At 45.8% G+C, this 1,009,624-nt stretch overlaps 1 protein-coding gene and 3 long non-coding RNA genes across 4 annotated transcripts; 2 read left to right on the top strand and 2 right to left on the bottom strand.

The window, feature by feature from the left end:
- Positions 1-152,402: 152,402 nt before the first annotated feature.
- OTOG (otogelin) lies at positions 152,403-716,015 on the top strand. The gene is made up of 49 exons (XM_069768186.1): positions 152,403-152,602; positions 152,717-152,850; positions 188,785-188,891; positions 189,186-189,295; positions 189,537-189,662; positions 213,874-213,982; positions 217,665-217,711; positions 218,914-219,059; positions 247,210-247,342; positions 261,234-261,411; positions 279,634-279,758; positions 279,848-280,060; positions 300,470-300,635; positions 300,718-300,792; positions 301,653-301,696; positions 302,038-302,191; positions 306,465-306,572; positions 344,763-344,901; positions 345,054-345,185; positions 345,259-345,405; positions 345,469-345,588; positions 410,956-411,072; positions 435,231-435,387; positions 442,691-442,717; positions 443,256-443,423; positions 466,402-466,680; positions 467,116-467,233; positions 475,416-475,495; positions 476,297-478,896; positions 480,750-480,918; positions 491,144-491,289; positions 511,582-511,671; positions 548,788-548,971; positions 573,666-573,886; positions 573,975-574,113; positions 574,304-574,498; positions 574,586-574,798; positions 574,930-575,034; positions 577,108-577,218; positions 577,298-577,399; positions 577,658-577,756; positions 630,759-630,799; positions 630,899-630,974; positions 665,244-665,422; positions 665,786-665,890; positions 686,699-686,818; positions 714,172-714,217; positions 714,436-714,515; positions 714,728-716,015. The coding sequence occupies exons 1-49, from the start codon at positions 152,518-152,520 to the stop codon at positions 714,926-714,928; spliced, it is 8,766 nt and encodes a 2,921-aa protein (XP_069624287.1). The 5' UTR covers positions 152,403-152,517; the 3' UTR covers positions 714,929-716,015.
- On the bottom strand, positions 620,166-621,110 carry LOC138681005 (uncharacterized). Its single transcript, XR_011321871.1, has 3 exons — positions 620,777-621,110; positions 620,457-620,576; positions 620,166-620,275 (listed from the first exon to the last, which is right to left on the bottom strand). It is a non-coding gene; the product is annotated as an uncharacterized lncRNA (long non-coding RNA).
- On the top strand, positions 622,436-623,390 carry LOC138681006 (uncharacterized). The gene is made up of 3 exons (XR_011321872.1): positions 622,436-622,547; positions 622,971-623,147; positions 623,342-623,390. It is a non-coding gene; the product is annotated as an uncharacterized lncRNA (long non-coding RNA).
- Positions 716,016-764,999: 48,984 nt separating the features above from the next.
- On the bottom strand, positions 765,000-778,154 carry LOC138681003 (uncharacterized). The gene is made up of 2 exons (XR_011321870.1): positions 778,044-778,154; positions 765,000-767,311 (listed from the first exon to the last, which is right to left on the bottom strand). It is a non-coding gene; the product is annotated as an uncharacterized lncRNA (long non-coding RNA).
- Between the last annotated feature and the right edge of the window lie 231,470 nt (positions 778,155-1,009,624).

Here is a 1,009,624-nt window from a genome sequence, read left to right as displayed (position 1 = left end):
CCATATCTGTATCAGTACACTGGGGGTGATGGATCCGACCCCTCGCTCAGTGCCTCCATATCTGTATCAGTACACTGGAGGTGATGGATCCGACCGCCTCGCTCAGTGCTCCCATATCTGTATCAGTACACTGGAGGTGATGGATCCGACCCCTCGCTCAGTGCCCCATATCTGTATCAGTACACTGGAGGTGATGGATCCGACCCCTCGCTCAGTGCCTCCATATCTGTATCAGTACACTGGAGGTGATGGATCCGACCCCTCGCTCAGTGCCTCCATATCTGTATCAGTACACTGGAGGTGATGGATCCGACCCCTCGCTCAGTGCCCCCATATCTGTATCAGTACACTGGAGGTGATGGATCCGACCCCTCGCTCAGTGCCTCCATATCTGTATCAGTACACTGGAGGTGATGGATCCGACCCCTCGCTCAGTGCCTCCATATCTGTATCAGTACACTGGAGGTGATGGATCCGACCCCTCGCTCAGTGCCCCCATATCTGTATCAGTACACTGGAGGTGATGGATCCGACCCCTCGCTCAGTGCCCCCATATCTGTATCAGTACACTGGAGGTGATGGATCCGACCCCTCGCTCAGTGCCTCCATATCTGTATCAGTACACTGGAGGTGATGGATCCGACCCCTCGCTCAGTGCCTCCCATATCTGTATCAGTACACTGGAGGTGATGGATCCGACCCCTCGCTCAGTGCCCTCCATATCTGTATCAGTACACTGGAGGTGATGGATCCGACCCCTCGCTCAGTGCCCCCATATCTGTATCAGTACACTGGAGGTGATGGATCCGACCCCTCGCTCAGTGCCTCCATATCTGTATCAGTACACTGGAGGTGATGGATCCGACCCCTCGCTCAGTGCCTCCATATCTGTATCAGTACACTGGAGGTGATGGATCCGACCCCTCGCTCAGTGCCTCCCATATCTGTATCAGTACACTGGAGGTGATGGATCCGACCCCTCGCTCAGTGCCTCCATATCTGTATCAGTACACTGGAGGTGATGGATCCGACCCCTCGCTCAGTGCCTCCATATCTGTATCAGTACACTGGAGGTGATGGATCCGACCCCTCGCTCAGTGCCTCCATATCTGTATCAGTACACTGGAGGTGATGGATCCGACCCCTCGCTCAGTGCCTCCATATCTGTATCAGTACACTGGAGGTGATGGATCCGACCCCTCGCTCAGTGCCCCCATATCTGTATCAGTACACTGGAGGTGATGGATCCGACCCCTCGCTCAGTGCCCCCATATCTGTATCAGTACACTGGAGGTGATGGATCCGACCCCTCGCTCAGTGCCCCCATATCTGTATCAGTACACTGGAGGTGATGGATCCGACCCCTCGCTCAGTGCCTCCATATCTGTATCAGTACACTGGAGGTGATGGATCCGACCCCTCGCTCAGTGCCTCCATATCTGTATCAGTACACTGGAGGTGATGGATCCGACCCCTCGCTCAGTGCCCCCATATCTGTATCAGTACACTGGAGGTGATGGATCCGACCCCTCGCTCAGTGCCCCCATATCTGTATCAGTACACTGGAGGTGATGGATCCGACCCCTCGCTCAGTGCTCCCATATCTGTATCAGTACACTGGAGGTGATGGATCCGACCCCTCGCTCAGTGCCTCCCATATCTGTATCAGTACACTGGAGGTGATGGATCCGACCCCTCGCTCAGTGCCCCCATATCTGTATCAGTACACTGGAGGTGATGGATCCGACCCCTCGCTCAGTGCCCCCATATCTGTATCAGTACACTGGAGGTGATGGATCCGACCCCTCGCTCAGTGCCTCCATATCTGTATCAGTACACTGGAGGTGATGGATCCGACCCCTCGCTCAGTGCCTCCATATCTGTATCAGTACACTGGGAGGTGATGGATCCGACCCCTCGCTCAGTGCCCCCATATCTGTATCAGTACACTGGAGGTGATGGATCCGACCCCTCGCTCAGTGCCTCCATATCTGTATCAGTACACTGGAGGTGATGGATCCGACCCCTCGCTCAGTGCCCCCATATCTGTATCAGTACACTGGAGGTGATGGATCCGACCCCTCGCTCAGTGCCTCCATATCTGTATCAGTACACTGGAGGGTGATGGATCCGACCCCTCGCTCAGTGCCCCCATATCTGTATCAGTACACTGGAGGTGATGGATCCGACCCCTCGCTCAGTGCCCCCATATCTGTATCAGTACACTGGAGGTGATGGATCCGACCCCTCGCTCAGTGCCCCCATATCTGTATCAGTACACTGGAGGTGATGGATCCGACCCCTCGCTCAGTGCCTCCATATCTGTATCAGTACACTGGAGGTGATGGATCCGACCCCTCGCTCAGTGCCCCCATATCTGTATCAGTACACTGGAGATGATGGATCCGACCCCTCGCTCAGTGCCCCCATATCTGTATCAGTACACTGGAGGTGATGGATCCGACCCCTCGCTCAGTGCCCCCATATCTGTATCAGTACACTGGAGGTGATGGATCCGACCCCTCGCTCAGTGCCCCCATATCTGTATCAGTACACTGGAGATGATGGATCCGACCCCTCGCTCAGTGCCCCATATCTGTATCAGTACACTGGAGATGATGGATCCGACCCCTCGCTCAGTGCCCCATATCTGTATCAGTACACTGGAGATGATGGATCCGACCCCTCGCTCAGTGCCCCATATCTGTATCAGTACACTGGAGATGATGGATCCGACCCCTCGCTCAGTGCCCCCATATCTGTATCAGTACACTGGAGATGATGGATCCGACCCCTCGCTCAGTGCCCCCATATCTGTATCAGTACACTGGAGGTGATGGATCCGACCCCTCGCTCAGTGCCTCCATATCTGTATCAGTACACTGGAGGTGATGGATCCGACCCCTCGCTCAGTGCCCCCATATCTGTATCAGTACACTGGAGGTGATGGATCCGACCCCTCGCTCAGTGCCCCCATATCTGTATCAGTACACTGGGAGGTGATGGATCCGACCCCTCGCTCAGTGCCTCCATATCTGTATCAGTACACTGGAGGTGATGGATCCGACCCCTCGCTCAGTGCCCCCATATCTGTATCAGTACACTGGGGGTGATGGATCCGACCCCTCGCTCAGTGCCTCCATATCTGTATCAGTACACTGGGAGGTGATGGATCCGACCCCTCGCTCAGTGCTCCATATCTGTATCAGTACACTGGAGGTGATGGATCCGACCCCTCGCTCAGTGCCTCCATATCTGTATCAGTACACTGGAGGTGATGGATCCGACCCCTCGCTCAGTGCCCCATATCTGTATCAGTACACTGGAGGTGATGGATCCGACCCCTCGCTCAGTGCCCCATATCTGTATCAGTACACTGGAGGTGATGGATCCGACCCCTCGCTCAGTGCCTCCATATCTGTATCAGTACACTGGAGGTGATGGATCCGACCCCTCGCTCAGTGCCCCATATCTGTATCAGTACACTGGAGGTGATGGATCCGACCCCTCGCTCAGTGCCTCCATATCTGTATCAGTACACTGGAGGTGATGGATCCGACCCCTCGCTCAGTGCCCCCATATCTGTATCAGTACACTGGAGGTGATGGATCCGACCCCTCGCTCAGTGCTCCATATCTGTATCAGTACACTGGAGGTGATGGATCCGACCCCTCGCTCAGTGCCTCCATATCTGTATCAGTACACTGGAGGTGATGGATCCGACCCCTCGCTCAGTGCCCCCATATCTGTATCAGTACACTGGAGGTGATGGATCCGACCCCTCGCTCAGTGCCCCATATCTGTATCAGTACACTGGAGGTGATGGATCCGACCCCTCGCTCAGTGCCTCCATATCTGTATCAGTACACTGGAGGTGAAGGATCCGACCTCTCGCTCAGTGCCTCCATATCTGTATCAGTACACTGGGGGTGATGGATCCGACCCCTCGCTCAGTGCCTCCATATCTGTATCAGTACACTGGGGGTGATGGATCCGACCCCTCGCTCAGTGCCTCCATATCTGTAGTACACTGGAGGTGATGGATCCGACCCCTCGCTCAGTGCTCCATATCTGTATCAGTACACTGGAGGTGATGGATCCGACCCCTCGCTCAGTGCCCCATATCTGTATCAGTACACTGGAGGTGATGGATCCGACCCCTCGCTCAGTGCTCCATATCTGTATCAGTACACTGGAGGTGATGGATCCGACCCCTCGCTCAGTGCCTCCATATCTGTATCAGTACACTGGAGGTGATGGATCCGACCCCTCGCTCAGTGCCTCCATATCTGTATCAGTACACTGGAGGTGATGGATCCGACCCCTCGCTCAGTGCCTCCATATCTGTATCAGTACACTGGAGGTGATGGATCCGACCCCTCGCTCAGTGCCTCCATATCTGTATCAGTACACTGGAGGTGATGGATCCGACCCCTCGCTCAGTGCCTCCATATCTGTATCAGTACACTGGAGGTGATGGATCCGACCCCTCGCTCAGTGCCTCCATATCTGTATCAGTACACTGGAGGTGATGGATCCGACCCCTCGCTCAGTGCCCCCATATCTGTATCAGTACACTGGAGGTGATGGATCCGACCCCTCGCTCAGTGCCTCCATATCTGTATCAGTACACTGGAGGTGATGGATCCGACCCCTCGCTCAGTGCTCCATATCTGTATCAGTACACTGGGGGTGATGGATCCGACCCCTCGCTCAGTGCTCCATATCTGTATCAGTACACTGGAGGTGATGGATCCGACCCCTCGCTCAGTGCTCCATATCTGTATCAGTACACTGGAGGTGATGGATCCGACCCCTCGCTCAGTGCTCCATATCTGTATCAGTACACTGGAGGTGATGGATCCGACCCCTCGCTCAGTGCTCCATATCTGTATCAGTACACTGGAGGTGATGGATCCGACCCCTCGCTCAGTGCTCCATATCTGTATCAGTACACTGGAGGTGATGGATCCGACCCCTCGCTCAGTGCTCCATATCTGTATCAGTACACTGGAGGTGATGGATCCGACCCCTCGCTCAGTGCTCCATATCTGTATCAGTACACTGGAGGTGATGGATCCGACCCCTCGCTCAGTGCTCCATATCTGTATCAGTACACTGGAGGTGATGGATCCGACCCCTCGCTCAGTGCCTCCATATCTGTATCAGTACACTGGAGGTGATGGATCCGACCCCTCGCTCAGTGCCTCCATATCTGTATCAGTACACTGGAGGTGATGGATCCGACCCCTCGCTCAGTGCCTCCATATCTGTATCAGTACACTGGAGGTGATGGATCCGACCCCTCGCTCAGTGCCCCCATATCTGTATCAGTACACTGGAGGTGATGGATCCGACCCCTCGCTCAGTGCTCCATATCTGTATCAGTACACTGGAGGTGATGGATCCGACCCCTCGCTCAGTGCCCCATATCTGTATCAGTACACTGGAGGTGATGGATCCGACCCCTCGCTCAGTGCTCCATATCTGTATCAGTACACTGGAGGTGATGGATCCGACCCCTCGCTCAGTGCCTCCATATCTGTATCAGTACACTGGAGGTGATGGATCCGACCCCTCGCTCAGTGCTCCATATCTGTATCAGTACACTGGAGGTGATGGATCCGACCCCTCGCTCAGTGCCCCATATCTGTATCAGTACACTGGAGGTGATGGATCCGACCCCTCGCTCAGTGCTCCATATCTGTATCAGTACACTGGAGGTGATGGATCCGACCCCTCGCTCAGTGCTCCATATCTGTATCAGTACACTGGAGGTGATGGATCCGACCCCTCGCTCAGTGCTCCCATATCTGTATCAGTACACTGGAGATGATGGATCCGACCCCTCGCTCAGTGCCCCATATCTGTATCAGTACACTGGAGGTGATGGATCCGACCCCTCGCTCAGTGCTCCATATCTGTATCAGTACACTGGAGGTGATGGATCCGACCCCTCGCTCAGTGCCCCATATCTGTATCAGTACACTGGAGATGATGGATCCGACCCCTCGCTCAGTGCTCCATATCTGTATCAGTACACTGGAGGTGATGGATCCGACCCCTCGCTCAGTGCCTCCATATCTGTATCAGTACACTGGAGGTGATGGATCCGACCCCTCGCTCAGTGCTCCATATCTGTATCAGTACACTGGAGGTGATGGATCCGACCCCTCGCTCAGTGCCCCCATATCTGTATCAGTACACTGGAGGTGATGGATCCGACCCCTCGCTCAGTGCTCCATATCTGTATCAGTACACTGGAGGTGATGGATCCGACCCCTCGCTCAGTGCTCCATATCTGTATCAGTACACTGGAGATGATGGATCCGACCCCTCGCTCAGTGCCCCATATCTGTATCAGTACACTGGAGGTGATGGATCCGACCCCTCGCTCAGTGCTCCATATCTGTATCAGTACACTGGAGGTGATGGATCCGACCCCTCGCTCAGTGCCCCATATCTGTATCAGTACACTGGAGGTGATGGATCCGACCCCTCGCTCAGTGCCTCCATATCTGTATCAGTACACTGGAGATGATGGATCCGACCCCTCGCTCAGTGCTCCCATATCTGTATCAGTACACTGGAGGTGATGGATCCGACCCCTCGCTCAGTGCCTCCATATCTGTATCAGTACACTGGAGGTGATGGATCCGACCCCTCGCTCAGTGCCTCCATATCTGTATCAGTACACTGGAGATGATGGATCCGACCCCTCGCTCAGTGCCTCCATATCTGTATCAGTACACTGGAGGTGATGGATCCGACCCCTCGCTCAGTGCCCCATATCTGTATCAGTACACTGGAGGTGATGGATCCGACCCCTCGCTCAGTGCCCCCATATCTGTATCAGTACACTGGAGGTGATGGATCCGACCCCTCGCTCAGTGCTCCCATATCTGTATCAGTACACTGGAGGTGATGGATCCGACCCCTCGCTCAGTGCTCCATATCTGTATCAGTACACTGGAGGTGATGGATCCGACCCCTCGCTCAGTGCCTCCATATCTGTATCAGTACACTGGGAGGTGATGGATCCGACCCCTCGCTCAGTGCCCCATATCTGTATCAGTACACTGGAGGTGATGGATCCGACCCCTCGCTCAGTGCCTCCATATCTGTATCAGTACACTGGAGATGATGGATCCGACCCCTCGCTCAGTGCCTCCATATCTGTATCAGTACACTGGAGGTGATGGATCCGACCCCTCGCTCAGTGCCTCCATATCTGTATCAGTACACTGGAGGTGATGGATCCGACCCCTCGCTCAGTGCCTCCATATCTGTATCAGTACACTGGAGGTGATGGATCCGACCCCTCGCTCAGTGCCTCCATATCTGTATCAGTACACTGGAGGTGATGGATCCGACCCCTCGCTCAGTGCCCCATATCTGTATCAGTACACTGGAGGTGATGGATCCGACCCCTCGCTCAGTGCCTCCATATCTGTATCAGTACACTGGAGGATGATGGATCCGACCCCTCGCTCAGTGCCTCCATATCTGTATCAGTACACTGGAGGTGATGGATCCGACCCCTCGCTCAGTGCCCCCATATCTGTATCAGTACACTGGAGGTGATGGATCCGACCCCTCGCTCAGTGCCTCCATATCTGTATCAGTACACTGGAGATGATGGATCCGACCCCTCGCTCAGTGCCTCCATATCTGTATCAGTACACTGGAGGTGATGGATCCGACCCCTCGCTCAGTGCTCCATATCTGTCAGTACACTGGAGGTGATGGATCCGACCCCTCGCTCAGTGCCCCATATCTGTATCAGTACACTGGAGGTGATGGATCCGACCCCTCGCTCAGTGCTCCCATATCTGTATCAGTACACTGGAGGTGATGGATCCGACCCCTCGCTCAGTGCCTCCATATCTGTATCAGTACACTGGAGGTGATGGATCCGACCCCTCGCTCAGTGCCTCCATATCTGTATCAGTACACTGGGGTGATGGATCCGACCCCTCGCTCAGTGCCCCCATATCTGTATCAGTACACTGGAGGTGATGGATCCGACCCCTCGCTCAGTGCCCCATATCTGTATCAGTACACTGGAGGTGATGGATCCGACCCCTCGCTCAGTGCCTCCATATCTGTATCAGTACACTGGAGGTGATGGATCCGACCCCTCGCTCAGTGCCTCCATATCTGTATCAGTACACTGGAGGTGATGGATCCGACCCCTCGCTCAGTGCCCCCATATCTGTATCAGTACACTGGAGGTGATGGATCCGACCCCTCGCTCAGTGCCTCCATATCTGTATCAGTACACTGGAGGTGATGGATCCGACCCCTCGCTCAGTGCCCCCATATCTGTATCAGTACACTGGAGGTGATGGATCCGACCCCTCGCTCAGTGCCCCCATATCTGTATCAGTACACTGGAGGTGATGGATCCGACCCCTCGCTCAGTGCCTCCATATCTGTATCAGTACACTGGAGGTGATGGATCCGACCCCTCGCTCAGTGCCCCCATATCTGTATCAGTACACTGGAGGTGATGGATCCGACCCCTCGCTCAGTGCTCCATATCTGTATCAGTACACTGGAGGTGATGGATCCGACCCCTCGCTCAGTGCCCCCATATCTGTATCAGTACACTGGAGGTGATGGATCCGACCCCTCGCTCAGTGCCCCATATCTGTATCAGTACACTGGAGGTGATGGATCCGACCCCTCGCTCAGTGCCCCCATATCTGTATCAGTACACTGGAGGTGATGGATCCGACCCCTCGCTCAGTGCCCCCATATCTGTATCAGTACACTGGGGGTGATGGATCCGACCCCTCGCTCAGTGCCCCCATATCTGTATCAGTACACTGGAGGTGATGGATCCGACCCCTCGCTCAGTGCCCCCATATCTGTATCAGTACACTGGGGGTGATGGATCCGACCCCTCGCTCAGTGCCTCCATATCTGTATCAGTACACTGGAGGTGATGGATCCGACCCCTCGCTCAGTGCCCCCATATCTGTATCAGTACACTGGGGGTGATGGATCCGACCCCTCGCTCAGTGCCTCCATATCTGTATCAGTACACTGGAGGTGATGGATCCGACCCCTCGCTCAGTGCTCCCATATCTGTATCAGTACACTGGAGGTGATGGATCCGACCCCTCGCTCAGTGCCCCCATATCTGTATCAGTACACTGGAGGTGATGGATCCGACCCCTCGCTCAGTGCCTCCATATCTGTATCAGTACACTGGGGTGATGGATCCGACCCCTCGCTCAGTGCCCCATATCTGTATCAGTACACTGGAGGTGATGGATCCGACCCCTCGCTCAGTGCCCCATATCTGTATCAGTACACTGGAGGTGATGGATCCGACCCCTCGCTCAGTGCCTCCATATCTGTATCAGTACACTGGAGGTGATGGATCCGACCCCTCGCTCAGTGCCCCCATATCTGTATCAGTACACTGGAGGTGATGGATCCGACCCCTCGCTCAGTGCCCCCATATCTGTATCAGTACACTGGGGGTGATGGATCCGACCCCTCGCTCAGTGCCCCCATATCTGTATCAGTACACTGGAGGTGATGGATCCGACCCCTCGCTCAGTGCCCCATATCTGTATCAGTACACTGGAGGTGATGGATCCGACCCCTCGCTCAGTGCCTCCATATCTGTATCAGTACACTGGAGGTGATGGCTCCGACCCCTCGCTCAGTGCCCCCATATCTGTATCAGTACACTGGAAGTGATGGCTCCGACCCCTCGCTCAGTGCTCCCATATCTGTATCAGTACACTGGAGGTGATGGATCCGACCCCTCGCTCAGTGCTCCCATATCTGTATCAGTACACTGGAGGTGATGGATCCGACCCCTCGCTCAGTGCCCCATATCTGTATCAGTACACTGGAGGTGATGGATCCGACCCCTCGCTCAGTGCTCCCATATCTGTATCAGTACACTGGAGGTGATGGATCCGACCCCTCGCTCAGTGCCCCATATCTGTATCAGTACACTGGAGGTGATGGATCCGACCCCTCGCTCAGTGCCCCATATCTGTATCAGTACACTGGAGGTGATGGATCCGACCCTCGCTCAGTGCTCCCATATCTGTATCAGTACACTGGAGGTGATGGATCCGACCCCTCGCTCAGTGCCCCCATATCTGTATCAGTACACTGGAAGTGATGGCTCCGACCCCTCGCTCAGTGCCCCCATATCTGTATCAGTACACTGGAGGTGATGGATCCGACCCCTCGCTCAGTGCCCCCATATCTGTATCAGTACACTGGAGGTGATGGATCCGACCCCTCGCTCAGTGCCTCCATATCTGTATCAGTACACTGGAGATGATGGATCCGACCCCTCGCTCAGTGCCTCCATATCTGTATCAGTACACTGGAGATGATGGATCCGACCCCGTCGCTCAGTGCCCCCATATCTGTATCAGTACACTGGGGGTGATGGATCCGACCCCTCGCTCAGTGCCCCCATATCTGTATTACACTGGAGGTGATGGATCCGACCCCTCGCTCAGTGCCTCCATATCTGTATCAGTACACTGGAGGTGATGGATCCGACCCCTCGCTCAGTGCCTCCATATCTGTATCAGTACACTGGAGGTGATGGATCCGACCCCTCGCTCAGTGCCTCCATATCTGTATCAGTACACTGGAGATGATGGATCCGACCCCTCGCTCAGTGCCCCCATATCTGTATCAGTACACTGGAGGTGATGGATCCGACCCCTCGCTCAGTGCCCCCATATCTGTATCAGTACACTGGAGGTGATGGATCCGACCCCTCGCTCAGTGCCCCCATATCTGTATCAGTACACTGGAGGTGATGGATCCGACCCCTCGCTCAGTGCCTCCATATCTGTATCAGTACACTGGAGGTGATGGATCCGACCCCTCGCTCAGTGCCTCCATATCTGTATCAGTACACTGGAGATGATGGATCCGACCCGTCGCTCAGTGCCCCCATATCTGTATCAGTACACTGGAGGTGATGGATCCGACCCCTCGCTCAGTGCCCCCATATCTGTATCAGTACACTGGAGGTGATGGATCCGACCCCTCGCTCAGTGCCTCCATATCTGTATCAGTACACTGGAGGTGATGGATCCGACCCCTCGCTCAGTGCCCCCATATCTGTATCAGTACACTGGAGGTGATGGATCCGACCCCTCGCTCAGTGCCCCATATCTGTATCAGTACACTGGAGATGATGGATCCGACCCCTCGCTCAGTGCTCCCATATCTGTATCAGTACACTGGAGGTGATGGATCCGACCCCTCGCTCAGTGCCCCCATATCTGTATCAGTACACTGGAGGTGATGGATCCGACCCCTCGCTCAGTGCCCCCATATCTGTATCAGTACACTGGGGGTGATGGATCCGACCCCTCGCTCAGTGCCCCCATATCTGTATCAGTACACTGGAGGTGATGGATCCGACCCCTCGCTCAGTGCTCCATATCTGTATCAGTACACTGGAGGTGATGGATCCGACCCCTCGCTCAGTGCCTCCATATCTGTATCAGTACACTGGAGGTGATGGATCCGACCCCTCGCTCAGTGCCCCCATATCTGTATCAGTACACTGGAGATGATGGATCCGACCCCTCGCTCAGTGCCCCCATATCTGTATCAGTACACTGGAGGTGATGGATCCGACCCCTCGCTCAGTGCTCCCATATCTGTATCAGTACACTGGGGGTGATGGATCCGACCCCTCGCTCAGTGCCTCCATATCTGTATCAGTACACTGGAGGTGATGGATCCGACCCCTCGCTCAGTGCCTCCATATCTGTATACACTGGGGGTGATGGATCCGACCCCTCGCTCAGTGCTCCCATATCTGTATCAGTACACTGGAGGTGATGGATCCGACCCCTCGCTCAGTGCCTCCATATCTGTATCAGTACACTGGAGGTGATGGATCCGACCCCTCGCTCAGTGCCTCCATATCTGTATCAGTACACTGGGGGTGATGGATCCGACCCCTCGCTCAGTGCCTCCATATCTGTATCAGTACACTGGAGGTGATGGATCCGACCCCTCGCTCAGTGCCCCCATATCTATATCAGTACACTGGAGGTGATGGATCCGACCCCTCGCTCAGTGCCTCCATATCTGTATCAGTACACTGGAGGTGATGGATCCGACCCCTCGCTCAGTGCTCCATATCTGTATCAGTACACTGGAGATGATGGATCCGACCCCTCGCTCAGTGCCTCCATATCTGTATCAGTACACTGGAGGTGATGGATCCGACCCCTCGCTCAGTGCTCCATATCTGTATCAGTACACTGGAGGTGATGGATCCGACCCCTCGCTCAGTGCCTCCATATCTGTATCAGTACACTGGAGATGATGGATCCGACCCCTCGCTCAGTGCCTCCATATCTGTATCAGTACACTGGAGGTGATGGATCCGACCCCTCGCTCAGTGCTCCCATATCTGTATCAGTACACTGGAGGTGATGGATCCGACCCCTCGCTCAGTGCTCCATATCTGTATCAGTACACTGGAGGTGATGGATCCGACCCCTCGCTCAGTGCTCCCATATCTGTATCAGTACACTGGAGGTGATGGATCCGACCCCTCGCTCAGTGCTCCATATCTGTATCAGTACACTGGAGGTGATGGATCCGACCCCTCGCTCAGTGCTCCCATATCTGTATCAGTACACTGGAGGTGATGGATCCGACCCCTCGCTCAGTGCTCCATATCTGTATCAGTACACTGGAGGTGATGGATCCGACCCCTCGCTCAGTGCTCCATATCTGTATCAGTACACTGGAGGTGATGGATCCGACCCCTCGCTCAGTGCTCCATATCTGTATCAGTACACTGGGGGTGATGGATCCGACCCCTCGCTCAGTGCCCCCATATCTGTATCAGTACACTGGAGGTGATGGATCCGACCCCTCGCTCAGTGCTCCCATATCTGTATCAGTACACTGGAGGTGATGGATCCGACCCCTCGCTCAGTGCTCCATATCTGTATCAGTACACTGGAGGTGATGGATCCGACCCCTCGCTCAGTGCTCCATATCTGTATCAGTACACTGGAGGTGATGGATCCGACCCCTCGCTCAGTGCTCCATATCTGTATCAGTACACTGGAGGTGATGGATCCGACCCCTCGCTCAGTGCTCCATATCTGTATCAGTACACTGGAGGTGATGGATCCGACCCCTCGCTCAGTGCCTCCATATCTGTATCAGTACACTGGAGATGATGGATCCGACCCCTCGCTCAGTGCCCCCATATCTGTATCAGTACACTGGAGGTGATGGATCCGACCCCTCGCTCAGTGCTCCATATCTGTATCAGTACACTGGAGGTGATGGATCCGACCCCTCGCTCAGTGCTCCATATCTGTATCAGTATACTGGAGGTGATGGATCCGACCCCTCGCTCAGTGCCTCCATATCTGTATCAGTACACTGGGGGTGATGGATCCGACCCCTCGCTCAGTGCCCCCATATCTGTATCAGTACACTGGAGGTGATGGATCCGACCCCTCGCTCAGTGCCCCCATATCTGTATCAGTACACTGGAGATGATGGATCCGACCCCTCGCTCAGTGCCTCCATATCTGTATACACTGGAGGTGATGGATCCGACCCCTCGCTCAGTGCCTCCATATCTGTATCAGTACACTGGAGGTGATGGATCCGACCCCTCGCTCAGTGCCCCCATATCTGTATCAGTACACTGGAGGTGATGGATCCGACCCCTCGCTCAGTGCTCCATATCTGTATCAGTACACTGGAGGTGATGGATCCGACCCCTCGCTCAGTGCTCCATATCTGTATCAGTACACTGGAGGTGATGGATCCGACCCCTCGCTCAGTGCCCCCATATCTGTATCAGTACACTGGAGGTGATGGATCCGACCCCTCGCTCAGTGCCTCCATATCTGTATCAGTACACTGGAGGTGATGGATCCGACCCCTCGCTCAGTGCCTCCATATCTGTATCAGTACACTGGAGGTGATGGATCCGACCCCTCGCTCAGTGCCCCCATATCTGTATCAGTACACTGGGGGTGATGGATCCGACCCCTCGCTCAGTGCTCCATATCTGTATCAGTACACTGGAGGTGATGGATCCGACCCCTCGCTCAGTGCCCCCATATCTGTATACACTGGGGGTGATGGATCCGACCCCTCGCTCAGTGCCCCATATCTGTATCAGTACACTGGGGGTGATGGATCCGACCCCTCGCTCAGTGCTCTATATCTGTATCAGTACACTGGAGGTGATGGATCCGACCCCTCGCTCAGTGCCTCCATATCTGTATCAGTACACTGGAGATGATGGATCCGACCCCTCGCTCAGTGCCTCCATATCTGTATCAGTACACTGGGGGTGATGGATCCGACCCCTCGCTCAGTGCTCCCATATCTGTATCAGTACACTGGAGGTGATGGATCCGACCCCTCGCTCAGTGCTCCATATCTGTATCAGTACACTGGAGGTGATGGATCCGACCCCTCGCTCAGTGCTCCATATCTGTATCAGTACACTGGGGGTGATGGATCCGACCCCTCGCTCAGTGCTCCCATATCTGTATCAGTACACTGGAGGTGATGGATCCGACCCCTCGCTCAGTGCTCCATATCTGTATCAGTACACTGGAGGTGATGGATCCGACCCCTCGCTCAGTGCCTCCATATCTGTATCAGTACACTGGAGGTGATGGATCCGACCCCTCGCTCAGTGCTCCCATATCTGTATCAGTACACTGGAGGTGATGGATCCGACCCCTCGCTCAGTGCTCCATATCTGTATCAGTACACTGGAGGTGATGGATCCGACCCCTCGCTCAGTGCCCCCATATCTGTATCAGTACACTGGAGATGATGGATCCGACCCCTCGCTCAGTGCCCCCATATCTGTATCAGTACACTGGAGGTGATGGATCCGACCCCTCGCTCAGTGCTCCCATATCTGTATCAGTACACTGGAGGTGATGGATCCGACCCCTCGCTCAGTGCCCCCATATCTGTATCAGTACACTGGAGGTGATGGATCCGACCCCTCGCTCAGTGCCCCCATATCTGTATCAGTACACTGGAGGTGATGGATCCGACCCCTCGCTCAGTGCTCCCATATCTGTATCAGTACACTGGAGGTGATGGATCCGACCCCTCGCTCAGTGCCCCCATATCTGTATCAGTACACTGGAGGTGATGGATCCGACCCCTCGCTCAGTGCCCCCATATCTGTATCAGTACACTGGAGGTGATGGATCCGACCCCTCGCTCAGTGCCCCATATCTGTATCAGTACACTGGAGGTGATGGATCCGACCCCTCGCTCAGTGCTCCCATATCTGTATCAGTACACTGGGGGTGATGGATCCGACCCCTCGCTCAGTGCCCCCATATCTGTATCAGTACACTGGAGGTGATGGATCCGACCCCTCGCTCAGTGCCCCCATATCTGTATCAGTACACTGGAGGTGATGGATCCGACCCCTCGCTCAGTGCCCCCATATCTGTATCAGTACACTGGAGGTGATGGATCCGACCCCTCGCTCAGTGCTCCCATATCTGTATCAGTACACTGGAGGTGATGGATCCGACCCCTCGCTCAGTGCTCCCATATCTGTATCAGTACACTGGAGGTGATGGATCCGACCCCTCGCTCAGTGCTCCCATATCTGTATCAGTACACTGGAGGTGATGGATCCGACCCCTCGCTCAGTGCCCCCATATCTGTATCAGTACACTGGAGGTGATGGATCCGACCCCTCGCTCAGTGCTCCCATATCTGTATCAGTACACTGGAGGTGATGGATCCGACCCCTCGCTCAGTGCCCCCATATCTGTATCAGTACACTGGAGGTGATGGATCCGACCCCTCGCTCAGTGCTCCATATCTGTATCAGTACACTGGAGGTGATGGATCCGACCCCTCGCTCAGTGCTCCCATATCTGTATCAGTACACTGGAGGTGATGGATCCGACCCCTCGCTCAGTGCTCCCATATCTGTATCAGTACACTGGAGGTGATGGATCCGACCCCTCGCTCAGTGCCCCCATATCTGTATCAGTACACTGGAGGTGATGGATCCGACCCCTCGCTCAGTGCTCCCATATCTGTATCAGTACACTGGAGGTGATGGATCCGACCCCTCGCTCAGTGCCCCCATATCTGTATCAGTACACTGGAGGTGATGGATCCGACCCCTCGCTCAGTGCTCCCATATCTGTATCAGTATACTGGAGGTGATGGATCCGACCCCTCGCTCAGTGCCCCCATATCTGTATCAGTACACTGGAGATGATGGATCCGACCCCTCGCTCAGTGCTCCCATATCTGTATCAGTACACTGGAGGTGATGGATCCGACCCCTCGCTCAGTGCCTCCATATCTGTATCAGTACACTGGAGGTGATGGATCCGACCTCTCGCTCAGTGCCCCCATATCTGTATCAGTACACTGGAGGTGATGGATCCGACCCCTCGCTCAGTGACTCCTCCCCTCGGTCGCTGACTCCTCCCCTTTGTCTCTATTCTCCTCCTCCGCTCTACATAGACAGTTTACAGCAGTTACCTGTAGGCGGAGTCTCAGGATGTGGGCGGAGTTACCAGGTTCTACCATTGAACCTTAACCCCTCATAAACCATGATGAGAGCAGGGCACAGTGCGGGGGGAGGGGAGCGGCAGTAAAACCAACAAACCCGTCACCTGCTGACGTCATAAGAAGAGAACACTGCGCGCAGGACAAGGGGGCTCTGACCTCCCGTGTGACGTCACTAGCCCCGCTCGGAGCTCGGGCTGCGGCCGCTCTGTCTCACCTTGTGCCGGAACTCCCGCGCGATCCTCCGCTCCATGGCGACCAGGACCCGACACTGCCCGAGGACTCTGCTCCCGGCCACTGAGGGCGGGGCTACACCGGACAGCGAGAGGATTGGTTCCTTATAACTCCGCCTCCACACCTGCTGATAATGAATACATCTGACCACGCCCACCGCCCCGACAGAAATACAGAAAGAGAGAGTGACCAAAGACAGATGCGGTGTTTACTGACAGATCGGTCCAAACCCCCCCCCCTCTCCTCTCCTCTCTCCCCCCTCTCTCCCCCTCTCTCTCCCCCTCTCTCTCTCCCCCCCTCTCTCTCTCTCCCCCTCTCTCTCTCCCCCTCTCTCTCTCTCCCCCTCTCCTCTCCCCCCCTCTCTCTCTCTCCCCCCTCTCTCTCTCCCCCTCTCTCTCTCCCCCTCTCCTCTCCCCCCTCTCTCCCCCCCTCTCTCCCCCTCTCTCTCTCCCCCCCTCTCTCTCTCTCCCCCTCTCTCTCTCCCCCTCTCTCTCTCTCCCCCTCTCCTCTCCCCCCCTCTCTCTCTCTCCCCCCTCTCTCTCTCCCCCTCTCTCTCTCCCCCTCTCCTCTCCCCCCCTCTCCTCTCCCCCCCTCTCTCTCTCTCCCCCTCTCCTCTCCCCCCCTCTCTCTCTCCCCCCTCTCTCTCTCTCCCCCTCTCTCTCTCCCCCCCTCTCCTCTCCCCCCCTCTCTCTCTCTCCCCCTCTCCTCTCCCCCCCTCTCTCTCTCCCCCCTCTCTCTCTCTCCCCCTCTCTCTCTCCCCCTCTCTCTCTCTCCCCCCTCTCTCTCTCTCTCTCCCCCCTCTCTCTCTCCCCCCTCTCTCTCTCCCTCTCTCTCACTCTCCCCCCTCTCTCTCTCCCCCCCTCTCTCTCCCCCCTCTCTCTCTCTCTCTCTCCCCCCTCTCTCTCTCCCCCCCTCTCTCTCCCCCCTCTCTCTCTCTCTCTCTCCCCCCTCTCTCTCTCCCCCCCTCTCTCTCCCCCCTCTCTCTCTCCCCCCTCTCTCTCTCCCTCTCTCTCACTCTCCCCCCTCTCTCTCCCCCTCCCTCTCTCTCTCCCTCCCTCTCCCCCCTCTCCCCCCCTCCCCCTCCCCCCTCTCCCCCCCTCCCCCTCCCCCCTCTCTCCCCCCTCCCCAACAGCTTACAGGCAGAATACGGATCCGCTAGGAATAAAGGCAACAGATTACTACAGGCAGAATACGGATCCGCTAGGAATAAAGGCAACAGATTACTACAGGCAGAATATGGATCCGCTGGGAATAAACGCAACAGATTACTACAGGCAGAATACGGATCCGCTGGGAATAAAGGCAACAGATTACTACAGGCAAAATACGGATCCGCTGGGAATAAACGCAACAGATTACTACAGGCAGAATACGGATCCGCTGGGAATAAACGCAACAGATTACTACAGGCAGAATACGGATCCGCTGGGAATAAACGCAACAGATTACTACAGGCAGAATACGGATCCGCTGGGAATAAAGGCAACAGATTACTACAGGCAGAATACGGATCCGCTGGGAATAAAGGCAACAGATTACTACAGGCAGAATACGGATCCGCTGGGAATAAAGGCAACAGGTTACTACAGGCAGAATACGGATCCGCCGGGAATAAAGGCAACAGATTACTACAGGCAGAATACGGATCCGCTGGGAATAAACGCAACAGATTACTACAGGCAGAATATGGATCCGCTGGGAATAAACGCAACAGATTACTACAGGCAGAATATGGATCCGCTGGGAATAAACGCAACAGATTACTACAGGCAGAATACGGATCCGCTGGGAATAAACACAACAGATTACTACAGGCAGAATACGGATCCGCTGGGAATAAACGCAACAGATTACTACAGGCAGAATACGGATCCGCTGGGAATAAAGGCAACAGATTACTACAGGCAGAATACGGATCCGCTGGGAATAAAGGCAACAGATTACTACAGGCAGAATACGGATCCGCTGGGAATAAAGGCAACAGGTTACTACAGGCAGAATACGGATCCGCTGGGAATAAAGGCAACATGTTACTACAGGCAGAATACGGATCCGCTGGGAATAAACGCAACAGGTTACTACAGGCAGAATACGGATCCGCTGGGAATAAACGCAACAGATTACTACAGGCAGAATACGGATCCGCTGGGAATAAACACAACAGATTACTACAGGCAGAATATGGATCCGCTGGGAATAAAGGCAACAGATTACTACAGGCAGAATACGGATCCGCTGGGAATAAACGCAACAGGTTACTACAGGCAGAATACGGATCCGCTGGGAATAAACGCAACAGATTACTACAGGCAGAATACGGATCCGCTGGGAATAAACGCAACAGATTACTACAGGCAGAATACGGATCCGCTGGGAATAAACGCAACAGATTACTACAGGCAGAATATGGATCCGCTGGGAATAAACGCAACAGATTACTACAGGCAGAATACGGATCCGCTGGGAATAAAGGCAACAGATTACTACAGGCAGAATACGGATCCGCTGGGAATAAAGGCAACAGGTTACTACAGGCAGAATACGGATCCGCTGGGAATAAACGCAACAGATTACTACAGGCAGAATACGGATCCGCTGGGAATAAACGCAACAGATTACTACAGGCAGAATACGGATCCGCTGGGAATAAAGGCAACAGGTTACTACAGGCAGAATACGGATCCGCTGGGAATAAACGCAACAGATTACTACAGGCAGAATACGGATCCGCTGGGAATAAACACAACAGATTACTACAGGCAGAATATGGATCCGCTGGGAATAAAGGCAACAGATTACTACAGGCAGAATACGGATCCGCTGGGAATAAACGCAACAGGTTACTACAGGCAGAATACGGATCCGCTGGGAATAAACGCAACAGATTACTACAGGCAGAATACGGATCCGCTGGGAATAAACGCAACAGATTACTACAGGCAGAATACGGATCCGCTGGGAATAAACGCAACAGATTACTACAGGCAGAATACGGATCCGCTGGGAATAAAGGCAACAGGTTACTACAGGCAGAATACGGATCCGCTGGGAATAAACGCAACAGATTACTACAGGCAGAATACGGATCCGCTGGGAATAAACGCAACAGATTACTACAGGCAGAATACGGATCCGCTGGGAATAAAGGCAACAGGTTACTACAGGCAGAATACGGATCCGCTGGGAATAAACGCAACAGATTACTACAGGCAGAATACGGATCCGCTGGGAATAAACGCAACAGATTACTACAGGCAGAATATGGATCCGCTGGGAATAAAGGCAACAGATTACTACAGGCAGAATACGGATCCGCTGGGAATAAAGGCAACAGGTTACTACAGGCAGAATACGGATCCGCTGGGAATAAAGGCAACAGGTTACTACAGGCAGAATACGGATCCGCTGGGAATAAACGCAACAGATTACTACAGGCAGAATACGGATCCGCTGGGAATAAACACAACAGATTACTACAGGCAGAATATGGATCCGCTGGGAATAAAGGCAACAGATTACTACAGGCAGAATACGGATCCGCTGGGAATAAACGCAACAGGTTACTACAGGCAGAATACGGATCCGCTGGGAATAAACGCAACAGATTACTACAGGCAGAATACGGATCCGCTGGGAATAAACGCAACAGATTACTACAGGCAGAATACGGATCCGCTGGGAATAAACGCAACAGGTTACTACAGGCAGAATACGGATCCGCTGGGAATAAAGGCAACAGGTTACTACAGGCAGAATACGGATCCGCTGGGAATAAACGCAACAGATTACTACAGGCAGAATACGGATCCGCTGGGAATAAACGCAACAGATTACTACAGGCAGAATACGGATCCGCTGGGAATAAAGGCAACAGGTTACTACAGGCAGAATACGGATCCGCTGGGAATAAACGCAACAGATTACTACAGGCAGAATACGGATCCGCTGGGAATAAACACAACAGATTACTACAGGCAGAATATGGATCCGCTGGGAATAAAGGCAACAGATTACTACAGGCAGAATACGGATCCGCTGGGAATAAACGCAACAGGTTACTACAGGCAGAATACGGATCCGCTGGGAATAAACGCAACAGATTACTACAGGCAGAATACGGATCCGCTGGGAATAAACGCAACAGATTACTACAGGCAGAATACGGATCCGCTGGGAATAAACACAACAGATTACTACAGGCAGAATACGGATCCGCTGGGAATAAACGCAACAGATTACTACAGGCAGAATACGGATCCGCTGGGAATAAACACAACAGATTACTACAGGCAGAATATGGATCCGCTGGGAATAAAGGCAACAGATTACTACAGGCAGAATACGGATCCGCTGGGAATAAAGGCAACAGATTACTACAGGCAGAATATGGATCCGCTGGGAATAAACGCAACAGATTACTACAGGCAGAATACGGATCCGCTAGGAATAAAGGCAACAGATTACTACAGGCAGAATACGGATCCGCTAGGAATAAAGGCAACAGATTACTACAGGCAGAATACGGATCCGCGATCCTGAATGCGCGCTTCCTTACATTCGAAATGCGCGCCGAAGGGCATAAATGCGCGCTCCTGAATGCGCGCCGGCAGAAATGCGGGAATTGCGCGTCGGTAGTGTAGGCACCCCGCTAAAGGGTTAATACCGGTAGCAGTGTTCGCAGTCTGACCCCCCCCATGCCCTGCCCCCCCTCTCTGAGCCCCCCCGCGCCCTCCCCCCCAAAGGGTTAATACCGATAGCAGTGTTGGCACCCCCCTAAAGGGTTAATACCGGTAGCAGTGTTCTCAGTCTGACCCCCCCCCTCTCTGAGCACCCCCACGCCCTCTCCCCCCCCCCAAAGGGTTAATACCGGTAGCAGTGTTGGCACCCCCCTAAAGGGTTAATACCGGTAGCAGTGTTCTCAGTCTGACCCCTTCCCTCTCTAAGCCCCCCCCCCCCGCGCCCTTTCCCCCCCAAAGGGTTAATACCGGTAGCAGTGCTGGCACCCCCCTAAAGGGTTAATGCCGGTAGCAGTGCTGGCACCCCCCTAAAGGGTTAATGCCGGTAGCAGTGCTGGCACCCCCCTAAAGGGTTAATACCGGTAGCAGTGTTCTCAGTCTGACCCCTTCCCTCTCTAAGCCCCCCCCCCCCCGCGCCCTTTCTCCCCCCCCCAAAGGGTTAATACCGGTAGCAGTGTCCGCTGTGTTGGCATGCCGCCAAAACGAGAAGGCGGGAGAAGGGGGTCGGGGCGTGTTTCGTGGGGATAGCACCCGCCCACCTATTACAGCCTCGGGCGGCGCGCAATAGCCGTAGCTATTGCGCATGCGCCAGGTGCGCGCAGCCGTGCAGGCTTGGGCGGCGCGCAGTAGCCCTAGCTACTGCGCATGTGCCAGGTGCGCGCAGCCGTGCGGACGCGAGTGCCGCGCGTGCATGTGGCGCATGCGCAGTCATCGTATATCACTGCCCACAATGCCTAGTTCTCTGAGTGGGGGCGCTAACTGTACCCTTTTTCCCTGCAGGAGGTTGAGGACCTGCAGTGATGTCATGATCATGTGACCAGTGCATGTGACGTTACCTCACCTGTGGGTGTGGTTACAGGCCACCTAAATGAGGTGTGTTTAGCTGCACATGGTAGTGAGTGTTTGGGAGTCGGCCGGTGTGGACAGGCCTCCATGTGTCCCGGCCGGACACTACAGAGTGGTCTGTGGCTTCAGATAGAGCCTGAGTGCTGGACGTTGCCTTCAGGCCTGAGAGAGTGGAGCTCTACTATGGACACGAATGCTGTCGGCCGGATGTACGGACTGTTTATCTTTTTGTTGCTGCCTCGGTGGTTTATGGAGCAAATAAACCCACATGGACATTGAAGAGAGTGTGCCTCCTGTTTCCTCCTACGCATCTGAGTGAGTACAATCCTTACACTACACACTGAGGAGCGGTGATCGCACACGGTGACTGTGACTACACACTGAGGAGCGGTGATCGCACACGGTGACTGTGACTACACTGAGGAGCGGTGATCGCACACGGTGACTGTGACTACACACTGAGGAGCGGTGATCACACACGGTGACTGTGACTACACTGAGGAGCGGTGATCGCACACGGTGACTGTGACTACACACTGAGGAGCGGTGATCACACACGGTGACTGTGACTACACTGAGGAGCGGTGATCACACACGGTGACTGTGACTACACACTGAGGAGCGGTGATCACACACGGTGACTGTGACTACACTGAGGAGCGGTGATCGCACACGGTGACTGTGACTACACACTGAGGAGCGGTGATCACACACGGTGACTGTGACTACACACTGAGGAGCGGTGATCGCACACGGTGACTGTGATTACACACTGAGGAGCGGTGATCGCACACGGTGACTGTGACTACACACTGAGGAGCGGTGATCGCACACGGTGACTGTGACTACACACTGAGGAGCGGTGATCGCACACGGTGACTGTGACTACACACTGAGGAGCGGTGATCGCACACGGTGACTGTGACTACACACTGAGGAGCGGTGATCGCACACGGTGACTGTGACTACACACTGAGGAGCGGTGATCGCACACGGTGACTGTGACTACACACTGAGGAGCGGTGATCGCACACGGTGACTGTGACTACACACTGAGGAGCGGTGATCGCACACGGTGACTGTGACTACACACTGAGGAGCGGTGATCGCACACGGTGACTGTGACTACACACTGAGGAGCGGTGATCGCACACGGTGACTGTGATGTCCTGGGAGAATGGTCTTTTCTGTGCATCCCCAGGTTTGGGGCTGGACCAGTAACCCTAGGAGCACGGTGTAACGTGAGCCTGGCCCGGTGTCCCGCCTGCTCACAGGTGAGGACTGCGCTCCTGTACGATCCGCACACGGTCCCGGGCGCTCGGCAGCGATGGACTCCGCTCTGCTGCTCCTCTGTCTGCTGACCTCTGCTTGGATCAGAACAGGTGAGTGGATCCCGAGACACAGATCAGCAGGAATCCACTCCTCATCCTCCTCAGTATCTCCACCCTGCTAATCCCCGGCTTCTCCATATTATGTCCATGTAGGGTTTACTGCCTGGTGGACCCCAGGACCCCAATCATCAGCCGAAGACCCCCGACACGGGTGAGTACTAGATATATATGTGAGGCATATGGCACCTACATACACCTGTTACATAGGACTGCAGGTGACATCTACATTATCTGTACTCAGAGAGTTATCACTGTTATCTGTGGTGTTACATAGGACTGCAGGTGACGTCTACTACATTATCTGTACTCAGAGATATCACTGTGTTATCTGTGGTGTTACATAGGACTGCAGGTGACATCTACTACATTATCTGTACTCAGAGATATCACTGTTATCTGTGGTGTTACATAGGACTGCAGGGGACATCTACTACATTTTCTGTACTCAGAGAGTGATCACTGTGTTATCTGTGGTGTTACATAGGACTGCAGGTGACATCTACTACATTATCTGTACTCAGAGTTATCACTGTTATCTGTGGTGTTACATAGGACTGCAGGTGACATCTACTACATTATCTGTACTCAGAGTTATCACTGTGTTATCTGTGGTGTTACATAGGACTGCAGGTGACATCTACTACATTATCTGTACTCAGGGAGTTATCACTGTGTTATCTGTGGTGTTACATAGGACTGCAGGTGACATCTACTACATTATCTGTACTCAGAGAGATATCACTGTGTTATCTGTGGTGTTACATAGGACTGCAGGTGACATCTACTACATTATCTGTACTCAGAGATATCACTGTTATCTGTGGTGTTACATAGGACTGCAGGTGACATCTACATTATCTGTACTCAGAGTTATCACTGTGTTATCTGTGGTGTTACATAGGACTGCAGGTGACATCTACTACATTATCTGTACTCGGAGAGTTATCACTGTTATCTGTGGTGTTACATAGGACTGCAGGTGACATCTACATTATCTGTACTCAGAGAGTTATCACTGTGTTATCTGTGGTGTTACATAGGACTGCAGGTGACGTCTACTACATTATCTGTACTCAGAGAGATATCACTGTGTTATCTGTGGTGTTACATAGGACTGCAGGTGACGTCTACTACATTATCTGTACTCAGAGAGATATCACTGTGTTATCTGTGGTGTTACATAGGACTGCAGGTGACACCTACTACATTATCTGTACTCAGAGAGTTATCACTGTGGTGTTACATAGGACTGCAGGTGACGTCTACTACATTATCTGTACTCGGAGAGATATCACTGTTATCTGTGGTGTTACATAGGACTGCAGGTGACATCTACTACATTATCTGTACTAAGAGAGATATCACTGTCATCTGTGGTGTTACATAGGACTGCAGGTGACATCTACATTATCTGTACTCAGAGAGATATCACTGTGTTATCTGTGGTGTTACATAGGACTGCAGGTGACATCTACTACATTATCTGTACTCAGAGATATCACTGTGTTATGTGTGGTGTTACATAGGACTGCAGGTGACGTCTACTACATTATCTGTACTCAGAGATATCAGTGTTATCTGTGGTGTTACATAGGACTGCAGGTGACGTCTACTACATTATCTGTACTCAGAGATATCAGTGTTATCTGTGGTGTTACATAGGACTGCAGGTGACGTCTACTACATTATCTGTACTCAGAGAGATATCACTGTCATCTGTGGTGTTACATAGGACTGCAGGTGACATCTACCACATTATCTGTGGTGTTACATAGGACTGCAGGTGACGTCTACTACATTATCTGTACTCAGAGAGATATCAGTGTTATCTGTGGTGTTACATAGGACTGCAGGTGACATCTACTACATTATCTGTACTCAGAGATATCACTGTGTTATGTGTGGTGTTACATAGGACTGCAGGTGACGTCTACTACATTATCTGTACTCAGAGATATCAGTGTTATCTGTGGTGTTACATAGGACTGCAGGTGACGTCTACTACATTATCTGTACTCAGAGATATCAGTGTTATCTGTGGTGTTACATAGGACTGCAGGTGACGTCTACTACATTATCTGTACTCAGAGATATCAGTGTTATCTGTGGTGTTACATAGGACTGCAGGTGACATCTACCACATTATCTGTGGTGTTACATAGGACTGCAGGTGACGTCTACTACATTATCTGTACTCAGAGAGATATCACTGTGTTATCTGTGGTGTTACATAGGACTGCAGGTGACATCTACTACATTATCTGTGGTGTTACATAGGACTGCAGGTGACGTCTACTACATTATCTGTACTCAGAGAGATATCACTGTGTTATCTGTGGTGTTACATAGGACTGCAGGTGACATCTACTACATTATCTGTACTCAGAGATATCACTGTTATCAGTGGTGTTACATAGGACTGCTGGTGGCATCTACTATATTATCTGTACTCAGAGATATCACTGTCATCTGTGGTGTTACATAGGACTGCATGTAACATCTACATTATCTGTACTTGGAGAGATATCACTGTGTTATCTGTGGTGTTACATAGGACTGCAGGTGACATCTACTACATTATCTGTACTTGGAGAGATATCACTGTGTCATCTGTGGTGTTACATAGGACTGCAGGTGACATCTACTACATTATCTGTACTCAGAGAGTTATCACTGTGTTATCTGTGGTGTTACATAGGACTGCAGGTGACATCTACTACATTATCTGTACTCAGAGAGATATCACTGTGTTATCTGTGGTGTTACATAGGACTGCAGGTGACATCTACTACATTATCTGTACTCAGAGATATCACTGTGGTATCTGTGGTGTTACATAGGACTGCAGGTGACATCTACTCCATTATCTGTACTCAGAGAGATATCACTGTGTTATCTGTGGTGTTACATAGGACTGCAGGAGACATCTACTACATTATCTGTACTCAGAGATATCACTGTGGTATCTGTGGTGTTACATAGGACTGCAGGTGACATCTACTCCATTATCTGTACTCAGAGAGATATCACTGTGTCATCTGTGGTGTTACATAGGACTGCAGGAGACATCTACTACATTATCTGTACTTGGAGAGATATCACTGTGTTATCTGCGGTGTTACATAGGACTGCAGGTGACATCTACTACATTATCTGTACTCAGAGAGATATCACTGTGTTATCTGTGGTGTTACATAGGACTGCAGGTGACATCTACTACATTATCTGTACTCAGAGAGATATCACTGTGTTATCTGTGGTGTTACATAGGACTGCAGGTGACATCTACTCCATTATCTGTACTCAGAGAGATATCACTGTGTCATCTGTGGTGTTACATAGGACTGCAGGAGACATCTACTACATTATCTGTACTTGGAGAGATATCACTGTGTTATCTGCGGTGTTACATAGGACTGCAGGTGACATCTACTACATTATCTGTACTCAGAGAGATATCACTGTGTTATCTGTGGTGTTACATAGGACTGCAGGTGACATCTACTACATTATCTGTACTCAGAGATATCACTGTGGTATCTGTGGTGTTACATAGGACTGCAGGTTACATCTACTACATTATCTGTACTCAGAGATATCACTGTCATCTGTGGTGTTACATAGGACTGCATGTAACATCTACATTATCTGTACTTGGAGAGATATCACTGTGTTATCTGTGGTGTTACATAGGACTGCAGGTGACATCTACTACATTATCTGTACTTGGAGAGATATCACTGTGTCATCTGTGGTGTTACATAGGACTGCAGGTGACATCTACTACATTATCTGTACTCAGAGAGATATCACTGTGTTATCTGTGGTGTTACATAGGACTGCAGGTGACATCTACTACATTATCTGTACTCAGAGAGATATCACTGTGTTATCTGTGGTGTTACATAGGACTGCAGGTGACATCTACTACATTATCTGTACTCAGAGATATCACTGTGGTATCTGTGGTGTTACATAGGACTGCAGGTGACATCTACTCCATTATCTGTACTCAGAGAGATATCACTGTGTTATCTGTGGTGTTACATAGGACTGCAGGAGACATCTACTACATTATCTGTACTCAGAGATATCACTGTGGTATCTGTGGTGTTACATAGGACTGCAGGTGACATCTACTCCATTATCTGTACTCAGAGAGATATCACTGTGTCATCTGTGGTGTTACATAGGACTGCAGGAGACATCTACTACATTATCTGTACTTGGAGAGATATCACTGTGTTATCTGCGGTGTTACATAGGACTGCAGGTGACATCTACTACATTATCTGTACTCAGAGAGATATCACTGTGTTATCTGTGGTGTTACATAGGACTGCAGGTGACATCTACTACATTATCTGTACTCAGAGAGATATCACTGTGTTATCTGTGGTGTTACATAGGACTGCAGGTGACATCTACTACATTATCTGTACTCAGAGTTATCACTGTATTATCTGTGGTGTTACATAGGACTGCAGGTGACATCTACTACATTATCTGTACTCAGAGATATCAGTGTTATCTGTGGTGTTACATAGGACTGCAGGTGACATCTACTCCATTATCTGTACTCAGAGAGATATCACTGTGTCATCTGTGGTGTTACATAGGACTGCAGGAGACATCTACTACATTATCTGTACTTGGAGAGATATCACTGTGTTATCTGCGGTGTTACATAGGACTGCAGGTGACATCTACTACATTATCTGTACTCAGAGAGATATCACTGTGTTATCTGTGGTGTTACATAGGACTGCAGGTGACATCTACTACATTATCTGTACTCAGAGATATCACTGTGGTATCTGTGGTGTTACATAGGACTGCAGGTTACATCTACTACATTATCTGTACTCAGAGTTATCACTGTGTTATCTGTGGTGTTACATAGGACTGCAGGTGACATCTACTACATTATCTGTACTCAGAGAGATATCACTGTGTCATCTGTGGTGTTACATAGGACTGCAGGAGACATCTACTACATTATCTGTACTTGGAGAGATATCACTGTGTTATCTGTGGTGTTACATAGGACTGCAGGTGACATCTACTACATTATCTGTACTTGGAGAGATATCACTGTGTCATCTGTGGTGTTACATAGGACTGCAGGTGACATCTACTACATTATCTGTACTTGGAGAGATATCACTGTGTCATCTATGGTGTTACATAGGACTGCAGGTGACAAATACTCCATTATCTGTACTCAGAGAGATATCACTGTTATCTGTGGTGTTACATAGGACTGCTGGTGGCATCTACTATATTATCTGTACTCAGAGATATCACTGTCATCTGTGGTGTTACATAGGACTGCAGGTGACATCTACTACATTATCTGTACTCAGATATCACTGTGTTATCTGTGGTGTTACATAGGACTGCATGTAACATCTACATTATCTGTACTTGGAGAGATATCACTGTTATCTGTGGTGTTACATAGGACTGCAGGTGACATCTACTACATTATCTGTACTTGGAGAGTTATCACTGTGTTATCTGTGGTGTTACATAGGACTGCAGGTGACAAATACTACATTATCTGTAATCAGAGAGATATCACTGTGTTATCTGTGGTGTTACATAGGACTGCAGGTGACATCTACTACATTATCTGTACTCAGAGATATCACTGTGTCATCTGTGGTGTTACATAGGACTGCAGGTGACCACGTTGTCCTTGCATGTTGTCCTCCGTTGTCGTTACCGCTCACTATGAGGCTTTTGTGAATTTAGCAGACAGAAGGTGACGCCGGGCTGACATGATCGGATTTCAGGTTCCGTGTATGGCCGCGCTGCCAATATGGGGGAGGTCTCCCCTCCAGAGGGTCACATGTGTCTGAGTCTCTCATTTCTGTTCTTTACACCCTGGATCAGTCCAGGTATCGTGGTCTGTACCCGGACCCTGAAATGGGTTTATGTGAACCCGGCCCAAAGATATAAATCATATACGTCCCCCCGTACACGATGTGCGGCCCCCGACGTCCCCTGTACACTATGTACGTCCCCTGTACACTATGTACGTCCCCTGTACACTATGTACGTCCCCTGTACACTATGTACGTCCCCTGTACACTATGTACGTCCCCTGTACACTATGTACGTCCCCTGTACACTATGTACGTCCCCTGTACACTATGTACGTCCCCTGTACACTATGTACGTCCCCTGTACACTATGTACGTCCCCTGTACACTATGTACGTCCCCTGTACACTATGTACGTCCCCTGTACACTATGTACGTCCCCTGTACACTATGTACGTCCCCTGTACACTATGTACGTCCCCTGTACACTATGTACGTCCCCTGTACACTATGTACGTCCCCTGTACACTATGTGCGTCCCCTGTACACTATGTGCGTCCCCCAATGTCCCCTGTACACTATGTGCGTCCCCTGTACACTATGTGCGTCCCCTGTACACTATGTGCGTCCCCTGTACACTATGTACGTCCCCTGTACACTATGTACGTCCCCTGTACACTATGTACGTCCCCTGTACACTATGTACGTCCCCTGTACACTATGTACGTCCCCTGTACACTATGTGCGGCCCCGTACGTCCCCTGTACACTATGTACGTCCCCTGTACACTATGTACGTCCCCTGTACACTATGTACGTCCCCCAATGTCCCCTGTACACTATGTGCGTCCCCTGTACACTATGTGCGTCCCCTGTACACTATGTGCGTCCCCTGTACACTATGTGCGTCCCCTGTACACTATGTGCGTCCCCCGACGTCCCCTGTACACTATGTGCGTCCCCCGACGTCCCCTGTACACTATGTGCGTCCCCCGACGTCCCCTGTACACTATGTACGTCCCCTGTACACTATGTACGTCCCCTGTACACTATGTACGTCCCCTGTACACTATGTACGGCCCCCGACGTCCCCTGTACACTATGTGCGTCCCCTGTACACTATGTACGTCCCCTGTACACTATGTGCGGCCCCCAATGTCCCCTGTACACTATGTACGTCCCCTGTACACTATGTACGTCCCCTGTACACTATGTGCGGCCCCGTACGTCCCCTGTACACTATGTACGTCCCCTGTACACTATGTACGTCCCCTGTACACTATGTACGTCCCCTGTACACTATGTACGTCCCCTGTACACTATGTACGTCCCCTGTACACTATGTACGTCCCCTGTACACTATGTGCGTCCCCTGTACACTATGTGCGGCCCCGTACGTCCCCTGTACACTATGTACGTCCCCTGTACACTATGTACGTCCCCTGTACACTATGTACGTCCCCTGTACACTATGTACGTCCCCTGTACACTATGTACGTCCCCTGTACACTATGTGCGTCCCCTGTACACTATGTGCGGCCCCCAATGTCCCCTGTACACTATGTACGTCCCCTGTACACTATGTGCGGCCCCGGCGTCCCCTGTACGCGATGTGCGGCCCCGACGTCCCCTGTACACTATGTGCGGCCCCTGTACACTATGTGCGTCCCCTGTACGCGATGTGCGGCCCCGACGTCCCCTGTACACTATGTGCGGCCCCTGTACACTATGTGCGGCCCCTGTACACTATGTGCGGCCCCTGTACACTATGTGCGGCCCCTGTACACTATGTGCGGCCCCTGTACACTATGTGCGGCCCCTGTACACTATGTGCGGCCCCTGTACACTATGTGCGGCCCCTGTACACTATGTGCGGCCCCTGTACACTATGTGCGGCCCCTGTACACTATGTGCGGCCCCTGTACACTATGTGCGGCCCCTGTACACTATGTGCGGCCCCTGTACACTATGTGCGGCCCCTGTACACTATGTGCGGCCCCTGTACACTATGTGCGGCCCCTGTACACTATGTGCGGCCCCTGTACACTATGTGCGGCCCCTGTACACTATGTGCGGCCCCTGTACACTATGTGCGGCCCCTGTACACTATGTGCGTCCCCCGTACACTATGTGCGTCCCCCGTACACTATGTACGTCCCCCAATGTCCCCTGTACACTATGTGCGTCCCCTGTACACTATGTGCGTCCCCTGTACACTATGTGCGTCCCCTGTACACTATGTGCGGCCCCTGTACACTATGTGCGTCCCCTGTACGCGATGTGCGGCCCCGGCGTCCCCTGTACACTATGTGCGTCCCCTGTACACTATGTGCGTCCCCTGTACGCGATGTGCAGCCCCGACGTCCCCTGTACACTATGTACGTCCCCTGTACACTATGTGCGGTCCCGGTACACTATGTGCGGCCCCGGCGTCCCCTGTACGCGATGTGCGGCCCCTGTACACTATGTGCGGCCCCTGTACACTATGTGCGGCCCCTGTACACTATGTGCGGCCCCTGTACACTATGTGCGGCCCCTGTACACTATGTGCGGCCCCTGTACACTATGTGCGTCCCCTGTACACTATGTGCGTCCCCGGCGTCCCCTGTACACTATGTGCGTCCCCTGTACACTATGTGCGGCCCCTGTACACTATGTGCGTCCCCTGTACGCGATGTGCGGCCCCGGCGTCCCCTGTACACTATGTGCGTCCCCTGTACACTATGTGCGTCCCCTGTACGCGATGTGCAGCCCCGACGTCCCCTGTACACTATGTACGTCCCCTGTACACTATGTGCGGTCCCGGTACACTATGTGCGGCCCCGGCGTCCCCTGTACGCGATGTGCGGCCCCTGTACACTATGTGCGGCCCCTGTACACTATGTGCGGCCCCTGTACACTATGTGCGGCCCCTGTACACTATGTGCGTCCCCTGTACACTATGTGCGTCCCCTGTACACTATGTGCGTCCCCGGCGTCCCCTGTACACTATGTGCGTCCCCTGTACACTATGTGCGTCCCCTGTACACTATGTGCGGCCCCTGTACACTATGTGCGGCCCCCAATGTCCCCTGTACACTATGTACGTCCCCTGTACGCGATGTGCGGCCCCGACGTGGATCGACATGTCCTGGGTTAGATGTTTGGGAGATGAAGAACTTGGAACTGTCCACATGGAGACCCCATTTCAGACTTTGATGATAGTCTGGACCAATGAGACCATGTCAGGGACCCGTCCGTGTCTAGGAATGAGAGGTGGCGGAACGTATAGGAATAATGAGGTAATGGTGGTGGGCTGGAGGAGCCCCTTACTTGCTGTGTGGTTTGGGGGGATGGGGGTCTGTCTTGTGTGCAGCAAAATGTTCTTCATGAGCAGAGACAGAACAGACTTAGCCTTGTTCTCTCCTCTCCAGGAACAGCAGCCGTGTGATTCTTCAGAATGTGGATCCCACGTCCCAAGGAGACACGGTAAGACGACATATATGTATATATTACACGTCCGCGGTCCACATGACGCCGCGCTGCCACAACATCCCAATACTAGACACTCCTGCCTGATGAGCAACCTCTGCCCAGATGTCCATCACATTCTCTGGTGTATTATCTACAGGTACTATCACCAGCTTATATAGGAGTACAGGTGTATTATATACAGGTAATATCACCAGCTTATATAGGTGTACAGGTGTAATATATACAGGTAATATCACCCAGCTTATATAGGTGTACAGGTGTAATATATACAGGTAATATCACCCAGCTTATATAGGTGTACAGGTGTAATATATACAGGTAATATCACCAGCTTATATAGGTGTACAGGTGTATTATATACAGGTAATATCACCCAGCTTATATAGGAGTACAGGTGTATTATCTACAGGTACTATCACCAGCTTATATAGGAGTACAGGTGTATTATATACAGGTAATATCACCAGCTTATATAGGTGTACAGGTGTATTATATATAGGTAATATCACCCAGCTTATATAGGTGTATTATATATAGGTAATATCACCAGCTTATATAGGTGTACAGGTGTATTATATACAGGTAATATCACCAGCTTATATAGGTGTACAGGTGTATTATCTACAGGTAATATCACCAGCTTATATAGGAGTACAGGTGTATTATATACAGGTAATATCACCAGCTTATATAGGTGTACAGGTGTATTATATATAGGTAATATCACCCAGCTTATATAGGAGTACAGGTGTATTATATACAGGTAATATCACCCAGCTTATATAGGTGTACAGGTGTATTATATATAGGTAATATCACCAGCTTATATAGGAGTACAGGTGTATTATCTACAGGTAATATCACCCAGCTTATATAGGAGTACAGGTGTATTATATACAGGTACTATCACCAGCTTATATAGGAGTACAGGTGTATTATATACAGGTAATATCACCAGCTTATATAGGAGTACAGGTGTATTATCTACAGGTAATATCACCCAGCTTATATAGGAGTACAGGTGTATTATATACAGGTACTATCACCAGCTTATATAGGAGTACAGGTGTATTATATACAGGTAATATCACCCAGCTTATATAGGTGTACAGGTGTATTATATATAGGTAATATCACCAGCTTATATAGGTGTACAGGTGTACTATATACAGGTAATATCACCCAGCTTATATAGGAGTACAGGTGTACTATATACAGGTAATATCACCCAGCTTATATAGGAGTACAGGTGTATTATATACAGGTAATATCACCCAGCTTATATAGGTGTACAGGTGTATTATCTACAGGTACTATCACCCAGCTTATATAGGTGTACAGGTGTATTATATATAGGTAATATCACCCAGCTTATATAGGAGTACAGGTGTATTATATACAGGTAATATCACCAGCTTATATAGGAGTACAGGTGTATTATATACAGGTAATATCACCCAGCTTATATAGGAGTACAGGTGTATTATATACAGGTAATATCACCAGCTTATATAGGAGTACAGGTGTATTATATATAGGTAATATCACCAGCTTATATAGGAGTACAGGTGTATTATCTACAGGTACTATCACCAGCTTATATAGGAGTACAGGTGTAATATATATAGGTAATATCACCAGCTTATATAGGAGTACAGGTGTATTATATACAGGTAATATCACCAGCTTATATAGGAGTACAGGTGTATTATATACAGGTAATATCACCAGCTTATATAGGTGTACAGGTGTATTATATATAGGTAATATCACCCAGCTTATATAGGAGTACAGGTGTATTATATACAGGTAATATCACCAGCTTATATAGGTGTACAGGTGTATTATATATAGGTAATATCACCCAGCTTATATAGGAGTACAGGTGTATTATATACAGGTAATATCACCAGCTTATATAGGAGTACAGGTGTATTATATATAGGTAATATCACCAGCTTATATAGGAGTACAGGTGTATTATATACAGGTAATATCACCAGCTTATATAGGTGTACAGGTGTATTATATACAGGTAATATCACCAGCTTATATAGGTGTACAGGTGTATTATATATAGGTAATATCACCCAGCTTATATAGGAGTACAGGTGTATTATATACAGGTAATATCACCCAGCTTATATAGGTGTACAGGTGTATTATATATAGGTAATATCACCAGCTTATATAGGAGTACAGGTGTATTATCTACAGGTAATATCACCCAGCTTATATAGGAGTACAGGTGTATTATATACAGGTACTATCACCCAGCTTATATAGGAGTACAGGTGTATTATATACAGGTAATATCACCAGCTTATATAGGAGTACAGGTGTATTATATACAGGTAATATCACCAGCTTATATAGGAGTACAGGTGTATTATCTACAGGTACTATCACCAGCTTATATAGGAGTACAGGTGTATTATATATAGGTAATATCACCAGCTTATATAGGAGTACAGGTGTATTATCTACAGGTAATATCACCCAGCTTATATAGGAGTACAGGTGTATTATATACAGGTAATATCACCAGCTTATATAGGAGTACAGGTGTATTATATATAGGTAATATCACCAGCTTATATAGGAGTACAGGTGTATTATATACAGGTAATATCACCCAGCTTATATAGGAGTACAGGTGTATTATATACAGGTAATATCACCAGCTTATATAGGTGTACAGGTGTATTATATATAGGTAATATCACCAGCTTATATAGGAGTACAGGTGTATTATATACAGGTAATATCACCAGCTTATATAGGTGTACAGGTGTATTATATATAGGTAATATCACCAGCTTATATAGGAGTACAGGTGTATTATATACAGGTAATATCACCCAGCTTATATAGGAGTACAGGTGTATTATATACAGGTAATATCACCAGCTTATATAGGAGTACAGGTGTATTATATATAGGTAATATCACCAGCTTATATAGGAGTACAGGTGTATTATCTACAGGTACTATCACCAGCTTATATAGGAGTACAGGTGTAATATATATAGGTAATATCACCAGCTTATATAGGAGTACAGGTGTATTATATACAGGTAATATCACCAGCTTATATAGGAGTACAGGTGTATTATATACAGGTAATATCACCAGCTTATATAGGTGTACAGGTGTATTATATATAGGTAATATCACCCAGCTTATATAGGAGTACAGGTGTATTATATACAGGTAATATCACCAGCTTATATAGGAGTACAGGTGTATTATATACAGGTAATATCACCAGCTTATATAGGTGTACAGGTGTATTATATATAGGTAATATCACCCAGCTTATATAGGAGTACAGGTGTATTATATACAGGTAATATTACCAGCTTATATAGGAGTACAGGTGTATTATATATAGGTAATATCACCAGCTTATATAGGAGTACAGGTGTATTATATACAGGTAATATCACCAGCTTATATAGGAGTACAGGTGTATTATATATAGGTAATATCACCCAGCTTATATAGGAGTACAGGTGTATTATATACAGGTAATATCACCAGCTTATATAGGTGTACAGGTGTATTATATATAGGTAATATCACCCAGCTTATATAGGAGTACAGGTGTATTATATACAGGTAATATCACCAGCTTATATAGGAGTACAGGTGTATTATATACAGGTAATATCACCAGCTTATATAGGTGTACAGGTGTATTATATACAGGTAATATCACCCAGCTTATATAGGAGTACAGGTGTATTATATACAGGTAATATCACCAGCTTATATAGGAGTACAGGTGTATTATATACAGGTAATATCACCCAGCTTATATAGGAGTACAGGTGTATTATATACAGGTAATATCACCAGCTTATATAGGAGTACAGGTGTATTATATATAGGTAATATCACCAGCTTATATAGGTGTACAGGTGTATTATATACAGGTAATATCACCCAGCTTATATAGGAGTACAGGTGTATTATATACAGGTAATATCACCAGCTTATATAGGAGTACAGGTGTAATATATATAGGTAATATCACCAGCTTATATAGGAGTACAGGTGTATTATATACAGGTAATATCACCCAGCTTATATAGCAGTACAGGTGTATTATATACAGGTAATATCACCCAGCTTATATAGGAGTACAGGTGTATTATATATCGGTAATATCACCCAGCTTATATAGGAGTACAGGTGTATTATATACAGGTAATATCACCAGCTTATATAGGAGTACAGGTGTATTATATACAGGTAATATCACCAGCTTATATAGGTGTACAGGTGTAATATACAGGTAATATCACCCAGCTTATATAGGTGTACAGGTGTATTATATATAGGTAATATCACCCAGCTTATATAGGAGTACAGGTGTATTATATATAGGTAATATCACCCAGCTTATATAGGAGTACAGGTGTATTATATACAGGTAATATCACCAGCTTATATAGGAGTACAGGTGTATTATATACAGGTAATATCACCCAGCTTATATAGGTGTACAGGTGTATTATATACAGGTACTATCACCCAGCTTATATAGGAGTACAGGTGTATTATATATAGGTAATATCACCCAGCTTATATAGGAGTACAGGTGTATTATATACAGGTAATATCACCAGCTTATATAGGAGTACAGGTGTATTATATACAGGTAATATCACCCAGCTTATATAGGTGTACAGGTGTATTATATACAGGTACTATCACCCAGCTTATATAGGAGTACAGGTGTATTATATACAGGTAATATCACCCAGCTTATATAGGTGTACAGGTGTATTATATACAGGTAATATCACCCAGCTTATATAGGAGTACAGGTGTATTATCTACAGGTACTATCACCAGCTTATATAGGAGTACAGGTGTATTATATACAGGTAATATCACCAGCTTATATAGGTGTACAGGTGTATTATATACAGGTACTATCACCCAGCTTATATAGGAGTACAGGTGTATTATATACAGGTAATATCACCCAGCTTATATAGGAGTACAGGTGTATTATATACAGGTAATATCACCCAGCTTATATAGGTGTACAGGTGTATTATATACAGGTACTATCACCCAGCTTATATAGGAGTACAGGTGTATTATATACAGGTAATATCACCCAGCTTATATAGGTGTACAGGTGTATTATATACAGGTAATATCACCAGCTTATATAGGAGTACAGGTGTATTATATACAGGTAATATCACCAGCTTATATAGGTGTACAGGTGTATTATATATAGGTAATATCACCCAGCTTATATAGGAGTACAGGTGTATTATCTACAGGTAATATCACCCAGCTTATATAGGAGTACAGGTGTATTATATACAGGTAATATCACCAGCTTATATAGGAGTACAGGTGTATTATATACAGGTACTATCACCAGCTTATATAGGAGTACAGGTGTAATATATACAGGTACTATCACCCAGCTTATATAGGAGTACAAGTGTATTATATACAGGTACTATCACCAGCTTATATAGGTGTACAGGTGTATTATATATAGGTAATATCACCCAGCTTATATAGGAGTACAGGTGTATTATATACAGGTAATATCACCAGCTTATATAGGAGTACAGGTGTATTATATACAGGTAATATCACCAGCTTATATAGGTGTACAGGTGTATTATATATAGGTAATATCACCCAGCTTATATAGGAGTACAGGTGTATTATATACAGGTAATATCACCAGCTTATATAGGAGTACAGGTGTATTATATATAGGTAATATCACCAGCTTATATAGGTGTACAGGTGTATTATATACAGGTAATATCACCCAGCTTATATAGGAGTACAGGTGTATTATATACAGGTAATATCACCAGCTTATATAGGAGTACAGGTGTAATATATATATAGGTAATATCACCAGCTTATATAGGAGTACAGGTGTATTATATACAGGTAATATCACCAGCTTATATAGGAGTACAGGTGTATTATATACAGGTAATATCACCCAGCTTATATAGGAGTACAGGTGTATTATATATCGGTAATATCACCCAGCTTATATAGGTGTACAGGTGTACTATATACAGGTAATATCACCAGCTTATATAGGTGTACAGGTGTATTATATACAGGTAATATCACCAGCTTATATAGGAGTACAGGTGTATTATATACAGGTAATATCACCAGCTTATATAGGAGTACAGGTGTATTATATACAGGTAATATCACCAGCTTATATAGGTGTACAGGTGTAATATACAGGTAATATCACCCAGCTTATATAGGTGTACAGGTGTATTATATATAGGTAATATCACCCAGCTTATATAGGAGTACAGGTGTATTATATACAGGTAATATCACCAGCTTATATAGGTGTACAGGTGTATTATATACAGGTAATATCACCCAGCTTATATAGGTGTACAGGTGTATTATATATAGGTAATATCACCCAGCTTATATAGGAGTACAGGTGTATTATATACAGGTAATATCACCCAGCTTATATAGGTGTACAGGTGTATTATATACAGGTAATATCACCCAGCTTATATAGGTGTACAGGTGTATTATATACAGGTAATATCACCAGCTTATATAGGAGTACAGGTGTATTATATACAGGTAATATCACCAGCTTATATAGGAGTACAGGTGTATTATATACAGGTAATATCACCCAGCTTATATAGGTGTACAGGTGTATTATATATAGGTAATATCACCCAGCTTATATAGGAGTACAGGTGTATTATATACAGGTAATATCACCCAGCTTATATAGGTGTACAGGTGTATTATATATAGGTAATATCACCCAGCTTATATAGGAGTACAGGTGTATTATATACAGGTAATATCACCAGCTTATATAGGAGTACAGGTGTATTATATACAGGTAATATCACCCAGCTTATATAGGTGTACAGGTGTATTATCTACAGGTAATATCACCCAGCTTATATAGGAGTACAGGTGTATTATATATAGGTAATATCACCAGCTTATATAGGAGTACAGGTGTATTATATACAGGTAATATCACCAGCTTATATAGGAGTACAGGTGTATTATATACAGGTAATATCACCCAGCTTATATAGGAGTACAGGTGTATTATATATAGGTAATATCACCAGCTTATATAGGAGTACAGGTGTATTATATACAGGTAATATCACCAGCTTATATAGGAGTACAGGTGTATTATATATAGGTAATATCACCCAGCTTATATAGGAGTACAGGTGTATTATATACAGGCACTATCACCCAGCTTATATAGGTGTACAGGTGTATTATATATAGGTAATATCACCCAGCTTATATAGGAGTACAGGTGTATTATATACAGGTAATATCACCAGCTTATATAGGAGTACAGGTGTATTATATACAGGTAATATCACCCAGCTTATATAGGTGTACAGGTGTATTATATACAGGTAATATCACCAGCTTATATAGGTGTACAGGTGTATTATATACAGGTAATATCACCCAGCTTATATAGGAGTACAGGTGTATTATATACAGGTAATATCACCAGCTTATATAGGAGTACAGGTGTATTATATACAGGTAATATCACCCAGCTTATATAGGTGTACAGGTGTATTATATACAGGTAATATCACCAGCTTATATAGGAGTACAGGTGTATTATATACAGGTAATATCACCAGCTTATATAGGAGTACAGGTGTATTATATACAGGTAATATCACCAGCTTATATAGGTGTACAGGTGTACTATATACAGGTAATATCACCAGCTTATATAGGTGTACAGGTGTATTATCTACAGGTACTATCACCCAGCTTATATAGGAGTACAGGTGTATTATATATAGGTAATATCACCCAGCTTATATAGGAGTACAGGTGTATTATATATAGGTAATATCACCCAGCTTATATAGGTGTACAGGTGTATTATATACAGGTACTATCACCCAGCTTATATAGGAGTACAGGTGTACTATATACAGGTAATATCACCAGCTTATATAGGAGTACAGGTGTATTATATACAGGTAATATCACCAGCTTATATAGGAGTACAGGTGTAATATATATAGGTAATATCACCCAGCTTATATAGGAGTACAGGTGTATTATATATAGGTAATATCACCAGCTTATATAGGAGTACAGGTGTATTATATACAGGTAATATCACCAGCTTATATAGGTGTACAGGTGTACTATATACAGGTAATATCACCAGCTTATATAGGTGTACAGGTGTATTATCTACAGGTACTATCACCCAGCTTATATAGGAGTACAGGTGTATTATATATAGGTAATATCACCCAGCTTATATAGGAGTACAGGTGTATTATATATAGGTAATATCACCCAGCTTATATAGGTGTACAGGTGTATTATATACAGGTACTATCACCCAGCTTATATAGGTGTACAGGTGTACTATATACAGGTAATATCACCAGCTTATATAGGAGTACAGGTGTATTATATACAGGTAATATCACCAGCTTATATAGGAGTACAGGTGTAATATATATAGGTAATATCACCCAGCTTATATAGGAGTACAGGTGTATTATATACAGGTAATATCACCAGCTTATATAGGAGTACAGGTGTATTATATACAGGTACTATCACCAGCTTATATAGGAGTACAGGTGTAATATATACAGGTACTATCACCCAGCTTATATAGGAGTACAGGTGTATTATATACAGGTACTATCACCAGCTTATATAGGTGTACAGGTGTATTATATATAGGTAATATCACCAGCTTATATAGGTGTACAGGTGTACTATATACAGGTAATATCACCAGCTTATATAGGAGTACAGGTGTATTATCTACAGGTAATATCACCAGCTTATATAGGAGTACAGGTGTATTATATACAGGTAATATCACCCAGCTTATATAGGTGTACAGGTGTATTATATACAGGTAATATCACCAGCTTATATAGGTGTACAGGTGTATTATATACAGGTAATATCACCCAGCTTATATAGGTGTACAGGTGTATTATATATAGGTAATATCACCAGCTTATATAGGTGTACAGGTGTATTATATACAGGTAATATCACCAGCTTATATAGGTGTACAGGTGTATTATATACAGGTAATATCACCCAGCTTATATAGGAGTACAGGTGTATTATATATAGGTAATATCACCAGCTTATATAGGTGTACAGGTGTATTATATACAGGTAATATCACCAGCTTATATAGGTGTACAGGTGTACTATATACAGGTAATATCACCAGCTTATATAGGAGTACAGGTGTATTATATACAGGTAATATCACCCAGCTTATATAGGAGTACAGGTGTACTATATACAGGTAATATCACCAGCTTATATAGGAGTACAGGTGTATTATATACAGGTAATATCACCAGCTTATATAGGTGTACAGGTGTATTATATACAGGTAATATCACCAGCTTATATAGGAGTACAGGTGTATTATATACAGGTAATATCACCCAGCTTATATAGGAGTACAGGTGTATTATCTACAGGTAATATCACCCAGCTTATATAGGAGTACAGGTGTATTATATATAGGTAATATCACCAGCTTATATAGGAGTACAGGTGTATTATATACAGGTAATATCACCAGCTTATATAGGAGTACAGGTGTATTATATACAGGTAATATCACCCAGCTTATATAGGAGTACAGGTGTATTATATACAGGTAATATCACCCAGCTTATATAGGAGTACAGGTGTACTATATACAGGTAATATCACCAGCTTATATAGGAGTACAGGTGTATTATATACAGGTAATATCACCAGCTTATATAGGTGTACAGGTGTATTATATACAGGTAATATCACCAGCTTATATAGGAGTACAGGTGTATTATATACAGGTAATATCACCCAGCTTATATAGGAGTACAGGTGTATTATCTACAGGTAATATCACCCAGCTTATATAGGAGTACAGGTGTATTATATATAGGTAATATCACCAGCTTATATAGGAGTACAGGTGTATTATATACAGGTAATATCACCAGCTTATATAGGAGTACAGGTGTATTATATACAGGTAATATCACCCAGCTTATATAGGAGTACAGGTGTATTATCTACAGGTAATATCACCAGCTTATATAGGAGTACAGGTGTATTATATATAGGTAATATCACCAGCTTATATAGGTGTACAGGTGTATTATATATAGGTAATATCACCAGCTTATATAGGAGTACAGGTGTATTATATACAGGTAATATCACCAGCTTATATAGGAGTACAGGTGTATTATCTACAGGTAATATCACCCAGCTTATATAGGTGTACAGGTGTATTATATATAGGTAATATCACCAGCTTATATAGGAGTACAGGTGTATTATATACAGGTAATATCACCCAGCTTATATAGGAGTACAGGTGTATTATATACAGGTAATATCACCAGCTTATATAGGAGTACAGGTGTAATATATATAGGTAATATCACCAGCTTATATAGGAGTACAGGTGTATTATATACAGGTAATATCACCCAGCTTATATAGGAGTACAGGTGTATTATATACAGGTAATATCACCAGCTTATATAGGAGTACAGGTGTATTATATACAGGTAATATCACCCAGCTTATATAGGAGTACAGGTGTATTATATACAGGTAATATCACCAGCTTATATAGGAGTACAGGTGTATTATATACAGGTACTATCACCAGCTTATATAGGAGTACAGGTGTATTATATACAGGTACTATCACCAGCTTATATAGGAGTACAGGTGTATTATATACAGGTAATATCACCCAGCTTATATAGGAGTACAGGTGTATTATATACAGGTAATATCACCAGCTTATATAGGAGTACAGGTGTATTATATACAGGTAATATCACCAGCTTATATAGGAGTACAGGTGTATTATATACAGGTAATATCACCAGCTTATATAGGAGTACAGGTGTATTATGTACAGGTAATATCACCCAGCTTATATAGGAGTACAGGTGTATTATATACAGGTAATATCACCAGCTTATATAGGAGTACAGGTGTATTATATACAGGTAATATCACCAGCTTATATAGGAGTACAGGTGTATTATATACAGGTAATATCACCAGCTTATATAGGAGTACAGGTGTATTATCTACAGGTAATATCACCCAGCTTATATAGGTGTACAGGTGTATTATATACAGGTAATATCACCCAGCTTATATAGGAGTACAGGTGTATTATCTACAGGTAATATCACCAGCTTATATAGGAGTACAGGTGTATTATATACAGGTAATATCACCAGCTTATATAGGAGTACAGGTGTATTATATACAGGTAATATCACCAGCTTATATAGGAGTACAGGTGTATTATATACAGGTAATATCACCAGCTTATATAGGTGTACAGGTGTAATATACAGGTAATATCACCAGCTTATATAGGTGTACAGGTGTATTATATATAGGTAATATCACCCAGCTTATATAGGAGTACAGGTGTATTATATACAGGTACTATCACCCAGCTTATATAGGAGTACAGGTGTATTATATATAGGTAATATCACCAGCTTATATAGGAGTACAGGTGTATTATATACAGGTAATATCACCCAGCTTATATAGGTGTACAGGTGTATTATATATAGGTAATATCACCCAGCTTATATAGGAGTACAGGTGTATTATATACAGGTACTATCACCCAGCTTATATAGGAGTACAGGTGTATTATATATAGGTAATATCACCAGCTTATATAGGAGTACAGGTGTATTATATACAGGTAATATCACCCAGCTTATATAGGAGTACAGGTGTATTATATACAGGTAATATCACCAGCTTATATAGGAGTACAGGTGTATTATATACAGGTAATATCACCAGCTTATATAGGAGTACAGGTGTAATATATACAGGTAATATCACCAGCTTATATAGGAGTACAGGTGTATTATATACAGGTACTATCACCAGCTTATATAGGAGTACAGGTGTATTATATACAGGTAATATCACCAGCTTATATAGGAGTACAGGTGTATTATATACAGGTAATATCACCAGCTTATATAGGTGTACAGGTGTACTATATACAGGTACTATCACCAGCTTATATAGGAGTACAGGTGTATTATATACAGGTAATATCACCAGCTTATATAGGAGTACAGGTGTATTATATACAGGTACTATCACCAGCTTATATAGGAGTACAGGTGTATTATATACAGGTAATATCACCCAGCTTATATAGGTGTACAGGTGTATTATATACAGGTAATATCACCCAGCTTATATAGGAGTACAGGTGTAATATATATATATATATATATATATATAGGTAATATCACCAGCTTATATAGGAGTACAGGTGTATTATATACAGGTACTATCACCAGCTTATATAGGAGTACAGGTGTATTATATACAGGTAATATCACCAGCTTATATAGGAGTACAGGTGTATTATATACAGGTAATATCACCAGCTTATATAGGTGTACAGGTGTATTATATACAGGTACTATCACCAGCTTATATAGGAGTACAGGTGTATTATATACAGGTAATATCACCAGCTTATATAGGAGTACAGGTGTATTATATACAGGTACTATCACCAGCTTATATAGGAGTACAGGTGTATTATATACAGGTAATATCACCCAGCTTATATAGGAGTACAGGTGTATTATATACAGGTAATATCACCCAGCTTATATAGGAGTACAGGTGTATTATATACAGGTAATATCACCAGCTTATATAGGAGTACAGGTGTATTATATACAGGTAATATCACCAGCTTATATAGGAGTACAGGTGTATTATATACAGGTAATATCACCCAGCTTATATAGGAGTACAGGTGTATTATCTACAGGTACTATCACCCAGCTTATATAGGTGTACAGGTGTATTATATACAGGTAATATCACCCAGCTTATATAGGAGTACAGGTGTATTATATACAGGTAATATCACCAGCTTATATAGGAGTACAGGTGTATTATATACAGGTAATATCACCAGCTTATATAGGAGTACAGGTGTATTATATACAGGTAATATCACCAGCTTATATAGGAGTACAGGTGTATTATATACAGGTAGTATCACCCAGCTTATATAGGAGTACAGGTGTATTATATACAGGTAATATCACCAGCTTATATAGGAGTACAGGTGTATTATATACAGGTAATATCACCAGCTTATATAGGAGTACAGGTGTATTATATACAGGTAATATCACCAGCTTATATAGGAGTACAGGTGTATTATATACAGGTAATATCACCCAGCTTATATAGGTGTACAGGTGTATTATATACAGGTAATATCACCAGCTTATATAGGTGTACAGGTGTATTATATATAGGTAATATCACCCAGCTTATATAGGTGTACAGGTGTATTATATACAGGTAATATCACCCAGCTTATATAGGTGTACAGGTGTATTATATACAGGTAATATCACCAGCTTATATAGGTGTACAGGTGTATTATATATAGGTAATATCACCCAGCTTATATAGGAGTACAGGTGTATTATATACAGGTAATATCACCAGCTTATATAGGAGTACAGGTGTATTATATACAGGTAATATCACCAGCTTATATAGGAGTACAGGTGTATTATATACAGGTAATATCACCCAGCTTATATAGGTGTACAGGTGTATTATATACAGGTAATATCACCCAGCTTATATAGGTGTACAGGTGTATTATATACAGGTAATATCACCCAGCTTATATAGGTGTACAGGTGTATTATATACAGGTAATATCACCAGCTTATATAGGAGTACAGGTGTATTATATATAGGTAATATCACCCAGCTTATATAGGTGTACAGGTGTATTATATACAGGTAATATCACCAGCTTATATAGGTGTACAGGTGTATTATATATAGGTAATATCACCCAGCTTATATAGGTGTACAGGTGTATTATATACAGGTAATATCACCCAGCTTATATAGGTGTACAGGTGTATTATATACAGGCACTATCACCCAGCTTATATAGGTGTACAGGTGTATTATATACAGGTAATATCACCCAGCTTATATAGGTGTACAGGTGTATTATATACAGGTAATATCACCCAGCTTATATAGGAGTACAGGTGTATTATATACAGGTAATATCACCCAGCTTATATAGGAGTACAGGTGTACTATATACAGGTAATATCACCAGCTTATATAGGAGTACAGGTGTATTATATACAGGTAATATCACCAGCTTATATAGGAGTACAGGTGTATTATATATAGGTAATATCACCAGCTTATATAGGAGTACAGGTGTATTATCTACAGGTAATATCACCCAGCTTATATAGGAGTACAGGTGTACTATATACAGGTACTATCACCCAGCTTATATAGGAGTACAGGTGTATTATATACAGGTAATATCACCCAGCTTATATAGGTGTACAGGTGTATTATATACAGGTAATATCACCCAGCTTATATAGGAGTACAGGTGTATTATATACAGGTAATATCACCAGCTTATATAGGAGTACAGGTGTATTATATATAGGTAATATCACCCAGCTTATATAGGTGTACAGGTGTAATATATACAGGTAATATCACCAGCTTATATAGGAGTACAGGTGTATTATATACAGGTAATATCACCCAGCTTATATAGGAGTACAGGTGTATTATATACAGGTAATATCACCAGCTTATATAGGAGTACAGGTGTATTATATACAGGTACTATCACCAGCTTATATAGGAGTACAGGTGTATTATCTACAGGTAATATCACCCAGCTTATATAGGAGTACAGGTGTACTATATACAGGTACTATCACCCAGCTTATATAGGAGTACAGGTGTATTATATACAGGTAATATCACCCAGCTTATATAGGTGTACAGGTGTATTATATACAGGTAATATCACCCAGCTTATATAGGAGTACAGGTGTATTATATACAGGTAATATCACCAGCTTATATAGGAGTACAGGTGTATTATATACAGGTAATATCACCAGCTTATATAGGTGTACAGGTGTACTATATACAGGTAATATCACCAGCTTATATAGGAGTACAGGTGTATTATATACAGGTAATATCACCAGCTTATATAGGAGTACAGGTGTATTATATACAGGTAATATCACCAGCTTATATAGGTGTACAGGTGTATTATATATAGGTAATATCACCAGCTTATATAGGAGTACAGGTGTATTATATACAGGTAATATCACCAGCTTATATAGGTGTACAGGTGTATTATATATAGGTAATATCACCCAGCTTATATAGGAGTACAGGTGTATTATATACAGGTAATATCACCAGCTTATATAGGAGTACAGGTGTATTATATATAGGTAATTTCACCAGCTTATATAGGAGTACAGGTGTATTATATACAGGTAATATCACCAGCTTATATAGGTGTACAGGTGTATTATATATAGGTAATATCACCAGCTTATATAGGAGTACAGGTGTATTATATACAGGTAATATCACCAGCTTATATAGGAGTACAGGTGTATTATATACAGGTAATATCACCAGCTTATATAGGAGTACAGGTGTATTATATATAGGTAATTTCACCAGCTTATATAGGAGTACAGGTGTATTATATACAGGTAATATCACCAGCTTATATAGGTGTACAGGTGTATTATATATAGGTAATATCACCAGCTTATATAGGAGTACAGGTGTATTATATACAGGTAATATCGCCAGCTTATATAGGAGTACAGGTGTATTATATATAGGTAATATCACCCAGCTTATATAGGAGTACAGGTGTATTATATACAGGTAATATCACCCAGCTTATATAGGTGTACAGGTGTATTATATACAGGTAATATCACCCAGCTTATATAGGTGTACAGGTGTATTATATACAGGTAATATCACCAGCTTATATAGGAGTACAGGTGTATTATATACAGGTAATATCACCAGCTTATATAGGAGTACAGGTGTATTATATATAGGTAATATCACCCAGCTTATATAGGAGTACAGGTGTATTATATATAGGTAATATCACCCAGCTTATATAGGAGTACAGGTGTATTATATACAGGTAATATCACCAGCTTATATAGGAGTACAGGTGTATTATATACAGGTAATATCACCAGCTTATATAGGAGTACAGGTGTATTATATACAGGTAATATCACCCAGCTTATATAGGAGTACAGGTGTATTATATACAGGTAATATCACCAGCTTATATAGGAGTACAGGTGTATTATATACAGGTAATATCACCAGCTTATATAGGAGTACAGGTGTATTATCTACAGGTAATATCACCCAGCTTATATAGGAGTACAGGTGTACTATATACAGGTACTATCACCCAGCTTATATAGGAGTACAGGTGTATTATATACAGGTAATATCACCCAGCTTATATAGGTGTACAGGTGTATTATATACAGGTAATATCACCCAGCTTATATAGGAGTACAGGTGTATTATATACAGGTAATATCACCAGCTTATATAGGAGTACAGGTGTATTATATACAGGTAATATCACCAGCTTATATAGGTGTACAGGTGTATTATATATAGGTAATATCACCAGCTTATATAGGAGTACAGGTGTATTATATACAGGTAATATCACCAGCTTATATAGGTGTACAGGTGTATTATATATAGGTAATATCACCCAGCTTATATAGGAGTACAGGTGTATTATATACAGGTAATATCACCAGCTTATATAGGAGTACAGGTGTATTATATATAGGTAATATCACCAGCTTATATAGGAGTACAGGTGTATTATATACAGGTAATATCACCAGCTTATATAGGTGTACAGGTGTATTATATATAGGTAATATCACCAGCTTATATAGGAGTACAGGTGTATTATATACAGGTAATATCACCAGCTTATATAGGAGTACAGGTGTATTATATACAGGTAATATCACCAGCTTATATAGGTGTACAGGTGTATTATATATAGGTAATATCACCCAGCTTATATAGGAGTACAGGTGTATTATATACAGGTAATATCACCCAGCTTATATAGGTGTACAGGTGTATTATATACAGGTAATATCACCCAGCTTATATAGGTGTACAGGTGTATTATATATAGGTAATATCACCCAGCTTATATAGGAGTACAGGTGTATTATATACAGGTAATATCACCAGCTTATATAGGAGTACAGGTGTATTATATACAGGTAATATCACCAGCTTATATAGGAGTACAGGTGTATTATATACAGGTAATATCACCCAGCTTATATAGGAGTACAGGTGTATTATATACAGGTAATATCACCAGCTTATATAGGAGTACAGGTGTATTATATACAGGTAATATCACCAGATTATATAGGAGTACAGGTGTACTATATACAGGTAATATCACCCAGCTTATATAGGAGTACAGGTGTATTATATACAGGTAATATCACCCAGCTTATATAGGTGTACAGGTGTACTATATACAGGTAATATCACCCAGCTTATATAGGAGTACAGGTGTATTATATACAGGTAATATCACCAGATTATATAGGAGTACAGGTGTATTTTATACAGGTAATATCACCAGATTATATAGGAGTACAGGTGTATTATATACAGGTAATATCACCAGCTTATATAGGTGTACAGGTGTATTATATACAGGTAATACAGGTTCTTCTCAAAAAATTAGCATATAGTGTTAAATTTCATTATTTACCATAATGTAATGATTACAATTAAACTTTCATATATTATAGATTCATTATCCACCAACTGAAATTTGTCAGGTCTTTTATTGTTTTAATACTGATGATTTTGGCATACAACTCCTGATAACCCAAAAAACCTGTCTCAATAAATTAGCATATTTCACCCATCCAATCAAATAAAAGTGTTTTTTAATAACACTTATATAGGTAATACAGGTGTATTATATACAGGTAATATCACCCAGCTTATATAGGTGTACAGGTGTATTATCTACAGGTAATATCACCAGCTTATATAGGAGTACAGGTGTATTATATATAGGTAATATCACCAGCTTATATAGGTGTACAGGTGTATTATATACAGGTAATATCACCAGCTTATATAGGTGTACAGGTGTATTATATATAGGTAATATCACCCAGCTTATATAGGTGTACAGGTGTATTATATACAGGTAATATCACCCAGCTTATATAGGTGTACAGGTGTATTATATACAGGCACTATCACCAGCTTATATAGGTGTACAGGTGTATTATATACAGGTAATATCACCCAGCTTATATAGGAGTACAGGTGTATTATATACAGGTAATATCACCCAGCTTATATAGGTGTACAGGTGTATTATATACAGGTAATATCACCCAGCTTATATAGGTGTACAGGTGTATTATATACAGGAAATATCACCCAGCTTATATAGGTGTACAGGTGTATTATATACAGGTAATATCACCCAGCTTATATAGGAGTACAGGTGTATTATATATAGGTAATATCACCCAGCTTATATAGGTGTACAGGTGTATTATATACAGGTAATATCACCCAGCTTATATAGGTGTACAGGTGTATTATATATAGGTAATATCACCCAGCTTATATAGGTGTACAGGTGTATTATATACAGGTAATATCACCCAGCTTATATAGGTATACAGGTAATATCACCCAGCTTATATAGGTGTACAGGTGTAATATATACAGGTAATATCACCAGCTTATATAGGAGTACAGGTGTATTATATACAGGTAATATCACCCAGCTTATATAGGTGTACAGGTGTATTATATACAGGTAATATCACCCAGCTTATATAGGTGTACAGGTGTATTATATACAGGTAATATCACCCAGCTTATATAGGTGTACAGGTGTAATATATACAGGTAATATCACCAGCTTATATAGGAGTACAGGTGTATTATATACAGGTAATATCACCCAGCTTATATAGGTGTACAGGTGTATTATATACAGGTAATATCACCCAGCTTATATAGGTGTACAGGTGTATTATATACAGGTAATATCACCCAGCTTATATAGGTGTACAGGTGTATTATATACAGGTAATATCACCCAGCTTATATAGGTGTACAGGTGTAATATATACAGGTAATATCACCCAGCTTATATAGGTGTACAGGTGTATTATCTACAGGTAATATCACCCAGCTTATATAGGTGTACAGGTGTATTATATACAGGTAATATCACCAGCTTATATAGGTGTACAGGTGTATTATATACAGGTAATATCACCAGCTTATATAGGAGTACAGGTGTATTATATACAGGTAATATCACCAGCTTATATAGGAGTACAGGTGTATTATCTACAGGTAATATCACCCAGCTTATATAGGAGTACAGGTGTATTATATACAGGTAATATCACCCAGCTTATATAGGTGTACAGGTGTATTATATACAGGTAATATCACCAGCTTATATAGGAGTACAGGTGTATTATATACAGGTAATATCACCAGCTTATATAGGAGTACAGGTGTATTATATACAGGTAATATCACCAGCTTATATAGGAGTACAGGTGTATTATCTACAGGTAATATCACCCAGCTTATATAGGAGTACAGGTGTATTATCTACAGGTAATATCACCCAGCTTATATAGGAGTACAGGTGTAATATATACAGGTAATATCACCCAGCTTATATAGGAGTACAGGTGTATTATATACAGGTAATATCACCCAGCTTATATAGGTGTACAGGTGTATTATATACAGGTAATATCACCAGCTTATATAGGTGTACAGGTGTATTATATACAGGTAATATCACCAGCTTATATAGGAGTACAGGTGTATTATATACAGGTAATATCACCAGCTTATATAGGAGTACAGGTGTATTATCTACAGGTAATATCACCCAGCTTATATAGGAGTACAGGTGTATTATATACAGGTAATATCACCAGCTTATATAGGAGTACAGGTGTATTATATACAGGTAATATCACCCAGCTTATATAGGTGTACAGGTGTATTATATACAGGTAATATCACCCAGCTTATATAGGTGTACAGGTGTATTATATACAGGTAATATCACCAGCTTATATAGGAGTACAGGTGTATTATATACAGGTAATATCACCCAGCTTATATAGGTGTACAGGTGTACTATATACAGGTAATATCACCAGCTTATATAGGAGTACAGGTGTATTATATATCGGTAATATCACCCAGCTTATATAGGTGTACAGGTGTAATATCACCAGCTTATATAGGAGTACAGGTGTATTATATATAGGTAATATCACCCAGCTTATATAGGTGTACAGGTGTATTATATACAGGTAATATCACCAGCTTATATAGGAGTACAGGTGTACTATATACAGGTAATATCACCAGCTTATATAGGAGTACAGGTGTATTATATACAGGTAATATCACCCAGCTTATATAGGTGTACAGGTGTATTATATATAGGTAATATCACCCAGCTTATATAGGTGTACAGGTGTATTATATACAGGTAATATCACCCAGCTTATATAGGAGTACAGGTGTATTATATACAGGTAATATCACCCAGCTTATATAGGAGTACAGGTGTATTATATACAGGTAATATCACCCAGCTTATATAGGAGTACAGGTGTATTATATACAGGTAATATCACCAGCTTATATAGGAGTACAGGTGTATTATATACAGGTAATATCACCCAGCTTATATAGGTGTACAGGTGTATTATATATAGGTAATATCACCCAGCTTATATAGGTGTACAGGTGTATTATATATAGGTAATATCACCCAGTTTATATAGGAGTACAGGTGTATTATATACAGGTAATATCACCCAGCTTATATAGGAGTACAGGTGTACTATATACAGGTACTATCACCCAGCTTATATAGGTGTACAGGTGTATTATATATAGGTAATATCACCCAGCTTATATAGGAGTACAGGTGTAATATATACAGGTAATATCACCAGCTTATATAGGAGTACAGGTGTAATATATACAGGTAATATCACCCAGCTTATATAGGAGTACAGGTGTACTATATACAGGTAATATCACCAGCTTATATAGGAGTACAGGTGTATTATATACAGGTAATATCACCCAGCTTATATAGGAGTACAGGTGTACTATATACAGGTAATATCACCAGCTTATATAGGAGTACAGGTGTATTATATACAGGTAATATCACCCAGCTTATATAGGAGTACAGGTGTACTATATACAGGTACTATCACCCAGCTTATATAGGAGTACAGGTGTATTATATACAGGTAATATCACCCAGCTTATATAGGTGTACAGGTGTATTATATACAGGTAATATCACCCAGCTTATATAGGAGTACAGGTGTATTATATACAGGTAATATCACCCAGCTTATATAGGTGTACAGGTGTACTATATACAGGTAATATCACCAGCTTATATAGGAGTACAGGTGTATTATATACAGGTAATATCACCAGCTTATATAGGAGTACAGGTGTATTATATACAGGTAATATCACCAGCTTATATAGGTGTACAGGTGTATTATATACAGGTAATATCACCAGCTTATATAGGAGTACAGGTGTATTATATACAGGTAATACAGGTTCTTCTCAAAAAATTAGCATATAGTGTTAAATTTCATTATTTACCATAATGTAATGATTACAATTAAACTTTCATATATTATAGATTCATTATCCACCAACTGAAATTTGTCAGGTCTTTTATTGTTTTAATACTGATGATTTTGGCATACAACTCCTGATAACCCAAAAAACCTGTCTCAATAAATTAGCATATTTCACCCATCCAATCAAATAAAAGTGTTTTTTAATAACAAACAAAAAACCCATCAAATAATAATGTTCAGTTATGCACTCAATACTTGGTGGGGAATCCTTTGGCAGAAATTACTGCTTCAATGCGGCGTGGCATGGAGGCAATCAGCCTGTGACACTGCTGAGATGTTATGGAGGCCCAGGATGCTTCAATAGCGGCCTTAAGCTCATCCAGAGTGTTGGGTCTTGCGTCTCTCAACTTTCTCTTCACAATATCCCACAGATTCTCTATGGGGTTCAGGTCAGGAGAGTTGGCAGGCCAATTGAGCACAGTAATACCATGGTCAGTAAACCATTTACCAGTGGTTTTGGCACTGTGAGCAGGTGCCAGGTCGTGCTGAAAAATGAAATCTTCATCTCCATAAAGCATTTCAGCCGATGGAAGCATGAAGTGCTCCAAAATCTCCTGATAGCTAGCTGCATTGACCCTGCCCTTGATGAAACACAGTGGACCAACACCAGCAGCTGACATGGCACCCCACACCATCACTGACTGTGGGTACTTGACACTGGACTTCAGGCATTTTGGCATTTCCTTCTCCCCAGTCTTCCTCCAGACTCTGGCACCTTGATTTCCGAATGACATGCAAAATTTGCTTTCATCAGAAAAAAAGTACTTGGGACCACTTAGCAACAGTCCAGTGCTGCTTCTCTGTAGCCCAGGTCAGGCGCTTCTGCCGCTGTTTATGGTTCAAAAGTGGCTTTACCTGGGGAATGCGGCACCTGTAGCCCATTTCCTGCACACGCCTGTGCACGGTGGCTCTGGATGTTTCCACACCAGACTCAGTCCACTGCTTCCTCAGGTTCCCCAAGGTCTGGAATCGCTCCTTCTCCACAATCTTCCTCAGGGTACGGTCTCCTCTTCTCGTTGTACAGCGTTTTCGGCCACATTGTTTCCTTCCAACAGACTTACCATTGAGGTGCCTTGATACAGCACTCTGGGAACAGCCTATTTGTTGAGAAATTTCTTTCTGGGTCTTACCCTCTTGCTTGAGGGTGTCAATGATGGCCTTCTTGACATCTGTCAGGTCGCTAGTCTTACCCATGATGGGGGTTTTGAGTAATGAACCAGGCAGGGAGTTTATAAAAGCCTCAGGTATCTTTTGCATGTGTTTAGAGTTAATTAGTTGATTCAGAAGATTAGGGTAATAGGTCGTTTAGAGCAGAGGTCCCCAACTCCAGTCCTCAAGGCCCACCAACAGGTCATGTTTTCAGGATTTCCTTTGCATTGCACAGGTGATGCAATTATTACCTGGGCAAGACTAAAGGCCCCTTCACACTGAGCGACGCTGCAGCGATACCGACAACGATCCGGATCGCTGCAGCGTCGCTGTTTGGTCGCTGGAGAGCTGTCACACAGACCGCTTTCCAGCGACCAACGATGCCGGTAACCAGGGTAAACATCGGGTAACTAAGCGCAGGGCCGCACTTAGTAACCCGATGTTTACCCTGGTTACCATCCTAAAAGTAAAAAAAAACAAACACTAGATACTTACTTACCGCTGTCTGTCCTCCAGCGCTACGCACTGCTTCTCTGCTCTCCTCCTGTACTGTCTGGGAGCCGGAAAGCAGAGCGGTGACGTCACCGCTCTGCTTTCCGGCTCACAGCCAGTGCATGAGGAGTGCAGAGCGCAGCGCTGGAGGACAGACGGCTGTAGGTAAGTATCTAGTGTTTGTTTTTTTTTACTTTTAGGATGGTAACCAGGGTAAACATCGGGTTACTAAGCGCGGCCCTGCGCTTAGTTACCCGATGTTTACCCTGGTTACCAGTGAAGACATCGCTGGATCGGTGTCACACACGCCGATCCAGCGATGTCTCCAGGGAGTCCAGCGACGAAATAAAGTTCTGGACTTTATTCAGCGACCAACGATCTCCCAGCAGGGGCCTGATCGTTGGTCGCTGTCACACATAACAATTTCATTAACGATATCGTTGCTACTTCACAAATAGCAACGATATCGTTAACAATATCGTTATGTGTGAAGGTACCTTAAGGAAATCCTGAAAACATGACATGTTGGTGGGCCTTGAGGACTGGAGTTGGGGACCTCTGGTTTAGAGAACCTTTTCTTGATATGCTAATTTATTGAGACAGGTTTTTTGGGTTATCAGGAGTTGTATGCCAAAATCATCAGTATTAAAACAATAAAAGACCTGACAAATTTCAGTTGGTGGATAATGAATCTATAATATATGAAAGTTTAATTGTAATCATTACATTATGGGAAATAATGAAATTTAACACTATATGCTAATTTTTTGAGAAGGACCTGTATAGTGAAGCTTGGGAATGTTCTGGGGGGGCTCTGCTGCATCTGGCACATGGTGAAGCTTGGGGATGTTCTGGGGGGGGCTCTGCTGCATCTGGCACATGGTGAAGCTTGGGGATGTTCTGGGGGGCTCTGCTGCATCTGGCACATGGTGAATCTTGGGGATGTTCTGGGGGGCTCTGCTGCATCTGGCACATGGTGAATCTTGGGGATGTTCTGGGGGGCTCTGCTGCATCTGGCACATGGTGAATCTTGGGAATGTTCTGGGGGGCTCTGCTGCATCTGGCACATGGTGAATCTTGGGGATGTTCTGGGGGGCTCTGCTGCATCTGGCACATGGTGAATCTTGGGGATGTTCTGGGGGGGCTCTGCTGCATCTGGCACATGGTGAATCTTGGGGATGTTCTGGGGGGGCTCTGCTGCATCTGGCACATGGTGAATGTTGGGGATGTTCTGGGGGGGCTCTGCTGCATCTGGCACATGGTGAATCTTGGGGATGTTCTGGGGGGCTCTGCTGCATCTGGCATATGGTGAATCTTGGGGATGTTCTGGGGTGGCTCTGCTGCATCTGGCACATGGTGAATCTTGGGGATGTTCTGGGGGGCTCTGCTGCATCTGGCACATGGTGAATCTTGGGGATGTTCTGGGGGGCTCTGCTGCATCTGGCACATGGTGAATCTTGGGGATGTTCTGGGGGGCTCTGCTGCATCTGGCATATGGTGAATCTTGGGGATGTTCTGGGGTGGCTCTGCTGCATCTGGCACATGGTGAATCTTGGGGATGTTCTGGGGGGCTCTGCTGCATCTGGCACATGGTGAATCTTGGGGATGTTCTGGGGGGCTCTGCTGCATCTGGCACATGGTGAATCTTGGGGATGTTCTGGGGGGCTCTGCTGCATCTGGCACATGGTGAATCTTGGGAATGTTCTGGGGGGCTCTGCTGCATCTGGCACATGGTGAATCTTGGGGATGTTCTGGGGGGCTCTGCTGCATCTGGCACATGGTGAATCTTGGGGATGTTCTGGGGGGGCTCTGCTGCATCTGGCACATGGTGAATCTTGGGGATGTTCTGGGGGGGCTCTGCTGCATCTGGCACATGGTGAATGTTGGGGATGTTCTGGGGGGGCTCTGCTGCATCTGGCACATGGTGAATCTTGGGGATGTTCTGGGGGGCTCTGCTGCATCTGGCATATGGTGAATCTTGGGGATGTTCTGGGGTGGCTCTGCTGCATCTGGCACATGGTGAATCTTGGGGATGTTCTGGGGGGCTCTGCTGCATCTGGCATATGGTGAATCTTGGGGATGTTCTGGGGGGGCTCTGCTGCATCTGGCACATGGTGAATCTTGGGGATGTTCTGGGGGGCTCTGCTGCATCTGGCACATGGTGAATCTTGGGGATGTTCTGGGGGGCTCTGCTGCATATGGTGAATCTTGGGGATGTTCTGGGGGGGCTCTGCTGCATCTGGCACATGGTGAATCTTGGGGATGTTCTGGGGGGGCTCTGCTGCATCTGGCACATGGTGAATCTTGGGGATGTTCTGGGGGGGCTCTGCTGCATCTGGCACATGGTGAATCTTGGGGATGTTCTGGGGGGGCTCTGCTGCATCTGGCACATGGTGAATCTTGGGGATGTTCTGGGGGGCTCTGCTGCATCTGGCACATGGTGAATCTTGGGGATGTTCTGGGGGGGCTCTGCTGCATCTGGCACATGGTGAATCTTGGGGATGTTCTGGGGGGGCTCTGCTGCATCTGGCACATGGTGAATCTTGGGGATGTTCTGGGGGGGCTCTGCTGCATCTGGCACATGGTGAATCTTGGGGATGTTCTGGGGGGCTCTGCTGCATATGGTGAATCTTGGGGATGTTCTGGGGGGGCTCTGCTGCATATGGCATATGGTGAATCTTGGGGATGTTCTGGGGGGGCTCTGCTGCATCTGGCACATGGTGAATCTTGGGGATGTTCTGGGGGGCTCTGCTGCATCTGGCACATGGTGAATCTTGGGGATGTTCTGGGGGGCTCTGCTGCATCTGGCACATGGTGAATCTTGGGGATGTTCTGGGGTGGCTCTGCTGCATCTGGCACATGGTGAATCTTGGGGATGTTCTGGGGGGCTCTGCTGCATCTGGCACATGGTGAATCTTGGGGATGTTCTGGGGGGGCTCTGCTGCATCTGGCACATGGTGAATCTTGGGGATGTTCTGGGGGGCTCTGCTGCATCTGGCACATGGTGAATCTTGGGGATGTTCTGGGGGGGGCTCTGCTGCATCTGGCACATGGTGAATCTTGGGGATGTTCTCGGGGGGCTCTGCTGCATATGGTGAATCTTGGGGATGTTCTGGGGGGCTCTGCTGCATCTGGCACATGGTGAATCTTGGGGATGTTCTGGGGGGGGCTCTGCTGCATCTGTCAGAGAGGTGGAGAATCTTGGGGATGTTCTGGGGGGCTCTGCTGCATATGGTGAATCTTGGGGATGTTCTGGGGGGGCTCTGCTGCATCTGGCACATGGTGAATCTTGGGGATGTTCTGGGGTGGCTCTGCTGCATCTGGCACATGGTGAAGCTTGGGGATGTTCTGGGGGGGCTCTGCTGCATCTGGCACATGGTGAATGTTGGGGATGTTCTGGGGTGGCTCTGCTGCATCTAGCATATAGTGAAGCTTGGGAATGTTCTGGGGTGGCTCTGCTGCATCTGGCACATGGTGAATCTTGGGGATGTTCTCGGGTGGCTCTGCTGCATCTGGCACATGGTGAAGCTTGGGGATGTTCTGGGGGGGCTCTGCTGCATCTGGCATATGGTGAAGCTTGGGGATGTTCTGGGGGGGGTGTCACGATATGGTATGAAATATCATAAGTAGGTCTCTTGCTAGCCTGCATGGGCTAAGTCCCCCTTCTTGGAGTAACAGTTTGTAGCTGCAAATTCCTGGCTTTCCTTCTCTGAGAGTATGGGGGAAGAGAGGTTTTATTGCCGCATGGAATTTACGACTAGCATTTCCTGTGTAAGCTCTTGTTCAGCTATAAGGGAAGTAGAAACTTCAAGAATCCATGAAAGATTCTTTGTTTAGTTTTTGTTAGATATTAGGCAAACGATTTAAGCTAGGAACATGAAAATATATATTCGTAGTCTCACTCGGTGTATCTACACATCCCATGAAACTCGGGCTTCTAACTCCATCTGGTAAAGAAGTAGGGTTTTCTCTGGAAAAATGTATCCCAGATAGGACATATTTGATCTCATTAGAATGCTAATCCGAGATGAATGATGAGCTTTTTAGGACTCTGACATGTTTTGTAGTGAAGTTATAGAAATCAGAGGAAATAGTTTAAAGTTTACTCAGAATGTAGAGAGAGGAGGGTCTGGATAAGCCAGCCCTTCTGTGATGTCAAAGCCTTAAGGTATTAAGTTTGTGGCAGGCTCCCCAGCTGTCTTTTCTGCTGATGTCTCCTTCTGGACTGCTTGTCTTCTGAAGCCAACAGCACGTCCAAATGAGCTGGGACATATGGAAAAACTCCACTAGCCTGGATGCCTGTCATGCTTTAAACATGTGAGTGTTGCTTTTCTCATTTATTCCCTTTATGTTATAATTACCCATGTACATATTTGCAATTGTCTCATTTGTAACTTCTTTATAAAATATTTTTGATAAAGCACTGCCTAATTTTTAATGGGATATACTATTATATGTTAGTTCTTCTCCATGCTCTAAAAACCGTACCCTAAGTCTTCTGAAGGGAAATACGCTACTGTTACTGTTGAGTTGGGTTGGCTTCGGACCCGTTTAATCGAAGCTGGTGGCAGCGAAAGTGCGCTGACTGTTGGATTATGCTGAAGCGACTGCGGGTTTGATAATTATTGTTCCTGCCTGAGTGGGAGTAGTTATCGCGTCGCTGCAGCGTGCCCAATAGCCAGTACATAGCAGGCAGCCTTTCTGGCGACTAATTACCCAGGGTGCAGTACCTCATCTGACCTGAGAGTAAAGGGGGTGCCAGAGAGCTGCAAGTGTTAAGTGGAACTGTAAGCGGGATATACATAAATCCCTGCAGGTTGTGGTATATAGAAAAGCAGTGGGATACCTAGAATAAGCCCCTGCTGTAAGCTTAGAGGTCAATAGCCTTGTGTGTGGTTTTTCATCACATCGTGGAGTGGAGGGATAACTAAGATAAGCCCCCCCTGCACATGTGATAGCTGTCTGTTGGCCTAAAGTCACCTCAATCCGTGACGTAGGGGTGACGGTCACGGTGTGAATCCTGACCCATTGGTGACAGCGGTCAGGGGAATCGTGACAGGGGGCTCTACTGCATCTGGCACATGGTGAATCTTGGGGATGTTGTGGGGGGGCTCTGCTGCATCTGGCACATGGTGAATCTTGGGGATGTTCTGGGGGGGCTCTGCTGCATCTGGCATATGGTGAATCTTGGGGATGTTCTGGGGGGGCTCTGCTGCATCTGGCACATGGTGAAGCTTGGGGATGTTCTGGGGGGGCTCTGCTGCATCTGGCACATGGTGAAGCTTGGGGATGTTCTGGGGGGCTCTGCTGCATCTAGCACATGGTGAATCTTGGGGATGTTCTGGGGGGGGCTCTGCTGCATATGACATATAGTGAATCTTGGGAATGTTCTCGGGTGACTCTGCTGCATCTGGCACATGGTGAAGCTTGGGGATGTTCTGGGGGGGCTCTGCTGCATCTGGCACATGGTGAAGCTTGGGGATGTTCTGGGGGTGGCTCTGCTGCATCTGGTGAATCTTGGGGATGTTCTGGGGGGGCTCTGCTGCATCTGGCACATGGTGAAGCTTGGGGATGTTCTGGGGGGGCTCTGCTGCATCTGGCACATGGTGAAGCTTGAGGATGTTCTGGGGGGGCTCTGCTGCATCTGGCACATGGTGAAGCTTGAGGATGTTCTGGGGTGACTCTGCTGCATCTGGCACATGGTGAATCTTGGGGATGTTCTGGGGTGACTCTGCTGCATCTGGCATATGGTGAATCTTGGGGATGTTCTGGGGGGGCTCTGCTGCATCTGGTGAATCTTGGGAATGTTCTCGGGTGACTCTGCTGCATCTGGCACATGGTGAAGCTTGGGGATGTTCTGGGGGGGCTCTGCTGCATCTGGCACATGGTGAAGCTTGGGGATGTTCTGGGGGGGGCTCTGCTGCATCTGGTGAATCTTGGGGATGTTCTGGGGGGGCTCTGCTGCATCTGGCACATGGTGAAGCTTGGGGATGTTCTCGGGGGGGCTCTGCTGCATCTAGCACATGGTGAAGCTTGGGGATGTTCTGGGGGGGGCTCTGCTGCATTATGGTGTTTCTTGTTACTTACAGTTTTATGTAGAGACTTGTAATATTGGAGGGTGTGGAGAGTGGGGTCAGGGTAGAGTAGTTTTGGTGACGCTCCTATTCGTCTGCATTCATGTGCAGGTTGTGTGGAATTCCTATGTCTCATGTTACCAGAGCACAAATCACCCAAAGAGCACTGCACATGGCCAAGGAGCAGAGATGTGGGGTGTCAGTAAGGGGAACCCGTCATTACAGTGCACTATTGTAAGAAATCTAGGCCTCAGAATGTGCCGATTCTCAGGTGTGCCACTGACTGTGCACTCCATTCTTCCTGTGCCACTGACTGTGCACTCCATTCTTCCTGGGCCACTGACTGTGCGCTCCATTCTTCCTGGGCCACTGACTGTGCGCTCCATTCTTCCTGGGCCACTGACTGTGCGCTCCATTCTTCCTGGGCCACTGACTGTGCACTCCATTCTTCCTGGGCCACTGACTGTGCGCTCCATTCTTCCTGGGCTACTGACTGTGCTCTCCATTCTTCCTGTGCCACTGACTGTGCACTCCATTCTTCCTGTGCCACTGACTGTGCACTCCATTCTTCCTGGGCCACTGACTGTGCGCTCCATTCTTCCTGGGCCACTGACTGTGCGCTCCATTCTTCCTGGGCCACTGACTGTGCGCTCCATTCTTCCTGGGCCACTGACTGTGCGCTCCATTCTTCCTGGGCTACTGACTGTGCTCTCCATTCTTCCTGTGCCACTGACTGTGCGCTCCATTCTTCCTGTGCTGACGGGCTCCTTAGTGTCACCAGTTATAACGATCATTCCCATGTTCATTTAGAAGAATTCCACCCACTCAATCACGCGATTCGCTCTACTTGCTACCTGTTGCCCTTTAATACTGCCTCCTCTTCTTCCGGAATGCAGAGGTTACGGTGTCCAGGGTAGGGTGCAGAGATTGAGATTTGGAGATCAGGCTGGGGAGATTCAAGTGTGGACACAAGGGTGCAGTGGATCATATGGGGGTGCAGATGATATCATCCATTGCCGTGCCCCCACATGGTTACCCTCCTCCCTGTGTAAGGTGTTATAAGGACTGGTGCACGCCCCTACCCCTTTAAGTCCCCGTTCTTGATGTAGTGGAGTGTAACCGCACTATGTAAATGTGATTTCAATCTGCTACAGTATGTGAATGTTATATCTTGCTGTGTACAGTGTCCCCATAGTTGTCTAGGGCCAGTGTAGTACCTTAGATGGGCCACTAGATGGATACATGACACCTTAGTATAATAAATAGTTAATCATAGGAGGCAGGGATAAGGCAAGGAGAGTTTCCTGGTGCGAGGGCTGGAGAGCCCTGACAGCTCGGGTGGGATTTAGAACCCGGGTAGCTCCGTAACGTTCAAAGCTAGGCGCCCAGCCATCCTGGGCCCAGTGGGCCAGAAGTACAGCCTTAGCAGCAGTGTGACAGCAGTGGTGGAGCAGAGACAACGGTGGAGGTCACAACAGTATGGGGACGCAGGTGGCTCTATAATGTGGCAGCTTACTGCATGGACAGATTCCCTCAGATCCGGAGAGAAACGGATGAGGGAATCCTAAGCGCGGTGAGTCTGAACAGGGAGAAAGAGATGGTTCGACCAGGGCACGTACTGAAGACCGTAGAAAGAGGTGCAGGGAGAGTGGAGAATGAGGACTGCTTGGAACCCTATGCTGATGTTGTAACTAATAAGGATGTGTTGCGAAGAGAAAAAAGTAAAGTTCTGTTTTTAAGTTAGAGCTGGACTGTGTCTCTGTTTGTGTGCAAATGTATGGGGAGGGCCTTCAGCAAGTCAGAGGAGATCCTGAAGGAGCGGAGAGGCAAGTACATTGATAAAAGCACAATGTTTGTATGTGAAGGGAGACCAGGGTGTGCAAGAGCCATAAGTCTCAGCCGTGGATGCGGCCCTGGCACTCCCTCACACCTGTATGCGTAGACGCCGACATACTCGCCGCCCCAGCCGCATCCTCCAGCTCCTTTCCCTCCTACCCCTGTACACGCCGCTCTGACTTCCGGCGGGGCACGCATCTGCCCCCTGCTCTTAGAGGCAGTGAACGCACCTGCAATTGCAATGATGCTCTTAGCCAATAGCTAGGAGGCATCTTGTATAAGGCACCCTCCCCTATTGGGAAGTGCCTGAGCAACTCTACAGTTATTTAGTAGTAGTGTGTGTGTGTGTGTGTGTGTGTGTGTGTGTGCGTGCAGCGGTATGCTGCCAGCTCCTCCGTCTATTAAAGTTATTCCCTTACGCAGTGTCGTTCCTTGAGCCTGGTGTCGTTTATATGTTACACTGACGCTGCTCTGCCGGTTCCTGACCCCTGTAGCCGCATCGTGTGGCTGAACCACAACCTATCCCTGAAGTACATGTTGTCTGGTCTGTCTGTCAGTCTCTAAATCCTGCCTGTCAATTACTCCGGTCCCTTCCAATGAACCCGGCCCTTGCGGCTGGCAGCTGTGGTACCGGAGACTACTTAGGAATGGTACTTTGTGGTTACCTGACTCCATCCTCATGAACTCAAATGAACACCGGGTAGCTGCTTAGCTTCTCCCTTCCAGGCAAGCCATGCCCCGTGGCACAGTGGGTCGACAAAGCACGTGCCCCACCTGTTTGTGTGCCACAGTAAATGAGTGTATTTTTGAGATGAAGGTGCAATGCTGGAGTTGCAGAGATGAGGGTGCTGCACTTAAGTTGAGGGGATGAAGGTACGTAGTTGTTGGTGCGAAGGCCAGGGTGCCGAGGTCAGTCGGTGGAGGTTTTGGTGCTGAAACGAAGGTGCAGATAATGCAGTGCAGAGGTCAAGGCTCAGAGGTTACTCCAACTTTACTGATCATCTCGAGATCATTCTACTCCTCAGTGTTTGGGGTAGCAGGTCTGATGTGTGGAATGATAAATGGACACACATTACAATATAAGTGAATTGTGTAAGTTCTATATACATGACGGGTGGGCCCTAGGAACCTCCATTTTAGGACATGTATCTCCTAATCAGGACTCCGTTGCACCACTGCCCTTTTCGGGTTCACCACAGCTTCATTCACAGATGCTCAATGCTGATACTCAGCTGCCCAGCTCTCATCTGCCCCCTTAGAATTCAGAGGGGTCTTGCCAATCCCTCCGCTGCCCACAGTTCTCTTTTGCCTCCTCCTTGGCCTTTTGACTTTGGCCTGAATTTCTAGCTACCACCACATTGTTAATGCTTTGCCGTGTTCCCTGATCTGTTGCCTTATGGCTGATTCTCAGGTGTGCCGAAGCCCAGCCCTCACAATGGTTCTAGTTCTCTTTTTCCTGTCAATGTGCAAATGCTGGGGAAGCCACTGACAATTGCTTTGCGCCTGCTGTGTTTTCATAGTGATTAATTGTATTTTGCCTGAGGCTGTGATTTTTGGAGACTCTGCTCCGCTGGGACCTTGCTTTGGATTGTCCTAGTCTTCGTTTCTTGTAGATCAGTTTTCAGTGTCACAAAGAAGAAGCTTCGGTTTCAGGTTGAGCCCAACAAGGTGCCAACTAATTGCCCTCTGCTGTTTTTGGATGGTCAGCCTTTCTCTCCTTGACCACTGTCACAGAAAATTTCACACTGACCTTCATCATCTCCAAGATAAATAGGACCTGCCTCAGAATCAATCCTTAACATTATATACTGTATATAATTATGCCATTTATTTTTCAAAAAACTAAGTGATGCTTTATAATATAAACCAGACAGATGCAGGAAAGATTCTTCCAGTTTTTCTAGAAATGCCAGATGACTTAGAAATTCATGATACTGAACACGCAAAACTGAGAAGACCGGCCAAAAATAAACCTAATGATAACATGAAGAATAGATCTCTACTCCTGTAAGAGTTGCCAATCTTATTCCGATCACACGCTGACTCGGGCTTAACCAGCTGTCAGAGAGGAGATCTAACTGAATTCAGACACATCCAGCTCCCGGAGAAGATATCTCACCTAGCTCAGATACAGCCAGATCCCAGAGAAGATATCTCTCCTGATTTATACACGGGTAGCTCCCGGAGAAGATATCTCACCTGATTCAGACACAGCCAGATCCCAGAGAAGATATCTCACCTGATTCAGACACGGCCAGATCCCAGAGAAGATATCTCACCTGATTCAGACACAGCTAGCTCCCAGAGAAGATATCTCACCTGATTCAGACACAGCCAGATCCCAGAGAAGATATCTCACCTGATTTATACACGGCTAGCTCCCAGAGAAGATATCTCACCTGATTCAGATACAGCCAGATCCCAGAGAAGATATCTCTCCTGATTCAGACACAGCCAGATCCCAGAGAAGATATCTCACCTGATTTATACACAGGTAGCTCCCGGAGAAGATATCTCACCTGATTCAGACACAGCTAGCTCCCGGAGAAGATATCTCACCTGATTTATACACAGGTAGCTCCCAGAGAAGATATCTCACCTGATTTATACACGGGTAGCTCCCGGAGAAGATATCTCACCTAGCTCAGATACAGCCAGATCCCAGAGAAGATATCTCACCTGATTTATACACAGGTAGCTCCCAGAGAAGATATCTCACCTGATTTATACACGGGTAGCTCCCGGAGAAGATATCTCACCTAGCTCAGATACAGCCAGATGCCAGAGAAGATATCTCACCTGATTTATACACAGCCAGATCCCAGAGAAGATATCTCACCTGATTTATACACAGGTAGCTCCCGGAGAAGATATCTCACCTGATTTATACACGGCTAGCTCCCAGAGAAGATATCTCACCTGATTCAGACACAGCTAGCTCCCAGAGAAGATATCTCACCTGATTCAGACACATCCAGCTCCCAGAGAAGATATCTCACCTAGCTCAGATACAGCTAGCTCCCAGAGAAGATATCTCTCCTGATTTATACACAGGTAGCTCCCGGAGAAGATATCTCACCTGATTCAGACACAGCCAGATCCCAGAGAAGATATCTCACCTGATTTATACACAGGTAGCTCCCGGAGAAGATATCTCACCTGATTTATACACGGCTAGCTCCCAGAGAAGATATCTCACCTGATTTATACACGGGTAGCTCCCGGAGAAGATATCTCTCCTGATTTATACACAGGTAGCTCCCGGAGAAGATATCTCACCTGATTCAGACACAGCTAGCTCCCGGAGAAGATATCTCACCTGATTCAGACACGGCCAGATCCCAGAGAAGATATCTCACCTGATTCAGATACAGCCAGATCCCAGAGAAGATATCTCTCCTGATTCAGACACAGCCAGATCCCAGAGAAGATATCTCTCCTGATTTATACACAGGTAGCTCCCGGAGAAGATCTCACCTGATTTATACACGGGTAGCTCCCGGAGAAGATATCTCACCTGATTCAGACACGGCTAGCTCCCAGAGAAGATATCTCTCCTGATTTATACACGGGTAGCTCCCGGAGAAGATATCTCTCCTGATTCAGACACAGCCAGATGCCAGAGAAGAGGTCTCTCCCAATTCAGATACAATGAGCTTCTAGGGAGGATATCTTACCTGATTCAGACAGCCAGTTTCCAAACAGGAGATCTTACTGGATACAGAGACAGCCAGCTTCCAGAGAAGAGGTCTCACCTGATTCAGACACAGCCAGCTTCCGGAGAAGATATACAAGAAATATGGAAGATGTCCAAGAAGTGTGAAAGATGTTGCTAAATGAAATGCTCACTGCACAATCCGTAACAATCCCGAAAAGAAGGAAGAATTGGAAGCATTTAAAGACACCAGGATGGATGAGCAAAGAACTTAATGCTTTTGTGGAGAAACGGGGTCAGTGGGTGCTCTCGTCCGCAAGCCCAGCTGTCTTTAGCAAGACTGCATGGACCAGGGCTCATACCACTGAACACCCGCTCTCTCCCAGTGGGCAATACACTACACAGACAACACAGGGTTAAGGTAAAACAGTGTGGCAATACTTTATTGAACCACAACACACAATAGCAAACAGAACAATCTCAGCAATTAACCCAACATAGTGCACATGACAGGGTCTTACTCTTCCGCTGTCTTGCCAGGATAATGGTAGATGTTATATCACAGCTCCCAGGGTCGCTATTCCACCTGTGATACACACACACACACACACACACCGAGAAGAGGTAACGACAAGAGTAGGGAGATGACCAAGAATTGTCCATAGAGTCCATACAAGGTGCAAAGCCAGTTGACACGATATCAGAGCTCCCAGGGTCGCTATTCCACCTGTGATACACACACAGAGAAGAGGTAACGACAAGCGTAGGGAGATGACAGAACTGTCCATAGGGTCCATACAAGGTCCAAAGCCAGTTGACACGAGAGTCACCACCTGGCTTATCGGACCATCTCCATGGAACCAGGCGACCAGCGGGTCCCAAACCCGGCTTTCTCCAAACATATCAATGGTTCAGAGATGGTCACTGGATCAGATCTGTGTCCTTCCAACCGGAGCCGAAAACCCCTAGGTTGTTTCCTATAGAATCATAGATCAGTGTCCCTCGTGATGGTGCCATGATGAATTGGCTGCAGTCCGTTCTCTTGTCTGTTGGGTGGTTTGCATAATGTCCGGCTGGTAGCTCTGTGTTACTTCTGTCCCAGGATGTGATCTCTGAGTATTTTTATACCCAAGGCATGTAAGCTATTTTTAGAATTACCCAGGGTCCTTCAGTCCAACATCAGGATAAGGTAAACAATGGTGATGGGATTAAGTAGCACTATTAGCATATAAGCACACATCAATAAACAAAGCTTAACACACCCTATGTACAGTCACTACTACAGACTTAAGGTACCTTCACACTGAACAATTTAACAACGATATCGCTAGCGATCCGTGCCGTTGCAGCGTCCTGGATAGCGATATCGTTGTTTGACACGCAGCAGCGATCTGGATCCTGCTGTGACATCGTTGGTCAGAGCAGAAAGGCCAGAACTTTTTCGTTGCTGGATCTCCCGCAGACATCGCTGAATCAGCGTGTGTGTCTTCACTGGTAACCAGCGTAAACATCGGGTACTAAGCGCAGGGCCGCGCTTAGTAACCCAATGTTTACCCTGGTTACCAGTGTAAATGTAAAAAAAAAAACAAACACTACATACTTACATTCCGGTGTCTGTCCCCTGGCGCTCTGCTTCCCTGCACTGTCAGCGCCGGCCGGCCGTAAAACACAGCGGTGACGTCACCGCTCTGCTTTACGGCCGGCCGGCGCTCAGTCAGTGCAGGAAGCTGACGCCGGGGGACAGACACCGGAATGTAAGTATGTAGTGTTTGGGTTTTTTTTACATTTACACTGGTAACCAGGGTAAACATCGGGTTACTAAGCGCGGCCCTGCGTTTAGTAACCCGATGTTTACCCTGGTTACCAGGGGACTTCACATAGTTGGTCGCTGGAGAGCTGTCTGTGTGACAGCTCTCCAGCGACCACACAGCGACGCTGCAGCGACCGGGATCGTTGTCTAGATCGCTGCAGCGTCGCTAAATGTGACGGTACCTTTAACCCCTTAGTGACAGAGCCAATTTGGTACTTAATGACCAGGCCAATTTTTGCAATTCTGACCACTGTCACTTTATGAGGTTATAACTCTGGAACGCTTCAACGAATCCCGCTGATTCTGAGATTGTTTTTTCGTGACATATTGTACTTCATGTTAGTGGTAACATTTCTTCGATATTACTTGCGATTATTTATGAAAAAAACGGAAATATGGCGAAAATTTTTAAAATTTTGCAGTTTTCAAACTTTGTATTTTTATGCCCTTAAATCAGAGAGATATGTCATAAAAAATAGTTAATAAATAACATTTCCCACATGTCTACTTTACATCAGCACAATTTTGGAAACAAAATTTTTTTTTGTTAGGGAGTTATAAGGGTTAAAAGTTGACCAGAGATTTTTCATTTTTACAACACCATTTTTTTTTAGGGACCACATCACATTTGAAGTCATTTTGAGGGGTCTATATGATAGAAAATAATGAAGTGTGACACCATTCTAAAAACTGCACCCCTCAAGGTTCTCAAAACCACATTCAAGAAGTTTATTAACCCTTTACGTGCTTCACAGGAACTGAAACAATGTGGAAGGAAAAAATGAACATTTAACTTTTTTTTTTTTTGCAAACATCTTAATTCAGAACCATTTTTTTTATTTTCACAAGTGTAAAAACAGAAATGTAACCATAAATTTTGTTATGCAATTTCTCCTGAATACGCCAATACCCCACATGTGGGGGTAAACCACTGTTAGGGCGCACCGCAGAGCTTAGAAGTGAAGGAGCGCCGTTTGACTTTTTCAATGCAGAATTGGCTGGAATTGAGATCGGACGCCATGTCACGTTTAGAGAGCCCCTGATGTGCCTAAACAGTGGAAACTCCCCACAAGTGACACCATTTTGGAAACTAGACCCCTTAAGGAACTTATCTAGATGTGTGGTGAGCACTTTGAACCCCCAAGTGCTTCACAGAAGTTTATAACGTAGAGCCGTGAAAATAAAAAATCGCTTTTGTTTACACAAAAATGATCTTTTTGCCCACAAATTTTTATTTTCACAAGGGTAACAGGAGAAATTAGACCACAAAAGTTGTTGTGCAATTTCTCCTGAGTACGTCGATACCCAATATGTGGGGGTAAACCACTGTTTGGGCGCACCGCAGAGCTTGGAAGAGAAAGAGTGCCGTTTTACTTTTTCAATGTAGAATTGGCTGGAATTGAGATCGGACGCCATGTCGCGTTTGGAGAGCCCCTGATGTGCCTAAACAGTAGAAATCCCCCACAAGTGACCCCATTTTGGAAACTAGACCCCCCATGGAACTTATCTAGATGTGTGGTGAGAACCTTGAATGCCCAAGTGCTTCACAGAAGTTTATAATGCAGAGCCGTGAAAATAAAAAATATTTTTTTTTTCCACAAAAAAGATTTTTTTAGCCACCAAATTTTTATTTTCACAAGGGTAACAAGAGAAACTGGACCCCAAAAGTTGTTGTCCAATTTGTCCTGAGTATGCTGGTACCCCATATGTGGGGGTAAACCACTGTTTGGGCGCACGGCAGAGCTCGGAAGGAAGGAGCGCCGTTTTGGAATGCAGACTTTGATAGAATGGTCTGCGGGTATTATGTTGCATTTGCAGAGCCCCTGATGTACCTAACCAGTAGAAACCCTCCACAAGTGACCCCATTTTGGAAACTAGACCCCCCAAGGAACTTATCTAGATGTGTGGTGAGAACTTTGCATTCTAAACTTCTGTGAAGCACTTGGGCATTCAGAGTCGTGAAAATAAAAAATATTTTTTTTTCCACAAAAAAGATATTGTAGCCCCCAAGTTTTTATTTTCACAAGGGTAACAGGAGAAATTGGACTGCAATAGTTGTTGTCCAATTTATCCCGAGTACGCTGATGCGCCATATGTGGCGGTAAACCACTGTTTGGGCGCACGGCAGAGCTCGGAAGGGAAGGAGCGCCTTTTTGGAATGCAGACTTTGATAGAATGGTCTGTGGGCATTATGTTGCGATTGCAGAGCCCCTGATGTACCTAAACTGTAGTAACCCCCCACAAGTGACCCCATTTTGGAAACTAGACCCCCCAAGGAACTTATCTAGATGTGTGGTGAGAACTTTGAATGCCCAAGTGCTTCACAGAAGTTTAGAATGCAGAGTCGTGAAAATAAAAAATTTTTGTTTTTCACAAAAAAGATTTTGTAGCCCCCAAGTTTTTATTTTCACAAGGGTAACAAGAGAAATTGGACCCCAGAAGTTGTTGTCCAATTTATCCCGAGTACGCTGATGCCCCATATGTGGGGGTAACCCACTGTTTGGGCGCACGGCAGAGCTCAGAAGGGAGGGAGCACCATTTGACTTTTTGAGCGCAAAATTGGCTGTCGTGTTTGGAGACCCCCTGATGTACCTAAACAGTGGAAACCCCCCAATTCTAGCTCCAACCCTAACCCCAACACACCCCTAACCCTAATCCCAACCTCATCCATAATCCTAATCACTAACCCTAACCATAATCACAACCCTTACCCCAAGTCAACCCTAACCATAACCCTAATCAAAACCCTAAATCCAACACACCCCAATCCTAATCTCAACCCTAACCTCAAACCTAACCCTAATCCCAATACACCCCTAATCACAACCCTAACCTTAACCCTAATCCCAAACCTAACCCTAATCCCAAGCGTAACCCTAATGCCAACCCTAACCCTAATACGAACCCTAATCCAAACCCTAACCCTAATCCCAGCTCTAACCCTAACTTTAGCCCCAACCCTAGCCCTAACTTTAGCCCCAACCCTAACCCTAGCCCTAGGGCTACTTTCACACTTGCGTCGTTTGGCATTCCGTCGCAATCCGTCGTTTTGGACAAGAAACGGATCCTGCAAATGTGCCCGCAGGATGCGTTTTTTGCCCATAGACTTGTATTGCCGACGGATCGTGACGGATGGCCACACGTCGCGTCCGTCGTGCACTGGATCAGTTGTGTTTTGGCGGAGCGTCGGCACAAAAAACGTTCAATGAAACGTTTTTTTGTACGTCGCATCCGCCATTTCTGACCGCGCATGCGTGGCCGTAACTCCGCCCCCTTCTCCCCAGGACATAGATTGGGCAGCGGATGTGTTGAAAAACTACAGCTGCTGCCCACGTTGTGCATAATTTTCACAACGTGCGTCGGTATGTCGGGCCGACGCATTGCGACGGCCCCGTACCGACGTAAGTGTGAAAGAAGCCTAACCCTAAATTTAGCCCCAACCCTAGCCCCAACCCTAGCCCTAACCCTACCCCTAACCTAACCCTACCCCTAACCTAACCCTAACCCTACCCCTAACCTACCCCTAACCTAACCCTAACCCTACCCCTAATTTTAGCCCCAACTGCTGTTCTCCTGCCGGCTGGCAGATGGAGACAGATGGCGGGCGCACTGGGCATGCGTCCGCCATGTTCTGCTGCCGGCGGCCAGGAGGAGCAGCAAGAGGATCCAGGGACCTAGGTGAGTATGCTAGGGTCCCCGAATCCCCCTATTTCTCTGTCCTCTGATGTGCGATCACATCAGAGGACAGAGAATTACACTTTACTTTTTTTTTTTTTTTTTTTTTGCGATCGCCGGTAAACGGTTAATTACCGGCGATCGCAAATGCGGGGTGGGTTAAAAACCCCCCGAATCATGTTCTCTGGGGTCTCAGCTACCCTCGGCAGCCGAGACCCCGGAGAAAATCGGCCTCTGGGGGGCGCTATGGACTTTTTCCACAGCGCCGTTAATTAACGGCGCTGTGGTTTAAGTACCCTTAGCGGCCGCCGTTAAAAGGCGTATCGGCGGTCGCTAAGGGGTTAAGGTACCGTCACACTCAGCAACTTTGCAATGAGAACGACAACGATCCGTGCCGTTGCAGCGTCCTGGATAGCGATCTCGTTGTTTGACACGCAGCAGCGATCTGGATCCCGCTGTGCCATCGCTGGTTGTAGCTAGAAGTCTAGAACTTTATTTCGTCGTCAGGTCGGTGTGTATCGTCATGTTTGACAGCAAAAGCAACAATGCCAGCAATGTTTTACATGGAGCGAACAACCAGCGAGAACGATAAGTGAGTCGCCGTTGCGTCACTGGATCGCTCCTCCATCGTTCTGGAGTTTGACGTCTCCTAGCGACCTAAACAGCACGCTGCAGCGATCGGCTCGTCTATATCGCTGCAGCGTCGCTGAGTGTGACGGTACCTTTACACAGTATGTTAGATAGTATATCAGTTGGCAAGTCTGTCTTCTAAGACCCACCAGACATTAAAGCTATGTGCACACGTCGGGATTTCTGGCAGAAATTTTCCTGACAAAAACCTGACATTTCTGCCAGAAATCCGCATGCGTTTTTTTTCACGCGTTTTTGATGCGTTTTTTCTTGCATTTTTCAAAATGCATAGAATAGTGGGAAAAACGCGAAATGAATGAACATGCTGCTTTTTTACCGCGATGCGTGCACAAAAATTGCAGAATGCATTCTAAATGATAGGATGCATATATGTGCAGTTTCTAATGCGGTTTTATTGCGAAAAAAACGTGAAAAAACCTGAAAGTGTGCACATACCCTTAAATTCACAAGCCAATATAGAGCTAAAAAGGCAGTTCTTATTGGTTTGCAAAAACATAGCTGTCTGGGTAATTAAGATATACTCTGGTTTCTTCACAGCTTTGTTAAAAAAGAAATGTATATTAAATGAAAAGAGGGGGACATATCTAAAGAAGAATGTAATGCCATCTGCAGGGAATGCAGAACAAGTGTTAGAAAGAGCTAAAGCCAGTAATGATATGAGGCTTGCAAGGGAGAATAAAAGCTGTAAAAAAGGATATGTCAAAAGAAAAGTCAAAGGTGCTATAGGATTTTTACAGGATGAAAAGGGTGAAGTGGTCAAAAATGATGTTGAGAAGGCCGAACTTTTAAATTCCTATTTTGCATCTGTTTTCTCTAAGAAGGCAATTGTAACATCCACTGATCTTCGTGGTGTGATTGAAAGAATAAAAAATCCACATTATCCATAAACAGAAATGCTGAGGGAACACTTAGTTAATTTAAATGAATTTAAATCTCCTGGTCCAGATGAATTACATCCCAGGGTACTGAAAGAGTTAGCAGAGGACATTGCAGAACCACTAGCCAGAATCTTTGAAAAATCCTGGAGAACAGGAGAAGTCCCAAAAGATTGGAGAATGGCAAATGTTGTCCCTATCTTCAAAAAAAAAAAAAAAGATGGAGCCAGGAAATCACAGGCCAGTGAGCCTTACTTCTATCAAAGTAAAGAACTTTGAACAAATTATTAAACAGCATGTATGTAAGTACTTGGATAAGAATACAGTAATTAACCAGAGCCAGCATGGGTTTTTATCAAACAAGTCATGCCAGACTAATCTAATTTCCTTCTGTGATGGAATCACTGACTGGGTGGATCAGGCAGATGCAGTATATATAGTATATCTTGACTTCAGCAAAGCATTTGATAAATTATTTCATACTATCCTTATTGAAAAAATTACCAAGTATGGGATTGGCAAGGCTACGATTAGGTGGATTCATAGCTGGCTCAGTGATCGTACTCAAAGAGTGGTAATAAATAATTAAGGAAGGATAGTGTTGTGAATTCTGCTGTTGGGTTCCCTCCAGTGGTTGTAGCTGGGAATGCAGTTGTCTCTGAGTCACAGTCCTGGCCAGGTGTATCTGCTAATTGCTGTTCTGACTGGGATATTTAAGTGTGCAGGATTCATTAGCCCTTGCCAGTTGTCAATGTTTCTCTGGAAGTGTTGGATCTCAGCCTGGCCTCTCCTGCTTATCTGCCAGTTCAGCAAAGATAAGTGTTTGTTTCTTTTCCTGTGGCACACATGCAGTGTGCTTATTTTCAGTACTATTTGTTTGTTTTTTCTTTTGTCCAGATTAGACTGTTTGTTTTTTCTCAGTCTGATTGGTTTCACTGGAGTTGCAGATATACGCTCCTACATCTTTAGTTAGATGTAGGAGGTTTTTTGTATATTCCGCTGTGGTTTTTTGAAGGGTTTTTATACTGACCGCACAGAACTCTGTCCTATCCTGTCCTATCTAGCTAGAGTGGCCTCCTGTGCTAAATCCTGTTTTTCCTGCCTGTGTATGTTTTTTCCTCTCCGACTCACCGCCAATATTTGTGGGGGGCTGTCTATCCTTTTGGGGATTTCCTCTGAGGCAAGACAGTATTCCGATTTCCATCTTTAGGGATATTTAGTCCTCCGGTTGTGACGAGGTGTCTAGGTGTGTTAGGTACACTCCACGGCTACTTCTAGTTGCGGTGTTAAGTTTAGGTTTGCGGTCAGTATAGTGGCCACTTTCTCCAGTGAAAGTTCTCATGCAGCTCCAAGGTCATAACAGGATAGTTAACACTAGAGAAGACAGAGAAAGGATTCAGAAGGATCTAGAGAAGCTTTAACAATGGGCAGTGACTAATAGAATGGCATTTAACAGGGAGAAATGCAAGATTCTACATCTGGGCAAGAAAAACGAACATTCTACAGAATGGGAGGAATAGAACTAAGCAACAGCAAGCGTGAAAAAGACCTGGGTATACTAATAGATCAAAAACTGCACATGAGCAGTATGATGCAGAACCAAAAAAAGGCAAACACCGTTCTATGATGTATTAAGAGAAGCATAGAGTCTAGATCATATGAAGTGATCCTGAGGAGGTGGTGATGGCGAACTCAGTTGAGGGGTTTAAGAGAGGCCTGGATGTCTTCCTGGAGCAGAACAATATTGTATCTTACAGTTATTAGGTTCTTTGGAAGGACGTAGATCTGGGGATTTATTCTGATGGAATATAGGCTGAACTGAATTGTTGGTAAAATATTTGAAGGGTTTCTGAGGGATGTTATTCTGGATTATCTCAATGAGAATAACTGTTTAACTCCATATCAGCATGGGTTTATGAGAAATCGCTCCTGTCAAACCAATCTAATCAGTTTTTACGAAGAGGTAAGCTATAGGCTGGACCACGGTGAGTCATTGGACGTGGTATATCTCGATTTTTCCAAAGCGTTTGATACCGTGCCGCACAAGAGGTTGGTACACAAAATGAGAATGCTTGGTCTGGGGGAAAATGTGTGTAAATGGGTTAGTAACTGGCTTAGTGATAGAAAGCAGAGGGTGGTTATAAATGGTATAGTCTCTAACTGGGTCGCTGTGACCAGTGGGGTACCGCAGGGGTCAGTATTGGGACCTGTTCTCTTCAACATATTCATTAATGATCTGGTAGAAGGTTTACACAGTAAAATATCGATATTTGCAGATGATACAAAACTATGTAAAGCAGTTAATACAAGAGAAGATAGTATTCTGCTACAGATGGATCTGGATAAGTTGGAAACTTGGGCTGAAAGGTGGCAGATGAGGTTTAACAATGATAAATGTAAGGTTATACACATGGGAAGAAGGAATCAATATCACCATTACACACTGAACGGGAAACCACTGGGTAAATCTGACAGGGAGAAGGACTTGGGGATCCTAGTTAATGATAAACTTACCTGGAGCAGCCAGGCAGCAGCTGCCAAGGCAAACAGGATCATGGGGTGCATTAAAAGAGGTCTGGATACACATGATGAGAGCATTATACTGCCTCTGTACAAATCCCTAGTTAGACCGCACATGGAGTACTGTGTCCAGTTTTGGGCACCGGTGCTCAGGAAGGATATAATGGAACTAGAGAGAGTACAAAGGAGGGCAACAAAATTAATAAAGGGGATCGGAGAACTACAATACCCAGATAGATTAGCGAAATTAGGATTATTTAGTCTAGAAAAAAGACGACTGAGGGGTGATCTAATAACCATGTATAAGTATATAAGGGGACAATACAAATATCTCGCTGAGGATCTGTTTATACCAAGGAAGGTGACGGGCACAAGGGGGCATTCTTTGCGTCTGGAGGAGAGAAGGTTTTTCCACCAACATAGAAGAGGATTCTTTAATGTTAGGGCAGTGAGAATCTGGAATTGCTTGCCTGAGAAGGTGGTGATGGCGAACTCAGTCGAGGGGTTCAAGAGAGGCCTGGATGTCTTCCTGGAGCAGAACAATATTGTATCATACAATTATTAGGTTCTGTAGAAGGACGTAGATCTGGGGATTTATTATGATGGAATATAGGCTGAACTGGATGGACAAATGTGTTTTTTTTTGGCCTTGCTAACTATGTTGCTATGTTACTAAGTAATTATCCCCCTCTACTCCTCCTTGATCAGGCCGAATCTGGAATACAGTGTCCAGTTCTGAGCACCGCATTTCGGCAAAGTATGTCCTACAAGGAGCAGTTAAAGGATTTGGAAATGTTTAGCTTTCAAAAAAAGAAGGCTAAGAGGAGACTTAATAACTGTATACAACTATCTTAAGGGATGTCACAGCTTAGAGAGATCATCCTTATTCTCATTTGCACATGGAAACCTGACAAGCAATGGAATGAAACTGAAAAGGGAGAATATACAGATTAGATATTAGAAAAAAACTTTTTGACGGTGAGGGCGATCAATGAAAGGAATTATTTACCATGAGAAGTGGTGCGTTCTCCTTCAAAGGAAGTCTTCAAACAGAGGCTGAGATTGTTTACTGAATCCTGTGTTGCATTGAGTAGGGGGTTGGACACTATGACCCTTGAGGTCCCTTTGAACTCTAACATTCTAGAATTCTATGATCCCTCACCTGATTCAGACAAAGACCATACTGGATTCAGAGACAGCCAGCTCCCGAAGAGGAGATCTTACTAGATTCAGACACTGCCAGCTCCTGGAGAAGATATTTCACCCAATTCAGACACAGCCTGCTCCCAGAGAAGATAACTCCACTGATTCAGATACAGTCAGCTTCCGGAGAAGATATCTCATCTGATTCAGACACAGCAGCAATCGCAGATGATATCTTACCTAATTCAGAAACAGTCAGCTCCTGGATAGGATGTCTCGCCTTATTCAGACATAGTCAGCTCCCGGAGAAGATATCTCACCTGATTCCGACACAGCCAGTGACACATCCACAGGGCAGTGGGGTATGTCACGGTGGCTGCGACCCGGTCCGTGGCCCTGGGTAACAACGTTAAAGGGGTTAATGTTCAATATTTGTCATGACACCACCTGTGGAGTTTGGTCAATAGGGGGACCGACGCTGCATTAGAGGGGTCCCCTGGGGGATGTTGCGGCAGCCCAGATGTTACACTTCCCAAAGGTGAACTGTGGTCCCCAGGGGTCCTCTGGTGTGTGGCGTAGATTGTGTAGCCGGTGAATAAATGGAGGAGACAAGTGATAAGTCTTTATCTGGTTTACTTGTGGGTGACAGGCCACAGTCCAGGGCACCGGCAACAGGTGAATTAGAAGTCCGGGTAGTCCAGAGACTAGTGGAATCCTCTTGGCATGTCGGGTAGGAGCCTTCCACTATGCGCTTACTGTCTCTGAGGTCCCTGCTGCCACTAAGTGTCCTAAGCAAGTCCTTATTCATTCTCCTGTTCTGGGACAGGTACCTGTATGGCAGGCAGCTTGAGCTGTGCCTTCTGGGGTCCTTTCACGGTGACTCCAGGGTGCTGCTGTGCCACAGGTAAATATGGGCAAAGTCCATGTAATTCAATGCCCTCCGGTTCTGCTCTGTGCATTAAAATCCACATATGCCTCGGGTTCCCGGATTCTCTGCGCTCTGACTCCGTGGAGGCCTTTCTAGTTCCCTCCTGGAGTCCTGTATCTCCACTGTGCTCCGTCCCTGTCTGTTCTCGCACACAGACTGTCTGTACTAAATGAACTAGCTCCTCCTCCAAACCAGGTTCTTTATAGCTGCCCTAAAACAGGGTTTTGAGCTCCCCCTCCTAGCCTGGTTTTGGAAGGGTGTGTGTGTGTGTGTGTGTGTGTGATAACCTACCAAAGGGAATCTCACCTGTCTCCAGACATAGCACTACCCTCCCCGAGAGGAAGGCAGCACTACTGTGGTACCAGAACTCCTGGGGTGCCACACCAGCCATCGCAGATGATATCTTACCTAATTCAGAAACAGTCAGCTCCTGGATAAGAGGTCTCACTTGATCCAGACACAGTCACCTCCCAGAGAAGATATCGCACCTGATTCAGACACCACCAGATCCAGGAGAAGATATCTCACCTGATTCAGACACAGTCAGCTCCTGTAGAAGATATCTCACTTGATCCAGACAGTCAGATCCCAGAGAACATCTCACCTGATTCAGACAGTCAGCGCCTGTAGAAGATATCACACCTGATTCAGACACAGTCAGCTCCCGGAGAAGATATCTCACCTGATTCTGATAGTCAGCTCCTGTAGAAGATATCTCACCTGATTCTGATGCCACCAGATCCCGGAGAAGATATCTCATCTGATTCAGACACAGTCAGCTCCTGTAGAAGATATCTCACCTGATTCTGATGCCACCAGATCCCGGAGAAGATATCTCACCTGATTCAGACAGTCAGCTCCTGTAGAAGATATCTCACTTGATCCAGACACAGTCAGATCCCGGAGAAGATATCTCACCTGATTCAGACACAGTCAGCTCCCGGAAAAGATACTGTATCTCACCTGATTCAGACAGAGCTAGCTCCCGGAGAAGATATCCCTCCTGATTCAGACACAGTCAGCTCCTGTAGAAGATATCTCACTTGATCCAGACACAGTCAGATCCCGGAGAAGATATCTCACCTGATTCAGACACAGTCAGCTCCAGGAGAAGATATGTCACCTGATTCTGATGCCACCAGATCCCGGAGAAGATATCTCACCTGATTCAGACAGTCAGCTCCTGTAGAAGATATCTCACTTGATCCAGACACAGTCAGATCCCGGAGAAGATATCTCACCTGATTCAGACAGTCAGCTCCCGGAAAAGATACTGTATCTCACCTGATTCAGACAGAGCTAGCTCCCGGAGAAGATATCCCTCCTGATTCAGACACAGTCAGCTCCTGTAGAAGATATCTCACTTGATCTAGACAGTCAGCTCCCGGAGAAGATAGTCTCCCGCCAGGGCTGTGGGGTGCTCGGTACCGGGTCCGGTGTTCACAGGGGGATGTCACGGTGGCTGCGACCCGGTCCGTGGCCCTGGGCGCCCATGTAAAAGGGAAAGGTCTTTAGACCCGTTCCAGACCTCCGCCGTACTATTAGGGTATGTGCACACGTCAGGATTTCTTGCAGAAATTTTCCTGACAAAAACCGGACATTTCTGCCAGAAATCCGCATGCGTTTTTTTTTTTTTCACGTTCTTTTCATGGGTTTTTTTTGGCGCGTTTTTTGTGCGTTTTTTTTTTTCCCCAAATGCATAGAATAGCGGGAAAAACGCAGAAAATCCGCAAAATTAATGAACATGCTGCTTTTTTTACCGCGATGCGTTTTTTCGCGGAAAAAAACGTATCATGTGCACAAAACATGCAGAATGCATTCTAAATGATAAAATGCATAATGCATGCGTTTTTAATGAGTTTTGATAGCGTTTTTATCGCGAAAAAACCTGAACGTGTCCACACAGCCTTACAGCGGAGGTCGGGTCCCCTGCTTTAATGTGGGCTCCAGGGCTAAGCCCACATCAAAGCCGGGACATGTCAGATGTTTTGAACAGCTGACATGTGCCAGCAATAGCGGCGGGTGAAATCGCGATTCACGCGCCGCTATTAACCAGTTAAATGTCGCTGTCACACGCTGACAGCGGCATTTAACATAGTAACATAGTAACATAGTTAGTAAGGCCGAAAAAAGACATTTGTCCATCCAGTTCAGCCTATATTCCATCATAATAAATACCCAGATCTACGTCCTTCTACAGAACCTAATTGTATGATACAATATTGTTCTGCTCCAGGAAGACATCCAGGCCTCTCTTGAACCCCTCGACTGAGTTCGCCATCACCACCTCCTCAGGCAAGCAATTCCAGATTCTCACTGCCCTAACAGTAAAGAATCCTCTTCTATGTTGGTGGAAAAACCTTCTCTCCTCCAGACGCAAAGAATGCCCCCTTGTGCCCGTCACCTTCCTTGGTATAAACAGATCCTCAGCGAGATATTTGTATTGTCCCCTTATATACTTATACATGGTTATTAGATCGCCCCTCAGTCGTCTTTTTTCTAGACTAAATAATCCTAATTTCGCTAATCTATCTGGGTATTGTAGTTCTCCCATCCCCTTTATTAATTTTGTTGCCCTCCTTTGTACTCTCTCTAGTTCCATTATATCCTTCCTGAGCACCGGTGCCCAAAACTGGACACAGTACTCCATGTGCGGTCTAACTAGGGATTTGTACAGAGGCAGTATAATGCTCTCATCATGTGTATCCAGACCTCTTTTAATGCACCCCATGATCCTGTTTGCCTTGGCAGCTGCTGCCTGGCACTGGCTGCTCCAGGTAAGTTTATCATTAACTAGGATCCCCAAGTCCTTCTCCCTGTCAGATTTACCCAGTGGTTTCCCATTCAGTGTGTAATGGTGACATTGATTCCTTCTTCCCATGTGTATAACCTTACATTTATCATTGTTAAACCTCATCTGCCACCTTTCAGCCCAAGTTTCCAACTTATCCAGATCCATCTGTAGCAGAATACTATCTTCTCTTGTATTAACTGCTTTACATAGTTTTGTATCATCTGCAAATATCGATATTTTACTGTGTAAACCTTCTACCAGATCATTAATGAATATGTTGAAGAGAACAGGTCCCAATACCGACCCCTGCGGTACCCCACTGGTCACAGCGACCCAGTTAGAGACTATACCATTTATAACCACCCTCTGCTTTCTATCACTAAGCCAGTTACTAACCCATTTACACACATTTTCCCCCACACCAAGCATTCTCATTTTGTGTAGCAACCTCTTGTGCGGCACGGTATCAAACGCTTTGGAAAAATCGAGATATACCACGTCCAATGACTCACCGTGGTCCAGCCTATAGCTTACCTCTTCATAAAAACTGATTAGATTGGTTTGACAGGAGCGATTTCTCATAAACCCATGCTGATATGGAGTTAAACAGTTATTCTCATTGAGATAATCCAGAATAACATCCCTCAGAAACCCTTCAAATATTTTACCAACAATAGAGGTTAGACTTACTGGCCTATAATTTCCAGGTTCACTTTTAGAGCCCTTTTTGAATATTGGCACCACATTTGCTATGCGCCAGTCCTGCGGAACAGACCCTGTCGCTATAGAGTCACTAAAAATAAGAAATAATGGTTTATCTATTACATTACTTAGTTCTCTTAGTACTCGTGGGTGTATGCCATCCGGACCCGGAGATTTATCTATTTTAATCTTATTTAGCCGGTTTCGCACCTCTTCTTGGGTTAGATTGGTGACCCTTAATATAGGGTTTTCATTGTTTCTTGGGATTTCACCTAGCATTTCATTTTCCACCGTGAATACCGTGGAGAAGAAGGTGTTTAATATGTTAGCTTTTTCCTCGTCATCTACAACCATTCTTTCCTCACTATTTTTTAAGGGGCCTACATTTTCAGTTTTTATTCTTTTACTATTGATATAGTTGAAGAACAGTTTGGGATTAGTTTTACTCTCCTTAGCAATGTGCTTCTCTGTTTCCTTTTTGGCAGCTTTAATTAGTTTTTTAGATAAAGTATTTTTCTCCCTATAGTTTTTTAGAGCTTCAATGGTGCCATCCTGCTTTAGTAGTGCAAATGCTTTCTTTTTACTGTTAATTGCCTGTCTTACTTCTTTGTTTAGCCACATTGGGTTTTTCCTATTTCTAGTCCTTTTATTCCCACAAGGTATAAACCGCTTACACTGCCTATTTAGGATGTTCTTACACATTTCCCATTTATTATCTGTATTCTTATTTCTGAGGATATTGTCCCAGTCTACCAGATTAAGGGCATCTCTAAGCTGGTCAAACTTTGCCTTCCTAAAGTTCAATGTTTTTGTGACTCCCTGACAAGTCCCCCTAGTGAAAGACAGGTGAAACTGTACAATATTGTGGTCGCTATTTCCTAGATGCCCGACCACCTGCAGATTTGTTATTCTGTCAGGTCTATTAGATAGTATTAGGTCTAAAAGTGCTGCTCCTCTGGTTGGATTCTGCACCAATTGTGAAAGATAATTTTTCTTGGTTATTAGCAGAAACCTGTTGCCTTTATGGGTTTCACAGGTTTCTGTTTTCCAGTTAATATCCGGGTAGTTAAAGTCCCCCATAACCAGGACCTCATTATGGGTTGCAGCTTCATCTATCTGCTTTAGAAGTAGACTTTCCATGCTTTCTGTTATATTTGGGGGTTTGTAACAGACCCCAATGAGAATTTTGTTACCATTTTTTCCCTCCATGAATTTCAACCCATATGGACTCGACATCCTCATTCCCTTCGCTAATATCCTCCCTTAAAGTGGACTTTAGACAAGACTTTACATAGAGACAAACCCCTCCTCCTCTCCGATTTTTACGATCCTTTCTAAACAGACTGTAACCCTGTAAGTTAACTGCCCAGTCATAGCTTTCATCTAACCATGTCTCGGTTATTCCCACTATGTCAAAGTTACCTGTAGATATTTCTGCTTCTAGTTCTTCCATCTTGTTTGTCAGGCTTCTGGTGTTTGCGAGCATGCAGTTTAGAGGATTTTGTTTTGTTCCAATCTCCTCACTGTGGATTGTTTTAGAAATGTTCTTACCTCCCTTCTGAGTATGTTTTCCTGGGTCGTCTTTGTTCGAGTCTAATGTTTTTCTTCCCGTCCCCTCTTCTTCTAGTTTAACGCCCTCCTGATGAGTGTAGCGAGTCTTCTGGCGAATGTGTGTTTCCCAGGTTTGTTGAGGTGTAGTCCGTCTCTGGCGAGGAGTCCATCATACCAGTAATTCACACCGTGGTCCAGGAATCCAAATCCTTGTTGTCTGCACCATCGTCTTAGCCAGTTGTTTGCATCAAGGATCCTGTTCCATCTCCTGGTGCCATGCCCGTCTACTGGAAGGATAGAAGAAAAAACTACCTGTGCATCCAGTTCCTTTACTTTCTTCCCCAACTCTTCAAAGTCCTTGCAGATTGTCGGTAGGTCCTTCCTTGCCGTGTCATTGGTGCCAACATGTATCAGAAGAAATGGGTGGACGTCCTTGGAGCTGAAGAGCTTTGGTATCCTATCGGTCACATCCTTGATCATCGCACCTGGAAGGCAGCATACTTCTCTTGCAGTTATGTCCGGTCTGCAGATGGCTGCTTCTGTGCCTCTCAGTAGTGAGTCTCCCACCACCACCACTCTTCGTTGCTTCTTGGCTGTACTTTTTGCTGTCACTTGTTGCTGTGTGCCCTTTTCTTTTTTGCTTGCTGGTATTGCTTCATTCTTAGGTGTGCCATCTTCATCCTCTACAAAGATTTGATATCGGTTCTTCAGTTGTGTGGTTGGTGATTTCTCCATGGTCTTCTTGCTTCTTTTGGTCACATGCTTCCACTCATCTGCTTTTGGAGGTTCTCTGACACTTTTTGCACCTTCTGTGACCAGTAGAGATGCTTCTGTTCTGTCTAACCGGAGCTTCCGGCCGCGTGGCCGGAAATGATCGCATCGCTGACCCCCGGGGGTCGGCGATGCGTCAGGATGGTAACCATAGAGGTCCATGAGGCCTCTGTGGTTACTGGTGCCGGCCTGCTGTGAGCGCCCCCTGTGGTTGACGCTCATAGCTAGCCTGCAATTCAGCTACATAGTAGCGATCTGATGATCGCTGCTATGTAGCAGAGCCAATCGAGTGGTGCCTGCTTCTAGGCTCCCATGGAGGCTATTGAAGCATGGCAAAAGTTTAAAAAAAAAATGTTTTAAAAAATGAAAATAATATAAGTTAAAATCGCCCCCCCTTTCGCCCCATTCAAAGTAAAACAATAACAAAAAAAAAAAATCAAACCTACACATATTTGGTGTCGTTGCGTTCAGAATCGCCCGATCTATCAAAAAAAAAGCATTAACCTGATCGCTAAATGGGGTAGCGAAGAAAAAAAAAATTGAAACGCTAGAATTACGTTTTTGGTCGCTGCGACATTGCATTAAAATGCAATAATGGGCGATCAAAAGAACGTATCTGCACCAAAATCATTAAAAACGCCAGCACGGCACGTAAAAAATAAGCCCTCACCCGACCCCAGATCATGAAAAATGGAGATGCTACGTGTAACGGAAAATTGCGCAAATTTTTTTTAGCAAAGTTTGGAATTTCTTTTACCACTTGGACACCAAACATGTCTAGGTTACGTTTTATCTATGAACTTGTAATGACCTGGAGAATCATAATGGCAGGTCAGTTTTAGCATTTAATGAACCTAGCAAAAAAGCCAAACAAAAAACAAGTGTGGGATTGCACTTTTTTTGCAATTTCACCGCACTTGGAGTTTTTTTCCCGTTTTTTCTAGTACACGACATGCTAAAACCAATGATGTCGTTGAAAAGTACAACTCGTCCCGCAAAAAACAAGCCCTCACATGGCCAAAAGTGAAGTATATCGTGGCACAGCTGTGTCGGTGCTCAAGAAAGGTTTCCCACACCAGCAGTCATATAGTTAGTAAATAACTTGGCACTCAACTTAGTGGATCGTGATAATAAAGAAAAATAATTTTATTACTTGAATAGCAGCCCAGCATAAACGTTTCGGTCAAACATTTAGACCTTCTTCAGTAAACCGACTGCTGGTATAATGGAGAGTATAGGGCACTGATATATGTAGATAGGGTCTATGGTGGAGTTTTTGCAGGACCTCTAAGATTGAAGCAATTATCCAAGTAAATAGAACGTGTGCGTATTTCCGTTCCAAATAGGCTTGAAAGATAATAAGCTAGTATAAATAACTTAAGAGGTACTGGAATACTGCCAAGAAGCACGGGATATGGAGAAATGTCCAACTGAATGGCCTGGAGTTATATAATCCTGGCCAAAAGGGTGGTACATATAGGCACAGAGTACCGGAGACGCGGTGAAAATCTAATGCACAGGGCTTTGTAAGAAGGCTTCAAAAGGCAAGTCTCATAGGGAAGGTGCGCTGAGGATCTGTTCCGGTATAAGATAGGTAGGAGGTGAACATCAACGTGGCGGATTCAACTAGCGGCGGACACCGCGTTGATGTTCACCTCATGGCCAAATTGACGGAAAAATTAAAGTTATGGCTCTGGGAAGGAGAGGAGATAAAAACGAGAATGCAAAAAATGGAAAAGGGCAAGGTAGTGAAGGGGTTAAAGGGAATAAAGTTTATGTTCGTGACGCCACCTGTGGTATTCGGTCAGGGTGACCAACGCTGCTTAGGGGTTCACTGGGGTGATGTTATGGCAGCTAGATGGTATACATTCCCACAGGTGAAGTGTCTCCCCAGGGCTTCCAAGAGTGTAGATGGTGGATGATGTAAGGTGCAGTAAGGAACGAGGACACAAGGTTGCAGTCTCTTTACCTCGTTTACTGAAGTCTTCAGCAGCCACAGTCCAGGGCACTGGATCACAGGGAAGGTAGAGTCCGGCCAGTTTGGAGGCAAGTCCAAAGTCCCCTTATCCAGTTGTAAATTTAGATTGTGAGCCCCAACGGGGACAGCGATGATAATGTGTGCAAAAAATGTAAAGCGCTGCAGAATTTGTTAGCGCTATATAAAAATAAAGATTATTATTATTAAAGTAAAAGCTTTCCTTTCCGCTGTAGTGGTGTAGTCCCTTACTGCTAGAAGCTTCACATAAGGTCCTCACAGATGTTATCTCTCTCTGTCCCCCAGTTAGGATAGGACATAACCCGTATGACTGGTGACTTGAGCCTGTTTATAGGGTCTCTTAGATGACCCGGCTCTGCAGGGTGTGACCGTACCTCCTGGGTGTTGGTGCGGACAGGTAACCCTCAATTAGCTGTCCTGTCGGTCTCTGATGTAAGGCGTAGGGGTCCTTACAACCTCAGTGTTCCAGCTACCAGTGTTCTACACCTCAGAAGGAGGCAGCTAGCCCAGGGCTGGTCCCCTTCTGATATCCTCTCCTGTGCTTCCTCTCCTGCATGCTCGCTGCAATAAATTCTGCTTTCCAAATGTCTCTTTTCGGGAGCTGCAGCTGTGTGGCATGCATAGCTCCGTAATCCCTCTGTCTTCCTCAGACTGATGTTTGGAACTTTCTAACTTTCCCTACAAACTACCAGATATATATATACACACTAGATTGTGGCCCGATTCTAACGCATCGGGTATTCTAGAATATGCATGGCCCCGTAGTATATGGACAATGATGATTCCAGAATTTGCGGCAGACTGTGCCCGTCGCTGATTGGTCGAGGCAACCTTTATGACATCATCATCATCGCCATGGCAACCATTATGACATCTACGTCGATACTGTGCCCGTCGCTGAATCAGAAACGTGAGATGTCTACGTCCTTTATGACATCATCGTCGCTGTGCCCGTTGCTGATTGGTCGAGGCCTGGCGGCCTCGACCAATCAGACGCAGGATGTCTACGTCCTTTATGACATCATCGTCGCTGTGCCCGTTGCTGATTGGTCGAGGCCTGGCGGCCTCGACCAATCAGAGACGCGGGATTTCTACGTCGATGCTGTGCCGGTCTCTGATTGGTCGAGGCCTGGCGGCCTCGACCAATCAGAGAGCCGGGATTTCCAGGACAGACAGACAGACAGACAGACGGAAAAACCCTTAGGCAATTATATATATAGATATATATATTTCGCCTAATAAATAGGATCAAAAGCTCCCCTGGTGGCCTGGAGTGTGAATGTGTTGAATGTTTGTGGTACACGGTTACAGTTATCCTTTCTTGCCTCCAAACATAGCATCACTCTCCCCGTGAGGAAAGCGTGTGATCCCCCCCCCGTTAAATCCAGTACTCCCGGACTGGGAAAAGAAGAACAATACATGTTAGTGCAAGAAGACATACAATTTTTAAAATGCTTTACATTAAGTAAACAAGTTAATTCAAACTGGTGCTTCCCTTAATGGGAGGTAAGGACACTTGAAAGTTGCAGAACATATTTACATTATGGGCCCATTTTGATAAGAATAGAAAAACAATATAACTACTAAATGCAAGTACCCTCTAAGGGTATACTATCTTTTAAGTGCTACATAAACATTTTCTTTATCTACTTCTAAGTGCAAAACTTTCGACTAACCCCCACGGGTTTACTGCATCTCGTTCATCTTATTCAAATCTAAATTAGAGTCTCAATTTGATTTTTATTTACAATATTCAAAGTTTTATTTTACTCTGGTTCATTATACTAGCTTACTAATATACATTATTTATGGACTGCTATATAAAATGCAACGTTATCGAAGTTTCAAACATTATCACTTTAAGAAAGTGCAACAAATAAACATTCCCTTTAAGGGCGCAAACAGTATTCAAGTCTTTTTTTCTTTTAATACTGAGGTAGTGCAATTAATTTGCAAGTCAATCATTAACTCTAAAACAGCAGCAACGACGCGAGGGACCCGTCATTAACCCCCAACGTTGGCCTTGCAAGGCTACAAGGCGTGTATCCAGGAACAGGAACACATGGGCTACTTGCACAGTGAACAAGTCTGTAAGAACATGTTCACACACCACCAAGAAACCTGAAGACACAAAAGAGAATGGTAAAACCAAAAACACTCAGTTTGAAAAAATGTTTGCAGTAATCCGCAAGTGCTAGTAAAAGATGTAAATAACAGGGTATTTGGTTGATACGTTTTTTGCAAAAAATGTATACTAAGCTGCTCTACCAATCTTCACGGTACAAACGTATCAACCAAATACCCTGTTATTTACATCTTTTACTAGCACTTGCGGATTACTGCAAACATTTTTTCAAACTGAGTGTTTTTGGTTTTACCATTCTCTTTTGTGTCTTCAGGTTTCTTGGTGGTGTGTGAACATGTTCTTACAGACTTGTTCACTGTGCAAGTAGCCCATGTGTTCCTGTTTCCATGATTGTTTTCTTGTGTCTACAAGACTGGGGAGTTCCACCACTCCTCTTGGGCTAGCTGCACAAAAGCTGTTCTGCCCTGTATGCACACATGGATTTTTCCTCTCTGAACCCTGTTCACACAGGTAATATACAGATGATCAGGTTTTTAAATACATCAGATAGGGATTGCATACATTAGTTAGGACTGCTCTGATATGGGTATACCGTGAAGATTGGTAGAGCAGCTTAGTATACATTTTTTGCAAAAAACGTATCAACCAAATACCCTGTTATTTACATCTTTTACTAGCACTTGCGGATTACTGCAAACATTTTTTCAAACTGAGTGTTTTTGGTTTTACCATTCTCTTTTGTGTCTTAAGGCGTGTATCCAGACCTGGAATCCTGCCACGCCAAACGGGTTTTTCTTCAGGTCTCTGGAAAACAAAATAACTTTCACTGAAATGTTAGAAGTGAGGTTGAGCGAAACAGATCGGCACTTTTCAAAAGTCGCCGACTTTTAGCAAAGTCGGGTTTCGTGAAACCCGACCCGATCCCACTCTGGGATCGGGTCGGGGTTGGCGATCTCTAATGAAAATATATATATATATATATTTCAGTGCGATATAGCAGAAAGGTGGTAATTCAATTGCCGGCTTTTGCGATCTCCTTCCTAAACCCGACATGATATGAGACATGGTTACATACAGTAAACCATGTCATATCCCCCTTTTTCTATTCGCCACGACAGCACCCACTAGAGAGAGGGGATCCGCCCCTAGGAACAGGAAACCTACAGAGAGATAAAAGGGGCGGCCCCCCCTCGCTCCTCAGTTGGTTTCCTGTTCCCAAGGAGGGAACCCTCAGAGAGAATCTCTGCAGCTAAGAAGAGGAAAAGCTCGCCTGGAACACAGCCTGTACGTCTCTGTTGAGCGACAGGGGCCCCAGAGCGAGCATCAGAGACGGGGGTTCCTGTTGGTTCCCCCCTCATCTGGATACATCAGCATGCCGGGATCACAACAGTCTCCCTGTTGGGAGACCGTTGGTTTTTGCTCCACCGCCTAAAGAATCCCCGTCAGCACACCAAGTAAGTGTCGCTATGGAAAGCGCTTACCCTCCGGCCACAGTGGGGCATGAACGGCCGCGGTAGCAGGAGCTTCTCTTCCTCTGCAGCATAGAAGGAAGACGCGCGAGCGCACATGCAGGCGCTGTATGGTCGGCGTACCCGGATGTAAAGAGGAACTTCCGGGTATGCGGGGTCAGCTGAGCGTGCTGGCGTGGACGCCTTGGCGCTCAACAGCGGTGGAGAGGACCAATAAAGTTGGTCAGGTAAAAAAAAAAAAAAAAAAAAGGGGGGAGGAAAGATGGGGGCGTGTATCCCTTGTAAGAACGGCTCTATATAAGGCTGAAGACACATGGCACTGTGCGCACCATGTCGTCTCAGGAAGATATTGAGCGCCCACTGGAGGTTGTAATCCTGCCTAGTGGTGATGCTAATAAGAAAATCAGCGGACACTCAAAAATGAGTGATTCCACGGATAAATCAGGGAAAAAATCGTCCCGTTCCAAACCCCAGGCCGACCAGACAACTCTGCAGCCGGCTAAGCGGACGTCAAAATCTAAACATAAGCAGTGTAAGATATGTAATGAGCCCCTACCTGACTCATATATTAAGGAGCTATGTCAACATTGCATTGATAACACTTTACAGCAGGAGAGTTCGGTCAGGATGAATGACATACGTCTCATGATCCGGGAAGAGCTTCAGTCCTTGAGGGGTAGTCCGGCGGTTAATATGGAAAGGAGAAGTAGAAGGACTCTTTCACCTATAGCCGACACATCAGCAGAAAGTGGAGAGGTGGACTCAGACATCTCTCAGAGATTGGATTCCTCGGAGGAGGTAGATTATGTCTGTTTTCCTACAGACAATGTAAATAATTTGGTTAAAGCTGTAAGAGGAACAATGGGGGTGTCAGAGTCTAAAGATCCCCAGACACCACAGGACATCATGTTCGCAGGTTTATCGCAGCGAAAGGGCCAAGTATTCCCTGTGAATCAGGCCATTAAAGACCTTGTTAAAAAAGAATGGGCTAAAGGACAGAAGGGCTTTGTACCGGTATCATGTAAGAGGCGGTACCCCTTTGATGATGAGGACTTGGCAGTTTGGTCTAAAATTCCTAAAGTGGATGCGGCTGTAGCATCAACTTCTCGCCGATCCTCCTTACCCGTAGAGGATGCGGGCTCCTTGCCTGACCCCATGGATAGAAAATCAGACGCTCTGCTTAAGAGGTCATGGGAAGCTTGTGTCACGGCATTTAAACCGGCGATCTCAGCCACGTCCACTAGTAGATCTATGCTGGTCTGGCTGGAGCAGTTGGACCAAAATATTAAGAGTGGTGTATCTAGGGAGAAACTACGTGCCTCTATTCCTTTGATTAAGGGGGCGGCAGCCTTCATTTCTGATGCCTCTATAGACTCTCTCCGCCTAGCAGCCAGAACAGCCAGCCTCACTAATACGGCACGGCGCGCTTTATGGTTAAAGAATTGGAAAGGGGATGCCCAGTCCAGGGCTAAATTGTGTACTATACCCTGCCAGGGTGAGTACCTCTTTGGAACGGTCTTAGACGAAATTCTCACTAAGGCAGGTGAAAGGAAGAAGGGGTTCCCTAATCCCTTTATTCCTTCTTACAGAAGGGCGTTCAAGAAGCCACCATTCGGAAGGAAGGGAGGCTTCAGGGACCGATGGAATAACAAGGATTTCAAACAAAGAGGAAATTTGTTCAATAAGCGCCCCTTCAAGCCAGCAGATAAATTCCGCTGATTATATTTCACCGGTGGGAGGAAGACTAAAACAATTTAGTAAGCAGTGGAAAGACATAACGGTTAATCCATGGGCCATTGATTTAATATCTTCAGGCCTCACATTAGACTTTATTAGAAGGCCTCCGGACTCCTTCCTCCTTACCACCTTAAGATCCAGGCCTCAACAAGAGGCACTTGAAACCGAAGTTAAATCCCTCTTACTCAAACAAGTGCTGGTAGAGGTTCCATCTTCCCAGATAGGGAGGGGATTTTACTCTCCCTTATTTCTGATTAGTAAGCCTGATGGCTCTTTCAGAACTATAATTAACTTGAGAAAACTGAACTCCTTTATAAGACCCAAAACATTTAAAATGGAATCCATACGTTCGGCCATAAAAAATCTATTTCCAAACTGTTACATGGTAGTATTGGATCTTAAAGATGCTTATTACCATATTCCTATACACCATTTACATCAGCAATTTCTTCGAGTAGCAGTTTGTATAGAAGGGCAAATTCGTCATCTACAATACCGGGCAATGCCCTTCGGTTTATCTATGGCCCCAAGGGTTTTTACTAAATTGCTACTGGAAGTAATGTCATTTTTACGGGTAAAAGATACCTTGGTCATTCCGTATTTGGATGACCTATTGATTGTAGGTAAGAACTCCCTACAGTGTGAGCAGAGGTTACAGGAGGTAGTGTCATCCTTACAAAACCTGGGCTGGCTGGTTAATTGGGAAAAATCTAGACTCCAGCCAGTAACGTGTCAGAAATTCCTTGGGCTCCTTCTAGATTCAGTTGACCAGATTTGCAAGCTTCCTGAGGATAAGAAAACTTCCATATTCGATAAAGTGTCCTTAGCGATCAGAAAGCGTAGTATGTCATTAAGGAATGTCATGTCACTACTAGGTTCTCTAACATCGTGCATTCCTGCGGTCCAGTGGGCGCAGTTCCATACTAGGCATCTACAAAAATTTGTATTGGATGAGGACATTAAAAATAGAGGATGTCTGGATAGAACAGTTTTCCTAACGTCAGAAGTAGTACACTCCCTTATGTGGTGGTTGAATCGAAAAAATCTTTCGAGAGGGGTTCTATGGGTAATCACCCCTTCTAGTATAGTGACCACAGACGCTAGTCCTGAAGGCTGGGGGGCACATTTTCAGGATCAATGGGTCCAGGGTCTTTGGTCCAGTTCAGAACTTAATAATTCCTCAAATGTCAAAGAGTTGAGGGCTATATACTACCCCCTACTTCACTTTCTTCCTCAGCTCAGCGGCTCACACACAAGAGTATTCTCCGACAACACCACTGCGGTGGCGTATCTGAACCATCAAGGAGGTACAAGGTCGGACAAACTCAGAGAAGTGGCTTCAGACATCATGGAGTTGGCCGAAGGTCATCTGCTATCCTTGTCAGCAGTGCACATCAGGGGCATAGACAATTTTCATGCCGATTTCCTCAGCCGTCACACTCTTCATCAGGGAGAATGGATGCTGAACAGGAAGATTTTCAGATTAATAACAGCTCGATGGGGTGTTCCTCAAATAGACTTGTTTTCCACAAGAGCCAACCGTCAGGTCAGGAGGTTTGCCTCTCTATGCAGGGAGGACAAGCCGGACATACTCGATGCCCTCCAGGTACCATGGACATTCGACCTGGCCTATGCTTTCCCCCCCATGGAATCTATTACCTATAGTAATAAGAAAAATAAGGGAGGAAGGCGCAAGAGTTCTGTTAATAGCCCCATTCTGGCCCAAAAGGCCATGGTTCTCATGGCTGAGGGCGATGTCAGTGTCAGACCCGTGGATTCTGCCTCAGTCCAAGGACTTGCTCTCTCAGGGACCATTCCTCCATCCTCAGGCAAAGGGCATGAACCTGACTGCCTGGAGTTTGAGAGGCAGTTACTAAGTATAAGGGGGTTTTCTAGTGGGTTAATTAACACTCTTATGAAGAGTAGAAAACCTTCAACTACTAGAATTTATGTTAGAATTTGGAGAAAATTTCTTCAATTCCATACTGCACAACTTTCATCTGAAGTTCCTATATTTCCAGTGTTGGAATTTCTACAAAGAGGTTTGGAATTAGGACTCTCCGTAAGCACTCTGAAGGTCCAGGTTTCAGCTTTAGGAGCTCTTTTTAATTATGATGTTGCGGGTAATAGGTGGATATCCCGATTTATATCTGCCTGTGAGCGTTCAAGACCAATTAGCATACCGCAGGTTCCTCAGTGGGATTTATCCATAGTCCTGGAAGCATTGACACAGCCACCGTTTGAGCCTCTCCATACAGCCTCACTAAAAAATATTTCTTTGAAAACGGTATTGTTAGTGGCATTAGTTTCTGCTAGAAGAGTGAGTGATCTCCAGGCATTATCTATAGATCCTCCCTTTTTATCTGTAACATCAGATAGGATAATTTTGAAAACAGACCCTTGTTATCTTCCTAAAGTAGCCACTACTTTTCATAGAACCCAGGAGATCTTGTTACCTACCTTTTATGAGAACCACTCAACTCCAGAAGAAGTAAAACTTCATACTCTAGATGTAAAAAGAATTGTGCTAGCCTATTTAGAGAGAACCAGGGACTGGAGGAAGAGTAGGGCTCTCTTTGTGTCTTTCCAGGGTAAAACCAAAGGTACCAGAGTGACAAAGAACACATTATCTCGCTGGATCAGAGAGGCCATAATCCTGGCGTATAAAGCTGGAGGTAGAGATCCTCCAATGCATATAGGAGCACACTCTACAAGAGCCTTGTCGACTTCCTGGGCAGAAAGGGCGAATGTGCCAATAGACCTTATATGTAAGGCTGCAACTTGGTCTTCACCTAATACCTTCTATAAACATTATAGATTAGATCTATCCTCTGCTTCTGATCTGACTTTTGGGGTATCGGTCCTTGACTCAGTAAACCCACCCAGTCTATAGTCTCTGAAATTCTCTCTAGTGGGTGCTGTCGTGGCGAATAGAAAATACCGGATTACGTACCGGTAATGCTCTTTTATAGAGCCCACGACAGCACCCTTTCACATCCCTCCCTTTTCTGTATATAGTCGCACGTGGTGCTTCTTTGGTGAGGTGTAAATATTAGAAGAAAGTAGCATAAGGTTGTAAATATGTATATATATATATATATATGAATATACCTGAACCTGTTAACTAAAACCTGGCGGCGGTTCCTCCTATTCTCTGTAAAACAACTGAGGAGCGAGGGGGGGCCGCCCCTTTTATCTCTCTGTAGGTTTCCTGTTCCTAGGGGCGGATCCCCTCTCTCTAGTGGGTGCTGTCGTGGGCTCTATAAAAGAGCATTACCGGTACGTAATCCGGTATTTTGTGCATATTCCACACTACTAATGTTAGTAGTGTGTATGTGCAAAATTTCAGCGCTCTAGCTCTTAAATTTAAGGGTTAAATCACGGAAAAAATTGGCGTGGGCTCCCACGCAATTTTCTCCACCAGAGTAGTAAAGCCAGTGACTGAGGGCAGATATTAATAGCCTGGAGAGGGTCCACGGTTATTGGCCCCCCCTGGCTAAAAACACCTGCCCCCAGCCACCCCAGAACAGGCACATCTGGAAGATGCGCCTATTCTGGCACTTGGCCACTCTCTTCCCATTCCCGTGTAGCGGTGGGATATGGGGTAATGAAGGGTTAATGCCACCTTGCTATTGTAAGGTGACATTAAGCCAGATTAATAATGGAGAGGCGTCAATTATGACATCTATCCATTATTAATCCAATTGTATGAAAGAGTTATAAAAAACACAAACACATTATTAAAAAGTCTTTTAATGAAATAAACACACCGTTTGTTTTAATATTTTATTGTACGCTCAATCCACTGGCTGAAGACCCTCATTCTGTAACAAATAAAAAATAATAATCCAACAATATACATACCTTCCGTAGATCTGTAACGTCCCACGTTGTAAATCCATCTGAAGGGGTTAAAATATTTTACAGCCAGGAGCTCTGCTATAATGCAGCGCTGCTCCTGGCTGTAAACCCCGGGGAATGAAGGTAATGTAGGTCAATGAGCTGTAGTTACCTTCAGTCGCGGTGATGCGCCCTCTGCTGGATGTCCCTGGAGCGTGGGAAAAGGCTCGAGGTCATATGAGGACATCCAGCAGAGGGCTTATCAGAAGCACTGGTACGACCAGAACGCCCGGGAGCGGACCTACCACGTGGGTCAAAAGGTGTGGGTGCTGGTCCCCGTACCAACGGATAAGCTTCAGGCAGCCTGGGAGGGCCCGTACGTCATCCACCAACAGCTCAACCCGGTCACTTACGTGGTCACGCTTGACCACGCTTGGGGTAGGCGTAAGGCCTCTCACGTCAACATGATGAAGGCTCATCACGAACGTGAACCTTTCGTCCTACCGGTCTGCAGCTTGCCCAAAGACGGGGAGGAAGACACCCTCCTGGACATGCTGGCCCAAGCCAAGGCCAATGGGTCCATCGAGGACGTGGAGGTAAGCGCCTCGTTAACTGAACCCCAGCGGTTGCAGTTGCAAACCACACTGGAACCCTTCCGGGTCGTGTTCCCCAACCGACCTGGGAGGACTCCGTTAGCAGTCCACGAGGTGGACACCGGGAATCACGCCCCACTACGACGAACACCCTATCGAATCTCTGACCAGGTGCAGCAGATTATGCGCCAAGAGATCGATGAGATGTTACAGCTGGGGGTGATTCGAAGGTCAAAGAGTGCGTGGGCCTCACCTGTAGTTCTCGTGCCAAAGAAGGACCGGACCACCCGGTTCTGCGTGGACTACAGGGGGCTCAACGCCATCACAGCCTCGGATGCGCACGCAATGCCGTGCATCGAGGAGCTGCTTGAGAAGTTAGCTGGCGCAAATTACCTAACAATAATGGATCTGAGTCGAGGATACTGGCAGATTCCCCTGAGCCCTGAGGCACAGGAGAAGTCCGCCTTTATCACACCCTTTGGACTGTACGAGTCCACGGTCATGCCCTTCGGCATGAAGAATGCCCCTGCCACTTTCCAGCGGATGGTCAACCTCCTGCTTCAGGGACTGGAGAAGTACGCCGTGGCGTACTTGGATGACATTGCCATCTTCAGTCCCTCCTGGAAGGAACACCTGCAGCATCTCAAGGAGGTGCTCAGGCGAATTCACCAAGCAGGACTGACTATCAAGCCGGGAAAGTGTCAGATGGGCATGAGGTAGGTTCACTACCTGGGGCACCGGGTAGGCGGGAACACACTGAAGCCAGAGCCTGACAAAGTGGGAGTGATCGTGAACTGGCCCACTCCCGTGACCAAGAAACAGGTGATGTCCTTCTTGGGCACTGCAGGGTACTATAGGCGCTTCGTACAGCACTATAGTTGCCTGGCAAAACCTTTGACGGACCTCACCAGGAAGAAGCTACCCCACATCGTCAACTGGACAGATGGCTGTGAGGGGGCCTTCCAGGACTTGAAAACCGCACTGTGCAACGCCCCTGTGTTGAAAGCAGTCGACAGCAGTCGACCGTTCTTGGCGCAGACCGACGCCAGCGAGTTTGGCCTTGGTGCTGTGCTCAGCCAGGTTGACTCGGAGGACCAAAAGCACCCCGTGTTATACCTGAGCCGGAAGCTTTTGCCGAGGGAAGTGGCCTACTCCACCATCGAGAAGGACTGCCATAGTCTGGGCCCTGCAGCGCTTGCAGCCCTACTTGTACGGTCGCCCCTTCACTGTGGTGACCGACCACAACCCTCTGCGCTGGCTAAACGCCATGTGTGGAACCAACGGCAGGTTGCTACGCTGGAGCCTTGCCCTTCAGCAGTTTGACTTCACCATTGAACACAAAACGGGCAAAGAGCATGGGAATGCAGATGGACTCTCCCGCCAGGGTGAACCTACTGAGGTGCCTATGGAGGCATACCGTGGGGTACTGCCTCCCTAGCGCACACCAAAATGGGGAGGTGTCACGATATGGTATGAAATATCATAAGTAGTTCTCTTGCTAGCCTGCGTGGGCTAAGCCCCCCTTCTTGGAGTGATGCTGCAACAGTTTGGAGCTTCAAATTCCTGACTTTCAACTCCCCTCCCACTGCTTTCAATATACCACAAACTGCAGGGATTTATGTATATCCCGCTTACAGTCCCACTTAAAACTTGCAGCTCTCTGCCGCCCCCCTTATTCTCAGGTCAGATTAGGTACTGCACCCTGGGTAATTAGTCGCCAGAAAGGCTGCCTGCTATGTACTGGCTATTGGGCACGCTGCAGCAACGCGATAAACTACTCCCACTCAGGCAGGAACAATAATTATCAATGCCGCAGTCGCTACAACATAACCCAAAAGTCTGCACACGGTATCACTGCCACCAGCTTCGATTAAACGGGTCCGAAGCTAACCCAACACAACAGTAGCGTATTTCCCTTCAAGAGACTTGGGGTACGGTTTTTTTTAGAGCATGGAGAATGAACTAACATATAATAGTATATCCCATAAAAAATTAGGCAGTGCTTTATCAAAAATATTTTATAAAGATGTTACAAATGAGACAATTGCAAATATGTACAAGGGTAATTATGAAATAAACAGGGATTAAATGAGAAAATGTAACACTCACATGTTCAAAGCATGGCAGGCACCCAGGCTAGTGCGGTTTTCCATACGTCCCAGTTCATGGGATGTGCTCAGCTCTTCCAGGGAAAAAAAGGACAAGAAGAAGCTGGGGATGTGTGCAGACAGTTATAGCCAAGCCTGTAACATCCCAGAAAGGGGTTGGATCACCTCGTCCCTCCTACCTCTTCAGTTAACTCATTTTATTCTAATCTATATCTAATTTCGATAACTCCGCTACAAAACATGTCATAGTCCTAACAAACCCATCATTCATCTCGGATTAACGTGAGCATTCTAATGAGATCAAATATGTCCTATCTGGGATACATATTTACAGAGAAAACCCTACTTCTTTACCAGACGGAGTTAGAAGCCCGTGTTTCGGGGGATGGGTAGGTCCACCGAGTGAGAATACGAATATATATTTTCGTGTTCTCAACGTAAACATGGTGCATAATATCGTACAAAAACCAAACAAAGAATCTTTCATGGATCCAAGAAACTTCTAGACACTTCTAAACAGTTCTCTGCTAGAGGAAAATTTGAGCCTAGTCGTAAATACCTCTCGGCCATAAAACTCCCCAGTACATTGGCAAAGCAGCTCTTGGCTGAATGAAAGGGAAGGGGGGCTTGGGAGTTGAAAGTCAGGAATTTGAAGCTCCAAACTGTTGCAGCATCACTCCAAGAAGGGGGGCTTAGCCCACGCAGGCTAGCAAGAGAACTAACTTATGATATTTCATACCATATCGTGACACGGTAGGAAGCACTTTTAAGAAGGCACAAACTATTTACAAGTGAGAGGTTTTTTTGAGCCATTCATTGTCCAACTGTTAACCCTATCTCTCCCTACCGTCGGACAACATACAACATTAACACCATTAATGCATAACACGGTTCACACTGCACAATACATTATTACACTTGTTCTTCAAGGGAGGAACTTGGGCAATTTGTTCATTTCCTTACACACAATCTACCAGAGTCTCCTGTTACCAGATCTATCACATCTACTCAGACCATACTGATCAGACAACATGAACTAAACTACATCAGTCAGACCACACCAACCAGTGATCTAACCACATTAACCAGATCACATGTGCCAGATGACAGATCACATGTGCCAGTTACCAGACCACTTCTTCCAGTTACCAGGCCATATCTTACCTTAGCACCCAAAGTCATCATCAATAATTATTATTCTGAAGTATGGAAACCTCAGTAAGCGTCAGCCGCTCAATGGAGTTTATGTAGCAAGCAACCCCATTAACAGTGATAGCCACAGAACCACTAGCAATATCCATTACCCCTAGTAAGATGGTCAACTGCAGCGCCTCTAATAAGAGCAAGAGTCACAGGACCCCCAGCAACATTCTCAGCACGAGGACCTCCACTAATATCCACATGAATCGGACTCCTAGATGAAGGGTCACTGGATTCTCAGAGTTTGGGTTGTGGGCTCCTTAGATGTAGGAACATTAAACATCCAGTGGCCGGTGGTGGAGTTTGGTTGAAAAGTTGTATTTTGGCCAAATCTAATGTATAGGTTTTTTTTTCTAGGAGACTGGAACAAGAACGAGCAGCCGTTGGTCACAAGGTCTGATCTCCCCAGTTGAGAGGAAATTTCCCAAATTAAAGTGCGGTAAGAAATATGAACACAAGACTGATTATAACATAGTAATGTATTACATACTTGAGATGCATCATATACACACATGGTCAAAATTGTTGGTCCCCCTCGTTTAATGACAGAAAAACACACAATGGTCACAGAAATAACTTAAATCTGATAAAATTAAGAATAAATAAAAGATCTATGAAAATGAACAAATGAAAGTCAGACATTGCTTTTCAGCCATGCTTCCACAGAATTAAGAAAAAACAGAAAAAAAAAACCATGAAATCAGCCTGGACAGAAATGATGGCACCCCTGAAAATAATGTTACATAATGTTAGATCGCGGTGTGTCCCCTAACTATCATCACAGGGGTCTACAATCCTGGAGTCAGTGCGTGGCCAGTATATAGGGCTACAGATCCTCACTGTGCTGTGTGGTGACATGTTAGATCGCGGTGTGTCCACTCATCACAGGGGTCTACAATCCTGGAGTCAGTGCGTGGCCGGTATATAGGGCTACAGATATCACTGTGCTGTGTGGTGACATGTTAGATCGCGGTGTGTCCACTCATCACAGGGGTCTACAATCCTGGAGTCAGTGCGTGGCCTGTATATAGGGCTACAGATATCACCGTGCTGTGTGGTGACATGTTAGAACGGGGTGTGTCCCCTCATCACAGGGGTCTACAATCCTGGAGTCAGTGCGTGGCCTGTATATAGGGCTACTGTTGTGAATTCTGCTCTCGGGCTCCCTCCGGTGGTTATAAGTGGTAGCGCTGCTGTTTTTGGATCGCAGCAGCCATCAGGTGGGTCCACTGATTACAATTCTAACTGGGCTATTTAGTCTTGCTTTACCCTTTAGTTAGTGCCAGTTGTCCATTGTTCCTGGAGGATTCACATTCCTGCCTGGTCTCTGCTGCTTTGCTGTTCATTTCATCCAAGCTAAGTTCTGGCCTTTGATTTTTGCAGTCCACATGCTGTGGGCTTTTTGTTCAGTGCTTCCTCATGTTTTGTTTTGTCCAGCTTGGTCTGTATAAGGATTTGTTATCCAAGCTGCTATCTCTGGAGATGCAGATATACCCTCCATGCCTTTAGTTAGTTGTGGAAATTTTTGTATTTTCTGTGGTGGATATTTTCTAGTATTTTAATACTGACCGCATAGCACTCTGTCCTATCCTTCCTATCTAGCTAGAATGGCCTCCTTTGCTAAATTCTGACTTCAGTCTGTGTATGTTATTTCCCTCTTCTCTCACAGTCAATATTTGTGGGGGGCTGTCTATTCTTTGGGGATTTTCTCTGAGGCAAGATAGGTTTTCCTTTTCTGTCTTTAGGGTTAATTAGTCCTCCGGCTGTGTCGAGATGTTTAGGGAGCGTTGGGTACATTCCACGGCTACTTCTAGTTGCAGAGTTAAGTTCAGGGTTTGCGGTCAGTACATGTGCCACCTTCTCCAGAGAACGTCTCATGTTGCTCCTAGGCCACCAGTTCATAACAGTACAACTGGCCGACAATGAGTTAATCGCATCTCAGAAGAAGGGAAGGAAAGCGCTGAGCCATTTTTTTTTTTTTCTGTAGTCTGTTGTGTCTTTTCTTTCCTCTTTACCTCTGGGTGGCTCAGGAGTTTGGCGCTGACATGGATGTTCAGGGATTGGCTTCTCGTGTGGATCAACTTGCTGCTAGAGTACAGGGTATTTCCGACTATATCGTTCAGACTCCGGTTTTAGAGCCTAGAATTCCAACTCCTGATTTGTTTTTTGGTGACAGGTCCAAATTTTTGAGCTTGAAGAATAACTGTAAACTGTTTTTTGCTCTGAAACCCCGTTCCTCTGGTGATCCCACCCAGCAGGTTAGGATTGTCATCTCTCTGCTGCGTGGTGATCCTCAGGATTGGTCATTTTCCCTAGAATCTGGGAATCCTGCTTTACTTAAAGTTGACACATTTTTTTCAAGCGCTAGGGTTATTGTATGATGAACATAATTCAGTGGATCATGCTGAGAAGACCTTGTTGGCCCTGTGTCAGGGTCAAGAAGCAGCAGAAACATATTGCCAGAAATTTAGAAAATGGTCTGTGCTGACTAAATGGAATGAGGATGCCTTGGCGGCAGTTTTCAGAAAGGGTCTTTCTGAATCCGTTAAAGATGTTATGGTGGGGTTCCCCACGCCTGCTAGTCTGAGTGATTCTATGTCTTTGGCAATTCAGATTGATCGGTGCTTGCGCGAGCGCAGAGTTGCGCATACTGTGTCGTTGTCTTCCGAGCAGAGTCCTGAGCCTATGCAGTGTGATTAGGACTGTCTAGAGCTGAACGACAAGGATTCAGACGTCAGAATAGGTTGTGTTTTTACTGCGGCGATTCTGCTCATGTTATTTCTGATTGCCCTAAGCGTACCAAGAGAATCGCTAGTTACGTTACCATCAGTACGGTACAACCTAAATTTCTGTTGTCGGTGACCCTGATCTGCTCATTATCGTCTATTTCTGTCATGGCATTTGTGGATTCAGGAGCCGCTTTAAACTTGATGGACTTAGAATTTGCCAGACGTTGTGGTTTTCCCTTGCAGCCTTTGCAGAGTCCTATTCCTTTGAGGGGCATTGATGCTACACCTTTGGCTAAGAATAAACCTCAGTTTTGGACACAGCTGACCATGCGCATGGCGCCAGCCCATCAGGAAGATTGTCGTTTTCTGGTGTTGCATAATTTGCATGATGCTGTTGTGCTGGGTTTTCCGTGGTTACAAATGCATAATCCGGCATTAGATTGGAAATCTATGTCTGTGACTAGTTGGGGCTGTCAGGGGGTTCATGGTGACGTTCCTTTGATGTCAATTGCCTCCTCCCCCCTCTCCTGAAATTCCTGAGTTTCTGTCTGATTTTCAGGATGTATTTGATGAACCCAAGTCCAGTTCCCTCCCACCGCACAGGGACTGTGATTGTGCGATTGACTTGATTCCAGGCTGTAAGTTCCCTAAGGGCCGACTTTTCAACCTGTCTGTGTCTGAACATGCCGCCATGCGGAGCTATATTAAGGAATCTTTGGAGAAAGGGCATATTCGACCATCTTCTTCACTGTTGGGAGCGGGTTTCTTTTTTGTTGCCAAGAAGGATGGCTCCTTGAGACCCTGTATTGATTATCGCCTCTTGAATAAGATCACGGTTAAATTTCAATACCCTTTGCCTTTGCTTTCGGATTTGTTTGCTAGGATTAAGGGGGCTAGTTGGTTTACTAAGATTGACCTTCGGGGGGCATATAGTCTTATTCGTATTAAGCAGGGTGACGAATGGAAAACTGCGTTTAATATGCCCGAAGGCCATTTTGAATACCTTGTGATGCCATTCGGACTCTCTAATGCTCCATCTGTTTTTCAGTCCTTCATGCATGATATCTTTCGGAATTATCTTGATAAATTCATGATCGTGTATTTGGATGATATTTTGATTTTTTTTCATATGACTGGGAGTCTCATGTGAAACAGGTCAGGATGGTATTTCAGATCCTTCGGGATAATGCTTTGTTTGTGAAGGGGTCTAAGTGCCTCTTTGGAGTGCAGAAGGTTTCTTTTTTGGGCTTCATTTTTTTTTTCTCCCTCATCTATAGAAATGGATCCGGTTAAGGTCCAGGCCATTCATGATTGGATTCAGCCCACATCCGTGAAGAGCCTTCAGAAATTTTTGGGCTTTGCTAATTTTTATCGCCGTTTCATTGCCAACTTCTCCAGTGTGGTTAAACCCCTGACCGATTTGACCAAGAAAGGCGCTGATGTGACGAATTTGTCCTCTGCGGCTGTTTCTGCCTTTCAGGAGCTTAAACGCCGGTTTACTTCTGCTCCTGTGTTGCGTCAGCCGGATGTTTCTCTTCCATTTCAGGTTGAGGTTGACGCTTCTGAGATTGGGGCAGGGGCCGTTTTGTCTCAGAGGGATCCTGTTGGTTCCTTAATGAAACCGTGTGCCTTCTTTTCCCTTAAGTTTTCGCCTGCTGAACACAATTATGATATCGGCAATCGGGAGTTGTTGGCTATAAAGTGGGCATTTGAGGAGTGGCGACATTGGCTTGAGGGGGCCAAGCACCGTATTGTGGTCCTGACCGATCATAAGAATCTGATTTACCTCGAGTCTGCCAAACGGCTGAATCCTAGACAGGCCCAATGGTCCCTGTTTTTCTCCCGTTTTGATTTTGTGGTCTCGTATCTTCCGGGTTCTAAGAATGTTAAGGCGGATGCCCTTTCTAGGAGCTTTTTGCCTGATTCTCCTGGGGTCCTTGAGCTGGATGGCATTCTGAAGGAAGGGGTGATTCTTTCTGCCATCTCCCCTGATTTGCGATGGGTTCTTCAGGAATTTCAGGCTGATAAACCTGACCGGTGTCCTGTGGGGAAACTGTTTGTTCCTGACAGATGGACTAGTAAAGTGATTTCTGAGGTTCATTGTTCTGTGTTGGCTGGTCATCCGGGGATTTTCGGTATCAGAGAATTGGTTGATAGGTCCTTTTGGTGGCCTTCTTTGTCACGGGATGTGCGTTCTTTTGTGCAGTCCTGTGGGACTTGTGCGCGGGCCAAGCCTTGCTGTTCCCGTGCTAGTGGGTTGCTTTTGCCTTTGCCGATCCCTGAGAGTGTTGTGAATTCAGCTTTTGGGCTCCCTCCAGTGGTTGTAGAGGGTAATGCAGTTGTGCCTGGACTGCAGGATTGGACAGGTGTATCTATTAATTGCAAAACTGACTGGGGTATATAGCTTTGCAGGATCCTTTAGTCAGTGCCAGTTGCCCATTGTTCTGGAAGGATTCACATCCCTTCTGGTCTCTCCAGTTTGCTGTGCTTTTCTACAAAGATAAGTCCTGCTTGGTTTCTGCTGTCCACGTGCAGTGGACTTTATAGTTCTGTGCATTTTCATGTTTTTGTTTTGTCCAGCTTAGTCTGTGAAGGATTTTTTGCAGCCTAGATATTTCTCTGGAGATGCAGATATACCCCCATGTCTTTAGTCAGATGTGGTGATCCGTATTTTCTGCGGTGGATATTGTCAGGATTCCCCTGACCGCTGCCACCAATTTGTCACGATTCACACCGTGACCGTCACCCCTACGTCACGGGTTGGAGTGACTTTAGGCCAACAGACGGCTATCACATGTGCAGGGGGGCTTATCTTAGTTATCCCTCCACTCCACGATGTGATGAAAAAAACACACACAAGGCTATTGACCTCTTAGCCTCCTCTAGCTTGAATCCCTATTGACCTCTTAGTTTACAGCAGGGGCTTATTTTAGGTATCCCACTGCTTTTCTATATACCACGAACTGCAGGGATTTATGTATATCCCGCTTACAGTTCCACTTAACACTTGCAGCTCTCTGGCGCCCCCCTTACTTTCAGGTTAGATTAGGTACTGCACCCTGGGTAATTAGTCGCCAGAAAGGCTGCCTGCTATGTACTGGCTATTGGGCACGCTCCAGCGACGCGATAAACTACTCCCACTTAGGCAGGATCAATAATTATCAACGCCGCAGTCGCTATAACTCCACCCAACTACCCAGTACAAAATGTATGCTGCCACCAGCTTCGATTAAACGGGTCCGAAGCTAACCCAACAGTAACAGTAGCGTATTTCCCTTCAGAAGACTTGGGGTACAGTTTAGAACAGGAGAACGAACTAATATTAAATATTATATTCCATAAAAATTAGGCAGTGCTTTATCAAAAATATTTTATAAAGATTTTACAAATGAGACAATTGCAAATATGTACACGGGTAATTATAACATAAAGGGAATAAAGGAGAAAAGATAACGCTCACTTGTTCAAAGCATGGCAGGCCCCCAGGCTAGGGCAGTTTTCCATACGTCCCAGCTCATGGGATGTACTCAGCTCTTCCAGGAAAATAGGACAAGAAAAAAACTGGGGATGTGTGCAGACAGTTATAGCTTCAGCCTGTAACATCCCAGAAAGGGGTTGGATCACCTCGTCCCTCCTACCTCTTCAGTTAACTCATTTTTTCTAATCTATATCTAATTTCGATAACTCCGCTACAAAACATGTTATAGTCCTAACAAATCCATCATTCATCTCGGATTAATGTGAGCATTCTAATGAGATCAAATATGTCCTATCTGGGATACATATTTACAGAGAAATCCCTACTTCTTTACCAGACGGAGTTAGAAGCCTGTGTTTCGCGGGATGGGTAGATACACCGAGTGAGAAAAAGAATATATATTTTCGTATTTCTAGCTTAAATCGTTTGCCTAATATCTAACAAAAACTAAACAAAGAATCTTTCATGGATCCTCGTAGTTTCTACTTCACTTATAGCTGAACAAGAGCTTACACAGGAAATGCCGGTCGTAAATACCTTTGGCTCTCCTAACCCCCACACTCTCGGAGAAGGAAAGCCAGGAATTTGCAGCTACAAACTGTTGCAGTATCACTCCAAGAAGGGGGGCTTAGCCCACGCAGGCTAGCAAGAGCACTACTTATGATATTTCATACCATATCGTGACAGATATTTTCTAGTGTTTTTGTACTGACCGCATAGTACTCTCTTCTTTCCTTTTCTTTTTAGCTAGTATGGCCTCCTATGCTAAAATCTGATTTCATATCTGCGTATATTATTTCCCTCTCCTCTCACAGTCCTCTCAATATTTGTGGGGGGCTATCTATCCTTTGGGGATTTTCTGAGGCAAGATAGGTTTCCTGTTTCTGTCTTTAGGGGTAGTTAGATCTTAGGCTGTGCCGAGGGGTCTAGGGAGTGTTAGGTACCCCCCACGGCTACTTCTAGTTGTGCTGCTAGTTCAGGGTTTGCGGTCAGTACAGGGACCACCTTCTCCAGAGTCCGTCTCATTCTGCTCCTAGGCCACCAGATCATAACAGTACAACTGGCCAACAATGAGTTAATTACATTTCAGAAGAAGGGAAGCTTTTGAGCCATTTTTTTTCCTTAGCCTGTTTGGTATTTTCCTCCCTCTTTACCTCTGGGTGGCTACGGAGTCTAGTATTTACATGAATGTTCAGGAGTTAGTTTCTCGGGTGGATCAGCTTGCTGCTAGGGTACAGGGTATTTCAGATTCCATTGTTCAAACTCCTGCCTTAGAACCTAAGATTCCCACTCCTAATTTATTCTTTGGTGACAGATCCAAATTTTTGGTGATCCTATTCAGCAGGTTAGAATCATCATATCTCTGCTACGTGGTGACCCACAGGATTGGGCATTTTCCCTGGAATCTGGCAATCCTGCTTTGCTTAATGTTGATTCGTTCTTTCAGGCATTGGGGTTGTTGTATGATGAGCCTAATTCTGTGGATCAGGCTGAAAAAATCTTGTTAGCCCTGTGTCAAGGTCAAGAAGCGGCAGAATTGTATTGCCAGAAATTTAGAAAATGGTCTGTACTGACTAAATGGGAATGAGGATGCCTTGGCGGCAATTTTCAGAAAGGGTCTTTCTGAATCCGTTAAAGATGTTATGGTGGGGTTCCCTACGCCTGCTGGTCTGAGTGATTCTATGGCTCTGGCCATTCAGATTGATCGGCGCTTGCGCGAGCGCAGAGTTGTGCACACTGTGGCGTTGCCCTCTGAGCGGAGCCCTGAGCCTATGCAGTGTGATAGGATTTTGTCTAGAGCTGAACGTCAAACATTCAGGCGTCAGAATAGGTTGTGTTTTTACCGCGGCGATTCTGCTCATGTTATTTCTGATTGCCCTAAGCGCACTAAGAGAATCGCTAGTTCTGTTGCCATCAGTACTATACAACCTAAATTTCTGATATCTGTGACCTTGATCTGCTCATTATCATCATTTTCTGTCATGGCATTTGTGGATTCAGGCGCCGCTTTGAACTTAATGGACTTAGAATTTGCCAGATGTTGTGGTTTTCCCTTACAGCCTTTGCAGAACCCTATTCCTTTGAGGGGCATTGATGCTACACCGTTGGCTAAAAATAAACCTCAGTTATGGACACAGCTGACCATGCGCATGGCGCCAGCCCATTGGGAAGATTGTCGTTTTCTGGTGTTGCATAATTTGCATGATGATATTGTGCTGGGTTTTCCATGGTTGCAGCTACATAATCCGGTGTTCGATTGGAAATCCATGTCTGTGCCTAGTTGGGGTTGTCAGGGGGTTCATGGTCACGTTCCTTTGATGTCAATTTCCTCTTCCCCCTCTCCTGAAGTTCCTGAGTTTTTGTCTGACTTCCAGGATGTATTCGATGAGCCCAAATCCAGTTCCCTTCCACCACATAGGGACTGTGATTGTGCTATTGATTTGATTCCAGGTTGTAAGTTCCCCAAGGGCCGACTTTTCAACCTGTCTGTGCCTGAACATACCGCCATGCGGAGCTATATTAAGGAGTCTTTGGAGAAAGGGCATATTCGGCCATCTTCTTCACTGTTGGGAGCGGGGTTCTTTTTTGTTGCCAAGAAGGATGGCTCCTTGAGACCCTGTATTGATTATCGCCTCTTGAATAAGATCACGGTTAAATTTCAATACCCCTTGCCTTTGCTTACTGATTTGTTTGCTAGGATTAAGGGGTCTAGCTGGTTTACTAAGATTGACCTTCGAGGGGCATATAATCTTATTCGTATCAAGCAGGGTGACGAATGGAAAACTGCATTTAATACGCCCGAAGGCCATTTTGAATACCTTGTGATGCCATTCGGACTCTCTAATGCCCCATCTGTGTTCCAATCCTTCATGCATGATATCTTTCGGAGTTATCTTGATAAATTCATGGTTGTATATTTGGATGATATTTTGATTTTTTTTTCAATGATTGGGAGTCTCATGTGAAACGGGTCAGGAGGGTATTTCAGATCCTCCGTAATAATGCTTTATTTGTGAAGGGGTCTAAGTGCCTCTTTGGAGTGCAGAAGGTTTCTTTTTTGGGTTTCATTTTTTTTCTCCCTCATCTATAGAAATGGATCCGGTTAAGGTTCAGGCCATTCATGATTGGATTCAGCCCATATCTGTGAAGAGCCTTCAGAAATTTTTGGGCTTTGCTAATTTTTATCGTAGTTTCATTGCCAACTTCTCCAGTGTGGTTAAACCTCTAACCGATTTGACCAAGAAAGGCGCTGATGTGACGAATTGGTCCTCCGCAGCTGTTTCTGCCTTTCAGGAGCTTAAACGCCGATTTACTTCTGCCCCTGTGTTGCGTCAGCCAGATGTTTCTCTTCCATTTCAGGTTGAGGTTGACGCTTCTGAGATTGGGGCAGGGGCCGTTTTGTCTCAGAGGAGTTCTGATGGTTCCTTGATGAAACCGTGTGCCTTCTTTTCTTGGAAGTTTTCGCCTGCGGAACGCAATTATGATGTCGGCAATCGGGAGTTGTTGGCTATGAAGTGGGCATTTGAGGAGTGGCGACATTGGCTTGAGGGGGCCAAGCACCGTATTGTGGTCCTGACCGATCATAAGAATCTGATTTACCTCGAGTCTGCCAAACGGCTGAATCCTAGACAGGCCCGATGGTCCCTGTTTTTCTCCCGTTTTGATTTTGTGGTCTCGTACATTCCTGGTACTAAGAATGTTAAGGCGGATGCCCTCTCTAGGAGTTTTTTTCCTGATGCCCCTGGGGTTCTTGAGCCAGTCGGCATTTTGAAGGAAGGGGTGATTCTTTCTGCCATCTCTCCTGATTTGCGACGGGTTCTTCAGGAATTTCAGGCTGACAGACCTGACCGCTGTCCTGTGGGGAAACTGTTTGTTCCTGATAGATGGACTAGTAAAGTGATTTCTGAGGTTCATTGTTCTGTGTTGGCTGGCCATCCTGGGATTTTTGGTACCAGAGATTTAATTAGTAGGTCCTTTTGGTGGCCTTCTTTGTCACGGGATGTGCGTTCTTTTGTGAAGTCCTGTGGGATTTGTGCGCGGGCTAAGCCTTGCTGTTCCCGCACTAGTGGGTTGCTTTTGCCATTGCCGGTCCCTGAGAGACCTTGGACGCTTATTTCTATGGATTTTATTTCCGATCTTCCTGTTTCCCAAAGAATGTCGGTTATCTGGGTTGTCTGTGACCGATTTTCTAAGATGGTTCATTTGGTACCTTTGCCTAAATTGCCTTCATCTTCTAATTTGGTTCCGTTGTTTTTTTCAGCATGTGGTGCGTTTGCATGGCATTCCGGAGAATATTGTGTCCGACACAGGTTCCCAGTTTGTTTCCAGGTTTTGGCGGGCCTTTTGTGCTAGGCTGGGCATTGATTTGTCTTTTTCCTCTGCATTTCATCCTCAGACAAATGGCCAGACTGAGTGAACTAATCAGACCTTGGAGACCTATTTGAGATGCTTTGTGTCTGCTGATCAGGATGATTCGGTGGCTTTTTTGCCATTGGCCGAGTTTGCCCTTAATAATCGGGCTAGTTCAGCTACTTTGGTTTCGCCTTTTTTTTGTAATTTTGGTTTTCATCCTCGTTTTTCTTCTGGGCAGGTTGAGCCTTCTGACCTTCCTGGTGTGGATTCTGTGGTCGTCAGGTTGCAGCAGATTTGGGCTTATGTGGTGGACAATTTGGTGCTGTCTCAGGAGGAGGCTCAGCGTTTTGCTAACCATCGTCGGTGTGTTGGTTCCCGGCTTCGGGTTGGGGATCTGGTCTGGTTATCTCCCCGTCATGTTCCTATGAAGGTTTCTTCCCCTAAGTTTAAGCCTCTATTTATTGGTCCTTATAGGATTTCTGAGATTATTAATCCGGTGTCCTTTCGCCTGGCGCTTCCGGCCTCTTTTGCTATTCATAATGTCTTCCATAGATCTCTGTTGCGGAAATATGTGGAGCCCGTTGTTCCCTCTGTTGATCCTCCGGCCCCTGTATTGGTCGATGGGGAGTTGGAATATGTTGAGAAGATTTTGGATTCCCGTTTTTCGAGGCGGAAGCTTCAGTACCTTGTCAAGTGGAAGGGTTATGGCCAGGAGGATAATTCTTGGGTTTCTGCCTCTGATGTCCATGCCGTTGATTTGGTTCGTGCCTTTCATCGGGCTCATCCTGATCGGCCTGGGGGCTCTGGTGAGGGTTCGGTGACCCCTCCTCAAGGGGGGGGAACTGTTGTGAATTCAGCTTTTGGGCTCCCTCCGGTGGTTGTAGAGGGTAATGCAGTTGTGCCTGGACTGCAGGAGTGGACAGGTGTATCTGCTGATTGCAAAACTGACTGGGGTATATAGCTTTGCAGGATCCTTTAGTCAGTGCCAGTTGTCCATTGTTCTGGAAGGATTCACTTCCCTTCTGGTCTCTCCAGTTTGCTGTGCTTTTCTACAAAGATAAGTCCTGCTTGGTTTCTGCTGTCCACCTGCAGTGGACTTAATAGTTCTGTGCATTTTCATGTTTTTGTTTTGTCCAGCTTAGTCTGTGAAGGCTTTTTTGCAGCCTAGATATTTCTCTGGAGATGCAGATATACCCCCCATGTCTTTAGTCAGATGTGGTGATCCGTATTTTCTGCGGTGGATATTTTCTAGTGTTTTTGAACTGACCGCATAGTACTCTGTTCTTTTCTTTCTTTTTAGCTAGTATGGCCTCCTATGCTAAAATCTGATTTCATATCTGCGTATGTTATTTCCCTCTCCTCTCACAGTCAATATTTGTGGGGGGCTATCTATCCTTTGGGGATTTTCTCTGAGGCAAGATAGGTTTCCTGTTTCTGTCTTTAGGGGTAGTTAGATCTTAGGCTGTGCCAAGGGGTCTAGGGAGTGTTAGGTACCCCCCACGGCTACTTCTAGTTGTGCTGCTAGTTCAGGGTTTGCGGTCAGTACTAGGACCACCTTCTGCAGAGTCCGTCTCATGCTGCTCCTAGGCCACTAGATCATAACAGAGAGGCCTGGACGCATATTTCTATGGATTTTATTTCAGATCTTCCGGTTTCCCAGAGGATGTCTGTTATCTGGGTGGTTTGTGAACGGTTTTCTAAGATGGTTCATTTGGTACCTTTGCCTAAATTGCCTTCCTCTTCTGATTTGGTTCCGTTGTTCTTTCAGCATGTGGTTCGTTTGCATGGCATTCCGGAAAATATTGTGTCCGATAGGGGTTCCCAGTGTTTCTAGGTTTTGGCGGGCCTTTTGTGCTAAACTGGGCATCGATTTGTCTTTTTCTTCCGCCTTTCATCCCCAGACAAATGGTCAAACCGAACGAACTAATCAGACTTTGGAAACTTATTGGAGATGCTTTGTGTCTGCTGATCAGGATGATTGGGTGGCCTTCTTGCCATTGGCCGAGTTTGCCCTTAATAACCGGGCTAGTTCTGCTACCTTGGTTTCACCCTTCTTTTGTAATTCTGGTTTTCACCCTCGTTTTTCTTCGGGAAAGGTTGAGCCTTCTGATTGTCCTGGGATGGACTCTGTGGTTGACAGGTTGCAGAAGATTTGGGCTCATGTTGTTGACAATTTGGTGTTGTCTCAGGAGGAGGCTCAGCGTTTTGCTAACCGTCGCCGGCGTGTTGGTTCCCGGCTTCGGGTTGGGGATTTGGTCTTGTTGTCTTCTCGTCATGTTCCTATGAAGGTTTCTTCCCCTAAGTTTAAGCCTCGGTTTATTGGTCCTTATAGGATTTCTGAGATTATCAATCCAGTGTCTTTTTGTTTGGCCCTTCCAGCCTCTTTTTCCATCCATAATGTTTTTCATAGATCTTTGTTGCGGAAATATGTGGTGCCCGTTGTTCCCTCTGCTGATCCTCCTGCTGCGGTGTTGATTGATGGGAAGTTGGAGTATGTGCTTGAGAAGATTTTGGATTCTCGTTTTTCAAGGCGGAAGCTACAGTATCTTGTCAAATGGAAGGGTTATGGCGAGGAGGATAATTCCTGGGTTGTTGCCTCCGATGTTCATGCTGACGATTTGGTTCGTGCCTTTCATTTGGCTCGTCCTGATCGGCCGGGGGGCTCTGGTGAGGGTTCGGTGACCCCTCCTCAATGGGGGGGTACTGTTGTGAATTCTGCTCTCGGGCTCCCTCCGGTGGTTATAAGTGGTAGCGCTGCTGTTTTTGGATCGCAGCAGCCATCAGGTGGGTCCACTGATTACAATTCTAACTGGGCTATTTAGTCTTGCTTTACCCTTTAGTTAGTGCCAGTTGTCCATTGTTCCTGGAGGATTCACATTCCTGCCTGGTCTCTGCTGCTTTGCTGTTCATTTCATCCAAGCTAAGTTCTGGCCTTTGATTTTTGCAGTCCACATGCTGTGGGCTTATTGTTCAGTGCTTCCTCATGTTTTGTTTTGTCCAGCTTGGTCTGTATAAGGATTTGTTATCCAAGCTGCTATCTCTGGAGATGCAGATATACCCTCCATGCCTTTAGTTAGTTGTGGAGATTTTTGTATTTTCTGTGGTGGATATTTTCTAGTATTTTAATACTGACCGCATAGTACTCTGTCCTATCCTTTCTATTTAGCTAGAGTGGCCTCCTTTGCTAAATTCTGACTTCAGTCTGTGTATGTTATTTCCCTCTTCTCTCACAGTCAATATTTGCGGGGGGCTGTCTATTCTTTGGGGATTTTCTCTGAGGCAAGATAGGTTTTCCTTTTCTGTCTTTAAGGTTAATTACCGTAGTCCTCCGGCTGTGTCGAGATTTCTAGGGAGCGTTAGGTACATTCCACGGCTACTGCTAGTTGTGGCGTTAAGTTCAGGTCTGCGGTCAGTACAGGTTCCACCTTCTCCAGAGAACGTCTCATGTTGCTCCTAGGCCACCAGTTCCTAACACACATCCAGTTGGAAGAATGTCTCAAGTGGGGTACCACAGGATTCTGTCCTGGGCCCTGTATTGTTCAGCATCTTTATCAATGATTTAGATGAAGAAATTGAGGGTACACTGATTAAATTTGCTTATGACACAAAGCTAGGAGGGATAGCTAATACTAGACGAGAGAGAGAATTCAAAAAGATATAAATAAACTCGAGCAGTGGGCAGCAACTAACAGAATGGTTTTTAACAAGGAAAAATGCAAAGTACTACATCTGGGCAATAAAGTTGAAAAAAGCATATACAAAATGGGAGGAATAGGGCTAACCAACAGCACATGTGAAAAAGACTTGTGTATACTAATAGATCATAAACTGAACATGAGTCAACAGTGTGATGCAGCAGCAAAAAAGGCAAATGCAATTCTGGGATATATTAACTGAAGCATACAGTCTAGATCACCCGAAGTCCTTATTGCCCTCTACTCCTCTTTGGACAGACCTCATCTGGAATACTGTGTCCACTTTTGGGCACCACATTTTAAAAAAACTGCAGAATGGTGACCGGTCTGCAAACCATTTCCTATGAAGAACGATTACAGGATTTGGGAATGTTTAGCTTGTAAAAAAGTCTGAGAGGAGACTTTCTAGCTGTCTACAAATATCTCAAGGGCTGTCACATTGTAGAAGGATCATCTTTATTCTCATTTGCACAAGGAAAGACTAGAAGCAATGGGATGAAACTGAATGGGAGGAGACACAGATTAGATATTAGAAAAACCTTTTGACAGCTTGATCAATGAGTGGAACAGGCTGCCACGAGAGGTGGTGAGTTCTCCTTCCATGGAAGTTTTCAAACAGAAGCTGAACAGACATTTGTCTGGGATGATTTAGTGAATCCTGCTTTAAGTAGGGGGTTTGACCAAGTGACCCAGGAGGTCCCTTCAACTATGATTCTATGATTCTATGGGTCGGGGTCACTACCGCAAATTTGGTGAAATGATCCACCATTACCAGGCAATGTTCATATCCCTGATAGGCTGGTCCAACCATCAAATGGTCAATCATCGAAACTTCAAGCGGAGCCGAGGTCACAATAGTCTGTGTGTAGGAGCCCTCTGTTCTGGAGGATTGGACAATTCGCAGCTCCTGCATTGTCGGCACACTTCTTCGACCTCTGTTTTCAGCAGGAGTGATAGACTGTCTTCTGGGCCAAAGTGTGCTCCTTTCTCATGGGCTTCCTTGGCCACTTCATGTAAAAGTGCTTCAGGAATCACCACTTGTCAGGTGACGGATAAAGCTCTCTGTGGCTGGATCTTCCAATACAGGAGTCCATCTTTCAGGTGTAGTCTTTACCATTGCCGAAGTATCTGCAAGACCCTGGTGGTCAGGGCCTCCCTCTCTCTTACTGGGCACCTGTTTTTGGGCCACCCAGAGCCGGATCTGTGCAAGCTTCCCATCTTCCTGCTGGAGATTGCCTCAGGATGTTTCCCGGAGTTCCTGTCTGCACTGGATCCTGCGTTGTTGTCATCGTCCTGATAGTGCTCCGGAAGACAGGGATTTCCTCATCTTCAAGTTCTTCATCCCGGTTGCGACCGGGCTTCTCGTGAGTAACTCTGGACAACACATCCGCATGAGTATTTTCGGCTCTTTGGCGGTAGGCGGTTTTATACCAATATTTTGCCATTCTAGCCACCCAGCGTTGTTCCAGGGCCCCTAGTTTTGCATTTTCCAGATGGGCCAAAGGGTTATTGTTGGTACATACCAATACTTCAGACCTCGCCAAATATTCCGCAAACTTCTCCGTCATAGCCAACACTGGTGCCAGTAGGTCCAATTTGAATGAACTGTAGTTGTCCAGATTTCGTTCAGAATCGTGGAGGGAGCGGCTTGCATATGCAATCACCCATTCTCTTCCATCCTGAATTTGTGACAACACTGCTCCTAATCCCTGCAAGCTACCATCCGTATGGAGGATGAAGGGTTGCGAGAAGTCAGCATAGGCCAGCACCGGTGTCTCCGTAAGAGCCATTTTTAGAGCTTGAAATGCGTGGTCCTGTCGTTTTCCCCACTGAATCTCTCTGTTCTTTGCTCCGGACGGGACTCCTCTCAACAGCTCCAGTAGCGGATTCACGATGAGGCTGAAGTTCTTCATGAACCAACAGTAATACCCAGTTAATCCCAGGAAGGTTCTAACATCTTTTACTGTCTTCGGGGTAGGCCAGTTCCATACTGCCGTGATCTTTTCTGGCGACAGCCTCACTCCTTCAGCTGAAACCAAATGTCCTAAGTATTCAATCTGGGTGCGGAACAGGTGACATTTAGAAGGCTTTTCCTTCAAGCCGTGTCCTTGGAGCTGGCTCAGTACTTGCTCTAAGCGTTGCAGGTGTTCATTGAGCGTGCCAGCATAGACAATTATGTCATCCAGATAGATCAGCGTGCCTTCAAAGTTCAGGTCTCCCAGGCACTTCTCCATGAGTCGTTGAAAAGTTTCCAGAGCATTTACCAGCCAGAACGGCATGCAGTAAAATTCAAACAGCCCCATGAGTAGTATAAAAGCCGTCTTAGTTTGGTCATGCTCCGACATTGGTACCGGCCAATAGCCACTCGCCAAGTCTACGGTGGAGAAATACTTTGTGTGTCTCAGATCAGATAGACTCCTCAACACGGCGCAGTGGATACGAATCTCAGACGGTGCAGGCGTTCAACTTGCGGCAATCTGCGCAGAATTGAAGAGCCCCATCTTTTTCTTTTTACCAGGACAGTAGGAGCAGCCCACAGGCTCTGGCTTTCTTGTATGACACCATTCTGTAACATCTGGGAGAACACTCTCTTGGTATAATTGTGGAGAGATTTGACGATAGCGTTCTCTTATGGGTTCCGCCTGCCCTGTTGGAATCTCGTGAGTGATTGCGGTGGTGCAGCCAAAATCGTCCTCATGCCGTGCGAGCACATCCTGATAGCATCCGAGTAGGGCTTCCACCTATTGTATCTGTCGTGGTGTAAGCTATGTAAGTTCAGCCTGCATTTGAGCGAGGACACTCCGCCCTTCTTTTTGCTGCAGTGGTCCTGACGTGGAAAGGGTTTCTACGGCTATAGTCCAAGGATCCTCTTTTTTTTGTGGTCAATTGGACTATCTGCGGCAGCATCAACTCCTATGGCATGCCGATTATTTGTGCTATCTCGCTCCTAGGGGACAAGGTGAGCGGTTCTTCTCTCAAATTTACACAACACACTGGTACGTGGGACCAAGAGTCCTCATGGCAAATTCTCCATGGCGGCTGGTTCCAGTTGTATTTCAACCCCTTCCAGGGGCATGCAGGCCCAGACAGGCAGGGACAGCACCATCTGTCCAGGGGGTACCTCCAGATTACTTGCAGTTGGAGTGATTACTTTTCTCAGTACCTTTCCTTCACCGGAAGCCTCTTGTGCCTGTGTCGACCGAATCAGCTGGCTGCTAGAACAACTTTCTTTGGGGTGTCTGTGGGCTCCATTGTCTCAGGAATACGTCCCGCGACTCATTTATCAGTACACTTCCGAACTTTTAACATGTTTATTCCCAGAGTGACAGTATATTGACGTTCAGTGTCGCCCGAGGTCCGCACTACACCTTTGCGGCCCAAATCTTTTCCGCAGACCTTGATTTGCATCCACGCCATCCCTGCGACGGGGATGGGAAGTTGATTGGCAGCTGTCAATCTTATAAGTGAAAGCAGACACGGAGATGCAGTAACAGTCGGAGGCAGAGCAAGGGTTAATGTAGGGATTTAATATAACGGGTGTACTCTGCGCAGGGAGGAGGTGTGAGATAGACAGTGCGGTAGAACAAGGGATTGGAAACTTAGGGGGGACAAATGTAAAGGGAGGGAGGTTAGAGTTCAAAGGAATCAAACTTATCAGTCCGGTGATGCGGAGGAGCTTTCTTTGAGATGATGGTGGTGATGTCCCGGCCTGGAAGCTTGAAGGTTCTGGTGTCATCCTGCTGAGGAAGGAGTCCAGGGTTCCAGCATCGTCTGTGATCCTCTGATGTCCGGTCACAGACCCCGTGTTCAGAAGGAAACCCTGGAGGGGAGAAGTCCTTCTTGCTCACGACTGGCACTGCCCGTGAGTGTATGAGAGCAGGTAGATCAGACAGCCACTCATGCGTGCCTGCGGCCTGGTTTCCCCATTTGGGAGTGCCCAAATCGGGGCCCGGACGTGGGGAAAAGTCACTCACACTAAGCGATGTCACGGAAGTAGGCAGGGACAGCAGTATCTGGATGCATCCCCGTCGGTAGTCTCTGGTAGTCACCTGCGGATCCCTATGGCTTGGGCCTGCTTTCTCCTTTCACTGCAGCACAGGGAGCCTAACACTTAGGTTCTGCGCTCTGCAACTTCCCGCCGCAACTGCCCGCGTTCCCGCGCACTGCCGCCCTTTTTCCCTATCCATTCACCCTCATTCTGGGTTCAAGGGTCGGTCCGGGGAACTAAACTCTTCACCCTGCAACTCGGGTGACAGCATCGGTGGTTTCGGATCCGTCCCAGATAAAGCATGCCAAGTCTGGCTCTCCTCCTTACATAGTCCTTGGAAGGCTTGAGTTAAATACCCCGATCTCAATGGTGAGGAGTAGAGCTGAGCGAACATCGTCGGCTCCCTCCTTATTTGGCAAGCAAGAGCGCTTACCGAAAAAGCTGCATCAGGAACACTGATACCTGGAGCGCTCCTGATAATCGGGTGTCCGGCGCTGCAGCTGCATGTGTTGCAGCTGTCTGACAGTCACAACACACAGGCTCTTCATGCATCTGTTGTGACGGTCACACAGCTGCAACACAAGTAGCTACGGCGCCGGACACCCGATTATCAGAGCATTCCAGGTATATGGGTTCTTCCTGCTGCAGCTTCTTCGTTAAGCACTATAGCTTGCTGATTAAGGAGGGAGCCGATGATGTTTGCTCATCTCTAGTGAGGAGTCGATGTCGATTATGGGTATGGGTCGGATTAGTGTATGTGGATTGAGGCCTCAGACCTGGATGACCCTAGTGTCGATCCCACTGTCCAGAAATGCAAACATAACCACCTTCATTTCACCCAGATGAATCTCAGCTGGCAGAAAAAATGGTGTCCTACCCCCGGAGGAGATGAGTACTGTACACCTGGGTCGCTAACCTCTCCACAACCCAAACTCTTTAGTCTTCCTAGCGGCTGTTCACCGTGAGGTAAGGAAGGACACGTGCCCACAAAACTTAATTGCAACCATTTAGCTGTCCCCGGACCACAATTAGTCCAGGTTCTGATCTATGGTCATCATCATGATAGAGGAGATAATCGCTTGCACAGCATTTACCTGATAAAAAATGAAGCTGGATAGAGAAGGACTTTGTAGGAAATTCTTTCTCAGTGTTCAACCATTTCCCAGAAACTATTATGTGGTTGTAAAGAATGTTCATCTTCTAAAGTTCAAACCAGAGACAGGAAACAAAGCTTCAGTAACTTTGCGCTTACAGGTGCATTCACCCTGGAGCTCTGCGGAGCACTGCAGCCTCGCACCTGTGTTGCTGCTGTCTGCAGGAGTGCATTAGTGAGGGCAATCATTCTGAAAAGACAGAGCTATCAATTATGGCTCTTATGTAAAGGAGAAGGGCAGAAAATTGTAACAAAGGAGAAAGAACTTTGATCAAGAAGCTGATTACAGAGGGGAAAACATATAAAGTGCAGAAAATAATTGACTGCTCACCTAAATATAAATAGCATTTGGTACTTGGCAAACACCGTTTTTTGTTTAAAAAAATTGTAAATGCCATCCCACCAGTGTCGAAGTATGCCTAAATTCGAGCTGGTCCTAACCTCTAGTATGAAAGCCTTACCCTGTGTCATAGTGACGTCCTGTCTGATTAAATGAGTAGCATGACTGGGTCCAAATATGGACACACATCTATTGGGGAGCTGTGTTTGAGTCCCCAATATTCTTTATATGCACTACTGCTTTTACTCATTTACTTAATGCAAGCTATTTGTTTATTTTGTTTCTGTCTTGGGTTTTGTCCACTTCATGGCCCCTGTGAACATGCTCCTATTTTACATGCATACCAACCTGTACTCCAGTTCATTTTTTTCGGTTTAGCTTTAGGGTTATGCATTTAGTGTAGGTAATGGTGTATCCCCCCTACCTTTGAGATGGATATTACATTTAAAAAGCTCCCCACTAGCTGTCCATGTTTGGAACCTGGCCCTGCTCAGCACTTATTCATACAGGACATCACTATGACACATAGTATGGTTTTAATAGAGTATAGGACCATCCCGAATTTAGGTACACCTTGACAGTGTTGGGATGGTGTGAAGAATGAGGGTGATTTTACTTCATCTTACAGCTACACATGCTGAAAGAAGACTGTAACAGGACACCTGGCTAAGCAGGCCATCCAGACACACCAGCTAGTATCCAAGCTCCTACAATATGACCTCCTGGGGAGGCCACTTTGTGTACCTGTTTGGTCCAGTCTGATGGAAATTTCATGATGAGATTTAAGTAGAATATGGCATTATCATACCTCCTAGTCACACACCGGATACAATTTCAAAAATCTCTGGAAAGGGCCGAATGCCTTGCAGGGTAACAATCCGTTCTAGCATCCCATGGTGGGGAGATGTGCAGAATGGCTAGTAGAAGCTTTACAGCAAAGCCGTGCTTGGTCTCCAAGAGTTGTGTGGGCCCGGCTGGACCTGATAGTGCTAGAACTGCCGCCCAATGACCTTTCTTTGGGAAGTTATGATCCTTCATAAGTTTTAGAAGTTTTAGCTTGAAATACCCAGGGTAGGGGGATAAGGCCCCTTCGGGGGGAGGGGGGGAGGCAAAATGGGTGTGACTAACCAAAGGGATAAATGAACTGGATCAGCTGGCAGCCCATACCCCCATGCAGCCCAGCACAAATGGTTGAACATCAAACTGATAATAGGCATAATTCATCTGCATATAACTTTTGTACTATCTCCTGTATTTGCATATCTGACTATTGTATACGTATAACCATTGTTTCACCAGTCACAGTGTATTGTCTAGTGTGCCCTTAGGGTGAATAAATATATAATTTAACCTTGGGTTGCTCTTTTATCTCGATCCAAGAACCCACATGTCTGTGATCTTGGCTTTAACTTTCCATGCTACTGGGGCTGGTATCTGGAAAAATGTAATGCAGTTGGGGGGGATAGGGCTTATATCTAACGAGGAACTGGTGGCAGTCCTACTGTTCTGTTTCACTGGTGCTAGTGAAAGGGGCCTCTGAGTCTGTCAGGGTTAGAGTGAGTGTGGTGCCATTGCAGTGACTGCATGGACCACATCCTTTCACTCCCTGTGCCTCCCTGGGCCCTTGTGGACAGGGGCATGTCTGTGTAAAACGTGCCAAGCTGACCTTGGGTGTCCCCAGAGGCTGCAGAACATAGCGTTAGTGAAAGGGAAGATACCATACCTTCTGATCCCTCTGATGTAATAGTGACATCGTAATTAGAGAATACACCGCACTCACAGGTGGAATATAATGCAAAAATCTTAACAATTTATTGTGTACACATACATATAAATCAGTGTCAACCATATATGAGTTAAAAATACATGACGTTTCGAACCCACCGGATTCTGAATCATATATCGCTTTCCAAAATATAGACAATATCGATACAATCCCAAACGAGAAAACACACTGTGTTCAGTCGGTACGCTAATGTAGCAGTTTGTAGCATCTGGATAAAGGTCACTGTATGGCAGAACCTTGTTAGGTTGTCAGGAAAAGCGGCGCTCCTGCGCCCCGCTTGTGCTGTGAGCCTCCCGGTGGGTTCGAAACGTCTTGTATTTGTAACGCCTTTCATCATATGTGGTTGACACTGATTTATATGTATGTGTACACAATAAATTAAGATTTTTGCATTATATTCCACCTGTGAGTGCGGTGTATTCTCGAATTACTATATTTAGGACTCATAGTCCATTACACCAGCACCTCAAATAATTCTCTAGCAGTGTGCAGACTAATTTTCTACAAAGTAATAGTGACATCAGCAGGCTGGCGAGGTGTGGGTTAGTCACAGGTCGATTTTACGCTTTTATTTTTTATTTTTTTTCAAAAACACCAGGGTCTCCAGTGTGTCACTTGTTATGAACAGGTGATTCAGAACCACAATGGACCTGGTGGTTAAGAGCACACAAAATGACCTGATAGTTACTAACATAGGACGAGCTCTGAGACGTGGGAACTCTGCTGACCGCAATCCCTAATCCTATCATACCACACTAGAGGTAGCCGTGGATTGCGCCTAACGCTCCCTATGCAACTCGGCACAGCCTGAGAAACTAGCTAGACCTGAAGATAGAAAGATAAGCCTACCTTGCCTCAGAGAAATTCCCCAAAGGAAAAGGCAGCCCCCTACATATGACTGTGAGTTAAGATGAAAATACAAACACAGAGATGAAATAGATTTTAGCAAAGTGAGGCCCGACTTACTGAATAGACCGAGGATAGGAAAGATAGCTTTGCGGTCAGCACAAAAACCTACAAACAACCACGCAGAGGGGGCAAAAAGACCCTCCGCACCGACTAACGGTACGGAGGTGCTCCCTCTGCGTCTCAGAGCTTCCAGCAAGCAAGAAAAACCAATATGGCAAGCTGGACAGAAAATATAGCAAACAAAAGTAACACAAGCAAAACTTAGCTTATGCAGGGCAGACAGGCCACAAGAACGATCCAGGAGAGAGCAAGACCAATACTAGAACATTGACTGGAGGCCAGGAACAAAGAACTAGGTGGAGTTAAATAGAGCAGCACCTAACGACTTAACCTCGTCACCTGAGGAAACTCAGAAGCCGCAGCCCCACTCACATCCACCAGAGGAAGCTCATAGACAGAACCAGCCGAAGTATCACTCATGACCACAGGAGGGAGCTTGACCACAGAATTCACAACAGTCACTTCACTCACCCGTGCTACGGTCAGTTCTTCCCTTCCCCATGCTCTGCATGCTTCCTGCCAGTCCTTTAGCCATGTCCTTAGGGCATGCGCGTGTGCACTCCTGCCCTCTTAAAGGGTCGGCATGTGCACTTGCTATTTCCTCCCCAGCCAATAGCTGCGGGACATTATGTATATATTGCTTTCTCCCCACTGGGGAGATGCCTGAGCAACCTTCCAGTTTTGCAGTCTAAATTGTTTAAGGTTGCATACCTGTCCCTTCTGCACTCTGATGCAGATGCAGCCCTCTGCACTCTGGTGCAAATCCTGCCTGCTTCACTCTGATATAAACACTGCCTGCTGCACTCTCCTGCGTACTCTGTCTGTTGCATTCCAAATCAAACTGTCAACTGCTTCCTCCAGTCTGTCCTCCGGGTCCAGCTGCTGTGCGTCCGTTGGTCTGCCCTGGAGTGGCGCCTGGCGTTCATTGGGAGCCAAGTCTAACCTCACCATCAGATGCTCTCGTGAACAGTCAGGTGTTCGCATAGTCACACCACTCCAGGCTCTCCACGGTCCGTGGCACAGTGGTTCCACAAACCACGTCCGTGACAGAATGAACCTTTTCATTTGTTTTAGACACAACACACTGCAATGATCTTGCACATAACTGTATAGACAGTGGTCCTGCGATCAGTACATGTAATATCCCTCTTTTTACTTCATAGATGTTCTGTCCTGCTTTAATGGAGGTGAGTGTCGGCAGAAGAAGTTCTGTGACTGCAGCCGATTCAATGCATCTGGATCTAGATGTCAAATAAGTGAGTATGATATATAATGACCTCCTAATGGTAAACTTCTATAGCAGTGCCAGGGATGACAAGTAGCAGAGGTGTCCTCCTATAGCAGTGCCAGGGATGACTTGTAGTAGAGGTGCCCTCCTGGAGCAGTGCCAGGGATGACATGTAGTAGAGGGGTCCTCCTATAGCAGTGCCAGGGATGACATGTAGTAGAGGTGCCCTCCTATAGCAGTGCCAGGGATGACATGTAGTAGAGGTGTCTTCCTATAGCAGTGCCAGGGATGACATGTAGTAGAGGTGCCCTCCTATAGCAGTGCCAGGGATGACATGTAGTAGAGGTGCCCTCCTATAGCAGTGCCAGGGATGACTTGTAGTAGAGGTGCCCTCCTGTAGCAGTGCCAGGGATGACATGTAGTAGAGGTGCCCTCCTATAGCAGTGCCAGGGATGACATGTAGTAGAGGTGTCCTCCTATAGCAGTGCCAGGGATGACATGTAGTAGAGGTGCCCTCCTATAGCAGTGCCAGGGATGACATGTAGTAGAGGTGCCCTCCTATAGCAGTGCCAGGGATGACATGTAGTAGAGGTGCCCTCCTATAGCCGTGCCAGGGATGACATGTAGTAGAGGTGCCCTCCTATAGCAGTGCCAGGGATGACATGTAGCAGAGGTGTCCTCCTATAGCAGTGCCAGGGATGACATGTAGTAGAGGTGTCCTCCTATAGCAGTGCCAGGGATGACAAGTAGTAGAGGTGCCCTCCTATAGTAGTGCCAGGGATGACATGTAGTAGAGGTGTCCTCCTATAGCAGTGCCAGGGATGACAAGTAGTAGAGGTGTCCTCCTATAGCAGTGCCAGAGATGACATGTAGCAGAGGTGTCCTCCTATAGCAGTGCCAGGGATGACAAGTAGTAGAGGTGTCCTCTTATAGCAGTGCCAGGGATGACATGTAGTAGAGGTATCCTCCTATAGCAGTGCCAGGGATGACATGTAGTAGAGGTGTCCTCCTATAGCAGTGCCAGGGATGACATGTAGTAGAGGTGTCCTCCTATAGCAGTGCCAGGGATGACAAGTAGTAGAGGTGTCCTCTTATAGCAGTGCCAGGGATGACATGTAGTAGAGGTGCCCTCCTATAGCAGTGCCAGGGATGACATGTAGTAGAGGTGCCCTCCTATAGCAGTGCCAGGGATGACATGTAGTAGAGGTGTCCTCCTATAGCAGTGCCAGGGATGACATGTAGTAGAGGTGTCCTCCTATAGCAGTGCCAGGGATGACAAGTAGTAGAGGTGTCCTCTTATAGCAGTGCCAGGGATGACATGTAGTAGAGGTGCCCTCCTATAGCAGTGCCAGGGATGACATGTAGTAGAGGTGCCCTCCTATAGCAGTGCCAGGGACGACATGTAGTAGAGGTGTCCTCCTATAGCAGTGCCAGGGATGATATGTAGTAGAGGTGCCCTCTGTCACGATTCACACCGTGACCGTCACCCCTACGTCACGGATCGGAGTGACTTTAGGCCAACAGACGGCTATCACATGTGCAGGGGGGCTTATCTTAGTTATCCTTCCTCTGCTACAATGTGATGAAAAACACACACACAAGGCTATTGACCTCTTAGTTTACAGCAGGGGCTTATTTTAGGTATCCCACTGCTCTTCAATATACCATGAACTGGAGGGATTTATGTATTTCCCGCTTACAGTTCCACTTGAAACTTGCAGCTCTCTTGCACCCCCCTTACACTCAGGTCAGACTAGGTACTGCACCTGGGGTAATTAGTCACCAGAAAGGCTGCCTGCTGTGTACTGGCTATTGGGCACGCTGCAGCGAGGCGATATAAATACTCCCACTCAGGCAGGAACAATAATTATCAATGCCGCAGTCACTACAATGACTCCCAACTACCCAGTACGAAGGTTTGCTGCCACCAGCTTCGATTAAACAGGTCCGAAGCTAACCCAAAACACTAGCTTAATTCCCTTCAGAAGACTTGGGGTACGTTTTATAGCAGAAGAACGAATCTAGTATTAAATATTATACTCCATCAAAGGTTTAAAGCAGTGTTTATAAAAAGTTATATAAAGATGTTACAATATGAGACAATTGAAAATATGTACAAAGGTAATTATAAAAAAAAAAACAAGGATTACATGAGAAATCAACACTTACATGTGTTCAGAGCATTGCAGGCAACCAGGCTTGTTCCCATATGTCCCAATGCAACAGGACTGGCAGTCAGGCTCCTCATGTCAAAACTAACTGCTGGGGCCTGGCAGAAACTTATAAACGGCAGCCCGTGACATCACCAAGAGGGCTGTTTTACCCAGACCCTCCTCTCTCTACAGTCTTAGTAAATTTCACACAAGTTTGTCTAATGCCTGTATCTCCGCTCCAGAACATGTCAGAATCATAACACACCCAGCATTCATCTTGTATTAAGATTTGCTCTCTATAGATACTAAATTCAGGCTAGTAAGGACACTCAGTTCCAGAGAAATCCGTACTCTGTCCCTGTTGGACTTGGAGGCTCCTGCTTACAGTGGCGGACAGATCCGCCGATGGACGTTAGCAATATGTATTTATTATTCTCCTAGCCCAAGTCGGTGGCCCAGAATCTTATCTTATATTAGAACAAAGACCCTCATGGATTTTGGAGAACTTCTATACCAGTCTTAGCTAGTACAGATGGGAGGGGGGCGAGTAAGTTACTCCTAGCCTGGAATTTATGGCCAGAGCAATAAAACCTTTTCTACACACACATCTCAGAAACACAGAGGGAAGGGAGGTTTTTTTAGCCCACAGCATGGGTCTGACAGGCAAACTCCAAAATCATATTATATTTCATACAATCTCGTGACACCCTCCTATAGCAGTGCCAGGGATGACATGTAGTAGAGGTGTCCTCCTATAGCAGTGCCAAGGACGACATGTAGTAGAGGTGTCCTCATATAGCAGTGCCAGGGACGACATGTGTTGTGGATTCTGTTTTTGGGCTCCCTCTGGTGGTTACTGATGGTACTGGGTGACTTGTGTTTTCTGCGGTCTCTGGTGCCCACCTGTTCTATCAGGATATGGGAGTTTCCTATTTAACCTGGCTTTCTTGTCATTTCCTCGCCGGCTATCAATGTAATCAGTGTGTCTTGTTACCTCTGCTTCCCGCTTCTGTAAATCTTCAGGACAAGCTAAGTTTTTGATTTTCCTGTTCCACGTTTTGCTTAATTTTTGTCTTAGTCCAGCTTGCAGATATGTGATTCCTTTTTGCTGGTTGCTCTAGTGGGCTGATATTACTCCTCATGTTCCATAAGTTGGCACATGAGTTCAAGTAATTTCAGGATGGTTTTTTTTGTAGGGTTTTTCGCTGACCGCGCAGTTCACTTTTGTATCCTCTGCTATCTAGCTTTAGCGGGCCTCATTTTGCTGAATCTGTTTTCATAACTACGTATGTGCTTTCCTCTCATTTCACCGTCATTACATGTGGGGGCTGCTATTTCTGTGGGGTGTTCTCTGGAGGCAAGAGAGGTCTGTGTTTCTTCTAATAGGGGAAGTTAGTCCTTCGGCTGGAGCGAGACGTCTAGGATCATCGTAGGCACGTTCCCCGGCTACAGCTAGTTGTGTGTTTAGGTTCAGGATCGCGGTCAGCTCAGTTTCCATCACCCTAGAGCTTGTTTTGTTTTTTGTGCTTGTCCTTTTGTGATCCCCTGCCATTGGGATCATGACAGACATGTAGTAGAGGTGTCCTCCTATAGCAGTGCCGGGGATGACATGTAGCAGAGGTGTCCTCCTATAGCAGTGCCAGGGATGACATGTAGCAGAGGTGTCCTCCTATAGCAGTGCCGGGGGTGACATGTAGTAGAGGTGTCCTCCTATAGCAGTGCCGGGGATGACATGTAGTAGAGGTGTCCTCTTATAGCAGTGCCAGGGATGACATGTAGTAGAGGTGCCCTCTTATAGCAGTGCCGGGGATGACATGTAGTAAAGGTGTCCTCCTATAGAAGTGCCAGGGATGACATGTATCAACCAAATACCCTGTTATTTACATCTTTTACTAGCACTTGCGGATTACTGCAAACATTTTTTCAAACTGAGTGTTTTTGGTTTTACCATTCTCTTTTGTGTCTTCAGGTTTCTTGGTGGTGTGTGAACATGTTCTTACAGACTTGTTCACTGTGCAAGTAGCCCATGTGTTCCTGTTTCCATGTAGTAGAGGTGCCTGTCACGATTCACACCGTGACCGTCACCCCTACGTCACGGATCGGGGTGACTTTAGGCCAACAGACGGCTATCACATGTGCATAGGGGCTTATCTTAGTTATCCCTCCACTGCTACAATGTGATGAAAAAACACACACAAGGCTACTGACCTCTTAGTTTACAGCAGGGGCTTATTTTAGGTATCCCACTGCTCTTCAATATACCATGAACTGAAGGGATTTATGTATATCCCACTTTACAGTTCCGCTTGAAAACTTGCAACTCTCTGGCGCCCCCCTCACCCTCAGGTCAGACTAGGTACTGCACCTAGGGTAATTAGTCGCCAGAAAGGCTGCCTGCTATGTACTGGCTATTGGACATGCTGCAGCGAGGCGATTTAACTACTCCCACACAGGCAGGAACAATAATTATCAACGCCGCAGTCGCTACAACAAATCCCAAAGGCACAGCACACGGTATGCTGCCACCAGCTCCGTTTAAACGGGTCCGAAGCTAACCCAAAACAGTAGCGTAATTCCCTTCAGAAGACATAGGGTACGTTTTAGAGCAGGAAGAGCGAAAACTAGTAATTTATATATTTTACTCCGAAATTAAGGCAGTGTTTATAAAAAGGCATATAAAGATGTTACAAAAAGAGACAATTGAAAAACATGTACAAAGGTAATTATAAAAATAACTGGGATTAAATAATAAATCAACACTTACATGTGTTTAGATCATGGCAGGCAGAACCAGGCTAGTGGGAGGAGCTCCCATATGTCCCAGTTCATCAGGGCTAGCAGTCACGGCTCCTCAGGTAAAACTTAACTGCTGGGGGCCTGGCAGAAACTTATAAACCGCTGCCCGTGACGTCACCAACAGGGCTGGTTTACCCATACCCTCCTCTCTCCTCAGCCTTATAGTTTTCTCCAACAATTCTTATAATTTGTGTATTTTTGGTCCAGAACATGTCAGAATCATAACACACCCAGCATTCACCTTACTTTAAAATTGACTTTCTAATGAGACCAAATTTGGGCTTGATGGGATGCATAGTTCCAGAGAAATCCATACTCTGTCCCTGTTGGAACTAGAAGCCCGCTTTTACCGTGGTGGATAGATCCGCCGATGGACGTTAACAATATGTACTTTTTATTTTCCTAGCCTAAATCGTTGGCCCAATATCTTGCAATATTAGGACAAAGAGCCTCATGTTTTAAAAGGGAGATCCGACCAGTTTCAGCTGGTACAACTGTCTATGCATCTATACCGATCGTAAAAATTCCTTTAGGAGGGGCATGAGGGGTTTGGGAGCTGAAAGTTAGGAATGCAAGAAGCAATGAAAGCTCTTCTACACCCATTGAAAATAAAAGTTAAACCCTGATGTGAAGGGGGGTCAACGCCTACCTATAGGTGCTGGCAGAGAAACTAAACTTATTATATACATTTTCCTCACACCTCCCCCTTTTGGTCTGCGCTAGGGAGGCAGAACCCCACGGTATGCCTCCATGCGCACCTCAGTAGGTTCACCCTGGCGGGACAGTCCATCTGCATTCCCATGCTCCCTGCCCGTTTTGTGTTAAATGGTGAAGTTAAATTGCTGAAGGGCAAGGCTCCAGCGTAGCAACCTGCCGTTGGTTCCACACATGGCATTTAGCCAGCACAGAGGGTTGTGGTCAGTCACCACGGTGAAGGTGCGACCGTACAGGTAGGGCTACAAGCGCTGCAGGGCCCAGACAATAGCCAGGCACTCCTTCTCAATGGTGGAGTAGGCCACTTCCCTCGGCAAAAGTTTCCGGCTCAGGTACAACACTGGGTGATCTTGGTCCTCCGAGTCAACCTGACTGAGCACAGCACCGAGGCCAAACTCGCTGGCATCAGTCTGTACCAAGAACGGTCGACTGCTGTCGACTGCTTTCAACACAGGGGCGTTGCACAGTGCTGTTTTTAATGCCTGGAAGGTCCCCTCACAGCTGTCGGTCCAGTTGACGATGTGGGGTAGCTTCTTCCTGGTGAGGTCCGTCAAGGGTTTTGCCAGGCTACTATAGTGCTGTACGAAGCGCCTATAGTGCCCTGCAGTGCCCAAGAAGGACATCACCTGTTTATTGGTCCTTAGAGTGGGCCAGTTCACGATCGCTCCAGATTTCTCAAGCTCTGGCTTTAGGGTACCTCCGCCTACCCGGTGCCCCAGGTATTGGACCTCATCTGCCCATATGGCACTTTCTCGGCTTGATAGTCAGTCCAGCTCGGTGAATTCGCCTGAGCACCTCCTCGAGATGCTGCAGGTGTTCCTCCCAGGAGGAACTGAAGATGGCAGTCTCATCCAAGTACGCCACGGCGTACTTCTCCAGTCCCTGAAGCAGGAGGTTGACCATCCGCTGGAAAGTGGCAGGGGCATTCTTTATGCCGAAGGGCATGACCGGGGACTCGTACAGTCCAAAGGGTGTGATAAAGGCGGACTTCTCCTGCGCCTCGGGGCTCAGGGGAATCTGCCAGTATCCTCGACTCAGATCCATTATTGTCAGGTAATCTGCGCCAGCTAACCTCTCAAGCAGCTCCTCGATGCACGGCATTGGGTGCGCATCAGAGGCTGTGATGGCGTTGAGCCCCCTGTAGTCCACGCAGAACCGGGTGGTCCGGTCCTTCTTTGGCACGAGAACTACAGGTGAGGCCCACGCACTCTTTGACCTTCGAATCACCCCCAGCTGTAACATCTCATCAATCTCCTGGCGCATAACCTGCTGCATCTGGTCGGAGATTCGATAGGGTGTTCGCCGTAGTGGGGCATGATTCCTGGTGTCCACCTCGTGGACTGCTAACTTAGTCCTTCCAGGTCGTTTGAAGAAAACGGCCCGGAAGAGTTCCAGCTTGGTCCACAACTGCGACCCCTGGGGTTTGGTTAGTGAGGCGCTTACCTCCACGTCCTCAATGGACCCACCGGCCTTTGCTTGGGCCAGCATGTCCAGGAGGGTGTCTTCCTCCCCGTCTTCGGGCAAGCTGCAGAGCGGTAGGATGAAAGGTTCACGTTCGTGATGAGCCTTCATCATGTTGACATGAAAGGCCTTTCACCTACCCCGATCGTGGTCAAGTGTGACCACGTAAGTGACCGGGTTGAGCTGTTGGTGGACGACGTACGGGACCTCCCAGGCTGCCTGAAGCTTATCCGTTGGTACGGGGACCAGCACCCACACCTTTTGACCCATGTGGTAGGTCCGCTCCCGGGCGTTCTGGTCGTACCAGTGCTTCTGGTCAGCCTGAGCCTGCGTCATGTTGTCATGCAGCAACTGCATCAAGGTCTGCATCTTGTCACGGAAGCGCGTGACATACTCCACTATGGACACTTCTGAAGGGTTCGGCTCCTCTTCCGAGGATGCCCTTATCAACCCACGGGTTCTCCGGAATCGCCTGCCATACAGGAGCTCGAAGGGAGAGAACCCCGTTGAGGCCTGCGGAACCTCTCGGTAAGCGAATAGCAGGTGTGGGAGGTACCGCTCCCAGTCGCTCCCTTGGGTCTCAACCAGCATGCATAGCATCTGTTTGAGGGTACCACTGAAGCATTCACACAAGCCATTGGTCTGTGGGTGATACGCACTCGATGCCAGGTGCTTCACCTGCATTCCGTTACAGAGAGCCTCCATTAGGTGAGACATGAATTGGGTCCCTTGATCAGTAAGCATCTCCCTGGGAAATCCTACACGTGAAAAGATGGCCAACAGGGCATCCGCCACCTTATGTGCCCTAGTTGACGACAGAGCTACCTCGGCCTCTGGGTACCGGGTAGCGTAGTCTACCACAGTAAGGATGTATTGCTTTCCAGAGCTGCTGGGGACGGCCAGCGGGCCCACAATGTCCACTGCGATCCTCTGGAAAGGCTCATCTCACTGGCAAAGGGATCATTGTAGCCTTAAGAGTAGGCCCCGCCTTCCCCACTCTTTCACAGGTGATACAGGAGCGGCAGTAGTTTTACACATCTGTCCCCATCTTAGGCCAATATAAGTGTTGAGACAGCCGGGCCTTAGTTTTGCTGATCCCCAAGTGTCCAGCTAGCGGGATCTCATGGGCAATCCGTTACAACTCACCCTGGAATTGCTGCGGGACGACCAGCTGTCTTTCCCTCAACCACTCCTTTTGTGATTCTCCGGGTACTGTCTCCCGGTATAACCTTCTTCGTTCCCAGAACACCTTCTCCTTATCAGTCACGGAGGTGGATGTCTCGGCGAGTTGTCTCAAATTCTCTAGGCTCGCATCTGTGTGCAGAGCGGCCTGAAACTCCTGGCTAGGGGAAGCCAGAAGCGATGTCAGGGTCCCTTCCCCACGGGAACCCTCTTGGACCTGCTCTGGGTCCACCTCTGATTCAGTCGCAATGATGACTGAGGAGGGCCCGGAAGGCAGACAGTTATCTGCGTTCCGGGCACTCTGACTGCGGGTGACAGCAGCTACGTAGGCTGTCTCCCCGGGGATTTCTACAGACCCATCAGCCGGCGCTGCTATGGGCTCTACCTCCCCATCCACCCCCAACGCTTTAAGGCCAGTGCTACATATGGGATAGTTACCTTCTGCGGTGGCACTGGTCAATTTCATGGCGTCACCTTTCTCACGGTTCCCATGCATCTCCCCATTTCCTGTAGCACCGACACTTGCCCCTTCAAGGGGTTCCTCAGCCGTCTCACTCCGCAGAGCGACGTGGCTGAGCACGCCTGTACCTATGGACACATTAACCTTTGCAGAAAAATGGTTATCAGGTTCAGTTGGCACATGTACAACATTTTCACCATCAATCCTAGGGAAAAAATGGTTATCGGATGCATCATTACAAGATAAAGCATGGTCAGGTAACACATGCAATTTCCCATCATCATCATCAGGGTTAATGTTACCCTTCTTAGCAGATTGGGGAGGGGTGTCAGGGATGTAGTATGCAACCATCCTCCCCAAATCAGTCCCCAACAAAACATCAGTGGGCAAATTATCAGACAGCCCCACTTCCTTCACCCCGCTCCCGGCACCCCAATCAATATAAACCCGGGCCATTGGCAAGTGACAGCTGATGCCCTCAATCCCAGTAACAGTTAGGGTTTTCCCCGGAATGATTTCTTCAGGGGCCGCCAGTCCGGGTCGGATGAGGGTTCGTTCAGCCCCGGTGTCCTTGAGGCCTGTAGCGACATGGCCTCCCACAGTGACGTGCTGTACGTTGTCACACACCCACCCAGCCACCCCACCCACCAAAAGAACTGCTACGTTAGGCCCTGGGGCCTTGGCTGGGGGGTTCTTCTGCTTGTCTGGGCAGTAGGGACTGATTTGACCAGTCCGCTTGCAGAAGAAACACTGGCGAGGTTCGGTGGTAGGTCTGGTGCTGTTGGCCACGGGGCCAGGACCTCTGGTGTGTTGGCTGGCAGGGGTACTGGCGTTGGTTGCAGGCTTACCCCCTCTCCCGCTGGTGGTGACTGGCTTCCGCACTTCTGTTTTACGGTTGGCCTCATAGGCATCGGCAATCTGCGCTGCTTTCGTCACGTCTTTGGGTTCTCTGTCCATCACGAACTGTCGCACCTCAGCTTGGCAAAAATGTAAGAATTGGTCTTTGATCATCAGGTCTCCCAGCTGCTCAAAGGTGGTCACTGATAGTCCTTGGATCCACTGGTTAAAGTGAGTCCTGAGTCCATGCAGCACATCGCCGTAGCTGTCGTGTGGGCCACGTTGGAGGTTCCAGAACTTTCTACGGTACACCTCGGGTGTAAGCTGGTACTTGGCTATGAGGGCCTGTTTGATGGCCTCATAGTCACCATCTTGTTCTTTGGGAAGGGCAGCAAATGCCTCCAGAGCTTTGCCTCTCAGCCCTGGGGTCAGGCATCATGCCCATTCTTGAGTAGGCAGCTGGTATTGTCTGCAGGCTTTCTCAAAGGTCCGCAGAAAAGTGTCCAAGTCCCGTCCTTTTCCATAACAGGAAAGTGATCGGGCCGGGGCTTCGGTTTCTGAGCACTGTTGGACTCATGGCTCCGGGCGGTGGAGGGCATTACCCCCTGCTGGAGCATCTCCAGTAAATATTCTCGCTGGGCTTGGCGCTCAGCTCGTTGGGCCTGGGCCTCCTGCTCAGCTCTCTCCTGGTATTGCTGGATCAGCTGCCAATGTCCATCACGGTCATCGGCGGGGAGTAGTTCCAAGACTGCCAGCAGGTGGGGGTCCAATTCACCCTGATTGCTAATAGGGCCGGCATTCAGTGGTTGGACCTCTGCTGCAGCACTATGTTCGCTTGTGCTGGCTTCTACGGCCTCTGGGCTCTGTGGCCTGGCTTGGTCTACTTCAAATTGCACCAGTTCAGTGACCATTTGAGCCTTGGACTTGCCATGGGAGTTCAGGCCATGGTACGTGCATATCCCAGCAAGAGTGTCCTTCCGCTGGGCGTACCAGGCTTCTCCTTTCGCAGCCATGGTTGCCAAATAAAAGATAGGATAGAAAAACGAAGAGGAAGGGAAGGGATAATTACCAGTACACACAATTGTCTCAGGACTAATAAACACGGAGTTCATTCTCCAAACTTATTTCCACAGAGTCATCGCAAGACGTTTTTTAGTCAGAGGAATGATTGCTCAAACCAAATCACCAATGCTCTAAGATCCCACCTGTAACTGGGTCTACCAAGCTGGGGTACCTCTTTCAGTACCACCCCGTGTTTCAGGAGGTCCACTCTGCTTTTGCTGGATTCTGAATGAAAGACGCTGGCTGGAATTCCTTGGTTACGTGAGAGCATATAAAAGCTGACTGCTACTCTACGAATTTTCAGTCTAAAAGAACACACTTTATTTACAGCCCACAGAATATATAACACAGATACACAGGGCAGGCCAATAGAAAAAGCAGGCCAGACATACATTACAATAGCCGCAGGGGGCCGGAGCCTGCTGATATTTACTGTGAGAATTACAAAGGTGGGGAGGACAGAAGGGGGATATCTTGTCCTCTCTGCCCAGGGGCGCAGCCTGTGGATTGATGCATTTCACATGGTACCTATTATACATAATATATACTGTATAACATATTCTTGGTGCTGGGGTTCTGTAACACCACCGCCTTGCCACCAATATGTCACGATTCACACCGTGACCGTCACCCCCACGTCACGGATCGGGGTGACTATCACATGTGCAGGGGGGCTTATCTTAGTTATCCCTCTACTGCTACAATGTGATGAAAAAACACACACAAGGCTATTGACCTCTTAGTTTACAGCAGGGGCTTATTTTAGGTATCCCACTGCTCTTCAATATACCACGAACTGCAGGGATTTATGTGTATCCCGCTTACAGTTCCATTTGAAACTTGCAGCTCTCTGGCGCCCCCTTACTCTCAGGTCAGATTAGGTGCTGCACCTAGGGTAATTAGTCGCCAGAAAGACTGCCTGCTATGTACTGGCTATTAGGCACACTGCAACGACGCGCAAAGGGCCCGCACACGGTATGCTGCCACCAGCTCCGTTTTAAATTGGTCCGAAGCTAACCCAAAACAGTAGCGTAATTCCCTTCAGAAGACTTAGGGTACGTTTTAGAGCAGGAAGAACGAATCTAGTATTTTAAATGTGTTACTCCCTGTGTGGCCTATATTAAAAAAAAAAAAAAAAAAAAAAAAAAATTAACTGGTTCATGCAGCTTTACATGAACACCCAAGCCTTACACTATGGCTGGTCCGAATAACTATAGCAATTGTTACCATCCACCTCTCGTGTCTCCCCTTTTCCTCATAGTTTGTAAGCTTACGAGCAGGGCCCTCACTCCTCTTGGTATCTGTTTTGAACTGTATTTCTGTTATGCTGTAATGTCTATTGTATGTACAAGTCCCCTCTATAATTTGTAAAGCGCTGCGGAATATGTTGGCGCTATATAAATAAAAATTATTATTATTATTATTATTATTACTCCATTAAAATTAGGCAGTGTTTAGGAAAAGGCATATAAAGATGTTACAAAAGAGACAATTGAAATATGTACAAAGTAACTATAAAATAAAGGGATTAAATGAGAAAATCAACACTTACATGCTCTCAGTTCATTTCAGGCAAAACCATGCTGGTGGGCGGAGCTCCCCAAATGTCCCAGTGCATCAGGAGGTCTGGATAGAAATAGCTCCTTAAGTAAATCTCTGCTGACTCTCAAAGCTGGGTAAAGTGGAGTCACTTAAATAATCACAGCCTTGTGACATCACTAACAGGGCTGGTTTCCTCAGACCCTCCTATCTCTTCAGTCTTAGTAAATTTCACACAAGTTTGTCTAATGCCTGTATCTCCACTACAGAACATGTCAGAATCTTATTGGAGCGCCCCCAGGCACAGGGCCACGAGTTCTCGGTACTGGGCCTCTCTGGTTCGGTTCTGAGGCTGTCACGGTGGCTAGACCCGGTCCGCGACCCTGCTAAGGGGCGTCCAATGAAGGTGGTGGTAGAGTCTGTCAGGGGTTCATGACGCCACCTGTGGTGTTCGGTCAGGGTGACCGACGCTGCTGTGGGGTCCGCTGGGGTGATGGAATGGCAGCTGGATGGTATACCTTCCCACAGGTGAAGTATGTCCCCAGGGCTTCCCAGTAATGTAGATGGTGATTGTGTGAGGTGCAGTCAATAACGAGGACACAAGGTTGCAGTCTGTTTACCTCTTTACTGTAGACTTCAGGATCCTCAATCCAGAGCACGCTTAACAGGGCTATCTGAGACCGGCCGGTCCGATGGGCACATCCAGAGTTTCCTTTGCAGATGGAAATCATTGCCTACCACTAGCACCTGTGTGTTGTAGTCCTACCCTGCTGAGCATTCGGAATAGTTCTCACAACTGCTGTTCTCGTTCGTTCGTTCTCTACAGCTCGATCTCTCTTTGGTTCCAGATGTTACTAGTTTCTCGTCCCCCAGGAATGTTATGGCTAGGACGCGCCCATATGACGGGAAGGCTCGGAGCTCTTCTGGGACCCTAGTGATGCCCCTCTCCACGCGTTGCCCCCTATGTCTTCGTAGGTGTAGTAAGGTAGACAGCCAACCTAAGGTTAACTGTCCTGCGGAGTTCGAAGTAAGGCCTAAAGTCAGTTACTCCCGCGGTGTTCCGGCCACCGGCTACGCGCCTCAGTAGGATGTTGCCTCGGTCTCACGGCACGACTCCTACTGGTACTCCTTTGTGCTTGATCTCGTTTACACTGTTCCACAATATCCTTCCCTTCGTGTCTCTCTCTTGGATACCGCCGCAGGGTGTGCAGGCCTGGTTCCGTTACGTTCTGCTCTGTTCGCTAGGCACCTGCCAGGTTCCCACGCCTGACAGGGACCCCCCTGTGTCTTCTCCCTGCAACACCCCCTGCCACAGGATGTTGCCTGAATCCAACCCAGTCAGCTTCTGACTAACTTCCTCCCCAACCCCTAGTTTTACCAGTGTGAGGAGTGGCCCAATAAATAGCCTTTTGCTCCCCCTAGTGGCCGGAGTGTGAAGTGTAATGTCTTCTGGTGATACCTGGTCAGGAGAACTCCTTTAGTGCCATCGGACGTACCATCACTCCCCTTAGTGGCAGAGCGTCATACTACAACGACCAGGTTTCTGGGGCGCTGCAATAACACAGCCAGCATTCATCTTGTATTAAGATTTGCTCTCTATAGACACTAAATTCGGGCTAGTGGGGACACTCCATTCCAGAGAAATCTGTATTTTGTTACCTGGTGGAATTAGAGGCTAGTGCTTATAGGGGCTGATAGATCTGCCAAAGGAGGTTAGCAATATATACTAATTATTTTTCTAGCCCAAATCGGTGGCCCAATATCTTACTATAACCGAACAAAGAACCGCATGGCTTTGAGAAAGCTATCAGACGGGCTCTAGCTGGAGAGAGAATCGTGCCGCTACAAGCGCACTAGACCTTTCCGGCTTGGGGGGAGGGCAGAGCATTGAGATGAAAAGCTCCACTCACACATTGAAACAAAGAGAGCCAGAGAGAGAAGGGGGGGGGGGGGGGGTTAGCCCACAGCATGGGCTAGCAAGAGAAACTAATATTTATATTATACATTTTCCTCACATATGTGTGTTGTTGAAGAGTGTTGTTTATGTACATGTATGTGCTCTTGACGAATGCTGTTTATCTACATGTATGTGTTAACCTATTGCTTTTATTTCAGTATATAATACAGGTCCGGAGCGAGAGAACATCTGCCGAACGTGGGGGCAGTATCATTACGAGACATTTGATGGGCTTTATTTTTTTTTCCCTGGAAAATTCACATATGATCTCATACGCCATGTAGAACCAGATGAGCAAAGTTTTGCTATACAGGTGAGATTCCTGCAGTTTCTCTTCATTTCTACTATAACTCACATCGTTTCTGCAGATCTTGTGACCAGTGAATTGTGTATTGTGCTTGGAGACAACTGGTCCCATGACAAATTTACTTCTCCTTTTTGGTTGCAATGACCATGAGCAGGGCCGGCTCCAGGTTTTCGTGGGCCCTGGGCGAAAGTCTCAGTGGGCCCCTTTAACGCATACCACAATTCATAATGCACAGAAATATAGGTATAGTACAATGCCAAAGATTTCACTTCTTACATTACATGAGTGATATCTATTGTAAATTCTTCAATTGATTTATGACCTGACAGTATAGTCCTCCATACAGTATTATGGGCATCATATAATGCTCCATGCAGAATAATGTGCCCCATATATTGCTCCTTACAGTATTATGTGCACCACATAGTGCTCCATACAGAATAAAGTGCTCCATATATTGCTCCATACAGTATTTTGGGCACCACATAATGCTTCATACATAATAATGAGCCCCACGTATTGCTCCATACAGAATGAGCAACATATATTGCTCCATACAGTATTATGAGCACCATATACTGCTCCATTCAGAATAGGCCCCATATAATGCTCCGTACAGAATAATGAGCCCCTTATATTTATCCATGCAGAATAATAGACCTCATATAGTGTTCCATACAGTATAGTGAGCCACATATATTCCTCCATACAGAATAATGTGCCCATATATTGCTCCATACAGTATTATGGGCACCACATAATGCTTCATACATAATTATGAGCTCCACATATTGCTCCATACAGAATAATGAACAACATATATTGCTCCATACAGTATAATGAGCCACATATAATGCTCCATACAATATTATGGGCACCATATATTTCTCCATTCAGAATAATAGGCCCCATATAATGCTCCGTACAGAATAATGAGCCCCTTATATTTATCCATGCAGAATAAGGTGCCCCATATATTGCTCCTTACAGTATTATGTGCACCACATAGTGCTCCATACAGAATAAAGTGCTCCATATATTGCTCCATACAGTATTTTGGGCACCACATAATGCTTCATACATAATAATGAGCCCCACGTATTGCTCCATACAGAATGAGCAACATATATTGCTCCATACAGTATTATGAGCACCATATACTGCTCCATTCAGAATAGGCCCCATATAATGCTCCGTACAGAATAATGAGCCCCTTATATTTATCCATGCAGAATAATAGACCTCATATAGTGTTCCATACAGTATAGTGAGCCACATATATTCCTCCATACAGAATAATGTGCCCATATATTGCTCCATACAGTATTATGGGCACCACATAATGCTTCATACATAATTATGAGCTCCACATATTGCTCCATACAGAATAATGAGCAACATATATTGCTCCATACAGTATAATGAGCCACATATAATGCTCCGTACAATATTATGGGCACCATATATTTCTCCATTCAGAATAATAGGCCCCATATAATGCTCCGTACAGAATAATGAGCCCCTTATATTTATCCATGCAGAATAAGAGACCTCATATTGTGCTCCATACAGTATAGTGAGCCACATATATTCCTCCATACAGAATGTGCCCCATATTGCTCCATACAGTATTATGGGCACCACATAGTGCTCCATACAGAATAATGAGCAGCATATATTGCTCCATACAGAATAATGAGCAGCATATATTGCTCCATACAGAATAATGGACCCCATGCAATGCTCCATACAGTATAATGAGCCACATATATTGCTCCGTACAGTATTATGGGCACCATATATTACTCCATTCAGAATAATAGGCCTATATAATGCTCCATACAGAATGAGCCCCTTATATTTATCCATACAGATTAATAGACCTCATATAGTGCTCCATACAGTATCATGAACCACATATATTGCTCCATACAGTATATAATAGGCCCCATATATTGCTCTATACAGTCTAATGAGCCCCATGTATTACTCTGTACTGTATAATGTACCCCATATATTGCTCCATACAGTATATGATGGGCTCCATATAATGCTCCAGTATATGATAGGCCCCATATATTGGTCCATATATATCAGGCCCCATATAGTGCTCCATACAGTATAGGATGGGCCCCATAGAGTATAATGAGCCCCATATATTGCTCCATACAGTATGAGCACCAAATAATGGTCCATATAGTATAATAAGCCTCACATAATGCTCCATACAGTATATGATGGGCCCCATATAATGCTTCATATAGAATAGTTCCCATATAATGCTCCATATATAATGGGCCCCATATATGATGCTCCAGTGTATGATGGGCCCCATACATGATGGGCTCCATATATGATGCTCCAGTGTATGATGTGCACATACCATGCTCCATATATAATTGGCCCCATATATGATGCTCCAGTGTATGATGGTCCCCATATACAGTGCTCCAAACATTAAAAAAATAAATACTCACCTCTCATCGCTGGCTGCTCCTCTGCTCCGGACTCCTCAGCGTCGTCGTCTTCCAGCTCTCTGAACTGTGACTGCTCAGGCAGAGGGCGCACAGACGTGACATCATCGCGCCCTCTGACCTCAACGTCACAGTCATCAAATGCCGCAGCGGTGGAGCTGGGAGAAGTATCACAAGTGACGAGACCCTGATCAAGCGGAGGGGCCCACTCGCGGGTGTCTGCACTAGCACAGACACCAAGCCCCATAGTGCGCAGGTGTCCCCGATAGCGAGTGGGCTCTGACACTTGCCCGAGTATGCCGGGTGCTGACGCCGGCCCTGACCATGAGATCCTCTGTGTTGCTGTACATTAGATATGGTGCACAATTCACTGATCACCAATCTGGGTAAATAATATGGACGTGATATAATGCACATTGCATCTCATTGGCTTTTGTACATTGCACCATATTCTGGTGGCAAGAGACCTGCTCTCAGACTGAGTACTCCGGATCAGCGGCAGTCAGTATATACAGTGGAAAATATGTGTGAGTGATCTGTGATAATGGACGATTACTGCTCCCCAGATCCCTCCATAGCCAGAGGGGCCACATGAGAAACCACGACTGTTGTAGAGGGCTGAACCAACAGGCTGAAATTAATTATGCTCAATATTAATATTAAAAAATTAATTATAATGATTTTTTATTAATATTAATTGTATCACTTAATATTTGCCAGAATTAAGTGTGCTTACATCCCTTTATATACTGTATGAGCCCGCACACATTCCCTGTATACCGTATTAACGATCACATAGCCTCCTATATACAGTATGAACCCCACATTGCCTCCCTATATACAGTATGAGCCCCCACATAGCCTCCTATATACAGTATGAGCCCCCACATAGCCTCCTATATACAGTATGAACCCCACATTGCCTCCCTATATACAGTATGAGCCCCCACAGCCTCCTATATACAGTATGAGCCCCCACATAGCCTCCTATATACAGTGTGAGCCCCCACATAGCCTCCTATATACAGTGAACCCCCACATAGCCTCCTATATACAGTATGAGCCCCCACATAGCCTCCCTATATGCAGTATGAGCCCCCACATAGCTTCCTATATACAGTATGAGCCCCACATAGCCTCCTATATACAGTATGAGCCCCCACATAGCCTCATATACACAGTATGAGCCCCCACATAGCCTCATATACAGTATGAGCCCCCACATAGCCTCCTATATACAGTATGAGCCCCCACATAGCCTCCCTATATACAGTATGAGCCCCCACATAGCCTCCTATATACAGTATGAGCCCCCACATAGCCTCCCTATATACAGTATGAGCCCCTCCATAGCCTCCTATATACAGTATGAGCCCCCACATTGCCTCCTTATATACAGTATGAGCCCCCACATAGCCTCCTATATACAGTTTGAGCCCTCACATAGCCTCCTATATACAGTATGAAATCCCACATTACCTCACTATATGCAGTATGCACCCCACATTGCCTCACTATATTATTATTATTATTATTATTATTTATTTATATAGCACCATTAATTCCATGGTCTGTACATGAGAAGGGTTTCCCCATAGTTTGTAAGCTTGCGAGCAGCAGGGCCCTCACTCCTCCTGGTATCTGTTTTGAAATGTATTTCTGTTATGCTGTAATGTCTATTGTCTGTGCAAGTCCCCTCTATAATTTGTAAAGCGCTGCGGAATATGTTGGCGCTATATAAATAAAAATTATTATTATTATTATTATTATTATTATTATGGGTTACATCAAATACAAATATCACTTACAGTAAACTAACAATGACAGACTGGTACAGAGGGGCGAGGACCCTGCCCTTGGGGGCTTACATTCTACAGGATTATGGGGAAGAAGACAGGAGGTCGGGGGTTGCAGTAGCTCCAGTGGTGTTGAGGTGGCCGTGTGGTCATTACAGGTTGTAAGCTTTTTTGAAGAGGTGGGGTTTCAGGTTTCTTTTGAAGGATCCAGATGTAGTGGATAACTGGATGTGTTGGGGCACTGAATTCCAGAGGATGGGGGATACTCGGGAGAAGTCTTGGAGGCGATTGAGTGAGGAGCGAATAAGCGTGGAGGAAAGGAGGAGGTCTTGGGAGGACCAGAGATTACGTGAGGGAAGATATTGAGAGATTAGTGTGGAAATATACGGAGGAGAAAGGTTATGGATGGCTTTGTAGATCAGTGTTAGTAATTTAAACTGGATACGCTGGGAAATTGGGAGCCAGTGAAGGGATTTGCAAAGAGGTGAAGCAGGAGTGTAGCGAGGAGAGAGATTAATTAGTCGGGCAGCAGAGTTAAGGATGGACTGGAGGGGTGCGAGAGTGTTAGAAGGTAGGCCACAGAGGAGGATGTTGCAGTAGTCGAGGCAGGAGATGATTAGGGCATGCACGAGCATTTTGTGGGTTGAGTGTGGGTTGAGGAAAGGACGGATTCTGGAAATATTTTTGAGCTGGAGGCGATAGGAGGTGACTGGAGCTTGGATGTGCGGTTTGAAGGACAGGGCAGAGTCCATGGTTACTCCGAGGCAGCGGATTTTGGGGACAGGGGAAAGTGTGATTTCATTTATTTTGATAGATAGATCAGGTAGAGAAGATATGCGAGATGGAGGAAAGATAATTAGTTCAGATTTGTCCACATTGAGATTGAGGAAGCGAGAGGAGAAGGAGGATATGGTTGATAGACACTCTGGGATTCTGGAGAGCAGAGAGGTGACATCTGGGCCAGAGAGGTAGATCTGAGTGTCATCGGCATATAGATGGTACTGGAATCCATAGGACCTTATGAGTTGTCCCTGGCCGAGTGTATAGATTGAGAAGAGTAAGAGCCCAAGGACAGAGCCTTGGGGGACTCCAACAGAGAGGGGGCGAGATGAAGAGGTAGTATGGGAGTAGGAAATGCTAAATGTGCGGTTGGTAAGGTATGAGGAGATCCAAGATAGGTCAAGGTCTTTGACCCCAAAGGAAGAGAGGATCTGTAGTAGGAGGCAGTGGTCAACTGTGTTGAAGGCAGAGGACAGGTCTAGAAGGAGGAGTATAGGGAATTGTCTGTTAGCTTTGGCTGTAAGTAAGTCGTTAGTAATTTTGATCAGGACAGTCTCAGTGGAATGGTGGGGATAGAAGCCAGATTGTAGGTTGTTGACGAGAGAGATGCAAAGTGAGAGGAAAGTTCGGCATGGACGTGCTGCTCAAGGAGTTTGCAAGCAAATGGGAGCAAAGATATGGGGCGATAGCTGGACATACCGCTTAGGTCAAGGGAAGGCTTTTTGAGGATAGGTGTGATTGTGGCATGTTTGAATGCAGAGGGGAAGGTACCAGAAGTTAGTGATAGGGTGAAGAGATGGGTTAGGGATGGGATTAGTGTGGTGGTGAGGTTGGGGAGGAGGTGGGATGGGGTCAAGTACACAAGTAGTGAGGTGTGATTTGGAGAGAAGATGAGCAAGCTCCCCTTCAGAGATTTTGGAGAGTGAAGTTATGGGGTTTGGGCATTGGTCTCTCATACAAAGGGGTTGTGGTGGTTTGACAACAAAGACTTGCCTTATTTGGTCTATCTTATTTTTGAAGTGCGTGGCAAAGTCCTCGGCAACGATTTGGGAACTCGGAGGGGGCAGTGGTGGGCGGAGGAGGGAGTTAAAAGTGTTGAACAAGTGTTTGGGGTTGTGGGATAAGGAAGATATGAGGGTTGTGAAGTAGGCCTGTTTAGCAGAGGTGAGAGCTGATTTGAATGCGAGTGTTGCTTGTTTGAGTGCAGTGAAATCATCTTGTGAATGTGTTTTCATCCAATGCCGTTCTGCAATTCTGGATACTTGCTGAAGCTTTTTAGTGATGTTATTGTGCCAGGGTTGTCTATTGGTTCGTCGCACTCTGCTATGCATAACAGGGGCGACCGTGTCAATAGCTGATGCAAGAGTGGCATTGTAGAAAGCAGTGGCAGTGTCTGTGTCGTGGAGTGAGGATATGGATGCTAGTGGTAGGATTGAGTCAGAGAGTATGTTGGTGTCTAGGTGTGTGAGGTTCCTGCGTGGGTGCGCATGGTGCTGGACATGGGTGACAGGTGAGGAGGACAGGGATGAGAAGGTGAGTAGATGGTGGTCAGATTGAGGGAGAGGGGAGGTTGTGAAGTTAGATAGGGAGCATAAACGGGTGAAGACCAGGTCTAATGTGTGTCCATCTGTGTGGGTGGCTGAGGAGGACCACTGAGTAAGTCCAAAGGATGAAGTAAGGGACAGGAGTTTGGAGGCTGCTGACTGGTGGGTGTCAATGGGGATGTTGAAGTCACCCATGATGGTGGTGGGAATGTCAGCAGAGAGAAAGTGAAGGAGCCAGGTGGAGAATTGGTCAATAAAGGCAGTGGTCAGGCCCGGAGGTCGGTATATGACGGCCATTTGGAGGTTGTAGGGGGAGTAGATGCGGACAGAGTGGACTTCAAAAGAAGGGAGGGTAGAGGTGGGATTGGGTTAAAGGTACAGTTGGTAGAAAGGAGAAGGCCCACTCCTCCACCATGTTTGTTGCCAGGGCGAGGAGTGTGGGTGAAGTGGAGGCCTCCATAACATAGTGCAGCAGGGGAGGCTGTGTCAGAGGGTGTCAGCCATGTTTTGGTGATGCCCAGAAAGAAAAGATTACAAGAGGTAAAGAGGTCGTGAATCACGTGGAGTTTATTGTAGATGGAGCGGGCATTCCATAGTGATCCAGAGAGAGGGTGCAGGGGGGTGGGCGTCATGGGCACGGATTTGAGGTGGGCAAGATTTTGGGTGTTTATATTGGGATGGGAGCGATAGGAGGGGGTAGTAATAGGAGGTATGAGCTGTGGGGGTCCAGGGTTGGGAGATATGTCGCCAGCAGTGAGGAGAAGCAGAGAGACAGAGCAGGTGGGAGAAGGAGAGTGGGCGGCTTGTTTTGTGTTTTATTAGGAGAGATCTGAGGTTGAGGAGCAGGTCAGCAGAGGAGGTCAGGTGGGGAGGCAGGAGGGAAGGAGAGATTATTACTTGGTTAGAGGGTGCTGGGGTTTGAGGATAGCGAAGGAGAGTGAGGAGTAAGCAAGCCAAAACTGTTAGAGCGTATGTCAGCATGATGAGAATAAGTGTGGCGGAAAGGGAATGAAATTTAGTACATTTCTTAACAGTGGTTAGTCTCACCTTCTGTTCACCTCTGGCTCTTTTCTGGCATATTTCTGCTGTCATATTTGCTTTTATCCTTCTAGAGACAGACCAAGGTTCAGACAGACCTGTGTCTCTGAATTTATAACTGGCTAAGAGCTCATGAAATAGGCCAGGTGTGATCAGGAGGAACGGGCAGCAGGGAGGCTGGTCACAGACACAGGAGGGGATGAATTAGAAGTCAGAAGGGAAAATGCAAGAAGAAATAGATCCAAATGGAAAGATAGAGCCAACTGTGTATTGGCATCAAGGAATTAAAATAAGAAAACACGAAGGGGAAGGAGAGAAAAAAAACAGTCATAGCAGCAAGCAGACATACCAGGAAGGAATAGCACGGTGAGGAAGATCAGGAAAGTTGGGTGATGGTGATGGGATTGGTGTAGCAGCCAGCATATATATATACTATATACAGTATGAGCCTAACATTGCCTCCCTATATACAGCATGAACCCCCACATAGCCTCCTATATACAGTATGCACCCCACATAGCCTAATATATGCAGTGTGAGCCCCCACATTGCCTCCCTGTATACAGTATGAGCCCCCACATAGCCTAATGTATGCAGTGTGAGCCCCCACATTGCCTCCATGTATACAGTATGAACCCCCACATAGCCTCATACAGTATGAGCTCCCACATAGCCTCCTATATACAGTATGAGCTCCGACGTAGCCTCCTATATACAGTATGAGCCCCCACATAGCCTCCTATATACAGTATGAGCCCCCACATAGCCTCCTATATACAGTATGAGCACCCACATAGCCTCCTATATACAGTATGAGCTCCCACATTGCCTCCCTATATACAGTATGAGCCACCACACAGCCTCCTATATACAGTATGAGCCCCCACATAGCCTCCTATATACAGTATGAGCCCCCACATAGCCTCCTATATACAGTATGAGCCCCCACATAGCCTCCTATATACAGTATGAGCCCCCACATAGCCTCCTATATAAAGTATGATCCCCCTCATTGCCTCACTATATACAGTATGAGCCCCCACATAGCCTCCTATATACATTATGAGCCCCGACGTAGCCTCCTATATACAGTATGAGCCCCCACATAGCTTCCTATATACAGTATGAGCCCCCACATAACCTATATATAGTATGAGCCCCCACATAGCCTCATATATACAGTATGAATCCCACATAGCCTCCTATATACAGTATGAGCCCCCACATAGCCTCCTATATACAGTATGAGCCCCCACATAGCCTCCTATATACAGTATGAGCCCCCACATAGCCTCCTGTATACAGTATGAGCCCCCACATAGCCTCCTATACACAGTATGAGCCCCCACATAGCCTCCTGTATACAGTATGAGCCCCCACATAGCCTCCTATATGCTGTACATTACGAGCCCCGACGCAGCCTCATATACGCTGTACATTACGAGCCCCGACGCAGCCTCATATACAGTATGAGCCCCCACATGTAAACATCCTATACACATATGAAACAAACCACATACTCACCTCTCTGCCGTTCCACTGGTACTCTGTTCCTGTCTGGCTCTATGCATAGGTGATGCGATAAAGTAATATCATGGCATCTGCTGTCTCACACATTGATTGGTGGAAGGAGCTAGTGGCGCCGTCCTCCACTAATATATTCAAAGCTGTCTGCATCTCGATAACGCGATAGAGCTGACAGAGGGTGGCAGCGGACAGGCAATGTGCCAAGGCATGGTGCGGCACTTGAGCCACTGTTCACCATTTCAGCTGTCTCAGTCCGTGGGTTGAACTAGAACAGCCAGGTGGCTTCATGTGACCCGCGGGCCGCAGTTTGCCCAGGTTTGCTGCATATGGAGCAATTTTTCCAGTTTCCTCTCAGTGATGGCAGCTTCTCTCTAGATCTCTCCAGCTTCAGCCATTCTACCAGTGATGGCAACTCTCATGACATAGAAATCATACTACACTACAAGTCCTAATTGGGCTTCACTGCTCAAAAAAATAAAGGGAACACTAAAATGCCACATCCTAAATATCACTGAATGAAATATTCCAGTTTCAAAAATGTATTCATTACATAGTGGATGCTTTCCTTAAACGGAAAGTACTTGCAAGCAGCATAATACAAAGAATAGCAGGTTTACCCAGAATCCCTTGCAGTAGGCGGAGCTATGCAAATCATCTCTTTCCACCCCAGTCTAATCCACAGCGCTTGGAACCGCCAAGCGTGCAATGCTGCGGATTAGTTTCTAAATTTACACAGCCAACCAATTCCTATCTGTGGACACGTGTTTCGGGCCCTCATCAGCACAGGGCTGGAATTGGTTGGCTGTATGGAGTGGGGCTCGGTGAGCAAGCGATACATATATGCTAGCCACCTTAGGGAGAGACCCAAGTTGGGCTAAATGTAGCGGGACGAACATTTGTCTTCTCCTGGAAGAGCCCTGCACACGTCCAAATGAGCTGGGACCTATGGTTGCCTGTCATGCTTTGAACATGAGTGTTGCTTTTCTCATTTATTCCCTTTATGTTATAATTACCCTTGTACGTATTTGCAATTGTCTCATTTATAACATCTTTATAAAATATTTTTGATAAAGCACTGCCTAATTTTTTTATGGGATATAATATTTAATATTAGTGCGTTCTCCTGTTCTAAACCGTACCCTAAGTCTTCTGAATGGAAATACGCTACTGTTACTGTTGTGTTGGGTTAGCTTCGGACCCGTTTAATCGAAGCTGGTGGCAGTGATACCGATAGTGTGCAGACTTTTGGGTGATGCTGAAGCGGCTGCGGGGTTGATAATTATTGTTCCTGCCTGAGTGGGAGTAGTTTATCGCGTCGCTGCAGCGTGCCCAATAGCCAGTACATAGCAGGCAGCCTTTCTGGCGACTAATTACCCAGGGTGCAGTACCTAATCTGACCTGAGAGTAAGGGGGGCGCCAGAGAGCTGCAAGTTTTAAGTGGAACTGTAAGCGGGATATACATAAATCCCTGCAGTTTGTGGTATATTGAAAGCAGTGGGATACCTAGAATAAGCCCCTGCTGTAAACTAAGAGGTCAATAGCCTTGTGTGTGTTGTTTCATCACATTGTTAGCAGTGGAGGGATAACTAAGATAAGCCCCCCTGCACATGTGATAGCTGTCTGTTGGCCTCAAGTCACCTCAATCTGTGACGTAGGGGTGACGGTCACGGTGGGAATCCTGACAAATTGGTGACAGCGGTCAGGGGAATCACTATTTGTCACCAATTGGTGACAGCGGTCAGGGGAATCACTATGTATTTCCTTTAAGTAGAGGGCTTTTCGGTCTCTTTCGTCCCGCTACATTTAACCCAACTTGGGTCTCCCCTAAGGTGGCTAGCATATATGTATTCATTACATAGTGGAATTCATTGAGAACCAAAAAGCATATTAATGATCAATGTAAATTACAAATAATATGCTATGGATGTATGGTTTTAGTAAGATACTCAAAATCAAAGTGGAAAATCAAACTGCAGCTGATCCAATGTCAGTGCAAATACCTCAAGGATAGGAAATGCTGCTCAGTGGTGTGTGTGGCCTCCACGTGCCTGTATGATCTCCCTGGGCATGCTCCTGATGAGGTGACGAATGTTCTCCTGAGGGATCTCCTCCCAGACCAGGATTAAAGCATCAGTCAACTCCTGGACAGTCTGTGGTGCAACATGGTGTTGGTGCATGAAACGAAACATGAGGTCCAAGATGTGCTCGATTAGATTGAGGATTGGAGAATCTGCAGGCCAGTCCATAGCATCAATGCCTTCATCATGTAGGAACTTGAGACACCCTTCAGCCACACGAGGCCTAGCATTGTCCTGCGTCAGAAGGAACCCAGAGCCCAGTGCATATGGTCTCATAAGGGGTCTGAGGATCTCATCCCAGTACCTAATGGCAGTCAGGGTATTTCTGGTTAGCACATATAGGGATGTGCGGCACTGCAGAAATGTCTCCCCACACCATTACTGACCCACTTCCAAACTGGCCATGCTGGAGGATATTGCAGGCCACAGAACATTCTCCACGGCGTCTCCAGACTGTCACGTCTTTCACATGTGCTTAGTGTGATCCAGCTCTCATCCGTGAAGAGCACAGGGAACCAATGTTGACTCTGCCAATCTCGGTGTTTTGTGGCAAATGCAAATTGCCCTTGTGGACATTGGGCCCTCATATCACCCTCATGGAATATGTTCCTGACAATATGAGCAGACACATTGATGTTAGTGGCCTGCTGGAGGACATTTTGCAGGGCTCTGTGTTGTGAATTATGTTGTTGAACTCCCTCCTGTGGTCGTGAATGGTACTTCGGCGAGTTCTGTCCATGGACTCCCTCTGGTGGCTATGAGTGAAGCTGCTGCTTCTGAGGTTCCTTACACAGGTTACGTGGTTTATCCTTTGGTTGGCTGCTCTATTTAACTCCACTCAGATCGTTACTCCATGCCAGCTGTCAATGTTCCTGTGCTGGTTCAGTTCGCTCTTGGATCTTTCTGGAGACCTGTCTCTTCCTGCAAGAAGCTAAGTCCCCATTTGTTATTTTCTGTTCATGGTTTTCTAGTCCAGCTTACTTTCATGATTTTGTCTTGCTAGCTGGAAGCTCTGGGATGCAGGGTGGGGCCTCCGCACCGTGAGTTGTAGTTTTTGTGCTGACCGCAAAGATACCTTTCCTATCCTCTGTCTATTTAGTTAGTCTGGCCTCCCTTTGCTAAAACCTGTTTCATTTCTGTGTTTGTGACTTTCATCTTAACTCACAGTTAATATTTGTGGGGGGCTGCCTTTTCCTTTGGGGAAATTTCTCTGAGGCAAGGTAGGCTTTATTTTCTATCTCTAGGGCTAGCTAGTTCTTAGGCTGGGCCTGTTAGGTACGCTCCACGGCTATTTCTAGTGTGTGTGATAGGATTAGGGATTGCGGTCAGCAAAGTTCCCACTTCCCAGAGCTTGTCCTGTGAGTTTAACCATCAGGTCATTCCTGGTGCTCCTAACCACCAGGTCACAACAGCTCTGGCACTGCTCCTCCTGTTTCTCCTTTCACAAAGGAGGAGGTAACGGTCCTGCTGCTGAGTTGTTGCCCTCCTATGGGCCATATCTCCTGGTGTACTGGCCTGTCTCCTCGTATCCGCTACATCCTCTGTACACTGTGCTGACAGACACCGCTACACTTCTTGCCACAGCTTGCATTGATGTGCTATCCTGGATAAGCTGCTCTACCTGAGAAACTTCTGTCTCATGCTACTGTACCTCTCGGGGCGAGAGCAATGACAAAATTCAAAAGTGTCCAAAACGACAGCCAAAAAGGATGAGAACAGAGAAATGGTCTGTGGTCACCCCCTGCACAACCAGTCCTTTATAGGGGTGTCTTGCTAATTGCTGATCATTTCTACCTGTTGTCTGTTCCATTTACACAACAGCAGGAGAAATTGATTCACAAATTGATGTTGCTTGACAACTGGACAGGCTGATTTCACAGAAATGTGATGGACTTGAAGTTACATTGTGTTTAAGTGGTCCCTTCATTTTTTTGAGCAGTGAATTTGGTGAAGCAGGCGGTGTTATGGTGCATTGGCACAGTCACAAAAGTGCATACCGTCTAACATTTACAGAGAGGTCGAGGGATACGTATTTTTAGTAATTACACAACAATTTTCCTTCTATTGAAGCTTCTTGGTGTTCTCATCCACTACAACATCTTTCATGGCTCCCATAGAGTATGATGTCAACAAAAATGCCCCTTATACACCGACACACCGTCCCAACAGCATAATGACACCCATAGTCTTCACACATGATAGAATGATGTGGAACCCAGAAATGATCGACCGTTCATACTGTTGTCATGTGCTTAAATCCTGATGTGACTGATTACCTGTGACAGGTGCACAATGACCCATCCTGCGCCTCCCGCCCGTACTCGTGTGCTCGCTCCGTCACTTTGTATTTTGGTGGCTCTGTGGAGGTGACGTTACAGAACCATATTGTTCTCCTCAATAACCTCAGGTGAGTGATTTCCTCATGGGTGGAGGGTGAAATTTGGATCTGGCGCAACCTAAATGTGTCTTCCCCCAGGGTTCAACTACCGTATGTTAGCGGAGCCTTGAGGATACAGAGTCTCTCCGAATATACCATTGTCACTCTACTGTACATCTTCTCCTTGACCTGGGATGGAATCTCTGCCATTTATCTAAAGATGAGCCCGGAGTATGTCGGAAGAACCCGGGGACTATGTGGAAATAATAACTGGATTCCCCATGATGATCTGGTGACAAGCTATGGTGCGCAACTATCTATCTATATATTGTCTGCCTCATATCTCTCTATTTCATATAGATCTATCACAGGAGGCAGATTATTACCTTTTATTTTCTCTTGTTCTTGCCGCTTTGCAGATAAGGTGACGGAGAACATCGAGGAGTTTGTGGACAGTTGGAGGGAGGATTTACCTCAGAAATCGTGGATAAACCCCTCAACCCCTCTGTCGTATGAGCCGCCATGTGCAGCATTACCACAGCTGGAGAGAGAGGTACATCCCCATGGTGCGGCCAGGTCTGTGGCACACAGGGTTCACCTCCGGGACAGGTTGTAGGAGTAGTGAACTGGTCAGGGGGAAAGTATAAGGGGGGAGGGTGGCTGTTCAGGAGGCTGAAATAGGGAACTGGACTGAGGACAAGGGGCAGAAGTAGGGAACCGGTCATGGGATGGATGACAGGAGAGGGAACCGGTCATGTGATGGAGGACATGATTAGGGAACTGGTCATGGGATAGAGGAGAGGAGTAGTGAACCGGTTCATGGGATTGAGTACAGGAGAGGGAACCGGTCATGTGATAGATGACAGGAAAGGGAATCGGTCATGGGATGGGGGACATGATTAGGGAACTGGTCATGGGATAGAGGAGAGGAGTAGTGAACCGGTTCATGGGATTGAGTACAGGAGTAGTGAACCGGTCATGGGATGGATGACAAGAGAGGGAACTGGTCATGGATAGGAAGACATGATTTGGGAACTGGTCATTGGATAGAGTAGAGGAGTAGTGAACCTGTTCATGGGATGGAAAACAGGAGTAAGGAACAGGTCAAGGGTTGACTGACATAAAAAGGTGGCTGGCCGGTGGATGGGTCAGAAGTAGGGGATATTTAACACATAAAACATAATGCAAAGTCTAGATGGGAAGTAACACAGTAATAATGTCCTTAAATCCGTGATGTGTAACGTGACAGATATCACATGTACCACCATGCATCAGCACAGTGTGACTAATGAATACCGAAACTCCAATATTGCTCAAAATGTTAAAAACATAAACCTAAAGAGCCCAAAAGCCTTTTACTACGTCACTGAGACCTTTTAATATGGATGATCCTCAAACACTTAATCTCTTACCTCTCTATGTGCAAACCAGCCTTATGTGTACGGGAGTGAAAAGTAACCCAGGCAGAGCTCGCAATAAAAAGCTTATGTGAGAAAGATGGGTGGTTAAGGAGCTGGGCCCTGGAGGGACTACACCCCTCGATATGTACTGCATAAAAAAAAACAAACAGAAGAAAAAATACAGCACCTTTATCCACCCATCTTTCATATTAAAAGGTCACCTTGACGTGGTTGGAGGCTTTTGCGCTCTTTGATCAAAAAACGTTAAGTCCTGTCAAAGATCACAGCCGGGGGGTGGGGTAGCGCTCATCCACTGGCTGGTATCTTTTTGTTAAGGGAACATAACTCCAGTGCCTCTAATCTCCAGGAAAATTACGCAATTGTATGACGGGTGATGAATGAGACCGCTGCTGCTTCCCATACTAGACAAGTTATTTGGGAAATCTCAGTGAGTGTGTGGTATATACACCCCGAATCCAACGCATGGAATATATTTATATATACCCCCCATAGGGTCACTGCCAGCTCCGCAATAACAAAAGTAACTACTCGCTGCCACCAATTATTTTACAGGCCGATTGGACACCCATTACAGGTAGCATATGGCTTCAGGTGTGTGGTTTATAGAGCAAGAGGAACAGAGCTATAGATTCAATCCAGAAAGCTAGGCAGATATTGAGGTCATATTTTCTATTGTGATTTTACCTGTAGATACAGACCAAATATGACCTGGTTCGCATCATCTATCAGCCTGTTATTCAATTGTAGGGATTCTAGTGGTCCCACTGTGATGGGAGTAAATGCGTCCTGTTCGTACCTTTAATACAGTACTGGAACTCTATATCCCATAAATATCAGATCAATACAAACCCCAATATTCCTTTCTGTACCCTGGAACTGTGCTGACTACAATCTGTGTGAATTAAAGCTCTGTGCGTGGGAAAGCACACTTCTCTAGTAAACACCTCTTTTTCAGTTCTGTATTCCCATGGAAGATCTTTCCAGTTTAATTACCTGTACACTACAGGGAGTCCCAGCTTCAAAGAGGTTATAGCTTTATCTCTCTTGCTAGTTCCCTTGTTTAATTACTTTCTCTTCCCCTGAGATCTACTTAGTCTAAGATGTTCCATATGTAATTCTACTTCAAAAGTATTTGAGTGTCAGCTCTTTTACTTTTGGAGATGTCTTATGGATTTTGATTTCCTTTTGGAGATGTCTTATGGATTTTGATTTCCTCTATGACAAGTACCTTTGCATTTTTTAAAGTTTGCAGCAATATTGTGTTCATGTATTCATTAGTCGCAGAGCTGACGCATCGCGTATGTGTCTGTATATTGGCCACATAGCGCATTTGTTCACCTTTGCCCTAATTTAGTACTAAAGGTGTGTGGACTCTATTTTTTCCTTTTTGCGCGGTACATAATACATAATCTAGATGGGGAATTACACAGTACATGATGAAAACATGGAAAAACATTTTAAAATCATCTTGATTTATTCAGTATCTAGTGTGAGCCCCACGTGCAGAAATCTCCGCCATTACATGCCTTGGCATGTCACTTCTCAAAAATGTCCTAGGAGCCATTTCTCCACATGGCAGCGCGTGGTTGCATGTTCCTCATACTCCTGTGAGCGCCTGAACGTCTCCCCATGGCTGCAACTTCCCCAGACTTATTTCCCATCAAGCCAGAGGCCTATCTAAAGGCTCAGCTCAGTGGGGGGCAAAACATCCGAGTGGGCCCCTAACCAGGGAAGCCTGGTTACAACTGTGGTGGCGCCCCCTAATCGTGATTATAGGGGAACCTCAGCAGATAACTGTGCTGCTACTGAAAATCTCTATGCAAAAATGAGCTCTGATATTACCGCCATATGACGACCATGTAGTGGGAGAGTCCTGTGGAACATGTGAGAGCTCTAGGTACAGTCATACAGCTGACGTTCTTTCTGAGCCATTAACTTTGGCCATCTTCTCCAGACTACCATAATGTTTCCAGCCAGGACTGCAGAGATTACGGCACAGAGTATAGTGGAAAATGGATATTATCCGCGCTGTGAATAAAGCATTAATCCAGATATGATGAAATAAAGATGGTGGTTTACTCTACGAGTTCCAAAGTACAAGTTACTACTTCATCAGGAAATTACCACATGTATATTATTATTATTGTTATTATTATTATTATTATTATTATTATTATTATTATTTATATAGCACCATTGATTCCATGGTGCTGTATATGAGAAGGGGTTACATACAAATTACAGATCTCACTTACAGTAAGATAACAATGACAGACTGATACAGAGGGGCGAGGACCCTGCCCTTGGGGGCTTACATTCTACAGGATGGTGGGGAAGGAGACAGTAGGTTGAGGGTTGCAGGAGCTCCGGTGTTGGTGAGGCGGTAGCTCCGGTGTTGGTGATGCGGTAGCTCCGGTGTTGGTGAGGCGGTAGCTCCGGTGTTGGTGAGGCGGTAGCTCCGGTGTTGGTGAGGCGGTAGCTCCGGTGTTGGTGAGGAGGCAGCGGGGTCAGTGCAGGCTGTAGGCTTTCCTGAAGAGATGGGTTTTCAGATTCCGTCTGAAGGATCCGAATGTGGTTGATAGTTGGACGTGTTGGGGAAAAGAATTCCAGAGAATGGGGGATATTCGGGAGAAGTCGTGGAGGCGGTTGGGTGAGGAGCGAATAAGTAAATCATATAATACCCCATAAAACTATTTTTATCAGAAAGTAATTAAAATACCACCAACCTGTGGTAATCCCAAATACACAAAACACACCGTGAACAAACTGGTATGAAGAACTAGTATTACTACACTGATACCTGGACTGGTACCTGCCTATCTGCGGGGGTCGGCGCCCTAGGGGGAACGTTGTGGCGCCCCCACTCCACGACGGCTGGCCCTAAGGTCCCTACTGAACCCTATTGACAACCCAGGGTCCCTCTACCCAATAGTATAGCTGAAGGAACCCCTGTCCACTAAACATAGATCAATCCTATGTCTAAGGCTGCCGTCACACTCAGCGTAAGACAATACGGTCCGTATGTTACGGCCGTAATACGCTGAAAAGTCCCCAAAATAGTGGTCCGTAGGCAGGGTGTTTCAGCATTTTTTGCGCATGGCATCCTCCGTATGTAATCCGTATGGCATCCGTACTGCATGTTTTTCTCGCAAGTTTGCAAAACCGACATACGGCTATACAAGGGATCCATGTGTTAAAAAAAAAAAAAAATACTAATTATATATATATATATATATATATATATATATATATATATATATATACATATACATATACATATACATATACATATACATATACATATACATATACATATATATATATATATATATATATATATATATATATATATATATATATATATATATATATATATAGATCTATATCCGTGAGACACATATATGTATATATATTGTTTCATACAGCGCTAGATAGCTTTAAAGCCGGTAATTCAATTGCCGGCTTTTGCTTTCTCCTTCCTAAACCCGACATGATTTGAGACATGGTTTACATACAGTAAACCATCTCATATCACCATTTTTTTTTTTGCATATTCCACACTACTAATGTTAGTAGTGTGTACAGGTCCTTCTCAAAAAATTAGCATATAGTGTTAAATTTCATTATTTACCATAATGTAATGATTACAATTAAACTTTCATATATTATAGATTCATTATCCACCAACTGAAATTTGTCAGGTCTTTTATTGTTTTAATACTGATGATTTTGGCATACAACTCCTGATAACCCAAAAAACCTGTCTCAATAAATTAGCATATTTCACCCATCCAATCAAATAAAAGTGTTTTTTAATAACAAACAAAAAAAACAACAAATAATAATGTTCAGTTATGCACTCAATACTTGGTGGGGAATCCTTTGGCAGAAATGACTGCTTCAATGCGGCGTGGCATGGAGGCAATCAGCCTGTGACACTGCTGAGATGTTATGGAGGCCCAGGATGCTTCAATAGCGGCCTTAAGCTCATCCAGAGTGTTGGGTCTTGCGTCTCTCAACTTTCTCTTCACAATATCCCACAGATTCTCTATGGGGTTCAGGTCAGGAGAGTTGGCAGGCCAATTGAGCACAGTAATACCATGGTCAGTAAACCATTTACCAGTGGTTTTGGCACTGTGAGCAGGTGCCAGGTCGTGCTGAAAAATGAAATCTTCATCTCCATAAAGCATTTCAGCCGATGGAAGCATGAAGTGCTCCAAAATCTCCTGATAGCTAGCTGCATTGACCCTGCCCTTGATGAAACACAGTGGACCAACACCAGCAGCTGACATGGCACCCCACACCATCACTGACTGTGGGTACTTGACACTGGACTTCAGGCATTTTGGCATTTCCTTCTCCCCAGTCTTCCTCCAGACTCTGGCACCTTGATTTCCGAATGACATGCAAAATTTGCTTTCATCAGAAAAAAGTACTTGGGACCACTTAGCAACAGTCCAGTGCTGCTTCTCTGTAGCTCAAAAGTGGCTTTACCTGGGGAATGCGGCACCTGTAGCCCATTTCCTGCACACGCCTGTGCACGGTGGCTCTGGATGTTTCCACACCAGACTCAGTCCACTGCTTCCTCAGGTTCCCCAAGGTCTGGAATCGGTCCTTCTCCACAATCTTCCTCAGGGTCCGGTCTCCTCATCTCGTTGTACAGCGTTTTCTGCCACATTGTTTCCTTCCAACAGACTTACTATTGAGGTGCCTTGATACAGCACTCTGGGAACAGCCTATTTGTTGAGAAATTTCTTTCTGGGTCTTACCCTCTTGCTTGAGGGTGTCAATGATGGCCTTCTTGACATCTGTCAGGTCGCTAGTCTTACCCATGATGGGGGTTTTGAGTAATGAACCAGGCAGGGAGTTTATAAAAGCCTCAGGTATCTTTTGCATGTGTTTAGAGTTAATTAGTTGATTCAGAAGATTAGGGTAATAGGTCGTTTAGAGAACCTTTTCTTGATATGCTAATTTATTGAGACAGGTTTTTTGGGTTATCAGGAGTTGTATGCCAAAATCATCAGTATTAAAACAATAAAAGACCTGACAAATTTCATTTGATGATAATGAATCTATAATATATGAAAGTTTAATTGTAATCATTACATTATGGTAAATAATGAAATTTAACACTATATGCTAATTTTTTGAGAAGGACCTGTATATGCAAAATTTGTTCGTTCTAGCTATTAAAATAAAGGGTTAAATGGCGGAAAAAATTGGCGTGGGCTCCCGCGCAATTTTTTTCCGCCAGAGTAGTAAAGCCAGTGACTGAGGGCAGATATTAATAGCCTGGAGAGGGTCCATGGTTATTGCTACCCCCCCCCCCCCCCGGCTAAAAACATCTGCCCCCAGCCACCCCAGAAAAGGCACATCTGGAAGATGCGCCTATTCTGGCACTTGGCCACTCTCTTCCCATTCCCGTGTAGCGGTGGGATATGGGGTAATGAAGGGTTAATGTCACCTTGCCATTGTAAGGTGACATTAAGCCAAATTAATAATGGAGAGGCGTCAATTCTGACACCTATCCATTATTAATCCAATACTAGTAAAGGGTTAAAAAAAAACACACACACATTATTAAAAATTATTTTATTGAAATAAAAACAAAGGTTGTTGTAGTAATTTATTCTACGCTCAATCCTTCTGAAGACCCCCGCTCTGTAACAAAGAAAAAATAATAAACCAACAATATCCATACCTTCCGAAGATCTGTAAGGTCCCACGATGTAAATCCATCTGAAGGGGTTAAAACATTTTGAAGCCATGAGCTCTGCTAATGCAGCGCTGCTCCTGCCTGCAAAACCCCGGAGAATGAATGTAAAGTAGGTCAATGACCTATATTTACCTTCATTTGCGGTGAGGCTCCCTCTGCTGGTTGTTCCTGGAGCGTGGGAACTTTCCTAGAAAGCTCCCAGGCTCGAGTTCATATGAGGATAACCAGCAGAGGGCGCCTCAGCGCAAATGAAGGTAAATATAGGTCATTGACCTACTTTACCTTCATTCTCTGGGGTTTTGCAGGCAGGAGCAGCGCTGCATTAGCAGAGCTCATGGCTGCAAAATGTTTTAACCCCTTCAGATGGATTTACATCATGGGACCTTACAGATCTTCGGAAGGTATGGATATTGTTGGTTTATTATTTTTTCTTCGTTACAGAGTGAGGGTCTTCAGAAGGATTGAGCGTAGAATAAATTATTACAACAACCTTTGTTTTTGTTTTTATTTCATTAAAATAATTTTTAATAATGTGTTTGTATTTTTTTAACCCTTTACTAGTATTGGATTAATAATGGATAGGTGTCATAATTGACGCCTCTCCATTATTAATCTGGCTTAATGTCACCTGACAATAGCAAGGTGGCATTAACCCTTCATTACCCCATATCCCACCGCTACACGGGAATGGGAAGAGAGTGGCCAAGTGCCAGAATAGGAGCATCTTCCAGATGTGCATTTTCTGGGGTGGCTGGGGGCAGATGTTTTTAGCCAGGGAGGGGGGGGGGGGCAATAACCATGGACCCTCTCCAGGCTATTAATATCTGCCCTCAGTCACTGGCTTTACTACTCTGGCGGAGAAAACTGCGCGGGAGCCCACGCCAATTTTTTCTGCCATTTAACCCTTAGTAGTGTGGAATATGCAAAAAAAAAAAAATGGGGATATGAGATGGTTTACTGTATGTAATCATGTCTCATATCATGTCGGGTTTAGGAAGGAGAAAGCAAAAGCCGGCAATTGAATTACCGGCTTTAAAGCTATCTAGCGCTGGATGAAATACTAATATATATACATATGTGTCTCACTGATTATATATATATATATATATATATATATATATATATATATATATATATATATATATATATATATATATATATATATATATATACACCTATTCTATGTGTACACATTTATTCTACCTATTCTATTGTAAGCTGTCAGTGTGATTTTACTGTACACCGCGCTGAATTACCGGCTTTTCTCTCTAACAGCGCTGCGTATTTCTCGCAAGTCACACTGCTGGTCCGGGTGTAATCAGTATTTTTGGGGCTTCCATAGACTTTCATTGGCGTTTTTTTTGCGCAATACGGTGACAAACGCAGCATGCTGCGATTTTCTACGGCCGTAGAAAGGCGTATAATACAGATCAGTAAAATACGGCAGATAGGAGCAGGGGCATAAAGAATAATTGTGCCGTATTTTATGCGAGTTTTACGGACGTATTTTATGCGCTCATACGTCCGTAAAACTCGCAAGTGTGACGCCGGCTTAAGGAATACTGATTTCCACACCGTGCCATAAAAACAATAGAGAACATGTGGGAGAATTGAGGGATGGTAGTTAAATAGATGCAGCATTAAGACCTCAATGTGTACTCCATTATGTAGTTAATTCTACCATAGGATATGCTGCACAAATGCTATCATAGGTATGAGTGGATAAACTGGTGAGTATACATCCAGATAGTATATGACCATATAGTACTCATCCAGCCCCAGCATGCCGTCCACCTCTCCGGTCTCTATGGTTATATACTATCTGGATGTATATAACTATTTTTTATTTTAATTATTTTTTTAACAGGGATATGGTGCCCACACTGCTGTATACTACGTGGGCTGTGTAATATACAGCGTGGCTGCTATATACTACCTGGCCAGTGTTATATACTATGTTGGCTGTGCTATATACTGCGTGGCCAGTGTTATATACTATGTGGGCTGTGTGATATACTCCATGGGCTGTGCTATATACTGCGTGGGCTGTGCTATATATTACATGGCTGCTATATACTGCGTGGGCAGTGTTATATACTACGTGGCCACTGCTATATACTGTGTGGGCTGTGCTATATATTACCTGGCCAGTGTTATATACTGCGTGGCCTGTGTTATATACTACTATATGACGCAGGGCCGGCGTCAGCACCCGGCGCAGCCGGGCAAGTGTCGGGGCCCTGAGCAGGCAGGGGGCACACTTGCCATCAGGGACACTGGCGTGCTATAGTGCCGGCCCCGTGACTGGACCCCCCGCCTGCTTCGGGCCCCGGCACTTGCGATACTTGCCTCTCCCGGTTCCAGCGCTGCAGCGTCTTCCATCCTCTGACTGTGACGTCCAGGTCAGAGGGCGCGATGACGTCACCAGTGCGCACCCTCTGCCTGAGCAGTCACAGCGCAGAGAGCAGGAAGACGCTGATGGTGAGGAGTCCAGAGCAGCGACAAGCAACGAGAGGTGAGTATTTCATTTTTTTTTATATTTGGAGCAATATATGGGGACCATCAGAAAAGGCCATATATGGAGCATTATATGGGGCTAATTCTATATGGAGCATCTTATGAGGCCAATAATATAGGGAGCAGTATATGGGGCCAATAATATAGGGAGCATTATATGGGGCCAATTTAATATGGAGCATCTTATGGGGCCAATTCTATATGGAGCAGTATATGGGGCCAATAATATATGAAGCATCTTATGGGACTAATTATATATATATATGTAGCATTTTATATGGCCAATTATTTTTGGAGCATTATATGGGACCCATTCTGTATGGAGAATTATATGGGACTCAGTATACTGTATGGGGCCAATCATATACTGTATGGAGCATTATATGAGGCCCATTATATATGGAGCAATAGATGGGGCCCATATGGAGCAATATATGGGACTCAGTATACTGTATGGGGCCGATCATATACTGTATGGAGCATTATATGTGGCCCATTATATATGGAGCAATAGATGGGGCTCATCATCTACTGTATGGAGCATTATATGGGGTCAATTCCGTATGGAGCAATATATGGAGCCCATTATTCTGTATGGAGCACTCTGTGGTGCCCATTATACTGTATGGAGCATTATATGAGGCTCATTATTCTATTTGGAGCATAATATTGGGCTCATTATTATGTATAGAGGACTATGTGGTGCCAATTATACTGTATGGAGCACTATATGGGGCCATTATACTATTTGGAGCAATATATGGGCTCATTATTCTGTTTGGAGCAATATATGGGGCTCATTATTCTGTATAGAGGACTATACTGTCCGGGTTCTGAGATAATGTAGATTGTACAATAGATATCACTCATGTAATGTAAGAAGGGAAATCTTTGGCATTGTACTATACATATATTTCTGTGCATTATGAATTGTGGTATGCGTTAAAGGGGCCCACCGGGACTCTTGCCCAGGGCCCATGAAAACCTGGAGCCGGCCCTGCTATGTCGCCTGTGTTATATACTGCGTGGCTGCTATATACTGCATGGGCTGTGTTATATAGTACGTGGCTGTGTTATATACTGCGTGGCCACTGTTATATATTGCGTGGCCTGTATTAACCCATCGGGTAGTCTACAATATATATGTATATAGCAGCCACATAGTATATAGCACAGGCCACGTAGTATTTGTCTGCTATATACTACATGACTCCTATATACTACGTGGCCAGTGTTATATACTGCGTGGCCTGTGTTATATAGTACGTCGCCTGTGTTTTATACTGCGTGGCTGCTATATACTGCGTGGGCTGTGTTATATAGTACGTGGCTGTGTTATATACTGCGTGGCTGCGATATACTGCGTGGGCTGTGTTATATACTGCGTGGCTGCGATATACTGCGTGGGCTGTGTTATATAGTACGTGGCTGTGTTATATACTGCGTGGCTGCGATATACTGCGTGGGCTGTGTTATATAGTACGTCGCCTGTGTTTTATACTGCGTGGCTGTGATATACTGCGTGGGCTGTGTTATATAGTACATGGCCACTGTTATATATTGCGTGGCCTGTATTAACGCATCGGGTATTCTACAATATATGTATATAGCAGCCACATAGTATATAGTACAGGCCACATAGTATTTGTCTGCTATATACTACATGGCTCCTATATACTACGTGGCCTGTGCTATATACTATGTGCCTGCTATATACATACATACATATTCTAGAATACCCGGTGCGTTAGAATCGGGCCACCAGCTAGTGTGTGTGTGTGTGTGTGTGTGTATGTATATATATATATATATATATATATATATATATATATATATATATATATATATATATATATATATATATATATATATATATATATATATACTGTAAATATATACACATACATACTGTAAATATATATATATATATATATATTAAATAAATATATATATATTTACTGTATGTGTGTATATGTATATATATGTATATATGTGTATATGTATATATGTATATATATATATATATATATATATATATATATATATATATATATATATATATATATATTATTAGTGGCCCGATTCTAACGCATCGGGTATTCTAGAATATGCATGTCCCCGTAGTATATGGACAATGATGATTCCAGAATTCGCGGCAGACTGTGCCCGTCTGTTATGAAAGGCAATTCAGTATCACAATGGACATGGAGGTCAGAGCACATACAGTGATCTGACAATAACCGAACTAACGGCACGGAGGTACACCCTTTGCGTCCCAGAGCTTCCAGCAAAACAAATAGACAAGCTGGACAGAAAAAATAGCAACAAATAGCAAAGAAGCACTTAGCTATGCAGAGCAGCAGGCCACAGGAATGATCCAGAGAAACACAAGTCCAACACTGGAACATTGACAGGAAGCATGAATCAAAGCATTAGGTGGGGTTAAGTAGAGAAGCACCAAACGACCTCACCAGATCACCTGAGGAAGGAAACTCAGAAGCTGCAGTACCAGTTTCCTCCACAAACGGAAGCTCCCAGAGAGAATCAGCCGAAGTACCACTTGTGACCACAGGAGGGAGCTCTGCCACAGAATTCACAACAGTACCCCCCCCCTTGAGGAGGGGTCACCGAACCCTCACCAGAGCCCCCAGGCCGACCAGGATGAGGCACGAACAAGATCGGGAGCATGGACATCAGAGGCAAAAACCCAGGAATTATCCTCCTGAGCATAACCCTTCCATTTAACCAGATACTGGAGTTTCCGTCTTGAAACAGGAGAATCCAAAATCTTCTCCACAATATACTGCAATTCCCCCTCCACCAAAACCGGGGCAGGAGGCTCAACAGATGGAACCATAGGTGCCACGTATCTCCGCAACAATGACCTATGGAAGACGTTATGTATGAAAAAAGAATCTGGGAGGGTCAGACGAAAAGACACAGGATTAATAACCTCAGAAATCCTATAAGGACCAATGAAACGAGGTTTAAACTTCGGAGAGGAAACCTTCATAGGAATATGACGAGAAGATAACCAAACCAGATCCCCAACACGAAGTCGGGGACCCACACGGTGTCTGCGATTAGCGAAACGTTGAACCTTCTCCTGGGACAAGGTCAAATTGTCCACTACATGAGTCCAAATCTGCTGCAACCTGTCCACCACAGTATCCACACCAGGACAGTCCGAAGACGCAACCTGTCCTGAAGAGAAACGAGGATGGAACTCAGAATTGCAGAAAAATGGTGAAACCAAGGTAGCCGAGCTGGCCCGATTATTAAGGGCGAACTCAGCCAAAGGCAAAAAGGACACCCAGTCATCCTGATCGGCAGAAACAAAGCATCTCAGATAGGTTTCCAAGGTCTGATTGGTTCGTTCGGTCTGGCCATTAGTCTGAGGATGAAAAGCCGAGGAAAAAGACAAGTCAATGCCCATCCTGCCACAAAAGGCTCGCCAAAACCTCGAAACAAACTGGGAACCTCTGTCAGAAACGATATTCTCTGGAATGCCATGCAAACGAACCACATGCTGGAAGAACAAAGGCACCAAATCAGAGGAGGAAGGCAACTTGGACAAGGGTACCAGATGGACCATCTTAAAAAAGCGATCACAGACCACCCAAATGACTGACATCTTTTGAGAGACGGGAAGATCTGAAATAAAATCCATAGAGATGTGTCCAAGGTCTCTTCGGGACCGGCAAGGGCAAAAGCAACCCACTGGCACGAGAACAGCAGGGCTTAGCCCGAGCACAAATCCCACAGGACTGCACAAAAGAACGCACATCCCGCGACAGAGATGGCCACCAAAAGGATCTAGCCACTAACTCTCTGGTACCAAAGATTCCAGGATGACCAGCCAACACCGAACAATGAACCTCAGAGATCACTTTATTTGTCCACCTATCCGGGACAAACAGTTTCTCCGCTGGACAACGATCAGGTTTATTAGCCTGAAATTTTTGCAGCACCCGCCGCAAATCAGGGGAGATGGCAGACACAATTACTCCTTCCTTGAGGATACCCGCCGGCTCAGATAAACCCGGAGAGTCGGGCACAAAACTCCTAGACAGAGCATCTGCCTTTACATTTTTAGAGCCCGGAAGGTACGAAATCACAAAGTCAAAACGGGCGAAAAACAGCGACCAACGAGCCTGTCTAGGATTCAACCGCTTGGCGGACTCGAGATAAGTCAAGTTCTTATGATCAGTCAATACCACCACGCGATGCTTAGCTCCTTCAAGCCAATGACGCCACTCCTCGAATGCCCACTTCATGGCCAGCAACTCTCGGTTGCCCACATCATAATTCCGCTCAGCAGGCGAAAACTTCCTGGAAAAAAAAGCGCATGGTTTCATCACTGAACAATCAGAACCTCTCTGTGACAAAACAGCCCCTGCTCCAATCTCAGAAGCATCAACCTCGACCTGGAACGGAAGAGAAACATCAGGTTGACACAACACAGGGGCAGAAGAAAAACGACGCTTCAACTCTTGAAAAGCTTCCACAGCAGCAGAAGACCAATTGACCAAATCAGCACCCTTCTTGGTCAAATCGGTCAATGGTTTGGCAATACTAGAAAAATTGCAGATGAAGCGACGATAAAAATTAGCAAAGCCCAGCAACTTTTGCAGACTTTTCAGAGATGTCGGCTGAGTCCAATCATGGATGGCTTGGACCTTAACAGGATCCATCTCGATAGTAGAAGGGGAAAAGATGAACCCCAAAAATGAAACCTTCTGCACACCAAAGAGACACTTTGATCCCTTCACAAACAAAGAATTAGCACGCAGGACCTGAAAAACCGTTCTGACCTGTTTCACATGAGACTCCCAATCATCCGAGAAGATCAAAATGTCATCCAAGTACACAATCAGGAATTTATCCAGGTACTGTCGGAAGATGTCATGCATAAAGGACTGAAACACTGATGGAGCATTGGCAAGTCCGAATGGCATCACTAGATACTCAAAATGACCCTCGGGCGTATTAAATGCAGTTTTCCATTCATCGCCTCGCCTGATTCGCACCAGATTATACGCACCACGAAGATCAATCTTGGTGAACCAACTAGCCCCCTTAATCCGAGCAAACAAATCGGATAACAAAGGCAAGGGGTACTGAAATTTAACAGTGATCTTATTAAGAAGGCGATAATCTATACAAGGTCTCAGCGAACCATCCTTTTTGGCTACAAAAAAGAACCCTGCTCCTAATGGCGACGATGACGGGCGAATATGCCCCTTCTCCAGGGACTCCTTCACATAACTGCGCATAGCGGTGTGCTCAGGCACGGATAAATTAAACAGTCGACCTTTTGGGAATTTACCACCAGGAATCAAATTGATAGCACAATCACAATCCCTATGCGGAGGTAGGGCATCGGACTTGGGCTCATCAAATACATCCCGGTAATCAGACAAGAACTCTGGAACCTCAGAAGGGGTGGATGACGAAATTGACAAAAATGGAACATCACCATGTACCCCCTGACAACCCCAGCTGGACACCGACATGGATTTCCAATCCAATACTGGATTATGGGCTTGTAGCCATGGCAACCCCAACACGACCACATCATGCAGATTATGCAACACCAGAAAGCGAATATCCTCCTGATGTGCAGGAGCCATGCACATGGTCAGCTGGGTCCAGTATTGAGGCTTATTCTTGGCCAAAGGCGTAGCATCAATTCCTCTCAATGGAATAGGACACTGCAAGGGCTCCAAGAAAAACCCACAACGCTTAGCATATTCCAAGTCCATCAAATTCAGAGCAGCGCCTGAATCCACAAACGCCATGACAGAATATGATGACAAAGAGCAGATCAAGGTAACGGACAGAAGAAATTTTGACTGTACCGTACCAATGGTGGCAGACCTAGCGAACCGCTTAGTGTGCTTAGGACAATCAGAGATAACATGAGTGGAATCACCACAGTAGAAACACAGCCCATTCAGACGTCTGTGTTCTTGCTGTTCAACTCTGGTCATAGTCATAGTAACATAGTTAGTTAGGCCGAAAAAAGACATTTGTCCATCCAGTTCAGCCTATATTCCATCATAATAAATACCCAGATCTACGTCCTTCTACAGAACCTAATAATTGTATGATACAATATTGTTCTGCTCCAGGAAGACATCCAGGCCTCTCTTGAACCCCTCGACTGAGTTCGCCATCACCACCTCCTCAGGCAAGCAATTCCAGATTCTCACTGCCCTAACAGTAAAGAATCCTCTTCTATGTTGGTGGAAAAACCTTCTCTCCTCCAGACGCAAAGAATGCCCCCTTGTGCCCGTCACCTTCCTTGGTATAAACAGATCCTCAGCGAGATATTTGTATTGTCCCCTTATATACTTATACATGGTTATTAGATCGCCCCTCAGTCGTCTTTTTTCTAGACTAAATAATCCTAATTTCGCTAATCTATCTGGGTATTGTAGTTCTCCCATCCCCTTTATTAATTTTGTTGCCCTCCTTTGTACTCTCTCTAGTTCCATTATATCCTTCCTGAGCACCGGTGCCCAAAACTGGACACAGTACTCCATGTGCGGTCTAACTAGGGATTTGTACAGAGGCAGTATAATGCTCTCATCATGTGTATCCAGACCTCTTTTAATGCACCCCATGATCCTGTTTGCCTTGGCAGCTGCTGCCTGGCACTGGCTGCTCCAGGTAAGTTTATCATTAACTAGGATCCCCAAGTCCTTCTCCCTGTCAGATTTACCCAGTGGTTTCCCGTTCAGTGTGTAATGGTGATATTGATTCCCTCTTCCCATGTGTATAACCTTACATTTATCATTGTTAAACCTCATCTGCCACCTTTCAGCCCAAGTTTCCAACTTATCCAGATCCATCTGTAGCAGAATACTATCTTCTCTTGTATTAACTGCTTTACATAGTTTTGTATCATCTGCAAATATCGATATTTTACTGTGTAAACCTTCTACCAGATCATTAATGAATATGTTGAAGAGAACAGGTCCCAATACTGACCCCTGCGGTACCCCACTGGTCACAGCGACCCAGTTAGAGACTATACCATTTATAACCACCCTCTGCTTTCTATCACTAAGCCAGTTACTAACCCATTTACACACTATTTCCCCCAGACCAAGCATTCTCATTTTGTGTAGCAACCTCTTGTGCGGCACGGTATCAAACGCTTTGGAAAAATCGAGATATACCACGTCCAATGACTCACCGTGGTCCAGTCTATAGCTTACCTCTTCATAAAAACTGATTAGATTGGTTTGACAGGAGCGATTTCTCATAAACCCATGCTGATATGGAGTTACACAGTTATTCTCATTGAGATAATCCAGAATAACATCCCTCAGAAACCCTTCAAATATTTTACCAACAATAGAGGTTAGACTTACTGGCCTATAATTTCCAGGTTCACTTTTAGAGCCCTTTTTGAATATTGGCACCACATTTGCTATGCGCCAGTCCTGCGGAACAGACCCTGTCGCTATAGAGTCACTAAAAATAAGAAATAATGGTTTATCTATTACATTACTTAGTTCTCTTAGTACTCGTGGGTGTATGCCATCCGGACCCGGAGATTTATCTATTTTAATCTTATTTAGCCGGTTTCGCACCTCTTCTTGGGTTAGATTGGTGACCCTTAATATAGGGTTTTCATTGTTTCTTGGGATTTCACCTAGCATTTCATTTTCCACCGTGAATACCGTGGAGAAGAAGGTGTTTAATATGTTAGCTTTTTCCTCGTCATCTACAACCATTCTTTCCTCACTATTTTTTAAGGGGCCTACATTTTCAGTTTTTATTCTTTTACTATTGATATAGTTGAAGAACAGTTTGGGATTAGTTTTACTCTCCTTAGCAATGTGCTTCTCTGTTTCCTTTTTGGCAGCTTTAATTAGTTTTTTAGATAAAGTATTTTTCTCCCTATAGTTTTTTAGAGCTTCAATGGTGCCATCCTGCTTTAGTAGTGCAAATGCTTTCTTTTTACTGTTAATTGCCTGTCTTACTTCTTTGTTTAGCCACATTGGGTTTTTCCTATTTCTAGTCCTTTTATTCCCACAAGGTATAAACCGCTTACACTGCCTATTTAGGATGTTCTTAAACATTTCCCATTTATTATCTGTATTCTCATTTCTGAGGATATTGTCCCAGTCTACCAGATTAAGGGCATCTCTAAGCTGTTCAAACTTTGCCTTCCTAGGCTCAGGTTTGCACTGCATAGGCTCAGGTTTAAGCTCAGGTAATACCGCCAAATGGTGCACAGATTTACGCTCACGCAAGCGTCGACCGATCTGAATAGCCAAAGACATAGACTCATTCAAACCAGCTGGCATAGGAAATCCCACCATGACATCCTTAAGGGCTTCAGAGAGACCCTTTCTGAACATAGCTGCCAGCGCAGATTCATTCCATTGAGTGAGCACTGACCATTTTCTAAATTTCTGGCAATATACCTCTATCTCATCCTGACCCTGACAAAGAGCCAGCAAATTCTTTTCTGCCTGATCCACTGAATTAGGCTCATCGTACAGCAATCCGAGCGCCAGGAAAAACGCATTGATATTACTTAATGCAGGATCTCCTGGCGCAAGAGAAAATGCCCAGTCCTGAGGGTCGCCACGTAATAAAGAAATAATAATCAAAACCTGTTGAACTGAATCACCAGAGGAACGAGGTTTCAAGGCCAGAAATAACTTACAATTATTTTTGAAACTCAGAAACTTAGTTCTATCTCCAAAAAACAAATCAGGAATAGGAATTCTTGGTTCTAACATAGATTTCTGATCAATAGTGTCTTAAATCTTTTGTACTCTTGCCAAGAGCTGATCCACAAATGAAGACAGACTTCTAATGTCCATCGCTATACCTGTGTACTGAACCACCCAAATGTCTAGGGGAAAAAAGACAAAACACAAAGCCAAGAAAAAAAAATGGTCTCAGAACTTCTATTTTCCCTCTATTGAGAATCATTAGTACTTTTGGCTTCCTGTACTGTTATGAAAGGCAATTCAGTATCACAATGGACATAGAGGTCAGAGCACATACAGTGATCTGACAATAACCCAAAATAATAGAACGAGCTCTGAGACGTGGGAACTCTGCAGACCGCAATCCCTGATCCTCTCCAAACACAACTAGAGGCAGCCGTGGATTGCGCCTAACGCTACCTATGCAACTCGGCACAGCCTGAGAAACTAACTAGCCTGAAGATAGAAAAAATAAGCCTACCTTGCCTCAGAGAAATACCCCAAAGGAAAAGGCAGCCCCCCACATATAATGACTGTGAGTAAGATGAAAAGACAAACGTAGGGATGAAATAGATTCAGCAAAGTGAGGCCCGATATTCTAGACAGAACGAGGATAGGAAAGATAACTTTGCGGTCTACACAAAACCCTAAAGAAAACCACGCAAAGGGGCGAAAAGAACCTCCGTACCGAACTAACGGCACGGAGGTACACCCTTTGCGTCCCAGAGCTTCCAGCAAAACAAATAGACAAGCTGGACAGAAAAAATAGCAACAAATAGCAAAGAAGCACTTAGCTATGCAGAGCAGCAGGCCACAGGAATGATCCAGAGAAACACAAGTCCAACACTGGAACATTGACAGGAAGCATGAATCAAAGCATTAGGTGGGGTTAAGTAGAGAAGCACCTAACGACCTCACCAGATCACCTGAGGAAGGAAACTCAGAAGCAGCAGTACCAGTTTCCTCCACAAACGGAAGCTCCCAGAGAGAATCAGCCGAAGTACCCCTTGTGACCACAGGAGGGAGCTCTGCCACAGAATTCACAACACCCGTCACTGATTGGTCGAGGCAACCTTTGTGACATCATCGTCGCCATGGCAACCATTATGACATCATCGCCATGGCAACAACTTTGACATCATCATCGCCATGGCAACCATTATGACATCTACGTCGATACTGTGGCCGTCGCTGAATCAGAGACGCGGGATGTCTACGTCCTTTATGACATCATCGTCGCTGTGCCCGTTGCTGATTGGTCGAGGCCTGCCGGCCTCGACCAATCAGACGCGGGGTTTCTACGTCGATGCTGTGCCGGTCTCGACCAATCAGAGCCGGGATTTCCAGGACAGACAGACAGACGGACAAACCCTTAGACAATGATAGAGATATATACAGGTCCTTCTCAAAAAATTAGCATATAGTGTTAAATTTCATTATTTACCATAATGTAATGATTACAATTAAACTTTCATATATTATAGATTCATTATCCACCAACTGAAATTTGTCAGGTCTTTTATTGTTTTAATACTGATGATTTTGGCATACAACTCCTGATAACCCAAAAAACCTGTCTCAATAAATTAGCATATCAAGAAAAGGTTCTCTAAACGACCTATTACCCTAATCTTCTGAATCAACTAATTAACTCTAAACACATGCAAAAGATACCTGAGGCTTTTATAAACTCCCTGCCTGGTTCATTACTCAAAACCCCCATCATGGGTAAGACTAGCGACCTGACAGATGTCAAGAAGGCCATCATTGACACCCTCAAGCAAGAGGGTAAGACCCAGAAAGAAATTTCTCAACAAATAGGCTGTTCCCAGAGTGCTGTATCAAGGCACCTCAATGGTAAGTCTGTTGGAAGGAAACAATGTGGCAGAAAACGCTGTACAACGAGAAGAGGAGACCGGACCCTGAGGAAGATTGTGGAGAAGGACCGATTCCAGACCTTGGGGAACCTGAGGAAGCAGTGGACTGAGTCTGGTGTGGAAACATCCAGAGCCATCGTGCACAGGCGTGTGCAGGAAATGGGCTACAGGTGCCGCATTCCCCAGGTAAAGCCACTTTTGAACCATAAACAGCGGCAGAGGCGCCTGACCTGGGCTACAGAGAAGCAGCACTGGACTGTTATTATTATTATTATTATTATTATTATACATTTTTATAGCGCCATTTATTCCATGGCGCTTTACATGTGAATACGGGGCAAATATAGACAAATACATTAAACATGAGCAGATAACAAGGCACACGAGTACATAAGGAGGGAGGACCCTGCCCGCGAGGGCTCACAGTCTGCAGGGGGTGGGTGAGGATACACTAGGAGAGGGTAGGGCAGGTTGCGCGGCTGTTCAGTAGGTTGAGGATCACTGCAGGCTGTAGGCTTGTCGGAAGAGGTGGGTCTTCAGGTTCTTTTTGAAGGTTTCTATGTTAGGCGAGAGTCTGATGTGTTGGGGTAGAGAGTTCCAGAGTATGGGGGAAGCACGGGAGAAGTCTTGGATGCGGTTATGGGAAGAAGAGATGAGAAGGGAGTAGAGAAGGAGGTCTTGGGAGGATCGGAGGTCGCGTGTAGGTAGGTACCGGGAGACCATGTCACAGATGTATGGAGGAGACAGGTTGTGGATGGCTTTGTATGTCAGTGTGAGGGTTTTGAACTGGAGTCTCTGGGCGATAGGAAGCCAGTGAAGGGCTTGACACAGGGGAGAGGCTGGGGAATAGCGGGGGGACAGGTGGATTAGTCGGGCAGCAGAGTGTAGGATGGATTGGAGGGGAGTCCAGAGAGTAGGAGATTGCAGTAGTCGAGGCGGGAGATGATAAGGGCATGCACTAGCGTTTTTGCAGTGTTGCGGTCAAGGAAAGCACGGATCCGGGAAATATTTTTGAGTTTGAGACGACAGGAGGAGGCAAGGGCTTGGATATGTGGCTTGAAAGAGAGGGCAGAGTCGAGGATCACCCCGAGGCATCGGGCGTGTGGGACTGGGGATAGTGAGCAGCCATTGACATTGATGGATAGGTCTGGTGGAGGGGTAGAGTGAGATGGGGGAAAGATGATGAATTCTGTTTTGTCCATGTTCAGTTGTAGAAAGCGAGCAGAAAAGAAGGCTGAAATGGCAGACAGACAGTGCGGGATTTTGGTAAGTAAGGAGGAGAGGTCCGGTCCGGAGAGGTAGATCTGCGTGTCGTCAGCGTAGAGATGGTACTGCATACCGTGGGATTCTATGAGCTGTCCCAGGCCGAAAGTGTAGATGGAGAAGAGTAGGGGTCCTAGAACAGAGCCTTGAGGAACACCGACTGACAAGGGGCGAAGTGAGGAGGTGGTGTGGGGGAGGGAGACACTGAATGTTCGGTCTGTCAGATATGACGAGATCCAGGAAAGGGCCAAGTCTGTGATGCCAAGGGATGAGAGGATTTGTAGCAAAAGGGAGTGGTCTACAGTGTCAAAGGCAGAAGACAAGTCCAGGAGAAGGAGGACAGAGTAGTGTCGCTTGCTCCTGGCAGTTAGTAGGTCATTGGTGACTTTAGTTAGGGCAGTTTCAGTTGAGTGATGGGAACGGAAGCCTGATTGTAACCGATCAAAGAGGGAGCAGGAGGAGAAGTGGGAGGACAGTTCAAGATGGACTGTTGCTAAGTGGTCCCAAGTACTTTTTTCTGATGAAAGCAAATTTTGCATGTCATTCGGAAATCAAGGTGCCAGAGTCTGGAGGAAGACTGGGGAGAAGGAAATGCCAAAATGCCTGAAGTCCAGTGTCAAGTACCCACAGTCAATGATGGTGTGGGGTGCCATGTCAGCTGCTGGTGTTGGTCCACTGTGTTTCATCAAGGGCAGGGTCAATGCAGCTAGCTATCAGGAGATTTTGGAGCACTTCATGCTTCCATCGGCTGAAATGCTTTATGGAGATGAAGATTTCATTTTTCAGCACGACCTGGCACCTGCTCACAGTGCCAAAACCACTGGTAAATGGTTTACTGACCATGGTATTACTGTGCTCAATTGGCCTGCCAACTCTCCTGACCTGAACCCCATAGAGAATCTGTGGGATATTGTGAAGAGAAAGTTGAGAGACGCAAGACCCAACACTCTGGATGAGCTTAAGGCCGCTATTGAAGCATCCTGGGCCTCCATAACATCTCAGCAGTGTCACAGGCTGATTGCCTCCATGCCACGCCGCATTGAAGCAGTCATTTCTGCCAAAGGATTCCCGACCAAGTATTGAGTGCATAACTGAACATTATTATTTGATGGTTTTTTTGTTTGTTATTAAAAAACACTTTTATTTGATTGGATGGGTGAAATATGCTAATTTATTGAGACAGGTTTTTTGGGTTATCAGGAGTTGTATGCCAAAATCATCAGTATTAAAACAATAAAAGACCTGACAAATTTCAGTTGGTGGATAATGAATCTATAATATATGAAAGTTTAATTGTAATCATTACATTATGGTAAATAATGAAATTTAACACTATATGCTAATTTTTTGAGAAGGACCTGTGTGTGTATATATATATATATATATATATATATATATATATATATATATATATATATATATATATATATATATATATATATATATATACACACGTATATATTGCGCTAATTTCTAGTACAGCTTCATCGGTGAGATTACGGCAAAGACCCATCTGAGACCTCATCCTGCTGATACCCCAATACTGAGCCACTGCTGCCATAAGTGACCCCATTACTGCTCCTCCTGGTGGCCCACATAATATTGCCCACCTCTGTGCCTTCTACAAAGTAAAATGCTTTCTCTGTGCCAGTTAGTTGATAAAACAGACCTCTAGAAATTATTAATGTCATGTGAAAATGCCCTACAAAACAGTGCCCTTATTTTGCCCCTTAGAAAGTAATAATGCCCCATGTGTGCAGTAGCCCCCATGAACTGCATAATGGACCCCAGTAGCCCCACATTCAATATGATGGCCCCCCAGTGTCCTCCCACTCTGTATGATGGAACTGGAGTGCCCCCAAGGGCATTGTGGTACTCGGGCTGGGCCGGTTCGAACAGTTCTTAAAGGGGGTGTTGTCACGGCAGCAGTGACCTGGTCCGTGGCCCTGGGCATCCAATTAAAGGGGAAATAAAGGGGAAATAAAGTTTCTAGGAGATTGTTGGTGACACCACCTGTGGTACTCCGCAATAAAGGTGTTAGCCAACGCTGCTTCAGAGTCCGCTGGGGCTGATGGTGATGCAGCAGAGTTGGTACAGCTCTCCACAGGCAGAGCTAAACCCCAGGGCAACTGTTTGTATAAGTGATGAGATGATGGTGGTTGTGGTAGGCCGGGCAGGTGTTGTAGGAATAACGCAAGGACACAGTAAGATGCAGTTTCCACTTTTATTCAGAGTTTTCCAGTCCACAAACGTCAGTCTGATGCTGTGTTCTTCAGGTTAGTGGTCCAGCAAACTCCCAGGTAAATTGGGATGTGTTATGAACTGGTGATTCAGAAACACAATGGACCTGGTGGTTAAGAGCACACAAGTGACCTGATAGTTACAAATAACATAGGACAAGCTCTGAGACGTGGGAACTCTGCTGACCGCAATCCCTAATCCTATCATACCACACTAGAGGTAGCCGTGGAGCGCTCCTGACCAGACCTAGGCGCCTCGGGCACAGCCTGAGAAACTAGCTAGCCCTGAAGATAGAAAAATAAGCCTACCTTGCCTCAGAGAAATTCCCCAAAGGAAAAGGCAGCCCACCACATATAATGACTGTGAGTAAAGATGAAAACACAAACACAGAGATGAAATAGGTTTTAGCAAAGTGAGGCCCGACTTACAGAATGGACCGAGGATAGGAAAGATAGCTTTGGTCAGCACAAAAACCTACAAACAACCACGCAGAGGGGCAAAAAGACCCTCCGCACCAACTAACGGTACGGAGGTGCTCCCTCTGCGTCTCAGAGCTTCCAGCAAGCAAGAAAAACCAATATAGCAAGCTGGACAGAAAATATAGCAAACAAAAGTAACACAAGCAGAACTTGGCTTATGCAGGGCAGACAGGCCACAGGAACGATCCAGGAGAGAGCAAGACCAATACTGAAACATTGACTGGAGGCCAGGAACAAAGAACTAGGTGGAGTTAAATAGGTGCTGCTCTAACGACTTAACCTAGTCACCTGAGGAAGGAAACTCAGAAACCGCAGCCCCACTCACATCCACCAAAGGAAGCTCATAGACAGAACCAGCCGAAGTACCACTCATGACCACAGGAGGGAGCTTGACCACAGAATTCACAACAGTACCCCCCCCTTGAGGAGGGGTCACCGAACCCTCACCAGAGCCCCCAGGCCGACCAGGATGAGCCAAATGAAAGGCACGAACCTGATCGGCAGCATGAACATCAGAGGCAAAGACCCAGGAATTATCTTCCTGACCATAACCCTTCTACTTAACCAGGTACTGAAGTTTCCGTCTCGAAATACGAGAATCCAAAATCTTCTCCACTATATACTCCAACTCCCCCTCAACCAAAACCGGGGCAGGAGGATCAACGGATGGAACCACAGGTGCCACGTATCTCCGCAACAATTATCTATGGAATACGTTATGGATGGAAAAAAAAGCTGGAAGGGTCAAACGAAAAGACACAGGATTAAGAACCTCAGAAATCCTATACGGACCAATGAAACGAGGCTTAAACTTAGGAGAGGAAACTTTCATAGGAATATAACGAGATGACAACCAAACCAAATCCCCAACACGAAGTCGGGGACCCACACAGCGCCTGCGGTTAGCGAAACGTTGAGCCTTCTCCTGAGACAATGTCAAATTGTCCACCACATGAGTCCAAATCTGCTGCAACCTATCCACCACAGTATCCACACCAGTTCAGTCAGAAGACTCAACCTGCCCTGAAGAGAAACGAGGATGGAAACCAGAATTGCAGAAAAACGGCGAAACCAAAGTAGCCGAGCTGGCCCGATTTATTAAGGGCGAACTCAGCCAAAGGCAAAAAGGACACCCAATCATCCTGATCAGCAGAAACAAAACATCTCGGATATGTTTCCAAGGTCTGATTGGTTCGTTCAGTCTGGCCATTTGTCTGAGGATGGAAAGCCGAGGAAAAAGACAAATCAATGCCCATCCTAGCACAAAAGGCTCGCCAAAACCTCGAAACAAACTGGGAACCTCTGTCAGAAACGATGTTCTCCGGAATGCCATGTAAACGAACCACATGCTGGAAGAACAATGGCACCAAATCAGAGGAGGAAGGCAATTTAGACAAGGGTACCAAATGGACCATCTTAGAGAAGCGATCACAAACCACCCAAATGACCGACATTTTTTGAGAGACTGGGAGATCCAAAATAAAATCCATAGAGATGTGTCCAGGGCCTCTTCGGGACTGGCACGGGCAAAATCAACCCACTGGCACGAGAACAGCAGGGCTTAGCCCGAGCACAAATCCCACAGGACTGCACAAACTAACGCACATCCCGCGACAGAGATGGCCACCAAAAGGATCTTGCCACCAAATCTCTGGTACCAAAGATTCCAGGATGACCAGCCAACACCGAACAATGAACCTCAGAGATCACTTTATTTGTCCATTTATCAGGGACAAACAGTCTGGGCAACGGTCAGGCCTATTAGCCTGAAATTTTTGCAGCACCCGCCACAAATCAGATGAGATGGCAGACAAAATTACCCCCTCTTTGAGAATACCCGCCGGCTCAGACAAACCCGGAGAGTCGGGCACAAAACTCCTAGACAGGGCATACGCCTTCACATTTTTAGAGCCCGGAAGGTACGAAACCACGATGTCAAAACGGGAGAAAAACAGCGACCAACGAGCCTGTCTAGGATTCAACAGTTTGGCAGACTCGAGATAAGTCAAGTTCTTGTGATCAGTCAAGACCACCACGCGATGCTTAGCTCCTTCAAGCCAATGACGCCACTCCTCGAATGCCCACTTCATGGCCAGCAACTCTCGATTGCCAACATCATAATTACGCTCAGCAGGCGAAAACTTCCTGGAAAAGAAGGCGCATGGTTTCATCACCGAGCCATCAGAACTTCTTTGCGACAAAACAGCCCCTGCTCCAATCTCAGAAGCATCAGCCTCGACCTGGAACGGGAGCGAAACATCTGGTTGGCACAACACAGGGGCAGAAGAAAAACGACGCTTCAACTCTTGAAAAGCTTCCACAGCAGCAGAAGACCAATTGACCACATCAGCACCCTTCTTGGTCAAATCGGTCAATGGTTTAGCAATACTAGAAAAATTATTGATGAAGCGACGATAAAAATTAGCAAAACCCAGGAGCTTTTGCAGACTCTTCAGAGATGTCGGCTGAGTCCAATCATAAATGGCCTGAACTTTAACAGGGTCCATCTCGGGTACCGCAGGGGTCAGTATTGGGACCTGTTCTCTTCAACATATTCATTAATGATCTGGTAGAAGGTTTACACAGTAAAATATCGATATTTGCAGATGATACAAAACTATGTAAAGCAGTTAATACAAGAGAAGATAGTATTCTGCTACAGATGGATCTGGATAAGTTGGAAACTTGGGCTGAAAGGTGGCAGATGAGGTTTAACAATGATAAATGTAAGGCTATACACATGGGAAGAAGGAATCAATATCACCATTACACACTGAATGGGAAACCACTGGGTAAATCTGACAGGGAGAAGGACTTGGGGATCCTAGTTAATGATAAACTTACCTGGAGCAGCCAGTGCCAGGCAGCAGCTGCCAAGGCAAACAGGATCATGGGGTGCATTAAAAGAGGTCTGGATACACATGATGAGAGCATTATACTGCCTCTGTACAAATCCCTAGTTAGACCGCACATGGAGTACTGTGTCCAGTTTTGGGCACCGGTGCTCAGGAAGGATATAATGGAACTAGAGAGAGTACAAAGGAGGGCAACAAAATTAATAAAGGGGATGGGAGAACTACAATACCCAGATAGATTAGCGAAATTAGGATTATTTAGTCTAGAAAAAAGACGACTGAGGGGCGATCTAATAACCATGTATAAGTATATAAGGGGACAATACAAATATCTCGCTGAGGATCTGTTTATACCAAGGAAGGTGACGGGCACAAGGGGGCATTCTTTGCGTCTGGAGGAGAGAAGGTTTTTCCACCAACATAGAAGAGGATTCTTTACTGTTAGGGCAGTGAGAATCTGGAATTGCTTGCCTGAGGAGGTGGTGATGGCGAACTCAGTCGAGGGGTTCAAGAGAGGCCTGGATGTCTTCCTGGAGCAGAACAATATTGTATCATACAATTAGGTTCTGTAGAAGGACGTAGATCTGGGGATTTATTATGATGGAATATAGGCTGAACTGGATGGACAAATGTCTTTTTTCGGCCTTACTAACTATGTTACTATGTTACTATGATAGTAGAAGGGGAAAAAATGAAACCCAAAAATGAAACCTTCTGAACACCAAAGAGACACTTTGACCCCTTCACAAACAAAGAATTCGCACGCAGGACCTGGAACACCATTCTGACCTGCTTCACGTGAGACTCCCAATCATCCGAGAAGACCAAAATATCATCCAAGTATACAATCAGGAATTTATCCAGGTACTCTCGGAAGATGTCATGCATAAAGGACTGAAACACTGATGGAGCATTAGAAAGCCCGAATGGCATAACCAGGTACTCAAAATGGCCCTCGGGCGTATTAAATGCTGTTTTCCATTCATCGCCCTGTTTAATACGCACAAGATTATACGCACCACGAAGATCTATCTTGGTGAACCAACTAGCCCCCTTAATCCGAGCAAACAAATCAGACCGCAGCGGCAAGGGGTACTGAAATTTGACCGTGATTTTATTTAGAAGGCGGTAATCAATACAAGGTCTCAGCGAACCATCCTTCTTGGCCACAAAAAAGAACCCTGCTCCCAATGGCGACGATGACGGGCGAATATGACCCTTCTCCAAGGATTCCTTTACGTAACTCCGCATAGCGGCGTGCTCAGGCACAGACAAATTAAACAGTCGACCTTTAGGAAACTTACTACCAGGAATCAAATCGATAGCACAATCACAATCCCTATGCGGAGGTAGGGTATCGGACTTGGGCTCATCAAATACATCCCGGTAATCCGACAAGAACTCTGGGACCTCAGAAGGGGTGGATGATGAAATAGACAGAAATGGAACATCACCATGTACCCCCTGACAACCCCAGCGCTTAGGACAATCGGAGATAGCATGAGTGGAATCACCACAGTAAAAACACAGCCCATTCTGACGTCTGTGTTCTTGCCGTTCAGCTCTGGTCAAAGTCCTATCGCACTGCATAGGCTCAGGTCCATGCTCAGATAATACCGCGAAATGGTGCACAGTTTTGCGCTCACGCAAGCGTCGACCGATCTGAATGGCCAAAGACATAGACTCATTCAGACCAGCAGGCATAGGAAATCCCACCATGACATCCTTAAGGGCTTCAGAGAGACCTTTTCTGAAAATTGCTGCCAGCGCACATTCATTCCATTGAGTGAGCACAGACCAGTTCCTAAACTTCTGACAATATATCTCTACCTCATCCCGACCCTGACACAGAGCCAGCAAATTTTTCTCTGCCTGATCCACTGAATTAGGTTCATCATACAGCAATCCGAGCGCCAGAAAAAACGCATCAATATCACATAATGCAGGATCTCCTGGCGCAAGGGAAAATGCCCAGTCTTGAGGGTCGCCATGTAATAAAGAAATAATGATCTTAACTTGTTGTACTGGGTCACCAGAGGAACGGGGTTTCAAAGCCAGAAACAGTTTGCAATTATTTTTGAAATTCAGAAACTTAGCTCTATCTCCAGAAAATAACTCAGGAATAGGAATTCTAGGTTCTAACATAGATTTCTGAACCATAATGTCTCGAATTTTTTGTACTCTTGCAGTGAGATTATCCACACAAGAAGACAGACCTTTAATGTCCATCACTACACCTGTGTCCTGAACCACCCAAATGTCTAGGGGAAAAGAAAGACAAAACACAGTGCAAAGAAAAAAAAATGGTCTCAGAACTTCTATTTTCCCTCTATTGAGAAGCATTAGTACTTTGGGCCTCTAGTACTGTTATGAACTGGTGATTCAGAAACACAATGGACCTGGTGGTTAAGGGCACACAAGTGACCTGATAGTTACAAATAACATAGGATTAGGGATTAGGGACAGCAGGGCTCCCACGTTTCAGAGCTTGTCCTATCACACCACACTAGAGGTAGCCATGGAGCGCTCCTGACCTGACCTAGGCGCCTCGGGCACAGCCTGAGAAACTAGCTAGCCCTGAAGATAGAAAAATAAGCCTACCTTGCCTCAGAGAAATTCCCCAAAGGAAAAGGCAGCCCACCACATATAATGACTGTGAGTAAAGATGAAAACACAAACACAGAGATGAAATAGGTTTTAGCAAAGTGAGGCCCGACTTACTGAATAGACCGAGGATAGGAAAGATAGCTTTGGTCAGCACAAAAACCTACAAACAACCACGCAGAGGGCGCAAAAAGACCCTCCGCACGGACTAACGGTACGGAGGTGCTCCCTCTGCGTCTCAGAGCTTCCAGCAAGCAAGAAAAACCAATATAGCAAGCTGGACAGAAAATATAGCAAACAAAAGTAACACAAGCAGAACTTCGCTTATGCAGGGCAGACAGGCCACAAGAACGATCCAGGAGAGAGCAAGACCAATACTGGAACATTGACTGGAGGCCAGGAACAAAGAACTAGGTGGAGTTAAATAGAGCAGCACCTAACGACTTAACCTCGTTACCTGAGGAAGGAAACTCAGAAGCCGCAGTACCACTCGTGACCACAGGAGGGAGCTCTGCCACAGAATTCACAACAGGGATGCACCTTTCCAGGACTCCTTTCGTATGCCTTTCTCTGGCCGTCTCACTACGCTTGCTTCCACTTCTCCTACCAGCGCCTAACCCACAGTGTCCCAAGCCAGCAGCCACGAACCTGGTCAGGCGACGTTCTCTGAGTCCCTTGGATTCTATATGGCTGCCTTTTTGGCGAAGTATGGGTGGATGTGTGTTCTTCTTGCAAAGCCACAGCCTCCGGTTTCTTAGCTGAACTTGAAGTACAGTATTCCACTAAGTTGGGGCCGGTCCCCTAACTGCGACCTGGTCCCTCCACATCTGGATACGGTCCCAATGGGTGGTTTGTGCACTTCCCGTGCCCCTAGGACCCCTTCTGTCCTTCAGGGAGCTTCCTTCAATCTCTCCTTCTCAATTCTCTCTTCAGGCTGTCAGGAGCTGCAGACCCTCACATCTACTTAGCTCCTCTTCTCCTCTCAATCTAACTTTCCCTCCTAATTAGCTCCTCCCCTACTCTACCTACCCCACCCACTCCCACCACCCATTTCTGTCCAGCCTGGGATGAGGTCTTCCTCCCTAAGGGTACGTCCAGGTGCCCCGACTGAACTGGTGTGTGTTGTATGTGAGTGTTAGTCCTGGGTAGTGCTCCCTCCTTACTCGAGAGTGGGATACCACACCTCTGGGTGAGGTGCAGTACCTCTGTGGCGACTGGACCCCAAGGGTGCCACAGAACCCAGTAGCTCCCACACACTGTATGATGACCTCCAGTAGTCCCCTATAATGGATATTGGATCCCAGTAGCCCCCACCTTGTATGATGGCCTCCCACTCTGTATGATGTCCCCCAGCAGCCCCTCACTCTCTATGATGGCCTCCAGCAGCCCCCACACTGTGTGATGGCCTCAAGCAGCCCCCACACTGTGTGATTGCCTCCAGCAGCACCCCACTTTATATGATGGCCCCCAGTATCCTCTTACTCTGTATGATGGCCCCAGCAGCCCCTGTATTGCCAAGTTTTTAACACTAAGGTTCGGATACGGCTTTGAAGAAGGAATACTACTTGTGATATAACACAATTTTATTTTAAAGTACATTAAAGGAATAGTATGATTGAATAGTATGATTGCATACACTTTTGTATATTTTAACATTCAAAGGTTAAGTACATATAAAGATTAACTACATAAAATGATTAAGTACATATACTCACATCATAGATCATCACCAAGGGGCTTTAAACATCATCCATCTGGAATATCAGAGAAGCAACACCAAGACAGAGAACCTTTGGGAAATTCACAACACTGCATGGGCGTCCCCACTTATGCAGGTATCAAAACACTGTACACGTGTACAGGTGTAAGGGGTTACAGGGAATATGCTACACCCCTACCCCCTTAATCATGTCCTCCTTTGTTACATAATAATGTATGCTGCTGTATGTATATATCTAGGTGTGCTACATGTCTTTTTGCTGCACAATGTATATTATAGGGACAGTGCAGTTAGTGCTAAAGCCACTAGATGGGGGTACAGTCCTTAGTCTAGTCACCCTGTTCATAGTTAATGTAGGAGGGGTCTCTTAGGTTAGAGGAAGGGACCTTCCAGTCAGAAAGGCCTGGGCGCCCGTAAAGCGCAGAAGCGCTTAAATACCCAGAAGCCAGATAAATACCCCACAACATTGGTGCTTAAGCTTAGTGCCCAGCCATCTAGCACCCCCATTACCAGCTTGGCCAGAGACATACAAGCATCAGCAGATTCTGGACGAAGGTTATATTTATCAGGAGACACGGCAGGAAAGACGGGCAGGTCGCTTGCCATGTGGCAGATGATTGCGTGGGCTGATGCCCTCGGAGCTGGGGCGAAACAGCTGCTGAGGAAACCCCCACATGAGGCAAGGAATCTGGACAGGGAGGGCACTGAAATGCCATATGAGACGGTAGGACCCGAGCTGTGACAAGGAAAGGAAGTGAGGGAAAGCTGAAGTGACGTATACTGTAAAACCCGATGTATCTCTTGTAATGGAACTGGATGAGCTGTGAGGAAACGAAAGTAAGCTGTTGTGTTTGAAGTTACACTTGGACTGTGTCTCAGTTATTCTCTGAGGGACCGGAGCAGTCCTTCTGGAGTCGACCAGAAGATCTGCCTGTGCAGAGAATGGAGCAGCAGGGGAGCTGTTAAAGGGATATGATGCTTATGTGGGGGAAGGCCAGGGCCTGCAGAGCTTTGGCATAGTCGGCAGGATGCCAAAGCAGTGCTGTGTGGGAAACCTATGGACAATGTGATTGATCTGTCCCGAAGAGAAAGAGATGAAGTTACCGTGGATGCCAGTGATTTGCCAAATGTGTCTAAGATGCCAGACTTGTCTAGAAATACTAAAGAGAATGACTTTTTATGGGCTAAGATGGTGGCTCTAGAGATGGTGGATAATGGGGGGCAATTAGAGGACAACAACTCTGTTCCCTCCCCTCGTGGGCACCCCGATGGAGAATTGGCCCAAGAAGCTGTCTGGAAAAGTCTAAGGCCTGACCAGGGTGACCACCCCTGGTGGGTGCGGTGAAAAAGAAGAACTCGCCCCTTGCAGCAGGTATCAAGAAAATGGGCAGAGCGGCAGGAAGTGACCCTATCCTGGGAAGTGTAGGGCCCAGAAGAACAACCCGTGTGCAGCTGCCAGGCGTCACTATGAAGTACGGCGCCGGCAGCATTGCACCACTCCTGCCACCATCACTACAGAAGGATAGGCCACATCGAGTGGAAATGGCGGCAGGAAGAGAAGATATGTCCCAGACGACCGGAGGAGGAAGTTGGAGAGGACTACTCGCCACCAGTTGTAGAGCCTTGCCGGCGGCTGCTGGAGCCCGGGTTGCCACAACATCGCAAGCGGGAGCACCAACCCCGAGAGCTGGAGACAGCGACTGCCCCAGAGGAGCCTCCGTCTGGGGAGGATGCTGGAGCGAAGCAGCGGCACGGAAAGCTGGAACTATCGCGGTGTCTGGAGCCAGAATGTCTTTGAGGGACGGAACCTTTTCGCCGGGAACTGGTGATGCAACCGCTGGGATCGGGAACAGACAACCCCGGAGGAGCCAAGACTGGAAGCGGAGGCCAAGGTGGCACTTCATCCTTGGGAGTCATGGAGTGCAGCCGCGGAGGGATACAGCACCTGCGAGACGGATCTGGCCGGATCAGTCTGGATCTCAGACATTATTGCCCAGAAAAAGAGACGTGAGAAGGAGATTTGGGCCTAACTACACCAACGTGGAGAGGACGCTATGGCCAGGCGTTGATCTCGGGGCCAGTTGGTCTATGCCAACATTGAGAGAGGATATGGTTTTATACGGGAGGCAGGCATGGACGATAAGGTCTATATCAACACTGCTTCCGTGAAACATGGGAGACCCTTACTGGAGGGGGATTAGGTCTCCTTCTTTAAAGACTCCCAGGGGATACTGTGCCGTAGCTGTGACTTTATGTAAGGAGGAAAGGATGTTGGAGTCAAGACGAGAGCAGACGGCTGCCCTTACAGATACTCCTCTCTACTCTGACTCTGTTACCCCATGGTGGACAACAGGCTCTGCAGCTGTAGAGTCCCCCTCAGGCTGTACTCAAGCCAGAAGCACTGATGAAAAAGCGTTACGGGATGTGTACCGGTGAGCTATGTGCTTATAACGGTAAAAACTATGGACAGTTGTCCTTGTTGCACTACGCTAGTATGGGATGGTTCTGCGTCCCCATGGGTAAAGGAGCCCAGATGCGCTTCCAAAGTCAGGAGTAATACGGTCGGAAGAGAGGAGTTATGTTCAGTTTTTGTTTTGTTGCGTCCGTTGCGCACTTCTGCTGGATAGCAGGACTTGGCCTTTGTGGAACTACGGTGCTGTGTGTAGGCTGCCACAACAGACTGCGTTTTCTTTTCAGGCTGCGTGCACATCATTAAAGGGCACCTGTCACCCCGAAAATCGTAGGTGAGGTAAGCCCACCGGCATCAGGGGCTTATCTGCAGCATTCTGTAATGGTGTAGATAAGCCCCCGATGTTACCTGAAAAAGGAGAAAAAGACGTTATATTATACTCACCCAGGGGCGGTCCCGCTGCTGGTCAGGTCGGATGGGCGTCTCCGGTCCGCTGCGGCGCCTCCCATCTTCTTTCCATGACGTCCTCTTCTGATCTTCAGCCACGGCTCCGGCGCAGGCGTACTTTGCTCTGCCCTCTTGAGGGCAGAGGATAGTACTGCAGTGCGCAGGCGCCGGAAAGGTCAGAGGCCCGGCGCCTGCGCACTGCAGTACTTTGTCTGCCCTCAACAGGGCAGAGCAAAGTACGCCTGCGCCGGAGCCGTGGCTGAAGATCAGAAGAGGACGTCATGGAAAGAAGATAGGAGGCGCCGCAGCGGACCGGAGACGCCCATCTGACCTGACCAGCAGCGGGACCGCCCCTGGGTGAGTATAATAGAACGTCTTTTTCTCCTTTTTCAGGTAACATCGGGGGCTTATCTACAGCATTACAGAATGCTGCAGATAAGCCCCTGATGCCGGTGGGCTTACCTCACCCGCGATTTTCGGGGTGACAGGTTCCCTTTAAAGAGATGGTGCTCCGCTCAAAAGAAGGAGGACCACCCCTTTAAGACTTTGGACCCTAATGAAAAGGGGTCACTAATTGGAACATTGGTTCTAATTTAGGAAACCATCTGAGGACTGGCTTTAGTTTTTATTAAAGGAGTGGACTGTTGCTCCATATGGACCCGGCTCACGTTGCACGAATATAAATATGCTACTCACTTTAACGTATTTCTGTGTGGAGTATTTATTGTAACATAATAAAGTTGTATTTTAGTGTAAGATTGTCGGGGATGACAATGGTAAAAGAAAGGGGGAATGTAAGGGGTTACAGGGACTATGCTACACCTCTAACCCCTTAAGCATGTCCTCCTTTGTAATTTAATAATGCATGCTGCTGTATGTATGTGTGTGTATGTATGTATGTATGTATGTATGTATATATATATATATATATATATATATATATATATATATATATATATAGGTCCTTCTCAAAAAATTAGCATATAGTGTTAAATTTCATTATTTACCATAATGTAATGATTACAATTAAACTTTCATATATTATAGATTCATTATCCACCAACTGAAATTTGTCAGGTCTTTTATTGTTTTAATTCTGATGATTTTGGCATACAACTCCTGATAACCCAAAAAACCTGTCTCAATAAATTGTTGGTTTATTATTTTTTATTTGTTACAGAGTGAGGGTCTTAAGCCAGTGGATTGAGCGTACAATAAAATATTAAAACAAACAGTGTCTTTATTTCATTAAAATAATTTTTTATAATGTGTGTTTTTTTTTAACTCTTTCATACAATTGGATTAATAATGGATAGGTGTCATAATTGACGCCTCTCCATTATTAATCTGGCTTAATGTCGCCTTACAATAGCAAGGTGGCATTAACCCTTCATTACCTCATATCCCACCGCTACAGGGGAATGGGAAGAGAGTGGCCAAGTGCCAGAATAGGCGCATCTTCCAGATGTGCCTTTTCTGGGGTGGCTGGGGCAGATGTTTTTAGCCAGGGGGGGTCAATAACCATGGACCCTCTCCAGGCTATTAATATCTGCCCTCAGTCACTGGCTTTACTACTCTGGCGGAGAAAATTGCGCGGGAGCCCACGCCAATTTTTTCTGCGATTCAACCCTTAAATTTTAGAGCTAGAGCGCCGAAATTTTGCACATACACTACTAACATTAGTAGTGTGGAATATGCAAAAAAATGGGGATATGACATGGTTTACTGTATGTAACCATGTCACATATCATGTCGGGTTTAGGAAGGAGATAGCAAAAGCCGACAATTGAATTACCGGCTTTAAAGCTATATCGCCCTGAAGGAAATGTAAAAAAAAAAAAAAAACCATAGACTTTCATTGGGTTTTGAGTTTCGGCCGATCCCCGACCCCGACTTTTCAATAGGATCGGCCGATTTCACTCGACCAGACTTTTGAGAAAGTCGGGTTTCGTGAAACCCGACTCGACCCTAAAAAACTAAGTCGCTCAACCCTAGTGGTGACGGGACTTCTGCACGAGGCTCAGACTCCAGAAGAATCCAGAGGTTTTGTAAATATTGATACTGATTTGCAAAGGATGAAACAAAGGAAACGTGTCTCCATTGTGTGATCTCCATCATCCACGTCTCCATCATGGTGCGGCAGTCTGGGTTACATTTCTGGGGACAGTCCATGATGATGGCAGCTTTGTTTCGTCATAGGTGGCCCGCACTCTCTGTGCTTCCTTACTTCAGGCTCCATTTCAGAGTTGCCATGAGTTTGTGAGCCCGCTACCCTACACGGCGAGCTGCGAGGATGACCTGTGCATGTGAGTACGTGGCCTGGCCCCATTTATCATGTCTTCAGATTAAATCTATAGGAAGGATTTAAGGAACGTCTCCTGCTATATGGAGCGAGATGCCTTTATGCATGGAGCGATGCCGGACTGGGAGTTTTTGGGGAGGCGAGATTCTGGGCTCCATCTAAACTGGTCATTACTGAGTGTTCAGTAATGGGGGTCCAAATCAGGCGTCTTCTGCAGGACTCATGGAATTGTGGGGGCTGATCTGGGGATTGCTCATCCGCGTGTCCTAGACTGTTCACTATTTGTGTTTGATTCCAGGTCAAATAGTGAAGTAAGCACATGGTGCCGAGCAATGACCGAGTATGCCCGAGCCTGCGCCCACGCCGGACACCCGCTGCAGGGGTGGAGGGAGATCTACAGAAAATGCGGTACATTATACCCTGTCAGCGTATCTCCTGTATCTAATCCTGTCCTGTGTTATACCAACTGCTGAGCCGTGTATCTAATCCCATCCTGTGTGATTCTGTCTGCTTAGCTGTGTATCTAATTCTATCCTGTGTGATACTGTCTGCTGAGCTGTGTATCTAATCCTATCCTGAGTGATACCGTCTGCTGAGCCATGTATCTAATCCTATCCCTTGTGTCTCCTATGTTTCTAATCCATGGCAGATGTCTCCTGTGGCGCCGGCCTGGCGTACAGTGAATGCATCGAATGTTGCCCCACCTCGTGCCACCAGAGGAAGTTGTGTATGGACAGCGAGATCTCGTGTGTGGATGGCTGCTATTGTCCAGAGGGTGAGTCATCTCCGGCGCTGCCTTCTTTGGGTGAGATGGAGTGACTTCTGCACAGAAACTTCAATAACATGGACTGTCACGATAATGTGAATATGCCATGTTTGAGTATCTACCTAACAGTTTCATGGCTTTCAGACACACTCTGTTGGCCTTTCCGACCCCCTCTTCCCACTCTGCCGGAGTGTGTAATCCAAAACCCCTCATTTCCATCCTCCCTCAAGAATTTATATGGCTCTATGCTGCGGGCAGATGAGTCTCCCTACCCTACTCATTCCTCCCTCCCACCTGGTACTGGTTAAAACTGGTATAGAATGCCTGAGTTTCTATTGTTCTTTCAAGGTTATATACGGTATATTGGCACCGATCAGAGCTAGAGATATAAGAATGATATATTCCGGATGTCCATCGTGGGATCTATAAATAAATGAGAATAATAGGGATAGGGGAAAATATGTGTAAGTGGGTTGAGAGCTGGCTCAGGGATAGGAAACAAAGGGTGGTTATTAATGGAACACACTCGGACTGGGTCGTGGTTAGCAGTGGGGTACCACAGGGGTCAGTATTGGGCCCTCTTCTTTTTAACATTTATTAATGACCTTGTAGGGGGCATTCAGAGCAGAATTTAAATATTTGCAGATGATTAATAAAGGGGATGGGAGAACTACAATACCCAGATAGATTAGCGAAATTAGGATTATTTAGTCTAGAAAAAAGACGACTGAGGGGCGATCTAATAACCATGTATAAGTATATAAGGGGACAATACAAATATCTCGCTGAGGATCTGTTTATACCAAGGAAGGTGACGGGCACAAGGGGGCATTCTTTGCGTCTGGAGGAGAGAAGGTTTTTCCACCAACATAGAAGAGGATTCTTTACTGTTAGGGCAGTGAGAATCTGGAATTGCTTGCCTGAGGAGGTGGTGATGGCGAACTCAGTCGAGGGGTTCAAGAGAGGCCTGGATGTCTTCCTGGAGCAGAACAATATTGTATCATACAATTATTAGGTTCTGTAGAAGGACGTAGATCTGGGGATTTATTATGATGGAATATAGGCTGAACTGGATGGACAAATGTCTTTTTTCGGCCTTACTAACTATGTTACTATGTTACTATGTTACTATGTTACACTAAACTCTGCAGGGTAATCAATACAGAGCAGGACAATTTTATATTACAGGATGATTTATGTAAACTAGAAGCTTGGGCTGATAAATGGCAAATGAGTTTTAATGGGGATAAATGTAAGGTCATGCACTTGGGTAGAAGTAATAAGATGTATAATTATGTGCTTAATTCTAAAACTCTGGGCAAAACAGTCAATGAAAAAGACCTGGGTGTATGGGTGGATGACAAACTCATGTTCAGTGGCCAGTGTCAGGCAGCTGCTACAAAGGCAAATAAAATAATGGGATGCATTAAAAGAGGCATAGATGCTCATGAGGAGAATATAATTTTACCTCTATACAAGTCACTAGTTCGACCACACTTAGAATACTGTGCACAGTTCTGGTCTCCGGTGTATAAGAAAGACATAGCTGAACAGGAGCGGGTGCAGAGAAGAGCGACCAAGGTTATTAGAGGACTGGGGGGTCTGCAATACCAAGATAGGTTATTACACTTGGGGCTATTTAGTTTGGAAAAACGAAGACTACGGGGTGATCTTATGTTAATGTATAAATATATGAGGGGACAGTACAAAGACCTTTCTGATGATCTTTTTAATCATAGACCTGAGACAGGGACAAGGGGGCATACTCTACGTCTGGAGGAAAGAAGGTTTAGGCATAATAACAGACGTGGATTCTTTACTGTAAGAGCAGTGAGACTATGGAACTCTCTGCCGTATGATGTTGTAATGAGTGATTCATTACTTAAATTTAAGAGGGGACTGGATGCCTTTCTGGAAAAGTATAATGTTACAGGGTATATACACTAGATTCCTTGATAGGGCGTTGATCCAGGGAACTATTCGATATATGAATAAGAGGGTGCTCGACTGTACTGTAGAGGTGCCAGGAGAAAAAATCAACTATTATCTTAAAATGGAAACTCCGGCACACAATAAAAATGCGTATATTTAATTGTAAATCAATTTTATTCCAAAGGAAAAAAGGTTGGTGGGTTCCACATGCAAAAGAAACTTTAAACAGCTTATATGTAGTCTCAATGTTTCGGCATATAATTGTAAAGCCTTTTTCAAGAGATCGCTGTTTATAAGTATATAAAGCAAGGGTGGAACTCCCACTTAGCAGAAAGACGCCGCTTATGAGTCCGGTGTGGAGGTCCGGGAGGAGTCTGTGACCGCTCAATGTGCAAATATATAGTTGAAACACAACTTGAAATGGCATGACATCAACAACATAACAATGAAAAGAATTATACATAAAATATGCATAGCTCCGTATAATTATGAGCGCAATCTGTAGCCACCAACATATACAAATTCATTTTAACTAAATAATATATTGTTGTCTATGACATAGATTGGAAATGGTAAAACTAAAGGAAAAGAAAAAATAATAATAATGAAAAAACAATAGGTAGCATGAATTTCTCCCCTAAAACAAGTGAAAAACATCAAAAATTGCAAAGAGAAAAAAAAAATTCAAAGAAAAAAATTGCAAAGGAAAAGTAGCGAAGAAAAAATTGGACCTGATGAAAATATCGAAGAGAAAATAGCCTCTAAAGAGCAGTATAAAAGGAAAAAATCCCTTTATCTCTGTGAAAAAAATAAAAAATGGAAAAAATTCCCACTGTAAAAACAAAAAAAGGGAACTTAGAAAAAGTAACACGATACATCAACTCCCACTGAGACAGTAGGGGAGCCTGTAAAGGGATATTACCTTAGCAGAAAGACGCCGCTTATGAGTCCGGTGTGGAGGTCCGGGAGGAGTCTGTAACCGCTCAATGTGGAGGTGAGAGTGTGAGGTATACTGCTGGTTATTATAGACCCGGTAAATTAAAACAGGTGTGTGAGCTCAGTGCATGACGCTGAGTGCGCCGAGGCTCTGAAAGAGCCGAAAGATACCGAAGAATCACGCATGCGCCGTGTGATAGCGTCCTGATCTTAGTTGCTGCCCGTGTGCTGAAAGAAAAAGAAAAAATGTGTGAAATGCAGGTAATCTCGCTGCATAGATTAATGACACAACATGACATGAAAACACACGAACCATATGCCAAGAGAAAAAGAAAGAATACTATAAAAAAATACTATAAAAAAGGGAAACAAAGAAAGAAAAAATGGAAAGACAATAGATAGTTATCACTGTTATGGTGATGACATATGAAAAATTCTCATATTTAAGGAAAAAATCCTATAAAGACTGGAAATATTCGCTAAAGCTTGAAAAAGGAACCCTTAGTCCATACTACTGACAGGTTCCTGAGTACATAGAAACAGGGAACCACTAGATCAAGTACTGTAACAGTATAATAACATTATTACATTTTTTTGTTACAACATTAAACCATTTATTATTACAATACAACCAGTTTTATCCTATATCATACACGGGTTATATCATATATGAGATATTATAGTCTATCTGAGATATTATATAAGATACATCATAAGGGAAAGAAAAACCTAATATGACACCTCATACTCCCTATTGAGTCCTAAAGGAGTAAGGGTTTGGAGCGTGTGGATCCAAAAGGATTCCCGCTCTTTCAACTTCTTGATCCTATCTCCCCCTCTTCTGGCTAGTGGCACATGTTCTATCACTTGATATCTCAGTTGGGCCACCGTATGGTTATTCTGTATGAAATGAGCCGGAACTGGAAGTAGAGTTTTACAACATCTAATAGTTGATTTATGTTGTGAGATGCGGTCTCAGATATGTTGGGTAGTTTCACCAACATATCCGAGACCGCACGGACATTTAATTAAGTACACAACGAACGTAGTGTTACATGTGAAGTGACCTTTAATTGAAAATCTCTTCCCTGAGTGAGGATGTGTAAAGGAATCCCCTTTAATTATATTGGAACACTGGAGACAACCCAAACAAGGAAAAGTTCCATTCCGGTGTGTGGAGAAAACTCTGTGTTAATTCTCTCTTGGAGGAACCCACATCTGCTCTAACCAATTTATCTCTTATACTTGGACATCTCTTGTTGCTAATAATTGGTATGGAGTTAAACTCCTTAATATGTGGATAAGCCTTTTTGAGAATGTCCCAATGTCGAGTCACACGTGTTGATGAGATTATTAAAGGGATGATAAGTATTCACAAAAGCTAACCGGGAAGCATTCTGATCCCTCTGAGATCGTGTAGTGTTACGTTGTGTATACAGAATATGAGGTGGATAGCCCCTACTGAGAAACTTTAAATCCATTTCTTTATGTCTCATACGACTAACCTCTGGTTTGGATACTATTCTTTCAACACGATCATGTTGAGATTTAGGTAAAGATTTTTTAATATGTTGTGGGTGACAGTTGTCATACCTAAGCAAGCTATTACGGTCAGTGGGCTTGACATATAAATCTGTCTCTAAGAATCCCTCACTATTCACATTCACCATGGTATCTAAGAAATTCATAGAAGATCTACTATGAGAGATAGAGAATGTAAGGCCTGGTAAACTGGAATTGAGATCCTGATGAAATGCGACAAGGGTTTCGATGTTACCCGTCCATATTAAAAAGACGTCATCTATGTATCTGCGTCAATAACTTACTGATGACTGAAAGCTAGGGTGTGAATAAACATACGCCTTTTCAAAGCTATCCATAAAAATGTTGGCATATGGGGGTGCCATATTGGACCCCATGGCAGTCCCCCTCTTTTGAATAAAAAACTGGTCCTCAAAAATGAAAAAGTTTTTAGTTAGAATTAATGTAAGTATATCCTTACAAAAATCTCGTTGATGATGAGAAAAATTTGTATGCTCAGTAAGGAAGGACATAACCGCTCTTATACCATCCTCGTGGTTGATACTCGTGTACAGGCTATTCACATCCATGGTCACCAATAGGCAACCTTCGGATATGGGTCCTAAGTCCCGAAGGGACTTCAGAAAGTCGGAGGTGTCCTTCAAATATGATTTAATGAGGGGGACAAGGGGGGACAATATTTTCTCCAGTGTAATAGCAAGTGGAGACAATAGAGAATTAGTAGAGGCAACTATAGGTCGTCCAGGAGGACGCGAAGGATATTTGTGAATCTTGGGGAGGGTGTTGTGAATTCTGTGGCCAAGCTCCCTCCTGTGGTCGAGAGTGGTACTTCGGCTGGTTCTGTCTATGAGCTTCCTTTGGTGGATGAGAGTGGTACTGCGGCTTCTGAGTTTCCTTCCTCAGGTGATGAGGTTAAGTCGTTAGGTGCTGCTCTATTTAACTCCACCTGGTGCTTTGATCCTGGCCTCCAGTCAATGTTCTAGTATTGGTCTTGCTTCCTCCTGGAGCGTTCCTGTGGCCTGTCTATCCTGCATAAGCTAAGTTTTGCTTGTTATTTTTGTTTGCTATTTTTTCTGTCCAGCTTGCTTTATTGGTTTTTCTTGCTTGCTGGAAGCTCTGAGACGCAGAGGGAGCACCTCCGTACTGTTAGTCGGTGCGGAGGGTCTTTTTGCCCCTCTGCGTGGTTGTTTGTAGGTTTTTGTGTTGACCGCAAAGCTATCTTTCCTATCCTCGGTCTATTCAGTAAGTCGGGCCTCACTTTGCTAAATCTATTTCATCTCTGTGTTTGTATTTTCATCTTAACTCACAGTCATTATATGTGGGGGGCTGCCTTTTCCTTTGGGGAATTTCTCTGAGGCAAGGTAGGCTTATTTTTCTATCTTCAGGGCTAGTTAGTTTCTCAGGCTGTGCCGAGTTGCATAGGGAGCGTTAGGCGCAATCCACGGCTACCTCTAGTGTGGTGTGTTAGGATTAGGGATTGCGGTCAGCAGAGTTCCCACTTCTCAGAGCTCGTCCTTTGACCTGACAATTACCAAAAACACTTTGTGTGCTCTGAACTTCAATGTCCATTGTGGTTCTGAATTACCTGTTCATAACAGTACTGGAGGCCCAAAGTACTAATGCTTCTCAATAGAGGGAAAAGAGAAGTTCTGAGACCATTTTTTTTTCTTTGCACTGTGTTCTGTCTGTCTTTTCCCCTTTACATCAGGGTGGTTCAGAACACAGGTGTGGACATGGACATTCAAGGTCTGTTCTCTTTGATTGATAATCTCGCTATAAATGTACAGAATATTCAAGATTTAGTGGTTCAGAATCCTATGTTAGAACCTAAGATTCCTATTCCTGAGTTATTTTCTGGAGATAGAGCAAAGTTTTTGAATTTTAAAATAATTGTAATCTATTTCTGGCTTTGAAACCCCGCTCCTCTGGTGACCCAGTACAACAAGTTAAGATCATTATTTCTTTATTACGTGGCGACCCTCAAGACTGGGCATTTTCCCTTGCGCCAGGAGATCCTGCATTATGTAATATTGATGCGTTTTTTCTGGCGCTCGGATTGCTGTACGACGAACCTAATTCAGTGGATCAGGCAGAGAAAAATTTGCTGGCTCTGTGTCAGGGTCAGGATGAGATAGAGATTTATTGTCAGAAGTTTAGAAAGTGGTTCGTGCTCACTCAATGGAATGAATGTGCGCTGGCAGCTATTTTCAGAAAGGGTCTCTCTGAAGCCCTTAAGGATGTCATGGTGGGATTTCCTATGCCTGCTGGTCTGAATGAGTCTGTCTTTGGCCATTCAGATCGGTCGACGCTTGCGCGAGCGTAAATCTGTGCACCATTTGGCGGTATTATCTGAGCATGAACCTGAGCCTATGCAGTGCGATAGGACTTTGACCAGAGCTGAAAGGCAAGAACACAGACGTCAGAATGGGCTGTGTTTCTACTGTGGTGATTCCACTCATGCTATCTCCGATTGTCCTAAACGCACTAAGCGGTTCGCTAGGTCTGCCACCATTGGTACGGTACAGTTGAAATTTCTTTTGTCCGTTACTTTGATCTGCTCTTTGTCATCCTATTCTGTCATGGCATTTGTGGATTCAGGTGCTGCCCTGAATTTGATGGACTTGGAGTTTGCTAGGCGCTGTGGGTTTGTCTTGGAGCCCTTGCAGTGTCCTATTCCATTGAGAGGAATTGATGCTACGCCTTTGGCCAAGAATAAGCCTCAGTATTGGACCCAGCTGACCATGTGCATGGCTCCTGCGCACCAGGAGGATATTCGCTTTCTGGTGTTGCATAATCTGCATGATGTGGTCGCCATGGCTACAAGTCCATAACCCAGTATTAGATTGGAAATCTATGTCTGTGTCCAGCTGGGGTTGTCAGGGGGTACATGGTGATGTTCCATTTCTGTCTATTTCATCATCCACCCCTTCTGAGGTCCCAGAGTTCTTGTCTGATTACCGGGATGTATTCGATGAGCCCAAGTCCAATGCCCTACCTCCGCATAGGGATTGTGATTGTGCTATCGATTTGATTCCTGGTAGTAAGTTTCCTAAGGGTCGACTGTTTAATTTATCTGTACCTGAGCACGCCGCTATGCGGAGTTACGTGAAGGAGTCTTTGGAGAAGGGTCATATTCGCCCGTCATCGTCGTCATTGGGAGCAGGGTTCTTTTTTGTGGCCAAGAAGGATGGTTCGCTGAGACCTTGTATTGATTACCGCCTTCTAAATAAAATTACGGTCAAATTTCAGTACCCCTTGCCGCTGCTATCTGATTTGTTTGCTCGGATTAAGAGGGCTAGTTGGTTCACCAAGATAGATCTTCGTGGTGCGTATAATCTTGTGCGTATTAAACGGGGCGATGAATGGAAAACAGCATTTAATACGCCCGAAGGCCATTTTGAGTACCTGGTTATGCCATTCGGACTTTCTAATGCTCCATCAGTGTTTCAGTCCTTTATGCATGACATCTTCCGAGAGTACCTGGATAAATTCCTGATTGTATACTTGGATGATATTTTGGTCTTCTCGGATGATTGAGAGTCTCATGTGAAGCAGGTCAGAATGGTGTTCCAGGTCCTGCGTGCTAATTCTTTGTTTGTCAAGGGGTCAAGGTGTCTCTTTGGTGTTCAGAAGATTTCATTTTTGGGGTTCATTTTTTCTCCTTCTACTATCGAGATAGACCCTGTTAAAGTTCAGGCCATTTATGATTGGACTCAGCCAACATCTCTGAAGAGTCTGCAGAAGTTCCTGGGCTTTGCTAATTTTTATCGTCGCTTCATCGCTAATTTTTCTAGCATTGCTAAACCGTTGACTGATTTAACCAAGAAGGGTGCTGATGTGGGCAATTGGTCTTCTGCTGCTGTGGAAGCTTTCCAGGAGTTGAAGCGTCGTTTTTCTTCTGCCCCTGTGTTGTGCCAACCAGATGTTTCGCTTCCGTTCCAGGTCGAGGTTGATGCTTCCGAAATTGGAGCAGGGGCTGTTTTGTCGCAGAGAAGTTCTGATTGCTCGGTGATGAAACCATGCGCCTTCTTTTCCAGGAAATTTTCGCCTGCTGAGCGAAATTATGATGTTGGCAATCGAGAGTTGCTAGCCATGAAGTGGGCATTCGAGGAGTGGCGTCATTGGCTTGAAGGAGCTAAGCATCGCGTGGTGGTCTTGACTGATCACAAGAACTTGACTTATCTCGAGTCTGCCAAACGGTTGAATCCTAGACAGGCTCGTTGGTCGCTGTTTTTCTCCCGTTTTGACTTTGTGGTTTCGTACCTTCCGGGCTCTAAAAATGTGAAGGCGGATGCCCTGTCTAGGAGTTTTGTGCCCGATTCTCCGGGTTTGTCTGAGCCGGCGGGTATTCTCAAAGAGGGGGTAATTTTGTCTGCCATCTTCCCTGATTTGCTGCGGGTGCTGCAAAAATTTCAGGCTAATAGACCTGACCGTTGCCCAGCGGAGAAACTGTTTGTCCCTGATAGGTGGACGAATAAAGTTACCTCTGAGGTTCATTGTTCGGTGTTGGCTGGTCATCCTGGAATCTTTGGTACTAGAGATTTGGTGGCTAGATCCTTTTGGTGGCCGTCTGTCGCGGGATGTGCGTTCTTTTGTGCAGTCCTGTGGGATTTGTGCTCGGGCTAAGCCCTGCTGTTCTCGTGCCAGTGGGTTGCTTTTGCCCTTGCCGGTCCCGAAGAGGCCTTGGACACATCTCTATGGATTTTATTTCGGATCTCCCCGTCTCTCAAAGAATGTCGGTCATTTGGGTGGTTTGTGATCGCTTCTCTAAGATGGTCCTTTTGGTGCCCTTGTCTAAATTGCCTTCCTCCTCTTATTTGGTGCCGTTGTTTTTCCAGCATGTGGTTCGTTTACATGGCATTCCAGAGAACATCGTTTCTGACAGAGGTTCCCAGTTTGTTTTGAGGTTTTGGCGAGCCTTTTGTGCTAGGATGGGCATTTATTTAGTAACATAGTAACATAGTAACATAGTTAGTAAGGCCGAAAAAAGACATTTGTCCATCCAGTTCAGCCTATATTCCATCATAATAAATACCCAGATCTACGTCCTTCTACAGAACCTAATAATTGTATGATACAATATTGTTCTGCTCCAGGAAGACATCCAGGCCTCTCTTGAACCCCTCGACTGAGTTCGCCATCACCACCTCCTCAGGCAAGCAATTCCAGATTCTCACTGCCCTAACAGTAAAGAATCCTCTTCTATGTTGGTGGAAAAACCTTCTCTCCTCCAAACGCAAAGAATGCCCCCTTGTGCCCGTCACCTTCCTTGGTATAAACAGATCCTCAGCGAGATATTTGTATTGTCCCCTTATATACTTATACATGGTTATTAGATCGCCCCTCAGTCGTCTTTTTTCTAGACTAAATAATCCTAATTTCGCTAATCTATCTGGGTATTGTAGTTCTCCCATCCCCTTTATTAATTTTGTTGCCCTCCTTTGTACTCTCTCTAGTTCCATTATATCCTTCCTGAGCACCGGTGCCCAAAACTGGACACAGTACTCCATGTGCGGTCTAACTAGGGATTTGTACAGAGGCAGTATAATGCTCTCATCATGTGTATCCAGACCTCTTTTAATGCACCCCATGATCCTGTTTGCCTTGGCAGCTGCTGCCTGGCACTGGCTGCTCCAGGTAAGTTTATCATTAACTAGGATCCCCAAGTCCTTCTCCCTGTCAGATTTACCCAGTGGTTTCCCGTTCAGTGTGTAATGGTGATATTGATTCCCTCTTCCCATGTGTATAACCTTACATTTATCATTGTTAAACCTCATCTGCCACCTTTCAGCCCAAGTTTCCAACTTATCCAGATCCATCTGTAGCAGAATACTATCTTCTCTTGTATTAACTGCTTTACATAGTTTTGTATCATCTGCAAATATCGATATTTTACTGTGTAAACCTTCTACCAGATCATTAATGAATATGTTGAAGAGAACAGGTCCCAATACTGACCCCTGCGGTACCCCACTGGTCACAGCGACCCAGTTAGAGACTATACCATTTATAACCACTCTCTGCTTTCTATCACTAAGCCAGTTACTAACCCATTTACACACATTTTCCCCCAGACCAAGCATTCTCATTTTGTGTACCAACCTCTTGTGTGGCACGGTATCAAACGCTTTGGAAAAATCGAGATATACCACGTCCAATGACTCACCGTGGTCCAGCCTATAGCTTACCTCTTCATAAAAACTGATTAGATTGGTTTGACAGGAGCGATTTCTCATAAACCCATGCTGATATGGAGTTAAACAGTTATTCTCATTGAGATAATCCAGAATAACATCCCTCAGAAACCCTTCAAATATTTTACCAACAATAGAGGTTAGACTTACTGGCCTATAATTTCCAGGTTCACTTTTAGAGCCCTTTTTGAATATTGGCACCACATTTGCTATGCGCCAGTCCTGCGGAACAGACCCTGTCGCTATAGAGTCACTAAAAATAAGAAATAATGGTTTATCTATTACATTACTTAGTTCTCTTAGTACTCGTGGGTGTATGCCATCCGGACCCGGAGATTTATCTATTTTAATCTTATTTAGCCGGTTTCGCACCTCTTCTTGGGTTAGATTGGTGACCCTTAATATAGGGTTTTCATTGTTTCTTGGGATTTCACCTAGCATTTCATTTTCCACTGTGAATACCGTGGAGAAGAAGGTGTTTAATATGTTAGCTTTTTCCTCGTCATCTACAACCATTCTTTCCTCACTATTTTTTAAGGGGCCTACATTTTCAGTTTTAATTCTTTTACTATTGATATAGTTGAAGAACAGTTTGGGATTAGTTTTACTCTCCTTAGCAATGTGCTTCTCTGTTTCCTTTTTGGCAGCTTTAATTAGTTTTTTAGATAAAGTATTTTTCTCCCTATAGTTTTTTAGAGCTTCAATGGTGCCATCCTGCTTTAGTAGTGCAAATGCTTTCTTTTTACTGTTAATTGCCTGTCTTACTTCTTTGTTTAGCCACATTGGGTTTTTCCTATTTCTAGTCCTTTTATTCCCACAAGGTATAAACCGCTTACACTGCCTATTTAGGATGTTCTTAAACATTTTCCATTTATTATCTGTATTCTCATTTCTGAGGATATTGTCCCAGTCTACCAGATTAAGGGCATCTCTAAGCTGTTCAAACTTTGCCTTCCTAAAGTTCAATGTTTTTGTGACTCCCTGACAAGTCCCCCTAGTGAAAGACAGGTGAAACTGCACAATATTGTGGTCGCTATTTCCTAAATGCCCAACCACCTGCAGATTTGTTATTCTGTCAGGTCTATTAGATAGTATTAGGTCTAAAAGTGCTGCTCCTCTGGTTGGATTCTGCACCAATTGTGAAAGATAATTTTTCTTGGTTATTAGCAGAAACCTGTTGCCTTTATGGGTTTCACAGGTTTCTGTTTCCCAGTTAATATCCGGGTAGTTAAAGTCCCCCATAACCAGGACCTCATTATGGGTTGCAGCTTCATCTATCTGCTTTAGAAGTAGACTTTCCATGGTTTCTGTTATATTTGGGGGTTTGTAACAGACCCCAATGAGAATTTTGTTACCATTTTTCCCTCCATGAATTTCAACCCATATGGACTCGACATCCTCATTCCCTTCGCTAATATCCTCCCTTAAAGTGGACTTTAGACAAGACTTTACATAGAGACAAACCCCTCCTCCTCTCCGATTTTTACGATCCTTTCTAAACAGACTGTAACCCTGTAAGTTAACTGCCCAGTCATAGCATAGCATATTTGTCTTTTTCCTCGGCTTTCCATCCTCAGACAAATGGCCAGACTGAACGAACCAATCAGACCTTGGAAACATATCTGAGATGTTTTGTTTCTGCCGATCAAGATGATTGGGTGTCCTTTTTGCCTTTGGCTGAGTTCGCCCTTAATAATCGGGCCAGCTCGGGTACTTTGGTTTCGCCGTTTTTCTGCAATTCTGGGTTCCACCCTCGTTTCTCTTCAGGGCAGGTTGAGTCTTCGGACTGTCCTGGTGTGGATACTGTGGTGGATAGGTTGCAGCAGATTTGGACTCATGTAGTGGACAATCTGACTTTGTCCCAGGAGGAGGCTCAACGTTTCGCTAACCGCAGGCGCTGTGTGGGTCCCCGACTTCGTGTTGGGGATTTGGTTTGGTTGTCATCTCGTTATATTCCTATGAAGGTTTCCTCTCCTAAATTTAAGCCTCGTTTCATTGGTCCATATAGGATTTCTGAGGTTCTTAATCCTGTGTCTTTTCGTTTGACTCTTCCGGCTTCGTTTTCCATCCATAACGTATTCCATAGGTCATTGTTGCGGAGATACGTGGCACCTGTGGTTCCATCTATTGATCCTCCTGCTCCGGTTTTGGTTGAGGGGGAGTTGGAGTATATAGTGGAGAAGATTTTGGATTCTCGTGTTTCGAGACGGAAACTCCAGTATCTGGTTAAGTGGAAAGGTTATGGTCAGGAAGATAATTCCTGGGTCTTTGCCTCTGATGTCCATGCTGCCGATCTGGTTCGTGCCTTTCATGTGGCTCATCCTGGTCGGCCTGGGGGCTCTGGTGAGGGTTCGGTGACCTCTCCTCAAGGGGGGGGTACTGTTGTGAATTCTGTGGCCAGGCTCCCTCCTGTGGATGAGAGTGGTACTGCGGCTTCTGAGTTTCCTTCCTCAGGTGATGAGGTTAAGTCGTTAGGTGCTGCTCTATTTAACTCCACCTGGTACTTTGATCCTGGCCTCCTGTCAATGTTCTAGTATTGGTCTTGCTTCCTCCTGGATCGTTCCTGTGGCCTGTCTATCCTGCATAAGCTAAGTTTTGCTTGTGTTATTTTTGCTTGCTATTTTTTCTGTCCAGCTTGCTTTATTGGTTTTTCTTGCTTGCTGGAAGCTGAGACGCAGAGGGAGCGCCTCCGTACCGTTAGTCGGTGCGGAGGGTCTTTTTGCCCCTCTGCGTGGTTTGTAGGTTTTTGTGTTGACCGCAAAGCTTTCTTTCCTATCCTCGGTCTATTCAGTAAGTCGGGCCTCACTTTGCTAAATCTTTTTCATCTGTGTTTGTATTTTCATCTTACTCACAGTCATATGTGGGGGCTGCCTTTTCCTTTGGGGTATTTCTCTGAGGCAAGGTAGGCTTATTTTCTATCTTCAGGCTAGCTAGTTTCTCAGGCTGTGCCGAGTTGCATAGGGAGCGTTAGGCGCAATCCACGGCTACCTCTAGTGTGGTGTGTTAGGATTAGGGATTGCTGTCAGCAGAGTTCCCACGTCTCAGAGCTCGTCCTTTGTTTTTGGTAATTGTCAGGTCACTTTGTGTGCTCTGAACTTCAATGTCCATTGTGGTTCTGAATTACCTGTTCATAACAGGAGGGTATACAAGACAGGTAAAACAGGATGTTGATTGAGTAAATAATTGCCCAATTTCTCATCAATTATTCCCAATGTCAGATAATGAGTTATAAATTTCTTTATCTCCCTCGCTATCTCAAAAGACGGATTACTGTTAACCAATTGGTAAGTATCTACATCACCAAGCTGTGTATATATCTCCTGTATATAATAGTCCCGGTCTAATACCACTATTGAGCCCCCCTTGTCCGCCGGTTTTATTATTAGTCGTTTATTATTTCTTAGGGAGATTAAGGCATTATGTTCATCCCTAGTTAAATTCTGTTTAATGTGAATTTGTCCCTGTTCTATGGATTCAAGAACCCGTTTGACATCTTTTTCCACAAAGTGAATATAAGTCTCTACTGGATGGTGTGTATGAGGAGGTTGGAAAGAACTCCGGACCCGTAGTTTCAAAGAGTCCAAGGAAAACCTAGATTCAGGAGAGGTAACTCTTGTCGAGATATTGTCAGGGATATTGGAGAAATGGACCTTTTAATCTAACATTCCTAAAGAAACGATGCAATTCCTGATCTAGTTGAAAAGTGTTAAATTTCGGAACAGGACAAAAAGTCCTTTTTGTAGGACAGTCAATTCCGTGGGGGAAAGGCATTGCGAAGAGATGTTATACACTATATTGTTAGTGTCCTCAGTACCTGAGATCTGGTAGTCATGCGACGTTGTTCTGGTCCGTATCCGCTTCCCCGTCCGCGTTTTCCTCTGAATTGGCGGTTTTGACGTTGTTCTAAAAAAGATGTGCGTGTTGTTCCGAAATCACTGTCAGAACTTGTAGAGAAAGGACTATAATCCCGTCTTGTTGGTCTGCGATTTCTAGAATAATTTGAGAATTGCCACCGATAAACCTGATTACTCTTATAGTCCTCCGTATCACGTAGAAACTTATTCCTCTTTCTGTTTTGTAGATTATCCCGTAAATCGGTGATGGTCTTATCCATTTTTTCTTTCAATGATTTAAAGTCCTCTGGTGTAGAGGTACTTTTTAATTGCTGCTCAGTCGAGGAAATCTTCACCTTTAAATCGGAAATTTCCTTCTGCAAAAAGTCAATTGTTAACACAATTAAGTCCATTGAACATTTATTGAGTATAGCCTCAAATTTACCACAAAATTCTGTATTATCCTGAAAAAGGGTGGGTCTAAGTGGAACCCTAAGCCCTCTAGGAATATGTTGGACGCGATGATATTCCGCCAGAGGGAACTAGTCTGATTGCCGTATGTGGAGTCGGGAAGGAATTTTTTCCCCAAAGTGGAGCTTACTCTTTGCCACATGGGTTTTTTTTGCCTTCCTCTGGATCAACATGTTAGGGCATGTTAGGTTAGGCTATGGGTTGAACTAGATGGACATATAGTCTTCCTTCAACCTTAATAACTATGTAACTATTACTCCCTGAAATAGCTAGAAGCTAAACCCAACGATTGTAAAGTGTGAGTTTCTCCGTAAGCGGGTCATGTAATTACACCATGTTTACACTTAAGAGAATCGCCCCGACGTGGTGCACATCCTGATCCTTGTGTCTTCTGTATACGAGATTCATACAGCGAGTTAGGCATAAAAGTGGGCACTATAACTCTAAGTAAAGGGGAGGTTTCAGCCTCTAAGTGAGGTCACCATAGGGGGAGTGCCTGTAACTTTAGGCTAGGCAATAAGTGAGTGAAGCAGGAATCTTCATGTGTCTTTGTCCGGGGTCTAGCTGATATATAGATGCGTGCTATGCATCCACATGTGACCCCCTCCTCCACAGCACACGGTCAGCCATCAGATAATATAACATAACGAAATGTAAGTGTTTTTTCCACCCTAATCCCATTTTATTTGTAACTGTATTGTACATATGATATTTGTCTTCTTTATAATATCTTTTTATATCTCTGTAAACACTGCCTACCTATTTTGGTGTAAAATATAAAATTACTAGCTTTGTCTCTCCTAGCTCTATAACGAACTGTCGTGTCCTCTGAAGTAAATTATGCTACTAATCTGGGTTGGCTCCAGACCTGTTAATAATTAAGAAATCTGAGCTGGTGGCAGCAGAATTTGCCCTGTGCAATTGGGAGGCTTTGTAGCGACCGGCGGCATTGATAATTATTGTTCACGCCTGAGTGGGAGTAGGTTTATCGCCCTCGCTGCAGCGTGCCCAATAGCCAGTACATAGAAGGCAGCCTTTCTGGTGACTAATTATCCTAGGTACAGTACCTCATCTGACCTGAGGGTAAGGGGGGTGCCAGATAGCTGCAAGTTCCAAACTGGAAGTGGGAAGTGGGATATAGATAAATCCACTTCAGAAAGAACCAGGGGCAACCAAACAACCCCGGTTCATGACAAATTGGTGTGAGTGGTGGGGATGATAAAGTTGTCCTCCCTGTGAACCGCAGCATATTGGTGGTAGCGCGGTGGGATTCCTAACATGGACATGTCACTTATTGAAGTGGCCAAATTAATGGTAACAACGGGGCAATTGGTGGTTGCTTTTCTGCTGGATTTCAGTTTTCTGGGTGAACATAGTCATAATCCAGAACTTTTCGCAGAGAGGAGCCATTCTCCTCGGTCTGCTGCAGGCCCATCACCATCTCTATTTAGAAAATGCCTCCATACAAATTACAGAAAAACTATTCTCTTGACGTTTTTCCCTAGGGAACGTTTTTTCTGTATTTTGGAGATAAATTGCTGTCGGATGAATCTGGTGGTTAATAGACATAGGAAACTGCAGCAGAAAAGTGAAAGAGAGGTGTTGAAAGGAGGAAGAAAGAGGAGCCTGGAGGAGGACAGAAGAGTCTGGTGGATGAGGACACAGAAGTCTGAGGGAGGAGAATAGAGGAGTCTGAAGTAGGACAAAGGAGTTTGGAGGAGGAGGACAGAAGAGTCTGGTGGAGAAGAAGGACAGAAGTCTTCAGGGGGAGTATAGAGAAGTCTGAAGGATGAGGAGGACAGAGGACTCTGAAGGATGAGGATGACAGGAGTCTGGTGGAGGAGGAGGACAGGAGTTTGGTGGAGGACAGAGAAGTCAGGAGGAGGATGATAGAGGAGTCTGAATTAGGACAGAGGCATTTGGAGCAGAAGGACAGAGGAGTCTGGTGGAGAAGGAAAAGGAAAGATAAGTCTGGAGGAGGATAGAAGAGTCTGAAGGAGGACAGAGGAGTCTGGAGGAGGAGAACAGAGGAGTCTGGAGGAAGAGAACAGAGGAGTCTGGAAGAGGATAGAGGAGGTGGACAGAAGAGTGTAGAGGAGGGATCTAGCATAGAACATTCTGGAGGAAGAGGATACATGATTGTAAAGGAGAAAAAGGACAGGATTATGGAGGAAAAAAGAGGAGAGAAAATTCTGTAGGAGTTTGTAGGAGGACTGAGGAGTTTGTCTGGAGAAGGAGGAGGACTCAGGATTCTGGAGGAGGACAAAAGAGGAGTCTTGGGGAGGAGGAGAACAGATGAGCGAGGAAGGGTCTATAGGGGAGTCTGGAGAAAGTGAACAGAGGAGTCTGAAGGAGTGAGGGAGGATGACAGAGGGAGGAGTCTGGAGGAGGAGGGTAAAGTTTTCTGGAAGACGAGGAAAGAAGACAGGATTTTGTAAAAGGAGGGAAGTATTTGGATGAAAAAAGAGGAGTCTGGAGGAGGACACAGGAGCCTGGAGGGAGGAAATGATGGAGGGGTCTGGAGGATGAGGAGGAGTCTAGTGGCATCTGGAGGAGGACATAGGAGTCTGTAGGAGTAGAAGAACAGAGAAGTCTGGACAAGGAAAACAGAAGAGTCAAGAAGGTGGATTATCTGAAAGTGAAGATGAGTGCAGAGTGGTCTGGTGGGTGGAAGGGGACAGAGTGGTCTGGTGGGTGGAAGGGGACAGAGTGGTCTGGAGGGTGTAGGGAAACAGAGTTGTCTAGAGGGAGCAGGACAGTAGTCTGGAGGGGGAAAGAGGAATCTGAGGAGGATAAAGGAGTCTTGAGGGAGTAAAGCAAAGGAGTGTGGTGGAGGAGTAAGGGCAAGAAGAGTCTGGTGGAAAAGTGGACAGAAAGGAGTCTGGAGCAGGAGGATGGAGAGGAGTCAGGCGGAGGAAGACAGAGAAGAGTGTGGGGGGTGGACTGAGACAGAGTGGGCTACAGGAAAGATGAGTAGTGTGGAGGTTGGAGGGGAGGATAGAGTCTGCCAGGAAGAATACAGAAGAGTCTGTAGAATGAGTAGGAAGATAGAGAATTCCAAAAGCGAAAAACAGATGATTCTGCAGGAGAAAATGGAGGACAGAGGAGTTTGGGGGAGGGTTAGGATGACGGGAATCTGGGGGAGGACTTCCAAGTATTCTGGAGGAGAACAAAGTATTTTGTAGGAGGAGGAAGACAGCAGAGTGCATAGTAGGATTATGACATAGAGGTCTTGAGGGAGGTGGGAGCAGAACAGAGGAATCTACAGGAGGAGGGAGGAGACAGCAGGAAACTGGAGGAAAAGGATCGTGGAGGTTGGATGAGGGCAGAGGATTCTGGAGGAGGAAGAGAAGGAAATAGGAATATGGATGAGAAAGACAAAGGGCTAAGGAGGAGAAGTAGAAGGAGGAAGAAAAGAGGAGTCTTGAGGAGGTCAGAAGGGTCAGGAGGAGGTGAAGGACACCGGGTTCTGAAGGATGAGGAGGCCAGAGGGGTCTGGAGGAGAAAGAGGAGTCTGTAAGAGGAAGACAGAGCAGAGTCTGGAGAACGTAGGAGTCTGGATGAGGTGGTTAGAAAGGATGCCTGAAGCAGGAGGACAGAGAGGAACTTGGAGCAGGAGGACAGAGGGAAAACGGGAGGAGGAGATTACTGAGGAGACTATATAGTAGAATTGGGACAGAATGGTCTGGAGGATAGAGGATAGAATCTGGTCTAAGGAGGATAGATGAGTGTCACGATAATATAAATATGCCATATTCTGAGTTTACTTCCAGAAGGTTCCAAGGCTCTACAGACACATGCTGAGGGCCCCCTCTTCATACTGCATAGGAAACTCTTCTTCTCACTACACACTCTATGCAACTTGATACCAATGTGCAGCAGACCACCCCCGCCCCCCACCCCGTTGAGTAGTTTATGGCCTTAAGCTGGCTAAAGGCAGCAGTTGTAACATGTGCTTTTTTGTTCATGTAAAATAGTAGGGCATAACTTGACCCCAATTAGTGATAAAGATATAACAGTTACATATTCTGAATGTCCACCGAAATATCTATACCCCACTGAAATCTCTAGGAATAAAACCCAATGAAATGAAAGGAACGAATTTCTCTGTAAACATGTGATGTAGCCACTTCTTGTTTATATTTAAACTAGATGGTGTCCTGATTCTAACGCATCGGGCATTCTAGAATATGCATGTCCACGTAGTATATTGCCCAGTCACGTAGTATATTGCCCAGCCACGTAGTATATTGCCCAGTCACGTAGTATATTGCCCAGTCACGTAGTATATTGCCCAGTCACGTAGTATATTGCCCAGCCACGTATTATATTGCCCAGTCACGTAGTATATTGCCCAGTTACGTAGTATATTGTCCAGCCACGTAGTATGTTGCCCAGTGACGTAGTATACAGCACAGAGCCATGTAGTATATTGCCCAGCCACGTAGTATATTGCCCAGTCACGTAGTATATTGCCCAGTTACGTAGTATATTGCCCAGTGACGTAGTATACAGCACAGAGGCATGTAGTATATTGGCCAGTCACGTAGTATATTGCCCAGCTACGTAGTATATTGCCCGGCCAGGTTTATCACAGGTTAAAAAATAAACATATACTCACCTTTCCGAGGGCCCCTTATAGTCCATGGCAGCTTCTGGTCCCAGGGTTGGCATGAGCGTAGGACCTGTGTTGACGTTGCGGTCACATGACCGTGACATCATGGCAGGTCTTTCTAGCGCAGGGCCTGTGATGACGTCGTAGTCACATGACCGTGACGTCATGGCAGATCCTTCTGCGTACCATCTTTGCCACCTGAACCTGCAACGGAAGATGGCGGCCGGCGCGAGCGACTACGGAGGGTGAGTATAGCAGGTTTTATTTTTTTATTATTATTTTTAACATTACATTTTTTAGAATTGATGCCGCATAAGCAACGTCAATAGTAAAAAGTTGGGGACACACAGGGTTAATAGCGGTGGTAACGGAGTGCGTTACCCGCGGCATAATGCGGTCCGTTACCGCCGGCATTAACCCTGTGTTAGCGGTGACCGGAGGGGAGTATGCGGGCGACAGGCACTGACTGCGGGGAGTAAGGAGCGGCCATTTTCTTCAGGACTGTGCCCGTCGCTGATTGGTCACGGCAGCCATGACAGGCAGCTGGCGAGACCAATCAGCAAATGAATAACCGTGACAGAAGGACAGACAGACAGAAGTGACCCTTAGACAGTTATATATAAGATGAACCCCCATGTCACGCTGAGCGCAACACTGGTGTCCTCTTTCTACGAGGTTCATACGCTGAGATATGTGTAGAGATGGTTTTTCATATCTTCAAGAAAGGGGAGTATTCAGCCTCCTAGTGAGGTCACCACAGGGGGAGTGCCTTGGTTTTGGGCACAAGTATAAGATAGTGAGATCTCATTTTGCACTAACTTTTGTCCAGGGAACTAGCTGAGAGATCCTCTGTGATGCATTGGGCCATATTCTCCCCTCCCCCCAGCCGCATGGTCAGCCATGATATGAGAGAACTGTAAGTCTATTTTCTTCCTTTAATCCCTTTTTATTTTTGTAATTGTCTGTATATACATAATTGTCTCATTTTATATTATCTTTTGTGTGTGTTTTTTCATCACATTGTGAAGTGGAGGGATAACTAAGATAAGCCCCCCTGCACATGTGATAGCTGTCTGTTGGCCTAAAGTCACCCTGATCTGTGACTTAGGGGTGACGGACACGGTGTGAATCGTGACAAATTGGTGGCAACGGTCAGGGAATCCTGACAGTACAGTTCCCTGACTGACCGGATGGTAAGGGGGGGCGCCAGAGAGCTGCAAGTTCCAAACCGGAGCAGGGAAGTGGGATATAAATAAATCCCCTTCAGAAAAGAACGGGGGCAGCCAAACAACCTCGGTTCATGAAATATTGGTGACCGCGGTGGGATAATCAAAAATATTCCCCCTGTGATTCATGACAATGAGTCAGGAGGAGGAGGAGGACAGATATCAAGAGGAAGAAGGACAAAGGATTCTGGAGGAGGAGAAAGTATTCTGGAGAATTAAGAGGACATGATATTCTGGAAAAGGAGGACACAGGATTGCGGAAGCAGGATGAGGACAGAGTGGTCTGGGGGGAGGATGAGGACAGAGTCTAGAGAGTCAAAAACAATTTTGAAAGTCAAAGAACAAAGTATCTAGAGTCAAAATAACAGATTTGTTAGAAAATGTAGGAATACACAAGAGTCTGGAGGAGGGGTAGAGGAGAATCTGTAATAGAAGGAGGTGGACAGAGAAGTCTGTAGTGAGGTTAGGGACAGAAGGTTCTGGAAGAAGAGGACAAACGTGTCTGGAGGAGGTGGCAAACTAACGGGTCTGAAGGAGGAGGAGGACAGAGGAGCCTGTATGGGGGGGCTTGAAGGAAGAAGATAGAGGGATCTGAAGGAGAGGGACAAAAGGGTCTTGAGGAAGAGAATAAAGAAGCGAGTAGTGTCAAAGAGGAGGACAGAGGAGTCTGGATGGTGGATTGGAACATAGAGGTCTGGATGGTGGACTGGTACAGAGTTGTCTGGCGGGTGGATTGGAACACAGTAGTCTGAAGTGATGAGGACATAGGAGTCTGCAGGAGGAGGAGGACATAGGAGTCTGCAGGAGGAGTGAGAAGGGCAGAGGAGTCTGGAGGAGGAGGAGGGAGAAAAAGAATTCTGGAGAAGAAAGGACAGAGTGGTCTGGAGGAGGAGTAAGAAAAGGACACAAGTCTGTAGGAGGATGAACGAATTCAGAAGTGTCTGATGGAAGAGGTGAGAAGGATATAGGGTTCTGGAGGAGGAAAGAGGATTAATAATAATAACTATCTTTATTTTTATGTAGCGTTAACCTATTCCGCAGCGCTTTACAGTTTGCCCACATTATCATCACTGTACCCGATGGGGCTCACAATCTAAATTCCCTATCAGTATGTCTTTGGGAGGAAACCGGAGAACCCCGAGGAAACCCACGCAAACACGAGAACATACAAACTCCTTGCAGGTGTTGTCCTTGGTGGGATTTGAACCCAGGACTCCAGCGCTGCAAGGCTAACCGCTGAGCCACCATACAGTGCTAACCACTGAGCAGTAAGAGTACAAATTATTCTGCAGGAGAAAGAAGAGGATAGAGGATTGTGGAGGAGGAGGAAGAAGTATGGGGACAGAGGAATCTGGAGTGAGGATTGGGGCAGAGTGCTCTGGAGGGAGGATGGGGACATATTCTTCAGGAAGGAGGATGGGGACTGAGTGGCCTGGAGGGAGGATGGAAAAGGATAGATGAGTCTTCAGGAGGAAGGACAAGCCGAGAGAAATCTGTAGAAGGAGAAAGGAGTCTGGAGGGAGGATTGGGATAGAGTGGATTGGAGGGTAGATGGGGACAAAGTGTCCTAGAGTGAGGAGGTAAAAGGATAGAGAGGAGTCCGGAGGCAGAGGGAGAAGGACAGAGAATTCTGGAGGAAAAAGACAGGAGTCTGGAGATGGACAGAGGATTCTGAAGGAGGACAAAGAGCTCTTGCACAGGGTGAGGATACAGGCATCTCTTCATGTCAGTCCGCTTTGCGGAGTTACCTCATGCTTCTCTCCCAGCTCTGCTGCATCTTCCTGCTGTCTCCACCTGGCTATTGGGAGGTGCAGACAGATCCTACAGGAATTTTACCCTGCTGTGTCCTGGAGGGTTTGGTTTCCCTAGCCTATTTACTGTCAACAGGAGATACATTAGGCTGCTCTTCCCCCTATTCCCTGCCTGAACTTTGGTTCTCTGTTCCTGATAGTTTCCAGCAATTAGTTTAAAGTGTCCCTGTTAACAGGATTGTGCTCAGTAACTACTGACAATGTCAGGTCGGCACCGTTATACTGTTTACAATACCTGGTGATGAAATCCATCTTGTGTAATCAGTGTTAGAAGTTTGCAGCTAGTGAGATGTCCGTACTCTGGAGTGGGACTGTAGTCAGAGACTTCCTGCTCTAAGCTAGAGAGACCAGCTCAAAGACCTGCCCAAAGACCTGCCCACAGGCCCGCCCACAGACCCGCCCAAAGACCTGACCACAGGCCTGCCCACAGACTTGTCCACAGACCCGCCCAAAGACCTGACCACAGGCCCGCCCACAGACCCGCCCAAAGACCTGCCCACAGACCCGCCCAAAGACCTGACCACAGGCCTGCCCACAGACCCGCTCAAACGACCTGACCACAGGCCCACCCATAGACTTGTCCACAGGCCCGCCCAAAGACCTGCTCACAGGCATGCCCACAGACCCGCCCAAAGACCTGACCACAGGCCGCCTTGAAGCACAAACATGTTCCTCATCATAGAGATAGACTGTTGTGCTTTGGGGCGGGCTTGTGGGCAGCGCTGTGGGTGGGCCTGTGGGCAGGTCTCTCCTTGTTTTCTCTGGCTTAGAGCAGGAAGATCTACAGCCCCTCCCTGGAATACTAAAATCTCATTAGCTGCAAACTTCTAACACTGATTACACAAGAACCACAAGACAGATTTCATAGGCAGGTATCATTGTAATCAGTATAACAGCGCCAACCTGACACTGTCTGTAGACTACACCTACTGTATCCTCACCCATCCCTTGTAGATTGTGAGCCCTCGCGGGCAGGGTCCTCTCTCCTCCTGTACCAGTTGTGACTTGTATTGTTAAAGATTATTGTACTTGTTTTATTATGCATACCCCTCCTCACATGTAAAGCGCCATGGAATAAATGGCGCTATAATAATAAATAATAATAATAATAATAATAATAGTTACTGAGTACAATCCTGCTGACTGATCATTTTAAGTGCTGTTTTATCTGGTATCTCCTGCTACTGACCCAGCCGGCTTGTTTACCCATTCTGGATGACCTCTTTGCTCCTGACCTCGGCTTTGTATTGATAACCCATGCTGCCTGCCCAGACCTCGGAATGTCTGACTACTCTGCTGTCTTGGCCCTCTTGTGCTTCACATACATGATTTGACCTGTGGGTCAGCTGCTGCAGGTCCAGGTACTGCCCTGGGGTGGTACCTGATGATACCTGCGGTCCAAACCTATCCTCCCCACCAGTGGGTCTAGAGAAGACTAAGTAGTCACTTAGTCACACCTCTTCAGGGTAAGCCCAGCCCTTGGCGCATGTATAAACACCCACCATCGTCAGATGGAGGAGGAGGACAGCAGAGGAGAGAGGTATCTGGTGTAGGACAGAACAGTCTTGGCTCAGCTGAGAGGGTGTATGGGAGGACAGGACATGTGCATTGGTCCTCTTGATGGATAGTTTCTAATCTTACACTTTGATTCCATTTATAGGGATGATTCTAGAAAATGGAACCTGTGTTCATCCCAACGAATGTCCCTGTGATTTCCATGGTGTCTCCCATGAAGCTGGCACCACGGTGCAGGATCTGTGCAACAACTGGTAAGTGTCTGCCCTTCTATGTATCCTGCTGGGCAGGAGGACAGGAATGATCAGACTTCAGAATACATGAGACGCGATGATGTTTCATGGAGACTGGAACGACTACTGGGAAAGTACACTGCTCAAAACAATAAAGGGAGCACTAAAATCCCACATCCTAGATATCACTGAATGAAATATTGCAGTTGTAAATCTTTATTCATCACATAGTGGAATGTGTTCAGAACAATAAACCTAAAAATGATCAACATAAATCACAACTAATATCCCACAGAGGTCTGGAATTGGAATGATGATCAAAATCAAAGTGGAAAATGAAGTTACAGGCTGATCCAACATTAATGGAAATGCCTCAAGACAAGGAAATGATGCTCACTAGTGTGTGAGGCCTCCATGTGCCTGTATGATCTCCCTACAATGCCTGGGCATGCTCCTGATGAGGCGGAGGATGGTCTCCTGAGGATCTCCTCTCAGACCTCAACTAAAGCATCCGCCAACTCCTGGACAGTCTGTGGTGCAACGTGACGCTGGTGGATGGTGCTAGACATGATGTCCCAGATGTGTTCAATCAGATTCAGGTCTGGGGAACGGGCAGGCCAGTCCATAGCTTCAATGCCTTCATCTTGCAGGAACTGCTGACACACTCCAGCCACATGAGGTCTGGCATTGTCATGCATTAGGAGGAACCCAGGGCCAACCGCACCAGCATATGGTCTCACAAGGGGTCTGAGGATCTCATCTCGGTACCTAATGGCAGTTAGGCTACCTCTGGTGAGCACATGGAGGGCTGTGCGGCCCTCCAAAGATATGCCACCCCTCACCATTACTGACCCACTGCCAAACCGGTCATGCTGAAGGATGTTGCCGGCATCCGATCGCTCTCCACGGCGTCTCTAGACTCTCACATCTGTCACATGTGCTCAGTGTGAACCTGCTTTCATCTGTGAAGAGCACAGGGCGCCAGTGGCAAATTTGCCAATCCTGGTGTTCTGTGGCAAATGCCAAGTGTCCTGCACGGTGTTGGGCTGTGAGCACAACCCCCATCTGTGGACGTTGGGCACTCAGACCATTCTCTTGGAGTCGGTTTCTAACCGTTTGTGCAGACACATGCACACTTGTGGCTTGCTGGAGGTCATTTTGCAGGGCTCTGGCAGTGCTCCTCCTCTATCTCCTTGCACAAAGGTGGAGGTAGCGGTCCTGCTGCTGGGTTGTTGCCCTCCTACGGCCCCCTCCACGTCTCCTGGTAGCGCCTCCAGCCTCTGTACACTATGCTGACAGACAGCAAACCTTCTTGCCACAGCTCGCATTGATGTGCCATCCTGGATGAGCTGCACTACCTGAGCCACTTGTGTGGGTTGTAGAGTCTGTCTCATGCTACTACGAGTGTGAAAGCACAACCAACATTCAAAAGTGACCAAAACATCAGCCAGAAAGCATTGGTACCGAGATGTGTTCGGTGGTCCCCACCTGCAGAACCACTCCTTTATTGAGGGGGTCCTGATAATTGCCAATAATTTCCATCTGTTGTCTATTCCATTTGCACAGCAGCATGTGAAATTGATTGTCAATCAGTGTTGCTTCCTAAGTGGACAGTTTGATTTACTTGGAGCTAGATTCTGTTTAAGTGTTCCCTTTATTTTTTTGAGCAGTGTATATGATGGAGAGCGTGGTTATGTATGATATTAAGGGCAGATGTATGATGGGACACGGTTATGTATGATGAATTTCATAGAGAAAAGTAGAATGGCACTAGGTTACACCTGCAGTTTTCTGTGGCTGCAGAAGCAGAAGTTCCCTGTACAATATCAGGTGGCATCTTGCACTGGCTTTGTGGTGCTCAACATTGATCAGCAGTCCAAGAGCAACATATACAAAGAAAGAAGAAAATGTGGCGCTCACCAGCTTGTGCTGCGATAAAAAGTCCTTTATTGCGTGGACTGAGGACATCATAATAACAGCTGCAGGACCCGTTGAAGCACAGTCTGCGCGAAACGGCCGTCGTCCTCGGTCACCTTGCACCCTCGCTTCTTCCTGCAGCTGTTATTATGATCTCCTCAGTCCACGCTATGGCGCAATAAAGGACTTTTTATCGCAGCACAAGCTGGTGAGCTCCACATTTTCTTCTTTGTATATGTTGCTCTTGGATCGTTATGTACGATATGATCGTCAGATGTATGATGGAGAGCGTGGTTATGTATGATATGATGGGCAGATGTATGATGGAGAGCGTGGTTATGTATGATGTGGTGGGCAGATGTATGATGGAGAGCGTGGTTATGTATGATATGGTGGGCAGATGTATGATGGAGAGCATGGTTATGTATGATATGATGGGCAGATGTATGATGGAGAGTGGTTATGTATGATGTGGTGGGCAGATGTATGATGGAGAGCGTGGTTATGTATGATATGGTGGGCAGATGTATGATGGAGAGCGTGGTTATGTATGATATGGTTGGCAGATGTATGATGGAGAGCATGGTTATGTATGATATGGTGGGCAGATGTATGATGGAGAGCGTGGTTGTGTATGATATGATGGGCAGATGTATGATGGAGAGCGTGGTTATGTATGATATGGTGGGCAGATGTATGATGGAGAGCGTGGTTATGTATGATATCGTGGGCAGATGTATGATGGGATTATGTATGATATGATGGGCAGATGTATGATGGAGAGTGTGGTTATGTATGATATGGTGGACAGATGTGTGATGGAGAGCGTGGTTATGTATGATATGATGGGCAGATGTATGATGGGGAGTGTGGTTATGTATGATATGGTGGGCAGATGTATGATGGAGAGCGTGGTTATGTATGATATGGTGGGCAGATGTATGATGGGGAGTGTGGTTATGTATGATATGATGGGCAGATGTATGATGGAGAGTGTGGTTATGTATGATATGATGGGCAGATGTATGATGGGGAGTGTGTTTATGTATGATATGATGGGCAGATGTATGATGGAGAGCGTGGTTATGTATGATATGGTAGGCAGATGTATGATGGGGAGTGTGTTTATGTATGATATGATGGGCAGATGTATGATGGAGAGCGTGGTTATGTATGATATGATGGGCAGATGTATGATGGAGAGCGTGGTTATGTATGATATGATGGGCAGATGTATGATGGATAGCGTGGTTATGTATGATATGATGGGCAGATGTATGATGGGGAGCGTGGTTATGTATGATATGGTGGGCAGATGTATGATGGGGAGCGTGGTTATGTATGATATGTTGGTCAAATGTATGATGAGATGTGGCTATGTAAGATATGATGGGCAGATGTATGATGGGACGGGGTTATGTATGATATGATAAGCAGATGTATGATGGGTGGGGTTATGTATGATATGATGGGCAGATTTATGATGAGATGGGGCTATGTATGATATGTTGGGCAGATGTATGATGGGACAGGGTTTTATGTATGATATAATGGGCAGATGTATGATGGGATGGGGTTTTATGTAAGATATGAAGGGCAGATGTATGATGGGACGGGGCTAAGTAAGATATGAAGGGCAGATGTATGATGGGACAGGGTTTTATGTATGATATGATGGGCATATGTGTGATGGGATGGAGTTATGTATGATATGATGGGTGCTGAACACTGGTCGCCTCCTCCTTTGCCTCCTCCTTTGCTCTGATTGCTTTTCTTCTTTCCGTAGCACTTGCTCTGGAGGGCGATGGATTTGCACGGACGTGACCTGCCCCGGTGAGTACAGAAGACCCCACGGACCCCTATAGTACTGAGGACTGAGGCTCCTGCTGTTTACTGTTTTTTTCTGGCTTCACATAAGATCTTCACATTTTTCTCCAGTTACCTCCATTGTTCATGAGAGCTTCCGCTACTCCCATCCTCCACTGTACACGATGAGAGCTTCCGCTACTCCCATCCTCCTCTGTACACGATGAGAGCTTCCACTACTCCCATCCTCCTCTGTACACGATGAGATCTTCCGCTACTCCCATCCTCCTCTGTACACAATGAGATCTTCCGCTACTCCCATCCTCCTCTGTACACGATGAGAGCTTCCACTACTCCCATCTTCCTCTGTACACGATGAGATCTTCCACTGCTCCCATCCTCCTATGTACACAATGAGATCTTCCGCTACTCCCATCCTCCTCTGTACACGATGAGAGCTTCCGCTACTCCCATCCTCCACTGTACACGATGAGAGCTTCTGCTACTCCCATCCTCCTCTGTACATGATTAGATCTTCCGCTACTCCCATCCTCCTCTGTACACGATGAGATCTTCCGCTACTCCCATCCTCCTCTGTACACGATGAGAGCTTCCACTACTCCCATCCTCCTCTGTACACGATGAGATCTTCCACTGCTCCCATCCTCCTATGTACACGATGAGATCTTCCGCTACTCCCATCCTCCTCTGTACACGATGAGAGCTTCCGCTACTCCCATCCTCCTCTGTACATGAGAGCTTCCGCTACTCCCATCCTCCTCTGTACACGATGAGATCTTCCGCTACTCCCATCCTCCTCTGTACACGATGAGATCTTCCGCTACTCCCATCCTCCTCTGTACACGATGAGATCTTCCGCTACTCCCATCCTCCTCTGTACACGATGAGAGCTTCCGCTACTCCCATCCTCCTCTGTACATGAGAGCTTCCGCTACTCCCATCCTCCTCTGTACACGATGAGATCTTCCGCTACTCCCATCCTCCTCTGTACACGATGAGATCTTCCGCTACTCCCATCCTCCTCTGTACACGATGAGAGCTTCCACTACTCCCATCCTCCTCTGTACACGATGAGAGCTTCCACTACTCCCATCCTCCTCTGTACATGATGAGAGCTGCCACCAGTCCCCTCCTCTGTACATGATGATAGTCACTACAACTCCCATCCTCTGCTGCCCCTGATCCTTCCTCCTCGGTTCTCTTTGCAGCGGAGTGCTCAGTCACCGGAGACTTTCATGTTGAGACATTTGATGGCCGTAAATACACGTTCGTGGCCTCGTGTCAGTACATTCTGGCGAAGAGCTTGCCGTCTGGAGTTTTCTCTGTGTCTCTGAACGTCGCCCCCTGTGGAGCGGTGAGTTATTACAGCTGATTATTATATTTCTGCCCTGTGCCTTCCCGATATATCGCAATGGTGCCTGGGGTGCAGTCACTGGAGGTGCAGGGCCTGGGATAAGACCTGGTGTTGGGTCAGCTATCCCTGCTGCAGACATATTGTCCTCCAATCTCCATGGTTACAAGATACATCTGCATCCCAAGTGGGGCGGTGTTGTGGATTCTGTTTTTGGGCTCCCTCTGGTGGTTACAGATGGTACTGGGTGACTTGTGTTTTCTGCGGTCTCTGGTGTCCACCTGTTCCATCAGGTTATGGGAGTTTCCTATTTAACCTGGCTTTCTTGTCATTTCCTCGCCGGCTATCAATGTAATCAGTGTGTCTTGTTACCTCTGCTTCCCGCTTCTGTAAATCTTCAGGACAAGCTAAGTTTTTGATTTTCCTGTTCCACGTTTTGCTTAATTTTTGTCTTAGTCCAGCTTGCAGATATGTGATTCCTTTTTGCTGGTTGCTCTAGTGGGCTGATATTACTCCTCATGTTCCATGAGTTGGCACATGAGTTCAAGTAATTTCAGGATGGTTTTTTGTAGGGTTTTTCGCTGACCGCGCAGTTCACTTTTGTATCCTCTGCTATCTAGCTTTAGCGGGCCTCATTTTGCTGAATCTGTTTTCATAACTACGTATGTGCTTTCCTCTCATTTCACCGTCATTACATGTGGGGGGCTGCTATTTCTGTGGGGTGTTCTCTGGAGGCAAGAGAGGTCTGTGTTTCTTCTAATAGGGGAAGTTAGTCCTTCGGCTGGAGCGAGACATCTAGGATCATCGTAGGCACGTTCCCCGGCTACAGCTAGTTGTGTGTTTAGGTTCAGGATCGCGGTCAGCTCAGTTTCCATCACCCTAGAGCTTGTTTTGTTTTTTGTGCTTGTCCTTTTGTGATCCCCTGCCATTGGGATCATGACAGGGCGGCTTCTCCTCATTGATCTTCAGTCTGGCACTCACATGATGTCACCCACAGATACCGCCAATTACCGGCTGATAGGTCGCCCCTCATGGACAATGTTGCTGTGTGGATGTCGCCCACATTCTGTGTCTGGGCTTCATTCCATTCAGGAGGATTGGAGAGAAGTGGAGGGAGCGAGGAGATTGCTGGACGGATCACAAAGCTCCAGTTATTCTGCTGCTCTGAGCTGCTGACACAAGCCATCAGCGAGATATAAGTGGCCTCCGAATTATTGGAAATTTTACTAAAGCGCTTTCTGGCAGGAGAATAAGCGGCACAGTGTTCGGTGTCAGCAGCCGCGGCTATGTGCTCAGATAAAGAGAATACTTCATCTAAGATGTTCTGTAGAGAGAAGGATATGAAAGGATTAATTCATCGAGATGCCGAATTATCCTCATCTAGAATTTCTTCTGTTCAACTGACGATAAGTGTCCGCCAAAACATACGGCCAATATCGCATCAGTGTCCATCCTGCACCAAAACACACGGTCAATATCGCATCAGTGTCCATCCTGCACCAAAACATATGGTCAATATCGCGTCAGTGTCCATCCTGCACCAAAACATATGGTCAATATCGCATCAGTGTCCATCCTGCGCCAAAAGATATGGTCAATATTGCATCAGTGTCCATCCTGCGCCAAAAGATATGGTCAATATCGCATCAGTGTCCATCCTGCACCAAAAGATATGGCCAATATCGCATCAGTGTCCATCCTGCACCAAAAGATGTGGCGAATATCTCATCAGTGTCCATCCTGCACCAAAAGATATGGCCAATATCGCATCAGTGTCCATCCTGCGCCAAAAGATATGGCCAATATCGCATCAGTCTCCATCCTGCGCCAAAAGATATGGTCAATGTCGCATCAGTGTCCATCCTGCACCAAAAAATAGCAAGCTGGACATAAAAATAGCAAACCAAAGAAATACAAGCTGGAACTTAGCTTCTGCAGGGAAGACAGGTCACAAGAACGATCCAGGAGTGAACTAGACCAATACTGGAACATTGACAGGTGGCCAGGAGCAAAGATCTAAGTGGAGTTAAATAGAGCAGCCCACTAACGAACTAACCTCGTCACCTGTGGAAGGAAACTCAGAAACACCCACCAGAGGAAGTCCATGGACAGAACCAGCCGAAGTACCATTCATGACCACAGGAGGGAGCCCGACAACAGAATTCACAACAGTGTCCATCCTGCGCTAAAAGATATGGTCAATGTCGCATCAGTCTCCATCCTGCGCCAAAAGATATGGTCAATATCGCATCAGTGTCCATCCTGCGCTAAAAGATATGGTCAATATCGCATCAGTGTCCATCCTGCGCCAAAAGATATGGCCAAGCTCGCATCAGTCTCCATCCTGCGCCAAAAGATATGGTCAGTATCGCATCAGTGTCCATCCTGCGCTAAAAGATATGGTCAATGTCGCATCAGTCTCCATCCTGCGCCAAAAGATATGGTCAATATCGCATCAGTGTCCATCCTGCGCTAAAAGATATGGTCAATATCGCATCAGTGTCCATCCTGCACCAAAAGATATGGCCAAGCTCGCATCAGTCTCCATCCTGCGCCAAAAGATATGGTCAGTATCGCATCAGTGTCCATCCTGCGCTAAAAGATATGGTCAATGTCGCATCAGTCTCCATCCTGCGCCAAAAGATATGGTCAATATCGCATCAGTGTCCATCCTGCGCTAAAAGATATGGTCAATATCGCATCAGTGTCCATCCTGCGCCAAAAGATATGGCCAATATCGCATCAGTCTCCATCCTGCGCCAAAAGAAATGGTCAATATCGCATTATGGGGCCTTAGCTGAATGAATGTCTGGCTATCCAATCTAAGACTGGGAGGCCTGGCTGTCTCCAAGTGTTCATTATCACAGGTGATTGCCATGCTACTTAACTGAGCTGTTTCTCGCAGACCACTGCCAGACATTCATTCAGCTAAGGCCCCTTTCACACATCAGTTTTTTGCTGTCAGTCACAATCGGTTGGCTCAACGACAGATTGTGGAAAACTGATGCGACGGATCCGTTTTTTCGATGAATCCGACTAGGGGGGCTAGCTAAATAAATCAGAGCATGCTCCGTTAAAACAAAATGGAATCCTTCGCCGGATTCCATCATTTGACGGATCTGGCGCAATAGGCTTCCATTCTAACAAACGACGGACGGCGACGGAATGACTGAGACAAAAAAACATTGTCTGTTGTCTCCTGCCGCCAAACAATTTTTGACAGATCCAGCGAACGTGAGGCCATCCGTTGCAATCCGTCGCGAACACAAGTCTATGAGAAAAAAACGGATTCGGCAGCATCAGTCGCAGGATCCGTTTTGGATCCGTTTTTTTCAAAATTTGACGGATTGCGACTGATAGCATACAACTGGTGTGTGAAAGGGGCCTAAGTGTGGTTTGTTCCTCTATGCCTAGCATTTTGTATGTTGATCTTTCTTTGCCTGACCTTGGACCTCGTTCTGACAATCAGTCTGTTTAACTCCTTCTACTCTGATCTGCTATCCTCCTGGTATTCTGACTTCGGAGCATTACTGTGAGGACACAGCATTGTATGTTAATTAACCAGATGACTATTTTCAGCAAGCCAGGAGGATTTGACTGTTATCTATATTTTGACTTTTGAATTTGTTTCTTTCTGGTTGGTCAAGAAAACAGACTTTTGTTTGTGTAAGCCTGGAATATTGACTTATAAGTTGACAAATAGATTGGGGAACAGAAACCTGCAGTTCCAGCAAAGGTGATCGGTTTTTGACAACTATGAGAGACAATTACCTCTGACAACTGGTTCAGGACCCAACAAGAAGGGGGGCACTGCTAGACCTAATATTAACCAACAGGCCAGACCGCATAGCAAATATAAGGGTTGGGGGTTACTTGGGAAATAGTGATCACAAAATAATAAGTTTTCATGTATCCTTTAAAAAGATGTGTAATAGAGGGGCGACAAGGACACTAAACTTCAGGAGGGCAAATTTCCAACGGATGAGAGAGGATCTTGGTGCAATTAACTGGGACGATATCCTGAGACACAAAAATGCACAAAGAAAATGGGAGACGTTTATTAGCATCATGGATAGGACCTGTGCACAGTATATACCGTATGGGAATAAACATACTAGAAATAGGAGGAAACCAATATGGCTAAATAGAGCTGTAAGGGGCGCAATAAGTAACAAAAAGAAAGAATATAGAGAATTAAAGGAAGTAGGTAGTGAGGAGGCATTAAATAAATACAAAAAATTAAATAAATTCTGTAAAAAGCAAATCAAGGCAGCAAAGATTGAGACAGAGAGACTCATTGCCAGAGAGAGTAAAAATAATCCCAAAATATTATTTAACTACATAAATAGTAAGAAACTAAAAAATGATAGTGTTGGCCCCCTTAAAAATAGTCTGGGTGAAATGGTGGATGAGGATGAGGAAAAAGCCAATATGCTAAATGACTTTTTTCATCAGTATTTACACAAGAAAATCCCATGGCGACAAAATGACTAGTGATAAAAATTCCCAATTAAATGTCACCTGCTTAACTCAGCAGGGAGTGCTGCGGCGTCTAAAAATCACTAAAATTGACAAATCTCCGGGCCCGGATGGGATACACCCTCGAGTACTGCAGGAATTAAGTACAGTCATTGATAGACCATTATTATTAATCTTTAAAGACTCCATAATAACAGGGTCTGTACCACAGGACTGGCGTATAGCAAATGTGGTGCCAATATTCAAAAAGGGAACAAAAACTGAACTCGGAAATTATCGGCCAGTAAGCTTAACCTCTACTGTGGGTAAAATCCTGGAGGGCATTCTAAGGGATGCTATACTGGAGTATCTGAAGAGGAATAACCTCATGACCCAGTATCAGCACGGGTTTACTAGGGACCGTTCATGTCAGACTAATTTGATCAGTTTCTATGAAGAGGTAAGTTCCGGATTGGACCAAGGGAACCCAGTGGACGTAGTGTATATGGACTTTTCAAAAGCTTTTGATACGGTGCCACACAAAAGGTTGATCCATAAAATGAGAATAATGGGGATAGGGGAAAATATGTACAAGTGGGTTGAGAGCTGGCTCAGGGGTAGGAAACAAAGGGTGGTTATTAATGGAGCACACTCGGACTGGGTCGCGGTTAGCAGTGGGGGTACCACAGGGGTCAGTATTGGGCCCTCTTTTTTTTAACATTTATTAATGACCTTGTAGGGGGCATTCAGAGCAGAATTTCAATATTTGCAGATGACACTAAACTCTGCAGGGTAATCAATACAGGGGAGGACAATTTTATATTACAGGATGATTTATGTAAACCAGAAGCTTGGGCTGATAAATGGCAAATGAGCTTTAATGGGGATAAATGTAAGGTCATGCACTTGGGTAGAAGTAATAAGATGTATAATTATGTGCTTAATTCTAAAACTCTGGGCAAAACCGTCAATGAAAAAGACCTGGGTGTATGGGTGGATGACAAACTCATATTCAGTGGCCAGTGTCAGGCAGCTGCTACAAAGGCAAATAAAATAATGGGATGCATTAAAAGAGGCATAGATGCTCATGAGGAGAATATAATTTTACCTCTATACAAGTCACTAGTTCGACCACACTTAGAATACTGTGCACAGTTCTGGTCTCCGGTGTATAAGAAAGACATAGCTGAACAGGAGCGGGTGCAGAGAAGAGCGACCAAGGTTATTAGAGGACTGGGGGGTCTGCAATACCAAGATAGGTTATTACACTTGGGGCTATTTAGTTTGGAAAAACGAAGACTAAGGGGTGATCTTATTTTAATGTATAAATATGAGGGGACAGTACAAAGACCTTTCTCATGATCTTTTTAATCATAGACCGGAGACAGGGACAAGAGGGCATCCTCTGCGTTTGGAGGAAAAAAGGTTTAAGCATAATAACAGACGCGGATTCTTTACTGTAAGAGCAGTGAGACTATGGAACTCTCTGCCGTATGATGTTGTAATGAGTGATTCATTACTTAAATTTAAGAGGGGACTGGATACCTTTCTGGAAAAGTATAATGTTACAGGGTATATACACTAGATTCCTTGATAGGGCGTTGATCCAGGGAACTAGTCTGATTGCCGTATGTGGAGTCGGGAAGGAATTTTTTTCCCCAATGTGGAGCTTACTCTTTGCCACATGGTTTTTTTTTGCCTTCCTCTGGATCAACATTAGGGCATGTTAGGTTAGGCTATGGGGTGAACTAGATGGACTTAATGTCTTCCTTCATCCTTAATAACTATGTTACTATGACAAATTGTTGTAACATTGTGCTCTTATCCTGGATGACAGGGTCATTGTCACGATAGGACTGGCAAGTAAACTGGGACCAGGGGCACCTTTCCTGGCCGTAGCACTAGGGGGCGCCCTGTTCTCCAGGATACCTCAGATGGCGAGGATGCCGGGGCCTCCGCCCTTGCCCTGTTTCCTAATTGCAACCCTGCGTCTGTCCCCTTCCCCCACCCGGGGAAGAGAGGCGCTACTGTGTACCACAGTACACCAACCCGACAGACGGGGGAGCAAAGACAAGGGTAAAAGAAAATTCCACTCACACAAATATACTCTCACAAATAACAGAGGTATTCGCCAGGGTGTGAAGGACGGGGGAAGAAAATAAAGCAGGTAAGGCTGAGGAATTTCCAAGCGTACAAACCAAGCAACAGTCGCACAACAAACTCCTCCAGCTCTCCAAACACCAGCTCCTCACTCTCCAGGTCTATCTAGCAAGTGCTAACTCAGACAAGGATCTGGCCAGAAGGCCTAGCTTTTATTGGAGAGAGGAGTGACTAACCGAGCACAGCTGAAAGCAGGGAATTCCACATGGCCGATTAACCCCTGTCCTGCTGAAAGAAAACAAACACATTTAATACATCGGAGAAATGCTTCTTCTCAGCGGTGAAGCAGGAGCCATCAGATGCTGCGGTCTTCTGGTACTGCTCTGTCGCGGTAACTCTGTGACAGTGATGATACAATGATATTTGCTGATATGTTGATTACACATTGTCCAGGCTAGCCAGTTTGTTGACTTCCAATGACTTCCAAAATAGAGGAGTTCACACTCTGACTCCAAACTGGCTGCCTCATTCACCTTTTCAATTAAACTTCATCCAGAATGCTAGGATTTTTTAGGTACTATTTCTGCTGCAACTTGTTGTCTTTGCTCATTAACCCCTTTCCTCAACCTCTACATCATGGGATGCAAACAACAGTCTGTCTTTAAACTCAATTACTCTGAACAAGAAACTTTGGGGAGACTCCTTGTGGTCCTGTGAGATGTTAGAGTCGGAGGAACAGTTCTGAAGTGCTTTCTTCTTTATAATGACCCTTTAAAATCATCTTCAGTTGTGGTAATGTCAAGTGACTCTTCATTTCCAGCATACTTTGAGGTTCAGTCCTGGGCTGATAGCTTTCACAACCCCCTTGACGATCTTGTCTGGCTGGTAGCCAATTTTGTGTCAATCTAGTCCATAAACTTTTATAAGACCGTTTCTTCTGTTCACAATCTTCAATCTGTCCGAGGATATTAAAATCTTTCCTTATGGTGACTTGCAGTGCTAGTGAGGTCTGCCTTCCTGGTTTACCTAACCAAGGTAAGCTAGAGGTTCTGTCAGTCTGCCACTAGTTCTGGAGTTCTGGCAGAGTCCTGCATGGCTGCCCTCATAGCAATGAATTTCTTGCAATTCTGTCTTTCTTTCCCTTTCTTGCTGATTGGCACCTTCCCTCCATCCTTCATCCTCCGCGGTGTTAGTTCTTGCAGATATGTCCCATGACGTCCTTATCTTCTCTCTCTCCCAATTCATCCATCAGTTAATGGCTGTTAAGAGATGTCTGCGGGTTCCTGTTTTACAGATCTGTTCTTCTTCCATCTTTACTTGTCCTTCTACCGGACTCAAACCCTCATAGGTTAACTGCAGAAGCAACTCGCTGACATTGCTAATCCATGTTTCCACATCCGTAGCTGCTGGCTCTGCTATTGTGCTTTTACAGTGCTGGTCCCTTTAATTAGTGTAGCAGAGTTGAGATGCGGTTGTATATTTCAATAGCTGTGCATCCGCGCAATCACAGTCTTATTCCCTCTTTGGATTCCCTGTATGGGCCACCAATGTTGCACGCACGCCACTCAGTATATAAAGACGATACAAAGGAAACATGGAGGTAATGGTTTATGACACAGATCTGAGCTGAAGCTGATCATGGGGGTTTCATTCAAGCTTCTTTTCATCACACAGGATCACTTCTCTTCATGTAATGCTTCATCAACATATATCAAAGATAAACTGCTGGAGAAATTGGAGCAAATAGGGTCTTATCTGATGGAAAATTTATGCATGAACTCAGATTATATTATCCCTATACAAGCTTTGGTAAAGCATGTAGAAATGTCAGCGGCAGCAGATCCATGGGTCAGCCAGTGACCGTATTATAGATAAACCATGGAATTGCTGTGGATATGGTCCATGTGGTAGTTTCCTGATGAAGTCATTTAGACAATGAAACGTGTTAAATAAACCGCCATTCCTTATGTGAAATACGTCTGAACCTACATTATTCATCAGCGTGGACCATATCCACAGCAATTCCCTGGTTTATTCATCAACATATATGAAAGTGTCTTTACAGATAACTTCTCTTCACACAGTGTCTTAACCTAAGCAGAACTTACCTTTCTTATACAGTGAGGTGGGGGATGGGGATGAGTCTGGTGCTTTAGCTCTCTGACTTCTATCTTGAGGTAATAAAGATTCTCCTGGCTGTCATGACTGCTTCTATGATTACAGCAACTGCTTCCCAGGAAGAACTAGTCTATACAGCTCGTCTGATGGGAGACTCTCTAAGGCTACTTTCACACTAGCGTCGGCCCGTGGCAGTGCGTCGGGCTGACATACCGACGCATCCTGTGACAACGCAGCATAACGGTGGCAGCGGATGCATTATTACAATGCATCCGCTGTCCCATTGTGAGTCGCGGGGAGGAGGGGGCGGAGTTCCGGCCGCGCATGCGCAGTCGGAAATGGTGGACACAACGCACAAAAAAACATTACATGTAACGTTTTTTGTTCCGATGGTCCGCCACAACACGACGCAACCGTCGCACGACTGTTGCGACGTGTGGCAATGCGTCACTAATGTTAGTCTATGGGGAAAAACGCATCCTGCAGCCAACTTTGCAGGATGCATTTTTTCACCAAAACAACGCATTGCGACGTGCGTCGTACGACGCTAGTGTGAAAGTAGCCTAACATACACCATACTTTTGGATGTCCAGGGCAAAATAACAACTTTCCCAGCATTCCCGGGGGCTGAGCTAACCACTCCCTGTATGCTATAACCATTTTAACCCCTATAGTTGCTGGATGATTCTAAATCAACAGTGCAGTCCCTGCTGCTGTGTATACTCGACCTGCAAGTTATGCTCCTGGAAAAGAATTCATCCTGTCTTCGTCCGCCACAGTACTATGGTGATGTGAAGTAGTGCTGTGGGTTCCCAAAGCAGTGCATGCTGCACTTTGAATTTTTTGGTCATCAATTTGATTGGGTTAAGGTGGCATTCTTGATGTTCTTCCTAGCAGAAGATGCTCTGGCATGGCTCAACCCCTTGTGGGAGAGGGGATTCTGTGATCTCGGACTTGCAGGCCTTCCTGATGGCCTTCCAAAAGATTTTCGATGAGCTGAATTTAGAATCTTCTACAACTTCCAAGCTTACAGGAGCAGACTAAACTAATGTGAGGAAAGTGTAACGGCTGGCTCTGTCCTTCCAGAGATCACTAGTGATGAGCGAGTATACTTGTTGTTCGGGTTCTCCTGAGCACGCTCGGGTAGTCTCCGAGTATTTGTGAGTGCTCGGAGATTTAGTTTTTGTTGACGCAGCTGCATGATTTACAGCTGCTAACCAGCCTGAGTACATGTGGGGATTGCCTGGTTGCTAGGGAAATCATGCAGCAAAATCATGCAGCTGCATTGACGAAAACTAAATTTCCGAGCACTCACAAATACTCAGAGACTACCTGAGCGTGCTCAGGAGAACCCGAACAACAAGTATAGTCGTGTGCATGGACTTATGAAACTGAACAGTGTATGTTCTGCCAGCCATGAGCGGGAGGAACAGAGTTTAGAATTGCATGGTTTGGAGGTCACAAAACACAAAAAATTGTGCACATCAAAAAATCTATTCAATCTTAATGCTCAGCACTGACAGCATGACATCTACTGACATCTAACCCATTATTGTAGGGACGACTGGTCACATTCTGGACAGGGACATGGTTTGACGTTTGGTCACGGTTAGGGTTGAGCGAAGTGGATCGGTCATCGCCGACTTTTGGCACAGTCGGGTTTCATGAAACCCGACCCGATCCCTGTGTGGGGTCGGCCATGCGGTACGCGACTTTCGCGCCAAAGTCGCGTTTCAATGACGCGAAAAGCGCCATTTCTCATCCAATGAAGGTGGACGCAGAGTGTGGGCAGCGTGATGACATAGGTCCTGGTCCCCACCATCTTACAGAAGGGCATTGCAGTGATTGGCTTGCTGTCTGCGGCGTCACAGGGGCTATAAAGGGGCGTTCCCGCCGACCGCCATCTTACTGCTGCTGATCTGAGCATAGGGAGAGGTTGCTGCCGCTTCGTCAGAAGCAGGGATATAGTTAGGCAGGGTCCATTAACCCCCAAACCGCTTGTGCTGTAGCGATTTCCACTGTCCAACACTACCTTTTGTTTGCAGGGACAGTGGAAGCTACATTTTTTTTCATCAGCTCTGTAGCTCATTGGGCTGCCCTAGAAGGCTCCCTGATAGCTGCATTGCTGTGTGTACGCCGCTGTGTAAACCAACTGCTTTTTTCAAAGCACAGATCCTGTTGTTCCTTCCTTTCTGCACAGCTATCTTTTTTGTTTGTCCACACTTTTGATTTAATTTGTGCAGCAGTCCACTCCTTGTTATTGCTGCCTGCCATACCTGGCTGAGATTACTGCAGGGAGATAGTAATTGTAGGACAGTCCCTGTTTTTTTTTTTTTTTTTTTTTAAATTCTCCCTGGAAAAAAAATAAACAGTGGGAGATTAATATTGGCCTTTTGTGCTTGTGTGCCATCTCTCTCAAATAGTGGGCCACAGAAAGCCTAGTGTCTGTTTTTGGTTTTTAAATTCTCCCTGAAAAAAAAAAAAACAGTGGGAGATTAATATTGGCATTTGTGCTTCAGTGACAGTCCTGCGTGTGTGGCATCTCTCTCATTTGGTGCCACAGAAAACCGAGTGTGTAACATTGTGCCTGATTTTCCTTGCAGTCTCACCCACCTATAAAGGGATATCTGAATCCTACAGAAGTTTGAGTTCATCTTGTAAGTTGTTTTACAGTAACAAATACCGTTACTTTGGTTACGTTTTTAAAACAATGAGGAAGTCTGGTGGAAGAGGTCGTGGCCGTGGGCGTTCATTGCCAGCTGGTAATGATGGTAGTGGTGGTGGAGCATCAGGTGGTCGTGGGAAAAACAATATAGCACCTAAGTCTCGAGCTGTGGAGCCAGGTTCGTCGTCTGGCTACACAAGGCCTCGAACGCTCCCTTTTCTGGGAGTAGGAAAACCGCTTTTAAAGCCGGAGCAGCAAGAGCAAGTTTTGGCTTACCTTGCTGACTCAGCCTCTAGCTCTTTTGCCTCCTCTTCTGAAACTGGTAAATGTAAAAGCAGCGCGTCGTTAGTGGATGTTCACGGTCAGGGACAAGTCGCTTCCTTGTCCTCTTCAGCAAAAACAACAGAAAAGGATGCGGCAGGCGACACAACGGGTTACTCCATGCAGCTCTTTACACATACCGTCCCTGGCTTAGAAAGTGAAGCAGTTAACAGGCCATGCCCATTACAAGTTGAATCGGACATGGAGTGCACTGATGCACAGCCAGATTACTATGCTGTTCCTTTGACTCAGACCACAACATTGCCCTCGCAGTGTACTGATCCAGAATCAGACCCTGATGAGACTATGGTGCCCCGTCACGAACGCTATACCACCGACTTACACGGTGACACAGACGAAGTTGCACACGAGATAGAAGAGGAGGTTATAGATGACCCAGTTGTTGACCCCGATTGGCAGCCATTGGGGGAACAGGGTGCAGGCGGCAGTAGTTCTGAAGCAGAGGAGGAGGGGCCGCAGCAGGCATCAACATCGCAACAGGTTCCATCTGCCGGGCCCGTATCTGGCCCAAAACGCGTGGCAAAGCCAAAACCTGTTGGAGGACAGCGTGGCCATCCGTTTAAAGCTCAGTCTGCAATGCCTGAAAAGGTATCCGATGCTAGAAAGAGTGCAGTCTGGCATTTTTTTAAACAACATCCAATTGATCAGCGCAAAGTCATCTGTCAAAAATGTTCAACTACCTTAAGCAGAGGTCAGAATCTGAAAAGTCTAAATACAAGTTGCATGCATAGACATTTAACCACAATGCATTTGCAAGCCTGGACTAACTACCAAACGTCCCTTAAGGTTGTAGCACCCTCGGCCAATGAAGCTAGTCAGCAACGCAACATCCCTTCCGTCACTGTAAGGCCACCATTTTCCGCACCACCTGCAGTATCTGTGCAGGTTTCGTTGCCAGGCCAAAGCAGTCAGGGTCAGGGAATCACCAGTTTCGTAGTAGGAAACACTGCATCTAGGGCACCGGCGGCAACAATACCATCTCCCACCGTCTCTCAGTCTGCCATGTCCACCGGCACCCCCGCTAGTTCCACGATCTCCAGCTCTCCAGTCCAGCTCGCCCTACATGAGACTCTCGTTAGAAAAAGGAAGTACTTAGCCTCGCATCCGCGTACACAGGGTTTGAACGCCCACATAGCTAGACTAATCTCGTTAGAGATGATGCCCTACCGGTTAGTTGAAAGCAAAGCTTTCAAAGCCCTGATGGACTACGCTGTACCACGCTACGAGCTACCCAGTCGACACTTCTTTTCGAGAAAAGCCATCCCAGCCCTCCACCAGCATGTTAAAGAGCGCATCGTCCATTCAATCAGGCAGTCTGTAAGTACAAAGGTGCACCTGACAACAGATGCATGGACCAGTAGGCATGGCCAGGGATGTTACGTGTCCATCACGGCACACTGGGTGAATGTGGTGGATGCAGGGTCCACAGGGGACAGCAATTTTGGGACAGTTCTTCCTAGCCCATGGTCTAGGAAACAGTTGGCTGTAGCCGTTCGCACCCCCTCCTCCTCGTCCTCCTGCAGAAGCGAGAGCTCGTCCACAGACCGCAGTCGCACAACCACTCCATCCGCAGCTGCCACTGTTGCACACCAGGTGTCCCATTATGGGGCAGCTACTGCCAAGCGTCAGCAGGCTGTATTGGCTATGAAGTGTTTGGGCGACAACAGACACCCCGCGGAAGTTCTGTCCGAGTTCTTGCAGAAAGAAACGCAGTCGTGGCTGGGCACTGTAGATCTTGAGGCAGGCAAGGTAGTGAGTGATAACGGAAGGAATTTCATGGCTGCCATCTCCCTTTCCCAACTGAAACACATTCCTTGCCTGGCTCACACCTTAAACCTGGTGGTGCAGTGCTTCCTGAAAAGTTATCCGGGGTTATCCAACCTGCTCCTCAAAGTGCGCGGACTTTGCTCGCATATCCGCCGTTTCCCCGTAAACTCCAGCCGTATGCAGACCTATCAGCGGTCTTTGAACCTTCCCCAGCATCGCCTAATCATCGACGTTGCAACAAGGTGGAACTCAACACTGCACATGCTTCAGAAACTGTGCGAACAGAGGCGTGCTGTTATGTATTTGTGGGAAGATACACATACACGGGCAGGCAATAGGATGGCAGACATGGAGTTGTCAGGTGTGCAGTGGTCAAAGATACAAGACATGTGTCAAGTCCTTCAGTGTTTTGAGGAATGCACACGGCTGGTTAGTGCAGACAACGCCATAATAAGCATGAGCATCCCCCTAATGCGTCTGCTGATGCAAAGTTTGACGCACATAAAGGAGCAGGCGTCTGCAGCAGAGGAAGAGGAAAGCCTTGATGACAGTCAGCCATTGTCTGGTCAGGGCAGTGTACAGGACGACGTAGCGGGCGAACAGGAGGAGGATGATGGGGATGATTATTTTTGTAATGAGGAAGCTTCTCCGGGGCCAATAGCAACTGGTGGCGTTGCAAGGCCGGGGTCAGGTTTTTTTAGGGAGACAAGTGACTTAGATGTGCCTGAAACTGCCCCTCAACCCAGCACAACCGCAGATTTGACAACTGGAACTTTGGCCCACATGGCGGATTATGCCTTACGTATCCTCAAAAAGGACGCACGTATTTGTAAAATGATGGCCGATGACGATTACTGGTTGGCCTGCCTCCTTGATCCTCGCTATAAAGGCAAATTGCAAAATATTATGCCACATGAAAACCTGGAACAAATATTAGCAACCAAACAATCAACTCTTGTTGACCGTTTGATTCAGGCATTCCCAGCACACAGCACCGGTGATCGATATCACACGAGCTGCAGGGGTCAGCAGGCCAGAGGTGTTAGAGGTGCACAAATCAGAAGTGGCGTTGGACAGAGGGGTTTTCTGACCAGGTTGTGGAGTGATTTTGCTATGACCGCAGACAGGACAGGTACTGCAGCATCAATTCAAAGTGACAGGAGACAACAATTGTCCAGTATGGTTACTAACTATTTTTCATCCCTTATCGACGTTCTCCCTCAACAGTCATTCCCATTTGATTACTGGGCATCCAAATTAGACACCTGGCCAGAATTGGCAGAATATGCATTGCAGGAGCTTGCTTGCCAGCAGCTAGTGTCCTATCAGAAAGAGTATTCAGTGCTGCAGGTTCAATATTAACCGAAAAAAGGACTAGTCTGGCTACCCAAAATGTTGATGATCTAACCTTCATTAAAATGAACCACAACTGGATTTCGAATTCTTTTGCCCCACCTTGCCCAGCTGACACCTAGCTTTCCTATGAAAAGGTCTTGCTTGTGGACTGCTCTGACTGACTTTTCCAATCTCGTAATTTGCAGCAGCTGTTTGTCCAGCATATGACATGTTTACACCTCCCTAAATGGCCAAACTCACCCCACGGGGCCGTGGTCTCGCCACTTGGCGGAAGCACCCGTGAGAGTGCCATTTGAAGAGGTGGGTGTGCACGCTTTTGGTCGACGGCACTGCCACTGGGTCCCTCATAGTACAATAAAGTGTCTCTGGCGGTGGTGGTGCGCACCCAACGTCAGACTCACTGTTGTAACATCAGGGGCCCTGGGCCTGTACCGCCGGCCACAAGAGTTCCCCCCCCCCAGCTCAAACAGTGCTCTACCGCTTGCAAAATGATCTTTCACAGTTCCACCAATGTTTAGTCTATGCGCTGACATCCTTCAATGCCTGGCACTGACAATACCAATGTGTTGACATGTATGATGGTACTTAAAACAGTCAGGGTCAGTGTCCTATATTGACACGAGTAAATACTTAGCGCCAAATTACTATGTCTGAAACTCAGCAGAGGAGCCCACCTCTGTACCTAAGTATACCACGCTTTTGTTTTTTGGTTTTGTTGTATTGCGAGACATTAACATCTATTTATTTTTTGTGAGTACTAACTGTCAGACACTCATTACAATCGGCCTCCGCTGACAACACCACTGCTGCCTGTGTACCTGTTATGATGCGGTGGTCTAGGAGCAACATGGAACGAGCTCTGAGGGAAGTGGTAACTGTACTGACCGCAGACCCTAAGCACAACACAACACTAGAAGCAGCCGTGGAATGCTCCTAACTCTCCCTAGGCATCTCGTCACAGCCTAAGAGCTAACTACCCCTGAAGACAGTAGCAGGAAAACTATCTTGCCTCAGAGAAAATCCCCAAAGGATAAATTAACCCCCCACAAATAATGACTGTGAGTGGAGAGGAAAAAGACATACACAGAATGAAACCAGGATGAGCACAGGAGGCCAGTCTAGCTTGATAGATAGGACAGGATGGAATACTGTGCGGTCAGTATAAAACACTACAAAAATCCACGCAGAGTTTACAAGAAATCTCCACACCTGACTAATGGTGTGGAGGGTAACTCTGCTTCCCAGAGCTTCCAGCAAGACAGAAAATACTTTAAACTGATAATGCTGGACAAAGAAAGCACAGAATGGATAAGACCACAAGCTATGGACAGAAAAAGTAAGCAAAAACTTAGCTTTGCAGAACTGGTCAGGATAACAGGGAACTCCAAAGAGATGTGAATCCAACCAGGAACCATTTACAAGTGGCACTAGCTGAAGGAACAGCCAGGCTTAAATAGGTGAGAGAGGAGATAAGTGGAGGCAGCTGACAACAGCTAACTCCAAGGAGCAGCCATACCACTTGAAACCACAAGAGGGAGCCCAAGAGCAGAACTCGCAAAAGTGCCACTTACAACCACCGGAGGGAGCCCAGGAGCAGAATTCACAACAGTACCCCCCCTTGAGGAGGGGTCACCGAACCCTCACCAGAGCCCCCAGGCCGATCAGGACGAGCCAAATGAAAAGCACGAACCAAATCGGCAGCATGGACATCGGAGGCAACAACCCAAGAATTATCCTCCTGGCCATACCCATTCCACTTGACAAGATACTGAAGCCTCCGCCTCGAAAAACGAGAATCCAAAATTTTCTCAACCTCATATTCCAACTCCCCCTCAACCATCACCGGGGCAGGAGGGTCAACCGAGGGAACAACGGGCACCACATATCTCCGTAACAAAGATCTATGTAAAACATTATGAATGGCAAAAGAGGCTGGAAGAGCCAAACGAAAAGACACCGGATTAATAATTTCAGAAATTTTATAAGGACCAATAAACCGAGGCTTAAACTTAGGGGAGGAAACCTTCATAGGAACATGACGAGAAGACAACCAAACCAAATCCCCCACACGAAGCTGGGGACCAACACACCGACGGCGGTTAGCAAAACATTGAGCCCTTTCCTGAGACAACGTCAAATTGTCCACCACATGAGTCCAAATCTGCTGCAGCCTGTCCACCACAGAATCAACACCAGGACAATCAGAAGGCTCAACCTGCCCAGAAGAAAAACGAGGATGAAAACCAAAATTACAAAAGAAAGGTGAAACCAAAGTAGCTGAACTAGCCCGATTATTAAGGGCAAACTCTGCCAACGGCAAGAAAGCCACCCAGTCATCCTGATCAGCAGACACAAAGCATCTCAAATAGGTCTCCAATGTCTGATTAGTTCGCTCAATTTGGCCATTAGTCTGAGGATGAAACGCCGAAGAAAAAGACAAATCAATGCCCATCCTAGCACAAAAGGCCCGCCAAAACCTAGAGACAAACTGAGAACCTCTGTCAGACACAATATTCTCCGAAATGCCATGCAAACGGACCACATGCTGAAAAAACAACGGAACCAAATCAGAAGAGGAAGGCAATTTAGGCAAAGGTACCAGATGGACCATTTTAGAGAACCGGTCACAAACAACCCAGATAACAGACATCTTCTGGGAAACAGGAAGATCTGAAATAAAATCCATGGAAATATGCGTCCAGGGCCTCTCAGGGACCGGCAAAGGCAAAAGCAACCCACTAGCGCGGGAACAGCAAGGCTTGACCCGGGCGCAAGTCCCACAGGACTGCACAAAAGCACGCACATCGCGCGACAAGCAAGGCCACCAAAAGGACCTAGCAACCAAATCTCTGGTACCAAAAATCCCAGGATGACCAGCCAACACTGAACAATAAACCTCAGAAATTACCTTACTTGTCCATCTATCAGGAACAAACAGCTTCCCCACAGGACAGCGGTCAGGCCTATCAGCCTGAAATTCCTGAAGCACCTGGCGCAAATCAGGGGAGATAGCAGAAAGAATCACCCCCTCCTTAAGAATGCCAACCGGCTCAAGGACTCCAGGAGAATCAGGCGAAAAACTCCTAGAGAGGGCATCAGCCTTAACATTCTTAGATCCCAGAAGATACGAGACCACAAAATCAAAACGGGAGAAAAACAGGGACCATCGAGCCTGTCTAGGATTCAGCCGCTTGGCCGACTCGAGGTAAATCAGATTCTTATGATCGGTCAGGACCACAACGCGGTGTTTAGCACCCTCAAGCCAATGTCGCCACTCCTCAAACGCCCACTTCATAGCCAACAACTCCCGATTGCCGACATCATAATTGCGTTCCGCAGGCGAAAACTTTCTGGAAAAAAAAGCACACGGTTTCATCAAAGAACCATCAGATTCCCTCTGAGACAAAACAGCCCCTGCCCCAATCTCAGAAGCGTCAACCTCAACCTGAAAAGGAAGAGACACATCCGGCTGACGCAACACAGGGGCAGAAGTAAATCGACGTTTAAGCTCCTGAAAGGCCTCAACAGCCTCTGAGGACCAATTTGTCACATCAGCGCCTTTCTTTGTCAAATCAGTAAGGGGCTTAACCACACTGGAAAAATTGGCAATGAAACGGCGATAGAAATTAGCAAAGCCCAAAAATTTTTGAAGGCCCTTCACAGATGTTGGTTTGATCCAGTCATGAGTAGCTTGGACCTTAACAGGATCCATTTCTATAGACGAGGGAGAAAAAATAAAACCCAAAAAAGAGACCTTCTGAACTCCGAATAGGCACTTGGACCCCTTCACAAACAAAGCATTATCACGAAGGATCTGGAATACCATCCTGACCTGCTTCACATAAGACTCGCAATCATTGGAAAAAATCAAAATATCATCCAAATATACGACCATGAATTTATCAAGATAATTGCGGAAAATATCATGCATGAAAGACTGGAACACAGATGGAGCATTAGAAAGCCCAAATGGCATCACAAGATATTCAAAATGGCCTTCGGGCGTATTAAATGCAGTTTTCCATTCGTCACCCTGTTTAATACGAACAAGATTAAATGCCCCTCGGAGGTCAATCTTAGTAAACCAACAAGCCCCCTTAATCTGAGCAATCAAATCCGTAAGCAAGGGCAAGGGGTATTGGAATTTGACTGTGATTTTATTAAGAAGACGATAATCAATACAGGGTCTCAAGGAGCCATCCTTCTTAGCAACAAAAAAGAAACCCGCTCCCAAAGGTGACGAAGAGGGCCGAATATGCCCCTTCTCCAAAGATTCCTTAACATAGCTCCGCATGGCGGCATGCTCTGGCACAGACAGATTGAAAAGTCGGCCCTTAGGGAACTTACAACCAGGAATCAAGTTAATAGCACAATCACAGTCCCTATGTGGAGGAAGGGAACTGGACTTGGGCTCATCAAATACATCCTGGAAATCCGACAAAAACTCAGGAACCTCAGGAGAGGGGGAAGAGGAAATTGACATCATAGGAACGTCACTATGTACCCCTTGACAACCCCAACTAGTCACCGACATAGTTTTCCAATCCAGCAACGGATTATGTTCCTGTAACCATGGGAAACCCAGTACAACAACATCATGCAGGTTATGCAACACCAGAAAACTGCAATCTTCCTGATGTGCTGGAGCCATGTACATAGTCATCTGCGTCCAGTACTGAGGTTTATTCTTGGCCAGGGGTGTAGCATCAATACCCCTCAAAGGAATAGGGCTTTGCAAAGGCTGCAAGGGGAAACCACAGCGCCTGGCGAATTCTAAGTCCATTAAGTTCAGGGCAGCGCCTGAATCCACAAATGCCATGACCGAAAAGGACGACAATGAGCAAATCAGGGTTACAGATAAGAGAAATTTAGGCTGTATAGTACTAATGGTAACAGACCTAGCGACTCTCTTAGTACACTTAGGGCAATCAGAGATAACATGAGCCGAATCGCCACAGTAAAAACACAGCCTATTCTGACGTCTGAATTCCTGCCGTTCTGTTCTAGTCAAAATCCTATCACATTGCATAGGTTCTGGACTATGCTCAGAGGATACTGCCATATGGTGCACAGCTTTGCGCTCGCGCAGACGCCGATCGATCTGAATGACTAGAGACATAGATTCGCTCAAACCGGCAGGCGTAGGAAAGCCCACCATAACATCTTTGAGGGCTTCAGAAAGACCCTTTTTGAAAATAGTAGCCAGACCCGCTTCATTCCATTTAGTGAGCACAGACCATTTTCTAAATTTCTGGCAGTATAATTCTGCCGCTTCCTGACCTTGACACAGGGCTAACAGGGTTTTTTCTGCATGATCCACAGAATTAGGTTCGTCGTACAATAATCCGAGCGCTTGAAAAAATGCATCAACATTCAATAATGCCGGATCCCCTGTTTCAAGAGAAAAAGCCCAGTCTTGAGGATCACCCCGCAGCAAGGATATGATGATTTTTACCTGTTGAATGGGATCACCAGAAGAACGGGGTTTCAAAGCAAAAAACAATCTGCAGTTATTTTTAAAGTTCAAAAACTTGGATCTGTCCCCAAAAAAACAAATCCGGAGTAGGAATTCTAGGCTCTAAAGCCGGAGTCTGGACAACATAGTCCTGGATACTCTGTACTCTTGCAGCAAGTTGATCCACACGAGAAAACAAACCTTGAACATCCATGCCAAAGCATATATCCTGAACCACCCAGATATCAAGAGGAAAAAAAAAAGGCAAACTAGAACACAGAAAAAAAAATGGTTCAGAACTTTCTTTTCCTTCTTTTGAGATGCAATTAATTCATTTTTGGCCACTTGTACTGTTATGATGCGGTGGTCTAGGAGCAACATGGAACGAGCTCTGAGGGAAGCGGTAACTGTACTGACCGCAGACCCTAAGCACAACACAACACTAGAAGCAGCCGTGGAATGCTCCTAACTCTCCCTAGGCATCTCGTCACCGCCTAAGAGCTAACTACCCCTGAAGACAGTAGCAGGAAAACTATCTTGCCTCAGAGAAAATCCCCAAAGGATAGATTAGCCCCCCACAAATAATGACTGTGAGTGGAGAGGAAAAAGACATACACAGAATGAAACCAGGATGAGCACAGGAGACCAGTCTAGCTAGATAGATAGGACAGGATGGAACACTGTGCAGTCAGTATAAAACACTACAAAAATCCACGCAGAGTTTACAAAAAATCTCCACACCTGACTAATGGTGTGGAGGGTAACTCTGCTTCCCAGAGCTTCCAGCAAGACAGAAAATACTTCAAACTGATAATGCTGGACAAACAAAGAAAGCACAGAATGGATAAGACCACAAACTATGGACAGAAAAAGTAAGGAAAAACTTAGCTTTGCAGAACTGGTCAGGATAACAGGGAACTCCAAAGAGATGTGAATCCAACCAGGAACCATTTACAATTGGCACTAGCTGAAGGAACAGCCAGGCTTAAATAGGCGAGAGAGGAGATAAGTGGAGGCAGCTGACAACAGCTAACTCCAAGGAGCAGCCATACCACTTGAAACCACAAGAGGGAGCCCAAGAGCAGAACTCACAAAAGTGCCACTTACAACCACCGGAGGGAGCCCAGGAGCAGAATTCACAACAGTACCCCTGCAAGAGAATTCCAAGTGTCTACAGCCCACTTTTGTTATGTTAGGCCTACTAAGCCTGTCTGCGGTCCCTCCTTCCACTAGTCCTCCACTGACCAGACCACTGCTGCCCGTGTACCCCTGGAACCTATTTTAAAGTGCCTACAGCCTAATTTTGTTATGTTAGGCCTACTAAGCCTGTCTGCGGTCCCTCCTTCCAATAGTCCTCCACTGACCAGACCACTGCTGCCCGTGTACCCCTGGAACCTATTTTAAAGTGCCTACAGCCCACTTTTGTTATGTTAGGCCTACTAAGCCTGTCTGTGGTCCCTCCTTCCACTAGTTCTTCAACTGACCAGACCACTGCTGCCCGTGTACCCCTGTAACCTTTTTTAAACTGCATTGAGCCAAATTTTGTGTTTAAGGCCTACTACCTGTGTCTGTCTGCGCCACTCAATACAGCTGTCCTCCTTTTAAAAAAGCTGAGCGTCAATAGTCTGGTTTTCAGCCTAAAGGATTTTGAAAACTGCATTAGGGCTACTACTACTACTTAGGTAGGGCCTACTAACGGTGTCTGCCGCTCCAAGGTGTTCCCCAGGTTTCCTCTCCATAGCTTCGAGCTTCTAGCTCTCGTTTAATAGTTGTTGAAAACAACACTGCATTAGGCCTACAAGTTGGGTCTGGGTTGTAGAGACTGTGTCTTCCGCTCCAAGGTGTTCCCCAAGTTTCCTCTCCATAGCTTCGAGCTTCTAGCTCTCGTTTAGTAGTTGTTGAAAACAACACTACATTAGGCCTACAAGTTGGGTCTGGGTCATAGAGACGGTGTCTGCCGCTCCAAGGTGTTATCCAGGTTGCCACATAATCGAAGCTGCATAGAGCCTATTTTGTAATTTTACGCCTACTAAGTCTTTCTGCGGTCCCTCCTTCCAATTGTCCTCCACTGAGCACACCAATGCAGACCGTGTACCCATGTAACCTTTTTTAAACCTGCGTCGAGCCAACTTTGTGGTGTAAGGCCTACTTGTAGTGTCTGGCTGCGCCACTCAATACAGCTGTCCTCTTTAAAAAAAATTACCTACAATTATCTGGTTTTCAGCCTATCGGAATTTTAAAACTGCAGTGGGCCTACTAGTTAGGTTGGGGCCTTCTATCGGTGTCTGCCGCTCCTTGCTGTTCTCCTCCAGCGAACAAAGCTGTGCCGCTTGTTTACTACTGTTGCCAATTTTGAACTGCATTTAGACTACTTACTGATTTGGGCCTACTCTCTGTGTCAGCCTCTCATTCCAGTTGTCCTCCACTGAACAAATCAATGCCCCCTGGTTAGTCCTGTTACCAATTTTGAACTGCATTTAGACCACTTTATTCTTTGGGCCCATATCTGTTTCCCCCTCATCCTGCCCATTGCCCAGCCAGTGATAGATGAGTCTGCTGGTACATTGACCCAGAACGCTACATTCCCCGTGCACGCTACACTGCAAGATTGTGACCCTGCTGAAAGTCAGGTTCCCCTTCCTGCATACTATACCACCTTACACGGGGACAAAGAGGAAGGTGCAGATGAAGGTGCAGGTTCCTTCATCAGGTGGGGGGAGGAATACTCGTTGGGGAAGTCACTGGCACAGGGCCTCTCATAGTACGCAATAGTGTTGCTGCCGGTGGGAGGCGCCCCCGCCATGCAAACACACCGCCGTACTTTGAGGGGCCCTGTGCCAGTGCCAATGCCAACGAGTGGGCCCCCCTGCTTGCTCCGGATCACAGCACTTGCAAAGTTGAAATACTTACTTCTCCCTGTCCCACTGCCGGGACGTGGTCCAGATTTCCTGGGCCCACTGAATACTTGAACCAGCCCTACCCCCCACAACTTTAGCCAAATGACCCCCAATTTCCAATGCCTTACTATTATTATAAGGTAAATTAAGATTGACAAGCTTCAGTAACAAGAATGGATGTTTTTGCCATTAAAATGGGCACTCTAGGTGTTTTCCTGGCCTCCACTCACTGCCGAATATGCTTCCCCATTGACTTGCATTGGGTTTCGTGATTCGGTCGATCCCGATTTTATGACATAATCGGCCGATTCCACTCGACTCGACTTTTGAGATAGTCGGGTTTCGCGAAACCCGACTCGACTCTAAAAAAGTCAAGGTCGCTCAACCCTAGTCACGGTGGCTATGAATTAATAGTCATGAATTCTCACAAACTATTGTGATTTATTGATTTGTGATTCTGTCATAGCTTATTATTAATTGCCAGTTTTGTAATGTTGATTCAACACAGGGTTATGAATACTGACAGGTTGTCACCATTTAATATTGAGGGGTGCGGGTTGACCGCCATGATGTATATTTGTTTTTAATTGTTTTTATTGTTTGTGGATTTGTGTGTCCTAACATCCAAATAAAGCTTTATATTTTATTATTGTTATCTTGATCTGAGTATTGAATCAGGTATGCGCGCCCATTTGTGTCTGGTCTTTTTGCTTTGATTCACGTTGTATTTTCAGGCACGGTGTGGTACCCTGCTACACAGATTGACATGCAGACTATCTAACGGAGGTGCACCCTATTTTCTCCCTTGACAAATTCGAACTCATCATCTTTCCTCCATCCCACTTATTCATTATTATTATTCCAACCTGATCTATCTAACACAATAAATGACATCACACTTTCCCCTGTACCAGAAATCCGCTGCCTCGGAGTAAATGCAGCGCAACAGAGAAATGGTCGTTGCAGTAATGTCGCTCTGCCACTAAGGGGAGTGATGGTACGTCTGATGGCACTAAAGGAGTTCACCTGACCAGGTATCACAGTCACACACTACATTTCACACTCCGGCCACCAGGGGGAGCAAAAGGTTCTATCTACTAGGCCACTCCTCACACTTTGGTAAAACTGGGGGTTGGATAGGAAGTTAGGGAGAAGCTGACTGGGTTTTGTCCAGGCAACATCACATGGCAGGGGATGTTGCGGGGAAGATTCAGAGGGGTCCCTGTCAGGCGTAGGAACCTGGCAGTGACTTAGCGACAAGGACAGATCGTTACAGAGCCGCTCCTGCACTACCTTGCGGCAGCATCTAAAGAAAGGACACGAAGCGCAGTATATTGTGGAGAAGTGAGAAACGAGATCAAAGCACAAAGGAGAGCCAGTAGGAGTCGTGCCCCGAGATCGGCAACATCCTACTGAGGTGCGTAGCCGGTGGCCAGAACGCCGAGGAAGTAACTGACTCCAAGCATTACTTCAAACAGAGGCAGGGCAGTTGATTATAGTTTGGCTGTCTAACATACATCACCTAAGCAGACATAGGGGGCAAGCGTGGAGAGGGGCGTCTCTAGGGTCCCAGAATAGCTCCGAGCCTTCCCATCAAACGGGTGCGTCCTACCCAGATAAACTTGGGGGACGGAGAGAGAAAGAGAGAATGAGAACAGAAGTTGTGAGGACTATCCCGAATGCTCAGCAGGGAAGCACTACAACACACAGGCACTAGTGATAGGCACTGATTTCTACCTGCAAAGGGAACTCTGGATGTGCCTTCGGACAGGCCGGTCTCAGCCAGCCCTGTTAACAGTGCTCTGGATTGCGGATCCCGAAGTCTTCAGTAAAAGGTAAAGAGACTGCAACCCTGTGACTGCACCTCACACTATCACCACCTACACCACTGGGAAGCCCTGGGGACATACTTCACCTTTGGGAAGTTATACCATCTAGCTGCCATCACATCACCCCAGTGGACCCCAAGCAGCATCGGTCACCCTGACCGAGTACCACAGGTGGCGTCACGAAACCTTAGCCGACTTTTAGCACCTCTTTCATTGGACGCCCCTTAGCAGGGTCACGGACCGGGTCCAGCCACCGTGACAACCCTAGAACTGAGACAGAGAGGACTGGTGCCGAGTAACCCGCGGCCCTGCGTCTGGGGGTGCTCCATAAACATCTACTCTGCCCTGTCCTTCAAACTGCACATCCAAGCTCTCGCCACCTCCTGCTGTCTCCAACTCAAAATTGTTTCCAGAATCTGTCCTTTTCTTCACCGTTAATCTACTAAAATATTAATGCCCTCATCATCTCCCTCCTCGACTCCTACAACATCGTCCTCTGTGGCCTCCTCGCTAACTCGCACCTCTCCATTCCGTTCTTACCTCTGTTGCCCGAATAATCCACATCTCTCTTTGCTGCTCACCCATTTCTCCCATGTGCAAATCATTTCACTGGCTTCCTATTCCCCAGTGTACTCAGTTCAAATTACTAACACTGACCTACAAAGCCGTCCATAATCTGAATCTGCAGCACATCTCCTAACTAATCTCCCAGTAGCTTCCCTCACGTAATCTTCTGTCATCGCAGGACCTTCTCTCCTACACACATACGTTCCTCACCCAGTCGTCTACAAGAATCCAAGCTTCCCTCGTCCTCTGGAATTCTGTGCCCAAACACATCCGATTATCCACCACATTCAGAACTTTCAAACGGAACTTAAAAAGCTATCTCTTCAAGGAAACTACAGCCTTCAATAACCCCGCTGCCACCTGACTACCACCAAAGCTGCTGCAACCCCCAAACCAACAGTCTCCTTCACTATCACCCTGTGGACTCTAAGCCTGCGGTGGCAGGACCCAATCTTTTCTGTACTATTCTGTTATTGTTAGTTTGTTCATGGTAATTTATATTTCTATTTTGCATGCAATCCATTATAATTTACAACACCATGGAACCAATGTGCTCTAAAAATAAATAATAATTATTGTCACATATACACAGCTGCACTGTTGTCACACATGACAGCGGAGCGATCACCCAGATCTTACCACTGCCACCAAATTGATGAGTGATGGACGAGGCTGTGGCTGCTTCCTCTACTTGGCCAGTTATTAGGGGACTCACATTGAGCATATGGTATATACACCTCCGATTTCAAGGTACGGAATATATGTATATACCCCTGGTACAGTCACTTCCAGTTGCACAATAACAAAATGAAACATTACTATCTGCCATCTCCAGTCGTTTATACAGGCCGATCGGACTCTTGTTAGAGGTAGGGAATGACTTCAAGGGTGCGGTTTACAGAGCAAAAGGAACGGCGTTATTACATGTTATATATTTATTCCATAAAGATACGGTAAGCATTGCTTGTAAAAATATACAAGATGATACATAATGGGAACAAAACAAAACGTTATATACAATTACATAAAATAAAAATGAATAATAAAAGGGGCCCAACTGCGATACGAGTGTGTCATTTCTGTCCCTTTTCTCCGATGCCGAAAATCTACATCCCATAAAAATTGGATTGATACAGAACTCAGTATTCATATGTGGACAATGGAGACAAAAAGGCTGTAGCACTTTCTGCCAAATCTTTTTCCTTGGAAGAAAGGCACTTCTCCACCCCTGCATAAACAGATCTCCCAGCTTACTGTCTTTTCCCCAGCAGATGTCCTGTTTTAGTTACCTGGACACTGCAGGAGATGTCTGCTTTAAATGTGGGTTGTAGCTCTTCTTACGTGTCTGGTTTCCTCACTTCTCTGTTATAATTAGTTTCTTTCTCTCTTCCCCAAATGATCAATGTGAGGTCCTACTGAAGAAGGGATTTGAAGTGTCAGCTCTTTATCTCTAATAGAGAGAGAGGTCTTATGGATTTTTATTTTTCTAAATGACAATAATAAGAAATACATTATAGCACACACTCCCCTATGAAAAATATACGGCCTTTGTAGAAGGTCAGATTTATCATTGGATCCTGAGGTGGTGTGATGCACGGACACACATTTACTAAGCCTCCAGTAACTTTATGGCAAAAACTATTGTGACTCAAAGTTGCAGATCACTGATGACAAATTTGGGATACACTTTTGAAAAGCTTAAAATTGCCACAAAGTTGGTGGGTACAGACACCAGGTCGGTTGTTGAGGAGAGCCATTAGATCAAATACTTAATTAACCTCAAGACGTAAGAGATTGAGAGAAGCGACCCATAACATGTATTGTTTAACCTTTACATAAGCTTTCTCAGATCAAAGTGAGACCCTAAAGATGGCTGCCATTTCCTGTCTCAGCATACCATGTGCTGGTATCCAAGATGACGCCCAACGTGATGACCTCATGGATCTTCTTCTTTATTTTTTTATATAGCGCTAACATATTTCGCAGCGCTTTACAGTTTGCACACATTATCATCACTGTCCCCGATGGGGCTCACAATCTAAATTCCCTATCAGTATGTCTTTGGAATGTGGGAGGAGACCGGAGAACCTGGAGGAAACCCACGCAAACACGGAGAGAACATACAAACTCTTTGCAGATGTTGTCCTGGGTGGGATTAGAACCCAGGACTCCAGCGCTGCAAGGCTGCAGTGCTAACCACTGTGCCACCGTGCTGCCCACCGCATCCACCCACAGTGACGCCCACCTTGATGACCTCATGGACCAACCCACTCTGATGACCTCATGGATCCACCCACGGACTTGCTCTATGCCCAATCCACTAACCAATGGAATACATCCGATCACTCCCATTTTAGAGCTAACGAGCCCCCTTACAGGGGTTATATAAATCTGTGTCCCGACTAAATAAAGCCCCTTGGAGCTGAGCCATAGATTGATCAAGGAGAGTTTACATCTGACTGTGTCATATGTTATTTCTTTAGTGCGCACCTGATCAATATCCATTAGGCCAGGAGTAGGCAACTAAGTGAACATTTATAAATTGTTCATCCTAACACGGTCATGTGACACGGACTCAGCGCCTTCTTGTGTTTTGCAGAATCTGGACAGATCCTGTATACAGTCTGTGGACATCATGATTTCTCAGGATCAGAGGAAGCAAGTGATGCTGACGCAATCCGGAGACATCTTCGTGTACAGCCAACACAAGATCAGTCTGCCATACACGGATGGTAAGTGCTGCATGCTGGCGCCATGAGGTTGTAAAGATGACAATAATCCAGCTCTCACATCAAGAGCGATAAAAAATATTTGTTTTTTATTGATACTTCATTAACCCCTTAACGACCGCTGATACGCCTTTTAACAGCGGTAGTTAAGGGTATTTAAACCACAGCGCCGTTAATTATTGGCGCTGTGGAAAAAGTGTATAGCTCCCCCCAGAGTTGGATTTTCTCTGGGGTCTTGTCTGCCGGGGACACCCGAGACCCCAGAGAACATGATTCGGGTCGGTTTTTACCGACCCCAGGGATGCGATCGCCGTTATTAACCGTATAACGGAACCGCAAAAAAAAGTCAGATTTGCCATTTAATTTCTCTCTCCTCTGATGTGATTGCACATCAGAGGAGAGAGAAATGGGGTCCCCGATCCCCCTGATACTTACCAGTGTCTCCCGGTGTCCCTGGTTCCTCCTGGTTCCCCCCACTGCCGCTGGCATCTTCTTCCGGTAAGAAAATGGCAGGCGCATGTACAGTGCGCCTGCCGAGATCTGATGGCCGGCACCTGACAACAATAGGAGATTTTTCCTATTGGTTCATTTTGATCACTGATAAACCCTGTCACAGTGATAAAAATAAAAAAAAAAGTAAATAAAACCCCCCTTTATTACCCCCTTAGTTAGGGAACAATAATGAAATAAATATATATTTCCATTTTTCCATTAGGGTTACAGTTGGGCTAAAGCTAGTCGGGCTAAAGTTAGGGTTAGGGTTAGGGCTATTGTTATGGTTAGGGTTGAGATTAGTGTTAGGGGTGTGTTAGGGTTGGAGCTAAAGTTAGGGTTATGGTTGGGGCTAAAGTTAGGGATAGGGTTGGGGCTAAAGTTAGGATTAGGGTTGGGGTTAGGGTTTGGATTATGTTTACAGTTGGGATTAGGGTTAGGGGTGTGTCAGGGTCAGGGGTGTGTCAGGGTTAGGGGTGTGGTTAGGGTTATGTTTACTGTTGGGGTTAGGGATGGGATTAGGGTTAGGGGTGTCGTTAGGGTTGGGATTAGAGTTAGAGGTGTGTTGGGGTTAGGGATGGGATTAGGGTTAGGGGTGTCGTTGGGGTTGGGATTAGAGTTAGGGGTGTGTTGGGGTTAGGGTTGGGATTAGGGGTGTGTTGGGGTTAGGGGTGTGGTTTGGGTTATGGTTAGGGGTGTGTTGTGGTTTAGGGTTGGAGTTATAATTGGGGGGTTTCCACTGTTTAGGCACATCAGGGGCTCTCCAAATGATCTCAATTCCAGCCAATTCTGCGTTGAAAAAGTAAAACGGTTCTCCTTCCCTCACGAGCTCTGCCATGCGCCCAGTGGTTCACCCCTACATATGGGGTATCAGCGTACTCAGGCCAAATTGGACAACAACTTTTGTGGTCAAATTTCTCCTGCTACCCTTGTGAAAATAAAAAATTGGGGCTAAAAAAATCATTTTTTATTTTCACGGCTCTGTGTTATAAACTTTAGTGAAAAACCTGGTGGTTCAAAGTTCTCACATCTAGATAAGTTCCTTGGGGATCTAATTTCCAAAATAGCATCACTTGTGGGGGGTTTCTACTGTTTAGGTACATCAGGGGCTCTGCAAATGCAACGTGACACCAGCAGACCATTTCATCAAAGTCTGCATTCCAAAACGGGACTTCTTCCCTTCCGAGCTCTGCCATGCGCCCAAACGGTGGTTTGCCCCCACATATGTGGTATTGGCATATTCAGAACAAATTGCACAACAATGATGGGGGTCTACTTTCTCCTGTTACCCTTGGTAAAATAAAAATTTGGGGGCGAAAAGATCATTTTTGTGGAAAAAATATTTTTTATTTTCACGGCTCTGTTATAAACTTCTGTGAAGCACTTGGGGGTTCAAAATGCTCACCACACATCTAGATAAGTTCCTTAGGGGGTCTAATTTCCAAAATGGTGTCACTTGTGGGGGGTTTCCACTGTTTAGGCACATCAGGGTTTCTCCGAACGCAACATGGTGTCCGATCTCAATTCCAGCCAATTCTGCACTGAAAAAGTCAAACGATGCTCCTTCCATTCCGAGCTCTGCCATGCGCCCAAACAGTTGTTTACCCCCACATATGAGGTATCGGCGTACTCAGGACAAATTGCACAACAAGTTTTGTGGTTCGTTTTTTTGTGAAAACAAAAAAAAACTGGTTGTGAAATAAAATGCTTGTGTTTAAAAAAGTTAAATGTTCATTTTTTCCTTCCATATTGCTTCAGTTCCTGTGAAGCACGTAAAGGGTTAATTAACTTCTTGAAGGTGGTTTTGCGCACCTTGAGGGGTGCAGTTTTTAGAATGGTGTCACTTTTGGGTATTTTCTGTCATGTACACCCCTCAAAGTGACTTCAAATGTGAGGTGGTCCCTATAAAGAATGGTTTTGTAAATTTTGTTGTAAAAATTAGAAATCGGTGGTCAACTTTCCATTTTTTTTCAGAAATAAACGCAAGTCAAATCGAAGCAATTTCACCACTATCATGAAGTACAATATGTCTTGAAAAAACAATGTCAGAATCACCGGGATCCGTTAAAGTGTTCCAGAGTTATAACCTCATAAAGTGACAGTGGTCAGAATTGTAAAAATTGGCCTGGGCATTAATCTGTAAATTGGCTCTGTCACTAAAGGGTTAAAAATGTAGTTATAAGGCATTGTTGAGCACAGCCTATAAAAAGAGTGGATGTCAAAGAACCGAACACGTTTCAAACGTGATGTGTGCTCTTAAACTCGGTATGAGTTTATTAAACACATCGTATTCGGTTATTTGACATCCACTCTTTTTATAGGCTGTGCTCCGCAATGCCTTATAGCTACATTTATTAATGAAGTATCAATAAAGACCAAATAGTTTTTATGGCTTTTGTGGGATCTGCATTATTCTCATCTTTACAACCTCGACGTCTCCACGTCAGGCAGAGACCCTGTGCTCCACACATGGACCTCATGAAGTCCACTATGAGGGTGAGCTGAACTTTCTTTTTCTACATGGTTTACTATGCTGGCGCCCCCATGCCTTCTCACCCCTGGTACATGTACCACTGGCATGCAAGAGGCGATGAGGCAGCAGAAAACTGAAAATGGACAGAATGTGTGTAAATGGCTGGTGTCTATGGCTGGTGTGTCTGTAAATGGCTCGTGTGTGTATTATCTATTATTATTTATATTGCACCATTAATTCCATATTGCTGTACAGAAGGGGTTACATCAAAATACATATATCACTTACGGTAAACAGACTAACAATGACAGACTGGTACAGATGGAAGAGGACCCTGCCCTTGTGGGCTTACATTCTACAGGATGGTGGAGAGGGAGACAGTAGGTTGGGGGTCTGATGTTGGTGAGGCGGTAGCGTTAGTTCAGAAATATACGGAGGAAAAGGTTATGGATGGCTTTGTAGGTCAGTGTTAGTAGTTTAAACTGGATACGCTGAGGGAATGGGAGCCAGTGAAGGGATTTGCAAAGAGGGCAAGCAGGAGTGTAGCGAGGAGAGAGATGAATTAGTTGGGCAGCAGAGTTAAGGATGGACTGGAGGGGTGCGAGAGTGTTAGAAGGTAGGCCACAGAGGAGTATGTTGCAGTAGTCGAGGCGGGAGATGATTAGGGCATGCCAAGCATTTTAGTAGATTGAGGGTTGAGGAAAGGATGGATTCTGGAAATATTTTTGAGCTGGAGGCGACAGGAGGTGACGGGAGCTTGGATGTGCGGTTTGAAGGACAGGGTAGAGTCAAGGGTTACTCCGAGGCAGCGGATATCCGAGACAGGGGAAAGTGTGATGTCATTTATTGTGATAGATAGATCAGGTAGGGAAGATATGCGTGATGGAGGAAAGATAATTAGTTCAGATTTGTCCACATTCAGCTTGAGGAAGCAAGATGTGAAAAAGAAGGATTTAGCTGATAGACACTCCGGGATTCTAGACAGCAGAGAGGTGACATCTGGGCCAGAGAGGTAGATCTGAGTGTCATCAGCTTATAGATGGTACTGGAAGCTATAGGAATTTGAGTTGTCCCAGGCAGAGTGTATAGATTGAGAAGAGAAGGGGTCCTAAAGACAGAGCCTTGAGGGACTCCAACAGAGAGCGAGCGAGATGAGAAGGTAATGTGGGAGTAGGAATGCTAGATGTGCTAGATGTGCGGTTGGTAAGGTACGAGGAGATCCAAGATAGGGCAAAGTCTTTGACACCAAAGGAAGAGAGGATCTGTAGTAGGAGGCAGTGGTCAACTGTGTCGAAGGCGGAGGACAGTACTAGAGGGAGGAGTATAGGGAATTGTCTGGACAGAACCAGATGTAGGTTGTGGAAGAGCGAGATAGTTGCAAAGTGAGAGGAAAGTTCAGCGTGGACGTGCTGCTCAAGGAGTTTGAAAGCAAATGGGAGCAGCGATTTGGGGCGATAACTGTACATAGCGCTCGGGTTAAAAGATAGCATTTTGAGGATAGGTGTGATTGTGGCATGTTTGAAAGCAGAGAGGAAGGTACCAGAAGTTAGTGATAGGTTAAAAAGATGGGTTAGGGATTGGATAAGTGTGGTGGTGAGGTTGGGGAAGAGGTAGGATGAGATGGGGTCAAGTGCTCATGATCCATGAGTAAGACTTCATAGTTGAAACGCGTTGATCGTCCTCACTGGTGTGCCAGGTCTTTTGCTATGTAGATTTTTTGAAGAACTTTATACTTTTTTTTAGTTGTCCAATAAAGCTTTACAAATTTTGAGCCACCTACGCCTTCAGCTGGATCACTTCTTCTCTTGTTTTCAATTTGTTGGAGTCTTGCTTCGTTCAGACCCACGCTCTGATCGGTAAGTTGCCGGCGAGACCCATTTCCATTCATGCGATTGACACTGTCCCTCTCAGCCAGAGGAGTTTGACCCAAGTTGTAGACAATATTAACCTGCGTATAGAGACTCTTCATGAGGAGTCCCTGTCGTGCTACGTCTTGGAGGGTATGCCAACTCCCATCATCTTAGGCCTTCCCTGGCTGAAAAGACACAATCCAGACATAGATTGGCGGTCCGGGGAAGTAGTGAGTTGGGACCAGTCTTGTAAGGACTGTTGCGTGGGAGCTATGGTCTTTGCCATCCCTCTTGAATTTACCACTTTTTCTCCAGTGGAGGCAGATAAGGTGCTACCAGGGAAGAATAGGGACAGGATTCAACCCTCACCACAAGTAAACACTGAGTCTCAGGGTCCTCTCTGGAGGAGGTATCAGGGTAGGGTGGTGGTACCTCCTGAACATAGTGAGGGTATGAGTTTGGTGACACGAGGGGGGGCGGATGCCCCCATTTTCTGTTCTTAAAGAAAATTACTGTCTGTTTGCAAATGTACGCGTGGAAATAAACGTTCAGGTCCAGACATCAAGTGGAAGCACGCATCTGGGACCTTGCGTTCTAGGGTAACCGGGCTGTATCAGGTGTCGGCCATTCTCAGCAAAGGACCTTCCAGTTGAAGTTACCCTCCGTAATGCAAGCACAGAACGTATTCCACAGGTCTCTAGAGATTTGTTGCGCTTCCGGAGCCCAAGTCATTTCTGTCACCATCGGGCTGCAGTTGCCGTAAACCTGAGGATCAGGTGACTGCTTAGGTGAATCCTGGTGGGATGAGGCGTCCTTACCGTATGTCATTTCCGGTGAGGTCCACTGTAAAGGGTCCAGAGGCCCCTCGTTGAAGGGGGGGTACTGTCGCGATTAATTTTTGGTTTCGTGGCAGCTCTGGTTTTGCTATAATTTATATGTCTTTTTTTTCTTTTTTGGGCCAAAAAGGGTTATGTTGGTTTCCTCGCTGGCAGTTGTTTTGTTGCTGGTCATCTGATGTAGGTGGTGACCACTCCCTCCATCCTTTAGTCACATGACGGATCAGCTGACTGTTGGTAATAGAGTTATTCTATGAAGGCCAGCCTTAGAGTTTGGAGCTCTCTGGTGCCGGTGGTTTATCTGCTACTTCTGTGCACTTTGGGCTCCTGCTTCCTTATCCTCTGCTGTGTGGAGCTTGACAGCACAAGCTGGAGATAAGTTTCTTGTTCCCTTTCCTTGTCTGTCTCCTCAATTCAAAGAGAAAATAAAGTCCAAGCGAATGTGGCGCTAATCACCTTAGGATTTTTTAATATATCCACTTCCAGTGAAAAACTATTACTAAAAGTTCATTCATTTTCTCAAAAAATAGGCAAAAAATATTTTTAAAATACAGTACATCGCGTTTCGGCTGCTATTTTTAAGCCAGGTTCACATTGCGTTAACAGCAGCCCGTTCAACACATGCCTTAACGGGCTGCTGTTAACACAAGTGCCGACATGTCGTCGCGCTAGCTAGCAGAGGCTCTATTGGTGCTAGCAGTGACGGACCCGGAAATGCTGCAGCCCGCGTCCCAGGGTCCATCACTCAATGACGCCACATCGCCACAATGGGCGTGCGCTAGCGATGCGTCCGACATTGGACTAAATGGCGTTAACGGACTACGTTACAACGCATTATGCCACGGTGTAACGTAGTCTGTCTAACGGACGCCAAAAACGTAATGTGAACCCGGCCTTACAGTGCAGCCTTCATCAGGTGACAAAAAAACAAGCTACATACAAAAGCACTATAAAGTGATGCTTTTAAATATATAGTGTTACATTGTTGTGAACAAACATAAAAATATTTGAAAGTATAAATAGAATTATAATGCACTCTAATATTTTATAAATACTACTATCGTCTCTACATGAATCAGTTCATCCCATTAAAAAGCATTAGGGCGTTAGGGGAGCGCGGGCTTAGGGCTAGGCTCAGGTTGTGGCTCGGAGGTAGCCCATCCCTCGCTGTTGGAGCCTTCTTCCCCCTTTTTCTATCCTGTTGTTGGTGTTTGTTGTGTCATCCGCTGGACTTACCCATGTCGGTCATGACAGCTGGTGTCTCTATATGGCTGGTGTGTGTGAGTGTAGCTGGTGTGTGTATATGGCTGGTGTGTGTGTATATGGCTGGTGTGTGTATATGGCTGGTGGTGTGTATGGCTGGTGGTGTATATGGCTGGTGTGTGTATATGGCTGGTGTGTGTGTATATGGCTGGTGTGTGTGTATATGGCTGGTGGTGTATATGGCTGGTGTGTGTATATGGCTGGTGGTGTATATGGCTGGTGTGTGTATATGGCTGTTGTATGTGTATGGCTGGTGGTGTATATGGCTGGTGTGTGTATATGGCTGGTGTGTGTATATGGCTGGTGTCTCTATATGGCTGGTGTGTGTGTATATGGCTGGTGTGTGTATATGGCTGGTGTGTGTGTGTGTGTATATGGCTGGTGTGTGTGTGTGTGTATATGGCTGGCGTGTGTGAGTGTAGCTGGTGTGTGTATATGGCTGGTGTATATGGCTGGTGTGTGTGAGTGTAGCTGGTGTGTGTATATGGTTGGTGTGTGTGTATATGGCTGGTGGTGTATATGGCTGGTGGTGTATATGGCTGGTGTGTGTATATGGTTGGTGTGTGTATATGGCTGGTGTGTATATGGCTGGTGTGTGTGTATATGGCTGGTGTGTGTGTATATGGCTGGTGTGTGTGTATATGGCTGGTGGTGTATATGGCTGGTGGTGTATATGGCTGGTGTGTGTATATGGTTGGTGTGTGTATATGGCTGGTGTGTGTGTATATGGCTGGTGTGTGTGTATATGGCTGGTGTGTGTGTATATGGCTGGTGGTGTATATGGCTGGTGTGTATATGGCTGGCGTGTGTGAGTGTAGCTGGTGTGTGTATATGGCTGGTGTGTTTATATGGCTGGTGTGTGTATATGGCTGGTGTGTGTATATGGCTGGTGTGTGTATATGGCTGGTGTGTGTATATGGCTGGTGTGTTTATATGGCTGGTGTGTGTATATGGCTGGTGTGTGTATATGGCTGGTGTGTGTATATGGCTGGTGTGTGTATATGGCTGGTGTGTGTATATGGCTGGTGTGTGTATATGGCTGGTGTGTGTGTATATGGCTGGTGTGTGTGTATATGGCTGGTGTGTGTGTATTTGGCTGGTGTGTGTATATGGCTGGTGTGTGTATATGGCTGGTGTGTGTGTATATGGCTGGTGTGTGTGTATATGGCTGGTGTGTGTATATGGCTGGTGTGTGTATATGGCTGGTGGTGTATATGGCTGGTGTGTGTATATGGCTGGTGTGTGTGTATATGGCTGGTGTGTATGTATATGGCTGGTGTGTGTATATGGCTGGTGGTGTATATGGCTGGTGTGTATGTATATGGCTGGTGTGTGTATATGGCTGGTGTATATGGCTGGTGTGTGTATATGGCTGGTGGTGTATATGGCTGGTGTGTGTGTATATGGCTGGTGTGTGTATATGGCTGGTGTATATGGCTGGTGTGTGTATATGGCTGGTATGTTTGTATATGGCTGGTGTGTGTGTGTGTATATGGCTGGTGGTGTATATGGCTGGTGGTGTATATGGCTGGTGTGTGTATATGGCTGGTGTGTGTGTATATGGCTGGTGGTGTATATGGCTGGTGTGTGTATATGGCTGGTGTGTGTATATGGCTGGTGTGTGTATATGGCTGGTGTGTGTATATGGCTGGTGTGTATGTATATGGCTGGTGTGTGTATATGGCTGGTGTGTGTATATGGCTGGTGTATATGGCTGGTGTGTGTGTATATGGCTGGTGTGTGTATATGGCTGGTGTGTGTGTATGGCTGGTGTGTATATGGCTGGTGGTGTATATGGCTGGTGTGTATATGGCTGGTGTGTGTATATGTCTGGTGTGTATATGGCTGGTGTGTATATGGCTGGTGTGTGTATATGGCTGGTGTGTGTGTGTATGTGTGTGTATATGGCTGGTGGTGTATATGGCTGGTGTGTATATGGCTGGTGTGTGTATATGGCTGGTGTGTATATGGCTGGTGTGTGTATATGGCTGGTGTGTGTATATGGCTGGTGTGTATATGGCTGGTGTGTATATGGCTGGTGTGTGTATATGGCTGGTGTGTGTATATGGCTGGTGTGTGTGTGTATGTGTGTGTATATGTCTGGTGTGTGTATATGTCTGGTGTGTATATGTCTGGTGTGTATATGGCTGGTGTGTATATGGCTGGTGTGTGTATATGGCTGGTGTGTGTATATGGCTGGTGTGTATATGGCTGGTGTGTATATGGCTGGTGTGTGTATATGGCTGGTGTGTGTATATGGCTGGTGTGTATATGGCTGGTGTGTGTATATGGCTGGTGTGTGTATATGGCTGGTGTGTGTATATGGCTGGTGTGTGTATGTGTGTGTATATGGCTGGTGTGTGTATATGGCTGGTGTGTATATGGCTGGTGTGTATATGGCTGGTGTGTGTATATGGCTGGTGTGTGTATATGGCTGGTGTGTGTATATGGCTGGTGTGTGTATATGGCTGGTGTGTGTATATGGCTGGTGTGTATATGGCTGGTGTGTATATGGCTGGTGTGTGTATATGGCTGGTGTGTGTATATGGCTGGTGTGTGTATGTGTGTGTATATGGCTGGTGTGTGTATATGGCTGGTGTGTATATGGCTGGTGTGTGTATATGGCTGGTGTGTGTATATGGCTGGTGTGTGTATATGGCTGGTGTGTGTATATGGCTGGTGTGTGTATATGGCTGGTGTGTGTGTGTATGGCTGGTGGGTGTATATGGCTGGTGTGTGTATATGGCTGGTGGTGTATATGGCTGGTGTGTATATGGCTGGTGTGTGTGTATATGGCTGGTGTGTGTGTATATGGCTGGTGTGTGTGTATATGGCTGGTGGTGTATATGGCTGGTGTGTGTATATGGCTGGTGTGTGTATATGGCTGGTGTGTGTATATGGCTGGTGTGTGTATATGGCTGGTGTGTGTGTATATGGCTGGTGGGTGTATATGGCTGGTGTGTGTATATGGCTGGTGGTGTGTATATGGCTGGTGTGTGTGTATATGGCTGGTGTGTGTGTATATGGCTGGTGTGTGTGTATATGGCTGGTGTGTGTGTATATGGCTGGTGTGTGTGTATATGGCTGGTGGGTGTATATGGCTGGTGTGTGTATATGGCTGGTGTGTGTGTGTATGTGTGTGTATATGGCTGGTGGTGTATATGGCTGGTGTGTATATGGCTGGTGTGTGTGTATATGGCTGGTGTGTGTGTATATGGCTGGTGTGTGTGTATATGGCTGGTGTGTGTGTATATGGCTGGTGTGTGTGTATATGGCTGGTGTGTGTGTATATGGCTGGTGTGTGTGTATGGCTGGTGTGTGTATATGGCTGGTGTGTGTGTATATGGCTGGTGTGTGTGTATATGGCTGGTGTGTGTGTATATGGCTGGTGGGTGTATATGGCTGGTGTGTGTATATGGCTGGTGTGTGTGTATATGGCTGGTGTGTGTGTATATGGCTGGTGGTGTATATGGCTGGTGTGTGTGTATATGGCTGGTGGTGTATATGGCTGGTGTGTGTATATGGCTGGTGTGTGTATATGGCTGGTGTGTATATGGCTGGTGTGTGTATATGGCTGGTGTGTGTATATGGCTGGTATGTTTGTATATGGCTGGTGTGTGTGTATATGGCTGGTGTGTGTGTGTGTGTATATGGCTGGTGTGTATATGGCTGGTGTGTGTATATGGCTGGTGTGTGTATATGGCTGGTATGTTTGTATATGGCTGGTGTGTATGTATATGGCTGGTGGTGTATATGGCTGGTGTGTGTGTATATGGCTGGTGTGTGTGTATATGGCTGGTGGTGTATGTGTGTGTGTGTATATGGCTGGTGTGTGTGTGTCTGTGTGTGTATATGGCTGGTGTGTGTATATGGCTGGTGGTGTATATGGCTGGTGTGTGTATATGGCTGGTGTGTGTATATGGCTGGTGTGTGTATGTGTGTGTATATGGCTGGTGTGTGTATATGGCTGGTGTGTATATGGCTGGTGTGTGTATATGGCTGGTGTGTGTATATGGCTGGTGTGTGTATGTGTGTGTATATGGATGGTGTGTGTATATGGCTGGTGTGTATATGGCTGGTGTGTATATGGCTGGTGTGTGTATATGGCTGGTGTGTGTATATGGCTGGTGTGTGTATGTGTGTGTATATGGCTGGTGTGTGTATATGGCTGGTGTGTATATGGCTGGTGTGTATATGGCTGGTGTGTGTATATGGCTGGTGTGTGTGTATATGGCTGGTGTGTGTATATGGCTGGTGTGTGTATGTGTGTGTATATGGCTGGTGTGTATATGGCTGGTGTGTGTATATGGCTGGTGTGTGTATATGGCTGGTGTGTGTATATGGCTGGTGTGTGTATATGGCTGGTGTGTGTATATGGCTGGTGTGTGTGTGTATGGCTGGTGGGTGTATATGGCTGGTGTGTGTATATGGCTGGTGGTGTATATGGCTGGTGTGTATATGGCTGGTGTGTGTGTATATGGCTGGTGTGTGTGTATATGGCTGGTGTGTGTGTATATGGCTGGTGGTGTATATGGCTGGTGTGTGTATATGGCTGGTGTGTGTATATGGCTGGTGTGTGTATATGGCTGGTGTGTGTATATGGCTGGTGTGTGTGTATATGGCTGGTGGGTGTATATGGCTGGTGTGTGTATATGGCTGGTGGTGTGTATATGGCTGGTGTGTGTGTATATGGCTGGTGTGTGTGTATATGGCTGGTGTGTGTGTATATGGCTGGTGTGTGTGTATATGGCTGGTGTGTGTGTATATGGCTGGTGGGTGTATATGGCTGGTGTGTGTATATGGCTGGTGTGTGTGTGTATGTGTGTGTATATGGCTGGTGGTGTATATGGCTGGTGTGTATATGGCTGGTGTGTGTGTATATGGCTGGTGTGTGTGTATATGGCTGGTGTGTGTGTATATGGCTGGTGTGTGTGTATATGGCTGGTGTGTGTGTATATGGCTGGTGTGTGTGTATGGCTGGTGTGTGTATATGGCTGGTGTGTGTGTATATGGCTGGTGTGTGTGTATATGGCTGGTGTGTGTGTATATGGCTGGTGTGTGTGTATATGGCTGGTGGGTGTATATGGCTGGTGTGTGTATATGGCTGGTGTGTGTGTATATGGCTGGTGTGTGTGTATATGGCTGGTGGTGTATATGGCTGGTGTGTGTGTATATGGCTGGTGGTGTATATGGCTGGTGTGTGTATATGGCTGGTGTGTGTATATGGCTGGTGTGTATATGGCTGGTGTGTGTATATGGCTGGTGTGTGTATATGGCTGGTATGTTTGTATATGGCTGGTGTGTGTGTATATGGCTGGTGTGTGTGTATATGGCTGGTGTGTGTGTATATGGCTGGTGTGTGTGTATATGGCTGGTGGGTGTATATGGCTGGTGTGTGTATATGGCTGGTGTGTGTATATGGCTGGTGTGTGTATATGGCTGGTGTGTGTGTATATGGCTGGTGTGTGTGTATATGGCTGGTGGTGTATATGGCTGGTGTGTGTGTATATGGCTGGTGGTGTATATGGCTGGTGTGTGTATATGGCTGGTGTGTGTATATGGCTGGTGTGTGTATATGGCTGGTGTGTGTATATGGCTGGTGTGTATATGGCTGGTGTGTGTATATGGCTGGTATGTTTGTATATGGCTGGTGTGTATGTATATGGCTGGTGTGTGTATATGGCTGGTATGTTTGTATATGGCTGGTGTGTATGTATATGGCTGGTGGTGTATATGGCTGGTGTGTGTGTATATGGCTGGTGTGTGTGTATATGGCTGGTGGTGTGTGTGTGTGTATATGGCTGGTGTGTGTGTGTCTGTGTGTGTATATGGCTGGTGTGTGTATATGGCTGGTGGTGTATATGGCTGGTGTGTGTATATGGCTGGTGTGTGTGTATGGCTGGTGTGTGTATATGGCTGGTGTGTGTGTGTGTATGTGTGTGTATATGGCTGGTGTGTGTGTATGTGTGTGTATATGGCTGGTGTGTGTGTGTCTGTGTGTGTATATGGCTGGTGTGTGTGTGTGTATGTGTGAGTGTAGCTGGTGTGTGTGTGTCTGTGTGTGTATATGGCTGGTGGTGTATGTGTGTGTATATGGCTGGTGTGTGTGTGTGTATATAGCTGGTGTGTGTGTGTGTATGTGTGAGTGTAGCTGGTATGTGTGTATATGGCTGGTGTGTGTATATGGCTGGTGTGTGTATATGGCTGGTGTGTGTGTGTATGTGTGAGTGTAGCTGGTATGTTTGTATATGGCTGGTGTGTGTGTGTCTGTGTGTGTATATGGCTGGTGGTGTATGTGTGTGTGTATGGCTGGTGTGTGTGTGTGTATGTGTGAGTGTAGCTGGTATGTGTGTATATGGCTGGTGTGTGTATATGGCTGGTGGTGTATATGGCTGGTGTGTGTATATGGCTGGTGTGTGTATATGGCTGGTGGTGTATGTGTGTGTATATGGCTGGTGTGTGTGTGTGTATGTGTGAGTGTAGCTGGTATGTGTGTATATGGCTGGTGTGTGTGTATATGGCTGGTGTGTGTATATGGCTGGTGTGTGTGTGTATGTGTGAGTGTAGCTGGTATGTGTGTGTATATGGCTGGTGTGTGTGTGTCTGTGTGTGTATATGGCTGGTGTGTGTATATGGCTGGTGGTGTATGTGTGTGTGTATGGCTGGTGTGTGTGTGTATATGGCTGGTGTGTGTGTGTATGGCTGGTGTGTGTGTATATGGCTGGTGTGTGTATATGGCTGGTGTGTGTGTGTATGTGTGTATATGGCTGGTGTGTGTGTATATGGCTGGTGTGTGTGTATATGGCTGGTGTGTGTATATGGCTGGTGTGTGTGTGTATGTGTGAGTGTAGCTGGTATGTGTGTGTATATGGCTGGTGTGTGTGTGTGGATGGAGTTTGTATATATGTCGATGACGTTTGTGTGTAGGAAGTTGTGAGCCATTGCGCCATTGGTGATTCTTCTCTTTTCTCTTGTTCCAGATGTGTTTGACATCAGACATTTGTCCTCGGTGTTTGTACAAGTGCAGACGGCGTTGGGGCTGCAGCTGTTGTATGACCGGACTGGCCGGCGGCTTTACCTACAAGTGGACGGACGCTGGAAAGACCACATCACGGGTCTCTGCGGGACATTCAATGATAACGCCCAGGACGACTTTCTGTATGTACATAGATGCACGTGTTCCAGTCCAGTGAGCCTTGTTTGTGTGATGTCTGGTCCCGGATCGGCCGATGAGTTCTTACGATTGTTTCCATATTGGCACCTCTGCACGCACTGCTGTATAAGGCTGTGTGCACACCATGCGGATTTTCTGCGCAGAAACGCTGCAGATCCGCACTGTGATTTACAGTACAATGTAAATCAATGTGAAAAAAACCTGTGCAGAAAAATCAGTGCGGAATTGCTGCGGAATTAACCCCTTAATCCTATATGACGTACTATCCCGTCGAGGTGACCTGGGACTTAATTCCCAGAGACGGGATAGTACGTCATACGCGATCGGCCGTGCTCATTGGTGGAGCGCGGCTGAGTGTCAGCTGACATCCGGCACTATATGCCAGGAGTGGTCACGGACCGCCCCTGGCACATTAACCCCCGACACACTGCGATCAAACATGATCGCAGTGTTCCGGCGGTACAAGGAAGAATCGCGCAGGGAGGGGGCTCCCTGCGTGCTTCCCTGAATACGATCAGTACAAGGCGATGTGCTCACCTTGTACCGAGCGTCTCCTCCCTGCAGGCCCGGATCCAAAATGGCTGCGGGGCTACTTCCGGGTCCTGCAGGGAGGTGGCTTACCAAGTGCCTGCTCAGAGCAAGCGCTGGTAAGCCAGGAGCAGGGCACGCCGGATCGCTGATCTGACACAGTGCTCTGCAAAGTATCAGGTCAGCGATCTATCACTATACAGTGATGTCCCCCTGGGACAAAGTAAAAAAAAAAAAATCCTAAATAAAGAGAAAAAAAAAATATTGTTCCCATAAATACATTTCTTTATCTAAAAAAAAAACAAACAAAAAAAACCAATAAAAGTACACATATTTAGTATCGCCGCGTCCGTAACAACCCGACCTATAAACTGTCCCACTAGTTAACCCCTTCAGTGAACACTGTAAAAAAAAAAAAGAGGCAAAAAACACTTTATCATAACCGCCGAACAAAAAGTGGAATAACACGCGATCAAAAAGACGGATATAAATAACCATGGTACCGCTGATAACGTCATCTTGTCCCGCAAAAGACAAGCCGCCATACAGCATCATCAGCAAAAAAATAAAAAAGTTATAGTCCTGAGAATAAAGCGATGCAAAAATAATAATTTTTTCTAATAAAGTTTTCATCGTATAAAAGCGCCAAAACATAAAAAAATGATATAAATGAGGTGTCGCTGTAATCGTACTGACCCGAAGAATAAAACTGCTTCATCAATTTTACCACACACGGAATGGTATAAACGCCCCCCCAAAAGAAATTCATGAATAGCTGGTTTTTGCTAATTCTGCCTCACAAAAATCGGAATAAAAAGTTATCAAAGAATGTTACAAGCCCAAAAATGTTACCAATAAAAACGTCAACTCGTCCCGCAAAAAACAAGACATCACATGACTGACAACTCAAATATGGAAAAATTATAGCTCTCAAAATGTGGTAACGCAAAAAATATTTTTTGCAATAAAAAGCGTCTTCCAGTGTGTGACGGCTGCCAATCATAAAAATCCGCTAAAAAACCCGCTATAAAAGTAAATCAAACCCCCCTTCATCACCCCCTTAGTTAGGGAAAAATAAGAAAAATGTATTTATTTCCATTTTCCCATTAGGGTTAGGGCTACAGTTAGGATTGGGGCTAAAGTTCGAGTTACGGTTGGGGCTACGGTTGGGGCTAAAGTTAGGGTTGGGTTTGGATTACATTTACGGTTGGGATTAGGGCTAGGGGTGTGGTTAGGATTATTGTTGGGATTAGGGTTAGGGGTGTGTTAGGATTAGGGTTTCAGTTATAATTGGGGGGTTTCCACTGTTCAGGCACATCAGGGGCTCTCCAAACGCGACATGGCGTCCGATCTCAATTCGAGCCAATTCTGCGTTGAAAAAGTAAGGCCATGTTCACACGATCCTTTTTTTCATGCGGAATTGCCGCGATTTTCCCGCTGCGGGTCCGCAGCTGTTTTCCATGCAGGGTACATTACATTGTACCCTATGGAAAACAGGAACTGCTGTGCCCACAATGCGGAAAATAAAAAAAAAAAACGCGCTGAATAGCTGCGGGAAAAAAGAAGTACCATGTCACTTCTTTTTTCGGAGCCGCAGCGGTTCTGCACCCATTGACCTCCATTGTGAGGTCAAACCCGCAGTAAAACCCGCAGATGAAAAAAATATCTGCGGGTTTTACTGCGGTTTGTGGTGCCGAACCGCTGCAGCAGGAAGTGCGGGGAAGCGGGCGGAATGCGTGGGCGGAGTGTGGCTGCCCCCCCGTGCTCCGATCCCGCCCCCCCGTGCTCCAATCCCACCGCCCCGTGCTCCGATGCCCCCCCCAGTGCTCCGATGCCCCCCCTTATACTTACCCGGCGTCCCGGTGTCCGTCCGGCCGTCTTCTCCCTGGGCGCCGCCATCTTGCAAAATGGCGGGCGCATGCGCAGTGCGCCCGCCGAATCTGCTGGCCGGCAGATTCGTTCCAAAGTGCATTTTGGTAACTGAGATATAACCTATCTCAGTGATCAAAATAAAAAAAAATAGTAAATGACACCCCCCCCCCCTTTGTCACCCCCATAGGTAGGGACAATAAAAAGAAATTAAGAATTTTTTTTTTTTTCCACTAAGGTTAGAATAGGGTTAGGGGTAGGGTTAGGGTTAGGGGTAGATTTAAGGGTAGGGTTAGGGGTAGGGTTAGGGGTAGGGTTAGGGTTAGGGGTACGGTTAGGGGTAGGGTTAGGGTATTTTCAGCCATTTTAACTGCATAGAAAACTGCATAAAAAAAGGATCAAAAAACGCATCAAAAAAGGACAAAAAAAGGACCAAAAAAAGGACCTGCGTTTTCTGCCAAGAGCTGCAGTTTTTTAAAAAACAATCCTGAAAAAAAAAGGATGGAAATCAGGAACGTGTGAACATACCCTAAAACAGTGCTCCTTCCCTTCTGAGCTCTCCCGTGTGCCCAAACAGGGGTTTACCCCAACATATGGGGTATCGGCATACTCAGGACAAATTGGACAAAAACTATTGGGGTCCATTTTCTCTTGTTACCCTTGGGAAAATAAAAATTTGTGGGGCTAAAAAAAACATTTTTGTGGGAAAAAAATTAATTTTTATTTTCACGACTCTGCATTATAAACTGTAGTGAAACACTTGTTGGTTCAAAGCTCTCACAACACATCTAGATAAGTTCCTATTATTTTTACGGCTCTGCATTATAAACTTCTGTGAAGCACTTGGTGGGTTAAAGTGCTCATCACACCTCTAGATAAGTTCCTTAGGGGGTCTACTTTCCAAAATGGTGTCACTTGTGGGGGGTTTCAATGTTTAGGCACATCAGTGGCTCTCCAACCGCAACATGGCGTCCAATCTCCATTCCAGTCAATTTTGCATTGAAAAGTCAAATGGCGCTCCTTCCATTCAAAGCCCTGCCATGCACCCAAACAGTGGTTTACCCCCACATATGGGGTATCCGTGTACTCAGAACAAATTGTACAACAACTTTTGGGGTCCATTTTCTCCTGTTACCCTTGGTAAAATAAAACAAATTGGAGCTGAATTAAATTTTTTGTGAAAAAAATGTTAAATGTTAATTTTTATTTAAACATTCCAAAAATTCCTGTGAAACACCTGAAGGGTTAATAAACTTCTTGAATGTGGTTTTGAGCACCTTGAGGGGTGCAGTTTTTAGAATGGTGTCACACTTGTGTATTTTCTATCATATAGACCCCTCAAAATCACTTCAAATGAGATGTGGTCCCTAAAAAAAATTGGTGTTGTAAAAATGGGAAATTGCTGGTCAACTTTTAACCCTTATAACTCCTTAACAAAAAAAAATTTTGGTTCCAAAATTGTGCTGATGTAAAGTAGACATGTGGGAAATGTTACTTATTAAGTATTTTGTGTGACATATCTCTGTGATTTAATTGCATAAAAATTCAAAGTTGGAAAATTTCAAAATTTTTGCCAAATTTCCGTTTTTTTCACAAATAAACGCAGGTACTATCAAAGAAATGTTACCACTATCATGAAGTACAATATGTCACGAGAAAACAATGTCAGAATCATCAGGATCCGTTGAAGCGTTACAGAGTTATTACCTCATAAAGGGACAGTGGTCAGAATTGTAAAAATTGGCCCGGTACATAACGTGCAAACCACCCTCGGGGGGTACAGGGGTTAAGGATGGACTGGAGAGGGGAAAGTCGAGTAAGGGGGAGGCCAGTTAATAGAGCGTTACAGTAATCCAGGCGGGAGTGGATCAAGGCGACAGTGAGGGTTTTTGTTGTTTCCATGGTGAGACAATACTTCCTGTAGTGCCGCGGTAGCAAATATATGCAGTGAAGAGGCAGTGACCCAGCAAAGTTCCAACACAAAAGTCTCTTTAATGCGTTTCCTTCACAGCATTAAATGTCTAACTCATAAACACAAGTGCATAGCATTAATGTCCAGTTGATAGCACTACATAATACCCAGTATCCTCCAGATAACAACCGGGCACATATACTCTGGGTTACAGAGTCACTACACATGCTGATCCACCTTCATCACCTTTTGCCGTGGGCGACTGCACTGCAGTGTCAATGTCTCTTTGCTCACAGCTTTTCCATAGTGCCAGATATCTCTGTTTGCAGCCGTAACACATGCTAGTCCTCCTTCAGGCAGAGGACAGTCTACCTCTGGTTCACCTTTGGGCACAAGACCGTCCTTCTCTGAGACCAGTTACCATGGGCGACTGCACCGCTGTTTAAGCTGTGGGTCCCAGGCTATTCAGCTGCCTTGGCCGTTTTTGTCTCTGCTGGCCTGTGTTGCCTCACACAGGAGCTCTGCAATGCCGACTGCTCTGACCACTAGCCAGCACCAACTGACTCTGGCCTTGACACTAACTCCCAAACCCTTTACTCCAGGGCTTTTAACAAAGAAACCTTTGGCATTCAGCCACATGGAAAACCCGGCCTGGAATGAAACGGACTGCATGACTATCATACTGCAGTCTGTTTCAAAACACAACAGCCAGAGCAGGTTTTTCCAGTTCTGCCTTGGACACTGGCATGCCCAAGACTAAAACTTACTTTTATTATTTCTAGTCTGTATTGCAATCACCACTATGCTTGTGACTGCCATGCACTGCTATGGCCTTGATACGCCTGCGTGCACTACTTTGGACAATGGTCACTGCTTCCCCATTGCAATCACTTACACCTGTGACTGCAATGCCCCCTCATGGCCTCACTACGCCTCCGTGTGCATCCTGGGGAGAACAAACAGCGACCCCTACCTGTGATACCGGTCACTGCCTCACACCCCACAGTCAACTCCTCCACACGCACTGTATGATGACCCTACTGTAATCCCCACACAGCCCTCCATACAGTACAATGGCTCCACATAAATCTCAAAGTATAATGGCTCCACATAGTCCTCCATACAGTGTAATATCCCCCACGTAGTCTTGCATAAAGTGCAATGGGACCCTCAGTGCTCCATGCAGTTTAGTGGCCCACACGATGCTACATACTATAAAATGGCCCCACATAGTGTTCCATACTGTGTAATGGCCTCATAGTGCTCCATGCTCTATAATGGCCCCACATGATGCTCCATACTGTATAATGGTCTCACATAATACTTCATACTGTATAATGGCCTCACAATGCTCCATACTGTATAGTATGCCTACATAGTGTTTCATACTGTATAATGGCCCCAAACAACACTCCATACTGTATAATGGTCTCACGTCATGCTCCATACTGTATAATGCGCCTCACAATGCTCCATACTGTATAATGCGCCTCACAATGCTCCATACTGTATAATAGCCCCATGTGATGCTCCATATGGTATAATGTTCCCACATAGTGCTACTTACAGTATAACGGCCTCACATAAAAATTACTCTATATACTCGTTTAGAAGCCGACCCGAGTATAAGCCGAGGAACCTAATTTTGCCATGAAAAACTGGGAAAATTTGTTGACTTTAGTATAAGCCAGGTATGCATTGTCCCCTAATCTCTATTCTGGTATGCATGGTTCCTCATCCCCATCCTTGTCTGCATGGCTCCTCACCCCTATCCTTGTCTGCGTGGCTCCTCACCCCTATCCTTGTCTGCATGGCTCCTATCCCTATCCTTGTCTGCATGGCTCCTCATCCCCATCCTTGTATGCATGGCTCCTCATCCCATCTCCATCCTTATCTGCATGGCTCCTCATCCCTATCCTTGTCTGCATGGCTCCTCATCCCCATCCTTGTATGCATGGCTCCTCATCCCCAACCTTGTCTGCATGGCTCCTCATCCCCATCCTTGTCTGCATGGCTCCTCATCCCATCTCCATCCTTATCTGCATGGCTTCTTATCCCCATCTTTGTATGGATAGCTCCTCATTCCTATTCTTGTCTGCATGACTCCCCATCCCTATCTTTGTATGCATAGCTCCTCATCCCCATCCTTGTAGGCATGGCTCCTCATCCCTATCCTTGTCTGCATGGCTCCTCATCCCCATCCTTGTCTGCATGGCTCCTCATGCCCATCCTTGTATGCATTGCTCCTTATCCCCATCATCGTATGCATTGCGCCTTATCCCCATCCTTGTCTGCATGGCTCTTTATACCCATCCTTGTCTGTATGGCTCCTTATGCCCATCCTTGTATGCATGGCTCCTCATCCCCATCCTCGTATGCATGGCTCCTTATCCCCATCCTTGTAGGCATGGCTCCTCATCCCTATAATTGTATGCATGGCTCTTCATCCCCATCCTTGTCTGCATGGCTCTTCATCCCCATCCTTGTAGGCATGGCTCCTCATCCCTATCCTGATATGCATGGTTCCTCCTGGTACGTATTTCACCCATGAGAAAAGCATAAAAAACCCTAAACATCCTACTTACCTTCCCTGCGCGCACTCGCAGCATCTTTCCTGTGCCAGCAGCATCTGCTGCCGAACTATCATGTGTCCCCGCTCATTAAGATAATGAATATTCACCTCTCTCCACACCCATGGGAGTGGATAGAGGTGAATATTCATTACCTTAATGAGCGGGAACTCGTGATAGTAAAGCACTGCGGAATATGTTAACGCTATATAAAAATATAAAAATAAAGATTCTTATTATTATAGCCCATCAGCTGCAGGAATCTGGCGTCTAGGGCTGTAACTGTGTGCGCTATGAGAGAAATGAATATTCGCTGGCAGTGCAGTGAATATTTATTTCTCTTTAGCAGCAGGCACAGATTTTGGCCACAGCAGCCGGCTCCTACCCCTGTGACATGATGGGATGGCGTGCGTGCAGAGAAGAGTGGCCACAGTGCTAGTGATAAGGGAGATGGCGAGGGGGCTGAGAAGAGTGATCCTGAGGAGAGGGCTCTGCGGACCCCCTCTGGCCATAGGTTCGCCCCCATTTCTATATAATATGAGTTTCACTTTTTGTATTGAAGAACTGAAATAAATTACCTTTTTGATGACATTCTCGTTTAGTGAGAAGCACTTGCATGTCTTCCGAGTAAAAGCCCAATTTCTTCTTTTTGCTAGCTCTAAGTTCTGAGCACACACCTGCCCTGGATAAACTCATGTGGGTCGGATTGTGGGATGTCCTGGGTCTGTTAGAATTTCATGAGATCCCCAACTTACAAGATATAGGGCGGCACGGTGGCTCAGTGGTTAGCACAGCAGCTTTGCAGTGCTGGGATCCTGGTTTCAAATCCCACCAAGGACACATCTGCGAGGACCTTGTATGTTCTCCCCTCGTTTGCGGGGGTTTCCTCCGGGTTCTCCAGTTTCCTTACAAACTCCAAAGACAGACTGATAGGGATTCTGGATTGTGAGCCCCAATGGGGACAGTGCCGATAATGTCTGCAAAGCGCTCTCGAATTAATGGTGCTATATAAGTGAGTAACATAAATAAATCTTTGTCTCTGTAGATTCCTGGAGGTAGATATTAATGATGTTTGTTATCATGATTTTACCTTTACATAGAGACCAAATATGATAGGTAAAATCTTGGGGCCACTCGAATCCTCCATCACTCTGTTATTCAAATGGAGGGATTCTAGTGGCCCGACAGGGATGTGCGTGGATGAATCACGTTCGTGGCTTAACTACGACCCCATGCCCAGAAGAATTGGTACAGACGGCTTTTAGGAAGAATCTCCAGTTAGAACAAGGAGACTGTCCTAATGCTAATGGGATCAAAGGTGGGTCCTCAGATCAACAACAAAAAATGGATCAAAAGATGAAACACGTATCGGCATACAGAAGAGAAATTGCACAACAACTTTTGTGGTCCAATTTCTCCTGTTACCCTCGGTAAAGTAAAAAATTGGGGGCGAAAAGATCATTTTTGTGGAAAAAATATGATTTTTTATTTTCTCTACGTTATAAATTTCTGTGAAGCACTTGGGGGATCAAAGTGCTCACCACTAGGGTTGAGCGAAACGGATCGGACAATTTCATAAGTTGCCGACTTTAGGCAAAGTCGGGTTTCGTGAAACCCGACCTGACCCCAGTGTGGGATTGGCCATGCGGTACACGACCTTCGCGCCAAAGTCGCGTTTCGTATGACACGTTCAGCGCCATTTCTCATCCAATGAAGGAGGACGCAGAGTGTGGGCAGCGTGATGACATAGGTCTCGGTCCCCACCATCACCATCACCATGACAGTGATTGGCTTGCTGTCTGCGGCGTCACAGGGGCTATAAAGGGGCGTGCACGCCGACCGCCATCTTACTTCTGCTGATGTGAGCATAGGGAGAGGTTGCCGCAGCTTCATCAGAAGAAGGGATAGCGTTAGGGAGGGAAGATTAACCCCGAAACTTCTTGTGCTGTAGCGATTTCCACTGTCCAACACCACCTTTTCTTTGCAGGGACAGTGGAGGCCAGATTTCTGTGCATCATCTCTGTAGCTTATTAGGCTGCCCTAGAAGGCTCCCTGATAGCTGCATTGCTGTTTGTGTGCCTCTGTGCAAACCAACTGCTTTTTTAAAAGCAAAAATCCTGTTGCTCCTTTCTGCACAGTTCTCTTGTTTCTTTGTCCACACTTTTGTGTGCAGCAGTCCTTTTTATTGCCGCCATACTTGACCTGAGATCATTGTAGGGAGATTGAAATTGTACTACAGCCCTTGTATTTTTTTTTATATCTTCCAGCCACTTTCTGCCACTCAAACTGTGTAGTGTAATACGCTGGGCCTGAGTTTTTCCTGCATTCTCCCACACATAAAAAGGGAGATTTATATTGCCACTGAGTGCATCTGCGTCAGTCCTGTTAGGCTGGTTTCACATTTGCGTTTTTTGCCGCAGCGTTTGTACCGCATATAGACGCATGTGTCGTGTTTTCCTATATTTAACATTAAAAACACATGCATTTTTTTGTTCGCGTTTTGCCGACGCATGCGTCGTTTCGTCGCTTGCGGCTTGGCGCGGTAATGCAACATGTAGTAATTTCTAGAGGCATCTATTTGCCGCCAGTAAACGCATGCGTTCGATTGCACAAGGTTTGCGTCAAAAAAACGCATTGCTGTCTATGTAAACGCATGCGTTTTTAAGCACATGCATTTGGTTGTGTTTTTGAACGCATGCGTTTCAATAGAGAAAAAAAAGTCTGATAAGCCACCCCCTACCATCAAGGTGATAAAGGGATCCAAACCCTAACCCTAATGGGAAAATGGAAATAAATACATTTTTTTATTTTTCCCTAACTAAGGGGGTGATGAAAGGGGGTTTGATTTCTATTTATAGCTGGTTATTTAGCGGATTTTTATGATTGGCAGCTGTCACACATAAAAGACGCTTTTTATTCCAAAAAATATTTTTTGCGTTACCACATTTTGAGAGCTATAATTTTTCCATATTTTGGTCCACAGAGTCATGTGATGTCTTGTTTTTTGCAGGACGAGTTGACATTTTTGTTGGTAACATTTTCGGGCACTTGACATTTTTGATCGCTTTTTATTCCGATTTTTGTGAAGCAGAATGAACAAAAACCAGCTATTCATGAATTTCTTTTGGGGGGCCATTTATACCGTTCCGCGTTTCATCATAATACACGCCCTCTGTAGTCCCATTGGCGGTGTCTGCTTATCTTGATTTTTCTCTTGTGAAATTTCTCATCATGCGTACCAAAAACGCAAACGCAGGAAAAAACGCATATAAATGCGTACAAACGCGGCGTTTTTAACCGCATGCGACACCACATGCGTCTAAAAAATAAATGCTGCGCTTGTACGCGTTTATATGCATTTTTTCAACCACTTGCGGATGCGTTTTAAACGCCACTCAAACTGTGTAGTGTAATACATTGGGCCTGATTTTTCCCAGCAGTCTCACACACCTATAAAGGGAGATTTAAACTCACAACAAGTTTGCGTCCACCTTCTAACTGGTTTTACAGTACCATATAACATTTGTTAAATTGGTTACATTTTTCCAAGAATGAGGAAGTCTGGTGGAAGAGGTCGTGGCCGTGGGCGGTCATTGCCAGCTGGTAATGATGGTAGTGGTGGTGGAGCATCAGGTGGTCGTGGGAAAAGCAATATAGCACCTAAGTGTCGAGTTGTTGAGCCAGGTTCGTCGTCTGGCTACACAAGGCCTCGAACGCTCCCTTTTCTGGGAGTAGGAAAACCGCTTTTAAAGCTGGAGCAGCAAGAACAAGTTTTGGCTTTCCTTGCTGACTCTGCCTCTAGCTCTTTCGCCTCCTCTTCAGAAAGTGCAAAATATAAAAGCAGCGCGTCGTCAGTGGATGCTCCCGGTCAGGAACAAGTCGCTTCCTTGTGTCCTTCACCCAGAACAACAGAGAAGGATGCGTCAGGCGACACAACGGGTTACTCCATGGAGCTCTTTACACATACCGTGCATGGGTTAGAAAGGGAAATTGTTAACAGGCCATGCCCATTACAAGATGAATCGGACATGAAGTGCACAGATGCACAGCCACAGCCAGATTATTATGCTGTTCCATTGACTCAGATCACAACATTGCCCTCGCAGTGTACTGAGCCAGAATCTGACCCTGATGAGACTATGGTGCCCCGTCCCGAACGCTATAGCACCGGCTTACACGGTGACACAGAGGAAGGTGCACAGGACATAGAAGAGGAGGTCATAAATGACCCAGTTGTTGACCTGGATTGGCAGCCATTGGGGGAAGAGGGTGCAGCCAGCAGTAGTTCTGAAGCGGAGGAGGAGGAGCCGCAGCAGGCATCAACATCGCAACAGGTTCCATCTGGCAGGCCTGTTTCTGGCCAAAAACGTGTGTCAAAACCAAAAACAGTTGTAGGACAGCGTGGCCATCCGGTTAAAGTAGCTCAGTGTGCAATGCTTGAAAAGGTATTCGATAGTAGGAAGTGTGAAGTCTGGCAATTTTTTAACCAAGATCCAAATGATCGGTGCAAAGTGATCTGTAAGAAATGCTCATGGACCTTTAGCAGAGGTCAGAATGTCAAAAATTTAAGTACAGGTTGCATGTGTAGACATTTAACCACCATGCACTCGCAAGCCTGGACTAACAACCAAACGTACCGTTGGTGCACCTACTCAGAATGAAGCTAGTCAGCAACGCTACATTCCTTCCCTCACTGTAAGCCCACCGTTTATGACACCACTTGCAGCAAATGTGGAGGTATCGTTGCAAGGCCAAAGCAGTCAGGGAATCACCAGGTTCTTGGTAGGAAACACTGTATTTAGGCCAACATCAAGAATACCATCACCAACCCTCTCTCAATCTGCCATGTCCACCACCACCCCCGCTAGTTCCACCATATGCAGCTCTCCAGTCCAGCTCTCCCTACAAGAGATTCTCCTTAGGAAAAGGATGTACTCATCCTCTCATCCGCGTACACAGGGTTTGAACACCCACATTGCTAGACTAATCTCGTTAGAGATGATGCCCTACCGGTTGGTTGAAAGCGAAGCTTTCAAAGCCCTGATGGCCTACACAGTACCACGCTATGACGTACTCAGTCGACACTTCTTTGCGAGAAAAACCATCCCAGCCCTCCACCAGCATGTCAAAGACCGCATTGTCCATGCACTCAGGCAATCAGTCAGTAGAAAGGTGCACCTCAATACAGCTGTCCTCCTCTTAAAAAAGCTGAGCTTCAATTGTCAGGTTTTCAGCCTATCGGAGTTTGAAAACTGCATTGGGGCTACAAGTTTGGTTGGGGCCTACAAACGGTGTCTGCCGCTCCTAGGTGTTCTCATGGTTTACTTGCCTTAGCTTCAATCTTCAGGCTTTCATTAAGTAGTTTTAATATTAAACTGCATTTGGCCTACTAGTTTGGTTGTGGCCTACTAACGTTGTCTGCCGCTCCTAGGTGTTCTCCTGGTTTCCTTTCCTGAGCTTCTATCTTCAGGCTTTCATTAAGTAGTTTTAATATTAAACTGCATTTGGCCTACTAGTTTGGTTGGGGCCTACTAACGGTGTCTGCCGCTCCTAGGTGTTCTCCTGGTTTACTTGCCTTAGCTTCAATCTTTAGGCTTTCATTAAATATTTTTAATATAACACTGCATTTGGCCTACTAGTTTGGTTGGGGCCTACTTATGGTGTCTGCCGCTCCTTGCTGTTCTCCTCCACTGAACAAAGCAGTGCCGCCTGTTTACTACTGTTACCAATTTTGAACTGCATTTAGCCTACTTACTGATTTGGGCCTACTCACTGTGTCAGCCTCTCATTACAGTTGTCCTCCACTGAACAAAGCAATGCCGCCTGGTTAGTCCTGTTACCAATTTTGAACTGCATTTAGCCCACTTTATTATTTGGGCCTATATCTGTGTTTCCTCCTCATCCTGCCCATTGCCCAGCCAGTGATAGATGAGTCTGCTGGTACATTGACCCAGACCACTATATTCCCCTTGCACGCTACACAGCCAGAATCTGACCCTGCTGAAAGTCAGGTTCCCCTTCCCGCATACTATACCACCTTACACGGGGACAAAGAGGAAGGTGCAGATGAAAGTGCAGGTTCCTTCATCAGGTGCGGGGGGGCATACTCGTTGGTGACGTCACTGGCACAGGGCCCCTCATAGTACGCAAAAGTGTCGCTGCCGGTGGGAGGTGCCCCCGCCGTGCAAACACACCGCCGTACTTTGAGGGGCCCTGTGCCAGTGCGAACAAGTGTCCCCCCCCTGCTTGCTCAGGATCACAGCACTTGCAAAGTGGAAATACTTACCTCTCCCTGCTCCACTGCCGTGACGTAGTCCAGATTTCCTGGGCCTACTAAAAACTTGAACCAGCCCTACCCCCCACAACTTTAGCCAAATGACCCCCAATTTCCAATGCCTAACTATTATTATAAGGTAAATTAAGATTGACAAGCTTCAGTAACAAGAATAGATGTTTTTGCCATTAAAATGGGCACTGTAGGTGTTTTCCTGGCCTCCACTCACTGCCGACTATGCTTCCCCATTGACTTGCATTGGGTTTCGTGTTTCGGTCGATCCCCGACTTTTCGCGATAATTGGCCGATTTCACTCGACTTTTCAGATAGTCGGGTTTCGCGAAACCCGACTCGATCCAAAAAAAGTAAAAGTCGCTTAACCCTACTCACCACACATCTAGATAAGCTCCATGAGGGGGGTCTAGTTTCCAAAATGGTGTCACTTGTGGGGGGTTTCCACTGTTTAGGCACATCAGGGGTCTCCAAACGCGACATGGCGCCCGATCTCAATTCCAGCCAATTTTGCATTGAAAAGTCAAACGGCGCTCCTTCTCTGCCGATCTACTGTGCGCCCAAACAGTGGTTTACCCACAATATATGGGGTATCAGACTCAGGACAAATTGCACAACAACTTTTGGAGTCCAATTTCTCCTGTTACCCTTTGGAAAATAAAAAAAATTTGGATGTGAATTAAATTTTTTGTGAAAAAGTTAGGCTAGGTTCACATTGCGTTAGTGGGTGTCCGCTGACGGAATCCGTTTCATAGCGGCACTAACGATATGTAACGGATCCGTTAGCGCACCCATTGCCCGCAATTATGTAGCGCATCGCTAACGCATGCCATTATTGGCATGTGTTAGTGATGTGCTGTTATTCTGTGACGGACCCTCGAACGCTGCTTGCAGCGTTTTTGGGTCCATTCCCGCTAGCGCAGATAGAGCATCTGCGCTAGCGCGATCGCATAGCGCGATCCCTTTTCGGCACTTGCGTTAACGCAGTCTGTTAGCGTATGCGCTAAACGGACGGCACTAACGCAATGTGAACCTAGCCTTAAACGTTCCTTTTTTTTTTGTAAACATTCAATTAATTCCTGTGAAGCACCTGAAGGGTTAATAAACTTCTTGAATGTGGTTTTGAGCACCTTGAGTGCTTTCTATCATATAGACCCCTTAAAAAGACTTCAAATGTGAGGTGGTCCCTAAAAATAATGGTTTTGTTAATTTTGTTGTAAAAATTAGAAATCGCTTTTAACCCTTATAGCTCCCTAACAAAAAAATTATGTTTCCAAAATTGTGCTAATGTAAAGTAGACATGTGGGAAATCTTATTTATATCTATTTTGTGTGACATATCTCTGTGATTTTAGGGCTCCAAATACAAAGTTGAAAAATTGCAACATTTTCAAAGTTTTTGCCAAATTTCTGTTTTATTCTCAAATAAACACATATATCAAATAAATGTTACCACTATCATGAAGTATAATATGTCACAAGAGAACAATGTCAGAATCATCAGGATCCATTGAAGCGTTCCAGAGTTATAACCTCATAAAGGGACAGTGGTCAGAATTGTAAAAATTGGCCCGGTCATTAACGTGCAAACCACCCTTGGGGGGTAACGGGGTTAATCCCATAGAAAACTTATGGAGGGAGTTGAATCTCAAACTTGCCAAGCGACATCCTCAAAATCTTAAAGGGAACCTGTCACCCCGTTTTTTCAGATTGAGATAAAAATACTGTTAAACAGGGCCTGCGCTGTGCGTTACAATAGTGTATGTAGTGTACCCTGATTCCCCACCTATGCTGCGAAATACATTACCAAAGTCGCCTGTCAATCAGGCTGGTCAGGTCAGGTGGGCGTGGTGACATCGCTGTTTCTTCCCAAGCTTTCCGCTGGTGGCATAGTGGTGTGCGCATGTCCAAGTTCTGAATCCACTGCGCGCTGGTGAAGAAAAAGCGCGCGATCTGCGCTATTACCCCTGTCATCGGTGGGGGCGGCCATTTTCCTGGGGCCGCGCGTGCGCAGATGGAGTGCTCTGCTGCACGGGGCTTCAGGAAAATGGCCGAGGGATGCTGCGCGTGCGCAGATGGAGATCGCGGCGGCCATTTTCCTGGAGCCGAGATGCAAACGGGGTGACAGGTTCCCTTTAATGATTTAGAGATGATCTGCAAAGAGGAGTGGAGCAAAATTCCTCCTGACATGTGCGCAAACCTCATCATCAACTACAGAAACCGTCTGACTGCTGGGCTTGCCAACAAGGGTTTTACCACCAAGTATTAAGTCTTATTTGCCAGAGGGATCAAATACTTATTTCTCACTGCAAAATGCAAATACAGTTAGGTCCATTTATATTTGGACAGAGACAACATTTTTCTAATTTTGGTTATAGACATTACCACAATGAATTTTAAGCAAAACAATTCAGATGCAGTTGAAGTTCAGACTTTCAGCTTTCATATGAGGGTATCCACATTTAAATTGGATGAAGGGTTTAGGAGTTTCAGCTCCTTAACATGTGCCAACCTGTTTTTAAAGGGACCAAAAGTAATTGGACAGATTCAATAATTTTAAATAAAATGTTCATTTTTAGTACTTGGTTGAAATCCCTTTGTTGGCAATGACTGCCTGAAGTCTTGAAATCATGGCCATCACCAGACGCTGTGTTTCCTCCTTTTTGATGCTCGGCCAGGCCTTCACTGCGGTGATTTTCAGTTGCTGTTTGTTTGTGGCCTTTCTGCCTGAAGTTTAGTCTTTAACAAGTGAAATGCTGCTCAGTGGGTTGAGGTCAGGGGACTGACTTGGCCATTCAAGAATATTCCACTTCTTTGCTTTAGTAAACTCCCGGGTTGCTTTGGTTATATGTTTTAGGTCATTGTCCATCTGTAGTATGAAACGACGACCAATCAGTTTGGCTGCATTTGGCTGGATCTGAGCACACAGTATGGCGGCTCTGAAAACCTCAGAATTCATTCTGCTGCTTCTGTCCTGTGTCCCATCATCAATAAACACTAGTGACCCAGTGCCACCGGCAGCCATGCATGCCCGCGCCATCACACTGCCTCCGCCGGGTTTACAGATGATGTGGTATGCTTTGGATCATGAGCTGGACCGCGCCTTCACCATACTTTTCTCTTTCCATCATTCTGGTAGAGGTTGATCTTGGTTCCATCTCTCCATAGAATGTTCTTCCAGAACTGTGCGGCTTTTTTAGATGTTTTTTAGCCTTTTTATTCTTGATGCTTATGAGTGGCTGCACCGTGCAGTGAACCCTCTGTAGTTACTTTCATGCAGTCTTCTCTTTATGGTAGATTTGGATATTGATACGCCGACCCCCTGGAGAGTGTTGGTCACTTGGTCGGCTGTTGTGAAGGGGTTTCTCTTCACCATGGAGATTATTCTGCGATCATCCACCACTGTTGTCTTCCGTGGGCGCCCAGGTCTTTTTGCATTGATGAGTTCACCAGTGCTTTCTTTCCTTCTCAGGATGGACCAAACTGTAGATTTTGCCTCTCCTAATATTGTAGCAATTTTTCGGATGGGTTTTTTCTGTTTTCGCAGCTTAAGGATGGCTTGTTTCATCTGCATGGAGAGCTCCTTTACCGCATGTTTACTTCACAGCAAAACCTTCCAAATGCAGCACCACACCTCAAATCAACTCCAGGCCTTTTATCTGCTTAAATGAGAATGACATAACGAAGGGATTGCCCACACCTGTCCATGAAATAGCCTTGGAGTCAATTGTCCAATTACTTTTGGTCCCTTTAAAAACAGGGTGGCACATGTTAAGGAGCTGAAACTCCTAAACCCTTCATCCAATTTTAATGTGGATACCCTGAATAAAAGCTGAAAGTCTGAACGTCAACTGTATTTGAATTGTTTTGTTTAAAATTCATTGTGGTAATGTCTAGAACCAAAATTAGAAAAATGTTGTCTCTGTCCAAATATATATGGACCTAACTGTACATTTGTATAATTTATACAATGTTATTTTCTAGATGTTATTTTTGACATTCTATGTCTCAATGTTAAAATTAACATTAAATTCTAGACTGTTCATGTGTTTGTCAGTGGGCAAATGTACAAAATCAGCAAGGGAGCAAATACTTATTATACTATATACGGCTCTGGCAAAAATTAAGAGACTACTGCATAGGTATATTTTTGAGTAAAATGTAAATTGTTGTTTTATTTTACAAACTACTGACCACATGTCTCCAAAGTTCCAAGCAATACATTTTGTATTTATTTTCTGAAAATGAGAAATGGTCAAAATAACAAAAAAATGCAGTGGTTGCAGACCTCAAATAATGCAAAAAAGAGAAGTTCATAATCATTTAGAAACAACAATACTAATGTTTTACCCCAGGAAGAATTCAGAAATCAATATTGTGTGGAATAACCATGATTGTCAATCCCGGCTTTCATGCGTCTTGGCAGCTATCCTCCAGTCTCTCACACCGCTCCTGGGTGACCTTATCCCACTCCTGGTACAATAATGTCAGCAGTTCTTTGTTTGATGGCTTGTTACTATCCATCTTCCTATTGATTACATTCCAGAGGTTTTCAGTGGGGTTCAGGTCTGGAGATTGGGCGGCCATGGCAGGGATGTGATGTGGTGGTCTCTTCATCCACACCTTGATTGACCTAGCTGTGTGGCATGGCGCATTGTCCTGCTGGAAATACCAGTCCTCAGAGTTGAGGAGCATTGCCTGAGCAGAAGGAATCCACTGTTTCTCCAGGAGAACCTTGTACGAGGCTTGAGTCATACGTCCTTCGCAAAGAACAACCTGCCCAATCCCAGCCTTGCTGAAGCCTCCCCAGATCATCACCGATCCTCCACCAAACTTCACAGTGGGTGCAAGACACTATGGCGTATACGCCTCTCCAGGTCTCCGTCTAACCATTAGACGTCCAGGTGTTGATCTGGGGAGGCTTTGTGTGCATTGTGTGTGTATATATGGTGTGTATTGTATATTTATTGTATATGATGTTTATACATTAGGCCAGCTCGGTCAGATGTCACTGGGTTGATCATGTCTTCCCTTCCATTAAGCTCTCCAGCTGGGGTTCCAGAAAGTACTCCACAGTTGTTTGGAAATGCATGGAAAATGTCTTCCGCCTGCGGGAATGGACACACGCCCTCCCCACTGGACCCTTGTGATGTTCACCTTCAGGCAGGTATGTGGATGATATCATTGGCCAAGTAGATGAGATATCCTTTCTGCCACGATAATCCCCATCTGTTGTGTCTGCCTGACTCCCCACAGCCTCGTATGCCGCAGAAAGCTGCAGTGTTGTCAGCCGGGAGCTCTTCGCTCCGTGTCATCCATACCTGAGTCCTGTGTCATACTACGAGCAATGCAGGAGAGACACATGTAAGTGTGGAGGAGCGTGCCTCTGTGCGGCCTTGGCACACTACGCCCACAAGTGCCGCCACTATGGCATCATCATCAACTTCAGAGCTGGCATCCCGGACTGTGGTATGTACAGTGCTAATCATACATCAGTAGTGTGTGTATATAGAGTGATGATCATACATCAGTGTGTGTGTGTGTGTGTATAGTATATAGAGTGATCATGCAACAGTAGTGTGTTTATATAGAGTGATGATTATACATCAGTAGTGTGTGTATATAGAGTGATGATCATACATCAGTAGTGTGTGTGTGTGTATAGTATATAGAGTGATCATGCAACAGTAGTGTGTTTATATAGAGTGATGATTATACATCAGTAGTGTGTGTATATAGAGTGATGATCATACATCAGTGTGTGTGTTTGTATAGTATATAGAGTGATCATGCAACAGTAGTGTGTTTATATAGAGTGATGATTATACATCAGTAGTGTGTGTATATAGAGTGATGATCATACATCAGTAGTGTGTGTGTGTGTATAGTATATAGAGTGATCATGCAACAGTAGTGTGTTTATATAGAGTGATGATTATACATCAGTAGTGTGTGTATATAGAGTGATGATCATACATCGGTAATGTGTGTTTATAGTATATACAGTGATCATACAACAGTAGTGTGTGTATATAGTATATACTGTGATGATCATACATCAGTAGTGTGTATATAGTATATACAGTGATGATCATCCATCAGTAGTGTGTATATAGTATATACAGTGATGATCATCAGTAGTGTGTGTATATAGTATATACAGTGATGATCATACATCAGGAATGTGTGTATATAGTATATACAGTAATGATCATACATCAGTAATGTGTGTATATAGTATATACAGTGATCATGCAACAGTAGTGTGTGTATATAGTATATACAGTGCTGATTATGCATCAGTAGTGTGTATATAGTATATACAGTGATCATGCAACAGTAGTGTGTATATAGTATATAGAGTGATGATCATGCAACAGTAGTGTGTGTATATAGTATATACAGTGATGATCATACATCAGTAATGTGTGTATATAGTATATAGAGTGATCATGCAACAGTAGTGTGTGTATATATTATATACAGTGCTGATTATACATCAGAAGTGTGTATATAGTATATAGAGTGATCATGCAACAGTAGTGTGTGTATATAGTATATACAGTGATGATCATACTGTACATCAGTAATGTGTGTATATAGTATACACAGTGATCATGCAACAGTATTGTGTGTATATAGAGTGATCATGCAACAGTAGTGTGTGTATATAGTATATACAGTGATGATCATACTGTACATCAGTAATGTGTGTATATAGTATACACAGTGATCATGCAACAGTATTGTCTGTATATAGAGTGATCATGCAACAGTAGTGTGTGTATATAGTATATACAGTGATGATCATACATCAGTAGTGTGTGTATATAGAGTGATCATGCAACAGTAGTGTGTATATATAGTATATACAGTGACGATCATACATCAGTAATGTGTGTATATAGTATATACAGTGATCATGCAACAGTAGTGTGTATATAGTATATACAGTGATAATCATACATCAGTAGTGTGTGTATAGTATATACAGTGATGATCATACATCAGTAGTGTGTGTATAGTATATACAGTGGTGATCATACATCAGTAGTGTGTGTATATAATATATATAGTGATAATCATACATCAGTAGTGTGCATATAGTATATACAGTGATGAACATATATCAGTAGTGTATGTATCTATATATATAAGAGGCATCGTGATTACTCACTAATCCCGCCCCCTGCACAGTAGCTCCACCTCCCACCACATCACCACACACAATCCCGCCCCCCACCTCATCACCACACCCAATCCTGCCCCACACCACATCACCACACACAACCCCGCCCCCCACCCAACACCACCCATAATCCCGCCCCCCACCCCATCACCACCCATAATCCCGCCCCCCACCCCATCACCACCCATAATCCCGCCCCGCACCCCATCACCACCCATAAAAATGCCCCTCACCCCATCACCACCCATTATACCGCCCCCCACCCCATCACCACCCATAATCCCGCCCCCCACCCCATCACCACCCATAATCCCGCCCCTCCACCCCATCACCACCCATAATCCCGCCTCCCCACCCCATCACCACCCATAATCCCGCCCCCCACCCCATCACCACCCATAATGCCGCCCCCCCACTCCATCACCACCCATAATCCCGCCCCCCACCCCATCACCACACATAATCCTACCCCCCGACCACATTACCACACATAATCCCGCCCCCCACCACATTATCACACATAATCCCACCCTTCACATAATCCCGCCCCCCACATTACCACACGAGGCTCCATCCCCACACATTACTGTTATGACCTGGTGGTTTGGAGCACCCAGAATGACCTGATAGTTAAACCTCATACAGGACGAGCTCTGGGATGTGGGAGCTCTGCTGACCGCAAGCCCTAATCCTATCACACACACTAAAAATAGCCGTGGAGCGCTCCTGACCAGACCTAGGCGCCTCGTCACAGCCTAAGAACTATCTAGCCCTAGAGATAGAAAATAAAGCCTACCTTGCCTCAGAGAAATTTCCCAAAGGTAAAGGAAGCCCCCACATATATTAACTGTGAGTAAAGATGAAAGTCACAAACGCAGAGATGAAACAGGTTTCAGCAAAGGGAGGCCAGACTTACTAGATAGACAGAGGATAGGAAAGGAAACTTTGCGATCAGCACAAAAACCTACAAAAGACCACACAGAGTGTGCAAAAAGACCTCCGCACCGACTCACGGTCAGAAGGGGCCACCCTGCATCCCAGAGCTTCCAGCTAGCAAGACAAAATCATGATAACCAGCTGGACAAGAAAACAGTGAACAAATAATAACTATCAGGAACTTAGCTTCAGCACGAGAAGGCAGGTCACCAAAGAGATCCAGGAGCGAACTGAACCAATGCAAAAACATTGACAGCTGGCATGGAGTAAAGATCTGAGAGGAGTTAAAGGGAACCTGTCACCCCGTTTTTTGAGATTGAGCTATAAATACTGTTAAATAGGGCCTGCGCTGTGTGTTCCTATAGTGTATGTAGTGTACCCCGATTCCCCATGTATGCTGAGAAATAACTTACCAAAGTCGCCGTTTTCGCCTGTCAATCAGGCTGGTCAGGTCGGGAGGGCGTGGTGACATCGCTGGTTCTTCCTCAGCTTTACGTTGGTGGCGTAGTGGCGTAGTGGTGAAGACACAGCGCGCGATCTGCGCTGTCATCCCTTTCGTCGGTGGGGGCGGCCATCTTCCTGGGGCCGCGCGTGCGCAGATCGAGTGCTCTGCTGCACGGGGCTTCAGGAAAATGGCCGCGGGATGCCGCGCGTGCGCATTAGAGATCGCGGCGGCCATTTTCCCAAAGCCGAGTTTGCATCTCGGCTTTGGGAAAATGGTCGCCGCGATCTCTAATGCGCACGCGCGGCATCCCGCGGCCATTTTGCTGAAGCCCCGTGCAGCAGAGCACTCGATCTGCGCACGCGCGGCCCCAGGAAGATGGCCGCCCCCACCGACGAAAGGGATGACAGCGCAGATCGCGCGCTGTGTCTTCACCACTACGCCACTACGCCACCAACGTAAAGCTGAGGAAGAACCAGCGATGTCACCACGCCCTCCCGACCTGACCAGCCTGATTGACAGGCGAAAACGGCGACTTTGGTAAGTTATTTCTCAGCATACATGGGGAATCGGGGTACACTACATACACTATAGGAACACACAGCGCAGGCCCTATTTAACAGTATTTATAGCTCAATCTCAAAAAACGGGGTGACAGGTTCCCTTTAAATAGAGTAGCCAGCCAAAGGATAAACCACGTCACCTGTGTAAGGAACCTCAGAAGCAGCAGCTTCACTCATAGCCACGAGAGGGAGCCCATAGTGTTATCTATGCAATCCAGTGACACAGTGTGCCAGCAATCAGAGCACATACAGTGATCTGACAATAACCCAAAAACAATAGAACGAGCTCTGAGACGTGGAATCTCTGTAGACCGCAATACCTGAACCTATCCTAAACACAACTAAAGGCAGCTGTGGATTGCGCCTGTCACTACCTATGCAACTCGGCACAGCCTGAGGAGCTGACTAGCCTGAAGATAGAAAAACCAGCCTGACTTGCCTCAGAGAAATACCCCAAAGGAAAAGGCAGCCCCCCACATATAATGACTGTTAGCAAGATGAAAAGACAAACGTAGAGATGAAATAGATTCAGCAAAGTGAGGCCCGATATTCTAGATAGAGCGAGGATAGCAAAGAGAACTTTGCAGTCTACAAAAAACCCTAAAGCAAAAAACCACGCAAAGGGGGCAAAAAGACCCACCGTGCCGAACTAACGGCACGGCGGTACACCCTTTGCGTCTCAGAGCTTCCAGCAAAACGAATTGACAAGCTGGACAGAAAAAGTAGCAACAAAAGCAAAGAAGCACTTATCTAAGCAGAGCAGCAGGCCACAGGAAAGATCCAGAAACTCAGATTCAACACTGGAACATTGACAAGGAGCAAGGAAGACAGAATCAGGCGGAGTTAAATAACAAAGCAGCCAACGAGCTCACCAGAACACCTGAGGGAGGAAGCTCAGAACCTGCAGTACCACTTGTGACCACAGGAGTGAATTCAGCCACAGAATTCACAACACCATAGACAGAACTCGCCGAAGTACCATTCACGACCACAGGAGGGAGTTCGACAACAGAATTCACAACAGTACCCCCCCCCCCCCTTGAGGAGGGGTCACCGGACCCTCACCAGAGCCCCCAGGCCGATCCGGATGAGCCAAATGAAAGGCACAAACAAGATCGGCAGCATGAACATCAGAGGCAAAAACCCAGGAATTATCTTCCTGACCATAACCCTTCCACTTGACCAGGTACTGGAGTTTCCGTCTCGAAACACGAGAATCCAAAATCTTCTCCACCACATACTCCAACTCCCCCTCGACCAACACCGGGGCAGGAGGATCAACGGAGGGAACCATAGGCGCCACGTATCTCCGCAACAACGACCTATGGAACACATTATGGATGGCAAAAGAAGCTGGAAGGTCCAAACGAAATGACACAGGATTAAGAACTTCAGAAATCTTATATGGTCCAATGAAACGAGGCTTAAACTTAGGAGAGGAAACCTTCATAGGAACATGACGAGATGACAACCAAACCAAATCCCCAACACGAAGTTGGGGACCAACACAACGCCGGCGGTTAGCGAAACGTTGAGCCTTTTCCTGGGACAATGTCAAATTGTCCACCACATGAGTCCAAATCTGCTGCAACCTGTCCACCACCGCATCCACACCAGGACAGTCCGAAGGCTCAACCTGCCCTGAAGAGAAACGAGGATGGAAACCAGAATTACAGAAAAAAGGAGAAACTAAAGTAGCCGAGCTGGCCCGATTATTAAGGGCGAACTCAGCCAACGGCAAAAAGGACACCCAATCATCCTGATCAGCAGAAACAAAGCATCTCAGATATGTCTCCAAAGTCTGATTAGTTCGTTCGGTTTGGCCATTAGTCTGAGGATGGAAAGCCGAAGAAAAAGACAAATCAATGCCCATCTTAGCGCAAAAGGACTGCCAAAACCTCGAAACAAACTGGGAACCTCTGTCCGAGACGATGTTCTCTGGAATGCCATGCAAACGAACCACATGCTGGAAAAACAATGGCACCAAATCAGAGGAGGAAGGCAGTTTAGATAAGGGTACCAAATGGACCATCTTAGAGAAGCGATCACAAACCACCCAAATGACCGACATCTTTTGAGAAACAGGGATATCAGAAATAAAATCCATGGAAATATGCATCCAGGGCCTCTTCGGAATCGGCAAGGGCAAAAGCAACCCACTGGCACGAGAACAGCAGGGCTTAGCCCGAGCACAAATCCCACAGGACTGCACAAAAGAACGCACATCCCATGACAAAGAAGGCCACCAAATCTCTGGTACCAAAGATTCCAGGATGACCAGCCAATACTGAACAATGAATCTCCGAGATAACTCTACTAGTCCATCTATCAGGGACAAACAGTTTCTCCGTAGGACAATGGTCAGGTCTATCAGCCTGAAACTTTTGCAGCACACGCCGCAAATCAGGGGAAATGGCAGACAAAATTACCCCTTCTTTAAGAATACCCGCCGGCTCCGGAACACCCGGAGAGTCAGGCACAAAACTCCTTGACAGGGTGTCAGCCTTCACATTCTTAGATCCCGGAAGGTATGAAACCACAAAATCAAAACGGGAGAAAAAGAGCGACCATCGAGCCTGTCTAGGATTCAACCGTTTGGCAGACTCGAGATAAGTCAAATTCTTGTGATCCGTCAAGACCACCACGCGATGTTTAGCTCCTTCAAGCCAATGTCGCCACTCCTCGAATGCCCACTTCATGGCCAACAACTCTCGATTGCCAACATCATAATTGCGCTCAGCAGGCGAGAATTTTCTAGAAAAGAAGGCACATGGTTTCATCACCGAGCCATCAGAACTTCTTTGCGACAAAACAGCCCCTGCTCCAATCTCAGAAGCATCAACCTCGACCTGAAACGGGAGCGAAACATCTGGCTGGCACAACACGGGCAGAAGAAAAACGACGCTTCAACTCCTGAAAAACCTCTACAGCCGCAGAGGACCAATTGACCACATCAGCACCTTTCTTGGTCAAATCAGTCAACGGTTTAGCAACACTGGAAAAGTTAGCGATAAAGCGACGATGAAAATTAGCAAAGCCCAGGAACTTCTGCAGGCTCTTCACAGATGTCGGATGAGTCCAATCGTAAATGGCCTGAACTTTAACAGGGTCCATCTCGATAGTAGAAGGGGAAAAAATGAAACCCAAAAATGAAACCTTCTGAACTCCAAAGAGACACTTTGACCCCTTCACAAACAAGGAATTAGCACGAAGGACCTGGAACACCATTCTGACCTGCCTCACATGAGATTCCCAATCATCCGAAAAGACCAAAATGTCATCCAAATATACAATCATGAATCTATCCAGGTACTCTCGGAAGATGTCATGCATGAAGGACTGAAATACAGATGGAGCATTAGAAAGCCCGAATGGCATAACCAGGTACTCAAAATGGCCCTCGGGCGTATTAAATGCCGTTTTCCATTCATCACCCTGTTTAATTCGCACAAGATTATACGCACCACGAAGATCTATCTTGGTGAACCAACTAGCCCCCTTAATCCGAGCAAATAAATCAGACAGCAGCGTCAAAGGATACTGAAATTTAACTGTGATCTTATTAAGAAGGCGGTAATCAATACAAGGTCTCAAAGAACCATCCTTCTTGGCCACAAAAAAGAACCCTGCTCCCAATGGTGACGACGACGGACGAATATGACCCTTCTCCAAGGATTCCTTTATATAACTCCGCATAGCGGCGTGCTCTGGCACAGATAAATTAAACAGACGGCCCTTAGGAAACTTACTACCAGGAATCAAATTAATAGCACAGTCGCAGTCCCTATGAGGAGGTAGGGCACCAGACTTGGGCTCCTCAAATACATCCCGGTAATCTGATAAAAACTCAGGGACTTCAGAAGGAGTGGAAGACGAAATAGACAAAAATGGAACATCGCCATGTACCCCCTGGTAACCCCAGCTGGACACAGACATAGATTTCCAATTCAACACTGGATTATGGACCTGTAGCCATGGCAACCGCAAAACGACCACATCATGCAGATTATGCAACACCAAAAAGCGAATATCCTCCTGATGTGCAGGAGCCATGCACATGGTCAATTGGGTCCAGTACTGAGGCTTATTCTTGGCCAAAGGCGTAGCATCAATTCCTCTCAATGGAATAGGATACTGCAAGGGCTCCAAGAAAAAACCACAGTGCCTGGCAAACTCCAAGTCCATCAAATACAGGGCAGCGCCTGAATCCACAAATGCCATTACAGAATAGGCCGACAGAGAGCAAATCAGAGTAACGGACAAAAGAAATTTAGACTGTACCGTACCAATGGTGGCAGACCTAGCGAACCGCTTAGTGTGCCTAGGACAATCGGAGATAGCATGAGTGGATTCACCACAGTAAAAACACAGCCCATTCCGACGTCTGTGTTCTTGCCGTTCAGCTCTGGTCAAAGTCCTATCACACTGCATAGGCTCAGGCCTATGCTCAGAGAATACCGCCATATGGTGCACAGCTTTGCGCTCACGCATGCGTTGATCGATCTGAATGGCCAAAGACATAGACTCATTCAGACCAGCAGGCGTGGGAAATCCCACCATGACATCCTTAAGGGCTTCAGAAAGACCCTTTCTGAAAATTGCCGCCAGGGCACATTCATTCCACTGAGTAAGCACAGACCACTTTCTAAACTTCTGACAGTACACCTCCGCTTCATCCTGACCCTGACACAAAGCCAGCAAGATTTTCTCTGCCTGATCCACTGAATTTGGTTCATCATAAAGCAATCCAAGCGCCAGAAAAAACGCATCAACATCACGCAATGCAGGATCTCCTGGCGCAAGGGAAAATGTCCAGTCTTGAGGGTCACCACGTAACAAAGAAATAATGATTTTTACCTGTTGAACGGGGTCACCAGAGGAGCGGGGTTTCAAAGCTAGAAACAGTTTACAATTATTTTTGAAATTCAAGAACCTAGATCTATTCCCAGAAAATAAGTCAGGAATAGGAATTCTAGGCTCTAACATAGGATTCTGAACCACAAAATCTTGAATGTTTTGTACCCTTGCAGTGAGATGATCCACACAAGAGGACAGACCTTGAATGTCCATTTCTACACCTGTGTCCTGAACCACCCAAAGGTCTAGGGGAAAAGAAAGACAAAACACAGTGCAAAGAAAAAAAAATGGTCTCAGAACTTCTCTTATCCCTCTATTGAGATGCATTAATACTTGGGGCCAGCTGTACTGTTATGACCTGGTGGTTAGGAGCACCCGGAATGACCTGATAGTTAAACCTCATACAGGACGAGCTCTGGGATGTGGGAGCTCTGCTGACCGCAAGCCCTATTCCTATCACACACACTAAAAATAGCCGTGGAGCGCTCCTGACCAGACCTAGGCACCTCGTCACAGCCTAAGAACTATCTAGCCCTAGAGATAGAAAATAAAGCCTACCTTGCCTCAGAGAAATTTCCCAAAGGTAAAGGAAGCCCCCCACATATATTGACTGTGAGTAAAGATGAAAGTCACAAACGCAGAGATGAAACAGGTTTCAGCAAAGGGAGGCCAGACTTACTAGATAGACAGAGGATAGGAAAGGAAACTTTGCGATCAGCACAAAAACCTACAAAAGACCACGCAGAGTGTGCAAAAAAACCTCCGCACCGACTCACGGTGCGAAGGGGCCACCCTGCATCCCAGAGCTTCCAGCTAGCAAGACAAAATCATGATAACCAGCTGGACAAGAAAACAGTGAACAAATAATGACTATCAGGAACTTAGCTTCAGCAGGAGAAGGCAGGTCACCAAAGAGATCCAGGAGCGAACTGAACCAATGCAAAAACATTGACAGCTGGCATGGAGTAACGATCTGAAAGGAGTTAAATAGAGCAGCCAACCAAAGGACAAACCACGTCACCTGTGTAAGGAACCTCAGAAGCAGCAGCTTCACTCATAGCCACCAGAGGGAGCCCATAGACAGAACTCACCGAAGTACCATTCACGACCACAGGAGGGAGTTCGACAACAGAATTCACAACACATTACCACATGAGGCTCCGTCCCTCACATTACCACACGAGGCTCCGTCCTCACACATTACCACATGAGGCTACGTCCCAACACTTTACCACATGAGGCTCTGTTCCCACACATTACCACACGAGGCTCCGTCCCCACACATTACCATACGAGGCTGCGTCCCCACACATTACCACACGAGGTTCTGTCCCCCCACATTACCACATGAGGCTTCGTCCTCACACATTACCACACGAGGCTGCGTCCCCACACATTACCACACGAGGCTCTGTCCCCCCACATTACCACATGAGGCTGCGTCCCCCCACATTACCACATGAGGCTGCGTCCCCACACATTACCACACGAGGCTCCGTCCCCACACATTACCACACGAGGCTCCGTCCCCACACATTACCACATGAGGCTGCATCCCCACACATTACCACACGAGGCTCTGTCACCCCACATTACCACATGAGGCTCCGTCCCCGCACATTACCACACGAGGCTCTGTCCCCACACATTACCACACGAGGCTCTGTCCCCCCACATTACCATACGAGGCTGCGTCCCCACACATTACCACATGAGGCTCCGTCCCCGCACATTACCACACAAGGCTCCGTCCCCGCACATTACCACACGAGGCTCTGTCCCCACACATTACCACACGAGGCTGCATCACCACACAAGGCTCCGTCCTCACACATTACCACACTAGGCTCCGTCCCCCCACATTACCACACGAGGCTCTGTCCCCACACATTACCACACGAGTCTCCGTCCCCACACATTACCACACGAGGCTCCGTCCCCACACATTACCACATGAGGCTCCGCCACCCACATTACCACAAGCAGCACTTCCTTTTTATGTAATTCAACCACTTCAGCCAAGGTAAACGTACATTTAATTGCATCCGCATTCTCCCAAACAAAATGAGCCAAGAAAAGTCGCCAGGTCCATCTCACAGGCCGCAGGAAAATCCGGACAACGATGCAGTAGCTGATCGACACAACAATATCGACAAAATCGTATGATTGGTTATCAACGAACACCTGAGCAGATTGATAAGGACAGAGAGAGATATCACAAGGTTTATATTAGATAGCAATGAGCATGCCGAGCGTTAGCTGGCTGGAAACAGCTAGTATAATATATACAGTGATTATCATTAGTCAGTAGTGTGTGTGTATATATACAGTGATGATCATACATCAGTAGTGTGTGTGTATATAATATATACAGTGATGATCATACATCAGTAGTGTGTATATAGTATATACAGTGATGATTATACATCAGTAGTGTGTGCATATAGTATATACAGTGATGATCATCCATCAGTAGTGTGTGTGTGTATATAGTATATCCAGTGATGATTATACATCAGTAGTGTGTGTGTGTATATAGTATATACAGTGATGATCATCCATCAGTAGTGTGTGTATATAGTATAGACAGTGATGATCATCCATCAGTAGTGTGTGTATATAGTATATACAATGAAGATCATTCATCAGTAGTGTGTGTATATAGTATATATAGTGATGGTCATTCATCAGTAGTGTGTGTATATACAGTGATGATCATCCATCAGTAGTGTGTGTATATAGTATATACAGTGATGATCATCCATCAGTAGTGTGTGTATATAGTATATAGAGTGATGCTCATCCATCAGTAGTGTGTGTATATAGTATATACAATGATGATCATCCACCAATAGTGTGTGTATATAGTATATATAGTGATGGTCATTCATCAGTAGTGTGTGTATATATTATATACAGTGATAATCATCCATCAGTAGTGTGTATATAGTATATACAGTGATGATCATCCATCAGTAGTGTGTGTATATAGTATATATAGTGATGGTCATTCATCAGTAGTGTGTGTGTATATTGTTGTGAATTCCGTTCTTGGGCTCCCTCCGGTGGTTGTAAGTGGCACTTTTGTGAGTTCTGCTCTTGGGCTCCCTCCGGTGGTTTTAAGTGGAATGGCTGCTCCTTGGATTTAGCAGTCTGCAGCTGCTTCCACTGATTGTCTATTCTGCTCGGCTATTTAGCCTGGCTCTTTCCTTCAGCCAGTGCCACTTGTCAATGGTTCCTGGTTAGATTCACATCTCTGCTTGGAGTTCCCTGATATCCTGACCAGTTCAGCAAGATAAGTCTTTGCTTTGCTCTTTTCTGTCCACATGTTGTGGACTTAATTGTTCTGTTCATTCTTTGTTTTTTGTCCAGCTTGTCAGTATGGATTTATTCAGTGAAGCTGGAAACTCTGGGAAGCAGATTTACCCTCCACACCTTTAGTCAGGTGTGGAGATTTTTGTAAACTCTGTGTGGATTTTTTGTAGTTTTTTATACTGACCGCACAGTATTCTGTCCTGTTCTATCTATCAAGCTAGACTGGCCTCCTATGCTACATCCTGGTTTCATTCTACGTATGTCATTTCCCTCTCCACTCACAGTCATTATTTGTGGGGGGCTAATCTATCCTTTGGGGATTTTCTCTGAGGCAAGATAGCTTTCCTGTTTCTATCTTTAGGGGTAGTTAGTTCTCCGGCTGTGACGAGATGTCTAGGGAGTGACAGGAACATTCCACGGCTACTGCTAGTGTTGTGTTAAGCTTAGGAACTGCGGTCAGTACAGGTACCACCTCCTTCAGAGCTCATCCCATGTTGCTCCTAAACCACCAGTTCATAACAGTATATACAGTGATGATCATCCATCAGTAGTGTGTGTATATAGTATATACAGTGATGATCATCCATCAGTAGTGTGTGCATATAGTATATACAGTGATGATCATCCATCAGTAGTGTGTGTGTTGTGAATTCTGTTGTCGGGCTCCCTCCTGTGGTCATGAATGGTACTTCGGCTGGTTCTGTCCATGGACTTCCTCTGGTGGGTGTTTCTGAGTTTCCTTCCACAGGTGACGAGGTTAATTCGTTAGCTGCTGCTCTATTTAACTCCACTTAGATCTTTGCTCCATGCCACCTGTCAATGTTCCAGTATTGGTCTAGTTAACTCCTGGATCGTTCTTGTGACCTGTCTTCCCATCAGAAGCTAAGTTCCAGCTTGTATTTCTTTGGTTTGCTATTTTTCTGTCCAGCTTGCTATTTAATTTGTTGTCTTGCTTGCTGGAAGCTCTGGGACGCAGAGGGAGCGCCTCCGCACCGTGAATCGGTGCGGAGGGTCTTTTTGCGCCCTCTGCGTGGTCTTTTTGTAGGTTTTTGTGCTGATCGCAAAGTAACCTTTCCTATCCTCGGTCTGTTCAGTAAGTCGGGCCTCACTTTGCTAAATCTATTTCATCTCTGTGTTTGTATTTTCATCTTTACTCACAGTCATTATATGTGGGGGGCTGCCTTTTCCTTTGGGGAATTTCTCTGAGGCAAGGTAGGCTTTATTTTTCTATCTTCAGGGCTAGCTAGTTTCTTAGGCTGTACCGAGTTGCATAGGGAGCATTAGGCGCAATCCACGGCTATTTCTAGTGTGTTTGATAGGTTTAGGGATTGCGGTCAGCAGAGTTCCCACGTCCCAGAGCTCGTCCTATATTATCAGTAACTATCAGGTCATTCCGTGTGCTCTTAACCACCAGGTCTATTACTGTCCTGACCACCAGGTCATAACATGTGTGTATATAGTATATACAGTGATGATCATCCATCAGTAGTGTGTATATAGTATATACAGTGATGATCATCCATCAGTAGTGTGTATATAGTATATACAGTGATGATCATATATCAGTAGTGTGTGTATATAGTATATGCAGTGATGATCATACATCAGTAGTGTGTATATAGTATATACAGTGATGATCATATATCAGTAGTGTGTATATAGTATATACAGTGATGATCATATATCAGTAGTGTGTATATAGTATATACAGTGATGATCATATATCAGTAGTGTGTATATAGTATATATAGTGATGATCATCCATCAGTAGTGTGTGTGTATATAGTATATACAGTGATGATCATATATCAGTAGTGTGTATATAGTATATACAGTGATTATCATATATCAGTAGTGTGTGTATATAGTATATATAGTGATGATCATCCATCAGTAGTGTGTATATAGTATATACAGTGCTGAATTTAGATTTAATTTCATTGATTCTGGACTGGTTCTTAAATTAGGATTCGGGACAGTTAGATTGAATAGATTGACCGGACGTCGTTACTCCAGAACGTTGTCCAACCGGTAATGGTGGAATTGACATTTAGCAGGAGATGGACTCAGTGAAGAGTTCCCACTGTGAGATCTGTCGGATCATTTACCTGCTGGGTTGGTGTTGGGATTTCCGTGGCTGCAGATCCTTACTCCTGGTATTGGTTGGTGTTGGGATTTTCATGGCTGCAGATCCTTACTCCTGGTATTGGTTGGTGCTGGGATTTCCATGGCTGCAGATCCTTACTCCTGGTATTGGTTGGTGTTTGGATTTCCATGGCTGCAGATCCTTACTCCTGGTATTGGTTGGTGCTGGGATTTCCATGGCTGCAGATCCTTACTCCTGGTATTGGTTGGTGTTGGGATTTCCATGGCTGCAGATCCTTACTCCTGGTATTGGTTGGTGTTGGGATTTCCATGGCTGCAGATCCTTACTCCTGGTATTGGTTGGTGTTGGGATTTCCATGGCTGCAGATCCTTACTCCTGGTATTGGTTGGTGTTGGGATTTCCATGGCTGCAGATCCTTACTCCTGGTATTGGTTGGTGTTGGGATTTCCATGGCTGCAGATCCTTACTCCTGGTATTGGTTGGTGTTGGGATTTCCATGGCTGAAGATCCTTACTCCTGGTATTGGTTGGTGTTGGAAGGATATTGTTAGATGGAGTTCCTACTGTCTCTGTACATGTTTTCTCCGCTCGTCTGAAGGGTCTGCCGGCTTTCCTGAAGGACTTCGGAGAGGTGATCTCTGAGAAAGAGATACTGTCGCCCCATCGTCCTTTACCTAACGCCAAATAGCCTAAAGCTCCTCTGTATAATGTGTCGGGATCCGAACGGACCGCTATGAAAGAATATGTCAATGAAGGTTTACAGAAGGGTCATATCTGTCCTTCCTCCTCACCTGTAGATGCGGGGTTCTTTTTTGTGAAAAAGATGGTAGCCTCCATCCTTGCCTTGATTTCTGTGAACTAAACAAAACTACTGTTAAGAATACTCACTTATCCCCAACCTACAGGGGCTTCTCACAAATTAGAATACTATCAAAAAGTGAATATATTTCAGTTCTTCAATACAAAAAGTGAAACGCCTATATTATATAGTCATTACACACAATGATCTTATTTCACATGTTTATTTCTGTTAATGTTGATGATTATGGCTTACAGCCAAAGAAAACCCAAATGTCATTATCTCAGTAAATTAGAATACTTTATAACACCAGCTTGAAAAAAATTGCAAAATTCAAAATGTTGGCCTCCTGAAGTGTATATTCAGAGAAGATGAACATTAGGTCCTGGCAATGAAAATCACCTTAACGTGGCTACCAGGTACACATGAATTGGCCAATTTATTCGCTAAGCATTCTCAATTTTTCATATTTCTGGTGCAGTAGTGCAATTCAGTTTTCATATTTCATGCTTGCTATAGCGCTACAGTGTTAAACTTTTTGTTTGATTGTATATGGGTTGGTGACTCTAGGTAAGCACCTGTTCAGACCTATGTATGTTTGGACTAGATGGTGGCCCGATTCTAACGCATCAGGTATTCTAGAATATGTATTTATGTATGTATATAGCAGCCACATAGTATATAGCACAGGCCACGTAGTATATAGGAGCATGTAGTATATAGCAGACAAATACGACATGGCCTGTGCTATATACTATGTGGTTGCTATATACATACATATTTTAGAATACCTGATGCGTTAATACAGGCCATGCAATATATAACAGTGGCCTCGCAGTATATAACACAGCCCACGCAGTATATAGCAGCCACACACTATACAACACAGGCGACGTAGTATATAATACAGGCCACGCAGTATATAACACTGGCCATGTAATATATAGCACAGGCCACGCAGTATATAGCAGTGACCATGTAATATATAGCACAGCTCACACAGTATATAGCAGCCACGTAGTATATAACACTGCCCACGCAGTATATAACAGTGGCCACGTAATATATAGCACGCAGTATAGAACATAGCCCACGTAGTATATAACACAGCCCACGCAGTATATAGCAGCCACACACTATACAACACAGGCGACGCATTATATAATACTGGCCATGTAATATATAGCACAGCCCACGCAGTATATAGCAGCCATGTAGTATATAACACTGCTCACACAGTATATAGCAGCCACGTAGTATATAACACTGCTCACACAGTATATAGCAGCCACGTAGTATATAACACTGCCCACACAGTATATAACAGTGGCCACGTAGTATATAGCACGCAGTATAGAACATAGCCCACATAGTATATAGCACAGCCATGTAGTATATAACACTGCCCACGTAGCATATAACACTGCCCACATAGTATATAACACTGCCTATGTAGTATATAGCAGCCACGCGGTATCTAACACAGCCCACGTACTATACAGCAGTCTGGGCACCATATCCCTGTTAAAAAAAATAATTAAAATAAAAAAGTTATATACTCACCCCTGGGATCCAGCGAAGCTCCGGCGATACGCGCACAGCTGCCGCCATCTTCTGTTCTCGCAAGACCGCTAAGTCTTCTGGGTAATTTCACAATGCATCGCCGGGAACGGAAGATGGCGGCAGGCGCGTGCGGCTCGGCGGACTACGGAGGGTGAGAATAGCAGGTTTTTTGTTTTTTTTTTTATTATTTTTAACATTACATTTTTTTACTATTGATGCCGCATAGGCAGCATCAATAGTAAAAAGTTGGGGACACACAGGGTTAATAGCAGCGGTTACGGAGTGCGTTACCCGCGGCATAACGCGGTCCATTACCGCCGGCATTAACCCTGTGTGAGCAGTGACTGGAGGGGAGTATGCGGGCGCCGGGCACTGACAGCGGGGAGTAAGGAGCGGCCATTTTCTTCCAGACTGTGCCCGTCGCTGATTGGTCGTGGCTGTTTTGCCGCGACCAATCAGCGACTTGGATTTCCATGACAGACAGAGGCTGTGACCAATGAATATCCGTGACAGACAGACAGAAGGACAAACGGAAGTGACCCTTAGACAATTATTGTCACGCTGTAAGCGGCGATAAAGGGGCAGGACGGCGTATTGGGACCCGGACCTGTCCCTACCACTTTAATGGGGCCCTGGCTTTCCCTTATCTCGGGGGGTACCTATGATGGTTAGGAGGCCCGAGCCTCCAGCGTATCCCTGTCTCCTGTGCATGCCCTATCAAGGGCCTCCTCTCCCCCCAAAGGAGGTGGACTGCACCAGTGTAATAATACAACCAATAACAGGGTATACAGACAAGGTAACTAAAAGGCTCAAACTCACCAAATGCTCACACAACCACAGAGGAACACAGAGAAGGGAAGTGAAGGAATAAACTTAGGAAGCAAAACAGGTTTAGCAAGCAACCAAAACAGCAGATACCAATCTCTGTAAATAAACCTCCAACACCAACACTACACTCCATCAACCTCCAAGTCAGGCAGTAGAACTGATCACTGACACTAGCTGTAGTCAGGACTGGGTCTATAGAGGATCAGATTACAACATCCACTTCAGCTGAGAGACCCAGCTCTCAGCAATAAGGTTAACTCCTGCACTGCTGGCACAAAGCAACCAGGTCAGAATACAGGTGAAGAGCTTCTGTTCACGGTGTGTGAACGAGGCCCCGAGCGCTGCGGTTCTCTGGAACCTCTCTGTCGCGGTAGTCCCGTGACAATTATATAGTAAATGGGATGGTCAGTCTTTTGCTACGTGGGGACACATATATAATACGATCCGATCCTTCACTGCCATGGTCCCCCAATAACACCAGAACGCTATGCAGCCACCAGTTCCTCGTTAGATACAAGACTGGTCCGTTACCAAGCCTATATCGGGACAGAAACCAACCCCAGATAGAGTGAATTTGTGCAGAGTACATGTCGGTTCAATCATAGAGCCAAAAGAACGAAGCTAACAAATTTATAATTTTACTCCAGAAAAAATTGGCAGTGTTTACAAAAATTACAAAATATATTACAAAAGAGACAAAATACAGATATGTACAAACAGTTCTAAAATAAAAGGGATAAAAGTACGAAACTTACTAAATTTCAGTCACAGGTGTGACGTGTCAATAAAGGGGAGGAGAGTTCCCAAGAGAATGATTCAGCACCCCAGCATGGTGTCTAGCTGTCTCTCTGGCTCTAAATTCCTCCCAAAATGGACGTTCCTGTTTTATGGTTCAGCCATAAACTTAGGGACGCCCACTTTGGCTCACCTCACATGTAAGCTGTTTTCTGGGAGATACAGGTCCTTCTCAAAAAATTAGCATATAGTGTTAAATTTCATTATTTACCATAATGTAATGATTACAATTAAACTTTCATATATTATAGATTCATTATCCACCAACTGAAATTTGTCAGGTCTTTTATTGTTTTAATACTGATGATTTTGGCATACAACTCCTGATAACCCAAAAAACCTGTCTCAATAAATTAGCATATCAAGAAAAGGTTCTCTAAACGACCTATTACCCTAATCTTCTGAATCAACTAATTAACTCTAAACACATGCAAAAGATACCTGAGGCTTTTATAAACTCCCTGCCTGGTTCATTACTCAAAACCCCCATCATGGGTAAGACTAGCGACCTGACAGATGTCAAGAAGGCCATCATTGACACCCTCAAGCAAGAGGGTAAGACCCAGAAAGAAATTTCTCAACAAATAGGCTGTTCCCAGAGTGCTGTATCAAGGCACCTCAATGGTAAGTCTGTTGGAAGGAAACAATGTGGCAGAAAACGCTGTACAACGAGAAGAGGAGACCGGACCCTGAGGAAGATTGTGGAGAAGGACCGATTCCAGACCTTGGGGAACCTGAGGAAGCAGTGGACTGAGTCTGGTGTGGAAACATCCAGAGCCACCGTGCACAGGCGTGTGCAGGAAATGGGCTACAGGTGCCGCATTCCCCAGGTAAAGCCACTTTTGAACCATAAACAGCGGCAGAGGCGCCTGACCTGGGCTACAGAGAAGCAGCACTGGACTGTTGCTAAGTGGTCCCAAGTACTTTTTTTCTGATGAAAGCAAATTTTGCATGTCATTCGGAAATCAAGGTGCCAGAGTCTGGAGGAAGACTGGGGAGAAGGAAATGCCAAAATGCCTGAAGTCCAGTGTCAAGTACCCACAGTCAGTGATGGTGTGGGGTGCCATGTCAGCTGCTGGTGTTGGTCCACTGTGTTTCATCAAGGGCAGGGTCAATGCAGCTAGCTATCAGGAGATTTTGGAGCACTTCATGCTTCCATCGGCTGAAATGCTTTATGGAGATGAAGATTTCATTTTTCAGCACGACCTGGCACCTGCTCACAGTGCCAAAACCACTGGTAAATGGTTTACTGACCATGGTATTACTGTGCTCAATTGGCCTGCCAACTCTCCTGACCTGAACCCCATAGAGAATCTGTGGGATATTGTGAAGAGAAAGTTGAGAGACGCAAGACCCAACACTCTGGATGAGCTTAAGGCCGCTATTGAAGCATCCTGGGCCTCCATAACATCTCAGCAGTGTCACAGGCTGATTGCCTCCATGCCACGCCGCATTGAAGCAGTCATTTCTGCCAAAGGATTCCCCACCAAGTATTGAGTGCATAACTGAACATTATTATTTGATGGTTTTTTTGTTTGTTATTAAAAAACACTTTTATTTGATTGGATGGGTGAAATATGCTAATTTATTGAGACAGGTTTTTTGGGTTATCAGGAGTTGTATGCCAAAATCATCAGTATTAAAACAATAAAAGACCTGACAAATTTCAGTTGGTGGATAATGAATCTATAATATATGAAAGTTTAATTGTAATCATTACATTATGGTAAATAATGAAATTTAACACTATATGCTAATTTTTTGAGAAGGACCTGTATTTTGGAAAGTTATCAAAAATTCCCTTTTGCCATATCTTTGGCCTGGAAGCTCACAGGCAGAAGATATTGGCATCATTTTTACCCCTGTGATTTTACCGTTCTTTAGAGGTATGTCTGTGATTTACTGGTGTGCAGAAATTCATTTCCCAGATTTCTGATGGCCATAAATGCCACAAAACGCTGCCATGTGTAGCCTAATTGTCTATATCTGGAAATCTAATTTTCATGTTTCTAGGATTAATGTGTGTTACTGAACTTTGACTTTAAGTGTTATGCCTAGCAGACAAAGGGATTTTGGTGGAAAAAACACATTCTGCTTTCTGCTAGCTGACAGAGCCATAAACTCATATTCCAGAATGACCATTTGATGGAAGGAGGGGGTGTGGAAATTCACAGAGAGGCGGGAAGGGGCTCCAAGAAGGATTTACAGAATCCATTGGTGTGAGGAGTATCAGGCAGCTATGGCTGTGTAACTCGAAAAATGGAAAATAATTCATATTTTCCTGACAGATGATATAAGGTCTTCTGTGTCTCAGATATCTGTGGTCTCGTTTGTTCCACACTTTTCATGTCTGTAGTGAACACCGTCCACCCATTTTGATGTCACCAGTCTTTTCAACCACCTTGAGGGTTTCGCCTACACCCTTTATATGACGACACATGAGCTGAATTTAACGCATCTGTACCTGTTCCTCTGCTCTCTGTAGACATCTCATGCCAAGGCAACATGGTTTATAGTGCTTGTGTAAGTCCATGTGCCAGGACCTGCCTGTCGCTGTCAGTGCAAGAAGCTTGCGATGGAGCGTGTGTGGAAGGCTGTGCGTGTCCCGAGAACATGTATTACAACACGCAGCTCAGCAGTTGTGTACAGAGGTATAGTCATCCTCCTTTGTAAGTTATACATCATGTCTGTGGCAGTGAAGGAGAAGTTACCTGCTAATTATTATGTCTTCAGGAACCAGTGTCCATGTTACTTCCAAGGAATCGATTATCATCCTGGAGAAAAAGTTGTCACCTCCCTTGGTAAATGGTAAGAAATGTGCCTAGACAGTAATGCAAATACATAAAAATGCAGGGCTGACTACATGTGGATACATGGGAGAGAAGAGGACTGTCCACATGTGAGAGAAGAGGACTGTCCACATGTGAGAGAAGAGGACTGTCCACATGTGGATACATGAGAGAGAAGAGGACTGTCCACATGTGGATACATGAGAGAGAAGAGGACTGTCCACATGTGGATACATGTAAGAGAAGAGGACTGTCCACTTGTGGATACATGAGAGAGAAGAGGACTGTCCACATGTGGATACATGAGAGAGAAGAGGACTGTCCACTTGTGGATACATGAGAGAGAAGAGGACTGTCCACATGTGGATACATGAGAGAGAAGAGGACTGTCCACATGTGGATACATGAGAGAGAAGAGGACTGTCCACATGTGGATACATGAGAGAGAAGAGGACTGTCCACATGTGGATACATGAGAGAGAAGAGGATTGTCCACATGTGAGAGAAGAGGACTGTCCACATGTGGATACCTGAGAAGGAAGAAGAGGACTGTCCACATGTGGATACATGTAAGAGAAGAGGACTGACCACGTGTGGATACATGTAAGAGAAGAGGACTGACCACGTGTGGATACATAAGAAGGAAGAAGAGGACTGTCCACATGTGGATACCTGAGAAGGAAGAAGAGGACCGACCTCATGGGGAGTTGCTGTAGTTGTCTTTTACTCTGGTTGTCTCTTCTTATTGTCTCTGTGTTTGCTTTATTGTTGCTGAAGGCCACGACTCGCCAGGGATGAGGACAGCCAAGTCTCTCCCTTGCTCCTGATATCTATACTCTGCAGGTCGAATCACATTCTTGTCTGTTCTGTCATTTGCAGCCTTTGTCTTGATGGAGTAATGAAGTGTGAAAGCAGCCAGAAAGGTGAGAGATTGTTCCATGGACCCTGATTAGAGCTCACCCCTTGTATTATAGGGCACTTATAGGGCTCCCAGCCATGATAGAAGGGTCCGCTAATGCATACCGTAGATGCAATGTTCTCTCATGTTGTTGATGGTCGTTTTAGAGAGGTGAAAATCCAACCTGAGCGTTGCAGAAGACTTATTGCAGGCAAATGTACCAAATCCATGATCTTATCACGCTGGTCTCTCACTGCGAGACCCCGATGTGGCGTCATATTGGATTTACTAATGCTGTAAGTTGTGGGATCATCATGTCTCAGTATGCGGTGCAGGTAATAACTAGTCCCTCTGTCCTTCTCCTAGTCCATGGCTGTCCATCCGGACAAATCTATCACAACTGCAGCAGTCCAGATATGAACATTGATCTGAGCCAAGAGAAGACATGCGAGAATCAGCTGCTGAATGTCTCCGCAACCTCCAGTCTGCCCTGTGTGTCCGGCTGTGTGTGCCCCAGAGGGTAGGTAACCGAAGTATGACCAATGTGTGCTCATAGGGGTCACAGTTCACCCAAAATATGCAAAACAGAGATTGCAGCCAACAATGGGGGAATAGTCGTGAGCATAAACTAAAGATTCATCAGTCAGAGTCCTCAGATCACACACACCAGTGACACTAGACCTCCCAATGTCCTCGTGAGCAGGCGCTGAGCCATGGTAATGACACACTAGCACTTCCCAAATCCAGCTGGAGGGATTGAGGCTGCTGTATGCACAGTACGGAGGGATTGAGGCTGCTGTATGTACAGTATGGAGGGACTGAGGCTGCTGTATGCACAGTATGGAGGGACTGAGGCTGCTGTATGCACAGTATGGAGGGACTGAGGCTGCTGTATGCACAGTACGGAGGGACTGAGGCTGCTGTATGCACAGTATGGAGGGACTGAGGCTGCTGTATGCACAGTACGGAGGGACTGAGGCTGCTGTATGCACAGTATGGAGGGACTGAGGCTGCTGTATGCACAGTACGGAGGGATTGAGGCTGCTGTATGCACAGTATGGAGGGACTGAGGCTGCTGTATGCACAGTACGGAGGGACTGAGGCTGCTGTATGTACAGTATGGAGGGACTGAGGCTGCTGTATGCACAGTATGGAGGGACTGAGGCTGCTGTATGCACAGTATGGAGGGACTGAGGCTGCTGTATGCACAGTATGGAGGGACTGAGGCTGCTGTATGCACAGTACGGAGGGACTGAGGCTGCTGTATGCACAGTACGGAGGGATTGAGGCTGCTGTATGCACAGTATGGAGGGACTGAGGCTGCTGTATGCACAGTATGGAGGGACTGAGGCTGCTGTATGCACAGTATGGAGGGACTGAGGCTGCTGTATGCACAGTATGGAGGGACTGAGGCTGCTGTATGCACAGTATGGAGGGACTGAGGCTGCTGTATGCACAGTACGGAAGGACTGAGGCTGCTGTATGTACAGTATGGAGGGACTGAGGCTGCTGTATGCACAGTATGGAGGGACTGAGGCTGCTGTATGTACAGTATGGAGGGACTGAGGCTGCTGTATGCACAGTATGGAGGGACTGAGGCTGCTGTATGCACAGTATGGAGGGACTGAGGCTGCTGTATGCACAGTATGGAGGGACTGAGGCTGCTGTATGCACAGTACGGAGGGACTGAGGCTGCTGTATGCACAGTACGGAGGGATTGAGGCTGCTGTATGTACAGTATGGAGGGATTGAGGCTGCTGTATGCACAGTATGGAGGGACTGAGGCTGCTGTATGCACAGTACGGAGGGACTGAGGCTGCTGTATGTACAGTATGGAGGGACTGAGGCTGCTGTATGCACAGTATGGAGGGACTGAGGCTGCTGTATGCACAGTATGGAGGGACTGAGGCTGCTGTATGCACAGTATGGAGGGACTGAGGCTGCTGTATGCACAGTATGGAGGGACTGAGGCTGCTGTATGCACAGTATGGAGGGACTGAGGCTGCTGTATGCACAGTATGGAGGGACTGAGGCTGCTGTATGCACAGTATGGAGGGACTGAGGCTGCTGTATGCACAGTACGGAGGGACTGAGGCTGCTGTATGCACAGTACGGAGGGATTGAGGCTGCTGTATGTACAGTATGGAGGGATTGAGGCTGCTGTATGCACAGTACGGAGGGACTGAGGCTGCTGTATGCACAGTATGGAGGGACTGAGGCTGCTGTATGCACAGTACGGAGGGATTGAGGCTGCTGTATGTACAGTATGGAGGGACTGAGGCTGCTGTATGCACAGTATGGAGGGACTGAGGCTGCTGTATGTACAGTATGGAGGGATTGAGGCTGCTGTATGTGGAGCGCCCCCAGACGCAGGGCCGCGGGGTACTCGGTACCGGTCCTCTCTGTCTCGGTCCTGGGGTCGTCACGGTGGCTGGACCCGGTCCGTGACCCTGCTAAGGGGCATCCAATGAAGGGGTATTGTAAGTTTGTCAAGGTTTTGTGATGCCACCTGTGGTATTCGGTCAGGGTGACCGACGCTGCTGTGGGGTCCGCTGGGGTGATGGAATGGCAGCTAGATGGTATAACTTCCCACAGGTGAAGTGTCTCCCCAGGGCTTCCCAGTAGTGTAGGTGGCGATGATGTGAGGTGCAGTCAATAACGAGGACACAGGGTTGCAGTCTCTTTACCTTTTACTGGTGACTTCGGGGACCACAATCCGGAGCACTGTTAACAGGGCTGGCTGAGACCGGCCGGTCCGAAGGCACATCCAGAGTTCCCTTTGCAGGTGGAAATCGTTGCCTACCACTAGCGCCTGTGTGTTGTAGTCCTTCCCTGCTGAGCATTCGGGATAGTCCTCACAACTGTCGTATCTGTTCTTTCTCTTTCTCTCCATCCCCCAAGTTTATATCTGGATAGGACGCACCCATTTGACGGGAAGGCTCGGAGCTATTCTGGGACCCTAGAGGGTTACCTAACATTTAGTGTTACCTAACATTTATGGTGAGGGTTGCCTAACAATAAGGGTTAGCTTACAATAAGGGTTAGGTTTATCTAGCAATAAGAGTTAGGGTTAGCTAACAATAACGGTTAGGGTTAGCTAACAATAAGGGTTAGGGTTTACTTACAGTAAGGGTTAGGGTTAGCTAACAGTATGGGTTAGGGTTTACTTACAGTAAGGGTTAGGGTTAGCTAACAGTATGGGTTAGGGTTTACTTACAGTAAGGGTTAGGGTTAGCTAACAATAACGGTTAGGGTTAGCTAACAATAAGGGTTAGGGTTTACTTACAGTAAGGGTTAGGGTTAGCTAACAGTATGGGTTAGGGTTAGCGTTGGCTAACAGTATGGGTTAGGATTTCCTTACAATAAGGGTTAGGGTGTCCTTACTATAAGGGTTAGCTAACAAGGGTTAGGGTTTCCTTACAATAAGGGTTAGGGTTAGCTAACAATAAGTTTTAGGGTTAGCGTTCCCTAACAATAAGGGTTAGGGTTTCCTTACAATAAGGGTTAGGGTTTACTTACAATAAGGGTTAGGGTTAGCTAGCAGTATGGGTTAGGGTTTACTTACAATTAGGGTTAGTGTTAGCGTTGGCTAACAATAAGGGTTAGGGTTAGCTAACAGTATGGGTTAGGGTTAGCTAGCAGTATGGGTTAGGATTTCTTTACAATAAGGGTTAGCGTTGGCTAACAGTATGGGTTAGGATTTCCTTACAATAAGGGTTAGCGTTGGCTAACAGTATGGGTTAGGGTTAGCTACCAGTATGGGTTAGGATTTCTTTACAATAAGGGTTAGCGTTGGCTAACAGTATGGGTTAGGATTTCCTTACAATAAGGGTTAGCGTTGGCTAACAGTATGGGTTAGGGTTAGCTAGCAGTATGGGTTAGGATTTCTTTACAATAAGGGTTAGCGTTGGCTAACAGTATGGGTTAGGATTTCCTTACAATAAGGGTTAGCGTTGGCTAACAGTATGGGTTAGGGTTTACTTACAATTAGGGTTAGTGTTAGCGTTGGCTAACAATAAGGGTTAGGGTTAGCTAGCAGTATGGGTTAGGATTTCCTTACAATAAGGGTTAGGGTGTCCTTACTATAAGGGTTAGCTAACAAGGGTTAGGGTTTCCTTACAATAAGGGTTAGGGTTAGCTAACAATAAGTTTTAGGGTTAGCGTTCCCTAACAATAAGGGTTAGGGTTTACTTACAATAAGGGTTAGGGTTAGCGTTGGCTAACAGTTTGGGTTAGGATTTCCTTACAATAAGGGTTAGGGTTGGCTAGCAGTATGGGTTAGGGTTTACTTACAATTAGGGTTAGGGTTAGCGTTGGCTAACAATAAGGGTTAGAGTTACGCTACCACAGAACAATAAGCATTAATTCACATGGCTAAGATGGAACATACCAAAAGGAAGACATTGTCATGGGGTAGATCAGCCCAGAATGGGGCCCAGAGCCACAGTACTACCTGTGTAGCCAGAGGAGTCAGTGGGAGGATCAAGATGCCTTATAGGCTAAAGTGTTCTGTGTTCACCGTGAGAGCACAGCGCAATGGTTGCCAAATACGTGTCACCAGCAATCTTAGCACGCAGAAGATTGTTAGGCGGCACACCATATTGCAAACTCTTCTGTGAGATGAATTTTCTCAGGAAAGCTTGTTGGATTTTCGGATCTAGAAAGTATTGAAGACTTGATGCGGTGTGATAGTTGCCCTGGTTCAGGGTGAGGTGCCGACGCTGGGACGTCCCACTCTTGCAGTTATCTTCTTTCTGTTATGTCATCCCTGACATGCGCTCTTTTCTCTGTAGGTCGGTGAAGCACGGGGCGGAATGCCTGCATCCACATGCCTGCCCCTGCTCATGGAAAGCCAAAGACTATTACCCAGGAGACATTGTCCAATCACCCTGCTACACCTGGTGAGTCACACCCCAAAAGAGCTCTGGGAACATTGTCACCATTTTGTGACCCTTCTAATGTTCCTATGCAATGTTTATCACAGATTGATGGTAATATCATTTGCAGAGACCCTAGCAGCACATAGTATATCAGGAGAGAAGTGTGCAAATCTTGTGAGAGGTCACAGGCTGAGAGTTACATAATGGAAGGAGCAGGTTCAGCAGCACAAAGTATTTAAGGATGTAAGCAGGGGCTGGCCGGCAAATGCTTGCCTGGGGAGCAATCGCAAAGCATGGGATCAGAACAGAGCTTACTACATTGATACAGTAACAGAAAGAAACTACAGAACAGATACGGGAACAAAACCAAGCATATTACATAGATATAGTAACAGAACGTAGCTTATTACATAAATACAGGAACAGAAAGTAGCTTAATGCATAGATAAGAGTGTACCCTCACCCATCTGCAGACTGTGAGCCCTCGCAGGCAGGGTCCTCCCTCCTTATGTACCCGTGTGCCTTGTTTTTTGCTCATGGTTAGTTGTATTTGTCTATATTTGCCCCCTTTTCACATGTAAAGCGCCATGGAATAAATTACGCTATAAAAATGTACAATAATAAGAGTGCAGAACCAAGATTTCTGCATGGATACGGAAACAAAAACAAACTTACTACACATACGAGAATGTAGATAAATGTAGAATAATCACCGAGGACGGCGTAATCCTATAGCTGCATATACATTAGATGGGAGAATATTCTGGAGGACGGGAGAAGGCGGGGGATTTCTGGTTACAAGGAAGCTGAGCAGCAGCCGCAAAAGCAAACAAGATTAAAAGGGTGAATAAAAAGAGCGAGAAAATCCCACGACCCCAACGCATTGTGACCCCCCTATAAATCACTTGTGAGGCCACATCTAGAACATGGGATCCAGTTTTGGGTTCAACTAGATTACTACAAGGGATGGAAGCCCTCTCATATGGAAAGGTTGGAAAAGTTGGGCTGGTTCAGCTTAGAATTACAGATGCCTTGGAGGGGATCTCATTTACATGTATAATTTACGGTGGTACGGAAAAGTATTCAGACCCCTTTAAATTTGTCATTCTTTGTTTAATTGCAGCCATTTGGTAAATTCAAAAAAAGTTAATTTGTTTTCTCATTAATGTGCACTCTGCCCCCATCTTGGCTGAAAACAAACAGAAATGTAGAAATTTTTGCTAATTTATTAAAAAAGAAAAAACTGAAATATCTCATGGTCATAATCTTCAGCCCCTTTGCTCAGTATTGGGTAGAAGCCCCTTTTGAGCTCGTACAGCCACAAGTCGTCTCGGGAATGATGTAACAAGTTTTTCACACTTGGATTTGGGGATCCTCGGCCATTCTTCCTGCAGATCCTCTCCAGTTCCGTCAGGTTGGATGGTGAACGTTGGTGGACGCCATTTTCAGGTCTCTCCAGAGATGCTCCATTGGGTTTAGGTCAGGGCTCTGGCTGGGCCGGTCAAGAATGGTCACAGAGTTGTTCTGAAGCCGCTCCTTTGTTATTTTAGCTGTGTGCTTAGGGTCATTGTCTTCTTGGAAGGTGAACCTTCAGCCAAGTCTGAGGTCCAGAGCACTCTGGAAGAGGTTTTCAGCCAGGATATCTCTGTACTTGGTCGCATTCATGTTTCCTTCAATGGCAACCAGTCGCCCTGTCCCTGCAGCTGAAAAACACCCTATAGCATGATGCTGCCTCCACCATGTTTCACTGTTGGTATTGTATTGGGCAGGTGATGAGCGGTGCCTGGTTTTCTCCACACATACCACTTAGAATTATCACCATAAAGGTCTATCTTCGTCTCATCAGACCAGAGAATCTTATTTCTCATTGTCTGGGAATCCTTCATGTGTTTTTTTTTAGCAAACTATGTCAGCTTTCATATGTCTTGCACTGAGGAGAGGCTTCCGTTGGCCACTCAGCCATAATGGCCCGACTGGTGGAGGCTGCAGTGATAGTTGTCTTTGTGGAACTTTCTCCCGTCTCCCTACTGCATCTCTGGAGCTCAACCACAGTCATCTCGGGGTTCTTCTTTACCTCTCTCACCAAGGCTCTTCTCCCACGATTGCTCAGTTGGGCTGGACGGCCAATGCTAGGAAGACTTCTGCTAGTCCCAAACTTCTTCCATTTATGGATTATGGAGGCCACTGTGCTCTTAGGAACCTTGAGTACTGCAGAAATTCTGTTGTAACCTTGGCCAGATCTGTGTCTTGCCACAATTCTGTCTCTGAGCTCCTTGGCCAGTTCCTTTGACCTCATGATTCTCATCTATGCGTGCTTCCCTGAGACCTTCGGAACAATGCGATGTGATCGTGTTGTTCCAAGCGTCTCCTCCCTGCAGGCCCTGGATCCAAAATGGCCACGGGACTCCTTCCGGGTCCTGCAGGAAGGTGGCTTGCAGCCACCGGCAAGCCTGCAGCACTGCCTGTCAGATCAGCGATCTGACACTATACAACCATGTCCCACCCTGGGACAAAGGAAAAAAAATATTTACATGTGTAAAAAAAAAAAAAATCCTAAATAAATTAAGAAAAAAATTAATAATAATAATAAATATATATGTATATATATATATATATATATATATATATATATATATATATATATATATATATACTGTATACTGTATATACTAGATGGTGGCCCGATTCTAACGCATTGGGTATTCTAGAATATGTATTTATGTATGTATATAGCAGCCACATAGTATATAGCACAGGCCACGTAGTATATAGGAGCCATGGAATATACTATATATAGTATATAGCAGACAAATACTACGTGGCCTGTGCTATATACTATGTGGCTGCTATATACATACATATTGTAGAATACCCGATGCGTTAATACAGGCCACGCAACATATAACAGTGGCCACGCAGTATATAACACAGCCACGTAATAGCGAGACCGCTAAGTCTTCTGGGTAATTTCGCAATGCATCACTGGGAATGGAAGATGGCGGCAGGCGCGTGCGGCTCGGCGGACTACGGAGGGTGAGAATAGCAGGTTTTTTGTTTTTTATTATTTTTAACATTACATTTTTTTACTATTGATGCCGCATAGGCAGCATCAATAGTAAAAAGTTGGGGACACACAGGGTTAATAGCAGCGGTTATGGAGTGCGTTACCCGTGGCATAACGCGGTCCGTTACCGCCGGCATTAACCCTGTGTGAGCGGTGACCGGAGGGGAGTATGCGGGCGCCGGGCACTGACTGTGGGGAGTAAGGAGCGGCCATTTTCTTCCGGATTGTGCCCGTCACTGATTGGTCGTGGCTGTTTTGCCGTGACCAATCAGCAACTTGGATTTCCATGACAGACAGAGGCTGCGACCAATGAATATCCATGACAGACAGAAGTGTTATGATCAGGTGGCCTTGGAGCAGCATGAAAACTCTGGAGTAGGTGGTCACTATACCGACCGCAAACCCTGATCTTAACACCACAACTAGAAGTAGCCGTGGGGTGTGCCTAACAAAACCTAGACACCTCGACACAGCCGGAGAACTAAATACCCCTAAAGATGGAAATAGGAAAACTATCTTGCCTCAGAGTAGACCCCCAAAGGATAGGCAGCCCCCCACAAATAATGACTGTGAGTTGGAGAGGAAAAGACACACGCAGGCAGAAAACAGGCTTAGCAAAGGAGGCCACTTCTAGCTAAATAGAAAAGGACAGGACAGGATACTAAGCAGTCAGCATAAAAATACTACAAAAATATCCACAGCAGAAAATACAAAACTCCACCACCTAACTAAAGATGTGGAGAGTATAACTGCAACTCCAGAGAATCCAACCAGACTGAGAAAAACAACTGACACAGTCTAAGCTGGAAAAATAGAAACAAAAGATCAGCACTGAAAATAAGCACACTGCATGTGTGCCACAGGAAAAGAAACAGACACTTATCTTTGCAGAACTGGCAGATAAGCAGGAGAGGCCAGGCAGAGATCCAATACTTCCAAAGAAACATTGACAACTGGCAATGGCTAATGAATCCTGCACACTTAAATATCCCAGTCAGAACAGCAATTAGCAGATACACCTGGCCAGGACTGTGACTCAGAGACAACTGCATTCCCACCTACCACCACTGGAGGGATCCCAAGAGCAGAATTCACAACACAGAAGGACAGACAGAAAGACGGAAGTGACCCTTAGACAATTATATAGTAGATATATAAGAAAATTAGAGCAGCACAAAGAAAGTGTCCGGGTGCAGAGCCCCCCAGGCAAATACCAGACCTCTATTATAAAAATCCAGAAAAATTGGAGGCAGCGCACCGTTTTGTAGTGAAAAGGAGCTACTTAATCAGCCCAGAAAGCGACGTTTCGGTCCCAACAGGAACCTTTCTCAAGCAGTGAACATGTGAAAGTGCCAGGTATATAACGAGTATACATAATTATAATCATTTGCATTAATCATCATTGTAAGAGCATGTATTTACATTATAATTAACATGCATACAGTGCAGACAGTGATATGGGAATTATTCATCACATAAAGTGCAGAGCACAGATATAGATAGAAATGGCATTGAAAAATATGCATGTAGACAGCACTTGGTAATGATCAAACAGGTGTAGAACCTTGTTAATCACATCCATGACTTGTCCCACTCTCTTAGGCCTGTCCCACATGTCCAGATAATTCCGGTACCGGAAAAATCGGTAACGGAGTTATCCGTGTCCGTGTGCTCACGTGGCACACCAGTGTGGCACACGTGCGGCAGCCGTGTGCCGACTGGGTACCACACGGACCATGCAGGAGACAGCGCTACAGTTAGCGCTGTCCCCTGCATGTGGTGCTGAAGCCGCCATTCATTCCTTCTCCCCAGCAGCGTTCGCTTGAGAGAAGGAATGAAAAATCATTGTTTTTTTTTTTTTGTTAAAATAAAGTTCCCGGTAATCTCCCCGCTCCCACCCCTTATGCGCCCGCCCGCTGGCATTAAAATACTCACCCAGCTCCCTCGAAGCTTCCTCTCAGCGTCGCAGCTTGTCCTGTATGAGCGGTCACGTGGTGCCGCATATTACAGTGATGAATATGCGGCTCCACCTCCCAAAGGGCTAGGCAATATACTATGTGGCTCTGTGCTGTATACTACGTCACTGGGCAATATACTACATGATTGAGCAATATACTACGTGGCTGGGCAATATACTACGTCACTGGGCAATATACTACATGATTGAGCAATATACTACGTGGCTGGGCAATATACTACGTGGCTGGGCAATATACTATGTGGCTCTGTGCTGTATACTACGTCACTGGGCAATATACTACGTGACTGGGCAATATACTACGTGGCTGGGCAATATACTACGTGACTGGGCAATATACTACGTAGCTGGGCAATATACTACGTGACTGGGCAATATACTACGTGGCTGAGCAATATACTACGTGACTGGGCAATATACTACGTGGCTGGGCAATATACTACGTGGCTGAGCAATATACTACGTGGCTGGGCAATATACTACGTGGCTGGGCAATATACTACGTGGCTGGGCAATATACTACGTGGCTGGGCAATATACTACGTGGCTGGGCAATATACTACGTGGCTGGGCAATATACTACGTGGCTGGGCAATATACTACGTGGCTGGGCAATATACTACGTGGCTGGGCAATATACTACGTGGCTGGGCAATATACTACGTGGCTGGGCAATATACTACGTGGCTGGGCAATATACTACGTGGCTGGGCAATATACTACGTCACTGGGCAATATACTACATGACTGGGCAATATACTACGTGGCTCTGTGCTGTATACTACGTCACTGGGCAATATACTACATGACTGGGCAATATACTACGTGGCTCTGTGCTGTATACTACGTCACTGGGCAATATACTACGTGGCTGGGCAATATACTACGTGACTGGGCAATATACTACGTCACTGGGCAATATACTACGTGGCTGGGCAATATACTACGTGGCTCTGTGCTGTATACTACGTCACTGGGCAATATACTACATGACTGGGCAATATACTACGTGGCTCTGTGCTGTATACTACGTCACTGGGCAATATACTACATGACTGGGCAATATACTACGTGGCTCTGTGCTGTATACTACGTCACTGGGCAATATACTACGTGGCTGGGCAATATACTACGTGACTGGGCAATATACTACGTCACTGGGCAATATACTACGTGGCTGGGCAATATACTACGTGGCTCTGTGCTGTATACTACGTCACTGGGCAATATACTACATGACTGGGCAATATACTACGTGGCTCTGTGCTGTATACTACGTCACTGGGCAATATACTACGTCACTGGGCAATATACTACGTGGCTGGGCAATATACTATGTGACTGGGCAATATACTACGTGGCTGGGCAATATACTACGTGGCTGGGCAATATACTATGTGGCTGGGCAATATACTACGTGGCTGGGCAATATACTACGTGGCTGGGCAATATACTACGTGGCTGGGCAATATACTACGTGACTGGGCAATATACTACGTGGCTCTGTGCTGTATACTACGTCACTGGGCAATATACTACATGACTGGGCAATATACTACGTGGCTCTGTGCTGTATACTACGTCACTGGGCAATATACTACGTGGCTGGGCAATATACTACGTGACTGGGCAATATACTACGTCACTGGGCAATATACTACGTGGCTGGGCAATATACTACGTGACTGGGCAATATACTACGTGGATCTGTGCTGTATACTACGTCACTGGGCAATATACTACATGACTGGGCAATATACTACGTGGCTCTGTGCTGTATACTACGTCACTGGGCAATATACTACGTGGCTGGGCAATATACTACGTGACTGGGCAATATACTACGTCACTGGGCAATATACTACGTGGCTGGGCAATATACTACGTGACTGGGCAATATACTACGTGGCTGGGCAATATACTATGTGGCTGGGCAATATACTACGTGGCTGGGCAATATACTACGTGGCTGGGCAATATACTACGTGGCTGGGCAACATACTACGTGGCTGGGCAATATACTACGTGGCTGGGCAATATACTACGTGGCTGGGCAATATACTACGTGGCTGGGCAATATACTACGTGGCTGGGCAATATACTACGTGGCTGGGCAATATACTACGGGGACATGCATATTCTAGAATACCCGATGCGTTAGAATCGGGCCACCATCTAGTATTCATATAATGAGTGATAAATATTGTGCAATAATTAGAATGCTAATAAAATCAAATCGCACCGTACATATAAGACTCATTTTCAAGCATGTTTTAAAAGAGGATTCCCATTACAATGAGATATTAGAAGGGCTGGGAACAATCCATAAGGGTGAGAACCCCCCATTATCTGGGGCTGGGGACCCACCACACGGAGAATGGGGGAGACACAAGCCTCGCTAAAGAAATGGGTCTCAACCCCAAATTCTTCAATGGATAATATTCTCCTCTTAAGCCGCATCTTACATCAATAGAGGGAATTATCCCCAAATCACAGAAGGTCCCTTGTGCCGAGAGTGAATATATCTACATGTTATTGTTTGGTCTTAATTTCCGCCAAAACAATAAAAATAAAAAACCTTGCCAATCTCTCTGAATGGGACAAGCCATGGATCATAATATTTGATTATATTCACATTTTTCAAAAAAGGAAAACATTTTTTAAAAAACAATTGGCACTAACCCAAGAGAAAAGAAAGAGTCCAGCGGAATCATATAAGAGACACCGCAAAGAGCAACTGATAAAAGAGCTGATGATAATTCACATTTAATCAAGAATAATTCCGTAGTTTTAAGCATCTCACAGGGGCGGAAGGGTTAATCGATGACACGACATGTACGATGTTTTCCATCCTGTTCCACAAAATGTTAATCCCGTTTCTTTTTCCTAATGGTGGGGTCTATACGTCCGGTGCGATGTCACCCACATAACACGATACATAGACATCCCAGCAATCAATCACTAGAACATGTGATAACTGTCAGCAATCAATCACTAGAACATGTGATAACTGTCAGCAATCAATCACTAGAACATCAATCACTAGAACATGTGATAACTGTCAGCAATCAATCACTAGAACATGTGATAACTGTCAGCAATCAATCACTAGAACATGTGATAACTGTCAGCAATCAATCACTAGAACATGTGATAACTGTCAGCAATCAATCACTAGAACATCAATCACTAGAACATGTGATAACTGTCAGCAATCAATCACTAGAACATGCGATAACTGTCAGCAATCAATCACTAGAACATGCGATAACTGTCAGCAATCAATCACTAGAACATGTGATAACTGTCAGCAATCAATCACTAGAACATGTGATAACTGTCAGCAATCAATCACTAGAACATGTGATAACTGTCAGCAATCAATCACTAGAACATCAATCACTAGAACATGTGATAACTGTCAGCAATCAATCACTAGAACATGCGATAACTGTCAGCAATCAATCACTAGAACATGCGATAACTGTCAGCAATCAATCACTAGAACATGTGATAACTGTCAGCAATCAATCACTAGAACATGTGATAACTGTCAGCAATCAATCACTAGAACATGTGATAACTGTCAGCAATCAATCACTAGAACATGCGATAACTGTCAGCAATCAATCACTAGAACATGTGATAACTGTCAGCAATCAATCACTAGAACATGCGATAACTGTCAGCAATCAATCACTAGAACATGCGATAACTGTCAGCAATCAATCACTAGAACATGTGATAACTGTCAGCAATCAATCACTAGAACATCAATCACTAGAACATGTGATAACTGTCAGCAATCAATCACTAGAACATGTGATAACTGTCAGCAATCAATCACTAGAACATGTGATAACTGTCAGCAATCAATCACTAGAACATGCGATAACTGTCAGCAATCAATCACTAGAACATGCGATAACTGTCAGCAATCAATCACTAGAACATGCGATAACTGTCAGCAATCAATCACTAGAACATGCGATAACTGTCAGCAATCAATCACTAGAACATGTGATAACTGTCAGCAATCAATCACTAGAACATTTGATAACTGTCAGCAATCAATCACTAGAACATTTGATAACTGTCAGCAATCAATCACTAGAACATGCGATAACTGTCAGCAATCAATCACTAGAACATGTGATAACTGTCAGCAATCAATCACTAGAACATGTGATAACTGTCAGCAATCAATCACTAGAACATGTGATAACTGTCAGCAATCAATCACTAGAACATGCGATAACTGTCAGCAATCAATCACTAGAACATGCGATAACTGTCAGCAATCAATCACTAGAACATGCGATAACTGTCAGCAATCAATCACTAGAACATGCGATAACTGTCAGCAATCAATCACTAGAACATGTGATAACTGTCAGCAATCAATCACTAGAACATGTGATAACTGTCAGCAATCAATCACTAGAACATGTGATAACTGTCAGCAATCAATCACTAGAACATGTGATAACTGTCAGCAATCAATCACTAGAACATGCGATAACTGTCAGCAATCAATCACTAGAACATGCGATAACTGTCAGCAATCAATCACTAGAACATGCGATAACTGTCAGCAATCAATCACTAGAACATGCGATAACTGTCAGCAATCAATCACTAGAACATGCGATAACTGTCAGCAATCAATCACTAGAACATGCGATAACTGTCAGCAATCAATCACTAGAACATGCGATAACTGTCAGCAATCAATCACTAGAACATGCGATAACTGTCAGCAATCAATCACTAGAACATGTGATAACTGTCAGCAATCAATCACTAGAACATGTGATAACTGTCAGCAATCAATCACTAGAACATGTGATAACTGTCAGCAATCAATCACTAGAACATGTGATAACTGTCAGCAATCAATCACTAGAACATCAATCACTAGAACATGTGATAACTGTCAGCAATCAATCACTAGAACATGTGATAACTGTCAGCAATCAATCACTAGAACATGCGATAACTGTCAGCAATCAATCACTAGAACATGCGATAACTGTCAGCAATCAATCACTAGAACATGTGATAACTGTCAGCAATCAATCACTAGAACATGTGATAACTGTCAGCAATCAATCACTAGAACATGTGATAACTGTCAGCAATCAATCACTAGAACATGCGATAACTGTCAGCAATCAATCACTAGAACATGCGATAACTGTCAGCAATCAATCACTAGAACATGCGATAACTGTCAGCAATCAATCACTAGAACATGCGATAACTGTCAGCAATCAATCACTAGAACATGTGATAACTGTCAGCAATCAATCACTAGAACATGTGATAACTGTCAGCAATCAATCACTAGAACATGTGATAACGGTCAGCAATCAATCACTAGAACATGTGATAACTGTCAGTAATCAATCACTAGAACATGTGATAACTGTCAGCAATCAATCACTAGAACATGTGATAACTGTCAGCAATCAATCACTAGAACATGCGATAACTGTCAGCAATCAATCACTAGAACATGCGATAACTGTCAGCAATCAATCACTAGAACATGTGATAACGGTCAGCAATCAATCACTAGAACATGTGATAACTGTCAGCAATCAATCACTAGAACATGCGATAACTGTCAGCAATCAATCACTAGAACATGCGATAACTGTCAGCAATCAATCACTAGAACATGCGATAACTGTCAGCAATCAATCACTAGAACATGCGATAACTGTCAGCAATCAATCACTAGAACATGTGATAACGGTCAGCAATCAATCACTAGAACATGTGATAACTGTCAGTAATCAATCACTAGAACATGTGATAACTGTCAGCAATCAATCACTAGAACATGTGATAACTGTCAGCAATCAATCACTAGAACATGTGATAACTGTCAGTAATCAATCACTAGAACATGTGATAACTGTCAGTAATCAATCACTAGAACATGTGATAACTGTCAGCAATCAATCACTAGAACATGTGATAACTGTCAGTAATCAATCACTAGAACATGTGATAACTGTCAGTAATCAATCACTAGAACATGTGATAACTGTCAGTAATCAATCACTAGAACATGTGATAACTGTCAGTAATCAATCACTAGAACATGTGATAACTGTCAGCAATCAATCACTAGAACATGTGATAACTGTCAGCAATCAATCACTAGAACATGTGATAACTGTCAGTAATCAATCACTAGAACATGTGATAACTGTCAGCAATCAATCACTAGAACATGTGATAACTGTCAGCAATCAATCACTAGAACATGTGATAACTGTCAGCAATCAATCACTAGAACATGTGATAACTGTCAGCAATCAATCACTAGAACATGTGATAACGGTCAGCAATCAATCACTAGAACATGTGATAACTGTCAGTAATCAATCACTAGAACATGTGATAACTGTCAGCAATCAATCACTAGAACATGTGATAACTGTCAGCAATCAATCACTAGAACATGTGATAACTGTCAGTAATCAATCACTAGAACATGTGATAACTGTCAGTAATCAATCACTAGAACATGTGATAACTGTCAGCAATCAATCACTAGAACATGTGATAACTGTCAGTAATCAATCACTAGAACATGTGATAACTGTCAGTAATCAATCACTAGAACATGTGATAACTGTCAGCAATCAATCACTAGAACATGTGATAACTGTCAGCAATCACTAGAACATGTGATAACTGTCAGCAATCACTAGAACATGTGATAACTGTCAGCAATCAATCACTAGAACATGTGATAACTGTCAGCAATCAATCACTAGAACATGTGATAACTGTCAGCAATCAATCACTAGAACATGTGATAACGGTCAGCAATCAATCACTAGAACATGCGATAACTGTCAGCAATCAATCACTAGAACATGCGATAACTGTCAGCAATCAATCACTAGAACATGCGATAACTGTCAGCAATCAATCACTAGAACATGTGATAACTGTCAGCAATCAATCACTAGAACATGTGATAACTGTCAGCAATCAATCACTAGAACATGTGATAACTGTCAGTAATCAATCACTAGAACATGTGATAACTGTCAGTAATCAATCACTAGAACATGTGATAACTGTCAGTAATCAATCACTAGAACATGTGATAACTGTCAGCAATCAATCACTAGAACATGTGATAACTGTCAGCAATCAATCACTAGAACATGTGATAACTGTCAGTAATCAATCACTAGAACATGTGATAACTGTCAGCAATCAATCACTAGAACATGTGATAACTGTCAGCAATCAATCACTAGAACATGTGATAACTGTCAGTAATCAATCACTAGAACATGTGATAACTGTCAGCAATCAATCACTAGAACATGTGATAACTGTCAGTAATCAATCACTAGAACATGTGATAACTGTCAGTAATCAATCACTAGAACATGTGATAACTGTCAGCAATCAATCACTAGAACATGTGATAACTGTCAGCAATCAATCACTAGAACATGTGATAACGGTCAGCAATCAATCACTAGAACATGTGATAACTGTCAGTAATCAATCACTAGAACATGTGATAACTGTCAGCAATCAATCACTAGAACATGTGATAACTGTCAGCAATCAATCACTAGAACATGTGATAACTGTCAGTAATCAATCACTAGAACATGTGATAACTGTCAGCAATCAATCACTAGAACATGTGATAACTGTCAGCAATCAATCACTAGAACATGTGATAACTGTCAGCAATCAATCACTAGAACATGTGATAACTGTCAGCAATCAATCACTAGAACATGTGATAACGGTCAGCAATCAATCACTAGAACATGTGATAACTGTCAGTAATCAATCACTAGAACATGTGATAACTGTCAGCAATCAATCACTAGAACATGTGATAACTGTCAGCAATCAATCACTAGAACATGTGATAACTGTCAGTAATCAATCACTAGAACATGTGATAACTGTCAGTAATCAATCACTAGAACATGTGATAACTGTCAGCAATCAATCACTAGAACATGTGATAACTGTCAGTAATCAATCACTAGAACATGTGATAACTGTCAGTAATCAATCACTAGAACATGTGATAACTGTCAGCAATCAATCACTAGAACATGTGATAACTGTCAGCAATCACTAGAACATGTGATAACTGTCAGCAATCACTAGAACATGTGATAACTGTCAGCAATCAATCACTAGAACATGTGATAACTGTCAGCAATCAATCACTAGAACATGTGATAACTGTCAGCAATCAATCACTAGAACATGTGATAACGGTCAGCAATCAATCACTAGAACATGTGATAACTGTCAGCAATCGGAGGCAGAAATGATCAGTCCGGATAGAACGTCCCACACAAGGGGAACAACCAACCCTCATGTCAGAGACATTTATATACTCCATTCTTTTCTTTGTCAGTAACAATAATCCTCAGCGTCTCTATCCCATTTCTTTCTTTAAATGTCCTCAAGTTCATCCCTAGTTGTTTTTTATACATAAATCAATCATGTCTTTTGTTTCCAAAGATCTTCACTGAGATGATTTTTAAGTTCAACTTCAATCCAAGAAATGTCCTTTACAAGATCCTGAATTTCCATTTGTAAACGTTCCATGTTCAGAGGCAATGCCGTGATAGATGATAGATAAGGAAAAAAAGATTTGGGCCTCATTGGATGTTTATAATGTTCCTTTAGAATCATTCGATGTAACTGCAATGTTCTCCTAGTTCTATTTATGTTTCAAGTACAAAAAGTAACAGAGAACTCAAAGAATTGGCGTCAGCCTCTATACTTCCCAGGGTCCTCCCTTCATCCTCGGGTGGGTAGCAAAACATTCTGGGCTAGTCCATATTGCCACTATATGTGGTCATGATGAAAAAGATACATTTTTGTGCGCGCCTCCCAGGCTTAGTCCGGCCGCGAATTGGCCCCTCCCTAGTCCCCTCCAGTCAGTGCCAGTGTCTCGCCCCATCCCATGTTAAAAATAATAATAAAAAAAAAAATTGTGCTATTCTCACCTTCCGCTGCCGCCAGCTTCCGTTCCCAGTGATGCATTGTGAAATTACCCAGATGACTTAACGGTCTCACGAGGCCTGTGTTATATACTATGTGGGCTGTGCAATATACACTATGTGGCTGTGCTATATACTATGTGGCTGTGCTATATACTACGTGGCTGTCTGTGTTATATACTATGTGGGCTGTGTTATATACTACGTGAGCTGTGCCATATACACTATGTAGCTGCTTTATACTACGTGGCTGTGCTATATACACTATGTGGCTGTGTTATATACTATGTGGGCTGTGCAATATACACTATGTAGCTGCTATATACTATGAGGCTGTGCTATATACACTATGTGGCTGTGCTATATACTATGTGGCTGTGCTATATACTACGTGGCTGTCTGTGTTATATACTATGTGGGCTGTGTTATATACTACGTGAGCTGTGCCATATACACTATGTAGCTGCTTTATACTACGTGGCTGTGCTATATACACTATGTGGCTGTGCTATATACTACGTGGCTGTGCTATATACACTATGTCTATGCTATATACACTATGTCTGTTTTATATACTACGTGGCTGTGCTATATGCTATATACACCATGTGGCTGCTATATACTACGTGGCTATGCTATATACACTATATCTGTGTTATATACTACGTGGGACATGGTTGTATAGTGTCAGATAGCTGATCTGACAGGCAGTGCTGCAGGCTTGCCGGTGCCTGCAAGCCACCTTCCTGCAGGACCCAGAAGGAGTCCCGTTGCCATTTTGGATCCGGGGCCTGCAGGGAGGAGACGCTCGGAGTAACACAATCACATCGCGTTGTTCCGAGGGTCTCAGGGAAGCACGCAGGAAGCCCCCTCCCTGCACGATGCTTCCCTATGCTACCGGAATGCTGCGATCATGTTTGATCACAATGTTCCGGGGGGTTAATGTGCCGGGAGCGGTCGTGACTGCTCCTGGCACATAGTGCCGGATGTCAGCTGTGATAATCAGCTGACACATGGCTGCGCTCCCCCAGACCACCTCGACGGGATAGTACGTCTAATGTCAGAAAGGGGTTAAAATGTAAAGTGCTGTGAAATACATCAGCGCTATAGAAATATTATTATTTTATTATTATTCTGTTCTCATAGTTACATAGTTTGAAAAAAGACCATGGTCCATCAAGTTCAACCTTTCTTCACCAATTGTTAATTTTTTCCCTAAATTAACTGTAACCTGCAATCTTATGTGTATCACGGAAATATATCCAGCCCTTTCTTAAAGGGAACCTGTCACCCCGTTTTTTCAATATGAGCTAAAAATAGCGTTAAATAGGGCCTGAGCTGTGCTTTACAATAGTGTCTTTATTGTCCCCTGATTCCCTACCTTTGCTGCCAAAATACCTTAGTAAAGTCGCCGTTTTCGCCTGTCAATCATGCTGGTCCGGTCAAATGGGCGTTGCCAAATCGCTGTCTCTCCCCCACCTCTTGCTTTTCCCTAATAAATTTCTTCGCGTTGGCGTAGTGTTTCGCGCCTGCGCAGTAAAGTCTAATCTCGCGCCTGCGCATTATGCTTTGCCCAACTGTGGGCATAGCATACAGCACATCACTGCACATGCGCGGCTCTTCACTGTAACCTGTGAGCCCCGGAAGTCCAGAACAACATAATTTGCATATGATGACTTCCGGGGCTCAGAGGTTACTGTGGAAAACCGTGCATGCGTAATGATGTATTGTATGCTTTGCCAACAGTTGGCCAATACATACTGCGCATGCGCAAGAGCCGAATGCACTGCGCAACTGCAAATAGCTCAGATCGAGTTACATCAGACACGCCGAGGAGTGGGGGAAAAGCAGCGATTTCACAACGCCCAGCGTGATTGACAGGCGAAAACAGCGACTTTACTAAGGTATTTTGGCAGCAAAGGTAGGGAATCGGGGGACAATAAAGACACTATTGTAAAGCACAGCTCAGGCCCTATTTAACGCTATTTTTAGCTCACATTGAAAAAACGGGGTGACAGGTTCCCTTTAACCCCTTAAGCCCCAAGGGTGGTTTGCACGTTAATGCCCAGGCCAATTTTTACAATTCTGACCACTGTCCCTTTATGAGGTTATAACTCTGGAACGCTTTAACGGATCCCGGTGATTCTGACATTGTTTTCTCGTGACATATTGTACTTCATGACAGTGGTAAAATTTATTCGATATAACTTGCGTTTATTTGTGAAAAAAACGGAAATTTGGCGAAAATTTTGAAAATTTCGCAATTTTCCAACTTTAAATTTGTATGCCCTTAAATCACAGAGATATGTCACACAAAATACTTAATAAGTAACATTTCCCACATGTCTACTTTACATCAGCACAATTTTGGAACCAAATTTTTTTTTTGTTAGGGAGTTATAAGGGTTAAAACTTGACCAGCGATTTCTCATTTCTACAACACCATTTTTTTTTTAGGGACCACATCTCATTTGAAGTGATTTTGAGGGGTCTATATGATAGAAAATACCCAAGTGTGACACCATTCTAAAAACTGCACCCCTCAAGGTGCTCAAAACCACATTCAAGAAGTTTATTAACCCTTCAGGGGTTTCACAGGAATTTTGGGAATGTTTAAATAAAAATGAATATTTAACTTTTTTTCACACAAAATTTATTTCAGCTCCAATTTGTTTTATTTTACCAAGGGTAACAGGATAAAATGGATGCCAAAAGTTGTTGTACAATCTGTCCTGAGAACGCTGATACCCCATATGTGGGGGTAAACCACTGTTTGGGCGCATGGCAGAGCTCGGAAGGAAAGGAGCGCCATTTGAGTTTAAAATGCAAAATTGACAGGAATTGAGATGGGACGCCATGTTGCGTTTGGAGAGCCCCTGATGTGCTTAAACATTGGAACCCCTCACAAGTGACACCATTTTGGAAAGTAGACCCCTTAAGGAACTTATCTAGAGGTGTGGTGAGCACTTTGACCCAACAAGTGCTTCATAGAAGTTTATAATGCAGAACCGTAAAAATAAAAAATCATATTTTTTCACAAAAATGATCTTTTCGCCCCCAATTTTTTATTTTCCCAAGGGTAAGAGAAGAAATTAGACCACAAAAGTTGTTGTGCAATTTGTCCTGAGTGCTACGATACCCCATATGTGGGGGTAAACCACTTTTTGGGCGCATAGCAGAGCTGGGAAGGGAAGGAGCGCCATTTGACTTTTCAATGCAAAATTGACTGGAATTAAGATGGGACACCATGTTGGTTTGGAGAGCTCCTGATGTGCCTAAACATTAAAAAACCCCACAAGTGACACCATTTTGGAAACTAGACCCTCTAAGGAACTTATCTAGATGTGTTTTGAGAGCATTGAACCCCCAAGTATTTCACTACAGTTTATAACGCAGAGCCGTGAAAATAATTTTTTTTTTTTCACAAAAATTATTTTTTAGCCCCCAGTTTTGTATTTTCACAAGGGTAACAGAATAAATTGGACCCCAAAAGTTGTTGTCCAATTTGTCCTGAGTACGCTGATACCCAATATGTTGGGGGGAACCACCGTTTGGGCGCATGGCAGAGCTCGGAAGGGAAGGAGCGCCATTTGGAATGCAGACTTAAATGGATTGGTCTGCAGGCGTCACATTGCATTTGCAGAGCCCCTGATGTACCTAAACAGTACAAACCCCCCACAAGTGACCTTGGATCCAAAAAGTTGTTGTCCAATTTGTCTCGAGTACGCTGATACCCCATATGTTGGGGTAAACCCCTGTTTGGGCGCACGGGAGAGCTCGGAAGTGAAGGAGCACTGTTTTACTTTTTCAACGCAGAATTGGCTGGAATTGAGATCGGACGCCATGTCGCGTTTGGAGAGCCCCTGATGTGCCGAAACAGTGGAAACCCCCCAATTATAACTGAAACCCTAATCCAAACACACCCCTAACCTTAATCCCAACTGTAACCCTAACCACACCTCTAACCCTGACACACCCCTAACCCTAATCCCAACCGTAAATGTAATCCAAACCCTAGCCCTAACCCTAACCCTAATGGGAAAATGGAAATAAATACATGTTTTTAAATTTTATTATTTTTCCCTAAGGCTAGGTTCACATTGCGTTAGGGCAATCCGTTTAGCGCTAGCGGATTGCGCTAACGCAATGTCTTTTTAGGTGTCGCGTTTAGTGGTCGCGTTAACGTCCCCGCTCTGGAAGATCGGGGATCGGACCTTGGGCGCGCTGCGGACGCTGTAAGCAGGGTCTGAGGCGCGCCACAAAAGAACGGCACCTTGCTAGCGCGAGCCGAAAATGGCACGCTCTAGCGATGTGCTACACCCGAAAATCACATTGCTGTCAATGGGTGTGCTAACGGACCCGTTGCACGGCGTTAATTGCGACATTTTCGCCGTGCAACGCTGTCCGCTAGCGTTAACCCATTAACGCAATGTGAACCTAGCCTAACTAAGGGGGTGATGAAGGGGGGTTTGATTTACTTTTATAGCGTTTTTTTTATATCGGATTTTTATGATTGGCAGCCGTCACACACTGAAAGACGCTTTTTATAGCAAAAAAGTTTTTGCGTCTCCACATTTTGAGAGCTATAATTTTTCCATATTTTGGTCCACAGACTCATGTGAGGTGTTGTCTTTTGCGGGACGAGTTGACGTTTTTATTGGTAACATTTTCGGGCACGTGACATTTTTTGATCGCTTTTTATTCCGATTTTTTTGTGAGGCAGAATGACCAAAAACCAGCTATTCATGAATTTCTTTTGGGGGAGGCGTTTATACCGTTCCGCGTTTGGTAAAATTGATGAAGCAGTTTTATTCTTCGGGTCAGTACGATTACAGCGATACCTCATTTATATCATTTTTTTATGTTTTGGCGCTTTTATACGATAAAAGCTATTTTATAGAAAAAATAATTATTTTGGCATCGCTTTATTCTGAGGATTATAACTTTTTTATTTTTTTGCTGATGATGCTGTATGGCGGCTCGTTTTTTGCGGGACAAGATGATGTTTTCAGCGGTACCATGGTTATTTATATCTGTCTTTTCCAGGTCGTCCACATGACCGCACCACAGGAGGTTGCTCTTCATATCCTTGATAGGGACAGGAACACAGAAGAGGTTAAATAGCCCCTCCCAACCTCCACCCCTCAGTGTTTTTCCTGTCCCTATCAGGGACAGACGCAGGAGAGAGTTCTCCAGAAGATTAGGTTTTTTCTTTACCTGATCCGAGGTCAGGTCTTGGAGCAGGAGCTCCGGAGTGCGGTCCATCCTCCTGGAGGGGGCTCTGGCCGTGAGAGTCTGGCGACTCCCGAAGTCGCACGATACCGCTGGAGGTCCCTCTGCGACTAGGTCGAGCTGTCTGCTCCCATGCGCTGCCTCATCCCCTCATCAAAGGGGGCGCTGAGGCAGCGGCTGCGGCGGCGGTGTCCGGCGCTCCCTCAGGCTCCACGTGCGGCCGGTGCTGGCATCGCTCCCCTAACTTCCGGTCCGGCGCTCTAGCCGGGGGTGACAACTTCCGGGGGGCGTGGCCGGATTCCGGGGGTCGGCGGCGCCGGTTGTTTCCGGGGCGCCTGGGAGCTGCAGGGGGAGATCAGAGCGCAATGGCTGAGATTATGCGCCGGTTTCCAGGTCCCAGGCTGGTCTGCATGTGTTCCAGATGACGCATGTGCAGTACAGCTGGGAACCTGAAATCACCGTGGAGGCCAGCAGCTGAGCTCGGAAGGAGGACGAATCAGATGTCTTGAAGCCAGGTAAGATTGCTACTTAATGACTGACATCTGACAGCACACTTGACCCAGTAACATGGAAGGTGCTACTCGCCCAGTCGTCCAATCCTTAGAGCTGCACACGGACCATGTGAGTAGTATGTGGTACGGGATGCATTCCAAAAAGTTAGTTCTGTACCTACAGGGATCTCCTTTACATTTCAGGATAAGGACATTCCCGAGAGGTCAACTACTAAAAAAAGGACTATTAGATGCCCACTGTGCGCCACCAAACTCCCAGAGGGCTATAACAAGAAATTATGCGAAAAATGCATCGCTAAACTTCTCAAAGACGAGCAGGCTTCGCTGTTAGATAATATTAAATCTATGATTAGAGACGAAGTCCAAGCTACAGTGTCTACTATGGTGCCACCCCAATCTCCGCGGCCTAAAAGGCCTAGATGGGATATGGATGTGAGTTCCGAGGAAGGAGAGGTCTCAGGTTATTCCGATCCGGGCTCGGACGAAGAGAACAATACATTAACTGTGCTTCCGGAAGAACGGAAGAAATACTTGTTCTCATCCGAAAATACGGATATACTGCTAAAAGCAGTAAGAAGCACTATGAAAATAGAAGACTCGTCTGAGCCTTTATCAGTTCAAGACGAGATGTTTGGGGGCCTGAGAACTCGCAGGAATAGAGTTTTCCCGGTCAACAATCACATAACTGCAATGATAATGGAAGAGTGGGAAGATGTGGGGAAAAAATTAGTAGTCCCGAGAGACTTCAAATACCGTCTTCCCTTTGACCCAGAAGAGACTAAAGTCTGGGAGTCGGTTCCAAAGATCGACATTCCTGTGGCCAAAGTCACAAGGAAAACGGCTATTCCCTTTGAGGACTCGTCAGGGTTAAAAGACCCAATGGATAAGAGGTCAGAAGATCTTCTTAAGAAAGCCTGGGAATCGTCAGCTGCCATTATGAAGACGAATATAGCGGCTACCTCTGTAGCAAGGTCCATGAGTCTTTGGGTGGACGAGCTGGAGAGTCATATTAAAAATAGAACTCCAAGGGAAGAAATCCTTAAATCCTTTTCAGTTTTAAAGATGGCGACTGATTTCATGGCAGATGCTTCAGCGGAATCCGTACGCTTTGCTGCCCGGAATAATGCACTGTCAAACGCAGCAAGAAGGGCCTTATGGCTGAGATCGTGGATGGGAGATACCCAATCCAAGAACAAGCTGTGTTCGGTTCCATTCTCAGGTTCTCACGTCTTTGGTCCAGTCCTTGACGAGCTACTTGAAAAAGCATCTGATAAGAAGAAAGGTTTCCCTGAGGAGAAGCCAAAGAAACCGCAATTCTTCCGAAAAACTCGCTCCCACCCAAGACAGGACTACAGAGGCAAGGGGAAGTCCGGTAGGTGGAGCTACCCTAAAGGAGGCAGAGGAAGAGGTTCCTTTCGAGACCAATCAACAGGACCCAGCAAACAATGACGCCAACAATATAGGAGGGAGACTACAATACTTCCAAGAAGGATGGCAGAACATAACTCAGAATCAGTGGATTCTACAGACAGTGGCACAAGGTTACAGGATAGAGTTTACTCATCTACCCCCCAAGAGATTCTGCGTAACACAGACAGAGTCATCGGCAGTACATCAAAGGCTGATAACAGACATACAGGAACTCTTAGAATTAAACGTCATAATACCGGTACCCCATCATCAACATTTTCAGGGGCATTACTCCAGTCTGTTCTCCATAAGAAAACCAAACGGAGATTACCGAACAATAATAAACTTAAAACCATTAAACAAATGGGTGGCGTACAAACGCTTCAAGATGGAATCTCTCAAATCAATTACACCGCTAATAAAAAAGAACTCTGTAATGTGCACGCTAGATCTCAAACATGCTTACTATCATGTTCCCATCCATCCCTCAGATCAAAAATTCCTCAGGTTCGCAATAAGAAACCACAAGAAAATACTTCATTTCCAGTTTCAGTGCCTACCATTTGGTCTCTCCTCTGCCCCAAGGATATTTACGAAGCTCATGACGGAGGTCATGGCCTACTTAAGAGAGAAGGAAGTTCTCATCGCACCATATCTGGACGATCTGTTGCTGATCGCAGATTCATCCCAACAGATGGAAGAATCCTTAGGAATTACCACGTCACTCCTGAAACGTCTGGGGTGGGTAATAAATACAAAAAAATCGAGTCTCGAACCAGAGACGCAGAAGATATTTCTAGGGGTACTACTAAATTCCGAACTAGAATACTACTTCCTGCCAGACCAAAAACAACGGTCAATAAAAAAAGAACTTCAATCAATAAAAAAACGGAAATACATCTCCATCAGGAAAGCAATGAGGATTCTAGGTCTCATGACCTCATGCATTCCCAGTGTACAGTGGAGCCAGTTTCACTCCAGAACGCTTCAAAAGGAAGTTCTTTCGGTATGGAACGGAAGAAAAGATTCGCTAGACAACAGGATGTGGTTACCCAGCAGGGTAAAGCAGTCCCTCTCATGGTGGATCAACATAAAAAACCTCAAAAGAGGAAAACCATGGAAAATATCTCCATGCATAAATATAACCACCGATGCAAGCTCAAGGGGCTGGGGAGCCCACATAGAAGGTCGATACCTTCAGGGGACATGGCCACCATTGATACGCGACAGTTCCTCCAACTACAGGGAACTCAGAGCGGTCTGGGAAGCACTAAAAAGGTGCCAACACGAGCTTCAGGGACACCACATCCGAGTCTTCTCAGACAACTCGACCACGGTAGCTTTTCTCCTACATCAAGGAGGACCAAGGCACCGTCCACTTCAGGCACTAGCAGAAGAAATATTCTCCTGGGCGGAAAATACCGTAAAGTCCATCACGGCAGTACACCTAAAAGGTTCACAGAACCAAATAGCGGACTTTCTCAGCAGAGAGAAGGTACAGCCGTCAGAATGGTCTCTAAACGAAGAAATCTTTACTCAGTTAATCCAACAGTGGGGCACCCCACAAATAGATTTATTCGCCTCAAGGAGCAATACAAAAACGAAAGAATTCTTTTCGCTAAATCCAAGAGACAATCCAACTGGCATAGATGCATTGGCCCAACATTGGGATATGGAACTCGCATACGCGTTCCCGCCACTAGCCCTAATTCCCAGAGTTCTGAGGAAAATCCAGGAAAGTCTAGCGGTAGTGATCCTAATAGTGCCATATTGGCCCAAGAGGAGCTGGTTTCCTCTGCTGAAGTGGATGGCGGTGGAGGACCCAGTGTTACTACCACTGAGACGGGATCTTCTAATACAGGGACCATTGGTCCATCAAAATCTAAAGATGCTACAACTCTCAGCATGGATCTTGAATTGAAAGGGAGATCTTGAGATCAAAAGGACTGTCTGAGTCAGTTATCTCAACTATGAAAAAAAGTAGAAAGCCGGTGACCTCGGCTATATACCAGAAGATTTGGAAGAAATTTTGTGCACAGACCAATACTCCAATATCCATTCTCCAACAACCAGATATTCCTCAAATACTAAATTTTCTCCAAACAGGTTTTGATATGGGCTTGAGACCTAGTACGCTAAAGGTACAAATCTCAGCTTTAACTGCCTTTTATGACTATCCACTAGCAAATCATCCCTGGATAATGAGATTCATCAAAGCTACACAACGTCTTAGACCAACAATACGAAGCTCAGTACCCTCATGGAACCTCACTTTGGTGCTAAATGAGCTACGGAAAGCTCCGTACGAGCCACTTGATCAGGCAGACTTAAAATCTGTGACATTCAAGACTGTTTTCCTCGTCGCAATAACGACAGCAAGGCGAATAGGCGAAATTCAAGCCCTGTCCATAACAGATCCATACTTAAAGATACAGGAAGATTGCATCGTTTTAAAGTTGGATCCTTCATTTCTTCCAAAAGTTGTGACGGACTTTCACAGAAACCAGGAAATAGTTTTGCCTACGTTCTGCCAGAACTACAATAACGAAAAAGAACGTTCTCTTCATTCCCTGGATGTTAAGAGAACAGTATTGCAGTATCTAAAACTTACAGACAGCTGGAGAATTGACTCAAATCTCTTTATCCAGATGTCTGGGAAAAATAGAGGCAAAAAAGCCTCAAAAGCGACTCTGGCTAGATGGATCAAATCTACCATTTGCGCTGCGTATATTTCAGCTGGTGAATCTCCTCCAGATCACCTAAAAGCCCACTCACTGAGAGCAGTATCTGCTTCATGGGCAGAGAGTGCGGGTGCATCCATGGATCAAATTTGCCGGGCGGCAACTTGGTCTAGCTCAAATACCTTTTGCAAGCACTACAAGCTGGACGTTCTCTCAAAGCAGCAGACTAGCTTTGGGAGAAAAGTCCTCCAAGCTGTAATCCCGCCCTAATAGGAGTTATTTGGTATTTCTCCTGTGGTGCTGTCATGTGGACGACCTGGAAACTAGGAGTTAGTCATACCGGTAATGGTATTTCCAGGAGTCCATCATGACAGCACCCATTATTTGCCCCCCCTTGAACTCTTGTCTAATATGTGATACGAACATGTAGAGAGGAAGTTCAATAAAATTGTGTTGTATCCATCCTGATGTGGTACTTTGTAAAATCACTGAGGGGTGGAGGTGGGGAGGGGCTATTTAACCTCTTCTGTGTTCCTGTCCCTATCAAGGATATGAAGAGCAACCTCCTGTGGTGCTGTCATGATGGACTCCTGGAAATACCATTACCGGTATGACTAACTCCTAGTTTTGATCGCGTGTTATTCCACTTTTTGTTCGGCAGTATGATAATAAAGCGTTGTTTTTGGCTCTTTTTTTTTTTTTTCTTACGGTGTTCACTGAAGGGGTTAACTAGTGGGCCAGTTTTATAGGATGGGTCGCTACGGACGCAGCGATACTAAATATGTGTACTTTTATTGTTTTTTCTTTTTTTTTTTACTTTTTCACTGTCCCAGGGGGACATCACAGATCACCGATCTGACAGTGTGCACAGCACTCTTGTCAGATTGGTGATCTGACATACAGCCGGGCAGGATTAGAGCTGCAGCCTGCTCCTGACCCGGAAGTGCTCCCTGCAGGACCTGGAAGTAGCCATTTTGGATCCGGGGCCTGCAGGGAGAAGACGCTCGGTACACGGTGAGTACATCACCGTGTACCGATCGTCTCAGGGAAGCCCGCAGGGAGCCCCCTCCCTGCGCGATGCTTCCCTACACCGCCGGCACACCGCGATCATGTTTGATCGCGGTGTGCCGGGGGTTAATGTGCCGGGAGCGGTCCGTGACCGCTCCTGGCACATAGTGCCAGATGTCAGCTGTGATAGGCAGCTGACACCCGGCCGCAATCGGCCGCGCTCCCCCCGTGAGTGCGGCCGATTGCTATCACGTACTATCCCGTCGGTGGGAATTAAGGCCCACCCCACCTTGACGGGATAGTACGTCATATGGGATTACGGGGTTAAAGGTTATTATTGTGTCGGCCATTACTCCCTCTTATGGTCAGCATTAAACAGTCTGACTGCTCTAACTGTAAAGAACCCTTTCCTAATTCCTGCCAGAATCACCTGTCTTCCACCTGGAATGAGTGCCCCCTAGTCCTCAGTATGGTCTTTTGAAGGAATAAGTCATGTGCCGTCCTCTGTACTGACCCCACATACAGTGGGTACGGAAAGTATTCAGACCCCTTTACATTTTTTCACTTTGTTTCATTGCAGCAATTTGGTAAATTCAAAAAAGTTAATATATATATATATATATATATATATATATATATATATATATATATATATATATAATGTTCCAATAAATACATTTCTTTTTGTAAATAAAAAACACAATAAAAGTACACATATTTAGTATCGCCACGTCTGTAACGACCCGACCTATAAAACTCTCACTAGTTAACCCCTTCAGTGAACTCCGTTAAAAACATAAATAAATAAAAAACAAGGCAAAAAAAAATGCTTTATCATCTTACTGCCAAACAAAAAGTGGAATAACACGCGATCAAAAAGACGAATATAAATAACCATGATACCGCTGAAAACGTCGTCTTGTCCCGCAAAAAACGAGCCGCAATACAGCATCATCAGCAATAAAATAAAAAAAGTTATAGCCCTCAGAATAAAGCGATGCAAAAATAATTATTTTTTCTATAAAATAGTTTTTATTGAATAAAAGCGCCAAAACATAAAAAAAGATCTAAATGAGGAATTGCTGTAATCGTACTGACCCGAAGAATAAAACTGCTTTATCCATTTTACCAAACACGGAACGATATAAACGCCTCCCCCAAAAAAAGAAATTCATGAATAGCTGGTTTTTGGTCATTCTGCCTAACAAAAATAAGAATAACAAGCGATAAAAAAAGTCATGTGCCCGAAAATGGTACCAATAAAAACGTCAACTCGTCTCGCAAAAAACAAGACCTCACATGACTCTGTGGACCAAAATCTGGAAAAATTATAGGTCTCAGAATGTGGTAACGCAAAAAATATTTTTTGCAATAAAAAGCGTCTTTTAGTGTATGACGGCTGCCAAACATAAAACCCACTATAAAAACCCGCTATAAATCAAACCCCTCTTTATCACCCCCTTAGTTAGGGAAAAATAATAAAATTAAAAAAAGTATTTATTTCCATTTTCCCATTAGGGTTGGGGCTAAAGTTAGGGCTGGGGTTTGGATTCCGTTTACGGTTGGGTTAGGGCTGTGTCAAGGTTAAGGGTATGGTTAGGGTTGGGATTAGGGTTAGGGATGTGTTGGGGTTATGGGTGTGGTTAGGGTTGGGATTAGGGATGTGTTGGAGTTAGGGTTGGAGTTAGAATTGGGAGGTTTCCACTGTCTAGGCACATCAGGGGGTCTGCAAATGCAACATGACGTCTAATCTCAATCCCTACAATTCTGCATTGAAAAAGTAAAACGGTGCTCCTTCCCTTCTGAGTTCTGCCGTGCGCCCAAACAGTGGTTTACCCCCACATATGGGGTATCAGCGTACTCGGGACCAATTGGACAACAACTTTTGTGGTCCAATTTCTCCAGTTACCCTTGGGAAAATGCAAAACTTGGGGCTAAAAAAAACATTTTTGTGGAAAAAAAGGATTTTTCATTTTCACGGCTCTGCATTATAAACTTTAGTGAAACACTTGGGGGTTCAAAGTTCTCACAACACATCTGGATAAGTTCCTTTGGGGGTCTAGTTTCCAATATGGGGTCACTTGTGGGGGGTTTCTACTGTTTAGGTACTTAAGGGGCTCTGCAAACGCAACGTGACGCCTGCAGACCAATCCATCTAAGTCTGCATTCCAAAATGCCACTTCTTCCCTTCCGAGCTCTGCCATGCGCCCAAACAGTAGTTTTCTCCCACATATGGGGTATCAGCGTACTCAGGACAAATTGCTTTTGGGGTCCAATTTTGCCAGATACCCTTGGGAAAATACAAAATTGGGGGCTAAAAGATCATTTTTGTGGAAAAAAAAGATTTTTTTATTTTCACGTCTCTACTGTTAGGGGTCAAGTTCCCGCCTCTGCACAGGGGGAATCTCGGGCCGTCTCCGCTGCGGTCTCCCATTCTTCTCCTGCCGCAGTGGAGCCTGCTCAGCGGAGACGTTGGTCCCAGCATCTCGCTTAGTCTGACTCTGTACAAAGAGTTACTGCAACTTTTCCGGCTTCTGCCATTGGAGTCAGTGCTGGGCAGCGGCGAGCAGACGCTTCTGGGACTAAGTCCTGCTTTTCGGTGCTTGACTGTTGATGATTGTAGTCTGCACCTTGACTTGCGTAGCTCTGATCTTCAGTGCTTGATGGGATATGGTGCCAAATCTCCCCTTTTGGTGCACTGGCCTTTTGTATCCCTGGCTGGCTTCGTCACCATCACCGGACTTTAAGCACTGGCTAATTCAGTATTCCCTGTAACTTCTCTCCTTCGGATTGGTTGTGCAGGGTTTTGTTCAGGCCTGGAAGCGACACGGCATTGCATAGTTTTATTCCCTGTGCTCCAACCAAGAGGTTGGTACACAAAATGAGAATGCTTGGTCTGGGGGAAAATGTGTGTAAATGGGTTAGTAACTGGCTCAGTGATAGAAAGCAGAGGGTGGTTATAAATGGTATAGTCTCTAACTGGGTCGCTGTTACCAGTGGGGTACCGCACGGGTCGGTATTGGGACCTGTTCTCTTCAACATATTCATTATTGATCTGGTAGAAGGTTTACACAGTAAAATATCGATATTTGCAGATGATACAAAACTATGTAAAGCAGTTAATACAAGAGAAGATCGTATTCTGCTACAGATGGATCTGGATAAGTTGGAAACTTGGGCTGAAAGGTGGCAGATGAGGTTTAACAATGATAAATGTAAGGTTATACACATGGGAAGAAGGAATCAATATCACCATTACACACTGAACGGGAAACCACTGGGTAAATCTGACAGGGAGAAGGACTTGGGGATCCTAGTTAATGATAAACTTACCTGGAGCAGCCAGTGCCAGGCAGCAGCTGCCAAGGCAAACAGGATCATGGGGTGCATTAAAAGAGGTCTGGATACACATGATGAGAGCATTATACTGCCTCTGTACAAATCCCTAGTTAGACCGCACATGGAGTACTGTGTCCAGTTTTGGGCACCGGTGCTCAGGAAGGATATAATGGAACTAGAGAGAGTACAAAGGAGGGCAACAAAATTAATAAAGGGGATGGGAGAACTACAATACCCAGATAGATTAGCGAAATTAGGATTATTTAGTCTAGAAAAAAGACGACTGAGGGGCGATCTAATAACCATGTGTAAGTATATAAGGGGACAATACAAATATCTTGCTGAGGATCTGTTTATACCAAGGAAGGTGACGGGCACAAGGGGGCATTCTTTGCGTCTATCTCAAAAGTCGAGTCGAGTGAAATCGGCCGATTATAGCAAAAAGTCGGGGATCGACCGAAACACGAAACCCAATGCAAAGTCAATGGGATTTTTTTTTTTTCTCCTCTCTCTCTCTCTCTCCCTCTCCCTCCCCCCTCCGTCCCTGAACAGAAAAGCTGGTGTTACACATTGCAAATCGCTACAGCGCACAAGCGACAAGATGGCGATAGGCGTCCACGCCCCTAAGACCTATGTCATCACTCTGCCCACGCTCTTCATTGGCTGAAAAAATGGCGCCAAGCGCGTCATACGAAACGCGACTTTGGCGCGAAAGTCGCGTACCGCATGGTCGACCCCACACAGGGATCGGGTCGGGTTTCATGAAACCCGACTTTGCCAAAAGTCGGCGACTTTTGAAAATGAACGATCCATTTCGCTCAACCCTATCCACCAGCTCTGTGATTGGTTATGGAGCAGTGGAAGAGGATTCCAGTGGCCACAGGTGATGCTCTAGTGAACTCCAGGTGCATGAAAGGTATCGCTGTGCTTGAAAATAATGGCAGCCACACAAAAAAATATAGTTCTTACCGATAACGGTATTTCTCTGAGCCCATGACGGCACCACGGAGAGAAGGGATCCACCCATCAAGGACAGGAAAGCTACAGATAAAAAGGCGGTACCTCTCTCCCGCATCATTTCTTTACTAGAGCATGATGGGAGCTTATAGAATAGAATCTAAGTCTATCATTACTTGAAGTCTTAATCGAGATACCGTGTGCTATTATTTAGGTATTTACCCAAGACATTTTATTAATGTGCACACCCATATGTGAAGGGAGGGAATATACAGGTGCCGTCATGGGCCCAGAGAAATACCGTTATCGGTAAGAACTATATTTTTCTCTGACGCCCATGATGGCACCACGGAGAGAATTGCGGAGATTGTACATTCAGGGAGGGACCACCGCTTCCAGAACCCTTTTACCGAAGAGGAAATAAGGTCCAATCTATAGTGCTTATAGAATGTAGACGGTGAAGACCAAGTAGCAGCTCTACATTTCTGATCAATGGAAGCTCCGGCCTTCTCTGTCCAGGAGGCTGCTACTGCTCTTGTTGAGTGTGCTTTGACATTTCCCGGGACAGGTACCCCACTTGACAAGTATGACAGGTTGATTGCGCCCGTGATCCATCTTGCCAGAGTGCCCTTGGAGGCCTTCTTCCCCTTCCGGGGACCCTGGAAGCATACAAAAAGAGAGCCATCCTCCCTACTCTCTCTGGTGGCTTCTATGTAATGCATCGGGCATCTCCTAACATCCAATATATGTAAGGACTCTTCCTCCTTGTTTTTGGGGTTAGGGCAAAAGGAAGGGAGAGATATCTCTTGTGTCCTATGGAATCGGGAAGCTACTTTTGGGAGGTAGGCCGGGTCTGTTTTAAGAACAACCCTATCATTCAGGAATTGAGTGAAAGGTGGGGTAGCAGATAGAGCTGCACTCTACGTGCAGAGGTGAGAGCAACCAGCAGAGGTGTTTTGAGGGATAAGATTTTTAATGGTACATCTGCCAAGGGTTCGAATGGAGGTTTAGTCAGGACTAAATTTAAATCCCACTGAGGGGTGTTTCGTACAGGAAGAGGTCTTGATCTCCCGGCTGCTCTGATGAACCTGGAAACCCGCCGATTCCATGCCAAATCGTAGTTTAATAGAGCCCCCAATGCTGCTACATGGGCCTTTAGGGTACTTGTGGAGAGACCTATTTCTAACCCTTTTTGTAGAAATTTTAGTATGGCATTAAGAGGTAGTCCCTCACCTATTTTGGCGCCTGAGGACGAGAGGAATTTTTTCCATATTTTCCCGTATTGTCTGGTCGTAATCAGTTTTCTACTCTGTAGAAGGGTAGTTAACAGCCCTGAAGAAAACCCCCTGTTTTCTAATAGTTCCCTCTGAAATGCGAGGCTGTCAAGTGTAAACTTGCAACCTGCGGCTGTTGAACTGGACCCTGGGAGAGGAGGTCTGGGAGATGCGGGAGTACGCAGGGATCGGTGATAGACATCCTCATCATCCAAGAAAACCATGCCCTCTTCGGCCAGAACGGAGCTATTAATATCACATGAGCCCCATCTTCCCGAATCTTTCTCGAACTGCTGGAAATAGAGCAATTGGGGGAAAGGCGTACCCTAGCTGATGCTGCCAAGGAATCAGAAACACATCCAGTGATACGGGACTCCCCGATGGTGTTATGGAGCAAAAAGTGTCTACTTTTTTGTTTAAGTTGTTGGCGAAGAGGTCTATGCTTGGTACCCCCCACCTTTGTGAGATCTGGATGAACACTGCCTGATTCAATTCCCATTCCCCTTGTTTTAGGCGAGAACGACTCAGAAAGTCTGCTCTGTAATTGTCTACACCCTTTATATGAAGGCCTGATAGAGACTGAAGATTGTTTTAGGCTATGTGGAAGATTGATTTGGTTACTTCCATCAGACTCTGAGAGCAGGTACCCCCCTGGTGATTCAGGTACGCTTCTACTACTCTGTTGTCTGACATAACTCTGACTTGGTTGGAGCGAAAGGAATCTAGGAACTCTAGGAGTGCTAACTTGACCGCAAGTAGTTCCTTCATGTTGGAAGATACATTCTCCAGGATCAGTTTCAAAGTCCCTTGGGCTAACAGGTCGTTCAGATGTGCCGTCCACCCGCTGAGGCTCGCGTCTGTAGTGACTACTTTTGAGACCGGGGTTACCCAGGGGAGTCCTTGAGAGAGATTGTTCTGCCACATCCACAAATCTAGCGAGAGAGCCGTGTTTGGAGATAAACTGAACCGACCTTCTAAATTTCCTTCTAGAGAGACTTCTGACAAAATTTGCCATTGAAGGCCCCTCGAATGAAGCCGAGCCCATTGGACTGCAGGGATGCAAACCGTCATGGATCCCAAGAGGGACATAGCTTGGCAGAGAGTTATGCAGGGGGAATTCCTTATTCTGGATACTAGGCCCACCATCTTTTGCACTCTTTCTGATGGAAGGCGGCACTACTGCCTTACAGAGTCCAAAGTAAGACCCTGATACTCCTGGATTTGGCATGGCAACAGTCTGGATTTTGTTAAGTTTACTAACCAGTCCAGGTTTTTTAATGAGCTCATGATTCTTTATAGCTGACTTTTGCAATGTTGTGAAGATTTGCCGATTACCAGGAAATCGTCGAAGTATGGCACTACCAGGGTGTCTTGTTCCCTCAGGTGGGCCATCACCTCTGCAACTAATTTGGTGAAGATTCTCGGAGCTATGGCTAGCCCGAAGGGAAGGGCTGAGAATTGAAAATGACATGTCACCCCCCTGATGAGGACTGCCATCCTGAGGAATTTTTGGTGGTCTTTGTGAATAGGAACGTGATAGTAGGCATCCTTCAGATCCAGGACTGCCATAAAACAAAGTGGAAACAGCATTTTTATTGATGTTTTTATTGTTTCCATTTTGAACGACTGAACTTCCAGATATTTGTTTAGGCTTTTCAAGTTTATAATTGTTCTGTAGGATCCATCTGGTTTTTTCCTCCGGAACAGAGGGGAGTAATATCCTTTCCCCCTTTCTTGGGGGGGGGGGGGGTGGACTTCCAGGAGAACCCCCTTGCCTACTAGCCCCATAATTTCTTTTTCTGATGCTAGTTGTTCTTCCTCCGAAGACCTCAGTGATGTCATAATGAAGGAGGGACGAGGAAGTTTGTGAAATTTTAATTTTAGTCCTGATTTTATTATGTTCAAAATCCATGGGCTGCTGGTAATTTTCTCCCAGGTCGAGAGAAAGAGGGACAGTCTTCCCCCCACCTGGGGCAAACATTCATTGGGCAGGCTTTTTGTTGTCAGTGGGGCTCTTATTGAACAAAAATCCCTTGTTCTTGTTTCTCTTATCTTTCCACTTATCTTGTTTTTTCCCCCCGGCTTCCTCTGGATGAACCTCTTGCTCCGAAAGGGCCTCTTACAGGATGGAAACCCAAGGGAGGGGAATGATTTCTTTTTATCCCCTGCCTTCTCTAAGATGTCTAAAGTGGGTCCCAATAAGAATTCTCCTTCACAGGGGATGGTACGCAATTTAGATTTTGTTTGGAGATCCCCTGGCCAACATTTCAGCCAAAGGGCTCGCCTGGCTGCATTAGAGAAAGCTGATGACCTAGCAGCTAGTCTGATTGAATCAGCGGAGGCATCAGCTGAGAAAGCGGCAGCTCCTCGCATTACTGGCAAGGTGTTTAAGATTGAGTCCCGAGATGACCTCTCCTTATGCTGGATTTCTAGTTGGTCTAACCAGACCATTAGGGACCGGGATGTACATGCGGCAGCAACCGCCGGTTTTAGCCCTCCCCCAGCTGCTTCCCATGAACTTTTGAGAAAAGCATCTGCCTTTTTGTCCATGGGGCCTTTCAGGACCCCCATGTCCTCGAATGGAAGGGCATATTTTTTTGATGCCTTAGCGATGGCAACATCTAGTTTAGGGGCTTTTTCCCAGAAGGAGCAAGATTCTTCATCAAAAGGGTATTTTCTTTTCAGCGTTAGTAAGGCTTTCCTTATAGGTTTCTTCCACTCCTTTTTAATCAATGATAATATTTTCTCATTAAGAGGAAAGGCTCTCCTCTTTTTTTGCTCGAGACCCCCAAACATAATGTCCTGTACTGATCTTTTTGGGTGAGGGTCCGCTAGCCCCATAGTGCTCCTAACTGCTTTAACGAGGCTGTCTGTCTCTTCTAGAGAAAAAACGGCTACAACCCCCAGAGGAAGAAGATGATGAAGAGGAAGAATTAGATGTATCCGAGTCCACATCTTCGCTATCCGTATCACTGGACTCAGGAGATGGGGATCTGGTCTTTCTCCGCTTCCTCCCCCCCTTTAGGGATTTAAAAGTATCTTCCACCTGATTTTTTTTATCAGGGTTTTGAGGTCTGCTGCGAACCCGGGAAGCCCTTCGGACACTGTCTGTTGTGTACATGTGCTACAAAGCCTCTTCTCCCACGTAGAAGGAAGATCCTCTCTACAAAGGGCGCATACTCTATGCTTAGATTTGCCTAAGCTTTTCTTCCCCTATAGTAAGAAGAGACAAATATATATCCTTACTATCACTGACTTTCACGAAGATCACTTACCACCTTATGGACCCATAAATACCGGTTGGGGATGATCTGCGTCTGTAATCAGCTTATCCCTTGTGCCGGACGCTGTACTGGACTCCTTACTGTGTAGTGAACCTGAGCGTCCTTTACCGGTAACATCCTGGTGTCCTTTCTGCGGCCGTCGCTTTTGCTGCTGCTGCGGTGGTGATGATCTAGATAGGGGCGATTCCTGTTCCAGGTCGCTCATGTTAGGGGAATGCTGGTTAAGCTCCATGAAAAGCGATGACCCGGTTTCTGCTTCCCCCTTTAATAGCAGTGATTCCCGCCCGCTTAATTGAACCCGCGCATGCGCAGTAAACGCTGCCCGCTCTCGCGAGACCGCGCGTTCTAATCCCACGCACGCGCATACAGATAATGCCGCCCACAAGATGGCGCCGCGCATCATCACGCGTGCACGCTGGTTCCCGGAACTTCCGGGCTTTCAGCCGACAGACTGACGCTTGGGGGAAGAAATGCTGAATCCCCGTCCATAGAGGGAGCCCTCTTGGATGCTGCTGCTTCTTCTTACCTGGAGAGGTGGCCACGAACTCCTTGCCACCTCTCCTCGCCCACTAGCCCCAGCAGTGGTGCTTCGGGTCACCACACCAGCCGAGGCAGGGGGACCCCCGCTGCCTGGATCAGACTGATTGGCCCCGGACTCCCACGACATTCGTCCTCTGTAGGTAAGGACTTCTGTAGGTCTCCCATCAAGGACAGGAAACCAACTGATGTGGGAGAGAGGTACCGCCTTTTTATCTGTAGGTTTCCTGTCCTTGGTGGGCAGATCGCCCCTCTCCATGGTGCCGTCACAGGCGTCAGAGAAATATTGACAATATGGGCATAATTTGGCCATTTTCATTTAGGGGTGTACGCACTTTTGCTGCCAGCAGGTTAGACATTAATGACTGTGTTAAATTATTTTCGAGGGCACAACATTTACACTGTTATACAGTCCGCACACTGACTACTGTACATTGTATCAAAGTGTCAGCTCTTCAGTGTTGTCCCATGAAAAGAAATAATAAAATATTGTGTGATGCAGCAGTAGGACCATACAGAGTGAAACGGCAGTGACCCAAGCAAGTTCAAACAAAACGTTCTTTTATTGTGTTCAGGGCCGGCTCCAGGTTTTCGAGGGCCCTGGGCGAAAGAGTCTCAGTGGGCCCCCCCCCCTTTAACACATACCCTGATTTATGATGCACAGATACGGCAGAGAAATGTATAGTACAATGCCAGATTTCACTTCTTACATGAGTGACAGCTATTGTAGATTCTGCAGTGTATATATACAGGAGGAAAGGTGCTGTGCAGTGTATATATACAGGAGAGGTGCTGTGCAGTGTATATATACAGGAGGAAAGGTGCTGTGCAGTGTATATATACAGGAGAGGTGCTGTGCAGTGTATATATACAGGAGGAAAGGTGCTGTGCAGTGTATATATACAGGAGAGGTGCTGTGCAGTGTATATATACAGGAGGAAAGGTGCTGTGCAGTGTATATATACAGGAGAGGTGCTGTGCAGTGTATATATACAGGAGGAAAGGTGCTGTGCAGTGTATATATACAGGAGAGGTGCTGTGCAGTGTATATATACAGGAGGAAAGGTGCTGTGCAGTGTATATATACAGGAGAGGTGCTGTGCAGTGTATATATACAGGAGGAAAGGTGCTGTGCAGTGTATATATACAGGAGAGGTGCTGTGCAATGTATATATACAGGAGGAAAGGTGCTGTGCAGTGTATATATACAGGAGAGGTGCTTTTCTGTTTTGAGTCTTTCTATGAAACAAAGACTTTTCTACATAAACAACGTTGTTTGGTTTTGCGGCCCCAACAGATCTGTGCTACAAAGTAACAGGCGGCTCGGGCATTAATGAGGGACCTGATGCTGAATCCTTTCCACAAACCCTAATGACCCAATTAGTGCCCTGTCATTAGAAGTCATTAAACGCCTCCCTGTCCCGAGCAGTCATGTACAGTATGGGGGGATCCTGCAGCCCACCCCCTGATTGCTCCATACCATACACTGCCCTCTGTCGCGCTCACTATTATCCTGTGCATTTCTCCGTCATCGTTACCCCATGTTGCACTTGTCACCCCCCACTACAGAGTAGCAGGGCAGCCAATGTCACCCCCTCCCGGACCCTAATGGCAGCAGGAAATGTCTGCTCCTCTATTGGGTTGGAACCTGATTTAATCAAGGAATAATGTGGATTTGTTGCCGGTGGCTGCAGGGGAAGGGTTAAGTGATGCCATGTCCGTGGTGGGAGCGGTGGCAGCTGCTGGACCTGGACAGAGACAACCAATGTTGCTGTGACTGCACAGTGTGATGTGGAGGAGAGAAGCTGAGACTCCGGAGCAGAAATCACCCACATGCCAGCACTGGGCAGAGTCCCTCCAGTCACCAGCCTGGGGCCACGGGGCCCCAACGTACAGCCCACAGCTCAGTTTTATCCATGGCAGCAGCTCCCCTTCCTCCTGGCATCTGGTTAACCCCATTTATGCGGGTCGGATTGTTATCTTTAAGGTTCAGCAATAACCTTCATACAGATGGGAAGGGGTTAAGCTTCTTCCTACCCCACTGGTGCAGGTTTGGTGCAGCATGCATGTATTCTGGGTGAGCTGGGTGGCTACAGGCTGCACCCCACCAGCTGCTCCTCCAGACATCACCCACATTTTTAGGCAGCGGAGACAGACAGCAGCAGACTGAGCCACAACTGCAAGATACCTTTGCACTCAGGCACTGGTAGGACGGAGCTCCTCCGGAATCTGCCTGATAAACTTCAGCACTGTCTGCAGCCACCCAGTGGGGAGAGCAGAGACCGTGCTCTCTCCGCCCACAAACAGTCGCACTGGCTGCCTTCTGTTAACCCCCATGTGTGCCTGCCTGGCTGCACTGACTGAGTGAGAAGATGCTTTTGTCAGAGCTGGCACATAGGGGTTAAGAGAACGCAGCCAGCAGTGACTTTGTGGGGGGAGAGAGCATGTTATCTCCTGCTCTGCTCTCCCAGCTGTATCTATGACAGCTAAGTGGGCCCCCCTCTCTCCCCAGGGCCCCGGCATTTGCCCGCTGTGCCGGGTGCTGACGCCGGCCCTGATTGTGTTACTTCACACAGTCATTATAGTATTCAGCTTCTTCATACAGTCCATTAATAATGCATGGCTATATGATGCAGTCAATACACAGGCCGAACTTCCCTCTGTCCAGTTTCCCTGGGTGACCGCACGCCGGTAACAAGTCTCTGTACTCACTCAGCGCACTGCACTCTTTATCCTCTGGAGTGCAGCCGGGTTCACATAAGACAGCCCAAGACGCAGGGTGTCAGTATCTCTGGTTCCTTAAGGATATGTTTCTACGTTCAGGAAACGCTGCGTGTTTGACGCTGCATAGAGATGCAGATTTTATGAAATCCCGTCTCCACTATGCGTGGTAGCACGCATCCGGCGGCCCTGCGATTTCGGACATGCTGTTTGACGCTGCATAGAGATGCAGATTTTATGAAATCCCGTCTCCACTATGCGTGGTAGCACGCATCCGGCGGCCCTGCGATTTCGGACATGCGGCACATCTTTTTAGATCGCAGCATGTCCGTTTACCTTGCGGCGATGCTCCGTCACCGCAAGGTATAACACAGGGCCCTATGTGTGGGGTGCGATGATTCCGGATGTGTGCAATGAACACATCCTCCAGAAGGGGGCGGAGCTTTGGGCGGAGTGAGTTTGCAGCTCCATCAAAACCGCCGGCCATCCTGAACGTGGACACGTACCTTTAGCCTCTGTGTTGCTCCACACAGAGAGAGCTCTGCAGACAACTGCCCTGTCTGCTTCCAAGAACACACTGACACACCTCCCCCACTACTACAGGGCTGTTTAATCAGTCACTGCTTCACTATTCTAATTACAGCCACACCTGTGTCTGCAGTACGCCCTCATGGCCTCACTACGCTTCCATGCACATTCTGGAGAGCCCATACAGCACCCCCTAGCTGTAACAGGGGTCACTGTCTCACAATTGACAGAAATGTGAGGGGTGTACTTACTTCTGTGATATGCTGTATACACAAATACAGGCATATACATATTTTAAGACTTATACATTAAAAAGATTCCTATAAATAAACATATGAATTTACACAAACACAGACATTCGTATTCATTAGTGATGTTTTTACACAGTGCTCACCTTCTCCCAGTTTGTCTCCCATCCCGCAAACATGCTTTGTCGAAGCTCCTCTCTGCGGAAAGTGGTAGAGATTGCTGCAGCCAGCACACGTGCTATTAAAGGCGCAGTGCCGGTCAGGTCAACGGAGAAGCCCGTGGCACTGCGCAGCAGCTAGGAGAGCAACCCGATGGGCATATGCGCCTCTACCCCCAGCCTAGCCTGCCCCATGACAGGAGATTATTATGCTGTCATTTTGTGGTTGTCTGGAACCTCTTTGTGGTGATGTGTTCTAGTGTTTGCCACCATGGCGCCTTCCAGTGCAGCTTCCATCCGTGCCCATCGATGTGCACCTTCTACGGGGATCGCCATTTCCGAACTTTCGATGGTTTCACCTTTGATTTTGTTGGCACATGCAAAGTTCATCTTGTAAAGGTGAGTCCCCCTGTAAGATGTTCTGACAGTCAGGGCTCCTAGTTTGGGCCCGTAGGCTGTGATCTCTCTCTTCTTTCCTGTGGCTCTCAGCTCTTGTGCTTTGAATGAGGTCTACAGGATAGCCCCTCTCATGTTGGCTCTTTCTTTCTCAGGCTCGTATTGGTAACTTCTCTGTGACTGCAGAGAATGTGAAGTGTTACAGTGTGGGGGTCGTCTGCCGGAAAGTCATCTCTATTAGCATGGGCCGCTCACTCATCCTCCTAGATGATCATACAGGATCTCTGGTAAAGTAGCAAATCTACTATGTTTTTCAGAGACTGGTGTAGGTGTTCCCTGACTGTCTTCTGGTCTTCACAGAGTCCATTCAGTGTCATTGATAAGGGCCAGGAGGTCCATGTCTGGCAGGCTGGGTTCTTCACCTTCGTCCACTTTCCCTCAGAGTACATAACACTTCTGTGGGACCAGAGAACAACCCTCCATATTCAGGCTGGGCCCCAGTGGCAGGTAAGACATGAGCGGCCCCATGTCGTAATGCAGCAGCCTTCATCACGACTCTTCTCTTCTCAGGGTGCACTTGAAGGACTCTGTGGAAACTTTGACCTTAAGACTGTTAACGAGATGAGGACTCCGGAGGACCTCGAGGTGTCAAATCCACAGGAATTTGGAACTAGCTGGACCATAGCCGAGGTACAATCAGAGTCAGCAAAATGAGATCAGCGGCAATCACTATTGATTCATTCTCCGTCAGTATTGTCTGTGACCTGGTGACAGAAAGACATTATCCCGTAGGGTCTGGAGAAGATGACGAGGCATTATGTGGGATCTGGTGGTGATGAGAAGCCATTATGTGGGATCTGGTGGTGATGAGAAGCCATTATGTGGAACCTGGTGGTGATGAGAAGCCATTATGTGGGATCTGGTGGTGATGAGGAGACATTATGTGGGATCTGGTGAGGAGGAGGAGACATTCTGTGGGATCTGGTGGAGATGTGGAGCCATTATGTGGGATCTGGTGGAGATGTGGAGCCATTATATGGGATCTGGTGATGATAAGGAGACATGTGGGATCTGGTGGTAATGTGGAGCCATTATGTGGGATCTGGTGGTGATGTGGAGCCATTATGTGGGATCTGGTGATGAGGAGACATTATGTGGGATCTGGTGATGAGGAGACATTATGTGGGATCTGGTGCTGATGTGGAGCCATTATGTTGGATCTGTTGATGAGGAGACATGTGGGATATGGTGGTGATGTGGAGCCATTATGTGGGATCTGGTGATGAGGAGACATTATGTGGGATCTGGTGATGAGGAGACATTATGTGGGATCTGGTGCTGATGTGGAGCCATTATGTTGGATCTGTTGATGAGGAGACATGTGGGATCTGGTGGTGATGTGGAGCCATTATGTGGGATCTGGTGATGAGGAGACATTATGTGGGATCTGGTGGAGAGGAGGAGACACTATTATGTAGTAAGTGTTAGTGATGGGCGAGCACTAAAATGCTCGGATGCTGGAGAACATGAAAATCACTGAAATTGATGGAAACAGTGCAGAATATGAATGGGAACAGCATGGGGAAGACCCCTGGAAGCGTCTCTGGCTCCCAGGTCACTGCTGGGAACAATGTTGTCAGAGTATTATGCCACTTTTATGGAGTGACAAGAAAATGTACAAAACCGAACATAAAATGGATTTTACACAAAAAAAATGTGAAAAAAACATTCTTTCCTGTATAATCTACTATATAATTGTCTAAGGGTCATTTCTGTCTGTCTGTCCTTCTGTCTGTCACAGATATTCATTGGTCGCAGCCTCTGTCTGTCATGGAATCCAAGTCGCTGATTGGTCTCGCCAGCTGCCTGTCATGGCTAACGCGACCAATCAACGATGGGCACAGTCCAATTAGTCCCTCCATACTCCCCGCAGTCAGTGCCCGCTCCATACTCCCCGCAGTCAGTGCCCGGCGCCCGCTCCATACTCCCCGCATTCAGTGCCCGCTCCACACTCCCCGCATTCAGTGCCCGCTCCACACTCCCCGCAGTCAGTGCCCGGCGCCCGCTCCATACTCCCCGCATTCAGTGCCCGCTCCACACTCCCCGCATTCAGTGCCCGCTCCACACTCCCCGCAGTCAGTGCCCGGCGCCCGCTCCACACTCCCCGCATTCAGTGCCCGCTCCACACTCCCCGCATTCAGTGCCCGCTCCATAATCCCCGCATTCAGTGCCCGCTCCACACTCCCCGCAGTCAGTGCCCGGCGCCCGCTCCACACTCCCCGCATTCAGTGCCCGCTCCACACTCCCCGCATTCAGTGCCCGCTCCACACTCCCCGCAGTCAGTGCCCGCTCCACACTCCCCGCAGTCAGTGCCCGCTCCATACTCCCCGCAGTCAGTGCCCGCTCCATACTCCCCGCAGTCAGTGCCCGCTCCATACTCCCCGCAGTCAGTGCCCGCTCCACACTCCCCGCATTCAGTGCCCGCTCCACACTCCCCGCAGTCAGTTCCCGCTCCACACTCCCCGCAGTCAGTTCCCGCTCCATACTCCCCGCAGTCAGTTCCCGCTCCACACTCCCCGCAGTCAGTTCCCGCTCCACACTCCCCGCAGTCAGTTCCCGCTCCATACTCCCCGCAGTCAGTGCCCGCTCCATACTCCCCGCAGTCAGTGCCCGCTCCATACTCCCCGCAGTCAGTGCCCGCTCCATACTCCCCGCAGTCAGTGCCCGCTCCACACTCCCCGCAGTCAGTGCCCGCTCCATACTCCCCGCAGTCAGTGCCCGCTCCACACTCCCCGCAGTCAGTTCCCGCTCCATACTCCCCGCAGTCAGTGCCCGCTCCATACTCCCCGCAGTCAGTGCCCGCTCCATACTCCCCGCAGTCAGTGCCCGCTCCATACTCCCCGCAGTCAGTGCCCGCTCCACACTCCCCGCAGTCAGTGCCCGCTCCATACTCCCCGCAGTCAGTGCCCGCTCCACACTCCCCGCAGTCAGTGCCCGGCGCCCGCTCCATACTCCCCGCAGTCAGTGCCCGGCGCCCGCTCCATACTCCCCGCATTCAGTGCCCGCTCCACACTCCCCGCAGTCAGTGCCCGGCGCCCGCTCCACACTCCCCGCATTCAGTGCCCGCTCCACACTCCCCGCATTCAGTGCCCGCTCCACACTCCCCGCAGTCAGTTCCCGCTCCATACTCCCCGCATTCAGTGCCCGCTCCACACTCCCCGCAGTCAGTGCCCGCTCCATACTCCCCGCAGTCAGTGCCCGCTCCATACTCCCCGCAGTCAGTGCCCGCTCCACACTCCCCGCATTCAGTGCCCGCTCCACACTCCCCGCAGTCAGTTCCCGCTCCATACTCCCCGCATTCAGTGCCCGCTCCACACTCCCCGCATTCAGTGCCCGCTCCACACTCCCCGCAGTCAGTGCCCGCTCCACACTCCCCGCAGTCAGTGCCCGCTCCATACTCCCCGCAGTCAGTGCCCGCTCCACACTCCCCGCAGTCAGTGCCCGGCGCCCGCTCCATACTCCCCGCAGTCAGTGCCCGGCGCCCGCTCCATACTCCCCGCATTCAGTGCCCGCTCCACACTCCCCGCAGTCAGTGCCCGGCGCCCGCTCCACACTCCCCGCATTCAGTGCCCGCTCCACACTCCCCGCATTCAGTGCCCGCTCCATACTCCCCGCAGTCAGTTCCCGCTCCATACTCCCCGCATTCAGTGCCCGCTCCACACTCCCCGCAGTCAGTGCCCGCTCCACACTCCCCGCAGTCAGTGCCCGCTCCATACTCCCCGCAGTCAGTGCCCGCTCCACACTCCCCGCAGTCAGTGCCCGCTCCACACTCCCCGCAGTCAGTGCCCGCTGCATACTCCCCGCATTCAGTGCCCGCTCCACACTCCCCGCATTCAGTGCCCGCTCCACACTCCCCGCAGTCAGTTCCCGCTCCACACTCCCCGCAGTCAGTGCCCGCTCCACACTCCCCGCAGTCAGTTCCCGCTCCACACTCCCCGCAGTCAGTGCCCGCTCCATACTTCCTGCAGTCAGTGCCCGCTCCATACTCCCCGCAGTCAGTGCCCGCTCCATACTCCCCGCAGTCAGTGCCCGCTCCACACTCCCCGCAGTCAGTTCCCGCTCCACACTCCCCGCAGTCAGTGCCCGCTCCACACTCCCCGCAGTCAGTTCCCGCTCCACACTCCCCGCAGTCAGTGCCCGCTCCACACTCCCCGCATTCAGTGCCCGCTCCACACTCCCCGCAGTCAGTTCCCGCTCCACACTCCCCGCAGTCAGTGCCCGCTCCACACTCCCCGCAGTCAGTTCTCGCTCCACACTCCCCGCAGTCAGTGCCCGCTCCATACTCCCCGCAGTCAGTGCCCGCTCCATACTCCCCGCAGTCAGTGCCCGCTCCATACTCCCCGCATTCAGTGCCCGCTCCACACTCCCCGCAGTCAGTGCCCGCTCCACACTCCCCGCAGTCAGTGCCCGCTCCATACTCCCCGCAGTCAGTGCCCGCTCCATACTCCCCGCAGTCAGTGCCCGCTCCATACTCCCCGCAGTCAGTGCCCGCTCCACACTCCCCGCAGTCAGTGCCCGCTGCATACTCCCCGCATTCAGTGCCCGCTCCACACTCCCCGCATTCAGTGCCCGCTCCACACTCCCCGCAGTCAGTGCCCGCTCCATACTCCCCGCAGTCAGTGCCCGCTCCATACTCCCCGCAGTCAGTGCCCGCTCCACACTCCCCGCAGTCAGTGCCCGGCGCCCGCTCCATACTCCCCGCAGTCAGTGCCCGGCGCCCGCTCCATACTCCCCGCATTCAGTGCCCGCTCCATACTCCCTGCAGTCAGTGCCCGCTCCATACTCCCCGCAGTCAGTGCCCGCTCCATACTCCCCGCAGTCAGTGCCCGCTCCATACTCCCCGCAGTCAGTGCCCGCTCCATACTCCCCGCAGTCAGTGCCCGCTCCATACTCCCCGCATTCAGTGCCCGCTCCACACTCCCCGCAGTCAGTGCCCGCTCCACACTCCCCGCAGTCAGTGCCCGCTCCATACTCCCCGCAGTCAGTGCCCGCTCCATACTCCCCGCAGTCAGTGCCCGCTCCATACTCCCCGCAGTCAGTGCCCGCTCCACACTCCCCGCAGTCAGTGCCCGCTGCATACTCCCCGCATTCAGTGCCCGCTCCACACTCCCCGCATTCAGTGCCCGCTCCACACTCCCCGCAGTCAGTGCCCGGCGCCCGCTCCATACTCCCCGCAGTCAGTGCCCGGCGCCCGCTCCATACTCCCCGCATTCAGTGCCCGCTCCACACTCCCCGCAGTCAGTGCCCGCTCCATACTCCCCGCAGTCAGTGCCCGCTCCATACTCCCCGCAGTCAGTGCCCGCTCCACACTCCCCGCAGTCAGTGCCCGGCGCCCGCTCCATACTCCCCGCAGTCAGTGCCCGGCGCCCGCTCCATACTCCCCGCATTCAGTGCCCGCTCCACACTCCCCGCATTCAGTGCCCGCTCCATACTCCCCGCAGTCAGTGCCCGCTCCATACTCCCCGCAGTCAGTGCCCGCTCCATACTCCCCGCAGTCAGTGCCCGCTCCATACTCCCCGCAGTCAGTGCCCGCTCCATACTCCCCGCAGTCAGTGCCCGCTCCATACTCCCCGCATTCAGTGCCCGCTCCACACTCCCCGCAGTCAGTGCCCGCTCCACACTCCCCGCAGTCAGTGCCCGCTCCATACTCCCCGCAGTCAGTGCCCGCTCCATACTCCCCGCAGTCAGTGCCCGCTCCATACTCCCCGCAGTCAGTGCCCGCTCCACACTCCCCGCAGTCAGTGCCCGCTGCATACTCCCCGCATTCAGTGCCCGCTCCACACTCCCCGCATTCAGTGCCCGCTCCACACTCCCCGCAGTCAGTTCCCGCTCCACACTCCCCGCAGTCAGTGCCCGCTCCATACTCCCCGCAGTCAGTGCCCGCTCCATACTCCCCGCAGTCAGTGCCCGCTCCACACTCCCCGCAGTCAGTGCCCGGCGCCCGCTCCATACTCCCCGCAGTCAGTGCCCGGCGCCCGCTCCATACTCCCCGCATTCAGTGCCCGCTCCACACTCCCCGCAGTCAGTGCCCGGCGCCCGCTCCACACTCCCCGCAGTCAGTGCCCGCTCCACACTCCCCGCAGTCAGTGCCCGCTCCATACTCCCCGCAGTCAGTGCCCGCTCCACACTCCCCGCAGTCAGTGCCCGCTCCACACTCCCCGCAGTCAGTGCCCGCTCCATGCTCCCTGCAGTCAGTGCCCGCTCCATACTCCCCGCAGTCAGTGCCCGCTCCATACTCCCCGCAGTCAGTGCCCGCTCCACACTCCCGCAGTCAGTGCCCGCTCCATACTCCCTGCAGTCAGTGCCCGCTCCACACTCCCCGCAGTCAGTGCCCGCTCCACACTCCCTGCAGTCAGTGCCCGCTCCATACTCCCCGCAGTCAGTGCCCGCTCCATACTCCCCGCATTCAGTGCCCGCTCCACACTCCCCGCAGTCAGTGCCCGCTCCATACTCCCCGCATTCAGTGCCCGCTCCACACTCCCCGCAGTCAGTGCCCGCTCCATACTCCCCGCAGTCAGTGCCCGCTCCATACTCCCCGCAGTCAGTGCCCGCTCCATACTCCCCGCAGTCAGTGCCCGCTCCACACTCCCCGCAGTCAGTGCCCGCTGCATACTCCCCGCATTCAGTGCCCGCTCCACACTCCCCGCATTCAGTGCCCGCTCCACACTCCCCGCAGTCAGTTCCCGCTCCACACTCCCCGCAGTCAGTGCCCGCTCCATACTCCCCGCAGTCAGTGCCCGCTCCATACTCCCCGCAGTCAGTGCCCGCTCCACACTCCCCGCAGTCAGTGCCCGGCGCCCGCTCCATACTCCCCGCAGTCAGTGCCCGGCGCCCGCTCCACACTCCCCGCAGTCAGTGCCCGGCGCCCGCTCCATACTCCCCGCATTCAGTGCCCGCTCCACACTCCCCGCAGTCAGTGCCCGGCGCCCGCTCCACACTCCCCGCAGTCAGTGCCCGCTCCACACTCCCCGCAGTCAGTGCCCGGCGCCCGCTCCACACTCCCCGCAGTCAGTGCCCGGCGCCCGCTCCACACTCCCCGCAGTCAGTGCCCGGCGCCCGCTCCATACTCCCCGCATTCAGTGCCCGCTCCACACTCCCCGCAGTCAGTGCCCGGCGCCCGCTCCACACTCCCCGCAGTCAGTGCCCGCTCCACACTCCCCGCAGTCAGTGCCCGCTCCATACTCCCCGCAGTCAGTGCCCGCTCCACACTCCCCGCAGTCAGTGCCCGCTCCACACTCCCCGCAGTCAGTGCCCGCTCCATACTCCCTGCAGTCAGTGCCCGCTCCATACTCCCCGCAGTCAGTGCCCGCTCCATACTCCCCGCAGTCAGTGCCCGCTCCACACTCCCGCAGTCAGTGCCCGCTCCATACTCCCTGCAGTCAGTGCCCGCTCCATACTCCCTGCAGTCAGTGCCCGCTCCATACTCCCCGCAGTCAGTGCCCGCTCCATACTCCCCGCAGTCAGTGCCCGCTCCATACTCCCTGCAGTCAGTGCCCGCTCCATACTCCCTGCAGTCAGTGCCCGCTCCATACTCCCCGCAGTCAGTGCCCGCTCCATACTCCCCGCAGTCAGTGCCCGCTCCACACTCCCCGCATTCAGTGCCCGCTCCATACTTCCTGCAGTCAGTGCCCGCTCCATACTCCCCGCAGTCAGTGCCCGCTCCATACTCCCCGCAGTCAGTGCCCGCTCCATACTCCCCGCAGTCAGTGCCCGCTCCACACTCCCCGCAGTCAGTGCCCGCTCCACACTCCCCGCAGTCAGTGCCCGCTCCATACTCCCCGCAGTCAGTGCCCGCTCCATACTCCCCGCAGTCAGTGCCCGCTCCACACTCCCCGCAGTCAGTGCCCGGCGCCCGCTCCATACTCCCCGCAGTCAGTGCCCGGCGCCCGCTCCATACTCCCCGCATTCAGTGCCCGCTCCACACTCCCCGCAGTCAGTGCCCGGCGCCCGCTCCACACTCCCCGCAGTCAGTGCCCGCTCCATACTCCCCGCAGTCAGTGCCCGCTCCATACTCCCCGCAGTCAGTGCCCGCTCCACACTCCCCACAGTCAGTGCCCGCTCCATACTCCCTGCAGTCAGTGCCCGCTCCATACTCCCCGCAGTCTGTGCCCGCTCCATACTCCCCGCAGTCAGTGCCCGCTCCACACTCCCGCAGTCAGTGCCCGCTCCACACTCCCTGCAGTCAGTGCCCGCTCCATACTCCCTGCAGTCAGTGCCCGCTCCATACTCCCCGCAGTCAGTGCCCGCTCCATACTCCCCGCAGTCAGTGCCCGCTCCACACTCCCCGCAGTCAGTGCCCGCTCCATACTCCCCGCAGTCAGTGCCCGCTCCATACTCCCCACAGTCAGTGCCCACTCCACACTCCCGCAGTCAGTGCCCGCTCCACACTCCCCGCAGTCAGTGCCCGCTGCATACTCCCCGCAGTCAGTGCCCGCTCCACACTCCCGCAGTCAGTGCCCGCTCCATACTCCCCGCAGTCAGTGCCCGCTCCATACTCCCCGCAGTCAGTGCCCGCTCCATACTCCCCGCAGTCAGTGCCCGCTCCATACTCCCCACAGTCAGTGCCCGCTCCACACTCCCGCAGTCAGTGCCCGCTCCACACTCCCCGCAGTCAGTGCCCGCTGCATACTCCCCGCAGTCAGTGCCCGCTCCACACTCCCGCAGTCAGTGCCCGCTCCATACTCCCCGCAGTCAGTGCCCGCTCCATACTCCCCGCAGTCAGTGCCCGCTCCATACTCCCCGCAGTCAGTGCCCGCTCCACACTCCTCGCAGTCAGTGCCCGCTCCATACTCCCTGCAGTCAGTGCCCGCTCCATACTCCCCGCAGTCTGTGCCCGCTCCATACTCCCCGCAGTCAGTGCCCGCTCCACACTCCCGCAGTCAGTGCCCGCTCCACACTCCCCGCAGTCAGTGCCCGCTCCACACTCCCGCAGTCAGTGCCCGCTCCACACTCCCGCAATCAGTGCCCGCTCCATACTCCCCGCAGTCAGTGCCCGCTCCATACTCCCCGCAGTCAGTGCCCGCTCCATACTTCCTGCAGTCAGTGCCCGCTCCATACTCCCCGCAGTCAGTGCCCGCTCCATACTCCCCGCAGTCAGTGCCCGCTCCACACTCCCGCAATCAGTGCCCGCTCCATACTCCCCGCAGTCAGTGCCCGCTCCATACTCCCCGCAGTCAGTGCCCGCTGCATACTCCCCGCAGTCAGTGCCCGCTCCATACTCCCCGCAGTCAGTGCCCGCTCCATACTCCCTGCAGTCAGTGCCCGCTCCATACTCCCTGCAGTCAGTGCCCGCTCCACACTCCCTGCAGTCAGTGCCCGCTCCACACTCCCCGCAGTCAGTGCCCGCTCCATACTCCCCGCAGTCAGTGCCCGCTCCATACTTCCTGCAGTCAGTGCCCGCTCCATACTCCCTGCAGTCAGTGCCCGCTCCACACTCCCCGCAGTCAGTGCCCGCTCCATACTCCCCGCAGTCAGTGCCCGCTCCATACTCCCTGCAGTCAGTGCCCGCTCCATACTCCCTGCAGTCAGTGCCCGCTCCACACTCCCCGCAGTCAGTGCCCGCTCCATACTCCCCGCAGTCAGTGCCCGCTCCATACTCCCCGCAGTCAGTGCCCGCTCCACACTCCCCGCAGTCAGTGCCCGCTCCACACTCCCGCAGTCAGTGCCCGCTCCACACTCCCCGCAGTCAGTGCCCGCTGCATACTCCCCGCAGTCAGTGCCCGCTCCATACTCCCCGCAGTCAGTGCCCGCTCCATACTCCCTGCAGTCAGTGCCCGCTCCATACTCCCTGCAGTCAGTGCCCGCTCCACACTCCCCGCAGTCAGGGCCCGCTCCATACTCCCCGCAGTCAGTGCCCGCTCCATACTCCCCGCAGTCAGTGCCCGCTCCATACTCCCCGCAGTCAGTGCCCGCTCCATACTCCCCGCAGTCAGTGCCCGCTCCATACTCCCCGCAGTCAGTGCCCGCTCCATACTCCCCGCAGTCAGTGCCCGCTCCATACTTCCCTGCAGTCAGTGCCCGCTCCATACTCCCCGCAGTCAGTGCCCGCTCCATACTCCCCGCAGTCAGTGCCCGCTCCATACTCCCCGCAGTCAGTGCCCGCTCCATACTCCCCGCAGTCAGTGCCCGCTCCATACTCCCCGCAGTCAGTGCCCGCTCCATACTCCCCGCAGTCAGTGCCCGCTCCATACTCCCCGCAGTCAGTGCCCGCTCCATACTCCCCGCAGTCAGTGCCCGCTCCACACTCCCGCAGTCAGTGCCCGCTCCATACTCCCCGCAGTCAGTGCCCGCTCCATACTTCCCCGCAGTCAGTGCCCGCTCCACTCTCCCGCAGTCAGTGCCCGCTCCATACTCCCCTGCAATCAGTGCCCGGCGCCCGCTCCATACTTCCCTGCAGTCAGTGCCCGGCGCCCACTCCATACTCCCTGCAGTCATTGCCCGCTCCATACTCCCCTGCAATCAGTGCCCGGCGCCCGCTCCATACTTCCCTGAAGTCAGTGCCCGCTCCATACTCCCTGCAGCCAGTGCCCGCTCCATACTCCCCGCAGTCAGTGCCCAGCGCCCGCTCCATACTCCCTGCAGCCAGTGCCCGCTCCATACTCCCCGCAGTTAGTGCCCGGCGCCCGCTCCATACTCCCGGCAGTCAGTGCCCGCTCCATACTCCCCACAGTCAGTGCCCGCTCCATACTCCCCGCAGTCAGTGCCCACTCCATACTCCCCGCAGTCAGTGCCCGCTCCACACTTCCCTGCAGTCAGCGCCCGACGCCCGCTCCATACTTCCCTGCAGTCAGCGCCCGGCGCCCGCTCCATACTCCCTGCAGTCAGCGCCCGGCGCCCGCTCCATACTCCCTGCAGTCAGCGCCCGGCGCCCGCTCCATACTCCGCGCAGTCAGTGCCCAGCGCCCGCTCCATACTCCCCGAAGTCAGTGCCCGCTCCATACTCCCCGCAGTCAGCGCCCGGCGCCCGCTCCATACTCCCTGCAGTCAGCGCCCGGCGCCCGCTCCATACTCCCTGCAGTCAGCGCCCGGCGCCCGCTCCATACTCCGCGCAGTCAGTGCCCAGCGCCCGCTCCATACTCCCCGAAGTCAGTGCCCGCTCCATACTCCCTGCAGTCAGCGCCCGGCGCCCGCTCCATACTCCCTGCAGTCAGCGCCCGGCGCCCGCTCCATACTCCCTGCAGTCAGCGCCCGGCGCCCGCTCCATACTCCCTGCAGTCAGCGCCCGGCGCCCGCTCCATACTCCGCGCAGTCAGTGCCCAGCGCCCGCTCCATACTCCCCGAAGTCAGTGCCCGCTCCATACTCCCTGCAGTCAGCGCCCGGCGCCCGCTCCATACTCCCTGCAGTCAGCGCCCGGCGCCCGCTCCATACTCCCTGCAGTCAGCGCCCGGCGCCCGCTCCATACTCCCCGCAGTCAGCGCCCGGCGCCCGCTCCATACTCCCTGCAGTCAGCGCCCGGCGCCCGCTCCATACTCCCTGCAGTCAGCGCCCGGCGCCCGCTCCATACTCCCTGCAGTCAGCGCCCGGCGCCCGCTCCATACTCCCTGCAGTCAGCGCCCGGCGCCCGCTCCATACTCCCTGCAGTCAGCGCCCGGCGCCCGCTCCATACTCCCTGCAGTCAGTGCCCAGCGCCCGCTCCATACTCCCCGCAGTCAGTGCCCGCTCCATACTCCCCGCAGTCAGTGCCCGCTCCATACTCCCCGCAGTCAGTGCCTGCACCATACTCCCTGCAATCAGTGCCCAGCGCCCGCTCCATACTCCCCGCAGTCAGTGCCCGCTCCATACTCCCTGCAGTCAGTGCCCGCTCCATACTCCCCGCAGTCAGTGCCCGCTCCATACTCCCCGCAGTCAGTGCCCGCTCCATACTCCCCGCAGTCAGTGCCCGCTCCATACTTCCCTGCAGTCAGTGCCCGCTCCATACTCCCCGCAGTCAGTGCCCGCTCCATACTCCCCGCAGTCAGTGCCCGGTGCCCGCTCCATACTCCCCGCAGTCAGTGCCCGCTCCATACTCCGCGCAGTCAGTGCCTGCACCATACTCCCCGCAGTCAGTGCCCAGCGCCCGCTCCATACTCCCCGCAATCAGTGCCCGCTCCATACTCCCCGCAGTCAGTGCCCGCTCCATACTCCCCGCAGTCAGTGCCCGCTCCATACTCCCCGCAGTCAGTGCCCGCTCCATACTTCCCTGCAGTCAGTGCCCGCTCCATACTCCCCGCAGTCAGTGCCCGCTCCATACTCCCTGCAGTCAGTGCCCGCTCCATACTCCCCGCAGTCAGTGCCCGCTCCATACTCCCCGCAGTCAGTGCCCGCTCCATACTCCCCGCAGTCAGTGCCCGCTCCATACTCCCCGCAGTCAGTGCCCGCTCCACACTCCCGCAGTCAGTGCCCGCTCCATACTCCCCGCAGTCAGTGCCCGCTCCATACTTCCCCGCAGTCAGTGCCCGCTCCACTCTCCCGCAGTCAGTGCCCGCTCCATACTCCCCTGCAATCAGTGCCCGGCGCCCGCTCCATACTTCCCTGCAGTCAGTGCCCGGCGCCCACTCCATACTCCCTGCAGTCATTGCCCGCTCCATACTCCCCTGCAATCAGTGCCCGGCGCCCGCTCCATACTTCCCTGAAGTCAGTGCCCGCTCCATACTCCCTGCAGCCAGTGCCCGCTCCATACTCCCCGCAGTCAGTGCCCAGCGCCCGCTCCATACTCCCTGCAGCCAGTGCCCGCTCCATACTCCCCGCAGTTAGTGCCCGGCGCCCGCTCCATACTCCCGGCAGTCAGTGCCCGCTCCATACTCCCCACAGTCAGTGCCCGCTCCATACTCCCCGCAGTCAGTGCCCACTCCATACTCCCCGCAGTCAGTGCCCGCTCCACACTTCCCTGCAGTCAGCGCCCGACGCCCGCTCCATACTTCCCTGCAGTCAGCGCCCGGCGCCCGCTCCATACTCCCTGCAGTCAGCGCCCGGCGCCCGCTCCATACTCCCTGCAGTCAGCGCCCGGCGCCCGCTCCATACTCCGCGCAGTCAGTGCCCAGCGCCCGCTCCATACTCCCCGAAGTCAGTGCCCGCTCCATACTCCCCGCAGTCAGCGCCCGGCGCCCGCTCCATACTCCCTGCAGTCAGCGCCCGGCGCCCGCTCCATACTCCCTGCAGTCAGCGCCCGGCGCCCGCTCCATACTCCGCGCAGTCAGTGCCCAGCGCCCGCTCCATACTCCCCGAAGTCAGTGCCCGCTCCATACTCCCTGCAGTCAGCGCCCGGCGCCCGCTCCATACTCCCTGCAGTCAGCGCCCGGCGCCCGCTCCATACTCCCTGCAGTCAGCGCCCGGCGCCCGCTCCATACTCCCTGCAGTCAGCGCCCGGCGCCCGCTCCATACTCCGCGCAGTCAGTGCCCAGCGCCCGCTCCATACTCCCCGAAGTCAGTGCCCGCTCCATACTCCCTGCAGTCAGCGCCCGGCGCCCGCTCCATACTCCCTGCAGTCAGCGCCCGGCGCCCGCTCCATACTCCCTGCAGTCAGCGCCCGGCGCCCGCTCCATACTCCCCGCAGTCAGCGCCCGGCGCCCGCTCCATACTCCCTGCAGTCAGCGCCCGGCGCCCGCTCCATACTCCCTGCAGTCAGCGCCCGGCGCCCGCTCCATACTCCCTGCAGTCAGCGCCCGGCGCCCGCTCCATACTCCCTGCAGTCAGCGCCCGGCGCCCGCTCCATACTCCCTGCAGTCAGCGCCCGGCGCCCGCTCCATACTCCCTGCAGTCAGTGCCCAGCGCCCGCTCCATACTCCCCGAAGTCAGTGCCCGCTCCATACTCCCCGCAGTCAGTGCCCGCTCCATACTCCCCGCAGTCAGTGCCTGCACCATACTCCCTGCAATCAGTGCCCAGCGCCCGCTCCATACTCCCCGCAGTCAGTGCCCGCTCCATACTCCCTGCAGTCAGTGCCCGCTCCATACTCCCCGCAGTCAGTGCCCGCTCCATACTCCCCGCAGTCAGTGCCCGCTCCATACTCCCCGCAGTCAGTGCCCGCTCCATACTTCCCTGCAGTCAGTGCCCGCTCCATACTCCCCGCAGTCAGTGCCCGCTCCATACTCCCCGCAGTCAGTGCCCGGTGCCCGCTCCATACTCCCCGCAGTCAGTGCCCGCTCCATACTCCGCGCAGTCAGTGCCTGCACCATACTCCCCGCAGTCAGTGCCCAGCGCCCGCTCCATACTCCCCGCAATCAGTGCCCGCTCCATACTCCCCGCAGTCAGTGCCCGCTCCATACTCCCCGCAGTCAGTGCCCGCTCCATACTCCCCGCAGTCAGTGCCCGCTCCATACTTCCCTGCAGTCAGTGCCCGCTCCATACTCCCCGCAGTCAGTGCCCGCTCCATACTCCCTGCAGTCAGTGCCCGCTCCATACTCCCCGCAGTCAGTGCCCGCTCCATACTCCCCGCAGTCAGTGCCCGCTCCATACTCCCCGCAGTCAGTGCCCGCTCCATACTCCCCGCAGTCAGTGCCCGCTCCACACTCCCGCAGTCAGTGCCCGCTCCATACTCCCTGCAGTCAGTGCCCGCTCCACACTCCCGCAGTCAGTGCCCGCTCCATACTCCCCACAGTCAGTGCCCGGCGCCCGCTCCATACTCCCTGCAGTCAGTGCCCGCTCCATACTCTCCACAGTCAGTGCCCGGCGCCCCCTCCATACTTCCCTGCAGTCAGCGCCCGGCGCCCGCTCCATACTCCCTGCAGTCAGTGCCCGGCGCCCGCTCCATACTCCCTGCAGTCAGTGCCCGGCGCCCGCTCCATACTCCCTGCAGTCAGTGCCCGCTCCATACTCCCCTGCAATCAGTGCCCGGCGCCCGCTCCATACTTCCCTGCAGTCAGTGCCCGGCGCCCGCTCCATACTCCCCTGCAATCAGTGCCCGGCGCCCGCTCCATACTTCCCTGAAGTCAGTGCCCGCTCCATACTCCCTGCAGCCAGTGCCCGCTCCATACTCCCCGCAGTCAGTGCCCGCTCCATACTCCCCGCAGTCAGTGCCCAGCGCCCGCTCCATACTCCTTACAGTCAGTGCCCGCTCCATACTCCCCGCAGTCAGTGCCCGGCGCCCGCTCCATACTCCCGGCAGTCAGTGCCCGCTCCATACTCCCCGCAGTCAGTGCCCGCTCCATACTCCCCGCAGTCAGTGCCCACTCCATACTCCCCGCAGTCAGTGCCCGCTCCATACTTCCCTGCAGTCAGCGCCCGGCGCCCGCTCCATACTCCCTGCAGTCAGCGCCCGGCGCCCGCTCCATACTCCCTGCAGTCAGCGCCCGGCGCCCGCTCCATACTCCCTGCAGTCAGCGCCCGGCGCCCGCTCCATACTCCGCGCAGTCAGTGCCTGCACCATACTCCCTGCAGTCAGTGCCCGGCGCTCGCTCCATACTCCCTGCAATCAGTGCCCAGCGCCCGCTCCATACTCCCCGAAGTCAGTGCCCGCTCCATACTCCCCGCAGTCAGTGCCCGCTCCATACTCCCCGCAGTCAGTGCCCGGTGCCCGCTCCATACTCCCCTGCAATCAGCGCCTGGCGACCGCTCCATACTCCCCGAAGTCAGTGCCCGCTCCATACTCCCCGCAGTCAGTGCCCGCTCCATACTCCCTGCAGTCAGTGCCCGGCGCCCACTCCATACTCCCTGCAGTCAGTGCCCGGCGCCCGCTCCATACTTCCCTGCAGTCAGTGCCCGGCGCCCGCTCCATACTCCCCGCAGTCAGTGCCCGCTCCATACTCCCCGCAGTCAGTGCCCGCTCCATACTCCCCGCAGTCAGTGCCCGCTCCATACTCCCCGCAGTCAGTGCCCGCTCCATACTCCCCGCAGTCAGTGCCCGCTCCATACTCCCCGCAGTCAGTGCCCGCTCCATACTCCCCGCATTCAGTGCCCGCTCCATACTCCCTGCAGTCAGTGCCCGGCGCCCACTCCATACTTCCCTGCAGTCAGTGCCCGGCGCCCGCTCCATACTCCCCGCAGTCAGTGCCCGCTCCATACTCCCCGCAGTCAGTGCCCGCTCCATACTCCCCGCAGTCAGTGCCCGCTCCATACTCCCCGCAGTCAGTGCCCGCTCCATACTCCCCGCAGTCAGTGCCCGCTCCATACTCCCCGCAGTCAGTGCCCGCTCCATACTCCCCGCAGTCAGTGCCCGCTCCATACTCCCCGCATTCAGTGCCCGCTCCATACTCCCCGCAGTCAGTGCTCGGCGCCCGCTCCATACTCCCCGCAGTCAGTGCCCGACGCCCGCTCCATACTCCCCGCAGTCAGTGCCTGGCGCCCGCTCCATACTCCCCGCAGTCAGTGCCTGGCGCCCGCTCCATACTCCCTGCAATCAGTGCCCAGCGCCCGCTCCATACTCCCCGCAGTCAGTGCCCGCTCCATACTCCCCGCAGTCAGTGCCCGCTCCATACTCCCCGCAGTCAGTGCCCGCTCCATACTCCCCGAAGTCAGTGCCCGCTCCATACTCCCCGCAGTCAGTGCCCGGTGCCCGCTCCATACTCCCCGCAGTCAGTGCCCGCTCCATACTCCCTGCAGTCAGCGCCCGGCGCCCGCTCCATACTCCGCGCAGTCAGTGCCTGCACCATACTCCCTGCAATCAGTGCCCAGCGCCCGCTCCATACTCCCCGCAGTCAGTGCCCGCTCCATACTCCCCGCAGTCAGTGCCCGCTCCATACTCCCCGCAGTCAGTGCCCGCTCCATACTCCCCGCAGTCAGTGCCCGCTCCATACTCCCCGCAGTCAGTGCCCGCTCCATACTCCCCGCAGTCAGTGCCCGCTCCATACTCCCCGCAGTCAGTGCCCGCTCCATACTCCCCGCAGTCAGTGCCCGCTCCATACTCCCCGCAGTCAGTGCCCGCTCCATACTCCCCGCAGTCAGTGCCCGCTCCACACTCCCGCAGTCAGTGCCCGCTCCATACTCCCTGCAGTCAGTGCCCGCTCCACACTCCCGCAGTCAGTGCCCGCTCCATACTCCCCACAGTCAGTGCCCGGCGCCCGCTCCATACTCCCTGCAGTCAGTGCCCGCTCCATACTCTCCACAGTCAGTGCCCGGCGCCCCCTCCATACTTCCCTGCAGTCAGCGCCCGGCGCCCCCTCCATACTCCCCTGCAATCAGTGCCCGGCGCCCGCTCCATACTCCCTGCAGTCAGCGCCCGGCGCCCGCTCCATACTCCCTGCAGTCAGTGCCCGGCGCCCGCTCCATACTCCCTGCAGTCAGTGCCCGGCGCCCGCTCCATACTCCCTGCAGTCAGTGCCCGCTCCATACTCCCCTGCAATCAGTGCCCGGCGCCCGCTCCATACTTCCCTGCAGTCAGTGCCCGGCGCCCGCTCCATACTTCCCTGAAGTCAGTGCCCGCTCCATACTCCCTGCAGCCAGTGCCCGCTCCATACTCCCCGCAGTCAGTGCCCGCTCCATACTCCCCGCAGTCAGTGCCCAGCGCCCGCTCCATACTCCTTACAGTCAGTGCCCGCTCCATACTCCCCGCAGTCAGTGCCCGGCGCCCGCTCCATACTCCCGGCAGTCAGTGCCCGCTCCATACTCCCCACAGTCAGTGCCCGCTCCATACTCCCCGCAGTCAGTGCCCACTCCATACTCCCCGCAGTCAGTGCCCGCTCCATACTTCCCTGCAGTCAGCGCCCGGCGCCCGCTCCATACTCCCTGCAGTCAGCGCCCGGCGCCCGCTCCATACTCCCTGCAGTCAGCGCCCGGCGCCCGCTCCATACTCCCTGCAGTCAGCGCCCGGCGCCCGCTCCATACTCCGCGCAGTCAGTGCCTGCACCATACTCCCTGCAGTCAGTGCCCGGCGCTCGCTCCATACTCCCTGCAATCAGTGCCCAGCGCCCGCTCCATACTCCCCGCAGTCAGTGCCCGCTCCATACTCCCCGCAGTCAGTGCCCGGTGCCCGCTCCATACTCCCCTGCAATCAGCGCCTGGCGACCGCTCCATACTCCCCGCAGTCAGTGCCCGCTCCATACTCCCTGCAGTCAGTGCCCGGCGCCCACTCCATACTCCCTGCAGTCAGTGCCCGGCGCCCGCTCCATACTCCCTGCAGTCAGTGCCCGGCGCCCACTCCATACTTCCCTGCAGTCAGTGCCCGGCGCCCGCTCCATACTCCCCGCAGTCAGTGCCCGCTCCATACTCCCCGCAGTCAGTGCCCGCTCCATACTCCCCGCAGTCAGTGCCCGCTCCATACTCCCCGCAGTCAGTGCCCGCTCCATACTCCCCGCAGTCAGTGCCCGCTCCATACTCCCCGCAGTCAGTGCCCGCTCCATACTCCCCGCAGTCAGTGCCCGGTGCCCGCTCCATACTCCGCGCAGTCAGTGCCTGCACCATACTCCCTGCAATCAGTGCCCAGCGCCCGCTCCATACTCCCCGCAGTCAGTGCCCGCTCCATACTCCCCGCAGTCAGTGCCCGCTCCATACTCCCCGCAGTCAGTGCCCGCTCCATACTCCCCGCAGTCAGTGCCCGCTCCATACTCCCCGCAGTCAGTGCCCGCTCCATACTCCCCGCAGTCAGTGCTCGGCGCCCGCTCCATACTCCCCGCAGTCAGTGCCCGACGCCCGCTCCATACTCCCCGCAGTCAGTGCCTGGCGCCCGCTCCATACTCCCCGCAGTCAGTGCCCGGTGCCCGCTCCATACTCCCCGCAGTCAGTGCCCGGCGCCCGCTCCATACTCCCCGCAGTCAGTGCCCGGCGCCCGCTCCATACTCCCCGCAGTCAGTGCCCGGCGCCCGCTCCATATTCCCCTCCAGTCACCGCTCACACAGGGTTAATGCCAGCGGTAACGGACCGCATTACGCCGCGGGTAACTCACTCCGTTACCGTCGCTATTAACCCTGTGTGTCCCCAACTTTTTACTATTGATGCGGCCTATGCGGCATCAATAGTAAAAAGATCTAATGTTAAAAATAATTAAAAAAAATAAAAAACCTGCTATTATCACCTTCTGTAGTCCGACCATGTGCTCCCGCCAGCTTCCGGTCCCAGAAATGCATTGCGAAATTACCCAGAAGACTTAGCGGTCTCGCGAGACCGCTAAGCGGTCTGAGTAATTTCGCAATGCATCCTGGGAACGCAAGATGGCGGCAACCGTGTGCATCACCAGAGGTTCGCTGGATCTATGCTGGATTCCGCCTGGTGAGTGTATAACTGTTTTTTATTTTAATTATTTTTTAAACAAGGATATGGTGCACACACTGCTGTATACTATGTGGGCTGTGTTATATACTACGTGGGCTGTGTGACATACTCCGTGGGCTGTGTTATGTACTACGTGGCTGCTATATACTGTCTAGGCAGTGTTATATACTACGTGGCTGCTATATACTATGTGGGCTGTGTTATATACTACGTGGGCTGTGTTCTATACTGCGTGGGCTGTGTTATATACTACGTGGCTGCTATATACTGCGTGGGCTGTGTTATATACTACGTGGCTGCTATGTACTGCATGGGCAGTGTTATATACTATGTGGCTGCTATATACTGTCTGGGCAGTGTTATATACTACGTGGCTGCTATATACTGCGTGGGCAGTGTTATATACTACGTGGCTGCTATATACTGCGTGGGCTGTGTTATACACTACGTGGCTGCTATGTACTGCATGGGCTGTGTTATATACTACGTGGCTGCTATATACTGTCTGGGCAGTGTTATATACTACGTGGCTGCTATATACTGCGTGGGCAGTGTTATATACTACGTGGCTGCTATATACTGCATGGGCTGTGTTATATACTACGTGGCTGCTATATACTGCATGGGCTGTGTTATATACTACGTGGCTGCTATATACTGTCTGGGCAGTGTTATATACTACGTGGCTGCTATATACTGTGTGGGCTGTGTTATATACTACGTGGGTAGTGTTCTATACTGCGTGGGCTGTGTTATATACTACGTGGGCTGTGTTCTATACTGTGTGGGCTGTGTTATATATTACGTGGCCAGTGTTATATACTGCGTGGGCTGCGTTATATACTACATGGCTGCTATGTACTACGTGGGTAGTGTTATATACTACGTGGCAGTGTTCTATATTGCTTGCTATATACTACGTGGCCACTGTTAGATACTATGTGGGCTGTGCTATATATTACGTGGGCTGTGTTATATATTACGTGGCCAGTGTTACATACTACGTGGGCTGTGTTATATACTACGTGGCTGCTATATACTGCGTGGCTGCTATATACTGTGTGGGCTGTGTTATTTACTGCGTGGCCTATATTAACACATCGGGTATTCTACAATATGTATGTATGTATATAGCAGTCACATGGTATATACCACAGGCCACGTAGTATTCCTATATACTACGTGGCCTGTGCTATATACTATGTGGCTGCTATATACATACATACATATTGTAGAATACCTGATGTGTTAGAATCGGACCACAATCTAGTGACTTGTATATAAGGCAATAAAAAAGTGAAAATAATAATAATGCACCATCTCCTTTACCCCTTAGGCTAAGCATTCACTCCATCTTTAAAGTGAACCTGTCCCCAGAAATAGCGCTATAACCTGTGCCCCGACCCTGACGGACACTGTCCCTGCCTTGCTGCTGGCTGTCAGTCAGGGCCGGGGTGTGGTTAAAGCCGCCACTTTGTATTCTCAGAGCGGTGACTAAACCCACGGTGCCTCCAACCCCATGACTGAAGCCGAATGCTGCCGAGGAGAATTCATTTTCTCCCTGCTGCCTTTGGCTACGTGCAGGCGCCAGACAGCATCATGAGGCTGTGAATCTGCAGATTACCTGCATATCTGCAGGTTAACAGCAAAATTTCTGGTGACAGGTTCCCTTTAATAAAGCATACATACATAATTAATTCTTATCTATCTAATAGAACAGCTGTCAAGATCTGCATCCAACCACAAAAACAGCTCCAGAGTCATCATCCTGAGGGACAAAGTGAGGGGCTGCGCACCCCCTGTGGTCTCAGGGTATTGGCTCTTCTAAGAGTGGTGCTCAAACTAACATAGTAACATAGTTAGTAAGGCCGAAAAAAGACATTTGTCCATCCAGTTCAGCCTATATTCCATCATAATAAATCCCCAGATCTACGTCCTTCTACAGAACCTAATAATTGTATGATACAATATTGTTCTGCTCCAGGAAGACATCCAGGCCTCTCTTGAACCCCTCGACTGTGTTCGCCATCACCACCTCCTCAGGCAAGCAATTCCAGATTCTCACTGCCCTAACCGTAAAGAATCCTCTTCTATGTTGGTGGAAAAACCTTCTCTCCTCCAGACGCAAAGAATGCCCCCTTGTGCCCATCACCTTCTTTGGTATAAACAGATCCTCAGGGAGATATTTGTATTGTCCCCTTATATACTTATACATGGTTATTAGATCGCCCCTCAGTCGTCTTTTTTCTAGACTAAATAATCCTAATTTCGCTAATCTATCTGGGTATTGTAGTTCTCCCATCCCCTTTATTAATTTTGTTGCCCTCCTTTGTACTCTCTCTAGTTCCATTATATCCTTCCTGAGCACCGGTGCCCAAAACTGGACACAGTACTCCATGTGCGGTCTAACTAGGGATTTGTACAGAGGCAGTATAATGCTCTCATCATGTGTATCCAGACCTCTTTTAATGCACCCCATGATCCTGTTTGCCTTGGCAGCTGCTGCCTGGCACTGGCTGCTCCAGGTAAGTTTATCATTAACTAGGATCCCCAAGTCCTTCTCCCTGTAGCAGTATACTATCTTCTCTTGTATTAACTGCTTTACATAGTTTTGTATCATCTGCAAATATCGATATTTTACTGTGTAAACCTTCTACCAGATCATTAATGAATATGTTGAAGAGAACAGGTCCCAATACCGACCCCTGCGGTCCCCACTGGTCACAGCGACCCAGTTAGAGACTATACCATTTATAACCACCCTCTGCTTTCTATCACTAAGCCAGTTACTAACCCATTTACACACATTTTCCCCCAGACCAAGCAGTCTCATTTTGTGTACCAACCTCTTGTGCGGCACGGTATCATACGCTTTGGAAAAATCGAGATATACCACGTCCAATGACTCACCGTGGTCCAGCCTATAGCTTACCTCTTCACAAAAACTGATTAGATTGGTTTGACAGGAGCGATTTCTCATAAACCCATGCTGATATGGAGTTAAACAGTTATTCTCATTGAGATAATCCAGAATAACGTCCTTCAGAAACCCTTCAAATATTTTACCAACAATAGAGGTTAGTGTTATGATGCGGTGGTCTAGGAGCAACATGGAACGAGCTCTGAGGGAAGCGGTAACTGTACTGACCGCAGACCCTAAGCACAACACAACACTAGAAGCAGCCGTGGGATGCTCCTAACTCTCCCTATGCATCTCGTCACAGCCTAAGAGCTAACTACCCCTAAAGACAGAAGCAGGAAAACTATCTTGCCTCAGAGAAAATCCCCAAAGGATAGATTAGCCCCCCACAAATAATGACTGTGAGTGGAGAGGGAAAAAGACATACACAGAATTAAACCAGGATGAGCACAGGAGGCCAGTCTAGCTTGATAGATAGGACAGGATGGAATACTGTGCGGTCAGTATAAAACACTACAAAAATCCACGCAGAGTTTACTAAAAATCTCCACACCTGACTAAAGGTGTGGAGGGTAAATCTGCTTCCCAGAGCTTCCAACAAGGCAGAATTAATTCATAGTGATAAGCTGGATAAACATAGAAAGCACTGAACGGATAAGTCCACAATCTGTGAACAGAACAGAGCAAGTAAGAACTTAGCTTTGCTGAACTGGTCAGGAAAACAGGGAAATCCAAAGAGATGTGAATCCAACCAGAAACCATTTACAAGTGGCACTAGCTGAAGGAACAGCCAGACCTAAATAGCCGAGCAGAAGAGAAGATAAGTGGAGGCAGCTGATGACAGCTAACTCCAAGGAGCAGCCATACCACTAGAAACCACAAGAGGGAGCTCAAGAGCAGAACTCACAAAAGTGCCACTTACAACCACCGGAGGGAGCCCAAGAGCGGAATTCACAACAGGTTAGACTTACTGGCCTATAATTTCCAGGTTTACTTTTAGAGCCCTTTTTAAATATTGGCACCACATTTGCTATGCGCCAGTCCTGCGGAACAGACCCTGTCGCTATAGAGTCACTAAAAATAAGAAATAATGGTTTATCTATTACATTACTTAGTTCTCTTAGTACTCGTGGGTGTATGCCATCCGGACCCGGAGATTTGTCTATTTTAATCTTATTTAGCCGGTTTCGCACCTCTTCTTGGGTTAGATTGGTGACCCTTAATATAGGGTTTTCATTGTTTCTTGGGATTTCACCTAGCATTTCATTTTCCACCGTGAATACCGTGAAGAAGAAGGTGTTTAATATGTTAGCTTTTTCCTCGTCATCTACAACCATTCTTTCCTCACTATTTTTTAAGGGGCCTACATTTTCAGTTTTTATTCTTTTACTATTGATATAGTTGAAGAACAGTTTGGGATTAGTTTTACTCTCCTTAGCAATGTGCTTCTCTGTTTCCTTTTTGGCAGCTTTAATTAGTTTTTTAGATAAAGTATTTTTCTCCCTATAGTTTTTTAGAGCTTCAATGGTGCCATCCTGCTTTAGTAGTGCAAATGCTTTCTTTTTACTGTTAATTGCCTGTCTTACTTCTTTGTTTAGCCACATTGGGTTTTTCCTATTTCTAGTCCTTTTATTCCCACAAGGTATAAACCGCTTACACTGCCTATTTAGGATGTTCTTAAACATTTTCCATTTATTATCTGTTGGGGTGCAGCTATGAGACCCTATTTGTTAGAGTTTATGCCGTCCATCCAACTCTTAAAAAGCGGAATGGCTCTTCCAGTGTGTTTGGTAGTTGCCTATGTAGCTGTGGCGCCATCCTTCATCATTTTTATAGGGCCATCAGAGGCAGTGGGTGGCTAGAGAGAGAAGGCACCTAACAATTCCCCTGAACAACCACAATTTCCTTACTCAAGTTATAAGTGTTCCTTTCTCTGCTGGTGTATTCCTATCCCATGCTCCCCTTCCCACCTAAAAAATGGTGCACGATTCATGTTTTGTTTTTCTTTAGTCCTTCTCCTTCACCATATCCACAGAGTCATCATGCGTCCCTCTCTCAATTTTTAGAGGACAACCAGGGGCAGTGGGGTATCCTGAGGGAGAAAGCGGCCAACTGTTGCGCTCATTTCCACAAGTCGGCTACAGCTGTCGCTTGTCTGGCGGTACTGCAGCAGCGCATGCAAGTGTCGACTGGTGTGAGTCCTGCCCATGCGCTGGAACTCAACATTAGATGTGTACTTGGCAAGACTTTGTGAGCAGCAGAGGGTAGTAGTTGTATTGCACTCAGCATCCGCACACAAGTGATGAATGCCCATGGATATATGACATCTGTGAGGAATCAGCCAAAGTGTTGAGCGCCGATGTCGCCATAATCAGTGTAAGCATTCCACTTCTGTGTCTACTCAAATTCTCGCTGCTCAATATAACAGAGGAACATTTACATGTGGACGAGGCAGAGATGAAGGAAAAAAGTACACAGGGTGCTTGCCAATCCCCTGTCCAGGGCGCAAGGGTTGGATGTGTCCTGCCCTGCAGTTGTCGTTGCACATTCGCAAGCACTAACAGATACCACGTCCATTTCCTTGTCCTACCACGCTCTGGAACTCCACATTATACATGTGCTTTGCAAGGCTTTGTGAGCAGCAGAGAACAGTAGTTGAATACCATCTAGAACATGTCCATCTGTATTCTGGTCAGCCTCTGCACATAACCCACGAGCGGGCATGGATGTCTCACAAAAAGCTTTGAGGAATAAACCAAGATGGTGAGCAGCGATGTCACCTTAGTCAGCGTAACCATCTTACTTCTGTGTCTACTCAAACGCTTTCTGCTCACAATTAAAAATGAAAGTTTGCATGAGGACAAGGTGGAGATGGAGGATGAAAGTACACAGGGTGCTACGTGCTTGCCAATCCCTTCTCCAGGACGCAGCCATGGATTCATCCCACCCGGTACCTCTTATTGCACATTAGCAAGCACCATCAGCTACCGTGTCTGATTTTTTGGTGCCATCCCAGCGTTCAGTTGTCCCTACCCCAGGCCTTGAAGCACAAAGAAAATATCCAGACACCTACCAAACCACAGGCCCAAATGGGCACATTTACAAACAGCTTGTTCTGGAAATCTGGTCGTTTAGGCTTGTGGACACTTTGGGTTTCCGCAAGCTCATGACGGCATATGTACCTTGGAATTCGATCCCCATACGCCACTATTTTTGCCGTGTTCCATCCCTGCTTTACGCCAGCACATCTCATAACACCTATGCCCTGACCAAAGCAGTTACTGTGAATGTTCACATAAGAACCGACATGTGGACAAGTGCTTGTGCACAGGAATGCTACGTTTCTTATGCACACAAGGATGGGCAAACCAGGATGGATATAACCAAAGGACCCTAAACAGGCTAAGAATTCCCTAAACCTGATTTGTCCCTGCCTGACCACAGAGGTTGGCACCCTAAAATTACACAATGGCTCCCCCAATGAACGTCAGCTGGCCCCTAAGATTGTGAGGGTCATCAGGTAGCCCTCAACCAGAATTATAATAATAATAATAATAATAATTTTATTTATATAGTGACAACATATTCCGCAGCACTTTACATTATAGAGGAGACTTGTACAGACAATAGACATTACAGCTTAACAATAAACACAAATCAAAACAGATACCAAGAGGAGTGAGGGTCCTGCTGCTCGCAAGCTACAATCTATAGGAAAAAGGGGAGACACGAGAGGTGGATGGTAACAATTGCTTTAGTTATTCGGACCGGCCATAGTGTAAGGCTCAGGTGTTCATGTAAAGCTGCATGAACCAGTTATCAGCCTAACTATGTAGCAGTACAGACACAGAGGGCTAATAACTGCATAAAGTGTATGAGAACATGATGCGAGGAACCTGATTATGGTTTAAGTTTTTTGGATCGGCCACACAGGGATAGTTGGGTTAATCTGTTGATGTGGTAGGCCAGTCTGAACAAATGTGCTTTTAGGGCACAGTTAAAACTGTGGGGATTGGGGATTAATCGTATTAACCTGGGTAGTGCATTCCAGAGAATTGGCGCAGCACGGGAAAAGTCTTGGAGTCGGGAGTGGGAGGTTCTGATTATTGACGATGCTAACCTCAGGTCATTAGCGGAGCGGAGGGCACAGGTAGGGTGGTAGACTGAGACCAGAGAGGAGATGTAGGGTGGTGCTGAGTCATGGAGTGCTTTGTGGATGAGGGTAATAAGTTTGTACTGGATTCTGTAGTGCATGGGTAACCAGTGTAATGACTGGCACAAGATAGACTCATTGGTATAACGATTGGTGAGGAATATGATCCTGGCTGCAGCATTCAGGACAGATTGGAGAGTTTGGTAAGAGGGAGGCTGATTAGTAGAGAGTTACAATAGTCCAGACGAGAATGAATAAGAGAAACCGTTAAAGTTTTTGCAGAGTCGAAAGTAAGAAAAGGGCGAATTCTAGAAATGTTTTTGAGATGCAGATAAGAAGAGCGAGCCAGTGATCAGATGTGGGGGGTGAATGAAAGCTCGGAATCAAGGATGACCCCAAGGCAGCGTGCAATCACTCATTGTGGAGACACTGGTGAGGGGGATGTTGGCGGTCGCCCATGTCCACTAGCCGGAACCACATGGACCAGGGATCGTGCTGCCTAACGCCCTCTCTCCCATTAACATGGGTATAACACAACTCAGACAACACAGGGTGAGGGTTAAACAGTGTGAAAATGCTTTATTGAACCACAAAACTGGCAGATAATACTTAGAACAGTCAAAGCAAAATTCCCCAAGATGGTGCACATTAGAGTCTCAATCTTCTGCTGACCCGCCAGGATAAGGGCAGATGTTACGTCAGAGCTTCCAGGGTCGGCTACCCCACCTGGTACACACAGAGGTGGTAACGACAAGCGTAGGAAGATGACAGTCCATTGAGTCCATACCAGGTCCAAAGTCAGTTGACATGAGAGTGGTGATGGTGACCTGCCTTATCCAAACATATCCTTGGAGCCAGGCGACCAGTGGGTCCCAATCCTGGTTTTCTCTAAATGTATCCATGGTTCAGCAATGGTCAATGGAACAAATCTGTATCCTTCCAACTTTAGCCAAAAACCCCTAGGTTGTTTCTTGTAGAATGATAGATCCATGTCCCTCGTGATGGTGCCATGATGAATTAGCTACAGTCCTGTCTCTCTTCTGTTGGGTGTTTTGCAGAGTATCCGGCTGTGTCGCTCTCTGTTTATATGCCTCTCTATAAAGAGACTCAGAGACAATGTTTAGATTTACCCAGTGTCCTTCAGTCCACCCTCACAGATAAGGGGAAGAATGGTGATGACCAAGTTGCCTTGTTTGATTATGTAATTTGCATAGATTTTCCTACTGTTTTCAAAATCAACAAACTATCTGGGCTAAACAATTTATAGTTAGCATATCAGTAGACCTCACTATTCATTAAGGATAAGAGCACACTATGTTATATCAAATATCAGCTTTCAAGTCAATATTCCAAGCTTACACAAACAAAAAACATAGTTACTTACCGATAACGGTGTTTCTCAGAGCCCATGACAGCACCACAGAGAGGGGATCCACCCTTCAGGGACAGGGAACCTGCAGATTAAAAGGGCGATACCTCTTCCCGCATCAGTTGGTTTACAGAGCATCGGAGGTCCTCCAGGTTATTAACAACAACAGAAATATATACACATTATAATACTGTTTATCAGAAGAAAACACGGTGCCTATACAAAAACACGCTACGAACAGTAAAACGTGCTCACCACGTGATGGGAGGGATTAAACTGGTGCTGTCATGGACTCTGAGAATCACAGTTATCGGTAAGTAACTATGCTTTTCTCAGTCTCCCATGTCAGCACCACGGAGAGAATTACAGACATTTTGTAGTTTAGGGAGGGTCCACAGCCTGAAGAACCCTTCTTCTGCAGGTTAAGTCAGACGCGGAGGTTAGATCTAGGCGATAGTGTTTAAAAAAGGTTGAAGGTGATGACCAAGTGGCCGCTTTACAGATTTGTTCTATCGATACCTCAGACCTCTTCACCCATGAGGTCGCCATGGCCCTTGTGGAATGAGTCACTGGTTTTTCTACCTTTTAATAGAGTAGAAACTAAGTTCTCCGAAAAACCCCTACCTCTCAGCAGCGCCCCTTCAAAATCCATGCTGTTAAATGAAGGTTCGCCGCCTGCGGATGTAACACCGGGCCTTGAGACAGAAGGTCCAAAACGTCCGGTAGAATCCAGGGGTCGGACATCAATAGCATCCTCAGCCAGAAGAACCAAGTTCTTCTTGGCCAGAAAGGGGCTATATGTATCATACTTGTCTTCCCTGACTTTCCGTATAACTGCTGGATTAAGGATGAACGGAGGAAAGGCATATGTTAAGCTGTGAGTCCATGAAAGCATGAAGGCATCTAGGGCTCAAGGATTCCCCTTGGGGTTCAGGGAGCAAAATGCCTCTACTGTTTTGTTGTTGAAATCGGCAAATAAATCTATCTCTGGGGTTCCCCACATCTTCACAATCTGATCGAAAATGGACTGATTTAAAACCCAATCCCCTTGTCTTAGCTGAGTGCTGCTCAGAAAATCTGCCTTTTGATTTTCTACCCCACCCCCACCCCCCCCCCCCAAAAAAAAAAAAAAAATGTGGTGTAGAAAGGGATAGAGGGTTTTCCTCCGCAAAGCTGAGGATTCTGGCGGAAGTGTCCATTAAAGCTTGGGATTTGGTCCTCCCCTGATGGTTTATGTAAGTCAGTGAGACAGAGTCCTCCAGACAGCCTAGAATTCCAGAGATCCAAAGAACTGGAGACTCTCTACAAGACAGCAACTAAGATATTATGGCTCCATCATGAGGGACAGATTTTACATTCTACAGCAGAGGTCCCCAACTCCAGTCCTCAAGGCCCACCAACATGTCATGTTTTCAGGATTTCCTTAGTCTTGCCCAGGTAATAATTGCATCACCTGTGCAATGCAAAGGAAATCCTGAAAACATGACCTGTTGGTGGGCCTTGAGGACTGGAGTTGGGGACCTCTGTTCTACAGGATGTCAGCTTAGGGAAACACGGCCCCTGCTGAAAGAATACAGATCTGTTCCATTGACCATCGCTGAACCATGGATACATTTGGGGTTGTCGGGATTTGGACCCATCGGTCACTTGACTCCATGGAGATGTTTGGAGAAGCCAGATTGTGAACCTCCGGTCAACTGACCTTGTACCTCAATGGACTGTCTTCTTCCTAAGCTTGTCATTACCTACTCTCTGTGCCTGTCACAGGTGGGGTAGCTGGCCATGGAAACTCTAAAGTAACAGCTGCTCTATCCCGGCAAGTCAGCGGAAGGGAGAGACTCTGTAATTATGCGCCATCTTGGGTATTTTTCTGGGACTGTTCTATGTGTTATTTGCCTGTTTTGTGGTTCAATAAAGTATTGCCACACAGTTTTACCCTCACCCTATGTTGTTAAGCCCACAGGGAAAGGAGAGCGGGCGTTCGGTGGGATGATCCCTGGTCAATGTGGTTTCGGCTAGGGGAACAGAGCACCCTCTGAACCCCTAGTGTCTCTACATCATCTGTTGACATACATTTGGGACGGTCCTCAGGTGGTCCCCACCATACATTTGGGAGGGTCCCTCAGGCTGTCCTCTACCATATATTTGGGGGGCCTTCAGGCGTCTCTCTACCATAAATTTATCATTGCAATCAGGCGGCCCTCACTCAATTTTGGCAAGGCTCTTTTATATTTTAAAAAGCTGCTATTACTGCAGGAATAATTTTGGTGCAGATCATTGGTTGACAATGTTGACATACATTTTGGAGGGCCTTCAAGCTGCCCTCTACAATTAATTTGGCAGGGGCCTCAGGCGGCACTCTACCAAATATTTGGAAGGGCCTTCAGGTAGCCCTCTACCATAAATTTGTAAGGGCAATCAGGTCTGCATTATACTATATGGGATTGCATTTGAGGACTGCACTATACTATATGGTGGATGTATTATACTATATTTGGCTGCATTTTACTATATGGAGGCTGCTCTATACCATAAGGGGGGTCATCAAGGCTGACCTAGAGATTTATAATTAAGCAGCAACAACCAGGAATAAATCAATTTATACTTACCACACTATGTACTTAAGAGGGGTTGTTGGTCCGCTTGTATGCACCGCACTTTAAACCAGACATTGGTTCGGAGGTATTTTTCCACATTATGAGATTGTATTGTTAATATATGGATGTTTTATTCCTTTTTTTTGGTACAAATAAATATATATCTTGAACTGAACATTGTTTGTGGCCTGGTTTTATCATCTGGCAGGCCCTGGTGTGTTTACCATTATACTGTATAGGTTTCAAGAAGTATCGTTTCTCCTTGCGGAGAGTGACATGATAAGCATGTCGAGGTGAGGAGACTTAAAGCCGCAATGCTCCTCTGGGAAATATGCAAATTGTCTCTTCAGAGAGGAAGAGAACTAGAATTAGATCTCCACTTTGCACTGATGAGGGGCAGTACCCTGAAACACAGTGTCTGCAAATTGAGATTCTGGTTTGGCTATTATCCTAAGTCATGTGACAAGGCTCGTTAAAGGGTCGACATTGACTGTTAGGATCGCTACTTCCAATAGGTGGCACTAGAGTTCTAGTTCTCTTCCTCTCTGAAGAGACAATTTGCACTATATAGGTTTGTATTATACTAGATGGGGGCTACATTATACCATATGGGAACTCTATTATACTATATGGGGCTGCATTATACTATATGAGGGCTGCATTACACTATATGGGGCTGCATTACACTATATTGGGGGCTGCATTATTCTGTTTGAAGGTCTATGGGGAATGTATTATACTGTATGGGGGCTTTATTATACTCTAGCTTATATGGGGGTGCATTATACTATATTGGTCTGCATTATACTATATGAAGACTGCATTATGCTATATGGGGACTTCATTATGCTATATGGGGGCTGCACTATGCTATATCACGCTGCATTATACTATATGAGTTTTGCATTAAACTATGTGGAGGCTGCATTATACTACATGGGAGCTGCATTAACTATATGAGGGCTACATTTTATGATATGGGGCTGCATTATACTATATGGCAGATTCATTATACTATATAGTGGATGCAGTATACTATGAGGGGGCTACATTATACTATATGGTATTTTCATTATACTATATGGGGGCTATATTATACTATATGGGGTTGCATTATACTATTTGAGGACTGCACTATACTATAAGGAGGCTGCACTATACTATATGGTGGATGTATTATACTATATTCAGCTGCATTTTACTATATGGAGGCTGCTCTATACCATAAGGGGGTTGCATTATACTATATAGGTTTGTATTATTTTTGATGGGGGCTACATTATACCATATGGGAACTCTATTATACTATATGGGGGCTGCATTATACTATATGGGGGCTGCATTATACTATATGGGGGCTGCATTATACTATATGGTGGCTGCATTATACTATATGGGGATGCATTATACTATATTGGGCTGCATTATACTATATGGGGACTGCATTATACTATATGGGGGCTGCGTTATACTGTATGGTGGCTGCATTATACTATATGGGGCTGCATTATACTATATGGGGGCTGCATTATACTATATGGTGGCTGCGTTATACTATATGGTGGCTGCATTATACTATATGGGGGCTGCATTATACTATATGGGGGCTGCGTTATACTATATGGGGTCTGCATTATACTATATGGGTGATGCATTATACAATATGGATGTTGCATTATAGTATATGGGGGCTGCATTATACTATATGGGGATGCATTATACTATATGGGGCTGCATTATACTATATGGTGGCTGCATTATACTATATGGGGCTGCATTATATTATATTGGGGCTGCATTTTGACATAGTAACACAGTTAGCAAGGCCGAAAAAAAAGACATTTCAGCCTATATTCCGTCAGAATAAATCCCCAGATCTATGTCCTTCTAAAGATCCTAATAACTGTAAGATACAATATTGTTCTGCTCCGGGAAGACATCCAGGCCTCTCTTGAACCCCTCGACTGAGTTCGCCATCACCACCTCCTCAGGCAAGCAATTCCAGATTATAACTGCCCTAACAGTAAAGAATCATGAAAAATATGCCTCTTTCACCCGTCTGGCCCACCGTTGTATCTTATTCCCTCTTTCTCTGCCTCTCAGATCTTGCCAGACGGGTGTTGGGAGTCGTGTTCTTCTGGGCACAGCGTGCTCTTTGGAGGTACCAGTAATAGGTACAAGGGCAGGGCCAGAGGGATGCGCTACCGCTCTTGGAAACAGGGAAAGCTGACCATTCCAAGCAGGGTTTGTATACAACAACCAGCCAATGGCCAGTAAGGTACACTGGTTGGTTGCTGGATACCACATACGGAACAGTACCCGTACATACAGTATAGCACCCGTACATACAGTACAGTATACAAATGTCCAGCAGTCAAAACCCCATCATGGCTCCACCAGCAAGAAGTAAGAAATATGAAGCCAGATTCAAACTTAAAGTTGTAAACTTTGCTATGGAACATAATAACTGCGCTGCTGCAAGACAATATGGAGTATCAGAAAAGATGGTTCGGGACTGGAAAGCAAATGAGAAAGCATTAAAGAGTGTGCCAAGGGGTAAGTGTGCAGTAAGAAGAGGCACCCCACATTGGCCAGAACTTGGAAACCATGCAGCAGACACGGTGAGCTCCGCCAAAGCGGGTATGTAGTGACACCAAATCAAATATGTTTGTTTGCACTTCAGTGGGCAAAATCTAAGCACATCACAGCAACAGATGTAAGGCCACTGTACCCTGTTGGACTGGATTCATGGCCACTGTACCCTGTTGGACTGGATTCATGGCCACTGTACCCTGGTGGACTGGATTCATGGCCACTGTACCCTGGTGGTCTGGATTCATGGCCACTGTACCCTGGTGGACTGGATTCATGGCCACTGTACCCTGGTAGACTGGACTGGATTCATGGCACTGTACCCTGGTGGACTGGATCCATGGCCACTGTACCCTGGTGGACTGGATTCATGGCCACTGTACCCTGGTGGACTGGATTCATGGCACTGTACCCTGGTGGACTGGATCCATGGCCACTGTACCCTGGTGGACTGGATTCATGGCACTGTACCCTGGTGTACTGGATTCATGGCCACTGTACCCTGGTGGACTGGATTCATGGCACTGTACCCTGGTGGACTGGATCCATGGCCACTGTTCCCTGGTGGACTGGATTCATGGCCATTGTACCCTGGTGGACTGGATTCATGGCACTGTACCCTGGTGGACTGGATCCATGGCCACTGTACCCTGGTGGACTGGATTCATGGCCACTGTACCCTGGTGGACTGGATTCATGGCACTGTACCCTGGTGTACTGGATTCATGGCACTGTACCCTGGTGTACTGGATTCATGGCCACTGTACCCTGGTGTACTGGATTCATGGCACTGTACCCTGGTGTACTGGATTCATGGCACTGTACCCTGGTGGACTGGATCCATGGCCACTGTACCCTGGTGGACTGGATCCATGGCCACTGTACCCTGGTGGACTGGATTCATGGCCACTGTACCCTGGTGGACTGGATTCATGGCCACTGTACCCTGGTGGACTGGATTCATGGCACTGTACCCTGGTGGACTGGATTCATGGCACTGTACCCTGGTGGACTGGATTCATGGCACTGTACCCTGGTGTACTGGATTCATGGCACTGTACCCTGGTGTACTGGATTCATGGCACTGTACCCTGGTGTACTGAATTCATGGCACTGTACCCTGGTGGACTGGATTCATGGCACTGTACCCTGGTGGACTGGATTCATGGCACTGTACCCTGGTGTACTGGATCCATGGCCACTGTACCCTGGTGGACTGGATCCATGGCACTGTACCCTGGTGTACTGGATTCATGGCCACTGTACCCTGGTGGACTGGATTCATGGCACTGTACCCTGGTGGACTGGATTCATGGCACTGTACCCTGGTGGACTGGATTCATGGCACTGTACCCTGGTGGACTGGATCCATGGCCACTGTACCCTGGTGGACTGGATTCATGGCACTGTACCCTGGTGGACTGGATTCATGGCACTGTACCCTGGTGTACTGGATTCATGGCACTGTACCCTGGTGTACTGGATTCATGGCCACTGTACCCTGGTGGACTGGATTCATGGCACTGTACCCTGGTGTACTGGATTCATGGCCACTGTACCCTGGTGGACTGGATTCATGGCACTGTACCCTGGTGGACTGGATTCATGGCACTGTACCCTGGTGGACTGGATTCATGGCACTGTACCTTTGTGGACTGGATTCATGGCACTGTACCCTGGTGTACTGGATTCATGGCCACTGTACCCTGGTGGACTGGATTCATGGCCACTGTACCCTGGTGGACTGGATTCATGGCCACTGTACCCTGGTGGACTGGATTCATGGCCACTGTACCCTGGTGGACTGGATTCATGGCCACTGTACCCTGGTGGACTGGATTCATGGCACTGTACCCTGGTGTACTGGATTCATGGCACTGTACCCTGGTGTACTGGATTCATGGCCACTGTACCCTGGTGGACTGGATTCATGGCACTGTACCTTTGTGGACTGGATTCATGGCACTGTACCCTGGTGGACTGGATTCATGGCCACTGTACCCTGGTGGACTGGATTCATGGCACTGTACCCTGGTGGACTGGATTCATGGCCACTGTACCCTGGTGGACTGGATTCATGGCACTGTACCCTGGTGTACTGGATTCATGGCCACTGTACCCTGGTGGACTGGATTCATGGCACTGTACCCTGGTGTACTGGATTCATGGCCACTGTACCCTGGTGGACTGGATTCATGGCACTGTACCTTTGTGGACTGGATTCATGGCCACTGTACCCTGGTGGACTGGATTCATGGCCACTGTACCCTGGTGGACTGGATCCATGGCACTGTACCCTGGTGTACTGGATTCATGGCCACTGTACCCTGGTGGACTGGATTCATGGCACTGTACCTTTGTGGACTGGATTCATGGCCACTGTACCCTGGTGGACTGGATTCATGGCCACTGTACCCTGGTGGACTGGATCCATGGCCACTGTACCCTGGTGGACTGGATTCATGGCACTGTACCCTGGTGTACTGGATTCATGGCCACTGTACCCTGGTGGACTGGATTCATGGCACTGTACCTTTGTGGACTGGATTCATGGCCACTGTACCCTGGTGGACTGGATTCATGGCCACTGTACCCTGGTGGACTGGATCCATGGCACTGTACCCTGGTGTACTGGATTCATGGCCACTGTACCCTGGTGGACTGGATTCATGGCACTGTACCTTTGTGGACTGGATTCATGGCCACTGTACCCTGGTGGACTGGATTCATGGCCACTGTACCCTGGTGTACTGGATTCATGGCACTGTACCCTGGTGGACTGGATTCATGGCCACTGTACCCTGGTGGACTGGATTCATGGCCACTGTACCCTGGTGGACTGGATTCATGGCCACTGTACCCTGGTGGACTGGATTCATGGCCACTGTACCCTGGTGGACTGGATTCATGGCCACTGTACCCTGGTGGACTGGATTCATGGCACTGTACCCTGGTGTACTGGATTCATGGCCACTGTACCCTGGTGGACTGGATTCATGGCACTGTACCCTGGTGGACTGGATTCATGGCACTGTACCCTGGTGTACTGGATTCATGGCCACTGTACCCTGGTGGACTGGATTCATGGCACTGTACCCTGGTGGACTGGATTCATGGCACTGTACCCTGGTGTACTGGATTCATGGCACTGTACCCTGGTGTACTGGATTCATGGCCACTGTACCCTGGTGTACTGGATTCATGGCACTGTACCCTGGTGTACTGGATTCATGGCACTGTACCCTGGTGTACTGGATTCATGGCCACTGTACCCTGGTGGACTGGATCCATGGCAAGGCAGAATATGGGACCGAGGCTAAAGACGAATAATGCCCAAACATTGCTTGCAGATCTTGATAGCAAAGTGAATAGTTTCCATCGATACGTAATACAACAGCGCACTAAACATGGCTATCCGTTAAGTAGTATTGGAAATATGGATGAAACTCCAATGATATGGTTGGAAATAACTGTCCATCAAAAAGGTGAAAAAACAATTTTAATTAAAACAATGGGGCATGAGAAGTCCAGTTTTACAGTGGTATTAGGATGCCCAGCTAATGGCGCCAAACTGAGACCAATGATTATTGTTCAAAGAAAAACAAGGCCGAAACTCAAGGCTGGATGTATGAGGAAGGGGTAAAGCTATGGCTTGATAATGTATGGGGCAGGCGACAAGGTGGATGTAGTCTACTGGTGTGGGATATGTTCATTTAACTCCCAGCACCAAGCAAAGGCTTGCAGACTAAATGTGGCAGTCGTTCCTGCAGGATGGGCATCGTTGGTACAGCCACTGGAAGTGCGCCAAACAAGACATTCAAAGATCGCATTCGAGAACAGTGGAATGAATAGCTGCGAAAAGTCATTCACAAAAGGAGGGAACGTGCGCGCTCCACAGTTGGATGTTTTGTGCAAGTTTCTCCTAAAAGCCTGGAATGATATTGGTGCAGAAACAGTAATCAAGTCTTTCAAGAAGTGCGGCATATCAAATTCATTAGATGGTACGGAGGACGACTACTTGTGGCAAGAGGAAGAGAAAGCGATATGGAATTCGATCCATACGATGTATCACAAGATGGCATTGATCTGCTTATCATATCAGATGATGGAGGATTTTGAAGGCTTTTAAAGGGAAACTCACGCCACAAACCCTGTAAAAATACCTTAGCTTGCAGTTATGATGGGCGTTGCTAACTCCTATCATTGTAATAGATGAATGTGGATAAAATCCGCGCAGACTCTGCTGTGCTGGCTGCAATGCAGCGCGGATTTTATCCACATTCATCTATTATAATGGTTCTGATCGGTCGCAGCGCCGACCTGTGGATCTGCAGCAGCGCGGATTTTATCCACATTCATCTATTATAACGGTTCTGATCGGTCGCAGTGCCGGCCTGTGGATCTGCAGCAGTGCGGATTTTATCCACATTCATCTATTATAACGGTTCTGATCGGTCGCAGCGCCGGCCTGTGGATCTGCAGCAGTGCGGATTTTATCCACATTCATCTATTATAACGGTTCTGATCGGTCGCAGCGCCGGCCTGTGGATCTGCAGCAGCGCGGATTTTATCCACATTCATCTATTATAACGGTTCTGATCGGTCGCAGCGCCGGCCTGTGGATCTGCAGCAGCGCGGATTTTATCCACATTCATCTATTATAACGGTTCTGATCGGTCGCAGCGCCGACCTGTGGATCTGCAGCAGCGCGGATTTTATCCACATTCATCTATTATAACGGTTCTGATCGGTCGCAGCGCCGGCCTGTGGATCTGCAGCAGTGCGGATTTTATCCACATTCATCTATCATAACGGTTCTGATCGGTCGCAGCGCCGGCCTGTGGATCTGCAGCAGTGCGGATTTTATCCACATTCATCTATTATAACGGTTCTGATCGGTCGCAGCGCCGGCCTGTGGATCTGCAGCAGCGCGGATTTTATCCACATTCATCTATTATAATGGTTCTGATCGGTCGCAGCGCCGGTCTGTGGATCTGCAGCAGCGCGGATTTTATCCACATTCATCTATTATAACGGTTCTGATCGGTCGCAGCGCCGGCCTGTGGATCTGCAGCAGCGCGGATTTTATCCACATTCATCTATTATAACGGTTCTGATCGGTCGCAGCGCCGGCCTGTGGATCTGCAGCAGCGCGGATTTTATCCACATTCATCTATTATAACGGTTCTGATCGGTCGCAGCGCCGGCCTGTGGATCTGCAGCAGCGCGGATTTTATCCACATTCATCTATTATAACGGTTCTGATCGGTCGCAGCGCCGGCCTGTGGATCTGCAGCAGTGCGGATTTTATCCACATTCATCTATTATAACGGTTCTGATCGGTCGCAGCGCCGGCCTGTGGATCTGCAGCAGCTGACCACTACACGCCTTTACTGTGCACCACCAGCTGAGCAGTTCTCTCATAACTGACTGGAAACAATCCGGGGGATAAGACCCTATTTGCGCTTTTTTTGTCTCCTACCTTTCTATACTAGTAACTCCTGTCATTATCAGTTCCAGTTTGGTTGACGGCTTAGAAAACAAACAAGATGGCGGCTGCCGTGGGTTTATTGTCTTATCCTTCCTTGGAGAAGTTGAATCCACTTGCACTGCCGTATTCTGCATGTTTGATGATCAGCAGCCTTGTGTTAGAAGGGACCGCTTTCCTGCACGTCATAAGCATTTGAATTAAAATTACCATATTGAAATCAAAGCTCTGATGATTTTTAATTTTTCCGTATGTGCTTTGGGGAGGGGTAGTCTTATACGGCGAGTATATCCCAAACTCTATATTTTAACTGGAAAAGTTGGAGGTCGTCTTATACCCCGGAAAATACGGTATATGGGGTCTGCAGTATACTGCTGCATTATACTATATTGGTCTGCATTATACTATATGAGGTCTTCATTATACTATATAAAGACTGCATTATGCTATTTGGAGGCTGCATTATGCCATATGGGGACTACATTATACTATATGGGGGCTGCACTATGCTATATGGTGCTTCATTGTACTATATGGGTTTTGCATTATACTATGTGGGGGGCTGCATAATACTGTGTGGAAGCTGCATTATACTACATGGGAGCTGCCTTAGACTATATGAGGGCTGCATTTTACCATAGGGGGGCTGCATTAGACTATATGAGGGCTGCATTGTACTATATGGCAGCTTCATAATAATAATAATTTTATTTCTTTTTTTTTGTAAATTCTTTATTTAACATAAAGGTCAGAGACGTTACATGCAAGTAATGTTAAGACAAGTAAATAAGTCGTATCTGCTATATCAATGGCTATAAGTGACTCCGGACCACAAACTTTGGGAAATGGTAGGAGAGGGAAGGGAAAGGGAGGGGGAAGGAGGGGTTAGGAGGGGGGGGGGGGTTGACCTGCGGAGTAGTGGTTCGAGGAGGGGAAATAGGAAAAAGGGAAGGGGAAACAGTGAACATAACAGTTTCAGTACACATGGTTATATCACTCAAAATGCAAACAGTATGGTAGCATGAATTCTCGGTATTAAGAAGACATAAGTTGCAATGTTAAGGAGCAACGGAACGAAAATTTCTCCATGGAAGCCAGTTCAGGACAAAGCGATCATGGGCATGCGTCTCCCAGCTCGATAGTTCCTCCATTCTATAAATGTGGTCAATTTTGTTGAACCATTCACCTAGTGTTGGGGGGGATACACTCTTCCAGTGAGTGGTTATTAAGTGCTTTGCGGCACTGAGTATCAAGGATAGAAGGCCATGCCTAGTGGGTTTAAAGTTGTTTGTCGGGCACGAGAGGACGGCCTCAACCGCCAGTAGGTCAGTTTTAATTAATTTTAACTTTTTAAGTGTCGAATTTACCTCCCCCCAGAAATCCCTGATCCCTCCGCACTCCCAGAATATGTGTGCATGGTTCCCCTGGGCGACCCGACAACGCCAGCACAAGTCAGAGTCCGCCAAGCCTAAATGTTGGAGTTTGACCGGCGTCAGGTGCCATCTGGTTAATATTTTATATGCATTTTCCTGCAGCAGGATGCATCGAGAGAATCCCGTGGCAGACTTCAACATCTTTGAGATCTGGTCATCTGAGAAGTTAAAGTTAAGTTCAGATTCCCAGGAATAAACAAATGATGGTTTAAAGGGTTGAGAGGGGGTAACAAGTTGGTGGTACGAGCGAGATATAGTTTTATATCTAGTTGTACCCGTTTTAAGCATAAGGTCCAACCATGACCAATTTGACTTCTGTGGGAACCTCACTCTAAATTCCGTAAGAATACGCTTAGTGTGAAGTTCCTGCAAGAAATTTTTTGGAGACTTCGTGGCGTTGCTAGGCCAAATATTGTTCTTAAAATTTTTCCCTTCATAGAGGCTAGAGAGGGAATCCCTAGGGAGTTTTGACCATAAATTATAAGAATCTTTGAAATCAGGATCAACTAGATATGGAATGACTGCAATAGGGGTCAAGGATGATGGGAGTGAATCCGGTGGACGATCATTTAAAACTGTCCGCTTAACATGGAGGGTAGCTAGAGTTATGTCATCCAAACCCAATGAAGTCGTTGGTTTCGAGCGTGACCATAAGACTGGTATTCCCCCAATATCCAGCAAAGCCACATCCAGCATGTCCAGCATGCCCCTCTCAATACCAATTACTATTCTCAGCCATCTACTTAGATGTATCGCTTTATAATATGTATAGGGGTCAGGTAATCCTAAACCTCCATAAGAAGTGGGACATGTTAACAATTTAAAGGGTAGCCTAGCTGGCTTATTTCTCCATACAAATTTAATTATTAAGGACCTTATATTTTTAAAGAATGTAAGGGGAAGATGAATGGGCACCATACTCATAGAGTACAATAGGATAGGCATAATGTAAGCTTTAAATACGTTGATACGTCCTATCCATGATAAAGTGGGAAGATTATATGATTTCATTAGTGCTTCTAGTTTTTTTTATTAGAGGGGAAAAATTAGATCTAAATAAGTCCATAGGGTCCCTAGTGATCCAGATACCCAAGTACTTTATAGAGGATGTGGACCAGGAGAAGGGGGTTAGTTTTCGTAGAATGGCAAGTTGGGATAATAATAATTTTATTTCTATAGCGCCGACATATTCCGCTGCACATCTCGTATCTTCACAGCATAGACAATTGCCTTCAGATGACCCCAAAGATAAAAGTCTAATGGGGTCAGATCGGGAGACTGTGGCCATTCTTCTGGCCCACGACCAATCCACTTTCCAGGAAACTGTTCATGTAGGAATGCTCAGACCTGACACCCATAATGGGCACCATCTTGCTGGAAAAACTCCGCGAACGTGCCATCTTCAGTGCATGAACAGTTTCCTGGAAAGTGGATTGATCGTCGTGGGCCAGTTGAACGGCCACCTAGGTCTCCCGATCTGACCCCATTAGACTTATCGTTGGGGTCATCTGAAGGCAATTGTCTATGCTGTGAAGATACGAGATGTGCAGCATCTGAAACAGCGGATACTGGAAGCCTGTGCTAGCATTTCTTCTGCGGTGTTGCTATCAGTGTGTCATGAGTGGGAGAAGAGGGTTGCGTTGACAATCCCACACAATGGGCAGCACTTTGAACACAATAAGTGGTCACAAACTTGTAAATAACTCATGAAAGAATAAAGTTATGTTAAAACCAAGCACACCATTGTGTTTCTTGTGAAATTCTCAATGAGTTTTATGTATCCCATGATCCTCCTCCCATTGAAAAAAATAAAGTTGGATCCAAAATGGCTGACTTCAAAATGTCCGCCACGGTCACCACCCATCCTGAAAAGGTTTTCCCCTCCCCTCCTGCCGCAAACAGGAAGTTAATATCACCCACCATTCCCATTTCATTTATGCGTATCCATATAAATGGTTCATGTAAAGAAGCTGCGGAGACACCATCACGTGTTTCTCGACGCAAGCAGTGAATAGCCAGGCCTTTCCCCGGGAAGGAACAACCACGGGAAGGGCAGCATCCTGTGAAGGAAAGCCACCTATGCCAAGCATGGTATCCATCCACAGACAGCTGTTTTGGGGTTTTTGCCCCTCATCAGTGTGGAGTAGGAATCTGGCTATTAGGAGCAGTGCCTAGTAAAAAGGCTATAAAGGCACAGATGATTGGCCTCGGGGAGACCAAAACATCCAACACCGCGGAGACACCATCACGTGTTTCTCAACGCAGTGATTCCAGAACACATGCTTGGCATAGGTGGCTTTCCTTCACAGGATGCTGCCCTTCCCGTGGTTGTTCCTTCCCGGGGAAAGGCCTGGCTATTCACTGCTTGCGTCGAGAAACACGTGATGGTGTCTCCGCAGCTTCTTTACATGCATCTGCATATTTCCCATAAGGGATGGGGGCAGTGTTCTGGAATCACTGCGTTGAGAAACACGTGATGGTGTCTCCGCGGTGTTGGATGTTTTGGTCTCCCCGAGGCCAATCATCTGTGCCTTTATAGCCTTTTTACTAGGCACTGCTCCTAATAGCCAGATTCCTACTCCACACTGATGAGGGGCAAAAACCCCGAAACAGCTGTCTGTGGATGGATACCATGCTTGGCATAGGTGGCTTTCCTTCACAGGATGCTGCCCTTCCCGTGGTTGTTCCTTCCCGGGGAAAGGCCTGGCTATTCACTGCTTGCGTCGAGAAACACGTGATGGTGTCTCCGCAGCTTCTTTACATGCATCTGCATATTTCCCATAAGGGATGGGGGCAGTGTTCTGGAATCACTGCGTTGAGAAACACGTGATGGTGTCTCCGCGGTGTTGGATGTTTTGGTCTCCCCGAGGCCAATCATCTGTGCCTTTATATCCATATAAATGGCTCACCCTGTACTTTATGGAGGCTGCATTTTATCATATGGAGGCTGCATGATACTATATGTGTGCTGTATTATACTGTATGGGAGCTGTATTATACTATATGGAGGCTGCTTTATACCATATGAAGGTTGTATGATATTATATGGAGGCTGCATTATACTATATGTGGACTGTATTATACTATATGGTGCTGTAATATATTATGTGGAGGCCACTTTATACCGTATGGGGGCAGTATTATACTGTATGGAGGCTGCATTATACTATGTAGAGGCAGTATTATACCATATGGGGGCTGTATTATATGTATTATACTATATTGAGGCTGTATTATACCATATAAGAGCTGTATTATACTATATGGGGGCTGCATTATAGCATATGAGAGCTGTTTTATACTATATAGGGGCTGCATTATAATATGTGGAGGCAGCATTATACTATATGGGGGCTGCATTATACTATATGGAGGCTGTATTATACTATATGGAGGCTGTAATATACCATACAAGTCTGCATTATTCTATATGGGAGATGTATTATACAGTTAAGTCCATATATATTTGGACGGAGACAACATTTTTCTAATTTTGGTTACAGACATTACCACAAAGAATTTTAAACAAAACAATTCAAATGCAGTTGAAGTTCAGACTTTCAGCTTTCATTTGAGGGTATCCACATTAAAATTGGATGAAGGGTTTAGGAGTTTCAGCTCCTTAACATGTGCCACCCTGTTTATAAAGGGACCAAAAGTAATTGGACAGATTCAATAATTGTAAATAAAATGTTCATTTCTAGTACTTGGCTGAAAACCTTTTGTTGGCAATGACTGCCTGAAGTCTTGAACTCATGGACATCACCAGACGCTGTGTTTCCCCCTTTTTGATGCTCGGCCTTCACTGCGGTGGTTTTCAGTTGCTGTTTGTTTCTGGGCCTTTCTGTCTGAAGTTTAGTCTTTTACAAGTAAAATGCTGCTCAATTGGGTTGAGATCAGGTGACTGACTCGGCCATTCCAGAATATTCCACTTCTTTGCTTTAATAAACTCCTGTGTTGCTTTGGCTTTATGTTTTGGGTCATTGTCCATCTGTAGTATGAAACGACGACCAATCAGTTTGGCTGCATTTGGCTGGATCTGAGCACTCAGTATGTCTCTGAAGACCCCAGAATTCATTCTTCTGTCTTGTCCCATCATCCATAAACACTAGTGACCCAGTGCCACTGGCAGCCATGCATGCCCGCGCGATCACACTGCCTCCGCCGGGTTTATGCATGCCCGCGCCATCACACTGCCTCCGCCGGGTTTATGCATGCCCGCGCCATCACACTGCCTCCGCCGGGTTTATGCATGCCCGCGCCATCACACTGCCTCCGCCGGGTTTATGCATGCCCGCGCCATCACACTGCCTCCGCCGGGTTTATGCATGCCCGCGCCATCACACTGCCTCCGCCGGGTTTATGCATGCCCGCGCCATCACACTGCCTCCGCCGGGTGTTACAGATGATGTGGTATGCTTTGGATCATGAGCTGTACCACGCCTTCCCCATACTTTTCTCTTTCCATCATTCTGGTAGAGGTTGATGTTGGTTTCATCTGTCTATAGAATGTTCTTCCAGAACTGTGCGGCTTTTTTAGATGTTTTTTAGCCTTTTTCTTCTTGATGCTTATGAGTGGTTGCACCGTGCAGTGAACCCTCTGTAGTTACTTTCATGCAGTCTTCTCTTTATGGTAGATTTGGATATTGATACGCCGACCTCCTGGAGAGTGTTGGTCACTTGGTCGGCTGTTGTGAAGGGGTTTCTCTTCACCATGGAGATTATTCTGTGATCATCCACCACTGTTGTCTCCCGTGGGCGCCCAGGTCTTTTTGCATTGATGAGTTCACCAGTGCTTTCTTTCTTTCTCAGGATGTACCAAACTGTAGATTTTGCCACTCCTAATATTGTAGCAATTTCTCGGATGGGTTTTTTCTGTTTTCGCAGCTTAAGGATGGCTTGTTTCACCTGCATAGAGAGCTCCTTTACCGCATGTTTACTTCACAGCAAAACCTTCCAAATGCAGCACCGCACCTCAAATCAACTCCAGGCCTTTTATCTGCTTAATTGAGAATGACATAACGAAGGGATTACCCACACCTGTCCATGAAAAAGCCTTGGAGTCAATTGTCCAATTACTTTTGGTCCCTTTAAAAACAGGGTGGCACATGTTAAGGAGCTGAAATTCCTAAACCCTTCATCCAATTTTAATGTGGATACCCTCAAATGAAAGCTGAAAGTCTGAACTTCAACTGCATCTGAATTGTTTTGTTTAAAATTCATTGTGGTAATGTCTAGAACCAAAATTAGAAAAATGTTGTCTCTGTCCAAATATATATGGACTTAACTGTACCTTTTGGGGCTGTATTATACTATATGAGGCTGCATTGTACCATATTTGGGCTGCATTATACTCTATCAAGGACTATGGGGTGTGCATTATACTATATGTACTATATGGGGCTGCAATATAATCTGTCACGGATTGTGGGGTGTGCATTATACTATATGTACTATATGGGGGTTGTATTATACTATTTGGAGGACTTTGGGGGTGCATTATACTTTATGAAGAAAGGTACATTTTACTGTATGGGGCTGCACTATACTATATGGGGGCTGTATTATACTACATGGGTCTACATTATACTATATAGAGGCTGCATTATACATTAAGGAGGCTGCATTATAGTATGGTTGGGCTGCTTTATAGTATATAATAATAATAATAATAATAATAATTTTTATTTATATAGCGCCAACATATTCCGCAGTGCTTTACAAATTATAGAGGGGACTTGTACATACAATAGACATTACAGCATAACAGAAATACAGTTCAAAACAGATATCAAGAGGAGTGAGGGCCCTGCTCGTAAGCTTACAAACTATGAGGAAAAGGGGAGACACGAGAGGTGGATGGTAACAATTGCTATAGTTATTCGGACCAGCCATAGTGTAAGGCTTGGGTGTTCATGTAAAGCTGCATGAACCAGTTAATTAATTTTTTTTTTTTTTTTTTAATATAGGCCACACAGGGATCGTTAGGTTAATGCATTGAGGCGGTAGGCCAGTCTGAACAAATGAGTTTTTAGGGCACGCTTAAAACTGTGGGGATATGGGGGCTGCATATACTATGTGAGGGTTGCATTATCCTAATTGGGGTTGCATTATACTATATGGCGGCTCTATTATACTATATTGGTCTGCATTATACTATGAGGGGGCTACATTATCCCATATGGGAACTGCATTGTACTATATGGAGGCTGCATTATACTATATGGGGGCTGCATTATGCTATATGGAGCTGTATTATACTATAGGGTGGCTGTATTATAATTTAAGGGTTTGCATTATACTATATGGGTGCTGCAGTATACCATATCCACTATGGGAAGTGTATTATACTGTATGGAGGACTATTGGGAATGCATTATACTATATTAATTACTATGGGTTGCATTTTACTATGGGGAGTGCATTGTACTATATGGATGACTATGGGGGTGTATTACACATTTGTTATGAACAGGTGATTCAGAACCACAATGGACCTAGTGGTTAAGAGCACACAAAGTGACCTGATAGTTACTAACATAGGACGAGCTCTGAGACGTGGGAACTCTGCTGACCGCAATCCCTAATCCTATCATACCACACTAGAGGTAGCCGTGGAGCGCTCCTGACCAGACCTAGGCGCCTCGGGCACAGCCTGAGAAACTAGCTAGCCCTGAAGATAGAAAAATAAGCCTACCTTGCCTCAGAGAAATTCCCCAAAGGAAAAGGCAGCCCCCCCACATATAATGACTGTGAGTAAAGATGAAAATACAAACACAGAGATGAAATAGATTTTAGCAAAGTGAGGCCCGACTAGCTGAATAGACCGAGGATAGGAAAGATAGCTTTGCGGTCAGCACAAAAACCTACAAACAACCACGCAGAGGGGGCAAAAAGACCCTCCACACCGACTAACGGTACGGAGGTGCTCCCTCTGCGTCTCAGAGCTTCCAGCAAGCAAGAAAAACCAATATACAGGTCCTTCTCAAAAAATTAGCATATAGTGTTAAATTTCATTATTTACCATAATGTAATGATTACAATTAAACTTTCATATATTATAGATTCATTATCCACCAACTGAAATTTGTCAGGTCTTTTATTGTTTTAATACTGATGATTTTGGCATACAACTCCTGATAACCCAAAAAACCTGTCTCAATAAATTAGCATATCAAGAAAAGGTTCTCTAAACGACCTATTACCCTAATCTTCTGAATCAACTAATTAACTCTAAACACATGCAAAAGATACCTGAGGCTTTTATAAACTCCCTGCCTGGTTCATTACTCAAAACCCCCATCATGGGTAAGACTAGCGACCTGACAGATGTCAAGAAGGCCATCATTGACACCCTCAAGCAAGAGGGTAAGACCCAGAAAGAAATTTCTCAACAAATAGGCTGTTCCCAGAGTGCTGTATCAAGGCACCTCAATGGTAAGTCTGTTGGAAGGAAACAATGTGGCAGAAAACGCTGTACAACGAGAAGAGGAGACCGGACCCTGAGGAAGATTGTGGAGAAGGACCGATTCCAGACCTTGGGGAACCTGAGGAAGCAGTGGACTGAGTCTGGTGTGGAAACATCCAGAGCCACCGTGCACAGGCGTGTGCAGGAAATGGGCTACAGGTGCCGCATTCCCCAGGTAAAGCCACTTTTGAACCATAAACAGCGGCAGAGGCGCCTGACCTGGGCTACAGAGAAGCAGCACTGGACTGTTGCTAAGTGGTCCCAAGTACTTTTTTTCTGATGAAAGCAAATTTTGCATGTCATTCGGAAATCAAGGTGCCAGAGTCTGGAGGAAGACTGGGGAGAAGGAAATGCCAAAATGCCTGAAGTCCAGTGTCAAGTACCCACAGTCAGTGATGGTGTGGGGTGCCATGTCAGCTGCTGGTGTTGGTCCACTGTGTTTCATCAAGGGCAGGGTCAATGCAGCTAGCTATCAGGAGATTTTGGAGCACTTCATGCTTCCATCGGCTGAAATGCTTTATGGAGATGAAGATTTCATTTTTCAGCACGACCTGGCACCTGCTCACAGTGCCAAAACCACTGGTAAATGGTTTACTGACCATGGTATTACTGTGCTCAATTGGCCTGCCAACTCTCCTGACCTGAACCCCATAGAGAATCTGTGGGATATTGTGAAGAGAAAGTTGAGAGACGCAAGACCCAACACTCTGGATGAGCTTAAGGCCGCTATTGAAGCATCCTGGGCCTCCATAACATCTCAGCAGTGTCACAGGCTGATTGCCTCCATGCCACGCCGCATTGAAGCAGTCATTTCTGCCAAAGGATTCCCGACCAAGTATTGAGTGCATAACTGAACATTATTATTTGATGGTTTTTTTGTTTGTTATTAAAAAACACTTTTATTTGATTGGATGGGTGAAATATGCTAATTTATTGAGACAGGTTTTTTGGGTTATCAGGAGTTGTATGCCAAAATCATCAGTATTGAAACAATAAAAGACCTGACAAATTTCAGTTGGTGGATAATGAATCTATAATATATGAAAGTTTAATTGTAATCATTACATTATGGTAAATAATGAAATTTAACACTATATGGTAATTTTTTGAGAAGGACCTGTAGCAAGCTGGACAGAAAATATAGCAAACAAAAGTAACACAAGCAAAACTTAGCTTATGCAGGGCAGACAGGCCACAAGAACGATCCAGGAGAGAGCAAGACCAATACTGGAACATTGACTGGAGGCCAGGAACAAAGAACTAGGTGGAGTTAAATAGAGCAGCACCTAACGACTTAATCTCGTCACCTGAGGAAGGAAACTCAGAAGCCGCATCCCCACTCACATCCACCAGAGGAAGCTCATAGACAGAACCAGCCGAAGTACCACTCATGACCACAGGAGGGAGCTTGACTACAGAATTCACAACAGTACCCCCCCCCCCCCTTGAGGAGGGGTCACCGAACCCTCATCAGAGCCCCCAGGCCGACCAGGATGAGCCAAATGAAAGGCACGAACCAGATCGGCAGCATGAACATCAGAGGCAAAGACCCAGGAATTATCTTCCTGACCATAACCCTTCCACTTAACCAGGTACTGGAGTTTCCGTCTCGAAATACGAGAATCCAAAATCTTCTCCACTATATACTGCAACTCCCCCTCAACCAAAACCGGGGCAGGAGGATCAACGGATGGAACCACAGGTGCCACGTATCTCCGCAACAATGACCTATGGAATACGTTATGGATGGAAAAAGAAGCTGGAAGGGTCAAACGAAAAGACACAGGATTAAGAACCTCAGAAATCCTATACGGACCAATGAAACGAGGCTTAAACTTAGGAGAGGAAACTTTCATAGGAATATAACGAGATGACAACCAAACCAAATCCCCAACACGAAGTCGGGGACCCACACAGCGCCTGCGGTTAGCAAAACGTTGAGCCTTCTCCTGGGACAATGTCAAATTGTCCACTACATGAGTCCAAATCTGCTGCAACCTATCCACCACAGTATCCACACCAGGACAGTCTGAAGACTCAACCTGCCCTGAAGAGAAACGAGGATGGAAACCAGAATTGCAGAAAAACAGCGAAACCAAAGTACCCGAGCTGGCCCGATTATTAAGGGCGAACACAGCCAAAGGCAAAAAGGACACCCAATCATCCTGATCAGCAGAAACAAAACATCTCAGATATGTTTCCAAGGTCTGATTGGTTCGTTCAGTCTGGCCATTTGTCTGAGGATGGAAAGCCGAGGAAAAAGACAAATCAATGCCCATCCTAGCACAAAAGGCTCGCCAAAACCTCGAAACAAACTGGGAACCTCTGTCAGAAACGATGTTCGCCGGAATGCCATGTAAACGAACCACATACTGGAAGAACAATGGCACCAAATCAGAGGAGGAAGGCAATTTAGACAAGGGTACCAAATGGACCATCTTAGAGAAGCGATCACAAACCACCCAAATGACTGACATTTTTTGAGAGACGGGGAGATCCGAAATAAAATCCATAGAGATATGTGTCCAGGGCCTCTTCGGGACTGGCAAGGGCAAAAGCAACCCACTGGCACGAGAACAGCAGGGCTTAGCCCGAGCACAAATCCCACAGGACTGCACAAACGAACGCACATCCCGCGACAGAGACGGCCACCAGAAGGATCTTGCCTCCAAATCTCCGGTACCCAAGATTCCAGGATGACCAGCCAACACTGAACAATGAACCTCAGAGATAACTCTACTCGTCCATTTATCAGGGACAAACAGTTTCTCCGCTGGGCAACGGTCAGGTCTATTAGCCTGAAATTTTTGCAGCACCCGCCGCAAATCAGGGGAGATGGCAGACAAAATTACCCCCTCTTTGAGAATACCCGCCGGCTCAGACAAACCCGGAGAGTCGGGCACAAAACTCCTAGACAGGGCATCCGCCTTCACATTTTTAGAACCCGGAAGGTACGAAACCACAAAGTCAAAACGGGAGAAAAACAGCGACCAACGAGCCTGTCTAGGATTCAACCGTTTGGCAGACTCGAGATAAGTCAAATTCTTGTGATCAGTCAAGACCACCACGGCGATGCTTAGCTCCTTCAAGCCAATGACGCCACTCCTCGAATGCCCACTTCATGGCCAGCAACTCTTGGTTGCCCACATCATAATTACGCTCAGCAGGCGAAAACTTCCTGGAAAAGAAGGCGCATGGTTTCATCACCGAGCCATCAGAACTTCTTTGCGACAAAACAGCCCCTGCTCCAATCTCAGAAGCATCAACCTCGACCTGGAACGGGAGCGAAACATCTGGTTGGCACAACACAGGGGCAGAAGAAAAACGACGCTTCAACTCTTGAAAAGCTTCCGCAGCAGCAGAAGACCAATTGACCACATCAGCACCCTTCTTGGTTAAATCAGTCAACGGTTTAGCAATACTAGAAAAATTATTGATGAAGCGACGATAAAAATTAGCAAAGCCCAGGAACTTTTGCAGACTCTTCAGAGATGTCGGATGAGTCCAATCATAAATGGCCTGAACTTTAACAGGGTCCATCTCGATAGTAGAAGGGGAAAAAATGAAACCCAAAAATGAAACATTCTGAACACCAAAGAGACACTTTGACCCCTTCACAAACAAAGAATTCGCACACAGGACCTGGAACACCATTCTGACCTGCTTCACGTGAGACTCCCAATCATCCGAGAAGACCAAAATATCATCCAAGTATACAATCAGGAATTTATCCAGGTACTCTCGGAAGATGTCATGCATAAAGGACTGAAACACTGATGGAGCATTAGAAAGCCCGAATGGCATAACCAGGTACTCAAAATGGCCCTCGGGCGTATTAAATGCTGTTTTCCATTCATCGCCCTGTTTAATACGCACAAGATTATACGCACCACGAAGATCTATCTTGGTGAACCAACTAGCCCCCTTAATCCGAGCAAACAAATCAGACAGCAGCGGCAAAGGGTACTGAAATTTGACCGTGATTTTATTTAGAAGGCGGTAATCAATACAAGGTCTCAGCGAACCATCCTTCTTGGCCACAAAAAAGAACCCTGCTCCCAATGGCGACGACGACGACGGGCGAATATGACCCTTCTCCAAGGATTCCTTTACGTAACTCCGCATAGCGGCGTGCTCAGGCACAGACAAATTAAACAGTCGACCTTTAGGAAACTTACTACCAGGAATCAAATCGATAGCACAATCACAATCTCTATGCGGAGGTAGGACAAGAACTCTGGGACCTCAGAAGGGGTGGATGATGAAATAGACAGAAATGGAACATCACCATGTACCCCCTGACAACCCCAGCTGGACACAGACATTGATTTCCAATCCAATACTGGGTTATGGACTTGTAGCCATGGCAACCCAAGCGAACCTAGCGAACCGCTTAGTGCGCTTAGGACAATCGGAGATGGCATGAGTGGAATCACCACAGTAAAAACACAGCCCATTCCGACGTCTGTGTTCTTGCCGTTCAGCTCTGGTCAAAGTCCTATCGCACTGCATAGGCTCAGGTCCATGCTCAGATAATACCGCCAAATGGTGCACAGTTTTACGCTCACGCAAGCGTCGACCGATATGAATGGCCAAAGACATAGACTCATTCAGACCAGCAGGCATAGGAAATCCCACCATGACATCCTTAAGGGCTTCAGAGAGACCCTTTCTGAAAATTGCTGCCAGCGCACATTCATTCCATTGAGTGAGCACAGACCACTTCCTAAACTTCTGACAATATATCTCTACCTCATCCTGACCCTGACACAGAGCCAGCAAATTTTTCTCTGCCTGATCCACTGAATTAGGTTCATCATACAGCAATCCGAGCGCCAGAAAAAACGCATCAATATTACATAATGCAGGATCTCCTGGCGCAAGGGAAAATGCCCAGTCTTGAGGGTCGCCACGTAATAAAGAAATAATGATCTTAACTTGTTGAACTGGGTCACCAGAGGAGCGGGGTTTCAAAGCCAGAAACAGTTTGCAATTATTCTTAAAACTCAGAAACTTAGCTCTATCTCCAGAAAACAAATCCGGAATAGGAATTCTTGGTTCTAACATAGAATTCTGAACCACAAAGTCTTGAATATTTTGTACTCTTGCAGTGAGATGATCCACACAAGAAGACAGACCTTTAATGTCCATCACTACACCTGTGTCCTGAACCACCCAAATGTCTAGGGGAAAAGAAAGACAAAACACAGTGCAGAGAAAAAAAAAATGGTCTCAGAACTTCTCTTTTCCCTCTATTGAGAAGCATTAGTACTTTGGGCCTCCAGTACTGTTATGAACAGGTGATTCAGAACCACAATGGACCTAGTGGTTAAGAGCACACAAAGTGACCTGATAGTTACTAACATAGGACGAGCTCTGAGACGTGGGAACTCTGCTGACCGCAATCCCTAATCCTATCATACCACACTAGAGGTAGCCGTGGAGCGCTCCTGACCAGACCTAGGCGCCTCGGGCACAGCCTGAGAAACTAGCTAGCCCTGAAGATAGAAAAATAAGCCTACCTTGCCTCAGAGAAATTCCCCAAAGGAAAAGGCAGCCCCCCCACATATAATGACTGTGAGTAAAGATGAAAATACAAACACAGAGATGAAATAGATTTTAGCAAAGTGAGGCCCGACTAGCTGAATAGACCGAGGATAGGAAAGATAGCTTTGCGGTCAGCACAAAAACCTACAAACAACCACGCAGAGGGGGCAAAAAGACCCTCCACACCGACTAACGGTACGGAGGTGCTCCCTCTGCGTCTCAGAGCTTCCAGCAAGCAAGAAAAACCAATATACAGGTCCTTCTCAAAAAATTAGCATATAGTGTTAAATTTCATTATTTACCATAATGTAATGATTACAATTAAACTTTCATATATTATAGATTCATTATCCACCAACTGAAATTTGTCAGGTCTTTTATTGTTTTAATACTGATGATTTTGGCATACAACTCCTGATAACCCAAAAAACCTGTCTCAATAAATTAGCATATCAAGAAAAGGTTCTCTAAACGACCTATTACCCTAATCTTCTGAATCAACTAATTAACTCTAAACACATGCAAAAGATACCTGAGGCTTTTATAAACTCCCTGCCTGGTTCATTACTCAAAACCCCCATCATGGGTAAGACTAGCGACCTGACAGATGTCAAGAAGGCCATCATTGACACCCTCAAGCAAGAGGGTAAGACCCAGAAAGAAATTTCTCAACAAATAGGCTGTTCCCAGAGTGCTGTATCAAGGCACCTCAATGGTAAGTCTGTTGGAAGGAAACAATGTGGCAGAAAACGCTGTACAACGAGAAGAGGAGACCGGACCCTGAGGAAGATTGTGGAGAAGGACCGATTCCAGACCTTGGGGAACCTGAGGAAGCAGTGGACTGAGTCTGGTGTGGAAACATCCAGAGCCACCGTGCACAGGCGTGTGCAGGAAATGGGCTACAGGTGCCGCATTCCCCAGGTAAAGCCACTTTTGAACCATAAACAGCGGCAGAGGCGCCTGACCTGGGCTACAGAGAAGCAGCACTGGACTGTTGCTAAGTGGTCCCAAGTACTTTTTTTCTGATGAAAGCAAATTTTGCATGTCATTCGGAAATCAAGGTGCCAGAGTCTGGAGGAAGACTGGGGAGAAGGAAATGCCAAAATGCCTGAAGTCCAGTGTCAAGTACCCACAGTCAGTGATGGTGTGGGGTGCCATGTCAGCTGCTGGTGTTGGTCCACTGTGTTTCATCAAGGGCAGGGTCAATGCAGCTAGTTATCAGGAGATTTTGGAGCACTTCATGCTTCCATCGGCTGAAATGCTTTATGGAGATGAAGATTTCATTTTTCAGCACGACCTGGCACCTGCTCACAGTGCCAAAACCACTGGTAAATGGTTTACTGACCATGGTATTACTGTGCTCAATTGGCCTGCCAACTCTCCTGACCTGAACCCCATAGAGAATCTGTGGGATATTGTGAAGAGAAAGTTGAGAGACGCAAGACCCAACACTCTGGATGAGCTTAAGGCCGCTATTGAAGCATCCTGGGCCTCCATAACATCTCAGCAGTGTCACAGGCTGATTGCCTCCATGCCACGCCGCATTGAAGCAGTCATTTCTGCCAAAGGATTCCCGACCAAGTATTGAGTGCATAACTGAACATTATTATTTGATGGTTTTTTTGTTTGTTATTAAAAAACACTTTTATTTGATTGGATGGGTGAAATATGCTAATTTATTGAGACAGGTTTTTTGGGTTATCAGGAGTTGTATGCCAAAATCATCAGTATTGAAACAATAAAAGACCTGACAAATTTCAGTTGGTGGATAATGAATCTATAATATATGAAAGTTTAATTGTAATCATTACATTATGGTAAATAATGAAATTTAACACTATATGGTATTTTTTTGAGAAGGACCTGTAGCAAGCTGGACAGAAAATATAGCAAACAAAAGTAACACAAGCAAAACTTAGCTTATGCAGGGCAGACAGGCCACAAGAACGATCCAGGAGAGAGCAAGACCAATACTGGAACATTGACTGGAGGCCAGGAACAAAGAACTAGGTGGAGTTAAATAGAGCAGCACCTAACGACTTAATCTCGTCACCTGAGGAAGGAAACTCAGAAGCCGCATCCCCACTCACATCCACCAGAGGAAGCTCATAGACAGAACCAGCCGAAGTACCACTCATGACCACAGGAGGGAGCTTGACTACAGAATTCACAACAGTACCCCCCCCCCCCCTTGAGGAGGGGTCACCGAACCCTCATCAGAGCCCCCAGGCCGACCAGGATGAGCCAAATGAAAGGCACGAACCAGATCGGCAGCATGAACATCAGAGGCAAAGACCCAGGAATTATCTTCCTGACCATAACCCTTCCACTTAACCAGGTACTGGAGTTTCCGTCTCGAAATACGAGAATCCAAAATCTTCTCCACTATATACTGCAACTCCCCCTCAACCAAAACCGGGGCAGGAGGATCAACGGATGGAACCACAGGTGCCACGTATCTCCGCAACAATGACCTATGGGATACGTTATGGATGGAAAAAGAAGCTGGAAGGGTCAAACGAAAAGACACAGGATTAAGAACCTCAGAAATCCTATACGGACCAATGAAACGAGGCTTAAACTTAGGAGAGGAAACTTTCATAGGAATATAACGAGATGACAACCAAACCAAATCCCCAACACGAAGTCGGGGACCCACACAGCGCCTGCGGTTAGCAAAACGTTGAGCCTTCTCCTGGGACAATGTCAAATTGTCCACTACATGAGTCCAAATCTGCTGCAACCTATCCACCACAGTATCCACACCAGGACAGTCTGAAGACTCAACCTGCCCTGAAGAGAAACGAGGATGGAAACCAGAATTGCAGAAAAACAGCGAAACCAAAGTACCCGAGCTGGCCCGATTATTAAGGGCGAACTCAGCCAAAGGCAAAAAGGACACCCAATCATCCTGATCAGCAGAAACAAAACATCTCAGATATGTTTCCAAGGTCTGATTGGTTCGTTCAGTCTGGCCATTTGTCTGAGGATGGAAAGCCGAGGAAAAAGACAAATCAATGCCCATCCTAGCACAAAAGGCTCGCCAAAACCTCGAAACAAACTGGGAACCTCTGTCAGAAACGATGTTCGCCGGAATGCCATGTAAACGAACCACATACTGGAAGAACAATGGCACCAAATCAGAGGAGGAAGGCAATTTAGACAAGGGTACCAAATGGACCATCTTAGAGAAGCGATCACAAACCACCCAAATGACTGACATTTTTTGAGAGACGGGGAGATCCGAAATAAAATCCATAGAGATATGTGTCCAGGACCTCTTCGGGACTGGCAAGGGCAAAAGCAACCCACTGGCACGAGAACAGCAGGGCTTAGCCCGAGCACAAATCCCACAGGACTGCACAAACGAACGCACATCCCGCGACAGAGACGGCCACCAGAAGGATCTAGCCACCAAATCTCTGGTACCAAAGATTCCAGGATGACCAGCCAACACTGAACAATGAACCTCAGAGATAACTCTACTCGTCCATTTATCAGGGACAAACCGTTTCTCCGCTGGGCAACGGTCAGGTCTATTAGCCTGAAATTTTTGCAGCACCCGCCGCAAATCAGGGGAGATGGCAGACAAAATTACCCCCTCTTTGAGAATACCCACCGGCTCAGACAAACCCGGAGAGTCGGGCACAAAACTCCTAGACAGGGCATCCGCCTTCACATTTTTAGAACCCGGAAGGTACGAAACCACAAAGTCAAAATGGGAGAAAAACAGCGACCAACGAGCCTGTCTAGGATTCAACCGTTTGGCAGACTCGAGATAAGTCAAATTCTTGTGATCAGTCAAGACCACCACGGCGATGCTTAGCTCCTTCAAGCCAATGACGCCACTCCTCGAATGCCCACTTCATGGCCAGCAACTCTCGATTGCCAACATCATAATTACGCTCAGCAGGCGAAAACTTCCTGGAAAAGAAGGCGCATGGTTTCATCACCGAGCCATCAGAACTTCTTTGCGACAAAACAGCCCCTGCTCCAATCTCAGAAGCATCAACCTCGACCTGGAACGGGAGCGACACATCTGGTTGGCACAACACAGGGGCAGAAGAAAAACGACGCTTCAACTCTTGAAAAGCTTCCGCAGCAGCAGAAGACCAATTGACCACATCAGCACCCTTCTTGGTTAAATCAGTCAACGGTTTAGCAATACTAGAAAAATTATTGATGAAGCGACGATAAAAATTAGCAAAGCCCAGGAACTTTTGCAGACTCTTCAGAGATGTCGGCTGAGTCCAATCATAAATGGCCTGAACTTTAACAGGGTCCATCTCGATAGTAGAAGGGGAAAAAATGAAACCCAAAAATGAAACCTTCTGAACACCAAAGAGACACTTTGACCCCTTCACAAACAAAGAATTCGCACACAGGACCTGGAACACCATTCTGACCTGCTTCACGTGAGACTCCCAATCATCCGAGAAGACCAAAATATCATCCAAGTATACAATCAGGAATTTATCCAGGTACTCTCGGAAGATGTCATGCATAAAGGACTGAAACACTGATGGAGCATTAGAAAGCCCGAATGGCATAACCAGGTACTCAAAATGGCCCTCGGGCGTATTAAATGCTGTTTTCCATTCATCGCCCTGTTTAATACGCACAAGATTATACGCACCACGAAGATCTATCTTGGTGAACCAACTAGCCCCCTTAATCCGAGCAAACAAATCAGACAGCAGCGGCAAAGGGTACTGAAATTTGACCGTGATTTTATTTAGAAGGCGGTAATCAATACAAGGTCTCAGCGAACCATCCTTCTTGGCCACAAAAAAGAACCCTGCTCCCAATGGCGACGACGGGCGAATATGACCTTTCTCCAAGGATTCCTTTACGTAACTCCGCATAGCGGCGTGCTCAGGCACAGACAAATTAAACAGTCGACCTTTAGGAAATTTACTACCAGGAATCAAATCGATAGCACAATCACAATCTCTATGCGGAGGTAGGGCACTGGACTTGGGCTCATCAAATACATCCCGGTAATCCGACAAGAACTCTGGGACCTCAGAAGGGGTGGATGATGAAATAGACAGAAATGGAACATCACCATGTACCCCCTGACAACCCCAGCTGGACACAGACATTGATTTCCAATCCAATACTGGGTTATGGACTTGTAGCCATGGCAACCCAAGCGAACCTAGCGAACCGCTTAGTGCGCTTAGGACAATCGGAGATGGCATGAGTGGAATCACCACAGTAAAAACACAGCCCATTCCGACGTCTGTGTTCTTGCCGTTCAGCTCTGGTCAAAGTCCTATCGCACTGCATAGGCTCAGGTCCATGCTCAGATAATACCGCCAAATGGTGCACAGTTTTACGCTCACGCAAGCGTCGACCGATATGAATGGCCAAAGACATAGACTCATTCAGACCAGCAGGCATAGGAAATCCCACCATGACATCCTTAAGGGCTTCAGAGAGACCCTTTCTGAAAATTGCTGCCAGCGCACATTCATTCCATTGAGTGAGCACAGACCACTTCCTAAACTTCTGACAATATATCTCTACCTCATCCTGACCCTGACACAGAGCCAGCAAATTTTTCTCTGCCTGATCCACTGAATTAGGTTCATCATACCGCAATCCGAGCGCCAGAAAAAACGCATCAATATTACATAATGCAGGATCTCCTGGCGCAAGGGAAAATGCCCAGTCTTGAGGGTCGCCACGTAATAAAGAAATAATGATCTTAACTTGTTGAACTGGGTCACCAGAGGAGCGGGGTTTCAAAGCCAGAAACAGTTTGCAATTATTCTTAAAACTCAGAAACTTAGCTCTATCTCCAGAAAACAAATCAGGAATAGGAATTCTTGGTTCTAACATAGAATTCTGAACCACAAAGTCTTGAATATTTTGTACTCTTGCAGTGAGATGATCCACACAAGAAGACAGACCTTTAATGTCCATCACTACACCTGTGTCCTGAACCACCCAAATGTCTAGGGGAAAAGAAAGACAAAACACAGTGCAGAGAAAAAAAAAATGGTCTCAGAACTTCTCTTTTCCCTCTATTGAGAAGCATTAGTACTTTGGGCCTCCAGTACTGTTATGAACAGGTGATTCAGAACCACAATGGACCTAGTGGTTAAGAGCACACAAAGTGACCTGATAGTTACTAACATAGGACGAGCTCTGAGACGTGGGAACTCTGCTGACCGCAATCCCTAATCCTATCATACCACACTAGAGGTAGCCGTGGAGCGCTCCTGACCAGACCTAGGCGCCTCGGGCACAGCCTGAGAAACTAGCTAGCCCTGAAGATAGAAAAATAAGCCTACCTTGCCTCAGAGAAATTCCCCAAAGGAAAAGGCAGCCCCCCACATATAATGACTGTGAGTAAAGATGAAAATACAAACACAGAGATGAAATAGATTTTAGCAAAGTGAGGCCTGACTTACTGAATAGACCGAGGATAGGGAAGATAGCTTTGCGGTCAGCACAAAAACCTACAAACAACCACGCAGAGGGCGCAAAAAGACCCTCCGCACCGACTAACGGTACGGAGGTGCTCCCTCTGCGTCTCAGAGCTTCCAGCAAGCAAGAAAAACCAATATAGCAAGCTGGACAGAAAATATAGCAAACAAAAGTAACACAAGCAAAACTTAGCTTATGCAGGGCAGACAGGCCACAAGAACGATCCAGGAGAGAGCAAGACCAATACTGGAACATTGACTGGAGGCCAGGAACAAAGAACTAGGTGGAGTTAAATAGAGCAGCACCTAACGACTTAACCTCGTCACCTGAGGAAGGAAACTCAGAAGCCGCAGCCCCACTCACATATACCAGCGGAAGCTCATAGACAGAACCAGCCGAAGTACCACTCATGACCACAGGAGGGAGCTTGACTACAGAATTCACAACACGCATTGAGGACTATGGGGTACATTATACTGTTTGGAGGTCTACATGGTGTGCACTATACTATATAGAGGACTATGGGGAGCGTATTATACTATATAGAGGCATTTGGGGAGTCCATTATGCTATGTGGAGGACTATGGGGTGTATTATACTAAATAAGCAAAATGCTGCTCTTCATGGTGTGATTGAATTGTTTATGCCGGAACAAAAATCATTGTTCTTGGCAGCACATCGCCCAATGTAAACTTCAGATATGCTACTGATAACTTGATTTTGTATGGCGAGTTGGTGACAGATTGGTCTATTAGTTATTTTTTTGTCCCCATCATTCTTCCGGCCTGAACTCAGCGCTTGTAAATGCAACCAAAATGTTTCTGTGTGATGGTGCAATATGGTGGCAGTTGGGGCCCCACTTTATACGTTTGCCCAGGGCCCCCCTTTGTCTAGTATAATGCTGCCTACACTCATAAAGCCAATGCACTATTTGCAAGTTTTGACAAACCGATACGACCTGGAAAACAAGCAGGTGAGGGCCTGAGATGCATAGACACGTAGAGGAGGAACTCTGAATACATTTCTGGACAGTTTTAAAAAGATTGTGACTCTGAGACTGGTTAATATCTGCCGTCCACCATCCAATGCATTATGTTGAAGGCCTGACAACAATTTGAAAGAAGCACCCTAATACACCCAGTAAGACACGCAGGCGAGGGCCTCAGAAAACCTTTTTTTTGTTTTACCCTTTTTAAAGGAGTCGGACTCCTATATGCGTTAGGCCTAACACAAAATAGAAAGAGGAACAGCAATACTCCCTGGAAGACTTGTAGAGGAGCAACTCTGATTCATTTTTGGTACAATTTAAAAAACATTATGACTTTAAAACTGGGAAAGTTTAGGCACCCAGTGTGAGGCCTAGCTAAAATTACAAAGATTCAGGATGCTTTGCAATACAACCAGCTACAGACGTGGAGTTGGGGCTGCATTGTACTACATGGGTGATGCATTATACAGTATGAATGTTGCATTATAGTATATGGGGGCTGCATTATACTATATGTGTGATGCATTGTACTATATGGATGCTGCATTATACAGTATGAATGTTGCATTATACTATATGGGTGATGCATTAAACTATATGGATGCTGCATTATAGTACATGGGGTCTGCATTATACTATATGGGTGATGCATTATACAGTATGAATGTTGCATTATAGTATATGGGGGCTGCATTATACTATATGGGTGATGAATTATACAATATGGATCTTGCATTATAGTATATGGGGTCTGCATTATACTATATGGGTGATGCATTATACAATATGGATGTTGCATTATAGTATATGGGGGCTGCATTATATGGGTGCTGCATTATACTATATGGGTGATGCATTATACAATATGGATGTTGCATTATAGTATATGGGGGCTGCATTATACTATATGGGTGCTGCATTATACTATATGGGTGATGCATTATACAATATGGATGTTGCATTATAGTATATGGGGGCTGCATTATACTAAATGTGTGATGCATTGTACTATATGGATGCTGCATTATACAGTATGAATGTTGCATTATACTATATGGGTGATGCATTATACTATATGGATGCTGCATTATAGTATATGGGGTCTGCATTATACTATATGGGTGATGCATTATACAGTATGAATGTTGCATTATAGTATATGGGGGCTGCATTATACTATATGTGTGATGCATTGTACTATATGGATACTGCATTATAGTATATGGGGTCTGCATTATACTATATGGGTGATGAATTATACAATATGGATATTGCATTACAGTATATGGGGTCTGCATTATACTATATGGGTGATGCATTATACAATATGGATGTTGCATTATAGTATATGGGGGCTGCATTATACTATATGGGTGCTGCATTATACTATATGGGTGATGCATTATACAATATGGATGTTGCATTATAGTATATGGGGGCTGCATTATACTATATGGGTGCTGCATTATACTATATGGGTGATGCATTATACAATATGGATGTTGCATTATAGTATATGGGGGCTGCATTATACTATATGGGTGCTGCATTATACTATATGGGTGCTGCATTGTACAATATGGATGTTGCATTATAATATAAGAGGGCTGCATTATACTATATGGACCGAAGCATTATACAATATGGATGTTGCATTATAGTATATGGGGTCTGCATTATACTATATGGGTGATGCATTATACAGTATGAATGTTGCATTATAGTATATGGGGGCTGCATTATACTATATGTGTGATGCATTGTACTATATGGATACTGCATTATAGTATATGGGGGCTGCATTATACTATATGGATGCTGCATTATACAGTATGAATGTTGCATTATACTATATGGGTGATGCATTAAACTATATGGATGCTGCATTATAGTACATGGGGTCTGCATTATACTATATGGGTGATGCATTATACAGTATGAATGTTGCATTATAGTGTATGGGGGCTGCATTATACTATATGGGTGATGAATTATACAATATGGATCTTGCATTATAGTATATGGGGTCTGCATTATACTATATGGGTGATGCATTATACAATATGGATGTTGCATTATAGTATATGGGGGCTGCATTATATGGGTGCTGCATTATACTATATGGGTGATGCATTATACAATATGGATGTTGCATTATAGTATATGGGGGCTGCATTATACTAAATGTGTGATGCATTGTACTATATGGATGCTGCATTATACAGTATGAATGTTGCATTATACTATATGGGTGATGCATTATACTATATGGATGCTGCATTATAGTATATGGGGTCTGCATTATACTATATGGGTGATGCATTATACAGTATGAATGTTGCATTATAGTATATGGGGGCTGCATTATACTATATGTGTGATGCATTGTACTATATGGATACTGCATTATAGTATATGGGGTCTGCATTATACTATATGGGTGATGAATTATACAATATGGATATTGCATTACAGTATATGGGGTCTGCATTATACTATATGGGTGATGCATTATACAATATGGATGTTGCATTATAGTATATGGGGGCTGCATTATACTATATGGGTGCTGCATTATACTATATGGGTGATGCATTATACAATATGGATGTTGCATTATAGTATATGGGGGCTGCATTATACTATATGGGTGCTGCATTATACTATATGGGTGCTGCATTATACAATATGGATGTTGCATTATAATATAAGAGGGCTGCATTATACTATATGGACCGAAGCATTATACAATATGGATGTTGCATTATAGTATATGGGGTCTGCATTATACTATATGGGTGATGCATTATACAGTATGAATGTTGCATTATAGTATATGGGGGCTGCATTATACTATATGTGTGATGCATTGTACTATATGGATACTGCATTATAGTATATGGGGTCTGCATTATACTATATGGGTGATGCATTATACAATATGGATGTTGCATTATAGTATATGGGGTCTGCATTATACTATATGGGTGATGCATTATACAATATGGATGTTGCATTATAGTATATGGGGGCTGCATTATAGTATATGGGGGCTGCATTATACTATATGGGTGCTGCATTATACTATATGGGTGATGCATTATACAATATGGATGTTGCATTATAGTATATGGGGGCTGCATTATACTATATGGGTGCTGCATTATACTATATTGGTGATGGATTATACAATATGGATGTTGCATTATAGTATATGGGGGCTGCATTATACTATATGGGTGCTGCATTATACTATATGGGTGATATATTATAATGCAACATCCATATTGTATAATGCAAGAGGGCTGCATTATACTAAATGGACCGAAGCATTATACAATATGGATGTTGCATTATAGTATATGGGTGCTGCATTATACTATATGGGTGATGCATTATAATATAAATAATCTTTATTTTTATATAGCGCTAACATTCTGCAGCACTTTACAGGTTGCACACATTATCATCGCTGTCCCCAATGGGGCTCAATCTAAATTCCCTTTCAGTATGTCTTTGAAATGTGGGAGGAAACCGGCATACCTGCAGGAAACCCACGCAAACACGAAGAGAACATACAAACTCCTTGCAGATGTTGTCCTTGATGGGATTTGAATAAAATATTAATGTTGCATTATAGTATATGGGGGCTGCATAATTCAATGTGGAAGCTGCATTATTCTATATAGAGACTGTTTTTTACTATATGGGTGCTGCATTATAGCATATGGGGGCTACATTATACTATATCGGTCTGCACTATACTATATGGAGGCTGCATTATGGTAAATTGAGCACATGGGCCAGGAATGGTACAGGTGCGAGGTTGCCAAGCTTCAGAGCCGCCACCAGGTTACGGCCATTATCATAATCATACACGACCATGCTTGATTGTTGGTTCAGCGGTGTGAGCCACCGACCGTATCTGGTCTGTTACACCATTCAACAACTCTACCACGGTGTGCTGTTTGTCACCTAAACATATGTGTTTAGGCAGAGCATGTTGCCTCTTCTCTGTGGCAATGCAACTGATATGGATGAGGATTTTGAAATGGATGAGGAAGGGGTGAAGGAGCTGGCATATGCGTTAGGGGAAACCCTAACAAAATGCAATTATAGAGGTTGGTAGCACTTACGCGGTCCCAGGGGATGACTCGGTCACGACCTCCAGCAGGTTCTCCCAGTGTGCCTTCAGGGAAATGTAGCGTCCCTGGCCACAAGCACCGTCCACTTGTCAGTTAAGTGGATATTCCCAGTAACTGCATTGGTCAGGGCACAGGTTATGTTATGGGACACGTGCTGGTGTAAGACAGGTACGGCTTTCCGGGAGAAATAGTGTCGGCTGGGGTGCGAGTACTGGGGACAGCCGTCGCCATGAAGTTACAGAAAGCCTTAGTGTCCACAAACCTAAATGGCAACATTTCCAGGGCAAGTTGTCTTGACATTTGGCCATTTAGTGTTAATATAATCCATACAGTCCCATAAAGATCCGGATAATCAGTGATGTGACCGATACCTACACCGGTAAGGTGTGAAACTTCTCACGCAGCGAGCGGTGATGTTAGTGAGGTCACTGGGGTTCATCAGCTATAAACACTGCAGGAACAGGATATGACTGCCCCCACATCATCGGGACCATCATGGGACAGAATGGGTTATTTTCACGTCGAACAAGTGAGAGCTATGGTTGTTTATTATTTTTCTTCACTTCCAGGGACATGGGTTTCAACGGATTAAGCGTAAAGGAGAGTATAGAGAGAGTATATCTGTGCTTTTTATGTTTAATCTCAAATAAATGAGTTTGTGTCATTTCAACTAAAGGATTTTATTCTGGCTGTGTTTCCTTTTATAATCTAACTATGGGGTTAGTAATGGGGGCATCTTAGAGACACCTTTCCATTACTAACCTGTGGGCTTGTAGTCAGCGGCGATAATTGACATCTACAGCACATTTATTACCCCACTTGCCACCGCACCAATTGATCTGCGTTTTCTGGGGCAGCTGAGGGCTGAGGGGAGGTAATATCCATGACCCCTTACTAGTCTGAGAATACCAGCCCCCAGCTGTTTGCTTTAGCTTGGCTTGTTCTCAAAAATTAAGGGGGGCACACCATTTTTTTTATATTTAAATAATTTAAAAAAACAGCATGGGACCTCTCTATTAATAAGAACCCGCCATGATAAAGCTGACAGCCGAGGGTTGCAGCCCGCAGCTGTCTATTTTGTCTGCACTAGTTATCAAAAATAGCAGAGACCCAAAGTCATTTTTTTAAAATGTATTTACCGTATATTGAGCACAGGCGCCGGCTGATGAATACTCCCATCAGCGGCGCCTGGTCAGGCGTAGGCTGATGAGAGTAATATTCTGTCATCATCCGACACCTGTGACCACAGTAACCCTGGCTGCTGGCTCATGTTGTCATCTTACAGCTTGGGAACCGCAGCTCTCTGACTGGCAGCAGTCATCTTACCGCCAATGCAGATGACGGGGTGGCAAACAACGGATGTTCAGGCCCCCACTCATCTGATTTACCGTTCTGGTACCCAAACCGAACATTGTTTTGAATGGTCGAATCCTGAACATCAGGGGTTTGCCCATCACTAATGATGAGACATTATGTGGATCTAGTGGGGATGTGAGACATTACGTGGGATGGGGAGGAGATGAGGAGACATTATGTGATATTTGGAGGTGATGAAGAGATATTATTATGCAGTAACTGTATATGATAATGATCTGGAAATAATGAGAAGACATTATTACATACGATCTGAGCCAGATGAGGAGACATTATTATGTGGGCATAAATCTGCCTTAGCGCCATAATTATAGACATGCTTGTGATGGTGCTTTGTTGTATTCTCATCAGTCTTTGTGTTATTTAGTGTCCTGACAGCCCGGACAGCCGCAGTCCCTGCCACCTGAACCCACTGCGGGAGCCTTTTGCCAAGAAGGAATGTGGAATTTTACTGAGTGAAGTGTTTGAGGCCTGCCACCCGGTGGTGAGTGCGGCTCCTATATATAGGGCTCCTATTAATCCGTGTATTGTTAGTTTCTTGTGTGATTATTATGCCTGACATACACGTGGTGATTCATCAGTTAGTGAGTGACGGTTGGTGCGGGTGTTATAATATCTATGAGTGTGGGCAATATTTCCTATATTTTGGGTATGGTGGTCATAGCTGAGGGTGTGACAGGATTATTTGTGAGTTATCAGTGTGGTTGTATGTGTGGCGTTGTAGTGATGTGGGCATAGCGTCATTATCAGTGTGGTTGTATGTGTGGCGTTGTAGCGATGTGGGCATAGCGTCATTATCAGTGTGGTTGTATGTGTGGCGTTGTAGTGGTGTGGGCATAGCGTCATTATCAGTGTGGTTGTATGTGTGGCGTTGTAACGGTGTGTGCATAGCGTCATTATCTGTGTGGTTGTATGTGTGGCATTGTAGCGGTGTGGGCATAGCGTCATTATCAGTGTGGTTGTATGTGTGGCGTTGTAACGGTGTGGGCATAGCGTCATTATCAGTGTGGTTGTATGTGTGGCGTTGTAACGGTGTGGGCATAGCGTCATTATCAGTGTGGTTGTATGTGTGGCGTTGTAGCAGTGTGGGCATAGCGTCATTATCTGTGTGGTTATCAGTGTGGTTGTATGTGTGGCGTTGTAGCAGTGTGGGCATAGCGTCATTATCAGTGTGGTTGTATGTGTGGCGTTGTAGCGGTGTGGGCATAGCGTCATTATCAGTGTGGTTGTATGTGTGGCGTTGTAGTGGTGTGGGCATAGCGTCATTATCAGTGTGGTTGTATGTGTGGCGTTGTAACGGTGTGGGCATAGCGTCATTATCAGTGTGGTTGTATGTGTGGCGTTGTAGCAGTGTGGGCATAGCGTCATTATCAGTGTGGTTGTATGTGTGGCGTTGTAGCGGTGTGGGCATAGCGTCATTATCAGTGTGGTTGTATGTGTGGCGTTGTAGTGGTGTGGGCATAGCGTCATTATCAGTGTGGTTGTATGTGTGGCGTTGTAGCAGTGTGGGCATAGCGTCATTATCAGTGTGGTTGTATGTGTGGCGTTGTAGTGGTGTGGGCATAGCGTCATTATCAGTGTGGTTGTATGTGTGGCGTTGTAACGGTGTGGGCATAGCGTCATTATCAGTGTGGTTGTATGTGTGGCGTTGTAGCGGTGTGGGCATAGCGTCATTATCAGTGTGGTTGTATGTGTGGCGTTGTAACGGTGTGGGCATAGCGTCATTATCAGTGTGGTTGTATGTGTGGCGTTGTAGTGGTGTGGGCATAGCGTCATTATCAGTGTGGTTGTATGTGTGGCGTTGTAGCGGTGTGGGCATAGCGTTATCAGTGTGGTTGTATGTGTGGCGTTGTAACGGTGTGGGCATAGCGTCATTATCAGTGTGGTTGTATGTGTGGCATTGTAGCAGTGTGGGCATAGTGTGGTTATCAGTGTGTCTATAATGAGACTGCAGTGAGTACTCGGACCCCATTATATATATATATACTGTATATACACACACAGTACAGACCAAAAGTTTGGACACACCTTCTTATTTAAAGATTTTTCTGTATTTCCTGACTATGAAAATTGTCCATTCACACTGAAGGCATCAAAACTATGAATTAACACATGTGGAATTATATACTTAACAAAAAAGTGTGAAACAACTGAAATTATGTCTTATATTCTAGGTTCTTCAAAGTAGCCACCTTTTGCTTTGATGACTGCTTTGCACACTCTTGGCATTCTCTTGATGACCTTCAAGAGGTAGTCACCGGGAATGGTTTTCACTTCACAGGTGTGCCCTGTCAGGTTTACTAAGTGGGATTTCTTGCCTTATAAATGGGGTTGGGACCATCAGTTGTGTTGTGCAGAAGTCTGGTGGATACACAGCTGATGGTCCTGCTGAATAGACTGTTAGAATTTGTATTATGGCAAGAAAAAAGCAGCTAAGTAAAGAAAAACGAGTGGCCATCATTACTTTAAGAAATGAAGGTCAGTCAGTCCGAAAAATTGGGAAAACTTTGAAAGTGTCCCCAAGTGCAGTGGCAAAAACCATCAAGCGCTACAAAGAAACTGGCTCACATGAGGACCGCCCCAGGAAAGGAAGACCAAGAGTCACCTCTGCTTCTGAGGATAAGTTTATCCGAGTCACCAGCCTCAGAAATCGCAGGTTAACAGCAGCTCAGATTAGAGACCAGGTGAATGCTACACAGAGTTCTAGCAGCAGACACATCTCTACAACAACTGTTAAGAGGAGACTTTGTGCAGCAGCCTTCATGGTAAAATAGCTGCTAGGAAACCACTGCTAAGGACAGGCAACAAGCAGAAGAGACTTGTTTGGGCTAAAGAACACAAGGAATGGACATTAGACCAGTGGAAATCTGTGCTTTGGTCTGATGAGTCCAAATTTGAGATCTTTGGTTCCAACCACCGTGTCTTTGTGCGATGCAGAAAAGGTGAATGGATGGACTCTACATGCCTGGTTCCCACCGTGAAGCATGGAGGAGGAGGTGTGATGGTGTGGGGGGGCTTTGCTGGTGACGCTGTTGGGGATTTATTCAAAATTGAAGGCATACTGAACCAGCATGGCTACCCCAGCATCTTGCAGCGGCATGCTATTCCATCCGGTTTGCGTTTAGTTGGACCATCATTTATTTTTCAACAGGACAATGACCCCAAACACCTCCAGGCTGTGTAAGGGCTATTTGACCAAGAAGGAGAGTGATGGGTTCTACGCCAGATCTACGTTCAGACCTGAACCCAATCGAGATGGTTTGGGGTGAGCTGGACCGCAGAGTGAAGGCAAAAGGGCCAACAAGTGCTAAGCATCTCTGGGAACTCCTTCAAGATTGTTGGAAGACCATTCCCGGTGACACGACCCACTTATCAGTTTTTGAATTTCCACAAAAATTTAAAATAACCTATAAATTTTGTTCAACTTCACAATTGTGTTCCACTGGTTGTTGATTCTTCACCAAAAATTTACATTTGGTAACTTTATATTTGAAGCGTGATATGTGGGGAAAGGTTGAAAAGTTCCAGGGGGCCGAATACTTTCGCAAGGCAATATATATATATATATATATATATATATATATATATATATATATATATATATATATATATATATATATATATATCCGCCAGGGAGGACACCAGGAGTAAACTAAAGTATGCCTATGAAATAAGGCATAGGACAAAAAGAAAAAAAAAAGGTCAAGCACGGAAATGCTTACATGGATCATATAGAGAAAATGTGCAAACAAGACCAAATTATTAAGTATATAAAATGCAAAAGATTATTGAATAATAAATAACAAGAAAAAATTAATACATAAAAAATATTTGTATAAAGCAGCTGAAACCAATACAGTGGTGCACAAAGTAAACGTGATGCTTGGAATACGTAGATGTAAGAGTAATGCCTCTATAAATATAAGTGCAGTACAAGGGACAAGAGTATATGGATAAGAAATGGGGCTTCAGTATGTTGGTAATGAAACCAATATAATACAAAGTGTATTGATACTAACAGCAACAGCGTGAGGTGCCCCAGAAGAAGGCAAGAAAGGCGAGGAGGGCACCGCTTGCACATACATGCTTGGGTAATTACTAAGTGTTTGCTCCTTTCTACCTCTGTCTTGCACATGCACTTTATACATTAGGACTAGTATTTGCATTTTTCTTGCAGCTTTGCTGTTGGTGTCAGGACACTTTGTATTCTATTGGTTTCATTACCAACATACTGAAGCTGATCTATACATACATTTTTATGTATTAATTATTTTCCCGTTATTTATTATTCAATAAACTTTTGCATTTTATATACTTCATAATTTGGTTTTGTTTGCACCTTTTCTCTATACGATCCACAGACACACACATATGTACATATACAAACATACACATACTAATGACCTGAGGTGTTCTGATGAGCTGTGGAGGAGGCCAGCCACATAGTGCAGAGATCAGCTAAAGAAGGTGTCACGCTCACGCCCTGACTGGTGGGCGCGAGCTCGGGGGGGGGGGTTTGTGGCCCCGCTGTGCCATGAACCAGACTACCCTGGAAGGGGCGTGACTATGACAGCTGCCTTGGTCTTCGCTGGAGCCTCTGATGGTGAGGACAGGCTTGTGCAATAGGAAGCTACCAGGTGCCACTCCAGGGTGGTGTGTGGCTGTGGCTGCTGATCCCACTAAGGAACGGAGCGGGCACGGCTGGCACTCTGGCTGACAGGCGGGCACGGCTGGGACACAGGCAGGCAGACGGGTACAACAGACACTGGCTCTCTGGTAAGCAGGCAGGTACGACTGGAACATAGGAAGAACCGGTAGGGACCGGTCTGCAGGCAGGTATGAGAAACAGGTTGGAACCTGTTCAGACAGGGGGACTAAGTAACAAGTAGAAGGTGGAACTAAGAGAAGAGAAGAAGGCAGAGCCAAGGGCGGAGCCGCAAGAGGCAGAGCCAAGGGCGGAGCCGCAAGAGGCGGAGCCAAGAGCAGAGATGCTGGAGGCGGAGCCAAGAGCAGAGAAGCTGGAGGCGGAGCCAAGAGCGGAGACGCTGGAGGCGGAGCCAAGAGCGGAGACGCTGGAGGCGGAGCCAAGAGCGGAGACGCTGGAGGCGGAACCAAAAGCGGAGACGCTGGAGGTAACGCCAAGAACGGAGACGCTGGAGGCGGAGCCAAGAGCAGAGACGGAGCCAAGTGCAGAAACACAGGAGGCGGAGCCAGATAGAACCGCAAAGAGCGGAGCCAGATAGAACCGCAAAGAGCGGAGCCAGATAGAACTGCAAAGAGCGGAGCCACAGAGCAAAGCCAGAGAGTGCGAAGCAAGGTCTGAGTGCAGAGCCGCAAGAGTGCGGAGTGTAAGCAGACTGAGAACACAAGGAAAGACAAAGCAGGGAAGGAAGCCAGAGACAAGGAGACCGAGAAAAGACAAAGTACAGACAAGGCAATAGAACAAGACACAGGGACAAAGACACAGGGACCAGGATATTCTGCCTCCTGGAGGGCGGACTACAAGAACAAGGCAAAAGCACAGAGAAAAGCTCAGAGGGAGTAACTCAGAGCAAGGCCAGGCAAACTCAGCAGCTAAACACTAACTGAGCAAACACATTGCACAGGCCCAGACCACAGGGTGGAGCTGCACTATATACAGGAGGCCTCTTGATAATTGGTCAGGAACTGATTAGACAGGTGCACCTGATTCCTATAAGAACCAGAGAGTTCAGGCGCCGGCCCCCTATACACATAGCCATGAGGCATGCAGAGAGCAGAGACACAGAACATGGAGCTGGCATTAAAGAGAAAGCACATCATGGCCTGGAGCAGTGGGTAAGATTGTGTGAGAGATGTGAGGCCATGCTGTGATGCCAGCAGAGTTGTTACAGTACCCCCCCCCCTTTACGGCCCCTCTTCTTCAAGCCCGCCAGAATAACTTGTAGAAGAAGGATAGGAGCACACATAGTCCAGGCCAACATGACATCTTCAGGGTAGAATAAGGCAGGCGGGTCACCAGAAATCTCATAAAACAAAGTCTCTTGGTGCACAACAGGGTTAGCTTCCACAATGAGCTGGACCACCTCCTTCAGGTAGACAGGTAACAGGGAATTGAATGCTGCTGTCTTGACATCTTCACCAGCCGGACACATGGAAACTGGAAGCCTTCTCATAGGATTCAACTTTTGCCCGACAGGTAGCAGAGATGTTCTTAGATACGGAACACAAGAAAAGTCATTAGAGATGAGAGAGGAGAACAACAGCTCCACCAGGTCAGAGAAAAATTGAGGTGAACAAACTTCTGTTTTGAAATCTTCACCAGCCGGCCACAAGGACGCTGAAGGTATCCACATAGGAACCATCTTCTGCCCGTTATCCAGAAGAAATCGTCCAAACGGCGGGGATGTTCCTAGGAACGGATTACAGGAATAGTCGTGGGAGATGTGTGCAGAGATAGTCACCGCCTCCCCATCTTCAGTGACGTTAGCACACCTTGACTCGACGACTAACTGTTTACTGGTATAGTCGCTGGAGATGTGTGGAGACATCGTCACCGTTTCCCCATCTTCAGTGACGTCAGCACACCTTGACTCGACGACTAACTGTTTACTGGTATAGTCGCTGGAGATGTGTGGAGACATCGTCACCGTTTCCCCATCTTCGGTGACGTCAGCACACCTTGACTCGACGACTAGCAGACCAGCTGAAGAAGATGACACTGCTGAGTGTCTTTGACGCATGGGAACCAGACACTTCTCAAGACTGGGTAAGTTCAAACGAAGCACTTTACTGGAACTCTTGACCAGAGCGGGTGGTAGAGTCCTTGGCTCAGAATGACCCATGGGCATAACAGACAGCATACGGAAGACAAACTTCTTCGTGTATAAGGCTCCAACTTGGAGCTGTAGTTGTCCCTGCAGGACCAGACTGCTCTTGATTAGGGCCTGACCAACTTCAGACAACGCCCTTACTGGGTTCTGGAGCTGTATGACAGAGACCACACACCAACTCCGAATGGTTGGCGACTTTACCACACCAAAGTTCCCGGAAAACAGAGACACAGTCTTTGATTTTAATGGAGAGGAAGAACTCTCACCTAGGGCAGCCTCTCCTGCTGGCCCAGGGTTTTGGAGTTTCAGATCTACAGGGCAGAGACCGCCAGGATGTTCCTTGCAACCGCAGCGATACCGCGTTCCCTTCTTGCGGCTGGATTTGGGCTGCTGCTTTGCCAGCCCACTTTTATCAGCCTTCTGGGGTTTTGCTTGGGTAGCTGCTGGGACAGGTAGAGGAACAGGTGGGTTTTGGACGGACTTGGTCAGACGTGACGATTTCTTCACAGGTTTCGCCCATCTGGACCGCCTCTCAGATAATAATAATAATAATAATTTTTATTTATATAGCGCCAACATATTCCGCAGCGCTTTACAAATTATAGAGGGGACTTGTACAGACAATAGACATTACAGCATAACAGAAATACAGTTCAAAACAGATACCAGGAGGAATGAGGGCCTAGATGGGGAAGACTTCACAGGAGCAGCAGGACGAGGCTTGTCAAAGACTTTACGGAAGGCCACCAGGAAGGCCCCAAGATTCATGACGATAGGATCCCCTGCTTCCCAGAGGGGACAAATCCATAATAAAGCATCTCCTGCTAGGTAGGACATGATATAGCCCACCTTAATCTGGTCAGAGGGAAAACAAGCTGCATTCTGCAGGATGTAGCGCAAGCACTGTTCCAGGAAGCTTTCGCATTCCTCTGGATTCCCATAGAACCTAGGTGGGTCTGCTGGGTTGTGCTCTTCCTCATAGGCTAGAAGTTGATTGTAGAGAGCGTTTGAAATTATGATTGGGCCCGAGGTCTCCTCAATTGGAACGACACAGGGCGGAACAAATTCTTCAGCTTGCTCATACGGGTAGAGAGAAAGTTCATCATGCTCTGCAAGCGGTAAGACTTGGGATACAGCGGAGGCCATGGCCTGTGCAAACTGTCACGCTCACGCCCTGACTGGTGGGCGTGAGCTCGGGGGGTTTGTGGCCCCGCTGTGCCACAAACCAGACTACCCTGGAAGGGGCGTGACTATGACAGCTGCCTGGGTTTTCACTGGAGCCTCTGATGGTGAGGTCAGGCTTGTGCAGCAGGCAGCTGCCAGTTGCTACTCCAGGGTGGTGTGTGGCTGTGACTGCTGATCCCACTAAAGAACGGAGCGGGCACGGCTGGCACTCTGGCTGACAGGCGGGCACGGCTGGGACACAGGCAGGCAGGCAGACGGGTACAACAGACACTGGCGGGCAGGCGGACACGACTGGCTCTCTGGTAGGCAGGCAGGTACGGCTGGAACATAGGAAGAACCGGTAGGGACCGGTGTGCAGGCAGGTATGAGAAACAGGTTGGAACCTGTTCAGACAGGAGGACTAAGTAACAAGTAGAGAAAGACCGCAAGAGCGGATGCAGAGCGAAAGCACAAGAGCTAGAACCAAGAACAGAAACGCAGGAGGCTGAGTACGAGTAGAAGGTGGAACTAAGAGAAGAGAAGGAGAAGGCAGAGCCAAGAGCGGAGCCGCTGGAGGCGGAGCCAAGAGCTGAGACGCTGGAGGCGGAGCCAAGAGCTGAGACGCTGGAGGCGGAGCCAAGAGCGGAGATGCTGGAGGCGGAGCCAAGACGCTGGAGGCGGAGCCAAGACGCTGGAGGCGGAGCCAAGACGCTGGAGGCGGAGCCAAGAGCGGAGACGCTGGAGGCGGAGCCAAGAGCGGAGATGCTGGAGGTAACGCCAAGAGCGGAGACGCTGGAGGCGGAGCCAAGAGCAGAGACTGAGCCAAGTGCTGAAACACAGGAGGCGGAGCCAGATAGAACCGCAAAGAGTGGAGCCACAGAGCAAAGCCAGAGAGTGCGAAGCAAGATCTGAGTGCAGAGCCGCAAGAGTGCGGAGTGTAAGCAGACTGAGAACACAAGGAAAGACAAAGCAGGGAAGAAAGCCAGAGACAAGGAGACCGAGAAAAGACAAAATACAGACAAGGCAGTGGAACAAGACACAGGGACAAAGACACAGGGACCAGGATATTCTGCCTCCTGGAGGGCGGACTACAAGATCAAGGCAAAAGCACAGAGAAAAGCTCAGAGGGAGTAACTCAGAGCAAGGCCAGGCAAACTCAGCAGCTAAACACTAACTGAGCTAACACATTGCACAGGCCCAGACCACAGGGTGGAGCTGCACTATATACAGGAGGCCTCTTGGTAATTGGTCAGGAACTGATTAGACAGATGCACCTGATTCCTATAAGAACCAGAGAGTTCAGGCGCCGGCCCCCTATACACATAGCCATGAGGCATGCAGAGAGCAGAGACACAGAACATGGAGCTGGCAAGAAACAGAAACCACATCATGGCCTGGAGCAGTGGGTAAGATTGTGTGAGAGATGTGAGGCCATGCCGTGATGCCAGCAGAGTTGTTACAGAAGGCTGCAAAATAGACTGTGGGGGATGGGGATGCAATGCAGAGAGTACTGCTATCAGCCCCCTGCTGCTGCCATGCTGCCCATGCAGTGAGCCTCCTCCCCCGACCTCTTCTCTGAGATGCCTCAGCCTGCTGGTAATAGAACAGTGCAGGGAGCAGAAGCTCATACTCCCATATACATGCAGCCGCACGCTCCGCTCCGCCGGGTATTGACGTGCGAGACTCATCCGAGTGTCTCGCAGGTGAGTATGAGCCCCAAGTCCTGCTCTTCCTCTACTGTTGTCAGGGGGCCCGAGCTGCACTTCAGGTGAGTACTCACTATTGGGACGCACAATGCAGGACAGAACGGCAGCCAGTGACTCTGGTGAGGAAAGCATTCATTGGCCAACGTCTCTCCCACAATTATGGGAGGGAGTAAGAGGGGCCTGTTGCTGTATGACACCGGGCCCCTCTCACTCCCGCCCGTAATCTTGACTCATTGACCCCATAGTGGAAGCATACTGTGCCGCTATATACGCCCATGCCTGCAGGCCCCCTCACACCTTCAAGCCCCGATGCAGTTGCACCAGCGGTGTGTCTGCCCCTGCTAAAAGACACAGACAGAAGGGGAGGGGATCGAAGTAAAACCTATACTAATTATATGATCTATAGCAACTAATTATCACTGCCTTTAGTAGTGTCTCTCTGAACCCAAAAGAGTGTCAAAGAGTCCACACTGCATAGAAAAGATCAATAGTATTATTCTACGTGGTGTGAGATGTTCCAAACCTCGAACATCTTGTATTCGCGACTGGAGTTCAGTGTTCGATGGCGGCGCCGTGGTCTCAGTGTTGATGCGGCGGTATCTGTAACGTGGTTTATGTGGGTGTTGTAGCGGTGTTGGCGTGGTCTCAGTGTTGATGCAGCGGTATCTGTAACGTGGTTTATGTGGGTGTTGTAGCGGTCTTGGTGTGGTCTCAGTGTTGGTGCGGCGGTATCTGTAACGTGGTTTATGTGGGTGTTGTAGCGGTGTTGGTGTGGTCTCAGTGTTGGTGCGGCAGTATCTGTAACGTGGTATATGTGGGTGTTGTAGCGGTCTTGGTGTGGACTCAGTGTTGGTGCGGCGGTATCTGTAACGTGGTTTATGTGAGTGTTGTAGCGGTCTTGGCGTGGTCTCAGTGTTGGTGAGGTTGTATCTGTAATGTGGTATATGTGGGTGTTGTAGCGGTCTTGGTGTGGTGTCAGTGTTGGTGCTGCGGTATCTGTAATGTGGTATATGTGGGTGTTGTAGCGGTCTTGGTGTGGTGTCAGTGTTGGTGAGGTTGTATCTGTAATGTGGTTTATGTGGGTGTTGTAGCGGTGTTGGTGTGGTGTCAGTGTTGGTGCGGCGGTATCTGTAATGTGGTTTATGTGGGTGTTGTAGCGGTCTTGGCGTGGTGTCAGTGTTGGTGTGGCTGTATCTGTAATGTGGTTTATGTGGGTGTTGTAGCGGTGTTGGCGTGGTGTCAGTGTTGGTGAGGTTGTATCTGTAATGTGGTATATGTGGGTGTTGTAGCGGTCTTGGCGTGGTGTCAGTGTTGGCGCGGCAGTACCTGTAATGTGGTATATGTGGGTGTTGTAGCGGTCTTGGTGTGGTGTCAGTGTTGGCGCGGCAGTATCTGTAATGTGGTATATGTGGGTGTTGTAGCGGTCTTGGTGTGGTGTCAGTGTTGGTGCGGCGGTATCTGTAACGTGGTATATGTGGGTGTTGTAGCGGTCTTGGTGTGGTGTCGGTGTTGGTGCGGCGGTATCTGTAATGTGGTATATGTGGGTGTTGTAGCGGTCTTGGCGTGGTGTCAGTGTTGGTGCTGCGGTATCTGTAATGTGGTATATGTGGGTGTTGTAGCGGTCTTGGTGTGGTGTCAGTGTTGGTGCGGCTGTACCTGTAATGTGGTATATGTGGGTGTTGTAGCGGTCTTGGTGTGGTGTCAGTGTTGGTGCTGCGGTATCTGTAATGTGGTATATGTGGGTGTTGTAGCGGTGTTGGCGTGGTGTCAGTGTTGGTGCGGCGGTATCTGTAATGTGGTTTATGTGGTGTTGTAGCGGTCTTGGTGTGGTGTCAGTGTTGGTGCGGCGGTATCTGTGACGTGGTATATGTGGGTGTTGTAGCGGTCTTGGTGTGGTGTCAGTGTTGGTGCTGCGGTATCTGTGACGTGGTATATGTGGGTGTTGTAGCGGTCTTGGTGTGGTGTCAGTGTTGGTGCTGCGGTATCTGTAATGTGGTATATGTGGGTGTTGTAGCGGTCTTGGTGTGGTGTCAGTGTTGGTGCGGCGGTATCTGTAACGTGGTATATGTGGGTGTTGTAGCGGTCTTGGTGTGGTGTCAGTGTTGGTGCGGCGGTATCTGTAACGTGGTATATGTGGGTGTTGTAGCGGTCTTGGTGTGGTGTCAGTGTTGGTGCGGCGGTATCTGTAATGTGGTATATGTGGGTGTTGTAGCGGTCTTGGTGTGGTGTCAGTGTTGGTGCTGCGGTATCTGTAATGTGGTTTATGTGGGTGTTGTAGCGGTCTTGGTGTGGTGTCAGTGTTGGTGCGGCGGTATCTGTAACGTGGTTTATGTGGGTGTTGTAGCGGTCTTGGTGTGGTGTCAGTGTTGGTGAGGTTGTATCTGTAACGTGGTATATGTGGGTGTTGTAGCGGTCTTGGTGTGGTGTCAGTGTTGGTGCGGCGGTATCTGTAATGTGGTATATGTGGGTGTTGTAGCGGTCTTGGTGTGGTGTCAGTGTTGGTGCTGCGGTATCTGTAATGTGGTTTATGTGGGTGTTGTAGCGGTCTTGGTGTGGTGTCAGTGTTGGTGCTGCGGTATCTGTAATGTGGTATATGTGGGTGTTGTAGCGGTCTTGGTGTGGTGTCAGTGTTGGTGCGGCGGTATCTGTAATGTGGTATATGTGGGTGTTGTAGCGGTCTTGGTGTGGTGTCAGTGTTGGTGCTGCGGTATCTGTAATGTGGTTTATGTGGGTGTTGTAGCGGTCTTGGTGTGGTGTCAGTGTTGGTGCTGCGGTATCTGTGACGTGGTATATGTGGGTGTTGTAGCGGTCTTGGTGTGGTGTCAGTGTTGGTGCTGCGGTATCTGTAATGTGGTTTATGTGGGTGTTGTAGCGGTCTTGGTGTGGTGTCAGTGTTGGTGCGGCGGTATCTGTAATGTGGTATATGTGGGTGTTGTAGCGGTCTTGGTGTGGTGTCAGTGTTGGTGCTGCGGTATCTGTAATGTGGTATATGTGGGTGTTGTAGCGGTCTTGGTGTGGTGTCAGTGTTGGTGAGGTTGTATCTGTAATGTGGTTTATGTGGGTGTTGTAGCGGTGTTGGTGTGGTGTCAGTGTTGGTGCGGCGGTATCTGTAATGTGGTTTATGTGGGTGTTGTAGCGGTCTTGGCGTGGTGTCAGTGTTGGTGTGGCTGTATCTGTAATGTGGTTTATGTGGGTGTTGTAGCGGTCTTGGCGTGGTGTCAGTGTTGGTGTGGCTGTATCTGTAATGTGGTTTATGTGGGTGTTGTAGCGGTGTTGGCGTGGTGTCAGTGTTGGTGAGGTTGTATCTGTAATGTGGTATATGTGGGTGTTGTAGCGGTCTTGGTGTGGTGTCAGTGTTGGTGCGGCGGTATCTGTAATGTGGTTTATGTGGGTGTTGTAGCGGTCTTGGCGTGGTGTCAGTGTTGGTGTGGCTGTATCTGTAATGTGGTTTATGTGGGTGTTGTAGCGGTGTTGGCGTGGTGTCAGTGTTGGTGAGGTTGTATCTGTAATGTGGTATATGTGGGTGTTGTAGCGGTCTTGGCGTGGTGTCAGTGTTGGCGCGGCAGTACCTGTAATGTGGTATATGTGGGTGTTGTAGCGGTCTTGGTGTGGTGTCAGTGTTGGCGCGGCAGTATCTGTAATGTGGTATATGTGGGTGTTGTAGCGGTCTTGGTGTGGTGTCAGTGTTGGTGCGGCGGTATCTGTAACGTGGTATATGTGGGTGTTGTAGCGGTCTTGGTGTGGTGTCGGTGTTGGTGCGGCTGTACCTGTAATGTGGTATATGTGGGTGTTGTAGCGGTCTTGGTGTGGTGTCAGTGTTGGTGCTGCGGTATCTGTAATGTGGTATATGTGGGTGTTGTAGCGGTGTTGGCGTGGTGTCAGTGTTGGCGCGGCGGTATCTGTGACGTGGTATATGTGGGTGTTGTAGCGGTCTTGGTGTGGTGTCAGTGTTGGTGCTGCGGTATCTGTAACGTGGTATATGTGGGTGTTGTAGCGGTCTTGGTGTGGTGTCAGTGTTGGTGCTGCGGTATCTGTAATGTGGTATATGTGGGTGTTGTAGCGGTCTTGGTGTGGTGTCAGTGTTGGTGCGGCGGTATCTGTAACGTGGTATATGTGGGTGTTGTAGCGGTCTTGGTGTGGTGTCAGTGTTGGTGCGGCGGTATCTGTAACGTGGTATATGTGGGTGTTGTAGCGGTCTTGGTGTGGTGTCAGTGTTGGTGCGGCGGTATCTGTAATGTGGTATATGTGGGTGTTGTAGCGGTCTTGGTGTGGTGTCAGTGTTGGTGCTGCGGTATCTGTAATGTGGTTTATGTGGGTGTTGTAGCGGTCTTGGTGTGGTGTCAGTGTTGGTGCGGCGGTATCTGTAACGTGGTTTATGTGGGTGTTGTAGCGGTCTTGGTGTGGTGTCAGTGTTGGTGAGGTTGTATCTGTAACGTGGTATATGTGGGTGTTGTAGCGGTCTTGGTGTGGTGTCAGTGTTGGTGCGGCGGTATCTGTAATGTGGTATATGTGGGTGTTGTAGCGGTCTTGGTGTGGTGTCAGTGTTGGTGCTGCGGTATCTGTAATGTGGTTTATGTGGGTGTTGTAGCGGTCTTGGTGTGGTGTCAGTGTTGGTGCTGCGGTATCTGTAATGTGGTATATGTGGGTGTTGTAGCGGTGTTGGCGTGGTGTCAGTGTTGGTGCGGCGGTATCTGTAATGTGGTATATGTGGGTGTTGTAGCGGTCTTGGTGTGGTGTCAGTGTTGGTGCGGCGGTATCTGTAATGTGGTTTATGTGGGTGTTGTAGCGGTGTTGGCGTGGTGTCAGTGTTGGCGCGGCGGTATCTGTAACGTGGTATATGTGGGTGTTGTAGCGGTCTTGGTGTGGTGTCAGTGTTGGTGCGGCGGTATCTGTGACGTGGTATATGTGGGTGTTGTAGCGGTCTTGGTGTGGTGTCAGTGTTGGTGCGGCGGTATCTGTGACGTGGTATATGTGGGTGTTGTAGCGGTCTTGGTGTGGTGTCAGTGTTGGTGCGGCGGTATCTGTAATGTGGTTTATGTGGGTGTTGTAGCGGTCTTGGTGTGGTGTCAGTGTTGGTGCGGCGGTATCTGTAACGTGGTATATGTGGGTGTTGTAGCGGTCTTGGTGTGGTGTCAGTGTTGGTGCGGCGGTATCTGTAACGTGGTATATGTGGGTGTTGTAGCGGTCTTGGTGTGGTGTCAGTGTTGGTGCGGCGGTATCTGTAATGTGGTATATGTGGGTGTTGTAGCGGTCTTGGTGTGGTGTCAGTGTTGGTGAGGTTGTATCTGTAATGTGGTATATGTGGGTGTTGTAGCGGTCTTGGCGTGGTGTCAGTGTTGGTGCTGCGGTATCTGTAATGTGGTTTATGTGGTGTTGTAGCGGTCTTGGTGTGGTGTCAGTGTTGGTGCTGCGGTATCTGTAATGTGGTTTATGTGGGTGTTGTAGCGGTCTTGGTGTGGTGTCAGTGTTGGTGCGGCGGTATCTGTAACGTGGTATATGTGGGTGTTGTAGCGGTCTTGGTGTGGTGTCAGTGTTGGTGAGGTTGTATCTGTAACGTGGTATATGTGGGTGTTGTAGCGGTCTTGGTGTGGTGTCAGTGTTGGTGCTGCGGTATCTGTAATGTGGTATATGTGGGTGTTGTAGCGGTCTTGGTGTGGTGTCAGTGTTGGTGCGGAGGTATCTGTGACGTGGTATATGTGGGTGTTGTAGCGGTCTTGGTGTGGTGTCAGTGTTGGTGCGGCGGTATCTGTGACGTGGTATATGTGGGTGTTGTAGCGGTCTTGGTGTGGTGTCAGTGTTGGTGCGGCGGTATCTGTGACGTGGTATATGTGGGTGTTGTAGCGGTCTTGGTGTGGTGTCAGTGTTGGTGCGGCGGTATCTGTGACGTGGTATATGTGGGTGTTGTAGCGGTCTTGGTGTGGTGTCAGTGTTGGTGCTGCGGTATCTGTAATGTGGTATATGTGGGTGTTGTAGCGGTCTTGGCGTGGTGTCAGTGTTGGTGCTGCGGTATCTGTAATGTGGTATATGTGGGTGTTGTAGCGGTCTTGGCGTGGTGTCAGTGTTGGTGCGGCGGTATCTGTAATGTGGTATATGTGGGTGTTGTAGCGGTCTTGGTGTTGTGTCAGTGTTGGTGCGGCGGTATCTGTAATGTGGTTTATGTGGGTGTTGTAGCGGTCTTGGTGTGGTGTCAGTGTTGGTGCGGCGGTATCTGTAACGTGGTATATGTGGGTGTTGTAGCGGTCTTGGTGTGGTGTCAGTGTTGGTGCGGCGGTATCTGTAATGTGGTTTATGTGGGTGTTGTAGCGGTCTTGGTGTGGTGTCAGTGTTGGTGCGGCGGTATCTGTAACGTGGTATATGTGGGTGTTGTAGCGGTCTTGGTGTGGACTCAGTGTTGGTGCGGCGGTATCTGTAACGTGGTTTATGTGAGTGTTGTAGCGGTCTTGGCGTGGTCTCAGTGTTGGTGAGGTTGTATCTGTAATGTGGTATATGTGGGTGTTGTAGCGGTCTTGGTGTGGTGTCAGTGTTGGTGAGGTTGTATCTGTAATGTGGTTTATGTGGGTGTTGTAGCGGTGTTGGTGTGGTGTCAGTGTTGGTGCGGCGGTATCTGTAATGTGGTTTATGTGGGTGTTGTAGCGGTCTTGGCGTGGTGTCAGTGTTGGTGTGGCTGTATCTGTAATGTGGTTTATGTGGGTGTTGTAGCGGTGTTGGCGTGGTGTCAGTGTTGGTGCGGCGGTATCTGTAATGTGGTATATGTGGGTGTTGTAGCGGTCTTGGTGTGTTGTCAGTGTTGGTGAGGTTGTATCTGTAATGTGGTATATGTGGGTGTTGTAGCGGTCTTGGTGTGGTGTCAGTGTTGGTGAGGTTGTATCTGTAATGTGGTTTATGTGGGTGTTGTAGCGGTCTTGGTGTGGTGTCAGTGTTGGTGCGGCGGTATCTGTAATGTGGTTTATGTGGGTGTTGTAGCGGTCTTGGCGTGGTGTCAGTGTTGGTGTGGCTGTATCTGTAATGTGGTTTATGTGGGTGTTGTAGCGGTGTTGGCGTGGTGTCAGTGTTGGTGAGGTTGTATCTGTAATGTGGTATATGTGGGTGTTGTAGCGGTCTTGGCGTGGTGTCAGTGTTGGCGCGGCAGTACCTGTAATGTGGTATATGTGGGTGTTGTAGCGGTCTTGGTGTGGCAGTATCTGTAATGTGGTATATGTGGGTGTTGTAGCGGTCTTGGTGTGGTGTCAGTGTTGGTGCGGCGGTATCTGTAACGTGGTATATGTGGGTGTTGTAGCGGTCTTGGTGTGGTGTCGGTGTTGGTGCGGCTGTACCTGTAATGTGGTATATGTGGGTGTTGTAGCGGTCTTGGTGTGGTGTCAGTGTTGGTGCTGCGGTATCTGTAATGTGGTATATGTGGGTGTTGTAGCGGTGTTGGCGTGGTGTCAGTGTTGGCGCGGCGGTATCTGTAACGTGGTATATGTGGGTGTTGTAGCGGTCTTGGTGTGGTGTCAGTGTTGGTGCGGCGGTATCTGTGACGTGGTATATGTGGGTGTTGTAGCGGTCTTGGTGTGGTGTCAGTGTTGGTGCGGCGGTATCTGTGACGTGGTATATGTGGGTGTTGTAGCGGTCTTGGTGTGATGTCAGTGTTGGTGCGGCGGTATCTGTAATGTGGTTTATGTGGGTGTTGTAGCGGTCTTGGTGTGGTGTCAGTGTTGGTGCGGCGGTATCTGTGACGTGGTATATGTGGGTGTTGTAGCGGTCTTGGTGTGGTGTCAGTGTTGGTGCGGCGGTATCTGTAATGTGGTTTATGTGGGTGTTGTAGCGGTGTTGGTGTGGTGTCAGTGTTGGCGCGGCAGTATCTGTAATGTGGTATATGTGGGTGTTGTAGCGGTCTTGGTGTGGTGTCAGTGTTGGTGCGGCGGTATCTGTAACGTGGTATATGTGGGTGTTGTAGCGGTCTTGGTGTGGTGTCAGTGTTGGTGCGGCGGTATCTGTAACGTGGTATATGTGGGTGTTGTAGCGGTCTTGGTGTGGTGTCAGTGTTGGTGCGGCGGTATCTGTAATGTGGTATATGTGGGTGTTGTAGCGGTCTTGGTGTGGTGTCAGTGTTGGTGCGGCGGTATCTGTAATGTGGTTTATGTGGGTGTTGTAGCGGTCTTGGTGTGGTGTCAGTGTTGGTGCGGCGGTATCTGTAACGTGGTATATGTGGGTGTTGTAGCGGTCTTGGTGTGGTGTCAGTGTTGGTGCGGCGGTATCTGTAACGTGGTATATGTGGGTGTTGTAGCGGTCTTGGTGTGGTGTCAGTGTTGGTGCGGCGGTATCTGTAATGTGGTATATGTGGGTGTTGTAGCGGTCTTGGTGTGGTGTCAGTGTTGGTGCTGCGGTATCTGTAATGTGGTTTATGTGGGTGTTGTAGCGGTCTTGGTGTGGTGTCAGTGTTGGTGCGGCGGTATCTGTAACGTGGTTTATGTGGGTGTTGTAGCGGTCTTGGTGTGGTGTCAGTGTTGGTGAGGTTGTATCTGTAACGTGGTATATGTGGGTGTTGTAGCGGTCTTGGTGTGGTGTCAGTGTTGGTGCGGCGGTATCTGTAATGTGGTATATGTGGGTGTTGTAGCGGTCTTGGTGTGGTGTCAGTGTTGGTGCTGCGGTATCTGTAATGTGGTTTATGTGGGTGTTGTAGCGGTCTTGGTGTGGTGTCAGTGTTGGTGCTGCGGTATCTGTAATGTGGTATATGTGGGTGTTGTAGCGGTGTTGGCGTGGTGTCAGTGTTGGTGCGGCGGTATCTGTAATGTGGTATATGTGGGTGTTGTAGCGGTCTTGGTGTGGTGTCAGTGTTGGTGCTGCGGTATCTGTAATGTGGTTTATGTGGGTGTTGTAGCGGTCTTGGTGTGGTGTCAGTGTTGGTGCGGCGGTATCTGTAATGTGGTATATGTGGGTGTTGTAGCGGTCTTGGTGTGGTGTCAGTGTTGGTGCGGCGGTATCTGTAATGTGGTTTATGTGGGTGTTGTAGCGGTGTTGGCGTGGTGTCAGTGTTGGCGCGGCGGTATCTGTAACGTGGTATATGTGGGTGTTGTAGCGGTCTTGGTGTGGTGTCAGTGTTGGTGCGGCGGTATCTGTGACGTGGTATATGTGGGTGTTGTAGCGGTCTTGGTGTGGTGTCAGTGTTGGTGCGGCGGTATCTGTGACGTGGTATATGTGGGTGTTGTAGCGGTCTTGGTGTGGTGTCAGTGTTGGTGCGGCGATATCTGTAATGTGGTTTATGTGGGTGTTGTAGCGGTCTTGGTGTGGTGTCAGTGTTGGTGCGGCGGTATCTGTAACGTGGTATATGTGGGTGTTGTAGCGGTCTTGGTGTGGTGTCAGTGTTGGTGCGGCGGTATCTGTAACGTGGTATATGTGGGTGTTGTAGCGGTCTTGGTGTGGTGTCAGTGTTGGTGCGGCGGTATCTGTAATGTGGTATATGTGGGTGTTGTAGCGGTCTTGGTGTGGTGTCAGTGTTGGTGCTGCGGTATCTGTAATGTGGTTTATGTGGGTGTTGTAGCGGTCTTGGTGTGGTGTCAGTGTTGGTGCGGCGGTATCTGTAACGTGGTATATGTGGGTGTTGTAGCGGTCTTGGTGTGGTGTCAGTGTTGGTGAGGTTGTATCTGTAACGTGGTATATGTGGGTGTTGTAGCGGTCTTGGTGTGGTGTCAGTGTTGGTGCGGCGGTATCTGTGACGTGGTATATGTGGGTGTTGTAGCGGTCTTGGTGTGGTGTCAGTGTTGGTGCGGCGGTATCTGTAATGAGGTATATGTGGGTGTTGTAGCGGTCTTGGTGTGGTGTCAGTGTTGGTGAGGTTGTATCTGTAATGTGGTATATGTGGGTGTTGTAGCGGTCTTGGCGTGGTGTCAGTGTTGGTGCGGCGGTATCTGTAATGAGGTATATGTGGGTGTTGTAGCGGTCTTGGTGTGGTGTCAGTGTTGGTGCGGCGGTATCTGTGACGTGGTATATGTGGGTGTTGTAGCGGTCTTGGTGTGGTGTCAGTGTTGGTGCGGCGGTATCTGTGACGTGGTATATGTGGGTGTTGTAGCGGTCTTGGTGTGGTGTCAGTGTTGGTGCGGCGGTATCTGTGACGTGGTATATGTGGGTGTTGTAGCGGTCTTGGTGTGGTGTCAGTGTTGGTGCTGCGGTATCTGTAATGTGGTATATGTGGGTGTTGTAGCGGTCTTGGTGTGGTGTCAGTGTTGGTGCGGCGGTATCTGTAACGTGGTATATGTGGGTGTTGTAGCGGTCTTGGTGTGGTGTCAGTGTTGGTGCGGCGGTATCTGTAACGTGGTATATGTGGGTGTTGTAGCGGTCTTGGTGTGGTGTCAGTGTTGGTGCGGCGGTATCTGTAATGTGGTATATGTGGGTGTTGTAGCGGTCTTGGTGTGGTGTCAGTGTTGGTGCTGCGGTATCTGTAATGTGGTTTATGTGGGTGTTGTAGCGGTCTTGGTGTGGTGTCAGTGTTGGTGCGGCGGTATCTGTAACGTGGTATATGTGGGTGTTGTAGCGGTCTTGGTGTGGTGTCAGTGTTGGTGAGGTTGTATCTGTAACGTGGTATATGTGGGTGTTGTAGCGGTCTTGGTGTGGTGTCAGTGTTGGTGCTGCGGTATCTGTAATGTGGTATATGTGGGTGTTGTAGCGGTCTTGGTGTGGTGTCAGTGTTGGTGCGGCGGTATCTGTGACGTGGTATATGTGGGTGTTGTAGCGGTCTTGGTGTGGTGTCAGTGTTGGTGCGGCGGTATCTGTGACGTGGTATATGTGGATGTTGTAGCGGTCTTGGTGTGGTGTCAGTGTTGGTGCGGCGGTATCTGTAATGTGGTATATGTGGGTGTTGTAGCGGTCTTGGTGTTGTGTCAGTGTTGGTGCGGCGGTATCTGTAATGTGGTTTATGTGGGTGTTGTAGCGGTCTTGGTGTGGTGTCAGTGTTGGTGCGGCGGTATCTGTAACGTGGTATATGTGGGTGTTGTAGCGGTCTTGGTGTGGTGTCAGTGTTGGTGCGGCGGTATCTGTAATGTGGTTTATGTGGGTGTTGTAGCGGTCTTGGTGTGGTGTCAGTGTTGGTGCGGCGGTATCTGTAACGTGGTATATGTGGGTGTTGTAGCGGTCTTGGTGTGGTGTCAGTGTTGGTGCTGCGGTATCTGTAATGTGGTTTATGTGGGTGTTGTAGCGGTCTTGGTGTGGTGTCAGTGTTGGTGCTGCGGTATCTGTAATGTGGTTTATGTGGGTGTTGTAGCGGTCTTGGTGTGGTGTCAGTGTTGGTGCTGCGGTATCTGTAATGTGGTTTATGTGGGTGTTGTAGCGGTCTTGGTGTGGTGTCAGTGTTGGTGCTGCGGTATCTGTAATGTGGTTTATGTGGGTGTTGTAGCGGTCTTGGTGTGGTGTCAGTGTTGGTGCGGCGGTATCTGTGACGTGGTATATGTGGGTGTTGTAGCGGTCTTGGTGTGGTGTCAGTGTTGGTGCGGCGGTATCTGTAACGTGGTATATGTGGGTGTTGTAGCGGTCTTGGTGTGGTGTCAGTGTTGGTGCTGCGGTATCTGTAATGTGGTTTATGTGGGTGTTGTAGCGGTCTTGGTGTGGTGTCAGTGTTGGTGCTGCGGTATCTGTAATGTGGTTTATGTGGGTGTTGTAGCGGTCTTGGTGTGGTGTCAGTGTTGGTGCGGCGGTATCTGTGACGTGGTATATGTGGGTGTTGTAGCGGTCTTGGTGTGGTGTCAGTGTTGGTGCTGCGGTATCTGTAACGTGGTATATGTGGGTGTTGTAGCGGTGTTGGCGTGGTGTCAGTGTTGGTGCTGCGGTATCTGTAATGTGGTATATATGGGTGTTGTAGCGGTGTTGGCGTGGTGTCAGTGTTGGTGCGGCGGTATCTGTAATGTGGTATATGTGGGTGTTGTAGCGGTCTTGGTGTGGTGTCAGTGTTGGTGCTGCGGTATCTGTAATGTGGTATATGTGAGTGTTGTAGCGGTGTTGGCGTGGTGTCAGTGTTGGCGCGGCGGTATCTGTAACGTGGTATATGTGGGTGTTGTAGCGGTCTTGGTGTGGTGTCAGTGTTGGTGCGGCGGTATCTGTGACGTGGTATATGTGGGTGTTGTAGCGGTCTTGGTGTGGTGTCAGTGTTGGTGCGGCGGTATCTGTGACGTGGTATATGTGGGTGTTGTAGCGGTCTTGGTGTGGTGTCAGTGTTGGTGCTGCGGTATCTGTAATGTGGTTTATGTGGGTGTTGTAGCGGTCTTGGTGTGGTGTCAGTGTTGGTGCGGCGGTATCTGTGACGTGGTATATGTGGGTGTTGTAGCGGTCTTGGTGTGGTGTCAGTGTTGGTGAGGTTGTATCTGTAATGTGGTATATGTGGGTGTTGTAGCGGTCTTGGCGTGGTGTCAGTGTTGGTGCGGCGGTATCTGTAACGTGGTATATGTGGGTGTTGTAGCGGTCTTGGTGTGGTGTCAGTGTTGGTGCGGCGGTATCTGTAATGTGGTATATGTGGGTGTTGTAGCGGTGTTGGCGTGGTGTCAGTGTTGGTGCTGCGGTATCTGTAATGTGGTATATGTGGGTGTTGTAGCGGTCTTGGTGTGGTGTCATTGTTGGTGCGGCGGTATCTGTAATGTGGTATATGTGGGTGTTGTAGCGGTCTTGGTGTGGTGTCAGTGTTGGTGCTGCGGTATCTGTAATGTGGTATATGTGGGTGTTGTAGCGGTCTTGGTGTGGTGTCAGTGTTGGTGCTGCGGTATCTGTAATGTGGTATATGTGGGTGTTGTAGCGGTCTTGGTGTGGTGTCAGTGTTGGTGCGGCGGTATCTGTGACGTGGTATATGTGGGTGTTGTAGCGGTCTTGGTGTGGTGTCAGTGTTGGTGCTGCGGTATCTGTAATGTGGTATATGTGGGTGTTGTAGCGGTCTTGGTGTGGTGTCAGTGTTGGTGCGGCGGTATCTGTAATGTGGTTTATGTGGGTGTTGTAGCGGTCTTGGCGTGGTGTCAGTGTTGGTGCTGCGGTATCTGTAACGTGGTATATGTGGGTGTTGTAGCGGTCTTGGCGTGGTGTCAGTGTTGGTGCTGCGGTATCTGTAATGTGGTATATGTGGGTGTTGTAGCGGTCTTGGTGTGGTGTCAGTGTTGGTGCGGCGGTATCTGTGACGTGGTATATGTGGGTGTTGTAGCGGTCTTGGTGTGGTGTCAGTGTTGGTGCTGCGGTATCTGTAATGTGGTTTATGTGGGTGTTGTAGCGGTCTTGGTGTGGTGTCAGTGTTGGTGCGGCGGTATCTGTAATGTGGTTTATGTGGGTGTTGTAGCGGTCTTGGCGTGGTGTCAGTGTTGGTGCTGCGGTATCTGTAACGTGGTATATGTGGGTGTTGTAGCGGTCTTGGCGTGGTGTCAGTGTTGGTGCTGCGGTATCTGTAATGTGGTTTATGTGGTGTTGTAGCGGTCTTGGTGTGGTGTCAGTGTTGGTGCGGCGGTATCTGTAATGTGGTATATGTGGGTGTTGTAGCGGTCTTGGTGTGTTGTCAGTGTTGGTGCGGCGGTATCTGTAATGTGGTTTATGTGGGTGTTGTAGCGGTCTTGGTGTGGTGTCAGTGTTGGTGCGGCGGTATCTGTGACGTGGTATATGTGGGTGTTGTAGCGGTCTTGGTGTGGTGTCAGTGTTGGTGCGGCGGTATCTGTAATGTGGTTTATGTGGGTGTTGTAGCGGTCTTGGTGTGGTGTCAGTGTTGGTGCGGTGGTATCTGTAATGTGGTATATGTGGGTGTTGTAGCGGTGTTGGCGTGGTGTCAGTGTTGGTGCTGCGGTATCTGTAACGTGGTATATGTGGGTGTTGTAGCGGTCTTGGCGTGGTGTCAGTGTTGGTGCGGCGGTATCTGTAATGTGGTTTATGTGGGTGTTGTAGCGGTCTTGGTGTGGTGTCAGTGTTGGTGCGGCGGTATCTGTAATGTGGTTTATGTGGGTGTTGTAGCGGTCTTGGTGTGGTGTCAGTGTTGGTGCGGCGGTATCTGTAATGTGGTATATGTGGGTGTTGTAGCGGTCTTGGTGTGGTGTCAGTGTTGGTGCGGCGGTATCTGTAATGTGGTTTATGTGGGTGTTGTAGCGGTCTTGGTGTGGTGTCAGTGTTGGTGCGGCGGTATCTGTAATGTGGTATATGTGGGTGTTGTAGCGGTCTTGGTGTGTTGTCAGTGTTGGTGCGGCGGTATCTGTAATGTGGTTTATGTGGGTGTTGTAGCGGTCTTGGTGTGGTGTCAGTGTTGGTGCGGCGGTATCTGTAATGTGGTTTATGTGGGTGTTGTAGCGGTCTTGGTGTGGTGTCAGTGTTGGTGCTGCGGTATCTGTAATGTGGTATATGTGGGTGTTGTAGCGGTCTTGGTGTGGTGTCAGTGTTGGTGCTGCGGTATCTGTAATGTGGTATATGTGGGTGTTGTAGCGGTCTTGGTGTGGTGTCAGTGTTGGTGCGGCGGTATCTGTGACGTGGTATATGTGGGTGTTGTAGCGGTCTTGGTGTGGTGTCAGTGTTGGTGCGGCGGTATCTGTAATGTGGTTTATGTGGGTGTTGTAGCGGTCTTGGTGTGGTGTCAGTGTTGGTGCTGCGGTATCTGTGACGTGGTATATGTGGGTGTTGTAGCGGTCTTGGTGTGGTGTCAGTGTTGGTGCTGCGGTATCTGTAATGTGGTATATGTGGGTGTTGTAGCGGTCTTGGTGTGGTGTCAGTGTTGGTGCTGCGGTATCTGTAATGTGGTTTATGTGGGTGTTGTAGCGGTCTTGGTGTGGTGTCAGTGTTGGCGCGGCGGTATCTGTGACGTGGTATATGTGGGTGTTGTAGCGGTCTTGGTGTGGTGTCAGTGTTGGTGCGGCTGTACCTGTAACACAGTGGGTGTTACAGCAGTGAGGATATATCTGTGATGGGGTTAATGTGGATGTGGAGGTATTCATCTGTATTGCCGTATCTCGGGATATTGATCTGTACATTTTCATGTTCTCTAGCTGGATGTGACTTGGTTTTACGCTAACTGCCTGTCAGACACATGTGGCTGTAACCGCGGTGGAGATTGTGAGTGTTTTTGTGCCAGTGTCTCGGCATATGCCCATCAGTGCTGCCAGCAGGGAATCACTGTGGACTGGAGGTCACCCCGAGTTTGTCGTAAGTGTGGTCCATCCTGGTGCATGCAGCTCACTATTCAGACTGCGGAGTTACTCAGGTGTAGTACATTGCCCTCCACTGTGTTCTGCACGGTGCTCAGATGCTTGGGTTGGTGCGCAATAAATTTGGGGTCACTTTATACTTATCACTGTATCACATGGAGCTAAGTGGGAAATACTCAGGTTACAATGTAAGAGAAACAGATAGTGCAACATTGTGCGATATGCAGTGCTGGTAAGAAAGCATTCTGTTTCCATTCTCTGCTCCCACATCCTGACCCTTCTTAATGCTGTGTCCCCTCTCCTCTCCCACATCCTGCCCCTTCCTTCTGCTGTGCCCCCTCTCTGCTCCCACATCCTGCACTTTCCTTCTGCTGTGTCCCCTCTCGGCTCCCACATCCTGCCCCTTCCTTCTGCTGTGCCCCCTCTCGGCTCCCACATCCTGCCCCTTCCTACTGCTGTGTCCCCTCTCTTCTCCCACATCCTGCCCCTTCCTTCTTCTGTGCCCCCTCTCTTCCCCCACATCCTGCCCCTTCCTTCTGCTGTGTCCCCTCTCCGCTCCCACATCCTGACCCTTCTTAATGCTGTGTCCCCTCTCGGCTCCCACATCCTGCCCCTTCCTTCTGCTGTGCCCCCTCTCGGCTCCCACATCCTGCCCTTTCCTACTGCTGTGTCCCCTCTCTTCTCCCACATCCTGCCCCTTCCTTCTTCTGTGCCCCCTCTCTTCCCCCACATCCTGCCCCTTCCTTCTGCTGTGTCTCCTCTCTGCTCCCACATCCTGCCCTTTCCTTATGCTGTGTCTCCTCTCTGCTCCCACATCCTGACCCTTCTTAATGCTGTGTCCCCTCTCAGCTCCCACATACTGCACTTTCCTTCTGCTGTGTCCCCTCTCTGCTCCCACATCCTGCCCCTTCCTTGTGCTGTGCCCCCTCTCTGCTCCCACATCCTGCCCCTTCTTACTGCTGTGTCCCCTCTCTTCTCCCACATCCTGCCCCTTCCTACTGCTGTGTCCCCTTTCTTCTCCCACATCCTGCCCCTTCCTTCTGCTGTGTCCCCTCTCTTCTCCCACATCCTGACCCTTCCTACTGCTGTGTCCCCTCTCTTATCCCACATCCTGCCCCTTCCTTCTGCTGTGTCCCCTCTCTGCTCCCACATCCTGCCCCTTCCTTCTGTTGTGCCCCATCTCTGCTGCCACATCCTGCCCTTTCCTTCTGCTGTGTCCCCTCTCTTCTCCCACATCCTGACCCTTCCTACTGCTGTGTCCCCTCTCTGCTCCCACATCCTGCCCCTTCCTTCTGTTGTGCCCCATCTCTGCTGCCACATCCTGCCCCTTCCTTCTGCTGTGTCCCCTCTCTGCTTCCACATCCTGCCCCTTCCTACTGCTGTCCCCTCTCTTCTCCCACATCCTGACCTTTCCTACTGCTGTCCCCTCTCTTCTCCCACATCCTGCCCCTTCCTTCTCTTGTGCCCCATCTCTGCTCCCACATCCTGCCCCTTCCTTCTGTTGTGCCCCATCTCTGCTGCCACATCCTGCCCTTTCCTTCTGCTGTGTCCCCTCTCTTCTCCCACATCCTGACCCTTCCTACTGCTGTGTCCCCTCTCTGCTCCCACATCCTGCCCCTTCCTTCTGTTGTGCCCCCTCTCTGCTCCCACATCCTGCCCCTTCCTTCTGCTGTGTCCCCTCTCTGCTTCCACATCCTGCCCCTTCCTACTGCTGTCCCCTCTCTTCTCCCACATCCTGACCTTTCCTACTGCTGTCCCCTCTCTTCTCTCACATCCTGCCCCTTCCTTCTGTTGTGCCCCCTCTCTGCTTCCACATCCTATCCCTTTCTTCTGCTGTGTCCCCTCTCTGCTTCCACATCCTGCCCCTTCCTACTGCTGTGTCCCCTCTCTTCTACCACATCCTGACCTTTCCTACTGCTGTCCCCTCTCTTCTCCCACATCCTGCCCCTTCCTTCTGCTGTGTCCCCTCTCTGCTCCCACATCCTGCCCCTTCCTTCTGTTGTGCCCCCTCTCTGCTCCCACATCCTGCCCCTTCCTTCTGTTGTGCCCCCTCTCTGCTTCCACATCCTGCCCCTTCCTTCTGTTGTGCCCCCTCTCTGCTCCCACATCCTGCCCTTTCCTTATGCTGTGTCCCCTCTCTGCTCCCACATCCTGCACTTTCCTTCTGCTGTGTCCCCTCTCGGCTCCCACATCCTGCCCCTTCCTTCTGCTGTGCCCCCTCTCGGCTCCCACATCCTGCCCCTTCCTTCTGCTGTGTCCCCTCTCTGCTCCCACATCCTGCACTTTCCTTCTGCTGTGTCCCCTCTCGGCTCCCACATCCTGCCCCTTCCTTCTGCTGTGTCCCCTCTCGGCTCCCACATCCTGCCCCTTCCTACTGCTGTGTCCCCTCTCTTCTCCCACATCCTGCCCCTTCCTTCTTCTGTGCCCCCTCTCTTCCCCCACATCCTGCCCCTTCCTTCTGCTGTGTCTCCTCTCTGCTCCCACATCCTGCCCTTTCCTTATGCTGTGTCTCCTCTCTTCTCCCACATCCTGACCCTTCTTAATGCTGTGTCCCCTCTCAGCTCCCACATACTGCACTTTCCTTCTGCTGTGTCCCCTCTCTGCTCCCACATCCTGCCCCTTCCTTGTGCTGTGCCCCCTCTCGGCTCCCACATCCTGCCCCTTCCTACTGCTGTGTCCCCTCTCTTCTCCCACATCCTGCCCCTTCCTACTGCTGTGCCCCCTCTCGGCTCCCACATCCCGCCCCTTCCTTCTGCTGTGTCCCCTCTCTTCTCCCACATCCTGACCCTTCCTACTGCTGTGTCCCCTCTCTTATCCCACATCCTGCCCCTTCCTTCTGCTGTGTCCCCTCTCTGCTCCCACATCCTGCCCCTTCCTACTGCTGTGTCCCCTCTCTTATCCCACATCCTGCCCCTTCCTTCTGCTGTGTCCCCTCTCTGCTCCCACATCCTGCCCCTTCCTTCTCTTGTGCCCCATCTCTGCTGCCACATCCTGCCCCTTCCTTCTGCTGTGTCCCCTCTCGGCTCCCACATCCTGCCCCTTCCTTCTGCTGTGTCCCCTTTCTTCTCCCACATCCTGCCCCTTCCTTCTGCTGTGTCCCCTTTCTTCCACATCCTGCCCCTTCCTTCTGCTGTGTCCCCTCTCTTCTCCCACATCCTGACCCTTCCTTCTGCTGTGTCCCCTCTCTGCTCCCACATCCTGCCCCTTCCTACTGCTGTGTCCCCTCTCTTATCCCACATCCTGCCCCTTCCTTCTGCTGTGTCCCCTCTCTGCTCCCACATCCTGCCCCTTCCTTCTCTTGTGCCCCATCTCTGCTGCCACATCCTGCCCCTTCCTTCTGCTGTGTCCCCTCTCGGCTCCCACATCCTGCCCCTTCCTTCTGCTGTGTCCCCTTTCTTCTCCCACATCCTGCCCCTTCCTTCTGCTGTGTCCCCTTTCTTCCACATCCTGCCCCTTCCTTCTGCTGTGTCCCCTCTCTTCTCCCACATCCTGACCCTTCCTACTGCTGTGTCCCCTCTCTTATCCCACATCCTGCCCCTTCCTTCTGTTGTGCCCCATCTCTGCTCCCACATCCTGCCCCTTCCTTCTGTTGTGCCCCATCTCTGCTGCCACATCCTGCCCCTTCCTACTGCTGTCCCCTCTCTTCTCCCACATCCTGACCTTTCCTACTGCTGTCCCCTCTCTTCTCTCACATCCTGTCCCTTTCTTCTGCTGTGTCCCCTCTCTGCTTCCACATCCTGCCCCTTCCTACTGCTGTGTCCCCTCTCTTCTCCCACATCCTGACCTTTCCTACTGCTGTCCCCTCTCTTCTACCACATCCTGACCTTTCCTACTGCTGTCCCCTCTCTTCTACCACATCCTGACCTTTCCTACTGCTGTCCCCTCTCTTCTCGCACATCCTGCCCCTTCCTTCTGCTGTGTCCCCTCTCTGCTCCCACATCCTGCCCCTTCCTTCTGTTGTGCCCCCTCTCTGCTCCCACATCCTGCCCCTTCCTTCTGTTGTGCCCCCTCTCTGCTTCCACATCCTGCCCCTTCCTTCTGCTGTGCCCTCTCTATGCTCTCACTTTGTGCCCCTGCTATGTCCACTGCCACCCCCACTTTCAGCTCACTCCGTATCTGTTCTCTGCTCCTACCGCCTCCGCTCTCTGCTCGCTCCGTATGCGATCTCTTTATCTATCCTCTGCTCCAACCAGCTCCGTCCTGTGATCGCTCAATATCCACCCTCTACCCCTGCCGCCGATGTGCTCTGCTCGCTCCATATCCACCCTCTGCTTCTTCTACCTCTGCTTTCTGCTCATTCCGTATCCACCCTCTGCTCGCTCCGTATCCACCCTCTACCCCTGCCGCCGATGTGCTCTGCTCGCTCCATATCCACCCTCTGCTTCTTCTACCTCTGCTTTCTGCTCATTCCGTATCCACCCTCTGCTCGCTCCGTATCCACCCTCTACCCCTGCCGCCGATGTGCTCTGCTCGCTCCGTATCCACCCTCTGCTTCTTCTACCTCTGCTTTCTGCTCATTCCGTATCCACCCTCTGCTCGCTCCGTATCCACCCTCTACCCCTGCCGCCGATGTGCTCTGCTCGCTCCGTATCCACCCTCTGCTTCTTCTACCTCTGCTTTCTGCTCATTCCGTATCCATCCTCTGCTCGCTCCGTATCCACCCTCTGCTTCTTCTACCTCTGCTTTCTGCTCATTCCGTATCCACCCTCTGCTCGCTCCGTATCCACCCTCTACCCCTGCCGCCGATGTGCTCTGCTCGCTCCGTATCCACCCTCTGCTTCTTCTACCTCTGCTTTCTGCTCATTCCGTATCCACCCTCTGCTCGCTCCGTATCCACCCTCTGCTTCTTCTACCTCTGCTTTCTGCTCATTCCGTATCCACCCTCTGCTCGCTCCGTATCCACCCTCTGCTTCTTCTACCTCTGCTTTCTGCTCATTCCGTATCCACCCTCTGCTCGCTCCGTATCCACCCTCTGCTTCTTCTACCTCTGCTTTCTGCTCATTCCGTATCCACCCTCTGCTCGCTCCGTATCCACCCTCTGCTCTCTTCTTGCTCCGTATCCGCCCTTTACATAGTAACATAACATAGTAACATAGTTAGTAAGGCCGAAAAAAGACATTTGTCCATCCAGTTCAGCCTATATTCCATTATAATAAATACCCAGATCTACGTCCTTCTACAGAACCTAATAATTGTATGATACAATATTGTTCTGCTCCAGGAAGACATCCAGGCCTCTCTTGAACCCCTCGACTGAGTTCGCCATCACCACCTCCTCAGGCAAGCAATTCCAGATTCTCACTGCCCTAACAGTAAAGAATCCTCTTCTATGTTGGTGGAAAAACCTTCTCTCCTCCAGACGCAAAGAATGCCCCCTTGTGCCCGTCACCTTCCTTGGTATAAACAGATCCTCAGCGAGATATTTGTATTGTCCCCTTATATACTTATACATGGTTATTAGATCGCCCCTCAGTCGTCTTTTTTCTAGACTAAATAATCCTAATTTCGCTAATCTATCTGGGTATTGTAGTTCTCCCATCCCCTTTATTAATTTTGTTGCCCTCCTTTGTACTCTCTCTAGTTCCATTATATCCTTCCTGAGCACCGGTGCCCAAAACTGGACACAGTACTCCATGTGCGGTCTAACTAGGGATTTGTACAGAGGCAGTATAATGCTCTCATCATGTGTATCCAGACCTCTTTTAATGCACCCCATGATCCTGTTTGCCTTGGCAGCTGCTGCCTGGCACTGGCTGCTCCAGGTAAGTTTATCATTAACTAGGATCCCCAAGTCCTTCTCCCTGTCAGATTTACCCAGTGGTTTCCCGTTCAGTGTGTAATGGTGATATTGATTCCCTCTTCCCATGTGTATAACCTTACATTTATCATTGTTAAACCTCATCTGCCACCTTTCAGCCCAAGTTTCCAACTTATCCAGATCCATCTGTAGCAGAATACTATCTTCTCTTGTATTAACTGCTTTACATAGTTTTGTATCATCTGCAAATATCGATATTTTACTGTGTAAACCTTCTACCAGATCATTAATGAATATGTTGAAGAGAACAGGTCCCAATACTGACCCCTGCGGTACCCCACTGGTCACAGCGACCCAGTTAGAGACTATACCATTTATAACCACTCTCTGCTTTCTATCACTAAGCCAGTTACTAACCCATTTACACACATTTTCCCCCAGACCAAGCATTCTCATTTTGTGTACCAACCTCTTGTGCGGCACGGTATCAAACGCTTTGGAAAAATCGAGATATACCACGTCCAATGACTCACCGTGGTCCAGCCTATAGCTTACCTCTTCATAAAAACTGATTAGATTGGTTTGACAGGAGCGATTTCTCATAAACCCATGCTGATATGGAGTTAAACAGTTATTCTCATTGAGATAATCCAGAATAACATCCCTCAGAAACCCTTCAAATATTTTACCAACAATAGAGGTTAGACTTACTGGCCTATAATTTCCAGGTTCACTTTTAGAGCCCTTTTTGAATATTGGCACCACATTTGCTATGCGCCAGTCCTGCGGAACAGACCCTGTCGCTATAGAGTCACTAAAAATAAGAAATAATGGTTTATCTATTACATTACTTAGTTCTCTTAGTACTCGTGGGTGTATGCCATCCGGACCCGGAGATTTATCTATTTTAATCTTATTTAGCCGATTTCGCACCTCTTCTTGGGTTAGATTGGTGACCCTTAATATAGGGTTTTCATTGTTTCTTGGGATTTCACCTAGCATTTCATTTTCCACCGTGAATACCGTGGAGAAGAAGGTGTTTAATATGTTAGCTTTTTCCTCGTCATCTACAACCATTCTTTCCTCACTATTTTTTAAGGGGCCTACATTTTCAGTTTTTATTCTTTTACTATTGATATAGTTGAAGAACAGTTTGGGATTAGTTTTACTCTCCTTAGCAATGTGCTTCTCTGTTTCCTTTTTGGCAGCTTTAATTAGTTTTTTAGATAAAGTATTTTTCTCCCTATAGTTTTTTAGAGCTTCAATGGTGCCATCCTGCTTTAGTAGTGCTGCTTTGTATTGCCTCTGCTCTGCATTTCACCCCGTCTCTCTACTTGAGTGGCCTACCCAGATTGTGTTGCCCTGTGCTTATGCTACCTGCTACTGTGGCCCATATCCAGTGGTCCGAACCCTAAGAAATAAAGTAGGTTATGCTTCCCGGGACAGACACAAGTCATTATCAGGCGATGACATCGGGGCTGGATGACTGTATGGACATTATGGACCCTCTGCTCTCATCTAATCTGTTGTCTCTTTTTTCCAGCTTATGACTGTGAATTCTACAATAAAGGTGAGTGCATCTACCGTCATAGCCATTGGGGACCGGGGCATAAACTGAGACCATTAGGGTAGAGGGCTGATTGTGATGAGGCAGCACAGTCCATGTCGCAGCATCTCCATACAGTTTATCAGATCAAACCGCAACATAATGTTCTATAAAGAGGTTGTGGGGTCCTCTGGGGCCCCTATATACCAGTGAACCCTATCGTACATAAGGCAGCACACTGGCTCAGTGGTTAGTATTACAGCGCTGGGGTTCTGGGTTCAAATCCCACCAAGGACAACATCTGCAAGGAGGTTGGATGTTCTCCCCGTGTTTGCGTGGGTTTCCTCCGGGTTCTCCGGTTTCCTTCCACACACCAAAGACAGACTGATTGGGAATTTTGATTGAGAGCCCCATTGAGGACAGATAATGTCTGCAAAGCGCTGCGGAATAAGATAGCACTATATAAGTAAAGCATAATAAATAATGAATAAATAATGAATAAATAAATCGTACATGTATGCCATTCGATCGTGGCTACTAGATGTCACCATTCTTTCCCCAGTTTTAGGCAAAGGTCCATACAGGTTGCACAGTCACAGGGACCAGGGTCTTGTGCTGGCGGTCCAGATGGCTGATATCATTGTGATGCCAATGAGAGAAGAGCATGAGATGCCGGGCCACACCGCAGACTTCATGATGACCCCTGGATTGTTCAGCCCCAAAGCCCATGGTGAGATTTACTCTGCACTGTGCCAGGTTACTGGGGGTCTAGAATCAATGGGTACCAGCTCCACAACTTATTGGTGGCAAGAAGGGAGTTGATGGGTCAAGGAGTGAGGGTTAGGGTTAGTGATGCCCTCAATGATAAACATTCACTATATGTGAAAAGCGCTGCGGAATATGTTGGCGCTATATAAATAAAATTATTATTATTATAATTATTATTATATGTTCATGCACGAGGCCTTTGCTCTACTCCTTATGGGTTTTTGCAATTAAACTGGGCCACTCCAGGTTATTGGGCATGGGTGGCCAGCCTGGTCTGTGTCTTTAACCCACATGTGCCCCCTACATTCGACAGAAACTGCACTCATCAAGGTGACCAATGACCTTCTGACAGCAAAACGTAATGGTGACCACTCTCTGCTCATTCTTCTTGATCTTTCTGCAGCTTTCGACACTGTTGACCCCCGTCTCTTACTCTCTAGGCTCCAGTCACTTGGCATTAAGGACACTGCTCTCTCCTGGTTCTCCTCCTATCTTTCTGACCGCTCCTTCAGTGTTCTGTTCTCTGGCTCCACTTCATCTCCTCTTCCTCTCACTGTCGGGGTACCTCAGGGCTCAGTCCTTGGCCCCCTTCTCTTCTCCCTTTACACGGCCCCAATTGGACAGACCATCAGCAGATTTGGCTTTCAGTACCATCTTTACGCTGATGACACACAACTATACACGTCATCCCCTGACCTTACCCCCGCTGTACTACAGAACGCCACTGACTGTCTGTCCGCAGTCTCTGACATCATGTCTGCTCTCTATCTGAAACTCAACCTCTCCAAAACTGAACTTCTTCTGCTCCCGCCTTCTACTAACCTCCCTAAATCTGACATTTCCCTCTCCGTGGGTGGCTCAATAATAACACCCCCGCAGCAGGCGCGCTGTCTGGGTGTTATGTTTGACTCTGATCTCTCCTTCACCTCCCACATACAATCTCTTGCCCGCTTGTGCCGCTTACCCCTAAAGAACATCTCTTGAATCCGCCCTTTTCTCACCATGGAGACAGCTAAAACCCTCACTGTCGCCCTGATCCACTCCCGCCTGGACTACTGCAACGCTCTATTTATTGGCCTCCCTCCCCCTCACTGTCGCCCTGATCCACTCCCGCCTGGACTACTGTAACGCTCTATTAATTGGCCTCCCCCTCACGCGATTTTCCCCTCTCCAGTCTATCCTTAATGCAGCAGCCAGGGTTGTCCATCTGGCTAATCGTTACTCGGACGCGTCCGCTCTTCGCCAGTCTTTACACTGGCTGCCCATTCATTATAGGATACAATTCAAAGTACTTGTTCTCACCCACAAAGCTCTCCACAGTGCGGCACCCCCCTTACATCTCCTCCCTCATTTCTGTCTATCGGCCTAGCCGACCACTGCGCTCTGCAAACGACTTTCGACTAACCTCTGCACTAATCCGTACCTCCCACTCCCGATTACAAGACTTCTCCCGTGCTGCGCCAATCCTCTGGAATGCTCTACCCCAAGATATTAGGACCATCCACAACTTGCATAGTTTTAGGCGCTCGCTCAAAACTCATTTGTTCAGAGCGGCCTATCATGTTCACTAATCAAACTCATTTTATGTTTGTGTGTGTGTGTAGCCCATTCAGTATCTCCATCTACCCCCCACCCCCTGAAGATGGCCGTACCATCATTGTAAATACATCATTGTTAATACACACCTGTACTTTGTATCTCCCCCACCTCATTTTAGATTGTAAGCTCGCACGAGCAGGGGCGGCTTATTTTGTCTTATTTTGCATTATTACTGTATTGTTAACATTGTTACCTATGACTGTTGTGTTTGAAACTGTTAAACTGTAAAGCACTGCGGAATATGTTGGCGCTATATAAATAAAGATTATTATTATTATTATTATTATTATTATTATTATCCTGGGGCATAGTATTCATTCTATATATCGGGAACAGAGATTGTCATTTGAACCTGTCTTCTGTATATTCATGCACCTTATTTGGCAGGCAGTACAAAACGGTGTGAGTATATACAAGTTTGCTTATTTTCACACATACTGTATTTTCTTAAGATCTATCACACTTGAATGCTGGGACCTTACCAGCATCTCTTTTGCTGAATTTGGTTACAAGTGGGCACATTGCGGCAATATTAATAATCTTTGGTCAGGACATTCCCCGTCTGCAACAGGATGCATGTATAAAGGTTTTAAGTATGGGGTTATATATACTTGATATGCTGTGTATATAGGCTACAGACCACTGTTTATAACGTACTAGCTGTACTACCCGACTTCGCCCGGGTTAATAACTGCTGTTAGCAAAATAGAATGTGTTAACAAAAATTTATTCTGCACGCAAAAAACACAAAACAAATAGATAGAAATGTAATTGTTAAAAGGCAAAAGCTAAGCTGATAGAAGCATTTCACAACATATATTTCATCTTGTTTTCATGTCTGCAAGCCTCGCTTCCCTCTCCTCAGAAAGTTCATTGGCTCTTGAGGAAGCAGCTCTTGTTCTCTTATCTGCAAGCCTCGCTTCCCTCTCCTCAGAAAGTTCATTGGCCCTTGATGAAGCAGCTCTTGTTCTCTTGTCTGCAAGCCTCACTTCCCTCTCCTCAGAAATGTAATTGGTCCTTGAGGAAGCAGCTCTTGTTCTCTTGTCTGCAAGCCTCACTTCCCTCTCCTCAGAAATGTCATTGGTCCTTGAGGAAGCAGCTCTTGTTCTCTTGTCTGCAAGCCTCGCTTCCCTCTCCTCAGAAAGTTCATTGGCTCTTGAGGAAGCAGCTCTTGTTCTCTTGTCTGCAAGCCTCGCTTCCCTCTCCTCAGAAATGTCATTGGTCCTTGAGGAAGCAGCTCTTGTTCTCTTGTCTGCAAGCCTCGCTTCCCTCTCCTCAGAAATGTCATTGGTCCTTGAGGAAGCAGCTCTTGTTCTCTTGTCTGCAAGCCTCGCTTCCCTCTCCTCAGAAAGTTCATTGGCTCTTGAGGAAGCAGCTGCTGTTCTCATGTGTGTCAGCCTTGTTTCTCGGTCTTCACATTTTTCATTGGCCCGTAATGCAGCTTTTGTTTTTGCATCAGCTGACATTTGTGCCATGGAATTCCTTTTCTTATGAGGCATTATTGTGGTAAAAATAGTCTGTAACTGGCAGTTTCTATATCCTCTCACATAGAGGTAATGTGACTGACATCAGCCTTTCCACCAACACACCCTAACTGACATGCTATTACCTCACACAAGCTTTGTTATACTGAGAATGTCCTTTGTTGCCTATATTAGAGCTCAGATTAATTAACTGTAGCAAAATAGAAGGTGAGCTGTGATTGGTTGCTATTGGCAAATAGGAGCACTGATCCAATATGTAAAAAATATACTCAACAAATTTTATTCAATAAAGCACATATCATCACATAAATACATAGAATATGGATAACTGACATATGAGACATAGTACATAGACCAATGGTTGCACTAAGAGACATCACTGGTACCACGTCAAAACAAGGATAGAAATATATAGTAACTCCCTAAGGGTGGTTTCACACTTGCGTTTTTGTCTGCAGCGTTTTTTGCACAAAAAACGCATGCGTTTTTTTCCCTATATTTAACATTGAAAACGCATGCGTTTTTTCCCCTATATTTAACATTGAAAACGCATGCGTTTTTTGTTGTATACGTTTGGTCGCGTTTTGAAACGCATGCGTTTTTTCAGAAATGCAACTTGTAGTATTTTTGAGAGGCTTTTTTTGACACATAAAAACGCATGCATTTTCATGCGTTTTTTTTGTGTCAAAAAATACATTGGAGTCAATGGAAACGCATGCGTTTTTAAGCACATGCGTTTTGTTTGCTTTAAAAACGCATGCGTTTTTATTAAAAAAAACAGAAAACACACTGATATGCCACCCTCCACCATAAAGGTGATAATGGGATCCTAACCCTAACCCTAAAGGGATCCTAACCCTAAAGGGATCCTAACCCTAACCCTAAAGGGATCCTAACCCTATCCCTAACCCTATCCCTAACCCTACCCCTAACCCTACCCCTAACCCTAAATGGATCCTAACCCTACCCCTAACCGTAACCCTAACCCTAAAGGGATCCTAACCCTGCCCCTAACCCTACCCCTAACCCTAAAGGGATCCTAACCCTACCCCTAACCCTAAAGGGATCCTAACCCTACCCCTAACCCTAATCCCCTGAGGGTTAGGGTTAGGATCCCTTTAGGCTTAGGGTTAGGGTTAGGATCCCGTTAGGGTTAGGGTTATGATCCCTAACCCTAACCCTAAATATTTCTGTTTATAGTGGGTTTTTTACTTTATTTTGATGATTGGCAGCTGTCACACATTTCTCAGCATGCGTTTAAAAAACGCAAACGCATGAAAAAACGCATGTAAACGCGTCAAAACGCAGCATTTTTTTTCACCACATGCAAAAACGCATGCGTCAAAAAGACGCAGCGTTTGCACGCGTTTACATGCGTTTTTTCAACGTGCGTTTTTTTTAAAAAAACGCATGCGTTTTGAAACGCAAGTGTGAAACCAGCATAAGAAACATGGGTGACATGGATTTATAAAGATCTAATCAATAAGTGTCCACCCGATGTTTAAACTTATAATTATGCAACTTCTATCCACCAATATAATGGTTAATTAGGCATAGTGGGCTAAGTGCATAGCTACAACCGTATAATGCTAGTTTTCAAGACCATAAGTAGCTAGCCAATCACAAGCATGAATATACACATTATATGCCCATGAGCTGATCTCAAACTATACCTGTCGACATGGTATCAGAGACGTCCGTGCACCAAACACCTCGACGCGCGTTTCGCTGTCTGCCACAGCTTTGTCAGGAGGTAGAGTAGCAGTGGGTAAGTCAGCTAATATAGCACATTCATAATTAGATAATTGGCATCATGTATAACGGCGCATATCCACCATGATGCAGCGTCATGGAGAGCGCGGCGCTCAATGCGCCCGGTATCCGGTAATGTGACCAGGTCATGTGACCCGCCCATCACCAAGACAACGAGCAGCATCTATAGAGCGCCGTCTGACCACGGCACCACAGCGTGGGCATGCGCTCACATTGCCAGGTAAATAGAACTTTATCCAAGAACATAGAATACCCACCACAATCCTAAAGTAATTATTAAGTGTAAATAATAATGATTGCTGGCCGCTGAGAGTTACAGCAGCAGCCATATCAGCAAAGCAATGTACCATCTGTAAATCATACACATATATTGACAATAATAATAAACATAACAATCAGGTCAGCGACCACATTAATATATACTGCTCAAATCTGTACAATCTATCAAATAACCCTATTTACTATATAATTGTCTAAGGGTCCCTTCTGTCTGTCTGTCCTTCTGTCACGGATATTCATTGGTCGCGGCCTCTGTCTGTCATGGAATCCAAGTCACTGATTGGTCGTGGCAAAACGCCCACGACCAATCAGCAACGGGCGCAGTCCGGCGGCAACATGGACGCTCCTTCCTCCCCACAGTCAGTGCCCGCTCCATACTCCCCTCCAATCAGCGCTCACACAGGGTTAATGGCAGCGCTAACGGACCCCGTTATGCCAAAGTGTAACGCACTCCATTACCGCCGCTATTAACCCTGTGTGACCAACTTATTAATATTGATGCGGCCTATGCAGCCTCAATAGTAAAAAGATCTAATGTTAAAAATAATTAAAAAAATAAAAAATCATCATATACTCACATTCCGGCGCCTTTCCCGCTCCTCGCGACGCTCCGGTAACCGCTCGATGCAAGCGGCAGGTTCCAGTGGCAAGGAACCGCGCCCATACCAACCCTGGGACCGGAAGCTGCCGCGTGCACCGCACACAGGCGCCAGGACTTCAACGGAGGATGAGTATATGTTTATTTTTTATTTTAAGTCTGTATACTACATGGCTCTGTGCTGTATACTCCGTCGCTGTGCAATACACTATGTAATTGGGCAATATACTACGTGACTGGGCAATATACTACGTGACTGGGCAATATACTACGTGGCTGCCCAATATACTACGTGACTGGGCAATATACTACGTGGCTGGGCAATATACTACGTGACTGGGCAATATACTACGTGACTGGGCAATATACTACGTGGCTGGGCAATATACTACGTGGCTGCCCAATATACTACGTGGCTGGGCAATATACTACGTGACTGGGCAATATACTACGTGGCTGGGCAATATACTACGTGGCTGGGCAATATACTACGTGGCTGCCCAATATACTACGTGGCTGGGCAATATACTACGTGACTGGGCAATATACTACGTGGCTGGGCAATATACTACGTGGCTGCCCAATATACTACGTGGCTGGGCAATATACTACGTGGCTGCCCAATATACTACGTGACTGGGCAATATACTACGTGACTGGGCAATATACTACGTGACTGGGCAATATACTACGTGGCTGGGCAATATACTACGTGGCTGCCCAATATACTACATGGCTGGGCAATATACTACGTAGCTGGGCAATATACTACGTGGCTGGGCAATATACTACGTGGCTGCACAATATACTACGTGGCTGGGCAATATACTACGTAGCTGGGCAATATACTACGTGGCTGGGCAATATACTACATCACTGGGCAATATACTATGTGGCTGGGCAATATACTACGTGGCTGGGCAATATACTACGTGACTGGGCAATATACTACGTGGCTGGGCAATATACTACGTGGCTGGGCAATATACTACGTGGCTGGGCAATATACTACGTGACTGGGCAATATACTACGTGGCTGGGCAATATACTACGTGGCTGGGCAATATACTACGTGACTGGGCAATATACTACGTGGCTGGGCAATATACTACGTGGCTGGGCAATATACTACGTGACTGGGCAATATACTACGTGGCTGGGCAATATACTACGTGACTGGGCAATATACTACGTGGCTGGGCAATATACTGCGTGGCTGGGCAATATACTACGTGACTGGGCAATATACTACGTGGCTGGGCAATATACTACGTGGCTGCACAATATACTACGTGGCTGTGCAATATACTACGTAGCTGGGCAATATACTACGTGGCTGGGCAATATACTACGTGACTGGGCAATATACTACGTGGCTGGGCAATATACTACGTGGCTGGGCAATATACTACGTGGCTGGGCAATATACTACGTGACTGGGCAATATACTACGTGACTGGGCAATATACTACGTGGCTGGGCAATATACTACGTGGCTGGGCAATATACTACGTGGCTGCCCAATATACTACGTGGCTGGGCAATATACTACGTGACTGGGCAATATACTACGTGGCTGGGCAATATACTACGTGGCTGCCCAATATACTACGTGGCTGGGCAATATACTACGTGGCTGCCCAATATACTACGTGACTGGGCAATATACTACGTGACTGGGCAATATACTACGTGACTGGGCAATATACTACGTGGCTGGGCAATATACTACGTGGCTGCCCAATATACTACGTGGCTGGGCAATATACTACGTAGCTGGGCAATATACTACGTGGCTGGGCAATATACTACGTGGCTGCACAATATACTACGTGGCTGGGCAATATACTACGTAGCTGGGCAATATACTACGTGGCTGGGCAATATACTACATCACTGGGCAATATACTATGTGGCTGGGCAATATACTACGTGGCTGGGCAATATACTACGTGACTGGGCAATATACTACGTGGCTGGGCAATATACTACGTGGCTGGGCAATATACTACGTGGCTGGGCAATATACTACGTGACTGGGCAATATACTACGTGGCTGGGCAATATACTACGTGGCTGGGCAATATACTACGTGACTGGGCAATATACTACGTGGCTGGGCAATATACTACGTGACTGGGCAATATACTACGTGGCTGGGCAATATACTACGTGACTGGGCAATATACTACGTGGCTGGGCAATATACTACGTGGCTGGGCAATATACTACGTGGCTGGGCAATATACTACGTGGCTGGGCAATATACTACGTGACTGGGCAATATACTACGTGGCTGGGCAATATACTACGTGGCTGGGCAATATACTACGTGACTGGGCAATATACTACGTGGCTGGGCAATATACTACGTGGACATGCATATTCTAGAATACCCGATGCGTTAGAATCGGGCCACCATCTAGTATATGAAATATTAATACAATATAACAAATCATACCAATAATCACATAAACATATTGATACATAAACATAAAGATACATACATAAACCACATTAAGATGAACAGTGATTGGAACATAATAACCAAGTGCATAGTGTTACTGCATCCAATCATAATCAGTAATGTGATAACAACCACAATCCCAATGCCAAACTCTAACTAGAGAGCAAAACATTGAGTGTATAATACATCCACATAATATATAATACATAATACATACTGACATACTTGAACACATATAAAGTGACTATATATCGTGCAAAATAGAATAAAGTGCAATAGTGCCATAGAAACCCCTTATTTCATACATATTGATAATGGTCCCCGACTTAATTGTAGCTGTACAGTGTAAATACTGTCCCTTCATGATCATCATGTATTAGTGGGTAAATGCTGATAATCGTGTTCTCAGATGTCAGGGTTCTCCCATAGGAATTTCATAAGAGTTCAATCAGTACCAAAGGTAACTATATCTATGTGATGAGAGAGCCCAAACACAATTAGAAAAGCTATACAATGAGACAAAGACAATAACAACCAATAAAATCAACAAATACAACGATTACTAATAAAATGTGCGCTACTGTAAGAAGGGTTTGAAGCTTACAGTTATATGAAAAAGTTTGGGCACCCCTATTAATCTTAAGCTTAATGATTTATAAAAATTGTATTTTTTGCAGCAGCTATTTCAGTTTCATATATCTAATAACTGTTGGACACAGTAATGTTTCTGCCTTGAAATGAGGTTTATTGTACTAACAGAAAATGTGCAATCTGCATTCAAACAAAATTTGACAGGTGCATAAGTATGGGCACCTCACCAGAAAAGTGACATTAATATTTAGTAGATCCTCCTTTTGCAAAAATAACAGCCTCTAGTCGCTTCCTGTAGCTTTTAATGAGTTCCTGGATCCTGGATGAAGGTATTTTTGACCATTCCTCTTTGCAAAACAATTCCAGTTCAGTTAAGTTTGATGGTCGCTGAGCATGGATAGCCCTCTTCTAATGATCCCACAGATGTTCAATGATATTCAGGTCTGGGGACTGGGATGGCCATTCCAGAACAGTGTAATTGTTCCTCTGCATGAATGCCTGAGTAGATTTGGAGCAGTGTTTTGGATCATTGTCTTGCTGAAAGATCCATCCCCTGCATAACTTCAACTTTGTCACTGATTCATGAACATTATTGTCAAGAATCTGCTGATACTGAGAGGAATCCATGTGTCTCTCAACCTTAACAAGTTTCCCGGTGCCGGCATTGGCCACACAGCCCCAAAGCATAATGGAACCTCCACCAAATTTTACTGTGGGTAGCAAGTGTTTTTCTTGGAATGCTGTGTTTTTTGGCCGCCATGCATAACGTCTTTTTGTATGACCAAACAACTCAATCTTGGTTTCATCAGTCCACAGGACCTTCTTCCAAAAAGAAATTGGCTTCTCCAAATGTGCATTTGCATACCTCAGCCGACTCTGTTTGTGGCGTGCTTGCAGAAACGGCTTCTTTCCCATCACTCTCCCATACAGCTTCTCCTTGTGCAAAGTGCGTTGTATAGTTGACCGATGCACAGTGACACCATCTGCAGCAAGTTGATGCTGCCGCTCTCTGGAGGTGGTCTGAGGATTGTCCTTGACTGATCTCACCATTCTTCTTCTCTACCTTTCTGATGTTTTTCTTGGCCTGCCACTTCTGGCCTTAACAAGAACTGTACCTGTCTTCTTCCATTTCCTTACTATGTTCCTCACAGTGGAAATTGACATGTTAAATCTCTGAGACAGCTTTTTGTATCCTTCCCCTGAACAACTATGTTGAATAATCTTTGTTTTCAGATCATTAGACAGTTGTTTTGAGGAGCCCATGATGCCACTCTTCAGACGAGATTCAAACAGGAGAACAACTTGTAAGTGGCCACTTTAAGTAGCTTTTCTCATGATTGCATACACCTGGCTATGAAGTTCAAAGCTCAATGAGGTTAGAAAACCAAAAAAAAGTGCTTTAGTAAGTCAGTAAAAAGTAGGTAGGAGTATTTAAAACAAGACAATGATAAGGGTGCCCATACTTATGCACCTGTCAAATTTTGTTTGAATGCAGATTGCACATTTTCTGTTAGTACAATAAACCTCATTTCAAGGCAGAAACATTACTGTGTCCAACAGTTATTAGATATATGAAACTGAAATAGCTGTTGCAAAAAAAACAATTTTATAAAACATTAAGCTTAAGATTAATAGGGGTGCGCAAACTTTTTCATATAACTGTACATATTCGTTTAAACCCTTTGGGGCAATTCTGTCCAGCATAACCATCCATTTGCTTTCCTTTTTGAGTAATTCCCTCTTGTAGTTCCCACCTCTGATTCCAAGCTGGACCCGTTCAATCCCTTTTACTTTAAGCAGATTTGGATTACTATGATGGCATAGTCTAAAGTGTTTAGGAATGGTCTTTAAATGTTCAATCTCATCAGCCAATGCCCCATTCCTAATGTGTCTCGCATGTTCAAGGACTCTTACCCGTAATTGACGGGTAGTCATGCCGATATAAATTAACCCGCACGGACAATACTCATAATATGACGTTTTCTGTTTTACAGTTTATATTGTATGTAATGGTAAAACTGCGACCGTTATCACTGTTGTTAAAAAAAAAAATGCCCTGTCCAAAAATTAACATGATGAACAATCACCACATTGGAATGACCCCCGTCTAGGGCCTACCCGATTAGAAAAATTCATAATTTGAGGTGCCACATAGTGGCTTTTTGTTAAAATATCTTTCAAATTTTTAGATCTTCGCCATGTGACAGAAGGGTATTTTGGAATACAACTTGCTAGATCATCATCGGCCCTCAATATAGCCCAGTGTTTACGTAAAACCTGCATCATTTGTTACCACTGCGAATTGAAACCCGTTATAAGCCTCACTGGTTGTGTGTCACTTGATGTCTGGCGCTTAGAACTAGATAGTAGTTGTTCTCTGGACAAAGATTTTGCTCTTCTATAGCCCGCCCTTATGACTTTATGGTTAAATCCCCTATTTTTTAGGTTCACCGTCAAGATTTTTGCTTGGTTTTTAAATCTATTCTCATCAGAGCATATTCATTTCATGCGTAAAAATTGGCTGCTGGATATAGACTTGAAAACCTGCAAATGATGGGCTGAGGATGCGTGCAAAAGAGTACTAGTTGCAGTTACCTTGCCATAGACATCAGTTGAAAGATGTCCTCCTAAATCTTTCTTCACACAAATATCCAGAAACTCCACCTGTTCTCTGCTGTATTGCCACGTCAAATGAATGTTGTAAAAGGTTGCATTTAGTCTATTGAGAAAAGAATTTAATGAAATTTCCGAACCTTGCCATATAAACAAAATATCGTCGATATATCTCGACCACGGCATCAATACCCTCCAAATTTTGAACCACCTCTCTCTCCCACAGTCCCAGGAACAGGTTTGCGTATGAGGGCGCACAAGTTGCCCCCATTGCGGTTCCCTGGAGCTGTAGGAAATAGCGGTCCTTAAATACGAAAAAATTGCGAGTAAGGGAAAAACATAATAAGGTAAGAATTAATTCAATTAGATCTGAATCAAGATTGGTCATATCAAGGAAGGAATTTGATGCCGCGATCCTGTGGTCGTGATGTATCGACGTGTACAATGCCTCAACATCGCAAACTACTAGGAACATGTCATGTTCCAATTGCACCTGTGAAAGCTGTTTCAGAACATCAGTGGTATCCTTAACGAATGACGGTAAGGTTTCCACACATTGTTGTAGGTAGAAATCTATAAACCTACAAATATTTTCTGTCAGGCTACCCACTCCTGACACTATCGGTCGACCTGGAGGATTACTCATATTCTTGTGGATCTTCGGTGTTAGATATAGTGTGGGGATTACTGGAAAAGCAGTCATTAGTCCCTCCATCATCTGTACAGATATCACACCCCGATCTACGCCCTGTTGTAATAGCGCATCCAATTCAGACTTGAAAGAGTTCAACGGATTACTCACCAATTTTTTGTAACAATGTGTAACATTCAATTGTCGAAACGCTTCCCGTTCATACATATCTGCAGGCCATAACACAACATTTCCCCCCTTGTCAGCCGGCTTGATCACAATATTTTTCATATTTTTAAGTTCTTTTATGGCTTGGTTCTGTGCCTTGGACAAGTTGAATTTAGATACAGTTTCTGGGAGGAAGGACATATCCTTTTTGACAAGTTTCATAGAAATATCAATATTTGTACATAACCCCATAGGGGGGAAATGTTGTGAACGGCCATGCAGATATGTAGGAAACCGAGTATCATCTAGAGCTTCTAGGTCTGCAAAGCCTGTTGTTCTATATTGGTAGAAAAAACACTCCTTGATTGATTCAAAAAGTATTTTTAAGGCTACGTTCACATTAGCGTTGCGCGCCGGTGCGTCGGCGATGCAACGGCGACGCAACGCTCGACGCACAAAAAACGCGCGCAAAAACGCTGCGTTTTGCGACGCGTGCGTCGTTTTTTGACGAAAATCGGACGCACGAAAAATGCAACTTTTTGCATTTTCTTGCGTCCGACGCTAGCGTCGGAAACGACGCACGTGTCGAAAAACGCAACCAAAAAAACGCACGCGTCCCCTATGTTAAACATAGGGGCGCGTCGCCGCTGCGTCGCCGACGCAACAGCGACGCACATTAGCGGAACGCTAATGTGAACGTAGCCTAAACGATAATTTTCGTGCGAAGAGTTCTAAATCCTTCACAACAGTGAAGTAATCCAATCTCGCTGCAGGTGCAAAAGTTAACCCTTTTTCAAGTACATACAATTGTGCAGAGGAAAGTGTGATATTAGATAAATTAATTACCTTCATACTCTCCGTGTTTTTCTTTTCTTTGAAAAGTTCCATGTGCGCATAGGAGGGAACGGTGTGACGGATTTGTGGGGTTGATGTTCTGCATTGTTTTCCTCTCCTCCTCCAGTCCGTATTCCTAAAAAATGCTCGCCACATGATTCTTCTGATTGAATTGATGAAAACGATGATGAGCGAGAAAAGGTTTTTTGGCTTGTTTTTAAATATTGCCACTTATAGATCTTTTTTTGGGAACAGTTGGATCTCGTTGGAATTTTCGAATTTTGAGATCCTGTATCTCCTTTTCCCACTTAGTGATTTCAAGATCTAGATCTTTATCCAAAGTATTGCACTCATCTACTGTCAAAAGACCCTGAATTTTTTATCTAAGTCCATCAATGTCCCCTTCAACTGTTTGCAATGCTCTTTTATCTGATCCAATGAGGAGTTCTAGCAGAGTACGTGAGCACTTAGATAGTTTCTTCCCACTTGCTAATAAACGTGGTATCGTTGTTCTCAATGGTTGGGTATATCTGGACCCTAAGGCCCCTAGGGATGATATCCTTTTGGAGATAATTCTCCAAAGATACCTTGTTCCTCCACAATTTTTGTGCGTTTTTTTTTAAAGATGTTTTATGTTAAGCTTCACATCCTTCACATCATTAGTTTCTGTACCAGTCCCAGGTTTTTCACCAAACAGACTGCCTAGTTGTGTAATTTTTATCACGTTTTCTGAAATCCATATATTCACTGTTAGAGGCATCTGTAAACACAGACAGATATTTTGAAGGGATCCTTGGATATATTGATGAATTCTATTGGTATAATGGTTGCTATTGGCAGTCTGATAAATCCCCAGCCAACAGGAAGCCCTCCCCCTGGCAGTATATATTAGCTCACACATACACATAATAGACAGGTCATGTGACTGACAGCTGCTGTATTTCCTATATGGTACATTTGTTGCTCTTGTAGTTTGTCTGCTTATTAATCAGATTTTTATTTTTGAAGGATAATACCAGACTTGTGTGTGTTTTAGGGCGAGTTTCACGTGTCAAGTTGTGTGTGTTGAGTTGCGTGTGGCGACATGCATGTAGCGACTTTTGTGAGATGAGTTTTGTGTGGCGACATGCGTGTAGCAACTTTTTGTGTGTCGAGTTGCATGTGACAGGTTAGTGTAGCAAGTTGTGTGCAGCAAGTTTTGCGCATGGCGAGTTTTGCGTGTGGCGATTTTTATGTGTGGTGCGCTTTGAGTATGTGCAAGTTTTGTGTGAGGCAACTTTTACATGTGTTGCAACTTTTGTGCATGTGGCAATTTTTCTGCGTGTGCAAGTTATGCGTGTGGCGAGTTTTCCATGAGGTGAGTTTTGCACGTGTGGCGAGTTTTGCGTGAGCCTAGTTTTGCATGTGGCAAGTTTTGCATGTGGCCAATTTTGCGCGTGGCGAGTTTTGAGTGGTGACTTTTGTTTTTCGACTTTTATGAGGCGAGGTTGGTGTATGTGTGCTGAGGGTGGTATATGTGTTCAAGCACGTGGTAGTGAGTGGCGCATTTTGTGTGTGTTCATAAAATTTTGTGGCTGTAGCTGCGACGGTGCAGATGCCAATCCCGGACATACACACATACATACATACACACATACATATATACACACACACACACACACACACACACATTCAGCTTTATATATTAGATAACGTTTATACATTTTTTGGAGTTCAGCTCAGGTTGTGCCCCATTATGGGCTTTTGGTGAATAGGTGGTAGGTCACATGTGTGACCATTTTTAAGTGTTTTTATGTGTATGTTTTGTGTGTGTTTAATTAAATAAAGTTGTATTGATTTTACGCTATATCTGTGCCTCTGGTGATCCCCTCTGTATAGCCTATTCCTTTTTTGTTTGGTTTGATGTTCTCAGTATAGGCTGAGGTTGGATCCCATATTTGATTAGACTGTAGTGCCCCCACATTCTATATTATTCAGAGTTTGATTTAGAATGCAGCAGACAGAGTTTGCATCAGAGTGCAGCAGGCAGGATCTGCATCAGAGTGCAGCAGGCAGGATCTGCATCAGAGTGCAGCGCAGTATTTGCACTAGAGTGCAGCAGGGACAGGTATGCAACCTTACAGAACTTAAACTGCAAAACAGGAAGGTTGCTCAGGCACCTCCCCAGTAGGGAGGAAGCAATATATACTTAGTGTCCCACAGGTATTGGTTGGGGAGGAGATAGCAAGTGCGTGCGCTGACCCTTTAAGGACATGGCTAGAGGACCGGCTGGAAGCATGCACAGCATGGGAAAGGGAAGAACTGACCGCAGCACGGGTGAGTGAAGTGACACGCCAGAGACCCTGCCTGTCAGAGCAGGACTCTGGCGTGGTGCTAAGAGTACCCCCCCTTTATGCCCCCTCCTCTTCAGGCCATCAATGAATTTCCGGAGGAGAATGTTCTTCTTCGGGTCCCAGGATTTCTCTTCGGGACCAAATCCCTTCCAGTCAACGAGGAAGAAGGTCTTGCCTCTCACCTTCTTCATGGCCAAGATGTTCTCCACCACAAAAACAACATCAGAGGCTGTTGGCATAGGCGTGGTTCTCAGATCCTTTAAGAAGGGACTCAGGATGACAGGCTTTAGTAGAGATATGTGGAAGGAATTTGGAATCCGCAGAGATGAAGGCAGCTTTAATTTATAGGAGACTTCGTTGATCCGCTTCAACACCTCGAAAGGCCCGATAAAACGAGGACCCAACTTGTAAGAAGGAACCTTCAGCCGGACGTACCTGGACAAGAACCATACCTTGTCACCAGGATGGAAGCATGGAGGATCCAGTCCAGACGCCTTTTGTCTGCATGTCTCTTCATATGGGCAGAGGACGCTTCTAAAGTGGCTTTTATGTCCTCCGACAACTTCACAAAATCCTTGGAGAGGACATCTGCTGCAAGGACATCAGAAGGAACCGTCACCGGGAGGGGAACTTCGGGTTGCCGACCGAACTCAATGTAGAACGGAGATTCTCCCGAGGCTTCACCAACGTGATTGTTGTACGAGAAATCGGCCCAGGGAAGCAATTTCACCCAATCATTATGGTGGGCATTGATGAAGTGTTGCAGGTAATTGACCAAGACCTGGTTGACATTCTCCACTTGCAATTGGACTGGGGGTGATAGGCCGATGAGAAATCCAAGGCGATATCCAGATGTTTACAGAAAACTCGCACAAATCTGGAAGTGAACTGCGAACCTCGATCGGACACAATATGACGAGGAAATACGTCCAGGAGGAAAATATTTTTGATGAAGCTGTCAACCAGTTCAGGAGCGGATGGAAGAGCAGACAACGGGGTAACGTGCGCCATTTTGGAGAAGCAATCCACGACTACCCTGATGACTGTGCAACCCTTGGATACTTGCAAATCTGTAATGAAGTCCATAGCTATGTGCTCCCATGGACCAGATGGTACGGGTAATGGCATGAGAGAACCGGCAGGAAGTTGTCTGGGGACTTTGCCTCTCCAATTTGTGCCACCAATAGCCATGTAAGCATAGATCTCTCTCCTCATGGACGGCCACCAGTAGAGGCGAGAAATCAACTGTAGAGTCTTCCTTTATCCTGCGTGACCAGCCACCTTGGACGAGTGGCCCCAAGACAAAACTCGCTCCTTCTCGAATTCAGCCACAAGAGTCTTCCCTGGGGGAATTCGTGACAGACTAATAAATTGTGGATCCTCCTCTTGATCCTCAGACAAAAAAAGCGCGAGATAGGGCATCGGCTCTGACATTCTTGTCAGTGGACCTGAAATGTAAAAGAAAGTTAAAGCGGGCAAAAAACAAAGACCACCTATCTTGGCGTGGATTAAGTCTCTGGGTGGACTGGAGATACGATAGAGTAGTTACGCTCAGGAGCGGAGAAGACCTTAGAGAAGAAATCGTAGGACATGCGACAACCCGAGGATGACTTCTGGGTGAGCACAACTCCAGCCCCTAACAAGGATGTATCCACCTCTAGAAAGAACTGTTTGTTTAAATCCGGGTGATGCAGATCAGGAGCGGTGGAGAAGGACCGTTTAGGAGAGCGGAAGGCCTCTTCAGCCTCGGAGCAACAGTTCTTCGGATAGGCTCCATTTCGGATCATAGCAGAGATGGGAGTGGTCAGCGTGAAGAAGTGAGGAATGAATTGCCAATAATAATTAGCAAAGCCAAGGAATCTCTGAATTGATTTGACTCCCACGGGCAGCAGCCATTTAAGGATGGAAGAGACTTTCTCAGGATCCATCCTGAGTCCGGTATCCAAGATAATGTAACCCAAGAAGTGACAAGAGGACTGTTCAAGAAAGCATTTCTCATACTTGGCATAGAGGCGATTCTCCCTCAGACGCTGAAAAACCCACCAAACTGCTTGTCTGTGGAAGGCCAGATCCGGGGAAAATATTAAAATATCGTCCAGATACACAACGCAGGAATAAAGTAGGTCCCGGAAGATGTCATTGGCGAATTCTTGAAAAATTGCCATTGCATTACTGAGACCGAAGGGCATCATTCGGTATTCATAATGTCCATCTCTAGTGTTGAAAGCCATCTTCCATTCGTCTCCCCGACGAATGCGGATTAGATTGTAGGCGCCTCTTAAGTCTAATTTGGTGAAGATCCTGGCTCCTCTTAATCGGTCGATCAACTCAAGAATAAGTGGAATAGGGTATTTATTTTTCACTGTGATCTGATTGAGAGCTCAATAGTCAATACAGGGTCAAAGTGATCCATCCTTCTTCTTAACGAAGAAAAACTCGGCCCCAGCAGTAGAGGAGGATTGAACCCCCTGCCAAATTCTCCGGAATGTAGTCCGACATAGCTTGAGTCTCAGCTGAGGACAGAGGGTAAATTTGGCCTCTAGGGGGTATAGATCCAGGAATCAAGGCGATAGGGCAGATATACGGCCTGTGGGGCGGCAAAGTCTCTGCTTCGTTCTTGTCAAAAACATTGGCAAAGGACCAATAGGTAGACCGCAAACCGGGCAGAGATCAGCGATGCCGGACAAGACGGTGCATTAGCCGGATGTACTGGAGCCAGACACTTCTCATGACATGAATGCACCCAGCAGATCACCTCTCCAGTTCTCCAGTCCAACACAGGTTCGTGCTGCCGTAGCCATGGTAGGCTTAACAGAAAGGCATGAGACATTTGGGAAAGAACATAGAAGGAAATCCTCTCAGTATGAAGCATTCAATATGGACCTCAAGCGGCTCAGTAGCCAGACAAAGAATTCTCCCATCGACAGATGTTATTGCCAGGGGATTCTTGAGTGGATGGACTGGGATTTGGAACTGATCCACTACCGCCTGGAGGATAAAATCCAAATACGCTGACTCAACAAACTGGGATTCACCGGTTGTCACGGCCACAGTAAGAGTCAGGTTTAGGGAGATGTCTTTTCTGTCTAGGAAGGCCTCTCCTACTGACCCGAGATGCCGGAGCTTCTCTGGCTTTACCGGACAGACTCGAATGGAGAGGCCTATGTCTCCACAAGACAGGCATTGGACTTTAGCACATCGATCCCTCAGTCGATGTCTGGCAAGGGAAAGATTGTCGATCATGGGTTCAGATAAGTCATCGGCAAAGGAGGGTGAAGGAACGAGTGGCCTTTGAAAAGATGGAACCCAGCGCCCCGGTCCTCTTTCACGTTCCCCCTCACAGGCACGCTCACGGAAATGAAGGTCTATACGATGGCGAGGGAGACCAGGTCGTCGAAGGTAGTTGGTAAATCCCGACCAGCCAGCTCATCCTTTGTTTCCAGAGAGGCCGTCGCCAGAGTACGGAAGCATACTGCATATTGTCCCACAGATGAGTTGGACTGGCGTAAGTGAATAAGAGCAGAAGCTGCAGAGGTGGTTCACCCGGGTTTGTCGAATATATTGCAAAAGGCTTCCAAGAATACGGACAAATTGGAGATAATAAAGTCCTCTTTCTCCTCCCACAATGGATTTGACAACACCAGGGTCTCACCTCCAAGATGTGACATAAGAAATGCCACCTTTGTTTGATCTGATGGGAAGTGATGAGGAAGGAGTTCAAAGTGTAGCCGGCACTGATTGACGAACCTGTGGCAGAGTTTTGGATTGCCGTCAAAACGTGAAGCTGCAAGTCGGGGAACTGAATCTTGAACCAAGCCTACTGTCTGGGAAGTCTCAGAAGAAGACACGGCTGCTTGAACATGCTGGAACTCTGGAGGGATGTTTAAGGTCTCCAACTTAGTGGATAAAAACTGCAACTGTATGGACAGCTCTTCCTGTGCGTCTTTTTGTCGGCAAAGCTACCTAACTACAATCTTTATTCTCTCACTCTCCTCAGGCATTTTCCCGTCCTCCTTCAAACACTCTATCATTACTCCGTTACTAAAGAAACCCACCCTTGACCTATCCTGCACAAACAACTACAGACCGGTCTCCAATCTCGCCTTCATCTCTAAACTCTTGGAGCGCCTGATCTACTCCCGCCTTACCTGTTACCTCTCCATTCACTCCCTCCTAGACACTTCACAGTCCGGCTTCCGCTCCCTACACTCGACAGAAACTGCACTCATCAAAGTGACCAACGACCTTCTGACACCAAAATGTAACGGTGACCACTCTGCTCATTCTTCTCGATATTTCTGCAGCTTTCGACACTGTTGACCACCCTCTCTTACTCTCTCCAGTCACTTGGCATTAAGGAAACTGCTCTCTCCTCGTTCTCCTATCTTTCTGACCGCTCCTTCAGTGTTCTGTTCTCTGGCTCCACTTCATCTTCTCTTCCTCTCACTGTCGGGGTACCCCAGGGCTCAGTCCTTGGCCCCCTTCTCTTCTCCCTCTACACGGCCCCAATTGGACAGACCATGAGCAGATTTAGCTTTCAGCACCATCTTTATGCCAACGACACACAACTATATACGCCATCCCCTGGCCTTACTCCTGCTGTACTACAGAACACCACTGACTATCTGTCCGCAGTCTCTGACATCATGTCTGCTCTCTATCTGAAATTCAACCTCTCCAAACCTGAACTTCTTCTGCTCCCACCATCTACTAACCTCCCAAAACCTGATGTTTCCCTCTCCGTGGGTGGCACCATAATAACACCCCGGCAGCAGGCACAATGTCTGGTGTTATGTTTGACTCCGATCTCTCCTTCACCTCCCATATACAATCTCTTGCCCGCTCATGCCGCTTACACCTAAAGAACATCTCTAGAATCCGCCCTTTTTTCACTATAGAAACAACAAAAACCCTCACTGTCGCCTTGATCCACTCCCGCCTGGACTACTGCAACGCTCTAGTAATTGGCCTCCCCCTCACTCGACTTTCCCCTCTCCAGTCTATCCTTAATGCAGCAGCCAGGGTCATCTATCTACCTAATCGTTACTCAAACATATCCGCTCTTCGCCAGTCATTACACTGGCTGCCCATTCATTACAGGATACAATTCAAAGTACTTGTTCTCATCCACAAAGCTCTTCACAGTGCAGCACCCCCTTACATCTACTCCCTCATTTCTGTCTATCGGCCTCTGCGCTCTGCAAATGACTTGCGACTAACCTTTGCAATAATCCGTACCTCCCACTCCCGACTACAAGACTTCTCCCGTGCTGTGCCAATCCTCTGGAATGCTCTACCCCAAGATATTAGGACCATCCACAATTTGCATAGTTTTAGGCGCTCCCTCAAAACACATTTGTTCAGAGCGGCCTAACATGTTCCCTAATCAGTTATTTTGTTTGTGTGTAGCCCATTCACTATCTCCATCTATCCCCCACCCCCTGAAGATGGCTGGACCATCATTGTAAATACATCATTGTAAATACACACCTGTACTTTGTATCTCCCCACCTGATTGTAGATTGTAAGCTCTCACGAGCAGGGTCATCTTGTGTTGCTTTAATTATTGTATTGTTAACATTGTTACTTATGACTGTTGTGTTTGAAGCTGTTAAACTGTAAAGTGCTGCGGAATATGTTGGCACTATATAAATAAAGATTATTATTATTATTATGACTTTACAGGGGGTGGCACTTGTAGCAATGACTTACGATGGTGTCTCTCTAGGTGGGGGCAATTGTAGTAATGGCTCTCTGGATGTTGGCTCACTTGGTGGTGGCATTTGTAATAGTGACTCTTTGTGTAATGACAATTGTAGTAATTCTTCGGGCTGTGTTCCTGTGGGTGGTGGCTCTTGTACTAGTAATTCTCAGGGTGGTAGCACTTGTAATAGTGACTCTTGATATGGTGGTAGTTGTAGTAGTGACTGCTTAGGATGATGACTTCCTGGCTAGTGGCACTAATAGTAGGGACTCTCAAGGTGGCGGCTCTCTGTATGGTGACTGTGAGTGGTGGTATTTGTAGTAGTGACTTTCGAGATGGTAGCTCTCGGTATGTAGGATCTATGAATGGTGTCGCTTGTAGTAGTGATTGTAACAACCCTGCTGGCATCACTGCATGGCCTCCCATCCCCCACCTGCTTTTCACACAAACTCACTCACTTCTCCGGTCCATGCTCTGAGTTCTCTGCTGCTGGCTCCATGCTGTGTGCCTCATGTTTCCTGCATGCTCTGTGCATGTCTTCTCTCTGTGTGCATAGGAGGGCGGCGCCGGCAACTTCTGTTTCTTATTGAGACTGTGTACACCTTGCTAAGGTGTCCCCGGCCAATTGCCATGAGGCTCCCTCATGGTGGGGGCCTGTTATTGTGCAACTTACTCCCTCAGTCAGTTCTTAGCTGCTGAGGTGCCAGGTCCTGTCTCTGTGACTCTTGTGTTCGCCACTCAGTGGGGCGTTGTACCCTGGCCTGTGTCCTGTGTCCCCCACCCAGTGGGGTGTCGTACCCTGGCCTGTGTCCGTGTCTCTGTGCCTTGTCCTGTTCCTGACTCTGTCTTAGTCTAGTCCTGTTCCTGTGTCCGTTTATATCCCTGCCTTGGTTTCCTTTCCCTGCTGTGCGTACTCTGTGTCTTGCTTTGCTCTGCTCTCGGCTCTGCACTTGGTGTCTTGCTTTGCTCTGCTCTCGGCTCTGGACTTGGTGTCTTGCTTTGCTCTGCTCTCGGCTCTGCACTTTGTGGCTCTGCATTGCTCTCGGCTCTGCACTCTATGGTCGTGCTCTGCCCTCTGCTCTGTGCTCTGCGGCTCCGCTCAGCTCTCGCACCGCTCCTTGCGGTTCTACCTTGCTCCGCTCCTGCGTCTCTGCTCTTGGCTCCGCCTCCTGTGCTTCTGTTCTTAGCTCCGCCTCCAGCTCTTAGATTCGCCTCCTGCTCTTCGCTCCACCTCCTGTGCTTCTGCTTTGCTCCGCTCCTTGCGGTCTTTCTCAACCTGTTCTCATATACCCTCCTGTATGAACAGGTTCTTACCTGTTTTACATACCTGCCTGCAGACCGGTCCATACCGGTTCTTCCAGTGTACCAGCCTTGTCCGCCTGTCCTACTAGAGGGCCAGTTGTGCCCGCTTGCCAGTGTCTCTGTTGTACCCGTCTGCCTGCCTATGTCCCAGCCATGCCCACCTGTCTGCCAGAGTGCCAGCTGTGCCCGCTTGCCTGTCTATGTTCCGTTCTCCGGTGGGATCAACAGCCACAGCCAGACACCACCCTGGAGTGGTACCTGGTAGCTTCCTGCCGCACAAGTCTGACCTCACCATCTGAGGCTCCAGCGAACACCAAGGAAGCTACTTAGTTACGACCCTTCCAGGGTAGTCTGGTGTGTGGTCCAGTGGGGCCACTCCCCCGCATGCCCACGCCTACCAGTCTGGGCGCGGGTGTGACAGTGATTCTCAGAGTGTTGTATTATGGTGGCTTGTCTTCTCCTGTCATGGTATACAGTCAGCAAATTATATTGATTTGGGGTGTACTTTGTGTTCATGTTGAACATCCACCTCTTGGACTTGACCTCACTGCTGTCCTTCTGCAGACATAAACCTGGTGTCCCTGGAGTTGGCTGTGCGTCCGAACTTCTTCTTACATCTGGGAAGTAACGGGACCTTCCACGTATCTAAGTGGCAGAGAAGTGACGACTTCCAGAGACGCTCCACCTTTATAATCCACAAAAACCGCTGGACGGCTGGGTACAGCGCCTTTGAGAGCCTTGCCCAACCAGGCCACTTTATGAGAATCTCTCCCTCTTCTATCTCCTTGACTAAGTACCATCACTCTACCGCATTCAGGCTCTCCACTCTCTACAGGATTTCAGGTGAGGACGGCCAGCCCAGCCAGGTATGGGCATCATGACAGGGCAGGTGAAGGTTGCAGCTCCCCTATCTACTGCCTATGTCACCAGCATCTCAATATCAGTAATCCATAGATACGGGAATGGCAGGGTATGAATGGTGGTCAGCATCATACATAGGCTGTACAATGGTTCTGCACCACTGACTGAGATTTCTGCCCCTCAATGATTACTATGGGCTCAGCTGTGAGGGGAACTTGTCACTTTCCTGTTGGTAGCAACCATCTATCTATGATATCTGCACTCTGATCCCTCTGTAACTATGCCCCGTGCACTCCACCCTTCACGGTGGGGCAGCACTGGCTCTGGCCAAAACCTGGGACTACATGAGGGGTGCAGCACTAGCTCATGCTTGGTTAAATGTGAAATGAGAAGACAACCAAGTTTTTTAACTTGCAGATTCTAAGTTACATGTGATGACGCGATCCACCTGTGAATGGCGCTATGATGCTTGCAGTAGCGCTTGTTATCGAACATGCAGAGATCCCACCGGTGACCACTGTCATAGTATTCCCAGGTAAGCATACCTTCCAACTATTAAAGAAGGGAAAGTGGGCTGAAGGATGCAGCACCACATCCCTTAACCACACCCCAACTACACCCATTTACCATTTCATTCTCAGCTGGCCACAATAAGAAAATTTTAGAAAGAGACGGACAACCCTTTGAAGGCTGTGTTCACACTACTGCTAAACTTTGTGTTGCCCTGTCCATTATAAAAGCAGAAGAAATGAAAGCAGCTGGGAAGGATGTGTTATCAGTTGCACAGTAGAGCCCGAATGTCTTCACTAGCTATAATGAGCTCTGGTAATTTTCTGTCCAGGTGTCCATCACATTTCAAACCTAAGTTCAAACCGAAATTCTTGTTCCTATCAGTCAGTCAAGCAGTCTCCTGTTATGAAAGGCAATTCAGAATCACAATGGACATGGAGGTCAGAGCACATACAGTGAACTGACAATAACCCAAAATAATAGAACGAGCTCTGAGACGTGGGAACTCTGCAGACCGCAATCCCTAAGCCTATCAAACCACAACTAAAGGTAGCCGTGGAGCGCTCCTGACCAGAACCTAGGCGCCTCGTCACAGCCTGAGAAACTAGCTAATCCTGAAGATAGAAAAATAAGCCTACCTTGCCTCAGAGAAATTCCCCAAAGGAAAAGGCAGCCCCCCATATATAATGACTGTGAGTAAGATGAAAACACAAACATAGAGATGAAACAGATTTAGCAAAGTGAGGCCCGACTAGCTGAACAGAACGAGGATAGGGAAGATAACTTTGCGGTCAGCACAAAAACCTATAAAAAACCACGCAGAGGGGACAAAAAGACCCTCCGCACCGACTAACGGTACGGAGGTGGTCCCTCTGCGTCTCAGAGCTTCCAGCAGGCGAGAAAAACCAATTAAGCAAGCTGGACAGAAAAATAGCAACAAAATAACATAAGCAAAACTTAGCTTTGCAGAGCAGCAGGCCACAGGAATGATCCAGGGAAAAATCAAGTCCCACACTGAAACATTGACAGGAAGCATAGATCAAAGCATCAGGTGGAGTTAAGTAGAGAAGAAGCTAACGAGCTCACCAGATCACCTGAGGGAGGAAACTCAGAAGCTGCAGTACCACTTTCCTCCACAAACGGAAGCTCCCAGAGAGAATCAGCCGAAGTACCACTTGTGACCACAGGAGTGAACTCTGCCACAGAATTCACAACAGTACCCCCCCCTTGAGGAGGGGTCACCGAACCCTCACCAGAGCCCCCAGGCCGACCAGGATGAGCCACATGAAAGGCACGAACAAGATCGGGAGCATGGACATCAGAGGCAAAAACCCAGGAATTATCCTCCTGAGCATAACCCTTCCATTTAACCAGATACTGGAGTTTCCGTCTTGAAACACGAGAATCCAAAATCTTCTCCACAATATACTCCAATTCCCCCTCCACCAAAACCGGGGCAGGAGGCTCAACAGATGGAACCATAGGTGCCACGTATCTCCGCAACAATGACCTATGGAATACGTTATGTATGGAAAAAGAATCTGGAAGGGTCAGACGAAAAGACACAGGATTAAGAACCTCAGAAATCCTATACAGACCAATAAAACGAGGTTTAAACTTAGGAGAGGAAACCTTCATAGGAATATGACGAGAAGATAACCAAACCAGATCCCCAACACGAAGTCGGGGACCCACACGGCGTCTGCGATTAGCGAAAAGTTGAGCCTTCTCCTGGGACAATGTCAAATTGTCCACTACCTGAGTCCAAATCTGCTGCAACCTGTCCACCACAGTATCCACACCAGGACAGTCCGAAGACTCAACCTGTCCAGAAGAGAAACGAGGATGGAACCCAGAATTGCAGAAAAACGGTGAAACCAAGGTAGCCGAGCTGGCCCGATTATTAAGGGCGAACTCAGCCAAAGGCAAAAAGGACACCCAGTCATCCTGATCAGCAGAAACAAAGCACCTCAGATATGTTTCCAAGGTCTGATTGGTTCGCTCGGTCTGGCCATTAGTCTGAGGATGGAAAGCCGAGGAAAAAGACAAGTCAATGCCCATCCTACCACAAAAGGCTCGCCAAAACCTCGAAACAAACTGGGAACCTCTGTCAGAAACAATATTCTCTGGAATGCCATGCAAACGAACCACATGCTGGAAGAACAAAGGCACCAAATCAGAGGAGGAAGGCAATTTAGACAAGGGTACCAGATGGACCATCTTAGAAAAGCGATCACAGACCACCCAAATGACTGACATCTTTTGAGAAACGGGAAGGTCAGAAATAAAATCCATAGAGATATGTGTCCAAGGCCTCTTCGGGACCGGCAAGGGCAAAAGCAACCCACTGGCACGAGAACAGCAGGGCTTAGCCCGAGCACAAATCCCACAGGACTGCACAAAAGCACGCACATCCCGCGACAGAGAGGGCCACCAAAAGGATCTAGCCACTAACTCTCTGGTACCAAAGATTCCAGGATGACCAGCCAACACCGAACAATGAAGTTCAGAGATAACTCTATTCGTCCACCTATCAGGGACAAACAGTTTCTCCGCTGGGCAACGATCAGGTTTATTAGCCTGAAATTTTTGCAGCACCCGCCGCAAATCAGGGGAGATGGCAGACACAATTACTCCTTCCTTGAGGATACCCGCCGGCTCAGATAAACCCGGAGAGTCGGGTACAAAACTCCTAGACAGAGCATCCGCCTTCACATTTTTAGAGCCCGGAAGGTACGAAATCACAAAGTCAAAACGGGCAAAAAACAGCGACCAACGAGCCTGTCTAGGATTCAAGCGCTTAGCGGATTCGAGATAAGTCAAGTTCTTATGATCAGTCAATACCACCACGCGATGCTTAGCTCCTTCAAGCCAATGACGCCACTCCTCGAATGCCCACTTCATGGCCAGCAACTCTCGGTTGCCCACATCATAATTACGCTCAGCAGGCGAAAACTTCCTGGAAAAGAAAGCGCATGATTTCATCACTGAGCAACCAGAACCTCTCTGCGACAAAACAGCCCCTGCTCCAATCTCAGAAGCATCAACCTCGACCTAGAACGGAAGAGAAATATCTGGTTGACACAACACAGGGGCAGAAGAAAAACGACGCTTCAACTCTTGAAAAGCTTCCACAGCAGCAGAAGACCAATTGACCACATCAGCACCCTTCTTGGTCAAATCGGTCAATGGTTTAGCAATACTAGAAAAATTGCAGATGAAGCGACGATAAAAATTAGCAAAGCCCAGGAACTTTTGCAGACTTTTCAGAGATGTCGGCTGAGTCCAATCATGGATGGCTTGGACCTTAATAGGATCCATCTCGATAGTAGAAGGGGAAAAGATGAACCCCAAAAATGAAACCTTCTGCACACCAAAGAGACACTTTGATCCCTTCACAAACAAAGAATTAGCACGCAGGACCTGAAAAACCGTTCTGACCTGCTTCACATGAGACTCCCAATCATCCGAGAAGATCAAAATGTCATCCAAGTACACAATCAGGAATTTATCCAGGTACTCTCGGAAGATGTCATGCATAAAGGACTGAAACACTGATGGAGCATTGGCAAGTCCGAACGGCATCACGAGATACTCAAAATGACCCTCGGGCGTATTAAATGCAGTTTTCCATTCATCACCTTGCTTAATTCGCACCAGATTATACACACCACGAAGATCTATCTTTGTGAACCAACTAGCCCCCTTAATCCGAGCAAACAGATCAGATAACAATGGCAAGGGGTACTGAAATTTAACCGTGATCTTATTAAGAAGGCGGTAATCTATATAAGGTCTCAGCGAACCATCCTTCTTGGCTACAAAAAAGAACCCTGCTCCTAATGGCGACGATGACGGGCGAATATGCCCCTTCTCCAGGGATTCCTTCACATAACTGTGCATAGCGGTGTGCTCAGGCACGGACAAATTAAACAATCGACCTTTTGGGAATTTACTACCAGGAATCAAATTGATAGCACAATCACAATCCCTATGCGGAGGTAGGGTATTGGACTTGGGCTCATCAAATACATCCCGGTAATCAGACAAGAACTCTGGGACCTCAGAAGGAGTGGATGACGAAATTGACAGAAATGGAACATCACCATGTACCCCCTGACAACCCCAGCTGGACACCGACATGGATTTCCAATCTAATACTGGATTATGGGCTTGTAGCCATGGCAACCCCAACACGACCACATCATGCAGATTATGCAACACCAGAAAGCGAATAACCTCCTGATGTGCAGGAGCCATGCACATGGTCAGCTGGGTCCAGTATTGAGGCTTATTCTTGGCCAAAGGCGTAGCATCAATTCCTCTCAATGGAATAGGACACTGCAAGGGCTCCAAGAAAAACCCACAACGCTTAGCATATTCCAAGTCCATCAAATTCAGGGCAGCGCCCGAATCCACAAATGCCATGACAGAATATGATGACAAAGAGCAGATCAAGGTAACGGACAGAAGAAATTTTGACTGTACAGTACCAATGGTGGCAGACCTAGCGAACCGCTTAGTGCGCTTAGGACAATCAGAGATAGCATGAGTGGAATCACCACAGTAGAAACACAGACCATTCAGACGTCTATGTTCTTGCCGTTCAACTCTGGTCAAGGTCCTATCACACTGCATAGGCTCAGGTTTAAGCTCAGGTAATACCGCCAAATGGTGCACAGGTTTACGCTCACGCAAGCGTCGACCGATCTGAATGGCCAAAGACATAGACTCATTCAAACCAGCAGGCATAGGAAATCCCACCATGACATCCTTAAGGGCTTCAGAGAGACCCTTTCTGAATATTGCTGCCAGCGCAGATTCATTCCATTGAGTGAGCACTGACCACTTTCTAAATTTCTGACAATATACCTCTATCTCATCTTGAGCCTGACAAAGAGCCAGCAAATTTTTTTCTGCCTGATCCACTGAATTAGGCTCATCGTACAGCAACCCAAGCGCCAGGAAAAACGCATCGATATTACTCAATGCAGGATCTCCTGACGCAAGAGAAAACGCCCAGTCCTGAGGGTCGCCGCGCAAAAAAGAAATGACGATCCTAACCTGTTGAATTGGGTCACCAGAAGAGCGAGGTTTCAAAGTCAGAAATAGTTTACAATTATTTTTGAAACTCAGAAATTTAGTTCTATCTCCAAAAAACAAATCTGGAATAGGAATTCTCGGTTCAAGCAAAGAATTCTGGACCACAAAATCTTGAATATTTTGAACTCTTGCCGTGAGCTGATCCACACATGAAGACAGACCTTTAATGTCCATTGCTACACCTGTGTCCTGAACCACCCAAATGTCTAGGGGAAAAAAAAGACAAAACACAGTGCAAAGAAAAAAAAAAATGGTCTCAGAACTTCTTTTTTCCCTCTATTGAGAATCATTAGCACTTTTGGCTTCCTGTACTGTTATGAAAGGCAATTCAGAATCACAATGGACATGGAGGTCAGAGCACATACAGTGAACTGACAATAACCCAAAATAATAGAACGAGCTCTGAGACGTGGGAACTCTGCAGACCGCAATCCCTAAGCCTATCAAACCACAACTAAAGGTAGCTGTGGAGCGCTCCTGACCAGAACCTAGGCGCCTCGTCACAGCCTGAGAAACTAGCTAATCCTGAAGATAGAAAAATAAGCCTACCTTGCCTCAGAGAAATTCCCCAAAGGAAAAGGCAGCCCCCCACATATAATGACTGTGAGTAAGATGAAAACACAAACATAGAGATGAAACAGATTTAGCAAAGTGAGGCCCAACTAGCTGAACAGAACGAGGATAGGGAAGATTACTTTGCGGTCAGCACAAAAACCTATAAAAAACCACGCAGAGGGGACAAAAAGACCCTCCGCACCGACTAACGGTACGGAGGTGGTCCCTCTGCGTCTCAGAGCTTCCAGCAGGCGAGAAAAACCAATAAAGCAAGCTGGACAGAAAAATAGCACAAAATAACATAAGCAAAACTTAGCTTTGCAGAGCAGCAGGCCACAGGAATGATCCAGGGAAAAAACAAGTCCCACACTGAAACATTGACAGGAAGCATAGATCAAAGCATCAGGTGGAGTTAAGTAAAGAAGAAGCTAACGAGCTCACCAGATCACCTGAGGGAGGAAACTCAGAAGCTGCAGTACCACTTTCCTCCACAAACGGAAGATCCCAGAGAGAATCAGCCGAAGTACCACTTGTGACCACAGGAGTGAACTCTGCCACAGAATTCACAACAGTCTCCTCAGCTTTCATCTCTGCCCTCAGATCATCTTTTCCGCACTCCTCTCTGTCCTCAGGCCATCTCTTGTCCTTGGCGTTTTTTTCTGCCCTCAGGCCATCTGCATGGCGATCCTCTCTTCCCTCAGACTGTCTCCTCAGCACTCTCTCGACCTCAAACTATCTCCTCTCCTAGACGTTTTTTCTGCTCTCAGTCCATCTCCTTGGTGATCCTCTTTTCCCTCAGGCTGTCTCCTCAGCACTCCTCTCTGAACTCAAGCTATCTCCTCTCCTAGACGGTTTTTCTGCCCTCAGGCCATTATCTTGGCGTTCCTCTCTTCCCTCAGGCTGTCTCCTCAGCACTCCTCTCTGAACTCAAGCTATCTCCTCTCCTAGACGGTTTTTCTGCCCTCAGGCCATTATCTTGGCGTTCCTCTCTTCCCTCAGGCTGTCTCCTCAGCACTCCTCTCATAGATGTTTTTTGTGCCCTCAAGCCATCTCCTTGGCGTTCCTCTCTTCCCCCAGGCTGTCTCATCAGCACTCTCTCGACCTCAAGCTATCTCCTCTCCTAGACGTTTTTCTGCTCTCAGTCCATCTCCTTGGTGATCCTCTCTTCCCTCAGACTGTCTCCTCAGCACTCCTCTCTGAACTCAAGCTATCTCCTCTCCTAGACGGTTTTTCTGCCCTCAGGCCATCTCCTTGGTGATCCTCTCTTCCCTCAGACTGTCTCCTCAGCACTCCTCTCTGAACTCAAGCTATCTCCTAGACGGTTTTTCTGCCCTCAGGCCATCATCTTGGCGTTCCTCTCTTCCCTCAGGCTGTCTCATAAGCACTCTCTCGACCTCAAGCTATCTCCTCTCCTAGACGTTTTTTCTGCTCTCAGTCCATCTCCTTGGTGATCCTCTCTTCCCTCAGACTGTCTCCTCAGCACTCCTCTCTGAACTCAAGCTATCTCCTCTCCTAGACGGTTTTTCTGCCCTCAGGCCATCATCTTGGCGTTCCTCTCTTCCCTCAGGCTGTCTCCTCAGCACTCCTCTCTGAACTCAAGCTATCTCCTCTCCTAGACGGTTTTTCTGCCCTCAGGCCATCATCTTGGCGTTCCTCTCTTCCCTCAGGCTGTCTCCACAGCACTCCTCTCCTAGATGTTTTTTCTGCCCTCAGGCCATCTCCTTGGCCATCTTCTCTTCCCTCAAGCTGTCCTCTCAGAACTCCTTTCTGCCCTCAGTCAGTATCCTTGGTGCTCTTCTCTACCCTCAGGCCATCTCCTCTACACTACCCTCAAGCCATTTCCTTTGCTCCCCTGTCTGCCCTTGGGCATTATTTTTCCCCCAAGAGCTCATAGCAGATCTCTGGGGGACATATACTGTATATTTTTTTTAACTGCATTTATTTTCCAATGTTGTTGGAGTATCTCTAGGACCCTCAGTTACAGGGAAAACATACAGAGAGAATTCACTGGCAGAGCTCATCTAGGTGAGCTAGTACCCAGCAGCTCTGCCATGCAGAGGCCCAGTGAACATGTGACCTCTGGGTCTAGTAGAAGCCTCAGCTGTGCCTATTGAGTTCCATGTGCCTGCAAGAGAGAAGACAATAGTGGTAATAAGCTGCTTTTACCCTCTCTGGGGACACTGGCACCTGGCAGCACTCAAGAGGTCAGTGCAACACTGATGGTGGCCGGGCTGGACAGTCGGCATATCATCTGAGACAGCGGGACAGACAAAGATCCAAATATGGGACTGTCTCACTTGCTCTATGATCCATCTGTTCAGTGTGGTGGTGATCTGGCTCATATGGATAAATGACATTGGTGTTGGTTATGGTGGAAGTGACGTTCCAGGTCTGTGTGCTCTGCAATGTTCTTTCCTGTGGTGCACCCCTCTCCTCCCTCCTGCAAAGATAATCTAGATTAGTAGGAGGAGCAGAGAATGACTTCAGGCCCCAACACTGATTAATGTGGCGCCAGGTTTGACCAGTCTTTTATCACACATCTTTTGTAGGGTTGAAGGATGCTTTCCATTGTGCCCACCACACATGGTCGTGGATGAAGTTACCAAAAAATGTGTCTACTTCTCCGACTGTAAGTACCTGAATAATAGTGTATAGGAGAGTCTGCCGAACCTTCCTGAGCACTGAACAGGAGGGTCTGGAACATGTATAGGGGGCTTCCAGTCACACACCTCTATTGTGGTTTCCATGTAGGAGACCTTGTGGCACATACTTTTATTTGGACCTCTATGTAGGAGACCTTGTGTAACACGCTTTTGTTTGGACCTCTATGTAGGAGACCTTGTGTCACACGCTTTTGTTTGGACCTCTACGTAGGAGACCTTGTGTGACACGCTTTTATTTCGACCTTTATGTAGGAGACCTTGTGGCACATACTTTTATTTGGACCTCTATGTAGGAGCGCTTGTGTCACACACATTTATTTGGACCTCTATGTAGGAGACCTTGTGTCACTTGGTTTTATTGGGACCTTGATGTAGGAATGTCAACCTCACTCAGCCTCAATGATGCTGCGGTGACTATTAGAGGTCAATATCACTACGTCACTCTACAACTCAATCTCAAACTTGCCCCACAGGCTATAGATTGAACACAACTCATACCCCCAACAAGTCCACACACCCAAGATGCTCAGTTCTGCCACCACTTACTGAAAGGGGAATAATTCCCAATGCTGGGCACACAATGTGCTCATTGCCTGCAGGCCATGCACAGGTCACAGGCACAAACTACCACTTTGTTTTTACGGAGATGAAGGTTCTTAGGGCAATATGGCAAACCTATTACAGTTTTAGGCTTTATTAAGCAAAAGTTATGGTGCTGGATATATAAAATGTCTGATAATTTCATATATTTCACCTTTTATTGACAGGTATTGAGCCTGCAGGCAATGTGACAATTCTCCATATCACAACAGAACACCCCAGAGTGACTGCCATAATGAATGTGACCACATCATCTGCACAGCGGGTCTCAGGAGACCAGTCAGTAACTGAACACATACCCAGACCTGTCTCCCCCACAATTATTGCTGCATCATACAGCTCAGATGCATTTCACACCACAATGCAATCTGTTAAAACCACCAAATTGAAGACGGATACTGTGCATGCCTTGACACCTACAGATTCCCTAAGGACTATGGCTGGAATAACAATAGCTAAACTCGCTTCCCCAGGATCGACAACTTGGTCCACGCCAGATTTATCCACCCAATTCTCACCCATATCAGTCACTAGAACTGTCATGTCCACGTCACCAGCTCCTGACACAATCCCCTCTGAAGTCATGTCTATGCCCGCCACCCTGTTTAAAGCAGCTCATCAGAATGTCACCACATCAGCAGGTTCTTTAGCCACCATACTTCAGATTAGTGAGACTGTAACACAACAAGACCAACATATGTTGGAATCTGCAAAATTCAGTACAAGCGCCAGCTTTACATTTGAGCCCATTGAGCCACATACAAGTACGGAGCAACCAGACCTCGGAGTATCACCCCCAATATCACTACCAACAACAACTACAATCCACACCCTGGTCTTTACACCATTGTATAAAGTAACCACAGCTTCGCAAACTGAGAGTACAAGTAAAGCTGTGGAGACAATCAAATTCTCTAAGGACACTCGACAAACCACTGTAATGTCCACCAAAAAGGCGACCGTAAAAGAAGTCTCGCGTGCCAAGTATCTGACTGTGACTATAGGAGGAATAACCCAAATATCAGGGGCATTAAGCAGCTTATCTCAGAAGTTCACAGAGGCCACCACAGAAGTCCCTGAAGTCTTCACATTACTACCCCTTACCACAAGTCTTCTAGAATCTATGGCTGGCTATCCTCCCAGCAGCTCAAGGGGGCTGGGGACTCCCAGCATTGTAACAAATCAGCCAACGTTAGATAGAGTCACCATGTCAACACGACCATCTACAATGGCAAAAGCTGTAACACCTGAGGAAGCATCATCAATGCCTCATACTCTGCCATCAGAAAGAACAAGGTTAGCTCCAATTCTGAGTGCCTCATCTCAGGCTGCACCAGTTAGCGAGCACACAATTCATATACTCACCAAACAGGAAGGAACCCAGTCACAAAGCTTAGAAGATGTCACCTCAGAGGCAGCCAATACAACCATTACCACAAAAATGATTTCATGGATTTCATCGCCACCCAAGGCGGAGCACACAACAGTGGTGACATCCCACGGCACAGCAATCTCCACCACACAAATGTCCTACAGAACAGAACCCAAAACCATGACTGAGACCACTACACTCGTCCTAGACTTAAGAAATGTAACAGGGCCAATAAACGCCACTTTATACACAGGAGGATCACACTCATCTTCAGATGTTCCTTTGCATGAAACCAAAGTGACTTCCACTCAGGAGACTGCACAGCTAACATCTCACCCAGAGATCACAGGACTGGCATCATTGAGGACGTCTAGTACAAGTGTCACAATGATGCAAGAGCTGTCAGTAACACCGATGTCCACCTCTACAATGACTCTACCCATGCCAGTCTCTGGCCACCCTTTGTTGTACACCTCCAGGACGACGCAGTCCACCAGTCCGGCAACATACGGAAGCGGAAAGGTCCCGATCTCATTATCTCCAGAGGTTTCTCATTTTGGACCATTAGTAAGCACACATAAAGAGGAGATGGGCTCGATACTTTATACAGTGCCCACGACATACATCATTACCAGCTCCACACCTGTGCCATCTTCGCAGCACAGTGTTACATCTCCAGTCCACATGAAAACTTCAACTATATCTACAGAACATGTTGGAACCATTTTCACATCAGATGCGAGAACAACTGAACAGAGAGATCTGTCATCATCTGAGGCCTCTAATGCCACGGGTCATGTCACTTCTGCTTCTCAATTGCTAGTTGTATATGAAACAGCTGCTTATCGTCCAACAGCCAAGGCCTGGCCTTCCATCACTGAGGACAAGCAATCCTCAGTGGTGTCAGGTCCAGCAGCTCCATCATCTACAAAGCATCATTTATCAGTTTTCACCACTTCATTGTCAGTGTCCTCCACTTCCCTCACATCCCACACTCCTGTTAGGGAACAGACTGTAGTGACCTCTGGAATAGGCACAAGAAAACCCCCACCAACTTCACAGAAAGAGGCCAAGTATTCCATGTGGACAGAGGCTTCACACTCGGCTCTTCAGCCCAGTCCTCGTACATCCTCTCTAGGAAAAGCCCCTTATGTTGCTGTGACTCCCCTTCTTCTGACACATGATATACATGCAGATGGTTCAGGGATCCAAACGGCTACCCCCTCCCCAAGTACTACTAACCGTCCCCAATACAGGTTGCCACCCATGACAGAAGCAACGTCCCCTCATCTTCTAATGATGACGTCATCAAGAACCTTCAACCAGACAGAGACTCCAGGCATCTCGGCAGAACTCACTGTGTCCTCCATGTTATCCACAAGCCAGACCTGCACAGTAAGTAGTGTGGGGTATACAGTTAGGGCCAGAAATATTTGGACAGTGACACAATTTTCGCGAGTTGGGCTCTGCATGCCACCACATTGGATTTGAAATGAAACCTCTACAACAGAATTCAAGTGCAGATTGTAACGTTTAATTTGAAGGGTTGAACAAAAATATCTGATAGAAAATGTAGGAATTGTACACATTTCTTTACAAACACTCCACATTTTAGGAGGTCAAAAGTAATTGGACAAATAAACATAACCCAAACAAAATATTTTTATTTTCAATATTTTGTTGCAAATCCTTTGGAGGCAATCACTGCCTTAAGTCTTGAACCCATGGACATCACCAAACGCTGGGTTTCCTCCTTCTTAATGCTTTGCCAGGCCTTTACAGCCGCAGCCTTCAGGTCTTGCTTGTTTGTGTGTTTTCCGTCTTAAGTCTGGATTTGAGCAAGTGAAATGCATGCTCAATTGGGTTTAGATCTGGAGATTGACTTGGCCATTGCAGAATGTTCCACTTTTTGGCACTCATGAACTCCTGGGTAGCTTTGGCTGTATGCTTGGGGTCATTGTCCATCTGTACTATGAAGCGCCGTCCAATCAACTTTGCAGGATTTGGCTGAATCTGGGCTGAAAGTATATCCCGGTCCACTTCAGAATTCATCCGGCTACTCTTGTCTGCTCTTATGTCATCAATAAACACAAGTGACCCAGTGCCATTGAAAGCCATGCATGCCCATGCCATCACGTTGCCTCCACCATGTTTTACAGAGGATGTGGTGTGCCTTGGATCATGTGCCGTTCCCTTTCTTCTCCAAACTTTTTTCTTCCCATCATTCTGGTACAGGTTGATCTTTGTCTCATCTGTCCATAGAATACTTTTCCAGAACTGAGCTGGCTTCTTGAGGTGTTTTTCTGCAAATTTAACTCTGGCCTGTCTATTTTTGGTATTGATGAATGGTTTGCATCTAGATGTGAACCCTTTGTATTTACTGTCATGGAGTCTTCTCTTTACTGTTGACTTAGAGACAGATACACCTACTTCACTGAGAGTGTTCTGGACTTCAGTTGATGTTGTGAACGGGTTCTTCTTCACCAAATTAAGTATGCGGCGATCATCCACCACTGTTGTCATCCGTGGACGCCCAGGCCTTTTTGAGCTCCCAAGCTCACCAGTCAATTCCTTTTTTCTCAGAATGTACCCATCTGTTGATTTTGCTACTCCAAGCATGTCTGCTATCTCTCTGATGGATTTTTTCTTTTTTTTTCAGCCTCAGGATGTTCTGCTTCACCTCAATTGAGAGTTCCTTTGACCGCATGTTGTCTGCTCACAGCAACAGCTTCCAAATGCAAAACCACACACCTGGAATCCACCCCTGACCTTTTAACTACTTCATTGATTACAGGTTAACGAGGGAGATGCCTTCAGAGTTAATTGCAGCCCTTAGAGTCCATTGTCCAATTACTTTTGGTCCCTTGAAAAAGAGGACGCTATGCATTACAGAGCTATGATTCCTAAACCCTTTCTCCGATTTGGATGTGGAAACTATCATATTGCAGCTGGGAGTGTGCACTTTCAGCCCATATTATATATATAATTGTATTTCTGAACATGTTTTTGTAAACAGCTAAAATAACAAAACTTGTGTCACTGTCCAAATATTTCTGGCCCTAACTGTATAGAGCGAGAAGGCTGTTATATGGGGGTATCAATATTCACCTCAAGCCATGGTGCTATGTAATGAATGTGAAAGATGTCTGCTCTCTTTTGGGCAGTAGTCTGCGCTTTCACAGACATATTTTGTCAAAAGTGTATAATGTAGGCTTTGGATCCACTTATTCACTCGTCTTGTTTTGCAGCCATACACAGAGAACGAATGCATTCAACATATATGTGTAGATGGGCAATTAATCCAGGTGAATAAATCGCAGCATTGTCCCTACAATGTAACACAGTCCGGCTGTGGGCTCCTAGGATTCGCAGTCCAGATCAACGGAGATAAATGCTGCCCCAAATGGGAATGTCCCTGTGAGTATTCGCATCCTCCAGACTAATGTAGTGGCCATCGGAACCGTCAGAGTGCCCCTTCATAGATACAATCCATTCACTTACATGCGGTGAAGATGGTTTTTAACGAAGCAGCTTCTTCTATGAGCACCCAATGTCGATTATCTTCTTTGAAAATGGCCTGGAAATCCGTCTTGTGCTACATGTAATGAGAAAAATCTGTGTCAAATTAGGAAGAAACTCACAATGCATAGAGCTCTTATTAAACTGCTGTGGTCTGTAACCTGTGGACGTGGCTGAGATGTGTAGACCTGGCTGTGGTCTGTAACCTGTGGTGACGTGGCTGAGATCTGTAGACCAGGCTGTGGTCTGTAACCTGTGGACGTGGCTGAGATCTGTAGACCTGGCTGTGGTCTGTAACTTGTAGACCTCATGATGATGTACATTTTACCCGTAGTTACCTACATTGTTATGTACAGTACTCTGTGGTCTGTAACCCATGGATATGTGTAATGTGTGGGCATGACCTCATGCTGGTGTACAATATAACCTTATCTGCATAGTTATAGGCTATGGTGTGGTCTGTAACTTGTGGACATGGCTGTGGTCTGTAACCTGTGGCTGTGAATGTGGCTGTAACAACTCTGCTGGCATCACGGCATGGCCTCTCATCTCTCACACTATCTTACCCACTGCTCCAGGCCATGATGTGGTTTCTGTTTCTTGCCAGCTCCATGTTCTGTGTCTCTGCTCTCTGCATGCTTCCTGGCTGTGTGTCACGATTCCCCTGACCGCTGTCACCACTGGGTCAGGATTCACACCGTGACCGTCACCCCTACGTCACGGATCAGGGTGACTTTAGGCCAACAGACGGCTATCACATGTGCAGGGGGGCTTATCTTAGTTATCCCTCCACTGCTAACAATGTGATGAAAAACCACACGCAAGGCTATTGACCTCTTAGTTTACAGCAGGGGCTTATTCTAGGTATCCCACTGCTTTTCTATATACCACGAACTGCAGGGATTTATGTATATCCCGCTTACAGTTCCACTTAACACTTGCAGCTCTCTGGCGCCCCCCTTACTCTCAGGTCAGATTAGGTACTGCACCCTGGGTAATTATAACATAAAGGGAATAAATGAGAAGAGATAACACTCACATATTAAAAGCATTGCAGGCATCCAGGCTAGTGCAGTTTCCATACATCCCAGTCCATGGGATGTACCAGCTCTTCCAGGACAATAGGACAAAGCAGTCCAGAAGGAGAAATCAGCAAAAAGTGACTCCTCAGAGCCTGCCAGACACTTAAAACATTAAGGCTGTGACATCACAGAAAGGCTGGCTTATCCAGACCCTCCTCTCTCTACATTCTGCCTAAACTTTAAACTATTCTCTCTAATTTCTATAACTTCACTACAAAACATGACAGAGTCATACCAAACCCATAATTCATCTCGGATTAACGTGAGCATTCTAATGAGATCAAATATGTCCTATCTGGGATACATAGTTACAGAGAAAACCCTACTTCTTTACCAGATGGAGTTAGAAACTCGTGTTTCGCGGGTTGTGTAGATACACCGAGTGAGAATAAAAATATATATTTTCGTATTTCTAGCTTAAATCGTTTGCCTAATATCTAACAAAAACTAAACAAAGAATCTTTCATGAATTTTTGGAGCCATTTTTCCTGTTCTAGCTGGACAAGAGCTTACACAGGAAATGCCAGTCGTAAATTCCGTTCGGCCATAAAACTTCTAACCCCCACACTCTCTGAGAAGGAAAGCCAGGAATTTGCAGCTACAAACTGTTACTCCAAGAAGGGGGGGCTTAGCCCACACAGGCTAGAGAACTACTTATGATATTTCATACCATATCGTGACACCTCCCCCTTTTGGTGTGTGCTAGGGAGGTAGAACCCGACGGTATGCCTCCATGGGCACCTCAGTAGGTTCACCCTGGCGGGAGAGTCCATCTGCATTCCCATGCTCCCTGCCCGTTTTGTGTTCAATGGTGAAGTCAAACTGCTGAAGGGCAAGGCCCAGCGTAGCAACCTGCCGTTGGTTCCACACATGGCGTTTAGCCAGCGCAGAGGGTTGTGGTCGGTCACCACAGTGAAAGTGTGACCATACAAGTAGGGCTGCAAGCGCTGCAGGGCCCAGACTATGGCCAGGCACTCCTTCTCGATTGTGGAGTAGGCCACTTCCCTCGGCAAAAGTTTCCGGCTCAGGTATAACACGGGGTGCTCTTGGTCCTCCGAGTCAACCTGGCTGAGCACAGCACCAAGGCCAAACTCGCTGGCGTCGGTCTGCACCAAGAACGGTCGACTGCTGTCGACTGCTTTCAACACCGGGGTGTTGCACAGTGCGGTTTTCAACGCCTGGAAGGCCCCCTCACAGCCATCTGTCCAGTTGACAATGTGAGGTAGCTTCTTCCTGGTGAGGTCCGTCAAAGGTTTTGCCAGGCTACTATAGTGCTTTACGAAGCGCCTATAGTACCCTGCAGTGCCCAAGAAGGACATCACCTGTTTCTTGGTCACAGGAGTGGGCCAGTTCACGATCACTCCCACTTTGTCAGGCTCTGGCTTCAGGGTGTTCCCGCCTACCCGGTGCCCCAGGTAGTGAACCTCCCTCATGCCCATCTGACACTTTCCCGGCTTGATAGTCAGTCCTGCTTGGTGAATTCGCCTGAGCACCTCCTCGAGATGCTGCAGGTGTTCCTTCCAGGAGGGACTGAAGATGGCAATGTCATCCAAGTACGCCACGGCGTACGTCTCCAGTCCCTGAAGCAGGAGGTTGACCATCCGCTGGAAAGTGGCAGGGGCATTCTTCATGCCGAAGGGCATGACCGTGGACTCGTACAGTCCGAAGGGCGTGATAAAGGCGGACTTCTCCTGCGCCTCGGGGCTCAGGGGAATCTGCCAGTATCCTCGACTCAGATCCATTATTGTTAGGTAATTTGCGCCAGCTAACTTCTCAAGCAGCTCCTCGATGCGCGGCATTGGGTGCGCGTCAGAGGCTGTAATGGCGTTGAGCCCCCTGTAGTCCACGCAGAACCGGGTGGTCCGGTCCTTCTTTGGCACGAGAACTACAGGTGAGGCCCACGCACTCTTTGACCGTCGAATCACCCCCAGCTGTAACATCTCATCAATCTCTTGGCGCATAATCTGCTGTACCTGGTCAGAGATTCGATAGGGTGTTCGCCGTAGTGGGGCGTGATTCCCTGTGTCCACCTCGTGGACTGCTAACTCAGCCCTCCCAGGTCGGTTGGAGAACACGTCCCGGAAAGGTTCCAGTGTGGTTTGCAACTGCACCCGCTGGGGTTCAGTTAACGAGGCGCTTACCTCCACATCCTCGATGGACCCATTGGCCTTGGCTTGGGCCAGCAAGTCCAGGAGGGTGTCTTCCTCCCCGTCTTCGGGTAAGCTGCAGACCGGTAGGACGAAAGGTTCACGTTCGTGATGAGCCTTCATCATGTTGACGTGAAAGGCCTTTCGCCTACCCCGAGCGTGGTCAAGCGTGACCACGTAAGTGACCGGGTTGAGCTGTTGGTGGACGACGTACGGGCCCTCCCAGGCTGCCTGAAGCTTATCCGTTGGTACGGGGACCAGCACCCACACCTTTTGACCCACGTGGTAGGTCCGCTCCCGGGCGTTCTGGTCGTACCAGTGCTTCTGATCAGCCTGAGCCTGCGTCATGTTGTCATGCACCAACTGCGTCAAGGTCTGCATCTTGTCACGGAAGCGCATGACATACTCCACTATGGACACTTCAGAAGGGTTCGGCTCCTCTTCCCAGAATTCTCTTACCAACCCAAGGGGTCCCCGGACTCGCCTGCCGTACAGGAGCTCGAAGGGTGAGAACCCCGTCGAGGCCTGCGGAACCTCTCGGTAAGCGAACAGCAGGTGTGGGAGGTACCGCTCCCAGTCGCGCCCTTGAGTCTCAACCAGCATGCGTAGCATCTGTTTGAGGGTACCATTGAAGCGTTCACACAAGCCATTGGTCTGTGGGTGATACGCACTCGATACCAGGTGCTTCACCTGCATTCTCTTACAGAGAGCCTCCATTAGGCGAGACATAAATTGGGTCCCTTGATCAGTAAGCATTTCCCTGGGAAATCCTACACGTGAAAAGATGGCCAACAGGGCATCCGCCACCTTATCTGCCCTAGTTGACGACAGAGCTACTGCCTCTGGGTACCGGGTAGCATAGTCTACCACAGTAGGGATGTATTGCTTTCCAGAGCTGCTGGGGACGGCCAGCGGGCCCACAATGTCCACCGCGATCCTCTGGAAAGGCTCCTCTATCACTGGCAAAGGGATCAGGGGAGCCTTAAGAGCAAGCCCCGCCTTCCCCACTCTTTGACAAGTGATACAGGAGCGGCAGTAGTTTGACACATCTGTCCCCATCTTAGGCCAATAGAAGTGTTGAGACAGCCGGGCCTTAGTTTTGCTGATCCCCAAGTGTCCAGCTAGCGGGATCTCATGGGCAATCCGCAACAACTCACCCCGGAATTGCTGCGGGACGACCAGCTGTCTTTCCCTCAACCACTCCTTTTGTGATTCTCCGGGTACTGTCTCCCGGTACAACCTTCCTTGTTCCCAGAACACCTTCTCCTTATCAGTCTCGGAGAAGGGCGTCCCGGCAAGTTGTCTCAAACTCTCTAGGCTCGCATCTGTGTGCAGAGCGGCCTGATACTCCTGGCTAGGGGAAGCCAAAAGCGACGTCAGGGTCCCTTCCCCACGGGAACCCTCTTGGACCTGCTCTGGGTCCACCTCTGGTTCAGTCACAGTGGTGACTGAGGAGGGTCCGGAAGGCTGACAGTTATCTGCGTTCCGGGCACTCTGACTGCGGGTGACAGCAGCTACGTAGGCTGTCTCCCCGGGGATTTCTACAGGCCCATCAGCCGGCGCTGCTATGGGCTCTACCTCCCCATCCACCCCCAACACTCCAGGGGCAGTGCTACTTATGGGCCAGTTACCTTCCTCGGTGGCACTGGTCACTTTCATGGCGTCACCTTCCTCACGGTTCCCATGCATCTCCCCATTTCCTGTAGCACCGACACTTGCCCCTGTTAGGGGTTCCTCAGCCGTCTCACTCCGCAGAGCGACGTGGCTGGGCACGCCTGTACCTATGGACATATTAACCTTCACAGAAAAATCATTATCAGGTTCAGCTGGCACAGGTACAACATTTTCACCATCAATCCTAGGGAAAAAATGGTTATTAGATGCATCATTACAAGATAAAGCATGGTCAGGTAACACATGCGATTTCCCATCATCATCATCATCATCAGGGTTAACTTTACCCGCATTAGTAGATTGGGGAGGGGTGTCAGGAACGTAGTATGCAAACATCCTCCCCAAATCAGTCCCCAACAAAACATCAGTGGGCAAATTATCAGACAGCCCCACTTCCTTCACCCCGCTCCCAGCACCCCAATCAATAAAAACCCGGGCCATCGGTAAGGGACAGCTGATGCCCCCAATCCCAGTGACAGTTAGGGTTTTTCCCGGAATGATTTCTTCAGGGGCCGCCAGTTCGGGTCGGATGAGGGTTCGTTCAGCCCCGGTGTCCTTGAGGCCTGTAGCAACATGGCCCCCCACAGTGACGGGCTGTACGTTGTCACACACCCTCCCAACCACACCACCCACCAAAAGAACTGCTGCAGTAGGCCCTGGGGCCTTGGCTGGATGGTTCTTCGGCCTGTCTGGACAGAAGGTACTGATATGCCCAGGCCGCTTGCAGGTGTAACACGCGCGAGGTTCGGTGGTAGGTCTGGTGCTGTTGGCCACAGGGCCAGGACCTCGGGTGTGCTGGCTGGCAGGGGTACTGGCGTTGGTTGCAGGCTTACCCCCTCTCCAGCTGGTGGTGACTGGCTTCCGCACTTCCGATCTACGGTTGGCCTCATAGGCATCGGCAATCTGTGCTGCTTTCGTCACGTCTTTGGGTTCTCTGTCCATCACGAACTGTCGCACCTCAGCTGGGCAAAGATGAAAGAACTGGTCTTTGATCATCAGGTCTCGCAGCTGCGCAAAGGTGGTCACTGACAGTCCTTGGGTCCACTGGTCAAAGTGGGTCCCCAGTCCATGCACCACATCACTGTAACTGTCGTGTGGGCCACGTTGGAGGGTCCGGAACTTTCTACGGTACACCTCGGGAGTAAGCTGGTACTTTGCTATCAGGGCCTGCTTGATGGCCTCATAGTCACCATCTTGTTCTTGAGGGAGGGCAGCAAACGCCTCCAGAGCTTTGCCTCTCAGCCCTGGTGTCAGGTATCGTGCCCATTCATCGGTAGGCAGTCGGTACTGTCTGCAGGCTTTCTCAAAGGCCCGCAGAAAAGTGTCCAAGTCCCCGTCCTTCTCCATAACAGGAAAGTGATCGGGCCGGGGCTTAGGTATCTGAGCGCTGCTGGGCTCACGGCTGGACTGGGACGACCCCTGCATTTGCAGTTGGGCTAACTGCAGCTGGTACTCCCGCTCCGCTTGCCGCTCGGCTCGCTGGGCCTCTCGCTCGGCTCGCTCATGGTATTGCTGAATCAGCTGCCGACGTCCCTCTAGGTCATCTGCGGCGCATTGTTGCAGAGCCAGCTGCAGGAGGAGGTCTGCGCCCCCCTGGTTGCCAGTAGGGCCCGTATTCAGTGGTTGGACCTCTGCTGCAGTCTCATGTTCGCTGGTGCTGGCTTCTGCGGCCTCTGAGCTCTGAGATTGGTCTCGAGCGGCTTCCCATTGCACCAGATCTGCGACCAGTTGGGCTTTGTTTTTGCTTGCAAAGTCAATGTGCTGTGACTTGCATAAGGCGACAAGGGTGTCTCTGGTCTGCTGCTCATAGAAGGTTTCTCCCAGCACAACCATGGTTGCCAAATAAAAGATAGGATAGAAAAACGAAGAGAAAGGGAGGGGATAATTACCAGTACGCAATTGTCTCACAACTAAAAAGCACTGAGTTCGTTCTCCAAACTTATTTGCGCAGAGTCCTCGCAAGAACTTTCTGCAAGTTTTTAGTGAGAGGAATGATTACTCAAACCAAATCACTAATGCTCAAAGATATCCCACCGCCTTGCCACCAATTGTCACGATTCCCCTGACCGCTGTCACCACTGGGTCAGGATTCACACCGTGACCGTCACCCCTACGTCACGGATCAGGGTGACTTTAGGCCAACAGACGGCTATCACATGTGCAGGGGGGCTTATCTTAGTTATCCCTCCACTGCTAACAATGTGATGAAAAACCACACACAAGGCTATTGACCTCTTAGTTTACAGCAGGGGCTTATTCTAGGTATCCCACTGCTTTTCTATATACCACGAACTGCAGGGATTTATGTATATCCCGCTTACAGTTCCACTTAACACTTGCAGCTCTCTGGCGCCCCCCTTACTCTCAGGTCAGATTAGGTACTGCACCCTGGGTAATTATAACATAAAGGGAATAAATGAGAAGAGATAACACTCACATATTAAAAGCATTGCAGGCATCCAGGCTAGTGCAGTTTCCATACATCCCAGTCCATGGGATGTACCAGCTCTTCCAGGACAATAGGACAAAGCAGTCCAGAAGGAGAAATCAGCAAAAAGTGACTCCTCAGAGCCTGCCAGACACTTAAAACATTAAGGCTGTGACATCACAGAAAGGCTGGCTTATCCAGACCCTCCTCTCTCTACATTCTGCCTAAACTTTAAACTATTCTCTCTAATTTCTATAACTTCACTACAAAACATGACAGAGTCATACCAAACCCATAATTCATCTCGGATTAACGTGAGCATTCTAATGAGATCAAATATGTCCTATCTGGGATACATAGTTACAGAGAAAACCCTACTTCTTTACCAGATGGAGTTAGAAACTCGTGTTTCGCGGGTTGTGTAGATACACCGAGTGAGAATAAAAATATATATTTTCATATTTCTAGCTTAAATCGTTTGCCTAATATCTAACAAAAACTAAACAAAGAATCTTTCATGAATTTTTGGAGCCATTTTTCCTGTTCTAGCTGGACAAGAGCTTACACAGGAAATGCCAGTCGTAAATTCCGTTCGGCCATAAAACTTCTAACCCCCACACTCTCTGAGAAGGAAAGCCAGGAATTTGCAGCTACAAACTGTTACTCCAAGAAGGGGGGGCTTAGCCCACACAGGCTAGAGAACTACTTATGATATTTCATACCATATCGTGACACTGTGTGTATAGGGGGCGGTGCCTGAACTCTCTGGTTCTTATAGGAATCAGGTGCACCTGTCTGGTCTGTTCCTGACCAATTACCAAGAGGCCTCCAGTATTTAGTGCAGCTCCACCCAGTGGACTGTGCCTGTACAATGTGTTAGCTCAGTTTGTGTCTTGCTTCTTAGTTTGCCAGGCCTTGCTCTGTTACTCCCGCTCTAGTGGTCTTTCGCTGTGTTCTTGCCTTGATCTTGTTGTCCGCCCTCCAGGAGGCAGAATATCCTGGTCCCTGTGTCTTTGTCCTTGTGTCTTGTTCTATTGCCTTGTCTGTACTTTGTCCTACCTCTGTCTCCTTGTCTGTGGCTTCCTTCCCTGTAGTGTCTTTCCTTGTGTTCTCAGTCTGCTTACACTCCGCACTCTTGCGGCTCTGCCTGCTCTGTACCTTTGTGGCTTTACCTCTGCTCTGCACTCCTGCGGTTCTGCTCTGTTCTACTCTGCTTAGATTCTGCAGTATTCTCTTGCTGCTGCTTCTCTCCGCATTCCTTGCGGTTCTGCTCTCCTGCTCCAGAAACCTCTTCCTGCAGCTCCTCTCCACATTCCTTGCGGTTCTGCTCTGCTTAGCTTTTGTTGCTACACTATCTCTTGCTGCTTTTCCACTCCTATCTGCAGCCTTGCACTTCTCTTCCTGTGTGAACAGGTCCCAACCTGTTCCTTCATTCTCCTTTCCTTCTGGCTTGTTTCTTTACCTGCATCTCCTGTGTGAACAGGTCCCAACCTGTTCCTTCATACTTCATTCCTTTCTGCTTGTTTTCTTACCTGCACCTCCAGTGTGAACAGGTCCCTACCTGTTTCTTCATACACCACACCAACCAGTCCTGTGTTTCTGCTGTCCCTGCCAGTCCTGTGTTCCTGCCAGCTCTGTGTTCTCTGCCGTGCCTGCCAGCTCTGTGTTCTCTGCCGTGCCTGCCAGCCCTGTGTTCTTTGCCGTGTCTCTGCCAGCCCTGTGTCTGAGTGTGCCAGCCTACTCGTCTGAGTTTCAGCTGTACTCTTCTGCCAGTCCTGCCTGATGCCCGCACCTGTCCTAGTGTTCCTGTTCTCCAAGTGGGATCAGCAGCCACAGCCAGACACCACCCTGGAGTAGCACCTGGCAGCTGCCTGCTGCACAAGCCTGACCTCACCGTCAGAGGCTCCAGTGAAAACCCAGGCAGCTGTCATAGTTACGCCCCTTCCAGGTGTAACGGGGTCTACTGTGCTGTAGTACCTCTTTCAGTACCACCCCGTGTTTCAGGAGGTCCATTCTGCTTTTGCTGGATTCTGAAGGAAGGACGCTGGCTAGGATTTCTTGATTACATGGGAGCATATAAAAGCTGACTGCTACTCCAGGTATTTCCAGTCTAAAAGAACACACTTTATTTACAACACACAGAATATATAACACAGATACACAGGGCAGGCCAATAGAAAAACAGGCCAGACATACATTACAATAGCCGCAGGGGGCCGGAGCCTGCTGGTATTTACTGTGGGAATTACAAAGGTGGGGGAGATCAGAAAGAGAATATCTTGTCCAGGTGCGCAGCCTGTGGACTGATGCATTTCACATGGAAACTATTATACATACATATACTGCATAACATTCTTGGTGCTGGGGGGTTCTGTAACACCAGGGAAGTCTGGTTTGTGGCACAGTGGGGCCACAAACCCCCCGAGCTCACACCCACCAGTCAGGGCGTGAGTGTGACAGTGGCTCTGGTCTGTATTTTGTGAACGTCTGTAGTGTGGGGGCATGACCTCATGGTGGTGTACCATATAACCTTATTTACTTGCATAGTTATAGGCCACGGTGTGGTCTTTAACCCGTGGACCTGGCAGTGGTCTGTAACCTGTGGATGCACTTGATATGTGGAGGTGAGCTGATTGTGATGGAGCATATCACCGTCATAGTCATGATCAGTACGCTGAGGTCTGTAACCTGTGGACGTGGCGTTATGGTGATGTTCTTCTTACTTCCTCTGTCTCCTCTAGCACGTCTATGATCCTTCTGGTGGTGAATAGACAATCTTCTTCTTGTTCCAGGCCGCTGCTCCATATTCTCAGATTTGAGTTTTGTTACATTTGATGGCCGTTATCTTGCGCTATATAAAGAGGCATCGTACATCATGACCCTGACTGAGGACGAGTCTATAACAGTGCAGATTTCTCGGTGCAGACACATGGAACAGGTGAGAAATTGTAGAAAAGCAGTAGAGCAGATATTAGTGCTATCCTCCAGAAGAATGTCCATCCTTCTCTTCTTTTAGTCTTGGCTGGCATGTGGTCCGGAGATACATACTGGATGTGAGAAAGTATCAGGGAGTTTGGGGGTCATAACATAGGTGTCATAGGGCAGCATGGTGGTTCAGAGGTTAGCACTGCAGCCTTGCAGCGCTGGGATCCTGGGTTCAAATCCCACAAAGGACAACATCTGCAAGGAGTTTGTATGTTTTTGCGGGGGTTTCCTCCCACACTCCAAAGACATACTGATAGGGAATATAAATTGTGAGCCCCAATGGCGACCGTGCTGATAATGCCTGTAAAGCTCTGTGGAATTAATGGTGCTTGAGAGGCGATGTGTCACCCTTATATTGAGCATTGAAGCATGACTTCATTATAACTTGAAGGGAAAAAAAAGCTAACACTTCAATCCAACCCCTGTGGAGTTATGACCCCCTGCTGTGAACAGCTAATTGAAGTGGGTTATTTGATGGAGAGCAGAAACAAAGCCTTTACCAAAGGCTGGGAGATAACAGTTTTAGCGCCTATGCACATAAAGGTACCGTCACACTTAGCGACGCTGCAGCGATACCGACAACTATCCGGATCGCTGCAGCGTCGCTGTTTGGTCGCTGGAGAGCTGTCACACAGACCGCTCTCCAGCGACCAACGATGCCGGTAACCAGGGTAAACATCGGGTAACTAAGTGCAGGGCCGCGCTTAGTAACCCGATGTTTACCCTGGTTACCATCCTAAAAGTAAAAAAAACAAACACTACATACTTACCTACAGCCGTCTGTCCTCCAGCGCTGTGCTCTGCACTCCTCCTGTACTGGCAGGACTGTACAGGAGGAGTGCAGAGCACAGCGCTGGAGGACAGACGGCTGTAGGTAAGTATGTAGTGTTTGTTTTTTTTACATTTAGGATGGTAACCAGGGTAAACATCGGGTTACTAAGCGCGGCCCTGCGCTTAGTTACCCGATGTTTACCCTGGTTACCAGTGAAGACATCGCTGAATCGGTGTCACACACGCCGACTCAGTGATGTCTGCGGTGAGTCCAGCGACCAAATAAAGTTCTGGACTTTCTTCCCCGACCAGCGACAGCACAGCAGGGGCCTGATCGCTGCTGCCTGTCACACTGAACGATATCGCTAGCGAGGACGCTGCAACGTCACGGATCGCTAGCGATATCGTCTAGTGTGACAGTACCTTTAGGCTTCAAACAATTACAAGCAGACTGTTTTGAGCCGAAGTCCAGTTATGAGTATTGTTTTTTGTGACAGGTCATGGGAGACATATTTTTGGTCACTGTGACAAAGTGGCTGACTCAAGGCAGTTGCTTACATCACAGTGCAGTCTAGACATCAGTCCCAAATTAATATCGGCCAGGTGGATAACATTATATATACCATGCTTCCAATCTATGGAAAGCTAAAATCATGATAGGAAATATGGCATTGATATCTCTTGCCTAGGACCTCCAGGGAAGAAGATAGCCTTAAGATTGGGGTCCCATAGTTTTTTGAGACCTAGCAGCATCCCATTGACCAGCCCCCAGATGAGGTCATCAAGGGGAGGTATGTGGGTGTGATGTTAATCTAATGAAAGCAGCTTCTGAATTATAATAATTTCTCCTCGCTACACTCCTGCTTCCCCTCTTTACAAATCCCTTCACTGGCTCCCAATTTCCCAGCGTATCCAGTTTAAACTACTAACACTGACCTACAAAGCCATCCATAACCTTCTCCTCCGTATATATTTCCGTACTAAACTCTCAATATCTTCCCTCACGTAATCTCCGGTCCTCCCAAGACCTCCTTCTCTCCTCCACACTTCGCTCCTCACCCAATCGCCTCCAAGAAATCTCCGGAGTATCCCCCATCCTCTGGAATTCTGTGCCCAACACATCCGGTTATCCACCACATTTGGATCCTTCAAACGGAACCTGAAAACTCATCTCTTCAAAGAAGCTACAGCCTGTAATGACCACACGGCCACCTCAACACCATTGGAGCTACTGCAACCCTGGACCTAATGTCTCCTTCCCCACCATCCTGTAGAATTTAAGCCCCCAAGGGCAGGGTCCTCGCCCCTCTGTACCAGTCTGTCATTGTTAGTTTGCTTACTGTAAGTGATATCTGTATTTTGATGTAACCACTTCTCATGTACAGCACCATGGAATTAATGGTGCTATATAAATAATAATAATTATTCAGTGCTAGAAGAATCAGTTCGTGTGCTCTTCTTCATAAGGCCCCCTTCACACGTCCGTTTTTCATGTCTGCAAATGTAAGGATTTAAGGACCGCAAATACGGACAGAGGCACACCCAGTGTATTCAGTGGTGGAGTGAATATGTCACAAAATGTCCCGCACATCTGTGTGTCATCAGCGTGACACATACCAGTGCCTGAGAAAAAGCAGTACAGTTCACGCTTTTCCCAGGTGCTGGGTGATGAATTCAGCTCAGATCATTGTCGCCTTGTCTCCCTGAGCTCAGCGTGACCGTGCAACAATGATAGGAGTTGTATTCAACACCTGCTGTGTAAATTGTGTATAAAAATTAAATAAAAAAATTGGAGTGGGCTTCAGTGTAATTTTGATAACTAGAAGAGGCTGAGGCGATTGGTGACTGATGTTACTATTCTGGGAAAGGGGACAATTTCCCAAAAGATTCCCATGTCCCAGGCTAGTAATAATAACTCACAGCTGTTTGTTTACCCTTTACTGGTTAGTTTATGGGGGACCCCAGAAAAGAATGACGTAGGGTCCCCCTATAAATTCTAACCAGTAAAGGCTTAACAGACAAATGTGGGTTGATATTATAGTCTGGGTGTGAGAACTTTTGGAACACCTGGAGTGGACCCGCAGATCCACGACAACGAACCTCCCAAGGGTGAACTGACCAGGTAGACCACCCCTATACAGGGAGCGTTCGGGGCAGACCCAAGGGAGACTATTGCCGCAGAAGCTGGAACCCGGAGAAAGTAGTAGGAGGTACAAAATAGAGAAGCTGGGCGTAGGACGGACAGAGCGGGGTAAGATGAAGTACAGTTTGGTAAGAGCTGAGTACAGGCGAGACCAAAGGAGCACTGCGAAGGGGAAGACACAAAAGAAACAGTACAGGACAGAGACACCAGACTAACAGAGTACGGAGAGGACACTGGGAAGGCTGGACTGGACGAGGAGAAAAGGAAGCCTGGGAAAGGCAGAGAAGCTGAACTGGCAGGACAGAGCGGAGACTCAGAACAGGCGGTGCAAAGACAAAGGTGGACCTGAGTCACAGAAGCACAAATGACAGACAGGCAAGGAGCAGAGGAAGGAATCGCCTTAAATACATGGAGTGCTGAAGGACTTCCGGGTCACTGTCCTCCAGGATCACAGAGAGGAGATACAGAGCGCCTGTAAACCAGAAAGAGGAAGTGCTGGAGTGGGCAGTGCGCACGCGCACCTGACGAGAACCAGAGAGCCGAGAAGAATGAAGGAGAGGACGCGCGCCTCTCAGGAGGAGCATGACACAGCGGGAAAGTATGAGCGGGGGGAGCGGCGGTGGTCCCTTCAGCAGGCACGGCCACAGAAGGAGTGGCCGTGACACTGGGAATGGGCCAGAGATATTGCCTCCCCCTCCTCCTGGACAACATCAGCCCTCAGCCGCCTTAGAAATGACACATCCATACGATGTGCCTAATCTTGTGCTTACGGAACAAAAAGGGGAGTGTGGTGATTATAAAGCACTAGTGATGAGCCAGTGTACTCATTGCTTGGCTTTTCCCGAGCACGCTTGGGTGTTCTCCAAGTATTTTTTAGTGCTCATCGCCTCAGCTGCATGATTTACAGCTGCTAGACAGCTTGAATACATGTGGATTTCCCTAGCAACCAGACAACCCCCACATGTACTCAGGCTGTCTAGCAGCTGTAAATCATGAAGCTGCATCAACAAAAAATAAATCTCTGCGCACTTACAAATACTCGGAGACCACCCGAGCAACGAGTATACTCGCTCCTCACTATAAGACACCAAATAACCAATAGAATACAATAACTACAAAATGTGGGAATAAAGAGAATTTTTTTATTGATGCCAAACTGAAGAGACATGCATAAAACAATGAAAAAGGGGTAAAGGTGGCCCCATTATAACAGCACACTGGCCCTGTCCTAGTGCACAGGGTTAGTGGCAAAAAAACAAAATCCCTCAAAGACTGCAAGAAAAGGTGACATAAAGCAGATCGGGGGGTTGCAAACAGGATATGATAATGCAATATATGTTTAGAGATCAGATATTTATACATAGTTATATATACATAGTTATTAAGGTTGAAGGAAGACTATCAGTCCATCTAGTTCAACCCATAGCCTAACCTAACATGCCCTAACATGTTGATCCAGAGGAAGGCAAAAAAAAAACCCATGTGGCAAAGAGGAAGCTCCACATTGGGGAAAAAAATTCCTTCCCGACTCCACATACGGCAATCAGACTAGTTCCCTGGATCAACGCCCTATCAAGGAATCTAGTGTATATACCCTGTAACATTATACTTTTCCAGAAAGGCATCCCGTCCCCTCTTAAATTTAAGTAATGAATCACTCATTACAACATCATACGGCAGAGAGTTCCATAGTCTCACTCCTCTTACAGTAAAGAATCCACGTCTGTTATTATGCTTAAACCTTTTTTCCTCCAACCGCAGAGGATGCCCCCTTGTCCCTGTCTCAGGTCTATGATTAAAAAGATCATCAGAAAGGTCTTTGTACTGTCCCCTCATATATTTATACATTAACATAAGATCACCCCTTAGTCTTCGTTTTTCCAAACTAAATAGCCCCCAGTGTAATAACCTATCTTGGTATTGCAGACCCCCCAGTCCTCTAATAACCTTGGTCGCTCTTCTCTGCACCCGCTCCAGTTCAGCTATGTCTTTCTTATACACCGGAGACCAGAACTGTGCACAGTATTCTAAGTGTGGTCGAACTAGTGACTTGTATAGAGGTAAAATTATGTTCTCCTCATGAGCATCTATGCCTCTTTTAATGCCTCCCATTATTTTATTTGCCTTTGTAGCAGCTGCCTGACACTGGCCACTGAATATGAGTTTGTCATCCACCCATACACCCAGGTCTTTTTCATTGACAGTTTTGCCCAGAGTTTTAGAATTAACCACATAATTATACATCTTATTACCTCTCCCCAAGTGCATGACCTTACATTTATCCCCATTAAAGCTCATTTGCCATTTATCAACCCAAGCTTCTGGTTTACATAAATCATCCTGTAATATAAAATTGTCCTCCTCTGTATTGATTACCCTGCAGAGTTTAGTGTCATCTGCAAATATTGAAATTCTGCTCTGAATGCCCCCTACAAGGTCATTAATAAATATGTTAAAAAGAAGAGGGCCCAATACTGACCCCTGTGGTACCCCACTGCTAACCGCTACCCAGTCCGAGTGTGCTCCATTAATAACCACCCTTTGTTTCCTATCCCTGAGCCAGCTCTCAACCCACTTGCACATATTTTCCCCTATCCCCATTGTTCTCATTTTATGTATCAACCTTTTGTGTGGCGCCGTATCAAAAGCTTTTGAAAAGTCCATATACACTACATCCACTGGGTTCCCTTGGTCCAATCCGGAACTTACCTCTTCATAGAAACTGATCAAATTAGTCTGACATGAACGGTCCCTAGTAAACCCGTGCTGATCCTGGGTCATGAGGTTATTCCTCTTCAGATACTCCAGTATAGCGTCCCTTAGAATGCCCTCCAGGATTTTACCCACAGTAGAGGTTAAGCTTACTGGCCTATAATTTCCGAGTTCAGTTTTTGTTCCCTTTTTGAATATTGGCACCACATTTGCTATACGCCAGTCCTGTGGTACAGACCCTGTTATTATGGAGTCTTTAAAGATTAAAAATAATGGTCTATCAATGACTGTACTTAATTCCTGCAGTACTCGAGGGTGTATCCCATCCGGGCCCGGAGATTTGTCAATTTTAGTGATTTTTAGACGCCGCCGCACTTCCTGCTGGGTTAAGCAGGTGACATTTAATGGGGAATTTTTATCACTAGTTATTTTGTCTGCCATGGGATTTTCTTGTGTAAATAGTGATCAAAAAAAGTCATTTAGCATATTGGCTTTTTCCTCATCCTCATCCACCATCTCACCCAGACTATTTTTAAGGGGGCCAACACTATCATTTTTTAGTTTCTTGCTATTTATATAGTTAAAGAATATTTTAGGATTATTTTTACTCTCTCTGGCAATGAGTCTCTCTGTCTCAATCTTTGCTGCCTTGATTTACTTTTTACAGAATTTATTTAATTTTCTGTATTTATTTAATGCCTCCTCACTACCTACTTCCTTTAATTCTCTATATTCTTTCTTTCTGTCCCTTATTGCGCCCCTTACAGCTCTATTTAGCCATATTGGTTTCCTCCTATTTCTAGTATGTTTATTTCCATACGGTATATACTGTGCACAGGTCCTCTCCAGGATGCTAATAAACGTCTCCCATTTTCTTTGTGTGTCTCAGGATATCGTCCCATTTAATTGCACCAAGATCCTCTCTCATCTGTTGGAAATTTGCCCTCCTGAAGTTTAGTGTCCTTGTAACCCCTCTACTACAAATCTTATTAAAGGATACATGAAAACTTATTATTTTGTGATCACTATTCCGCCAGTGACCCCCAACCCTTATATTTGATATGCGGTCTGGCCTGTTGGTTAATATTCGGTCTAGCAGTGCCCCCCTTCTTGTTGGGTCCTGAACCAGTTGTCAGAGGTAATTGTCTCTCATAGTTGTCAAACCCCGATCACTTTTGCTGGAACTGCAGGTTTCTGTTCCCCAATCTATTTCAGGGTAGTTGAAGTCCCCCATAATAATGACTTCTCCTTGAGTCGCAGCTTCATCTATTTGCTTTACGAGGATATTCTCCATTGCTTCCATTATTTTTGGAGATTTATAACAAACCCCTATCAGTAATTTATTATTTTTTCCCCCTCCCCTTATCTCCACCCACAGGGATTCTACATTTTCATTAGAATCGCCTATATTATCGCGCAGGATGGGTTTTAAGGATGATTTTACATATAGACACACCCCACCCCCTCGCTTATCTGTACGGTCATTTCTGAACAGACTATAGCCTTGCAAGTTAACAGCCCAGTCATGGCTCTCATCCAGCCACACCTCAGATATCCCCACCATGTCATAATTATGCTCCAACAACATTAGTTCTAATTCGTCCATTTTATTGGCGAGGCTTCTGGCATTAGTATACATACATTTTATGTATCTCGCTGTACCTCTATTCATTCTTAAATTATTAACTGTTCTAACCCCACCCCACATGCCACCGCCACCCCCATCTTCCTTATTTGTGCCCAGGTCTCTATCTGCACTATCTTCCCCTCCTATAAAATGAATACCCTCCCCCCCAATCCCTAGATTAAACACTCCTCCAACCTTCTAGCCATTTTCTCCCCCAACACAGCTGCACCTTCCCCATTGAGGTGCAGCCCGTCCCTAGCATAGAGCCTGTAGCCAGCTGAGAAGTCGGCCCAGTTCTGCAGGAACCCAAACCACTCCTTCCTACACCAATTCTTGAGCCACTTATTAACCTCCCTAATCTCCCGTTGCCTCTCTGGCGTGGCACGTGGTACCGGCAGTATTTCGGAAAATACCACGTTGGAGGTCCTTGCTTCAGCTTGCAGCCTAATTCCCTGAAATCATCTTTAAGGACCTTCCACCTATCTCTAACTTTGTCATTTGTGCCACAGTGCACCATGACCACTGGGTCCTCACCAGCCCCTCCCAGTAATCTGTCCACCCGATCAGCAATGTGTCGGACTCGAGCGCCAGGTAGGCAGCACACCGCTCGACGATCCCTGTCTTTGTGACAGATTGCCCTATCTGTTCCCCTAATAATTGAGTCGCCCACTACCAGCACCTGTCTGGCCTGCCCTGCTCTCCTATGTCCCTCCTTACTGGAGCAGTCACTCCTCCGGCTTTCAGAGGACATGCCTGGCTGCAGCAGTGCTACCCCTGTACTGGCACCCCCCTCATCTGCCAACAGATCAGGACTAGCCTCCCTGGCACTCTTCCCTCTACCCCGCTTCCTAACTGTCACCCAGCTTGCTACTTCATCGTCCTGCAGCTCCATCCCACCATCATAGTAACATAGTAACATAGTAACATAGTTAGTAAGGCCGAAAAAAGACATTTGTCCATCCAGTTCAGCCTATATTCCATCATAATAAATACCCAGATCTACGTCCTTCTACAGAACCTAATAATTGTATGATACAATATTGTTCTGCTCCAGGAAGACATCCAGGCCTCTCTTGAACCCCTCGACTGAGTTCGCCATCACCACCTCCTCAGGCAAGCAATTCCAGATTCTCACTGCCCTAACAGTAAAGAATCCTCTTCTATGTTGGTGGAAAAACCTTCTCTCCTCCAGACGCAAAGAATGCCCCCTTGTGCCAGTCACCTTCCTTGGTATAAACAGATCCTCAGCGAGATATTTGTATTGTCCCCTTATATACTTATACATGGTTATTTGATCGCCCCTCAGTCGTCTTTTTTCTAGACTAAATAATCCTAATTTCGCTAATCTATCTGGGTATTGTAGTTCTCCCATCCCCTTTATTAATTTTGTTGCCCTCCTTTGTACTCTCTCTAGTTCCATTATATCCTTCCTGAGCACCGGTGCCCAAAACTGGACACAGTACTCCATGTGCGGTCTAACTAGGGATTTGTACAGAGGCAGTATAATGCTCTCATCATGTGTATCCAGACCTCTTTTAATGCACCCCATGATCCTGTTTGCCTTGGCAGCTGCTGCCTGGCACTGGCTGCTCCAGGTAAGTTTATCATTAACTAGGATCCCCAAGTCCTTCTCCCTGTCAGATTTACCCAGTGGTTTCCCGTTCAGTGTGTAATGGTGATATTGATTCCCTCTTCCCATGTGTATAACCTTACATTTATCATTGTTAAACCTCATCTGCCACCTTTCAGCCCAAGTTTCCAACTTATCCAGATCCATCTGTAGCAGAATACTATCTTCTCTTGTATTAACTGCTTTACATAGTTTTGTATCATCTGCAAATATCGATATTTTACTGTGTAAACCTTCTACCAGATCATTAATGAATATGTTGAAGAGAACAGGTCCCAATACCGACCCCTGCGGTCCCCACTGGTCACAGCGACCCAGTTAGAGACTATACCATTTATAACCACCCTCTACTTTCTATCACTAAGCCAGTTACTAACCCATTTACACACATTTTCCCCCAGACCAAGCATTCTCATTTTGTGTACCAACCTCTTGTGCGGCACGGTATCAAACGCTTTGGAAAAATCGAGATATACCACGTCCAATGACTCACCGTGGTCCAGTCTATAGCTTACCTCTTCATAAAAACTGATTAGATTGGTTTGACAGGAGCGATTTCTCATAAACCCATGCTGATATGGAGTTAAACAGTTATTCTCATTGAGATAATCCAGAATAACATCCCTCAGAAACCCTTCAAATATTTTACCAACAATAGAGGTTAGACTTACTGGCCTATAATTTCCAGGTTCACTTTTAGAGCCCTTTTTGAATATTGGCACCACATTTGCTATGCGCCAGTCCTGCGGAACAGACCCTGTCGCTATAGAGTCCCTAAAAATAAGAAATAATGGTTTATCTATTACATTACTTAGTTCTCTTAGTACTCGTGGGTGTATGCCATCCGGACCCGGAGATTTATCTATTTTAATCTTATTTAGCCGGTTTCGCACCTCTTCTTGGGTTAGATTGGTGACCCTTAATATAGGGTTTTCATTGTTTCTTGGGATTTCACCTAGCATTTCATTTTCCACCGTGAATACCGTGGAGAAGAAGGTGTTTAATATGTTAGCTTTTTCCTCGTCATCTACAACCATTCTTTCCTCACTATTTTTTAAGGGGCCTACATTTTCAGTTTTTATTCTTTTACTATTGATATAGTTGAAGAACAGTTTGGGATTAGTTTTACTCTCCTTAGCAATGTGCTTCTCTGTTTCCTTTTTGGCAGCTTTAATTAGTTTTTTAGATAAAGTATTTTTCTCCCTATAGTTTTTTAGAGCTTCAATGGTGCCATCCTGCTTTAGTAGTGCAAATGCTTTCTTTTTACTGTTAATTGCCTGTCTTACTTCTTTGTTTAGCCACATTGGGTTTTTCCTATTTCTAGTCCTTTTATTCCCACAAGGTATAAACCGCTTACACTGCCTATTTAGGATGTTCTTAAACATTTCCATTTAATATCTGAATTCTTATTTCTGAGGATATTGTCCCAGTCTACCAGATTAAGGGCATCTCTAAGCTGTTCAAACTTTGCCTTCCTAAAGTTCAGTGTTTTTGTGACTCCCTGACAAGTCCCCCTAGTGAAAGACAGGTGAAACTGCACAATATTGTGGTCGCTATTTCCTAGATGCCCGACCACCTGCAGATTTGTTATTCTGTCAGGTCTATTAGATAGTATTAGGTCTAAAAGTGCTGCTCCTCTGGTTGGATTCTGCACCAATTGTGAAAGATAATTTTTCTTGGTTATTAGCAGAAACCTGTTGCCTTTATGGGTTTCACAGGTTTCTGTTTCCCAGTTAACCCCTCTGTGACCTTAGACGTACTATCCCGTCGAGGTGCCCTGGGCTTATCTGACCCTGGACGGGATAGTACGTCATAGCCGATCGGCCGCGCTCACGGGGGGAGCGCGGCCGATCGCGGCCGGGTGTCAGCTGCTTATCGCAGCTGACATCCGGCACTATGTGCCAGGAGCGGTCACGGACCGCCCCCGGCACATTAACCCCTGGCACACCGCGATCAAAGATGATCGCGATGTGCCGGCGGTGCAGGGAAGCACCGCGCAGGGAGGGGGCTCCCTGCGGGCTTCCCTGAGCCCCCCGCAGCAACGCGATGTGATCGCGTTGCTGCGAGGGTCTCCTCACCTCCCTCCCTGCTCGAGCCCCGGATCCAAGATGGCCGCGGATCCGGGTCCTGCAGGGAGGGAGGTGGCTTCACAGAGCCTGCTCAGAGCAGGCACTGTGAAGCAGCCTGCACTCCTATCAGATCAGTGATCTGACAGAGTGCTGTGCAAACTGTCAGATCACTGATCTGTGATGTCCCCCCCTGGGACAAAGTAAAAAACTAAAAAAAAAATTTTCCAAATGTGTAAAAAAAAAAAAAAAAATAAATTCCAAAATAATGAAAAAAAAAAAAAAATATTATTCCCATAAATACATTTCTTCATCTAAATAAAAAAAAAAAACCAATAAAAGTACACATATTTAGTATCGCCGCGTCCGTAACGACCCGACCTATAAAACTGTCCCACTAGTTAACCCCTTCAGTAAACACCGTAAGAAAAAAAAAAAAAAAAACGAGGCAAAAAACAACGCTTTATTATCATACCGCCGAACAAAAAGTGGAATAACACGCGATCAAAAGGACAGATATAAATAACCATGGTACCGCTGAAAGCGTCATATTGTCCCGCAAAAAAAGAGCCACCATACAGCATCATCAGCAAAAAAGTAAAAAAGTTATAGTCCTGAGAATAAAGCGATGCAAAAATAATTATTTTTTCTGTAAAATAGTTTTTATCGTATAAAAGCACCAAACCATAAAAAAATGATATAAATGAGGTATCGCTGTAATCGTACTGACCCGAAGAATAAAACTGCTTTATCCATTTTACCAAACGCGGAACGGTATAAACGCCTCCCCCAATAGAAATTCATGAATAGCTGGCTTTTGGTCATTCTTCCTCACAAAAATCGGAATAAAAAGCGATAAAAAAATGTCACGTGCCCAAAAATGTTTTCAATAAAAACGTCAACTCGTCCCGCAAAAAACAAGACCTCACATGACTCTGTGGACCAAAATATGGAAAAATTATAGCTCTCAAAATGTGGTATTGCAAAAAATATTTTTTGCAATAAAAAGGGTCTTTCAGTGTGTGACGGCTGCCAATCATAAAAATCCGCTAAAAAACTCGCTATAAAAGTAAATCAAACCCCCCTTCATCACCCCCTTAGTTAGGGAAAAATAAAAAAAAATGTATTTATTTCCATTTTCCCATTAGGGCTAGGGTTAGGGCTAGGGTTAGGGCTAGGGCTAGGGTTAGGGCTAGGGTTAGGGATAGGGTTAGGGCTAGGGTTAGGGCTAATGTTAGGGCTAGGGTTAGGGTTAGGGCTAGGGTTAGGGCTAGGGTTAGGGCTAGGGTTAGGGCTAGGGTTAGGGCTAGGGTTAGGGCTAGGGTTAGGGTTAGGGCTAGGGTTAGGGCTAGGGTTAGGGCTAGGGTTAGGGTTAGGGTTGGGGCTACAGTTAGGGTTGGGGCTAAAGTTAGGGTTAGGGTTTAGATTACATTTACAGTTGGGAATAGGGTTGGGATTAGGGTTAGGGGTGTGTCAGGGTTAGAGGTGTGGTTAGGGTTACCGTTGGAATTAGGGTTAGGGGTGTGTTTAGATTAGGGTTTCAGTTATAATTGGGGGGTTTCCACTGTTTCGGCACATCAGGGGCTCTCCAAACACGACATGGCGTCCGATCTCAATTCCAGCCAATTCTGCGTTGAAAAAGTAAAACAGTGCTCCTTCCCTTCCGAGCTCTCCTGTGTGCCCAAACAGGGGTTTACCCCAACATATGGGGTATCAGCGTACTCAGGACAAATTGGACAACAACTTTTGTGGACCAATTTCTCCTGTTACCCTTGGGAAAATACAAAACTGGGGGCTAAAAAATAATTTTTGTGGGAAAACAAAAAGATTTTTTATTTTCACGGCTCTGCGTTATAAACTGTAGTGAAACACTTGGGGGTTCAAAGTTCTCACAACACATCTAGATAAGTTCATTGAGGGGTCTAGTTTCCAATATGGGGTCACTTGTGGGGGGTTTCTACTGTTTAGGTACATTAGGGGCTCTGCAAACGCAATGTGACGCCTGCAGACCAATCCATCTAAGTCTGCATTCCAAATGATGCTCCTTCCCTTCCGAGCCCTCCCATGCGCCCAAACGGTGGTTCCCCCCCACATATCGGGTATCAGCGTACTCAGGACAAATTGGACAACAACATTTAGGGTCCAATTTCTCCTGCTAACCTTGGAAAAATACAAAACTGGGGGCTAAAATATAATTTTTGTGGAAAAAAAAATATTTTTTATTTGCATGGCTCTGCGTTATAAACTGTAGTGAAATACTTGGGGGTTCAAAGCTCTCACAACACATCAAGATGAGTTCCTTAGGGGGTCTACTTTCCAAAATGGTGTCACTTGTGGGGGGTTTCTACTGTTTAGGTACATTAGGGGCTCTGCAAACGCAATGTGACGCCTGCAGACCATTCCATCTAAGTCTGCATTCCAAATGGCGCTCCTTCCCTTCCGAACCCTCCCATGCGCCCAAACGGTGGTTCCCCCCCACATATGGGGTATCAGCGTATTCAGGACAAATTGGACAACAACTTTTGGGGTCCAATTTCTCCTGTTACCCTAGGGAAAATACAAAACTGGGGGCTAAAAAATAATTTTTGTGGGAAAAAAAATTTGTTTTATTTTTATGGCTCTGCATTATAAACTTCTGTGAAGCCCTTGGTGGGTCAAAGTGCTCACCACACATCCAGATAAGTTCCTTAGGGGGTCTACTTTCCAAAATGGTGTCACTTGTGGGGGGTTTCAATGTTTAGGCACATCAGTGGCTCTCCAAACGCAACATGGCGTCCCATCTCAATTCCTGTCAATTTTGCATTGAAAAGTCAAACGGCGCTCCTTCCCTTCCGAGCTCTCCCATGCGCCCAAACAGTGGTTTACTGCCACATATGGGGTATCAGCGTACTCGGGACAAATTGGACAACAACTTTTGAGGTCCAATTTCTTCTCTTACCCTTGGAAAAATAAAAAATTGGGGGCAAAAATATAATTTTTGTGAAAAAATATGATTTTTTATTTTTACGGTTCTGCATTATAAACTTCTGTGAAGCACTTGGTGGGTCAAAGTGCTCACCACACCTCTAGATAAGTTCCTTAGGGGGTCTACTTTCCAAAATGGTGTCACTTGTGGGGGGTTTCAATGTTTAGGCACATCAGTGGCTCTCCAAACGCAACATGGCGTCCCATCTCAATTTCTGTCAATTTTGCATTGAAAAGTCAAACTGCGCTCCTTCCCTTCCGAGCTCTCCCATGCGCCCAAACAGTGGTTTACTGCCACATATGGGGTATCAGCGTACTCAGGACAAATTGGACAACAACTTTTGAGGTCCAATTTCTTCTCTTACCCTTGGAAAAATAAAAAATTGGGGGCAAAAATATAATTTTTGTGAAAAAATATGATTTTTTATTTTTACGGTTCTGCATTATAAACTTCTGTGAAGCACTTGGTGGGTCAAAGTGCTCACCACACATCCAGATAAGTTCCTTAGGGGGTCTACTTTCCAAAATGGTGTCACTTGTGGGGGGTTTCAATGTTTAGGCACATCAGTGGCTCTCCAAACGCAACATGGCGTCCCATCTCAATTCCTGTCAATTTTGCATTGAAAAGTCAAATAGCGCTCCTTCCCTTCCGAGCTCTCCCATGCGCCCAAACAGTGGTTTACTGCCACATATGGGGTATCAGCGTACTCAGGACAAATTGGAAAACAACTTTTTGGGTCCAATTTCTCCTGTTACCCTTGGTAAAATAAAACAAATTGGAGCTGAAGTAAATTTTTTGTGTAAAAAAGTTAAATGTTCATTTTTATTTAAACATTCCAAAAATTCCTATTAAACACCTGAAGGGTTAATAAACTTCTTGAATGTGGTTTTGAGCACCTTGAGGGGTGCAGTTTTTAGAATGGTGTCACACTTGGGCATTTTCTATCATATAGACCCCTCAAAATGACTTCAAATGAGACGTGGTCCCTAAAAAAAAATGGTGTTGTAAAAATGAGAAATTGCTGGTCAACTTTTAACCCTTATAACTCCCTAACAAAAAAAAGAATTGGTTCCAAAATTATGCTGATGTAAAGGAGACATGTGGGAAATGTTACTTATTAAGTATTTTGTGTGACATATCTCTGTGATTTAATTGCATAAATATTCAAAGTTTGAAAATTGCGAAATTTTCAAAATTTTCGCCAAATTTCCGTTTTTTTCACAAATAAACGCAGGTACTATCAAAGAAATTTTACCACTATCATGAAGTACAATATGTCACGAGAAAACAATGTCAGAATCACCAGGATCCGTTGAAGCGTTTCGGAGTTATAACCTCATAAAGGGACAGTGGTCAGAATTGTAAAAATTGGCCTGGTCATTAACGTGCAAACCACCCTTGGGGGTAAAGGGGTTAATATCCGGGTAGTTAAAGTCCCCCATAACCAGGACCTCATTATGGGTTGCAGCTTCATCTATCTGCTTTAGAAGTAGACTTTCCATGGTTCCTGTTATATTTGGGGGTTTGTAACAGACCCCAATGAGAATTTTGTTACCATTTTTCCCTCCATGAATTTCAACCCATATGGACTCGACATCCTCATTTCCTTCGCTAATATCCTCCCTTAAAGTGGACTTTAGACAAGACTTTACATAGAGACAAACCCCTCTTCCTCTCCGATTTTTACGATCCTTTCTAAACAGACTGTAACCCTGTAAGTTAACTGCCCAGTCATAGCTTTCATCTAACCATGTCTCGGTTATTCCCACTATGTCAAAGTTACCTGTAGATATTTCTGCTTCTAGTTCTTCCATCTTGTTTGTCAGGCTTCTGGCGTTTGCGAGCATGCAGTTTAGAGGATTTTGTTTTGTTCCAATCTCCTCACTGTGGATTGTTTTAGAAATGTTCTTACCTCCCTTCTGAGTATGTTTTCCTGGGTCGTCTTTGTTCGAGTCTAATGTTTTTCTTCCCGTCCCCTCTTCTTCTAGTTTAACGCCCTCCTGATGAGTGTAGCGAGTCTTCTGGCGAATGTGTGTTTCCCAGGTTTGTTGAGGTGTAGTCCGTCTCTGGCGAGGAGTCCATCATACCAGTAATTCACACCGTGGTCCAGGAATCCAAATCCTTGTTGTCTGCACCATCGTCTTAGCCATCCCCCCCATCTGTCCCATTGAGCGTCTGCTCCGTGAGCAGAAGACTCCTCCATATTGTCTATGGATCTCAGTGTTGCCAGCTGCACATTTAAGGCCCCTTCACATTAAGCGACGCTGCAGCGATACCGACAACGATCCGGATCGCTGCAGCGTCGCTGTTTGGTCGCTGGAGAGCTGTCACACAGACAGCTCTCCAGCGACCAACGATGCCGGTAACCAGGGTAAATATCGGGTTACTAAGCGCAGGGCCGCGTATAGTAACCCGATGTTTACCCTGGTTACCAGCGTAAAAGTAAAAAAAAACAAACACTACATACTTACCTACAGCTGTCTGTCCCCGGTGCTCTGCTTCTCTGCACTCCTCCTGTACTGGCTGTGAGCACAGCGGCCGGAAAGCAGAGCGGTGACGTCACCGCTCTGCTTTCCGGCTGACCGACGCTCACAGCCAGTACAGGAGGAGAGCAGAGAAGCAGAGCACCGGGGACAGACAGCTGTAGGTAAGTATGTAGTGTTTGTTTTTTTTTACTTTTACGCTGGTAACCAGGGTAAACATCGGGTTACTAAGCGCGGCCCTGCGCTTAGTTACCCGATGTTTGCCCTGGTTACCAGTGAAGACATCGCTGTATCGGTGTCACACACGCCGATCCAGCGATGTCCAAGGGAGATCCAGCGACGAAATAAAGTTCTGGACTTTGTTCAGCGACCAACGATCTCCCAGCAGGGGCCTGATCGTTGGTCGCTGTCACACATAACGATATCGTTGCTTTTTGTGACGTAGCAACGATATCGTTAAGGAAATCGTTAACGATATCGTTGTGTGAAGGTACCGTTAGATTCAGAATCTAGGCTTCCAAATGCACAACATGTTCACATCTCGCACAGCAGTGTGCACCCTCGATCGGCTGCTCAAGGATTGCATACATGTGGCAAGATGTGCACTGGAGGCATTAACAATAGTGGAGCACATTTCCTAATGGGGATTGCACCAGACAGAAAAGTTAAATAAAAAAAATAAATACAAAGTATTAATAAAATACAGACAATAATTCAGTAATTCCTCCCTTGGAAACTCCCTGACTCCAAAGTCACTGAATCACAAGTCACACTTACGCTCAGCTCACACTCGCTCTGCTGAAGATTTATAGATTTTTTTTTTCTCTAGTTCCCTTAGCAGCAAACCACCTTGCTGTTCAAATGCACTTCCAAAAATATGTATGTTTTTGAATATCAATAAAATAATTCAGTTTATACTATATTTTGTAGTTATTGTATTGAATATTCAGTGCCTTAAATTCACCACCCCCCTCCTGTTTTTGTTCTCATTTCAATGTTTTTTGGTTTATGGCACAATATTCTGGTTCATTATTGTTGCGGTGCCAGTTCCCCTTGGTTTCTCAAATCTGGCGCTTAGCCTCGCTCTTCCCACTTGCACCTGATGCGTTGGCAAGTGGGGTAATAGGGTTGGGGTTGATGTCAGCTTGTATTGTCTGGTGACATCAAGCTTAGGGGTTAGTAATGGTGACCTGTCTACAATATAAGGCAACCCATTACTAATCCCCTAAATCATTTTTTAAAAAAGACACAGCAAGAATAAAGTCCTTTAAGCTAAACCTCACCTTCATTTTCCCATTTATTACTGTAAAAATGAAAATAATGAAACACAATATTCCTCACCTGTCTGACGATCATCCATTTGTCCCACACCGTAATCCATCTCTGCTTCATCTGGATGCCTTGCTGAGCAGTGGCATGATGTGACTGTTAAGCCTGACATCCAGGAGACACTGAACTGAGCGTCAGAGTGCAGCTTCCCTGACCGTCAGAGTGCAGCTTCCCTGACCGTCAGAGTGCAGCTTCCCTGACCGTCAGAGTGCAGCTTCCCTGACCGTCAGAGTGCAGCTTCTCTGACCGTCAGAGTGCAGCTTCACTGACCTGCAGTGCCGTCACTGAGGTTACTGCAGGTCACGGAAGTTGCAGTTCCCTCCGGCAGCTCATTGTGAGCCAGCCAATGAACTGCAGTAACGTTGATTACGTCACCACTAGCAATTTATCACAGTGCTAGCAGTGATCTCATTGAGATCACAACAGTTCATCGGGCCGCTCACAATGAGCTGCACAAGGGAACTGCAACTTCTGTGACCTGCAGTAACCTCAGTGACGGTACTGCAGGTCAGTGAAGCTGCACTCTGACGGTCAGGGAAGCTGCACTCTGACGCTCAGTTCAGTGTCTCCTGGATGTCAGGCTAAATGGACACATCATGCCACTGCTCAGCACCGCATCCAGATGAAGCAGGGATGGATTACAGCGTGCGACAAATGGATTATCGTCGGACTGCTGAGGAATATGGCGTTTGATTATTTTTAATTTTACACTATTAAAAAGGTAAAGAGGTTGGGGAGTTTTATTTCTAATAAAGGACTTTTGGCATTGTCATTTTTTCTGGGGTCCCCATATAAACTAACCAGTAAAGGCCATGTATACAGCTGTGAGGTTATATCAATAGCCTGAGAACATTTAGGGCTATTAATAATCCCAGATAATTTATATCGGCCCCCAGCTGTCGGCTTTCCCTCTGCTGGTTGAGAACATTATGCGGGAGCCGACAACATTTTTTAAAAGTAAATTTAATTTACTTAAACATAAGCAAGTACAGAAAAGACACACAAGCACCGATTATATAGCACACATCTATCTATCTATCTATCTATCTATCTATCTATCTATCTATCTATCTATCTATCTATCTATCTATCTATTTATCTATCTATCTATCTATTATCTATCTATCTATCTATTATCTATCTATCTATCTATCTATCTATCTATCTATTATCTATCTATTATCTATCTATCTACCTATCTATTATCTATCTTCTATCTATCTATTATCTATTATCTATCTATCTATTATCTATCTATCTACCTATTATCTATCTTCTATCTATCTATTATCTATCTATCTATCTATCTATCTATTATCTATCTATATATCTATCTACCTATCTATCTATCTATTATCTATCTATTTATCTATTATCTATCTATCTATCTATCTATTATCTATCTATTATCTATTATCTATCTATCTATCTATCTATCTATATCTATTATCTATCTATATCTATTATCTATCTATCTATTATCTATCTATCTATTATCTATCTATCTATTATCTATCTATCTACCTATCTACAGTATCTATCTATCTATCTATCTATCTATCTATCTACCTTTCTAATCATATTCCTTAGCATTATCTCTGTCTTTAAACATCTTTAATACCTAACATTTTTTATTTTTGTTCCATATGTATCACACTGAGCGCACACTTACAGCGCACTGACAATACATGAACACATGGATCGCACACAGATGTCACATACATACACGCGGATGGCACACAGACACCGACCACGGATCTCACCAATACTGGTTTTTCCAGTTCAAAATCACCAGGACGTGTGAAGGAGGCCTAAAAGAATGACGCCATTCCTGCGACCACAGGTTTAGTGCTTTTCTTTTGTTTTCCCCTTTTTATTTTATGTAATTGTATATTCTCTATTGTAAAATCTTTTCTATATTTTTATAAACACTGTCTGATTTTTGGATTAAATATATAAAATGTAATAGCTCTGTTCCTCTTGCTTGATAAACCACATCATCCCTGAATCCTCGTGAGGCCACGCCACGGGTGTTCAATCGGGCTGTATAAACGATTGGTGGCAGCTAGTTTTTCTTGGGTTGTTTGCGGAGTCTGGTAGTGACTGTACTGGGGGGTATATATTTATATATACATACATACATGCACTCCATGCATTGGAATCGGAGGCGTATATATCATACGCTCACGGTGAGTTTCCCAATAACCGGCCTAGTAGTGTAAGCAGCCGGGGCCTAGTCCATCACTCTTGAGCTAATTGCGTAATTCTCCTGATGATTGGAGGCAGCGAAGTGTTGGTTCCTGACAAATTTGTGGCAACAGCAGGATATCTGCCGACTTCCCCAGCTGTCAAGAAGCAGGACTTGGATGGGCGTCCTAACATGAAGGTAGAGTTGGGCTTGGAGCAGACCACTAAACATGGTCCAGATATGCTGTAGCTAAGGGCAGGTTTGCCATAATGGTCCTCACAAGGACAGGGACATGGATTGTTTAGACTAACTGCCTTCTTTTTACGCACAGGATAATGAAGACAATGTTGCCCTTTGCTTATCTGTACTGGAGTTGACCTATGAAGCCAACCAAATCATCATTGATCGCTTAAGGCGGAAAGTAAGTGATGCCGTCACACATATAAGAATGTCACTCAATGATGAGACTTAGATTAATGATTGTATTTTTGGTGGTTGGTCATGGGGGTCATAGTGTTCTCTATGGTGTTGGGCTACAGCCAGGGTACGTGGAGCCAGGGTCCGTCATCTAAAAATCTCACAACGTTTCATAATAGCTTGGCCTACTTCATTAAAAGCATGGAGGAGATTGAGATGATGAAGGTTGCCCCTTTTCTCACAAGGTTATCTTGTACAATATTTAACTGATGAATGTAAAATAACCTGAGCCGTGAGAAAACAGTCCCAGTCATAAAGAGAAAAGCTCCATAAGATGGCATCTTCCAATCAGTATATCACTACCGGGAAGGTGCTGCCAGTGACATACAGCCGGGAAGGTGCTGCCAGTGTCACACTGCCGGGAAGGTGCTGCCAGTGACATACAGCCAGGAAGGTGCTGCCAGTGTCACACTGCCGGGAAGGTGCTGCCAGTGACATACAGCCAGGAAGGTGCTGCCAGTGTCACACTGCCGGGAAGGTGCTGCCAGTGACATACAGCCAGGAAGGTGCTGCCAGTGTCACACTGCCGGGAAGGTGCTGCCAGTGTCACACTGCCGGGAAGGTGCTGCCAGTCACATACTCTAGGAAGGTGCTGCCAGTGTCACACTGCCGGGAAGGTGCTGCCAGTCACATACTCTAGGAAGGTGCTGCCAGTGTCACACTGCCGGGAAGGTGCTGCCAGTGTCACACAGCCGGGAAGGTGCTGCCAGTGTCACACTGCCGGGAAGGTGCTGCCAGTGTCACACTGCCGGGAAGGTGCTGCCAGCCACATACAGCCGGGAAGGTGCTGCCAGTGTCACACTGCCGGGAAGGTGCTGCCAGCCACATAATAAATAATAATAATAATAATCTTTATTTTTATATAGCGCTAACATATTACGCAGCGCTTTACAGTTTGCACACATTATCATCACTGTCCCCGATGGGGCTCACAATCTAAATTCCCTATCAGTATGTCTTTGGAATGTGGGAGGAAACCGGAGTGCCCGGAGTAAACCCACGCAAACACGGAGAGAACATACAAACTCTTTGCAGATGTTGTCCAAGGTGGGATTAGAACCCAGGACTCCAGCACTGCAAGGCTGCTGTGCTAACCACTGCACCACCGTGCTGCCCCATACAGCCGGGAAGGTGCTGCCAGTGTCACACTGCCGGGAAGGTGCTGCCAGTGTCACACAGCCGGGAAGGTGCTGCCAGTGTCACACTGCCGGGAAGGTGGACCCATAGAAGTGCTATCCGCACGAAACGGCCATCGTCCTCCTGCACTCCTCGCACCCCTGTAACTTCTTAGCAAGAGACTATATTAATCTGTACATGGATTAAATACTGCGCATCAGGAAATTGGTGAGTGCCGCTGTTTTCTTGTTCTTTTTATGGGATTTCGTATTGCATTAGTCGCACACAGCTGAGCACCAAAAACGGATTGCACATTAATGTTGGCACGTGAAGGAGAAATGTGATTGCAGGATTGCAAGTTTTCGTGCTGCTGAGTAGCTGGTCCGAGTGCCATTCCAATGCTGAAGATTTCTACGAAAACAACAATATGCCTTCCCTATCCCTAGTAGCCCCTAAGGTCTGATAGTCTTCCTGTCAGCGAAGGGTGGCACCCTAATTTGCGATGTGACGCCCCCGCTCCACGGCGGCTGTCCCTTCAATCCCTAGGCAATCCCTTAGTCTATTAACACTGGCTGCCCATTCATTACAGGATACAATTCAAAGTACTTGTTCTCACCCACAAAGCTCTCCACAGTGCGGCCCCCCTTACATCTCCTCCCTCATTTCTGTCTATCGGCCTTGCTGACCGCTGCACTCTGCAAATGACTTTCGACTAACCTCTGCACTAATCCGTACCTCCCACTCCCGACTCCAAGACTTCTCCCGCGCTGCACCAATCCTCTAGAATGCTCTACCCCAAGATATTAGGACCATCCACAATTTGCATAGTTTTAGGCGCTCCCTCAATACACATTTGTGCAGAGCGGCCTATCACGTTCCCTAATCAAAGTCATTTTATGTTTGTGTGTGTGGCTCATTCACTATCTCCATCTACCCCCCACCCCCTGAAGATGGCCGGACCCTCATTGTAAATACATCATTGTAAATACACACCTGTACTTTGTATCTCCCCCACCTCATTGTAGATTGTAAGCTCTCACGAGCAGGGGCGGCTTATTGTGCTTTAATTATTGTATTGTTAACGTTGTTATTTATGACTTTTGTGATTGAAACTGTTAAACTGTAAAGCGCTGCGGAATATGTTGGCGCCATATAAATAAAGATTATTATTATTATTTATTATTATCAAGATCACAGACAGAAAAAACAATTGAATACAGATCAAATTGATCTATATCTCTTGTTTAGCACTAATAACTACTGTCTACAGCACAAATAAGTATATATCAATCTCTATCACTAAACCCTCCTGCTCCAATAATGTAAGAATATATCCAATATTAGGATTAATTAGAACTTGAATGAATATGATGTACTATCACTCATGAAAGGAACTAGAATGGAGCAGGGGTACAGAGAACTATACGGCTCTGTGCACACGTTGCGGATTTTGCCGCGGATCCACAGCAGTTTTCCATGAGTTTACAGTACCATGTAAACCTATGGAAAACAGAAACCGCTGTGCCCATGCTGCGGAAACAAACGTGCGAAAAAGCAGCTGTTTACATTCCGCAACATGTCACTTCTTTGTGCGGATTCCGCAGCGGTTTACACCTGCTCCTCAATAGGAATCCGCATGTGTAAAACCGCAGGTGGAATCTGCACAAAATCCGCATAAAAACCGCAGTAAATCTGCAGGTAAAACACAGTGCCTTTTACCTGCGGATTTCTCAAATTCGCTGCGGAAAAATCCGCAGACCTCAAAAATACATGTGCACATAGCCTACTAGTTCTAAGCTGCCCTCATGGAAATACATCCAAAAAACCCAAAAGATTCTCAATACTCGTAGGCAGAAAAAAAGGGGGAATTCCCCAAGTATGTTGAATTCACCATTAGTTACATAGTAACATAGTAACATAGTAACATAGTTAGTAAGGCCGAAAAAAGACATTTGTCCATCCAGTTCAGCCTATATTCCATCATAATAAATCCCCAGATCTACGTCCTTCTACAGAACCTAATAATTGTATGATACAATATTGTTCTGCTCCAGGAAGACATCCAGGCCTCTCTTGAACCCCTCGACTGAGTTCGCCATCACCACCTCCTCAGGCAAGCAATTCCAGATTCTCACTGCCCTAACAGTAAAGAATCCTCTTCTATGTTGGTGGAAAAACCTTCTCTCCTCCAGACGCAAAGAATGCCCCCTTGTGCCCGTCACCTTCCTTGGTATAAACAGATCCTCAGCGAGATATTTGTATTGTCCCCTTATATACTTATACATGGTTATTAGATCGCCCCTCAGTCGTCTTTTTTCTAGACTAAATAATCCTAATTTCGCTAATCTATCTGGGTATGGTAGTTCTCCCATCCCCTTTATTAATTTTGTTGCCCTCCTTTGTACTCTCTCTAGTTCCATTATATCCTTCATGAGCACCGGTGCCCAAAACTGGACACAGTACTCCATGTGCGGTCTAACTAGGGATTTGTACAGAGGCAGTATAATGCTCTCATCATGTGTATCCAGACCTCTTTTAATGCACCCCATGATCCTGTTTGCCTTGGCAGCTGCTGCCTGGCACTGGCTGCTCCAGGTAAGTTTATCATTAACTAGGATCCCCAAGTCCTTCTCCCTGTCAGATTTACCCAGTGGTTTCCCGTTCAGTGTGTAATGGTGATATTGATTCCTTCTTCCCATGTGTATAACCTTACATTTATCATTGTTAAACCTCAGTTAGTCATATAACAGGAATCCAGGTTGCTTTTGGGCAAAACAGGATCACATCCTATCACCCAAGACAGTAGCCCATACACTCCTGATCAGCAGAAAAACAATATTTTCATGCACATGATATGCAGCTCAGAAAACCAATACAATAAAGTGCTGAGTGTGCAAAAAAAGTGTGTTAGTCCCACTGTCCCGACACGTTTCTCCCCCATGCATCTTTCTTAGGGGGTTCATCAGGGGTGTGATATCACGAATAGTGAATTCACATTGGGTGGAACGCAGTTGCGTTCCAAAGGAGCGGATGTGATGTCACAAGCCGGAACTTCCTGCAGCCGAGCGGCGCATTGACAGCGTTCCACAGAGCGGATGCAGCGTATCACTGGCAGCGCTGTGACATTTCCGGTAGAATGTAACACGTGCTTCTTGGAGCCCGAACTTAGAAACACTATGGAATGCTAATCAGGTGGGTGGATGTTTAGTGCCATGCTGTTTAAGAAACGGGCCACCAGTAAATCACAGCGCAGATTCTTGTGGATGGGGAGAATGTTTTTTGTCCTTAGCTCGCTGTTCCATTGAGGTCTTTTGTATCGGTGTTGATGGCCCCTGATGAACTCCCTAAGAAGGATGTATGTGGAGAAACGCGTCGGGATTCAAGCTTGAGGAGGATAATTTGCATATTCCAGGTGCCTTCTGGGAAAAGCGAAGTCTCCCTAAGCAAGAAGATCGTTGGGTACAGCCGGGACCAGCTGCTTGGAAAGCATCACCAAACCAGGGATTCAAGCTTGAGGAGGATAATTTGCATATTCCAGGTGCCTTCTGGGAAAAGCGAAGAGTCTCCCTAAGCAAGAAGATCGTTGGGTACAGCCAGGACCAGCTGCTTGGAAAGCATCACCAAACCAGGGATTCAAGCTTGAGGAGGATAATTTGCATATTCCAGGTGCCTTCTGGGAAAAGCGAAGAGTCTCCCTAAGTAAGAAGATCGTTGGGTACAGCCGGGACCAGCTGCTTGGAAAGCATCACCAAACCAGGGATTCAAGCTTGAGGAGGATAATTTGCATATTCCAGGTGCCTTCTGGGAAAAGCGAAGAGTCTCCCTAAGTAAGAAGATCGTTGGGTACAGCCGGGACCAGCTGCTTGGAAAGCATCACCAAACCAGGGATTCAAGCTTGAGGAGGATAATTTGCATATTCCAGGTGCCTTCTGGGAAAAGCGAAGAGTCTCCCTAAGCAAGAAGATCGTTGGGTACAGCCGGGACCAGCTGCTTGGAAAGCATCACCAAAATTTTTGCCTGTAGGACAATATTGCAAGAAAGCTTGGCTGAGTAGATTACACAAGAAGGAAAACACACAGCAAGTCAGCAGGATCTAGGAGCAACATGGCAGATGTGACAACCTACATGGTGAGCTGCAGCATGTGCTACATGTTCACAGATCGACCAAAAGAAGAATCCAATTTCACCATTCAGAAGTGTAGACTAGTGGCCCTTTTAGAAGAAAAGGTGCGGGGTCTGGAAGAAAGAATAGCAACTTTGAAACTCATCAAAGAGAATGAAGACTTCCTAGACAGAACAGAAGCATCTCTACTGGTCACAGAAGGTGAAAAAAGTGTCAGAGAACCTTCAAAAGCAGATGAGTGGAAGCATGTGACCAAAAGAAGCAAGAAGACCATGGAGAAATCACCAACCACACAACTGAAGAACCGATATCAAATCTTTGTAGAGGATGAAGATGGCACACCTAAGGATGAAGCAATACCAGCAAGCAAAAAAGAAAAGGGCACACAGCAACAAGTGACCGCAAAAAGTACAGCCAAGAAGCAACGAAGAGTGGTGGTGGTGGGAGACTCACTACTGAGAGGCACAGAAGCAGCCATCTGCAGACCGGACATAACCGCAAGAGAAGTATGCTGCCTTCCAGGTGCGATGATCAAGGATGTGACCGATAGGATACCAAAGCTCTTCAGCTCCAAGGACGTCCACCCATTTCTTCTGATACATGTTGGCACCAATGACACGGCAAGGAAGGACCTACCGACAATCTGCAAGGACTTTGAAGAGTTGGGGAAGAAAGTAAAGGAACTGGATGCACAGCTAGTTTTTTCTTCTATCCTTCCAGAAGACGGGCATGGCACCAGGAGATGGAACAGGATCCTTGATGCGAACAACTGGCTAAGACGATGGTGCAGACAATAAGGATTCGGATTCCTGGACCACGGTGTGAATTACTTGTACGATGGACTCCTCGCCAGAGACGGACTACACCTCAACAAACCTGGGAAACACACATTCGCCAGAAGACTTGCTACACTCATCAGGAGGCCGTTAAACTAGAAGAAGAGGGGACGGGAAGAAAAACATTAGACTGGAACAAAGAAGACCCAGGAAAACATACTCAGATGGGAGGTAAGAACATTTCTAAAACAATCCACAGTGAGGAGATTGGAACAAAACAAAATCCTCTAAACTGCATGCTCGCAAACGCCAGAAGCCTGACAAACAAGATGGAAGAACTAGAAGCAGAAATATCTACAGGTAACTTTGACATAATGGGAATAACCGAGACATGGTTAGATGAAAGCTATGACTGGGCAGTTAACTTACAGGGTTACAGTCTGTTTAGAAAGGATCATAAAAATCGGAGAGGAGGAGGGGTTTGTCTCTATGTAAAGTCTTGTCTAAAGTCCACTTTAAGGGAGGATATTAGCAAAGGAAATGAGGATGTCGAGTCCATATGGGTCGAAATTCATGGAGGGAAAAATGGTAACAAAATTCTCATTGGGGTCTGTTACAAACCCCCAAATATAACAGAAACCATGGAAAGTCTACTTCTAAAGCAGATAGATGAAGCTGCAACCCATAATGAGGTCCTGGTTATGGGGGACTTTAACTACCCGGATATTAACTGGGAAACAGAAACCTGTGAAACCCATAAAGGCAACAGGTTTCTGCTAATAACCAAGAAAAATTATCTTTCACAATTGGTGCAGAATCCAACCAGAGGAGCAGCACTTTTAGACCTAATACTATCTAATAGACCTGACAGAATAACAAATCTGCAGGTGGTTGGGCATTTAGGAAATAGCGACCACAATATTGTGCAGTTTCACCTGTCTTTCACTAGGGGGACTTGTCAGGGAGTCACAAAAACACTGAACTTTAGGAAGGCAAAGTTTGACCAGCTTAGAGATGCCCTTAATCTGGTAGACTGGGACAATATCCTCAGAAATAAGAATACAGATAATAAATGGGAAATGTTTAAGACCATCCTAAATAGGCAGTGTAAGCGGTTTATTCCTTGTGGGAATAAAAGGACTAGAAATAGGAAAAACCCAATGTGGCTAAACAAAGAAGTAAGACAGGCAATTAACAGTAAAAAGAAAGCATTTGCACTACTAAAGCAGGATGGCACCATTGAAGCTCTAAAAAACTATAGGGAGAAAAATACTTTATCTAAAAAACTAATTAAAGCTGCCAAAAAGGAAACAGAGAAGCACATTGCTAAGGAGAGTAAAACTAATCCCAAACTGTTCTTCAACTATATCAATAGTAAAAGAATAAAAACTGAAAATGTAGGCCCCTTAAAAAATAGTGAGGAAAGAATGGTTGTAGATGACGAGGAAAAAGCTAACATATTAAACACCTTCTTCTCCACGGTATTCACGGTGGAAAATGAAATGCTAGGTGAAATCCCAAGAAACAATGAAAACCCTATATTAAGGGTCACCAATCTAACCCAAGAAGAGGTGCGAAACCGGCTAAATAAGATTAAAATAGATAAATCTCCGGGTCCGGATGGCATACACCCACGAGTACTAAGAGAACTAAGTAATGTAATAGATAAACCATTATTTCTTATTTTTAGGGACTCTATAGCGACAGGGTCTGTTCCGCAGGATTGGCGCATAGCAAATGTGGTGCTAATATTCAAAAAGGGCTCTAAAAGTGAACCTGGAAATTATAGGCCAGTAAGTCTAACCTCTATTGTTGGTAAAATATTTGAAGGGTTTCTGAGGGATGTTATTCTGGATTATCTCAATGAGAATAACTGTTTAACTCCATATCAGCATGGGTTTATGAGAAATCGCTCCTGTCAAACCAATCTAATCAGTTTTTATGAGGAGGTAAGCTATAGACTGGACCACGGTGAGTCATTGGACGTGGTATATCTCGATGTTTCCAAAGCGTTTGATACCGTGCCGCACAAGAGGTTGGTACACAAAATGAGAATGCTTGGTCTGGGGGAAAATGTGTGTAAATGGGTTAGTAACTGGCTTAGTGATAGAAAGCAGAGCGTGGTTATAAATGGTATAGTCTCTAACTGGGTCGCTGTGACCAGTGGGGTACCGCAGGGGTCAGTATTGGGACCTGTTCTCTTCAACATATTCATTAATGATCTGGTAGAAGGTTTACACAGTAAAATATCGATATTTGCAGATGATACAAAACTATGTAAAGCAGTTAATACAAGAGAAGATAGTATTCTGCTACAGATGGATCTGGATAAGTTGGAAACTTGGGCTGAAAGGTGGCAGATGAGGTTTAACAATGATAAATGTAAGGTTATACACATGGGAAGAAGGAATCAATATCACCATTACACACTGAACGGGAAACCACTGGGTAAATCTGACAGGGAGAAGGACTTGGGGATCCTAGTTAATGATAAACTTACCTGGAGCAGCCAGTGCCAGGCAGCAGCTGCCAAGGCAAACAGGATCATGGGGTGCATTAAAAGAGGTCTGGATACACATGATGAGAGCATTATACTGCCTCTGTACAAATCCCTAGTTAGACCGCACATGGAGTACTGTGTCCAGTTTTGGGCACCGGTGCTCAGGAAGGATATAATGGAACTAGAGAGAGTACAAAGGAGGGCAACAAAATTAATAAAGGGGATGGGAGAACTACAATACCCAGATAGATTAGCGAAATTAGGATTATTTAGTCTAGAAAAAAGACGACTGAGGGGCGATCTAATAACCATGTATAAGTATATAAGGGGACAATACAAATATCTCGCTGAGGATCTGTTTATACCAAGGAAGGTGACGGGCACAAGGGGGCATTCTTTGCATCTGGAGGAGAGAAGGTTTTTCCACCAACATAGAAGAGGATTCTTTACTGTTAGGGCAGTGAGAATCTGGAATTGCTTGCCTGAGGAGGTGGTGATGGCGAACTCAGTCGAGGGGTTCAAGAGAGGCCTGGATGTCTTCCTGGAGCAGAACAATATTGTATCATACAATTATTAGGTTCTGTAGAAGGACGTAGATCTGGGTATTTATTATGATGGAATATAGGCTGAACTGGATGGACAAATGTCTTTTTTCGGCCTTACTAACTATGTTACTATGTTACCAGATCCAGCAGATTACCTTCCCTGGCCTATTTGACATAATCAGATCCAGCAGATTAACTCCCCTGGTCTATTTGACAGGACCAGATCCAGCAGATTACCTCCCCTGGCCTATTTGATGGGATCAGATCCAGCAGATTACCTCCCCTGGTCTATGTGACAGGACCAGATCCAGCAGATTACCTCCCCTGGCACATTTGATAGGATCAGATCCAGCAGATTACCTCCCCTGATCTATGTGACAAGACCAGATCCAGCAGATTACCTTCCCTGGCCTATTTTACAGGACCAGATCCAGCAGATTACCTTCCCTGGCCTATTTGTCAGGATCAATCCAGCAGATTACCTCCCCTGGTCTATGACAGGATCAGATCCAGCAGATTACCTTCCCTGGCCTATTTGTCAGGATCAATCCAGCCGATTACCTCCCCTGGTCTATGACAGGATCAGATCCAGCAGATTACCTCCCCTGGTTTATGTGACAGGACCAGATCCAGCAGATTACCTCCCCTGGTCTATGACAGGATCAGATCCAGCAGATTACCTTCCCTGGCCTATTTGTCAGGATCAATCCAGCCGATTACCTCCCCTGGTCTATGACAGGATCAGATCCAGCAGATTACCTTCCCTGGCCTATTTGTCAGGATCAATCCAGCAGATTACCTCCCCTGGTCTATGACAGGATCAGATCCAGCAGATTACCTTCCCTGGCCTATTTGTCAGGATCAATCCAGCAGATTACCTCCCCTGGTCTATGACAGGATCAGATCCAGCAAATTACCTCCCCTGGTTTATGTGACAGGACCAGATCCAGCAGATTACCTCCCCTGGCCTATTTGTCAGGATCAATCCAGCAGATTACCTCCCCTGGTCTATGACAGGATCAGATCCAGCAGATTACCTCCCCTGGCCTATTTGACAGGATCAGATCCAGCAGATTACCTCCCCTGGTCTATGTGACAAGACCAGATCCAGCAGATAACCTTCCCTGGCCTATTAGACTGGATAAGATCCAGCAGATTACCTCCCCTGGTCTATGTGACAAGACCAGATCCAGCAGATTACCTTCCCTGGCCTATTAGACTGGATCAGATCCAGCAGATTATCTCCCCTGGCCTATTAGACTGGATCAGATCCAGCAGATTACCTCCCCTGGTCTATGTGACAAGACCAGATCCAGCAGATTACCTTCCCTGGCCTATTAGACTGGATCAGATACAGCAGATTATCTCCCCTGGTCTATGTGACAGGATCAGATCCAGCAGGTTACCTCCCCTGGTTTATGTGACAGGACCAGATCCAGCAGATTACCTCCCCTGGCCTATTTGACAGGATCAGATCCAGCAGATTACCTCCCCTGGCCTATTTGACAGGATCAGATCCAGCAGATTACCTCCCCTGGTCTATGTGACAGGATCAGATCCAGCAGGTTACCTCCCCTGGTTTATGTGACAGGACCAGATCCAGCAGATTACCTCCCCTGGCCTATTTGACAGGATCAGATCCAGCAGATTACCTCCCCTGGCCTATTTGACAGGATCAGATCCAGCAGATTACCTCCCCTGGTCTATGTGACAGGATCAGATCCAGCAGATTACCTTCCCTGGTTTATGTGACAGGACCAGATCCAGCAGATTACCTCCCCTGGTCTATGTGACAGGATCAGATCCAGCAGGTTACCTTCCCTGGTTTATGTGACAGGACCAGATCCAGCAGATTACCTCCCCTGGCCTATTTGACAGGATCAGATCCAGCAGATTATCTCCCCTGGCCTATTTGACAGGATCAGATCCAGCAGATTATCTCCCCTGGTCTATGTGACAAGACCAGATCCAGCAGATTACCTCCCCTGGCCTATTTGATGGGATCAGATCCAGCAGATTACCTCCCCTGGCCTATTTGATGGGATCAGATCCAGCAGATTACCTCCCCTGGCCTATTTGACATAATCAGATCCAGCAGATTACCTCCCCTGGTCTATGTGACAGGACCAGATCCAGCAATTACCTTCCCTGGCCTATTTGACAGGACCAGATCCAGCAGATTACCTCCCCTGGCCTATTTGATAGGATCAGATCTAGCAGATTACCTTCCCTGGCCTATTTGACAGGACCAGATCCAGCAGATTACCTTCCCTGGTCTATGTGACAGAATCAGATTCAGCAGGTTACCTCCCCTGGTTTATGTGACAGGACCAGATCCAGGAGATTACCTCCCCTGGCCTATTTGACAGGATCAGATCGAGCAGATTACCTCCCCTGGTCTATGTGACAGGATCAGATCCAGCAGGTTACCTCCCCTGGTTTATGTGACAGGACCAGATCCAGCGGATTACCTCCCCTGGCCTATTTGACAGGATCAAATCCAGCAGGTTACCTCCCCTGGTTTATGTGACAGGAACAGATCCAGCAGATTACCTCCCCTGGCCTATTTGACAGGATCAGATCCAGCAGATTACCTCCCCTGGTCTATATGACAGGATCAGATCCAGCAGGTTACCTCCCCTGGTTTATGTGACAGGACCAGATCCAGCAGATTACCTCCTCTGGCCTATTTGACAGGATCAGATCTAGCAGGTTACCTCCCCTGGTTTATGTGACAGGACCAGATCCAGCAGATTACCTCCTCTGGCCTATTTGACAGGATCAGATCCAGCAGGTTACCTCCCCTGGCCTATTTGACAGGATCAGATCCAGCAGATTACCTTCCCTGGTCTATGTGACAGGATCAGATCCAGCAGGTTACCTCCCCTGGTTTATGTGACAGGACCAGATCCAGCAGATTAGCTCCCCTGGCCTATTTGACAGAATCAGATCCAGCAGGTTACCTCCCCTGGTTTATGTGACAGGACCAGATCCAGCAGATCACCTCCCTTGGCCTATTTGACAGGATCAGATCCAGCAGATTATCTCCCCTGGTCTATGTGACAGGATCAGATCCAGCAGGTTACCTTCCCTGGTTTATGTGACAGGACCAGATCCAGCAGATTACCTCCCCTGGCCTATTTGACAGGATCAGATCCACCAGGTTACCTTCCCTGGTTTATGTGACAGGAATAGATCCAGCAGATTACCTCCCCTGGCCTATTTGACAGGATCAGATCCAGCAGATTATCTCCCCTGGCCTGTTTGTCAGGATCAGATCCAGCAGATTACCTCCCCTGGTCTATGTGACAGGATCAGATCCAGCAGTTTACCTCTCCAGACTGTCATGGTTTACTAAGCTCTCGGGTCAGGTAGTTGCAGGGTTAACTCGGATGGCCTCTTTCTGCGTCCTGGGAGGCTTTTTCTAGCCTCACTGTGAGGCCAATCTTTGTCGTTTATACTCTGATGCTTGGCTGAGTGTGTCTGACCCTGGTGTGCCTCTGCTTTGTGCATGTACTACTGTCTATCTGTTTGGTTTCTGATCTGTTTTCTTCCCCGTTGTGATTCTTGCCTCCCGTTTTCTGTACCGTCTATTGCCCGTTCTGGTGTACTGATCTGTTGCGACGTCCTGACTGTTCTTCTGACTGCAGCTGTGTACTGCGCTGACCTCTCTGTGTTTGACTTTGGCTTGTGTGACTACGTGTTTTCCTGTCACCCCTTTTTTACATCCCTGGGGTCTCCTCTCCCTTTTGCACTTTTCCCCCGCAGCCGCTGCAGCCCCGTGCTGTTGGCTACAGAATGCTGTAGATAAGCCCCTAATGGCGGTGGCCGCAGCTTATATGCGAAAAATAAGGTGAAAGATTCCCATTAACTAAAGTACAGCTGGTTGCTGCTCCCCCAGTCCTTCAGCCTCCGGTACAGCATCCGATGGTTGTTCCCACTACAGGACCCTGTTCTCGTCTCTGCAAGCCTCCTCATTACGATGGTGATCCCAAGTTGTGCAGAGGATTTCTCAACGAATGCATGCTGCATTTTCGCTTATTGCCTCAGCATTATTCGACTGACATGGCCAAGGTGGCTTTCCTTGCTTCTCACCTGGAGGGAGAGGCTTTAGCCAGGTTCAACCCCCTAATGGAGAGGAATGATCCCATGGAGCTTGACCGCGTTAAGGTGAAGAGGATTCAACAGGAGGAGAGGCTCAGAAAACTCTTCCGCCTAGGACAGGTTAGAGAGACCTCCCTAGGTGAGAATGATTCCTCTCCCCCACTAACTATATCCATACAGGTGATCTTCAGAAAGGTGCGGTTCTATGAGAAGGCCTATCTGGACTCTGAGTCTGGGGGAAATTTCATCCTGCAAACTGTGGCAAGGCGGTTTGGGATCCCAGTCGTTCCTCTGCAGCGGTCCTGACACATCGTCTCCGTAGACAGAAGACCCCTGAAAGATCCCATTCTTGGTGTCACCAAAGAGGTGGAGCTTCAAATCGGAGCACTCCACAGGGAGAAAATTACCTTATATGTGTTACCGAACCTATCTCCACCGTTTCTACTAGGACTTCCGTGGCTGCGTCTCCATGAACCTGTCCTGGATTGGCGGTCTGGAGATGTCCTTCAATGGGGTCAGTCCTGTCATGATCATTGCCTCAAACCAGTACGGCCTGGTTCTACCCCTGCGGCCTCCTGCAGCTTTGCCTGGGTTGCCTGCTGCCTACTGGTCCTTCGCAGATGTTTTTGACAAGAAGGAAGCCGAGACTCTTCCTCCTCACAGGCCTTATGATTGTCCCATTGATCTAATCCCTGGATCTACTCCGCCTTGAGGTAGGATTTACACTCTTTCTCCCACTGAGACTCAAGCCATGTCTGATTACATCAAGGAGAACTTGGCTTGAGAGTTTATCCAGAAGTCCTCCTCCCCGGCTGTAGCTGGGTTCTTCGTCAAGAAGAAAGATGGTTCTCTTCGCCCGTGCATCGACTATCATGGTCTCAACCTAATGACGGTAAAGAACAGATACTCTCTTCCCTTAATTGCAGAGCTTTTTGATCGTTTTCTGAGATCCGGGATTTTCATTAAGTTGGATCTCCGTGGCGCTTACAACCTCGTCAGAATACGATCTGGGAATGAGTGGAAAACCGCCTTAAACACGTGAGATGATCACTACGAATATCGGGTGATGCCCTTCGGGTTAAGCAATGCACCCGCCATCTTCCAGGAGTTTGTTAATGACGTTTTCCGTGACCTGCCCTATATCTGTGTGGTGGTTTATCTGGAGGACATTCTGGTGTTTTCTCCTGACTTACCAACTCATAGGAGGAACGTTCGTCTTGTTCTTCAAAGATCGAGAGAGAATTGTTTCTACGTGAAGTTTGAGAAATATCTGTTTGAAGAGAGGTCTTTACCCTTTCTTGGCTATGTCATTTCCGGAACATGTCTCGAGATGGATCCAGAGAAGGTCTCTGCTATGCTAAGGTGGCCCCGACCTGAGGTAATCAAGGCCAATCAGTGGATTTGAGAACTACTATCAGCAATTCATTCCCCATTTCTCCTCTCTGGTAAGACCTCTCACCGCCCTGACTTGTAAAGGTTCCAAATTAAAGGACTGATCCCAGTCCTGGGCCTGCTGTAGTGATCCCAGTTCTCGGCCCACTGTAGTGATCCCAGTCCTGGGCCCGCTGTAGTGATCTCAGTCCTTGGCCCACTGTAGTGATTCTAGTCCTGTACCTGCTGTAGTGATCCTTGTCCTGGGCCTGCTATCATGATCTCAGTCATGGACTTGCATGTCATGATCCCAATGGCAGGGGATCACTAAAGGATAAGCACAGATACAAACAAGCTCTAGGGCGATGGAACCTGAGCTGACCGCGACCCTGAACCTAACACACAAATAAAAGTAGCCGGGGAACGTGCCTACGATGATCCTAGACGTCTCGCTCCAGCCGAAGATCTAACTACCCCTATTAGAAGAAACACAGACCTCTCTTGCCTCCAGAGAAATACCCCACAGAAATAGCAGCCCCCCACATATAATGACGGTGAAATGAGAGGAAAGCACATACGCAGTATGAAAACAGTTTCAGCAAAATGAGGCCCGCTAAAGCTAGATAGCAGAGGATACAAAAGTGAACTGCGCGGTCAGCGAAAAACCCTTCAAAAAACCATCCTGAAATTACTTGAACTCATGTGCCAACTCATGGTACATGAGGAGCAATTTCAGCCCACTAGAGCAACCAGCAGCAGAGAATCACATATCTGCAGGCTGGACTAAAAACCAAATAAAGCAAAACACCAAAACAGGAAAATCCAAACTTAGCTTGACCAGAAGGTTCTAGGAGCAGGGAGCAGAGGTAACAAGACACACTGGATACATTGATAACCGGCGAGGAAATGCCAGCAAAGCCAGGTTAAATAGGAAACTCCCATATCCTGATGGAACAGGTGGAACCCAGAGACCCAGGAAAGACAAGTCACCCAGTACCATCAGTAACCACCAGAGGGAGCCCAAAAACAGAACTCACAACAGTACCCCCCCCTTGAGGAGGGGTCACCGAACCCTTACGAGAACCACCAGGGCGACCAGGATGAGCCCTATGAAAAGCGCGAACCAAATCATCAGCATGAACATCAGAGGCAACCACCCAAGAATTATCCTCCTGACCATAACCCTTCCACTTGACCAAATACTGGAGTTTCCGTCTGGAAACACGAGAATCCAAGATCTTCTCCACAACATACTCCAATTCTCCCTCCACCAGCACTGGAGCAGGAGGCTCAAGCGAAGGAACAACAGGTACCTCATACTTCCGCAACAACCACCGATGGAACACATTATGAATAGCAAACGATGCCGGGAGATCCAAACGAAACTACACAGGGTTAAGAATTTCCAAGATCCTATAGGGACCGATGAACCGAGGCTTGAACTTAGGAGAAGAGACCTTCATAGGAACAAAACGAGAAGACAACCACACCAAGTCCCCAACAAGAAGTCGAGGACCCACGCGGCGACGGCGATTAGCAAACTGCTGAGCCTTCTCCTGGGACAACTTCAAATTGTCCACCACATGACTCCAAATCCGATGCAACCTATCCACCACCATGTCCACTCCAGGACAATCAGAAGGTTCCACCTGACCAGAGGAAAAACGAGGATGAAACCCCGAATTACAAAAGAAAGGAGAAACCAAGGTAGCAGAACTAGCCCGATTATTAAGGGCAAACTCGGCCAGCGGCAAAAAGGTAACCCAGTCATCCTGATCAGCAGAAACAAAACACCTTAAATAAGTTTCCAAGGTCTGATTAGTTCGTTCAGTCTGGCCATTCGTCTGAGGATGGAATGCAGACGAAAAGGACAAATCAATGCCCATCTTAGCACAGAACGTCCGCCAAAATCTAGACACAAACTGGGATCCCCTGTCAGAAACGATGTTCTCAGGAATCCCATGCAAACGAACCACGTTCTGAAAAAACAGAGGGACCAACTCAGAGGAGGAAGGTAACTTAGGCAAGGGGACCAGATGAACCATTTTAGAAAAGCGATCACACACAACCCAGATGACGGACATTTTTTGAGAGACAGGGAGATCCGAAATAAAGTCCATGGAAATGTGCGTCCAAGGCCTCTTCGGGATAGGCAAAGGTGACAACAATCCATTGGCCCGAGAACAGCAAGGCTTAGCCCGAGCACAAACCTCACAAGACTGCACAAAAGAACGCACATCCCTCGACAAGGAAGGCCACCAAAAAGACCTGGCCACCAAGTCTCTAGTACCAAATATTCCAGGATGACCTGCCAACGCAGAAGAATGGACCTCGGAGATGACTCTACTGGTCCAATTATCCGGAACAAACAGTCTCTCAGGCGGACAACGATCAGGTTTACCCGTCTGAAACTCCTGCAAAGCACGTCGCAAGTCTGGGGAGACAGCAGACAAAATCACCCCATCCCTAAGGATACCAGTGGGTTCAGAATTTCCAAGGGAGTCAGGCACAAAACTCCTAGAAAGATCATCCGCCTTCACATTCTTTGAACCTGGCAGGTATGAAACCACAAAATTGAAACGAGAGAAAAACAGTGACCAACGAGCCTGTCTAGGATTCAGACGCCTGGCAGACTCAAGGTAAATCAAATTTTTGTGATCAGTCAAGACCACCACACGATGTCTAGCACCCTCTAGCCAATGACGCCACTCCTCAAATGCCCACTTCATGGCCAAAAGCTCCCGATTACCAACATCATAATTCCGCTCAGCCGGCGAAAACTTTCTAGAAAAAAAACGCGCATGGCTTCATCACTGAGCAATCGGAGCTTCTCTGTGACAAAACCGCCCCCGCTCCAATCTCGGAAGCATCAACCTCAACCTGAAAAGGGAGCGAAACATCTGGCTGACGCAACACAGGAGCAGAAGAAAACCGGCGCTTAAGTTCCTGAAAGGCCTCCACAGCCGCAGGAGACCAATCAGCAACATCAGCACCCTCCTTAGTCAAATCCGTCAAAGGCTTAACAACACTAGAAAAATTAGTTATAAAACGACGATAGAAATTAGCAAAGCCCAAGAACTTCTGTAGACTCTTAAGAGATGTAGGCTGCGTCCAGTCACAAATAGCCTGAACCTTGACGGGATCCATCTCAATAGTAGAAGGGGAAAAAATATACCCCAAGAAAGAAATCTTCTGGACTCCAAAGAGACACTTTGAGCCTTTTACAAACAAGGAATTGGCCCGCAGGACCTGAAACACCTTCCTGACCTGCTGAACATGAGACTCCCAGTCATCAGAAAAAACCAAAATATCATCCAAATACACAATCATAAATTTATCCAGATATTCACGGAAAATATCGTGCATAAAGGACTGGAAGACTGAAGGAGCATTAGAAAGTCCGAAAGGCATTACCAAATACTCAAAATGGCCCTCAGGCGTATTAAATGCGGTTTTCCACTCATCAACTTGCTTTATTCGTATAAGATTATACGCACCCCGAAGATCAATCTTAGTGAACCATTTAGCCCCCTTAATGCGAGCAAACAAATCAGTCAACAATGGCAAAGGATACTGATATTTTACGGTAATCTTATTCAAAAGACGATAATCTATACAAGGCCTCAAGGAACCATCTTTTTTGGCCACGAAAAAAAAACCTGCTCCCAAAGGGGACAAAGATGGACGGATATGTCCCTTTTCCAAGGACTCCTTAACATAATCCCGCATAGCAGTATGCTCTGGCACTGACAGATTGAACAAACGACCTTTAGGAAATTTACTGCCTGGAATTAAATTTATAGCACAATCGCAATCCCTGTGAGGAGGAAGCGAACTGAGCTTAGGCTCCTCAAAAACATCCCGATAATCAGACAAAAACACAGGAATCTCAGAAGGAGTAGATGAAGCGATAGAAATTGGAGGTGCATCATCATGAACCCCCTGACAACCCCAGCTTAACACAGACATTGATTTCCAGTCAAGGACTGGATTATGAGTTTGTAACCATGGCAGACCAAGCACTAGGACATCATGCAAATTATACAGTACCAGGAAACGAATCACCTCCTGATGAACGGGAGTCATACGCATGGTCACTTGTGTCCAGTAGTGAGGTTTATTCATAGCCAAAGGTGTAGAGTCAATTCCCTTCAAAGGAATAGGGACTTCCAGAGGCTCCAGACTAAACCCACAGCGATTGGCAAATGACCAATCCATAAGACTCAGGGCAGCGCCTGAATCCACATAGGCATCGACGGAAATGGATGATAATGAACAAATCGGAGTCACAGACAGAATGAACTTAGACTGTAAAGTACTAATGGCAACAGACTTATCAACCTTTTTTGTGCGTTTAGAGCATGCTGATATAACATGAGCTGAATCACCACAATAAAAGCACAACCCTTTTTTCCGCCTATACTTTTGCCGTTCACTTCTGGACTGAATTCTATCACATTGCATTATCTCAGGTGACGGTTCAGACGACACCGCCAAATGATGCACAGGTTTGCGCTCCCGTAAACGCCGATCAATCTGAATAGCCATAGTCATAGACTCATTCAGACCAGTAGGCGCAGGGAACTCCACCATAACATCTTTAATGGCCTCAGAAAGGCCATCTCTGAACTTTGCAGCCAGAGCGCACTCATTCCACTGAGTAAGCACCGACCACTTCCGAAATTTTTGACAATAAATTTCTGCTTCATCTTGCCCCTGAGAGAGGGCCAACAAAGCTTTTTCAGCCTGAATCTCTTGGTTAGGTTCCTCATAGAGCAAACCCAATGCCAGAAAAAACGCATCCGCATTAAGCAACGCAGGGTCCCCTGGTGCCAATGCAAATGCCCAATCCTGAGGGTCACCCCGCAGGAAAGATATAATTATCTTGACTTGCTGAGCAGGGTCTCCCGAGGAGCGAGATTTCAAAGAAAGAAACAACTTGCAATTGTTCCTAAAATTCAGAAAACGAGATCTATCTCCAGAAAAAAACTCTGGGACAGGAATTCTAGGTTCAGACATAGGAGCATGTACAACAAAATCCTGTATATTTTGAACCTTAGCGGCAAGATTATTCAGACTGGAAGCCAAACTCTGGACGTCCATGATAAACAGCTGAGATCAGAGCCATTCAAAGATTAAGAGGAGGAGGAAGTAGCCAGGCTGCAATAAGGCTAGGCAGCAAACTCTGAGGGAAAGAGGGAAAAAAAAAAAAAAAAAACTTCCTCAGACTACTTATCCTCCTACTTCAGCCAATACAATTAACACTTTGTGGGCCGGTTATACTGTCATGATCCCAATGGCAGGGGATCACTAAAGGACAATCACAGATACAAACAAGCTCTAGGGCGATGGAACCTGAGCTGACCGCGACCCTGAACCTAACACACAAATAAAAGTAGCCGGGGAACGTGCCTACGATGATCCTAGACGTCTCGCTCCAGCCGAAGATCTAACTACCCCTATTAGAAGAAACACAGACCTCTCTTGCCTCCAGAGAAATACCCCACAGAAATAGCAGCCCCCCACATATAATGACGGTGAAATGAGAGGAAAGCACATACGCAGTATGAAAACAGTTTCAGCAAAATGAGGCCCGCTAAAGCTAGATAGCAGAGGATACAAAAGTGAACTGCGCGGTCAGCGAAAAACCCTTCAAAAAACCATCCTGAAATTACTTGAACTCATGTGCCAACTCATGGTACATGAGGAGCAATTTCAGCCCACTAGAGCAACCAGCAGCAGAGAATCACATATCTGCAGGCTGGACTAAAAACCAAATAAAGCAAAACACCAAAACAGGAAAATCCAAACTTAGCTTGACCAGAAGGTTCTAGGAGCAGGGAGCAGAGGTAACAAGACACACTGGATACATTGATAACCGGCGAGGAAATGCCAGCAAAGCCAGGTTAAATAGGAAACTCCCATATCCTGATGGAACAGGTGGAACCCAGAGACCCAGGAAAGACAAGTCACCCAGTACCATCAGTAACCACCAGAGGGAGCCCAAAAACAGAACTCACAACACTTGCATACCTAATATCAGCCAAACAAGCATATTTGCGGCCTCCACTTCACCCACACCCCTCGTCCTGGCAACAGACATGGTGAAGGAGTGGGTCTTCTCCTTTCTTCTAACTGCACCTTTAACCCAATCCCACCACTACCCTCCCTTATCCTCCCCTCTTTTGAAGTCCACTCTGTCCGCATCCACTCTCCCTCCAACCTCCAAGTGGCCGTCATATACCAACCTCCGGGCCCGGCCACTGCCTTTATTGACACATTCTCCACCTGGCTTCTTCACTTTCTCTCTAGTGACATTCCCACCATCATCATGGGTGACTTCAACATCCCCACTGATACCCTTCAGTCAACAGCCTCCAAACTTCTGTCCCTTACTTCATCTTTTGGACTTACTCAGTGGTCCTCCTCAGCCACCCACCCAGACGGACATACACTAGACCTGTTCTTCACCCATCTCTGCTCTCTATCTAACTTCACCACCTCCCCTCTCCCTCTATCCGACCACCATCTGGTCATTTTCTCATCCCTGTCCTCCTCACCGGTCACCCATGTCCAACAACATGCGCACCCCCACCGAAACCTTGCACACCTAGACTCCCAAACACTCTCTTACTCTATCCTACCACTGGCATCCATATCCTCACTCCATGACACAGACAGTGCCACTGCTTTCTACAATGCCTGTCTCACATCAGCTATTGACACGGTCGCCCCTCTCGTTCATGGCAGAGTGCGATGTATCAATAGACAACCCTGGCATAATTACACCACTAAAAGGCTCCGGCAACTGTCCAAGGTTGCGGAGCGGCATTGGAAGAAAACCCATTCGCAAGACAACTTCACTGCATTCAAACAGGCAACACTTGCTTTTAAATCTGCTCTCACCTCTGCTAAACAGGCCTACTTCACAACCCTCATATCCTCCCTATACTCCAACCAAAACAGTTGTCCAAAACCTTTAACTCCCTCCTCCGCCCCCACTGCCCCCTCCAACCTCTCTCATCTCTGCTGAGGACTTTGCCACACACTTTAAAACTAAGATCGACCAAACAAGGCAAGTCTTCATTGTTCAACCGCCACAACCCCTTTGTATACCAGACCAGTGCCCAAACTCCATAACTTTCCTCTCCAAGATCACTGAAGGGGGGCTTAATTGTCTCCTCTCCAAATCGCACCTCACCACCTGTGCTTGACCCCATCCCATCCCACCTCCTTCCCAACCTCACCATCACTCTTATCCCATCCCTAAGCCACCTCTTCAACCTATCACTAACTTCTGGCACCTTCCCTTCTGCTTTCAAACATGCCACAATCACGCCTATCCTTAAAAAGCCAACCCTCGATCCAACTGCTATGTCCAGCTATCGCCCAATATTGCTTCTCCCATTCGCTTCCAACCTCCTGGAGCAGCATGTCCACGCAGAACTTTCCTCCCACCTCTCATCTAACTTGTTCTTTGACAATCTACAATCTGGTTTCCGCCCCCATCACTCAACTGAGACAGCCCTGACCAAAATCACTAACAACCTACTTACAGCCAAAGCTAATGGACAATACTCTGTACTCCTCCTTCTAGACCTGTCCTCTGCTTTTGACACAGTTGACCACTGCCTCCTACTACAGATCCTCTCCTCCTTTGGCATGAAAAACCTTGCCCTATCCTGGATCTCCTCATACCTTTCCAACCGCACATTCAGCGTCTCCCACTCCCACACTACCTCCTCATCCCACCCACTCTCTGTTGGAGTCCCCCAAGGCTCTGTTCTAGGACTCCTATTCTTCTCAATCTATACACTTGGCCTGGGACAACTCATAAAGGCCCATGGATTCCAGTACCACCTATGCCGATGACACTCAGATCTACCTTTCTGGCCCAGACGTCACCTCTCTGCTGTCCAGAATCCCGGAGTGTCTATCAGCCATATCCTCCTTCTTCTCCTCTCGCTTCCTCAAACTCAATGTGGACAAATCTGAACTCATTATCTTTCCTCCATCTCATAGATCTTCCATACCTGACCTATCTATCGCAATTAATGACATAACGCTTTCCCCCGTACCGGAAGTCCGCTGCCTCTGAGTAACCCTTGACTCTGCCCTGTCCTTTAAACCGCACATCCAAGCTCTTTCCACCTCCTGTCACCTCCAGCTCAAAAATATCTCCAGAATCCGGTTGTCAATCTACTAAAATGCTTGTGCATGCCCTCATCATCTCCCGCCTTGACTTCTGTAACATCCTTTTCTATGGCCTCCCTGCTAACACCCTTGCACCTCTCCAGTCCATCCTTAACTCTGCTGCCTGACTCATCTCTCTCCTCGCTACTCCTCAGCTTCCCCCCCTCTGCAAATCTCTTCACTGGCTCCCATTCCCTCAGCGTATCCAGTTCAAACTACTAATACTGACCTACAAGGCCATCCATAACCTGTCTCCTCCATATATCTCTGAACTAATCTCCCGATATCTTCCCTCACGCCATCTCCGGTCCTCCCAAGACCTCCTTCTCTCCTCCACACTTATCCGCTCCTCACCCAACCACCTCCAGGACTTTTCCAGAATATCCCCCATCCTCTGGAATTCCTTGCCCCAACACATCCGACTATCAACCATATTCGGATCCTTCAGACGGAACCTGAAAACCCATCTCTTCAGGAAAGCCTGCTGTTGTGAATTCAGCTTTTGGGCTCCCTCCGGTGGTTGTAGAGGGTAATGCAGTTGTGCCTGGACTTCAGGAGTGGACAGGTGTATCTACTAATTGCAAAACTGACTGGGGTATATAGCTTTGCAGGATCCTTTAGTCAGTGCCAGTTGTCCATTGTTCTGGAAGGATTCACTTCCCTGCTGGTCTCTCCAGTTTGCTGTGCTTTTCTACAAAGATAAGTCCTGGCTTTGTTTTTGCTGTCCACTTGCTGTGGACCTTATAGTTCTGTGCATTTTCATGTTTTTGTCTTGTCCAGCTTAGTCTGTGAAGGATTTTTTGCAGTCTAGCTATTTCTCTGGAGATGCAGATATACCCCCCATGTCTTTAGTCAGATGTGGTGATCCGTATTTTCTGCGGTGGATATTTTCTAGTGTTTTTATACTGACCGCATAGTACTCTGTTCTATTCTTTCTTTTTAGCTAGTATGGCCTCCTATGCTAAAATCTGATTTCATATCTGCGTATGTTATTTCCCTCTCCTCTCACAGTCAATATTTGTGGGGGGCTATCTATCCTTTGGGGATTTTCTCTGAGGCAAGATAGGTTTCCTGTTTCTGTCTTTAGGGGTAGTTAGATCTTAGGCTGTGCCGAGGGGTCTGGGGAGTGTTCGGTACCCCCCACGGCTACTTCTAGTTGCGCTGCTAGGTTCAGGGTTTGCGGTCAGTACAGGGACCACCTTCTCCAGAGTCCATCTCATGCTGCTCCTAGGCCACCAGATCATAACAGTACAACTGGCCATTCAGATTGATCGGCGCTTGCGCGAGCGCAGAGTTGTGCACACTGTGGCGTTGCCCTCTGAGCGGAGCTCTGAGCCTATGCAGTGTGATAGGATTTTGTCTGGAGCTGAACGTCAAACATTCAGGCATCAGAATAGGTTGTGTTTTTACTGCGGCGATTCTGCTCATGTTATTTCTGATTGCCCTAAACGTACTAAGAGAATCGCTAGTTCTGTTGCCATCAGTACTATACAACCTAAATTTCTGTTATCTGTGACCTTGATCTGTTCATTATCATCATTTTCTGTCATGGCATTTGTGGATTCAGGCGCCGCTCTGAACTTAATGGACTTAGAATTTGCCAGACGTTGTGGTTTTCCCTTGCAGCCTTTGCAGAACCCTATTCCTTTGAGGGGCATAGATGCTACACCGTTGGCTAAAAATAAACCTCAGTTTTGGACACAGCTGACCATGCGCATGGCGCCAGCCCATCAAGGAAGATTGTCGTTTTCTGATGTTGCATAATTTGCATGATGATATTGTGCTGGGTTTTCCATGGTTGCAGCTACATAATCCGGTGTTAGATTGGAAATCCATGTCTGTGACTAGTTGGGGTTGTCAGGGGGTTCATGATCAGGTTCCTTTGATGTCAATTTCCTCTTCCCCCTCTCCTGAAGTTCCTGAGTTTTTGTCTGACTTCCAGGATGTATTCGATGAGCCCAAATCCAGTTCCCTTCCACCACATAGGGACTGTGATTGTGCTATTGACTTGATTCCAGGTTGTAAGTTCCCTAAGGGCCGACTTTTCAACCTGTCTGTGCCTGAACATACCGCCATGCGGAGCTATATTAAGGAGTCTTTGGAGAAAGGGCATATTCGGCCATCTTCTTCACCGTTGGGAGCGGGGTTCTTTTTTGTTGCCAAGAAGGATGGCTCCTTGAGACCCTGTATTGATTATCGCCTCTTGAATAAGATCACGGTTAAATTTCAATACCCCTTGCCTTTGCTTACTGATTTGTTTGCTAGGATTAAGGGGTCTAGCTGGTTTACTAAGATTGACCTTCGAGGGGCATATAATCTTATTCGTATCAAGCAAGGTGACGAATGGAAAACTGCATTTAATACGCCCGAAGGCCATTTTGAATACCTTGTGATGCCATTCGGACTCTCTAATGCCCCATCTGTGTTCCAATCCTTCATGCATGATATCTTTCGGAGTTATCTTGATAAATTCATGGTTGTATATTTGGATGATATTTTGATTTTTTCCAATGATTGGGAGTCTCATGTGAAACAGGTCAGGATGGTATTTCAGATCCTCCGTAATAATGCTTTATTTGTGAAGGGGTCTAAGTGCCTCTTTGGAGTGCAGAAGGTTTCTTTTTTGGGTTTCATTTTTTCTCCCTCATCTATAGAAATGGATCCGGTTAAGGTTCAGGCCATTCATGATTGGATTCAGCCCACATCTGTGAAGAGCCTTCAGAAATTCTTGGACTTTGCTAATTTTTATCGTAGTTTCATTGCCAACTTCTCCAGTGTGGTTAAACCTCTAACCGATTTGACCAAGAAAGGCGCTGATGTGACGAATTGGTCCTCCGCGGCTGTTTCTGCCTTTCAGGAGCTTAAACGCCGATTTACTTCTGCCCCTGTGTTGCGTCAGCCAGATGTTTCTCTTCCATTTCAGGTTGAGGTTGACGCGTCTGAGATTGGGGCAGGGGCCGTTTTGTCTCAGGAATTCTGATGGTTCCTTAATGAAACCGTGTGCCTTCTTTTCTCGGAAGTTTTCGCCTGCGGAACGCAATTATGATGTCGGCAATCGGGAGTTGTTGGCTATGAAGTGGGCATTTGAGGAGTGGCGACATTGGCTTGAGGGGGCCAAGCATCGTATTGTGGTCCTGACCGATCATAAGAATCTGATTTACCTCGAGTCTGCCAAACGGCTGAATCCTAGACAGGCTCGATGGTCCCTGTTTTTCTCCCGTTTTGATTTTGTGGTCTCGTACATTCCTGGTACTAAGAATGTTAAGGCGGATGCCCTCTCTAGGAGTTTTTTTCCTGATTCCCCTGGGGTTCTTGAGCCGGTCGGCATTTTGAAGGAAGAGGTGATTCTTTCTGCCATCTCCCTTGCGACGGGTTCTTCAGGAATTTCAAGCTGATAAGCCTGACCGCTGTCCTGTGGGGAAACTGTTTGTTCCTGATAGATGGACTAGTAAAGTGATTTCTGAGGTTCATTGTTCTGTGTTGGCTGGCCATCCTGGGATTTTTGGTACCAGAGATTTGGTTGGTAGGTCCTTTTGGTGGCCCTCTTTGTCACGGGATGTGCGTTCTTTTGTGCAGTCCTGTGGGATTTGTGCGCGGGCTAAGCCTTGCTGTTCCCGCGCTAGTGGGTTGCTTTTGCCATTGCCGGTCCCTGAGAGACCTTGGACGCATATTTCTATGGATTTTATTTCCGATCTTCCTGTTTCCCAAAGAATGTCGGTTATCTGGGTTGTCTGTGACCGATTTTCTAAGATGGTTCATTTGGTGCCTTTGCCTAAATTGCCTTCTTCTTCTGATTTGGTTCCGTTGTTTTTTCAGCATGTGGTGTGTTTGCATGGTATTCCGGAGAATATTGTGTCCGACAGAGGTTCCCAGTTTGTTTCCAGGTTTTGGCGGGCCTTTTGTGCCAAGCTGGGCATTGATTTGTCTTTTTCCTCTGCATTTCATCCTCAGACAAATGGCCAGACTGAGCGAACTAATCAGACCTTGGAGACCTATTTGAGATGCTTTGTGTCTGCTGATCAGGATGATTGGGTGGCTTTTTTGCCATTGGCCGAGTTTGCCCTTAATAATCGGGCTAGTTCAGCTACTTTGGTTTCGCCTTTTTTTTGTAATTTTGGTTTTCATCCTCGTTTTTCTTCTGGGCAGGTTGAGCCTTCTGACCTTCCTGGTGTGGATTCTGCGGTGGACAGGCTGCAGCAGATTTGGGCTCATGTGGTGGACCATTTGGTGTTGTCTCAGGAGGAGGCTCAGCGTTTTGCTAACCGTCGTCGGTGTGTTGGTTCCCGGCTTCGGGTTGGTGATCTGGTTTGGTTATCTTCCCGTCATGTTCCTATGAAGGTTTCTTCCCCTAAGTTTAAGCCTCGATTTATTGATCCTTATAGGATTTCTGAGATTATTAATCCGGTGTCCTTTCGCCTGGCGCTTCCGGCCTCTTTTGCTATTCATAATGTCTTCCATAGATCTTTGTTGCGGAAATATGTGGAGCCCGTTGTTCCCTCTGTTGATCCTCCGGCCCCTGTATTGGTCGATGGGGAGTTGGAATATGTTGTTGAGAAGATTTTGGATTCCCGTTTTTCGAGGCGGAAGCTTCAGTACCTTGTCAAGTGGAAGGGTTATGGCTAGGAGGATAATTCTTGGGTGTCTGCCTCTGGTGTCCATGCCGTTGATTTGGTTTGTGCCTTTCATCGAGCTCATCCTGATCGGCCTGGGGGCTCTATTGAGGGTTCGGTGACCCCTCCTCAAGGGGGGGGGTACTGTTGTGAATTCAGCTTTTGGGCTCCCTCCGGTGGTTGTAGAGGGTAATGCAGTTGTGCCTGGACTGCAGGAGTGGACAGGTGTATCTACTAATTGCAAAACTGACTGGGGTATATAGCTTTGCAGGATCCTTTAGTCAGTGCCAGTTGTCCATTGTTCTGGAAGGATTCACTTCCCTGCTGGTCTCTCCACTTTGCTGTGCTTTTCTACAAAGATAAGTCCTGGCTTTGTTTTTGCTGTCCACCTGCTGTGGACCTTATAGTTCTGTGCATTTTCATGTTTTTGTCTTGTCCAGCTTAGTCTGTGAAGGATTTTTTGCAGTCTAGCTATTTCTCTGGAGATGCAGCTATACCCCCATGTCTTTAGTCAGATGTGGTGATCCGTATTTTCTGCGGTGGATATTTTCTAGTGTTTTTATATTGACTGCATAGTACTCTGTTCTATTCTTTCTTTTTAGCTAGTATGGCCTCCTATGCTAAAATCTGATTTCATATCTGCGTATGTTATTTCCCTCTCCTCCCACAGTCAATATTTGTGGGGGGCTATCTATCCTTTGGGGATTTTCTCTGAGGCAAGATAGGTTTCCTGTTTCTGTCTTTAGGGGTAGTTAGATCTTAGGCTGTGCCGAGGTGTCTAGGGAGTGTTAGGTACCCCCCACGGCTACTTCTAGTTGCGCTGCTAGGTTCAGGGTTTGCGGTCAGTACAGGGACCACCTTCTCCAGAGTCCGTCTCATGCTGCTCCTAGGCCACCAGATCATAACAGCCTGCAGCCTGCACTGACCTTGCTGCCTCCTCACTACTACCGAAGCTACCGCCTCACCAACGCCAGAGGTCCTACAACCCTCAACCTATTGTCTCCATCCCCACCATCCTGTAGAATGTAAGTCTGCAAGGGTAGGGTCCTCGCCCCTCTGTATCAGTCTGTATTTGTTAGTTTGCTTACCGTAAGTGATATCTGTAATTTGTATGTAACCCCTTCTCATGTACAGCACCATGGAATCAATGGTGCTGTATAAATAAATAATAATAATTTGCTAGGTTTTTCCAGCATTTCTGTAGTGATCCCATTCCTGTGCTTTCTGTGGAGCGCCCCCAGACGCAGGGCCGCTGGTTACTCGGTACCGGTCCTCTCTGGCTCAGTTCTGGGGTCGTCACGGTGGCTGGACCCGGTCCGTGACCCTGCTAAGGGGCGTCCAATAAAAGAGATGATGAGTCAGCTAAGGTTTCGTGGCGCCACCTGTGGTATTTGGTCAGGGTGACCGACGCTGCTTGGGGTCCACTGGGGTGATGTGATGGCAGCTAGATGGTATACTTTCCCACAGGTGAAGTATGTCCCCAGAGCTTCCCAGTGGTGTAGGTGGCGATAGTGTGAGGTGCAGTCAATAACGAGGACACAGGGTTGCAGTCTCTTTACCTTTTACTGAAGGCTTCGGGATCCGCAATCCAGAGCACTGTTAACAGGGCTGTCTGAGACCGGCCGGTCCGAAGGCACATCCAGAGTCCCCTTTACAGGTGGAAATCGTTGCCTACCAATAGCGCCTGTGTGTTGTAGTGCTACCCTGCTGAGCATTCAGGATAGTCCTCACAACTTCTGTTCTCGTTCTTTCTAGGTCTTTCTAGTTCTTTCTCTCTCCGTCCCCCAAGTTTGTTATGGCTAGGACGCACCCGTTTGACGGGAAGGCTCGGAGCTATTCTGAGACCCGAGACGCCCCTCTCCACGGTTGCCCCCTATGTCTGCTTAGGTGATGTAAGGTAGACAGCCAACCTATAATTAACTGTCCTGCGGTATTTGAAGTAAGGCATAGAGTCAGTTACTTCCTCGGTGTTCCGGTCACCGGCTACGCGCCTCAGTAGGATGTTGCCGTTCTTGGGGCACGACTTCTACTGGCTCTCCTTTGTGCTTGATCTCGTTTCTCACTGTGCACAATATCCTTCGCTTCGTGTCCTTTCTTTAGATGCTGCAAGGTAGTGCAGGCGTGGCTCTGTAACGATCTGTCGCTAAGTCTCTGCAAGGTTCCCACGCCTGACAGGGACTCCCCTGAAGTCTTCCCCGCAACACCCCCTGCCACGGGATGTTGCCTGGGCAAAACCCAGTCAGCTTCTGATCTAACTTCCTATTTAACCCCTAGTTTTACCAGTGTGAGGAGTGGCCAAATAAATAAAACCTTTTGCTCCCCCTAGTGGCTGGGGTGTGAAGTGTAATGTGTGCTGGTGATACCTGGTCAGATGAACTCCTTTAGTGCCATCAGACGTACCATCACTCCCCTTAGTGGCAGAGCGACGTTACTGCAACGACCAGGTCTCTGGGGCGCTGCATCTGTAGTGATTACATTCCTGGGCCAGTTGTAGTGATCACAGTCCTGGACCTGTTATAGTGATCCCAGTCCTGGGCCTGCTATAGTGATCCCAGTCTTGGGCCTGTATTCCTAAGAGGGAGAGGGATCCCCGACACTAGGATAGGCGGAAGTGGAGACCCCTAGGCAGATCTAACAACACCCTGTCTGCCATACACTTCTCTAAATAGGTTTTGCACCTATCGCCGAGCAGGAACATAATCCCTGCCTGACCCTAGCGATATGCCTTGATAGGGAGTGGACGGGGTATATACAGGTCAGCCCCCACTACAACTAAAGACAGAGGGTGGACAAAGGACGGGATACACTTAGCTAGAGAAGACCACTCGTCATCAATCCTTCCAACAGTACTCCAAGAAGACACAAGCCGACTCCTAGTACTTCCAATCAGACAGGTGAAAATTGAGCTAATATCAGCACCTTGCTAAAGAGACTGAAGATATTTAAATCTTCAGCAAGGGTGTGTTAATTAGTTGAAGAAGGTGGATGTAATGGGGTCTACCAAGCTGGGGTACCTCTTTCAGTACTACCCCGTGTTTCAGGAGGTCCACTCTGCTTTTGCTGGATTCTGAATGAAGGACGCTGGCTGGAATTCCTTGATTACGTGAGAGCATATAAAAGCTGACTGCTACTCCACGTATTTCCAGTCTAAAAGAACACACTTTATTCACCGCACACAGAATATATAACACAGATACACAGGGCAGGCCAATAGAAAAAACAGGCCAGACATACATTACAATAGCCGCAGGGGGCCGGAGCCTGCTGATATTTACTGTGGGAATTACAAAGGTGGGGGAGGACAAAAGGGGAATATCGTGTCCCCTCTGCCCAGGGGCGCAGCCTGTGGACTGATGCATTTGACATGGAACCTATTATACATAATATATACTGCATAACATATTCCTGGTGTTGGGGGTTCTTTAACAGTGGAGGTAACTGTTGGGTCCTAGAGGGAAAAGGATTTCACTCCATAGAAGAGATGCAAACATCAAGAAGGTGCTTGTAGAGCTAAATGCAATGACCTTCTACAGTTGGATTCAGGATGACTGGCTGTCACACATGACACTGACATAGTTACATAGTTACATAGTTATTAAGGTTGAAGGAAGACTATATGTCCATCTAGTTCAACCCATAGCCTAACCTAACATGCCCTAACATGTTGATCCAGAGGAAGGCAAAAAAACCCCATGTGCAAAGAGTAAGCTCCACATTGGGGAAAAAAATTCCTTCCCGACTCCACATACGGCAATCAGACTAGTTCCCTGGATCAACGCCCTATCAAGGAATCTAGTGTATATACCCTGTAACATTATACTTTTCCAGAAAGGTATCCAGTCCCCTCTGACATTATCTTCCCGGCAGTGTGACCCTGGCAGCACCTTCCTGGCAGTATGTCACTGACAGCACCTTCTCGGTGGTGTGACCCTGGCAACACCTTTCTGGCAGTATGTCACTGACAGCACCTTCCCAGCAGTATGTCACCGATGGAACTTTCCCCGCAGTATGTCACTGACGGCACCTTCCCGCAGTATGTCGCTGACAACCTTCCCCGCGGTGTGTCGCTGACAGCACCTTCATGGCAGTATGTCGCTGACAGCACCTTCATGGCAGTATGTCGCTGACAGCACCTTTTCCGCAGTATGTCGCTGACAGCACCTTCTCGGTGGTGTGACCCTGGCAACACCTTTCTGGCAGTATGTCACTGACAGTACCTTCCCAGCAGTATGTCACCGATGGAACCTTCCCCGCAGTATGTCACTGACGGCACCTTCCCCGCAGTATGTCACTGACGGCACCTTCCCCGCAGTATGTCACTGACGGCACCTTCCCCGCAGTATGTCGCTGACAACCTTACCCGCAGTGTGTCGCTGACAGCACCTTCATGGCAGTATGTCGCTGACAGCACCTTCATGGCAGTATGTCGCTGACAGCACCTTTTCCGCAGTATGTCGCTGACAGCACCTTCATGGCAGTATGTCGCTGACAGCACCTTTTCCACAGTATGTCACTGATGGCACCTCCCAATCTCTATATCTTCATAACTGTTCTGGCATTAGATTGCTGGCAGCACCTCCCTTCCAGTATGTCTTTACCTTTCTCATCTTGAGAGCCATATTTAGCTCTGAAAGGTGGTCGCACCCCTATGATCACAGTAGTGGCAAGTAGAGCATGGTATAAAGATAGCCGAAGGTATGCCACAGAATGAACACCGAAACCTTGTGCCCCTTCTTTATAGGCAGTATACTTACATCCAGAAGTGCCTACTTTACCTCCATTGAGTGCTCTTACATCAATCATACCCCCTGTACTATTATAATTTCACAAGCCCAGCAGAAGTGGTCCCTGTCACACAGCAACTCAGGCTATAAAAATGGCTGCCTAGAGGAAGTGACCCATGAACTGCAGCGTGAAATCACTCCCAGTATGAACCATCTTAATTGGAGCGAACAAGAGCAAGAGTTAAACAAATACTGTCCATCAGATGAAGGCATAGCAAGAGAATACATTTAGTGGGTAACAAACAAATGCAGAACTTATCTCCGATGATATGCAAACCAAACAGCTGAATAGTAATTATCTCTGGGGGGGACAGCACACCTACTCAGAAAAGGCACCATCTGGAGTCCTACTCTTCATAGCAGTTTGCTAGATCAGATATCAATGCATTAAGGCTACTTTCACACTAGCGTCGCACGACACAATGCGTTGTGGCGACGTACCGACGCATGCTGTGAAAGCGCAAAACAACAGGGGCAGCGGATGCAGTTTTACAACGCATCCGCGGCCCCATTGTAAGCTCCGGGGAGGAGGGGGCGGAGTTCCGGTCGCGCATGCGCGGATCGGAAATGGTGGACACAACGCACCAAAAAACGTTACATGCAACGTTTTTTGGTGCCGACGCTCCGCCACAACACGACGCAACCGTCGCATGACTGTTGCGACGTGTGGCAATGCGTCGCAATGCGTCACTAATACAAGCCTATGGAGAAAAAACGCATACTGCAGACAACTTTGCAGGATGCATTTTTTTCTGCAAAATGACGCATTGCGACGTGCGTCGTACGACGCTAGTGTGAAAGTAGCCTAAGCTGGCAGACATCTGCAAGCTACACATCATGGGCCTGTGAGCCACATGTGGTCTCGAGCCACAGCTTGCGGTCCCCTGTCCCAGATGTCCTCAGTAGTATGTTGTTGTCAGCACCTTCCTGGCAGTAGATTGAGGACAGCACCTTCCCAGCAGTAGATTGAGGACAGCACCTTCCTGGCAGCAGATTGAGGACAGCACCATCCTGGCAGAAGATTGAGGACAGCACCTTCCCAGCAGCAGATTGAGGACAGCATCTTCCCAGCAGAAGATTGAGGACAGCACCTTCCCGGCAGAAGATTGAGGACAGCACCTTCCCGGCAGAAGATTGAGGACAGCATCTTCCCGGCAGCAGATTGAGGACAGCACCTTCCCGGCAGCAGATTGAGGACAGCATTTTCCCGGCAGTAGATTGAGGATAGCACCTTCCCGGCAGTAGAATGAGGACAGCACCTTCCCGGCAGTAAATTGAGGACAGGACCTTCTCGGCAGTAGATTGAGGACAGCACCTTCCCGGCAGTAGATTGAGGACAGCACCTTTCCGGCAGTAGATTGAGGACAGCACCTTCCCGGCAGTAGATTTAGGATGGCACCTTCTCGGCAGTTGATTGAGGATAGCACCTTCCCGGCAGTAGATTGAGGACAGGACCTTCTCGGCAGTAGATTGAGGACAGCATCTTCCCGGCCGTAGATTGAGGATAGCACCTTCCCGGCAGTAGATTGAGGATAGCACCTTCGCGGCAGTAGATTGAGGACAGGACCTTCCCGGCAGTAGATTGAGGACAGCACCTTTCCAGCAGTAGATTGAGGACAGCACCTTTCCGGCAGTAGATTGAGGACAGCACCTTCCCGGCAGTAGATTTAGGATGGCACCTTCTCGGCAGTTGATTGAGGATAGCACCTTCCCGGCAGTAGATTGAGGACAGGACCTTCTCGGCAGTAGATTGAGGACAGCATCTTCCCGACCGTAGATTGAGGAAAGCACCTTTCCGGCAGTAGATTGAGGACAGCACCTTCCCGGCAGTAGATTTAGGATGGCACCTTCTCGGCAGTTGATTGAGGATAGCACCTTCCCGGCAGTAGATTGAGGACAGGACCTTCTCGGCAGTAGATTGAGGACAGCATCTTCCCGACCGTAGATTGAGGATAGCACCTTCCCGGCAGTAGATTGAGGACAGCACCTTTCCAGCAGTAGATTGAGGACAGCACCTTTCCAGCAGTAGATTGAGGACAGCACCTTCCCGCAGTATGTCGCTGACAACCTTCCCCGCGGTGTGTCGCTGACAGCACCTTCATGGCAGTATGTCGCTGACAGTACCTTCCCAGCAGTATGTCACTGACAGCACCTTCCCCGCAGTATGTCACCGATGGAACTTTCCCCGCAGTATGTCACTGACGGCACCTTCCCGCAGTATGTCGCTGACAACCTTCCCCGCGGTGTGTCGCTGACAGCACCTTCATGGCAGTATGTCGCTGACAGCACCTTCATGGCAGTATGTCGCTGACAGCACCTTTTCCGCAGTATGTCGCTGACAGCACCTTCATGGCAGTATGTCGCTGACAGCACCTTTTCCACAGTATGTCACTGATGGCACCTCCCAATCTCTATATCTTCATAACTGTTCTGGCATTAGATTGCTGGCAGCACCTCCCTTCCAGTATGTCTTTACCTTTCTCATCTTGAGAGCCATATTTAGCTCTGAAAGGTGGTCGCACCCCTATGATCACAGTAGTGGCAAGTAGAGCATGGTATAAAGATAGCCGAAGGTATGCCACAGAATGAACACCGAAACCTTGTGCCCCTTCTTTATAGGCAGTATACTTACATCCAGAAGTGCCTACTTTACCTCCATTGAGTGCTCTTACATCAATCATACCCCCTGTACTATTATAATTTCACAAGCCCAGCAGAAGTGGTCCCTGTCACACAGCAACTCAGGCTATAAAAATGGCTGCCTAGAGGAAGTGACCCATGAACTGCAGCGTGAAATCACTCCCAGTATGAACCATCTTAATTGGAGCGAACAAGAGCAAGAGTTAAACAAATACTGTCCATCAGATGAAGGCATAGCAAGAGAATACATTTAGTGGGTAACAAACAAATGCAGAACTTATCTCCGATGATATGCAAACCAAACAGCTGAATAGTAATTATCTCTGGGGGGGACAGCACACCTACTCAGAAAAGGCACCATCTGGAGTCCTACTCTTCATAGCAGTTTGCTAGATCAGATATCAATGCATTAAGGCTACTTTCACACTAGCGTCGCACGACACAATGCGTTGTGGCGACGTACCGACGCATGCTGTGAAAGCGCAAAACAACAGGGGCAGCGGATGCAGTTTTACAACGCATCCGCGGCCCCATTGTAAGCTCCGGGGAGGAGGGGGCGGAGTTCCGGTCGCGCATGCGCGGATCGGAAATGGTGGACACAACGCACCAAAAAACGTTACATGCAACGTTTTTTGGTGCCGACGCTCCGCCACAACACGACGCAACCGTCGCATGACTGTTGCGACGTGTGGCAATGCGTCGCAATGCGTCACTAATACAAGCCTATGGAGAAAAAACGCATACTGCAGACAACTTTGCAGGATGCATTTTTTTCTGCAAAATGACGCATTGCGACGTGCGTCGTACGACGCTAGTGTGAAAGTAGCCTAAGCTGGCAGACATCTGCAAGCTACACATCATGGGCCTGTGAGCCACATGTGGTCTCGAGCCACAGCTTGCGGTCCCCTGTCCCAGATGTCCTCAGTAGTATGTTGTTGTCAGCACCTTCCTGGCAGTAGATTGAGGACAGCACCTTCCCAGCAGTAGATTGAGGACAGCACCTTCCTGGCAACAGATTGAGGACAGCACCATCCTGGCAGAAGATTGAGGACAGCACCTTCCCGCCAGCAGATTGAGGACAGCACCTTCCCAGCAGCAGATTGAGGACAGCATCTTCCCAGCAGAAGATTGAGGACAGCACCTTCCCGGCAGAAGATTGAGGACAGCACCTTCCCGGCAGAAGATTGAGGACAGCATCTTCCCGGCAGCAGATTGAGGACAGCACCTTCCCGGCAGCAGATTGAGGACAGCATTTTCCCGGCAGTAGATTGAGGATAGCACCTTCCCGGCAGTAGAATGAGGACAGCACCTTCCCGGCAGTAAATTGAGGACAGGACCTTCTCGGCAGTAGATTGAGGACAGCACCTTCCCGGCAGTAGATTGAGGACAGCACCTTTCCGGCAGTAGATTGAGGACAGCACCTTCCCGGCAGTAGATTTAGGATGGCACCTTCTCGGCAGTTGATTGAGGATAGCACCTTCCCGGCAGTAGATTGAGGACAGGACCTTCTCGGCAGTAGATTGAGGACAGCATCTTCCCGGCCGTAGATTGAGGATAGCACCTTCCCGGCAGTAGATTGAGGATAGCACCTTCGCGGCAGTAGATTGAGGACAGGACCTTCCCGGCAGTAGATTGAGGACAGCACCTTTCCAGCAGTAGATTGAGGACAGCACCTTTCCGGCAGTAGATTGAGGACAGCACCTTCCCGGCAGTAGATTTAGGATGGCACCTTCTCGGCAGTTGATTGAGGATAGCACCTTCCCGGCAGTAGATTGAGGACAGGACCTTCTCGGCAGTAGATTGAGGACAGCATCTTCCCGACCGTAGATTGAGGATAGCACCTTCCCGGCAGTAGATTGAGGACAGCACCTTTCCAGCAGTAGATTGAGGACAGGACCTTCCCGGCAGTAGATTGAGGACAGCACCTTTCCAGCAGTAGATTGAGGACAGCACCTTCCCGGCAGTAGATTGAGGATAGCACCTTCCCGGCAGATTGAGGATAGCACCTTCCCAGCAGTAGATTGAGGACGGCACCTTCTCGGCAGTTGATTGAGGACAGCACCTTCCCAGCAGTAGATTGAGGACAGCAACTTCCTGGCGGTAAATCACAGGCAGCATCTCTCCGGAGCATGGCTTTAATAATTTATTTTCAGTTTCACATCTTAGGCAGTTTATCACTGGCAGTATGTCATTGGCAATACATTTGGGATGGCTTTTCATCGGTGGTAGCATGTTATACGTAACACTTAATTACCGTAGTTCTTCTCCACAATGTAACTAAAATATTCTTTCTTACAGGTTGCTGTAAACTCAAGGAACGCCTGGCCAATGGTCAGGAAATATGGGTATAAGATCGTGGATACAGGAAATATGTACCTGATCGATACTCCTTCAGCTGTCCAGATTCAGTGGTTCCACAGCACTGGTCTCATGATCATTGAATCTAACTCCACCAGTAAACCCTCATCTATGGGGCTGTGCGGTAAGTACAACATGTACATGGTCCAGAATATGGTTCACCTTAGGGTCATTGACCAAGTGTACAACTATACACAGCTCGGTGTAAGAATTCACCCCTGAATATTCAGATAAATGACTTAAGGGTGAATATTTCTTTGTGTTTGGTGAACAGAACAGAAGAAGAAACCTCCTCAGAGATCTCACCATAGTAAGAACATTGGAGTTAGATGAGCAGTGCTCTCTTGTCAGAATTTAGAACAGCCGCTTCTAGCAGCATTTATTTTGCCTGAAATGATCTTCCAGACCAATTTTGAAGGTGCTGCTCTATTGCTCAAGTCCAGATTTTCACGGTTTGCTTCCTATTATTGTAACTATTTGTTAATAGAGAAAACGTCCCTTCAGTCAGAGGTCTTTTCCTGGATAATAAATCTCTTCTGAGTCCCCCCCCCCCCCCCCCAAAAGAAATTCATGAATTGCTGGTTTTTGTTCATTCTGCCTCCCAAATATCGGAATAAAAAGCGATCAAAAAATGTCATGTGCCCGAAAATGGTACCAATAAAAATGTCAACTCGTCCCGCAAAAGACAAGACCTCACATGACTCTGTGGACCAAAATATGGAAAAATTATAGTTCTCAAAATATGGTGATGCAAAAACTATTTTTAGCAATAAATAGCGTCTTTTAGTGCGTGATAGCAGCCAAACAGAAAATCACACTATAACGCCTCTTTCACACGGCCTGATATTTCCGGTACCTGAGATGTCAGTGTCCGTGTGTGTAGTACTGGTGGCACACGTGTGGCATGCATGTGCCACATCAGTACCACACGGACAGGCACCAGGAAAGCGTTACAGTAAGCACTGTTTCCTGGTTCTGGTGCTGAACACGACTCTCATCATTCTCCCCTGCTCTGCCAGCGATCGGCACAAGCAGGGAAGAATAACTGCTCTCATCATTCATCGATTGCCGGCAGAGCGGGGGAGAATGGTGAGAGCCATGCTCAGCACCCGGCGCCGGGGAACAGCGCTTTCTGTAACGCTTCTTCTCTGGCGCCGATGCGTGTCACATGGATGACGTGTTATGCATATGCACATGTGCTGGATGTTTGTGGCCCATGCTGCATTAAAAAACGGACATGTCAGCGTGTTTTGCCCATGGACACACGGTCTGTGGAAACACATTGACATGTGCACAGACCCTTTCACTTGAATAGGCAAATAGCGCTTCGTTCCTCCCTAGTCTTTCCGCATGGCTGCCCAATGGTATAAAATTCTGTGACACCCATGGTGTCAATATGATCACTGCACCCCTAGATGAATTAATCGAGAGGTGCAGTTTGTAAAATGGGGTCACATATGGGGGGTCTGCTGTTTTGGCTCCTCATGGGCTCTCCCAGTGGTTCATGGCACCTGCAAACCATAACAGTTAAATCAGGCGCTCCGTCCCTTCAGAGCTCTGCCATGCGCAAAAACAATGATTCCTCCCTCATATGGGGTATCAGCATACTCAGAACAAATTGCACAATAACTTTCAGGGGGCCAATTTCTCCTGTTACCCTTGGGAAAATAAAAATAATTTGGAGCTGAAGTAATTTTTTTAATGAAAAAACTTAAATGTTTTTTTTTTTTTAAACATTCCAAAAATTCCTGTGAAGTATCAGAAGGGTTAATAAACTTCTTGAATGTGGTTTTGCGCACCTTGAGGGCTGCAATTTTTAGAATGGTGTCACTTTTGGTTATTTTCTATCATATAGACCAATCAAGGTGACTTCAAATGAGATGTTGTCCCTAAAAAAAAATGTTGTTGTAAAAATGAGAAATCGCTGGTCAACTTTTAACCCTTATTCCTCCCTAAGAAGAAAAAAAAATTGGTTCCAAAATTGTGCTCATGTAAAGTAGACATGTGGGAAATGTTACTTATTAAGTATTTTGTGTGACATACACCACCGTTCAAAAGTTTAGGGTCACCCAGACAATTTTGTGTTTTCCATGAAAACTCACACTTTTATTAATCCAATGAGTTGCCAAATGAATGTAAAATCTAGTCCTTACATTGACAAGGTTCGAAAAAAAGATTTTTATTTGAAATAATAATTTTCTCCTTCAAACTTTGCTTTCGTCAAAGAATGCTCCTTTGCAGCAATTCCAGCATTGCAGACCATTGGCATTCTAGCAGTTAATTTGCTGAGGTAATCTGGAGACATTCCCCCCCCATGCTTCCAGAAGACCTTCCACAAGTCGGTTTGGCTGATGGGCACTTTTTGCACCATACGGTCAAGCTGCTCCCACAACAGCTCAATGGGGTTGAGATCCGGTGACTGTGCTGGCCGCTCCATTACAGATAGAATACCAGCTGCTGCTTCTTCTCTAAATAGTTCTTGCATAATTTGGAGGTGGCTTTGGGTCATTGTCCTGTTGTAGGATGAAATTGGCTCCAATCAAGCGCTGTCCACAGGGTATGGCATGGCATTACAAAATGGAGTGAGAGCCTTCCTTATTCAAAATCCCTTTTACCTTGTACAAATCTACCACTTTACCAGCACCAAAGCAACCCCAGACTATCACATTACCTCCACCATGCTTGACAGATGGCGTCACACTCTTCCAGCGTCTTTTCAGTTATTCTGTATCTCACAAATGTTCTTCTGTGTGATTCAAACACCTCAAACTTGGATTCGTCTGTCCATAACACTTTTTTCCAATCTTCCTCTGTCCAATGTCTGTGTTCTTTTGCCCATATAAGGCTAGTTTCACATTTGCATTAGAATCCGCAGCGTTTAATCCGCAACCTCAAGCGCACGAAAAACCGCATGAAAACGCATACAAACGCAGCATTTTTTAGACGCATATGGTAACGCATGCGGTTAAAAAAATGCGGCTTTTTCATGCATTTTGCATGCGTTTGCGTTTTCTGTGCGCATGGTGGAAAATTTAACAGGAGAAAAATCTAGATAAACAGAAACCACCAATGGGACTACAGTGGGCGTGTATTATGAGATATCTATATATAAACCCTTATATCTATATATAAACCCTTGGACTGCTGAAATCTTAACAGTTTGCTACTGTATCCTGTGTCATGATGGATCTTCGCATGGAGAGCTTTTATTTTAACTTGGATTTAAGCATCAAGCTGTTTATTGCCTGTGCGTTTTGCTTGGGAGTAACAAAGAAATAAAGAACGACAGAGAAGGACACGGCGTAGGCATTTTTGGAGACACCCCATTGTTGAACTCCGGGAGACCGTGGAGCCTATCACACACTATATGGCGAGCTTAATGTCAACCCGGACAAATTCCCGGAATATACCAGGATGTCTGAAGACTCTTTCCGGGATTTGCTTGGTCATGTCCAAGGAGCCATCCGGAGACAGGACACCCAGCTCCGTAGAGCGATTCCTGCAGAGGGACGTCTCCTGTTACATCAAAGTACGTAATAATTCTAAACAAATGCCAGTCATAATTATTATTGTTCTGCTATGTATTATTTGTATTCTCCTTTATGTCTTTAGCTAAACACCAGCATAAATAGGATTGATTGTAATTTTATTTTTTTATTTTATTTCAGATTCCTGCCTACCGGAGAGAGCTTATCATCCCTCCACTTTCAGTACCGGCTTGGAATTTCCACCCTGCTGGGCTTTGTGGAACGTTCTCCGGGATGAATTTATACCCCTACCCAGTGCGGAAATGTGGATGGAAATTGCCGAAAAATTCTGGAGCGTGTGTGATTTCCCCAACTGTTTGGGAGCGGTGGCTGGAAAGCACATACGCATTATCAAACTCGCCAGAACTGGATCGGAGTACTTCAACTACAAAAAATATTTTTCTGTTGTGCTCATGGCAATCGCAGATGCGGACTGTCGCTTCATCGCCGTGGACATTGGAGCTTTTGGCCGTGGCAATGACTCACAGACTTTCAAGAACTCTGATATGGGCCGCCGTGTGTATGGCAAACATTTTAATTTTCCACTGCCACGACCTCTGCCCAACACTCAAGGCCCACCGATGCCATTTGTTATGGTTGGGAATGAGACCTTTCAGATGTGTGAAAACCTTCTAAAGCCATATTCCAGTCAGGACTTGAACCACACTAAAAGGATGTATAACTACAGACTGACCAGTGTCACGGCCGCCTCTGCTGCCGGGTCCATCGCCGCTTCAGCTCATACTTACCTGCTTCTCCGGCGTGCTCCTCCTGTTCCTCCAGCTGCCGGGTCCGCCGCCGTCTTCTCCGCTTCTTCTCACCCACGGCGGCGCGCTCCTCGTGCCGGCACACGTCCTCTTCCTGGTTCTCGGCGGGTGCACATGCGCACTCCTTGCTCCAGCACCTCTCTGCGCACGCGCACCTCGATTTCCTGAACTACAGGCGCTCCATACCTTTTCTCTTCGATCCTGGGAGGACTCTGACCCGGAAGTCCTTTAGCATGTCTTGTATATAAGGTAATTCCTTCCTCTGCTCTTTGCCTGTTTGTCAATTGTCCTCATTTGACCCAGGTCCTCTATACCTTGCTCCGTCCTGTGTCTCTGCCATTCCCTGCCTGTCCTGGCCGTTCATGATATCCAGTCCGTCCTGTGTCCCCGCCATTCCCTGCCTGTCCTGGTCGTCCGCCATATCCAGTCCGTCCTGTGTCTCCACCATTCCCTGTCTGTCCTGGTCGTCCGCCATATCCAGTCCACTCTGTGTTTCAGTCACTGTCACTCAGTCCTGTGTCTCCGCCTTAGCCACTTCCGCGTCCTTCCTCTCCTGCTTCCTGTTCCCCGGTATCAGCTTCCATGGCAATAGTCTCCCTCGGGTCTGCCCCTAACGCTCCCTGTATAGGGGGTGGTCCATCTGGTAAGCTCGCCATTGGGAGGTTCGTTGTCGCGGTACTGTGGGTTCACTCTTGGGGTTCGGAAGTTCTGACAACCAGGGCCCGAAGAACAGTAGAGTGTGCCTTTGGGATTCTTGTCTCAAAATGGCGCATTCTTGGGACAGCCATTAATCTAAAAATCGAGACAGTCGATGAGGTGGTCAACGCCTGTGTGGTTCTCCACAATTACATAATGGCTAAGGAGCGACCCAACATTGAACTGGATGAACCAGTTGGAAACCCATTGCCAGATTACCAGCATCACCCGCTGCGGTCAACTGCTGAAGTTGGCCACATGCGGGACCAATTTGCTGCCTATTTTGATTCTGATATTGGACGTGTGGCATGGCAAGACATTATTGTGTAAAATGTCCTGTTGGGTTTGGGTCTGTACCAGTTATGTTTTAAAAGTTGGTAATATTTTTTGTTAATAAACTACGTGTTTGTATATCTTGACCGAGTCTCCTATGTATTTCCTCTAAAAACCACCTAGGTTGCTAGTGTTAAGGTAGTTGACGCCATTACATCCTGATTCTGTTCTGCAGTATCTATTGGACGCAGACTGAAGAGACGATGGAGGTATAATACAAAGCAGATCTATACTCATCAAGTCAGGTGTCATAAATAATGAATTCATGATGCCCAAATAACAGCCTCATGAATTCAGTATTTCTGACACATGTCCAGGTGCGTATAGATATGCCTTGTATGACCTCCATCGTCTCTTCAGTTTGTGTGAAAGAGATTACGTGCACTGAAGAAAATATGGAGGTTAATACAAGGCAGTTCTCTACTCACCAGGTCAGGTGTTATAACAAATGAGTTTTTTAATACATGACCTGTTGAGTATAGTTCTGCTTTGTATTACCGCCATTTTCTCTTCAGTCTGCAACACAGATTAATCAGACTGAAGTGATTATGGAGAAAATACTAGTAATATTTTTTTGCCACCTCGTAGCTCTATGCCAAACACACAAAGTGAAATACACAAATAACCTAACATTATTGGGGGCAAAAAACATTATTTATTTTTTAACAAAAAACTAAATTTAACGGTGCCTGTGTGTGGACAATGCAGGGGTGGCAGGAGAAGGGGTAATTAAAGTAGTGGGGTCTGGGAGTTCGGGGATGAGGCTTGACGCGAGAGGCCTGAGACACACTGGAAGGGTGAGGCAACCTGACATTACAGACACATTGGGAGGTGAGGGGGGAGGAATACAGATAGTCCGCTGCTTTTTATTTTTTTCCCTTTTTGGGATCTACATAGTCTGGGGAGCCTCGGTGGGCTCATTTGTCGCGGCCTGGTCGTGGTGGGCGACCTGTCAGGGTCCGGCTGCTGCTGCTGCATTGTGCTCGTAGGGCGGACAGCCATCCCAGAGACCTGCTGCATCGTGCTCGTAGAGCGGAAGGCCATGCCAGGGTCCGGCTGCATCGTGATGGTGGAGTGGAAGGCCATGCCAGGGTCCTGCTGCATCGTGGTGGTGGAGCGGAAGGCCATGCCAGGGTCCTGCTGCTGCATGGTGGTAGGGAAGGCCATGCCTGGATCCTGCTGCATCGTGGTGGTGGAGCGGAAGGCCATGCCAGGGTCCTGCTGCTGCATGGTAGTGGGGAAGGCCATGCCTGGGTCCTGCTGCCTCGTGGTGGTGGAGCGGAAGGCCATGCCAGGGTCCTGCTGCTGCATGGTGGTGGGGAAGGCCATGCCTGGGTCCTGCTGCCTCGTGGTGGTGGAGCGGAAGGCCATAACAGGGTCCTGCTGCTGCATGGTGGTAGGGAAGGCCATGCCTGGATCCTGCTGCATCGTGGTGGTGGAGCGGAAGGCCTTGCCAGGGTCCTGCTGCTGCATGGTGGTGGCAGTGGAGGAGGTCCAAGCAGGAGCAGTAGATGTCATGGTGGTGGCGGTGGGCTGTCCAACAGCACTCAGCATGGTGGTGGTGCTGTAGTGGTGTCCGGCAGTGCTTGGAATGGAGGTGGCCGTGCAGTGGTATGCAGCAGAGCTCGGCATTGAGGTCAAGCATGACAGTGTTGGCACAGGTGGATATGCCGCCACTGTCTGCTGAAAATACCGACTCTGCTGCATAGCCTGCATGTAAGCAGCATTGCAGGCCTGCATGACACTGGAGATCAAGAGTAAGGTGTTCCGACATGCCCTTCTCTGGATAAGTGTATTCATATGGTTTATGGCACTATCCAGTCGGTCACCGGATATGGGGACATGACTATGGGGACCTGAATGGGGACATAACTACAATATGGGGAGAACTGGATATGGGGTCATAACTACAATATAGGGACCTGGATGGGGACATAACTACAATACGGGGACATACCTGCAATATGAGGACCTGTATGAACCCATAACTACAATATGAGGACATAACTACAATATGAGGACCTGGATATGGGGACATGACTACAATATGGGGACCTGGATATGAGGACATGACTATGGGGACCTGGATGGGGACATGACTACAATATGGGGAGAACTGGATATGGGGTCATAACTACAATATAGGGACCTGGATGGGGACATAACTACAATACAGGGACATACCTGCAATATGGGGACCTGTATGAACCCATAACTACAATATGAGGACATAACTACAATATGAGGACCTGGATATGGGGACATGACTACAATATGGGGACCTGGATATGAGGACATGACTATGGGGACCTGGATGGGGACATAACTACAATATGGGGAGAACTGGATATGGGGTCATAACTACAATATAGGGACCTGGATGGGGACATAACTACAATACAGGGACATACCTGCAATATGGGGACCTGTATGAACCCATAACTACAATATGAGGACATAACTACAATATGAGGACCTGGATATGGGGACATGACTACAATATGGGGACCTGGATATGAGGACATGACTATGGGGACCTGGATGGGGACATGACTACAATATGGGGAGAACTGGATATGGGGTCATAACTACAATATAGGGACCTGGATGGGGACATAACTACAATATGGGGACCTGATATGGGGACATAACTACAATACGGGGACATACCTGCAATATGGGGACCTGTATGAACCCATAACTACAATATGAGGACATAACTACAATATGAGGACCTGGATGGGGACATAATTACAATATGGAGACCTGGATATGGGGACATGACTACAATATGGGGACCTGGATATGTGGACATAACTACAATATGGGGACATAACTACAACATGGGGACCTGATATGGGGACATGAATATGGGGACATGACAACAATATGAGAACCTTGATGGGGATATAATTACGATATGGGGACCTGATATGGGGACATGACAACAATATGAGAACCTGGATTGGAATATAACAAAACTATGGAAACAAGTGGAGAAGGAGAAAAAGGAGAGTCAGCTCACCGTTGATGCAGCCACAATCCCACAATCCTGCTGGGAAGGTTCACAAAAAAAACTAGGATCCGGCTGAGGCAAACTAAGAGGAAAAATCCAGCGTAGAAGCAGATAAAGAAAATGTCCAATTTTATTGAAGAAATAAATTGCATCCATAAAAACATGGTAAGTGTGGTTCTGGTCACAGTGGATACAACTGACAGTTGTATCTGAAACGCGTTGGTTGTATCCACTGTGACCAGAACCGCACTTACAATGGTTTATGTATTTGATTTATTTCTCCAATAAAATTGGGCATTTTATTTACCTGCTTCTACACTGGATTTTTCCTCTTCGTTATCTACCAATATGGGGACCTGGATGGTGTCATATGTACAATTTGGGGACAAATCTACAATATGGGGGCCTGGATGGGGTCATATCTACAATATGGGGGCCTGGATGGGGACATAACTACAATATGGGGACCTGGATGGGGACATAACTACAATATAGGGACCTGGATGGGGATATAACTACAATATGGGAACCTAGATGCTAACATTTCTACAATATGGTGACCTGGATGGGAACATATCTACTGTCACGCCACCGCCTCTCTCGCCGCTTATCCCCGACTCCCACTATACTTACCGTCCTGCGGCGTCCCGGCACGCTCCTGCTCGTCCCCCGGCTCCTGCTCTCCGTCGGATGCGTGTGCACACTGGCTTCAGTGGAGCACGCGCACACTTCCTGTCCTGATCTTGGCCACTCCTTCCAGCTTCCTCTATGACCTGGAGGACCCCGACCCGGAAGGTACTCCGCCGCTCTGTTTATTAGTCCGCCTCTTCCTCCTGACAGTGCCTGTCATTTGTATTTTTCAAGTGATTCTGGCTCCCCGTCTCTCTGTGGTCTCCTTGCCCAGCTTGTCTGCTCTGCCCTTTGACCTGTGCTACTTTGCTACTCTGATCTTTGTCCTTCTCTTTGCTCTCTTCTAGTGCCAGTCTTCCTGTGCCTCCAGCCAGCCCATGTTCCAGTGTCTTGGCCGTCTTAGTGTCTCCATCCCGTCCGTGTTATCATTACTCCGCCGTTCCAGCCTGTCAATGTCTCCTACTTCTCCGTGTTCTCGTGTCTCAGCCGTAACTGTCTGCGTTGCAGTCTTGTCCGTTTTCCCGTGCTCATTCTGTGTCATTCTACCCTCCTGTCTTTCCATGCTCCCGCTCACATTTCAGCTCTCTGTCCCTGGGTACCAGCTACCGTGGCAGTAATCTCTCCTGGGCCTGCTCCTAACGCTCCCTGTATAGGGCATGGTCCACCAGGTCTACTCGCCCTGGCGAGGTTCGCTGTCACGGTCCAGTGGGTTCACCTTTGGAGTTCCTCTATCATCTATCATCTACAATATGAAGACCTGGATATGGGGACATAACTACAATATGAGTTCACATTTGTTATCACCACATCCATAATGACTCAAACTCTGTAGACTCAATGCCTCTCTTAATATATCCTAGAACTGTGTTTGCCTTTTTTGCTTCTGCATCATACTGTTGGCTCATGTGCAGTCTGTGATCTATTAGTTTACCCAAGTCTTTCACATGTGTTGTTGCTTAGTTCTATTCTTCCCATTTAGTAGATGTAATTTTTGTATTCCTTGCCCAGATATAGAATCTTGCATTTTACCCTATTAAATACTATTGTATTAGTTGCTGCCTCTAGTGTCTTACTGGATAATACATCTCCTCCTCCACCTCCAGTTTCTTGCTGGATAATACATCTTTTCCTCAGTCTCCGGTGTCTTGCTGGATAATACATCTTTTCCTCAGTCTCCGGTGTCTTGCTGGACAATACATCTCCTCCTCAGTCTCCGGTGTCTTGCTGGATAATACATCTCCTCCTCAGTCTCCGGTGTCTTGCTGGATAATACATCTCCTCCTCAGTCTCCGGTGTCTTACTGGATAATACATCTCCTTCTCAGTCTCCGGTGTCTTGCTGGATAATACATCTCCTCCTCAGTCTCCGGTGTCTTGCTGGATAATACATCTCCTCCTCAGTCTCCGGTGTCTTGCTGGATAATACATCTCCTCCTCAGTCTCCGGTGTCTTGCTGGATAATACATCTCCTCCTCAGTCTCCGGTGTCTTACTGGATAATACATCTCCTCCTCAGTCTCCGGTGTCTTGCTGGATAATACATCTCCTCCTCAGTCTCCGGTGTCTTACTGGATAATACATCTCCTTCTCAGTCTCCGGTGTCTTACTGGATAATACATCTCCTCCTCTGTCCCATGTTTATTGCTAGACAATAAATCTCATCAGTCTCCAGTGTCATGCAGTACAATAGATCCCTTCATCAGTCTCAGGTGTCTTGCTGGACAATACATCTCCTCATTCTCCTGTGTCTTTCTGGATAATTGAACACCCCCCAAAAAAACCACAATATCCTAAAAAAATATTTTATTAATAATATTTAAAAATCTCATAGACCATTAAATGTACTTAAATGTATGACTACCAACATCAACCACCTGGGTCCGAGTGGGGTAGGAAAAATTCAGGAAATGGTAACAAATGTATTCCTGACACAGTCCCTGTTAGGTGGCCCTATAGTAGCTCTCGCCTACCTAACAGCAGAGGTTGGCACCCTAAAATTCGATATGGCGCCCCCGCTCCACGTCGACTGTCCCTTCTTGCCCTACTGGGCCCTACCAACTACCCACGCCCAGACCCCAACAGCATACACACAAATTGACCAAGGGTCACACTAACAAAAAAACGTGAAAAAAAGTGAAAAAAAGTGAAAAAAACAGTGTAACAAAAAACTACTAAAAACAACGCAGCAAAATGGTGCTGCGTAAATGTCCACTGAGTTGCATGTACCCCATGGGCTGTATCAACAAATGGTCTAAATATTGATCAGTAGAGGTATTCTATAGCATGAATGATGGTAAACGGGTAATAGTCAACAAAAATTTTTTTTACCCAGGGTACAGTAGAGCACAGGTATGCTGTGCTCAGAGACACTAAGAGGTCATAAAATAGATACCTCTAGTATGTATACTAATGTGTCACTGTTTTTGTTAGTACGTCATGACCTAAAGGTCATAGAGGCAGACCTATACACAGGACTTATACAAAAAATAAACCTAATACTAGAAAAGAAAAATAAGAAAAACTAAACAAGATGAAAAGAAATGTATATATCTCTGTTCGATACCTGATACAGTGTATCTCAAATCCGAAATAGCAGATATAAGGGCTCACTCAATAGGTGGTCATATGTACATACCCTCAGAGTCATATATAGAGCACTTCAGATGCATGCTATAAAGAATTAGCAGTCAAAGAAAAAATTAAATAAAAAATTAGGAAAAATGAAAACAATAGCGATGCTAGTTATTAACCATTAAGTTTCACATGAAACCATCTGCTACCTCAGAATGCCATATGTAGTGTATTAATCAGTGCAGTTAGTGCACCTGAGGTCCATCCCTCATTATTATCCGATACCTGGTCCAATGTATCTCTTATAAGAGCTCATTTGTATGGGTGATTTATTTATTTACACCCTAAATACCATACAGATTCGGCATATATAGAAATCTTCAGGTGTCTGAGATAAAAAATAAACAAAATACTCAAAAAAAACAAAGAAAAAATAATAAAAAACAAATGAAAAAATGTCTGCTATATCAGGTATCACGTATAGTATATCTCATTTAGATGGGACCAATGCATATAGGAGCCCAAAACAGCTGAGGCCAATCCCTCATTGCTTTCTTATAAATAAGTGCTATGCTCAGTCTGCCATGACAAATGAAAAAGAAAACTTATCTGGATATGTGACGTAGTTCGTCCCATCTCGCCATCCCTACGCGTTTCGCCCCGTCCCAGTATAGGGGCTCATCAGGGGATAAATTAGGGTGTAGCAGCAATGGCTTAGGAAGTGGATGTAAGCGTGCGGAGGTAGCGGCGCTATACTTAATAGTTCAAAGTACCGTAATGTTCAGAGAATGCTGTCCTTTCGGCATATTGGGTGGGGACATTCCAGAGTGATATTCCAGAGAGATATGGTGGTGAATAGCCATTATAATCCACCAAAAACGAAAGAGACATGGCTGGTGAATAGATCTTTGGGGACCTTCAGATGTGGTCACTGTAGTTTCTGTGATTACATTGCACCATCTACCACTTTCCAGAGCTCTGTGACAAAAAGGATATATAAAAATAGACAATTTGGCAACTGCAAATGGAAGGTGTTGTTTGTCTGCACGTGCTCCTGCCCTATGGACTACGTAGGCAAAACAAAGCGACAGCTGCGGGTCAGAATGGGCGAGCATTTAGGAGACATAAGACATAAGCGAGATTCCCCGTTAGCTAGGCATGCTAATTCTGTACATAACGGGGATGTTGACTGTATCTCGTTTAAAATCATTGAGGTAGTATATCCCTCCATTAGACAGGGTTGTTATGACCTGGTGGTTAGGAGCACCAGGAATGACCTGATAGTTAAACCTCAAACAGGACAAGCTCTGGGATGTGGGAGCTCTGCTGACCGCAATCCCTAATCCTATCACACACACTAGAAATAGCCGTGGAGCGCTCCTGACGCTCCCTAGGCGCCTCGTCACAGCCTAAGAACTAGCTAGCCCTAGAGAAAGAAAGTAAAGCCTACCTTGCCTCAGAGAAATTCCCCAAAGGAAAAGGCAGCCCCCCACATATATTAACTGTGAGTTAAGATGAAAGTCACAAACACAGAAATGAAACAGGTTTTAGCACAGGGAGGCCAGACTAACTAAATAGACAGAGGATAGGAAAGGTATCTTTGCGGTCAGCACAAAAACTACAAAAGACCACGCAGAGTGTGCAAAAAGACCCCCGCACCGACTCACGGTGCGGAGGCGCCACCCTGTATCCCAGAGCTTCCAGCTAGCAAGACAAAATAATGAAAGCAAGCTGGACTAGAAAACCATGAACAGAAAATAACAAACGGGGACTTAGCTTCTACCAGGAAGAGACAGGTCTCAGAAAGATCCAAGAGCGAACTGAAGCAATGCAGAAACATTGACAGCTGGCATGGAGTAACGATCTAAGTGGAGTTAAATAGAGCAGCAAACCAAAGGATAAACCCCGTCACCTGTGTAAGGAACCTCAGAAGCAGCAGCTCCACTCACAGCCACCAGAGGGAGCCCACGGACAAAACTCACCGAAGTACCATTCACGACCACAGGAGGGAGCTCGACAACAGAATTCACAACACAGGGTGACTGGGACAACAAGATCCTCCAGCGAGAATGTAGATGGATCTTCTGGATGGAGAGTATGAGCCCTGGTGGGCTCAACGAACAATTGACATACACCTGCTTTATTTAGGACTGCTCGTATAAAGGGTGCTAACCGAACTCAGAACTCACCGAAGTACCATTCACGACCACAGGAGGGAGCTCGACAACAGAATTCACAACAGTACCCCCCCCCCTTGAGGAGGGGTCACCGAACCCTCACCAGAGCCCCCAGGCCGATCAGGATGAGCCAAATGAAAGGCACGAACTAGATCGGCAGCATGAACATCAGAGGCAAAAACCCAGGAATTATCCTCCTGACCATAACCCTTCCACCTGACCAGGTACTGGAGTTTCCGTCTTGAAACACGAGAATCCAAAATCTTCTCCACCACATACTCCAACTCCCCCTCGACCAACACCGGGGCAGGAGGATCAACGGAGGGAACCATAGGCGCCACGTATCTCCGCAACAACGACCTATGGAACACATTATGGATGGCACAAGAAGCTGGAAGGTCCAAACGAAATGACACAGGATTAAGAATTTCAGAAATCTTATATGGCCCAATGAAACGAGGCTTAAACTTAGGAGAGGAAACCTTCATAGGAACATGACGAGATGACAACCAAACCAAATCCCCAACCCGAAGTCGGGGACCAACACAGCGCCGGCGGTTAGCGAAACGTTGAGCCTTCTCCTGGGACAATGTCAAATTGTCCACCACATGAGTCCAAATCTGCTGCAACCTGTCCACCACAGTATCCACACCAGGACAGTCCGAAGGCTCAACTTGCCCTGAAGAGAAACGAGGATGGAAACCAGAATTGCAGAAAAAAGGAGAAACCAAAGTAGCCGAGCTGGCCCGATTATTAAGGGCGAACTCAGCCAAAGGCAAGAAGGACACCCAATCATCCTGATCAGCAGAAACAAAGCATCTCAGATATGTTTCCAAAGTCTGATTAGTTCGTTTGGTTTGGCCATTAGTCTGAGGATGGAAAGCCGAAGAAAAAGACAAATCAATGCCCATCTTAGCACAAAAGGACCGCCAAAACCTTGAAACAAACTGGGAACCTCTGTCCGAGACGATGTTCTGCGGAATGCCATGCAAACGAACCACATGCTGGAAAAACAATGGCACCAAATCAGAGGAGGAAGGTAATTTAGACAAGGGTACCAAACGGACCATCTTAGTGAAGCGATCACAAACCACCCAAATGACCGACATCCTTTGAGAAACAGGGAGATCAGAAATAAAATCCATGGAAATATGCGTCCAGGGCCTCTTCGGGACCGGCAAGGGCAAAAGCAACCTACTGGCACGAGAACAGCAGGGCTTAGCCCGAGCACAAGTCCCACAGGACTGCACAAAAGAACGCACATCCCGTGACAAAGAAGGCCACCAAAAGGATCTAGCCACCAACTCTCTGGTACCAAAGATTCCAGGATGACCAGCCAACACCGAACAATGAACCTCAGAGATAACTCTACTAGTCCATCTATCAGGGACAAACAGTTTCTCCGTTGGACAACGGTCAGGTCTATCAGCCTGAAACTTCTGCAGCACGCGCCGCAAATCAGGGGAGATGGCAGACAAAATTACCCCCTCTTTAAGAATACCCGCCGGCTCCGGAACACCCGGAGAGTCAGGCACAAAACTCCTTGACAGGGCATCAGCCTTCACATTCTTAGATCCCGGAAGGTATGAAACCACAAAATCAAAACGGGAGAAAAAGAGCGACCATCGAGCCTGTCTAGGATTCAACCGTTTGGCAGACTCGAGATAAGTCAAATTCTTGTGATCCGTCAAGACCACCACGCGATGTTTAGCTCCTTCAAGCCAATGTCGCCACTCCTCGAATGCCCACTTCATGGCCAACAACTCTCGATTGCCAACATCATAATTGCGCTCAGCAGGCGAGAATTTTCTAGAAAAGAAGGCACAAGGTTTCATCACCGAGCCATCAGAACTTCTTTGCGACAAAACAGCCCCTGCTCCAATCTCAGAAGCATCAACCTCGACCTGAAACGGGAGCGAAACATATGGCTGGCACAGCACAGGGGCAGAAGAAAAACGACGCTTCAACTCCTGAAAAGCCTCTACAGCCGCAGAGGACCAATTGACCACATCAGCACCTTTCTTGGTCAAAATCAGTCAACGGTTTAGCAACACTAGAAAAATTAGCAATGAAGCGACGGTAAAAATTAGCAAAGCCCAGGAACTTCTGTAGGCTCTTCACCGATGTCGGCTGAGTCCAATCATAAATGGCCTGGACCTTAACAGGGTCCATCTCGATAGTAGAAGGGGAAAAAATGAAACCCAAAAACGAAACCTTCTGAACACCAAAGAGACACTTAGACCCCTTCACAAACAAGGAATTCGCACGAAGGACCTGGAACACCATTCTGACCTGCTTCACATGAGACTCCCAATCATCCGAAAAGACCAAAATGTCATCCAAATATACAATCATGAATCTATCCAGGTACTCTCGGAAGATGTCATGCATAAAGGACTGAAACACAGATGGAGCATTAGAAAGCCCGAATGGCATAACCAGGTACTCAAAATGGCCCTCGGGCGTATTAAATGCTGTTTTTCATTCATCGCCCTGTTTAATTCACACAAGATTATACGCCCCTCGAAGATCTATCTTGGTGAACCAACTAGCCCCCTTAATCCGAGCAAACCGATCAGACATCAGCGGCAAAGGATACTGAAATTTGACTGTGATCTTATTAAGAAGGCGGTAATCAATACAAGGTCTTAAAGAGCCATCCTTCTTGGCCACAAAAAAGAACCCTGCTCCCAATGGTGACGACAACGGGCGAATATGACCCTTCTCCAAGGATTCCTTTATATAGCTCCGCATAGCAGCGTGCTCTGGCACAGATAAATTAAACAGTCGGCCCTTAGGAAACTTACTACCGGGAATCAAATTAATAGCACAATCGCAATCCCTATGAGGAGGTAGGGCACCGGATTTGGGCTCCTCAAATACATCCCGGTAATCTGATAAAAACTCTGGGACTTCAGAAGGAGTGGAAGGCGAAATTGACAACAATGGAACATCACCATGTACCCCTTGACAACCCCAGCCGGACACAGACATAGATTTCCAATCCAATACTGGATTATGGACCTGTAGCCATGGCAACCCCAAAACGACCACATCATGCAGATTATGCAACACCAAAAAGCGAATATCCTCCTGATGTGCAGGAGCCATGTACATGGTCAAATAAGTCCAGTACTGAGGTTTATTCTTGGCCAAAGGCATAGCATCAATTCCTCTCAATGGAATAGGATACTGCAAGGGCTCCAAGAGAAAACCACAGCGCCTGGCAAACTCTAAGTCCATCAAATTCAGGGCAGCGCCTGAATCCACAAATGCCATAACAGAATAGGACGACAGAGAGCAAATCAGAGTAACGGACAAAAGAAATTTCGACTGTACCGTACCAATGGTGGCAGACCTAGTGAACTGCTTAGTGCGCTTAGGACAATCGGAGATAGCATGAGTGGAATCACCACAGTAAAAACACAGCCCATTCCGACATCTGTGTTCTTGCCGTTCAGCTCTAGTCAAAGTCCTATCACATTGCATAGGCTCAGGCCTATTCTCAGAGAACACCGCCAAATGGTGCACAGCTTTGCGCTCACGCAAGCGCCGATCGATCTGAATGGCCAAGGACATAGACTCATTCAGACCAGCAGGCGTGGGAAATCCCACCATGACATCCTTAAGGGCTTCAGAAAGACCCTTTCTGAAAATTGCCGCCAGGGCACATTCATTCCACTGAGTAAGCACAGACCACTTTCTAAACTTCTGACAGTACACCTCCGCTTCATCCTGACCCTGACACAATGCCAGCAAGATTTTCTCTGCCTGATCCACGGAATTTGGTTCATCATAAAGCAATCCAAGCGCCAGAAAAAATGCATCAACATCACGCAATGCAGGATCTCCTGGCGCAAGTGAAAATGCCCAGTCTTGAGGGTCACCACGCAACAAAGAAATAATGATTTTTACTTGTTGAGCGGGGTCACCAGAGGAGCGGGGTTTCAAAGCTAGAAACCGTTTACAATTATTTTTGAAATTCAGAAACTTAGCTCTATTCCCAGAAAATAAATCAGGAATAGGAATTCTAGGCTCTAACATAGGATTCTGAACCACAAAATCTTGAATGTTTTGTACCCTTGCAGTGAGATGATCCACACAAGAGGACAGACCTTGAATGTCCATCTCTACACCTGTGTCCTGAACCACCCAAAGGTCTAGGGGAAAAGAAAGACAAAACACAGTGCAAAGAAAAAAAAATGGTCTCAGAGCCTCTCTTATCCCTCTATTGAGATGCATTAATACTTTGGGCCAGCTGTACTGTTATGACCTGGTGGTTAGGAGCACCAGGAATGACCTGATAGTTAAACCTCAAACAGGACAAGCTCTGGGATGTGGGAGCTCTGCCGACCGCAATCCCTAATCCTATCACACACACTAGAAATAGCCGTGGAGCGCTCCTGACGCTCCCTAGGCGCCTCGTCACAGCCTAAGAACTAGCTAGCCCTAGAGAAAGAAAGTAAAGCCTACCTTGCCTCAGAGAAATTCCCCAAAGGAAAAGGCAGCCCCCCCACATATATTAACTGTGAGTTAAGATGAAAGTCACAAACACAGAAATGAAACAGGTTTTAGCACAGGGAGGCCAGACTAACTAAATAGACAGAGGATAGGAAAGGTATCTTTGCGGTCAGCACAAAAACTACAAAAGACCACGCAGAGTGTGCAAAAAGACCCCCGCACCGACTCACGGTGCGGAGGAGCCACCCTGCATCCCAGAGCTTCCAGCTAGCAAGACAAAATAATGAAAGCAAGCTGGACTAGAAAACCATGAACAGAAAATAACAAACGGGAACTTAGCTTCTAACAGGAAGAGACAGGTCTCAGAAAGATCCAAGAGCGAACTGAAGCAATGCAGAAACATTGACAGCTGGCATGGAGTAACGATCTAAATAGAGCAGCAAACCAAAGGATAAACCCCGTCACCTGTGTAAGGAACCTCAGAAGCAGCAGCTCCACTCACAGCCACCAGAGGGAGCCCACGGACAAAACTCACCGAAGTACCATTCACGACCACAGGAGGGAGCTCGACAACAGAATTCACAACACAGGGTGACTGGGACAACAAGATCCTCCAGCGAGAATGTAGATGGATCTTCTGGATGGAGAGTATGAGCCCTGGTGGGCTCAACGAACAATTGACATACACCTGCTTTATTTAGGACTGCTCGTATAAAGGGTGCTAATTTCGGTAGATAATCCTTTTGGTCCATTTTTTTGACTGACTGTGAGTTCAAATATACTGCAGGTTATTTTCTCCCTTGTAGTGGTACCTTCATCAATAGAGGTCAGAGGGCCTTTATGAGCTTGGGCATGGTTGCCCTCTAGTAGAGAATACGATACACACAAATTAGTGGTGTGTGCGGAGGTATACGCACAGAATGGCTGTGTTGAATATGGGACCATCTGGTGTCCTCTTTATATATGGAAATACTGCTCGATACGGAGTATCATTAAGACGGCGTATATTGCGCAATGTACTGTAGAATGATACTACATTTATGACATGAACTCGACTAAATAAGTATATTTCATGTTTATTCTGCATACTGTTTTCGTGTGCCTCTTTACCATTCTGAAGAGTTACATACAGTGCTTTCTGAGATCCTTACCCTGGAGTCTATTTTCCTCATATAGCCTGTGTTTACTCTGTGCTAACAAGTGCACATCGCGCATGTCTCAAGAATATGAGCTAGAACCACAGAGCCATGATTGCGATCTGTCCTCCGGTAATGACATCTAGCCGGAGGTAAGGCTGGGATAAGACTAGGTAAGGGGTACTGCGCATGTCGGCACTGGTGACACGCATCTGCGTTCCATTATTCGGGGAGCGCTGAAAGTCATGTGATGGTGGGGCGGGTCTTAGCCCCACTGTGTACAATAAGTGCATCTAAGTAGCGCTGGCATTGCGCATGTCGGCACTGGTGACACGCATCTGCGTTCCATTCTCTTGGGAGCGCCGGGAATGTTACGTGATGGTGGGGATGGGCTTAGCCCCACTGTGTACAACAAGCGCACGCTAAGCATCTAAGAGCAGCGCTGACACTCTGGAATGTCCCCACCCAATATGCCGAAAGGACAGCATTCTCTGAACATTACGGTACTCTGAACTATTAAGTATAGCGCCGCTACCTCCGCACGCTTACATCCACTTTCTAAGCCATTGCTGCTACACCCTAATTTATCCCCTGATGAGCCCCTATACTGGGAAGGGGCGAAACGCGTAGGGATGGCGAGATGGGACGAACTACGTCACATATCCAGATAAGTTTTCTTTTTCATTTGTCATGGCAGACTGAGCATAGCACTTATTTATAAGAAAGCAATGAGGGATTGGCCTCAGCTGTTTTGGGCTCCTATATGCATTGGTCCCATCTAAATGAGATATACTATACGTGATACCTGATATAGCAGACATTTTTTCATTTGTTTTTTATTATTTTTCCTTTGTTTTTTTGAGTATTTTGTTTATTTTTTATCTCAGACACCTGAAGATTTCTATATATGCCGAATCTGTATGGTATTTAGGGTGTAAATAAATAAATCACCCATACAAATGAGCTCTTATAAGAGATACATTGGACCAGGTATCGGATAATAATGAGGGATGGACCTCAGGTGCACTAACTGCACGGATTAATACACTACATATGCCATTCTGAGGTAGCAGATGGTTTCATGTGAAACTTAATGGTTAATAACTAGCATCGCTATTGTTTTCATTTTTCCTAATTTTTTATTTAATTTTTTCTTTGACTGCTAATTCTTTATAGCATGCATCTGAAGTGCTCTATATATGACTCTGAGGGTATGTACATATGACCACCTATTGAGTGAGCCCTTATATCTGCTATTTCGGATTTGAGATACACTGTATCAGGTATCGAACAGAGATATATACATTTCTTTTCATCTTGTTTAGTTTTTCTTATTTTTCTTTTCTAGTATTAGGTTTATTTTTTGTATAAGTCCTGTGTATAGGTCTGCCTCTATGACCTTTAGGTCATGACGTACTAACAAAAACAGTGACACATTAGTATACATACTAGAGGTATCTCTTTTATGACCTCTTAGTGTCTCTGAGCACAGCATACCTGTGCTCTACTGTACCCTGGGTAAAAAAAATTTTTGTTGACTATTACCCGTTTACCATCATTCATGCTATAGAATACCTCTACTGATCAATATTTAGACCATTTGTTGATACAGCCCATGGGGTACATGCAACTCAGTGGACATTTACGAAGCACCATTTTGCTGCGTTGTTTTTAGTAGTTTTTTGTTACACTGTTTTTTTCACTTTTTTTCACGTTTTTTTGTTAGTGTGACCCTTGGTCAATTTGTGTGTATGCTGTTGGGGTCTGGGCGTGGGTAGTTGGTAGGGCTCAGTAGGGCAAGAAGGGACAGTCGACGTGGAGCGGGGGCGCCATATCGAATTTTAGGGTGCCAACCTCCGCTGTTAGGTAGGTGAGAGCTACAGGGACTGTGTCAGGAATACATTTGTTACTATTTCCTGAACTTTTCCTACCCCACTCGGACCCAGGTGGTTGATGTTGGTAGTCATACATTTAAGTACATTTAATTGTCTATGAGATTTTTAAATATTATTAATAAAATATTTTTTTAGGATATTGTGGTTTTTTTTTTGGTTGTTCAATTAAGTATATCCTTATATTATCCTAGTTGGTTGTTTATGTCTTGCTGGATAATACTTCTCCTCCTCAGTCTCCGGTGTCTTGCTGGATAATACATCTCCTCAGTCTCCGGTGTCTTGCTGGATAATACATCTCTCCTCAGTCTCCGGTGTCTTGCTGGATAATACATCTCAGTCTCCAGCGTCTTGCTGGATAATACATCTCCTCCTCAGTCTCCGGTGTCTTGCTGGACAATACATCTCCTCCTCAGTCTCCGGTGTCTTGCTGGACAATACATCTCCTCCTCAGTCTCCGGTTTCTTGCTGGATAATACATCTCCTCATTCTCCGGTGTCTTGCTGGATAATACATCTCTCCTCAGTCTCCGGTGTCTTGCTGGATAATACACCTCCTCCTCGGTCTCGGTGTCTTACTGGATAATACATCTTCTTCTCAGTCTCCGGTGTCTTGCTGGATAATACACCTCCTCCTCTGTCTCCGGTGTCTTGCTGGATAATACATCTCCTCCTTGCTCTCCGGTGTCTTACTGGATAATACATCTCCTCCTCTGTCTCCGGTGTCTTACAGGATAATACATCTCCTCCTCAGTCTCCGGTGTCTTACTCGATAATACATCTCCTCCTTAGTCTCCGGTGTCTTACTGGATAATACATCTCCTCCTCAGTCTCCGGTGTCTTGCTGGACAATACATCTCTCCTCAGTCTTCGGTGTCTTGCTGGATAATACATCTCCTCAGTCTCCGGTGTCTTGCTGAACAATACATCTCCCCCTCAGTCTCCGGTGTCTTACTGGATAATACATCTCCTCCTCAGTCTCCGGTGTCTTGCTGGATAATACATCTCCTCAGTCTCCGGTGTCTTACTGGATAATACATCTCCTCCTTAGTCTCCGGTGTCTTGCTGGATAATACATCTCTTCTCAGTCTCCGGTGTCTTGCTGGATAATACATCTTCTCAGTCTCCGGTGTCTTGCTGGATAATACATCTCTCCTCAGTCTCCGGTGTCTTGCTGGATAATACACCTCCTCCTCGGTCTCGGTGTCTTGCTGGATAATACATCTCCTTCTCAGTCTCCGGTGTCTTGCTGGATAATACACCTCCTCCTCTGTCTCCGGTGTCTTGCTGGATAATACTTCTCCTCATCGGTCTCCGGTGTCTTACTGGATAATACATCTCCTCCTTAGTCTCTGGTGTCTTACTGGATAATACATCTCCTCCTCAGTCTCCGGTGTCTTGCTGGACAATACATCTCCTCCTTAGTCTCCGGTGTCTTACTGGATAATACATCTCCTCCTCAGTCTCCGGTGTCTTGCTGGAGAATACATCTCTCCTCAGTCTCCGGTGTCTTGCTGGATAATACATCTCCTCAGTCTCCGGTGTCTTGCTGGATAATACATCTCCTCCTCAGTCTCCGGTGTCTTGCTGGATAATACACCTCCTCCTCAGTCTCCGGTTTCTTGCTGGATAATACATCTCCCCTCAGTCTCCGGTGTCTGCTGGATAATACATCTCCTCATTCTCCGGTGTCTTGCTGGATAATACATCTCTCCTCAGTCTCCGGTGTCTTGCTGGATAATACACCTCCTCCTCGGTCTCGGTGTCTTACTGGATAATACATCTCCTTCTCAGTCTCCGGTGTCTTGCTGGATAATACACCTCCTCCTCTGTCTCCGGTGTCTTGCTGGATAATACATCTCCTCCTTGCTCTCCGGTGTCTTACTGGATAATACATCTCCTCCTCTGTCTCCGGTGTCTTACAGGATAATACATCTCCTCCTCAGTCTCCGGTGTCTTACTGGATAATACATCTCCTCCTTAGTCTCCGGTGTCTTACTGGATAATACATCTCCTCAGTCTCCGGTGTCTTGCTGGACAATACATCTCTCCTCAGTCTTCGGTGTCTTGCTGGATAATACATCTCCTCAGTCTCCGGTGTCTTGCTGAACAATACATCTCCTCCTCAGTCTCCGGTGTCTTGCTGGATAATACATCTCCTCCTCAGTCTCCGGTGTCTTGCTGGATAATACATCTCTCCTCAGTCTCCGGTGTCTGCTGGATAATACATCTCCTCAGTCTCCGGTGTCTTACTGGATAATACATCTCCTCATTCTCCGGTGTCTTGCTGGATAATACATCTCTCCTCAGTCTCCGGTGTCTGGCTGGATAATACACCTCCTCCTCGGTCTCGGTGTCTTACTGGATAATACATCTCCTTCTCAGTCTCCGGTGTCTTGCTGGATAATACACCTCCTCCTCTGTCTCCGGTGTCTTGCTGGATAATACATCTCCTCCTTGCTCTCCGGTGTCTTACTGGATAATACATCTCCTCCTCTGTCTCCGGTGTCTTACAGGATAATACATGTCCTCCTCAGTCTCCGGTGTCTTACTGGATAATACATCTCCTCCTTAGTCTCCGGTGTCTTACTGGATAATACATCTCCTCCTCAGTCTCCGATGTCTTGCTGGACAATACATCTCTCCTCAGTCTCCGGTGTCTTACTGGATAATACATCTCCTCCTTAGTCTCCGGTGTCTTACTGGATAATACATCTCCTCCTCAGTCTCCGGTGTCTTGCTGGACAATACATCTCTCCTCAGTCTTCGGTGTCTTGCTGGATAATACATCTCCTCAGTCTCCGGTGTCTTGCTGAACAATACATCTCCTCCTCAGTCTCCGGTGTCTTGCTGGATAATACATCTCCTCCTCAGTCTCCGGTGTCTTGCTGGATAATACATCTCCTCAGTCTCCGGTGTCTTACTGGATAATACATCTCCTCCTAAGTCTCCGGTGTCTTGCTGGATAATACATCTCTTCTCAGTCTCCGGTGTCTTGCTGGATAATACATCTCCTCCTTAGTCTCCGGTGTCTTACTGGATAATACATCTCCTCCTCAGTCTCCGGTGTCTTACTGGATAATACATCTCCTCCTCAGTCTCCGGTGTCTTGCTGGATAATACATCTCCTTCTCAGTCTCCGGTGTCTTGCTGGATAATACATCTTTTCCTCAGTCTCCGGTGTCTTGCTGGATAATACATCTCCTCCTCAGTCTCCGGTGTCTTACTGGATAATACATCTCCTCCTTAGTCTCCGGTGTCTTACTGGATAATACATCTCCTCCTTAGTCTCCGGTGTCTTACTGGATAATACATCTCCTCCTCGGTCTCCGGTGTCTTGCTGGACAATGCATCCCCTCCATCCCGAGTTTCTTGCATTATAATAAGTTTCCTATCTGCCATGTTTGCAAAAACATTGCATGTTTAGTTTATCATTAGCATTGACTTTGGTACCAGCACCTCGGCTGAAGGTCTAAGTTGTTGCGAGTCTTCATTCTTACCCATAGGTTCCTCTTTAATGCTGTTGGAGCAGGCGGGTTTCTCCAGCCCCATTCTACCCTATTTTATGTCCAGTATTAACAAGTATCAATTCTTGTTCTGTTTTCTGTATTTCAGGATTATGCGATGGAAATGCAACAAATGACTTCATTTTGCCCAATGGCCGATTCTTATTCATGGACGATGATCCCGAGGAGTTTCTGGACAGCTGGCAAGTCCCCTATACATTAAAATATGTTGGAAAAGAGAGACACAGGGATGTGAATTGTACCATTGTGGACTGCTCCGAGTGCATGTGGATGATCTTAAACCAGACGTTCAGCAGCTGCCATCCATATGTAAGTACTACTCGTGTAGAGCGCTGTGCTGCGGCCCTTGAATGTGTCTGAAGGAGTCACGTTTATTACGGCCCATTACATCCTGCAGGTGTCACCGGAGGCATTCTGCGAACTGTGGGTGCAGGATGCAGAATATATCGGGGATCCATGTAAAGCTTTGACCGCCTATTCCGCAATGTGCCACAAATTTAACATCTGTATTGACTGGAGGAGACCTGATTTCTGCCGTAAGTGGCGCTGATTCCACCTAATATTTCGTCTGAGAGTGACTAGTGAGATCTGAAATAGGAGACATGGACCAAGATCTGATGAGGGTGATTGTACCGCAGAGGACTAGAGTGTTAGCTCTTGTGGAATAAAATGTCGTGTCTCATCACATCATCTGGCTTTCCATTCAGCTTCTCTGTTTCTCTGCAGCGTTTCTCTGTCCACCATCATTAATCTACCGGGCGTGTCTGCCGATCTGTGACATCCCTCTGACATGTCAGAACCATGAGATTGAGCTGTACGGCCGTCAGACGTGTGCTGCGCTGACAGAGGGCTGCGTCTGTGCGGAGGGAGAGGTCTTACACCGGCCGTACTCTACCATGTGCATTTCAGGACGTAAATGTGGTAATAACCCATCCTTATGGTGCATGCAGCCCTCTTTCTGCCATTACTCCATCACTGCTCAGAGCTGTGGTCCTCTCTAAATTGCAGCTTGTACAGATGCCCTCGGGACCCCACGTGAGATAGGAGAGGTCTGGCGGACATTGGAGACGGGATGCTGCGCCTATCGATGTGTGGAGAACGATACAATAATGCCCGTTCAGTACAACTGTTCCAAGATGGATGAGCTGCAATGCCGGCGGCATGGACAGGTGCTGGTGACCGTCACCCATGAGCAGACATGCTGTCCTCAGAAGCTCTGTGGTAAGTGCCAGTGTCCATATATCTGTGCCATGCATGGCAGCATCAGTGTATGACTGCACAATGTTTGTCTGCGCTTTGCTGGCTCTTCTTCCATCATCCATATGTCGAACACTGAATGGTTGTGTCTTTAGTGTGTAATGAAACACTGTGTGACGGCCTGATCCCGACATGCCTCAGCCACGAGAAGGTGACCGCCTATTACCAGGATGACTCCTGCTGCCCCCGATACATGTGTGGTAAGATCCAGCGCTGCTTTATCGGTGGGTTGTGGACAGTATCGGACTCCAGGGTCCACTTTTCAGCTACATGTAAATGCGACATTATCCTCATTCACATTTACAGTGGGGCAAAAAAGTATTTAGTCAGTCAGCAATAGTGCAAGTTCCACCACTTAAAAAGATGAGAGGCGTCTGTAATTTACATCATAGGTAGACCTCAACTATGGGAGACAAACTGAGGAAAAAAAATCCAGAAAATCACATTGTCTGTTTTTTTAATAATTTTTTTGCATATTATGGTGGAAAATAAGTATTTGGTCAGAAACAAACAATCAAGATTTCTGTCTCTCACAGACCTGTAACTTCTTCTTTAAGAGTCTCCTCTTTCCTCCACTCATTACCTGTAGTAATGGCACCTGTTTAAACTTGTTATCAGTATAAAAAGACACCTGTGCACACCCTCAAACAGTCTGACTCCAAACTCCACTATGGTGAAGACCAAAGAGCTGTCAAAGGACACCAGAAACAAAATTGTAGCCCTGCACCAGGCTGGGAAGACTGAATCTTCAATAGCCAACCAGCTTGGAGTGAAGAAATCAACAGTGGGAGCAATAATTAGAAAATGGAAGACATACAAGACCACTGATAATCTCCCTCGATATGGGGCTCCATGCAAAATCCCACCCCGTGGGTTCAGAATGATCACAAGAACGGTGAGCAAAAATCCAGAACCACGCGGGGGGACCTAGTGAATGAACTGCAGAGAGCTGGGACCAATGTAACAAGGCCTACCATAAGTAACACACTACGCCACCATGGACTCAGATCCTGCAGTGCCAGACGTGTCCCACTGCTTAAGCCAGTACATGTCCGGGCCCATCTGAAGTTTGCTAGAGAGCATTTGGATGATCCAGAGGAGTTTTGGGAGAATGTCCTATGGTCTGATGAAACCAAACTGGAACTGTTTGGTAGAAACACAACTTGTCGTGTTTGGAGGAAAAAGAATACTGAGTTGCATCCATCAAACACCATACCTACTGTAAAGCATGGTGGTGGAAACATCATGCTTTGGGGCTGTTTCTCTGCAAAGGGGCCAGGACGACTGATCCGGGTACATGAAAGAATGAATGGGGCCATGTATCGTGAGATTTTGAGTGCAAACCTCCTTCCATCAGCAAGGGCATTGAAGATGAAACGTGGCTGGGTCTTTCAACATGACAATGATCCAAAGCACACCGCCAGGGCAACGAAGGAGTGGCTTCGTAAGAAGCATTTCAAGGTCCTGGAGTGGCCTAGCCAGTCTCCAGATCTCAACCCTATAGAAAACCTTTGGAGGGAGTTGAAAGTCCGTGTTGCCAAGCGAAAAGCCAAAAACATCACTGCTCTAGAGGAGATCTGCATGGAGGAATGGGCCAACATACCAACAACAGTGTGTGGCAACCTTGTGAAGACTTACAGAAAACGTTTGACCTCTGTCATTGCCAACAAAGGATATATTACAAAGTATTGAGATGAAATTTTGTTTCTGACCAAATACTTATTTTCCACCATAATATGCAAATAAATTGTTAAAAAAACAGACAATGTGATTTTCTGGATTTTTTTTTCTCAGTTTGTCTCCCATAGTTAAGGTCTACCTATGATGTAAATTACAGACGCCTCTCATCTTTTTAAGTGGTAGAACTTGCACTATTGCTGACTGACTAAATACTTTTTTGCCCCACTGTATATAACAATGAACTGGGTGGATTGTTAAATGAAGGAGATGACCCCTTTGTCTGTACACAAAGATTCAAGTGAATAGAGCCAAGTACTTCTCATATAAGAGGGTCGTGGCCGCTCCTACACCGGGCCCACTGGACGATTCTCCTGTTGGCTAGTCCAAGTTTGGTTGTGGAGCCCACCTGCTTTTCCATTATGTGGCTGTCAGATTGTCCTCAGGTCTCGTGTATTGTGGTGAATCCTGATCTGATGTGAGGAGGATGGGGGTTACACCAAAGCAGTGGGCTCAGGCAGATCCGTACCCTGGGGGGCTTCACCACAGCAGTAGGAGAATACAACATTGCTGTTATTCACTGTGATCTCTTGTAGAGTGTGACTCTGAGAAGTGCGACCAGGCGAGTGGACCACCTCTATGTCACCAGGATCAGACTCTGTTCGCTGCTCACAACAGTGAGTCATGCTGTGTGCGATACTTCTGTGGTAGGTGTAGATCAGACCGGTGGGGGACAGATCCTGTGTGGTGGTACCTGCGGCTCAGCTATGTCCTCTCTATGTGCAGGGTGTAACGTCTGCCCCGATCCCGCACCCACCTGTCAGGAGGGAGAATTCCTCACTGTCATCAGCAACACAACAGGGAGATGCTGCCCCCGCTACCAATGTGGTACGTTCTCCGAGGGGTCCGAGATCGTGTCCTGGGCCTGAACTGCAGGGATTTTTACAGGTCTGGTGAAATCCATGTGTGAACTACAAAGGTCAGGATGGTGAGGGTCATCACAACCTAAACAAGATATTTTAGAGCCTCGAATAATGACCCAGAGACTTTCACCATCTTGTGACTTCTGCCACATCTGAGGACACTCTCGCCGTATTCTGTCTCTGCTCTCTGATTCACAAGTTCTTATTTTCATCTCCCTCATAGTGTGCGATCCTTCTCAATGTCCTGACATCACATGTGACCTGGGAATGTCAGCAGTTGAGATGTGGACCCCAGACAGCTGCTGCCCCTACAAAACATGCGGTAAAAATACAAATGAGTGTAGACCATTGTATAAATGCAACAATGCCATTGTATAAACCTAATATATGCTATCTGCAAGAATGTAACTACTATAGTACTGCCACTATGTACAATAATATAACTACTATAATACTGCTCATGTGTACAAGAATATAACTACTATAATACTGCTCCCATGTACAAGAATATAACTACTATAATACTGCTCCTATGTACAAGAATATAACTACTATAATACTGTTCCTATGTACAAGAATATAACTACTATAATACTGCCCCTATGTACAAGAATATAACTACTATAATACTGCTCCTATGTACAAGAATATAACTACTATAATACTGCCCCTATGTACAAGAATATAACTACTATAATACTGCCTCCTATATGCAACAATATAACTACTATAATACTGCTCCTATGTACAAGAAAATAACTACTATAATACTGTTCCCTATGTACAAGAATATAACTACTATAATACTGCTCCTATGTACAAGAATATAACTACTATAATACTGTTCCCTATGTAAAAGAATATAACTACTATAATACTGTTCCCTATGTACAAGAATATAACTACTATAATACTGCTCCTATGTAAAAGAATATAACTACTATAATACTGCCTATATGTACAAGAATATAACTACTATAATACTGTTCCCTATGTACAAGAATATAACTACTATAATACTGCCCCCTATATACAAGAATATAACTACTATAATACTGCCCCTATGTATACAAGAATATAACTACTATAATACTGCTCCTATGTACAAGAATATAACTACTAGAATACTGCTCCTATGTACAAGAATATAAATACTATAATACTGCCCCTATGTACAAGAATATAACTACTATAATACTGCCTCCTATATGCAACAATATAACTACTATAATACTGCTCCTATGTACAAGAAAATAACTACTATAATACTGTTCCCTATGTACAAGAATATAACTACTATAATACTGCTCCTATGTACAAGAATATAACTACTATAATACTGTTCCCTATGTAAAAGAATATAACTACTATAATACTGTTCCCTATGTACAAGAATATAACTACTATAATACTGCTCCTATGTAAAAGAATATAACTACTATAATACTGCCTATATGTACAAGAATATAACTACTATAATACTGTTCCCTATGTACAAGAATATAACTACTATAATACTGCTACTATGTACAGGAATATAACTACTATAATACTACTCCTATGTACAAGAATATAACTTCTATAATACTGTTCCCTATGTAGAAGAATATAACTACTATAATACTGCTCCTATGTACAAGAATATAACTACTATAATACTGCCCCCTATATACAAGAATATAACTACTATAATACTGCCCCTATGTACAAGAATATAACTAATATAATACTGCTCCTATGTACAAGAATATAACTACTATAATACTGCCTCCTATATGCAACAATATAACTACTATAATACTGCTCCTATGTACAAGAAAATAACTACTATAATACTGTTCCCTATGTACAAGAATATAACTACTATAATACTGCTCCTATGTACAAGAATATAACTACTATAATACTGTTCCCTATGTAAAAGAATATAACTACTATAATACTGTTCCCTATGTACAAGAATATAACTACTATAATACTGCTCCTATGTAAAAGAATATAACTACTATAATACTGCCTATATGTACAAGAATATAACTACTATAATACTGTTCCCTATGTACAAGAATATAACTACTATAATACTGCTCCTATGTACAGGAATATAACTACTATAATACTACTACTATGTACAAGAATATAACTTCTATAATACTGTTCCCTATGTACAAGAATATAACTACTATAATACTGTTCCCTATGTAGAAGAATATAACTACTATAATACTGCTCCTATGTACAAGAATATAACTACTATAATACTGTTCCCTATGTACAAGAATATAACTACTATAATACTGCCCCCTATATACAAGAATATAACTACTATAATACTGCCCCTATGTATACAAGAATATAACTACTATAATACTGCTCCTATGTACAAGAATATAACTACTAGAATACTGCTCCTATGTACAAGAATATAACTACTATAATACTGCCCCTATGTACAAGAATATAACTACTATAATACTGCCTCCTATATGCAACAATATAACTACTATAATACTGCTCCTATGTACAAGAAAATAACTACTATAATACTGTTCCCTATGTACAAGAATATAACTACTATAATACTGCTCCTATGTACAAGAATATAACTACTATAATACTGTTCCCTATGTAAAAGAATATAACTACTATAATACTGTTCCCTATGTACAAGAATATAACTACTATAATACTGCTCCTATGTTAAAGAATATAACTACTATAATACTGCCTATATGTACAAGAATATAACTACTATAATACTGTTCCCTATGTACAAGAATATAACTACTATAATACTGCCCCCTATATACAAGAATATAACTACTATAATACTGCCCCTATGTATACAAGAATATAACTACTATAATACTGCTCCTATGTACAAGAATATAACTACTAGAATACTGCTCCTATGTACAAGAATATAAATACTATAATACTGCCCCTATGTACAAGAATATAACTACTATAATACTGCCTCCTATATGCAACAATATAACTACTATAATACTGCTCCTATGTACAAGAAAATAACTACTATAATACTGTTCCCTATGTACAAGAATATAACTACTATAATACTGCTCCTATGTACAAGAATATAACTACTATAATACTGTTCCCTATGTAAAAGAATATAACTACTATAATACTGTTCCCTATGTACAAGAATATAACTACTATAATACTGCTCCTATGTAAAAGAATATAACTACTATAATACTGCCTATATGTACAAGAATATAACTACTATAATACTGTTCCCTACGTACAAGAATATAACTACTATAATACTGCTACTATGTACAGGAATATAACTACTATAATACTACTCCTATGTACAAGAATATAACTTCTATAATACTGTTCCCTATGTAGAAGAATATAACTACTATAATACTGCTCCTATGTACAAGAATATAACTACTATAATACTGCCCCCTATATACAAGAATATAACTACTATAATACTGCTCCTATGTACAAGAATATAACTACTATAATACTGCCCCTATGTACAAGAATATAACTACTATAATACTGCCCCTATGTACAAGAATATAACTACTATAATACTGCTCCTATGTACAAGAATATAACTAATATAATACTGCTCCCTATATACAAGAATATAACTACTATAATACTGCTCCTATGTACAAGAATATAACTACTATAATACTGCTCCTATGTACAAGAATATAACTACTATAATACTGCCCCTATGTACAAGAATATAACTACTATAATACTGCCCCCTATGTACAAGAATATAACTACTATAATACTGCTCCTATGTACAAGAATATAACTACCATAATACTGCTCCTATGTATAAGAATATAATTACTATAATACTGCTCCTATGTACAAGAATATAACTACTATAATACTGCCCGTATGTACAAGAATATAACTACTATAATACTGCTCTTATGTACAAGAATATAACTACTATAATACTGCCCCTATGTACAAGAATATAACTACTATAATACTGCTCCTACATACAAGAATATAACTACTCTAATACTGCCCCTATGTACAAGAATATAACTACTATAATACTGCTCCTAAAAACAAGAATATAACTACTATAATACTGCTCCTATGTACAAGAATATAACCACTATAATACTGCCCCTATGTACAAGAATATAACTACTATAATACTGCTCCTATGTACAAGAAAATAACTACTATAATACTGTTCCCTATGTACAAGAATATTACTATTATAATACTGCTCCTATGTACACGAATATAACTACTATAATACTGCTCGTATGTACAAGAATATAACTACTATAATACTGCCCCTATGTACAGTAATATAACTACTATAATACTGCCCCTATGTACAAGAATATAACTACTATAATACTGCTCCTATGTACAAGAATATAACTACTATAATACTGCTCCTATGTACAAGAATATAACTACTATAATACTGCCCCTATGTACAGGAATATAACTACTATAATGCTGCTCCTATGTACAAGAATATAACTACTATAATACTGCCCCTATGTACAATAATATAACTACTATAATACTGCCCCTATGTACAAGAATATAACTACTATAATACTGTTCCCTATGTACAAGAATATAACTACTATAATACTGCTCCTATGTACAAGAATATAACTACTATAATACTGCTCCCTATGTACAAGAATATAACTACTATAATACTGCCCGTATGTACAATAATATAACTACTATAATACTGCCCGTATGTACAAGAAAATAACTACTATAATACTGTTCCCTATGTACAAGAATATAACTACTATAATACTGCTCCTATGTACAAGAATATAACTACTATAATACTGTTCCCTATGTACAAGAATATAACTACTATAATACTGCTCCTATGTACAAGAATATAACTACTATAATACTGCCCCTATGTACAAGAATATAACTACTATAATACTGCTCCTATGTACAAGAATATAACTACTATAATACTGCCTCCTATATGCAACAATATAACTACTATAATACTGCTCCTATGTACAAGAAAATAACTACTATAATACTGTTCCCTATGTACAAGAATATAACTACTATAATACTGCTCCTATGTACAAGAATATAACTACTATAATACTGTTCCCTATGTAAAAGAATATAACTACTATAATTCTGTTCCCTATGTACAAGAATATAACTACTATAATACTGCTCCTATGTAAAAGAATATAACTACTATAATACTGCCTATATGTACAAGAATATAACTACTATAATACTGTTCCCTATGTACAAGAATATAACTACTATAATACTGCTCCTATGTACAGGAATATAACTACTATAATACTACTCCTATGTACAAGAATATAACTTCTATAATACTGTTCCCTATGTACAAGAATATAACTACTATAATACTGTTCCCTATGTAGAAGAATATAACTACTGTAATACTGCTCCTATGTACAAGAATATAACTACTATAATACTGCCCCTATGTACAAGAAAATAACTACTATAATACTGTTCCCTATGTACAAGAATATAACTACTATAATACTGCCCCCTATATACAAGAATATAACTACTATAATACTGCCCCTATGTATACAAGAATATAACTACTATAATACTGCTCCTATGTACAAGAATATAACTACTAGAATACTGCTCCTATGTACAAGAATATAACTACTATAATACTGCCCCTATGTACAAGAATATAACTACTATAATACTGCCTCCTATATGCAACAATATAACTACTATAATACTGCTCCTATGTACAAGAAAATAACTACTATAATACTGTTCCCTATGTACAAGAATATAACTACTATAATACTGCTCCTATGTACAAGAATATAACTACTATAATACTGTTCCCTATGTAAAAGAATATAACTACTATAATACTGTTCCCTATGTACAAGAATATAACTACTATAATACTGCTCCTATGTAAAAGAATATAACTACTATAATACTGCCTATATGTACAAGAATATAACTACTATAATACTGTTCCCTATGTACAAGAATATAACTACTATAATACTGCCCCCTATATACAAGAATATAACTACTATAATACTGCCCCTATGTATACAAGAATATAACTACTATAATACTGCTCCTATGTACAAGAATATAACTACTATAATACTGTTCCCTATGTACAAGAATATAACTACTATAATACTGCCCCCTATATACAAGAATATAACTACTATAATACTGCCCCTATGTATACAAGAATATAACTACTATAATACTGCTCCTATGTACAAGAATATAACTACTAGAATACTGCTCCTATGTACAAGAATATAAATACTATAATACTGCCCCTATGTACAAGAATATAACTACTATAATACTGCCTCCTATATGCAACAATATAACTACTATAATACTGCTCCTATGTACAAGAAAATAACTACTATAATACTGTTCCCTATGTACAAGAATATAACTACTATAATACTGCCCCTATGTACAAGAATATAACTACTATAATACTGCTCCTATGTACAAGAATATAACTACTATAATACTGTTCCCTATGTAAAAGAATATAACTACTATAATACTGTTCCCTATGTACAAGAATATAACTACTATAATACTGCTCCTATGTAAAAGAATATAACTACTATAATACTGCCTATATGTACAAGAATATAACTACTATAATACTGTTCCCTATGTACAAGAATATAACTACTATAATACTGCCCCCTATATACAAGAATATAACTACTATAATACTGCCCCTATGTATACAAGAATATAACTACTATAATACTGCTCCTATGTACAAGAATATAACTACTAGAATACTGCTCCTATGTACAAGAATATAAATACTATAATACTGCCCCTATGTACAAGAATATAACTACTATAATACTGCCTCCTATATGCAACAATATAACTACTATAATACTGCTCCTATGTACAAGAAAATAACTACTATAATACTGTTCCCTATGTACAAGAATATAACTACTATAATACTGCTCCTATGTACAAGAATATAACTACTATAATACTGTTCCCTATGTAAAAGAATATAACTACTATAATACTGTTCCCTATGTACAAGAATATAACTACTATAATACTGCTCCTATGTAAAAGAATATAACTACTATAATACTGCCTATATGTACAAGAATATAACTACTATAATACTGTTCCCTATGTACAAGAATATAACTACTATAATACTGCTCCTATGTACAGGAATATAACTACTATAATACTACTCCTATGTACAAGAATATAACTTCTATAATACTGTTCCCTATGTAGAAGAATATAACTACTATAATACTGCTCCTATGTACAAGAATATAACTACTATAATACTGCCCCCTATATACAAGAATATAACTACTATAATACTGCTCCTATGTACAAGAATATAACTACTATAATACTGCCCCTATGTACAAGAATATAACTACTATAATACTGCCCCTATGTACAAGAATATAACTACTATAATACTGCTCCTATGTACAAGAATATAACTACTATAATACTGCCCCTATGTACAAGAATATAACTACTATAATACTGCTCCTATGTACAAGAATATAACTACTATAATACTGCCCCTATGTACAAGAATATAACTACTATAATACTGCTCCTATATACAAGAATATAATTACTATAATACTGCCCCTATGTACAAGAATATAACTACTATAATATTGCTCCTATATACAAGAATATAACTACTATAATACTGCTCCTATGTACAAGAATATAACTACTATAATACTGCTCCTATGTACAAGAATATAACTAATATAATACTGCTCCCTATATACAAGAATATAACTACTATAATACTGCTCCTATGTACAAGAATATAACTACTATAATACTGCTCCTATGTACAAGAATATAACTACTATAATACTGCCCCTATGTACAAGAATATAACTACTATAATACTGCCCCCTATGTACAAGAATATAACTACTATAATACTGCTCCTATGTACAAGAATATAACTACCATAATACTGCTCCTATGTATAAGAATATAATTACTATAATACTGCTCCTATGTACAAGAATATAACTACTATAATACTGCCCCTATGTACAAGAATATAACTACTATAATACTGCTCCTATATACAAGAATATAACTACTATAATACTGCCCCTATGTACAAGAATATAACTACTATAATACTGCTCCTAAATACAAGAATATAACTACTATAATACTGCTCCTATGTACAAGAATATAACCACTATAATACTGCCCCTATGTACAAGAATATAACTACTATAATACTGCTCCTATGTACAAGAAAATAACTACTATAATACTGTTCCCTATGTACAAGAATATTACTACTATAATACTGCTCCTATGTACAAGAATATAACTACTATAATACTGCCCGTATGTACAAGAATGTAGCAGCTGTAATACTGCTCCTATGTACACGAATATAACTACTATAATACTGCTCGTATGTACAAGAATATAACTACTATAATACTGCCCCTATGTACAGTAATATAACTACTATAATACTGCCCCTATGTACAAGAATATAACTACTATAATACTGCTCCTATGTACAAGAATATAACTACTATAATACTGCTCCTATGTACAAGAATATAACTACTATAATACTGCCCCTATGTACAGGAATATAACTACTATAATGCTGCTCCTATGTACAAGAATATAACTACTATAATACTGCCCCTATGTACAATAATATAACTACTATAATACTGCCCCTATGTACAAGAATATAACTACTATAATACTGTTCCCTATGTACAAGAATATAACTACTATAATACTGCTCCTATGTACAAGAATATAACTACTATAATACTGCTCCCTATGTACAAGAATATAACTACTATAATACTGCTCCTATGTACAAGAATATAACTACTATAATACTGCTCCTATGTACAAGAATATAACTACTATAATACTGCTCCCTATGTACAAGAATATAACTACTATAATACTGCCCGTATGTACAATAATATAACTACTATAATACTGTTCCCTATGTAAAAGAATATAACTACTATAATACTGTTCCCTATGTACAAGAATATAACTACTATAATACTGCTCCTATGTAAAAGAATATAACTACTATAATACTGCCTATATGTACAAGAATATAACTACTATAATACTGTTCCCTATGTACAAGAATATAACTACTATAATACTGCTCCTATGTACAGGAATATAACTACTATAATACTACTCCTATGTACAAGAATATAACTTCTATAATACTGTTCCCTATGTACAAGAATATAACTACTATAATACTGTTCCCTATGTAGAAGAATATAACTACTATAATACTGCTCCTATGTACAAGAATATAACTACTATAATACTGTTCCCTATGTACAAGAATATAACTACTATAATACTGCCCCCTATATACAAGAATATAACTACTATAATACTACCCCTATGTATACAAGAATATAACTACTATAATACTGCTCCTATGTGCAAGAATATAACTACTAGAATACTGCTCCTATGTACAAGAATATAACTACTATAATACTGCCCCTATGTACAAGAATATAACTACTATAATACTGCCTCCTATATGCAACAATATAACTACTATAATACTGCTCCTATGTACAAGAAAATAACTACTATAATACTGTTCCCTATGTACAAGAATATAACTACTATAATACTGCTCCTATGTACAAGAATATAACTACTATAATACTGTTCCCTATGTAAAAGAATATAACTACTATAATACTGTTCCCTATGTACAAGAATATAACTACTATAATACTGCTCCTATGTAAAAGAATATAACTACTATAATACTGCCTATATGTACAAGAATATAACTACTATAATACTGTTCCCTATGTACAAGAATATAACTACTATAATACTGCCCCCTATATACAAGAATATAACTACTATAATACTGCCCCTATGTATACAAGAATATAACTACTATAATACTGCTCCTATGTACAAGAATATAACTACTAGAATACTGCTCCTATGTACAAGAATATAAATACTATAATACTGCCCCTATGTACAAGAATATAACTACTATAATACTGCCTCCTATATGCAACAATATAACTACTATAATACTGCTCCTATGTACAAGAAAATAACTACTATAATACTGTTCCCTATGTACAAGAATATAACTACTATAATACTGCCCCTATGTACAGGAATATAACTACTATAATGCTGCTCCTATGTACAAGAATATAACTACTATAATACTGCCCCCTATATACAAGAATATAACTACTATAATACTGCTCCTATGTAAAAGAATATAACTACTATAATACTGCCTATATGTACAAGAATATAACTACTATAATACTGTTCCCTATGTACAAGAATATAACTACTATAATACTGCTCCTATGTACAGGAATATAACTACTATAATACTACTCCTATGTACAAGAATATAACTTCTATAATACTGTTCCCTATGTAGAAGAATATAACTACTATAATACTGCTCCTATGTACAAGAATATAACTACTATAATACTGCCCCCTATATACAAGAATATAACTACTATAATACTGCTCCTATGTACAAGAATATAACTACTATAATACTGCCCCTATGTACAAGAATATAACTACTATAATACTGCCCCTATGTACAAGAATATAACTACTATAATACTGCTCCTATGTACAAGAATATAACTACTATAATACTGCCCCTATGTACAAGAATATAACTACTATAATACTGCTCCTATGTACAAGAATATAACTACTATAATACTGCCCCTATGTACAAGAATATAACTACTATAATACTGCTCCTATATACAAGAATATAATTACTATAATACTGCCCCTATGTACAAGAATATAACTACTATAATATTGCTCCTATATACAAGAATATAACTACTATAATACTGCTCCTATGTACAAGAATATAACTACTATAATACTGCTCCTATGTACAAGAATATAACTAATATAATACTGCTCCCTATATACAAGAATATAACTACTATAATACTGCTCCTATGTACAAGAATATAACTACTATAATACTGCCCCTATGTACAAGAATATAACTACTATAATACTGCCCCCTATGTACAAGAATATAACTACTATAATACTGCTCCTATGTACAAGAATATAACTACCATAATACTGCTCCTATGTATAAGAATATAATTACTATAATACTGCTCCTATGTACAAGAATATAACTACTATAATACTGCCCGTATGTACAAGAATATAACTACTATAATACTGCTCTTATGTACAAGAATATAACTACTATAATACTGCCCCTATGTACAAGAATATAACTACTATAATACTGCTCCTATATACAAAAATATAACTACTATAATACTGCCCCTATGTACAAGAATATAACTACTATAATACTGCTCCTAAATACAAGAATATAACTACTATAATACTGCTCCTATGTACAAGAATATAACCACTATAATACTGCCCCTATGTACAAGAATATAACTACTATAATACTGCTCCTATGTACAAGAAAATAACTACTATAATACTGTTCCCTATGTACAAGAATATTACTACTATAATACTGCTCCTATGTACAAGAATATAACTACTATAATACTGCCCGTATGTACAAGAATGTAGCAGCTGTAATACTGCTCCTATGTACACGAATATAACTACTATAATACTGCTCGTATGTACAAGAATATAACTACTATAATACTGCTCCTATGTACAAGAATATAACTACTATAATACTGTTCCCTATGTAAAAGAATATAACTACTATAATACTGTTCCCTATGTACAAGAATATAACTACTATAATACTGCTCCTATGTAAAAGAATATAACTACTATAATACTGCCTATATGTACAAGAATATAACTACTATAATACTGTTCCCTATGTACAAGAATATAACTACTATAATACTGCCCCCTATATACAAGAATATAACTACTATAATACTGCCCCTATGTATACAAGAATATAACTACTATAATACTGCTCCTATGTACAAGAATATAACTACTATAATACTGCTCCTATGTACAAGAATATAACTACTATAATACTGCCCCTATGTACAAGAATATAACTACTATAATACTGCCTCCTATATGCAACAATATAACTACTATAATACTGCTCCTATGTACAAGAAAATAACTACTATAATACTGTTCCCTATGTACAAGAATATAACTATATAACTACTATAATACTGCTCCTATGTACAAGAATATAACTACTATAATACTGTTCCCTATGTAAAAAAATATAACTACTATAATACTGTTCCCTATGTACAAGAATATAACTACTATAATACTGCTCCTATGTAAAAGAATATAACTACTATAATACTGCCTATATGTACAAGAATATAACTACTATAATACTGTTCCCTATGTACAAGAATATAACTACTATAATACTGCTCCTATGTACAGGAATATAACTACTATAATACTACTCCTATGTACAAGAATATAACTTCTATAATACTGTTCCCTATGTAGAAGAATATAACTACTATAATACTGCTCCTATGTACAAGAATATAACTACTATAATACTGCCCCCTATATACAAGAATATAACTACTATAATACTGCTCCTATGTACAAGAATATAACTACTATAATACTGCCCCTATGTACAAGAATATAACTACTATAATACTGCTCCTATGTACAAGAATATAACTACTATAATACTGCCCCTATGTACAAGAATATAACTACTATAATACTGCTCCTATGTACAAGAATATAACTACTATAATACTGCCCCTATGTACAAGAATATAACTACTATAATACTGCCCCTATGTACAAGAATATAACTACTATAATACTGCTCCTATGTACAAGAATATAACTACTATAATACTGCCCCTATGTACAAGAATATAACTACTATAATACTGCTCCTATGTACAAGAATATAACTACTATAATACTGCCCCTATGTACAAGAATATAACTACTATAATACTGCTCCTATATACAAGAATATAATTACTATAATACTGCCCCTATGTACAAGAATATAACTACTATAATATTGCTCCTATATACAAGAATATAACTACTATAATACTGCTCCTATGTACAAGAATATAACTACTATAATACTGCTCCTATGTACAAGAATATAACTAATATAATACTGCTCCCTATATACAAGAATATAACTACTATAATACTGCTCCTATGTACAAGAATATAACTACTATAATACTGCTCCTATGTACAAGAATATAACTACTATAATACTGCCCCTATGTACAAGAATATAACTACTAGAATTCTGCCCCCTATGTACAAGAATATAACTACTATAATACTGCTCCTATGTACAAGAATATAACTACCATAATACTGCTCCTATGTATAAGAATATAATTACTATAATACTGCTCCTATGTACAAGAATATAACTACTATAATACTGCCCGTATGTACAAGAATATAACTACTATAATACTGCCCCCTATATACAAGAATATAACTACTATAATACTGCTCCTATGTACAAGAATATAACTACTATAATACTGCCCCCTATATACAAGAATATTACTACTATAATACTGCTCCTATGTACAAGAATATAACTACTATAATACTGCCCGTATGTACAAGAATGTAGCAGCTGTAATACTGCTCCTATGTACACGAATATAACTACTATAATACTGCTCGTATGTACAAGAATATAACTACTATAATACTGCCCCTATGTACAAGAATATAACTACTATAATACTGCTCCTATGTACAAGAATATAACTACTATAATACTGCTCCTATGTACAAGAATATAACTACTATAATACTGCCCCTATGTACAGGAATATAACTACTATAATACTGCTCCTATGTACAAGAATATAACTACTATAATACTGCCCCTATGTACAATAATATAACTACTATAATACTGCCCCTATGTACAAGAATATAACTACTATAATACTGTTCCCTATGTACAAGAATATAACTACTATAATACTGCTCCTATGTACAAGAATATAACTACTATAATACTGCTCCCTATGTACAAGAATATAACTACTATAATACTGCCCGTATGTACAATAATATAACTACTATAATACTGCCCGTATGTACAAGAAAATAACTACTATAATACTGTTCCCTATGTACAAGAATATAACTACTATAATACTGCTCCTATGTACAAGAATATAACTACTATAATACTGCTCCTATGTACAAGAATATAACTACTATAATACTGCTCCTATGTACAAGAATATAACTACTATAATACTGCTCCTATGTACAAAAATATAACTACTATAATACTGCTCCTATGTACAAGAATATAACTACTATAATACTGCCCCTATGTACAGGAATATAACTACTATAATACTGCTCCTATGTACAAGAATATAACTACTATAATACTGCCCCTATGTACAATAATATAACTACTATAATACTGCCCCTATGTACAGGAATATAACTACTATTATTATTATTATTATTTATTGTTATAGCGCCATTTATTCCATGGCGCTTTACATGTGAGTAATACTGTTCCCTATGTACAAGAATATAACTACTATAATACTGCTCCTATGTACAAGAATATAACTACTATAATACTGCTCCTATGTACAAGAATATAACTACTATAATACTGCTCCTTATGTACAAGAATATAACTACTATAATACTGCCCGTATGTACAATAATATACAGTGGGGCAAAAAAGTATTTAGTCAGTCAGCAATAGTGCAAGTTCCACCACTTAAAAAGATGAGAGGCGTCTGTAATTTACATCATAGGTAGACCTCAACTATGGGAAACAAACTGAGAAAAAAAAATCCTGAAAATCACATTGTCTGTTTTTTTAACATTTTATTTGCATATTATGGTGGAAAATAAGTATTTGGTCAGAAACAAAATTTCATCTCAATACTTTGTAATATATCCTTTGTTGGCAATGACAGAGGTCAAACGTTTTCTGTAAGTCTTCACAAGGTTGCCACACACTGTTGTTGGTATGTTGGCCCATTCCTCCATGCAGATCTCCTCTAGAGCAGTGATGTTTTTGGCTTTTCGCTTGGCAACACGGACTTTCAACTCCCTCCAAAGGTTTTCTATAGGGTTGAGATCTGGAGACTGGCTAGGCCACTCCAGGACCTTGAAATGCTTCTTACGAAGCCACTCCTTCGTTGCCCTGGCAGTGTGCTTTGGATCATTGTCATGTTGAAAGACCCATCCACGTTTCATCTTCAATGCCCTTGCTGATGGAAGGAGGTTTGCACTCAAAATCTCACGATACATGGCCCCATTCATTCTTTCATGTACCCGGATCAGTCGTCCTGGCCCCTTTGCAGAGAAACAGCCCCAAAGCATGATGTTTCCACCACCATGCTTTACAGTAGGTATGGTGTTTGATGGATGCAACTCGGTATTCTTTTTCCTCCAAACACGACAAGTTGTGTTTCTACCAAACAGTTCCAGTTTGGTTTCATCAGACCATAGGACATTCTCCCAAAACTCCTCTGGATCATCCAAATGCTCTCTAGCAAACTTCAGACGGGCCCGGACATGTACTGGCTTAAGCAGTGGGACATGTCTGGCACTGCAGGATCTGAGTCCATGGTGGCGTAGTGTGTTACTTATGGTAGGCCTTGTTACATTGGTCCCAGCTCTCTGCAGTTCATTCACTAGGTCCCCCCGCGTGGTTCTGGGATTTTTGCTCACTGTTCTTGTGATCATTCTGACCCCACGGGGTGGGATTTTGCGTGGAGCCCCAGATCGAGGGAGATTATCAGTGGTCTTGTATGTCGTCCATTTTCTAATTATTGCTCCCACTGTTGATTTCTTCACTCCAAGCTGGTTGGCTATTGCAGATTCAGTCTTCCCAGCCTGGTGCAGGGCTACAATTTTGTTTCTGGTGTCCTTTGACAGCTCTTTGGTCTTCACCATAGTGGAGTTTGGAGTCAGACTGTTTGAGGGTGTGCACAGGTGTCTTTTTATACTGATAACAAGTTTAAACAGGTGCCATTACTACAGGTAATGAGTGGAGGAAAGAGGAGACTCTTAAAGAAGAAGTTACAGGTCTGTGAGAGCCAGAAATCTTGATTGTTTGTTTCTGACCAAATACTTATTTTCCACCATAATATGCAAAAAAAATGATAAAAAAACAGACAATGTGATTTTCTGGATTTTTTTTTCTCAGTTTGTCTCCCATAGTTGAGGTCTACCTATGATGTAAATTACAGACGCCTCTCATCTTTTTAAGTGGTGGAACTTGCACTATTGCTGACTGACTAAATACTTTTTTGCCCCACTGTAACTACTATAATACTGCCCGTATGTACAAGAAAACAACTACTATAATACTGTTCCCTATGTACAAGAATATAACTACTATAATACTGCTCCTATGTACAAGAATATAACTACTATAATACTGTTCCCTATGTACAAGAATATAACTACTATAATACTGCTCCTATGTACAAGAATATAACTACTATAATACTGCCCCTATGTACAATAATATAACTACTATAATACTGCCCATATGTACAAGAAAATAACTACTATAATACTGTTCCCTATGTACAAGAATATAACTACTATAATACTGCCCCTATGTACAAGAATATAACTACTATAATACTGCCCGTATGTACAAGAATATAACTACTATAATACTGCCCGTATGTACAATAATATAACTACTATAATACTGCCCGTATGTACAAGAAAACAACTACTATAATACTGTTCCCTATGTACAAGAATATAACTACTATAATACTGCTCCTATGTACAAGAATATAACTACTATAATACTGCTCCTATGTACAAGAATATAACTACTATAATACTGCTCCTATGTACAAGAATATAACTACTATAATACTGCCCCTATGTACAAGAATATAACTACTATAATACTGCCCCTATGTACAAGAATATAACTACTATAATACTGCCCCTATGTACAAGAATATAACTACTATAATACTGCCCGTATGTACAAGAATATAACTACTATAATACTGCCCGTATGTACAAGAAAATAACTACTATAATACTGTTCCCTATGTACAAGAATATAACTACTATAATACTGCTCCTATGTACAAGAAAATAACTACTATAATACTGTTCCCTATGTACAAGAATATAACTACTATAATACTGCTCCTATGTACAAGAATATAACTACTATAATACTGCCCCTATGTACAAGAATATAACTACTATAATACTGCCCCTATGTACAAGAATATAACTACTATAATACTGCCCCTATGTACAAGAATATAACTACTATAATACTGCCCGTATGTACAAGAATATAACTACTATAATACTGCCCGTATGTACAAGAAAATAACTACTATAATACTGCTCCTATGTACAAGAATATAACTACTATAATACTGCCCGTATGTACAAGAATGTAGCAGCTGTAATACTGCTCCTATGTACAAGAATATAACTACTATAATACTGCTCCTATGTACAAGAATATAACTACTATAATACTGCTCCCTATATACAAGAATATAACTACTATAATACTGCTCCTATGTACAAGAATATAACTACTATAATACTGCTCCTATGTATAAGAATATAACTACTATAATACTGCCCCCTATGTACAAGAATATAACTACTATAATACTGCCCCTATGTACAAGAATATAACTACTATAATACTGCTCCTATGTACAAGAATATAACTACTATAATACTGCCCCTATGTACAAGAATATAACTACTATAATACTGCCTCCTATATGCAAGAATATAACTACTATAATACTGCTCCTATGTACAAGAAAATAACTACTATAATACTGTTCCCTATGTACAAGAATATAACTACTATAATATTGTTCCTATATACAAGAATATAACTACTATAATACTGCTCCTATGTACAAGAATATAACTACTATAATACTGCTCCTATGTACAAGAATATAACTACTATAATACTGCTCCCTATATACAAGAATATAACTACTATAATACTGCTCCTATGTACAAGAATATAACTACTATAATACTGCTCCTATGTATAAGAATATAACTACTATAATACTGCCCCCTATGTACAAGAATATAACTACTATAATACTGCCCCCTATGTACAAGAATATAACTACTATAATACTGCCCCTATGTACAAGAATATAACTACTATAATACTGCTCCTAAATACAAGAATATAACTACTATAATACTGCTCCTATGTACAAGAATATAACCACTATAATACTGCCCCTATGTACAAGAATATAACTACTATAATACTGCTCCTATGTACAATAAAATAACTACTATAATACTGTTCCCTATGTACAAGAATATAACTACTATAATACTGCTCCTATGTACAAGAATATAACTACTATAATACTGTTCCTATGTACAAGAATATAACTACTATAATACTGCCCGTATGTACAAGATTGTAGCAGCTGTAATACTGCTCCTATGTACAAGAATATAACTACTATAATACTGCTCCTATGTACAAGAATATAACTACTATAATACTGCCCCTATGTACAATAATATAACTACTATAATACTGCCCCTATGTACAAGAATATAACTACTATAATACTGCTCCTATGTACAAGAATATAAGTACTATAATACTGCCCGTATGTACAGGAATATAACTACTATAATAAAGCTCCCATGTACAAGAATATAACTACTATAATACTGCCCCTATGTACAATAATATAACTACTATAATACTGCCCCTATTGACAAGAATATAACTACTATAATACTGTTCCCTATGTACAAGAATATAACTACTATAATACTGCTCCTATGTACAAGAATATAACTACTATAATACTGCTCCCTATGTACAAGAATATAACTACTATAATACTGCCCGTATGTACAATAATATAACTACTATAATACTGCCCGTATGTACAAGAAAATAACTACTATAATACTGTTCCCTATGTACAAGAATATAACTACTATAATACTGCTCCTATGTACAAGAATATAACTACTATAATACTGTTCCCTATGTACAAGAATATAACTACTGTAATACTGCTCCTATGTACAAGAATATAACTACTATAATACTGCCCCTATGTACAATAATATAACTACTATAATACTGCCCGTATGTACAAGAAAATAACTACTATAATACTGTTCCCTATGTACAAGAATATAACTACTATAATACTGCCCCTATGTACAAGAATATAACTACTATAATACTGCCCGTATGTACAAGAATATAACTACTATAATACTGCCCGTATGTACAATAATATAACTACTATAATACTGCCCGTATGTACAAGAAAACAACTACTATAATACTGTTCCCTATGTACAAGAATATAACTACTATAATACTGCTCCTATGTACAAGAATATAACTACTATAATACTGCTCCTATGTACAAGAATATAACTACTATAATACTGCTCCTATGTACAAGAATATAACTACTATAATACTGCTCCCTATGTACAAGAATATAACTACTATAATACTGCCCCTATGTACAAGAATATAACTACTATAATACTGCCCCTATGTACAAGAATATAACTACTATAATACTGCCCCTATGTACAAGAATATAACTACTATAATACTGCCCGTATGTACAAGAATATAACTACTATAATACTGCCCGTATGTACAAGAAAATAACTACTATAATACTGTTCCCTATGTACAAGAATATAACTACTATAATACTGCTCCTATGTACAAGAAAATAACTACTATAATACTGTTCCCTATGTACAAGAATATAACTACTATAATACTGCTCCTATGTACAAGAATATAACTACTATAATACTGCTCCTATGTACAAGAATATAACTACTATAATACTGCTCCTATGTACAAGAATATAACTACTATAATACTGCCCCTATGTACAATAATATAACTACTATAATACTGCCCCTATGTACAAGAATATAACTACTATAATACTGCCCCTATGTACAAGAATATAACTACTATAATACTGCCTCCTATATGCAAGAATATAACTACTATAATACTGCTCCTATGTACAAGAAAATAACTACTATAATACTGTTCCCTATGTACAAGAATATAACTACTATAATATTGCTCCTATATACAAGAATATAACTACTATAATACTGCTCCTATGTACAAGAATATAACTACTATAATACTGCTCCTATGTACAAGAATATAACTACTATAATACTGCTCCTATGTATAAGAATATAACTACTATAATACTGCCCCTATGTACAAGAATATAACTACTATAATACTGCCCCCTATGTACAAGAATATAACTACTATAATACTGCCCCTATGTACAAGAATATAACTACTATAATACTGCCTCCTATATGCAAGAATATAACTACTATAATACTGCTCCTATGTACAAGAAAATAACTACTATAATACTGTTCCCTATGTACAAGAATATAACTACTATAATATTGTTCCTATATACAAGAATATAACTACTATAATACTGCTCCTATGTACAAGAATATAACTACTATAATACTGCTCCTATGTACAAGAATATAACTACTATAATACTGCTCCCTATATACAAGAATATAACTACTATAATACTGCTCCTATGTACAAGAATATAACTACTATAATACTGCTCCTATGTATAAGAATATAACTACTATAATACTGCCCCCTATGTACAAGAATATAACTACTATAATACTGCCCCCTATGTACAAGAATATAACTACTATAATACTGCCCCGATGTACAAGAATATAACTACTATAATACTGCTCCTAAATACAAGAATATAACTACTATAATACTGCTCCTATGTACAAGAATATAACTACTATAATACTGCCCGTATGTACAAGAATATAACTACTATAATACTGCCCGTATGTACAAGAAAATAACTACTATAATACTGCTCCTATGTACAATAAAATAACTACTATAATACTGTTCCCTATGTACAAGAATATAACTACTATAATACTGCTCCTATGTACAAGAATATAACTACTATAATACTGTTCCTATGTACAAGAATATAACTACTATAATACTGCCCGTATGTACAAGATTGTAGCAGCTGTAATACTGCTCCTATGTACAAGAATATAACTACTATAATACTGCTCCTATGTACAAGAATATAACTACTATAATACTGCCCCTATGTACAATAATATAACTACTATAATACTGCCCCTATGTACAAGAATATAACTACTATAATACTGCTCCTATGTACAAGAATATAACTACTATAATACTGCCCGTATGTACAGGAATATAACTACTATAATAAAGCTCCTATGTACAAGAATATAACTACTATAATACTGCCCCTATGTACAATAATATAACTACTATAATACTGCCCCTATGTACAAGAATATAACTACTATAATACTGTTCCCTATGTACAAGAATATAACTACTATAATACTGCTCCTATGTACAAGAATATAACTACTATAATACTGCTCCCTATGTACAAGAATATAACTACTATAATACTGCCCGTATGTACAATAATATAACTACTATAATACTGCCCGTATGTACAAGAAAATAACTACTATAATACTGTTCCCTATGTACAAGAATATAACTACTGTAATACTGCTCCTATGTACAAGAATATAACTACTATAATACTGTTCCCTATGTACAAGAATATAACTACTGTAATACTGCTCCTATGTACAAGAATATAACTACTATAATACTGCCCCTATGTACAATAATATAACTACTATAATACTGCCCGTATGTACAAGAAAATAACTACTATAATACTGTTCCCTATGTACAAGAATATAACTACTATAATACTGCCCCTATGTACAAGAATATAACTACTATAATACTGCCCGTATGTACAAGAATATAACTACTATAATACTGCCCGTATGTACAATAATATAACTACTATAATACTGCCCGTATGTACAAGAAAACAACTACTATAATACTGTTCCCTATGTACAAGAATATAACTACTATAATACTGCTCCTATGTACAAGAATATAACTACTATAATACTGCTCCTATGTACAAGAATATAACTACTATAATACTGCTCCTATGTACAAGAATATAACTACTATAATACTGCTCCCTATGTACAAGAATATAACTACTATAATACTGCCCCTATGTACAAGAATATAACTACTATAATACTGCCCCTATGTACAAGAATATAACTACTATAATACTGCCCCTATGTACAAGAATATAACTACTATAATACTGCCCGTATGTACAAGAATATAACTACTATAATACTGCCCGTATGTACAAGAATATAACTACTATAATACTGCCCGTATGTACAAGAAAATAACTACTATAATACTGTTCCCTATGTACAAGAATATAACTACTATAATACTGCTCCTATGTACAAGAAAATAACTACTATAATACTGTTCCCTATGTACAAGAATATAACTACTATAATACTGCTCCTATGTACAAGAATATAACTACTATAATACTGCTCCTATGTACAAGAATATAACTACTATAATACTGCTCCTAAATACAAGAATATAACTACTATAATACTGCTCCTATGTACAAGAATATAACCACTATAATACTGCCCCTATGTACAAGAATATAACTACTATAATTCTGCTCCTATGTACAATAAAATAACTACTATAATACTGTTCCCTATGTACAAGAATATAACTACTATAATACTGCTCCTATGTACAAGAATATAACTACTATAATACTGCTCCTATGTACAAGAATATAACTACTATAATACTGCCCGTATGTACAAGAATATAACTACTATAATACTGCCCCTATGTACAATAATATAACTACTATAATACTGCCCCTATGTACAAGAATATAACTACTATAATACTGCTCCTATGTACAAGAATATAACTACTATAATACTGCTCCTATGTACAAGAATATAACTACTATAATACTGCCCCTATGTACAAGAATATAACTACTATAATACTGCCCGTATGTACAGGAATATAACTACTATAATAAAGCTCCTATGTACAAGAATATAACTACTATAATACTGCCCCTATGTACAATAAAATAACTACTATAATACTGCCCCTATGTACAAGAATATAACTACTATAATACTGTTCCCTATGTACAAGAATATAACTACTATAATACTGTTCCCTATGTACAAGAATATAACTACTATAATACTGCTCCTATGTACAAGAATATAACTACTATAATACTGCTCCCTATGTACAAGAATATAACTACTATAATACTGCTCCTATGTACAGGAATATAACTACTATAATACTACTCCTATGTACAAGAATATAACTTCTATAATACTGTTCCCTATGTACAAGAATATAACTACTATAATACTGTTCCCTATGTAGAAGAATATAACTACTATAATACTGCTCCTATGTACAAGAATATAACTACTATAATACTGTTCCCTATGTACAAGAATATAACTACTATAATACTGCCCCCTATATACAAGAATATAACTACTATAATACTGCCCCTATGTATACAAGAATATAACTACTATAATACTGCTCCTATGTGCAAGAATATAACTACTAGAATACTGCTCCTATGTACAAGAATATAACTACTATAATACTGCCCCTATGTACAAGAATATAACTACTATAATACTGCCTCCTATATGCAACAATATAACTACTATAATACTGCTCCTATGTACAAGAAAATAACTACTATAATACTGTTCCCTATGTACAAGAATATAACTACTATAATACTGCTCCTATGTACAAGAATATAACTACTATAATACTGTTCCCTATGTAAAAGAATATAACTACTATAATACTGTTCCCTATGTACAAGAATATAACTACTATAATACTGCTCCTATGTAAAAGAATATAACTACTATAATACTGCCTATATGTACAAGAATATAACTACTATAATACTGTTCCCTATGTACAAGAATATAACTACTATAATACTGCCCCCTATATACAAGAATATAACTACTATAATACTGCCCCTATGTATACAAGAATATAACTACTATAATACTGCTCCTATGTACAAGAATATAACTACTAGAATACTGCTCCTATGTACAAGAATATAAATACTATAATACTGCCCCTATGTACAAGAATATAACTACTATAATACTGCCTCCTATATGCAACAATATAACTACTATAATACTGCTCCTATGTACAAGAAAATAACTACTATAATACTGTTCCCTATGTACAAGAATATAACTACTATAATACTGCCCCTATGTACAGGAATATAACTACTATAATGCTGCTCCTATGTACAAGAATATAACTACTATAATACTGCCCCCTATATACAAGAATATAACTACTATAATACTGCTCCTATGTAAAAGAATATAACTACTATAATACTGCCTATATGTACAAGAATATAACTACTATAATACTGTTCCCTATGTACAAGAATATAACTACTATAATACTGCTCCTATGTACAGGAATATAACTACTATAATACTACTCCTATGTACAAGAATATAACTTCTATAATACTGTTCCCTATGTAGAAGAATATAACTACTATAATACTGCTCCTATGTACAAGAATATAACTACTATAATACTGCCCCCTATATACAAGAATATAACTACTATAATACTGCTCCTATGTACAAGAATATAACTACTATAATACTGCCCCTATGTACAAGAATATAACTACTATAATACTGCCCCTATGTACAAGAATATAACTACTATAATACTGCTCCTATGTACAAGAATATAACTACTATAATACTGCCCCTATGTACAAGAATATAACTACTATAATACTGCTCCTATGTACAAGAATATAACTACTATAATACTGCCCCTATGTACAAGAATATAACTACTATAATACTGCTCCTATATACAAGAATATAATTACTATAATACTGCCCCTATGTACAAGAATATAACTACTATAATATTGCTCCTATATACAAGAATATAACTACTATAATACTGCTCCTATGTACAAGAATATAACTACTATAATACTGCTCCTATGTACAAGAATATAACTAATATAATACTGCTCCCTATATACAAGAATATAACTACTATAATACTGCTCCTATGTACAAGAATATAACTACTATAATACTGCCCCTATGTACAAGAATATAACTACTATAATACTGCCCCCTATGTACAAGAATATAACTACTATAATACTGCTCCTATGTACAAGAATATAACTACCATAATACTGCTCCTATGTATAAGAATATAATTACTATAATACTGCTCCTATGTACAAGAATATAACTACTATAATACTGCCCGTATGTACAAGAATATAACTACTATAATACTGCTCTTATGTACAAGAATATAACTACTATAATACTGCCCCTATGTACAAGAATATAACTACTATAATACTGCTCCTATATACAAAAATATAACTACTATAATACTGCCCCTATGTACAAGAATATAACTACTATAATACTGCTCCTAAATACAAGAATATAACTACTATAATACTGCTCCTATGTACAAGAATATAACCACTATAATACTGCCCCTATGTACAAGAATATAACTACTATAATACTGCTCCTATGTACAAGAAAATAACTACTATAATACTGTTCCCTATGTACAAGAATATTACTACTATAATACTGCTCCTATGTACAAGAATATAACTACTATAATACTGCCCGTATGTACAAGAATGTAGCAGCTGTAATACTGCTCCTATGTACACGAATATAACTACTATAATACTGCTCGTATGTACAAGAATATAACTACTATAATACTGCTCCTATGTACAAGAATATAACTACTATAATACTGTTCCCTATGTAAAAGAATATAACTACTATAATACTGTTCCCTATGTACAAGAATATAACTACTATAATACTGCTCCTATGTAAAAGAATATAACTACTATAATACTGCCTATATGTACAAGAATATAACTACTATAATACTGTTCCCTATGTACAAGAATATAACTACTATAATACTGCCCCCTATATACAAGAATATAACTACTATAATACTGCCCCTATGTATACAAGAATATAACTACTATAATACTGCTCCTATGTACAAGAATATAACTACTATAATACTGCTCCTATGTACAAGAATATAACTACTATAATACTGCCCCTATGTACAAGAATATAACTACTATAATACTGCCTCCTATATGCAACAATATAACTACTATAATACTGCTCCTATGTACAAGAAAATAACTACTATAATACTGTTCCCTATGTACAAGAATATAACTATATAACTACTATAATACTGCTCCTATGTACAAGAATATAACTACTATAATACTGTTCCCTATGTAAAAAAATATAACTACTATAATACTGTTCCCTATGTACAAGAATATAACTACTATAATACTGCTCCTATGTAAAAGAATATAACTACTATAATACTGCCTATATGTACAAGAATATAACTACTATAATACTGTTCCCTATGTACAAGAATATAACTACTATAATACTGCTCCTATGTACAGGAATATAACTACTATAATACTACTCCTATGTACAAGAATATAACTTCTATAATACTGTTCCCTATGTAGAAGAATATAACTACTATAATACTGCTCCTATGTACAAGAATATAACTACTATAATACTGCCCCCTATATACAAGAATATAACTACTATAATACTGCTCCTATGTACAAGAATATAACTACTATAATACTGCCCCTATGTACAAGAATATAACTACTATAATACTGCTCCTATGTACAAGAATATAACTACTATAATACTGCCCCTATGTACAAGAATATAACTACTATAATACTGCTCCTATGTACAAGAATATAACTACTATAATACTGCCCCTATGTACAAGAATATAACTACTATAATACTGCCCCTATGTACAAGAATATAACTACTATAATACTGCTCCTATGTACAAGAATATAACTACTATAATACTGCCCCTATGTACAAGAATATAACTACTATAATACTGCTCCTATGTACAAGAATATAACTACTATAATACTGCCCCTATGTACAAGAATATAACTACTATAATACTGCTCCTATATACAAGAATATAATTACTATAATACTGCCCCTATGTACAAGAATATAACTACTATAATATTGCTCCTATATACAAGAATATAACTACTATAATACTGCTCCTATGTACAAGAATATAACTACTATAATACTGCTCCTATGTACAAGAATATAACTAATATAATACTGCTCCCTATATACAAGAATATAACTACTATAATACTGCTCCTATGTACAAGAATATAACTACTATAATACTGCTCCTATGTACAAGAATATAACTACTATAATACTGCCCCTATGTACAAGAATATAACTACTAGAATTCTGCCCCCTATGTACAAGAATATAACTACTATAATACTGCTCCTATGTACAAGAATATAACTACCATAATACTGCTCCTATGTATAAGAATATAATTACTATAATACTGCTCCTATGTACAAGAATATAACTACTATAATACTGCCCGTATGTACAAGAATATAACTACTATAATACTGCCCCCTATATACAAGAATATAACTACTATAATACTGCTCCTATGTACAAGAATATAACTACTATAATACTGCCCCCTATATACAAGAATATTACTACTATAATACTGCTCCTATGTACAAGAATATAACTACTATAATACTGCCCGTATGTACAAGAATGTAGCAGCTGTAATACTGCTCCTATGTACACGAATATAACTACTATAATACTGCTCGTATGTACAAGAATATAACTACTATAATACTGCCCCTATGTACAAGAATATAACTACTATAATACTGCTCCTATGTACAAGAATATAACTACTATAATACTGCTCCTATGTACAAGAATATAACTACTATAATACTGCCCCTATGTACAGGAATATAACTACTATAATACTGCTCCTATGTACAAGAATATAACTACTATAATACTGCCCCTATGTACAATAATATAACTACTATAATACTGCCCCTATGTACAAGAATATAACTACTATAATACTGTTCCCTATGTACAAGAATATAACTACTATAATACTGCTCCTATGTACAAGAATATAACTACTATAATACTGCTCCCTATGTACAAGAATATAACTACTATAATACTGCCCGTATGTACAATAATATAACTACTATAATACTGCCCGTATGTACAAGAAAATAACTACTATAATACTGTTCCCTATGTACAAGAATATAACTACTATAATACTGCTCCTATGTACAAGAATATAACTACTATAATACTGCTCCTATGTACAAGAATATAACTACTATAATACTGCTCCTATGTACAAGAATATAACTACTATAATACTGCTCCTATGTACAAAAATATAACTACTATAATACTGCTCCTATGTACAAGAATATAACTACTATAATACTGCCCCTATGTACAGGAATATAACTACTATAATACTGCTCCTATGTACAAGAATATAACTACTATAATACTGCCCCTATGTACAATAATATAACTACTATAATACTGCCCCTATGTACAGGAATATAACTACTATTATTATTATTATTATTTATTGTTATAGCGCCATTTATTCCATGGCGCTTTACATGTGAGTAATACTGTTCCCTATGTACAAGAATATAACTACTATAATACTGCTCCTATGTACAAGAATATAACTACTATAATACTGCTCCTATGTACAAGAATATAACTACTATAATACTGCTCCTTATGTACAAGAATATAACTACTATAATACTGCCCGTATGTACAATAATATACAGTGGGGCAAAAAAGTATTTAGTCAGTCAGCAATAGTGCAAGTTCCACCACTTAAAAAGATGAGAGGCGTCTGTAATTTACATCATAGGTAGACCTCAACTATGGGAAACAAACTGAGAAAAAAAAATCCTGAAAATCACATTGTCTGTTTTTTTAACATTTTATTTGCATATGATGGTGGAAAATAAGTATTTGGTCAGAAACAAAATTTCATCTCAATACTTTGTAATATATCCTTTGTTGGCAATGACAGAGGTCAAACGTTTTCTGTAAGTCTTCACAAGGTTGGCACACACTGTTGTTGGTATGTTGGCCCATTCCTCCATGCAGATCTCCTCTAGAGCAGTGATGTTTTTGGCTTTTCGCTTGGCAACACGGACTTTCAACTCCCTCCAAAGGTTTTCTATAGGGTTGAGATCTGGAGACTGGCTAGGCCACTCCAGGACCTTGAAATGCTTCTTACGAAGCCACTCCTTCGTTGCCCTGGCAGTGTGCTTTGGATCATTGTCATGTTGAAAGACCCATCCACGTTTCATCTTCAATGCCCTTGCTGATGGAAGGAGGTTTGCACTCAAAATCTCACGATACATGGCCCCATTCATTCTTTCATGTACCCGGATCAGTCGTCCTGGCCCCTTTGCAGAGAAACAGCCCCAAAGCATGATGTTTCCACCACCATGCTTTACAGTAGGTATGGTGTTTGATGGATGCAACTCGGTATTCTTTTTCCTCCAAACACGACAAGTTGTGTTTCTACCAAACAGTTCCAGTTTGGTTTCATCAGACCATAGGACATTCTCCCAAAACTCCTCTGGATCATCCAAATGCTCTCTAGCAAACTTCAGACGGGCCCGGACATGTACTGGCTTAAGCAGTGGGACATGTCTGGCACTGCAGGATCTGAGTCCATGGTGGCGTAGTGTGTTACTTATGGTAGGCCTTGTTACATTGGTCCCAGCTCTCTGCAGTTCATTCACTAGGTCCCCCCGCGTGGTTCTGGGATTTTTGCTCACTGTTCTTGTGATCATTCTGACCCCACGGGGTGGGATTTTGCGTGGAGCCCCAGATCGAGGGAGATTATCAGTGGTCTTGTATGTCGTCCATTTTCTAATTATTGCTCCCACTGTTGATTTCTTCACTCCAAGCTGGTTGGCTATTGCAGATTCAGTCTTCCCAGCCTGGTGCAGGGCTACAATTTTGTTTCTGGTGTCCTTTGACAGCTCTTTGGTCTTCACCATAGTGGAGTTTGGAGTCAGACTGTTTGAGGGTGTGCACAGGTGTCTTTTTATACTGATAACAAGTTTAAACAGGTGCCATTACTACAGGTAATGAGTGGAGGAAAGAGGAGACTCTTAAAGAAGAAGTTACAGGTCTGTGAGAGCCAGAAATCTTGATTGTTTGTTTCTGACCAAATACTTATTTTCCACCATAATATGCAAAAAAAATGATAAAAAAACAGACAATGTGATTTTCTGGATTTTTTTTTCTCAGTTTGTCTCCCATAGTTGAGGTCTACCTATGATGTAAATTACAGACGCCTCTCATCTTTTTAAGTGGTGGAACTTGCACTATTGCTGACTGACTAAATACTTTTTTGCCCCACTGTAACTACTATAATACTGCCCGTATGTACAAGAAAACAACTACTATAATACTGTTCCCTATGTACAAGAATATAACTACTATAATACTGCTCCTATGTACAAGAATATAACTACTATAATACTGTTCCCTATGTACAAGAATATAACTACTATAATACTGCTCCTATGTACAAGAATATAACTACTATAATACTGCCCCTATGTACAATAATATAACTACTATAATACTGCCCATATGTACAAGAAAATAACTACTATAATACTGTTCCCTATGTACAAGAATATAACTACTATAATACTGCCCCTATGTACAAGAATATAACTACTATAATACTGCCCGTATGTACAAGAATATAACTACTATAATACTGCCCGTATGTACAATAATATAACTACTATAATACTGCCCGTATGTACAAGAAAACAACTACTATAATACTGTTCCCTATGTACAAGAATATAACTACTATAATACTGCTCCTATGTACAAGAATATAACTACTATAATACTGCTCCTATGTACAAGAATATAACTACTATAATACTGCTCCTATGTACAAGAATATAACTACTATAATACTGCCCCTATGTACAAGAATATAACTACTATAATACTGCCCCTATGTACAAGAATATAACTACTATAATACTGCCCCTATGTACAAGAATATAACTACTATAATACTGCCCGTATGTACAAGAATATAACTACTATAATACTGCCCGTATGTACAAGAAAATAACTACTATAATACTGTTCCCTATGTACAAGAATATAACTACTATAATACTGCTCCTATGTACAAGAAAATAACTACTATAATACTGTTCCCTATGTACAAGAATATAACTACTATAATACTGCTCCTATGTACAAGAATATAACTACTATAATACTGCCCCTATGTACAAGAATATAACTACTATAATACTGCCCCTATGTACAAGAATATAACTACTATAATACTGCCCCTATGTACAAGAATATAACTACTATAATACTGCCCGTATGTACAAGAATATAACTACTATAATACTGCCCGTATGTACAAGAAAATAACTACTATAATACTGCTCCTATGTACAAGAATATAACTACTATAATACTGCCCGTATGTACAAGAATGTAGCAGCTGTAATACTGCTCCTATGTACAAGAATATAACTACTATAATACTGCTCCTATGTACAAGAATATAACTACTATAATACTGCTCCCTATATACAAGAATATAACTACTATAATACTGCTCCTATGTACAAGAATATAACTACTATAATACTGCTCCTATGTATAAGAATATAACTACTATAATACTGCCCCCTATGTACAAGAATATAACTACTATAATACTGCCCCTATGTACAAGAATATAACTACTATAATACTGCTCCTATGTACAAGAATATAACTACTATAATACTGCCCCTATGTACAAGAATATAACTACTATAATACTGCCTCCTATATGCAAGAATATAACTACTATAATACTGCTCCTATGTACAAGAAAATAACTACTATAATACTGTTCCCTATGTACAAGAATATAACTACTATAATATTGTTCCTATATACAAGAATATAACTACTATAATACTGCTCCTATGTACAAGAATATAACTACTATAATACTGCTCCTATGTACAAGAATATAACTACTATAATACTGCTCCCTATATACAAGAATATAACTACTATAATACTGCTCCTATGTACAAGAATATAACTACTATAATACTGCTCCTATGTATAAGAATATAACTACTATAATACTGCCCCCTATGTACAAGAATATAACTACTATAATACTGCCCCCTATGTACAAGAATATAACTACTATAATACTGCCCCTATGTACAAGAATATAACTACTATAATACTGCTCCTAAATACAAGAATATAACTACTATAATACTGCTCCTATGTACAAGAATATAACCACTATAATACTGCCCCTATGTACAAGAATATAACTACTATAATACTGCTCCTATGTACAATAAAATAACTACTATAATACTGTTCCCTATGTACAAGAATATAACTACTATAATACTGCTCCTATGTACAAGAATATAACTACTATAATACTGTTCCTATGTACAAGAATATAACTACTATAATACTGCCCGTATGTACAAGATTGTAGCAGCTGTAATACTGCTCCTATGTACAAGAATATAACTACTATAATACTGCTCCTATGTACAAGAATATAACTACTATAATACTGCCCCTATGTACAATAATATAACTACTATAATACTGCCCCTATGTACAAGAATATAACTACTATAATACTGCTCCTATGTACAAGAATATAAGTACTATAATACTGCCCGTATGTACAGGAATATAACTACTATAATAAAGCTCCCATGTACAAGAATATAACTACTATAATACTGCCCCTATGTACAATAATATAACTACTATAATACTGCCCCTATTGACAAGAATATAACTACTATAATACTGTTCCCTATGTACAAGAATATAACTACTATAATACTGCTCCTATGTACAAGAATATAACTACTATAATACTGCTCCCTATGTACAAGAATATAACTACTATAATACTGCCCGTATGTACAATAATATAACTACTATAATACTGCCCGTATGTACAAGAAAATAACTACTATAATACTGTTCCCTATGTACAAGAATATAACTACTATAATACTGCTCCTATGTACAAGAATATAACTACTATAATACTGTTCCCTATGTACAAGAATATAACTACTGTAATACTGCTCCTATGTACAAGAATATAACTACTATAATACTGCCCCTATGTACAATAATATAACTACTATAATACTGCCCGTATGTACAAGAAAATAACTACTATAATACTGTTCCCTATGTACAAGAATATAACTACTATAATACTGCCCCTATGTACAAGAATATAACTACTATAATACTGCCCGTATGTACAAGAATATAACTACTATAATACTGCCCGTATGTACAATAATATAACTACTATAATACTGCCCGTATGTACAAGAAAACAACTACTATAATACTGTTCCCTATGTACAAGAATATAACTACTATAATACTGCTCCTATGTACAAGAATATAACTACTATAATACTGCTCCTATGTACAAGAATATAACTACTATAATACTGCTCCTATGTACAAGAATATAACTACTATAATACTGCTCCCTATGTACAAGAATATAACTACTATAATACTGCCCCTATGTACAAGAATATAACTACTATAATACTGCCCCTATGTACAAGAATATAACTACTATAATACTGCCCCTATGTACAAGAATATAACTACTATAATACTGCCCGTATGTACAAGAATATAACTACTATAATACTGCCCGTATGTACAAGAAAATAACTACTATAATACTGTTCCCTATGTACAAGAATATAACTACTATAATACTGCTCCTATGTACAAGAAAATAACTACTATAATACTGTTCCCTATGTACAAGAATATAACTACTATAATACTGCTCCTATGTACAAGAATATAACTACTATAATACTGCTCCTATGTACAAGAATATAACTACTATAATACTGCTCCTATGTACAAGAATATAACTACTATAATACTGCCCCTATGTACAATAATATAACTACTATAATACTGCCCCTATGTACAAGAATATAACTACTATAATACTGCCCCTATGTACAAGAATATAACTACTATAATACTGCCTCCTATATGCAAGAATATAACTACTATAATACTGCTCCTATGTACAAGAAAATAACTACTATAATACTGTTCCCTATGTACAAGAATATAACTACTATAATATTGCTCCTATATACAAGAATATAACTACTATAATACTGCTCCTATGTACAAGAATATAACTACTATAATACTGCTCCTATGTACAAGAATATAACTACTATAATACTGCTCCTATGTATAAGAATATAACTACTATAATACTGCCCCTATGTACAAGAATATAACTACTATAATACTGCCCCCTATGTACAAGAATATAACTACTATAATACTGCCCCTATGTACAAGAATATAACTACTATAATACTGCCTCCTATATGCAAGAATATAACTACTATAATACTGCTCCTATGTACAAGAAAATAACTACTATAATACTGTTCCCTATGTACAAGAATATAACTACTATAATATTGTTCCTATATACAAGAATATAACTACTATAATACTGCTCCTATGTACAAGAATATAACTACTATAATACTGCTCCTATGTACAAGAATATAACTACTATAATACTGCTCCCTATATACAAGAATATAACTACTATAATACTGCTCCTATGTACAAGAATATAACTACTATAATACTGCTCCTATGTATAAGAATATAACTACTATAATACTGCCCCCTATGTACAAGAATATAACTACTATAATACTGCCCCCTATGTACAAGAATATAACTACTATAATACTGCCCCTATGTACAAGAATATAACTACTATAATACTGCTCCTAAATACAAGAATATAACTACTATAATACTGCTCCTATGTACAAGAATATAACTACTATAATACTGCCCGTATGTACAAGAATATAACTACTATAATACTGCCCGTATGTACAAGAAAATAACTACTATAATACTGCTCCTATGTACAATAAAATAACTACTATAATACTGTTCCCTATGTACAAGAATATAACTACTATAATACTGCTCCTATGTACAAGAATATAACTACTATAATACTGTTCCTATGTACAAGAATATAACTACTATAATACTGCCCGTATGTACAAGATTGTAGCAGCTGTAATACTGCTCCTATGTACAAGAATATAACTACTATAATACTGCTCCTATGTACAAGAATATAACTACTATAATACTGCCCCTATGTACAATAATATAACTACTATAATACTGCCCCTATGTACAAGAATATAACTACTATAATACTGCTCCTATGTACAAGAATATAACTACTATAATACTGCCCGTATGTACAGGAATATAACTACTATAATAAAGCTCCTATGTACAAGAATATAACTACTATAATACTGCCCCTATGTACAATAATATAACTACTATAATACTGCCCCTATGTACAAGAATATAACTACTATAATACTGTTCCCTATGTACAAGAATATAACTACTATAATACTGCTCCTATGTACAAGAATATAACTACTATAATACTGCTCCCTATGTACAAGAATATAACTACTATAATACTGCCCGTATGTACAATAATATAACTACTATAATACTGCCCGTATGTACAAGAAAATAACTACTATAATACTGTTCCCTATGTACAAGAATATAACTACTGTAATACTGCTCCTATGTACAAGAATATAACTACTATAATACTGTTCCCTATGTACAAGAATATAACTACTGTAATACTGCTCCTATGTACAAGAATATAACTACTATAATACTGCCCCTATGTACAATAATATAACTACTATAATACTGCCCGTATGTACAAGAAAATAACTACTATAATACTGTTCCCTATGTACAAGAATATAACTACTATAATACTGCCCCTATGTACAAGAATATAACTACTATAATACTGCCCGTATGTACAAGAATATAACTACTATAATACTGCCCGTATGTACAATAATATAACTACTATAATACTGCCCGTATGTACAAGAAAACAACTACTATAATACTGTTCCCTATGTACAAGAATATAACTACTATAATACTGCTCCTATGTACAAGAATATAACTACTATAATACTGCTCCTATGTACAAGAATATAACTACTATAATACTGCTCCTATGTACAAGAATATAACTACTATAATACTGCTCCCTATGTACAAGAATATAACTACTATAATACTGCCCCTATGTACAAGAATATAACTACTATAATACTGCCCCTATGTACAAGAATATAACTACTATAATACTGCCCCTATGTACAAGAATATAACTACTATAATACTGCCCGTATGTACAAGAATATAACTACTATAATACTGCCCGTATGTACAAGAATATAACTACTATAATACTGCCCGTATGTACAAGAAAATAACTACTATAATACTGTTCCCTATGTACAAGAATATAACTACTATAATACTGCTCCTATGTACAAGAAAATAACTACTATAATACTGTTCCCTATGTACAAGAATATAACTACTATAATACTGCTCCTATGTACAAGAATATAACTACTATAATACTGCTCCTATGTACAAGAATATAACTACTATAATACTGCTCCTAAATACAAGAATATAACTACTATAATACTGCTCCTATGTACAAGAATATAACCACTATAATACTGCCCCTATGTACAAGAATATAACTACTATAATTCTGCTCCTATGTACAATAAAATAACTACTATAATACTGTTCCCTATGTACAAGAATATAACTACTATAATACTGCTCCTATGTACAAGAATATAACTACTATAATACTGCTCCTATGTACAAGAATATAACTACTATAATACTGCCCGTATGTACAAGAATATAACTACTATAATACTGCCCCTATGTACAATAATATAACTACTATAATACTGCCCCTATGTACAAGAATATAACTACTATAATACTGCTCCTATGTACAAGAATATAACTACTATAATACTGCTCCTATGTACAAGAATATAACTACTATAATACTGCCCCTATGTACAAGAATATAACTACTATAATACTGCCCGTATGTACAGGAATATAACTACTATAATAAAGCTCCTATGTACAAGAATATAACTACTATAATACTGCCCCTATGTACAATAAAATAACTACTATAATACTGCCCCTATGTACAAGAATATAACTACTATAATACTGTTCCCTATGTACAAGAATATAACTACTATAATACTGTTCCCTATGTACAAGAATATAACTACTATAATACTGCTCCTATGTACAAGAATATAACTACTATAATACTGCTCCCTATGTACAAGAATATAACTACTATAATACTGCCCGTATGTACAATAATATAACTACTATAATACTGCCCGTATGTACAAGAAAATAACTACTATAATACTGTTCCCTATGTACAAGAATATAACTACTATAATACTGTTCCCTATGTACAAGAATATAACTACTATAATACTGTTCCCTATGTACAAGAATATAACTACTATAATACTGCTCCTATGTACAAGAATATAACTACTATAATACTGCTCCCTATGTACAAGAATATAACTACTATAATACTGCCCGTATGTACAATAATATAACTACTATAATACTGCCCGTATGTACAAGAAAATAAGTACTATAATACTGTTCCCTATGTAGAAGAATATAACTACTATAATACTGCCCCTATGTACAAGAATATAACTACTATAATACTGTTCCCTATGTACAAGAATATAACTACTATAATACTGCCCCTATGTACAAGAATATAACTACTATAATACTGCTCCTATGTACAAGAATATAACTACTATAATACTGTTCCCTATGTACAAGAATATAACTACTATAATACTGCTCCTATGTACAAGAATATAACTACTATAATACTGCTCCTATGTACAAGAATATAACTACTATAATACTGCCCGTATGTACAAGAATATAACTACTATAATACTGCCCCTATGTACAATAATATAACTACTATAATACTGCCCCTATGTACAAGAATATAACTACTATAATACTGCTCCTATGTACAAGAATATAACTACTATAATACTGCTCCTATGTACAAGAATATAACTACTATAATACTGCCCCTATGTACAAGAATATAACTACTATAATACTGCCCGTATGTACAGGAATATAACTACTATAATAAAGCTCCTATGTACAAGAATATAACTACTATAATACTGCCCCTATGTACAATAAAATAACTACTATAATACTGCCCCTATGTACAAGAATATAACTACTATAATACTGTTCCCTATGTACAAGAATATAACTACTATAATACTGTTCCCTATGTACAAGAATATAACTACTATAATACTGCTCCTATGTACAAGAATATAACTACTATAATACTGCTCCCTATGTACAAGAATATAACTACTATAATACTGCCCGTATGTACAATAATATAACTACTATAATACTGCCCGTATGTACAAGAAAATAACTACTATAATACTGTTCCCTATGTACAAGAATATAACTACTATAATACTGTTCCCTATGTACAAGAATATAACTACTATAATACTGTTCCCTATGTACAAGAATATAACTACTATAATACTGCTCCTATGTACAAGAATATAACTACTATAATACTGCTCCCTATGTACAAGAATATAACTACTATAATACTGCCCGTATGTACAATAATATAACTACTATAATACTGCCCGTATGTACAAGAAAATAAGTACTATAATACTGTTCCCTATGTAGAAGAATATAACTACTATAATACTGCCCCTATGTACAAGAATATAACTACTATAATACTGTTCCCTATGTACAAGAATATAACTACTATAATACTGCCCCTATGTACAAGAATATAACTACTATAATACTGCCCCTATGTACAAGAATATAACTACTATAATACTGCTCCCTATGTACAAGAATATAACTACTATAATACTGCCCGTATGTACAAGAAAATAACTACTATAATACTGTTCCCTATGTACAAGAGTAGTGTATAATAGCCATGATCCGTCAAACTCAATCTGACAGGTGCCCCGCCCCCTATCAAAGTGTATCAAAATGTGTAACCCCTCCCCTCTCCTTGTCTGACGGCTGGTATCCAGCTGTCCCTCCTGGTTTGATTTCCCCTTTTGATATCGTTTAATATAGTTTAATTTGCTGCATTTTGATATTATTCCCGTATTTGTGGAATAACACATGTTTATAATTATAGCCTACTCGTGTATTTATTTTACACGTGGTTTATAACACCTTTCTCATTTGTTTTATATTAGATTTTATACGTAGCCCGAGTTTGATTCTGTTAGCTGTGTTTTATTCACAGTGTATTCATATAGTGGAGAACTTAAAACACACCAAGCTGTTTATTTGCGGCCCTACTGAACATTAACTAAATGGTAGGGTTATCTGCGGGTCAGGGGTTTATAACACCTAGGTCAGTTGCTGGTGTATTCGCTTTCCCAATAAATGTTCATTTACACAAACAGAAAAGTTATTGTTTCCTGTAGCTGTCTATTTGTTTTTGTATTCGCTTCCTTAGAAAACTTATTTGTAATTTGTATTTGAACATTAACAGTAAATTGTAAGCTGTGTTTATTCACAGTGTAGCAGATTTTCTCCTTGTGGCTGCCTTATATACACAAACAGGAAAGTTACTGGACAACTTATTTTATATATATATATATATATATAATATGCACCAATGTTACAACACAAGCAAGTAAGAAGCAGTGTGTTTTATATGAATATAAATGTTATTTCTCACAATAAAACAGCATCTCAAATTTTAAGTTAGCTAACAGCATGATGCTGACAAATGCATCTTTGCGGTATCTGATAACGACACGATGAACATTAATTCTGCATTATTTTATCACATGATGAAAATAGCCATTTTATATTGAATTACTGCAGATCGCCGGCATGACTGAGTGTAATATTGCACTCAATACTGTGCAAAGGGTCTGAATACTTATGTCCGTGTGATATTTCAGTTTTTCTTTTTAATAAATTCGCAAAAAAATCTACATTTCTGTTTTGTTCAGGCATGATGGCGTGCAGAGTGTACATTAATATATATATATCTCAGAATGCAACTGAATAGTAATGTTAATTAGTCCATATAAATAGAAAATTATGTAGAAACCCAATGTTTTGATAAGTGTATGAAAATACACCAATATTAACTATTTTCGCCCGCATTTTATATAAAATCTGCATAAAAAAATCTTCTTGGCTGCACCAAAACACGTAAGAAACAAATGTACAACTTTTAGCGCTGCCGCATCCGCAGATATTATTCCAGCGTTCTTTAATTCTACATTATTTTATCACACATTAATTTCACAACTTTTATATGATATTTATAACACATTCTCATTTATAAGGGATTTATAACACAATATTGTAAAATCATTTATTGGTTCGCGGCCTTACTAATATCCTTTGAAAATAAATTCAGCATTATTATTCCATGCTGTGACATTTTTATTCTGCAGCAACCTGTTTAGTAAAAATTCAGCATTCTTTTTATGTCTTTGGTTTATATTATATTAGCTTTTTGTCATAGGTCAGGGATTTTTTGCACTTTATTAATATGCGGTTATTAGTCATTTAGGACTTATGTTATCATGTTTTTGCACTTTATTAATATGCTGACCACATAGGTCAGGCACGAACACACACACACAACACAGAACTCACACACAACAAACACACATAACATACAAAACACACACAACACATACAACACACACGACAAACACACACACACAAAACACAAAAAGAACACATACAACACATGCGACACACACACACAAACAACACACACATAACAAATACACATGATTTTTTGCACTTTATTAATATGCGGGCCACATAGGTCAGTGATTTTTGCACTTCATAGGTCAGGGATTTTTTTGCACTTTATTAATATGCGGTTATTAGTCATTTAGGACTTATGTTATCATGTTTTTGCACTTTATTAATATGCTGACCACATAGGTCAGGGATTTTTTGCACTTTATTAATATGCGGTTATTAGTCATTTAGGACTTATGTTATCATGTTTTTGCACTTTATTAATATGCTGACCACATAGGTCAGGGATTTTTGCACTTTATTAATATGCGGTCCACATAGGTCAGTGATTTTTCCACTTTATTAATATGCTGTACACATATAGTATTTTTGATATCTCAAAAGGGTGTGACACATTCCCATATATTATTCCAGCTTTCTTTAATTCTACATTATTTTAGCACATATTAATTTTACAGGGGCCTGTGCTGTCTATAATTTGACGCCTTTTTATTCAAAGACATCTAACATATACAGACTTTTAATGTTTTTGTGTAAAATCGCGGGCAGACAGGCACGAACACACACACACACACACACAACACAGAACCCACACACAACAAACACACAGAACCCACACACACAACACATACAACACACACAAGAAATAGACATTTAGGACTTATTTATGATTAATATGCGATTATTAGTCATTTAGGACTTATGTTATCATGTTTTTGCACTTTATTAATATGCGGTTATTAGTCATTTAGGACTTATGTTATCATGTTTTTGCACTTTATTAATATGCTGACCACATAGGTCAGGGATTTTTTGTACTTTATTAATATGCGGGCCACAAACACTTCTGCACCCACGGGCGCTTCTCAGACAACCATGCATCCGGTACTCATCAATCACTGTGAAATAATGCAAAAATACATCTGTGTGCGGCTGTCGGCATCAACATTTTGCTATTATAAGTTTATGGTTCTGTAAAGAACACGCAACACATACAGAACTCACACACACACACACACACAAATACACACAACACACAACACGCACATATTATGAAAAATGACAATCATTGTATGTGATTTAAAAGACTTTAGTTAGATTTATCAGGGGTGATTTAGTTTGAAAGCACGCAGCTCCTCGGTAATGTCTGGTGTTGGACATGCATTTAACAGTCTTTCATATGTATCGCAGAAAGATTTTAGTTCCATCTGTGCGAGTTTGCTTTGAGCGTACTGCGCAGACATGTCAGTAAACATTTTGACATGGTCAGCATCCCACGAAGGACGACCTGTGTAAGGTGTATGTACAGCAACTTTTTGCTTTCTACCTACACGGCGCCGGGATACGGCGCGTTTCTTTAGAGGTAATACAGGGGCAAAAACGCTAGAAGAGCCTGCAAGAGCAGTATCTGCAGATTGCACAGTCTGGCACACAGGTATATTGAGGGGCTCTATGGGTGACCACATACCCTCGGAGAGCTGTTCAATTTCTCTGTTTTCAGGAGTAACTTGTGGTATGGCGTCTGTGCTATTGGCGGGCCGAGTTATGCGGGGCCTAGCGTTCTGCGCTGCACGTTTCTCTCTTGAAACGTTCGTATATTTCTGATGTGAAATCTTGGGGCTTGGATTCCCGGGTTGTTTTGGTGCCGCGTAGCATTCATCACGATCCACGACACAGATGGGCGAAAGAGATGTTGTTCGCACCGCCGTATTAGCTCTTTGTGGTTGATTCTCTTCAGCGCCGTAATTACGCCGGTGCAAAACTCGTTGCTGAAGAGGCGACGTATCTAAAAGAAAAGATACAAGTGGCGGTTAGCCGCGAAACGGCGCAAAATTGGAAAAGCTAAACGGCGACGCATAGCTATGATCATGCTTAATATTTGAAAAGTTAATGGGGACAGGTACCCATGAAATCATTGTAACAATATTTACATAAACCTGTATAGAGCAGTCCAGATATATACTTACAAGTATGAAGCGGGAATTGTCCCACAACAGCTCCTGGTTTAACGGGCGGCGCGATGCTCAAACTCGCAGAGGCGGGAATATTCTCTTTTTCAAGCTGTATTTTCCGGGCAACTAGATTAGCTGGTGTAAGTAAAAATATAACGATTAGCGAACACAGAATTGATTTTCTACACAAAACTGCAGCGTTGAGACGGATATATATATATATATATATATATATATATTCAAAAATGAATTTTCTGACAGTTAGCTAGCAGCTGTAAGTAAATATGAGTATTACACAAAAGTGAGAATCGACTGTATTTCAAGTGAACAGATACCTTTTCTATTCTTGAAACACCGGCGTAACGAGCTGCCGCGTCTTTTAGGCGCATCGGGTTTCGCTGAAGTTGCAGGGTTCTTGACATCTATGATCTCCACGTCTGAACCCAGCGTATCGCGTGGTTCGGGAACACACCAGTTTTCAGGCATATCGTCAGATGTCTCCGTGTCAGTATCTGTATGAGAAATTGCGCGTAGTTCGTGTTTACATACAAAGGATTAAAGCAACTGATATAGTATAATATAGTTTTACGGTATAAACATATTTGCGGTGTAAATTAATATAGCAAGACTTATGCCGCTATATATTAATAATTCAGTATTATATTGGTGGCTACCGCTATTATTTGTTTTATTAATTTAATCATATATTTATTATGACATAATTTGTGTAATACAATAGTTAATAGATGCTATAGTTTTATGCCATAAACAGTATATATTAACATAGATAATATATATATATATATATATATATATATATACATATATATATATATATTTAGCTTTCTTACATGTGATACATGAAAGATAAATATCTTTGTACCGTGTTACAATGACATTTTTCCCTATCTAAAAGCAAAAAGGTGCTCCTAATTACCCATGATGAGGTGAAGAGCAGGCCCATTATCGGCTAGCGGCTCCACGGCTTCAATGCGCTCATAATTCTGCGTTATGAAATTGTTGCGCCAATCGGGCGACATACACGGCTCTTAAATAAGAAAGAATGCATGAATATATAATTAATATAATTTACTTATAATATAATGACACAATCAGAATGAGTCAATACTCTGTACATTATACGCGTATAATACTGAGTTAATACATGCATTAATTGCATGTATGACTGTGTTCTGGTTGTTAACAGAAGGCGTGTGATGTGGCGTAACTGGGTGTGTTTCTGGGTGTTAACAGCTGAGTTGCTTTCTGACACTCAGGATAAATACAGCTGACTGTCCCACTACAGTACAACAGACATCCACCAGAAGCCAGACTAGGCTAAAAGAAGGACTATTCTAAATGTAAGTATATAAGACACTTGTCTTATTATTCGCAAATGCTTAATTATATTTAACTATGCATCTCTAAACCATAATTAAGGATGTTATTTGTTTAATAAGTTAGTGTTATACTGGAAGCTAACTGCATATTTAGTAGCGATGTATAATATAGTTTTTACTGTATAAGCCATATTTGTGGGACATAATTAATATAGAAAGGCTTATGGCTGGGCCATAACCACCATTGTTATCTGACATGTGCTAGCAATTAGTCACGGGTGCCGTATAATGCGGTTTTCCTGTAGGTGTGTTCACGGTGGGTGGTAATTTCTCTCTGAACAGTTGCGCTACTCTCTGAAAAATAAGTGTTTACTGTTTAATTTGCGGTCTAATATTATCAATGCCTGTAACGCATATTTTTGTAACGTAGTTTTAAACTGTATTTATTGGCGGAGCAGTTATAGATAAAACTTATCCCCTATTTATTTAAGATGGAAGCCCAATACCCTCGCGAGCAATGCAGCCCCCTTCTTGCAAGCACACAATTAGGTATTATACGCGTATAATGTACAGAATATTGACTCATTCTGATTGTGTCATTATATTATAAGTAAATTATATTAATTATATATTCATGCATTCTTTCTTATTTAAGAGCCGTGTATGTCGCCCGATTGGCGCAATAATTTCATAACGCAGAATTATGAGCGCATTGAAGCCGTGGAGCCGCTAGCCGATAATGGGCCTGCTCTTCACCTCATCATGGGTAATTAGGAGCACCTTTTTGCTTTTAGATAGGGAAAAATGTCATTGTAACACGGTACAAAGATATTTATTTTTCATGTATCACATGTAAGAAAGCTAAATATATATATATATATATATATATATATATATATATATATATATATTATCTATGTTAATATATACTGTTTATGGCATAAAACTATAGCATCTATTAACTATTGTATTACACAAATTATGTCATAATAAATATATGATTAAATTAATAAAACAAATAATAGCGGTATCCACCAATATAATACTGAATTATTAATATATAGCGGCATAAGTCTTGCTATATTAATTTACACCGCAAATATGTTTATACCGTAAAACTATATTATACTATATCAGTTGCTTTAATCCTTTGTATGTAAACACGAACTACGCGCAATTTCTCATACAGATACTGACACGGAGACATCTGACGATATGCCTGAAAACTGGTGTGTTCCCGAACCACGCGATACGCTGGGTTCAGACGTGGAGATCATAGATGTCAAGAACCCTGCAACTTCAGCGAAACCCGATGCGCCTAAAAGACGCGGCAGCTCGTTACGCCGGTGTTTCAAGAATAGAAAAGGTATCTGTTCACTTGAAATACAGTCGATTCTCACTTTTGTGTAATACTCATATTTACTTACAGCTGCTAGCTAACTGTCAGAAAATTCATTTTTGAATATATATATATATATATATATATCCGTCTCAACGCTGCAGTTTTGTGTAGAAAATCAATTCTGTGTTCGCTAATCGTTATATTTTTACTTACACCAGCTAATCTAGTTGCCCGGAAAATACAGCTTGAAAAAGAGAATATTCCCGCCTCTGCGAGTTTGAGCATCACGCCGCCCGTTAAACCAGGAGCTGTTGTGGGACAATTCCCGCTTCATACTTGTAAGTATATATCTGGACTGCTCTATACAGGTTTATGTAAATATTGTTACAATGATTTCATGGGTACCTGTCCCCATTAACTTTTCAAATATTACGCATGATCATAGCTATGCGTCGCCGTTTAGCTTTTCCAATTTTGCGCCGTTTCGCGGCTAACCGCCACTTGTATCTTTTCTTTTAGATACGTCGCCTCTTCAGCAACGAGTTTTGCACCGGCGTAATTACGGCGCTGAAGAGAATCAACCACAAAGAGCTAATACGGCGGTGCGAACAACATCTCTTTCGCCCATCTGTGTTGTGGATCGTGATGAATGCTACGCGGCACCAAAACAACCCGGGAATCCAAGCCCCAAGATTTCACATCAGAAATATACGAACGTTTCAAGAGAGAAACGTGCAGCGCAGAACGCTAGGCCTCGCATAACTCGGCCCGCCAATAGCACAGACGCCATACCACAAGTTACTCCTGAAAACAGAGAAATTGAACAGCTCTCCGAGGGTATGTGGTCACCCACAGAGCCCCTCAATATACCTGTGTGCCAGACTGTGCAATCTGCAGATACTGCTCTTGCAGGCTCTTCTAGCGTTTTTGCCCCTGTATTACCTCTAAAGAAACGCGCCGTATCCCGGCGCCGTGTAGGTAGAAAGCAAAAAGTTGCTGTACATACACCTTACACAGGTCGTCCTTCGTGGGATGCTGACCATGTCAAAATGTTTACTGACATGTCTGCGCAGTACGCTCAAAGCAAACTCGCACAGATGGAACTAAAATCTTTCTGCGATACATATGAAAGACTGTTAAATGCATGTCCAACACCAGACATTACCGAGGAGCTGCGTGCTTTCAAACTAAATCACCCCTGATAAATCTAACTAAAGTCTTTTAAATCACATACAATGATTGTCATTTTTCATAATATGTGCGTGTTGTGTGTTGTGTGTATTTGTGTGTGTGTGTGTGTGAGTTCTGTATGTGTTGCGTGTTCTTTACAGAACCATAAACTTATAATAGCAAAATGTTGATGCCGACAGCCGCACACAGATGTATTTTTGCATTATTTCACAGTGATTGATGAGTACCGGATGCATGGTTGTCTGAGAAGCGCCCGTGGGTGCAGAAGTGTTTGTGGCCCGCATATTAATAAAGTACAAAAAATCCCTGACCTATGTGGTCAGCATATTAATAAAGTGCAAAAACATGATAACATAAGTCCTAAATGAATAATAACCGCATATTAATAAAGTGCAAAAACATGATAACATAAGTCCTAAATGACTAATAATCGCATATTAATCATAAATAAGTCCTAAATGTCTATTTCTTGTGTGTGTTGTATGTGTTGTGTGTGTGGGTTCTGTGTGTTTGTTGTGTGTGGGTTCTGTGTTGTGTGTGTGTGTGTGTGTGTGTGTTCGTGCCTGTCTGCCCGCGATTTTACACAAAAACATTAAAAGTCTGTATATGTTAGATGTCTTTGAATAAAAAGGCGTCAAATTATAGACAGCACAGGCCCCTGTAAAATTAATATGTGCTAAAATAATGTAGAATTAAAGAAAGCTGGAATAATATATGGGAATGTGTCACACCCTTTTGAGATATCAAAAATACTATATGTGTACAGCATATTAATAAAGTGGAAAAATCACTGACCTATGTGGACCGCATATTAATAAAGTGCAAAAATCCCTGACCTATGTGGTCAGCATATTAATAAAGTGCAAAAACATGATAACATAAGTCCTAAATGACTAATAACCGCATATTAATAAAGTGCAAAAAATCCCTGACCTATGTGGTCAGCATATTAATAAAGTGCAAAAACATGATAACATAAGTCCTAAATGACTAATAACCGCATATTAATAAAGTGCAAAAAAATCCCTGACCTATGAAGTGCAAAAATCACTGACCTATGTGGCCCGCATATTAATAAAGTGCAAAAAATCATGTGTATTTGTTGTGTGTGTGTTGTTTGTGTGTGTGTGTCGCATGTGTTGTATGTGTTCTGTATGTTGTGTGTGTGTATGTTTGTCGTGTGTGTTGTATGTGTTGTGTGTGTTTTGTATGTTATGTGTGTTTGTTGTGTGTGAGTTCTGTGTTGTGTGTGTGTGTTCGTGCCTGACCTATGTGGTCAGCATATTAATAAAGTGCAAAAACATGATAACATAAGTCCTAAATGACTAATAACCGCATATTAATAAAGTGCAAAAAATCCCTGACCTATGACAAAAAGCTAATATAATATAAACCAAAGATATAAAAAGAATGCTGAATTTTTACTAAACAGGTTGCTGCAGAATAAAAATGTCACAGCATGGAATAATAATGCTGAATTTATTTTCAAAGGATATTAGTAAGGCCGCGAACCAATAAATGATTTTACAATATTGTGTTATAAATCCCTTATAAATGAGAATGTGTTATAAATATCATATAAAAGTTGTGAAATTAATGTGTGATAAAATACATTAACTTACAGTTACAGTAAGGCAGTTAACTTACAGGGTTACAGTCTGTTTAGAAAGGATCGTAAAAATCGGAGAGGAGGAGGGGTTTGTCTCTATGTAAAGTCTTGTCTAAAGTCCACTTTAAGGGAGGATATTAGCGAAGGAAATGAGGATGTCGAGTCCATATGGGTCGAAATTCATGGAGGGAAAAATGGTAACAAAATTCTCATTGGGGTCTGTTACAAACCCCCAAATATAACAGAAACCATGGAAAGTCTACTTCTAAAGCAGATAGATGAAGCTGCAACCCATAATGAGGTCCTGGTTATGGGGGACTTTAACTACCCGGATATTAACTGGGAAACAGAAACCTGTGAAACCCATAAAGGCAACAGGTTTCTGCTAATAACCAAGAAAAATTATCTTTCACAATTGGTGCAGAATCCAACCAGAGGAGCAGCACTTTTAGACCTAATACTATCTAATAGACCTGACAGAATAACAAATCTGCAGGTGGTTGGGCATTTAGGAAATAGCGACCACAATATTGTGCAGTTTCACCTGTCTTTCACTAGGGGGACTTGTCAGGGAGTCACAAAAACATTGAACTTTAGGAAGGCAAAGTTTGAACAGCTTAGAGATGCCCTTAATCTGGTAGACTGGGACAATATCCTCAGAAATAAGAATACAGATAATAAATGGGAAATGTTTAAGAACATCCTAAATAGGCAGTGTAAGCGGTTTATACCTTGTGGGAATAAAAGGACTAGAAATAGGAAAAACCCAATGTGGCTAAACAAAGAAGTAAGACAGGCAATTAACAGTAAAAAGAAAGCATTTGCACTACTAAAGCAGGATGGCACCATTGAAGCTCTAAAAAACTATAGGGAGAAAAATACTTTATCTAAAAAACTAATTAAAGCTGCCAAAAAGGAAACAGAGAAGCACATTGCTAAGGAGAGTAAAACTAATCCCAAACTGTTCTTCAACTATATCAATAGTAAAAGAATAAAAGCTGAAAATGTAGGCCCCTTAAAAAATAGTGAGGAAAGAATGGTTGTAGATGACGAGGAAAAAGCTAACATATTAAACACCTTCTTCTCCACGGTATTCACGGTGGAAAATGAAATGCTAGGTGAAATCCCAAGAAACAATGAAAACCCTATATTAAGGGTCACCAATCTAACCCAAGAAGAGGTGCGAAACCGGCTAAATAAGATTAAAATAGATAAATCTCCGGGTCCGGATGGCATACACCCACGAGTACTAAGGGAACTAAGTAATGTAATAGATAAACCATTATTTCTTATTTTTAGGGACTCTATAGCGACAGGATCTGTTCCGCAGGACTGGCGCATAGCAAATGTGGTGCCAATATTCAAAAAGAGCTCTAAAAGTGAACCTGGAAATTATAGGCCAGTAAGTCTAACCTCTATTGTTGGTAAAATATTTGAAGGGTTTCTGAGGGATGTTATTCTGGATTATCTCAATGAGAATAACTGTTTAACTCCATATCAGCATGGGTTTATGAGAAATCGCTCCTGTCAAACCAATCTAATCAGTTTTTATGAAGAGGTAAGCTATAGGCTGGACCACGGTGAGTCATTGGACGTGGTATATCTCGATTTTTCCAAAGCGTTTGATACCGTGCCGCACAAGAGGTTGGTACACAAAATGAGAATGCTTGGTCTGGGGGAAAATGTGTGTAAATGGGTTAGTAACTGGCTTAGTGATAGAAAGCAGAGGGTGGTTATAAATGGTATAGTCTCTAACTGGGTCGCTGTGACCAGTGGGGTACCGCAGGGGTCAGTATTGGGACCTGTTCTCTTCAACATATTCATTAATGATCTGGTAGAAGGTTTACACAGTAAAATATCGATATTTGCAGATGATACAAAACTATGTAAAGCAGTTAATACAAGAGAAGATAGTATTCTGCTACAGATGGATCTGGATAAGTTGGAAACTTGGGCTGAAAGGTGGCAGATGAGGTTTAACAATGATAAATGTAAGGTTATACACATGGGAAGAAGGAATCAATATCACCATTACACACTGAACGGGAAACCACTGGGTAAATCTGACAGGGAGAAGGACTTGGGGATCCTAGTTAATGATAAACTTACCTGGAGCAGCCAGTGCCAGGCAGCAGCTGCCAAGGCAAACAGGATCATGGGGTGCATTAAAAGAGGTCTGGATACACATGATGAGAGCATTATACTGCCTCTGTACAAATCCCTAGTTAGACCGCACATGGAGTACTGTGTCCAGTTTTGGGCACCGGTGCTCATGAAGGATATAATGGAACTAGAGAGAGTACAAAGGAGGGCAACAAAATTAATAAAGGGGATGGGAGAACTACAATACCCAGACAGATTAGCGAAATTAGGATTATTTAGTCTAGAAAAAAGACGACTGAGGGGCGATCTAATAACCATGTATAAGTATATAAGGGGACAATACAAATATCTCGCTGAGGATCTGTTTATACCAAGGAAGGTGACGGGCACAAGGGGGCATTCTTTGCGTCTGGAGGAGAGAAGGTTTTTCCACCAACATAGAAGAGGATTCTTTACTGTTAGGGCAGTGAGAATCTGGAATTGCTTGCCTGAGGAGGTGGTGATGGCGAACTCAGTCGAGGGGTTCAAGAGAGGCCTGGATGTCTTCCTGGAGCAGAACAATATTGTATCATACAATTATTAGGTTCTGTAGAAGGACGTAGATCTGGGGATTTATTATGATGGAATATAGGCTGAACTGGATGGACAAATGTCTTTTTTCGGCCTTACTAACTATGTTACTATGTTACTATGTAGAATTAAAGAACGCTGGAATAATATCTGCGGATGCGGCAGCGCTAAAAGTTGTAAATTTGTTTCTTACGTGTTTTGGTGCAGCCAAGAAGATTTTTTTATGCAGATTTTATATAAAATGCGGGCGAAAATAGTTAATATTGGTGTATTTTCATACACTTATCAAAACTTTGGGTTTCTACATAATTTTCTATTTATATGGGCTATGTAGCATTACTATTCAGTTGCATTCTGAGATATATATATTAATGTACACTCTGCACGCCATCATGCCTGAACAAAACAGAAATGTAGATTTTTTTGCGAATTTATTAAAAAGAAAAACTGAAATATCACATGGACATAAGTATTCAGACCCTTTGCACAGTATTGAGTGCAATATTACACTCAGTCATGCCGGCGATCTGCAGTAATTCAATATAAAATGGCTATTTTCATCATGTGATAAAATAATGCAGAATTAATGTTCATCGTGTCGTTATCAGATACCGCAAAGATGCATTTGTCAGCATCATGCTGTTAGCTAACTTAAAATTTGAGATGCTGTTTTATTGTGAGAAATAACATTTATATTCATATAAAACACACTGCTTCTTACTTGCTTGTGTTGTAACATTGGTGCATATTATATATATATATATATATATATATATATATATATATATATATATATATATATATATATATATATATATATATATATATATATATATAAAATAAGTTGTCCAGTAACTTTTCTGTTTGTGTATATAAGGCAGCCACAAGGAGAAAATCTGCTACACTGTGAATAAACACAGCTTACAATTTACTGTTAATGTTCAAATACAAATTACAAATAAGTTTTCTAAGGAAGCGAATACAAAAACAAATAGACAGCTACAGGAAACAATAACTTTTCTGTTTGTGTAAATGAACATTTATTGGGAAAGCGAATACACCAGCAACTGACCTAGGTGTTATAAACCCCTGACCCGCAGATAACCCTACCATTTAGTTAATGTTCAGTAGGGCCGCAAATAAACAGCTTGGTGTGTTTTAAGTTCTCCACTATATGAATACACTGTGAATAAAACACAGCTAACAGAATCAAACTCGGGCTACGTATAAAATCTAATATAAAACAAATGAGAAAGGTGTTATAAACCACGTGTAAAATAAATACACGAGTAGGCTATAATTATAAACATGTGTTATTCCACAAATACGGGAATAATATCAAAATGCAGCAAATTAAACTATATTAAACGATATCAAAAGGGGAAATCAAACCAGGAGGGACAGCTGGATACCAGCCGTCAGACAAGGAGAGGGGAGGGGTTACACATTTTGATACACTTTGATAGGGGGCGGGGCACCTGTCAGATTGAGTTTGACGGATCATGGCTATTATACACTACTTACAAGAATATAACTACTATAATACTGCTCCCTATGTACAAGAATATAACTACTATAATACTGCTCCCTATATACAAGAATAGAACTACTATAATACTGCTCCTATGTACAAGAATATAACTACTATAATACTGCTCCTATGTACAGGAATATAACTACTATAATACTGCCCCTATGTACAAGAATATAACTACTATAATACTGCCCCTATGTACAAGAATATAACTACTATAATACTGCCCCTATGTACAAGAATATAACTACTATAATACTGCTCCCTATGTACAAGAATATAACTACTATAATACTGCCCCTATGTACAAGAATATAACTACTATAATACTGCTCCCTATGTACAAGAATATAACTACTATAATACTGCTCCCTATATACAAGAATATAACTACTATAATACTGCCCCTATGTACAAGAATATAACTACTATAATACTGCTCCTATATACAAGAATATAACTACTATAATACTGCCCCTATGTACAAGAATATAACTACTATAATACTGCCCCTATGTACAATAATATAACTACTATAATACTGCCCGTATGTACAAGAATGTAGCAGCTGTAATAGTGCTCCCTGTGGTTATAACTTGCACTGTCGGATTTCCTTTGCTATCTGCAGAATGTTCCTGTGACAGAGTGCAGAAGCCGGATTGTAATGTGGTGAGTGCTCCTTCTCTTTGGTTGGTAACTTTCTGCCATTTTAGTTATTACATAGGAGCTGCCATTTTTACATCTTATTCAGTTTGTTCCTTTTTTTAGGGAGAAATATTAGAGGTCGATAACAAATTTTCCAACTCTTCCGGGAATGTGTGTAACTGCACGATACATAAATGTGGTAAGTCCGTTTGTGAGATATCTCTGACTTATGGGGTAGTAATTCGCCTTCATGGGGTCAGTTCTAGGCTCATATGTGCTGTGCCATCGTCCGCGGCTAAGCAGAGAATCGGCTTTATCTGCCGTGCCTGGTCCCCAGGTTTCATTTCCTCAACCTCTATGTATGTCCGTAAGTCCACCGTCTTATGGAGAATCATGGTCTCAGGCCTTCAGGATTCTTATTTTTTAAAGTCTTTATTTTCCTTTTTACCAATATCGCAAAATAATAAACAATGGCAACAATTAGAACGACACAAATGATGTCAGAAGCATCATCAATGACAATGTTCATGAAAATCTCGTCAATCAGAAGATGGACGTTCATGTAGACACTTTGACCTGAGTATATTCGACCTCTAATTCTGGATCATTATCGTGAATTGTATGGGAAACATTAACAACAAATCAAGAATCCAGAATGATATCCCCATACACGGCATACATACAGCCACATATACACCACGCAATCATACGGGTCCCCGTGGCCATCCACTGCGCTCCTTCGATATGGCAACACTCTCCGCCATCTCATCAAATTCATAAGCTCATATCCTATTCGTATTGAGAACGTTATATAGGGGCGTATATTTGATGATTAATAGCAGCCAGAGCATATCCATGGATTTCTATGCCAGTATAATTATTTTTCTGGTGCCGAAAAAGTGGAATCTAAACAAAGAGTCTGTGATGGGAGCCATCAATGAGCTCAGGTATAACACCCAGAAGGCACATTTTAGGGGACAACACCCTAGGGAATCCAAAATGTTCATGAAGAAACAGTAGTAGTTCAAACCAGAATGGAAGAATTTTTGGACCAAACTGAGGGAAGACAATGAAACCACAAATCATTCAAAGCCATCCAAAACCTCCTCAACCTAAACTCTGCTTAGACATTTTGACTGGATCAATCAGTCCTTAGCCCTCACCACAGAGGAATGAACTGTATCTCCCACCTCTCCCCACTCCTCCATTGTCAAGTCCAGTCCATCCACCACCCATTTCACATAAGCCCCTCTCACATAAGCTGACTGGAGAATGTGCTTGTGTGAGAGGTTTATGGAAATCAAAGGATCTCAAGAACTCCAGTTTGGAAAAGACCAGGAAAACTTGAGTGGCTCCAAGCTGACGGCGTTCGATGTTGTCATGATCTGTACTTTTTTCCCTGCCCTGTATTTTGTATAATATGTCATGATGTGATGCGACTTCTCTTTCGTTGTATTTACTGTACATTTTGCAATCTCATGGGATGTATGTAACTTAACCTGTCTCCTTCCCCCAATACTTGCAGCCCTGAGCTATAATGTAACTAAGCTTTGTCAACACCACTAGTGAAGGAATAGCCATTGTTCCTCACAGCAGGTGGCTAGTCAAATGCACATACTGGATAGACTAAGCGGAGCCGACCAGTCTAGAATCTTCTGGTGGACCCAACCATTGAATAGAAGGTGTGACCCCTACCCCCTTTATGGGCTGATCCCAGGAGCTCAGACAATCCATTCTTATTTTTGAGATCAGATGTGAGTTGACGCTTGAAGGAGAAGCAGTGGGGATTCTTAGCTGAGGCAAGACCCCACGTCCATCTGTGACTGCGGAAGCGAATGGGGCGAGACTTGAGCTGAGGACATATCTCGTCGTTCGTGGGATTGTTTTGGGATCCCTTGGACTCATGTGGACTATTGCTTTGTTAGCTGGCACAAGGATTATCGGGAGGTGCCCCCGAATCTGTTCCGCTGGACTAATTGTGGACTCTGTAGATCTACCTGTATGTGTTGTTCCAGCGTTCTTGATAATAAATCTGTTGAATCATCCCTCGGCCTGTTGTCCCTTCTTGCTCTGCCGTACACACCGTCACAGATGTATAGGAATATAGCAGTATCCGGAACCCCATATCTAACATAGTAACATAGTTAGTAAGGCCGAAAAAAGACATTTGTCCATCCAGTTCAGCCTATATTCCATCATAATAAATACCCAGATCTACGTCCTTCTACAGAACATAATTGTATGATACAATATTGTTCTGCTCCAGGAAGACATCCAGGCCTCTCTTGAACCCCTCGACTGAGTTCGCCATCACCACCTCCTCAGGCAAGCAATTCCAGATTCTCACTGCCCTAACAGTAAAGAATCCTCTTCTATGTTGGTGGAAAAACCTTCTCTCCTCCAGACGCAAAGAATGCCCCCTTGTGCCCGTCACCTTCCTTGGTATAAACAGATCCTCAGCGAGATATTTGTATTGTCCCCTTATATACTTATACATAGTTATTAGATCGCCCCTCAGTCGTCTTTTTTCTAGACTAAATAATCCTAATTTCGCTAATCTATCTGGGTATTGTAGTTCTCCCATCCCCTTTATTAATTTTGTTGCCCTCCTTTGTACTCTCTCTAGTTCCATTATATCCTTCCTGAGCACCGGTGCCCAAAACTGGACACAGTACTCCATGTGCGGTCTAACTAGGGATTTGTACAGAGGCAGTATAATGCTCTCATCATGTGTATCCAGACCTCTTTTAATGCACCCCATGATCCTGTTTGCCTTGGCAGCTGCTGCCTGGCACTGGCTGCTCCAGGTAAGTTTATCATTAACTAGGATCCCCAAGTCCTTCTCCCTGTCAGATTTACCCAGTGGTTTCCCATTCAGTGTGTAATGGTGACATTGATTCCTTCTTCCCATGTGTATAACCTTACATTTATCATTGTTAAACCTCATCTGCCACCTTTCAGCCCAAGTTTCCAACTTATCCAGATCCATCTGTAGCAGAATACTATCTTCTCTTGTATTAACTGCTTTACATAGTTTTGTATCATCTGCAAATATCGATATTTTACTGTGTAAACCTTCTACCAGATCATTAATGAATATGTTGAAGAGAACAGGTCCCAATACTGACCCCTGCGGTACCCCACTGGTCACAGCGACCCAGTTAGAGACTATACCATTTATAACCACCCTCTGCTTTCTATCACTAAGCCATTTACTAACCCATTTACACACAATTTCCCCCAGACCAAGCATTCTCATTTTGTGTACCAACCTCTTGTGCGGCACGGTATCAAACGCTTTGGAAAAATCGAGATATACCACGTCCAATGACTCACCGTGGTCCAGCCTATAGCTTACCTCTTCATAAAAACTGATTAGATTGGTTTGACAGGAGCGATTTCTCATAAACCCATGCTGATATGGAGTTAAACAGTTATTCTCATTGAGATAATCCAGAATAACATCCCTCAGAAACCCTTCAAATATTTTACCAACAATAGAGGTTAGACTTACTGGCCTATAATTTCCAGGTTCACTTTTAGAGCCCTTTTTGAATATTGGCACCACATTTGCTATGCGCCAATCCTGCGGAACAGACCCTGTCGCTATAGAGTCCCTAAAAATAAGAAATAATGGTTTATCTATTACATTACTTAGTTCTCTTAGTACTCGTGGGTGTATGCCATCCGGACCCGGAGATTTATCTATTTTAATCTTATTTAGCCGGTTTCGCACCTCTTCTTGGGTTAGATTGGTGACCCTTAATATAGGGTTTTCATTGTTTCTTGGGATTTCACCTAGCATTTCATTTTCCACCGTGAATACCGTGGAGAAGAAGGTGTTTAATATGTTAGCTTTTTCCTCGTCATCTACAACCATTCTTTCCTCACTATTTTTTAAGGGGCCTACATTTTCAGTTTTTATTCTTTTACTATTGATATAGTTGAAGAACAGTTTGGGATTAGTTTTACTCTCCTTAGCAATGTGCTTCTCTGTTTCCTTTTTGGCAGCTTTAATTAGTTTTTTAGATAAAGTATTTTTCTCCCTATAGTTTTTTAGAGCTTCAATGGTGCCATCCTGCTTTAGTAGTGCAAATGCTTTCTTTTTACTGTTAATTGCCTGTCTTACTTCTTTGTTTAGCCACATTGGGTTTTTCCTATTTCTAGTCCTTTTATTCCCACAAGGTATAAACCGCTTACACTGCCTATTTAGGATGTTCTTAAACATTTCCCATTTATTATCTGTATTCTTATTTCTGAGGATATTGTCCCAGTCTACCAGATTAAGGGCATCTCTAAGCTGGTCAAACTTTGCCTTCCTAAAGTTCAGTGTTTTTGTGACTCCCTGACAAGTCCCCCTAGTGAAAGACAGGTGAAACTGCACAATATTGTGGTCGCTATTTCCTAAATGCCCAACCACCTGCAGATTTGTTATTCTGTCAGGTCTATTAGATAGTATTAGGTCTAAAAGTGCTGCTCCTCTGGTTGGATTCTGCACCAATTGTGAAAGATAATTTTTCTTGGTTATTAGCAGAAACCTGTTGCCTTTATGGGTTTCACAGGTTTCTGTTTCCCAGTTAATATCCGGGTAGTTAAAGTCCCCCATAACCAGGACCTCATTATGGTTTGCAGCTTCATCTATCTGCTTTAGAAGTAGACTTTCCATGGTTTCTGTTATATTTGGGGGTTTGTAACAGACCCCAATGAGAATTTTGTTACCATTTTTCCCTCCATGAATTTCGACCCATATGGACTCGACATCCTCATTTCCTTCGCTAATATCCTCCCTTAAAGTGGACTTTAGACAAGACTTTACATAGAGACAAACCCCTCCTCCTCTCCGATTTTTACGATCCTTTCTAAACAGACTGTAACCCTGTAAGTTAACTGCCCAGTCATAGCTTTCATCTAACCATGTCTCGGTTATTCCCACTATGTCAAAGTTACCTGTAGATATTTCTGCTTCTAGTTCTTCCATCTTGTTTGTCAGGCTTCTGGCGTTTGCGAGCATGCAGTTTAGAGGATTTTGTTTTGTTCCAATCTCCTCGCTGTGGATTGTTTTAGAAATGTTCTTACCTCCCTTCTGAGTATGTTTTCCTGGATCTTCTTTGTTCAAGTCTAATGTTTTTCTTCCCGTCCCCTCTTCTTCTAGTTTAACGCCCTCGAGATGAGTGTAGCGAGTTTTCTGGCGAATGTGTGTTTCCCAGGTTTGTTGAGGTGTAGTCCGTCTCTGGCGAGGAGTCCATCGTACAAGTAATTCACACCGTGGTCCAGGAATCCGAATCCTTGTTGTCTGCACCATCGTCTTAGCCAGTTGTTTGCATCAAGGATCCTGTTCCATCTCCTGGTGCCATGCCCGTCTACTGGAAGGATAGAAGAAAAAACTACCTGTGCATCCAGTTCCTTTACTTTCTTCCCCAACTCTTCAAAGTCTTTGCAGATTGTCGGTAGGTCCTTCCTTGCCGTGTCATTGGTGCCAACATGTATCAGAAGAAATGGGTGGACGTCTTTGGAGCTGAAGAGCTTTGGTATCCTATCGGTCACATCCTTGATCATCGCACCTGGAAGGCAGCATACTTCTCTTGCAGTTATGTCCGGTCTGCAGATGGCTGCTTCTGTGCCTCTCAGTAGTGAGTCTCCCACCACCACCACTCTTCGTTGCTTCTTGGCTGTACTTTTTGCTGTCACTTGTTGCTGTGTGCCCTTTTCTTTTTTGCTTGCTGGTATTGCTTCATCCTTAGATGTGCCATCTTCATCCTCTACAAAGATTTGATATCGGTTCTTCAGTTGTGTGGTTGGTGATTTCTCCATGGTCTTCTTGCTTCTTTTGGTCACATGCTTCCACTCATCTGCTTTTGGAGGTTCTCTGACACTTTTTTCACCTTCTGTGACCAGTAGAGATGCTTCTGTTCTGTCTAGAAAGTCTTCATTCTCTTTGATGAGTTTCAAAGTTGCTATTCTTTCTTCCAGACCCCGCACCTTTTCTTCTAAAAGGGCCACTAGTCTACACTTCTGACAGGTGAAATTTAATTCTTCTTCTGGTCGATCTGTGAACATGTAGCACATGCTGCAGCTCACCATGTAGGTTGTCACATCTGCCATGTTGCTCCTAGATCCTGCTGACTTGCTGTGTGTTTTCCTTCTTGTGTAATCTACTCAGCCAAGCTCTCTTGCATTAATGTCCTACAGGCAAAAATTCAAGCTTGAATCTAGTTTGGAAATCCTCAAAAGGGAGCAATTCACATGTACATAAGAAAACATGAAAGGCAAATTTGTCATAAATAATAATAATTTTTATTTCTGTAGGGCCACCATATTCCGTAGCACTTTACAATTAGGTAGGGACATGTACAGACGATAAAGACTTTACAAAGTAACAGATAGTTACAGGAGAACTGAGGGTCCTGATCACAAGCTATAATCTTTAAGGAAAGAGGGGGGTGGCCACAAGAGGTTTAACAAGCTGTCCTGTACAGCCGGCCATCATTGTAATAAATAAGGCCTTTCAAATAATGCTGATTCTGAGGAAAATTTTGAAAGAGGGAACAGGGAGGAGTTAGATCAGTGAGTTGAGGTGATAGGCCTTGTCAAATATCACAGCGCTGAACCCACCCTGGTGTTACCTTTTTGTCACAAACAACCTTCTGTTACCCCCTATTGTCAGGACAATTACGCGATTAACAGACTATCAACAGAGGAGGCTGCAGCTGTTTCCAGTAATAGGCTTAGAACTAACAGTGAGCGTATGGTATGTACACCTCTGATTCCAACACATGGAATATGTGTCACGATTCCCCTGACCGCTGTCACCAATTGGTCAGGATTCACACCGTGACCGTCACCCCTACGTCACGGATTGAGGTGACTTTAGGCCAACAGACGGCTATCACATGTGCAGGGGGGCCTATCTTAGTTATCCCTCCACTCCACGATGTGATGAAAAACCCACACACAAGGCTATTGACCTCTTAGCTTACAGCAGGGGCTTATTCTAGGTATCCCACTGCTTTCAATATACCACAACCTGCAGGGATTTATGTATATCCCGCTTACAGTTCCACTTAACACTTGCAGCTCTCTGGCGCCCCCCTTACTCTCAGGTCAGATTAGGTACTGCACCCTGGGTAATTAGTCGCCAGAAAGGCTGCCTGCTATGTACTGGCTATTGGGCACGCTGCAGCGACGCGATAACTACTCCCACTCAGGCAGGAACAATAATTATCAATGCCGCAGTCGCTATAATGCCACCCAACTACCCGGTACAAAACGTATGCTGCCACCAGCTTCGATTAAACGGGTCCGAAGCTAACCCAACACAGTAGCGTAATTCTCTTCAAGAGACTTAGGGTACGGTTTAGAACAGGAGAATGAACTAACATATAATAGTATATCCCATTGAAAAATTAGGCAGTGCTTTATCAAAAATATTTTATAAAGATGTTACAAATGAGACAATTGCAAATATGTACAAGGGTAATTATAACATAAAGGGAATAAATGAGAAAAGATAACACTCACATGTTCAAAACATTGCAGGCAACCAGGCTAGTGAAGTTTTCCATATGTCCCAGCTCATTAGGACGGGCTGCTGGCTTCAGGAGAAGACAAGAAGTCCAGAAGAAGAAATCAAGCAGAGAGCCTGAGCTGGGGATGTGTGCAGACAGTTATAGCTTCAAGGCTGTGACATCACAGAAAGGCTGGCTTATCCAGACCCTCCTCTCTCTACCTTCTGAGTAAACTTTAAACTATTTTCTCTGATTTCTATAACTTCACTACAAAACATGTCAGAGTCCTAACATACTCATAATTCATCTCGGATTAACGTGAGCATTCTAATGAGATCAAATATGTCCTATCTGGGATACATATTTCCAGAGAAAACCCTACTTCTTTACCAGACGGAGTTAGAAGCCCGAGTTTCAAGGGATGGGTAGATACACCGAATGAGAATCAGAATATATCTTTTCGTATTTCTAGCTTAAATCGTTTGCCTAATATCTAACAAAAACTAGACAAAGAATCTTTCATGAATTTTTGGAGCCACTTTTCAGTTCTAGCTAGTGGAAGATTCTAACCTGGTCGTAAATACCGTTCGGCCATAAAACTCCCCACACTCTCTGAGAAGGAAAGCCAGGAATTGGCAGCTACAAACTGTTACTCTAAGAAGGGGGCTTAGCCCATGCAGGCTAGCAAGAGAACTACTTATGATATTTCATACCATATCGTGACATGTATATACCCCAGTGCGGCCACTGCCAGCTCCGCAGTAACAAAGGTAACTACACGCTGACTTCACCAATCACTTATACAGGCCTATTGGACACCTGACAGGTAGCATATGGCTTCGGTGTGCAGTTTACAGAACGAAAGGAACAGAACTATTCAATGTTATATACACTGCTCAAAAAATAAAGGCAACACTTAAACAACAGAATATAACTGCAAGTAAATCAAACTTTTGTGAAATTGTAAAAGGACAGGATTGCCCCCTAAAAATATACTAAACTTATAGTATCAAAAGGGGGGACTCTCCTTGCACCTCTGTTGAGGTCCAATATTAACTATTAACGCCAAACTTGACTATTAATAATATCCAGTTAATATGCCTCAACGTTATCTTATCCTTATACTATATACTGAGACAAAACAGTGTAACAATAAAGTATATTAATTACACACACAAGTCTCCAGTCTATAACATACATATATATTTATACCCAAGCTGGAGACTATAAATATATATAAATATACATATATACAAATATACGGATACTACAACTCTAATACAGTAATATCACTACAGTATACAGTGATATCCCAACAGTATCACACAGTAATAACCCACAATGTCCAGCACAAAGGAAGAAAAGAGAAGCGCAAAAAAACGGTGCACACTGAGCCACAATACTATAGAATAATGAAAATTTTATTAGAGACCCAAAAACACACAGTGCTTGACATTAAAAACATTAAAACACAGCATAAAACATATGCCTGTACACATATGGTGAACGTCCTCCAGATATGGGGACATAATGAACAGACAGACCCCTAAGGAAAGATAATCCTAAAAAAACATGCCTCCGTGAATATACATGCAAGATAAGTCTATCTAGTACAAGCAAGTATCAGCGGGAAAGGCTCCGGCCAAATATATTAATAAATGAAATTAAGCATAATAAAGAAGAAAATCTACATTATATAAATAGTACAAAAATAATACAAATCCTGCCAAGTGTCCCACCGGAAAATGCACTATGCAATATTGTAATATCAAATTATGAAAGCATAAATGTGCATTACCATGTGGCACAATACATTTAACTGGTAACTAATATCGCCAGAGTGATTTCCGCTGGTACTGCCTTTTAAAAAATGCAATAACTATATGTTCATACTAACTAGGAGGTAGAGTCTGTCAACTCCCTACGCGTATCGCCGCTCTTGGTGGCTTCGTCAGGGGAAGTAGTTGTGTACTGGTTGCGTCTGGCATATATAGCGTAAGTGCACTTACTAATTGGCCAGTAAGCACCGGCACCTGTGTCCGGTGACTACTGGTCAGCGTAACAGTCAAAAAGTCTATACCAGGATCAAGAAGATCTATGCTGATTAGTTACCCGAGTCGGCATGTAGTACGTCTACCATTGGTCTGTGCATCTGTGTGCACCTGTTCCATCCGGCATGCTCTCCCATCCCTCCATACAGATACAGCTGTACAAAAGATCTGTCCGGCCAATGAGCGATAATGAAACATACGTCCAATCATAGCCGATATAAACCCGCGACTGCGCCGTACTGCACAGGGCAGGTCTCCGTACTACAGATCCATGCAAGCGCTGAAAAGCAATGACTGAGTCCTAAACTATGTACTGCGCTTGCGCAGAAGAGACTACACTGAGAGCACTATCTAGATGCTAATCACGTGCTAACTGACAAAACGTTGCTAGGCAACCCGCCGCCACATAGCGAGTTCTGCTCTAACAATTATGTTGACTGAACAGGCAATCCTTCCATGCGTAAGTACTAAATCAAATATATCCAACATCTGTATTAAGACAGGGCAAGGCCAAATTACTATAGGTCCACGCAAGTGCTAAAAGGTAATGGCTAAATTATGGACTATATACTGCGCTTGCGCTATAGAAACCAGATTGAGAGCGCTGTTTAGTGACTAATCACGTGCTCACTGGCATGACGCTGCCAGGCAACCTGGCACTATACAGCGAGTTCTGCTCCAACAGCTATACTGATTGAACAGGCGATCCCTCCACATGAGAGTACTGTATCAAATATGACCAATGCTTATAACGGGACAGTGGTGATCTGACAATGAAGGACTACTTTTATAATTAACTGATATGGTCTCATATAAGCCTGTGCTACATTGGGCAAGATCAATCTTTTAAGAGTCTCTGTAAATCCATGCAGGCACTGCATCACCATCATAATATCGTCCCCTATGGATCAATGCATATATCGCAACGGGTAAATGGATAAGGTTATCAAACAACCAGTTGTATATAATTTGGCCCCCTGCCACTAAGCAAACTCCACTGTCCAGTGAGTTCAGCTCTGATTGCTCTAAAATCAAAATGTCCGTACGCATGCGCTAAATAAGATAACATAATAAAGCCCATTAATAAGCTATGGTAAGCGAAAGCCCGTATAAAGGAGGTCCTCATTGAGGCCCCCTGGTGAAACTGATCCCAACTGGTAAATCCAGCGGGCCTCCAGTCTAAGCAGTTCTCCCTGCCTGTCCGTTTTTCGGAAATTAGGTGGAACCCTTTGCAGACCCATAACCCGTAAGTCACGTGTATTGCTGGAATGAGTCTGCAGAAAGTGTGTGGCTACTGTAGATATAATTTTGCCCTTAGATGTATCTTGTCTGGCACAGTTAATATTTGATACATGTTGTTGTACTCTTTTACGCAATTCTTGTGAGGTCTGCCCCACATAAATTTTAGGGCAAGAGCACACTAGGGCATAGACCAAATTTGTTGTTTTGCAATTGATATAGTCCCTGAGGCTATATTCAACCCCATCTCGCGGGTTGGTAAAACAGGAGCCCCTGTTTACCAATGGACACACATTGCACTCCCCACACGGATACATGCCTTTTAATGCACCACCTCTGCCCAATCTGGTTGTTGGCCTAGTAAAATGGCTCCTCGAAAGAGAGTCCCGTAAATTAGGTGCCCTTCTGGCTGTAATCAGAGGGCGCTCTGGTACAAGATCTGTTATCTTAGGATCCGTTTTAAGGATATCCCAATGTCGTCTGAAAAATTCCGAGACTTCTTTCCAATGATTATGGAATGTTGTTATATATCTGATGTTGTTCTCTACTTGCTTCTTCCTGGGCTGTAGCAATTGTGCCCTAGGGGTGGTCTTGGTTCGCTGTACGGCCTTTGAGATAATTGACCTAGGGTAACCTCTTGCCCGTAGGTGCGTTGAGAGGGCCTTTGCTTGGGAACAAAAGTCACTGTGTAGGGTGCAGTTCCTCCGGATTCTGAAAAATTGTCCTGTGGGTAAATTTCTCTTAAGGTGATGAGGATGGAAACTCTTGTAATCCAGTAATCCGTTCGCTGCCGTGCTTTTTCGGAATAAATCCGTATAGATCATTTCATTCTGGCGGATGAGTCTTAAATCCAAGAATTCCACTGTAGACAATGACAATTGGAAGGTTAGTTGAATATTATATGTGTTGTCATTCAAATTCCGGAGAAATTCCTCACAACCCTCCCTCGAGCCTGCCCAGATAAACAAAATATCATCTATAAATCGAAACCAATATAAAACGTTTTCCCTATAGGCCCGCGATGGGTACACGCTGGTCTCCTCCCACCAACCCATAAATAGGTTGGCAAAGGACGGAGCACAGCGGGCACCCATCGCGGTACCTGATATCTATTTGAAAAATGAAATATAAAATAATTATGGGTTAACACAAACCTGAGCAGGCTCAAGAGGAAGGAATTGTGAGAAAGATCCCCAGGGTATTCCCTTCTCAAAAAATGATCTACCGCCCCTAGACCGTCATCATGTGAGATGCTGGTATAGAGCTCCGACACATCAGCTGTGACCAGCCAGGCCGATTCCGGTAGTTTGACATTGCTCAATTTCTCAATTAGATGTGTGGAATCCCTCAAATAAGAGGGTAAATCCTGTACCAATGGTTGTAAATGGAAATCTATATATTCACAGGCTTTTTCTCCTAGTCCCCCTATGCCTGAAACAATAGGTCTTCCGGGGGGGCAGGTCAAGTCCTTGTGGACCTTCGGGACCAAATAAAATGTGGGAACCACTGGTTTTTTAACGAATATGAAATCCCTTTCTTGTTTCTTAATTACCACCTCCATAAATGCCACATTAAGTAATCTGTCTAGCTTGTTATTAAATATCACTGTGGGGTCTGAGGGTAATTTCACATAATTCTTAGTGTTCCCCAGTTGTTTGGATGCCTCCTCAAGGTACATCTCTATTGGCCACAAGACCACATTGCCCCCCTTATCCGCTTCCTTGATAAGGAATTCTTTGTTGGTTTTCAAACTAGCTAATGCCCTCTTATCTCTCATAGTTAAATTTTGATCTTTATTCTTATTGAGAGGTAGCCTGTGTATCTCTGCCTTAACCACCTCAAAGAAGGTTTTGACCGAGGGGATGAGGGATAAAGGAGGAGTAGTAGTGGAAGGTAATCTGTGAGGAAAATTTTTTTTACCTGTAGTGTTCTCATTTTCATTAAGAAGTTCCAAAAGGTCCACAAAGACCCGTCTATCTACTGCTGCCGCTGAGTCTGGTAGAAGTACCGGTTTATGGTGCAACGCTTTCAATATAATTTTTCTGCAAAACAAGTATAAGTCCTTAATAATGGTGAACTTATCAGTCACCAGCATGGGGGAGAAAGTGAGACCCCTCTGGAGCACTGACCTTTCTGCTTCGGACAATATGTGCATAGATAAGTTGATGATTTGGAGCTGATTATTAGTTATTTCTGACGCCTGTTGCCCTTTCTCTGCATGGGCTGGTACCGGGGCCGCCTGATGTTTCGTGTTTCTCTTCCCCCGCCTTGTCCTCCGTCTGTGTCGCTTGTGTCCGAAGCTAAAAAATCACTCAGACTATTCTCAGCTGATGCTCCCATGCCACTTGGGACTGATGCAGAAAAGGATCTTTTATTCCCTGAATGTTTCCACTTGTAGGCCATGCCTTTTTCATAGTCCTGTTTGTCCCGCTGCAATTTGGCCTTTTTCCCGGCCATGATTTCTTGCTCAAATTTTGTAATGATATCTTTTAATTTTTTCTGGAAAGGCTGTACTTGTGCTATCGAATCATAGGTTGACAATTGTGCTTCCAAATTTTTAATTTTTTGTTTTAATGTCAAAAGTGACTCATTGTCATGTTGTAACAAAAGATTAAGAATAATCCCTAACCCTAACCCACAATGTCCAGTAATATTACAACAATATCACCACAATATAAAAACCCACAATTAACTGCCCAATTACCCAAATCACACATGCAATATCAGCCCTCTCAATCTATAGCTTACTAACCCTAAGGCCTAAGAGGTTACAGGGCCTAGTAAGAAAAAGGGATACAGAGTATACTTATCCACCATGTGGTTCCATGAGCATTCCAGGATGCATGCAAAGCAAAAGAGGCCCCCAAGCACATGTGTTGTCCCTTTTATGTCCAGTCAAGAAGAGGTGTGTTCAGCCCCAGGTGTGTGGGGATGAGGTCACAAGTCTATTGTCCACTGGCAAAGGTACATCCCCCCAATCCTGAATGAGCAAGGTGGAGGAGGGGACCTACTGAGCACCTGTTAGGGAATTATACATAGGTATAAACACATCTATATGTAAAGATGTACATTTTGGGACCCTTTCCTTCTACAATCCCCCTGTTGTCGAGAACAGGACATTGAAATTTCAGGGAAGTGTTGTACTGGGATTTATTTGCCTACTCAACCCCATTTTTTAACTAGTGGCAGTTTAGGATGGAATGAAGAATAATTCTGCACTTAGGTACCTAGACATCATCTACACGGCCATCAGCTCTTTCCTGCCATTCACCGTAACCCACATCTCTATCCACAGAGTACACCTTCTTCTTTTTTCTTGGAGTCTTATTGCAGTCTTCAGTCTCTGTTCTGGTCTTTAATTGTCAATCTTCAGGTATCCGCCTATCCCAAAGCCATCTTTCTCCAGTTGTGACTGGTCAGACTCTGGAACGGCTTCACCCTCACAGTCCATAGGTCATTCAACATCATCCTGTGTGCACCCATCACCTTGCCAGACTTCACATTACTCTCCTATGGCTTGTTTCAGCAGGATTTTGAGTATGTTTGGCATGATGAGACTGCTGGATGTCACAGGTTTTTGGTTTTTTTCTGGGCCTTGAGGACTCGGGCACTGGACTGGCACTGGAAGCGACTGGACTCAGTCACTGGAAACGACTTTCATCAGACATGCATCAGACTTGACTTCCATCAGGCAGTTCTCCTGTAGTCTTTATTGAAGGTCGTTGATGAGGTTCCTCCATGAATAGATACGCAGATGTTTACTAGGCAGGTTAGAATTTCTTGAGTAGGGAGTGATGTCACAATACCTAAGTTGACTGCGGGAAGAACACCGTCTAATTCTAACCGACATTCAATCCATCCCTTACGAACTTCACCATTGCTAGGGTTAAATTGGCAAATAACTTAGAAGCTGAGAGGACCTGTCCCTAGAGAACCTTAATCTTTTTCCCCCATTCACACAAAACACATATATTGCAATTCCATAATGCATATAGAGACATAAGCTAAAATAGAATGGCTGCCAATGATCCATAATGCACATGCAGATCATTGATCCACGTACAGTTGGAGTTATCTACTGGCTGTAAATGCATGAACATCTTCACATGAACACACTTACTGAGTATGTCAATGTACAGGTAGTCCTGGACTTACATTTAAAGTGTCTATATGCACACATATGGAATTACTACACAGTAACACGACAATGAATATAACATCAATATTTATATACAATATATTTTGGATTCGGGGTAAATGACTGGATTTTTCTTATTTCCTTAACCCCCTTTTCCGTCTGAGTAAATGGTGCTCAGCCTGACTTCCATGCATTGGGTGTCCAGTCTTTTGGTTCTCCTGCAGACAACAGTCCAATATATATAAAATAATGACCAGGAGGAAAATGACAGGAAGAAGTGGCATTGGGTTTTATTACAGTCTCCTCCTCATGGCTGAAATCTAAGAGCAGATGTTCCAGCTCGGCACCAAACGTAAAACAGGTGTTCTGGAGTCTCTCAGGGGCATCTGGGCAAAGGTCAAGTCTTCTTCTCTGGAGTGATAGGTGCTCTTCTATATAGATACCTAAAATAGGACAAAAGGAACAATACGCTCTGGGAGATCTCCAGTGCAGTTAATAAACATCCTTATTTGATGCCTCCTGTCCCCCCAAACTCACTCATTCTTTATACTTTTACTTCAGGGTGACCTCCACCTGTTTACCTTTCTTGAGCTGCCCAGTAATTAGCTAATGCCTCAATTCTCCTGAACCCCACAAAATGAATGCACTTTTCTTATAGTACGATCCTAGTCAATTGCCTCTGTTTCCTATACAGACACCCCTACCAGTTTTCCACAATTCAAAAGAGTAACATACAACCCTCGCAGCTACTTAACACCCTAGGAAAACTAAACGTAAAACTAAGGTACACTGACTTTTGTTGTATCCTGCATCAGGTCTTAAACAAAACCATGTTATCCATCCAAACTTCAAGGTCAGCACACAGTATAACACAACACTCCCTCGTGTACGTCCGTTATCTGTCCATGCTTCTCCGCCGGTCTTAGTTCACGAAACAACACCCTTTATCCAATCTAAGGAAAACCAACAAACAAAGTCAATTTTACAGCTGAACTTCAAGGTCTAGGTGAACACACACCTTCCTACCTATCTTAAGGTACCGTCACACTAAGCGACGCTGCAGCGATACCGACAACGATGTCGATCGCTGCAGCGTCGCTGTTTGGTCGCTGGAGAGCTGTCACACAGACAGCTCTCCAGCGACCAACGATCCCGAAGTCCCCGGGTAACCAGGGTAAACATCGGGTTACTAAGTGCAGGGCCACGCTTAGTAACCCGATGTTTACCCTGGTTACCAGCGTAAAAGTTAAAAAAACAAACACTACATACTTACCTTCCGCTGTCTGTCCCCGGCGCTGTGCTTTCCTGCACTGGCTGTGAGCACAGCGGCCGGAAAGCAGAGCGGTGACGTCACCGCTGTGCTTTCCGGCTGGCCGGCGCTCACAGCCAGTGCAGAGAAGCACAGCGTCGGGGGACAGACAGCGGAAGGTAAGTATGTAGTGTTTGTTTTTTTAACTTTTACGCTGGTAACCAGGGTAAACATCGGGTTACTAAGCGTGGCCCTGCACTTAGTAACCCGATGTTTACCCTGGTTACCAGTGAAGACATCGCTGAATCGGCGTCACACATGCCGATTCAGCGATGTCTGCAGGGAGTCCAGCGACTAAATAAAGTTCTGGACTTTCTGCAGCCATCAACGACATCACAGCAGGATTCTGATCGCTGCTGCCTGTCACACTGGACGATATCGCTAGCCAGGACGCTGCAACGTCACGGATCGCTAGCGATATCGTTCAGTGTGACGGTGCCTTTAGTTCAAGCAACAAATCAGAGCCTCCATGGATGTGACTCTATTATCTTGCTATCTGTGTTACGCTTATCATTATTAATTCTATGGAAAACTGGAGCTAAAAATACAAGTACCAGTAAATAAACCTTGTTTACTTAACATGGGTCTGAAATAAAACAGCAAACAACCAACAACTAACAAATCCTGTTATCATTGCTAGAGTTGAGCGACTTTTACTTTTTTAGGATCGAGTCAGGTTTTGCGAAACCTGACTTTCTCAAAAGTCAGGTCGGGTAAAATCGTCCGATTATTGCGAAAAGTCGGGGGCCGACCGAAACAAGAAACCCAATGCAAGTCAATGAGGAATCAAAGTCGGCAGTGAGTGGAGGACAGGAAAACACCTACAGTGCCCATTTTAATGCCAAAAACATCAATTCTTATTTCTTAAGCTTGTCAATCTTACTTTATAATAATAGTTAGGCATTGAAAACAGAGGATCATTTGGCTAAAGTTGTGGGGGGTAGGGCTGGCTCAAGATTTTCGTGGGCCCAGGAAATGCGGAATACGTCACGGCGGTGGAGCAGAGAGAGGTAAGTACTTCAACTTTGCAAGTGCTGTGATCCTGAGCAAGCAGGGGGGCCCACTAGTTGGCACTGGCACAGGGCCCCTCATAGTACGGCGGTGTGTTTGACGGCGGGTGGCACCTCCCACTGCCAGAGACACTTTTGCATACTATGAGGGGCCCTGTGCCAGTGCCAACGAGTATGCCCCCCCACCTGATGAAGGAACCTGCACTTTCATCTGCACCTTCCTCTTTGTCCCCGTGTAAGGTGGTATAGTATGCGGGAAGGGGAACCTGACTTTCAGCAGGGTCAGATTCTGGCTGTGTAGCGTGCACGGGGAATGTAGTGGTCTGGGTCAATGTACCAGCAGAGTCATCTAGCACTGGCTGGGCAATGGGCAGGATGAGGAGGAAACACAGATATAGGCCCAAATAAGTAAGTGGGCTAAATGCAGTTCAAAATAGGTAACAGGACTAAACAGGCGGCATAGCTTTGTTCAGTGGAGGACAACTGTAATAAGTGGCTGACACAGTTAGTAGGCCAAAATAATAAAGTGGGCTAAATGTCAGCCAAAAAAATGTTCATAAATAAACTGGTGGCATAGCTGGGTACAGGGGTGGGCTCCTCTGCTGAGTAGCAGACAGTGGTAGTAGGCGAAAAGTATTAACTGGTCTAAATGGAGGCCAGGGCCCCTGTATATTTTTACTATCATCTATCATTTCAACAAATTTGTATTGGCAGTGCCATTGAAGGATTTAACAGTACAGACTACATAGTGGTGGAGCAGGGAGAGGTAAGTTTTGCAAGTGGTAGAGCACTGTTCGAGCTGGGGAGGAACACTCTCTCGTGGGCGGCGGTACTGGCACAGGGCCCCTCATATTACGACAGTGTGTCTGATGCTGGGGCTGTGTGCCGCTCTGCCAGTCAGGATTCCCAAGAGCAGTGCTGGGGCTGTGTGCCGCTCTGCTGGTTGTGATACCCAAGAGCAGTACTGGGACTGTGTGCCGCTGTGCCGGCTGTGATACCCAAGAGCAGCACTGGGGCTGTGTGCCGCTTTGCCGGTCGGGATACCCAAGAGCAGCCCTGGGGCTGTGTGCCGCTGTGCTGGCTGTGATACCCAAGAGCAGTACTGGGACTGTGTGCCGCTGTGCCGGCTGTGATACCCAAGAGCAGCACTGGGGCTGTGTGCCGCTTTGCCGGTCGGGATACCCAAGAGCAGCCCTGGGGCTGTGTGCCGCTGTGCTGGCTGTGATACCCAAGAGCAGTGTTGGGGCTGTGTTCCGCTCTGCCGGTTGGGATACCCTAGAGCCAGTCACTGTCACACACGGTAATGCAATAGTCGGGCCAATAATGGTTTAGAAGGGCTACCAGGAGGGCCTGGTCACGTGAGAACTCTATCTGCTCTCTCCATGGTGAAGAACGTCAAGAAGATCTTCGCACCCAACAGATCTTTCAGCCAGTTTTCTATAAAGGATACAGCATCAGCCCTTCAGTTTTCTCCAGCAGGTCTTCTATCCTGATGTTATTTCTCGATAGCCGATTTTCAAGATCATCTTCTCTTTCATTGGAATTATTGATCTGTTTCTTCAGTTCTGCAATTTGAGCTTACAGAATCCTCTGAATATCCTCTACATCTGAAATTCTGTTCCCCGCCGGTGATGTGCGCTCCCTAATTTTCTGTAAATCGTGTTTCAAAAGCACAAAGACCTCCCAGAGTTCACAATTTTAGTTACCATCATGGCTTTGCAGGGGTTAATAGCTGACAGAAATTTATGGTCAATGTTTGAAGAGGAGCAGGAGGATCCTTGAGGCTGCGCTTGAGGAGAAGTTAGAAATCCATCATCTGCAACCAGCGAGAGGTTTGGTGTGGACCCTTGTGAGGGAGCTGTATCGGTGCGCGGCTGCAGTGGAGGAGTTATCCGCAGCATTAACTTTGGGGATAACCAGCATAAGGCCATGTGCACACCTTCAGTATTTGGTCAGTATTTTACATTAGTATTTGTAAATAGGAGAGGAACAATCAGAGGAAAAGTCTAATCAAAACATGTCACCACTTCTGTATTTGTCACCCACTACTGGTTTCGGCTACAGATACTGATGGAAAATGCTGGCGTGCGAATGTGGCCTTACAGTCAATATCTGATGAAGGACAGGGCTCATCACATTGTCCCACATTTGTCCCACCCTTGTACATACCATAACAATGTCAGCTGTCTCTCTGAATTAACTAATAAAAGCAGAAACCAACTTCATGGAAAAATGCAGGTATTATGCTACATATGAACACGGCCGAAATGCTCAAGTAAAATGGATTTCATTTCATGAGAACAGCACCCGTGCTCATGTACTGTGCAATTTTGGTGCATTTTTTTTTATCTATAGGCTTTTGTGTAGAGCTGGAAAAAAAGGCATCTAAAAAGAAATTTGCATTTTTAAGTACAGAATCAAAGCCTTTCAGCAATATAAAAGCCAAATTAAAAACGCTGCTTCACTTCTGCACCAAAAGACATCAAATAATGGGAAAGGCATAAAGAACACAGCAACCATGCAATAATCAGAGAAGATTGTTATTAATTCATGTGGTGTGGATACCTTCAGAAAATGTGCTGAAAAAATGCAGCATTTATCCTACAGTTAAGTCCATATATATTTGGACAGAGACAACATTTTTCTAATTTTGGTTATAGACATTACCACAATGAATTTTACACATAACAATTCAGATGCAGTTGAAGTTCAGACTTTCAGCTTTCATTTGAGGGTATCCACATTAAAATTGGATGAAGGGTTTAGGAGTTTCAGCTCCTTAACATGTGCCACCCTGTTTTAAAAGGGACCAAAAGTAATTGGACAATTGACTCCAAGGCTATTTCATGGACAGGTGTGGGCAATCTGTTGTGAATTCTGTGGCAGAGTTCACTCCTGTGGTCACAAGTGGTACTTCGGCTGATTCTCTCTGGGAGCTTCCGTTTGTGGAGGAAAGTGGTACTGCAGCTTCTGAGTTTCCTCCCTCAGGTGATCTGGTGAGGTCGTTAGCTGCTTCTCTACTTAACTCCACCTGATGCTTTGATCCATGCTTCCTGTCAATGTTCCAGTGTTGGACTTGTGTTTCTCTGGATCATTCCTGTGGCCTGCTGCTCTGCATAGCTAAGTGCTTCTTTGCTATTTGTTGCTATTTTTTCTGTCCAGCTTGTCTATTTGTTTTGCTGGAAGCTCTGGGACGCAAAGGGTGTACCTCCGTGCTGTTAGTTCGGTACGGAGGGTCTTTTTGCCCCCTTTGCGTGGTTTTCTTTAGGGTTTTGTGTAGACCACAAAGTTATCTTTCCTATCCTCGTTCTGTCTAGAATATCGGGCCTCACTTTGCTGAATCTATTTCATCCCTACGTTTGTCTTATCATCTTACTCACAGTCATTATATGTGGGAGGCTGCCTTTTCCTTTGGGGTATTTCTCTGAGGCAAGGTAGGCTTATTTTTCTATCTTCAGGCTAGCTAGTTTCTCAGGCTGTGCCGAGTTGCATAGGGAGCGTTAGGCGCAATCTACAGCTGCCTCTAGTTGTGTTTGGAGAGGATCAGGAATTGCGGTCTACAGAGTTTCCACGTCTCAGAGCTCGTTCTATTATTTTGGGTTATTGTCAGATTACTGTATGTGCTCTGATCGCTATGTACATTGTGTTACTGAATTGCCTAACACAACAGTACAGGAAGCCAAAAGTACTAATGATTCTCAATAGAGGGAAAAGAGAAGTTCTGAGACCATTTTTTTTCCTTTGCACTGTGATTTGCCTTTTTTTTCCCCTAGACATTTGGGTGGTTCAGGACACAGGTGTTACAATGGACATTAAAGGTCTGTCTTCATGTGTAGATCAGCTCACGGCAAGAGTTCAAGATATTCAAAATTTTGTGGTTCAGAATTCTTTGTTAGAACCGAGAATTCCTATTCCAGATTTGTTTTTTGGAGATAGAACTAAATTTCTGAGTTTCAAGAATAATTGTAAACTGTTTCTGGCTTTGAAACCTCGCTCCTCTGGTGACCCAGCGCAACAGGTTAGGATCGTCATTTCTTTTTTGCGTGGCGACCCTCAGGACTGGGCATTTTCTCTTGCGTCAGGAGATCCTGCATTGAGTGATATCGATGCGTTTTTCCTGGCGCTTGGATTGCTGTACGATGAGCCTAATTCAGTGGATCAGGCAGAAAAAAATTTGCTGGCTCTTCTTCAGGCTCAGGATGAGATAGAGCTATATTGCCAGAAATTTAGAAAATAGTCCGTGCTCACTCAATGGAATGAATCTGCGCTTGCAGCCATTTTCAGAAAGGGTCTCTCTGAAGCCATTAAGGATGTCATGGTGGGATTTCCTATGCCCGCTGGTTTGAGTGAGTCTATGTCTTTGGCCATTCAGATCGGTCGACGCTTGCGTGAGCGTAAATCTGTGTACCATTTGGCGGTATTACCTGAGATTAAACCTGAGCCTATGCAGTGCGATAGGACTATGACCAGAGTTGAACGGCAAGAACACAGACGTCTGAATGGGCTGTGTTTCTACTGTGGTGATTCCACTCATGCTATCTCTGATTGTCCTAAGCGCACTAAGCGGTTCGCTAGGTCTGCCACCATTGGTACGGTACAGTCAAAATTTCTTCTGTCCGTTACCTTGATCTGCTCTTTGTCATCATATTCTGTCATGGCATTTGTGGATTCAGGCGCTGCCCTGAATTTGATGGACTTGGAATATGCTAAGCGTTGTGGGTTTTTATTGGAGCCCTTGCAGTGTCCTATTCCATTGAGAGGAATTGATGCTACACCTTTGGCCAAGAATAAGCCTCAATACTGGACCCAGCTGACCATGTGCATGGCTCCTGCACATCAGGAGGTTATTCGCTTTCTGGTGTTGCATAATATGCATGATGTGGTCGTGTTGGGGTTGCCATGGCTACAAGCCCATAATCCAGTATTGGATTGGAATTCCATGTTGGTGTCCAGCTGGGGTTGTCAGGGGGTACATGGTGATGTTCCATTTCTGTCAATTTCGTCATCCACCCCTTCTGAGGTTCCAGAGTTCTTGTCTGATTACCGGGATGTATTTGATGAGCCCAAGTCCGATGCCCTGCCTCCGCATAGGGATTGTGATTGTGCTATCAATTTGATTCCTGGTAGTAAATTCCCAAAAGGTCAACTGTTTAATTTATCCGTGCCTGAGCACACCGCTATGCGCAGTTATGTGAAGGAATCCCTGGAGAAGGGGCATATTCGCCCGTCATCGTCGCCATTAGGAGCAGGGTTCTTTTTTGTAGCCAAGAAGGATGGTTCGCTGAGACCGTGTATAGATTACCGCCTTCTTAATAAGATCACTGTTAAATTTCAGTACCCCTTGCCATTGTTATCTGATTTGTTTGCTCGGATTAAGGGGGCTAGTTGGTTCACTAAGATAGATCTTCGTGGTGCGTATAATCTGGTGAGAATCAGGCAAGGCGATGAATGGAAAACTGCATTTAATACGCCCGAAGGTCATTTTGAGTATCTAGTGATGCCGTTCGGACTTGCCAATGCTCCATCAGTGTTTCAATCCTTTATGCATGACATCTTCCGTGAGTACCTGGATAAATTCCTGATTGTGTACTTGGATGACATTTTGATCTTCTCGGATGATTGGGAGTCTCATGTGAAGCAGGTCAGAACGGTTTTTCAGGTCCTGCGTGCTAATTCTTTGTTTGTGAAGGGATCAAAGTGTCTCTTTGGTGTGCAGAAGGTTTCATTTTTGGGGTTCATCTTTTCCCCTTCTACTATCGAGATGGATCCGGTTAAGGTCCAAGCCATCCATGATTGGACTCAGCCGACATCTCTGAAAAGTCTGCAAAAGTTCCTGGGCTTTGCTAATTTTTATCGTCGCTTCATCTGCAATTTTTCTAGTGTTGCCAAACCATTCACCGATTTGACCAAGAAGGGTGCTGATTTGGTCAATTGGTCTTCTGCTGCTGTGGAAGCTTTTCAAGAGTTGAAGCGTCGTTTTTCTTCTGCCCCTGTGTTGTGTCAACCAGATGTTTCTCTTCCGTTCCAGGTCGAGGTTGATGCTTCTGAGATTGGAGCAGGGGCTGTTTTGTCACAGAGAGGTTCTGGTTGCTCAGTGATGAAACCATGCGCTTTCTTTTCCAGGAAGTTTTCGCCTGCTGAGCGAAATTATGATGTGGGCAACCGAGAGTTGCTGGCCATGAAGTGGGCATTCGAGGAGTGGCGTCATTGGCTTGAAGGAGCTAAGCATCGCGTGGTGGTATTGACTGATCATAAGAACTTGACTTATCTCGAGTCTGCCAAGCGCTTGAATCCTAGACAAGCTCGTTGGTCGTTGTTTTTTGCCCGTTTTGACTTTGTGATTTCGTACCTTCCGGGCTCTAAAAATGTGAAGGCGGATGCTCTGTCTAGGAGTTTGGTGCCCGACTCTCCGGGTTTATCTGAGCCGGCGGGTATCCTCAAGGAAGGAGTAATTGTGTCTGCCATCTCCCCTGATTTGCGGCGGGTGCTGCAAAAATTTCAGGCTAATAAACCTGATCGTTGCCCAGCGGAGAAACTGTTTGTCCCTGATAGGTGGACGAATAGAGTTATCTCTGAACTTCATTGTTCGGTGTTAGCTGGTCATCCTGGAATCTTTGGTACCAGAGAGTTAGTGGCTAGATCCTTTTGGTGGCCCTCTCTGTCGCGGGATGTGCGTACTTTTGTGCAGTCCTGTGGGATTTGTGCTCGGGCTAAGCCCTGCTGTTCTCGTGCCAGTGGGTTGCTTTTGCCCTTGCCGGTCCCGAAGAGGCCTTGGACACATATCTCTATGGATTTTATTTCTGACCTTCCAGTTTCTCAAAAGATGTCAGTCATTTGGGTGGTCTGTGATCGCTTTTCTAAGATGGTCTATCTGGTACCCTTGTCTAAATTGCCTTCCTCCTCTGATTTGGTGCCTTTGTTCTTCCAGCATGTGGTTCGTTTGCATGGCATTCCAGAGAATATTGTTTCTGACAGAGGTTCCCAGTTTGTTTCGAGGTTTTGGCGAGCCTTTTGTGGTAGGATGGGCATTGACTTGTCTTTTTCCTCGGCTTTCCATCCTCAGACTAATGGCCAGACAGAACGAACCAATCAGACCTTGGAAACATATCTGAGATGCTTTGTTTCTGCTGATCAGGATGACTGGGTGTCCTTTTTGCCTTTGGCTGAGTTCGCCCTTAATAATCGGGCCAGCTCGGCTACCTTGGTTTCGCCGTTTTTCTGCAATTCTGGGTTCCATCCTCGTTTCTCTTCAGGACAGGTTGAGTCTTCGGACTGTCCTGGTGTGGATACTGTGGTGGACAGGTTGCAGCAGATTTGGACTCAGGTAGTGGACAATTTGACCTTGTCCCAGGAGAAGGCTCAACTTTTCGCTAATCGCAGACGCCGTGTGGGTCCCCGACTTCGTGTTGGGGATCTGGTTTGGTTATCTTCTCGTCATATTCCTATGAAGGTTTCCTCTCCTAAGTTTAAACCTCGTTTTATTGGTCCGTATAGGATTTCTGAGGTTCTTAATCCTGTGTCTTTTCGTCTGACCCTTCCAGATTCTTTTTCCATACATAACGTATTGCATAGGTCATTGTTGCGGAGATACGTGGCACCTATGGTCCCATCTGTTGAGCCTCCTGCCCCGGTTTTGGTGGAGGGGGAATTGGAGTATATTGTGGAGAAGATTTTGGATTCTCGTGTTTCAAGACGGAAACTCCAGTATCTGGTTAAATGGAAGGGTTATGCTCAGGAAGATAATTCCTGGGTTTTTGCCTCTGATGTCCATGCTCCCGATCTTGTTCGTGCCTTTCATGTGGCTCATCCTGGTCGGCCTGGGGGCTCTGGTGAGGGTTCGGTGACCCCTCCTCAAGGGGGGGGTACTGTTGTGAATTCTGTGGCAGAGTTCACTCCTGTGGTCACAAGTGGTACTTCGGCTGATTCTCTCTGGGAGCTTCCGTTTGTGGAGGAAAGTGGTACTGCAGCTTCTGAGTTTCCTCCCTCAGGTGATCTGGTGAGGTCGTTAGCTGCTTCTCTACTTAACTCCACCTGATGCTTTGATCCATGCTTCCTGTCAATGTTCCAGTGTTGGACTTGTGTTTCTCTGGATCATTCCTGTGGCCTGCTGCTCTGCATAGCTAAGTGCTTCTTTGCTATTTGTTGCTATTTTTTCTGTCCAGCTTGTCTATTTGTTTTGCTTGAAGCTCTGGGATGCAAAGGGTGTACCTCCGTGCCGTTAGTTCGGTACGGAGGGTCTTTTTGCCCCCTTTGCGTGGTTTTCTTTAGGGTTTTGTGTAGACCGCAAAGTTATCTTTCCTATCTTCGTTCTGTCTAGAATATCGGGCCTCACTTTGCTGAATCTATTTCATCCCTACGTTTGTCTTTTCATCTTACTCACAGTCATTATATGTTGGGGGGCTGCCTTTTCCTTTGGGGTATTTCTCTGAGGCAAGGTAGGCTTATTTTTCTATCTTCAGGCTAGTTAGTTTCTCAGGCTGTGCCGAGTTGCATAGGGAGCGTTAGGCGCAATCCACAGCTGCCTCTAGTTGTGTTTGGAGAGGATCAGGAATTGCGGTCTGCAGAGTTTCCACGTCTCAGAGCTCGTTCTATTATTTTGGGTTATTGTCAGATTACTGTATGTGCTCTGATCGCTATGTACATTGTGTTACTGAATTGCCTAACACAACAGCAATCCCTTTGTTATGTCATTCTTAATTAAGCGGATAAAAGGCCTGGAGTTGATTTGAGGTGTGGTGCTGCATTTGGAAGGTTTTGCTGTGAAGTAAACATGCGGTAAAGGAGCTCTCCATGCAGGTGAAACAAGCCATCCTTAAGCTGCGAAAACAGAAAAAACCCATCCGAGAAATTGCTGCAATATTAGGAGTGGCAAAATCTACAGTTTGGTTTATCCTGAGAAAGAAAGAAAGCACCGGTGAACTCATCAATGCAAAAAGAGCTGGGCGCCCACAGAAGACAACAGTGGTGGATGATCGCAGAATAATCTCCATGGTGAAGACAAACCCCTTCACAACAGCCGACCAAGTGACCAACACTCTCCAGGAGGTCGGCGTATCAATATCCAAATCTACCATAAAGAGAAGACTGCATGAAAATAACTACAGAGGGTTCACTGCACGGTGCAAGCCACTCATAGGCATCAAGAAGAAAAAGGCTAAAAAACAACTAAAAAAAAGCCGCACAGTTCTGGAAGAACATTCTTTGGACAGATGAATCCAAGATCAACCCAACTGGTTCAGGACCCAACAAGAAGGGGGGCACTGCTAGACCTAATATTAACCAACAGGCCAGACCGCATATCAAATATAAGGGTTGGGGGTCACTTGGGAAATAGCGATCACAAAATAATAAATGTTCATGTATCCTTTAAAAAGATGTGTAGTAGAGGGGTTACAAGGACACTAAACTTCAGGAGGGCAAATTTCCAACGGATGAGAGAGGATCTTGGTGCAATTAACTGGGACGATATCCTGAGACACAAAAATGCACAAAGAAAATGGGAGACATTTATTAGCATCCTGGATAGGACCTGTGCACAGTATATACCGTATGGGAATAAACATACTAGAAATAGGAGGAAACCAATATGGCTAAATAGAGCTGTAAGGGGCGCAATTAGTGACAAAAAGAAAGCATTTAGAGAATTAAAGGAAGTAGGTAGTGAGGAGGCATTAAATAAATACAAAAAATTAAATAAATTATGTAAAAAGCAAATCAAGGCAGCAAAGATTGAGACAGAGAGACTCATTGCCAGAGAGAGTAAAAATAATCCTAAAATATTCTTTAACTACATAAATAGTAAGAAACTAAAAAATGATAGTGTTGGCCCCCTTAAAAATAGTCTGGGTGAAATGGTGGATGAGGATGAGGAAAAAGCCAATAAGCTAAATGACTTTTTTTCATCAGTATTTACACAAGAAAATCCCATGGCGACAAAATGACTAGTGATAAAAATTCCCAATTAAATGTCACCTGCTTAACCCAGCAGGAAGTGCGGCGGCATCTAAAAATCACTAAAATTGACAAATCTCTGGGCCCGGAAGGGATCCACCCTCGAGTACTGCAGGAAGTAAGTAAGTCATTGATAGACCATTATTTTTAATCTTTAAAGACTCCATAATAACAGGGTCTGTACCACAGGACTGGCGTATAGCAAATGTGGTGCCAATATTCAAAAAGGGAACAAAAACTGAACTCGGAAATTATAGGCCAGTAAGCTTAACCTCTACTGTGGGTAAAATCCTGGAGGGCATTCTAAGGGATGCTATACTGGAGTATCTGAAGAGGAATAACCTCATGACCCAGTATCAGCACGGGTTTACTAGGGACCGTTCATGTCAGACTAATCTGATCAGCTTCTATGAAGAGGTAAGTTCTGGACTGGACCAAGGGAACCCAGTGGATGTAGTGTATATGGACTTTTCAAAAGCTTTTGATACGGCGCCACACAAAAGGTTGATACATAAAATGAGAATAATGGGGATAGGGGAAAATATGTGTAAGTGGGTTGAGAGCTGGCTCAGGGATAGGAAACAAAGGGTGTTTATTAATGGAGCACACTCGGACTGGGTAGCAGTTAGCAGTGGGGGTGCCACAGGGGTCAGTATTGGGCCCTCTTCTTTTTAACATATTTATTAATGACCTTGTAGGGGGCATTCAGAGTAGAATGTCAATATTTGCAGATGACACTAAACTCTGCAGGGTAATCAATACAGAGGAGGACAATTTTATATTACAGGATGATTTATGTAAACCAGAAGCTTGGGCTGATAAATGGCAAATGAGCTTTAATGGGGATAAATGTAAGGTCATGCACTTGGGTAGAAGTAATAAAATGTATAAATATGTGCTTAATTCTAAAACTCTGGGCAAAACCGTCAATGAAAAAGACCTGGGTGTACGGGTGGATGACAAACTCATATTCAGTGGCCAGTGTCAGGCAGCTGCTACAAAGGCAAATAAAATAATGGGATGCATTAAAAGAGGCATAGATGCTCATGAGGAGAACATAATTTTACCTCTATACAAGTCACTAGTTTGACCACACTTAGAATACTGTGCACAGTTCTGGTCTCCGGTGTATAAGAAAGACATAGCTGAACTGGAGTGGGTGCAGAGAAGAGCGACCAAGGTTATTAGAGGACTGGGGGGTCTGCAATACCAAGATAGGTTATTACACTTGGGGCTATTTAGTTTGGAAAAACTAAGACTAAGGGGTGATCTTATTTTAATGTATAATTATATGAGGGGACAGTACAAAGACCTTTCTGATGATCTTTTTAATCATAGACCTGAGACAGGGACAAGGGGGCATCCTCTGCGTTTGGAGGAAAAAAGGTTTAAGCATAATAACAGACGCGGGTTCTTTACTGTAAGAGCAGTGAGACTATGGAACTCTCTGCCGTACGATGTTGTAATGAGTGATTCATTACTTACATTTAAGAGGGGACTGGATACCTTTCTGGAAAAGTATAATGTTACAGGGTATATACACTAGATTCCTTGATAGGGCGTTGATCCAGGGAACTAGTCTGATTGCTGTATGTGGAGTCGGGAAGGAATTTTTTTTCCCCAATGTGGAGCTTACTCTTTGCCACATGGGTTTTTTTTTTGCCTTCCTCTGGATCAACATGTTAGGTCAGGCTATGGGTTGAACTAGATGGACTTAACGTCTTCCTTCTACCTTAATAACTATGTAACTATGTAACCTCTACCAGAATGATGGAAAGAGAAAAGTATGGCGAAGGGGTGGTACAGCTCATGATCCAAAGCATACCACCTCATCTGTAAAACCCAGTGGAGGCAGTGTGATGGCGCGGACATGCATGGCTGCCAGTGGCACTAATAATAATAATAATAATAATTTTTATTTATATAGCGCCAACATATTCCGCAGCACTTTACAATTAAGCAGGGACATGTACCGACAATAAATTCGGTACAAGTTAAGACAATTTAACCAGTGACATTAGGGGTGAGGTCCCTGCTCGCAAGCTTACAATCTACCAGGAAATGGGGGGACACAATAGGTTAAAAGTGCTTGTTATTTCCGGTCTGGCAATTATAATAAATAGGGATTTTCATGTAAAGCTGCATGATCCGGTCATCAGCCCTTGTGTTTAAGTGCAATAGTCAAGTATCAAGTGCAGTTATCGTGTGTATGGAGGGTGTGGAGACTGATGAATAGTAGGGGGCAGATTCACATGCAGATAATATTTGGAAGGAGGGAACAGGATAAAGTTAGTTTACCGAGTAGTTGATGTGGTAGGCTTGTTTGAAGAGATGGGTTTTTAAAGCGTGCTTGAATAGGTCGGGGCTAGGTATCAGTCTGATCGTCTGGGGAAGTGCATTCCAGAGAGGTGGCGCAGCACGAGAGAAGTCTTGGAGACGGAGGTGCGAGGCTCGGATTACGGGGGATGTTAGTCTTAGGTCATTTGTAGAACGGAGGGCACGTGTAGGGCGATAGACGGAGATGAGAGAGGAGATATAAGGCGGTGCAGAACTGTGGAGAGCTTTGTGGGTGAGAGAGACGAGTTTATACTGGACCCTGTAGCGAATGGGTAGCCAGTGTAATGACTGTCACAAGATGGAGGCATCGGTGAAGCGGCTGGACAGAAATATGACCCTGGCTGCCATATTCAAGATGGATTGGAGAGGAGAAAGTTTGGAAAGAGGGAGACTGATCAGAAGAGAGTTGCAGTAGTCCAGACGGGAATGAATGAGAGCGACAGTAAGAGTCTTAGCAGTTTCAACGGTGAGAAAAGGTCGGATTCTGGAGATGTTTTTAAGATGCAGGTGACAGGAGCGAGTGAGTGATCGAATATAGAGAGTAAAGGAAAGTTTGGTGTCGAATATGACCCGAAGACAGCGGGCATGCTGCAGGGAAGTTATGGTTGAACCCTCCAGGGTAATTTCGATGTTGGGTAGAGTGAGGTTAGTAGAAGGGAGAAACACAAGTAGTTCAGTTTTGGAGAGATTTAGTTTCAGGTAGAGGGAGGACATGATGTTAGAGACAGCAGACAGACAATCCTTGGTATTTTGAATTAGGGTAGGGGTGATGTCGGGGAAAGAAGTGTATAATTGGGTGTCGTCAGCATAGAGATGATACTGGAACCCACATCTGCTGATTATTTGTCCAATAGGGGCCTTGTAAAGAGAGAAGAGGAGGGGGCCTAGGACTGATCCCTGCGGAACCCCGATAGTAAGGGGACGAGGAGAGGAAGAGGAGCCGGCAAAATATACAGTGAAGGAGCGGTCAGAGAGGTAGGAGGAGAACCAGGAGAGGGCTGTGTCCTTGAGGCCTATGGAGCGGAGCATAGTGAGAAGGAGCTGGTGATCCACAGTGTCAAATGCGGCAGAGAGATCCAGGAGAATCAGCAGAGAGCAATGACCTTTGGATTTAGCTGTTATTAGATCATTAGAGACTTTAGTGAGGGCAGTTTCAGTGGAGTGTAAAGAGCAGAAACCAGATTGTAAGGGGTCAAGAAGAGAGTTATCCGAGAGATAGCAGATTAGACGGGAGTGGACCAAGCGTTCCAGGAGTTTAGAGATGAAGGTAAGGTTAGAGACAGGTCTGTGGTTAGCCGTGCAGTTCTGGTCCAGGGATGGCTTTTTAAGTAAAGGGGTAATGATGACATGTTTAAATGAGGAGGGAAAGATACCTGAAGATAGAGAGAGGTTAAATATTTTAGTCAGGTGAGTGGTGACTACTGGTGAGAGAGACTGCAGGAGAGGTGAAGGAATGGGGTCACTATTGCAGGTTGTAGGCTGAGCAGAAGCGAGGAGCTTGGAAACTACTTCTTCTGAAACAGGCTCAAAGATGTCTAATGAGCTTGAGGTGCGGCAGGGAAGGGGATCCAGGCACTGAGAAGATTGAGATATCCTGATGGATGTGGTTGATCACTGGGTCACTAGTGTTTATTGATGATGTGACACAGGACAGAAGCAGCCGAATGAATTCTGAGGTCTTCAGAGCCGCCATACTGTGTGCTCAGATCCAGCCAAATGCAGCCAAACTGATTGTTCATCTGTAGTATGAAACGACGACCAATGACCCAAAACATAAAGCCAAAGCAACGCAGGAGTTTATTAAAGCAAAGAAGTGGAATATTCTTGAATGGCCAAGTCAGTCACCTGATCTCAACCCAATTGAGCATCATTTCACTTGTTAAAGACTAAACTTCACAAAGAAAGGCCACAAACAAACAGCAACTGAAAACCACCGCAGTGAAGGCCTGGCCGAGCATCAAAATGGAGGAAGCACAGCGTCTGGTGATGTCCATGAGTTCAAGACTTCAGGCAGTCATTGCCAACAAAGGGTTTTCAACCAAGTACTAGAAATTAACATTTTATTTTCAATTATTGAATCTGTCCAATTACTTTTGGTCCCTTTAAAAACAGGTTGGCACATGTTAAGGAGCTGAAACTCCTAAACCCTTCATCCAATTTTAATGTGGATACCCTCAAATGAAAGCTGAAAGTCTGAACTTCAACTGCATCTGAATTGTTGTGTTTAAAATTCACTGTGGTAATGTCTATAACCAAAATTAGAAAAATCTTGTCTCTGTCCAAATATATATGGACGTAACTGTATGTGTGAAGATAACCTCAGTGTTACATTTTATTATATTTTTTTGGGATTTAATGTAGAAACAAAACCCAATCACTCCATTTTCTTACACAATTCACTGATCATTGTAAATAATGTAATAGCTGTGTTGTGCGGGTCGTTACAATTACAGGGACATTAACTATGTCTGTTATTTGCTGATTTTTTAAAGGGAACCTGTCACCCCGAAAATCGCGGGTGAGGTAAGCCCACCGGCATCAGGGGCTTATCTACAGCATTCTGTAATGCTGTAGATAAGCCCCCGATGTTACCTGAAAAAGGAGAAAAAGACGTTATATTATACTCACCCAGGGGCGGTCCCGCTGCTGGTCAGGTCGGATGGGCGTCTCCGGTCCGCTGCGGCGGCGGCTCCTATCTTCTTTCCATGACGTCCTCTTCTGATCTTCAGCCACGGCTCCAGCGCAGGTGTACTTTGCTCTGCCCTCTTGAGGGCAGAGGATAGTACTGCAGTGCGCAGGCGCCGGAAAGGTCAGAGGCCCGGCGCCTGCGCACTGCAGTACTTTGTCTGCCCTCAACAGGGCAGAGCAAAGTACGCCTACGCCGGAGCCGTGGCTGAAGATCAGAAGAGGACGTCATGGAAAGAAGATAGGAGGCGCCGCAGCGGACCGGAGACGCCCATGTGACCTGACCAGCAGCGGGACCGCCCCTGGGTGAGTATAATATAACGTCTTTTTCTCCTTTTTCAGGTAACATCAGGGGCTTATCTACAGCATTACAGAATGCTGTAGATAAGCCCCTGATGCCGGTGGGCTTACCTCACCCGCGATTTTCGGGGTGACAGGTTCCCTTTAAAACACAAGAAAATGGTGAGAGCATTATACTGCCTCTGTACAATTCCCTAGTTAGACCGCACATGGAGTACTGTGACCAGTTTTGGGCACCGGTGCTCAGGAAGGATATAATGGAACTAGAGAGAGTACAAAGGAGGGCAACAAAATTAATAAAGGGGATGGGAGAACTACAATACCCAGATAGATTAGCGAAATTAGGATTATTTAGTCTAGAAAAAAGACGACTGAGGGGCGATCTAATAACCATGTATAAGTATATAAGGGGACAATACAAATATCTCGCTGAGGATCTGTTTATGCCAAGGACGGTGACGGGCACAAGGGGGCATTCTTTGCGTCTGGAGGAGAGAAGGTTTTTCCACCAACATAGAAGAGGATTCTTTACTGTTAGGGCAGTGAGAATCTGGAATTGCTTGCCTGAGGAGGTGGTGATGGCGAACTCAGTCGAGGGGTTCAAGAGAGGCCTGGATGTCTTCCTGGAGCAGAACAATATTGTATCATACAATTATTAGGTTCTGTAGAAGGACGTAGATCTGGGGATTTATTATGATGGAATATAGGCTGAACTGGATGGACAAATGTCTTTTTTCGGCCTTACTATGTTACTAAAATGACATAATTGTTTAAATATTAACAATGTTATAAGAAGAAAGCATTCTCACTTTTACTCTCCCTCTAGAATACAAGGACATTGAGATACACTACGATGTACAGATATATCTCTATGTACCAGTATCATTTGACTGTGGGCTCAGAGCCTGCACTGTAGCTTCAAGTACATAAAATTCTCCCAGCGACATCACTGGAACCTGCGGCTCGTAGGTTTAGCTGTTACCTACAGTGATGCAGGACTCCACCAAAAAGATAAAATTACATGTTTGCAATTGTTTTTCATTATTTTAGTATTTTTATAGGAACAAAAAAATCTGACGTTTCTTTCACCTCTAGAATACAGGGACATAGAGATACATCTGTAGTTAGCAGTGTATTTCTACATACGACTAATCTGCCTGTGAAGTCCGAGTCTGCAATACAGTTTAAGATTACCAAATCATCTCAGGCTAATCAGTGCAGCCTATAGCTTGTATATGTAGCTGCAGACTGCAATGTAAGAGGTCGAGGGTTTGAGTACTGAGGAGCCCAGAGAATAAAAGAGAATTGTTTATTAAATTAATGCAAGTGTGAGCAGATCAGAGATACCAGCCACACCAACCGAGGTGTAGCTACGGAGAGAAGAAGATAGTGAAAAGTAAGGACAACGGCAGGGCTGAGCCCTCAAATCAGGACAGTTCAACTGAATCTGGGACGGTTGGGTGCAATGGTAATGGAGTCACTTCGCCCAGCTATTCCGGAGGACTCCCGATATTTGTTAACCACAACACTCCTGTACTCACTGCTCTCCTCCACAATTCAGTCACTCACCGGGTGGCAGGAGCAGCTCAGGAGCCAGGCCAAGAGCTGAGAGAAAGGAGGGCCATAGCACTGATCTATGAGTAAGTACCAGTCCAAAACTGCTGCATTCTCCCTGAAGTGAAGCTCTACTGATGAGGGACTGCAATCAGGATGACCAGTTTATCTGAGGATGGATGGTCAGGGAGATCAGGAGAGCAGCAAGGTGCGTCCTCTCTGGCAGCCATCAGCATACTTTCAGTATATTTTAATGCATATTTAATTAATAGTGCGTTTTATCCACTTTAGAAAGGGTGTACGTTTATTTGTGTGAGCCTTAGATCATCCAAGAGGCAGAGTGGGCACAGTAGGGCGATTCTCACACCTCTCATCTGTTTCTCCTGCAGTGAAGGACACTGTTTGCTTGAGTAAAGAATATGGCATCCTGCGTCCAGGGCAAACCGTGGTCCAGCACACAGCGGAAGGATTGTGTCACTCTTCACATTGTACGTCCGCCATTGACCCGGTCACCAGATATCACCTTATCAATGTCTCCTCTTTGAACTGTGCGGCCAAGTGTGAAGCGGTGAGTGAATCTGTAGATTGTGTGTGTTGCATTGCATCCTGCTGGATGAAAATACTTGGAACAATTGTGCAAAAAAATCATCGCCTACAAGAAAATCTGTGCCTGCGATAATCATCCAAGATCTCAAACAAGATACAACATATACCCTGTATTTATAGTGTACAGCAGGTTTCTGCAGCTCCAGGCCAAGTCTAAGCATTGCCTTTTGTGTGACCTGGCCGTCTGTCTGCTGCAGGAACCCATGATATTGTGACTGGTCAATGGCAGATCTTGTGGACTGTCATGTGCATTTGTATGATGGGCGATGTTGCCTGGTTTGATCAGTTAAGAATAGATGAAAACTCTTTACTGTTTCTATCTTAGAATCAGCTGTATGAGCCTCCAAGAGACATGACCCAATGCTGCGGGCGCTGCCGCAACGTGTCGTGTGTTCAGACCTTCCTGAATGGTACAGTCCTCACTCAAAGGGTGAGTACAGCCTAGAGCAATCACACTGACCTGCAGGGGAGTCACCATCTTGCCTGGTATCTCCTAATCACAGGGCTCCATGCCTCTTCCTCTGATATTTAGTATTTCATACTCTTGGATCAACATGTTAGGGCATGTTAGGTTAGGCTATGGGTTTAACTAGATGGACTTCCTTCAACCTTAATAACTATGTTATTATGGCTTTATAGAAGTTTCACTTTATTTAATAATTAACAGCTACGGCAAGGGGGCATCACTCCTTTGAGGCCATCAAATTTACTCATGGGTCATCAGAAGAGCTTCTGTAGTAGGCATTGTCACATGTATGAGCAATGGTACCAGGCGTGGCATTATGGGTGACACTGGCTGACATTTTCCCTCCAGAACCACAAGGCCGTGTTCAAGACATTGTAGTAGACATGGTACTTTAGCCAACAATTCACAAAGAGGAGGAGACGTGTTACTCTGAACAGCTTGGTCACTGCAGGTCCACTCCTCTATGGAATCTATGAAAATGTCTGCCTTAGGTGTGCTTGTACCCATCACCACCACATGACCCAATCCAAGTCTTATCCATAGAGAAGATTGAGGGGAGTGACCACTAACATGAAAGCCATATCTCTGTTGAATTGGTAAGGGGCATATAAATGTAACGGTGCCCAGGGTTGTAGCCTGAGGCGAGTGCCATGAGTCCAACACCCTGGCATGTTACAGAAGAAAAATGTATGTGTAGGCTGGCAGTGTTACTATGGGTACCTTCATCTTCAGGCCGGTCCTGTTTCACTCCTCACCAAATCCATTCGACTTCAAGACATTTGCACTAAATGTGTTCATAAAAACAAAGCACTCTTTACTTGGCAGCAGGCAGCACACTTTACAACTTCTTCTGTCTCATACAGAGGTAGGTTCTTATCGGTTTCGGGTGATGGCACTTTACATGTGGATGGCAAACTAGCAGAGCAAATGAGATAAACCTCCGTGTTCACAGTTCAGGGACACAAGGGTCAATATGTTATGCTGTGAAACCTGCAAAAAAAACAGCAGTCTGTCATCCGTTAATGAGGGCCTCTCTTAGAGCCGCTTCCCTTTTCTGTGTCCACAGCTGGGCAAGACCATTCCCTACAGTGCCTCCCAAGTCTGACCAACACTGGTCTCACTTCTTCCTTCACTTCTGTCACTAATGGGTTTCACCCACTTTCCTGCTTAACTGGATCTTAGTCTCCTCTTAAGTTCCTTAATGATTCTTGCTGCCTTGTGCCTCCCAGCTCCATACTAGTTTTCATCCTATCCAGACCTCTGCACACTCTCCTCTCTTCTTTTTACTGTCTCCCTCAAACTCTACCAAGCAATTCCCAAACCTCCTCCCAACTATGGGCTGCCCTAACAGTTAACATTAACATAACTGTCTGACCCTGCAGTCTGTTGCTGGGCAGACTTAACCTTTCACCTACATTCTATACAAGAGTGAAAAGGAGGACGATGACATATTGTGGTCGTTGGTTAATACTGCAGCCCACAGGGAAATTATCACTTATTACCACAAGAAAACATATTTCACACATTTACATTAAGCTCATTTATGTCTTCGGGAAGGGGGGATGACAGTTGGTCCAGCTTATGACAGGTACCAAAATTCAAGTTCGAACAGACAATAATCCCCTGGCCCACCTTGAGAATGCTAAACTGGGGGCCTTAGAACAACGGTGGATGGCTCGCTGTTGTGAATTCTGTGGTCAAGCTCCCTCCTGTGGTCATGAGTGGTACTTCGGCTGGTTCTGTCTATGAACTTCCTCTGGTGGATGTGAGTGGGACTGCGGCTTCTGAGTTTCCTCAGGTGACGAGGTTAAGTCGTTAGGTGCTAATCTATTTAACTCCACCTAGTTCTTTGTTCCTGGCCTCCAGTCAATGTTCCAGTATTGGTCTTGCTTTCTCCTGGATCGTTCTTGTGGCCTGTCTGCCCTGCATAAGCTAAGTTTTGCTTGTGTTACTTTTGTTTGCTATATTTTCTGTCCAGCTTGCTATATTGGTTTTTCTTGCTTGCTGGAAGCTCTGAGACGCAGAGGGAGCACCTCCGTACCGTTAGTCGGTGCGGAGGGTCTTTTTGCCCCTCTGCGTGGTTGTTTGTAGGTTTTTGTGCTGACCGCAAAACTATCTTTCCTATCCTCGGTCTATTCAGTAAGTCGGGCCTCACTTTGCTAAAATCTATTTCATCTCTGTGTTTGTATTTTCATCTTAACTCACAGTCATTATATGTGGGGGGCTGCCTTTTCCTTTGGGGAATTTCTCTGAGGCAAGGTAGGCTATTTTTTCTATCTTCAGGGCTAGCTAGTTTCTCAGGCTGTGCCGAGTTGCATAGGGAGCGTTAGGCGCAATCCACGGCTACCTCTAGTGTGGTATGACAGGATTAAGGATTGCGGTCAGCAGAGTTCCCACGTCTCAGAGCTCGTCCTATGTTAGTAACTATCAGGTCACTTTGTGTGCTCTTAACCACTAGGTTCATTGTGGTTCTGAATCACCTGTTCATAACAGTACTGGAGGCCCAAAGTACTAATGCTTCTCAATAGAGGGAAACGAGAACTTCTGAGACCATTTTTTTTTCTCTGTACTGTGTTTTGTCTTTCTTTTCCCCTAGACATTTGGGTGGTTCAGGACACAGGTGTAGTGATGGACATTAAAGATCTGTCTTCTTGTGTGGATCATCTCACTGCAAGAGTACAAAATATTCATCTCTGTGTTTGTATTTTCATCTTAACTCACAGTCATTATATGTGGGGGGCTGCCTTTTCCTTTGGGGAATTTCTCTGAGGCAAGGTAGGCTATTTTTTCTATCTTCAGGGCTAGCTAGTTTCTCAGGCTGTGCCGAGTTGCATAGGGAGCGTTAGGCGCAATCCACGGCTACCTCTAGTGTGGTATGACAGGATTAAGGATTGCGGTCAGCAGAGTTCCCACGTCTCAGAGCTCGTCCTATGTTAGTAACTATCAGGTCACTTTGTGTGCTCTTAACCACTAGGTTCATTGTGGTTCTGAATCACCTGTTCATAACAGTACTGGAGGCCCAAAGTACTAATGCTTCTCAATAGAGGGAAACGAGAACTTCTGAGACCATTTTTTTTTCTCTGTACTGTGTTTTGTCTTTCTTTTCCCCTAGACATTTGGGTGGTTCAGGACACAGGTGTAGTGATGGACATTAAAGATCTGTCTTCTTGTGTGGATCATCTCACTGCAAGAGTACAAAATATTCAAGACTTTGTGGTTCAGAATTCTATGTTAGAGCCAAGAATTCCAATTCCTGATTTGTTTTCTGGAGATAGAGCTAAGTTTCTGAGTTTTAAGAATAATTGTAAACTGTTTCTGGCTTTGAAACCCCGCTCCTCTGGTGACCCAGTTCAACAAGTTAAGATCATTATTTCTTTATTACGTGGCGACCCTCAAGACTGGGCATTTTCCCTTGCGCCAGGAGATCCTGCATTATGTAATATTGATGCGTTTTTTCTGGCGCTCGGATTGCTGTATGATGAACCTAATTCAGTGGATCAGGCAGAGAAAAATTTGCTGGCTCTGTCTCAGGGTCAGGATGAGGTAGAGATATATTGTCAGAAGTTTAGGAAGTGGTCTGTGCTCACTCAATGGAATGAATGTGCGCTGGCAGCAATTTTCAGAAAAGGTCTCTCTGAAGCCCTTAAGGATGTCATGGTGGGATTTCCTATGCCTGCTGGTCTGAATGAGTCTATGTCTTTGGCCATTCGGGTCAGTCGACGTTTGCGTGAGCGTAAAACTGTGCACCATTTGGCGGTATTATCTGAGCATGGACCTGAGCCTATGCAGTGCGATAGGACTTTGACCAGAGCTGAACGGCAAGAACACAGACGTCGGAATGGGCTGTGTTTTTACTGTGGTGATTCAACTCATGCTATCTCCGATTGTCCTAAGCGCACTAAGCGGTTCGCTAGGTCTGCCACCATTGGTACGGTACAGTCGAAATTTCTTTTGCCCGTTACTTTGATCTGCTCTTTGTCATCCTATTCTGTCATGGCATTTGTGGATTCAGGCGCTGCCCTGAATTTGATGGACTTGGAGTATGCTAGGCGCTGTGGGTTTTTCTTGGAGCCCTTGCAGTATCCTATTCCATTGAGAGGAATTGATGCTACGCCTTTGGCCAAGAATAAGCCTCAGTACTGGACCCAGCTGACCATGTGCATGGCTCCTGCGCATCAGGAGGATATTCGCTTTTTGGTGTTGCATAATCTGCATGATGTGGTTGTGTTGGGGTTGCCATGGCTACAAGTCCATAACCCAGTATTGGATTGGAAATCAATGTCTGTGTCCAGCTGGGGTTGTCAGGGGGTACATGGTGATGTTCCTTTTCTGTCTATTTCATCATCCACCCCTTCTGAGGTCCCAGAGTTCTTGTCGGATTACCGGGATGTATTTGATGAGCCCAAGTCCAGTGCCCTACCTCCGCATAGGGATTGTGATTGTGCTATCGATTTGATTCCTGGTAGTAAATTTCCTAAAGGTCGACAGTTTAATTTGTCTGTGCCTGAACACGCCGCTATGCGGAGTTACGTAAAGGAATCCTTGGAGAAGGGTCATATTCGCCCGTCGTGGTCGCCATTGGGAGCAGGGTTCTTTTTTGTGGCCAAGAAGGATGGTTCGCTGAGACCTTGTATTGATTACCGCCTTCTAAATAAAATCACGGTCAAATTTCAGTACCCCTTGCCGCTGCTGTCTGATTTGTTTGCTCGGATTAAGGGGGTTAGTTGGTTCACCAAGATAGATCTTCGTGGTGCTTATAATCTTGTGCGTATTAAACAGGGCGATGAATGGAAAACAGCATTTAATACGCCCGAGGGCCATTTTGAGTACCTGGTTATGCCATTCGGGCTTTCTAATGCTCCATCAGTGTTTCAGTCCTTTATGCATGACATCTTCCGAGAGTACCTGGATAAATTCCTGATTGTATACTTGGATGATATTTTGGTCTTCTCGGATGATTGGGAGTCTCACGTGAAGCAGGTCAGAATGGTGTTCCAGGTTCTGCGTGCAAATTCTTTGTTTGTGAAGGGGTCAAAGTGTCTCTTTGGTGTTCAGAAGGTTTCATTTTTGGGGTTCATTTTTTTCCCTTCTACTATCGAGATGGACCCTGTTAAAGTTCAGGCCATTTATGATTGGACTCAGCCGACATCTCTGAAGAGTCTGCAAAAGTTCCTGGGCTTTGCTAATTTTTATTGTCGCTTCATCAATAATTTTTCTAGTATTGCTAAACCGTTGACTGATTTAACCAAGAAGGGTGCTGATGTGGTCAATTGGTCTTCTGCTGCTGTGGAAGCTTTTCAAGAGTTGAAGCGTCGTTTTTCTTCTGCCCCTGTGTTGTGCCAACCAGATGTTTCGCTCCCGTTCCAGGTCGAGGTTGATGCTTCTGAGATTGGAGCAGGGGCTGTTTTGTCGCAAAGAAGTTCTGATGGCTCGGTGATGAAACCATGCGCCTTCTTTTCCAGGAAGTTTTCGCCTGCTGAGCGTAATTATGATGTTGGCAATCGAGAGTTGCTGGCCATGAAGTGGGCATTCGAGGAGTGGCGTCATTGGCTTGAAGGAGCTAAGCATCGCGTGGTGGTCTTGACTGATCACAAGAACTTGACTTATCTCGAGTCTGCCAAACGGTTGAATCCTAGACAGGCTCGTTGGTCGCTGTTTTTCTCCCGTTTTGACTTTGTGGTTTCGTACCTTCCGGGCTCTAAAAATGTGAAGGCAGATGCCCTGTCTAGGAGTTTTGTGCCCGACTCTCCGGGTTTGTCTGAGCCGGCGGGTATTCTCAAAGAGGGGGTAATTTTGTCTGCCATCTCCCCTGATTTGCGGCGGGTGCTGCAAAAATTTCAGGCTAATAGACCTGACCGTTGCCCAGCGGAGATGCTGTTTGTCCCTGATAAATGGACGAGTAGAGTTATCTCTGAGGTTCATTGTTCGGTGTTGGCTGGTCATCCTGGAATCTTTGGTACCAGAGATTTGGTGGCTAGATCCTTTTGGTGGCCGTCTCTGTCGCGGGATGTGCGTTTGTTTTGTGCAGTCCTGTGGGATTTGTGCTCGGGCTAAGCCCTGCTGTTCTCGTGCCAGTGGGTTGCTTTTGTCCTTGCCAGTCCCGAAGAGGCCCTGGACACATATCTCTATGGATTTTATTTCGGATCTCCCCGTCTCTCAAAAAATGTCGGTCATTTGGGTTGTTTGTGATCGCTTCTCTAAGATGGTCCATTTGGTACCCTTGTCTAAATTGCCTTCCTCCTCTGATTTGGTGCCATTGTTCTTCCAGCATGTGGTCCGTTTACATGGCATTCCGGAGAACATCGTTTCTGACAGAGGTTCCCAGTTTGTTTCGAGGTTTTGGCGAGCCTTTTGTGCTAGGATGGGCATTGATTTGTATTTTTCCTCGGCTTTCCATCCTCAGACAAATGGTCAGACTGAACGAACCAATCAGACCTTGGAAACATATCTGAGATGTTTTGTTTCTGCCGATCAGGATGATTGGGTGTCCTTTTTGCCTTTGGCTGAGTTCGCCCTTAATAATCGGGCCAGCTCGGCTACTTTGGTTTCGCCGTTTTTCTGCAATTCTGGTTTCCATCCTCGTTTCTCTTCAGGGCAGGTTGAGTCTTCGGACTGTCCTGGTGTGGATGCTGTGGTGGATAGGTTGCAGCAGATTTGGACTCATGTAGTGGACAATTTGACATTGTCCCAGGAGAAGGCTCAACGTTTCGCTAACTGCAGGCGCTGTGTGGGTCCCCGACTTCATGTTGGGGATTTGGTTTGGTTGTCATCTCGTTATATTCCTATGAAAGTTTCCTCTCCTAAGTTTAAGCCTCGTTTCATTGGTCCGTATAGGATTTCTGAGGTTCTTAATCCTGTGTCTTTTCGTTTGACCCTTCCAGCTTCTTTTTCCATCCAGAACGTATTCCATAGGTCATTGTTGCGGAGATACGTGGCACCTGTGGTTCCATCCGTTGATCCTCCTGCCCCGGTTTTGGTTGAGGGGGAGTTGGAGTATATAGTGGAGAAGATTTTGGATTCTCGTATTTCGAGACGGAAACTCCAGTACCTGGTTAAGTGGAAGGGTTATGGTCAGGAAGATAATTCCTGGGTCTTTGCCTCTGATGTTCATGCTGCCGATCTGGTTCGTGCCTTTCATTTGGCTCATCCTGGTCGGCCTGGGGGCTCTGGTGAGGGTTCGGTGACCCCTCCTCAAGGGGGGGGGGTACTGTTGTGAATTCTGTGGTCAAGCTCCCTCCTGTGGTCATGAGTGGTACTTCGGCTGGTTCTGTCTATGAGCTTCCTCTGGTGGATGTGAGTGGGGCTGCGGCTTCTGAGTTTCCTTCCTCAGGTGACGAGGTTAAGTCGTTAGGTTCTGCTCTATTTAACTCCACCTAGTTCTTTGTTCCTGGCCTCTAGTCAATGTTCCAGTATTGGTCTTGCTTTCTCCTGGATCGTTCTTGTGGCCTGTCTGCCCTGCATAAGCTAAGTTTTGCTTGTGTTACTTTTGTTTGCTATATTTTCTGTCCAGCTTGCTATATTGGTTTTTCTTGCTTGCTGGAAGCTCTGAGACGCAGAGGGAGCACCTCCGTACCGTTAGTCGGTGCGGAGGGTCTTTTTGCCCCTCTGCGTGGTTGTTTGTAGGTTTTTGTGCTGACCGCAAAACTATCTTTCCTATCCTCGGTCTATTCAGTAAGTCAGGCCTCACTTTGCTAAAATCTATTTCATCTCTGTGTTTGTATTTTCATCTTAACTCACAGTCATTATATGTGGGGGGCTGCCTTTTCCTTTGGGGAATTTCTCTGAGGCAAGGTAGGCTATTTTTTCTATCTTCAGGGCTAGCTAGTTTCTCAGGCTGTGCCGAGTTGCATAGGGAGCGTTAGGCGCAATCCACGGCTACCTCTAGTGTGGTATGATAGGATTAGGGATTGCGGTCAGCAGAGTTCCCACGTCTCAGAGCTCCTCCTATGTTAGTAACTATCAGGTCACTTTGTGTGCTCTTAACCACTAGGTTCATTGTGGTTCTGAATCACCTGTTCATAACAGCTCGCCTGGCCAAGTTCGACTTTACCATCCGTTATCGCTCTGCTACCGAAAACGCAAATGCGGATGGGCTGTCAAGAGTGCCTGTGGAGACTCCAGTGAGGGATCTTGATGAGCAACTCGAAGAGGAGGAAATCCCAGACTTCAATAAGTTCAAGTCCCCAATGGTTGTGGCCCAGTCAAGAAGGGAGGCCTGCGCATTACCCCAGTCCCTGGGGACAACCATTGAGGAATGGGGACACGGTCAGGATAAAGACGAAGGGCTGAGACAGATGAAATGGTGGGTAACGCAAAAGCGGAAGCCTGGCAAACAAGAGAGAGATAATCTGGACTCTGAAATGAGGAGTGTGTTGCACCAGTGGGATAGACTGGAAGTGCGAGAGTCAGTACTATATCGTAAGAGGAAACAGCCAAAAGATATGGAAGTAAGGTGGCAAGTGGTCATCCCAGGAAGAATGGCTCAAGAAATAGCTAAAGAAGCCCACGAATTCGGAGCGCACTTCGGCCCCACAAAGACTTACCAATGGTTGCAGCGGTATGTGTATTGCCCCCGGTTGGAGCTTGTGGTGGAAGAGGTTTGCCGGCAGTGTTGAGTATGTGACCTCATTAAGAGTACTGAACAGAGGGCACCCATCCAGACCATACAAACTAAGGAACCGTTGGAAGTCTTGATGATCGACTATCTCCTCTTGGGACACTCGGCCCGGGGGCTGCAATACTGTTTGGTGATGACCGATCATTTCTCTAAGTTCGCAGTAGTCACTCCGACTAGAGACCAGACTACGGAATCGGCGGCGCGAGCCATCTGTCAAGACTTTATCCGGGTGTATGGGTGCCCAAAGCGCTTCCACTCCGACCAAGGCGCATGTTTCCAAGGCAAGGTGATGGAAGAATTGTATCGCATGTATGGCATCGAGCGGTCCCGGACCACCCCTTACCATCCTCAAGGCAATGCAGCTTGCGAACGCTTCAACAGAACCTTGCTTCAGATGCTGAGAACATTGGAGGAGGATAAGAAGGTGTGTTGGCCAGACTATCTGCCAGAATTGGTCTGGACCTACAACAATCGGGTCCACTCCACCACGGGTTATACCCCCTATCTACTGTTGTTTGGAAGAGCTGGACGAGAGATAATTGAGCTGAGTTTGGAACAGCCAGAGGAGCTGATGGAGCGAACTGTCACCTCATGGGTGAAAGAGCATCGGCAACGTTTGCAAACGATACGGCGGTTGGCGGGTCAGCAACTGCAAGAAAAAGAACATACGGCCAGCAAACCGACTCAAGAGTTACCGCTCCAACCTGGAGACCGGGTATTGGTCAGAGAGAAACGCCCTAAGGGAAAACTAAGTGAGAGATGGGAAGTACAGCCATACAAGGTTATCGAGCGAGTGTATGCTAACGGCCCTGTCTACAAGGTACAGATTGAAGATGGGGCATCCGCCCCTAGAGTATTGAACAGAAATATGCTGCGGCCTTGCCGGTCTGAGGTCTGTTCTATGCCATTGTCGCCTCAAGGCGCCACTCCACTTCCTGAATCTGTCATGCCTGATGGCCAAATCGATGATGAGTGGTGGACCGTCCCTGACACAGTAGGAGGTCCTCAGCCGCCCAGAGATGGTAATCCCATGGATGTACCAGTACCGCCATGCAAGGATGAGATCAGACAAGAGCGCACAATGTCCCCTGCAACAAGTGTTCCTCTGGAAGATAGTCAAGCCTTGCCTGACAGCCAAGAGCTTCGGAGATCCCAGAGGTCTAATGCAGGGGTTCCACCAGTCTTATATGTAGAACAGTGTGCTCTGTCTGTTTTTACACCTTTGTTGCCTCCTCCATTACATTTTTACCCTGATGCTGTGATGGCCGAGGACGACCATCATTAAGAAGGGAGGCATGTAAGAGGGTGGTGCTGTTATGGACAATAAGAAACACGCTGTCACTTTAAGAGGCTGCATCCCCTTGTCTGGTGTGATGGTATGTTCTGCTTTTCTCTCCTGCTCTTATATTTGTTATGAACTGGTCGGTGCTGTGTGGAGGGGTGAAGCTGAAGCAGCGTGTGGAGGGAAAGTTTCAGAGAGAACTGAGAGAACTTTGTGCTGTTCTGGCTGCAAGGAAGAGTTGTTGGCTGCAAGAAAGATTATGGAGCGCCCCCAGACACAGGGCCACGCGTTCTCGGTACCGGGCCTCTCTGGTTCGGTTCCGAGGCTGTCATGGTGGCTAGACCCGGTCCACGACCCTGCTAAGGGGCATCCAATGAAGGTGGTGCAGTCTGTCAGGGGTTCGTGACGCCACCTGTGGTGTTCGGTCAGGGTTACCGACGCTGCTGTGGGGTCCGCTGGGGTGATGGAATGGCAGCTGGATGGTATACCTTCCCACAGGTGAAGTATGTCCCCAGGGCTTCCCAGTAAGGTAGATGGTGATGGTGTGAGGTGCAGGCAATAACGAGGACACAAGGTTCCTCAATCCAGAGCACGTTTAACAGAGCTATCATAGACCGGCCGGTCCAATGGGCACTTCCAGAATTCACTTTGCAGGTGGAAATCGTTGCCTACCAATAGCGCCTGTGTGTTGTAGTCCTACCCTGCTGAGCATTCGGAATAGTCCTCACAACTGCTGTTCTTGTTTAGTTCGTTCTTTACAGCTCTCTCTCTCTTTAGTTCCAGATGTTGCTAGTTTCTCATCCCCCAGTATGTTTTGGCTAGGACGCACCCGTATGACGAGAAGGACTGGAGGTCTTCCGGGACCCTAGAGACGCCCCTCTCCCACTGTTGCCCCCTATGTCTTCTTAGGAAATTTAAGGTAGACAGCCAACCTATAATTAACTGTCCTGCGGAGTTTGAAGTAAGGCCTAGAGTCAGTTACTTCCGCGGTGTTCCGGCCACTGGCTACGTGCCTCAGTAGGATGTTGCCTCCGTCTCACGGCACGACTCCTACTGGTACTCCTTTTTGCTTGATCTCGTTTACACTGTTCCACAATATCCTTCCTTTCTTATCTCTTTCTTAGGATACCGCCGCAAGGAGGTGCAGGTGCGGCTCCGTTACGTTCTGCTCTGTACGCTAAACACCTGCCAGGTTCCCACGCCCGACAGGGACCCCCCTGTGTCTTCTCCCTGCAACACTCCCTGCCACGGGATGTTGCCTGAATCCAACCCAGTCAGCTTCTGACTAACTTTCTATCCAACCCCTAGTTTTACCAGTGTGAAGAGGGGCCCAATAAATAAAGCCTTTTGCTCCCCCTAGTGGCCGGAGTGTGAAGTGTAATGTGTGCTGGTGATACCTGGTCAGTAGAATTCCTTCAGTGCCATCAGACGTACCATCACTCCCCTTAGTGGCAGAGTGTCATACTGCAAGGACCGGATCTCTGGGGCGCTGCAATTACACAGCTTGAGACGAACTGCGTTTGTTAAATAGACTTTCCCGGTTACAGCAAAGGGTGGCTGTTTTGTGCTAGAGCTGACAGGAATCCGTGACAGGCTTTGCAGAGCTGACAGGAATCCGTGCGCACCACCATTTTGGACTTTGGGGGCCCCCTGGGACTGGACCTGTGTCCCCAACATCACCCTGAGCTTGTTCCTGTATGGCGCACCAGTGAGGGCCTAGTGCAAGCTTCAGTAGTTAGAGCACAGTAGCCATGTGGCCTGCGTAGTAAAGGCCAGGGAGGTTATATGCAGAGTAGCATCGATATATGTTTTATTGTGTAAAGTTGCTTGTGAGACAGATTCTGAGTTTGTAATTGTTGAAGCACTGTGCTATTTTACAGACAAGATAACTCATGTGCATTATCTTTTGCTATTGTAAACCCCTGTTTGCACCTTCCTTGTCCCTTCCTTTCCCTGTCTCCCAATAAATCTATCCTTTGTTGTTTGCACCTCATCTTGTGTACAGTAACATAGTAACATAGTTAGTAAGGCCGAAAAAAGCCATTTGTCCATCCAGTTCAGCCTATATTCCATCATAATAAATACCCAGATCTACGTCCTTCTACAGAACCTAATAATTGTATGATACAATATTGTTCTGCTCCAGGAAGACATCCAGGCCTCTCTTGAACCCCTCGACTGAGTTCGCCATCACCACCAGTAGACTTCCTGCACCGTGGTGGTCCCCCGGCCATTGCTTCACCTATGCAGCATGAATAGTAAAAAGATCTAATGTTAAAAATAATTTAAAAAAATAAAAAATACGGTAGTTATATACTCACCCTCCGGTGGCCCCCCGGATCAAAGCGGTTACCGACGCTCCTCGCGACACCCCGGTGACCGCTCCATGCATTGCGGTCTCGCGAGATGATGTCGTGCGGTCTTGCGATATATACAACGTGGGCTGCACAATATACTACGTGGGCTGCGCAATATACTACGTGGGCTGCGCAATATACTACGTGGGCTGCGCAATATACTACGTGGGCTGCGCAATGTACTACGTGGGCTGCGCAATGTACTACGTGGGCTGCGCAATGTACTACGTGGGCTGCGCAATGTACTACGTGGGCTGGGCAATATACTACGTGGGCTGCGCAATATACTACGTGGGCTGGGCAATATACTACGTGGGCTGCGCAATATACTACGTGGGCTGCGCAATATACAATGAGTACTGCGTAATGTACTGCGTGGGCTGCACAATGTACTACGTGGGCTGTGCAATATACAATGTGGGCTGCGCAATGTACTACGTGGGCTGGGCAATATACTACGTGGGCTGCGCAATATACTACATGGGCTGCGCAATGTACTACGTGGGCTGTGCAATACACTACGTGGGCTGGGCACTATATTATGTAGGCTGCGCAATGTACTACGTGGGCTGCACAATATACTACGTGGGCTGCGCAATGTACTACGCGGGGTGCACAATATACTACATGGGCTGCGCAATATACAACGACTGCGCAATATACTGTATAGGCTGCACAATACACTATGTGGGCTGGGCAATATACTACGTGGGCTTTGCAATATACTACAAGGGCTGCGCAATATACTACGTGGGCTGCGCAATATACTACGTGGGCTGCGCAATATACTACGTGGGCTGCGCAATATACAACGTGGGTTGCGCAATATACTACGTGGGCTGCGCAATATACATCGTGGGCTGCGCAATGTACTACGTGGGCTGGGCAATATACTACGTGGGCTGCGCAATATACTACGTGGGCTGCGCAATGTACTACGTGGGCTGCGCAATGTACTACGTGGGCTGCGCAATGTACTACGTGGGCTGCGCAATGTACTACGTGGGCTGGGCAATATACTACGTGGGCTGGGCAATATACTACCTGGGCTGCGCAATATACTACGTGGGCTGCGCAATGTACTACGTGGGCTGCGCAATATACTACGTGGGCTGCGCAATGTACTACGTGGGCTGCGCAATATACTACGTGGGCTGGGCAATATACTACTTGGGCTGCGCAATGTACTACGTGGGCTGCGCAATGTACTATGTGGGCTGGGCAATATACTACGTGGGCTGCGCAATGTACTTCGTGGGCTTCGCAATGTACTGCGTGGGCTGCACAATGTACTGCATGGGCTGCGCAATGTACTGCGTGGGCTGCGCAATGTACTGCTTGGGCTGCGCAATCTACTGCGTGCGCTGCGCAATGTGCTGCGTGGGCTGTGCTATACACTACGCATACATATTCTAGAATACCCGATGCGTTAGAATCGGGCCACCATCTAGTAAAAAATATATATCAGATTCCACTGGTTATATAGAACAACAAGAAATAAATCATGTAAGTGACCAGTGTGTTATAGAGTGTATTATCCAAATTCCACTTCTATATATATATATATATATATATATATATATATATATATATATATATATATATATATATATATATATACAGTGGGGCAAAAAAGTATTTAGTCAGTCAGCAATAGTGCAAGTTCCACCACTTAAAAAGATGAGAGGCGTCTGTAATTTACATCATAGATAGACCTCAACTATGGGAGACAAACTGAGAAAAAAAAATCCAGAAAATCACATTGTCTGTTTTTTTAACATTTTATTTGCATATTATGGTGGAAAATAAGTATTTGGTCAGAAGCAAAATTTCATCTCAATACTTTGTAATATATCCTTTGTTGGCAATGACAGAGGTCAAACGTTTTCTGTAAGTCTTCACAAGGTTGCCACACACTGTTGTTGGTATGTTGGCCCATTCCTCCATGCAGATCTCCTCTAGAGCAGTGATGTTTTTGGCTTTTCGCTTGGCAACACGGACTTTCAACTCCCTCCAAAGGTTTTCTATAGGGTTGAGATCTGGAGACTGGCTAGGCCACTCCAAGACCTTGAAATGCTTCTTACGAAGCCACTCCTTCGTTGCCCTGGCGGTGTGCTTTGGATCATTGTCATGTTGAAAGACCCAGCCACGTTTCATCTTCAATGCCCTTGCTGATGGAAGGAGGTTTGCACTCAAAATCTCACGATACATGGCCCCATTCATTCTTTCATGTACCCGGATCAGTCGTCCTGGCCCCTTTGCAGAGAAACAGCCCCAAAACATGATGTTTCCACCACCATGCTTTACAGTAGGTATGGTGTTTGATGGATGCAACTCAGTATTCTTTTTCCTCCAAACACGACAAGTTGTGTTTCTACCAAACAGTTCCAGTTTGGTTTCATCAGACCATAGGACATTCTCCCAAAACTCCTCTGGATCATCCAAATGCTCTCTTGCAAACTTCAGATGGGCCCGGACATGTACTGGCTTAAGCAGTGGGACACGTCTGGCACTGCAGGATCTGAGTCCATGGTGGCGTAGTGTATTACTTATGGTAGGCCTTGTTACATTGGTCCCAGCTCTCTGCAGTTCATTCACTAGGTCCCCCCGCGTGGTTCTGGGATTTTTGCTCACCGTTCTTGTGATCATTCTAACCCCACGGGGTGGGATTTTGCATGGAGCCCCAGATCGAGGGAGATTATCAGTGGTCTTGTATGTCTTCCATTTTCTAATTATTGCTCCCACTGTTGATTTCTTCACTCCAAGCTGGTTGGCTATTGCAGATTCAGTCTTCCCAGCCTGGTGCAGGGCTACAATTTTGTTTCTGGTGTCCTTTGACAGCTCTTTGGTCTTCACCATAGTGGAGTTTGGAGTCAGACTGTTTGAGGGTGTGCACAGGTGTCTTTTCATACTGATAACAAGTTTAAACAGGTGCCATTACTACAGGTAATGAGTGGAGGAAAGAGGAGACTCTTAAAGAAGAAGTTACAGGTCTGTGAGAGCCAGAAATCTAGATTGCTTGTTTCTGACCAAATACTTATTTTCCACCATAATATGCAAAAAAAATGATAAAAAAACAGACAATGTGATTTTCTGAATTTTTTTTCTCAGTTTGTCTCCCATAGTTGAGGTCTACCTATGATGTAAATTACAGACGCCTCTCATCTTTTTAAGTGGTGGAACGTGCACTATTGCTGACTGACTAAATACTTTTTTGCCCCACTGTATATATATATATATATATATATATATATATATATATATATATATATATATAATTGTCTAAGGGTCACTTCCGTCTGTCTGCAACTTCCGCAACGGAAATCTCGCGTCGCTGATTGGTCTCGCCAGCTGCCTGTCATGGCTGTCGCGACCAATCAACGACGGGCACAGTCCGATTAGTCCCTCCCTACTCCCCTGCAGTCAGTGTCCGGCGCCCAAATACTCCCCTCCAGTCACCGCTCACAGAGGGTAAAGGACCGCATTATGCCGCGGGTAACGCACTCCGCTACCGCTGCTATTAACCCTGTGTGACCAACTTTTTACTATTGCTGCTGCCTATGCAGCATCAAGAGTAAAAAGATGTAATGTTAAAAATAATAAAAAAACAAAAAACCTGCTATTCTCACCGTCTGTAGTCCGCCGAGCTGCTCGCGCCTGCTGCCATCTTCCGTTCCCAGAGATGCAATGCGAAATTACCCAGAAGACTTAGCGTGGGCTGTGTTATATACTGCGTGGCCACTTATATATTGCGTGGCCTGTATTAATGCATTGGGTATTCTACAATATGTATGTATATAGCAGCCACATAGTATATAGCACAGGCCACGTCGTATTTGTCTGCTATATACTACATGGCTCCTATATACTACGTGGCCTGTGCTATATACTATGTGGCTGCTATATACATACATACATATTCTAGAATACCCGACGCGTTAGAATCGGGCCACCATCTAGTGTTATATAAAAAGGGATATCGCAACCACAAAAAATAAAAAGGAATAAATAAGCAAATAAGAAATGGTGAACCGTATACATAAATATAATAATGAAAAATGAGCATAAATTAACATTCAAAATATATGTGAAATACATCATTAATCTTAGTTGCACTGTTGCACCGATAAAGCCACACTCAAAGGAGGACTGCCGATCCTGTCGTCAAGCAACAATGGAAAAGTTGTTCTCCAGACTGTAGCCATCCCACCCACTTGCCTGCTGAACTGGATCTTTGTCACGTCTAAAGTTCCTTAATAATTCTTGCTGCTTTGTGCCTCCCAGCTCCATACTAGTTTTCATCCTATCCAGACCTCTGCACACTCTCCTCTCTTCTTTTTCTTCACTAACTCCCTTAAACTCTCACCACCAAGAGATTCCCAATCCTCCTCCTCACTATGAGCTGGACTTACAGTAACTGTTTGCCCCTGCCATCTGTTGCTGGGCAGACTTAACCTTTCACCTACATTTTATACAAGAGGGAAAAGGAGGACAATGACATATTGTGGCCGTTGGTTAATACTGCAGTCCACAGGGAAATTAACACTTTTCACCACAAGAAAACATTTCACACATTTACATTAAGCTCATTGATATCTTTGGGGGAGGGACATGACAGTTGGTCCACTTCCTCACATAGCATGTTTAGATGACAGTCACCTCATTGACCAGAATGCTCTGCCGCACAATTTTTGTTTTGTCATTTATAGATTAACTAGATGGTGGCCCGATTCTAACGCATCGGGTATTCTAGAATATGTATGTATGTATATAGCAGCCACATAGTATATAGCAGAGGCCACGTAGTATATAGGAGCCATGCAGTACATAGCAGACAAATACGACGTGGCCTGTGCTATATACTATGTGGCTGCTATATACAAACATACATACATATTGTAGAATACCCGATGCGTTAATACAGGCCACGCAATATATAACAGTGGCCACGTACTATATAACACAGCCCACGCAGTATATAGCAGCCACGCAGTAAATAACACAGGCGATGTAGGTCTTTGGAGAATCGATACTTGAGATAGATGGTCAGAATATACACCCAAGCCACCACAAAGAGAGTCTGGTGAAAGACAATTCAAAGTGGCCCCATATAGATTAGAAAGCGAGTGTCTGCTGCATCTAAAACTCAATCTGTTTTTTTCTGTGCATCCACTGTATCTAAATATTATTCTCTTCTGTTTTTAGTACTTTTTCAGTTCTTCCCCAAAGCACTGCATCTGGAATTCTATGTTCTGTGTGACCACTATCTCTAGTGTTCTTTTCTCTGTGTGTCCATTATCTTTAGTGCTCCCGCTCTTATTTCTGTGTGCACTGTCTCTAGTGATCTTCGAGAGAAAAGAAGCCTCTAGTGCTCCTTAGAGATAAGAGAAGCCTCTATTGCTCCTTTCCTTCTATGTGTCCATTGGCTTTAGTGCTCCTTCTCTGCATGTACATCATCTCTTGTGCTCCTTCTCTTCTCTCTGTATCCACCACCCCTAGTGAGCCTTCTCGTCTTTCTGTATGTCCTCCACCTCTTGTGCTCCTTCTCTTCTCTCTGTATCCACCACCCCTAGTGAGCCTTCTCGTCTTTCTGTATGTCCTCCACCTCTTGTGCTCCTTCTTTTCTGTCTGTATCCACCACCCCTAGTGAGCCTTCTCGTCTTTCTGTATGTCCTCCACCTCTTGTGCTCCTTCTCTTCTCTCTGTATCCACCACCCCTAGTGAGCCTTCTCGTCTTTCTGTTTGTCCTCCACCTCTTGTGCTCCTCCTTACTCTGTATGTTCACTGTCTCTATTGTGCTTTCCTTTTTTTTATTCCTGTGGCCATTGACACTAGTTCTCCTTAGTTTCTCTATGTGTCAACTGCCTCTAGTGCACCTTATAGAAAAGAGAAGCCTCTAATTCTCCTTCTCTTTGTGTCCACCAGTTCTAGTGCTCCTTTTTTATGTCTACTGACTCTTGTGCTTTTTCTCTTATCTTTGTGTGTTCACTTTCTCTAGTGCTCCTTCTCTTCTTTGTGTGTCCACCGAACCTAGTGCTCCTTCTCCTCTGTGTCCACCACCTCCAGTGAGCCTTCTGTCTTTGTGTAGGTTCACTGCCTCTAGTGCTCCTTTTTTAGCAGTATGTCCACGTTATCTTGTGTGCCTTCTTTTTTTTCTGTTTCCATTAAAGGGAACCTGTGACCCCAAAAATCGAAGGTGAGCTAAACCCACCAGCATCAGGGGCTTATCTCCAGCATTCTGTAATGCTGTAGATAAGCCCCCAATGTATCCTGAAAGATGAGAAAGAGGTTAGATTATACTCACCCAGGGGCGTTCCCGCTGCGGTCCGGTCTGATGGGTGTCACGGTCCAGTCCGGGGCCTCCCACCTTCTTACGATGACGTCCTCTTCTTGTCTTCACGCCGCAGCTCCAGCGCAGGCGTACTTTGTCTGCCCTGTTGAGGACAGAGCAAAGTACTGCAGTGCGCAGGCATCGGGCCTTTCTGACCTTTCCCAGCACCTGTGCACTGCAGTACTTTGCTCTGCCCTCAACAGGGAGATAAAGTACGCCTGCACCGGAGACGCAGCATGAATACTAGAAGAGGACGTCATCGTAAGAAGATGGGAGGCCCCGGACCGCGACGCCCAATGTACCGGGACCGCCCCTGGGTGAGTATAATATAACCTCTTTTTCTCATCTTTCAGGATACATCGGGGGCTTATCTATAACATTACAGAATGCATTACAGAATGTTGTAGATAAGCCCCTGATGCTGGTGGGCTTAGCTCACCTTCGATTTTGGGGGTGACAGATTCCCTTTAACTCTAGTGGTTATTCCTTTCTCTGTATGTCCACCACATCTAGTGCAACTTCTCTTTATTCCATGTGTCCATTGACTCTAGTGCTCATTATGCCTTATCTGTATGTTGCAAATTTTGTTACACATAGGTTTTGTTTTGTTGCATATACTTTTGCTAGCAAGTATTGAAAAATTTGAACTTGCGAAAAGGGTAGGGACATGATGCCTTTCTCTTTTGATACACTTTTCTCTTCAAGATACTTGGCCTATGTAGTCTCTATTCTTGACTCCACTGTTGTCTTTTTTCTTGGTGTTTCTTGCCTCTTTGGTCTTTTTTTATTGACACCAATTCCTTATTTGTTCTCTCTTGATGATTTTCTTTTTCGATGCCTTTTCTCCCTTGACTTCTTTTGCCCCTGTTTTTTTTTCTTCTTCATGACTTTTGCCTCTGTGGTCTTCTTTCTTCACGACTCCTGCCGACTGTTTCGTCTGTGATCTTCAGTCTTCATACTTTGTTATTTTGATGCTTCTTCTCCCTTGATGCCTTTTGCCTCCTTGATCTTTTCTCTTCACGATGCCTTTTGCCATATGGATTTTTTTCTTCACTTCACCATTTACCTTTTGTGGGCTTTTCTATTCATGATGCCTTTTGCCTCTGCAGGCATTTAACGTCATGACTCTTTTGGTGCCTTTTGCCTATGATGATTTCTCTTTTGAGGCCTCTCCTCACTTGATTACTGTTGTTTAAGGACTCTTTTCTCTTCATGACTCCTTTTGCTTCTGTGGACTTTTCCTTTCACGACTCTTGCTTTGGTGCACTTTTTGTTTCACGTCTTTTGCTTTGGTGGACTTTTTTTTTCACATCTTATCCTTTGGTGGACTATTTCTTTTACATCCCTTGCTTTTGGGGGACTTTTCCTTTCACGACTCTTGCTTTCGTGGAATTTTCCTTTCACATCTTTTGCTTTGATATACTTTTTCTTTCATGTCTCTTGCTTAAGGTGGACTTTTCCTTTCATCCTTTCACAACTTTTGCTTTGGTGCATTTTTCCTTTCACAACTCTTGCTTTGGTGGACTGTTCCTTTCACGATTCTTGATTTGGTGGACTTTTCCTTTCATTCTTTCACGACTTCTGCTTTTGTGGACTTTTCCTTTCATGACTCTTGCTTTGGTGGACTTTTCCCTTCATCCTTTCACGACTTTTGCTTTGGTGGATTTATCCTTTCATGACTCTTGCTTTGGTGGACTTTTCCGTTCACGACTCTTGCTTTGGTGGACTTTTTTTCTCCCGTCTTTTGCTTTGACTCACTTTTTCTTTCACAACTCATGCTTTATTTCACGACTCTAATTGTACATCAGCTAGGATTTTTCCTTTCTCGACTCTTGCTTTGGTGGACTTTTTCTTTCACATCTTTTGCTTTGGTGGACTTTTCCTTTCAAGACTCTTGCTTTGGTGGACTTTTCCTTTCATGACTCTTGCTTTCCTTCGAGACTTTAATTGTACATCAGCTAGGTCTGGCTTATCACGTTTGAATAATTAACATGTTGATTGGGGCATGTTGCATCTGTAGTCTTATTCCGGTCACATGCTCCAATTCTCTTAGATATGCAAATTATTGTTAGGAATTTGTCCTTAATCGAGTAGTCACTGTTAAATGGGTTATAGTTATCCATCTTGTTGACTTATTTCGTGTTTGAACTCTATGCATCATGATTTTTTTTCACTTTGTATTTAGCCCAGTTCTACGTGGATTTCTAAGTGTGTCAGATATGACTGCACAAACACTCCCATAGGACCAGTGTTGGTCACATCCGCCATCAGCTGCCCTCCATTTAATGAGACAGAGTGCATAAAGGTCAGTGTCTGTTCCCCAACAAGCTGCTGGCTTTCCTCCAGAACTAGTGGCTTAATTTATTCATTTCTGTGGTAGTACTGTTGGAAACAAGAAAACCTGGGAATTGCAGCAGGGGATGCAGTCTTGCTTCTGGCACAATGTGCTGATTAAGTTTCTCCTACAATAATGTGGAAATAAAGGTCAAAAGATGTTTTGTTTTGGAAATAAAGGTCAAAAGATGTTTGTTTTTTTATCTTTTGACCTAAGGACTGGTCCGTACCACAGCGCACATACAGTGTGTATGGAAAGTTTTCAGACCAGTTTAAATTTTTCACTCTTTGTTTCATTGCAGCCATTTGGTAAATTAAAAACAAACAAACATTTTTTTCTCATTAATGTACAATCTGCACCCATCTTGAATGGAAAAAAAACAGAAATGTAGAAATTTTTGCATATTTATTTAAAAAGAAAAACTGAAATATCTCATGGTCATAGCTATTCAGACCCTTTGCTCAGACACTCATATTTAAATCACATGCTGTCCATTTCCTTGTGATCCTCCTTGAGATGGTTCTCCTCCTCCATTGGAGCCCGGCTGTGTGTAATTAACCTGATAGGACATGATTTGGAAAGGCACACACCTGTCTATATAAGACCTCACAGCTCACAGTAAATGTCAGACCAAATGAGAATCATGAGGTCAATGGAACTGGCCAAGGAGCTCAGAGACTGAATTGTGGCAAGGCACAGATCTGGCCAAGGTTACAAAAGAATTTCTGCAGGACTCAAGGTTCTTAAGAGCACAGTGGCCTCCATAATCCTTAAATGGAAGAAGTTTGTGACCTGGTTTCCTAGACCTGGTAATCCAGCCAAAATTAGCAATCGTGGGAGAAGAGCCTTGGTGAGAGGTAAAGAAGAACCCCAAGATCACTGTGGTTGAGCTCCAGAGATGCAGTAGGGAGATGGGAGAAAGTTCCACTGCAGCCCTCCACCAGTTGGGCCTTTGTGGCACAGTGGCCCGACGGAAGTCTCTCCTCAGTACAAGACATATGAAATCCCACATAGAGTTTGCTAAAAAACACATGAAGGACTCCCTGGTGTGATGAGACGAAGATAGGCCTTTTTTGATGATAATTCTAAGTGGTATGTGTGGAGAAAACCAGGCACTTCTCATCACCTGCCCAATACATTCCCAACAGTAAAACATGGTGGTGGCAGCATCATGCTATGGGGGCATTTTTCAGCTGCAGGGACAGGATGACTGGTTGTCATTGAAGGAAACATGAAAGCGGCCAAGTAGAGATATCCTATATGAAAACCTCTTCCAGAGTGCTCTGGACCTCAGACTTGGCCGAAGGTTCACCTTTCAACAAGACAATGACCCTAACCACACAGCTAAAACAACAAAGGAGTGGCTTCAGAACAATTCTGTGACCATTCTTGACTGGCCCAGACAGAGCTCTGACCTAAACCCAATTGAGCATCTCTGGAGAGACCTGAAAATGGCTGTCCACCTATTCTGCCACCAATGTACGTGGGTGAGATGTGTCTCACCCACGTAGAGCAATGGCAGATAGCATTAACTCACTAACTCATGCCTACTATTCCTGATGAGCTGCACATGATTAGTCTGGAAGGATGATGCAGTAATGAACTGCAATTTAGAAGCACGAAGTTAGAGGTAACAAGAGAACCTTTCTCCAGTCCTGAAGCATGTGTTGTACAAGATGGCACTGACCAAGAAGAAGGAAGTGAGATAAGATAGAAGTTGCAGAAAGAAAGGTATTATGGGTAAACAGAGTAATAATGCATGAAGAACATAATATACAATGGCCAGTAGATGGCAGCAAAGTACAACAAATGCAATAGATGGAATTAAGCCATATACATCAGATCATGTCCTATAATGGCTGAAAGTTATGCAAAAGATTAGCTAACAGCACACTCCCCATCTGAAATCCTTGGATTTCAGTATTTAATGGTCTTGAAGGGGAGGTATTTCCTTAAGGACACTGAGGGATACCTCAACCTGAAATTCAAAACAATGCATGCAATGCAAAAATAATATATAAGGCTGGTTTCACATTTGCGTTTTTTGCCGCTGCGTTTTAGCGCAAAAAAACGCATGTGTTTTTTCCCCTATACTTAACATTAAAAACACATGCGTTTTTTTGCATGCGTTTTGTCGTATTTTGACGACGCATGCGTCGTTTCTATGCATGTGTTTTGTTGCAGAAATGCAACATGTAGTAATTTCTAGCGGCGTTTTTTTGCCGCAAAAAAAAAAACATGCGTTTTTTTGCCGCAAAAAAAACGTATTACTGTCTATGTAAACGCATGCGTTTTTAAGCACATCCGTTTGCATGCGTTTTAATAGAAAAACACAAGAATGCACACTGATAAGCCACCCCCCAACCCTAAGGGATCCTAATAGGGTTAGGATCCCTAGGGTTAGGATCCCTAGGGTTAAGGTTAGGATCCCTAAGGTTAGGGTTAGGATCCCTAGGGTTAGGATCCCTAGGGTTACTAGGGATCCTAACCCTAACCCTAGCTATTTCTGTTTATAGTGGGTTTTCTAGTTGATTTTGATGATTGGCAGCTGTCACACACTTCTCATCATGCGTTTCAAAAACGCAAACGCAGGAAAAAACGCATGTAAATGCGTCAAAATGCCGCGTTTGTTTTAACACATGCAAAAACACATGCGTCTAAAAAACGCAGCGTTTAAACGTGTTTAACCCTTGTCAGGCTGCATAATTTTACAACCTTAACAGGCTGCATAGGTACAATTGTACCTTCACATATACCTCCACTGTGGGAGGACTTTACTTGGTTTCAGAAACTAAAGTTCATTCAGCTACAAATGTTATGCTGATATCTATTGTTCAGTGTTGTTACTGGTCACTTATGTTGCTGTCAATTAAGTTAATTCAAACTGGGAGTGGCTTCTACTTGTCTTCCTGCCTCCCTCCTCTCATTAGCCATTTTGCTGTTCATCTCATTGCTGTGAGCACACATTTCTAGGCTTGTGAAGTCTTCAATTTCTTGGAAACGAAGGTAGGAAAGTCTCACAGCATCTAACAGCCAGTTATACCTTTATTCTCATTATGTGGGGACAGAACAGTCAAATTGTCTTTCAGCCTGGACTTGGCTTACATATATTTTGTATGAAACTTATCACTATAGGTATAATTTTTATACGAAAAATGGATAATAATTAGTATCTACATATTGTTTTACGATGTTTTATTTATATTCAGCACAAAATACGAAGCCAAAATTCATCTAGCAAGTCATCATGAGTGATAGTAATGCTGGATCTAGTTTCCGCCATAATCCAAGAAAACGTGTTTGCAGGTTAGTATAATTTTGTGAAAAGCCAATAATGTAGTATTTCGGAAAATTATTTATTTTACATTTTTTCATATTTACAGATTTACGTCTGACGAAATAATGCGAATGCTAGAAGAATCTGATTCTGAGCATGAGGATGAACCATATGTTCCATCTGATGATGAAAACTATGTACCACAAGTGGATGTTACTGAAGAAGATTCAGACATTGAACAAGAAATGGTCATAGAGCATGAAAATGAATACGAATCAGACGAAAGTGTTGAGGATGATTCTGTGCCTCAAAGTGCAGGCGACATTTGGACTGCTAAGGATGAAACTCAATGGTGCAGTAATCCACTGCCAAATGCACAAACAAAATCTCGTAATGTCCTACGACAAAGAGGTGGCCCTGCAGCAATCAGCAACCTATATACAGCAAAAGAGCTATTCAAGTCCATCATGACTCCCGAGATGTGTGACATCATATTACGGGAAACGAATCGAAAGGCCAAGAGAGTTTGTGATGCTTACAACAACGAACTGGTACAACGTTTTCCTGATTCTTCCAAACGGCCACCACAAAAAACATTCAAGCAATTTACTGAAACTGAACTTCATGCATTTTTGGGCATACTGATTGCTGCTGGTGTGCACAGAGCCAACAAAGAGAATCTGGAGGAAATGTGGAATGTTGCTGCTCTGCCTCTTATACGTGCAGCCATGTCTCGTGACCGCTTCAAGATGATACTCAGATTTATCAGGTTTGACAACGAAAATACACGTGCAGAACGTGTGCAAACAGATAAAGCTGCACCAATACGGGACATCTGGACAATGCTGAACAGTAATCTGGAGAGAGCCTACAAGCCATATCATTGTATCACCGTCGACGAGCAATTATTTCCATTTAGAGGTCATACTAAATTTACCCAGTATATACCTTCAAAACCAGCTAAATATGGCATAAAGATTTTCTGGGCTTGTGACTCATCAAATGCCTACCCTTAACAAGGTCAGCTCTACACTGGGAAACCAACTGATGGTCCTCGACAAGTAAACATTGGAGAACGAACAGTATTGGACCTAGTGAGCTCGTATAAAGGCTCTGGAAGAAATGTCACCACCGATAACTTCTTTACAACCATGGAACTAGCTAAGGTATTGAACTCCTGGAACATGACACTAGTTGGTACAGTGAGAAAAAACAAAAGGTTCCTACCTAACAACATGCAGCCTGCCAAAGAAAGGCCTGTATACTCGACAAATTTTGCCTACAATCATGATGCAACAGTCTGTTCATATGTACCAAAGAAGAACAAATCAGTCGTGCTTCTATCATCTATGCACATGACGGGAGAAGTTGAAGAGACACTAGCAGCCAAGCCAGAGATAATAAAATACTACAACATAACAAAAGGTGGCGTTGATGTTATGGATAAAATGTTGGGAGCGTACACTGTGAAACGACGAACATCACGTTGGACTTTGGCATTTTTCTACAATATGATTGATGTCAGTGGGTTAGCATCCTACATCATCTACAGAGAACACAATCCAAGCTTCAGGGCAAAGGATCAACGAAGAAAGTTCCTGAAAGATCTCGCAAATCAGCTGTGTATGATTGCAATTGAAGATCGTAGTACAAACAAAATGATAATGAGAAACCATTTTCTTCGAGGTGCAGTAGAAATGGTGCTTGGACGATGCATTGTGGTAGCATCGCAGCCAGCAGCTGGCCCCAAAATACCTCATGGTAGTCGTGGACCCTCCCCTGTTGTTGGTAGTTGCTATGTCTGCAGAGACCTGAGGCGAAAACAACGCAAGACTAGAAAGTCTTGTGTGGTTTGTGTGAAACCCATTTGCGATGAACACTCTGTAGCAAAGCCAACATGCATTACTTGCAAAGAAAATCAATAAAAAAAAGTTTCTTACATTTTCTTTTATAATGTAAATGAACAGTTTTTTACTTGTTTATAATAGTTAAATAGCATTATCATTAAAAAAAAATTTATGCTTTTTCCCTTGCATTATCTTCATTCAAAATATATGAGGTACATTTGTACCTATGCAGCTTGTTATGGATGCAAAAAGATCTCGACCCCTTATCTCGGAAGCGGGTGGAGATATTTTATTGAAATTTGGCCAATATATTCTGGACCAAAAATGTAGAGATGTCACGAAATTTCAGCCCTCTACGTCTTTTCAAAAAAAGTTATTGCAATTTTAAAACGGAATAGTTACAATTGTACCTATTCAGCCGGATAAGGGTTAAATGCGTTTTTCACCAAATGCGTTTGCTTTTAAAACGCTGCGTTTTTAAATGCAAATGTGAAACCAGCCTAAGCGAGGTAGACAAATGTCTATAACAAGTTCCTGAAGTAATCCAATGGTTCAGGTTCCAGTGCAATCAGAAGAACATCTTAAATAGTCCAAAAGTTTCTTGAAAGTTCCTTCTGGTTGGATGGATCCTTGATGTTTCGTCTTTTCATGGTAGTGTCGTATTAGTAGAGTGGTGATATGGTGAAGGCCAGGAATAATTGGAGTATTCTTTTCTGCCTCCTCCAACTTGGCTTTGTTTAAGCGACCACCAACTCTCAGTAAACTCTTGTTAATTATTGGATTTAAGTTAACAATAGGGCTGTTTTTAGGAACATCATGATTTTTACATATACATTCCAGTTCCTTGTGAAAAACATGCTGCTGCACATTACGTATCACAAACAGTTTACTCAGAGTAATGTCTTCTGCAGAGAGAAGCTTATGACAGATGTGCCAACCGCGACAATCAGCATTACAGTCCTTATTGCGATAGCATTGTGCGATGTGGACTAACCTTGCAATGGCGCGAGCGAGCCTTGTCCATCTGGAGAAGTGATCAAATCGCTCACAGTCCAAACCAACCTTCTCTTTGTATTTGGTGATGAGGGTGTTGACATCAGGACGGATCTCTGGGTCAATGTCCTAATCCTGAAGGCTAATGCTGTCTTCAACGGCAGTCTCTCCACAGTGGTCATGAAGGAACTCTGGTCCTGTTAACCAAGAAGAGTTTCTGAAAGTGCCAACAGCCACAGGCCTAGTAGCAAGGTCAGCGGGGTTAAGATGGGATGGAACATACTGCCATTGCTCAGGTTTGGAAGATTTCCTGATCCTTTCAACGTGGTTACTAACATAGAAGCGTTTAGTCTAGTTGTATATGTAGCCCAGAACAACCTTGCTGTCTGTGTAGAATCTTGTGTCATCCACTTGCATAGCTAGTTCACTCTGTATGAAATCTGCAATCTCTGTGGCTAGCACAGCCCCACATAGTTCAAGTCTGGGTATGGTGTGCTCGGGTGTAGGAGCCAATTTAGTCTTTCCAAATAGAAATCCAACATGACCTTCATTGTTAGAGTCTATAATCTTCAAATAGTGAACTTTTCTTTCACTTCGTAGTTATGAGAGCATGGTTTGAAGTGAGTTGTGCGACCATTTTGGAGTACATATGTTTTAAAGGAGTTCACGTTGGATGCCTTGTGACTCTTATCCAGACATACATTGTCCACGATTACCCAGCCTAGATCGAGTCTTTGGGCGTATGGAGCATGATATGGGCAGTTGCATTGTTGGTGCACCTTGTGGACTTCCAGAATGTCTCTCCCGAGTAGGATTAGAATATCAGCATTCATGTCCAGTAGAGGAATCTGGTTAGTTAGGTGCCTCAAGTGGTAATGATGAAGCGGTGGCTTCCGGAGTGGGAATTTCTTCATTGTTATCAGGTATCTGGTCACATTCAATTAAAGTTGGCAAGGGTATATGCACGTTCCCTTTGATTGAAGAGACAATGTACTCAGAGGCTCTTCTTCTAGAAGTCTCGATATGACCAGAACTGGTGTTGAGGGTGTATGGAGTTGTTTGTCCCTTTACATTGAAGATCTCAAAGAGTTTTGGCTTTGCTAGAGACCTGTTGCTCTGCTCATCTATTATGGCATACATTCTGGAGGCCTGTCGGGTTGTCCTTCTGGATAGACATCGGCCAGACATACATTGGCACAGCATTTAGGACCAGTTCCTTCTCCACATACTTCAATACATGAGAAGAAAACAGCAGTTGCAGTAGGATCAGGAACTTGTGGCTCCCCGTCATGCTTTTGAGCAGGATTGGATGCTGCTGAAGGTTGTGGAGTGTGTGGAGCTGGTGTGGGATGCATAGATGTAACGTGTTTGTCACTACTGCATCCAGTGCATTTAATGACAGCCTTACAGTCCATAGCAAAGTGGTCTGAGGGGTGCAACACTTAAAACATATCCCAAGCTCCTTGAGAGTATCTCTGCGCTCCTGCAAGATCTTTGCCCTGAGTCCACAACATTCCTTAAAGGGCCACTGTCACCCCCCTCCAGCCGTTATAAACTAAAAGAGCCACCTTGTGCAGCAGTAATGCTGCAGTCTAACAAGGTGGCTCTTTTAGTTTTTGTTTCTGTTATTGCCACAATAAAAGTATTTATAATTCTGCTGAAATACCTGTCTTTGTACCTGGAGGCGGGACTGAAGCCTCCTCTTAGAAGCGCCCAACTGACGTCACTCATCTCTTGTGTAGATTTTCACCGCCCCCTCAGCGCTGTTATTGTGTGAATTCCGGCGCCTGCGCTCTGCTCTTCTGCCTTGCGCAGGCGCATAGAGCATTTGCCGTCCTAGCGCTTGTGCCGGGTTCCTTTCTGCGCCTGTGCGGGCAGTGCGGCCACCCTGTTACTGAATCCCCGCCCCGCACTGTGTTATGCATTATGCACAGTGCGGGGCTGGGATTCCTGGGCATGCGCACTGCGCTTCTCAGACGCTCCCCAGGTCCCCCGCCTTTCAGCATTGCCGGAATATACAGGTATCCTTGCCGGCGTTTGGAACAGCCGCACAGAACAACGCTGGAAGGCGGGGGACCTGTGGAGCATCTGACAAGCGCAGTGCGCATGCCCATGAATCCCAGCCCCGCACTGTGCATACTGCATAACAGTGTGGGGCGGGGATTCAGTAACAGGCTGGCCGCACTGACCGCACAGGCGCAGAAAGGAACCCGGCACAAGCGCTCGGACGGATAATGCTCTATGCGCCTGCGCAAGGCAGAAGAGCAGAGCGCAGGCGCCGGAATTCACACAATAACAGCGCTGAGGGGGCGGCGAAAATCAACCCAACAGATGAGTGACGGCAGTTGGGCGCTTCTAAGAGGAGGCTTCAGACCCGCCTCCATGGACAAAGATAGGTATTTCAGCAGAATTATAAATACATTTATTGTGGCAATAACAGAAACAAAAACTAAAAGAGCCACCTTGTTAGACTGCAGCATTACTGCTGCACAAGGTGGCTCTTTTAGTTTATAACGGCTGGAGGAGGGTGACAGTGACCCTTTAAGTGGGTGAGATCTTTGTGGATAGGGCACATACGGTTACTGTCCATAACCTTAGGAGCAACAGCATTTGTTTTAGTGAAGGCGAGTGCTGTAAGTGGAACATCAGTCTTTCTCACGGATACTGTGCCCCTTAACTCTCTACGTTTGGTAGTAATGTTATCATACCTTGTAGATGATGATGATGAAACTGGTGGAGTAGATTCAGTGAAATCGAAGCTGGGATCATTCTTCAGAGTTTGATTACTGACAAATCTGGAAAAATGAGAAAAGGGAGGAAAAGACCCATTATGCTGTCTTTTATACCGTGAACCGTAGTCTGCCCATTTATCCTGCATGCTGTATGGCAACTTGGACACTACTGGATTCACGCCATGAGCAGTATCTAGGTAACTCAGTCCTGAAAGACGTGGGTCTAATTTTGCCAATTCTAATTACTTTAGCAGGTGGCTCAGGTGTTGAAGTTTTCGGTTGTCCTTGTTAGTTATTTTTGGGAAGGTTTGCAGTCTCTTAAATAAGGCACATTCTATGGCTTCTAAGCTGTCCTAGGTTTGCTCCAGTCACTCCCAGGCTGCAATAAGACCTACACCTGAATGGTCCACGTGAACTGCCCTTATTGTCTTGATACGCTCCGCTGACTCAGTGGCCTAACAGTTAACAAGCAAATCCAGTTGTTCCATGAGGTTAAGGTCTTGAATTACTGCTTGAAAGGTCGACTTCCAGGCTCTATAATTTTCAGCACGATTATCAAACTTTGAGAGACTGATGTTTATTAACTCCCTGCGAATCATGTATCTGGTGAAGTCAGACATGTCCGATCTCCTGGTCATAGTTGCAGGATTAAATTATGATATTCCTGAGGAATGTAAGTTCTCTGGCTTATATGACTGTGACAAATCATGCCGAAAATTATGTGGCATAAGGGTTAAGTTATGGTTTAGTCTCTATAGTGTCTGGTGACTGCGGCCTAAATTGTGGGTTAGTGCTGGAAGTTACCTTGTCGGCAGTAGGTGGCGACATCTCTTGGCTTGTGGGTGCGTCCATGTGATAGAACTTAGGTGGCACTGGTATGGGTGTTAACATAGTTCGTAAGTTCGTAAGTTAGTAAGTAAGGCCGAAAAAAGACCATCCAGTTCAGCCTATATTCCATCATAATAAATCCCCAGATCTACGTCCTTCTACAGAACCTAATAATTGTATGATACAATATTGTTCTGCTCCAGGAAGACATCCAGGCCTCTCTTGAACCCCTCGACTGAGTTCGCCATCACCACCTCCTCAGGCAAGCAATTCCAGATTCTCACTGCCCTAACAGTAAAGAATCCTCTTCTATGTTGGTGGAAAAACCTTCTCTCCTCCAGACGCAAAGAATGCCCCCTTGTGCCCGTCACCTTCCTTGGTATAAACAGATCCTCAGCGAGATATTTGTATTGTCCCCTTATATACTTATACATGGTTATTAGATCGCCCCTCAGTCGTCTTTTTTCTAGACTAAATAATCCTAATTTCGCTAATCTATCTGGGTATTGTAGTTCTCCCATCCCCTTTATTATAAATGTCTTGGCACGTAGTCAGCAGTGCAATCAGCTGCGTCCTCCACCTCTCCTGGAACAAGACAGTTCATATCAGCATCTTCACCTAATGCTTGTTCAAGGGTCTTCAGTTTAGAAAGGGCTGCTGCTTCTTCCCTTTCTGCTTGGAGTATTTTCAATTGGGCCTACATCTCGTTTCTTTGGGCTTCTATCTCAGCCTCCTTCCTTTTTAATTGGGCCTCCATCTCATTTCTTTGGGCCTCTATCTCAGCCTCCTTCCTTTTTAATTGGGCCTCCATCTCATTTGTTTGGGCCTCTATCTCAGCCTCCTTCCTTTTTAATTGGGCCTCCATCTCATTTCTTTGGGCCTCTATCTCAGCCTCCTTCCTTTTTAATTGGGCCTCCATCTCATTTCTTTGGGCCTCTATCTCAGCCTCCTTCCTTTTTAATTGGGCCTCCATCTCATTTCTTTGGGCCTCTATCTCAGCCTCCTTCCTTTTTAATTGGGCCTCCATCTCATTTCTTTGGACCTCTATCTCAGCCTCCTTCCTTTTTAATTGGGCCTCCATCTCATTTCTTTGGGCCTCTATCTCAGCCTCCTTCCTTTTTAATTGGGCCTCCATCTCATTTCTTTGGGCCTCTATCTCAGCCTCCTTCCTTTTTAATTGGGCCTCCATCTCATTTCTTTGGGCCTCTATCTCAGCCTCCTTCCTTTTTTAATTGGGCCTCCATCTCATTTCTTTGGGCCTCTATCTCAGCCTCCTTCCTTTTTAATTGGGCCTCCATCTCATTTCTTTGGGCCTCTATCTCAGCCTCCTTCCTTTTTTAATTGGGCCTCCATCTCATTTCTTTGGGCCTCTATCTCAGCCTCCTTCCTTTTTTAATTGGGCCTCCATCTCATTTCTTTGGGCCTCTATCTCAGCCTCCTTCCTTTTTTAATTGGGCCTCCATCTCATTTCTTTGGGCCTCTATCTCAGCCTCCTTCCTTTTTTAATTGGGCCTCCATCTCATTTCTTTGGGCCTCTATCTCAGCCTCCTTCCTTTTTTAATTGGGCCTCCATCTCATTTCTTTGGGCCTCTATCTCAGCCTCCTTCCTTTTTTAATTGGGCCTCCATCTCATTTCTTTGGGCCTCTATCTCAGCCTCCTTCCTTTTTTAATTGGGCCTCCATCTCATTTCTTTGGGCCTCTATCTCAGCCTCCTTCCTTTTTTAATTGGGCCTCCATCTCATTTCTTTGGGCCTCTATCTCAGCCTCCTTCCTTTTTTAATTGGGCCTCCATCTCATTTCTTTGGGCCTCTATCTCAGCCTCCTTCCTTTTTTAATTGGGCCTCCATCTCATTTCTTTGGGCCTCTATCTCAGCCTCCTTCCTTTTTTAATTGGGCCTCCATCTCATTTCTTTGGGCCTCTATCTCAGCCTCCTTCCTTTTTTAATTGGGCCTCCATCTCATTTCTTTGGGCCTCTATCTCAGCCTCCTTCCTTTTTTAATTGGGCCTCCATCTCATTTCTTTGGGCCTCTATCTCAGCCTCCTTCCTTTTTTAATTGGGCCTCCATCTCATTTCTTTGGGCCTCTATCTCAGCCTCCTTCCTTTTTTAATTGGGCCTCCATCTCATTTCTTTGGGCCTCTATCTCAGCCTCCTTCCTTTTTTAATTGGGCCTCCATCTCATTTCTTTGGGCCTCTATCTCAGCCTCCTTCCTTTTTTAATTGGGCCTCCATCTCATTTCTTTGGGCCTCTATCTCAGCCTCCTTCCTTTTTTAATTGGGCCTCCATCTCATTTCTTTGGGCCTCTATCTCAGCCTCCTTCCTTTTTTAATTGGGCCTCCATCTCATTTCTTTGGGCCTCTATCTCAGCCTCCTTCCTTTTTTAATTGGGCCTCCATCTCATTTCTTTGGGCCTCTATCTCAGCCTCCTTCCTTTTTTAATTGGGCCTCCATCTCATTTCTTTGGGCCTCTATCTCAGCCTCCTTCCTTTTTTAATTGGGCCTCCATCTCATTTCTTTGGGCCTCTATCTCAGCCTCCTTCCTTTTTTAATTGGGCCTCCATCTCATTTCTTTGGGCCTCTATCTCAGCCTCCTTCCTTTTTTAATTGGGCCTCCATCTCATTTCTTTGGGCCTCTATCTCAGCCTCCTTCCTTTTTTAATTGGGCCTCCATCTCATTTCTTTGGGCCTCTATCTCAGCCTCCTTCCTTTTTTAATTGGGCCTCCATCTCATTTCTTTGGGCCTCTATCTCAGCCTCCTTCCTTTTTTAATTGGGCCTCCATCTCATTTCTTTGGGCCTCTATCTCAGCCTCCTTCCTTTTTTAATTGGGCCTCCATCTCATTTCTTTGGGCCTCTATCTCAGCCTCCTTCCTTTTTTAATTGGGCCTCCATCTCATTTCTTTGGGCCTCTATCTCAGCCTCCTTCCTTTTTTAATTGGGCCTCCATCTCATTTCTTTGGGCCTCTATCTCAGCCTCCTTCCTTTTTTAATTGGGCCTCCATCTCATTTCTTTGGGCCTCTATCTCAGCCTCCTTCCTTTTTTAATTGGGCCTCCATCTCATTTCTTTGGGCCTCTATCTCAGCCTCCTTCCTTTTTAATTGGGCCTCCATCTCATTTCTTTGGGCCTCTATCTCAGCCTCCTTCCTTTTTAATTGGGCCTCCATCTCATTTCTTTGGGCCTCTATCTCAGCCTCCTTCCTTTTTTAATTGGGCCTCCATCTCATTTCTTTGGGCCTCTATCTCAGCCTCCTTCCTTTTTTAATTGGGCCTCCATCTCATTTCTTTGGGCCTCTATCTCAGCCTCCTTCCTTTTTAATTGGGCCTCCATCTCATTTCTTTGGGCCTCTATCTCAGCCTCCTTCCTTTTTAATTGGGCCTCCATCTCATTTCTTTGGGCCTCTATCTCAGCCTCCTTCCTTTTTAATTGGGCCTCCATCTCATTTGTTTGGGCCTCTATCTCAGCCTCCTTCCTTTTTAATTGGGCCTCCATCTCATTTCTTTGGGCCTCTATCTCAGCCTTTTTCCTATTTGATTTAATCGTATGAACATACAATATATTTTAACAACATATAAGAATGAAGAAGCCTCTTTCCTAACAAAGGAACTTCTGACTCTAGATCCTCGGCAGATGCACGGATTTCCAGTAGCTTGTCAGACGATGTTGACTTCCTGGAGTGAGATGATCTGGAAGATGTGATTTTGGTCGCTGTTGTTCGATGTGACCTAACCTCTTGGAGGTGTGCGATGCAGAGTTCTGCCTTATTCTGGGCAACGCGGACTTATGGGGTCTTTTCTTGGAGAAGAGTTTCCCTTTCAGCTGGCTCTGTTGGGGCATCTTCCATGTCCGTTACTCAGGAATGTGATGTACTTGGCAGACCGTCTCTGGTAGCGATCATAGGCGGCAGATAAACTCTTCAATGTGGCGGTTAAATCTGCTGCGTCATTGTTGGAGTGTGGAAGAGCTGCTAAATAATGATCAACTCTGCCCCATAAATGATCTAGGTCTTCTCTAATTGTCTCAAAGTTCTCTCGGGTCGTTTGTATCAGCTTGGTTAGATGTTGGCCTGGCCGTACGTCCTCCTCTGTCTGGACTCCAGGAGCATCTGTGGTGTCAGGGATGTGATACTTTCACAGAGGGATCCAGGATGCTTTTGTGGACATGCTTTAGCTAAGATGGGGGATGGTCATAGACTTGCTAGCAGACAACGCACACACACACTGCAGACTGAGGTGTCTTTTTACTATTCTACCACTGAGGTACATGGGTGAGATGTGTCTGAGGGATGTGAACGCGGTTCTCTGTATAAGCGATAGCAGATAGCGTTAACTCGCTAACTTGTGCCTCTAATCCTGATGAGCTGCACGTGATTAGTCCGGAAGATGCAGTGATGAATTCAACAGGTTTTATTCACAGTACCTTGATGAGGTGAGGTACCGGGGATGAAGATGAGGTAGAATTTAGTACTGCAATTTAGAAGCACGAAGTTAGAGGTAACAAGAGAACCTTTCTCTAGTCCTGAAGCATGTGTTATACAAGATGGCACTGACCAAGAAGAAAGATGTGAGATAAGGTAGGAAGAGTTGCAGAAAGAAAGGTATTATGGGTAAACAGAGTAATAATGCATGAAGACCATGACATAAAACGGCCAGTAGATGGCAGCAAAGTACAACAAATACAATAGATGGAATGTAACCCTATATATCAGATAAAAAGTTATGCAAAGATTAGCTAACAGCACACCACCAATGTTCACCGTCCAACCTGACGGATCTGGAGAGGATCTGCAAGGAAGAATGGCCGAGGATCCCCAAATCCAGGGGTGAAAAACTTGTGGCATCGTTCCCAAGGAGACTCATGGCTGCACTAGCTCAAAGGTGCTTCTACTCAGTACTCAGCAAAGGGGCTGAAGACTTATGGCCATGTGATATTTCAGTTTTATTTTTTAAATAAATTTGCAAAAATTTCTACATTTCTGTGTTTTTCACTCGATATGGAGTGCAGTGTGTACATTGATGAGAAAAAATGAACTTTTAGAATTTACCAAATGGTTACAATGAACTAAAGTGTGAAAATGTAAAGGGGTGTGAATACTTTCCGTAGCCACAGTATATAGGCCTGTAACCATGCCCTGATCTGGGCCTCAATAAGATACAAGCATGAAGCCCAGGGGATGTTTGCCAGCTGCCCGCTCCTCCCTGACAGCTGCAGCATGGTGGATCATGTTCTTCAGCACTAGTCTCATTGCTTGCACATTAAATGGAAAGTATCACAAGTAATGTGAGCTTACTAATGTGTGCAGCCATTCTTCAGACTTGCTCATGACATGGTTTAGTGTAAAGCCTCCTTTCCTCCCCCATATCGGGTCACAATGTGTCCGTGCTATCATTATACATCTCTAACATCATCATCCTGCTTTTCATTGGGGGTGCTCAAACATCTCACAGAAAAGAATAACAATTCAAAAAACATCACAGAAAAGAAAACGGCCTCACCAACACCAGGTGATATCAGGACTGCAGCAGCAGGATGCAGCGGACCCCCAAGATAAAGGCGGGGGGCAGCACAGGGGCAGACTACTGATGGAAGCAGCCACTCACAAACCTCCCAATTCATGGAGGGGCAGTTGTGTAGTATTAAAAATGCACCAAGGTGAGGCTCCTATAGGACGTCAGTCACACTGGTACGTGTGACCTGGTGTTGATAAGGCTATTTTCTGTCACATTGGGGATGGTATCAGACAATATTGTCAGCTAATAGTGTCCCATTGATAACGGGATAACTTGTGTAATGGATGGATGCAGCCGCATGGTGTTTCTTGTATGGCTTCATGAAATCTTTAGCGTTCAATATAATCCCAAGCTCTTAGGGACACACTGACGCTGATAAAAGGCGAAGCAAGGGCTGAGCAAAAGTGTCCCCAGGTCGCTTAGTGCAGAATGGCCCAGTGATACATATGGATTATTCCCTTGTGCAGCCTCGTGCATCTGCTCCACTAATGTAAATGTAGCGCCATAACCTTCTTGTGTAGTCTCTCTGCCCCCCTTGTGTAGTCTCTCTGCTCCTCTTGTGTAGTCTCTCTGCCCCCCTTGTGTAGTCTCTCTGCCCCTCTTGTGTAGCTTCTCTGCCCCTCCTGTGTAGCATCTCTGCATCTGTTGTGTAGACTCTCTGCCCCTCTAGTGTAGTCTCTCTGCGTCTCCCATGTAGCCTCTCTGCCCCCCTTGTGTAGCCTCTCTGCCCCTCTTACGTAGCTTCTCTGCCCCTCCTGTGTAGCATCTCTGCATCTGTTGTGTAGACTCTCTGCCCCTCTAGTGTAGTCTCTCTGCGTCTCCCATGTAGCCTCTCTGCCCCCCTTGTGTAGCCTCTCTGCCCCCCTTGTGTAGTCTCTCTGCTCCTCTTGTGTAGTCTCTCTGCCCCTCTTGTGTAGTCTCTCTGCCTCTCTTGTGTAGTCTCTCTGCCCCTCTTGTGTAGCCTCTCTGCCCCTCTTGTGTAGTCTCTCTGCCCCTCTCGTGTAGCCTCTCTGCCTCTCTTGTGTAGTCTCTCTGCCCCTCTTCTGTAGCCTCTCTGCCCCTCTTGTGTAGTCTCTCTGCCCCTCTTGTGTAGTCTCTCTGCCCCTCTTGTGTAGTCTCTCTGCCCCTCTTGTGTAGTCTCTCTGCCCCTCTCGTGTAGTCTCTCTACCCCTCTCGTGTAGTCTCTCTGCCCCCCTTGTGTAGTCTCTCTGCCCCTCTTGTGTAGTCTCTCTGCTCCTCTTGTGTAGCCTCTCTGCCCCTCTTGTGTAGTCTCTCTGCCCCTCTTGTGTAGTCTCTCTGCCCCTCTTGTGTAGCCTCTCTGCCCCTCTTGTGTAGTCTCTCTGCCCCTCTTGTGTAGTCTCTCTGCCCCTCTTGTGTAGTCTCTCTGCCCCCCTTGTGTAGTCTCTCTGCCCCTCTTGTGTAGCCTCTCTGCCCCTCTTGTGTAGTCTCTCTGCCCCTCTCGTGTAGTCTCTCTGCCCCTCTCGTGTAGTCTCTCTGCCCCCCTTGTGTAGTCTCTCTGCCCCTCTTGTGTAGTCTCTCTGCTCCTCTTGTGTAGCCTCTCTGCCCCTCTTGTGTAGTCTCTCTGCCCCTCTTGTGTAGTCTCTCTGCCCCTCTTGTGTAGCCTCTCTGCCCCTCTTGTGTAGTCTCTCTGCCCCTCTTGTGTAGTCTCTCTGCCCCTCTTGTGTAGTCTCTCTGCCCCCCTTGTGTAGTCTCTCTGCCCCCCTTGTGTAGTCTCTCTGCCTCTCTTGTGTAGTCTCTCTGCCCCTCTTGTGTAGTCTCTCTGCCCCTCTTGTGTAGTCTCTCTGCCCCTCTTGTGTAGTCTCTCTGCCCCTCTTGTGTAGCCTCTCTGCCTCTCTTGTGTAGTCTCTCTGGCCCCCTTGTGTAGTCTCTCTGCCCCTCTTGTGTAGCCTCTCTGCCTCTCTTGTGTAGTCTCTCTGCCCCTCTTGTGTAGCCTCTCTGCCCCTCTTGTGTAGTCTCTCTGCTCCTCTTGTGTAGTCTCTCGGCCCCTCTCGTGTAGTCTCTCTGCCCCTCTTGTGTAGTCTCTCTGCCCCTCTTGTGTAGTCTCTGCCCCTCTTGTGTTGTCTCTGCCCCTCTTGTGTAGCCTCTCTGCCTCTCTTGTGTAGTCTCTCTGCCCCCCTTGTGTAGTCTCTCTGCCCCTCTTGTGTAGTCTCTCTGCCCCTCTTGTGTTGTCTCTCTGCCCCTCTTGTGTAGTCTCTCTGCCTCTCTTGTGTAGTCTCTCTGCCCCTCTTGTGTAGCCTCTCTGCCCCCCTTGTGTAGTCTCTCTGCTCCTCTTGTGTTGTCTCTCTGCCCCTCTTGTGTAGCCTCTCTGCCTCTCTTGTGTAGTCTCTCTGCCCCCCTTGTGTAGTCTCTCTGCCCCTCTTGTGTAGCCTCTCTGCCCCCCTTGTGTAGTCTCTCTGCTCCTCTTGTGTAGTCTCTCTGCCCCTCTTGTGTAGTCTCTCTGCCCCTCTTGTGTAGTCTCTCTGCCCCTCTTGTGTAGCCTCTCTTGTGTAGTCTCTCTGCCTCCCTTGTGTAGTCTCTCTGCCCCTCTTGTGTAGTCTCTCTGCCCCTCTTGTGTTGTCTCTCTGCCCCTCTTGTGTAGTCTCTCTGCCTCTCTTGTGTAGTCTCTCTGCCCCTCTTGTGTAGCCTCTCTGCCCCTCTTGTGTAGTCTCTCTGCCCCTCTTGTGTAGTCTCTCTGCCCCTCTCGTGTAGTCTCTCTGCCTCTCTTGTGTTGCCTCTCGGCCCCTCTCGTGTAGTCTCTCTGCCCCTCTCGTGTAGTCTCTCTGCCCCTCTCGTGTAGTCTCTCTGCCTCTCTTGTGTAGTCTCTCTGCCCCTCTTGTGTAGCCTCTCTGCCTCTCTTGTGTAGTCTCTCTGCCCCCCTTGTGTAGTCTCTCTGCCCCTCTTGTGTAGTCTCTCTGCCCCTCTTGTGTTGTCTCTCTGCCCCTCTTGTGTAGTCTCTCTGCCTCTCTTGTGTAGTCTCTCTGCCCCTCTTGTGTAGTCTCTCTGCCCCTCTCGTGTAGTCTCTGCCCCTCTTGTGTAGTCTCTCTGCCCCTCTCGTGTAGTCTCTGCTCCTCTTGTGTAGTCTCTCTGCCTCTCTTGTGTTGCCTCTCGGCCCCTCTCGTGTAGTCTCTCTGCCCCTCTCGTGTAGTCTCTCGGCCCCTCTTGTGTAGTCTCTCTGCCCCTCTCGTGTAGTCTCTCTGCCCCTCTCGTGTAGTCTCTCTGCCCATCTTGTGCAGTCTCTCTGCCTCTCTTGTGTTGCCTCTCGGCCCCTCTCGTGTAGTCTCTCTGCCCCTCTCGTGTATTCTCTCGGCCCCTCTTGTGTAGTCTCTCTGCCCCTCTCGTGTAGTCTCTCTGCCCCTCTCGTGTAGTCTCTCTGCCCCTCTCGTGTAGTCTCTCTGCCCCTCTTGTGTAGTCTCTCTGCCCCTCTTGTGTAGTCTCTCTGCCCCTCTTGTGTAGCCTCTCTGCCTCTCTTGTGTAGTCTCTCTGCCCCCCTTGTGTAGTCTCTCTGCCCCTCTTGTGTAGTCTCTCTGCCCCTCTTGTGTTGTCTCACTGCCCCTCTTGTGTAGTCTCTCTGCCCCTCTTGTGTAGTCTCTCTGCCCCTCTTGTGTAGTCTCTCTGCCCCTCTTGTGTAGCCTCTCTGCCCCTCTTGTGTAGCCTCTCTGCCCCTCTTGTGTAGTCTCTCTGCCCCTCTTGTGTAGTCTCTCTGCCCCTCTTGTGTAGCCTCTCTGCCCCTCTTGTGTAGTCTCTCTGCCCCTCTTGTGTAGTCTCTCTGCCCCTCTTGTGTAGTCTCTCTGCTCCTCTTGTGTAGCCTCTCTGCCCCTCTTGTGTAGTCTCTCTGCCCCTCTTGTGTAGTCTCTCTGCCCCTCTTGTGTAGCCTCTCTGCCCCTCTTGTGTAGTCTCTCTGCCCCTCTTGTGTAGTCTCTCTGCCCCTCTTGTGTAGTCTCTCTGCCCCCCTTGTGTAGTCTCTCTGCCCCCCTTGTGTAGTCTCTCTGCCTCTCTTGTGTAGTCTCTCTGCCCCTCTTGTGTAGTCTCTCTGCCCCTCTTGTGTAGTCTCTCTGCCCCTCTTGTGTAGTCTCTCTGCCCCTCTTGTGTAGCCTCTCTGCCTCTCTTGTGTAGTCTCTCTGCCCCCCTTGTGTAGTCTCTCTGCCCCTCTTGTGTAGCCTCTCTGCCTCTCTTGTGTAGTCTCTCTGCCCCTCTTGTGTAGCCTCTCTGCCCCTCTTGTGTAGTCTCTCTGCTCCTCTTGTGTAGTCTCTCTGCCTCTCTTGTGTTGCCTCTCGGCCCCTCTCGTGTAGTCTCTCTGCCCCTCTTGTGTAGTCTCTCTGCCCCTCTTGTGTAGTCTCTGCCCCTCTTGTGTTGTCTCTGCCCCTCTTGTGTAGCCTCTCTGCCTCTCTTGTGTAGTCTCTCTGCCCCCCTTGTGTAGTCTCTCTGCCCCTCTTGTGTAGTCTCTCTGCCCCTCTTGTGTTGTCTCTCTGCCCCTCTTGTGTAGTCTCTCTGCCTCTCTTGTGTAGTCTCTCTGCCCCTCTTGTGTAGCCTCTCTGCCCCCCTTGTGTAGTCTCTCTGCTCCTCTTGTGTTGTCTCTCTGCCCCTCTTGTGTAGCCTCTCTGCCTCTCTTGTGTAGTCTCTCTGCCCCCCTTGTATAGTCTCTCTGCCCCTCTTGTGTAGTCTCTCTGCCCCTCTTGTGTTGTCTCTCTGCCCCTCTTGTGTAGTCTCTCTGCCTCTCTTGTGTAGTCTCTCTGCCCCTCTTGTGTAGCCTCTCTGCCCCCCTTGTGTAGTCTCTCTGCTCCTCTTGTGTTGTCTCTCTGCCCCTCTTGTGTAGCCTCTCTGCCTCTCTTGTGTAGTCTCTCTGCCCCCCTTGTGTAGTCTCTCTGCCCCTCTTGTGTAGTCTCTCTGCCCCTCTTGTGTTGTCTCTCTGCCCCTCTTGTGTAGTCTCTCTGCCTCTCTTGTGTAGTCTCTCTGCCCCTCTTGTGTAGCCTCTCTGCCCCCCTTGTGTAGTCTCTCTGCTCCTCTTGTGTAGTCTCTCTGCCCCTCTTGTGTAGTCTCTCTGCCCCTCTTGTGTAGTCTCTCTGCCCCTCTTGTGTAGCCTCTCTTGTGTAGTCTCTCTGCCTCCCTTGTGTAGTCTCTCTGCCCCTCTTGTGTAGTCTCTCTGCCCCTCTTGTGTTGTCTCTCTGCCCCTCTTGTGTAGTCTCTCTGCCTCTCTTGTGTAGTCTCTCTGCCCCTCTTGTGTAGCCTCTCTGCCCCTCTTGTGTAGTCTCTCTGCCCCTCTCGTGTAGTCTCTCTGCCTCTCTTGTGTTGCCTCTCGGCCCCTCTCGTGTAGTCTCTCTGCCCCTCTCGTGTAGTCTCTCTGCCCCTCTTGTGTAGTCTCTCTGCCCCTCTTGTGTAGTCTCTCTGCCCCTCTTGTGTAGCCTCTCTGCCTCTCTTGTGTAGTCTCTCTGCCCCCCTTGTGTAGTCTCTCTGCCCCTCTTGTGTAGTCTCTCTGCCCCTCTTGTGTTGTCTCTCTGCCCCTCTTGTGTAGTCTCTCTGCCTCTCTTGTGTAGTCTCTCTGCCCCTCTTGTGTAGTCTCTCTGCCCCTCTCGTGTAGTCTCTGCCCCTCTTGTGTAGTCTCTCTGCCCCTCTCGTGTAGTCTCTGCTCCTCTTGTGTAGTCTCTCTGCCTCTCTTGTGTTGCCTCTCGGCCCCTCTCGTGTAGTCTCTCTGCCCCTCTCGTGTAGTCTCTCGGCCCCTCTTGTGTAGTCTCTCTGCCCCTCTCGTGTAGTCTCTCTGCCCCTCTCGTGTAGTCTCTCTGCCCATCTTGTGCAGTCTCTCTGCCTCTCTTGTGTTGTCTCTCTGCCCCTTTTCTGTAGTCTCTCTACCCCTCTTGTGTAGCATCTCTACCCCTCTTGTGTAGTCTCTCTGCCCCTCTTGTGTAGTCTCTCTGCCCCTCTTGTGTAGTCTCTCTGCTCCTCTTGTGTAGTCTCTCTGCCCCTCTTGTGTAGTCTCTCTGCCCCTCTTGTGTAGTCTCTCTGCCCCTCTTGTGTAGTCTCTCTGCCTCTCTTGTGTTGCCTCTCGGCCCCTCTCGTGTAGTCTCTCTGCCCCTCTCGTGTTGTCTCTCTGCCCTTCTTGTGTAGTCTCTCTGCCCCTCTTGTGTAGTCTCTCTGCCCCTCTTGTGTAGTCTCTGCCCCTCTCGTGTAGTCTCTCTGCCCCTCTCGTGTAGTCTCTCTGCCCCTCTCGTGTAGTCTCTCGGCCCCTCTTGTGTAGTCTCTCTGCCCCTCTCGTGTAGTCTCTCTGCCCCTCTTGTGTAGTCTCTCTGCCCCTCTTGTGTAGTCTCTCTGCTCCTCTTGTGTAGTCTCTCTGCCCCTCTTGTGTAGTCTCTCTGCCCCTCTTGTGTAGTCTCTCTGCTCCTCTTGTGTAGTCTCTCTGCCTCTCTTGTGTTGCCTCTCGGCCCCTCTTGTGTAGTCTCTCTGCCCCTCTCGTGTAGTCTCTCTGCCCCTCTTGTGTAGTCTCTCTGCCCCTCTCGTGTAGTCTCTCTGCCCCTCTCGTGTAGTCTCTCTGCCCATCTTGTGCAGTCTCTCTGCCCCTCTCGTGTAGTCTCTCTGCCTCTCTTGTGTTGTCTCTCTACCCCTCTTGTGTAGCATCTCTACCCCTCTTGTGTAGTCTCTCTGCCCCTCTTGTGTAGTCTCTCTGCTCCTCTTGTGTAGTCTCTCTGCCCCTCTTGTGTAGTCTCTCTGGCCGTCTTGTGTAGTCTCTCTGCCCCTCTTGTGTAGTCTCTCTGCCCCTCTTGTGTAGTCTCTCTGCCCCTCTTGTGTAGTCTCTCTGCTCCTCTTGTGTAGTCTCTCTGCCTCTCTTGTGTTGCCTCTCGGCCCCTCTTGTGTAGTCTCTCTGCCCCTCTCGTGTAGTCTGTCTGCCCCTCTCGTGTAGTCTCTCTGCCCCTCTCGTGTAATCTCTCTGCCCCTCTCGTGTAGTCTCTCTGCCCATCTTGTGCAGTCTCTCTGCCCCTCTCGTGTAGTCTCTCTGCCTCTCTTGTGTTGTCTCTCTACCCCTCTTGTGTAGCATCTCTACCCCTCTTGTGTAGTCTCTCTGCCCCTCTTGTGTAGTCTCTCTGCCCCTCTTGTGTAGTCTCTCTGCTCCTCTTGTGTAGCCTCTCTGCCCCCCTTGTGTAGTCTCTCTGCCCCTCTTGTGTAGTCTCTCTGCCCCTCTTGTGTAGTCTCTCTGCCCCTCTTGTGTAGTCTCTCTGCCCCTCTCGTGTAGTCTCTCTGCCCCTCTCGTGTAGTCTCTCTGCCCCTCTCGTGTAGTCTCTCTGCCCCTCTCGTGTAGTCTCTCTGCCCCTCTCGTGTAGTCTCTCTGCCCCTCTCGTGTAGTCTCTCTGCCCCTCTCGTGTAGTCTCTCTGCCCCTCTCGTGTAGTCTCTCTGCCCCTCTCGTGTAGTCTCTCTGCCCCTCTCGTGTAGTCTCTCTGCCCCTCTTGTGTAGTCTCTCTGCCCTTCTTGTGTAGTCTCTCTGCCCTTCTTGTGTAGTCTCTCTGCCCCTCTTGTGTAGTCTCTCTGCCCCTCTTGTGTAGTCTCTCTGCTCCTCTTGTGTAGCCTCTCTGCCCCCCTTGTGTAGTCTCTCTGCCCCTCTTGTGTAGTCTCTCTGCCCCTCTTGTGTAGTCTCTCTGCCCCTCTTGTATAGTCTCTCTGCCCCTCTTGTATAGTCTCTCTGCCCCTCTTCAGTTCTCTCTGCCCCTCTTGTGTAGCATTTCTAGCATCTCTGCCCCTCTTGTGTAGTCTCTCTGCCCCTCTTGTATAGTCTCTCTGCCCCTCTTGTATAGTCTCTCTGCCCCTCTTGTATAGTCTCTCTGCCCCTCTTCAGTTCTCTCTGCCCCTCTTGTGTAGCATTTCTAGCATCTCTGCCCCTCTTGTGTAGTCTCTCTGCCCCTCTTGTGTAGTCTCTCTGCCCCTCTTGTATAGTCTCTCTGCCCCTCTTGTATAGTCTCTCTGCCCCTCTTCAGTTCTCTCTGCCCCTCTTGTGTAGCATTTCTAGCATCTCTGCCCCTCTTGTGTAGTCTCTCTGCCCCTCTTGTATAGTCTCTCTGCCCCTCTTCAGTTCTCTCTGCCCCTCTTGTGTAGCATTTCTAGCATCTTTGCCCCTCTTGTGTAGTCTCTCTGCACCCCTTGTATAGTCTCTCTGTCCCTCTTGTGTAGCATCTCTGCCCCTCTTGGGTTGTCTCTCTGCCCCTCTTGTGTAGAGAGGGGAAGAGAGGCTGCATCACAGGGAAAGCGAGTCCTCTCTTCCCGTGTGGTGCGGCCTCTCTTCCCCTGTGGTGCGGCCTCTCTTCCCCTGTGGTGCGGCCTCTCTTCCCCTATGGTGCGGCCTCTCTTCCCCTGCGGTGCACCCTCTCTTCCCCTGCGTTGCGGCGTCTCTTCCCCTGCGGTGCGGCCTCTCTTCCCCTGCGGCGTGGCCTCTCTTTCCGTGCAGTGCGACCTCTCTTCCCCTTCGGTGCGGCCTCTCTTCCCCTGCGGTGCGACCTCTTTCAGTGTGGTGCGGCCTCTCTTTCCGTGTGGTGCGGCCTCTCTTCCCCTGTGTTGCGGCCTCTCTTCCCCTGCGGTGCGGCCTCTCTTCCCCTGCGGTGCGGCCTCTCTTCCCCTGCGGTGCGGCCTTTCTTCCCCTGCGGTGCGGCCTCTCTTCCCCTGTGGTGCGGCCTCTTCACCTGTGGTACGGCCTCTCTTCCCCTGTGGTGCGACCTCTTTCCCTGTGGTGCGGCCTCTCTTTCCGTGTGGTGCGGCCTCTCTTTCCGTGTGGTGCGGCCTCTCTTCCTCTGTGTTGCGGCCTCTCTTCCCCTGCGGTGCAGCCTGTTCCCCTGCTGTGCGGCGTCTCTTCCCCAGCGGTGCGGCCTCTCTTCCCCTGTGGTGCGGCCTCTCTTCCCCTGTGGTGCGGCCTCTCTTCCCCTGTGGTGCGGCCTCTCTTCCCCCGCGGTGCGGCCTCTCTTCCCCTATGGTGCGGCCTCTCTTCCCCTATGGTGCGGCCTCTCTTCCCCTGTGGTGCGGCCTCTCTTCCCCCGCGGTGTGGCCTCTCTTCCCCTATGGTGCGGCCTCTCTTCCCCTATGGTGCGGCCTCTCTTCCCCTGCGGTGTGGCCTCTCTTCCCCTATGGTGTGGCCTCTCTTCCCCTGCGGTGCAGCCTCTCTTCCCCTGCGGTGTGGCCTCTCTTCCCCTATGGTGCGGCCTCTCTTCCCCTATGGTGCGGCCTCTCTTCCCCTGCGGTGTGGCCTCTCTTCCCCTGTGGTGCGGCCTCTCTTCCCCTGCGGTGCGGCCTCTCTTCCCCTATGGTGTGGCCTCTCTTCCCCTGCGGTGCGGCCTCTCTTCCCCTGTGGTGCGGCCTCTCTTCCCCCGTGGTCTGGCCTCTCTTCCCCTGTGGTGCGGCCTCTCTTCCCCCGCGGTGTGGCCTCTCTTCCCCTATGGTGCGGCCTCTCTTCCCCTATGGTGCGGCCTCTCTTCCCCTATGGTGCGGCCTCTCTTCCCCTATGGTGCGGCCTCTCTTCCCCTGTGGTGTGGCCTCTCTTCCCCTATGGTGCGGCCTCTCTTCCCCTATGGTGCGGCCTCTCTTCCCCTGCGGTGTGGCCTCTCTTCCCCCGTGGTCTGGCCTCTCTTCCCCTATGGTGTGGCCTCTCTTCCCCTGCGGTGCGGCCTCTCTTCCCCTGTGGTGCGGCCTCTCTTCCCCTATGGTGCGGCCTCTCTTCCCCTGCGGTGCGGCCTCTCTTCCCCTATGGTGTGGCCTCTCTTCCCCTGCGGTGCGGCCTCTCTTCCCCTGTGGTGCGGCCTCTCTTCCCCTGTGGTGCGGCCTCTCTTCCCCCGCGGTGCGGCCTCTCTTCCCCTATGGTGCGGCCTCTCTTCCCCTATGGTGCAGCCTCTCTTCCCCTGTGGTGCGGCCTCTCTTCCCCCGCGGTGTGGCCTCTCTTCCCCTATGGTGCGGCCTCTCTTCCCCTATGGTGCGGCCTCTCTTCCCCTGCGGTGTGGCCTCTCTTCCCCTATGGTGTGGCCTCTCTTCCCCTGCGGTGCAGCCTCTCTTCCCCTGCGGTGTGGCCTCTCTTCCCCTATGGTGCGGCCTCTCTTCCCCTATGGTGCGGCCTCTCTTCCCCTATGGTGCGGCCTCTCTTCCCCTGCGGTGTGGCCTCTCTTCCCCTGTGGTGCGGCCTCTCTTCCCCTGCGGTGCGGCCTCTCTTCCCCTATGGTGTGGCCTCTCTTCCCCTGCGGTGCGGCCTCTCTTCCCCTGTGGTGCGGCCTCTCTTCCCCTGTGGTGCGGCCTCTCTTCCCCCGCGGTGTGGCCTCTCTTCCCCTATGGTGCGGCCTCTCTTCCCCTATGGTGCGGCCTCTCTTCCCCTATGGTGCGGCCTCTCTTCCCCTATGGTGCGGCCTCTCTTCCCCTGTGGTGTGGCCTCTCTTCCCCTATGGTGCGGCCTCTCTTCCCCTATGGTGCGGCCTCTCTTCCCCTGCGGTGTGGCCTCTCTTCCCCCGTGGTCTGGCCTCTCTTCCCCTATGGTGTGGCCTCTCTTCCCCTGCGGTGCGGCCTCTCTTCCCCTGTGGTGCGGCCTCTCTTCCCCTATGGTGCGGCCTCTCTTCCCCTGCGGTGCGGCCTCTCTTCCCCTATGGTGTGGCCTCTCTTCCCCTGCGGTGCGGCCTCTCTTCCCCTGCGGTGTTGCCTCTCTTCCCCTATGGTGCGGCCTCTCTTCCCCTGTGGTGCGGCCTCTCTTCCCCTGCGGTGCGGCCTCTCTTCCCCTGCGGTGTGGCCTCTCTTCCCCTGTGGTGTGGCCTCTTTTCCCCTATGGTGCGGCCTCTCTTCCCCTATGGTGCGGCCTCTCTTCCCCTGTGGTGCGGCCTCTCTTCCCCCGTGGTGCGGCCTCTCTTCCCCCGCGGTGCGGCCTCTCTTCCCCTGCGGTGCGGCCTCTCTTCCCCTGCGGTGTGGCCTCTCTTCCCCTGTGGTGCGGCCTCTCTTCCCCCGCGGTGCGGCCTTTCTTCCCCTGTGGTGCGGCCTCTCTTCCCCCGCGGTGCGGCCTCTCTTCCCCTATGGTGCGGCCTCTCTTCCCCTATGGTGCGGCCTCTCTTCCCCCGCGGTGTGGCCTCTCTTCCCCTGCGGTGTGGCCTCTCTTCCCCTGTGGTGTGGCCTCTCTTCCCCTGCGGTGTGGCCTCTCTTCCCCTGTGGTGCGGCCTCTCTTCCCCCGCGGTGCGGCCTTTCTTCCCCTGCGGTGTGGCCTCTCTTCCCCTATGGTGCGGCCTCTCTTCCCCTGTGGTGCGGCCTCTCTTCCCCTGTGGTGTGGCCTCTCTTCCCCTGTGGTGCGGCCTCTCTTCCCCTGTGGTGCGGCCTCTCTTCCCCTGCGGTGTGGCCTCTCTTCCCCCGCGGTGTGGCCTCTCTTCCCCTGCGGTGTGGCCTCTCTTCCCCTGCGGTGCGGCCTCTCTTCCCCTGCGGTGTGGCCTCTCTTCCCCTATGGTGTGGCCTCTCTTCCCCGCGGTGCGGCCTCTCTTCCCCTGCGGTGCGGCCTCTCTTCCCCTATGGTGTGGCCTCTCTTCCCCTGCGGTGCGGCCTCTCTTCCCCTATGGTGTGGCCTCTCTTCCCCTGTGGTGCGGCCTCTCTTCCCCTGTGGTGCGGCCTCTCTTCCCCTGTGGTGCGGCCTCTCTTCCCCTGTGGTGCGGCCTCTCTTCCCCCGCGGTGCGGCCTCTCTTCCCCTATGGTGCGGCCTCTCTTCCCCTATGGTGCGGCCTCTCTTCCCCCGTGGTGCGGCCTCTCTTCCCCCGCGGTGCGGCCTCTCTTCCCCTGTGGTGCGGCCTCTCTTCCCCTGTGGTGCGGCCTCTCTTCCCCTGTGGTGCGGCCTCTCTTCCCCTGTGGTGCGGCCTCTCTTCCCCCGCGGTGCGGCCTCTCTTCCCCTATGGTGCGGCCTCTCTTCCCCTATGGTGCGGCCTCTCTTCCCCTGTGGTGCGGCCTCTCTTCCCCTGTGGTGCGGCCTCTCTTCCCCCGCGGTGCGGCCTCTCGTCCCCTGCGGTGTGGCCTCTCTTCCCCTGCGGTGTGGCCTCTCTTCCCCCGTGGTGCGGCCTCTCTTCCCCCGCGGTGCGCCCTTTCTTCCCCTATGGTGCGGCCTCTCTTCCCCCGCGGTGCGGCCTCTTTTCACCTTTTATGATATGCCTTTTTTTCTTTTTCCAGATGGGAGGATATGTTGTATCATTCTTAGATGGATGCTGTAAAACATGTAAGTGACTGATATTCCGTGGCTCTTGTCGTCTGACCATGTTGTCACCTGTACCCTGTATGCAGCAGTAGCCTATGGCTGCAGCTGTGCGGATGGGCTAGGATTTATAGTTTTACCATGGCTGAAGGTATACGTGGCGGAGACTATTGGTATGGAGTTTTGTTGGTCTCTAAGTACATGGAGTTTCCGAAGATAAAGGGTTTAACTCTCATTTTCAGGCAAAGAAGATGGAAAGTTTTGCAAGAGAGTCACAGTGCGAATGACCATCAGGAAGAACGACTGCAGGAGCAACACGCCGGTAAGCGGCCCCCCGGGGGTCCGTCATATCCCAGCAGCTCTCCACTTATGTGCGGCGGTGTCCGTGTCCCTTTGTGTGCTCATGCTTTTTTTGGGCGGCTTTATGCATACTTATGTGTTAATTGCTCACCAGTGGGGCCGCGGCGCACCAATATCCGGCCTCTGAGGAACTCTATAGTAACCAGTGATGATATTCCTTTCCTATTCCTGCAGGTTAACATTGTTTCATGTGATGGGAAGTGTCCGTCCGCCAGCATCTACAACTACAACGTTAACACTTACGCACGTTTCTGTAAGTGCTGCCGCGAGCTGGGACTGCAGAGACGCGTCGTGCAATTATACTGCAGCGGAAATTCCACCTGGGTCCATTATGCCATCCAGGAGCCGACAGATTGTTCCTGCCAGTGGTCCTGAATACCGCACCCCACCATGGCCATAAAATGGGGGTTCATCATCTTCTGTATAAAGTTAGCCACATTCTTCATCTGCAGGCCATGGAAAAGTGCCAAAAACATGTTACTCTCAGCCAGAGTGTCAGTGACCGCTGGTGGACTTCAGTGCAGCACTCAAGTGTCCGTTATTGGAACATGAAATATCCCCAGACCTACTTGTCCTGTAAATATGGCCTCTTCCACAAACGTCCAGGACGAGATGGCAGAAACCAGCTGTGTACTGACAAGGATGGGCATTCTTCCAATAGATGCCCCATCAATGCACCATGCCAATGCAGATCATGACTGTGGCCTACAAGGTGCAGCTCTGGATTGTGGCTCCCCCACTTCAGTCTGACATTACTTATAACATTTTATAAAATTAATAATCTAATAAAGATAAAACATATGGAAAATAAGTGAAGAGCAAACCCGACCAGATGCATCAGAATTGTGCAGTACAAATGACAAATTTTATGAGACGTCCTACCCTTGAGGAAGCCAAGGTGAAACATGTGGCGGGAGTGGAGTCGGTCTATAGATTGTATCTTCCCCGGTCTTATGTAGTGTCGCCTTATTCCTGCCATTATGTAACATTCTCCAGCTTCGGTCTAGATGAGCATGGGTTTTACATGAAGTAACATTGTGTAGGACGTTCCTTGGACTATCTGTAATGTAAGCCGTCCCCATCTGATGCCTGTTCTGTGTTCTCCCCACTTATTATATGATATTATTTGATCTTTAGCATTTTATTCAGGTACAATTTGTATTTGATGCTTCTCTTTGGTTGATATGCATTTTGTATGTTATTCTATTGGTCACATTACTCACTCAATTAATATATTGATGATTTACATATTTGAATTTAGTAGAAAGCCTTTGGGGCTGAACACAGGTGAGCAGTCGCCTGGCTAGGCCTGGTCTCCTGCCACCACCGAGGTTGATCACACCCGTCTTGGTGATGCCATGTGGAGCACTCAGGTATTTACCAGTAGAGCTGACAATCTCGCTGCACACACCACTGAGGGTGGACTGTAACCATCAGCACTGACAATAAAATCAGAACCTGAGCTCGTTGTGTCGTCTCATTCATGCAGCACAGTAGGGTTATTTTATCCAACGCTTCTGCTATTGAATACAACTGTTATCCTACCACCAGAGGCGTAGCTAGGGTTTTGGTTCTAAGTGGGCCCCTAACCAGATAACCCTGATTACAACTCGGTGACGCCCCCTAATAGTGGATGTAGAAGATGACTGCGCTATTACGGAATATAATCTCTATATCAAGACCAGCATGGATATTACCGCCATATGGTCAGTGGTAAAGACTAGTACTACAGAACATATCACAGATCACAGCACAGTTACAGACAATCACTTACAGCTGACATTCTTTCTGATGGAGTCGTTCGCCTTTTTACGTCTTTTCATTTGACTTAGATCAACATGACAACTTCTTCCAGCCAGGACTCACCTGCAGAGAATACAAGAAAGGCACATTTTACTTCTCATATTCCAGCCATCACCATCTATTCCCAATCTGCAAAAACTGCTCATCCTGCTGATACCCCAATACTGAGCCGCTGCTGCCGTATGTGTCCCTATTACTGCACCTGATACCCCAATACTGAGCCGCTGCTGCCGTATGTGTCCCTATTACTGCACCTGATACCCCAATACTGAGCCGCCGCTGCCGTATGTGTCCCTATTACTGCACCTGATATCCCAATACTGAGCCGCTGCTGCCGTATGTGTCCCTATTACTGCACCTGATACCCCAATACTGAGCCGCTGCTGCCGTATGTGTCCCTATTACTGCACCTGATACCCCAATACTGAGCCGCTGCTGCCGTATGTGTCCCTATTACTGCACCTGATATCCCAATACTGAGCCGCTGCTGCCGTATGTGACCCTATTACAGCACCTGATATCCCAATACTGAGCCGCTGCTGCCGTATGTGTCCCTATTACTGCACCTGATATCCCAATACTGAGCCGCTACTGCCGTATGTGTCCCTATTACTGCCCCTGATACCCCAATACTGAGCCGCTGCTGCCATGTGTCCCTATTACTGCACCTGATATCCCAATACTGAGCCGCCGCTGCCCTATGTGTCCGTATTACTGCACCGGATACCCCAATACTGAGCCTCTGCCGTATGTGTCCCTATTACTACACCTGATACCCCAATACTGAGCCGCTACTGCCGTATGTGTCCCTATTACTGCCCCTGATACCCCAATACTGAGCCGCTGCTGCCGTATGTGTCCCTATTACTGCACCTGATACCCCGATACTGAGCCGCTGCTGCCGTATGTGACCCTATTACTGCACCTGATACCCCAATACTGAGCCGCTGCTGCCGTATGTGTCCCTATTACTGCATATGATACCCCAATACTGAGCCGCTGCTGCCGTATGTGTCCCTATTACTGCACCTGATACCCCAATACTGAGCCGCTGCTGCCGTATGTGTCCCTATTACTGCCCCTGATATCCCAATACTGAGCCGCTGCTGCCGTATGTGACCCTATTACAGCACCTGATACCCCAATACTGAGCCGCTACTGCCGTAAGTGTCCCTATTACTGCCCCTGATACCCCAATACTGAGCCGCTGCTGCCGTATGTGTCCCTATTACTGCACCTGATACCCCGATACTGAGCCGCTGCTGCCGTATGTGTCCCTATTACTGCCCCTGATACCCCAATACTGAGCCGCTGCTGCCGTATGTGTCCCTATTACTGCACCTGATACCCCAATACTGAGCCGCTACTGCCGTATGTGACCCTATTACTGCACCTGATACCCCAATACTGAGCCGCTGCTGCCGTATGTGTCCTTATTACTACACCTGATACCCCAATACTGAGCCTCTGCTGCCGTATGTGTCCCTATTACTGCACCTGATACCCCAATACTGAGCCTCTGCTGCCATATGTGTCCCTATTACTGCCCCTGATACCCCAATACTGAGCCGCTGCTGCCGTATGTGTCCCTATTACTGCCCCTGATACCCCAATACTGAGCCGCTGCTGCCGTATGTGTCCCTATTACTGCACCTGATACCCCAATACTGAGCCGCTACTGCCGTATGTGTTCCTATTACTGCCCCTGATACCCCAATACTGAGCCTCTGCTGCCATATGTGTCCCTATTACTGCCCCTGATATCCCAATACTGAGCCACTGCTGCCATATGTGTCCCTATTACTGCACCTGATACCCCAATACTGAGCCTCTGCTGCCATATGTGTCCTTATTACTGCCCCTGATATCCCAATACTGAGCCACTGCTGCCGTATGTGTCCCTATTACTGCCCCTGATATCCCAATACTGAGCCTCTGCTGCCGTATGTGTCCCTATTACTGCACCTGTTACCCCAATACTGAGCCGCTACTGCCGTATGTGTCCCTATTACTGCCCCTGATATCCCAATACTGAGCCACTGCTGCCATATGTGTCCCTATTACTGCACCTGATACCCCAATACTGAGCCTCTGCTGCCATATGTGTCCCTATTACTGCCCCTGATATCCCAATACTGAGCCTCTGCTGCCGTATGTGTCCCTATTACTGCACCTGTTACCCCAATACTGAGCCGCTGCCGTATGTGTCCCTATTACTGCACCTGATACCCCAATACTGAGCCGCTGCTGCCGTATGTGTCCCTATTACTGCACCTGATACCCCAATACTGAGCCGCTGCTGCCGTATGTGTCCCTATTACTGCCCCTGATATCCCAATACTGAGCCGCTGCTGCCGTATGTGACCCTATTACAGCACCTGATACCCCAATACTGAGCCGCTACTGCCGTATGTGTCCCTATTACTGCCCCTGATACCCCAATACTGAGCCGCTGCTGCCGTATGTGTCCCTATTACTGCACCTGATACCCCGATACTGAGCCGCTGCTGCCGTATGTGTCCCTATTACTGCATATGATACCCCAATACTGAGCCGCTGCTGCCGTATGTGTCCCTATTACTGCACCTGATACCCCAATACTGAGCCGCTGCTGCCGTATGTGTCCCTATTACTGCCCCTGATATCCCAATACTGAGCCGCTGCTGCCGTATGTGACCCTATTACAGCACCTGATACCCCAATACTGAGCCGCTACTGCCGTATGTGTCCCTATTACTGCACCTGATACCCCAATACTGAGCCGCTACTGCCGTATGTGACCCTATTACTGCACCTGATACCCCAATACTGAGCCGCTGCTGCCGTATGTGTCCCTATTACTGCACCTGATACCCCAATACTGAGCCGCTGCTGCCGTATGTGTCCCTATTACTGCACCTGATACCCCAATACTGAGCCGCTACTGCCGTATGTGACCCTATTACTGCACCTGATACCCCAATACTGAGCCGCTGCTGCCGTATGTGTCCCTATTACTGCACCTGATACCCCAATACTGAGCCTCTGCTGCCATATGTGTCCCTATTACTGCCCCTGATACCCCAATACTGAGCCGCTGCTGCCGTATGTGTCCCTATTACTGCCCCTGATATCCCAATACTGAGCCGCTGCTGCCGTATGTGTCCCTATTACTGCCCCTGATACCCCAATACTGAGCCGCTGCTGCCGTATGTGTCCCTATTACTGCACCTGATACCCCAATACTGAGCCGCTACTGCCGTATGTGTCCCTATTACTACACCTGATACCACAATACTGAGCCGCTGCTGCCGTATGTGTCCCTATTACTGCACCTGATACCCCAATACTGAGCCGCTGCTGCCGTATGTGACCCTATTACTGCACCTGATACCCCAATACTGAGCCGCTGCTGCCGTATGTGTCCCTATTACTGCACCTGATACCCCAATACTGAGCCTCTGCTGCCATATGTGTCCCTATTACTGCCCCTGATACCCCAATACTGAGCCGCTGCTGCCGTATGTGTCCCTATTACTGCCCCTGATATCCCAATACTGAGCCGCTGCTGCCGTATGTGTCCCTATTACTGCCCCTGATACCCCAATACTGAGCCGCTGCTGCCGTATGTGTCCCTATTACTGCACCTGATACCCCAATACTGAGCCGCTGCTGCCGTATGTGTCCTTATTACTGCCCCTGATACCCCAATACTGAGCCGCTGCTGCCGTATGTGTCCCTATTACTACACCTGATACCACAATACTGAGCCGCTACTGCCGTATGTGTCCCTATTACTGCACCTGATACCACAATACTGAGCCGCTACTGCCGTATGTGTCCCTATTACTGCACCTGATACCACAATACTGAGCCGCTGCTGCCGTATGTGTCCCTATTACTGCCCCTGATACCCCAATACTGAGCCGCTGCCGTATGTGTCCCTATTACTGCCCCTGATACCCCAATACTGAGCCTCTGCTGCCATATGTGTCCCTATTACTGCACCTGATACCCCAATACTGAGCCTCTGCTGCCGTATGTGTCCCTATTACTGCACCTGATATCCCAATACTGAGCCACTGCTGCCGTATGTGTCCCTATTACTGCACCTGATACCCCAATATTGAGCCGCTGCTGCCGTATGTGTCCCTATTACTGCACCTGATATCCCAATACTGAGCTTCTGCTGCCATATGTGTCCCTATTACTGCACCTGATACCCCAATACTGAGCCTCTCCTGCCGTATGTGTCCCTATTACTGCCCCTGATACCCCAATACTGAGCCGCTGCTGCCGTATGTGTCCCTATTACTGCATATGATACCCCAATACTGAGCCTCTGCTGCCGTATGTGTCCCTATTACTGCACCTGATACCCCGATACTGAGCCGCTGCTGCCGTATGTGTCCCTATTACTGCACATGATACCCCAATACTGAGCCGCTGCTGCCGTATGTGTCCCTATTACTGCACCTGATACCCCAATACTGAGCCGCTGCTGCCGTATGTGTCCCTATTACTGCCCCTGATATCCCAATACTGAGCCGCTGCTGCCGTATGTGTCCCTATTACTGCACCTGATACCCCAATACTGAGCCACTGCTGCCGTATGTGTCCTTATTACTGCCCCTGATACCCCAATACTGAGCCGCTGCTGCCGTATGTGTCCCTATTACTGCCCCTGATATCCCAATACTGAGCCTCTGCTGCCGTATGTGTCCCTATTACTGCACCTGTTACCCCAATACTGAGCCGCTGCCGTATGTGTCCCTATTACTGCACCTGATACCCCAATACTGAGCCGCTGCTGCCGTATGTGTCCCTATTACTGCACCTGATACCCCAATACTGAGCCGCTACTGCCGTATGTGACCCTATTACTGCACCTGATACCCCAATACTGAGCCGCTGCTGCCGTATGTGTCCCTATTACTGCACCTGATACCCCAATACTGAGCCGCTGCTGCCGTATGTGTCCCTATTACTGCACCTGATACCCCAATACTGAGCCGCTACTGCCGTATGTGACCCTATTACTGCACCTGATACCCCAATACTGAGCCGCTGCTGCCGTATGTGTCCCTATTACTGCACCTGATACCCCAATACTGAGCCTCTGCTGCCATATGTGTCCCTATTACTGCCCCTGATACCCCAATACTGAGCCGCTGCTGCCGTATGTGTCCCTATTACTGCCCCTGATATCCCAATACTGAGCCGCTGCTGCCGTATGTGTCCCTATTACTGCCCCTGATACCCCAATACTGAGCCGCTGCTGCCGTATGTGTCCCTATTACTGCACCTGATACCCCAATACTGAGCCACTGCTGCCGTATGTGTCCTTATTACTGCCCCTGATACCCCAATACTGAGCCGCTGCTGCCGTATGTGTCCCTATTACTGCACCTGATACCCCAATACTGAGCCGCTACTGCCGTATGTGTCCCTATTACTACACCTGATACCACAATACTGAGCCGCTGCTGCCGTATGTGTCCCTATTACTGCACCTGATACCCCAATACTGAGCCGCTACTGCCGTATGTGACCCTATTACTGCACCTGATACCCCAATACTGAGCCGCTGCTGCCGTATGTGTCCCTATTACTGCACCTGATACCCCAATACTGAGCCTCTGCTGCCATATGTGTCCCTATTACTGCCCCTGATACCCCAATACTGAGCCGCTGCTGCCGTATGTGTCCCTATTACTGCCCCTGATATCCCAATACTGAGCCGCTGCTGCCGTATGTGTCCCTATTACTGCCCCTGATACCCCAATACTGAGCCGCTGCTGCCGTATGTGTCCCTATTACTGCACCTGATACCCCAATACTGAGCCACTGCTGCCGTATGTGTCCTTATTACTGCCCCTGATACCCCAATACTGAGCCGCTGCTGCCGTATGTGTCCCTATTACTACACCTGATACCACAATACTGAGCCGCTACTGCCGTATGTGTCCCTATTACTGCACCTGATACCACAATACTGAGCCGCTGCTGCCGTATGTGTCCCTATTACTGCCCCTGATACCCCAATACTGAGCCGCTGCCGTATGTGTCCCTATTACTGCCCCTGATACCCCAATACTGAGCCGCTGCTGCCGTATGTGACCCTATTACTGCACCTGAGACCCCAATACTGAGCCGCTGCTGCCATATGTGTCCCTATTACTGCCCCTGATACCCCAATACTGAGCCTCTGCTGCCGTATGTGTCCCTATTACTGCACCTGATACCCCGATACTGAGCCTCTGCTGCCGTATGTGTCCCTATTACTGCCCCTGATACCCCAATACTGAGCCTCTGCTGCCGTATGTGTCCCTATTACTGCACCTGATATCCCAATACTGAGCCACTGCTGCCGTATGTGTCCCTATTACTGCACCTGATACCCCAATATTGAGCCGCTGCTGCCGTATGTGTCCCTATTACTGCACCTGATACCCCAATACTGAGCCGCTGCTGCCATATGTGTCCCTATTACTGCACCTGATACCCCAATACTGAGCCGCTGCTGCCATATGTGTCCCTATTACTGCCCCTGATACCCCAATACTGAGCCGCTGCTGCCGTATGTGTCCCTATTACTGCCCCTGATACCCCAATACTGAGCCGCTGCTGCCGTATGTGTCCCTATTACTGCACCTGATACCCCAATATTGAGCCGCTGCTGCCGTATGTGTCCCTATTACTGCACCTGATACCCCAATACTGAGCTTCTGCTGCCATATGTGTCCCTATTACTGCACCTGATACCCCAATACTGAGCCTCTGCTGCCGTATGTGTCCCTATTACTGCCCCTGATACCCCAATACTGAGCCGCTGCTGCCGTATGTGTCCCTATTACTGCCCCTGATATCCCAATACTGAGCCGCTGCTGCCGTATGTGTCCCTATTACTGCCCCTGATACCCCAATACTGAGCCGCTGCTGCCGTATGTGTCCCTATTACTGCCCCTGATACCCCAATACTGAGCCTCTGCTGCCGAATGTGTCCCTATTACTGCACCTGATACCCCAATACTGAGCCGCTGCTGCCGTATGTGTCCCTATTACTGCACCTGATATCCCAATACTGAGCCACTGCTGCCGTATGTGTCCCTATTACAGCACCTGATACCCCAATACTGAGCCGCTGCCGTATGTGTCCCTATTACTGCACCTGATACCCCAATATTGAGCCGCTGCTGCCGTATGTGTCCCTATTACTGCACCTGATACCCCAATACTGAGCCGCTGCTGCTGTATGTGTCCCTATTACTGCACCTGATACCCCAATACTGAGCCTCTGCTGCCGTATGTGTCCCTATTACTGCCCCTGATACCCCAACACTGAGCTGCTGCTGCCGTATGTGTCCCTATTACTGCACCTGATACCCCGATACTGAGCCGCTGCTGCTGTATGTGTCCCTATTACTGCACCTGATACCCCAATACTGAGCCTCTGCTGCCATATGTGTCCCTATTACTGCACCTGATACCCCGATACTGAGCCGCTGCTGCCATATGTGTCCCTATTACTACACCTGATACCCCAATACTGAGCCGCTGCTGCCGTATGTGTCCCTATTACTGCCCCTGATACCCCAATACTGAGCCGCTGCTGCCGTATGTGTCCCTATTACTGCCCCTGATACCCCAATACTGAGCCTCTGCTGCCGTATGTGTCCCTATTACTGCCCCTGATACCCCAATACTGAGCCGCTGCTGCCGTATGTGTCCCTATTACTGCACCTGATACCCCGATACTGAGCCGCTGCTGCCGTATGTGTCCCTATTACTGCCCCTGATACCACAATACTGAGCCGCTGCTGCCGTATGTGTCCTTATTACTGCACCTGATACCCCAATACTGAGCCGCTGCTGCCGTATGTGTCCCTATTACTGCACCTGATACCCCAATACTGAGCCACTGCTGCCGTATGTGTCCCTATTACTGCACCTGATACCCCGATACTGAGCCGCTGCTGCCGTATGTGTCCCTATTACTGCCCCTGATACCCCGATACTGAGCCTCTGCTGCCGTATGTGACCCTATTACTGCACCTGATACCCCAATACTGAGCCGCTGCTGCCGTATGTGTCCCTATTACTACACCTGATACCCCAATACTGAGCCTCTGCTGCCGTATGTGACCCTATTACTGCACCTGATACCCCAATACTGAGCCGCTGCTGCCGTATGTGTCCCTATTACTGCACCTGATATCCCAATACTGAGCCTCTGCTGCCGTATGTGTCCCTATTACTGCACCTGATATCCCAATACTGAGCCTCTGCTGCCGTATGTGTCCCTATTACTGCACCTGATATCCCAATACTGAGCCGCTGCTGCCGTATGTGTCCCTATTACTGCCCCTGATACCCCGATACTGAGCCTCTGCTGCCGTATGTGTCCCTATTACTGCACCTGATACCCCAATACTGAGCCACTGCTGCCGTATGTGTCCCTATTACTGCCCCTGATATCCCAATACTGAGCCTCTGCTGCCGTATGTGTCCCTATTACTGCACCTGATACCCCGATACTGAGCCGCTGCTGCCGTATGTGTCCCTATTACTGCACCTGATACCCCAATACTGAGCCGCTGCTGCCGTATGTGTCCCTATTACTGCACCTGATATCCCAATACTGAGCCGCTGCTGCCGTATGTGTCCCTATTACTGCCCCTGATACCCCAACACTGAGCTGCTGCTGCCGTATGTGTCCCTATTACTGCACCTGATACCCCGATACTGAGCCGCTGCTGCTGTATGTGTCCCTATTACTGCACCTGATACCCCAATACTGAGCCTCTGCTGCCATATGTGTCCCTATTACTGCACCTGATACCCCGATACTGAGCCGCTGCTGCCATATGTGTCCCTATTACTGCCCCTGATACCCCAATACTGAGCCTCTGCTGCCGTATGTGTCCCTATTACTGCACCTGATACCCCAATACTGAGCCACTGCTGCCGTATGTGTCCCTATTACTGCCCCTGATACCCCGATACTGAGCCGCTGCCGCCGTATGTGTCCCTATTACTGCCCCTGATACCCCGATACTGAGCCTCTGCTGCTGTATGTGTCCCTATTACTGCCCCTGATACCCCGATACTGAGCCTCTGCTGCCGTATGTGACCCTATTACTGCCCCTGATACCACGATACTGAGCCGCTGCTGCCGTATGTGTCCCTATTACTGCACCTCATAACCCAATACTGAGCCGCTGCTGCCGTATGTGTCCCTATTACTGCACCTGATACCCCAATACTGAGCCGCTGCTGCCGTATGTGTCCCTATTACTGCACCTGATACCCCAATACTGAGCCACTGCTGCCGTATGTGTCCCTACTACTGCACCTGATACCCCAATACTGAGCCGCTGCTGCCGTAAGTGTCCCTATTACTGCCCGATACCCCAATACTGAGCTGCTGCTGCCGTATGTGTCCCTATTACTGCACCTACTGTGTGCCCTCTAAATTCGAAAGCAAACCTCTATAATATGGTAATGCCGGGTTTAAGTGCCCTAGAAAACAGTGCCCACATTTTGTCCCCTAGAAAGTAATATTGCCCTGTGTGTGCCCCTTAGGTCACAGTAACCTGAGTTCCCCTATATCAATAAGTGCCCACTTTACATTTTAATAATGTCCCGAGTCTTCCCCTGTACAGCTCCACTATACACAGTATGATGCTCTCTTATACACAGTATAATGCCCCCTCACTGTATATATATACTGACCCCTTAATATCCCCCAAAACTGTGATGGCTCCAACACTGTATGACGGCTCTGTAACTGTAATCTCCACACTGTATAATGGCCCCCTAGCTAGCCTCCATATAGCATAATACACCAGTTAGTCCTCAATAAAGTATAATGCACTCCCCATAGGCAAACTCTATATAGTATAATTCATCCCCCACAGGCAGACTCTATATAGTATAATGCACCCCCATAGGCAGACTCTATAGTATAATGCACCCCCATAGGCAGACTCTATAGTATAATGCAGCTCCCCATAAGCAGACTCTATAGTATAATGCAGCCCCCTATAGGCAGACTGTAATATAAGGAAGCCCCCATAGGCAGACTTTAATGTAAGGCAGCCCCCCATAGGCAGACTGTAATATAAGGCAGTGCAACGCTCCTTCTCATCAATGCTGCAATGACAGGCGGGGGGCACTGCTGGCACCGGCTTCCCACCTGCTCAGGGGCCCCGTAATGGCCGGGTGGCAGAGCAGGGAGATCAATTCTCCCTGCTCTGCCAAAGAATGTAACTGTATGGGTGAGCTGTGCAGTAGTATAGCTCTGGGTGGGGCCCCTCAGCGTGGGGCCGGAGCGACCGCCTCCTCTGCCCCCCGGTAGCTACGCTACTGCCTACCACCAAGTCTGCCAGCCACAAATGCCTCCTGGAATAGTACACCAGATGCTGCTGCTCCTCCACTATCATGTACATTGGCCACAGATTCTCCACCAGCAATTATTGCCCTCTCCTCACCATCATGCCCCACAGCACTAGGTCCTCTCTTTGTCGAGACGTCACTGGCGCCTGCACTCTGCAATCAGTTCTCGAGCATGCGCCGTTCACGCTGCCCAGGAACTTACATCAAGTGATGTAAGGATATTGCTCCTGTGTGTAGCAGAGGCTAGATCCTGCCCCACAGTGTGTTATGATGTATTCACACTGCAGGGCTGGGAGTCTGGCACCTGCGCAGTGGCGCGGGTCACCGTGCTCCATTGAAAATTGTGACATTGTGAAGCCTCCGAGACTTCGGCACTAAGTGACACATCCTCGCTCAAAACGAGGTCACGAGCAAGCTCTAGCCAGTCGTCAATAGCTGTCGCTCGTGGCAAACCCGAAGCGGCTAAAGCGAGGTCCTCCCTGGCCGAACTAGAGATGCATCTAAAACTGAGACAAGCAGACCAAGATGCAGAAACTGCATGCCTGCAAGCCGAAACCGCACGTTTGCAGGCAGAGCAAGAGATGGAGAGTGCGCGCCTGTGAGCGTCTCTAGAAAGACTCATGACAGACAAGAGACAGCAACTGCAATAGCTAAAGCAGTGAAGCAATGAAGGATCCTGATTATGAGAGACACAGCAATGTTCTTGGAACACATCTAGAGCAGCAAGATCCAGCGCATCGCAGAGTATGTTCATCAGCATCCCGGCATGGACGACAGCCCTGACACACTGCATCAACCAGCCTGTGCCGATTACCAGCGGTCCAACCCCGAACTTCACTACTACAAACGAGGAGACGTCCAGCACAGAGATGTCAACTAGATCTACTGTTCCACCAAGCAGGATGTACAGCTCCCTTCCCGCCTTAAAGAGACACCTTCTTCTCCCGAAAAGTACTATTCAGTCTATCCAAGGCCAGAAGCGTCTCACAGATATGGTGATACACCACACACTAGACATGACTGTCACACACCGGCTCGTACCATCACTGACCAAGCTACCATGGACTTTCCAAAGTTCTTTGACGGCCGAGAACTGGTTAAAAAAGGACTTGTAAAGTTCACTGATAAAGCCGAGAATTATAGCTCATGGCGAGCCTTTAGTTCCAGAATGCCATTCAGGGTCTGGACCTTTCTAGTAGTCAGGAGGAGTTATATCTCCTGGTAAAGTGGCTCGGAAGTGAGTCGGTCGAGCATGCCAAAAGACTGAGACATTAATATAAAGCATCCACGCATAGGTCTACGCAAAGTGGGGGAAAGACTTGATGAATGCTATGGGTCCATAGAAGTCATAGAGAATGCTTTATACAAAAGAATTGATGATTCAAGCTTCAGGAGGCTAATTTGCATATTCCAGGTGCCTTCTGGGAGAAGCGAAGTCTCCCTAAGCTAGAAGATCGTTGGGTACAGCCGGGACCAGCTGCTTCGAAAGCATCACCAAACCAGGGATTCAAGCTTCAGGAGGCTAATTTGCATATTCCAGGTGCCTTCTGGGAGAAGCGAAGTCTCCCTAAGCTAGAAGATCGTTGGGTACAGCCGGGACCAGCTGCTTCGAAAGCATCACCAAACCAGGGATTCAAGCTTCAGGAGGCTAATTTGCATATTCCAGGTGCCTTCTGGGAGAAGCGAAGTCTCCCTAAGCTAGAAGATCGTTGGGTACAGCCGGGACCAGCTGCTTCGAAAGCATCACCAAACCAGGGATTCAAGCTTCAGGAGGCTAATTTGCATATTCCAGGTGCCTTCTGGGAGAAGCGAAGTCTCCCTAAGCTAGAAGATCGTTGGGTACAGCCGGGACCAGCTGCTTCGAAAGCATCACCAAACCAGGGATTCAAGCTTCAGGAGGCTAATTTGCATATTCCAGGTGCCTTCTGGGAGAAGCGAAGTCTCCCTAAGCTAGAAGATCGTTGGGTACAGCCGGGACCAGCTGCTTCGAAAGCATCACCAAACCAGGGATTCAAGCTTCAGGAGGCTAATTTGCATATTCCAGGTGCCTTCTGGGAGAAGCGAAGTCTCCCTAAGCTAGAAGATCGTTGGGTACAGCCGGGACCAGCTGCTTCGAAAGCATCACCAAACCAGGGATTCAAGCTTCAGGAGGCTAATTTGCATATTCCAGGTGCCTTCTGGGAGAAGCGAAGTCTCCCTAAGCTAGAAGATCGTTGGGTACAGCCGGGACCAGCTGCTTCGAAAGCATCACCAAACCAGGGATTCAAGCTTCAGGAGGCTAATTTGCATATTCCAGGTGCCTTCTGGGAGAAGCGAAGTCTCCCTAAGCTAGAAGATCGTTGGGTACAGCCGGGACCAGCTGCTTCGAAAGCATCACCAAACCAGGGATTCAAGCTTCAGGAGGCTAATTTGCATATTCCAGGTGCCTTCTGGGAGAAGCGAAGTCTCCCTAAGCTAGAAGATCGTTGGGTACAGCCGGGACCAGCTGCTTCGAAAGCATCACCAAACCAGGGATTCAAGCTTCAGGAGGCTAATTTGCATATTCCAGGTGCCTTCTGGGAGAAGCGAAGTCTCCCTAAGCTAGAAGATCGTTGGGTACAGCCGGGACCAGCTGCTTCGAAAGCATCACCAAACCAGGGATTCAAGCTTCAGGAGGCTAATTTGCATATTCCAGGTGCCTTCTGGGAGAAGCGAAGTCTCCCTAAGCTAGAAGATCGTTGGGTACAGCCGGGACCAGCTGCTTCGAAAGCATCACCAAACCAGGGATTCAAGCTTCAGGAGGCTAATTTGCATATTCCAGGTGCCTTCTGGGAGAAGCGAAGTCTCCCTAAGCTAGAAGATCGTTGGGTACAGCCGGGACCAGCTGCTTCGAAAGCATCACCAAACCAGGGATTCAAGCTTCAGGAGGCTAATTTGCATATTCCAGGTGCCTTCTGGGAGAAGCGAAGTCTCCCTAAGCTAGAAGATCGTTGGGTACAGCCGGGACCAGCTGCTTCGAAAGCATCACCAAACCAGGGATTCAAGCTTCAGGAGGCTAATTTGCATATTCCAGGTGCCTTCTGGGAGAAGCGAAGTCTCCCTAAGCTAGAAGATCGTTGGGTACAGCCGGGACCAGCTGCTTCGAAAGCATCACCAAACCAGGGATTCAAGCTTCAGGAGGCTAATTTGCATATTCCAGGTGCCTTCTGGGAGAAGCGAAGTCTCCCTAAGCTAGAAGATCGTTGGGTACAGCCGGGACCAGCTGCTTCGAAAGCATCACCAAACCGCGCGCCTTACGGCGCGCAAATTTTTGCCTGTAGGACATTATTGCAAGAGAGCTTGGCTGAGTAGATTACACAAGAAGTCAAACACACAGCAAGTCAGCAGGATCTAGGAGCAACATGGCAGATGTGACAACCTACATGGTGAGCTGCAGCATGTGCTACATGTTCACAGATCGACCAGAAGAAGAATCCAATTTCACCTGTCAGAAGTGTAGACTAGTGGCCCTTTTAGAAGAAAAGGTGCGGGGTCTGGAAGAAAGAATAGCAACTTTGAAACTCATCAAAGAGAATGAAGACTTTCTAGACAGAACAGAAGCATCTCTACTGGTCACAGAAGGTGCAAAAAGTGTCAGAGAACCTCCAAAAGCAGATGAGTGGAAGCATGTGACCAAAAGAAGCAAGAAGACCATGGAGAAATCACCAACCACACAACTGAAGAACCGATATCAAATCTTTGTAGAGGATGAAGATGGCACACCTAAGAATGAAGCAATACCAGCAAGCAAAAAAGAAAAGGGCACACAGCAACAAGTGACAGCAAAAAGTACAGCCAAGAAGCAACGAAGAGTGGTGGTGGTGGGAGACTCACTACTGAGAGGCACCGAAGCAGCCATCTGCAGACCGGACATAACTGCAAGAGAAGTATGCTGCCTACCAGGTGCGATGATCAAGGATGTGACCGATAGGATACCAAAGCTCTTCAGCTCCAAGGACGTCCACCCATTTCTTCTGATACATGTTGGCACCAATGACACGGCAAGGAAGGACCTACCGACAATCTGCAAGGACTTTGAAGAGTTGGGGAAGAAAGTAAAGGAACTGGATGCACAGGTAGTTTTTTCTTCTATCCTTCCAGTAGACGGGCATGGCACCAGGAGATGGAACAGGATCCTTGATGCAAACAACTGGCTAAGACGATGGTGCAGACAACAAGGATTTGGATTCCTGGACCACGGTGTGAATTACTGGTATGATGGACTCCTCGCCAGAGACGGACTACACCTCAACAAACCTGGGAAACACACATTCGCCAGAAGACTCGCTACACTCATCAGGAGGGCGTTAAACTAGAAGAAGAGGGGACGGGAAGAAAAACATTAGACTCGAACAAAGACGACCCAGGAAAACATACTCAGAAGGGAGGTAAGAACATTTCTAAAACAATCCACAGTGAGGAGATTGGAACAAAACAAAATCCTCTAAACTGCATGCTCGCAAACGCCAGAAGCCTGACAAACAAGATGGAAGAACTAGAAGCAGAAATATCTACAGGTAACTTTGACATAGTGGGAATAACCGAGACATGGTTAGATGAAAGCTATGACTGGGCAGTTAACTTACAGGGTTACAGTCTGTTTAGAAAGGATCGTAAAAATCGGAGAGGAGGAGGGGTTTGTCTCTATGTAAAGTCTTGTCTAAAGTCCACTTTAAGGGAGGATATTAGCGAAGGAAATGAGGATGTCGAGTCCATATGGGTCGAAATTCATGGAGGGAAAAATGGTAACAAAATTCTCATTGGGGTCTGTTACAAACCCCCAAATATAACAGAAACCATGGAAAGTCTACTTCTAAAGCAGATAGATGAAGCTGCAACCCATAATGAGGTCCTGGTTATGGGGGACTTTAACTACCCGGATATTAACTGGGAAACAGAAACCTGTGAAACCCATAAAGGCAACAGGTTTCTGCTAATAACCAAGAAAAATTATCTTTCACAATTGGTGCAGAATCCAACCAGAGGAGCAGCACTTTTAGACCTAATACTATCTAATAGACCTGACAGAATAACAAATCTGCAGGTGGTTGGGCATTTAGGAAATAGCGACCACAATATTGTGCAGTTTCACCTGTCTTTCACTAGGGGGACTTGTCAGGGAGTCACAAAAACATTGAACTTTAGGAAGGCAAAGTTTGACCAGCTTAGAGATGCCCTTAATCTGGTAGACTGGGACAATATCCTCAGAAATGAGAATACAGATAATAAATGGGAAATGTTTAAGAACATCCTAAATAGGCAGTGTAAGCGGTTTATACCTTGTGGGAATAAAAGGACTAGAAATAGGAAAAACCCAATGTGGCTAAACAAAGAAGTAAGACAGGCAATTAACAGTAAAAAGAAAGCATTTGCACTACTAAAGCAGGATGGCACCATTGAAGCTCTAAAAAACTATAGGGAGAAAAATACTTTATCTAAAAAACTAATTAAAGCTGCCAAAAAGGAAACAGAGAAGCACATTGCTAAGGAGAGTAAAACTAATCCCAAACTGTTCTTCAACTATATCAATAGTAAAAGAATAAAAACTGAAAATGTAGGCCCCTTAAAAAATAGTGAGGAAAGAATGGTTGTAGATGACGAGGAAAAAGCTAACATATTAAACACCTTCTTCTCCACGGTATTCACGGTGGAAAATGAAATGCTAGGTGAAATCCCAAGAAACAATGAAAACCCTATATTAAGGGTCACCAATCTAACCCAAGAAGAGGTGCGAAACCGGCTAAATAAGATTAAAATAGATAAATCTCCGGGTCCGGATGGCATACACCCACGAGTACTAAGAGAACTAAGTAATGTAATAGATAAACCATTATTTCTTATTTTTAGTGACTCTATAGCAACAGGGTCTGTTCCGCAGGACTGGCGCATAGCAAATGTGGTGCCAATATTCAAAAAGGGCTCTAAAAGTGAACCTGGAAATTATAGGCCAGTAAGTCTAACCTCTATTGTTGGTAAAATATTTGAAGGGTTTCTGAGGGATGTTATTCTGGATTATCTCAATGAGAATAACTGTTTAACTCCATATCAGCATGGGTTTATGAGAAATCGCTCCTGTCAAACCAATCTAATCAGTTTTTATGAAGAGGTAAGCTATAGACTGGACCACGGTGAGTCATTGGACGTGGTATATCTCGATTTTTCCAAAGCGTTTGATACCGTGCCGCACAAGAGGTTGGTACACAAAATGAGAATGCTTGGTCTGGGGGAAAATGTGTGTAAATGGGTTAGTAAGTGGCTTAGTGATAGAAAGCAGAGGGTGGTTATAAATGGTATAGTCTCTAACTGGGTCGCTGTGACCAGTGGGGTACCGCAGGGGTCAGTATTGGGACCTGTTCTCTTCAACATATTCATTAATGATCTGGTAGAAGGTTTACACAGTAAAATATCGATATTTGCAGATGATACAAAACTATGTAAAGCAGTTAATACAAGAGAAGATAGTATTCTGCTACAGATGGATCTGGATAAGTTGGAAACTTGGGCTGAAAGGTGGCAGATGAGGTTTAACAATGATAAATGTAAGGTTATACACATGGGAAGAGGGAATCAATATCACCATTACACACTGAACGGGAAACCACTGGGTAAATCTGACAGGGAGAAGGACTTGGGGATCCTAGTTAATGATAAACTTACCTGGAGCAGCCAGTGCCAGGCAGCAGCTGCCAAGGCAAACAGGATCATGGGGTGCATTAAAAGAGGTCTGGATACACATGATGAGAGCATTATACTGCCTCTGTACAAATCCCTAGTTAGACCGCACATGGAGTACTGTGTCCAGTTTTGGGCACCGGTGCTCAGGAAGGATATAATGGAACTAGAGAGAGTACAAAGGAGGGCAACAAAATTAATAAAGGGGATGGGAGAACTACAATACCCAGATAGACTAGCGAAATTAGGATTATTTAGTCTAGAAAAAAGACGACTGAGGGGCGATCTAATAACCATGTATAAGTATATAAGGGGACAATACAAATATCTCGCTGAGGATCTGTTTATACCAAGGAAGGTGACGGGCACAAGGGGGCATTCTTTGCGTCTGGAGGAGAGAAGGTTTTTCCACCAACATAGAAGAGGATTCTTTACTGTTAGGGCAGTGAGAATCTGGAATTGCTTGCCTGAGGAGGTGGTGATGGCAAACTCAGTCGAGGGGTTCAAGAGAGGCCTGGATGTCTTCCTGGAGCAGAACAATATTGTATCATACAATTATTAGGTTCTGTAGAAGGACGTAGATCTGGGTATTTATTATGATGGAATATAGGCTGAACTGGATGGACAAATGTCTTTTTTCGGCCTTACTAACTATGTTACTATGTTACTATGTTACTATATTTCACTAAGATAACCCTAAGATCTAAAGGTTAACAAAAGCTTAAAGAATTGAGTGATTTATTGTTAGAGATACATGCTGCCAAGGAGGAAGGACACTTGCCCGGATTGACATTCTTAGACACCGCTAGGGGTGTCAATCCGATAGTAGAAAAACTTCCTTACAACCTACAAGAAAAGGGGATTACATATGGTTCACGGGGTAAGCAAACTCATAGAATTTGTCAGCCAACAAGCTAGGATCAGAAATGACCTTAGTTTTGACTTCACTCTGTCATGTTCCACCGCCCCCGGTGTCAAACTCAGTAGGACACCCGTGGCAGTCCACAAAACTAATATTGTTTCTACAGGCCCTCCTCACAATACGAGTAAGCCCTCTCTAGAAGAGAACAAACCTCAAGATGTCAGTTAGCAGTGTCCTCTACATAGTTATTAAGGTTGAAGTAAGACTTTAAGTCCATCTTGTTCAACCCATAGCCTAACCTAACATGCCCTAACATGTTGATCCAGAGGAAGGCAAAAAAAAAACCCATGTGGCAAATAGTAAGCTCCACTTTGGGGAAAAAAATTCCTTCCTGACTCCACATACGGCAATCAGACTAGTTCCCTGGATCAACGCCCTATCAAGGAATCTAGTTTGTATTCCCTGTAACATTATACTTTTCAAGAAAGGTATCCCAGTCCCCTCTTAAATGTAAGTAATGAATCACTCATTACTGCATCATACGGCAGAGAGTTCCATAGTCTCACTGCTCTTACAGTAAAGAACCCGCGTCTGTTATTATGCCTAAACCTTCTTTCCTCCAGACGTAGAGGATGCCCCCTTGTCCCTGTCTCAGGTCTATGATTAAAAAGATCATCAGAAAGGTCTTTGTACTGTCCCCTCATATATTTATACATGAAAATAAGATCACCCCTTAGTCTTCGTTTTTCCAAACTAAATAGCCCCAAGTGTAATAACCTATCTTGGTATTGCAGACTCCCCAGTCCTCTACACAGGAAACCACATCCTCTACTAAAATGCAGAGCCTTCAGGGAGAAGTCTTTGGAGGATTGCAAAAGTTTCTTCAAGGAACACATCTGCTTCAAATGCTGTGCCACAACCTCTCACCTCGCCAGGAACTGTGAAGCTAGTGTGAAATGTGCAGAATGCAGCAGCAAAGATTACAATACAGCCTTACACCCTGGACCACCTCCATGAGTGTTGTCGCAATCAGAGAAGCATGATGGGAAGCAGAAGAACACTGACGAAAACACCCCTGTGGTCACCTCTCAATGTACGGAGATCTGTAAGGGACACAAAGGAGGAAGATCCTGTTAAAAAATATGCCTTGTCCGAGTCTATCCAGTAGGCTACAGGGACAAAGCGCTCAAGATTTATGCAATCCTGGATGACCAAAGTAACAGATCTCTACCCAAGTCCATCTTCAACGACAACTTCAGCATTGTAGGCCTCGGTTCTCCCTACTCCTTGAAGACGTATTCAGGTACAGTCGAGACGGCGGGGAGGAAAGCAACCGGATACAAGGTGGAGTCCATAGATGGCCAGACCTGCCTATCGCTACCGACCATCCTTGAGTATTACCAGATTCCTGACAACAGATCTGAGATACCTTCACCGGAGGTGCCGACACATCACCCGCATCTGAAGCGTATAGCCCACCTGATACCTGAGTAGGATGCAGAAGCCTTGCTCCTGGGAAGAGACATACTACGAGCCCACAAGACTAGAGAATATATCAACAGCTTCCAGAACGCTCTATACGCACAGAGACTCGACCTCGGATGGGTCATTATAGGAGATGTCTGTCTAGGTGGAGCACACAAGCTGGCCTCAGTCAACAGTATGATTACCAGCACACTAGAAAATGGATGTCCGTCTCTCTTCCAGCCATGCCACAATAGTTTGCTGGTAAAAGAATTACCTAGCAGCTCTCACCTACCTTGCCCTTTCTCAGTTCCTACCAACGAAGACCACGCCTGTGAAAGTGAACAAGACCACATACTGTAGGATGTACAGTCTTCCACAGGACAAAGGAGGACAACAAGGCAGTGATGTCTATAGAAGACAGGATGTTCTTGGACATCATAGATAGAGAAATAGTCAAGGACAAGTCGAACAGTTGGGTCGCACATCTACCATTTCGTACTCAGAGAAGATGCCTACCCAACAACAGGGAACTACAGTCGATTCATCTCCCTCAGACACAAGCTTTAGAAGAAATGAAGGAACATTTCTTTACCTTCATGGGGAAGATATTCCTGAATAACCATGCAGAGATTGCACCTTCATTTTGGCACTCAGAGGAGTGTTGGTACTTGCCCATCTTCGGAGTGTACCATCGTAAGCCAGGTCAGATAAGAGTGGTATTCGACTCAAGTGCCAAATGCGAGGACGTCTCATTGAATTATGTCCTATTGTCAGGCTCAGACCTCAACAACAGACTTCTAGAAGTACTACTCTGTTTTTGCAGAGATACAGTGGCATTTGTGGCCCACATACAACAGATGTTCCACTGTTTTCTCATCAAAGAGGAACACAGAAACTACTTGAAGTTCTTCTGGTACCGCGACAACGACCCGGACAAAGACATCACAGGGTACCAGATGAGGGTGCACATCTTCGGGAATAGCCCTTCCCCAGCAGTCGCTATCTACGGCCTCCGAAATTTCACTAAAGAGGGTGAAGAATATGTGAAAAAGGAGAGCAATTCAGAGCAATGATTTATAAAACAAACTTTAATTGCCATAAATAATACAAAAACATATATCAAAATATTACATTATCTAATGACTAGAGCACAGGATGAATGTCCCAGGAATGCTGGAAAAGCACCCATCACCCCACTCCCCCAGATGTAAATACCCTTGTAGTGGTATACATAAGAAAAAGCACCTACACTATCCAACCAAGGTCACCCCAAAGCAGTGGGATTCTATAGTAATGCCATTAAGTATGGTGGTGGAAAAAGGGTGCTAGCACTTACCACTACACAGAGGTAGGGGGGGGGGGCGGTCGGGCGATGGTCCCCAACGCACGTTTCGTGGCCACCAGTGCCACTTCCTCAGGGGGATAATAGTATGGGTCAGACGTCAGATCCTTTGTAAAAATTGACTTTTACGTAGATGACTGTTTGAAGTCTAGACCAACGAATGAGGCTGCGATCAGTCTACCAAAAAGGCTCAAGAAATGCTCGCGCAGTCTAACCTAAGGTTACACAAGATTTCCTCCAACAGCCGAGAGTTGATGGAAGCCTATCCCTTTCAAGACTATTCAAAGGACTTAGACCTAAGCATCGACACCCTTCCCATGCAGTGGAGCCTTGGATTGCTTTTGGATCTGAAGACGAATGCCTTCACCTTTCAGATCATCAAAGACGAGAAACCCTTCACGCGCAGAGGAGTTGCTTCTTTTGTGAATAGTCTACATGACTCCCTGGGGTTTGTAGCTCCAGTAACCATCCAAGGAAAAATGATGCTAAGAGGCTTCACCCAAGAGACATCTGATTGGGTTGATACACTTCAAGCAGGAAAAGCAGACTTGAGGGCAGAGTGGAGGAAGTCCCTTGAAGCCTTGACCGACCTTCGTGTGAAAAGACGTATGCTCCTGTGCCATCCACAGAAGTCAAAACACAAAGACTTTGTATCTTCTGTGATGCATCAGTCAAAGCGATTGCTGCAGTAGTGTACCTCAAAACTATAGATGTGAACAAACAGAGCAAAATTGGGTTTGTTATGAACTGGACAAAATTGGCACCAATCCGCGAACACACGATACCCGGATTGGAACTCTGTGCTTCTGTCCTCATAGTTGAGTTGGCCGAGCTTAATTGAGATGGGATGAATCTGGAGATCAAGACGCAGAGTTCTACACCGATAGCAAGGTGGTACTGGGCTACATCTGCAAATAAATGCGACGCTTCTATGTCTATGTCAGCAACCGAGTACTGAGGATAAGAAGATCCACCTGCTCTCAGTGGCACTATGTACCTACTCACCACAATCCTACAGACCATGCAACAAGATCCGTTGCACCAAGTCATCTTAAGGACACTAAATGGTTCACAGGCCCTGCCTCCTTGTACCATTCGATGCCCTACATCAGCAGGCCTGATATATTTAAACAATTGGATCCAGATACCGATGAAGAGCTCCGTCCTCGAGTGTCTGCTCCTCATACAGCGATTTCAAGTCATCACCTCGAATCTCATCGGTTCAGCAGTTTCTCAACCTGGAAATCGCTTGTTTGAGCCATCGCTTGTCTACTTCATGTAGCCAAATCCTACAAGTCAGTACTATCTGCAAACCAGAGACCTTGAAAAGGTTCGCTTCACTGCAAGCATGCGTTTACAGCTCCCAACCTGGAAAGAGCCAAAGTTACAATACTTTGTGTTGTACAAAAGGAAACTTACACCAGGTCTCAGCTAAGGTCTCAGCTATCATGAACGCCAGGCCGCTGACAGCACTTTCCAGCGATTCCGGAGACCCGACAATCCTTACTCCTGCAATGTTACTCACGCAGAAAACCTGTGTCCCGAGAGCTCCACTTGGAAAATTCAATGACAAAGACCTCTACAGACGACAATGGAGGCAAGTACAAAGCGTGTCCAATGTTTTTTGGGACAGATGGAGAAAGCAGTATCTCTCCACTCTGCAAATCAGGACAAAGTGGCAGAAAGACCACCCAAACATCCAACCTGGTGACATTGTACTCATGGAGAACAGTCAGTCGCATCAAAACAAGTGGCCACTTGGCCTAGTCACCAAGCCCCTTCCCAGCAAGGATGGGAAAGTGCGCAAAGTAGAGGTCAGAATGTGCAAGCTCGAGGAGAACAAACTGTTAATCAGGCCTGTTATGAACTTGTATTGTTGTTTTCCCCAAAATAACCAAATAGTGGCATCCGTTGATGCCAAGTGGGGAGTCTTTTGCCCATTTATGAGCAGCAGTTAAATATTCATAGCGTAGTACCAGTTACAACCCTTAGAGGTCATTAGTTACTCATTTATCCTGTTTTCTGTATACATGAGTGGTTGTCCTTTAAAAGAGCAGTGTGTTCTGGTTAGAACTGCCCCCTTAGTTTCCCAGGGAAAACAAGATATGCAGACATCTTCCTCAGGCTTCTTAGTGATGCACACGTGTTCCTGGCTCTCACTCCCTACAATCACTCTTCCTATCCAGCGGATCCCAGTGAGAGTTGTAATGTAGTCATGTGTGTGTTAGAATAATAATAATAATCTTTATTTTTATATAGCGCTAACATATTCCGCTGCGCTTTACAGTTTTTGCACACATTATCATCGCTGTCCCTGTTGGGGCTCACAATCTAAATGAATCTAAATGTTAGAATCTGTATATGTGAGCCTTATGCAGCCTCCATATAGCATATTGATAAGTGAGGCATATTGTGCTCTGTAACCTCCAATTTAGTGTTAATGCTCTTTGCTCTGCATGGATAGATGCATTTCTGTATGGAGTAGGGCAGTGCTAATAGCATTTCTGTATTATGCACCCTGTATCAATCTTTGCTGTAATGCCCCAGTTACTGATGTAATTGCACCCTATATAACCAAAAGAGAAAAATGGAGCACGGGTGGCGGCGTGACACGGGCCCGGCTTTGTACAATAATATGGGTAAGCTCCCTGAATGAATACTTGTATTCCAACTGCATACTGTTATGCCGCAACATTGTGAAAAACCGCTAAATGCTCTAATTGATATGTGTTGGGGGTGAGCTTCCCAATAAAATTATGGGCACTATGCACTTTATGGTTAACCATTACCAGCCGGGTTACCTGTGACTACCCTTACCCTGCTTTTGTGTTAAAATTATGTATTATTATGCTATTACTGTATTGATGTATTATTAATAAAGTATTGTATACGGTTTTGTTAAAAAGGTTTGGACTGAGTACTCCATTTTTCTCTTTTGGTTATATAGTGTTATCAGGAGTGTCCATTTGACGTTAGAAGGCCTATGATATGAGGATTATTTAGACGCAATTCATGGGCAGAATATTTAGAGTGTTCTATTTGGTTTCGTGTTATGTAATTGCACCCTGTATCATGCCGTTGTTGCTGTGACGTGCCAGTTCTGATACGCTGTTTATTCTTTGCAGTTTTTACCAATATCATCCACCATTATTGTTCACCATTATCCTTCACATCATCATCACAATAAATGTAGACTTAAGAATCCATACAGTCTGGGAAGTGGATGAAGGGTTTAGCCATATGCCGAAATCCACACAGCATCATACGTGGAGGAAGGCAGAACACCTCCAGTTCTGTGAGATTCCTGAGTCATCTGGCTTCCTCTGCTATTTTGAGGTCTAGCCACAGATTGTCAATAGAGAAAAAAAAAGAGAAAAAAACAAACAAAAAACAACCAGCACTCCTAATGTGAACACGTGCACGCTTCAAACTGCATCATATAGATAAAAAAGAACACAGCAGCACATGTGCATGAATCTAGGCCAGGTGAAAACACAGACAAATATTCAATATAGATTATACTTCTCAAAAATATTTTTGGACAATTTAAAAAAAAAAAAAAAAAAATTTCATAAAACTTACAGTAATAGATGAAATGAAGGTTCTTAGCGCATAAATTGGCCAATTCATGTGTGCCCATCAACCACGGCAAGGTGACCGCCCTCTGATGGGTCCTAGTCTACCGTACATGCCACTTTTGGGCCACCAGCCTACAACTATGGACAAAACATGTCACTCTAGGGCTAAGGCTGCCGTCACACTAGCAGTATTTGGTCAGTATTTTACATCAGTATTTGTAAGCCAAAACCAGGAGTGGGTGATAAATGCAGAAGTGGTGCATATGTTTCTATTATACTTTTCCTCTAATTGTTCCACTCCTGGTTTTGGCTTACAAATACTGATGTAAAATACTGACCAAATACTGCTAGTGTGACGGCAGTCTCAGCCTACAATTTATGGGCAGGTAGAGCGGATTACGGCCGCCTGCAAGGTCAATGGGAGATTGTCAATAGTGATTAGCGAGCATGCTCGAAACTACTCGATACTCACCTCAAGCATCTCACTGCTCGAGATGCTCGGAGCTCGCCAAGTATTTCCGGGGTTGCTCGGGTCTAACCCTGCATGTTTGGTGCTCTTTAGAGAGCCAATGAGCGTGCAGGGATTGTCTGCCACACACTGTAATGCCGCAGCCATGTTGGTTGTGGCATTACAGTGATTGGCTGGCCGCACAGCGTCACGAGGTCTATATCAGACCTGGCACCGCCATGCTCATCATAGTCTGCTCCAGAATCAGGCAGTGTAGGGAGAGGTGCTGCTAAGCTAGGGAGACATTTGCTTGTTTCATAGCTAGTGTAGGTATACCACAATATATCATACACATATCTGGATCGCCCCCCCTAGGGGCAGTGGGGTACTCAGTACCGGGTCCTTCGGTTCTCAAGGGGGAGGTCACGGTGGCTGACCCGGTCCGTGGCCCTAGGGACGTCCGTTGTAAATAGGGGAAAGGTCTTTAAAGGGGAAATGTTCATGACGCCACCTGTGGTATTCGGTCAGGTTGATCAATGCTGCATAGGGGTCCGCTGGGGTGATGTTATGGCAGCTAGATGGTATACATTCCCACAGGTGAAGTATGTCCCCAGGGCTTCCCAGTGTGTAGATGGTGGATGGTGTGAGGTGCAGTGAAGAACGAGGACACAAGGGTGCAGTCTCTTTACCTGTTTACTGAAGGCATCAGCATCCACAGTCCAGAGCACCAGATCACAGGGCAGGCAGAGTCCGGCCGATCTGAAGGCAAATCCAGAGTCCCCTTATCCAGGTGGAAATCAGTAGCCTTCCTCTAGCGCCTGGATGTTGTAGTCCCTTCCTGCTGAGCTTCTCGGTAAGGTCCTCACAACTGATGTTGGTGTTCTAGATGTTATGTGTCTCTCTCTCTGTCCCCCAGATGGATAGGAACAAACCCGTATGACTGGTGGCCTGGGGCTTTTTACAGAGACTCTAACACACCCCGGCTCCCACAAGTTGCCACCGTGACTCCTGGGTATAGGTGAGGATCAGTAATGTGCAATTAGCTGTCCTGCCGATCTCTGGAACAAGGCATGGAGACGGTTGCTCCCTCGGTGTGCCGGCTACCGGATGCTGCGCCTCAGAAGGAGGCAGCATGTGTAGGGCAGAACTCCTTCTGGCTTCCTCTCCTTTTGCTATGACTTTGTTTCTCACTCTCTACAATACAATTCTCTTTCGTGTTCTTCCCTAGGATGCTGCCGCATCGGTAGGCAGTCACAGCTCCGTGTCTTTCTGTCTAGGCCTCTGACAGGATCCCACCCCTGTCAGGGACCCCTCTGTCGGCAACTGCTAGATGTTCCTCCTTTCCCTCTGGGCTTCACCCAGGCAGTACCTGTCAGGCAGGCAGTCAGCTTCTGACCAACTTCCTATCTAGACCACCAGTTTTACCTAATTGTGAAGAGAGCCCTAATAAATAGCACAGCTCCCCCTGGTGGACAGGAGTGTGAAGTGTGTTGCATGGTTTGTGATACCTGGTAAAGAGATCTCCTTTATTGCTTTCAGACGTAACATCACTCCCCCCCCTACAGGAGAAGGATATTACAGCAATGACCAGGACCCTGGGGCGCTGCACTTCCATCTCAACTAAGAGTCCTTCTGAGGACTAATCCAGCTGCATAGATATCAGTGTTAGACAGGCAGTGTATGTGCATATAGCAAGAGGGTTAATTCCAGTTCTGTCTGCTGCTTTTACAGAAATTTCTAAAAATAGGCCCATGTATCGGGACATAAATATTTTTTTTTATCTTAATCCTGATTATTTGCTTAAAAAGCAATCCAGAGAACACTGTTTTTCTGCCCATTTGATTGTTGGCACTGCAGAATACAGCTTGAGCCTTTCCATATTACGGTGCTAAAAATCTATCTATTTAAAACTGTGGTTAGTCCATCACATGGATCACATATAAGTGAAATTCTGCCATTTCTGACCTCCATTTAAATTTTGTTACAGTGTTAACGAAGCTATTAACACCAGTTTGCTGTTATAAATAGTTACCTACAGGCCAGCCATTTAAAACTGTGGTTTGTCCGTCACGCAGATCACATATAAGTTCGCTCCAATTTCAGCCTTCTGTAGTGAACGTGGAAAATATTGTCTTCCATTTAAAATGGGCAAGGCACGTGGCAAGAGAGGGTAACTGGACGTGATGGTGCATGCAGAGGCTAAGCTGAAATTGTGCCACAACAAACACCCACATCTTCTAGCCCAACCTTCCTGTCCCAATTACTAGGGGACCGCAGCACACCACTATTGAACCCAGAATAGTGTCAAACGATTGGTGATTGGTTGGATAGCGGATAATGCTTCCAGTCACTTTACCACCACCACCTTGTCTTCCACATGGTCAAGTCTCAGTAGCCGTGAGTCTGGACCGCATATTCCTCACCCTGATCCTCCTTCCTCCCACCTTGCCTAGTGCCCAGAGACAACTGATCCCACACTTGGACACTCCGAAGAGCTGTTCACTTTTCCATTTATAGATTCAGGCCTCTTGGCCAGTCGTCTTGAAGCTGGGCAAGAGGAGATCACATGTAGTGATGCCCAAATATTTGAGCAGCCACGGTCACACGAACTGTCACAAGAGGTGGACAATGATGAGACACAATTGTCAGAAAGTCAGGAGGAGGACCAGGGTTCGGAAGTGGAAGACAAGGTGGTGGATGATATAGTAACTGACGCAACCTGGCAGCAGGACATGCAGAGCGAGGACAGTAGCACACAGGCAGGAAGAAGCAGACAGAAGGCTGGCAACCATTCCCCATAACACCAACACGACGGAAGTTGCCAGTGCAACTGTTAAGTCTTCCTAAGTCTGGTTATTTTTTAAAGACTCTGCCAATAACCCCAAAAAGGCCATTTGCACCACCTGCCAGACCAGCATCACCTGGGGTAGCCAAACTACCAGCCTGACCACCACCAGCATGATCAGGCACATGGCAGCAAAGCACCCGACTTTGTGGTCCGAACCCCAGGGTCCAGGAACAGTGAATGCGGGTGACATCACTGCTTCTTCCGCTGTTGTGTGTTCAAGTCAATCCCCTGTCCATTGTGCATGTGAAGATGCCTCCTTCCCTGCACCTGTCATTGCATACACTCAACTAGTACAATCAGCAAGCACATCCATATCCTTGTCCCAGCTCAGCGTTCAGTTGTCCATACCCCAGTCCTTGGAACGCAAGCGCAAATATGCAGCCAACGTCCCACAGGCCACACTACTAAATTCCCACATTTTGCGACTGCTTGCGCTCGAAATGCTGCCTTTTAGGCTTATGGAGATGGAAGCTTTCCACAACCTGATGGCGGCGGCCGTACCCCTGTACTCGGTCCCCAACCTCCATTATATCTCCCGGTGTGCCATCACTGCATTACACAAGCACGTGTCCCACAACATTAGCTGTTCCCTCGACAATGCAGTTACTGGGAAAGTCCACCAAACCACGGACATGTGGACAAGTGCTTGTGGGCAGGAATGATACATCTCGCTGATGGCACACTGGGTTAACATAGTGGAAGCTGGGACCCAGTTGGACCTTGGGATGGAACACGTCATCCTGACGCTGAGGATTGCAGGCTCTAGGTCAATCAGGGTTGCCCCCACAGTCTACAGCTCCTGCACCTCCTCCTCCTTCTCTTCAGCCCCCATCTCTGAAATAACCACTTCAGTCACAAGCTGGAAGCACTGCAGCACTGCCTCAGCCAAGTGGCAACAGGTTGTGCTGAAACTAATATGCTTATATGCTTAGGTGACAAACCGCACAGTGCTGAAGAGTTGTGGACAGCTCTGAAAGAGCAGGCAGATCTGTGGCTGACACTGCTGAACCTACAGCAAGGCATGGTCGTGTGTGACAATGGCCGGAACCTGGTGGTGTCTCTGAGGTGAGGCAAGCTCACACACATACCATGCCTGGCCCATGTGCTTAACCTCATGGTTCAGCGGTTTCTCAAAACCTTCCCGGAGCTGCCAGATCTGCTTGTCGAAGTACGCCACTTGTGTACCTATTTTAGAAAGTCAGCTGCAGCTTCCGCAACCCCTGCCGTGCTTCAGCAGCGTTTTCAGTTTCCGGCCCACCGACTGGTGTGTGATGTCTCTGTTGCATAGTTTGATCGCAGAAGAAACTTGTGAGAGTAGATTATATGGGGTAATTCAACTTTTATCTTCACAGAACATGAGGTACATGCTTCAGCTGTTTAATACATCATTCCACGCTTTAGCGGCTTGTTTTAAACTATATATACTTTTCTGTAGCTTACAAACCATGTTTGGTTTCCTTTTATCCTTGAATCCTGGGGGTTCTATGTAAATGTCTTCTGGTAAGACTCCATTCAGAAATGCTGCCTTTACATCCAGTTTCAACTGCATTTTAAAATGGGAGGCACCCAAATTTGATTGGCTACTGGAAAATAAGGAAATCTATATACTGACTGTATTTACAGCCCATCTTTGAGGGTTTTAGTTTAGTGGCAAGGATGGATGGTGTACTTGGTAGGATTGCGAGTTTGGTTACTGACGTTATATTTGAGACGAATCGCCTGGATATTATAGTGCTTCTGCAGCAACGGAGAGTGAGACGATTCTGGATACATCCGATCAATGAACTGCGGATTACCAGGGGCGTCCAGTCCACTCTCTATCTGGAGTTGTGGTACAACCCACAGAAATTCTTCAATTATGTACGGATGAGGATGGAACATTTTGATTATTTGGTTGAAAAACTAGGGGATGTCATCCAAAGGCAGGACACACGGATGAGGCTTGCCATCACACCGGCAGAGCGGCTCCTGGTGACACTGCGGTAAGACTCTTTTTTTATGTCATTGGTCATATTGAATGTTATTACATGCTGCAGACAATACTGCGCTGACACATTGCGCACCATTTTCTGCAGCATGTAATTTTTTTTTATTGTTTGAGGCCATTCCACTGTTTAACACATGTTTCATGCAGGTTTTATTGTGCGTCCCGTCATACAAAAAACATTTTCACAGTGCCATTTATTATAACTTTACCAGGAAACCAAAAAATCAAAAAGTTGATGGTCTGTGCAATTTTTTCTTTCATTTTTTTTTCCTGCAGCTTCCTAGCTACGGGTGAGTCTCTGACTTCACTCCATTTCCAATTCCGGCTGGGGATATCCACTATTGGCGGAATAGTGAAGGACACATGTCGGGCTATTTGGGACAATTTACAGCCGGAGTATATCCCACAACCATCAATGGAAATCTGGTTGAGAAGTGCAGAACAGTTTGAGAAAATTTGCAATTTCCCAAATTGTGTTGGTGCCGTGGACGGCAAACACATAAGGATTGCTAAACCGGCAGGAACAGGCTCCGAGTACTACAACTATAAGAAATACTTTTCGATTGTACTTATGGCTATTGCAGACGCCAACTGCAAGTTTCTTGCTGTGGACATAGGAGCCTATGGCCGGTCCAACGATTCGCAAGTTTTTAAAAACTCTCCAATGGGTCGTTGCCTGTATGGAGATACATACGATTTCCTGCCAGCCAGACCGCTCCCAGGAACAAGTGAACCAGCCATGCCATATGTTTGTGTAGGTGATGAAGCGTTTCAACTGTCGCCGCACCTACTTAAACCATATAGCAGCCGTGACTTAAACCGTACCAAGCGGGTATTTAATTACCGTCTTACTAGAGCAAGAAGAGTAGTAGAGTGTTCTTTTGGTATATTGACGGCAAAGTGGAGAGTTCTGCTGATGGCAATAAAACTGCAAACCAAAACTGTAGACGATGTTGTCAAGGCATGTGTGGTGCTCCATAACTTTATACTTTCAAAGGAACCAGTGTTGGTTGATGATGATGAAGAATTGGAGACAACCTTGTGGAATTACCGCAGCAGCTCCGTTCGCTCCGCTGGTTCTGTTACAAGAATGAGGGACCAGTTTGTGGAGTATTTCGTGTCGCCTGTTGGTCAGGTTCCATGGCAAGACATCATTGTGTGACTTCTTTTTGCAATGTTTCATGGATGTTTCTGTAACAATTGTGTTGACATACCCCCCAAAAAAGCAGTTTCTACAAAGTGTGGTTTTCTTGGTAATAAAACCAATATGTTTATACCGTGTGGTGTTGTTTTTTTTACCTTTGCTTAGTTATAGTAGTTTACCTAAATGAATGCACAGACACAAAGAGTTGAGTTTAAAATCAGAAAACAATTTATTTGTTTGTTTTTTTGCATAAGTGATCAAATGTTCACTTATTTTTTTTTAGAAAAAATAAAAAACATTTTTAACAAAAACTTTTTTATTAAACCTTTAACAAAAAAAACTTTATAGACCTTTTTACACAACAAAAAATTAAAGGTCTTGATAGTGGGGGGTGGAGATAGTAGTGGAGGTAGTAGTGGAGGTGTCAGAAGTTTGGACCACGTCGATAGGTGAGGAAATCCTGCTTGTTTGGGGTACAGTGGAAGGGGGGGGGGGGGGAAGTAGTAAACTGACCAGAGGGGGATGGTGTTGTTGGTATACTTACTGGGGAATAAAAGCTGGGCAAGGAAGAAAACAGTGGGGAATGCATTTGGTTTGTGGAACGGGATGGGTATTGTGACTGGGGTGGATATGGAGAATGGGGTGGATATTGGGATTGGGTTTGGTAATGGGGGACTGGGGTGGAAATCGGGCCTAGGATGGGGCGTGGTGTGGAGATGGGGTCGGGGGTGGCAATGTACTAGTGGCTGTGTGGGGAGGTGCGTGGGTAGATTGGGGTTCATTCAGGGCCTTAAGAAGAGCATTATGGCATCTATTCATTACCTGCATCTGCTGCTCAAAAGTTAGCTTTTTCATGCTCCTGAGCATGGATTGAAAAAAAAGGTTAGCTGGAGATTGACTTACATCTGAATGCAGCCTATCCAAGAGACTGCTGGTTTCACTGATGCGAGCTTGCACCATGTTGAAACCAGCAGTCACTTGTTCTCCCAAAATCTTGAAAGATCCTTGAAAGGATGCATTCAGATGTAAGAATTCAGGAGCATAGCTCCTTTCCTGACCCCTCTGTCGCTGCCGCCACGAACCTAATGGTGGTCTAGAGGTGGCAGGATCAGAGGGGTGGGGTAAAGGGAACGCTAACTGTTGAGCATCAGATGCAAGTAAGGAAGGCTGCAACTATGCTCCAGTGTTTGTGGCGGTGGTAGTGGAGGGGCGGTGGAAGTCAATGGGACAGAGGGGTCAGAGGTGTGGGGCCTAACGACGTGGCCCTTGGTGGCGGAGTCAGAGATCGCTCCAGAGGGTGCCAAGGTCAATGCAGGTGCCCGATGGCTGCTGAAGGTGCTGTGAAAGAAAAAACAAAAACAATTAATATATTGATAGGAAAAAGCCCTGGCTGAAACCAAACAAAGTTAGACAGGTTAACATAGTTATTTAATGGGCTGTTGAATACTTACACTCGTTCCAGCATGGTTTGCCTGAGGAAGAACAGGGCAGGGCCATATTTATAACGAGCCTTTTTCCTCCCTGATAAGCCACTCGGGGCCTGCATATCCTCATTAAACTCCCTCTTGTAGCGATCTCTGAGTGACCACCACCGCTTCCTAACCCGATCACCTGTGAAGACAAGAATGAATAAAAACAAATTGTTAATTACAATACATTACATTCAGCTCAAAACATCACTGACAAGTGAATACTTACATTCTTTGCTCTGCTGCCTTGGAGAAAGGTCCTCCCACCTTGGAAACAGGTTCTGACACACTTCTTCCCAGAGCCGACGGGTGACATGGGTATCAGCATGGCTGCGGTCAGCCATGTTCCACAGCGGCTCCCGCTCGCGGACCTCCTCAATGAGGCTATCCACATCGATCCCCTCCTCCTCATCTGTTTCAGGAGCACGCCGTGAAGACTGTGAAAATTAAACAAAACTCACCGATGGCCGACCGCGGCGGCGATTACGTCGACTCTGGGAGCGGCTGGGAGGACCTTCACGCTGTTCTGGTTCGGCAGCAGCAGCAGACTGAAAAAAAAGGAAAATAATCTTTAATGTAGGCACATGTTTATGTGTACAGTGATGTCTGAAGATCATTTTTTGTGTTGGGTGCACTGTGATGTGTGAAGCAACTTTCACCACTACTTACACTCTGTTCCTCCGCTATCTGCATCTCTCCACCCGTCTCGTCCCCTTCTGACAGCTCCTCGGCCGCTTCAGTTTCCTGTTTAAACATAATGCATGTAGTGCTGTAACAGAAATTTAAAGTGTAAAAATACATTTTTGAATTTTTGGTTACTTACCGATACATGCTGTTGCTCTGGTGGGGAGCTGTCAGAAGAGGACATTGTGGCTGTGGTCCCTGGGCCTGTGCTTCTCTTGGCTCTGTAGAAAGACACTTGTAATCTGCTATACACATTGATTTGGCAGATTTAGGGTCTTTAATACTTACTGAAGGAACAAGATGTGGGCGTGTGGGTGGTCCCGTCAGATGGCCGAGGTGGCTGTGGTCCCTGGTCCTGTGCTTCTCTTGGCTCTGTAGAAAGACACTTGTAATCTGCTATACACATTGATTTGGCAGATTTAGGGTCTTTAATACTTACTTAAGGTACAAGATGAATATGTGTGGACGTCTGGGTGGTCCCTGTCGGATGGTTAGGGTACCTGGTGGATCTGTAGGTATAAGGAATTTTTAGTTAGATGCACCACCCGAACTAGGTAATGTGAACGATAACCACCCTGCTCAAATTTGGTGAGCTTTGTTCATGCAGGCCAACACCCAAAACAAATACCACATGCACCTAAACATTTACACCCACCCCAAATAAAATATAAAAATGTTATTGAAATGTCACCCCACCATTTAAGCTTTCTTATCCACAGATTTGATTTTCAAAGATCCCTTTAAAAATTCCTCCTACCCCAAAAAAAAAACTTTTCTAAAATACCTTTTAAAAAAAAAAAAAAAAAAAAAAAAAAAAAAAACCAGCAACCAACTCTGTATTGTTTGTGTGGTCATTTGTACATACACCAGTTTTACATTTACCTTTATACCTGAAATGATACAGCGGACATTTTTTTTAAAACACATTTTATTAATTTTTTTTTTTATAACATCACAATTAGGAGCTCAAATGCTCTTTATTTTAAATACAAGTACATCAACAGTGAATGGTTTCAACAGTAAAAAATCAAGTGTAAACTGGGAAAAAACACACACAACACACGCTCACATGCAGCACAGACCACTACAATGCAACAAAACCAACAATTTAAAACTGAAAAAAAAAAAAAAAAAATTCACACAATGAAACCACATGCTGCACAGACCACTAAAATACATCTGATTTACAATTAAAAAACAAATTTTAACTTTAAAAAAAAACCACACACACACACACAACACACACATGGAAACCACATGCAGCAGCACAGACCACTTTTAAATGCATCAGATTTAACATTTAAAAAACCAACAATTTTAAATTGAAAAAAAATAAATAAATAAAACGCTCACACAATGAAACCACATGCTGCACGGACGCATGCACATGCAATGAAAGACGCGCACACACACATGCATAACAGCACACAGGTTGCACATACACAAACGCACATTCATGCAAACACACAGGCACACAGGCAGACCCAAACTGAAGACACAGACACGCACACATACAAAAGACACAGCACACTGTTTGGGATGCTGGCAGGCCTCCGGCTGGAGATGGATCTCTTCAGTGGCAGGCCTCAGGGTGGATCTGGACGCTGGCAAGACGCTGGCTGTTGCAGGACGATGGCAGGCCTCTGGCTGTATTTTGGTTTTTAGCTCTTGCTGAAGTCAGTACGTCATATGCACATGCACACATGGACATGCAGACACATGCACACAGACGCACACAAAAAGGGCAATACTCACACTGGCTCTATGGTGGCAGTAGTCTCGCTGGCAGGCCGGGGTCTCGCTGGCAGGCCGGGGTCTCACTGGCAGGCTGGGTCTTGCAGACTGGGTCTTGCTGGGCAGGCTGGAGTCTGGCTGGAGGCTTCTTCTCTGTGTCTTCTTGCTGGCATATGTGGGGTTGAAGGCCCAGGCCTGGTTTATATAGATTTGGGGGTCGTCTGGTGATTAGCTACAAAATCCTGAATCTGAGCATGCTCAGTGCAAAAAAACATATTGCAGCGCTGCATTGCGTCGTACGACGTGTCTCGACGGATCCGTCGCTCATAGGCTTCCATTGTAGCCAACGATGCATGCCGCAGGATGCGTCGCGACACGTTTTTTAGTCGGAGACAAAAAACTTTACAATCTACGTTTTTTCCAGACGACTAGTCGCCAATACAAGTCTATGTGCAAAAAACGATTTTGCAGGATGCGTTTTTTGCACAAAACGACGGTTTTCGACGTCTGGAGAAAAACGCTAGTGTGAAAGTAGCCTTAGGGTTAGGGTTAGAGTTTGTGTTTTAGGGTTAGAGTTTGTGTTTTAGGGTTAGGGTTAGAGTTTGTGTTAGAGTTTGTGTTTTAGGGTTAGGGTTAGAGTTTGTGTTAGAGTTTGTGTTAGGCCACATTCACACGTTGCCTCCGGTCCTGCGGGTTCTCCCGCAGCGGATTTGATAAATCTGCAGGGCAAACCCGCTGCGGTTATCCCTGCAGATTTATCGCAGTTTGTCCTGCGGGTTCCGCTGCGGGATTTTACCCCTACTATTGATGCTGCTTATGCAGCATCAATAGTAATGTTAAAAATAATAAAATAATTATATACTTACCCTCTGACGTCCCGATCTCCTCAGCGCTGCAGGCGGCGGTCCGGTTCCAAAGATGCTGTGCGACCAGGACCTTCGTGACGTCACGGTCATGTGACCGCGACGTCACCGCAGGTCCTGGTCGCATAGCAAACCTGAGACCGGACGGCCGCGTGCAGCGCTGAGACTTCAGAGGTGAGTATAGCATTATTTTTTATTTTAATTCTTTTTTTATTTTACTCAAATATGGTTCCCGGGGCCTGGAGGAGAGTCTCCTCTCCTCCACCCCGGGTATAACCCGCACATTATCCGCTTACTTCCCGCATGGTGTGCACAGCCCCATGTGGGAAGTAAGCGGATCAATGCATTTCTATGGGTGCAGAATCGCTGCGATTCTGCACAAAGAAGTGACATGCTCCTTCTTTTTTTCCGCAGCAATTCCGCACGTTTTTTTCCGTGATTTTCCACAATGTGGGCACAGCGGTTTTTGTTTTCCATAGGGTAACATTGTACTGTACCCTGCATGGAAAACTGCTGCGGACCCGCAGCGGCAAAATCGCGGCGGTTCCGCGGTAAAAACCGCATAGTGTGAACATAGCCTTAGAGTTTGTGTTAGAGTTTGTGTTAGTGTTAGAGTTTGTGTTAGTGTTAGAGTTTGTGTTAGTGTTAGAGTTTGTGTTAGTGTTAGAGTTTGTGTTAGTGTTAAAGTTTGTGTTTGTGTTAGTTTGTGTTAGAGTTTGTGTTAGAGTTTGTGTTAGAGTTTGTGTTAGAGTTAGAGTTTAGGTTAGGGTTAGAGTTTGTGTTTTAGGGTTAGGGTTAGAGTTTGTGTTAGACTTTGTGTTTTAGGGTTAGAGTTTGTGTTAGAGTTTGTGATAGGGTTAGAGTTTGGGTTAGAGTTTGTGTTTTAGGGTTAGAGTTTGTGTTTTAGGGTTAGGATCCCTAGGGTTACTAGGGATCCTAACCCTAACCCTAGGTATTTCTGTTTATAGTGGGTTTTCTAGTTGATTTTGATGATTGGCAGCTGTCACACACTTCTCATCATGCATTTCAAAAACGCAAGAAAAAACGCTTGTAAACGCGTCAAAACGCCGCGTTTGCGTTAAAACATGCAAAAACGCATGCGCCTAAAAAATGCAGAGTTTAAACGTGTTTAAACGCGTTTTTGCACCAAATGCGTTTGCGTTTAAAACGCTGCAGATCAAAACGCAAATGTGAAACCAGCCTAAGGCATAATTACAGCTTACTTGATTGATCTCCTCCTCCCAAGGGGAGAGGGACACAGTACATCACCCACCTCCACATCTCCATCAGTAGGCATGTGAATCACATTGACATCAACAGGGGTGGACATTATGTTGTCTGGAGAATCAGGCCTTGGGGGTTCAGTGACCATATACTTGGACACTAGAAGCCTCAAGTCTGTCTCAAGCAAAACACTCACGGAAATATTCGAGGTTACTCACTCGACCTGCACTCTCTACCCAACACCTCAGTCCAAATACACCTTGGCGATGGGCAGCTCAGTTTGGCTCCTCCAATCCCAGAGACAGCAAGGCTTTTCCTGGTTACCAAATCCTGTGTTAACACCAGCTGAGGCCACACAAGAGTTATGTCAGCCCCAGTGTCCCAAAGTCCCATGGCCATGGCCTGGCCTATGGTGACTGTCTGAAAGTTGTAAAGGGACCTTCCACCACCCCCACCCACACACAAAACAATGGACAGATTCTGTGACAGGGTCAGACCCTTCTGGCACTGGGGACACATGGCTTTGAAGTGTCCTGGCTGTATGCAGAGAAGACATAGTCGGAGATCCACCACCGATGTGGAGAGGGAAGCATGAGCAGGTTCCCTCTTGGGCTAGGGGGCAAGGACAGCAGGCACCGCGTTCATCTTACTCCCTCTCAAACCAGCAGGTTTCTTGGTCTCTGGAGTCCTGTTGTTGGAGTACTTGCCAAGAAGTGCAACACTGCTGGAGGTCCTCTGGGCAGTTTCACAAAAATTACTCAGTAACAATGAGCTTCTTCAGCTGCTGGAGGGTAGTGAGCTCCAATCCCATGGTCCATTAGTCAACTGCTCTCAGTAGGCTCCATATATCATCTGCCCAGCTGTTTGCAGGACCCCGCTGCATACTACGGAGTTTCTTCTGGTACAGCTCAGCGGTCAAGTTATACTGCTGGACCAGAGCCTGCTTGATATCCTCATAGTCAGGGCGGTCTCACTTGGCAGGTACCCAAAAGGTGTCCTGGGCCTTACCCCTGAGGCGAGGGGTTAAGAACCGGACCCATTGGTCCTCAGGCAGATGATATTGATGGCAAGTTTTTATAAATGCCAGCAAGAAAATGTCAAGTCCCCTCCTTGGTCCAGCAGGGGGAAATCTTCTGCTGGTAGCTTGGAGACTCTGACCTCAGGGGATTCGCTGTGGTCTGCGACTAGAGCTGGAGTTGCAGCTGAAGCATTTGTCATTTGACATTCTGCTTCTACTATGATGGTCTCATATGTGGCCTTGTCTCCGGTCTCGAGCCGACCATAGCAGCTTGCAGGAGGGTATCTGAGTCTGCCTGCCTGCCTGGGGGGATGGGCAGGTGGTGAGCGGCCTACTGCGGGACTGACCATTGGTGACGTGCTCTTTGGGGAGCCTAGGCTAGACTCCCCCTCTGGTTGAGAAACATAGTCTTCTACCTCCACCCCACTATGCGCAACATTGACCTTCTCCTTGGCTCTGCCCCTGATGCCACTGGCCATCCTTGCAATCTTTGGTCACTGACACAGAACTGCAACTCGGCAATTATCCCTTATTTTCAACACCATTTGTTTAAGAGACCAAATCACATTTGAAGTCACTTTGAGGGGTCTATATGAAAGAACATACCCAATAGTGACACCATTCTAAAAACTGTACTCCTCAAGGTTCTCAAAACCACATTTAAGAAGATTATTAACCCTTTAGGTGCTACACAGAAATTTGTTTTAAAAAATTAACATTTAACTTTAATTTAACAGAAGGAGCGCCATTTGATTTTTTGAATGCAAAATTTGCTGAAACAATTGGTGGATGCTATGTCACTTTTGTGGAACCTCTGATGTGCTTAAATAGTGAAAATCCCCCACAAGTGACACCAATTTGGAAACTAGACCCCTCAGGGAACTGATCTAGATGTGTGGCGAACACATTGAACCATCAGGTGCTTCACAGAACTTTATACCATTGAGCCGTAAAATTAATAATAACGATAAAAAAATGCCCCACAAAAATGTTTTCAGCACAAAATATTGCATTTTCATAAGGGTAACAGGAAAAATTGCACCATACAATTTGTACACTGATATGTGGGAGAAAACCACTGTTTGGTGCTTCATAGGAGTTTATAAGGTTGAGCCGTGAAAATAATAAAATCATAGCTTCCTCACAAAAATGTTGTTTTGCCCCAAGTTTTTACCGTATATACTCGTGTATAAGCGGAGCTTTTCAGCATATTTTTTTGTGCTGAAAATGCCTCCCTCAGCTTATACATGAGTCATGGTCCAGAAAGCCGGTGGGGGAAGGGGAGCGGGGAGCCAGCGGTTGTAGCACAGAGACAGCTGCAGTCGCCAGCTTCCAGAAGACATCAGTACTCACCCTCCATCGCTGCATCTCTGTCCCTGCATCTCAGTACCGGCGCTGGCAGCTCTTTCCTGTTCCAGTGCTCAGCGATCACATGGTACCGCTCACTAAGGTAATGAATATGGACGCGACTCCACTCCCATAGGCGTGGAGCGCATATTCATGAATTTAATGAGCGGTACTACGTGACTGCTCAGCACAGGAAGAAGCTGCAACGCTGGGACAACAGAGATGCAGGGACGTTCAGCGACGGCGCGAGGAGAGTGAGTATGACGGGAGGATGGGGAGCCCAGTGGAGCCCAGACATGCATACAAGATAGGACAGGGGAGCCATGCATACAATGATTGGTTGGGGGAGCCGAGCCATGCATACAAGATGGGACTGGGGGAGCCATGCATACAAGGATGGGAGGGGGAGCCATGCATACAAGGATGGGAGGGGGAGCCATGTATACGTGGCACCCCAGGAGTCCGGTTGCCACAGTGGCATTGCCTCCCTTACGGGGGGTGATGCCATGCCTGGAAGCAAGGAAGAATGCCCTTAGCAGGTAATACAATCAACATGCAACACCTTTCCTGACTCCTGACCAGATGGGGGCTCTAACCCGGTTTTCAGGGAAACTTCCCTATAAGTGCTGGTCTGGAGGCGGAGTTAGTCAGTTTCAGTCAGAGAGCAGACAGTGTAGGAGGGAAAGGCAAGAAGTGAGGAGAATCTAGGGGACAGGAGCTGTGACTGAGCTCACCTCAGGACTAAGCGCTGAAGACTGGATGCCGGAGTCAATGATTGGGAACTGCAGGCCCCGCAACCAAATCTGGTGGACAGGAGATTGCAGGTCTCCTCACCCCAGCTGACACCCGGAGGAACAGCAGCATATGAGAGCCCGGAGTCACAACAAGGGAGAGACACCTGGAACAGGCTCTAGCTGCCCGCCATACGGGTAGTGTTTCACGTAGTGGACAGCCTGAGAGAGGAACTTGCGGAAAACTAAAAGCACCAAGCACCCAGAGAACAACGCAGTAGGAAGGCCTCCAACCCCACCCGGCTAGGTGGACTCTGAATTGCTTCCAGGCTACCCGTATCTCCATCACCAGCTGTGACTTGTGCCCTGGACTGCCGCTTCAACCTGGGATTAAAGTTAAATAAAACTGCAACCATTCTGTCCTCTAGTTATTCCCACACCCTTAGTCCTGGACCAACCGTCCTGTACCCCAACATCCACAAGTCCTTTACAAAACTGCTCCGGTAGCTCTGGGGCCTCGATCCACCTGTGGGGAGCAGAACCATCCCAGCTGCATCACCATCGGCCCCAGTGGTCTCCATAAGCAGCGTCGGCCATTTATAGTTGAACACCACAGGTGGCGCCATGTACAATCCCTTATGAACTTCCCCTTTCTTATTTTTAATGCGCACTCAGGGCCACGGACCGGGTAACCGATGCCGTGACTACCCCTTTAAGAGCCGTGCAACCCGGTTCCGAGTACTCCACGGCCCTAGTGGGTGTTGCATTTTTGGCATCACGAACAGGATGGCCCGACCCAGCAAACTGGGTCCTATGCGCCATAGACTTTATTAAACTGTGTGTGATAACCGCCATTTTTCACATCGCATGGCGTGCAATGAGCAGAGGGGGTGTGTCTTTGTGTGCGGAGCCAAAGAAAGAGCGTGAAGAGAAGCCGCGCTCCATGCTGTGCCGTCAGTGGGCGAAAATGCAGGAGGCACCAACCGGAAACCCTCAGGAGCTCAATTCATCCTGCCGGTGGAACAGCCGCTTACTACTGTAACGATACCCAGAGTCGGGCTGAGGCTAACTAGGGGAGGAACACGTCCAGCCCGGGTGAAGATGCAGCGGCGGCCGCAGCCGCAACCCCCATATTGCCACTATGAATGCTGTACATACCGGGAGCAGCCTGGTTACCGCAATACTCAGGGGAGTCGCACACCCTGAGCGACTTCAAGGACAGACTATGCAGTTCGTTTGAAGTCTGAGAATCAAAAAGTCATCATCCTTACTGACCAGTTAACTGGTGCGGCCCAGAGGGAGGTAAAGTCCTGGCAGGACGCTGATAAAAGAACTGTTAAGCAAATCTTGGCCAGGCTAAAGAACACCTTTGACACTCGCACTGCAGCAGAAATTAAAATGAGATTCTTTTGGTGCAAACAAAGGGTGCAAGACAGTATACGAGACTATGCCCTTAATCTCCAGGAGGCGCTGCGGGCCATTAAGCAGGTTGACCTGGACAGCGTGCAAGATGGGGACAGATTGTTAAAGGAACAGTTTTTTGAGGACCGGATCTCCATCACCAACTGTGACTTGTGCCCCAGACTGCACCTTCAACCTGGAAAATTAGAGCAGGGCCGGACTAGGACCAAAACTCAGCCCTGGCATTTGAAGTTACACAGGCCCACTTCTCACATGGTGACTGTATAATATCTTTGCACACTTGTAGGTTACAAGAAGTGAAGGGAGTGTAACACGACTATATAACATATAATCACAGCTGTATCCAGCATTACAGCTCGGCCCTATTTATTGCTTTTAGTTGCAGTACCAAGAAAAGCCGCTACTTTACCCACATGAAGGGATAATGAAGGGATTGAGACGACCAAAGGCTATGGAAACTCATTCTGATGCTCCAGAAACTTTGCCTACAGCCACTTTTGGTTCCACCGCGCAGCACGACACTCGGTGACTCTGAATAGCGGTGACATCAGTAACGTCACCGCTCTTCAGATATTCTGGGTCTTAGGCTGAGCGGTATTGTTACTACCGTCACCGCTCTTCAAAGTCGCTGGGTCTCGCCAGGTCTGGGCTAGTAGTGGGGGTGTCTGATAGACACCTCTCCATTACTTATGCAGCGCCCCAGAGTCCTGGTCGTTGCAGTAATGTCGCTCTTCCACCAGGGGGAGTGATGTTACGTCTGATGGCACCAAAGGAGTTCACCCTGCCAGCTATCACAGCTACACACACACTTCACACGCCGGTCCACCAGGGGGAGCTAAGGGTTCTGTTCACTAGGCCACTCCTCACATAGGGTAAAACTGGTGGGTTGGTTAGGAAGTTAGGCAGAAGCTGACTGGAGGGAGAAGGAGATAGTCAGAGGAGAGCTCCTGGCTGGAGGCCGATGAGGAAAGGTCTCCAGGTCGAGCTGGCGGGGGTGATACCTGGTCAGATCCAGACTGTAGTCTGAGGAGGAAGGAAAGAAGGACACGGAGCTGCGCCTGCAACCCATGCGGCAGCCTCCTAAGAAAGGACACGAAAGGAAGTGTGCTGTAGTGAGTGAGCACAGAAGTCATAGCAACAGGAGTGAAACATCAGTGGGAGACCTGCTAGAAGCAGGCTGCCTCCATCTGAAGCACAGATCCGGTGGCTAGAATACTGAGGGAGCAATACACTCTACGCTTTACTTCAGAGACCGGCAGGGCAGTTGATTCCAAGTTGGCTGCCCGACTGTTGTGAATTCTGTGGCAGAGCTCCCTCCTGTGGTCACAAGTGGTATTTCGGCTGATTCTCTCTGGGAGCTTCCGTTTGTGGAGGAAAGTGGTACTGCGGCTTCTGAGTTTCCTCCCTCAGGTGATCTGGTGAGGTCGTTAGGTGCTTCTCTACTTAACTCCACCTAATGCTTTGATCCATGCTTCCTGTCAATGTTCCAGTGTTGGACTTGTTTTTCCCTGGATCATTCCTGTGGCCTGCTGCTCTGCATAGCTAAGTTCTTCTTTGCTATTTGTTTGCTATTTTTTCTGTCCAGCTTGTCTAATTGTTTTGCTGGAAGCTCTGGGACGCAAAGGGTGTACCTCCGTGCCGTTAGTTCGGTACGGAGGGTCTTTTTGCCCCCTTTGCGTGGTTTTCTTTAGGGTTTTGTGTAGACCGCAAAGTTATCTTTCCTATCTTCGCTCTGTTAAGAAAGTCGGGCCTCACTTTGCTGAATCTATTTCATCCCTACGTTTGTCTTTTCATCTTAACTCACAGTCATTATATGTGGGGGCTGCCTTTTCCTTTGGGGTATTTCTCTGAGGCAAGGTAGGCTTATTTTCTATCTTCAGGCTAGTTAGTTTCTCAGGCTGTGCTGAGTTGCATAGGCAGAGTTAGGCGCAATCCACGGCTGCCTCTAGTGTTGTTTGGAGAGGATTAGGGATTGCGGTCTGCAGAGTTCCCACGTCTCAGAGCTCGTTCTATTATTTTGGGTTATTGTCAGTTCACTGTATGTGCTCTGACCTCCATGTCCATTGTGATTCTGAATTGCCTTTCATAACAGTACAGGAAGCCAAAAGTGCTAATGATTCTCAATAGAGGGAAAAAAGAAGTTCTGAGACCATTTTTTTTTCTTTGCACTGTGTTTTGCCTTTTTTTTCCCCTAGACATTTGGGTGGTTCAGGACACAGGTGTAGCAATGGACATTAAAGGTCTGTCTTCATGTGTGGATCAGCTCACGGCAAGAGTTCAAAATATTCAAGATTTTGTGGTTCAGAATTCTTTGTTAGAACCGAGAATTCCTATTCCAGATTTGTTTTTTGGAGATAGAACTAAATTTCTGAGTTTCAAAAATAATTGTAAACTATTTCTGGCTTTGAAACCTCGCTCCTCTGGTGACCCAGTTCAACAAGTTAGGATCGTCATTTCTTTTTTGCGTGGCGAACCTCAGGACTGGGCATTTTCTCTTGCATCAGGAGATCCTGCATTAAGTAATATCGATGCGTTTTTCCTGGCGCTTGGATTGCTGTAAGATGAGCCTAATTCAGTGGATCAGGCAGAAAAAAATTTGCTGGCTCTTTGTCAGGCTCAGGATGAGATAGAGGTATATTGCTAGAAATTTAGAAAGTGGTCCGTGCTCACTCAATGGAATGAATCTGCGCTGGCAGCTATATTCAGGAAGGGTCTCTCTGAAGCCCTTAAGGATGTCATGGTGGGATTTCCTATGCCTGCTGGTTTGAATGAGTCTATGTCTTTGGCCATTCAGATCGGTCGACGCTTGCGTGAGCGTAAATCTGTGCACCATTTGGCGGTATTACCTGAGATTAAACCTGAGTCTATGCAGTGCGATAGGACTATGACCAGAGTTGAACGGCAAGAACACAGACGACTGAATGGGCTGTGTTTCTACTGTGGTGATTCCACTCATGCTATCTCTGATAGTCCTAAGCGCACTAAGCGGTTCGCTAGGTCTGCCACCATTGGTACGGTACAGTCAAAATTTCTTCTGTCTGTTACCTTGATCTGCTCTTTGTCATCGTATTCTGTCATGGCGTTTGTGGATTCAGGCGCTGCCCTGAATTTGATGGACTTGGAGTATGCTAAGCGTTGTGGGTTTTTCTTGGAGCCCTTGCAGTGTCCTATTCCATTGAGAGGAATTGATGCTACACCTTTGGCCAAGAATAAGCCTCAATACTGGACCCAGCTGACCATGTGCATGGCTCCTGCACATCAGGTTGTTCGCTTTCTGGTGTTGCATAATCTGCATGATGTGGTCGTGTTGGGGTTGCCATGGCTACAAGCCCATAATCCAGTATTGGATTGGAAATCCATGTCGGTGTCCAGCTGGGGTTGTCAGGGGGTACATGGTGATGTTCCATTTCTCTCAATTTCGTCATCCACCCCTTCTGAGGTTCCAGAGTTCTTGTCTGATTACCGGATGTATTTAATGAGCCCAAGTCCGATGCCCTACCTCCGCATAGGGTTTGTGATTGTGCTATCAATTTGATTCCTGGTAGTAAATTCCCAAAAGGTCGACTGTTTAATTTATCCGTGCCTGAGCACACCGCTATGCGCAGTTATGTGAAGGAATCCCTGGAGAAGGGGCATATTCACCCGTCATCGTCGCCATTAGGAGCAGGGTTCTTTTTTGTAGCCAAGAAGGATGGTTTGCTGAGACCTTGTATAGATTACCGCCTTCTTAATAAGATCACTGTTAAATTTCAGTACCCCTTGCCATTGTTATCTGATTTGTTTGCTCGGATTAAGGGGGCTAGTTGGTTCACCAAGATAGATCTTCGTGGTGCGTATAATCTGGTGCGAATCAGGCGAGGCGATGAATGGAAAACTGCATTCAATACGCCCGAGGGTCATTTTGAGTATCTAGTGATGCCATTCGGACTTGCCAATGCTCCATCAGTGTTTCAGTCCTTTATGCATGACATCTTCCGAGAGTACCTGGATAAATTCCTGATTGTGTACTTGGATGACATTTTGATCTTCTCGGATGATTGGGAGTCTCATGTGAAGCATGTCAGAACGGTTTTTCAGGTCCTGCGTGCTAATTCTTTGTTTGTGAAGGGATCAAAGTGTCTCTTTGGTGTGCAGAAGGTTTCATTTTTGGGGTTCATCTTTTCCCCTTCTACTATCGAGATGGATCCTGTTAAGGTCCAAGCCATCCATGATTGGACTCAGCCGACATCTCTGAAAAGTCTGCAAAAGTTCCTGGGCTTTGCTAATTTTTATCGTTGCTTCATCTGCAATTTTTCTAGTATTGCCAAACCATTGACCGATTTGACCAAGAAGGGTGCTGATTTGGTCAATTGGTCTTCTGCTGCTGTGGAAGCTTTTCAAGAGTTGAAGCGTTGTTTTTCTTCTGCCCCTGTGTTGTGTCAACCAGATGTTTCTCTTCCGTTCCAGGTCGAGGTTGATGCTTCTGAGATTGGAGCAGGGGCTGTTTTGTCGCAGAGAGGTTCTGATTGCTCAGTGATGAAACCATGCGCTTTTTTTTCCAGGAAGTTTTCGCCTGCTGAGCGAAATTATGATGTGGGCAACCGAGAGTTGCTGGCCATGAAGTGGGCATTCGAGGAGTGGCGTCATTGGCTTGAAGGAGCTAAGCATCGCGTGGTGGTATTGACTGATCATAAGAACTTGACTTATCTCGAGTCTGCTAAGCGTTTGAATCCTAGACAGGCTCGTTGGTCGCTGTTTTTTGCCCGTTTTGACTTTGTGATTTCGTACCTTCCGGGCTCTAAAAATGTGAAGGCGGATGCTCTGTCTAGGAGTTTTGTGCCTGACTCTCCGGGTTTATCTGAGCCGGCGGGTATCCTCAAGGAAGGAGTAATTGTGTCTGCCATCTCCCCTGATTTGCGGCGGGTGCTGCAAAAATTTCAGGCTAATAAACCTGATCGTTGTCCAGCGGAGAAACTGTTTGTCCCTGATAGGTGGGCGAATAAAGTTATCTCTGAGGATTTTGGACATTTTTGCGGATTTTTATGCGGACCTATATTCCTCTCAGGTAGATGGGTCGGTGGAGGACACGGTGGCGTTCCTTGAGGAATTGGAGCTCCCAAGGCTGAGTGACATAGATAGAGAAGATTTGGAAGCTCCCATCACGGAGGAGGAGTTGGGTCGGGCACTGCAGTCTATGGCTAATGGGAAGGCACCTGGCGTAGATGGATTTCCTGCTGAAATTTATAAAAACTTTGGGGAATTGCTGATCCCTAAATTAAGGGTACTTCTGGAGGAGGCTAGGAGTGGCGGTCGTCTACCGGCATCTATGCGGGAGGCCATAATAGTGGTGATTCCTAAGGAGGGGAAGGACCCGACACAGCCGGATTCATATCGGCCAGTCTCCTTGCTTACTACAGACGTTAAAATTCTGGCTAAGGTGTTGGCGATGAGGTTGACAAGTGTTATTTCTGGCCTGGTGCACTCAGACCAGTCCGGCTTTATGCCTGATAGGTCAACTGCGATTAATCTACGAAGGCTGTATATGAACTTGCAACTCAGATCCGACAACTGTGGCCAGAGAGTTATTGCATCTTTAGACGCCCATAAGGCATTCGATAGTGTGGAGTGGGGGTATCTCTGGCAGGTGCTCCGGAGTATGGGGTTTGGACCGCAGTTCATATCCTGGATTCGACTGATGTACTCGATGCCGATGGCTAGGGTTAGGGTAAATGGGGAGTTATCACGGACCATACAACTGGCTATAGGGACGAGACAGGGGTGTCCGCTCTCTCCTCTTTTGTTTGCTCTGGCGGTGGAACCACTGGCTGCTGAGCTTCGACGGTCTGATGAGGTGACTGGGTTTAAATATGGGATGATTGAAGAAAGGGTGGCGTTGTATGCGGATGACATTCTGCTATTTCTGGCTGACCCGGTTACGTCCTTGGAGGGAGCCGTTGGGATTATTGAGCGTTTCGGATCGGTGTCGGGACTTAGGATAAACTGGAGTAAGTCTGTCTTGTTTAAGGTGGATGATGATGGTGGGGAGCCACTGGAGGATGGGCGACTGGAGGTGACTAGCCAATTTAAGTACTTTGGAATATGGGTATCTATGCCTGTTACTGATTATATACATAGAAATCTGACTCCAATCTTAGGTGTTCTTAAAGCGAAAGCGGATGATTGGCTTAAACTGCATTTATCTGTGGTAGGTAGGGTGAATCTTATTAAAATGATTTTGATGCCAAAAATACTGTATATTCTTCATAATGCGCCAGTTTGGATACCACGCGGGAGATTTAGACAGATTAACTCTCTGTTCAGGAATTTGATATGGGGGAGACAGCATCCGCGTATCAACCTGGAGACACTTCAGCGACCCAAGGAAGATGGGGGTCTGGCATTGCCTAACCCTGAAATATATTTTCTTGCAGCCCAGAGTCAGCATCTAAAAGGCTGGGCGCATGAAGGGTCATCTGGGGCAGTACAGCGGCTGATGGAAGTGGTGACAAAAAGAAGGCCAGTAGTACAATGTTTGGAGGATGGATCCCTGGGGGCTCTGGGGAAATTATACCCGACTGTGCTGTTGATACGCAGGCTGTGGGGTAGGCTGAGACATATACGGGGGGTCACGGATTTGACTAGATTCTCACCGCTATGGCATAACAGCAACTTACAGGAGTTTGAGGCACTGGGGGTACTGACAGAATGGCAAGTCAAAGGGATTCAATACGTGTATCAAATAATTGAGCGAGGTGAATTGAAATCATTTTCCCAATTACAGGCGGAATTTGGTCTTGGGACTGTGGGGGAATTTCAGTATTTGCGGATGAGGCATGGCTTTTGGAGCTCAGAGTAGAAACGGAGGTATTGGAATTCAGAGGGATATAGTACTGGAGTATGTGTGTAATGAAGGGACTACTGGGGGAGTCATATCTACTTTGTATAAAGATCTGTTGCACACTTTCCTATTGGGGTTTCCAATAATGGCGAGAGCTAAGTGGGAGAGGGATCTGCGTCCAATGGAGAATGAGACTTGGGAGTCGGTGCTAGAATGGGTCCCACGATTGTCACTGAGCGAACCGTATAGACTGTCACAGCTCTATGTGATACACAGGGTTTATAAGTCACCGATGGTGTTATATAAGGCAGGTCTGCGTGATGATTCTGAATGCCCGAGGTGTAAAACTGCAGATGCTGATATACTCCATATGATGTGGACGTGTCCGAGACTGGCTGCTTTTTGGGTGGTAGTTTTGAGTCGTATGGAAGGTGCGTATGGATGTAAGGTGCCAAGGGATCCAGTTGTCTGCTAGTTGGGATGTGTGGATGAGATTGTGTCGGGGTCGTCACGACAATACCCTTCATCCACCAGTCATTCCAAATCAGATTAGGAGCATGTTGGTACCGGATAAGAATGAGTCAGACAAAATGCTGGTTCAAACTCATTGCACGCTCGTGTGTAACGTCACAGCAACTGAACTGTTTATTTCATATACATAACATTATATAGTCCATTGGGGGAAGGTGTGCAGAGGGCGGGGTTAGGCGGGGTTTAAGCAATGTATCTAGTATTCAGTCCCTCTGATTGGCTATGACATCATCTGATGAATCTTCCTTTGTCCACATCTTGTTAAGTTTCCATTTCTCCAGGGACGATACTTTAGCTTCAGAAACGAAAGTAGATTCTTGGCAAGAACAAAAAGTAGGGCAAAGGTGAATACTGGCAGCCATCTTAAATACAGTTAAATTTGCATTTGCAAGCGAAGGGAAAAACTTATTGTTTCACAGCATAAGAATATATAAAAGTACAAAAGTGTATAAAGACATATATTTTTACCTTGACAATCCCCCCTAAACACTAAGTTTTTCCCTAAAAATAAAGATCCTTTGAGACTGTCCATGTGATGGGGAAAGGGGAGATGGATTTCTTCATCCAGACACCTCAGAAGCTCTCCCCTTGTGAGAGGCCTCCAGGCAGCTGAACCCTTCACTAGCTTCACATGGAGTTCTCCCGCTGTCCCTAAACTAAATCTCTTTACATCATCTGAGAGTAAAGGGTTTTGTCTATCTTCTTGAGGGGGACATACTTGGGGATTTCCCCCGGATCAGTGCCATCGCACTCTAGTGGGTCTACTTCTTGGTTAAGGAAGGTGCCAGTCGGAGTTGCCTCAGTGATAATCTTTTTATACAGGGGAATAACACAACAGAGGATTATTGATCCAACTACAAGAAGGGCAATCAGTACTAGACAAGCTTGTTGAAGGAATCCCTTGAGCCCACCCAACCAACCGGAAAAGAAAGATGTGTCTACTCCTGCATTAGTTTTTAATTCTGCTGCTAACCCATTTAACTTTTTAAGGGCTATCATGGTCTTTCCATTTACCCCAGAGTTCTGAGGGATATAGGTACAACACTCCTCTCGCACCATCCCACAGACTCCTCCTTTCTCAGCTAAGATCATATCAAGGGCTAGTCGGTTCTGGAGGGTCATTCTAGTGTTAGGTCCCAATTCCTCAACTATACCTTGGAAAGCATCACAGATAAAATTGACAAACCTTTGTTCACTGTAATATGTGTAATTGATCCCATCAACATTTTTATTAATCTGCACTTGTGGATTAAAGAAGCAAAGCCAGCATAGATCTGGTTCTGGGCTTTAAATTGGTCAGGCACCCCCCTTGGCACTCCAACGCCATCGACATATAACAATGGATCTTCTTCATAACTCATGTGGAGCTGATCAAGGCTTCTCCTCATTCTGGTATATTCATCAGGTGTCTCTGGATCCCAAGGTAAAATCTTGAACTGCATAGCTAGTTTAACAAGGGTGCATTGACCTGTCCAGGCATTAGGCAACCTAGGACGGAGCTTACCATCTCCACATAACCAATAAATGTCGTACATATACTGTGAATGATTAGCTAGGAAATCAGTATCCAGAGAACTGTTCTCTTTGCAGAACCCTGTCTCGAAGACCCCTACTGGTGTACCTGTAGTGTCATGGGAATTATAACATGTATAATTATCAGCAAATACGGTTATCCCTCCTGGGACCTTTAGTTTAGGTGCTTCATGAATTAGTGGGACATAATCTGACATTGTATCTTACCCATTCTAACCATAAATTTGTCCTTGGGGCTGTTTGTGTTTCTATGGAGAAGACTTCTTGCCAACTAAGACCTGGAATGGGGATTACTTCGTTAACTATATTTTGCAAACGTTTACCTGGGCCTGTTTTAGCTGTACTGGTAACGGGGGCCTTGGTTGGTCTGAAACTAATATCCTGGAGCTGTATATGGCCTAAATTCCCATAGTATCCACTATTAAACACATTATGAAAATGTCTTCCCAGCACAATTGTTATCTCTGGTAACACATATATAATATTGAATGATTCCCTCTACCACCCGCTGAGTCTTGGGGCACTTGACTACATCGCAGAAATCAAATCTCCAGATATTTACCGGGGCCGTTAGGTTTACCCAGAGAATAGTGGCACCGGAATTCTTATTTACAATAGGGGCCGAGAAGGTAGGGGCGAGGATGGCCCCCAGCCTCAGGACCAAAAACAACAGCAACATTTTCCTTCGATCACCACTGTGACTAAACGCTGGTCCGGTCTCTTTTGCAGTGTGAAGCGTGGATTCAGGTGCTCTTTCCTTCAAGTTTTACTGACATAGCTTTTCACGACCATAAAACCACCAGGCTTCAAATTGTGACCAGTGTCGGTTCCTGCTGAACCTGGAAGGGAAGAAAAAAACTAAAACATGGGTTGTTAGCAACATTTTTACTAAGCTGAATAACATATTGAACAGCACAGTCAGTTTCTTCTGACAACTACTGAGACTGAAAATTTACAACTGAAAACCTAGCACCAAACAATATCTCATATGGGGACAGGCCATGTTTTGCAATAGGGTAGTACGAATGTGTAAGAGCCCTGGCCATGGAGCCGTAGTCTCCTGCATCATTTTGGTCAGTTGTCCCTTCAGTGTGCCGTTCAGCCTCTTAACTTTCCCACTGGATTGTGGATAGTATGGAGGGCTACAGTGGATCCAAGCATTGTCAGAACCTCCTGATACACATGAGAAGAAAAGTCCGGGCCTTGGTCACTTTCAGCAACTTCTGGAACACCATATCTGCATATAACTTCTATCATCAGTTTCTTTGCTGTGATCTTTGCAGTCACGTTGGTAATGGGGAATGCTTCTGGCCAACTGGAGAACATGTCGACAACCACCAGACAATATTCATACCTTCAGACTTAGGCAACGTGATGACGTCCACCTGGAGCTTTTGTAAAGGATAGTCGGGCTTAGCAAGATACTTCGGGGGTACACGTTGAAGTTGACCGGGTTAGCAGGTCTGACAGATACCTCGATGTGTGGGCCCATGCGCCCACGTGACAATAGCAGGGTACATCTGCTTAGGGAGACACACAAGTTGGTCCTTTTTCCAGCGACCATGTCCATACATGCTCCATCAGCTTTCCACTGCTTCACTTCTTCCTTTGGAGACATTCTCTGCATCGTCATTAAGCGGTCTTGTGGGGTCCGGCAGAAAACCTCAGTCTGGCATAGATCATCAGGTTCCTGTAGAGTCAGTGTTTCTTGTAACTGTTTACGCAGAGAGCGTGTGGTCACCATAGCTGGTATGGGCGGTTCAACTGGTAGGAAAGCAGCAGCTTTTTGCTTGCATATCTGCAGAGGCATTACCAACAGTCTGTGGACTGTTCCATGGTACCGTGCTCCTTAACTTTGATAATGGCCACCTGGGTAGGTAATTCGATTGAGTCCATGAGGGCTTTAACAGCTTCAACATTCTTCACTGAGTCCCGGCAGTAGTAACAAATCCTTGATTGGCCCATAGGGCTCCGAAATCATGAGCAATACCAAATGCATACTGTGAGTCCGTGTATTTATTAGCCCGCCTGTCCTTGGCCAAAGTACATGCAGTAGACAGATCCTGACATTCTGCTTCTTGTGCTGACAGGGAGGGAGGGAGTGAGTGCAGCTCCGTGCACTACAGTGTCTTCCATAGTAACAGCGTATCATGTGTGAAATCTGCCAAAATCATCACCATATCTTGAACAGTCTTTCAGGGCTTTGTAGAAAGGTAGCATTATGCGGGATGCGTCCGGTATCCACTGACAACATTAAGTACATAGTCCAAGAAAACGTTGGAGTTCAGTCTCATCCTTTGGGAATGGAAGGGAGCTGACGGCTATTTTTTCTTTCTTCTGTGAGGTGTCTGGCACCCTGAAGGAGACAGTGACCCAAAAATATCACTTGACCAAGGCAGAACCGAAGTTTCAAGGCCGAAGCCCGACAGTTCAGATCTGCCAGATACTTGCGAAAACTAACAGTGGCAACAATGGCTTCCTGCTCTGTCTGTGTACACAACAAAAAAACAAAAAAATTACCCACATACTGAAGCAGCATAACATAAGGATATTCTAACTGCCAGGGTTAACAACACTATCCCCCCTATTTTTTTTTTTTTTTTCCACAGGCATTATTGAGGGTGGATCTGAGCCTATCAGGGCCATCATAACCGTGGAAAGGGCATGTAAGATATACATCTCATTATACTCATCTACATAGGGGTTATATAACATAAATACCATCTGACCATCATCTTGGCTCACCAACTCTCTAGGTCTGCTCAGGTAACATAGTAACATAGTAACATAGTAAGGCCGAAAAAAGACATTTGTCCATCCAGTTCAGCCTATATTCCATCATAATAAATACCCAGATCTACGTCCTTCTACAGAACCTAATAATTGTATGATACAATATTGTTCTGCTCCAGGAAGACATCCAGGCCTCTCTTGAACCCCTCGACTGAGTTCGCCATCACCACCTCCTCAGGCAAGCAATTCCAGATTCTCACTGCCCTAACAGTAAAGAATCCTCTTCTATGTTGGTGGAAAAACCTTCTCTCCTCCAGACGCAAAGAATGCCCCCTTGTGCCCGTCACCTTCCTTGGTATAAACAGATCCTCAGCGAGATATTTGTATTGTCCCCTTATATACTTATACATGGTTATTAGATCGCCCCTCAGTCGTCTTTTTTCTAGACTAAATAATCCTAATTTCGCTAATCTATCTGGGTATTGTAGTTCTCCCATCCCCTTTATTAATTTTGTTGCCCTCCTTTGTACTCTCTCTAGTTCCATTATATCCTTCCTGAGCACCGGTGCCCAAAACTGGACACAGTACTCCATGTGCGGTCTAACTAGGGATTTGTACAGAGGCAGTATAATGCTCTCATCATGTGTATCCAGACCTCTTTTAATGCACCCCATGATCCTGTTTGCCTTGGCAGCTGCTGCCTGGCACTGGCTGCTCCAGGTAAGTTTATCATCAACTAGGATCCCCAAGTCCTTCTCCCTGTCAGATTTACCCAGTGGTTTCCCGTTCAGTGTGTAATGGTGATATTGATTCCCTCTTCCCATGTCTATAACCTTACATTTATCATTGTTAAACCTCATCTGCCACCTTTCAGCCCAAGTTTCCAACTTATCCAGATCCATCTGTAGCAGAATACTATCTTCTCTTGTATTAACTGCTTTACATAGTTTTGTATCATCTGCAAATATCGATATTTTACTGTGTAAACCTTCTACCAGATCATTAATGAATATGTTGAAGAGAACAGGTCCCAATACTGACCCCTGCGGTACCCCACTGGTCACAGCGACCCAGTTAGAGACTATACCATTTATAACCACCCTCTGCTTTCTATCACTAAGCCAGTTACTAACCCATTTACACACATTTTCCCCCAGACCAAGCATTCTCATTTTGTGTACCAACCTCTTGTGCGGCACGGTATCAAACGCTTTGGAAAAATCGAGATATACCACGTCCAATGACTCACCGTGGTCCAGTCTATAGCTTACCTCTTCATAAAAACTGATTAGATTGGTTTGACAGGAGCGATTTCTCATAAACCCATGCTGATATGGAGTTAAACAGTTATTCTCATTGAGATAATCCAGAATAACATCCCTCAGAAACCCTTCAAATATTTTACCAACAATAGAGGTTAGACTTACTGGCCTATAATTTCCAGGTTCACTTTTAGAGCCCTTTTTGAATATTGGCACCACATTTGCTATGCGCCAGTCCTGCGGAACAGACCCTGTCACAATAGAGTCCCTAAAAATAAGAAATAATGGTTTATCTATTACATTACTTAGTTCCCTTAGTACTCGTGGGTGTATGCCATCCGGACCCGGAGATTTATCTATTTTAATCTTATTTAGCCGGTTTCGCACCTCTTCTTGGGTTAGATTGGTGACCCTTAATATAGGGTTTTCATTGTTTCTTGGGATTTCACCTAGCATTTCATTTTCCACCGTGAATACCGTGGAGAAGAAGGTGTTTAATATGTTAGCTTTTTCCTCGTCATCTACAACCATTCTTTCCTCACTATTTTTTAAGGGGCCTACATTTTCAGTTTTTATTCTTTTACTATTGATATAGTTGAAGAACAGTTTGGGATTAGTTTTACTCTCCTTAGCAATGTGCTTCTCTGTTTCCTTTTTGGCAGCTTTAATTAGTTTTTTAGATAAAGTATTTTTCTCCCTATAGTTTTTAGAGCTTCAATGGTGCCATCCTGCTTTAGTAGTGCAAATGCTTTCTTTTTACTGTTAATTGCCTGTCTTACTTCTTTGTTTAGCCACATTGGGTTTTTCCTATTTCTAGTCCTTTTATTCCCACAAGGTATAAACCGCTTACACTGCCTATTTAGGATGTTCTTAAACATTTCCCATTTATTATCTGTATTCTCATTTCTGAGGATATTGTCCCAGTCTACCAGATTAAGGGCATCTCTAAGCTGTTCAAACTTTGCCTTCCTAAAGTTCAATGTTTTTGTGACTCCCTGACAAGTCCCCCTAGTGAAAGACAGGTGAAACTGCACAATATTGTGGTCGCTATTTCCAAAATGCCCAACCACCTGCAGATTTGTTATTCTGTCAGGTCTATTAGATAGTATTAGGTCTAAAAGTGCTGCTCCTCTGGTTGGATTCTGCACCAATTGTGAAAGATAATTTTTCTTGGTTATTAGCAGAAACCTGTTGCCTTTATGGGTTTCACAGGTTTCTGTTTCCCAGTTAATATCCGGGTAGTTAAAGTCCCCCATAACCAGGACCTCATTATGGGTTGCAGCTTCATCTATCTGCTTTAGAAGTAGACTTTCCATGCTTTCTGTTATATTTGGGGGTTTGTAACAGACCCCAATGAGAATTTTGTTACCATTTTTCCCTCCATGAATTTCGACCCATATGGACTCGACATCCTCATTTCCTTCGCTAATATCCTCCCTTAAAGTGGACTTTAGACAAGACTTTACATAGAGACAAACCCCTCCTCCTCTCCGATTTTTACGATCCTTTCTAAACAGACTGTAACCCTGTAAGTTAACTGCCCAGTCATAGCTTTCATCTAACCATGTCTCGGTTATTCCCACTATGTCAAAGTTACCTGTAGATATTTCTGCTTCTAGTTCTTCCATCTTGTTTGTCAGGCTTCTGGCGTTTGCGAGCATGCAGTTTAGAGGATTTTGTTTTGTTCCAATCTCCTCACTGTGGATTGTTTTAGAAATGTTCTTACCTCCCTTCTGAGTATGTTTTCCTGGGTCGTCTTTGTTCGAGTCTAATGTTTTTCTTCCCGTCCCCTCTTCTTCTAGTTTAACGCCCTCCTGATGAGTGTAGCGAGTCTTCTGGCGAATGTGTGTTTCCCAGGTTTGTTGAGGTGTAGTCCGTCTCTGGCGAGGAGTCCATCATACCAGTAATTCACACCGTGGTCCAGGAATCCAAATCCTTGTTGTCTGCACCATCGTCTTAGCCAGTTGTTTGCATCAAGGATCCTGTTCCATCTCCTGGTGCCATGCCCGTCTACTGGAAGGATAGAAGAAAAAACTACCTGTGCATCCAGTTCCTTTACTTTCTTCCCCAACTCTTCAAAGTCCTTGCAGATTGTCGGTAGGTCCTTCCTTGACGTGTCATTGGTGCCAACATGTATCAGAAGAAATGGGTGGACGTCCTTGGAGCTGAAGAGCTTTGGTATCCTATCGGTCACATCCTTGATCATCGCACCTGGAAGGCAGCATACTTCTCTTGCAGTTATGTCCGGTCTGCAGATGGCTGCTTCGGTGCCTCTCAGTAGTGAGTCTCCCACCACCACCACTCTTCGTTGCTTCTTGGCTGTACTTTTTGCTGTCACTTGTTGCTGTGTGCCCTTTTCTTTTTTGCTTGCTGGTATTGCTTCATTCTTAGGTGTGCCATCTTCATCCTCTACAAAGATTTGATATCGGTTCTTCAGTTGTGTGGTTGGTGATTTCTCCATGGTCTTCTTGCTTCTTTTGGTCACATGCTTCCACTCATCTGCTTTTGGAGGTTCTCTGACACTTTTTGCACCTTCTGTGACCAGTAGAGATGATTAAACCACTTATACGTCCATCATATTCTCTTTGTCTGTATAATGGGAAAGGTTTGTTCTCAGGGTCAGCCAATTATTTTAGCGTAGCTAGCTAGTCAGAGGGCTTCCAGGGATAATACTCCTGTATCTGTCTTACACTACCTGGTGTGGTTGGTTCTCTGGTGGTGGGGGTGACTAGATGACCGGTTGGGGGTGACATGACATGCTGGTCTACAGCTCCTTCCCAAAAGGATTACTGTCAGCTTACTCCCAAAATTAATGTCCCCACTACCCACAATCCTGTGTCAGCTTCTTATATCACTACATCACTACATGTGATCTTATCTGAACAGGAATCAGTGTAATTCACTTAGGTCGAGTTGCAGCACAGATTATACAAGCATTTCTCCAGTCTGGGTTTGTCTGACCGCAAAATTTACAAATCCATCTGTCCTGTCTTGGTCTGAGAATTAACATGACGAGGGAGATTTCCAGACACAGGGTTAAAATGAATATTGGAGCGTAAGACTGGATTTGTGTAAGGGAGGGGGAGCTGGAGCTGAAGTCTTCTGCTTCTTGGGCCACTGATAAGGAAGCGAGCTGCGAGTTGTGTCCTTGAAGCTGCGAGGGGAGGGGGACTAGAGAGCGAGTGAGGATCGCTGCAGCTGCTGATACAGACTGGGTTAAGTTCTTCTGGAAACCCTGGCCCCCCCTTTCTCTGGCCGGCAGCACAAAAAGGAGAAATCAAAGAAAACAATTCGCACAGGGGTTCACCCCTCCCATCGGCCACAGACACACAGACAAGAATTTACAGCATTCCTTAACACAAAAGAAGACAATAACGCAGCTATTTGACTCCACCCTCCCATTGGGTGTCTCGGAAAACCACACAGAGTGACAAAATACAGCAGTTCTTAGACTCAATTAATTTCTACAAAACCTTCACACAACTCATTTGCCAGAACACCCTAGAAAAACTAATGATTGAGGTATTTTATAGCCAAACACGGGCTCTGCATCCTTTCATCTTTCCTCTCCATCAACCTTTTTGCTCGTTCTTTATGAGATGGTGCCATGTAGACAGCTGCAATCTCCCTGTCGAGGGCAATCCTACATGCTCGTACACCTTCTCGACATTCTTGACTGCCTTCTTGCCCTCCCGTGACTCTACTATTATCTTGACTTCCACAGCATCCTCATCTAACTCGTGGGGCACGGACTTCTTCTTCCATAAGAGACGCAACATGACTCACAGAATACTACGCCCTTCTGCAGTAGGCCGCTGACAGCGACAGCAACACTTGTGTCCTTAGCACGGAGCCTCACGTTCGACGTGCTATGAATAAAGAGCCTCGCGCTCAATATTTTTCCCTAACCTGAACACCAGTGATTACAGTCTGCCCTGTCACGATATTCTAAACATTGGGAGGCGGTCTCCTAGTGAGACCCCTCCACTGAGATTCTGGTGGTCCCCCCACTCGGGACGTCTTAATTACCAATGTGATTCTGGTGGTCCCCCCACTCGGGACGTCACCTTGACAATTGGAGTGGATAAACACCTAAAGATAGCTATTGCCAGATTGTTATACATGGCTAGGAAGGTAATAGCTCGAAATTGGATTAGGGAAGAACCGCCGTCAAGAGGAGAGTTCCTCCAGTATGTGAAGCAGGGCCTGACACTAGAAAAAGGGATTTATAAAAAAAGAGGGAAAATCGAAATGTTCAATAAAATGTGGTCTCCGTGGATTGCTATGGGATAGGGGTATTATAGAGGGAGAGTTAATTAAGGTTCCTAATTAATGGTAATGTTAAATGTGGCTTATATTATTGGCCGAGGGATTAGATAGTATATTGGTCTAATGATGGAAGTGCTAACCAAGGTGAGCTGCTTTGTTGGGTGGGGTTGGGGGGTGGTGGGATTGAAGGGGAATGTTTGAAGGGGGAGAAAAAAGCTTTGTATTGAAAATGAGAATGTAACATGTCATTTATCTTGTTATTCTTAATAAAAATTTATTTGAATAAAAAAAAAAGTTATCTCTGAGGTTCATTGTTCGGTGTTGGCTGGTCATCCTGGAATCTTTGGTACCAGAGAGTTAGTGGCTAGATCCTTTTGGTGGCCATCTCTGTCGCGGGATGTGCGTACTTTTGTGCAGTCCTGTGGGATTTGTGCTCGGGCTAAGCCCTGCTGTTCTCGTGCCAGTGGGTTGCTTTTGCCCTTGCCGGTCCCGAAGAGGCCTTGGACACATATCTCTATGGATTTTATTTCAGATCTTCCCGTTTCTCAAAAGATGTCAGTCATTTGTAACATAGTAACATAGTTAGTAAGGCTGAAAAAAGACATTTGTTCATCCAGTTCAGCCTATATTCCATCATAATAAATCCCCAGATCTACGTCCTTCTACAGAGTGGGTGGTCTGTGATCGCTTTTCTAAGATGGTCCATCTGGTACCCTTGTCTAAATTGCCTTCCTCCTCTGATTTGGTGCCATTGTTCTTCCAGCATGTGGTTCGTTTGCATGGCATTCCAGAGAATATCGTTTCTGACAGAGGTTCCCAGTTTGTTTCGAGGTTTTGGCGAGCCTTTTGTGGTAGGATGGGCATTGACTTGTCTTTTTCCTCGGCTTTCCATCCTCAGACTAATGGCCAGACCGAACGAACCAATCAGACCTTGGAAACCTATCTGAGATGCTTTGTTTCTGCCGATCAGGATGACTGGGTGTCCTTTTTGCCTTTGGCTGAGTTCGCCCTTAATAATCGGGCCAGCTCGGCTACCTTGGTTTCGCCATTTTTCTGCAATTCTGGGTTCCATCCTCGTTTCTCTTCAGGACAGGTTGAGTCTTCGGACTGTCCTGGTGTGGATACTGTGGTGGACAGGTTGCAGCAGATTTGGACTCATGTAGTGGACAATTTGACCTTGTCCCAGGAGAAGGCTCAACGTTTCGCTAATCGCAGACGCCGTGTGGGTCCCCGACTTCGTGTTGGGGATCTGGTTTGGTTATCTTCTCGTATATTCCTATGAAGGTTTCCTCTCCTAAGTTTAAACCTCGTTTCATTGGTCCGTATAGGATTTCTGAGGTTCTTAATCCTGTGTCTTTTCGTCTGACCCTTCCAGATTCTTTTTCCATACATGACGTATTCCATAGGTCATTGTTGCGGAGATACGTGGCACCTATGGTTCCATCTGTTGATTCTCCTGCCCCGGTTTTGGTGGAGGGGGAATTGGAGTATATTGTGGAGAAGATTTTGGATTCTCGTGTTTCAAGACGGAATATCCAGTATCTGGTTAAATGGAAGGGTTATGCTCAGGAAGATAATTCCTGGGTTTTTGCCTCTGATGTCCATGCTCCCGATCTTGTTCGTGCCTTTCATGTGGCTCATCCTGGTCGGCCTGGGGGCTCTGATGAGGGTTCGGTGACCCCTCCTCAAGGAAGGGGGTACTGTTGTGAATTATGTGGCAGAGCTCCCTCCTGTGGTCACAAGTGGTACTTCGGCTGATTCTCTCTGGGAGCTTCCGTTTGTGGAGGAAAGTGGTACTGCGGCTTCTGAGTTTCCTCCCTCAGGTGATCTGGTGAGGTCGTTAGGTGCTTCTCTACTTAACTCCACCTAATGCTTTGATCAATGCTTCCTGTCAATGTTCCAGTGTTGGACTTGTTTTTCCCTGGATCATTCCTGTGGCCTGCTGCTCTGCGTAGCTAAGTTCTTCTTTGCTATTTGTTTGCTATTTTTTCTGTCCAGCTTGTCTAATTGTTTTGCTGGAAGCTCTGGGACGCAAAGGGTGTACCTCCGTACCGTTAGTTCGGTACGGAGGGTCTTTTTGCCCCCTTTGCGTGGTTTTCTTTAGGGTTTTGTGTAGACCGCAAAGTTATCTTTCCTATCGCTCTGTTAAGAAAGTCGGGCCTCACTTTGCTGAATCTATTTCATCCCTACGTTTGTCTTTTCATCTTAACTCACAGTCATTATATGTGGGGGCTGCCTTTTCCTTTTGGGTATTTCTCTGAGGCAAGGTAGGCTTATTTTCTATCTTCAGGCTAGTTAGTTTCTCAGGCTGTGCTGAGTTGCATAGGCAGAGTTAGGCGCAATCCACGGCTGCCTCTAGTGTTGTTTGGAGAGGATTAGGGATTGCGGTCTGCAGAGTTCCCACATCTCAGAGCTCGTTCTATTATTTTGGGTTATTGTCAGATCACTGTATGTGCTCTGACCGCTATGTCCATTGTGATACTGAATTGCCTATCACAACACCCGACCTAAACACCTAAGCAGACACGGTGGCAATCGCGGAGGAGCGGAGTCACTAGGGTCCCTATAAAATAGCCTCAGGCCACCACCGTCATACGGGTTTGTCCTATCCATCTGGGGGACAGAGAGAGAGAAGTAACAAGAGTGAGGACCCTATGGTAGCTAATGCAAGTAGGGACCTACTACGTTACTATGCGCAAGGGGAAGGTTACTGATTTCCACCTGGATAAGTGGACTCTGGAATTGCCATCAGACCGGCCGGACCCTGTCTACCCTGTCATCCGGCACTCTGGAGTGTGGATGCTGAAGCCTTCAGTAAAGGTAAAGAGACTAACCCTTGTGTCCTCGTTATTCGCCGCGCCTTGCACTATCCACCATCAACATCTACACTTCTGGGAAGCCCTGGGCATATGCTTCACCTGTGGGAAGGTATACCATCTAGCTGCCATAACATCACCCCAGCGGACCCCTAAGCAGCGTCGGTCACCCTAACCGAACACCACAGGTGGGGTCACGAACACTACCGTTAACTACGAACTCTGCCTTTTATTGGGCGCCCCTCATAGGGCCACGGTCCGGGTCGGGCCACCGTGACATCCTCGCTGAGGGAACTAAAGAACCCGGTACCGAGTACCCCATTGCCCTTACGTGGGGGCGATCCACTTACACTAGGGATTGATAGCAGCTGACATCAACCCTAAAAATCATTACACATACCAGAATTAAATGCTCTGGCGGCTGGGAAAAGCAGTAGAGTTAGCGCTATTCCCAGGCGCCGGGTGCTAACTACAACTGTCATCATCCTTACCTGGTGTCCCTGCGAAGCATTTCTGCTGTATTTACATGCGCTGATCTCAGGCCACTAAACGAGTGTGATCGACAATAGTGAAATCGTTTGCTTGTTTCCCGGCCTCTTTACACCAACTGAGAAAGAATGAAGGGAACAGAACAATCACAATTAGATCAATCTGACCCCATACAGTATCATGTTATCAGCAGCACAACTACAGTTTACACCGGTGATGTGCTGCTGAGAACAAGGATTTCTGTTCCCACATAAACAATCCAATCACTTGATGAATAGGCAGCATTTTGCTTGTTTAGAATAATACACCCCATAGTCCTCCATATATTATAATGGGCATCTCAGTCCTCCATATAGTATAATACACTCCTCAGTCCTCCATATAGCATAATACACTCCTCAGTCCTCCATATAGTATAATACACTCCTCAGTCCTCCATATAGTATAATACACTCCTCAGTCCTCCATATAGTATAATACACTCCTCATTCCTCCATATAGTATAATGTACTGCCACAGTCCTCCATATAGTATAATACACTTCTCAGTCCTCCATATAGTATAATATACTCCTCAGTCCTCCATATAGTATAATACACTCCTCAGTCCTCCATATAGTATAATACACTCCTCAGTCCTCCATATAGTATAATGTACTGCCACAGTCCTCCATATAGTATAATACACTCCTCAGTCCTCCATATAGTATAATACACTCCTCAGTCCTCCATATAGTATAATGCACTCCTCAGTCCTCCATATAGTATAATGTACTGCCACAGTCCTCCATATAGTATAATACACTCCTCAGTCCTCCATATAGTATAATATACTCCTCAGTCCTCCATATAGTATAATATACTCCTCAGTCCTCCATATAGTATAATACACTCCTCAGTCCTCCATATAGTATAATACACTCCTCAGTCCTCCATATAGTATAATATACTCCTCATTCCTCCATATAGCATAATATACTCCTCAGTTCTCCATATAGTATAATACACTCCTCAGTCCTCCATATAGCATAATACACTCCTCAGTCCTCCATATAGTATAATACACTCCTCAGTCCTCCATATAGTATAATATACTCCTCAGTCCTTCATATAGCATAATATACTCCTCAGTTCTCCATATAGTATAATACACTCCTCAGTCCTCCATATAGCATAATACACTCCTCAGTCCTCCATATAGTATAATGTACTGCCACAGTCCTCCATATAGTATAATACACTTCTCAGTCCTCCATATAGTATAATATACTCCTCAGTCCTCCATATAGTATAATACACTCCTCAGTCCTCCATATAGTATAATGTACTGCCACAGTCCTCCATATAGTATAATACACTTCTCAGTCCTCCATATAGTATAATATACTCCTCAGTCCTCCATATAGTATAATACACTCCTCAGTCCTCCATATAGTATAATACACTCCTCAGTCCTCCATATAGTATAATGTACTGCCACAGTCCTCCATATAGTATAATACACTCCTCAGTCCTCCATATAGTATAATACACTCCTCAGTCCTCCATATAGTATAATGCACTCCTCAGTCCTCCATATAGTATAATGTACTGCCACAGTCCTCCATATAGTATAATACACTCCTCAGTCCTCCATATAGTATAATATACTCCTCAGTCCTCCATATAGTATAATATACTCCTCAGTCCTCCATATAGTATAATACACTCCTCAGTCCTCCATATAGTATAATACACTCCTCAGTCCTCCATATAGTATAATATACTCCTCATTCCTCCATATAGCATAATATACTCCTCAGTTCTCCATATAGTATAATACACTCCTCAATCCTCCATATAGCATAATACACTCCTCAGTCCTCCATATAGTATAATACACTCCTCAGTCCTCCATATAGTATAATATACTCCTCAGTCCTCCATATAGCATAATATACTCCTCAGTTCTCCATATAGTATAGTACACTCCTCAGTCCTCCATATAGCATAATACACTCCTCAGTTCTCCATATAGTATAATGTACTGCCACAGTCCTCCATATAGTATAATACACTTCTCAGTCCTCCATATAGTATAATATACTCCTCAGTCCTCCATATAGTATAATACACTCCTCAGTCCTCCATATAGTATAATACACTCCTCAGTCCTCCATATAGTATAATATACTCCTCAGTCCTCCATACAGTATTATACACTCCACATAGTCCTCCATATAGTATAATAGACTCCTCAGTCCTCCAAATAGTATAATACATTCCTCATAGTATAATGCCTCGCCATTGTCATCCATGTAGTACAAATCGCATCCCATAGTATAATGTACCCCATAGTTCTTCATATAGTATAATGTATTCCCCATAGTCCTCGATACAGTATAATGCAGCCCACATATAGTATAATGATGCCACCCCAGAGTATAATGCAGCCACCCCACAGAGTATATTGCAGCCCCCTGAGTATAATGTAACCCCAGAGAATATAATACAGCCACCTCATAGTATACTGCAGCCCCTGCATATATAATATATGGTAGCCCCCTCATAGAGCATAATGCAGCCCCCATAGAATATAATGTAGCCCCTCCATAGAATATAATACAGCACCCCATAGAGTGTAATACAGCCCTCCCCCATAGAATGTAATGCAGCCAGCCCCCATGAAATGTAATGCAGCCAGCCCCCATAAAATGTAATGCAGCCAGCCCCCCGTAGAATGTAATGCAGCCAGCCCCCACAGAATGTAATGCAGCCAGCCCCCCATAGAACGTAATACAACACAACCCCCATAGAATGTAATACAGCACAGCCCCATAGAATGCAATACAGCACAGCCCCCATAGAATGTAATGCAGCCAGCCCCCATAGAATGTAATACAGCACAGCCCCATAGAATGTAATGCAGCCAGCCGCCATAGAATGTAATGCAGCACAGCCCCCATAGAATGTAATGCAGCCAGCCCCCATAGAATGTAATGTAGCACAGCGCCCATAGAATGTAATGCAGCACAGCCCCCATAGAATGTAATGCAGCCAGCCCCCATAGAATGTAATGTAGCACAGCGCCCATAGAATGTAATACAGCACAGCCCCCATAGAATGTAATACAGCCAGCCCCCATAGAATGTAAGACAGCACAGCCCCCATAGAATGTAATACAGCACAGCCCCCATAGAATGCAATACAGCCAGCCCCCATAGAATGTAATACAGCACAGCCCCCATAGAATGTAATACAGCACAGCCCCCATAGAATGTAATACAGCCAGCCCCCATAGAATGTAATACAGCCAGCCCCCATAGAATGTAATACAGCCAGCCCCCATAGAATGTAATACAGCACAGCCCCCATAGAATGTAATGCAGCCCCCCAATAGACCCAGAATCCAGTTATCACTCAGTGATATATTTAAAACAAAAAACAAAAAACACTCACCTCTCCTCGTGCCCAGCGCTGCTCCTGGCTCTGGTCTCAGCAGCTGCAGTCTAAACATTCAAGAAAAGAGGAGGGGGGGGAGAGGGAAAGTTAGGAGCTTGGCCGAGATATGCATCTGTAAGCCGTTGCAAATGAATATAGCTGGTGGGTGCCATACCTGCTGGTGATTTCAGCTGAAGTAGAAGAAAGGAAAAGGGAATATCCAGCACGTCCATCCAGTGTAAGTAAAATATCCAAAATTTATTGAAGCATTTTAAAAAACAATATTAAAAAAGAGAGAGGGAGACTCTCTCTGCCTGACGCGTTTCTGGCGCACCACGGCGCCCTTAGTCATAGGAACTAATACCATCTAGATGAACAGGTTTATATATAGCAAGGAACCAATCACAGACATAGCAATCAATTGCATTGAAAAAGGCTGCGGCTAAACACACATAACAAGACTGTTTTCTCCTATTTCAAATACACTGAAATTGCATAAATATATACTTTAAATTGCCACAAGATCTAACTGCAAGTTCAATATATGTAAAAAAGGTCATTCCTGTAATTCATACCGTGTGGATGTTTAGTGTCTAAAGTCAGAATCCAAAAGGCTTCCCGCAGTGCTAATTGTTTCTTCCAATCTCCACCTCTAGGTGACTGACTAACCCTTTCTATGCCAAAAAATGAAAAATCTGATAGGTCTCCTTTATGTACAAAAATAAAGTGTTTTGTAGCCCCAGAATAGCCTGAATTATTGTTATTTATATTTGCTATGTGTTCTGAGATTCTTTTTTTGATTTTCCTTGTGGTGTAACCTATATAGCAAATGTTGCAAGCCTTACATTTTATGCAGTATATGACGTGGTCAGAATCACAATTAATAAATGATTTTATATTATAAGTAACATTGTGATTCGAGGAAAAAGTAGTTCTTTTGTTGTCTGCAAATTGGCAGACATTACATCTGTTGCCAGAACATTTAAAAAAACCTTTTATTGATAACCATGATGTGGGAGTTTTTTTCTGGCGCACCATACTGGGAGACAAAATATTCCCCAGTGTGCAACCTCTCCTGGCCACTACTCTGCATCCATTCTGAAGAATTGTATAAAGATTTGTCCTGATTGACTACAGGGAGATATTTAAGAATGATCTGTTTAATTTTATTGTACTGACTGCTATAAGCGGTAGAAAAAGTAATCTGCGTTTCAGGAGCGGCACTTGCATTTTCACTGTCAGAATACAATAAATCAGCACGTGGAATTTTGGAAACATGTCTGAATGCATGTCTTATATTGGATTGTTTATATCCCCTATCAAATAATCTATTAGAAATAAGATGACTTTCCTTGTGGAAACTTTCCTCACTAGAGCAAATTCTTCTCGCTCTCGTGAGCTCACCCCTAGGAATGGCATGAATGGTATGTCGAGGGTGTGTGCTTGAAGACATCAGGATTGTGTTTCCAGAATTGTCTTTTCTATAAAGAGAAGTATTAACCCTATGTGTTGTATTGCTGCCTGTAAGGAGCACATCCAAAAATGAAACCTCGTCCGATGGAATGCCACTGGTGAAACGCAGGTTACACTTGTTATTATTCAAATAGAGCATGAAATCAGAAAACTTAGTCACACCCTCTTGCCAAATTAGCAGAATATCATCCACAAATCTCCCATACCAATTAAGGTATGGGAGAAATGGATTATCATCTGTGAATATGTAGGTTTCTTCCCACCATGCCATAAATAAAACGGCTAAAGATGGGGAGAATTTAGACCCCATAGGAGCACCCATGGTCTGGATGAAGTACTCATTTTGAAACATAAAAAAATTATGCTTAAGTAAATAATGTAGAGACGCAAGAATGAACCATTTCAATGAATCTGAATAGCTACTATACTTATTTAGATGATGTTCAATTGCTGTCATAGCCAAAGAATGGGGAATGCATGAATATAAATTTGTGACATCGCAAGTTACAAAAGAATAATTATGACACCATTGAAAAGTATCAAAAACCTTTAAAACTGTTGAGGTGTCTTTAAGGTACCCTGGAATTCTTGGGATCAAAGGTTGGAGATACTCGTCAATCAAATGACTGAGGTTTTCATTAAGGGAACCCATCCCAGAAATTATAGGTCGTAACGGTGGGGGAAAAACGTTTTTAGGCGTTTTTGGGAGCCCATGGAAAATGGGAGTAATTGAATGTTCAGGCAATAGCCATTTGTAAATCTTATTGCTGATAACCCCCAATCTCTGTGCTTTATTGAGTATTTCAGTCATGTCATATTTAAAGGATAAAGTAGGGTCAGATCTTAAAGAAGTATATGTGCTAGTATCCTGTATAATAGACATTATCAACTTACAATACAAAGCAGTGTCTATGACTACGATACAGCCCCCTTTGCAGTGGCATAGCTAGAGCTTTTGCCGCCCGGGGCTGTTCCCGAGTTTGGCGCCCCCCCCCCCCCCCCATGCGCGGACGGAACTCCGCCCCCACCTCCCCGCACCTTACAATGGGGCAGCGGATGCGCCGGAGACATGCATCCGCTGCCTCCGTTGTGCAAAGCGTTAAACGCTAGCGTCGGAATCTCTCCCCGGCGCATTGCGACGGGGAGATTCCGACGCCAGTGTGAAAGTAGCCAGCCTAAGGCTACTTTCACACTGGCGTTTTTTTTAATACGTTGCAATGCGTCGTTTAGGGGAAAAAACGCATCCTGCAAAGTTGTTTGCAGGATGCGGTTTTGCCCCATAGAGTAACATTAGCGACGCATTGCGACGTACGGTATTGACACACGTCGCAACCGTCGTGCGACGGTTGTGCCGTGTTGTGGCGGACCGCCGGGAGCAAAAAACGTTAAATGTAACGTTTTTTGCTGCCGACGGACCGCTTTTTCAGACTGTTCATGAGTGGCCAGAACTCTCCGCCCCCACCTCCCCGCACCTCACAATGGGGCAGCGGATACGTCGGAGAAATGCATCCGCTGCACCCGTTGTGCGGCGCATCAAACGCTAGCGTCGGAATCTCGGCCCGATGCAATGCGACGGCCCGAATCCGACGCTAGTGTGAAAGTAGCCTTAGTGTTGCACTGGTCACAACATACAATATACATTTAGACAGTACCATAAGGAAGTGGTACATAAACCCTAGATGCCTGGCCCTCTCTAAAGTCACAAACCAATATTAAATTCCACATAAAAACTGTGCTTAAAAATACCTGTTAGGGACTGCAGCTGCGCAGCATGCCTGAGAGTCTGCTGCTCTGAATGAATCTGATCCGAATCTGATGTGATCTGTAGCTGCCTGCTGCTGCTGTGCATGCAGAGATCCCCAGGACCCCAGCGCAGCGAGTCTGCCTCTGATGATCTGACTGAATGAATCTTCTGATCCGATTCGAATCCGATGTGATGTGATCTGTTACTGTAGCTGCTGCTGCTGTGCAGCCAGTCAGAGATCCCCAGCGTTAGCCTTCCTGGAATCGCTGCAGTGGCAGCCGCCTCAGGAGATGTGAAAGTGAAAGTTAAAGTGAAAGTTAGGGCCGGCGGGTAATAATAAGATGCGAACACACGGGCACACGGCTTCAAGAAAATGGCCGCCGCGATCTCCAGCTGCATCCCGCGGCCATTTTCCTGAAGCCCCGGGAAGCACTACCATCATCTGCGCACGCGCGGCCTCCGTAAGATGGCCGCCGCCGCCCCACCAGCAAATGGTATAGCGCAGATAGCGCTCTCTCTCTCATCTTCTTCTTCAGCCACCGCTGGCCCACCCCCCGCATTGTGCCGCCCCCTGCATTGTGCCGCCCGGGGCGGCCCGCCCCCCCGCACCCCCCTTCCTACGCCACTGCCCCTTTGTCCGACTGGCGGACTGTCAAGTTGTAATTTCGTTGTAAATCTCTAACAGCCTGAGATTGGTCTCTACTCAGGTTACTTCGGTGGTTTGCACTCTGGGTTTCAGCATGTAATTTTTTCAAATCTTCTTTGACCAGAGTCTGAAAAAGGTCTAAGGCAGGAACCCTTGATTGGAGGGGATAATATGCCGGATTAGATGAAAGCACCTGCACATCCTCGTCCTTTATTTTATTCTCGGCAAAATTTTCTTCCTGAAGAGAAGTTAAAGTGAGTAAAGTACATTGTTCCATAAAGGAAAGAGACGCATTATTTTCCCTGGTACAATATGATTTTTTTCTGCCAGAATTGAGGTCATTATGATTGTCTGAAAAAAAATGTCTTTTAACAGTAAGAAGACGAGTACATTTATTGACATCTTTGATAGTCTCAAATAGAGTGAAATTGCCAGTGGGAACAAAGTTTAAAGCTTTAGCCAATGTTTCAATTTGTGTAGAGGATAGGCTACGTTCACACTAGCGTTGCGCCGCCCTGCGTCGGCGACGCAACGCGCGATGCACGGAAAAACGTGTGGAGATGATCTGGGACTTAATTATTTAAGTCTTTAATGCTCACATGACCCCTTTCATACCATTTGATTGGTTGGGGCTATGTATAAAAAACACTCCACTTCCACTTCACTCCTTGAAAAAGCCACTTTGGCGAAACGTACGTTGGAGTCGGAGTCCTTGAGGGTCACAGATCATCTCCACACTGGTACTAGTATTTTTCCAGAGTTTTATGTACTTATTTTGTCTAGGTTAGACGACTTATGATAGATGCATTTGCACTTTATTGAGACGGATGACTTATCTTTTTGGGTCATCTACTTGGTCTCATTTTGTTGCACTTTGGAGGGCTATATGTTTTAACATACACTTTTTTAGTATCTTTATATATTATATGGATCTGGTCTCCTCATTCAAAATATTCTGTGTTACATGTAGTATTATTTGTTGTTTTTTCCTTTTTTGTGATTTTTATTTTATTTTCAATAAAACTATATCTTTTTACATACTTTCTTGGTTATTTATGGTTTATGTTCACTTTGAAATTGGTTTTATATTTGCTGGTGGACATTAATTCACTAGGGTGAATTGTGTTGTCTCTTTATTTTTATATGCGGCAGCGCTGGCGGGGGGGTGAGTTGGCGGTGGCAGGGGGTGAGTCGGGGGGGGGGGGGGGGGTTGGCGGCGCTTGCGAGCGGCCCACGACTGCCACAGGCCCTTCTGGCATTTGCCAGAACTGCCAGATGGCCAGTCCGGCCCTGGATTAGAGGTAAAGAAAACTGCAACCCTTGTGTCCTCTAGTTATTCCCGCACCCTCAGTCCTGTACCCCAATGTCCACAAGTTCCATACAAAACTGCCCTGGGGCCCTGCTCCACCTGTGGGCAGCAGAACCATCCCAGCTGCATCACCATTGGCCCCAGCAGTCTCCTTAAGCAGAGTCGGCCATTTATAGCTGAACACCACAGGTGGCGTCACAATCCCTAATGAACTTCCCCTTTCTTATTTTTATTGCACGCCCAGGGCCACGGACCGAGTCACCACTGACGTGACTACCCCTTTAAAAGCCGTGCAACCCGGTTCCGAGTACCCCACGGCCCTAGCGGGTGTTGCACATACAAGATGGGACGGGGGAGCCATGCATACAGCAAGGGGACCAGAGGAGCCGTGCATACAACAGGGGTAGCCACACAGGACAGGGGGAACCACACATACCGGGATAGGAATGAGGGGACAATACATACCTGGCTTATACTTGAGTCAATAAGCTTACCCAGTTTTCCGTGGCAAAATTAGGTGCCTCAGCTTATATTCGGGTCGGCTTATACTCGAGTATATACGATAATTTTTCTAAGGGTAGTAGGATTTTTTTTCTATAGCAAACTGAGGTCCATTTCTTCTTGAGAATGCCAATACAATACATGTAACCAGGAAATATTTTTCAGGCACAGTGCAAAGCTCAGAAGTCAAGGAGAGCTAGATTTTACTGTTATGGTTTGCACGACTCACTGGGAGAGCCCATGAGGTGTCAGAACAGCAGAACTCCTCAATAAGTGACCCCAGACCTCACCTCTCATTGCATTCATCTAGGGGTGCAGTGATCATATTGACACCATGGGTGTGTCACAAAATGTTATACCATTGAGCAGTGAAGAAAAGATAATTACATTTTTACCATAAAAATTTAGTTTTAGCCACAGATTTTACATTTTCACATGAAGAAATGGGTAAAAATGTCACCAAAATTTGTCCCACAATTTCTACTGAATTCTACTTAGCTATACGTACAGACTCGGGAAGAACGGAGCGATTTGCCTCCTGGAGCACAGATTTTCCTAGAAGAGTTTGCAGACTCCACATACAGAGCTCATAATTGATAGAAGAGCAGAATCCTCCCTCAAGTGACCACATTTTGGAAATTATACTCCTTTGGGAATTTATCTATAGGTGTAGTGCTGATTTTGACTCCATGGGTATTTTCCAGAAACAAGCAGCAATGAATGTTGCCAAGTGGAAACTGCAAACTGCCACTGTAGTGACCAGTACGTTGTAGTGACCAGTACGTTGTAGTGACCAGTACGTTGTAGTGACCAGTACATTGTAGTGACCAGTCCGTTGTAGTGACCAGTACGTTGTAGTGACCATTACATTGTAGTGACCAGTACGTTGTAGTGACCAGTACGTTGTAGTGACCATTACATTGTAGTGACCAGTACATTGTAGTGACCAGTCCGTTGTAGTGACCAGTACATTGTAGTGACCAGTACGTTGTAGTGACCAGTACGTTGTAGTGACCAGTACGTTGTAGTGACCAGTCCGTTGTAGTGACCAGTACGTTGTAGTGACCATTACATTGTAGTGACCAGTACGTTGTAGTGACCAGTACGTTGTAGTGACCAGTACGTTGTAGTGACCAGTACGTTGTAGTGACCAGTACGTTGTAGTGACCAGTACATTGTAGTGACCAGTACATTGTAGTGACCAGTACGTTGTAGTGACCAGTACATTGTAGTGACCAGTACGTTGTAGTGACCATTACATTGTAGTGACCAGTACGTTGTAGTGACCAGTACGTTGTAGTGACCAGTACATTGTAGTGACCAGTCCGTTGTAGTGACCAGTACGTTGTAGTGACCATTACATTGTAGTGACCAGTACGTTGTAGTGACCAGTACGTTGTAGTGACCAGTACATTGTAGTGACCAGTACGTTGTAGTGACCAGTACGTTGTAGTGACCAGTACGTTGTAGTGACCAGTACGTTGTAGTGACCAGTACGTTGTAGTGACCATTACATTGTAGTGACCAGTACGTTGTAGTGACCAGTACGTTGTAGTGACCAGTACGTTGTAGTGACCAGTACGTTGTAGTGACCAGTACATTGTAGTGACCAGTACATTGTAGTGACCAGTACGTTGTAGTGACCAGTACGTTGTAGTGACCAGTACATTGTAGTGACCAGTACGTTGTAGTGACCAGTACATTGTAGTGACCAGTACGTTGTAGTGACCAGTACATTGTAGTGACCAGTACGTTGTAGTGACCAGTACATTGTAGTGACCAGTACGTTGTAGTGACCAGTACATTGTAGTGACCAGTACGTTGTAGTGACCAGTACATTGTAGTGACCAGTACGTTGTAGTGACCAGTACATTGTAGTGACCAGTACGTTGTAGTGACCAGTACATTGTAGTGACCAGTACGTTGTAGTGACCAGTACGTTATGCCTAGCCCATGCTTCTGGAGGCATGCACACGTTAAGTCATCACTTCAGAAATGCCAAATATGGACAGTATATGGGCTTTAGGTACACGGCAGGGCGCAGAAGGGAGGGGGGCATTTGGATATGAGATGTTGTGAATTCTGTGGCTGAGTTCACTCCTGTGGTCACAAGTGGTATTGCAGTCTCTGGGCTTCCTCCCTCAGGTGTTTTGGTGAGCTCGTTGGCTGCCTTGCTATTTAGCTCCACCTGAGTCTGTCTTCCTTGCTCCTTGTCAATGTTCCAGTGTTGGATCTGAGCTACTGCATCTTTCCTTGGGCCTGCTGCTCTGCTAGATAAGTGCTTCTAGTTTGTTTTCTGTTTTTTCTGTCCAGCTTGCTATTTACTTTTGCTGGAAGCTCTGAGAAGCAAAGGGGTGCACCGCCGTGCTGTTAGTTCGGCACGGTGGGTCTTTTTGCCCCTTTGCGTGGTTTTCGTTTTAGGGTTTTTTGTAGACTGCATAGTTCTCTTTGCTATCCTCGCTCTGTCTAGAATATCGGGCCTCACTTTGCTGAATCTATTTCATTCCTACGTTTGTCTTTTCATCTTGCTAACAGTCATTATATGTGGGGGGCTGCCTATTCCTTTGGGGTATTTCTCTGAGGTAAGTCAGGCTTGTATTTCTATCTTCAGGCTAGTCAGCTCCTCAGGCAGTGCCGAGTTGCATAGGTAGTGATAGGCGCAATCCACTGCTGATTATAGTTGTGTGAGGATAGATCAGGTACTGCAGTCTACAGAGATTCCACGTCTCAGAGCTCGTCCTATTGTTTTTGGTTATTGCCAGATCTCTGTATGTGCGCTGATTACTGCACGCTGTGTTGCCTGATTGCCAGCCATAACAGTACAAGGAGCCCCACCAATGATTCCCAATAGAGGGAAAAAAGAAATCCTGACATCATTTTTTTCCTCAGCTCTGTGTTCAGTCTTTTTTTTCCCCTAGACATTAGAGTGCTTCAGGACACAGCTGTGGACATGGATATTCAGGCTCTGTGCTCCTCAATGGATAATCTCGTTGTAAATGTACAAAAGATTCAAGATACTATTGATCAGAAATCGATGCTAGAACCAAGAATTCCGATTCCTGATTTGTTTTTTGGTGACAGAACTAAGTTCCTGAGCTTCAGAAATAATTGTAAGCTATTTTTGGCCTTGAAACCTCATTCTTCTGGTAATCCTATTCAACAGGTTTTGATTATTATTTCTTTTTTGCGCGGCGACCCACAGGACTGGGCGTTTTCTCTTGCACCAGGAGATTCTGCATTGAGTAATGTTGATGCATTTTTCCAGGCGCTGGGATTGCTTTACGATGAGCCTAATTCAGTGGATCAGGCTGAGAAAAATCTGCTGGCTTTATGCCAGGGTCATGATGATGTAGAAGTATATTGTCAGAAATTTAGGAAGTGGTCAGTACTCACTCTGTGGAATGAATCTGCACTAGCGGCTTTGTTCAGAAAGGGTCTCTCTGAAGCTCTTAAGGATGTAATGGTGGGATTTCCTATGCCTGCTGGTTTGAATGAGTCTATGTCCTTGGCCATTCAGATCGGTCGTCGCTTGCGCGAGCGTAAGTCTGTGCACCATCTGGCGGTATTGTCTGAGAGTAAACCTGAGCCTATGCAGTGCGACAGGACTATGACTAAAGTAGAACGGCAGGAATACAGACGTCTGAACAGACTGTGTTTCTATTGTGGTGATTCTACTCATGCTATTTCTAATTGTCCTAAACGCACTAGGCGGTTCGATAGCTCTGCCGTTATTGGTACTGTACAGTCCAAATTCCTTTTGTCCATTACCTTAATGTGCTCTTTGTCATCGTATTCTGTCATGGCGTTTGTGGATTCAGGCGCTGCCCTGAATCTGATGGATTTGGATTATGCTAAACGTTGTGGATTTTTCTTGGAGCCTTTGCGGTGTCCTATTCCGTTGAGAGGAATTGATGCTACACCTTTGGCCAAGAATAAGCCTCAGTACTGGGCCCAGCTGACCATGTGCATGGCTCCTGCACATCAGGAAGTTATTCGCTTTCTGGTACTGCATAATTTGCATGATGTGGTCGTGTTGGGGTTGCCATGGCTACAAATCCATAATCCAGTATTGGATTGGAACTCTATGTCGGTAACCAGCTGGGGTTGTCAGGGAGTACATGGTGATGTTCCATTTTTGTCTATTTCGTCATCCATTCCTTCTGACATCCCAGAGTTCTTGTCGGACTTTCAGGATGTATTTGAAGAGTCCAAGTCTGATGCCCTACCTCCGCATAGGAATTGTGATTGTGCTATCGATTTGATTCCTGGTAGTAAATTCCCTAAGGGTCGTTTATTTAATTTGTCCGTACCTGAACACACCGCTATGCGCAGTTATGTGAAGGAGTCCCTGGAGAAGGGACATATTCGCCCATCGTCGTCACCATTGGGAGCAGGGTTCTTTTTTGTAGCCAAGAAGGATGGTTCGCTAAGACCGTGTATTGATTACCGCCTTCTTAATAAGATCACTGTTAAGTTTCAGTATCCCTTGCCATTGATTTCTGACTTGTTTGCTCGGATTAAGGGGGCTAGTTGGTTTACTAAGATTGATCTTCGTGGTGCGTATAATCTGGTGAGAATCAGGCAGGGAGATGAATGGAAAACGGCATTTAATACGCCCGAGGGTCATTTTGAGTATCTGGTGATGCCGTTCGGACTTGCCAATGCTCCATCTGTTTTTCAGTCTTTTATGCATGACATTTTCCGTGAGTATCTGGATAAATTCTTGATTGTTTACTTGGATGACATTTTGATCTTCTCAGATGATTGGGAGTCTCATGTGAAGCAAGTCAGAATGGTTTTCCAGGTCCTGCGTGCTAATTCCTTGTTCGTGAAGGGATCAAAGTGTCTCTTCGGTGTGCAGAAAGTTTCATTTTTGGGGTTCATCTTTTCCCCTTCTACTATCGAGATGGATCCGGTTAAGGTTCAGGCCATCCAGGATTGGACTCAGCCGACATCTCTAAAAAGTCTGCAGAAATTCCTGGGCTTTGCTAATTTTTATCGTCGCTTCATCTGTAATTTTTCTAGCATTGCCAGACCATTGACCGATTTGACCAAGAAGGGTGCTGATTTGGTTAATTGGTCTTCTGCTGCCGTGGAAGCTTTTCAGGAGTTGAAGCGTCGTTTTTGCTGTGCCCCTGTGTTGTGTCAACCTGATGTTTCTCTTCCGTTCCAGGTCGAGGTTGATGCTTCTGAGATTGGTGCAGGGTCGGTTTTGTCACAGAGAGGTTCTGGTTGCTCAGTGTTCAAACCATGTGCTTTCTTTTCCAGGAAATTTTCTGCTGCTGAGCGTAATTATGATGTGGGCAACCGAGAGTTGCTGGCCATGAAGTGGGCATTCGAGGAGTGGCGTCATTGGCTTGAGGGTGCTAAGCATCGCGTGGTGGTATTGACTGATCATAAGAACCTTACTTATCTTGAGTCTGCCAAGCGCTTGAATCCTAGACAGGCCCGTTCGTCGTTATTTTTTGCTCGTTTTGATTTTGTGATTTCATACCTTCCGGGCTCTAAAAATGTGAAGGCTGATGCTCTGTCTAGGAGTTTTGTGCCCGACTCTCCGGGGTTATCTGAGCCGGCGAGTATCCTCAAGGAAGGAGTCATTGTGTCTGCCATCTCCCCTGATTTGCGGAGAGTGTTGCAGAAATTTCAGGCTAATAAACCTGATCGTTGTCCGGCCGAGAAACTGTTCGTCCCTGATAGGTGGACTAGTAAAGTTATCTCTGAACTTCATTGTTCGGTGCTGGCCGGTCATCCAGGAATCTTTGGTACCAGGGAGTTGGTTGCTAGATCCTTCTGGTGGCCATCTCTGTCACGGGATGTTCGTGCTTTTGTGCAGTCCTGTGGAATTTGTGCTAGGGCTAAGCCCTGCTGTTCACGTGCCAGTGGGTTGCTTTTGCCCTTGCCGGTCCCGAAGAGGCCTTGGACACATATTTCGATGGATTTCATTTCTGACCTTCCCGTTTCTCAAAAAATGTCGGTCATTTGGGTGGTCTGTGATCGCTTTTCTAAAATGGTCCATCTGGTGCCCTTGGTTAAATTGCCTTCCTCCTCTGATTTGGTGCCTTTGTTCTTCCAGCATGTGGTTCGTTTACATGGCATTCCTGAGAATATTGTTTCTGACAGAGGTTCCCAGTTTGTCTCGAGGTTCTGGCGAGCCTTTTGTGGTAGGATGGGCATTGACCTATCTTTCTCCTCGGCCTTCCATCCTCAGACTAATGGCCAGACCGAACGAACCAATCAGACCTTGGAAACATATCTGAGATGTTTTGTTTCCGCTGACCAGGATGATTGGGTGTCATTTTTGCCGTTGGCTGAGTTCGCCCTTAATAATCGGGCCAGCTCGGCTACCTTGGTCTCTCCATTTTTCTGCAATTCTGGGTTCCATCCTCGTTTCTCTTCAGGACAGGTTGAGTCTTCGGACTGTCCTGGTGTGGATTCTGTGGTGGACAGGTTGCAGCAGATCTGGACTCAGGTAGTGGACAATTTGACCTTGTCCCAGGAGAAGGCTCAGCTTTTCGCTAATCGCAGACGCCGTGTGGGACCCCAACTTCGTGTTGGGGATCTGGTTTGGTTATCTTCTCGTCATATTCCTATGAAGGTTTCCTCTCCTAAATTTAAACCTCGTTTTATTGGTCCGTATAGGATTTCTGAGATTCTCAATCCGGTGTCTTTTCGTCTGACCCTCCCAGACTCCTTTTCCATACATAATGTATTCCATAGGTCGTTGTTGAGGAGATACGTGGCACCTATGGTTCCATCTGTGGAGCCTCCTGCCCCTGTTTTGGTGGAGGGGGAATTGGAGTATATTGTGGAGAAGATTTTGGATTCTCGTGTCTCTAGACGGAAACTCCAGTATCTGGTCAAATGGAAGGGTTATGCTCAGGAAGATAATTCCTGGGTTTTTGCCTCTGATGTCCATGCTCCCGATCTTGTTCGTGCCTTTCATGCGGCTCATCCTGGTCGGCCTGGGGGTTCTGGTGAGGGTTCGGTGACCCCTCCTCAAGGGGGGGGTACTGTTGTGAATTCTGTGGCTGAGTTCACTTCTGTGGTCACAAGTGGTATTGCAGTCTCTGGGCTTCCTCCCTCAGGTGTTTTGGTGAGCTCGTTGGCTGCCTTGCTATTTAGCTCCACCTGAGTCTGTCTTCCTTGCTCCTTGTCAATGTTCCAGTGTTGGATCTGAGCTACTGCATCTTTCCTTGGGCCTGCTGCTCTGCTAGATAAGTGCTTCTAGTTTGTTTTCTGTTTTTTCTGTCCAGCTTGCTATTAACTTTTGCTGGAAGCTCTGAGAAGCAAAGGGGTGCACCGCCGTGCTGTTAGTTCGGCACGGTGGGTCTTTTTGCCCCTTTGCGTGGTTTTCGTTTTAGGGTTTTTTGTAGACTGCATAGTTCTCTTTGCTGTCCTCGCTCTGTCTAGAATATCGGGCCTCACTTTGCTGAATCTATTTCATTCCTACGTTTGTCTTTTCATCTTGCTAACAGTCATTATATGTGGGGGGCTGCCTATTCCTTTGGGGTATTTCTCTGAGGTAAGTCAGGCTTGTATTTCTATCTTCAGGCTAGTCAGCTCCTCAGGCAGTGCCAAGTTGCATAGGTAGTGATAGGCGCAATCCACTGCTGCTTATAGTTGTGTGAGGATAGATCAGGTACTGCAGTCTACAGAGATTCCACGTCTCAGAGCTCGTCCTATTGTTTTTGGTTATTGCCAGATCTCTGTATGTGCGCTGATTACTGCACGCTGTGTTGCCTGATTGCCAGCCATAACAATGAGAGCACAGAATTTGCTGAATTTCTTTGGCAGGCAAGGAGACATTTCTCTTTTCCAGAGCCTTTGTACTATCAGTAACATTGAAGCCCCCTATATTTCTGTTAACAGATGACAGACCTGAGAGGGGACTTGCTTTTTTTAGGGGGTTGAGATGAAGATGTTAATGGGAACATTTTACATAACGTTTGAGATCACATTTATCTGGTGCTTTACACTGAGCACTTACTTTGGGGTTTCCACCTAAATCTCTGAGTAACATGATTCAGATGATCCATTCACTATAATGAGGCGGGCTCTGGACTCCGTCTTGCCAGAGGCGGTGCCCTTTTCAGAAGTGCACAAAACTGTGGTGAACAGGACTTTTATGCAATCCTAAAAAGACGGACACCGCTAGGTCCACAGTACCTCCATCTGCCTCATTATAGGGAATCTTTTGCCAGAGGTTCCATCTGAATCACATATTTCAGAGATTTACACAGAAACCCCAGTGTAAGGGCTCAACGCAGAGTGCAGAATAAATGTGAGCCGAGCCTTACTGTGATCTTTGGGAGGCAGAATGAAATGTTTGGCTGCTGTTACACACTAAAAGATGCTTTTCATTGCAAAAAATAATTTTTGCATCACCACATTTTAAGAGCTATAATTTTTCCATATTGCGTCAAACAGAGTCATGTTATGGCTTATTTTTTGCGGGTACGAGTTGACGTTTTTATTGGAACCATTTTTGAGTACAATACATTTTTTGATCACTTTCTATTCAGATTTTTGGGAGGCAGAATAAAAAAAAACAGCAATTCAGGAATTTCTATTTGGGGGGTTTATGCCATTCCATGTGTGGTAAAATTGATAAGGCAGTTTTATTCTTTGGGGTCAGTACGATTACAGCAATACCTCATTTATATTGTTTTCTTATGTTTTGGCGCTTTTACACAATAAATACTATTTTATAGAAAAATTATTTTTGCATCACTTTATTCTGAGCTATAACTTTTTTATTTTACCGCTGATGGAGCTGTACGGCGGTTTGTTTTTTTGTGGGACAAGATGACGTTTTCAGCCGTACCATGTACAGTGGGGCAAAAAAGTATTTAGTCAGTCAGCAATAGTGCAAGTTCCACCACTTAAAAAGATGAGAGGCGTCTGTAATTAACATCATAGGTAGACCTCAACTATGCGAGAACAACCTGCCTGTTACTCTACAATTAGCTATATATTTTCTTTGGGTCAGCCTGTACCATTCTTTATTGATTTTAATTACTAATAATATTGTCCCTTTGTGCACACAATTTTTTTATTTTTATTATTGTGGCCAATCAGATATAATAAAGACATTCTTGTATCTTATCCCTGTCTGGTGACTTTTCTTGGATTATTCCATATCAGTTGTGGTTGTTCTCGTCTGGTACGTTGGTGTTTCTTACACTTCTTTTCCCATAGGACACTAGCCACTGACATCAATATATACATTTTTTTTGTATTTTGATATTATCAGTCATTGGCATTTAATGATTGGTGTACTTGTGGTTGTTACTAGACCTCAACTATGGGAGACAAACTGAGAAAAAAAAATCCAGAAAATCACATTGTCTATTTTTTTTAACATTTTATTTGCATATTATGGTGGAAAATAAGTATTTGGTCAGAAACAAAATTTCATCTCAATACTTTGTAATATATCCTTTGTTGGCAATGACAGAGGTCAAACGTTTTCTGTAAGTCTTCACAAGGTTGCCACACACTGTTGTTGGTATGTTGGCCCATTCCTCCATGCAGATCTCCTCTAGAGCAGTGATGTTTTTGGCTTTTCGCTTGGCAACACGGACTTTCAACTCCCTCCAAAGGTTTTCTATAGGGTTGAGATCTGGAGACTGGCTAGGCCACTCCAGGACCTTGAAATGCTTCTTACGAAGCCACTCCTTCGTTGCCCTGGCGGTGTGCTTTGGATCATTGTCATGTTGAAAGACCCAGCCACGTTTCATCTTCAATGCCCTTGCTGATGGAAGGAGGTTTGCACTCAAAATCTCACGATACATGGCCCCATTCATTCTTTCATGTACCCGGATCAGTCGTCCTGGCCCCTTTGCAGAGAAACAGCCCCAAAGCATGATGTTTCCACCACCATGCTTTACAGTAGGTATGGTGTTTGATGGATGCAACTCAGTATTCTTTTTCCTCCAAACACGACAAGTTGTGTTTCTACCAAACAGTTCCAGTTTGGTTTCATCAGACCATAGGACATTCTCCCAAAACTCCTCTGGATCATCCAAATGCTCTCTAGCAAACTTCAGACGGGCCCGGACATGTACTTTCTTAAGCAGTGGGACACGTCTGGCACTGCAGGATCTGAGTCCATGGTGGCGTAGTGTGTTACTTATGGTAGGCCTTGTTACATTGGTCCCAGCTCTCTGCAGTTCATTCACTAGGTCCCCCCGCGTGGTTCTGGGATTTTTGCTCACCGTTCTTGTGATCATTCTGAGCCCACGGGGTGGGATTTTGCGTGGAGCCCCAGATCGAGGGAGATTATCAGTGGTCTTGTATGTCTTCCATTTTCTAATTATTGCTCCCACTGTTGATTTCTTCACTCCAAGCTGGTTGGCTATTGCAGATTCAGTCTTCCCAGCCTGGTGCAGGGCTACAATTTTGTTTCTGGTGTCCTTTGACAGCTCTTTGGTCTTCACCATAGTGGAGTTTGGAGTCAGACTGTTTGAGGGTGTGCACAGGTGTCTTTTTATACTGATAACAAGTTTAAACAGGTGCCATTACTACACGTAATGAGTGGAGGAGACTCTTAAAGGGAACCTGTCACCTGAATTTGGCGGGACCGGTTTTCGGTCATATGGGCGGAGTTTTCGGGTGTTTGATTCACCCTTTCCTTACCCGCTGGCTGCATGCTGGCCACAATATTGGATTGAAGTTCATTTTATGTCCTCCGTAGTACACGCCTGCGCAAGGCAATCTTGCCTTGCGCAGGCGTGTACTACGGAGGACAGAGAATGAACTTCAATCCAATATTGCAGCCAGCATGCAGCCGGCAAGTAAGGAAAGGGTGAATCAAACACCCGAAAACTCCGCCCATATGACCGAAAACCGGTCCCGCCAAATTCAGGTGACAGGTTCCCTTTAAAGAAGAAGTTACAGGTCTGTGAGAGCCTGAAATCTTGATTGTTTGTTTCTGACCAAATACTTATTTTCCACCATAATATGCAAATAAAATGTTAAAAAAACAGACAATGTGATTTTCTGGATTTTTTTTTCTCAGTTTGTCTCCCATAGTTGAAGTCTACCTATGATGTAAATTACAGACGCCTCTCATCTTTTTAAGTGGTGGAACTTGCACTATTGCTGACTGACTAAATACTTTTTTGCCCCACTGTATATCCATCTTTTTTTATCGCGCTAATATTCCACTTTTTGTTCAACGGTATGATGTATGAGGCAGTGACCAGTGTTATATGCGAGGGTCGCTATGTGTCCCCCAGGATGTGCAAAGAATCATATGGAGGCCGTGGGAGTACATTGCAGTCACAGGCACAGCTGTGATTGCAATATAAAAGTGAGTATTGGTCTTGAGCATGCTATGTGTCCAGGGCAGATATAAGAAAACCTATTCTGGGCTTTTATTTTTGAAACAGACTACAGGATGGCAGTGGTGCAGTCTGTTTCCTTCCCGGCCCTGGGTTTTCCATGTGGTCGACGGCCACAGGTTCTTTTGTAAAAACCCCTGGAGAAGAGGATCGGGTGTGTCAGTGTGGAGTTTGTAGCAACCAGAGCAAACGGCTCTGCAAAAGCTCAGCCTGTGTGAGGAATCAGAGCCAAGCAAAGCGAACTCCTGGCTCCCCGCTGTGTGATACGGTGGTGCAGGCGCCCTTGGCAACCAGATGCACTTATGGACTGTCGTGTTTCCCGGCTGCGATCTGGAGGATATTGTGTGCTGTGTACTGTGTGAGTTTGGATATCAAACATGTTTTCCTTTGTACTTTGCTGGGTCACTGCCTCATCACTGCACAGCGTGGATACCGCTGCACTTCATATGGTGGAGAATGCACGCAGTGTGAACCGAGGCATACCCAAAGTGTGCTACATGTCAATAATTAAGCCGGCAAAGCTACAGCTCAAGCCTGCTGACAAGATGGAGGAACTTTTAAAGTAGTTGGTCCTCACTCAGCAGCGGCAAAATGAGCAGCAGCAGCTGCAGTGTTAGCGGCAGCAGCAGGAGTTATGTAATCGGCAACAGCAGCAGACAAATAAACGGTTGATGCAGCAGATCGTGGCTATATGAGAGGCAGCCCCACCAGCGACCATGTTCCGGTCGGAGACCCAGTACAGTCCGGTCAGCACTGAGGAAGGAGTCCTGATGACGACATTGATACCTTCCTTACTGCCTTCGAATGCACTGCAGAGTGGGAGAGCTTGCCAGTGACCCAGTGGGCAGAAGGGGTGGTCCCCTTCCTGACGGAAGATGCCCAGAAGGCCTACCTGGATCTCAGTCGGGAAGATGCTTTGGACTACGAGAAGCTGAGAGGTGAGATCCTTGCCAGATTGGGGGTTAATACATATGTGCCCTACTGACACCAGCCAGCCAGCAGCCTCCAAGCTTCTGGCCCTTACTTCATCCTTTGGACTTAGTCAGTGGTCCTCCACAGCCACCCACACAGACGGACATACACTAGACCTCATCTTCACCCGCCTCTGTTCCTTATCTAATCTCACAACCTCTCCCTTCCCCCTATCTGACCACCATCTACTCACCTTCTCATCCTTGTCCTCCTCACCTGCCCCCCATGTCCAGCCATTACCACATCCTCGCAGAAACCTCGCACACCTAGACATTCACAGACTCTCAGACTCTCTCCTACCCCTGTCCTCCATATCTTCACTCCATGACACGGACAGTGCCACCGCTTTCTATAACTCCACCCTCACATCAGCCATAGACTCAGTCGCCCCTCTCATGCATGGCTCAGTGCAACGAACCAATAGGCAACCTTGGCATAACAATCTCACAAAAAAACTTTGACAAGCAACCAGGGTTGCGGAGCGGCGTTGGAAGAAAACACGACTGCCAGATGACTTCACTGCTTTCAAACAAGCTACATTTGACTTCAAATCTGCCCTCACCTCCGCTAAACAGACCTATTTCACCAACCTTGTATCTTCACTATCCTACAACCCAAAACAACTATTCAGCACTTTTACCTCCCTCCTCCGCCCACCACTGCCACCTCCAACTCCCCTCATCTCCTCCGAGGACTTTGCCATCTACTTCAAATACAAGATCGACCAAACAAGACTAACCTTTACAGTTCCATCACCCCAACCATTCCATATACCAGACCTCTGCCCTTCCCTAATAACCTCCCTCTCCAACATCACTGAAGGGGAGCTTACTCGCCTCTTCTCCAAATCGCACCTCACCACCTGTGCACTTGACCCCATCCCCTCCCACCTGCTCCCCAACGTCACTAACATGCTCATTCCAGCCCTAACCCATCTCTTCAAAATATCGCTATCTTCTGGTACCTTCCCCTCGGCCTTCAAACATGCCACCATCACACCCATCCTCAAAAAAACTAACCTTGACCCAACTGCTATGCCCAGCTACCGCCCCATATCACTGCTCCCGTTTGCTTCAAAACTCCTCGAGCAGCATGTCCATGCTCAAATTTCCTCTCACCTCTCATCTAACTCTCTCCTTGACAACCTCCAATCTGGCTTCCGCCCCCACTACTCCACCGAAAGTGCCCTGACAAAAATTACTAATGACTTACTCACAGCCAAAGCTAACAGACAGTTCTCCATCCTCCTCCTTCTTGACCTGTCCTCTGCTTTCGACACAGTCGATCACTGCCTACTGCTACAGATTCTTTCTTCCCTTGGCATCAAAGACCTCGCCCTGTCCTGGATTGCCTCCTACCTTTCCGACCGCACATTTAGCGTTTCGGACTCCCACACCACCTCCTCATCCCGCCCTCTCTCTGTTGGAGTCCCTCAAGGCTCTGTCCTAGGGCCCCTACTTTTTTCCATCTATACTCTTGGCCTAGGACAACTCAAAGTCCCACGGCTTCCAGTACCATCTGTATGCGGACGACACTCAGATCTATCTCTCTGGCCCAGATGTCACCTCTCTGCTGTCCAGAATCCCGAAGTGTCTGTCAGCCATATCCTCCTTCACCTCTCGCTTCCTAAAACTCAATGTAGACAAAACCGAACTCATCATCTTTCCCCCATCTCACGTATCCCCCCTACCTGGCCTACAGTCATGGCCAAAAGTATTGACACCCCTGCAATTCTGTCAGATAATACTCATTTTCTTCCTGAAAATGATTGCAAACACAAATTCTTTGTTATTATTATCTTCAGTTAATTTGTCTTAAATGAAAAAACACAAAAGAGAATGAAGCAAAAAGCAAAACATTGATCATTTCACACAAAACTCCAAAAATGGGCCAGGCAAAAGTATTGGCACCCTCAGCCTAATACTTGGTTGCACAACCTTTAGCCAAAATAACTGCGACCAACCGCTTCCAGTAACCATCAATGAGTTTCTTACAAAGCTCTGCTGGAATTGTAGACCATTCTTCTTTGGCAAACTGCTCCAGGTCCCTGATATTTGGAGGGTGCCTTCTCCAAACTGCCATTTTTAGATCTCTCCACAGGTGTTCTATGGGATTCAGGTCTGGACTCATTGCTGGCCACCTTTAAAGTCTCCAGTGCTTTCTCTCAAACCATTTTCTAGTGCTTTTTGAAGTGTGTTTTGGGTCATTGTCCTGCTGGAAGACCCATGACCTCTGAGGGAGACCCAGCTTTCTCACACTGGGCCCTACATTATGCTGCAAAATTTGTTGGTAGTCTTCAGACTTCATAAAGCCATGCACACGGTCAAGCAGTCCACTGCCAGAGGCAGCAAAGCAACCCCAAAACATCAGGGAACCTCCGCCATGTTTGACTGTAGGGACCGTGTTCTTTTCTTTGAATGTCTCTTTTTTTTCTCCTGTAAACTATGTTGATGCCTTTGCCCAAAAAGCTCTACTTTTGTCTCATCTGACCAGAGAACATTCTTCCAAAATGTTTTAGGCTTTTTCAGGTAAGTTTTGGCAAACTCCAGCCTGGCTTTTTTATGTCTCGGGGTAAGAAGTGGGGTCTTCCTGGGTCTCCTACCATACAGTCCCTTTTCATTCAGACGCCAACGGATAGTACGGGTTGACACTGTTGTACCCTCGGACTGCAGGGCAGCTTGAACTTGTTTGGATGTTAGTCGAGGTTCTTTATCCAACATCCGCACAATCTTGCGTTGAAATCTCTTGTCAATTTTTCTTTTCCGTCCACATCTAGGGAGGTTAGCCACAGTGCCATGGGCTTTACACTTCTTGATGACACTGCGCACGGTAGACACAGGAACATTCAGGTCTTTGGAGATAAACTTGTAGCCTTGAGATTGCTCATGCTTCCTCACAATTTGGTTTTTCCAGTCCTCAGACAGTTCTTTGGTCTTCTTTCTTTTCTCCATGCTCAATGTGGTACACACAAGGACACAGGACAGAGGTTGAGTCAACTTTAATCCATGTCAACTGGCTGCAAGTGTGATTTAGTTATTGCCAACACCTGTTAGGTGCCACAGGTAAGTTACAGGTGCTGTTAATTACACAAATTAGAGAAGCATCACATGATTTTTCTAACAGTGCCAATAGTTTTGCCCACCCCCTTTTTTATGTTTGGTGTGGAATTCTATCCAATTTGGCTTTAGGACAATACTTTTTGTGTTTTTTCATTTAAGACAAATTAAATGAAGATAATAATACCAAATAATTTGTGTTTGCAATAATTTTCAGGAAGAAAATGAGTATTATCTGACAGAATTGCAGGGGTGTCAATATTTTTGGCCATGACTGTATCTATTATGGTAAACGGCATCACGCTCTCTCCCGCACCTGAAATCCGCTGCCTAGGGGTAACTCTCGACTCTGCCCTGTCCTTCAAACCGCACTTCCAAACTCTTGCCACCTCCTGTCGCCTCCAACTCAAAAATATTGCCAGAATCCGTTCCTTCCTCAGCCCACAATCTACCAAAACTCTTGTGCATGCCCTCATCATCTCCCGCCTCGACTACTGCAACACCCTCCTCTGTGGCCTCCCCGCTAACTCTCTTGCACCACTCCAGTCTGTCCTCAACTCTGCTGCCCAGCTAATCCACCTCTCTCACTACTCCCCTGCTTCTCCCCTCTGCAAATCCCTCCACTGACTCCCCATTCCCCAACGAATCCAGTTCAAACTACTAACACTGATCTAAAAAGCCATCCACAACCTGTCCCCTCCCTATATCTCTGAACTAATCTCCCAATATCTTCCCTCACGTAATCTCCGATCCTCCCAAGACCTCCTACTCTCCTCCACACTTATTCGTTCCTCACACAACCGCCTCCAAGATTTCTCCCGAATATCCCCCATCCTCTGGAATTCCATGCCTCAACATGTCCGACTATCCACCACCCTTGGATCCTTCAGACGGAACCTGAAAACCCATCTCTTCAAGAAAGCCTACAGCCTGCAATAACCATTCTGCCGCCTCACCATCGCCAGAGCTGCCGCCTTGCCATCGCCAGAGCTGCCGCCTCGCCCCTACCTTCTGTCTCTTCCCCACTATCCCATAGAATGTAAGTCAGAAAGGACAGGGTCCTCTCCCCTCAGGACTAGTCTGTCAATGTAAACATGCTTACTGTAATCGATATCTATAACCCTGTATGTAACTCCTTTCTCATGTACAGCACCATGGAATTAATGGTGCTATATAAATAAATAATAATAATAATAATGTGCGGGCTCAGTGGGTGTACCAGTGGTCCTTTGCGGAGTCTTGTCCCACCAGGTCTAAGGCATATGACTTACTGCTGCAGGTAAAAAAAATGACTTCAACCTTAACCCCACTCCAGATAGTAGAGAGAGTGGTGGTTGACTGGCTGGTGAGGGCTCTGCCAGCAGCCATACATAGTTGGGTGGGGCAAGGGGACCTGGGCACTATGGACCAGTTGGTAGGACAGATTTTATATTTTACATGGGACACTGCTCCACTTTGGCTGTCACAGAAGGCCATGACAGCTCAGGAGCCTGGGAAAAGTCAACAACCCTCCACTGGGACCAATCTGGACTATTATTATTATCTATATACATAATGGTCTAAGGGGTACTTTCGTCTGTCTGTCTGTCCTTCTGTCACGGATATTCATTGGCCGTGGCCTCTGTCTATCATGGAAATCCAAGTCGCTGATTGGTCACCGCAAAACAGCCACGGCCAATCAGCGACGGGCACAGTCCGGAAGAAAATGGCCGCTCCTTACTCCCCGCAGTCAGTGCCCGGCGCCCGCTCCCCGCAGTCAGTGTCCCCGGCGCTCCGCTTCCCGCAGTCAGTGTCCCCGGCGTTCCGCTCCCCGCAGTCAGTGTCCCCGGCACTCCGCTCCCCGCAGTCAGTGTCCCCGGCGTTCCGCTCCCCGCAGTCACTGTCCCCGGCGCTCCGCTCCCCGCAGTCACTGTCCCCTGCGCTCCGCTCCCCGCAGTCACTGTCCCCGGCGCCCGCTCCATACCGCTAACACAGGGTTAATGCCGGCGGTGACGGACCGCGTTATGCCGCGGGTAACGCACTCCGTTACCGCCGCTATTAACCCTGTGTGTCCCCAACCTTTTACTATTGATGCTGCCTATGCGGAATCAATAGTAAAAGAAAGTAATGTTAAAAATAGTAAAAAAAACAAAAACCTGCTATACTCACCCTCTGTTGTCCGTTGAGCCGCTGGAGCCTGCCGCCATCTTCCTTTCCCAGCGATGCTTTGCGAAATTACCCATAAGACCCAGCGGTCTCGCAAGACTGCTAAGTCATATGGGTAATTTCGCAAAGCATCCTGGGAACGCAAGATGGCGGCAGCCGCGCGCCCATCTGCACAGGATCCCAGGAGGCGGAGAGACGGGACGCAGAGGAGCAGCGACAAGGATGGTGAGTATGTTACACTACACGGGGCCCTCGGATCGTTAGGTGAGTATGTTTATTTTTTATTTTTTTAACCTGTGACATACGTGGCTCGGTAAGTATGTCACTGGGCAATATACTACGTGGCTCTGTGCTGTATAGTACGTGGCTGGACAATATACTACCTCGCTCTGCAATATACTACGTGGGTGTGCTGTATACTACGTGGCTGGACAATATACTACGTGGCTCTGTGCTGTATACTACGTGGCTGGCCAATATACTACGTCGCTGTGCAATATACTACGTGACTGGGCAGTATACTATGGGACTGGGCAATATACTACGTCGCTGGACAATATACTACGTCGTTGGGCAATATACTACGTGGACATGCATTTTCTAGAATACCCAATGCGTTAGAATCGGGCCACCATCTAGTTTATTTATATAGCACCATTAATTCCATGGTGCTGTACATGAGAAGGGGTTACATCAAAATACATATATCACTTACAGTAAGCAAACTAACAATGAAAGACTGGTACAGAGGGAAGAGGACCCTGCCCTTGCGGGCTTATATTTTACAGGATTATGGGGAAGGAGACAGTAGATCAAGGGTTGCAGTAGCTTCGATGGTGTTGAGGTGGCTGTGTGGTCATTACAGGTTGTAAGCTTCTTTGAAGAGATGAGTTTTCAGGGTTCTTTTGAAGGATCCAAATGTGGTGGATAACCAGACGTCTTGGGGCACAGAATTCCAGAGGATGGGGGATATTCGGGAGACGTCTTGGAGGCGATTGAGTGAGGAGCGAATAAGCGCGGAGGAGAGAAGAAGGTCTTGGGAGGACCAGAGATTACGTGAGGGAAGATATTGAGAGATTAGTTTGGAAATATACGGAGGAGAAAAGTTATGGATGGCTTTGTAGATCAGTGTTAGTAGTTTAAACTGGATACGCTGGGAAATTGCGAGCCAGTGAAGGGATTTGCAAAGAGGGGAAGCAGGAGTGTAGCGAGGAGAGCGATTAATTACTCAGGCAGCAGAGTTAAGGATGGACTGGAGGGGTGCGAGAGTGTTAGAAGGTAGGTCACAGAGGAGGATGTTGCAGTAGTCGAGGTGGGAGATGATTAGGGCATGCACAAGCATATTGGTAGAGTGATGGTTGAGGAAAGGACGGATTCTGGAAATATTTTTGGCTTGGAGGCGACAGGAGGTGGCGAGAGCTTGGATGTTTGGTTGGAAGGATAGGGCAGAGTCAAGGGTTACTCCGAGGCAGCGGATTTAGGGGACAGGGGAAAGTGTGATTTGATTTATTTTGATAGATCAGGTAGGGAAGATATGCGAGATGGAGGAAAGATAATGAGTTCAGATTTGTCCACTTTGCGCTTGAGGAAGCGAGAGGAGAAGAAGGAGGATATGGCTGATAGACACTCTGGGATTCTAGAGAGCAGAGAGGTGACATCTGGGCCAGAGAGGTAGATCTGAGTGTCATCAGCAAATAGATGGTACTGGAAGCCATAGGACCATGAGTTGTCCCAGGCCGAGTGTATAGATTGAGAAGAGTAAGGGCCCTGGGATAGAGCCTTGAGGAACACCAACAGAGAGGGGGCGAGATGAAGTGGTACTATGGGAGTAGGAAACGATAAATGTGAGGTTGATAAGGTATGAGGAGATCCAAGATAGGGCGAGGTCTTTGACACCAATGGAAGAGAGTATCTGTAGTAGGAGGCAGTGGTCAACTGTGTCAAAGGCAGAGGACAGGTCTAAAAGGAGGAGTATAGAGAATTGTCTGTTAGCTTCGGCTGTAAGTAACTCATTAGTAATTTTGCTCAGGGCAGTCTCAGTGGAATGGTGGGGACGGAAGCCAGATTGTAGGTTGTCGAAGAGAGAGTTAGATGCAAAGTGAGAGGAAAGTTCAGCATGGACATGCTGCTCAAGTAGTTTGGAAGCAAATGGGAGCAAAGATATGGGGCGATAGCTGGACATAGCGCTTGGGTCAAGCGATGGCTTTTTGAGGATAGGTGTGATTGTGGCATGTTTGAAGGCAGAATGGAAGGTACCAGAAGTTAGTGATAGGGTGAAGAGATGGGTTAGTGATGGGATTAGTGTGGTGGTGAGGTTGGGGAGGAGGTGAGATGGCATGTGGTCAAGTGCACAAGTGGTGAGGTGTGATTTGGAGAGAAGATGAGCAAGCTCCCCTTCAGGGATTTTGGAGAGGGTAGTTATGGGTTAGGGCATTGGTCTGGTATACAAAGGGGTTGTGGTGGTTTGACAAGATATACTTGCCTTGTTTGGTCCATCTTATTTTTGAAGTGCATGGCAAAGTCCTCGGTAACGATTAGGGAGCTCGGAGGGGGCAGTGGTGGGCAGAGGAGGGAGTTAAGTGTTGAACAACTGTTTGGGGTTGTGGGATAAAGAAGATACAAGGGATGTAAAATAGGCCAGTTTAGCAGCGGTGAGAGCTGATTTGAATGCGAGTGTTGCTTGTTTGAGTGCAGTGAAATCATCTTGCGAATGCATTTTCTTCCAACGCCGTTCTGCAATTCTGGATACTTGCCGAAGCTTTTTAGTGATGTTATTGTGCCAGGGTTTTCTATTGATTTGTCGCACTCTGCTATGCATGACAGGGGCGACCGTGTCAATAACTGATGCGAGAGTGGCATTGTAGAAAACAGTGGCAGTGTCTGTGTCGTGGAGTGAGGGTATGGATGCTAGTGGCAGGATTGAGTCAGAGAGTGTGTTGGTGTCTAGGTGTGCGAGGTTTCTGCATGGGTGCGCATGTTGCTGGACATGGGTGACAGTTGAGGAGGACAGGGATGAGAAGGTGAGTAGATGGTGCTCAGATAGAGGAAGAGGGGAGGTTGTGAAGTTAGATAGGGAGCAGAGACGGGTGAAGACCAGGTCTAATGTATGTCCGTCTGTCTGGGTGGCTGAGGAGGACCACTGAGTAAGTCCAAAAGATGAAGTAAGGGATGAGAGTTTTGAGGCTGCTGACTGGTGGGTGTCAATGGGGATGTTGAAGTCACCCATGATGATGGTGGGAATGTCAGCAGGCAGAAAGTGAAGGAGCCAGGTGGAGAATTGGTCAATAAAGGCAGTGGTCGGGCCTGGAGGTCGGTATATGACGACCATTTGGAGGTTGTAAGGGGAGTATATGCGGACAGAATGGACTTCAAAAGAGGGGAGGATAAAGGAGGGTAGAGGTGGGATTGGGTTAAAGGTACAGTTTGAAGAGAGGAGAAGGCCCTCTCCTCCACCATGTTTGTTGCCAGGGCAAGGAGTGTGGGTGAAGTGGAGGCCACCGTAACATAGCGCAGCAGGTGAGGCTGTATCAAAGGGTGTCAGCCATGTTTCAGTGATGCCCAGAAAGAAGAGATTATGAGAGGTAAATAGGTTGTAAATCATGTGGAGTTTATTGCAGATGGAGCAGGCATTCCATCGTGATCCAGAGAGAGGGTGCAGGGAGGTGGGCGTAATGGGCACAGATTTGAGGTGGGCAAGATTTTGGGTGTTTATATTGGGTTGGGAGCGATAGGAGGGGGTTGTAATTGGAGGTATGAGCTGTGTGGGTCCAGGATTGGGAGATGTCACCAGCAGTGAGGAGAAGCAGAGAGAGACAGAGCAGGTAGGAGAAGGAGAGTTGGCGGCTTGTTCTGTGTTTTATTAGGAGAGATCTGAGGTTGAGGAGCAGGTCAGCAGAGGAGGTCAGGTGGGGAGGCAGGAGGGAAGGAGAGATTATTACTTGGTTAGAGGGTGCTGGGGTTTGGGGATAGCAAAGGAGAGTGAGGAGTAATGGAGCCAAAACCATTAGAGCGTATGTCAGCATGATGAGAGTAAGTGTGGTGGAAAGGGAAATAATAATAATGATAATCTTTATTTTTAAACAGCGCTAACATATTCTGCAGCGCTTTACATTTTGCACATATTATCATCACCGTCCCCGATGGGGCTCACAATCTAAATTCCCTATCAGTATGTCTTTGGAATGTAGGAGGAAACAGGAGTGCCCGGAGGAAACCCACACAAACACGGAGAGAACATACAAACTCTTTGCAGATGTTGTCCTTTGTGGGGTTTGAACCCAGGACTCCAGCACTGCAGGGCTGCAGTGCTAACCACTGCGCCACCGTGCCGCCAAAGAAATTTAGTACATTTATTACTGAGCCCATACTGAGGGGGTATCCCAAAAGGAGAGTGACAAAAGACCCATGTCCCCTAAATTGGCCCCAAGGGTCCCTCGTGTTGCAGCTATTAAGTGTTGTTGGCGCCAAGGGCCCGGACATATGGCTGCCAACTGCCACCTAACAACTGAACCCATAGACTGTGGGTATACTCGCCGAGTGTCTATGTACACCCAGCCCTTTTGCACCGCCACCACAGGCACCACCAGCAGCGAGCCACAACTGTGCCAAGTACTCGTCAACAGGTGCCAGACGGTGGCTTTCTTGGACTCGGGGTGCTTAGTGACTCTGGATCATGGGTCCCTTGTTGCCGGGAACAACCCCAATGGACGTAAAGTGCCCCAGTGTGTATCCATGGGGAACTCCGAGAGCACCCGACCGCAAAGTTTACTTTTTCCACACCGTGTGGAGAAATCAAACATGTGGTGGGAGTGGTGAAGACCCTTCCATATGGGACTGTGTTTTTTGAAGAGACTTGCCACTATTCTGGTCCCTGTGGGAAATCAGGGTTAACCCTCCCAAGGTAAATGTTATTGCGGAAGCTGAAGATCCTGAGTCAGGGATACCTGCAATAGGGGTCGCCAACATAGAGACAGAGTGTAACCCCGATAGACTTCCCCTAGAGGTATTGACAGGAGAGGTCAAGGAGACCCCACTGATCCCCAAGCTGGAGGTGTCCCCTGGTAAGTTTGGGACAGCTCAGCTCCAAGATCCCACCAATGCCCGAGAATGGGTGATAGAGATTATTGGTGTGGCTCAGCAATTGGGTGCTGAGACAGTGTTTCCCTGCCTGGTTATGCACCAGGAGTTGTTATACAGGGTGGATAAAAATCCAGGATGAGGTGGTGGAACAGCTGGTGCTGCCCCAATCCTACCATCGGGCGGTGCTCGACATGGCTCACACCCACATGCTCGGAGGGCACTTGGTGGCCAAAAAGATGCAGGAGCGCATTTTGCAGTGTTTTTTTTTGGCCTGGGGTCCACATGTACTGTGACACGTGTCCGGAGTGCCAACTATCCTCACCCACTGCAAACTACCGGAGTCCATTGGTACCTCTGTCCATCATAGAGGTACCCTTTGAGAGGATAGCAATCGATCTCCTAGGGCCTATCATGAAATATGCCCGTGGCCATCAACATATCTTGGTCATAGTGGACTACGCCACCCGGTACCCATAGACGATACATCTCTGCCACACCTCGGCAAAACTAATAGCCCGCAAGCTACTTGCCATGTTTTGTCGACTTTGGCTACCAAAGGAGATCCTTACAGATCAGTGGACTCCTTTTATGTCCAAGGTGACCAAAGAGCTATGCAAGCTGCTCCAGATCAAACAGCTACACACGTCGGTGTACTACCCACAAACTGACGGGTTGGTAGAAAGGTTTAACAAGACCCTCAAAGCCATGGCCAAGAAGGTGGTAGCCAAGAATGGGAGGGGGTTGGGACATTATTGCCCTATCTGATGTTCGCTACTCGTGAGGTACTACAGGCGTCCACAGGTTTTCCTCCGTTTGAGTTATTGTTTGGCAGACATCCGAGGGGACTGCCTGACGTAGCTAAGAAGACGTGGGAACAGGAGTCAATTCCACATAGGAGCATAATCGAGCATGAGGCGAGCACGCAGGACGAGATTGCTGCAGTACAGTCCATAGTAAAAGAGCATCTAATGCAGTGTTCCCCAACTTCAGTCCTCAAGAGCCACCAACAGGTCGTGTTTTTAGGATTTCCTTAGTATGGCCCAGGTGATGGAATTAATGCCTGTCTAGATTATGGAGTTCTCACCTGGGCATTACTAAGGAAATCCTGAAAACATGACCCGTTGGAGGCTCTTGAGGACCGAACTTGGGGAACACTGATGGCCAGGCCGTGCAGAACAGCACGTACAATAAAAAAGAGACACAATCAGGACCTTTAAAGAAGGGGATCGGGTGTTGGTACTAGTGCCCACCCCAGAGAGTAAGCCCAAGGCCAAGTGGCAAGGGCCATATGAGATATGGGGGAAGGTGGGAGAAGTGAATTATAGAGTGTACCAACCTGGGAAAAGGAAACCCAAGCAACTATACCATGTCAACCTGCTAAAAGCCTGGAAAGACCAGGAATGTTTGGTTACAGAGGTGACTCCGGTCGTTCCAATGGGGATCCCTCTGGCACTGGCCAAGGACACAGCAAGGGGTCAGGTTAAAATAAATGATGCTCTCACCAAACAGCAGCGGCAGAAGGCATGGGCTCTGGTGCAGCAGAATACGGAGGTATTCTCAGAGCTGCCGGGGTGGACCTCTGTGATACAACATGACCTTGTCACCGAGCCCCGGGTAGGGGTACGGATGAAACCGTACTAAGTGCCAGAAGCCGAAGGCAAGCCCTCGCAGCTGAGATGAAGCAAATGATCCAGTTGGGAGTCAATGAGGAGTCCCGAAGTGAGTGAGCCAGCCCCATTGTTCTAATTCCAAAACCAAACAGGTCATTACGCTTAGGGTTAAAATTTGACCTCTATCCCATGCCATGGGTGGACGAGCTAATTGAGAGACTTGGGGAGGTCCAGTACTTCACCATGCTCGACCTCACAAAAGGTTACTGTCAGGTCCCATTAACAGAGTCATTGAAAGAAAAGACCGCTTTTATAACACCAGAGGGTATCTATCAATATGTCGTCTTGCCTTTTCGGTTACATGGGGCTCCGGCTACATTCCAGAGTCTGATGGACATAGTGTTAGAACCCCATTGGAAATACGCATCGGCATATTTAGAGGACAGTCATCTTTAGTGCAGGTTGGAACACCCACCTGTCCCAGGAACAAGCAGTACTGGAGTATTTCCGGATTGCGGGGTTAACAGTGAACCCAAAGAAATGCACGGCAGGACTCACGGAAGCCCGGTAGACTCAATTATTAGGGGAACAGATAGGGCAATCTGTCACAAAGACAGGGATCGTCGAACGGTGTGTGGCCTACCTGGCGCTCGAGTCCGACACATCGCTGATCGGGTGGACAGATTATTGGGAGGGGCTGGTGAGGAACCAGCGGTCATGGTGCACATTGGCACTAATGACAAAGTTAGAGATAGGTGGAAGGTCCTTAAAGATGATTTCAGGGAATTAGGCTGCAAGCTGAAAGCAAGGACCTCCAACGTGGTATTTTCCGAAATACTGCCGGTACCACGTGCCACGCCAGAGAGGCAACGGGATATTAGGGAGGTTAATAAGTGGCTCAAGAATTGGTGTAGGAAAGAGGGGTTTGGGTTCCTGCAGAACTGGGCCGACTTCTCAGTTGGCTACAGGCTCTACGCTAGGGACGCAATGCACCTCAATGGGGAGGGTGCAGCTGTGCTGGGGGAGAAAATGGCTAGAAGGTTGGAGGATTGTTTAAACTAGGAATTGGGGGGGAGGGTATTCATTTTATAGGAGGGGAAGATAGTGCAGACAGAGACCTGGGCACAAATAAGGAAGTTGGGGGTGGCGGTGGCATGGGGGTTGGGGTCAGAACAGTTAACAATTTAAGAAATAGAAGTTCAGAGAGGAACATAAAGTGCATGTATACTAATGCCAGAAGCCTCGCCAACAAAATGGAGGAATTAGAACTAATGTTGTTGGAGCATAATTATGACATGGTGGGGATATCTGAGACGTGGCTGGATGAGAGCCATGACTGGGCAGTTAACTTGCAGGGCTACAGCCTGTTCAGAAATGACCGTACAGATAAGCGAGGGGGAGGGGTGTGTCTATATGTAAAATCGTCCTTAAAACCCATCCTGCGGAATAATATAGGTGAATTTAATGAAAATGTAGAATCCCTGTGGGTGGAGATAAGGGGAGGGAGAAAAAATAATAAATTACTGATAGGGGTTTGTTATAAATCTCCAAAAATAATGGAAGCAATGGAGAATATCCTCGTAAAGCAAATAGACGAAGATGCGACTCAAGGAGAAGTCATTATTATGGGGGACTTCAACTACCCTGAAATAGATTGGGGAACAGAAACCTGCAGTTCCAGCAAAGGTAATCAGTTTTTGACAACTATGAGAGACAATTACCTTTCACAACTGGTTCAGGACCCAACAAGAAGGGGGGCACTGCTAGACCTAATATTATCCAACAGGCCAGACCGCATATCAAATATAAGGGTTGGGGGTCACTTGGGAAATAGCGATCACAAAATAATAAGTTTTCATGTATCCTTTAAAAAGATGTGTAGTAGAGGGGTTACAAGGACACTAAACTTCAGGAGGGCAAATTTCCAACGGATGAGAGAGGATCTTGGTGCAATTAACTGGGACGATATCCTGAGACACAAAAATACACAAAGAAAATGGGAGACGTTTATTAGCATCCTGGATAGGAGCTGTGCACAGTATATACCGTATGGGAATAAACATACTAGAAATAGGAGGAAACCAATATGGCTAAATAGAGCTGTAAGGGGCGCAATAAGTGACAAAAAGAAAGCATTTAGAGAATTAAAGGAAGTAGGTAGTGAGGAGGCATTAAATAAATACAGAAAATTAAATAAATTCTGTAAAAAGCAAATCAAGGCAGCAAAGATTGAGACAGAGAGACTCATTGCCAGAGACAGTAAAAATAATCCTAAAATATTCTTTAACTACATAAATAGTAAGAAACTAAAAAATGATAGTGTTGGCCCCCTTAAAAATAGTCTGGGTGAGATGGTGGATGAGGATGAGGAAAAAGCCAATATGCTAAATGACTTTTTTTCATCAGTATTTACACAAGAAAATCCCATGGCGACAAAATGTCTAGTGATAAAAATTCCCCATTAAATGTCACCTGCTTAACCCAGCAGGAAGTGCGGCGGCGTCTAAAAATCACTAAAATTGACAAATCTCCGGGCCCGGATGGGATACACCCTCGAGTACTACAGGAATTAAGTACAGTCATTGATAGACCATTATTTTTAATCTTTAAAGACTCCATAATAACAGGGTCTGTACCACAGGACTGGCGTATAGCAAATGTGGTGCCAATATTCAAAAAGGGGACAAAAACTGAACTCGGTAATTATAGGCCAGTAAGCTTAACCTCTACTGTGGGTAAAATCCTGGAGGGCATTCTAAGGGACGCTATACTGGAGTATCTGAAGAGGAATAACCTCATGACCCAGTATCAGCACAGGTTTACTAGGGACCGCTCATGTCAGACTAATTTGATCAGTTTCTATGAAGAGGTAAGTTCCGGATTGGACCAAGGGAACCCAGTGGATGTAGTGTATATGGACTTTTCAAAAGCTTTTGATACGGCGCCACACAAAAGGTTGATACATAAAATGAGAATAATGGGGATAGGGGAAAATATGTGCAAGTGGGTTGAGAGCTGGCTCAGGGATAGGAAACAAAGGGTGGTTATTAATGGAGCACACTCTGACTGGGTAGCGGTTAGCAGTGGGGTACCACAGGGGTCAGTATTGGGCCCTCTTCTTTTTAACATATTTATTAATGACCTTGTAGGGGGCATTCAGAGTAGAATTTCAATATTTGCAGATGACACTAAACTCTGCAGGGTAATCAATACAGAGGAGGACAATTTTATATTACAGGATGATTTATGTAAACTAGAAGCTTGGGCTGATAAATGGCAAATGAGCTTTAATGGGGATAAATGTAAGGTCATGCACTTGGGTAGAAGTAATAAGATGTATAATTATGTGCTTAATTCTAAAACTCTGGGCAAAACCGTCAATGAAAAAGACCTGGGTGTATGGGTGGATGACAAACTCATATTCAGTGGCCAGTGTCAGGCAGCTGCTACAAAGGCAAATAAAATAATGGGATGCATTAAAAGAGGCATAGATGCTCATGAGGAGAACATAATTTTACCTCTATACAAGTCACTAGTTTGACCACACTTAGAATACTGTGCACAGTTCTGGTCTCCGGTGTTTAAGAAAGACATAGCTGAACTGGAGCGGGTGCAGAGAAGAGCGACCAAGGTTATTAGAGGACTGGGGCTCTGCAATACCAAGATAGGTTATTACACTTGGGGCTATTTAGTTTGGAAAAACGAAGACTAAGGGGTGATCTTATTTTAATGTATAAATATATGAGGGGACAGTACAAAGACCTTTCTGATGATCTTTTTAATCATAGACCTGAAACAGGGACAAGGGGGCATCCTCTGCGTTTGGAGGAAAAAAGGTTTAAGCATAATAACAGACGCGGATTCTTTACTGTAAGAGCAGTGAGACTATGGAACTCTCTGCCGTATGATGTTGTAATGAGTGATTCATTACTTAAATTTAAGAGGGGACGGGATGCCTTTCTGGAAAAGTATAATGTTACAGGGTATATACACTAGATTCCTTGATAGGGCGTTGATCCAGGGAACTAGTCTGATTGCCGTATGTGGCGTCGGGAAGGAATTTTTTTCCCCAATGTGGAGCTTACTCTTTGCCACATGGGTTTTTTTTGCCTTCCTCTAGATCAACATGTTAGGGCATGTTAGGTTAGGCTATGGGTTGAACTAGATGGACATATAGTCTTCCTTCAACCTTAATAACTATGTAACTATGGTCCACTGGAATCCTCAAGTGGAGAAAGCATTCCAGTCCTTGAAGTCGGCGTTGTGTGGACAGGTGGCCTTATCAGCTCCAACTTCAAGGAAATGTTTATTGTGCAGATGCCTCAGAGGTAGGTCTAGGAGCGGTGCTATCGCAAGAGGTGAATGGGGATTTGCATCCAGTCACCCACTTGAGCAGGAAACTGAACCAGGCGGAGAAAAATGATAGTGTAGGGGAGAAGGACTGCTTGGCGATTAAATGGGCCTTGGAGTCCCTACGCTACTAATTACTTGGGCATCTGTTTCGTTTTGTAACGGACCACCCACCCCTCGTCTTTATGAGAAATGCAAAAAAGAGGAATGCTCAAGACACCAGATGGTTCATGTTCCTACAAAATTTTAGTTTCTCAGTAGAACATTGTGTGTTCAGGTTGGGAGTGTCAGTGTGGAGTTTGCAGCAGCCAGAGCAGACGGCTCTGCAAAAACTCAGCCTGTGTGAGGAAACACAGAGCCAAGCGGAGTGAACTCCTGGCACCCTACTGTGTGATACAGTGGTGCAGTTGCCCCCGGCAACCGGATGCACTTCTGGACTGTCGTGTTTTTCATCTGCGTTTCTGATGATACCGTATGCTGTGCAGTGTGTGAGTTTGGACATTAAACACGTTTTGCTTTGAACTTTACTGGTAGTTGTGGTAATAGTGGTAATATCACTGCACAGCATAGATACCGCTACACTACAAATGATAAAGCATTGTTTTTTGCCTTTTTTATGGTGTTCACTAAAGGGGTTAACTAGTGGGACAGTTTTATAGGTCTGGTTGTTGCGGACAAAGCGATACCAAATATGTGTACTTTTATTGTTTTTATTTTTTTTTCATTCAAATATTTATTTGCAGATACAGTATCTTTTGATTTATTATTACATTTTTTATATATTTTTACAATTATTTTAAAATAATTTTTTAACATTTTTTTTTACTTTTCTACTTTGTCCCACTATGGGACAATCATTTTTTGCAGGCTGGTCGCTTCTACAGCATGAAGATGAAGCAGCATCTGCATGCTACAGAAACTGTCAGCTCTGCACTGACAATGAGACTTGCTGATCATGCATTGTCACCATGGCAATGATCAGGACCCCGTGTCACGCCGTGGGGTCTCCGACCCAAAGGCAGAGGGGCTGTCAGCCCTTTGCCGGCACCCAGAATGCTGCGATCATGTTCGATCACAGCATTTCGAGGGTTAAAGTGCTGGGAGCAGTCTGTGACTGCTTCTGGCATTTAGTGCTGGGTGTAAACTGTCAGAATCAGCTGACACCCAGCGGTGATTGCCCGCACACCACCTCTGCAAGCGGGTGATCACGCAGACGTAATAATCTGTCCGTGGTCAAGTAGGCTCAGGTCACATGGATGGATTATTACATCTGATATCAGAAAGGAATTAATGGACGGTCCTAGGGAGGCAGTTTTGGCGCCATTGGATCTGACCGGGACCCTGCTGTTCATCAGACTAAACACAGCTTTACTGTCTGGATCCTACTAGCCATTCTATGTATTTTCCCACCCTGGGGTGCTAGAAAGGAACAAGACCCTGGAAGGCATTCGGCCCATTCCAGAGATCTTGAAAATTTAACCAATGTGTGACTAGGAAGTACAATAAGTCCACGTTCTCCTTATGAAATCCTAGCTTTCTGAACAAAGCAGTTACACTGCATGGAAGCCATATTGCAAGCCTTTTGTCCTGAGCAAAGCAGCCTCAATGTGTGAGATTTGTCACTCACAGCCTTTGGAGGCTTGACCACTTGCAGAGCTAGGTGTCCTATTGCAGCTGCACAAAGGGAGGGGGTTTTACAATCCCATGCCAAATAGGATACAAATGATTGACATGAAATTATATCTCCAATATTCTTCACATTGTCCCTCATGCCCACCCTCAATCCATAATTGTTTGCTGTAACCCATCCCCCACCATTAATACATCATCATTTGCTCCCCATACAATATTTATTTTACAACAAAAAAAAGTTATTCATACTCACCTCTGATATGATACCCTGCAGCTCCACCTCTGGTATCCCCCTGGCGAGTGGCATCATCGCGTACACGCTGTCACTAGAGATGAGCAAGTATACTCGTTACTCATTTTTTTATGAGCACGCTCGGGTGGTCTCCGAGTGTTTGTAAGTGCTTGGAGATTTTGTTTTTGCTGATGCAGCTGCATGATTTACAGCTGCTAGCCAGCCTGAGTACATGTGGGGGTTGCCTGGTTGCTAGGGAATCCCCACATGTATTCAAGCTATCCAGCAGTTGTAAATCATGTAGCTGAGGTGGTGAAAACTAAATCTCTGAGCACTCGAAAATACTCGGAGATCACGAGAGCATGCTCGGGAAAACCCGAGCAATGAGTATACTCGTTCATCACTAGCTGTCACCAATGTGTCCCATAAGAGGTGGGAGGACTCCCTTGGACTGCATGGCTGTTCTGAAGAGCTCTGGGAAGCCTCCCTGCGTGAACCGCAAAGACTGCATTATTATACCCTGGGGCCCAGTGGGCCGAGGTACATTATACTCTGGCCCCCACCCCCCCTCTTTACTCTGTCGCAATGGGGCCATACAACAGTAAGGGCAATAATGCCCTGATTGTGGCCTTGCCGGCCATACTTGTAATATAGTTCTCCAGAGGGGACAGAAGACATGAAAAGGATTCTTGCTGCCTGCACTGTAGTACTGAGCTGGGTTGTGGTGCAGTAACGTGAAGCAGTGGAGATAGAGAACGAATGACTAACAAGAAAGGAATAGGAACTGTCTGTTGAAAATGCTCCGTTTTCTGAAGGAAACATTCATAAACTTCTGTGCCCCCTATTTACTGTTTATAATCCCCACCAAGTTGTCGGTCAGTAAAAAGTTTATTTTTGACTGGTGGTCTCCCTCATTGAACTGTTCAGATCATTAATGATCTGGTAGAAGGTTTACACAGTAAAATATCGATATTTGCAGATGATACAAAATTATGTAAAGCAGTTAATACAAGAGAAGATAGTATTCTGCTACAGATGGATCTGGATAAGTTGGAAACTTGGGCTGAAAGGTGGCAGATGAGGTTTAACAATGATAAATGTAAGGTTATACACATGGGAAGAAGGAATCAATATCACCATTACACACTGAATGGGAAACCACTGGGTAAATCTGACAGGGAGAAGGACTTGGGGATCCTAGTTAATGATAAACTTACCTGGAGCAGCCAGTGCCAGGCAGCAGCTGCCAAGGCAAACAGGATCATGGGGTGCATTAAGAGAGGTCTGGATACACATGATGAGAGCATTATACTGCCTCTGTACAAATCCCTAGTTAGACCGCACATGGAGTACTGTGTCCAGTTTTGGGCACCGGTGCTCAGGAAGGATATAATGGAACTAGAGAGAGTACAAAGGAGGGCAACAAAATTAATAAAGGGGATGGGAGAACTACAATACCCAGATAGATTAGCGAAATTAGGATTATTTAGTCTAGAAAAAAGACGACTGAGGGGCGATCTAATAACCATGTATAAGTATATAAGGGGACAATACAAATATCTTGCTGGGGATCTGTTTATACCAAGGAAGGTGACGGGCACAAGAGGGCATTCTTTGCGTCTGGAGGAGAGAAGGTTTTTCCACCAACATAGAAGAGGATTCTTTACTGTTAGGGCGGTAAGAATCTGGAATTGTTTGCCTGAGGAGGTGGTGATGGCGAACTCAGTCGAGGGGTTCAAGAGAGGCCTGGATGTCTTCCTGGAGCAGAACAATATTGTATCATACAATTATTAGGTTCTGTAGAAGGACGTAGATCTGGGGATTTATTATGATGGAATATAAGCTGAACTGGATGGACAAATGTCTTTTTTCGGCCTTACTAACTATGTTACTATGTTACTATCTGGGCCTGGCCAACCCAAGTAATTAGTTACATGTGGCCTGCACAGGCTTGGCATCACCATAGATCAAGTCCACACACCCAGCAAGGATCCCTACTCTCATGTAACATGCCAGGGACATGTAATTAGTACCTTGCACATGGATACCGCCGCGCCATTGTCAAGCAGCTGCAGTACAGCGCAACCTTCACCAGGGGGAGCGTAGGGAAACCAGACTGCACACACTGAGCAGCAGAACAGATACCACCTAGTGGCAAGAGAGTAGTCAGAACAGCCGAGTCAGGGCACAATATAGCACGTCAGTACAAAAAGGATTTAAACAGAAAGGATAGTCAGGACGTAGCAAAAGATCAGTAAACCAGGACGGGCAATGTCATGATCCCAATGGCAGGGGATCACAAAAATGACAAGCACAGATACAAACAAGCTCTAGGGCGATGGAACCTGAGTTGACCGCGACCCTGAACCTAACACACAAATAAAAGTAGCCGGGGAACGTGCCTACGATGATCCTAGACGTCTCGCTCCAGCCGAAGATCTAACTTCCCCTATCAGAAGAAACACAGACCTCTCTTGCCTCCAGAGAAATACCCCACAGCAAATAGCAGCCCCCCACATATAATGACGGTGAAATGAGAGGAAAGCACATACGTAGTATGAAAACAGTGTCAGCAAAATGAGGCCCGCTAAAGCTAGATAGCAGCGGATACAAAAGTGAACTGCGCGGTCAGCGAAAAACCCTTCAAAAAACCATCCTGAAATTACTTGAACTCATGTGCCAACTCATGGTACATGAAAAGCAATTTCAGCCCACTAGAGCAACCAGCAGCAGAGAATCACATATCTGCAGGCTGGACTAAAAACCAAATTAAGCAAAACACAAAACAGGAAAATCCAAACTTAGCTTGTCCAGAAGGTTCTAGGAGCAGGGAGCAGAGGTAACAAGACACACTGGATACATTGATAACCGGCGAGGAAATGCCAGCAAAGCCAGGTTAAATAGGAAACTCCCATATGCTGATGGAACAGGTGGAACCCAGAAACCCAGGAAAGACAAGTCACCCAGTACCATCAGTAACCACCAGAGGGAGCCCAAAAACAGAACTCACAACAGTACCCCCCCCTTGAGGAGGGGTCACCGAACCCTCACGAGAACCACCAGGGCGACCAGGATGAGCCCTATGAAAAGCGCGAACCAAATCATCAGCATGAACATCCGAGGCAACCACCCAAGAATTATCCTCCTGACCATAACCCTTCCACTTGACCAAATACTGGAGTTTCCGTCTGGAAACACGAGAATCCAAGATCTTCTCCACAACATACTCCAATTCTCCCTCCACCAGCACTGGAGCAGGAGGCTCAAGCGAAGGAACAACAGGTACCTCATACTTCCGCAACAACGACCGATGGAACACATTATGAATAGCAAACGATGCCGGGAGATCCAAACGAAACGACACAGGGTTAAGAATTTCCAAGATCCTATAGGGACCGATGAACCGAGGCTTGAACTTAGGAGAAGAGACCTTCATAGGAACAAAACGAGAAGACAACCACACCAAGTCACCAACAAGAAGTCGAGGACCCACGCGGCGACGGCGATTAGCAAACTGCTGAGCCTTCTCCTGGGACAACTTCAAATTGTCCACCACATGACTCCAAATCCGATGCAACCTATCCACCACCATGTCCACTCCAGGACAATCAGAAGGTTCCACCTGACCAGAGGAAAAACGAGGATGAAACCCCGAATTACAAAAGAAAGGAGAAACCAAGGTAGCAGAACTAGCCCGATTATTAAGGGCAAACTCGGCCAGCGGCAAAAAGGTAACCCAGTCATCCTGATCAGCAGAAACAAAACACCTTAAATAAGTTTCCAAGGTCTGATTAGTTCGTTCAGTCTGGCCATTCGTCTGAGGATGGAATGCAGACGAAAAGGACAAATCAATGCCCATCTTAGCACAGAACGTCCGCCAAAATCTAGACACAAATTGGGATCCCCTGTCAGAAACGATGTTCTCAGGAATCCCATGCAAACGAACCACATTCTGAAAAAACAGAGGGACCAACTCAGAGGAGGAAGGCAACTTAGGCAAGGGTACCAGATGAACCATTTTAGAAAAGCGATCACACACAACCCAGATGACGGACATTTTTTGAGAGACAGGGAGATCCGAAATAAAGTCCATGGAAATGTGCATCCAAGGCCTCTTCGGGATAGGCAAAGGTGACAACAATCCACTGGCCCGAGAACAGCAAGGCTTAGCCCGAGCGCAAACCTCACAAGACTGCACAAAAGAACGCACATCCCTCGACAAGGAAGGCCACCAAAAAGACCTGGCCACCAAGTCTCTAGTACCAAATATTCCAGGATGACCTGCCAACGCAGAAGAATGGACCTCGGAGATGACTCTACTGGTCCAATTATCCGGAACAAACAGTCTCTCAGGCGGACAACGATCAGGTTTACCCGCCTGAAACTCCTGCAAAGCACGTCGCAAGTCTGGGGAGACAGCAGACAAAATCACCCCATCCCTAAGGATACCAGAGGGCTCAGAATTTCCAAGGGAGTCAGGCACAAAACTCCTAGAAAGAGCATCCGCCTTCACATTCTTTGAACCTGGCAGGTATGAAACCACAAAATTGAAACGAGAGAAAAACAGTGACCAACGAGCCTGTCTAGGATTCAGACGCCTGGCAGACTCAAGGTAAATCAAATTTTTGTGATCAGTCAAGACCACCACACGATGTCTAGCACCCTCTAGCCAATGACGCCACTCCTCAAATGCCCACTTCATGGCCAAAAGTTCCCGATTACCAACATCATAATTCCGCTCAGCCGGCGAAAACTTTCTAGAAAAAAACGCGCATGGCTTCATCACTGAGCCATCGGAGCTTCTCTGTGACAAAACCGCCCCCGCTCCAATCTCGGAAGCATCAACCTCAACCTGAAAAGGGAGCGAAACATCTGGCTGACGCAACACAGGAGCAGAAGAAAACCGGCGCTTAAGTTCCTGAAAGGCCTCCACAGCCGCAGGAGACCAATTAGCAACATCAGCACCCTTCTTAGTCAAATCCGTCAAAGGCTTAACAACACTAGAAAAATTAGTTATAAAACGACGATAGAAATTAGCAAAGCCCAAGAACTTCTGTAGACTCTTAAGAGATGTAGGCTGCGTCCAGTCACAAATAGCCTGAACCTTGACGGGATCCATCTCAATAGTAGAAGGGGAAAAAATATACCCCAAGAAAGAAATCTTCTGGACTCCAAAGAGACACTTTTGAGCCTTTTACAAACAAGGAATTGGCCCGCAGGACCTGAAACACCTTCCTGACCTGCTGAACATGAGACTCCCAGTCATCAGAAAAAACCAAAATATCATCCAAATACACAATCATAAATTTATCCAGATATTCACGGAAAATATCATGCATAAAGGACTGGAAGACTGAAGGAGCATTAGAAAGTCCAAAAGGCATTACCAAATACTCAAAATGGCCCTCAGGCGTATTAAATGCGGTTTTCCACTCATCACCTTGCTTTATTCGTATAAGATTATACGCACCCCGAAGATCAATCTTAGTGAACCATTTAGCCCCCTTAATGCGAGCAAACAAATCAGTCAACAATGGCAAAGGATACTGATATTTTACGGTAATCTTATTCAAAAGACGATAATCTATACAAGGCCTCAAGGAACCATCTTTTTTGGCCACGAAAAAAAAACCTGCTCCCAAAGGAGACAAAGATGGATGGATATGTCCCTTTTCCAAGGACTCCTTAACATAATCCCGCATAGCAGTATGCTCTGGCACTGACAGATTGAACAAACGACCTTTAGGAAATTTACTGCCTGGAATTAAATTTATAGCACAATCGCAGTCCCTGTGAGGAGGAAGCGAACTGAGCTTAGGCTCCTCAAAAACATCCCGATAGTCAGACAAAAACACAGGAATCTCAGAAGGAGTAGATGAAGCGATAGAAATCGGAGGTGCATCATCATGAACCCCCTGACAACCCCAGCTTAACACAGACATTGATTTCCAGTCAAGGACTGGATTATGAGTTTGTAACCATGGCAGACCAAGTACTAGAACATCATGCAAATTATACAGTACCAGGAAGCGAATCACCTCCTGATGAACGGGAGTCATACGCATGGTCACTTGTGTCCAGTACTGAGGTTTATTCATAGTCAAAGGTGTAGAGTCAATTCCCTTCAAAGGAATAGGGACTTCCAGAGGCTCCAGACTAAACCCACAGCGATTGGCAAATGACCAATCCATAAGACTCAGGGCAGCGCCTGAATCCACATAGGCATCGACGGAAATGGATGATAATGAACAAATCAGAGTCACAGACAGAATGAACTTAGACTGTAAAGTACTAATGGCAACAGACTTATCAACCTTTTTTGTGCGTTTAGAGCATGCTGATATAACATGAGCTGAATCACCACAATAAAAGCACAACCCTTTTTTCCGCCTATACTTTTGCCGTTCACTTCTGGACTGAATTCTATCACATTGCATTATCTCAGGTGACGGTTCAGACGACACCGCCAAATGATGCACAGGTTTGCGCTCCCGTAAACGCCGATCAATCTGAACAGCCATAGTCATAGACTCATTCAGACCAGCAGGCGCAGGGAACCCCACCATAACATCTTTAATGGCCTCAGAAAGGCCATCTCTAAACTTTGCAGCCAGAGCGCACTCATTCCACTGAGTAAGCACCGACGACTTCCGAAATTTTTGACAATAAATTTCTGCTTCATCTTGCCCCTGAGAGAGGGCCAACAAAGCTTTTTCAGCCTGAATCTCTTGGTTAGGTTCCTCATAGAGCAAACCCAATGCCAGAAAAAATGCATCCGCATTAAGCAACGCAGGGTCCCCTGGTGCCAATGCAAATGCCCAATCCTGAGGGTCACCCCGCAGGAAAGATATAATTATCTTGACTTGCTGAGCAGGGTCTCCAGAGGAGCGAGATTTCAAAGAAAGAAACAACTTGCAATTGTTCCTAAAATTCAGAAAACGAGCTCTATCTCCAGAAAAAAACTCTGGGACAGGAATTCTAGGTTCAGACATAGGAGCATGTACAACAAAATCCTGTATATTTTGAACCTTAGCGGCAAGATTATTCAGACTGGAAGCCAAACTCTGGACGTCCATGATAAACAGCTGAGATCAGAGCCATTCAAAGATTAAGAGGAGGAGGAAGTAGCCAGGCTGCAATAAGGCTAGGCAGCAAACTCTGAGGGAAAGGGGAAAGAAAAAAAAAAAAAAAAAAAAAAAAAACTTCCTCAGACTACTTATCCTCCTACTTCAGCCAATACAATTAACACTTTGTGGGCCGGTTATACTGTCATGATCCCAATGGCAGGGGATCACAAAAATGACAAGCACAGATACAAACAAGCTCTAGGGCGATGGAACCTGAGCTGACCGCGACCCTGAACCTAACACACAAATAAAAGTAGCCGGGGAACGTGCCTACGATGATCCTAGACGTCTCGCTCCAGCCGAAGATCTAACTTCCCCTATCAGAAGAAACACAGACCTCTCTTGCCTCCAGAGAAATACCCCACAGCAAATAGCAGCCCCCCACATATAATGACGGTGAAATGAGAGGAAAGCACATACGTAGTATGAAAACAGTGTCAGCAAAATGAGGCCCGCTAAAGCTAGATAGCAGAGGATACAAAAGTGAACTGCGCGGTCAGCGAAAAACCCTTCAAAAAACCATCCTGAAATTACTTGAACTCATGTGCCAACTCATGGTACATGAAAAGCAATTTCAGCCCACTAGAGCAACCAGCAGCAGAGAATCACATATCTGCAGGCTGGACTAAAAACCAAATTAAGCAAAACACAAAACAGGAAAATCCAAACTTAGCTTGTCCAGAAGGTTCTAGGAGCAGGGAGCAGAGGTAACAAGACACACTGGATACATTGATAACCGGCGAGGAAATGCCAGCAAAGCCAGGTTAAATAGGAAACTCCCATATGCTGATGGAACAGGTGGAACCCAGAAACCCAGGAAAGACAAGTCACCCAGTACCATCAGTAACCACCAGAGGGAGCCCAAAAACAGAACTCACAACAGGGCAAAATACGGTACAATAGGGACAAATCAAAACAGAGTCAATAGCCAAGCCAGGAGGTCAGAATCAGAGAATCAAGCAGAACAGACAAACACAAGGAAAGGGCAGACATAGGGAGATAACAGACACTGGACAAGTCAGGGTTCACAGCAGGACAAACCAAGGGCTTCCAGAGTCAGGTTCACCAGCCGAAGACAGAACTATAGGTGACACTGCCAGCAAGATTCATGGGAGCTAAATAGCAAACCTGAACCCAGAATGAGGCAGAGCAAAGTTAACCCTTGACATGATCCGTCCAAAAAAGGGCAGACACTAATAAACCCTTAAACGGATCATGACAGCCACGTTACAAATCCATACAGGGGGACAAGCGGTCCTGACACACATGGTCTTTGCAATAGCAGGGGGCATCTTGGATACACAAGGCCCCTGTCTCAGGCGAAAGCTACAGACCTATCTGGACTGAGTTGCTAGAGCAGCGTGTTGCATGCACTTGGCCTCTGGTCTGTAATACATTGCTCACTGTGCACGGTTAATCCCTGTAGAAGATAATTTGTGGTGCAGCTGTCATGATCCGAGAACTTGGTCAGATGCAAGAACAAACATGATTTGCCAATGAAAATACAAGATGTTAAATCACAGCCTCATGCCTTGTTGGGGGATGGTATGGGGCACATGTGATTTCAGTGACTGCCATTGTTCACTTTATTACATGGCTGCATGTGGGGATTTACTGTGTGGCTGATGGCCATGTGCTCTCACCATGCCATTGTAAGGGAAGAATAAGTGACACGTGCTGAGGTTCTGGTTCATGGAGCGGCTAATGTTCAGCTGCTAGAGGAGGATTAAATATGCATATTGCCTCTTCCGAGAAAAAGAGGACTTAACTCTATAGCGCCACCTGTTGGAAGTAGCGATCCTACAAGTCACAATCAACCCTTTAACGAGTCGTGCAATATGACTTAGGATAAAAGCCAAATCAGTATCTCAATTCGCAGACTCGGTGTTTCGGGCTGTTGGCCCTCGTCAGTGCAAAGCATGAGAACTGATTTGGCTAGGTGAGAGGCTCTGGACTAGGGTCTAAGGGGTAACGTTTCTCCTTATGGAGAGTGACACACCAGCTGGCTTGTCAAGGTAAGGAGGCTTATTCGCCATGCAATGCTCCTCTGGGAAATATAATATGCAAATTGCCTCTTCTGAGAAAAAGAGGACTTAAAACTCTATAGCGCCCCCTGTTGGAAGTAGCGATCCTACAAGTCACAATCAACCCTTTAACGAGTCGTGCAATATGACTTAGGATAAAAGCCAAATCAGTATCTCAATTCGCAGACACGGTGTTTCGGGCTGTTGGCCCTCGTCAGTGGGAAGGAGGATTATAAACTGCCATCCACAATATACAGGTCCAGTTGACATCTCACTTGTTGGTATTTCAAGGGTCAATCTATACATACAGTTATAGTTCCTGCACACAAGTAACACACCTCATTAACCATAGCCCAGAAAGCCTCTAAGTCCCATGACATGTGTCATGCCATGAGATATATGGCACTGTAGTCACAATTTTGGCAAATAGAGAGGATTTCACAGATGTGGATGAGGCTTATTATACCTAAGAAACACAACATGGGATGAGGAGCAGCTGTGAATCAGGTCAAATGGTTCCTGTCTCTGCTCATACTCTGCATAATGTGAAGTTCCCCTTCTAGCATTACCATCACAGTTATGAAGGCATGGCTCTATAGAAGAGTAGTAGCAAGGAGAGACATCATGTCTGGCGGTGCTGGATCTTATCCTACAGTGATGCAACATGCAATAGACAGCAAAGTCAAAGAGCAAACCCGGTTGACTGCCAACCACAAATCTGAACGTCAGCCTACAAATGAGGGAGAGGAGAATTCTGCTCCATGCTGACACTACCATGGGCTTACAATTTACAATGGCCACATGCACATTGGTCTTCTGCTGCTTAGGCTGTGTGCCTACCATGAGTTTTATAAAGGCTGCATATAGCAGTTTCACCAGAGTTGATGGATTTATCGAGATCTCTGCCCACTGCGCTTCTAGTTGACTTATGATAAACTGACCTGCGCGTTCCAAGTCCGCAACATGTCAGTGTCTTTTGCAGTTATGCTGACGGTTATGTGCAGATTTCTCATAGACTTGCATTAGATGTGGAATATCCGCAGGTACAAAATTCAGATGCATCTTTATTAAGTTTCCATAAAAAACATATGTAATCCGCTGGAGCAATAAAGTTTTGTCAAAGCCAAATACCAGGAAGTATCAAAAACAAAGCAGCTTTATTTGAAACATGATGACAGATCAAAAAGGGACAAAAAATGTAGTGTCAATAACGCAATAAAAATGCAAGTAAAAAAGGCACACAAAAAATGAAAAAACACAAGTAACCTAATAAACTTAATAGGTGCAGAAAATCTGCAACATCAAAAACTCTCCAGAGACTGATAGTGGGAACATAGCCTTATTTTGCTGTTATGAGAGATGCACATGTGGCGCCCCTGAGGTCCAGTCGCCACAGAGGTACTGCACCTCATTCAGAGGTGTGGGACTCTACTCTCAGTTAAGAAGGGGGGCACTGCCCGGGACCCTTACATGTGAATCCAACATCACATCACTTTAGCCTGGCTAGATGGGCAGACCCTAGAGAAAGGGGTGGGATCTCACTCAGGCAGGAGGAGTAGTGACAGCTGGAGGAAAAGTTAGTGGGGAGATGGTGAGAGGCAGTAGAAGGAGTGAGACGTGCAGAAAGGATCACCCAGAGAGAGGGAGCTAGGGAAAGGTAAAGCTACAGAAAGAAGAAAAAGAAGGGGTCCTAGGGGCACAAGTAGTGAGGAATCCATCCTTGGGGCCCACATCCACGCTGACCATCGCCAGGCGGAGGGACTTGGTCACAGTGGGGAAATGGCCCCCAAGACTAGTGGAGAACTTCAAGGCTCAGCTAGCCATCCAGAGGCTGTGGTATCTGTATGTGCCACAGCCACACACATTCGCTGAAAAGGCAGCCACATAGGACCAAGGGGACCAGAAAGATGTCGCCCGACAAGATCCGAGGCTGCTGGCTTGGGACACTGTATGTGAAGGCACAGGGCAGGAGAGGTGGGAGCCAGGGCAGCGAGACAGCCAGGAAACGAACATAAAAAGGTCCTGGAAAAGTGCACCCAATTACCTGAGAGCTGGCTGGACCACAGACTCGGAGGACACAGCACCCCAGCTGGGGACTGCATCCTGCTATATCCTCTGAATTATTACTTGCGTCACCTGCCCTGCATCACTACATTCATCATCATAGACTTTAACTACTTAACTGCTCTAGGACTAAGCGCTACCTGTGGAGAGCTGTAACAACTCTGCTGCTTCAACATTAGCCCCAGCAGTTTCCTGAAGCAGCGTACCACAGGTGGCGTCACAAATAATTCCCCTATAAATTTTATTTCCCCTTCAATTAATTGACGTTTATAGGATGCCACAGACCGGGTCACTGCTGCCGTGACACATCCTTTTAACCCCTTAACCCCCAAGGATGGTTTGCATTTTAATGACCAGGCCAATTTTTACAATTCTGACCACTGTCCCTTTATGAGGTTATAACTCTGTAACGCTTCAACGGATCCCAGTGATTCTGACATTGTTTTCTCGTGACATATTGTACTTCATGACAGTGGTAAAATTTCTTTGATATTACCTGCGTTTATTTGAGAAAAAAAATGGAAATTTGGCGAAAATTATGAAAATTTTGCAATTTTCCAACTTTGAATTTTTATGCCCTTAAATCACAGAGATATGTCACACAAAATACTTAATAAGTAACATTTCCCACATGTCTACTTTACATCAGCACAATTTTGGAACCAAATTTTTTTTTTATAGGGAGATATAAGAGTTAAAAGTTGACCAGCAATTTCTCATTTTTACAACACCATTTTTTTTAGGGACCACATAGTAACATAGTAACATAGTAACATAGTAACATAGTTAGTAAGGCCGAAAAAAGACATTTGTCCATCCAGTTCAGCCTATATTCCATCATAATAAATACCCAGATCTACGTCCTTCTACAGAACCTAATAATTGTATGATACAATATTGTTCTGCTCCAGGAAGACATCCAGGCCTCTCTTGAACCCCTCGACTGAGTTCGCCATCACCACCTCCTCAGGCAAGCAATTCCAGATTCTCACTGCCCTAACAGTAAAGAATCCTCTTCTATGTTGGTGGAAAAACCTTCTCTCCTCCAGACGCAAAGAATGCCCCCTTGTGCCCGTCACCTTCCTTGGTATAAACAGATCCTCAGCGAGATATTTGTATTGTCCCCTTATATACTTATACATGGTTATTAGATCGCCCCTCAGTCGTCTTTTTTCTAGACTAAATAATCCTAATTTCGCTAATCTATCTGGGTATTGTAGTTCTCCCATCCCCTTTATTAATTTTGTTGCCCTCCTTTGTACTCTCTCTAGTTCCATTATATCCTTCCTGAGCACCGGTGCCCAAAACTGGACACAGTACTCCATGTGCGGTCTAACTAGGGATTTGTACAGAGGCAGTATAATGCTCTCATCATGTGTATCCAGACCTCTTTTAATGCACCCCATGATCCTGTTTGCCTTGGCAGCTGCTGCCTGGCACTGGCTGCTCCAGGTAAGTTTATCATTAACTAGGATCCCCAAGTCCTTCTCCCTGTCAGATTTACCCAGTGGTTTCCCGTTCAGTGTGTAATGGTGATATTGATTCCCTCTTCCCATGTGTATAACCTTACATTTATCATTGTTAAACCTCATCTGCTACCTTTCAGCCCAAGTTTCCAACTTATCCAGATCCATCTGTAGCAGAATACTATCTTCTCTTGTATTAACTGCTTTACATAGTTTTGTATCATCTGCAAATATCGATATTTTACTGTGTAAACCTTCTACCAGATCATTAATGAATATGTTGAAGAGAACAGGTCCCAATACTGACCCCTGCGGTACCCCACTGGTCACAACGACCCAGTTAGAGACTATACCATTTATAACCACCCTCTGCTTTCTATCACTAAGCCAGTTACTAACCCATTTACACACATTTTCCCCCAGACCAAGCATTCTCATTTTGTGTAGCAACCTCTTGTGCGGCACGGTATCAAACGCTTTGGAAAAATCGAGATATACCACGTCCAATGACTCACCGTGGTCCAGCCTATAGCTTACCTCTTCATAAAAACTGATTAGATTGGTTTGACAGGAGCGATTTCTCATAAACCCATGCTGATATGGAGTTAAACAGTTATTCTCATTGAGATAATCCAGAATAACATCCCTCAGAAACCCTTCAAATATTTTACCAACAATAGAGGTTAGACTTACTGGCCTATAATTTCCAGGTTCACTTTTAGAGCCCTTTTTGAATATTGGCACCACATTTGCTATGCGCCAGTCCTGCGGAACAGACCCTGTCGCTATAGAGTCCCTAAAAATAAGAAATAATGGTTTATCTATTACATTACTTAGTTCTCTTAGTACTCGTGGGTGTATGCCATCCGGACCCGGAGATTTATCTATTTTAATCTTATTTAGCCGGTTTCGCACCTCTTCTTGGGTTAGATTGGTGACCCTTAATATAGGGTTTTCATTGTTTCTTGGGATTTCACCTAGCATTTCATTTTCCACCGTGAATACCGTGGAGAAGAAGGTGTTTAATATGTTAGCTTTTTCCTCGTCATCTACAACCATTCTTTCCTCACTATTTTTTAAGGGGCCTACATTTTCAGTTTTTATTCTTTTACTATTGATATAGTTGAAGAACAGTTTGGGATTAGTTTTACTCTCCTTAGCAATGTGCTTCTCTGTTTCCTTTTTGGCAGCTTTAATTAGTTTTTTAGATAAAGTATTTTTCTCCCTATAGTTTTTTAGAGCTTCAATGGTGCCATCCTGCTTTAGTAGTGCAAATGCTTTCTTTTTACTGTTAATTGCCTGTCTTACTTCTTTGTTTAGCCACATTGGGTTTTTCCTATTTCTAGTCCTTTTATTCCCACAAGGTATTAACTGCTTCAGTGCCTATTTAGGATGTTCTTAAACATTTCCCATTTATTATCTGTATTCTCATTTCTGAGGATATTGTCCCAGTCTACCAGATTAAGGGCATCTCTAAGCTGTTCAATCTTTGCCTTCCTAAAGTTCAATGTTTTTGTGACTCCCTGACAAGTCCCCCTAGTGAAAGACAGGTGAAACTGCACAATATTGTGGTCGCTATTTCCTAAATGCCCAACCACCTGCAGATTTGTTATTCTGTCAGGTCTATTAGATAGTATTAGGTCTAAAAGTGCTGCTCCTCTGGTTGGATTCTGCACCAATTGTGAAAGATAATTTTTCTTGGTTATTAGCAGAAACCTGTTGCCTTTATGGGTTTCACAGGTTTCTGTTTCCCAGTTAATATCCGGGTAGTTAAAGTCCCCCATAACCAGGACCTCATTATGGGTTGCAGCTTCAGCACATCACATTTGAAGTCATTTTGAGGGGTCTATATGATAGAAAATTCTTAAGTGTGACACCATTCTAAAAACTGCACCCCTCAAGGTGCTCAAAACCACATTCAAGAAGTTTATTAACCCTTTAGGTGTTTCACAGGAATTTTTGGAATGTTTAAAAAAAAAAAGAACATTTAACCTTTTTTCACAAAAAAATTACTTCAGTTCCAATTTGTTTTATTTTACCGAGGGTAACAGGAGAAATTGGACTCAAAAGTTGTTGTCAAATTTGTCCTGAGTACGCCGATACCCCATATGTGGGGGTAAACCACTGTTTAGGCGTATGGCAGAGCTCGGAAGGGAAGGAGCGCCGTTTGACTTTTCAATGCAAAATTGATTGGAATTGAGATAGGACACCATGTTGCGTTTGGAGAGCCCCTGATGTGCCTAAACATTGAAACCCCCCACAAGTGACACCATTTTGGAAAGTAGACCCCCTAAGGAATTTATCTAGATGTGTTGTGAGAATTTTGAACCCAAGTGTTTCACTACAGTTTATAACGTAGAGCCATGAAAATAAAATTCTTTTTTTCCACAAAAATTATTTTTTAGTCCCCAATTTTTTATTTTCCCAAGGGTACCAAGAGAAATTGGACCCCAAAAGCTGTTGTCCAATTTGTCCTGAGTACGCTGATACCCCATATGTGGGGGTAAACCACTGTTTGGGCGCATGGCAGAGCTCGGAAGGGAAGGAGCGCTGTTTGACTTTTCAATGCAAAATTGACTGGAATTGAGATGGGACGGCATGTCGCGTTTGGAGAGCCCCTGATGTGCCTAAACATTGAAATCCCCCACGAATGCCACCATTTTGGAAAGTAGACCCCCTAAGGAACTTATCTAGATGTGTTGTGAGAATTTTGAACCCAAGTGTTTCACTACAGTTTATAACGTAGAGCCATGAAAATAAAATTCTTTTTTTCCACAAAAATTATTTTTTAGTCCCCAATTTTTTATTTTCCCAAGGGTAACAAGAGAGATTGGACCCCAAAAGTTGTTGTCCAATTTGTCCTGAGTACGCTGATACCCCATAAGTGAGGGGAACCACCGTTTGGGCGCATGGCAGAGCTCGGAAGGGAAGGAGCGCCGTTTGGAATGCAGACTTAGATGGATTGGTCTGCAGGCGTCACGTTGCATTTGCAGAGCCCCTGATGTAGCTAAACAGTAGAAACCCCCCACTAGTGACCCCATATTGGAAACTAGACCCCCCAATGAACTTATCTAGATGTATTGTAAGAACTTTGAACCCACAAGTGTTTATAACGCAGAGTCGTAAAAATAAAAAATCATTTTTTACCACAAAAATGATTTTTTTTAGCCCCCAATTTTTTATTTTCCCAAGAGCAACAAGAGAAATTGGACTCCAAAAGTTGTTGTGCAATTTATCCTGAGTACGCTGATACCCCATATGTTGGGGTAAACCACTGTTTGGGCGCACGGGAGAGCTCGGAGAGGAAGGAGCACTGTTTTACATTTTCAACGCAGAATTGGCTGGAATTGAGATCGGACGCCATGTCGCGTTTGGAGACCCCTGATGTGCCGAAACAGTGGAAACCCCCCAATTCTAACTCCAACCCTAAGGCTGCTGTCACACAAGCAGTATTTGGTCAGTATTTTACATCAGTATTTGTAAGCCAAAACCAGAAGTGGAACAATTAGAGGAAAAGTATAACAAAAACATATGCACCACTTCTGCATTTATCACCCACTCCAGGTTTTGGCTTACAAATACTGATGTAAAATACTGACCAAATACTGCTAGTGTGACGGCAGCCTTATTCCAACCCTAACCATAACCCTGACACACATCTAACCCTAATCCTAACCCTAATCTCAACCGTAAATGTAATCCTAACCCTAACTTTAGCCCCAACTCTAACCCTAACTTTAGCCCCAACCCTAACTGTAGCCCTAACCCAACTGTAGCCCCAACCCTAACTGTAGCCCTAACCCTAACTTTAGCCCCAACCCTAACTGTAGCCCTAACCCTAACTGTAGCCCTAACCCTAACTTTAGCCCCAACCCTAACTGTAGCCCTAACCCTAACTGTAGCCCTAACCCTAACTTTAGCCCCAACCCTAACTCTGACTGTAGCCCCAACCCTAACTGTAGCCCCAACCCTAACTGTAGCCCTAACCCTAACTTTAGCCCCAACGCTAACCCTTAATTTAGCCCCAACCTTAACCCAAACTTTAGCTCCAACCCTAACTGTAGCCCTAACAATAACTTTAGCCACAACCCTAACCCTAATGGGTACATTTTTTAAATTTTATTATTTTTCCCTAACTAAGGGGATGATGAAGGGGGGTTTGATTTACTTTTATAGTGTTTTTTTAGCAGATTTTTATGATTGGCAGCCGTCACACACTGAAAGACGCTTTTTATTGCAAAAAATAGTTTTTGCGTCTCCATATTTTGAGAGCTATAATTTTTCCATATTTTGGTCCATAGGGTCATGTGAGGTCTTGTTTTTGCAGGACGAGTTGAAGTTTGTTTGTAACATTTTCGGGCACGTGACATTTTTTGATCGCTTTTTATTCCGATTTTTGTGAGGCAGAATGACCAAAAACCTCCAATTCATGAATTTCTTTTTTTTTTTTTTTTTTTTGGGGGGGGGGTGGAGGGGTGTTTATACCATTACGCGTTTTGTAAAATTGATAAAGCAGTTTTACTCTGAGTCAGTACGTTTACAGCAATACCTCATTTATATCATTTTTTATGTTTTGGCGCTTTTATACGTTATAAACTATTTTATTATAAAAAATAATTATTTTTGCATCCCTATATTCTGAGGACTGTAACTTTTTTATTTTTTCACTGATGATGCTGTATGGTGGCTCGTTTTTTGCAGGGAAAGATGACGTTTTCAGCGGTACCATGGTTATTTATATCTGTCTTTTTGATCGCGTGTTATTCCACTTTTTGTTCGGCAGTATGATAATAAAGCGTTTTTTTGCCTTTTTTTTACGGTGTTCACTGAGGGGGTTAACTAGTGGGACAGTTTTATAGGTCATTACGGATGCGTCAATACTAAATATGTGTACTTTTATGTTGTTTTTTTTATTTAGATAAAGAAATGTCTTTATTTGTAGATTGTGAGCCCTCACGGGCAGGGTCCTCTCTCCTGTATTCTCACCCATCCCTTGTAGATTGTGAGCCCTCGCGGGAAGGGTCCTCTCTACTGTATCCTCACCCATCCCTTGTAGATTGTGAGCCCTCGGGGGCAGGGTCCTCTCTCCTCCTGTATCCTCACCCATCCCTTGTAGATTGTGAGCCTTCGCGGGCAGGTCCTCTCTCCTCCTGTATTCTCACCCATCCCTTGTAGATTGTGAGCCTTCGCGGGCAGGGTCCTCTCTCCTCCTGTATTCTCACCCATCCCTTGTAGATTGTGAGCCTTCGCGGGCAGGGTCCTCTCTCCTCCTGTATTCTCACCCATCCCTTGTAGATTGTGAGCCCTCGCGGGCAGGGTCCTCTCTCCTCCTGTATCCTCACCCATCCCTTGTAGATTGTGAGCCCTCGCGGGCAGGGTCCTCTCTCCTCCTGTATCCTCACCCATCCCTTGTAGACTGTGAGCCCTCGCGGGCAGGGTCCTCTCTCCTCCTGTATTCTCACCCATCCCTTGTAGATTGTGAGCCCTCGCGGGCAGGGTCCTCTCTCCTTCTGTATCCTCACCCATCCCTTGTAGATTGTGAGCCCTCGCGGGCAGGGTCCTCTCTCCTCCTGTATCCTCACCCATCCCTTGTAGATTGTGAGCCCTCGCGGGCAGGGTTCTCTCTCCTCCTGTATTCTCACCCATCCCTTGTAGATTGTGAGCCCTCGCGGGCAGGGTCCTCTCTCCTCCTGTATCCTCACCCATCCCTTGTAGATTGTGAGCCCTCGCGGGCAGGGTCCTCTCTCCTCCTGTATCCTCACCCATCCCTTGTAGATTGTGAGCCTTCGCGGGAGGGTCCTCTCTCCTCCTGTATCCTCACCCATCCCTTGTAGATTGTGAGCCCTCGCGGGCAGGGTCCTCTCTCCTCCTGTATCCTCACCCATCCCTTGTAGATTGTGAGCCCTCGCGGGCAGGGTCCTCTCTCCTCCTGTATCCTCACCCATCCCTTGTAGACTGTGAGCCCTCGCGGGCAGGGTCCTTTCTCCTCCTGTATCCTCACCCATCCCTTGTAGACTGTGAGCCCTCGCGGGCAGGGTCCTTTCTCCTCCTGTATCCTCACCCATCCCTTGTAGATTGTGAGCCCTCGCGGGCAGGGTCCTCTCTCCTCCTGTATCCTCACCCATCCCTTGTAGATTGTGAGCCCTCGCGGGCAGGGTCCTCTCTCCTCCTGTATCCTCACCCATCCCTTGTAGACTGTGAGCCATCGCGGGTAGGGTCCTCTCTCCTCCTGTATCCTCACCCATCCCTTGTAGATTGTGAGCCCTCGCGGGCAGGGTCCTCTCTCCTCCTGTATCCTCACCCATCCCTTGTAGATTGTGAGCCCTCGCGGGCAGGGTCCTCTCTCCTCCTGTATTCTCACCCATCCCTTGTAGATTGTGAGCCCTCGCGGGCAGGGTCCTCTCTCCTCCTGTATCCTCACCCATCCCTTGTAGATTGTGAGCCCTCGCGGGCAGGGTCCTCTCTCCTTCTGTATCCTCACCCATCCCTTGTAGATTGTGAGCCCTCGCGGGCAGGGTCCTCTCTCCTCCTGTATCCTCACCCATCCCTTGTAGATTGTGAGCCCTCGCGGGCAGGGTTCTCTCTCCTCCTGTATTCTCACCCATCCCTTGTAGATTGTGAGCCCTCGCGGGCAGGGTCCTCTCTCCTCCTGTATCCTCACCCATCCCTTGTAGATTGTGAGCCCTCGCGGGCAGGGTCCTCTCTCCTCCTGTATCCTCACCCATCCCTTGTAGATTGTGAGCCTTCGCGGGAGGGTCCTCTTTCCTCCTGTACTAGTTATGACTTGTATTGTTTAAGATTATTGTACTTGTTTTTATTATGTATACCCCTCCCTACATGTAAAGCGCCATGGAATAAATGGCGCTATAACAATAAATAATAATAATAATTACTCCTTGCAGCGCTGGGGTCCTGGGTTCAAACCCCACCAAGGACAACATCTACAAAGAGTTTGTATGTTCTCTTCGTGTTTGCGTGGGTTTCCTCGGGGTTCTCTGGTTTCCTCCCACATTCCAAAGACATACTGATAGGGAATTTAGATTGTGAGCCCCATCGGCGACAGTGATGATAATGTGTGCATTTTGCATTTACATTTTGTAAAGCGCTGCGGAATATGTTAGCGCTATATAAAAAAATAAAGATTAAAGATTGGAACAATATTTTTTTTCTTTAGTAAGGAATTTTCTTTTTTTTACACATGTAAATATATATTTTTTAACTTTTTTACTTTGTCCCAGTGTAGGACATGACAGTATAGTGTCAGATCGCTGATCTGACACTTTGCAAAGCACTGTCAGGTCAGCGATCTGACAGGCAGTGCAGGAGGCTTGCAAGCCACCTTTCTGCAGGATCTGGATGGAGCCCCATAGCCATTTTGGATCCGGGGCCTGCAGGGAGGAGACACTCGGAACAATACGATCACATCGGGTTGTTCCGAGGGTCTCAGGGAAGGACGCAGGGAGCCCCCTCCCTGCGCCTAGCTTCCCTATGCCGTCGGAACGCTGCGGTCATGTTTGATCACAGTGTTCCGGGGGTTAATGTGCCATAGTGCCGGATGTCAGCTGTAATAATCAGCTAACACTCGGCAGCGATCGGCCACGCACCCCCCCCCCCCCCATGGGCGCGGCCGATCGCCTATGACATACTATCCTGTCCCTGGGAATGAAGTCCCAGGTCACCTCGATGGGATAGTATGTCATATGAGATTAAGAGGTTAAGAACCTTCCCGTTACCGAGTATCCCCACGGCCCTGGCGGGCGCTCCACACACAACACTACAAATCATTTACAACCATTGCATGACCAAGGGGAAATATTACAGTCTTTAAATCAGTGGCAAAATACAAAGTAGCTGGAGGAATGAAGGGTTAATCTCTGGTAAAGGCTTAGAAACATGAGGGGCCACAGTCTGGTAACATATCACTTACTGACATCTGTTCCACCAGGCCCCAGACCTAAGGCAGCCAGCACAGGGATTAAGGAAAGAAAGAACTGATGATGGCGCAGTGACAGTGTAATTATACTCTTATTCTGTGCCAGGAGGAAGAATCAACAGCTGAAGAACATCAACCATAATGCAAGACTATGATCACTCACAAACATGACGTGGGTACACACAACCACAGCCTGAGGACTCATGTCAGTGTGTCTAGCACGTGTGCTGACAGTTTTCACACATAGCGGAGACGCTTATACATGTAGACCCATTTAAGTGAATGGGTCTGCGCACATGTCAGCACAGGCTGGAGCAGGCGCCCATCCCCCATGCGGCGCTTAGTGGAAGCCGACATGACAGGGGTTGGTGAAAGAGAGTGGTGGGGGTGGGTAATGAGTCATTAGAGGGGGTGGCTATGGTAATGGGTGGGGGGTTTATAATGTTAGGGGGGAGGAGCGGGGCACTTTCCCGCTCTGAAGCGCAGCGAGAAGTCCCCTCGCTCCTCCACTCACCATGGCGTCCGTGGCCAAGGCCCTGGAGTCCCTTCGGCAGGCAGCGGCAAGCCAGCCCCCGGGCTGGCTGGAAGCACAAGTGGCGGGGATCATCGGCGGTGGAAGCGGCGCTGCAGCGGTGGATTCCGGAACGCTGCGGCGTTCACGCCGGGTACGTCCCCCAGAGCGACTCTCACCCGACGTCCCTTCCAGGCCTCAGCGCCGGCGCCCCTCCCGGGACCCTCCAGTCCGGGCGCCTGCATCTAAGCTCCTAAGCAGGCCCCGGGCTGGGAGGAATCCACCGGCCGGGCTGAGGCCTACAGCGTCGCGCGGCCCTTCCCGCCCTGTGCCTGGGGCGGGGTCAGCGCTCGCTGGGGCTGCAGGAGGACCCGGGGATGTTACAGCAGGCCGCCGGGGTAACTCACCTGGCAGGCGTCCTGCTTCGTCGCCGGGATTGACCCAGCGGTGGAGCACAGCAGGGGATGCAGCGGCAGGTGGCCCCTCAGTGGTTTTGGGGTTGCTGGACCTGCCAGCAGATGGCGCTGATAGCGCTCTTGGCGCGTGCCAGCACTGGAGTGCTGGCAGTGGATCGTCGCATCACTCCCCGCATCGCGGAGCGGGCAGCGGGTCCGGAGTCAGCAGGGACGTCCCAGTACAGGGGCCCGCTGGCTCATCTGCAAGCAACAGGCTCCCTGTTTCCAGGGCGGCTGGGCCTTCGGCAGCGTCGCCAGCGGGATCCGTGAGGTCGGTCATCAGTGGACCTCCTCTCCCGGGGGGTCCGGAGGGAGCTTCGAGATCATCGATCGACGGTATGGACGCACGCCCAGCGGCTGGAGGGATCACAGCTCTCTCGCAGCCCGGTGAGTATAGCTCCATGTCTTGTTCGTCCATTGCGGTATCTCAGTCTGTGGGGGTCGGTACGGTGGGGGCGTCGGGAGTAGTTAGTCAGGGCGCGTCGGCGGCGGCCGGTTTGGGGGAAGCTGGCGTTAGCGAACTGCTGGGTAATGTCAGAGATTTGATCGCGCGGCTGGATAGTGGTGTGTCTTTGCCTGGTCAGTTGGCCGCTTGGGTAGGGCCGCGGGAAGCCGGGCGAGTGTTTCCGGGATGGGGCCTGGTAGCGCATAACAGCGCTGTTGAGCCGGTGTCCGTATCAGTACAGACCGAGAAAGAGAAAGAATGCAGGATTCATTTAGATGACAGGGCGCATGGCGAAGTGTTTGTGTGCTTCGAGGGCCCGTTGGGGGTCCATTTGAAGGAAGTGAGGGAAAAGATTTGGAAAGACGAATACGTCGGAATCTTTTCCCTGCTCCCGTTGGAAAAGTTTAACTTGGACAAGGGGAAAAAAAGATGAGAGCAAAAAGGAGGAGGAAGAGAAGCGTAGGTGGCGGCTTATACCGCAGACCTTCGTAAATTGGTTGCAGGCATTTGCGATCCTGGCCAGCGTTGTGGGTGAAAAAGCACCTGAGAATTGTTCCGGCCTTTTCTGTTACATGGACTCGATTGGGGAGGCGCTCCGTGTATATGGGGGTCAGGCGTGGCTCCGATATGATGAGCAGTTCAGGCAGAGAAAAGCGATACGGCCGGCTATACGTTGGGATCAAAAGGATATTGGCTTATGGCTTCGGGTGATGGCACCCACACGGTTGGGACAATCCTTTCAGGGTGGAGTCGGTGGGACCGGCCAGTTTGCATCCCAAGGGACCGCTGGGGGGTCCGGGAGTCAGTCGGGAGGGCAGAAGCATGGCTTATGCTGGCAATTTAACGAGGGCCAGTGCAGATTCGGCGCTACGTGCAGGTTTAAGCACGTGTGTTCCTCACATGGTGCCACACGGTGTTTCAAAAAGAACAAGTCCAAGACCGAGTCTGGTAATTCCAAAGGGAGTGACGCCGGTGAAGCTGGGCGCGATGGCCCCTTATCTAAGTAGATACCCTGATAGGAAGGGGGCCGAACTGTTGCGGTCTGGGTTTCAGGTTGGTTTTAGGATGCCGCCCCCCCCCCCGTTTGTCATCCCCCGGTCTTGTAAAAACCTCGGGTCTGCTGAGGAATATGCTGGTGTCGTCACTGAGAAATTGTCAAAGGAGGTTGCTTTGGGCAGAATGTCAGGACCGTTTCAGGATCCCCCTTTTGTGGATTTGGTGGTTCCCCCGTTGGGTGTCGTGCCTAAAAAAGAACCTAATAAGTTCAGGCTGATTCACCATTTGTCGTACCCTCGGGGTCGATCCGTCAATGACGGGATTGATCCAGAACTCTGCTCGGTTGTTTATACATCGTTTGACGAGGCGGCCCGTTGGGTTCGGCGTTGCGGTAGGGGAGCACTTTTGGCGAAGACGGACATTGAATCCGCTTTTCGCTTGTTGCCGGTTCACCCTGAGAGTTCAAGGTTATTGGGGTGTTTTTGGAACGGCGGTTTTTTTGTGGACAGATGTTTGCCGATGGGCTGTTCCTTATCATGTTCGTACTTTGAAACGTTTAGTTCGTTTATTGAATGGGTCGTACGGGACACATCGGGCTTTGATTCGGTGATCCATTATTTGGATGACTTTTTGTGCATTGGTCCGGCAGATTCCAGGTGTTGTGAACTTGTTTTGCGTTCAGTTTGTTGGGTGGCTGAGCTCTTTGGCGTGCCGTTGGCTCTGGGCAAGACTGAGGGGCCTTGTACGTGCCTTTCGTTCTTGGGCATTGTTATTGACACAGTGAATTGGGAATTTCGTTTACCGGAGAAGGTGGTCGCGTTATGGCTTGAGGTCGCAAGGGCGAGGCGTGTGAAGAAGTTGCACTTACGGAAGGTTCAGTCGTTGCTCGGTAAATTGAATTTTGCGTGCCGCATCGTTCCGATGGGAAGGGTTTTTTCCCGTAGACTAGCGGCCGCCACGAGCGGAGTTCGCGCGCCGCATCATTTTGTGAGGCTAACAGCTGAGCACAGGGCCGATTTGGAGGTTTGGGATCGTTTCTTGGCGGATTACTATGGTAGGTCTTTGCTCATGGAGGACGTTGTGGTTAACGCAGAGTTGGATTTGTTTACGGATGCTTTCGGCGGTGTAGGTTTTGGGGCCTACTTCAGAGGACAGTGGTGCGCGACGAGGTGGCCAGCTGAATGATTTGCGAACGGCTTGGTCAAAAATGTGACTCTGCTGGAGATCTTTCCCATTTTGGTGGACGTGCATTTGTGGAAGTCTGAGTTTCGGAATAGGAGAATCCGTTTTAATTGCGACAATATGGGTGTGGTGTGTGCTATCAACAGCCTATCAGCATCCTCACCTCCGGTGATTCGGGTTTTGCGGCAGCTAGTGTTGTCTTGCTTGTCTTTGAAAGCGCATGTTACCGCCTCTTATGTTCCCGGGGTTCAGAATTCCATTGCTGACGCATTGTCTCGTTTACAGTGGGATCGATTTCGTGTACTGGCTCCGACGGCGGAGGAACTGGGTCTGGATTGCCCACCGGAACTCTGGAGCGTGGTCTCAGGGCAGCAGACCATTTGATAAGGGCTTCATTGGCGCCCAGCACTTGGGCCGCGTATCAGTCAGTATGGGGTGCATGGGAAGGGTGGTTGGAATCCTGCCAGGGTGGAGGTTCTGCGGAAGATCAAGTGGGCGCCTTATTGTTGTGGCTGAGTAAAGGGGCTAAGGAGGGCTGGTCCTCAGCAAAGGCTGGGCGCATTTGTGCGGGCTTGGCTTTTGGCTTTAAACTTAGAGGGCTCAGGGATCTGACGAAAGTGTTTCTGGTCCGTCAGGCGTTTAAGGGGTTCGGGCGACAGAGTGGTACGGGGGACCGCAGATGCCCGGTTTCTTTCCAGATGTTGGAATCTCTAGGGGGGCGCTTGTCGGAAGTTTGTGTTTCGGATTTTGAAATCGCTCTTTTCCGTTTGGCTTTTTCCTTAGCCTTTTTTGGGGCTTTGCGGATCGGGGAGCTGGTGGCTCCGAGCAGGAGTAGTTGTGGAGGTTTGCTGGCTAAGGATGTTGTGCTGGCTAACGGTCGTTTGTAATTCTGGATTCGGCGGTCTGAAACGGATCAGCTGGGAAGGGGACGAAGGGTTGTGCTGGGGGCAGTGGTTAATTCATTGATGTGCCCCATTCGTTGTTTACAGGTGTTCCTCAGTTTTGAGCCGGTGAGGTCTGGGCCTTTATTATGCCACGTGGATGGGTCATTTTTGTCAAAATTTCAATTCATAGCGGTTTTTAGACAGGGTTTAGCGCTGATGGGTTTGGATACATCTCGTTTCGCCTCGCATTCCTTTCGGATCGGGGCTGCGACCGAGGCCGCGTCGGGCGGTTTGTTGCCCGAGGTGGTACAGAGAATTGGTAGATGGGAGTTGAACCGGTACAGGAGTTACATTCGGCCCTGAGGGGCTGGGGGGCGTTACGAAGTTAGAGAGTTATAGTATGGCTTTCTATGTTAAGTTTCTTTTTCGTTGTAGGTGCCAAACCCTTCTTGGTCTGGATATTGGGACACTCGTATGTCCATTGGGGCGCCCGATGGGCCGATATGCGACGAGACGGACGGCAGCTTGGGTTTCATCGGGACGTGGCGGTCGTTCGGTGGTTAGGTTTCCGAGGCATGGAGTGGAGCAGGGTCAGCCAGGAGGTGCACAACAGTGCCCAGCTTGACAGGCCTCCAGACATTTTGGTGCTCCACGCGGGAGGCAACGATCTGGGTGTTCGGCCTCTACTGGAACTGGTGAGGGACATTAAGCACGACCTTTTACGCCTATGGTTGGCGTATAGTGGCTTGACTGTCGTGTGGTCGGATATCGTGCCGCGTAGGTGTTGGCGCCACGCGAGATCGTCTGCGAAGATCAATAAAGCGCGGATCAAACTCAATCGAGCGGTGTCCGGGTTTGTACAGCGGAATGGGGGAGTGGCGGTGCGGCATGTGGACCTGGAAGAAGGGGGCGAGGAATTTTTGTTGGGTGACGGTGTGCACCTAAACGCTGTGGGTATTGATATATGGGCACTGGGTTTACAACAAGGTATTGAGAGGGCCATGGCAATTCGGTGTGGGGGGGTCTCGGGTCTTTGAGGGGTCAAGAGATCCTCGTTGTGGCGGTTGGGAGGGGTCCTTGAAGTTGGTGCTAAATTGCGCTGGGGGTCCGTGGGTATATGGATTCCTCAGTTGGTCTTATGTGGTGGTTATTTGGTCTGGTGATTTGGGGGGATTTGGCCAGCGGTGGCTTGATCCTCAGGGGTTCAGTGGACGATGGCACCCTTCGGGGTGATTTGGTGCTCCCGAGCCAGGGGGTGACGGCTGGGAGTAAGTTACGGTTGGTTCGTCCACTGTTTGTTACGGTTTTGTTTAATCGCCAGATTTTCAAGCTTCAAGGACCCACCCCGATTTATTGATTGGTTATTTATTGATTGGTTATTTATGTAATGTTAATTTGTTTGTTTAATAAAGGCTGCTGTGGCCATGCCTGGGGCCTTAAAGGTTAAGCACCCTACGTAAATTAACCATACCAATGTCAAGTGGGTTTCCACGAACTGTGTGGCCGTGGGCAAAATACACTGACATGTCCCTTTTTTTTTACCAGCAGCATGGACTGCAAAACGTCCCGCACACTGATACGCATGGATGACACACGGATATGTGTCATCAGTGTGACATGTATCGGAGCCTGGGAAGCAGTGGTACTGTTAGGCTTTTTTCACACTTCCGTCGGCAGGCGTCCATCAGAATGCGTCACTGCGATGTATCGATGGATGTCTGAAAAATAGTTGAAAACGAATGCAACGCATCCTGTGTCGTGATCGTGACGGATGTGTCGAATGAGACGCTGCTTGAATTTCAATGTATAAAATTCTGGAGAGAGAGAGATACTCGTATTCCCCTGACTAGAAAACCCCTTCAGGCATACTCAGGAGAGAAAAATGGGATACGTCACTGGATTCCTGTTTTTGATGGTCGTTCCTTTGAACGTTTTCTCCGCTCGACGGACAGTTATTTTCCGACGGATCCAGTGCACGACGGATAAAACGGATGGCCATCCGTTGCTAATACAAGTCTATGGGAAAAATCAGAATCCTGCAGAAAAATTTGAAGGATCCTGTTTTTTTCAAAAAAATCGACGGATTATGACGGGAGCTAAAAGACAGAAGTGTGAAAGAGGCCTTACCTGAAGACAGCTCACATCATTCTCCCCTGTTCTACCAGAGACCAGCGCGAGCAGGGGAGAATGTTGAGAGTTATATTCAACTGATAACAGCGAGAGCAGGCAACTCCTGATGGGAGTATTCATCAGCCATCATCAGCGCTATAAATGAATAAATAAATTTAAAAAGGTGTGGGTACCCCTGTATTTTGGATGACCAGCTAGGAAGAAACTGACAGATGCGGTCTGCAACCCATTTTTGACAACCAGCCTTGCTAAAGCAGACAGCTGGTGCTGGTATTCTCAGACTCGTAAGGGGCCAAGGATATTGGCCCCCAGCCTAAAAATAGCAGCCCTCAGCCACTAGAAAAGGCGCATCTATTAAATGTGTAAATTCTGGTGCTTTGCCCAGCTCTTCCCACTTGCCCTGTAGTGGTGGCAAGTGGGGTTCATATTTGTGGGGTTGATGTCATCTTTGCATTGTCTGGTGATATCACTCCCATGGCTTAGTAATGGAGAGTCTATAAGAACCTATCCATTACTCATCTTACAGTAATATATGCCCTAACAGTAAAGAATCCTCTTCTATGTTGGTGGAAAAACCTTCTCTCTTCCTGACGCAGGAAATACCCCCTTGTGACCATCACATTCCTTGGTATAAACAGATCCTCGGAGAGATATTCAGAGGGCAGCACGGTGGCGCAGTGGATAGCACAGCAGCCTTGCAGTGCTGGAGTCCTGGCCCTGGGTTCAAGCCCCACTAAGGACAACATCTGCAAAGAGTTTGTATGTTCTCTCTGTGTTTGCGTGGGTTTCTTTCGGGTACTCCGGTTTCCTCCCACACTCCAAAAACATACTGATAGGGAATTTAGATTGTGAGCCCCAATGGGGACAGCAACGATAATGTGTGCAACCTGTAAAGCGCTGCGGAATATAAAGATTATTATTATTGACTCCTTATATACTTATATATGGTTATTAGATCACCCCTCAGTTGTCTTTTTTCTAGACTAAATAATCCTAATCTCTCTGGGTATTGAAGTTCGCCTTTATTAATTTTGTTACCCTCCTTTGTACTCGCTCTAGCATGATGACATAGGTCTCAGTCCCCACCATCTTAGAGAAGGGCATTACAGTGATTGGCTTGCTTTCTGCGGCGTCACAGGGGCTATAAAGGGGCTATAAAGGGGCGTGCACGCCGACCGCCATCTTACTGCTGCCGATCTGAGCATAGGGAGAGGTTGCTGCCGCTTCGTCAGAAGCAGGGATAGCGTTAGGCAGGGAATATGCTGTAGCGATTTCCACTGTCCAACACCACCTTTTCTTTGCAGGGACAGTGGAGGCCAGATTTTTCTTCATCAGCGCTGTAGCTCATTGGGCTGCCCTAGAAGGCTCCCTGATAGCTGCATTGCTGTGTGTACGCCGCTGTGCAAACCAACTGCTTTTTTCAAAGCACAGATCCTGTTGCTCCTTCCTTTCTGCACAGTTATCTTGTTTGTTTGTCCACACTTTTGTGTGCAGCAGTCCTTTTTATTGCTGACTGCCATACTTTTCTGAGATTACTGTAGGGAACACATTAGCGTAACGCTAATGTGAACGTAGCCTAATATTGGCAAATCTGTGCATCTGTGCCAGTCCAGTCTGTGGTATCTGTCTGTCAGTCATTCTCTGCCACAGAAACTATACTGTAAAACAGTGGGCCAGATTTATTCACTAGTCTTCCATATAAAAAAAGGGGAGATTTTTATTTCCAGTGTGTGCATCTGCGTCAGTCCTGTTATTGGCATATCTGTCAGCCACTGTCTGCCACTGAAGCTGTGTACTGTAATACAGTGGGCCTGAGATTTAAATTCACAATTTTGCGTCCACCTTGTAACTGGTTTTACAGTAGCAAATACCATTTGTTACTTTGGTTACATATTTCCAAGAATGAGGAAGTCTGGTGGAAGAGGTCGTGGCCGTGGGTGGTCATTGCCAGCTGGTAATGATGGTAGTGGAGCATCAGGTGGTCGTGGGAAAAGCAATATAGCACCTAAGTCTCAAGTTGTTCAGCCACCATCATCGTCTGGCTACACAAGGCCTCGAACGCTCCCTTTTCTGGGAGTAGGAAAACCGCTTTTAAAGCCGGAGCAGCAGGAACAAGTTTTGGCTTTCCTTGCTGACTCTGCCTCTAGCTCTTTTGCCTCCTCTTCGGAAAGTGCAAAATGTAAAAGCAGCACGTCGTCAGTAGATGTTTCCGGTCAGGGACAAGTCGCTTCCTTGTGTTCTTGACCCAGAACAACAGAGAAGGATGCGTCAGGCGACACAACGGGTTACTCCATGGAGCTCTTTACACATACCGTGCATGGGTTAGAAAGGGAAATTGTTAACAGGCCATGCCCATTACAAGATGAATCGGACATGGAGTGCACAGATGCACAGCCACAGCCAGATTATTATGCTGTTCCTTTGACTCAGATCACAACATTGCCCTCGCAGTGTACTGATCCAGAATCTGACCCTGATGAGACTATGGAGCCCCGTCACGAACGCTATAGCACCGGCTTACACGGTGACACAGAGGAAGGTGCACAGGACATAGAAGAGGAGGTCATAGATGACCCAGTTGTTGACCCCGATTGGCAGCCATTGGGGGAAGAGGGTGCAGCCAGCAGTAGCTCTGAAGCGGAGGAGGAGGAGCCGCAGCAGGCATCAACATCGCAACAGGTTCCATCTGGCAGGCCCGTATCTGGCCAAAAACGTGTGGCAAAACCAAAAACAGTTGTAGGACAGCGTGGCCATCCGGTTAAAGTAGCTCAGTGCGCAATGCCTCAAAAGGTGTCCGATAGTAGGAAGAGTGCAGTCTGGCATTTTTTTAACCAAGATCCAAATGATCAGTGCAAAGTCATCTGTAAGAAATGCTCAAGGACCTTCAGAAGAGGTCAGAATGTCAGCAGAGGTCAGAATGTTAAAAATCTAAATACAAGTTGCATGCGTAGACATTTAACCACCATGCACTTGCAAGCCTGGACTAACTACCAAACGTCCCTTAACGTTGTTGCACCCTCTCACAATGAAGCTAGTCAGCAACGCTACATCCCTTCCCTCACTGTAAGCCCAACGTTTACCACACCACCTGCAGCAAATGTGGAGGTTTTGTCGCAAGGCCAAAGCAGTCAGGGAATCACCAGGTTCTTGGTAGGAAACGCTGTATGTAGGCCAACAGCAAGAATACCATCACCAACCCTCTCTCAGTCTGCCATGTCCACCGGCACCCCTGCTAGTTCCACCATATGCAGCTCTCTAGTCCAGCTCACCCTACAAGAGACTCTCGTTAGGAAAAGGAAGTACTCATCCTCTCATCCGCGTCCACAGGGTTTGAACGCCCACATTGCTAGACTAATCTCGTTAGAGATGATGCCCTACTGGTTAGTTGAAAGCGAAGCTTTCAAAGCCCTGATGGACTACGCTGTACCACGCTACGAGCTACCCAGTCGACACTTCTTTTCGAGAAAAGCCATCCCAGCCCTCCACCAGCATGTAAAAGACCGCATTGTCCATGCACTCAGGCAATCTGTGAGTACAAAGGTGCACCTGACAACAGATGCATGGACCAGTAGGCATGGCCAGGGGCGTTACGTGTCCATCACGGCACACTGGGTTAATGTGATGGATGCAGGGTCCACAGGGGACAGCAATATTGGGACAGTTATGCCTAGCCCACGGTCTAGGAAAGTTGTCTGTAGGTGTTCGCCCCCCTCCTCCTCGTCCTCCAGCAGAAGCGAGAGCTCGTCCACAGACCGCAGTCGCACGACCACTCCATCCGCAGCTGCCACTGTTGCACATGAGGTGTCCCATTATGGAACAGCTAGTGGCAAGCGTCAGCAGGCTGCATTGGCAATGAAGTGTTTGGGCGACAACAGACACACCGCGGAAGTTCTGTCTGAGTTCTTGCAGCAAGAAACTCAGTCATGGCTGGGCAGTGTACATCTTGAGGCAGGCAAGGTAGTGAGTGATAACGGAAGGAATTTTATGGCTGCCATAGCCCTTTCACAGCTGAAACACATTCCTTGCCTGGCTCACACCTTAAACCTGGTGGTGCAGTGCTTCCTGAAAAGTTATCCGGGGTTACCCAACCTGCTCCTGAAGGTGCGCAGACTTTGCTCGCACATCCGCGGTTCACCCGTACACTCCAGCCGTATGCAGAACCATCAGCGATCTTTGAACCTTCCCCAGCATTGCCTAATCATCGACGTTGCAACAAGGTGGAACTCAACACTGCACATGCTTCAGAGACTGTGCGAACAGAGGTGTGCTGTTATGTATTTGTGGGAGGATACACATACACAGGCAGGCAGTTGGATGGCAGACATGGAGTTGTCAGGTGTGCAGTGGTCGAAGCTACAAGACATGTGTCAAGTCCTTCAGTGTTTTGAGGAATGCACACGGCTGGTTAGTGCAGACAACGCCATAATAAGCATGAGCATCCCCCTAATGCGTCTGCTGATGCAAAGTTTGACGCATATAAAGGAACAGGCGTCTGCAGCCGAGGACGAGGGAAGCCTTGATGACAGTCAGCCATTGTCTGGCCAGGGCAGTGTACAGGACGAGACAGCGGGCGAAGAGGAGGACGAGGAGGATGATGGGGATGAGTATTTTTTGGATGACGAAGCTTCTCAGGGGGCAATAGAAACTGGTGGCGTTGCAAGGCCAGGTTCAGGGTTTTTGAGGGAGACAAGTGACGTTGATTTGCCCGAAAGTGCTCCTCAACCCAGCACAAGCAGTGAATTGACAACTGGAACATTGGCCCACATGGCAGATTATGCCTTGCGTATCCTAAAAAGGGACCCCCGCATTATAAAAATGATGACCAATGACGATTACTGGTTGGCCTGCCTCCTGGATCCACGCTATAAGGGGAAACTGCAAAATATCATGCCACATGAGAACCTTGAACAAATATTGGCAACCAAACAAGCAACTCTTGTTGACCGTTTGATTTAGGCATTCCCAGCACACAGCGCTGGTGATGGTTCTCACACGAGCTGCAGGGGGCAACAGGGCAGAGGTGCACAAATCAGAAGTGGCGTTGGACAGAGGGGTTTTCTGACCAGGTTGTGGAGTGATTTCGCAATGACCACAGACAAGACAGGTACTGCAGCATCAATTCAAAGTGACAGGAGACAACATTTGTCCAGTATGGTTACTAACTATTTTTCCTCCGCTATCGACGTCCTCCCCCACCCGTCATTCCCATTTGATTACTGGGCATCCAAAATAGACAGGAAAGAGAAGGAGATCCAGCTCAACGAAATAGTGAAAAATCCATAATTTATTTCACTCAAAATACAATGAAAGGACAAAACATCAGCATACAGAAAAAATTATAAAAACAAGGTCAACGCGTTTCCGGTGACTAAGCACCCTTAATCATGATACCTGGTACAAGACATGCCTTGTACCAGGTATCATGATTAAGGGTGCTTAGTCACCGGAAACGCGTTGACCTTGTTTTTATAATTTTTTCTGTATGCTGATGTTTTGTCCTTTCATTGTATTTTGAGTGAAATAAATTATGGATTTTTCACTATTTCGTTGAGCTGGATCTCCTTCTCTTTCCTGTTCGTCCACGCCCTGACACAGCGGTTCCGTGCTCCGAGCTCCTGGGAATGTCGGTATGGTGAGCTGGATTTTGTTTTTCCTGTATCCAAAATAGACACCTGGCCTAAATTGTCCGAATATGCACTGCAGGAGCTCGCTTGTGTGTGTTATCAGAAAGAGTATTCAGTGCTGCTGGTTCAATACTGACCGAAAAAAGGACTTGTCTGGCTACCCAAAATGTTGATGATCTAATCTTCATTAAAATGAACCACTCATGGATTTCTAATTATTTTGCCCCACCTTTCCCGGCTGACACCTAGCTTTCCTGTAAAAAGGTCTTGCTTTTGGACTGGTCTTACTGACTGTTCCAATCTCTTATTTTGCAGCTGCTGTATGTCCAGCATACGACATGTTTACACCTCCCTAAATGGGCTGACTCCCCCCACGGGGCCGTGGTCTCGCCACTTGGCGCAAGCACCCGTGAGAGTGCCGTTTGTCTGAAGAGGTGGGTGTGCCCACTTTTAGTCGACGGCACTGGCACTGGGTCCCTCATAGTACAATGAAGTGTCTCTGGTGGTGGTGGCGTGCACCCAACGTCAGACACACCGTTGTAACATGAGGGGCCTTGGGCCAGTACCGCCGGGCACAAGAGAGTGTCCCCCCAGCTCAAACAGTGCTCTACCACATGCAAAATGATCTCTCACTGCTCCACCGCTGTTTAGTCTATGCGGTGAAATCCTTCAATGCCTGGCACTGACAATACCAATTTGTTGACATGTATGATGCTAGTTAAAATATTCAGTGGCCCTGTCCTACATTTACACCAGTAAATACTTTGCGCCAAATAATGTCTGAAAGTCAGCAGAGGAGCCCACCCCTGTACCTAAGTATGCCACACTTTTTTTTTTGGTTTTGTTTTTTTGCGAGACATTAACATCTATGTATTATTTTGGAGTACTAACTGTGTCAGACACTCCTTTCAATTGTCCTCCGCTGACCACACTAATGCTGCCTGTGTACCCCTGCAAGATAATTGAAACTGCTTTGAGCCTATTTTTTTTATTTCAGGCCTACTAAGTCTGTCTGCGGTCCCTCCTTCCAATAGTTCTCCGCTGACCACACCAATGCTGCCTGTGTACCCCTGGGACCTATTTAAAAGTGCATAGAGCCTACTTTTTTATTTTAGGCCTACTAAGTCTGTCTGTGGTCCCTCCTTCCAATTGTCCTCCGCTGACCACACCAATGCTGCCTGTGTACCCCTGGGACCTATTTAAAAGTGCATAGAGCCTCATTTTTTTATTTTAGGCCTACTAAGTCTGTCTGTGGTCCCTCCTTCCAATTGTCTTCCGCTGACCACACCAATGCTGCCTGTGTACCCCTGGAACCTATTTAAAAGTGCATAGAGCCTCCTTTTTTATTTTAGGCCTAGTAAGTCTGTCTGCGATCCCTCCTTCCAATTGTCCTCCACTGACCACACCAATGCTGACCATGTACCCATGTAACCTTTTTTAAACCTGCATCGAGCCAACTTTGTGGTGTAAGGCCTACTAGCAGTGTCTGTCTGCACCACTCAATACAGCTGTCCTCTTTAAAAAAATGACCTGCAATTGTCAGGTTTTCAGCCTATCGGAATTTTAAAACTGCAGTGGGGCTACTAGTTTGGTTGGGGCCTACTAACAGTGTCTGCCGCTCCAAGGTGTTCTCCAGGTTGCCTTTCCTGACCTTCTATGTTCAGGCTCTTGTTAAATAATTGTTAAATGGAACAAATGCAGTGGGGCTACAAGTTTGGTTGGGGCCTACTAACAGTGTCTGCCGCTCCAAGGTGTTCTCCTGGTTGCTTTTCCTGAGCTTCTATCTTCAGGTTCTTGTTAAATAGTTGTTAAATGGAACAAATGCAGTGGGGCTACTAGTTTGGTTGGGGCCTACTAACAGTATCTGCCGCTCCTTGCTGTTCTCCAGGTTTCCTGTCCTGAACTAGTAGTTGTTAATATTACACTGCATTTGGCCTACTAGTTTGGTTGGGGCCTAGTAACGGTGTCTGCCGCTCCTTGCTGTTCTCCTGGTTTCCTGTCCTCAGCTTCGATCTTCAGGCTCTCATTAAGTAGTTGTTAATATTACACTGCATTTGGCCTACTAGTTTGGTTGGGGCCTACTAACGGTGTCTGCTGCTCCTTGCTGTTCTCCTGGTTTCCTGTCCTGAACTTCCATTTTCTCGGCTCTCATTAAGTAGTTATTAATATTACACTGCATTTAGTTACATAGTTATTAAGGTTGAAGGAACCTTCCATCTAGTTCAACCCATAGCCTGACCTAACATGCCCTAACCTGTTGATCCAGAGGAAGGCAAAAAAAACCCATGTGGCAAAGAGTAAGCTCCACATTGGGGAAAAAAATTCCTTCCCGACGCCACATACGGCAATCAGACTAGTTCCCTGGATCAACGCCCTATCAAGGAATCTAGTGTATATACCCTGTAACATTATACTTTTCCAGAAAGGTATCCAGTCCCCTCTTAAATGTAAGCAATGAATCACTCATTACAACATCATACGGCAGAGAGTTCCATAGTCTCACTGCTCTTACAGTAAAGAATCCGTGTCTGTTATTATGCTTAAACCTTTTTTCCTCCAAACGCAGAGGATGCCCCCTTGTCCCTGTTTCAGGTCTATGATTAAAAAGATCATCATACATTAAAATAAGATCACCCCTTAGTCTTCGTTTTCCAAACTAAATAGCCCCAAGTGTAATAACCTATCTTGGTATTGCAGACCCCCCAGTCCTCTAATAGCCTTGGTCGCTCTTCTCTGCACCCGCTCCAGTTCAGCTATGTCTTTCTTATGCACCAGAGACCAGAACTGTGCACAGTATTCTAAGTGTGGTCGAACAAGTGACTTGTATAGAGGTAAAATTATGTTCTCCTCATGAGCATCTATGCCTCTTTTAATGCATCCCATTATTTTATTTGCCTTTGTAGCAGCTGCCTGACACTGGCCACTGAATATGAGTTTGTCATCCACCCATACACCCAGGTCTTTTTCATTGACGGTTTTGCCCAGAGTTTTAGAATTAAGCACATAATTATACATCTTATTACTTCTACCCAAGTGCATGACCTTACATTTATCCCCATTAAAGCTCAATTGCCCAAGCTTCTAGTTTACATAAATCATCCTGTAATATAAAATTGTCCTCCTCTGTATTGATTACCCTGCAGAGTTTAGTGTCATCTGCAAATATTGAAATTCTACTCTGAATGCCCCCTACAAGGTCATTAATAAATATGTTAAAAAGAAGAGGGCCCAATACTGACCCCTGTGGTACCCCACTGCTAATTATTCTCATTTTATGTATCAACCTTTTGTGTGGCACTGTATCAAAAGCTTTTGAAAAGTCCATATACACTATATCCACTGGGTTCCCTTGGTCCAATCCGGAACTTACCTGTTCATAGAAACTGATCAAATTAGTCTGACATGAACGGTCCCTAGTAAACCCGTGCTGATACTGGGTCATGAGGTTATTCCTCTTCAGATACTCCAGTATAGCGTCCCTTAGAATGCCCTCCAGGATTTTACCCACAGTAGAGGTTAAGCTTACTGGCCTATAATTTCCGAGTTCAGCTTTTGTCCCTTTTTTGAATATTGGCACCACATTTGCTATACGCCAGTCCTGTGGTACAGACCCTGTTATTATGGAGTCTTTAAAGATTACAAATAATGGTCGATCAATGATTGTACTAAATTCCTGCAGTACTCGGGGGTGTATCCCATCCGGGCCCGGAGATTTGTTAATTTTAGTGATTTTTGGACACCGCCGCACTTCCTGCTGGGTTAAGCAGGTGACATTTAATTGGGAATTTTTATCATTAGTCATTTTGTCCGCCATGGGATTTTCTTGTGTAAATACTGATGAAAAAAAGTCATTTAGCATATTGGCTTTTTCCTCATCCTCATCCACCATTTCACCCAGACTATTTTTAAGGGGCCAACACTATCATTTTTTAGTTTGTTACTATTTATGTAGTTAAATAATATTTTAGGATTATTTTTACTTTCTCTGGCAATGAATCTCTCTGTCTCAATCTTTGCTGCCTTGATTTGCTTTTTACAGAATTTATTTAATTTTCTGTATTTATTTAATGCCTCCTCACTACCTACTTCCTTTAATTCTCTAAATGCTTTCTTTTTGTCACTTATTGCGCCCCTTACAGCTCTATTTAGCCATATTGGTTTCCTCCTATTTCTAGTATGTTTATTTCCATACGGTATATACTGTGCACAGGTCCTATCCATGATGCTAATAAACGTCTCCCATTTACTTTGTGTATTTTTGTGTCTCAGGATATCGTCCCAGTTAATTGCACCAAGATCCTCTCTCATCTGTTGGAAATTTGCCCTCCTGAAGTTTAGTGTCCTTGTAACCCCTCTACTACAAATCTTATTAAAGGATACATGAAAACTTATTATTTTGTGATCACTATTCCGCCAGTGACCCCCAACCCTTATATTTGCTATGCGGTCTGGCCTCTTGGTTAATATTAGGTCTAGCAGTGCCCCCCTTCTTGTTGGGTCCTGAACCAGTTGTCAGAGGTAATTGTCTCTCATAGTTGTCAGACCCCGATCACCTTGGCTGGAACTGCAGGTTTCTGTTCCCCAATCTATTTCAGGGTAGTTGAAGTCCCCCATAATAATGACTTCTCCTTGAGTCGCAGCTTCATCTATTTGCTTTACGAGGATATTCTCCATTGCTTCCATTATTTTTGGAGATTTATAACAAACCCCTATCAGTAATTTATTATTTTTTCCCCTCCCCTTATCTCCACCCACAGGGATTCTACATTTTCATTAGAATCACCTATATTATCACGCAGGATGGGTTTTAAGGATGATTTTACATATAGACACACCCCACCCCCTCGCTTATCTGTACGGTCATTTCTGAACAGGCTATAGCCCTGCAAGTTAACAGCCCAGTCATGGCTCTCATCCAGCCATGTTTCAGATATCCCCACCATGTCATAATTATGCTCCAACAACATTAGTTCTATTTCGTCCATTTTGTTGGCGAGGCTTCTGGCATTAGTATACATGCACTTGATGTTCCTCTCTGTACCTCTATTTCTTAAATTATTAACTGTTCTAACCCCACCCCCCATGCCACCGCCACCCCCATCTTCCTTATTTGTGCCCAGGTCTCTGTCTGCACTATCTTCCCCTCCTATAAAATGAATACCCTCCCCCCCAATCCTTAGTTTAAACAATCCTCCAACCTTCTAGCCATTTTCTCCCCCAGCACAGCTGCACCTTCCCCATTGAGGTGCAGCCCGTCCCTAGCGTAGAGCCTGTAGCCACCTGAGAAGTCGGCCCAGTTCTGCAGGAACCCAAACCCCTCTTTCCTACACCAATTCTTGAGCCACTTATTAACCTCCCTAATCTCCCGTTGCCTCTCTGGCGTGGCACGTGGTACAGGCAGGATTTCGGAAAATACCACGTTGGAGATCCTTGCTTTCAGCTTGCAGCCTAATTCCCTGAAATCATCTTTAAGGACCTTCCACCTATCTCTAACTTTGTCATTTGTGCCAATGTGCACCATGACCACTGGGTCCTCACCAGCCCATCCCAGTAATCTGTCCACCCGATCAGCAATGTGTCGGACTCGAGCGCCAGGTAGGCAGCACACCGTTCGACGATCCCTGTCTTTGTGACAGATTGCCCTATCTGTTCCCCTAATAATGGAGCCCCCCACTACCAGCACCTGTCTGGCCTGCCCTGCTCTCCTATGTCCCTCCTTACTGGAGCAGTCACTCCTCCGGCTTTCAGAGGACATGCCTGGCTGCAGCAGTGCTACCCCTGTACTGGCACCCCCCTCATCTGCCAACTTAGCAAACTTATTGGGGTGTTCCAGATCAGGACTAGCCTCCCTGGCACTCTACCCTCTACCCGGCCTTCTACCTGTCACCCAGCTTGCTACTTCATCGTCCTGCAGCTCCATCCTACCATCCCCCCCTCATCTATCCCATTGAGCGTCTGCTCCGTGAGCAGAAGACTCTTCTCCATATTGTCTATGGATCTCAGTGTTGCCAGCTGCACATTTAGATTCAGAATCTGGGCTTCCAAATGCACAACGTGCTCACATCTCGCACAGCAGTATGGCTGCTCAAGGATTGCATACATGTGGCAAGATGTGCACTGGATGGCATTAACAAGAGTGGAGCACATTTCCTAATGGGGATTGCACCAGACAGAAAGTTAATTAAACAAATAAAAAATAAATACAAAGTATTAATAAAAAACAGACAGCAATTCAGTCATTCCTCCCTTGGAGACTCCCTGAATCCAAAGTCACTGAATCACAAGTCACACTTTAGCAAGCTGGACAGAAAAAACAGAAAACAAACTAGAAGCACTTATCTAGCAGAGCAGCAGGCCCAAGGAAAGATGCAGTAGCTCAGATCCAACACTGGAACATTGACAAGGAGCAAGGAAGACAGACTCAGGTGGAGCTAAATAGCAAGGCAGCCAACGAGCTCACCAAAACACCTGAGGGAGGAAGCCCAGAGACTGCAATACCACTTGTGACCACAGAAGTGAACTCAGCCACAGAATTCACAACAGTACCCCCCCCTTGAGGAGGGGTCACCGAACCCTCACCAGAACCCCCAGGCCGACCAGGATGAGCCACATGAAAGGCACGAACAAGATCTGGGGCATGGACATCAGAGGCAAAAACCCAGGAATTATCTTCCTGAGCATAACCCTTCCATTTGACCAGATACTGGAGTTTCCGTCTAGAGACACGAGAATCCAAAATCTTCTCCACAATATACTCCAATTCCCCCTCCACCAAAACAGGGGCAGGAGGCTCCACAGATGGAACCATAGGTGCCACGTATCTCCTCAACAACGACCTATGGAATACATTATGTATGGAAAAGGAGTCTGGGAGGGTCAGACGAAAAGACACCGGATTGAGAATCTCAGAAATCCTATACGGACCAATAAAACGAGGTTTAAATTTAGGAGAGGAAACCTTCATAGGAATATGACGAGAAGATAACCAAACCAGATCCCCAACACGAAGTCGGGGTCCCACACGGCGTCTGCGATTAGCGAAAAGCTGAGCCTTCTCCTGGGACAAGGTCAAATTGTCCACTACCTGAGTCCAGATCTGCTGCAACCTGTCCACCACATAATCCACACCAGGACAGTCCGAAGACTCAACCTGTCCTGAAGAGAAACGAGGATGGAACCCAGAATTGCAGAAAAATGGAGAGACCAAGGTAGCCGAGCTGGCCCGATTATTAAGGGCGAACTCAGCCAACGGCAAAAATGACACCCAATCATCCTGGTCAGCGGAAACAAAACATCTCAGATATGTTTCCAAGGTCTGATTGGTTCATTCGGTCTGGCCATTAGTCTGAGGATGGAAGGCCGAGGAAAAAGATAGGTCAATGCCCATCCTACCACAAAAGGCTCGCCAGAACCTCGAGACAAACTGGGAACCTCTGTCAGAAACAATATTCTCAGGAATGCCATGTAAACGAACCACATGCTGGAAGAACAAAGGCACCAAATCAGAGGAGGAAGGCAATTTAACCAAGGGCACCAGATGGACCATTTTAGAAAAGCGATCACAGACCACCCAAATGACCGACATTTTTTGAGAAACGGGAAGGTCAGAAATGAAATCCATCGAAATATGTGTCCAAGGCCTCTTCGGGACCGGCAAGGGCAAAAGCAACCCACTGGCACGTGAACAGCAGGGCTTAGCCCTAGCACAAATTCCACAGGACTGCACAAAAGCACGCACATCCCGTGACAGAGATGGCCACCAGAAGGATCTAGCAACCAACTCCCTGGTACCAAAGATTCCTGGATGACCGGCCAGCACCGAACAATGAAGTTCAGAGATAACTTTACTAGTCCACCTATCAGGGACGAACAGTTTCTCGGCCGGACAACGATCAGGTTTATTAGCCTGAAATTTCTGCAACACTCTCCGCAAATCAGGGGAGATGGCAGACACAATGACTCCTTCCTTGAGGATACTCGCCGGCTCAGACAACCCCGGAGAGTCGGGCACAAAACTCCTAGACAGAGCATCCGCCTTCACATTTTTAGAGCCCGGAAGGTATGAAATCACAAAATCAAAACGAGCAAAAAATAACGACCAACGGGCCTGTCTAGGATTCAAGCGCTTGGCAGACTCAAGATAAGTAAGGTTCTTATGATCAGTCAAAACCACCACGCGATGCTTAGCACCCTCAAGCCAATGACGCCACTCCTCGAATGCCCACTTCATGGCCAGCAACTCTCGGTTGCCCACATCATAATTACGCTCAGCAGCAGAAAATTTCCTGGAAAAGAAAGCACATGGTTTGAACACTGAGCAACCAGAACCTCTCTGTGACAAAACCGCCCCTGCACCAATCTCAGAAGCATCAACCTCGACCTGGAACGGAAGAGAAACATCAGGTTGACACAACACAGGGGCACAGCAAAAACGACGCTTCAACTCCTGAAAAGCTTCCACGGCAGCAGAAGACCAATTAACCAAATCAGCACCCTTCTTGGTCAAATCGGTCAATGGTCTGGCAATGCTAGAAAAATTACAGATGAAGCGACGATAAAAATTAGCAAAGCCCAGGAATTTCTGCAGACTTTTTAGAGATGTCGGCTGAGTCCAATCCTGGATGGCCTGAACCTTAACCGGATCCATCTCGATAGTAGAAGGGGAAAAGATGAACCCCAAAAATGAAACTTTCTGCACACCGAAGAGACACTTAGATCCCTTCACGAACAAGGAATTAGCACGCAGTACCTGGAAAACCATTCTGACTTGCTTCACATGAGACTCCCAATCATCTGAGAAGATCAAAATGTCATCCAAGTAAACAATCAAGAATTTATCCAGATACTCACGGAAAATGTCATGCATAAAAGACTGAAAAACAGATGGAGCATTGGCAAGTCCGAACGGCATCACCAGATACTCAAAATGACCCTCGGGCGTATTAAATGCCGTTTTCCATTCATCTCCTTGCCTGATTCTCACCAGATTATACGCACCACGAAGATCAATCTTAGTAAACCAACTAGCCCCCTTAATCCGAGCAAACAAGTCAGAAATCAATGGCAAGGGATACTGAAACTTAACAGTGATCTTATTAAGAAGGCGGTAATCAATACACGGTCTTAGCGAACCATCCTTCTTGGCTACAAAAAAGAACCCTGCTCCCAATGGTGACGACGATGGGCGAATATGTCCCTTCTCCAGGGACTCCTTCACATAACTGCGCATAGCGGTGTGTTCAGGTACGGACAAATTAAATAAACGACCCTTAGGGAATTTACTACCAGGAATCAAATCGATAGCACAATCACAATTCCTATGCGGAGGTAGGGCATCAGACTTGGACTCTTCAAATACATCCTGAAAGTCCGACAAGAACTCTGGGATGTCAGAAGGAATGGATGACGAAATAGACAAAAATGGAACATCACCATGTACTCCCTGACAACCCCAGCTGGTTACCGACATAGAGTTCCAATCCAATACTGGATTATGGGTTTGTAGCCATGGCAACCCCAACACGACCACATCATGCAAATTATGCAGTACCAAAAAGCGAATAACTTCCTGATGTGCAGGAGCCATGCACATGGTCAGCTGGGCCCAGTACTGAGGCTTATTCTTGGCCAAAGGTGTAGCATCAATTCCTCTCAACGGAATAGGACACCGCAAAGGCTCCAAGAAAAATCCACAACGTTTAGCATAATCCAAATCCATCAGATTCAGGGCAGCGCCTGAATCCACAAACGCCATGACAGAATATGATGACAAAGAGCACATTAAGGTAATGGACAAAAGGAATTTGGACTGTACAGTACCAATAACGGCAGAGCTATCGAACCGCCTAGTGCGTTTAGGACAATTAGAAATGGCATGAGTAGAATCACCACAATAGAAACACAGTCTGTTCAGACGTCTGTGTTCTTGCCGTTCTACTTTAGTCATAGTCCTGTCGCACTGCATAGGCTCAGGCTTACTCTCAGACAATACCGCCAGATGGTGCACAGATTTACGCTCGCGCAAGCGACGACCGATCTGAATGGCCAAGGACATAGACTCATTCAAACCAGCAGGCATAGGAAATCCCACCATTACATCCTTAAGAGCTTCAGAGAGACCCTTTCTGAACAAAGCCGCTAGTGCAGATTCATTCCACAGAGTGAGTACTGACCATTTCCTAAATTTCTGGCAATATACTTCTACATCATCCTGACCCTGGCATAAAGCCAGCAGATTTTTCTCAGCTTGATCCACTGAATTAGGCTCATCGTAAAGCAATCCCAGCGCCTGGAAAAATGCATCATCATTACTCAATGCAGAATCTCCTGGTGCAAGAGAAAACGCCCAGTCCTGTGGGTCGCCGCGCAAAAAAGAAATAATAATCAAAACCTGTTGAATAGGATTACCAGAAGAATGAGGTTTCAAGGCCAAAAATAGCTTACAATTATTTCTGAAGCTCAGGAACTTAGTTCTGTCACCAAAAAACAAATCAGGAATCGGAATTCTTGGTTCTAGCATCGATTTCTGATCAATAGTATCTTGAATCTTTTGTACATTTACAACGAGATTATCCATTGAGGAGCACAGAGCCTGAATATCCATGTCCACAGCTGTGTCCTGAAGCACTCTAATGTCTAGGGGAAAAAAAAGACTGAAGACAGAGCTAAGAAAAAAAAATGATGTCAGGATTTCTTTTTTCCCTCTATTGGAAATCATTGGAGGGCTCCTTGTACTGTTATGGCTGGCAATCAGGCAACACAGCGTGCAGTAATCAGCGCACATACAGAGATCTGGCAATAACCAAAAACAATAGGACGAGCTCTGAGACGTGGAATCTCTGTAGACTGCAGTACCTGACCTATCCTCACACAACTATAAGCAGCAGTGGATTGCGCCTAACAACTACCTATGCAACTCGGCACTGCCTGAGGAGCTGACTAGCCTGAAGATAGAAATACAAGCCTGACTTACCTCAGAGAAATACCCCAAAGGAATAGGCAGCCCCCCACATATAATGACTGTTAGCAAGATGAAAAGACAAACGTAGGAATGAAATAGATTCAGCAAAGTGAGGCCCGATATTCTAGACAGAGCGAGGATAGCAAAGAGAACTATGCAGTCTACAAAAAACCCTAAAACGAAAACCACGCAAAGGGGCAAAAAGACCCACCGTGCCGAACTAACAGCACGGCGGTGCACCCCTTTGCTTCTCAGAGCTTCCAGCAAAAGTTAATAGCAAGCTGGACAGAAAAAACAGAAAACAAACTAGAAGCACTTATCTAGCAGAGCAGCAGGCCCAAGGAAAGATGCAGTAGCTCAGATCCAACACTGGAACATTGACAAGGAGCAAGGAAGACAGACTCAGGTGGAGCTAAATAGCAAGGCAGCCAACGAGCTCACCAAAACACCTGAGGGAGGAAGCCCAGAGACTGCAATACCACTTGTGACCACAGAAGTGAACTCAGCCACAGAATTCACAACACTCATGAGGAGAACATAATTTTACCTCTATACAAGTCACTAGTTCGACCACACTTAGAATACTGTGCACAGTTCTGGTCTCCGGTGTTTAAGAAAGACATAGCTGAACTGGAGCGGGTGCAGAGAAGAGCGACCAAGGTTATTAGAGGACTGGGGGGTCTGCAATACCAAGATAGGTTATTACACTTGGGGCTATTTAGTTTGGAAAAACGAAGACTAAGGGGTGATCTTATTTTAATGTATAAATATATGAGGGGACAGTACAAAGACCTTTCTGATGATCTTTTTAATCATAGACCTGAAACAGGGACAAGGGGGCATCCTCTGCGGTTGGAGGAAAAAAGGTTTAAGCATAATAACAGACGCGGATTCTTTACTGTAAGAGCAGTGAGACTATGGAACTCTCTGCCGTATGATGTTGTAATGAGTGATTCATTACTTAAATTTAAGAGGGGACTGGATACCTTTCTGGAAAAGTATAATGTTACAGGGTATATACACTAGATTCCTTGATAGGGCGTTGATCCAGGGAACTAGTGTGATTGCCGTATGTGGAGTCGGGAAGGAATTTTTTTCCCCAATGTGGAGCTTACTCTTTGCACATGGGTTTTTTTTGCCTTCCTCTGGATCAACATGTTAGGTTAGGCTATGGGTTGAACTAGATGGATATATAGTCTTCCTTCAACCTTAATAACTATGTAACTATGTAACGCGTCCATTAGCGCTCTCATTGCCTGCAATGTTAAAGCGCATTGCTAGCGCGTGTCATTTTCGGCACGCGCTATCGATGTGCCGTTCTTTTGTAGCGCGCCTCGGACGCTGCTTGCAGCGTCCGCGGCGCGCCCGAGGTCCGTTCCCCACTCTCGCAGATCGGGGATCTGCCAGAGCGGGGACGTTAACGCGACCCCGAAAAAGACATTGCGTTAGCGCAACCTGCTAGCGCTTAGCGCTAAACGGGTTGCACTAACGCAGTGTGACCCCAGCCTTAGCAGCAAACCACCTTGCTGTTCAAATGCACTTCCAAAAAGGACTTGAGCCCCAAACAGCTGCCCCTTATAAACCCTTAATTATGAGCCCCCACCCTAAGTTAACCCCTTATGAATATAGCTACTCCCAATTCAGCAACTCACACCAATTCACACAGGTATTTGTTAAAGGCTTTCCAAATACCTCTTCACTGAATCACAAGTCACACTTACTGCCGTTCACACTTACGCTCAGCTTACACTCAGCTCGCTCACACTCGCTATGCTGAAGATTTATAGATTTTTTTTTCTCTAGTTCCCTAGTTCCTCTAGGCCTACTAGTTGGGTTGGGGCCTACTAACGGTGTCTGCCGCTCCTTGCTGTTCTCCTGGTTTCCTGTCCTGAGCTTCGATCTTCAGGCTCTCATTAAGTAGTTGTTAATATAACACTGCATTTGGCCTACTAGTTGGGTTGGGGCTGTTCTCCTCCACTGAACAAAGCATTGCCGACTGTTTACTACTGTTACCAATTTTGAACTGCATTTATCCTACTTACTGATTTGGGCCTACTCACTGTGTCAGCCTCTCATTACAGTTGTCCTCCACTGAACAAAGCAATGCCGCCTGGTTAGTCCTGTTACCAATTTTGAAATGCATTTAGCCCACTTTATTATTTGGGACTATATCTGTGTTTCCTCCTCATCCTGCCCATTGCCCAGCCAGTGATAGATGAGTCTGCTGGTACATTGACCCATAACGCAACATTCCCTGTGCACGCTACACAGCCAGATTCTGACCCTGCTGAAAGTCAGGTTCCCCTTCCCGCATACTATACCACCTTACACGGGGACAAAGAGGAAGGTGCAGATGAAAGTGCAGGTTCCTTCATCAGGTGGTGGTGGGGGGGGGGGAATACTCGTTGGCGACGTCACTGGCACAGGGCCCCTCATAGTACGCAAAAGTGTCGCTGCCGGTGGGAGGTGCCCTGTGCCAGTGCCAATGCGAACGAGTGCCCCCCCCCCTGCTTGCTCAGGATCACAGCACTTGCAAAGTTGAAATACTTACCTCTCCCTGCTCCACTGCCGTGACATGGTCTAGGTTTCCTGGGCCCACTAAATACTTGACCCAGCCATACCCCCCACAACTTTAGCCAAATGACCCCCAATGTCCAATGCCTAACTATTATTATAAGGTAAATTAAGATTGATAAGCTTCAGTACCAAGAATGGATGATTTTGCCATTAAAATGGGCACTGTAGGTGTTTTCCTGGCCTCCACTCACTGCCGACTATGCTTCCCCATTGACTTGCATTGGGTTTCGTGTTTCGGTCGATCCGACTTTTCGTGATAATCGGCCGATTTCACTCGACTCGACTTTTGAGATAGTCGGGTTTCGCGAAACCCGACTCGACCCTAAAAACAGTAAAAGTCGCTCAACCCTACTTTGGACTAGTACTCCACTCTCTTTCTCTGGGTGTAAGGATTCATCTTTTGGAGTGTCCTTATTGGTTTTGGTTGGTCTCTCGGCTATTAGCTCCCCCACTTGGTGCTGAGCATGTGTGAGAGATTACTATTTATGTTTATGTATATGCATCAAAGAGCTGCTTGAGAGGTTAGCTGGCACAAAATACCTGACAATAATGGATCTGAGTCGAGGATACTGGCAGATTTCCCTGAGCCCCGAGGCACAGGAGAAGTCCGCCTTTATCACACCCTTTGGACTGTATGAGTCCACGGTCATGCCCTTCGGCATGAAGAATGCCCCTGCCACTTTCCAGTGGATGGTCAACCTCCTGCTTCAGGGACTGGAGAAGCACGCCGTGACGTACTTGGATGACCTTGCCATCTTCAGTTACTCCTGGGAGGAACACCTGCAGCATCTTGAGGAGGTGCTCAGGCAAATTCACCGAGCTGGACAGACTATCAAGCCGGGAAAGTGCCAGATGGGCATGAGTGAGGTCCACTACCTGGGGCACCGGGTAGGCGGGGGCAGCCTAAAGCCAGAGCCTGAGAAAGTGGGAGCGATCGTGAACTGGCCCACCCCCAGGACAAAGAAACAGGTGATGTCCTTCCTGGGCACGGCAGGGTACTATAGGCACTTCGTACAGCACTATACTAGCCTGGCAAAACCTTTGACGGACCTCACCAGGAAGAAGCTACCCCACATCGTCAACTGGACCGAGCCAGAAACTTTTGCCGAGGGAAGTGGCCTACTCCACCATCGAGAAGGAGTGCCTGGCCGTAGTCTGAGCGCTTTCAGCCCTACTTGTACGGTCACACCTTCACTGTGGTGACAGACCACAACTCTCTGCGCTGGCTAAACGCCATGTGCGGAACCAACGGCAGGTTGCTACGCTGGAGCCTTGCCCTTCAGCAGTTTGACTTCACCATTGAACACAAAACGGGCAGGGAGCATAGCAATGCAGATGTCCTGCCGGGGTGAACCTGTTGAGGTGCGCATGGAGGGGCACCAAGCGGTCCTGCCTTCGTAGGGCACACCAGAAGGGGGAGGTGTGAGGAAAATGTATAATATAATTTAGTTTCTCTTGCCTGTTAGCCCATGCTGTGGGCTAAAGAAAAAAACCCTTCTCTGTGTGTTTCTGTTTGCGGAGATGTGTATGTGTAGATCCCAAACCCCTCATACCCCTCCCAGAAGAATTTTTACGACCGCTATAGCTGCAGTGAACAGTTGTACCAGCTGAAACTGGGCTGATCTCTCTTTTAAAACATGAGGCTCTTTGTCCTAATCTTGTAAGATTCTGGGCCACCGATTTGGGCTAGAAAAGTAATAAGTACATATTGCTAACCTCCATCGGCAGATCTATCAGCCACTGTAAGCCCGAGCCTCTAATTCCACCAGGTAAAAAAGTATGGATTTCTCTGGAACTGTCACGCCCTACAGATGTGTCTATCGAGTGGACCCACTGGACCGCAAATACAGCGGTTACTGATACCAGTAAGGGAGAACCAGACCAGGAAAGCAGGTTCAAACGCTTTATTGTACTGTAATACAAATACTAGAGGAGACACCCCAAAGGAAGGCCACAGGGCCACAACACCAGGGTGCCTCTAAGGGGTCCAAGGCTTGGAGTGACCCCTATACAGGGATTTCCCCTTTACCACCAATAGAGGGTCCGATGAGGCAGACACCTGTGTTAAACCGACCTAGGAGGTAGGAAGAAATGAATAAACAAAACAGAGCAGAATGTGGAACTTGGAAGCAGGAAGAAGACTGCAGGGAACCACACAGGATACTGGACTCAGGATGCTATGAAGACCAGACTCGATCCTAGGAAAAAAGGAACACAGAGTAAGACCGGCAAATTGGACTGGTAAGCCTAGCAGGATCAGACCTGGAGCAGCAACTTCAGGATAATAGAAGTTGCCCAGGCGGCGTCCAGGAGTGACTGAGATCCTTTTATCCCTCCAGCCTCCAGGTGATAGGCCGGGAGGAGGGGCAGTGAGTAGGAACGGGCTGGCCCTTTAAGAAGCCTGAGAGCTCGCCTGCCCGCCCCCTATGCACTCCCTAGGAGAGGGAGAGGAAGTGCAGTGGACATGGGAGCAAAGACCTGGGCAGCATGTCTGCAGAGACGGACCCCGGAGCGCCGGTGGACGACCGGAGCGTGACCCTGCTGGCTCAGGACAGGACCGGAAGAGGTAAGAACAGGTGGAGAAGAGAAAGTAGGCGCCCCGGGCTGCGAGGTGGTGACAGGAACTGTATGTCCCAAATAGCCCAAATTTGATTTCATTAGAAAGCCAATTTTAAAATAAGCTGAATGCTGGGTGTGTTATGATTCTGACATATTCTGGAGCGGAGATACAAGCATTATACAAATTTGTGTTAACTTTGGTGAGTCTGAGGAGATGGGAGGGACTGAGGAAACCAAGACTTTTTGTGATGTCACAAGGCTGAGGTTTAACCCCTTAGTGACGGAGCCAAATTTTTGAAATCTGACCAGTGTCACTTTATGTGGTAATAACTCTGCAACGCTTCAACAAATCCCAGTGATTTTGAGACTGTTTTTTCGTGACACATTATACTTTATGATAATGGTAAATTTAGGTCAATATGTTTTATGTTTATTTATAAAAAAATATCAAAAATTTGAGAAAAATGTAAAAAAAATTGCATTTTTCAAAATTTGAATGATTATCCCTTTAATCCAGATGGTCATACCACAGCAAATCATTAATAAATAACATTTCCCACATGTTGGCTTTACATCAGCATCATTTGTAAAATGTTATTTTATTTTGTTAGCATTTTAGGAGGGCCAGCAGAGGGCGCATCACCGCGAATGAAGGTAACTACAGGTCATTGACCTACATTACCTTCATTCGCTGGGGTTTACAGCCACGAGCACAGCTGCATTAGCAGAGCTCCTGGCTGTAAAATATTTTAACCCCTTCAGATGGATTTACATCGTGGGACGTTACAGATCATCGGAAGGTATGTATATTGTTGGTTTATTATGTTTCCTTTGTTACAGAGTGAGGGTCTTCAGGTGGATTGAGAGAACAATAAAATATTCAAACAAACTGTGTTCATTTCATTAAAATAATTTTTTATAATGTGTGTGTTTTTATTAACCATTTCATGCTATTGGATTAATAATGGATGGGTGTCAGAATTGACGCTTCTCCATTATTAATCTGGCTTAATGTCACCTTACAATAGCAAGGTGACATTAACCCTTCATTACCCCATATCCCACCGCTACATGGGAATGGGAAGAGAGTGGCCAAGTGCCAGAATAGGCGCCATACGCAAAATACGCTGACACACCCTGCCTACGGAGGAGATACAGACCACTATTTTGGGGACTTTTCTGCGTATTACGGCTGTAAATTACGGACCATATTTTTATACGCTGAGTGTGACGCCGGCCTTAGTCTGAGTCTTACCAGAGGAGCCCTCACTGCCAGTCCTGATGCATTGGGACATTTGGTAGCTCCGCCCACTAGCCTGGTTCTGCCTGCCATGATCTGAACACATGCAAGTGTTGATTTCTTATTTAATCCCTGTTATTTTTATAATTACCTTTGTACATATTTTCAATTGTCTTATATTGTAACATCTTTATATGCCTTTTTATAAACACTGCCTTATTTCGGAGTAAAATATATAAATTACTAGTTTTCGTTCTTCCTGCTCTAAAACGTACCCTGAGTCTTCTGAAGGGAATTACGCTACTGTTTTGGGTTAGCTTCGGACCCGTTTAATCAAAGCTGGTGGCAGCATACCGTGTGCTGTGCCTTTGGGAGTCGTTGCAGCGATTGTGGCGTTAATAATTATTGTTCCTGCCTGAGTGGGAGTAGTTAAATCGCCTCGCTGCAGCGTGCCCGATAGCCAGTACATAGCAGGCAGCCTTTCTGACGACTAATTACCCTAGGTGCAGTACCGAATCTGACCTGAGGGTAAGGGGGGCGCCAGAGAGCTGCAAGTTCAAGCGGAACTGTAAAGCGGGATATATATAAATCCCTGTGTCACGCTCACGCCCAGACTGGTTGGCGTGGGTGTGCGGGGGTGTGGCCCCACTGGACCACAGACCAAACTACCCTGGAAGGGGCGTAACTAAGTAGCTTCCTAGGTGCTGGAGCCTCTGATGGTGAGGTCAGACTTGTGCAATAGGAAGCTACCAGGTACCACTCCAGGGTGGTGTCTGGCTGTGGCTGCTGATCCCACCGGGGAACGGAACATAGACAGGCAAGCGGGCACGGCTGGCACTCTGGCAGACACGGCTTGGACACAGGCAGACAGACGGGTACAACAGAGACACTGGCAGGCAGGCAGGCACGGCTGGCTTTCTGGTAGGCAGGCAGGTACGGCTGGCTCTCTGGCAGGACAGGCGGACAAGGCTGGTACACTGGAAGAACCGGTAGGGACCGGTCTGCAGACAGGTATGTAAAACAGGTAAGAACCTGTTCAGACAGGAGGACTTAAGAAAAGGTAGAGGAAGACCGCAAGAGTGGATGCAGAGCGAAAGCACAGGAGCTAGAGCCAATAACAGAGATGCCGGAGGCAGAGCCAAAAGCACGAGGCGGAGCCAAGTGCAGAAACGCAGGAAGTGGAGCCAAGAGCAGGAGAAGTAGAACCGCAAAGAGCGGAGCCAATTAGAATCGCTAGGAGCGGAGCCACAGAGCAAAGCCACAGAGTGCAGAGCAAGATCAGAGTGCAGAGCAAAGCCACAGAGTGCAGAGCAAAGTTACTGAGAGCAGAGCTAGAGCTAAGCCACAGAGTGCAGAGCTGAGTGCAGAGCTGAGAGCAAAGCCACAGAGTGCAGAGCTGAGAGCAAGGAGCAAAGCAAGACACAGAGAATACACAGCAGAAAAGGCAAACCAAGACAGGGATATAAACAGACACCGGAATAAGACTAGACTAAGACATAGTCAGGAACGAGACCAGACACAGAGACATGGACACAAGCCAGGGTACGAAGCCCCACTGGGTGGCAGACATAGGCCAGGGTACGAAGCCCCACTGGGTGTCTACACAAAAACATAGGCCAGGGTACAACGCCCCCCTGGGTGGCAGACAAGAGAGAGTAACCGAGACAGGGCCTGGCACCTCAGCAGCTAAGAACTGACTGAGGGAGTAAGTTGCACAGGCCCCCACCAATGGGTGGGGATGTCTTAAATACAGGAAGCCTCATGGTGATTGGCCAGGGACACCTTAGCAAGGTGCACAGTCTCTATAAGAAACAGGAGTTGCTGGCGCTGCCCCCCTATGCACACAGACATGAGGCACACAGCATGGAGCTGGCAGCAGAGAGAAGTCACCACAAGGCCCAGAGAAGTGAGTGAGTTTGAGTGTAATGCAGGTGGGGGATGGGAGGCCATCCAGTGATGCCAGCAGGGTTGTTACACCCTGCAGTTCGTGGTATATTGCAGAGCAGTGGGATAACTAAAATAAGCCCTGCTGTAAACTAAGAGGTCAATAGCCTTGTGTGTGTTTTCATCACATTGTAGCAGTGGAGCGATAACTAAGATAAGCCCCCCTGCACATGTGATAGCCGTCTGTTGGCCTAAAGTCACCCCGATCCGTGACGCAGGGGTGACGGTCACAGTGTGAATCGTGACAGTAACACTGCGTACGTAGTATATAGCAGAGCCACGTAGTATATAACACAGCCACGTAGTATATAACATAGCCACGTAGTGTATTGTAGAGACACGTAGTATATTGCACAGCCACGTAGTATATAACAGAGTCACGTAGTGTATTGCACAGATATGTAGTATATTGGTCAGCGACATAGTATATAGCAGAGCCACGTAGTATATAGCAGAGCCACGTAGTATATTGCATAGCTACGTAGTATATTGCACAGCCACGTAGTATATAACAGAGCCACGTAGTATATTGCACAGCCTACGCAGGATGTAACACAGCCCACATAGTATATTGCAATGTGGGAACTATATGCATAGTTAAAAAAGACTTAAAATACAAAATAAACATATACTCACCTTCCGAGGGCCCCTTGAAGTCCTGGTGCCTGTGTGCGGTGCACGCGGCAGCTTCCGGTCCCAGGGTTGGTATGAGCGCAGGACCTGTGATGACGTCACGGTCACATGACCGTGATGTCATGGCAGGTCCTTCTTGCATAGCATCCTTGGCACCGGAACCTGCCGCGTGCACTGCCGAGGACACCGCGCCACGTTGGAAGGTGAGAATAACCTTTTTTATTTTTTATTTGTAACATAAGATCTTTTTAAAAGTTTTAAAAAGTTGGTCACACAGGGTTAATAGCTGCGGTAACGGGGTGCTTTAACCGCGGCATAACGCGGTCCATTACCGCTGGCATTAACACTGTGTGAGCGGTGACTGGAGGGGAGTATGCGGGCGCCAGGCGCTGACTGTGACTGCAGGGGAGTAGGGAGGGACTAATCGGACTGTGCCCGTTGATGATTGGTCGCGGCAGCCATGACAGGCAGCTGGCGAGACCAATCAGCGACGCGGAATTTCCGTTACGGACGTTGCAGACAGAAAGACGGAAGTACCCCTTAGACAATTATATATAGATGAACCCCCATGTCATGCTGAGCATAATGATAACTTTGTCTTTCTTGCACGAGGTCCATACGCCGAGATATGGTTAGAGATGGCTTTTGATAACTTTGAAAAGAGGAGTGCGTTTCATAACTCAGCTCACTCAGTGATGTCACGACCAGAGGGTATATCTTAAATCTGCTGAATTATGAGTCAGCTTTTGCCCAGGAAAAGGGATAACAGCAGCTCTGCAAGGTGCTCTAATGCATTTTGACATATGCTCCTTTTCCCCAGCCGCATGGTCAGCCATGATATGAAAGAACATAAGGAACTGTAAAAGTTTTTTCAACTTTAATCCTTTTTATTGTAATCGTTCTGTACATATACAATTGTCTCATTTTATAATATCTTTTTACACTTTTGTAAACACTGCCTATCTTTTGGAGTAAAATATATAAAATTACTAGCTTCGTTTCTCCTTACTCTATAACGTACTTTCACATCCTCTGAAGTAAATTACGCTGCTAATTGGGTTGGCTCCTGACCCATTATTGATTATGGAATAGGAGCTGGTGGCAGTAGACCGTACTGAGCTTGTTGAGTAAAGCGGGCAGCGACAGAACGGGGTTTATAGTGTATTGCTTGGCTGCTGCTGAGAATAATTATATCACACTCACTGCAGTGTGTGCCCAATAGCCAGTACATAGCAGGCATCCTTTCTGGCGACTAATTATCCTAGGGGCAGTTCCCTGACTGACCTGAGGGTAAGAGGGCGTAAGAGAGCTGCAAGTTCCAAACCAGAACTAGGAAGTGGGATATAGATAAATTCCCTTCAGAAGAGAACCAGGGGCAACCAAACAACCTCGGTTCATGACATATTGGTGAGAGCGGTGGGGATGATAAAAATATCCCCCCTGTGATTCGTGGCAACATATTTGTATTTTGTCTTTTTTGTAATATCATTTGTATCTTTTTTAAACACTGCCGATTCTTCCAGCGTAAAATTATAAATTTGCTAGCTTCGTTCTTCTTGTTCTATGAGCAATCCTCCAAATACTCCGCACAAATTCACATTACCAAACGGGTGTCCGATCCAGCTATAAGAGGTCGGTGGTGTCAGCATAGTTTTCATATTAATGTGGTGTTGGGAACTTGATGGTGACTGGATCGGGACATATATATGTTCCTATCAGAAACTGGTGGTATACATACATCCCGTCAAATCTTGTGCCGCAATATTCGACATAAATTGGAGAAGATGGGTTCACTTTCTTATCCTCTGTCAATACCCTTATTGGTCAGCAGGGTAAGTGGGCACCAGAGAGCTGCACCAGAGAGCTGACTAAGTTTGTGACATCTGTACATGTAGTAATGATAATAATCTGTACATGTAGTAATGATAATAATCTGTACATGTACTAATGATAATAATCTGTACATGTAATACTAATAATCTGTACATGTAATACTAATGATAATCTGTACATGTAATAATGATCATTTGTACATGTTAGGCCTCTTTCACACTTCCGTTTTTACAATCTGTACAGGATCCGTCAAAATGTTGAAATGACAGATCCTGTGCAGATTGTAAAAACAGGTGCACTGGGCCCGTTTTTCTGACGGACCCGTCAAGGCTATGTGCACCTGTTGTGTATATGTCTTCGCAGCAGTTTTCCGCTGCGAAAAAGCATACACAACACAACCCCGCGCAGCTTTAGCGATGCTCACGATGCTCCCGGCAGCTGGCGTTCCCATTAATGCCTTGCGTGCAATGACTTCTGATGACGTAGCGGTCTCACGAGACCGCGACGCCATAGGGTCATTTCGCAATGCATTACTGGGAACGCCAGCTGCCGGGAGCATCGCGAGCATCGGTAACGGTGCGCGGGATGCTGGAAGGTGAGAATATTGCGATTTTTTAAAATTTTTATTTTTTTATTTTTAACATTATATCTTGTTACTATTGATGCTGCATAGGAAGCATCAATAGTAAAAAGAGAGAGAGAGAGCGAGCGAGAATTTCCCTGACTGGAAATTCTTCCACGCATGCTCAGTTTCAAAAGACGGAACCAGTCGCTGGATTCCTGCTTTTGACAGTCAGCGACGGATCCTGCGTCCATAGGGCTTCCATAATAGCCAACGACGGGCAGAGCAGGATCCGTCGTTGAGCGATTTTCCAATGTACAGGAAAAATGTTCCTCTGTGCGTTGTCCCCGCCCGACGGACAGCAATTTTCCGATGGATCCAGTGCACAATCCGTCACTAATACAAGTCTATGAGAAAAAACAGGATCCAGCAGAAAAATTTGCTGGATCCTGTTTTTTCAAAATTGACGGAGCTCAAAGACATAAGTGTGAAAGAGGGCTTAGGCTACTTTCACACTAGCGTCGGTATGGGGCCGTCGCGCTGCGTTGGCCCGACGTATCGATGCATACTGTGCCAGTGCCGCACAACGGGGGCAGCGGATGCAGTTTTTCAACGCATCCGCTGCCCCATTGTGAGTTGCGGGGAGGTGGGGGCGGAGTTCCGGCCGCGCATGCGCGGTCAGAAATGGAGGACACGACGCAGCAAAAAAGTTACACGTAATGTCTTTTGCTGACGACGGTCCGCCACAACACGACGCAACCGTTGCACGACGGTTGCGACGTGTGTCAATGCGTCGCTAATGTTAGTCTATGGGGAAAAAACGCATTATGCAGACAACTTTGCAGGATGCGTTTTTTCCCCTAAACGACGCATTGCGACGTATTCCAAACGACGCTAGTGTGAAAGTAGCCTTACTGATAATAATCTGTACATGTAGTAATGATAATATGTACATGTAGTAATGATAATCTGTACAGATTATTATTAGTATTACATGTACAGACTATCATCATTACTACATGTACAGATTATTATTATTATGTGTACATGTAATTCTAATAATAATCTGTACATGTAATAATAATAATCTGTACATGTAGTAATGATATTAATATGTACATGTAGTAATGATGATAATCTGTACATGGAATATTGATAATCTGTACATGTAGTAATCATAATAATATGTACATGTAATACTAATAATCTGTATATGTAGTAATGATAATAATCTGTACAAGTAATACTAATAATAATCTGTACATGTTTTAATGATAATCTATACATGTAGTATTGATAATCTGTATATGTAGTAATGATAATAATCTGTACATGTAGTAATGATAATAATCTGTACATGTAGTAATGATAATAATCTGTACATGTAATAATAATAATAATCTATACATGTAGTAATGATAATCTGTACATGTAAATACTAATAATAATCTGGACATGTAATAATAATCTATACATGTAGTAATGATAATCTGTACATGTAAATACTAATAATAATCTGGACATGTAATAATAATCTATACATGTAGTAATGATAATCTGTACATGTAAATACTAATAATAATCTGTACATGTAATAATAATCTGTACATGTAGTAATGATAATAATCTGTACATGTAGTAATGATAATAATCTATACATGTAGTAATGATAATAATCTGTACATGTAGTAATGATAATAATCTATACATGTAGTAATGATAATAATCTATACATGTAGTAATGATAATAATCTGTACATGTAGTAATGATAATAATCTGTACATGTAATAATAATAATCTATACATGTAGTAATGATAATCTGTACATGTAAATACTAATAATAATCTGTACATGTAATAATAATAATCTATACATGTAGTAATGATAATCTGTACATGTAAATACTAATAATAATCTGTACATGTAATAATAATAATAATCTATACATGTAGTAATGATAATCTGTACATGTAAATACTAATAATAATCTGTACATGTAATAATAATAATCTGCATGTAATTCTAATAATAATCTGTACATGTAATACTAATAGTCTGTACATGTTTTAATGATAATCTGTACATGTAGTAATGATAATAATCTGTACATGTAATACTAATAATAATCTGTATATGTAGTAACTAGATGGTGGCCCAATTCTAAGGCATCGGGTATTCTAGAATATGTATGTAGTTTATTTATGAAGTTTTCAGAATAATGCAATTTATACACAGGATTTGGCCGGCCGGCCGTGACCAATTAGCAAAGCGTGGTTCAAATTCCGTGCCAATTCGCAGGCGGATTGCGACTGTCGCTGATTGTTCATGGTCGGCCAGGGCCGGCTCCAGGGTTTTGAGGGCCCCCGGGCGAAAGAGTCTCAGTGGGCCCCCCTCTTTAACACATACCACGATTCATGATGCACAGGTACAGCAGAGAAATATAGCACAGCCAAGTAGCATATAACACAGCCCACGTAGTATATAACACAGCCCACGTAGTATATAGCACAGCCACGTAGTATATAACACAGCCCACGTAGTATATAGCACAGCCAGATAGTATATGACACAGCCTTTCCTTGACCGGTGCCAGGGGGTTCCTCGTGCGCATGTCCCCAGTCGCCTCTACGATCGTACACTCTCGGTTCTTCTCATACCTGCGTCTTTTATATCTGCGTCTCCGAAAGTGACCCTGGATCTGAGCTGTCCCAACCTCTAGAGGGAGCCTATCGGGATTACGCTCTAATCCTAAATTGGCGACCCTTGTGGCATACATCTTATGATCTTCGGGTTCTACGCCCGAAACAACATCTTTAGCTTCTCCTGCCGCTACCTCTAGGGGGAGACTATCGGGATTACACTCTGTCCCTAGGTTGGCGACCCCTACGGCAGGTATTTCAATATTTTTGGGTTCTGCACCCGGTATAACTTTTTCCATGAGAGGGTTTACCCTGGTCTCCCACAGGGACCAAAACAGGGGAAAGTCTCTTCTCAACACAGTCCCATAGGGAAGGGTCTTTGCCACTCCCACCACATGTCTAATGTCTCCACATGGTGTAGAAACATTGACCTCCACGGTTGGGTACTCCCGGATTTCCCCATGGATACCCATCACCTCAGACACCAATGGGCAGTTAGCAGCTACATGGCCAGGCCCTTGGCAGCGCCAACACCTGATCGCTGTGGCATGACTGTGCCCAGGAGCCTATTTAGTTTTCCCCGGCTCCTAGGCTTGGGAAACCTTACGTGACAGACGAAATGGAGCAGTGTCCCGTATAAAGTCCTGAGTGGCTGTATATCGCTCTACCAGTCCCACCACTTCATCCAGAGTGCCTGGGTCCCCTTGTCCCACCCAACGCTGTATGGCTGCTGGCAGAGTTCTCACAAGGCGGTCAACCACCACCTTCTCTACCATCTGGAAGGGGGTTAATGTATCAGGCTGAAGCCATTTTTTAACCAGTTGCAGCAAGTCATGTGCCTGAGTTCGGGCAGGGCGCGTCTCTGAAAAAGACCACTGGAACACCCGTAGGGCCCACATATATGTATTAACCCCCAGTCTAGCAAGGATCTCACCTTTCAGCTTCCCATAGTCCAGGGCATCGTCCCGACTGAGGTCTATGAAGGCTTTCTGGGCATCTCCCGTCAGGAAATTAGACACCACCTCAGCCCACTGAGTCACCGGCAAGTCTCCCGCTCCGCATTACGTTCAAAGATGGTGAGAAAAGCCTCCATGTCGTCCTCAGGCTCCATCTTCCTCAGCGCTGACCGGACCTTGTACCGAGCCTCAGACCAGAATGCTGTCCCTGGTGGACCTGCCTCTCGCATAGCCGCGATCTGCTGCATCAACAATTCAGTAATCTGCTGCTGTTGCTGCTTTTGTAGCTTCAAATGTTGCCGCTGTAACTGCAGCGCCACTTGCTGCTGCTGTGAGCAGCCAAACTGCTTCAAAAGCTCCTCCATTTTATGAGCTGGTTTAAACTGTAGCTTTGCAGGCTTAATCACTGACATGCAGCACGCTTTGGGTATGCCTCAGATCACACGCCCGCATTCTCCTCCATATGTGATGCAGCGGTAGGACCATATACAGTGAAACGGCAGTGACCCAAGCAAGTTCAAATAAAACGTTCTTTTATTGTGTTACTTGACACAGTCATTATAGTATTCAGCTTCTTCATACAGTCCATTAATAATGCATGGCTATATGACGCAGTCAATACACAGGCCGAACTTCCCTCTGTCCAGTTTCCCTGGGTGACCGCACGCCGGTAACAAGTCTGTGTACTCACTCAGCGCACTGCACTCTTTATCCTCTGGAGTGCAGCCGGGTACACGTAAGACAGCCCAAGACGCAGGGTGTCAGTCTCTCTGGTTCCTTTAGCCTCTGTGTTGCTCCACACAGAGAGAGCTCTGCAAACAACTGCCCTGACACCCCTCCCCCAGTACTACAAGGCTTTTTAATCAGTCACTGCCTCACTATTCTAAAAACAGCCACACCTGTGTCTGTAGTCTGTAGTAATGTGCTTCCATGCACATTCTGGAGAGCACATACAGCGCCCCCTAGCTGTAACAGGGGTCACTGCCTTACACCAGCCACATAGTATATAGCACAGCGCCCGAAGTATATAGCACAGACACGCAGTATATTGCCCAGCCACATAGTAAATAGCACAGCCCACGTAGTATATTGCCCAGCCACGTAGTATATAGCACAGCCACGTAGTATATACCACAGCCCACATAGTATATTGCCCAGCCACATAGTATATAGCACAGCGCCTGTAGAATATTGCAGACACATAGTATATTGCCAAGCCACATAGTAAATAGCACAGCCACATAGTAAATAGCACAGCCCACGTAGTATATTGCCCAGCCAAGTAGTATATAGCACAGCCACATAGTAAATAGCACAGTCCACGTAGTATATTGCCCAGCCACATAGTATATAGCCCAGCCATATAGTATATAGCACAACCACATAGTATATAACACAGCCCATGTAGTATATAACACAGCCACGTAGTATATTGCTCAGCCACGTAGTATATTGCCCAGCTGCATAGTATATTGCCCAGCCACGTATGTCACAGGTTAAAAAATAAAGATATACTCACCTTCCGAGGGCCCCTTGTAGTTCGGTCACATGACCGTGACGTCATGGCAGGTCCTTCTCGCGCAGGCGCGCAGGACATGTGATAACGTCGCGGTCACATGAAGTCCCATACTATCCTTGGCACCGGAACCTGCCGCTTGCATGGAGTGGTCACCGGAGCGTCGTAAAAAGTGAGTATATAATGATTTTTTATTTTTTTTAATCATTTTTAACATTAGATGTTTTTACTATTGACGCTGCATAGGCAGCATCAATAGTAAAAACTTGGTCACACAGGGTTAATAGCAGCGGTAACGGAGTGAGTTACCCGCAGCATAACGCGGTCCTTTACCGCTGGCATTAACCCTGTGTGAGCAGTCAATGCGGGGAGTATGGAGCGGGCGCCGGGCGCTGACTGCAGGGGAGGGACTAATCGGACTGGGGCCGTCGCTGATTGGTCACGGCAGCCATGACAGGCAGCTGGCGCGACCAATCAGTGACTTGGATTCCATGACAGACAGAGGCCGCGACCAATGAATATCCGTGACAGACAGAAAGACGGAAGTGACCCTTAGACAATTATATAGAAGATGATAATAATCTGTATATGTATTACAGTAATGATAATCTGTACATATAAATACTAATGATAATCTGCACATGTAGTAATGATAATAATCTGTACATGTAGTAATGATAATAATCTGCACATATAGTAATGATAATAATCTGTACATGTAGCAGTGATAATATATACATGTAGTAATGATAATCTGTACATGTAGTAATGATAATAATCTGCACATGTAGTAATGATAATAATCTGTACATGTAGTAATGATAATAATCTGTACATGTAGTAATGATAATATGTACATGTAGCAGTGATAATATGTACATGTAGTAATAATAATCTGCACATGTAGTAATGATAATCTGTACATGTAGTAATAATAATCTGCACATGTAGTAATGATAATCTGTACATGTAGCAGTGATAATATGTACATGTAGTAATGATAATAATCTGTACATGTAGTAATGATAATAATCTGTACATGTAGTAATGATAATCTGTACATGTAGTAATGATAATAATCTGTACATGTAGTAATGATAATAATCTGTACATGTAGTAATGATAATAATCTGTACATGTAGCAGTGATAATATGTACATGTAGTAATGATAATAATCTGCACATGTAGTAATGATAATAATCTGTACATGTAGTAATGATAATAATCTGTACATGTAGCAGTGATAATATGTACATGTAGTAATGATAATAATCTGCACATGTAGTAATGATAATAATCTGTACATGTAACAGTGATAATATGTACATGTAGTAATGATAATAATCTGTACATGTAGTAATGATAATAATCTGTACATGTAGTAATGATAATCTGTACATGTAGTAATGATAATAATCTGTACATGTAGTAATGATAATAATCTGTACATGTAGTAATGATAATATGTACATGTAGCAGTGATAATATGTACATGTAGTAATAATAATCTGCACATGTAGTAATGATAATCTGTACATGTAGCAGTGATAATATGTACATGTAGTAATGATAATAATCTGTACATGTAGTAATGATAATAATCTGTACATGTAGTAATGATAATATGTACATGTAGTAATGATAATCTGTACATGTAGTAATGATAATCTGTACATGTAGTAATAATAATCTGCACATGTAGTAATGATAATCTGTACATGTAGCAGTGATAATATGTACATGTAGTAATGATAATAATCTGTACATGTAGTAATGATAATAATCTGTACATGTAGTAATGATAATCTGTACATGTAGTAATGATAATAATCTGTACATGTAGTAATGATAATAATCTGTACATGTAGTAATGATAATAATCTGTACATGTAGCAGTGATAATATGTACATGTAGTAATGATAATAATCTGCACATGTAGTAATGATAATAATCTGTACATGTAGTAATGATAATAATCTGTACATGTAGCAGTGATAATATGTACATGTAGTAATGATAATAATCTGCACATGTAGTAATGATAATAATCTGTACATGTAGTAATGATAATAATCTGTACATGTAGCAGTGATAATATGTACATGTAGTAATGATAATAATCTGCACATGTAGTAATGATAATAATCTGTACATGTAGTAATGATAATAATCTGCACATGTAGTAATGATAATAATCTGTACATGTAGTAATGATAATAATCTGTACATGTAGTAATGATAATAATCTGCACATGTAGTAATGATAATAATCTGTACATGTAGTAATGATAATAATCTGTACATGTAGTAATGATAATAATCTGTACATGTAGCAGTGATAATATGTACATGTAGTAATGATAATAATCTGCACATGTAGTAATGATAATAATCTGTACATGTAACAGTGATAATATGTACATGTAGTAATGATAATAATCTGCACATGTAGTAATGATAATAATCTGTACATGTAGTAATGATAATAATCTGTACATGTAGCAGTGATAATATGTACATGTAGTAATGATAATAATCTGCACATGTAGTAATGATAATAATCTGTACATGTAGTAATGATAATAATCTGTACATGTAGTAATGATAATAATCTGCACATGTAGTAATGATAATAATCTGTACATGTAGTAATGATAATAATCTGTACATGTAGTAATGATAATAATCTGTACATGTAGCAGTGATAATATGTACATGTAGTAATGATAATAATCTGTACATGTAGTAATGATAATAATCTGTACATGTAGTAATGATAATAATCTGCACATGTAGTAATGATAATAATCTGTACATGTAGTAATGATAATAATCTGTACATGTAGTAATGATAATAATCTGTACATGTAGCAGTGATAATATGTACATGTAGTAATGATAATAATCTGTACATGTAGTAATGATAATAATCTGTACATGTAGCAGTGATAATATGTACATGTAGTAATGATAATAATCTGCACATGTAGTAATGATAATAATCTGTACATGTAGTAATGATAATAATCTGTACATGTAGCAGTGATAATATGTACATGTAGTAATGATAATAATCTGCACATGTAGTAATGATAATAATCTGTACATGTAGTAATGATAATAATCTGTACATGTAGTAATGATAATAATCTGCACATGTAGTAATGATAATAATCTGTACATGTAGTAATGATAATAATCTGTACATGTAGTAATGATAATAATCTGTACATGTAGCAGTGATAATATGTACATGTAGTAATGATAATAATCTGTACATGTAGTAATGATAATAATCTGTACATGTAGTAATGATAATATGTACATGTAGTAATGATAATCTGTACATGTAGTAATGATAATATGTACATGTAGTAATAATAATCTGCACATGTAGTAATGATAATCTGTACATGTAGCAGTGATAATATGTACATGTAGTAATGATAATAATCTGTACATGTAGTAATGATAATAATCTGTACATGTAGTAATGATAATCTGTACATGTAGTAATGATAATAATCTGTACATGTAGTAATGATAATAATCTGTACATGTAGTAATGATAATAATCTGTACATGTAGCAGTGATAATATGTACATGTAGTAATGATAATAATCTGCACATGTAGTAATGATAATCTGTACATGTAGCAGTGATAATATGTACATGTAGTAATGATAATATTCTGCACATGTAGTAATGATAATAATCTGTACATGTAGTAATGATAATAATCTGTACATGTAGCAGTGATAATATGTACATGTAGTAATGATAATAATCTGCACATGTAGTAATGATAATAATCTGTACATGTAGTAATGATAATAATCTGTACATGTAGCAGTGATAATATGTACATGTAGTAATGATAATAATCTGCACATGTAGTAATGATAATAATCTGTACATGTAGTAATGATAATAATCTGTACATGTAGCAGTGATAATATGTACATGTAGTAATGATAATAATCTGCACATGTAGTAATGATAATCTGTACATGTAGCAGTGATAATATGTACATGTAGTAATGATAATATTCTGCACATGTAGTAATGATAATAATCTGTACATGTAGTAATGATAATAATCTGTACATGTAGCAGTGATAATATGTACATGTAGTAATGATAATAATCTGCACATGTAGTAATGATAATAATCTGTACATGTAGCAGTGATAATATGTACATGTAGTAATGATAATAATCTGTACATGTAGTAATGATAATTTTGCCAAAAGGATGCACGTCACTCCATATATAAATGGTGCCTAGATAGGATACCACTCCTTATGTAAATATGACATTTCTGGCACTCTTTCAACATGCAAAAAATGAATGTGTTAATCAAGTGAAGCACTTCCGATGCGTTCCATCATGCGTTCCACAGCTCCGACAGTTTTACTTCCAGTCACGCTGGATGTTCTTACTACACACGTGTTTGCCATCATCACATTATATTCATATACTGTATATAATAATAATCTTTATTTTTATATAGCGCTAACATATTCCGCAGCGCTTTACAGGTTGCACACATTATCTATAAACCATATGGGCTCACAATGGGAGGACGCCCACTGCTTATACTGTGCTGTCTTACATTGAAGCTGAACAACCTGTAGCAATCCGGTAAACCCATCACATTCTTAACTTTACAATATCCATAAACAATATGCTAACATGTTATTACTAGTGATGAGCGAGCATGATCGCCACTACTCGGTACTCGCCCAAGCTTTTCTGGAGTTGCTTGGCGGGAGCTCGCTTCCCCTCCCTGCATGTCTGGTGCTCTTTAGAGAGCCAATGAACATGTAGGGATTGTCTGCCACACACTGTAATGCCGCAGCCATGTTGGTTGTGGCATTACAGTGATTGGCTGGCCGCACAGCGTCTTCAGGTCTACACAGGGGCTGGCTGGCACTTTTCAGCCTGGGGGGCAATCACAAGGCAGTGGCCCTCGAGTTGTGGTGGCCCTCCATTTCACTGCTTATCTCTGGCCATTGCATTAAAGCAGCAGAGAGAATTCTCGGGCTTTCGATTAAACAAGACTAAATGTGAAATTCTGTTCATGAGAAATAATGTGAAACGTGGTCAGGGAAATAATATAATGGGCATCCCGAAAGCGACAGCATCTGTAAAATATTTGGGAATACATTTGGGAAGTTCGCCGAAACAAATATATGACCTAAATTATAAGCCTATTATTGACAAAATAGAGAAAGAATTGGAAAGATGGGGAAATCTACCCCTCTCACTACTAGGCCGCTGTCATCTAATTAAGATGACAAGCTTTGCGAGATTATTATATCCAATGCAGACTATTCCAATGCTAATCCGACACGTCGATGTTCTCAAATTGAATAGGGCTTTCTCTAAATTTATTTGGAGGGGGAGAAAAGCGAGACTTGTTATGAGAACACTAATGCGGCCAAAAGAGGGAGGAGGAGTAGGGTTGCCGAATATTAGAGGGTATAATCTCTCGTGCTTAATGAGGAATGTAGTTGATTGGATTAAAAAGACAGGACGCTATACAGATTATACACTAGAAACGGAATTTTGTGGCTCATGGGATTTGACAGCATTGCTTCACACGCCACTGTCATACTTACCACGAAATATTAAACACTCGGTTATTTGTAAAGACACTATTGCTACATGGAAAGCAGTAAGGAAAAAACTGAAAATGTCATGGAGAGTGTCAAAGCACCTGAATCCTTGGTCATTTCCAGCCTTTAAATTGGGAAGGGAAAATAAATTATTCATAGAATGGTCTAGAAAAGGAGTACAGACACTAGAAGATTTACTACATTTACAGGAAGGTCGGTGGCTGACGGGATCTGAGGTATTAGACAAATATGAGCTACCGGGATTCCATTTGATGCTATATAGTCAACTGAAGCATTATGTACTAGATTTCTTACAAGATGTAAGGAAGGAGGTTGACTCAGATGTGTGGGGAGACTTAGTCACTAAAGACATTAAGGAAATATCGATCTCCTCGATATATGGGTCGTTGAGAGATGTATTACGACCATCAGGGTCAGACAAAGTGTTTTGCAAATGGGAAAAATTCATGCAAGATGAAGAACTTGAGCATAAAATACTACATGGATGGAAATTGGTAAGGGAACATATCATAAATGAGCAATGGAGGGATAGCCAATTTAGAATAATGCATAAAATAATATGTGGCTTTAATATACCGCCAACTCCACAGAACCCTGATAGGCAGATGAGTTGCCCCAAATGTAGCGCATCAAGAACAGATATGGAGCATGGCATGTGGTCGTGTCCCAAGACACAAGAGCTTTGGACCATGGTTCAGGATATGTATCTACAGATGTGTGGGATTTGGGTAGACTCTAGCCCGATGTGCTGGTTGTTTCATTATACGACAGGCAAAACAAGAGGGGGACAGTTACATGATCTGTTCCATACTATTGCTTTGGTGACAAAATGTTTAATTTTGCAATATTGGTTGGCTAGTTTACTCCCAGGGATAAAAGAGATTAAAGCAGGACTAATGGCTGTCCTATATTTAGAAAAAAGAGAAGCAGAAAGGGATAAAGATAAGATGACGAAAAGATTTTTCAAAAAATGGAGAGTGTTCATAGAATCCCTATTGTCGACAGGGGAAATTCAAGAGATAATGAGGCCCTTTGTTAATTCAGATTGGTATTTGTTAGAAGATTTAAGTGGTAGTTTGGATAAATTAAAATTTGTCACATGATAAAGGCATCAGTTGGTGTATGTTCTAGATTTGATTGTCGGACTCCAATCATTGAAGTGGGTTAGATGTGGACATTAGGGGACATGTTAATATTATTTGTGTTATAAAGATTAACGAGTGTTTTATTTCTGTGTAATAATTTAAAGTAACACTTGCAATATGTATTGTACTTATTTGTTTTAAAGAAAAAAAAAAAACAACCAATAAAAATGATGTTTAAAAAAAAAGCAGCAGAGAAAACGAGCTTTAAAAACAGGCTGGTACATAGATATGGGAACAGAATGGAGCTTGCTGCATAGATATGGGAGCAGAACCAAGCTTACTCCAGAGATTTGGGAGCAGAACGGAGCTTACTACAGAGATATGGGAACAGAACCGAGCTTACTCCAGAGATTTGGGAGCAGAACCAAGCTTACTCCGGAGATATGGGAGCAGAACAGAACTTACGCCGGACATATGGGAACAGAACGGAGCTTACTACAGAGATATGGGCGCAGAACCGAGCTTATTACAGATATATGGGAGCAGAACCGAGCTTACTGCAGAGATATGGGAGCAGAACCGAGCTTATTACAGAGATATGGGAGCAGAACCGAGCTTATTACAGAGATATGGGAGCAGTACCGAGCATATGATGATGGTCCCCTGTTGTGAATTCTGCTTTTGGGTTCCCTCCAGTGGTTGTACGTGGGAATGCAGTTGTCCCTGAGTCGCAGTCCTGGCCAGGTGTATCTGCTGATTGCAGTTCTGACTGGGATATTTAGGTGTGCAGAATTCATTAGTCCTTGCCAGTTGTCCATGGTTCTGGGAGGTTTTGGATCTTTGTCTGGTTCCTCCAGCCTTGCTGCCATTTCAGCAAAGATAAGTGTCTGGTTTTTGTTTCTGTGGCACACATGCTGTGTGCTTAATAATTCTGTGCTATTCATTTGTTTTTTCTTGTCCAGCTTAGATTGAGTCAGTGTTTTTCTCTGTCTTGCTGGATTCTCTGGAGTTGCAGATATACGCTCCACATCTTTAGTTAGATGGTGGAGTTTTTTGTATTTTCTGCTGTGGATATTTTTGGAAGGGTTTTAATACTGACCGCTTAGTATTCTATCCTATCCTTTCCTATTATAGCTAGAGTGGCGCCTTTGCTAAATCCTCTTTCCTCCCTGTGTGTGTCTTTTCCTCTACTACTCACAGTCAATATTTGTGGGGGGCTGCCTATCCTTTGGGGTTCTGCTCTGAGGCAAGGTAGTTTTCCTATTTTCATCTATAGGGGTATTTAGTCCTCCGGCTGTGTCGAGGTGTCTAGGGTTTGTTAGGCACACCCCATGGCTACTTCTAGTTGCGGTGATAAGTTCAGGATTTGCGGTCAGTGCAGTTTCCACCAACTCCAGAGAAAGTTCCATGCGGCTCCAAGGTCACCGGATCATAACAGTCCCCACAGTTTCTTTTATTTATATATAAATTATATATAGTACACTGCTCAAAAAAATCAAGGGGTACTAAAATCCCACATCCTAGATATCACCAAATGAAATATTCCAGCTGTAAATCTTTATTCATTACATAGTGGAATGTGTTGAGAACAATAAAACCTAAAAATTATCAATGTAAATCACACCTAATATCCCACGGAGGTCTGGAGATGGAATGATGCTCAAAATCAAAGTGGAAAATGAAGTTACAGGCTGATCCAACTTCAGTGGAAATGCCTCAAGACAAGGAAATTATGCTCAATAGTGTGTGAGGCCTCCACGTGCCTGTATGACCTCCCTACAATGCCTGGGCATGATCCGGATGAGGCGGCGGATGGTCTCTTGAGGGATCTCCTCCCAGACCTGGACTAAAACATCTACCAACTCCTGGACAGTCTGTGGTGCAACGTGACGTTGGTGGATGATGCAAGACATGATGTCTAAGATGTGTTCAATCGGATTCAGGTCTGAGGAACAGGCGGGCCAGTCCATAGCTTCAATGCTTTCATTTTGCAGGAACTGCTGACACACTCCAGCCACATGAGGTCTGGCATTGTCCTGCATTAGGAGGAACCGAGGGCCAACTGCACTAGCATATGGTCTCACTAGGGGTCTGAGGATCTCATCTCGGTACCTAATGGTGGTCAGGCTACCTCTGGCGAGCACATGGAGGGCTGTGCGGCCCTCCAAAGAAATGCCACCCCGCACCATTACTCACCCACTGTCAAACTGGTCATGCTGAAGGATGTTGCAGGCAGCAGATCACTCTCCACGGCGTCTCCAGACTCTGTCACGTTTCTCACAAGTGCTCAGTGTGAACCTGCTTTCATCTGTGAAGAGCACAGGGCGCCAGTGATGAAATTGCCAATCCTGGTGTTCTGTGGCAAATGCCAAGCATCCTGCACGGTGTTGGGCTGTGAGCACAACTCCCATCTGTGGATGTCGGGCACTCAGACCATCCTCATGGAGTCGGTTTCTGTTTGTGCAGACACATGCACATTTGTGGCCTGCTGGAGGTCATTTTGCAGGGCTCTGGCAGTGCTCCTCCTATTCCTCCTTGCACAAAGGATGAGGTAGCGGTCCTACTGCTGGGTTGTTGCCCTCCTACGGCCCCCTCCAGGTCTCCTGGTGTACTGGCCTGTCTCCTGGTAGCGCCTCCAGACACTACGTTGACAGACACAGCAAACCTTCTTGCCACAGCTCGCATTGATGTGCCATCCTGGATGATCTGCACTACCTGAGCCACTTGTGTGGGTTGTAGAGTCCGTCTCATGCTACGAGTGTGAAAGCACAACCAACATTCAAAAGTGACCAAAACATCAGCCAGAAAGCATTGGTACTGAGATGTGGTCTGTGGTCCTCACCTGCAGAACCACTCCTTTATTGAGTGTTTCCATCTGTTTTCTATTCAATTTGCACAACAGCATGTGAAATTGATCGTCAAACAGTGTTGCTTCCTAAGTGGACAGTTTGATTTCACAGAAGTTTGATTTACTTGGAGCTATATTCTGTTGTTTAAGTGTTCCCTTTATTTTTTGAGCAGTCTATGAAGGTATCCCACAGCCCCACATATATAGTATATATAGTGCAATGGCCCCAGTTCCCACTATAAATATAGTACGATGGCACCAGTTGACAATATATAGTATGATGGCCTCAGTTCTCCCCACTTATCTAGCGTGATGTCCCCAGTTCTCCCCACATATCCAGTATGATGGCCCCAGTTCTCACCATATATAGTATAATAGCCTCAGTTCTCCCATAGATATAGTAGGATGGCCCTACTACTACTAGTAGTTCTCCCCATGTATGTAGTAAGATGGTGTCAGCTCCTATATATATATATATATATATATATATATATATATTAGGGATTTCACTCACTCAGGTGCGACGACTGACACTCAGGGGGCACGTTCCTTTAAAAGTTCACAGGGTTTATTACTTCATAAACCACATGGCAAAATAACAGCAAACAAATAGCCTTTAGCTCAGGAAAAGAAAACAAAGTGTCCAGTCCATCAGGCTCAGTCCTGGAGCCTTAACACACTCAGGAGGGTTTCACCTCCACACATATCTCCTGTGTTAAGCATTAGCCTGTCTTATATAGAGCTAACCACACCCAGTAACCCATCACATGATTAGCCATGTGGTCTGACATCGCCACAGGTCCTGAAACACATATATATATACATGGTTATGTACAACAAAGAAATACTCCGGGCTACATTGCAGCAACAAGGCACTTATGTGACACATACCTCCCGTCGACTACACACCCTTTAGCCATGCTACATACTCCCCCCTCTGCCTAAAGCCGTGGGGCTTGGCACTTTCCCCCACTAAACAAGGGATTCTTGATAGGGCATCCGCATTACCGTGCAGCTTTCCGGCCCTATGTTCCACATGGAAACTGAAGTCCTGCAGGGCTAAGAACCAACGGGTGACCCTAGCATTTCTACCCTTTGTTTCCCTCATCCATCTAAGTGGGGCATGGTCAGGTATTAGTCTGAATTTACGACCCAGCAGATAGTACCGTAACGTGTCCACCACCCACTTTATGGCCAAACACTCTTTTTCTACGACCGAGTAGTTCCTCTCAGATGAGGACAGCTTCCTACTCAGATAGAGAAAAGGATGCTCCTCCCCATGTAGCTCTTGGGAAAGGACTGCTCCTACCCCAACATCTGAGGTATCTGTCTGAAGAATAAATTCTTTCTTGAAGTCTGGGGCCATCAGAACGGGCTGCTTACATAGAGCCCCTTTCAACTCTTGGAAGGCTGACTCTGTCTCTTCGGACCATTTAACCATCACCGATTTTGTCCCCTTTAGCAGATCAGTCAGAGGCGCAGCCACTGTGGCGAAGTTCGGGATGAACCTCCTGTAATATCCCACGATTCCCAGAAAGGCTTTAACTTGCTTTTTGGAGAGTGGTTTCGGCCATGTTTGGATTGCCTCCACTTTCTTGATTTGGGGCTTTATTTCTCCACGACCCACTATATAGCCTAGGTATTTAGCTTCTTCCTTACTCAAGGCACACTTCTTCGGGTTTATTGGTAACCCCGCCTCTCTTAGAGCATCAAACACCGCTTGGACTTTCTCCAGATGACTCTCCCAGTTCGGGCTAAAGATGACGATATCATCTAAGTACGCAGCAGAGTAGGCCTTATGGGGTGCAAGGACTCTATCCATAGCCCTCTGGAAGGTCGCCGGAGCTCCCTGTAGGCCAAACGGCATCCGGACATACTGGAAGCATCCATCAGGTGTCGAAAAGGCCGTCTTCTCCTTGGCTTCCTGTGCCATGGGGATCTGCCAATACCCCTTTGTCAAATCCAAGGCGGATATATATCTGGCGTGCCCAAGCCTTTCAATGAGCTCATCAACGCGGGGCATGGGATAAGCGTCAAACTTGGAGACCTCATTCAACTTCCGATAGTCGTTGCAAAACCTCCACTCTCCATCAGGTTTTGGGACCAGGACAATTGGGCTCGACCAACCGCTCTTGGATTCCTCAATGACTCCAAGCTTCAACATACGCTCCACCTCTTTGGAGATAACTTCTCGACGAGCCTCAGGAATACGATAGGGCTTCACGTTCACCCGCACATGTGGCTCTGTTAGGACCTCGTGCTCTATGACCTTCGTGTGTCCTGGCAACTCTGAAAACAGGTCCCTGTTTTTCTGGAGTAACTCCCGGCACTGCTGTTTCTGGGTCTTCGATAGCATCTCCGCTATAGTAACCGCTCCAACCTCACCTTCTGGGTGGCTTACCAACGATGGAGTTACTGTCGGCTCTCTATCTTGCCATGGCTTGATGAGGTTGATATGGTATACTTGGAATGGTTTCCGTCTTCCTGGTTGGTGAATTTTATAATTTACTTCACCAAGTTTCTCGACAACCTCATATGGCCCTTGCCATTTGGCCAAGAACTTGCTTTCCACCGTCGGAACTAACACAAGAACTCGGTCTCCCGGATTGAACTGCCTCACTCTTGCAGACCGGTTGTAGACTCTGGCCTGAGCTTCTTGTGCCTGGAGGTGTTCTTTCACGATAGGCATCACCATTGCAATCCTCTGCTGCATCAGGGCCACATGCTCAATGACGCTTCTGTGAGGCGTGACTTCGGCTTCCCAGGTTTCCTTGGCTATATCCAGGAGTCCTCGCGGATGTCGGCCATATAGAAGCTCAAACGGTGAGAACCCTGTGGAGGCCTGTGGAACTTCACGAATGGAAAACATCAGATAGGGTAAGAGACAATCCCAGTCTCTACCGTCTTTCTATATAGCTTTTCTCAGCATGCTCTTCAGTGTCTTGTTAAATCTCTCAACAAGGCGATCTGACTGGGGATGGTACACCGAGGTCCTCAACTGGGAGATTTTCAGGGCTTTGCATAACTCCCGCATCACCTTGCTCATGAAAGGTGTCCCCTGGTCAATCAGGATCTCCTTCGGCAGACCTGTCCGGGAAAAGACATGGACCAACTCGCGGGCTATTCTCTTCGGGAAAGAATTTCTCAAGGGAATTGCCTCAGGATAGCGTGTGGCATAGTCCAGGATGACTAATATATACTGATGGCCCCGGGCTGATTTAACTAAGGGACCAACCAAGTCCATGGCAATTCTCTCGAACGGCACCTCAATAATGGGCAGTGGCACAAGGGGGTTCCGGAAATGAGGAATGGGAGCAGTTAGCTGACATGTAGGGCAGGACCTGCAATAGTTCACTATTTCCCGGTGACACCCAGGCCAATAGAACCTCTGCACAACCCGTTCCTGCGTTTTTTCCACCCCTAGGTGTCCACCCAAGATGTGTGAATGGGCCATGTCCAACACCTTCCGTCTATATGGACCCGGCACTACCAACTGCTCTACCAACTCCTCCCTTATTTTCATGACCCGGTACAACAACTCCCCACTCATCAGAAAATGGGGAAATCTTGTGTCTGCCCCCAGCTCCTGTACCACCCCGTCAATAACTGTGACATTATTAAAGGCTTCCCTCAGAGTGGGGTCCCTATGTTGGGCAGTCCCAAAATTTTCACCGGTTACCTCTAACTCCAGAATGTCAGATGCAGGGGACACTTCCTCCTCATCCCCAACCAGAACACAAATAGGAAACCTGTCTGACTCCGGGTGTGGCGACATCCTTCCAGGGTTCATTGGTTCCCTACTCTTGCTAGGGAGCTCAGAACCTTTTCCCCACAAATCCCAAAACAAACAGAAATCCCGGCCAATAATTATAGGGTGCAACAAGTCCTGCACGACGCCGACTATGTGGGACTCAGTGCCACATGCCGTTTCAATGTCCACCCTGGCCACAGGGTAGTTCTTTGCATCACCATGTATGCACCGCACTCCGACCTTCTTTCCCGGGAGCAGGTGGAGAGGAAAAGTGGCCCTCACCAGGGTCACTAGGCTCCCCGAGTCTAACAGTGCCGTTACTGCTCGACCGTTCACCTTTACGGGACACGCTTGAGGTCCCTCGTTGGGCGGAGAGTTCACACTGCAGGCTGGATACGCATAGTATGAACAACGGCGTCCCATGCTGCAGTCCATCTGCTCAGTGGTCTGGGAACAACGGGCAGCTATATGTCCTGGCCCGTGGCACCTCCAACAAATAATATCACCCGTAGGGACCTTGGGCACCACCTCCCCCACCCTTTGTGACCTTGGACGCGCCACCCCTTTTTGGGACTCAGCTCCCTTCTGGGACCCCCAGTACGGCATGGGTTGCCTCCCGGAGGAGCCTTCCAACCCTTGGTATCTCTCAACCATTCCAATCAGCTCGTCGGCATTCTGGGGATCACCCTGGGCAACCCAAGTCTGTATGGACCTCGGGAGGGAATGCACAAACCGATCCATCATCACTCGTTCCACCATCTGTGCAGGTGTACACGACTCTGGCTGCATCCATTTCTGGACCAGGTGCAACAGGTCAAACATTTGAGAGCGAGGCGGTTTGTCCCGGTGATAGGCCCAGCAGTGAACTCGCTGTGCCCTGACAGTCAGTGTCACCCCCAAACGTGCGAGAATCTCAACTTTCAATTTGTGATACTCTTTGGCATCCTGCAAGATAAAATCATAGTACGCCTTCTGCGGTTCTCCCGTCAGGTATGGCGCCAGTACCTCTGCCCACTGCTCTGGCGGAAGTTTTTCCCTCTCAGCGACCCTCTCAAACACCGTCAGGAAGGCCTCAACATCATCCCCGGGAGTCATTTTTTGCAATGCGTGTCTTACCGTCTTCCGGACGTGGGTGTCATCAGCCAGACCTGGGGTTGGGGCACTCGTCTTGCCCTGGATGGCGGTTGCCAGAAGCTGCATCTGCTGCTGGCTCTGTTGCATCTGCTGCCGTTGCTCCTGCTGGCTCTGTTGTATCAGCTGCCGTTGCTCCTGCTGGCTCTGTTGCATCTGCTGCCGTTGCTCCTGCTGGCTCTGTTGTATCTGCTGTATCAACAGCTTGTTGGTCTCTTGCTGCTGTGACTGCATCTGGACCAAGTGTTTCAGCAGGTCCTCCATTTTCCCCGGCAATGCTTCCTGGCTTGCAATAGCCTTGGCCCAGGACATTCAATAACAGACTTACGTCTCCGCTGGGAACGCTGCCCGCACGTCTACCACCAATTGTAGGGATTTCACTCACTCAGGTGCGACGACTGACACTCAGGAGGCACGTTCCTTTAAAAGTTCACAGGGTTTATTACTTCATAAACCACATGGCAAAATATCAGCAAACAAATAGCCTTTAGCTCAGGAAAAGAAAACAAAGTGTCCAGTCCATCAGGCTCAGTCCTAGAGCCTTAACACACTCAGGAGGGTTTCACCTCCACACATATCTCCTGTGTTAAGCATTAGCCTGTCTTATATAGAGCTAACCACACCCAGTAACCCATCACATGATTAGCCATGTGGTCTGACATCACCACAGGTCCTGAAACACATATACATATATACATGGTTATGTACAACAAAGAAATACTCCGGGCTACATTACAGCAACAAAGCACTTATGTGACACATACCTCCCGTCGACTACACACCCTTTAGCCATGCCACTATATATATATATATATATATATATATATATATACAGTGGGGCAAAAAAGTATTTAGTCAGTCAGCAATAGTGCAAGTTCCACCACTTAAAAAGATGAGAGGCGTCTGTAATTTACATCATAGGTAGACCTCAACTATGGGAGACAAACTGAGAAAAAAAAATCCAGAAAATCACATTGTCTGTTTTTTTAACATTTTATTTGCATATTATGGTGGAAAATAAGTATTTGGTCAGAAACAAAATTTCATCTCAATACTTTGTAATATATCGTTTGTTGGCAATGACAGAGGTCAAACGTTTTCTGTAAGTCTTCACAAGGTTGCCACACACTGTTGTTGGTATGTTGGCCCATTCCTCCATGCAGATCTCCTCTAGAGCAGTGATGTTTTTGGCTTTTCGCTTGGCAACACGGACTTTCAACTCCCTCCAAAGGTTTTCTATAGGGTTGAGATCTGGAGACTCGCTAGGCCACTCCAGAACCTTGAAATGCTTCTTACGAAGCCACTCCTTCGTTGCCCTGGCGGTGTGCTTTGGATCATTGTCATGTTGAAAGACCCAGCCACGTTTCATCTTCAATGCCCTTGCTGATGGAAGGAGGTTTGCACTCAAAATCTCACGATACATGGCCCCATTCATTCTTTCATGTACCCGGATCAGTCGTCCTGGCCCCTTTGCAGAGAAACAGCCCCAAAGCATGATGTTTCCACCACCATGCTTTACAGTAGGTATGGTGTTTGATGGATGCAACTCAGTATTCTTTTTCCTCCAAACACGACAAGTTGTGTTTCTACCAAACAGTTCCAGTTTGGTTTCATCAGACCATAGGACATTCTCCCAAAACTCCTCTGGATCATCCAAATGCTCTCTAGCAAACTTCAGACGGGCCCGGACATGTACTGGCTTAAGCAGTGGGACACGTCTGGCACTACAGGATCTGAGTCCATGGTGGCGTAGTGTGTTACTTATGGTAGGCCTTGTTACATTGGTCCCAGCTCTCTGCAGTTCATTTACTAGGTCCCCCCGCGTGGTTCTGGGATTTTTGCTCACCGTTCTTGTGATCATTCTGACCCCACGGGGTGGGATTTTACGTGGAGCCCCAGATCGAGGGAGATTATCAATGGTCTTGTATGTCTTCCATTTTCTAATTATTGCTCCCACTGTTGATTTCTTCACTCCAAGCTGGTTGGCTATTGCAGATTCAGTTTTCCCAGCCTGGTGCAGGGCTACAATTTTGTTTCTGGTGTCCTTTGACAGCTCTTTGGTCTTCACCATAGTGGAGTTTGGGGTCAGACTGTTTGAGGGTGTGCACAGGTGTCTTTTTATACTGATAACAAGTTTAAACAGGTGCCATTACTACAGGTAATGAGTGGAGGAAAGAGGAGACTCTTAAAGAAGAAGTTACAGGTCTGTGAGAGCCAGAAATCTTGATTGTTTGTTTCTGACCAAATACTTATTTTCCACCATAATATGCAAATAAAATGTTAAAAAAACAGACAATGTGATTTTCTGGATTTTTTTTTCTCAGTTTGTCTCCCATAGTTGAGGTCTACCTATGATGTAAATTACAGACGCCTCTCATCTTTTTAAGTGGTGGAACTTGCACTATTGCTGACTGACTAAATACTTTTTTGCCCCACTGTACATACATACATACATACACACACGCACATTATGATGGCCCCAGTTCTTCACATTAAAAATAATGAAGTTTATACTTACCTCATCCTGATTCCCGGCACTGCAGCCTCCATTTTCTCTTCCGGTCTGCAGAGTGGCATGAGGCAATAATAATGTAATCGCACCGCCTGCGTGAGCACACTGAAGTCTCAGGAAGCTGCGGTCTGCAGCTTATGAGACAGACCAGGGCTTCCACTAGATATTTCCGGGCCCCATACTAGCCAAATTTTCGGGTTCCCTTGAGACTCTGCCCAGGCTCCACACCAGCTCCGCCTCCACCGTCCCACCTCCCACTCTTGGAAAAAGTCAACTTCTCCACCACATCCTCACCGATCAGATATTAACAGTTCCCATTAAACACCAGATCACATTCATAACCATCAGCTTTGTTCTGGCCAAAAGAATTTTTAAGCTGACACCACGACACGGTAGACTCTTTCGGCTGGGCTCTACTCTACTCTAAACTATTAAAAATAAATATATTTTTATGTATTTTTCTTTAAGGGAATGAGTGACATATGTGGCGCCCAGGGTCCTGGTCGTCACAGTAGCATTGCTTTCCTCACAGGGATAGTGATGTTACGTTTGGAAGTGATGAAGGATAACTCTTATCAGGTAACCACCATACACACAACATGTTCACACTCCAGGCCACAAGGTGGAGCTTTTGATCCTATTTCATAGGTGACTCCCCTATATATATTGTGGTTTGGAGGGAAAGTTAGTTAGTTCGTGCCAGACAGCACACTGGAGCAGTCTGAGGCAGGAAGAGAGCAGTCTACAGGACTGAAGGGGCAGTTCAGCCAGAAAGTGCTGAAGCTACTGGACAGAGATTATACCGACAGCAGAACATTGCTGAGTGAGCGTGAAGGAGAGCGAAGCACAGGAGAAGGAGATCAGGGGAGACCAGCTAAGAGCAGGCTGCCTCTCTCTCTGAGGCGCAGATAACCGGTAGCTGGACCACCGAGGTTGTAAGGACTCTACGACTTACATCAGAGACCGGCAGGACAGCTGAACTGCAAGTTACCTGTCCGCCTTAATACCCAGGAGACACAGTGACACCTATAGAGCCTGGGGCATTCTAGAGTCCCTGTAAAAAGGCTCAAGTCACCAGTCATATGAGTTATGTCCTATCCTATATGGGGGACAGAGAGAACAACTGTGTGGACCTTATGTGAAGCCATAGGCAGTAAGGGACTACAACACCACCGCGCTAGAGGAAGGCTTTTAACTCCCACCTGGAAAAGGGGGACTCTGGATTCACTTCCAATCCGGCCAGACCCTGCCTACCCTGTGATCTGGTGCCCTGGACTGTGACTGCCTGAAGTCTTCAGTAAACAAGATAAAGAGACTGCAACCCTGTGTCCTCGTTCTTTACTGCGCCATTCACCATCTTCCATCTACACACCGGGAGCCCTGTGGATATACTTCACCTATGGGAAGGTATACCATCTAGCTGCCATAACATCACCCCAGAGGACCCCTTAAAACAGCGTCGGTCCCCACTGACCGAATACCACAGGTGGCGTCACAAACATAAACTCTATTCAAATTTCCCATTTTAAATAGGCGCCCAGGGCCACGGACCAGGTCGCCGCCACCGTGACATCCCTTTGTGAACACCGGACCCGGTACCGAGTACCCCACAGCCCTGGCGGGCGACTCATCTACATTTACATTTTTTTTAAACAACCATTAATACCACATACAAGGGACAAATATCGTCACACCATGACCAGACATATTACCACCACATAGTGACTGAATACTACAGTACTGATCATTAATTTAAAAAAAACAAAACACAATACTAAGTGCCATTGCATACAGGAACTCTGTATTTACCGTCAGTGTACAAGTAATACAGTGATCACCAGTGACATTATACACAAGAGCTCTGTATATAGTGTCAGTGTACAGGTAATACAGGGATCACCAGTGACATTATACTCAGGAGCTCTTTATAAAGTGTCAGTGTACTGGTAATACAGTGATCAAAAGTGCCAGTGACATTATAAACAGGAGCTCTGTATATAGTATACAGTTTATAGTGTATAGTGTTACTGTACAGGTAACTCACTGACTCACCAGTGACGTCTCTAGCTGAAGTCGTTCATCTTTGCTTTTCTTTTTCATCCAGCCAAGACCGCCATCACTTCTTCCCAGCCAGGACTTGTCTCTGCATAAAATAACACAGTTAACTAGAGCGCCGCTTCCAGAGCACATTACACTACACAACTGAATACTGAGGTGCACCCACAATCAATATATAATTGGTTATTATTCAACCTCATAGATTGTAAGATTGCAAGCAGGACCCTCATTCCTTTTGCCATCTGTTGATCTATGTGTTTATTGTTATGCTTAATGTACATTGTCTGTACAAGTCCTCTCTAAAAAGTAAAGTGTTGCAGACTATGATGGCGCTATATAAAATTATTATTATTATTAACCCACCATTCCAAACAAACTATAATACACCACTGTGCACCCACTAACTATAAATAGCCACTTTCCCCATTTAATATATAAATTAATTAGCACCTGTACTCTTTCCCCCAATTCATTGCCAGTCACTTCATCCTCAACGCCCCCCACTATGTACCTCCCGCTCTAACTCTAACCCAATTCATTATATTTAAATGCCCCTCATGCCCCAATTCATTGTCATGTCTTTCTCTCCCATCCTCTATTCATTATCAACTACCCCACATCATAGATATTTGCTCTCCCCACCCCCTTCAATTGATCCAGTAGATGGGCATGGCACCAGGAGATGGAACAGGATCCTTGATGCAAACAACTGGCTAAGACGATGGTGCAGACAACAAGGATTCGGATTCCTGGACCACGGTGTGAATTACTTGTACGATGGACTCCTCGCCAGAGACGGACTACACCTCAACAAACCTGGGAAACACACATTCGCCAGAAGACTTGCTACACTCATCAGGAGGGCGTTAAACTAGAAGAAGAGGGGACGGGAAGAAAAACATTTGGACTTGAACAAAGAAGACCCAGGAAAACATACTCAGAAGGGAGGTAAGAACATTTCTAAAACAATCCACAGCGAGGAGATTGGAAAACACAACAAAATCCTCTAAACTGCATGCTCGCAAACGCCAGAAGCCTGACAAACAAGATGGAAGAACTAGAAGCAGAAATATCTACAGGTAACTTTGACATAGTGGGAATAACCGAGACATGGTTAGATGAAAGCTATGACTGGGCAGTTAACTTATAGGGTTACAGTCTGTTTAGAAAGGATCGTAAAAATCGGAGAGGAGGAGGGGTTTGTCTCTATGTAAAGTCTTGTCTAAAGTCCACTTTAAGGGAGGATATTAGCGAAGGGAATGAGGATGTCGAGTCCATATGGGTCAAAATTCAAGGAGGGAAAAATGGTAACAAAATTCTCATTGGGGTCTGTTACAAACCCCCAAATATAACAGAAACCATGGAAAGTCTACTTCTAAAGCAGATAGATGAAGCTGCAACTCATAATGAGGTCCTGGTTATGGGGGACTTTAACTACCCGGATATTAACTGGGAAACAGAAACCTGTCAAACCCATAAAGGCAACAGGTTTCTGCTAATAACCAAGAAAAATTATCTTTCACAATTGGTGCAGAATCCAACCAGAGGACCAGCACTTTTAGACCTAATACTATCTAATAGACCTGACAGAATAACAAATCTGCAGGTGGTCGGGCATCTAGGAAATAGCGACCACAATATTGTACAGTTTCACCTGTCTTTCACTAGGGGGACTTGTCAGGGAGTCACAAAAACACTGAACTTTAGGGAGGCAAAGTTTGACCAGCTTAGAGATGCCCTTAATCTGGTAGACTGGGACAATATCCTCAGAAATAAGAATACAGATAATAAATGGAAAATGTTTAAGAACATCCTAAATAGGCAGTGTAAGCGGTTTACACCTTGTGGGAATAAAAGGACTAGAAATAGGAAAAACCCAATGTGGCTAAACAAAGAAGTAAGACAGGCAATTAACAGTAAAAAGAAAGCATTTGCACTACTAAAGCAGGATGGCACCATTGAAGCTCTAAAAAACTATAGGGAGAAAAATACTTTATCTAAAAAACTAATTAAAGCTGCCAAAAAGTAAAAAGAGAAGCACATTGCTAAGGAGAGTAAAACTAATCCCAAACTGTTCTTCAACTATATCAATAGTAAAAGAATAAAAACTGAAAATGTAGGCCCCTTAAAAAATAGTGAGGAAAGAATGGTTGTAGATGACGAGGAAAAAGCTAACATATTAAACACCTTCTTCTCCACGGTATTCACGGTGGAAAATGAAATGATAGGTGAAATCCCAAGAAACAATGAAAACCCTAGAACCCGAGAAGAGGTGCGAAACCGGCTAAATAAGATTAAAATAGATAAATCTCCGGGTCCGGATGGCATACACCCACGAGTACTAAGAGAACTAAGTAATGTAATAGATAAACCATTATTTCTTATTTTTAGGGACGCTATAGCGACGGGGTCTGTTCCGCAGGATTGGCGCATAGCAAATGTGGTGCCAATATTCAAAAAGGGCTCTAAAAGTGAACCTGGAAATTATAGGCCAGTAAGTCTAACCTCTATTGTTGGTAAAAATATTTGAAGGGTTTCTGAGGGATGTTATTCTGGATTATCTCATTGGACGTGGTATATCTCGATTTTTCCAAACCGTTTGATACCGTGCCGCACAAGAGGTTGGTACACAAAATGAGAATGCTTGGTCTGGGGGAAATTGTGTGTAAATGGGTTAGTAACTGGCTTAGTGATAGAAAGCAGAGGGTGGTTATAAATGGTATAGTCTCTAACTGGGTCGCTGTCACCAGTGGGGTACCGCAGGGGTCGGTATTAGGACCTGTTCTCTTCAACATATTCATTAATGATCTGGTAGAAGGTTTACACAGTAAAATATTGATGTTTGCAGATGATACAAAACTATGTAAAGCAGTTAATACAAGAGAAGATAGTATTCTGCTACAGATGGATCTGGATAAGTTGGAAACTTGGGCTGAAAGGTGGCAGATGAGGATTAACAATGATAAATGTAAGGTTATACACATGGGAAGAAGGAATCAATATCACCATTACACACTGAACGGGAAACCACTGGGTAAATCTGACAGGGAGAAGGACTTGGGGATCCTAGTTAATGATAAACTTACCTGGAGCAGCCAGTGCCAGGCAGCAGCTGCCAAGGCAAACAGGATCATGGGGTGCATTAAAAGAGGTCTGGATACACATGATGAGAGCATTATACTGCCTCTGTACAAATCCCTAGTTAGACCGCACATGGAGTACTGTGTCCAGTTTTTTTGCACCGGTGCTCAGGAAGGATATAATGGAACTAGAGAGAGTACAAAGGAGGGCAACAAAATTAATAAAGGGGATGGGAGAACTACAATACCCAGATAGATTAGCGAAATTAGGATTATTTAGTCTAGAAAAAAGACGACTGAGGGGCGATCTAATAACCATGTATAAGTATATAAGGGGACAATACAAATATCTCGCTGAGGATCTGTTTATGCCAAGGAAGGTGACGGGCACAAGGGGGCATTCTTTGCGTCTGTAGGAGAGAAGGTTTTTCCACCAACATAGAAGAGGATTCTTTACTGTTAGGGCAGTGAGAATCTGGAATTGCTTGCCTGAGGAGGTGGTGATGGCGAACTCAGTCGAGGGGTTCAATAGAGGCCTGGATGTTTTCCTGGAGCAGAACAATATTGTATCATACAATTATTAGGTTCTGTAGAAGGACGTAGATCTGGGGATTTATTATGATGGAATATAGGCTGAACTGGATGGACAAATGGCCTTTTTCGGCCTTACTAACTACAGTATGTTACTATGATCATTTGCTCTCCCCATCTTCAATTAAATTGCTGTCCCTCACACTGAATTCATCATTTGCCCGTCCCCTCCCCACTTCATCATTTGCAGTCCCCCCACTTTAATTTGAAGTCCCCGTACTTCATCCATTGCAGCCCACTATCACCCCCTCACTTCATCTGCAGTGCCTCTTCATCATTTGCAACCCCCTATCCCCCTTCCATTTCATCATGTGCAGTCGCACCTCAGACACACTTCATCATGTGCAGTCCCCCTTACCCACCCACTTCATCATGTGCCATCGCCCTTACCCCCACTTCATCATCTGCAGTCCCCCTTAACCCCGATTCATCATGTGCAGTCCCTCTTACCCCCAATTCATCATATGCAGTCCCCCATAACCCCACACATCATGTGCAGTTCCCCTTACCCTCCACTTCATCATGTGCAGTCCCTCTTACCCCCCACTTCATGTGCAGCCCCCTTAACCCAATTCATCATGTGCAGTCCCCCTTACCCCCAATTTATCACGTGCAGTCCCGCTTAACCCCCCACTTCATCATGTGCAGAACCCTTACCCCTCCACTTCATGTGCAGTCCCTCCTTACCCCCCAATTCATGTGCAGCCCCACTCCCCCTTCATCATGTGCAATCCCCTTTACCCCCCACGTAATCATGTGCGGCCCCACTCCATCATGTACAGTCCCTACTCCATCATGTGCAGTCTCCTTTAACCCGCAAACTCCATCATGTGCAGCCCCACTTCCTCTTCATCATGTCTAGCCCCACTTACCCCCTACTCCATCATGTGCAGTCCTCCTCACACCCCCACTTTATCACTTGCAGTTACCCTCACCCATTGAATTCATTTTATTAAGAAAACAAAAAAGTTTTTGATACTTACCTCACAGTCACTCCCCTGCAGCACCTCTCTACTTCCAGCGTCCGGGACATGTCGGTGCGTGACCCAGAAATACAGAGAACATGGAGGAAGCGGGAGCTGCGCAGCTGTCAAGGTTAGACAGCCGTGCACAGCTCCCATCCCCAGCGCAGACGTGTGCGCAGATAGACTGTGATGCGGCTGTGTACGCTGCCGGCCACGTCATAGTACAGCGGACACGGCCACTCACAAGTTGCTGTGCGTAGCCATCAGGCGGCCAGCCATGTACAGCTGCTGGGTGAACGGCCCGGGGGGCATTTGCCTCTCTGCCACTCTGCCCAGTCAGCCTCTGGGTCTACATCAGACCTGGCCCCGCCATGCTCATCACAGTCTACTCCGGAATCAGGCAGTGTAGGGAGAGGTGCGGCTGAGCTAGGGAGAGATTTGCTTGTTTCTTAGTTAGTGTAGGTATACCACAATATATTAGACACATATCCCTCTCAACTAAGAGTCCTTCTGAGGACTAATCCAGCTGCATAGATATCAGTGTTAGACAGGCAGTGTATGTGCATATAGCAAGAGAGTCCATTCCAGTTCTGTCTGCTGCTGCTGCCTATTACAGATATTTCTAGATATAGCCCCAGGTATCAGGGGCCAGGAATAATTTTTTGGGGATCTTAATCCTGATTATTTGCTTTAAAAGCAATCCAGAGAACACTATTTTTCTGCTCCAGTTGCTTCTTGGCACTGCAGAATACAGCCAGATCCTTTCAATATTACAACGCTAAAAATCCAGCTATTTTAAACTGGAGTTAGTCCGTCACATGGATCACATATCAGTACACTCAAAATTGTGCCCTTTCAGACCTCCATTTCAATTTTGTTGCAGTGACTTAGCCAAGTTATTGACACCAGTTTGCTGAAAGAAAATAGTTACCAACAGGCCAGATATTGTAAACTATGGCTGGTCCGTTGCACGGATTACATATCAGTGCGCTCAAAATTGTACCATTTCAGGCCTCCATTTCAATTTTTAACAAAAAAATCCCAAATTGAAATTAAATAGGACAAAAAACTCATGCAAAGAATAAACACCTAAAAAGGATGAGGAGAATGAACCACCACCATGTAGTATAATCTTTTAAAAATTACAATTTTATTAGATGAAATAATAAGCCAAACAGAATAAATAGCCGCTGTACACCAACAAGCAGGGAACAGGTTACCAATAAAATGCAAAATAAATGCAAATAATCAATGCACAAAACGATTGCAAAAGCAAGTGCAAAAACCACATACAATTAGCAGCAATAATAATAATAAAAAAAAGTGCAAAGTGCAAATACTGTATAATGATAAACAGTATATATGGCGGTAATATGCACGTGCCCACGCACAAAGTGATAGAAAAAAACTAAATTAGAACACATTGCACCAAAAGAGCAACTTACTGCAATAGAGTCTACGTAGTATATAGCACAGTGGCGCAGTATATAACACAGCCCACACAGTATATAACTCAGCCCACGTAGTATATAACACAGCCCACGTAGTATATAACACAGCCCACGCAGTATATAACACAGGCCACGCAGTATATAACACTGCCCATGTAGTATATAACACAGCCCACGCAGTATATAACCCAGCCCACGTAGTATATTGCACAGCCACGCAATATATAACACAGCCCACGTAGTATATAGCACAGCGACGTAGTATATAATACAGCCCACACAGTATATGAGACAGCCCATGAAGTATATAGCAATGTGGGCACCATATCCCTGTTAAAAAAAAACAATTAAAACAAAAAATAGTTATATACTCACCTTCCGGCGGCCCTCGGATCCAGCCCAGGTCTTTAGAGATGCTCCTCGTGACGCTCCATTCCCAGTGATGCCTTGCGGCAATAACCCGTGATGATGTAGCGGTCTCGTGAGACCGCTACGTCATCATCTCACGAGACTGCTACGTGATCTCGAGTCATTGCCTCAATGCATTCTTGGGACCAAAGCGTCGCGAGGAGCGGTAAAAGGCTGCCGCGGATGCCAGAAGGTGAGAATATAATGTTTTTGTTTGTTTTTTTTAATTATTTTTAACATTATATGTTTTTACTATTTATGCTGCATAGGCAGCATCAATAGTAAAAAGTGAAGCGGTGTTTAAATCCCGCCCCAATATCACTCATTGGTTGTGGCCCGTCGGGTGCGACCAATCAGTGACCCGGGATTTCCGCGACAGACAGACGGAAGTAACCCTTAGACAATTATATGTATAGATGGTGGTGGTTCATTCTCCTCCTCCTTTTCAGGTGTTTACTCCATTTCTATTTTGTTGCAGTGTCTTAGCCAAGTTATTGACACCAGTTTGCTGGAAAAAAAAATAGTTACCTACAGGCCAGATATTTTAAACTGTGGTTTTCCGTCATACGGATCACATATAAGTTCACTCCAAATTCAGCCATTTGTAGTGAACGTGGAAAATATTGTCCTCCATTTAAAATGGGCAAGGCACGTGGCAAGGGACAGGGAACTGGACGTGATGGTGATGGTGCATGCAGAGGCCGAGGCCGTGGGCAAGCTGAAATTACGCCACAACAAACACCCACCCACATCTTCTCGCCCAACCTTCCTGTTCCAATTACTAGGGGACCGCAGCAGCACACCACTATTGAACCCAGAGCAGTGTCAAAAGGTTGTTAGTTGGATAGCGAATAATGCTTCCAGTCACTTTGCCACCACCACCCTGTCTTCCACATGGTAAAGTCTCAGTAGCCGTGAGTCTGGACCGCATATTCCTCACCCTGATCCTCCTTCCTCCTACCATGCCGAATGCCCAGAGACAACTGATCCCACACTTGGACACTCACGAAGATTTGTTCACCTTTCCATTTATAGATTCGGGCCTCTTGCCCAGTCCACTTGAAGCAGGGGAAGAGGAGATCGCATGTAGTGATGCCCAAATATTTAAGCAGCCATGGTCACACGAAGGAGATGGTGGGAAAGTGTCACAAGAGGTGGATGATAATGAGATGCAATTGCCAGAAATCAGGAGGTAGACCAAGGTGTGGGAGTGGAAGACGAGGTGGTGGATGACATATTAACTGACCCAAGCTGGCAGGAGGACATGCAGAGAGAGGACAGCATCACACAGGGGGAGAGAGGCACCCCAACAGGCAGGAAGAAGCAGTGTGGTGGCAACAGTTCCCCATAACACCAGCACGACGGAAGTTGGCAGTCCAACTGTTAGGTCTTCCCGAGACTGGTTGTTTTTTTAAGACTCTGCCGATAACCCAAAAAGGCCATTTGCACTACCTGCCAGGCCAGCATCAAGCAGAAGTAGCAAAACTACAAGCCTGACCACAACCAGCATGATCATGCACATGGCAGCAAAGCACCCAACTTTCAGTTCAGACTCCACACATAAGACCTCAGGAGTGGACATGGATGTCAGACATATGTACCAGTCTCCAAAACTTTGAGGACTCCACCAAGATGGTGAGCAGCGATGACACCATAATTAGCATCACCATCCCACTTCTCTGTGTTCTCACAATCTCTGCTCACAATCAAAGAGGATGCATTGCAGGTGGAGCACGATGAGATGGAGCAAGGAACAATACAGGGTGATTACACACAGCCCAGCCTCATCTCATCCCAACGTGGATTGGGTGATAATGAGGAAGAGGAAAAGGAGGAAGAACAGAAGGTAGTTTCATGCGTTATAGATGGTACTAGCTACACAACTGTCACAACGTCTGTTCTGCGTGGATGGCCGGAGGACAGGGAGGGGGAGGAGAGCATAGTCAGTCGTCTTCTTGGTGAGGACACGGAAGACTTTCCCGTTAGCAGTCTGGCATGCATGGCTGAGTTTATGTTACGCTGCCTTATCGTGACCCTCGTGTTCTCCAAATTTTGGGTGACAGTCATTACTGGTTTTTGACACTTCTAGACCCACGCTACAAGAACTTTCTATCTCTTATTCCCAAGGCGGACAGGCCTACTAAAATGGGGCAGTACTAGAGGGCCCTTGTTGCTGAATTATTAAAAAAATTCCCATCTGAAAACGCTGGCGGCAGAAGTCACAGTTAATTGGACAACCAAGGAGTACAGGAAAGAGAGACAACTCCAATCCAGCAGAGGCAGGGGAACACTGGCAAAGTTCTGGGAGAGTTTTCTCACACCCTCCCATCGCACAGGCCCTGAGGCACGGGGTACTCTCACAAGGAGTGCAAAGTTTTGAAAGATGCTAAGGGAGTGTGAAAGAATATATTAAGAATGATTCTCCATTTTGTGCTTTTCGACTCCATTTTGTTGTTTTGAATATAAATTTTGTTAGTAGGCTAAAATTTACAGCTGTTATGAGACCTTGATGAGACCTTGATTGTTGCAACCTGGGCAGAACATGAGACTGAGGGTGTATTGTTCTACGAGACTTTGACGTACAGACTGTTCCTGCATTCTTATAGGTTAAGAACCGTGAATGTGTTCTTATGCTGATTGGTTGAAGTATAATTTCTATGACTATGAAAAGTCAGACAATAAACGGGGGGGCTCAGAGATCTGCTCAATCCCCCACACAGAGGCACGAGTCTCCGTCTGGTCATTTTCAGTTGCCGGCAACGCCCTTTAGATTAATTTGGAAATCACTGAGTCAACCGTGAAGGATCAATTTAGATCCTCCCTCAACAGCTTGGCGCCCGAAACGTGGGGCCCCAACCAGGAACGCCTCTGCCCCTCGGAGGACAACCAGACAAAGGCCCCTCGGAGCGGACACGGGCACTGGAAAATTGGGACTGATCATCCCCCACAACAACCACGGTAAGTTGGAAGTTATACTGTCCAGACTGACCGCTTGGTGTGGTTTTCCTGTGTTTGTTGCTGCAAAGAGGATCTGAGGTTTGTCCCCGATGGTGGGTGATTTTTGGGTGGAATCATATAGAGGTGTAGTTCCGTTGGGAGCCCAGTGCTCGAACCGTACCTCATAAGGGACGGACACCCCGGATTGACCAGTGATGTAATTCTCTTTATAGTCAAAATATCCTGAATTCCTGATCATTGTTAGAATCAGGCGCGGTGAGGTGATCGAAGATTGGGTAGGATGCGTAACTCAGGAATATATAGATATATATGTATATTTCCAGAGGTGTCCAGAGGGTTAGTCTGAGACGCCCTCCTCCTTTCACTGAGTACCGCATTTTTGGGTTGTCCCAGAGAGGGACAGGTAAACCCAGTGGAGCAAACTAATACGGCCGCTCTGGTATTGTGCACGACTAAGTAAGGATATTTAGCTCTAAAGGAGAATCATGTTTTCATTATGGAAGAAAAAGAAAAATTTGAATTTGTGTGATGGAACTGATACTATTAGTCTCATGATTCAAAGACGGGGAAAGAAATCTGTCAGGAATGCAGGAAAAATATTCTCAATCATTGGTTTTTCTAAGGTGTTCTGGCATATGAATTGTGTGATGAAGGTTTTGTAGAAATTAATTAAGTCTGAGAACTGCTGTATTTTGTTTCTGTGTATAGATTTCCAAAATATCCGATGGGAGGGAGTCAAACAGCTGCGTTTTTGCTTTCTTTTGTGTTGAGGAATGCTGTGATGTTCTTATCTGTTCTGTGTTTCTGGTATGGAGGGGGCACAATGCTGCCTCCTCTCTGAATTTTCTATTCTTGTGTAGTATGTGCTGGGAGATCTGTGCTTTATTTAAAGCAATAGTACAATATTGTATTGAATTAGAAAGAAATATTGTAAGTTTAAAGTAAAAAATGGCGCCTAGTTTTAGAAGGAAACTTGAAAGAGATGGTTATCAGTGTGATTGAAAGATTGGTAAAAGATTCACCTGTTTCAAGTTGAGTGGTTGATATATAGCAACTTAAGGATTAACAGAGAAAGTGAATTCGGATTTGTTTTTGTTACGTTGAAAAAAGGAAAGTTATCTATTACTATGATAAAAACTGGATGTTTGTGGTGCAAGAAGGAACTGAGAAAGTGATTGAGGGTAATGTGTTAGAAAGACAAACAATTAAAAATAATAATCTGAAACAGGGGGGCTCCCTGCTAGATGATAAGGTCCCTCCTCAGGAAATCAAGTCTCTTCTCCCGACTGTAAGCTCTGTGCCCCTTAACCCCAAAGCTCCAATATATCCTGGGTTGCCAAAACTCAGTGCGCCCCCACCCTATGATCCTGCCGGGTGGATTTGTGATGTATGCGGAGTTACTAATTCTCAGTGGAGACAGGTCTGTTACAATTGTGGGGCGAGGAGACCCGGGGTCGTAGCCCCCACCTTTCCCTTGCTAAACGCTGACGGCACCTATTATCGGCCACCGCCAGCACCAGCTCCTGTTATGCCTAGTATTGCGAGTGGTAATGAGTATCCGCCCCCACCTACTTTAGTCACTCGGTCAGAGACAGGATATACAGAGGAGATAGAAGATTTCCAGGAAATGTATTCTAATGTTATTCCTGGACCCCACAGCCATGATGTGCTCTTTAGGATAGGGACAGGGGATCTCACAAGACAACATGTTGGGGCCATAGTAAATGCCGCAAACAATCAACTCCACCATGCTGGAGGACTGGCTGCAATGATTTCACAGAAAGGCGGACCCATGATACAGGAAGAATCTAATTCGTATATACAAACTTATGGCCAGGTAGAAACAGGACAGGTCGCAGCAACCAGAGCAGGACAGCTGCCGTGCCAATATGTGATACATGCAGTGGGACCACGATATAATCCTACCAATATCCCAAGATCCCAACAATTACTTACCGAGGCTGTCCAGAATGCAATCCTGTATGCCTCCTCTGTTCCCCCCGGTACGATGCCTCAACGTACAATGGCCATCCCATTAATCTCTGCCGGTATCTTTCAATATCCCAGGAAGGATGCCGCTATGGTCATAGTATCAGCAATAGAGCGCTGTATACAGGAAAACCCCATAAAATTGGAGGAGGTCCGATTTGTTCTCGATAGCCACCTAACGGCCCATCAGGCAATACAATTCGTAACTGTAACAGAGCCTCCTGCCCCGCTTCTGCAGCAGATGCCTCTTGTGCCCGTACTACCGCCACCTCCTCCTGCCCCTGAGTCAGTAATATCAGAGTTTGAAGAAGATGATGTGAAACCTACTCCTGACAGGCCAAAGTATACCCCCTTTTCTCCATCCCAGATAAACACCCTTTGTAACCAGTTACCAGACCCAGAAACCTCCCCCATGGCCTTCTATAGACAAATCGCAGCGAATCGAGAGATTTATTCCACTCCCCGGAGAGATCTGTTACATTTACTCCAGGTGAAGGCTGGGGAGGGATATTTTCCAATTATTGAGGGTGGCATAACCTATAATGTGAATTTGGACGGGGGAACCTATGAGAGTGGTGTTGATTTCTGTAATGCTTTAAAAGTTTGGGTACAAGATAGATTAGCGGACCAAACTACTTCCCTCACAGATGTCACACAGGACAAGGGGAAGACTGCCCAGAAGTTTTATGGGCGTCTTATGGTAGTGTTTAAAGATTTGGGATTCTCATTGTATAATAAAGCCCATTCACACCTTTTTGTGGCAGCTTTAATGTCCGGCCTCAAATCTGAATTGAAAGAGGCAATAATGTCAGTTAGACCTGACATTGAGACTTCCACTCCAGATGATGCATTAAAAATAGTAAAGAGTTTTCACAAGAACTTAGCCCGTTCTGCATCAGCAGGAAAGGCAAAGGTTAAACCAGTAGCCACAGCGATCTCCACTCCAAATCTAGCCCCCACCCCAGGAACAAGGTAGCAGCTGGTTCCTTATCAGTGGCACACACAACAGACTTCATCTCCAGTCAGTCCTCCCACCATACACGAATTCAGCTCTCTACTCCAGTATTCCTTTTAACCCTATGTCCAGGAATCTCACTCTCCAGCCCCGCCCTGCCAATTCTCGCTTGCAGTGTTAGCGCTGTGGCCGGCCCGGTCACTTTCAGAGAGATTGTCATACCCCTGCTGACAGATGTTACCTTCCAGTTCCCCCTTCTACCCGTTATCTGAATACTGGGAACTCTGGGGGATACTCTGGTTACAGACAGTCTCAAAATCCTAATAATCGCCCATACTGACGGGGTGGCAAACCAGGGTCTGCCATCACAATGTCCTCCACCAAGCCTGGGGCATGCTCATCCGTCACGCTTCCTGTCGGGGACACCCTTGTCAAGTTTATGGTAGACACTGGGGTGGCCAATTCCATAATCAAGTCATCAGATGTACCTACGGATATCCCTATTCAATTCTCAGACCAAGAGCTTGTTTTAATTGGAGTAGATGGCAGGCCCAATAAACATACTCTTACAAAACCCATCCCTGTGGGACCTTTCCCTGAAGTTACTGCTCAGTTTGTAATCTCTCTCTCATGTCCGGTAAATTTACTGGGGGCAATTTTATTATCACAGTTCCGCTCCAGAGTATAATTCCAAGATGATGGTCAAATGGTATTTACGTTATATAACCCCTATGCAGATGAATATAATGAGATGTGTATCCTACACGCCCTTTCCCAATCAGTTTGCAAAAAATATGGGCCAATGTCTTTTACCCTGGCAGTTAGAATATCCTTATGTCACTCTGCTTCAGTATGTGGATGATCTTTTGTTGTGTGCACGGACAGAGCAGGAAGCCATTGTTGCCACTGTTAGTCTCCTCAAGTATCTGGCAGATCTGAACTGTCGGGTTTCGGCCTCGAAACTTCGGTTCTGCCTTGGTCAAGAGATATTTTTGGGTCACTGTCTCCTTCAGGGTGCCAGACACCTCACAGAAGAAAAAAAATAGCCGTCAGCTCCCTTCCTTTCCTAAAAGATGAGACTGAACTCCAGCGTTTTCTTGGACTATGTACTTATTGTGTCAGTGGATACCGGACGCATCCCACATAATGCAGCCTCTCTACAAAGCCCTGAAAGACTGTTCAAGATATGGTGATGAGCTTGGCAGATTCCACACTGGATACGCTGTTACTACGGAAGACACTGTAGTGCACGGAGCTGCACTCCCTCCCTCCCTGTCAGGACAAGAAGCAGAACTTCAGGATCTGTCTACTGCATGTGTTCTGGCCAAAGACAGGCGGGCTAATATATACACGGACTCACAGTATGCATTTGGTATTGCTCATGATTTCGGAGCTCTATGGGCCAATCGAGGGTTTATTACTACTGCCGGGACTCCAGTGAAGAATGCTGAAGCTGTTAAAACCCTTATGGACTCAATCAAATTACCTACTCAGGTGGCCATTATCAAAGTTAAAGAGCATGGTACTATGGAACAGTCCACAGACTGTTGGTAACACCTTTACGGATATGCAAGCAAAAGTTGCTGCTCTCCTACCCGTTGAACCGTCTATACCAGCTATGGTGACCACACGCTCTCAGCGTAAACAGTTACAAGAAACACTGACTCTACAGGAACCTGATGATCTATGCCAGACTGAGGTTTTCTGCCGGACCCCGCGAGACCGCTTACTGACGATGCAGAGAATGTTTCCAAAGGAAGAAGTGAAGCAGTGGAAGCTGATGGAGCATGTATGGACAATGGTCTCTGGAAAAAGGACCAACTTGTGTGTCTCCCTAAGCCGATGTACCCTGCTATTGCCACGTGGGCACATGGGCCCACATATCGAGGAAAAAAAAAAACAGGCCCTTGACCTGGTACAAAAATTCTACTGGACTCCAGGTATTTCTACAGTCCTGACAGCACTCAACCGTGCATGTAATATCTGTCTGCAATCCCGGTCAACTTCAACGTGTACCCCCGAAGCACCTTGCTACGCCCGACTATCCTTTCCAAAGGCTCCAGGTGGACCACATCACGTTGCCTAAGTCTGGAAGGTATGAATATTGTCTGGTGGTTGTCGACATGTTCTCCAGTTGGCCGGAAGCATTCCCGGTTACCAACGTGACTGCAAAGACTACAGCAAAGAAACTGGTGATGGAAGTTATATGCAGATATGGTGTTCCAGAAGTTGTCGAAAGTGATCAAGGCCCGGCCTTTTCTTCTCATATGTATCAGGAGGTTCTGACAATGCTTGTATCCACTGTAGCCCTCCATACTCTGTACCATCCACAATCCAGTGGGAAAGTTAAGAGGCTGAACAGCACACTGAAGGGACAATTGACCAAAATGATGCAGGAGACTACGGCTCCATGGCCAGGGCTCTTATATATTCATACTACCCCTATTGCAAAACATGGCCTGTCCCCATATGAGATATTGTTTGGTGCTAGGTTCTCAGTTGTAAATTTTCAGTCTCAGTAGTTATCAGAAGAAACTGACCGTGCTGTTCAATAGGTTATTCAGTTTAGTAGAAATGTTGCTAACACCCATGTTTTAGTTTCTTCTTCCCTTCCAGATTCAGCAGAAACCGATATTGGTCACAATTTGAAGCCTGGTGGTTTTATGGTCGTGAAAAGCTATGTCAGAAAACACGGACTAGAACCCTTGTATGACGGTCCCTACCAAGTCCTCCTCATTACTCCTATGTCAGTAAAGCTGGAAGGAAGGCCGACATGGATCCACGTATCGCACTGCAAGCTGGTCAAACAGACTAGTGGCAAATAAGGGGACATAATGTTTTGGTTTTTCGTATTTCCATTTAATAATATTGGTTACCGCATGGGACAGTCTAAATTCTCCAATATCCTTGAATAATAAGTTTGTACAATATTATGAAAGATTAATAGTACAGATGGGTATAGCCAATAAAATTGTCAGTTCTATTTTCATTTACCCTATGATTACACAAATGTGGGATAAATTGCTTAGGGCCACAGATTATCCAGATGATCAAAGTTGGGATATATTGGATATACTTTATACTACTGTTGCTGTCCAAAACCAACTTATCATAGTCACTAATCAACACACTGTAGTACTGGACTACTTAACAGGAGCACAGGGTGGTATGTGTCAGATTATTGGACCCGCATGCTGTTATTATACAGATCCCAATAGTACTCTAAAGTTAAAGTTAGGGGACATTCAAAGATTTAGAGATCAATATGATAAAGACACTGATTGTAATAAGGACAGTTGGTGGGCAGACACCTTCTCCTTTCTTAATCCAGCCAATTGGTTTGAGGGACTTGCGGCTGGATAGCTAGAATCTTGCAAAGTTTGTTACATGTCGCTGCCTTTATCCTTGTCATGTATGTAATACTAAAACTTGTTTTTTGGTGTATTTCTGTATGTATTAGGAAATTCTGCACTAAGACAACTAATGATGAAACCAAAAGCGTTGCCACCCCTGCTCTTCTCTACACCGATTTCACAAAGTTATCTGATGAAGATGTTGAAGCCAAGCGCATGGCTATCTTCAAAAGATCCCAACCACTGTTATCAATAATTGTTATTCGTAAATTCTAGTATACAAGGGGGACGGGTACGCCGCAACAGCCATGGCTGGTAACATGGCACCAGTCATGTGAAGACCAGTACCCCTCGAGCTTATAGCTTGGGATAGTACCTCTGATGCTGGACATTAGTTAACAAAATTTATCTAGGGGGGAATGTGAAGGAATATATTAAGAAGGATTCTCCATTTTGTGCTTTTCGACTCCATTTTGTTGTTTTGAATATAAATTTTGTTAGTAGGCTAAAATTTACAGCTGTTATGAGACCTTGATTGTTGCAACCTGGGCAGAACATGAGACTGAGGGTGTATTGTTCTACGAGACTTTGACGTACAGACTGTTCCTGCATTCTTATAGGTTAAGAACCGTGAACGTGTTCTTATGCTGATTGGTTGAAGTATAATTTCTATGACTATGAAAAGTCAGACAATAAACGGGGGGGGCTCAGAGATCTGCTCGATCCCCCACACAGAGGCACGAGTCTCCGCCTGGTCATTTTCAGTTGCCGGCAACGCCCTTTAGATTAATTTGGAAATCACTGAGTCAACCGTGAAGGATCAATTTAGATCCTCCCTCAACAGCTGTACCTTGCTGACTGTACCAATGTCCTCCGTGATTCCTCTGTGCCTTGAGTATCCAAGCTGGACACGTGGCATGAACTGGCTCTCTATGCTTTGGAGGTCCTGGCCTGCCCTGCCGCTAGCGTTTTGTCAGAGCGGGTTTTTCGTGCCGCTGGTGGAATTATAACTGGTAAGTGCATCTGCCTGTCAACTGAAAATGCTGACAGGCTTATAAAAATGAACAAGGGCTGGATTGGGCCAGACTTCTCAACACCACCAAATGATAGCAGCGTAACAAACTCAACTCCAGTGTCTTTTTTTGGTAACTCTATTCCCATGCACCTCTTCACACCCTCACATGGGTATACGCTTCCTGATTTTTGCTATTTGCTGTTGTCCTCCTCCTCATCTTTCGCCAATATACCACCAGGGTGACCGTGGTCCATGATGCAACACCCACATAATTTTTTTAAAGGGTGTTTATGGTGCCCGTAAAAACAATTTGTTAAATAGTATGTTCATGTATACCCAGTAGCGTAGCTACTGGGGGGGCAGAGGGGGCCATCGCCCCGGGCCCTGTCATATGAAGGGGCCCACTGGGAGCCAGGGCCACTTCTGTGAGGGGCAGATCACAGCATAGGAGCAAAGCAGTATGTCTGCTCCCGTCTGACGGAGACTCTGCAAGCTGCTAGCACAGTGGCTGCAAAGTCTCCCTCCTGCAGTGAATGGTATTGCCTGTCTTTTCCTGGGCTGCAGCTCTGAATCTTGACTAGTGCCATTTCACTGACACAGACACTTCCTGGTCCGGCCTTCAAACGTCATCAGTAAGTGGGGATGGAACTTATCAGCTTTACTAAATTCAGGTATGTCACTGTGAGGTGAATGTGAGATCATTGGGGTATTGTAGGGGGTGAAAGTAGGTGAGTGAGGACAGGGTTCGGGGGGGAAAATGTGAGACCATGGGGGTATTGTGGAAGAGGGGAGACAGGGCACTGGGGGGTAAATGTGAGGCAATGGGGGTATTGTGGGGGGAGGGGAGACAGGGTACTGGGGGGTGAATGTGACCATGGGGCTATTGTGGGAGAGGGGAGACAGGGCACTGGGGGGTGAATGTGACCATGGGGCTATTGTGGGGGAGGGGAGACAGGGCACTGGAGGGTGAATGTGACCATGGGGGTATTGTGGGAGAGGGGAGACAGGGCACTGGTGGGTGAATGTGAGGCAATGGGGGTATTGTGGGGGAGGGGAGACAGGGCACTGGGGGGTGAATGTGACCATGGGGGTATTGTGGGAGAGGGGAGACAGGGTAGTGGGGGGTGAAAGTGACCATGGGGGTATTGTGGGAGAGGGGAGACAGGGCACTGGGGGGTGAATGTGACCATGGAGGTATTGTGGGAGAGAGGGGAGACAGGGCACTGGGGGGGTGAATGTGAGGCAATGGGGGTATTGTGGGGGAGGGGAGACAGGGCACTGGGGGGGTGAATGTGAGGCAATGGGGGTATTGTGGGGGAGGGGAGACAGGGCACTGGGGGGTGAATGTGACCATGGGGGTATTGTGGGAGAGGGGAGACAGTGCACTGGGGGGTGAATGTGACCATGGGGGTATTGTGGGAGAGGGGAGACGGCACTGGGGGGTGAATGTGACCATGGGGCTATTGTGGGAGAGGGGAGACAGGGCACTGGGGGGTGAATGTGACCATGGGGGTATTGTGGGAGAGAGGGGAGACAGGGCACTGGGGGGGTGAATGTGAGGCAATGGGGGTATTGTGGGGGAGGGGAGACAGGGCACTGGGGGGGTGAATGTGAGGCAATGGGGGTATTGTGGGGGAGGGGAGACAGGGCACTGGGGGGTGAATGTGACCATGGGGGTATTGTGGGAGAGGGGAGACAGGGCACTGGGGGGTGAATGTGACCATGGGGGTATTGTGGGAGAGGGGAGACGGCACTGGGGGGTGAATGTGACCATGGGGCTATTGTGGGAGAGGGGAGACAGGGCACTGGGGGGTGAATGTGACCATGGGGGTATTGTGGGAGAGGGGAGACAGGGCACTGGGGGTGAATGTGACCATGGGGGTATTGTGGGAGAGGGGAGACAGGGCACTGGGGGGTGAATGTGACCATGGGGGTATTGTGGGAGAGGGGAGACAGGGCACTGGGGGGTGAATGTGACCATGGGGGTATTTTGGGAGAGGGGAGACAGGGCACTGGGGGGGGTGAATGTGACCATGGGCCTATTGTGGGAGAGGGGAGACAGGGCACTGGGGGTGAATGTGACCATGGGCCTATTGTGGGAGAGGGGAGACGGCACTGGGGGGTGAATGTGACCATGGGGGTATTGTGGGAGAGGGGAGACAGGGCACTGGGGGGTGAATGTGACCATGGGGGTATTGTGGGAGAGGGGAGACAGGGCACTGGGGGTGAATGTGACCATGGGGGTATTGTGGGAGAGGGGAGACAGGGCACTGGGGGGTGAATGTGACCATGGGGGTATTTTGGGAGAGGGGAGACAGGGCACTGGGGGGGTGAATGTGACCATGGGGGTATTGTGGGGGAGGGGACACAGGGCACTGGGGGGTGAATGTGACCATGGGGGTATTGTGGGAGAGGGGAGACAGGGCACTGGGGGGTGAATGTGACCATGGGGGTATTGTGGGAGAGGGGAGACAGGGCACTGGGGGGTGAATGTGACCATGGGGGTATTTTGGGAGAGGGGAGACAGGGCACTGGGGGGTGAATGTGACCATGGGCGTATTGTGGGAGAGGGGAGACAGGGCACTGGGGGGTGAATGTGACCATGGGGGTATTGTGGAAGACGGGAGACAGGGCACTGGGGGGTGAATGTGACCATGGGGGTATTGTGGGAGAGGGGAGACAGGGCACTGGGGGGTGAATGAGAGGCAATGGGGGTATTGTGGGGGAGGGGAGACAGGGTACTGGGGGGTGAATGTGAGGCAATGGGGGTATTGTGGGGGAGGGGAGACAGGGCACTGGGGGGTGAATGTGACCATGGGGGTATTGTGGGAGAGGGGAGACAGGGCACTGGGGGGTGAATGAGAGGCAATGGGGGTATTGTGGGGGAGGGGAGACAGGGTACTGGGGGGTGAATGTGAGGCAATGGGGGTATTGTGGGGGAGGGGAGACAGGGCACTGGGGGGTGAATGTGACCATGGGGGTATTGTGGGAGAGGGGAGACAGGGCACTGGGGGGTGAATGTGACCATGGGCGTATTGTGGGAGAGGGGAGACAGGGCACTGGGGGGTGAATGTGACCATGGGGGTATTGTGGGAGATGGGAGACAGGGCACTGGGGGGTGAATGTGACCATGGGGGTATTGTGGGAGAGGGGAGACAGGGCACTGGGGGGTGAATGAGAGGCAATGGGGGTATTGTGGGGGAGGGGAGACAGGGTACTGGTGGGTGAATGTGAGGCAATGGGGGTATTGTGGGGGAGGGGAGACAGGGCACTGGGGGGTGAATGTGACCATGGGGGTATTGTGGGAGAGGGGAGACAGGGCACTGGGGGGTGAATGTGAGACCACGGGCGTATTGTGGGAGAGGGGAGGCAGGGCACTGGGGGGTGAATGTGAGACCACGGGGGTGTTGTGGGTGAGGTGTGGACAGGGCACTGAGGGGGTGGATGTGAGGTGATGGGGGTATTGTTGGGGCTGAAATGGGGGAGGAGGACAGGGCACTGGGGGCTGAATATTATGTTTTGTTATGTTATTTTATTATATGTATTCCACATGTAATATTTGCTGTCTGGGGGGGCTTTTGATACGTACCACTTGGGTCTTCTATGAGTATTAGTATAAGAAGCCCCATACAGTAACCAAGAGCTGCATCACATTTACAGCACCACTCCAGTATTTTTTTTTTATTTCACTGCTGGAGCGGAGCTGAAAATCCAAGTAACCTGCCCCCTGTCTAATACTCATCTTCAGGGGTTTTCATCGGTTTTCACCTCAGTTCCGTCTCCTGCAGTGTTTCATGGAGCGGTGCAGAGGTCACTAATCATGTAAGTCTATCGGAGCCTCGTTCTGGTATGTTCCTCGCTCTCATAGTCTTACATTGAGCGCTTGTGACATAGCTTCTCACTTCTGGCCAGTCAGAAGCTGCGCTCACAAGTTTGAGCCGCCACACTGCAGCAGTGCCACAAAATAGTGCGCTTAAAGCACCATTCCAGCGGTAGAAAAAAAAACCCTGCTAGAGAGGTGCTTTAATAATTTAATAATACGCAATTTTTTACTATAAAGTTGATAAAGGCTTGGAATAAATGTCTGCAGTCACTTTATATGACTGCAGACTGCCAAATCATGATCGTGAGCTGCGGGCCCATAGTAACATAGTAACATAGTAACATAGTTAGTAAGGCCGAAAAAAGACATTTGTCCATCCAGATCAGCCTATATTCCATCATAATAAATCCCCAGATCTACGTCCTTCTACAGAACCTAATAATTGTATGATACAATATTGTTCTGCTCCAGGAAGACATCCAGGCCTCTCTTGAACCCCTCGACTGAGTTCGCCATCACCACCTCCTCAGGCAAGCAATTCCAGATTCTCACTGCCCTAACAGTAAAGAATCCTCTTCTATGTTGGTGGAAAAACCTTCTCTCCTCCAGACGCAAAGAATGCCCCCTTGTGCCCGTCACCTTCCTTGGTATAAACAGATCCTCAGCGAGATATTTGTATTGTCCCCTTATATACTTATACATGGTTATTAGATCGCCCCTCAGTCGTCTTTTTTCTAGACTAAATAATCCTAATTTCGCTAATCTATCTGGGTATTGTAGTTCTCCCATCCCCTTTATTAATTTTGTTGCCCTCCTTTGTACTCTCTCGAGTTCCATTATATCCTTCATGAGCACCGGTGCCCAAAACTGGACACAGTCCTCCATGTGCGGTCTAACTAGGGATTTGTACAGAGGCAGTATAATGCTCTCATCATGTGTATCCAGACCTCTTTTAATGCACCCCATGATCCTGTTTGCCTTGGCAGCTGCTGCCTGGCACTGGCTGCTCCAGGTAAGTTTATCATTAACTAGGATCCCCAAGTCCTTCTCCCTGTCAGATTTACCCAGTGGTTTCCCATTCAGTGTGTAATGGTGATATTGATTCCTTCTTCCCATGTGTATAACCTTACATTTATCATTGTTAAACCTCATCTGCCACCTTTCAGCCCAAGTTTCCAACTTATCCAGATCCATCTGTAGCAGAATACTATCTTCTCTTGTATTAACTGCTTTACATAATTTTGTATCATCTGCAAATATCGATATTTTACTGTGTAAACCTTCTACCAGATCATTAATGAATATGTTGAAGAGAACAGGTCCCAATACTGACCCCTGCGGTACCCCACTGGTCACAGCGACCCAGTTAGAGACTATACCATTTATAACCACCCTCTGCTTTCTATCACTAAGCCAGTTACTAACCCATTTACACACATTTTCCCCCAGACCAAGCATTCTCATTTTGTGTACCAACCTCTTGTGCGGCACGGTATCAAACGCTTTGGAAAAATCGAGATATACCACGTCCAATGACTCACCGTGGTCCAGCCTATAGCTTACCTCTTCATAAAAACTGATTAGATTGGTTTGACAGGAGCAATTTCTCATAAACCCATGCTGATATGGAGTTAAACAGTTATTCTCATTGAGATAATCCAGAATAACATCCCTCAGAAACCCTTCAAATATTTTACCAACAATAGAGGTTAGACTTACTGGCCTATAATTTCCAGGTTCACTTTTAGAGCCCTTTTTGAATATTGGCACCACATTTGCTATGCGCCAGTCCTGCGGAACAGATCCTGTCGCTATAGAGTCCCTAAAAATAAGAAATAATGGTTTATCTATTACATTACTTAGTTCCCTTAGTACTCGTGGGTGTATGCCATCCGGACCCGGAGATTTATCTATTTTAATCTTATTTAGCCGGTTTCGCACCTCTTCTTGGGTTAGATTGGTGACCCTTAATATAGGGTTTTCATTGTTTCTTGGGATTTCACCTATCATTTCATTTTCCACCGTGAATACCGTGGAGAAGAAGGTGTTTAATATGTTAGCTTTTTCCTCGTCATCTACAACCATTCTTTCCTCACTATTTTTTAAGGGGCCTACATTTTCAGTTTTTATTCTTTTACTATTGATATAGTTGAAGAACAGTTTGGGATTAGTTTTACTCTCCTTAGCAATGTGCTTCTCTGTTTCCTTTTTGGCAGCTTTAATTAGTTTTTTAGATAAAGTATTTTTCTCCCTATAGTTTTTTAGAGCTTCAATGGTGCCATCCTGCTTTAGTAGTGCAAATGCTTTCTTTTTACTGTTAATTGCCTGTCTTACTTCTTTGTTTAGCCACATTGGGTTTTTCCTATTTCTAGTCCTTTTATTCCCACAAGGTATAAACCGCTTACACTGCCTATTTAGGATGTTCTTAAACATTTCCCATTTATTATCTGTATTCTTATTTCTGAGGATATTGTCCCAGTCTACCAGATTAAGGGCATCTCTAAGCTGGTCAAACTTTGCCTTCCTAAAGTTCAGTGTTTTTGTGACTCCTTGACAAGTCCCCCTAGTGAAAGACAGGTGAAACTGTACAATATTGTGGTCGCTATTTCCTAGATGCCCAACCACCTGCAGATTTGTTATTCTGTCAGGTCTATTAGATAGTATTAGGTCTAAAAGTGCTGCTCCTCTGGTTGGATTCTGCACCAATTGTGAAAGATAATTTTTCTTGGTTATTAGCAGAAACCTGTTGCCTTTATGGGTTTCACAGGTTTCTGTTTCCCAGTTAATATCCGGGTAGTTAAAGTCCCCCATAACCAGGACCTCATTATGGGTTGCAGCTTCATCTATCTGCTTTAGAAGTAGACTTTCCATGGTTTCTGTTATATTTGGGGGTTTGTAACAGACCCCAATGAGAATTTTGTTACCATTTTTCCTTCCATGAATTTCGACCCATATGGACTCGACATCCTCATTTCCTTCGCTAATATCCTCCCTTAAAGTGGACTTTAGACAAGACTTTACATAGAGACAAACCCCTCCTCCTCTCCGATTTTTACGATCCTTTCTAAACAGACTGTAACCCTGTAAGTTAACTGCCTAGTCATAGCTTTCATCTAACCATGTCTCGGTTATTCCCACTATGTCAAAGTTACCTGTAGATATTTCTGCTTCTAGTTCTTCCATCTTGTTTGTCAGGCTTCTGGCATTTGCGAGCATGCAGTTTAGAGGATTTTGTTTTGTTCCAATCTCCTCGCTGTGGATTGTTTTAGAAATGTTCTTACCTCCCATCTGAGTATGTTTTCCTGGGTCTTCTTTGTTCAAGTCTAATGTTTTTCTTCCCATCCCCTCTTCTTCTAGTTTAACGCCCTCCTGATGAGTGTAGCGAGTCTTCTGGCGAATGTGTGTTTCCCAGGTTTGTTGAGGTGTAGTCCATCTCTGGCGAGGAGTCCATCGTACCAGTAATTCACACCGTGGTCCAGGAATCCGAATCCTTGTTGTCTGCACCATCGTCTTAGCCAGTTGTTTGCATCAAGGATCCTGTTCCATCTCCTGGTGCCATGCCCGTCTACTGGAAGGATAGAAGAAAAAACTACCTGTGCATCCAGTTCCTTTACTTTCTTCCCCAACTCTTCAAAGTCTTTGCAGATTGTCGGTAGGTCTTTCCTTGCCGTGTCATTGGTGCCAACATGTATCAGAAGAAATGGGTGGACGTCCTTGGAGCTGAAGAGCTTTGGTATCCTATCGGTCACATCCTTGATCATCGCACCTGGAAGGCAGCATACTTCTCTTGCAGTTATGTCCGGTCTGCAGATGGCTGCTTCTGTACCTCTCATCATACTGTGTATAAGGGAGCTGCGGGCCCATCATACTGTGTATAAGGGAGCTGGGGGCCAATCATACTGTGTATAAGGGAGCTGCGGGCCCATCATACTGTGTATAGGGGAGCTGCGGGCCAATCATACTGTGTATAGGGGAGCTGCGGACCCATCATACTATGTATAAGAGAGCTGCGGGCCCATCATACTGTGTTTAAGGGAGCTGTGGCCCCATCATACTGTGTATAAGGAAGCTGTGGCCCCATAATATTGTGTATAAGGGAGCTGCGGGCCCATCATACTGTGTATAAGGAAGCTGCGGGCCAATCATACTGTGTATACGGGAGCTGCGGGCCAATCATACTGTGTATACGGGAGCTGCGGGCCAATCATACTATGTATACGGGAGCTGCGGGCCAATCATACTGTGGATAAGGGAGCTGCGGGCCCATCATACTGTGTATACGGGAGCTGCGGGCCAATCATACTGTGTATAAGGGAGCTGCGGGCCCATCATACTGTGTATTACGGAGCTGCGCGCCAATCATACTGTGTATACGGGAGCTGCGGGCCAATCATACTGTGTATAAGGGAGCTGCGGGCCCATCATACTGTGTATAAGGGAGCTGCGGGTGTTATGATCTGGTGGCCTAGGAGCAGCATGAGACGGACTCTGGAGAAGGTGGTCCCTGTACTGACTGCAAACCCTGAACCTAGCAGCGCAACTAGAAGTAGCCGTGGGGGGTACCTAACACTCCCTAGACCCCTCGGCACAGCCTAAGATCTAACTACCCCTAAAGACAGAAACAGGAAACCTATCTTGCCTCAGAGAAAATCCCCAAAGGATAGATAGCCCCCCACAAATATTGACTGTGAGAGGAGAGGGAAATAACATACGCAGATATGAAATCAGATTTTAGCATAGGAGGCCATACTAGCTAAAAAGAAAGAATAGAACAGAGTACTATGTGGTCTGTATAAAAACACTAGAAAATATCCACCGCAGAAAATACGGATCACCACATCTGACTAAAGACATGGGGGGTATATCTGCATCTCCAGAGAAATATCTAGGCTGCAAAAAATCCTTCACAGACTAAGCTGGACAAACAAAAACATGAAAATGCACAGAACTATAAAGTCCACTGCAGGTGGACAGCAAAAACCAAGCCAGGACTTATCTTTGTAGAAAAGCACAGCAACCTGGAGAGACCAGCATGGAAGTGAATCCTTCCAGAACAATGGACAACTGGCACTGACTAAAGGATCCTGCAAAGCTATATACCCCAGTCAGTTTTGCAATTAGCAGATACACCTGTCCACTCCTGCAGTCCAGGCACAACTGCATTACCCTTGATATAGAAGGGTTAATAGTTTGCCTTTAAGTGCCTTTTGCCTTTAATTGTTAGAATTACTAGAATCTGTTGATGCAGTAGTCTGATGGCCTCCTTTCAAGGAGACCATACCTCTTATCAATGTATGTTCCCAATAGTCAGTCACAACATGCTCCGGGTACGTGAGAGAATAAAGGTCAGTATGACCCTGGGTGATGGTGGGGGCTACATGAATTACATTGAAAATTACATTTGTTGTAAATGGTATAAAATATTGCTTCTTGCTCTATTACTTCAGATAAAAGTGACTTGCTCACAGGATATGTGTGAGGTGTCTTTTTGTCTCCAAGCGCGCTTGTAAAATGACGGGCGTAACTCCACAATTTGGTCTCACTGGTGATCTGTCAGCTGACGTTGGTCAGAACGAAAACAGCTACGACAGTTTTGGCGCCCAACGTGGGGCCGTGTATCCAGCCTATTCGGAATCCGTATGGAGGAGCTTTCTGAGAAATTGGACATGCAAAACACCAGCTGCAGCAAGGTGAGAAATATTATTCTTACAACCTGTTTTGCACTTGCAATCTCTCATCTGGATCTCTCCATACCTCTGGGTAAAAGGCTGCGAACATGGTTCAAAGAATCCACATCACCAGTGAGTTTTGTGTTTTGTCTATTTATGTCCGTATGAGAGTTGAATAATAGAGTTATAAGATGATAATTGTTATCTGTATCATTTGTCAGTATCCTAATTGGTTGTGTATTTGTGTAGTGTGTAATACAGAGCTGGGATAGACTCTGTGCAGTGTTGTTATTTTGGTCATTTTGGATTGGCAGTACATTATATGAAGCTGTATTTTGTATAAGGCTGTGGTTTTTGTTGTTTGGCCTTAAAGTGCTTTCAGAGTGTCAGTGGACACTGTTGCAGTTTTTGTTATATAGAGTTGTGTTAATTCCAAATTGCAAAATAGGCAGGCTGTATGTAACCTTGTATGTATGTATGTCTATGAGAACTCTGAATGAGATGACAGGTGAGTAAATGAGTATAAGGGATAAATAAGTAAATCCCTGATTGATGAGGGGTTCCGTTAGGTGTGGTCCTCTGCATGTGACAGAATACATTATTCAACTCAGTTTGAGCTGAATTAGGTGGAGTGATTGAGATAAGGGATTTTCTTCTTGTAAAAATCAACTGAAAGTGAAAGTAAAAGAAACAACAATCCCTGAATGAGCATGTATGTGTGAGTGATCACATAAGTATCATTACTTATCTAACTGTTGTTAATTGTCCAGGATGAATGAGTTGTGGATATTTTTTTAATGTACATTTAATTTACAACTGAGATTCAGTGAAACCCGTGTTATGTGTGGTTTGACATTGGATAGGTTTCTATATGTGTTTTGGCCGGACGCGGTCAGAATCAGCTTATTCAAGTTGTGCAGTGATCTGCCTGTATAGATAAACTGTTTTTAATTCCGAGAGGATGAATGTTTTGTAGAGATTAAGTCTGAAAACTGCTGCATTCTGTTTGTGTGTAAGACAAGCTCTTATCTGTGTTTATACTTGATGGGAGGGGCGAACCCCTGCGCAAATTGTTTTTGATTTCTCCTCTTTGTGCTGCGGGCCAGAGGAAGGGGGGCCGTGCAGCTGCGCTGAAAAATATGGAGCTGTGCATATTCTGTCCTTGGTTCAGTACGCGCTGAGAGATTTGTGTTTAAAGCAATAGTACTGTATGTATTGAAGTAGAAAGAAATATTGTAAGTTCAAGTTGGAATTTGAAAGTAAAAGAATTGTGCCTATTTTAAAGGAAACTTTAAGTGATTGAAAGATTGGTAAAAGTTTCACCTGCTTCAAGTTGAGTGATTGATATATAGCAAATTGAGGATCAACAGAGGAGGTAGCCAACTGCACGGCTGATGTAATAGGTGGTGTAACCTGCTACAGTCAGCCTACGGCAAATTGGTGGTGTAACCTTGCCGTTCCATGGAGCTGTGCTAGCCAGCTGATCTACCGAGTGGTAGGTGGTTAACCTGCTCGCTAGAATCCTTTAGGTCTACCGGGAAATAGGTGGTGTAACCTTTCCCACTAAATCTTGACACTCACTCTGACTTGTCATGTGTTGCAACCCTGGTTTAAGGCAAGGCACACTAAAAAGGGCATTTTTAGAGGTGAGTGTCTGAACGGATAAGTTGAAGCCATGGGCGACTTATTCTGTGTGCAGTCAGGGCCCCCAATGGGATCCAAAAAACCGCTGTACAGATTGGAAAAAGGAAGCAGTGAAAGATGTGAGACCAATATTGAAACAGGCAAAAATGCCAGTGAGTGGATGGATGTTTGGATGTTCAAAAAGGCACAGACAAAGGAGGAAAATAGCATGTGAATAAATGGCGTCTGAGAGAGTGCAGCAGGACGGAAGTAAGGTGTATTATGAATGTTTTGATGCTCAAAAGTCCGACTATGACCGACACATTACTGCTATGGTCATACCTTTGTATAACCAGAGACCAAGACAAGACAGATGGACTTGTAAACATTGCGGTCAGACAAACCCAGATCTGGAGAAATACTTGTATGATCTGTGCTGCAACCCAATCTAAGTTAATTACACTGAATCCTGTCCAGGCCAGATCACATGTAGTGACATAAGAAGCTGACACAGGATTGTGGTTAGTGGGTAGTGGGGACATTAACTTTTGGGAGTAAGCTGACAGTAATCCTTTTGGGAAGGAGCTGTAGACCAGCATGTCATGTCACCCCCACCACCAGAGAACCAACCACATCAGGTAGTGTAAGACAGATACAGGAGTATTATCCCTGGAAGCCCTCTGACTAGCTAGCTACGCTAAAACAATTGGCTGACCCTGAGAACAAACCTTTCCCATTTTACAGACAAAGACAATATGATGGACGTATAAGTGCACCTGGGCAGACCTAGAGAGTTGGTGAGCACCAAAGCAGGTGACGTACTAGGATGCAAATTAAGACTTTTACAGATGTGACTAAAGGAGAGAGAGTAGGGATGTACTCTGGACGGTTACAGCTGAAATGGGCAGACATGAGGTACAGTTCAGTAAACCCACTCAATGTTAAAATATTTGTAAATACATTCATTTACGATATGACAAAAGGCTTACGAGACGCAGTACAGACAGCCAGACCTAAATGGAGAAATGTAGATCCAAAGACCTCCTGAAGGAGTTGAAGAAACTAGGACAATAAGACGACATGTCATGTATGCTGGAGCACAAGGAAAACAGTAGAGAGGTAGTAAGGGACCTAAGGACTTAGAAACAGTGAAGTGCTGGAATTGTGGAGAAAATGGACACTCAGACCAATCTTCCACCTCCTTCACCTTCAGACTAGGAAACGGACAACCCAGTGACAAATGTGTGCCCTGTTCTTGTCCCCTCCGGACCTGGTCCTGCCTTGATGACCACCATACCAATGCTGGGAGGGAAATAGACAGAATTCTTGACCGACACTGGGGCAGCCGGGACTAGTACACAAAGACTTGATACTGCCAGACATGATTACTGACGAGACTGTGGAATACGTGAGGGTAGGGGGACAAGCGACTGAAGCCCCTATGACTAAACAAGAAAAGACTAGAGTCACGAGACAGCCAAGAGGTGCTTACAAACTTATTGTTAGTGACAATACCCCTATGAATTTGCTGGGAGCAGAGTTGAGGGCTGTCTAGGCCACTATACAGTGCTCTCCTGAGGGTATTACAGTCACAAGTCCCCTTTTCACATAAACACTTGTGGCAGAGGGACGCCAGGGTCTTCCACGTGCACATTATACCACAGGTAAATCATGCCCTATTATAGTTACACTTAATTCCATTCATTTGCCAGTTTTAGCAGTTTCCTTACACAAGATGGTATAGTTACTGTGTATTTCTAGGTTGTCTTCATATGATATATAGTTTTTTAGCCATTCATTATATTGGCTCAAACCATAGTCACTGTTTATTTGTCTTTTCCAGTTCTTATACCTTATCGCAAGCAACTGGCATTGATATTTGGCATTTTTCAAATCCCTTCTTTTTGTATTTGGAACTGTTAGTTATGGATTTATATAGGGCTGCTACTTTCTTAGAATAAGCTTGTGCTTTGCTGTGGCCTATGGCATTGTGCTCCCCCGTTTTATGACTCAGTATCTTTCGTAATTATATATATATATATATATATATATATATATATATATATATATATATTCATATATATATAATTTTCTTTTGGTAACATTTTGTGAATCAAATTTAGTTTTTTTTAAGGGATACTCTACCCAATCAAATACGGGTATAAATATTTGGACATTAATGTGTGACTTATATAAACACTTGTGTAATATTGCAGAAATGGTGTATATGGAAAGAGTAGTGAAAGTAACACCTGACACCAGAATGTCTGAGGACAGGGAAAAGAGTCAGGTACCAGACACCGTTTGGGCAAGGGGAAAATCTAATATGGGTCGGCTGCCCATTCCCCCTGTCATGATAAATCAAGAGAAGTAATCACTCCTCTTTGGTTAAGGCAATACCCCTTAAGTCTAGTCAAATCAATGGCCCTGAGCAGGAATATTAAAGAGTATGTTAAGGCAGGGATTCTAGTGCAGAGATATTCCCCCTGCAACACCCCTTTGTATCCCATTAAGAAAAAAAAAGGACCCAAGGGTTCCCCTGACACTTACAGAATAGTTCATGACTAACGAGCTATTAATGATGTTACAGTATTGGGGTCAGTATTGGGACCTGTTCTCTTCAACATATTCATTAATGATCTGGTAGAAGGTTTACACAGTAAAATATCGATATTTGCAGATGATACAAAACTATGTAAAGCAGTTAATACAAGAGAAGATAGTATTCTGCTACAGATGGATCTGGATAAGTTGGAAACTTGGGCTGAAAGGTGGCAGATGAGGTTTAACAATGATAAATGTAAGGTTATACACATGGGAAGAGGGAATCAATATCACCATTACACACTGAACGGGAAACCACTGGGTAAATCTGACAGGGAGAAGGACTTGGGGATCCTAGTTAATGATAAACTTACCTGGAGCAGCCAGTGCCAGGCAGCAGCTGCCAAGGCAAACAGGATCATGGGGTGCATTAAAAGAGGTCTGGATACACATGATGAGAGCATTATACTGCCTCTGTACAAATCCCTAGTTAGACCGCACATGGAGTACTGTGTCCAGTTTTGGGCACCGGTGCTCAGGAAGGATATAATGGAACTAGAGAGAGTACAAAGGAGGGCAACAAAATTAATAAAGGGGATGGGAGAACTACAATACCCAGATAGATTAGCGAAATTAGGATTATTTAGTCTAGAAAAAAGACGACTGAGGGGCGATCTAATAACCATGTATAAGTATATAAGGGGACAATACAAATATCTCGCTGAGGATCTGTTTATACCAAGGAAGGTGACGGGCACAAGGGGGCATTCTTTGCGTCTGGAGGAGAGAAGGTTTTTCCACCAACATAGAAGAGGATTCTTTACTGTTAGGGCAGTGAGAATCTGGAATTGCTTGCCTGAGGAGGTGGTGATGGCGAACTCAGTCGAGGGGTTCAAGAGAGGCCTGGATGTCTTCCTGGAGCAGAACAATATTGTATCATACAATTATTAGGTTCTGTAGAAGGACGTAGATCTGGGGATTTATTATGATGGAATATAGGCTGAACTGGATGGACAAATGTCTTTTTTCGGCCTTACTAACTATGTTACTATGTTACTATGTTACAGTGAGTGTGACCTCAACTGTCCCTAATACACACACCGTACGGTCACAGATCCCAGCGACGTCAAAATGTTTCACAGTTATTAATTTGGCAAATGCCTTCTTCTCTGAACCACTGCACTCTGACTGTCAGTATCTTTTTTTTCTTTCACTCAGGAAGGTAAACAATACTGTTGGACGGTCCTCCCACAAAGGGGGAAAGAACTCCCCAACCATCTATTCAACAGCGATGGCAGGGATTCTTGAGCAGTGGCAACCACCTCATCCACAGATTGTACTACTACAGTACGTGGGTGACCTCTTGCTCTGCTGCCCGGACCAGATGTCCGGAAGCTACAGTTTCCTTGCTGTGTTTTTTTTTGGGCAGAAAAGGGTTGCAGAGTCTCACGTGATTGCCAACAAAAGGTGACATTTTTAGGACATTGTATTGCTGAAGGTACAAGACACCTGACTGAAGACAGAAAACAGGCAATACAAATCTCCCTTTACCCAGGTCACACCAGCATCTACGCACTTTTCTAGGTTTGGTGACCTACTGTAGGCCTTGGATAAGGTCTGCTTCACAAATGATGCACCCACTCTATGACTGTTTGCCATCAGACCCCTACAATCTCACTCAAGAAGCAATTGACTCCTTCCACTCTCTCAAGCTGCTCATTGTGTCAGACATTCCAAACTATGATCAGCCATTTTTATTTTACACAGAGCAGGGTGGACATGCTACCGCAGTACTGACACTACAACATGGAAAGAAACAGAGATCGATAGCTTACTACTTAGCACAATTAGACCCCGTGATTAGAGGGTCTTCTACATGTGTACGTGCTGTAAGAGCTGCTGTATTACTGAAAGGCATGTGAGATCACACTAACTTTTTCTTTTTGACAATTTGTTCCCCACGTGACATTAATGCCAGACTCGTACAAGTTCAATCAAAACACCTGTCTATGGATAGACAGATCAGACTTGAAAGTGCTCTAATACTAATTCCTGAATATGTCACCCTCAAAAGACATAATGTTCTGAATCCAGCCACTCATCTGCCTGTGGATTCAGAAAAGGGGGAATTGGTGACAGCATTGGCAGGTGGGAAAGAGAACATGACATGACGTTGACATGATGCACGAACATGACTGCATAGGAACTGATGAGTCAGGAGACAGTGGGTTTTACATATGTTCGTGGGAAGAAAAAAACCTGTTCCTAATGCATATTTTGAGGTTTTTATTTTTGTAGATGGCTTCAGATACCACCAGAATGGGCGACTCTACATTGGATATGCAGTAGTATCCTCACATGAGGTAATCCGAGCTGAACCACTCCCTCCTCACATGTCGGTGCAGGAGGCAGAGTTGAAGGCATTCACTGAGGCGTGTAGAGCTGCTGCAGGTAAAGTCGCTAACAGTTACACAGATTCAAATTGTGCATGGGGAATATCCCATGATTATTGCCCTATCTGGAGAAGCAGAGCGTTTCTTACATCAGCCGGTAAGCACATTAAAAATGCAGAGCTGGTGAAACAATTAGTGGAGGCATTGACGTTACCAGTCCAGGTTGGCATCGTCAAGGTAAAAAGCACACACGGACGGTGACTCTGTGGAGGAAAAGGGCAACAGAAGGACGGACGAGGCTGCTAAAGTAGCAGCAAGGCGGCCTAGGGAGCAGTGGACGGTGGCGGGGAGTCAGCGTATTCCAGCCACACTGAGACTAGATGTCCTGAAATCCCTCCAGCTGCCCAAACAGAGAAGGAACACTGGGAGAATGGGAGCTGAGCTGAACTCAGAAAGAGTATGGGAGAATCAGGATAAATCGTATATACCAAGATCCCTGCTCCCAATCATGGCGCAAGCAACACAAGATGCCTTCTGGATCGCTCCTGGTTTCAGTTACGCAGCCGCAAAGCTCGTACAGTCATGCCTCATTTGTGCACAGCACAACCCAGGTAAAACAGTAAAAATCCCTGTCACGATTCCCCTGACCGCTGTCACCACTGGGTCAGGATTCACACCGTGACCGTCACCCCTACGTCACGGATCAGGGTGACTTTAGGCCAACAGACGGCTATCACATGTGCAGGGGGGCTTATCTTAGTTATCCCTCCACTGCTAACAATGTGATGAAAAAACCACACACAAGGCTATTGACCTCTTAGTTTACAGCAGGGGCTTATTCTAGGTATCCCCCTGCTTTTCTATATACCACGAACTGCAGGGATTTATGTATATCCCGCTTACAGTTCCACTTAACACTTGCAGCTCTCTGGCGCCCCCTTACTCTCAGGTCAGATTAGGTACTGCACCCTGGGTAATTAGTCGCCAGAAAGGCTGCCTGCTATGTACTGGCTATTGGGCACGCTGCAGCGACGCGATAACTACTCCCACACAGGCAGGAACAATAATTATCAAACCCGCAGTTGCTTCAGCATAATCCAACCGTCAGCACACTTTCGCTGCCACCAGCTTCGATTAAACGGGTCCGAAGCTAACCCAACACAACAGTAACAGTAGCGTATTTTCCCTTCAAGAGACTTAGGGTACGGTTTAGAGCAGGAGAACGAACTAATATATAATAGTATATCCCATTCAAAATAACTAGGCAGTGCGTTATTAAAAATAGTTTATAAAGATGTTATACATGAGACAATTGCAAATATGTACAAGGGTAATTATAACATAAAGGGAATAAATGAGAAAAGATAACACTCACATATTAAAAGCATTGCAGGCATCCAGGCTAGTGCAGTTTCCATACATCCCAGTCCATGGGATGTACCAGCTCTTCCAGGACAATAGGACAAAGCAGTCCAGAGGGAGAAATCAGCAAAAAGTGACTCCTCAGAGCCTGCCAGACACTTAAAACATTAAGGCTGTGACATCACAGAAAGGCTGGCTTATCCAGACCCTCCTCTCTCTACATTCTGCCTAAACTTTAAACTATTCTCTCTAATTTCTATAACTTCACTACAAAACATGACAGAGTCATACCAAACCCATAATTCATCTCGGATTAACGTGAGCATTCTAATGAGATCAAATATGTCCTATCTGGGATACATATTTACAGAGAAAACCCTACTTCTTTACCAGATGGAGTTAGAAACCCGAGTGTCATGAGATGTGTAGCTACACCGAGTGGGACTACGAATATATATTTTCGTATTTCTAGCTTAAATCGTTTGCCTAATATCTAACAAAAACTAAACAAAGAATCTTTCATGGATTTTTGGAGCCATTTTTCCTGTTCTAGCTGGACAAGAGCTTACACAGGAAATGCCAGTCGTAAATTCCGTTCGGCCATAAAACTTCTAACCCCCACACTCTCTGAGAAGGAAAGCCAGGAATTTGCAGCTACAACTGTTACTCCAAGAAGGGGGGGCTTAGCCCACTCAGGCTAGCAAAAGAACTACTTATGATATTTCATACCATATCGTGACACCTCCCCCCTTTTGGTGTGCGCTAGGGAGGCAGTACCCCACGGTATGCCTCCATGGGCACCTCAGTAGGTTCACCCTGGCGGGAGAGTCCATCTGCATTCCCATGCTCTTTGCCCGTTTTATGTTCAATGGTGAAGTCAAACTGCTGAAGGGCAAGGCTCCAGCGTAGCAACCTGCTGTTGGTTCCACACATGGCGTTTAGCCAGCGCAGAGGGTTGTGGTCGGTCACCACAGTGAAGGTGTGACCGTACAAGTAGGGCTGCAAGCGCTGCAGGGCCCAGACTATGGCCAGGCACTCCTTCTCGATGGTGGAGTAGGCCACTTCCCTCGGCAAAAGTTTCCGACTCAGGTATAACACGGGGTGCTCTTGGTCCTCCGAGTCAACCTGGCTGAGTACAGCACCAAGGCCAAACTCGCTGGCGTCGGTCTGCACCAAGAACGGTCGACTGCTGTCGACTGCTTTCAACACAGGGGCGTTGCACAGTGCGGTTTTCAACGCCTTGAAAGCCCCCTCACAGCCATCTGTCCAGTTGACGATGTGGGGTAGCTTCTTCCTGGTGAGGTCCGTCAAAGGTTTTGCCAGGCTACTATAGTGCTGTACGAAGCGCCTATAGTACCCTGCAGTGCCCAAGAAGGACATCACCTGTTTCTTGGTCACGGGAGTGGGCCAGTTCACGATCGCGCCCACTTTCTCCGGCCCTGGCTTCAGGGTGCCTCCGCCTACCCGGTGTCCTAGGTAGTGAACCTCCCTCTTGCCCATCTGACACTTCCCCGGCTTGATAGTCAGTCCTGCTTGGTGAATCCGCCTGAGCACCTCCTCGAGATGCTGCAGGTGTTCCCTCCAGGAGGGACTGAAGATGGCAATGTCATCCAAGTACGCCACGGCGTACGTCTCCAGTCCCTGAAGCAGGCGATTGACCATCCGCTGGAAAGTGGCAGGGGCATTCTTCATGCCGAAGGGCATGACCGTGGACTCGTACAGTCCAAAGGGTGTGATAAAGGCGGACTTCTCCTGCGCCTCGGGGCTCAGGGGAATCTGCCAGTATCCTCTACTCAAATCCATTATTGTCAGGTATTTTGCGCCAGCTAACTTCTCAAGCAGCTCCTCGATGCGCGGTATTGGGTGCGCATCCGAGGCTGTGATGGCGTTGAGCCCCCTGTAGTCCACGCCGAACCGTGTGGTCCGGTCCTTCTTTGGCACGAGAACTACAGGCGATGCCCACGCGCTCTTTGACCGTCGAATCACCCCCAGCTGTAACATCTCATCGATCTCTTGGCGCATAGTCTGCTGCACCTGGTCAGAGATTCGATAGGGTGTTCGCCGTAGTGGGGCGTGATTCCCGGTGTCCACCTCGTGGACGGCTAACTCAGTCCTCCCAGGTCGGTTGGAGAATACGACCCGGAAGGGTTCCAGTGTGGTTTGCAACTGCACCCGCTGGGGTTCAGTTAACGAGGCGCTTACCTCCACATCCTCGATGGACCCATTGGCCTTGGCTTGGGCCAGCAAGTCCAGGAGGGTGTCTTCCTCACCGTCTTCGGGCAAGCTGCAGACCGGTAGGACGAAAGGTTCACGTTCGTGATGAGCCTTCATCATGTTGACGTGAAAGGCCTTTCGCCTACCCCGAGCGTGGTCAAGCGTGACCACGTACGTGACCGGGTTGAGCTGTTGGTGGACGACGTACGGGCCCTCCCAGGCTGCCTGAAGCTTATCCGTTGGTACGGGGACCAGCACCCACACCTTTTGACCCACGTGGTAGGTCCGCTCCCGGGCGTTCTGGTCGTACCAGTGCTTCTGATCAGCCTGAGCCTGCGTCATGTTGTCATGCACCAACTGCGTCAAGGTCTGCATCTTGTCACGGAAGCGCATGACATACTCCACTATGGACACTTCAGAAGGGTTCGGCTCCTCTTCCCAGGATTCTCTTACCAACCCAAGGGGTCCCCGGACTCGCCTGCCGTACAGGAGCTCGAAGGGGGAGAACCCCGTCGAGGCCTGTGGAACCTCTCGGTAAGCGAACAGCAGGTGTGGGAGGTACCGCTCCCAGTCGCGCCCTTGAGTCTCAACCAGCATGCGTAGCATCTGTTTGAGGGTACCATTGAAGCGTTCACACAAGCCATTGGTCTGTGGGTGATACGCACTCGATACCAGGTGCTTCACCTGCATTTTCTTACAGAGAGCCTCCATTAGGCGAGACATAAATTGGGTCCCTTGATCAGTAAGCATTTCCCTGGGAAATCCTACACGTGAAAAGATGGCCAACAGGGCATCCGCCACCTTATCTGCCCTAGTTGAGGACAGAGCTACTGCCTCTGGGTACCGGGTAGCGTAGTCTACCACAGTAAGGATGTATTGCTTTCCAGAGCTGCTGGGGACGGCCAGCGGGCCCACAATGTCCACCGCGATCCTCTGGAAAGGCTCTTCTATCACTGGCAAAGGGATCAGGGGAGCCTTAAGAGCAGGCCCCGCCTTCCCCACTCTTTGACAAGTGATACAGGAGCGGCAGTAGTTTGACACATCTGTCCCCATCTTAGGCCAATAGAAGTGTTGAGACAGCCGGGCCTTAGTTTTGCTGATCCCCAAGTGTCCAGCTAGCGGGATCTCATGGGCAATCCGCAACAACTCACCCCGGAATTGCTGCGGGACGACCAGCTGTCTTTCCCTCAACCACTCCTTTTGTGATTCTCCGGGTACTGTCTCCCGGTATAACCTTCCTTGTTCCCAGAACACCCTCTCCTTATCAGTCACGGAGGTGGGCGTCTCGGCGAGTTGTCTCAAACTCTCTAGGCTCGCATCTGTGTGCAGAGCGGCCTGAAACTCCTGGCTAGGGGAAGCCAAAAGCGACGTCAGGGTCCCTTCCCCACGGGAACCCTCTTGGACCTGCTCTGGGTCCACCTCTGGTTCAGTCACAGTGGGGACTGAGGAGGGTCCGGAAGGCAGACAGTTATCTGCGTTCCGGGCACTCTGACTGCGGGTGACAGCAGCTACGTAGGCTGTCTCCCCGGGGATTTCTACAGGCCCATCAGCCGGCGCTGCTATGGGCTCTACCTCCCCATCCACCCCCAACACTCCAGGGGCTGTGCTACTTATGGGCCAGTTACCTTCCTCGGTGGCACTGGTCACTTTCATGGCGTCACCTTCCTCACGGTTCCCATGCATCTCCCCATTTCCTGTAGCACCGACACTTGCCCCTGTTAGGGGTTCCTCAGCCGTCTCACTCCGCAGAGCGACGTGGCTGGGCACGCCTGTACCTATGGACACATTAACCTTCACAGAAAAATCATTATCAGGTTCAGCTGGCACAGGTACAACATTTTCACCATCAATCCTAGGGAAAAAATCATTAGTAGATGCATCAATACAAGATAAAGCATGGTCAGGTAACACATGCGATTTCCCATCATCATCATCATCAGGGTTAACTTTACCCTCATTAGTAGATTGGGGAGGGGTGTCAGGAACGTAGTATGCATACATCCTCCCCAAATCAGTCCCCAACAAAACATCAGTGGGCAAATTATCAGACAGCCCCACTTCCTTCACCCCGCTCCCAGCACCCCAATCAATAAAAACCCGGGCCATTGGTAAGGGACAGCTGATGCCCCCAATCCCAGTGACAGTTAGGGTTTTCCCCGGAATGATTTCTTCAGGGGCCGCCAGTTCGGGTCGGATGAGGGTTCGTTCAGCCCCGGTGTCCTTGAGGCCTGTAGCAACATGGCCTCCCACAGTGACGGGCTGTACGTTGTCACACACCCTCCCAACCACACCACCCACCAAAAGAACTGCTGCATTAGGCCCTGGGGCCTTGGCTGGGGGGTTCTTCGGCCTGTCTGGACAGAAGGTACTGATATGCCCAGGCCGCCTGCAGGTGTAACACGCGCGAGGTTCGGTGGTAGGTCTGGTGCTGTTGGCCACAGGGACAGGACCTCTGGTGTGTTGGCTGGCAGGGGTACTGGCGTTGGTTGCAGGCTTACCCCCTCTCCAGCTGGTGGTGACTGGCTTCCGCGCTTCCGATCTACGGTTGGCCTCATAGGCATCGGCAATCTGCGCTGCTTTCGTCACGTCTTTGGGTTCTCTGTCCATCACGAACTGTCGCACCTCAGCTGGGCAAAGATGAAAAAACTGGTCTTTGATCATCAGGTCTCGCAGCTGTGCAAAGGTGGTCACTGACAGTCCTTGGGTCCACTGGTCAAAGTGGGTCCCCAGTCCATGCACCACATCACTGTAACTGTCGTGTGGGCCACGTTGGAGGGTCCGGAACTTTCTACGGTACACCTCGGGTGTAAGCTGGTACTTGGCTATCAGAGCCTGCTTGATGGCCTCATAGTCTCCATCTTGTTCTTGAGGGAGGGCAGCAAACGCCTCCAGAGCTTTACCTTTCAGCCCTGGTGTCAGGTATCGGGCCCATTCATCTGTAGGCAGCCGGTACTGTCTGCAGGCTTTCTCAAAGGCCCGCAGAAAAGTGTCCAAGTCTCCGTCCTTCTCCATAACAGGGAAGTGATCGGGCCGGGGCTTAGGTATCTGAGCGCTGCTGGGCTCACGGTTGGTCTGAGACAACCCCTGCATTTGCAGTCGGGCTAACTGCAGCTGGTACTCCCGCTCAGCTTGCCGCTCGGCTCGCTGGGCCTGTGCCTCTCTCTCAGCTCGGGCCTCTCTCTCAGCTCGGGCCTCTCTCTCAGCTCGCTGGGCCTCCTGCCGGTATTGCTGAATCAGCTGCCGACGTCCCTCATGGTCGTCAATGGGGAATTCTTTCAAGGCCGCCTGCAGGTGGGGGTCCAATTCGCCCGGATTGCTAACAGGGCCAGCATTCAGTGGTTGGACCTCTGCTGCAGCACCATGTTCGCTTGTGCTGGCTTCTGCGGCCTCTGAGCTCTGAGATTGGTCTCGAGCGGCTTCCCATTGCACCAGATCTGCGACCAGTTGGGCTTTGTTTTTGCTTGCAGAGTCAATGTGCTGTGACTTGCATAAGGCGACAAGGGTGTCTCTGGTCTGCTGCTCATAGAAGGTTTCTCCCAGCACAACCATGGTTGCCAAATAAAAGATAGGATAGAAAAACGAAGAGAAAGGGAGGGGATAATTACCAGTACGCAATTGTCTCACAACTAAAAAGCACTGAGTTCGTTCTCCAAACTTATTTGCGCAGAGTCCTCGCAAGAACTTTCTGCAAGTTTTTAGTGAGAGGAATGATTACTCAAACCAAATCACTAATGCTCTAAGATATCCCACCGCTGCCACCAATTGTCACGATTCCCCTGACCGCTGTCACCACTGGGTCAGGATTCACACCGTGACCGTCACCCCTACGTCACGGATCAGGGTGACTTTAGGCCAACAGACGGCTATCACATGTGCAGGGGGGCTTATCTTAGTTATCCCTCCACTGCTAACAATGTGATGAAAAAACCACACACAAGGCTATTGACCTCTTAGTTTACAGCAGGGGCTTATTCTAGGTATCCCCCTGCTTTTCTATATACCACGAACTGCAGGGATTTATGTATATCCCGCTTACAGTTCCACTTAACACTTGCAGCTCTCTGGCGCCCCCTTACTCTCAGGTCAGATTAGGTACTGCACCCTGGGTAATTAGTCGCCAGAAAGGCTGCCTGCTATGTACTGGCTATTGGGCACGCTGCAGCGACGCGATAACTACTCCCACACAGGCAGGAACAATAATTATCAAACCCGCAGTTGCTTCAGCATAATCCAACCGTCAGCACACTTTCGCTGCCACCAGCTTCGATTAAACGGGTCCGAAGCTAACCCAACACAACAGTAACAGTAGCGTATTTTCCCTTCAAGAGACTTAGGGTACGGTTTAGAGCAGGAGAACGAACTAATATATAATAGTATATCCCATTCAAAATAACTAGGCAGTGCGTTATTAAAAATAGTTTATAAAGATGTTATACATGAGACAATTGCAAATATGTACAAGGGTAATTATAACATAAAGGGAATAAATGAGAAAAGATAACACTCACATATTAAAAGCATTGCAGGCATCCAGGCTAGTGCAGTTTCCATACATCCCAGTCCATGGGATGTACCAGCTCTTCCAGGACAATAGGACAAAGCAGTCCAGAGGGAGAAATCAGCAAAAAGTGACTCCTCAGAGCCTGCCAGACACTTAAAACATTAAGGCTGTGACATCACAGAAAGGCTGGCTTATCCAGACCCTCCTCTCTCTACATTCTGCCTAAACTTTAAACTATTCTCTCTAATTTCTATAACTTCACTACAAAACATGACAGAGTCATACCAAACCCATAATTCATCTCGGATTAACGTGAGCATTCTAATGAGATCAAATATGTCCTATCTGGGATACATATTTACAGAGAAAACCCTACTTCTTTACCAGATGGAGTTAGAAACCCGAGTGTCATGAGATGTGTAGCTACACCGAGTGGGACTACGAATATATATTTTCGTATTTCTAGCTTAAATCGTTTGCCTAATATCTAACAAAAACTAAACAAAGAATCTTTCATGGATTTTTGGAGCCATTTTTCCTGTTCTAGCTGGACAAGAGCTTACACAGGAAATGCCAGTCGTAAATTCCGTTCGGCCATAAAACTTCTAACCCCCACACTCTCTGAGAAGGAAAGCCAGGAATTTGCAGCTACAACTGTTACTCCAAGAAGGGGGGGCTTAGCCCACTCAGGCTAGCAAAAGAACTACTTATGATATTTCATACCATATCGTGACAATCCCTAAGAAAGCGACACCCAGGCCTCTCTACCCGTTTCAGAGACTGCAGACTGGCTACATACAGCTATCCAAGGTAGGAGTGTGTGAAAAATATCCTAGTATGTGTAGATCTCTTCTCTGGTTGGCTGGAAGCCTATCTGGTAAAATGTGCAAATACTAAAGCGACTGCAGACAAACTGATGAAAGAACTGATCTGCAGGTATGGTGTCCTAGAAACCATAGAATAATAATAATAATAATAATAATTTTTATTTATATAGCGCCAACATATTCCGCAGTGCTTTACAAATTATAGAGGAGACTTGTAAAGACATAGACATTACAGCATAACAGAAATACAGTTCAAAACAGATACCAGGAGGAGTGAGGGTCCTGCTGCTCGCAAGCTTACAAACTATGAGGAAAAGGGGAGACACGAGAGGTGGATGGTAACAATTGCTTTAGTTATTCGGACCGGCTATAGTGTAAGGCTCAGGTGTTCATGTAAAGCTGCATGAACCAGTTAACTGCCTAAGTATGTAGCAGTACAGACACAGAGGGCTAATACTGCATAAAGTGTATGAGAACATGATGCGAGGAACCTGATTGTTTTTTGTTTTTTTTTTGTTTTTTTTTATAAATAGGCCACACAGGGATCGTTAGGTTAATGCATTGATAGAAAGTGATAGGGACACCCACTTCACGGGAGAAATAATGAGGGAAGTCATGCAGGTCCTGGGAGTACAGCAAGCATATCATGCACCATATAGACCACAAAGTAGTGGGAAAGTGGAGAGACTAAACGGGACACTTAAACTGGAAAATCAAAGGCCACGGCAGACAAAGGAAAGAGCGGAGTAGAGTGTTTGTCTCTTGCACTCTTTTCAGTCACACACACTCCAAATAGAAAGACAGGCTTGTGTCCTTTTGAAGTCCTGTTTAATAGTTTGCCAGAGACTGGTCTGTACTTCCCACAGGTGCTACAAAAGCAACACGGTGCTATGACAGCCCGTGTCCAGGCCTTACAGAAAAGACTTAATGTGGTGCATAAACCTGTGTTTTCATCCATTCCAGATCCTAATGCCAGTGCAGACGTATATCAGCTGAATCCAGGTGATTGGTGGTCATACACAGACGTACATCAGCTGAATCCAGGTGATCGGTGGTCATACACAGACGTACATCAGCTGAATCCGGGTGACTGGGTGGTCATACACAGACGTACATCAGCTGAATCCGGGTGATTGGTGGTCATACACAGACGTACATCAGCTGAATCCAGGTGATTGGTGGTCATACACAGACGTACATCAGCTGAATCCAGGTGACTGGGTGGTCATACACAGACGTACATCAGCTGAATCCAGGTGACTGGGTGGTCATACACAGACGTACATCAGCTGAATCCGGGTGATTGGTGGTCATACACAGACACGTGAGAAGGAGCCTAGATCCACGGTTTGACGGCCCATGCTAAAGTCCAGCTGACCACATTCACCTCAGGGAAACTTGAGGGAAAGCCCACCTGGATCCATGCCAGTCACTGCAAAAAGATCTTTTCACCAGCAGAATGACGGTTCTCCTAATCACCTTGCTGGCAGTGATAGGATGTCTGCACCTTACAGAGACACTGGATAAACAAACTTATTCAACATCTTGCTTTTCTTATAAAAGACGCGGAAGGACAAAAACTGCTGGACTGTTGGATCTGTGCACACAGCCCAGTATCTGCAAGGACTATGCTGTACTTAGCCTTACCCCAGGACCCAAGGAAGGTATTAACACCACACTGCATGCACAAGTGAGACTTGGACTCAGATTTTCTTGGTTCCTTAAGGCTCTTAATGAGACTAATACAATATAGAGACTCCTTTTTAAATCCAGCCAATTGGCTTAGCGGCCTAGCGGGATGGATTATTTTTGGTATTTTATTTTACAGACTTGTATGCAAATTTTGTTGCTTTGCTTATTGTTTTATGTAGCAGTAAAAGCGCTAATATATATATATTACCTAAGCTATGGAATAATGTAGGTGTATGAAAAAATCTAAGGCTGAACCTTCTGTATCATAGGCCCTGTGTAGCCACTGCTGACGGGGGAGGTGAGTGTCCACACTGAGGGTGGATGGGCGAAGCAGGTAGGAAGTCCCCTTGTGGGTACTAGACCCATGAGACAGTAGCTCCTTTGTGGACATCAGCTGACCCCGTAGCAGAGGTTATACCATTTACAAAAGTAGGAAATTGATATAGAAGGGTTAATAGTTTGCCTTTAAGTGCCTTTTGCCTTTAATTGTTAGAATTACTAGAATCTGTTGATGCAGTAGTCTGATGGCCTCCTTTCAAGGAGACCATACTTCTTATCAATGTATGTTCCCAATAGTCAGTCACAACATGCTCCGGGTACGTGAGAGAATAAAGGTCAGTATGACCCTGGGTGATGGTGGGGGCTACATGAATTACATTGAGAACTACATTTGTTGTAAATGGTATAAAATATTGCTTCTTGCTCTATTGCTTCAGATAAAAGTGACTTGCTCACAGGATATGTGTGAGGTGTCTTTTTGTCTCCAAGCGCACTTGTAAAATGACGGGCGTAACTCCACAATTTGGTCTCACTGGTGATCTGTCAGCTGACATTGGTCAGAACGAAAACAGCTACGACACCCTCTACAACCACCGGAGGGAGCCAAAAAGCTGAATTCACAACATGCGGGCCCATCATACTGTGTATACGGGAGCTGCGGGCCCATCATAATGTGTATAAGGAAGCTGCGGGCCAATCATACTGTGTATATGGGAGCTGCGGGCCAATCATACTGTGTATAAGGGAGCTGCGGGCCCATCATACTGTGTATTACGGAGCTGCGGGCCAATCATACTGTATACGGGAGCTGCGGACCCATCATACTATGTATAAGGGAGCTGCGGGCCCATCATACTGTGTATAAGGAAGCTGGGGCCCCATCATACTGTGTATAAGGAAGCTGTGGCCCCATCATATTGTGTATAAGGGAGCTGCGGGCCCATCATACTGTGTATAAGGGAGCTGTGGGCCAATCATACTGTGTATACGGGGGCTGCGGGCCAATCATACTGTGTATACGGGAGCTGCGGGCCAATCATACTGTGTATACGGGAGCTGCGGGCCCATCATACTGTGTATACGGGAGCTGCAGGCCCATCATACTGTGTATACGGGAGCTGCGGGCCCATCATACTGTGTATACGGGAGCTGCGGGCCAATCATACTGTGTATACGGGAGCTGCGGGCCCATCATACTGTGTATACTGGAGCTGCAGGCCCATCATACTGTGTATAAGGGAGCTGCGGGCCCATCATATTGTGTATAAGGGAGCTGCGGGCCCATCATATTGTGTATAAGGGAGCTGCGGGCCCATCATGCTGTGTATAAGGGAGCTGCGGGCCCATCATACTGTGTATAAGGGAGCTGCGGGGCCATCATGCTGTGTATAAGGGAGCTGCGGGCCAATCATACTGTGTATAAGGGAGCTGTCGACCCACCATACTTTGTATAGTGAACTGTGAAGGCATTAAATTGTGCATATGGGAGCTGTTGGCCCATTACACTGTATATAGTGGGGCTCTGGGGGTCATTATACTTTCTATAGTGGAGCTCTGTCAGCATTATACAGTCATGGACAAAAATTTTGAGAATGAGACAAATATTAATTTTTCCAAAGTCTACTGCTTCATTTTTTCTAATGGCAATTTGCATATACTCCTGAATGTCAGAGTGATCAGCTTAACAGCAATTACTGTACTTGCAAAGTCAATATTTGCCCAGAAAATGAACTTTAACCCCCAAAACACATTTCAACATCATTGCAATCCTGCCTTAAAAGGAGCAGCTAACATGGTTTTAGTGATTGATCCATTAACACAGGTGTGGGTGTTGATGAGGACAGGGCTGGCGATCAATCAGTCATGATGATTAAGTAAGAATGACATCACTGGACACTTTAAAAGGAGTCTGGTGCTTGGTATCATTGTTTCTCATGGTTATCTCTAAAGAAACACGTGCAGCCATCATTGCACTGCACAAAAATGGCCTAACAGGGAAGAGTATCGCAGCTACAAAGATTGCACCTCAGTCAACAATCTATCGCATCATCAAGAACTTCAAGGAGAGAGCTTCCATTGTTGTCAAAAAGGCTCCAGGGCGCCCAAGAAAGACCAGCAAGCGCCAGGACCGTATCTTAGAACTGTTTCAGCTGCGGGATCGGACTACCAGCAGTGCCGAGCTTGCTCAGGGATGGCATCAGGCTGGTGTGAGTGCTTCTGCACGCACTGTGAGGCGGAGACTCTTTGAGCAAGGCCTGGTTTCAAGGCGGGCAGCAAAGAAGCCACTTCTCTCCAGAAAAAACATCAGGGACCGACTGATATTCTGCAAAAGGTACAGGGAGTGGACTGCTGAGGACTGGGGCAAAGTCATTTTCTCTGATGAATCCCCTTTTCGATTGTTTGGGAAATCTGGAAAACAGCTTATTCGGAGAAGAAGAGGTGAGCGCTACCAGTCTTGTCTCATGCCAACTGTAAAGCATCCTGAAACCACTCATGTGCGGCGTTGCTTCTCAGCCAAGGGAATCAGCCTAAAAACACAGCCATGAATAAAGAATGGTGCCATGAATAAAGAATGGTACCAGAATGTCCTCCAAGAGCAACTTCTCCCAACCGTCCAAGAGCAGTTTGGCACTCAACAATGCCTTTTCCAGCATGATGGAGCACCTTGCCATAAAGCAAAGGTGATAACTAAATGGCTCATGGAACAAAACATAAAGATTTTGGGTCCATGGCCTGGAAACTCCCCAGATCTTAATCCCATTGAGAACTTGTGGTCAATCATCAAGAGACGGGTGGACAAACAAAAACCAACAAATTCTGGCAAAATGCAAGCATTGATTATGCAAGAATGGACTGCTATCAGTCAGGATTTGGTCCAGAAGTTGATTGAGAGCATGCCAGGGAGAATTGCAGAGATCTTGAAGAAGAAGGGTCAACACTGCAAATATTGACTTGCTGCATTAACTCATTCTAACTGTCAATATAACTTATTGGTACTCATAATATGATTGCAATTATATTTCTGTATGTGATATAAACATCAGACAAACACTAATAAAAACCAGAAGGCAGCAGATCATGTGAAAATATCATTTTGGTGTCATTCTCAAAACTTTTGGCCATGACTGTACTGTGTAAAGGGGAGCATTGGGCTTATACTTTCTATACGGGAGCAGTGGGAACATCATACTGTGTAAAGGGGAGTTGTAGAATCATCATAATTTGTATAGGGGAGCTGTGGGGACCTTATACTGTGTACTAGCTATTGAACCCGTTCTACGCCCGGGTGGCGAGCATTTATATTGGTATATGGTCTCCATCCTGGTATGCGCTGCTCCATCCTGCGTCCCCATCCTGCCATGCGCTGCTCCATCCTGCGTCCCCATCCTGTCATGCGCTGATCCATCCTGCGTCCCCATCCTGTCATGTGCTGCTCCATCCTGCGTCCCCATCCTGTCATGCGCTGATCCATCCTGCGTCCCCATCCTGTCATGTGCTGCTCCATCCTGCGTCCCCATCCTGTCATGCGCTGCTCCATCCTGCGTCCCCATCCTGTCATGCGCTGCTCCATCCTGCGTCCCCATCCTGTCATGCGCTGCTCCATCCTGCGTCCCCATCCTGTCATGTGCTGCTCCATCCTGCGTCCCCATCCTGTCATGCGCTGATCCATCCTGCGTCCCCATCCTGTCATGTGCTGCTCCATCCTGCGTCCCCATCCTGTCATGCGCTGCTCCATCCTGCGTCCCCATCCTGTCATGCGCTGCTCCATCCTGCGTCCCCATCCTGTCATGCGCTGCTCCATCCTGCGTCCCCATCCTGTCATGTGCTGCTCCATCCTGCGTCCCCATCCTGTCATGCGCTGCTCCATCCTGCGTCCCCATCCTGTCATGCGCTGCTCCCATCCTGCGTCCCCATCCTGTCATGTGCTGCTCCATCCTGCGTCCTCATCCTTATGTGCTGCTCCATCCTGCGTCCCCATCCTTATGTGCTGCTCCATCCTGCGTCCCCATCCTTATGTGCTGCTCCATCCTGCGTCCCCATCCTTATGTGCTGCTCCATCCTACGTCCCCATCCTTATGTGCTGCTCCATCCTGCGTCCCCATCCTTATGTGCTGCTCCATCCTGCGTCCCCATCCTTATGTGCTGCTCCATCCTGCGTCCCCATCCTTATGTGCTGCTCCATCCTGCATCCCCATCCTTATGTGCTGCTCCATCCTGCGTCCCCATCCTTATGTGCTGCTCCATCCTGCGTCCCCATACTGCCTCTGACCCGCTCGGCGCCGAGTGCTGGGGGGCCTGAGCAGGCGGGGACACCGGCATGCTGTGGGGGTCAGGTGCCGGTATCGCCGCCAGCTCAGGCCCCCCAGCACTTCCTATACTCACCTGTCTGTCCCGTTCCAGCGCTGGGCGCCGCCATCTTCCCGGTCTCCTGGCCGTGACTGTTCAGTCAGAGGGCGGCGCCTGCGCGCATTAAGCACGTCATCGCGCCCTCTGAACTGAAGGTTACAGGCCGAAGACCGGGAAGATGGCGGCGCTCAGCGATGGAACGCAGGACAGGTGAATATGGCCGATACTCACCCTCCTGGCGGTCCCTGCTTTTCTGTTGGAGATCGCGGTGTGCGTTCAGTGTGAACGCACACCGCGATCTCCCGGGAGCGTCACTCTGTGAGGCCCAGACTGCGCCGGCGCTTGCGCCTGCGCAGTCTATAGAGGCTTCGGACAGAGTGACGCTCCCAGCGTTATATTATAGATAGGGAAGCTTTGAGCTCCCCATACTGTGTATAATGGAGCAGTACATGAGGGAACTTAGGGGACATTATTAAATGTTAACTGGGCACTTAAGCATTATTGTTATAGGGGCACTCAGAGTATTGTGACCATCAAAGTTGCATATGGGGTATTATTACTTTCTAGGTCAAAAATGTGGAGGGCACTAGCAAAGGGCATTAATATTTTCTAGGAGGCAATTTTACTCTCGAGAGCAAAAAGGAGTCATTATTACTATGTAAGGGGCACACAGTGGTGGCATTATTATGTGGGGCGGTAAAAGGAGCTGTTATTGTACCACACAGTAGGTGCAGTAATAGGGAGACATACGGCAGCAGCGGCTCAGTATTGGGATATCAGCAGGATGAGGAGTTTGTGCAGATTGGGGAAAGATGGGGACAGTGCAGGAAATGTGAGGAGTCAGATGTGTTGTTGTCATGTCAGTGTGGGCCAGATGGAAAAGATGGGAAAGTGAATGACTCCATCAGAGAAAACGTCAGCTGTAAGTCACCATCTATGCCTGTAGTGCAATCTCTTATATGGTCTGCAGAACTGGTATCTACCACTATATGGTCACAATATGGCAGTAAAATCAATGTTTGTTTTTGTATATAGATTTATTTTCAATAACAGCGCGGTCATATTCTGAGGTTCCTCTATATTCACAATTAGAGTGCGCAACCGTAGTTGTAATCAGGGTTAGCTGGTTAGGGGCCCACTCAGATGTTTCGCCCCCCCTAAGGTGAAACCCTAGCTACGCCTCTGTGTATACCCCCCCAGGGGTAAATGTTTGTCAGACCATACACTTAGTGAGACCTGCTCCATTTTTTTATGAGGCATTTTTTTTTATGAGGCCCTCCTCCACATCTTTTCCAAGGAGCAATGGAGAGCCTCCAAATTTTTGGCAGCCCTTGCATTCACTGCACAGGCAAACAGTATGGGAGACCCACTTCCTAAAAATGGAAACATTGTTTTCATGAGGCCCTCCTGTACGTCTCTTCAAAGGGGTATTGGGATGCGTCCAAATTTTGGGCAGCCCTGTCACTCACTGCATATGAAATAACAGTATAGGAGACACACTGTTTAATAATGGTAACAACAAAGCATGGCCGGCTGATGGCTCCCTAAGAATAGTAATGGCCACCTCATGGCCCTATAAGAATAGTAATGGCCGGCTGATGGCTCTCTAAGAATAGTGAAGGCCGACTGCTGGCCCTTTAAGAATAGTAATGGCCACCTGATGGCCCTATAAGAATAGTAATGGCCGCCTGATGGCCCTATAAGAATAGTAATGGCCGCCTGATGGCCTTATAAGAATAGTGAGGGCCGCCTGATGGCCCTATAAGAATAGTGAGGGCCGCCTGATGGCCCTATAAGAATAGTGAGGGCCACCTGATGGCCCTATAAGAATAGTAATGGCCCCCTGATGGCCCTATAAGAATAGTAATGGCCGCCTGATGGCCCTATAAGAATAGTAATGGCCACCTGATGGCCCTATAAGAATAGTGATGGCCACCTGATGGCCCTATAAGAATAGTGAGGGCCGCCTGATGGCCCTATAAGAATAGTAATGGCCGCCTGATGGCCCTATAATAGTAATGGCCGCCTGATGGCCCTATAAGAATAGTAATGGCCACCTGATGGCCCTATAAGAATAGTGATGGCCACCTGATGGCCCTATAAGAATAGTGATGGCCACCTCATGGCCCTATAAGAATAGTAATGGCCGCCTGATGGCCCTATAAGAATAGTAATGGCCACCTGATGGCCCTATAAGAATAGTAATGACCGTCTGATGGCCCTATAAGAATAGTAATGGCCGCCTGATGGCCCTATAAGAATAGTGATGGCCACCTGATGGCCCTATAAGAATAGTGAGGGCCGCCTGATGGCCCTATAAGAATAGTAATGGCCGCCTGATGGCCCTATAAGAATAGTAATGGCCCCCTGATGGCCCTATAAGAATAGTGATGGCCACCTGATGGCCCTATAAGAATAGTGATGGCCACCTGATGGCCCTATAAGAATAGTGAGGGCCGCCTGATGGCCCTATAAGAATAGTAATGGCCGCCTGATGGCCCTATAAGAATAGTAATGGCCGCCTGATGGCCCTATAAGAATAGTAATGGCCGCCTGATGGCCCTATAAGAATAGTAATGGCCACCTGATGGCCCTATAAGAATAGTAATGGCCGCCTGATGGCCCTATAAGAATAGTAATGGCCGCCTGATGGCCCTATAAGAATAGTAATGGCCGCCTGATGGCCCTATAATAGTAATGGCCACCTGATGGCCCTATAAGAATAGTAATGGCCACCTGATGGCCCTATAAGAATAGTGATGGCCACCTGATGGCCCTATAAGAATAGTAATGGCCACCTGATGGCCCTATAAGAATAGTAATGGCCACCTGATGGCCCTATAAGAATAGTAATGGCCACCTGATGGCCCTATAAGAATAGTGATGGCCACCTCATGGCCCTATAAGAATAGTAATGGCCGCCTGATGGCCCTATAAGAATAGTAATGGCCGCCTGATGGCCCTATAAGAATAGTAATGACCGTCTGATGGCCCTATAAGAATAGTAATGGCCGCCTGATGGCCCTATAAGAATAGTAATGGCCACCTGATGGCCCTATAAGAATAGTAATGGCCGCCTGATGGCCCTATAAGAATAGTAATGGCCGCCTGATGGCCCTATAAGAATAGTAATGGCCGCCTGATGGCCCTATAAGAATAGGCTGTGTGACTTTCAGAGTCCTTCTTCATAAATGAAGCAGGATGTGTCTGATGATGTGTCACACACCACATGGCCAGCTAAGGTTGTAACATGGTAAAATGACATTTCCCAGTGAATGCATTTGTCTTATCTTGCAATGCTAAAGTTCAAAAACGCATCAAAAACGCTACGTGTGAACATAGCCCAAGTGGTGGAGGAACATTTTTGGATATTTATTTTGCCTCATATACAAGTCCTTACCCTAGAAGAAATGTTCCTTAACATATTTCCCAGGAAAATCCATTTTGTTTTGGTTTTTTCATGTTTTATTGCGAGTCTGGAAAAGTGGCATAAGACTCTTGACAACATTGTTCACAGCAGTGACCTGGGAGTCAGAGACGCTTCCAGGGGTCTTCCCCATGCTGTTCACGTCATTTGAGCACTGTTCCCCATACCTCCCAACCATCCCGGATCCAGCGGGATAGTCTCGATTTGGAGACTCTGTCTCGATGTCCCAGCCGGGATCCTACTTTCCCGCACTCAGGGGTGGGCTGAGCCGGGGGGCAGAGGGGTATATGCCCCCCGGGCCGCTTCTCCAGCAGCTGTGCAGGGCCACAAGACCGGCTGCTTCAACCGGCTGGGCTAGTACTATGCCTTTAAATCTTGTTTGTGAGCCGACCCCGCCACATCACAGCTAGCAGACACAGTCCTGTCTGCTAAAATGATATAATGTAGCACCCCCTGCACTGCCATCTTCCTGCTGGAGAGGAACATCAAAGGAGGGTGTGGGCCAGAGACAAGTTGGGGGAAGGAAAAAACCCTCCCCTAATAAGTGTGTACATATGTGTTGTTTCCAAATATTTGTATATCTGTACATATTAATTTTATAAGATTTTTTGTGTATTAGGCTACTTTCACACTAGCGTCGGAATCTCCCCGTCGCAATGCATTGGGGAGAGATTCCGACGCTAGCGTTTAGCGCATTGCACAATGGAGGCAGCGGATGCATTTCTCCGGCGCATCCGCTGCCCCATTGTAAGGTGCGGGGAGGTGGGGGCGGAGTTCCGGCCGCGCATGCGCGGTCGGAAAAAGCGGTCCGTCAGGAGCAAAAAACGTTACATGTAGCGTTTTTTGCTCCCGACGGTCCGCAGAAGCACAACGCATCCGTCGCTCGACGGATGTGACGTGTGGCAATCCGTCGCAAATGCGTCGTCAATGCAAGTCTATGGGGAAAAAACACATCCTGCAAGCACTTATGCAGGATGCGTTTTTTCTGCAAAACGACGCATTGTGACGGATTGCAGAAAACGCTAGTGTGAAAGTAGCCTAAGTCTTAAAATATGTATGTGGCTGCATGTATATATATCTATGTATGTGTCTGTGTGTGTCTAAGTGCTTGTGTATGTGCGTGTGTGCATGTGAGCGTGTCTGCGAACATGTCTATGTGCATGTCTGCACACGAGCGCAGGGCCGCCATCAGGGCCGCCATCAGGGCATTACCATACCTCCAACTTTTGAAGAAGGGAAAGAGGTATAAAGTTTGTGGCGCGTCCAGGAACAAATTTTAAGCCATGCCCTGACCACACCCATTTCACAACTAGTCACACCCATATCAACGCCCCAACCACACCCATTTAGCACTGCTGATCACACTGTTTCATAAACAATAATTATAAACAGAGAAAAATAAATTTCCAAGTAATGTATTAATGCAAACTTAGCAATAATATTTCTTTTAATTTAGAATGTAAGAGCTGCACAATACATAACAGAGCCACTCTATTAGATAAAAGATCTTTAATAATATTGTGGGTATGTGTCCTGTATTGGAAGCTTTGGATGCAGTGGATACCCCGCTTGTGTGTGATTCCGCGTGTGCTCATTGAACATTCTATACATAGACTGTGTCATTTATAAATAGACATGCTGTGGTCTATAAAGACGCGCCACATGTCCGGTTACGCAGGTCTGCCCCCTGCGTGTTCGCACACATAGTCCCCTCCACTATGCTGTAACATCCGGACGCCGCGTCCAATCCGCAGCAAACACTGAAGGAATACGCCCAGTGGAAACAAACCCTTAGGCCGGCCTCACACTAGCGAGTTTTACGGACGTAAGAGCGCAGAAACTACGTCCGTAAAACTTGCATAAAATACGGCACAATTATTCTCTATGCCCCTGCTCCTATCTGCCGTATTTTCCTGATCAGTATTATACGGCTTTCTACGGCCGTACAAAATCGCAGCATGCTGCGTTTGTCACCGTACTGCGCAAGAAATACGCCAATGAAAGTCTATGGAAGCCCCAAAAATACGGATTACACACGGACCAGCAGTGTGACTTGCGAGGAATACGCAGCGCTGTTACAGAGAAAAGCCGGTAATTCAGTGCGGTGTACAGTAAAATCACACTGACAGCTTACAGTAGAATAGGTAGAATAAATGTGTACACATAGAATGGGTATATATATATACTGTATGTCATTGAGACACATGTATGTATATATATACTAGCTATTGAACCCGTTCTACGCCCGGGTGGCGAGCATTTATATTGGTATATGGTCTCCATCCTGGTATGTGCTGCTCCATCCTGCGTCCCCATCCTGTCATGTGCTGCTCCATCCTGCGCCCCCATTCTGTCATGTGCTGCTCCCATCCTGCGCCTCCATTCTGTCATTTGCTGCTCCCATCCTGCGCCCCCGTTCTGTCATGTGCTGCTCCCATCCTGCGCCCCCGTTCTGTCATGTGCTGCTCCCATCCTGCGCCCCCGTTCTGTCACGTGCTGCTCCCATCCTGCGCCCCCGTTCTGTCATGTGCTGCTCCCATCCTGCGCCCCCGTTCTGTCACGTGCTGCTCCCATCCTGCGCCCCCGTTCTGTCACGTGCTGCTCCCATCCTGCGCCCCCGTTCTGTCATTTGCTGCTCCCATCCTGCTCCCCCGTTCTGTCATGTGCTGCTCCCATCCTGCGCCCCGTTCTGTCATGTGCTGCTCCCATCCTGCGGCACCGTTCTTTAATTTGCTGCTCCCATCCATATGCCCCATACGCTGCTCCATAGTATATGCCCCGTATCAGGTGGCGTAAGTAACAAATAGCTGTGGCATGAAGTGCCACAGCCTCATGCCACAGCAATTTGTTACTTGCGCCACCTGATTCCTTTCCGCCGCCATTTTCTTGGTCCTCCTGCTGGCGGAATCGGCGCCTGCGCAGTCCGCGCTTTCCGGCGCCATTTTCTTGAAGACACACCTGCAGTGGAGCCGGAGTGTCTTCAAGAAAATGGAGCCGGAAAGCGCGGACTGCGCAGGCGCCGATTCCGGCAGCAGGAATCGGTGCCTGCGCAGTCCGCGCTTTCCGGCGCCATTTTCTTGAAGACACACCTGCAGTGGAGCCGAAGTGTGTCTTCAAGAAAATGGCGCCGGAAAGCGCGGACTGCGCAGGCGCCGATTCCTGCTGCCGGAATCGGCGCCTGCGCAGTCCGCGCTTTCCGGCGCCATTTTCTTGAAGACACACTCCGGCTCCTCTGCCTGTGACTGGTCAGAGGGCGGCGCCGGCGCGCATTAAGCGCGTCATCGCGCCCTCTGAACTGTCACAGCAGAGGAGCCGGGAGACGGAGCCGCACGCAGCGCTGGAACGGGGAAAGGTGAATATACTTACCCTCCTGGCGGTCCCTGACTCTCCAGTGGAGATCGCGGTATGCGTTCAGTGCTTACGCATACCGAGATCTCCTGGGAGCGTTATTCTGTGGGGGCCAGACTGCGCCGGCGCTTGCGCCGGTGCAGTCTATAAAGGCTTCGGACAGAGTGACGCTCCCAGCGTTATATTATAGATTACTTCATCCAGCGCGATACAGCAGAAAGCCGGTAATTCAATTACTGGCTTTTGCTTTCTCCTTCCTAAACCCGACATGATATGAGACCTGGTTTACATACAGTAAACCATCTCATATCACCATTTTTTTTTGCATATTCCACACTACTAATGTCAGTAGTGTGGGTTAAATGGCGGAAAAAATTGGCGTGGGCTCCCGCACAATTTTCTCCGCCAGAGTAGTAAAGCCAGTGACTGAGGGCAGATATTAATAGCCTGGAGAGGGTCCATGGTTATTGGCCCCCCCCTGGCTAAAAACACCTGCCCCCAGCCACCCCAGAAAAGGCACATCTGGAAGATGCGCCTATTCTGGCACTTGGCCACTCTCTTCCCATTCCCGTGTAGTGGTGGGATATGGGGTAATGAAGGGTTAATGTCACCTTGCTATTGTAAGGTGACATTAAGCCAAATTAATAATGGAGAGGCGTCAATGAGGTTTAACAATGATAAATGTAAGGTTATACACATGGGAAGAGGGAATCAATATCACCATTACACACTGAACGGGAAACCACTGGGTAAATCTGACAGGGAGAAGGACTTGGGGATCCTAGTTAATGATAAACTTACCTGGAGCAGCCAGTGCCAGGCAGCAGCTGCCAAGGCAAACAGGATCATGGGGTGCATTAAAAGAGGTCTGGATACACATGATGAGAGCATTATACTGCCTCTGTACAAATCCCTAGTTAGACCGCACATGGAGTACTGTGTCCAGTTTTGGGCACCGGTGCTCAGGAAGGATATAATGGAACTAGAGAGAGTACAAAGGAGGGCAACAAAATTAATAAAGGGGATGGGAGAACTACAATACCCAGATAGATTAGCGAAATTAGGATTATTTAGTCTAGAAAAAAGACGACTGAGGGGCGATCTAATAACCATGTATAAGTATATAAGGGGACAATACAAATATCTCGCTGAGGATCTGTTTATACCAAGGAAGGTGACGGGCACAAGGGGGCATTCTTTGCGTCTGGAGGAGAGAAGGTTTTTCCACCAACATAGAAGAGGATTCTTTACTGTTAGGGCAGTGAGAATCTGGAATTGCTTGCCTGAGGAGGTGGTGATGGCGAACTCAGTCGAGGGGTTCAAGAGAGGCCTGGATGTCTTCCTGGAGCAGAACAATATTGTATCATACAATTATTAGGTTCTGTAGAAGGACGTAGATCTGGGTATTTATTATGATGGAATATAGGCTGAACTGGATGGACAAATGTCTTTTTTCGGCCTTACTAACTATGTTACTATGTTACTATGTTAATTATGACACCTATCCATTATTAATCCAATACTGGTAAAGGGTTAAAAAAAACACACACACACACATTATTAAAAATTAATTTAATGAAAAAAATCACAAAGGTTGTTGTATTAATTTATTCTACTCTCAATCCACTCACTGAAGACCCTCGATCTGTAAATAAAAAAAAAATAATAACCCAACAATATACATACCTTCCGAGGATCTGTCACGTCCAACGATGTAAATCCATCTGAAGCGGTTGAAATATTTTGCAGCCACGAGCTTTGCTAATGCAACGTTGCTCATGTCTGCAAAACCCCGGAGAATGTAGGTAAAGTAGGTCATTGACCTATATTTACCTGCATTTGCGGTGAGGCGCCCTCTGCTGGCTGTTCCTAGATCGTGGGAACTTTCCTAGAAAGCTCCCAGGCTCGAGTTCATATGAGGACAACCAGCAGAGGGCGCCCTCTTATGATCTCGAGCCTGGGAGCTTTCTAGGAAAGTTCCCACGATCTAGGAACAGCCAGCAGAGGGCGCCTCACCGCAAATGCAGGTAAATATAGGTCATTGACCTACTTTACCTTCATTCTCCGGGGTTTTGCAGACATGAGCAACGTTGCATTAGCAAAGCTCGTGGCTGCAAAATATTTTAACTCCTTCAGATGGATTTACATCGTTGGACGTGACAGATCCTCGGAAGGTATGTATATTGTTGGGTTATTATTTTTTTTTTATTTACAGATCGAGGGTCTTCAGTGAGTGGATTGAGAGTAGAATAAATTAATTAAGAAGACCATGGAGAAATCACCAACCACACAACTGAAGAACCGATATCAAATCTTTGTAGAGGATGAAGATGGCACACCTAAGAATGAAGCAATACCAGCAAGCAAAAAAGAAAAGGGCACACAGCAACAAGTGACAGCAAAAAGTACAGCGAAGAAGCAACGAAGAGTGGTGGTGGTGGGAGACTCACTACTGAGAGGCACCGAAGCAGCCATCTGCAGACCGGACATAACTGCAAGAGAAGTATGCTGCCTTCCAGGTGCGATGATCAAGGATGTGACCGATAGGATACCAAAGCTCTTCAGCTCCAAGGACGTCCACCCATTTCTTCTGATACATGTTGGCACCAATGACACGGCAAGGAAGGACCTACCGACAATCTGCAAGGACTTTGAAGAGTTGGGGAAGAAAGTAAAGGAACTGGATGCACAGGTAGTTTTTTCTTCTATCCTTCCAGTAGACGGGCATGGCACCAGGAGATGGAACAGGATCCTTGATGCAAACAACTGGCTAAGACGATGGTGCAGACAACAAGGATTTGGATTCCTGGACCACGGTGTGAATTACTGGTATGATGGACTCCTCGCCAGAGACGGACTACACCTCAACAAACCTGGGAAACACACATTCGCCAGAAGACTCGCTACACTCATCAGGAGGGCGTTAAACTAGAAGAAGAGGGGACAGGAAGAAAAACATTAGACTCGAACAAAGACGACCCAGGAAAACATACTCAGAAGGGAGGTAAGAACATTTCTAAAACAATCCACAGTGAGGAGATTGGAACAAAACAAAATCCTCTAAACTGCATGCTCGCAAACGCCAGAAGCCTGACAAACAAGATGGAAGAACTAGAAGCAGAAATATCTACAGGTAACTTTGACATAGTGGGAATAACCGAGACATGGTTAGATGAAAGCTATGACTGGGCAGTTAACTTACAGGGTTACAGTCTGTTTAGAAAGGATCGTAAAAATCGGAGAGGAGGAGGGGTTTGTCTCTATGTAAAGTCTTGTCTAAAGTCCACTTTAAGGGAGGATATTAGCGAAGGGAATGAGGATGTCGAGTCCATATGGGTTGAAATTCATGGAGGGAAAAATGGTAACAAAATTCTCATTGGGGTCTGTTACAAACCCCCAAATATAACAGAAAGCATGGAAAGTCTACTTCTAAAGCAGATAGATGAAGCTGCAACCCATAATGAGGTCCTGGTTATGGGGGACTTTAACTACCCGGATATTAACTGGGAAACAGAAACCTGTGAAACCCATAAAGGCAACAGGTTTCTGCTAATAACCAAGAAAAATTATCTTTCACAATTGGTGCAGAATCCAACCAGAGGAGCAGCACTTTTAGACCTAATACTATCTAATAGACCTGACAGAATAACAAATCTGCAGGTGGTCGGGCATCTAGGAAATAGCGACCACAATATTGTACAGTTTCACCTGTCTTTCACTAGGGGGACTTGTCAGGGAGTCACAAAAACATTGAACTTTAGGAAGGCAAAGTTTGAACAGCTTAGAGATGCCCTTAATCTGGTAGACTGGGACAATATCCTCAGAAATGAGAATACAGATAATAAATGGGAAATGTTTAAGAACATCCTAAATAGGCAGTGTAAGCGGTTTATACCTTGTGGGAATAAAAGGACTAGAAATAGGAAAAACCCAATGTGGCTAAACAAAGAAGTAAGACAGGCAATTAACAGTAAAAAGAAAGCATTTGCACTACTAAAGCAGGATGGCACCATTGAAGCTCTAAAAAACTATAGGGAGAAAAATACTTTATCTAAAAAACTAATTAAAGCTGCCAAAAAGGAAACAGAGAAGCACATTGCTAAGGAGAGTAAAACTAATCCCAAACTGTTCTTCAACTATATCAATAGTAAAAGAATAAAAACTGAAAATGTAGGCCCCTTAAAAAATAGTGAGGAAAGAATGGTTGTAGATGACGAGGAAAAAGCTAACATATTAAACACCTTCTTCTCCACGGTATTCACGGTGGAAAATGAAATGCTAGGTGAAATCCCAAGAAACAATGAAAACCCTATATTAAGGGTCACCAATCTAACCCAAGAAGAGGTGCGAAACCGGCTAAATAAGATTAAAATAGATAAATCTCCGGGTCCGGATGGCATACACCCACGAGTACTAAGAGAACTAAGTAATGTAATAGATAAACCATTATTTCTTATTTTTAGTGACTCTATAGCGACAGGGTCTGTTCCGCAGGATTGGCGCATAGCAAATGTGGTGCCAATATTCAAAAAGGGCTCTAAAAGTGAACCTGGAAATTATAGGCCAGTAAGTCTAACCTCTATTGTTGGTAAAATATTTGAAGGGTTTCTGAGGGATGTTATTCTGGATTATCTCAATGAGAATAACTGTTTAACTCCATATCAGCATGGGTTTATGAGAAATTGCTCCTGTCAAACCAATCTAATCAGTTTTTATGAAGAGGTAAGCTATAGACTGGACCACGGTGAGTCATTGGACGTGGTATATCTCGATTTTTTCAAAGCGTTTGATACCGTGCCGCACAAGAGGTTGGTACACAAAATGAGAATGCTTGGTCTGGGGGAAAATGTGTGTAAATGGGTTAGTAACTGGCTTAGTGATAGAAAGCAGAGGGTGGTTATAAATGGTATAGTCTCTAACTGGGTCGCTGTGACCAGTGGGGTACCGCAGGGGTCAGTATTGGGACCTGTTCTCTTCAACATATTCATTAATGATCTGGTAGAAGGTTTACACAGTAAAATATCGATATTTGCAGATGATACAAAACTATGTAAAGCAGTTAATACAAGAGAAGATAGTATTCTGCTACAGATGGATCTGGATAAGTTGGAAACTTGGGCTGAAAGGTGGCAGATGAGGTTTAACAATGATAAATGTAAGGTTATACACATGGGAAGAGGGAATCAATATCACCATTACACACTGAACGGGAAACCACTGGGTAAATCTGACAGGGAGAAGGACTTGGGGATCCTAGTTAATGATAAACTTACCTGGAGCAGCCAGTGCCAGGCAGCAGCTGCCAAGGCAAACAGGATCATGGGGTGCATTAAAAGAGGTCTGGATACACATGATGAGAGCATTATACTGCCTCTGTACAAATCCCTAGTTAGACCGCACATGGAGTACTGTGTCCAGTTTTGGGCACCGGTGCTCAGGAAGGATATAATGGAACTAGAGAGAGTACAAAGGAGGGCAACAAAATTAATAAAGGGGATGGGAGAACTACAATACCCAGATAGATTAGCGAAATTAGGATTATTTAGTCTAGAAAAAAGACGACTGAGGGGCGATCTAATAACCATGTATAAGTATATAAGGGGACAATACAAATATCTCGCTGAGGATCTGTTTATACCAAGGAAGGTGACGGGCACAAGGGGGCATTCTTTGCGTCTGGAGGAGAGAAGGTTTTTCCACCAACATAGAAGAGGATTCTTTACTGTTAGGGCAGTGAGAATCTGGAATTGCTTGCCTGAGGAGGTGGTGATGGCGAACTCAGTCGAGGGGTTCAAGAGAGGCCTGGATGTCTTCCTGGAGCAGAACAATATTGTATCATACAATTATTAGGTTCTGTAGAAGGACGTAGATCTGGGGATTTATTATGATGGAATATAGGCTGAACTGGATGGACAAATGTCTTTTTTCGGCCTTACTAACTATGTTACTATGTAATACAACAACCTTTGTGATTTTTTCAATAAATTAATTTTTAATAATGTGTGTGTTTTTTTTTTAACCCTTTACTACTATTGGATTAATAATGGATAGGTGTCAGAATTGACGCCTCTCCATTATTAATTAGGCTTAATGTCACCTTACAATAGCAAGGTGACATTAACCCTTCATTACCCCATATCCCACCACTACACGGGAATGGGAAGAGAGTGGCCAAGTGCCAGAATAGGCGCATCTTCCAGATGTGCCTTTTCTGGGGTGGCTGGGGGCAGATGTTTTTAGCCGGGGGGGGGGCGATAACCGTGGACCCTCTCCAGGCTATTAATATCTGCCCTCAGTCACTGGCTTTACTACTCTGGCGGAGAAAATTGCGCGGGAGCCCATGCCAATTTTTTCCGCCATTTAACCCATTAATTTACTAGCTAGAACGACCAAATTTTGCATAGACACACTACTGACATTAGTAGTGTGGAATATGCAAAAAAAATGGGGATATGAGATGGTTTACTGTATGTAACCATGTCTCATATCATGTCGGGTTTAGGAAGGAGAAAGCAAAAGCCGGTAATTGAATTACCGGCTTTCTGCTATATCGCGCTGGACGAAATATTAATATATATACATATATGTGTCTACTGATATATATATATATATATATATATATATATATATATATATATATATATACAGTATATGTTTTTTTTTTTTTAACACATGGATCCCTTGTATATTCGTATGTCGGTTTTGCAAGCCTGCGATAAAAACACGGAGTACGGATGACATACGGATTACATACGGAGGATGCCATGCGCAAAAAACGCTGAAACACCCTGCATATGGAGGAGCTACGGACCACTATTTTGGGGACTTTTCAGCATATTACGGCCATAAAAAACGGACCGTATTTTCATACGCTGAGTGTGAAGCCGGCCTTAGAGAGACTTATTGCTCTGCATATCTGCCGAAATCATGAGAAGCATTACTTTCTCTCACCAGTGAGGTGAAATGAAGTAGAATGACCGGCGTCAGTGACCACAAATCGGCAACGGGCAGAACAGGCAGGTACTTAACTACTTGCCTGTGAATTCTTAGCCCCTTAAGAAAAAAAACACAAAAGTCCTGGATGGCTAACCCCAATGAACCAAGATCGCATTATTAGTTCTGCAATTTTTGTCCTTAAAGGAGATAATACTTGTCACTTTAAGGGTAGGTTCACATTGTGTTTCTGCTGCCCGTTTAACGCATCCATTTGACAGTAGCAAAAACGCAATGTAACGGAGACGTTAACGCCTCCATAGGGCCTCCATTCAACAAACGCATCCAAACGCTAAAATAGGCAAGTATATGTTTGTTGAAACGCACAGGCAAGCGCTGACTGCAGTGTTTTTATGTCCGTTTAGCAAACAAACGCAATATAACGTCATGGTACAGATTTGTACAACTCTGCAGCATTGCGTCATATTGTATTTGCGATAGATGATAGGATAGAAAGATGATGGCGCACTGTGCACGGACTGACCACATGGACCGGACCTGAACACAACAACATCATATACTCCTAGGAGGAGGTCACATTCTGGCCAGGATCCGCGGTTAGTCCTTGTATGGCGGACCACATACAGACGTCTGCACTCGCCCTTGAGGTGACGGATAGAATCGGTGGGGAGGACAATATACAGCAATACTGAGGGGACAGATTACAGAAGGCAGGACACGGCAGATGTACCGAGGGGACAGATTACAGAAGGCAGGACACGGCAGATGTACCGAGGGGACAGATTACAGAAGGCAGGACACGGCAGATGTACCGAGGGGACAGATTACAGAAGGCAGGACACGGCAGATGTACCGAGGGGACAGATTACAGAAGGCAGGACACGGCAGATGTACCGAGGGGACAGATTACAGAAGGCAGGACACGGCAGATGTACCGAGGGGACAGATTACAGAAGGCAGGACACGGCAGATGTACCGAGGGGACAGATTACAGAAGGCAGGACACGGCAGATGTACCGAGGGGACAGATTACAGAAGGCAGGACACGGCAGATGTACCGAGGGGACAGATTACAGAAGGCAGGACACGGCAGATGTACCGAGGGGACAGATTACAGAAGGCAGGACACGGCAGATGTACCGAGGGGACAGATTACAGAAGGCAGGACACGGCAGATGTACCGAGGGGACAGATTACAGAAGGCAGGACACGGCAGATGTACCGAGGGGACAGATTACAGAAGGCAGGACACGGCAGATGTACCGAGGGGACAGATTACAGAAGGCAGGACACGGCAGATGTACCGAGGGGACAGATTACAGAAGGCAGGACACGGCAGATGTACCGAGGGGACAGATTACAGAAGGCAGGACACGGCAGATGTACCGAGGGGACAGATTACAGAAGGCAGGACATGGCAGATGTACCGAGGGGACAGATTACAGAAGGCAGGACAATCGTTGCTCAGATTTACTCCTGAATCCTGCTTGTAACATGTAATGATCCTAATACAATACTCGGATGGACACATTCCAGAAGCCAAGTTTACTTTTGGATTTTTTCCATAGTGAGCGACATATAAAGACAGTATTTTGATTCTTCTTTTAATAAAGTGGGTTTTCGTTACTCAGATATAACGTTTATCCTGTGGGTAGGTCATCAATATATGATCGGTGGGAATCCAAAAGCCGACAGTCCCACCAATCAGCTGTAAACGCAGAGGTGGCACAGCACAGCGCCTCACACCGTGTCGTGGCCGCCCTCAGGTACTGCAGTAAAGCGGAGCAGCTCTATACAGTGCGCAGCATTTACATCCGAGATTCTAGGGTGTAACAGTAACAAAGTGGGTGTGATTGCAAAAAAACTCCACATCTAAACACAAATTGCCCTCCAGAGTCTGCAGACCTTTAGTCACAGATTTTCTACATTTTTTTTATGCCCTGGAGGGTCGGACTGGCCTGGCGGGGTAGCGGGTAAATGCTTGGTGGGCCCCGGGGTCGCGGGGGGCCCTTTAAAAATGTGGGCCCTATAAAAGCGCATCCGAAGTGTTTGGAGTGTCGCACGCGTACCGTGATACCAGGCTCTGACCGCGGCCACGCTGCCTGCTCCCTCACTGTCGCCGCAGGATTAGGACCTGGACGTTCTTTGTGGGCGGCGACACGCACCGCGCTCTGCTTTCTCGCTCTGCTGGTGACGCTGCGGCTGCGCAGTGTGCTCTGCTCTCCCGGCTCCCGCTGCGCATGTGCTGCTGTGCTGGTGTGCTGTCTGCTGTGTGGTGAGTAGTAGTCGGTTGGTGACTGACTTCACTCTGCTTTCCCGCTCTGCTCTCCCGGCTCCCACTGCGCATGTGCTGCTGTGGTGAGTAGAAGTAGTCGGTCGGTGACTGACTTCACTCTGCTCTCCCGGCTCCCACTGCGCATGTGCTGCTGTGCTGGCTGCTGTGTGGTGAGTAGTAGTCGGTCGGTGATTGACTTCACTCTGCTCTCCCGGCTCCCACTGCGCATGTGCTGCTGTGCTGGCTGCTGTGTGGTGAGTAGTAGTCGGTCGGTGACTGACTTCACTCTGCTCTCCCGGCTCCCACTGCGCATGTGCTGCTGTGGTGAGTAGAAGTAGTCGGTCGGTGACTGACTTCACTCTGCTCTCCCGGCTCCCACTGCGCATGTGCTGCTGTGCTGGCTGCTGTGTGGTGAGTAGTAGTCGGTCGGTGACTGACTTCACTCTGCTCTCCCGGCTCCCACTGCGCATGTGCTGCTGTGGTGAGTAGAAGTAGTCGGTCGGTGACTGACTTCACTCTGCTCTCCCGGCTCCCACTGCACATGTGCTGCTGTGGTGAGTAGAAGTAGTCGGTCGGTGATTGACTTCACTCTGCTCTCCCGGCTCCCACTGCGCATGTGCTGCTGTGGTGAGTAGAAGTAGTCGGTCGGTGATTGACTACACTCTGCTCTCCCGGCTCCCACTGCGCATGTGCTGCTGTGCTGGCTGCTGTGTGGTGAGTAGTAGTCGGTCGGTGACTGACTTCACTCTGCTCTCCCGGCTCCCACTGCGCATGTGCTGCTGTGGTGAGTAGAAGTAGTCGGTCGGTGACTGACTTCACTCTGCTCTCCCGGCTCCCACTGCGCATGTGCTGCTGTGCTGGCTGCTGTGTGGTGAGTAGTAGTCGGTCGGTGACTGACTTCACTCTGCTCTCCCGGCTCCCACTGCGCATGTGCTGCTGTGCTGGCTGCTGTGTGGTGAGTAGTAGTCGGTCGGTGACTGACTTCACTCTGCTCTCCTGGCTCCCACTGCACATGTGCTGCTGTGCTGGCTGCTGTGTGGTGAGTAGTAGTCGGTCGGTGACTGACTTCACTCTGCTCTCCCGGCTCCCACTGCGCATGTGCTGCTGTGCTGGCTGCTGTGTGGTGAGTAGTAGTCGGTCGGTGACTGACTTCACTCTGCTCTCCCGGCTCCCACTGCGCATGTGCTGCTGTGCTGGCTGCTGTGTGGTGAGTAGTAGTCGGTCGGTGACTGACTTCACTCTGCTCTCCCGGCTCCCACTGCGCATGTGCTGCTGTGCTGGCTGCTGTGTGGTGAGTAGTAGTCGGTCGGTGACTGACTTCACTCTGCTCTCCCGGCTCCCACTGCGCATGTGCTGCTGTGCTGGCTGCTGTGTGGTGAGTAGTAGTCGGTCGGTGACTGACTTCACTCTGCTCTCCCGGCTCCCGCTGTCCTGCCGCCCTGTGAGGGAGTCGTGACTCTGTGAATGGCCTGTGGCATCACGTTTTAAGAAGGGGATTATAACTTATTTAAATTTGTTGACCTAGGGCGGAGCTTAGCGGCATTGGGGGCGGAGCTTACCATTTAGGGCCCACTACCCTAAAGTGCTGGAATGGAGGCAGGATCTGATGAGGTGAGTAATACTGTGACTTTACTGCCATGTTTAGAATGTGTGCTGTGTATATTCTGTACTGTATATTTGTGTACACTGCACTTGTTTCATGTGAGCTGCTGTACCAGCGTGCATGGTGCTTCTGTGACGAGCGTGCCTGGTGCTTCTGTGACGAGCGTGCCTGGTGCTTGTGTGACGAGCGTGCATGGTGCTTGTGTGGCGAGCATGCATGGTGCTTGTGTGGCGAGCGTGCATGGTGCTTGTGTGATGAGCGTGTGCATGGTGCTTGTGTGGCGAGCGTGCATGGTGCTTGTGTGGCGAGCGTGCATGGTGCTTGTGTGATGAGCGTGTGTATGGTGCTTGTGTGGCGAGCGTGCATGGTGCTTGTGTGGCGAGCGTGCATGGTGCTTGTGTGGCGAGCGTGCATGGTGCTTGTGTGGCGAGCGTGCATGGTGCTTGTGTGACGAGCGTGTGTATGGTGCTTGTGTGACGAGCGTGCATGGTGCTTGTGTGGCGAGCGTGCCTGGTGCTTGTGTGGCGAGCGTGCATGGTGCTTGTGTGATGAGCGTGTGCATGGTGCTTATGTGATGAGCGTGTGCATGGTGCTTGTGTGGCCAGCGTGCATGGTGCTTGTGTGGCGAGCGTGCATGGTGCTTGTGTGATGAGCGTGTGTATGGTGCTTGTGTGACGAGCGTGTGTATGGTGCTTGTGTGACGAGCGTGCATGGTGCTTGTGTGACGAGCGTGCATGGTGCCTGTGTGACGAGCGTGCCTGGTGCTTGTGTGGCGAGCGTGCATGGTGCTTGTGTGATGAGCGTGTGCATGGTGCTTGTGTGACGAGTGTGCATGGTGCTTGTGTGGCGAGCGTGCATGGTGCTTGTGTGGCGAGCGTGCATGGTGCTTGTGTGGCGAGCGTGCATGGTGCTTGTGTGATGAGCGTGTGCATGGTGCTTGTGTGATGAGCGTGTGCATGGTGCTTGTGTGGCGAGCGTGCATGGTGCTTGTGTGATGAGCGTGTGCATGGTGCTTGTGTGATGAGCGTGTGCATGGTGCTTGTGTGGCGAGCGTGCATGGTGCTTGTGTGATGAGCGTGTGCATGGTGCTTGTGTGGCAAGCGTGCATGGTGCTTGTGTGGCAAGCGTGCATGGTGCTTGTGTGACGAGCGTGCCTGGTGCTTGTGTGACGAGCGTGCATGGTGCTTGTGTGACGAGCGTGCCTGGTGCTTGTGTGACGAGCGTGCCTGGTGCTTGTGTGACCAGTGTGCATGGTGCTTGTGTGGCGAGCGTGCATGGTGCTTGTGTGGCGAGCGTGCATGGTGCTTGTGTGACGTGTGAATTATGTGTATACACTACCTTCTTGTGGCATGACGTGTTATTTAGAGGTGGGGACACGTACACAATTCTTGCACAAGGGCTTTTTGCTCGGTTTCTGTTCCTGACCTCTGTATAATATACATATTTAGAATTACTAACATTAATCCTTTGTCATATACTATAACCTCTAAGGGTACGTGCACACAGACAGTAAATGCTGCGGGTTGGATGCTGTGTACTTGCGCAGCGTCCAACCTGAAGGGTCCAGATGTTACAGCATACAGCACTATGCGTCCACTGATGCCCGCGGCTCCCCCATGTACAGTACATTTCTCCAGCCGTGTGAGAGGCCTTAGTTAGATGCTCTATATGAATTGCATTGCAGCGCTTATCCTGCACTGAGGTAATATTTTGCTGGGGCTACTCTGCAACTTTGGCCACAATTCAGCGTGCGGCCAATAATCCCATTATTCTGCAGATGCAATGCGCTATAATGTAAGGGAATGTGGCTGCATTGCATCCGGCAAGTTTTCTGGATCGCGGCACACAAGTGGAAAAAAAACATTTTGACCACCATGATCCTGAGAATCCACGCTCTGTAGAGCACCAAGTAAGCAGCTGTGGTCGATCATACGCACGGCGCCGCCATTCACATGTGACTCTTCAAATCTCCTTTAAGAGAGTGGTGAGGGGCAGAACCGAGTAAAGCAAAATCCACTGATCGGGGGTGGGGAGCGTTGTAGTATGTGCGCTGGTGGGGTTTGTGTGGCAGGGCGGCTTTTTTGTCCCAGTCTGGCCCTGTATGTGGGCCTGCTGGGCATCCTGTGCCGTTGACAGTGTGACCCTGGCCCCAGCCTCCTGACATGTACTTTCTCTGCTCCCTGCTTCTCGATCATGAGGCAGACAGTGAGGACCCCCGCGGCCCACCTCCAGTCTGCAGAGCGCAGCGGCAGGCTTTCACTGTGTGTGATCCTGGCTGAGGAAAGAGGTACGTGCTTCAGGCAAGCCGGACGGCCGCCATACTGAGAGGATCTATTGCTATTCTTACCCCCCCTGAAAATTACAACTCCCAGCATGTCCTGTCAGATTCAAACCTTCAAGGCCTGCTGGGAGTTATAGTTTTGTTACTGCAGTGAAGATGCTGGGATAGGTGTTGCATCTGAACCCGCAGTACCTAAAGTCATTCACACTGTAAAGGTACCATCACATTAAGCGACGCTGCAGCGATATAGGCAACGATGCCGATCGCTGCAGCGTCGCTGTTTGGTCGCTGGAGAGCTGTCACACAGACAGCTCTCCAGCGACCAACAATGCCGAGGTCCCCTGGTAACCAGGGTAAACATCGGGTTACTAAGCGCAGGGCCGCGCTTAGTAACCCGATGTTTACCCTGGTTACCATTGTAAATGTAAAAAAAACCAAACAGTACATACTCACATTCCGGTGTCTGTCCCCGGCATCAGCTTCCCTGCACTGTCTCAGCGCCGGCCGTAAAGCAGAGCGGTGACGTCACCGCTGTGCTTTACGGCCGGCCGGCGCTCACAGTCAGTGCAGGAAGCTGACGGCGAGGGGACAGACACCAGAATGTGAGTATGTACTGTTTGGTTTTTTTTACATTTACAATGGTAACCAGGGTAAACATCGGGTTACTAAGCGCGGCCCTGCGCTTAGTAACCCGATGTTTACCCTGGTTACCAGTGAAGACATCGCTGAATCGGCGTCACACACGCCAATTCAGCGATGTCTGCTGGAGATCCAGCGACAAAATAAAGTTCTGGCCTTTCTGCTCCGACCAACGATGTCACAGCAGGGGCCTGATCGTTGCTGCGTCTCAAACATAACGATATCGCTATCCAGGACAATGCAATATCGTTGTTAAGTTGTTCAGTGTGAAGGTACCTTAAGGCTACATTCACACTTGTGTTGTGAAATCCGTCAGGCTTGTCTGTCTAGGAAAATTGAATCCACAGGATCCAGCTGTAACAACTCTGCTGGCATCACGGCATGGCCTCTCATCTCTCACACAATCTTACCCACTGCTCCAGTCCATGATGTGGTTTCTGTTTCTTGCCAGCTCCATATTCTGTCTCTCTGCCCTCTGCATGCTTCCTGGCTGTGTGTATAGGGGGCGCCGCCTGAACTCTCTGGTTCTTATAGGAATCAGGTGCACCTGTCTGGTCTGTTCCTGACCAATTACCAAGAGGCCTCCAGTATTTAGTGCAGCTCCACCCAGTGGACTGGGCCTGTGCAATGTGTTAGCTCAGTTTGTGTTTAGCTTCTGAGTTGCCAGGCCTTGCTCTTTGTTACTCCCTCTCTAGAGGCTTTTCGCCTTGCCTTGATCTTGTTTGTCTGCCCTCCAGGAGGCAGAATATCCTGGTCCCTGTGTCTTTGTTCTTGTACCTTGTCTTGTTCCATTACCTTGTCTGAACTTTGTCCTGCCTCTGTCTAGTTGTCTGTGGCTTCCTTCCCTGTTGTGTCTTTCCTTGCGTCCTTTCTGTTTGCTTATGCTCTGCACTCTTGCGGCTCTTGTGACTTTGCCTGTGCTCTGCTCTCTTGCAGCTTTACCTCTGCTCCGCACTCCTGCGGTTCTGCTCCGTTCTACTCTGCTTCGCTCCCGTTGCTGCAGTAACCTCTTGCTGCAGCTCCTCTCCGCATTCCTTGTGGCTCCACTCTGCTTAGCTACTGCTGCTGCAGTAATCTCTTGCTGCAGCTCCTCTCTGCATTCCTTGCGGTTCCGCTCTGCTTAGCGCAGCAACAAAAGCTATCTCTTGCTGCTCTTCCACTCCTATCTGCAGCCTTGCACTTCTCTTCCTGTGTGAACAGGTCACAACCGGTTCCTTCATAGTTCATATCCATACCTGCATCTCCCGTGTGAACAGGTCCCAACCTGTTTCTTCATACTCCTTTCCTTCCAGCTTGAATCCACACCTGCACCTCTTGTGTGAACAGGTTTAAAAAACTTGTTCTTTCATACACCACACCAGCCAGCCCTGTGTCTCTGCCGTTCCTGCCAGCCTACTCGTCTGAGTTTCATCCGTGCTCATCTGTCAGTCCTGCCTGATGCCCGCACCTGTCCTAGTGTTCCTGTTCTCCAAGTGTGATCAGCAGCCACAGCCAGACACCACCCTGGAGTAGCACCTGGTAGCTTCCTGCCGCACAAGCCTGACCTCACCATCAGAGGCTCCAGCGAAGACCAAGGCAGCTGTCATAGTTACACCCCTTTCCAGGGTAGTCTGGTTCATGGCACAGTGGGGCCACAAACCCCCCCTCCCGAGCTCGCGCCCACCAGTCAGGGCGTGAGCGTGACACCAGCACTTTCCTGATACAGCCAGATGCTCCTGTTGACTATAATGGGAGGCGGTCATGAACCAGCAAAACAGGTGGCTGGAAATCACACCATGCTGAAGTTTGGCCGTTTTGCTGGCTCAATGCAGTATCCAGGTGGTCTCGCCTTATAGTCAAAGGGAGCATCTGGCGATCACGCAGATCATGTGAATTCCGTCCAGCGTCAGGTCTCCCAAGACCCCAGAACCACCAGCCGTTGTGTGTGTATGTATATATAAATTCCCTGCCTAACAGTCCCTTTATTACATTACACACATAAACAGATCTTTAGAAAAGTATTTCTAAAGTCCGTTTATGATATGTAAATGATTGCTTTGACAAATCAATGGGGCGTTAGTGTCCCCAAACTAATCAGCCCACTTAGATGTTATCACGCCCCTGTGGATGTGATAACCAGGGCCGTGGAGTCGGTAAGCCACAGTTGTGACTCCGACTCCTGGATTTTATCAGGTTCCGACTCCTTCATAAATGGCCAGTTCGTAACAATAAATTTACTGTTGTCAAATATTAACATCGTGCTTATTCAGTTTCTCACCATCATATAAGTAATCAGACCGCTTAGAGCAAAAAGTATATTTATTAGAATACAATTAGAATATAGCAAATAACTTTTATAAACTTTTCTAAACTCTTGTAAGTAAATATGCAATAAACACTGTTGTTGAAAGGATAATATTTCTTACAGTCTTCCTCTTCTGAGTAGCAGCTGTGAGATGCTTGGAAGATGCACACCAAACATCTAGTCTAGTGGAGGAGCTTTAGGGTACCGTCACACAGTGGCACTTTTGTCGCTACGACGGTACGATCCGTGACGTTCCAGCGATATCCATACGATATCGCTGTGTCTCACACGCAGCAGCGATCAGGGATCCTGCTGAGAATCGTACGTTGTAGCAGATCGTTTGGAACTTTCTTTCGTCGCTGGATCTCCCGCTGTCATCGCTGGATCGGTGTGTGTGACACCGATCTAGCGATGCGTTCGCTTGTAACCAGGGTAAACATTGGGTTACTAAGCGCATGACCGCGCTTAGTAACCCGATGTTTACCCTGGTTACCAGTGTAAATGTAAAAAAAAAAAAACAGTACATACTTACATTCCGGTGTCCGTCAGGTCCCTTGCCGTCTGCTTCCCACACTCACTGACTGCCGGCCGTAAAGTGAAAGCACAGCACCGCGGTGACGTCAGGGACGAAAGCAGATGGCAAGGGACAGACACCGGAATGTAAGTATGTAGTGTTTGTTTCTTTTTACGCTGGTAACCAGGGTAAACATCGGGTTACTAAACGCGGTCCTGCGCTTAGTAACCCGATGTTTACCCTGGTTACCCGGGGACCTCGGCATCGTTGGTCGCTGGAGAGCTGTCTGTGTGACATCTCTCCAGCGACCACACTACGACTTATCAACGATCACGGCCAGGTCGTATCGCTGCTCGTGATCGTTGGTAAATTGTATAGTGTGACGGTACCCTTACTACTAAGAATTTGCAACACATTTTCACTTTAAGGGTACCGTCACACAGTGGCATTTTGATCGCTACGACGGCACGATTTGTGACGTTCCAGCGATATATCCGTGACGTTCCAGCGATCTCGCTGTGTCTGACACGCTCCTGCGATCAGGGACCCCGCTGAGAATCGTACGTCGTAGCAGATCGTTTGAAACTTTCTTTCGTCGTCTAGTGTCCCGCTGTGGCGGCATGATCGCATGGTGTAACAAAGGTGTGCACGATATTGTATACGATGTGCGCATAGTAACCAACGGCTTCTACATCGCACATACGTCATGAAATTATCACTCGAGCGTCGTACATTGCAAAGTGTGACAGCAGTCTACGACGCTGGAGCGATATTGTTACGATGCTGGAGCGTCACGGATCGTGCCGTCGTAGCGATCAAAATGCCACTGTGTGACGGTACCCTAAGTTTCATACATTGTAAGAAGGGGGGTTGGGGCAGCATGAGGTTAACCAAGTATAAGATTAGATAAGGGCGGTGGAGAACAGTGACACACAAGAAATAAATGTCTCTATCTCCAGCAGAACTGCTTATCACTGTTGTTCATAGTTTGATAGAACATATATATTTGGGTAACATTTATGAAAAATTCATATGAAAGTTCAATATGAAATATTAATACATCTTTTTTTAAAGTCGGAGTCGGTACATTTTTACTGACTCCAACTCCAACCAAAATTACCTCCGACTCCACGACTCCGACTCCACAGCCCTGGTGATAACTTGACTTACAAGCACCGGCGTCATCGCCAGCTCTATACTTACCTCGCTCATACGCGGCTTCTTCCCCTCACTGAATTGATCCTCTCAAGTTGGGTGTACGTGTTCCCGCTTCAGTGACTGAGCATGATAGGGAGTGCAGAAGACTGGTCAAAGTCCTCATTTACATATCATAAACAGACTTTACAAATACTTTATCTAAAGCTCTGTTTATGTATATAGATAAAGGGACAGTTAGGCCAGGGTCACACTTGCGAGTGCAATGCGAGAAACTCGCGCATCAATACCCGGCACTGCCACCGGCAGTCTGGACCGGAGCGTGCGGTTATTTCTATGCAGCCGCACACTCCAGTCCCCAGTGCCGGCAGCAGTGCACTCGCGAGTGTGACCCCGGCCTTAGGCAGAGTGTTTATATATGCAGACACAACTGTGGTGGTTCTGAGGGCGCAGGGGACCTGTAAATTGGCTGAGAGACTGGGTAGGTTACCTAGGACAAGGAATGTCCATGTGTGCAAAGACTACTGATTGTAAATAAAGGCACCGTCACACTGAACGATATCGCTAGCGATCCGTGACGTTGCAGCGTCCTGGCTAGCGATATCGTTCAGTTTGACAGGCAGCAGCGATCAGAATCCTGCTGTGATGTCTTTGATCGCTGCAGAAAGTCCAGAACTTTATTTCGTCGCTGGACTCCCTGCAGACATCGCTGAATCTGCATGTGTGACGCCGATTCAGCGATGTCTTCACTGGTAACCAGGGTAAACATCGGGTTACTAAGCGCAGGGCCGCGCTTAGTAGCCTTATGTTTACCCTGGTTACCAGCGTAAAAGTTAAAAAAAAACAAAACACTACATACTTACCTTCCGCTGTCTGTCCCCCGGCGCTGTGCTTCTCTGCACTGGCTGTGAGCGCCGGCCAGCCGGAAAGCACAGCGGTGACGTCACCGCTCTGCTTTCCGGCCGCTGTGCTCACAGTCAGTGCAGGAAAGCACAGCGCCGGGGACAGACAGCGGAAGGTAAGTATGTAGTGTTTGGTTTTTTTTAACTTTTACGCTGGTAACCAGGGTAAACATCGGGTTACTAAGCGCGGCCCTGCGCTTAGTAACCCGATGTTTACCCTGGTTACCGGCATCGTTGGTCGCTGGAGAGCTGTCTGTGTGACAGCTCCCCAGCGACCAAACAGCGACGCTGCAGCGATCGGCATCGTTGTCGGTATCACTGCAGCGTCGCTCAGTGTGAAGGTACCTTAACACATTCCATTATCAAATACAATAAATAAGTTGCTTAACAAGAAACACTTTGATATAGTGCAGTGCACAATACAGTTCTCTTTTGCACACTGTATAGTTTGCTAAAAGGCTCACGTTTTAGTGAGAGAGGTCAAAAAATGAACAAGTAGTAAAACCGTTTATGGTAGCCATAGGGTGGGCCCCTAGAGTCAATTCCACTGGTGGGCCATAGGCACCCCAGTCCAACCCTGCTTCAGGCTCCACCCTCGTTCATCAGGGAGTGAGGAACAACGGGTGGGTATCATCGTTTCCCTTCTTAAAGGTGATCCCCAATCCTGGTTCTCCATCTCTACAGTTGGTGGACGAGTTTTTTGCACCTCTGGCGCTGGTATATGGTGACCCGGACGGCGTCTCTTTGGCAGAATCCCGACTCCGTAAGATCAAGCAGGGGAATCGGCCGGCTAAGGAGTACTGTTCAGAGTTCAGGAGGTGGGCCACTGACACACAGTGGAATGACCCGGCCCTTAGGAGCCATTTTGTGCAGGGTCTGTCCCCTAGGTTACAAGATACTCAGGTACAGTACGCCGCCCCCAGGTCATTGGAGGCCGCCATGTCCCTTACCATCCGGGTGGATAGACGTTTGAGGGAGAGGCATACACCAAACGTGCCACCTATAGTCCTTGCTAGGGAGGAGGACACACCTGGGCAGACGGACGAACCCATGCAGCTGGGAGGAGTTGGTTCCCAAACGGGGTTGTCTGGGGTTCGCCGTGGTGTGGGGGCATGTTTCTACTGTGGGCAGACTGGTCATTTTATCAATGTCTGCCCAGCTCGCACCAAAATACCTGTTCCATCTAAAAAGCCGCGTCCCTCTGGTTGTGTGGAAGGAAGCGACCAGGGAGTGTATATTTACTCCGTTTTCTCCTCTCAGTGTACCTTACCTGCTGAGGTGATTGTTGGTGGGGTAACTGAGAATATTCCGGTGCTGGTGGACAGTGGAGCAGGAGTCAATCTGGTGGATGCAAATTTTGTCCAGACCCATGGCCTGAAGAGTAGGTTGCTAGCTAGATCACTAAGCGTCCAGGCCATTGACTCTGTTCCGCTCAGCCAGGGGAGCATTACCCAAGTCGTGGATGATATACACCTGCGTATAGGGACTCATCATGAAGAGTTCCTGTCATGTTACGTCTTGGAGGGCATACCAACTCCCATTGTCTTAGGTCTCCCTTGGTTGAGAAGACACAAACCTGTCATAGACTGGCGGTCCAGAGAAGTAGTCAGCTGGGGTCAGTCGTTTGAGGACTGCTGCCCTGGAGCTATGATCTCTGCCGTCCTTCTACAACCTACCCCTTCTTCTCCAGTGGGGGCAGTAGAGGTGCTTAAAGGAAGTAGGGACAAGACTCTACCCTCACTACATTCTAACCCGGTATGTCAGAGACCTCTAAGGAGGAGGGGTCAGAGGAGGGTGGTGGTTCCCTCGGTGCATAGTGGTGGTGTGAGTTTGGTGACACAGGGGGACGCCTCTGTTGTTGGTTCTGTAAAGACTTCACCATCTTGTGGCAGATGCATGCATGAATATAAACGTTCAGGTCCGGACCTGTGTGTGAATGATTACGTATGGGTGTCTGTTGTGAATTCCGCTCTTGGGCTCCCTCCGGTGGTTGTAAGTGGCACTTTTTTGAGTTCTGCTCTTGGGCTCCCTCTTGTGGTTTCAAGTGGTATGGCTGCTCCTTGGAGTTAGCTGTCATCAGCTGCCTCCACTTATCGTCTGTTCTGCTCGGCTATTTAGGTCTGGCTGTTACTTCAGCTAGTGCCACTTGTAAATGGTTTCTGGATGGATTCACATCTCTTTGGATTTCCCTGTTTTCCTGACCAGTTCAGCAAAGCTAAGTTCTTACTTGCTCTGTTCTGTTCACAGATTGTGGACTTATCCGTTCAGTGCTTTCTATGTTTGTCCAGCTTATCAGTATGAATTAATTCTGTCTTGCTGGAAGCTCTGGGAAGCAGATTTACCCTCCACACCTTTAGTCAGGTGTGGAGATTTTTAGTAAACTCTGCGTGGATTTTTGTAGTGTTTTATACTGACCGCACAGTATTCCATCCTGTCCTATCTATCAAGCTAGACTGGCCTGTGCTCATCCTGGTTTCATTCTGTATATGTCTTTTCCCTCTCCACTCACAGTCATTATTTGTGGGGGGCTAATCTATCCTTTGGGGATTTTCTCTGAGGCAAGATAGTTTTCCTGCTTCTGTCTTTAGGGGTAGTTAGCTCTTAGGCTGTGACGAGATGCCTAGGGAGAGTTAGGAGCATTCCACGGCTACTTCTAGTGTTGTGTTGAGCTTAGGGACTGCAGTCAGTACAGTTACCACTTCCTTCAGAGCTCGTTCCATGTTGCTCCTAGACCACCGCATCATAACAGTACAAGTGGCCAAAAATGAATTAAATGCAGCTCAAAAGAAGGAAAAGAAAGTTTTGAACCATTTTTTTTCTGTGCTCTAGTTTGTCTCTTTTTTTTCCTCTTGATATCTGGGTGGTTCAGGATATATGCTCTGGCATGGATGTTCAGGGTTTGTTTTCTCGTGTGGATCAACTTGCTGCAAGAATACAGAATATCCAAGATTATGTTGTCCTGACTCCGGCTTTAGAGCCTAGAATTTCTACTCCTGATTTGTTTTTTGGGGACAGATCCAAGTTTTTGAACTTTAAAAATAACTGCAAATTGTTTTTTGCTTTGAAACCCCGTTCTTCTGGTGATCCCATTCAGCAAGTAAAGATCATCATATCCTTGCTGCGTGGTGACCCTCAAGACTGGGCTTTTTCTCTTGAAACAGGGGATCCGGCATTATTGAATGTAGACGCATTTTTTCAAGCGCTCGGATTATTGTATGACAAACCTAATTCTGTGGATAATGCAGAAAAAACCCTGTTGGCCTTGTGCAAAGGTCAGGAAGCGGCAGAATTATACTCAGAAAAGGTCTTTCTGAGGTGGGCTTTCCTACGCCTGCCGGTTTGAGCGAATCTATGTCTCTAGCCATTCAGATTGATCGGCATCTGCGCGAGCGCAAAGCTGTGCACCATATGGCAGTATCCTCTGAGCAAAGTCCTGAACCTATGCAATGTAATAGGACTTTGACTAGAATAGAACGGCAGGAATTCAGACGTCAGAATAGGCTGTGTTTTTACTGTGGTGATTCGGCTCATGTTATCTCTGATTGCCCTAAGCGTACTAAGAGAGTCGCTAGGTCTGTTACCATTAGTACTATACAGCCTAAATTTCTCTTATCTGTGACCCTGATTTGCTCATTGTCGTCCTTTTCTGTCATGGCATTTGTGGATCCAGGCGCTGCCCTGAACTTAATGGACTTAGAATTCGCCAGGCGCTGTGGTTTTTCCTTGCAGCCTTTGCAGAGCCCTATTCCTTTGAGGGGCATTGATGCTACACCATTGGCCAAGGATAAACCTCAGTACTGGACGCAGATGACTATGTACATGGCTCCAGCACATCAGGAAGATTGCCGTTTTTTGGTGTTGCATAACCTGCATGATGTTGTTGTACTGGGTTTTCCATGGTTACAGGAACATAATCCGGTGCTGGATTGGAAAACTATGTCTGTGACTAGTTGGGGTTGTCAAGGGGTACATAGTGACGTTCCTTTGATGTCAATTTCCTCTTCCCCCTCTTCTGAGGTCCCTGAGTTTTTGTCGGATTTCCAGGATGTATTTGATGAGCCCAAGTCCAGTTCCCTTCCTCCACATAGGGACTGTGATTGTGCTATTAACTTGATTCCAGGTTGTAAGTTCCCTAAGGGCCGACTTTTCAATCTGTCTGTGCCAGAGCATGCCGCCATGCGGAGATATGTTAAGGAGTCTTTGGAGAGGCATATTCGGCCCTCTTCGTCACCATTGGGAGCCGGTTTCTTTTTTGTTGCTAAGAAGGATGGCTCCTTGAGACCCTGTATTGATTATCGTCTTCTTAATAAGATCACGGTCAAATTCCAATACCCCTTGCCTTTGCTTACTGATTTGTTTGCTCAGATTAAGGGGGCTAGTTGGTTTACTAAGATTGACCTCCGAGGGGCATTTAATCTTGTTCATATTAATCAGGGTGACGAATGGAAAACTGCATTTAATATGCCTGAAGGCCATTTTGAATACCTTGTGATGCCATTTGGGCTCTCTAATGCTCCATCTGTGTTCCAGTCTTTCATGCATGATATTTTCCGCAATTATCTTGATAAATTCATGGTCGTGTATTTGGATGATATTTTGATTTTTTCCGATGATTGGGAGTCTCATGTGAAGCAGGTCAGGATGGTGTTCCAGATTCTTCGTGATAATGCTTTGTTTGTGAAGGGGTCTAAAGGTACCGTCACACTGGACGATATCGCTAGCGATCCATGACGTTGCAGCGTCCTCGCTAGCGATATCGTCCAGTGTGACACGCAGCAGCGATCAGGCCCCTGCTGTGATATCGCTGGTCGGGGCAGAAAGTCCAGAACTTTGTTTCGTCGCTGGATCTCCCGCTGACATCGCTGAATCGGCGTGTGTGACGCCGATTCAGCGATGTCTTCGCTGGTAACCAGGGTAAACATCGGGTTACTAAGCGCAGGGCCACGCTTAGTAACCCGATGTTTACCCTGGTTACCATCGTTAAAGTAAAAAAAAACAACCACTACATACTTACCTTCCGTTTCTGCCCCCGGCGCTGGGCTTCTCTGCTCTGGCTGTCAGCGCCGGCCAGCCGGAAAGCACAGCGGTGACGTCACCGCTCTGCTTTCCGGCCGCCGTGCCCACAGCCAGAGCAGAGAAGCCCAGCGCCGGGGACAGACAGCGGTAGGTAAGTATGTAGTGGTTGTTTTTTTTACTTTAACAATGGTAACCAGGGTAAACATCGGGTTACTAAGCGCGGCCCTGCGCTTAGTAACCCGATGTTTACCCTGGTTACCGGCATCGTTGGTCGCTGGAGAGCTGTCTGTGTGACAGCTCTTCAGCGACCAAACAGCGACGCTGCAGCGATCCGGATCGTTGTCGGTATCGCTGCAGCGTCGCTAAATGTGACGGTACCTTAAGTGCCTATTCGGAGTTCAGAGGGTCTCTTTTTTGGGTTTTATTTTTTCTCTGATCGCCCATGACGGCACCACGGAGAGAGGAGATCCGCCCACCAAGGACAGGAAACTTACGGATAAAAAGGCGGTACCACTCTCCTGCATCAGTTGGTTTCCTGTCCTTGATGGGAGACCTACGGACTTACCAAATCAACGTTGGAATTCCGGGGCCAACCAGTCCGACTCAGGCAGCTGGGGTCCCTCTGCCTCGGCTGAGGTGGTGACCCGAAGCGCCACCGCTGGGGGCTAGTGGGCCTCTAGGGTGTGCGGGGGGAGGTGACAAGGAGTTCGCGGTCACCTCCCCAGGTAAGATGCAGCAGCGGCAACTTCCAGGGGGGTCCCTCTGTGGTTGCGGGAGGTGCGGCGCGGCCCTCCCCATACAAGCGTCACCCTGCACACTGCACTGCCATCAGGCATGCAGAGCCGCGTGGTAGGGACTGCATAGGACCGGGGGCGCCGGTCAGCAGCGCCATATCTGCACTCCGGGCGCCATCTTGAAAGTCCGGCGCATGCCCGGAGTTGCGCTGGTCTCGCGAGACGCCGGCGGTCGGATCTGCGCAGGCGCCGCTGAAGCCTGACTGCACAGGCGTCGGCGTTCGGCGCTCCTCGCCGTCGACTGGGCGCTACTGCGCAGGCGGCGTCGGGGGATTACCGATCAGGTGTAGACGATCTGCGATGCCGCAGAAGCTCGACTGCGCAGGCGCCGGCATTCAGCGCTCCTCGCCGTCGGCTGGGCGCTACTGCGCAGGCGCCGGGAGAATGAAAAAAAAAAAAAAAAGAGCGGCGGGAAAGCTTTAAATGGGAGAAGTTACTTCCTCCCAGTGGCTCTGCAATATATCAGCAGGAGCCTCAGGAGCTACCAGTCGTCGCAGCACCAGCGTAGAAAGCGTTATTAGCAGCGACCGCAGACCAGCAGCAGTATGAGCGACCCGGCATCACCCTTGCCAGAATCAACACCACCTATAGCATCGCCGCAGCAGCAGCAGCAGCAGCAGCAAAAAAGGCGACAGCAGGAAGGACACCAGGACACCAGCAAAGAACGCCAACAGTCCCAACACAGTAAGGAGTCCAGTACGGCGTCGAGGAAAAAGCCAGAGGCAGAGAATCCCCAACCGGTATTTATGGGTCCTGGAGGTGGTAAGTGGATCTTCGTGAAAGTCAGAGACAGTAAGATTATTATTTGTCTCTTCTAGGGGAGGAAAAGCGTAGGTAAAACAAAGCACAAAATCTGTGCCATCTGTAGAGAGGATCTTCCACCCGCCTGGGGGAAGCGGCTATGTAATTCTTGCATACAACAGACAGTATCTGAAAGCCTGCCTGGGTTTGCAACTGATCTAAAAAACCTGATTAAGGAGCAAGTGGAAGACACTTTTAGATCCCTAAAAAGGGGAAAAAAACGGAGAAGGAACAGACACAGGTCCCCGTCTCCGGTCTCAAAATCTGACAGCGATAGTGCGAGTTCAGTATCCTCCTCCTCCTCCTCATCTTCATCATCCACTTCTTCCTCGGGGGGGCACAATTGTTTCCCGCTAGAGGACACCGATGGCCTCATAAAGGCAGTGAGAAGTACTATGGGGTTAGTAGACTCCCACCCTAAAAAATCGGCACAAGACATCATGTTTGGGGGCCTAGAACAAAAAAAGAGAAGAGCTTTTCCGCTTAATGACGCAATTGCAGCTTTAATTGAGAAAGAAAGGAAAAAACCCATGAAAAAGACTCTCCTAACTCCAAAAAGGAAATACCCCTTCTAGGATGAATCTTGCTCCTTTTGGGAGAAAGCCCCCAAATTAGATGTAGCAATAGCTAAAGCATCAAAAAAATTTGCTCTCCCGTTTGATGACATGGGGGTCCTAAAAGACCCTATGGACAAGAAGGCGGACGCCTTCCTCAAAGTCTCTTGGGAGTCAGCGGGAGGAGGCCTAAAACCAGCAGTAGCAGCTGAATGCACGCTCCCTAATGATCTGGTTAAATCAACTGGAGGGTCAATTAAAGGGGAAGACTTCCCGAGACTCGGTGCTGAATACTTTACCAGTAATACGGGGGGCTGCGGCTTTCCTGGCTGACGCCTCGGCTGACTCTATCAGATTAGCCGCCAGGTCAGCAGTGTTTGCTAATGCGGCCAGGCGCGCCCTCTGGCTTAAGAACTGGCCTGGCGATCTGCAAACAAAATCAAAACTGTGTACTATCCCCTGTGAAGGAGAATTTTTGTTTGGTTCTACCTTAGACGACATCTTGGAAAAAGCAGGGGACAAGAAAAAGTCCTTTCCCTCTCTGGGTCTCCCCTCTTACCGGAAGCCCTTTCGGAACAAGAGTTTTTTCCGTAAGAACCCGGGAAGAGGCCAGGGAAAATGGGAGGATAAGAGGAACAAAAATAAGGGGTTTATCTTTAACAAAAACCCCAACGATAACAAGAAACCTTCTCAATGAAGGTTCGCCCCAGGTGGGAGGGAGATTATCTCTCTTTCTCCCAGCCTGGGAAAAGATTACCTCCAGTCAATGGATACTAAACATCATAGAATCAGGACTGAGGTTAACATTCAAAAGATGCCCCCGTCCTTCTTTTACGATGACATCTACAAGATCTTCGGCAGAAGAACAGTTGGCACTAGAAAACGAGGTCATCGGGTTAGTAAAAAAGGGAGTACTCCTGGAGGTTCCCCCTCAAGAAAGAGGGCAAGGGTACTATTCCCCTCTATTTCTGAGAAAAAAAACAGACGGTTCCTTCAGGACCATTATAAATCTGAAAAATCTAAACGATTATCTAGAGGTTCAAGCATTCAAGATGGAAACGATAAAGTCATCTATCAAAATGTTGTTTCCCCAATGCTTCATGGTGGTCCTAGACCTGAAGGACGCATATGATCACGTCCCAATACACAAGGATCACCAGAGATTCCTCAGGATGGCAGTTCACATCAGGGGATTCCTAAATCACTTCCAGTTCTCAGCTCTACCATTTGGTCTTGCCATAGCCCCGAGGGTTTTCACAAAACTGATCGCGGAGGTAATGGCTCACCTCAGGGAAGAAAATACCCTAATCGTACCATATCTGGACGATTTCTTGGTGATAGGCTCCTCCCCGCAACATTGCGAGGATCAACTGGCAATAGTGATACATTCCTTAAAGAAATTGGGTTGGCTTATAAACATAGAAAAATCCAGACTAATGCCTTCTCAGGTCCAGGAGTACCTAGGTCTTACTCTAGACTCCAAAAAAATGGAATGTCGGCTCCCGGAGAACAAGATACAGAAACTAAAAAGTTTAGTATCAAGAGTCCAATCTCTCCCCTCCATAACACTCCGTCAGGCCATGTCCCTCTTAGGCTCCATGACCTCTTGCATCCCCGCGGTCCAGTGGGCCCAATTACATTCAAGAGATCTTCAATGGCAGATATTGTCGGAGCAAATCCATCTAGGAGGGCATTTAGACGGGCGGTTCACTCTATCTCCTCGCACCAATCACTCTCTGACATGGTGGAAATCGCAGGAAAATCTTTCCCAGGGAGTCCCATGGGTAATTCAGATCTCGAAGGTCCTGACTACGGACGCAAGCCCCTCAGGGTGGGGGGCTCATCTGGGCGACCTAGTAGCCCAGGGCATTTGGTCTCCGTCTCTAGCAAACAAATCCTCCAATATGAAGGAACTTCTTGCGGTAAAATTTGCCCTTCAGGAATTCTTGGGGGTCCTTCAGTCTCACCATGTAAGGGTGATGTCGGACAACCGGGTGGTAGTATCTTACCTAAATCACCAGGGGGGCACCCGTTCCAAAAATCTAATGGAAGTGACCAACTCAATCCTACAAATAGCCGAGAGCAATCTCTTATCCCTAACAAGCCTGCACATAAAGGGAGTAGACAATTACAAAGCAGACTTCCTCAGCCGGTCCAGCCTAAAACAGGAGGAATGGGAACTAAATCAAGCGATATTTACCCAGATCACAGAGAAATGGGGTGTTCCCAAAATAGATCTCTTTGCAAGCCATCTAAACAAAAAAGTAGCCTCCTTTTGCTCCCTATCTCCCCTGGGGAACCCAGTAGCTGTGGACGCTTTCCTGATGTCTTGGGGTCACCATCTGGTCTATGCCTTCCCTCCTCTCATTCTGATTCCAGCAGTGCTGAGGAAGATTCGGGAGGACGGGGCGCTGGTCATCTTAATTGCCCCGTTCTGGCCGAAGAGACCTTGGTTCTCATGGATGAGGAAGATGTCAATATCCGACCCTTGGGTATTACCAGACCTCCAGGATCTGTTGTCACAGGGCCCAGTCTGTCATCCACGAGTCAAGAACTTGCACTTGACAGCTTGGCTCTTGAAAGGAAACTATTAGAAAGCAGGGGGTTCTCCCCGGGGTTAATCTCAACTTTGTTACAAAGTAGGAAGTCAGTTACAACAAAACAGTATGGCAAGATATGGAAAAAGTTTCTGTCTTCATCAGGTGCAAAAATAGGGAAAGAAATTCCCCTTAATTCCATATTAGAGTTCCTACAGAACGGGTTGGAGATGGGTTTAGCCACTAGCACCCTAAAAGTTCACGTGGCGGCATTGGGAGCCCTATTCAATTTTGACTTAGCTTCAAATAGGTGGGTCTCTAGATTCATCAGGGCGGCAGGAAGATCGAGGCCTCTTCCGGTAAAAGTTGTTCCTCAATGGGACTTAAACTTGGTCCTTAAAGCCCTGACTAGTCCACCATTCGAACTATTACACGAATCTACAATAAAAAACCTATCTCTCAAAACAGCTCTGTTAGTCGCCCTCACTTCTGCCCTTAGGGTTAGCGACTTACAGGCTCTCTCAGTTAACCCTCCTTACACACAATTTCTAGAGGATAGGGTCATTTTAAAAACAGACCCAGCATATCTCCCGAAAGTGGCTTCAAAATTTCACAGGTCTCAAGAGATATCTCTCCCCTCCTTCTGTCCCAACCCTAAAAACAAGCATGAACAAACATTACATACACTAGATGTAAGAAGATGTCTCTTACATTACCTAGAAGTCACTAGAGAGAGTAGGGAGGATCCCTCTCTGTTTGTGTGTTTCCAGGGTCCCCGGAAGGGGAAAAAAGCATCTAAAGCCACCATAGCAAGATGGATCACGGACGCCATCAGTCTCTCATACTCGGCAAGTGGCATGTCCGTTCCCGGGGAGGTTAAGGCTCACTCAACAAGGGCAGTAGCAACTTCCTGGGCGGAGAAGGCCGGAGCTTCCATTGACCAGATATGTAGAGCTGCTACCTGGTCCTCACCATCCACATTCTATAGGCACTATAGATTGGACCTAATCTCCTCTTCAGACCTTACTTTCGGTAAAAGGGTTCTGGAGGCGGTGGTCCCTCCCTGAATGTACTATCTATGCAATTCTCTCCGTGGTGCCGTCATGGGCGATCAGAGAAAAATATAGTTCTTACCGATAACGGTATTTCTCTGAGCCCATGACGGCACCCGTACATTCCCTCCCTTCACTTGTGGGTGCACACATCAAAATAGTGCCATAGTCTATTCATAGTTTTAAAGTCACGCGGTATCTCGTTATGATAAACAGTTAAAATTAACAAATGTTTTAGTAGTCTCCCATCGTTCTCTATGTAAAACAACTGATGCAGGAGAGTGGTACCGCCTTTTTATCCGTAGGTTTCCTGTCCTTGGTGGGCGGATCCAGTCTCTCCGTTGTGCCGTCATGGGCTCAGAGAAATACCGTTATCGGTAAGAACTATATTTTTCTCCCTCGTCTATAGAAATGGATCCTGTTAAGGTCCAAGCTATTCATGACTGGATTCAGCCCACATCTGTGAAGGGCCTTCAAAAATTTTTGGGCTTTGCTAATTTCTATCGCCGTTTCATTGCCAACTTTTCCAGTGTGGTTAAGCCCCTTACTGATTTGACGAAGAAAGGCACGGATGTGACGAATTGGTCCTCTGAGGCTGTTGAGGCCTTTCAGGAGCTTAAACGCCGATTTACTTCTGCCCCTGTGTTGCGTCAGCCGGATGTTTCTCTTCCTTTTCAGGTTGAGGTTGACGCTTCTGAGATTGGGGCAGGGGCCGTTTTGTCTCAGAGGGATTCTGATGGTTCTTTGATGAAACCGTGTGCTTTTTTTTCCAGAAAGTTTTCGCCTGCGGAACGCAATTATGATGTCGGCAATCGGGAGTTGTTGGCTATGAAGTGGGCGTTTGAGGAGTGGCGTCATTGGCTTGAGGGAGCTAATCACCGCGTTGTGGTCCTGACCGATCATAAGAATCTGATTTACCTCGAGTCGGCCAAGCGGCTTAATCCTAGACAGGCTCGATGGTCCCTGTTTTTCTCCCGTTTTGATTTTGTGGTCTCGTATCTTCTGGGATCTAAGAATGTTAAGGCTGATGCCCTCTTTAGGAGTTTTTCGCCTGATTCTCCTGGAGTCCTTGAGCCGGTTGGCATTCGTAAGGAGTGGGTGATTCTTTCTGCTATCTCCCCTGATTTGCGGCGGGTGCTTCAGGAATTTCAGGCTGATAGGTCCTGTGGGGAAGCTGTTTGTTCCTGATAGATGGACAAGTAAGGTAACTTCTGAGGTTCATTGTTCAGTGTTGGCTGGTCATCCTGTGATTTTTGGTACCAGAGATTTGGTTGCTAGGTCCTTTTGGTGGCCGTCCTTGTCGCGCGATGTCCGTGCTTTTGTGCAATCCTGTGGGACTTGCGCCCGAGCCAAGCCTTGCTGTTCCCGCGCTAGTGGGTTGCTTTTGCCTTTGCCAGTCCCTGAGAGGCCCTGGACGCATATTTCCATGGATTTTATTTCGGATCTTCCTGTTTCCCAGAAGATGTCTGTTATCTGGGTTGTTTGTGACCGGTTCTCTAAAATGGTCCATCTGGTACCTTTGCCTAAGTTGCCTTCCTCCTCAGATCTGGTTCCATTGTTTTTTCAGCATGTGGTTCGTTTGCATGGCATTCCGGAGAATGTTGTGTCTGACAGAGGTTCTCAGTTTGTCTCTAGATTTTGGCGGTCCTTTTGTGCTAGGATGGGCATTGATTTGTCTTTTTCTTCGGCGTTTCATCCTCAGACTAATGGCCAAACTGAGCGAACTAATCAGACCTTGGAGACCTATTTGAGATGCTTTGTGTCTGCTGATCAGGATGATTGGGTGTCTTTCTTGCCTTTGGCCGAGTTTGCCCTTAATAATCGGGCTAGTTCGGCTACTTTGGTTTCTCCTTTCTTTTGTAATTTTGGTTTTCATCCTCGTTTTTCTTCTGGGCAGGTTGAGCCTTCTGACTGTCCTGGTGTGGATTCTGTGGTGGACAGGTTGCAGCAAATTTGGGCTCATGTGGTGGACAATTTGACGTTGTCTCAGGAGAGGGCTCAGCGTTTTGCTAACCGCCGTCGGTGTGTTGGTCCCCGGCTTCGTGTGGGGGATTTGGTTTGGTTGTCTTCTCGTCATGTTCCTATGAAGGTTTTGTCCCCTAAGTTTAAGCCTCGGTTTATTGGTCCTTATAAAATTTCTGAAATTATTAATCCGGTGTCTTTTCGTTTGGCTCTTCCGGCCTCTTTTGCCATTCATAATGTTTTCCATAGATCTTTGTTGCGGAGATATGTGGTGCCCATTGTTCCCTCGGTTGACCCTCCTGCCCCGGTGTTGGTTGAGGGAGAGTTGGAATATGAGGTTGAGAAGATTTTGGATTCTCGTTTTTCGAGGCGGAGGCTTCAGTATCTTGTCAAGTGGAGGGGTTATGGCCAGGAGGATAATTCTTGGGTTGTTGCCTGTTATGAAAGGCAATTCAGAATCACAATGGACATGGAGGTCAGAGCACATACAGTGAACTGACAATAACCCAAAATAATAGAACGAGCTCTGAGACGTGGGAACTCTGCAGACCGCAATCCCTAAGCCTATCAAACCACACTAAAGGTAGCCGTGGAGCGCTCCTGACCAGAACCTAGGCGCCTCGTCACAGCCTGAGAAACTAGCTAATCCTGAAGATAGAAAAATAAGCCTACCTTGCCTCAGAGAAATTCCCCAAAGGAAAAGGCAGCCCCCCACATATAATGACTGTGAGTAAGATGAAAACACAAACATAGAGATGAAACAGATTTAGCAAAGTGAGGCCCGACTAGCTGAACAGAACGAGGATAGGGAAGATAACTTTGCGGTCAGCACAAAAACCTATAAAAAACCACGCAGTGGGGACAAAAAGACCCTCCGCACCAACTAACGGTACGGAGGTGGTCCCTCTGCGTCTCAGAGCTTCCAGCAGGCGAGAAAAACCAATAAAGCAAGCTGGACAGAAAAATAGCAACAAAATAACATAAGCAAAACTTAGCTTTGCAGAGCAGCAGGCCACAGGAATGATCCAGGGAAAAAACAAGTCCCACACTGAAACATTGACAGGAAGCATAGATCAAAGCATCAGGTGGAGTTAAGTAGAGAAGAAGCTAACGAGCTCACCAGATCACCTGAGGGATGAAACTCAGAAGCTGCAGTACCACTTTCCTCCACAAACTGAAGATCCCAGAGAGAATCAGCCGAAGTACCACTTGTGACCACAGGAGTGAACTCTGCCACAGAATTCACAACAGTACCCCCCCCTTGAGGAGGGGTCACCGAACCCTCACCAGAGCCCCCAGGCCGACCAGGATGAGCCACATGAAAGGCACGAACAAGATCGGGAGCATGGACATCAGAGGCAAAAACCCAGGAATTATCCTCCTGAGCATAACCCTTCCATTTAACCAGATACTGGAGTTTCCGTCTTGAAACACGAGAATCCAAAATCTTCTCCACAATATACTCCAATTCCCCCTCCACCAAAACCGGGGCAGGAGGCTCAACAGATGGAACCATAGGTGCCACGTATCTCCGCAACAATGACCTATGGAATACGTTATGTATGGAAAAAGAATCTGGAAGGGTCAGACGAAAAGACACAGGATTAAGAACCTCAGAAATCCTATACGGACCAATAAAACGAGGTTTAAACTTAGGAGAGGAAACCTTCATAGGAATATGACGAGAAGATAACCAAACCAGATCCCCAACACGAAGTCGGGGACCCACACGGCGTCTGCGATTAGCGAAAAGTTGAGCCTTCTCCTGGGACAAGGTCAAATTGTCCACTACCTGAGTCCAAATCTGCTGCAACCTGTCCACCACAGTATCCACACCAGGACAGTCCGAAGACTCAACCTGTCCAGAAGAGAAACGAGGATGGAACCCAGAATTGCAGAAAAACGGTGAAACCAAGGTAGCCGAGCTGGCCCGATTATTAAGGGCGAACTCAGCCAAAGGCAAAAAGGACACCCAGTCATCCTGATCAGCAGAAACAAAGCACCTCAGATATGTTTCCAAGGTCTGATTGGTTCGCTCGGTCTGGCCATTAGTCTGAGGATGGAAAGCCGAGGAAAAAGACAAGTCAATGCCCATCCTACCACAAAAGGCTCGCCAAAACCTCGAAACAAACTGGGAACCTCTGTCAGAAACAATATTCTCTGGAATGCCATGCAAACGAACCACATGCTGGAAGAACAAAGGCACCAAATCAGAGAAGGAAGGCAATTTAGACAAGGGTACCAGATGGACCATCTTAGAAAAGCGATCACAGACCACCCAAATGACTGACATCTTTTGAGAAACGGGAAGGTCAGAAATGAAATCCATCGAAATATGTGTCCAAGGCCTCTTTGGGACCGGCAAGGGCAAAAGCAACCCACTGGCACGAGAACAGCAGGGCTTAGCCCTAGCACAAATCCCACAGGACTGCACAAAAGTACGTACATCCCGTGACAGAGATGGCCACCAGAAGGATCTAGCCACTAACTCTCTGGTACCAAAGATTCCAGGATGACCAGCCAACACCGAACAATGAAGTTCAGAGATAACTCTATTCATCCACCTATCAGGGACAAACCGTTTCTCCGCTGGGCAACGATCAGGTTTATTAGCCTGAAATTTTTGCAGCACCCGCCGCAAATCAGGGGAGATGGCAGACACAATTACTCCTTCCTTGAGGATACCCGCCGGCTCAGATAAACCCGGAGAGTCGGGTACAAAACTCCTAGACAGAGCATCCGCCTTCACATTTTTAGAGCCCGGAAGGTACGAAATCACAAAGTCAAAACGGGCAAAAAACAACGACCAACGAGGTTGTCTAGGATTCAAGCGCTTGGCAGACTCGAGATAAGTCAAGTTCTTATGATCAGTCAATACCACCACACGATGCTTAGCTCCTTCAAGCCAATGACGCCACTCCTCGAATGCCCACTTCATGGCCAGCAACTCTCGGTTGCCCACATCATAATTACGCTCAGCAGGCGAAAACTTCCTGGAAAAGAAAGCGCATGGTTTCATCACTGAGCAACCAGAACCTCTCTGCGACAAAACAGCCCCTGCTCCAATCTCAGAAGCATCAACCTCGACCTGGAACGGAAGAGAAACATCTGGTTGACACAACACAGGGGCAGAAGAAAAACGACGCTTCAACTCTTGAAAAGCTTCCACAGCAGCAGAAGACCAATTGACCACATCAGCACCCTTCTTGGTCAAATCGGTCAATGGTTTAGCAATACTAGAAAAATTGCAGATGAAGCGACGATAAAAATTAGCAAAGCCCAGGAACTTTTGCAGACTTTTCAGAGATGTTGGCTGAGTCCAATCATGGATGGCTTGGACCTTAACAGGATCCATCTCGATAGTAGAAGGGGAAAAGATGAACCCCAAAAATGAAACCTTCTGCACACCAAAGAGACACTTTGATCCCTTCACAAACAAAGAATTAGCACGCAGGACCTGAAAAACCGTTCTGACCTGCTTCACATGAGACTCCCAATCATCCGAGAAGATCAAAATGTCATCCAAGTACACAATCAGGAATTTATCCAGGTACTCTCGGAAGATGTCATGCATAAAGGACTGAAACACTGATGGAGCATTGGCAAGTCCGAACGGCATCACGAGATACTCAAAATGACCCTCGGGCGTATTAAATGCAGTTTTCCATTCATCACCTTGCTTATTTCGCACCAGATTATACGCACCACGAAGATCTATCTTTGTGAACCAACTAGCCCCCTTAATCCGAGCAAACAGATCAGATAACAATGGCAAGGGGTACTGAAATTTAACCGTGATCTTATTAAGAAGGCGGTAATCTATACAAGGTCTCAGCGAACCATCCTTCTTGGCTACAAAAAAGAACCCTGCTCCTAATGGCGACGATGACAGGCGAATATGCCCCTTCTCCAGGGATTCCTTCACATAACTGCGCATAGCGGTGTGCTCAGGCACGGACAAATTAAACAATCGACCTTTTGGGAATTTACTACCAGGAATCAAATTGATAGCACAATCACAATCCCTATGCGGAGGTAGGGTATTGGACTTGGGCTCATCAAATACATCCCGGTAATCAGACAAGAACTCTGGGACTTCAGAAGGAGTGGATGACGAAATTGACAGAAATGGAACATCACCATGTACCCCCTGACAACCCCAGCTGGACACCGACATGGATTTCCAATCTAATACTGGATTATGGGCTTGTAGCCATGGCAACCCCAACACGACCACATCATGCAGATTATGCAACACCAGAAAGCGAATAACCTCCTGATGTGCAGGAGCCATGCACATGGTCAGCTGGGTCCAGTATTGAGGCTTATTCTTGGCCAAAGGCGTAGCATCAATTCCTCTCAATGGAATAGGACACTGCAAGGGCTCCAAGAAAAACCCACAACGCTTAGCATATTCCAAGTCCATCAAATTCAGGGCAGCGCCTGAATCCACAAATGCCATGACAGAATATGATGACAAAGAGCAGATCAAGGTAACTGACAGAAGAAATTTTGACTGTGCAGTACCAATGGTGGCAGACCTAGCGAACCGCTTAGTGCGCTTAGGACAATCAGAGATAGCATGAGTGGAGTCACCACAGTAGAAACACAGACCATTCAGACGTCTATGTTCTTGCCGTTCAACTCTGGTCAAGGTCCTATCACACTGCATAGGCTCAGGTTTAAGCTCAGGTAATACCGCCAAATGGTGCACAGGTTTACGCTCACGCAAGCGTCGACCGATCTGAATGGCCAAAGACATAGACTCATTCAAACCAGCAGGCATAGGAAATCCCACCATGACATCCTTATAGGCTTCAGAGAGACCCTTTCTGAATATTGCTGCCAGCGCAGATTCATTCCATTGAGTGAGCACTGACCACTTTCTAAATTTCTGACAATATACCTCTATCTCATCCTGAGCCTGACAAAGAGCCAGCAAATTTTTTTCTGCCTGATCCACTGAATTAGGCTCATCGTACAGCAACCCAAGCGCCAGGAAAAACGCATCGATATTACTCAATGCAGGATCTCCTGACGCAAGAGAAAACGCCCAGTCCTGAGGGTCGCCGCGCAAAAAAGAAATGACGATCCTAACCTGTTGAATTGGGTCACCAGAGGAGCGAGGTTTCAAAGCCAGAAATAGTTTACAATTGTTTTTGAAACTCAGAAATTTAGTTCTATCTCCAAAAAACAAATCTGGAATAGGAATTCTCGGTTCAAGCAAAGAATTCTGGACCACAAAATCTTGAATATTTTGAACTCTTGCCGTGAGCTGATCCACACATGAAGACAGACCTTTAATGTCCATTGCTACACCTGTGTCCTGAACCACCCAAATGTCTAGGGGAAAAAAAAGACAAAACACAGTGCAAAGAAAAAAAATGGTCTCAGAACTTCTTTTTTCCCTCTATTGAGAATCATTAGCACTTTTGGCTTCCTGTACTGTTATGAAAGGCAATTCAGAATCACAATGGACATGGAGGTCAGAGCACATACAGTGAACTGACAATAACTCAAAATAATAGAACGAGCTCTGAGACGTGGGAACTCTGCAGACCGCAATCCCTAAGCCTATCAAACCACACTAAAGGTAGCCGTGGAGCGCTCCTGACCAGAACCTAGGCGCCTCGTCACAGCCTGAGAAACTAGCTAATCCTGAAGATAGAAAAATAAGCCTACCTTGCCTCAGAGAAATTCCCCAAAGGAAAAGGCAGCCCTCCACATATAATGACTGTGAGTAAGATGAAAACACAAACATAGAGATGAAACAGATTTAGCAAAGTGAGGCCCGACTAGCTGAACAGAACGAGGATAGGGAAGATTACTTTGCGGTCAGCAAAAAAAACTATAAAAAACCACGCAGAGGGGACAAAAAGACCCTCCGCACCGACTAACGGTACGGAGGTGGTCCCTCTGCGTCTCAGAGCTTCCAGCAGGCGAGAAAAACCAATAAAGCAAGCTGGACAGAAAAATAGCACAAAATAACATAAGCAAAACTTAGCTTTGCAGAGCAGCAGGCCACAGGAATGATCCAGGGAAAAAACAAGTCCCACACTGAAACATTGACAGGAAGCATAGATCAAAGCATCAGGTGGAGTTAAGTAGAGAAGAAACTAACGAGCTCACCAGATCACCTGAGCGAGGAAACTCAGAAGCTGCAGTACCACTTTCCTCCACAAACGGAAGATCCCAGAGAGAATCAGCCGAAGTACCACTTGTGACCACAGGAGTGAACTCTGCCACAGAATTCACAACAGTTGCCTCCGATGTCCATGCCGCCGATTTGGTTCGTGCTTTTCATTTGGCTCATCCTGATCGGCCTGGGGGCTCTGGTGAGGGTTCGGTGACCCCTCCTCAAGGGTGGGTACTGTTGTGAATTCCGCTCTTGGGCTCCCTCCGGTGGTTGTAAGTGGCACTTTTGTGAGTTCTGCTCTTGGGCTCCCTCTTGTGGTTTCAAGTGGTATGGCTGCTCCTTGGAGTTAGCTGTCATCAGCTGCCTCCACTTATCTTCTCTTCTGCTCGGCTATTTAGGTCTGGCTGTTCCTTCAGCTAGTGCCACTTGTCCATCCTGTCCTATCTATCAAGCTAGACTGGCCTGTGCTCATCCTGGTTTCATTCTGTATATGTCTTTTCCCTCTCCACTCACAGGCAAGATAGTTTTCCTGCTTCTGTCTTTAGGGGTAGTTAGCTCTTAGGCTGTGACGAGTGTTGTGAATTCTGTTGTCAAGCTCCCTCCTGTGGTCATGAATGGTACTTCGGCTGGTTCTGTCCATGGGCTTCCTCTGGTGGGTGTGAGTGGAGCTGTGGCTTCTGAGTTTCCTTCTACAGGTGACGAGGTTAATTCGTTAGCTGGCTGCTCTATTTAACTCCACCTAGATCATTGCTCCATGCCACCTGTCAATGTTCCAGTATTGGTCTAGCTCTCTCCTGGATCGTTCTTGTGACCTGTCTTCCCAGCTTAAGCTAAGTTACTGCTTGTTTTTCTCTGGTTTGCTATTTTTCTGTCCAGCTTGCTATTTTGATTTTGTCTTGCTTGCTGGAAGCTCTGGGACGCAGAGGGAGCGCCTCCGCACCGTGAGTCGGTGCGGAGGGTCTTTTTGCACCCTCTGCATGGTCTTTTTGTAGGTTTTTGTGCTGACCGCAAAGTTACCTTTCCTATCCTCTGTCTGTTCAGTAAGTCGGGCCTCACTGTGCTAAATCTATTTCATCTCTGTGTTTGTAATTTTCATCTTTACTCACAGTCATTATATGTGGGGGGCTGCCTTTTCCTTTGGGGAATTTCTCTGAGGCAAGGTAGGCTTTATTTTTCTATCTCTAGGGCTAGCTAGTTTCTTAGGCTGTGTCGAGTTGCATAGGGAGCGTTAGGAGCAATCCACGGCTATTTCTAGTGTGTGTGATAGGATTAGGGATTGCGGTCAGCAGAGTTCCCACGTCTCAGAGCTCGTCCTTGTTAAATATTAATTATTCTTATTTTTATTCTGTACCGAGCACATGGTTTCTTGCTGACATTATCCAAAGCTATTTCTGTGTATGTAGCTCAGAGTATAAGTTAACGCCATATACAGGGAACACGTGATCAGTGTTGAGCATATATAAACGTCTCTTAGGAGGGGGTGGGGGGCTTTTTGTCACGTGGGGGCTTTTGTCACGTGGGACGGTCACCTCCCTTCCTTCACCATCATTCTCCATGGACATGAGACAAGACACGAGGAACAACAGCTGTTAGCTACTCCATGCCATGATGACTTCAGACTTTCACACAGACAGATGACTTCTACCATTCAGGACCCTGGAAAGATGAGTAACAGGAGAAGCGCTGATATTTACACATGGACACTCTGTTTGTAATTGTTTCATCTACCTTTTATGTTTTTGCTGCGATGGTGGATAACTCAATAAACCACTATACTTTCGTCAGAATATCATGACATTTTTCTTTTAAGAATAACGCACCTGGTTAAGTCTTGATTAGATATTTTTGCGCAATAACGATTTTTAACATTTGGCCTAGCCAGCCAGTTTTGATTTTTTGTGCTATTTTTGCGTGAATTTCCTTCTTCTTGCACACGGGGGAAGACAGAAGAGTTCCGCTAGATTGTGCAAATATTCAGGAATTCCACTTCAAAATTTCAAGTCACAAAGATCTCACAAGAACCTACGAATGACGGAGACTAACAGGTGTTGTACGGATTGACAGCAAGCACTGGTAGTGCTGAAGAACAGACGTGCTAAAAATAGCCGTGCTGAAGTCCGGAGCCCAGCGTTGTAAAAGCAAAGGAACTACAAGCTGAGATTTCAAGGTAAGACAAATGGATTTGATAAATTCATATGCTAAATCAAGTCAGATAGACTTTGTAAGTTTGTACGGATCTAGCTTAGAAATATTTTGGTCTAATTTATTTTCAGAATGCAGAACTGCGAATTTGAATTTAGATTGTAAGCTAATGTCTAAGAAAAAAGAAAAAGAGCAACTTAAAAATATTTTACATATGGTTTATGTATTTAACGAGTTTGTGACAGAGAAGTCCAAAAAAGACAGTGTAGAAAGAATTTCTAAGGAAACTAATGATGTTCCCAAGATTGACTGTAATGAGAAGAGTGAGAAAGATGTGACGCACGTATCTGTGATGACGATGACCACCCAAAGTGACATTGACTTTGTGACACAAAATGAAAAACAAGATGGAGGAAGTGAAGGAGACATGACAATTGACAAAGATGATCTACGAGGGACAGATGTACCATTGCCCTTAAAAATAGATGACTCAGAGGCCCAACTCCAACTTAAATCTAGGAAAATCCTGCTAAAATTATGCAAAATCATTCCTGCATATGATGACAAAATCCATGTGTGCAGAAATTCAGAGATATTTGAAAGTTTTGCTGATAAGTTTGATTTGACTAATGTGCAGAGAAATAATTTGTTTAAAATTTGGCTTCCGGTAATCTTCTCCAGAAGACTCTCACTAAAAATGCAGACTGATGAGTTCCACGAAAAGATGACTGATGTAGAAAGATTAAGAATTTTGATTTTCTGTGGATTGAAAGAAAATTATCCAGATCTTGATATTCTTCTAAAATTGAGGATTGGCCGGGAAGAATGTACGTTTACTTTTATGGCCATTTTTGAAAGGACTTATAAATTGGTCTGTACGAATTTGAATCAACAATCCATGATAAATTGTTTTGTAAACAAGTTTAAATTCTTAAATCCTGTATCTCGTGTAATTGCTTCACAGAAAAATTCTTTATACGAATGCGCCCAATCCCTTGATTTTTCTAGAAAACACGAGAATCTTGAAAGGAAAACACATTTTACTAAGTTTTTGAAACCAGTCAGAATTCAATCTTATCAAAAGCCAAAATCAAAATCTTCAAATCTGATCCAAAATCAAATCTATGAAGTACGAAGAAAATTACATATTTGTTACAAACCGTATGAAAAGATTCAGGAGTCTATTAAAGAAATTTCTCTGAAAGATTTAAAATCTGAAGGCTCAGATCTCTCTGTAAAGATGGCGGAGACTGACAGACGGAAGCAGGTGAGTATCCCAGGGGGAGCTCAGCTGAACACTTCATTATCACAGCAGCTCTTCAAAGAGTCCATAGGGTTAAAACTGACCTTACTAAATACAGCATTTCAGATAATCGACAGAGAGTTACATTTTGGGATAGGAATTGGCTAAATATGTAATTATATTATATGATGAGTTATACAATGTATTATTTATTAATATGTAATTATTTTATTTCAATATAATTCTGCAGTTATATATATTAATATAATATACAGTAAATACTGTAGCATATTTGTATAAATAGAGATTATATTAACTGTATTTTTATATATATAGTGAAATAATTAAAATTTACTCCAGTAAAAAATATTTAGAATTACAATTAAATACATTTATTAAATATATACATATGTATAAGATATTTAAATTATTTTGTTTTGAAATAAATATGAAATTAACCTTTATCTTTCATTTCCCTTAGAATTTTACTTTCAAAGCGAGGATTGAACAAAAAATACCTGTTTCATGAATTTATGTCTTATTCACACAGGAAGTTATATTAACTGCATGATTTTTATATATATATTTAACACTAACAAAATAAATAATATATCTAACAACCTAAAAATGTGTGTACTACATGTAAATTTTCTTTCTGTAATAATCTAAAACGTGTTTTTTTTTTTCCTCCCACTGCATGGTGCATGACGTGACAGCTGTGAGTTAAGGAATATCATATAGCCTTGTTTTTTTTTAGTTTTAGGAATTTTCCTCAGCCTATACATTCAAATGGTTTCAGTAACAGGCTTGTACCGAAATAGTGTTGAAACATTCAACTCGGGTTTCTTGTAAATGGAGGAGTCCTTTCTATAGGTTAAAACATACTGTTACATAATATTTGGGGAATATTCAAAGGAATATTAGAATACTAAATTTAATAGATTACAATGCGCATTGATTGATAATTAGGATACAATATTTTGGGTTAATATACATGTTTTTTATTCTTTGTATGTGAAATGTATTGTGAACGTCTATGTGAGTCACATGTGACAGGTGAGAGAACATATGAGCAGCTGCTGAGTGAACTTGACATGAGATGTGATGTAAGAGTGACCAGAGCGTGGTATGTGGAATGTGGAATGTGGAATGTGGATGCACAGTTTGACTGAGGCCTCATGATTTATGGTATGTTTGAAAGAAGAAGGAAAAAACAACAACTTTGTGTTTAATTTAATAATAGCATTCAGTTAAATTATTAGAATATTAAGATATATTTAAATATTATTATTCAACATGTATTTCTTTGGTGATTATTATTTAATAAGTACAATAATACATCAATATGATTTTTCTAGAAAACCTACATTTAGAATAATTTTTCCAAATTATAATTTTTTTCATATTTCAGTGTTTTTTATATTTACATAGATGAGTACACATCTTCAAATAAATATATAGCACAAGCTGATATGACAGTTCTAAAAATAATGATTTTTCACTTGGGTTTTTACAAATTAATTTTTTCATAAAATAATATTTTTTTTATATTAAGGGGGAAATGTGTTTTTGATCCTGATCACATCATCACATTTCATCAATACCTCTTTTTCACACATTTTAATAAAGAAGAAATATTAATAAGGTATTATTGGGTACAATAACAATAAATATTATAAAAGTCATTTTTTTTCTCTTATGAAGGGTATTATATGCAAAGCTGCATAATTTCAATATTTTGGTGATCCAAGGTTATGACAACATCTACATGGGGAAAATATTAAGGGAATGTGTTACTGAGACATAATCTCAGCATTTGTCATCAACATATTAAGGCCTTATTTTTATTTTTTATTCTCATTTTTATTTTTCATTTTTTTCCACTTTTCTTTCAATTTTTATTTTTCATTCTTATTTTTCATCAAGGAAAAATCAATATTTAATAGAGTAATGTCTACAAGCATATTGCTTTATCAAATATAGTGATCATATGGTTTCATTATATAAGAAAATTTCAATTCTGAGTTAAATACAACAATTCTTTCACTCATTCATTCATTCATATATATATTCTTATTTTGGTTCATGGCTATACATACTTACATATTATTGGTTTACTGAACATAAATTAATAAAGTTTTAATACTAAATATCAGCACTTGTTACATAAAAGACACACTGACATCTATGGGTTCAAAAAGAAATTACACCTATGACATAAAAATGTCCAATCACATGAAGAATATGGTTAATAATATACTATCATTTATTATTTATTATTATTATTTTATTTTTCCAAATATAAACTCCATTTTAATATCATTTAATAATTATATGGATATTATTGATTGCTATGGTACGCTGTGATATTATAAGTTAGGGAAATTACCAGATTTGGTATAGAATAGGGAATGAAGACTTCAATCAAGATACTGACGTTACGTTAATAAAGACTTTTCATTTTTCTAAATTCAATTGATTCTTAAAAGTTGCAAGAAGAAAAGCCGTTATCCAGAAGTTCCACAAGGTAACAATGCTATGATTTCTGAGTAATAATAGACTGTGTCAAATACAATTCATGTCACCATTCACAACTACAGCATCCATCACTGACAACTGAGTACAGTATCAAAGATGAACTGTGTTATTACGTTCTTATCACGTTCCAGTGGTTTCCTATCACCTATAAGACTTCCATGAAAGCTGGTGAACACTCAGGTAATTGTCAGGACGCTACAACCCTGACATGTGTCCTGTGCACTAAGGACTGGTTATGGTGCTATGTTTGGCAAGGAAGAGTCAATGTAACCCTTGCTGTGCTGACCAAAGACGTCACACCTGTCCCAAGACCAGTGCGGACGATATGAGGATTCCAGATGATTTCCAAGGCGAGCCAATGTAAGTCCAAGTCTATAAAGGTGACACTGCACAGATATTAAAGCGACATTTCATCTATGGACTTTGTTTTCTTATCAACATTTGAATTTATGGACTTTGATTGACACATGACACACAGTCTCTACATATCTACATGCTATCATCTATTTCAAAAGACTTATAATAAAGATTGTTTTAAAAGAACCAAGAAGACATCAATATGAAGATCAGATGACATCACACCTGAGATGCTTCAAGTAGATATAGGGAAGTATAATATATATTTTATATGAATATTAGTCACGGCCTACCATGACATGAATTTACATATCATTATATTATTGAGAACATATAACAATATTATTATTGATATTATTTATTACATCATTTTGCCAAAGAAGAAAGAAGATTTTATTAATATTTTAATTTGAGGGTTCCAATCAATGTCTGTCACCCTCAAAAGGGGGAATTGTTAAATATTAATTATTCTTATTTTTATTCTGTACCGAGCACATGGTTTCTTGCTGACATTATCCAAAGCTATTTCTGTGTATGTAGCTCAGAGTATAAGTTAACGCCATATACAGGGAACACGTGATCAGTGTTGAGCATATATAAACGTCTCTTAGGAGGGGGTGGGGGGCTTTTTGTCACGTGGGGGCTTTTGTCACGTGGGACGGTCACCTCCCTTCCTTCACCATCATTCTCCATGGACATGAGACAAGACACGAGGAACAACAGCTGTTAGCTACTCCATGCCATGATGACTTCAGACTTTCACACAGACAGATGACTTCTACCATTCAGGACCCTGGAAAGATGAGTAACAGGAGAAGCGCTGATATTTACACATGGACACTCTGTTTGTAATTGTTTCATCTACCTTTTATGTTTTTGCTGCGATGGTGGATAACTCAATAAACCACTATACTTTCGTCAGAATATCATGACATTTTTCTTTTAAGAATAACGCACCTGGTTAAGTCTTGATTAGATATTTTTGCGCAATAACGATTTTTAACAGTCCTATATTATTAGTAACTATCAGGTCATTCCGTGTGCTCTTACCCACTAGGTCCATTATTGTCCTTACCTCCAGGTCATAACAGACGAGATGCATAGGGAGAGTTAGGAGCATTCCACGGCTGCTTCTAGTGTTGTGTTGAGCTTAGGGACTGCGGTCAGTACAGTTACCACTTCCTTCAGAGCTCATTCCATGTTGCTCCTAGACCACCGCATCATAACAGGAGACACGGGGCAGGATGGGAGAAACGGGGGCAGAATGGAGACAAGGGGTTCAATGGAGATGGGGCAGAATGGAGACGGGGCAGAATGGAGACACGGGGGCAGGATGGTGACACGGGGGCAGGATGGAGACACGGGGACAGGATGGAGACACGGGGACAGGATGGAGACACGGGGGCAGGATGGAGACACGGGGGCAGGATGGAGACACGGGGGCAGGATGGGAGACACGGGGGCAGGATGAGAGACACGGGGCAGAATGGGAAACACGGTGCATGATGGGAGACACGGTGCATGATGGGAGACATGGTGGCAGGATGGGAGACATGGGGCAGGATGGGAGACATGGGGCAGGATGGGAGATATGGGGCAGGATGGGAGACATGGGGCAGGATGGGAGACATGGGGCAGGATGGGAGACATGGGGCAGGATGGGAGACATGGGGCAGGATGGGAGACATGGGGCAGGATGGGAGACATGGGGCAGGATGGGAGACACACGGGGCAGGATGGAGACATGGCAGGATGGAGACATGGCAGGATGGAGACATGGCAGGATGGAGACAGATGGGGCAGGATGGAGACAGATGGGGCAGGATGGAGACACATGGTGCAGGATCATGAGGCAAGATCATTGAGCAGGATGGAGACAGATGGTGTAGGATCATGAGACAGGATGGATGTGATGGGGCAGATGGGGAAGAATCATGGGACAGATGGGGCAGGATGAGGAGATCAGATGGGATAGGATGGGACATCACATGGGGCCAGGATGGGAGAACCTATGGCTGGAGCCAGGAATGAGACACACTTATTAGGGATATTATTACCATAGGGGTTAATTAAAGGATATTATTACTGCAGTGATGTACTTATTTTATTTATTGAGGATACTGTTTTAAAAGGGGGAGGTGGTCCTGTTACTGTGGAGAGCGACACTGTCACCTTATTTTCTTCATCTGGTGTAGTTTAGAATTTGGGGAAAAAATAAGTAATGTGTTCTGCAAGTGGTGCTCTAGATAACTGTGTTATTTCCTGCAGAGACGAGCCCTGGCTGGAAGAAGTGATGGCGGTCTGTGCTGGGTGAAGATGAAAAGCAAAGATGAAGGACTTCACCTAGAGATGTTACTGGTGAGTCAGTGTGTTACCTGTACACTGACACTATACACTATATACTATATACATAGTATATAGGATCCGTGCTTTCCTTGACCGCAACACTGCAAAAACGCTAGTGCATGCCCTTATCATCTCCCGCCTCGACTACTGCAACCTCCTACTCTCTGGACTCCCCTCTAGCACTCTGGCACCACTCCAATCCATCCTACACTCTGCTGCCCGACTAATCCACCTGTCCCCCCGCTATTCCCCAGCCTCTCCCCTGTGTCAAGCCCTTCACTGGCTTCCTATCGCCCAGAGACTCCAGTTCAAAACCCTCACACTGACATACAAAGCCATCCACAACCTGTCTCCTCCATACATCTGTGACATGGTCTCCCGGTACCTACCTACATGCCACCTCCGATCCTCCCAAGACCTCCTTCTCTACTCCCCTCTCATCTCTTCTTCCCATAACCACATCCAAGACTTCTCCCGTGCTTCCCCCATACTCTGGAACTCTCTACCCCAACACATCAGACTCGCGCCTACCATAGAAACCTTCAAAAAGAACCTGAAGACTCATCTCTTCCGACAAGCCTACAGCCAGCAGTGATCCTCAACCTACTGAACAGCCGCACAGCCAGCTCTTCCCTCTCCTAGTGTATCCTCACCCACCCCCTGCAGACTGTGAGCCCTCGCGGGCAGGGTCCTCCCTCCTTATGTACTCGTGTGCCTTGTTATCTGCTCATGTTTAATGTATTTGTCTATATTTGCCCCGTATTCACATGTAAAGCGCCATGGAATAAATGGCGCTATAAAAATGTATAATAATAATAATAATATACAGCGGTTCTATATACAATGTCACCAGTGATCACTGTATTACCTTTACACTATACACTATATACAGAGCTCCTGTGTATAATGTCATCGGTGATCACTGTATTACCTATACACTGACACTAGATACAGAGCTCCTGTGTATAATGCCACCGGTGATCACTGTATTACCTGTACACAGACACTGCATACTAAGTACAGATCTCCTGTGAATAATAGCACTTATGGTGATATTAATATTGTGTTTTTTTTTTTTTGTTACTGATCAGTATTGTATTATTCAGTCACTATGTGGTGGTAATATGTTGTCCGGCCATGGTGTGGCGGTATTTGTTCCTTGTATGTGGTATTATTGGTCACCATGTGGTGGTAATATGTGGTCTGGGCATGGTGTGGCAGTATTTGTTCCTTGTATGTGGTATCATTTGGTCACTATGTGGTAGTAATATGTGGTCTGGTCATGGTGTGGTGGTATTTGTCCCTTGTATGTGATATTATTCGGTTACTGTGGTGGTAATATGTGGCCTGGACATGGTATGGTAGTATTTGTTCCTTGTATGTGGTTTTATAGGTCACTATGTGGTGGTAATATCGTGTCTGGTAATGGTGCGGAGGTATTTGTCCTCTGTATGAGATATTATTGGTCATTTTAAAATTTTTAAAATACATAAAAATATACTTAAATTGTATTGGATATTTCAACAAATGGTTAATAGGTTAGAGTAGAGTAGGGCACGGCCAAAAGAGTCTACCTTGTTGCTGTGGCGGCTTAAAAAATCTTTTGGCCAAAACAAAAGCTGCTGGCTATATGTGTGATTTGGTGATAGGAACTGTTGGGGTATGTTCACACTGGGCGTTTTTGCTGTGTTTTTTTATGCTAATTTTCAGCTGCTTTTTACAGTACCAGCAAATACTATGAGATTTCAGAAATCTCATGCACACACATTGTTTTTTTCTTTTTTTTTTGTCATCGGGATTTTTTGCTTTGCTGCTTTTTTGGACATAGTGCAGGTCATTTCTTTCAAGGTTTTTGCAGCATATTTCACCCATTGGCTTGAATGGGTGTTGAAAGAAACACCGCTCAAATGCTGGCAACATTATTTGCAGCCTTGTTTCTGCAGAAAAGTCATGGACATTAGCATGGACAAAGAGACACAAGTTAGCCCAAAAACGCATCAAAAATCTGCACCAAAAAAGTACCAAACACGCACAGAAAAACGCACCAAAGCCGCATCTAAACCTGCGTGTTTGCTGCAGCTTCTTTCCTGCCAAGAAATCAGGTTTTGCTGCAGAAAAAAAAAAAAAAGCAAAAAACGCCCTGTGTGAACTTACCCTTAATGTGTGACTGGTGAGAAGTGGAGTTTTTCCAAGAGAGGGCGGTGGGACTGTGGACGGTTCAAGGAGTGGAGGTGGGGCTGGGGTGAAGCCTGGGTGGAGTTTCAAGGGGGTCCCGAAAATGTTGCCAGTATGGGGCCCGCGAAATGTCTATATGTATTTACTGTGTGCAATTCATTTCTTCCATCCTGTTGGCTCCTGCAGTGATTTTACATAACCGTGGCTGCTGAATTGCTGGCTTTTCTTCTATCTCTATCTATCTATCTATCTATCTATCTATCTATCTATCTATCTATCTATCTATATGAGATCAAGAGAAGAGAAAATATGGGGCACTCACCCCAAGTTAGCAGTGGAAATCGTGAACTTTATTGGAGAAAGTATATGGAGTACATCCGTCAGGACATCAGGTATACAGGAGGGTGCGGTATTGGAGTATTGTCCTGACGGATGTACTCCATATACTTTCTCCAATAAAGTTCACGATTTCCACTGCTAACTTGGGGTGAGTGCCGCATATTTTCTCTTCTCTTGATCTCATATGGACTGCTGTTACACATTTTGTATGTTGAGCACCATAACCCCTAGCATTCGTGACGCCTGACAGTCATTTGTTCGCCATCAGTCCTGCTTACTGGGAATCGTATTGCTCTAGTGCCGTTCCTTTCTTTATACTCGTTGTGGATATATATATGTATGTATATGTGTGTCACCGACATCTCCATATATATATTCTACTATATAATTGTCTAAGGGTCACTTCCGTCTGTCTGTCCTTCTATCTGTCACGGATATTCATTGGTCGCGGCCTCTGTCTGTCATAGAATCCAAGTCGCTGATTGGTCTCGCCAGCTGCCTGTCATGGCTGCCACGACCAATCAGCGACGGCCCCAGTCCGATTAGTCCCTCCCCTGCAGTCAGTGCCCGGCGCCCTCTCCATACTCCCCACAGTCACCGCTCACACAGGGTTGGTAACGGACCGCGTTATGCTGCGGGTAACTCACTCCGTTACCGCTGCTATTAACCCTGTGTGACCAGGTTTTTACTATTGATGCTGCCTATGCAGCGTCAATAGTAAAAACATCTAATGTTTAACCCCTTTCTGCCATTAGACGTACTATTGCGTCCATGTGGGGTGGGCTTTACTTCCCAAGGACGCAATAGTACGTCATATGCGATCGGCAGCGCTCACGGGGGGAGCGCCGCCGATCGCGGCCGGGTGTCAGCTGTTTATCGCAGCTGACATCCGGCACTATGTGCCAGGAGCGGTCACGGACCGCCCCCGGCACATTAACCCCCGGCACACCGCGATCAAAGATGATCGCGATGTGCCGGCGGTACAGGGAAGCACCGCGCAGGGAGGGGGCTCCCTGCGGGCTTCCCTGAGCCCCCCGCAGCAACGCGATGTGATCGCGTTGCTGCGAGGGTCTCACCTCCCTCCCTGCTCCCTCCAGCCCCGGATCCAAGATGGCCGCGGATCCGGGTCCTGCAGGGAGGGAGGTGGCTTCACAGAGCCTGCTCAGAGCAGGCACTGTGAAGCAGCCTGCACTCCTATCAGATCAGTGATCTGACAGAGTGCTGTGCAAACTGTCAGATCACTGATCTGTGATGTCCCCCCCTGGGACAAAGTAAAAAAGTAAAAAAAAAAAATTTCAAATGTGTAAAAAAAAATAAAAAAAAATATTCCAAAATAATGAAAAAAAAAATAAAAATATTATTCCCATAAATACATTTCTTTATCTAAATAAAAAAAACAAAACAATAAAAGTACACATATTTAGTATCGCCGCGTCCGTAACGGCCCGACCTATAAAACTGGCCCACTAGTTAACCCCTTCAGTAAACACCGTAAGAAAAAAAAAAAAAAAACGAGGCAAAAAACAACGCTTGATAATCATACCGCCGAACAAAAAGTGGAATAACACGCGATCAAAAAGACAGATATAACTAACCATGGTACCGCTGAAAACGTCATCTTGTCCCGCAAAAAACGAGCCGCCATACAGCATCATCAGCAAAAAAATAAAAAAGTTATAGTCCTGAGAATAAAGCGATGCAAAAATAATTATTTTTTCTATAAAATAGTTTTTATCGTATAAAAGCGCCAAAACATAAAAAAATGATATAAATGAGGTGTCGCTGTAATCGTACTGACCCGAAGAATAAAACTGCTTCATCAATTTTACCAAACGCGGAACGGTATAAACGCCTCCCCCAAAAGAAATTCATGAATAGCTGGTTTTTGGTCATTCTGCCTCACAAAAATCGGAATAAAAAGCGATAAAAAAATGTCACGTGCCCGAAAATGTTACCAATAAAAACATCAACTCGTCCCGCAAAAACCAAGACCTCACATGACTCTGTGGACCAGAATATAGAAAAATTATAGCTCTCAAAATGTGGTAACGCAAAAAATATTTTTTGCAATAAAAAGCGTCTTTCAGTGTGTGACGGCTGCCAATCATAAAAATCCGCTAAAAAACCCGCTATAAAAGTAAATCAAACCCCCCTTCATCACCCCCTTAGTTAGGGAAAAATTAAAAAAATGTATTTATTTCCATTTTCCCATTAGGGCTAGGGTTAGAGTTAGGGCTAGGGTTAGGGCTAGGGTTAGGGCTAGGGTTAGGGCTAGGGTTAGGGCTAGGGCTAGGGTTAGGGCTAGGGTTAGGGCTAGGGTTAGGGCTAGGGTTAGGGCTAGGGTTAGGGCTAGGGTTAGGGTTAGGGCTAGGGTTAGGGTTAGGGCTAGGGTTAGGGTTAGGGTTAGGGTTAGGGCTAGGGTTAGGGCTAGGGTTAGGGCTAGGGTTAGGGTTAGGGCTAGGGTTAGGGCTAGGGCTAGGGTTAGGGTTAGGGCTAGGGTTAGGGCTAGGGTTAGGGCTAGGGCTACAGTTTGGGTTGGGGCTAAAGTTACAGTTAGGGTTTAGATTACATTTACGGTTGGGAATAGGGTTGGGATTAGGGTTAGGGGTGTGTCAGGGTTAGAGGTGTGGTTAGGGTTACTGTTGGGATTAGGGTTAGGGATGTGTTTGGATTAGGGTTTCAGTTATAATTGGGGGGTTTCCACTGTTTAGGCACATCAGGGGCTCTCCAAACGCGACATGGCGTCCGATCTCAATTCCAGCCAATTCTGCGTTGAAAAAGTAAAACAGTGCTTCTTCCCTTCCGAGCTCTCCCGTGTGCCCAAACAGGGGTTTACCCCAACATATGGGGTATCAGCGTACTCAGGACAAATAGGACAACAACTTTTGGGGTCCAATTTCTCCTGCTACCCTTGGGAAAATACAAAACTCGGGGCTAAAACATATTTTTTGTGGGAAAAAAAAAGATTTTTTATTTTCACGGCTCTGCGTTATAAACTGTAGTGAAACACTTGGGGGTTCAAAGTTCTCACAACACATCTAGATTAGTTCCCTGGGGGGTCTAGTTTCCAATATGGGGTCACTTGTGGGGGGTTTCTACTGTTTAGGTACATTAGGGGTTCTGCAAACGCAATGTGACGTCTGCAGACCATTCCATCTAAGTCTGCATTCCAAATGGCGCTCCTTCCCTTCCGAGCTCTGCCATGCGCTCAAACGTTGGTTTCCCCCAACATACGGGGTATCAGCGTACTCAGGACAAATTGGACAACAACTTTTGGGGTCGAATTTCTCCTCTTACCCTCGGGAAAATACAAAACTGGGGGCTAAAAAATAATTTTGGGGGGAAAGATTTTTTTTTTTAATTTTCACGGCTCTGCGTTACAAACTGTAGTGAAACACTTGGGGGTTCAAAGCTATCACAACACATCTAGATGAGTTCCTTAGGGGGTCTAGTTTCCAAAATGGTGTCACTTGTGGGAGGTTTCTACTGTTTAGGTACATTAGGGGCTCTGCAAATGCAATGTGACACCTGCAGACCATTCCATCTAAGTTCTCATTCCAAATGGAGCTCCTTCCCTTCCGAGCCCTCCCATGCGCCCAAACAGTGGTTCCCCCCCACATATGGGGTATCAGCGCACTCAGGACAAATTGGACAACAAATTGTGGGGTCGAATTTCTCCTTTTACCCTCGGAAAAATACAAAACTGGGGGCTAAAAAATAATTTTTGTGGGAAAAAATTTTTGTTTTATTTTTACGGCTCTCCATTATAAACTTCTGTGAAGCCCTTGGTGGGTCAAAGCGCTCAGCACACATCTAGATAAGTTCCTAAGGGGGTCTACTTTCCAAAATGGTGTCACTTGTGGGGGGTTTCTACTGTTTAGGTACATTAGGGGCTCTGCAAACGCAATGTGACACCTGCAGACCATTCCATCTAAGTCTGCATTCAAATGGCACTCCTTCCCTTCTGAGCCCTCCCATGTGCCCAAACAGTGGTTCCCCCCACATATGGTGTATCATCGCACTCAGGACAAATTGGGCAACAAATTTTGGGGTCCAATTTCTCCTGTTACCCTCAGGAAAATACAAAACTGGGGGCTAAAAAAATAATTTTTGTGGGAAAAAAATTTTGTTTTATTTTTACGGCTCTGCATTATAAACTTCTGTGAAGCACTTGGTGGGTCAAAGTGCTCACCACACCTCTAGATAAGTTCCTTAGGGGGTCTACTTTCCAAAATGGTGTCATTTGTGGGGGGGTTTCAATGTTTAGGCACATCAGTGGCTCTTCAAACGCAACATGGCGTCCCATCTCAATTCCTGTCAATTTTGCTTTGAAAAGTCAAACGGCGCTCCTTCCCTTCCGAGCTCTCCCATCCACCCAAACAGTGGTTTACCCCCACATATGGGGTATCCGCGTACTCAGGACAAATTGTACAACAACTTTAGGGGTCCAATTTCTTCTCTTACCCTTGGGAAAATAAAAAATTGGGGGCAAAAAGATAATTTTTGTGAAAAAATATGATTTTTTATTTTTACGGTTCTACATTATAAACTTCTGTGAAGCACTTGGTGGGTCAAAGTGCTCACCACACCTCTAGATAAGTTCCTTAGGGGGTCTACTTTCCAAAATGGTGTCACTTGTGGGGGGTTTCAATGTTTAGGCACATCAGTGGCTCTTCAAACGCAACATGACGTCCCATCTCAATTCCTGTCAATTTTGCATTGAAAAGTCAAACGGCGCTCCTTCCCTTCCGAGCTCTCCCATCCGCCCAAACAGTGGTTTACCCCCACATATGGGCTATCAGCGTACTCAGGACAAATTGTACAACAACTTTTGGGGTCCAATTTCTTCTCTTACCCTTGGGAAAATAAAAAATTGGGGGCGAAAAGATAATTTTTGTGAAAAAATATGATTTTTTATTTTTACGGTTCTACATTATAAACTTCTGTGAAGCACTTGTTGGGTCAAAGTGCTCACCACACCTCTAGATAAGTTCCTTAGGGGGTCTACTTTCCAAAATGGTGTCACTTGTGGGGGTTTCAATGTTTAGCCACATCAGGGGCTCTCCAAACGAAACATGGCGTCCCATCTCAATTCCAGTCAATTTTGCATTGAAAAGTCAAATGGCACTCCTTCGCTTCCGAGCTCTGCCATGCGCCCAAACAGTGGTTTACCCCCACATGTGGGGTATTGTCATACTCAGGACAAATTGTACAACAATGTTTGGGGTCCATTTTCTCCTGTTACCCTTGGTAAAATGAAACAAATTGGAGCTGATTTACATTTTTTGTGAAAAAAAGTTAAATGTTCATTTTTATTTAAACATTCAAAAAATTCCTGTGAAGCCCCAGAAGGGTTAATAAACTTCTTGAATATGGTTTTGAGCACCTTGAGGGGTGTAGTTTTTAGAATGGTGTCACACTTGGGTATTTTCTATCATATAGACCCCTCAAAATGACTTCAAATGAGATGTGGTCCCTAAAATAAAATGGTGTTGTAGAAATGAGAAATTGCTGGTCAACTTTTAACCCTTATAACTCCCTAACAAAAAAAAATTTTGGTTCCAAAATTGTGCTGATGTAAAGTAGACATGTGGGAAATGTTACTTATTAAGTATTTTGTGTGACATATCTCTGTGATTTAATTGCATAAAAATTCAAAGTTGGAAAATTGCGAAATTTTCATAATTTTCGCCAAATTTCCGTTTTTTTCACAAATAAACGCAGGTACTATCAAATAATTTTTACCATTGTCATGAAGTACAATATGTCACGAGAAAACAATGTCAGAATCACCAGGATCCATTGAAGCGTTCCAGAGTTATAACCTCATAAAGGGACAGTGGTCAGAATTGTAAAAATTGGCCCGGTCATTAACGTGCAAACCACCCTTGGGGGTAAAGGGGTTAATGCAAGCAAAAAAGAAAAGGCACACAGCAACAAGTGACAGCAAAAAGTACAGCCAAGAAGCAACGAAGAGTGGTGGTGGTGGGAGACTCACTACTGAGAGGCACCGAAGCAGCCATCTGCAGACCGGACATAACTGCAAGAGAAGTATGCTGCCTTCCAGGTGCGATGATCAAGGATGTGACCGATAGGATACCAAAGCTCTTCAGCTCCAAGGACGTCCACCCATTTCTTCTGATACATGTTGGCACCAATGACACGGCAAGGAAGGACCTACCGACAATCTGCAAGGACTTTGAAGAGTTGGGGAAGAAAGTAAAGGAACTGGATGCACAGGTAGTTTTTTCTTCTATCCTTCCAGTAGACGGGCATGGCACCAGGAGATGGAACAGGATCCTTGATGCAAACAACTGGCTAAGACGATGGTGCAGACAACAAGGATTTGGATTCCTGGACCACGGTGTGAATTACTGGTATGATGGACTCCTCGCCAGAGACGGACTACACCTCAACAAACCTGGGAAACACACATTCGCCAGAAGACTCGCTACACTCATCAGGAGGGCGTTAAACTAGAAGAAGAGGGGACGGGAAGAAAAACATTAGACTCGAACAAAGACGACCCAGGAAAACATACTCAGAAGGGAGGTAAGAACATTTCTAAAACAATCCACAGTGAGGAGATTGGAACAAAACAAAATCCTCTAAACTGCATGCTCGCAAACGCCAGAAGCCTGACAAACAAGATGGAAGAACTAGAAGCAGAAATATCTACAGGTAACTTTGACATAGTGGGAATAACCGAGACATGGTTAGATGAAAGCTATGACTGGGCAGTTAACTTACAGGGTTACAGTCTGTTTAGAAAGGATCGTAAAAATCGGAGAGGAGGAGGGGTTTGTCTCTATGTAAAGTCTTGTCTAAAGTCCACTTTAAGGGAGGATATTAGCGAAGGGAATGAGGATGTCGAGTCCATATGGGTTGAAATTCATGGAGGGAAAAATGGTAACAAAATTCTCATTGGGGTCTGTTACAAACCCCCAAATATAACAGAAAGCATGGAAAGTCTACTTCTAAAGCAGATAGATGAAGCTGCAACCCATAATGAGGTCCTGGTTATGGGGGACTTTAACTACCCGGATATTAACTGGGAAACAGAAACCTGTGAAACCCATAAAGGCAACAGGTTTCTGCTAATAACCAAGAAAAATTATCTTTCACAATTGGTGCAGAATCCAACCAGAGGAGCAGCACTTTTAGACCTAATACTATCTAATAGACCTGACAGAATAACAAATCTGCAGGTGGTTGGGCATTTAGGAAATAGCGACCACAATATTGTGCAGTTTCACCTGTCTTTCACTAGGGGGACTTGTCAGGGAGTCACAAAAACATTGAACTTTAGGAAGGCAAAGTTTGAACAGCTTAGAGATGCCCTTAATCTGGTAGACTGGGACAATATCCTCAGAAATAAGAATACAGATAATAAATGGGAAATGTTTAAGAACATCCTAAATAGGCAGTGTAAGCGGTTTATACCTTGTGGGAATAAAAGGACTAGAAATAGGAAAAACCCAATGTGGCTAAACAAAGAAGTAAGACAGGCAATTAACAGTAAAAAGAAAGCATTTGCACTACTAAAGCAGGATGGCACCATTGAAGCTCTAAAAAACTATAGGGAGAAAAATACTTTATCTAAAAAACTAATTAAAGCTGCCAAAAAGGAAACAGAGAAGCACATTGCTAAGGAGAGTAAAACTAATCCCAAACTGTTCTTCAACTATATCAATAGTAAAAGAATAAAAACTGAAAATGTAGGCCCCTTAAAAAATAGTGAGGAAAGAATGGTTGTAGATGACGAGGAAAAAGCTAACATATTAAACACCTTCTTCTCCACGGTATTCACGGTGGAAAATGAAATGCTAGGTGAAATCCCAAGAAACAATGAAAACCCTATATTAAGGGTCACCAATCTAACCCAAGAAGAGGTGCGAAACCGGCTAAATAAGATTAAAATAGATAAATCTCCGGGTCCGGATGGCATACACCCACGAGTACTAAGAGAACTAAGTAATGTAATAGATAAACCATTATTTCTTATTTTTAGTGACTCTATAGCGACAGGGTCTGTTCCGCAGGACTGGCGCATAGCAAATGTGGTGCCAATATTCAAAAAGGGCTCTAAAAGTGAACCTGGAAATTATAGGCCAGTAAGTCTAACCTCTATTGTTGGTAAAATATTTGAAGGGTTTCTGAGGGATGTTATTCTGGATTATCTCAATGAGAATGACTGTTTAACTCCATATCAGCATGGGTTTATGAGAAATCGCTCCTGTCAAACCAATCTAATCAGTTTTACAGCAGATATGTTGTATCACAGACACCGGATAACAGATCAGCACCAATATTACAGCAGATATGTTGTATCACAGACTCACCGATAACAAATCAGCACCAATATTACAGCAGATATGTTGTATCTCAGACTCCCCGATAACAAATCAGCACCAATATTACAGCAGATATGTTGTATCTCAGACTCCCCGATAACAGATCAGCACCAATATTACAGCCGATATGTTGTATCTCAGACTCCCCGATAACAGATCAGCACCAATATTACAGCAGATATGTTGTATCACAGACTCCCCGATAACAGATCAGCACCAATATTACAGCCGATATGTTGTATCACAGACTCCCCGATAACAGATCAGCACCAATATTACAGCCGATATGTTGTATCTCAGACTCCCCGATAACAGATCACCACCAATATTACAGCCGATATGTTGTATCTCAGACTCCCCGATAACAGATCAGCACCAATATTACAGCAGATATGTTGTATCACAGACTCCTCGATAACAGATCAGCACCAATATTACAGCAGATATGTTGTATCACAGACTCCCCGATAACAAATCAGCACCAATATTACAGCAGATATGTTGTATCTCAGACTCCCCGATAACAGATCACCACCAATATTACAGCAGATATGTTGTATCACAGACAATCCGATAACAGATCAGCACCAATATTACAGCCGATATGTTGTATCACAGACTCCCCGATAACAGATCAGCACCAATATTACAGCAGATATGTTGTATCACAGACTCCCCGATAACAGATCAGCACCAATATTACAGCAGATATGTTGTATCACAGACTCCCCGATAACAAATCAGCACCAATATTACAGCAGATATGTTGTATCACAGACTCCCCGATAACAGATCAGCACCAATATTACAGCAGATATGTTGTATCACAGAATCCCCGATAACAGATCACCACCAATATTACAGCCGATATGTTGTATCTCAGACTCCTCGATAACAGATCACCACCAATATTACAGCCGATATGTTGTATCTCAGACTCCCCGATAACAGATCAGCACCAATATTACAGCAGATATGTTGTATCACAGACTCCCCGATAACAGATCAGCA

Source organism: Ranitomeya imitator, chromosome 5 (assembly GCF_032444005.1).
Source record: "Ranitomeya imitator isolate aRanImi1 chromosome 5, aRanImi1.pri, whole genome shotgun sequence".
NCBI classification, from domain to species: Eukaryota; Metazoa; Chordata; class Amphibia; order Anura; family Dendrobatidae; genus Ranitomeya; species Ranitomeya imitator.
The sequence above is the reverse complement of the archived record's forward strand: the minus strand, read 5'-3'. Positions and strand labels throughout refer to the sequence as shown.

Coding starts and splice junctions, on each gene's coding strand:
- OTOG (XM_069768186.1), top strand. CDS start 152,518: ATGAGCCCGGAGTATGTCGGAAGAACCCGGGGACTATGTGGAAATAAT. Junction 478,897..480,749: donor CCACAAGCCAGACCTGCACA/GTAAGTAGTGTG, acceptor CTTGTTTTGCAG/CCATACACAGAGAACGAATG. Junction 577,757..630,758: donor CTGCCCCTACAAAACATGCG/GTAAAAATACAA, acceptor TGCTATCTGCAG/AATGTTCCTGTGACAGAGTG.